Below are 1,131,712 nucleotides of genomic sequence, written 5' to 3'. Positions count from 1 at the left end.
CTTTGATTTCTTGAGAGGGAGTGCAGTTAGTTTGGCTTTTGACAATGTTGAAGAGTTCTCTCTGTCTGTTTTTCGCCAGATCTAGTTGGCTGCGGAAGAAAGACGCCTTTTCACTGAAAATGTGTTTTTTGCATGCTTGCCGAGCAGACTTAAATTGCGCTAGGTGTACGGTCGAGGGGTTTAGTCTCCAAGACCTTTCCGTTTGTCTGAGTTGACGCCTTTCCTCATTCAGATCCACGTTAAACCAGGGTTTAGATTTTGTTCGCCTCAATTGTTTAAGTTTGAGAGGAGCTACTTGGTCTAGAACCTCTGTCATTTTTGAGTTAAAGTGTGTAGTGAGGTCATCGGCCGTCGATGATGAGGGTTGGAGTTGAAGATGGGCATGAATCCTGGATTCAAGTTCGGATAAAGGGATTGCTTTGATATCTCTGGTCCAGTGTTTGGGTTTGTCATCACGAATAGGTTGGTGGAAGACAAGTGCATCAATCTTGAACAGAATGAGGTGGTGGTCGGGCCAGTCAATGGGAGAAATCGCTCTCAGAGAGACCAGATCATTGTTGGCAATGATCGCATCCAGTGTTGCACCTTTGATGTGAGTTGGTTTATTGCAGAGTTGTTTGAGGTTATATATTTCAAGTAGGTTGGATAGGATCTGGGCAGTGGAGTCTTCTGGGTCGTTCCAGTAGATATTGATGTCACCCAGGAACACGTTTTTAGTGTCTGTCATGGAGAACCGCGATAATAGGTCTGGTAAGTTTTCAGGGAAAAGGGTACGCTATGCTATGTGTTCCCACGGCCACTCTTATGCTATGTGCTCCCAGCATAAGAGTGGCCGTGGCATTATGGTGTCAGGGCCTGACCAGCTGCTGTTTGGGATAATATTGTTGCTTTTCCACAATTTAATTCAAACTGATATTTGATGGAAGGTACATGTTTCTTGGATCTTATTGTGTATCTGAATCTTTATCTAGCTTCCTGCGTCTCCTTTCCTCACCCTACCCCTTCTTTCCCCCATGGAGTACAGTAGCCGGAACGCTTGCTCTGTACTCTTGTGTTATGCTGATGTGAAGGTTTGGGACATGCATCTGAATTCCCCTACTTCCCACTTGCTTCGTCACATTTTGCTAGACAACCTCACCGGCAGGGACTCTGAAGTGAATTCCTTAATTCCAAGAGACATTATCTTAGAAATAAATCAATTGACATTTAGACATTTTAATTCCTTATAAAGGCCTGGCACAAGCCACTGGTAAGATGCAAGAGGGTATGAATCAAGCAAGGCAGGAAATGGTCTTCCTGTTGACTAAACTCAATGGGTTAAAGTCCTCCGGTTCTCCTCTGAGAATTTATCCTCAGGAACATCCCAGGATCCTAACAGAAACTCAATCACAGCAGGTGTACAAAGTGTCTCGGTTTATGTACTGCTACTTTTGGCACTTTTGGAACAGTTCGTAGGGGATTTCGCATGTTTTGAAGCCTTTACTGGACAGTGCAAATTATATTTTTTTGCATTATTCCCCCCCCGCATTCCCAATGGATCAATCCAGGGGGGCTTTCATCCTTTCATGTCTAGTTACAGAATCTTTAACTTGGGCTAAGCCACTGATAAATAATGAAGACCCAGGACTTAATACAATTTACTTAATGGACAGATTTTAAAAAAATATTTACAATGCCATGTGGTGCAAGTCACACACATTGGGCTACTGACTTTGAGGCACATTGCCTTGCAACATTTTGTGACACTCTGTCTTTGGTGTCCTGCGCGTTTGCTTTGTTTTTACTTTCTCAGTACGCTTTGCATAGGGTTCCTGACCCACTCCTCCAGTCGGGTTGCTGCTCTAAGCTGTGTACGCTCCCGACCAGGCATTTCCTGCTCCTCCCATGTTTCGGGGTTTCTCCTGGTTACTTCGGGGCTCATCAGTGCTGTTATGGAGAAGTGGAGAAGCACTCGGTGATATATGGCATTGTCTTTACCTTCGTCTTTGAGGCTCTTATGACGTATTTATGTTTTTATCAGAGTTCTTTCACTCACCTTGGTTCCATATCCTCTAGCTGAGACTTCCCTCATTGGGCTGGATCATGTCTGTGAGACCAAATGGTTTACCCAAAGCCTTATCCACCTACCTTTGCCTCATTTTTCTTCCCTACCACTTCTCCTCCCCATGCGGTATAGTTGAAGAAAGGCTTGCTCTGTGCTCGTAGGTTATAATGGGTGGAGGTTTGGGATGCGCATCTGAGTTCACCCGCTACTCTCTTGATTCATGACATTTTGCTGCTGCGTTTATTTTAAGGAATGTTGATAGCCAGGTGAGGTTTGCCTGTGTTGTACTTTTTTAGGTCTGGTTTTGACAACAGAGGTGTATAATATACATAGAGTGGGCTTGAGTTCGCCTCTTTCAACTATTGGCTTCTTTGACCACCCTTGTTCAGCCATTGGCTTGAGACATTGTCAGTCGCTTATTTTTTCAGCCTAACAGAATATTCATCTATCATGAAAGGCTACTGGCTGTTTGGGTGTATCCTTCCACCTCTATTCCAGTGCTTGCACTGAACTATGAGGGACTATTTTACAACTATATCCCTCTCTGTCTGATACTTCTAGCTCCCACCTGTTTGTCTCCCTCTAGTGTGCTAACTGGGTATAGGTTAGCACATTAAACCCAGACCTGTTGGCTTTGCCAATGTATGCTTCTTTAGGGTGCATATTCCTTCTCAATCCAAATAATTGACTAACATATCCACGACTCAAATGAATTTCATATTTCATTATAGTAATTCACCACTATTCCTTTATGGGTTCCAGAGTAGCGCGCTACTCGCCGAAAAAGCGATTTAATGCCTCGTCAGGGTAGTAAGCGCTATATAAATGCATTTACAATACAATACAATGTTTGCCTTTGGTCTGAGAGTATGTTTAAATTGTGCATGTGCCCTGGTGTTGCACTAGGATTGGTTGGTTCAGTTGTTAGGGGGTTGGGTGGGGGATGCTGTAGCTATTGCGAGCAGGTTTACTGTGATGTCACTGGTGAAGTTGTGCTTGGTATGATGCTGCGGTGCTGTGCATGACTGGTGTCTGTGGTGTGGGGCTGTACTTAGCACAGTGTCTGTGGTAACAATGATATGTTTGTCAGCAGTGTCAGGGCCAGCTGAGGATGTTGTGAAAGGTGCGTGAGGGGCGTGCATAGCATACATTATTTTTCCATCCCCTTATGTAGGCCCACTGGTATTTGAAGGTCGAGACGATGCGGTGTGTGGTGTTCTCTCCCAAGCGGTCGGTGCGTATTGTTAGAATCACCGACCACCCACCCCCTGAGGCCTAGAAGGCCACTCGCCTCCTGTTACCACCAGTTGTTGGGAGACGGTGTATCCATCTCCCAGGCCCCACCCGCCGGCCCTCCCCCTCTCCACCAGGCCCCCGCCCCCCTGGGGGAGAGGGGGTGGAATACCTGCCTCGGATGGTTTGGATAATGCGCGTGTCACCCTCCAGCCCGGGGATCATCTCCATTACAATCTGGGGATTAGCTGGAAGGCCGGGGAGCACGCGTGTCTCTCGTTACGGGACAGGGCGGGCAGGTGGGCGCGGGGCGGGGGGCACTGTGACCCAGGCCTTCGTGCCAGGGCGCATTCCAGAGTTGCCCCGGCCGGAGCGGGTCAGGGGCCCGGGGCCCTGCCTCGTGTGGTCTCTCGGCGACGGGCCGCTGTTGATTTATAGCGCGTGCTCCAGAATGGCACCTTGGGCTAGTTTTGAGGCCTCTCGGGTGGGTTATAATAACAACAATGATTTAGGAGCTGAGGGGCTATTATTACCAAGCACAGTACTGCTCGTTAGCACTCCTGAAAGGGGGGCTTAGTGGGTGCGGCCGAGATTCGAACCGAGGGACTCGCAGGACACACAATGACGCAGGCAGCAGGTGCATTAACCCTTCAAGTCTGCACGCAGTTCTTGACCCCAGGCACTGAACTCCCACTGCTGGAATGGAATGCCCCACCTGCAGAGAATGTGACAATAGACCCCCGATTCTTCAATATCTGACATTATTCATAGGCTTTGGGCTGAACGGGGGCTCCCTGAAGGATTGCCCCCCACCCCCGCGTGGCAGTGGATAGAGTGGCCTGTGTTACGCCCCTGTCACGTGCACTAGTGCAAGCAAGGAAATGGCCCCCTTAGTCTGTTGCTGTTGTATACAGGAATTATCCGGGTACAATGGCCCACTCAGGTCTCCGAGCTCCGGTGCCACTGCACCTGCTGTACCAATGACAGCTACACCCCTGCCCGCAAGATGCCTCCATCACTGGCCTATGCAGATGTCTTTATTTTGGGGATAAATGAAGGACTCCGTTTGCTTCTCCTGGGCAGGGGTGAGCTTTAAGCGAGTTGCACCAGTCTGAAGCCTTTTAAATGTGAATATATGCCTGACACAAATGCAGTGTCCTGCATGAAACCTCATACAGCAGCCCCTCCCTAGGGGCAGTGCCTACGCCCACCCCACGCCCATCCATCACAAGTGTCATCAGTCAGGTGACCCTGTTAATAAAAAGGGCTGGGCCAACGTGCCTTGTGCCAGTTATGCACCCACAAACACTAGTGTGTAGCATTACTTTACTTAGTATGTGGGCCTAGGGCCCACTACTTTATAGCAAGCAAGGGTCAAGGGTCACCACAACTATTGCTCAGATGGCTGGAAACATCAAAGGGTATGCAGTTTGCAGAGCATAGGGGTTGCCAGAAAGTGCTAAGAGCACTGTCTGCTAGGGCACTGAGACGCTTGCTGCCTGAGCTGAAGGAAAAGGGCGCCAGGAAGTAGGTGGCAGGCTTCCTGGGCGTAGCTTCCATTAGTGCAGCAGGTGCAGCGGCACCAAAGACTTGGAATCCCGCGGGCCGACGGAGCACTGATTATCGCTGTATTTCACCTTTCAAATAGCAGCCAGGGAGGCCATTTCCTTCCTTGCACTAGAGCCTGTGACACACTGGCAAAACCAGCGCTTTAAATGGAAATATAAAAGTGTTGGTACTCACTATTTAGAGTTCCTGTTTGTTCCTGAGAGGTGCTGGTACTCTCCCATCAGATACAATACAGCAGTGCTGGGAAGTGCAGGGACTCTGCCATTCAAGTTATAGAAAGGTAGGTACTCAGCACTGGACAGTACATGCCCATTTAAAGCACTGGGCTAAACCCCTGTGAATGGGCAGGTTGGAGACGCCAGGCAGTAGGATGTGGAGGATGAGCAGCAGGGGGGTGACCTGCAAAGAGGACTGCAGGAAGGAGGGTATGGAAGCAGCTGGAGTGACGAGACAGGCAGGAGGCCAGAGGTGACGAAGGAAGACAAACAAGCGGTGAATCAGGAAGGATCCAGGAAGTTTAGCTGCAAGGCGACACTACAAGTACCTAAGGAGGCAAGTGTCAGGAGCTTCAATTATGGGCACAGGAGTAGCACATGCTATCTAAATGCAAATTCTTCCCTCTTCTGTCCTTCCACTATCCTTTTCCAATCCAAATAACAAACTCACATGTCCACGGCTCAAATTAATTTCATATTTCCCTATACTAATTCACCACTAATCCTTTTTGGGGTCCGGAGTAGCCTGATACTTGCCTAAAGAGCGCTTCGATGCCTCGTCAACATGCAGGTGAGCTCTCTTACCACTGGAGCCTGACGTAGTGTGGTAACCCTGCCCCCAAGAACCCACAGCCAGGGGCATGTGCAACTCAGTGCTGGAGGCTGTGCTTAACTTCTACATTCATGCGGCCTAAGCTGAGCTGCTTTGTGTTTGGATGACTGACGCTGCCACCATCCAATTACAAAGCAGCTGAGCGTCTGACAAGCAGAGGCCGGCACTATACATTCAGACAGCTTCTAAATACCTGCCTGCTGATTGGCTGCATCCTCCCTAAGATGTTTGCATCAGCACCCGACTTGGCCTCTGGGGCCCTCTCCCCTCCCAACAAGGGATGAGAAAGTACAAAGCCAGGCCCCAGGGGGGCTCTCGCAAAAAAGCGACCTGATATGTTATTGCAGCTGGCACAGGGCAAGCTGTGCCCAGCCCTCTTCTGGGCCCTGGTGCCACTGCCCCAGCTTCATCACTGATAGCTACACGCGTGCACACGGGTCACCAGTCATCTCTGCAGCCCAACCTACAGACATCCATACCCACAGATAAGAGACCTAAAAGCAGCCATATATTCAGGCCAACATCACAGACACCCATGCATACTGACTAACAGTCATACAGATGTCCATAGAGGCAAACCAATAGAACTAAGGATGCAGAGCCAAACAGGTGACTTAGGACCACAAAAAAGAACAGCATATGAGGTCAGAAGAAGAACAGTCACAACAACCAATGGGATATTGCATTACGATGGGTGACTGATCCAGTTAAACCTTACATTTCTCTTGGCTGTCCTAATAAAAGAAATGTCCTGTCTGTCTGTAACCAGGGCGGACTGATTAGACTCGTAGGACATTAACTTCATGACAACCATCAATCAGAAAAAGCCACAGGACACAGCTGAACATTCAGACAGAACCACCAACCCTCCTAAACTAATCCATTCAATACAAAGAAGTCATAAAAGCCATGTATAAATAGCCGCCTATGACTGGACTATGTAAAGTGCTGATACCCTCTCTCTGTACACGAACGGGTGGTATCTTGGGTGAATTTAATGTACTTCATCTTGGAAAGCCTTATCAGCCTCCCAAATGGACATTTTGAAACATTAGACTCTAGTTACCACCGTTTACACCAGAGATGGCTTAATCCAAACCATGCCACACAACCTCCCCACCCCCCACACTTGTGCTGGTCAGTTCCATTACTGCCAGTACAAGTGATCAGGAAACTCATCCTAAAAGCATGTGTGGACACTGGTGAAAACAAGTTTCCCAGCTACATGATGGCTTCTCTGAAAATTGGGATGTTTGGTATCAAACATCTTGTATTAATAAACCCACACTGATGCCAGTGTTGGATTTTGTAATACATGCACACAGAGGGGACCATAGAGGTGCCCCCTAAAACCCAACCAGTTACTGGTGTGCTGGCTGACTGGTTTTTGCCGGGATGCCACCAGAGATGAGTTGCTGAACGCCAGGAGTGAGGGCCTTTGCTCTCCCGGGGCCATAAACCAAGCCTGCTCGAGTAGGAGGTGCTTTTCTATCCCCGCGCACAGGATGACATGCAGATTGGCATTCCAGGGCCGGGGAGCTTCGAAGAGGCCCACTGCCTTTGGTATGCAAATCTGGCTTCTCTCACAGGACGGGAAACCGACCCCCTTTGTCCAGAACTCTTTGGCACCTGGAGAGGTGAGAAACTTAGCTAGCCAAGACAGGCGTGTCCCCCCTCAGGCGAGCACCACCCCAGAACTGGGCTACCTGAAGTGGATGCGACTTTTCACAAGTGACCATCTTGTTAATGGCAAATTGAGGCTCTCTGGGACTGGGTTATACCCACTAATCGCAGGAAGTGGTCATATAGGGGGCGTAGTGACCCCAGGGGTAGGCAGCCCACTGGCTACTTCCATGTACTCATCTAACACCCCTAAATTCAGTATTTAGGGGGGCCCTGGCACCAGGAAATTATGTCCTGCTGACCAAAAGAAGAAGGGCTGAAAAGCTTTGCAAGCAAGAACTGCAGAAGAATCAAATGACTTAGCACCAGCCCTGCCATACTGTTCACCTGTTCTCAACAACTGCGCCAAAGTCATCTCGCTCTGAAAGCTGTTGGTCCTCCAAAGCCTGGCAGGACTGCCAGCACCTCTCCAAAGACTCAGGAACTCCAGTGGAGCAGCGGAGCTGTTCCCCTTCATCTTGCAGGTACAAAAGGCTGAGCTGTGAGTCTCCAAGATGGCAAAAACCAGACACCGGAAAGCACCACTGCACCGGAGCCACTTAGCCCGAGCTGGGGTGGGCCAACAGTGCCAACATGGTCCCGAGATGCTGACAACCTACGAAGCAGAAGGACACTGAAGAGCCACAAAAGCAGAGGACTGAGGGAGAGCAGCTGTCTTGGCACCAGCCCTGCGAGCCTCGCTGTCCCCCGTTGAAACTGCGCTGCCAAAGACGTCTCGTCCTGCATCTCCCAAAGCCTGGGAGGACTGCTGGCCTTCAATAAAGACTCAAGAACTCCCATTCCCATGGAGCTGCTTCCATGCATCCGGCAGCCACCCCAAAGAAATACTGTGAGTGCTCTGGACCGCAAAACCTGACACCGCAAAATACCACTGTACCTTTGCGTCCGAGCTCGAGCTGAAGTGGGCCAACAGTGCCAGCCTGGAGACAAAGCCCACCTTGGACTTGCCCACTCTAGACTTCCTGACACCGCCGGCAGCCTCTGTTTGTAGGCCCCCTCTACCGTGAGTGCTCCCAGTAACGAAAATCTGATACCTAAAGACACCTCTGCACCCGTTGCCCCGGCGAAGAGGAGCAAAGGTGTCCCCGAGCCTTGCAAGAATTGACCCCTCTATGGGTTCGGCCTGACTGGTCCCCCAACCCGAGCCTGCAGCCTCTTTTCCGATAGACCGATCTCATAGACTTGAATAGGGGACCCAACGCTGTAAAGCACCTCTGCACCCGGCCACCCCAGTGATGCCCGAAGTGAATGGTTGGTGCTGCTTAGGTAGGACCTTGCCCCATACCTACCCTAAGTCCGTAAGATTGGTCCTGTAAGTCCTGTTGAGTGACTGAATGCAATACATGGTTTTTCCCCAGAGGTTAACATCACCCTGGAGTGCTTCAATGCCGATTTAAAGTATCAAAATCACTGACGCTGAAAAACACAACTCTGCACCCAGGCGCCCCAGTGCCTTCCGAGGTAACCTGTTAGTTTTGCCTTGGACCTTGCCCCATACTCACCTTAAGACCCGGGGAAGGGTCCCGTAAGTCATTGTTAAGTGGCTGTATGCAGAATATGTTTTCTTCCTAAGTTAACACTGCCGCAACTTGCTTCAATTGCGATCTTAAGTATCAAAAACCTGTTTTCTTCATACCTTCTTTTTTTTAAAGTACTCACCTGATTTTGATGGTTTTGGTGCCTAAAGTTTTATAAAAATAAGAGTTATTTTTATAAATTGTTGGGCATCATTTATAGACCTTTGTGTGTATTTGCAGGCGTCTAACGCTCCTCGCTGATAAGCCTAAGGCTGCTCCACCACACTACCCCCTAGAAGAGCACCTTGGGATCGCTAGAGCAAGCCCCTGTCCCCTCGTAAGGGAACCCCTGGACTCTTTGCACAATATACCTCTTTTTGGTATACCATATAAGGAGCCAGCTTCCTAAAGTCAGGCACTTAAAAATTCAGGCAGAATAAGACCTGCAGAATAAGACCTGCGGAGTAACTCACAGCAACTGATTAATGTAAACTGGGCATGCACTGTCTTGTTCACTTCTTCCCTCGACCGCACTCTTAAGTGGTGCAACCCAAGACAGGATACGAGTAACACTCTTGTCACTCACATGGAGTACTAAACATGTCCCACCTAGACCTCGTTGCACATGCAATACAGTTTCAAGCACTCACCTAGAGCATAGCGTTCCATCATGTGCTTCGGCTGCTCCTCCTGGGCAGGAAGCACTATACAAACCCAATTACAATTCTATGAACCTAGGCTCACAGACCAAAAAATATACAAGGACTCCTGTACACAGATCAATAGACATACAGGCACTCGTGTACTCAAATTACAAAACATACAGGCAATCAAGCATGCAAAAAAGACTTACAGATACTTATGTTCAAACACAGACATTTAGGTGCCTATGCAAGAACAACACCAAAGATAAAGGCACATGTCCATTACATACAATGTATAAAGACTACAATGAAAATTAATACATAACTTCTAGGCACCCATATACATAGAGGTATCTACCAGGGCACTGGAATTATGCAGCAGAGGAGGACCAAATTATGCTGCGGGGTTGACTAAATTTTGCAGCAAGAAAAGGAACATTATGCAGCATAATGTGCCACATTTTGTTTTAGTGTCACTTCATTATTTTTGTCATTTTTCCCCCCCTGGTAACACTGTCTGGGAAAAGATTACACCGTATTAGTACCAATTTAGTACCCATATATAGCAATAAACAATTGAAAGATGACCAGTCAACCTTTGTAAAGGGCCTTCCGTTGCCATATTTTTATCAACTTTTTTAATCCATTTGAACTAGAAGCAATTTTTTTGGGCTAAAATCTACAGATTATACATCAGATGATGGATTATGTGGCAAGTGCGGCAAATCCATAATAATGCGAAAAATACTGCAGCCACAGGATGACATCATTCTAGTGGCCCTGATATTAATACACAGATAACACACACATGCAGTTATAGACTATAACTTTACAGATTCACATACAATGCACATACAACGCACATACTTGTACGATGGAATGGTCAAACAGACAAAGAACTAGACAGATGTACAAGCAGATGCTGGACATGCGGGTTGATGGAGATTTGGTTACGGGATGATTCGGTCTTAATCGGTTACAAGTCGAGAAATGGATAGAATTTTTCAATCCTATGAAAAACACTTCTAAAGCTTCCATAAAGTCACACAGGCTTCTCTACACTTGGTTCAACCTACACAAATGACACCTGTGTAAACAGACCAGGCCACAGAAGTACACATGTACAAATAAAAAAACACAAAGTCTCATACAACAACACATTACAACAAGCATTTGCAATGCAATAGGTCTCGCATTATAAAAGTGTGAGCAGTTGGCATTGTCATTTACAATGCCAATAGCTCAAACTCGCGTAAATGCGAGACCTAAATGCATTGCAAATGCTTGTTCAGTGTATGAGTCTGCGTCCAACGGAGATTGCTTTCACTTTGTTTCCCGTCACCCCGTGGCATATTGGAACAAGAGCGCACTGAAGCTGATGAGGAGGGAGTGGGAGGGGGGAGTGGGGGCGGGCACAGTGGTGAGGGTGAGATTGAGAAAGGGAAAGATAGGGATCAAAGGAAACAAGGACGACACCTAGCTAGACAATAACAAGCAAGAAGGGGGTGGCAAATGGTGTGCACTTTGATGTCCTCAGTGGCCGCGCGGCTCACTGAAGAGCGTCAATCTCTCTAATGTTGGAAATCAATGGCAGCGGTCTCCGGTGGCGGCGCAGACTTGGGATTCACAGCAGCTGTCAGAGGAGGCTCGGAGGAATTACTTATTAGCCTGCATGCAACCAGGCAGAAAACTCACTACACATTACTGAAAGTTGGAGCTATTGGCGTTGCTAATAGCAATGCAACGCCAATAGTCCAAACTTACAGTAATGCGAGACCATATTGCATTGCAAATACTCGCTTGCAGTGGAGTTATTATTAAATGAAAAAGTGCACGTTGTCCTGTGGTGTTTATGAAGTGATTTTGTACACTAAATATGGAACAACTGTGTTTGTATTTGTTTTAAGCAGTAGGAGATGTAGCCTAATGGCCCTGTCTGCCGACATTAAAAGTGAAAAATTACTTTTGCCTCAAAATCTCAGATGAGCGCACTTTGATTCTAGACAAGTCACAATGTTCGTGTGGCTAAAAAACACAGAAGTCAGTTTGTACTGTAAAGCGCTGTAATGCCATTGTGTCCAGTTAGCTCTATAAAAAGCTGCCAAAAAATTACTTGAGCAGATAAGAGTACCTGTGCACATAATTGAAAAGAGGACCCCAATGGCTGTTATGTGAATTGTATCCTTAAAACCCTTAACAGCTAGCACGGTGGGGTCCTGGGCACATCACAGCATGTGACTGTGCCTTGGGTCCTTTAGCTGATGGACAATAGTGCACACTTGAATCGGTCTCCAAACGCTACATGAAACACTGGAAATATCCTTTCCAATACAGGCCATACCACTGATATTGGGCTGAAGCCCCTGTTAATCATTTCATGTGACTTGGTTATGACTCTCTGGGAATAAGTGATATTTTAGTTGAGCCCTTGCTAGCATTAAAGTTTTATGTTCACCTTAGCGACAAAGCTTCTGCTTTGAAAAAAACCAGCCTATAGCCCAGTACTGCTAGAACCTAGTTCACAAGATAAAAAAGACGTCATCCTTTGCATAATGGACTGCAGGAAGAAAGGCAGAGCGGTGAGGGAGGGAGAAAGAGCGAGAAGAGGGAACTGGAACGGAACTAAAGAATGCATATATGTATAGGAATGCGGTTGTGAATTCCTTTTCTTAAAAGGTTCCTTTTCTTAAAAGTTCAGTCTATGTCATTGAAGAAATGGAAACATTTGGGCCCACAGACTCTTGAACAAGTTTAAACCTCTCTCAGAGGATTGATAAAATATACAAAAAATGCAGATGGGAAATCGATTGTTTTTAAACGAACGCTGGATCTAATTTTGAAATTAAAATATGTTTGGAAAGGTAAAGGCGAGAGCAGCATTTGTTAAGTTTGCGCCCCACTGCTGAGGAGAACTGCATTAATGTCAGCCACCGATGGACTTCCAATGAAAAGCAAAACACGTCCAGACAGAACTTCTGTTCCCAATAAATCAGCGGGAATCAGAAACCTCACTAGAGCCTTTGATCTCCGATTCCCTTTTAGACACAGAATGGGGGACGGATTGAGCCCAGACACCAGGACGAATGAAGAAGCACGTACGAGACAATTCACTGCCACACTGAAGTCTCACGCATTCCACTGTGAAAACATACATGCTTTCCCGGAGGAAATAAAAAATGTTAGTCAGCAGCAAAATGCTTCTATATATTTGTTATAGCGCCTCTAAATAATTCTCCAGGGAGAAGTTAAACATTTAAAAAAGTAAACAAGCAGAAGGGGTGCAAGAGAAAATCGGGTGCCGTGCTGAAACCAAAAGGATGGCGCCCATGCATATAGCTGTGTGTTCCTGCAGGACGCTCCCTCGCAGCGGAAATGAATAATTACAAAGCAGATGAGTGCCGGTGGTTCGCGACGGGAGGAAATGCGTTCAGAAATCGGGCTGCATAATTTCCACTTCTGATTTATTGAAATTCTATTTATAAAGAATGCAGTGAGCTGTTTTTCAAGATGTGTGTTCGAATATTCAGTGGCTATGTCAGAGACCGCATTACACACAACAAGCTGCTGGGAGAGGGAATGGGAGGAGGACGTGTAGGGTGGACGCAACAGGCAGACTGTCTGGAAGCTGAAGGCAGAGAGCTCTGTGACTGAACCGAGCTCTTCACAAAACAAGCGCGCACTGAAGTTGACGAGGAGGGAGTGGGAGGGGGAGTGGGGGCGGGCACAGTGCAAATGGTGTGCCCTTTGATGTCCTCAGTGGCCGCGCGGCTCACTGACGGACATCAAAGGGGCCGCGAAGTGATCAGGCAGTGCTTTTCAGGCTGCCAAATGGTGCGCGCGGCCGGCGCACATGCACTGTATTTGGAGGCCTGAAAAGCACTGTTTGCACTTCCAAAACTCGCTTACTATAAGTCTCGCTAGAGCAGCGCTAAAGCGCTGTCTCAGGCGAGACCTAAAAAGTATATGGACAAAATAAAAGGACAGATGAGTAGAGAAGGACAAAGGAATGTATGGAGGCCAACAAACATCCATGTACGTGCAGGGGTAACAGATTGACACATGCCAATGCATGCATAACAACAGAAATAGAGGCATCCCTATATATTGAGCAACTGACATAACAAGCACTCATACATATAGTGCAACAGGCCTATTTGCAACCTGTACTCAAGACAAAAGGCATACAGAATGCCTTGCTTTCAGCTAAGGAGTAGGACATCTACCATGAAGAAAGACCAACAAACATAAAGACAATCATGCATAGAGACCAAAAATACATACAGCTAACTTTGCAGATGAACACACTGCAAACACAGACCACCATATACACAGGGGTCCACGTACATATAACAACTAAAACTATGCAGACACAAAAGCATCCCATATAACCAGTGCTTCATTGGAGCCAGTTGTTCCCGGTGCTCGGCACCAGCACTTAATTGTCAACATCGGTTCTGGAGACAGTCCCCCACATGGTGGCGCTGTCTGTCAAATTTTAAGATGAGCACAACACCAGCGTTTAATACGTCAATAAACATTAAGATGAATAATACTTGCCGTTTACACCATTCTCATAGCTTTTAGGGGCTGGAATAGTCTGAATTGTCACACTTGTAGGAGTGCGATGGTTAGTAGTTGTGTTGGTACAGTCACTAGCAGTGATGACACGGCCAATGTGTGGTGCAAGCTGCAGTGACCTCCTCAGAAGGGCCCTGGCACTCACTTTTTTTTACAAATTAATCACTGCATATAACAGGATAATGCTTAATGTTGACAGACCGTGGTGGTGTACGGCTGATTTACACGCCGCTCATCGCTGGACAATCCTCCAATTATTAGCTCCTGTACTCCAGCTCCAGCCGGCTGCACTTGTCCTAACCGATGTCCTTCCGGACACGGCCCTTCTAATCTCTACTTTTCGCCGACCCCAGACGGACCTTCTTACGGATTCAACCCTCCGGCTAAGCCGATGTCGCGTTTGACACGGCTCTCTACACCATGCCAGCACCGCCTTAACCAAGCCAACCCGGTCCTGAAGATGATCCTTAGTCACTGGATCGAAACGTCGTCGGCCTGTCAGCGCAATTGATGGCACTTACCTCTTATGGTTCAAAAAAGAAACTGTTTACCAATGATCTTAAAAGATTGCGAATTATTGATCTGAACCACAAATTTCACTGTACATAAGTTTCACTTATTTCACCTTGCGCCGTTCCATGCTGATATCACATTGTCACTTGCGTCGCCACCCGTTGTGTCACGAACACAATTGAGCACCAAGTACAATTCGGGTTGCTCACGCAAAATTAGTTTTGCCCGCAGTGCTGTCACAACTGTAACCTTCTTTTTCCTTTGTCTAAATGTGTTTCTAAATATATGATGCCATGTGCACATTCTTCTAAAAAATCTACTGGGAGTCTCCTTTTCTTTCATGTAATGTCTTGCACATGCCTGCCTAACTGTCCTACTTAATGATGCCAGTTGGGAAACTGTTGTTTGTTTCATTTCTAATGTTGACAGACAGCACATGTTCAGACTCACACAAACAGTGCATGGAAAACTGACTATAGGATGGATAGATAAATGCGTGGATGCCAAACAAGCGTCCTCTGGTATACACATTGTGTTTACTGCATGATGGAATTCTCCATTCTTCACATCAGTGCAATGCTTGACTTCTGTAGATTGGTCAGTCACCTGCAGGTGAAAATACAGTGCTGTTTACATACTCATTCCATCCTTGGACTTTGTGGTATATTCATAAACAGATAGAATTGGAACCCCTTACCACATTCCCTCTAGATCTAAGAAATATCACATTTAAGTTTGCATATCGCATCATCTACATTGAACTCAGAGTAACCCACTCTCAACTTTTGTTTTACAAATCATCATTTTCAGTTATGTCTGACGGATTCAGATGAAGACTGCAAATTAGAGAATGCACCAATTTATTAACCAAAATCCTGGACTAAAAACACACCTTTTTGGGTACAAGCAGTGCTTGAAATGGAAAAATAGAAGTGCAGGTACTCTGTGCCAGAGTACCTGCTTGTTTCTGAGAAGTGCCAGTGCACTCCAATTAAAAGTATTACGTCTCTCTTGAGAAGTGCAGGTACTCTGTGCCAGAGTACCTGCTTGTTTCTGAGAAGTGCCGGTGCACTCCAATTAAAAGTATTACGTCTCTCTTGAGAAGTGCAGGTACTCTCCCTCTCAAAATAAAAAAAGTGCCAGAACTCAGTACCGGGCAGTACCGGCCCAATCAAACAACTGGGTACAAGGCATGGTCTGATAACCCTTGTAAAACACAGTAAGTGTGTCTTAATATTGCACAGGTTGCTTAGCACACAAGAAATACATTCTTGTGTACCACCCTGACCATTTCACTTATTTTCATTTAAATATTTTCAAGTTGATTAAATGTGTTCCCTTTTGCAATGTTATAGACGATAAAAAGCAAACTTTACACATCAATGCAGTTTCTCAGCTTGCATCTTAGACTTTTTCATTAGCCTATTTTTACAATTCTCTGCAGATTCCAAGGGTTTTATGCAATAAATAATTATCACGGGGCACAAGGAGATAAGAGCTAAAGAATCAACATGACGTCGATGCCATATTTTAGTCTGGCAATATACACACAGACCATTACAGAAAATGCCTGGACCAAAGATGGTTTCTATGACAACAAACGTGTTTGTTACCAATGCCAACAGAACAGCAGATGGCATATTTGCATGAAGCGATGGCCAAACTCCATGCATCTTACTTGACACCGGCATACCCTCTTTGCTGTTCCAATTGCAAAGCCTTAATTAACTAATAACACTCTTTTTTTGACACCTCCATAAAATTTGGCACGAATATCCCAGGAGATATTCGTTAAACCTAACCAGAAAATGGGATTCTCGGTATCAACTCCACGTTGAAAGTGTAAGAGGGGAAATGAATGGGTGGAAGGAAAGAAACTCTGAACCACCCACTGATCCTCCCATGCCATGTAGTAGCTTGCACACCGGGCTTTAAGTGGGATGAAAAAACTGGAGGGGTGTCTCAAAGGGGCGTGGCCGATGTAATTGAGGGCGTGGCTGAAAAATCTGTGCTTAGCATAGGGTGCTGCCCGACTGGTATTTTGCTGTTTCTGTCATTGTATCCAGCTATATAATGCAACAAGTAACATTATACCTACAACAAGCCAGGACTATTGGCTTTGTCAATGGTTGTTAGTTGCATAAGAAAAAAACAAAAACTATGCTTTGGTGTATAGAATATTTACCATGCTTCAGTGCTGAAATGAGACTGTGAAATCACTATACCGAGTCTCTTTGAAGTTACATCAAAAGCAGTGAAGGGGGGTACACCTGCTGAGTTAAGATTTTTTTCAGCATCCTGAGGGTAAAAACGGAGAGCCCGATAGGGACCCGTCTCAGCAGCTGGCTTTAAAAACTGCCGGTGCCGAGCACCGGCAGGACCCTGCCCACTTAAAGCCCTGCCTGCATAGCACTTGACACAGTCCTGAGTATGCTTAAAGCAAAGTAGTCACCAGAAGTGGAGAGGAAGGAAGGGGGAGGGGCGAAGGCTGAGGGGGCGATGGACCAAGCCAGAGAGGAAGGCGGGGGATGGGGGAGAGGGGGCGGGGAGAAAGGAAAGATGACGTATCTGGCTTGGGTGAAAGTAAAGTTAACATACGTTTCTATGGCAGGAGGACACACCTTTTCCAGTCTGAGACTTGCTGTTTACAAAGCATTGTTTTCGAGTGTGATAAACGAGTTCAGTGGAACCAAGCCAAGACTACAAATGGAAACAGAGGATGGAAACGAAGTGATATGGACTCAAACGGCACCCGTACGAAAAAAAATGATACGGGTGTGATGCCTTGTCATACAGCCTGGTCACCTTTTATAGCACTCAAGATCTTCTCTGCGACTTCTAGGCGTTGCGGGAGGACAGAAAAGAGATGAGAGAAGGATGAAGGTAGTGGGATGGAAGAGAGATGGAGAGCACGTGGGGAATTAGTAGGAAGAGTTAAAGGAATATGATGTTATGCCACACACTGCAATGATAGTGAAAGCTCTTCCGATCTCCTTGGGGTAGCCATTTTCGCCCTAAATCGACCCATGACAGATGACACAACATTAATGGTCTCCACGTTTAAATATTGGGTGTTATTCAGGAAGTTTATGGAGCCCCTTCTATTAATTGGCAAAGAGTCCAGTGCGTCCATAAAGCAATGTAAGACGCCACCTGGTGGTGGTGAAGGCTTACTGCTGTGAAAGACCAGAAACACGCCTCTTTTAGCCCATCGGGAGTGCTCCAGGAGGCAAAATGCTATTTTTCCTGGCCTCTGAAAACCCTTACACCTTACCTGCCTAAAAAGGATGAAGGGTTGAACCCGTTTTACTGAGACTGTCTGCAGCTGTGTTATGACTCACCAATCAAAGGAAAAGTAGATTGGACTTCAGCGCCTTGAGACCCTCGCGATTGAGTAGCGCGCTTTAAAAAACCCCGATTGATTGATTGATTGATTGATTGATTGACTCCCAGATTGCCTACCTATGCTACCCAAATGCGCAATGTCATCCGTCTACGACCAGCACCCGTAGAGGCAGGGTCCCTCGGCAGGGGAACCTTCGATCCCAGGAGGTGGCATATTAACGGGAAAGCTTTGTCAGAAAGGTCAGCATCTGTGTGCTGCAAAGGCGTCCCACAGCAAACAGCTCCATGGATTAAATTAACTTGGACAAATTCACCGCCGTGTCCCTGCAAGGCAGGCCTTATCCCACCTTTCCTGGTGTGGAGCAATAGCTGGCAACTCTCACAGGTACAGAAACAGTGAGAGAATGTTAAGAACATCGAGCAAACTGCTACTTTGCCCCTGGAGCACTCCCCCCACACACTAGCCAAAACAAAGTCAGCTCTTTTGTTGTTATTTGGAAAAACCACTAGGTGGTGCCCTAGGGCCTCGGTTTACCTCTTCTGATGGAAGAGGCAGCATTGACCTGTGGGTCCAAGTATGACTGAGATCACTGAACGCTGATAGGCTCTTAAAGGCACACACGGTTGTCAAAGGGACTTGTTAGCCCAATGCACATGATATGGTGTGGAATCGCTCTCTGTCTCTCTCGAACTGTCTCTCACTGGACTCCTGCTTTCCCATAACCATTCTTGAAGAGGACAACACGAACTGTCATCAGGTGACGTCAGATGGAACACGGCACCCACATTCAGCATCTTATATCCGGCTCCCCCTCTGCTTACTTTCCACCAGGACCGACAGTCAAACGCACAAAGGCTTCTGGGAAATGGGGATGGATTCGGTACAGACCTCCGTTCTCATCCATCAACGCCCAATGCTGCTCCCTTGCTACCTATTGCAAATGACACCGTCAACTCAGACAGGAAGATAATGATTCACCGGGGAAAGGATGTGACGCACCGGCCAGAGCTGCTGACCTTGGAACTGTGGAATCAGGTTCGGGTCACGGCGTCTGCTCAACAACCTGTGATTCCGGGCAACTCAAAAACTCCCGGTGCCTAAAAAACAAAAAATAAAGGAACGTGTCCTTGGGTAACGTAACTGGTGCGCGTGCAAAGCGCTCCGTTAACCTCGAGTGGAATTCGCACTATTTAAAACTTCAGAGAGAGAGTGTTCGTGTGCGCGTGCACGTGTGTGTTCAAATGTTCAGAAGTCAAATTAAACTCCTGTCTGCGAAGGAAATCTCTGAGACGTCAACCACAGGCGACCAAAAGCGCTGCAATGTCAGAGCGTTCTCTATACAAAATCTATTACCAAAACCTAATGTAACGACAACAGAATTCTCATTTGAAATGCCTTTCTATTTTAACTGAGTGTTCCTTTTACCATTTAATATTCCACTCCAGACAGTGCTTTAAATGGAAAAAAATAAGTGCAGGTACTCACAAAATAAGCAGTGGACTGGGGGTGGAGTTTGGGGCGGGGCTGTTTTTTACCTTTCTAAACTTTGTATGCAAAAAATATGCATGCATTGTAAGAATGTCTAGCCATTTATATAGTACTTACCAATAAGTCCTTAGAATTAACCAAACTAACCTTTTTTTAAGCAACCTTATAATAATACATTTTTTGAGAAAAAAAACTAACCAAGTTTCCTAATGTTTGCCTTGTAGTTTGCATGCATATCCTTGATGCAGGACGGGGAATCGCTAAACTATATGACACAGATTTCAACTTGTAGCCTGCAGGTAACACAATGATCTCTGCAGCAAAAACAGTAACCAACAGAGCTCTCTATGTAAAAAAACAACTCACAGCAGGCACATTGATCCTCCATGCAATTTTATATTCAGTCAAACCTTTGATTAGAAAAATGCACACAGATATTTCCAGCAAGTGCATTAACCAGCATAGTTAAAGTGCCATTACACCCGGGAATTTACTGGATTCACAATGATCTCTGTACCAGGTAATATTTCAAAATGCAACATGTTGTGATGAGTTAGGCAAGGCAGAATACATTTATTTTCACATTTGTCTTATTCACAAATTATTTGGGGCAGAGTCTTAAAAAATAACTACGTTCAGACTTTGCTGTTTGCGACTGCACCCACTTTCTGCTGCAAACCCTTGGGCTTTGCCCGATTAATAAAGCTAGAGTTGGCCTCATGAGTGGCATTTTTTAAAGTACATTTGCCTAGAGGTGTGTGAGCCACTTACAGGTTGAGCCAGGCTTGAAAAACACATTCCCTATACGCTGTCTAGATACATTTGTCCCCTTTCACACACACACACACACGCTCCCTCACACACTTAAAAGCCCATTTCATGCTCTCGAAATCACATTTAGTTTCACACAAACACACAATACTACTTTTTCATTCTCACAGTCATACCCACACTTGCAAACTCACACACTATTGCTTTTGCTTCCTGGCTCTCACACATTCACTTTTACTCGCAGGCCCCGACAGTCGAGGCCTTCAAATCTTTAGCAGGTGCAGCACAAAGTCGGGGTTCGCTTTTTGTGCAATGTAAATATTCGCATATTGAATCCTTTTCAGAGACTGCCACAGGTATGTCTCTTTGGAGCAGAGATGCTTAGGAGGTGATTTGGGTGCTGCAAATCACCCAAGTTTATAGTTGTATAAGAAATGTTTATAAATGGCGCACTGACAAATCAATACTAGTGCTGCAGTGTTTGGAACAGCATTAATGCATTGATTTAAGTCTAGAGGGCAGGGATTTTCTTTCATGCAAAGCCCTTTCATTTAATTTGTTGATAGGGGAAGATTTGCAGGCGTTTGAAACAATAGGCAAGCTAGCAAGCTGTATTGCCCTAAACAGTGTGTCATGCACTCGCGCCCATTAGGTGTTTTGGTCGCCTTCCGACCCCCTCTGAAAGACACCCTGCAGCGAAACTCCTCCTCTCCTAATTTCCAGAGAGGCACACGCAGCTAGCTCTCTGTGTTCTACCGAAGACGAGCTGTGGTTTTCCCGCTTTTGAACCAGCTCAGCAGCAACCGCATCAAATCCGGGCCGTCATGAGTACCGGTACTCTCCTTGTCGGAGGAAAGGTCCCGGTACTCAAGAGGAGAAAATATAAAAGTGCCGGTACTCCATACCGGTGAGTACCGGCCCATTTAAAGCACTGACTCCAGATATGACTTCATGTGCCATAGACTGGTTTGCTATCACCCTTTTGGCGAAATTAAATCACTTTAAAAATACTTCCTTTTCGCAGAACCATTTAGTTCATACTTAATGACGAGTTCATATTTTTTGTTGTCCAGCTGGTATATTTGCCATAAGAACTCACATGCCACCGTGTAGGAACAGGGGTGGACTATCACACTGAATTTAATAATTTTTATTACACATGAAGCATGGGATGAAGGAATCTAAGTTCACTACACTAACAATTTCCTGCATTAAGTTAGAAGTCACAGTAATGGGGGCACACACACCCTGACAGTAGCTTCCTTAAAGCGGTGCAAATGTCCAGAGTTTCAGAGAAGCTCAAAACGAGTTACAAAGCAATCTATACGAAGAATATGGACAGAAAGGGACTAAATTCTATTGAAACAAGTCTTGGCAAATCCAAAAGGTCTGCCTTGCATATTAAGCATGACTAAACCATTTAAAAATGCCTCCAGAAGTTAAAACCAAAAAATGATTGTTTTCTGCATGCAAAATAAATAATATAATGGGTGGTGATTCAATGCACTTTGATAATGTAAAAGAGTCCCTCGTGCATTGCAATGCAAGCACGCCAAAGGAGGCAGAGACATACACCAAACAGCCAACAGCACAAGGTTAGAGAGGCAAATGCTTCCATCAGGCCTAAAGCCCACTCTATGTATATTTTAAAACATTGGTAACAATAGGTCTTGCAGAAAGCTGTGCTGTCAAGCCTCACCTAAAAAGCAGCTGCACCCAGTTACAATTCTGAGGTTACAGCAGTCCTACGCTATATGAGCTGGGGAGTTGCTGAGGAAAGCGTATCTACAAAACAAATTCTTCAGTTAAGGATTCACCTCAAATCACTAACAAATTTGGAGAGGATGCAGCCTTACGGCTAGAGCGGCCGACGTCGAAGCTGGGGAACCGGATTTGAGTCTCGGCAATGACGCTCAACATCCTGTGATTCTGGGCAAATCACTTAATCTCCCCGTGCCTAACAAAAATGAATGTCTCCTCATGTAAGGAAACTGGTGCTATGTAAAGCGCTCTGATACCTGATATGTTCGGGTCTAGTTCGCGCTATAAAAAACTCAAAAAAATGTATTTAAAAATAAAAAAAACATTCAGAAACCTCAAACCACTAAGAATTTTCAGAAAATGCTATCAGTCTTGAAATGCTAGCTTGGCGAAACACGTGTCAGCTGGATTCATGATGATTTGGTAATGCAGAGAACATATTATTGAAAAATATACATCATGACCATCAGAAGTGCAACTCTATGTTGCTGTTCCGTCAGTAATCAGGCCCCCACATACACTTACCACATCACTCCATGTCACCGGGAAGCCCCTGTTTTAGGGTAAAGGCTTACATTGTGCAAACCGGTGCAATCTTAATTTTTTTAGACAATTGATTCAATTGATGCGAACAAAGACTGCAGCTCCCAGAATGCATAATGCTGTCAAATAATAAATAACATCGCAGTACAGTAAATACGGTGTCTCAAAGGACAGGGAGCTAGTCGGTTACTGTAATCTCAGTTATAGAAAGAGAGTTAGCCCATTTACACAATATATCCATCCCAGAATACATCATACGTATCTGAACAGCTTCATTTGGAAATGCTTGTTTTCCTTGTATCCCCCTTGTTTTATTTCTGTGAGATAATTTTACCCACAACTGAATGATTTTTTTCAACCCGAAGTTTTCATTTTATCTGCAAAATCACGAAATTTAAAAGCCATCCAATACATTCAATTGTTATAAATCCGCTCTATAAATGACGAATGACAACGTCTAAACAATATAGTTTTCAGACCATCGACTTATTTTGCATTTGATATTTTTCAAGTGTTGCTGAAAGGTTACCTCTTACTCACACTTACAGTGTTCTGAGCTCTGTGCCTTTTTCGCTGAGGTGTTGGTTCTTTTCATCAGAGTGGAGGACGTTGGTTAGTGGGGCAGTGCTTAATTTGTGCTGGTGGGGCCCACTGGGGACCAGAACGTATTTTCATTATCAGACTTTGAACTAAAGCAAAAGAGAGAGAGACAGAACATGGAGAAAGAAAAAGGAAGAGAAAGATAGGAAAACAGTGACAAGGTGACAAAAGCAGGGATTAAAGAATCTTTAAGAGTGAGATAAAGAGAGAGAGATAGAGAGAGAGAGAGAATTGTAGGGCGGTGGGATAAAGGCGTTACGCGGGAATCAAGACTAGACAGCCATGGTATTCAACAACCCCAGCATTTGACAGCACCTAGACAGTCCCTAACAAAATCTTTGGAGCCCTGCACTGGTGTTTTTTACAAACGAAGCAAAGGGATGAAGTGGCAACCTCAACGGAACAGGTAAAACGACATGCTCAGTTATTTGTACCCTGTGCCTTGAGGGGATGTCGGGACAAACTGACAGAGTGTCCCTATGCGTCTGAGCAGCAGTTTTCTCCAAATGTCTCGCAGTGCATGTTTCAACCTGTGTTAAATCTGCTTTATTTGGTGTGGGTAACCTCAGTCTATAGATTTCAATGCTTATTTTCTTCTCATGAAAATCAACCAATTGTTATTTACAGTTCTTTATACACACTTTTATATATTTAGCTGATATTATTGTTTATATCGATATTTTCGATTGAAAATGTAACCCTTACCCAATTTAATCATCAACTTATAGCGACTTTTTTGTAGGATGAAAACTCACCTGCGACTAGTGTAGTACCTTTCTAGACATTATACACATTAACTGAAGACACTCAGAAAGAGAGGGTTAACAAAGGATTAAAATGTTTGATTTGCTTCTAGTTGTATGGCTTGGTATGCTATAACGAACAGTTATCACCATCACTCAACTCAATGTTCCTTATTCTATACATCAAAAAGGACATAAGGCGGAGCCAGCCAGCGGTAATTAGAACTTTTTTGTCTCTGTCTTAAACAGAGACATCTGCACCTTGTATATCGGCCTATTGAATTATCTTACCTGAGTAAATTATCCTTTTTTAATGTGATAATATATTGTGAACGTTGGTATCTTAACACATCCCCAGTGTCCAGGTCTTCCCCAGGCCTTGATTATCCTGTTATAAGGAGGCAATTCAACAACACCGAAGACACCCAAATCGATGACTCCCCGCATCCTCAAGGAGTGAAGAATGAACCTGCCGCTGTAGGAATATGCTTGATATTTAGTTGGTTTGTAATAAAACAACCTAATATCAAACATATCAGACAGAGGCAAGGAAGGCTCCAATCAGTTGGTCCGGCTGGCAACTGTAATCCGACGTCCTCGAGTGGAGAAGCAGGTGTGTTAATTACAGGCTCAACGGCACGTCTGATTTAGGGAAGCATTTTCACTGGTTTACGGCGCACAACTAACAGAGCCGCACTTAATGCGCTGCCTCACATGACAGATAGCAAATAACCATACATTTCTTATGACCATGTGGTGAAACAGCCCTGTGCCTGTCTTACAGTCCCACACCGTGAGGCATTAACAGAAGAACACCTCCCACCGTCACACTGAGTGTAAGACAAGCACGTGCCTGCTGTGCACTTCCAGCCTTGGCTGTTTGTGGCCTCGTCCCGCTCTCTCTTTCCTGATCCCCTTCAGCGGAGTGTGTGCATGCGTGTGTTTGTGTGTATGAGAGAGAAGCGAAGTGGGATAGTTAGCCTGAGAGAGAGGAAAAAAACATTCGGAATTAAAGTGAGAGGGAATGGGGTGAATTATAGTGAGAGGGAATGGGGTGAATTATAGTGGGGTGAAGTGAGAAAGAATGGGATGAGAGTGAGGTGTGTGTGTGAGAAAGACAAATAAAAGGTATACAGAGAGGGATAGAGAGATTGATGTAGATGAAACTGAGGGAGAGAGAGAAGTAAGATGAACAGAAAGAGTGTGCAAGAGAATCAAAGGGGAAGAAGAGAGCGGAAAGGTAATGAACAGAGAGATAGAGATAGCATTCACATGAGGTAACTTCACATTTGTTGCAAGGCACACTTTCAGGTGAAGGGCCCCACTGTGCCAGCGTCTTGCCAGTTCCGGGGCCCGTGCAGCACAAGGAGGCCTGCTGGGGGGCCAAGCACACGCATCCTTCTCAAAGGGAAGAGGGGCAGAGCCAGAATTAGAATCACTGCTGTGAGTCACTAGCAGGACGTGCTGCTCACACACCTTCTCACTCCCCTCTCTGCAAGTCACAACTTCCTCCCAGTGTTCACGCAGCATCTCCTGCTCACTCTTGTCTCACTGCTCCCCACACTTTCCTGGATTAGGGCCATCTACCCCCCTCACCCAACGCCCCCCACCCGCGCCAGTTACTTGTTAAGAGTTTCTTTTCTCACAGCCCCTCGGCGCTTCCTGCTCATCCCTTTTCTGTCAGCCCCCATCTCCCCGCAGCACTTGCTGCTGCCTTTTCCTGCCCACCCTCCCCCTGCCCCGGGCATTTCCTCCAGCCCCCTCCCCCACGGCCCCTCCCGGCAGTTCCTGTGCTTCCGCGTTGAGCTCCCTCGGTAGTTCCTGTGTCCCGCCGCGAGCCCAGCCCCGCGCGGGGAGGTTCCTGCTTCCTCCGGCCTCCTCGGCTCCCAGCCCTCGCTCCTGCATCCGCTGCGCCATGGCCTGCCCTTCCCGTGACCCGCCGGGCCCGCCCTGCCTTCCTCTGCCCCGTGCCGGAGACGGGCCTGCCGCCCCAGGCCTTGCAGCCACGGAGCTCCTTCCCCTCGGAGGCCGAGTACGCACAGCCCGCGTCGCAGTAACAGGGGAAGAGTAAGGGCCGCTGGAATGGGCTGCAGAGTGCAGCGGGTGCAGTGGCACCGAGACACGGGAGGGCCCACTGCACACCAATATAGCTCTGTTTTCCTTGCTCGCAGTGCGTGCCTCGCCCTTGCTAAGGCACGAGGGGATGTTTGGGGTCTAAATGAGCGGACGAGGGCAGTGACCAGGGACGCCTGGTGTATGAGGGAAGCAAGGGAGGGCAAGGCACGCGAAAGAAGCAGGGTGTGAGCAGGAACCACTGAAGGGAGGGAAGGCACGCATAGAAACGGGGAGAGGAGAAGATAGTGGGGGGAGGGCAGGCAAGAAAGAAATGGTGAGCAGGGCCTGGTGAACGGAGATGAGGGGTGCTGAAGTAAGGAACACAAGGCAGTAGCCAGAAAATTCAAAGACCCCCCCACTTGAAACATACCTGCAATCTCACCGAGCTCGCGAAGCGTGCAAACCCAACCCTGCTTAAAACGAGAGTTCCTTTCAACTTTTCATCACCCCTCCATCCGTCAATCCATTCCCCCATCCATCTGCTCATCCAGCCACCCCTTCACCTTTCCATACACTAACCTCTTGCCCCATTTAGCCATACTTCTCCCATCCATCCATCCATCCGTCTGTCTGCCATTGCATGTGTGCACCCATCCTTGCACACATCCGCCCTCTTTCCTGCTGTTTCCTAACTCTGTTATTTAGACTTGCAGGCAGAAGAGACCCACACACTACGCATGCAGTCTCTTTTCAGTGGGACCCAGTTGGCCAGTCCACGGGATCAGTGCTGCCCTGCTTAAGTTGCTGGAGTGGGAGGAGGAGATCCCTACGGGGGGGGGGGGGGGGGGGGGGGTGGTTGGGGTAGGAGAAGCAGTGAGCTCTGGATGGAGAGAGACAAGTTGATTCGAGAAGCGGGGGGAGGGGAAGTGTCGAATTAAGGTGACAGGTGAGGACCACTGATATCAGGAAGTGATGAAATGCGACGGGGCGGCGTGGGTTAAAAAAGGAGGAAAACTGAGTGTTGGAAGGTCAGTGCAGATGAAAGACACCAAGAGCAGAGATGAAAGAGGCGAGGCGGGAATCATTAAGGGAGAAGGTGGTATGAGAGGGAGTATCTGGGGTGCAGGGCCTGTGAACAGATGCGAGCAGGTGAGACAGGAAGATCAGGAATGGGGTGGGGGTGGGGAGGACAACAAGGAGTTCTGGAGGGAGGGACAACTGAGAGCTGAAGAGAGAGTGGGAGGGTGGCGAGCTAGAGGAGAAACGCAAGGAAACGAGCAAAACTGGAACAGCAGGTGATAGAGTCAGGGAGGGTTAATGAGCCAGTGGAGGGGTGAGAGGTGCAGAGGGAGTAGGGTGCGCTGAAGGGAGCGCGCGACACACGAGAGAGGAGTCCATGCACTTCAGAGGGGAGAGATACATGGAAGAGAGAAGCAGGGACAGGTGGGGGCGCCAAATAGAGAGGGTGGTCTGAGCTGGGACCTCTCGGGCCTTACCTCGAGTCCAGACTTCCTGGGTCCTGAGGGGCCCTCCCCGCGTCTGCTGCCTGTGAGGTGCTGCAGCCTTATAAAGCATCTCTAGCCCCGCCGGGGGGGGGGGGGGCTGGGTAGGAGGCAGCGTGGTGCTCCCCCTGAGTACCTCCACATGTGTCATTATTCACATTAATTAACATTCGTTGATGTGTGAAATATTCCCCCGCGCCCTGGGAGTCCGGCGGGCGGATCAATACATGGGATTGTGTGTCCTGCTCAGATGTGGTGCCCCCCGGCCTGGCAGCGCCTCTGCTGCCACCGCTGCCCGCCATCGCAGGCAGCCCCCCTCCCCTCTCCCCCCATCCACTCATTCCGGGATGGAGCCGGCCGGTGCTCATCCCGACGCAGAGGGCGTTGGCAAGGTGTCTTTGGAGAACACAACATGGCATAGGATCTTTGGGGGGGCACACAAAGATGAGGCGTGAGGGGGCAGGCATGCCTTGGAGTCTGGAGGCAAGCACGACTTGGGGGGGGGTCTTCGAGGCTTGCAAGACTATCTATCAATCTGTTGTTGCACCCAAGACCTGGGGCTGTCTTTTCACCCAGACCTTATGTCTCTTCTGGGTGCAAGGCCTGGGATCTCGGAGACAAAGGAGGGTTTTGGATTGCCTCTGTGAGCAGGCCCCGGGTAGAAAAGCATAGCTGTCAGCCTGTTAGCTCTCCAGAGAGGTGAAGTCACGTTTAAGAGGGTGATCCCATTAAAGTGAAGAGTTTCTGGGGGTGATATGGGTTTGAAACCATAGGGGGTCATTACCATAGTGGTGAATCCGCCACCAGAATCTCCTTCAAGCTCCTGATCCACGCACACAAAGCACTCCACAAAACTGGCCCAGCCTATCACAACAGCCGACTCTCCTTCTACGTACCCAACAGGAAACTCCGCTGACTACGCCCTGGCCACGGTCCCACGCATCCGGAGAACTACTTCCGGAGGCAGATCCTTCTCCCATCACGCCGCCAAGACCTGGAACACCCTCCCCCTCCACCTACGTCAAACCGAAGACCTGCTGACCTTCAGGAGACAACTCAAGACCTGGCTCTTCGACCAGTAACATCTCCCCCCCCCCCCCTCCAGCGCCTTGAAACCCACCCGGGTATGTAGTGCGCTTTACAAGTTACATGATTGATTGACTGACCAGCAGCCTGCCAGTGGTGTATTCACCGCCATCGTGCAGCCATTATCCACCTGCCAGAAAAGGATGGTAGGCGGATTGCCGACACAGGCAATCGTTACGATTGCCTGTCGTACCCACCCTGCATCCACACAATGGTGGCGGTGCCTAGCAGGCACCGTCCGCCAGATTAGGATGCTGCACCCCACCAGCCTGTGTATAGCGGTTCAACCGCCATTCACAGGCTGACGGGGATGTACTTTGGGGGCCTGTAGCGGGCCTCTCTTAAGCAGGGGCACTCCAATTTTGCACTTTGGGGCACCTATGTTGCCCCCCACGTAGTGCAGGGAAATGCAAAACTAGCATTTTTACCATTGCGGCGGGTGCTGCAGCCAGCAGCACCCGCCACAATAGAAAACATGCACAATGCAACCGCCACAGTGGCGGTGGCATTGTAATTGTACTTCCGGGACCGGCACCATATAGGCGGCCGGCCCGAATCCCCGTGACGATGGCGGACGGACTTAAGTCCGTCCACCATCGTAATGACCCCCATAGTGATTCTATTAAAGTAGATGGAGACATTTATTTTGTCAGAAGAGTGTAAAGAAGTAAAAATGAGACACTTGAGATTGAGTTGACAGGTATGGAAAAGATGTGAGGTGTGTTTGGGTGAAACAGGTTTTAGATCTCTGGGTCGATTACTTTAGGTTATTTTAGGTCACCACCCCTTTGGGACTTTCTGAGTCAATTACGCTTATGATCTTTGGGGGCATAACAGACTTGGAATCTTTTGGTTCACAAAAGATTTGAGGGCTCTCCAGACAATTTGGTTGCAAACCAAATACAAGACGGCATATATGCCTCCTTAAATCACACCTAAACCCTCTAACCCGTTTGCTGATCAGTTATGCAGGACACGCTATCTTAAATTTGCGACACATAGTTACAAATAATTTATTAAAGACAAGTATTTGACAAAGATACCTTAACACATTAAAAACACTCAGCTTGCACACACCAGGCATGTTTGCTTATAAACAGTAAACCAGTAGTGTAGACCGAGAAGTCAAAGATTTTATAGCTACTCAAATAGTTCTCTTTATTGTATATGAAATGAATGTCTAATTATATTCCATCCATAATGAAATTTGCATTTGTAGAAATTCACAGTTTGTCAAAAAGATTTGTCAAGGCAATGTGGTAGTGAGAACAAAACAAGATAATATGAATACATCTGTTGTTGGCAAAGTACACTGCTGGTTGAGAAAAGGAGTAAAGATTCTCAGTTGAATTGAGTTTGGTAAACAGCAGCAACAGGTGACACATGTTTTGTCACAATGGCTTTTTCAAGGCCATTCAGGTTATAGTAAACAATGGGGAATGGTTGAAGTTCATAGCACGATATGGATAAGAAAATAATGCGATTAGGTTTACCGCTGGTGTACCGAAAAGGTTAAATCAGTGTCATTTGTTAACAATAGAGGTATTATTGTAATAATATTGCCATATTTTCTTGACAAATTATTTTGAAAAATTGTAAATCTCCACAAATGTACTTTCATAGTGGACGGAATGTAATTAAACATCTGTTTCATATACAATAAATAGAACTATTTGAGTGGGGTGTTCGGTGCAGGGGTGTCTCTAATCTTCAGATCTTCTTACCAGCTCTGGTGGTGTTTGGGGGGGACCCCTCAGGTTGAGGCTGCATGCATCAGGTAGAAAGTCGAGGCAGGTCAAGGATCACCGGATCCCAGGTCAGGATCGCTGGGGAGACCACCTCGTGGTGTTGGGCCACTCAAACTCGGGCCGTGGGCATCGGGTGCAGAGTGGTGTAGAACCGTGGAGCCACCTGGGTCTGTGCTCTGTAATGGAGTCTTTAGTTTGAGCAAATCTGGTACTCACAGGAGACAGAGTTGTTTTGGTGCAAGCAGGGAGGTCCTCCGGTTTCTGGATAGCTGCTGGACACACCGGGGTCTCGCTGGTTGTAGGTCGAAATCGGGACAGGCCGGTAGGTCTGGGGCCAAAGCAGTTTGTGTCCTCTTCTTCCTCGGTCAGCACGGCACTTCGGTTCTTCTTCTTTCTTCTCCTCATATCTGAGCAGGCAAGGTTCAGGGTCTCCTCTAAATACAACATTTAGGGGCGTTACAGGAGTGTACAGGTTGTGACCAATAGGTCCCTTTATCGGGGTGAGTACACCCCCTATTATGCCACCCTCTAGTGGGAGAGGGGCACGAGCCTCTCTCTGGTTGGCTGTATGCCCTCATCTTCAAGATGGAGGGGACTGTGATGTGTGCTTCACCTCGCCTCCCCCACCTGAGGAACCAGTTTGGCAAAGGTGGGCACAGATCTCTTCCTAACTCAGTTTTCCCGCCGATTCACCCACCCAAAGTGGGGTTAGTTCCGGAGGAAGCCAGTTACCCGTCCCACTCGGGGTGATAAATACAAAAAGAACTATTGATGGACAGAATGCAGAACAATGTCATACATTCACCCCAGTACAGTGATCTGGGCCTAAATCCATCATTATTTTGCTCACCATGCCATTCCAGTTTGGACCCAGCCATATGCAAATCAGTCTTGACCCTGTGCCCAATGGGAACAGTCCAGCCCGAACTGCCAGGCCAGGTCCTCCCTGGACTGGAAACAAGCATCCTAGGACCGGTTTCGGGGTTTCACCCCTCTTCAGCCAGGATAGCTTGATTCCAGTGGCATGGAGAGCACGGGACTCACGTCTGAGCATACCCGTCCCACTCGGGGTGATAAATACAAAAAGAACTATTGATGGACAGAATGCAGAACAATGTCATACATTCACCCCAGTACAGTGATCTGGGCCTAAATCCATCATTATTTTGCTCACCATGCCATTCCAGTTTGGACCCAGCCATATGCAAATCAGTCTTGACCCTGTGCCCAATGGGAACAGTCCAGCCCAAACTGCTATGCCAGGTCCTCCCTGGACTGGAAACAAGCATTCTAGGACCGGTCTGGAGAACAGGGCCCGATACCCCAGACTGGAGAACAGGGCCACAGAGCAGGCCAAGAGAACAGGGCCCCAGAGCCCAGCCTGGAGAACAGGGCCCCAGAGCCCAGCCTGGAGAACAGGGCCACAGAGCAGGCCTGGAGAACAGGGCTCCAGAGCCCAGTCTGGAGAACAGGGCCCCAGAGCCCAGTCTGGAGAACAGGGCCCCAGAGCCCAGCCTAGAGATCAGGGTCACAGAGTCAGGCCTGGAGAACAGGGTCCCAGAGCCCATCCTGGAGAGCAGGGCCCCAGAGCCCAGCCTGGAGAACGGGGCCCCAGAGTCAGGCCTGGAGAACAGGGCCCGATACCCCAGACTGGAGAACAGGGCCACAGAGCAGGCCTAGAGAACAGGGCCCCAGAGCCCAGCCTGGAGAACAGGGCCCCAGAGCCCAGCCTAGAGACCAGGGTCACAGAGTCAGGCCTGGAGAACAGGGCCCCAGAGTCAGGCCTGGAGAACAGGGTCACAGAGTCAGGCCTGGAGAACAGGGCCCCAGAGCCCAGCCTGGAGAACAGGGCCCCAGAGCCCAGACTGGAGAACAGGGCCCCAGAGTCAGGCCTGGAGAACAGGGCCCCAGAGTCAGGCCTGGAGAACAGGACCACAGTGCAGGCCTAGAGAACAGGGCCCCAGAGCCCAGCCTGGAGAACAGGGCCACACAGTCAGGCCTGGAGAACGGGGCCCCAGAGTCAGGCCTGGAGAACGGGGCCCCAGAGTCAGGCCTGGAGAACGGGGCCCCAGAGTCAGACCTGGAGAACAGGGCCCCAGAGCCCAGCCTGGAGAACAGGGCCACAGAGCAGGCCAAGAGAGCATCGCCTAAGCCGCAGAGCCTCACCTGAAGAGCAGAGTCTGGGCCCCAGAGTAGGCCTAGAGGACCTGGCTTGGCAGTTCGGGCTGGACTGTTCCCATCAGGCACAGGGTCAAGACTGATTTGCATATAGCCAGGTCTAAACTGGGGTTGGAACGGTGAGCAAAAGAATGATGGATTTAACCCAGATCTCTTGACTGGGGGTGAATGTTTTGATTTGTTCTGCATTCCGTCCATCAATTGTGTGTCTTTTGCTTATCTAGTTCATAGGCAGTGGGTTGTAGGCATGGCACTCAGGGATGGGTGCCATGTCGACTCCAAACACGCAGCCTGCAATGGCAGTGTGTGGGTGTTAATGTGCAGGGTCTTTAAGGGTGGCACAATAGGTGCTGCAGCCCTTAGAGGCCTTCCCTGGTCACATTGCCCTTGGTACCCATGGTACCTTTTACAAGGGACTTACCTGTGGCCAGAGATGTGCCAATAGTGGGAACAGAGGTACCGCTTTGGGAAAGACCACAGGCCCTGGGAACCTGATTGGCAGGGACTCTTGGCACATCAAGTCAAAGTGAATGAATGAATGAATGAAATAAAATTTATAATGCGCAGAAACTTAGCCCAAAGGGCATCAAGGCGCCTAAATAATAGCAAGGATAGTCCTGCGATGCTAGTGATATGCTTTATTAAAGAACCAGGTCTTAAGGGCTGCCTTAAAAAGGGGCAAAGATGAGATAGCCTTGAGCTCAGAGGGGAGTGCGTTCCATAAACGCGGAGCACTCGATGCAAAGGCTCTTGCTCCCCATCTTGCCTTCTTGATAGCGGGGATAACAAGGAGATTGTGTTGAGCAGATCTAAGACATCTGCCAGGGACATATCTAGACAGCAGAGATCCCAATCCATCAGTCGGTCCTGCCATAAGTGCCTTGTGAACTAGACAAACAATTTTAAAAGAGATACGATGTTCAATGGGCAACCAATGAAGATTCTTCCTAGCCAGAGTGACAGAGGCTGAGATAGGAAGGTCAAGGACAAATCTTGCTGCTGCATTCTGTGTTGCTTGTAGACGCAGCAGCAATCCCTTGTTGATCTGAGTATATAATGCGTTGCAATAATCTAGGCGAGACCCGATCAGTGCAACAGCTGTTTGTTTTCTTGCTTGTGGAGATAAGTAGTGAACTATTCTACGGAGGATTTTTAAAACTCCCCAACAGGTAGATACAGTTCTATTTATCTGCAAGTTCATAGCCAGCTCAGTGTCAAAAATGACCCCCAAGTTTTTTGCAGACTGAGAAGGGGTTGGGCACGCCCCCAACGAAGGCGGCCACCATTCATTCGACCAGGCATCTCTATCCTTTCCAAAGATGAGGACCTCCGTCTTGTCGCCATTCAACCTCAGAGAATTAAGGGTCATCCAGTCGGCAATCGATTGCATGCAGCTCCTGAAACCTGCAGCCGAGATGCTAATAGACTGTGACACAGACACCATGATCTGTGTGTCGTCTGCGTACGATACCACCTCCATCCCCTGGGATCTAACTAGTCTCGAAAGTGGGGCCACATAGATGTTGAAAAGGGTCGGACTTAAAGCCGACCCTTGTGGCACTCCACATTGCATAGACTTTACAGGGGAGAGGTAATTATCCATTTTGACCCTCTGCTCTCTTTGGTCTAGGAAGGAGGATAACAGGTTAAGAGCGGACCCCTCTACACCCATCTCCCTAAGTCGAGATGTTAAGACCGCGGGAGAGAGGGTGTCGAATGCAGCGGTCAGATCCAGTAGAACCAGTATTGTGGTCAGGCCTTTATCTACATTCATCCTGATGTTATTGGACACGACAGTGAGTGCAGATTCCGTGCTATGTAGTTTTCTAAACCCATGTTGAGTTTGGGCCAGAAAACCAGAAGACTCCAAAAATGTCGACAGACACTGATTTAGATGCATCTCGAGCATTTTAGCTGGAGCCGGCAGTAGAGAAATAGGTCTAAAATTTTTTAATACTGCCGGATCCAGTGATGGTTTCTTCAATAGCGGCTTTACAATGGCTCTCTTCCAGGCCGAAGGGAATACACCATGTTGTAAGGCATTATTCATAGCATCCAGGATGTGTGGTAAGAGGGTGTCCCTACACTCTTTCAGAGTTTTTAGGGGGCAGGGATCCAGAGGAGAGGAAGATTTCGTCCGATCCAGCAGGAGTGCATCAAATGTCAGGCAGAAAGTGGGGGTAACCATGGAAAAAAAGAGGCACTTTCCTACAATCCCACAATTTTTTAAGACTCCTTCCAATGGTCATGAATATCAGGAGAGTTTTTATTGCCCCAAAAATGAATCTTTTACACTTCGAACATCATCTAACATTGTTGTGTGGGAAAAACAGCCCCATTCTATTTATTTGGTCCTTTGATTATAAATAACTTCATGGTTGTGATAAAATAGGACAGAAACAAGATGGCTGTCCTCAGATTTTTTTCACAGGCTGTCAACCAACCGTATTTCTTTTTTTAGCTAATCATTTTTAGGTCTTGCCTGAGAAAGTGACTGTGCTGTTGCTTGCAAGACATTTTGTAAGCTTAAAGGTGTTTTCAGCTTGCCAATTGTTTGCCACTGGTTGACTCATTGTTACTTTTATTTGCTGGCTCCTGTTTGGTCAGCGTGTGCTGGCTTCACTTCCTCTTCATGTGTTTCTTCCTCCCCTGGAGAATGGACCAAGTAGTGCTTTGTTTCAGGATTAGCTAGAGTTCGGCGTGGATGGTACTTGTTAATCCTTTGTTTCCAGACTTTGCAGTATAAATGGTAAAAGGCTTTGTCACTTTCTAAGTAGGCCCTGATGGCCCTGTGCTAATAGAAAAACAGATATTGGAGGCAAGCCGATTTGGAGTGTCTGTGATGTTATAGAGAGTTCCATACAAAGGAACTGCTCCCCGCCTAAAACTTGGGAACTACCGAGGGTTCCCTTCTTCCTTTTTTGTGCAATTTATACGGCACTCTAAGCCTGAAATGGCATTGCTTTGAGTTATAGAGGTTGCTCCCTTGTGTCTGGATAAATATATACCTCTCTGACGAGCTCTAAGAAGAACAAAATACATGTGTCAGGGACTGCTTTTATTCTCTCCAGGTTGGCTTGGATGGCATTTTGCTAATTCTAAGCTGTAATACTAATGTTAAAAGGCTTCTGTCATTTCTCAGCTCAGTGCAAATGTGCCTTGCTTATCCTCTGTTTAAAGACTTTGCTGTGAAAATGATGAAAGGCTTTGTCACTTTCTAGCTGAGTGTGGATGGCACTGTGCTAACCCTATGCATAAGAATGTTGTTGGTGTTGTAAAGTGTTCCATCCAAAGGAACTGTTCTCTACGTAAAACTTGGGAACCACCCAGTTTTCCCTGCTTTCTTTTTGTTTGTGTATGTGTGTATATATATAAATACATACATATATATATTCACTGAAAAAACCATAGGTTTCACACACGTTATAGTTAGGAATTAGCATTTAAAAAACATTGCAAATTCACTGAAAAAACCATAGGTTTCACACATGTTATAGTTAGTGGAAATTTTACTGATAAAAAACCAATGAAATTCCCCCGTTATAGTTAGTGCAGGCAACTATAACTCACGCGACCGCAATCCTCTGCTGATGCTAATACTGTATTTAGACACTTATTTGCCCATGTCTTCTTCCATACATTTTTAGCTATACATATATTACAAATATTTTTTTTTCATAAAGACACATATGTCATCAGCAGAAGATTGCGGTCGCGTGAGTTATAGTTGCCTGCACTAACTATAACGGGGGAATTTCATTGGTTTTTTATCAGTAAAATTTCCACTAACTATAACATGTGTGAAACCTATGGTTTTTTCAGTGAATTTGCAAGGTTTTTTAAATGCTAATTCCTAACTATAACGTGTGTGAAACCTATGGTTTTTTCAGTGAATTTGTACGGTTTTTTAAATGCTAAGTTACTTTACGCCATTCGTGGCGTGCGCGCCCACTTAACGCAGTTCGTTCCGTGCGCGCACAGTAAGCACGCGGTGCGCTTCGCGCACCGCGCACCCACTTTACGCAGTTAGTGCCGTGCACGCACGGTGGGCACGCGGTGCGCTACGCGCACCGCGTGCCCACGTTACGCTAGATGGGCCATGTACGCACGATGCGCTTCGCGCACCGTGCGCACATGGAGGACATATGATGCACTTCGTTTTGAAAGGTAATATTTTAACTTTTCGTAATTTTTATAAGCCATGCACAAATGGTGCCCTTCGGGCACCATTTGCACACGGGGTGGACAGAGTGTGGATAGTTTATTTATTTTTATTTTTTTTTAAAATATTATAGTTTATCTCATCTTTTATAAGCCATGCACAATTGGTGGCCTTCGGCCACCAATTGCACACGGGGTGGGGAGAGTGTGTATAATTTTTTTTTTATATCATTTTTTACCGTACGCGTACGGTGAGCGTAATCGGCGAAATTAGCGAAAAAAAAAAAATTCCGTTTTTGGCCTTGGGGAATCTTTGGGGACTCCCTCAACATGGCTATGTGTGTGGGAGCTGTCTAAACAGCCCCTTTACATGTTTTTGTGCTTTGTATTTTCATCATCACTCTCAGTGCGAGAGAGAAAATGGCGGACGCCGCTTCCTGGTTTCGGCCGATTCAAATGTTTACTAAGATCTAAGAGCCAATCAGAATCGCGCTCGCGCACGCCACCGTACGCGTACGGTAAGCGTACCGTAAGCGCACCGTAAGCTGGCTCAGATATATATATTGATTTAAAGGCTATTTTCTCAGAATCTACTGAACAGATTTACACCAAACCTACAAAAGGCACTTCCTTGACCTGAGGACTACCTCTCTGCCAAATTTCAAGTAATTCTGTTCAGCCGTTCGGGCTGTAGCCCTGTCTAAAGGTCCTATGGAAAAATGCATGGGAAAAACGCGTTTTGGGACCCCCCTTTTATCTCAGCCCCCGCTTGACGAATCCCCCCGAGACTTTCAGGGTAGGAGCGGAGCGTAGCGCCCCACTTATTTTGAAAAATTCGCGAGGATTCGTCGACCGGCGCCAAAGTTATTCAAAATAGAATGTTGCGGATTTCCTATGGAAACGTGGTCCTAACTATAACTACCTACTGGCGACCGCCAGTAGGTAATATATATATTATCTACTGGCAGTCGCCAGTAGATAGTTATAGTTACAACCTAGTTTCCATAGGAAATCTCAAAATTCTATTTTGAATAACTTTGGCGCCGGTTGACGATTCCTCGCGATATTTTCAAAACTAATGGGGCGCTCCGTTCAGCTCCTACCCTGAAAGTCTCGGGGTGATTCGTCAAGCGGGGGCCGAGAAAAAGGGGGGGGTCGCAAAACGCGTTTTCCCCATGCATTTTTCCATAGGACCTTTAGTCGCTGCTACAGCCCGAACGGCTGAACAGAATTACGTGAAATTTGGCAGAGAGGTAGCCATAAGGTCAAGGAAGTGCCTTTTGCAGGTCTGGTGTAAATCTGTTCAGTATTTCCTGAGAAAATAGCATTTAAAAGCATATCAATATCTATACGCGCGCACCGTGCGCGCACGGTGCGCACCTTGCCGTGCGCGAGCGCAATTCTGATTGGTTGTTAGATGTCGGTAAACATTCGAATCGGTCGAAACCAGGAAGTGTCGGCCGCCATTTTGTCTCTCGCAGTCTGAGGGGGTGAAAAAAAAAGGTGGAGAACGTGAAAAGGGGGCAGAGTGGACAGTTCCTGACCCCCTAGCCTTGGTCAGGGGGTCACAGAAGGACCCCCAAGGGAGAAAAAAACAATTAAAAAAAATTAAAAAAATCGCGAGGTGCACGGCACGCACTGCGAACGCGCACGGTGAAAAACCTGGAAAAAAAATTAATTAATAAATACATAACTTGGCATTTAAAAAAAACGTACAAATTCACTGAAAAAACCATAGGTTTCACACACGTTATAGTTACGAATTAGCATTTAAAAAACCTTGCAAATTCACTTAAAAAACCATAGGTTTCACACATGTTATAGTTAGCTGGACATTTCACTCGTAAAAAAACAATGAAATTCCCCCGTTATAGTTAGTGCAGGCAACTATAACTCACGCGACCGCAATCCTCTGCTGATGACGTCAGATATTACATCACTGATGACATATGTGTCTTTATGAAAAATAAATATTTGTAATATATGTATAGCTAAAGATTAATGGAAGAAGACATGGGTAAATAAGTGTCTAAATACAGTGATGTGATATCTGACGTCATCAACAGAGGATTGCGGTCGCGTGAGTTATAGTTGCCTGCACTAACTGTAACGGGGGAATTTCATTGGTTTTTTACGAGTGAAATGTCCAGCTAACTATAACATGTGTGAAACCTATGGTTTTTTAAGTGAATTTGCAAGGTGTTTTAAATGCTAATTCGTAACTATAACGTGTGTGAAACCTATGGAGACGACCGACCAAACCATCATGCGCAGTGAAGGCAGTGCACCTACCAATCCCTTCAGTGCCTCTCACCGCCCAGGCCCTGCCTGCAAGACTCGACAGGAACGCGGAAAGGAAAAATAAAACAATAATAAAACATATTTATTATTGTTTTATTTTTCCTTTCCTGCCATTTTGAGGCGGGGCGACGCTCCTCCGCCAAAGTGGAGGAGGCCACTAGCTTTATATATGTTAATATGCTGACCTCTTGGTAAAGCCAATAGGCACACTTTTCATGTTTTGATCTTCTGACCGTTTGACAAAGTCAGTAGGTCTGTCTTACTTAGAATGACACAATTTATATTATAATATAACATGGTCAGCGATGGGCACCTGTGGCCAGGCCCTACGCTCAACCACACACGTGCCCTCGACATTCACTACTAATATTCTCCCATATTACATCACTCATGACTATGACATCCTTTATAATATCACTGCAAAATCTGAAATGACATTATTGACAACACTGAGCATGGTGAGCTCACAAGTTATAGTTACTTTAAAGCATGAGTTTTGGTGACTTGAGAAAACTGTAACTGGTAAATTTTGTGCATTAAAAAGAGTATGTTCCATCTGACATTTGTTAGAAAGTGCCATCTTTCTTGCATGGTATGCCCTCACTTTTTGCTGAATTGCTGAATGTACTTTGACTGAGTGTGCCCTGGGCTCCTGCCAATGGTAAATGGTACCCAGGGCCTTGTGACCAGGGAAGGCCCCTAAGGGCTGCAGCACTTATTGTGCCACCCTTAAAGGCCCTGTACCCTGACACAAACACACTGCCCTTGCAGGCTGAGTGTCTGGGTACAGAACAAAACAGAGAGTCGACATGGCACACATCCCTGTGTGCCATGCCCACATGACACACTGCCCTGGCATACATCAGCCACCTCTCTAGCTGGGTGCCCTATGCCATTGGTGTGGGTACAGGAGCATGAGCCCTGTGCCCCTACAGTTCCCAGGTCCATTCCTGGGCACTGTAAGTGCAGTGCTGCCATTTAAGAGTATATGGTGCTGGGAGATCGTCAACACAAACTCCACAGCACCATGATGGCTCCACTGAAGACTGAGAAGTTTGGTATCAAACTTCTCAGCACATTAAACCCGCACCGATGCCAGTGCAGGATTTAATGTACAGTGCACAACAGATGGCATCTTAGAGATGCCCCCTGAACCTAACCTAGAATCCACGTCCGTCTGAGGGGCTGCCTAGGCTGCCTGACAGCAGACATGTTGCTGGACCCCTGGGTAGAGAGCCATCCGCTCTCCTGGGCCTGCAACAATGAACATCCTGGGCGAGGTGCTAGGTCTCCTCCCCCAGGATGGGCAGGGTAAGCTTCAAAGGCATGCCGCCTTTGTGAGCTTCTCCAGGCCACTTGCTGTACTCAGCAACTGGCCCCTACCGAGGTGAAGCACATCTCCAGGCTCTTGCCATTTGAAGATGGGGAGCCCTGCACAATCAGGACTAGGCTACTGCCCCCCTCCCACAGGAGAGTGGCAGGATAGGGGGTGTACCCGCCCCAGGGCAGGGACCCAGTGGTCCCTGCCCTTTACCTACCTGTAACGCCCCTAAATGTAGTATTTAGGGGCACCCAGAACCTTCCTTCCTTAGATCCAGATTCCGAAACAGCAAAAAAGATCAAGAAACAAGAAGACCTGCCGTGCAGTTGCTAACAAGAGGAAGACACCAACTGCTTTGGCCCCAGCCCTACTGGCCTGTCGACCCTCGAACCTGCTCCTGCTAAATCCCGGCAGCTCCCATGGCCAGCAACCTCACAAACCCCGGAGGACCTGGCTACCTTGTGACTTAAAGCATCTGGCACTCCCAAGAGCAGTGGTACTGCTCAAAGCAAGTAACTGACCCCCTGGTGACTGTGACCCCGAATCCAGCACCCAAGGACCCACCTCGACGCTCCTGACGACGCATGCAGCCTCAGAACCAGGGACTCCTCCAACTGCGACCAGCCGAGGGTAAGATTTCCCGACACTAAAAGGCACCCCTGTGCCCAACTCCTGGGTGCCTACCTATCTTCCAACTACCCAACTTACCCCTCGAAGTGGTGGTCACACCTGAAGAATCTTCGTCCCCGAGCTTGCAGCCTTTGTTCGTTTTTGAGCTTCTCCATTGCAATCCATTGAGCGCTCGACGGCTCAAAAGCACCCTGCACCCAGCTGCCCGGGTGCCCCTGGCAGTGCAATCTCTACTCTACTCTACTTCCCCATTTGCCCTGAGCAAGTGACCAGGAGCCCAGTTCCCACAGCCGCGTGGCCTGATAGCCAGCAGCCACAAACCAAGGGCACCCTGCCTCCCATTGGATAACATTGGGCCTAACTCACTCTGCACCCGGCTGCCCCTGTGCCGCTGAGGGTGTAACAACTGTACTGACCTGACCGTGGGAGACCCCTGAGTCTATGCCCAGAACCTTAAATCTGCCAGTCGAGTACTTACCCAAAAGCCGATAACTCTCTTTTCTTCCATAGGGTAACATTGACTGGTTTCACTTGGAAATCCTTCCAAGTGTGGAGTTTCTAAACTTTAAAATATTCACCTAAAATCAACTGAGTAACAAAAACGAAATTACTCACCTGCTATCAGGAGAGATCCCAGGGCTGGATCTTGGTGCCCAGCACTGACCCTGAAAAGTAATTACAACCATACTTACCGCGAACCCAATTTTCTTTCATAGGAAACCATTGACTGTTTTTCTGTGAAATTTCTTCTGTGTCGATATTTGCAAACTACAAATATTCTTTAAAAATCGCACCAACTGTGAAAACGTAATTACTTACCTGTTTTTAGATGTCCCAGTGCTGAACCTAGGAGTCCAGTACTGGATCACAAAAGTAACGAGAACATACTTTACCTGCAACTTGAATTTCCTTCCATAGGATAACATTGCCTGGTTTTTGCTGAAAAAGTTTCTGTGTCGATTTTGCAAACGTACAAATATTTGTTAAAAATCGCCTGTATAATCAAAACACATTCTTTCAACTGTTTAAAGGTGGTGCCCCAATGCTGGATCCAGGATCCAACACTGAGTTAGAAAAAGTAACAATAACCCCACTTACCTGCTAAGTGAAATTCCTCCCATAGGATAACATTGGTGATTCTATGAGAAAAAGTTTTTAAGTGTCAACTTTTAAAATACCAAAATATTGCTTAAAAATCACTACTGTAACCAAAACGCTTTTACTCAACTGTTAACAGGAACTTTCCCAGGACTGAATCTAGGGTCCAGTCTTGTGGTAAGAAAAGGAATCCAAAAAGTAATCTATCGCATTTTACTAGAAATTCCCATTGAGCTCAATGTATAATTGTGTTTGAAATTGTGTTGCCAATTGCAACAACTGTATCTATTACATCCAGAGTCTATTGCCTATTGAAAAGTATTTATCGAAAGCCTCTCAATCTGAGAAAGTATATTTTGATACCTATTGTTGGTTCTAAAATAAAACAACTACATATTTTTATACAAAACTATTGGCCTAGAGTTCAGTTCTTGAGTGTGTGAGACCATTTGCTGACTGAGTGTGTGCAACAAATGCTTTACACTGTCCTCTGATACTGCCTTACTGCTCGACCAAGCTACCACTTTAGAGAGTAAGGTTATATCTAACTTTAGCCTCTGCCAAACCTCTGGGGACTGTGGACTCTGTACACACTGTACCTATTTGGGAACAGTATATACAGAGCCGCTTTCCTACAGCATTTTACCCAACTATAATGTCCCTTTAACCTTTGTTTTCAGTGAATAAATATATATATATATATGGCTTTGTCAGTTTCTAGCTGAGCGTGGCTGGCTCAGTGCTTATCCTATGCTTAAAAACTCTTCTAGTAGAACAGATATTTGAGGTTGTAAGATTCAGAGTGTCGGTGGTGTTGTAGGGTGCTCCCTGTAAAGCAGCTGCTCTCTGCCTAAGCTTGGGAGCTACTCAGATCTCGTGCATAATTCATTCACCACTCTAAGCCTGAAAGGGTATTGTCTTGATATACACATATATGCATGTGTGTGTGTTACACAGTGCTAACCATTAGATATTTATCCAGAAAGCATGTTTTTTGTGATTTGGTGTGAATCCGTTCAGTGGTTTTTGAGAAATGTGAGTTCAAGATGGGTAGATTTCTGCATGGTTGGGTACCAAGAGCCCCCCTGGAGTCCCAATGCAACTTCAAATAATAGAGTGGTCTGATTGGGAGAGGGGAATTTTTTCCTCGTGGCCATCTCGCTCCTGCAAAGAGAAATGTTGCGACCTCCATTATAAGACACGTGACTCAGACCCCATGGCTTGATTTTTTTTTTTTAAATGAAGTATAACAAAGCAGGTTAGTGGTACCCTGACCCCCAGACCTTCTGAGTCCCAGAGAGGCCAAACATTAAAAAACATATTTGGGGCTGCCACGATTATGCAGGACTTTTGTGCGAACCAGTGAAACCCCCTTGCTCCTACATGAGGCCAGAAAGATAAAAAAAAAGTTTTTTTAAAAACAAGCAGGTTGGTGTTCTTTGAGGCATGCCAGGCCCTGAGGCCATTTCCATGCCTGCACGGTGGAGAGTTGGGTGCCTACGGAGATCGGGTGCTGGGTCTGGCCATAGGCCTGGCCGTGCAGCCACCCCCACCCCTCACACAGCCAAAGACTGCACAGTGGGGGGGTCAGCCATCCGTGAGAAGTTCAGTACAGGCCCTATGGCCAACATTTTGCCACGGATGGCCATGGGCATGGGCATGGTAAAAATATCTTACATTACATTAAAGAAACCTAGAAATTCACTGGAAAAGCCAAAGGTGAAAGTGATGATATAGTTAAGTAAAAATGGAAGTTAAAAAGTAATAGTTTAAATGAATAAAAAACAGAAATTCACCAGTTATAATAAAATGAAGTAACTATAACTTGTGCACTCGTCATGCCCTGCTTATGACCTCATAAATGACCTGACATTTAACGTCACTCATTACATGTTCTATCTATGGTATCATTGATAACATCACTGACATAATCTGAAGTTATCAAATGAATGATATCACTGTGCATGGCGAGTGTGCAGACTGGGCTTCATGACTCTCCTCCTCAATCCTACCTCTGCCACATTTTGGCCACGCGCGGCTCTGTGACCCAGGTTACCAGGCCTGGTACTGCCAATACTGAACCCGGACCTAGCTCTGTGCTCCTGCTAGGCCCCTGGCTTTCATTCCTAGTCCTTTTCTCCAACCCTGTGTACCCATGCTCCCACAGGCTTGGCTCTCTAGCCCGTTAATCTGGCCTGCTCTGTGGCCACGGTCCCCAGGACTGTCTCTGTTGTCTTGTTCCTCAAGTACTCCCGTGTAGCCTTGTTCTTTACTCTAGGCCAAGATTCTTTTTTTTTTCAGGAGTTTTATATAGCGTGAACTTGACCCAAAGGTATCGGGTGTCAGAGCGCTTTAAATTAGCACCAGTTGCTTACACAAGGACACATTTAATTTTTTTGTTAGGCACAGCGAGATTTCATGATTTGTCCAGAACCACAAGATGTTGAGCGTCATTGCCGAGACTCGAACCTGGTTCGCCATATTTGAGATTGACCGCCCTAGCAGTTAGGCTACATCCTCTCCCCAGCTTTGTACCCCTGGTCACTGGGCCTTCTCTGTGTGCCTCTGAACCCACTCCCCAGACCGTTTGCACAGGCCTCCTCTGTGGTCCTGTCCTCACAGGACGGGGTCTTTCGTCCCGCTCCCCAAACCCAGCTCTGTGACCTCTGCCCCCAGGAAATCTAAGTGGGTCTGTTCTCCAGGCCCACATACCTGTCAATCTGCTGACTCTAAAATGAGGGTGTAGTCAGATGTTTAAGTGGGTTGTCCCATTAAAGCAAATGGAGAATGGACAGTTATTTTGGAGGGACATATAGGAAGGAAAAGACTGTGACCATGTGGTAGTCTATGCAGGCCTTTTGTTTATTGGGGGGGGGAATAAGAGTAAAAAGAGAGTGACGCGTTGACACGTATTTTCCTGCTTTCTGACCCTCTTCTCCGTATCTGTGGTCCAGGGTGTGCTTTCCAGGTCTGACTCTTTCACCAGGCCCTGTTCTCCAGGTCTGGCTCGGTGGCTCTAACTGTGCTCCTAAGGCCTAGCTCGGTGGCCCTGTTTTCCAGGCCAGCCTCTGTGAGCACCATGCTCAATTCTCCAGACTTGACACGTGGCCCTCTTCTCCAGAGTGGCTCACCCGGAGGCCCAGGCCCCGTTTGGATCAGTGGCCCTGTTCCCAGTGCAAATCTCTGGGGCCCCGGGCGTGTTCTTCAGGCTGGGCTTTATAATCATCTTCTCCAGGCCAACTCAGTGGCCTTTTTACCCAGGCCGGTCTCTGGGTCCCTGGTCGTGCTGTCCAGGACTGGCTCTGTAGCCCTGTTCTGCATGCTAGGCTCTGGAGCCCACACTGTGTTCTCGAGTCCTGACACTCAGACTCTATTCTCCAGGTCCGCTCCGTTGCCCTTTTTTCCAGGCCAGCTCTGTGACCTTGTTCTCCTAGACGGTTTTCTGGACCAGGCTCTGAGACCTAGGTCGTGTTCTTCATTCTTGACTCTGTGGCTCCGTTCCCGAGGTCCGGCTGCGCTGTATGGCTTAAGCCTTGTTCTCTAGGCCTACTCTGGGTCCCAGACTCTGCTCTTCAGGTGAGGCTCTGCGGCTTAGGCGACGCTCTCTAGGCCTGCTCTGTGGCCCTGTTCTCCAGGCCGGGCTCTGGGGCCCTGTTCTCCAGGCCTGACTCTAGGGCCCCGTTCTCCAGGCCTGACTCTGTGGCCCTGTTCTCCAGGCTGGGCTCTGGGGCCCTGTTCTCTAGGCTTGCTCTGTGGTCCTGTTCTCCAGGCCTGACTCTGGGGCCCTGTTCTCCAGGCCTGACTCTGGGGCCCTGTTCTCCAGGCCTGACTCTGGGGCCCTGTTCTCCAGGCTGGGCTCTGGGGCCCTGTTCTCCAGGCCTGACTCTGGGGCCCTGTTCTCCAGGCCGGGCTCTGGGGCCCTCTTCTCCAGGCCTGGCTCTGTGGCCCCTGTTCTCCAGGCTGGGCTCTGGGGCCCTGTTCTCCAGGCCTGACTCTGGGGCCCTGTTCTCCAGGCCGGGCTCTGGGGCCCTCTTCTCCAGGCCTGGCTCTGTGGCCCCTGTTCTCCAGGCTGGGCTCTGGGGCCCTGCTCTCCAGGATGGGCTCTGCGACCCTGTTCTCCAGGCCTGACTCTGTGACCCTGTTCTCTAGGCCTGCTCTGGGGCCCTCTTCTCCAGGCCGGGCTCTGGGGCCCTCTTCTCCAGGCCTGGCTCTGGGGCCCTGCTCTCCAGGATGGGCTCTGCGACCCTGGTCTCTAGGCCTGCTCTGGGGCCCTGTTCTCCAGGCTGGGCTCTGGGGCCCTGTTCTCCAGGCCTGGCTCTGTGGCCCCGTTCTCCAGGCCTGACTCTGTGACCCTGTTCTCTAGGCCTGCTCTGTGGCCCTGTTCTCCAGGCCTGACTCTGTGGCCCTGTACTCCAGGCTGGGGTCTGTGGCCCCGGCAGGTTCTTTAGCTCTGTTTCAATCCCAGGCCTGGCTCCGTGGGCCTCTTCCCGGGCCCCCTGCGCTCCTCTCTACCCTGCTGCCGCTTCTGCTCCATTAGGCATCAGAGGACGTGATTGGGTCTGACGCGCGCCCAATGTCAGGACCTTCTCCTCGGGGTCCCTCAGACCCTGTCAATAAGTGGAGGAGAACTGTGCAGCGCGCGACCCCCGGGGCAGGGGGCGTTCAAGGGCAGAGCCCGGGCTCGTCATTGATCAGGCCCCGCGGTTGGGCGACAGCCCCCGCCCCGCCCTGGAACTATCTTTACTTTCAAAGCTCCCAGGCACTGTATCTGGCCCCCAGAAAAAGGGGCGCGAGCATCAATTCCACCCAGAGACGTCGAACATGTGAGGGTTGTGGGGGCGGTTGTGGGAGAGAGGGGAACGGGGGTGGGGGTCGTCTTTGACAGGAATGCGCGGAAGGGGAACCTGGAACTGAGTCCTAGCGCCATTCAACAAGACCCTCAGTCCGGGCTGGTGTCAAGCAGTGGAAGGGTACCTCAGTCTGTGCTAGTGTTTGGCAACGAGAGGAGCCCTCATTCTAAGCTCGAGACAGACAGGGAGCAGAACCCCCAGTCTCTGCTAGTGGGGTGCAGTAAAAAGCACCCGCCCTGGTTCCAGGCAGTACGTGGGACCCCCAGTCTGTGCTACTGCTAGGCGGTGCGCGGGAATGTCAGTCGGTGTTAGTGTGAGGAAGTAAGAGAAACGTTCAATGTGTGCTACTGTCAGGCAGGGAGAGGTGCTCACTCAGTCTCTGCTAGTGTAATGGAGTGAGAGGCACCATCAGTCCTTGCTGACGTCAGGCAGTGAGAAGGACCCTCCGCCTGTCCTAGTGTCAGGTAGTGACAGAGATCCTCCGTCCATGTTTGTGTCCGGTAATGGAAGGAGCCCTCAGTCTGTACTTGAGCCAGTCAGTGTAAGGAGCCCTCAGGCTTTCCTAGTGCCAGGCAGTGACAGGGACCGTCCGTCCATGCTTGTGCCAGGCGATGGGAGGAGCCCTCAGTCTGTGCTAGTGTCAGACAGTGGAAGAAGCTCTCAGTCTGTACTTGAGCCAGTCAGTGTAAGGAACCCTCAGTCTGCACTAGAGTGAGCCAGTGTAAGGAGCCCTCAGTCTTTCCTAGTGCCAGGCAGTGACAGGGACCCTCCGTCCATGCTTGTGCCAGGCGATGAGAGGAGCCCTCAGTCTAAGGCAGTGTCAGACAGTGGAAGGAGCCGTCAGTCTGTCCTTGAGTCAGGCAGTGGAAGGAGCCCTCGGTCTGTGCTTGTGTCAGTCAGTGTAAGGAGCCCTCAGTCTGTACTAGTTTCAGGTAGTGTAATACACTCTCAGTCTGTACTAGTGTCAGGCAGTGGAAGAAGCCCTCAGTCCGTACTAGTGCCAGGCAGTGACAGAGACCCACCGTCCATGCTTGTGGCAGGTGATGGGAGGAGCCCTCAGTCTATGGCAGTGTCAGAGAGTGGAAGAAACTCTCAGTCTGTGCGAGTGTCTGGCAGTGGAAGGAGCCCTCGGTCTGTGCTTGTGTCAGTCAGGGTAAGGATCCCTCAGTCTGCACTAGAGTGAGTCAGTGTAAGGAGCTCTCAGTCTGCACTTGAGTGAGTCAGTGTAAGGAGATCTCAGTCTGCACTATTGTCAGGCAGCGGAAGGAGCCCTCTGTCTGTGCTTGTGTCAGACAGCGGAAGGAACCCTGTCTGTACTTGACTCAGTCAGTGGAAGAAGCTCTCAGTCTGTAATTGTGTAAGGCAGTTGAAGGAGCCCTAGTGGCAGGCAGTGTAAGGAGCCCTCAGTCTGTACTAGTGTCAGGCAGTGTAAGGAACCCGCAGTTTGTAATTGAATCAGTGTGAGGAACCCTCAGTTTGTACTAGTGTCAGGCAGTGAAAGAAGCTCTCAGTCTGTAGTAGTGTCAGGCAGTGGAAGGGGCCTTTGTCTGTACTAGAGCCAGTCAGTGGAAGGAGCCCTCAGTTGGTGCTTGAGTCAGTGAGTGTAAGGAGCCCTCAGTCTGTACTTGAGTCAGTGAATCAATGAGTGTAATGAGCCCTCCGCCTGTACTAGTATCAGGCACTGGAAGAAGCCCTCAGTCTGTACTAGTGTCAGGCAGTGTAAGGAGCCCTCAGTCTGTACTAGTGTCAGGCAGTGTAAGGAGCCCTCGAAATGTGGTTTTGTCAGTCAGTGGGAGAAGCCCTCATTCTGTACTCGAGCCAGTCAGTGTAAGGAACCCTCAGTCTGTACTAGTGTCAGTCAGTGTAAGGAGCCCTCAGTCTGTACTAGTGTCAGGCAGTGTAAGGAGCCCTCGAAATGTGGTTTTGTCAGTCAGTGGGAGAAGCCCTCATTCTGTACTCGAGCCAGTCAGTGTAAGGAACCCTCAGTCTTTACTTGAGTCAGTCAGTGGAAGGAGCCCTCACTCTGTACTTGAGCCAGCTAATGTAAGGAGCCCTCAGGCTTTCCTAGTGTCAGGCAGTGACAGAGACCCTCCGTCCATGCTTGTGCCAGGTTATAGGAGCAGCCCTCAGTCTGTACTAGTGTCAGACAGTGGAAGAAACTCTCAGTCTGTACTAGTGTCGGCAGTGGCATAGCTAGACATACTGCCAGCAGGGGCGGACCCTAAGTTTGCCTCCCAGGTACATGTAAGGGGGGTGGCGACTCACAACTTGTTCTCGGGGCTGGGGGTGGCGGTAGTCTACAGAAATGACTCCCGCCGCCCCCAATAACAGTGCCGCCCGGGGCTGACCCGCCCCCCCCCCCCCCCCCAGCTATGCCACTGATTGTCAGGCAGTGTAAGTAGCCTCCAGTCTGTACTAGTGTCAGGCAGTGTAAGGAGCTTTCAGTGTGTACTAGTGTCAGTCAGTGTAAGGAGCCCTCAGTCCGTACTAGTGTCAGGCAGTGGAAGAAGCTCTCCGTCGGTGACTGAACCAGGCAGTGTAAGGAGCCCTCCGACTGTACTAGTATCAGGCACTGTAAGGAGCCCTCAGACTGTACCACTGCCGGACAGTGGAAGGAAGCCTCGGTCTGGCCTACAGCATAAGATGGTGGCCAGAAGGGACACAGCACAGCTGTGGTGGGTTACTTCACATCACTTACCACGAGTTCATACACAGTCTGGTGTATGCGGAAGAAAGGGTAGTGTACACAGACCATGGTGAGCCCGCTCTGGGCGTCTTGTGGCCTTCCACAGCAGTGCTTTAAATGGGCCGGTACTCACCGGTATGGAGTACCGGTACTTTTATATTTTCTCCTCTTGAGTACCGGGACCTTTCCTCCGACAAGGAGAGTACCGGTACTCATGGCGGCCCGGATTTGATGCGGTTGCTGCTGAGCTGGTTCAAAAGCGTGAAAACCACAGCTCGTCTTCGCTAGAACACAGAGAGCTAGCTGCGTGTGCCTCTCTGGAAATTAGGAGAGGAGGAATATCGCTGCAGGGTTTCTTTCAGAGGGGGTCGGAAGGCGACCAAAACACCTAATGGGCGCGAGTGCATGACACACTGTTTAGGGCAATACAGCTTGCTAGCTTGCCTATTGTTTCAAACGCCTGCAAATCTTCCCCTATCAACAAATTAAATGAAAGGGATTTGCATGAAAGAAAATCCCTGCCCTCTAGACTTAAATCAATGCATTAATGCTGTTCCAAACACTGCAGCACTAGTATTGATTTGTCAGTGCGCCATTTATAAACATTTGGTATACAACTATAAACTTGGGTGATTTGCAGCACCCAAATCACCTCCTAAGCATCTCTGCTCCAATGAGACATACCTGTGGCAGTCTCTGAAAAGGATTCAATATGCGAATATGTACATCGCACAAAAAGCGAACCCCGACTTTGTGCTGCACCTGCTAAAGATTTGAAGGCCTCGACTGTCGGGGCCTGCGAGTAAAAGTGAATGTGTGAGAGCCAGGAAGCAAAAGCAATAGTGTGTGAGTTTGCAAGTGTGGGTATGACTGTGAGAATGAAAAGTAGTATTGTGTGTTTGTGTGAAACTAAATGTGATTTCGAGAGCATGAAATGGGCTTTTAAGTGTGTGAGGGAGCGTGTGTGTGTGTGAAAGGGGACAAATGTATCTAGACAGCGTATAGGGAATGTGTTTTTCAAGCCTGGCTCAACCTGTAAGTGGCTCACACACCTCTAGGCAAATGTACTTTAAAAAATGCCACTCATGAGGCCAACTCTAGCTTTATTAATCGGGCAAAGCCCAAGGGTTTGCAGCAGAAAGTGGGTGTAGTCGCAAACAGCAATGTCTGAACGTAGTTATTTTTTAAGACTCTGCCCCAAATAATTTGTGAATAAGACAAATGTGAAAATAAATGTATTCTGCCTTGCCTAACTCATCACAACATGTTGCATTTCGAAATATTACCTGGTACAGAGATTATTGTGAATCCAGTAAATTCCCGGTTGTAATGGCACTTTAACTATGCTGGTTAATGCACTTGCTGGAAATATCTGTGTGCATTTTTCTAATCAAAGGTTTGACTGAATATAAAATTGCATGGAGGATCAATGTGCCTGCTGTAACGCACAGCATTAACATGCAGATCACAGAGTTGTTTTTTTACATAGAGAGCTCTGTTGGTTACTGCTTTTGCTGCAGAGATCATTGTGTTTAACCCTGGGCCTAACACTACGCTTCGCCCACGTAGTGTACGTAGCGCTGCCTGCTTCGCAGTTTTCGAAGTAGGCGAAGCAGGCAGCGCTACGCACACGCCAGGGCGAAGCGTAGCTGCCTGCCGCCCGCCACCCGCCTCCCGCCCGCCCTCCTTTTAAATCATACCCGCATGTAAAATAAATACAAATTAAAGAGACTTACCTGAAGCGCGGCGTCTCCGGGGCTCCCTCTTCCTCATTTCCAACTTCATCTGACAAATGCGCATGCGCGGGCGTCCGCGCATACACATTTGTCAGAAGAAGTTGGAAATGAGGAAGAGGGAGCGCCGGAGACGCCGCGCTTCAGGTAAGTCTCTTTAATTTTTATTTATTTTACATGCGGGTATGATTTAAAAGGAGGGCGGGCGGGAGGCGGGTGGCACGTAGTGGGGCTACGCGGAGCGCGTAGTGTGCGTAGATTTGGGCACACTACATGCTGCTTCACGTAGCCCCACTACGCCCACCCTTAATTGTGTTACCTGCAGGCTACAAGTTGAAATCTGTGTCATATAGTTTAGCGATTCCCCGTCCTGCATCAAGGATATGCATGCAAACTACAAGGCAAACATTAGGAAACTTGGTGGGTTTTTTTTTCTCAAAAAATGTATTATTATAAGGTTGCTTAAAAAAAGGTTAGTTTGGTTAATTCTAAGGACTTATTGTTAAGTACTATATAAATGGCTAGACATTCTTACAATGCATGCATATTTTTTGCATACAAAGTTTAGAAAGGTAAAAAACCTAGCCCCGCCCCAAACTCCACCCCCAGTCCACTGCTTATTTTGTGAGTACCTGCACTTATTTTTTTCCATTTAAAGCACTGTTCCACAGACTGTACACAGCAGGCAGGACTGCCCCTGGCGGCGCCAGGTCTCTTTGGCGTGCTACGAAACACCCGCACGGTTCGTTCTTCCTGAAAGCCAACTTCAGCGCAGTCTGATGTTGCTTTGCAAGGGGGCCATGTCATGGGCGAACCTCAAGGAATTTTAGCCTTTTTGAAGAAGATCTTATTCGTACATCAAAGTTGATATGTAACTGTGTTACTCAACACCTTATTGTTGAATTGTCCCTGTAAATAGTAAAATAAATATATATCTTATACAGGCTCCTTCTGTTCCTCTACCCTTGTGTACCATACTTCCCCCACCCACTCTCGCATTCATAAACAAGCACTGGCATACCAATAGGTCTCACCTTTGGGACCTTATGTGTTTATCCAGAACTTTTGGCTATGTTGTAGAGCATTGTGGTTGCTGCGCATCATGCTGAAAAATTATAATAAAAAGTGTTAAGCATTTTTGTTACTTTTATACAAACCAAGACGACATTATATACAACTGAACAACCTGATTAAAAAATGATTTTAACATAAAACATGTCTTCTAGTTTTTTTGTAGTTGCACTGCTGGAAACTTCTTCCTGCCTGTTGTCATGCTTGTTTGTTATAATTTTATTTGTTATGGGGGAGCGGGACATAAATAACGGGGGAGTGGAGGTTGGAAAACAGTAATTTAATTAGAACAGGAGCAGCGGACGGACACTGGGGGAGAATCAACAGATGCCAGATTCCGAGTGCAGACTGACGTGATGCTTAGGTGATGTTTAGGTGATGCTTAGGTGTGTGTAATTATGTGGCACTGAGTGGTAATATGTGGAGTGTATTTATGCTGCATTGAATATAGTAATTGTGACGTGTGATTATGTGGTACTGAGTGGTATTTTGTGGAGTGTATTTATATTGCATTGAGTAGAATGTAATTATGTGTTGTGTTATTACGTGGCACTGAGTGGTATTATGTGGAGTGTATGTTGCATTCAGTAGAGTATAATTATGTGGCGTGTAAGTTTGTGGCACTGAGTGGTATGTGGAGTGTATTCATGTTGCATTGAGTAGAGTGTAATTATGTGGTGTGTAACTATGTCGCACTGAGTGGTATTTTGTGGAGTGTATTTATGTTGCATTGAGAAGAGTGTAATTATGTGGCACAGTGGTATTATGTGGAGTGTATATATGTTGCATTGAATAGAGTGTAATTATGAGACGTGTAATGATGTGGTACTGAGTGGTATTATGTTGATTGTATTTATGTTGCATTAAGTAGAGTGTAAATATGTGGCGTGTAATTATGTGGCACTGAGTGGTATTATATGGAGTATATTTGTGTTGCATTGAGTAGATTGTAATTATGTGGCATGTAATTATGTGGCACAAAGTGGTATTATGTGGAGTGTATTTATGTTGCATTGAGTAGAGTGTAATTATGTGGCTTGGAATTATGTGGTACTTAGTGGTATGTGGGGTGTATTTATGTTGCATTGAGTAGATAGTATTTATGTGGCGCGTAACTATGTCACACTGAGTGGTATTATGTTGAGTGTATTTATGTTGCATTGAGTAGAGTGTAATTATGTGGCACAGTGTTATTATGTGGAGTGTATTTATGTTGCATTGAATAGAGTGTAATTATGTGACGTGTAATCATGTGGTACTGACTGGTATTATGTTGAGTGTATTTATGTTGCATTGAGTAGAGTATAATTATGTTTTGTGTAATTATGTGGCACTGAGATGCAGTGGTCATGATGAGTGATGCTGTGGTTGCGCTGAGTGATGCTGTGGTTACGCTGAGTGATGCTGTGGTGCTGCTGAGTGATGCTGTGGTTACGCTGTGTGATGCTGTGGTTGCGCTGAGTGATGCTGTGGTGCTGCTGAGTGATGCTGTTGTGCTGCTGAGTGATGCTGTGGTGCTGCTGAGTGATGCTGAGTGATGCTGTTGTGGTGCTGTGGTGGGGCTGAGTGATGCTGTGGTGCTGCTGAGTGATGCTGTGGTGCTGCTGAGTGCTGCTGTGGTGCTGCTGAGTGCTGCTGAGTGGTGCTGTGGTGGCGCTGAGTGATGCTGTGGTAGCGCTGAGTGATGCTGTGGTGGTGTTGAGTGATGCTGTGGTGGTGCTGAATGATGCTGTGGTGGCGCTGAGTGATGCTGTGGTGCTGCTGAGTGATGCTGTGGTGCTGCTGATTGCTGCTGTGCTGCTGCTGAGTGGTGCTGTGGTGGCGCTGAGTGGTTCTGTGGTGGTGCTGAGTGATGCTGTAGTCGCGCTGAGTCATGCTGTGGTTGTGCTGAGTGATGCTGTGGTTGCACTGAGTGATGCTGTGGTGCTGCTGAGTGATGCTGGGGTGCTGCTGAGTGATGCTGTGGTGGCGCTGAGTGATGCTGTGGTGCCACTGAGTGATGCTGTGGTGCCACTGAGTGATGCTGTGGTGCCACTGAGTGATGCTGTGGTGCCACTGAGTGATGCTGTCGTGCCGCTGAGTGATGCTGTGGTGTCGCTGAGTGATGCTGTGGTGCTGCTGAGTGATGCTGTGGTGCTGCTGAGTGATGCTGAGTGATGCTGTGGTGGCGCTGAGTGATGCTGTGGTGGCGCTGAGTGATGCTGTGGTAACGCTGAGTTATGCTGTGGTGGCGCTGAGTGATGCTGTGGTGCACTGAGTGATGCTGTGGTTGCGCTGAGTGATTCTGTTGTGCTGCTGAGTGATGCTGGGTGATGCTGTGGTGGCCCTGAGTGATGCTTTCTGGCATTGTGGTGGCGCAGAATGATGCTGTGTTAGTGCTGAGTGATGGTTTGGTGGCGTAGAGTGATGCTGTTGTACTGCTGAGTGATGCTGTGGTGCTGCTGAGTGCTGCTGTGGTGCTGCTGAGTGATGCTGTGGTGGCGCTGAGTGATGCTGTGGTGACGCTGAGTGATGCTGTGGTGACGCTGAGTGATGCTGTGGTGGCGCTGAGTGATGCTATGGTTGCGCTGAATGATGCTGTGGTTGCGCTGAATGATGCTGTGGTTGCGCTGAGTGATGCTGTGGTTGCGCTGAGTGATGCTGTGGTTGCGCTGAGTGATGCTGTGGTACTGCTGAGTGATGCTGTGGTGGCGCTGAGTGATGCTGTGGTGCACTGAGTGATGCTGTGGTTGCGCTGAGTGATTCTGTTGTGCTGCTGAGTGATGCTGGGTGATGCTGTGGTGGCCCTGAGTGATGCTTTCTGGCATTGTGGTGGCGCAGAATGATGCTGTGTTAGTGCTGAGTGATGGTTTGGTGGCGTAGAGTGATGCTGTTGTACTGCTGAGTGATGCTGTGGTGCTGCTGAGTGATGCTGTGGTGGCGCTGAGTGATGCTGTGGTGGCGCTGAGTGATGCTGTGGTGACGCTGAGTGATGCTGTGGTGACGCTGAGTGATGCTGTGGTGGCGCTGAATGATGCTGTGGTTGCGCTGAATGATGCTGTGGTTGCGCTGAGTGATGCTGTGGTTGCGCTGAGTGATGCTGTGGTTGCGCTGAGTGATGCTGTGGTACTGCTGAGTGATGCTGTGGTGGTGCTGAGTGATGCTGTGGTACGCTGAGCGTGCTAGGCTGGTTCCGTTTGTGGCCACCAGCCAGAAGAAGCAGCAAGCTCAAAGTTGGTAACAAAAAAATATACATATGTGTGTTTTAAGACGTCAGTTACCATACCCTATGCAAAACGCGCCAATTCTGCCCAATTCTGTCACATAGACCGTATCTCTATACAGCAGTCTCTCAATCTGCATCAAGCCTGCAGCGCTACCAGTCCACACGTGTATGAACCGGTCCCTCCTTCACCCAGAAAGAAGTTGTATCACACACATAGTTTTATTCCAAACATGGAATGCAGGCACAAGGCAGCACTATTAAGAGTTGAAGTACCTTCTAATATATTTTGTACAATACCAGCACCCCAAAACTCATTAAAGCTCTTGTGGGCGCTCTCGAACTGTTACCCCCGTCCCACCGAAATCGTCACTCCTTTACACATTGGAGAAAATAGAATTTACGGACCTATTTCACAACAATGAAACTGCAATTTTCAAAGCGATTGAATTCCAACTTATTTGTACAAGATTTCAACATAATTATACGACTGTGCAGTGTGTTAAATAGTTACACGGTTATATGTGTAGGTATAAAAACATAATCGTCAATTGGAAGCAACGGGATGTATGTCGTTACAACGCACACTTTTACAACGCATGCACTTACAACGCATTTTTTACAACGCAACATCCATTACAACGCATTCCATTACATAGCATGACACTACAACGCATTTTTAAAAACTACCTTTACAACGCATTCCATTACATCGCATACTACCTTTACAACGCATACCATTACAACGCATAATATTAAATTGCATTTAAGGTAAGTATTAGATAGTATAGGGGTAAAAATTACTTTTCTAACTCCAGGGGGTGCAACAGTAGGGTAAGTGTTGGATAGTATAGGGGTAAAAATTACTATTCTAACTCCAGGGGGTGCAACAGTAGGGAAAGTGTTGGATAGTATAGGGGTAAAAATTACTATTCTAACTCCAGGGGGTGCAACAGTAGGGTAAGTGTTGGATAGTATAGGGGTAAAAATTACTATTCTAACTCCAGGGGGTGCAACAGTAGGGTAAGTGTTGGATAGTATAGGGGTAAAAATTACTATTCTAACTCCAGGGGGTGCAACAGTAGGGTAAGTGTTGGATAGTATAGGGGTAAACATTACTATTCTAACTCCAGGGGGTGCAACAGTAGGGTAAGTGTTGGATAGTATAGGGGTAAAAATTACTATTCTAACTCCAGGGGGTGCAACAGTAGGGAAAGTGTTGGATAGTATAGGGGTAAAAATTACTATTCTAACTCCAGGGGGTGCAACAGTAGGGAAAGTGTTGGATAGTATAGGGGTAAAAATTACTATTCTAACTCCAGGGGGTGCAACAGTAGGGTAAGTGTTGGATAGTATAGGGGTAAAAATTACTATTCTAACTCCAGGGGGTGCAACAGTAGGGAAAGTGTTGGATAGTATAGGGGTAAAAATTACTATTCTAACTCCAGGGGGTGCAACAGTAGGGAAAGTGTTGGATAGTGAGCAAGCTAAAATTTCTTATAAAGCAGCCATGGCAACTTATCATAAAAATGTTAAATTGGCCCGTAAAATCCATATTGCTGAAACTTTACAACAGGCAGGTAATAATGCTAGGATGCTTTTTCAAATAGTACAGGATTTTACCAACCCTAAATCCTGTCAGACTATGGTTAGATTTTCTCAGACACTATGTGATGACATCTCCTCCTTTTTTGTACAAAAAATTGAGAAAATCTATCAAAATATCATCCTCTCTAATACTCCTACCTCTACTCCCGCGGAGACTACTCCTCACCCCAATAGGGATGGACCCTATTTGACTTCATTTCCTGTTGTTACCATCTCAGAAGTGCAAACTCTTTTGGAATCCACCAGATCCGGATCCCCCCTGGACACCCTTCCCGCTAAAATCTCCTCCAGATTTGCTGCTCAGTTGGCGCCTCCATTTTGCTCCATAATCAACACTTCTTTAAGATCTGCCTGTCTCCCCCAAACGTGGAAACACGCACAAATTTTGCCCATTCGCAAAAATGCTAACATCTCTCCCGGGGAAGTGTCAAACTATCGCCCAATCTCATTGCTTCCTCTACAGAGCAAGATCGCGGAGAAGCACATCAACAAGCACTTATCTGCTTTCCTTGAGTCTTCTGGTGCTTTGGGCATTTCGCAGTCCGGCTTTCGAGCAAAGCATAGCACGGAGACTGCCTTGGTGGAGGTGACGGATAATATCAGAATGGCCCTGGATCAAGGTCAAGCGGCACTCCTGGTGCTGCTTGACCTTTCAGCGGCATTCGATACCATCTCTCACCAGGTTCTCTTGCATAGACTTTTAGAGTGTGGCATCTGCGGATCCGCACTAAGCTGGCTGTCAGATTTCTTGTCCAATCGCACTCAGGCAGTGTCATTGGGTCCTTTCACATCTGCTCGCTCACAGGTTACCAGAGGCGTCCCGCAGGGCTCTTGTTTGAGCCCTACGCTATTTAATATCTATGTGACGCCCCTGGCAATACTGATGAGGGACTTGGGATTTAATCCCATCTCTTACGCAGATGACACTCAGCTCCTCCTCACTTTCGACAAAAGGAGATCAGACATACAAACCATCTTCTCTCAGGGTATGATGGCTATTGCCTCCTGGATGAAAGCCAACTATCTCCAGTTAAACTCCGAGAAATCTGAGATTCTGCTGTTCGGAGGGGCTGACATCTGCTGGTCACCCAGCTGGTGGCCGGAGGAGCTGGGTAAAGCCCCTGCACCTAAAGAGGTGGCTAAAAATCTGGGCATTAAGCTTGATAATAAACTCACATTGCAGACCCATGTTAACACTGTGGCAGGGTCTTGCTACCACACTCTAAGTCTACTTAGAAGAGTTTTTCCGTTGCTTCCACTACCCACCAGGAAGACTCTAATTCAGGCCTTGCTCATGAGCAAAATTGATTACTGCAATGCCCTTCTTCTTTCTGCTCATGCTGCCTCTCTGGATAAATTGCAGGTCATTCAAAATACAGCTGCGCGACTGGTTACAGATTCTCCGGCCAGAACCCCTTCTTTGCCTCTATTGCATGAATTACACTGGCTGCCAATTAGGAAAAGAGTGCAATTTAAAACAGGTTGCATGATTTTTAAGGCTCTAAACGAGCTGAGTCCCTGTTATCTAACTACGAAACTAAAGGCCTATAATCCTATATCTTCACTTAGATCAGGATCAAAAACTCTGCTTGCTGTTCCTAGAATATATAAAGCCCGTTCTGGCGGCAGGGCCTTCTCGTACCTTGCCCCTTTGTTTTGGAACAGACTTCCCCAATATTTTCGCACGGAAATGTCCCTTCTCTGTTTTAGAAAGCTGATGAAAACATACCTCTTCTAGCCCAATATAGTCAGCTGTCGCAAGCGCAGAGATACCCTTAGGGGTGATTCAGCGCTATATAAAACTATAAATAAATAAATAGTATAGGGGTAAAAGTTACTATTCTAACTCCAGGGGGTGCAACAGTAGGGTAAGTGTTGGATAGTGTAGTGTAATATTATGCGTTGTAATGGTATGCGTTGTAAAGGTAGTATGCGATGTAATGGAATGCGTTGTAAAGGTAGTTTTTAAAAATGCGTTGTAGTGTCATGCTATGTAACGGAATGCGTTGTAATGGATGTTGCGTTGTAAAAAATGTGTTGTAAGTGTAGTGCGTTGTAAAAGTTGCGTTGTAAATGTTGTTCCCCGAAGCAACGAGACCAGTAGCATGAAATTTGGAAGGCGCTGCAGCATCCCCAGATCAAAGTACGGAGAGTAAGGAACACGGTAACTGGCAAACGTCACCGCCAGTCAGAAAGACACCACTGCGCCACTGAAAACGTATCGCACACAGCCTCTGTAAAATCATGCACACTAGAAGACGAGCAAATAAAAGGCACCTTGAAGGGAAAAAAAGGAATCAACGTATAACGTAGCTTCCACCAAAGCAAGCCATGCCGGCATCAGAAAACACTGACTCATACTATACCAATGTGACCAGCGCTGACCGCAATATGTGTCCAATTAAGATAATTGGTTACAGATGGCACTGCTGCTCGCCCCCGCGGACCCTAGGCCTAAGGAGAGAGAAGGCGGGCCATGCACCCGCCTTTGGCCAATTGCGTGCTGTCTTTCTTAGAAAGATGCATACAAAGGCCAAAAGGTGTGATAAAAAAAAAGCACACGCACGAGCGTGTGTTTGAAAGTTAAAAAGCCCTTACTTAAAGTCTTGCAGTGCAGCGCATGTGCGCTGGCTCAGGCGAGACCTAAAAAGGGTATTTGATAATGCTTGATCGCCTTTCTCATAAGCAGGACCCCTGGGATTATGCGATTGTGACACCGCTGCGTTTGTCGCATATTTATGGATTTGCCACATTTGCCACATAATCTATCATCTGCTGCATTATCTGCAGATTTTAACAGGAATTCTTTTTCCAGCTCAAATGGTTTAAAAGTTTCTAAAAGTGCAGTGACACGTGTTCCTGGGCAGTGGAAGGCCCTTTGCAAAAGTTGACTGGCCACCTTTCTATTTTATGCATCTGGATATTAAATTGGTACTAACGAGGTGCCATCAATGCCCAGATAGTGATTTACAAAAGTAAAAATGACAAAATAATGAAATGAAGTAATACTATTACAAAATGTGCCACATTAAGCTGCATAATTTGCTTTTTCTAGCGACATAATTTACTCAACTCTGCCTCGTACTTTGGCCCTCCACTGCCGCATAATTCCAATGACCCTGCCCATAACTATATACTTGTGACTACTTATTTTTATCCTCAGCTATTTAAATGCTGGTTCCAAAGTTCTAGTAATTTACTGCTAACCATATTAGTACCCCAGCAACACAAGCACAGAATTACTCAAGTGTATTCCAAGGAGTTATGTACATACCAATACATCTCTCCTGGTACATCCTGTGTAAGCCAAATGTGTAATATTTTTTCTTTAAGTATTGTTAAGATCATGGCAACTGGAATTACGAAAATTTCTGGCTGTGGCGTTTTCCCGCATAATGATGGATTTGACACGTATGGAACATATTACATCATCTGCATAATCTGCATATTTTTAAAAATAAAATTTCTTTCAGCCTCGAACGGATCAAAAGTTACTAAACCACTGGGACACGTGTTAGCATGCAGTGGAAGGCCCTTCGCAAAGATTGTCAAGATAAAAGGGGGGTTGTAGGTCCCAATCCCTTACTGGCCGTAATTAATTGAGTGAAATTTGGGTATAGTACTTGTCCTTGACAATGGGAGGCCCCTGCCCCATTGGAGAAGATACATTTAAAGGGTAGTCAGGACAAGTTAGGGATTGTCGTTTTTCAAAGTTGCTTGTTGAAGTATTTATGTGGTATGACTCTTGTCCAAAAATCAGAGGCAGGTAGATAGAAAAGGTGACAGCCAACACGTGTTTCGCCCCTTTTACATGGCCGTCCGGCCTGGGGCTTCCTCAGGGCGTGGTCAGGTCTGACTGAACTGGGTTTCGTCCCGTTTGGCATACTGGTCGTGTCGTTAATCTGTTCTCTTAAGTCAGGGGCGTATTGCCCAGCGAGTGTCTTCCGTATCAGTCGGCATCAGGACGGCCATGTAAAAGGGGTGAAACAAGTGTTGGCTGTCACCTTTTCTATCTATCTGACTCTGATTTTTGGAGAAGAGTCATACCACATAAATACTTCAACAAGCAACTTTGTATTGGAATTTTGTCCGTGAAAAACGAAAATTCCTAACTTGTCCTGACTCCCCTTCGCAAAGATTGACCTGTCAATTTTTTAATGCTTATTGTGTATTTGGGTGTCGGCCTGCTTCTAATGAGAGGAAACATTTGCCCAAATATTGTTAACATGTAAAAATGACAAAATTATTATGTAATACTATACCAAAATGTTCTGCATTATGCCGCATGATTTACCTTTTCTTGCTGCATAGTTTAGCAAGCACTGCCCCATAATTTGGTCCACTCCTGCCGCATAATTCATGTGGCGGTAGTAAAGATCAATGGTGTTCACCATGAGGTGTATAAACACAAGTGCCGACAGATTGTGCACCCAGTTGCACTCTTTAAAAATGGAAGTATGTCATAACATCGAGGACAGAAATATTGTGGCCTATAGACCACAATATTGTAAAGGTAAGTATGTATAGGTATGTATGTATAGATAGACTATTCTTAACGCCACATACCTTCAAGATGTAGAAATGTGCGTACACACACATATATACACACACACATACACATATATATTACCTACTGGCGGTCGCCAGTAGGTAGTTATAGTTACAACCTAGTTTCCATAGGAAAAGCATTTTTTGGTTTGCTAATAACTTTGGCGTCGTTTGACGAATCTTTGCCAAATTCTCCCCCAAAAATGTCTATCCAGGTCAGCTCCTATCCTGATAGTTTGGGGGTGACTCGTAAAGCAGGGGCTGAGAAAAAAGGGGGGTCCCAAAACACATTTTCCCCATGTTAATTTCCATAGGAAATTTTGCGACGAGCTACAGCCCGAACTGCTGAACGGAATTACCCCAAATTTGGCAGAAAGGTAGAGCTTGGTTCAGAAAGCGACTTTTTTTTCAAATGGTGTAAATTCGTTCAGTAGTGTTTGGGAAATTCAAAAAATAAGATTAAAAAAATCAATTTCCCATAGGAAATTTTGTGCAAGGCTACAGCCGAAACTACTGAACGGAACCGCCCCAAATTTGGCACAAAGGTAGTGCTTGGATCAGAAAGTGACCTTTTTTTAAATGGTGTAAATCCGTTCAGTAGTTGCTGAGAAATTAGAAAAATAAAAGTTTCGATATCTGGGCAGAGCCTAAGTCCCGTGTACGAGCTTCACTGTGATTGGCTGCCAACACTCCAAACCAGGAAGTGTTGGCAGCCATCTTGTGGCTCGGTAGAAGCGAGTCGCTAGAAAACAGAGAAACAAAGGTATAAAACAAGAGAAGGGGGCAGGGTAGAAACACCCTGACCCCCTAGGCCTGCTCAGGGGGTCCCAGAAGGACCCCCAGGGCCCCAACATTTTTTTTTTGTTGTAGGGTGGGGCCTGACATAGAAAGTGTGCATACGCACCCCCTGGCACATTGTAGATTGGGGGATTAAGTTCAATTCAATCCTGAGGGTCCCAGGGGGCGAACTAGCCCACCAGGTACTTCCAGTATGCGCCAGGGAGCTGCGTTGCAGAGAGGTGTTGAGAGGCCACGCCCCTTTTTACACCCCTCTGCAATGCAGCCCTGTGGCGCCTACTGGAGGTAGCTGGTGGGCTAGTTGGCCCCCAGGGACCCTCAGGACTCAAGGGGATGTAATCCCCCACTTTAGAACGCTCCAGGGGATGCGTTTGCACAGTGATGCAGGGAGGGGGCGTGGCCTGATGTGACAAGTGTGCAAATGCGCCCTGTGGCGCGTTTTAAATTGGGGGCTTAAGTCCCCTTGAATCCTGAGGGTCCCTGGGGGCCAACTAGCCCACCAGGTAACTTCAGTAAGCGCCTTGGAGCTGCATTGCAGATAGGTGGTCCAAGGCCACGCTCCCTTTTTACACCACTCTGCAACGCAGCTCTGTTGCACTTACTGGAGGTAGCTGGTGGGCTAGTTGGCCCCCAGGGACCCTCAGGACTCAAGGGGACTTAATCCCCCAATTTACAACGCACCAGGGGGTGCGTTTGCACAGTGGTGCAGGGAGGGGGCGTGGCCTGATGTGACAAGTGTGCAAACGCGCCCTGTGGCGCGTTTTTAGTTGGGGGATTGAGTCCCCTTGAATCATGAGAGTCCCTGGGGGCCAACTAGCCCACCAGGTACCTCCAGTATGTGGCAGGGAGCTGCACTGCAGAGACGTGTTCAGAGGCCACGCCCCTTTTTACACCTCTCTGCAACGCAGCTCTGTGGAGCTTACTGCATGTACCTGGTGGGCTAGTTGGCCCCCAGGGACCATCAGGCCTCAAGGGGAATTAATCCCCCAACTTAAAACGCGCCAGGCGGTGTGTTTGCACAGTGGTGAAGGGAGGGCGCGGGGCCTGACATAGTAAGTGTGCAAACACACCCCCTGGCACATTGTAAATTGGGGGATTAAGTCACCTTCAATCCTGAGGGTCCCTGGGGGCCAACTAGCCCACCAGGTACTTCCAGTATGCGCCATGGAGCTGCGTTGCAAAGTGGTGTAAAAAGGGGGCGTTTGCACAGTAGTGCAGGAAGGGGGCATGGCCTGATGTGACAAGTGTGCAAATGCACCCTGTGGCGCGTTTTAAGTTGGGCGATTAAGTCCCCTTGAATCCTGAGGGTCCCTGGGGGCCAACTAGCCCACCACGTACCTCCAGTATGCGCCAGGGAGCTACGTTGCAGCGAGGTATTCAGAGGCCACGCCACTTTTTACACCTCTCTGCAACGCAGCTCTGTGGCGCTAACTGGAGGTAAAAAATTATTTGGGGGAGAGAATGGACCGCTTGTAACTACGTAGCCAGGGTTCTTAATACTCAAAGGCGTTCATAGAAACCCTCATACACGCACATGGACGGAGTAGCGGTATATCTTGATTCTCCGCTAATACGTTGCGCTAGTGCATCATCATAGGGTTTTGTTTTCAGATATGCATACCTCCACCCGGAGGTAGCCACTGGATTCATAGTAGTGTCCAGAGAAGGTTAAGTGCTCAGAAAATAGTGAGTTAAAATTCTTTGAATCACCTTTATTGAGGTACATTTATTTATTAGGAAAAAAGGGTGGATGATTCAAGAAAATAAAAAGATTAATGTGCGTTCATGGACCGTGTTAATGAATCCCTTGCACGACATGTGTATTAAAAAACTGAGGGCGACATGTTTCAGCCCCACTATGCCCAGCCGGGTCTATGGGGCTTTCTTCAGGACCAATAAAATTGTATTCACACGATTTGTGCAGCAATTTAGAAGTGGTTCTTTTATTCCACTCTAGATAAAGAAAGGTCAGTAGTACCTGTAGTTAAAAAAAAACAAAAAACAAAACAAAAAGACAAGCTAGAAAAACATTGTTGATTTTCTCCTCGTGTATGACCTTATTCATAAGCTCTAACTATATTGTGTTTCAGCTTTTCTTTATCGAGTATGCTATTTGCGCTCGTATAATTATTGTATGTTTAATTCCAATCGGACAGTACAATCAGAGAAACCTGGCGAGAGAACATGGCTTAGTTAATTCTCTTAAAAAGATTCAGAGTCATTCAAATGGCCAGGTTGTAACTACCTGCACGTAAAGAAGGACTTGTATGAGATGGTCGCAAAGTTTTAAAAATCCAAATAATTTTACTTTCTTGTGGTTTGGAGTGGTTAAAAAAGAAGCTCTGCGTTGTTCAGATTTAATCAGTTCTCATACCATTCTCACATATGAAATAATTCAGGCTGTCCGCTAGCAATACATGTTCCTTGTGTACTCAACATGCACTCGGTTACCTTAATTTATGGATTAGTTTGCTTCCTCGGGGGACCGGAGAGAGTATCCCGGTTTTTCTGTGACGAGAAAGTTCAATATTAATTCAAAAGACCTTACTTAAAAAGCGGTAGGAGTTTCCCTCGTTCTTCGTTTCTTACCGGCAACCGCAGGTATTTCCCGCTTATGCTCACTCTTCCCCCGGAAGTCAGGGGTCAATTTGGAAACAGCCATTTTCCATCTTTCCTGTAGTAAAGATCGAAAACAGACTTCGCACTACTCTACCTTTTTGTTAATGTGAAAAGAAATATGCCAAACTTATCTCATCATATGCAAGTGTTATTTAATCATTAAGTGCTCAATTAATAATTATAAATGACAAATAATGTCTAAACGTGTTGATAGTGAAAATTAACATGTGTATTATATATATGTGTGGTCTCTTTGTTCATGGTAGATAAAGGAGGGGGATTATATTGGATTCTAAATTTATTTAAATCCTATCATCTAAGAACCTTTCTTTTATTTTTAATTGCGAGCGTGCAATGCTTGCTTTTATGGCGTTATAATCATTACATATATAATAGGTTATGAAACCCTCAACGCTCTAGGTTTTCTCACCACACCATACGTATGTTTTCTCTCTACTCACTTCTTGGCAGTAACCGAGGTCTGTACGACCTCTGGTATTTTTACTGGTTTCAGGAATTTTCGTTGTAATATCTATTCGTGTTCTTAATCCAGAGTGTTAGGTATCGTGTATCCCATTCTAAGGTTATTTTTGGAGCACAGATGATGGTCAATAAAGTTGATGCCACGGTACTTCATCATTCAGTCCTTGGATATTTGTTTTTAGTCGATGGACCCATCTTTGTTCTTTCTCAAATAAGATTCGCTCTGCGTTATTGTTTTTCATTGGTAGCATTTCAATGACTGTCCATTTCAATTCTTCAGTTGTATGATTTAGGTCAATGTAATGTTTGCTGATTTTTGTGGTCACTTTTTTGGTCTTAATATTGATCTTGTGTTCTCCAATTCTTAGTTTGACTTTGCGACACGTCATCCCTATATATCTCAACCCGCAGGGGCACGTGATCATATAGATCACATGTGTCGAGTTACAATTGGTGTGTTGACGCTGTGTCCAAATCAGATTTTCAGAACGTGTCAAGGTTCTAGTGGCTGTAGTGAGTTTACATACTACGCAGGATCCACATGGGTAATGTCCTGTCACTGGATTCATATTCCAGGCTGTCGTTATACTTTCTGTTCCTATTTGGTTTGTGGACGTGTGTGTACCAGTAGGTCCTTTATATTTTTTGTTCTTCTATTGGCAAATCTCGGTTTAGGCTAATCCAGATTGCCAGAGGTAACAATTTTCCAATTTTTATTGATAATCTTTTTCACCATGTTTGTAGCTGTATTGTAAGTTGTAATGCATGTTATCAGATTTTCTGTTGACTCCTTTGGTGTTATTTCTAGAAGGCATTCCCTTGGTTGATGTCTAGCTCTTTTCTGACACTTACGGATTGTTTTCTTTGGATAATCTCTTTTCACCAGTTTTTCCATCAGGTCATTTGCTTGAGTTTTGTAATCCTGGAGTTTACTGCAGTTCCGTTTAAGATGCAGGAATTGACTATAAGGCAGGTTGTCCCTTAATGGTCTCGGATGGAAACCTTTGTACGACAATAAGCTATTTTTGGGAGTGGGCTTATAGTAGGTTTTCGTCTGGATACTGTTGTTTTCTATATATAGGGTGATGTCCAGGAAATCTCATCTTTTTTTATCTGCCGTGAAGGTAAATTCCTGTAGGTTGTCATTGTTGTCTTTCCAGATGACAATGATGTCATCTATGAAACGTTTCCAGAACAATATTTTGGAAAAGAAAGGATTTTGATTGTTCAAGACATGTTGGCTTTCAAAATTACTCACATAGAGTCCTGCTACTGATGGCGCAAAAGCGCTCCCCGTGGAAGTACCATGGCATTGCACAAATAATGTCCCATATATTCAAAGAAATTTTCTGTCAATGCTAGTCTGCAGCATTCTAAGACAAAGGTCTTGGTGTCCTATACTGCCATTGTTCAGAGAATAGCATAGTCTCTAGAGTCTCAAGGGTGTTTTTTTGCGGGAGGCTGGTGTAGAGACTCTCTTCATTCAAGCCTACTAAGTACATTTCATCTTCATAATAAGGCATCCCAATCAGTTGGTTCAACAGGTCTCTGGTGTCCTTTAGATATGTTGGTGTTTTTTGGACCAGTGGTTTTAAAAACTGGTCAGCAAATTGGGACAATGGTTCAAGAATTGAACCTATTCCAGAGATGGTCAGTCGACCTGACAGTGGCAATCTGTTTTTATGAGTCTTTGGCAGTGAATAAAAATATGGTGTTCTTGGTCTTTGTGCAATTAAAAAATAAGCCTCGTGTTTAGTTATCCAAGAGTTTGTTTCTTCTTCACTCACCATTATCTTAATGGTGTTTTGTAGTCTTGGGGTTGGGTCAATTATGATTTCTTTTTAAAAGTCTGTGTCAGAGAGGAGTAATACAAAAAATCAATGGAGAGGGAAGAAGAAGCTGTAGTCCATTCGGCTTCCTTACTTTCAATACAAAAAATCAAAAAGAGAGTGGACCACTTGTCCTGTGTAGCCAGGGTCTTTTCGCTGTTGGTTCCTTCATAAAAAAACCCTCATAACTATACACAGGTACGACGGCAGCATGAACTGGGTTACCGCTTACGTGTAATAGTGCAGCATCATCATCGGGTCTTTTTGAGTGTATGCTGCCCTCCACCCGGAGGAAGACCTTCTGGTTAGACAGTAGTATCCAGACATGAAAAATCGGGAGGGAGTGAGAGGGTTCGTATCAAGTGAATTAAAATCTCCTGATCATTGTTTCAGTTGTGACTTTATTCTTGGAATCTTGATCAGAGAATGATAAAAAAAAAGGGGGAGTGCGGAGTGAGACCGAGTTACTGGTCTGCTGTACTTCTCAAGATGTAGGGGTCAACATGTTTCAGCCTTCTGTAATGGTCTAAAGGCTTTCATCAGGACCAATTTTTTGAAGGAAGGCGCATTGTGGCTCCTTAAAGTGAAAGATTTCTCCACTTGTTTTGATTAGTGGGGTCAGATCAATAGTATCTGTACCTTCGGAAAAGATATGTTGTATTTTTTTCGGAGGTGCCCGGGGGCAAGTGAAGAACTCTGTTGTGGTTCTGTCACGTTCGTTGTCTGCATCTGCCTCTTTCCGCGGTACCTCCCAAGAGGTGTAAAAAGGGGCGTGGCCCCAGACCTTCTCTCTGCAACGCAGCTCTATGGCGCTTACTGGAGGTACCTGGTGGGCTAGTTGGCCCCCAGGGACCCTCAGAATTCAAGGGGAATAAATCCACCAACTTAGAACCCGCCAGGGGGCGCATTTGCACAGTGGTGAAGGGAGGGGGCGGGTCTGATGTGATAAGTGTGTACTTATGCAATCAGTCCGCCAAAACCCAAGCACTTATAAATTCACCATGCACTCTCCTTGCAGCACTCTAATCATCCAGTCACTACCCATGCACTCATGCAATGACCCATGCACTAACTCATGCACTGCAACAATACCCTGAGCAATACCCATGCAGTCCAGCCATGGCCCTGTCACTACCCATGCACTCCTCCAATCACCCAGTGAGCACCATGTACTTCTCCAATCACTCCGTCAAAACGCAGGCACTTATAAATTCACCATGCACTGTCCTTGCAGTACTCTAATCAGCCAATCAGTACCCATGTACTTATGCAATGACCCAGGCACTAACACATGCACTGCTACAATCCTCTGAGCACTACCCATGCAGTCCAGCCATCACTCTGTCAGTACCCATGCAGTCTTTCAATCACCCAGCCAGCACCATGTTCTTATCCAATTACTCCACCAAAACCCAAGTACTTATAAATTCACCATGCATTCTCCTTGGAGTACTCTAATCTTTCAGTCAGTACCCATGTACTCATGGAATGACCCAGGCACTAACACATGCACTGCTGCAATCCCCTGTGCACTACCCATGCAGACCTCTAACCACCTACACAGTACTGATTCACTCTTCCAATTACCCAGGTTGTACCCATGCAGTCCAGAAATCCCTCTGTCACTACCCATGCACTCCTCAAATCACCCATCCAGCATCATGTACTTATCCAATCACTCCGCCAAAACCCAGGCAGTTATAAAATCACCATGCACTGTCCTTGCAGCACTCTAATCATCCAGTCACTACCCATGTACTCATGCAATGACCCAGACACTAACACATGCACTGCTACAATCCCCTGTGCACTACCCATGCAGACTTCTAACCACCTACACAGTATTGATTCACTCCTCCAATTACCCAGGTTGTACCCATGCAGTCCAGAAATCCCTCTGTCACTACCCATGCACTCCTCAAATCACCCATCCAGCATCATGTACGTATCCAATCACTCCGCCAAAACCCAAGCAGTTATAAAATAACCATGCACTGTCCTTGCAGCACTCTAATCATCCAGTCACTACCCATGTACTCATGCAATGACCCAGAAACTAATACATGCACTGCTACAAACCCCTGAGCACTACTGATGCAGTCCAGCCATCTTCTTGTCACTACCCATGCACTCCTCTAATCACCCAGCCAGCACCATGTACTTATCCAATCACTCCGCCAAAACCCAAGCACTTATAAATTCACCATGCACTCTCCTTGCAGTACTCTAATTATCCACTCAGTACCCATGTACTCATGCAATGACCCAAGCACTAACTCATGGCAAATACAGAGGATGTCATGCTAATCACAGGGGTACCCCAACGCATAGTGTTCCCTATTGTATGTAGGTGTTTTCACTATATGCTAAGTGTCTTTTAGTATAGCACTGGCTCCGGTCCTCGTTAGTCAGAGTCAGTTACCACCAGTACCCGTCAGTAAAAAGTTGGGGGCACAGGAGGACTTTCTGCTCCTCTGTTGGTTCTTTCTGCACATCTTTTGCTTCTTCCTGCACTTTTGTTTGTCTTTCTGGACTTCTGTTGATTCTTTCAGCATTTGTCTTGCTTCTTTCTGTGCTTTTCTTCCTCTTTCTTCACATGTCCTACCTTTGTAGGCATAGTTAGAAATTAGCATTTAAAAAACAATTGAAATTCACTAAAAAAAACATAGGTTTCAGACACGTTATAGTTACAGATTATCATTTTAAAAACCTTTGAAATTCACTGAAAAAACCATAGGTCTCAGGGACGTTATAGTTAGTTGGACATTTCACTCATATAAAACCATAGAAATTCCCCTGTTATAGTTAGTTCAGCTAACTATAACTCGCGCCCCCGCAATGCACTGCTGATGACGTCACATATTACATCATTCATGACATGGTCAGTGACATCACTGATGACATCTCAAATGACATCCCTGATGACATCATCCACGTCAAAATCTGATGCACCTCCTCACACTCTAATATAACCTTTGATACACCCACTGTAAAATACACACTACCATTTTCGAAACCATCGACACACCAATACCAGTTACTACATACGCACTCACTGATTCCTAGGTCTACACACACATCCACTCATTCACCCATACACTCATAGATACAGTCACTCATCAATACAACACTATCATATGCGCTCATACACCTATACAGACACTCACCCACCACCACTCATCCATCGAGTTACTCACACACCTAGTCAGTCATGCAAAGAATCAATCACACTCCCATTTCCTCACCTATACAGTTATACACACAACACCTCACTTATTCAAACATATACTAACACATACTTACTCTCTTATACAATCACTGATACCAGTACACACTCATCCATACAGCCACTCTCACAATCACTGACTCTCACGTATAGTCATTTATATACTCCAACTCTCACATACACTGCCTTTTACATATGTAGTTACTTGGACATGTACCACTGAGACATCCAATCTCTCACTAACACACCCATACACACACTCACCCACCCATACAGCTGTTTCCACATGCACTCTTGAACCTATACACCCAGTGAATCAACCACTCACACATCTATGCACAGAGTCACACACCACCCACCCACACACACACTCAGTCTCACATGCAAATACTCAGGCAACCAGTCAATAACCCATATAGACACTCATGTAGCTACTGACCAACACATGCAGCAGCTTACACAACAACAGACATATTGATACACACATTCAGACAGTTTAGTCACTAACCCATGCATTCAGTAAGACATTTAACCACTCACTTATACAATCAGTCACGCACATACTAAATCCTTCATCCAGACAGTTATACACCCACTCATTCTTCAATACACCTTGGCATATATATAAAACATATTTAAACTTTACAGAAACACACAGACACTGGATGATGTCGTCAGTGATGTCATCAGTGATGTAATTTGAGATGTCATCAGTGATGTCATCAGTGATGTCACTGACCATGTCATGAATGATGTAATATGTGACGTCATCAGCAGTGCATTGCGGGGGCGCAAGTTATAGTTAGCTGAACTAACTATAACAAGGGAATTTCTATGGTTTTGTACGAGTGAAATGTCCAACTAACTATAACGACCCTGAACCCTATGTTTTTTTCAGTGAATATATATATATATATTATCTACTGGCGGTCGCCAGTAGATAGTTATAGTTAGGACCGTGTTTCCATAGGAAATCCGCAACATTCTATTTGGAATAACTTTGGCGCCGGTTGTCAAATCCTCGCGAAATATTTCAAAATAGGTGGGGCGCTCCGCTCCGCTCCTACCCTGAAAGTCTCGGGGGGATTCGTCAAGCGGGGGCTGAGAAAAAAGGGGGGTCCCAAAGGTACAGCCCGAATGGCTGAACAGAATTACTTGAAATTTGGCAAAGAGGTAGTCCTCAGGTCAGGCATGTGCCTTTTGCATATATGGTGTCAATCTGTTCAGTAGTTCCTGAGAAAATCAAAAGTAAAATCATATACATATCTGGGCGGAGCCTAACCACACATCTCATCGTGAGATCTGATTGGCTGTCAGTACTTCATCCAAGAAGTGTTGGCAGCCATATTGGGACCAATATACATGATAGCACCTCATTAAAAAGCAATGCAGTTAATAGAAGGTTTTAAGACTTTAGTTTTATTATAAATCATTTGTTGATGGTACCATACTCATTTTAGGAATTGTGGTGTGTTCTAAGGTTATTTTACCATGTGAAAAAGCCTTCTGCTGTGATATCACGAACCATGTTTGAGAGAAAAAGGGGTGGGGGAATCATATCGCCCGACGCCCGAACCATGTTGTTTATATTGACGGGCAAGAAGATTTATTGTCTATTTATGTCCGACGGACATGTAGACATTAATCACGTTTTAATCACATTAAAACAACAGGCTGTGGGCACTCTGGGGCTCACAGCCAATCCGAAGCTTGCAGAGAGCATTTGGCGGCATCTGATTGGCTAGCAGCCCATGACTGGGCTCTAGCCAGTGATTGGCTGGGGGAGTGAAACGTCACTCAGCCTCTGCAAGCAGTAGTCCGTGGCCGCCACGAGGCTTGCAATAAGCATTCAGGTAAAATAAGCAGTTTTGCCCGCTTGAATTGTGTGATATTGTGGCGGAGGTGCTGCGATTTTCTTTTATTTATATTTTTAGCAACCGTGCGTGAGTAGATTAATTAGTGCAAAAGCCTAGGCCTGGCCCGCCTCGGCACCTCAGATGAGGACGTCAAAAAAGCGTATCGCAAGCAGGCGCGCTGCGCTACCACCGCTTCATGGGGGAAACACCCATTACAACTAATTCAGATTCACGCGCTGCCATCACAACGCGGGTTTAACATCGCGGGTCCGGAGCCTTCATACCGCAGATGGAAACAGATCTGCAGATTAATGCTTTCAAAAGAGACATCCGTTGGTGACTTGCAATTTATAACTTAAAGTCCTAATATAGAATAGTGAACTATTAACTTTCAGCCCAGAACTGCATAAACACACCGACAAATATACATTACAAATTTGATTAATGTTGCAAAGAGGGTACATTTGCCGAAAAACGATTCTTAATATTAAAGGAAGCTCCCAACTTTGCTGTTTCTTTTTCGACTCTGCGTTTGTGCTTCTCCACACCAAGCACTCTTAAACTACTGCCTACCAGTATGGGTGACATGTGACTCCTACACTTTCACTCCTTTGGCTTATGGGCAGAAAAACATTGTCGCACATGGCGCAGCCAGCACTAAAAGCTTTCGAAGCACCTGCTGCAGCGTTTCTTTCCGCCGGCAATTACCAGGCCTCACAGAAATGTGAAGGAAACTTGTGTGATGAATTACCATCCTGGAAAGAGATCCGTGTTTTGTATAGTTGTGGTTGTGACCTCGGTGAAGTTAGTGCAGAGGGTTAATATGCCTGCTGCAAAGAACATGTACGAAGTCGATTACAGAGTGCATAGGATGGGAACAGATCTGCAGATTAATGCTTTCAAAAGAGACATCCGTTGGTGACTTGCAATTTATAACTTAAAGTCCTAATATAGAATAGTGAGCTATTAACTTTCAGCCCATAACTGCGTAAACACATCGACAAATATACATTACACAATTGATTAATGTTGCAAAGAGGGTACATTTGGCGAAAAAACGATTCTTATTATTAAAGGAAGCTCCCAACTTTGCTGTTTCTTTTTCGATACAACTTACCGATTCGCAAGGAACGTAGGGCTCACGTCTGGCCAGCTGCAAAAGTGAGGGGGAAATGGCAGGAGGCACGCTGGCTGACACCTTTTATATCCCACCCATACGTTTTTACAAGGGTGACGGTAAATTAGTACATTACGTATGGTTTGAAATGTATGTATTTTGTGGGAATAAATACACAGCCAAGGGTGACGGTAAATTAGTACATTACATATGGTTTGAAATGTACGTATTTTGTGGAAATAAATACACAGCCAAAAAAAAATGGAAAAAAAGGGGAATAGAAATAAAAGCATTGCCGTCAGGGTTAAGGGGAGGGGGCGCAGGGGGGCAGGGACGCGATAATATCGCTTGACAAGTTTTCCTTTAGCATTATTATTGCACAGCATTCAATGGTTTACTGATTTTAATAAAGCAAAAATATATTAATGTTTCTCTGTCAGCCGGAGCCCTTAGGTTTGATGTGGAACGGGGGTAGGTGGGACAAGTGGATTTTACAGGACATGTAGATCTCAGTGGCATTTTGTCCCTTGGACAACTAGATTATTTGGAAAATTCCACACTCCTGAAATAAAAGACCGGCATCACGCCGGAGGCCACACACCCTCCTTGCAGCACTCTGCAAACGCGCCCCCTGGCCAGTTGTAAGTTGAGGAATTAATTCCCCTTCAATACTGAGGGTCCCTGAGGGCCAACTAGCCTAACAGGTATCTCCAGTATGCGCCAGGGAGCTGCGTTGCAGACAGGTGTTCTGAGGCCACGCCCCTTTTTACACCTCCATGCAACGCAGCTCTGTGGCGCTTACTGGAGGTACCTAGTGGGCTAATTTGACCCTAGGGACCCTTAGGATTCAAGGGGACTTAATCTCTCAACTCAGAACGCCCACAGGCCCTGTGGCGCGTTTTTAAGTTGGGGAAATAATTCCCCTTCAATCCTGAGGGACCCTGGGGTTCAACTAGCCCACCAGGTGCTTCCAGTAAGCACCACTGCTCTGCGTTGCAGAGAGGTGGTGCAGGCCGTGCCACTTTTTACACCTCTCTGCAACGCAGCTCTGTGGCGCTTACTGGAGGTACCTAGTGGTCTAGTTGGACCCTAGAAACCCTCAGGATTCAAGGGGACTTAATCTCCCAACTTAAAACGGCTACAGGGCGTGTTTATACAGTGGGGAAGGGAGGGGACGGGGCATGAGGTGACGTGTTCAAACACGCCATGTGGTGCGTTTTAAGAGGTAGTTTTAATCCCCTGCCCTATTATATACTAGGGGCTTACAGAGGAGGTCATGCTAATCACAGGGGGACACCAACACATAGTGTGCCCTAGTGTATGTAGGTGTTTTCACTGTATTCTGAGTGGTTTTTAACATAGCACTGGCTCTAGGACTGGTTAGTCAGACTCAGTTACCACCAGTATCCGTCTGAAAAAGTTGAGGGTACAGGATGATTTTGCAACAAGGCTTGTTTCTGCTCTTCTGTTTGTTCTTTCTGCACGTTATACTTCTTCCTGCACTTGTCTTCGTCTTTGAGGACTTCTGTTGCTTCTTTCTGCATTTATTTTTTTTCTTTCTGTGCGTTTTTCCTTCTTTCTTCACATGTCCTATCTCTGTAGGCATAGCTAGAAATTAGCATTTAAAAAACCTTTGAAATTCACTGAAAAAAACATAGGTTTCAGGCACGTTATAGCTAGGAATTAGCATTTAAAAAACCTTAGAAATTCACTGAAGAAACCATAGGTTTCAGGGGCGTTATAGTTAGCTGGACTTTCACTCGTACAAAACCATAGAAATTCCCCTGTTATAGTTAGTTCAGCTAACTATAACTCGCGCGCCCGCAATGCACTGCTGATGACGTCACATATTACATCACTCATGACATGGTCAGTGACATCACTCATGACATCACTCATGACATCACTGATGACATCATCCTTGTGATAGAGTGGCAGACCTCCTCTCCCCCTAATATAACCTTTGATACACACATTCAAAAATAGAAATTAAAATTTTCAAAACAATGGACATACCAATACCAGTTACAACAACCTATTCAGTAATTGTAAGATCCACATCCACATCCACTCATTCACCAACAGTCCTATACAGTCACTCATACATGTACTCACTCATCATATGTGCTCATACACCTATACATCCTGTTACACAACGCCACTCATCCATAAAGTTACTCACACACATAGTCACTCATGCTAATAAAGAATCAAACATCCGTTTACCTGCATATACAGTTATACACACACCACCACACTTACTTCTACAGAAACTTACACATACTTAGTCTTTTTAACAATCACTTATAGAAACACATACTTATTCATACAGGAACTCTTTCAATCTCTCACTCTCACATATACTCACTTATATACACCAATAGTCACATATACTAGTTTAAAACATATGTAGTTACTCATAGAGACACTATTGAGACAGTCATTCACTCACTAACACACCCATGCACACACTCATCCACCCATACAGTCCTGCACACATGCTGTCTTCAACACATACAAACAGTGAGTCACTCATTCATGCACCTATGCACTACGTAATACCCCCCACCGAACCATACAGACATCAGACACTTACACTGATACTCAAAAAACCAACTAATAACCTATATAGACACTCATGTAGCTACTCACCAACCCATTCAGCCACTTATACACAAAGTGAGAGACTGATACAGATATTTACATATTTAAACATTACTCACTAAGCCATGTATTCACTAAGATACACTTAATCAGTCAGTTATACAACAATTTTTCAAAAACAAATCATCCATTTAGACACTTATATACCCATTTATTCTTCCATCGACCTTGAGATATACATATATAAAACATATGTAATTTTCAGAAAAACACACATTTACTGGATGATGTCATCAGTGATGTCATCAGTGATGTCATACTTCGAGCTCTACTACTTGGCCGCGCAGCTGCAGTCTTTCACGCAGGAAATAGCGAGAGTATACCGTGGCCCGGAGAGTGAGAGGGACGCTGGAACTCCCCGCCATATCCTAGCTTACATCGCCCTCCAGCAGAGGCTGGCACCTGGGGATCTGACCCAAGAAGAGCGCACCTTCCGTCTATGCTGGAATAGCTCGCAGAGGAGAGCTGGAGTCAGACACCCATATGCGCCCGAAATCCCACTGGGCATGGTGACGGCACTCCCTCATGGGGGTGATTGGTCGAGGCTGCAGTTATGGGAGGAGGCGGGCCTGCAGATGTTGGGGGACCTGTATGACGATGGCGTGCTGTCCCCGTTCCAGACTCTGCGGGATCGCTACGACCTCCCGAGAGGGGATTACCTCTTGCATGCGGCGGTGGTGAGGGCTATACAGGCGCACTGGGGCGAGGGCCTAGTTGAACCTACAACGACACAGGTGTGCCAATATACGATGATGTCGGCTGGCACCTTTAAGGCAGTGACGTGCCTTTACTCGCGGATGGTGAGGGAGACACTCCAGCCCCTAACTGCATTAAAAAACAAGTGGGAGCTGGATCTGCAGGTGGACATCCCTGACACCACTTGGGCGCAATTGGTGCGCAGAGCCAGAAAAAGCACGAGAAACGCGCGATTCCAATTGATACACTTTTATGTGCTCCATAGGGCATACCTTACCCCAGGAAAAATTAGGAAATATTTTGGAGCCGCGGAAGCTGCGTGCCCTAGATGTAATAGAGTGGGAGCGGACCTGGTCCATATGCTGAGGACCTGCCCAAACCTGCAGGAGTACTGGGAGGGGGTCGGCGACACGTTGAATGACGTAGCAGATAGGGACCTACAATACGACGCGGCCGTTTGTATACTCCACTGGTTCCCGCACACGCCCAAGAATAAAATGTCCAGCAAGTTTATAGACATGGGCCTTCTCCTAGCTAAGCGAGAGGTGACGAAAGGGTGGAAGTCGAAGGCGGGGCCTACACACCGGCGATGGCTCATTGAATTTCTCAAATGGGCGGCTAGCGAGAGCACACTCAGGTACCAACTAGCTCACCGAAAACCGGACGACCGGGCTCAGGCGGCGGCAATGGCATGGGAGGTGATGGTGCAGGCCCTGCGAGATAGCCCAGCCAGTGGGGAGGAGGGTGAGAGCTCTGGGGAAGCAGCGGACGAAGTCGTACCACTGGCCCCCCTGCCAAGCACGCACGATTAGGGATTACTCCATTTTTCCTGTTACCCGCCACACATGCTATATGTTCCTGACCAGGCGCAATCGGGAGGGCACTAGGGAGGGGTGGGTGGAGGGGGAGTTTTCAAGTTTAAGGTTTGCTGAAAGTAGGTTGTAAGTTCTGTAGGTAGTTAGGGGAGCAGAGGGACAGCGATCAAAAGCGGGCAGCGGGGTTCTTCACCGGAAGTATGCTCCTGACAGTTTCGTATTAATGTGCCATGTTTCTATATGACGCCGCCCGGCCTCTGGGATGTGGGCAGTACGGCTGTGTATACTACACGGATTAATGATTAAGGGGAGGATGGGAAACCTGCATTATTGACATGCATCCTGGTTGCTGTAAGCTGTACTTGGTCCTGCAATAAAAATGGTTTGACAAAAAAAATCAGTGATGTCATTTGAGATGTCATCAGTGATGTCATGAGTGATGTCACTGACCATGACATGAGTGATGTAATATGTGACGTCATCAGCAGTGCATTGCGGGCGCGCGAGTTATAGTTAGCTGAACTAACTATAACGGGGGAATTTCTATGGTTTTGTACGAGTGGAAAGTCCAGCTAACTATAACGCCCCCTGAAACCTATGGTTTTTTCAGTGAATATATATATATATATATATATATATATATATATATATACATATCCCCTCACAATACATTGTTATAAATTTACGTATAATAAACCTATACTTTCCTTCACCTACAATAATAATACGAGTTACAATTTGCATATTTGACGCGTTTATAACTCCATTGTGACCTGTGTGAGTGTATGACGACGACATCTCTTGTGTATTCCTGTCGTAAGGTTTGATTCATTAAATGATATTAAGTCAACACATACCAATTGTATCAATATCAATGTATTCTTTACATATTTAATGTAAGCTGTGATACATGTAGATACAGTTTATGTGTAAGAGATCTGTAAGAAATATATATTGCAAATATGAGCTTGTTGCACATATACTAAAGAGCCTACTGAACAATGTCGACCATTAGCAACAATCTTTTTTTGACAGAGGCTAATAATGCATGTCCTAAGACCAACATGTATTGGTGTATCCATACATGTAGAGAAATAGGATAGACGAAAAGAAAATAATTAAATAGCAAACCATGTGTAATGCCACAATAGTAAATATAATACAATAACGTATTTAGGTACATTAAATACACATTCTACGTGTAAGCAGTTCAGAAAAGTGACATAAACACACTTGATTTGCTCACCAACAGGGTAATAGTTCTTGAAACATGAACATGAATGTAATGGGTGATCCTGTAGTGAGTTTTCGAGAGTGAGCTCTTGTAAGCATATAAAGTAGAGCATAAAAGGCTTATCTTTGGTTTTCTATGTCAGATTGTAACCCAATCAATTTTGTCCTCACTAACCACCCTGGTAAAAGTTATGTTAAAAGAGATGGTTATCTAAGTGAGGGTATAAAAAGGAAAGGAAGTGAGAAGACACACTAAGTCCCTCACTGAAAATAAGAAATCTGATATCTAAGTGATATATTTATATGATATGACGAACCCACTCACCTAACATGTTTTATATATGTGTGGCGTTACATTTAGTACACCTAGAATCAGCGGCGTAGTTAGACCTTTGGCCGCCCTGTGGCGGCAGCATATGAGAGCGGGGTGTGCCCCCAAAACTCGTGCCGCATGGGTCCGACCGCCCCCCCACCCCTTGTTACACCACTGCCTAGAGTCACCCTGTGTATATTCTTACATTGCCTATATTTTGGTCATCAGTAATTTTGCTGTGATATTATGTTAGCACAATAGTAAAGACTCGATATCCTGATACCATATCATTTAATCTAAGAGGCGGCAACTGGACAACAACTTGGGCACAGTATGGCAAAATCAAATATCATTCGATCATGATCAGAGGTTTAGTTCCGAAAACATATATGTATTTACTTAAACTGTAGACACTGAGAAACTTAAATGATAATCAGCAAAGAAAACTGTTGGGACTGGAATGTCCCCTGCATGGAATATGGCCATGAAGCCCTCTGCTGAGTGACCCAATGGCAGGATTCAGACGAAGAGCATAGGGCACGCTGAGGCTGGAAAAGGGCAAATGGACACTAAGAAGGACAGGAACAGGAGACCATTAAGTGCAGAGTAAACACTCACTTCCTTACTTTCTGTTTTTTCGTCGAGCCTGGGCAGCGCATGCGCTGCTGCGAGGTATGCAGTATTGTAGTATGGCTTTGAAGCCCCTCCCACTCTCTGCCCATATTTTTAATTGGCTTGTGTCATTGTCCTTCGTGAACGCTGGCTTCCGAGTCGTTATTATGCTTGTTAGTCCCTCCTTTCTTCTGCCTTGTCTGCATTTGTTACCTCCCATAATGACTGGACCTTTTACTTGTCTTGTTATGCGGTCTGCTTTATCTCGGATTTGAGCACTATTTTGTTTAATGATTTGTTCTATACCACCCACTACGCCGCAGCACGCCACCCGCTTTTATTTTATTTACTAATAGCGGTCCGTTTTAACTATAGAAGCCAAGTTTCTTACTTTCTTTATTTTAGCAGCACGGTCCGCTTTAAGTATAGTGGGTGCTCGAACTTTTTTTTGTGTTTACTAGCGTCCTTGCGGTGCTTTAATATTCATTGAGGCCACGCCCCTTTAGTTATCTTTAGACAAGCTGCGTCTAAAGAAAGGTGTGTGGCCGCAATTAAAGTGAAAGCGCGGCATGAGCGCTTTTACAAAAAAAATCATCTTTGTCAACTTAACAAACAGATGCTTTTTTGGCAAAGCGCCCCTTGCCGTGCTTTCACTTTAATGTCGGCCACGCCCCTTTCTTCAGACGCAGCTTGTCTAAAGAAAGGGGTGCGGCCTCCATGAATGTGAAAGCGCTGCATGGGTGCTAGTAATTTGCAATGCAATAGGTCTCACATTTGCGAGAGTTTAAGCTATTGCATTGTCAATAGCTCAAACTCTCGCAAATGCTTGACTTATTGCATTGCAAATGCTTGTTTGGTTCATTTCTGGGTAAGTTGGTAGAACCCTATTAAGACGTCACCCGGAGTTACGTATTGGCCAATGAGTTGTTTAGTTGCATTGGCTCCTCTATTTTGTAGTAGCTTGCACCACTACATGTGTTGTTTACGCCATCTCCATTGCCCCGGTGTCCCTTGTTAGTCTTATCCTGGCTTACCCTGTTGTTGCATTGTTTCTCGTTCACCCCTTTATAGCAGCCAGCGGTGGGGTTTTTGTGTGTCTCAGCACCTTCGCCTGTATTCATGGTCAGCTCACAGCTCCTCATAGCACCATCGGCTGCTGGAACCAGTAAGCTTGGTTGCGTTATTTATATATTACTGGTTCAATCAGCTGGCATCACATGCTTACATCTCGTCCTATGTCTTCAAGCTGGTTCAGACCTACCATCCCTTGCGGCGTTCAGGCAAAATGTGCTGTTGCTTGAAACCGTTAATTACGTGAAGTAGACTGGGCTTCAGGCAGATGTTTCTCGCTCTCTCACTCCCTTTTCCCTGTTTCTCGCTAGAGCCCTACTCATGGTAGCATGTTCCACTCTGCTTACTATTGTAGATATCATCAAAAATAATGGAGTTACCCTGTGTCTCTTGGAACCTGGGTGTATAATGGCAAGAGCTGCAATATGTTCTGTCGGGTGTCCCAATCAATGGCGTGGCACGGGGGGTACGGTCCATGAGTTTTGGGGGCACCAGCCTCCACCTGCTCTTACCTGCCATGACGGGGCGGCCATTGCCAACCCCCACTCTTCAATCGACCACCGAGGGGCTGCAAATGGAAAAAATCTCAACAGCAACCCCCCCCGTCTCTGATGCGGTCGCAGCGGAGCGACAAACACGGGGACTGCCACAGACGGCCAAAGTGCCTGCTACGCCACTGATCCCAATTGCTTTGCATAATCGAAATGGTGTCTAGAATATATATATATATTTTTATATATATATCTATATCTATCTATCTATCTATCTATCTATCTATCTATCTATCTATCTATCTATCTATCTATATATTCACTGAAAAAACGATAGGTTTCAGGGCTGATATAGTTAGGAATTAGCATTTAAAAAACCTTAGAAATTCACTGAAAAAACAATAGGTTTTATGGGTGTTATAGTTAGCTGGACATTTCACTTGAACAAAACCATTGAAATTCCTCCAATATAGTTAGTTGTACTAACTACATCTCGCGCGCCCGCAAACCACTGCTGATGGTGACACATATTACATCATTCATGACATGGTCAGTGACATCACTGACGACATCTCAAATGACATCACTGATGACATCACCCAGTGAATGTGGTTTGGTTCGTTATTTAAATATGTATTATATATATATAGCAATTTTCATTGAAGAATGAGTGGATATATAAATATAAATATCTGGATGGAGGATTTAGTAGCAGTGTGATTGACTGTTTACTTGACTAATTTATAGTGTCTCACTAAATATATTGGATAGTGACTAAACTGTGTGAATATCTGTATCACTTTGTCAGTTGTTGTGTAAACTGTTGCACCAGTTGGATACTAGCTATGTGAAAGTCTATATTATTTATTGATTAGTTAACTGAGTATTTGTATGGGAGAGTGAATATGTGTGTGGTTCGGTGGGGGGTGTGTGACTGCCCAAAGATGTGTGAATAGTTGATTCAGTAGGTATTTGAAGTTATAACTACATGTTATAACAGTTGTTTGGGTGAGTGAATATCTTTATGGGTGTGGTGATGAGCCAATATATGTCTCAATGGTACATGTCCAACAAACTAGAAAAATAAAAGCCAGTGTATGTGTCAGTTGTATATAAATAAGTACACATAAGACTCAGTGATTGTATGAGTGACTGTCTGGATAACTGTATACTTGTAATAGTGTTTTTATAACACACTAAGTATGAGTTATTATCTATATGAATAGATGAAGTGATGTTTTTATAAGTGTATAGCTAAGTAAAAGTAAGTATGATCCATTGTTTGCATAAGTGAGTAGGATGACTGCATAAGTGATTAGGATGTGTGCTGGTGTGTAATGTCAATATAGGTGTATAAGTATATTTGATAGTGTTCTATTGATGATTGATAGCATGTATGAGTGAATCTATAGGTACGTGATTAGATGTGTGTATAGATCTAGGAATCACTGAGTGGGTGTTTAGAAACTTGTATTGGTGTGTCAATGGTTTTAAATCTGGCACTCTGTATTTTACAGTGAGTGATGAAAGGTTATACTAGTGTATGATGAGGTGTATCTGATTGTCACGTGGATGATGTCATCAGTGATGTCATTTGAGATGTCATCAGTGATGTCACTGACCATGTCATGAATAATGTAATATGTGACATCATCAGCAGTGGATTGCGGGCGCGCGCCCGCGAGATGTACAACTAACTATATCGGAGGAATTTCAATGGTTTTGTTTGAGTGAAATGTCCAGCTAACTATAACACCCCTAAAACCTATGGTTTTTTCAGTGAATTTCTAAGGTTTTTTAAATGCTAATTCCTAACTATATCAGGCCTGAAACCTATGGTTTTTTCAGTGAATTTCAAAGGTTTAGTAAATGACAATGTTTAATGTATTAATTGTTATACTGATTTTTTTAATACTGATTTACTACATTTTTTAAATTATTTATTTTTAGATATTTTTTTTAAATTACATTATAATTACATTATACATTACAATACAAAATATACTTTCTCAGAATGAATTACTTTAGTTTAAATACTTTGCAAATAGGCAATAGACTTTTAAGTACAGTAGTTACAGTTGTTGCAATGTGCAACACAATTTCAAACACAATGCAACATTGAGCTCAATGTGAATTTCTAGTCAAATGCAATTAGTTACTTTATGGATTACTTTTCTAACCACAGGACTGGATCCTAGATTCAGTCCTTGGACATCTCCTGTAAACAGTCGAGTAAAAGCGTTTTTGTTACAGTAGTGATTTTTAAGGAATATTATTGTATTTTAAAAGTTGACACAGAAGTTTTTTCACATAGAATCACCAATGTTATCCTATAGCAGAAAATTCACTTAGCAGGTGAGTAGTGTTATCATTACTTTTTCTTACTCAGTGGTGGATCCTGGATCCAGCACTGGTGAATCTCCTGTAAACAGTTGAAAGAATGTGTTTAAGTCATACAGACGATTTTTTAGGAATATTTTTAGTTTGTGAAAATAGACACAGAAACCTTTCTGCTGAAAACCACACAATGGATTCCTATGGAAGGAAATACAAGTTACTGGTAAGTACGCTTAGAATTACTTTTCAGGGTCAGTGCTGGTCTAAAAGATGCATTACTGGGTTCTCTCCTGATAACAGGTGAGTAAATCGGAATTCGTAGTTCGTAGTTCGGCTGATTTTAGAGGAATATTTGTACGTTTCAAAAATCGACACTTAGAAACTTTTCTGGTGAAAGCCACACAATGGATTCCTATGGAAAGAAATACAAGTTACTGGTAAGTACGCTTAGAATTACTTTTCAGGGTCAGTGCTGGGCTAAAAGATGCAGCCCAGCCCAGCCTGATAACAGGTGAGTAAATTGGAATTCGTAGTTCGGCTGATTTTAGAGGAATATTTGTACAATGGTGAAGGAAGGGGGCGGGGCCTGAGGTGACGTGTGCAAACACGCCCTGTGGCGCGTTTTCAGTTGGGGAATTAATTCCTCCTCAATCCTGCGGTCCCCTGGGGGCCAACTAGCCCACAAGGTACCTCCAGTATGCGCCAGGGAGCTGCGTTGCAGAGAGGAGTTCAGAGGCCACGCCCCTTTTTACAACACTCTGCAACGCAGCTCCGTGGCGCTTACTGGAGGTACCTGGTGGGCTAGTTGGCCCTTAGGGGACCTCTGGATTGAAGAGGAATTAATTCCCCAACTTAAACTTAGCTACTACTAGCCCCAGGGACCCCATCCCCCGGGGCTGGCCCTCTTCGTTGGGGGCTGTGGGGGGGTCCCCAATCCCCACACGGTCCCAGACGGCTCCCTGCGTCCTGCGGGAGCCGGCATTGCTTTTCCACATGGGGAGCAGCTAACATACTGCTCCCCATGTGGAAAAGCAATCTGCTTTGCTTCATTGAAGCGAGAGCAGGTTTCCCTGCTCTCGCTTCAATGAAGCAAAGCAGTTTGCAATAGCAGGGTGGGAGCCGCTCGGCTCGGCTCCCACCCTGTCATTGCAATCTACAGTGTCCCGGGGGTGGGCACCCCGGACACTGCAGGAGTCGGCCCTGGGGGGTGGCGGTCCCCAGGGCCTATACAAGGCTCCAGGAGGGGGGCCGCGCGGCCCTCTCCCACATTTTGAAGCTGCCCCGGGGGTGGCGGTCCCCGGGGCTGGGGGGGCCTGAGAGCCCCCCACACCAAATGCTTTGAAGCCCCGGGGGGTGGTGATCCCTAGGGCTGGGGGGCCTGAGAGCCCCCCACCCATTTTAAAGAACCCCGGGGGTGGCGGTCCCCGGGGCTGCGGAGGGGCTGTGAGCCCCCGCCTATATTATGCTAGAGCCCCGGGGGTGGCTGTCCCCGGGGCTGCGGGGGGGCCGTGAGCCCCCCACCTATATTATGCTAGAGCCCCGGGGGTGGCGGTCCCCGGGGCAGTGTGGGGGGGATTGGGACCTCCCCACACTTAATTTTTCATTATGCCCCCGGAATTTGGCCCCCCGGGGGCAAATTAGCATATTTAATTGTTTTTTTCTATCGGCAGGATGCGCACATCCAGCGCGCATCCTCTCGTTTTTTTTAGGGGGTCAGGGTGTTTCTACCCTTTCCCCTTTTCGCGTTTTATGATGTTTTTTGGGGGGTTCCTTGTGCCTCGGTTCTACCGAGGCACAAGATGGCTGCCAACACTTCCTGATTCAGAGTGTTGGCAGGCAATTAAAATTCAGCTCTTGATCCGGAGGGTGCGCGGATCCTCCGAGGCCATAGATATATATGTACTTTTAACTGTAATTTTCTCAGGAACTACTGAACGGATTTACACCATTTAAGCAAAAGGCACGAGTCTGAACTGAGGACTACCTCTTTGCCAAATTTGGTGTAATTCCGTTCAGCAGTTCGGGCTGTAGCTGCGGCTAAAGGTCCTATGGGGAAATGCATGGGGAAAATGTGTTTTGGGACCCCCCTTGTTTCTCGGCCCCTGCTTGACGAATCACCCTGAAACTTTCAGGATAGGAGCGGACCGGAGCTGGCTAAAAGTTTGGAAAATTTCGCGAAGATTCGTCAATCGGCGCCAAAGTTATTCCAAATAGAATGTTGCGGATTTCCTATGGCAAAATAGGTCATAACTATATCTACCTAGTGGCGACCGCCAGTAGGTAATATATATAGCTTTTATTACTATTGTAGATAGCCAGGGAAGTCATGGGCTTTCAATGTGTCTACAAATCAGGAACCTGATGCCCAACTTGCTGCAAAACTGGTATTCTGAATTTTTACTGGCTCACCCTCTATTCTAAATAACAAATTACACAATTGAGGCTAATGGTTTAAATTTCTTATGTATCAATATTGTTCTCAATTTCATACAATAGGGGCTACTACCCCCAGTTTATTATGATAGGGGCTATTAGACCAGTTGACCTAGCTGCAAATGTAACTTCATTCAGTTCCTATTCATTTTTTCTAGCCGCCCCTTAATCAAAAAGTCCACATGAGCTGGAACTTTGTTCCAAATCAATTAATGCTTTGTAGTCTCCGTCCTGTGCAAGCATCCACCATTAAAATACATTCTTTTCAGCCAAAATGTTTAGTCCCATCCACTTTAGGACTTCTTCAGGTAATTCTGTTTTATAAACCTTTGCTTCACAATCCAATAATCTTTTTATTAGGCTACACAATTTCTCTATTTTTTCAGCTTCACTTTTTCCTGTTGTTAATCTCAATGTTAATTTAAAAGTGTTCCTTTCATCCATTCCGTCAACCAATTCCCACTGTGGCCATAATAAGATAGAACCATGGGGCAGATTTACAAGCCCTTTGCACCACTTTTGCGTCACTTTTCACATAGGAAAAGTGACGCAAAAGTGGCGCAAGGGGCTTGTAAATCTCCCCCCATATTTCCTGTTAACCGCATTGGTTCCCTGTGGTAGGTGTTGAAATGCATTCTCCTGAAAACTACTATAAAACACCTGCACACAGGTTTAATTTTCTTCTTTCACCCTTACAGTATGTCCAGATCAAATTAAATTAACATGCTAATCTAGCTTGTGCCCTGCACGCTGTGCCTGTGCCGGGTAAAGCCAAGGTCCAGAATTTGTTCTCTGGCCTGGGGGGGCGCACAAAGCATAAATCTGTGATCGAATTGGGATTACTGGACATGGCCTGGATTGCTGACATAAAGCAGTGGTAGCAGTGTACTGGTTTAGCATATTAATGGTCTGGAACAGAAATGTTTTTCTGTGTCAGAGAGGAGTGTGGCTTCTCAGCCCCACCCAGGTAAAAGTTGCGCTTCAATGTGAAAACCAGACTCTTCTGCTGACATTCTGTGTGTATGAAGTGTACTTTTTTTTTTTTTAAACTTGTTTTTATTAACATTTTTATATAGTGTATACAATCATCAAGCCTGTTGGCGGCAGCACCTGAATCTGGCCCTGGACGTTAGTGCAATGCTACGGCAGTGCTTACCCATGAGCTGGTGTGGTTTGAAAGAAGGAGGTTATACAGGTCGGAAAAGGACAGCAAAGTAGGAAAGGAAAGGAGAAAGATATAGGATAGCCCAAAAGAGAGGTATACATTCACGGCACGACCCCTAGAGGTCGATAGGTCAAACCGCATATCAATTATCCCCGTGTGGTAAATATTTAATTACCGGTACTATTTTTTATGCGGTAAAGTCTATTAAGAATAACTCAGTAAATATAAGAGGCAGAATCCGTGGTATTAGAGGGTTTAAAAGGCTTTATTCCTATACAAAGGAATACAATTCGAATTGTAGGCTTTCTATTCCATCACCACGAAAGTTCAGGAAGGAAGGGCATACATTATTGACAGATAAGCAGTTTTATAGAAAATACATTACAGTGAGACAGATGCAAGAGGCGTAACAGCTGATAATACAGATAAAAGGTGCATACGTAACTAACAAAGGCGTATACATGGGTGTAACTAAAATACGTCATTAAACATGATGTCACAAGTGGGTGGATCCATAAAAGAATCCTGCAATGTCAGCAGAAATATCTGGCAGAGATGCGCGCGCAGCCGCATGACGTGTGATTGACGTGCAACTAGAGAGTGAAGGGGACTTGACATTTAGCTCTACATGTGGAGACAGAAGTCTGGGGGTTATGTCAACCTAATCCCAAATCATATCTAATATCCTATGTTTAAAGAACTGTGTTATCCAAAAGGAAAGGTCTCTAGGATAGAATCTATTCTATACTGACTGTTAGTGCGTGTACAAGCGTCTAAGTGTCTACATGAGATGCGAGGGGGTAGGAATATTCCATGGTAACGGAGCTATGAATTACTTGCATGAGGACAGCGAGGCCTGGCCCCTTTGCACGGTAGCTGGAGGAATGTTTACCTAAACTACTAGACAGGAATGCATCGGATGAGGAGCGGAGTAGATAATCTTGAAGGTGAAATACAGTTTTTGGCAGGCAACATGCTGGATCAGGCACCGTTAGCCGCGCAGGGAGTAGGACAGAGTTCATGGATACAGATGCAGGCTCAGACTGGAGCTTTCAGAGGCAGAAGACAGGAAAAGGCTTGATGACAGAATTCAGGGCCTACTCGCCTGAACCTGTAAAATGTGGAAAGTGAACCATATAAAGTCGGTGGCCTTTCATACTTAGGAATGGAATATCTGACCCATTCATGGCGGATCTGAAAGAGGACATGTTGACGGTGGACGCACATGTATTTGCGTCTTCAAAACTGGAACTGGAGGGAACAGACATGTACTTATAGCATGCACATGGAGCCGTTGGGGTCTACGATAGGGGACATAACTGATCACAAAATTCATATTTCCTCATTCCCTCCTTGTCCCCTACGGACCCTCAGGAGATATCGATCTTCATCAATCCATCGATCTGTTCATATAGCATCATTTGTTCTTCTTTCTTCTTCCGGGATCTTGAACGAAAACTTGGATGTGGGATACACGATGTGTCACACAGACCACAAATCGCTGGCCCACATTGTAGACATAAACAGCAACTGAATAGTATGAGGAAGCCAATACCTAGGAAGGATAGTATTCTCCATCCCCAGGCTGACAACACGCCCCAGAACCAACCGGACCAAGTCCAGGTGCCTGGACTCTGGTGTATCTGGCTTATAATCTTATGAAGGCGGGTTATGGCTTTATATACTGACGGCGAATTTTCTGGTATGAAAATGCAGCAACTTGATCCGATGACCCTACAAGCTCCGCCCCTATCGGCCAGGATGACGTCAAGGACAAGACGATTTTGAAGCACAACAATCCGCATAGCAGACTGCTCTTCTGTTAAATTGCCTAAGGCGGAAATAGTTTCATTCACTACTGCTTCAAGGGTTCTGGTTAATCTACGTATCAGCTTACTATTAGTGACTGTACCTATATAGGGAAAGAATCCTTTATTGAAATCTGTGTATTTTTCCCATGCTGTTTCAGTGTAATCGACAATTGGGAGATCTCTCTGTTGTCTATTGTGTACTAAATGGGTATTTCTATGATAATCAGGAGGAGCTAGAAAAACAGGTGGCAGAAGGAATGCTATGTAACAGGTACCATCCCAATCTAGAGGTCTGCCACATATGAAGTAGGAATGATGGGAAGCTCTAAATGTAGACTTGCCTTGATCACTGAATTTTATTACAGTGGTGCATTTACTATGGCCCATATGTATGGAACCATTCTTTCTTATACATAATTCCCCTTTTACTGGGAATACTGACATGGCGGGCAAGATTGGTGTAGCTTCAGATTCAACGTTCAGGATCATGAGGTTAAGTGTAAAATTACCTAATCCATATACTTCATTTTCTAGATCAGTTCCTGTTCTTTTGGGAAGTCCCTCCTTGTTAGGGTAGCAGACTTTAAGCAAAACTAGGTTCAGGTTTCCCCATACCCAGTTGTCTTGATAAACTGCGGAATTTGAATCTAGGGAATTAATCAAACTAAACCATGCTCCACAGGAGCCATTATGTGTGAACGGATAGGGAAAGAGGGGCAAAACTCCCTTATAGTTCTGATAGGGAGGGAGTCGGCCACATATCCAACAATTTGTGGCATTGCTGGTCTGATGGGAATGATGTAACATACTGATAAATGTGTTGTTGCGCAGCGCAAATCTATAGGACAACTCATGCGGAGGTAATTCGCTAAAAGAATGTTCTGCAGTTATGTTGTAAGCACGCTTAAGAATAGGGTAATACATATGCAATAGTATGCTGAAAATAATGATCAGAAGACTTAGAAAAAACAAAATTAATAATGTTACTGTGCAGTGACTACGAAGTGATTTACAATACGCATGTTTTTTCAGCTGCATCTGTTGATTTCTTTCTCTATTCCGGTCTAGAGGATACATGTCAGAGACAAATTCAACCGATTCACCTTGGAGAGGACTTAAACAATCAAATTGTCTGACTTACTAGACCTCAATTTTAGTTTGTAAAGTTCTGGTTTTGATTTCTCAACCAAGGGGAGCTTTGAGTCTGTCTGTGAGGGAATACAGGGTTGAGTATTCACACTGGATGGTAGTCCATAAAATTTCTTGATATGACTCGAGTGCAACCACCCTTTGCGACCCTCAATCTTCACGGCAGTCCTTGTAGTCAGTAGAACCAACTTAGGCGACTTCCACCTAGGATCCAGTTGGGTCTTCCGGTCGAAATTCCTGACCAAAACCAGGTCACCAGGAACCACGTCATGGGGCTTCACCTCAGTATTATCGGGAAAAGCTGCGGTTACCTGTGAACGACAAGATTGTAGTGCAGACATCAAGGAAGCCAGGTAATCTGTCAGCATATTACAGTCAACATCAGTTATTTTGCGTGGTATAGGCGTCCCCCACATATTTGGTGGTCTACCGAAGATCACCTCGTACGGGGATAGCCCGGTTCGAGAATGTGCTACCATTCTCATGTAAAAGAGTGCAACTGGTAAGGCTACTATCCAATCGACACCTTTTTCCCTACATATTTTGGACAATCTAATTTTCAGAGTTTGATTATGGCATTCCACGAGACCTGCGGCCTCGGGATGCCGGACACAGTGGAATTTCCATTGGTAGCCTAACAAAAGGGAAACGTGTTTCATTAATTCGGATGAGAACGGCTGGCCGTTATCTGAGTAGACAACACGTGGTAAACCGTATCGTGGGAAGAATTCTCGAACTAACTGTTTGGCAGTAGTCGGAGCAGTGTAATCTGAAACCGGGTATGCTTCTGTCCAACGGGAAAGAGCACAGACAACTACGAGAACATATTTGAATCCTCGACATCGTTCCATCTGGATATAATCCATCTGGAGGACTTCAAAAGCATGATCGGGAGGTCGAAATCCACCCTGCTCTACGGGGATGCTTTTACCTGGATTAAACTGACAACATATCATACAGGTACGAACTTTTTGTTTAGCTGCTGCTCGCAAGTGTTTGTTGAACCAAATGTGTTGAATGCTGTCTAGCATAGCTTTTTCTCCTAGGTGCGCTGGACTATGTATTGTGTTAATGATGACTTGAACCATAGAGTCGGGAAGAAACCATATAGATTTTTCCTTCGTCATCCATCCTTGATCCGTTTGGATCCCTCCTAATTCAGTCCATTTCTTTATTTCTTCTGGTGTAGCATGTGTCTGTATGTCAATTACATCAAGGGCGGGATCCTTAACCGTCATGCAATGTGTTAGTGTCTGAACTATTGTCTTTGTCGTGTCAGTTGTGTGAGTCTGATTCTGAGCAGTCTGTTTAGCTGTTCTGTCAGCTAGGTCATTACCCTGAGAAATGATGTCGGTAACTTTTGTATGGGCTTTGCATTTCATAATCGATATTGCAGTGGGTAGATGAATCGCGTCTAATAGGGCTTGAATGAGGGGTCCGTGTTGGATGTGGGCACCGTGAGAAGTTAAATAACCTCTCTCTCGCCACAGTACGCCGAAGTCATGGACGACTCCGAATGCATAACGTGAATCTGTGTATATATTGACTTTCTTATTTGTGGCTTGAATACAGGCTTGTGTCAGAGCGATGAGCTCTGCTGCTTGAGCTGACAAAGTGTTAATACGATTTGTTTCAATGACTTCAGTGTCTGTTGTGACTGCGTAAGCGGCCACTAACTCTCCTGTACTTGTTCTCATACATGACCCATCTACATACAATGTCAAGTCTGGATCTGACAAAGGGATATCTGTCAAGTCTTGTCTGGGTTTCGTCGTGATAGTAATGACTTCGACACAATCATGTGCCAATGGATCTGTTCCGCCCACTGGTAACAGTGTGGCAGGGTTTAACGTATTACAACGTCTGATTTCTATGTGTGGCTGAAACAATGTTAATTCGTAACCGGTGAGTCTCGCTATAGTCAAGTGTTGTGTTTGTGTGCGGTTCAAGAGAACCTCTACTGCATGTGGTACTTGTACTGTCAATTGATGTCCTAACACTATGGCATCGCTTTGTCTGATTGCTAAAGCTGTTGCTGCCACCGATTTCAGGCACGCAGGAAGAGCCTGAGCTACTGGATCCAATGTACTAGAGAAATAAGCACATGGTTTGTGTAATCCTGCTTGTTCCTGAGTGAGTACTGACAAGGCAGTACCTTCGCGTTCTGTAACAAAGAGTGTAAACTGTTTACTGTAACATGGTGTTGCTAAGACAGGTGCTTGGCATAAAGCTTTCTTTAAGCTTTCAAAGGCGTGTGTATGTTCTTGAGTCCAAGGGAGGACAGTCGATGTGGCTGCCTCCTGTGTTGTCAACTGGATGAGTGGTTTTGCTAGAAATGCATATTGAGGGATCCACTGCCTACAGTATGAAGTGAGACCTATAAAAGCCCGCACCTCCTTTTGTGTCTTGGGTGGTGGCATGTTAGCGATTAACTGGATGCGGTCGGGTGTAAGCTGCCTTCCCTCCTTGGACAGCGAGTGCCCAAGGTAAACAACTCGCTGGACACAGAATTGCAGCTTAGAAGGGGACACCTTGTGCCCTTTGTCGGCCAGAAATTTCAGAACCGTCAGTGACGCTGCTTCACATTCATGTTTGCTTCGGGCGGTGATCAGCAGATCATCGACATATTGAAGCAAGGCAGTGTTAACTGGCATATGGATACTGTCAAGTTCTCGTTTCAGTGCTTGGCTATAGATGCTGGGGCTTTCCGTAAATCCTTGAGGTGCGCGTGTGAATTTAAAACTTCGTCCATTTAAACTGAACCCGAACAAGTATTGACTTTCCGGATCGATTGGGACGCTAAAGAAAGCATTCTTGAGATCAATTACAGTGAAGAACGTTGCTTCTGAGTCAATAGCTGTTAGTAATGAAGAGATATCTGGGACCACAGGGTATTGTGGTACAATACATTTGTTTAATTCGCGCAGATCAATAACTAATCGATATACTGGTGGTGCTTTTGGATCCGTTCTTTTAAGAATCGGAATTATCGGGGAATTACATACATTGGAGTCGGTTTCGGCAACCACTCCTTGTGCAATGAGCTCGTCAATGATTTGCAGCAAAGCCACAACAGCATCGGGTGGCAACTTGTATTGTCGTATTCGTGGTAGTATTACTCCTGTTTTTAGTGTGACACGATATGGTGTAATTTTCATGCAACCAACATCAGTGGGGCCTTGTGCCCATAAATGTGTAGGTAAATTCTGTAGTCGGTGATCCATGTCTCTGGACACGTAGTGACCTTTGAAGTCACGTAAAAATAGTCGTACTCCTTCCGGAGAACAACATATTATAGCTCCTAGAGCTTTCAATGTTTTTATACCTAACAAGTTTTCTGGACATGATTTAGTAAGCAATAAATCTGTAGTACGTGTCAATGGACCAATCGTAAGTGGAAGAGGTTGTGTTACGTCATTTATTATAGGTTTTCCTGAGAATCCAAGGGAAATATTCTGTGAGCCTGAGAGGGGTGCCCCTGGAACTTCACTGCGTCGTATAGTCGTTCTGCTTGCCCCTGTATCAAGTAAAAACTTTCTGTCTTCCCCTAATAGTTCACTATGTACATAAGGTCCCTCTTGGTCTACAGGAACCTCAATAAGGGGTAAGCCAACTTCCCTCTCTAGGCTATGTCATGTATATCGCTGATAATCGGGATAATCTGCTTGTGCATACTGATACATCTGTTGTGTTGTTGCTTGTGTTGCAGCAATAGGCTGCGCTTGTGGTGGTGCTATGGTCTGTTGTGGAGCTCCCTGTTGCGGAGCTAGTTGTTGCGGAGCTAACCTAGGTTGTGCATGCTGAGGAATTTGTTGTTGATTCTGATCCTGTCTAGGTGGACGTGGTCTCTCCTGGGTTCTACCTGTAGCAATATTATGTTTCAAGACTGGACAATCGTGTATATAATGACCTGGTTGTTTACAATAGTTGCATGTCCCTTTCGTAGGACCTGCGGAATTACCCTTATGATGACCATCAGCTGGAACTGACTGAGCAACAAGCATTTTCATTTTTGTATCTTTCATACGTCTTTGTTCGTGTTCTTGTTCTTCTCTAATTCTATTGTGATGATATTGTAACATCTGTAACATCTGTGATGGGGTATTACCTTGCCAGGTACTTTCGAATTTCAATACTCTATTCTTGACTTGTAGCAGAGAATTTTCAACTAATTTTGTCACAAACAGATGTGGATATGACTCGCTACTGGCTTTTATACCACTATTTATACCAAAACATTTTTCAAATCGGGAATAGAAATCACTAGTGTCTTCATCTGGCTTTTGTTTACAGGCTGATATTGCACCCCAGTCTTCCTTTTTCGTAGTTAATAAACGTGGCAGTACCTGCACTAGTAGTCCTGCTAGTGCTGTAGTCTTTTCCCCAAGTCCTGCTCCTGCAGCTCGGGCCCTTTCTTCATTTTCTAATGCTGTCCAATCTATCTTTTGGTCTCCCACCTCCCATTCCTTTTCTCTGAGTTTCTCGTAAACACCGGCGGGTAATAGGACTTTTAATATTTTCATAATATCGGGGTAGGTATACTCTCCCATGAGTAACATGTCTTTTATCTCGCGGTGAAAACCTGCTGGGTCCTTGTCATGGCTGGGTACTACTTTCTTCATTTCTAATAATTCTAGTTTAGTTATAGGTGTGTACACAAACACGCGTGTAAAATTATTACCGTCACCTCTGATTGGGTGTACTTCGCGTAACGGGTTCTGTCTATCTATGTGATACATTTTTCTTCCTTTGATGGGAACTGGAACGTGTTCTGGGCATACGAAATTTAAATATTGGTTTCGGAATTCTAGAATTTCTTTGATCAAATCAGTACCTGACCCTCTCCATATGTTCGTTAGTAGTTCTGTCAGTATGTCAGGTAAGGGTCCTGGATCGGAGTATTGGCTTTTATATAATATAAGGAGGTGTTGAATCATGTATATACTAGCTAACCGCTGTTCGTATGGGTCAAGATTCAGAAACGTGTGTGCAAGTACATCATCATTGTAGTCGCTGGGACTGTCAGCCCATTGTACTGCTGACCTGGCTAATTCTTGTTCGTCCATGGAATCGAGCATGTGGTACCCCCATCGATCTCGGAGTAATTTATCAGCGGCTTGGAATAGATGTTCGGGGGATTTTGTATTTAACATGGGATTTGGAAAATGTCTATTATATTCTGGACGTATTGGACGTATCTGATCATTAAAGCCTCTAGTATTATTATGGGGTCTTCCTCTACCTACATAAGCTATCGTTTCTAATTGTTCTGATTCTTGCTCCTCCTCCTCTTCTAATTCTACTCTGTCTGTTTCTCGTCTTTCTTTATGTATTCGTTCTACTTCCTTGCGGATCTTTCGACACATGGCGATTATACACGCCTGTCTATCATGTTTCTCTTCTGATATGTTCTGACCCCATTTGATAAGTCTTTGCATGGTATCGTGATCTGCCCCGGGCCTGTCTTGATTCCTAATTACACAATTTATGAAAAAACGTAGTAGTTGTCTTTGGACATCCACTTTCTGGTATTCCATAGCTTCGTTAATACTATCTGGGCCTCGTCCTGTTTGGACAAAGCGATATATTTCATCTAGGTGTTCACCCATTCCTGGTATCGTCATTAAATATAATGTAGCTCGTCTTATACGTAGTGATGATATGAGCAATTTGTCCTGTCTACCTGGTACTGGGTCGTATCTACAATCCACAAGCTGTTCTTTAAACATGTCGGATGTCGCTAATTGGGGTGTACGTTGTAGTGCTAAATCTCTAAGGGTCTGTTTATTTCGCGGCGGGGTGGCAAACATGTCTGTCGTACCTCCTGTAGCACCATCTGAGGCGCTGGGCACGAAAGGATTCGTTGGACGTAGGATAGAGATTGTAGATGAGGGAAAAACTGTAGAAACGGACGGACCTGTGGGAACTTGTGTAGGAGTTTGTAGTTGCGGGGGTACAGACGGATGCTCTTGGTGTTGAACACCATCGGCAAGCGGTATGTGTGGTATGGCATTAGCATACTCGGGAGCTACGTCATCTAAATAGGAGGAAAGGAAAACGTCCTTTGCTGTTTTGGGATGTGCTTTGGGATGTGCTTTTATCGGGAGCAATGGAGGAGTTAAATCTTTTGGTATTTCCGGGGTAGCCTTAGGTAACCCTTCGGCCAGAAGAGGATACATACCATTCATAAGAGTGTTTCTTTGTCTATCTACTTGTTCTGAGTTTACTCGGGTACCTTCCTCAAGTAATAGATTTTCTCGAGTTTTGTTTGAATTCTCTCTACCTTTCTCTTCCTGTCTGAGTGCTTTTTCTGTACGTCTGTATGATTCTTTACGCCATAATTCAATGGCATCTTTCTGTGACTGTCTGGCTTTCTTTTTCCATAATTCTTCTTCTACTCTCATGATGCAATCTGCATCCCAGGTCCCCGCTGCGGGCCATCTCTGATTCTCTGGTAATTCTTTGGTGTAGTCCACCCATAAATCAAGAAATAATACGGCATCTAGGCCATGCTTATGATACATAAAGTATCCTGGAGTGTCCCTAGGTGGGATGGGAACAGCTTCTTCGAGTACACCTTTTCTAGTTTTGATCTGTCTTAGTTTCGAAAAGAGCGGCATTTTTAGACCTTATTATTAGAACACACTTTATACAATGAACACAATAATGAACAGTCATTCACACCACAATGTATAGAACGTATTAAAACATTTAACATTTAACAGTTTTAACGAACAATGATAACTAATAGAAAACTAGTTACTGACATAATACTGACACTAGATAATACTTATTTATATGCAAGACATACTATATATACTGCTAAACAGTACAGATACACTGCTGAAACAGTGCAGACCGGATTTGTGTACCCAAACCCGTCTTGACCGGCACAGACTATGTGCACGTAAAATGCCTCCCCGGTAATGGTACTCACCGGGTAGCTCGGAACGGAAGGCCTCGGAACGGAACTGAAACTGGACCGGACTGGACTCGACTCGACTGGACTCGGAACTTCGGAACCTGGTGGGCCTCTGTATACCTCGGATCTTGCTCTCTCAGCTAGGCTCTGGTCGGGATACTTCGCACTTCTCACCGCCTCGTCTGGGTGTTGATCGCAGCCTCAGTTTCCCCCGCTTGGCCGGAGGGAGATACAGGAAATCCTGCAGGTACGCGTTTTTGTCCGTTCAGCTGTGGCAGGAGACCGGGCCTGCAACGCACCGCCGGCGCGTGAGATGAGAAAGTGTCCCTGTTCGGGCGCCAATTTATGTGGTAAATATTTAATTACCGGTACTATTTTTTATGCGGTAAAGTCTATTAAGAATAACTCAGTAAATATAAGAGGCAGAATCCGTGGTATTAGAGGGTTTAAAAGGCTTTATTCCTATACAAAGGAATACAATTCGAATTGTAGGCTTTCTATTCCATCACCACGAAAGTTCAGGAAGGAAGGGCATACATTATTGACAGATAAGCAGTTTTATAGAAAATACATTACAGTGAGACAGATGCAAGAGGCGTAACAGCTGATAATACAGATAAAAGGTGCATACGTAACTAACAAAGGCGTATACATGGGTGTAACTAAAATACGTCATTAAACATGATGTCACAAGTGGGTGGATCCATAAAAGAATCCTGCAATGTCAGCAGAAATATCTGGCAGAGATGCGCGCGCAGCCGCATGACGTGTGATTGACGTGCAACTAGAGAGTGAAGGGGACTTGACATTTAGCTCTACATGTGGAGACAGAAGTCTGGGGGTTATGTCAACCTAATCCCAAATCATATCTAATATCCTATGTTTAAAGAACTGTGTTATCCAAAAGGAAAGGTCTCTAGGATAGAATCTATTCTATACTGACTGTTAGTGCGTGTACAAGCGTCTAAGTGTCTACATGAGATGCGAGGGGGTAGGAATATTCCATGGTAACGGAGCTATGAATTACTTGCATGAGGACAGCGAGGCCTGGCCCCTTTGCACGGTAGCTGGAGGAATGTTTACCTAAACTACTAGACAGGAATGCATCGGATGAGGAGCGGAGTAGATAATCTTGAAGGTGAAATACAGTTTTTGGCAGGCAACATGCTGGATCAGGCACCGTTAGCCGCGCAGGGAGTAGGACAGAGTTCATGGATACAGATGCAGGCTCAGACTGGAGCTTTCAGAGGCAGAAGACAGGAAAAGGCTTGATGACAGAATTCAGGGCCTACTCGCCTGAATCTGTAAAATGTGGAAAGTGAACCATATAAAGTCGGTGGCCTTTCATACTTAGGAATGGAATATCTGACCCATTCATGGCGGATCTGAAAGAGGACATGTTGACGGTGGACGCACATGTATTTGCGTCTTCAAAACTGGAACTGGAGGGAACAGACATGTACTTATAGCATGCACATGGTGCCGTTGGGGTCTACGATAGGGGACATAACTGATCACAAAATTCATATTTCCTCACCCGGCTCAGGATTCTTCAAAGGACTTAACAGAGCCTCCCCCGTAGCAGCGATTTGTGTTCTTCTCGTTTATGGGGGCTTGTATGGGTCTAGGGACCTGTCCAGAGTCTCCCATAGCCCCCTGGACGATGCCTTCCATGGGGAGGACTGTAGCGCTAAGCTGTCCGCTCCTCTGAGGTGAGTAATCCAGTTCAGCCATCCCTGGTAGCTGGTTTTGCTAGAGTCTTTCCAGTTGGTTAGTACCAGTTTGACAGCGCGGTCAGTAGTAAGTCCATTAGCTCCTTATCATTCTCAGAGTGAAGATCAGATCTCAAAGTGTACTGATTACATTCCTGAGGTTGGAAGGATAGAACTGGAAACCCAGACACTGAAGTGAAGACGGATGAAGACACTGTTACCCTTAAAAATGTGGGTCATTTTAGCGATGGATTGCCGATTAGATTTCCCAGAGCACTGCCATGTGGCGGATGGTAGAGGAGAGGGGTGAGCCAGGTGTTCTGCTTTTAAAGGGGAGGGAGTTTCTAAGTAGGTGTCTGCCACTTTGTCTCTTATTTCTATTTCAGGAAAGCTTATAACAGCCAAGTCTAGAATTTACCCACTTCACTGTGCCTATATTATGGGTTATCCAGCTTGGAGCCAGCATCATCACCACGCATGTGAGTGCAGCCACCCTGCACAAGGGCTGAGTGTGCAGTACAATCAGAAAATTGCATTTGAAGGGAAAACACCCTTAACCAGTTCCAGAACCTTAGTCAGTGGATCCACACCCACTGTCTTGAAAATCAGGATAAAAGTGGGCCTCAAACTTGTTCCAAAGTACTGGTGCTGGCGCTGCTGATGAGTGGCGCATTCCTCCAAGGTGCCATTGTTGCTGCTTAAGTGTAAGACCTATCCCGGGCTCAGATACCCCAACACAGTCCGGCCTTCCGCACTGATCTCCGCAGTGGCCTGAGTGTGAAGCAGGCCTACCACCATGGTCAAATAATGCTGAAGATGGTGCAGATTGTGCAAGCCTGACAAGTGCATCACCCTGTGCCAGTCAATCCCCATCTCAGGTGGGTAGGTATTACTGGTCTCAAATGTGTAAAAGACTGTGGGGGCATAACATCAACGGCCAGCAATAATTATCGCTGGCCATGTTTAGCGTGCAGAAAATTAACGCCGCCTATCGCCGGATTCTATCGCCCGGTAAGCGCACTATCAGCAACGCGCATCGCCGAGGCGATAGAAATCCAGGCAATATCGGCGATAAGGAGCAATATGGCAGGATTACCTGCGATAAAAAAAAGAGTTAGACAAAAACATTGCTGATAGGGAGATGTGGACTCAGCATAATAATCCACCTCCCATTATAAACATAGCCAAGTCAGAAAATTAGCAGGCGTAAGAAACCTGCGAAAGAACCGGTTAGCAGTAGTTTAAATGCCGCTAGACCGGTTAGCGATTTGATTGATGATAGGGATAATGCCTGTTAGCGATTAATATCGCTGTAGTTCACATGGGAATGCCTACCTCGCATCTCAATAGCGATGCGAGGCGATAAGATTATGGGCACTAAGGCATGGATTCACGCGTCAGCGTGTCCATGCTGATAGGGCGCTAACATTATCGCCGCTTTTCGCCCAAAAACGGACGCAAAAGCGGCCATAATGTTAATGCTAGCCCTTGATAACATGCCCCTGTGTTGCTACCACAAAAGATAATCCTCCCTTAAGACATTGCACTTGCCAGTGAGAACTCTTTGGGATTAAGGACTGTTCCAGCTGACTTACAACTTGCCAATGTGGTGATGGCGCCCAACCTTGCCTGAGACAGTAGTAGTCACCATAGCCCTTGGGGGCACTGTAGAGTTTGGAGAAGGGTATCATAAATGGTGTAGTGCTTATCTAAGGGCCCATGGGTGATCTTGGTAAATTTGTTCTTGTAGGCCTTATGTAATTGTGCAGTATTTTGTTCTGCCGTGATACTAAAAGATAAGCATTTGGCTGAACAGTGAATTTTTGGCCCTGTTGTATGTCCGTTTGAGTCCTGAGTCTCTTCCCACCACACTCTCTCTCTGAAAAGCTTTTGACTCCCCGCCTTCTCTTCACCAAGTTGAAATTGCAAAAAGGGTGTATTAGGCCCCTTTCTCAGATCCGTACTACAATCACCCCCAGAACACTTGTGACAAACAATTTGAACCACCACGGTTGTGGCCCAGCCGCCGCTCTCTGCTCTGTCGACCCCCCCCAACAAATGGGGTCTGACACAAGCTACAAGGACCTCATCTAGAAGGACCTTGCACCTTTTGGGCTGCGATTTGGCTACAAATATTCTTTTAACATTATCACCTGTAGGACCTTCAGACACTGTGCTTTAATCACCATTGTCCAAGTTAAATACACATGACTTATTCACTTCAAGTGACATGCATGTCATGGTTTTTCTACATGCTGAGCTAGTGGTGCATAACACCCTAAGCTATTTCACCATGAATTATTTGCAGCTGATGCATAACATACACTCACCATGTAAAAGCACATGCACACACCCTCTCACAGCACGCCTGCACTTATACACATACACACAAACACATACACACCCAAGCACGCACTATATTTTTAAAAAAAGACAAACTTACCGGCTGCTGCGGTGATCTCAGGTGGCGGGATGGAAGCCTCCAAGGTTGCTGGAGGGTTGGGACTACTGCCTCGTCTCCTTGGGTCAGCCAGTAAGAGCTGGCGGTAGACCCTTACTCGTCACAGTGTGGGATGGGGTCAGTGAAAGTTGCTTCCTTACTTGGGGAGCAACATACAAAGCCTAGTCTGTCCTAATGTACTTCTCTGTACCTCTCTGAGGATTCACAATAATAACAGTAACATCACCAGACCCCAGTGCATTACATGTGCAGGTGTTATCAGGAACTAAGTACTTAAAGTTCTTTCATTTCAAACCTAGAGCAGCAGCACTTCTCAGCAGAGGTGTAGCACTATTATTGTGAAACAACCAGCACTTCTCAATAGAAAACAGGTACCCTGGGATAGAGTTTACCGGAACTTTTATACGTCCTTTTTATGCACTGCGTGACTCATTACCAAGTTAAGAAGGAGTGTGAGCATTTCCAACATTAGATATCTGTTGTACAGTACAGCACACATGCAATGTTGGAAAAGTTAGGAGACATAAAAACACATGTTCTTCATAATTCCTGTCTCGAGCAGGCATTATGTTTTTTGTACAAAGTCCTGTCAACCATTGTTTAGTAGATAGGGCTTTCCGTCGATACAAATGGGTTGCTGCAGGAGAACTCGCCATGTACCATCCAGGGTGTGCCTACCTGATGGGAAGTAGTGCAAAGCGATATTTGCATTACGTGTTCACAACTTTCCAGTGCAAAACAAGTTTTGCTGTGGAAAGTAATTGTTTATGAAGACTCTGCATTGGTTTGCTTCACTTTTTGCGACAGATATGTGTGTAGCGCACTTATACATTAGCACAGACTTGCAGTGCTGAAGGGTTTCAGCCTCTGGGATAAAGTGCCCAAATGCATGCTGGGAAGACTCATGCCTGTCACACACTGTAGCATGGAATCATCTGGGACCAGGCTGATTAGACTCTGCCCCCATTCTCTAGTGGTGTTTCCTGATCTAGCAACACTTGTGGCTAATGCAGGCAGCCTTATTGGTCTGGGAAGGTTCCAGGATATCCAGTGGTTTACCTCACACTCGTGTTCCCCCATATATTTTTGAAGAGTAATTCTATAAAAAGCAATGGACAGAGGCGTATGGTAATGGTGCTGTACAACCACCGCTCTGCTTGGTCATCGTCGCTTTTCATTGTCCCGAACGGACTCCATTTAGAATGTCATTGGTGGTTTAGCATCACTGGCAGTAGATGGTACTCTTTCACTCATGGGTAGACTCCATACAGCAATCTGTGGATGAAGGTGCCTTGTTGTGTCTGAATGGACTCTATATAGTGCTCCTTATATGATTTAACAGTGCCTGAAATAGGTGAGCTTACTGTCGCTGCTGTGAAGACCCGTACACTGCACCCTTGGTGGCCTAACAATGCCTTTAATGAGTGGGCCCTCTGTTGCTGTTAGGTAGACTCTGTAAAGCCCTCCATTGGAGATTAATAGCGCCTTCAACATGTTGGTCCCTTGTCGCTCCTTGGTAGATTCCACTTAGTACTCCCATGGGGGTTTAACTGAGCCTCCAACGGCTGGGTACTCGGTCCCTGCTGGATGGGCTCCCTGCTACTCCCTCTGTGGCATAACAGTGCCTCCTATGGGTTGGTCCAACTATCGCTTCAAAATTGACTATACTTTATCTCCTCTGGTGGCTTCCACAGTGCCTCCACCGGGTTGGTCCACGGTCGCTCCTGGGTAGACTCCATATAGCAGTCCCCTGGTGGCTATAACGCCGCCACGAACGGGTTGGTCCACGGTCGCTCCTGGGTAGACTCCATATAGCATTCCCCTGGTGGCTATAACGCCGCCTCCAACGGGTTGGTCCACGGTCGCTCCTGGGTAGACTCCATATAGCAGTCCCCTGGTGGCTATAACGCCGCCTCCAACGGGTTGGTCCACGGTCGCTCCTGGGTAGACTCCATATAGCAGTCCCCTGGTGGCTATAACGCCGCCTCCAACGGGTTGGTCCACGGTCGCTCCTGGGTAGACTACATATAGCAGTCCCCTGGTGACTATAACGCCGCCTCCAACGGGTTGGTCTACGGTCGCTCCTGGGTAGACTTCATATAGCAGTCCCCTGGTGGCTATAACGCCACCTCCAACGGGTTGGTCCACGGTCGCTCCTGGGTAGACTCCATATAGCAGTCCCCTGGTGGCTATAACGCCGCCTCCAACGGGTTGGCCCACGGTCGCTCCTGGGTAGACTCCATATAGCAGTCCCCTGGGGGCTATAACGCTGCCTCCAACGGGTTGGTCCACGGTCGCTCCTGGGTAGACTCCATATAGCAGTCCCCTGGTGGCTATAACGCCGTCTCCAAAGGGTTGGTCCACGGTCGCTCCTGAAGGAACTCTACTTAGTACACCTTTGATGGATTAACAGCAACTCTGAAGACTGCCTCACCTACCGCTTGTGAGTAGATTGAATATGCCGCTTCGATGGTGGCTTAACAGTGACTGATGGCTTGTTCTCCTGCCACTCAGGATGGACTCTGTATAGTACTCGCTTAGTGGCTTAGCAGTGCCTCCAACCAGTTTGTCCCTTGTGGCTCCTGGACGGACACCACATTGTAGTCATATAGTGGTTTACAAGTGGCTCCAGTGGGCTGGATCTTTGGTACTGTTGACTGGACTCCATGCAGCCTAGTGGTCCCCATCGATGCACATCAACTTCATGTTTCTATGTTTGATGCTGTCCTCCCTGAAGCTGGACAGTGCTTGTGTGCACAACTGCATCTATCCACACTCTCTCCACTACACCCAGTGCGTATGTGCGTTAGGACCACCCTGCTTCCACCAGGATGTCTCAAACATCACACATCTTTCTAAACATGACCTATAAAGGCCTAACTGCATAATACATATTTTCAACTGTATCCAGAACCTGATGCAAATTGCAGAGCTTCTTGAGCTCACCAGAGTCATGAGGCGCTACATAATGAACCAGACCACTCATAAAGTGCTTTAGACCTTCTATGATGTCTGGGTAGCTCTACTTAAATATCGATATAATGCATACCTTCACACCCTGATCATTTCAGTTTGAACCCAGCCATATGCAAATCAGTCTTGACCCTGTGCCTCATGGGAACTGTCCAGCCCGAACTGCCAACCCAGGTCCTCCTTGGACTGGAAACAAGCATCCTAGGACCGGTTTCAGGGTTTCACTCCTCTTCAGCCAGGATAGCTTGATTCCAGTGGCATGGAGAGCACGGGACCCACGTCTGGGCATACCCATCCCACTCGGGTGACAAATGCAACAAGCATTGGCATAGCCAATAGGTCTCGCCTTTGGGACCTTATAAGTGTTTAGCCATGCAACAGTTGCATAACTAAATACTTATAAGGTCCCAAAAGCGAGACCTATTGGCTATGCCAAGCGGGCCATGTGGCCGCAAAAGTGAAAGTGATCGCGATCAAACATCAAAGCGACCCTGCGGCCGCAAAAGTGAAAGTAATCACGGTAAAGCCCGTCGCGCGCGCCGCGCACATGCACTGTAGCTCTAGGCTGGCCTGGTAGCACTTTTTGGAGCCCTCTCAATAAGTCTTGCCAGACCAGCGCATGCGCTGGGTCAGGCGAGACCTAAAAACAACAGTTAATGGACAGAATGCAGAACAATGTCGTACATTCACCCCAGTACAGAGATCTGGGCCTAAATCCATCATTGTTTTGCTCACCATGCCATTCCAGTTTGAACCCAGCCATATGCAAATCAGTCTTAACCCTGTGCCTCATGGGAACAGTCCAGCCCGAACTGCCAAGCCAGGTCCTCATTGGACTGGAAACAAGCATCCCAGGACCGGATTCGAGGCTTCACTCCTCTTCAGCCAGGATAGCTTGAATCCAGTGGCATGGAGAGCACGGGACCCACGTCTGGGCATACCCGTCCCACTCGGGGTGACAAATACAAAAACAACAGTTGATGGACAGAATGCAGAACAATGTCATTTATTCACCCCAGTACAGAGATCTGGGCCTAAATCCATCGTTTTTTGCTCACCATGCCATTCCAGTTTGAACCCAGCCATATGCAAATCAGTCTTGACCCTGTGCCTCATGGGAACATTCCAGCCCGAACTCCCAATTGTGTGTCTTTTGCCCTGCTGTACGAGGCATGGTGTATTCAGTACATGGGCTTTAAGCCGGCCAATCCCTTGTTATTGGTTGTCTGGGTGCCTTTCTAAATTCCTTACTTTTGAATGATAAATCATGGCCATTTGTACCTTCATTTGGTCTGTCGTTCTCTCCCATAGCGACTGGCCCTGTTACAGGGGTAATTTTGCTTCTGTCCAATTCACGCACTATTTTTTCAAATAGCCTGCCGCTATCTGCTTTCCCCTCCCACCCACTGTTTCTCCATGTGTTCTCCCCTTCGCACCTTAGCTTTCACATATGACCCAAAGAGTCTGGGTCACTGAAGCTCAAGTTAAGTCACAAAGTTAGAATTTTAGAAATTTGACTTTACTTGCAAGTTCCCATTCACCCAATCTTTCATTTTTAGCATTAATAATGTTTTATTCGCTCAAAGCTCGGTTGCTCCATTTCTGTAAACAGTGCTGTAAATCTTGTTTTTTATCTGGTCACAAACGTGGCAGCTGCTTCTCTGTTCCCAGTGGTAATTCCTCATTCTTAGTCCTCTAGCCAGTGCTGCCAGCTGCTTCTCTGGTACCAGTGTCAATTCCTCATTCTTAGTCCTCTAGACAGTGCTGCCGCTGCGTCTCTGGCACCAGTGGTAATTCTTCATTCTTAGTCCTCTAGCCAGTGCTGCAGCTGCTTCTCTGGTACCAGTGTCAATTCCTCATTCTAAGTCCTCTAGTCAGTGCTGCAGCTGCGTCTCTGTTTTCAGTGGTAATTCCTCATTCTTAGTCCTCTAGACAGTGCTGCAGCTGCGTCTCTGGCACCAGTGGTAATTCTTCATTCTTAGTCCTCTAGACAGTGCTGCAGCTGCTTCTCTGGTACCAGTGTCAATTCCTCATTCTTAGTCCTCTAGCCAGTGCTGCTGCTGCGTCTCTGTTCTCAGTGGTAATTCCTCATTCTTAGTCCTCTAGACAGTGCGGCTGCTGCGTCTCTGTTCTCAGTGGTAATTCCTCATTCTTAGTCCTCTAGAACGGGCTGCAGCTGCTACTCTGGTCCCATCAATAATTCCCCATTCTAAGTTCTTTAGTCAGTGCTGCCGCTGCGTCTCTGGCACCAGTGGTAATTCTTCATTCTTAGTCCTCTAGACAGTGCTGCAGCTGCTTCTCTGGTACCAGTGTCAATTCCTCATTCTAAGTCCTCTAGTCAGTGCTGCAGCTGCGTCTCTGTTCTCAGTGGTAATTCCTCATTCTTAGTCCTCTAGACAGTGCTGCAGCTGCGTCTCTGGCACCAGTGGTAATTCTTCATTCTTAGTCCTCTAGACAGTGCTGCAGCTGCGTCTCTGGCACCAGTGGTAATTCCTCATTCTTAGTCCTCTAGAACAGGCTGCAGCTGCTACTCTGGTCCCGTCAATAATTCCTCATTCTAAGTTCTTTAGTCAGTGCTGCAGCTGTGTCTCTGTTCCCAGCGATAATTCCTCATTCTTAGTCCACTAGCAGGACCGTTTCTAGGTGTTTTGCCGCCATAGGCGAGAATTTAAAAATGCCGCCCCCTCCCTTTTACTACCATCACTGTCCCCCCCTGTCATCCAGGCTAGAAGAATTAATGCATTAGATATTCCCAAACTCATGTTTTTTGCCGCCCTCCCCCTTTTGCCGCCCTAGGCGGCCGCCTAGTCTTGCCTAATGGTAGAAACGGCCCTGTCCACTAGGCTACTCTGGTCCCGTCTGCAATTCCTCATTCTAAGTCTTCCAGAGAGTGCTGCGAGATGCTACTCTGGTTCTGTGGGTAATTCCTCCTTTTAAGTCTTGCAGACAGTGCTGCAGCTGCTTCTCTGGTCCCAGTGGTAATTCCTCATTCTAAGTCCTCTAGGCAGTGTTGCAGCTGCGTCTCTGTTCATACACCCACTATACTCTAAACCAAAACAGAGATAAAAGACGTTGTCATTTACAAAGCCAATACCTTTGAACTCTGACAAATGTAAGACCTATTGCATTGTGTTATTTTAGAGCTTTCAAAAGAGCAATTAGGTAATAAAAATGTGTCAGGGCTTGAGATAAGCCCTAGAGGTCGCGGCAATGCAGGTAAAGTATGCCATTACTCACAGAGCAGCCCAGGCTGCCAGCAGGCGCTGTGCCATCAGATCGCGGTGCAACTACCACCTGTCCCACCACGCACGTCTGAAGGCGGTCTGTCCTGCTGTCCCCCGGCACTGAGGCAACGGAGTAAGGCGGTCTGTCCTGCTGTCCCCCGGCACTGAGGCAACGGAGTAAGGCGGTCTGTCCTGCTGTCCCCCGGCACTGAGGCAACGGAGTTGAGGTGCTGCCTATGGGCGCAGGTCTGTGTTGTGGGCAAAGGTGTGCCACCCTTTATGAGTGTGGCTTGATTGATTGTCTTTGTTTCCAATCAAGTAACTCAAACTGATGGGGCCCCTCTGCAGAATGTGATGATGGGCCCAGAGTTTACCATATCTCACAGATATTCATTGACCTGGGGCTGAGTGGTGGCCCCTTGAAGTGTCAGGGCCCCCTGAGCTGCAGGGGCTGCAGGGACCTGTGTTACCTCCCTGATTGTTGCGTCCCCTTCGTACGTCCCCTTTATCTCTGTCCCCCCTGGCTGTCCGGCCCTGTATCTCCTCTATTGTGTCTGTCTGCCCCTGGTTCTCCATGTCTCTGTCGGCCCTCGTTGGACTGACCTGTATTTCTTTGTCCCCTTGTTTAGTGACCACACCGTCATCCGCTTCAGTCAACACGCATACACAGACGTCACCCAATGATTACACTGACACTTTATTTGTGGGTGAAGAACTGCTGCAGGTTTATTTCATACAACATAGTATGATAATAAAATTGGGTTATCTTACGGGCGATCCAGGGCAGGCAGCCCCTTGCTGCTCCGCCCGCCTGGTGAGCCAGCACACACGGTGGGTCGATGCCCGGCAGTGTGGCACATAATTATTTACAGATCATCCACTGGGTCACGTGATCTGTATCCTACTCCCGCCCCTTCCGACAGGGGCGGAGCGTGTTGTGGCACACCCCCGGTTGGTCAGGCCCCCCAACCGCCCGAAGGACTAACGGGGCGCCGTCGCGGTCTTCCCAGAACCCCCTTCGGCTCCTGGACCTTGGCTCGGGCACCCTTACTGTGCCGGACAGGGGTACCCTTACTGTACCGCCTGTCGCAGAGGTACCCTTACTGTACCCGTCTGCATCCAGATCGCCCTGTAACTCCGCCTGCAACGCAAAAGAAAACATTAAAACATTCCAAAAAAAACGCGCTGTGCCTGACACGTGGGGTAAGTGGAAAGGGTGGGAAATCGCGTGTCCAGGCTGGAGCGGCGCGCAGGAAACAGAGGAGGAACTGGGCGAGAGGGCCTCCTAAGTAGGGGGGGCAAGCCGCGCCCCCCGCCCCCAATGGCCCGTCTCCAGCTCCAACTATAGGGAGTAATACCTTAGTGGGCGTAGCCTCGCGCGCGAGGCAGCAAAGGGGGAAGGCTCCGACGGGCGGCCACTAACAAGCTGCCCTGCTGATGTCCCACTGCTTGGGACGCGGGCAGCGGCATATCTCCAGGTCTGTTTTTGTGTCACCTTAGCTGCCTCATCTCCGTCTCAATGTCTGTCCTCTTTCGCTCCTGTATCGGTCTTCTCTTGTGTCTTTCTGCCCTGCCTGAGTTTCATTTTACAAGCTTCAATTCTGCCTCTATGTCTATCTGCTTCTGTATCCAGTGGGGCTTGAACAATGTTCAGAGTGGAAGTGCTGCCATCAATGTTACATCACCCAAATCATAGGTATTGTGAAAAATCCAATTGTTACCCTAAGAAGAAGTCTAATATGTTATGTCAATATGTATTGCACACAAATCGCCAAACAAGCGTTAGGCCAACCCACTCCATCCAATCCTGGCGTGGCTTTCATGCAGTATGAGAGCAGCGCCAGGATTGGTTAGGGGGTTCTTCGCTCCACAGTCTTTGGAAGGGCAGCGCGGAGGATGTGGAGCCGGCGGGTAAGTGCAATTTAATTTTATTAAATTCATATAATGTGTAATGCATGTACTGTTTGTTTTGTTATAGAGGGCTTTTGAGGGAGGTTTTTTTTTAGTATGACTTTTGTAGGGACGGAAAATGTGTTATTGTTTTTTTGGAGGTGGTGGGGCACTTTGCTCGCCTCACCACTTTGAAAGGTCACCAGCCGCTCCAGGAAAACACAGCCTGGCATTTGACCTCTGTGCCTGGCTGAACTTGTGTCTTTTTGCCTACCTATATGTCTGTCTCTCCCCATATCTGGCTGCCCTGTGTCTGTCTGCCCCGTGTCTATCTGCCCCTTCACCCATCAGAATGCCGCTGCCCGCGTCCCAAGCAGTGGGACATCAGCAGGGCAGCTTGTTAGTGGCCGCCCGTCGGAGCCTCCCCCTTTGCTGCCTCGCGCGCGAGGCTACGCCCACTAAGGTATTACTCCCTATAGTTGGAGCTGGAGACGGGCCATTGGGGGCGGGGGGCGCGGCTTGCCCCCCCTACTTAGGAGGCCCTCTCGCCCAGTTCCTCCTCTGTTTCCTGCGCGCCGCTCCAGCCTGGACACGCGATTTCTGTTTCGCTCCGGGCCGCGCGAGATGTCGTGGTTGTTTCTGTCGTGGCAGCGTCGCGTTGATTGTGGTCGGCGGCGGGGCGTGGTGCGGAACGGTATCCCGAGGTGAGGTGTCTGGGGCCGGGGGAGCGTGTTGTCGCTGCCGGTGGTTGGCGCGGGGGGGCGTGTGTACTTTGCTGGCCTTTCCCCGCGCTAGGTGCCGGTGGTCGCGTTCGCTCCCGGAGCAGCGGCGTCTGGTGACTCCCTCGGGCGTTCCTGAGGCGCGGCGAGTAGCGCAGAGTTCGGCAGAGTTCGCGATTTAGATAGGAAGGTCAGATCCGTGGATACATCGCGGAGGGGATGTGGCGCATCGGCTAGCCTGCTGGAAACCAGGGTTCGCGCCTCGGGGTCGCGTCCACTGTCTGTGATTTCAGGGGCTAATCATATAATCTCTACAGGCCTTGGAAAACGTTTTACATGGGAATAACCTCTCATTCTGCTGATTCAGATTAACAGCATTTTGGTCGTGTGAACACGAGACACTGAAAATGCGAAATCTTAGTGCGCCTACCTGTTGAACACATCTCAGTCTGTGGGCTCTCTTGAAATAAACTCAGCCGGTTGCCATGGTGACTAAAAGCAGGTCAGCACATCTACTGTACTGGGAAATACATTTTGCGAGTTCGAATATTATTAGAGCACTTCGAGCAAAGTCTCCGTCGCACAGGGCGAAAGGCAACCTGCTATGTAATTTTCAAAATCCATGACTGAGGGTTTGCACGACCATTTGAACCAGTCAATGTTTTACTGCCTAGATAGTCCATGGGGGTGTAAATATACACTTATAGGACCGTGAATAAGCCATTCTCCGCAGGATGAAAACATCGGTCGCGCCCGGTGGTAAGCTGCGGTGTCACCCACCGGGCGTCTCTATGGTCCATTCGGGTCCTCCTGTGGCCAGAGTGTCAAACAATGACTCATGCCCTCCTTCTGCTAAGCGCCACACCATTTTCCTTACTTAGACAACTGCACGTCATATTTACCAAGATCATTTAGCTACAGCTGCTGCTTCGACTGAGTTAGAAGAAGGGGGAGAGGGGAGCTGCTCATTTCGTTCCCTGACAGAGCAGCACGATTCCTTAGTTCTCAAACTAATTATTGGTTTTACGCTATTGCGGAATGTATGGATGTGTTAATTCTTTTTTCCTTGAGAGGGCCTATTGTTTCGTATGCACACGCTGTACTTGCGAGGAAATCAGTTGGAATAATTTCCAGTGAACAGCTGCCGAGGCTGTTTTAATGCCTTCTTGGAGGTATCCGGTATGTTCTTCGCGGGCTTTTTTCTGTTCAAGAATGTTGGGCGTCCTCTACCTTGGTGGCTTCCGTCCCCATACTTACGCCATCACAGGGTGACTGCGTTAAACCTTGTCATCTTTATTAATCGTGTGCTCGAGAATGCTGAATACGCTTTTTACACAGAGCACCTGGAGTACAGGAAAAAGCTTCCGAAGCACACAGGCCGTGGATGGGCCTTCTTTCTGCGGGATCAGAGGCGTAGCTATTATTAGTGCAGCAGGTGCAGTGGCACCGGGACCCAGAGGGTAGCTATTTTAACTACCAAATTAGGGGTTTGGGAAAAAATTATCTTGCCTTTTATAAGGGATCATTTCGCCCTTTGATACCCCACTGTATGAGAACGTGATTGTTAACTTCTTTTAAACTACAAAGATCAAGGACAATTATGTAATCAAGCTGAGCTCTGGTGCCACTTCAATTAAACTTCTGCTGGCACGCCATACGTTGTGCACACTACAATAGCACCCTTGACGCCTAGTCAATGTCATTGGCCAGGCTTGTTTGTATTTTCCCTTTCTAAACATAAAGCTGTTTCCTGGTGGGTGTCCTATTTACAGCGCTGTCTACAAGTTTGAACCACACACTGCTAGATGAAGGCTGCTAGCAGCAGTCCCCCCCAGCAGCTTTAGAATACAGGCTCTTGCCACCCACGACCCCGCCGGCCTTCTGAGGTTCATGGCGCAGGCCTCCGCTGGGAATACATGAAGATGGCAAGACAGTGGACGCCATTTCAATAGTAACAGCCTCTGAATGCTGCTGTTGATTTCTTTTCTTACTAGTGCTTTGCAGATTTACTGTTAAAATATTGAGTACAGTAGAGCCGAATACAGGGCCAGGGCAGAGGCCGATTCCCGCACGGCCGGGTCACAAGATTTACGAGCGGGAAGGCAGAAGCAGAGTGTTCGAGGGAGAATGGATCGGAAGGCCCTCATGGGAGGCCTTATAAGTTAAGGGCACCAACTAAAATGGCCGCGTAGGGGCTAGAGCAGGTGACTTCTGACCTGAGATGATAACATGGCCGAGCATCCCGTCGGCTCAACATCCTGCGAGTCTAACCATAAAAATATGCTCGTGGCATTGAAGGTTAATTGGGTAATTACGGGAGCCGGTTTCGGCAGTGGGCGACTGCCTGGGTTAGGCAGGCACATGGGGGCTTTCACAGGGGCTTGGTTTTGCACTCATTTATGCCCATTAGCCAACGGTGGCAAAGGATCCTTGGTAGCAATTTTGTAACATTTTGTAAACGTTACAAGCTGCAGGAAACCATGGTATGGTTTACATATTTTCAGAGTACAAGCATGTTACAGACACGATAAATGGTAGAGGAATGTGGTCCACCGGCTTAAACTGCCGATTTTGGTGCAGGAAACCAGTGTTCAAACCTCGAGGTCGTGTTCACATCCTGTGATTCTGAGCGGTTCACTTAATCTCCCTGTGCCTGAATGTGTAATGTAAATGCAGTGCTCGTGTAAAGCGCTCCAATATCTTCGGGTCGAGATCGCGCTAGATAAATATGCAAACATTTATTGAGAGCTTGTGGCGTCTAGGCCAGAGCTGCTGACTTTGGAGCTGAAGAACCAGGTTTGAGCCTGGCATGGGCTCAGTATCCTGTGATGCTGGGCAAATCACTTAAACTCCCAGGCCTACGACAAACAAGCAGTGGCAAAGCCAATAGGTCTCGCCTTGGGGATCTTATAAGTTTTGTGTACCGAAATATGCTGCTGATTGCAACTTTACATAAATGTTGTACCTCAACTTGAGGTTGTTGTAAATAATGTACAGGACTGTTTGACGGCACGATATGTAGAATTGCCTAACAGAAGTTCATGCACAAACAGGCCTAGCCCCCCTCGTCGCCGTGGGGAGGAGCAACTTGAGCAGCAGGTCGGCTGATGTGGACTTGCACAGGGTGGTGTGTGAGAAATATTAGTTATTTGCAGAAATGTTTGTGTTGGTTCCACACAAAAGCCATATAAAGTATCTCTGAGATCAAAACAGGACCTTAAAAATAAAAATTTGTGGGTGTCACAGATATCATTTGCAGTAATGTTAGTGAGCTGCTGCTGTGTTCCCATGTGGACAACACTAGTCACTATCGGTTCTTGGTTCATTGCGGGCCAGTTATTGTTTTCAGTTCTTAAGGACACCAATCTACACAGAGCTTTGGGCCTGCATTAGCCACACATATACCTCCTCCATTCTGGCCCACGCTTAGACCACTCTGCCGTGACCCCAGTTATGGTCTGGCTGATGCAATAAAGCCTATCACTTGTTTACTTTCATTGGACACATGGTGGCACGTTTAGCATGTGTCTTCCTGTCTTAGCATGAGGGGCGTGTGTGCATCAGGAAGGCGAGATGGGCACGGTTGGTGATGGATAGGTAGTGCCAGGTTTTCCCAAGGACGGCGGGTGTGCTCCCACCAAGACTAGGGATGCACGCCCACCCGGGGCATCAGTTGGTCATTGTTTTTCTGCCCAACGTCTGGGTTACGGTATTATGGGCGGCGGCCTTTTATCCTTAGCCTTGCTATTGGGAAACAGCGGGTGTGATATTTCTGCAACTCAGGCAGAGTGGCAGTTTAGTCTATACAAGAAAGGCAGCAGCATGAGCTGTTTGGAGACAGGCGGAAGGCCTGGGTTTGTCTATCATACTTAACATCTTTGAGGTTATTCTCCCTGTTCCACAGGGAGGCCAGGGAAAGCACGGAGTGACATGGTTGACCAAGACTTAGCCTGGCTTGCCGCTTCTGCGACCTTGTGAGGTTTGTTTATGTAGAGGCTGTCACTGTGGTTTGATAGGCGCCAGGGCCAGATGAAGGTTCAGTGCAAGGCCACATTTTGGGGGGGCAATTCCAGGCGAAAGCATTAAGCCAGACAGCCCTGGGAATTAGGCAGGCGTACGATTAGCTAAGAGTTTGGTCAAACTGAGGGAGAGCATATCGACCACAAATAATTGGGGAACCAGAAAACGCTTTACAAAGCAATGCTGTAGATTTCCGGTAGAGTGCTGTATGGATAGGCTTCAGGGATAAGGCCATGACCTTTCTGGAAGGGGTATTTTTCTTCGCCTGTGTCGCACTGGGAAAGGAAGTAAGGAGGGCTGCATGACTCTTTATTCTACCTGCGTTGGCACATCTTGCCAGGAGTGATGGTCAAAGGTTTTGCCTTCAGCCAGCCTAGGAAACGCCCATCCACTCCAAGCTAATTGTTCATGGTGGTTTTGGGCCACATTTACACAGCCCAGTATTTGGCCCCTGGGGTTGTCGGTGTCGTGAATTACTACATTTCACTGAACTGGAGGTGGGACCGGGTCTTACGCTAGCAGAAGTTAGGGAGTGCAAGCCTCCTCCTAGGGGGGGTGGCTGCCTGAATTTGCTGAACTATTCCGAACGTTTCACAGCACTACACGGGGGAAAGGGTCCATTACCTGTGCATACTTCAACCAGACACCCCAGAATGGCATGCCCTCATCTACATGGTCATAATGAGACCGCAGAGAGCGACCATACCTCTTGTACTTTGCATTTAAACTTTCTAATAATGGAAAGGGCTTAACACCTTCTGAAGTGAGCACGACCAGACATGTGACAGTTTAAATGGGCAAAGCTAGCGGAAAGCCAGAGGTATTGTCATCAATTAAGGCAGAAGTGACCCAGGTATTGGCAGGATAGAGACACTGCCAACTATGAAGATGTACACGCAATCATAACTGGGGCTCACAACAAATTATTTGATAAAATAAGAAGTTTCTTTTCAAGCCACCATGTCGGTGCCACGAATTATCGATAATGAGCAGAAGTTTGGGAGTGCAAGCCTCCACCTAGGGGGTGGTTGGCTGAATCCGATGAACTACTTCAAACGGTTCACAGCACTGCACGTGGGAGAGTGTCAAAGACCTGTGCACATTTCAACCAGACACCCGTGTATGGCATGCCCTCAGCTACATAGTAATAATGGAGAGAGCAGAGAGCGACCAGGAGCATGACCAGAGACGTGCTGCTCTCCACAGACATTTGACAGGTTAATGGGCAAGGCTAGCGGAAAAGCCGGATGTAATGTCGTCATTTAAGGCGGACGTGCTCCAGGTATTGACAAGATAGAGACACTGTCAACTATGTAGATAGGATCGAAATCATAACCGGGGCTCACAACAATTCATTTGATAAAATAAGACGTTTCATTTTTAAGCCACTAAGGCGGCACCACAAATTACCATAGCACAGCAACACCGGTGTACCAAGGACTGCAGGCACACCTATTGACCCTTTTCCAGCAGCAATAAAGTCCGAAAGCTAGCTTCTATTAATCAAGCGAGGCAACTGGATACGCTGTCCCAGTGGGGAGCAAGAAAAGAGTGGGTTTGACAGCGGGACTAGTATAAGACTCCATCGTCCATTTAATGTCACTTAATTTGCAAGTGGAAAGGCGAAAAAGAGGAGATGTTGCTAAGATATGGGTCAGTTTGCAGTAAACAATAGCGTAATACCATGTGAAAGGAAGCAAATTGATATACCCGTTATGTCCGCTTGTGTTTATTACGTAGGTAAAGTGGCTGACTCACACGCTACCTTCACCCTGCTTGTTGTGCTGTAGCTGTTGGGAACGAAATTGTAAGCCAGGAAGGCACTCAATTTGGCAAGTGAAAAATCTTAATAGGATTGCAGGTCCACAAGTGCCTAAATCACCTATGCCTTGTTACCTATGCCACAATTCCCAGTCTGAGAAACAGATTTAGGTGTTGCTCTTCCCGCTCAGCCTTTCTTGGAGCCCGGGAGATGGGAAACATTCACACATTTGGGTCCACGAGCTGAGAGATGTTGCTGCGGCAGCTCAGTCAATCAAATTGGCTTTATCCGGAGTCAGGATAAACGGCGTCCGATTAGCAGTCGCGTTAGAATGGTGTGCCCAGCCGAGAAATCATGCAATCCTCTCAGTAGCAGCAGCAACTCAGGAACCTGACGCTATCAATACATCACCTTTGTAGATAGAGTGGAAATTAAAACCTTCGTGCTAGGATATGAAGGGAATCGATGGACTGAGGAACTCAGCTGTGGTTCAGTTCTGGCTCCATATGCAGGTGCTAGATCTTCCCATAATTACGTTAGGATGATCTGCTGTAGCTTCACTTAGAAGGTTGGGAACACCAGTCACGTCTAAGCTGAGCGGCATTGGGGCCAAGAGTCATTCATTGTTAGTCTGCCCTGGGCTTCTGAGTAATGTTGCAACTTAATGCCGTATATTTACGGTTACAGAACAGGACCCATTAGTCAGCCCAGTGAAAGCTGGCTCGCAGGGGCGGGCACCTATAAACAGCGAACGGAGGAAGGGGGGCTCTGGCAGCGACGGTAGCCTCCCCAGAGCTGTGGCGGAGTTACAGGGCGATCTGGATGCAGACGGGTACAGTAAGGGTACCTCTGCGACAGGCGGTACAGTAAGGGTACCCCTGTCCGGCACAGTAAGGGTGCCCGAGCCAAGGTCCAGGAGCCGAAGGGGGTTCTGGGAAGACCGCGACGGCGCCCCGTTAGTCCTTCGGGCGGTTGGGGGGCCTGACCAACCGGGGGTGTGCCACAACACGCTCCGCCCCTGTCGGAAGGGGCGGGAGTAGGATACAGATCACGTGACCCAGTGGATGATCTGTAAATAATTATGTGCCACACTGCCGGGCATCGACCCACCGTGTGTGCTGGCTCACCAGGCGGGCGGAGCAGCAAGGGGCTGCCTGCCCTGGATCGCCCGTAAGATAACCCAATTTTATTATCATACTATGTTGTATGAAATAAACCTGCAGCAGTTCTTCACCCACAAATAAAGTGTCAGTGTAATCATTGGGTGACGTCTGTGTATGCGTGTTGACTGAAGCGGATGACGGTGTGGTCACTATGCCGCTGCCCGCGTCCCAAGCAGTGGGACATCAGCAGGGCAGCTTGTTAGTGGCCGCCCGTCGGAGCCTCCCCCTTTGCTGCCTCGCGCGCGAGGCTACGCCCACTAAGGTATTACTCCCTATAGTTGGAGCTGGAGACGGGCCATTGGGGGCGGGGGGCGCGGCTTGCCCCCCCTACTTAGGAGGCCCTCTCGCCCAGTTCCTCCTCTGTTTCCTGCGCGCCGCTCCAGCCTGGACACGCGATTTCCCACCCTTTCCACTTACCCCACGTGTCAGGCACAGCGCGTTTTTTGGAATGTTTTAATGTTTTCTGTTGCGTTGCAGGCGGAGTTACAGGGCGATCTGGATGCAGACGGGTACAGTAAGGGTACCTCTGCGACAGGCGGTACAGTAAGGGTACCCCTGTCCGGCACAGTAAGGGTGCCCGAGCCAAGGTCCAGGAGCCGAAGGGGGTTCTGGGAAGACCGCGACGGCGCCCCGTTAGTCCTTCGGGCGGTTGGGGGGCCTGACCAACCGGGGGTGTGCCACAACACGCTCCGCCCCTGTCGGAAGGGGCGGGAGTAGGATACAGATCACGTGACCCAGTGGATGATCTGTAAATAATTATGTGCCACACTGCCGGGCATCGACCCACCGTGTGTGCTGGCTCACCAGGCGGGCGGAGCAGCAAGGGGCTGCCTGCCCTGGATCGCCCGTAAGATAACCCAATTTTATTATCATACTATGTTGTATGAAATAAACCTGCAGCAGTTCTTCACCCACAAATAAAGTGTCAGTGTAATCATTGGGTGACGTCTGTGTATGCGTGTTGACTGAAGCGGATGACGGTGTGGTCACTAAATGCTGTCCGACCCAGAACCTGTCAGCTCATATCCCTCCACCCCTCAGAGTCATAATAGAGTGCGTGCCACAGACTATATAACTCTTTTTGTCACTCACTGCTCCTCGCCCCTTTGTCCAGTGCTGACTCTGCCCTCCTGTGTTTGTGTTGAGGCAGCGTCTGCAGGGGCGTAGCTTCAGGGGGGGTGTTTGAGGTGTATCCCCCCCGCTAAAAAATGTTTTCTGTAGTAAATAGTTGGGTACAAGTGCTTTTAGTCGGGTATGGTGAGGTGTCTGTCAGATTTCACCTGGCATTTTCACACACACACAGACAAAAACACACACACTCTCACTCTCCTGTCTCTGGTTTAACGGTCTTAAAAAATGTTGGTTAGTTTGAAAAATATTGTGTTTTAAGTACTCCTAACACACTGCCATTTAAGCACACCCTCATGCCCCTCTTCTCGTATGGTGTATTTTCACAAGATGTCTGCCTCCCTGGACGGTGAGTGTGTGTTGTAGCTGGGCGTGTCAGTCGGCTGCAATTGCACAGGGCGAGCCAAGGTTGTGCAAGGAGAGGGCGGGTTTCTTGCGGCAGTCTCAATGTCCAAGGGTCTGCTCTCGTGATACCAGGAGTAGGGGAGCCTAGTTAACGCCCTTGTCACCAGCTGAGCCTGGAGTGAAACTTTGTTCCTATGTGTGAGACTCCGTTAAAGCATACATAGCTGTGAAGTCAGGCAGACAAGGTGTGAGACAGGGCTTTAAGTGGGATGAATAACTTGGGGGTCTTCCAAAGGGGCGTGGCCAACGTAATTAAGGGTGTGGCTTAAAACACATAGGCTAAAAATCTGTGATTAGTGCACCGCCCGACCGGTATTTTGCTGCTTCTGTCATTGCAACCAAATATATAATACAACAAGTAATATTGCATTTCCAACAAGTCAAGGCCTATTGGCTTTATCGGTGGTTGTAAGTTGCATAAGACAAATATGCAACAACTATGGCTTTGTTGAATATAATATTGAAAATGCTTCAGTTTTGAAATGATGAGACTGTGAAAGAACTAAAATGAGTCTTTTTGAAGTTACATCAAAGGTACTGAAGCAGAGTTAAGATTTTGTTTTCACCCTGAGGATGAGGACAAAAATACAGAGCCCGATAGGGACCCGTCTCAGCACCTGCTTTTTAGAACTGTCAGAGCTGAGCACCGGCAGGACCCGGCCCACTTAAAGCCATGGTTAGAGACATTATGGAACAGATCTCCAAAAATGCAAGACTCTATTAGACTATATAGGACCATTGTGTCTGACTGACTGTACTATGAGAATCCATTAAAGTAGGTGTAGTCGCTCAGCGCAGCAGTGAAACGACCTTCCAAGACGTCACGTGACGAAAACACTTCTTCCAAAAATGTAAGAATCTATTAGACTCTGTAGGTCAATCATGTCCTACGGGTTCTAATAGATTGGAATGTAATTAAAATACATGAAATTCCGCAATTTCTGTATAAAAACCTGTCTCTCATTTCTTCATAATAGGCAACTTGTGACGTTCCCAGTCACCTATCATAAAGAAATAAAACGATGTCAAAACTCAACTGTTATAACTTGTTATAGTTGAGTTCCTCAGAATCAGCAGACGAGGTGAAGGCCAGGTCAGGTCACGGTTCATAATTAAGCCAGCGGCTTAAAGAAAAATGAATTCATGCTTTTCTTTCTTTTGTAGTTAATATGTCTCGCCTGCAACCAGCGCGCATGCGCTGTCGCTGGAGATAATCTATTGTTCCTAAACAAAAAAACTAAAGGGGGGGTTTTAGCCTGCCCATTACTTACCATTGGGTAGCTTCTTCTTCACTCTTATTTCCTTGCTTCTCATTGGTACGCTCGTGCAGACTTCAGTTCCTCTTCATTTGTTCATCTCTTCGATGGAGCATGGACCTAGTACTGATTAATGTCTTTATTGATGTCCTGTGGTTTGACATTCAGGAAGATGCAAAAATGCTTCGGATTACAGTTTTATACACAAATAATAAAAAATGTGCATCTTTTTACATGGTGCTGCCTAACAAAAGCAGATCAGAGAAGTGTAATTTTGAATGGTGTACGGAAAGTGAAGTCTTATCACACCATCAAAATTTGACTATTGCTGTATGTGCATTTAACTTGCCACAGTAACAGGGCCACTGAATGTGTTGTGCTACATTTCATATGCATTTCACATGAACCGTTTGTGATGGTACAACATTCAACTGACTTGCTACAGAAAGGAGGCTGTATTCTTGAAAAATCCAGTTTGTATTTCACTGTAGTAACCTTATTGCGCAAGGTGGTGTTCCAAACCAATCTTCCAACCACATACTCTCAACACAATGTAGCATTTGCCCATGTAGACTAGTGCTTCAATGCTCCTGGAATGGGTAGTAAGCGCTATGTCACAGTAAATGCAAAACATATATTTCAATGAAGACCACCTGCATTGACTGCTGAGCAGTACAGTCTAACACAATATTTTGTAAGCGCTGCTTGACTTTTTCGAGCCTTTTGATTGAACACAGCATCGCTTTGTCTGAAGGAGTCTGTTGGCTCATTATGCCATCTGCGAGAATAAATTCCAGTTGTTTGAATAAAAAACATCACAGCCTGGCGAGTTCAGAATGTTCAAGCACTAATAATATGTAATTATCATCAAATTCAATGGTATTATTTTACCGGCACCTGAAGGATGAAAGGTTGATATGACTCTGCCAAAACTTTAAACTGGGCCTGGTATTCGCACCAGGGCTGGCTTTAGCGCTGGTGGCGCCCGGTGCGACAATCATTCTTGGTGCCCCCATGACTGCCTCCTCGGATTCCCTCACTACCACTGGGCAAAGGTGCCCCTCATCTATCCAATCACAAGTTATTGCTAAACACAGCACCGCCCTCAGGTCAGTGCCCCTCCCCCTGCCTCTGGTCAGCACTTCTCCCCCCCAGGTCAGCGCCCAGTGCGGCTGCACCATTCGAACTGCCCTAAAGCCAGCCCTGATTGGCACACAGGTCTCTGAAAGAGATCCCTCTAGCTTCCACAATTTTTGTGATTTGAATCGTGTGGAGTGGATCACGTGTGTTTCAGGCCTGTGTTCGCCAAACTCTGCCTCTTACATCCTAGTTAAAGTGTTTGGAGATGTGAAAGGCTCTATATTGTACCTGTATGGCACAGTGCTAGCGAGGGAAGCCAGGAGACTGTTGTGCGCATGCACTCCAGATGCCGAGAACAGTGACTTCACAATTTGTCTCTGTTGTTTTAATAAATCACTGTCTATTTTGACCTTGTATGTAAAGCCAACCATAAAAATCCTAACACGATAAAAACAATTTAAAAATACATAGAATATCATCCCCTATACAAGAATAGACGTTTAAAGCCTTCCTATGGCACACGCTATGTCTAAAAATGTCATGTTTAACAAGAGTCAGATTGCCACCCTTCAGTGCTGAATATTATACATAAAATCACTTTTAAGATTAAACGTCGAACATCTAAAAAAAGTAAACAATCAAAAAGCAGAAATACATTAAATTCATCATACCATAAACCACATATACAGCTAACCTCCGTGTTCAATAGCCCTTGGAATTTACTATGATTCAAATGTAAAACATTAAAAGTAACCTGGAATTTTCAACAACAACCGACAAAGAAGAGGGTGAGGTAAGGAAGACAAATAAGGAGCTTTGATTTAATTGCCAGGGTTTCAACACATAGCTAGCCGACCTCTTCGTTGCCAAGTAACGTAAATCCGCAAGCCTTGATTTCCTGATAAAAATATATTTAAGTATTTTTTCAGAAGGGACGGGGGCTCCGCAGCTTTATAATTTCCAATATTTAACTTTCTCGTAATTTTAGTCAGTCCACCTTTAATCTTCTGCGCTCAATGCAGTTCTCTGTTTCTAATTTCCTTTTTTTATTTTTTATTATTATTTTTTTTTTCTCAATGCCCGGTACAGCCATACCTGCCTCAACCACAAGCTCAAGACCAAGCTCAACCACAGAATCCCAGTTTCAACCTCCTATTTACAACATTGAAGCAGATGCAGGGCGAAGCGAGGATTGAAAGCCGAAGGGCCAGGCAGGCGAATAAAAAGATACAGGGATCAATCACTGTGAAAAGTAAATAAACTGTATGCAGATATGGCAGGCAGGGTTGTGGAGGTAGAAGAAAGAACAGGAAAGCTGGAAGATGAGGTCGCTAAATGGCGAGATACTAGGCTTGAACAGGAAAAAATTACAACGGACGTTTTATGGAAACTTGAAGAGTTTGAGAACAGGCAAAGACGAAACAATATCAGACTGTTGGGGGTGGAGGAAGGGAAAGAAGGACAAGATATCTGATCGTTTGTGAATGACTTGCTCAGAGAGGGGCTTCCTGAGATAACTAAATGGGATTGGGAAAAAGAAATCCAACGTGCCCACCGTTTTCCCTTATATCAGAAGAGGGGGAACATGGCACTTAAACCAAGGGCGATCTTGTTAAATGTGGGGAATTTTTTATTAAGGGAGGAGATTATGAGCAAAGCAAAACCCGAGGCCAGGCGCACTTACAGGGATAGAACCTTCTTTGTCCGGCCTGACTTTTGTCATGCCACTGTTGAAAGGAGGTGGCGGATGAGACAGCTCATTACACCGTTTCATAGCCTAGGGTGTGAAGCCTACCTGATGTTCCCATCCCGATTGAAAGTAGGGCTAAATGGTCAATTTAAGGTGTTCCATTCGGAAGTAAAAGCACAGGAGTACCTTAATGAACTAAAAGTCTCTAAGGGGCAAGGGGTCCCGGTAGTTACTAATAGGAAATAAAATATAACTAAAAAAAAGAAAGAAAAAAAAAAGAGAGAGAGGGGGGGTAGCAAACTGCGATCCGGCGGACACGCATAGGTCAGGATTGACCTATTTGCCAGTAAGGGGGGGAGGGCTCTAAGGGTGGGATCTCTGGGGAGGGGGCGGGGGTTACGGGCACAGGGCAAGACACAGTGAGAGAATGTATGAGTACAACAGTGAGGGAAGATGGATGGCTAGAGACAGACGGCATGAAATCATGCAAGAACAGGAAAAACAGACAAACACTTAAATGGGGGAATGATCGAAAAATTAGTAGGATTCATTGGCTGGGACAAATACTAGATGTAGGTTAATGGGTACTCGATTTGTCACGTGGAATGTATGTGGATTAAATGACTATCGGAAAAGGCAGACAGTTTCACTGGCATTAAAAAGGATGAACGTGGATTTTGTGCTATTGCAAGAAACACAAATAATGGGGACACAAGGGTATCTTCTGGACCAGCTAGGCTTCCTGGTACTAGTATATTCTAAGCAGGGGGCAAAAAATAGAGGAGTGGCTATTCTTTCTAGGAATAAGGAAGTTATTACAAGGAAAAAGCTAGAAGATCAGTGGGGCAGGTGGGCATTGGTTGAGTGCCTACTCAATGGGAAGTGGATTACCCTGGGGACTATTTATGGATCAACTGATGATGACCCAGAGATATTTGAATACTTGGATCTGGAGTTAGCCACCTGGGCTCCTTGTGTCATCTTAGCCGGGGATTTTAATATCAATGGGACAAACGGGTTAGGGCTAGGGCCCCAAGGGGGATATAAAGGCAAAAAAAAAAGAGTGTGTAAAGCGTTACTTAGCCTTGTAAAAAATAATGTTTTAACAGACGTATGGGGGAGCTTGAGACCGGGTGATAAGGGGTACACATATTACTCAGCTCCGCACAGGACTTGTGTAAGGCTGGATTACTATTTTGCATCCAACTTTCTGATCCCTAGCTTAGAAATTGAAAGACTTCCTAGAGTATTCTCCGATCATAACCCGCTGATTTTAAATTTGGCTACAATAGCTGCTACACGGAAGGAGAGGGTATGGACGTTTGAAAGAGGGCTACTAAGCGATGAACAGTATATTCAACATATGACACAATGGATAAAGATCTTTTTTGAGATTAACAGGGGGACTGCGGCGACAGGTATGGTTTGGGACGCCTTTAAGGCAGGAGCCCGGGGGGAGACCCTTAGTTATAGCACCTTTAAAAGAAAACAAGAGCGGCTGAGGAACTTAGAAGTAACCAGGGCACTTCTTGAGGCTGAGGAGGAGTTAGAGCAATGCATTTTGCTAGGGATTTCGCCCGAGCAAGTCCTTATCAAGGTCGCTAAGGCAAAATTGGAGGCAGAAGAGAGCGCGGCAAGTAGGGCTGCTAAGATATATTTAGCAAACAAAGAGAGATGTCACGAGTTTAGTGAGACAGTGGGACGTACACTTGCCATACGTACCAGGCAGAAGGTGGCTACAGGGGAAGTTAGGGAAATTAGAGACAACAGGGGCACGCTACATATAGATACAGAGGAGATTCGCGAAGTATTCAGGCAGTTTTACGCTACCCTATAAGATGAGCAGTATGGTAAAGAAGGGGAGGCAATCAATTCATATCTACGGGAGATACCAGTAACAACACTAAGTGAGGAGGACGCTGAGATGTTAGAGGCATCTTTAGATATAATAGAAATTAAAGTTGCTATACAGAATCTACCCTCTGGCAAAGCAGCGGGACCAGATCAAATTCCGATTGAATTTTATAAGGTATTTTGGAATGTGATCAGTATAGATTTTTTGAGCACATTACAGCAGGCTCAGGTAGGAATCTCCAAACCGGCATCCTGGGGAAGGGCTGATATCGTTATAATTTTAAAGAAAGGGAAACCACCCACCAAACCAGGCTCATATAGGCCGATAACCTTAATGAATGCATATACGAAGATTTATTCAAAGGTATTAGCTACTAGATTCGCCAGTAAAATACACACCCTTGTTAGCAACAACCAACACGGCTTTATACCTGGTAGGGGTACTACCCATCATATACGGAAGGTTATTACACTACTCGATGTTGGAGAAGTTTCAGGAGACCCGATTGCGGTAATGCTTCTAGATGCAGAAAAGGCTTTCGATCGGGTCTCCTGGGACTATTTGTGGCATACCTTAAAGAGAGCAGGGCTTAGGGAGGGATATGTTAGGGCACTGCAGGCTTTGTATATTGCTCCGGTGGCTTCTATTAAAGTAAATGCAGGCTCCACCCCTCCAGTGAAAATAAAACGGGGAACAAGACAGGGGTGTCCCTGCTCACCGCTATTGTTTGCGATGTATATGGATCCGCTAATACGTAGGTTGGAGATGAACAAAAGAATTGTTCCACTAACTACGTGCTTGGGACAGTGCAAGATATTAGCATATGCCGATGACGTTGTGGTTATAACACCAAATCCAGCAGAGGCAATAGAGCAGGTTGAGAGCGAGGCTTTGAAATTTGGACGGATATCGGGATATGCGCTGAACACATCCAAAACGCAAATTATAAAGAACCAATATGTGCAGTGTCTGGATCAGAGAGTGGTGGATTCAGGTGTCTATTTAGGGGTAACTATTACCTCTGCCTTAGAGACTTTAGTGGAAAAAAACAGAGCTCCAATAATTGTTAAGGTGAGGAAAGACTTAGATAGGTTACAGAATTTACACCTCTCCATTATGGGTCGCACAAACATCATTAAAATGATGGTCCTCCCAAAATTTTTATAAATATTCAGGGCAATTCCCCTAATGTTTGAGGATAAATGGTTTAAAATACTAGAGAACATGATAAACAGATTCATCTGGGCCAATGGCAAGACGAGAAGAGCACTGAGGTTTATGGCGCTGCCACGACATAGGGGGGGATGGGCGTTACCTGACCTAAAGCTTTATTATTGGGCAGCAGCCCTACAGTATATGATAGGCCTAATTGGGGGTGCAGAAACAGAAGGACAAGGGGTCTCCAGCAAAATTGCAATATATGGGCTAGCCTTAGGATCAGAAGCAGAGAATGTATGCCTGAAGCAGATGGATTCGAGCTACTTTAAAAGGACCAGATTTAAGACAGTCAAGGCAGCATTTAGTATTTGGAAAGCCTTTACGAAGAAATTCGGCCTTGGGAGATATAACTGGTATACTAGAATGGGAGAGAGCCCCTCCTTACCTCAAGATTTTTTCTGACTCTGTGTTTAAAGAATGGGGGAGGAAGGGAATAAATAAGATTGGTGACATTCTGGGTGTGCAGGGGATTATGCAGTTTTCGGAGATTCAACGAAAATATGGAATAGCCTCAAGACACTTTTTTAAATATTTACAGGTTAGAAGTTTTATGGTAACAAAGAAGGGAGGGCAGGTAGGATTTGAGAAAAACTCAATCATGGAGATTATTCAGGAAGGAACTGACTGTACGATTAAAAGGTTTTACTCTGAATTGATAGAATCTAAGCAGGATGACTTGGAAAAAGGAGCAGTAAAATGGGCACAAAAATTGGATGTAGGGAAAGAATCCTTTTCTCTCTCATTAGAAATGGGGCAGAGTATATTATGTTCCGCGGCTCTTCAGGCACAGCACTACAAAACTCTGTATAGATTATACTATACCCCTGCTAGAATAGCGCAATGGGGAGGGACAACAGGAATCACTTGCCCAAGATGTGGGAGCTTAGAGGCTGATATAGTTCACATCTTTGCAACATGCCCACATATGCAAATAATACAAAAAGATATTGAGACCTTTTTTTCTAGATCATTAGGAATTGAGATTAACTTAACACCTGTGATTATACTGTTAGGAGTGAATAATGATGATAGGCAAATGGAATTTGAATGTTTTATCTTTGTCGCTATGGCAGTATTGAGATTGTGTATTGCTTCGGAAGGCTTACACCCTTACCCCCGACCTTTCACCGTTGGTTAGCTAGACTAATAGAGATTTATAATCTGGAGATGGCAATTTATGCAAGGAAGGGAAAAAAGGGAAGGAGATTAGGCAGACAAATTTGGGAACCTATAACCAAGTGGAAAGAGTGATGTGTAAGATAATATATTTTGTTAGATTACAATTAATTGATAATAATTTGAATGTTTGTATATTCTACATGATTGATTATGAATTGTTTAAGGCTTAAGAAAAACGGTAATAGCGAACAGAGTGTACAAATTGCCGTTTTAATTTTGTTCTTGTTTTTTCTTTTCCTCTTCTATGTTGAGCCCTGTGCAAAATAAATGGGGAAACATTTTTAATAAACATTTTTTTCCTAATTTCCATAGCATAAAAGATTGAATTTTTTCAGATTATCGACACTGCCAAATTTACCCCAAATACCTAATGTTGATTTCCATGCCAGGAAGTTCCAGGATTTCAAATTAGATTCCATTCTCATGGCAGGAGTCAATACTCCACTGGGTAGCCCAAGCAAGTTCTTTAGACATTTGCCTTCACACTTATCCCAGCCCACACGACGGACTTACGACACCGCCACCCTCAACGCACTCAACGCCGGACGGGACCCCGCCTGCTACCGAGCCACCCCGAAACGCGCCCACGGACCCTTCACCTGCCGAACCTGCAAGTTCTCCTGCCTCCGGACAGGCACCACACCCGCCAAGCCGACCTCCAGCAACAACCACCTCAAGTGCATCCTGCTCAACACCCACTCCATCCACAGACACACCATCGAACTCTGGAACCTCCTTGACACAACATCGCCAGACATCGCCTTCCTCACAGAAACCTGGATGAACGCCTCCTCAGCGCCCGACATCGCCACAGCCATCCCGGACGGTTACAAGATCACCCGGAGGGACCGCGTCAACCAGACCGGAGGAGGCATCGCCATCGTACACAAGAACACCATCCGCATCACGACCAAATCAGACGACACCTTCTCCGCTGCCGAGCACCTCCACTTCCAGATACACACCGACCCAAAGACCACCCTCAGAGGCACCCTCATCTACAGACCCCCGGGACCATGCACACAATTCAGCAAAGACATCGCAGACTTCATCAGCCCGCACGCCCTCCCCTCCGCTGACTACATCCTCCTAGGGGACCTCAACTTCCACCTGGAGAACAACAAGGATTGCAACACCACCACCCTGCTGGACAACCTCGCCAACCTCGGACTCAAGCAACTGGTGAACACCCCCACCCACTACGCCGGCCACACGCTCAACCCCGTCTTCTCTTCCAGCAGGCACGTCTCCTTCAGCCACTCCACCGAACTCCAGTGGACTGACCACAGCTGCGTCCACTTCAGCTTCAGAAGAACCACGACCCACCACCAACCGCAACAGGTTCCTCGCCGGAGCTGGAACAAGATCACCACCGAGCAGCTCACCACCTCCCTCAGCCAGAACCCACCCGCCAGCACAACGGACCCCAACGAAGCAACCTCACACAGTGGCTGACCGCCTGCGCCGACGACCTCGCACCACTGAAGAACCCTCCCAGCAGACCCGGCAGCAAGAAAGCCCCATGGTTCACCGACGAACTCAAGGACTCCAAGAAGAACTGCCGCACCCTCGAGAAAGCCTGGCGCCACGACCGAACCACAGACAACATGACCGCCCTCAAGCACGCCACCCGCAAGCACCACCAGCTGATCCGCACCACCAAGAAGACAGCATTCAAAGAAAGACTGGAAAACAACGCCCACAACAGCAAGGAACTCTTCGGCATCGTCAAAGAGCTCTCCAACCCCAGCGCCGGAAACAACAACTTTCTTCCCTCACAAGACCTCTGCGACTCTCTCGCCTCGTTCTTCCACCGCAAGATCGCCGACAAACACAACAGCTTCGGCGCACCAACCACGCACCCAGTAGCCGAACCAACGCAGCCCACCACCACCCTCTGCGCCTGGACCCCGGTCAGCACCGAAGACACCACCCGCACGATGAACACCATCCACTCCGGATCTCCAACCTACCCTTGCCCCCACCACGTCTTCAACAAGGCCGACTCCATCATCGCACCCCAACTCCGGGACATCATCAACACCTCCTTCCACACCGCCACCTTCCCGGAGAGCTGGAAGCACGCCGAGCTCAGTGCCCTCCTGAAGAAACCAACTGCGGAACCCACCGACCTCAAAAACTTCCGCCCCATCTCGCTCCTCCCTTTTCCTGCCAAAGTCATCGAGAAGACCGTCAACAGACAACTCGCCGCCTTCCTCGAGACGAACGGATCCCTCGACCCCTCGCAGTCCTGTTTTCGAGCAAACCACAGCACCGAGACCGCACTGATCGCAGCCACCGATGACATCAGATCCCTGCTCGACAACGGCGAAACAGCGGCCCTCATCTGCCTGGACCTCTCTGCAGCGTTCAACACTGTCTGCCACCGCACCCTAGTGCAGCGCCTCAGCAACGTCGGGATCCAAGAGAAAGCACTGAAGTGGATTGTCTCGTTCCTCGCCGGAAGAACTCAGAGAGTCCGCCTCCCCCCGTTCAGATCTGACGCCACCGAAGTCATCTGCAGCGTACCACAAGGATCATCACTCAGCCCAACCCTCTTCAACATCTACATGAGTCCCCTCGCAGCCATCGCACGCCAACACAACCTCAACATAATCTCCTACGCGGACGACACCCAGCTGATCCTCTCCCTCACCAACGACCCCGCCACCGCCAGAACTAGCCTCCAGGAGGGGATGAAAGAAGTCTCCGAATGGATGAAGAATAGCCGCCTGAAACTGAACTCAGACAAGACGGAAGTCCTCATCCTGGGATCATCACCCTCCGCCTGGGACGACTCCTGGTGGCCGCCTGCCCTGGGCACCACTCCCGAGCCAACGGACCACTCACGCAACCTGGGCTTCATCCTGGACTCCTCCCTCTCGATGACCAGACAAGTCAACGCCGTCTCATCATCATGCTTCAACACCCTGCGCATGCTCCGTAAGATCTTCCGATGGATCCCCACCGAAACCAGAAGGACAGTCACCCAGGCGCTCGTCACCGGCCGACTGGACTACGGGAACACCCTCTACGCCGGAACCACAGCCAAACTTCAGAAAAAACTCCAACGCATCCAGAACGCCTCAGCACGACGCGTCCTGGACATCCCCCGACACACCCACATCTCAGGCCACCTGAGAGACCTGCACTGGCTCCCCGTCAGCAAGAGGATCACGTTCAGGCTCCTCACCCATGCACACAAAGCTCTCCACGACCTGGGCCCCATGTACCTCAACAACCGCCTGACCTTCTACACGCCCAACCGCCAGCTACGATCGACCAGCCTCGCCCTCGCCGCCGTACCACGCATCCGCAGAGCCACCGCCGGAGGAAGATCCTTCTCCTACCTGGCAGCAAAGACGTTGAACTCCCTCCCCATCCACCTTCGGATGACCCAGGACCACCTCTCCTTCAGGAAGCAACTTAAGATCTGGCTCTTCGAGCAGTAGCGGACCCCAGCGCCTTGAGACCCTCCGGGTGAGTAGCGCGCTATACAAATGCTATGATTGATTGATTGATTGATCCCACATTGACTCGGAGCCTAAAACTTCAGCCCCATGCAAACACTGAGGGGACACCATTGTTATATATACAGTAAACTCTAGGGAGAACGAGGGGCCACCAAAAGCTTTCTTAAATGTGGATAGCCCCCAGTCGTAGATAAAGCTGTGACATCCCCATTTCATGATGCAATACCCAATTAAATTTCTCTGAAAATGTAATCTAAAAGTACTTACGTGGGGAAGCCACTTCTACATGCTTTTGCCCAAAGACCCACATGTAAGATTTGGATTTCTTGAAAAAATGGACGTTTCATTTTATCTATATATATGGTCAACTCATTGGAGATATAATATTTACTAAACAACTCAAACTTTCTTTGGAGCCCCGCCTGTGTTAGGTCAAAAACTGTGAGGTCATCAGCATACTGGCGGCACGATATATATCTCCCCCCCCCCCCCCCATTTTAGGGGGGGAAGTCTTGGCTTCCATTAGGACTTGTGGCAGTTCAGCAAGATAGCAAGATATAAGCCAAAAAGTGTAGAGGCCCACCTGCACCCATTTATTAATAAAGTATAGACTTCTTGTGGTAATAAAACAAGCTCACACGTTTGACTAATATTTTGACATGTTTAATCTGTAGTTTTTACATATTAATTTGAATACACGTCTTATGAGAAATCTGGGTGAATCTATCCAATAAGTCACTGATCTACACTGCTACAAATCACAGACTCTATACTAAGCTAGAGCAAAGTAAACATTTTTAAATATAATATATTTTATACAAATGCAATGTTGAAAAAAATCATTAAAAATAAATGAGAACAACAAGTAATTGTTTTTACTTGAATAGAGGCAAAGAGCTTGGTTTAAAATGACATTTCCCATGAATCAAGAGTATTTCCCCATCCGGGTCTGACTGCCCGGTTTCAAACCACATTTCCTATAAGTTAAGGATATTTATTCCTCTAAGTCCGCCCACATAAAAAATTGGCAGGAAGATCTTAGGAGAGCATAAATAGGCTTATAAATTGGCTGCTTTCTTTTCCCACGGTCTAAGAATGAGGAAGTGCTGTTGCTAACTACGAAGGTAAAAGGGACTTTCTGGTACTATTTTTAGACTAATTGGATGGATCTTAACCATTACAAAAATAATAGAAATTGTTTTATTCTGTCCTTTTAGATTCATTATCATGGAACTAACCACAAAGTTTGGCCAGTAAGAAATAATTTTACGGGATTGAGATTTTCACATTGATCCTCGATTGTGAATTCAGGGTAAGCTAATGTGGCTAGTTGATCATTTTTTCCACATAGACTGACATGTTTCAATATTGCTGGAACCTCAATTTGATGATTTAATATTTTAGAAAATGAATTTGCTGGTGGACTGAAAAAGGAGATAACTGCAAAATTACATAAAGTGGGTGAGAGAGTCTTTCCTTGACGAGTGCCAATATGCTAAATGATTATGTTTTGAGTCAAACATTAGTTTGAATATCAAAATGGATGAAACAGACTATTGTTGGCATTCATGCATTTAGGTACTATATTATAATATTAAATCTTATTATTCCTAGTTAGACTTGACCATATTGAAATAAATGAACTGTAATTGATGAGTTTAAATAAACTGGTTATTTAGCACAGTTTTTCCTGATTTATAAATATTTTGATAATAGCATGTTTGTTTGAAAGAAAGGCCTCATAACTTAAAGGATACCACTATCTCCTTTACATCATTTTATAACGAATAATGAAAGTTGGTGTTTTACAACATGCATTATTGATCGAGATGTCACTAGATTGATAAGCTTAAATGATAATGTATATCAGAATCTCTATTTTCTGGCAAATACTGAAAGACAACTTTAGTTTTGTTTTTGTTACATTAAAAGATATTATATTCATGTACGCAGGGGGCATTTTTTCATTGATGTTTTTTATCATTATTTACAGCCCTGATGAGGCGAATTTTTCAGCGAAACATGTCTTGGCTGTTTTTGTGAAGGGCTCTGAGTCCACTTACAAACTGATGAAATTATGATGCAATTTGAAGAATTTTAACTTGAAATTGCCAATATAACAAAAGACTTTTAGAAGTGAGGTGACCCTTTCCAAAAGATAATAATGGATCAACAAATAATTTTGTGAATGAACTTTAATTTACTACGGACTAATTTTAATTCTAATTTTCTCTAATAATAGAGGTTTCGCCATGTCACCAGGGTGTTTCTCCTTTACCTGCTACCAAGGACCTTTGGCTGATCAAACATTCCCTCCACTTTCCTTTCTCTGTTCTTGGATTTCCTCAGGAATGTTTATGATACTCTAAACCACTTCTGTTTCTGCATTTTCTTCACAAAGAATTGTTCTTTGCTCTAAGGAGGTGTGTGTGTTCTTTAATTTGGGTTTCCTCATATACTCTCTTAGTAGCATTCTTGCTTTCCCCAGAATTCTCTCTGGTCTCACCACACTCCTCCACAACACTCATCTTTACTGACACAATCTCCCTGATCTCTTTGAGAATCCTCTGTGCTTCCCACAAAATTCCACTCCCCCAATACCCACTAAATCTCTCTGCACCAGAATCCTCCAAGATTATTGCCAGTCAGCCATGCTGCTTCAGTACCTACAGCTCCTGGTACTGCTTGGGGCAGCCGGGCTCTCGGTGGTCTTCTGGCACCACTCTCTGAGTTGGCAATCAACAGCACAGCAGAGTCTGGCCAAGGTGGGAGGACTGGAGAAGCAGCTGAGCACCTCACGGAGGCAGCTGCAGAAGCTGGAGCGCCGAGTGGCCGAAGAGACGGTTCGTGCGGACGATATGCAGAGGCGCCTGTCGAACGAGGGAGCTCAGCTTGTTGCAGCCCAGGAACAGCTTGACAGGGTCCGAACTTTTCTCAATGCCTGCAATGCTGAGAAGGTGGGTGACTGTGCCAGTGGGTGGACTGTGCTTTTGTATCACTGAGAATATGTGGGCTGGGGCCACACTCCGTGCTTGTTTAATCAATAACCCGGTTAACAGATCAGTGGAGTACTTAACTTGTAAAAATCAAATCAAAATCAAATCAAAAATACTTTATTTCCAAGAAATAAATTCTTACAGAAAATTTGCACATTACCCAGTTCATAAGTAAACGATCCCAAATGTCATAAAATGAATAGTGCGCAGCACTCATTATGAGCAATCCGACCGACACATGACTTCGGCTAATAGCCGGATACACACTTAAAATTTCCAACGCTAAAAGACAGCAGATGGTCGACAACACAAAGTCCAACATATATTAAGAACGCATTAAAAAGACAAAAGATGCCGAACTAACCATTAACTTGCAGCTCATTTTGCTCTGGTACAACATTGTAAAGTGCAGTGTGCATAGCAGCTTATCACAATCACGTGGGTTCTCCTAATCAAGCTTGTTAACAGGTTGAATTTCCCTTCTCTCGCTAGGCCTTGCCAGATAATCCTCTTGATGCAAACAGGACTCTGTTAGATCTTCGAAACAGTCCAGCACATATTAAAAACATTTTAAAAGAAAGATAAGAAACAAATAATCAATAGCTTGCAACACATTACTCGTTAGGTCAAAACACCACTCGGCCAGCTTAAAGGCGAGCCAACCTTTATCTTAGAACATTAAGAGGAAGAAAGCCTAACCTGAGATGTTATAATTTTTCGCAGGTATTGGCCGGTAGCTATGGCTGCATCCTGGTATCTAAGATCACACAAAAATGTTAAGCCCATTTCTCTCGACTGTATTACATACTTTTTGAATACAGGTCGGAGAATCTTTTTCCCTGCCTCAAGGAAGAGTACACAATCCGTCAATTGGTGGATCACTGAATATTTCCTACCCGCTTAAAGGGGCATTGGCCATGGCACTCCTCTACTTTGTTTTTTAACTGTGATATTCACCAACCTGGGTCGATTCCTACCCTCAGAATTTAATTCCGTAAAGACTTTTCATGAATTGCATAGAGATACGGGAAGAAATCCATTCTCTCCTGCACTGCTAAAAAGGGGCTAAATGAACTCTTAACTTTGAGATACTGAAGGTCCTCTTTCCAACTGGTATCAATAGCGCATCGTCTGACTAACTTGAGCTACAGTCCCTCCCTCAGAGCGCAAATCAGGAACTTCCAGGCACTCTAACATTTCTATCACAGGGTTCTTCCTTGTAGGGAAGGCTGCCAGTGCCTCTGGTAAAATTAGCACCGACAATTTCTCCCCAGGGACCCCGCTTTTAATCCAGGAATAGAAGCGCAAAGCTCCGGTGTCTGCCAGAGCACTCCAGGCTACTGTTCGCAACTCCCTCCTGATGGCTTGTATCATAGCATTTTTCGATAAATCTAGGAGCAGTTTCAACGAATTACCTTCTAAGCTGTGTTAAGCAACCCACCAATCCATTGCCAATACCTCTGCACTATAAAGAGCCTGAGGTACTAATTTGCCTTGTATCACTTCACCTAGTGGCTCAAAGGTATAGCTACCAAATTTGCAGTCGAACTTCTTCGGGCTGTTCATTTCGGCTGAAAGTGCAAGTCTCCGGGAGACCCCATGTTTATCTCACCTCAGATCATGAGAAAATGTCATGCCCGGATACTCATACTCTCAAACCTGCTCCAACCGCACATTACCTAGGAACCAAGCTAAATTATTTTTCTTTCTAGGTGAAAAACAAGGTTTTCTTTGGAGTTCTAAAGACGTTAGGTCCATCACCACTTATCATCTGCATACATTAGGCAGCTGGTATGCTTGACCCCAGTCCTTGGAGGGTAACTGTGTATCTCGCACAACAGCTGGGGGATGTCTGCAATTAACAGACTAAACAGCAGGAGTGCTAAAACGCCCTCCTGCCGTAAGCCATTCTCAACCAGAATGTTCCTTGACAGGCTTCCTTATCCGTAAAGATCAACTTGGACCCAATTATCACTGTGCATTTTCATCACAAGGCTTAACAATGTTCCTGATTTATGTCATTGCTGAAGTTTCCGCCGTAGCGTACCTCTGTCCACCCTGTCGAATGCCGCTCGGAAGTTAACGAAGCGGCAGCAAAGGCTACCTACCGACTTCATTGACTTCCTTGCGACTCCCCACAGCGAGTAGCAGTGGTCCATTGTAGAATGCTTTGGCCTGAAGTCTCCTTGCTCCACCAGGATCAGTCCCGAGCCAAAAACCCAAGCGGTAACGCATAACTTATAGACAGAATATCGATAAGAAAAATCAACTGATAAATAGCAGGCTATTCTAATTTGCCTTTTTTGTGAATGGACTTCACTATTACTACCTTCCTGGAGACTGGGAAGATGCCTATTAGCTAACTTGTAAAAAATAAGTGCAAGTGTGCAAAATGTTTCTTAGGTGGCTGCTGGCACACTTCCACCACTTGAGTAGCTCACTTCCACTTCCTATTGCGGGCTGTTATTTCATTGGAACCTCCATATATTGTGACCGAAGCAGTACTTTGGTTGTGACTAAGGTCATGATGCTTAGAACAATCAGCCACAAAACCATTTTTGTCAAAATACTTGAGATTTCTCATGAATACCAAATGGTTAATGCTGGTCCGTTCCCATGAAGAACAGGGTCAAGACTGATTTGCATATGGCTGGGTCCAAACTGAGGTGGCGTAGTGAGAAAAAGAATGATGGGTTGGAAAGCAACCCGGAGCTATTGCCAGTGGTTAGACTTATTGCAAGCAGCCTCCCATCACCTTTTGTGTGTTTCATGTTCCAGCCTAAGTGGCATGGGTATGCCCAGACGTGGGTCCTGTGCTCGCTGTGTCACTGGAACCAAGCTGTACCCAGCAGATTAGCCCATAAGTAGGGCTATGTTTGGGTGTTAAACTGTTACTAATGAGTTGCAACCTTTCCCCGGACAGTGTTAACAAGTGTAAAAATGGCAAAATAATATACTAATCATTTCAGTAAATATGAAGCAATATGCCCCATAATTTGCTATTTCTTGCTGCATAATATTGTCAACTCTGTTGCATAATTTGGCCCTCTCCTGCCACATCATTTCAGCGGCCTTGACTACAGAGAATTGGTATGCTATAGGGCTTTTCATTCCCTTTTCGGTTCATAACCTACTTGTTGTGCTGATTTCTGGCCTTATAACCAGCACATTGCAAGCGACACTCACGCATCACCACGTCACTACGTCCAATCCGGGACTTGTCTGTCCATTCTGGCATTTGTAGTACAAGTATAAGAATGCAAAGGGTAAAAAAAGAGGGTGGGATGACCTACTCACACATATGAATGAACGCTCAATTTGTTTGCTACTTGTTTTCTTCTAAAGTGTCATGTATGTGTGTGGTGTTTGAATATAGTGAACCAAGCCAAAGAGCGGCAGAATTTGGTATAGTTGTATATTGTGCTCACTCTATGAAAAAACACAACTTTAATTGAACAGCATGAGGGCTATTGAGTAGAAAGTTTCTGCTGATGTATGCAGTGATCAGAAGCTCTCAGGTTTAAGTCCCATTAGGGACAACTTAGCTTCTATCCTTACAAGGTTGGTAGATTGTATACCAGTACTTTTCTTAAAAGTAACATCTGCTATATTCAGCACTTAGGGCCCGATTCACAGAACTAACTTAAGACAAAATCCTAAACTTACTACCATTTTGGTATTCACAGAAGGCACTTACTCATTTCGGTATTCACAGAAGTTAGGAGTCCTAACTTTAGGACTCCTAAATGCCTTCTGTGAATACCGAAAGTCTTAATTTTCTCAGTTTAGGAGTAGTAAAGTTAGGACTCCTAACGGTAGGACTCCTAAATGCCTTCTGTGAATCCCGAAAGTCTTAAAGTTAGGATTTTTCTCTGTTTAGGAGTCCTAAAGTTAGGAGTCCTAACTTTACTACTCCTAAACTGAGAAGAATCCTAAATTTAAGACTTTCGGTATTCACAGAAGGCATTTAGGAGTCCTAATGTTAGGACTCCTAACTTTACTACTCCTAAACTTAGAAAAATCCTAACTTTAAGACTATCGATATTCACAGAAGGCATTTAGGAGTCCTAATGTTAGGACTCCTAACTTCTGTGAATACCGAAATGAGTAAGTGCCTTCTGTGAATACCAAAATGAGTAAGTGCCTTCTGTGAATACCAAAATGGTTGTAAGTTTAGGATTTTGTCTTAAGTTAGTTCTGTGAATCGGGCCCTTAGAAATGGCACATCTATGGTATGAAACTCTATCTAACAAACAGGTTACAATTATTATTTTTCCTTAATAGTAAATATCAAAAAAATGAAATAAATAATAACAATCCCATTGGTCTTTCCCTACTAAACTTGTCACCGATTGACAGAAATGTCATGTTTGTGCATGCAATTTTTCAAGACCAAAATTTTGCTGAGTGTAAGTTAAATTTGTTCTCACTGGAACATCACTTTCAAACCTCGAGTAGGGGTGTCTCCAGATTAAACTGAAATATTTATTTTGCATGTCTTGTGCATTGCTCATTCTGCTGGCACAAAATGTCTAGGACAATTGTCAGAAATTGAAAGTAGGATAAGACCTGGCCTAAGCATATCAAAGAGAGTTGCAGCTGTCTTTAGGATTTTTTACACCACATTAGAACAAATTAGGATACTTTGTAAATTTATTTCATCAAACGGATGCAACTGCTTTTTTCTAGAGCGAAAAGGCGTCACACACAAGTCATTTAAATGTTATTGGTAAGCCCACTGAAAACATGGAAATGTCACACTTAAGCATACTGAAAACTTGGCAGCTATGCAATTATAAACCATCCCCTTACTCTAAAATAACTGGTGGTGGTGCCCACTAGCAACCATTGGCTCAATTAGGTAATGGACCATTGAGCCCGCTATCTGGTTACAGATACCCACTCCTGGTGGGGATGCCCCACGCAGGGTGAGCTTGGCTCCTTGAGTCAGTCTCCATGCAGATCTTCACTCAGCTGGGCCTTGTGCGGGTCATCCAGGCATCCAATGCAGTTCCTCTCCAGCACTGCTGGTCAGCTGCATGTAGCGCTCGGAGACCTTCGGGTCTAGCTAGCGCTATATAAAACTCTCAAATAAATAAATACAAGTCACAGCAGCACTGGATACCAGACATCCAGGATTGCTCATGCCCAAGAGAGAGAAGCCACCAGCAAAGATTCAGCTTTTATCATTATGTCTGCCCAACACTGATGTTCATACAGTTTCTCCTCAATGTTGAGATGATTGACAAGTTATTGACAAGAGATGGCCAGTAATATTCGATGTTTAGAGGCACAGGGAGGAGGCCATGCAGGGCATAGCGCCAAAAACTTGATGTAAAGTATTTTTTTCAAAATTTCTGTTTTTGATGAGGTCTGAAAAGGCCGAAACCTGTCTGTGGTTACTTGCGCCCACTTCTGCAGGGCACCTGGCCGTTCGGAATGGACTGTTCCCATGAGGAGAGTGGTCTGTTTGGCTTTGTATGAGGCAAGTTTCTGTCTAGAGTGGCACAGCAGGCAAAAAACAGTGGGTTGACAAGCTGTCCTGAGTCATTGCCAGTTGTTTAGATTTGAAAGCATTGCTCCCATCAACTTTTGTATGTTTGCTGCGAACTCAAAACACTCCTGGCCTGGTCAGTTGGACCACAGACTTTTTTTCCGTAAAAGGAACACCTTGGTAGAGTTGACTATCAACACTGCGTTGTATAGTTTTGTGATACAGTATGCTTTTTTTTCTTAGAAGAAACTCAAGGAACAAAAACAGCAGGAGATAAATACAATCAGGAATGGAAAAGGTGAGATCATAATGTTAGCCTTTACGTAGATTGTGTGAGATGGGAGCTAGACTACCACTCTTTTACTGTATTTTTCTGTGCATATAAGGAAGCTTACACTGCTTCTGTCCGTACTATCCTGTTTGTGATGGACGCTTTATCATCTGCTGCCTGTACTATAACTGTTGCCTGCTGCTGTCTATACCTTGCCTTTATACTGTGTAAGGTAACATTATACTACTGTTGCTTATACTGTACTTGTTATTCGTGTGTGGTTGAGAATCTTGCACAGCAGCTGTTTTTGTAAATTCTGTGTGTGAGAGAAGCTGTCGCGTACCCGCGGGTTTCCTCTCCTCGGAATGACGCTGATGCTATATGGGGTCCACCTCCCATCTGCCCCTAGTCCGGAGGACGTGTTACACACGCGGACGGAGGAGGCAGGTGAGTGGGGGAAGTGAGGCAGGAACGGTGGGGACGGAAACCTAAAAGGAAACAAACACACAATGAGTGATAGCCGACTGACTCGAGCTCCCCCTACTGTGTTTCCCCCTAAGTGTGAGTCGCTTACCTGCTGTCTCCTCCCACCTACTGAGGTGTGGGCAGTGAAGTGACTGGGCGGTGCGTAGGCTAAGTATCTCCAACACTGGAGTCCGGTAAGTTCCGCTTAGCGGGGGCAACCCCCAGGGGAGGTGAGTGCTCGGTGAGTGAGGTGAGCTGGACCAAGAGGTCTCTGGTAATCCCCAAGAGCCTGTCTTCCAGCTCACTGAAATGACGCCCAATTGGCGCGGTGGTATATGTAGGTAGGTAGGTGAAGGCGCTACTACTGCCAGGCTCCGAATCCTTGAGCCGAGGAGCGCAACACCTACCGACTGTGAAGGCCCGGAAATCCTTGGGCAGGTCTGCGAACAAGAATTACCTCATTAGCTGATTCGCCCGGAATCCTTGGGCGCTGGTGTTCTCTTGGCACTACGCCTCTTCTCGCGGAGGAGCCGGGAGGCGTGGAGAGCCAAGGCGGAAGTACTCGTTCCGGTACTCCGCGGGTGACGAAGGGCACCGTTGGGAGGTGCCTCCACTCCGGTCTCTCGTGGGAGACGGGAGCCAAGAACAGGAAACTTTTCCCCGGTCAGTTCCGAAGGACGTAGGCGGACGCCGGGAAAGGCGGGAGATTCAAAAGGGGTCGAGGCGTCGTATCTCTGTAGTCGGGCACAAGGACGAGTTCACGGAGAACCCGTACTGCTGTAGCTCTTCACGTCCGGGAATAATCGGCCTGGACGTGAGGGAGAGGACGTGTATTTGTACTTCCCGGGACACACCCACAACGTGACTCGTGGACTGCCGGGGCGCCTGGGACTTGTAGTTCTTCCTGGTTTCTGGTGAGTTCGCCACTCGTGCAGGTATCCAGCCGGATCGTGACAGCACATCCCCTCTCACCCCTCAAGGGGTGCGACGAGTGGGGGGGGCCAGGTTTGTCCGGACACCGGCGATGGAAGGTCGCCACAAGACGGTCTGCGTGGAGCGCCGTCGCGGGCTCCCAGGAGTTCTCTTCCGGCCCATACCCCTTCCAGGCCAGGAGATACCAGAGCTTTCCTCGCATCTTCTTGGAGTCCAACACCCTTTGAACCACGTACTCCCGCTCGTGGCGGACCCACACGGGGGCCGGCCGCCTCCTGATGGGGCCAAGGGAGGGTTTGAGCAAGGAGACGTGGAACACCGGGTGGATGCGTAAACGAGCCGGGAGCTTCAGTTGGACGGCCACGGGGTTCACGTGCCTGACAACTGGGTAAGGGCCTATGAATTTAGGGTTAAAGACACTAGGGCGTCTGAAGCGGATGTGTTTCGTGGACAGCCATACTCTATCTCCCTTGTGGTACACTGGATTGGGTCTGCGATGTTTATCTGCCTGATGTTTGTATCTGGATTTGGCTACTAGAAGTGTTTTGCGGGCCTGGGTGAGGGTTGCACGTATTGTGGATAGCCTGTCTTGTACGTCAGGGACGCTGAGATTGGTGTGCGGGAGCACGAAGGGTGTGAACCTAGGATGGAACCCTGCAGAAAGAAAAAACGGGGTGTGTTGTGTAGAGGTATGCATGGAATCGTTATAAGCCACCTCCGCGACCCACAACCAGTCTACCCAAGCGTTGGATGCCTGGTCCACATAACACCGGAGATACTGCTTAAGCGTCTGGTTGAGCCTCTCGGTCTGTCCATCGGTCTGGGGATGGAAGCTGGTGGATAAGGAGGATTGGATTCCCAGTTCGGCACACCATACCTTCCAAAACCGTGCTGTAAATTGAGACCCTCTGTCCGACACGATACCAAGCGGCAGGCCGTGTAGCCTGACGACATTGATCAACAGAAGTTTTGCAAGGGCTCCAGCGGTTGGGAGTTGTTCACAGGCCAGGAAGTGACCCATCTTGGTCAGGTAGTCGACCACTACCACGATGGCGGTGCAGTTCTGGTCCTTAGGCAATCCCACGATGAAATCCACTGAAATCCTCTCCCAGGGGTTACAGGGGGTTGGTAGCGGATGCAAGAGGCCCTGCGGTTTGCGATGATCGGCCTTCATCTGGGAGCAAACGGTGCAATGACTGACCCAGCGCAAAATGTCCGGCCTGACCGAGGGCCACCAGAAGTGTCTAAGAACTTTCTCGAGGGTCTTCGTTCCTCCCATGTGCCCGGCGCTAGGAAGCTCGTGACACCAACAAAAAACGAGCTGTCGCAATTTGAGAGAGGGGACCAGAACCTGTGCGCCTCGCATGGGGATGCCGCTTTGTAGGCGCCAGTCCTGGTGCCTCTTCATCCAGGCTACCCATGTAAACGTGGAGATCCCTCGTTTGACGTCGTGTAGGAAGGACTCGGTTTCCGTTAGTCCTATGACTTGTCCGGGAGACAGGATCGCCTGCTTGGGTTCCACCGCCAGGAGCCGGTGCACCTCTTGACGTGACAAGGCGTCAGCCTTCAGGTTTTGCGAGCCGGGGAGGTAGGTCACGAGGAAATGATATTCGGCAAAAAAGAGCATCCATCGTCTCTGCCGTGGAGTGAGGTGCCTCGCTGATCGCAGAAACTGGAGGTTTCTGTGGTCGGTGAAGACTGTGACTTGGTGTTGCGCCCCCAGTAGCCAGTGTCGCCATTCCAGGAACGCTTCTCGTATGGCGAGGAGTTCTTTTTCGGAAACCGCGTAGTTTTGTTCGGCGGTGCTCAGCTTCCGGGACATGTAGGCCACTGGGTGAAGAATGCCTGTCTCTGGATGTCGTTGAGAAAGAACCGCCCCAACGGCAATGTCGGAGGCGTCGGTCTCCACTGAGAAGGGAAGGTCGGGGTTGGCGTGCCGCAGGATGGGAGCAGACATGAAGGCCTCCTTGAGTTGGTCGAAGGACCTTTGGGCTTCGTTCGTCCAGAGGAACGGTACGTTCTTTCGTGTAAACCTGGTGAGCGGTGACACCATCTGGGAAAAGTGGTGTATGAACCGGCGGTAAAAGTTCGCAAAGCCAAGGAAGCTCTGGATCTCCTTGATGGTTCGAGGTGGTGGCCACTGTTGTACCGCCTGTACCTTTCGGGTGGACATCACCTGTCCGATGGGAGTTAGATGGACTCCGAGGAACTCCACGGTGGTCACATGGAACTCACACTTTGTGAGTTTGCAGTACAGTCTGTGGTTCCGCAAGGCTTGTAATACCCGCCTCACATGGACGACATGGTCTTCTTGGTTGTTGGAAAAGATCAGGATGTCGTCGATGTAAACCACGACGAACCTATCCAGAAATTCTCGTAGTACCTCATTGAGGAAGAACTGGAAGGCCGCCGGGGCGTTACAAAGACCAAAGGGCATCACCAGGTATTCATAAAGCCCAAACCGAGTTCTAAATGCGGTCTTCCACTCGTCGCCCTCCTTCATTCTGACCAGGTGGTACGCCCCTCGGAGGTCCAACTTGGTATACAAACGGGCCTCCCGTACTTGTTCCAACAAGACCGGGATCAAGGGCAACGGGTACCTGTTTTTTATCGTTAAGGCGTTGAGGGCGCGGTAATCAATACAACAGCGCAGTTCGCCGCTAGTCTTCGGTACGAAGAAGAGGGGCGACGCGGCCGGGGACCGCGAGGGACGTATGTACCCCAACTTCAGGTATGTGTCCAGATATTCTCGCAGGTGGGTGGTCTCCGGCCCTGTGAGGGCGTAGATGCGTCCACACGGGATCACCGCACCGGGTACCAGGTCAATGCGGCAGTCGTACTCTCGGTGAGGGGGTAGTTCTTCTGCCTTTTGGACGCTGAACACATCTTGATAGGACGTGTACTAGGTGGGAAGCGTAACATCCTTCTCTGCGGCGGTGGCGATGTGTTGTGCCAGAGATGGACCCGCGATTTGCTGGTGGGCCGTTTGGGTACAGTGGTGGTTACAGAAAGCAGAGTTAAACGAGATGGTATTGGTGGACCATTCTATGGTTGGTTCGTGTTTCCGTAACCATGGTAGCCCTAGAATGAGTCGGCATCGCGGGGCTTGAATGATGTTGAACTGCAGCTACTCTCCATGGTCGTTTCCAATGGATACCCAAAGAGATGGAGTCTCATACCTTATGGGCCCCGACTCCAGTTCTTTTCCATCCACCGCGTACACTAGCTCAGGAGGCTCCTTGCGTGTGAGCGGAATTCCGAGCCGGTCGGCTTCTTCTTTATCCAAAAAACACCCAGTGGCTCCGGAGTCGATCATAGCTCGTATGGATCTGTTCCGTTGGTTGATGACAGCAGTTAGCGAGATGAAGAAGTGATCCGGCTCTTGGCCTAGGGTGGATTCCATTGAAGGGATGAAGTGAGGGCTTGAAGGCTTCCCTCCTTGGTCCTTCAAGCTCTGTCGTTTCCCGGTGCCTTTTCTTCGATGGCGAGGGCGGTTTGTCCGGACCGCGGTCTGTTCGTTTTAGGTCTAACTGGGCACTTGCGGAGGAAGTGCCCCTTCTTGCCGCAGTACAGACAGAGTCCCTGTTTGCGGCGATGGTCGCGTTCACTTAGGGTCAACGAGGCCCTCACGGTCCCTATTTCCATAGGTTCCGATTTGGGACTCGCGTGGTCAGAAGATCGGGTGTTGTCATAGGAGCCGGACGTCTTCTCTCTTCCTCTGTGATCCCCTTTTCGTTCACGGAGACGATGCTCCAACCTGGAGGCCAGTTCTATCATCGCGACGCAGGTCTGGGGTTGTGGGTCGATCTGGGCGATGACATCTTTCAGCTCGTCTGTGAGCCCTTGATAAAAGATAGCCGACTGCTTGGTTTCCGGCCAGTCAGTTTCTACCACCAACCGACGAAAGCTGTTCATATAGCCCAGAAAGTCATTTGGTTTTTGCCGGAGGGTTAGCAGGTCGCGGTCCGCCGCAAAGGTGTCGGCTTTGCGATCGAAGATGTCTTCGAATGCGTTGCGGAACGCGTCCCAATCATATAGAAGGGCTTCGTCCCTTCGGACGATGGGAACGGCCCATTGAGCCGCGTCTCCTGCCAGGTAAGAAATTAAGAAGGCCACCCGGGCCTGATTGGTGAGAAACAGCTTCGGTTTACAGTGGAAGTGTAGCATGACTTGTGTCATGAACACTTGTACCTTATGCATGTCCCCATGAAACCTTTCGGGGGGGGCCAACGGGACCTGGGCAGGCATTTCTACCACTACCTGAGGGGACTGTGAGGGAAACGGGGCCCCGGCATCGAAGGGGTTTCGTTGTAGTCTATCCATACGTGCATGCAAGGCGGCCGTTTCCGACCGGGAAGCGGCTAATTCCGCCTGCATCAGGGCTAGCGAGGCTAACACGTCTTCTAACGTAGCCATGATCAGCGTGATCGGGAGGAGATATTTTCGTGGGCCGATTGTTCTGTCGCGTACCCGCGGGTTTCCTCTCCTCGGAATGACGCTGATGCTATATGAGGTCCACCTCCCATCTGCCCCTAGTCCGGAGGACGTGTTACACACGCGGACGGAGGAGGCAGGTGAGTGGGGGAAGTGAGGCAGGAACGGTGGGGACGGAAACCTAAAAGGAAACAAACACACAATGAGTGATAGCCGACTGACTCGAGCTCCCCCTACTGTGTTTCCCCCTAAGTGTGAGTCGCTTACCTGCTGTCTCCTCCCACCTACTGAGGTGTGGGCAGTGAAGTGACTGGGCGGTGCGTAGGCTAAGTATCTCCAACACTGGAGTCCGGTAAGTTCCGCTTAGCGGGGGCAACCCCCAGGGGAGGTGAGTGCTCGGTGAGTGAGGTGAGCTGGACCAAGAGGTCTCTGGTAATCCCCAAGAGCCTGTCTTCCAGCTCACTGAAATGACGCCCAATTGGCGCGGTGGTATATGTAGGTAGGTAGGTGAAGGCGCTACTACTGCCAGGCTCCGAATCCTTGAGCCGAGGAGCGCAACACCTACCGACTGTGAAGGCCCGGAAATCCTTGGGCAGGTCTGCGAACAAGAATTACCTCATTGGCTGATTCGCCCGGAATCCTTGGGCGCTGGTGGTCTCTTGGCACTACGCCTCGTCTCGCGGAGGAGCCGGGAGGCGTGGAGAGCCAAGGCGGAAGTACTCGTTCCGGTACTCCGCGGGTGACGAAGGGCACCGTTGGGAGGTGCCTCCACTCTGGTCTCTCGTGGGAGACGGGAGCCAAGAACAGGAAACCTTTCCCCGGTCAGTTCCGAAGGACGTAGGCGGACGCCGGGAAAGGCGGGAGATTCAAAAGGGGTCGAGGCGTCGTATCTCTGTAGTCGGGCACAAGGACGAGTTCACGGAGAACCCGTACTGCTGTAGCTCTTCAGGATACGTCCGGGAATAATCGGCCTGGACGTGAGGGAGAGGACGTGTATTTGTACTTCCCGGGACACACCCACAAGGTGACTCGTGGACTGCCGGGGCGCCTGGGACTTGTAGTTCTTCCTGGTTTCTGGTGAGTTCGCCACTCGTGCAGGTATCCAGCCGGATCGTGACAGAAGCTTGCAGTTCTGCTGTTTGCTTTAACTGCTGTATGTGTGTTTGAGGAAAGCTTGCACAGTTGATGCCTATACTGCACCTCTTATGTGTATGTGATGGAAGCCCAGGCTGTACCTGTTGTGTGAGTGAAGCTTGCACTGCTACTGTTAGCATTATATTGACTATGTGTGTATGGGGACGATTCTTCTGCAGCTGCCTCTTTTATTATTGTTCTGTGTGTGGAGGAAGCTTGCACAGGTTCTGTCCACACTGTAGCTGCTTCTGTGTAAGAAACACTTCGACTACATTTGCCTATACTATACTAGTTCTGTGAGAGTCTGTGAATGGTGTGTAAGAGAAGCTTGAAGTTCTGCTGTTTGCCGTAACTGCGGTATGTGTGTATGAGGAAAGCCTGCACAGCTGATGCCTATATTGCACCTCTTACATGTTTGTGATGGATGCCCAGGCTGTACCTGTTGTGTGAGTGAAGCTTGCATTGCTGCTCAGTGAAGTAATGTAAAATGATGGGGCCTTCTTGCAGAATGTGAAGAGGGGCCCCAGAGTCTCCCATATCACAGAAATATGAATTGGCCTTGGGTGGTATAGGTCCACTCCTACTGGGTTGGGGGTCGCTGAATGGTTGGGGCCTCTGCACCACAGGAGCCACAGGGGCCTGTGATATACCCCTGCTGCTATTGTCAGCACGATATCAGCTCTGGGTGTGATGGAAGTTATTACTGTAGCTGGCTCGTTTGTAATTGTTCTTTGTGTATGGGATGCTTGCAGGTCTGATGTTTGATGTAACTGCTGTATATGTGTATGGGAAGCTTGCACCGCTGTTGTCAATGCCGTTGTACTACAGCTGCCTTCACTGTATCAGTTCTGTGTTTCTGAGAGACTCCTGCACAACTATTGTTTGCTGTAACTGCTGTGTGTTAGAGAAGCTTGCAGGTCCGCTGTTTGATGTAACTCCGGTATATGTGTAATGGAAGCTTTCTCTGCTGTTGTCCTTGCTATTGTACTACAGCTGCCTTCACTCTATCAGTTCTGTGTGTCGGAGAGACTCCTGCACAACTGTTGTTCGCTGTAACTGCTGCATGTGAGAGAAGCTTGCAGGTCCACTGTTTGATGTAACTGCTATATATGTGTTTGGGAAGCTTGCACAGCTGTTTTCAATGCTGTTGTACTACCGCTACCTTGACTGTATCAGTTATGTGTGTCTGAGAGACTCCTGCACAATTGCTGTTTGCTGTGACGGCTGTGTGTGAGAGAATCGTGCAGGCCGATTGTTTGATGTAACTGCTGTATATGTTTAAGGGAAGCTTGCACTGCTGTTGTCCATGCCATTGTACTACAGCTGTCTTCACTGGATCAGTTCTGTGTGTTGGAGAGACTCCTGCACAACTGTTATTTGCTGCAACTGCTGTGTGAGAGAAACTTGCAGATCTGCTGTTTGATGTAACTGCTGTATGTGTGTATGGGAAGCTTGTACCGCTTTTGTCCATACCCGTGCACTACAGCTGCCTTCACTGTATCAGCATTGTGTTTCTGAGAGACTCCTGCACAACTGTTGTTTGCTGCAACTGCTGTGTGTGAGAGAAACGTGCATGTCTGCTGTTTGATGTAACTTCTGTGTGTGTGTATGGGAAGTTGCACAGCTGTTGTCCATGCAGTTGTACTACAGTTGCTTTCACTGTATCAGTTCTGTGTGCTTGAGATACTCTGGCACAACTGTTCATTGTAACTCCTGTGTGTGAGAGAATCTTGCATGTCTACTGTTTGATGTAACTGCTGTATGTGTGTAAGTAACGCTTGCACCACTGTTGTCCATGCTGTTGCACTACAGATGCCTTCACTGTATAAGTTCTGTGTGTCCGAGAGACTCCTACACAACTGTTGTTCACTCTAACTGCTGTATGTGAGAGAAGCTTGCAGGTCGCTGTTTGATGTAACTGCTGTATGTGTGTATGGGAAGTTGCACAGCTGTTGTGCATGCTGTTGCACTACAGCTGCCTTTACTGTATAGGTTCTGTGTGTCTGAAAGACTCCTGCACACCTGCTGTTTACTGTGACTGCTGTGTGTGACAGAAGCTTGCAGGTCCACTGGTTGATGTGTCTGCTGTATGTGTGTAAGCGAAGCTTGCACTGCTGTTGTCCATACTGTTGTACTACAGCTGCCTTTACTGTACCAGTTCTGTGTGTCTAAGACACTCCTGCACAACTGTTGTGTGCTGTAACTACTGTGTGTGAGAGAAGCTTGCAGGTCCACTGTATGATGTAACTGCTGTACTTGTGTAAGGGACGCTTGCACCGCTGTTGTCCATACCGTTGTACTACAGCTGCCTTCACTGTATAAGTTCTGTGTGTCTGAGAGACACCTGCACAACTGTTGTTCGCTGTAACTGCTGTGTGAGAGAAGCTTGCAGGTCCACTGTTTGATGTAACTGCTGTATGTGTGTGTGGGAAGTTGCACAGCTGTTGTCCATGCCGTTGTACTACATCTGCATTCACTGTATCAGTTCTGTGTGTTTGAGATACTCTGGCACAACTGTTGTTTGCTGTAACTACTGTGTATGAGAGAAGCTTGCGGGTCCGCTTTTTTATGTAACTGCTGTATATGTGTAAGGGAAGCTTGCACCGCTGTAGTCCATACCATTATACTACAGCTGCCTTCACTATATCAGTTCTGTGTGTCTGAGAGACTCCTGCACAACTGTTGTTCGCTGTAACTGCTGTATGTGAGAGAAGCGTGCAGGTCCGCTGTTTGATGTAACTGCTGTATGTGTGTATGGGAAGCATGCACAGCTGTTGTCCATACCATTGTAATACAGCTGCCTTCACTGTATCAGTTCTGTGTGTCTGAGAGACTCCTGCACAACTGTTGTCTGCTGTAATTGCTGTGTGTGAGAGAAACTTGCAGGTCTGCTGTTTGATGTAACTGCTGTATGTGTGTAAGGGAAGCTTGCACCGCTGTTGTCCATACCGTTGTACTACAGCTGCCTTCACTGTATCAGTTCTGTGTGTCAGAGAGAGTACTTCACGATTGTTGTTTGCTGTAGCTACTGTGTGTATGAGAGAAGCTTGCAGGTCTGCTGTTTGATGAAACTGCTGAATATGTGTAAGGGAAGCTTGCACCGCTGTTGTCCATACCGTTTTACTACAGCTGCCTTCACCGTATCAGTTCTGTGTGTCTGAGAGAGTACTGCACAATTGTAGTTTGCTGTAACTACTGTGTGTATGAGAAAAGCTTGCAGGTCTGCTGTGTGATGTAGCTGCCGTATGTGTGTATGGAAAGCTTGCACTTATGCTGCCTACGCTGTACCTGTTCTGAGTACAAGGAAGCTTTCACAGCTGCCTCATGTGAGTGTAGCTTGCACTGTTGCCTCAAACGATGTTCCTGTGCTGTGAATTCAAGAGTCGGCGGTACTACAAGTTTCTGTGCTGTCCCCATACATTTCAACAAACCCCATTCAGGAGGGAGACTCTTGATTTGTTTAACCCCAAAATGGCTTCATTTAAGGTGTCTCCCACCTAAAATCTCTTTCACTTTAATGTAAGTCAATGAGGAAATTCATTTCTCACAAGTTTTTTTGTCTCAAAAACTCCCTCTTACCAGCTTCAAAATGTTGGCATGTGTGGCTGTACCTCGCCTGTATGTGTAAGAGGGCCAAACGCCGCTGCCTGCAGACTTTGTGGTCTTATTTCTGTGTGAGGAAGCGTTTCACCTCAGCTACCCGTGTTGCACCTGTTTGGTTTCGGCGGGAGGCGTTTGCTCTGCTGCTGCCAGTGCACTTTGCACTGTGTGAGAGGGAAGCTTGGCCTTCAGCTGTCAATAATATGCCTGTGCATATGTGAGTGGGAAAGGGAAAGAGCGAGAGAGACAAAGAGAGGGAGAGAGAGAAGGGAACTTGCAGTGCTGCTGCTGTGTCGGTGCGTCTGTGTTGTGTGCCACACCTCTGTATGTTTGTGAAACATGCACTCCAACTCCTGGAGAGTATTATTCCTGTGTGTGAGGTGAGGTAAGCTAGCAGCCCTTACCATACCCAGGGTGTTGGGGTGCTTGGAGCCTGGCGCTGCTTGCATGGTACGGTGTGTGTTTTTGTGCGCATGCGCGGGTGTTACAAATGAAATAAGGACGACGAATCTCACTTCATGTTCCCTTGGCATGAATAGAAATGAAGATCCAGGAGCTGGAGAAGACCGTACGTCAGCTGAAGGCCCGGGCACGAGACCAGTGTGCGCGCGTGGCGGTCGGCAGCTTGCTGGAAGCTCGGTAAGGATAGACAGTGGACTCTAAAGTTTCCATGAGTGAAACTTGATCCTGCAATACTTCTTGATAGCACCCACTCTGACCTGGACTTAGCGCCCACCCAGATTTTTTTAAATTAATTAACAGCACCGCTACATGCTGAGATTTGCCGGCCTTGATGTCCACCTTTGAATGCCACTTATTCCCGCCAGCCCAGCAGGGTGCCATGCTCCTAATGCCAGCATGGACATTTTATCTAATACCCCCGTGCTGAGCATTACATAAAACGCCCACAATTGGGGTGCAGAGGGTCGCTTACTGTACCGAGTCGCAGCGACACTGCACATGCTGCACAGTTGATAGCCACGCCCCTCGAAATGCAGGTGGCCACCAGGCTTTGCAGTTATCCCATTTTCGGCAGACCAGAACCACTGCCCCGTTAAGGGATTTGCTCAAGGTCACAAGTACTGCCCTGGTTACTCACTGGTAATCTTCATTCCGAAACTTTGTGACCAAAACTATTTTCCTCCAGGCCCACTCCCTGAATTTTGTAATGCAGGGTTTTAAGTGGGATGAAAAAACTGGGAGATCTCTCAAGGGGCATGGCCGATGTAATTTAGGACGTCGCTTAAAAACATGTAAACTAAAAATGCGTGCTTAGCATAGTGTGCCGCCCCACTGGTATTTTTCTGCTTTTTGTCATTGGATCCAGATATATAATACAACAACCAAAATCACACCTACAACAAGCCATGGCTATTAGCTTTGTCAATGGTTGTTAGCTGCATAAGATAATTCAGCAACAACTACGGCTTCCTTGTATATGACATTGAAAATGCTTCAGTTCTGAAACGATGAGACTGAAAGAACTGAAACGAGTCTCTGTGAAGTTACCTCAAAGTCTTTGAGCAGTGGTACTGCTGCAGAGGTAAGATTTCCTTTTCCAACTTGAAGGTGAGGGCAGAAATGGAGAGCCCGATAGGGACCTGTCTCGTCACCTGCTTTTAAGAACTGCCGGTGCTGAGTACCGGCAGGACCCGGCCCACTTAAAGTCCTGTTGTAATGTTTCAGGGAGGTGTGAGGAGTTGCCCAGGTTCCTGCTGGATGGATCTCTGATAAGAAAACCCCTTTAAAGTCAGCCCACCTCTTGTGGAACAGCCCTTAAAATTCACCGGTGAAGTAACATTGGAAGACTCAAACTATTGAAAGTGTTTCTCAAATCCATCTGCTTACTTTAATCCTAGACTCTTTACATCCCTGGATTATACTTCAAAAGGTAACAAGAAGCTTATCTGTTTCCCTGAAGCTCTTGGTACGATCTAAGTCCATCAAAACTGCCCTCTTCATGTCCAGAGAATGAGTAAGGGTTTCATCATGAGAAGAGGAATTAGGAAAAAAAGCAAGAATACACATTTCCTGCTCCCTATGGCCCAAAGAAGGTACCTTTGTTAGGAAACCTGGGTCCATTCTCAAAATTATTCCAGCTTCCAAAACCTTCAAGCCTGGAGCTTTACACAAAGCCCCTAATTTACCACCCGAAATACCATCTTTAATGTGAGCCATTTAAGCTTCACCATTGATAAAGATACGAAAGGGAAACTTTACAAAGCTTTAAGGACCACATGTAAAACCCGAGGAGTTAATAATAGGAGAATCACAGGTCTAGAGGTGTAGAAACCTCTCAGATGTCTAACAATTAAGTCTCATTTGTCACAAACCCACCCTCCTGGTTTTTAAAGGCTCTGCCCACTGCGATCTCAACTTTGCCACTGATAAACCCTATTTATAACCATAAAACAGAAACTATAGTTCTGTGCCAATCTCACAATCAATTGGGAGCTCTGTTTCTCTAAACACCAGGTTTGGAAATTCTTCCAATGTCGAGAATATGAAGACAATGTGTCTAGAATTCTGAAATATCAAGGCCAAATTATCAGGAACCCCTCTTTTCTTGAACCCGCCCTTTCAACCTCCAAAACGAAAGAGAAAGTGAGTTAGTGTAGGGAATCACTGGCTCATTGACCAGAGGGGAAGGAAACATTGGAATTTACAAACGAGGAACTAGAGATATTGAGAGAAGACGAGGGCACAAGGATCTTCCTGGCTAGAATAAAACACCACCACTACATCAAACCTTTCTCTCTAAATTCTAAATTTCAGTAACAGCTTGGAAATTATGGTAAAGGAGGAAGGCATAAAGACGTTTGCGGGGCCAATATGTCATTTGGTAGGGATGCCAGATCTTGACAACCAAGAACCGGGACATTTTTAAAAAATAGAAGAAGGACTACAATTTTACATCAACGGTGCTGCGCAGAATGACAACTCTTATCAACATAGGAACACAGAAGAAGCACTAAGAAAATAAATAAAATGTAATTTCTAAAACCAGCATCATACCTGTTAATTAAATTGCTTTCTTATAACCGCTGCTAACTAGCACAACTTTGGAACTCCCAATAAGTGCCTCTCACTGGTTTCAGTCGACCCCTTCTAAAAACCGGGACATGAGCCAAAATTGCCAAAAACTGCCGGAACAGCTGGTGAAAATCCAGGACTGTCCGGGCAAATCTGGGACGCCTGGTCACCCTACATTAGAGCATCCACTCTAACCGAAGTAGGAGTCAGTGTGCCAAACCTCTTCCGCTGCGTGTTGCTTGGGGACATGAAGAGGAGGTCCAAGATTGGTTCCCTGATTCTGCTACATATCTCCTTGAATGTCAGCTGTGAGAGGCACAGGTCGACTCAGTATGCGGCCGTCGGGGATAGAAGTGATGTATCTGCCAAAATCCCTATTTTCACTGCCTCCAGATTTAAGGGCGATTTCCACCCCCACCTGTTGGTGTGCATGGTCAGCACCATCAGCACTTGTCTGTTTGGACCAGACATGGTTCTGTTTGAGAGTGCTGTGGAAAGTTTTCAAGGCTTCCTAGATTTCCGGACATTCTCTCCTATTCATAGAATCTTGTTTCTGTTTCCATGACCATCTTTTTTGCACTGTATGATTCCCCAGTGTTGTTCTCCATTCTGCTAGACTGGCATCGGTCGTTAGAATGAGAGGAGGACTGGGGTTCAATGGAAACCCTCTGCTCAAATAGGAGCTCTTGGATGATGAGGACAGAACCAACCGTACCCACGGGAGATTTCCTGGATACGGAGAGAGAGATTGGACGGGATTGAGAGGGGCGGGATGAGAGGAGGCCCCGGAAGTGGGGGCATCGAAGGGTATGAAAGGGGAAAATTGATAAACTTAATGCAGTTGATTCACATGTTTCACCATGGCAAATGTCAGCTTTGGTAATATGGTGAAATTCAGAATAGAAATAGGTTAAAACAAGCATTTGCAATGCAATCTGCCTCACTTTTGGGACCTTATATGTATTTAGCTATGCAGCACATTAGCCTGGGTGCTGAAACATCTACTGTTCTTTAACATGGAGGGATAGTAAGCAGCAAACTGCGGAACACACCAGGTATGGGAACACATGTAGAGAAATACTGCATATTAGCGGGAAATGGTATTGGCCAAAGCTCTGTTTTTAATATAAAATCAGGGCCTTCAGTGGTTATATCAGTGAAAATACAAGATTTGAAAAAAATATTATTGTCTACGGGTGCTCATGGAAGGCAAGTTTCTATGGCCTGGAATTTAGGGAATGCTAAAGTGATTCTGGAATTTTACTGACCTCTGCTGCTTGTTTTCTATCAAGAAAGTTAAATACAGGCTGTTTCCAGAAAATGAAAAAATAAAGTCCCTAAGCAGAAAGCAATTCTGGTATTTTACTAACCTCTACTGGTCGTTTTCTATCAAGACAGTTAAATGGAGGTAGTTGCACAGGAAAAAAAGTTCCTAAGCGAAAGTAGACAAGTCCAGGGGCTGATCTCCAGAGCCCACAAAGTACATACAACAGATCTTCCAGACAGCGCAAGCGCTGTCAAAGCTCGACCTGAAAAGGAGGAACTCTTGAGACACCACAGAAGTTGCATTGAGACTTGTCTTATAATAAGAATCTTCTTCTTAAAATTCAGTGATGCTGGTCTGCAGAATTTGAGCAGATGTTCCTATAGAGGTCTCGTATGCAATCTCACCCATGGAACTAGGGAGACAAATGAGGCCTTGTGCCCCTAAACCATCAACCAAAACCTTATTGAGGCTTTGTCCTGTTTGAGCAGCTGGCTTAAGGTCTGCCTCAACCTCTCCACTCTGCCTTGAGGAAGATAGTCCATACCCTCGAGAGTATAGACGAGAGCTCCTATGAAAAGCCTCTTCTGGAAGGGAATGAATTGGCATTTTGCATAATTCAGGATGAGACCATGAGGCTTTAGACAGTACTCCATGAGTCTGACTCCCTCTAGGGTTTCCTGCTCTGTCCTGGCCACCAAGGCCCATCGTCAGGATATGGAAAAATTAGCAGACCTTGAAGATGGACACAGGCTACCAGGGGAGACATCATTTTCGTCAATACGCCGGGGGCAGATTTGATTCCAAAGTGCAACAATGGAAACTGACTGCGGATGCCAAAAACACAGAACATAAAAAATTATGGGCACTCGACTGCTATAGGAATGTGAAAATATGAGTCAGTTAAGTCTATAATTACCATGAGGCTTTTCAATGGAAGCATTGAAATTTCCCTTTGGATTGTTTCCATCTTGAAGTGTATATTCTTTATACATTTGTTTAAAATCAGAAATGTATTCAAACTGACAGCTGGCGAAGCAAAATACTGCCTCCTGCAGGAGGACATAAGAAGGATTCTCGCGGAGCCAACCTTCAATATCCACAGTTTGTCACCAGGGGGAGCCAACTCCAAAGCCATTGTCTATGATGTTAATCTGTTAGATGCCATGGAACAAAATACCTATCTGTGGGCCTTAATAGAGAGTTAAACCAAGTCACACATAAATGCCCTTTGACTTTAACATGTGCTTTTCACAATAAATATGTCATAATAAACAGATCAGTCCTATAGCCATGACCATTGGCTTGCCACCATAACCAAGTCAGTTATGCTGTATCGAGTGTCAACTTTGCCACAAGCCAAAAAATGCAATACAAGAAGTATTTCTGTGAAAGCACACAAGTTTAGCCCAATTAAATTATGTACTTAGGGGAACCAACATGTGGGTGGAGTATACGCCGCTATCAGTACTACTCTGAAAGGTCTTTTTGTTTATAACATATGGTCAGGCGACCGGTTCACTGACTGTGAAGCCAGACCTAAACATCAATGTAGCTTAGTGTAGGCCTTGGCATCCCATACTGTTCTCACAAAATAAAACAGCACTCTGAAGTCTAAAGTTAATGATGAAAGGGGAAGGTGCTGGGACGGTAATACATTCAATGTGGCTGCCCTCCTCCCATCTGTCATGCTGTCGGAGAAAACCAAACACGAAACATTATCTAGTTATCTAAGATGCTTCAACAGCATCAAAATGCCATGTGTGTGCCCCTGAAAGTTCAAGTTTTGGCAGCCATGCTGCTGTTTTCTCAGGCAGCTGGATAAATAACATAATCACAGCTGCGTGGCGGAGAAACACTTTTTTTTCTGTGGAAGCATACAACTTCTATCCTATAAGAGCACATGCTCCTGGCTACCAGCCCCTCTCTGTAGTACTTCTGAAAACTCTTTTATCTAGTTGATCATATTACCTCTGGTGAAAGTTTCAATGTTCAGCCAGACCTAAAAACCACAATCGCCCTCTAACACATGTACCTCTGCCAGCCCGTGGCAGGAATTTTAAAAGAGTGTGAGATAACATATTGCCAGCCTGGTTTTCATCTTTTTGTTATCTATAAAAGTGTACATCAGGAACATGTTGCCTTAAACATGGAAAGGCTAAGAGCAGTGCTTAATTTGAGCCGGGGGTTTCCGGTGCTCGGCACAGCACTTAATTGTCAGTGCTTATGACAGTCTGCCACAAGGTGGCGCTGACTGGCCAATTTAGAGAGGATATAGTCGTTTACATCGCATGCGTTTACAACGTATGCGATTACAACGCGGTCGTTACAACGACAGTGTTGTTACATCGCAGTACCATTACAATGCAAGTCGTTACAACGACTTGCTCTAGATGGTGCGTTGGACTTAGGAATAGTATAATTTACTATTCCAACTCCAGTGTGTGCAACAGTAGGAAAGGTGTTGGAACAGTAAATTATACTATTCCTTAGTTTAGAGCGCCATCTAGAGCAAGTCGTTGTAACGACTTGCGTTCTAATGATACTGCGATGTAACAACACTGTAGTTGTAACGAACGCGTTGTAATCCCTATGCGTTGTAACGCATGCGGTGTAATGGTTGTTTCCCATTTAGAGATGACCACAATAACAGTTAATTATTAATTCAATATGACTATTACCTGTCATCCAAGTCATTTTTATAGCATTGGGGGCCTGAAATAGTCCAAATTGTCACACATGTAGGAGTTTGATGGTTAGAAATTGTGTCACCATCATTGGCAGCGCTGGCAGGGGCAATAAGTGATGCAAGCTGCAGTAGCCTCCTGGCGAGAGCCCTGGCACTTCATTTTTTACCACTTAGCACTGGCTAAGAGCCCAGTGCCAAGGAACGTTGACGAGATACTAGTGGGTGTAGGGGTTGGTGTGTTTGTTTTACCAGGCATCCATCAAAGCGATAAGCGGAAAGCGTGGATTTGACTGCTGTGTCTCTTGTTGTCCCCATGTTTTCAGGAAGCTGTGTCCAACAGACGCCGTTGTGGAGGCAGGGGCCCCTGAGCAGGGCCACTGAGCCTAGTGGAAGCAGAAAGAGGAGTGCAAAGTGGGAACAGGTAAGGTATTACTGAGGGCATTGCTTGCCTCTGGGACTCTCCATCTATGATGCCCTGTACACAGTGTCTTTATTTCTATACTCTGCACTCCTGTGTTGGGTTTCCATCCAACTTAAGTCCACTAAGTATCTGTCATATACCCTCTGACCCATGTCTCCGAGATTGAAACTTTAAGCTCTGTGCCTCTGTTGGTGTGTACTGCATAGTATTAACTCATGTATACAACATGTTCATACTGCTGGTGTTTTTGAGATAGAGCATTTATTTGTAGTGTGACCTGTGTGAGAAGTGCTAGGTGTCATGCATGACAGCCAGAGGGATGCTCCAGTTATGTTGCTGCATCTGTGTGCCATGTTTAAGCACATTAGTGCTGCAGCAGAGGGTAAGGGAGATAAGAGTCGTGGTTGTCACTACTTAACCTTGCCCAGTTTTCTGTCTCAGCTCACTGGCGAGCCGCGTTCTGAGATAAATTACAGTTGAGTTGGAGTCTGTTCTATTCCCTGCTAAAGTGAACCTTGTGAGTGTGTGTTCTATACCTTTGTGTCCCATGTGCTTATCTTCAGTATACACTGTCATCCTGCTGCGTATACCCATGTTCTATACCTTAATCCACGCCTGTGTCCAAACCCTGACCCCTGATGTCCATGTACTGTACTCTAATCCCCTTTGTGTCTTATTTCTAAATTCAGAGTTCCCCCTGTCTCACTTCTACACCGTTAGCCTCCGCGTATACCCATGTTCTTTAACTTAATCCATGCCTGTGTCCGAATCCTGACCCCTAATGTCCATTTCCTGGACTCTGATCCCCTTTGTCTCACTTCTACACCGTTAGCCTCACCATATACCCATGTACTATACCCTAATCCATGTCTGTGTTTAAACCCTGACCCCTGATGTCCATGTCCTGGACTCTGACCCCCTTTGTCTCAGTTCCACACCGTTAGCCTCTGCGTATACCCATGTGCTATACCCCAATCCATGTCTGTGTTTTAACCCTGACTCCTGATGCCCATGTCCTGGACTCTGATCCCCTTTGTCTCCGTTCCACACAGTTAGCCTCTGCGTATACCCATGTACTATACCCTAATCCAAGTCTGTGTTTAAACCCTGACCCCTGATGTCCATGTCCTGGACTCTGATCCCCTTTGTGTCTTATTTCTAAGCTCCCCCTGTCTCAGTTCCACACCTTTAGCCTCGGCGTATACCCATGCGCTATACCCTAATCCATGTCTGTGTTTTAACGCTGACCCCTGATGTCCATGTCCTGGACTCTGATCCCCTTTGTCTCAGTTCCACACCGTTAGCCTCCGCGTATACCCTTGTGCTATACCCCAATCCATGTCTGTGTTTTAACCCTGACCCCTGATGTCCATGTCCTGTACTCTGGTCCCCATTTGTGTCTTATTTCTAAACTCCCCCTGTCTCACTTCTACACTGTTAGCCTCCGCGTATAACCATGTACTATACCCTAATCCCAGTCTGTGTTTAAACCCTGACCCCTGATGTCCATGTCCTGGACTCTGATCCCCTTTGTCTCAGTTCCACACCATTAGCCTCCGCGTATACCCATGTACTATACCCTAATCCAAGTCTGTGTTTAAACCCTGACCCCTGATTTCCATGTCCTGAACTCTAATCCCCGTTGTGTCTTATTTCTAAGCTCCCCCTGTCTCACTTCTACATCGTTAGCCTCCACGTATACCCCTGTTCTATACCCTAATACACATTTGCGTTTAAACCCTGACCCCTGATGTCCATGTCCTGGGCTCTGATCCCTTTTGTCTCAGTTCCACACTGTTAGCCTCCGCGTATACCCATGTACTATACCCTAATCCATGTATGTATTTAAACCCTGACCCCTGATGTCCATGTCCTGTACTCCGATGCCCTTTGTGTCTTATTTCTAAGCTCCCCCTGTCTCACTTCTATATCGTTAGCATCCACATATACCCATGTACTATACCCTAATACACGTCTGAGTTTAAACCCTAACCCCTGATGTCTTTGTCCTGTACTCTGATCCCCTTTGTGTCTTATTTCTAAACTCCCCGTCTCACTTCTACACCATTAGCCTCCACGTATACCCATGTGCTATACCTTAATCCATGTCTGTGTTTAAACCATGACCCCTGATATCCATGTCCTGTACTTTGATCCCCTTTGTGTCTTATTTCTCAGCTCCCCCTGTCTCACTTCTACACCGTTAGCCTCCGCGTATACCCATCTGCAATACCCTAATTCATGTCTGTGTTTTAACCCTGACCCCTGATGTCCATGTCCTGGACTCTGATCCCCTTCGACTCAGTTCCACACCGTTAGCCTCCGCGTATACCCATGTACTATACCCTAATCCAAGTCTGTGTTTAAACCCTGACCCCTGATATCCATGTCCTGTACTTTGATCCCCTTTGTGTCTTATTTCTCAGCTCCCCCTGTCTCACTTCTACACCGTTAGCCTCCGCGTATACCCATCTGCAATACCCTAATTCATGTCTGTGTTTTAACCCTGACCCCTGATGTCCATGTCCTGGACTCTGATCCCCTTCGACTCAGTTCCACACCGTTAGCCTTCACGTATACCCATGTACTATACCCTAATCCATGTCTGTGTTTAAACCCTGACCCCTGATGTCCATGTCCTTTACTCTGAGCCCCTTTGTGTCTTATTTCTAAGCTCCCCGTCTCACTTCTACACCGTTAGCCTCCACGTATACCCATGTGCTATACCCTAATCCATGTCTGTGTTTTAACCTGACCCCTGATGTCCATGTCCTGGACTCTGATCCCCTTGTCTCAGTTCCACGCCGTTAGCCTCCGCGTATACCCATGTACTATACCCTAATCCAAGTCTGTGTTTAAACCCTGGCCCCTGATGTCCATGTCCTGTACTCTGATCCCCTTTGTGTCTAATTTCTAAGCTCCGGCTGTCTCACTTCTACACCGTTAGCCTCACATATACCCATGTACTATGCCCTCCCTAATGCAGACCTGTGTTCGAACTCTGAGCATTGCATGCCTCTGACCTGTACTTCATGCCCCTTGTGTCTTATTTCTAACCCCAGAGCTCCCCAAGTCTCAGCTGTCCACCATGAGCTCCTTGCATATACCCACATTCTATACCTTAATCCAGGTCTGTGCTCGAATGCTGAGCCTCTCACGCATGTGTTCAGTATTCCAAATTCCTCATGACTCTGCCTCATCTATGCCCTACCCGTGGCTTGGTTCGATAACCTGAGCCCCTTAGAAATAAGGCAGGGTTTTCAATGCTCCCGGCTTCATTGCATTTTGACTCAAGAGTGCTTTTTAAAAACATCTGAGATCTTCCCAAAGATCTTTTACCATTGAAAGATTTTAAATACCTGATGCCTCTATTTTTACTATCAATGAGTTACATTTTGCTATTGACAACCGAGCGAAGCAAGGGGCTGTCATTGCGTGGGGTTCTGGCAAAATCGGAGTAAGTTATGTTTGTTGTAGTTCGTTGTTGGAGTAAGTCTATACATGGATACCTCTCAGCTCACCATCAGTCGGTGGTGTCACCCTTGGTATAATCAGGTTTTAGTGGGATTATCCAGCCTGAAAACCTTCCTCAGTCGCCAAAACAACATGTCCACCCCATTTTATTTTTGCAGTTTTATATAGCGCAAACTCCACCCGAGGGTATTGGAGCGCATTACATGAGCACCAGTTACGTTACACAAGCACACATTCATGTTTTTGTAGGCACAGGGAGATTAAGTGATTTTCCCAGAATCTTAGGATGTTGAGGCAAGGCTCGAACCAGGTTCCCCATGTCCAAGGTTGGCAGCTGTGACCCTTACGCGATATCCTCTTGTGGCATAATCTCTCATTGATTTACTTTCAATCACCCTGTAAAACTACTCCATTTTACACTCCTTGGACGTGTGTAGGGTTTGAGAAGGATGCGTACTTGCCCAGCCTGGTGGGTTAGAGAGGACTTCTTGAGCATCTGTTACAACCTCCCAGGTCGGCCATATAAACTCCTTACTGTGTCTCTGTACAGTCACCCTGTCAGCCGCGGTCTGTGCAGGTAACTGTGGTGGGGCGGTGGGGCCGGGTGGGGGGGATTTTGACGGACGATGCCGAGGGAGAATTATTTATTTATTTAATTTATACTCTTTCGTGCCTTCGTATCCGCCCATGTGTCTATAACCTCCAGCCCTGTTTTCACAGCTTCCAGGGAGCCACTAGAACTTTCCTTGAATTGTTCTGGATATTCTTACCCACGCTGTTTCTGGTCTTTCTTCTTTGTGCCTTTAAGTTGGCCAAGGTATCGTCAACGCTGTCTCTGTCCCATCCCAATGTATATTTAACCTCCCATTGAATGGGTCTTACCTCTGGCAATTGCCAAGAACTTTTGATTTTAGTAAAAATATGTTTATGATATACTTTCTTATAGGGAATTAAGCCAGCTCAGTTTATCCTATGGTCTGTCGTTGTGTCATTCACATGGGGTGTACACACACACACATATACATATATATATTCACTGAAAAAACCATAGGTTTCACACATGTTATAGTTAGCGGAAATTTTACTGATAAAAAACCAATGAAATTCCCCCGTTATAGTTAGTGCAGGCAACTATAACTCACGCAACCGCAATCCTCTGCTGATGCTAATACTGTATTTAGACACTTATTTGCCCATGTCTTCTTCCATACATTTTTAGCTATACATATATTACAAATATTTTTTTTTCATAAAGACACATATGTCATCAGCAGAAGATTGCGGTTGCGTGAGTTATAGTTGCCTGCACTAACTATAACGGGGGAATTTCATTGGTTTTTTATCAGTAAAATTTCCGCTAACTATAACATGTGTGAAACCTATGGTTTTTTCAGTGAATTTGCAAGGTTTTTTAAATGCTAATTCCTAACTATAACGTGTGTGAAACCTATGTTTTTTTCAGTGAATTTGTACGGTTTTTTAAATGCTAAGTTACTTTACGCCATTCGTGGCGTGCGCGCCCACTTAACGCAGTTCGTTCCGTGCGCGCACGGTGCGCTTCGCGCACCGTGCGCGCACAGTGAGCACGCGGTGCGCTTCGCGCACCGCGCGCCCACTTTACGCAGTTAGTGCCGTGCACGCACGGTGGGCACACGGTGCGATGACAAAGCAAGAAAGCACGTCAACAAATCTGTTTCTGCTTTCCTCCGTGACTATGGTATGGGTGCCATTTACCACAACAACTTGCGTTATGACATGCAAGACATTTATAGAGGAGATGGTGTGCACTTCAATGATGAAGGGAACAGAGTCTTCCTCTTGAACCTTAGACTCTGCATCGGTACTTACTTGTAGGTACCACTAAAAAATCATTTCATAAACACAACGGCTCTTTTTAGAGCCCCCTAATATCTAAACACTTAAATCTGATTTTCCTTTTTTTTTTTTTTCTACCGTACGCTTACCGTAAGCTTACCGTACGCGTACCCCGTGATTTTTTTTAAAATCAATAAATGTTTTCTTTGTTCTTTACAGTCCTTCTTTGACCCCCTCCCAAATGTAAGGGGGTCTGTAACTCTCCTCATTGCCCCCTTTTCTTGTTTTCACTCTTTTTTTTCTGAGTGAAATACACAAAATGGCGGCCGCCGCTTCCTGGTTTCGGCCGATTCGAATGTTTACTAAGATCTAAGAGCCAATCAGAATCGCGCTCGCGCACGCCACCGTACGCTTACGGTAAGCGTACGGTAAGCGTACCGTAAGCGGGCTCAGATATATATATTGATTTAAAGGCTATTTTCTCAGAATCTACTGAACAGATTTACACCAAACCTACAAAAGGCACTTCCTTGACCTAGGGACTACCTCTCTGCCAAATTTCGAGTAATTCTGTTCAGCCGTTCGGGCTGTAGCTCGTTCTAAAGGTCCTATGGAAAAATGCATGGGGAAAACGCGTTTTGGGACCCCCTTTTATCTCAGCCCCCGCTTGACGGATCCCCCCGAGACTTTCAGGGTAGGAGCGGAGCGTAGCGCCCCACCTATTTTGAGAAATTCGCGAGGATTCATCGACCGGCGCCAAAGTTATTCAAAATAGAATGTTGAGGTTTTCCTATGGAAAAGGGGTCCTAACTATAACTACCTACTGGCGACCGCCAGTAGGTAATATATATATATATATATATATATATATATATATATATATATATATATATATATACACACCACACGACTTCCAATGAGAAATCACGCACAGGACACCCAGGAGATTTGCAGTTAAAGTTGGTTTATTCGCTGCTTGCAGCGAATAAACCAACTTTAACTGCAAATCTCCTGGGTGTCCTGTGCGTGATTTCTCATTGGAAGTCGTGTGGTGTGTTATATTTGGGGCTGCCGATTGCCCCGGCACGGACCGCCCTGCCTGACAGCCTCTATTCTATCGGGATTGTTTAAATATATATATATATATATAGATATATATATGTCATGTGATCAAGGCCTGTTGAGGCCGAAACGCGTCATGGAGGTGTAAGGGCGAAATAAACCACTTTGTTGCAACAGGAATTTGGAGTTTGCATTTGTTTTTCCCATGGAGAAGGGGGTTGGAACAGAAACATATATATATATATATATAGAGAGAGAGAGAGAGAGAGAGAGAGAGAGAGAGAGAGAGAGAGAGAAAGAGAGAGAGAAAGAGAAAGAGAAAGAGAAAGAGAAAAAGTAGGAGAGAGAGAGAGAGAGAGAGAGAGAGAGAGATTTGCTTTTACCTAATGGTTATTTTGTTATATTGGCGAACAGGTGCCTGCTACCCCGCAATAAAGTTTTATGAAAACCATGATAAAACATTCCGAGGGTGATTCTCAAAAAAGTTGTGCAATGCAGCGCAGCCCCCTGCAAGGCTGTGCTGCGTTGCACGACAGGGAGGAGCAGGAGAGCGCCATACCTTCAGAGATATGGCTCTCTCCTCCCCTTTCCCTCACACCGGCACTGATTTCAGCTGCTGTGCGCCATGCACACACCTTAGCGTGGCAGTGCTAGGGTGTGTGCATGAGTGTAGCCTAGGTTTTGTACAGGAAGGGTAACCTTCTTGTGCAAAATACTGTGCTAGGCATGATGCAAAGCTTTTCCCACATTGTATGCGTGCTGCACAGTGCAGCGCGCATGCAAAGTCAGAAAAGCACAGAGAAATGAAAGCATTTCTCCTGTTGGCGCCTCCTTTGAAGGGGCGTTAACTGTTAGCGCAAAACCATGTTTACAAATCTTTGTAAATATGGTTTTGCGTCAAAAGGCATGGGTGGTTGCATGGGCACGCCCATGTACCACCCATGGAACGCCCCCTCGGCGCAAAGTAACACAAAGCAATGCTTTGCGCTACTTAGAGGGCGCTTTTCAGCACAAAACAAGTTTTGCCCTGGAAAGAAAATAGCAGCAAAAAAATTGCGGTGGTTAGTGTCACTTTTGGTTTGAAAATCTCCCCGACGAAGCATTGACGAAGCCAAAAAGGCTGGCAGCCAACACCCGGCACATTGCCTTCGCCCGTGCCTCGTCTATATTTGTCTTGGCTCGTCTTCGATACTTTACTAAATATCTCCACGGCGCATTTTGAATTCCAGGCTACGCCACATAAATACACAAGCTTCTTATGCGACGCCATGTATTGTCAAATTGTCAAGTCGCCCAGTAAACTGCCTCTGCCAGCAAAACTGGATTGCTAACGTGGAATTAGGACAGCAGTGTGGAAATACTGCCGCCTCGCGGCCTGACGTGAAACCTGACGGCCTTGCTTCGTAGCCTGTAGATTTCAGCCGTCCACAGGCATCAAATCAAAGCGGGCCGTTTGTTTCCGTTTCCCATCGCAGAACCACATGGCTTGGTCTCTAGGGAAAGCCGCGAAGATTCAAATTTAGGTCTTCCGGGTTCCAGCCACTTGGAACTACTCAATTACAGGGCTATTTTGCCAAGAAACGTCATGTTGCGGAAATACCCACTTTTAATCTGATGCAGATTTTTTTTGCAGTTTTATATAGCGCAGACTTGGCCTAGGACATAAAAAACAGATACTTTGCATATATTTTTTTAAATAGGGGCAGGGAGATTGAGTGATGTGTCCAGAATTGCAGGATGTTGAGCCCACGCCCAGACTCGAACCCGGTTTCCCATTTCCAAAGTTGGCAGCTCTAGACGTTAGACCACATCTCCCCTTACATTTGCAGCACAATATATATGCAGGGCCCAACTTGTAGAGAGGTGTAGGGGCTACTTTAAATAACGACACAGACGCCAGGATATTCTGCGCTATGAAAACTAATTCTGTGTCAGGACCGGAGGCTCCGAATCTGCTTCTGTTTACTTTACTGTAAAATTTCAGCAGCTAATCACAATTAAATAATCAAACCAGCATTGGCATAGCCAATAGGTCTCGCCTTTGGGACCTTATAAGTGTTTAGCCATGCAACAGTTGCATAATTAAATACTTATAAGGTCACAAAAGCAAGACCTATTGGCTATGCCAAGCGGCCGTGGCCGCTAAAGTGATCGCGATCGCGATCAAACATCAAAGCGGCCGCGAAAGTGAAAGTAATCTCAGTCAAGCGCGGCGCGTGCGCCCGCGCACATGCACTGTAGCTCTAGGCTGGTAGCACTTTTTGGAGCCCTCTCAATAAGTCTCGCCAGACCAGCGCATGCGCTGGGTCAGGCGAGACCTAAAAATGACATTCCTCTTGTGACCCATATTGGTTACCTATCGCATGCCCCGATCATAATAGAGCGCCCCCTTATAAGTACAGACAGCTTCATTTTGTGTCCTCTTTCTTTGCTGCTTTGCAGCCAGATAAAATGTAAGGATGGGCCCTAGGCCCACATGCTAGGTGAAGGAGGACACAGGACACATAGTTGGGGATAGTGGGAATGGCCACGAGCACGTGCGCTCGGCCCCTTTTATTGCCAGCGTCACCTGACACAGTGACGTCTGTGGTGGGTGGGTGTACAGTGTAGTACAGCAGGTCGGAACACTAGAACGTGTCCATGCATGGACACTACATCCCTCCCAATTTTTAATAACAAAACCCAACGTCAACGTTCAACCTGGGGGAGAAAGAAAGATATACACAGTTGTAATACAGTGACCAAACTTCTGCAGAATCGCTCACGCTTCAGCTGCTTGGAGTCGCAGAGGATGTTCTTCCTGTCGCGGACGATGCTCTTCCTGTCGCAGACGATCACCAGTTCACTGTGGCACCAGTCATGGGTGCTCGATGGACCTAGTCTGTTTGACGGCTCTGCCTTGAAGTTGTTCTCACAGTCTTTCCTTAGCCTTTACTTTCTTGGCGACAAACGCAGTTGAGGTCTTGTGGTTTACCGCTAGATGTTGCCGTTCGTCTTTTCGTCCAGTCCTTTTCTTTATCTGTGGCGTGTGTTTCTGTTTTGCAAAAGACGGATTGGTTGCAAGACACCCCTCTCACCATGATGCCTCTCTCGCAGGTGTTCCCCTGCCACGGGATATCCCTGAGGCCCTCTGGCTCGTCCTGAGCTGGGTGTACTGTGTCGTGTTACTCGCACGCCGATCCGTGTGGGTGCAGAGGAGACGACAAGTCTCACCTCGGGTTCTGCAGTCGTGCCTGGAGGGTAGCTGTTGGCTCCTGTCTTCGCACACAATGTCTTCATCCTCCTGGGACCTTTGCTGGAGGGCGGCTGATGACCATCTCTCGTCGCGGGGACGCTCTCTCACTGGCATCCCTGAGGCCTCTGCCCCTGGGTCACCACGGCTGGCGTTGTCCAGTGTCCGTGTGACCCCAAAGGTGGGTGTTTCGAATAGTCCGGCCTGCTCACCCCTGCAGATCCCAGGTGCGCTGAAAGCATCATCAAACAGATGGTCTTTTCTCCGTGCCACGGGTGTTCTTCAGGACTTGCGCACCGTGCTTGTCACCTTCCTTGTCTTTGAGGTGTGAGTAGTCTTGCCACCCTCTTCTCTCTTTCCTCTATTTCTTTCTCCGTGAGGATGTCATGTCACTCTGACTTCTTCTTTGTTGCAGTGGCAACCGTGCCACTCAGATCTCTTCCTTTCCCCTTTCTTTTGGTGGCAAACGTGCCACTCCGATATCTTCATTCTTCTTTTCTTGTAGTGGCAAACGTGCCACTGCGATTTCTTCTTTCTTCGTAGTGGCGGACGTGCCACTCTGGTCTCTTCATCTCTTCGCTTCACGACCTACTCTGGACCGTTTCTGTTCTCTTATCTGGCCAGGCTTCTCCATGCAGCGCGCGCACTCTGCACGTGTTCCCCCTGGTCTTGTCCTCGTCCGAGAACACTCTCTTCATCTTCCTCAGCATTCCGAGTTAGGGTCGTGACCTTCTCTTCATCTTCACCTTGTCACCAGTTACTTCGGTTGAAGTTCGTGGGGCCATGCTCATGGTCCGCTTCGGTCTTCTCCCTTTCACCAGTTGCTTTGGTTCTTCTCGAGCTTCTTGGACCACTTGACGGTCCGCGCTGCCGATCACTGGCAGGATACCTTCGGTCTTGTCGTCAGACCTCTTGCTTTGTAGATTCACTGACCCGTGCGTCGGTCACCTCCTTGTGCAACTCCTGGTGAGTCGGCTTCTGAGGTGCGACCATTTGGCAGGTCGGCTTGGCCTTTTTGGTGCGACCATTTGGCTGGTCGGCTTGACCTTTGTGGTGCGACCGTTTGGCAGGTCGGCTTGGCCTTTGTGGTGCGACCATTTGGCTGGTCGGCTTCACGAGGCGTGTCACGTCGTGTGACTACCTGTGTTCACGAGGTGTGTCACGTCGTGTGACTACCTGTGTCCGCTGCCTTGTCAGGCACTGGTGCGTGCTACTCTTCGTACCGTCGTGGTACATCTTCAGTGTAGCGTTGCTCCTTGTACCATGATCTCTCGATGTGGTGGCTTCTTGGCGCCACTGGGTGTGGCTCGACATCCTTGCCCGCCAGTGTTGGATACTTGCTGCGCCCATCCTCTTCAGTGGGTTCCTCTCCTGTAGGCGCTGCAGTGTACCTTCCGCGTCCGGGGTACATCTGCGCTGAGTCCTTTAGTTCGCTCGAGGGTTCGCTCCACTTGATGCGGCGACAGCGCAGTCCTTGCTGGGGTGGATGTGGCTTGACACCGTTCTTCTTTCTTCCTCCTTATTGCTGTGGGATAGCGCTGCATCCCTGTGGCACACTGTCTCTTCACCCTTGCAGTTCTGTGCTTCCGTCGCGTTCCTGCGCTTCTGGCACATTCCTGTGCGCCTCCGTCGCGTTCCCGTGCGCTCACCTTCGCGCCTCCGTCAGACCTTGCGGTACTTGCCTTGCTGCCTCTTCTCCCTTGCGCTGCGAGCCGTCGGTCTCCTGTGGCTGCTGGACTTCTTTGGATTGCTGTAGGCTTGTTGGTTTCTTAGTGCTGCAGTACCACCAGTGGCCACTGGGTGGCAGTGTTGCTTTTCCTTGGCTTCAGCAGCAACCTTCTGTACTGCCAGAACTCTATCCCTTGTTTTCCTTTCCACTGCTCCAGGCTTCACTCGTGCTTAGGAGAGCTGGAGGGGAGCTGGAGCCAGGCAGACCAGCGGAGTCCAGATGGGGCTGGAGCTGGAGCAGAGCAGCGGAGTCCAGGACACGTGGCAGCAGGTAAGTCTGTTTTCAGTTATTTTATTGGTTGGAAGGCAGGAGGGGGCACAGGCATTGACAGTGGGCTGCTCAGAGGGCAATGATGCATCACTCGCAAGCTGGGGCAGTTCACACCTCGCGTGGATGGCGGCTGGGGCTTGGTGTGCACTACATGTGCTTTGGTTACAGCAGGAGAGTGGGGCTCTGTAGCGCTCTTTGCAGGGCAGCGCTGGCACCATTGCATTGTTTCACCGCTTCCCGCCTCCTTCTATGGCCGGCGGCGGCCAGTCTTGGCACTCGACATCGCCCTCCCTGCTCGCGGCAGTTTCTTGCGGGGGGGGGGGGGGTGGGGTGTGTCGTCCCGCTTGTCGTCCTGCGGGGTAGGCACCCGCTGGTAGTGCCTTTATTAATTGGGGCTGAGTCTCTTGGCCCGTATGTTTATCTTCTCCCCTCATTGGCGGCGCTGGCCGCCTGCGGTCGCGTACCGCTGCGGGTGGGCTCCGCTCTCCATTTCCACTTCGTCCCGCCCCCCGCAGCCGGTCACCTAGCTTCACGGACCGCGCGGGGGGGGGGTGCTGCGCTGCTTGTGCCGCTCCTGTTTGCTGTTGCGGGTGGGCTCCGCTTTTACTCTCGAGGTTCAGTCCGCCCCTTCCCGCAGCCGGTCTCCTCACCTTACGGGCCGCGCGGGAAGGGGGTGCAGGTGCCACACGGCCACGGCCAGTCGCGGGTGGGCTCCGCCTCGGTAGGGACTTGTCTTCGCTCCTCAGCTGCGGGGTGGGCACCCGCTTGGCTACACACTTCGTGTATCGCGCAGCTCCTCACTGTCCTCCACGCGGGTGGGCTCCGCGTGGCCGCCGCCACTTGCGGGGGTCGCAGCCGATGCGGGTGGGCACCGCTCGGCTTGCCATTACTTCCGGGCACCTCCAGGCACAGCGGCAGGGTCGGGGTGGGCACCCGGCCCCGCCTGCAGACTTCCGGCGTCGCGGCCGATACGGGTGGGCTCCGATCGGTCCGCTCGTGTTTGGGGCTCTTCCCCCTCCACCAGGGCGATTGCGGCCGGTGCCTGAGGCGCGGGGTGGGCTCCCGGTCGCCACCAGGCACGCTGCGGGCTATGCTGTGCCCTGCCGGCTTCTCGCGTCGTCACACGGGGGGTGTGCTCACCGGGCAGTCCTCTCCCTCATCATTATCGATGGTGCGCCGATCGGGGCTTCACTCGCGGGGTAACGTACCCGCCTCGTCGCCAATGTAAGGATGGGCCCTAGGCCCACATGCTAGGTGAAGGAGGACACAGGACACATAGTTGGGGATAGTGGGAATGGCCACGAGCACGTGCGCTCGGCCCCTTTTATTGCCAGCGTCACCTGACACAGTGACGTCTGTGGTGGGTGGGTGTACAGTGTAGTACAGCAGGTCGGAACACTAGAACGTGTCCATGCATGGACACTACAGGTACATTTATACAATTCTTTGATGCTTGAATATTATGTTATTGACATCGCAATATTGCTGTTGCCGAGCGCTGCGCTGTTTCCAGTGATTTGCAGTTGATTACGGTCATTGCCAAAAGATATTTTGGGGTTCCCTTTGTGTGCTCTGCTTAACGTTTTGGCATAATTGCCCCCGCTACTGCCCCATCTCTTTGTACACATCGGCTATCTCCGACGCCAACTTTGCCTCAGTGGTGCAGGAGCAGACTACATCCGTCTGTGTGATGGGTGTAGTCCTATTTCTACACTCTGCACCACAACGTGCATAAGCAGGTTTTCCCTGCGTCCCTCGAGAAAACACACCAGAGAGTTTGTCCTACCTGCAGCCTGTTTGATTCTACTTGTGTTGTGACCGTAGACTTGCTGCCCTGACTGCTAAAATTAGTGCATGGTTGTTAAAATAGACACAGGTTTGGCCTAGAGTGTTTTCATGCTGCTCCCTCCACATTTTAATTGTGGCCTTGTATTTGCCAGGCTGGGGTCCACACTCGCCCTCTCTCTCTTGAATTGCCAATTGACCAACAATGATATCAAGAGAATGGAACAGTGGGAGCCTTATGAGCCTGATATGGAGGTTTTTCCCAATGATAATGTTGACCAGTTAGAACTGGACCTGGTGGACGCACTTGACTGCAGTGTGCAGCAATCAGTTAATAAGGTACTAGTCCTGGTGTTGGGTCCCTTTACTCATCATTTACACGACTATGATCATGAACAGGGCTGGCAGCCCTTGATCCCTGCGGCAGGAAGCAATGCCGCCCCACCCCTAAAAGGGGAAGGCCAAAGACCCAGGCTGAGGTGCGTGCGTAAACATTTGAGAAACTGCAACACAAAAGAGACACTCAGCATAACAATAGCGCCTCCCATCAGGGCGCGACCTCACACAGCCCTTCATTCACCCGACCCTATGAGTCAGACTCCACTTCCTCTCACATGGAAGACAGCGAAGAGGAAGCTACACCTGGGCTTAGCAAGAAGAAACACTCTTCTTCCTCCAATAACCCTTGAGTACTTACCTTTGAGCTCAGAGAGATTATACACCCTAGAGCTTCAATTTGGGCTCCTCCTCAGGAGGTCAAGAAATATGTCCAATCACACCTTCGCCAGGGCTTCATTAAGGAAGTCTGTGCTTGTCTTTGACAGAATGTCATCATGCAGACCTGGTAGGGAAGGTCACAGATACATCGGAGGCGGACCCTACCATGGTCTTATTTATGAGAAAGTACGCAAAGGACCTTAAGAAGGGCCTCGACTGAGCATAGCGTGATTGTCAGAATAAGCTCCTGGACATGTCTGGCCCATTGGTAAAGATACTCGAGTTGGCTTTCCATGCTAAAGAATATAACTCCCCAGTGGATCCGGATGTCCTAGTAGGTTGGGTGCAGAGTGCCATTTGCCAACGGGGAAAACCAACTGCACTATTTCCACAGAACAATGGAGATCTATGCTAATGCGAATAGACCCAAGCTTAATGTCTTGGCCACCTCTGAAGCCTGCCCAGTGGCCCTAGGACGGTTGTTTGGGGGTCCATTTGTTAAAGAAGTTGCCAGGTTTTGCTTCACATATTCCACACTGGATAAGTCCCAAATGTCACTTTAAAATGTATTTAGCAAAAGCCTTTTAGGCAAGGCCATGCGTTTTGAGGGTGCGCATAAGGCTGGGGATCCTTTCAAGGCTCTCAACAAGGGTACTATCCCCAAGGCAGGAGCGAATGGTATGGATAACCAGCAGCCTTCTACCCCACTAGTCCATGTGGAGGCGGGCCCCACTTCGGCTGTTGCAATCGCAGAGGAACACAAAATTCAGGATGCCGGGTATAACAATGAGAATGATCTCTTTTTCAGAGGTAACCTGGGGAGGACAAGTGGAATTCTTCCGAGACAATTGGAGGCAGATTACCCATGATCCGCTGGTCCTAGAGACCATTCTAGGCTTCAAACTAGAATTTTACAACACACCAGTGCAATTATGTCCTCCAAAATACATGTCGTTTACCTAGAAAGAGCAGTCTTTTATAGACTCAGAAATTCAAACGTTGTTGGACAAAGGGGCAGTATGTTTTTAGGTACATCACCTTAAGGGATTCATAAGTCCCATTTTCCTGGTCAAAAAGAAAGGGCGTGGCAACCATTTAGTTCTAAATCTGAAAGATTTCAATATCTGGATATTATACAGACATTTCAAAATGGAGTACATTCATTTGCTAAGAGATTTCCTTCAGGAAGGCGCTTAGATGGTCCAGCTGTACCTGAAGGATACCTACCTATCGATTCCCATTCATCCACCTCACAGGAGATTTCTACAAAATCCTGTGGTGGGTTCAATGCCTGGGATTCACGTGCCTTCCTTTCAGTCTCTCATCAGCCCCCTGGTGCTTCACCAAACTGATGGGACCACTGGTAGAGTCGCTGAGAGCTCTGGGAGTCCGTCTGATCGTTTTTCTAGACAGCCTTCTCTTGATGGCACAAGATCCTCAGATGCTAAGGACTCATCGTTCATGGACCATTCAGCTTCTGCAGAGTTTGGGGTTCATGGTCAACTCACAGAAGTCAGTGTTGTCTCCTGCACAAGAGATCGCATTTTTGGGATCCAGATAGATTTGGTCCTGACCCAAATGATCCTTCCCTCCCAGAAGATTTGAAACATCAAAAGAGGATTGAGGTCTGCATTGCACAGCCAGACTCTATTGTTGACGTCGATTGCCAGGATTGTGGTCCGGCTAGCCTCCTCACTAGGTCATTTTTCCATGCCCCCTCCAACACAGAGCCCTTCAGAGATTAAAAATGTGTCACTTGAGGAAGGGTCTCTTGTATTCGGAATAGGTTCCCCTGTTGGACGAAGCCAGGACAGAGATGACATGGTGGTTGGAGCACATACAAACCTGGAATGGCAAGGCGATTTTCGGCACCTCCCCAGAAGTGGTGATAGAATCGGATACCAGCCGTTGGGGCTGGGGAGCGAGGTGAGGATCCCTCTCAATGGGTGGGTCGTAGGTTGGAAGCGTCACTGAGTCTCCATATAAATTGCCTGGAACTCCTGGCGGAGTCCTTCGCCATGAGGAGACCCTCCCCCTCAAAGAAAGATTGTTGCATCTTTCGGAGGACGAACAACATCTCAACCATTCAATACATCAACAAGCTGGGAGGACAAAGTCCCGTCTACTAGCAGAGATTGCCAAGGACTTCTGGCATTTCTGCCTCAGCCATCGAATTTCAATCACAGCGGAATATCTTCCGGGCTAGAGAAACACAATAGCTAATTGTAATTCCTATCACCTGAGGAATTTCAGTGACTGGATGTTTCATACCACTGTGTTCCAGGTCCTTCACTACCTGTGGGGTCCATGCAGAGTAGACTTGTTTGCATCTTACCTCAATAGTCAGCAATCAGAGTTCTTCAGTTGGCGCCCGGATCTGGAAGCCCAGGCAACTGATGCGTTTCTCCAGGATTGGTCTCAGTTTTGGGGTTACGCTTTTCCCACTTTTCTCATGATACCCAGAGTCCTGGAGCAAGTCAGACATCAGAGGTCGGAGAAAATTTTCTTGACTCCATTCTGGAGGGCTCAACCTTGGTTCCCCTAGCCCTAGCTCTAGCGAACACGAATCTAGTACACCTCCTGTCCTGTCCAAATCTGTTATTGGATCTAGAGGGTCATCCTCATCCCTTAGTCTTGTCCCGTCAACTCAAGTTAATGGCTTGTATGGTTTCAGGAAAAGATGGTATACCCCAGGCATTTCGCAACAAGCTGTTCTTTTCATCAGGCAGACGTGGACAGACAGCACTCACAAACATTAAGCCTCAGCTTGGAGGAGATGGTGTGCTTGGTGCAATGAGTGGGGTGTTGATCCTGTGGGAGCAGTGTTGCATGGTAAGAAATTTCCTTTCTGACCTGGCATCTTCTGGTTTGGCATACAGAACTGCAAATAACTTTAGATCTGCAATTTCAGCAGGACATCTGATGGGGAAATACTGGCACCCTCACAGGAGCAAATGAATGAAACTCATCAGACATAGCTGGTTTGCTCAGAAACAGAGTGAAATTTATTTATTGGTACCAAAAGCATGCATCATTGCTAATTAGCAAGGAAGAAGTCAGATCTGCCACCTTAGGGGCTCTCAGACTGCTTCTTCCCAGAGTGGCTGGTTTCTGGGTGCTATTAAGTTTGGTAATGCCATGTCAGCGAAACTAGAATAAGGCACCAAGCCAAATAAGGCTAACATGGATATGAAATGTCTGCACCATGCAAATTATAAACAGCCAGATATGGGCAGACCAGAAAGGCTGGCTCGGCACTGTGTAAGCAACTTGCACAACCAGATAAGGAAACTTATGATGTCGTCAGGACAAGGAAAGTGACCTCTAAGGGTGATTCAGAATAGCTGCTGGAAGCTTGTCCAGGCAAGGTCAGATAGGAAGCCCTTTGGAGCTCTGGGCCTCATGTTAGTGTGAGTGCATACATATGAATTTATATGGATATTCATATATATTTTGCAACAACATCCACCTTTCAAAAGTAAACCAGTGGGTGAGCACCCCTTGATCTGCAAACTAATGAGGGGCATTCATATGCCCAGACTTCCAGTGCCTAAGTACTCATCTCTATGGGATCTGAATGTTATTCTTAGGTTCCTGGAGCGATGGTGTGAGAAGTTGGCCTGGCATATGCTGCTCCTAGTTATAGGGATACCTTGCACCAGTCCAATTCGACTCTTATTGATGATAGGTTTAAGACAACCTTTAAAGAAAGCTATCCTAGTGGTAGCTGTGGAGAGCAGCCTTCAGGCTAAGTCTTGAAGGAGTGTTAAGCTTATTGTTTTACCATAATAACCTCTTGAATGACCAAATGAAAGAGTAGCCCACACAGGTATATATATAAAATATATGTTTTTATTCTAGACAGAATCCCACAGTCGCTTTATGTGACTAGTGGCAAAGTTACACTTCAAACAAGCATTTATAAACACAATAAATAACACAGAAATCAATGGGTCCCAGGGGGGGACCAAACCATATCCTAAAACAGTGGTATAAGAACCACGACAATTCTACAGGCAATGCCTAGGGCATTCAGGATTGCTTGCCCCTTCAGAATCCACTCACAGTTATGAGGAGGGGGACCCACGGGAGACGCGTGCAGTGCAAAGAGCTGCTATCGGGATCGCAATGTTAGCCTATGGAGAATGTCGCAGTTTGAAATAAACAGATTAAAAATACTTCTAGCAGGAGTACAAAGTTAAAACTTTAGACTTAAGCTTTTGAGATGCCCACAACCACAAGAGTACCGAGGTACCACTGTTACCTGCCCCAAGGAAGCCGGGTGCATAGGTCGTTTCTGCTGTCGGGTCGCGGGCTGATTTTCAATGGGAAAATAGTCAAAAGTTCTGCTAGCCAAAAGCGTCGATGATGCCGTGAAGATCAAAGATGTGAAGATTGTAGAGAAGACCCTGAAAGCAGAGGGGACAGAGTCTGGGTCACGGCAAAGTGACCAGGAGGCTCAAAGCAAGGAGCCCTTCGATGTCGGGTGCTTCAAGTGAGAGGTGCTGTTGCTTGGATCTGCAGCCACGGGCTCTGGGAGGCTTCAAGGAAGGCCAGCTTCCGGAGGGCGACTGTCCCATGTTGGATGAGGGTCGCTGCAGTGTTAGTGTCTGGATTGGATCCACTAAGCCTTGGCAACCGCAACCCACAAAGAATAAACAAATCTGCTACAGTGCAGACCCACAAGGTCTGGGAGAGGTCTCTTTCAAGGAGACTGTAGAGCAGGCCTGGAGCAACCAGGGGAACTCTTGTTTTCAAAGATAGTCTTCTGCTAGGGCCCACAAGTCGAGAGACAAGGGACCGCGGGAGGCGACAATTTGGAGTGCGTAAAAGGGCACCCACGGGCAACCGGAGGGGGCTAGGGCGCTGGTCTTTGGCACAATTGCTGTAGAGTGGTTGACTGGTAAATGGGCCAAAGCACAACTTCTCCACTGGTCAGGGTCGTGTGCTATGCAAGAAGAGGCTGGGGTCTTGGGGTATTGGGGATCTCGGCACCCACGCGGTCCACGGTGCCCAAACTCGTTGAGCACACTCACTGGCCTCTGGGATGCGCTGGAAACCCACCTCAAGGGTTCTGGAAGTCGTCGAAGTTCGTGAGAGCAGCGAAGTTCCAACTGGGTCACTTGCAGTGTTTCAGGTGCCTGCCAAGCAGGGGGATAACTCCTTTATCCCAAGGAAGATTTCTTCCGTCAGCTGGGCAGCAGCTCGTCGAAGGTCGGTTCTGTAAAGTTCCAAATAATCTGAGGCTCTGGGGCCACGTTATTCACCTTTATCCCCAAGATTAGGGGAGTGTCCAGAGTAGTGTCCACCAATGGCTGGTGAGGCGGGAAAGGGTGGCTACACCCTCTCCCCTTTGTGTGTTTCCCGCCTGGGCGAGGGGCAGGATGCCCCTGAACCTGTTCCAAGCGGTGTATGCAGAATTAGGTCTCTGCAGCTGCCTACGTGCAACTCTGAAAGGACATTTGGTGCACCCACCCTGTTCCAATCCACATTATCCTGTCTGGGGAGATGCTAGCACCTCCCTGTCACAGGAGCCCTATTGTCCAGCTGGCGAGGCTGGGGTTTTCCCCAGCAACAGCCAGCCAGGGTCGTGTAGGTGGCGGGCAGTAGCCATTTTGTGTAACTTGTGCACTTTTAAATTGGTGTCTAAATTCTACCGCTTTTCCCATATCGCCCTTCTAGCAAGGGGGAATTGTACCCTCATGCCCATGGCTGGACTGGGGGTATGATTCCTACATGTTTGACACCAAACACGATATGGTTCTGTGTAGCCATTCTCAAGTTATCGCGATATCGCAATAGACTTATAATGCGGTTAAGAGTATATGGTATGGCTACACTACAAACAACCCAGTAACGATTTAACGAAGGTTGCAGAGAGGCCCTAATCAGGTAGGGGTCCCACCTCACACATACCTCAGCACCCTGCCCTGTAGGATTACCAGGGCCTGCTATAGGGGTGACCTATGAGAGTATATGTGTTGTAATGGGGTGGGATATAGGGTACCTATATCCCTGTAAGGGGTGCTAGCACCATCTTACCCAGACTACAGTAGTGGTCTGGTGGTGTCAGTTTGTATGGCTGTCCCAGGGTGGCACAATAAGTGCTGCAGCCCTGGTAGGCCTACTGGGGGACCCATGCCCTGGGTACCTAGGGTACCATCTACAAGGGACTGGTAGGGCATGCCCAGCATCCAATTAGGTTTGTACCTAGAGTACTCACATCAGTTTTAGGGAGAAAGCAGATAGGCTGGGGCCCTGGATAGCAGGATCCCAGCCAGACTAGTCAAAAACCACTCAAATACCAGGCAAAAAGTTGGGGGCAACCATTAGTCAGATTCCACCTTCCTACAGATGGGCAGCGAACAAATATTCGTTGCGGAAGCAGCTTTTGGCTAAGCTCATTATGCTTTCATGCCTAATTTTGTGTAAAACGGATTCCCGTGTTCGAGCACTGGATTTAGCAGGCAGGGTTTTTTCCCCAGAGGGTGTTACATTCAATATAGCTCTTCGTACTAAAGCAAATTCCAGGCTGGTATCCTACCCGGCCTTGCCAGGTAATTTTCAGTTGTGTGTTGTTCAGTGTTTGAAAGCATACAAGGTTTCTACTAGTGAAGTGAGACAAGAGTCTGGTGGTCAGCTTCTCATTGCTTTACAAAAGCATTTGAGGCCTTAAACCTCGGCTACATTAGCCAGGAGGATGAGGTGGTTGCTAGCAGAAGCAGGTATTGACATCTCTGCTTTCGGAGCACATTCCGCTTGGGAGCCCATGGCATCAAAATTGTATGCTTTAGGTTCCCCCCAGAAGACATTACGAGGGCAGCAGATTGCTCTATCGAGTCTACGTGCCGAATGGTTTACTATAAGCTTATTATGGTTGTTGCGTCTGTTGTGGTAACCCAGCTTTGAACAAGCATAATCAGAGCCTCCGGTCCTCACATAAAATGGAAACGGTTCTAGCTTACGGGGCAAAAAAATTAAAATCTATTAACTACATGTAGGCGAGTATTATCCCACCCAATATATGCAATCAATGTATTCATGTATATTTCATTGATTTTCCAATTGTGGTGATTTCTTCTCCTACCCTGTTATATTTTACATTTTTTGTAATGCCGATATCCACTTACAGGCTTTACGGTTTGCTATTTTGCATTTCAGGCAATGAACAGAAGAATGTTTGAGAAGGTGATTCCGGCCTTAATTTCTGGTCACACATGAGAAGGGGTCGAGTACGGCTTGTTGCCTTCTACTCTCTGGGGTTCTAGTTCGGATGTCTGCATCTGGCCCAGTTTAGGTTATTCGACATCCCTGTTGGATTATCTGGAAGCTATTGGATCCATGTTTGGATTGATTTAGACTTTTGGTGACTATTATTATGTTTCATGTTGGAGAATTGTGTACTTAAGTCATTATCCACTTAAGAAAGAGGACACAAAATGGAGTATTCTGTATTTATAAGGGTTGCTCTGTTATGATTGGCGCATGTGATATGTGACGTAAATGGGTCACATGGTTAATGTCGTTTTTTGTTTATTTAATTGAGTGCTGAAATTTTACAGTAAAGAAAAAAGAACCATAATCCTCACCTCCGTGTCTTTAATGGAATTGAAAATTCTTGCTGTATCAGCTTGAACATTTGTCACTTCCTGCCTAGACGAGTTCCATTTATTGGTAATCTGAAGTGTGATGCCAGGCCAAGCCAAGGTCAAGACGCTCATGGGGGGGATACAGGCAAATCCCCCTGCGAGGGCGCCCTAGGTGGTGGAACCCTATTGGGCCTGCAGCACTACAGGACTGGGACAAATAATGGGCCCAGGCACCAAATTAGGAGTAGCCCCCATTAGTGACTCAGATAGCTAAAAAAAAGGGGCCCACGTTTTCGAATCGGGGCAGTTTTAAAGTTGTAAAGTTATGCTCTATAGGTGTTTTACAAGGTAAGGGGAACTACATGCATGTATACTTGCTGAAGGCAATATTTGTGGCAATATCAGAGTAATTGTGAGTAAAAAATGGCCCACAAGACCATAAAACAGGCCGACACACAGCCAACAACTTCGCTCAAACACTGACCTGTGCCACCAGTCCTTCTGGCACTGCCAGTTTGCCCTATAGGCCAGTCCGACCCTGCATATATGAACTTTACCAGTTAACCCCTTACTAACCAATGTGTCTGGAAATTAGCTGGTCCTTTTATCTCCTAAATCCAGTAACTTCCACTCTGGGAGTGCCCAAGAAAAGAGGGTTCCTTGCACTCAAGCTGCACCTAGGCCCGGACCTTCAGGAGCGATCTTCAGCCACACCATGCAAGGAAGTACCCACCCAAATCAGAACAAACCTCATACGGTACAACTATTACTCAAGTAGCCAAAAACACACAGACCAATGCAAATAAAATGCTTACATGTGTAAGGCATGTTGAGCCCTGTAAATGTAGTTACTTATATGCACAGGTCTCCACACTTTGTTCTCCTCTGTCCGTACTATTCATACCCGAGGCGAGTGTTTCTCAAGGGGCTTTTAAAGAAACTAAGATTTAAGCAGGCCCGTGTTGCTCTGCTGTTTTTACAATTGTCTTTAGATGTTTTTACACTCTTTTGTGTCTTGAACTTTTTAAGATCCGCTCTAAAGTTAAGAACTACTAGGGGTGGCTAAAGGCCCAAGACTTCCTGTTAATCTTTGTATTATGTGTGGTGGCTACAAGAGTTTTAAAAAAAAATGTTTTTAATAGTTATTTTTTATCCTCTCTTAAATTGAAGTAATGGTTATTGGCTGTATCATGACTTTATGAGACCAAGAAGGACAATAACATCGTCTGGATCTTGCACTGTTTTTTAATGCCTTCCTGACTGTTTTTATGAATACTGTTTACATTGTCATATAGCTGAAAATGCTTCTTTTATGCCCATATTTTTATATGCCGAATAAAGATTATTATCATTGTTATATGAACAGAAAATGACAGAATTACAGATTTGTACAGCGTCCTGATGTCTAAACTGGTTTGATCCGAGCTTTAGAACACTATAAATGATAATAATTGAAGGAAAGAGAGGATCACTGGAATTAGGAGGACCAAATTATGCGGCAAGAAAAGGCACACTCTGCGGCAAGACAAGGCAAATTATGTGGTATAATGTGAAACATTTTGTGATAACTTTATTATGTTCCCATTTGTACACATATTAATACTGTCTGACCAAATATTTCACTTCATTACTACATTTTAACCATCCAAATATTGCATTACAACTGAAAGGTGGCCTGTCAATATCTGCAAAGGGCATGCCACAGTGCGGCAACACGTCACCGCATACATTTGAGTTAACTCTTCCTCAGTTTGAGCTGGAAACTATTTTTTTTGTTAAAATCTGAAAATTATGCAGCAGAGGATGGATTGTGAGGCAAAAATAGAAAATACATAATTATGTGGCTGCAGGATCACAGAATTCCAGTGGACCTGTCAAAATGTTTCAAAAATTTCCCAATAAATAAATACATAAAGAATTTACGTTTGATGTTCTTTCCCACTCTCTCACTTTACAATCAGCAGGGCCTACATTACAGGTTTTAGGGTTTCCTCTAGGGGGAGGGGCCCCATTGCAGACCCAATGTTTTATGTTGTAGGTTTCCGGTGTCTCCATTCAGTGTTGAGGATTCTCTAGGCCAGTATGGAAGGGTATTCATTGCATGTTTTTGGGGACTCCTTACCAGGGTGGAATGGGTTTCATTGCAGGTACTGGGGTCTCCATTTGCTGTTGGGGGGGCCTCCATTGCAGGTTCAGTGGTCTCCACTGCAGTGAGGAGGGTTCTGGATAGCTGATTTCGGGGGTCGCTTTTCAGTGCGGAGGGGCACCTGCATGTTGTAGGTTTCACGATTCCATTACAGGTTCAGTGGTCTCCATCCCAGCCAATCAGGTAGCTTGCCAGGGTGGCCATCTTTTCAACCCGTGAATCACGCGGCCCACGGTGTGTGAGGTGCCCCTCAGTTCCCCCATGGAGTCCACAAAATGACATCAGGACTGTGTATACATGTTTTGTAGATTTACTTCCTCCCAGATTTTACTGTTTGAAAACTTATTTTTAGTATGTACTTTTATGATCTATGTTTTTTAACAGATCGAATAAAGTTATTTGATTTGATAATGATGATGACATCAGGAGAGTGATTGTTCATTTGTGGTGGAAATGCATGGAGGTCCCTGGGCATGTCCACCATCTAATGTCTCCAAGCTGAGTACGGTTTTCCCTACACAGGAGGACAGGAATGAAACTCCGGACTCCCTGATCCCAGCTGTCCCCTCAGTTTCTCCACTTTTTAAAATTACATGGTATGCCTATTTTCTGCCTGATCATATATTTATACAAATACGTTTCCTTCCTTCTCCAGTTGAAAATGGCGACAGGGACATAGCAGAGATGGATTTGTGTGCATGCAGGCAGCAGCCACGGCAAACATCTGATTTAAGATTTGGAACCCCAATCGCAGAGACGAATTCCCCGCATGGACACAACACGGGTACGACTCCAGCATCCGTGGACAACGAAAGGGATCTACAATCATAATGGACATTTATATGCTACCATAACTCCTCTCAGCGGTGCTCGTTTTATCAGCCATGGAAGGATGAAAGGCTGGATTGTCTCGACAGAGTTTCGACATGCAAACTGCATATTGAACACTGATCCCAGCAGCAGGTGCAGAACCCACTTGGCAGTCTGATCAGTCTACACCTGTCCTCTCAAAGGAAGCTGTGGGCTATCTGTGGACACTCTTTCTTGGCCACTGAATTAAAGCACAAAAGTTACCTGAGTGATACTTTCCCGAGGAGACCAATTTTTTCCCTGTGAGTATTGGGGTGTGTGGAGCAGAGTGCACCAACCTTATGAGGTAGCGCCGACGACCTCCTTGATATGAATATGCACTCTAGTTAAAAAGGAGCTCAGATTTAAAATGTTTGCTCAGTTACGTGAAACTTGAGCACACAGATGTCATTTGCTCCCACAAATATCAGATCCCAGTTCATAGATTCGCGATCTGTTGATTTTTTTTTTATAAAGGCGGGTTGCATCGAACTGCAGCTCAAAGCCTGCGCCGGCTGGGGTTCCCTTAGCCTGAAGCGGATCCTAATGGTGGGAACAGGTTGCAGGAGAAATGACGTCGAGGCATCTCTGCCGAGGTCAGATCCAGATGGCATGGGCACGCCTTTCCTACAGGAAAGGCCGAAAGGAAGTGCAGCGTCGGGTAGTACCATGGGTCTGTGTGTGTGGGGGGGGGGGGGGGGGGGGGGAGGGGGAGCGAGCGATGTTCTGCACTACGGTGATGGATAGAAATGGACACTTTCTTATTTCTGCACAAAAAGTCAGAGTAGTGCAGAGGAATCTCTGTGTCGCCATGGTGTTTGGTGGGCCTCATTACAGTCTCTCGGTGCCCGCTTGTGGACTTTGATATGCCCAGGTCTAGGAAATCAATCAAATGTTCTATCTGAAAACAAGCCTCTTTAGGGAGATGTGTTCTACGGTAGACGTCTAGGTGGGCAATGTCTCTTTATCCAGAGAACGGGGCTGCCCCATATAGGATCTTTGTCTAGGAAGCTGGCACCATATGCCCAGGAAAGAATCCGAGGAGCTTGTCGCCTCTCGGTTTTTGATGACCCAGTATGACAGCGCTATGCTAAAACGTTTGATTCTGAAAGATTTAGCGCTATGAAGTGGCTCTGAGACACATACCAGCGCTAAACAAATCAATTCAACAGTACCCACCCCTCCCCCCCCCCCCCCCCCTTCCCCAATCCCCAAAAAGAGTTCTCGCATATGCTTCCTCCAAGACACTTCCGGGTAAGTCTGGTTTCAATAATCAGATGAGCTTTGCAAGGCTCCCAGGCATGGCGCCAGTCGCCGCGAGGCATCGCAGGGCATCATCGTCCAAGCAGGCCCATGGCCGTAGCAGCTCTATCCACTGTGCCACCATTCCTGTGTTTGCACCGCAGGAGGGCACAGGCGGGTCTGCTGTTCTTGTGTGTACTTCCTAATTTAACATTAAAATATGAAGTTTGCTTCTACTCTTTTGTGCGTCTGCAGGGATTGTTTTTCCAGCGGGTTTTGTTCTTTTTCTGATGTATTCTTTCTGCTGAGTGATACAGTCAAGCTTTTAATTTCTTGGCGACCACAAATTTTCAGAAACCTGGATCAGTGGCCCATGTGCACTCCACTAAGCCCGCTGTCTGATACACAGGAATGGGTTCTCGCGGTGAGGAGAAAATGTGAAGCCTGTGTGAGATCTTGTCTATCATACAATTGTAAACCTACTAGTTTCACAATTTGCCAGTACTAACCAGAGGAGGTCACACTCCTGCACCAACTCTATTCACCACACCCAACTAATACCACCCTGGCATACTGGGGATCTAATGCGTGTTGCTATACCACGAATCGCTAGATTTCATGCTGCGCCCTTCCAGGTAACCTGGGAGATGTGACCTGTGGTCCTCGCTCTCTGCTCAACAAGCCTCATCCTGTGTCGAGTGCGGGCGAGGAAAATGGAGATATGAACTCTGACATTGAGGAGCAGAACAGATCTTATCTGCGTCGCTCGCGCTGTATTCATTCATCCTACCAACAACTCGAGATCTGATCGCTCCCTAAACTTTTTATTCTCATCATTACACCTTTTACCCTGACAGAGTTCTGATCCAAGTCACTAGCTCCTTTTTGATTTAATCACAATCTGTATCTATCGGCCAGTCACAGATCTGATCCTGGCCCCAGCTCTCTTCTCAGCTTATCACAATCTGGACCTGTCTGCCAGCCAAAGATCTCATCCCCGCCCCGAGCTCTCTACTCATCTCACCATAACCAGCACCCGCCTGCCAGCCAAAGATCTCATCCCCGCCACTAGCTCGCTACTCACTTCATCATAACCAGCACCCACCTGCCAACCAAAGATCCCATCCATGTCACTAGCTTTCTGATCATCTCATCAAAACCAGCACCGACTGCCAACTAAAGATTTTATCCGGCCACTAGCGCTCTACTCATTTAATCAAAACCAGCACCGGACTGGCAACCAAAGATCTCATCCCCGCCCCTAGCTCTCTACTCATGTCATCATAACCAGAACATGTCTGCCAACCAAAGATCTCATCCCCACCACTAGCTCGCTACTCAACTCATCATAACCAGCACCCGCCTGCCAACCAAAGGTCTCATCCATGTCACTAGCTTTCTGATCATCTCATCAAAACCAGCACCGACTGCCAACTAAAGATTTTATCCCGCCACTAGCGCTCTACTCATTTAATCAAAACCAGCACCGGACTGGCAACCAAAGATCTAATCCCTGCCACTAGCTCTCAATTAATCAAAACTGGCATCTTTCTGCCATCCAAAGAGCACCTCCCCTGCCTCTTGCTCTCTTCTAAGCTCATCACAATCTGTACCTCACGCCAAACCACTGCCACTAGCTACTTATCTCATCATAACCAGCACCCATCTGCCATTGAACGTCTACTCATCCCATCACATCCTGTACCCAGTTGCCAACCAGAGATCTGATGTCTGCCTCAAGCTGTAGTCATTTCTTCACACTCTGTACACCCTCAGTACCGATCTGATAGAGTAAACCATCCGCACCCCAGACCTTTGTGCTTCTGTACGTTTTTCTAGGTAACTCCTTTCATCTCACTAGACCATCATCATCCAACTTTTAGCTACTTCCATCTCTGCCATGACCCCCTACTATGTGAAAACACCCACCCTAACCCTATTTCCCTTAATCATTGCAGACCAAGGCAGTGCACTGCCCCCACCACCAACTAAGCAGCCCTCCTACTTTTGAAGGAATACATAGATTTTATTGGAAAAAAATAATTATTATTTTAAGTATCTAAAAATGTTATGGTGAACATCTAATTTCTCCCTCCAAGATCACTTTTGAACCAATTACGAGTCAAAGGCAAGCAAAAATAAACTTCTCGATTTCGCTCCATCAGTCTGTTAATATGATTTTGTAAAATATTTGATCATGTGCTGTTCTCCTTTAGATGCATCTTCCCATCTTTTGAGGAGGGCGTAACTTCGGTCCTTCACCACCATCCTCCCAATAGTTGGTCCACCTACAAGAGCCCCATATGCTACCCATCCCCCTCTTGACTAGAGTTCCATTCATCGGGTAAATAAAGAATATGTCCAGGAGTGTTGGATCCAAGCTAGATTTTTATTAAGATAACTTGAGATTAAGTAAATATTGTTCTTTGAATTAGGTGTAAGGAAATGTGTTTTATGAGGTTATCTAGAAATTGTGTCAGGGATCCAGCCTTCCTAGACTGCACCTATGTGGACATCCCTAACCTATGGTAAACAATTCTGTGTAAATTCAACCCAACTTCCCACCCAATAAGAATAATCTATGCTAATGAGTTCATTATGTTTGATCATTTCTGCATAGTCTGCCATTTCTCTGCCACTCCATCAAGATCCTTTGATGACACTCATCTTTGCTGTCCCACCTCAGACAGGCTTACATGGTCCTGTCACTCATTCCTGCAAGAGCCTCCAGGATATCCCCCTACTCTTCCGCTGTGAGATCCCTCAATGCCAAGCTAGCTTCAGATTCTCATGTGCATCTGGTGAATGGTTGTATATCAGAATATTGTATGACATAAATAGGGTGATCTAATTAATATTTACAAAAATATCATCCCTTTTAGAACAGATTTTCTGCTATTTGCTCCAAAGTGGTGATGATTTAGCAAACTACACATAGGACACAACATTTATGTAAGGGAATATTCTGACAATATTCCGCTAACAATACTCCGGTACCGCACAGTGGTGAATGAACTTCAGGTTGCCCAGTAGTGACCAGAGGTTTAGTGTATTTTCCAGGTGTGAAACAGGTGAATACTACAACTGTGTGTGCCCCTGTATGGAGAGCACTGCTATTCGACTTACATCAAGGACTTGAATTTGGGAAGAAAAATACAACTTAATAAAGCATTGGTTACAAATGTTCTAGGTTCTTGGGTTATCAGAAATGTAGGGAAGACAGAATTATCTGTGATCTCTGGCTAATTTCTAACTACATTGATTGAATGTGGCCTAGAAATCATGGACAATGGAAACTCAGTTGGCTTTGCACAGGCCATTGGCACAATTTGAGGTCAGAATGGCCTGTGTGTTTAATAAGATGATCTTACTACATTGGAATACAATCTTTTTGTAGGCTTCAAAGGTCCAGGGCTTCTTTGTAATATCTCGTTTATCCCATTTATATCCTTTGCACATAGAAAGCTTTCCCCATGCGGTTCAGCTCCTCCTGGTATTGAAGATACTCGCACTGCAGCAGGTTCTGAAGAGCGGCTTGACGCACCTGGGGGAAAGAAAAATGAACAAGTGTGGATGTAGGGCCATGCAAGGTGGTAGCCATGTAACCAGACAAAGCCAGGTGTTGACCATTGTGCAGAGACGTCTATAACTGAATATCCATGCACTGTTCAGCTAAGCCTTGTTGGGAGTTGGTCCAATCCACAAGCTCTTTCTATGATCTGTCTGCTTTGGACAAACATACCAGGGCCTATACGGACATGGCTGAGTCAACCCACTATGTAGTCATGTCTAGGTCTATCAACACGTAGCAATACCGTGTGCCGCGCACAATCTTTCCTCTTAACAACCATACCTGTCCAATATGCAACAATTCCAATGCCATCTCACTACTCTGTCATGTTGACATCTAGATACAATGCAGCATTTCCTTAGTCTACTAGTATCGGCACAGTCATGCTGTGCTGCCCATTTTGAAGCTGTGCAAGGGTTTGTACTCTGTGCAGCCATTGCAGGTCCACTCACAATGCAGCCAACATTTGAACCGACCATTATCCAGCCTTGTCAAGATATGTTTGGAATGTGCAAATGTGATCACTGGGTGGTGGTGCCTGTAGAACGCGCTCTGTTTTTATTACTATTGTTATGTATGCCTCTCACAAAGAGCCTTAAGTGTAAACGTCAGACTCTACAACTGATAATTAAATGCTGTGACTGGAGGTTACAGAACTCCTAGCTCACTGTTGCTATGTCACAAAGGAATTCCAGGCTGCTCTGGCTGGACTCTCTGGGGGCCTGTCAGAGCTGTGCTGGAACGCAGGGAGAACATCTTCTAAAGGAAAGGGAAGGGAAGGCACAGAGAGTGGAGGGGGTGGGTAACAGGAGGTCAGTTTAAAAAAAAAAATTGGGATAGGGAGGGGATGCCATGTTATGTATGGTTCCTCCATTACTCCTCTGTTCCTGCGTAGCAGTTGAAAGCAGGGGCAGATGATGGGGGGGGGGGGGCGGATACATAACAAACAACTTACTTGCCATCAGTAACGCCTGATCTGGTAGAAACCTTATCTAGACGCAGATTCCTTAACTTAGAATTCTTCAGACAGGATTCGGAAATTTTTCATGAGCAGTACCAAGCACCGGTAGTTGGCGTCGTTCGGCTCGATATGACGTCGTCAACGTCGTCCACACTAGAAGTGACATGCGCAGTGCATAAATAGGCATCACCCCAATGCCCGGATGTCAGTTTCTTTTTGCGACTTTCCATCTGGGAGCACAGAGCCACGAAGAACAATGACCACTGGTGTGTGGAACTATGACCATGAAAAGGGAACGGCCCTGTACCTATAAATCTTTTCGCAGAGTGGGGAGGATGTGTGGGTTGGTAAGGAATCTGCGGCTAGATAGAGTCTCTACCAGATAAGGCGTTACCGAAGGTAAGTAACTTGTTCATCTGATAGACTTCTTGCTGCTGATTCCTTACCTTAGAATTAGATACCTCCCCAGAGGAGGGCCTGCAAACATGATTTAGATGAGAAAGTCCTGCAGCATCGAAAGGGTAAAGTGCCCGTCCCAATGGACCTCACTGACCAGGCAGTAGTACTTGGTGAACATGTGCAGCAATGCTCACGTTTTTGCCTTGCAGATGTCCAGGCCGGAACTTTGTGTGCTAACGCAGAGGTCTCAGCCTTTACTCTGGTGGAATGAGCACGCAAACCCTCTGAGGGTTGTTTCTTGGCCAGTGCGTAGCAGATCTTAATGCAGAATACAATTCATCAGGAGATGGTTTGTTTCTGCACAGCCTTTCCTTTCTTGGCTCCGACATATCCCACACAGAGTTGATTGTTAATCTGGAACTATTTTGTGTAGTCAAGGTAGAACGACAATGCTCTTTTTGGGTCCTGCCAGTGGAGTCTCTCCTCTTCCTTAGAGGGATGAGGCGGAGCGTACAAAGTAGGCAAACTGATGGACTGCCTTCGTGGAACAAGGTGACTACCTTTGGCATGAAGGAAGATCGAGTCCAAAGGACCAGTTTGGGGAAAAAAGAGACATATGGAGGCTGGGATGACACCGCCGACAGTTCACTGACCCACGGGCAGATGTAATTGCCACCAGAAAGGCCGTCTTGCTGGTGAGGAGTCTCAGAGGGTAGGTAGGAAGCGGCTCAAGGAGAGCACACATTAGAAAGGTAAGAACCAAGTTAAGATTCCATTGAGGCATAATGAAGGGAGATGGAGGAAACTTGCTGCAGACCTTTAAGGAACCTACTTATAATAGGGGACTTGAAGTGGGATGGCTGGTCTGGCAGCTGCAGGAATGCAGAGGTGGCAGATAAATAACCCTAAGAGAAAACAAGATCACCAAAATGTCCTAGATACAGCACGCACAGTGGTGCCCTGAGGCTTCCATGTACACAAACTTTAATCAACTTCACAAAAGTCTAAAACAGTAATCAATGCTTTACGATACAATGACTGTAGTTTATTACGTAGCTTGTAGGATTGATGTCTGGTTTACAAATTTTACATCACATTTGCTGACGACAAGAATATAGCATCCTCAACGAGTAGAGAATTTTCATCAATGTTTCTCACAAACCCAATGTATTTTGGGTGGGACTAGCCCTTTGTCAGGGGTAACGTTAGAATATCATAGAAAGGCGTGTGGCGTGCCTACTCGTTTACATTGTGAAAACTGACCAAGATAGAATAACTGAAGCAGTTTATGCCAAACTCACGGTAGCCAAGTGGTTGCAAACCAGTGGTTCAAGGGTTCATCAAGATACCAGATTAGATCCCATTGGCAGGACACTGGAGAACAAACGCATTTTCTAAAGTAACCTTGACGAAGGGTGAATCCCACCCGAAATGCTTTAGGTTTTCGAGCAACTTTGATGAAAATTCTCTTCTCGTTGAGGATGTTATATTCTCACAGCAGGTGTCATTGGTGGCATCTAAGACCTGGCATTTATTAGGGTCCAGTGGCCCCTCCCAATCATCCCCAGTGTGCTGAGATGGCGCTTATATAGGAACCACACATGTTACTTTTGGCATGGACGATGCCAACAATGCCACGTGGAGCCGAACGACTACAGGCTTGCTTGGGTACTGCTCACTAATTATCTCCGGGTCCAGTCTGATGTCTGGGCATAATTCCAAGGTAAGGAATCTGCGGCTAGAAGTCTCTATTCTATATACAATTATAGACAGGTAAAAAGTGAATTACAGGTATGTTTTTCACCACGGGGTTCTGAGTGACATCAGAGACAACTCGAGCTTTGCTTTCGTCTATTTCAGGTCACTCAAACCTCTTGGTGAAAAAAATCCCCATAATTCACTGTTACCCATCTATAATTCTATACGTCATTGTTCATAACTAAGCACATTCTATCTTCTATTCTGGAGTTTGCCTCTGTTCCTTTGTTGCCTTCAGGTATTAACCTGCTTTGCTTGCTTCTTTGAGTGATCGATCTCAGCAACACTGGGATCAACACAGAACCTCAAAGTTACACAAGCTACAAAATTCCATGGGCATATGCTGGAAGGGCTTATGGAAGTCTGCCTTTCATTAGGTCTCGCCTGAGCTAGCGCGCATTCGCTGCACTGCGAGACATTTAGTAAGGGCTTTAAACTTTGGAACACACGCTTGTGTGTGTGCTTTTGTTTTCTTCACCCACTATTGGCCTTTGCATGCATCTTTCTAAGAAAGACAGCACGCAATTGGCCAAAGGCGGGTGCATGTCCCGCCTTCTCTCTGCCCTGGCCTAGGGTCCGCGGGAGCGAGCACGGCTTTCCTCCCTCGTCATGGCTCATTAAGCACAGAGTGCACTTTCAGCTCCAAACACGGTCGCTTTCACTTTCACGTACCGTGCTTGTTTTATTTATTTATTTACTAGAGCGCCGTAATGCCTTTCTGCACAGAACACCCCTCCCACCTCCCAAACATCAAGCAGGGCGATGCCGTGGCTTGTTTCTTTTCTTTGTGAGCCACTCTCACTGCAGGCACGGCGTATTTTATTTTTATTAACAGAGCATTGCGCTTTAATGTGCTTTAAATTTTGAATGCAGTACTGGGCTGTAGAGAGCCCTCATTGCTGTGCGTGCGCTACATGAACGGATATTTGTTTGTTGTGTAGTGTGCAGTACTGAGCTGTACAGAGACCTCATTGCTGTGTGTGCGCTACATGAACGGATATAATAGGCTCTTGCTCTACAAGGTCTGCTGGCTGTTTGTTTTTCAAATTCATACAGCGCAAACTGAACTCAAGAGTAGTAGAGACCTTTACAAGACACCCGGTTACATTACACAAGAGCACATTCACACAGGAACACATTGCCTTTTAGAAGGCACGGGAGATTAACTAATTTGCCCAGAATCACACATTGGTAAGCCAACGCCGTGGCTCAAACAACACCAGCTTCCGCACGCGATCATCATGCGTGATTAATCAATTAATCGCACGCGATCATCATGCATGATTAATCAATTAATCTCCCCATGGTCTCCCTGTTTACTAAAAACGGGGTGCTAAGGAACATTCACATGCGCTATAAGAAGGGACTACCCTGTTAAATCTGTTTAGCGTTCTATCTACTCGCCGTTTTTTGTCTCTAATATTCGGCCTCTTTCTGCTCTCCCATGTGCCCCCTTCGAGATCTTTCTCTCCTTCCGCATTCTGCCAGCACCCTCCTACCCAATAGTCATCCACCACCACATCCACCACCACCACCACGTCCACCACCACCACGTCCACCACCACCACATCCTCCACCACGTCCACCACCACTTCCACCATGTCCACCACCACCACCACGTCCACCACCACCACCATGTCCACCACCACCACATCCACCACCACCACCACATCCTCCACCCCCACCACGTCCACCACCACCACAACATCCACCACCACCACGTCCACCACCACATCCAACACCACCACCAGGTCCACCACCTCGTCCACCACCACCACCACGTCTACCACCACCACCACGTCCACCACCACCACGTCCACCACCACCACCATGTCCACCACCACCATGTCCACCACCACATCCACCACCACCCGTGACAGGTAAAGTGTCACTGGAGGGCAGGGATAATAGAAGTGTCAACCCCGGCTGTACATGGGACATTTAAGGAAGCATTGGGTGCGAGAAGACAGGAATGGGGGCTATAAGTATTACACCAGACCCAAGATACATTTTGAAGAGGCGCAATGTTACATGGGCTCCCTTTAAAAGCACTCGCAGCATCTCTACCTCACAGTGGCATACCTGCACGAGCCACTCACTCAAAACAAGCATTGGCATAGCCAATAGGTCTCGCCTTTGGGACCTTATAAGTGTTTAGCCATGCAACACTTGATGTTGTTGCACCAAGGATATTGTGCTGGATAACTAAACACTTATAAGGTCCCAAAGGCGAGACCTATTGGCTATGCCAATGCTTGTTTTTTAACTATGCTTGGTTAATAGTGTTGATGGGGAGCTTTTGCCTCAAGCTTCAGCCTCTGCATTGTTTAATCTTCTGCCCTGGTCTTTCAGCTCGACTCATTTTGTCCTTCTTTGTCTTTGTCCTGAAAGTCTGTGTTTGCTAAAGTTGCAGTGTCTCCTCCACTTCGTGTACGCATTTTATTTTCCCTGACATCCTTACCTGTCTCTCCTTGTGTGCCATTTCGACGGGGCCTTCGTGTATTTGCGTATGCTGTCTTTGCAGTGTTTCTGTATTCCTGTTCTTACAACAGTCTATGTGTGGCATCCAGTCTCTATACATACCATTGAATAAAAGGTCACCCACTTGTAATCTTAGTTCTTCACGCGGGGAGATATTCTGCCTCGACTAATAGCAAAAAACTCTTAATCAAATCCATAACTGTTGGGTTGAGGATATTGGGCTACATGATTGGATCACTGATTGCATGACATCTTATCCTTTTCATAAAGGGTCAATTTAGAAATTTGTCCTGCAATGGGTTAAAACTGAGGATACTGACCCTTTAGTGATTCAAGAAATCTTACGCATTGTACTTAATATAACTCCCTGAGCGTCACGTGGCAAGTTATTTCATGTCTAGGGACCCTGGGCTGCAAAGATTATGTGCGCTCTTCCGACTTGATCAGTGACCACTTATGGCTATAATGGGGTGATGGGGCAAGTTATCGAATATTCAGTGGTTTTACCCACTCAGTTACTTTAGTCAAGAAACCCCAGAAAGAAAGATGATCACCAATTAGAAGACTTCTTTTTTATCAACGTTTATCAATAGATTCAATGATTGCAGTAATACTGAAATGCTATAATGTTTTTAAACAGGCTAACAACAGAGAGTCCACTTATGTGTCAAGATTATGTTTGATATTTTCAAAACTTTTGAAATGTTAATATTATCGTATAAATGTTTACAGGTTTGTTGATACACTATATAAATTATTTTAAAGTAAGACTATCAGAGAGAATTCCATGATGGAAGACCGTCTTCTCTTTCCTTCACTTGTTCGACTCAACCAGGAATGCTTGGATGCTGCAGTGATAGCGTCTCATGCTCTCGTCTCTCAGTAGTGTCGTCCTGCTTCTACTCAGTCTCTTGCTGTAGAACTTATTCTCACCACTTTGAAATGCTACCATGGCACCAAGTGTGCCAGGTGTTGGGAGCCTGTTCCTTGACTTTGCGGTCCTCAATTCTTGTTTGTCATTGCCTCCTGAATCACCATGTTTGCTTCTCTCCCGTATAGCCTCTCACTGGCTGGGACAGCTCTGAACCTGCCGTAATACCCATGTTTTCCCTGGTCTGTTGGTAGTGCCCTGGTGAAGGACAGTTACTCTTAGAAATACTAACACCCTAACACAAGGCGGCACTGCCTGTTCACCTTCCAGAACCTGTCATCAGTCAACCAGTGGCCTGAGCCTGTGTTCTTTCCCATGTTTATACTGAAAGGATTCCTAACCAGAACCATTTCAGGTTTCGGGCTGGCCCCTACTGCATCAGGATGCCTTCCCTGGCTGTTAGCCCAAAGTTGGCCTCAGCTTTGCTGGGTTGAGATGCTTTACTCCCTGGGAGAGAGAACTTGAACCCCCATTTGGCCACAAGTTTGAAGACCATACTTAACTTTGCCTTTAACTTGAAGACAGAGTTCTGTTGTCTATGTTGAGTTAGACACTTGGTCTCATGATTCAGTCTCTTTGTTGTGGAACCTGCTTTTCTGTTTCTCCCTTTTCCTGCACTCACTTCCCAGACTTGTGCTTGACCTTTTATCCTCTATTATTGATTTCCAATCTGGTATTCCTGGTAGCCCAGTTTCCTTACACTTCCTTTGTGCTCCATTAGACATGTCTCCTTGTGTAATTTAACACTGTTCTCTGTATTCATACAAGTTGACATTATTGTACCTAGTGTCTGGGTCCTCGTCGCAGTGACAGTGTCTTCTCCAGCTCCAATTTAATGTCTACCCTGTTCCATTCTCCTCCATTGTTCTCCTTACTGATGGGCCCATGAGTGCCCATTTGCTAGAGACTCCATGATCTGTTTGCCAAATTCATGTCTTTGCGCCTTGGTCTTCAATGCTGTAATCGCGTCTCCTTGAATCTCACCTATTCCAGGTAACCTTGTTCTTCTTATTCATGATTCTGTGTGTAGTGCAGAGGCAACATCTCATGCACCTGTCTTCCAGCCGTCTGTCATCTCTCATCTCCTCTGTATATTTCATTATGAACTCTTCTTTCCACTCTGGCCTTCTCTCCCGGTTCATGAATGCACATTTAGACGCCATCTTTTTAAAAGTACGACGGTGAGCTCTTGCTGGGTGTATTTGCTTAATTATATCTGCTTGTCTTTCTGTCAGTCTGGCTACTATCTCGTTATGCTGTCCGTTCACTATTGAAATTTGGAAAGATGGACCACCTATTCTAGTTTGCACCACCTATGCTGTCAGGCAAAGGTCTGACCAGTATTCAGCAATGCCAGGACCCTAAGAGGCTCTGGCAGTTTCTACCACCTATACAATCAACCCACCAATCAGCTACATTCTACCACCAACCTATGCAGTAATGTTCTAATCCTACCCACTGTGGTGTAATAGTGAAGCTGCTCATAGGCTTTTCTGGCCCATGCCTCTTGGCATGACAGTGAATTATCCAATATTTTGAGTCTCTTTCGCACTTCTCCATTCTAGGTTAGAGGCCTCTCTCTAACCAGAGCCCCCCATTTCCCAGATAGTGGGCCTTTGTGCTGTTTTAGCCAAAAGGCCCTATCAGACCACTTTGATAGGCTACAGGGAAGGCCAAGACCACTTGGCCACAGCCATGGAGCTTGTTTTTTTTGCCCCAGGTGTCCTGGGGGCGTTCTCCTTTTAAGATGCAAACTGGGCCAAGTACACCTCTACCGAACTTCACTCTCAGGGTGGCAAGTGGCAGCAGTCCAAGACATCGTAAGAAGGTAGTGTGGGGGTTAGAGACTCAGAACCCGAGCAGTCAAAAACCAGACAAAATAAGTGAATGACCAGGACAGTGCTTTTCTTCTAAAAAGAAGCGTACTGTAATCTCTGTATATTATACATATGGAATAGCAGCATGCCAGAGACGGTATCTATGTATTCTAAGGGGTTACTACAGAGACGACCTGAAGCTTTAGATTTAAGCATAGGTGCAGAATCACTGTGGTGAAATGAAGCAGCTTTCCTGAGTTCTGTGCCCCACACTCAGTCCGTATTCTTTGACTATGCAGTTCTTTTAAGCAGACTGCAATCATCTCAACAAAGACTAACCAAAATCTGTTAGTCAAGTTCACAGTCAATGTTTTATTCAGATGTTTGCGTTACCTGAGGTGAAGCGCACTCAGGATCTCCAAGAGGGGTGTGCAGTTTTTTACCTCATGGGTTGACCAGTGGCAGTTGCAGGGGCTGAATCCGGTTGCCCCATTTACTTCCCTTCATGTCGGGCAGGCGGACGCTACAGTGGCATGGATGAAGGCACTCTTGACTGGGCAGGGCCAGAACACCCAGCTAGAAGATTCCCTCCTCAAATGCAGTCTTGGCGCTCAGCACCATAAGCAGAGTCGGCAATGGCCTTATGGTCTTCCTCTGTGGCAGGAACAGAAGCCGGCATACTGGTGAGTCACAGGAACCCTCACCCCATTCGGGTCAACTCTGTGCACACTTCCACAGCAGCCCACTTTTCCTAAGCCGCTGCTCTGTCCGGACTAAGTGGCGGGCTTCTCCTTCTTGAGAAGAAAGCTCCTGCAAGACAAGTCGCTTCTTATCCCCTCTCACCAGGCAGGCAAGTTCCCAGATTACTGACAGACCCACAGATGTCCAGTATGATGAGCATACTTGATCTAATGTCCCCTCACTGTTCTCTCACTGGATTTGGATCCACTGTCTAAAGTCGGGAAACAATTTGGTCTGGTTCTTTTTCATATGATATTTTCTGGCAGCAGCTGAGACACCAGCAGGTCGTTATGAGGCTGTCTCCAAGTAGGAGTACCCATAACATGAGCACAATAATTGCGAAGTTCTGCACCTGGCTTCATTAGCCTTGCTCAATGAGTTACTCATGGGGAAAACAAATGGACCAGGCCCTGCCCAGAAACCTTTCATCCTCAAAATACTGAATCTACTGACTCACTACCAGTCCCCCACCCTCAAACAAATAGAAGTGCTCATGATAGACTAGTCAGCAATCACCTGCTAAAAAGGTTACCAAGGAAATTCTAAAGACAGACAGACCTCTTGCCTTTATCCCTTCTCACTTCAGTGTCCAGGGCTACACTCTCAGCGCAGGAATGCAGGAAATATACTTTTACTGTCTGGTAAGGTTGTATCACAAACTCCATCTTGTGCCATGTCATACCATGGGTAATCCAAAATGTGTTCCACTGGCTTCAGCATTCTCACGCTTGTAACGACACGGAGTCCCACTACCATTCAGGGAGGTCTGAGCAAGGTCTGGGTATGGCATGTAAGCAGAACTTCACACAAGCTCGTTTGAAGGCATTACAGACCCTTTCAATAGGTTAAAAGGCCTGTCCAATACTATGGATTTAAAACAAATATCCTGCCACCACCACCACTCACAATATATATCCCCAGTGACACAGATATAGTCTTGTGTCTACTAGAAAGTATGCTTTTGGCACCCCATCTGACCTCAGAGCCAGGCCATGGGTCTCTTAGTCATTTCCAGACCACAGTTGGCACGCAGGATTTCATGTGTGCTGGAGCCAAAAGAAAATCAGTTTATCAGTGGCATGCAATTTACTCAGGGCAGGGGAGCACATCTGTTTACCATGTATTGGGCATTACCATGCCAACAGGCCTCCACTCAGATTTTTAGTCCTAGTCACAATTTCCCGCCCTCCACCCCAAACCTAGAGCTTCCTTCTGACCTGTGTCCCAAAAGGGAACCCTTTGACAATCACACACTCCATCTCACTAATGCTTTCCCAGTTTTAGACACAAGGCATCTCCCAGATGCATGCCATCACCCCATTCGACCTTTCAGTCAAAGGAACTGCTTGTTCATACGCAACCTTTAGGTTTAGACACCTCGCCCCTCTCATTCAAGGGGCCACTCATACTGACAGCAAACCTTCGATCTCTGTTCTCCTTGACCTGTGCCCACCTCCCCTTATAAACAAGACCGCTACTACAGTCCTCCATGACCACAGCACCCTAACTCATGTGTCCCTCTCAGCCACTGGGCCCTACTGATCCATGTGCCTACCCTTTTTCAGTCATAGCCCCATCCCTGACCAGTGTCTCCTTTGACACGCAGGACCTCTCTGATTCACGCCTCCTACCCCAAAGCAACAGGGCCGCGTATAATTACTGTTCTCTTTGACACGCGTATCCCCTTGGTCAATAAGCCCCTTCCACCTTGGTTCCCTCATCTGAGCCACAGAGTCCCTGCTGAAGTCTGTTGTTTTTCAGCCACAGCTCAGCCTCTGACCTGAGTCACTCCTCACTCAGTGGCATGGACCCTCTGACCCACGTCCCAACCCTGTAGGATGGCTTCTATGGCCTGTACTTCTATACCATCCAGCCGCCGGGCCCCCAGACACCACTGAACCATGTGTCCTTTGATCCATGTCAAGTGCCTCTGATTCTGGTCCCCTTTTTCCTCTGACCAAAGTGACCCTCTGCGTCAGGATTACCCCAGTCAACTATCAACCACAGGGCCCCCTGATCCACAAGTCGTATTCATCCCATGCTACTACTTGGCAACAGAACACCAGCTGCCAATGTGCCCCATCTCAGTCATAGCGCCCCTGCCAACCTTGCCCTCTTTCTCAGCGCCGGACTAGGAACAGCAGCCAGCCCTGGCAGATCGCTGCTCGACCAGCCCTAGGATGGGGGTGGGTGCTAGGAAGAAGCACCACTCCCGCTTTTCCTAATGGGGGACAATATTGCAGCCCTGGTGCATAACCGGCCCCCACGGGCACAAAACCAGCCCCCAGCCCACCGGCCCACTGGGAAAAAGGCCCGGTGCCCACTATGGCAAGTGCGGCCCTGCCCTTTCTGTCACAGCTGCTGCTTGTATCCCCTTCCCCGCCCCCACAAGCTCCCTCTAACCTGTGTCTCATTTCAGACACAGCTTCCAAGGACACTTCACTGCTCTGAATCATGGGTCCCCATCTCAGCCGCTTCCCCTCTTAGCCACAGCACAACCCATGCCACTCTCAGCTGCTGAACACCTAATGACCCCTCAGCAACGGAAGCTAATCTGACTTCACTACTAACCATCAATAACTCCTTGTTGAGCAGTCCGACCTCTTTCTTCATGTCCGTCCGATGCCTCTTCTGTATTCTGACATCCATCCGAGCCGCATCATCCTCCCTCCAGCTCATGAGTTTGGTGAGTTCCTGGTTGCTGAAAAAAAAGGATGTCTCTGTCACTGGGCATACACTTCACATTCAATCCAAGTGCCACCACTGACACCCCACCTGGCCTTAGATCTTGGGCTGGGACCTCCTATTTTGACACCTCTCGGAGAACACTCCAGAGTGCCTTGCGATGATCCTGGATATTATTCTCAATTCAAGCCTTTGGTTTGTTGCGAGACTGGTTCCTAATGCAAGGGCTCATCTTTAGAACTTTCCTTTTATTATTATTGTAATTTATGTAGGGCACAACACTAACAAAATTGTCTCTTGGCGCTTTATATTACCCAACTCAAAGCTCGGTCCAGTAGTGAGGAGTAGAAGCCTAGCCATCCTTGGCTGGATTCACTCCTTTGATCTGGGGACCCGAAGTTCTACTGTCTGCATGTTACACTATAATACAAGAACAACCTTGCCTGGTAAATGGATAAAGGTAATTAATTTAATCGGACACTTAAGAGCGGCAAAAGTCGCATTATGGCCTAGAAGAAGAAGGTCACAACAAATCTAATAACTCAATATTTCTCAAGAGATAGAAATTGTCAAATTTGTTCATTTGGTTAACACATTCTAAAGATGTATTCTTTTTTATACAATACAGACAAATGTACAAAACACAATGTTGACAGTGGTATATATAAGTACATTGTGAGACCCCCAAGTTCCTACAAACCCCCCAAACAATCACAATCTGACTCGCACTCACTCACTCAAACAAACATACTGAATCATTCCCACAATAGATTCATTCAGACATATATTATACACATCAATAAAATCAACAAAGAATTACTTTTGATAGACCAGGGAAGAAAAAAATGTTAGGTAATAATATGCACATCAATGTGTCTCATAGCTTCAACTAATAACCAGCCCTAGGTTCCTCCATCCGAAGGGACTCAAGTTGAATAGGTGTCCTGGTCTTGAAAATTTCAGATTAGGCGCCTATGTTACAAACAGAACTAAAATCTGTGGAGCAGATGTGCAACCCCCAGCCATGTTACCACCTGCTATGAACTCGTAAAGTGTTAAAAGAGGGGAAGAATGAAAAAACAGTTGGAAATAGTCAATTGCAAGAATGAGTGGTGGTGGCGGTGGTGCAAGAACACTCATCTATTTAAACTCTCTGCTGTCTTTGATACCAATGACCATTCCTCATGTGGTTACAATCTCTCTGTCTTCAACAGTTCTGGAATGGCTAACATCCATCTTGGAGCATCTAACTAAAATCTGGAACCCTTCCGCCACATCTGTTGGAGCCTATGGCTCTCAGTTGTGGTGTCCTTCAGGTTCCTTTCTGTTGCTTCTCCTAGTTAACATCTGCATGAATTCTCTGACCAAACTGCTCCATCATGCGGGCGCTCACTTTTATATCCATACAGATGACACCCTACTGATATTTGGCCTTGCCAAATCAACCAACCAGCCTCTTCTACCCACTCCTCTATCTTAGACTGCTTATCAGTCATTCGGAGGCAGATGGCCAATATTTTTTTTAAACTGAATCCGCCCAAAACCAAACGTCTTCTGACTTCCCTTGATGGCTCAGAATTTGACTCTTTCAACTTGCCCCCGTTCAGGAGTTCGTTAACTAATCCCGCTACTTCAGCCTGAAATTTGGGCATTCATTCTGATGCTGAAAGTGCTTTAACTATCCAGACAGCTAATTTATCCAAAACGTATTTTTGGGCAATTAAGGACTTTGAAAGCAGTACTGCCCTTCATCGATAACCACTTTAATGTACCTGCCATCAGTGCACTGGTTGAAATGAGAATAAACTTTGGCAATTACACATATTTAGCCCCTCAGAAAGTTTCAGCCCAACTGCAACAACACGCAGTGAAAATGCAATAGGTCTCGCCTTTGATTATGTTAAAGCCATTTGCTTTGCTAATGGTATTGTATAGCAAAGCAAATGGCTTTAACTTAATGAAAGGCGAGACCTATTGCATTTTTAATGCTTGTTCCTATTGGTCACAGTTACAGTGTCCAGGTCCCGAATGCAGATTCTACACGATATACGGGACACACAACTTAGTTTGCAAATATAAGTCAGGAACGTGAGATGCGAACGAGGTCGAAAAGAGAAGCAAAGAATAAAAAAAGTTTAAGCGCATCAACTTGGGGAGGCTAAGTTGTGCGCTGATGATCTAAAGCTGTGGCATGAAGGTCCCAAATTGAGGCAAGTCCCATGCTGTTCACGTCTGAGAATTAGAGGGTATTCCACTGTCACGAGAAGGTCTGGAGATGAGGTCTCCAAAGGAGTTAGGGGCGGCGCCATACATAAAATCGCTCTCCATCTGTTTTCACTCAGCCCCGTGTTTACGGGGCTGAGTGAAAACATATGGTTCCCACAAAGATAAGAAATGCCTTCATGACAGAAGGAAAGCAGACGAGCCAGTTCGGGTGTGCCGGACAAAAAAGTGAAAAGGAGGCAACAAAGAAAGCTTATTTCCAATGGCACCCCACCGTTTACCATAAACGGTGACGCAAGCCAAGGGAAATAAGGGGCGGGGCTTCAAGCCCTTCTCTCAAAGTCCTCCTTGACAATAAATCTCGCCGAGCGAGCTACGCATGTGCACAGCAACGCTAGGCAAGACCTAAAAAGCAGCTGCTCGCCTCATCACAGACCTACCAACATAATCATGTATTCCCCGCGTTGCACTGACATCCAATTAAAAGAGGATCCACTTGAAAGCATTGAGAATGGGCTACAGAGCCATCGACCAAAAGTCCCACGTTTTTTTTCAACACAAAAACCCATTAAGATGCCCCCTGTCATGCTCTCTCTGCTTCCCATCAGTATTTGTTAGCAGTTCCTAGATCTCAGTCACTTTTGGGAACATAAACTTCTAAGAGGAGGCAGCAAACTCCTGGAATCCCCTGTCCTAGTTCAGTTCAGAAACTTTTTGAAATCTTAATTGCTAACATTTATTCTGTGAGTCGTTTGTGCAGTCGTTTGTGCAGTCTCTCCTGGATTAGAGCCAAGAAGCTCGGGTGTACATTCTCTTTAGAAATAACCCCAGACCGACCATATAATTTTGAAGATCTTTTGATAGACACATAGCAGTGACATATGAATTTCTGAATAATGTATTTCGGAAAATTTATTGTAGAGAAGGGCGAACATTAGTCCATTCAACCAAGAATGTGCTTTTTATTGTCAACACTTTGTTTTGAATAATTTAGAGGTTCATTTGACGGACAAATAAATTGAATTTTGGATCTTACGGGTCCATGACAGGAACAATGTTATCCAGTCAGGGACTGACTACCAAGTCTCATCGGATTATCTTCTGGTTACCTTCATTATATCAGGTCCATCATTTGTGCTGGTGGTTGCACGTAGTACGAAATATCACTCATTTTGGAGACTACTAGGACTTATTTTTCAACATTGGACTTTGACCCAGAACACAAGAGCGAAAGGGAGAAAAGGGAGGACGAGGAAGATCGAAAACTAGTGACAAAAGGAGAAAGTAGGGGTGTAAAAGAACCCACAAAAGTGAGATAAAAAAACAAGAAGTGCAAGGTGGTAGAAGAAGGAGGTATGAAGTTGATTCAAGATTAGGCAGTCTTGGTATTTAACAGTCCGATCTTTCAGCAGCGGTGGCTTGACTCCTAAGAAACAAAATTGCCTACACTTGTGATTTTTAACAAATTAAGGAAGGATTATACCAGTGCTACTTTTCCTCAACGCCATTGTTCAAATCTTGAGGGTGACGCTACACCTGCGTGTGCCACCTACGTCATTTACAAATCAAATTTAAAGTTTCATTTCTCCCCACGGGGGTATATATTGGGGCATCTCTTCTCCCACAGTTCTCTGTAATCCATACCCAAATAAATATCTGGCAGCTAAGCCTGAGAAGCAGGGTCGGGCTTGGGATCCAAAAGCAGCTCTGGCAAAACTGCTCAAAGCAGCCCCACTCCCTTCTTCTCCACACTCTATCTCTCGTTTTCATCCATTCTCTAATCCTCCTTCTCTCATCTCTCTCTTCTGCCATTCTGATCGCTTGCTTTCTCGATCCATCCCTCTCTCCTCATCTCTCTGTCTGCTGCATTAATCTCACGGAGGTGGGGAAAGTGACATAAACACTAGCAGTGGTGCCAATCTTTTAAAACCGGACTCCTGTGGCTCCAGCCAACCAGGAACATGCCCGATGGTATAAAAGGCAATTCCAGCCTTGCTGAGAAGCTCAAGTATGATTCGGAAAAGGATGCCTCTCTGTAATAAAACGTACCAGTACGTAATCAGAGCGTTACCACTCCATTCGTCAGAGTCCTTAAACCATCATGGTTCACCAAGCAGTACTCAGACTTTGAACCCGGAAACACCTCTAGAAAAAATACTACGTACATCAATCTACACTCACAGCTAGAAAATATAAAACAACTGCATGTGGAATGGCAAAACCTAAAGAGAGCGCCTCCTCGTCTTGCAAAAAATCGTCAAACGACAGTTGAAGATCTGGTTTCACGTCAGGTGGTTCACAAAGAAGGAAATGGACGCCAGCGAGAGCAGGAGATGTGTTTATATGGAAAGTGACATCACAACCGCACAAGCTGGAGTCAAACGAGAAGCTCTGACGTTGCAGGACGACACCTGTTGACGCTGAAGGAAATTGGTGTGCAAAAGTTTCTGGATCCATTCTCACACCTGAAGGTATTCAAAAGGTGAGAAATCTGCGGTTAGAAGTCTCTATCAGAAAATGTCTTACAAAAGCTTGGCGAATAGGGTGACTTTATGAGCCTCCCTATCATTAACTGGGGCAGGAGACACCAACCAAGGCATGCCGATAATGAAGCTTAAAGAGGCAGCATCAATCAAATAGAAGGATATCATTTCTGAAAGTCTATTCAGACAGATAACGTGTAAGGGGGCAGTATTAGGTTGAAATGGGCCAGTTGTCAGTCCATACTCATCCACGGCGCTTTTAGATTCAGGACAGCTTTCTGCACCACTGGTATGTGCATTTTACAGGTGTATTTGAAATCCACAAAGTGTGTTTAATATTCTTCTGGTTTTTTAATGTTTATAACTGTGTCTTTACGTTGTTTCTTACTCCTCTCAGACCCATTTGAGCTTCTGCATGCTTCCCTTTTGGAACAGTTAAGAGTATGCTTCTTGATAAATTAAAAAAAGGTGGTTATATGTCGCTTGGGATTTGTGGGCTTTTTATGCATACAAGATGGTTATTTTTTCTCTCGTGCCAGAGCCACACTTCTTGTTATTTCATTCCTTAATTTGAATATTTAAGACTGGTATCCATAAAGTTATCTGTGTCTCATTAACTAAAAATAAAATGTATGCAATAACATCATGGCATTTAAAATACGGTTACATGTTTAATGTCATGGTAGCCACAAAACTATGCATGGTATCAGCAAAGAAAGAGCTTGGAACAAATCAGCTTTCTTGATTCCCTCAGGATGTTCAGGTTTGCAGGGGCAATCATTCATATAATGACCTTACCTACCATAATTAAAAAGGGTTTATCTTTGCACCATTGTTTTATCTTCTGTAGACGATGAAAGACCTTGTGTCGTGATTCCCATTGGCTCTAGGGAAGAGTTGTGATGACAAGATCACACCATATCTGACAAATTTGATTGGAGAGAAGAAGAAAGCTTCTTTTTCCTTTTTTTCTGAACATCTCCCACAAAGATGCTGATCCAGGTAAAGAACTAAATCCAGGAAGCTCAGATAAGTCTTAGGTCTGGAGGGTGTTAACAAAGGCCTATATGAGCTGTCTGTAAACCACTGAAGCCATCTTAGTTTGGGGCCACAGTGTATCAGCTGCTAAGCGATTAAAAATTAGCACTTATATAAAGGGCCTGAACTGTAAAAAAGGGTGACTGCAGTAACGGGTGTCAAAAATGTCCGCGGTGAGATTTTCAAAACAATAGCGTAAAACATATTTTCAAATAATGAATTGGCCAACATAGCAGGGTCACCACTTATATAAGAACATAATTGAGAGTGCATCCAGATATAATGACAAAAAGGCATAGAAATATAATTTACAATGATCGTAAGCTTGTTCTCGAAGCAATCCCAAAAAGAATTTCAGGGCGTGCCAAGAGAAACTGAGTATCAGGTGGTAAAGGGACAACCAAGGGGGAGATACTACAGATGTAAAGAGGCATTCTGTACTTGGTATAATATTGGAAGACAGTGGATTTCACTGGGTTTTTGTATTTCCCTAGCTAGAGCAGCATACGATTGAGTAAACTCTTGCTTTAGAGTAAATTGCTCTGCATTGTCATCATGAGCATTTTTGGGACCCTGGACAAGACTTATTTTGATGACCACATTAAAAGCGGGCTTTTATTACATATTTTCTGATAGTTCAAGCTTGCATGATGCCAAACAATATTATACTTAAACTTTCACATCAAAAGCAGCTTAAATATGTTTTGATTTGTGCCCAAAAATACTTAAAACAACAATGGATGGGGAGAGCGACAGAGTGAGAGGAAGAGACAGGAAGAGAGAGAGAGGGAGAGATGGGTTCTGATCAGGGGTGTAACAAAGGCCCCCGCATTCCCCGCAGTGCGGGGGCGGGAGCCCAAGCTCCAGGGGGCCCCCTCAGCACTGCACTTCGGCCGGGGAGCTCCTGATAGAGTCCGGAGGGGCCCCTCCACGTACCTTGCAGGGGGGCCCCCTCAATTATCGTTACGCCACTGGTTCTGATAGAGAAGCCAATAAAAGTGTGAAAGAGTGAGAGAAACTGAGAATAAGACCACTTTACTAGGGTGGGCTAGAAGGTGGAGCCCTGGGCCGTTGCCCATTTTGCCTATCCCTTAGGTCCCTGGTCAATTAAACCACATTTTAAAAACAGACAACCAATGCTTCCTTCAGACTCTTGCAAGGCTGACATACAGGCAGAGATAGTGTCTTGCTTGAACCACAATAATTCCCTTTGCTTTGGACTTCCACGTCAAATTACAACCCCTGCTGCTCTGGTTTAGAGTGTGGAATAACCGGAAGCTCTGTTTTGCAGATCAGTTCTTGCTGATTGTATGGCCCTGGATATCCCATGGCTGAAAGATATTAAGACCACATTGATAACCCTAGGGGTCCCAGAGCTCTTCCTTAGACCAGATATCATTACACCAATTGGCAATCTTTAGGGTTAAAGAACTCTTTCACCAGCATAACAAAGCCACTCGCATGGCTAATAGGAGTGGAAGGTTAATGGGGATGACCTACAACAACTAGACATTCCCCCAAACCCAGCATTGTACCTACAAATAATAGATTGCGAGAGTCCTACATTTTTGCTGATGAGATCCCGCCTGAAGACCGTACATTTTTTGGTGGCCTTCCCAGTCCAAGGTATTTGGTTTCCATCATTACCCCCGTATCCATGCGAGGGTATGTCACGCCAGCGCACGAAACACTTGATATTATTTTGCACTTTATATACATCACAGAGAAGGAAATTCTTGCGGCCAGTATTGAAATTCCCAGGGATCAGGTCAAATCGTCTAGCTTTTGCATAATTTGCACAACCTGGATCCTGAGGAGGTTATTCAGCCAATAATGAATTATATTTGAACTGCCCTTCGTATTCGCTCTAGATATTGGGCAGAGATGTTTTTCTCTAGTAAAACTTTTATTTCTTTTAAATGTTTTTATTGTTCTGTGTCTTTTAATTATGAAATGCATGATATAGTATATAAAATTGACTTTTATGGCTCATGAAGCCAATGAAAGTATTCATGACTGACTGACTTCCCCACCATTTGCTCTCTACGCTCCACTTTGCCAGGAACACAGCTGCACAACTTTTTTAGGGCTGAAATGGCAAGAGAAAGAAGGGGGAAGTGTGACTAAAGATGACATGACACTGCAAGAAAAAAATGGATACAGGATACCACCAGACACTTACAATAGGGGCTCATAGGTGGATTTAGGAAGAAAGGGTTATGTACTAAAGCCAGGTAGGGCAGATACAGTGTCTGCATATAACAGTATTCCTGAGGAAAAGACAATAAATACAGGAAGGTACAAAATCAATAGTAAAGTCCCTAAAGTCCAAACAAGAGTTCATATTCCAGTCAATAGTTCAGGATGCACAAATGACAACAATGATGGATTTAGTAATATAGTAATACACAAAGATGACATATCACAATAAAGAGGAAACCTTCTGCAAACAAAATATACTCCAAAAATGGGCAAATGACTTGAATGATGACAAGTAAGGAAACAATGCTAAGAAAATTCAGTCCACATAAGTTTCAGATCAGACAAGGAAAACACACAAATCAGGGGCTGCCCTAACACAGAGCCAATATGTACAATATGCAAAGAACAATTTATGCAAAAAAAGGGATGCCAACATCGAAGTATATGAATTTCTTTATTTTTTACATTCATTTTATTAATTTTTAAACACAAGATTCATCAATGAATCTGTTCTAAACAACAGCACCTGTTCAGATACTTCAAAGTGTCAGTTAATCAGAGCACCACAGTAATTCACAGGGAGCGAGATATGGGTCTATCGTAAAACAATGTTCCATATGGAAGTTATTTTGCTTACAACTCGTATAGATAGCTCTATACAGTGCCAATAAATGTTGGGAAAGGCCTCTGTACTTCATTAGTTTGTGTTTATTCAAATCCTTCCATCAGATTCTAAAAACAAGAATGGTGTCATATGGTGCAGTGACTAGCCACTTAGATGCTTAAATACATAAACAATTAAAACTGCGTAATTGATTCTCATATATGCAATAAACAGGCTGCTCTTAATGTATTCAACCGTTCAAAATTCTTTCCTATATTGAAAAGACCAGACTGTGTATTAAATGTGTTGACGTTTCAACCTTAACTGCCTGAAAACTGGATGAGGCCATCATCAGGTCTGTGGTTTCAACAGTGTTGTCAACAACTTAATGGCTCCTTTGAGGCCAGCGGAAACAAAACATGACTTATTGAACCATTTGTATGGAAAAATAAACTCCACAAATCAGTTAGTTGATGCTACACAGCAGTTATGATGCGAGGAGCACATATCCTTGTGCCGCTGAGTCTATTGAATGAAAAGCAATCTGATGTAAACATTTCAATAAACAATAACTTTGGAAGTACACAGGCCTTTGCCGCCATTAATTGGCAGTGTATAGAGTCACTTCTGATAGCTACAACCAATACTACTCTTATACAGAGCAAAGTTTTATGATAAGCAGTTACTTCAAAGGCCACAATTGGGACAGGCACATGGTACACATTTTTTCTTTGGGACACAAACAAGAGGCACCAAAAATGCAAAATCGAGAAGACAACAAATAAATACCTTACAGTATATATTGCTCTTCACAGAGGCAAGGTACCTGGCAGAAAGAGGAGTGTAGGTTCTAGGGCAAGGCAGTTGCATTGCTGTCCTACAGCTTTATAGTGTGCCCTCTTTTTGGCCTTATACAGCTGCTCAGCCAGGGTCCATTCTTTAATATCTCTGAACGAAAAATCCTGTTCATTGCCATCAGGCTTTAGCAAACGCATTGCAATGCCTCTTTTTGCCAGCAGGAGGTAGACTGCGGTGGGAGGAGGTCGAACAAACATAATTTTTAGGTCGAGCCTGGGCAGCGCATGCGCTGCAAGGCATACTGTATTGGAGTATGGAGTTGTAACTCCGCCCATATTTTTCATTGGCGTCTGTCAATGTCCTTTGTAAATGCTGGTTTCTGATTTGTTAATAGGCTTGTTAGTCCCTCCTTAGTACCGCCTTGTCTTTATTTGTAACCTCCCATGAGGATTGGCCCTTTTATTTCTGTTGTTACACGGTATGTCTTATTTAGTCTGTAAGCACTATTTTCTTTAATGAGTTTCCCCTACTGCGGACACGACATGCTTTCAGGCAATATTCAGCGCGCCATACACGCTTTCACTTTACAAGCAGCCCGGAACAATGACGGCCGATTCTTTAAAATGAAATAGGTCTCGCATTTACAAGAGTTTCAGCTATTGACATTGTAAATGACAATGCTTTTTATTCATGTGTTAATTTAAAACAGATAAATGAAAGTCATTGTCATTTACAATGCCAATAGCTTAAACTCTCGCAAATGCGAGACCTATTGCATTGCAAATGCTTGTAGATTTATATCACCAGTGCAACCTACCAATGCTTACAGTTAGACCAGCACAGTATTTCGCTATCATCCAGAAGGAGCAGATCATAGGGAAAACGGTCAGCTCATTCTCCTCTACATTTGGGCATTGCGCAAAATGTTCAGGAAACAAGTATATGAATTTCCAAAGTGAAAATATTCAAATATAAAATACAAAAAATAATCTGAGTGATTTTATATAGATGTAAAATGAGGTTTTTAGATATGGTCATATTATTATGTACAGTTGCATTAAATAAATAGCCTTCCAGAGAAATGTATTTAGCAGCACTATATATCTTCCTCCACGATATTACGGCAATGCTATTTTAAATGCAGCCCAGTCCTAAGGGAACAAAAGACAGTCGTCTACATAGAGCTGACGCCTCCTATGAAGTCATTGTACCACATAGAGGCCCATATCAGTGTGCATATGGCTCACTCAAAATGTAGTGTGGAGGCAGATCATACTATATCTTTGGTGGGCTGATATTTGAGGACACCGGAAGTAGATTTGTAGTCTAGGCCCCCAGCAGCTGTATTCTGATACCACCATCTGCCCAACCAGCCTTACCTGAGATCCACACACAAGCACACCTGACTGGTATTTGGGTTATAAACAATGTAGGTAGCTGTGTCGCCTTTTGGTTTCACACTTATTGGGCAAGGAAATGGATGGAGAACAATGTGCAGCTGTCCTCAATGTCATGAGGAGAGCTATAAATGTTTCGCAAGCTTTATAAATGAAGCTTTGGCACGAAAAGAAGGCCATACTCATCCCACCAATCCATACCTGTATTTAGTTAATCTTTGGGAACAAGAGATTTAGAGGTGTAATCACCAGGTTAACTGCATAAAAATATCTCAGCAAGACTCAAGTTACCTTTTAATGTCTCTCTGGGCGACGAAAATTTGTTGAGTTCTCTAAAGGGGAAAAAAGAGGGAGCCAATTAAAAACTGGTTAGCCATTAAATAAACATAAATACAAGTTGTTCTACTGTGTTTTTACGTGGAGAATGGAGGAGAAAGGCAAAAGCTATGAAAACGTTTCTGAACGTGTATATTCTCTACAATCAAAAAATCCGTGAATATGAGTGAAAAAAAGTTTGCAGCCTCCGTGCATACTCCTTTTTTACAAGAGTCAGAATTATGACTTGTGCAGACCATGTGTAATAAAGCCTGCATCCAACAGATGTAATACAGAAGGTCAAACCCACAGGAATTTAACAAGGGGGAAAAAAGCTTGATAATTACCCAGACGTGACGTGAACACCAAAGTCAGTGTGCCCCCTTTTTAGTGCAAAACTTATAAGAGGTGCTATTTATCGCAGCCAATAAAGTCTGGCTCGTGTGGCGTCAGATTTATTCACACGTAATAAATACCAAACATCCCTCTTTGATACTTGTAATCAAGGTGTGTGAGGTGTTTCATTTGAGCCGGTGGTCGCTGGTGTTCAGCACTGGTACTTAATTGTCAACACTGGCACTTATGATAGCCTGGGTGCTGGGCTGGGTCTGAACTGGGATGGAGAGCAAAAAAACTATGGATTTAGGCCCAGATCTCTGTCCTGGGGTGAATGTTAGATATTGTGCAGCATTCTGTCTATCAATTGTTTTTTTGTATTTGTCACTCTGAGAGGGATGGGTATACCCCGACGTGGGTCCCGTGCTCTCCATGCCAGTGGAGTCAAGCTAGCCTGGCTTATGAGGGGTGATACCTCCAAACCGTGCCCAAGGTGCTTGTTTCCAGTCCAGGGAGGACCAGGCCTGGCAGTTCGGGCTGGACTGTACCCATGGAGAACAGCATCAAGACTGATTTGCACATGGCTGGGTCTGAACTGGAAAGGCATGGGAAGCAAAAAAAACATGGATTTAGGCAAAGATCTCTGTACTGGGTTGAATTTTTTGCATTGTGCAGCATTCTGTCCTTCAATTGTTCTTTTTGCATTTCTCACCCTGAGTGGGACGGGTATGCCCAGACGTGGGACCCGTGCTCTCCATGCTACTGGAGTCAAGCTAGCCTGGGTGACAGAGACGTTTTAAGGCATGGGCAAAGTGGGCTCTGGCCCAGGGCCCCAGCCTTTCAGGGGGCCCCTGATAGAGCCAGCCCTGTTCTGCAGAGAGTCTTGCCCTGGTGACCTTGACTAATTTTTATACAGATTGTTGTAAACAGCATGTTTCTATTATTTATTTTTAAGGTGTGAGAGTCTATTACAGATATTTTGCAGACAGAATGTGTTTATGATTCATGCAACATCCATATAAAAAGTTTATTTTAGATCTATACAAAACCTATTGTATGAGAAATGGGAGGGTGCTACAGAAATTATTTGCAATAATACTAGTGAACTGCTGATGTTACAATTTTTGAAAACACACATCACTATCTCTGAATATTAGATGTAAGCACACTTAGAATATGACCAAAGAGGGCATGAAAGAGCTGAAACTGGGTCATAAAATCAAAGCTGTTCCGAACAGGGGCCCCCAAAATCCATCTGGCCCAGGGCCCCCAAAATCCTTAAAACATCTCTGCTGGGTGATGAGGGCTGATGCCCCAAAACTGGCCCCAGGATGCTTGTTTCCAGTCCAGGGAGGACCAGGCCTTGCAGTTCGGGCTGGACTGTTCCCATGGGGAACAGGGTCAACAATGATTTGCATATGGCCATGTCTGAACTGGAATGGCATGGGGAGGAAAACAACTATGGATTGAGGCCCAGATCTCTGTAGTGGGGTGAATGTTTGACATTGTGCAGCCTTCTTCCCATTAATTGTTCTTTTTACTTATGATAGCCTGCCACATGGTGGTGCTGTTTGTGTAATTTGGAGGTGAGAACGACAACAGTTGTTTATTAGTTCAATATACATTAAAATTGACTGATACATGCCGCCCATGCCTTCCTTTTAGCTGTGTAGGCCTGGAATAGTCTGAACTGTCACACCTGTAGGAGTGTGATGGTTAATAGTTGTGTTGTTACTGGCACTGGCGTAGTCAATGGGTTATGCAAGCTGCAGTGGCCTCCTGATGAGGGACCTGGCACCTATTTGTTTTACAAATTAAACACTGGCGCGTATGTAACAATTTACAGAACTGTACCTCACCTTTTAAGATGTATCCTCCCAGTACCTGCGACCAATGAGTGACATGTATCATTTGTGCAGCCTATTGATACTTTCCAAGTCGAAAATTATGCAGAGGGGCGTGAAATATTGGTACACACCTTCCAACAAACTCCGCTATCACTTTCCCAAGTCATTATGATCACCGCCAACTGCCATCCTCATTGATATCCTCTGCACCCTGCTGCTCAAAACCCTTAGTATTCACAGCCACTCACAATAACCTCTCACCTCCTTTCAGTAACACAAACGTCATTTGTCCTCTCCCAAGATCCATCTTTCACCACTTTTACCACCAGCAAACCACTCTCATACACACAACCCACTGGATTACAACAGCAGCCATCTTGTAACACCCTCTCTGCCCGTCTGTCCACCTGCAATAAGGTTATCTTTATCACAGACCACTTTAACCACTACTTTTGCCTTTCCCTCATTTTCTGCAGGCATCACTGCCACCTGGATAGACCCTAGAGAGGCACCACTCACAGGCCCTTCATAAAAACGTGCCACAATCAACCACACACCCGAATCACTGGTGAGTGCAGAGTGACCATCTTCTCAACAAATCTTGTATGGCTATATATCAGCTCTCATGAGTTTCCAACCATTGATCGCATTGACTTAAAGAACCTTGTCCTAACCCTGGATAATCCCTAGCATATCTACCTAAAGACACAAATATGTGCACGCTTGCGTTTGAAAGGAAATCTGAAGTTCCTCGCACCATAACAACTAGAAACGACCCCTTAAAGGCTGCACGTCAACACACAATTGTGCTCTCCAAACTTGCCTTCTACCTTTCTTTAAAAACCTCTACAATCCACACTATTCTCATGAAGCAGATCACTGCCCCCCTCCTTCACTGCTCTGTTGGGACAAAAGACCTCTGCATGGCTTTGTATATCTGTACCGCCCTGTCCGACCTATGTCAGGGTTTCCTCCAGTACCCTCAACTTTCTATGTGTGCCTTCAGTTTTACCAGGGGGTACAGAACAGTAAAGCCCATCTCTGCTTGAAGAAAACACACTACAACAATAGGTGTGGTTGTTACAGCACTCTCTCCCCAGGCTACGAGGTGACTGGTAATGTTGGTAGTGAATCATGGTTCATGGGTAGCAGCATTTTTACCTGTACCCATAGTGTAGAGCGACTACTAGTCTCCCCCCAGTAACAGTGAAAAAAAAATCCCTTGAATCTATCAAGTGCACATACAAACGCACTCGGACCACCTACCACCTTTCCAAACCCAACTCTGTCTCTCAGTTGTCAACCCACCACTTTTGAGCACTCATATGCCAACTGTATAGAAAGGGCACCCTGAGGAGGAAAGGGTTGCATTGCTCTGCTAAATGATAAAGATGGTGTACATATGGTGGTTGCATAACATGCATCTGTAGTTTGGTTCCGCGTGCCAGGGTTTCTTACCATGTTCAAAAGGAGAGCAACCAATGCCTTGATATGTATTCACCTCTTCAGGATTTATTAATGGTTTGATCTCGACCATATATATGATGGTGGTGGTATGTGTGCATCTGTGACTGTGACAGCTGCATTGCATTTCCTTGTGCTTTTCTCTCACAGGTCAATGGGGATCGACTGCTCGCCTACAGAAAGCATGAACTTCCTCAAAACAGGGGAACGGTTTCAAACTTATACCAGAATACTGAGACAGCTTCCCGGGCACACACACAGTCAGTTTTTGGGCTGCTGTGGGCTGGCTGGTCTGGCGTCCGACTTATTGCAGCCGCTTCAGAGTACTTCACTGGTCTAAAAAAAAACATTTACATGTTAACGAGGCTTTGTTGTGGTTCACCCCTTCTTAGAGCCCCTGCATCTCCACTCTGCCTATTGCTGGAAGAATTACCCCTCCCTCTCCCCCGGAAATTTTTATTAGCTCTACGTCCCCCCCCCCCCCCCCACAACCTCCCACCCCCCGAAATATATTTGGCTCTAGTTGCTCCTCTGATCCTATGTTTCTCTATCTGGAACTTCTGCATGATAGAGTGAAGACTGTTTGCAAACACCTATGGTAAACATGTCTACTTCCAAAGGCTTTTGAGAAAACCCTAACCGTCATCCATGTTATAAAGTTGATTAGAAGAATTAATTTTTATTGAAAATCCCTTGTCTAACACAAGAAAACATTTGGGACTGGGTTTTGTACTTTGCCCCAGAAGGCACCAGTATCTACCCTTTTTGTACTCATTATGTTTTTAACTGCTCCCCTCTATGTAATATTATTTTATTTCTATCCTTATTTAACATTATAGCTGTTATATTGGTTTTAGAGAGTCCCATTCACTCTGCCAAGCTGTATCTGAGTTAGTACCTCCTACAGTAAACCTTCATCGCTTTATTTTGTTATCCCCTTAGTGTCTGATGCCTACAGGGAGAAACTCTGTATTCAACAACATCAGTGGCCCAGTAACACTAGTGCTAAGTGACACTTAGAATCCTGCCCCATAACTAATGACTGTCCCAGACCTTCAGGGAATGACCTCACATCATCTTCCGCCTTCTCCCATAGTTCCAAAATAGCTTCCATCTTTTTAACAACACTGGTGAACGCATTCCTATATTGACGACCACAATAATGCGTGTGCACCATGCAAGCCTTCAGCTTCCAAACGCATACCTCTTTCCTCTAGAGTTATCACCTTTCTGGCCTCGCTGTTTAACATCTTCCTGCTCTAACTCTTACTGCAAATAGCAATTGCTTACTATAACTCAAAAAGCAAACCCTCTCAGTTACCGCCCACGCCCTCAACATCCGTCTTTTAGAAAAATGCAGAATCCTTACTGCTATTAGAGATTTAAATCCGTACAATTGCCCAGGCCCTGATGGTTTCATGGGAAGATAGGACAGAAATGTCTCCACTAAGTTATGGCCAACAGTGAAATACAGGTTACAGCCATTTTTAGAAACTTAGATAGTGTCTCCATCTATGGAAGATGCTAATATAGTGATTATCCTTAAACCTGATAAGGATTGCACATAATGTGCGGCCTACAGACCTATCGCTCTATTGAACATGTTATAATTTGCATAAAGATTTTGACAAATTGGATGTCACTTCTTTTGCCCTCCCCAATTCAGGAGGACTAGGCTGGCTTTGTTCAGGAAACATTAATTTGATTATGTCCATTGATTAGCTCACCTTGTCAAAAACGTTTAAAAAAATGAGTGCGACCTTTTTGATGCTCAGTGTCATAAAGGCTTTCACCAGGGTGTTAGTGGCTGGCACAGTCTCCCAGCAGTTAGAGTTTTTCAGAGGCACTAGTGTGACAGAGCCCCTGGTTATGAGGTGTTACTCAGACTTGGCCATTGCAGACATAACCCTCAGAGGTGGAGAACACAAGATCTCATTGTTTATGGAATATGTTCTTCTCAGTACAGGCTCCAGAGCGTCCACTGCTGTCATTCTAAGGACACTGAAGGAATACGAACTGGGGCTCAGGTTATATGATATATGGTGACAAATCAGTTACTAAAAAAGTATTTTTCAAAGGAAGAGATCCTTGTTCTTCAAAGTAAGCCCCCCTTTTAGAATAACAGTGACACAATCAGAGAACTGGGAGTATGGTTGACCTCTTCAATGAGCAGACTACACCCAGCTAATGTCCCCTCCTCTTTAAGAATATAAATGATGAATTGAGGAAATGAAAGGATATGTCTTAACTAGACAGAATTTTGTTAATTCCTATGTCGCACTATGTTTCCAGGATCTTCCTATTAAGATAGGAAAGAGGATCTTAGATGGCACTTATATAGATGGTTTGACAATGGAAGACCCAACTTGGTCGGGTAAACTGCTACAGGCTTCAAGAGATGAGGGGGAGTTGGGCTTTTCTAACCTGTAGGATTGCTATGAAGCAGCTTAGGTGTGCTTAGTCAATGAATGGTCTAAAGGAGAAACTAATAAATGCTGGCTTAATATGGACCGGGTAGTTATCGGGAGACCAATGCGGGACTTGTTAATGCTTCCAAGGAAAGACAGATCCCAGAATGCAAACAAGGGGGTAGGGAGCACACAGCCTGGCATATCAGGACACAATTTGCCCAGGTGCATTGTGGTCACTCTTCTTGGTGGACATAGTCCAGCTCTTCGAGTTGCCGTTGCCTCCCTTGCCCATCTGTGCACCATTTTCTAGGAGTGGATCATGTGAAAGAGTACGTGCAGGCGGAATGTCCAAGATGGAAGAAGAAGAAAGAAGCCCGCCATCTTGTACAGCACACACATGTGGATCCAGTTCATCCACAACAAGCACATACACATTAGCAGCATCCTTCATAGATATCCCAGACATGATGAACACCAAGCATGCCCAGTTACAGACTTCAAACTGACCCTTATGCAGGAAAGAGCCTGTAGACGGTCTCTGCAGAGAGTAACAGTTAAAAAGCGCTTTGCCCCAGACTATAAACATGCTGCAGTGACCATATAGCCAGGAGTTAGAAAGCAGTAGCCCCCACCCCCAAGACAACAGAGCCCAGGGCAGATGCTGAAAAAACACACAGGCGAAGAGGAAACCTCCAGTGGGTTCCTAGAAGCCATCCACAATTGTGCAAAGGCTGGGTGGCACAGCTTTAAACAGCAGATGACATTTGTCCTAACAATGGTTCTGGAATCAGGGCGACCTGCCTCAGTGAAGCGGGCACTACCCTAACACGTCGGATGAAAATTAAAAGCTGGTGTGTTCCTCTGTGGCTGTAAAAAGGGAGATAAAGGCTCCCACAAAGTCAGGTAATTGTATGGTCCGATCTGGTCACAGAGGCTTACCAAACAGGCAATCTTGTGGTATCTCCTGTAAGACATCATCCTCCCCCTTCCAAAATAAACATCTTCAGGTCAGTTCTGGCCAGCTTTGTTGCAAGGTCCTCATGGCTCTTACGGTGGCTTGCTTCCTCAAGAAAACCTCCATAATGGGATCCATAAGATGGCTTACTCTCGTCATGTCACTCTTCTGAATACAGCAGGGAAAGTCCTTCCTTGTCCCCCATGACCAGACACAGGAGCAGGGTTCGTCAAAGAACCTAGCTTGTTACCTGTCTGCCAGCAAGCATCAACTTCCAGAGTCCGGCTCCAGGACAAGCATCCCTAAATAGTGATTACAGTAAAGGTTCTCTGGAAACCCAGACAAATACATTCTACCAGATCAAATGAGTAGTAATGATCTCAAATTGGGGACGTCCAAATGGTGCCACGTTTCAAAAAGCACGGCTCTGGCCCTCCAGAGTTACGACACACCATCCTGGATTCTCTTTACAAAGGAGAGGTGGGAGCAGACAAAGACGTGCCCTAGAATGTATATTCTACGGGGGACACTATACATTTCCAAAGTGGGATCTGCAATTTCCAGAAAGGTCCCAGTGCTGACCTGAAAGCCTACACGTTGCCATGGGATGTGGATTCACGGAATGACGGACAGGAGGTTGAAAGGAGAGGCAAATTGTTTCTGGATAGAGCTGCAGGAGGAGTTACTAACCCAAAAGAACACTACGGGGACTGCCCAAATGACCCTCCCATACCTGGGCATAGAAACATCTATAATATACAAACAATTGGTATAGAGGGATAAATCTCTCTTTTATTCTTGCACAAGGGTTTATAAATTACCTTGGCAAAACACTATTTCTTATAGCAAATTCAATGATTATTTTTCAGTTGCAAATATCCATCAGTGAGCATCAGAATGAATTATACACAAAACTAGACAATTTCATCACAAGAATTCAAAAATAAATTGCAAGACAATCCATATATACATAATCATATGTCACACCAAGGATTAACACCGCACTCCAGCACACAGCAGGTTTGGTGAAGCTTATTTATTTAAGCATATAATCGCTGCCACACACCACCACCAACGTTTCGAGCAAGAAATGCTGTGACAGAGATATTTGAGGTTCGTCTGACCTCGACACCGGCACCCGCTAGTAACAAGTGCGCCAGCTGCAGACAATTTGTTGACAAAAAATACATAATCATATATACAACAAATACATCATATATATTCTCCCCTAACTACTTCTTAAAAATGTATACTTCTCCATCTCAGTGATACATTCAAAGGTAGTCCTCTTGGCATCAGAGGTGTCATCTCTCTATCTTAATTTATTATGCCAAATAACTAATGTTTTAATTGAAACAATAGGCGGACTTCTCCTTCGTCTGTGTGTCGAAGCGGTCGCGTTTTAGCCTCCACTTTCTTATTGGCTTCCTCAGGACGGGGGTACACTCTACAACAATGGTTAAACTTATATAAATCATATGTTCTATCGTACTTCACTCTATCCCTTATTTGCCCATGCAGTGCTCGGAAGGAAGGAGACGTCACAAGAATTCAGTGACTCTAACTCAAAAAATCTATAATCTATAAAAAATATATCTTTAACGCAATCAATCAAAAGTGACAAAATTGAATGGAACCGCACCACAGCATAAAAACTGTTATGGTCTGTCATTTGTATATCAGCAAGGCTGTGGCATGAGTAAGTATGGCTAAAAGTGGATTCCCTAGACCACCACAGTTGAGCTAAGAGGCACTGGAATAGGAACACTACATTGAAAATTACATTTATGTAGAGCAACCTGGAGGGGAATCTCTACATTGTGCCAAATTACCTGCCTCTGCTAGGAGCATTCCACCTGAAACACACATGCAAACATTAGTATACCATGCCACTCAACACAACATAAATGGGGAAAGGGGATTATCTCCACAAATGGGCAGCGGCAAGATTCTATACACAAAGCGTTGGTGGACTCTCCTCTCTAGGCTAAGGTAAAAGTATGTGGATTCTTGCTAGATTCTCAGCTGCACAATGTAAGTTTCCTCCTAGTATGGTAAGGGAGAAAGAAATATCCTCTTACTATTGACAGGGGTACACATTGAATGTTCCCCTTACCATGTTGAGCCTTGTGTTCTGCAAGTCAATCATCAACAATAACACGAAACACTTTTGCTCTAAGTGAGCTGGAAGAGGTTGAAGCCGCTGAGGAAAAATACAAGGTCAGTCAAAGGAAAGTTATGAAAGCGTGGGGAAAATGTCTGTGGAGCGCAGTGAATTTCATCCCTGCAACTTCAGTTTGTAGCGTAATTTCGTCATTTACCTTTTCCTATCACTTCTGTGTAAATACCAATTAGAAATTTTGATTTTTGTCTTACATCCGTTATTGTACTCTTCCAACGACATGTCAAACTGTCTAACTGCTACCACCAAACCACTTCAGCCCCTTTTATTTAACTTCATAAATGAAAGGCCTACTTCTTCAACTCCACTGAGAATATTAAAACAGCTTTTAATGAAAGTGTTTTCCATTAAAAAAATGTATCCTTGTGCAGGCATTCAAATGTAATAAGCAATTGTAAAACAGGTGAGCTGTTTACTTACATTTGTACATAAACTAAATACTAGTTTACTTTTTGTACACTCGGTGATTATACAGTTTGCACACATTATGTTTTTTTTTATTTATCTACTGCATATGCCGTGAATGTTTGCATTTTAATAGGCCGCTAGTTTGCTTATAACATATATTTGCCAAGCATGCTCTGACTTAAGGAGTAGGCTGGTAGTTAAGCGTACGGCTAACTCCTGACTTCATGTCATCAGGGATCACCAGATTCCATTCTTGTTCCTTCCTTTTACAAATCATTGTTTACAGGTCTTTAAGCCCAACTGGATCAGTTGAAATGAACAAGGACTTAGCAGAACGTTTAGAAGGAATGCACAGGACTGGAAAATTCTATAAACAGGGCTACAACTATTAGAAAGCAAACAATATATTTCTCTGTATGTAGTATTTGATGGAGTGTATGTATGTGGTGTTTGACGAGTAAAAGACTTAAGTCCGTTCTTGACAAAAGGCACTCATTTCTAAACACATAAAGAGTATAAGAAGCCCAAATGAATTTCCTCTGATCCAGATCAAGTGTCATGTGACGTAATTTCCTGCAATGTAATAATCGACCCAAAGTGCATGTGTATGCAAACCAGTGGTTTTTAAACCAGAAAAATCCCACTTCTTTTTAGTCACAGAAGATTGGCAAGTACTTACCGCGCACTGCGGCTCTCCCACTCACCTTGTTAAAGTCCTTTTGGGCCTTCTTGACTTTGGATTGGTCGGGCTTGTTAACAGGCATGGTTGAAAGGTCTATGGCACGTGTCAGGGAGGAGAGGTTTCAGACGGCTCTCGGAACGATGATTTCTGCCCCTCTCTTCTCTATCCTCTGTGTGCACCTGTGTAGATGTCTACCGACCTTTCTCTTCTATCCTTCCTCCTACACCCTCGCTGAGCCCTACCTGCCACTACTTCCGTTATCCAGGTCCGTGTCCCTTGTCCAGACAATTATTTCAGATTCCTCAACTGATTCTCTCCCCTTCTCCGCCTGTCACTCTTTCTCCTTTTCTTCTTATATTGATTATTCTATTCCTCCCTCCCTTAATCTTATCTGCGCTTTCTCCCTTGCTTTCACCATGCAATCACTGTTCTCCTCTGTCCCTTATCCTCCCCAATCCCCACTTCACTTCTACTGGTCCCTCTGCCCCTCACTTGCTGCGCTTCTCGTCTCTGGCCAACTCAAAAAACACCCTTCCTCTCCTCCGCACTCACTCAAGCTCAGTGATGAGAAGCGGTGATTTGTAATAAGCAGCGTTCGCTCGTCACCATGGTCACCGGCAAACTGCACCTCATTACACCATTGGCTGTGGTTGTTGTCCATTTTAAATACTCCCGCCCACGTGAAGCCCTGCCTCCTGTGTACGTATTAGCGGCGGCCATTTTAAAACCACACAATAGTATACAAGAGCATGAGACAGTGCGGTCAAGTGAAGCGCACATGTCATTTTAAAGGCAGAATTTCAGCGCTCTAATTGTGTTCAAACGCACACCCACACTTCACTCCGGAAAAGTGGACATATGAAGAACTTTCACGTTTCCCAAGTCCATACGGGGGAGGAGCTGAGCCAGTTCAGGTTTTCCTTTGCATTCTTACACTGAGAAGGGGTTGGAGCCCAAGTCTGGCATGTGGCATATGTCTGAGTGACATGTGTCACATGCCAGGAATGGGCTCCATCCCTTACTGCTTACACTAGTAGCCCTAATTTTATTTGCTAAAGTTAATTCTAGTCTCAGAATGTAATGAAACAAATCTGTACTGGTTCAGCTACTCACGCATTGACCTGAGACAATTGAGGGCTCTGGAAATAGACCCTTCTGTGCTGGATACCGAAGGCTTTCTTCCATACCTCCTTCTTCAGGCCAGTAATGCAGCAGGTGCTAAAGCTATGAGAACGCAATAGAGTAGATCTGAACATCTTCGCAAGCCTTTCTTGGTATTTGAGAATAACAAACTCTCTCCACCTGATGTGACGCGTGGGACGGATGCATGGGTAGTGCATGGTGAAGCCTTAGGGTGAGACACGGGTGGAGATGCTGAACTGTAAGAGTGATACAGGGTTTTACGAATAGGAAACTGGGGCGTGGAGATGTTTGGAGAATTCAGGGTAAAATCCTCGGTGGGGTTATGTTGACCCCCTCACTGCAGGTCATTACGGACACTGTTTCAGAGTTCTGGACGTTTCACGGCAATTCACTGTTTTCTGACGTGTTAGTCTAAGTAGTTAAATCGGTGCCAGACAAGACCAAGACATACAGCCTATACTAAATGATCACAAGAAAGTTGAAGACTGGAAGCAGTGTCCGTAATGAGCAGGAAGGAAGTGGACTCCCTAGGGTGGTTTACATTTCTTCGGAAGGATGGAAACACATGTCCACGTTGAGTGTGTGGAGGTATGACCAGTTCCTCCTTTCTTGGTGTGGCAAGCCCATCACACTGGATTTTGTACTGTCTGTATGTACATCAGTGATCAAGTGAGGGTCAACTGATGGATCATTTTTTTGCAAATTGTTGATCTGGCTTATATCGAAGATGGATCCGAAGTCATGGTTCAAGGATCCTTGGTTATTTTGGTTAATATAAGCCGTATAACCACACATACAGTCAGTCATTTAACAGTCAGCGATAGGATGTAATTACAATTCACCCAACATTTACAAATTAAATTTTGGTATAATTTCATAAAAACAGTCTCAAATACTTGATCCTCAAATCCTAGTTGAGCATTGTTAATAAATAAGCAGGTAGACTTTTCCTAAAGTTCTGTGTGTTGATGGCCGGCTCTCTTTGTTGCATGTCTATTACATTAGCTTCTTTACTTAACATACTTATTTCAGTTTTAAGACAATTTTAAAATGGGCGATTTTATCTGGGTCATGTCATATTTGTTAAATTGGTGTCATGTTCTAACAAGAAATTCCAACTATTTCAAAAGGAAAAAAAGTATAAATCCTTGTCTTTTATTGCTTTTCTAGCTCTTGAAGGATGATGTGTGCGAAAGTGCACTCTCCTATTCAGGTTGGTATTATCATCCACAGCAATGTGGCAATTAATACTGAGTACCTTGCTGAGACAAGGTTAAATTCCTGTCTAGTCATCGTCTTCCCGGGAGCTTGAGAACCACAGTACTTTCCACGGCTCCGCAAATCCTGACGCTCAGAAGGTGGAATATGAAGCCCAAAGCTGCTGGCTGGAAGAGCCTGTCACCTGGGCCTGTTTCCTCTCGTGCTCCTGGCTGCTGCTCTTTCTCTCTTCAACTCCCAAATAACAATTGTCTGCCTAAGGGTTTGCAGCTGCCTTTTAAGGTGACTCTTCAGCTAGTCAACTTCAGGTTTTCCATCTCTTTTCTGTTCCCTTTCCATCATGGCTGTTCCTTTCTTGGTTTCTTCCTAACTTTCCCAATCCATTATGTCTCTGTCATTTGGTATTTGATATTATTTCCTTTTCCTTTAATTCATCATCATCATCAAAAAAGCTTTACTTGGCAAAACGGCCATAAAAGACAAAGTAGAATTTATCAAAAAAATCGCACTTAGTAAATAAATGCATATTTCAAGTTAAAAATGAAAATTAAAAGGCATCAGAAAATATCAAATGTAAAGTGCACAGAGACAACGTTATTTCCTTGAAAGCCATTTTTCCTATACTTGGATACACACTGTATATAATTCACTACTATCAGACATACACGCAGGGAAGGAAGTGATTGTAACACATGGCTTGCTTGTAATGTCTGTCATTAATATCCTTTAAAAGCGGTAATGAAATACGTTTTCTAACGTCAGAATATAATAAAAAAAATAACATAAGAGGCAAAGTGGATTGTGCAGAATGACCGTCACCTGCGCGCACATCAAGAGTCTTTGAATACCTGACTGGCTCTGGGAAAGGGACCATAAATTACAAAGTGCTTAATCTCCTTCTGGTCATCAGAGCTCGCTGGTAGATATTATTTACACATATAAGGTACAACTCCATACCTAACCCAGAATTTAAAAGACTGTACTGACAAACTGTGCTTTCAATATTGTTAGTACAGTCACTTCTACTTCTATTCCAGCTCCAGAAGCGATTGTTTAGAATTATTTAAAAGTCAGTAAAAGCGTCTCATGACTAGTATAAAATTCAGAAAAACCCAGGCTATTACTTGTGTTCTTTATATACATTAGCCAGAGAATGTTGGCGACCTTATCCAGTTTCATACAATCCCTAATTACCTTGCAGCTGAAACAGGTCTCTGGCTTTGTGCATATAGATATCCACATAAGGGGCTGCTCCAGCGGTAAAGGGCAAATTTACATATCCTCCCTGCGTCACAGACCTGTTATTACGCTAACTCATTCACACGCGCATCTATTGGTGGGGCCCATAACACCAACACTCATACGTCTCACTCGAATCTGTGCACAGGAGGAAAAGGGGCGCTGGACATGTGGGGGGGGTACCTTATTACCTATAGAAGGAAATATTTACATTATTTACATATTATACAACTGCACTTATAGAATCCTAACTTTAACATCAAGGCACTCCACCACTTGGTCGATGGACCAATTAGTTGGACTGGTTGATGGTGATTTAGGACCAGCTAAAACACATTAAACTTTCAGAACCGTTGATCAATCAACACCTTATTGAAAGAATCACAAACTCATTTCTTGTTAATCAATGTTTAGTTTATCTAATTAATTCTCATTTGTTGGCATAGTCAGTTCTTAATCAGATCAATTTCAATGAATAATTTGGCACAATTTGCATAACAATTATATTTACCTAAATCTCGACACCGGTGACCATTTCCCGGAAACCCATCAGCCCTACACAAATCGATAATCCCTTCTGGTAAAATCGCTCAGTCAGATGCAGGTTAAGACCCAAATGAGTCCAGGAAAGCTCTTTTCACTCGGCACGACACAGTCCCAAAGGTATCAAATGGACCAGGCAATCGTGTTTAGCAAATCGATCCCCCTCATTAGCAGTCACCTACGGAAATTCGGAACGCACTTCTCTCTCGAACGCACACACTATCTCCTACTAAACATCTCCTTTTATACCCTTTTCCCCCTACTTCTATAACAAATCTGCAACACATTTTAAAACAGGCATCTCCTGATTGGCTGAATCCCCCCGAATTTGCAATATTGAACTTGGTTCCCAGGTTTTCCTTGTTCTCAGGGAATTGAATATGTCATCGTTTAGTTTGTACAGTTCTCATGCAAAAAGTTCAGAAGTAACAATATGTAGACCTCTGGATACAGGTCCCCATTAGTTTTTTTCCCCTGTCATTCACATTAGCTGAGTTCTGGCAATCCTCCACGTTCCTATCCTTGACGAGGAACAAGGTGCCCATAACGGAGGTTGCCTGGAGATCTTCAGAGCCATCCGAGTCTGCGCAGTAGACATCGCGCTCACACGACAGTGGCCACCTCCGAACTCCATTTTGAATACTGCGGCCTAGTAGGCCCGAATGCCAACTTTAAGCAAAACAAACATAAAATAAATTAATGCACAGAAATGAAGAGTCTAATGTTAAATCCACACTAATCCCACTATATATTAGTATGTTCCTAGCTTATAACAACATTTAAAGCAATAATACTCACCATTGCACCATACCAGGAGCACAAACCATCACAAAGCAACATAAATCATACAAAATTTCTATACCACCACATTCTACAGTTAATATGCATACCACAATAAATTAATAGAATTATTAGCCATGCAATCAGCATTTTGACCCATGTGTATCTTGTGTTTATTAAGGTGTACAGGTTGGTTAATCATAACACTTCAAACAATTAATACGGGTTAGTGATTAAAATTATTATGTAATTAGTATTTTCATGCAAAATAGAGAAGGTATACAAATTTTCGTTTTACCTACTCCAGCAGGGCGATCAAATTCCAATAAGACCATTAACATAATCGAAACCGAGTTCAGCATGACATATGTGGGGAGCCATGCTCTGTGGGACCTACAGAAGCAGCATTTTCAAGCACCCATTTTTCGACTCTGAATGGCCAAATAATCTTTAATCCCTCAAACATTGGAGCCATAAATTGTGACTGTTAGACATTTGTCTTTATATACTGCAACAAGCTCCCTAACAGGCTTAGATCCTAGGTTAGCTATCAACTGCTCCAGCGGAAAAGGGCAAATTTACATATTCTCTCTATGTCACAGACTCGTCATCACAACCACTCATCCATACGCTCATTCATTGGTGGGGCCCATAACACCAAAACGCTTTCACTGGAATCTGTACACAGGAGAAAAAGCGCTGGAAATGTGAGTATCTTTTTATCTATTAGGATTACAATTTCTTTACATTATACACATTATATACATCTGCACCTATAGAATCCGGACCTTAACATCAAGGCACTCCACCACTTGGTCGACGGACCAATTAGTTGGACTGGTTGATGGTGAATTAGAACCAGCTAAAACACAATTAATGCCTAGGAAACATTTGATTAACTTTCAGTACTCCATTAAAGAATCACAAACTCATTTCTTATTAATCCAAATTTGTTTATCTAATATTAATTTTTCCGCCTTAGCATTTAGGCGCTACAGAATATAACATAAATTTGGTTTATTTCAAGAAGAAATCAAATCTTTGGAACATAAGAATAGATTTAGAAATGGTTTTATATTTACCAAATATCAAACGTTGGCGACCCTCTGACCACACAGAGGATTATTCAAAGTCTCTGCCACAATCTCCAGGATACACTGTCCAACCCACAGCAATAATCAAACCATCAGATGAAACAACTTCCCGACATCAAAGAAACCCAAGGTAAACCATGGAAATCGTCATCAGCTCAACGTAGACCCAACGCCACGGAAGATTAGCCCAGTGAACCACCCCCCTTGGGCGGATGAGTGTCTTTTATACCCTTTTCTCTCTTACTTCAGATCAACATGCAACAATTTAGGGGTAGAAACTGTTCTGATTGGCCAGTCCGGGTCAACTTGCAATTTCTCAAAAGTTTCACATGACCCACTGGTTTTCCATGAGACTTGGCATAGCAAAGCGCAACATTTATTTATTATTATTATTTTTTCCCTCCGGTTCACAGGCAAAAGTTCCGAAGTAATAACAAGCAAGCTTCCTTGTACAGGTCTCCCATTGTCCCCTTGGTAGTTCACACCTTTCATCACTTGGCAACCCTCCATGCTCCAATCCTTGACAAGGAACACAATGGTACAGGGGCTGAAGTCACTTGGAGATCTTCAGAGCCATCCGATTCTGTGCAGAAGTTATCGCGCTCACATGACGACGGCTTCACAGGAGCTCCATCTCAAGTACTGCGGCCTAGCAGGCCCGAATGCCAACTTAAGCAAAAACAGACATAACAGTAATTAGAATATAGAAATGAAGATTCTAATGTTTAACCCACTCTAATCCCAATGTATATTAGTATTTTCCTAGCTTGTAGCAACATTTAAAGCAATAATACTCACCATTCTGCAGTACTGAAAGCACAAACCATCACAAAAGCAACATGAATCATGCAATTCTCAATTTCACCACAATCTAAAGTTAGTTTGCGTACCACAGTTAATTAATGAGTTGTTCTGCCATGCAATTAGCAATTTAGTCCCGCGTGTGTCTTGTGTTTATCAAGGTGAAAGGGTTGGTTAATGATTTCTCACTTCAAACTAATTAGTACGAGTTAATTCTTAGAATGATTAAGTAATTAATTTCATGCAAAATAGAGGAGGTACACAACATTTTGTTTTACCTGCTCCATCAATTCCCCCTTTGGTGATTTTTAACATCACCACTAATCACTACATTTTTCTAAAAAAACTTTTTTCTACGGAAATGGTTTTACTCAGTTCCCTTGCATTTGTTAGGTTACATCATAGTGTTTCCCATATCATTCTCTCTTGTTTTCTTGTACATGTTTTCTACAACTCTTCTATTTCCATATCTTCTATCTCCCTTTCTCTTATTTCCTTCTCTTTTCTTTTCTTAATTTCTCTTTTTATCTTATTTTGTAATTTTCTTCTTTTTATGCACACACATCCTAGTCTTAATATTAACACTAATATAATCACCAAGGTCACAGGTATCAGTATTTTACCCACAAAATAACTACCTAATGTTGTTAATAAATTCTTAATAGTAGAACAACATCTACCAAGTTTCTCCCAAACACTTTCAACCTCCAGTGAAACAATTTCTTCATGCAAATCAGTTATATTCTTAATGTATTTCTTTAAGTTCTGACTTTCGTCAGGAATGTAAGTACAACAATGTTGCACTTTCAGCATTCCACAGACTCCTCCATCTTTGGCCAATATAATGTCAAGGGCAAATCGATTTTGCATAATCATAGCTCTCATGGCAACCATTTCGGTATTCACCATTAGGAACCCTCCAGCTGTGCTGGATGATAAACTATCCACAACTATAGACAATTTTCTAATTTTATGGGCATTCAGAGATATTCCAACTGCTGATATCAGTGCTCCACAAATATCACCTATAATTTCTGACCAACTCTCCCTCCTTCTACGTGTTAGTTGCTTACCTATTTTGTGCAAACCGTCCTCTCCCCTTCCCACATGAAATATTTTTGGGAAGACCAGGCCTAGGTAGCATGTTCCATACCAGTGGTCCGGTAACCTATAATAAGCTCTGTTCCCACAGATGTAATATATTCCTGGGAATACCGTATCATTTCCTCCTTTAAATCCCCATCCTCCCATGAATTTATATACGGCATGGCATTCACTTGCACCTACAAAATAATTATCATAAACAGTATTATCTCTACTGATGCACAATTTCCCTTTCTGGGGCCAATCTAAAGCCATTGCTGGATTTGTTTCTCCCTTCAAATGATTTTCCTTCCCAACATCCCAAAATGTTGTTTCCATCTTTTCCCCAGACACTTTCCTTTGCATCTTAACTCTCCTCTCCTCTACCATGTTCAGGAAGGTTTTCTCTTCTTTTCTCAAACTACAAGTAAGATTATTCTTAAACACTTCTTCTAAACTTAACTCCCTTGTTTCCAAGAAAAATTCACCTAATGTTCTACCAGGAACACCTTGTTTAGTTCAGGAACTACAGGTATCTGTGAGAAAACATTATCTACATCAGTGTAATAGTATTCTTATTTCCCTGTTTTATAAAACAAACTAGCTAAAACACTACAAGTTATCCCATATGTCAAAGGAAGATGATGATAAGTGACACCTTCGGACACAGATGCAGGAAACTGCATGCAGACGTAACAGTCCCTAACCTCCATAGTCTTTACATACTTGTACAATAACTTTGAAAAACATTATTCGAAAAATCATGTATGGACTTATCTTTGTGAAGTTTTGCTCTATATACCAGTTTTGTAACATGACTTTCATCAATCATCCCCTTATTAGTCCTGTTTTCGGTGTGTTTTTCTACATCTTCAAATGTTACTTTAAATGAAATTGTTATTGTCAATATGATCCAGACAAGCATTAGTAATCTTGTACAACAAAAACACATTTTACACCATCTTCGGAGAAACCCACATGTAGGTTTTCTACTTTCTCTGTTTGCCATTTCGGTAATGATCAGTGTCTTTTGACTTAGCCTCTTTTCGTCAACAATTTACCGTTGTCTAAACCTAAGGGTTTGACTGCCTACTTGGTTCTTTTCTGGTCATGTGTCTCGTCCGGAGTATTAATTCCTTGCGATTTTCTTTGTCATTTCAATCCATGCATGAATCATCTTTGTCTTTAGGTTCACAATCTTTGTTCAGAACTTCCTGATCATCTGTTTCTTCTCTGATGTCAGACAAGATAACTCTCAGGATTTCCGAATCTTCTTCTTCTTCAACCACTTCCTGCACAGTCAAGCCTAGACTTTCTTGGCTATTCGCTTCCTCTTATATATCAGGAAGTGCCACATATGTCCATTCCGGTGACTTGTACTTCTGGTTCGGTTTCTTTATCCTCTTTGCTCCTTGCAAGTGTTTCTGATCAGTGTCTTCTGATTTTTCTTGACTAGACACTTCATTCACTTGTTCAGCATTAGAAGTTTTTATTCTCGTTAATCGGTATCTTAATCTTTTGAGTTTGTTGGGCCAAATTTCTTCTTTTGATGGCCTCATTAATTTTGTTCCTTTCCCTTCTCGCTCCGTTTTCCAAGCTCTTTTCCTTAAAGTTCTTCCCCCTTTGTTTTCTTCTTCACTCTCTTCAGATTCTGTATCGGTCTGGCTTTTACTTTCTATTGATTTTATCCTCAGGACCTCAGGTTCACTATCTACATTTATCCCTCCTCGTGTTTCTTCCACGCAATCTTCCTGCTGACTAACTGTCCCTTTTTCTACCTGGGTGTGTGTTGTCCCTACACCTCCTCGGGGGTCTTCCGCAATTATCTTACCCTCACTCTCTGTATCCAATTCCTCACCTTCTATTTCTATGATTTCGGGCGGAATTTCTCTTGTGCTTGTACTCGGGACTTCCTTATCAAAGATTTCTTATTCTGTTTCTCCAGTATTCTCATTTATTCTTTCTCGTATTCCCACTTGTTCTGTCTCTGATTCAGAACTGGTATCAGAAATTTCAAGTAGTCTTCGTAGTGGTATATTCTCTTGACCCACAATTTGACTCAAATCCGCTTCGCCTACTCCTGGGTTTTGTCTTTTTCTTGTCTCTTTTGATTCTGATTCAGAGCTGGTATCTGACGCTTCCGCCATGCTCTTCCTTAGATCGATTTGCAGGACTGGGAACTCGAAGAGTGTGACTGGCATGAATCCAATTCTTTACCTTTGCACACTTCACAGCAGTCGTTGTGGTCAGAATCACTTGACGTGGTTTCCCCCAGCGTGGAACCAGACAATTTCTCCTTCTGTGTACTTTGAGGCATACCCAATCTCCAGGACTCAAGTCAAGAGCTGGCTTCTTTTCAAGAGTGGTCGCATCTGGTCCAACCTGATGAAACACAGAATGTACCATATCAGCCAATCCTTTGCAATAATTCAAGACTAAGTCATCAGATATAGGCAGTAGTTTTTTGACAGGAATGAAAACATGTCTCATTGCTCTACCCATGATAATTTCATGAGGACTCAGACCCGTGTTCCTATCAGGAATTGACCTAATTGTCATGAGGACCAGAGGCAAGACATCTGGCCATTTGAGACCTGTGGCCAAACACATTTTTCCCAATCTGTTTTTTATGGTGCCATTTATCTGCTCCACCACTCCAGAAGCCTCTGGTCGGTAGGCACAATGCAGTTTTTGTTGTACATTCAATGCTTCACAAATCAATTTTATAATTTCATTCTGGAAATGCGTTCCTCTATCTGATTCAATTGTTACTGGGAAACCAAACCTAGGAATGAACTCTCTTAGTAGGAGTTTTGCTACAGTAACTCCATCATTCCTTCTGGTCGGGTAAGCCTCCACCCAACGTGAAAACAGACAGACAATCACCTGTACATATCTTAGCCTGTTACATGAGGGCATTTCAATGAAATCAAGCTGCATTCGAGTGAAAGGACCTCCCTCCCGTCCTATGGTTCCCAAACTCACCACAGTTTTTCTTCCTGGATTATATTGCTGGCATATAAGGCATCTCTGACAAAGGCTCTCAGCTATAAGCCAAAACTTTACATTATACCAGGTCTGTTTAAAAAGTCTAATCATGGCATCCCTACCTATGTGAGCCTGCCCATGGTACATCCGTGCCATGGTAGAGATCATGCTATCAGGCATTACTAGTCTTCCATCGCGGTAAACCCAAACTCTGTCTGCCTCTCGTGGTGCACGTCCTGATTTTATCCACTGTTTCTTTTCCTCTTCCCCTTACTCTTCCTGTAACTGCCTCACTTCATCCCATGTATTCACAGTGTTAGTAAAAAGCAAGGGACATGACTCCATTTCCCTCTCCCTATTACGGTTCAAGGAGTTTTGATTTCACGCACAATATTGTGCTATGTCATTGGCAAACTCATTGCCGGTTGACACATAGTCAGTTCCCTTCGTATGCGCTGCGCATTTTATAACTGCAATTTGTTTAGGCAGCTGTATCGCCTCAAGTAATTTTCCAACCATTTCTGCATTTCTGATTGGAGTGCCACTTGACGTCAAGAAACCTCTTTGGGACCAAATCTGCTCAAAGTCATGTACCATTCCAAACCCATACTGACTGTCAGTAACCACAGTGACTCGCAAATTCTTTCCCAACTTGCATGCTCTAATCAGTGCAAACAACTCAGCAACTTGAGCAGATCGTACTCCTCTCAAACAAGATGCTTCCAACACAGTTGCTACGGTACACACAGCAAATGCAGCACTTAAAATCCCTTCTCCAGTTTGCAAGCATGACCCATCCACAAACATCACATAGTCACCCTCTTTTAGAGGCACATCTTTTATGTCCGGATGCGGTTTGGTGCAAAAATCAAGCACTTCCAAACATGAAGTGATGATCAAAATCATCCTTCACTTCCGCATTCACAGCATCAGGTAGTAATGTCGATGGGTTCACATTAGTGCATCTTACAAGACTCACATTTGTAGCACCCAAAATGACCTTTTCATATTTGGTCAGACGACTATGCGTCATGAACTGAGTCTTGCTCCTTGTCAAAAGGATTGCCACATCATGGGGCACAAACACTCTCACAGGATATCCCATCACAATTCCTTCACTCTGTTCCAAACTTTTACACGTTGCTGCCACAGCTTTCAAACAACCTGGTAAAGCTACAGCCACGGGATCTAACACAGCCGAAAAATAGGCAATCGGTCGTCTCAATCTTCCATGCCTTTGTACCAACACAGAAAGTACACATCCCTCTCTCTCACTGCAATAGAGCTCGAATTCTTTTTTGTAATCAGGCATTCCAAGAGCTGGTGCTTCACACAAGCTGTCTCTCAATTGTCTAAAAGCCTTCATCTCTTCTTTATTCAGCTCAAGGGGATCTTTTACATCACTTTTTGTTAAGCGTACCAATGGTTTTGCAATCAGCGAAAAGTTGCTGATCCACTGGCGACAATATCCTACCATCCCAAGAAACATTCTGACTTCTCTTTGTGTCATTGGTACTCTCATTCCTTTTATTATTCTAATCCTGTCCACAGTCACCTTTCTCAGACCCTTTTTGATCTTATGACCTAAGTATTGTACTTCTTTCTGACAAAACTGTAATTTCGATGGGGATACTTTGAGTCCTCCATCAGCCAAATGATTTTAACAGTGCAACTGTGTCCACCACACATGCCTCTCGTGTCTTCGATGCCACCAATAGGTCATCGATGTACTGCACGAGCAGTGAACTTTCGGGCATTTTTAAATCTTCCAGGGTTTCTTTAGAATCTGATTAAATATTGATAGACTTTCTGTATACCCTTGAGGGATACGGCACCATGCCAAAATACGCTCACCGAATCGGAACGCAAAAATTTGTTGGCTCTCAGGGTGCAATGGGATAGAAAAGAAAGCATGACACAAGTCAATGACTGTGTACCATTCTGCATCATGGGTAATCTGATATAGGATTACCGATGGGTTCGGTACAATGGGACAGCATGGAACAAGGATTTTATTCACTTTTCTCAAATCCTGTACTATCCTAAAAGTACCATTCGGTTTTTCAAACCAATGATCGGAGAATTACATGGACTACTCATTGTCTCTCTCAGAATTCCTTGTTCAATCATTCTGTCAATTACAGGCGTTACTCCTGCAATTATTTCTGGTGTCGGTTTGTACTGAGGAATATTCGGGTAATTTACTCCTTCTTTTACATTTATTTTCACTGGATCTACTCTTTTCATCAATCCAATATCCTTTCCCGTGAAATCCCATACTTCGGTTTTCACAGTTTTCTTCAACTCTTGAGGCAATCCTTCCGGATCAAATACAACAAATGCCTCAGTGATTTCAGGTTCTAAGTTTGTCATTGTCATTCTATACAGTACGTCTTCATCAGGAGTTTCAAAAGCTATACCATCAGGGGTACAGAAGATAGTGCAATTCATTTTGCACAACAAATCTCTCCCCAACAGATTTACGGGGCTAGTGTCACACACGAGAAATCGATGCATGTCAGTGAATTTCCCTATTTTAACCTTTACAGGATCAGTAAGATAAGCTTTTATCTGTTGGTTTGAGACCCCAACTACTTGGATTGTTTCATCCAAGAGAGGAATATTTTTAACGTCAGCTGATCTAACAGTTGAACGAGTAGCACCAGTATCTACTAGCAAAGTAATGTTCACTTCATTCACCTTTCCATCCACAAAGGTTCCTGTCTGGTCTACCTCTAGAGTTCTGCCAAGTACGCACTCCTCTTCCTCTCCTAGGCACCATCAATAACTCTCCGCTGACTCACTCTCATCGCGTTGCAGCCAATACTGCGAAACAGGCACTAGCGCGCGGTAGCTTTGTTACCTGTTCTTCAGTGTAGAATCCTGTCTCATTACTGTATCTCTGAGGATTTACATGCTGTGGAAAAGGTGGCTTTGGCACCTGACACTGTTGGGTAACAACCTGCTGCTGTCGCAGTGGTTGGCAACTCACCTCATTCTGCACCTGTGGATTCAATGATGAATTATCACCATTAGCTCTCGGTGGCAATTTACACTCGGATTTCCAGTGCCCTAACTTTCTGCAATTATGACATGGCCACTTCTTCTTAGCTTCCTCTATGCTGACCTGTCCTTTTCCTTTTCCAATATTAGGTTTTTGTTTTGCTTGGCCCATACCATTGGCTTGCTCGATCAACTGGGCTTCTTGTCGCTCAGCTACCTTAACCTGTGCCCACATTGCCTTTTCTTTCAGTTTACGTTGTTTGGCTTCAATTTCCTAACTAAAATATTTTGCATGTCGTAACACGTCATCTATCTTTTTATTCTGCCAATCTACTGTATGTTGTTTAATCATTTCACTAACCTCAGGCTTTAAACCATAAACAAATCTGTGCACAAAATGACTCAAATCCTTTTTGCTTAATTTCTCATCTCCACTATATTGCTTAAAAGCTAACAATAACCTCTCGTAATACGCATGTACAGATTCTTTAGCCTCTTGGTGAGTTCTGTCAATTTTTACCCAGTCAGTTTCTTTCGGAGGTACTTTATTTTTCAAAAAGGTAATTACCTGATCATATTTTTTCATTACTTCTGGATCAGGGGCTCCCGTCTTAGGATCCCTAGGATACTCTTGCGTTGGCCAATCTATTGAAATTTTACATTCTGCCCATAAATCTGCAGGTACAATCATATCAAAAAGACCGTTCAGATCTATCCACAACACCTTTGAAAGTTTGACAAACCTTTCTACCTGTCGGTACCATTCAACTGGTTTTTCTCTTAACCTTGGAAAATCATTGGTGAATGACAAAATATCTTGCCTAGTCCAAGGGACATGCACATATCCTCCTCCTGGGATTTCTCTCATGGGACATTCTGTTACCACTGGCTCTTTTTCTCTCACCGGGAATGCTGAGAAAGCCTTAGCTGTAGTTTCCTCTTTTTTTCGGAACCATCTACTTTTCCACCGATCCACATCACCCCATTTCCTTAGCAAGGCAATCAGTTCTTTAATTTGGGTCAACCTTCCTGCAGTATTCAAGTTTTCAATATCCTTTTCGGAAAAATCTACCCTATAAGGTTTTTGCAATTACCTTATTTTCTCAAAAATCAATTCCCATTTCACTCGCTGTCTCTTCTAATTTTTCATGCAAAGTTCTCGCTCTCCAAGTTATACTTTTGCAGAGGAACATTAGCTCCTCATCCTGATATGCTTTTAATTTTTCAGTTAGAATGGTTCCTATGATTAATTCTTCTAATGTTACCTTTAATGTTGCTACATCTAAGGTTGTGGTTCTATATCTTTTCTCTGTAAACTTCTTAACCAATCACTTAATTCTTCAGATGTGGGTCCTACAGGGGTTGTCTCGGTTCTTATTTTATCTGTTATTCTCTCTGGGGTTTCAGTTGCTGATTCTGTTGTCATAAGTGTCTTACTCGCTGGACTTTGATTTACAGTTAAATTTTTAGGAGTACTTAAACCTGATGTTCCTGCCATATTTTTCCATTAATTTCTTCCGGAACCACTTCTTTCTGTCTCCTTTTGCCTAATACAATTATAAGGAACTGTTAAACAATGCTCACTATCTTTCTGTTTATCAAAGACAGGCATCACCGGCCCTATAGTTACAGGTACGGTCACTGCTTCCATATTCTTAGTTAACTCTCTAATTTTCTCAGTTAATTCCAATGTAGTTCTACCTAACTCAGCTGAATTTTCATTTCCAGTTCTAACGGGTTGTGGCATTTCAGATTCTTTAAATGGATTAATTTTCCCCAAATTAGTTGGCGTTTGCTCAAACTTTTTATTCATTACAGTCTCCTTTACCGGTGCACTCGGCGTCATTAACATGGAATTCGGTTGCTATGGGGGTGGATTTTTATAGAACATATCCTCCAGTACTTCATCTTCTGATTCACTCACTCCATATCTATAACCTTCTGATCCTGTGTTATTTCTCTTTTCTGTACATTTCCTGCCACTCGTCTCTTCAGCATTTCTCAGAGGAAACATACCATCAGTCATATTCGCATTCCGCCATCTTCTCATTCTGTCTTCATGACTTTCTTGACCATAATGTCTACCAAACATGTAATTATACCTTTTTCCACTCCGATGCCTTTCCCTTTCGTACATCTCTTCTTCCCATTCAGTCAAAGTCTCGAATTGGGTAGGTCTGGGTTTCGGTTCTAACCTCATCATCCTTTCTCTTAAATTTCGTAATACAGCCAAACCAAGCGAACCACTTTCTGGAAATGCTAGTACTCCATCCTCTTTGGTATACCTTGCCCAATTCTCCAACCAGATACATGTATTATAACCATATTTCGCTACCATAAAAGATGCAGGCGATTTCGGTGGAGGGAGTATCTGTCCTTCCCTAGTCACAATCGGCTTATCCTTCTTAAATAGGCCTTTCATTTTCCCAAACCATGATTTTTCTCTTTCTCAGGTGGATCGTAGTACATCATTTTTATTTTTCAAAGTTCTTACTCAACTAAGCTTTGCAAATCACTTCCTTAACGGCTTCGCCGTATTCTGTCCAATCCCAGGACGACTCACACTAACGCACCAGTCCTGGGCGTCTACGTCACTCCTGAAGCCTTCCACTCACAGTGCGACTCACACTATAGCACCAATCCTGGGCGTCTACGTCAAACCGGTAATTCTCCACTCCCAGCGCGGCTCATACTAACGCACCAACCAGTGAAAGCTTCGTCTCTCTACAGCTGACCAATCCCAGTGCGGTCTTTCTGACGTCAGCTTTTCTCGCTACACCTGCTCTTGCTGACCCCTCCTTTAGAAAACTTTCGGCAAAACCTTTCTTACGTTTTCTTTACTCAAAATCTGTTAGTAACAACATAAAACATCTCCATTGCCTGTTTCGCTAAATCAAAGAGATAGTTTTGTTCATTTACACAAGAATTCTGTCTTTCCAGTAGGCAGCGCTTACCTCCACCCTACCACAGAATTTTCCGTTACGCTGAAAAATTAGCACTTCCCTCTACCTTACCCTTCTAACAAGCAAATGGCTAACCCGTTTCTCTGGGGATAAAACACATGGGGAGACTACAATGCTCCTGAGAATTAAGGCCAGAGTTTCACAAAAAAACCTATTGCTATTTCACTCACATACATTCATACAGAAAATGTCCCTAAAGATAACACACGACGATGTTACCACTTTGAAACCAGACAATGCTCTGTGCGACTTCACTTGCCACACATTTCCCTGCCTGCGTACAGGGCAACCAACTTCCTACTTCCTGGAAGTCTTTAAAACAATTGACAACATAAAACGTAACACGACCTCAACATAAAGTGTTAAACATAAATCAATAATCACCAAACAAATGCAATAAAACCATCAATCTGCTACCAAGAAAACTGCGGTACAAAAGGGGGTGGTGATGGACGGAGCATCAGAACCAATCAAACACTCACACCCAGTCAACAGATCTGGGTTTGATCCATCACCGTTCTTTAGCCCACTCTGCCACCCCAGTTCAGACATGGCCATAAGCAAATCAGTCTGACCCTGTGCCTCATGGGAACAGTCCAGCTCAAACTGCCAAGCCATGCCTTTCCTGGACCAGAAACAAGCATCCTAGGACCAGTTTCTGGCATTTCAGCCGTCTTCAGCCAGGCGTGCTTGAATCCAGTGGAAAAGTGAGCAAGAGACACACGTCTGAGCATACCCTGCCAACTTATGGCGAACCAAGCGGTACAAAAGGGGGTAGTGATGGACGGAGCATCAGATCCAATCAAACACTCACACCCAGTCAACAGATCTGGGTTTGATCCATCACCGTTCTTTAGCCCACTCTGCCACCCCAGTTCAGACATGGCCATATGCAAATCAGTCTGACCCTGTGCCTCATGGGAACAGTCCAGCCCGAACTGCCAAGCCATGCCTTTCCTGGACCGGAAACAAGCATCCTAGGACCGGTTTCTGGCATTTCAGCCGTCTTCAGCCAGGCTTGCTTGAATCCAGTGGCAAAGTGAGCAAGAGACACACGTCTGAGCATACCCTGCCAACTTATGGCGAACCAAGCGGTACAAAAGGGGGTGGTGATGGACGGAGCATCAGATCCAATCAAACACTCACACCCAGTCAACAGATCTGGGTTTGATCCATCACCGTTCTTTAGCCCACTCTGCCACCCCAGTTCAGACATGGCCATATGCAAATCAGTCTGACCCTGTGCCTCATGGGAACAGTCCAGCCCGAACTGCCAAGCCATGCCTTTCCTGGACCAGAAACAAGCATCCTAGGACCGGTTTCTGGCATTACAGCCGTCTTCAACCAGGCTTGCTTGAATCCAGTGGCAAAGTGAGCAAGGGACTCACGTCTGAGCATACCCTGCCAACTTATGGCGAACAAAGCGGTACAAAAGGGGGTGGTGATGGACGGAGCATCAGAACCAATCAAACTCTCACACCCAGTCAACAGATCTGGGTTTGATCCATCACCGTTCTTTAGCCCACTCTGCCACCCCAGTTCAGACATGGCCATATGCAAATCAGTCTGACCCTGTGCCTCATGGGAACAGTCCAGCCCGAACTGCCAAGCCATGCCTTTCCTGGACCGGAAAAAAGCATCCTAGGACCGGTTTCTGGCATTTCAGCCGTCTTCAGCCAGGCTTCCTTGAATCCAGTGGCAAAGTGAGCAAGGGACTCACGTCTGAGCATACCCTGCCAACTTATGGCGAACAAAGCGGTACAAAAGGGGGTGGTGATGGACGGAGCATCAGAACCAATCAAACACTCACACCCAGTCAACAGATCTGGGTTTGATCCAACACCGTTCTTTAGCCCACTCTGCCACCCCAGTTCGGACATGGCCATATGCAAATCAGTCTGACCCTGTGCCTCATGGGAACAGTCCAGCCCGAACTGCCAAGCCATGCCTTTCCTGGACCGGAAACAAGCATCCTAGGACCGGTTACTGGCATTTCAGCCGTCTTCAGCCAGGCTTGCTTGAATCCAGTGGCAAAGTGAGCAAGGGACTCACGTCTGAGCATACCCTGCCAACTTACGGCGAACAAAGCTGTACAAAAGGGGGTGGTGATGGACGGAGCATTAGAACCAAACACTCACACCCAGTAAACAGATCTGGGTTTGATCCATCACCGTTCTTTAGCCCACTCTGCCACCCCAGTTCAGACATGGCCATATGCAAATCAGTCTGACCCTGTGCCTCATGGGAACAGTCCAGCCCGAACTGCCAAGCCATGCCTTTCCTGGACCGGAAACAAGCATCCTAGGACCGGTTTCTGGCATTTCAGCCGTCTTCAGCCAGGCTTGCTTGAATCCCATGAGGCACAGGGTCAGACTGATTTGCATATGGCCATGTCTGAACTGGGGTGGCAGAGTGGGCTAAAGAACGGTGATGGATCAAACCCAGATCTTTTGACTGGGTGTGAGTGTTTGATTAGTTCTTATGCTCCGTCCATCACCACCCCCTTTTGTACCGCTTTGTTCGCCATAAGTTGGCAGGGTATGCTCAGACGTGAGTCCCTTGCTCACTTTGCCACTGGATTCAAGCAAGCCTGGCTGAAGACGGCTGAAATGCCAGAAACCGGTCCTAGGATGCTTGTTTCCGGTCCAGGAAAGGCATGGCTTGGCAGTTCGGGCTGGACTGTTCCCATGAGGCACAGGGTCAGACTGATTTGCATATGGCCATGTCGGAACTGGGGTGGCAGAGTGGGCTAAAGAACGGTGATGGATCAAACCCAGATCTGTTGACTGGGTGTGAGTGTTTGATTGGTTCTGATGCTCCGTCCACCACCACCCCCTTTTGTACCGCTGTGTTCGCCATAAGTTGGCAGGGTATGCTCAGACGTGAGTCCCTTGCTCACTTTGCCACTGGATTCAAGCAAGCCTGGCTGAAGATGGCTGAAATGCCAGAAACCGGTCCTAGGAAGCTTGTTTCCGGTCCAGGGAAGGCATGGTTTGGCAGTTCGGGCTGGACTGTTCCCATGAGGCACAGGGTCAGACTGATTTGCATATGGCCATGTCTGAACTGGGGTGGCAGAGTGGGCTAAAGAACGGTGATGGATCAAACCCAGATCTGTTGACTGGGTGTGAGTGTTTGATTGGTTCTGATGCTCCGTCCATCACCACCCCCTTTTGTACCGCTTTGTTCGCCATAAGTTGGCAGGGTATGCTCAGACGTGAGTCCCTTGCTCACTTTGCCACTGGATTCAAGCAAGCCTGGCTGAAGACGGCTGAAATGCCAGAAACCGGTCCTAGGAAGCTTGTTTCCGGTCCAGGGAAGGCATGGTTTGGCAGTTCAGGCTGGACTGTTCCCATGAGGCACAGGGTCAGACTGATTTGCATATGGCCATGTCTGAACTGGGGTGGCAGAGTGGGCTAAAGAACCGTGATGGATCAAACCCAGATCTGTTGACTGGGTGTGAGTGTTTGATTGGTTCTGATGCTCCGTCCATCACCACCCCCTTTTGTACCGCTTTGTTCGCCATAAGTTGGCAGGGTATGCTCAGACGTGAGTCCCTTGCTCACTTTGCCACTGGATTCAAACAAGCCTGGCTGAAGACGGCTGAAATACCAGAAACCGGTCCTAGGAAGCTTGTTTCCGGTCCAGGGAAGGCATGGTTTGGCAGCTCGGGCTGGACTGTTCCCATGAGGCACAGGGTCAGACTGATTTGCATATGGCCATGTCTGAACTGGGGTGGCAGAGTGAGCTAAAGAACGGTGATGGATCAAACCCAGATCTGTTGACTGGGTGTGAGTGTTTGATTGGTTCTGATGCTCCGTCCATCACCACCCCCTTTTGTACCGCTTTGTTCGCCATAAGTTGGCAGGGTATGCTCCGACGTGAGTCCCTTGCTCACTTTGCCACTGGATTCAAGCAAGCCTGGCTGAAGACGGCTGAAATACCAGAAACCGGTCCTAGGATGCTTTTTTCCAGTCCAGGAAAGGCATGGCTTGGCAGTTCGGGCTGGACTGTTCCCATGAGGCACAGGGTCAGACTGATTTGCTTATGGCCATGTCTGAACTGGGGTGGCAGAGTGGGCTAAAGAACGGTGATGGATCAAACCCAGATCTGTTGACTGGGTGTGAGTGTTTGATTGGTTCTGATGCTCCGTCCATCACCACCCCCTTTTGTACCGCTCTGTTCGCCATAAGTTGGCAGGGTATGCTCAGACGTGAGTCCCTTGCTCACTTTGCCACTGGATTCAAGCAAGCCTGGCTGAAGACGGCTGAAATGCCAGAAACTGGTCCTAGGATGCTTGTTTCCGGTCCAGGAAAGGCATGGCTTGGCAGTTCGGGCTGGACTGTTCCCATGAGGCACAGGGTCAGACTGATTTGCATATGGCCATGTCTGAACTGGGGTGGCAGAGTGGGCTAAAGAACGGTGATGGATCAAACCCAGATCTTTTGACTGGGTGTGAGTGTTTGATTGGTTCTGATGCTCCGTCCATCACCACCCCCTTTTGTACCGCTTTGTTCGCCATAAGTTGGCAGGGTATGCTCAGACGTGAGTCCCTTGCTCACTTTGCCACTGGATTCAAGCAAGCCTGGCTGAAGACGGCTGAAATGCCAGAAACCGGTCCTAGGAAGCTTGTTTCCGGTCCAGGGAAGGCATGGTTTGGCAGTTCGGGCTGGACTGTTCCCATGAGACACAGGGTCAGACTGATTTGCATATGGCCATGTCGGAACTGGGGTGGCAGAGTGGGCTAAAGAACGGTGATGGATCAAACCCAGATCTGTTGACTGGGTGTGAGTGTTTGATTGGTTCTGATGCTCCGTCCATCACCACCCCCTTTTGAACCGCTTTGTTCACCATAAGTTGGCAGGGTATGCTCAGACGTGAGTCCCTTGCTCACTTTGCCACTGGATTCAAGCAAGCCTGGCTGAAGACGGCTGAAATGCCAGAAACCGGTCCTAGGAAGCTTGTTTCCGGTCCAGGGAAGGCATGGTTTGGCAGTTCGGGCTGGACTGTTCCCATGAGGCACAGGGTCAGACGGATTTGCATATGGCCATGTCTGAACTGGGGTGGCAGAGAGGGCTAAAGAACGGTGATGGATCAAACCCAGATCTGTTGACTGGGTGTGAGTGTTTGATTGGTTCTGATGCTCCGTCCATCACCACCCCCTTTTGTACCGCTTTGTTCGCCATAAGTTGGCAGGGTATGCTCCGACGTGAGTCCCTTGCTCACTTTGCCACTGGATTCAAGCAAGCCTGGCTGAAGACGGCTGAAATGCCAGAAACCGGTCCTAGGATGCTTTTTTCCAGTCCAGGAAAGGCATGGCTTGGCAGTTCGGGCTGGACTGTTCCCATGAGGCACAGGGTCAGACTGATTTGCTTATGGCCATGTCTGAACTGGGGTGGCAGAGTGGGCTAAAGAACGGTGATGGATCAAACCCAGATCTGTTGACTGGGTGTGAGTGTTTGATTGGTTCTGATGCTCCGTCCATCACCACCCCCTTTTGTACCGCTCTGTTCGCCATAAGTTGGCAGGGTATGCTCAGACGTGAGTCCCTTGCTCACTTTGCCACTGGATTCAAGCAAGCCTGGCTGAAGACGGCTGAAATGCCAGAAACTGGTCCTAGGATGCTTGTTTCCGGTCCAGGAAAGGCATGGCTTGGCAGTTCGGGCTGGACTGTTCCCATGAGGCACAGGGTCAGACTGATTTGCATATGGCCATGTCTGAACTGGGGTGGCAGAGTGGGCTAAAGAACGGTGATGGATCAAACCCAGATCTTTTGACTGGGTGTGAGTGTTTGATTGGTTCTGATGCTCCGTCCATCACCACCCCCTTGTGTACCGCTTTGTTCGCCATAAGTTGGCAGGGTATGCTCAGACGTGAGTCCCTTGCTCACTTTGCCACTGGATTCAAGCAAGCCTGGCTGAAGACGGCTGAAATGCCAGAAACCGGTCCTAGGAAGCTTGTTTCCGGTCCAGGGAAGGCATGGTTTGGCAGTTCGGGCTGGACTGTTCCCATGAGGCACAGGGTCAGACTGATTTGCATATGGCCATGTCGGAACTGGGGTGGCAGAGTGGGCTAAAGAACGGTGATGGATCAAACCCAGATCTGTTGACTGGGTGTGAGTGTTTGATTGGTTCTGATGCTCCGTCCATCACCACCCCCTTTTGAACCGCTTTGTTCACCATAAGTTGGCAGGGTATGCTCAGACGTGAGTCCCTTGCTCACTTTGCCACTGGATTCAAGCAAGCCTGGCTGAAGACGGCTGAAATGCCAGAAACCGGTCCTAGGAAGCTTGTTTCCGGTCCAGGGAAGGCATGGTTTGGCAGTTCGGGCTGGACTGTTCCCATGAGGCACAGGGTCAGACTGATTTGCATATGGCCATGTCTGAACTGGGGTGGCAGAGTGGGCTAAAGAACGGTGATGGATCAAACCCAGATCTGTTGACTGGGTGTGAGTGTTTGATTGGTTCTGATGCTCCGTCCATCACCACCCCCTTTTGTACCGCTTTGTTCGCCATAAGTTGGCAGGGTATGCTCAGACGTGAGTCCCTTGCTCACTTTGCCACTGGATTCAAGCAAGCCTGGCTGAAGACGGCTGAAATGCCAGAAACCGGTCCTAGGAAGCTTGTTTCCGGTCCAGGAAAGGCATGGCTTGGCAGTTCGGGCTGGACTGTTCCCATGAGGCACAGGGTCAGACTGATTTGCATATGGCCATGTCTGAACTGGGGTGGCAGAGTGGGCTAAAGAACGGTGATGGATCAAACCCAGATCTTTTGACTGGGTGTGAGTGTTTGATTGGTTCTGATGCTCCGTCCATCACCACCCCTTTTTGTACCGCTTTGTTCGCCATAAGTTGGCAGGGTATGCTCAGACGTGAGTCCCTTGCTCACTTTGCCACTGGATTCAAGCAAGCCTGGCTGAAGACGGCTGAAATGCCAGAAACCGTTCCTAGGAAACTTGTTTCGGGTCCAGGGAAGGCATGGTTTGGCAGTTCGGGCTGGACTGTTCCCATGAGGCACAGGGTCAGACTGATTTGCATATGGCCATGTCTGAACTGGGGTGGCAGAGTGGGCTAAAGAACGGTGATGGATCAAACCCAGATCTGTAGACTGGGTGTGAGTGTTTGATTGGTTCTGATGCTCCGTCCATCACCACCCCCTTTTGTACCGCTTTGTTCGCCATAAGTTGGCAGGGTATGCTCAGACGTGAGTCCCTTGCTCACTTTGCCACTGGATTCAAGCAAGCCTGGCTGAAGACGGCTGAAATGCCAGAAACCGGTCCTAGGAAGCTTGTTTCCGGTCCAGGGAAGGCATGGTTTGGCAGTTCGGGCTGGGCTGATCCCATGAGGCACAGGGTCAGACTGATTTGCATATGGCCATGTCTGAACTGGGGTGGCAGAGTGGGCTAAAGAACGGTGATGGATCAAACCCAGATCTGTTGACTGGGTGTGAGTGTTCTATTGGTTCTGATGCTCCGTCCATCACCACCCCCTTTTGTACCGCTTTGTTCGCCATAAGTTGGCAGGGTATACTCAGACGTGAGTCCCTTGCTCACTTTGCCACTGGATTCAAGCAAGCCTGGCTGAAAACGGCTGAAATGCCAGAAACCGGTCCAAGGAAGCTTGTTTCCGGTCCAGGGAAGGCATGGTTTGGCAGTTCGGGCTGGACTGTTCCCATGAGGCACAGGGTCAGACTGATTTGCATATGGCCATGTCTGAACTGGGGTGGCAGAGTGGGCTAAAGAACGGTGATGGATCAAACCCAGATCTGTTGACTGGGTGTGAGTGTTTGATTCATTCTGATGCTCCGTCCATCACCACCCCCTTTTGTACCGCTTTGTTCGCCATAAGTTGGCAGGGTATGCTCAGACGTGAGTCCCTTGCTCACTTTGCCACTGGATTCAAGCAAGCCTGGCTGAAGACGGCTGAAATGCCAGAAACAGGTCCTAGGAAGCTTGTTTCCGGTCCAGGGAAGGCATGGTTTGGCAGTTCGGGCTGGACTGTTCCCATGAGGCACAGGGTCAGACGGATTTGCATATGGCCATGTCTGAACTGGGGTGGCAGAGAGGGCTAAAGAACGGTGATGGATCAAACCCAGATCTGTTGACTGGGTGTGAGTGTTTGATTGGTTCTGATGCTCCGTCCATCACCACCCCCTTTTGAACCGCTTTGTTCACCATAAGTTGGCAGGGTATGCTCAGACGTGAGTCCCTTGCTCACTTTGCCACTGGATTCAAGCAAGCCTGGCTGAAGACGGCTGAAATGCCAGAAACCGGTCCTAGGAAGCTTGTTTCCTGTCCAGGGAAGGCATGGTTTGGCAGTTCGGGCTGGACTGTTCCCATGAGGCACAGGGTCAGACTGATTTGCATATGGCCATGTCTGAACTGGGGTGGCAGAGTGGGCTAAAGAACGGTGATGGATCAAACCCAGATCTGTTGACTGGGTGTGAGTGTTTGATTGGTTCTGATGCTCCGTCCATCACCACCCCCTTTTGTACCGCTTTGTTCGCCATAAGTTGGCAGGGTATGCTCAGACGTGAGTCCCTTGCTCACTTTGCCACTGGATTCAAGCAAGCCTGGCTGAAGACGGCTGAAATGCCAGAAACCGGTCCTAGGAAGCTTGTTTCCGGTCCAGGGAAGGCATGGTTTGGCAGTTCGGGCTGGACTGTTCCCATGAGGCACAGGGTCAGACTGATTTGCATATGGCCATGTCTGAACTGGGGTGGCAGAGTGGGCTAAAGAACGGTGATGGATCAAACCCAGAAACTGTTGACTGGGTGTGAGTGTTTGATTGGTTCTGATGCTCCGTCCATCACCACCCCCTTTTGTACCGCTTTGTTCGCCATAAGTTGGCAGGGTATGCTCAGACGTGAGTCCCTTGCTCACTTTGCCACTGGATTCAAGCAAGCCTGGCTGAAGACGGCTGTAATGCCAGAAACCGTTCCTAGGAAACTTGTTTCGGGTCCAGGGAAGGCATGGTTTGGCAGTTCGGGCTGGACTGTTCCCATGAGGCACAGGGTCAGACTGATTTGCATATGGCCATGTCTGAACTGGGGTGGCAGAGTGGGCTAAAGAACGGTGATGGATCAAACCCAGATCTGTAGACTGGGTGTGAGTGTTTGATTGGTTCTGATGCTCCGTCCATCACCACCCCCTTTTGTACCGCTTTGTTCACCATAAGTTGGCAGGGTATGCTCAGACGTGAGTCCCTTGCTCACTTTGCCACTGGATTCAAGCAAGCCTGGCTGAAGACGGCTGAAATGCCAGAAACCGGTCCTAGGAAGCTTGTTTCCGGTCCAGGGAAGGCATGGTTTGGCAGTTCGGGCTGGACTGTTCCCATGAGGCACAGGGTCAGACTGATTTGCATATGGCCATGTCTGAACTGGGGTGGCAGAGTGGGCTAAAGAACGGTGATGGATCAAACCCAGATCTGTTGACTGGGTGTGAGTGTTTGATTGGTTCTGATGCTCCGTCCATCACCACCCCCTTTTGTACCGCTTTGTTCGCCATAAGTTGGCAGGGTATGCTCAGACGTGAGTCCCTTGCTCACTTTGCCACTGGATTCAAGCAAGCCTGGCTGAAGACGGCTGAAATGCCAGAAACCGATCCTAGGAAGCTTGTTTCCGGTCCAGGGAAGGCATGGTTTGGCAGTTCGGGCTGGGCTGTTCCCATGAGGCACAGGGTCAGACTGATTTGCATATGGCCATGTCTGAACTGGGGTGGCAGAGTGGGCTAAAGAACGGTGATGGATCAAACCCAGATCTGTTGACTGGGTGTGAGTGTTTGATTGGTTCTGATGCTCCGTCCATCACCACCCCCTTTTGTACCGCTTTGTTCGCCATAAGTTGGCAGGGTATGCTCAGACGTGAGTCCCTTGCTCACTTTGCCACTGGATTCAAGCAAGCCTGGCTGAAGACGGCTGAAATGCCAGAAACCAGTCCTAGGAAGCTTGTTTCCGGTCCAGGTAAGGCATGGTTTTGCAGTTCAGGCTGGACTGTTCCCATGAGGCACAGGGTCAGATGGATTTGCATATGGCCATGTCTGAACTGGGGTGGCAGAGTGGGCTAAAGAACGGTGATGGATCAAACCCAGATCTGTTGACTGGGTGTGAGTGTTTGATTGGTTCTGATGCTCCGTCCATCACCACCCCCTTTTGTACCGCTTTGTTCGCCATAAGTTGGCAGGGTATGCTCCGACGTGAGTCCCTTGCTCACTTTGCCACTGGATTCAAGCAAGCCTGGCTGAAGACGGCTGAAATGCCAGAAACCGTTCCTAGGAAACTTGTTTCGGGTCCAGGGAAGGCATGGTTTGGCAGTTCTGGCTGGACTGTTCCCATGAGGCACAGGGTCAGACTGATTTGCATATGGCCATGTCTGAACTGGGGTGGCAGAGTGGGCTAAAGAACGGTGATGGATCAAACCCAGATCTGTAGACTGGGTGTGAGTGTTTGATTGGTTCTGATGCTCCGTCCATCACCACCCCCTTTTGTACCGCTTTGTTCACCATAAGTTGGCAGGGTATGCTCAGACGTGAGTCCCTTGCTCACTTTGCCACTGGATTCAAGCAAGCCTGGCTGAAGACAGCTGAAATGCCAGAAACCGGTCCTAGGAAGCTTGTTTCCGGTCCAGGGAAGGCATGGTTTGGCAGTTCGGGCTGGACTGTTCCCATGAGGCACAGGGTCAAACTGATTTGCATATGGCCATGTCTGAACTGGGGTGGCAGAGTGGGCTAAAGAACGGTGATGGATCAAACCCAGATCTGTTGACTGGGTGTGAGTGTTTGATTGGTTCTGATGCTCCGTCCATCACCACCCCCTTTTGTACCGCTTTGTTCGCCATAAGTTGGCAGGGTATGCTCAGACGTGAGTCCCTTGCTCACTTTGCCACTGGATTCAAGCAAGCCTGGCTGAAGACGGCTGAAATGCCAGAAACCGGTCCTAGGAAGCTTGTTTCCGGTCCAGGGAAGGCACGGTTTGGCAGTTCGGGCTGGACTGTTCCCATGAGGCACAGGGTCAGACTGATTTGCATATGGCCATGTCTGAACTGGGGTGGCAGAGTGGGCTAAAGAACGGAGATGGATCAAACCCAGATCTGTTGACTGGGTGTGAGTGTTTGATTCATTCTGATGCTCCGTCCATCACCACCCCCTTTTGTACCGCTTTGTTCGCCATAAGTTGGCAAGGTATGCTCAGACGTGAGTCCCTTGCTCACTTTGCCACTGGATTCAAGCAAGCCTGGCTGAAGACGGCTGAAATGCCAGAAACCAGTCCTAGGAAGCTTGTTTCCGGTCCAGGTAAGGCATGGTTTGGCAGTTCGGGCTGGACTGTTCCCATGAGGCACAGGGTCAGACGGATTTGCATATGGCCATGTCTGAACTGGGGTGGCAGAGTGGGCTAAAGAACGGTGATGGATCAAACCCAGATCTGTTGACTGGGTGTGAGTGTTTGATTGGTTCTGATGCTCCGTCCATCACCACCCCCTTTTGAACCGCTTTGTTCACCATAAGTTGGCAGGGTATGCTCAGACGTGAGTCCCTTGCTCACTTTGCCACTGGATTCAAGCAAGCCTGGCTGAAGACGGCTGAAATGCCAGAAACCGGTCCTAGGAAGCTTGTTTCCGGTCCAGGGAAGGCATGGTTTGGCAGTTCGGGCTGGACTGTTCCCATGAGGCACAGGGTCAGACTGATTTGCATATGGCCATGTCTGAAATGGGGTGGCAGAGTGGGCTAAAGAACGGTGATGGATCAAACCCAGATCTGTTGACTGGGTGTGAGTGTTTGATTGGTTCTGATGCTCCGTCCATCACCACCCCCTTTTGTACCGCTTTGTTCGCCATAAGTTGGCAGGGTATGCTCAGACGTGAGTCCCTTGCTCACTTTGCCACTGGATTCAAGCAAGCCTGGCTGAAGACGGCTGAAATGCCAGAAACCGGTCCTAGGAAGCTTGTTTCCGGTCCAGGGAAGGCATGGTTTGGCAGTTCGGGCTGGACTGTTCCCATGAGGCACAGGGTCAGACTGATTTGCAGATGGCCATGTCTGAACTGGGGTGGCAGAGTGGGCTAAAGAACGGTGATGGATCAAACCCAGATCTGTTGACTGGGTGTGAGTGTTTGATTGGTTCTGATGCTCCGTCCATCACCACCCCCTTTTGTACCGCTTTGTTCGCCATAAGTTGGCAGGGTATGCTCAGACGTGAGTCCCTTGCTCACTTTGCCACTGGATTCAAGCAAGCCTGGCTGAAGACGGCTGAAATGCCAGAAACCGTTCCTAGGAAACTTGTTTCGGGTCCAGGGAAGGCATGGTTTGGCAGTTCGGGCTGGACTGTTCCCATGAGGCACAGGGTCAGACTGATTTGCATATGGCCATGTCTGAACTGGGGTGGCAGAGTGGGCTAAAGAACGGTGATGGATCAAACCCAGATCTGTAGACTGGGTGTGAGTGTTTGATTGGTTCTGATGCTCCGTCCATCACCACCCCCTTTTGTACTGCTTTGTTCACCATAAGTTGGCAGGGTATGCTCAGACGTGAGTCCCTTGCTCACTTTGCCACTGGATTCAAGCAAGCCTGGCTGAAGACGGCTGAAATGCCAGCTACCAGTCCTAGGAAGCTTGTTTCCGGTCCAGGGAAGGCATGGTTTGGCAGTTCGGGCTGGACTGTTCCCATGAGGCACAGGGTCAGACTGATTTGCATATGGCCATGTCTGAACTGGGGTGGCAGAGTGGGCTAAAGAACGGTGATGGATCAAACCCAGATCTGTTGACTGGGTGTGAGTGTTTGATTGGTTCTGATGCTCCGTCCATCACCACCCCCTTTTGTACCGCTTTGTTCGCCATAAGTTGGCAGGGTATGCTCCGACGTGAGTCCCTTGCTCACTTTGCCACTGGATTCAAGCAAGCCTGGCTGAAGACGGCTGAAATGCCAGAAACCGTTCCTAGGAAACTTGTTTCGGGTCCAGGGAAGGCATGGTTTGGCAGTTCTGGCTGGACTGTTCCCATGAGGCACAGGGTCAGACTGATTTGCATATGGCCATGTCTGAACTGGGGTGGCAGAGTGGGCTAAAGAACGGTGATGGATCAAACCCAGATCTGTAGACTGGGTGTGAGTGTTTGATTGGTTCTGATGCTCCGTCCATCACCAACCCCTTTTGTACCGCTTTGTTCACCATAAGTTGGCAGGGTATGCTCAGACGTGAGTCCCTTGCTCACTTTGCCACTGGATTCAAGCAAGCCTGGCTGAAGACGGCTGAAATGCCAGAAACCGGTCCTAGGAAGCTTGTTTCCGGTCCAGGGAAGGCATGGTTTGGCAGTTCGGGCTGGACTGTTCCCATGAGGCACAGGGTCAAACTGATTTGCATATGGCCATGTCTGAACTGGGGTGGCAGAGTGGGCTAAAGAACGGTGATGGATCAAACCCAGATCTGTTGACTGGGTGTGAGTGTTTGATTGGTTCTGATGCTCCGTCCATCACCACCCCCTTTTGTACCGCTTTGTTCGCCATAAGTTGGCAGGGTATGCTCAGACGTGAGTCCCTTGCTCACTTTGCCACTGGATTCAAGCAAACCTGGCTGAAGACGGCTGAAATGCCAGAAACCGGTCCTAGGAAGCTTGTTTCCGGTCCAGGGAAGGCATGGTTTGGCAGTTCGGGCTGGACTGTTCCCATGAGGCACAGGGTCAGACTGATTTGCATATGGCCATGTCTGAACTGGGGTGGCAGAGTGGGCTAAAGAACGGTGATGGATCAAACCCAGATCTGTTGACTGGGTGTGAGTGTTTGATTCATTCTGATGCTCCGTCCATCACCACCCCCTTTTGTACCGCTTTGTTCGCCATAAGTTGGCAAGGTATGCTCAGACGTGAGTCCCTTGCTCACTTTGCCACTAGATTCAAGCAAGCCTGGCTGAAGACGGCTGAAATGCTAGAAACCAGTCCTAGGAAGCTTGTTTCCGGTCCAGGTAAGGCATGGTTTGGCAGTTCGGGCTGGACTGTTCCCATGAGGCACAGGGTCAGACGGATTTGCATATGGCCATGTCTGAACTGGGGTGGCAGAGTGGGCTAAAGAACGGTGATGGATCAAACCCAGATCTGTTGACTGGGTGTGAGTGTTTGATTGGTTCTGATGCTCCGTCCATCACCAACCCCTTTTGAACCGCTTTGTTCACCATAAGTTGGCAGGGTATGCTCAGACGTGAGTCCCTTGCTCACTTTGCCACTGGATTCAAGCAAGCCTGGCTGAAGACGGCTGAAATGCCAGAAACCGGTCCTAGGAAGCTTGTTTCCGGTCCAGGGAAGGCATGGTTTGGCAGTTCGGGCTGGACTGTTCCCATGAGGCACAGGGTCAGACTGATTTGCATATGGCCATGTCTGAACTGGGGTGGCAGAGTGGGCTAAAGAACGGTGATGGATCAAACCCAGATCTGTTGACTGGGTGTGAGTGTTTGATTGGTTCTGATGCTCCGTCCATCACCACCCCCTTTTGTACCACTTTGTTCGCCATAAGTTGGCAGGGTATGCTCAGACGTGAGACCCTTGCTCACTTTGCCACTGGATTCAAGCAAGCCTGGCTGAAGACGGCTGAAATGCCAGAAACCGGTCCTAGGAAGCTTGTTTCCGGTCCAGGGAAGGCATGGTTTGGCAGTTCGGGCTGGACTGTTCCCATGAGGCACAGGGTCAGACTGATTTGCATTTGGCCATGTCTGAACTGGGGTGGCAGAGTGGGCTAAAGAACGGTGATGGATCAAACCCAGATCTGTTGACTGGGTGTGAGTGTTTGATTGGTTCTGATGCTCCGTCCATCACCACCCCCTTTTGTACCACCAAGAAAACTGCTCCAGCGTAAAGGACACATTTACATATTCTCCCTATGTCACAGACTCATCATCACAACTCATCCATACACTCATTCATTGGTGGGGCCCATAGCACCAACACGCACTCGTCTCATTCGAATCCTGGACACAAGAGAAAAGCGCTGGACATGTGGGTACCTTATTACCTATCAGGATTAAATATCTTTACATTATATACAATATATACATTTGCACCTATAGAATCCTGACCTTAACATCAAGGCACTCCACCACTTGGTCGACGGACCAATTAGTTGGACTGGTTGATGGTGAATTAAAACCAGCTAAAACACACAAAAAGCTTAGGAAATATTTGATTAATTTCTGTACTCAATTAAGGAATCACAAACTCATTTCTTATTAATCCAAATTTGTTTAGCTAATAATAATTTGCTCTGCATTAGCATTTAGGCACTACAGATCATAACATAAATTCGGTTTCTTTCAAGGAAAAATCGAATCTTTGGAAAATAAGCATAGATTTAGAAAATGCATTTGATAGTTACCAAATATCAAACGTTGGCGACCCTCCAATCACACAGAGAATTATCCAAATTCTCTGTTACAATTTCCTGGATAAACTGTCCGACCCACTGCAATAATCAAACCATCAGATGAAATAACTTCCCGAAAATCAAAGAAACCCAAGGTAAACCATGGAAATCTTCATCAGCTCAACGTAGACCCAACACCATGGAAGATCAGCCCAGTGAACCACCCCCCTTTGGCGGATGAGGGTATTACCCTTTTCCCTCTTACTTCAGATCAACATGCAACAATTTAGGGGTAGAAAATGTTCTGATTTGCCAGTCCGGGGTCAACTTGTAATTTCTCAAAAGTTTCCCAGTACCAACTGGTTTTCCATGAGACTTGGCATAGTAAAGCGCAAAATGTATATTATCCATTCGGTTCACAGGCAAAAGTTCCAAAAGTAACGTTTGAATAACAAGCATGCATCCTTGTACAGGTCCTCCATTGTCCCCTTGGTGGTTCACACCGTCCATCACTTGGCAACCCTCCATGCTCCTATCCTTGACAAGGAACACGATGTCGCAGAGGCTGGGGTCACTTGGAGATCTCCAGAGCCATCCGATTCTGCGCAGAAGTCATCGCGCTCACATAACGGCGGCTTCATAGGACCTCCATTTTAAGTACTGCGGCCTAGTAGGCCCGAATGCCAACTTAAGCAAAAACAGACATAACAATAATTAAAATATAGAAATGAAGATTCTAATGTTTAATCCCACTGTAATCCCAATGTATATTAGTATTTTCCTAGCTTGTAGCAACATTTAAAGCAATAATACTCACCACTCTGCAGTACTGAAAGCACAAACCATCACAAAGCAACATAAATCATGCAATTTTCTATTTCACCACAATCTAAAGTTAGTTTGCGTACCACAGTTAATTAATTAGTTGTTCTGCCATGCAATTAGCATTTTTGTCCCACGTGTATCTTTGTGTTTAACAAGGTGTAAGTGTTGGTTAGTAATGTCTCACTTCAAACTAATTAGTACAAATTAATTTTTAGAATGATTGCGTAATTAATTTCAAGCAAAATAGAGGAGGTATACAAATTTGTTTTACCTGCTCCATCACGTTTCCATGTTGGCTGATGGGAGGAGCATGTCCTCATGAACACACACAAACATGAATGGTTGGAACATGTAGCAAAATGGTGGAGGTACATCAATGATGTTTTCGTGATATGGAAGGAGACAGAAACACAGGCGAAACAATTTGTAGATGATATTAATGTTAATAACTTAAATCTTCATTTTACTGCAAATGTGAATGCTCCAACTACATATTTCCTTGATGTTAAAGTATATGTGGAACAGGGTAAAGTAGAAACGTGTTCAGGAAACCTACCGCAGGCAATTCAGTGCTTCATGCACATTAGCTTTCAACCCCAGCACACCATTGCCAGCATTCCGTATGGGGAATTTCTTCGCATACGTAGGGCCTGTAGCACTGAAAAAGACTTAGACTTTCATCAGGCAGAAGTCAAACAAAGATTCATTGAAAGAGGCTATACACTCAAACTATTGGACAATGCCCTGACAAAAGCTAACAGTAAAGATAGGACCAAATTACTTAATCCCATCATAGACATTGATCCCGGTCTTAGTTCTCCTAGACTGACCACAACAGTAACAAACATGTTGCGTTGCAGAATAGTGACCACATATAGCAGACAGGCCACTAAGATTAGGGCCATTATAAATCAACAACAATCGCCTATCGTTCTCACCGACTCAATACTCAAACAGGTTCTTCCAGACAAGCCTTCCTTCGCGTTTCGTAGAGCGTTCTCCATCCGCAATGACTTAGTTCGAATTAGCGCTGAAACCTGTAAGGTAGCGAACTGGCTTACACCTAAACAGGGATTCTATAAATGTAACGTATGCCGTGCGTGTAAATTCGGTATTAACACCACCTCTTACAATACAGCCTTTTCACATGACAGCATAGAACTTAACAGTCATTTCACCTGTTCAACTGACCACGCCGTATATGTGCTCCAGTGTAACTGTGGGTTACGTTACAAAGGGAGCACCAAATTACAAGTATATATTCGGATATTACGACATCTACGTGCGATAGTCAATTCTGACACTACATACCCTGTTGCAAGGCATTTTAAAGCTGTTCATGATATTGATTTAAGCTACATCCAGTATTTTGTTATTGATACTGTTCCAGCACTTAACAGAGGTGGCAACCGTGAAAAGTTGCTCAGGCAATTAGAATCCAAATACATCATGCTACTGGACACCAAGGCACCGTTAGGTTTAAATATTGGTGAGGAGATGTACAATTATTTATGAATATCTGTTTCATCATGGCTGTTTGTTCTTATATAACCAGGAGGTCAAACTTTTTCCTTTTAGTATTACGTATCCTGTCACTTGTTCATCCCTCAGATAGAATCCATTGGCTAATGGATTCGCCCCTCCTTATGAGGTTATTCATATGAGATTTATAAAATCTTTAGCCCTAACTCTCTCTCTCTCTCTCTCTCTCTCTCTCTCTCTCTCTCTCTCTCTCTCTCTCTCTCTCTCTCTCTCTCTCTCTCTCTCTCTCTCTCTCTCTCTCTCTCTCTCTCTCTCTCTCTCTCTCTCTCTCTCTCTCTCTCTATATATATATATATATATATATATATATCAAGCTCAGAGTTGCCCACTCGTAGGAAGCACTCGGACCACTGTTAGAGATAATACTCTTTTTATTGATATGGGCAGTGTCCATGCAGATCGACCCTCTACCTGACGCGTTTAGAATATTATTCCTTCTCCGGAGGCAATGGGTTCAGTGCAAGTGCCGCAGGTCCTCCATTTAACATGCGTAATGGCACGCCCTGAATGGGCAGTCCGAATGTCACAGTGCCGAGCATGCTGGGAACCGTAGTTGCTTCATTAACATTTCGATGATTGCACTCTGTGAATAAATAGAAAAAAACTCCAATGAGTCTCAGCACGGAAAACTGTCCTCAATTCAAAACATGTGGTCCCACATATTGTCGGCACAATCAATATCGCACCAGCCGTGGCCCCCTGGAATTCGCGGGGTGGTGCTCTCCTCGCGGCTGGGCTGCCGCGTTTTACATCAAGCTCAGAGTTGCCCACTCGTAGGAAGCACTCGGACAACTGTTATAGATAACACTCTTTTTATTGATATGGGCAGTGTCCATGCAGATCGACCCTCTGCCTGACGCGTTTTGGATATTATTCCTTCTTCTGAGGCGACGGGTTCAGTGCAAGTGCCGCAGGTCCTCCATTTACCATGCATAATGGCACGCCCTGAATGGGCAGTCCGAATGTCACAGTGCCGAGCATGCTGGGAACCGTAGTTGCTTCATTAACATTTCGATAATTGCACTCTGTGAATGAATAGAAAAAACTCCAATGAGTTTCAGCACGGAAAACTGTCCTCAATTCAAAACATGTGGTCCCTGCGGCACTTGAACTGAACCCATTGCCTCAGAAGAAGGAATAATATCCGAAACGTGTCACGCAGAGGGTCGATCTGCATGGACACTGCCCATATCAATAAAAAGAGTGTTATCTCTGCAGAGAGAAGCATGATTTCTGGGAATGCAGGTGCAGTGTCAAACAAAAGGGCATTATGGGACCAAATGTGGAAAGCACTAAAAACGGATCAAAATAAGTGGTGGGAGGCCACTACTCTTCAGAAATACATTGATGTCGGTAGAATACCAAGAGGACTGCGTATTTTTATCACGCCAACATTTAACGACCCTGATCCAGAACTAGTAAGCGAGTGGGCAAATAACAATCACCAATGCTCAACGAATATGCTGAAAATGCTGGTTAAACACGCAAGGAAAGATTGTGAAAGACTGAATGGGGTTATTGAAGAGATCACGCAACAACTTAAAACATTGTGTGGAGCAGATGAATTTCAAAGGGAAATGGATAAAATGGAGAAGAGCTTAGACAGAATTGAAGATGAAATAAAAATGAAAAAACAACGCAAATCACAAAGAGATCTGGTTGACTACCAAAAGGGGCAGATTCTGACCTTTGCAAAGAAATACGAGCAACTGCGAAATGGAACAACATCAATAGCTCCTAAAACTTTGAATCTTTCAACTGCCCCTGATAATCAAGAAGATCAGTCTAGTACAGGGATTGCAACTGATGGGAGTGTCACTAGTGGTAGTTCTCTCTCAAATGTTGGAGAATATGAGGGAGTAAAAGACAGTATTTTAACAGAGTTCAGACTGGTTGCGAAAGGGAGACAAGTAAGGAACAAACAAAGTGGATTTCAAAGATGCGGAAGAGGAAACAGAGGCGGAAGAAGAAGAGACGCATCTGCGCTTGGAGAACTAGGAAGCCCAGTGGGAAGGCGCACCAGGGGCCAAATGAAAACGAAATAATGGATAGGAAAACTGTCATCAACCTATCGGAGCGAACATTGAGTGAAACTGAGGTAGAGCTCTTATCTTTGGGTCTCACTTTTTTCCCTACAAATGTTTTTAATTATACACAGAGCCGCATAGATCTTTTCCACTTCACACGCAAATTACGCTTAAAAAGGTGGTTTGCGACTAAAGTTGAAAAATAATCTGAACTCCAGAGAGAATATCCTAGCAATGTTAGATTTGCCGATGTAGAAATGTTGCATAATCTAAATGTTTTAGCCGATGTAGAAAATGTGGAAAGGGATCCTTTTGTCAATCTAATTAATGAAAATGTCACGCTTGACTTAAGTGCACAAAGTAATTTCAAACCTAAGTCCATTTTTTTACCTAAAATTAAAAATGAGGCGATTGATATCTTTGAGAAAGGTGTAACTCAGGAGTTGCTTAAGCTTTCTAACAACAATAAAAAATGGCAGGGGTGGAGTAATGTCACGAAAGTACAGAAAGAGGCAATTGAAAGCTTGAAAAATGATAAAACAATTGTGATAAAAAAATCTGACAAGGGAGGCAATGTAGTGGTCTTATCTAAACAAAACAAAAATACATTGCTGAAAGGCTGAGACATATGTCAGAAAAGGATAAAGACGACAGAAGCAACAGTAGGTAATACGAACATTCCATTAAGACATTCCAAATACAGCTCACAGAATGGAAAAACAAGGGGTTATTAGAACAAGAGGAGTTTAGATTCTTAGAATGTAAATTTCCTATTTTACCCGCACTGTATTTGCTCCCCAAAATCCACAAGCATCAACAGGATCCCCCTGGGAGACCTATTGTGTCTTCCCGTGGGAGTTGTTTAGAAAATACTTCAAGGTACGTTGACTTCTTTCTGCAGCATGCAGTAAAGAAGCTTCCTTCGTACATAAAAGACACTGGAGATTTTTTGAGACATCTTGAAAATTTCCAGTGGAGAAATAGCTACTCATTACTTTCACTTGATGTTATGAGTTTATACACCTGTATTCCTCATGACCTCGGCCTCATAGCATGCAGACATTTTCTTAACGAGAGATCAATTTCATTTCTCTTTCTTACAGAGATGCTGATTGAGATGATGTCTGTTTGTCTGAAACAGCATTACCTTCTCTTTGACAACAAAATCTTTAAACACATCCTCGGTACTTCAATGGGGACTTGCTTTGCTCCTTGCTTTGCAGGTCTGTATTTGGGGTACTGGGAGGAGAGAGTAGTCAGTGAATCAAGCATTTTCAAAGACAAGGTGGCTCTTTGGGTCCGGTACATTGATGATATTGTTTGTGTGTGGGAGGGCACAGAGAATGAAGCCAATGATTTTGTAAGTATTTTGAATAACAACAGTTACAACTTGCAATTTACAAGTAATTGGTCAAAAGATTCATTGGAGTTTTTAGATCTTAAACTCACAATTGATGGAGACTGTTTAAAAAGTTCCTTATTCAGAAAAAACACTGCAGGAAATTGTCTCCTACATGCCCGAAGTTGCCATCTGAGCACCCTCATCAATAGTATACCATTAGAAGAACTACTTAGGGCAAAACGGAATTTCAAAGAGGAAGAGAAAATAATGATCACAAGATTTTTGGAAAGAGGTTACCCCCTTTCAGTCATCAATAAAGCTACAACTGAAGTATCTAAAAGAACAAGGGCCTCCCTACTTATTGAAAAAGACAAGGAGGAGAGAGAAGTCAAGGCACAAGAAAAGATCAGGTTCATTACGACTTTCAACAGGCAGGCTCGAGAAATTCGTAAAAGCCTTAATAAGTTTTGGCCAGTCTTACAGACTGACAAAGATTTAGCAGAGTGTAGAAAGTTTTCCTCAGATTACTTTAAAAAAAGCTAAATCTTTGAAAGATACTCTCTGCAGAGCAGTAGAACCTGCAATCTCAAGAAGTGTAGGAATACATGGATTCTACACATGCAGGAACTGCAAAGCCTGTAGAAATAGTAAGAACAGAAAGGAAGTTATACTTTACCCCAATTGCAAGCCATTTCAAATCTCAAAGCATACGTCATGCAACACTGAGTATGCAGTGTACGCTCTATTCTGTCCTTGCCAAAAAGCATATATTGGGAGTACCATCCATAAAGCGAAGAAAAGGGTGCTTGAGCATCTTCGAGCAATCAAAAATGGGGATAAACAATATCCAGTGGTGCGGCATTTCCAAAGACATCATGGGCAGAATAGTAATCTTTTGAGCTTTTGTGTACTAGACTCTGTGAAAATCAATGAGAGAGGTGGCAATAGGGTACAAAACCTTCGACGTCTTAAATCCAAGCTGATCATCCAATATAGAACGCTTGCACCTATAGGTCATAACTGCGATGAAGAACTTGCAGCACATTTAGGGTAAATTTAAGATCTCAATTGACCAATGAGGAATCAGTTTCCAATTTCTGATGTTAAAGATGCGGTTTGTGTCCGTCATGTTCATTGATTTTTTGAATTTACATCTTGAAGATGAATCATTTCTCCTTTAAATCATGCATAATATATGATTCAGATGCATGCAAGATCATATAAAATCTGCATCTGCTTAAGAGCTATTTGTTTTTAATGTCACTGTGGTTGTGTGTGGTAAAGGTATGTTAAGATTTAGTTTTGTAATTTTTTTTTGTTTATATTACAGACAACGTTATGGCTGGTAAAATGAAGAAATGCTTAAGAGCGAAAATATCTCAGTTAATGGAGAAGCCCACTAGGGCTCGATGGGCAGATTCAATTTGGGACAATCACAGGTGTCTAAATTTTGAGGTGCGATGTGTCCTATGAAACCGGTGCCCACATGGGCTTGGAAAGCAATGAAAGGAGTATTTGAGAAATTGCTATGGACAAAAGTTCGAATTGTGATCTTTGCCCCATGTTTGTATCAAATTTGTGAAAATTGTCATTTTCATTGTTATTCTTTCTTTGTTAATGTTTGATTCTCCATGATTTTGTCTAAAAAGCGATGCACATTTTGCACCACGAATGTAGAAGCGAAGTAACTCCTTTGTGACACGGTAGTCTGTCTTCACGTTTTACTTTCGTTTTTGTCACATGATTATTTAAATGCTTTTGTCACCTAGCAACAGTACTCGTGATCAAGGGTGTTGCACCCGAAACGCGTCGAGTTGCTAAAACTCTGCCTAAATAAATAATTGCTGAAGTTTATTGTTGTCCGTGGCTGCTGTCACTTTACGGAAAAACAGCTTTGGTTTTGATTTACGAGGCTCGCCCCCTCGCCGCGGACCGCCGTCAGGAGTGGAAAGGGAACGGCGTTTTTCGAGTGTGGCACACTGGAATACAGGTCTGGATATACATATATATAAATATATATATATATATATATATAGATATATATATCTCTGTGCTACTGGGTCGGAGGAGGCTCAATGAAATAAATGCCTTTTAACCCAGCACTCTTCGTGTGCGTGCCCTTTTCTGTGAGGAGTAGGGTTGGATCGTGTATATATATATATATCTATATATACATATATATATATATATATCATCTACTGGCGGTCGCCAGTAGATAGTTATAGTTAGGACCGTGTTTCCATAGGAAATCTCAAAATTCTATGTTTAATAACTTTGGCGCCGGTTGACGAATCTTCGCGAAATTTTCAAAACTAATGGAGCGCTCCGCTCAGCTCCTACTCTGAAAGTCTCGGGGTGATTTGTCAAGCGGGGGCCGAGAAAAAAGGGGGGTCCCAAAACGCGTTTTCTCCTTATGCATTTTTCCATAGGACCTTTAGTCGAAGGTACAGCCCGAACGGCTGAACAGAATTACGTGAAATTTGGCAGAGAGGTAGTCCTCAGGTCGGGGAAGTGCCTTTTGCAGGTCTGGTGTCAATCTGTTCAGTATTTCCTGAGAAAATAGCATTTAAAAGCATATAAATATCTAAACGCACGCACCGTGCGCGCACGGTGCGCGCCGTGCGCGCACGGTGCCGTGCACAAACGAAATTCTGATTGGTTGTTAGATGTCAGTCAACATTCGAATCGGTCGAAATCAGGAAGTGTCGGCCGCCATTTTGTCTCTCGCACTGAAAAGGAAAGGAGGAAAAAAGGTGGAAAACGTGAAAAGGGGGAAGGGAAGAGAGTTCCTGACCCCCTAGCCTTTGTCAGGGGGTCACAGAAGCACCCTCATGGGTGAAATAAACATTTTATTTTTTTAAATAAAATTCGCGGGGTGCGCGCACGGTGAAAAACCTTAAAAAATATATATATATTAATAAATATATAACTTAGCATTTAAAAAAACGTACAAATTCACTTAAAAAACCATAGGTTTCACACACGTTATAGTTAGGAATTAGCATTTAAAAAACCTTGCAAATTCACTTAAAAACCATAGGTTTCACACAGGTTATAATTAGGTGGACATTTCACTCGTAAAAAACCAATGAAATTCCCCCGTTATAGTTAGTTCAGATAACTATAACTCGCGCGACCGCCACTCTATCACAAGGATGATGTCATCAGTGATGTCATGAGTGATGCCACTGACCATTTCATGAGTGATGTAATATGTGACGTCATGAGCAGTGGATTGCGGGCGCGCGAGTTATAGTTATCTGAACTAACTATAACGGGGGAATTTCATTGGTTTTTTACGAGTGAAATGTCCACCTAACAATAACCTGTGTGAAACCTATGGTTTTTTAAGTGGAAATATATACAACAGACCAACAGACCGACAACTCGTGCTAACGATCTCAATGACACAGTCTGTCTGGAAATAACCGAATTCAATTCCCTCTTGATGTACCAAATCTTTTGATTGGGTAAGAGAAGTTGACACGAAAGAGAATTGACCTGGAAACCCAGAAAATCTATCACCTGCGATGGAATCAAGACTGATTTCTGAGGGTTCACCAGAAAACCCAGAGATTGTAAGAGGTCGATAGACCACTCCAGGTGTATCAAGACTTTGAGGGGACAGTCTGCCATGATTAGAATGTCGTCTAGATATATTATTAAACGAACACCCCGAGCGCGCAAACATTCCACGACGGGCCTCAGAAGTTTCGTGAAGCACCAAGGTGCTGACGAGGGGCCGAACGGGAGAACTTTGTACTCGTACCAAATCCCCCGACAATGGAATTGCAGGAACCGACGATGTGGCTCGAAGATGGGAATCGACAAGTACGCATCCTTGAGATCGAGGCGAACCATCCAATCCCCTTCGCGAAGAAGATCGCGCAACAGATGAATCCCCTCCATCTTGAAGTGTCTGTAAACGACACCTCCGTTGAAGTCCTTCAGATTGAGAACTAAGGGGGAACCGCCCCCTTTCTTCTGCACCAGAAAAACAGTGCTGATGAACCCATGGGGATGGCAAACAGTTTGAATGATTGCCCCCTTTTCCAGAAGAGAATCGATTTCTGCAGAAATTAACTCTTGGTCTTGAAGAGAGAAATACAGAGGACTGGGAGGGTGGGTTTGATTTAGGGGCTGATAAAACTCTATTTTGTAACCCTGAACGGTTTGCAGCACCCAAGCATCTTTGGAGATTAGCCGCCAATTGTGCAGAAAAAATCGTATTCTGCCCCCCAGAACCACATCGGAAGCCGGACTCAAGCTCACCTGAAGTGTTGGAATCCTGGTAGCCACTTTGATTTCCGCTGGAACGTCCCTTTCTATATTGCCCTCTCCCTTTGCGAGAGGGATAGAATTGGGAACGGGTGCTGTAGCCTGAATCTTGACCACCGCCTCTTTGGGACTGGAATCCCCTCTGGGAGTTCTGAGAGCCACGGCCGAACGAGCATCCCCTATGTCGTCCGACCCTGGCAAAAACCGGTCGAAACGCTCGCCGCAGCGAAGCTTGTGCTTTATCAAGGCCACTGAAAGTTACCACAAACTTCGTAAGTTCTTTCAAAAAAGGATGGCCAAACAACAGCCCCTGAGCTAAAGGGCCGGACTCGGATGAGGAGAGCTCCGCTAATTTGGGATCCAATTTAAGGAAAATAGAGCGGCGACGCTCACTAGAAATTGCGCAGTTGGCATTACCCAACTGGCAAATAGCCCTCTGAGACCATTCGATAAGTTCATCAGGGTCAACAAGGGCCGAGGACTCTTTGGCCAGAAACCCGAGATCTAAAATCTTCGTGAGAGGACCTAGCAAATCCAGCAACTTATCCTGACAGGAGCGTCAGGATCTGTCAAGACCCTTTTTGGGATCTTTGGCGTATTTTTTGAGGTAGGAGACCATCGTGGGATCATTTTCCGGAGTGTCCGCTAAATGGTCAGCGAGATCTGGACGTGGACATTCGGACCGAAGGCGGGCCCTTACATCCTTCTCAAAGGGTTGTCGAATATGTGCTTGTACATACTCTGCCACAGCAGGGGATGGAAGCCAGGAAGAAGAATGTGGATGAAAGATGTCCGAAGGTTCGAAATTTAGAACAGGAGGATGTGTAGGAGCATCAACATAATGCTCCTTACACGACTTCTTTCGTGGCGGAGGAACATCCTGATCAGTGGAAGCTGAGGAATGAGTGCCATCAGTGTCCGTAACATTGCCTGTGGATGCAGAAGCGCCCCAAGGTCAAATTGGAAGACTTAGCAGAGGCTAGAGTTTTGGCCAATTTCTTAAAGTCCGACCTATGAGGGTTAATAGGTGACTTAGAAGACGAACGTGAGGATGGCAACCAGCCCTGTTGTTTGGCGTAGTGAGTCAAATGACGTTTTAAGGGATTGATGGCACAAGCAAGTGCCTTATTAACTTAGTGCTGCACACCCTGGTCTAAAGCCTCGACCAAATCATGCTCAAAAGCCAGAGGCATCTTCCTCATCATAGTAGTCATCTTCATCAAAATACTCATCCATAGTGACACACAAAAGTGTTACAGTAATGCCCACAAGATGACAAGTTCAATAATGCCAAGGCACAATGTAGGGGGAGTGAACAACCCCTCAGCAAGCCAACAGTATAGGAAGAACCTGCACACAACGCAAATCATTAAATGTAGAGGGAGGGCTTGCTGCAAAATATACACTCTAGGCAGAGCCTATGCTTTGTTGTACAGCCCAATGCAATTTTATAAGCAAAAGGCGTAAATGGGGCAGAAAACACGAGGCTGTGGGCATGCGTTGTCGATAAAACAACCGTTGTCGGCAAATCTCCGTGAAAACACGGAAGAAAAAACCTCAAAATGGCCGCCGCGCATGCGCGGTAACGGCCGCCTCGGTACACAGAAGAGGAGGTTGCGCACAGCGCGCGAGTCCTCCAGCCCCGGTCTCCCGCTCCACTAAAATGATCTTAGACGCCCGGACACAGCGGAATGGACCACACGCCCCCTGCCACACGCGCACAGAGAAGCGGCGAAACATCCGAGAGGCAAAAGCCGATACCTGCAAGGCAGCCTGCAACAAAGCGCGAGGGATTTAAAGCGCGCGCGAGCGCTAACAAGCTAGCAACATTAGAAATACAAGCAAGCATCAAGTAAGTAATATGAAAAGAAGCACTTAACTGGCTGCGGAGCAGCAAAGAAAGAGGATGTGATACTATCTACATGACCTTTTATACTATGGTCTCTATGGTTGGTCAAGTGATACCCTGGTGTTTATGGGTACTGTAGTTTTCTCTTTTATCTACTGTTTTCTAATTGGCTGCTGAGCATTTCTAATAAAGAAATGAGAAAGCATAATCGGAGCCTCCTGTCCTGACATAGAATTTATGGCAAATGTGTGACACATCTAAATGCCTTCTTGATGGAATCAAAGTAAAAAACTGAAAGTATTTCCTACTGAGGAGACTGTAGTAAATGAGAAAATTAGGAAACTTCATATAACAAATAAGTCTCCCAAGATGGCCACCAGAGACAAAAGAGCCCAAATGTAGCACAAATATCACCCAGATGTAGCCCAAGTATAGCCCAATGACAGAATGTCCCAGAGTGTTCTAAAGAACAACTAGAGCGCTAACAGTCTTACTTATGACAAACGTATAGCACACCTGAAGCCATCTTGAATGGAATAAAGTGGTAACATTTAAAACATTTAATTTGCAAAGGAACAAAATGAGGGGGTTCATTTTGCCATAGAAATTATGATTAGTGCTGCAGAAAGAAAAATTAGGGCACATTTTGACTTCTCAAATCCTCTTCTATTTCATTAAACAATTCTGACATGCAGACTGAAACATGCACTTTGAATACCAGCAGCAGACTTCCCTGGTGAGCAGTAGCTTTACTACAGTGATCTAATGAGCAACTAGAGTGCTAACATTCAGAATTTAGGGCAAATGGGTGACACATCTGAATGCCTTCTTGATGGAACCAAAGTAAACAACCATTGAAAATGCAATAGCTCTCACCCTCGTTTAAGTTAAAGCAATTCTGTTTGTAATTAGGTGGCTTTTTAGCTTTGCTTGTATTAGTGTTTTTTAAACTTTCATGTACATAACATGCATATGTATGCATATATGTATATGTATGCATGCATTTATATTTATATAGATATGCAGATTATATATATGTTTGATATGTATGTATATATTATCTACTGGCGGTAGATATTAACTATCCAAATAAAAAAATAAAAAAGAGCTGAGCCATTCCATATTACAGGAAAAAGTCAATCTATAACTATATACATAGGTAGCTTATTGTAAAATATATATTTAAAAAATATAATAATACATTCATAAATTAGCATTTAAAAAACCTTGCAAATTCACTTAAAAAACCATAGGTTTCACGCACGTTATAGTTAGGAATTAGCATTTAAAAAACCTTTCAAATTCACTGAAAAAACCATAGGTTTCACACACGTTATAGTTAGGAATTAGCATTTAAAAAACCTTGCAAATTCACTGAAAAAACCATAGGTTTCACACATGTTATAGTTAGGAATTAGCATTTAAAAAACCTTGCAAATTCACTGAAAAAACCATAGGTTTCACACATGTTATAGTTAGCTGGACATTTCACTCATACAAAACCATTGAAATTCCCCCGTTATAGTTAGTTCAGCTAACTATAACTCGCGCGCCCGCAATCCACTGCTGATGACGTCACATATTACATCACTCATGACATGGTCAGTGATATCACTCATGACATCACTCATGACATCTCAAATGACATCACTGATGACATCACTGATGACGTCATCCATGTGATAAATTACCACATCTTCTCACACCCTAATATAACCTGTGATACACCGACTCAAAATTTCAGAGTTCCATTCTCAAAACCATACATACTGTAATACCAATAACTACATACCCACTTATTAACTCTTAGGTCTACATACACCTCCACTCATTCACCTGTACAGTCACTCATACTTACAGTCACTCCATACAAGACTATCATATGCATTTATACACCTATATAGACACTCACACACCACCAATCATCCATAGGGGTACTCTCACACCTAGTCAGTCATGCAAATAATCACACTCCCATTTACTCACCTATGCGGTTATACACACTCAAGTTCACTTACTCATAAAAATAGTACCACATTCTTACGCTCTTATAGAATCATTGATACAAGCACACACTCATCCATACAGTCACTCTCACAATCACACACTCTCACATCTACCTACTTATATACTCTTACACACATATATACTGCCTTTCACATATGTAGTTAGTCACAAATGTACCACTGAGATATACATTCAATCCCTAACACACCCATACATACACTCACTCAACCATACAGTCCATCACAGATGCACTCTTAAAACCATGCACCCATAGAATCACCCACTCACACATCTATGCATAGAGTCACACACACCCTACCCACACAAACACTCAGGAACCCATACAGATACTGAGACAAGCAATCAATAACTCATATAGACACTCATATAGCTATTCACAAAACTCTGCAGCCACTTATACACCAACATACAGACACATACAAACATTTGCACAGTTTAGTCACTAGTCTGCAGTAAGATACATTTAATGACTCACTTATAGAGTCAGTTACGCACCACAGAAAATCATCCATTTACACACTTGTACACCCACTTATTCTTCAACAGGCCTTTCCCTATATATATTAAACATATTAAAATTGTTCAGAAACACATACTCAATGGATGATGTCATCAGTGATGTCATCAGTGATGTCATTTGAGATGTCATCAGTGATGTCATGAGTGATGTCACTGACCATGTCATGAGTGATGTAATATGTGACGTCATCAGCAGTGGATTGCGGGCGTGCGAGTTATAGTTAGCTAAACTAACTATAACGGGGGAATTTCAATGGTTTTGTACGAGTGAAATGTCCAGCTAACTATAACATGTGTGAAACCTATGGTTTTTTCTGTAAATATATATATATATATATACACATACACATACATACATATATATAAATGCATAGGCATATATATGCATATATATATGTGCATATGTGTGCATGTAGAGAGAGGTAGAGAGAGGTAGAGAGGTAGAGGTGTAGAGGTAGAGGTGTAGAGGTAGAGAGGTAGAGGGAGAGAGGTAGAGGTGTAGAGAGGTAGAGGTGTAGAGAGGTAGAGAGTAGTAGAAAGAGAGGTAGAGAGAGGTAGAGAGGTAGAGAGTGAGTAGTAGAGAGTAGTAGAGAGTAGTAGAGAGTGAGTAGTAGAGGGAGTAGTAGAGAGTAGTAGAGAGTAGTAGAGAGTGAGTAGTAGCGAGTGAGTAGTAGAGAGAGAGTAGTAGAGAGTAGTAGAGTAGTAGAGAGTGAGTAGTAGAGAGTAGTAGGGAGCGAGTAGTAGAGAGCAAGTAGTAGAGAGTAGTAGAGAGTAAGTAGTTGAGTGAGTAGTAGAGAGTAGTAGAGAGTGAGTAGTAGAGTGAGTAGTAGAGAGTAGTAGGGAGCGAGTAGTAGGGAGCAAGTAGTAGAGAGTGTGTCGTAGAGAGTGAGTAGTAGAGAGTACTAGAGAGTGAGAAGTAGAGAGAGTAGTAGAGAGTAGTTGAGAGCGAGTAGTAGAGAGGGAGAAGTGGAGAGTGAGTAGTAGAGAGTAGTAGAGAGCAAGTAGTAGAGAGTGAGAAGTAGAGAGTGAGTAGTAGAGAGTGAGTAGTGGAGAGTAGGAGAGAGAGTAGTAGACAGTGAGTAGTAGAGAGAGTAATAGGGAGTGAGTAGTAGAGAGAGAGTAGTAGAGAGTGAGTAGTAGAGTAGTAGAGAGTGAGTGGTAGAGAGAAGTAGAGAGTAGTAGAGTGAGTAGTAGAGAGTAGTAGAGAGTGAGTAGTAGAGAGAGTAGTAGAGAGTAGTAGAGTAGTAGAGTGAGTAGTAGAGAGTGAGTAGTAGAGAGAGTAGTCGAGTAGTAGAGAGTGAGTAGTAGAGAGTGAGTAGTAGAGAGTGAGTAGTAGAGAGCGAGTAGTAGAGAGTGAGTAGTGGAGAGTGAGTAGTAGAGAGAGTAGTCGAGTAGTAGAGAGTGAGTAGTAGAGAGTGAGTAGTAGAGAGCGAGTAGTAGAGAGTGAGTAGTAGAGAGTGAGTAGTAGAGAGTGAGTAGTAGAGAGTGAATAGTAGAGAGTGAGTAGTAGAGAGTAGTAGAGAGTGAGTAGTAGAGAGTAGTAGAGTGAGTAGTAGAGTAGTAGAGTGTGAGTGGTAGAGAGTAGTAGAGAGTAGTAGAGTGAGTAGTAGAGAGTAGTTGAGAGTGAGTAGTAGAGAGTGAGTAGTAGAGAGTAGTAGTAGAGAGTAGTAGAGAGTGAGTAGTAGAGAGTAGTAGCGAGTGAGTAGTAGAGAGTGAGTAGTAGAGAAAGAGTAGTAGAGAGTAGTAGAGAGTGAGTAGTAGAGAGTGAATAGTAGAGAGTAGTAGAGAGTGAGCAGTAGAGAGTGAGTAGTAGAGATTGAGTAGTAGAGAGTAGTAGAGAATGAGTAGTAAAGAGTGAGTAGTAGAGAGTAGTAGAGTAGTAGAGAGTGAGTAGTAGAGAGTGAGTAGTAGAGAGAGAGTAGTAGAGAGTGAGTAGTAGAGTAGTAAAGAGTAGTCAGTCAGTGTCAGTGTGTCAGTCAGTGTCTGTCAGTCAGTCAGTCAGTCAATCAGTGTCAGTCAGTGTCAGTCAATCAGTGTCAGTCCTTGTCAGTCAGTCAGTCAGTCAGTGTCAGTCAGTCAGTGTCAGTGTCAGTCAATCAGTGTCAGTCAATCAGTGTCAGTCAAGTGTCAATCAGTCAGTGTCAGTCAGTCAGTGTCAGCTAGAGCAGCTCTGCTGGCCTGGTTCTCTGGCTCTAAAGCAGCTCTGCTGACCTGCTTCTTTGGCTCTAAAGCAGCTCTGCTGACCTGGTTTCTCTGGCTCTACAGCAGGTCTGCTGACATGATTCTCTGGCTCTAGAGCAGCTCTGCTGACCTGGTTCTCTCCCTCTAGAGCAGCTCTGCTGACCTGGTTCTCTCCCTCTAAAGCAGCTCTACTGACCTGGTTTCTCTGGCTCCACAGCAGCTCTGCTGACCTGGTTCTCTGGCTCTAGAGCAGCTCTGCTGACCTGGTTCTTAGGCTCTAGAGCAGCTCTGCTGACCTGGGTCTCTGGCTCTAAAGCAGCTCTGCTGACCTGGCTCTATGGCTCTAAAGCAGATCTGCTGACTTGGTTATCTGGCTGTAGTGCAGCTCTGCTGACCTGGTTCTCTGGCTCTAAAGCAGCTTTGCTGACCTGGTACTCTGGCTCTAAAGCAGCTCTGCTGACCTGGTTCTCTCCCTCTCAAGCAGATCTGCTGACCTGGTTTCTCTGGCTCTACAGCAGCTCTGCTGACCTGGTTCTCTGGTTCTAGCGCAGCTCTGCTGACCTAGTTCTTAGGCTCTAGAGTAGCTCTGCTGACCTGGTTCTCTGGCTCTATAACAGCTCTGCTGACCTTGTTCTCTGTCTCTAAAGCAGATCTGCTGACCTGGTTCTATGGCTCTAGAGCAGCTCTGCTGACCTGGTTTTATGGCTCTAAAGCAGCTCTGCTGACCTGGTTCTCTCCCTCTAAAGCAGCTCTGCTGACCTGGTTCTCTCCCTCTAAAGCAGCTCTGCTGACCTGGTTCTCTGCCTCTAGAGCAACTCTGCTGACCTGGTTCTCTGGCTGTAAAGCAGCTCTGCTGACCTGGTTCTATGGCTCCAAAGCAGCTCTGCTGACCTGGTTCTCTGGCTCTAGAGCAGTGCTGCTGACCTGGTTCTCTGGCTCTAAATCAGCTCTGCTGGCCTGGTTCTCTCCCTCTAAAGAGCTCTGCTGACCTGGTTCTCTGGCTCTAAAGCAGTTCTGCTGACCTGGTTCTCTGCCTCTAGAGCAGCTCTGCTGACCTGGTTCTATGGCTCTAAAGCAGCTCTGTTGACCTGGTTCTCTGGCTCTAGAGCAGCTCTGCTGACCTGGTGCTCTGGCTCTAAAGCAGTTCTGCTGACCTGGTTCTCTCCCTCTAAAGCTGCTCTGCTGACCTGGTTTCTCTGGCTCTACAGCAGCTCTGCTGACCTGGTTCTCGGCCTCTAGAGCAGCTCTGCTGAACTCGGTCTCTGGCTCTAGAGCAGCTCTGCTGACCTGGGTCTCTGGTTCTAGAGCAGCTCTGCTGACCTGCTTCTTAGGCTCTAGAGCAGCTCTGCTGACATGGTTCTCTGGCTCTACAACGGCTCTGCTGACCTGGTTTCTCTGGCTCTACAGCAGCTCTGCTGACCTCGTTCTCTGCGCTCACAATGCACGCACCCGACTTTGCGAAAATATATTAAAAAATAATATAAGTTTATTATAAGTACAAATATATTATTTTTATGAATATCTTAGATAATCTCTTGCTCTAATATGTATAGTAAAGACACATACATATAATTTTGGAACATAAAAGTTATTTTGCGGGAGTAGCGCACCCACCGCGCCCCAGCATATATATGACATCACGCGGGACCCGCCACCGCGCAAGCAACTCGTACCGTAATGCGCATGTGTCGCAAATGCGCGGGAGTAGGTGTCGCGGACTGGTCGCATACCAATCGCGCACATCACGTAATATTAAATGTATATGATGTACCTGAAAAACACGCAGCCGTCGCACACCGTACGCGGGTCCTTCACAACTTTTCTAAAATGGTGGTTAGAATCCGCGCACCCACCATGATGTGTACGCTTTGAGTGCACGACTCCGAATTAAAAAAAAATAAATAAATTAAAAAAGAAAATAATATAAATATATTAAAATAAAAAATGAAAACAAAAAAAATAATCAATATTTCAGTTTGAATGTTTGTTAAAAAAAATTTGGCCAATTTTCAGAAAAAGATATAATGTTATTTATTGAATAAAATATTTATAAATAAACAGTTAAAAAACTGTAGAAAATCAGTACAAAAAAATAGGTATAACTAATATCACATTTAAAAATTGCATTTAAAAAACCTTTGAAATTCACTGAAAAAAAACATAGGTTTCAGAGACGTTATAGTTAGAAATTAGCATTTAAAAAAGCTTTGAAATTCACTGAAAAAAACATAGGTTTCAGAGACGTTATAGTTAGAAATTAGCATTTAAAAAACCTTAGAAATTCACAGAAAAAAACATAGGTTTTAGGGGTGTTATAGTTAGCTGGCCATTTCACTCGTACAAAACCATAGAAATTCCTCCGCTATAGTTAGTTCTGCTAACTATAACTCGCCCGCCCGCAATGCACTGCTGATGATGTCACATATTGCATCATTCATGATACGGTCAGTGACATCACTGATGACATCACTGATGACATCTCAAATGACATCACTGATGACATCATCCATGTGACAATCTGATACACCTCATCTTACACTAGTATAACCTTTCATCACTCACTGTAAAATACAGAGTACCATATTTGAAACCATTGACACACCAATTCCAGTTACTACATACCCACTCACTGATTCCTAAGTCTAAACACACAACTCCCCATTCAACAACAGAATCATTTATACATGCAGTCACTAATTAATAGAACACTATCAAATGCACTTATACACATATATAGACATTGACACATCAGCAGTCATCTTAGTCGGTTATGCAGTCATCCTACTCACTCATGAATTGTTTTTATCACACTTACATTTACTCACTTACACAATTATCCAACAACACCTCATTTATTCAAACACATAGTAACTCATAGTGAATATGTTAAAAAATCACCATTACAATTATACACTCATTCATATAGTTACTCTCACAATCACTGACTCTTACACATACTTATTTATATACACCAACTCTCACATACAATGCCTTTTATTTTTTACTTTGTTGAAGATGTACAACTAAAATATATATTCGCTCACCAACACACAAATAAATACACTCAGTCACCCAAACAACTGTTTCCACATGCACTCTTAAACCTATACACCTAGTCAATCAACCATTCATACATCTATGCATAGAGTTACACACACCCCATCCAACCACACACAAACTCAGTGTCTCATACAAATACTCACCCAACTAATCAATAACTAATACACGCACTCATGTAGTTAGTAACCAACTGATGCAGCTTGGAATACAACAACAGAGACAGTGATGCACACATTCACATAGTTTAGTTACTAAGCCATGTATTAAGTGAGACACTTGTAATTACTCACTTAACCCCTTCAGTGCCACGCCCTTTCCCCCTCCTGTGCCGGGCGTTACATTAGCGGGCGGGGTTCATGACGAGATAGTCTCGTCATGGGCACAGCGCAACCGTGCTCCATGACGAGACTATCTCGTCATGGGCACAGAAGAGGTTAAACAGACAGTCAGACAGCTACTAAATCCTCCATCCGGACAGTTATATATCCACTCAATCTTCAATACAGATTGGTATATATATAGTACATATTTAAATTTTCAACTAAACCACATTCACTGGATGATTTCATCAGTGATGTCATTTGAGATGTCATCAGTGATGTCATCAGTGATGTCACTGACCATGTCATGAATGATGCAATATGTGACATCATCAGCAGTGCATTGCGGGCGCGCGAGTTATAGTTAGTAGAACTAACTATAACTGACAAATTTCTATGGTTTTGTTTTATATATATATATATATATTCGTTGACCGGCGCCAAAGTTATTCAAAATAGAATGTTGCGGATTTCCTATGGAAACGTGGTCCTAACTATAACTACCTACTGGCGACCGCCAGTAGGTAATATATATATATATATATATATATATATATATATATATATATATATATATATATATGTAAACCAAAGTGTAGTTATCTGCCGGCAGATAACTACAAGTGGAGCAGGAAGGCAGGCTGCATCGCACAGCCAAATGGCAGAACTCCATCGCGTGACCTCCTGATGCTTCTGGGCACTTTGGTTTACATATATATAGCTGACTATAACTTGTGCCCCTGCAAGGCACTGCTTATGACCTCGCATATTACATCACCCATGGCATGGTCAGTGACATCACTGATGGCATCTCAGAACACATTACTGATGACATCATCCAAAAATACACTAATGCACCCCCTCACCCCCCAAAAAAAACCTTTCATACACCCACTCCCATTCCCACACAACCAATCACAAGCCCATTAGCAGACCCATACTAGTACTTACACACCTACTCACTGATTTATAGATCTATATACACACACACACACTCACTCACTCACTCACTAATGCAGCCACTGATATATCCACTCATACACCCATACAGCCACTCACACCCTGAGTCAGTCACCCATAGGGCTACTAACACACCTAATCACTCACCCATACAGTCAATCACACAGCCACTTACTCACCCATACAGTTATACACACACACACACACTTACTTACTTACTCATACAGATTCTAACACATACTGACTCACCTATACAGTTACTGACACAAGCACACTCACCCATACTGATACTCTCATTTCACTCACTTACCCATAGTCACTCGTATCCCGTCACTCACCTATACTGTCTTTCACATACCCAGCTACCCATATACCACTGACAAATCCACTAACCCATACAGCCCCTCACACACACACACACACTCACTAACCCATACAGCCACAGACTCACCCACTCACTCATCCATACAGGCAGTCACAAACACCCTCACCCACCCACACAGACAATCAGACACCCATACAGGTACTGGGACAACCAATCAATCACCCATACAGCACTCACACAGCCATAAAGCCACTCAGACACCAAATGACAGACTGATACAAATATTCACGCAACCAGTCACTCACCCATACATTCACTGAGACACCAAGTCACTCACTTATACAGCCAGTCACGCACCCACTGAATTAATCATACAGCCACTCAGTGATGTTATTTGAGATGTCATGAGGAATGTCACTGACCATGCCATGAGTGTTGCAAAATGTGAGGTCATAAGCAGTGCATTACGGAGCACAAGTTATAGTTAGCTCAGCTTACTATAGCTGCTGAATTGCACTGATTTTGTACAAGTGAACCCTGAGCTTAACTGTAACATCCTTGTAACCTTTGTTTTTGTTTCAGTGAAACTATATATAAATGGCAGAGATGCTTTTAGGGTGGGAGGCAAGGGTATTTTTTAGGGTTTAGGGTGGGTTTGGGGTTTTGGGTGGCAAGGGAATTTTTAGGGTTTAGGGTGGGTTTGGGATTTCGAATGGTAAGGGAATTTTTGGGGTTTAGAGTGTGTTAAATATATATGTGTAATTAAAAACAAATATGTATAAATGAAAATATATATATGTATGTGTGTATAAAAATACATATAAAGATAAATATTTATTTTAACAATGCTTATACAAGACAAATATAAGTATTTCCGAGGTAACTAAAAAGCCTCCAAATATACATTACCTACTGGCGGCCGAAATGTTCAAAAAGTATACTTTCATTGGCTCAGCTGCTGTGTTGAAAGTTTCGAGGGGATGTGTCAAGCGGGGCCAAGAAAAAGGGGGGGTCCGAAAATGGGTTTTTCCCCATGTCAATTCCCATAGGACCTTTGAACATGCCTACAGCCCGAATTGCTGGCTGAAATTACACCACATTTGGTAGAAATTTAGATTTGGTTACATTTTTTGTGACTTGATGTAAATCCGTTTGGTAATTTTAGAGACATTAAAGGTAAAAAATATAGATATATAGGGATGCGGATCTGACAATGCCCATGCTAAAATCTGATTGGCTGCCAACACTTCAACCAGGATATTGGTAAGAGCTCTCTCTTAACATGAAAATGAATTAAAGTGAGGTGAAATATGCAGCGTATGAGTTTTGATTGGTTTATTTTGACATGTTCACACATAAGGGTATCAATATGCTGCGTGCTGTTTAGATTTGATTTTGCAATACATGAAGGGAGGGGTGACTTCTAGAAGTCTCTCTCCGTGTTAGTAAAGATATTAAAGACAGGAAGTTTTGGTTGTCATACTGAAGCTCACTCGTGGGATGGACGCATCGCCACAAGAAAGTTTGGCTCCCATTGAGGCTTCTGGAGGACTGAAAGGGCTTCCCAGTCGAGCTGACCAGAATGATGCTGAACTCAATAGTGATGTATGAGTTATGAGTTTCATTGCTCTATGATGTTTTCATGTTGTGCTCTTTATAATTGATTCTCTCATTTAACAGTGTTTATCCCTAGCATTTGACAGTGCTTGTTTCTTGCATTTGACGTCCATTATTATCTGCTTATGTTTTACTCCTTGTATCTTACTTGTGAATTTTTTAGTATTCTTATTATTTGCTTGTGTTCTATTTTCTTGCATTTTATTTGTGAATGTTCCAGTAATATTATCTGCTTAGGTTTTTCTGCCTTATTATTTCACTTGTGAATTTTTCATTATTATCTGACTTGTAACTGTTTATTATTTGCATGTGTTTTACCATAATTGTCTGCTTGTGTTTTATTCCATGCATTTGATTATTTTGTGAGTGTTTCATTATTATTTGCTTGCACATATATATATACGTATATTTACATTTGCATGTTATTTTACTGGATTCATTTGACATCTGGGAAAGTCCTTCTGTTAGAGAATCTTGTATTAAAAAAACCCATGCTTCATTTTGAAACTGTCTTTTTTTATGCCTCATTTCAGGAGTGTGGAGCCCCCTTTCCAGGTGCTTTTTTTCTTGCTTCACCGAGTGCCTCTCCTTGGGAGTGATGAATTTCTTTTATTTGGGAGTCTAAAGCAAGCCAAGCTGTTAAAGTACAAAGCTACCTCTGATTTATCATTCTTCAACTAATGTTGCTTTTGTGTTCAGTCAATCTAACCTTTATTTTGCATTTGGTTTTTCCTACATAGGCGAGACCAGATGGGCAGTCCCGTACCTTCACTCAGAATGGGAGCTGGGAAATTGGTCAGTAATTTTTTGAGTTTGTTGGGGTTGGCAGAGGTTTTTTTGAGTAGTGGTCAGACTTTGCTGTTTTTCCAGGCGTTGGGATATGTTGCGGTGGAGATAGAGGTGTTGAGTAGGGGGTGAGTTCCAGGCCGATCCTTTGTTTTCCGAGGTTGAAGATGTGGTGTGGGCATGGGTCTGTGGGAGCTTTTGAGTGGATGGATTTCATGGTGGAGGTGGTGTCCTGGGTGGAGAGGTTGTTCCAGGTGGTCAGTGTGTGGTTTGTGTCGGTTACGGTGGTGGCACATCTGTCGAGGAAATCCATAGGTGTGGGTTGAGGTTCGAAGTTCCTATATATAGATGCGATCTTGTCATTGGCGAGGCTGTCACACAGCTCCTGTGAGGGTGTGTTGTTTTTGCTGGCAGTCGGGTTGGAGAGATCCTTAACGATGTTGAAAGTTCCTTGGTGTTGTTGGCGCTGGTTTTGATGTATGCGGCAAGGGCTGTCTTCTTTGTTGCCCTCAGCAGGCGGTGGTAGAGGTTGAGGGAAGTCTTGAAGGCTGCCTGTCAGAGATGTCCTTGCTCAAACGCCATCTCCTCTCCAACTGTTTGCTGTCTTGTTTTACTGTTCTGAGTTCTTGGGTGTACCAGCTGGCCTTTTAGAAGGATTTTCACTGGATGTTCCTCTTGATGGGGACAATATTGTTTGAGCAAATGATGATTCAGGTGTGCACGTTTCTCACTCCCTGTTCGAGGTTGGTGGTGGTAGCAGGGTTGGAGGTGTTGAGGCCATTCGCCCAGCTGGTCTCTGAGATTTTGTTCCACCTCTGGTGGGGGGGTGTTGGTTATCTTGGGAGTGACAGTGCGGGGGCTAGAGATGCTAAAGTGGACGATGGAGTGATCAGTTCACGTGAGTTCTGTGACATTGCTTTATTTTACGCAGTTGCTAGAGATGAAATTTGGGTCCAGGTTCTGGAGGGGCGTGGACGATCTGGGTCAATCCGAGGCTGCTCATACTTTGGGGTGGGCGCAGTTTTTGTCATTGGGGTCATCAATGTTGAAATTTAAGTCACTGAAGGAAGATGTAGGCCTTGGAGTCTACGGCTAGGAGCCCAATGAAGTCTGCAATGGTGTTGCAGAAGCTGGAGTGCGGGCCTGGGGTTCAGTATGCGAGGGTGCCTCTGATGGTTGTCTTGTCTGTGTGGAGCTTTAAGTTAAGATGTTCCGTGGAGGTGGTGGTGTTGTCGGTGGTGTTAGTACACTGTATAGTCTCTTTGTGGATGATGGCTGTTCATCCTCTCAGCTTGTTGGTGCTGCCCTTGTTAGCAATTTTATATCTGTCTGGGATTACTGTGGCAATGTCTGGGGCGTATGTGGGGTTGAGACCGGTCTCAGTATGAAAGACAATGACGGGTGCGAGGGTGGCAATGAGGTCCCATAACTCAGTGGAATGTTTGTGTTGAGAAGGGCACATGCGAGTTGGTGTCTTTGTTCAGGTGGTGTCTGTGGTGTGTTCAGGGTGGAGCTGGTTGTGGGCTGGTGCGTGTGTGCATTGGCGGGTGAAGTGGCAGTGAGTGCAGGTAAAAATTCCTACCGTGGAGCGTGGGTCAGCACGGTGGCAATGTTGGTTGCAGCGTTGGGGGTCCTAATGATATCAGAACGGATATTTATAAATGATTTGATTTATTTCAGCACGTGTCTACTCTATTGAGTCACCCATATAGGAGGTTGGAACCATCACAATGAGCATAAAACACATGCATTTACTCTCTCTAATTAACTCAGTGATAAGAATTGAAGACGCAGAGTTATATGATCTTTTCCGTGTACACCGGGTAGCACTCTACTCTAGCTCATAATCTAGTTACTTCACAGCACCTTACAGTGAAACTTTATTAACTAGGGACATTCACAATATTTTTGTTTTTTAACTGAAACTCACAGGTTGCATTGAAATTGTGCCGAGGATTTTGTTTGGTCATTTATCTTTCCTTTTGAAATATCACCCTACCTACAGTTTATCTGATCTCCGATATCAAGCACCTCTAAGATGGCAGCGTATTTTACGCATGCCAATAGATGCATTCTAGTGGTTGAATTTCAACCTCAAGTGCACGATGATGACAATTGTAAGATGGCGGATATTACCAAACACTTGGATTTAAACATACGCAAGAGGGTCTGTACATGATGGCATCACATTTTTCCAGTAATTTCCGCTCTAATGAACAATGATTAGCAGTGTTATAACTTGAACACACTGCCACTCGGGTGGTTTGCGAACGCCTCACTTTTGTATTTTTTCATTATTGCAGAACACGGTATACATTGAGGAACTTGGTATCGGAACATGTCTACATGGCATTATACCCTATAAGTCTCAGGTAAACGAGCTAAACAGTCCACAGAATATCGTTAAAAGTTCTGTCTGAAAATTAATTAGAGTGGGTGAAACATGCAGCTTGAGAGTTTTGATTGGATTATTTTTTCATGTTCACACATCCAGGGGATCAATTTACAACGGGATGAGCTTTCATTAGAGAAGCTTCCATCATCGATTTCTGTGCACGTGGGTAGTTGACATGCTGCTAATGAATTTGATTGGGGTGAACCCTGCAGCTTTCATCATGAATCGCCATACATGTGTCTTGTTGACGTGGTTTAAACAAGCTTGCTTGGATCAGAACACGCGGTATGAGTCAATTCTGGTTACCATGATTGAGCATAAGCATTTATTATCTTAGGATATAGATTATGCATATAAGCCTTTTGTCGTTTGATTTGACAACTCAGTGAAATTACATGGTTAAATAAGGAGAGTTCAAACAAATGTGACCAAGTCGTATTGTACTAACTCATAAATTATGCAGAATTTAATATTTATTACATTATCTGTGTATTATGTTTGTACAATTGTTTTTCTTTCATTCTGTAGAACACCAGATGAAGGACAATTATGTCCGAAATGAATTGGTGATTTGATGGGGATTTCATCAAATGAACGGATTGTTTACATTTAACTCATTATGAAGGATCATAATTAGGAAAATAATAAAGTGAATATTTGAGATAACCAAATCTTGAATAATGTTTGATTTAAGGGTTACTCAATTAAAAATATTGTTGAAACCCGGCTGGGGTCCAAAGGAGTGCCAGGGGGACACTGTACTAGTTCTGGTCTTTACATCACAGGGAATCATAAAAGATGCTCGTGGTCAGTGAGCGACACCCTACAGGCACCCAACCTAGTTTAAACTTGTTCACAGGGATCACTTAAGGGAGTGCATGGATCAATCATGTGGAATATTTTAGTGTATCACAAAACAACCTGAACTAGTCAAGTAAAAGAACCTAACCTTAGGGGGAAGGAAGGTATCAGAAGCCAAATAGGTTCTAAAATACCAAATGTAGAGAAAGGAAAAGATTGTCCTTTTCTTGAGTCCCCTCACTCACCAGGGTTTCCCCACGGTGACATGCTTCATCATTGGGGTCCTCCCAGTCCTCTACGGACTGAGGCGTGCTGCGACTTGCGGATTACGTAGGAGCACTGGAAAATCCGACTATGTGTAGTGCAAGTGAAAGTGGAGTGGATTTGTGAAATTAAAATTAATCAGCTAGTGGGCCAAAATAGACTTTATTAATGCTCTAAGCTGAAGAAATTAAAAATGGGGTGATATACTAAGGTCCCTAGTTATAATGAAATAGGTGTACCTAGCATATTGTATTGTCAACTAGTTTCGAGCTTCCCCAGCTCTTCGTCAGGACAACACTGGGACCAGCCCAGTGTGACAGTGCCACTCCTAGTCAACCTTGATGTGGTGTAAAATGAAAAAACGCTGCAATAGTGAGGCATGCGTAACTTATAATACATACGTTTTGTACGTCAGGAAACTTCTGTGGGATATAATAAAATACATATTATTTCGAAAAAAATGTTGTTAGTGGGTACTTTTATCTATAAAAAGTTTTTTGTGAGCACAATATTTTAGTGTACCACATCACCTGTGAAAGCCCATTGTGGTCTTATTTCACACATGGTAAAATATTACATCTCCGATTGATTATTGTAAACAACGATTTTTGTATACAAAGGCATGATCTTATATTTAAAGGTTAGAGAAGGAATAACAAATAACATTTTGGAAAGACAGGTTAATTATGTTAATTCAAAAGGAAATTTGTAATGTTTGAGTTTCCTAGAGTTAACACTGAAGTACTAAAACCAGTACCTCTCATTGTTTAGGAGTAAAACGTTTTCGAACTTCTGCTATAAGAATTTTCAATTCTATTGAGGACATGTAGGCAAGGATTGTGCTTCTCTTTCCTTTATGTTTATTTGACAGCAGCCAATAAGAAAACATTAAAGTGGAAAACGACATTTCCCATAACCATATCATAACACAATCACATATATCAATCGTACAGCAACCTAGCTCTATATAACAACGAACAACCTTCCTACATCCTCTTTCTTTGCAATTCCACTGGGAATCAACTGTTCTTAAATTTGGAATCCTTCAGCGCCAACACGTGCAGCTAAATTTAAAATACCAAAGTCCTCAACCAGAGTCCAAGTCAAACGCCTTCGCTCCAGGGCACTGCAGAGCCTCCTCCTTTGAAGGAAAAAAACTGCCAAAAAGTCAATTTTCTGATGAACTGGAACCAAACTCATCCTAGTTCGAGTTTACTTCTGCTCGTTTTTTATGAGAAAACTGAAGCTGTAATCAATGATCATCAAGCGTAAGACTCCATATCATAGAACAGGGTGGGTACTTAATAGCATCATCAATCGGGAGAGAGAGAGAGATATTCCAAGGTGGGATAATCATCGCCTCCATGTCCTTCATAGAATTGAACATTTAAAAAAAAAAAAAAAATTTATTGAGTAGACAAAGGACCCCGCAGTGCGTCCGTTAACTAATACATTCCATACATTTTCAAGGCTGTTCGTCTTAACATCTATGAGTCTTATAGTATGCTATGTAGTGACGTATTAACAAGATCATTCTTGGGTACATTACAACTCATCACAGTAACTGTTGTCCCTCCCTTCGTTCGGCGTGTTTTAGTTGCAGATATCGCAGGAATTCTTTATCAGACATCTGGTATTTCTCTTTTAAATTGTTAAAGCTTATAAGTGTTTGCCTCCTCCACATGGCCCCTAAATATTCAATCCCTATGGTCTGCCATTTACGGAATCCCTTTAGCTGGCCCACTTCCTGAAGTAGATCACTGTCCCAAAGTGGCGTTCGTTCAGTCAGTTTCTCTTTCCAACCTGAGAATACTGTCGCCTCCTTCCACACTTTTACTGTCGTTTGTGTGTGCGTAGTGCGTTGTTTGTGCGCCGATTGTACAATGCAGCTAAATATCCTCTCTGCCCCATGAAGTGATGGTCGACTGTATGCTGGCTCCTCCCTCCCAGCAAACACCCACTCATTTATAGTTAGTAGTTGTTCTGCCCAGTAATACTTTTTAGGTCGAGCCTAGCGCAGCACGCATGCGCTGCTATGCTCGACTTTATGTAAGGGCTTTTGAAATCTCACCACACGCTCGCACACGCTCATGCGTGTGCTTTTGGTTTTGTCCTAGGCTATTGGGCTTTGCGTGCGTCTTTTTAACAAAAACAGCACGCAATTGGGCAAAGGCGGGCGCATGTCCCGCCTTTGCTCCGCCCACGGCCTATTGCGTGCGGTTACCCGCACAGGCACCATCTGGCTTGAATTATCGTGCCCAGACGCGTGAGCGATAATTCAAACCAGATGCCTCGCTGTGGCGCGCGCACCACTCGTTAGATCTGCCTCGTCATGCTCCTCCCTCTGCTCTCCTTACTCGGACTTGAAGAGAGCCGAGAATTCATCTGTGTCAGTGTACATTGCAGCGACAGGAATCTCTGGGCAGGCACTGTATACTCAGGGGAGGATAACGTTTACTTTGGGGGACAGTCGTTGTTTACTCGTTCTCTCTCGGTTTAGCCCACTGACGGTGAATCCTGGACATTCAATACGATTTCTGTCGAAGCTTGCGAGGTTTAGCTTTAAATTTGTTAGTCTGCGCTACCTACCGTTAGCGGCTCGTGTCACGAACCCTAAACTCCATCCCGGTACTTATATTTTTTCGGGAAGGCAGCGCTTCACCGCTCCGTCAAGGCCGTTTCTCGGTCGAATCTTAACCAGCTACCAGCCGTTCCTGCCTTTCTGTTTTCCACGTTTCTACAAACTGTCTAAGAGTGCTTCGGAATTGGATTTGCCCTTTTCACTATGGGAAATGTTCACTCCTCTGTTGTGTAGCATTTGGCCGAAAGTGCAGCGAGTTTAACAGGCAGCCTCAGTCAATGCGAAGATGGACTGGATTCAAAGGTCCGTAGATTTACACCGACATTTGGCATATTTTCTTTTTAATTCTCCCCAAAAGTCTACACATAGTCCTGGGAAGCTGAAATATTTGCAGATTTGAAGAACCACTCACTTTGGTAATTCTTAGGCATGCGTAAATGTGCAGGGTTTACATACATACAGTGTAACTGTTCATCAAAAGGACGTTTGTACTTACTTTTTTCCTCCAAGTAGAGAATATTTTGCAGTATGCGGTGTGAACCTCTTTCTCTGTATGTTAGTTTATAGGACGAAAAAAAGAAATTTCAAGCCCATGTACACTCCCACCCTGCAAAAAAATATACACTAACCTCTCTTTACCCATATTGATGGAACAGGTCTCCCTTAGGAGAGCGTGTAGCAAGGCTATAATGATATTTTGATACAAACTGATCATTTCCAGCAAATGCGACCAGGCACCTCTAGAGCAGTGCAACCACAACACCCAGACAGTGTACGGGATAAGGGGAACCAGAGGCACGGGGTACTGGGAGAGGCGGCCTCCAACATAAACTGTTAATCACAAAAGAGCCGCTCCCAGTGGGTTGTAGCTAGTGCCAGTGCTAATTAATTAGTGAGTGCTGGCATCTCACAAAAAGTGAAGGACTGAGCTAGAGCAGTCTCAGAGGTGGTCCCAATATTAGAATACAGCAAGGCGCTATGCCATGAGTCTGGAGCGGAGACCAGGCAGTACACAGGCATGGTGGCCCTTAGTGCCCGCATTTATGAACGTCCACATCAACAAAGGTGTGAGCAAGGAAGGTCTTTGAAAGTTCCAGTGTCTTCTTCATGGGGGTGCTTCCCTTTAATGACCCTTTGATGTAGTTGTAGTGTGTGTGTGTGTGTGTAAATGTTTGTATGCAGTGGTATTTGTTGAAAAATATCTCAAGCAGTGGAGAGGGGCACTTAAGGGGAATGCGAGGGGGTTGAAGGTGTACCAGATAATCCCGTTGTACGTTAATTGTGGGGTGGAGAGCCAATGCCTCCCTGTGGATGAGGGCGATTGGGAACTGTCCACCAGTTTTCATTGAAGTGCGGTGCCACCGCACCATTAAAAATAACAAAATCTAATTTTGTTCTCAGTTAAGGACACATTCAGCACCACCTGCCTATCATCATGTAAAACAAACTGCTGATATTTAACAATTTGGGACATTTCAACCCCCCTTTAAAGAGACGGGTGTTCTCCCAAGAAGCACAATAGTCACCCATTTCACTTATTACTTTTGGCTTTAAAATTCCAAACACTCCAAATAAACACATCTACAAACATCCTCCAAGTGCAGATATGTTTTGATAGGTTCTGTGTATCCTCTTGAGGGGTGTAACATGGTTAAGCATGTTTCCCAAAATAAGCTTGTCACCAGGAGAGACCATGAGAAGAAACAGGAAGCACAAGAGCATAATGTCAAATGGAAATATACTAAATACAATAAAATCATCTTTCAAGTTCACAGCTGTATGCCACAGCGTTTACCATTCCTGACTCCCACTTTTAAAGATACATTCTATGCAAGGACGGGAGGCTCTGATTATGCTTCTCTTTTACACATTAGTAACAACAGTGTATTAAACTACAACCCCCATGATACTCAAAGGGAAAAGCACAAAGCAACGTAGCCAATCAGTTGCAATAATTCAATAAACTGGTATTGCTTATAGGGGGCCAGCGCATCTTCATCCCGATACCCCATACGGTTAAGACTCCACCTAACCCATAAGGTTAATATTTACCTGTGCAGCTCCCCTGTATTGCCATTGTGGTCAATGAACCGCACATGTAATAAAGGGATGGGTTTTTCTTTATTGAGAAATTCTACCTCAGTGAATGCATCATCGCATCAAGTTAATCCAATCCGCTGGATGATCAGGAGGAAAGATTTTGGGACGTCTCCTCATTTTGCTACTTACACAGTCCTTTTCGGGTACTATAGATACTACTTTCAGTTCCTTTTGGCACTATCATGAGCCTTGTCGCCGTTTACCAAAGTACTAAACAATTATATGCACTCTAAGGAAGGGCCTGATCTCCAGAGTGACCCACAGCTAGGAGGGTCCTAGACAATAAGGCAAAGTGAAAGCCCGAGTACTGCACTCACTCTGATGCCCTGGATGATGCCGCCGGCGGCAGATCGTTCTCCCACCTCGCCGCCAAGACCTGGAACACCCTCCTCACCCACCTACGGCAGACCAAAGACCTGCTGACCTTCAGAAGACTCCTCAAGACCTGGCTCTTCGAGCAGTAGCAGCATTCCCCACCCTCCAGCGCCTTGAGACCCTCACGGGTAAGTAGTGCGCCTTACCAATGCTATGATTGATTGATTGATTGACTGGATAAAGTAAAATCTGCCTTCTTAGAAGACCCTGAATGTAGCACCTTCCCACCCCTGAGGCAAGGGTGATTCAAACACAGAGTAGGACTCATCTGATCAGTCAGACTCCTAGTAATTCTGCCACCCGCTTACAGAGAAAGCTTGATGCAGAAAGGTACAAGATAAAAAATTACAGTATCAACCCGCTCAATCATTGGCCGGAACTCGATCTGGACACAATACGCCTCAGGTCAGATGATTGTTTTCCGGAACCAGCCATGGCCGCGTATGTCCAATCTTGCCAGTGAAGGACTTTTGAAGAAGAGGTTTGCAACAAGCTCAAAGCGGAATGTCCACGAGCCTCGCCACTGGGAAAAGTAGCGCTGACACCTGATGTTGACTGATATATGTTGACTTTCATAAAAATGTTCACCAGATACTCGAAATTAGGAATCAACAGGTTGTGACAATGTGTCAAGATAAATTACTCCACTTCTCAGGCTCAATAACAAAAATCCTTGAGATGCCCAACCAGGTCAAAAACAAAGGCAATCCAAAAAACCCTGATACATTGGCTTGCTTGGTGTGGTGAGCTCTCTGTCTTCTAGGAAATGCTAACTGCAGCATATCATCCGAGAGGCGCAGAGCAATTCTACTCCAAGTTGACCCTAAATTGGCAGAACTGCCTACATCTGAGGCGAGCCCCGTGGTGGACGGGCTGCTCTTCAGAGATTCTTTCATAAAAGATTAAAGCAAATTTGCGAACACATTTACCGTGCTATAGAAGACGCACCTGTCTTTGATGAGGTGTTTAATTCTGCCCTTTTTGGAGGGGTCAGACAAGGCCAAAAGCGCTTGTCGGGTTGACCATACTTTCCCCCAGTTGTCTTCAGAAGAGGGGGGGTGGCAGGACCATCCTCAGGGGAACACTTTCTTCCTTTCCACAGCTTGAGGAGGATGTGCTCTATATGGCAGAGGCCTTGGCAGATACACCTTGAACTATAACCCAGCCTCAGGATTACAGGTAACAAACATCTTATTTTACCCCTGGTACAACTGGGGGACAGACTAAAATTGTTTGTTCATAAGTGTCTCATTTTGACCAACGGTGCTTGGGTACTGGTAACAGTCCGTGCAAGAATATCCACCCAAAGCCCTGTTTTTTAGGTCGAACCCCGTCTGTTTCAAGACATATTGTGGCTTACCAAGAATGTAAAGGGGCTTGGAGTGCACCCATTGCTTACCATTGGTCGGCTTTCTTATCACTCTCATGTGCATGGTTCTTCTTCACGTCTCAGCTCGTAAATCTTGTAGTTGTCTCTCTCATGGAGCATTGACTTTTCACTGAGACTTTGATTGGCTAGATCTCTGCTTCCACTGCTTGCTGCACAAGCACTTTCTTTTTTGTTTGGCACTTCATGAGAGCGCTCACCTATGTGCTTCTATCCGTTGCCTAACTGTAAACTCTGTGTTGCTTCCCACCGCTCACACCCTCCATGTTACTTTCCTGTCCTTACCACCCTCCCTTGTGTTGATTTTAAATTCCCTCTTCCCTCTCTCTCCAGTGTTGCTTTAGCTTTCCTGTCCCTCCCACCTCCCTAGTGTTGCTGGCAATTCAGATCGGTAACTAAACAAAACAAGCATTGGCATAGCCAATAGGTCTCGCCTTTGGGACCTTGTAAGTAAAAAAAAAAAATTGAAGTATAAGACTTCACGTTTACATTTACTTCGTATTTAGGATGCAGTAAATGTAAACGTGAAGTCTTACACTTCAGGTTTTTTTTTACTTACAAGGTCCCAAAGGCGAGACCTATTGGCTATGCCAATGCTTGTTTATGTCAGGGATTGTCAGTCCACCCTCATACATGCTGAGTTGCAACTTTTGTAGTGCTATTCTGGACTGACCTCCCTCCCATAGGAGTTGTTTTATTTCATTGTCTATCTGCTTGAAAAAATTGGGTGGTATTTTGCAGGGGGTGTTTTGCAAAATGTACAAAATTCTTGGCAGTGCCATCATCTTAAATAAGGCTGCCTGTCCTATTAGGGACAGGGGGAGTTTTCTCCAGTTCAGTGTATCTTTACACAGTCTATTCAATTGGTGAAATAAGTTGTTTTCTAGGAATTTGCTGTCGTCTTTTGAGATTATTTTTCCAAGGTATTTGAATGTATCTCTTATCGCTATGGATGGAGCGCTAGTTGGCAGATTCGGGGTCTCCCCCGATAGCACAAATATTAGGGATTAATTCCAATTTATCCTGTATCTTGAGTAGCTCCCGAACAAGTGGAATACATGGATTACTTGCCGGATTGAGTACTTAGGGTTGGTGGCATACAGTAATATGTCATCAATATATAATTATATTTTTCTTGAGGTCGCCCCATTTATTCTCACCCTGGCTAGGGGTCTGTGTAGAGGAGTCGCACAGAACTTGGGCCCAAATCCGAATCTTTCTATCACTGCAAATAGATATGCCCACTGGACATTATCGAACACCTTGCAGGCGTCTAGCAACAAGAGCACTGCGTCTTCCCCGGGTTGGTTTTGGTAGTGTGCATCACCCCATATAGCCTCCGCAAATTGAGCCTGGTACCTCTATGGGGCATAAAACCAGATTGATCGGGATGTATTATAGATACGACAGTACTTAGCCTGTTTGCCAACACCTTCGCTAATAGCTTCGCTTCCACATTAAGTAAGGATATTGGGCAATATGATCCACAGTCTTCTGGTGGCTTTCCCTGTTTCAGTATAACCACAATAGTGGCTAGTCTCTGTTCTTCTGGCAGCTTGCCTCGATCCAGTGCCTCTTGATACTTATGGGCCACCTCCTTTCTAGAGTTCTATTGGTATGCCGTTGGGTCCAGCCGCCTTGACCGACTGTAGATCCCTAATGCCCTTCTCTATGTCTCCTACCGTGAGTTCTTTATCCATCTCATCCCTATCTTCTGGATAATCTTGGGATACGAAGGTCGCTGAGCAGCTCTGTACAGTCCTCCCTTGTTCTAGGGGATGTAGATTTGTACATGGCCTCATAATAGTCTGCACATGCAGAGGCAATTTCTTCTCCCGTCTTTTTAAACTCGGACTGTGGTGAGTGGATCTCTAATACCCAGCTTCTTTCTCTGTCCCTTTTTTCTAGCCACACTAGTAGCTTGTTGGCCTTGTCCCCAACTTTGTATAATCGCCTCTGGGTTGCCCTGTCCTGCGTTTTGGCTGCCTCTGCCACTATATCTTGCATCTCCATTTGTTTAATTCGGATCTGTTGCCTAGTCCGTGCCTCCATCTCATTATAACTTTTGTCAATCTTCTCCAATCATAGGATATTCTTTTCAAGTTTGTTGTATTGACTTTTTTTCTCCCTCCAACCATCCCCAGCACATAGCCTCGCATCACTGTCTTGTATGTCTTCCACAACGTGCAGGTCGAGTTTACCATTCCTATATTAACTTGGAAGTATTGTTCTCCACTTCCCTATTTTGTCTCTAATATTTTTATCTTGGAAGAGCCAAGGGTCTAATCTGGGGGGTGAAATGTATAGTCTCTCGTGGGCCCTCACAGGTATGTTTCTACAGGTGAGTGATCAGAGATTCCCCTCGCCTTATGCTCCGTTCCCCTAAACCAGTATGTGTTTATTGATTGCGTCATCAAGTAGTCTAGGCGGGAGTGGCCCGCATGTGGGGCTGTGTAAAATGTGTATTGTTTGGCCTCTGGGCTATGTTCTCTCCACAGGTCTACAAGTCCCAGTGTATCCGCAAAGTCTCGTAGTGGTTCGGTCCCCCTGTTTCAGTCGGAGGTCGTTATCCTATCTAATCCCGGGTCCATTGTTGCATCCATGTCCCCGCCCATAATTAATATTGCCTCCAGGAGGTCTAGCAGTGATGTACTTAGTTCCTTCAGTGTGTCCGTGTGCAGCCTTGGTGGTACATATACTGTGCATATATTTAGGACTTTGCCCTCCCATCTTCCTGTTATGGGCACGTATCTACCCATCAGATCATGCCATATATTACTCGGTGTGAAGGGGAGGGTCGTCCGGATCAAGATCCCCACTCCTCTACACCCAGTGGTGAATCCTGCATGTGCAATTAGTTTGCATCCAAATCTATCTAGTGCTTTACATGTGTTTCCCTTGACGTGTGTTTCTTGTATAACACTATGTCTGGGTTGTGCCTCTAGGTATTGTAATACCCCTCTGTGTATTATTTTATGTCCCAGACCGTTAACGTTCCAGGTCAAGACTCGTATATCTACGTTTGCATGAGGGGAAACTTGCAGATTATCCAACTCTGGTCTCCTGCTTAACATGGGTGTGCATTAATTGATCAGACTGTACCCAATCTGTCCTACATAGTTGGGGGGGTCCAACCCACCCCTTGTGTCCCTTTAGATTGTCTTGTCTCTCTCCCACCCTTCCAGGTTATCAAATGATATAACTTTAAAACTGTGTCATCTCCAGAATGACTACTCAAACAACTGAAACATTCCCTCCCCCTCCCTGCTGTCCTGCACTGTAGGTTGAAAACCACGCACCCCCCCAATTTGCAGAGTGCCTATCGTCCCATCTTAACCACCCCAAACTCAGTCCACCTTGGTCGCATACCTGGGACTCGGTGGGCACACTCCACTGAGAAGAATTTTGACAGTCCTTTGGGTTGGAGACATTTCGTTATGAGGTCTTCAACAAATAGGTACACCGCTTGCTCCTTCGTTAGTTCTGGCACACCAATTATGCGGATGTTGCTGCGGTAGGATGCCCTTCTTGATCCTCCAGCTTATCTTCTATCTCCATTGCTGTCTTTGTCATCTCTCGGATGGGTTTCTGCAGGGTCTTCGTGTTGGTCACCAGTCTGCTTGTTGCTCCTTCCACCTCCATTACTCGACGTCCCATATTGCGGAGATCAGCTCTGAGTAGGGATACCGAGTGGTTACTGCGTCGATTTTACCAGCCAACTCTGTTATTATCCCTTGGATAACTGCCATGACATCTTGCAGGGTAGGTTCTTCAGTCATTGTTTGAGGCATTACCGCTTGAGACCCAGCTACTTCTGCGACTTCTGGGCCGGTCAGTTGGTCCTTTGGCAGGGTGAATTTATGCAACTTTGTCTGTTGGGGGGCTCGGGAACTTCTGCCCCCGCCATCTCCTCCATGTCGTTTGCGTGTGAGGCTCTAAGACAGGTTGGACCGGCCCCTTGATATTCGTGTTGTCTAGTCCGCTCCCAGTCTACTGTGTGGGCTGTGGTTCTGTGGCCCCGCTGACCCGTCAGTAGCGTCACCGGGTGTGGTTGTTTCCTTGTCACATGCTTTGGTCTGTGTCAATCCTATGATTGCCCCCTTTTTTCGATTGCGCAGTTTTGCCTAGCTAGTTAGGAGAGTACCTCAGTTCTTGCAGAGCATGGTGCCCCCCCCCCCCCAACTGCTGCTTTTTCTGTTTAATTTGGGTTCCTTGTATCCTGGAGGACCACTTGATGCTTGGTTCCAGCGTCCTTCACTATGCCCCTTTCGTATTGATTGTGTGTACTTACATCTGCACGGCCCCTGGCACGTTAGCCGCCGTCTCACATGAGGCCAGTATCTGAGCAGCGTCCTGCTCAGTGCCCTCTTCCCGCCGATCCACTATATCTGTTGCGGTTGTGGGTTGTGCCTCTGCCTTGTTTCTCTCTTCCCCACGTTTCCTACTCAGTCCTGGCACTGGGGACTGCAGGCCCCCGTGATTCGCAGTCCAATTGATGGTCTGTCTCCTGTGGGGTCAGAGGTGCTCTGTAGTACCGCCGTCCGCCGTCCGACTATCTGTGGAGCTGTGCCGGTTCCACCCTTGTGTGTCTTCAGTTGTTGCACGGTCTGCGGCTGGGCCTCGCCGTATGATTCGGACAGGGCTTACTGCCCGCCCATCCCTCTATTTCTCGCACATCATTTCCCGACTCCGGCACTTTACCCCCGGGGATTTCCCGTCTATAGGCCTCTTGCTGGTCTATCTCCGTCACTGGTTTATTTCGCTCCTTCGGAGCTGTCGTCGCACCCGGTAACCAAGTGCATCAATAAGACCTCTCTCGCCCCCATTTCACGGATAATTATACGGATGTATAGGGGAATGAACGAGGAGACCCAACGGAGCCACTCGATTAAGCAACCATTTCTCTCCGCAGCAAGGCTCGACCCCCCCCAGGATTGAACATTTTTATTGCAAACGCTAGATTTTTTTTATCCTGTGCAAGACCGGAGGCTCTGATTATGCGAGTTTACAGCTGTGCCACCACCACTGAGGCAACATCCACAATAGTTTATAATGAAATGACTTGAAAGTGGATTCGGATGAGCAGTCTGCTGTCTTATGAATGTCATCCAACCGCGACACTATTACAAAGAACTTTGATGCCATGGCTCCTCTTGCTGAATGGCCACCGAAATCTGAAGTATTAATTACAGGCTCTGATAGCCAGCACATCCACCTAGCTGAAGTGGCAGCTGCCACCGGCAATTAACAATTGACCTCCCCATGCCAGACCTAAATCCACCGCAGAGCAGAGGACGTGGAATATGATGGTTTGTACTGCTGCTGAGCACGGCACAAGAGGGAGTAATATCAAACTGACCCTGGATCCAGGAGGGAACAGTTCTAACGAAGGACACACACCATACCTGAGACTCTTTTTTCTTTACAAAGACCAAAAACCTTAGAAGACTACATTTACTCACTAAGCCCTGAGGAAGTCCACGGAAGTTAGACGAAACTCATTGGCTGTTTTTTGTTGGAAAAGAAGAATAAAGAAATGTTTGTGATACAAACAGTGGATGAACGAAATTACTTTTGGAATTGGTGGTGCAATCCACACTCGTGAGAAAGTTAACATTGGTCTTGGTGACTACTCTCTGGAAACAGCGGGAGCGGTGCAGGTGCACACCGTATGAACTAAATACGTATAAAACTGGACTCTTTGTGGGGGATTGTCCTTTTGGGGGACGTGCATCACATGTACACTGAGGTGTAGATGTTTGGCTTGCTGTTTCACTTTGAGATTTTAAATCCACTAGTACTTACCTTGTAAGCTTTCACTTCTGTACTATACTCAGTTTACTATTACAAGGAAACGCCAGATAAGAAACCATCCTGAAATTAGATCTCATTATGCTGGTAATAGCTAATGAAACACTTTCTGTAGAGAACATTCTACGTGAGCGATCAAGGGATCGCAAATCTGCAACTCTTTTGCAAGATATCAAACATAACAGCATTGTTAGTTTAGCGGATAACTGCTTGCGGAACAAGCATTTATTATCTGGTCAATTTTTCACGCTCTTACTGATGATATTTACGGCCCACAATACTTAAAACCTGGGATGTGGAGAACTGGACATCTGAATACCTTTCAGACGTTTGCACACCACCGGGTGGTCATAGACTGGCTTACCATCCACAGGAAGATGTCCTGCCGAAACTGCAGATCTAAAATTATTACTTATGGACAAGATGCTCCTGCCAGGTGGCGATTACAATCGAGCGCTCTATTCTAGCGCGCCCGACGCTCGCCTGACGGGCCCCACGCGTGTCATGGTGCAAGTGTGGCACGCAGCCAATGCAGCTATGGGGTGGAAGGACCGTTTGACCCGGGCGTCACCACTATACGCGTCTGAGCGGTTAGGCTCTCTGTGGACCTCTAAGGGCTTTGAGAAGTGGGACATAATAGGTATCAGTAAAGTGGGGGATCTCTGGACGAGGGGAGGATTTAAAACGTTCGATATGCTGCAGACGGAATTTCAGTTGCAGGGCAGTGAATACTTTCGGTATTTGCAGGTCCGTTATGCGCTGGGCTCCGTCTTCTCGGACGTTGCCTCCATCCCGGAATATTCCCCCCTGGAGGATAGAATGCTGGATGGGCACGTCCCGGACAGCACGATCTCACTGATATACAAAAAGCTGATAAATGACCGCTCGGGCCTGTTGACTGCTCTTCGCGCGGCTTGGGTTGCCGACGGGCTGGAGTTGGACGACGAGGACTGGACCTCCGCGGTGGCCTCCCCGAAGGAGGTGGCCATACCGGCTCGCCTTCGCTTCGTCCAGCTCAAGATACTCCACCGGGTCTACATGACGGGGCCAAAGCTTCTGCGTATGGGCTATGCTGGAGATGGGTTGTGTAAGCGTGGGTGTGGTGCTTTGGGGACCTTTTTGCATATTTTGTGGGAGTGCCCGGAGGTGGAGGGGTTCTGGCGTGGTGTACATGAGGTGCTGCGACTGGTTACGCATGTGGCGCTGTTGCCTGAAGCGAGGAGATGCCTGTTGAATGTGTGGGAACCGACTGATTACTCGGCGCCGCAGACGTGGTGGGTGACTCTGGGATATATGATAGCCAAGCGTGATATTGCTCAACTGTGGGGATCCCAGCGGCCCCCGACGGTCTCGGCCTGGAAAGAACACATGGACTGGTGCATGTTTCGAGAAAAAGTGGTGTATGTGGCGAGGGGTAAGCCTGGGACATGGGTGAAAGTATGGGGCCCCTGGAACGCCTACCGCGGGGGTATCTGTGCACCACCGTTGCTGCCTGATACCTCGCCAGCCCCATCCCCCTAGCCGACTCGTTCCCCAGCTGCCGGGCATTGGGTTCCCCCAGTCCTCGCTCTGCTCTCTTCCCCCTCTTCAGACTTTTGTGGATAGTTGGGATCCCCCCTTTAGGGGAGCACGTGCTGCTATTTCCGATTGTAGGTTGCCTTGTGGGTGTGTTTTTTTTTTTTTTTTTTTGTTGTTCTTAATTTAAAATGAAACCGTATAGTGGGGTCTGGATGATGTGGCTTTTGACGTTGTTACCTCCTGAGCACTCTCCTCTGCAACGCCACGTGTTCCATAAATGTATGTCGTATGTTCCTGTCATTGCTAGCGGCCGGCCGGAAGGTTGTAGGCCCATGCTTGTATACTCTTGAGACTTGTAATAAACGGTTTCAAAAAAAAAAAATAATAATTATTACTTGACCTGTAAGGCATACCAGCAGATACCAAAGAAGACAAAAAAATTATACAACAATAAGCCCCAACAGGATCTACACTTAGTTCCTGGCTCTAACCACACCAGCACCTTCATGCTGATGCATAGGGTTTATGGGTACAAGCAGACTATGCCTTTCTGATGAAGGCCAAAGTGTTCTGCGAAATGCCTGGCAAACTCCTTCTACCCTGCAAACCTTCCATGCCAATAGAGAGAGGTGTCTCAAGAGAATCAGAGGATGAGGCTGTCCCACTGAGTCAAGCAACGGGTTCCAACAGAGTGAGATCAGCAATTGACAAGCTAACTTGAGAAGTACTGTGAACAATGCCTGCACTTTCCATAATGGAGTCTCTAGAACAATCTCTGCCTTCTGACTACTCACCTGGGAAAGAACTCTGGGAATCATCACAAAAGGAGGAACATGTAACTCAGGAAGGGAGACTGGTCCTGGAGAAAAGCATCCGTTGCTTGGGCCTTTGGTTGCGGGTGCCAGCGGAAAAATGCAATGGTGCGATCTGGCGGTTGAAGCGAGAGGTGAACAGATCCATCTCAAATTCTCCAATCACTGTAATCTCGGAGGTGGCGTGAATGCCAATCCGTAATGGTATTGCGTTAACCCAGGAGATACTCTGCCACATCTAAAATCCGTTGTTGGAGACAGAAATGCCAAAATTCCTTGGTCATCCCCGCGAGAACACAGGATTTGGTTTTGCCTAATTTGTTGACATACCACACTGCTAAGATGTTGTCCTTCTGCAGTAAGATGCAACAGTCCGTCTTCCCTGGGGAAGGACTTCTTATCGTGAAAGAACCCGCTAGGAGCTCCAGACAATTAATGTGTAGATTGAGCTCCGATTCCAACCAGCGGCCTCCCGTGGAGATCGGCTACATCTCTGAACCCAGCCTATACCATTGGCATCCGATTAGATAATTATCTCCGGAGAAGAGCCAAAGATTGCTTTGCTGTTCCAGGCTTTCATGTGATCTAACCAATATGTTGGATGTTGAGCCGTTGAAGGGCACTGTAGTGGAGTGGGCTCAGGAAGATTGCTTGAATTGAATAGGCAAGTAGCTCCATGATTCGGGATATTGATCTCAATGATATGGTCTGGCTGCACAAAGCAGACTTCAATTTCTTCTTGATAGTCCGGATTTTCTGAGGGAGCTTCAATAGTTACACCACGACTGAGTCGATCTGAAACCCCAGAAACTCTATGCGCGAGTCAGACTAAGAACTGACTTCTGGTCACTGATAATGAACACCAAGTCCTGTAGCGGCTGGATCATCCATTCCAGATGTGTTAAAACGGTCTGAGGATCTTGTACAATAAGAATGAAGCGGTCCAGGTAAATGATCAAGCTCACTCGCTTTGCTCGAAGAACCACTATGACCGGCCTCATTATTTTCGTGAAGCACCAAGGTGCAGAAGATAGCCAAAAGGGAGAACTTTGAACTAGTAACACTGTTCCAACCACAGGAACTGCAAAATAAATGTCGACGAGGGGAATAAATTGGAGTGGTCAAGTAAGCATTTTTCAGATCGAGACACACCATCCAGTCCCTTTCTTGAAGGATGTCTGTCAGCAGATGGATGCCTTCCACCTTGAAATACCAGTAGATAATCCAGGCATTGAAATCTTTCAAGTTCAGAACGAACGTGACTCGCCATCTTTCTTCTCTACCAAGAAAATGGAGCTGAGAAAACCGTGAGGGTGAGTAACAACCAAACCTATAGCTCCTTTCTCTAGGAGCCTTTCGGAAGTGATGAAATCTTGTTCTTATTGGGAAAAATACATTTTCTTGAGCTGGGAACTCTTATGAGGGGTATCGTAGAACTCCAACTTGTACCACTGCACTGTCTCGAGAATCCAGGAGTACCGAGTAAACATTTGCCAATTGTTTAGATAAAGACTGGTTCTGCCCCCCAAAGTTACCTCTCAGAGAGGGTTAAGCCTCACCCGCAATTCCTGATTTTTGAGAGGATTCTTGTGACCCTCTGTGCTGCCCTCTTCTGAAGCGGTTCCTTCAGCCATGGGACCTTGAAGGATAAATGGTGGTGTTATAGGTGGTCTCTTGCCAACCACCGTGCCCTAGTGGGAATAGTCATGATGTGGGCCATGATAAAATTCCCAGCCAGAGAAACTCCCCATTATCATTTTTCTTTTCAGTTATATAAAGCACAAACCTGAGCGCTTCACATGAGCACCAGTTGCATTCCAACGGACACCTTCATTTATTTTATTTTAGGCACAAGGAGATTAAGTGATTTGCCCAGCTTTGCTGAGTGTGCTATAAGCCGACACAAACGTAGCCAGGTCTTTAACAAAGGGGGTGCCAATAAGACGACCTTGGGCTATGCGGCCTGCCTCGGAGGATGCCAGTTTGTTTAATGTGGAATCAATCTTCATGAGGATGGAGTACCTGCGTTCCGTAGAAATTGCGCAGTTTGCGTTCCCCAGAAGACACATGGCTTGCCCATCCCATCAATTGTTCTTTTTGCATTTGTCACCCCAAGTGAGACGGGTATGCCCAGCCATGGGTCCCGTGCTCTTCATGCCACTGGAATCAAGCTAGTCCGGCTGATGAGGGGGGATGCCCCAAAACCGGTCCCAGGATGCTTGTTTCCAGTCCAGGGAAGACCTGGCCTGGCAGTTCGGGCTGGACTGTTCCGATGGGGAACAGGGTCAAGACTGATTTGCATATGGCTGAATCTGGACTGGAATTGCACGGGGAGCAAAGAAAACTATGGATTTAGGCCCAGATCTCTGTAGTGGGGTAAATGTTTGACATTGTGCAGCATTCTGTCCATCTATTGCTCTTTTTGCAACCCACTAGGACATCAGGATCAAGGGGGTGGGGAGGAATCACTGAATCTTTGGTCTAAAAAGCCATTTCTAGGACCAGTGACATCCAACAACTTACACTGGCAGTTGTCCCAGGCTCTATGCAGACCCTTATTGGGGTCCTTGAGAACTTTTTTAAAGAAATGTAACCGTAGTGGGATCCACCTCAGGTGTTTCGGTCACCTTGACGGGAAGGTCTGGTCTGGGGCATTCTGAATGGAGGGGAGCCCTTACCTCCTTGTCAAAGGCCTGGCATATATGGGTTTGTACAGAGTCAGCCACCTCTCGCTGTGGGAGACAGCTGTTTCGGCGAGGTTGGATGATGTTGCCTGGCTCAAACTCAAGAACTTTGGGGAGTTTTTGGGATTCAGTGTGGGAACCTTTGCGTCTCTTTTAACAAGGTCCTGGCTCGTCCTCCTGGTCAGAACTGCTGGAACCAGAAGAATCAGAGTTGTCAAGTTTGGAATGTGAGGATGAAGAGGAAACATTGATGGGAGAGGCACAATAGTCATGGTCACCCGAGAGGGAGCTGGCCAGTTTCTCGAAGGCCACAGTGACGGGGCTTTTCACTGATCTGCCTTTGCCTTGGTGATGTACGGAGAAGACCTCTCCTTCAATCAGAATGGGGGGGAGGGGGGGAGACACGTCAATATCCACCCTTGCTGGTTGGCGTAGCCCCAGAGGCGATGGGCAATAGGGACCAGAGCCCTAACTAGTGCTTTGTTTATTGACTGTCGGACACTAGAGTCCAGTGCTTTGAGCAAAATCTGCCACAGAGAGAGCCCTCAGGATCAGAGCAGTGTTGGTCAATTTCTGCCTCAAAAGGAGCATACAGGGCCGTAATGGTAGAGAATAGTCACCAATAGTACCTCAACGAAGGATGATAAGGCTTCTGAGAAGCAAGGGGGGGAGGGTGTAAATGAACCAAACCACAATCATTCACCAAAATATATTAGTGTGTGAAAGGAGCAGCTTGAACACACACTCGGCAGAAGCCTATAATTATCATTTCAACACTGGGAAGTAATTTAGCCTCAGGGCATCACAGTAGGGTAACCAGATTTTGAGAAGCAAAAACCAGAACAGGCTAGACATAAAAGTAGGACTAAAGCCTTCAACCTTACTTCTATGTCTGGCCTGACCCGATTTTTACAACAACAAAAAATCTTTCCCCGTTAGCTATGGAAAGACTTCTAGCCCCTACCCTGCGTACCCCTGCTCTCCTCTCTGTCTGCAGCGGATGTGAACCTGCGCTGCCTGAAACAGATGCATTATTTAAAGAAAGCATATCTTTTAATTCTCCTTTGCAGGATGACTATGTCCTAAAAACCGGGACATGAATTTAAATTTAAGGAAAGCATCGGGACAATCTTCTGAAAACCGGAACTGTCTAGGGAAATGCGGGAAGTCTAGTCACCCTACATCGCAGGGGAGCACACGGGAGCAGAGAGGCACAAGCAGAGTTGTTAACACGCCACAGATGCCTTCAGCTTAACCCTTTCACTGCTAGGCGTTTCCCTCCCCTCGTGCTAAGCCTTTTTTTGGCTATTTGAGGTAGTTTGCGCTTAGGCCCCTGTAACATTTTGACCACATAAGGTATCCACGCTAAATTTGTGTCTTTTCTTCCAACATCATGGGTATTTTAAAGGTACCCAGGGTTTGTTGATTCGCTTGGAGGGGACCCAGAAATTAGCCAAAATACAGACAAATTTTGTTTTGGGGAGGAAAAATTGGAAAAAGGTGCTGAAGATGAAAGCGTCTGGTTTTTCCCTGCAAATGGAATCAACAAAGGGTTTGTGGTGCTGAAATCACCATCTTCACAGCTTTCAGGGACAGACTGACTTTTGTCAGAAAACCAAAGATTTTTACACAGTTTTGGCATTTTACTGGGACATAGCTTATTTTTGCTTTTTTGTGCTTTCAACCTCCTTCCAGTTAATGGTAGAAATGGGCATGAAAGCAATAATGGATCCCGGAAAGCTATACATTTCTGAAAAGTAGACAACATTTTGAAACTCAGCAAGGGGTCATTTGTGTAGATCCTTCAAGGTTTTTATTTATAGAAACTAACAGTTAAAAACAGGAAAAGTTGAAAATGAGTTTAAAAAAACAGCCATTTGTGCCAACATTTTCACCTGTAACTTCTTCTAAGTATGACAGATTTTTTAAAGCAATATACCGTTACATCCACTGGACGCTTTTGGTTGTGGGGATGTATAAAACTTGCAGGTTCACCAAGAACCCGAAGCCAATAACTGAGCATGGCCTTGCAATAGTTTTTTATTGTGTACCTGGTATATAGCAATCCATTTGGGAAAATATAAACAGTGAAAAAGCGGTATGAAAGACACCTATGTATTTCTGACATGGGAACAAAATATAGAGTTTAGAAACAATAGCTATTTGCACGGCTCTGAAATTGTGGGTACCCATACTAGCGTGTGAATTATAGGAAATTTTTCAAAGTGATTTCTTTTTTACACATTGTCTTACATTTGGAAGGCAGAAATCCATCGAAAGTCAATAGGTAATAACAGTTGCTCTAAAATTCTGTGTTCCCCTAAATGTCCCGATAAAAATGGTACCTCACTTGTGTGGGCAGGCCTAGTGCCCTCGACAGGAAACGGCCTAAAACGCAACGTGGACACACCACATTTTTACCGTGAAAACTGACCCTTTTTTTGCAAAGTACCTAGCTGTAGATTTTGAACCCTAGGTCTGCCGGCACCTAGGGAAACCTAGCAAACCTATACATTTTTGAAAACTAGACACCAAGGGGAATCCAGGATGAGGTGACTTGTGTGGCTCTCACCAGGTTCTCTTGCCCAGAAACCCTTGCAACCCTCAAACGTTGTCCCCAAAAACATTTTCCTCACATTTCTGTGATGGAAAGTTCTGGAATCTGCGTGGATCCACAAATTCCACCCATTCCGCATTCTTCAAAGTCTTCCGATAAAAATTGTACCTCACTTGTGTGGGTAGGCCTAGTGCCCGCGACAGGAAACAACCCAAAACGCAACGTGGACACACCACATTTTTACAGTGAAAACTGACCTTTTCTTGGCAAAGTGCCTAGCCATAGATTTTGAACCCTAGTTCTACCGGCACCTAGAGAAACCTAGCAAACCTATACATTTGTGAAAACCAGACACCCAGAGGAATCCAGGATGGGGTGACTTGTGTGGCTCTCACCAGGTTCTGTTACCCGGAATCCTTAGAAAACCTCGAACTTTGTAAAAAAAAAAATAAAAAAAAAAATACATTTCCCCCACATTTCTGTGATGGAAAGTTCTGGAATCTGCGTGGGACCACAAACTTCCACCCACCCCGCATTCTCCAAAGTCTCCCGATAAAAATGATACCTCACTCGTGTACCAGGACACTCCTTTCTCATTAATGCATGTACATGCACTTTGTTGCTTTGCTGGGGTGGGCACCTCCCATCTTGCTACAGCAAAGTAAATGTTTAAAATAACCACTGGCAAAGCCAAGATGTTTGCTCTTTGAAACTATTGGATTTGGCATTAATGAGATATTGCAATGGCTCAGTGGAGGGCGTTCCATTCTGTAAGCGCAAGATTGCATCACCAGGAGCACATGTGCCTACAAAACGATACAGACACCATTCCCTCTCAGATGCCACTTAGATTTGTGTTTTAAAATCCAACTTTCCGTTTTTTTATTTTAATGTTGCATTTTCTGTAAATGCCCGCATAGGGTGAGGGAGCAATGGAGGAGCATATGGGTGAAATCAAATGGGGTGGGGAGGATAAAATAAAATCAGGTGGAATGGAAGGGAAAAGCAGCACATGAGGGAGGGAGAAACACAGGGGGGTGAGGAGTGCTGGCAGGGAGAGAAGCACATGAGGGAGAGCAACACAGAGAGGGGGGCAGGATTTGGGAGAAGGCAAGGCAGATGAGGGAAGAGAGCTAGAAAACACATGCACACTTCATGAAGTACTTAAAAAACAAAATGGAAAAAAAAGTTGGTTTGTAAAAGCGAGCAGTGGATAACTACAAGTCAATTCAACAAAAGGATGTTAAAAAGGCTATGCTCCAAGGGAGGAATAAACACAAGAAGTTTAAGGAAGAAAGAAAGCCATCAAATAAAAAATAAGCACACGAAAGTGACAACAAAGTAAACCAATTGAAGCAATGGGATAGCTCCAAGCTCGCTGGAAGTTCTATAGAATATCTTTCACAACCAGACAGCCGAAATCGGTCTGGTAGGCTTGACCTAAAAATACATCCAAAGCACTTGGTTATGTCTGCGCTGCGACACCTCATCTGGCTTTAGCCTAAGGTGAAGCAAGGTAAGGACACCACACACGGCCAAGATACCTCCTGTGATGGCCTCCTAAACATAGCAGTTTTGTGGAATGTGTCACAGAAGGAGAACTTTTTGTGTACTAAAACCAAGTGAATCAGACAAGAGAGTGTTCTATTTCATATCGGTACCCTAATATAGGTTTAGAGAACATCGTACTCTTTCCCTACATCAGCTCCCCTTCATTTCATACTAATGAGCCTTATAAGGACGTAACTCCAAATAAGGGCAGAATCCCTTATAGGGACTGAATGCCTTATAAGGACTGACACCTTTTAAGGACTAAACCTTTCACCTAGTTCTATGACGAGGGTGGGTTCTGCCCAATCAATATTGCTAAGACGTCATCCTTAGCACATATGAATAATTTATGAGTACACTCACCAGGGGGGCATACTTCACCTCTCCTATCTACGCACAAAGGTTTAATCCCCAATGTCATCCTCATACTGAACAATGGGTAACATACGTAAATAGACTGTATAAATACAGCACCTCTTGCTATCAGTAGTCAGGAGGGAACCGAGACTTCAAGGCCGACACACTGACCAGAGACGCTGCGGCTCCGGCATGCCATCGCTCCAGCTGACAGTGGTCTAACTATCCCTGATGGGGTGTCCAACTCAAATACAGGACGAAGTCCCACACTCTCACTATTCAGGTATCGGGGTTCGACTAAATCCTAGCAGGATTCTTGGCTCTTAGATTCTAGGCTATAAGGGTATTAGGCTCATTAGCTCTTTCGCAGCTACTTACATGCTAGGTGCACTCAGGTACATCTAGTCAGGCATCTTAGGAGACCCACAGTTTATTATCAACAAATGCGCAGGTCCTGCATGAAGGGCACAATACGAACTACACTACAAGGCGCCCAACGTGGTCTAATGGCACCCAACCGTTTGGTTTGGTTTGGTATATATTTAACAGTAGAATCTGAGTAGCTCAGTCGTGCTTATTCTCAGAGACCCTACTTACAAAAACCCAGAGACGTCTGGAGTGAGTGGGAAGACACTCCGCCACAGCTGAGTAGGCGAGATATCCTATATTTTGGCTGTTGGTTAATCAAGATTGAAGGAAATATTCCCAAAATTTTGCATAAAACCTTTTTCATAAATTCCTTGGACAGTTATTCCGTGTCTAAAACACGATGTATGCCCAAGAATGAGACTTAAATCGACTAAATCAGTCTGGTGAGGAAGATGCCAATGCAATACAAATTGCAGCCAAAGTTAGACAAACTCTGACAGTTATACTTGTCAAACATGGGTGATCACCCAGAGAAGGTGCAGTAATATTCGTGATAGAGGCACACGAAGATTTCAAAACAGAGGTATTCTACTCTTGGGTTACATTCCCAGAAGCAGATGCTGTAACAAAAACTTTTCATTATTACACACATGAAGAAGTTCCAGCAGCCTACACTCCGTTTGAGGAGACTGAAATTCCGCTTACCTACCAAGAACATATTTTCTGGTTTAATGGCGCCCTACCCCATACAAGAACAGCAAGGCTTGGTCCTTTAGGAAGACCAGGAGCAACATGGCCGATATTAGCGACCTATGCACCACATCCAGACATTGACACAATGCCAGGTGATGAACTGCTTGTTCAACACAAAGAGTTGATAAAACTCTACAGAAACATGACACACTTCGTCTTAAGGACACTAGCAGTCCAACCAACAACAATTACACCAAAAGCAGCTCCTGCACAGAGCACAGCTACTAAAATTACTCCACAAACATTACACGCGGTAATGGGCAAAGTGCCCACAAAACGTGAACAAATTCCTTTCTGGGTAGCTCAGAAAATAACCCAGTTAGAAGCAGTATTCACAAATACACCCCCATTTGAAAAACACAGAATGTGAACAATCTGTTTGCCCATGGGGATTACACCACAGTTAGAGGATTGCACCTCTTGGGGTACAGTCTATGCTACCATATATACCAGAACTAAGTACTTCTTGGTTCTTATCTTTCAGACCAGTCTTTGATGACTGCATCGTACCGGTCTTCCGATGCTTGTTCTGTGGAGGAGAATGCAAGTTAGACATCTGACACCTGACACGGAGACACCAGCAAACTTAGACTCCACGCTGTCCCATGCACGACTCTGTCCCCAGCGCATTCCCATATTGACGCATGCCTTCCTTGAGGAACCGCAGGTGCCTTTCACGACTGAATTGAATTTCAGCTCCTGCATTGGCACAGAGGTATCGAATTCAGCACCGGCTATCTCCACAACATCTGTTGGTAGCAAGGAGTTTCATCTATGCACACTTGATGTGCTGTGCGAGGTATTGCAGTGTTTGTCCCCTGCTCTAGCAGACAGCGATGATGTTATGTCTCTGAGCCAGGACTTCTAATCTAAATCTGGCTCACGGTGTGCTGGGAACGAATTCAGAAATTTTCCTTCCCCTTTTCAAAATAACTTTTTCAAATTGACACTTTTAAATGAGCATAGCCTTCTAAGTAAGCTTGCAGTAGTTCAACTTGTGTAATCGAACTGATTTAGAACTGTGATTTGCTGAACTTCACAACAAAAGTCAAACTTTAAGAAAGAACATTTATCCCCTTGTTTTTAAATTGTTTTGAAATGAAGTTTTAAACGTTTTTAGAAACATTTTAAATAACTTATTGATAATATTATGCACTGACACCGTTATAAATGAATATCTCGAAATGTGTATTATTATTATTGTTAAGTATAAGGAGGAGTGGATGTTATATTTCATATCGGTACCCTAATATAGGTTTAGAGAACATCATACTCTTTCCCTACATCATCTCCCCTTCATTTCATATGAAGGAGCCTTATAAGGACATAACTCCAAATAAAGACAGAATGCCTTATAAGGACTGACGCCTTTTAAGGACTAAACCTTTCACCTAGTTCTATGACGAGGGTGGGTTCTGCCCGATCGATATTGCTAAGACTTCATCCTTAGCACATATGAATAATTTATGCATACACTCTCCAGGGGGGCATACTTCACCTCTCCTATCTATGCACAAAGGTTTAATCCCCAACGTCATCCTCATACTGAACAATGGGTAACATACACACTTAGACTGTATAAATACAGCACCGCTTGCTATCAGTAGTCAGGAGGGAACCGAGACTTCAAGGCTGACACACTGACCAGAGACGCTGCGGCACCGGCATGCCATCGCTCCAGCTGACAGTGGTCTAACTATCCCTGACGGGGTGTCCAACTCAAGTCCAGGACGAAGTCCCACACTCTCACTATTCAGGTATGGGGGTTCGACTAAATACTAGGGGGATTCTTGGCTCTTAGATTCTTTGCTATTAGGCTCATTAGCTCTTTCGCACCTACTTACATGCTAGGTACACTCAGGTACATCTAGTCTGGCATCTAAGGAGTACGCACTTTATTTTATAAATGCATTTTATATTCATGTATGTGTTCATGACTTTTGCAAAATGGTAGAACAATACTATTCCCTTTTTATTCACTGTACTGCTGGTTCTATATCTCCGCTACTGTGTTACAGTTGTAGCAGCACATTTGTTTTACATGAGCAGAACAATGGTACAATGAATTCTCATTGTAAACACGCCAGTCTGTTTTTTCTATGTATCTCTCTGAGAGCAAAACAAGCAAGCACAAGTGACTGGGTGAAAAGTAGTAGATTGTTTACACGAGTCTGAGGAATCAGGGTTTGTTGTGTTCTGATGCTGCCAAAAACTAATCTCTCTGATAGAAGGAGGTTCTAGTGTCACTGCGAGCTAGCTAATGAGAAAACAGGCTAACATACTCAGCGGGCGTGTACAGAGTCAGTCTGCCACCAGACCCACAGTTTATGTCATCCACAAATGTGCAGGTCCTGCATGAAGGGTACAATAGGAACTACACTACAAGAGTCTCCTATTCTAGCTTAAATTTGTTGAACATGTGTAGTTAAATGACCAGCAGCGGCCCGTCCCCTGCTGAAGTGGCAGGGTGAGCCAGAGGAGGGTGCTGGGAAGGGGGGGGGGGGGGGGAGGGAGGAGGACAAAATAATAATTTAAAAAAACCACCCCTGATCGGCGCCACCCGCTGCATCTTCCCGGCACAGGCTCCCACAATGCACTGCAGCCAATCCTGACACTGCATTAAAGCAGCGTCAGGCTTGGCCTGAGCGCTGGGTCATTGCACTCCCAGGCAGACTGGGAGCCTGTGCCTGCTTTCTCCAGCCCCAGCAACGCCACTGGGGCTGGAGAAAGCTTCACTGCGCATGAAGGTTTGGCCAGCCTGTAACGGCCGGCCAAACTGTAATGTGCAGAGAAGGGACAATGGGGTGCACTACCACTCCCCCCCCACAGTGTCATCCCCCTGGACCCACCCCCAAGACTCTTCAAAGTCCTGGGGGATTCAAATAAAACAGGTTTAAAACCAGTTACCAGATTTATTATAGTAGTTTTTGTGGGTGGTGGCGGGGGGGGGGGGGGGGGGCGGCGGTGCACCTCCACCCTAATGGAGGGGCCATCTCTGTAAATGACTCTCTGGTGTCTCAATCTTTCCCCGTCTCTGACAGGATGATTTGAGCGTTTACTGATCAAACAAGCAGTGCCTGACCAATCACAAACTCCAGTCCCAGCAAGGACAACTCAGCCTTCTATTCTTCCTACCTTCACTACATAGAGTACCTTAAAATTCGGCATTTCTATCTACAGAGGCATGCAGCATGAAGTAAAATATAATCAAAAAGTTATCATCAGTACAGTGAATCACAAAGAAATGGTAGATCTCAGAATGCACATACCCAAGAGCACATTCAGTTGAATTTATAACTTATTACTATATTCACCTAACGTTGAAATGTGGTGTATTAAAATGGATGCTTTGGGTTAAGAGAAATAGGGAACACCCTAAGTGTGTGGTGTACCAGCAAACTAGAAAATCTACATGAGTAGCCTTCGGGATTGTTTTTTTTCCTGCCCATGAAAATACATTTCCATATGAAGACTTCCCTTGCGAAGCTTTCTGGATAACGGGCAGTGTTCTATTCACGTTTCCATATGTTGGGCCACCTAAGCATGGTTTATTAGGTCTATGTTTTGAAGTGGGAAAATTCACTGCTGATTCTATGAATATCCAAGTTCAGAATTTGTAGGTTCTGCCCTCATTTACATAGACAACTCTGCTAAGATACCCACCCACTAGGGGTGGTATTATGCATAGTGCCACCAAAGCACTGTGGTATTATAGAAAAGGCTGTAAACGTTTGCGCGGTCCAATGTGTAATGCTGATAGACTTCCGTACAGGGTATCCGCGCCATTTTCAGAGGGCTTTTCCTTATGTGCAAATGAGTGAATCACCTTGCATCTGCACCCACACCATATAACGGATGTTATGAACCCCCCCCCCATCATCAAGCAGCATACAGTTCACAGCTGACAAAGTTACATAATAGCAATAGTCTTTTATGCCTGACAAATTCCAGTAACTTTAATATGCATTTGTTTACAAGCTGCAGTCCATGTCTCCAAAAAGTTCAGTAGCACTGGACTGCTACTACATTTTACATGAGAGGGCCTTCAATGTATCTAGGATTACATCAGTACTAATTTTGACCCCACACATGAATGAAACATACCCTGGAAGGTTACTTCGATCTTATTTAGCTGCTGGTTGATATAAAGCTTTATATCCAATTTAGGCTGGGCTCACTACTCTTGAATGCATTTACAAACTCATGGCTATGTAATGCTGCTCAGAAAAAGGGCTGTCTCTGTTGTTATGCTCCAATTGAATCTATCGGCCATGCTCTCTTTGGTTGCCAAGCATACACCGGGGCTAGAGAAAATGGTTAATCCCTATCTGCAAATAGCTTGGAACCAGAGACCATGGTGTAGCTTTACGTATTTTAAAATCGGATACAAGACCTGTTTGTTTGTGCACTAGCAAGGATTTTGGGGCACATGTGGAGAATCAGAAGGAAAGCTCAAAAGTTAAATCTATTATCCTTTTCAACAGGTCCATAGTACGCTTTTATAAGACATTATTAGTAGGGAAACTTATTTATCTATGCTTTTATGGAGGGTAGTTAACAGAGCAATCCCTTTAGATCTAAAATGTCAGGTCCCTAGTGGAGGCTGAAGTTCTATTTCACTTACTAAATGTGAACCTTTTATTGGTATAGTTTTTAGATGGCTCTTATTTTTATGAATTAAGATATATGACCGGATTAGTTATTATTCTTTTCAGTGAAAACAATGAATTTTTGTATATGTAATTTTTACCGGATGTATATATGTATTTTGCACTTTTATGGTCTGACAACCGAAATAAAGTTTATTGAACTGAACAACATACTAATGCTACTCTCTGTTTGAAATAAGATTTCCCTTGATTTAAGGGAAGAGGAACATTGTGCACTCTTTAAAAGAATACGGGAAAAGCACTGAAAGTCAGGTTTTTCAATTTGTGAGCGGTCAATTCTATGTCAGGACCGGAGGCTCCGATTATGCTTCTCAATCTTTACTAGAAGCTCACAGCAGCCAATGAAAACACAGAAATAAACCATGTGACAACCATAGAGTCTCTTCTATATAAGGTCCCTGTCAGCCCATAGAGTCCTCTTTCTTTGCTGCTCCGCAGCCAGTTAAGTGCATTTCACATTTTCTCTTGATGACTGTATGATCGCAAGTTGCCTTTATTGCTAAGCGTTTATTGTTAGCATCGCGCTGTCTTTTACGCGCTACTGCGATCTAGACGTTGTCACTTCAGCTGGTGAGAGTGTCACTGTGTTTTCTGCGCGTCGCGCTGCACGCGCCTACCGGCTTCTCCCTCTTGTTAACGTTTTAAATATTTACCTGCGCGCGCGTGTGTGTGTGTGTGTGTGTGTGTGTGTGTGTGTGTGTCAGCGGGGTTTCCCTCGCGTCGCCGGTAATAGTGGAGCAGGAGGTTGAGGAGCGGGGATGCGCATCGGTTTGACGCGCAGTCCCCTTTCAGCTTCTACGAGCCTCAGCCAGCACGCATGCGCGGCGGCCATATTTGTCCACATTCGTCTTTGGACTTCAATGAACGCCGGAGCAGCGTTTTTACATGCTTCTGACCCGAGACTAGAGCGTTTTGGCACCAAAAAGGGTCGTTTTTGCTCCTCTGACGCCCCTGATGTGTGTTCATTCTCAGGGGCTGTAAAATTGAGCATAGGCTTTGCCTAGAGTGGGGTTTTGTTGCAAGCCCTCCCTCCCTCCACATTCTAAACTTATACTGAAGGTCACCTGTGGGTGTCTGATTAGGGCTTGCTTGGGGTTACCACTCCCCCTGACCTCATATTGGAATATCTATTATTGGTGGTGAATAAAGTCACTCACGTTCCTCCAGGGTCATTTACTGCACTCGTGCTGAAATCATGTCTGAGTACTATGAGGAGGAATACTATTACTATGATGAGGAACCCTCTGGGTCGATGGAATATGACCTCGTTGAGGCATTGGACGCGGGTGTCCAGCAGTCAGTAAACTCGGCTTTGGTGAGGGCGATTGCGCCCCTAAAACGCCACCTTTGCTCTTATGCACAGCAACAAGGTTGGCTGCCGGCGTCTGGCTCCCGCATTAAATCTGGGGGTAAAGGAAGGGCGAACCCACACGCCACGGATTTCGCTAAATTGGCCAAGTCAATGGCGGAGCAAGAACGCTCAGCTTCTACTAGGGAAGCTACGATTACTGAAATTTCCCAGGAAGATGATGGCCACGATACTTCCCCGGATCCTACTTCTGACGAAGAAGAATCCCCTCGACCAGCCAAGAAGGCACGGAAGGGAAAGCATGCCGGTCCGTCCACGTCGCCCAAGGTTCTCACCTTTGAACCGGCGGATATTATCCACCCTAACTCTACATCCTGGTTGCCGTCACAGGAAGTGGCGGACTATGTCCAGTCTCATTTACGCCAGGCATTTGATACAGATGTGCAAACTCGGCTGAGGTCGGAATGCCCTAGGCCAGACCTGGCGGACAAAGTGGCGGCTACCCCGGAGGTGGACCCGTCAATGTTGACATATTTAAAAAAATATTCTAAAGATCCCAAGAAAGGCCTAGATAGGTCCTGGCGGTCCTGCCAGGAAAAGCTGCTGGACGTTATTGGTCCCCCGACAAAGATTTTAGAGATGGGCTTTCGGGCCAAAGAGTCGGCCCTCTTGATTAATCCGGACGAGCTGATTGGCTGGGCACAGCAGGCAGTGTGCCAACTAGGCAATGCTAATTGTGCGCTGTCGACGGAGCGGCGCCGATCCATCCTCCTGACATTAGATCCCAGGTTAGCTGAATTGGCCACATCCGAATCAGGTCCGCTGGCCCAAGGTCTTTTGTTTGGTCAACCTTTTTTAAAGGAGCTAACAAAGTTCGTGGCCACCTTCAGTGGGCTGGACAAGGCCCAAGGTTCTTTGAAGCGGGCTTTCCGCCCGGTTTTCAGCAGGGCCGGACGCTTTCGTGGGCGCTCGTTCGGCCGGGGCTACAATCAAGGCGCCCAGCGTGGTCAGCAAAGAGGAGGTTACCAGGACAATTCTGCCAATACCTCCAACTTCTACCCTTCCCGCCGTTCAAGGAACAGATTCCGCAAAGGTGGCAGATTTGGAGGGAACTCCAACAACCAGCATGATGCCGCAAACTCAGGTGAGCCTGGTTCCTTTTTCGGAGGTACTTTTGGGGGGCAGAGTGGCGTCTTTCTAGACAAATGGCGCGAAATTTCGCAAGATGCATGGGTGCTGCAGACTGTACAGGGTTACAGGTTAGAGATGTACAACTCCCCTTCGCAAGAGTTCCGCCCGCTCCCGCTGTCTTTTTCCCAACAAGATCGCGCTTTCATCACGGAAGAAATCAACTACTTGTTACGGAAAGGCGCGATTGCGCCTTCCGTGGTGCACCCTCATGGCTTCCTGAGCACGGTTTTTCTAGTGGACAAGAAAGGAGGCGGATCCAGGTTAGTGCTGAACCTCAAAGAGTTCAACTCGTGGATTTTTTACAGGCACTTCAAGATGGAAGGCATCCATCTATTACGCGATCTCCTCCAGGAAGGAGATTGGATGGTCCGGTTGGACCTCAAGGACGCGTATCTATCCATTCCCATTTTTCCCCCCCCACAGGAGGTTTCTTCAGTTTATCTGGGAGACAGTTTGTTACGAGTACAAAGTCCTTCCATTCGGCCTCTCGTCAGCACCGTGGTGCTTCACGAAGCTTCTGAGACCGGTAGTGGAGTCTCTCAGGGCTCGAGGAGTCCGCCTCATAATATATCTGGACGACATAATAATTTTGGCGTCCTCCCCTCAGACAGTCCAAACACACCTCCACTGGGCGATACATCTGCTGCAGAGTTTGGGGTTCATCGTCAACCCGCAAAAGTCGATGTTGGTTCCCTCGCAATCCATCGAGTTTCTAGGGTTCTTGATAAATTCTCTATCATGCCAGCTCTTGCTGCCAATGACAAAGATAAAGTCAATCAAGAGGGAACTGCGAATTGTCCTTCGCAAGCAAACAACTTCCCTGAGATCGTTGGCCCGCGTGGTGGGCCTGCTGTCTTCCTCCATCCAGGCGATCTTCCCAGGCCCCCTTCACTACCGGGCCCTCCAGCGGCTCAAGATCCGACATCTCCGAAAAGGTCTCAGTTACTCAGAACAGATCCCTCTCTCAGAAGAGGCGAGGCTGGAGATGGAATGGTGGTTAAATCACATGGAGGCCTGGAACGGCCGAGCGCTATTTGGAGCGGCACCGGATGTGATAATCGAATCGGATGCCAGCCGATGGGGTTGGGGAGCCCGTTGCGACACATTGACCACGGGTGGTTGCTGGTCTTCGGAGGAATTGCGCTTACATATCAATTGCCTAGAACTATTGGCTGGTTCCTTTGCGATCAGATGCCTTTCGCCACAGAAGGCAGATTGTTGTATCCTCCTCCGGATGGACAATATATCGGCAGTACACTATGTCAACAAGTTGGGTGGTACCAAGTCGAAGATGTTGGCGGAGATCGCCAAAGATTTTTGGCATTTCTGTCTACAGAACAGAATTTCGGTGGTTGCAGAATACCTTCCCGGCTCCAGCAACCAGGTAGCAGATTGGAATTCCTGCCATCTGCAGGACTCCAGCGATTGGAGGTTGTTACCCACGGTGTTTCGACGCCTGACACAGGTTTGGGGACCTTGCCTGATAGACTTATTTGCATCGCGACTGAACAAGCAAGTTCCCCAATTCTTCAGTTGGAGGCCGGATCCAGAGGCGATAGCCACGGATGCCTTCCTACAGCAATGGCCGACATCTCTCTGCTATGCGTTCCCTCCGTTTCTCATGATCCCCAGGGTCCTGGCGCGGGTCAGGACTTTTCACGCGGAACTCATATTGATCACCCCTTTGTGGAGGGCTCAGGCATGGTTTCCAGTATTGTTAGCCATGAGTTGTGCGATTCCGATCCTTCTTCCACGAGTGCAGAACTTATTGCTGGACCCTCTTCAGAATCCTCATCCCTTGGTGGCATCGGGCCAGCTTCCACTCGTTGCTTGGCGGGTTTCAGGGACAGATGGAGTGTCCCGGGCCTTTCACGCGAAGCTAACAACTTCATCAAAGAGGCCTGGTCGGACAACACCCATAAGAGATATTCCTCATCTTGGAGGAGATGGTGTGATTGGTGCGCTCAACGGGACGTGGATCCCGCTAAGGCACATGTCTCTTTAGTGGTCAACTTCTTAGCCTCCATGGCTTCCTCCGGTTTAGCGTACAGGACGGTCAACAACTTCCGGTCCGCGATATCGACGGGACATCTACCTTTAGAAGGTAAACCTATAAGAGAACATCCTCTGGTATGTAAATTGCTTAGAGGAGTCAGGATGGTGAAACCTCCTTGCCCAAGGTATTCTCATCTCTGGGATGTCTCGGTGGTCCTTAGATTTCTTGAAGCCTGGCCTTCCAACAGATTCTTATCTCGGAAGCAACTTTCGCCAAGTTAACTATGCTCCTATGTTTGGTTTCTTGCAAACGGGTGTCTGACGTACGGGCACTGGATTTGGCGGGGCGTAGATTTACCCCGGACGGTGTGCATTTCATTCTATCCAGGAGAACCAAGTGCAACACCACTTCAGTCACATATCCAAGTTTTCCTACTAATCCTAAATTGTGCGTAGTGCAATGTATTAAGGATTACGAGGTAAGTACTGAAGAATTTCGTACTAATATGCAAGGACAGTTGCTTATTGCTCTGCAGAAGCCATTTCGCCCAGTGACTCCAGCTACTTTATCTAGATGGATGCGTTGGCTCATGGGCGAAGCGGGAATTGACATCTCCAAATTTGGAGCGCATTCTGCACGCGGAGCCATGGCTACGAAAGCATATTCGTCAGGTGTCAGCCTGGTGGATATCATGAATACAGCTGACTGGTCTAATGAGAGTACTTTCAAAACATTTTACTATAAACCCATTGTGAATCTTGCGTCAATGGTGGTGGATCAGCTTTGAACAAGCATAATTGGAGCCTCCGGTCCTGACATAGAATGAAAAATTTGCGAACATTCGTGACAAGGATTTTCAATTCTATTAAGGACTCCACGCTAGTTCCCCTATCGGTAACACACGACCAACTTGTGGATGCCGTTTTGCCCAGTCCTCTATCCCCACCATCTGAATCGGGGTTGGTGCAACAACAAGCCCAGGTATCTCCCATTCCCATTCCCATCCTATGCTCAAACAGATTCTCTCCTCTCGATCCACACACTAGCATTACCACTATATTGGCCCCAGAGGAATGTATGGCATCAATTCCAAGTGAAAGGCCAGCCATTGGCCCTGAGGCGGGACATTCCGAGTCGATTCTGTTGGCTAGGATAAAGAAGTTGGAGGATATGGTGGCACTACTGACCGTGAGGCTGGACAGCCTAGCCCAGGGTCAAGTTTCCCCAACCATGACCTCCCCTGCACTTCCATCACGAGAGGCCTATGTACCCATTGGGAGGGATACACAGGGGCACACAAATCATACCCTAAATACTTGTTCAACCCCATCCCAAGATCATAGTATAAGGGGGCTTGCTAAGAAGAAGGCCACTAATGTTAAGGCTGGATCTTATGCTGACATCACGAGAGGTGAGGCTCGGAATGTGGTACCTGACACTAGATCTATGTCAATGGATCATCACATCCATACCATATTCTCTCTGCCCCGACCATCTATCGTACCACCCCCTCATAGAACCACCTTTGGCCCTCGTCCGCACCACCGATCTATTAGGACCAAGGTGTACATGACCAACGTTCCCAAACTAACCAGCCAAGGGGGTTATGAATGTAGGGATTCACTACTCAATAAAGCCATTCATTGGTTGCGTTATGTAAGGGGGTGTAGATCCATCATTCGTGACGATCTGTTTAGAGTAAATAGGATTACCAGGGTAGATGCTCAGGCGGACTGCCTTGAGATCGAACTCAGCGATCCTTCCCTAGCAGAAAATCTTCTATTACTGGAACTTAGGACATCTCCGCCGGAGTCTTCCTCGATCCAAATCCGTTCCTCCCCTTCTTGGTCACACTTGCACGAGTCCGGTGATTCAGGTCTCAGACAGGTCGATTGACTGATTTTTAACCACCCAGATAACCCTTCTCCTGTCCCGGAATGCCTCCACCAAGTGGACAGCACTGTTTTAGATCACTCTTTGCTTATGGATTTGGGTGGGGCTAGTAGTGTTAGTTTGGATCCCCCTCAACCATTAAGAGAAGCCATTCCCTCATGTGAGGTGGTGGATGTAAATAAAGATACTCCCCCCCAATTGTCCAAGATCACTCCGTCTTTTATCCTGGAACATTGCGGGTCTGGAAAAAAATCTCGCTGACCCCCTTTGGAACGACTTTATCAATAAATTTGACATTCTCTTATTCCAGGAGACATGGAGCCTAGTCCCCTTTCATAGGACAGGCTATACTACCTTTCATGCCCCTGCCAGTAGTTCACCCAGAGGCAGGCCATCGGGGGGACTCCTTGCCTGGGTCAACATTCATTTGAATTGGTCTGCTAGAAATCTTGCAACTTCTTCCCAGGACATTCTCCATATTTCCATTGCTGGGCCAGACTGTAATGTTGGCCTGGAGATTTTCAACGTATATGCCAGAGGAACCCCGGGCGGACAAGCAAGCCCCATCATATCCACTTTGGATACTGAGCTTACGGCCATCACCTCTGCCGCAGGCATAATTGTCGCAGGAGACCTAAATTGTACCTTTGAGCCACTCTGTAATGAGGACATCCAGGGCACCAGGGATCTGGATGCCAAGTGGGAAATCCCCTGCCTAGGTCTCCCACCAATTAAGAAACGGTCTCCTAGAGCCATACAAATCAATGCTCTGACTCTTGAGCATAATCTGAGGGCAACCAATGGCAGGTCCAAATCTGATCTAATGGGAGCCCCTACCTTCACCAGAACCAAGGTGCCCTCGCGCATTGATTACATATTGCTGGATGTCGGTTCCTGGGGGGACCTTATTGACATGGAAGTGGTCCAAAGATGCGAAAGCGACCATAACCCCCTGTCCATGCACTTTCTGTGCAATCCTGCCCTTATTTCTACCGAGCTTGTTAGCACGAAGACTACCCGGATGAGGGAAATTGTCCCCTCCAACTGCAATCGGCGCCTTAAATGGCATAAGGTTGCCGAAAGCGAATTGTCATTGGAGGGCATCAGGAAGATCATTAATGATAACATCTTATTACTCAATGATGTTCCTGACACTCCCCCCTCTCCTGCGCATTCTTCAGAGCTCAAGGAAATATATCTTTCAACCGTGGACAATGTAAGTGAGTTCTTCCAGGCTAAAATATCTCGGGGTGGTAAGCGTCCACCTCCTAAGGGCGAAAACCCGTGGTACTCCAATGAGTGCAGAACACGGAGGCAGGACCTCTCGAAAGCCCTAAAATCCAAGGTTCAGAGCAATATCTTGTCTGCAAGAAAATTATACTACAGGTCTATCGCTTTAGCCAAACGAGCATGGGAAGAATCTCATTGGCAAGAACTTAAATCTGCTGCCCTGCTGAAGGATGCAACATTATTTTGGGATCTTATTAATGTTGGCACAAGGAGGGGGGCTGATCCATTACCGAACCATATCTCGGGGCGAGACTGGTTCGAGCATTTCCAGAAACTATACATGGGTGATGCAGGGCTTATTCCGCATGAGCATGAATTAGAGCCCCCAGTAGCCCCATCTGAGAACGAGCTTTTCGGCCTCAACGAGGTTCTTACAGCTATTGCTTCAATTGCGCCCGGTAAAGCAGCCGGTCCAGACGGCCTCCCGGGTGACCTCATGATCCACGAAAAAAATCTTTGGGCTCAATTTATCTGTAGATCCCTAAACCTTATAGCAATTGGCCACCCTGTACCCGAATCTTGGAAAGGGGCTGAGGTGGTGACCATCTACAAGAAGGGGGATAGAGAGGATCCTGCCAACTACAGACCGATTAGTCTAATCGATGTCATTCAAAAAGTAGTTGGCAGGGTCCTCCTTACACGGATGAAGGGATGGATTGATGAGGAGGGTGTTTTGTCCCACTTTCAGGCTGGATTTAGATGTGGTGTTGGCACAATGGATCAGGTATTTAGACTCTGCCTGATCCATTGGAAAACTGTAATCATCGAGAAGGGTAGCCTGTATTTGGCTTTTATAGACTTAAAAACAGCCTTCGATCTGGTCCCCCGTTCCAAGCTCTGGCAAGTTTTGCTCGATTTAGGAATCCCTCCCTTGATCTTGTCTCTTGTTAAGCGTCTGCATGAAGACAACTTTGCCAGAGTAAGGTGGGGGGGCCAGGGCCAGCTCACCGAGAAAATAGTTGTCCAGAGAGGAGTACGCCAGGGTTGTGTTTTGGCGCCAACCTTGTTCTCTCTCTACATAAATGGGGTGGTGGACCATTTGAGTGAGGACTCGGCCGATGCCCCAACCCTGTGCGGGGAAAAAATACCAACTCTACTATTTGCGGACGACACCCTCCTGGTCTCCAAGAGCCCTATGGGCCTGCAGAAACTCCTCGATCGTTTTACCTCGTTCTGCGTAGCCAGAGGCTTGGTTATTAACATAGCTAAAACCAAGCTAATGGCTCTGGCACCATCTAAAAGTTTTAGGAATAAATTCAATTTGAATGGTAGCCCGCTGGAGCTAGTAGAGGCCTTTGATTACCTTGGGGTAAGGATGAATAACAAATTAAAATGGTCACCCCATCTGACCAAAATGGTCCTGAACCACAAACGGATTTCCGGGGCCATAGCGAGGCACCAGAGACTCTCCTACAGTCGACCTGTAGTCCCAGCTATCAAAGTATATGAGGGCAAGGCTCTGCCTGGGTGCCTATACGGGGCGGAACTTTGGGGGTTTGACAATCTCTCTGAATTAGTAAAATCAGAAAATAAATTCTTTCGTGACTTAGTTTCGCTCCCCCCATCCACCCCTTTAATCCCTCTTCGTCATGACCTTGGGAGACACCCAATTAATGAAGTGGCGAGGCTGCGCCCTCTGTTATACTGGACCCGGCTTATGAGGTCCTCTGACCTAAGCCACTATGCATCCGGTCTAAATGAACTGATAAGATTGGGTGCAGGCCACAAGGTTGGTTGGGTGTCCAACCTGAAGAAACTAGTGGTCGAAATTGGTCTGGACCAGGCTTGGGAGAGCCAGATGCCCCCGCCCAAACCTTTAGTGAAAAGGCTTTACTGGGACTGGATTTCTGCTATTACCATCAAAAATCATAATGGTATTCTGTCGGAGAGATTTTTGGATGTTAAGCCTACCCCAAGATTGGAATCCTTCCTTGACCTCATCGAGTCCCCGGGGGACAGAGTGCTCTACCTAAAATTTAGGTATGGCACACTTCCCCTCCGTGATTTCCAGAATGGTTGGAGCGGCCAGTCGGGAAACAACGGGGGCTGCCCGGGCTGTGCTTGCCCCACGGAATCTATAGCACATTTTATCTTTGCTTGTAGGGCATACAGCCAAGCGAGGTCTAGGTGGCTAAAACCAGTTTGCATTAATTTGGGCTGTTCATCCCACCGGGTGGCCTTACGCATTTTAACTTATGAGACGCTTATCCCAAGTGTTACCTGTGGTACAGCAAAGTTTTTATGACATGCATGGAGGATAAGGCAAAGGCTTGTCAAGGGAAAACTAGCTTAATAAACTGTTGTGAGCTTTGTTTACCGAGCTCCCTTGTTCTGGATGGGTTTTTAACTATACTGCCATGTGGTTTTTATGTAGTATTTTGGCTTGATCTATTTTTAGCCTTGTTTTAGCTTTGCTTCATTTTTATATTCAGCTATGAGAACAAGAAAACTGACCAATTGCTGATATGAATTTTCTGGTCTTTTTAAATATTAACTTGTGATGTTTTTTTGTAACTTTTATGATTGATATTTTATTAATCGAATAAAGTGATACAACAAATATTAAGGACTACGGAGGCGAGGATTATCCCACCCAGAGATACACATTGTTTGAGGCAATGCTTTTTATTCATCATGCTTTGCACATGGTATGTTATGATGCTTATATTTCATCATGTGATGTTATTGCTTATGCTATGGATTTGCATTTCTCTGTGTACTGTTTTCCCCCCCTTTTTTTCTCATGCTGTAATGTTGCTTTACTGAGCACTCTGGAACAGCTTTTATGGGGTGTTTCCTTTCCTTTCTTTCAGGTACAGACAGCAAGTAAACTGGACTATAGTTTATCGGTGACTGGATGACTACCGTTCGGTGCTCCGTTCACGAGCGAGTTTGTCTGGATCGGCACCGTTGGGTTTACAGTTCCTTGGTTGGAGAAGGCCCTGGCTATCGGTGATCCTCGAGAGCAGGTCGTGGATGGACTTAACTACAGTTCCAAAGAAAGAGGACTCTATGGGCTGACAGGGACCTTATATAGAAGAGACTCTATGGTTGTCACATGGTTTATTTCTGTGTTTTCATTGGCTGCTGTGAGCTTCTAGTAAAGATTGAGAAGCATAATCCTCGCCTCCGTAGTCCTTAATAGAATTGAAAATTCTTGTCACGAATGTTCGCAAATTTTTAATTCTCAGCACAGACAAGAGCGGCAACACGGACAGACTCCTCCTCCTCCAAGTCTTCGGAGTCCTGCTGTTCTGAAGCCAGCAATTTTAATGACCTTTCCTATTCAGAATGCATACGTGGTTGTCACAATCTAAACTTACCAAACATTCAGAAGCAATGTCCAATCATGCAATCTCAGATTCCAGCATGGCACAGTGCTTTGATTGCCCATTATGTTGGGGCAGAGTCATTACAAGCTAATTACAACTTACATCGGATTGACATTGTTTCAGCCTACAATGGCCTGCTGTGAAATATAGGCTAGTGAGAACTGCTGCTGTAGAGATCTAGATTTTGCTTGCAGGAGCTAGATATTTTGTTAGGTTAATCTGCTTGCTACAGAGGGCTGCAAATACCCACAGCCAGCAGTACCGTGAATCTGAAATAATCCAATATAGTCTGCCATGTCACAGAAGTCTGCTATAGCAGAATATTTAGCTTTCACAAATCTTTTGATAACCCTGCCAGGTTCAACAAGCTGAAGATCCATCCCCTTGGACCAAACAATTCCAGACCCAGTCTGACACCTGGGGATAATACTACAGTAAGGAGTCTGCAGCTAGAAGTCTCTATCAGATATAACCACTGCAGGATCATTACATACACTGCACGTCTATGTCCTCACACGGGGGGGGGCCAGCAATTTTTAGGTCTCGCCTAGGCAGCGCTTGCGCTGTCTCTTCGATACATGCTGTATTCAGGATATGTGGATAAAGTTCCGCCTACTTCCCGCCTATCTTTTAAATTGGCTCGTCCTTTGTAAATTGTTGTTTTTCATTGGCCATTAGGCTTTGTAGTCTCTCCTTAGTACCACCCTGTCGCTTCTTGTAACCTCTCATGAGGACACCCGTTATATGTGTTGTTACGCTGTAGGTTTTAATTACATCCTCAAGGCACTATTTTCTAAAAGGCCTCAAGGCAGGACACTCACTTGGTCCTAACTAGATTGGCAGTGGTTACTTTACGCGCTAGCACATCTCACATTTATATTAGACCATCTAAAAATTTCCCTTCATCAGCTCCACATAGAGTACAAATTAATCCGGAATCGATGTATTTCTTTTGTCACATTTCAAAGCTACTAATTGTATATATGGACATAGCTATTTGAATGTACTCTTGGTAATGCCTTGCATACAATGCATTATGGGTAGGGTGGATTTACCATTTCTTCAAAGTTTATGATGCTCACTAGGGACCCCTAGGCGCAGCTTGCTTTTTTAAAATTTAAACCGTTGTTAGGGCTTCGTTTCTGATTCAGATTATCAATCGATCAATCTTCCCACTCCACAAAGCCCTATTTTAATCATAAGTCGTTGGTAACAAACTTGACAAGTGCACAAGCGATCCAATTGACCTTTTACCTATGAAGGAAAAAGGTAATGTTAGTCAAATACATATAGTAAAGAACTACAGCCTTCTCCTCTTCCCTGTCACAGACTGGTTCCAGGGCATGGGGGGGGGGAGGGGATGGAAAGGACAAAAAACTGGTTAATGGCCCCTCCCCCCAGGTAAGGGGAGGGGGACCCCTTGGGTCCTCAGCAGTCATCTTTGTTGCCTGAACCTTCCAAGTCCCTTCCCCCCGTGTGAGGGTACAAGGGGACCCCTTTGGGTTCTCAGGTTTCATCGATGCGGTCTTCATCTGATCCCTCCAGTCCTGCATGGTTGCACAGGAGGCGGAGGATCATCTTACGGCACACCAGGGTTAATGTCTCCTTCGTCCCTACTAATAGGCGGTTTCTGGAAAACAGAATGTCTAAGACAGTACAGGAGCCTCCAGCAGTTCTGGCGGTCACTCAGTGTGTGTCCCCTGGGAACAAACTATACATCACAGAGTCCACAGTCTTCCTTGGATGGCCATCCAGGCAATGTCTTTATGCTAGCTGGTCAGGCTCTTGGATGCAACATTTCCCCACACGTGGTCCCCTGTGGCAGAGGGAGCGCCAATATGTTCACGGATGTCCTTTGTTCGTATATGGCGTTAGACAAGATTTGGGGTCCACGTGGCGGAGGCGCAGCCTCCAGTCCAAACTTCTCCACTTCCTTGTAGAACCATGGGGTCTCTCAGTTGTACAGCGCGGAGTTCACCCACTCTGCCCATCCGAGGAGCCTCCACATTGGCAACAGGAAGAATCGTGCCATTAGAAAGCCGACGTGGCTCTCATCTTTGGTCCTCAGGGTGCTCCTCACACAGTGGCACACGAATATTCCCCTCAGGATAGTGGCGATGTCTGGCCTTCCCTTGTCATGGGTCTTGAACTTCACTGCTCACTTCACCCTGTCCATCTTTGAGCTCCAGATGAAGTAGAAGATCATTCTCGTGATGGCCCTGAGCGTGCGGGACTGCAAAGGCCACACTTGGGCGAAGTACTGTAGGACCAAAGACTTTTCTTCGATCATCAGCTTCCGGATGCTCCAGAGTTCTAGCTTCTGCCTGGTCATCACCAGTCTCATTTCCCATGTCTTCTACGATGCACGTTCTCTGCCGAACCAGACTCCAAAGAGCTTCAGGAAGTCCTGCTTGATGGGGAATGGCAGTGGGTCTCGAGTGAGGGTCCAGTGTCCGAAGAGTAGGGTTCTACCAGCGGTGTGATAGCAGTGCTGGTGTCTTGCTCACTAGGGACCTCTATGAGCAGCTTGCAGTACTGCACCTACCACAGCTCACATTTATATGAGACCATCTATACATTTCCCTTCATCAGCTCCACATAGAGTACAGCCTAATCCGGAATTAATAGAATTCTTTTGTCACATTTCAAAGCGTGTTTGTGTGTGTATATATATATATATATATATTACCTACTGGCGGTCGCCAGTAGGTAGTTATAGTTAGGACCACGTTTCCATAGGAAAACCTCAACATTCTATTTTGAATAACTTTGGCGCCGGTCGACGAATCCTCGCGAATTTCTCAAAATAGGTGGGGCGCTACGCTCCGCTCCTACCCTGAAAGTCTCGGGGGGATCCGTCAAGCGGGGGCTGAGATAAAAGGGGGGTCCCAAAACGCGTTTTTCCCATGCATTTTTCCATAGGACCTTTAGAACGAGCTACAGCCCGGACGGCTGAACAGAATTACTCAAAATTTGGCAGAGAGGTAGTCCCTAGGTCAAGGAAGTGCCTTTTGTAGGTTTGGTGTAAATCTGTTCAGTAGATTCTGAGAAAATAGCCTTTAAATCAATATATATATCTGAGCCCGCTTACGGTACGCTTACCGTACGCTTACGGTAAGCGTACGGTGGCGTGCGCGAGCGCGATTCTGATTGGCTCTTAGATCTTAATAAACATTCGAATCGGCCGAAACCAGGAAGCGGCGGCCGCCATTTTGTCTCTCGCACTGAGTGTTGTTTATCAAACATGATGGCCAAAAACATGTTACGGGGCTGTTTTGACAACTCCCTCCCACATAGTCATGTTGAGGGAGTCCACAAACATCCCCCAAGAGCAAAAACGGTTTTATTTTTTTTTCGGCAATTTCGCGGGGTACGCTTACCGTACGCTTACCGTAAGCGTACGGTAAAAAAATAAAAATAAAAAAAACACTATCCACACTTACCCCACCCCCTGTGCTTTTGGTGGCCGAAGGCCACCAAATGTACAGGGCTTATTAGTAGGTAAAAAAAACTAAATTTTGGCAACATGAAATTATAAAATTGAAATAAAAAAAACACTATCCACATTGACCCCACCCCCTGTGCTTTTGGTGGCCGAAGGCCACCAAATGTACAGGGCTTATTAAAGTTGATAAAAACCGTGCACGGAACGAACTGCGTTAAGTGGGCGCGCACGCCTCGAATGGCGTAAAGTAACTTAGCATTTAAAAAACCGTACAAATTCACTGAAAAAACCATAGGTTTCACACACGTTATAGTTAGGAATTAGCATTTAAAAAACCTTGCAAATTCACTGAAAAAACCATAGGTTTCACACATGTTATAGTTAGCGGAAATTTTACTGATAAAAAAACCAGTGAAATTCCCCCGTTATAGTTAGTGCAGGCAACTATAACTCACGCGACCGCAATCTTCTGCTGATGACATATGTGTCTTTATGAAAAAAAAATATTTGTAATATATGTATAGCTAAAAATGTATGGAAGAAGACATGGGCATATAAGTGTCTAAATACAGTATTAGCATCAGCAGAGGATTGCGGTCGCGTGAGTTATAGTTGCCTGCACTAACTATAACGGGGGAATTTCACTGGTTTTTTATCAGTAAAATTTCCGCTAACTATAACATGTGTGAAACCTATGGTTTTTTCAGTGAATATATATATAGATAGAGCCATTTTAATGTACTTGTGGTGCTGTCTTGCATGCAATGCGTTCTAGGTAGGGTAGATTTACCATTTCTTCTGCAGGGCACAGTACCATATGTGACCAAAAGTTTATGATGCTCACTAGGGACCTCGAGGAGCAGCTTGCGCTACTGCAACTAGACAAGCAGTGCTGGTGCCTTGCTCACTAGGGACTTCTAGGAGCAGCTTGCGCTACTGCAACTAGACAAGCAGTGCTGGTGCCTTGCTCACTAGGGACCTCTAGGAGCAGCTTGCGGTACTGCAACTAGACAAGCAGTGCTAGTGCCTTGCTCACTAGGGACCTCTGGGATCAGCTTGTGGTATTGCGCCTAGACATGCAGTGCTGGTGCCTTGCTCACTAGGGAGCTCTAGGAGCAGCTTGCGGTACTGCATTGAGACATACAATGCTTGTGCCTGGCTCACTACGCAACCATTTGAAATGCACTAGGTCTCCCATTACTGAAAGTATGAGCTACTGGCGTTGCATTATTATTTGCAACGCCAATACCACAAACTATCAGTAATTCGAGACCTATTGCATTGCAAATGCTTGTTTTTCTTGTTAATGCTGTTCAACACCAACAAACATTTGTAAAGCTAAAAGTCCAGCTAACACCTTTCAAAACCGAGACCTTCTGACTTGGACAATGCTCATTTTACTTTGGTCATTTCGACCAGTGACTTGAATGTTAGACTGATCTAATCTGTAGGTTGCTCAAACATGGGAGGTCAGACTCCTAAAGAAAGAAAAATGTGGATTCTCTGGCATAGACTTCAGGGGTTGCTTTTCAAGTATGGTCTACATCGAAATGAAACACCTAATCAAGAATTAGCATAGCCAATAGCTCCCGTCTATGCCAGAGCTACTGGCTTTAGCCATGTGGTACACCAGTGTGGCTGCTGTTCAGCATGGTTAATAGTTAGTGCCATTGAGTGGATTTGAATGGCTTACAGTGGAGCGGAGGGGATGAGTGGATTTGAGTAACATACAATGGATCACAGTAGAGTGGATTAAAGTGCATCACTACATTGGCTCATCCAACAATATAGAATGTAAAATAAAAATGTAAGAAAGAAAAAAAAAACCTAAATACGCAATCACTGACAGTTCAGCGCATATCTGCATGGGATAAATGTCAGAGTAGGTGTCCAATGGCCACAGCTGCAGACTTTGGACCTGGGTAACCAGGTTCGAGTTCTGGCATCACCTAAACATCCTATGATTCTAAGCAAATCAATCTCCCTGTACAATAAAATATAAAAATACATACACATTCATGTTGTGCGTGTTTGTATGGAATATACATAATATATAAAAATTTAACTATCACTTCCATGCTGATTTGGAGATGTCTGAATCGCCTATGCTGCCTTTAGTATAGGAGGAAAAAAATTAAAATGCAGGATGCTACAAAAACAAAGCCATCAAACACTGCTGGCATCAACTAACGTAGCCAAGCTGCACATAGTAACAGTTGCAGAAACTAAAGAAAAAAGTTGCTACCACAAACAAAGCAGTAGAAGGGCACAAGTAATTGAGAGCTGCCCTGTGGGAGGGTTAAAAAGGATGAAAAAAAGAACAGCAATCTAGCCCACTCGGACCACCTAAAAGCAAGTATTTAAAAGTGACATTGAGTTTGAGGGGTAAAATGATGGCGGCTGTGTGATTTGGGTCTCTGTCTCTCCAAGACATCCTAGGGGGGAGCAGGGGGTGGGGAGTATGGCACCTAAGGCTATACAAGGAAGAGGAGGGGCAGGACGTGGGGGGGGGGGGGGGGGGTTAGAGTCACAGATCAGGTTGAAGATCAGGTGTGTAGCAAAGTGCAGACACAGCCTGTAATATCCGATCAGGCGGCTAACTCCAGAGGAATTGGGCACAAAACGGAGTATGGAGAAGAGTGGTAATGCTGCTGGGGGACTAGTGATTGTGGCACAAGATGAGTCTGCAGGGAAGTCAGCAGGCTATACTCCGTGAATCAGACTCAAGCAGTCAGCAACAAAGCGCCTTGAAGGCAAATGTCAAAACCATTGAGAAACGATGGGGGATGGGGAGGTTCTGCAAATGATGAGGAAGGGTGGGGAATCAATTTGGCACACAGGCTGATGTGGATGTAGGAGAGCTCTTTTTTCTCCCCTCGACACTAAGATGGTCCCGAAGAGGAGTTGGACTCCATTGGAGATTCCAATGGTAGGAGATATTCTCAAGATAGTATTACTAGTGACAAAAGTTCCCCTCTAGATAAAGAGAAATCCCTGTGTCCCTTAGGAGCTCAACAAGGTGAACTCAACAGTGAGGAAAAAGGCACCCAGCGATCTACAAAGGGACTATACAGGTACACCGAGTTTAATAGTAAAAAGCAGGGATGGGCAAGATACAGAGGGATTGGAGGGGTCCAGGTTTCCAGATACTGGAAATAAATTATCAAAATATCATGGCTCATAGGGAGGAGACCTGTTTGGAGACCCAGAAAGCTCAAACATTAAATAAGAAGATACAAGCAGCTATACAGAGGGTGGCAAAAACTTGCTCGGAATTTACAGAGAGAATGAAGGCAATGGAAAACAAGGTGATGACCCTGGAGACAGAAGCAGCAGACAGTAAAAACGTTTTTTTTTTTTTTTTTAAAACAACAAAAAAGCGCAACAGTCATTGGAATCCCAGATGACGGACGCTCAGTGGAAACTTGAAGATCTAGAAAACCAGCTGAGAAGAAAATCTAAGAGTGCTGGGTGTACCTGAAGGGGTAGAAGGGACTGAACCATGGAAATATATAAATCGACCTCTTTAAGGGGACTTTTCCGGAATTGGCCACTTTTGACATGGGAGAATGTAACTCAAAGAGCTCACAGATTCCCCTTTAAGCAAAACCTGCGCTTTTTAAATGAGGGGTCCAACCCTAGAGTGTCATATTTGTTCGCTTTGGGAACTTTCTCCTTCACCAAGCAAGATTTGAAGCTGCACTTCCAGATGAGAAATGAACCTTATACAACTGCTCTTTTTTCATAAGATCTGATTTTTGCCACACTTCGGTGGAAAGATGATGGACTCAGACAAAGGATTCACCCCTTCCAGAACAAGGGTGTGGGGGGGGGGGGGTAACAGGCATATTTACTGAACCCTGCTAAATTGAAGGTCATAATCCAGGATAAAACACTATTTTTTATCAGAAATCAAAGCTAATTAATTCCTTGAGACTCTCACTTGATTGGGATAATAGCAGGCCTTTGACCAAAGCAATGGATCGGGGAGATGGTTAATGCAATCAGTCTGGGTGGGTCCTCTTCCCTTACAGGGGCCGGTGAACTATACAGGATTAGGATAACAGATGGAATACCATTATATTGGGTTTGCTTTCTTGCATGATTTTGATGGGATTTTTTTTCCCCCCGGTGTTGGGCGAGGGTTGGGGGGGCTGCACGGTTCATCTTTAATGGGCCATGTTGGCCTGTCTGTCTTGATTGGGTGGTGGAAATGGGGGGGGGAAATAGCACCAACCCAGATGGGAATGGGTTAAAGGCTTTCACATTGGTGTGTTGATCAGATGTTTTGAAGATGCCCTTTTTCAGGGCTTAGTGAAGATAGTGATGGTTGTGGATAGTTTAAGATGGCAAATACGGATTACAGATACAAGGTTGGTAGAGGGTGCAGACCAGAAAATGTAGTACAAATCTCTAGGTGAAATTTTGAAACATAGGAATGGGGGCTAGTAGGATACATTTAGCTACACTTAATATCTATAGTTTAAATGACCGAACAAGAGCCGTAGGATGGATTCAGTTCTTAAGATGTGTAAATTTGATATCCCCAGGTGTAAACAAAGTGTTTTTTCTGACATTAGATTGGACCTGCTGGGTTGCACATAACAGGGGTTCACATCTAGAGGGGTTGCTATTCTAGCAAACAAAACCCTTTTGTACAGTACGCCAGAAATTATCGGTTAAAATGGGTTATTTTAGACTGCAATGTTAGGGGAGAACATTTTACGCAGTGTTCAATCTATGGAGCAAACACAGATGAGGCGGATACGCTGGATTTTCTGAATGTTGCATTGTCAAACTGGCCAAGCCCACAGATAATCTCTGGAGATTTTAACATTAATCCAGGGGTTGACAATATGCTGGATGTGTCAAATATTTGAAAGAAGGAAGCCCCTCCTTTAAGTCTCTGTCCTGTCTGGTGAATAGTCATGGTTTGGATGATATTTGGGGGAAATGTATGGCTCCAGACCCATGTTATACCCTTTTCTCATGTCCGCACAACAAATAGGTTTGTTTGGATTATTTCTTTACTTCCAGGGCACTTCGTAATCAAATTACAACCGAGAGCTATCCTAGGATTTTATCGGATCACAACCCTTTGGCTATAGAGGTCCCAATTGAAGGGGTTTATAAACCAAGAGCAAATTTGAGATTTAATAAAAAGCTCTTATGTACCAAGGAGTATGTAGATCACATGTGGAAATGGATGGCCCAATTTTTAGAGATCAATAGGGGATCGGCCAAAGGGACAGTGGACTGTGATTCATTAAAAGCTGGTATCAGGGGAGAAACTTGAAGCTATACATTATACCAAGAAAAGAAGAAACTTAAGAGATTCAGATTTTATTTAATGATCTCAGCTTTAGAGGGACTCCAGGTCCAAGGGATGTCTCACAGATGGAGTAATAATGAATAAAATAGCAGCCGTAAGATCTAAAATGATGCAGTATTTTAGTAAGGAGGCTGCCGCCAAGTTCCATATACGGACAATGGGGTGTTAGGAATATAGAGAGAATGTGGGCCGTCTCCTGGCTCTTCAGGAGGTGGCAATAGGGATAGAAGCAATTAAAGAGGAGCAGGGATCTAAACATGTTTTACCCAGCGAAATTGTTAAAGTTTTGAAAGATTTTTATGAAAAACAGTATACACAGGAAGATGGGTCGGAGGGGGGGGGGGGGGGGGGGGAGAAAGAGGCTGTAACGAGGTCTTATAATTAATTGACACGGCCAAACTTAGTCCAGTGATAGGATCATTTTAAAGCAACCAATTTCTGGAGATGAAATCATAGCATCACTTCGATCATTTGCTGCTGGGAAGGCAACTGGTCCCGATAACATTCCCCTCGAACTGTATAAAGGAACTTGCAAAAGATTTGTTGATTTTCTGAAAAGTACAGACAGGGGATAAACCAGCTTCATGAAACCCCACTGATTCCAGGGTCCAATTGACCAATAACATTAATTAACGGATGCCAAAACATAGTCAAAAATATTGGCAAATCGGCTAGGCAGTATTTTATCTACGCTAGTATCCTCTAGACAACACTGGTTTATCCCGGGCTGTGGGACAGTCTATGATATTAAAAAGTAATTACTCTATTTGACATTGCCGCAAACACACTGGGGAAAATATGGGTCTGATTTTATTAGACCCCAAAAAGACATTTGACCAGGAGCCTTTTAGTGGGCAATATTAGGGAGCTATGGATTTGGCCCAGAATATGTTGGAGCTATTAAATCACTATATACTGACCCTATGGCAAAATTACGGATTATGGGGACAGAATCAGAAGAGCTCTGCATCTCCAGGGGGACAAGACAAAGCTGTCCATGCTCACCACTACTTTTTGCCCTGTATATCGACCCTTTTATTACAATGTTGGAAAGCAATCAGCAGATTAAGCAGATATCTGTATGGCAAGTAGAATATAAGGTATTAGCATACGCAGATGACATATCAATTATTACAAGAGACCCTGAGCAAGCTTTGGGAGAGAGGGGAAACAGCAAATGTATTCAGAGCTTTGTCAGAGTATAAATTGGTCAGGGTAAAACAAAGTGGTATGTACTAGCAACATTGGGCGATTTGATATTCGGGTGGTGGAAGAAGCAACCTATTTAGGGATTCAGATTTCATCAGCTGTTGAGCATATAGTAGATTTAAACAGGACTCCCATGACACATCCAATGGAACAGGAACTTGGGTGATTGAATCATCTCCATCTGTCAATGGTGGGAAGGGGGAAAGTTTTAAAAACTACTATTTGACCCAAATTATTATATCTATTCAGGGGAATTCCATTGGAATTCAATTGCAAGTGGCTTGGGAAAATTGTGTGCTATGGCTTTGTGGGGATTTAAATAAAAAAAAAAAAAAAGATCGTGGAGGATGGGGGTACTGAATATAGCCCTGTAATACTGGGCATGTAAGTTGAAAATATGAGACTATTAATCACTGGAAGTACATACACCCTTAGAACCAGACAAGTCCCTGTCAATATAAGAGTTGATAATGGGAGAAGAGGCTAAAGGCAACCTGCTAAAAAAAAAAAAAAAAAAAAAAAAAAAATATTGAACCCAGCTAGCATAAGAAAACAAAATTCAACGTTTTGCCTGGGGCATGTCGATAGTACCAAGAAATGGAAATTCCCAAATATAATTATTATACACCTCTTTGGGGGACACTGTCATTACCCTTGATATTTCAAGATCTGATGGTTAGGAACTGGAGGAATATGACACGTTACAACACGTACTAATACTACGTGTGTCATTACAATGCGGGTATTACTACACGTTGTCATTTACCACGATGTATCATTACATCACATACTTTTACCACGAATATGCCCTTACCACGCATGCAATAACAACGCAAAGGCATGCGTGGTAAAGGTGTACTCTTGGTAAAAGTATCTAAGGTAAGTTAAACTATACTGCCCTACCATAAACGCTAATTTAGTATCTCTGCACAACCCTCCCCCGACTCCGTCCTCTCGCTACCCTAAAACACTACCGTATTAGCGTCCTCTATGAGTTTCAAAATACCAAATGTGAGAAGAGGCTGGGAGTGGAGCGGCTGTTAATACAAGAATCACTGGCTATAGGTAGCAAAGTACTCAACAGCCGGATTGGAGCGAACACTTTAAAACGATTTTTGATCTGTATTATACCCCAGAGAAATTATGTAAGTGGGGTAAGAGAGAACTATTGTCATCGATGTGGCACTGGACCTGCCGAAATAGTACATATGTTTTATTCATGCCAGTTATTAAGATCTATTTATCAAGAGATTGATACATTTTTAGAACAGGTTTCCGGGGCCCAGTTCAAAATAAATGCTACATTGGGGGGTTTAGGTGTTGTAGAGGACTTGACTGAAAATCGACTAGCCAAAAAAGAGGGGCAATATGGTTTTCATTGCTATGGCAGTTGCACAAATGTGTACTGTTACAAGATGGTTAAATCTTGATCCCAGCACATTTTTTGAATGGAGATTCAAATTTCTGGCTATTTACAGTATGGAGACCACACTGTACAAGTTTAAAGGGCAAAAAGCGCAGCAATGGGGGGGGGGGGGGGCGCTCGGATTTGGCGTTTTTGTTGTTGGATAATGAATTGAAGGTCTGGTGAAGACCATATGGTTGGGTCCTGTCCACACAAGGTGATTGGGGGTGGGGCGTATGTATTCTGATTCACTGTCGCGCTATCCGTATTAACTTGCTAAATATTCTAGGGATGTCGTGGAATATACCTGATGTTGATGTTTTAGATGAAACCACCCCTTGTAGATAGTAATGACTGCTGCACCAGTACTTGTATTTCTTTTTAGGATCTCCGATGCAATGCATTATCGTGTACTGTACATTATTTATTGTCAAGATATAATATACTTTAAAACCTTTATGGATAAATTTGCACAGCTGCTAAAACTCCATCGGTTTTATACCTAAAGAGGAAAAATGATCAATTGTGGTTTATAATGTATCTGGAGAAATGTTTCACTTGTTGTTAAACAGATTGGCGCACCTGTGGTGGTTTTAAAAGCAAATAAAATTGACATCGAACAAATGATCAATGGGAGGGCTGTAAGCCTACTGACTAAAAAGGTCTCAAAGAGACCGTGCATGCGCTGTCTAGGAGAGACCCCAAAAAGAAGGGCCCTTCTTTTTACAGAAGTCTCACAAAAACAAAGTTCTCCATATAGCCGAGCAAGGGCTCAACCAAATTCTAATGCTATGATAGCAGGTTAGTTACTTAAGTACCAAGGCTATCATCATTTTTCCCAATTTGTTTTAATTTTAAATAAAGAAAGTCTGCTCTCTAAATATGGAGGAGAAAAGGGGCATGGGGTGGACTGGGCAATGGTATGCCTCTTGATAAGGGTTGTCAATCCCTGCGCCGATTAAAGAAACAGCTGAAAACACATCTTTAAAGACCATTACTTTAAAAAGTAGTGGAAGTCCACCAAGTTAGCCCACTATGCAAAAATAAATAAATAAAAAAGCGTTTTATTGCACAATTTCCATACCACTAATGCATTCAGAACTTTTTCTTGCTTTCTCTATTTTATTCTCAGAAATCCTTAGTTTCATTGTTCGATACTAAAATGAAAAGTTTGCAGTTAACAAAATATGCTTTTTAAACATATATTCACACACACACACACAGATATATAAATATATATTGTATTTGGTTGTCAAAACATTCAGTGAGGAGACAAGACATTGTCATACACTGTCTCACCAGAGCCCTAAATCACCCAAAAGAGATGAAAGGGTTTAACCATTGTTAACTCTTCCAAAGTAACCATGCCAGCTATGTCATTCCACATTAATACCTCCCACAAATATTGACCCCTCTGATAATCCCCGATTTGGGGACTACAGAGCATCAGGGGCATTTCCTTTGGGCGCACAGTGCCCGATTGATAAAATGTCTGAATACATCATTAACACTTCAACAGAAGCGTCCAATCATGTTTAAACACTTAGGAGTTTGCTGGTGTGCCAATGATGAAGTGGTCACCTTTCAGTCACAGAACAGTTTACATTAGGAAAAAGCATTTGTTAAAGTCATTAAAAAAAATAGGACAAAAAAAAAAGTAGTCTTTTTGCATACTGTAGTTTTAACTGCTTTTTGTAGAATGTTGAAACTGTTTTGGCTGCAGACAGGATCAAGTGGGGGCAGCAGGAGTTCTTGGAACAATGGCTTCTGAGCTATATATACTGTTGAGAAGACTTTTCAGATTGTCCGCAACTAATTACAGACTTAAGCTTTTCTCCATCTACAAGAATGAATCATTTCTGTTCGCCACCCATCAAATGTACTGAGCGTGGACCAACCGATTCTCCACAGGTAATGCAAACAAAAGAATGAAACCTTTCCAGGAAACAGAAATGAAAACTAGACAGGAATAGAGTCCACAGAAGGATGAGCTGTAGATTCGGAAGTGGACACATGCACATAAAGATTAATAAAACACGTATCCTGTCACACCATCCATAAGATTTAAGGAAAGCTTTGTTATTCTGCAGACACCCTCAAGTCAAGGAGGCACATTGCCAGAACAGATTACCTAGCCATGGATGACTGGCAGGCAGCAACTGTGTTTTGCCTCATTAGGTACATTTTGTAGAAGCAGCTATAAGGCTTTGCCTACTTTTGTGCCGAGTAGTTCCTAGAAACGTCTTGCCATCACCAGCAGGCACACAATCCTTGCAGAGGCCGCTAGAGGACCTACTGTAATTGGCTTCAAGAACTACAATCCATCTCAGCTGGGGAAAATGGAATCAGCTTTCCCTCATCAATCCAACAACATACACTCAAGTGTGCAACAATAAAAAGCACAACTGGCCAACAGTTCATCTTTTATCTTTGCCATATTTTGAGTGATTGCCAGAAGCTTCACCTTCAGTGTTGCGGAGCAGGTTTATTCCCAAGGACTAGCACTGGCTTTTGGTCCTAAAGATACCCATGCAGTCGATTTCTGACTCACAGGAATGTTTCCTAAGCTCAGTTCTTGACACCAGGAATCAGAGAGTGCTTTCCAACGTGTTGTACTTGTCCTTGAAGCTCTTGAGCTCCAAAAAGTGCTTGGTCCTTTTGCTCTTCTGGCTAGAGGGCAGGTATGTCACTTGAATGGTGGATGGCTCTGGAGCCATTGTGAGATCTTTGGCTGCAGATTGGTGTTGTCTCTGATTGCTGACTCCTCTGGCTTTAATGCTGCAACAAGAATAAAATAAATTTGAAAAAAACACATTAATGAACAGCTTTTGATAATGTAACCTAATATTATGGTGGGAGAGGGTGAAGGATGGACAAACGTAGAGGATGCCCCAAAGCCACCATTTGCAACTGGGAAATCATTTCACCTTCATATTCGGTACAGACTAGGACCAGTCATTGGTCCTTTAAACAGATACTACATGGCATGGGCAAAACATACAACAGTGGCATGTGTAGTGACGATCCTAAATTTAAAATACAAACCTAACAAAGCTCCCAAAGACTTCCCCTCAAAAACCTGAAAAGTGGTATTAATATTTAATGCCAAGACCTGTGATTGAAACAGTTGAATAGTGCACCCACCACACGAGGATTTATCGCTTCAGTATATAACATACGCAGCATGAAGAGCGTTATTCCTTCGCACAGACCTCTACTACATTGGCAATCCTGCCAACTGACAGCAAGTTTGCCGTTGCTGGAGCAGAGTTTTCTTTTAGAAAATTCATGGGCTTTTGAAGCTCTGGCATGTCTATGCGTTTTATTAATTTATTAATAATTAACAATTAATTATTTGTCTTGTGCAAGTGTGATTCTATTAATCAATCCGTTTGTTCTAACATAAGAAAGAGTTATACGAGGGTTAGCTTATTTGTGCTGTTTCTGTTTAATAATAACGTGCAAGTTTTCATGTTTAAACGTTGCTGTGTGCTATTTATTTTGAGCACAAAACGCTGTCTGAATTAATGCTTTTCATGTCGCGAAGCTAGATAAATACATACACATAAGGGTATTAGTGGGGTTAACACTGTTTAATCATTATGCTGTAGTAACGTTTATTTTGTCTCTTTAATTAAGATGGTCTATTGTGGCCTATGAAGGCCTTAGCCGAGCTGACAGTATTTCGAAGCCTGGCTGTGGCATATTCTGTGATGTGGCAAGAGAGACCCCTGCTGGAAAAAGGTCGAAGACAACTGACCGTGGTCCTTGTTGTATTTTTCCATGAGGACATCAGCAGTTTGGAGGATCTCCAAAAGAAATGGAACGTCCTTGGCAAACAAAGGAGCTTCAGAAATGAACAATGTACTGTGGCCTGGCTGCCGAGGGAAGTTGTACAAGTTGGATACTTTGATAGTTTCTTGGTTCCTGTTCCGTAGTTCACGTCTTGTGACTTTTCCTGAGCGAAGATTTTCAGATGTAGCAATGTTACATCCCTTCCTTCTCGCTCTGCTCAGTGATACAGTTTATTTTGCCAACTTTGTGTGTTTCCATTGTATTTTTCATTATAAGAATTGTTAGCTTAGGGAGGGCTTTGCCACTTGCCATTTTACCTTTGCCGCGTGGACTTGCGTTGCTGAGGATCGATGCTGAGGACTTTGTCTTGAGAGACTTTACCGAGAGAGACTGGTCCTGACACTTAGTTAGAATAGGTAACTATGAGAAATGATTTATTCTGATTGATTTTACTTCGACTAATTTTAGATAAAGCAATATAACTTTTAAACATGGTGTTGAATATTCTTTCTTGTCAATTATTGTGTACATTTTTGATTATTGTTGTATAGAGTATGTTTAAGGATAACCACTATAATCAGATCCTATCGTCCTAGATATAGATGCAGGGTTTTCTTCCCACAGGTCTTATGCTGGTAGAGTATTTGAGCGTATGTTAGTGAAATGGGCCCTAGCGTATGATGAATGTATGTGCGTGTAACTGTGAAATTACTCTATCCGTGGAAGTGGGTTTATTTTAGGTACCCTGATCTCTATCAATTTCTCTGGTAGCAGAGGATGGTTATAGATGGTTGTCTTGATCTGATAAGATAGCTTGTATATTAGCTTATTGATTTATTTTTGATGATATTGGTATATGTACTAATATTATATGTTGGAGTCGTCAAGTTGAGTTATATGTAGTGCTTCTGGAATTTGGAAGCTGTGGTAGCAGTTCCATAGTAGGGCAGAGGAAGGTGTATATGCTGCTCTCGGGAAAGACGGGATTGTAAGGAATAACGTGTGACAATTGAAGTTGCGCGTTCACATTGTCTGGGTTCGGAATCAGTGACATCGTCGTATGTTACTATTAGAAAACATTTCTGGTATATAAGGAGTGTGTATCGTAGTGAAGGTTATCTGTGAAACTCTGGTCTTGAGTCCCAGGGATCCGTAAGGATTGCCGTTAAAGCTTATTGCGGGAGGAGTAATAGGTATTCTCTGAGCTTGTTTGAGGAACTGGGCAGAGGTAAGCTGCTTAGTTGTTGTGAGTTATAATTCTGTAATAGGACAGATTGTGCGCTGTTCTCGGGAAGCAGGATTCTGTGTGCATGTACTATATTTTTCTTGTATGAATGTGTGTGAATGCATATACATTTATTAATTGTAAGACTCTTTGGATACGTTCTAGAGGAAACAGTTAATGAATGTATGTTAGTAGGGCAGAGTAGAAGAAGTGCTACTGTGTCAATGAAAGTCTTTTACTATTCTGTGGTTAGCGAAGCAGACAATGGAGATGTTTTAATGTTGTAACTAATAGATTTTGTAGAAATTTTGACACGAAGTCTACTGAGTTTTTTGTAAAGGAGGGGTAGACGAGTGACAGAGACAGGAGACAGAGACTGCAGCGGCTGTTGACGTCAGAAGGTCCGCGCTCTGATTGGATAGCGCTAGGATTGGTGCGTTAGTGTGAGTCGCGCAGGGATTGGAAGAGCTGTTTAGTGACGTACACGCTCCAGGATTGGTGCGTTAGTGTGAGTCGCGCTGCTATTGGTTGAAAACTCGTATTGTATATTTATAATACGGAAAGAGTAGAGAGTTTTAGTAAGCGCTAAAATGTATTATCAAGAGGAGAAAAAGAAAAAAACGTTCTTTGGGAAAGTTAAAAGGTGGTTTACCAAGGATAAAGAGGTTAAAACGAGAGAGGGTGAGTTGCTACCTCCAGCGAAAACACCTGCATCCTTCATGGTTGCGAAATATGGATTACATACCTGTATATGGTTGCAGAATTGGGTTAGATATACTAAAGAAGATGGTGTTCTAGCATTTCCAGAACATGGTTCATTTAATTTGGCTGTGTTGAGAAATTTACGAGAAAAGATGGTACGTCTGGACCCGAAGCCGAGACCTACGCAGTTCGAGGCTTTAGTGGAATGGGAAGAGGAAGTTCATGAGCGAGAAAAGCAAAGATCTGGAGGGTATTACAGGAATATGTTTGGGAGGAGACATGATCGTGAAACACATCATGATCGGATGAAAAGATGGCGAGATGTTAATATGTCAGAGGGATTATATCCTATGAGAACAATTGAAGAGGGAGCAGTTGGAGTTAATGAGTATGATGATGAGGTCTTAAATGACATGATTTACAAGAGACCACCTCCATATAGACCAGAACCAGATGAGAGTACACCAGTTGTTTCTCCGATAAGAGATACAGTCTGTATTATTGAAAAAGAAAAAATGACACCTGAATCAAGAAGTAATAGTTCTTTTAGGGAGAGAGAGAGAATCGAAGTAGTGAGGAAAATGCCAGAAAATTAGCAAAAACGACAACAGAACTGACTGAGAAAATTAGGGAGTTAACGTAGAATCTGGAAGCTGTTACGGTGCCTGTAACAATAGGTCCAGTTATGCCTGTGTTTGACAAACAGAGAGCAGGTGAGAATGGACTAGTGATTCCATATGTTGGGAATAATCTGACAAATTCAGTTGGTCCTTCAGGAGATTCAGATAAAAGAGCAGAAAGAAGTGACCTGAGACAAACAAGACATGACACATGTAGTGAACTATTGGATACTAGTGAACCTGGTTGTTCAGGGATGCCAATTTTAGAACCGCAGAAGAGAGTGGTTCCAGTGAGAAAAACTGCTGAAATAACAGTTGATGATTTGAATGATTGGATGAAGGTTCTTCAGAAAAAGGATAAGGATTCACAAGTTATTGATGTGGCTAGGTTACGTATAGAATTAGAAGAGCTTGTGACGGGAACAGTTCCAGTAGAAATCCTGAAGAGTCATCATGATGGTGAGCTGTTTATGTGCAAAAGTGTTACCTGGAGAGCAAGGAATACACATGACAGGCTAAGAGCAATAGCAAATGAACAAGGAGTTGACATTGATAAAGTGAAAGCTTTACAGAGAACTTACAGGATGGATTTTACTGAGAAGGACATTGAAAATGTGAATGCTTCTGGTAGAACAGGACAGATTAAGGAAATGGTGGCATTATTGCGAAGATGGGGACTGCTACATCCTACTTATCTCTTCCCACATAGGACATACTACAGCCACATACTCTCCCAACCAAGCCTATCCATCTACCGGTTACCACTGAAAACATGATTGCTACAATACCACAACAGTAATACTCAATGCTGTACAAATAATGAATGACTTAACTTACATTGCCACCAGCTCTTGAAGCGACTCCTGATACTTTGTAAACTCTCTCTTGCTGAAGACCTTCATTAAAATTAAAAACAAAGGGAAAATGAAGGTATCATTATGCATTTGTGTGATAAGTTGCACCACAAACCAAGAAGCATAGGGACTCAAGCACAGCAACAGGAATAAATGAGAAAACCTCTACTGCTTACAGAAATTATGGTTTGGTGGGATTTATTAAACAAAATTCCAGAAAAAACTAGGCATGAAAACACAAACCCACCACAATTGAGCAATAACGAATTTTACCAGATTGTAATTCAGCATTTAGACTACACCAAATAAGTACCATGTTTATTTTAGAGCCCGCTCTTGTACAAAATGTAACCTTCTCTGCTCACTTTTTATGTTGCCATACAAATTAAATTTTGAAAAGCTCATCTACTTTCAACCCCTGATGCACTCTTCTTGCACCAAAAGGGAGGGAGCACACAGCTGAGCACACCATGTAATCGCACACTTTTCTGATATACAGCAAGTCATAGTGAAAATGACATGAGGACCTGCCAGACAGTAGGATGCTGCAGGTGTTACATACTTACAGCCGTCCTTTGGCTTTGCCCCTAAAAGGCCACATCTAGCCACCCATCCCCAAGATCCCAAGGGCCACCAGGAAGGCTGCAGTCTGCCTCCTCATCTGTCCCAAGATGGTAATTTCCAGAAGATATGCATACTGTGGAGAGGCTGGCTGCAGCACCAATGACATGATCTACTCATTTTAAGGTGTCAATATTTTAAAACTTATGATGGAACTGGTATTATTCCAAACCATTTTGATTTATTAAATTTATCGATTTTAATAAATTGTAATACTGGTTAAAAAAAATGACAAATTAAGAAAGACTCTGTGTGACATTACCAGAAGAGTCAATTACATTTCACCAGACCAAGGATACTTTCAACATCCTGTTTATGGTTTGGCTTGACAGCACAGCTGTAGCCAGACAATTATGTGAGCATCACTAGACAGGGGGCTTTAGCTCCGTCCACAAGTTGGGAGCCAGGAGTACATGTTTTGACTGGACAGAAATTGTATGCTTCCACAAAAAAGAAGTGCTTGCCCTCCACCAAGCTGTGATCATTTTGCTCATTTACCCAACCGACTTGTTAAATGAGAATATTGTGTCTGGACAAAGCTAAACTTCTCTGAAGAGCTAGAATTATAGCTAACCATGTGTATGGGATACCTTTTATTCATTTCAGGTTGGCTTGGATGGTATTTTACCAATCCAAAGCTGTGATACTGTGCCTGGAGTGGTAGAAGGCTTTTGTCATTTAACAGCTCGGCGTGGATGGCACTATGCTAATTCTATGCTTAAAATCTTTACTAAAAAAAAAAAACCCTAAAAAAAACAGACATTTAAAGTGAGCAGATTAAGCGGGTCACTGGTGTTGCTTGGTGTCTATACAGGAGCTGCTCTCCTCATAAAAGTTGGAAACTAATCAGTTCTCCGCTTTTTTCGCATAATTTATGTAGCTCTTTTCCCCTGAAAGGGTATGGTTTTGATAGAGATTTGATATACATAATACATGTACACATACATATATACATAAAGTCCACAAGTTGCCCCACAAGAGCGAGGTGCACTCCCAATCGGCGTCCATAGGGTCAGGGAAGGTCGCAGGCGTGCCCGATGCCTGCAGCGACTTGACATGTTTCGGGCTCCGCCCTTCCTCAGAGGTTAATGCTGCTGCGCAGAAATGCCACCACATGACTCTCCAATATGCACCCTTTAATTATGCATCAAACTCAGGTGAGTATCTACGCAAATATATACATACACACACACATATATATATATATATATATATATATATATATATATATATATATATATATATGTTGTAAGACCTGACATCCTTGGCGTGGGTTTTCCCCCTATCTTTTGCCTCTGCTACCTGGATTTTTGATGCTGTGCTAGATTCCGTTTTTGCTGGTTTAGATTCTTTGGACACTCTGCCACTGCTAATCAGTGCCAGAGTGTAAGTGCTCCCTGTGTAAAATATCATATTGATTGGATATACCTGATTGGCATATCTGTATCACCATGAAGTCCCTAGTAAAGTGCACTGTGTGTGCCAGGGCTGGTGATGACAGATGCTACTAATGGGTCTGCAGCGCTGATTGCGCCACCCACCTGTGTAGCCCTAAAATGGTGTCTCAGGCCTGCCGCCGCAGGCCTGCCTGCAGTCCCCGGACTGCCATGTCCTCCTGGCCAGTGTCCCCACTGGCCGGGCCTAACCCTTCCCTTTTTGTGCACATCAGTCATCCCTATGGAAGGCCCAAGGTACCCCCCTGGGCAGGGTGCAGTGTATGTAAAAGGTAGAGCATGTACTAGTGCAGGTACCATGCTCTGGGTGTGAACAGCGGCCATTTTGTGTGTTCACTGCTGCAAGGTTATCTTGTTCCATAGGCTAACATGGGGGAGGCTGGTGCCAATGGCTATCGGCCTATCTTCTCATAGGCACAAGATAAGACATGAGTTTGATATCCCTGAGCTCAGCATTTGATAACACATCTTTTAGGAGGGGTTGTTTTTAAATCCTGAGTCGGAGAATAGTACTTTTTAGAGAGTAGCTGTTCTCTTGTCTGACCCTTCTGTGTGCCTGGGCATGCTTGTGGATTGACTGTCTGGTTTGAGAGTTACAGGGGCTGGGGATCCCCCAGGAGGTTGGCTGAGTCAGCCCTTTGCTGAATGGCGACATTTGCAAGTAGAGTGGAGGGAGGAGGTAACACCTGGGAGTGAATAGGGATGTGCCTGCCTGTCACAGTGCTGGCTCCACCTCCTGCTGGGCGGCTGACGACTCTGCCCCTCACTCTGAAAGGAGAGAAGAAGACAGGAAAACAAAGTGCTCCAGCAACACCCAGAACTGGATCAGACCGGGCTCAGGGCCCACTTGCACAAAGACTTCAAAGACTTTTAGGGGTATAAGTAAAGGACCCCTGACAACAGATTTTTAGATTCTACAATCAAGAGGAACCTCTGCCAGAAGAAGGACCGCTGAAGAACTGCGCTGAAGAACTGAAGGAAGATTGCCTTGCTGTGTGCTCCAAGGGCTGACCTGTTCTGCTGTGCAACTGAAGGAGAGAAGAAGGGCTTGCTGTGTGCTGTGCCCCTGCCTACTTGAAACTACCAAGACTTTGCTGTGTGTTGTGTCTGTAACTGAATCTCCAAGGGCCTGAGAAGAGCTGGCCTCCTGTTCTGGAACCCAGGGTTAAAAGGTTCCCAAGAAACTGACCTCAGCTATCACGATTGTGCTGTAAGGGCCGGGAGCGTGAGTTTGCCAGCCGCTGCTGAAATCCCGATCGGTGTGTACATCGACACACGGCGGTTTGCGAAGGTCGGAGGACTGTGTGGCCTCCCCTCGTGAATCCTGCTTTAGGCTATCAACTGAGACCTGAGGGCGGCCTGCCCATGGCCCACACCCTCCAATCCCTATTGCCGTGAGGATTTTGCCCTGCCAGAGGGCCGCACATCGCCCCGCAATCTCGCCGTACCTTGCCGGCGCTTCCAAGGCGAAGATCGAGCCCGCTGCCCTCTCATTGGTGGAGAGGACCGAGCCCCCTCACTAAACGCCGCGCTGGGATTGGCCAACGTCATCGAGACATCCTGAGCAGTCGTTGCCCTCTCATTGGTTGAGAGCGTCGAGCCCCCCTCGCTGAAGCCGCGCTGGGATTGGCCAAGCGACTTCCGGACGTCCCGAGAAGCCGGTGGAGGGGTGCCCAAGTCTACGGTGTGACCCGTCTTCGTCGAGGGAGCGGCGAGTGCCTTCAGCGTGCCCCAGCCTGTGAGCCAAGGAGGAGAAGGGCCGCACTGCCTTCCCGCCGCTCGTTGGATTGTCGAGAGCGGGCGGAAGGGTGGATGTGACCGGCCGGGGCTGTCACGGAAGAATCTGCCCACGCTGAAACTGCCGCATACCACGCACGGTAAGAAGAACTGCCTGAATATTACAGCACTGCTGTAATACCCCCTGTGATAGTGAGAAGAGACTTGAGACTGTTCGTAGAGTAAAAGAAACTTTCTAGCAACCTAGTATAACCATTAAGTTTGTGTGCAACATACCCTGAAGTGATCATACTTCTTCCTGCTACATCATATAAAGATATATTTTTATATACATACCTGTGTGGTCTACCTTAGTGGTGTACTGGTGGGGTCATTGTGGGGAGAGAGTGCAAATACTTTACACATTGCCTTGGGGATAAGCCTGTCTGCTCGAGCCAAGCTACCTAGAGGGTGAGCAGGGGTTATCTACCGTGTGTGTCCCTGTACCCTGACTAGAAGCAAGGGTCCCTATTTGGTCTAAGGTACTTACCTCTGCCAACTAGAGACCCCCAGATCATATATATATATATATATATATAGAGATATATATAGAGATATATAGACACACATCAATTCAAACAAGTATTTTTGTGAAGCAAGAACGTAAAAACCCCATAGGCAGAACACCAGACACTGGATTCTCTGGTATGGTAATAAATGGGGCTGTGGCCAAAGACTAAGTCCGGTGCCCTAAATAGGACTGTATGCCATGCCCTATGTGTACTGAGGAAAGGGGATTACAGGGAAAGTCATGAGTCTTTGGTAAGTCTATCATTATCAAAAGTGACCCATTAGAACTAAGAAATAGATCACAACAGCACATGGGATTTCTTCGGTCTCAAGATGGGAAGAGGAGTTGGGTTTATGATCCCATCTCAATTACAATTAACTTTCATGCAAACATGCAAAGGGATTAAGTCCTGTAGCTCAGCTACAAGCAGAGAAAATGCTCAGCCATCACAACTTTTTTTATATTTGGGAATGAAATTGGCTCTCAATTCAGTGGACTAAAGCATTGTCGTGAGGTGGTAGGAAAAGAAAAAAAAGAAAAAAAAAAGAAAGAAAAAAAACTGACCAGAACGCTGCATTGTGTATCGTACAGTTCACCATTTTCCACTGTATTCTTTTAGAGACGGACAATCAGTGCAGCGAAGCCTGCAGAGCTTTAAAGTCTTGCAACAAGTACTTGGGGATACCCATGCAAGCTAATATGAGCCACTCCTAATTATAAGAATACCATAACTGCTGCACATAAGAAGGAATGCTCAGATATTTTTTTTCTAAATGTCTTGGTGAAAAGAAAATGCTGTACCTTCAAATCTGGATTTCTGTTGGGCAATATTTAATTGGAGTTAACAGTTACTCCTATATTTTCCACTTTAATGACTTCCACAGTTCTTGCAGTCAGGTGCCCATAGCCAAAAAACAAAGATGTTCTCCTCCTGCCATACCTTTATTATTCAGATTCTTTTTTTTTTTTTAAGTCGGTCACTAAAATCTATTGATTGGTGAACAGCAAATAGATGTCAAATGTATTTCCTCCAAACAGGAAGAGAGGATCTGTATTAAGAGCTGTGTATCATCTTCATAACCAAGTAAGTGCAGATATCTCAGCGGAGTCAAGAGATGTATATAAAAAAATATATATATAATTTTTTTTTTTTTTTTTTTAAAAGCCAGGTACTGTACATCTCAGAGATACCAGAGGATAATACTTAGGACTCCACTTGCACCACGCAACTCAAAGATCCATAGAATCATTCATGTAAACTTATTTGATGCCTATCATTCCCTCATATACAAAGGAATCGCGCCATAGTCATTTGCCTTACTAGCATCACGGATGAGAAAACATCTGCACAGGAAAGGCAAAGGACAATTGACCTTCCAGATTAATGATAAATTGCTAAGTCTTTTGCATATCCATCCATATACAACATATTACAAAGATCTTGAGCAGGTCCGAACTTAGTTTCAAACTAAGCAAAATGAACCATTTGTAATCCGGACACTTAATACCCCTACTCACCATAGGCAACACCAAACCATATCAAAAGAGTGCCCATACTGAGAAAACACCATAGTGTCATGCAGATGGTAGATGCTACACAAATAAGGATAACCTAACTGATATGTCACTCTACTATAGAGATTATAAGTATATATTCTTTCTGGTTTGAGATTTAATCTCTTCTGCTTACTTAGAAAAACATCTTTCGTCTTTGTGTTGAGAAGTAATTTTACATCGCTGAGGTAGAATTAGTCGACCAAGCCTATATTTTAGCTGGCTGCAAACATTAACCAAAATCACATGCACGTCTGTGTATTTTAAAATATGCTAACTTGAGGCACTGTGGAGGATGTTCCAATCACAGTTTTAAATAGCACTGGAGTATGAAGTAACATTTAATAAATACTCCATGGAAGTGAGCTTGTTTCCTTCTTGCATGCCCTACATACATCAGCAATTCCACAAGCAGCTAAAAATTTGCCACAACACGCCCAGAGCAAGACCTCTGTCACCACACGCACCAAACACTTCCCACATAGGATACTACAGCCACAAAAGGCCACCTCTAATCACTCCCGTCAGTTATACCAATGCCCTGAGCTCTCCACAAATGCTAGATCACATACTAGGCAAGATAAAATGAAGACAAAAATAAATGCTTTAAGACGAACCAATGATAGTTTCAGAGGTTTTTAGTGCTGATAACCTATCAAAATTAAAACAGAACCACTTCCAAATTGAATTGCAAAAATCAGATTTTGGTATCTTGAGGTGGTGGCCTAAAAAAATAAAAAATAAAAAAATAAAAACTGACCAATTTCAGAAGTTTTTAGTTCCCATAATTTACACACCTTCCGTCATGCTCCGTTCTTAAGTTCCCTCTCAATGCTTTAATATGGCAGTGGGTTGCATAAATCCCTATAAAATAAATCAACCTGAAGTAGGGGGTACTCTTCACTCCTATTTACCTCTTCTCGTTACATAAGGTGTAAAAGCAACCAAAAGGACAGACTATCATTCTCAACTCTTTCTGCATTGTGCTTGCACATTAAAGTAGCATTAGGACAGTACAAGTTCTACAAATGCAATAAACATATGAACCTGTAACATTAGTTTAGGTGAATTGTGACCCATAGTGCAAACAGTTTTTGCTCGAGAACTAAGCTAGGACATGGAGGAACCAAGATAGTAAACCTCAGCAGAAGTAGGAGCCCAAGGTTGGACGCAGTTCAAGGAGTACCAACTTACCCCTGTGCCATAGCGGGCCGCTTCATACCCATCAAGCAGTGTATCTACCAAAGATTTACGTACTCCTTTGAACGGAGTACTCGAGTTTCGCAGTTCTACCAGATATGAGCGAAAATTCTTCCCAATTAAAGAACGGGGATGCTTCCCAGCATCCAGGAAAGGGAGTTCTGTAAAGAAGGTAAACAGGTTGATTAATGGGATGCAATAAACAATTCTATCAATCCAATTGCCACAGTGCAGTGGATACGTTTATAGCCAGTTTCATTTTGGCAAATCATAAACCACAGCTTCGTTCAAGGTATTAGTATACCATTTTAGGATCATTCACTAGTAATTTAATCCATGAAGACGAAGGAGTACCTTGCTGATCTTACATACATCTTGATCTGGGACACACATTGTGATAACCAATGACCGAAGTATTTGAAATAATTAGGAATATCATGCCTGTGATGCATAATTCAGAGATTTTGAGTTTTTCGATCTCAAACAGACTAAACATTTAGCACATAGAATGTAATGTAGCACCTGACACTTGGCAAAAATTACCCGATGCGCTGATCAATAAGTGGAGGTAGTATTGAAAATATTTGCCATCTGGCATCAATATCCACATTTAAGTGACTGTGGTTAAGAAGAAGAGACGAAAGCCTTACACATTTATATGCGATTCAAACATGATGAAAAAGAAGATTCCTTCTTTAAGGAAAGCTTTTGTTTCACTATTAATGCAATTAAAATGTAACTTCAGGGAACTCAAAGCAGCAACATGAAGTCAGATTTTAAAACAGGCTGGATGGCCAGCTGACTTTCACTCAGGAAGTTAAAGAAGTCAGTTTTTACTCTGCAATTAGTAAAGCAGATTATCGGGCTGCGCTCAAAGAATACCGTAAACTTCTCATTAGGAATAAAAGATTTTCTTGCTGATCGAATCAACAATGCTAAAAACTCCTCTAGGGAAATTTTTAAAATTGTAAAATCATTCACCGACCCTTCTGCTCTTACCCAGACGCATTACCCCTCACAGAGTTTATGCAACAAACTCTCTGAATTCTTTGAGGAAAAGACATAGAGTTGATCTATGCTTCCTTCCCTGAGCCACGGGATGAATCCCTAACTAGCACGGATGTTCATCAAAGGCCGATCAATAGTACTGTGTTCTCAGATTTTTCTGAGATTTCTGCTGAAGCCTCTCTCCTCGAGTTACAGAAATGTAAATCAGGATCTCCAGGCGACCCTTGGCCAGCCAAACAATACAGCGCTCTTGCAGAAATCCTCAACCCCTATCTGAATTTTATTTGGAACGCTTCACTTACACAGGGTATCTATCCCGCAACTTGGAAACATGCTTTTCTTTTGCCCATCCTAAAAAAGGTGAACGCTGACCCTGTAATTACTAGCAACTACAGACCTATTTCGCTCTTACCTGCCCCGGCAAAGGTCTTAGAAAAACGAGCATATCAGCAACTGGCCGTTTTTTGGTTTTTTTAGACTAATGATCTTCTTCATGACTCTCAATCTGGTTTCTGCTCCTGTTACAGCACGGAAACAGCATTGATTGAAATGGCTGACTCCATTCGCTGGGTGGTAGATGGAGGATCTAAGGTGGTGTTGGTGCTGCTAGATTTATCTGCAGCATTCGACACCGTCTCTCATGCTATCCTCCTGAATCGACTCAGGGATATTGGTATCCAAGGAACAGTGTTTAACTGGTTATCATCTTTATCTGATCGCAAGCAACCCTTTCACTTCACCTATCAAACCCCTAGCCCGCTTCTTTTCAATGTTTACCTGACCCCTCTGGCAGAATTGATTTCTAAAAGTGGGATCAAAATAATATCTTATGCGGATGACACCCAGTTGTTGTTCACCTTTCGGGATGTGTCTGCCTCCTTCTTTGAGCCTCTAAAAGAGTGCCTTAGAAATATCGCAACGTGGATGGACCGTAATTTTTTTAAATTCAACGTGGATAAGACTGAGATCTTATTTTTAACCAACCATCCCCCCCTCTTCTATTTTGTGGTGGCCGGTGAAATTAGGCACTGCACCTCTACCTAAGGACTCAATTAAGAACTTAGGCGTTAGACGTGACAAGCATTTGTCCCGGTCTACGCAGGTCCAAACGGTTTCAGCCACCTGTTTTGGTAAAATTAAAACCATAAGAAAATTCATTATCTGCCCAATGCATCCCGTAAAACTGAAGTACATGCGCTGATAACCTCCCATCTGGATTATGCTAATGGACTATATTTGGGCATTTCAGTGGGCTTGCTTCGTAGACTTCAGACTGTTCAGAATGCTGCGGCACGCCTGATCTGCGGGGTCCCGCTGCGTCATCACATCTCTCCCTTTTAAAAATAGCTTCACTGGTTGGCCATTGCCAGGAGAATAGAATTTAAGGTTTTGACCTTAGCCTCCGGGCTGATCATAGAAAAGGACCTCTTTATCTAAGGAGGAGACTAAGTCCCTGTCATCCAGCTAGACTCTTACGGTCCAATAACAAACACCTCTGTCATCCCCCGGTTCTTAAAATCTAGAATGGGGCGTGGTCTCGCCGCGGACGATGTGAGACGCACATCGCCGAGGCTCCGGGCCGCCGCCGCCGCTGAAAACTGCATTTAAAGCAGGGTAGCGGCTGTGGCGACGACCTAGCTGGGGGGGACCGGCTGGCCACAGAGTGCGGGCAGCTGCCTGGCAACTTGAAGACCCCGGGACTGCACAGTTACGAGGAGACCCGGCGGCCGCGGAGAGACTCCGGCGGGAGAGAGCGCAGCCGCCATCTTGGATGCCCTGACCCGCCACGCTGCGTGGGGCTGAACCTCGCTGCCCCGGGACGAGAGACGCCGGAGAGACGGCGCGGACAGGTTGCGGAGTGGTGACGGCGCCGTGGCATGCCAGCCCCTTGACCCCACGGGCTCGACAGCACTAGAGGCCAGGCTCTGTGGGTAGAGACGGCCGTGGCCGCCATCTTGTGTTCCGCGTCTGGCCCTGGATCGGGGCTCCGGCTGCGCGCTGCGGGACCGGCGGAGCCGAAGCGGAGGTCGGCGATACTGGGGCACCAGACTTGGGGCGGATCGCCGATGCTGGTTTAAGAGTGCTCTGCAACACACATTGCACCTTGCTGCCCACGTGGAGCTGCTGTCGCGCGGAGGCGCTGCCTGCCCTGCTGCTTGTGCCCCGTGTACCTGGTGAGCCTGGTTTGGACCTGCCGGGCCTGTGCCGGGGGGGGTCGTGCCTTCAGCTGGCGGAGAGACTGTGCCTGGGAGCGCCAAGCAGCCACGAAGTGCAGAGGCGAAGAGACGCCGAGAGGCCAGGAGTGGCGCAGCGGACGCCTCCTGCAACGCCCAGACCTGGTAGGCCGGGACCTCCCGGGAGAGCTGTGTGACTGTTGGGGACCGGATCAGTGGCAGGGCCTGAAGGGGTCAGCGGACGGCGCGGGGTGTGTGGGACGGCCCGGTGAGGAGGATCCTAAGCGGTGGCCTGGCGGGCGCGATCGGCGCCGGGGGCTGAGGGACGCCGGCCGCCACCCTGAGAGACTGCATGGGAGAGGCCTGGTCCACGCGGTGACTAGGCGAGGGAGGCGCTTGAGGGAGACTTATGTTCGAGGTGCGCCTGGACTTCAGCGAACTATGCCTGTGTCCCTCTACCGGCATCCCCAGATCAAGAGGTGGTAGGCTGGGTCTGATCTGAGTGGGGACTGTTCCCGCGCCTCAGCCTGGGACCTTGCTGGGGGCCTGCGCTGTGGGCGAGGCAGCCATTTCCCGAGCTGCGAGTCGCCTCTGGAGTAGATTCGCGGCCCTCGACGCGCAGCAGGGGGCCTAGACGGCGTGGGAGCTCGGACCTGGAGTTGGTGGTGGAACCCTCGGAGGAGGGCGGCTTAACGGCCGCATTTGGCGGACTTGGGCCTGGGCCCTGTCGATCCTCTAGTGGACGGTCGAGTGCGGAGTTGTTCTGCACAGGGACTTGGCTCGCAGGAGGGGGGAGCCTCGAACTACCTCGCTGGGTGCGGCCTACGTTGCCCGCTGCCGCTGGCTTCCCTGCACTGTGGCGTCTATCCTGATCTCCCCTCCGCAGCGCTGTGCCTAGAGAGCCTTGTGGACTGCGGCGCCCTGGGCCGCGGACTAGTCGACTGCGTTCCCCCCTGCGCCCCCCAGTCTTCGGGACGGGAGGATCCGGGCTATCCGCCCGACGTACGACTGCGGGGCTCGGGGTTGCTCAGTGTTGTTGCTCCCCCACGCTGAGGGGCGGACCCCAGGCGCTGTTACACCATGACCCGCACGAAGCCGGGGAAGGAGCCGCCGGCGACCCCCAAAGACGACTCTGTCAAAGACTTGTGGAGTAAGCCTAACAATGCATCACTGGACGCCGGGACATCGGGAGCGGGTGCCTCGGCGGAACCCGTCACGTAATCCTTCATGACGGCGTTCATGCAGGAACTCAAGTCAGAAATTGGGTCCCTCCGCACGGAAGTCCAGGCGTGTGTAAAGGAGCTTCGGAGGGATGTGGGGGAGCTGGGAGGCAGAGTAGATGACTTAGAAAAGACCCTGGATGCGCGTACAGAAGACCAAGAGCATCTATGGCAGAGGCTGGCAACCTTGGAAGAGCAGCATGTTGAACTCCAGATCAAACAGGAGGACTTGGAAAATAGGGGGCGCCGGAACAACATACGCATCCGGGGGGTGCCACCTGGGGCAGAAGGGGCAGATATCATGTCCTTTGTGGCGGACCTACTCCATGACATCCTAGGGGATGATGATACTTCGCCGCCCACCCTGGACCGTGCACATAGGGTCTCGGGGCCGATGGGGCGGCCGGGACTTGTCCCTGACATCTTGACTCGGGTCCATTTCTTTGTTGAGAAGGAAGCCATTATGAAGGCGGCTAGAGACAAATCCGAAATCCTCTGCGGGGTAAAGCCCATTCAACTGTTTCAGGACTTGGCCCCCACAACTCTCCGGCGACGGAGGGACTTCAGACCCATTACGGACAAACTGCGAGAGCTCAACATCCGCTACCAATGGGCCCATCCCTTCGCCCTCATGTTTCAGTGGGAATCCAAGCGGCGGGTATTGAGATCATACCGAGAGGCGGCTCAACTACTGCAGATCCCCAATACTCCACCGGCCAGCCCTTCGCGGCGCCCTGCCAACCTCAGAGTCCCGTTGAAGCCGCAGTGGTCCACAGTGCGACGGCCTCGACGCCCATCGTCACCGGAGCATCCCGAGACTCGCAAGACATTATTGAACATATAAAATCCCTGGAGAGTGCCTCCTCGCCAGCCGGCTCGCAGGCGTCTGCCCTTAAATAAGCTCTAACATTGCGGATCATTCACTCTGTTTTTTGGCTTTACAACTGAGACGACTGGTGGTGCGGCCGGTCCTGGGCTGCGTTGATCCCCCAGGGCTGGACGTCTTGGACGCCCCCCTTGGAGGGGCACTCTGGCCTCTTCTACGGTGCGTTGCCTCCACGGCCTGGGCGGCGGCCCGGGACAGGGCCTCGACGCCATAGCTTCAGTGGTTCAGCGATGACACACCCCCACTTCTATTTCTGGGAGAGTGACATCTCCGGGACAGCCTGTGCCGTGGCGCCTGGCTACTCCCTTGACTGGAATAGACTCTACGGGCCCTGTTGGCCGATTGAATGTTTTCATGGTTTTACTTGTCCCTATTCATTCCCCTCCGTGCCCATTCTTCTACTCTCCTCTTGGCGGGGGGGACCAGCGTATGGGGGGGGGATGGCCACACGGGGGCACCCTACTAGAGATCTTATGACAATGAATACCACATCTTCTTGGAAGATTCTCTCCCTCAATGTGAAAGGGCTCAATTCTCCCAACAAAAGACGCCTAATATGGCGCTACCTGCTCCTACAAAATCCCGATATAATCCTCCTCCAAGAGACCCACCTCCTTAAGTCTGATGTGGGACAGATGGCGCACCCACGCTTCCCCCTTCAGTTCTGGTCCTCGGCTCCCTCTAAGACGGCGGGAGTGGCGATTCTGTGCAGGGCAGGGATATCCCGGGGGGACGCCAAAGTTCATAGGGATGCTGAGGGGCGGTTTCTACGGGTGGAGATCCGGCGGAGAAACCGCGCTCTGACGCTGTGTAATTTATATGCCCCCAATCAGGGTCAGGATGCCTTCTTGCGTAGGATAATCAGGGAACACCTTGAGCCAGTGAACACCGACCTCATAGTCGGAGGGGACTTTAATTGGGTGTGGGACGCGGAGCTCGATCGCTGTGGGGGCGCTTTTCACGGGTGGGAGCCATGTCCGCGGTGGTGAAACGCTCCCTAACCGCCTTAAACTTAGTAGATGCCTGGAGGTATCACTCTCCGGGGCTGCGAGACTACACCTTTTACTCCCATGTACATCGCTCCTACTCCCGCATCGACCTCCTCCTCATATCACACTCTTTGCTCAAGGACTCCATCTCGGTGTCTCACTCCACCATTTCGGTCTCCGATCACGCCCACGTTGAGCTGGTTTTACGGGAGGGTCCTATCCACCCACCGCGGGCGAGCCGCTGGAGATTCCCGGATCACGTTCTTCGGGATCCAGTGGACAGGGAGGAAATCCAGGCAGCCATCCTGGCATATTTCAAAGACAATGACTTGCCGGGGACCTCCTTACCCCTTCTCTGGGATGCCTTCAAAGCCACTATCTGGGGTACTCTCACAGCCTTGACTGTCGCTAGAGCGCGAGAGGCCCAGCTTTATGAGACGAAACTTACGCGGGAACTGCAGATGCTTGAGCAGATGGACAAGGAGCGACCGCTGGCGACGCATAAGCGCCGCTTGGCCGTTCTTAGGGGGCAGCTCCGCGCGCACAGGGTCAACAAGGCTGAGCGCGCTCTGCTTGGGCTCAAGCAGCGCTACTTCGAGGGGGGCGACAAGGTAGGCACTGTCCTGGCGCGACGCTTGCGGACGCGGGCGGCTAAAGCGCATATAGCGAAACTGCAAAAGGCGGACGGGTCCTGGGCCGTTGCGGAACCGGCAAAACTCCAAGCGTTCCGCGACTACTATGCGGCTCTCTACACTAGCGACCCACCTGCGGCGGAGCTGATCTCCGAGGCCTTGGACTCTTGCCACTGGGACCCGTTGAGCGAGCATCAATCTGAGCTCTTGGAGGACTCTATCACTCCGGCGGAATTAGCTGGCGCCCTGCGCGACCTTCCGCTTGGCAAAACACCTGGCCCGGACGGGCTCCCTGTGTCGTTTTATCGCGCCTTTCTGCCGCAATTACAGCCGTATCTCCTGCACCTCTTTAATTCCTTCGCGGAGTCGGTTGGGCCCTCGGCAGACATGGCAATGGCCGACATAACCCTTATTCCGAAACCCGGGAAAGACCATACGCTGTGCTCCTCTTACCGGCCCATCGCCCTGCTGAATACGGATTTAAAAATATACACTAAAATCCTGACCAAACGACTTGCCCCCACCTACCCAATCTCATTGAACCCGATCAGGTGGGGTTCATTCATCAACGTCAGGGCGCGGATAATGTGCGTCGTATCGCGCATATCATTGGGAAAGCTAAGCACTGGAGGATTCCGGCCTGCCTACTATCACTTGACGCTGAAAAAGCGTTCGACCGGGTGGACTGGAATTTCCTCCGGGCGGTTCTGCGGAAAGTGGGCTTGGGCCCTAGGATGGTGGCGCGCATTATGGCCCCATATATATCGCCGGTAGCCAGGGTAAGAGTTAACGGCCAGCTCACGCAACCTTTCCCCATATGTAGAGGCACCCGGCAGGGGTGCCCCCTGTCGCCCCTGCTGTTCGCCCTTGTAGTGGACCCCTGGCCATTATGATCCGGCGGTCCCCCGATATCTGCTGTTTATCCTTCGCGGAGTGCAGCACAAGATCGCTCTCTTTGCAGACGACCTTCTCCTCACCCTTTCTGAGCCTCTACGCTCGTTGCCGGCGGTGCACTCGCTACTCCGAACCTATGAACGCGCCTCCGGACTTAAAATTAACCATGCAAAGTCCTGGGCCCTCAATATTTCGATCCCGGACGGGGAGCTTCTGGCGATCCAAGCCTCGGCCCCGTACCAGTGGGCTGACGCATCAGTGCGATACCTGGGTCTTAATTTGACTCCGGACCTGGCCACCTGGACGCAGGCCAACTGGCAGGAATACAAACGCTCTGTCCTAGCCGACCTACGGGCGTGGAAGGCCTTGCCACTCTCCTGGCTTGGCCGACTCAACACAGTGAAAATGTCGATTTTGCCAAAGGTCCTTTATCTTTTTCAAGCACTGCCGACTCCAATTCCGGAGCATCAAATCCAGGGGCTCCAACGCGAGCTCACCGCATTTGTATGGGGGGGGGGGGGGGGGGGGGGGGGGGGGGGGGGAAGAAACCACGTCTCTCGAATAAAATCTTGAACCTCCCCCGGGATAGGGGTGGCCTGGCCTGCCCTAATCTGCTCGATTACTACTGGGCGTCGCATCTCCGCTGTGTCCTGGAGTGGGGGGCGTGGGAGAGTGAGAAGGTGTGGTTCCACATGGATAGGGCAGTCACCTGTCGCCCGCTGTGGTACCATGCCTGGCTGCCCCGGGAGGCACGTCATCGTAGCGCTTACATGGCCGTCCCTACCAAAACGGTCCTGGAGATCTGGGATAAAGTGGCAGTGGGTAGGGGCCTGACCACCTTTCCATCCCCACACACCCCGATTGCTCGAAATCCACAATTCCCGCCGGCATGTCGCCCACCCCACTTCGCAAACTGGACGGAATCCGGATGCAGGACGATACGGGACCTGTTTCTCGGTGAATCGCTCAAATCCTTTGCTCAGTGCAAGCAGGAGTTCGGGCTCATAGAAGGTGACAAGTTCCAGTATATACAACTGCGTCACTGGATACAGGGCTCATCTCTGACGCAGGCGGCCACGCGACCTTATACGCAGTTCGAACAGCTAGCACGTGACATCGGCAACTATAAAGGGCTGATATCTCGCATATATAAGGTGCTTCAGCACTCGCAACGGCCGGACCCCCACCCGTATCAATCGAGATGGCAAACTAACACTGGCTCAGGTGTTACCCCTGCCCAATGGGCCAGGCTCTGGGGCGACATCCCCAAAATCCTGCGCAGCATTCCCCAACAGGAGTCGGCTTACAAAGTGATGACTCAATGGTACTACACCCCCGATAGGCTTCACAAAATGTTTCCCAACTCATCCCCCCTATGCTGGCGCTGCGCCCAGGCGCGGGGAGACTTCATACATATTTGGTGGAGCTGCCCTCTTCTGAAAATCTTTTGGAAGGAGGTCCTCAGCCATATAAAAAAGGTGCTTGGGTACCCCCTTCCGGAGGATCCGCTGGTAGTTCTTTTGGGCATTAGGCCAGCAACCCTGAGAGCCATGACGGGCCGTGATCGACACCTTAGTCTCCACATGCTGGGTGCTGCAAAACAAACAGTAGCCCTATTTTGGAAGAAATCAGAGTCACCTTCCGTAAATGTGTGCTTTACCCGTCTGTGGCATGTGGTGGCGGTGGAGTCCCTCACGGCACGTCTGCAGTTCCGAGATGCCAAATTTAGGAAGCTCTGGAAGCCTCTGGTTGATTACCTGGGGCGGCTGGAACATGCTCGTCGGCAGCCGCCACGGCTTCGAGCCTTGAAGCTTTTTGATGATGTGATAGATCCCACAGACCCGGGGGGGGCTCTGGTAACATGTGGAGAGTGTATAACGTATGTCCCTAGCGACCGCGCTCCTGGAAGAGAGGGGACCGCGCTCTTAGTGGACTAAACCCCGTAGCCTCCACCCGACGACGACAGTAAAGCACACATCCCTTCCTCCTCGCCAAACCTGTTGCATTTTGTATTGTTTAACCCCCTCCCCTTTCCCTTGTTCTACTCCCCTGGTTGGTTGGTCGCCGCTTTGGCAATCCTTGATACAGGGGCTGGGGCGGCCTATACGCCCTGGCAGGGCCGCAGGGTATTGAGGGTGGAACGCTCGGTCCCTTGTTGCTGTCTTACGGTGGAAGGCCTGCTGGTGGCCGAATTACATAGCACCCTGTATGTCATCGATGAAAGTTGCTGGGCCTACACAGCGCCTACCTTGGGCGATCTCAGCCTTATTAAGCTATGACTGTTGCATTGCACGATTGGGGCGCCATTGAGGACTTATCTATGCGATGCCCGTCCGGCTGGCCCGTGAAAACTGTGATACACTGTAAACCATGATTTTCCTGTCCTCCATGCTGGATAAAGTAGATGCCTGAGATGTATATTATGAGGGGACAGGGACCCGTGAGGGTGCGGCGGGTACAGTCTGTACCACTCCGGCTAATTGAACAATAATACAACTGTATAAGCAGGTTGGCCGGGCGGGACGCCTACTGAGGGCACGACGCCGCTAAGGCGGGAGACTCTGCTGGTAAATTTCTCTATGGGGACCGGTGTATGGGTTACAGGTAGTTGTACTCGTATTCCTCTAGGTGCCATTGCTCCTGGCAATGAGTAGTCATCTGCTGCCGGCCTTTATGGTTGTAGGCGAATAAGCTGTGTATGGACTCTTGCACGACCCTTAAAATCAATAAAAGTTGGTTATATAAAAAATCTAGAATGGGAGGCAAATCTTTTGAAGTGGGCGCCACTCAATGTTGGAACAATCTTCCCCTTCACCCGATTCAGTCGGATCTTGAGTTCCGCAAGTCCCTGAAAACATGGCTATTTTGCCGCTCAGACTAATCTGGCACTCTTGACCCTGATCCGTGTGCGTCAGCGCCGGGACACCCCGCTGGGGATAGCTGTGCACGTAATAAAATTGTTTATTACTATTATTAAAAGGACAATCTTATTCTTTGAAGCATGACACTCATGGTTTGTGAACAACATTTGGAATACATCTAATAAATGCACGCCCCCCCCCCCCCCCCCCGAAACCTCTCCTTTCAAGGAGTACTTTTGTACAAATAGTTACCACTGTTAAAAAGTAAACATAACTAGATAAGACTGCAGGAAGCTGGCTCTTTATATAGTATACCAAAAAGAGGTATGCTGTGTAAAGAGTCTAGGGTTTCCCTTATGAGTGGACAGGGGCTTGCTATGCAATACCAGGTGCTCCATCTAGGGAAGTGTGGTCGGTCGAGCAGTGTTAGGATTAACATAGAGGGCTGCAAGACATTTGAAAAACACACACAATTATCAATAAATGACAACACGACTTAAGGAGATCCACACCAGTTTATAAAAAATACCAAATACCTTTATATAGGATTTAGCATCAGAGAAAAAACGTTCAGGACCTACGTTTTTAAAATATACGTTCTTTTCATTTGAAAAAGTGGATACTTAGTGCAATTTCTGAGTTCTGCATTATCCTATGGGAGGAAGAACAAGTTCTGCAAACAGGTACAGTACATCGACTTACAGGACCAATCACCAGGAGTTAAGGCGAGTGGTGGACAAGGTCAAAGGCAGCATCAACAGTACACCACCAGCGGCACGAGGGTAGCCAGGTGCAAATAAATGGGAGCCCAATGCGTTTCAATAGGGATCAGTCACTAAAAAGACACTGTAGGCTCTGCCTACGAAGTTAGTCGGGGTGAAACCAAAGGGGTGTTCAAGACTTGAGATGCTCAGGGACGTATGGACACCGTGTGTCCTTTTCCACAGCGCGGGAGCAACTAATACAGGGGTCCCTTTAGGCATCAGGGTTTTTTTTTTTTTTTACCTGGAGCAGTCGCTGTTAAAGGGGCCGCGTGCAGAGGCTATATGTGACATTGTGGAGTCCATGAGTGGTGAAGCCACAATGGACCAGAGCTCTGGAGGGCTGGTGAACCATTTTGGCACCGGAGGCCCACTTCAACTCGGGCCGAAGGCGACCAGTGCAGTGGTGTCTTCGGGTGTCAGGGTTTGGGAGTTCCGGAAGCCTCAATCTTTTGTGTGTGTCCTTCGTAGGTCACCAGGATCTGTTTCTCTGGTTCCAGGGACTCACCTAAATACTGAATTTAGGGACATGAGGGGAGTGTAAGGTAGGAGCCAAAGGTCTACTAACCCTTGGGGTTGCTATGCCCCACCCAATATGAGCAATTCTTGTGGGCATAACTGTCGCAGAATTTACAAGTATGCCATCACAAATATGGCTACTTTTGAAGAATCGTGTCCACCTCACAGTACCTCTACCTTAGGGGGGGGTACTAGCCTGGATGTGGCACGCCAGCCTGACTAGCTAATTTTCCCGCCTGTCCAGGTGCCAAGGGGGCTTTGGACGGGGAGAGGGGGCGGCAAAGGGCAGAGGGTCTTGCACTCTTCCCGGACAGGCTTTTGTTCTGGGTCTCCTGAAAGCATAGGCTTTCAAACTAGGAGGTCAGAACAGCATCTCAGGTGGCAGGCACCAGTCAGCAAGCGCACCAGAGGCTGGTAGGTTTTTAGGGGGCATCTCCGAGGTGCCCTCTGGGTGCATGTATTGGAAAACCCAACAACCCTATTTTCAGTGAAGCCATCATGTAGCTGGGAAAACTCGTTTTCACCAGTTTCCAGCTCATGTTTTAACATGGCTTTTCTGATCACTTGCACTGGCAGTAAAGGAATGGATCAGCACTGGGGCATAACTTCTCATGCAGGTATGCCTTCATGTAATACTAAAAATGCAAAAAGAACTGTTGATGGACAGACTGCAGAACAAGGTCATACATTCACCCCAGTACAGAGATCTGGGCCTAAATCCATCGTTTTTTTGCTCACCATGCCAATCCAGTTGGGACCCAGCCATATGCAAATCAGTCTTGACCCTGTGCCCCATGGGAACAGTCCAGCCCGAACTGCCAGGCCTGGTCCTCCCTGGACTGGAAACAAGCATCCTAGGACCGGTTTCGGGGTTTCACCCCACTCCAGCCAGGATAGTTTGATTCCAGTGGCATGGAGAGCACGGGACTCACGTCTGAGCATACCCGTCCCACTCGGGGTGACAAATGCAAAAAGAACTGTTGATGGACAGAATGCAGAACAATGTCATACATTCACCCCAGTACAGAGATCTGGGCCTAAATCCATAACCATGCCATTCCAGTTGGGACCCAGCCATATGCAACTATTGTTTTTGCATTTGTCACCCCGAGTGGGACAGGTGAAACCTCGAAACTGGTCCTAGGATGCTTGTTTCCAGTCCAGGGAGGACCTGGCTTTGCAGTTCGGGCTGGACTGTTCCCATGAGGCACAGGGTCAAGACTGATTTGCATATGGCTGGGTTCAAACTGGAATGGCATGGTGAGCAAAAAAGAAAAAAATGGAGTTAGGCCCAGATCTCTGTACTGGGGCAATGTATGACATTGTTCTGCATTCTGTCCATCAACTGTTTTTGCATTTGTCACCCCGAGTGGGACGGGTATGCTCAGACGTGAGTCCCGTGCTCTCCAGGACACTGGAATCAAGCTATCCTGGCTGAAGAGGGGTGAAACCCCGAAACCGGTCCTAGGATGCTCGTTTCCAGTCCAGGGAGGACCTAGCTTTGCAGTTCGGGCTGGACTGTTCCCATGAGGCACAGGGTCAAGACTGATTTGCATATGGCTGGGTTCAAACTGGAATGGCATGGTGAGCAAATAAACAATGGATTTAGGCCCATATCTCTGTACTGGGGTGAATGTATGACATTGTTCTGCATTCTGTCCATCAACTGTTATTTTTGCATTCATGTAATACTAAGCACCCTGCCTTAGGGCTGTCAGGCCTGTTGTAGGGGTGACTTAAAAGTATCACATGCAGTGGTACACAGGCATGTGCATCACGTTGAGTTTTCACTTTTGTCTGCACCAAGACATGCAACCTGCAATGGCAGTCTTGCATGCGCTTGGTGAGGGGCCACTTTTGGGTGGCACAATTCATGCCGCAGACCTTAGGGGCCCTCTTTAGTACCTTAGGCCCTAGGTACCAGGGTTATCATTTACTAGGGACTTCCAGGGGTACTAAAGGTTTTGCAAATTGTACAGGTTTGGGAAAGAGCTCTGGCACTGGGGACCTAGTTAGCAGGAACCCATTGCACTTTGTTGAAATCACATCATTTACCAGGCAAAAAGTGGGGGTGACCATGTCAACAAGCATTGGCATAGCCAATAGGTCTCGCCTTTGGGACCTTATAAGTGTTTAGTTATCCAGCACAATATCCTTGTTGCAACAACATCAACTGTTGCATGGCTAAACACTTATAAGGTCCGAAAGGCGAGACCCATTGGCTATGCCAATGCTTGTTTTTGGTAGGCACGGGGAAATTAAGTGATTTGCCCAGAACAGGATGCTAAGTTAACACCAAGATTCGAACCTGGTTCCCCACCTCCAAAGTTGGCAACTCTGGCCATTAGGCCACATGCTCTCACCTGAGTTGAGGCCGTGCTCTGCACAAACATCACTCTTGCGTTTGATTTAATAGCCTATAATTTTGCATAATCAATTAAGAATCTGAGCTGACCCTTGGCTCGGCTCTCCCTGTGAACTTGCCTGCTCGCCCACCTCTGTCGCTTCAATTGTTTTAACCTAAAGACGTTTTGTTTTGCCTTGCTGTTACCACAATGTTGCCTCAGCACAAGCAGGCGCTGGCCAAAGTAACACAGCACGCATTTGTGCTACTGTTGCAAACTGGGGCGTCTGTGCGGCCGTGTGTGATTACATTACTGCACATCTCACAACAGTGCACCCATTCAGCCCCAGGCAGGACACTGCGAGCTCTCAGCCCCCTCGGAAACAGCCCGGCTGCTTCATGGCTGCTACGGGAGGCGAGCTTTGACATCATAGAGAGGCACTGTAAAAACAGGCGTGGGCTCGGGGCGGGCCAAGGGGAGAGGTGCATGGCCTGGGGTGCCAGGAAAAGGCCAGCCTCCGGCGAGGAAGCAGTGAGCTGCCCGAGGGCATCGGTGTATATTCGTAGACGTCCTTTTATTTTGCATTTTCACAACAAACATTGCGCTAAAAAAAGTTCACCGGTACTCATCTAGATGAACGCACGCCATAAGTGATTCTAGGATGCATTAGTCGTTACATAAATCATGTATTAAAATCCGGCACATATATGGTGCGGGTCACAAACTGAATTCTAAACTGATGTTTTTTTCATTAGATATCCATATATTCCACAGCGCAGTTACTTATTGTCTTGGCCTCGGTAACATAACAAAACAAGCACGCGAGTGGTGCGCGCGCCACAGCAAGACATCTGTTTCGTATTATCGCGCACGCATTTGTGCACGATAACTGAAAACAGAGGTGGCCCGTGCGGGTAACCGCAAGCAATAGGCCGTGGGCGAAGCAAAGGCGGGACATGCACCCGTCTTTGTCAATTGCGTGCTGTCTTTCTTAGAAAAACGCACGCAAAAGCTAATAGTCTGACGAAAACAAAACCACACGCACAAGCGTGTGGTGAGCTTTTCAAAGCCCCTTACAAGAAGTCTGCCAGAGCAGCGCATGTGCACTGCTACAGGCTCGACCTAAAAAGGGTCACTTTCCTACAAACAGTCAAATGATCCACACATTTAAAAAGGATATCCACACTAATCTGGAAAAGTAACCGATCTCTCTAGCTCTCTATACATATACACACACACACTAATAAAAACAATAGGTTTCAGGGACGTTATAGTTACAAATTATCATTTTAAAAACCTTTGAAATTTACCGAAAAAAACATAGGTTTCAGGGAAGTTCTAGTTAGTTGCACATTTCACTCGTACAAAACCATAGAAATTTGGCCATTATAGTTAGTAGAGCTAACTATAACTCGCGCCCCCGCAATGCACTGCTGATGACGTCACATAATACATCACTCATGACATGGTCAGTGACATCACTGATGACATCATCCAGTGAATGTGTGTTTTTGTAAACTGTAAATATATTTTATATATGTTAATGCCAAGGTGTATTGAAGAACGAGTTGGTGTATAAGTATTTGGGTGGAGGAATTAATAGGCGTGTGACTGACTGTATAAGTTAGTGATTAAATGTCTTACTGAATGCATGGGTTAGTGACTAAACTGTGTGAATGTCCATCAGTCTCTCAGTTGTTGTAGAAGTTGCTTCATGGGTTGAGGATTAGGTACAGGACTGTCTATATGGCTTACATATTGGTTGCATAAGTATTAATATGGGTGGCTCAGTGTTTGCGTGTGTAGGTGGGTGGGCGCTGTGTAACTTTCTGCTAACATGGGTGAGTGTCTAATTTACTAGGTGTATGGGTTCAATTGTGCGTGTGGAAATAGCTGTTTCAGTGAGTGAGTGAGTGAGTGTGTGTGTGTATCACTGTGTTGGAGAGTGAATGTATCTCACTGGTATATGTGTGAGTAACTACATATGTGAAAGGCAGTATATGTGAGTGTTGTAGTATATAAATGACTATGTGACAGTGAGTAATTGGGAGAGTGGCTGTATTTTATTTTATTTATTTATAGAGCGCAACATTCATCCCAAGGGACATCACAGCGCTAAAAGGCAATAAACAGAGTGTAGGCAGGGGAAAAGTTTCCAGATAGCAATTTAGTAGCCGGGAAATAAATATGTCTTTAGTTTTTTCCTGAACATTAAGTATTCTTCAGTCATACGTAATTCCAAAGGGAGTATATTCCAATTGACCGCTGCTAGTTTAGAGAATGATCTATCGCCCATCCTAGCCTTGCTTGTGCGTTTGACTGAAGCCAATGCCCGATGGCGAGATCTCAAATTACACGAAGGTGCATGAAATTTTAATCTCCCATGCAGAATTTGAGGGCCAGTTTTATATAGTGTCCTGTGTGCAAAACACATGAGCTTAAAGTTGGCTCTTTGACATATGGGTAACCAGTGTAATTCTTTCATGCATAGGGAAGCAGAACTATATCTGCTCTTATTGCATACAAGTTTAGCAGCTGCATTTTGGACTACTTGTAATCTAGTGAAAAGAAAGTTGGCCATGCCCATATATAGTGCGTTACCATAGTCCAAATTACTCATCAGTAGCGCCGGTGTCAGTTTTCCTACAATTTAAAGGAATCCATAGAAAAAGTCTTCTAAGAAGTTTTAGTATGGCAAAACTTTTTCCACATAGTGATCGAACCTGGTTCTGCATAGACAAAGCATTATCAAATATGAAGCCCAAATTCTTGGCGGCCTGCCTAGGTTCATGAGCAGTACCCAAAGCCTGGGGCCACCAACTATTGTCCCAAATTGTTTGGGCTCCTCCAAAAAGTAGACTCTCTGATTTTCCGGCATTGAGTTTTAGACAATGTCCAGACAACCAGTTTGCTATTTCAGTAAGACAATTAATAAGGTTGTCCTTAGTATTCCCTTTTTTCAGCTTATACGACAAAGGAATTATCAATTGTGTATCGTCAGCATAGGAGCATATATCAAAGCCCCATTTCCTGCTGATGTCTGCTAAGGAGGAGAAGTATATATTAAAGAGAGTGGGTCTCAGAGTAGCTCCCTGTGGTACTCCATAATCAATGCTCTTAGCATTGGAGGAGTATGGTCCCATTTGAATTATCTGGGTTCGGTTCTTAAGAAATGACGCGAACCATGCTAAAGCATTTGAGCATATTCCTTTTTCATGCAGAATTCGCAGTAGTCTGTTATGGGATACAGTGTCAAAAGCCGCTGTAAGATCCAGAAGGATCAGTGCCACAGTTTTACCCTGATCGACTAGAGATCTGAGGTTATCTGATAAAGCTAATAGAGTAGCCTCTGTACTGTTAGCCCTGAATCCGGTTTGGGAGGAGTCAAGTAGGTTATTGGATTCAATAAAGGCCGCAAGTTGTTTATTAACCAATTTCTCTAGGACCTTCGATAAATACGGTAATTGTGATATCGGTCTATAGGGGGTTCATCTAGGAATGTTAACGTGCTGGGTTTATTTTTGTTTCAGTGGTGATTTAGTGTTGGAGGGGTGAGGGGGTTGATCCAGGAATGTTCACGTGTTGGGTTTATTTCTGTTTCAGTGGTGATTGAGTGTTGGAGGGAGGAGGTGAGCTTGAAGAGTTTCTGGGGTTAATTATAATTAGGTTTTCCGTTTGGGTTTGCTTTCACATTCACTGTATTTTAGTTTAATGCAGAAAGTTCGCCTTGTACATATGGCTGAGATCTTTTTTGTTATCCATTTCAGTGACCCCTGACGAAGGGCCCCAGTGGCCCGAAATGCATTGGGTGAAAAGCAATAAATATCTTTTGAGCCAACTTGCTTTCAATGATTCTTTTAAACGTGTCGCTGTCGAAGGTCCGGAGGGCATGCAGTAGATATGTGAAAATGCGAAATGAATCATGTTGGAATCACGCCGTCCTTGCTGGCATGTTAAAAGTATTGATCAATCATGGATAAGTATGGAGGATTACTGACTGGTTTACCTGGAACAAAATGATTATCTTTTCAAAAAAAAGTAAATGAGAAATTGATGATAAGGATATACTCCTGTTTTCGCAGTGCGACAGATGGGTGCGCACTTGCGTCACCCTTGCAACATTTTTTCATGAAATCTGCGATGGTTGGGACAGATCGCAGTCTGCTCGCACGCAATCACTACAAGAAATTTTTCCACCAAGTTTGATAAAGTATTTCTAAAGGGAAGGAGTGCATGCTCTCTATTTCATATCTTGTAACTCAAATTAACTGCCCCTACGAGAGTTTGCACCCCGTGGTTAAAAGTTTGAAGATTTCTAAATAAAGATTGATTGAAGATACATGTCACTTTGAAGGCAGCATGAAGATATGAACAATCCAAGTGACGCTCGTGTATGGATAATGCAATAATTGGACTGAGACAACAGATTCAGTTGTATGGGGCGTTACAACTCTGCAAACATTTGAGGTTTTCCTGTTTTTTTGCTGCATTTGTTCATTCATTCATTTATTCATTTCGTATTATCTTTGGGGACATTAGATGCACTAGGTTTGATTTTTTTGTGGGTTTTATTGGGGAGGGTTTGAAATCGTGATTTATTTGAGTAGGTTTCATTAGAATAAAGCTAAGGTAGCATGAGAAACGCTTGTATTGAAAGGGGATTTTTTCTGTTTTCATTTTCACGACAACATTCTGGGTGCTGTTTCTTTAAATATTTGAATTTTCATCAGTAGAAGTCATGGGTTAGAAACACACCTGTTTCCCATTGTGCGCGAGGTTAAAACTGCGGTGGAAGGGTTTGAATCGAATTGAATGCTAACATTGTCAAATGCTGCTGCACGTTACGATGTTCTTGCCGCTTGTCGCTTTCAAGGTGATTTACTCGTTTACATTTTGATTGAAGGGATGGTATTAGCCAACAGGGTGGGTTTAACAGCAAGGTTTAATTGAGGGATGACACGGAGGCTAGGTATGGGTTGTGGGTTCATCTAGGAATGTTAACGTGCTGGGTTTATTTTTGTTTCAGTGGTGATTTAGTGTTGGAGGGGTGAGAGGGTTCACTGTATTTTAGTTTAATGCAGAAAGTTCGCCTTGTACATATGGCTGAGATCTTTGTTATCCATTTCAGTGACCCCTGACGAAGGGCCCCTGTGGCCCGAAATGCATTGGGTGAAAAGCAATAAATATCTTTTGAGCCAACTTGCTTTCAATGATTCTTTTAAACGTGTCGCTGTCGAAGGTCCGGAGGGCATGCAGTAGATATGTGAAAATGCGAAATGAATCATGTTGGAATCACGCTGTCCTTGCTGGCATGTTAAAAGTATTGATCAATCATGGATAAGTATTGAGGATTACTGACTGGTTTACCTGGAACAAAATGATTATCTTTTAAAAAAAAAGTAAATGAGAAATTGATGATAAGGATATACTCCTGTTTTCGCAGTGCGACAGATGGGTGCGCACTTGCGTCACCCTTGCAACATTTTTTCATGAAATCTGCGATGGTTGGGACAGATCGCAGTCTGCTCGCACGCAATCACTACAATAAATTTTTCCACCAAGTTTGATAAAGTATTTCTAAAGGGAAGGAGTGCATGCTCTCTATTTCATATCTTAATTTCAATCATGGCATTGGCCACTTGTTGTTCGGAAAAAGAGGTCAGCCTATCTAGGTGGTTGTGAGCTGCCGGAGGAGGAGCTAAGTTTTCCTAAGCCTTGGAGTCTTCCATATTTGGAGAAGTAAAAGTAGTGCAGATTTTTGTCACTTTATTTATAAAAAAATTGAGTAGTTCACAGTTCTCAGAAGAAGGTGCCATAGATTGCGACAACAAAGTAGGCTTGCAAAGTTCCCGAATTATTTTATAAAGTTAATTAGATGAGCTTCCTGTTTCTTCAATTCTTTTCGAGTAATACTTCGTTTTGGCCTCTTTTAGGGCTCCAAAGTAGGTTTTTTGCTTGGCTATGTAGATACATCTATCTGTACTCGATTTTGAGAGTCTCCATTGATGTTCCTTAGTTCTTCACTCCCTTTTCATAAGTTTTAGATTCGATGTATACCATTTTTCAGATTTTTTAGTAGCTGATGTCCGAGTTAATTTAGGGGCGCCCCGATCGAGTGTTTCTTCAATAGCAAACTGTAGTTGTGTAGCTAATGTATTTATAGAGTTTTGTTGCAGAGGTTTCAAGACACCGGAAAAAATGGCACTAAAGGATTCCTCCGTAATTTGGCTCCAGGCCCTACATCTTGGTTGACCCTTCTTCTCAGTCTTTGATGTATGTTTAGGTAATCTAAAGGAAAAAGGGATTAGGAAATGATCCGTCCATATTAAGGGTTTGATTTCCTGGATACATAATGATTCTATGTTAGAGAACAATAGATCAAGGGTATGACCGGCCACATGAGTTGGTTTGGAGAACCTTTGAGATAGTTGCATTATAGCCATATCATTGTCAAGATGTTCAACACCTGCGTTTGTAGGCCCTTCATAGTGAAGATTAAAATCTCCCACGACTAGAAACTCATTATGCTTCAAGCAAAGAGGAAGAAGTTGTATAAGTAAATTAGAGCTTAAATCAGACTGATATCCTTGCGGGTTGAAGATGATCGCCCCTCCAAATAGTTTATGGTCACCCACGGACACTGAGAACGCTAGAATCTCATGCGTGCCTGCTTTAGTGACTGAAATGGGGATACAGGTGTGATGGTATTTATACACAATGGCTGTCCCCCCTCCTCTCTTACCGCCCTTCCTATTAAGTTGTAAAATTTTATATCCAGATGGTAGGGCAGTGACAATATCGGGAGTATTATTATCATCAAGCCAAGTCTCAGTAACAAAAGCTAAATCTGGGCTTAGATCGTCCAATATTTCCCAATTTTCAACACTGTTTTGGGAGTGATCTAGCATTAAAGTAGATACAGTTTAAATCCTGCATGATATATTTGGGTATGGATAATTCCAGTGGGTGAGTAGATTGCTGCTCGCAGCTATCCCACTTGCAGTGTTTGCAAGAGAAAGGGCCTTCAAATTTCAGGGGATGCTTTAATACATACCTTATCAGGGCTAAAAATGTGCCCTATAGCTGCAAGTACGTCTGATGTATAGGTGAGGGGCTTAGTTTTATATTTGAGCAGCATTTATGGCACCTGGACCCGTTCGGGTGAGGACGGGCGCATACGGGCTTGCCTTAGGCGCGCCTGCGGCGCGCCTGATGCGCGTCCGGCCCTGCATTTGCTTTAAACATTCCCCCCGGAAGTTACAGGCGACTAGAGCGCCGACCTTCCTCTGCCAAGATGGCGTTCGGCAAAATCTAAATTTTACAATAATCCAGTCAGTGGCAGATCGTTAGTTTTAAGATTCCTTAAGCAGCAATGAAAGATGTGCAAAAATCAGCGATTAAAAAGTTGCAAAGTAACAAGGTTTGAACTTTAAAAACTATTCAATCAATTGCAAGGCGTTTAAAATATATTTAGCAGCAATGAAAATGGAAATGTGCAAGCTTAGCGATTAAAATGTACCATCTGCCTTTTACTGGTGTAAAGTAGGACTATCTACAGTGTGAAACGGAGCCCAGCCCAGAATTACATCTGAAGACCAACTCATGTCATAGAGCTACTGATCATGCACCTCCGACACCCAAGAAGGCCACAAAACCCACCGCCACCACCCTCAGGACCTCCACCCTGAACCACCCCCCCCTCCACTACCACCGAGGCAGCGCACAACAGGACAGTGGACCTTCCAAAAACAGCATGGCCCCTAAACCACACAATAGCTGAATGTTGCGAGATGTGGCAACCAAACATGTGTGAAGGACGCAAGTCACCCACCAATAATAATTGCCCACAATACCAAGTGTAACGGTTATGTGCTGGACAGACCTCACTAAGCAGAGAACAAACCTCTCCATGTGTACATATAATGCTGGTGCTTGTAGTGTTGTGGACAGTGGACGCAACCATGTTACCTCAGGCAGTGGGGAAGATCTCGGTCATGTACCTGTATCGTCATCCCCTGTAAGCGGAAGTGCAGTGGGCTGGTCCAACATATGCCACTCTAGCGTAGAAGTGTGAATAAATAGGCCGGGACTCTGGGTGTGGTTCACTTGTGTGAAAGCCAACGCGTCTGCCAGAGCAGCGGCCCTCACCCTGCCACGTAGCTGCCGCCATATCCGCCAGCCTCCTCGACACACGCCCCCTGCGAACCCAGCGGCACAGCACAGCAGACTTATGTCTGTACAGACTACTGCCTTCAAACTACACTGCGGACCGCAGGGCTCACAATTCAGATGGAGTGGAGACTGCAGATGACGCAGTCCAGTAGGCAAGACACATTCCTCTCAGTGCAGCCCGCCCGGACCACGCATCATCGCAGGCAGTGTACACGCTGACCGCCAGAGGTACTACTAACTCAGTGCACCACAACTCAACGTCACGTGGCCTTTAAGGCAGAATTCATTAGACAAAAGACATTGCTCCCAGTGCGGCCCGCTCGGACCATGCATCATCGCTGGCTGCACACACAATGAATTGCCAATAACTGTGCAGCTCTACTGAACGCCACGTGGCTGTGGGCCCTTGCTGACCACTGCCTCTGGCGTACACTGCGGTCAGCACGGCTCACAATTAAAATTTAGTGTTTATTCATTAATTACAGAGTCCAGTAGGCAACTAACTACAACGTCTTCGAAACCTAAATAATATCCTTTTAGTATCCTTTCTTCAAGAACTTTGATATCAATTATAGCTTTAGTACAATCACGAAATTCATCTTGCAGGTCCAAAGAAACACTGAATGGCAGTCTACACTGCGGCCAGCAGAGCTCACAGTTCGAATTCAGTCTTGATTCATGAATTTCAGAGTCCAGTAGGCAACTAACTATAACGTCCCCGAAACCTACACATTGACAATGTATTCCATACATATTTCAACTTTTGTAACCTACACTGCGGTCAGCGGGGCTCACAATTTACATTGAGACATGATTTATTAATTGCAGACAGAATTTTACTCTATGTCCTTGGATTTTGTCAAGAGGAAGTGACGAAAAGCATTCCTTGATGTCTGTGCTGACTACTGCCTCCCATCTACATTGCGGATAGCAGGGCTCACAATTCACACCGAGTCGCAATTGCAGATGACGCAGTCTAGTAGGCAAGAGACATTACTCCCAGTGCGGCCCGCCCGGACCATGCATCATCACTGGCTGCGCACACGTTGAATGCTTCTAATGCCCCTATCTCAGTGCAGCACAACTCATGGACCCTTTATGATACAATATTTTGTGTATACTTTCACATCTGGTGCCCCTACCTCAGTGTACCACAAGTCATGGACCCTTTACAATAGAATCTTTTGTGTAATATTTCACATCACAGTACAAATCATTGACCCTTTATGATTGAATCTGTGTCCGATCCAATGATTACCGTTCTACTTGTTGCAAGCACCAACGATTCCCGGAGGGCTGGCTTACACGCACCCCACACGCATCCAGCACAGACGTCACTGGACATGTGACCCTGGTAATAAAAAGGAGTCGAGCGGACGTGCCCGTATCCAGTTCCACCATCTATCTGTGTCCGTGTGCTCATTATGTATGCAACATGCTGCCCCTGGGCCCTACCATATTACATAGTGTTCTGGACAGCGTATGCAACCAACTTACCTTGGACAGTGGGAGAAAACTTTGGTTATGTAATTTTGTCTCGGTCATTGTACAAGTACGTACGTAGAGACTGGATGATTAGAGTACTGCAAGGAGAGTGTATAGTGAATTTATAAGTGCGTGGGGATTAGCGGAGTGATTGTACAAGTACATATGCTGGCGCAGCCTAACTCCGACAACGAACTGGTCTCTAATTGGCTGCCCTCCATGTCCCAAAAACTGAAATTTGGGCTATGCATGGCCCTGTATTGCTACAGCTGCAATACTCCACTGAATGTGCAATAAACATTCACATCCACACAGATGTGTCACATCCACCATCTTTCTTGTGTGGAACTATGGATGAATGTAGGGTCAGTGATTCCCTGTACCTTCCATGTTGTGGGACTTGGCTCACAGTGTGACACATGGACGCTTGCGACCCGGGTGACGGCAGCACTACAACAAAATCACCCACATGACCCAGTGTTGTCAGATTTTTTTAAGCATTCTCTAGCCCAAAGACAACCAAAAAGTAGCCCAATATTGCTACTTTAAGGAAGGAGGGGCAGGGACAACGTCAAGCAGGTGGTGAATGGACTGGAATTGATGTTGCAGCCGGCTGCCAAGTAAATATTTGTCTAATAAAGCGTTTTAACATACTAGTTTGCTGGAGAGCTGTATATATATGTATATATATTCTGGCAACTAGCACAAACCGGGAAAAATATAGCCCAATTGTGCGTGATCTAGCCCAATCGGGCAACAGTGCCGCATCAGTTGATTCCTCATACAGCTCACGGTGGAGCAATGCCCATAGCTCTGGAGTCATTCTTCACAGCCTCACGCAGGACTGGCTTACGCCAGGCCAGCCCACTCTGCTTACGCTTACAGGGAATGACAACGCTACATGGCCCAGATTTTCATTGTAGTGATCTGCTGGTCACAGGTCTAGTTGCCAGTATGCCACAGCCACTCCCTCACGGCTGGTATACACCCACACCACACCCATCAAGCACAGGCGTCACAGGACACGTGACCCTACCAATAAACATCGGGCACACGTGCTCTACACCATTTTAGAGTTGCTCCCACCGCATGCACTGTGATGGCCCGTCCCGGTGGTCCGAACACCTCATGTAGGCCTGAATCACCGAACAGGGAGGCCTACTGCCACGTGCGTGGGCTCACTGAGTTAGTGGCACCGCAAGGACCGAGCGGGTGCGCCACCAGCAATGACGATGGGTGCACTAGTAGGTCCTCTGCCATGGCAAAATCAAGATGCAGCACCAAATACGAGAACTGGTGGCCTGCGGAGCGGGACTGCATGATGTGGAGGGTGCCCTGTCCGCGAAAAGGTGAGCAGTGAGGCCTGGGTGCTCCGCGGTGGGCAAATACATCTGGGCAGCGGGAGTGGATACACAAAGGCGGCACAGCGATTTAGGCGTACACAGTCATGTATACTCTCCCATTACTAATTCTGTACTATGTTTCAGATGTGGGAGCTTGAGGGCTCCACTAGCTCCCGGCACGTGGTTGGACACACAGCGGTAGCATAAAGGTGAGCTGTGAGGGTTTTGTCAACAATATGGGAACTCACTGTCCCTCTTCATCTCTTCCTTTCTCTCCTTCACACTTTTTCTCCCTCTTCTTCTCACACCTTCTCTTTCTCTGCCCGTTTCTCACACTCTTTCTCTGTCTCTTCCTCCCTCACTGTTTCTCTTCGTCTCTCACTTTATCTTCCTCTCACTCTTTTTCCCTCTCTTCCTCTCACTCTTTGTTTCTCTATCTCTTTCTCGCTCCTTTGATGGACGCATGACGCACAGTCTTATCTTGCTTTTTGTCTTGCATGCCTGCGATGATGTGTGGCCATCCTGCAATCAACACAACCTGAAATGTGAGCTCTGCTTCGCCGCGTGTACACAACAGGTGAGGAGGTTTCTTCGGCACGTGGTGGACCCTCTTCGACACACACCGGTGGTGTAAGGTGAGCAGAGAGGCTTGTTTGCGCAGAGGCGGGCAGTCACCTTCGGGCAGTGGGAGTCGATGGGGTGCAGCAGCCTGGGTGCGCAGCAGCACGCAGTCACTTTCGGGCAGTGAAGTGGATGGGGTGCACTAGCCTGGATACACAAAGGCGGGATAGCTTTTTAGGCATGCGCAGTTGTATGTACTCACCCATTACTGATTCCATACTAAGTTTCAGATGACTAAGCTTGGTCGGAGACACACCGGTGGCAGAAAGGTGAGCTGTGAGGATTTTCTCCAGTGTCAACACTCACTCGCCCTCTCTTCCTTTCTGTCACTCACACTCTATCTCTCCCTCCCTCATGCACACTACCTCCCTCACGCACACTCCCTCCCGCTCGCACACCCCCTCCCGCTCGCACACACCCCTCCCGCCCACACACACACACACACTCTCTCTCCCTCCCGCTCGCACACTCCCTCCCGCTCGCACACTCCCTCCCGCTCGCACACTCCCTCCCGCTCGCACACTCCCTCCCGCTCGCACACTCCCTCCCGCTCGCACACCCCCCTCCCGCTCGCACACACCCCTCCCGCCCACACACACACACTCTCTCTCTCCCTCCCTCCCGCCCACACACACACACTCTCTCTCTCTCCCTCCCGCCCACACACACACACACACACACACTCTCTCCCTCCCGCCCACACACACACACACACACACACTCTCTCCCTCCCGCCCACACACACACTCTCTCCCTCCCGCCCACACACTCTCTCCCTCCCGCCCACACACACACACACACTCTCCCTCCCGCCCACACACACACACACACACACTCTCCCTCCCGCCCACACACACACACACACACACACACTCTCCCTCCCGCCCACACACACACACACACACACACACACTCTCTCCCTCCCGCCCACACACACACACACTCCCTCCCGCCCACACACACACACTCCCTTCCACCCACCCATCCACTCCCTTCCATCCATCCAATCACTCACTTCCACTCCCTTCCATCCATCCAATCACTCACTTCCTCTCCCTTCCATCCATCCAATCACTCACTTCCTCTCCCTTCCATCCATCCATCCAATCACTCACTTCCACTCCCTCCCATCCATCCACTCCCTCCCATCCATCCATCCACTCACTTCCACTCCCTCCCATCCATCCATCCATCCATCCATCCATCCATCCATCCACTCCCATCCATCCATCCATCCATCCATCCATCCATCCATCCATCCATCCACTCCCATCCATCCACTCCCATCCATCCACTCCCATCCATCCATCCATCCACTCCCATCCATCCATCCATCCACTCCCATCCATCCATCCATCCACTCCCATCCATCCATCCATCCACTCCCATCCATCCATCCATCCACTCCCATCCATCCACTCCCATCCATCCACTCCCATCCATCCACTCCCATCCATCCACTCCCATCCATCCACTCCCATCCATCCATCCATCCATCCATCCATCCATCCACTCCCTCCCTCCCACACTCCCTCCCTCCCACTCACACACTCCACTCACCCACACTCCACCCACCCACCCTCCACTCCACTCCCCCACCCACACTCCACTCCACTCCCCCACCCACACTCCCACTCCCCCACCCACACTCCCACTCCCCCACCCACACTCCCCCTCCCCCTCCCACACTTCCACTTCCACTCCCCCACTCCCCCACCCACACTCCCCCTCCCCCACCCACACACTCCCACCCACACACTCCCACCCACACACTCCCACCCACACACTCCCACCCACACACTCCCACCCACACACTCCCACCCACACACTCCCACCCACACACTCCCACCCACTCCCCCACCCACCCACACTCCCACTCCCCCACCCACCCACACTCCCACTCCCCCACCCACACTCCCACTCCCCCACCCACCCACACCCATTCCCACTCCCACTCCCACTCCCCCACCCACTCCCCCACCCACACTCCCACCCACACTCCCCCACCCACACTCCCACCCACACTCACACTCACACTCCCCCACCCACACTCCCCCACCCACACTCCCCCACCCACACTCCCACCCACACTCCCACCCACACTCCCACCCACACTCCCCCTCCCCCTCCCACACTCCCACTCCCACACTCCCCCTCCCCCTCCCCCTCCCACACTCCCACTCCCACTCCCCCTCCCACACTCCCACTCCCCCTCCCACACTCCCACTCCCCCTCCCACACTCCCCCTCCCCCACTCCCCCTCCCCCCCTCACACTCCCCCACTCCCACTCCCACTCCCCCACTCCCACTCCCCCACTCCCCCACCCACACTCCCCCACCCACACCCCCTCCCCCACACTCCCACTCCCCCACTCCCCCCACCACTCCCCCCCACTCACACTACCACTCCCCCCCACTCACACTACCACTCCCCCCCACTCACACTACCACTCCCCCCTCCCCCCTCCCCCACTCCCCCACCCACACTCCCACTCCCACTCCCCCACCCACACTCCCACTCCCACTCCCCCACCCACACTCCCACTCCCCCACCCACACTCCCACTCCCACTCCCCCACCCCCACTCCCCCACCCACACTCCCACTCCCACTCCCCCACCCACACTCCCACTCCCCCACCCACACTCCCACTCCCCCACCCACACTCCCACTCCCACTCCCCCACCCACTCCCACTCCCCCACCCACACTCCCACTCCCACTCCCACACTCCCACTCCCCCACCCACACTCCCACTCCCCCACCCACACTCCCACTCCCCCACCCACACTCCCACCCCACACTCCCACTCCCCCACCCCCACTCCCACTCCCCCACCCACCCACTCCCACTCCCCCACTCCCACTCCCCCACCCACACTCCCCCACCCACACTCCCCCACCCACACTCCCCCACCCACACTCCCCCACCCACACTCCCCCACCCACACTCCCACTCCCACTCCCCCACCCACACTCCCACTCCCCCACCCACACTCCCACTCCCCCACCCACACTCCCCACTCCCCCACCCACACTCCCACTCCCCCACACTCCCACTCCCCCACACTCCCACTCCCCCCCCACACTCCCACTCCCCCTCCCCCTCCTGCCCCCCTCCCCCTCCCACACTCCCCCTCCCCCCTCCCACACTCCCCCTCCCCCTCCCACACTCCCACTCCCACACTCCCACTCCCCCTCCCACACTCCCACTCCCCCTCCCCCTCACACTCCCCACTCCCACTCCCCCTCCCCCACACTCCCACTCCCCACACTCCCCACTCACACTACCACTCCCCCCCACTCCCACTCCCCCACCCACACTCCCACTCCCACTCCCCCACCCACACTCCCACTCCCACTCCCCCACCCACACTCCCACTCCCCCACCCACACTCCCACTCCCCCACTCCCACTCCCACTCCCCCACTCCCACTCCCCCACCCACACTCCCCCACCCACACTCCCACTCCCCCACCCACACTCCCACTCCCCCACCCACACTCCCACTCCCCCACCCACACTCCCACTCCCCCACCCACACTCCCACTCCCACTCCCCCACCCACACTCCCACTCCCACTCCCCCACCCACACTCCCACTCCCCCACCCACACTCCACTCCCACTCCCCCACCCACACTCCCACTCCCCTACCCACACTCCCACTCCCCCACACTCCCACTCCCCTACCCACACTCCCACTCCCACTCCCCCACACTCCCACTCCCCCACACTCCCACTCCCCCACACTCCCACTCCCCCACACTCCCACTCCCCCACACTCCCACTCCCCCACACTCCCACTCCCCCACCCACACTCCCCCACCCACACTCCCCCACACTCCCCCACTCACACTACCACTCCCCCCCACTCACACTACCACTCCCCCCCACTCACACTACCACTCCCCCCCACTCACACTACCACTCCCCCCTCCCCCACTCCCCCACCCACACTCCCACTCCCACTCCCCCACCCACACTCCCACTCCCCCACCCACACTCCCCCACCCACACCCCCTCCCCCACACTCCCACTCCCCCACACTCCCCCACTCACACTACCACTCCCCCCACTCACACTCCCACTCCCCCACCCACACTCCCACTCCCACTCCCACTCCCCCACCCACACTCCCACTCCCCCACCCACACTCCCACTCCCACTCCCACTCCCCCACCCACACTCCCACTCCCACTCCCCCACCCACACTCCCACTCCCACTCCCCCACCCACACTCCCACTCCCCCACCCACACTCCCACTCCCACTCCCACTCCCCCACCCACACTCCCACTCACACTCCCACTCCCACTCCCCCACTCCCACTCCCACTCCCCCACTCCCACTCCCCCACCCACACTCCCACTCCCACTCCCACTCCCCCACCCACACTCCCACTCCCCCACTCCCACTCCCCCACCCACTCCCCCACCCACTCCCCCACCCACTCCCCCACCCACACTCCCACTCCCCCACCCACACTCCCACTCCCCCACCCTCCCACTCCCACTCCCCCACCCACACTCCCACTCCCACTCCCCCACCCACACTCCCACTCCCACTCCCCCACCCACACTCCCACTCCCACTCCCACTCCCCCACCCACACTCCCACTCCCACTCCCACTCCCCCACCCACACTCCCACTCCCCCACCCACACTCCACTCCCACTCCCCCACCCACACTCCCCCTCCCCCACCCACACTCCCACCCACACTCCCACACCCCCACCCACACTCCCACACCCCCACCCACACTCCCACTCCCACACCCCCACCCACACTCCCACTCCCCCACCCACACTCCCACTCCCACTCCCCCACCCACACTCCCACTCCCCCACCCACACTCCCCCACCCACACTCCCACCCACACTCCCACACCCCCACCCACACTCCCACTCCCCCACACTCCCACTCCCCCACCCACACTCCCACTCCCCACCCACCACACTCCCACTCCCCCACCCACACTCCCACACTCCCACTCCCCACACTCCCACTCCCCCACCCACTCCCACTCCCCCACCCACTCCCACTCCCCCACACACCCACTCCCCCACCCACACACCCACACACCCACCCACACACCCACCCACACACCCACACTCCCCCACCCACTCCCCCACCCACACTCCCCCACCCACTCCCCCACCACTCCCCCACACTCCCACTCCCCACACTCCCACTCCCCCACACTCCCACTCCCCCACACTCCCACTCCCCCACACTCCCACTCCCCCACACTCCCACTCCCCCACCCACACTCCCACTCCCCCACCCTCCCACTCCCACTCCCCCACCCACACTCCCACTCCCACTCCCCCACCCACACTCCCACTCCCACTCCCCCACCCACACTCCCACTCCCACTCCCACTCCCCCACCCACACTCCCACTCCCCCACCCACACTCCCACTCCCACTCCCCCACCCACACTCCCACTCCCCCACCCACACTCCCACCCACACTCCCACACCCCCACCCACACTCCCACTCCCACTCCCACTCCCCCACCCACACTCCCACTCCCACTCCCCCACCCACACTCCCACTCCCCCACCCACACTCCCCCACCCACACTCCCACCCACACTCCCACCCACACCCCCACCCACACTCCCACTCCCCCACACTCCCACTCCCCCACCCACACTCCCACTCCCCCACCCACACTCCCACTCCCCCACCCACACTCCCACACTCCCACTCCCCCACACTCCCACTCCCCCACCCACTCCCACTCCCCCACCCACTCCCACTCCCCCACACTCCCACTCCCCCACCCACACACCCACACACCCACACTCCCCCACCCACTCCCCCACCCACTCCCCCACACTCCCACTCCCCCACACTCCCACTCCCCCACACTCCCACTCCCCCACACTCCCACTCCCCCACACTCCCACTCCCCCACACTCCCACTCCCCACACTCCCACTCCCCCACACTCCCACTCCCCCACACTCCCACTCCCCACACCCCCACTCCCCCACCCACACCCCCACACTCCCACTCCCCCACACTCCCACTCCCCCACACTCCCACTCCCCACACTCCCACGCCCCCACACTCCCACTCCCCCACACTCCCACTCCCCCACCCACACCCCCACTCCCCCACCCACACCCCCACTCCCCCACCCACACCCCCACTCCCACACCCCCACCCACACCCCCACTCCCACACCCACACCCCCACTCCCACACCCACACTCCCACTCCCCCACACTCCCACTCCCACTCCCCCACACTCCCACTCCCCCACACTCCCACTCCCCCACTCCCCCACACTCCCACTCCCCCACACTCCCACTCCCCACTCCCCACACTCCCACTCCCCCACACTGCCCCACCCACACTCCCACTCCCCCACACTCCCACTCCCCCACACTCCCACTCCCCCACACTCCCACTCCCCCACACTCCCACTCCCCCACTCTCCCACTCCCCCACACTCCCACTCCCCCACACTCCCACTCCCCCACACTCCCCCACCCACTCTCCCCCACCCACACTCCCACTCCCCCACCCACACTCCCCTCCCCCCACTCCCCCACCCACTCCCCCACCCACACCCACACTCCCCCACTCCCCCACTCCCCACACTCCCACTCCCCCACTCCCACTCCCCCACACTCCCACTCTCCCACTCCCCCACACTCCCACTCCCACCCCCACACTCCCCACACTCCCACTCCCCACACTCCCACTCCCCCACACTCCCACTCCCCCACACTCCCACTCCCCACACTCCCACCCACTCCCCCACTCCCCCACCCACACCCCCCCACCCCCCACCCACACCCACACTCCCACTCCCCCACCCACACTCCCCCTCCCCCTCCCCCACCCCCACTCCCACACTCCCCCACCCACACTCCCACACTCCCCCACCCACACTCCCACACTCCCCCACCCACACTCCCACTCCCCCACCCACTCCCCACACTCCCCCACACACTCCCACTCCCCACACTCCCACTCCCCCACACTCCCACTCCCCCACACTCCCACTCCCCCACACTCCCACTCCCCACACTCCCACTCCCCCACACTCCCACTCCCCCACACTCCCACTCCCCCACACTCCCACCCACACCCCCACTCCCCCACCCACACCCCCCCACCCACACCCCCCACCCACACCCACACGCCCCCACCCACACCCACACGCCCACTCCCCCACCCACACTCCCCCTCCCCCACCCCCACTCCCACACTCCCCCACCCACACTCCCACACTCCCCCACCCACACTCCCACACTCCCCCACCCACACTCCCACTCCCCCACCCACACTCCCACACTCCCACTCCCCCACACTCCCCCACACTCCCACTCCCCCACACTCCACTCCCCCACACTCCCACTCCCCCACACTCCCACTCCCCCACACTCCCACTCCCCCACACTCCCACTCCCCCACCCCCACCCACACCCCCACTCCCCCACCCACACCCCCCCACCCACACCCCCCCACCCACACCCCCACTCCCACACCCTCTCCCCCACCCACACCCCCACTCCCCCACCCCACTCCCCCTCCCCCACCCACCCCCCACTCCCACACTCCCCCACCCACACGCCCACTCCCACTCCCCCACTCCCACCCCCCACTCCCCACGCCCCCCCCCCCACCCCCCACTCCCACGCCCCCACCCACTCCCCCACCCCCACTCCCCCACCCACACTCCCCACCCACCTCCCCTCCCACTCCCCCACCCCCACTCCCACTCCCCCACCCACTCCCCACCCACTCCCCCACGCCCACTCCCTCCCCCACTCCCCCACTCCCACTCCCCCACTCCCCCACTCCCACTCCCACTCCCCCCCACTCCCCCACACTCCCACTCCCACTCCCACTCCCCCACCCACCCCCACTCCCACTCCCCCCACCCACACTCCCACTCCCCCACCCACACTCCCACCTCCCCCACCCACACTCCCTCCCACACTCCCACTCCCCCACCCACACTCCCACACCCCCACCCACACTCCCTCCCACTCCCACTCCCACTCCCCCACCCACACTCCCACGCCCACTCCCACTCCCCCACCCCCCCCCACACTCCCACTCCCCCACACTCCCACTCCCCCACACTCCCACTCCCCCACACCCCACTCCCACACTCCCACTCCCCCACCCACTCCCACTCCCCCACACTCCCACTCCCCCTCCCACTCCCCACCCACACACCCTCACTCCCCCACCCACTCCCCCACCCACACCCCCACCCCCCACCCACCCCCACACTCCCCCTCCCCCACACTCCCACTCCCCCACACTCCCACTCCCCCACACTCCCACTCCCCCCACTCCCCCTCCCACTCCCCACACCCACACTCCCCTCCCCCCACCCCCCACCCACACTCCCACTCCCACTCCCCACACTCCCACTCCCACTCCCCACACTCCCACTCCCCCACACTCCCACGCCCCCACCCACACCCCCACCCCCACCCCCACCCCCACTCCCCCCACCCCCACTCCCACACCCCCACTCCCCACACCCACACCCCCACTCCCACACCCACACTCCCACACTCCCACTCCCACACCCCCACACCCCCACTCCCACACCCACACTCCCACACCCACACTCCCACTCCCCCACTCCCACTCCCCCACTCCCACTCCCCACACTCCCACTCCCACTCCCACTCCCCCACACTCCCACTCCCACTCCACTCCCCACACTCCCACTCCCACTCCCCCACTCCCACTCCCCCACCTCCCACCCCCACACTCCCCTCCCACTCCCCCACACTCCCACACTCCCACTCCCCCACCCCCACTCCCACTCCCCCACTCCCCCACACTCCCACTCCCCCACACTCCCACTCCCCCACACTCCCACTCCCCCACCCACACTCCCACTCCCCCACACTCCCACTCCCCCACACTCCCACTCCCCCACACTCCCACTCCCCCACACTCCCACTCCCCCCCACTCCCACCCCCCACCACACTCCCCTCCCCCCACTCCCCCACCCACTCCCCACCCACTCCCCCACCCACACCCACACCCCCACTCCCACCCCCACACTCCCACTCCCCCACACTCCCACTCCCCCACTCCCACCCACTCCCCCACTCCCACACCCCCACCCACACCCCCACCCCCCCACCCACACCCCCACTCCCACACCCACACTCCCCCACCCACACTCCCACTCCCCCACCCACACTCCCACTCCCCCACCCACACTCCCCCTCCCCCACCCACACTCCCACTCCCACCTCCCCCACCCCACTCCCACACTCCCCCACCCACACTCCCACTCCCACACTCCCACTCCCACTCCCACACTCCCACTCCCCCACCCCCCACTCCCCCACCCACACTCCCACTCCCCCACCCACACTCCCACACTCCCACACTCCCACACTCCCCCACTCCCACTCCCACTCCACTCCCACACTCCCACTCCCCCACTCCCACACTCCCACTCCCCTCCCCACTCCCACACTCCCACACTCCCACACTCCCACACTCCCACTCCCCACACTCCCACTCCCCCACCCCCACACTCCCACTCCCCCACACTCCCACTCCCCCACACTCCCACTCCCCCACACTCCCACTCCCCCACACTCCCACTCCCCACACTCTCCCACTCCCCCACACTCTCCCACTCCCCCACACTCCCCACACACTCTCCCACACACCCACTCATCCACCACTCACACCCCCACACGCACACTCCCCCACTCCCACACCCCCCCCCCCTCCCCCACACCCTCACTCCCCCACACCCTCACTCCCCACACCCTCACTCCCCCACACCCTCACACTCCCTCCCCCTCACTCTCCCACCCCCACACCCACAATAAGCAAGCGGGAGGGAGTTGGGGAACAAACAGGCCCTCTCGGAAAGCATCTGACTTTTGAACTAGGCCTTTGCCTGCACTGCAAATGTGACAAGATAAGATGAAGAGATGAGCAGGAAACAAAGACAGAAAAAAGCAAAAGCACGGCGCATTGCGTGTAACCTGACCCACGAGGAATGCAGCCTTCACGCCGCTGCTCGCTCCCGAGAGCAAAACGCCATGAAAGTGAACATTGAAAGGAGGTGGACATGCACCCACCTTTGGCAATTTGGGTGCTTTCATTACTGAAAGACACGCACAAAGGCCAATCCAATGTGTGGAAGGAGTCAGACCCACACGGAGAAGGTTAGAGTGCCTCCCATAGAGCGGCGCATGCGCGCTGCGCTAAGCTAGACCTAACAAGACATTGTGATCACATTTTTCTCTTAGATTCCCATTCAGCTTTAAATGGGCCAATGGCTTCTTGCTTGCCTGTGGTTGCAAACAACTGCAATTTTAACAGTTGCAGAACATATTCAAGGGCGGCCAGTGATGGGCTGGTCAAATGCAAAGACGTTGCGTAGGTTTATACACTTGTAGAACTTTCAAGGTAAAAAAGTTATTCCTCAAGTGATAACCTCCCTGTCCACAGTGTCTACTTGTGCCTCCCACTCCCTTCCTCCCTCCCACTCACTCACTCCCTCCCCCTCCCACTCACTCCCCCTCCCACTCACTGACTCACTCCCCCTCCCACTCGACTCACTCCCTTCCTCCCTCTCCCACCCTCCCCTCCCTCCCACTGACTCACTCCCTTCCTCCCTCTCCCACCCCTCCCCTCCCTCCCACTGACTCACTACCTTCCTCCCTCCCACTCACTCCCTTTCTCCCCCCCTCACTCTTCCTCCCTTCCTCCCTCTCACTCCCAGTCCCTTCCTCCCTCTCACTCCGTCCCTCCCTCTCACTCCCAGTCCCTCCCTCTCACTCCCAGTCCCCCCCTCTCACTCCCAGTCCCTCTCTCTCTCACTCACTCCCAGTCCCTCTCTCTCTCTCTCTCTCTCACTCACTCCCAGTCCCTCTCTCTCTCTCTCACTCACTCCCAGTCCCTCTCTCTCTCTCTCACTCACTCCCAGTCCCTCTCTCTCTCACTCACTCCCAGTCCCTCTCTCTCTCACTCACTCCCAGTCCCTCTCTCTCTCTCTCTCACTCACTCACTCCCAGTCCCTCTCTCTCTCTCTCTCTCACTCACTCCCAGTCCCTCTCTCTCTCTCTCTCACTCACTCCCAGTCCCTCTCTCTCTCTCACTCACTCCCAGTCCCTCTCTCTCTCTCACTCACTCCCAGTCCCTCTCTCTCACTCACTCACTCCCAGTCCCTCTCTCTCACTCACTCCCAGTCCCTCTCTCACTCACAGTCCCTCTCTCTCTCTCACTCACTCCCACTCTCTCTCACTCACTCCCAGTCCCTCTCACTCCCAGTCCCCCTCACTCCCAGTCCCCCTCACTCCCTCCCACTCCCTCCCACTCCCCCACTCCCTCCCACTCCCTCACTCCCTCCCACTCCCTCCCACTCCCTCCCACTCCCTCACTCTCTCCCTTCCTTCCTCCCTCCCACTCCCTCAATCCCTCCCACTCACCCACTTCCTCCCTCCCTCACACACACACACCCTCCCTCCCACACACTCCCTCCCTCCCAGCTCTCGGCCCCATGCTTGGCCAAGCAGTATAGCAGTGGCTCGGGATTTCCTTCCAAAAACAATTAAATATATGAATTGCCAGACTTATGACTTGTTGCGCATTTAAATCCAAAACATTTTACAGTGTAGAGCAAATAGCGCTTTGAACAAGGATTTAGTTCATTGGAAAGAACTGTGATTAAAACAGTTAATGTATGGAGCAGTCTTTCATCTTTGCCACTTCATTGCCAAGGGGTAAAAGAAGAAAATAAGCAGCAAGCAGGAAGGAGTTGGGGAACGAACAGGCCCTCTCGGAAAGCATCTGACTTTTGAACTAGGTCTTTGCCTGCACTGCAAATGTGACGAGATAAGATGAAGAGATGAGCAGGAAACAAAGACAAGCAAAAGCGAAAGCACGGCGCATTGCGTGTTACCTGACCCACCGGGAATGCAGCTGCCACCTTGCGCGCCGCTGCTCGCTCCTGAGAGCAAAACGCCGTGAGAGTGAACATTGGAAAGGAGGCGGGACATGCACCCACCTTTGGCAATTTGCGTGCTTTCATGATTGAAAGACACGCACAAAGGCCAATCCAATGTGTGGGAGGAGTCAGACCCACACGGAGAAGGTTAGAGTGCTTACAAGAAGCCTCCCATAGAGCGGCGCATGCGCGCTGCGCTAAGCTAGACCTAACAAGACATTGTGATCACATTTTTAGGCGTCGCCTGACCCAGCGCATGTGCTGGTCTGGCGAGACTTATTAAGAGGGCTCCAAAAAGTGCTACCAGGCCAGCCTAGAGCTACAGTGCGCAGGCGCCGCGCTTTACCGCAATTACTTTCACTTGCACGGCCGCTTTGATGTGTGATCGCGATCACTTTCACGGCCGCTTTGCATAGCCAATAGGTGTCGCTTTTGGGACCTTATAAGTATTTAGTTATGCAACTGTTGCATAGCTAAAACCTTATAAGGTCCCAAAGGCGAGACCTATTTGCTATGCCAATGCTTGTTCTCTTAGGTTCCCATTCAGCTTTAAATGGGCCAATGGTTGCATAGCCAATAGGTGTCGCTTTTGGGACCTTATAAGTATTTAGTTATGCAACTGTTGCATAGCTAAAACCTTATAAGGTCCCAAAGGCGAGACCTATTTGCTATGCCAATGCTTGTTCTCTTAGGTTCCCATTCAGCTTTAAATGGGCCAATGGCTCCTTCCTTGCCTGTGGTTGCAAACAACTGCAATTTTAACAGTTGCAGAACATATTCAAGGGATGCCAGTGTTGGGCTGGTCAAATGCAAAGTGATGTTGCGTAGGTTTATACACTTGTAGAAATTTCAAGGTAAAAAAGTTATTCCTCAAGTGATAACCTCCCTGTCCACAGTGTCTAGTTGTGCCTCGCCCTCGATTCAAGGGAGGAAATGGGAGAGGATGTAGACTAATTGCTAGGGCGGTCGACCTCAAATCTGGGGAACCGGTTAGATTCTCAGCAATAACGCTCAACATCCTGTGATTCTGGGCAAAATCACTTAATCTACCCGTGCCTACCAAAAAATAATGTGTCCTTATGTAACGCAACTGGTGCTCATGTAAAGCGCTCTGTACCTTCGGGTCAAGTTCATGCTATATAAAACTCCATAAAAAAATACAACAAAAATGCTAGATAACACAATGCTGAAGATGCAGGTTATCCAAATAAATTCTACTTTTCTTGAATACATAGGAAGAAAAAATGAAAACAAATGACTGGCCTACTCCTGTGGTGTGAGTAAAGCAAAGAAACAGCGCGGAGGTTTAATTAAACAGGCTGGATCTTGAAAGCTCTAAGAACATGAAATACTAATCCAGCCAGAAGTGGTCTGAAGGTATGCATTTTGATTGCTTCTAAACTTATAATACAATGAGTGAAATAACTTGGGTGCTAAGAAGTAGGCTTCCAAAACTGAACACATCCCAGAGATTCTACAGATATTGTTGCTCAATATGAAACAGCCTCGTCCACTTTGCCCAACGCAACTGACACTCCGCATATTCGATACAGAACACACTTCTCATAGAAGAGTACATACCTGAAGCTCTGATGGCATCCAGTGTCCTCATTCTGTATAAATAGTTATAGCAACCTAAAGAGAAGGAGGTGCAAGGTCATGGGGGAAGTGTGAGTTATCAGACACATTCAAAAGTACCAGTATAGCTTCAGTACAATCCTCAGCAAGTAGATCTTTAGGAGCAGCAACATAATAACCATTAAAGGTCCATGTTTATACTGTGTCCCATCTAACTACAGATATCTTATGATCATTAAAAGCTTTGTATAGATTAAGTAATAACATTGCATATACACCAATTAAAAAAGGCTCGTCAGACAGCAGAGTGTCCTTGGAGGATGAGGATAAAAGCACATCCCTTTCAGATGCCTGAATTAGTGAGGTGACCAACCTCCTAGTGTCCTGGTAGATACTCAAAGGGGAGAGGGAATGGAAAAGGTTGACATAGATGTACTGCCATAATCCTAAAGCACAGTCACTGAATCAATCAGAGGAGTAAAACTGGATACCTTCATGGCCCCGCTCCTCCAACTCCAGCAATCTGCTGTCATCTTCTGCCAGAAGCTGAGGTTCATACTTCACCTCTTGGACTTTATTCAGTTGCACATCAATCTCCTCCTTCAGGTCCTATTATTGCAAGGGAGGGGGGGGGGGGGGGGGGGGGGAAATAGAGACAAGATATGGTCAACAAAAGACTCCGTGCAGTAACTACACAATATGACCTGCATCTTTGGTCTCCAGACTAGGCCCATTGCGAAAACGAGAGAATATTGCCAAAGAATAGGACATGGAAAGCAAGTAAAAAAAAAAAAAAAACAACATATGCTATACCTGCAGGTTTAGATATTGTATTAACGTAGATGTCTGCAGAATGCTTAGAAGTTAACTAATCAAGCAGAAAAAATAGCAGCCAAGGAAACTCTGAAAACATATATGTGGGGAAAAATATGAAGCAAATGCTAGCTTTCACATGGGAAAACAGTGCTGCAAGTAGGCAGGATACAATTTTCAGGGAAAATCTCAAAAATAACATGCAGATTTTAATTACATACACCCACCCTATTGACATTCAACCTAAAGGGCCTCATGAATCCCAAACTCAGACAGGTTCTAACACCTGGGCGCCTCTGCATTTATTAAAGAAAGCAGTGCAGATTTCAAATTGGCCTCCTGTCTTTAGTAAATCCAGAGGCAGCAACATAAACTACGTCTCTTGTGGAACCCATTCTAAGCCTGGTTTCCTCACAGGTCTGGAAGGAGAATCTGCATCTTTTGGCAGTTCTCTGTAGTAATGTCAATTGACGTGTCTACAAACTCAGCCGAATCGACTTTAGTTACCCTGAAAAATATTTTCTCCCCCTTTATTACCAAATTTGAGGGAATAACTTACTTTAACAAAGCTTACAAAGTTTTACGAGCCATAGTCGTAGGGTGGCTAGGTAAGACTACAGGATTTCAGCTAAGACCAATATAAACACAGAATTCTGAATGTCAGTCAGCAGTGGAGTAGTCCCTGGTAGAGTCAGTATATTGTTACTCGTTCATTAGAGACTAATGTCGGAGATGAAAAATAACTGCTGCTTAAAATAATCCATATAATTAAAAGTTCAAAGTAAATAGGTACGGATAGTTCATCCAATGCCACACTATACTGAATTGCTAGACCATAGGTTTAGAACCTGCAAGACAGCCTTATTTACAAGGACTGTGTACGATTCTCGAGCAAGGCATTATCAATAATTATACTTCAAAATGAGCAAAGATAATAGGTCTGGCCTCGGCAAAACGGTACTTTAAATTACTGTAACCTGCATGCACTTTAAACACACAAGGGTGACTCACAAAGTATAAAGAATGGGGGGGGGGGGGGGGGGGGGGAGTATTAGCAAAGTAAAATATTAGCCCACCAGTGCTGGCATTAAGGGCTATAAAAGTAGAATACATCTAAATTTCTAGTTTATAGAGGAGTCAAAGAAGGCAGCATATTGGAACCTTTATCCTGTAATTTATATCGGACAGATCTAGATTCAGATGTATGTAAAATTAACAAGCACTCGCCCCAAACTCTGCATGTAGGCTCTACCACCTACATATAATGTGGAATGCCTAGTACCAGTGTCATGTACGCAAGCTAGATTGCAGCATAGCCTGGTGTCCATAACTAGCTATTGTTTGAACAATTAATATTAGGTCTATTAATGTAAGTAAAACTAAGTGTAAGACTTTATCCTTTAGGAAGAAGGGAATAGTGTGACTCTTGATGACATAATAAAAATAACTAGGCATTATGTATTATATGTTGGTTGATAGGCTTTATTGGCAACATTATGTTAATTTGAAATTGAGAACTAGATCTCCAGATGATGTAAACCAAGGAATGTAAATGCCCCCCCCCCCCAAAAAAGCCATATGCCACAAGCTGGTTCTGGAAACAGTCCAGGGTCTCTGATAACTAGAAGCTATATTAGGATGCAAGATGCTCAGACAGGAACCTTAAATCACAGAGAACACTGACAAGCCCTTTCATAGTTAAGTACTTGCACTGTTGTTGCTAATGTATTCTTCGAATAAAGTTCCTGTATACTTTAATACATATTGAGTTACGGATGGAGATGCTGTATCAGGAGATATATATATATATATATATATCTATCTCTATCTATCTCAAGATGTTTCCTACGGTATGTTTGTGTTTCTATTGACAACCTGATTTTCCTATAGCAATTCAACATGATCAATAAATCTGTAAATTGTAATGAAACATGTGGCCACAAATTAAGAACAAAAAAGGCCCACTCATAACTCACCTTGGGTGCATTGTGCCCTATCGGAACATGAGGGCCTCGTCGCGACTTCATGGCAAAACGCATAATTTGCCTCTTCACGAAAATAAACAGCAAAACAAAGACCTAATCAAAAAGAAAAACAACATTTGTTGAAACTGAAGGTGGAAAATGAGCTGCAAAATAATGGACCCTCTAAAGGAGGTTTCCATGCAAGAAAAACATGGCGACTCCTTAAGATAAAGGAAGGTTATTGATGTGAAGGAATGGAACAGTTCTAGAAATGGCCATCGCAGGTCCCCACATTATAGCTGCACTAGAGCTAGGTCATTAAATTACAATTGAGAGACTCACCAAACACATTGCCTCAAAATAGGCAACCATAATCCATGGTGCTTCAAAGCAGGTCTTTTAACACACATGAACTTCCCACTCACAATACATTGGTATAGGTTTTGGGCTCTCCACAAAGTAATTTTAAATCATGAATAAGGGCTTTGTGCCACCTCATAGCTGGTTGGCAGACAGGAAAAAAAAAAAAACTTAGGTTTCCATGCTGGCACATTTCCTTGACTAATGTGAGACTACAGGAGAGTGCCACCCTATTCTGGACACCCTAAGCTTGAGGTTTTTCTCTTACAGAAGAGATCCAGAAAGGTGACAGCATAAGGCCTCGTCTGACTGCACGTAATACATGTGAAGTTAGGCAAAGATTGTAGCGGTCCAGACGAAGGCCAGAGACCCAAATGAGCTTTAGAACGTCCGATAGATGTTGGTGTACTTATACGGGTGGATAAGGCATCTCATATGATATCCGAAACAATGGCATTATCATATTCGAGACTCCCATAAAGATAAAATCACTGGGTATATCTAAAAGATATTTTTATTTTCAATTGGATCCCTGAAGTTATCCATTTATCTAAGAACTCCCACCAATGGTTGAGTTCACCATGGTGGTAATCCTCTACCGTGGTGTGGAATACCGCATTTGATTAAGCCTACCACCGTGAGTTGTGGGCGAGGCGATATTTCCAAACCCAGAGAGCATGTGTGGGTGAGCAGCAGAAGACATCTATTCAAAAGGATGGTACAGAGCCTATGCTTCTGGGGAGGGACAAGCACAAGAAGAAAAAGGCAAACAATCCAATAAGAAGCAAGCAATTGTAATCAACGGGTAGGCTCTAAGCTCTTCAAGTTTTAGGTAGAATCCATAAGACTTCTTTAGGTGAGACCTAAAAATAGAGGGAATTTCGATAACAAGTCATACGTTTTACAGCCACTTTGAATAACTTAAGTGTGCAAGCTATCCTACAACCACTTGAGCATGTATTACCCAATCTCTTCACTAGTAATTCCCATCCATTTTTTTCAGTTTTCAATCACCCTAACAGCCTACCAGTTCATATAATATGCATAATAATCAAATTATGACAGCTTGGTAATACAATACAAATTTATCACTGGACAATGCGTTGAAGGACCTTGCTGCTATTAAGTTAAATACACCATGAAACAAGCATTTGCAATTCAATAGGTCTCGCATTATTTAAGTTTGAGCTATTGGCATTGCTAAATAATGCAACACCAATAGCTCAAACTTTAATAATGCGAGACTTATTGCATTGCAAATGCTTGTTTTGTGTGTAGTGGAGTGCGATATAAAGTAAATAGGATGATTTTCCATTAGAAGAATATCTAAACCTCCCTCGCCTCTCAGGCGACCCTCTGGGTCCCGAGCCCCTAATATGAATTTTAACCAGCTCAACACTCCCCCTCCACTGCCAATGCGTGAAAGTGACACCTTGCCTGCCCATATTCAGCATCATTTATTTAAAGACCCAGGGTCACCATCTCTTCCAGTCACCTGTGAATGAGGAGTGTTCGTGTGCACAGAGCGGGCCAAGGTTTGTAGCGAAAATAACTTGTTTTATACAGCGCTTCAAATCAAAGACTTGACGTCTCCAAGCGCTGTAAACAATAGGTGTTCCTTAACTCCAACTGTATGGCAGCTTATAGCTTCCCTATAGAAGGACGAGCGGCAGAGAAGACCTTTTGCGGGATTCAAAGTCGTTACCTCCAGGTATATCAGATGTTAGTGGTGAGCGTTTACATGTGGATCATCCTGCTGATAGTCGGGTGGTTTATGGCCTTTGAAACAGTGCGCAGCTACAGCCTTCACTCCCTTCTGGTTCATAAAATAGCGCGGAAGGGCAGAGTTGGCCTTTCATCCTGGAACGAGTGCTGAGACTGCAACTAATTAGACCAGCAACCGGAAATCAATGATTTGTAGGGAGACAGTGTCTGCAGTGATCTGGAGTGAGGGTGTCACATTTACATTGTCATTCGGGGGCAGCCAAAAGCAGTGCCTGGGCTCACAAATAAGCTAAACAAAGACGAAAGGAGGCAAACGAGATGCAACACATTCATGGGTCAGGGTTCCCCAGTTAGATATTGGAAGGGAAGTGCACAGAAGCCAGTAAAGCTGGCATGACGCGCTGTCTGCATAGCATTCTCGATATGGCTGGAAAACAAAATTACGTTCGGTGAGTTTTGGAATCCGTAAAATAGACTCAAAGGATGGGGAAACACTGGAGGCAGAGATCTGGTCTGTAAAAGGACACCTCTGTGGAAAGACGCGGCGGAGTCCTCCAGTGACAATAAAAAGACCGAGATGGAGGCCCGACAAGACGGTGTTGGGGAAAAAGAGGCATTTAAGCACTGGAACTAGAAGTCTAGGAAAGCGATGACTCGGCGAATGCTCATTATGGGCCTAACGGCGCCACAGCCGAGATATGAGCAGGAGCCGGGAGGTGTCAAGGTACAGCCAAGCTGGGTGAGAAACGGAGGCGCCAGGACAGATGGAGGAGCAAGGAAGAAGGCCAAGGCAGCACAGGCTAACAAGACAAGCCCAGCGGAGCGTGGCGCACGCATTCCAGGCGGGGGCGCGCATTCCAGGCGGGGGAGCGGACCCTTTGAAGTGCGATGCCAAACGGATTGCATGGCGGCACGATGCGCGTGATTGTGCGCGTGCTCACCATGCAATCCGCTTTTCGGAGCACTTTTGGGAGCCCCTTACAATAGTCTCACTTTGCGATAGCTTACGCGATAGCAGGGCGAGACCTAAAAAAGATTCAAAAAAATAAATAAAAATAAATTAAAAACACAGTCATGGATATCGAAAGAGGAAGTGATTAAATCTAAAAATATTAGAAAATTCTATACTTCTAGATAGGCTCAAGAGAATGCATAACTTGCTCCATTTTATTGCTCAGCAGCCTCAAAAAGGACAATATGTATAACATTAGGACTACACAGCCCATGAGTATTAGAATTCAGAACAAAGATCCACCAATCATAAAACTCAGATTTCCTGTAAAACACCACACAGTGGCAAAGAATGTACATTGCTTCGCTGCTCAGCAGGCAGTTTAGTGGTTTTCCTCTGTAGCTTGCTTGGTGGGGAGAAATGTGCACAATTGAGAGCTAGGCTGTTTTTCCCCATTGTGCTGGTGTCTAATGTGGACTTTCTTCCCATATTTAGTGGTGCCCTGCCTCATTGAGGTGACGCAGTTAGGTCTGTGCTTCCATAAGCCTTTTCCTTATCTCGTTTGGGCCGCTTCAGGCAGGTATCTGGTATGCCTTCCCTCTGCAGTGGAGTTAGTCCCACGTAAGTGGAGAGTTTGGGAGGTGCATTCAATAGGAACAAAATAGGACAGCATAAGGCAATGTGCACCCACATCAGTGGCATACTGCAGCTCATTCCTCTCCTCATACATGTATGGGAAGGAGATCTGAAACAATGAGAAGTGCACATTGAGCACACAGAGGAAGAGACCCATTTCTTCACATTTACAAAAGCAGATGTCACTTGTAGACCAGAATGTGGCAGCCCCTCATGTAAAAAAAAGCAGTAGTGCTGACTTCTGAATTCACAGGTGTTCCTGAACAACCCTTTTCTAGCAGAAAAGAAGAACAAAGGGCAACGCCCGGTGTTCAGCTTGAAGGACTTGATCAAATAGCTGGTATACAGCCTTTCCACATGGAAGCTATGCATCTCCGCAGAGGCATTCTACTACCAAACAATTGGATGGTGATTTGGACCCCGAAGGATGCATACTTCACAATTGCCATCTTTGTATCACACAGGAGTTTTTCAAGTTCACCTGGCGGCACCAGGTCTATGAGCTTGTGTCCCTCCCCTTTAGCCTTTTGTCTGCTCCATGTTTTACCACGGTACTAAAAACAGACATAGAACTGCTAAGGTTCAGGGGTATCAGACTCACGGTGTATTTAGATGACATACTGATGAATTTGGACCCTGCTCGTTTGAAGAGAATAGAGCACGACAACACCCTTGCTATAGATCCAGAGGTTTATTGTCAACAAGTAGGAATCAGAGTTCGAACCATCAAAAAGGAAAACCTTCCTAGGCTTTGTGATAGATGTGGTACAGCAGGTACTAAATCTTTCCCCAAAGAAAGAGGACACTCATCAGAAGAGAACTGAAGGGGACACTAGGTAAAGAGTCTCCCTGAGACATTTGTCCAAGATTGCAGGCCCATTAAAGAGTGTTGCAAAGACTGAAGGCTGAACACCTCTGGAAGAGAAAGACCGAGGTAGAGGAGATAGACCTGACTGAAGGAGCCAAGAAAGATTCAGTGGTAGAGGGACTATATGGAGACCTGTAACAGCAAGGCCATCTTTGAATCATCCCAGACAATTATAGAATCAGATACAAGCAGTTCAGGCTGGGGAGACTACAGGTGGACTGTTATCTGAACAAGAGGCGAGCCTGCATATAAAACTGTCTAGAGCTCCAGGTGGATTGTTAGCTGTGAAAATTCTAGTGAAGGACAAAGCCTTGTGCTCCATCCTCCTCAAGACTGACAATGTTTTGGGAGTTTAATACTCAAGGCATCTCTGAGGGGAGTCTAGTCACAGCAGCGCATCCGCATGGGAAGCTAAACCTGGTAGAGGACTGGAATTCTATATATTTGAAAGACTTCAGTGCATGGAAACTGGACCAGGGAATGTGTTTTTTGTTTTTTCTTTCTATTGAAAATCCACAGTATTTAAAACCAATATCATAACATACATACACGTGGACCATATTCTAGGAGCCAAATATAAAACATTAATTCATTCCATAAACATAAATCAAGAAGTCAAATGATCAAAAATAGGACCCCATATTTGCATACCCAGGACATGCTTCCTTGAACCTTTAACCGAGTACAGACTAAATTCTAGGTTAAATATATTATGAAACCTAGCACACCACATTTCAAAGGAAGGTGCCTCTGGGTGAAACCATGTAGATGCTATACATATCCTTGCTATCCCCGTGGCTACAAAAATAAGATAGCTATATTTATACAATAATGTCCCTTGACGCAATTCCTCCCCTATACCTAATAACATGACAGAAGCCAAGATCTTTATAACCACACCAGTAACCTCTGAAAAGAACCTCTCAATATGTTGTATATACAAAGCTAAATCAGTGCATGAATAAAAGACATGTAAGATGTCGGCATCTTCTGCACCGCAACAAAAACATTTCCCATCATATGGACTCTCCCATTTCTTCATCTTTGCAAGAGTGGAATATAGATTGAATATTGTTTTACAATGCTTTGTTTTTAAGTTTGCGGTCATAAAGAGGTTTCCTGCTAGGTCTATTGAATCCTCTAAAAACACAGCTTGTAATCCAAGGGAGCTCCCCCACCTCAGATTATGTTTCTCAAGATCATCGGTTTTGGCGGCTTGTAGTATATTATAGAGAACCCCAATTCTTTCCTGAGAGCTGAAAGATTCAACTATCTTTTGAGGTTTTAAGGTCGCAACAAGTTTGCTTAAGAAATCCCGAATCAGAAGATATTTTAAAGAGTGACATTTGGGGAGCTGGTACTTAACCGCCAAGACAGAGAAGGAAACCGGCTGCCCCCCGGCCCCCATGAAATGTCCCAGTTGTGTGATGCCAGAAGGTCTCAATTTCCCTGCCACATAATCATGAAATATTGATGGAAGAATCCCCACAGCCGACGAGGGTGTGTAAAATGAAAGTCCATCAATCTGCAGATTTTTTCGGACTGTCTTCCAAACCTTATAGACAGCCCCCAAGATCTCAAAACAAGTTCTCTTGTAATAGCTACCATCAATTGTTAGGAAGAGACAGTTTTTTGCCGGAGTCCCAAGCACCATCGGATATATTGATGGGGCTTCAGCAGGAATGTCGACTTCTTCCCCAGTTAACAAAAGTCGAATATTGGCTAAAATACAAGAATATAATGCAAAATCAGGAACTGACCACCCCCTTCTGTCTCGGGGTAACGTCATAAATTGTGCCGCCCTACGGGGTTTCCCTGGGGCCCACAAGAATCTAGATAGAGCAAAGAGATTGTAGTTGTTGTAACTGCAAGTGGGATATTTCCAAAGGTACTGATCTAAAAAATTATAACACTTTCGGCAAGACATTCATTTTGAGAACATTGGCTCTCCCAAACCAAAGACAAACGGAGACATTGCCACCTCTCAAGGGCTTGTTTAATGTTTCCGATGATGGCCCCCAATTGACATCAACTAGCTCTCTCTTTCAGACACAACCGTATCTTGATACCAAGATAGATAACCTCCTTAACAACTCTAGGATCATTATTGATGTTTTGATTAGTCCACAGAATCTGGGTTTCTGATGCATTAAGCTTATAGCCGGCCGAATTTATATGCAAGATGTTCAATTTCGGGTAACGACATCACTGGATCAGATGTTATAATGGCAATATCATCCGTATATGCACAGACTCGGAACTGATCTTGCCCCACCATAAATGGTCTAATCCTAGCACTCCGCTCAAGCATGTCCAAAAAAGGATTGATGTAAACCGCAAACAAGAGCTGAGGGCATGGACAGCCCTGACATGTGCCTCTCGCAATCTGAACTACCTTAGATGTTAAGCCCCTAGAACAGATCCGAGCCACAGGCGAGCGATATAAAACCTGCAAAGCCTGGATGTAGCCCAGAGGAAAACCCATCATATATAGAACTCTCCACAGAAAATTCAACGAGACGCGGTTGAACGCCTTCTCGGCAGCGAGCAACACTATTCCTATGTCTCTGGCCTCCACCTGAGCGATGTCAAGTATGGTAATAACTCTCGCCATGTGGTTCACCGTGCCCATGCCAGGGAAAAACCCATGCTGTCTGAGGGAAACTAAGGGGGATACAACCGTGGCCAGTCTATTCGCAAGGATTTTCGCATAGATCTTCCAGTAAGTTTGTAAGTGAAATTGGACGATAAGAGCCCAAGAGATCAGATGGCTTGCGCTTCTTTTTAAACACAATAGTAGCGTCATCCCATGATTGTGGTGCTGCACTAGTTTGAGCGGCCTGGCAGACCGCCAACAAAATCAGTTTTAAGGTCAATCAATCAAAAGACCTTTATTCGAATTTCATAAAATTCATAAAAGTACATATATAAAAACAATTCCAAATGCTGCTGGTTATGTTACAACTGGTTGAAGATAGATGTTTGCCCATATCACGCGTTTTCCTAACGGCGGACCAAAAAGGGCCGCTACTCTTTAGGTTGGCGCTGACAACCAGTGATTCCCACTGTTCTGTTAGTAGGGCAGCCTTCCTTTCAGCTATTTTTTGTTTATAATGTTTCCTAGCTGTCTGTACCTCTACAGGGTTTCTTGGCTTGGTCGCTAATGCCCTACGTAATCCCTTATTTGCAGTTGAACAGGCGGAGTCAAACCATCTTGGGTCTTTCGCTTTGGTAGATGAAGGAACTGACAAAATGGTCTTAATTGTTTCACATAATTTACAAAAATCGGTGATTATCCTATGACAGTTCCCATCAAATAATAAACAAGAGTCAATTAATTCTTGATGATCATTTTTTACACTGTCAAGTATGGCTGCACAATCGATTCCCCTCCATTTTAAGCGGAGGCCACCACAAGATAGTGTAATATCTCTTGCTCCGTTTAGGTTAGCATATACCGGGCTTGGACCCAAGTGTAAGACAACTATGAGAGGGTTATGATCTCCAAACGATGACTCCACCACTTCAGAGTCCATAACACAATTGGTTAGGTGAGGGGGATGTGAAAATGAAATCAATGGTAGAGCTGAAGTCCCTCCCTCTAAACGTAGGGGCGCAGGCCATCCCAGGGGTTTGACTTCCTTCCATAACATTACTTAAAATATGTTAGTTTAATATCTTAGCTAATTCAATGCCCCTTTGTTCTGCTTGATCCAAAAGATAATTATCCTTGTGCCAATACTCCCTTAAAATGTTCGCATTAAAGTCTCCCCCAATGAGGATCCCTGACTTATCTTCTAGACCTATGTTGGATTCAAGGTGTACTAAGGTGTTGGAGAGTGCTGTATAGTTCCTGTTCGGTACAGAATAAAAATCATTATTGTAAAAATTGATTAAATAGATTTTAGTCTTTCGATTATATTCAAGAACCTGAATATTTGGGTTCCCTTCTGATAAGTCCTTAAATGTACCTCCCGCCAATATCCTGATACCAATAAAAAGTCCTCCCACTGCGCGGCCAAAGGCAGGTTTTGAGGCGTGCACACTAAAGCAATGGTAACCTTCTAGGTGCACGTTCCCTACAGCCCAGGTCTCTTGAAACATGATGATGTCTTTGCCGTTCAATAGCTGGACCCATCGAGGGTCAGACAATCTTGAGTCTAATCCTGCAACGTTCCAGCTAAGGATGGACAGGTTTGAACCACTAGGGATACCTGGGAGCTTATCCCTTACACTCTGCTTGGGATTAGTTAGCAAAGTTGTTATATCCACACAAGTGACTGGTGATGGGGCAGTGACAACCTTTGTGACCTTTGGTCGGGTTATATTAATTTCTATGGAATTTGGAAGTACCCCAATTGTGTCAGTTACCTCTGCGCATTCAATATTGCTTGTGCTAATCCCCAGTCAATCCAGTTCTTCTAAGTTTGAAAAAGCGTGTTCAAACCGGTTATAGGTGGGGACATTATACATATATCTCATCTCGTTCTGAGCAGTATTAAAGTTTAAATTAGTCCCTGCATGAGGCCTCTCCCTTGGAATATACTGGGGCGCAATGGGATAGGATGGATATGGCATCGGGTGTACCGATGGTGTGAACGCGTTGCCTAATGAGGGGCCATTCCTAAAATCAGCGTATTGATCCTGGTGGTGCCTTCGACTATTGATTCCGATATAGGGATTCATATCCTGTCTATATCCCCAGGAATTAATCCCGAAATCAGGGCCATGGTCTATCAAGTGCCTATAGAAGTACCCAAGAGGGAGAAGAGTAGTATTGTATTCCCATTGTGAGGGTTGTGGGGCTTTTGCAAGCGTACATTGCGCCCATTGCGGGGACCTGAAGTTTATAATTATACAGTCCCCCTCAAACTTTGTTCTCAACGGACCCACCCACCCCACTCTTTGGGTGTGAATAATCTCCCCAGCACCCTCCATCGGGAAATCACAATTTTTGGATAGCCAATGGAGGGCAGTTTTAAGGTCTTGAAAAAAGATCTGATAAAGTTCTGATGGAAGCTGACCTGACCCTGCTGCTTTACCGCGTGTCATAGAGTTGATGGCTTGTTCTAACTCATCCATTGTAATAGGGCTATCTAACATTACCGACTCTTCAAAAGCTACCCGCTGAAATTGCGCATCCAAAAGCCCAAAGTCCACATCAATTTCTCCATCTTGTTCAGTGTAAAGTTTTTGACAAAAACTATGAAAAATTTCTATGATCTCCTGGGATCATGTACAAGTCTACCAGAAGCGTTCTTCATACCTTCTATTTTTTGTGATGCTTCTTTGGAACATAACCTTTGAGCTAAGCAGCGCCCTGTAGCCTCCCCATACTCATAACGATCATTCTTAAAAAGCTGATATTTTACTGCAATTTCTTTACTCCATGTCATATTAATATTAGCTTTAGATCTAGCCACTTCAGTTTGCAGGTCAGTAAGATTGATTCCAGAGTGAATCCCGCATGTTAGATTTCCTTCTGCTACTTTCAATTTATCATACAACTCCTGGATTGTACGTTTGGCTTGTTTCTGTTTATATAATCCAATACTCAACACTTCCCCTCTAAAACAAGCTTTGAAGGTATCCCAAACATTCCTGCAATTTGTAGAGTAACAGTTATTTTGAAAGAAATCCCTAACCCATTTGCTCAATGAAGCCCTTATCCAAAAGAAGTTTTCTATCAAGGGTAAATACCCTTGGTGCTGAATTCCTAATCAAAGCTGGAATTTCCAAGACGACTGGAGCATGGTCAGAGGTAATTGGGGGGGGGGGGGGGGGGAAGCTGAATTTGAGCTTCTGTTAGCAATGAAGGAGAGATAAAAAAAATATAAATCAAGACAAACTAATTTATCATGGGGGTGAGAATAAAACGTATAACCAGGGTCAAGTGTTTTAAGCATACCCCTCACATCAACTAAACCATGATCAAATATTAAATGGTATAAAGCCTTAAACACCTTAGGATTCTGTCCCTTGTAACTCTGAATGCCAACTTGTAGTTCGCCCTGTACCACATCGATATTAAAATCCCCACACAAAACTAGAGGGGTGGGCCATGATGCAAGTTCTTTGGTATCATCAATCTTACAAATATATGCATCGGACAGTAGTAGAGATGAGGTCACGAAAAGCTATTACAGATGATGAAAGGCCTCAATATAAATCCTATAATAGCCACAGAAGTAACCTCTTTTGCCAAGAAAAAAAACTCTATCAATGTGTTTAGAACCAAGCATAAACAACAGCTCAAACTTCAATTTTAAATCTTTTTTGGAAAACACCCATCACTAATTTTTGATAAACTAAATATTCTTACAATCTGCAGCCTACAAAGCACTATTTGTCCCCAAATGCCAGCTACACAGTTTTAGTATGGTCCCCAAAATATCTGCTGGGAATTTTCTTGACAAAAAAGGTAAGAAATAGGAGAACGAGAGAAAGAGCAAGTAAGAGAGAAAACAGAAGAAAGAAACCACACCAAGAGCAAGGAAGCGCAATTGATAGAAAGTGGTAGAAAAAAAAATGAAAGCAAGAATGAGAAACTAGCAGAGTCGTGCAAGACTTCTCTTTCTATGTGTAGTTTTTCGTAATCTAACCCATTTTTAAAACCACCTAATTAGCCAGACTATAGAAGGGGTAACTGTGAAATTCCAAATGCTTATTAATCTTTCTTACAACTTACATCTTGCTAGCTTAAGCACTTTCAACTTACAACATTTATCTAACATCAATGTCAAATACTCTGTGCCACATTATTTCCTTCCAGTCTTCAATATTCCTTTGTAAACACCCACTCCTCCACCACAAGTGTATTTATAGTGGCATCTCTAAATTTAGTTTGGTCACAGAATGCACTGCTTAGAGTGGAAGCAACTGTGATTCTTTTAAACAAAAAATAGCTTTGACTGGGAAAAGGCACACTTAACTGGTTTAAACATAGCATTGTGCCTGGGCGATATGAAACCCCTTCGCTGATGTGGCGCAGGGGCCAAATTAGAGCTGGTATTGCTTTACTCACTTTTGGATGGCTTGCTTATGGTACTCAGGTAGAAGTATTAGATGTTAGCCTTGTCTGAAACTAAATAAGGACAGTGTCACAAAAGTTGGACCGACTAAAGTAATTGGATGAAAACTGACTTATACCAATAAGTGCTTACTGGTCAGTAATTGCACTGGGGTATCTCCAATTTCCTCATCACGTGGCGAGCATGAACTCACTTGTTTTAGCTTGGCCTTTTAATTTCTTTAAAAATGACAGCCAAATTCCAAATACGTTGTTCCATTAATCATCTAATTTGTAAAGCAAGAAAATACTCAAAAGGTTGTTCTGAGGCAGAGTAGGAGGAAGCTAAAACTACCACATGGGACAGAACCACACCAAATGAGAAAAGTGCCATGTTTTAAAGTTCTGCGATCATTTTATGGACGCTGGCAGGTTGTTCCAAAATGTAGCTGCTGTTAAACAAGTCCCTCCTTCCCCCGAACCCCCACCATCACTGTTTTGTTTTTAATAAATATATTCAGAGTCTTTGACCAGAAAGGCCAAAGATGATCTGGGAGGGCGAGCAGGACATAACCTTAAGATAGGTGGACCCAGATTCGTAGAATGCCTGATGAATCAAAAAGAGGGCCTTGGAATGGCAGCGCTTTGTCACTGGAGGCCAGTGTACATCTCTCAGATGTTGAGAAAGATGCACAGGAGGGAAGATGAATAAGCCTAGCTGCAGAGTTCTGCACGACCTGCAGGCGATGTAGGAGGAAACCTGGGAGGCCTTAGTAGATGGAATCGCTATAGCTGAGGCAAGTTGGAATCAGGACAAGGGCTATGGTTTTGCACACATGGAGTAGGAATAAAGGAAACACATTCCTGAGACTGCGTAGCAAGTTGGAACATGCACCTGAAACTTGGGTTTCTGCACCAAAAACCCGCTTGCCTCGTATTTTCCAGGCATCTACAGCGACAAGTAAATGTCGACATGCTTTCCCAGGGATGTGGACATTATTGCACTCTGTAATTTCTGGGCGTTGTAAACTCCGACCAACTTGTCATTTTGACTCGTGTAAATCGTATTTGCGCAGGGGATTGATAGTTACCAATGCACTCGTCATCAAGCCGCATTCATGTGAATGAAACGTTGCATGCTTTCAACACACTACAGATCAAGCAGGAACAACAGTAGATCTACTTGTAAAATAATTCTAATGACATCAACTGGCAAAGGAAGGGCTGATTAAGAGTTACCTCGCAAGAATTTGTAACTTTATTTTAAAAAAAAAATGCAGTGGTATTAGCTCACTTTCTGAAATGTAAATAGCTAATATGGCACTAATTTAACTGACAAAAACACTCTCTTAACACACTCATAAATATGGAGTGTCACTTGAACTCCTCCACACAGAAATTTGTAGCGTAACCAAATGTACTTAATTAGCAGTTAGGGGTTTTGTTTAGACGGGGGAGAGGGGGTAATCACGATTTTATAACTCCAATAGGTAGGCTAGTCATCACTTTTAAAGTACCGTGACCATACAAGTGGTGAAGCACCGATATGAGTCTCAAGCCCTCTCATTCACACATACGACAATTGTACATTTACATGGACATCTGACAGCATTAATCGGCCACACAATGCAGCCCCAAACAATGTTTCGTGGGTGTCCTAGCACACTATTATTATGGGACTTGCAGTTTCAATAATAACATTATCATTTGTGAACAAAGCAGGCTAAGTAATGTAGGCTAAAAAGCAAGAAATAAATGGGAGTTACACATGACATGCTTTGATTACTACTAGCCGTCTCCTGCAGGGCAGGAACGCCCCTCCTCATGTTCATTATATTTTCGCGGGTGTCCTAGCACAATATTATGAGACTTGCAGTTTAGCTATTAATATCATGTTTCAAAAAGGAATGAAAAGTGTTTTAGACTAAAAAGCAATAATTTAATGGTGGGGTTACAAATGACAACGGCTCACAAAGCAGCAGCCTTACTGACCGTCTCCTGCAGGACAGAGAATACACCTCGCCGTGTTCATTCCATTACAAGAAGTACAAAAGCTCAACATTGCACTGCTCTTTCTCTGATTGAGCACAGATAACATGCTAGATAATCCCTTAATCCTGTTCATACTTCTTAACCTTTACAATCACATTTCTGAAACTATACATACTTGACTTCGTTACCACCTCATACCACTATTCCCCAATTTAATGACACACTCATCTCTAGAAGAGAAACCCTCCCTCACACATTAGCGCCTATACAATGTTGAGCATCCACCTACAAAACCCACTCTTCCCCTGGAAAGAACTTTCAAGCATTGCAATACCCCCACTATTTTGTTCTTTCCTTACCAAACTACCATACGCCATAACCAGCACCACGTTTACTCCCGACAACCAGTTGCTGCTGCCCGCCGCCATGACGCTGTGCTAGGACCCCCAAACCTTCCGAACCCCACCGCTTCCGGGCTCCCCAACTCACACCACCACCCGGAAGAAGTCTTCATAACCCTCATCACGTGACTAAATATGCATCGAGAGAAGGAAGCGCGAGGCGAGGGTCAGTACGTCGGCAACCCGCATGGCAAATTAGATGAACCATAGAATGAATGACACGGAAAGAGTACTAAAGAAAACCTCCGTCTACACGAACGAGGAGTGTGAAAAGTTAAAACCTCATCCGTCATAGAATACAATTTTTTTAAGCCAACGTTCACAATCGACATGTTCTTGATAAACATACGTTATATGACATAGTTGATTTGCTTGTGGGTTTTACACTTTTAGGATGAATACCAATTGTATGCGTAGCAATGCTCAATAAACCAATAGGCAATGATACTGCTTACTTTACTTATTTACAATTTTAGAATCGTTCAGTAATTCCTCGTGCTCTTGCTCGCCTTTCATCAAAGTTCAATATTAAAAATAATTACTTGCATAATGGCCGCTTTAGTGCCTAGAGATGACATAGAAAGCAGACTAAAATGGCGCCACCTACATTGAACGCGGCAAGCTTGGCGGCCATCTTGTCTGGTCACGTGTTACGCGCCTCTCTGTCTTGCCCCCTCCTGTATCACGTGCCGGGGGTGGCGGGTGTCAGTGTGGAAGAGGCTCAGGTAACGTCGGGAGCGCCGGCGGTTTCTATTGTTCGCGGGGGTGCGAGCGCGAGGACAGGGGGGCCTGGGACGGCCCGGGCACGCCACTGGATGGTTCGTGGACATTTCCTCCGGACCCTTCTCATAGCTATGGGCTTTTATCTGCCGGTCTTACGGAGTCTCTGGTTTGGGGCCTAGCGGGCCTCGTTGAAGCCACGGGCTCGATTGGCACACAGGCCGGGTGTGTGGGTGCATCTTGTTTGACTACGAACGTTGGGAAATTGTGTGATGAGTTTATGTCGGAGTCGCACGTACGCAACGGGTGAGAGTGTCTGGGAGCTCAGGAGCCCGGCAGTGCGCAGCGGATGGAGGGGCAAGCAGTAAGGAGGCTGTCTCTAGTCTGACGTGCATGTGTTCTCTGAGGGGAACTTTTGCACCCGAAGTGACCGAATATGGCCGTAGGAACAGCTGGAGGATTGGAAGCGTGGCATGCAGTTTGAAAGACGGACACACCCAGGGTTCCTTACCCGGCTTTGTTACTTAATGTGGCAAGTCTACTGGGCTGTCAGGGCACGTGCGGGGAAAACTGGGGAACCGACGTAACCTTTGGGAAGGGGCTGCAGACCTTAGTGCTGGCGGGAAGCTGCGTTTGGATATTAATAACTTGTCGCAATTTCAAGCCGAAGCTGCCCAACGTGCCCTGTGGTTGATACCATCAGGCTAGGTGGAAATCGTGTGGTTTGATTGAGTTAGGCGACCAAGTGGTATGATGGAAAGCGCTTTGCGCCTAAGGCTAAAGACTCTGGGGCGCAGTGGAGCATTGAGAGAGGATGATACGGAAGTCTGAGGTAGGAAAGTCCCTGCCTAGATAATAATAAAATGTTTCTACATTTGTGTGTATAAATTGTTTAAACCACTGAGGTACATAATTTAGTAAGCAAGCATTCAGAAGGTTCAGCTAGATAAAAGATAGCGAGCTGATTTCGTTGCAGTGATTTGTTAACTATCACATCTATTTGAATGTTAATATATTTAGAGCGGCCACTTTTTAGTGTCTTTGTTTAAATCTGGGTGATAATTCTGACCTTGATTAGGTGTCTGACAGGCTTTCAGGTGAATTGTTGCATCCGTCGTGTCTGCACGATTTTATATCATGTTTGTCACATGCAATTAGGGCAGGCTTTTAAGCTCCAAAGTTTCCATTGACCTTAGTTTGTTTTGCCGCCTCTGAGGAGAAACCGTTTGATTTAGTCGTTTGTTTGCATAATTCTCTCTCAAAGCGTGCTCTCTTCCGTGAGCAATATCCTTGATACATCGGAATCACCACGGTATTGTCATTGTACAGGACGAGTGGGGCTTAATCGGAACGTATTGGATCGTAGTACTTCCCTAACATTCTCTGATGCTGCTCTGGAATTCGTCACCAGATCCTCTTGAGCACCATGAAGTTTGGTTCTTTGTATGTCTGGACTTGGAGACAGGTTTTGTTGTCTTACTAGACTTGTTTTTTGCAAATATATATTTAGTGATGCTTTTGGTCCGTGGCCTTTATTTATTGACCAGTTAAATTGTCATTTGCACTTTGCTTCTGTCCTGCCCAGCATGGGGCAATGGATCAATTCACTTTAACCGGTCTGCCTTAACTTTGAATGATTGCACGAACCTTGAACACATTGATCTAGTTCCTTTCTCTTAAATGCCTAACCTGGTTCGAAGGGATTATGGCTACCATGTAAAATACAAAGGGTTGGAACGGTATACAGTAGAATGTATAATTGTTGTCAGTAACTAGTCCTATTGATGGATTATATTATTCTCACCGGAGTATTGCCCAGCTAGCTCTTTTGACATCTGTGCAGTTTTTTTCTACTTGTCCTACGTATGGAAGTGTCTAGATGAGACTTTTCTTTAAAAGCCCATGTGTTTATCTTGGGACATGGCTAAACTGTACACTTAGTTTACATCTTGTCCCTTAATAACCTCAGTTTAACACATTTGCATCTCCCTTAAAAGCTCTAAATGCCAGTTTAAGCATTGTGTAAACGAGCAGATATTAATCACGCTGCTTAGTTATACGTTGAGATTTGTTCAGCAATATTCATAGGCTGTCAACATTTATTTATGGAACCATGGATGTATGTGACTGCCTTTAACCCCCTTTCATTATTTATAGGTCATTGAGTGTGTGCGTGTTCAGAGACAGAATTCCTTGTGTCTTTAGGAATGACTAGAGATAGTAGTGCCTATTTATAGATAAGTGTTTGGTAAAGGACAGACTCGTATTCATTAAAAAAAAATCTATTTGCATTTGTTTTCCGAAGGCTGGCCTTGCATAATTAGTTTCTTCATGTTAAACACTGCCATGTTATGCTCCTGGCTCGATTGTTGACTTGGGTTGTTTGTCCTTTTAAATTCGTGCTTGATACCTTGTACTTTCAACACCTCGCATTTATTGCACTCAGTACATGCATCATAGGGCCAGCGGAGACTTCTATGGTTTGCATTGGTATTGTAAAATCTGCAATTTGCAGATGTCCAACTATGGAGGTCCCAGGTGTGGTATGTTTCCGTAATCAAACCAAGTCAAGACAGTCATATTGATGCAAGTGCTTTTTGGTCAAAGTACGGAAACAAATAATTATTTCATAGACAGCTGTAACTGAGGCACACAAAGAAATTGGTTGACCTTATTAGAATTTGGCATTTTTTGTTTACAATAAAGCCATGGTAGATAAAATGGTACCACCAGCACCACAGTAGTTTCTTAGCTATGACGAAGATGTGGCTTTTGATTGATTTTACATTTGAGAAAATTATGGAACTTGCACTGTTAGAGAAGTGTCATCTAAACCAGTAATTGCTTGTATTCCTATGTCGATATATTACAAGTAGCAATATTACACAGGCAAATGATCAGAGTGCTGGTGTAGATGATATAGTAGTGGTGCGAGGGAAACGTTTAAGATCTCGAACAGTCTTACCAAAAATAAGAAATCTTTACAATCCCAGAGATTCCAGTTGCAGCCATATTGTCAATCATAGTAGGAGGGTTGCGTTTCATGTACTTTGATTCAATCCAAAAGAAGGACCCCACTGCTATTTCCGAATCCTGCATTGACTGCTGCAGTCAAAACGTTCTGTTGCCTTACAAGGCCTGAAACATTGATATTGATCGTCCCTAAAGTCCCAGTGTTCCAGATGGCTCGCGAACCAATTAGGCATAACCTTTGCCATTAGCTTTGTGCAGAATGAAGAGTGAAATGAGCCTGGAAAGATTAGTCTCTATGAAGTTGAGTGTTTTTTAGGGTAAGGTGACTATCCCCCCTCAATTATGGAGTGTGAATTTCTGTAATAAAAGTGTAGTGGTAACAGCAACACCACGGTTTGCGAGAAGTTCACCAGAGACCCCGGTATTTGCTCTTCCATCGCCCTGACTTTGGTCCTATCGATATGACATTCGGTAATATTAGCAAGTACCACTTTCGGAGCCATATCACTTAATGAAAAGAAGCTTTAACTAGGAATCTTCCATGCAAAATCACAAAACCTACTAAACTGCAATTCTTTCTCCTGTATCTTTATTATTATTTTTATAAAGTTCGGTCTATGTAGCAGGACCCCACAGATAACTGTAATTTAAGACATTTTAATTGCCCTCACCCGTTAGAAGCAGTTGAAGTCAGTTATAAGCATTATGAAAAAAGTATCCCCGTGATAAACACATTCTTTAATGAAAGGGGTTCTTGTCAGCCATGATATAGCCACTAAATAATGCATAGGAATGTCTTTGTACATGCAGCCGTTTTAGGCCAAAGCCTACAAGACAGCACCCCCCAATTGCTTACCATTGTAATTCCCATTTGCTTGCATTCTATTTGCTGACACTGTTTTAGGTTGTCCAGCTTGAGTTCGTCCCTTCCCTAGCACAAACACTATTTACTGTATTCTTCAACCAGTAGTGGATTTCTGTAGGCAGGCTGAAATCTTGTTCTTATCTTGTCACATTTTCTGTGCGTTCAAAGACCGAGGTTAAATGTCATGCTCTGTCTTCCAGGAAGCCTTTTGTTTACTTTTCTTTCTGACTTCAAAATGAAGGATTTATGTGACAGTCATGCTAACTGGGGGAGGGAGGGGGCACTAGAAAATTCAAATGTCTTAGATGAATGGACAATATTTCAGAATGTATCGGAATAAAAAAGCACAAACTGAGCAAATTTTTTGGTAAGTCTGAAATGTGGTGGAAACAAATATTTTAATACATATCAAAACAAATCCGTACACTAGGTGAAGACATTTCCACACTATTTGTGTCCTGAATACTTTTATTAGTAAAACTGTGCCTGTGCAAATGTACGTCATTTCAATCAAAGATGTGTTGTTTGTAATGGCAGTGTGCTACCACACAATGCATATTCCACTTTACGCTATGATATGTATACTATACGTGGAGGGGCTCTCAGCCAGCCCTCTTCAGTCATTGATCCGTTTTGGTGTCATTCACATTTTCTACCACCCACTAAGGAATTCAACTTGGATACATGGGTCAGCCCACTTGAGCCACTGCCTAATTTCATTGGAGGGGCTGCAATACTGCCCTTTGACAAGGAGTACATCCAAAGTGGTTCCTTCAGTTTTTAAAAAACCATGACAATGAAACCAGCATTGACAAAGCAAAAAGGCTGGTGGTCACCACCAGAGTTAGTTAAGTCTGGCATGAGCCAATAAATAGTTATACTATACATACTTGCAAAAGGGACTTTCAATCTGCTCTTCGTGCATTGGCATGCTGTAGTCTTGTTCGGTCTTTCTGCCTATTGCGGCATATAATAGTCAGCCCTGTTCTGCTATATATCTTACTGTATTCTACTCCTGCACAGTGTGCGCATTCGTACAGTAAGCAGTCTCGTCTTGTGCCAGTGACTATGGGTGAAATATAATTCTAAATGTTAAAAAAAAAAAATTGTATTGTCTTTTAAAATATTTTAGTCCCAAGACTGAACGTTCAACTAAACTATTAATTTGTTAGCAATGGAAAGAGATCACTGTTTTTATATACGCCCATATTGCACCCTGTGAGAAGCTGTCCTGGTAAATGATGTCCACTAATGTAAGTGGGCAGCTTGCACCAGTCCCAACAACCCTTATGATGATTTAAGAGGTCTCAGACAAACTGAGAAAGGTATCCAAGTGGTAGCTGTGGAGAGCAGCCTTCAGGCTTAGCCTTGAAGGAGTATAAAGCAGCTTGTTTTACCAGAATGCAATCTTATAGCATAGGTTAAATGAAAAAGAGCCACACAAGGTATTTATAAAAATATGTATGATATAATACACTATAGTACGTTCCAGTGTCTCCCACACGGAGATGTACACAAAGCACAGAATACTACAGCAAAGGAATCACAGTAAATAGCACTAATACTCAGTGGGCGGGGGCAAACCATATACTAAGAAAGTGGTATAAGAACCACAACTTGAGTCAAGACCATGTTAAGAGGTTGTAGAATCTCTGGGGACCCAAGAAACCACCCAAGGTAAGTAGAAAGGGACCCCATGGAGGGCACGTGCAGTGAGAAAAAACAACCGCGGAATCCATACAACTCTACATGCAAGTCGCAGTTGGATTTTTAAGGATTAGGGACCCTTCCCAGTGGACACCAAGGAAGCCCCGTGGAAGACAGAAGGTTGGAGAGCTGTAGATACCGTGGTACCCAAGTTACCTATTCCAGGGGAGCCGGGTGTGAAGTGGTGTCGGAAATCGCAGTCGAACCCAATGGAGGACTTCAGGAAAGTGCCACTGATGGAAGAGGAGAAAGTGTCTGTGGGAATCCAAACGTGTTTTCTTGACGAAGAGTACATGAAAGCAGAGGGGACTGAGTCTGGGTCACTTATGAGAGACCAGGGTCTCAGTAGACAAATGTTCAGCGATGTCGTGTGCTTCAGGATAGATGGCGATGATCTGGACTCTGCAGCTGTGGGGACCAGACGAAGCTGCGCAGGAAGCCAAGAAGTTACAGGAAGAGGACCAGCAATGTCCAGGAGACCCACCACAAGCAGGGAAGTCTGGGCAAGGCTAGAGCAATCTGGGGAGCCCAAAAAGACTTAGTTGACCCTCCACAGGACCCACAGCTCGAAGACAGGAGTTGCAGGAGGACCTCATGCAGCTTTACAAAACAGGCCATGGAGCACATGGTGCATTGTGGTTGAAGATCTTTGTAGGAGAAGTTGTCAGAGGTTGGGGCTACTTGGACCCAAATGCACTTGCTGCAGAGTTGGCAACACGCATTTGCACTTGTAAAACTATGTAGTGCACATGGGTTTGGGTATTGCACCCCCCACGAGGGATACTGGGTGGGAGGCTGCTCGGGCCTCAAGGGATGTAGAAACCCACCTCCTTTGTTGTTGAACCCTTCTGAGTCCGTAGGAGCTTGGGATCAGACAAGTCAGCAGTGTTGCAGGCACCTGTGAATGCAGGGGAGTGACTCCTTCACTCCAAGGGAGATTATCTTCCGCTGTCTTGGATGCTCCACGGGCCCTGCACGGGTCCTGTATGGTTCACAGAGTGAAAGGGAGACAAAGTCGGGCCCAAACGAAGGCCAGAGTGTCCAGGCGGTCGAAGTGTAGTGGTTTCAGCTCTGAATCTTGTCCACAACTAATCTAGGGACCTACGCCCAGGTAAACCCTCAAGTACCCTAAGGAAAGGACTCCCAGGATTGGTTTGAACTGGACTATGCACAGGGACACCAAATGTGCCCCTCAAGCATACTTTCAGGCGCTGGCAAGCACACTTTCCCAGCCCCAATACACTAAATCCTATCTGGGAGGTGGTCACACCTCCCTGTTATAGGATGCCTATTCTGCCTTCCACTGCTCGAGCTTGGCTCAGCAGCAGGAGGGCAGCAATGTCTCTGGTCGGCAGCAACCATTTTGTTCTGTCCAGTACTAGAAGGCGGTAACTGGGAACACCGAGAGCCTAACAGGGCTCTCCCGGTTGGTTGAATCATACCTCCCACACCAGTAACGGGGGGGTTATAATTCCAACTTGTTTGATACTAAACATGATAGGATTCTTTGCAGCCGTTTTCGAGGGTCACGCAATGCCCCTCTATGTAGTTTTTAGCTGCTTCACTGACAACCCGGGAGAATGGACTCTGTAGGCTGCAGGGGTGTCCTGCTCATACAGGGGCACCTTCTCACTTGGAAAAAACACCCTGCCCTCAGAATTGTAAAGGCCTGCTAGAGGGGTGACTTATAGGTTTTAAGTGCAGTGACCTGTAGATATGTATGTGCACCAACTTACACAGGCTGCAATGGCAGGCCTGTGGGCCCATTTTGAATGGTCGCTCATGGGTGACACAATACATGCTGCTGCCCCTGGGAGACCTCTGGGATGCCCATTTCCTGGGTACATGGGTACCATAAGCCAGGGACTGAAAGGGGTACCCCAGTATCCAATCTGGGGTGTACCGAAGTACCTAACACAACAGTTTAAGGAGAAAGCAAATAGACTGGGGTCTTGATTAGTAGGATCCCAGTCAGACTAGCCAAACAGTTTCACACCAAGCAAAAAGTGATGGTGACCATAAAAAGCAGAAGCAGATCCTACTTTTCTCCCCCCCCCCCCCCCCCCCCCCCCAACCAGCGTGAAGAGATGAACATAACTTTGTCCAGTTGAGTCTTCATTTTCTAAATGGAAATATCTGGAGAGTCCATGTGCATTGGCAGGGTTACTCCCAGTTCTATGTTCCACTGTATAGTACATCCCCTGTAGGGAAATGGACCACCTCAGAAGTTTGGGGTTTTCATCCTTCATCTGTTTAAGCCACAAGAGGGGCTCATCATCTGTCTGAACAATGAAGTGAGTGCCAATCAAGTATGGCCTCAGCTTCTTCAGAGCCCAAACCACAGCAAAGGCCTCCCTCTCAATAGCTGACTGTTTCTCTATGGGGGTCAGCCATCTGCTAATAAAAGCTACTGACTGATCCTGACCATCATTCAATTGTGATAACCCAGCCCCTACCCCCAACTCAGATGCATCTGTTTGGACAATGAGTTCTTTGGAGTAGTTAGGACTTTGCAGAATGGGAGCAGCACACATGGCCTGCTTCAGGTCATCAAATGCCCTTTGACAGCTGACTGTCCACTGAACTTTCTTTGACATTTTCTTAGAAGTTGTCATTCAAAGGGGTCACTATGGATCCATAACCATTGACAAATCTTCTATAGTACCCAGTCAGGCCCCAGAAAGATCTGACCTGAGTCTGGGGGGTTGGAGCAACCCAGTCCACGACGGTCTGGATTTTGTTCTGCAATGGTTGAACCTGGCATCCACCCATAAGGTAGCCCTGGTACACAACCTGACTCTGCCCTGTCATTGCACTTGGTGGCCTTGATAGTTAGGCCTGCTTTCTGCAGAGTCTCCAAAACATTCTTCAGGTGGACCAGGTGATCCTCCCAGGTGGAGCTAAAGACATGCTGCACTATGGGCATCCTGACCTGTGAGAACTCTGTTCACCGGCCTTTGGAATGTGGCAGGTGCATTCCTCAAACCAAAGGGCATTACAATAAATTGATAATGCCCACTAGGAGTTTTTGGTGGTTTGGAATCCTCGGCTAGTCTGATTTGCCAATAGCCAGCAGTAAGGTCTAATGTGCTTAAGAATTTGGCTGAGGCCAGTGCCAATAAGCTCATCTGCCCTAGGAATAGGGTGAGCATCAGTCCTAGTGACTGCATTGAGTCCCCTGTAGTCACAACCTCATTTATCTCCTACCACCCTGGGTGTGAGCTTTATGGACTAGGACAACTGGACTAGCAGCCCATGGGCTATCTGAGGACCCAATCACTCCAAATTCCAGCATCTTTTGGACCTCTGTCCTGATGCAATCTCTGACATGGTCAGGCTGCCTGTAGATTTTATTCTTAACAGGTAGACAAAATGGCCGTGGGGTAGGAGCTCGGAATTTGAGCTCCCGGCTGTGTATCTTCAACAAACTGGAAATCCCCCCCCCCATCCATATTGCCAAAAGAACCAGGACTCACCGGAACCGATCAGGAGTAGAACCGGGGTGACGGCGAGCCTGAATCTGAGTGAGTTCAGAGTCCTGTGCCCGATGCCTCTAGGACGGCTCTCGCTCCTGTCTGAGATGGTTGTCGAGACGGTGGCCGCCAAACGACCCCTGGACAGCCCTGATCTGGACCCGCGGGAGTTGCGAGGCTGACGGTTGGCCACACATGGGCACTGGTTGCTGGGAGCCAGGATCGGAGTGCATTTCTCTGTCTGTTCTGCCTAGAATGCCATCCCAAAAGAGACTTACTGCCCCCAAAATGGCAGCTCCACTCTTAGCTCTCCCCACAACTTCTAACACGCCCCGCAACACCTTGCGGCGCAAATCCCGACTTCTCCCACCATGCCCAGACCGGAGGAGACCTTTGATTGAAGACACCAGCAATGGACCTACAATGAGCACTGTCTCGTAAGTTGAGTCTGCCTGACCCAGTGATGGCTGCCACCCGGTAACTCCTGTCCACTTGAAGTTACGTGCGTGACCCGGTCCCTCCATATGAAGCAGGCCTCCTCCCAGACCACGGACACCCCCCTCACTTGCACCACAGGGCTTTACTCATCTTAAGAACGTTGACCTGGCTCAATAATCTCTGCCCCAACGTTTGAACCTGTTCTCAAGATGGCTGCCCTCCCACTTTCCTCTGGGCTATAGAGAAGCATGGGGGCAGACTGAATTCAAACTTTAAAGGACTCGTCCCCCCTGCCGTATTTCAAGATGGCCACCTCAGTGAGACCCTCCGCAATATTCTTTCCTCTCCAGGTCTAAAATCATTGGCCATAGTTCGGACCTTGCCCAGCCTTCACTGGACCCTATTCCCACTCACCCACCAGGACCTTTACTCTGAGAACTTCCCCTCGACAGCTGAGACCTAGCCTTTTTGACTGATGCCCGGTGGAGCTACCTCGCGAGCTAAAGGGGAGATGGGCTACGGATTCCCTCCTTGACCATCACCTACTCAGCCGGTCTTTGGGCAAACCCTCCTACGTCTCTCCTGACTGTATCTCCCTCCTCCCCCCTACCCCTCTCCGCTCTACTCTTCTCCACTTTCCAGCTACTGACCTATGCCCTCACCTGTCCTAGCCCTTAGTCCCCACCCTGTTTATCTGTGAACTTTCGCTCGTCAATTGAGACCTAGCTATTTTGACTGATGCCCGATGGAGCTACCTGGTTTAGTTAAAGGGGAGACGTGCCGGGGATTCTCACCTTGGACGTCACCTACCCAGTCTGTCTTTGGACAGAGTCCCTTTCGTCTCTCCTGTCGTCTCTTCCCCCATCCTCCCTCGGTCTCTCCTCTCTCAATGTTTTTTTTTTTGACGTGTAGTTATTTTGTTACATTGTGGAACCTAATGTAAAGCGCTCTGATACCTTCAGGTCTAACCAGCGCTATATAAAACTTTAAATAAAATAAACAAAATAAACAGGTAGACTTTCACCCCTATCCACTTCATGGGTACACCAGGTGGTTTGACTGGGTATCAAAGAAAACATATGCCTGGATTGATTTAGGACCTTCCTGCAATCAATCTGCTGTTGGTCAGTGAGGCTGCCTGTCAAGGTTACACAATCTACTGACCCATCAGTTTTGTGAACGATCAGGGAGAGGGTCACTCTCTTCCTCCTGCCCCTCATCAGTTCCCATGAGCAAGCCCATGTCAGCCCTGTCCACAAAAGGGTTGGGCCTGTTCACATGGAGTACCCTGTGGGGGCTGAAGTGCCAAGGTCCACCAGATAGGTGACCTCACCTTTTTGCTCAGTGGTGCTGTGTGGCACACTCCAATTATCTTGGAGTGCTCCTGGGGACACAGGCTCCAACACCCACACCGTCTGGCTTGGCTGGTAAATAGTAAAGACAGCCTTTTGGTCATGCCAAGCTTTTTGAAATTTTGACTGGCCTCCAGGTTTTTACTTGCCATCTTCATGTACTCAGCCATCCTGGAGCGGAGACCAAGTACATAGTCCACTATGTCTTGTTTGGGAGGTTTGAGTGGTAACTCCCATCCCTCCTTTACTAATCCCAAGGGACCCCTAACTGGATGTCCAAACAGAAGTTTAAAAGGGCTGTAGCCAACCCCCTTCTGAGGGACCTCTCTGTAGGCAAAGAGATGGCAGGGCAAAAGAACATCCCATTTTCTCCTAAGCTTTTCTGGGAGGCCTATGTTCATGCCCTGGAGGGTTTTGTTTAACCTTTCAAGCAACCCATTGCATTGAGGATGATGGGGTGTGGTGAATTCGTAATTCACCCCACATTCCTCCCACATTGCAGTAATATACCTTGACATGAAGTTTGTACCTCTGTCAGTTAAAACCACCTTAGGGAAACCCACTCTGGAAAAAACTCCCAGGAGGGCCCTGGCCACCACAGGAGATGTGGTGGTTCTAAGTGGAATGGCTTCTGGGTACCTAGTGGGAAAGTCCACCACCACTAGAATGTAATTGTGCCCAGATGCTGTAGGAGGGTTCATGGGACCAATATCAATCCCAACCCTCTCAAAGGGAGCCACCACCACTGGAAGTGGTATCTTGGGGGGGGGGGGGGGGGGGGGGGGCTTTGTAGTGCCACCTGCCTTACCACTGGCCTGGCTAGTGGCAGAGGAGCGACAAAACTCCTTTGTGTCCTCAGACATGTGACGCCAGTGACGGGGAGGGACACACCTGTCCCACATCTTACTTTGGCCTAGGTGTCCTTCCAAGGGAATGTCATGTGTTAGGGTGAGTAGGAGGTCCCTAAACTTCAGAGGGATAACCAACCTCCTGGTGGCACCAGACTTGGGGTCTCTACCCTCTGAGTAAAGGAGTCTTTCATCCCAGTCGATCCTGTGGGACCCACTGACACTCCCAGCAGAAGCTTGCTGTCTGAGGGGTTCAAGAGGGGGGCAGGTTTGGTGTTCCAAACTCAAGTCTGCGCTGTAAGGGCCCCCTGTCCCAAGAACTCAACCTGATCAGGCTCAAGTTCATCTGGGACAGTTCCTTCACAGGGACTAAGAGCATCTCCCTGATGAGACTGATCCTCACTCTGAGTCTGGTGGGTGGGGTGGAAGACACAGCCTTACCCCCCCACCCCTGCTCCTTCTCTTGGAAGTAGTCTATAGAGGGTATTTGCCCTTAATCAGTAAGGCTAGGACAATATTATAAAGCTCACAACACGCATGCCAATACTGATAGTTGCTCACACATCAACCTGTGCGATCACACGTGATACTCATTGTGACCGAAATACATTTTTCTTTTGTTTAATTCTTTTAAGTTTGAACTTCAAAATTGCAAAATCGAGTTTTGACAAACTAAATGGTTTTCACAAAAATACATTGAACACATTTTACATAAACCACACCCATATTAACACATACATTGCATATATTCTTCACACTTATTGGACAACAAAAAACATGACCTAGACAAATTAAACTTTTCAAAAATGAAAAAGCCCGAGTTCCAATTTTCAAGAACGCGACAAAGGAAAAATTAACAGGGCAGAAATGTCTCTGGTCAGCAGCAACCATTTTGTGCTGTCCTGGATTAGAAGGCTCGTACCGGAAACACCGAGAGCTTAATGGAGGGCTCTTTCGGAGGGTGGAATCATACCTCCCACACCAGTAAAGGTGTGGGAGTATGATTCCAACAGGTTTGATACCAAACATGATAGGATTCGTTGCAGCCTTTTTCGAGATGGTCATCGTGCAGTCACGCGATGCCCCTCTATGTAGCATATGTCTGCTTCACTGACAACCCGGGAGAATGGACTCCGTAGGGTGCAGGGGTGTCCTGCTCATGCAGGGGCACCCTCTCACTTAGAACCAAGTGCCCTGTCCTCAGGATTGTAAAGGGGTGACTCGTTGATATGGTAAAACTATATATTTCGCAAGTGGTGCATGCACTAACTTACACAGGCTGCAACTGCAGGACCTTTTTGAATGGGTCTCATGGGTGGCACAATACATGCTGCAGCCCCTGAGAGACCTCTGGGGTACCTATGCGCTGGGTACATAGGTACCATGTACGAGGGACTGACAAGGGTACCCCAGTATCCAATCTGGGGTGTTTTCTGGGTACAGAGGGATGTGAGTCATTATTCCCTCTGTTTTGAAAAGTGTATTATATAGTCTTGAACTTTGTGAAGACTCCATTTCCTCATTCAGTTTTTCAAGCAAAGTTTATTACTTCTTGGGCAGCATGGTTTTTATGATAAGTCATCTGTTTTCTGAGAACTCCTTGATCATGAAAACCTTTCCTTGCACTATAGTGGCTATCCAGTTTTTTGTGTGCAGTTCATACATCATTAAAAAAAAGTAGGTCTTTTCTGGGCTCCTTCATTTAAATATTGCAAGTTAAGCTGAATGAAATGTAGTTACTCTGGTGCCCTGTTTTAGAAGAACCTGGGGTGTTGACTGCATGGTTCAGAGACTGAATTCCTATTAACTGACAGTAAAGCAGGAGTCACTAACCTTTTCTATGCCTGAACGCATCCCTGTGAAATGTTTGATTAATGTTCGCAACCCCCTACAAGTCTCTCGCTGGATTCCTATCCAGCATACAGTACATACTTTCCCTTTTTTTTGGACCCCTGGTTGGGATCACCTGTAATAAAGGATGACTGCTTCCAGAAACTGCTTTACAGATGAATTGAACTGTATGTTGAAATGTTTATAGGCTACATAAATGTAAAGAGCACACTTTCTTGATTGACACATGCAGACGAGCAGAACAGCCAGTCATCCCCAGCGCTTGTTCTCATTTATTGTTCACAGGGGAAAGTGAGCTTCCATAGTACATCGTGAAGTGTACCACCAGACCATTGTTGGCTTATTCAATGAGTGGGTAGCAGCATCAGACTGGCTTCTGTGGGTGTACATCTGTAGAGTTAAAATTAGCATTTGATTGGCTGCAGTATGCACACAAGATCAATTCATAATGAAAACGGAGAACTCTTTCCTTATGTACTTGTATCCATGAATTGTCCCAAATCTTGTACGTATGTGGGTCAAGCTCAGCTTATTTATTAGTATTCTCAGGAGCTACAAAATATGGACAATTTGTATTGCATGATAGGAGCAGCATTGTTTATCACCCCTGCTCTGGATTGTGCAGATTGCCTTCGAATTGAAGGGTAAATACCGCCACAATTTTTTAATACAGTTCATGTGCAAGTCTGTAATTGACTCTTCTTTACTGCGGGAGTTTTCCAACTGCTGAAGCACCAGTTACTGGAATTGCCACTTGGGCTCCATCTAAATAAATTTGATGTGCAACTTAATATTTAGTGTCTGTGCACACATGTAGCTATTGTCTCAAGTATCTATAAGCAGAGCAGAGGGTGGGTTATTTTTCTTTTTTCCATTTCCTTAATATTGTTATCCAGATCGCATGCAGCCTTATGATTGTGACTTTAGGCAGGGTTTGGTAACACAGCCTTACTCTCCTTTACAGAATTCTACTTTGTAAATACTGTTCTTTGTATATACTGTAAATGATGACCTCGGTGGGGGCAAACCGAGCCCGGGGAAGCTGGGAACAGACACAGACACAGAGCCAGACACAGCACAAACAGCGGCCACAGGTAAGGGCATTCAAGATGTCAATTTGTGGTTAAAGTGGTAGACTGAGCCAGAGAGGTGAATGATGATGGGTGATGTCATTGTTAACTGGGTATGTTTTTGAGTACTTTTAGCATTGGATTTGGTGCAAAGTTTAGACTATTAAAGCTTCAGTGATTTAGAAAATTGGGGAGGTTCCTAGTGAAATTGAATCGGTGCTGGGTTTCATTGACTCGTCGTTGTTGGATTTAACAATAGCCTTTAAATGAAAAGGCTTTTTCAAAATGCAGCCTTGAGTTTTCCTTCCGCTTGTGGTCTGAAAGAGGAGGCCCTCCGTAGTGAAGAAAATGCACCCAATTGGTGATTGGATTAAAATCGCTTTGTGGTCCATGTATGTCAGTTCTAAAGTAGAAACAATGTTGACTAAAGCTTGGCAGGACTAGATATGGACATGGATATGGCCTGCTGAGTGAGTTGGTCCATGTACATGTTATAGCAAATCAAAGGCCGAATAAATACACTGTGGCTTCCTTGTCAGCAAGATAAAATCGTTAGTTGCTAGAGAGATTGACTCAAGTATTGAAGTAATAACGTTCTTCACATGGCTAGCGAGTCTGTAAATTAATAACATTTCATTTGATTCATTTGTATTGAAATTTTAAATGAGAAATATTGATGATATATTCTTAAAGGAACGTGACTTGATAGTCCATGAGGAGACAAATCAATTTTTATAAATCGCATGGATCCGTTGGCTAATTTGAAAGGATAACCAGGAAGTATCTTAAGATCAGGGGTGAGTCCACTTTAAGCAGGTTTCTGTTTTAAATGCAGAATCAAAATTAATCTTCCAGACTCTTCCCCTTAGTCACAGCTTGAAAGTTATGCAGGTCGATTGTAAATTCTAGAAAACAAGGGGGGTTGTTGTGAATATCACGTGTGCAGTAGATATTTGGTTGCACTAGTGAGGAACTTCAAAATAATACGTTCAGTGCTACACAGGTACAAATCATTTAACAGCAGTATTAAGTCCTAGCTTACCAGCTGCGGAAAAAAGACTGGGCAGTGGCATGGGCCCTGGATACGGTGTTCGCATAGAGGGAAGCAGACAGGCTTGCCTTTACCGCGCTTCTCTCTGCTGGCAGTCTTAAGACATGGGCGGATGACGTATCCCAACTTGCAATGAGTAGAGAGCGCACTTCCAATAAGGCGTCTCTAAAACGGCACAATTAAGAATGAAGTAAAAATGGCTGATGCTCCTGTCGTAATACAAGTGGATCATGATGTTGAATTAAAATAAGCTTTGGCAAAGCCAATAGGTCTCACTTATTCAAGTGTTATGTTCTTTGTGAATGTTTTAGCCATTTCTCGAATGCACTACCCTATATTTCCCCCTATACCCCTTTCAATATATCCTTTACCTCCACTCTGACTCATCCCAAACCTAATTCTACTACTATGAGCGCCAGAATAACCCTTTCTAGACTCTTCCCTCATCCATCCCTCCTTGGATCACCCCCAAACCTCATTTTAATACTATGATTTCCCAAACAACCAGTCTAAATTCTTCCCTCACCTATCCCTCCTTGGACTTATCCCAAAGCTCATTTTACTACTATGATCTCCCAAAACCATTTTTAGAGATCCTTTCCTCCTCTATCGCTCCTTATACTCATCCCAAACCTCCTCTTACTACTATACTTTCCTAATAAACACTTTCTAGACTCTTCCCTCTTCTACTCCCATATTATCCTTTTCAGTTCAACTAACACTGTCTGCTGCTCAAATAACTCACATTTCACTAGGTTCCATAGTTTTGGGTTACTCGCCGAAAAGCGCTTAAACGCCACGTATGGGGTAGTAAGCGTTATATAAATACAATTGCAATGCAATAATTGTTTTGCAAGCTTTTGGCATGACTAGTCATCAGACTCCTGCTGTTAACCCCAGATATTAGGATCTTTTTCTGACTAGATATTCAAGCTTCAAATAGCTTCCTCTGGGCACAGTTGGAATTATCCAGTGGCTCTAATAACTGAATCGCCAGTGACTAGCCAGCCTGTGTAATTGCCATACATGAAGTGTCCTAGGTTTTCTCCTGTCTTACCGAGGATCAAAATTAGGGCTATTGTGATGGGTGAGTGGAAGGTATCTTTATTTTTTGGTCCTGTCTACACTATCATACAATAGCTCTAGCATAGGACTAAAACATTTAGTCACCTTTCAAAAGTGTGAGGGAATGGTAAACAAGGTATAGCTATTAAATGCATATGGCCCATAGTAGTGCTTAACCCCTTCAGTGCCCATGACGAGATAGTCTCGTCATGGAGTGCGGTTGCGCTGTGCCCATGATGAGACTATCTCGTCATGAACCCCGCCCGCTAATGCAACGCCCGGCACAGGGCGGGGCACTGAAGAGGTTAATGTTTAAGGCGTAAACCTGTTGCATGACAGTAATGCTCAAAACTGCTAAAATCTGAGAGGTGATAGGACTGTCACTAAACATAACCATATGACCTGCAACTGCAGAAAAAAGTCCATGTTGATGCCTCGTACAAAATTTCCTTTCAGGCAACTGCAGAACAGATCCGAATTGCACAGATGATTTCTGATCACAACGACACAGACTTTGAAGAAAAAGTGAAACAAGTGAGTATTGTATATATTAATCTTGCTTGTTTTATTATGTTGGATGTATTGTGCTTATCTGAGCATTGCTAAATAGTGAACCAGTAAAGCTCTACAACAAGAATGGGGCCCTGCTAGCTGTGCACTCCACTTGGATTTAAGGTTAAAACATCCTAGTACGATTAAGTTCATTAGATACCGAAGCCAGTTCCTTTCCTCAAAGTGAAAAGTTGATGTAATGGTAGGTGTAGTGCATGCCAATGCTTACATCGTTTTTATATCCTAGATCTGGTCTGAGATACACTGCGACATGTGCTGCCTGAGCGGTTCTACTAAACATGACACTTGGTGTTCCATGTCTTGTTCAGCATTGTTTCTCTTTGAAAAAGTCTAATCACCTTAAGTGATATTGTATTTGCATGATAGTTAGGCAGATATATTAGTTGCCCATTGGGTAATTATTGGTATTTCTCTTGAGCTGTAGTTATATTTTGACTACGCATCTGCTTGAGCTAAGATTCTACCAATTTGAGGTTTGTCTGAATTTCATCTTTATATCTAATGGGGGAAAATGTTAATATTGGATTGGCTTAATTTGATCTTCCGTATCTAAAATGTGCAAAAAAACATGTTTGCTTAGTATGCGCCTGCTACTTATTTTATACAGACTGAATGATGGCAAGTGTTTTCCCGAATGAACCTGCAGTTTCACATTATCCAAAATAATCAAGTATTTTCCTGATAAGTTGTTAGCCCGCAAATCCTGTGTAATAAGTATTTCGTACTAATCCTCTGTTTTGTTCTGCAGAAGAGATTACTTATTTCTGTAGTGTCACTTGCCTATCAACATAAAGACACATTAAGTTTGAGTTCATTTTAATTTGCAGAAGACTTGATTGTGTAACCATAAATCTTTAAAGCTTCTCATTTGCCACTCCTTTGTGTGTTAAAAAAAAAATGGAACAACATGTCATTTTTTTTGAGGGTTTACTTCAATTCTTCATTCATTTGGCCTCATTCGAGGAACTACCTTTCTTTGTAGAATATAATGGTTGTAAATTTTATTTCTTGAAGGTTATGTACCCTTTCTGGTTCTCGGTGTTCCACACTGAAGACCTACTAAAAGACAATTGGTGTATTTCTCAAGGCTTTTACTTCAGTGAGCAGTTGGCATTCCTGTCTATACTGTGGCAAGATGTGCCGTCAAACTACTTTGTTTACATGCAGTTACCATTAGCAACCCAACAGCTAAAGTAGAGTATTGTTTCAGACAATGGCAGTGTCCCCTAGTGATCTGTTGAGTGAGGTGCTTTGCACAATGTTTTTTTATGGGGGTGCAGTTTACCTAGAATCTCTTGTGATTGGAGGATTTGTACATGGCAGTGCGCTACTTTTCAACGCTCGACACCACAACATATTCCATTTTGGTGCCACAGTTGCAAATGGGCTTCTGGCTTTGCGGAATCTTTTCTTCTCGGCTAGTCTGTTTGTCCAACGTGCCTTTATTCATGTTATAGTTACTTTGGAATGTGCCTGTATTTTATTTTCACTACGTTACTTGAGTCCTTTTTGCTGCCCCTTGAACCACTGTTTTAGTTTATAATTAGTTGGAGTGGTGGGTATATGATGTTCAGGGTTTCCCTTGTTTGGTTGTTTTTAGGTAGACCTTCTGGTGCCAGTTTTCTAAAGCCTGAGGCAATATGTAGTTTATTGGTAAAGTCGTCAGCCAGAAAACTTGGACACTGAGCTGTAATGTCTACTGGCCAATAGTAGTTCATCATTTTTTATTTTCACTTGTATGTTAGGTTCTTTATGGCACAACAGTCTTGTGGTGGTAGTATGGGTTGAATGATTAGCACCTACATAAGCTGCATCATTTTTCTACTCAGATCTGTGGTTTAAGTTTGACCTTGCTGTGCTGCCCAATTATCCATTTTGATGGTGTGAGCCTGATCATCTGTTTCATCTTGTTTTATGTGGGTTTTATCTGTTAATGGCTTTTTTCTTTTACAGCTCATCGATATCACAGGAAAGAATCAGGATGAGTGTGTGATCGCTCTACATGACTGCAATGGCGATGTCAACAGAGCCATCAACGTGCTGCTTGAGGGAAACCCTGACACAGTAGGGAATCTATTGATTAATCTCTACTTAGCTCATAAATAGTTGTCTCCTTGTGACACCCTCACTTCTTAGTGCTCTAAATAGTAGTGTTAAAATTAAGATGTATTTTGGACATTCTGAAAGCCAGCCCGTTTTACACTCCAATCGGCATAAAGAAAATAATAAGGCTCTGCTTCCATGGTGCTCAGCAGATCTGTTCTTAATTAAATGTGTTAAAGCTACAAAATAAGGTTATGAAAATTGCCTCGTTTAAAAATTATTGTAATACACATTTTACCTATACTATTAATCATTCCACTTGACATCTTGTTAGTACATCTGAAATAAATCCTGCTGCACACTGTCTCTGCTGGTAAAAGCCTTCACCTGTTTTTAATATCTGGAGCGGAAAACATTTGTGAAACATTTTTTAAGGTTGACATGCCTAGCCAATAATCAACCTTATTTTATTGTAAATCGTCATATGTAATCTGCTCCTTTTCATTGCGGTGGGCTCTTACAGGTTGAGGAAAGACCTGCAGTTAAAAAAAAATATAATTATTGCAAGATCTAGCTCTTAATTTGGCCACCATGTATTTGGTTTTTATGATACCTGCTCAGCCAGAAATGTGTCCTTGTGTCTCGGTGAATGTGCTCAAAATGAGGGACTGCGAGAAAGTGCCATCTTTCTTGCATGGTATGCCCCCACTTTTTGCTGAATTGCAGATGTACTTTGACTGAGTGTGCCCAGGGCCTGTGTTCCTTCTCTAAAACTGCATGAAGCCTAAAACCCAATTGGAATCTCTGGCCACATGGCAGCCCCTGGTAAATGGTACCCTAGGTACCCAAGGCCCTGTGACCAGAGAAGGCCCCTAAGGTTGCAGCACTTATTGTGCCACCCTTAGAGGCCCTGTACCCTGACACACATACACTGCCTTTGCAGGCTGTGTCTTGGTGCAGAACAAAACAGTCGACATGGCACACATCCCTGTGTGCCACGCCCACAAACACACTGCCCTGGAATACCTCAGTCACCCCTCTAGCTGGGTGCACTATGCCAGTGGTGAGGGTACAGGTGCATGAGCCCTGTACCCCTACAGTACCCAGGTCCATTCCTGGGCTTTGTAAGTGCAGTGCTACCATTAAGAGTATATGGTGCTGGGAGGTCGTCATCACAAACTCCACAGCACCATGATGGCTACACTGAAGACTGAAGTTTGGTATCAAACTTCTCAGCACATTAAACCCACACTGATGCCAGTGTGGGATTTAATGCAAGATGCACGACAGAGGGTAACTTAGAGTTGACCGCGAACCTAACGTACAATCCACGTCCTGTCTGAGAGGCTGCCACCCATCAGACATGTTGCTGGACCCCTGGGGTAGAGAGCCACCCGCTCTCCTGGGCCTGCAACAATGCACGTCCTGGACGAGGTGCTAGGTCTCCTCCCCAGGATGGGCAGGGGGAAGCTTCAAAGGCATGCCGCCTTTGTGAGCCTTCCCAGACCACTTGCTGTACTCAGCAAATGGTCCCCACCGGTTCTAGCCCCCACTCTGGCGGGAAGACTGGCGGGAAAGCCCAAGTGAGGAAAGGGGGGTGCCAGCCTCTGCCAACCCCACCCCTCAACCCCACCCCTCAGGTGGGGGAGGCGAGGTGAAGCACATCTCTGGGCTCTCCCCATCTTGAAGATGGGGAGCCCTGCCCAATCAGGACTAGGCTCCTGCCCCCCCTCCCACTGGAGAGTGGCAGGATAGGGGGTGTACCCACCCCAGGGAATGGACCTGACCTCTACCTACCTGTAACTCCCCTAAATGTAGTATTTAGGGGCACCCTGAGCCTTCCTTCCTCAGATTCCGAAGCAAGAAGAACCAGAAGAAAGACCTGTCGTGCAGCTGCTAACCAGGAAGACACCAACTGACTTGGCCCCAGCCCTACAGGCCTGTCAACCCTTGAACCTGCTCCTGCTGAAACCTGCGACTCCAGTGGTCAGCAACCTCAAACCCCAGAGGACCTGGCTGCCTTGTGACTCTAAAAGACTGGGACTCCCATGAGCAGTGGTTCTGCTCAAAGCAAGCAACAAACCCCTGGTGCCAGCCAGGAACCGCAACTCCTGCACCTTCCTGGCCTGTGCCGGAGTGGACAAAGACCACGAAGACGCCCCCCCCCAGCGACTGACCAAGAATCCGGCACCCAAGGACCTTCCTCGACGCTCCGGATGCCTGCAGCCTCAGAACAAGGGACCCTTCTAACCGCGACCAGCCGAGGGTAAGATTTCCCGATGCCAAAAGGCACCCCTGCACCTGGTGCCCTGCCGCCCCCTGTGCCCAACTCCTGGGTGCCTACCTATCTTACAGCTTCCCAGCTTACCTCGCGAAGTTGTGGTCGCACCTGAAGAATCTTCGTCCCCGAGCTTGCAGCCTGTTAATCTGGTAGCTTCTCCATTGAAATACATTGAGCGCCCGACGGCTCAAAAGCACCCTGCACCCAGCCGCCAGAGTGCCTCTGGGAGTGCAACCTCTATCCTACTTTTCATCCCCCACTTGCCCTGAGTGAGTGACCAGGAGCCCAGCTCCCACAGCCGCGTGACCTGCTTGCTAGCAGCCACCAACCAAAGGCCCCCTGCCCGCCATAGGCTAACATTGGGCCTAACTCTCTCTGCACCCGGCTGCCCCAGTGCCACTGAGGGTGTAGCAACTGTACCTACCTGACCCTGGGAGGAGACCCCTGAGTCTATGCCCAAAACCTGAAAGCCGATAACTCACTTTTTCTCCATAGGCTAACATTGACTGGTTTCACTTGGAAATTCTTCTAAGTGTCGAGTTTTGAAACTTTAAAATATTCACCAAAAATCAACCGAATAACAAACGAAATTACTCACGTGTTATCAGGAGAGATCCCAGTGCTGGATCTTGGTGCCCCGCACTAACCCTGAAAGGCAATCACAACTGTACTTACCGATAACTTGATTTTCCTCCATAGGATAGCATGTCGATTTTTGAAACATACAAATATTCCTTAATCGCCTGTGTAACAAACTATTTCTTTCAACTGTTTACAGGAAATGCACCAGGGTTGAATCTAGGATCCAACCCGGAGTAAGAATCATACGCAAAGTAATTGAAATTGCATTTACTTAAAATCTCCCAGTTTAGTTTATTTCATTTATAGAGCGCTTGGTGTGTCCCCGCGCTGAGACATAGGGGAGGGAGAGCTGATACAATTTGGAAAGCACTTGCTAGACATCTGAGATTTCCGTACTGCTGAACAGCCAGGTTTTTAGTTGTTTACGGAAATTTTTCTCACATGTCTCTGTTCTTAGGGCTATAGGCAAAGTGTGCCACGTTTTAGCCGCCAGGTACCTGAAAGAACGGGCTCCCAATCTGGCTTTGTATATCCTTGGTTCCTTCACCAGGGCTTTCCCTAAGGACCGCAGAGTCCGACCAGGAGTATATTCCGTTATGAGAGGATGGAGATATTTGGGGCCGCACTTCTTGAGGATGCGATGGCCATAGCACATTGCCTTAAAAGTGACCCTCTTTTCCACTGGCAGCCAGTGCAATTCTCTCGGGCCTTCTCAGTGTTTGCTCTTCTGGGTAAGCCAAGCACCAGTTGAGCTGCGGCCAATGGGTATCTGTCGGAATGGGGTGAGAGTGGTGTTGTGATACTTTTTCTCCTGCTTTCGGGGGTAGAATGCTCTTGAAGACTGCCAACGTGGAGTCTTGAGGGCAGTGTAGTAGGGCGTTAACACATACAGATGCGAGAGTATGCGAACTTGAACATATATTCTGAAGTCACTTTCTGGAGAAAAAGTTATCTTTCTTAAGAATAGAGAACATGTAGCAGGCTGTTATTTTTTGCCAAGTCTCCATGAGAATTAAAGTAATTTGTCATTCAAGTGAAAATTGGTTTAATACTGCCAAGGTTTATATTCAGCTAGGTTTGTAAGGTTTTTTGGTGTTTGTTCCTCTCAAATAACAGGAATTTTACATTATTCCACACAGCCTTAAATATGCTTATGGGTGCTGCTTCTTTTTCAAAATGTGCCTTTCCAAACACTTAAATTACTTCTGCGATTAGGCATACATTTAAAAAACTGTCTGCACGGATGTGATGCTTTATGGCTTTGTCCCTTTGAGAGAAGCTGATTTGCCTGTTGGGAAATGAGCGCCTTCAATCGCAGCCAGACTTGACTGGGTCCATTGACATGACAATCTAGGTGAAAGACTTCATTATGGACTGAGACTGATAAGGAACTTGAAAAGACTGCAGTTCATTGGGAGAGTGAAACTCCTGTAATGCCTCTTGTTTTTATCACCTCTATTCAAGGGGGTATGGTTCTAAAGGCTGGAGGTCATTGCACTGATTCTGTATATGCTTTAGTCTTTCTACCCCTTTTAGTTCAGATATATATTCTTTATAGCTGATGAATCTATTCCTTAAAATAATGACTTGACATCAAGTGTGCATCTCTGAAGCTGTGGGTGACTTGTATGAAAGATTTATAGAGCGCAGGTATCACCCCTGGAGGGGTATCTCTGCGCTATAGACAGAGGGACAGAGGTTGGAACAGGCGATCAGTTCAAGTTCAGTTTTTTCAGGCACTTGCGTAAGTGGACGGGGAACGAGTTCCAGTATCAAGGGGACGACTAGGATAATCTATTGCCACCGTTGCATAGTTTGTTAAACCGAGGGATAACCAGCAGGACCTTCTCTCCAGAGTGCAGTGATCTGCTAGGTAGGTAATAAACGAGTTTTTCCACAAGGTACCTAGGACCCCTATGATTGTTTTGTGGACCAGGCAGCAGATTTTAAACTTAATTCTTTTACAAATGGGGAGCCAATGGCAGCGTCACAAAAATGGCTGAGATGCAGTTCTAGAAGCTACATTGAGGGCCAGACGCACTGCTTTGTTCTGGACCACTTGCAATCTGTTCTGCACAGTATAGTTTGCTGCTGCCAAAAGTGCAATACAGTAGTCTAGTCGACTGACTACCAGAGCTTATCAGGGTCTTACGTACTGATAAGGGGAGAAGATGGAATACTCTCAGTAGAATTAAGCATATAAAAGTAGGTGCCTGAGGTAGTTGCTACTTGATCTTTCGTAGATAGGGCGTGGTCCAAAAAACTCCCTAATTTTTTGCCTTCGTTGTAGGGGTGGGAGCAGGTCCTAATTCTGAAGGCCACCAATCAGGGGACCACAAAGTTTGTGCTTTGCTGAACAGTAGTAATTCAGTTTTATCTGCATTTAACTGGAGAAAATTCTTTGTCGTCCAGGCTCAAATTGCTTGCAGACCTTCAGCAAAGAGGTTTTGACTCAATGAATTATTGTCAAATGAAAGAAGGAGTTGGGTATCCTCCGCATACGTAAAAGGAATGAATCCATGATCTCTAATATATGGGGTGGGGTGGTGTGGGGGTGGGGTGGGGGGGGGTGGGGTGGGGGGGCTGGGAAAATTAGAGTAGTAGCCGGATTAGAAAGGGGTTTAAGCCATGTTTCTGTTAGAAATCCTATATCTGGGGAATAGGAGTTCAATAAATCCCAGGTTTCAGTAGAATGTTTAGGCAAAGATCCTACATTTATTAGAAAGGCTCGCCAACCATAGGTGGGGCTATGGGAAACCTGCCTATCTGAATTCGCAGGAGCGTTTAGTTCAGGCTCTGAGTAGTCTAAAGGGCCTCGGAGGGTTTGTTGTGCACCCCCTCTTGATCTTTCTTTAAGGCTCTGAAAATGGCAGTGTGTACAAGAAAACGGTCCTACCAAGTTGTGAGAGAGAACGTTCACATGACACCCATTTAAATCGCCTACTGTGTTCGCCAGCTGGCTAATGTGTAAATTCTGTCACAGAATAGGTATCTCGGTAAGGGGTCGGTGCTGCACGGAGCAGGCTTGCCTTTGGTGCACCAGCGGCGCACCCGCTGCACACATCCGTGCGATCATGGTTTTTAAATAGAATGGCTGTACACAATAGCCCGCTAACCCAGGAGGTGTCTCCACCGTGAGTGAACCCGCGGTGGCCTGGAGACAGAGCGAAGGGTTAACTGTGAAGAGAGATTGGGCACTTTAAAAGGTATTGTGTTTAAAATTTTAAGATTAAGGAAAATGTTACGGCAAGAGCTGTGCACACGGCTTGCTGCTAAACACTGCTTGCAGCGTGGCCCACACCATGACAGACATTAAATCTCAACATATAACAAAGAAAAATAAGATTAAAATAATTAAAGCAAGTAGACACGCCACTAGCCTCAGTATCCGCTGTGCTACCGCAGGATCATGGTTTTTAAAAAGAATGCCTTTAAAAAGAGTGGCTGTAGACAACTACCCCCCAAACTCAGGAGTGCTGCAACCAGTAGTAGGGGAGAATGTGAATTAGCTTTCTCGCGCTCTCCACTCAATTGGGAGTGAACCCTTGCTACTTGGAAGTGTTGCCATAGGCCAGCTATTGATTAAGTATATACACCAAACTGTGTTCACCCCAGGGATGGAGTAATACTTGCTGACTAGCAACATGGATTCCTGAAAAACTTCTTCAATTCTACTCTGTACTGAGAGACAGCTCACAGTACTCGCCAGCACAGGGAAGCCTTCGGGTAGCCATGCTCTTTACAAAACATAAACATACTGAGAGACCGGTGACTTTCATAAATTCATTGGATTAGAAATTTGGACTTGGCCGATTGGTCACCAGCACCTTCTATTCACCAAACCGTGAGAGACTGTTCTGATTTCGGCTTAAACTGGGCATCTTTTTGACAAGTTTGGACGTTAGGCTAACCCTTGCATCTGTATCACTTGCAAGGTTGAGCTTTGCAGGAGCTGGGTAATCTCATTCCCCAGGAAAGTGCTAGAACCATTTGTGTCTTCCTTAGTAACTTTAGGTTTTGTATTTTTTGTGAAATTGATAGTGGGTTCTGTGTTCTATTGCCTTTGAGATTCTAACTCCCATAGCCTTCTGCAATATGCTTTTGACTGCTTACCCTCCTTCTTTGAATGAATGAGGATAGTAACTTGTTTATGCGTTTGCAGTGCTGTAGTATAAGAGGGCCTTCAAACACCAATGGTAAATGACAGTTCTCGCATGGGATACCGCACATCTATTTGCTCTCAGGGACCCAAGGAAAGGTTTTGTTGCATACAGGCGTTTACTTCCAACATTACTGGTCTGTTCAACAGACCCAAAAGGTTTCTGAAGTACTGCTGCATTTAGGATTGTGTTCCAGCATTTATATAGTGCTTAGTACCTCTGTGTGGCCCGAATCACTTGCCTACATGAGTAGTATGCTACACTGTGTAGGATGTGTGGTTGAAAGGATGTTTTGATCCTTTGTGGGAAGGAGTTCTATGTCATGTGTGATGATCAAAGTTGCAGGTATCTTGTTATGAGACGCAGCACGTGTAGTAGTGTGTTGGATGATGAAGTGGGAGATGTGCAGTTTTTTTAGATTTCATTATACTGGTAGCTTTGTATAGGTCTGCAGATCCCTTAATGGTCGGCTTAGCTGGTTACAGCACTGAATTGTCCAGTGGACATTTTTGTTATCCCATGTTGAAGTGTTTGTGAGATTTAATGAAACAGATTGTGTAAATATTTGGAACCTCAGTGATGGACTATATTAAAGTCCTCCAATTGTCCAGCTGCCCGAGTGGCCCTGGCAGTGAAAACTCTACACCTACCTACTTTCACACTTGCCCTGAGTAAGTGACCAGGAGCCCAGCTCCCACAGCCGTGTGGCTTGCCAGTCAGCAACCACCAACAAAGGCCCCCCTATCCCTCATAGGATAACATTGGGCCTAACTCTCTCTGCACCCGGCCGCCCTAGAGTCGCTGAGGGTGAACAAACTGTACCTACCTGACCCTGGGGGACCCCTGAGTCTATGCCCAGAACCTCAACTCTGCCAGTCGAGTACTTACCCTTAAACCGCAAACTCTATTTTCCTCATAGGGTAACATTGACTGGCTTTTTCCTGAAAATTCTTCTAAGTGTGGACTTTTCAAATCTTAAAATATTCATCAAAAATCAGCCGAGTAACAAACGAAATTACTCACCTGCACTTAGGTGAGCTCCCAGTGCTGGATCTTGGTGCCCAGCACTGACTCTGAAAAATACTTACAACTGTACTTACCCGTAACCCAATTTTCTTCCACAGGAAGTCATTGACTGTTTTTCTGTGAAATTTCTTCTAAGTGTAGATTTCTGCAATCTTTAAATATTCTTCAAAAATCGTATAATATCTGAAAACGTGATTACTTACCTGTTTTGGATAAAGGTCCCAGTACTGAGTCTAGGCACCCAGTACTGGATTACAAAAGTAACGAGAACATACTGTACCTGCAACTTGAATTTTCTTCCATAGGGAATCATTGACTGTTTTCTTTGAAATATTTTCTAAGTGTCAACTTTTAAAATGGCTAAATATTGTTTAAAAATCATTACAGTAATTAAGTCGACTTTCATCACTTGATTCTGAGTACTGACCCAGGACTGAATCTAGGATCCAGTCCTGGAATTCCAAAAGTAATCTAAAAAGTAATCTGTTGCAAATAACTTGAATTTTCCATTGAGCTCAATGCATTGTTGTGTTTAAAATAGAGTTGCCTATTGCAACCACTTGTAACTGTTTACAAAAGTCAATTGCATATTGCAAAAGTATTTATATGAAAAATCTCATTCTGAGATAGTATATTTTAAATCCAAGTGTTGGTTCTAAAATAAAACAAGCATATATTTTTTTTTTATATATAAACCATTGGCCTAGAGTTCAGTTATTGAGTGTGTGAGACCATTTGCTGGCTGAGTGTGTGCAACAAATGCTTTACACTGTCCTCTGATACTGCCTTACTGCTCGACCAAGCTACCACTTTAGAGAGTAAGGTTATATCTAACTTTAACCTCTGTCAAACCCCGGGGGACTGTGGGCTCTGTACACCCTGTACCTATTAAGGAACAGTATATACAGAGCCACATTCTCACACAGGCCACTTGTGCTGTAGTTCCCCCATCTCATTTAATCTGTAAACAGTGTTTGCCCACATTTACCCTGCCCATGTTCTTTAACTGTTTTGCACAGCACTGTGAAATTGCTCAGATTATAGAGAATTTCCAAGCCTTACTGACAGGCTGTTGCCAAAGAGCCGCAGCATGGGCATAGGCGGTCACATATACAAAGCCTAAATTGCATGACTACCTCAGTCATAAAGTCTCACCTGTTAACTATGCAAGAATATTTGGCATACTTGGGAATGTGACATATTTTTAGCCTGGCAATTGGGACATGGTGGTGACTGATACTTCTAGTAGCAACTTGCCCCTACAGTCTGTGTTGTGGGTACCATAGGCAGCTGCCTCGCATTGTCATTGCACAACACCAGCTCAGTATAGGTAGGGTTTTAGCACATATTGAGGGCTAGAGAGCAGCACGTTTTCTCTGAAGTCAACAACTTTGCATTTCTACAAATACCCACCTAAAAAGCAATATCTAATTAAAGTAATGAAAAATTAGTTTTGATATTCTGGAATGCTGTATGACACTGGGCATCATAGATGCTCATGCAGCATCGAGCTCATGGTGTGTTTGATCTCTTAGCTGGCAAAATGTTTTTGGGGGGACTTTTCCAGAAACTCATCTCGTTCTGTGCACACTTTCAAAGAAAGAGTAGCAATTGAAGTGACCCACTAGTGACGTAGATCATAAATATGTGCAGCACCAGGGCACATGAGTAGACAGCACAGGTTTAAAGTACTATTTCATCAGCTTTCTAGCAGTACCTTCCCACGTAACCGTTAGTTTAGGAAGCAGATTGACATTTGCTTTGTTGAAGGCTTTGGGGCAAGATTCAACATTTTGAACTACATATACCAGAAATGTCAGAGACCAGTTTTAATTGCCCTGGTCTCTTTCCAGCATAGCTCGTGAGAGTTTGGGGAAAGATATAACAATTTGGTAGGCCAATGCATTTAAGGCATGCTTAATACTCTCGAATTGGCCGTTACAGTCATTAATTACAAGGCTTTTAATGCGTCCAATGGTGTTCGGTGAGGCCAAGTATTCTGATGCTTGCGTTTAGCTTTTTTTGAATTTCTCTCTGCAGCTACTCCTCCTATCAGATGGAGTGGATTGCTGGAAATATTAGTGGTAATGAAATGCAAATAAGATAACTGTATAGTTTGGTTAATTGTTGGAAATTATTAGAAACTCCCAACAGGCTTACATGTAGGGTATAGACAAAGAAAAACAAAGACGACCGAGAAACTCGCAGCGAAAACAAGTGGGTTCCAGGAAATGGTCATAAATCACTTGGGCAAACTTTAAACCGTGCCAACAGCCATAGCATGTTGGCAGTCTGCTTTCATCTTCAGGTACCGCAAGTCTGAAGTAAGCAAGGTAATCAGTTTTGCACTCACTAAAATATATGAATAAATAAAGCATTTATTTTACTCTACAAATAATGACAGCAAGATAGAATTACATGTAAGTTTTAATTTCAGAGAGCGATCACTCAAAAAATATTTTTCTTAGTTATGTTTTCAATGGTGTTTTGTACAAAGTATCTTTTTTGCTTTAATGGCTCCCTCTAGCCTCAATCACCTCCTAAGCATATGTTGGCCTCGGGCACTTCACGTTGCAAATCGGACTAAATAAACAATACGGGACACTCCTGGCCAAGATAATTTGAAGTCACGCAGTGGAAGCAAAAAGGCAAGGGCTGGACGGATTGTTGAGCAGACCAGCACCCTGCAAAAGATCCACGAGACGACACAAAGACAGACTTTGGAAACCTGTGAGGGAGGGGTGCACAAATACTATCGAGCAGGCTAAAAACATGAACAATTGTGAGAGCACCAGAGGCCCAGGGTCGACGCACAAGAGGCAAGTAGAGCAAGCCGAAGCATAGGCACGGAGCACGAGGGAAACTCAGGCGAGGCCTTGGAAAGGGAAAAGAAAGGGAAAGTGGGAGAGCGAAAGATTACGGCCGGCATCCTAGGAACCCAAATTGGATGTCTCCTTCAGAACCTAGGCTCCAGCTTCTTACCAGAGAGTGCTGGTGGTGCATAGTTGTCACGTGTCCTATGTAGCTTCTCAAGGCGCTCGGGAAGAGCAGGTCTGTGCAGTGTTCTGCAGCCAGCCTTCAGAAGCCAATAGGATAACCATGTTTGCCTCTGAGCTCACCCCAACTATACTCCCAAGTAGGAAGTAACATTTTAGCTGGGATGAGCTCACTGCTCCCCCAGACAGTCACAGGCTAGAGTCCAGTCAAGGGGTTTTAGCCATTCACAGACCTAAACACTTGTCCAGTATGTTTTGGATTTGTTTTACAGTCATCCCTATTGGCTGTGAGCACCAGAGTGCCGTATTTCTGCACCAATTTACTGCAAATGAATGTCTAGTTGTCCAGTGGACAAAATAGACATTAAGTCTTCTAGTCCGTGTCAAAAGACAGCATGTCTCGGGCATTGGGCGCTATGAATTCCACAACCCTGTACAGTCATCTAGAAAATAGCCATGTATTCTGTTTTCAGAAGTGTATATGCTCCTGTGTGCTTCTAATGTTGGCTGGTAGTGGGCTCCAGAGCTTGGCGGCTAGTACTGAGAAAGCAGTGCTTCCTATGGATTTCTTATGGTAAGGTGCTATAAGTGCTGCAAGCCTGGAACACCGCTTGGTTTGTGTTACATGTATTTAACTTGTCGGTACAGCGGTATCTTGGCATACTACTGTTAGGTCCGCCTTTTTAATAATGGGTAAACTTAAGGGTTTGTTTTTTTTTAATCCCACAAATTATTACAGGATTATCTGTGCACCATTTTCATTGTGAAGTGCTTATTCTTTTATAGGGAGTTAGTTCTCAAATCTTGTCACTTTAATGTTTGGGTTTTTCCTGGTATGCTTATGTGCGCAAGAATGACTGCTTGCGCTTTGAATGTGCGAGGTGCTGTTTGAAAGTACAATAATGGTAATTGTTCAGAAATGTTTTGTTTTGCTTTTAGCAATAAATGTGCATAATTGAATTGAAGTTTGATGAGCAATCATGCCGTTCTGCCTTTATCATGTTCAAGTCATAATGGGATTTTACTCCTTTGTCTTCCATTTTGTTTTTCACTTGCCCGTCCCATTTACTTATGAGCATGCTGTGTTGTAGTGCTAAAGATCCTGTTATAAAGGAGGACAAACTACTTGCCCGTAACACTATTTAATGTGTTTGAAAATTTCATTATGTATGAATCTTTTTTTATAACCAGCTTTATTGGCTTTTTACAGCATTTTACAACCATTGACCAGCCATTGTAACAGACCCTACCCAAGCGTCCATCACCAGTATTCCCACTAATCACTCACACATCCCAGCTCCTTCACAGTACCAGTTACTGCAACCAACCCTGAATAATCCCACTGCCCCAGATGTTTTTGTTGGCATCCCTGTGCCCTGTAAATTGGCTCTTCGAGCTTGGCACATCAGTCCATCGCCAGGCCTGTTGCTGCTGGGGATCTGAGATGATTCCAGCAGCCGTCATTATACCTCTTGGCCAAAAGTGTGGCCTCTCCAATGAGTGTCTGATCCGCCCTGGAATTGCCCACCTCTTCTAATACACCCAGTAAATCCACAATAGGAGTCTGGTCCAGGGGGATTCTGAGTATCTTGGACAGTTCCTGCTCTATCTCCTGCCTGTAAGTGGTAATACATGGGCAGGACATCACCATATGATGGAAATCTGCAACCAGTTCCCCACATTGAAACAACTCTAATTTGAGAGAACCCCAGCTGTATGCAGCCAAAACAGCATGTAGTATTTGGCGTGTAGTTAAGCTGTATCGATCAATTGTGTGAATTTAAGGAGGAACCATTGATTGATGTCGATGCAAGTAATTCGCTTTTTGTTCTATGTTTTACTTGCTGCTCTTTTTATTTAGACTTTTGATCTTGGGGTAATATTTATGGATGTTTGCAGTTATGGTACTGATAGTTTTGTTGTACTTTCTAGCATTCCTGGGAGATGGTTGGCAAGAAGAAGGGAGTCTCAGGACAGAAGGATGGAGGACAAACGGAAGCCACTGAGGAGGCTAAAGAAAACCGTGAGAGGGATCGGGATTATAGCCGCCGGCGTGGGGGGCCACCAAGGAGGGGCCGAGGAGGTAGCCGTGGTAGAGAATGTACGTTGATGCTCCTGTACATCTTTTCTTTTATATTCCTATTGCTTGTCTGTGCCAATGTATTCCCAAATGTCGGAATCTGTCCAGCTCCCATCAGTCTCAGATACGATAACATGTTTAGAGTTCTGCCTTCCATTCATGCCAATGAAAAGCCAGCAACTTTCCTACATTTGTACATAACTGGAAATACCACCAAACCTCTGCAACTCAATCAACCGTACTGGCACGGATGTCTCTGGCTGGCGCAGCACAGGAGAGCATAGTCTGTATAGAGTACATGTACTTTTCCCGCAACCCTGAATCCGTCACTGCCTTGTGACTGTTTGCAAGTGTATAGCCAATGGCTCCATTACCAAAGTGAACAGGAGTGGAGAGAGGGCAGCCCTGTCTGGTCGCCTCCCAACATCCCATCTGCCCAAGACGTGCCCGCCAGATAGCCAACTACAGAACTTGGGGGCGAAACCCCTTCCAAGAGAGCAGAGTCCACATACATCCCCAACCTTTGGTGTCAAATGCCTTTTCGATACCCTAGGCAACCAGCATTCCTTCCATATCTGATCCCTGTGAGCCTAGGAATATTCTTAAGTGTTTCTAGTTGGGATAAATAACAAATGTGTATTTGTAAAGCGCACTATCACCCAGTAGGCCATCTTGGTGCTGAATAACATGTTTATTCATAAATCAACAGTAGTCCTCATGTACCATAGTGTCACATTCAGTCTTTTAGCTAATGTCTCGGACACCACCTTACTGTCTGCGTTTATCATGGACGATGGGTGGTAGGATCCAACCAGAGTCTGATCTGTCCGGCTTATGCAACAGTACTATTAATGCTTCACCTATTGTTTGTGGTAATCTGCCCAGGCTCTGTGCCCCTTGAAAACTTCTAGTAGATGTTCTGAGAAAACCTCTGCAAAAAGTCAATAGAATTTCAGCAGAAAACAGTCTTCTATGCGTTTTCGTTTTTAGGCAGGTCCTTTAGAGCAACCAGCAGTTCTTCCTTCATAAGACCACTTTCCAAGTCTGTGAGCTGTTACTTGCAGAGCCTTGGTAGCTCTAACTTGTCAAGCAATTCCCAGAGTTCTCTTGTTGCAGTACGTCTTTTTGCAATTGTTGCCCCGTATCATGTCTAAGTAAGGCATTCCCCTCTCATGAAAACTTTAAAGGTATCCCTCTCATTCAATCTGGTTGTGGATGTCTCCACATTATCTGATCAAAACTCTGGATCTTAGAGTGCCCCTGGACTATGTTGCCAGCTGGGGGATTATGGCTTATTTTGAGTCTGGATATAAATGGTGAGCTAACGAGCATCCTCTGAGATAAACCTCCCCATGCGCCCTGCTGATATGGCAGTGCCCAGTGTTTGGAACACAGGGATCCTATCCGGCCTGCTATACATGTTGTGCATTGAGAATAATGTACAATGCCTCTGTGTAGGCTTCAGCATCCTCCAGATATCCACAGAATCAGTATGGGACATAACATCTGCTAATGCTCGTCATGCTGGCCATAGAATGATGCCTGACCAGGGCCCTGTCTAGGTCTCAATCTACACAATTAAAATCAACTGCCCAAAATAATTGGATTCCTACATTTGGCGTCAACCCGGTCTAAAAAAAGGCTCCATCGTCCTTATTGGGTGCTTACATATTTAGGAAAAATACTTCCTTCTACGAAGCCAGAGTAACAGATAACTGCGCTCCACGCATTGATGTGCTCCTCTGAACATAAAGGGTATCCCAGCGCCATGCAGCCCCCCCCTTTAAAAAATAAACATAAGTGAAGTAAGTCAAGGGATCCATTTCTTTTTCAGTTTATCTGCTTCTGTGTCCACCAAATGGATCTCGTGTAGAAAAGCTATTCCTACCTTGCACTCTGTATCTCTTGGTATAATCATGTACTCCCTTGACATTCCAGGACATTTTTAGCTCACTCCCATTTGACTATACAGCTGACAAACGTCTTTAGCTATCCTAACCCAGGACCTTGATCGCTGTACACTGACTCTTCATCCAACCACATGACCTACTGTGTGCTTCTTGCCTAGAGAAATCAACCCAGTAATTTAACTTTAATTCCCAACATTACCCCCCCTCCTCCCACCAGGCAAACAGCCTGACCAATGAGAATGAGACATTTACACACCTATCTGTAGCTAAGCCCTTCCACATCGTCTCCCAGTGTAGCAAGTTGTGAACTGTGATAATGGGTAATTAAAGAACTACTCCTGCTTAAAAGCCTATTATTGCAGTGGGGTCTGTCTCCGGGAACCCACTAAGGCCCACCTTCTACCACAGAGCTATCCGCCCCGGCTTCCCTTACTAATAACTTTATGCTCCCCATGATTTATACCATGGGGGATTGTCTGTGCCTATAAATATCACTCGATAGTCTGTGGTGCACTGTCAAAACGTAGGGCTTCTACCACTGTTAAACCTAACTCAATATTTTAAATTCCCACTGCATTGTATTCCTGCTGTATTCGGAGCAGTTATGCTGCCGCAGTATCCAATGTGAGCAGCCCACCTTGTGGTATCTTAACTTAAATGCCGACTGCTAAAGTAATTGTTACAGGCCCAAGACCCGTATTATCACAATATACTGCATCTTCCATGGATCCACTGTGTTGTGTCTCGGATTTGTTTAGTCTGACATGAACATTCACACATCCTATTCCAGCCCTAGTAAATTTTTTCTTGAGCTAGGTCTCAAATGACCCCCTTAAATGTCTCTGGTCCTCAGCAACACTCAGTATGCCGTCCTTCCACTCTTGTCTCTGTGGCAACACTTGTGCTCCATTGTCTTAGGTGTCAATCCACTCAGCCTAGGATGGCTCCTAGTCTAGTTATTGGAGTCACTTGGCAGATCAGTGATAGGCCTACTTTCACGACCTTTCACAGACATCATCCGTGGGCATAAAAAAATGCGCCTTTCCCCTTTGTACCACTTAACTTTGCAGGGAACAGAAGCATGTATTTTAATTTCAGTGTAAGTAACTTGTGCTTTACAGCTAAAAAGGATTTTCTTTGGTCCTGCACTGTTAACCTGTAGTCCTGAAAAATCGAGGTGCGATGTTGTGAGAAAGTGCCGTCTTTCTTGCATGGTATGCCCCCACTTTTTGCTGAATGTACTTTGACTGAGTGTGGCCTGGACTCCTGCCAATCAGGGGCCCAGGGCCTGTGTTCCTTCCCTAAAACCCAAATTGGCAAACCCTGGCCACATGTCAGCCCCTGGTAAATGGTACCCTAGGTACCCAGGGCCTTGTTACCAGGGTAGGCCTCTAAGGGCTGCAGCACTTAATGTGCCACCCTTAGAGGCCCTGTACCCTAACACAAACACACTGCCCTTGCAGGCTGAGCGTCTGGGTACAAGACCAAACTAAGAGTCGACATGGCCCACATCCTTGTGTGGCATGCCCACAACCTACACTGCCCTGGCATACATCAGCCACCCCTCTATGCCCTATGCCAGTGGTGTGGGCAAAGGAGCATGAGCCCTGTGCCCCTACAGCGCCCAGGAATGGACCTGGGTGCTGTAAGTGCAGTGCTGCCATTTGAGTATATGGTGCTGAAAACTCTTCAAACAAAAACTCCACAGCACCATAATGGCAACACTGAAGACTGAAGTTTGGTATCAAACTTCTCAGCACATTAAACCCGCACTGATGCCAGTGTGGCATTTAATGTACAAAGCACTACCGAGGGCATCTTAGAGATGCCCCCTGAAACCTAACCTACAATCCACGTCTTGTCTGAGAGGCTGCCACACAACAGACATGTTGCAGGACCCCTGGGTGGAGAGCCACCTCTCTCCTGGGCCTGCAACAATGCACATCCTGTGCTAGGGCTCCTCCCCAGGATGGGCAGGGGGGAAGCTTCAAAGGCATACCGCCTTTGTGAGCTTCTCCAGGCCACTTGCATTACCCCACAACTGGCCCCCACCGGTTCTGACCCCCACTCTGGCGGGAAGACTGGCCGAAAACCCCAAGTAAGGACAGAGGATGTGCCAGCCTCTGCCAACCCCACCCCTCAGGTGGGGGGAGGTGAGGTGAAGCACATCTCCGGGCTCTCGCCATCTTGAAAATGGGAAGCCCTGCCCAATCAGGACTAGGCTACTGCCCCCTTCCACAGGAGAGTGGCAGGAAAGGGGGTGTACCCACCCCAGGGCAGGGACCCATTGGTCCTTGCCCTTTATCTACCTGTAACGCCCCTAAATCTAGTATTTAGGGGCACCCTGAACCTTCCTTCCTCCGATTCCGAAAAAGCAAAGAACAAGAAGAAAGAAGGCCTGCCGTGCAGCTGCTAAGAAGAGGAAGACACCAACTGCTTTGGCCCCAACCTTACCGGCCTGTCGACCCTTGAACCTGCTCTTGCTAAATCCCGGCACCTCCTGTGGCCAGCAACCTCACAAACCCCAGAGGACCTGGCTACCTTGTGACTCTGAGCATCTGGGCATCCCATGAGCAGTGGCTCTGCTCAAAGTAAGTTTCTAACCCCTGGCATCAGCCCGGAACGGTGAACCCTGCACACTCTGCACCTGCCAAGCCTGGCCTGTGCAGGAGTGGACAAAGACCTCGGACGTCCCGGCGACTGTGACCGGGAATCCGGCACCCAAGGACCCACCTCGACGCTCCTGATGCCTGCATCCTCAGAACCAGGGACCCCCCCCCCACCGCGATCAACAGAGGGTAAGATTTCCCGACATCAAAAGGCACCCCTGCACCTGGCGCCCTGCGGCCACCTGTGCCTGTCCCCTGGGTACCTACCTATCCTCCAACTACCCAACTTACCTCTCGAAGTGGTGGTGGCACCCGAAGAATCTTCGTCTCCGAGCTTGCAGCCTTTGTTCGTCCTTGAGCTTTCCCATTGAAATCCATTAAGCGCCCGAAGGCTCACAAGCACCCTGCACCCAGCCGCCCGAGTGGCCCTGACAGTGCAACTTCTACTCCTACCTACTTCCCCATTTGCCCCGAGCAAGAACCAGGAGCCCAGCTCCCACAGCCGCGTGGCCTGCTAGCCAGCAGCCACCAACCAAGGGCCCCCTTCCTCCCATAGGATAACATTGGGCCTAACTCACTCTGCACCCGGCTGCCCCTGTGCCGCTGAGGGTGTAACAACTGTACTTACCTGACCATGGGAGACCCCTGAGTCTATGCCCAGAACCTTAACTCTGCTAGTCAAGTACTTACCCAAAAGCCGATAACTCACTTTTCTTCCATAGGGTGACATTAATTGGTTTCACTTGAAATTTCTTCTAAGTGTGGAGTTTCTAAACTTTAAAATATTCACCTAAAATCAACCGAGTAACAAACGGAAATACTCACCTGCTATTAGGAGAGATCTCAGTGCTGAATCTTGGTGCCCAGCACTGACCCTGAAAAGTACTCACAACCATACTTCCATAGGAAATCATTGAGTGTTTTTCTGTGAAATTTCTTATGTGTTTATTTTTGCAAACTACAAATATTCATTAAAAATCGTACCAACTGTGAAAACGTAATTACTTGCCTGTTTTAGTACTGAGTCTAGGAGCCCAGTACTGGATTACAAAATTAAAGAGAACATACTTTACCTGCAACTTGAATTTTCTCCCATAGGGAATCATTGACTGTTTTTCTATTAAATTTCTTCTAAGTGTCGATTTTACAAACTTATAAATATTCCTTAAAAATCGCCTGTATAACTTAAACGCAGTTTCTCAACTACTTACAGGTGGTACACTAGTGCTGGATCCAGGATCCAACACTAACCTAGAAACAGTAACCATAACCCCACTTACCTGCTAAGTGAATTTCCTTACACAGGATAACATTGGTAATTTGATCAGAAATAGTTCCTAAGTGTCAACTTTTAAAATAGCTAAGTATTGTTTAAAAATCACAACAGTAACTTAACCAAATTTACTTGGGGAGGGGGGGGGGGGGGGGGGGGAAGAGAGACTTCTCCTTTAATCCTGCCACACTAGGCTCCTGGCCCTGCTCTTGAGTGAGCACTCAGCTCTCACACTTGCAGATGCTGCTGGCCCGGCCCTTTAGCTTTACATTCTTGCAGTGTTAGGAAGAACTAAAAATATGTTCGAGGCATATGAGCTGCAGATTACACACTTGTGCATAGATCGCCATCTGGTGTTGGGCCCGGATGTGTGCAGTTGTTTTTCCACTTGGAAAGTCTTTGGAAGTCACGAGGTCGGTGACTTGTCCTTTGGATCGTATTGAGCATGGGCTTCGGCTTCATCCTCAGATTGCTTTTTTCCACATCGGGCTCTGATGTGATCTTCGCGCTCCGGTTCCGAACAGTTTCCAGTTCGACGATTGACGCGCAGTCCTCACCCCAATTCGCGGTATTATTTTCGATCGCGATCTCCCCACTCGACGCGGCTCTCATCGGCAAGAACCTTCGATTCCAGTAGTCGACGACTGCAGTCGGGCCTACCCAAGCTCCGGTCCTGGCTAATGGAAAGGACTCCCTTCAAGAAGTGCCTTCGATGTGGGTCCAAATTCCCCCACACCGATCTCCACGAATTATGTAATCTCTGCTGTGAGAAAGTGCCATCTTTCTTGCATGGTATGCCCCCACTTTTTGCTAAATTGCTGAATGTACTTTGACTGAGTGTACCCTGGACTCCTGCCAATCAGGTGCCCAGGGCCTATGTTCCTTCCTTAAAACAAACAAACTCCAAATTGGCAAACCCTGGCCACATGTCAGCCCCTGGTAAATGGTACCCTAGGTACCCAGGGCCTTGTGACCAGGGAAGGCCCCTAAGGGCTGCAGCACTCATTGTGCCACCCTTAGAGGCCCTGTACCCTTACACACACACACACTGCGTTTGCAGGCTGAGTGTCTGGGTGCAGGACAAAAATGAAGCGTCGACATGGCACACACCTGTGTTTAATAATGCAAGTACATGACCTTGCTTCGGAGCAACGTACCCCACAGCATAAGCTGAAATTTTTTTAAGCTTGTTGAATTTTTGGCAATACAGTAACAATATCTCAATAATACTGGTACACATATATTTACTTCACTGTCAAAACTTTTCAAAATAATTCATTTAATCGATTAATACATTTCACAATGATATTGACGAGAAATACAAGTGTCAGATGTTCAACTGATTCATATTCGCCCAATGCATTTCGGGCCTTTTAGTGGCCCTTCGTCAGGGGCATATCTGTAAGTAAATCAAAAAAGATATACAAACATTTAAACTGCGGTGTGCAGGAAAACAACATTTACATGATATACATGTTTTTATGACTCAACGTGGCTTATTACATAGATCATGATGAATGTCCATCTATCAAAGAAGATGTTGTTGAAGGAGTGAACACCTTAGAAACCAATCACCCAGTGTGGTGAACAAGTCGCGTGCAAAAAGATCCGAAAAACGGAGGTACCTGATCGTCTTGTACTCTCCCTGGCTAAAAGTGGAGGGAAAAAGACACTACTGTAACAAACTGATCTAACCCCCCTCGAAGAGAAAATGGAACAGGACTAGCGTCACTCAAAACCACTAACCTGTAGAATGAAACGGATCCACGTTGACAAGAACAACTTAACGGGATCGACTGTATAAAAAAAGGAGACACAAAAAAACGTACTGGCCGCTCTTTTGGAAAAATTCACAACTCTCACACCTACTCCACAATTCTCAAAGAGCGAACCCTCACCTTCTAAATAAAACTTTCGTGGCTTCACGTAATCACCGGTATCCAGCTGAACGAGCTCCCCTGAGCTGTACCCGGTTGTCAAAACGGCGTCTACCTTATACGGAACCACCATCATAACCAAAGAAAGAGGACTGAAACAATCTGCTACGAGTGTACTCGGCCGCCGTTTTAGAAAGGGCAACTGATCTCATGAGCGCGACGAAACGACAGATATGAGAAAACAAACCTGAGTTAGATAAAAACAGTGCAAGTTTAAGTGAAAGAAGGAAGAATTGAAATAAAATAAACAAGAGTGTACCCCACAAGAGTATCTGTCAAAAAAATAAAAAAATGATTGTGAACATTCATGTAATTACAGTCAATATGTCTCCAACATCGTGCAAAAACATCGGATTACAAAAAACATCCTAAATCTGCTTTTTCATTGATCCCATGAGGATCTTGCGTGTTTAACCTCCTGATCCAAAATATCTCCCTCTGCAAAAGAGATTTAGATAAGTTTCTACCAGGGACTGGGACCATTTTTTCAATGACTTGAAATTTAAGTTGGGAAATGGAGTGTTTACACATGTTCCAATGTACTGCTAAACTACTCTTAGGGTTGGTATTGCGGATTGTGCTTTTATGTTCAGAAATTCTAGTTTTGATTTTTCTGTTTTCCCTATATAGAGAAGTCCGCATGCCATTTAATAGCATAGATGACGTTTGTAGAGTCACAAGTGGAACTGTGACGCAATTTAATGGTTTCCCCCGTTGAGGGGTGATGTACTGTGTTTCCTACAATTACATTGTTGCAATGTACGCAATTGGAACATCTTTGCGTGCCTTTAAATTCAGTGACATTAACCTTGGAAGTGGTAGATAAAATTTCTTTAATGTTCTTTGATCTTTTATACGCGAATAAGGGTTTCTCTTGAAAGATCTTTGAAATCCTCTTCACCTTGCAACATGTCCCATCTGTTCATAATGATTTGCTTGATTTGTCTGGAACTTGTGGAGTACTTAGACACAAAGACTTGTCTAGTAGAACATTTTTTTAGGTGCGGATTGCAGTAGGCTTTCCCTTGTTCTTTGTTGGGTCTTGGTGATTGCTTCGTTCAAAATCTCTTCAGGGTATCCTTTGGATAAATACCTCTTCTTCATGCTCTCAATGTTGGTTTGACATATTTGTTCGGACGAACAAATTCTTTTGGCGCGTATAAATTGCGAAAAAGGAAGATTCTTTAATAAATTTTGTGGATGAAAACTTGTGAATTTCAAGGCGTTGTTCTTGTCAGTTGGTTTATGGTGAATTTCTGTTTGAATGGTACCATCTGTTATTTTAATGAATACATCCAGAAGAGATAATGAATGTTCACTGATGGTATTTGTGAATTGAATGTGTTAATCTTTTAAGTTGAGTTAAGATATCTTCCTACCCAACATTTCCAAACTGTTTTTCCAAATTAAGAAAATGTCATCTATGTATCTCACATACAACAGAGTGTTATCCGTCCATTCCTCATCGCGGTAAATGTACTGATCTTCAAAATGGGCCATGTAGGTATTCGCGTACGCGGGTGCCCCCGCAAAACCCATAGATGTGCCTTTGAGTTGTATTTAGTAATGGTTATTCCACTCAAAGTAACTATGATGCAAACAGAAATGCAACATTTCCAGTACAAAGATTTTGTCTGCTCTCAAAGTGGTTTGTCTTAATAATGCCCATTCTACAGCTTCCATCCCTCCAATGTGGGGCATGGAGGTATATAGGGATTTCACATCCAAAGTACAAAGTAAGATTTCGTTGGTGATCTTGACTCTTTGTAATTTTTGTAAAAATTGAGTGGCATCTTTAATATTGGAGTCCCATTCCTGAACAAAAGGTTGTAAAAAACGGTCAATGTATTTACCAATGGGTTCGAAAATGGTCCCGCACCCAGTAACTATGGGTCTAAATGGTGGATCGAGAAGATCTTTATGAATCTTAGGCAGCATGTATAATCCAGGTGTACTCGGATTCTCTTGGGTTAGGAACAATCGGGTATTATCTGAAATCCATCCCATTTCTTTGGCTTTAGTTAGAATGGTGTTTAGAGTGACAAAGTTGGTCGATAGGATCACCATCAAGGAGATACGTGGTGGAGTCTGAGATGTGTTCCATAACTTTTCTGTGGTAAAATGTTTGGTCCATAATTACAATGGCTCCTCCCTTGTCTGTCTTTTTGATGTTTATGTCAGTGTCATTAGCAAGAGTTTTCAGAATAGATTGATCAGATTTAGTGAGATTGGTTTTAGTTTGCTTTTTATTGTTCATCTGGTAGAGATCTCTCTTATTGTGGTTCAGTTAACATCTGTCTTGTTAGTACTGTCATTTTAACTGTTAGTTGTATTGCGTGTAAAAGTAAAATAAAATAAAAATTATTTATGTATATATCGGCTATTCTACAGCCCTGAAGTCAATTGTATTGAACGAAATGCGTTGGCTGGTATACCTGTTACTTGACATGCGTTTCCAATAAAAAAGAGAACTTGAACAAACTTTGGATACAGACTTTGGAATGCCTATATTATTGATTTTTTGGTGCACCGATTGATCTTTAACTAAAAACATCAGTTTGTTCAAAGGACTCACCATTTAGCTTCACACTGCCCCCAAAAGACTAATGTTGATTGAAAGTCATAACGCACAGGACTACCCACCTTGAGGAACCAGTTACTTAACCTTTTATAATGCCTTTTCTGGTAGAGAATGTCTAAACGCAGATTCCTCAAAGAATATTCCCTAGGCCTCAGACAGGATGGGTAAGTTACTTAAGATCCAGCCTCGACGTCGGTCTTGACGGAGGCGCTTGCCTCGACTCCGACGGAGGCGTCTGCCTCGACGTCGTTCTTGACGGAGACTTCTGTCTCGACGTCGAATGCTCCGACGACGTCGAAAGCCTCTTCGCCGAGGAACGATGTTTCCTCGACGGCGATCTTGATCTCGACGTCGACTGTGGTGGAGATCGCCTACGTACTTCTTGCGACGTCGACTGATGTCTCGCCGACCTCGACGTCGAACGATGTCTTTCCTTCGACGACGAACGATCTCTGTGCAGACGTCGATCGATCTTCTCTTGACGTCGACAGATGCTTTATCGACGTTGAACTGTGGCGCCGAGTCCTCGACGCCGAGCCTTTAGACACCGTCGACGTCGAACGCATTCGCTTCGACGCTGAATCTAAAGTCGACGACGATTTTCTCTTTGCAGCATGACTTCCCCTTGACTCCTCACCTCTCAGCGACGATCCCGCCGCTGGAGTCTTCGACGCCGAGCCCGACGTCGATGGGGAGCAAACGGGGACCAACTGCTTCGACGTCGACCGTTCTGCTAGGCCGTACAGCCTAATCCTCTCTCTCTCCTTTAAAGTCCTTTTGGAAAGGTCTTTACAATGATGACATGTTGCTGGAGAGTGAGAATCCGGCAGGCAGACAATACACACGTCATCTGTGTCTGAAGAGGCCTTCTTTTTTCCACAAGATGGACATGGAATAAATAAAGAAGGCATATTTCTGACAAAAATAGCAGAAAACCAGTCAGAAAAATACAGGATACTGACTTCTTCCCAGATATTAATAAGAGGAAGTCCAAAAAATTACTATAATGCAAATAATTCTTGACTAAAAAGTCAAAAAGAAGAGCTGAATTCCAGGGTCCTGACTGAAGGAGCCGGAAAGAACTGACCTGTCGCCCCTGAGGCATGATGGGATATGGAAGCCAGGGCTGCCTTAAAGGCACGGTGCCAGTTTTTACCTATACAGGGTTTTTCAGTCTCTGTGGTATTGTATTGCAATGCAGCCTGCAGGCTAGCAATGTGTTGTGGATCTGTGTTTCCCACAGTTTTCTCTTTTTTGCTTTCTCATGAGTGTTTACCTCATTAAAAAAAAGAGATTTAGGTGTTTTATTATACCTATATGTATTATTGGATGTGTATTTATACATTGCCTAGCCTTCTTTTTTAGGGGCTGCATTTGCTTGGGAAAAAATAATATATGTTTATACATATACAGAGCTGTATATATGTATGTTTTTTACATATATGATATTATTATTTCCGGGGTCCCTGCACATGGGCGGGAATATTCAGTGCTTATGAATTTGATGAGGATACCCCTGGAAGAGAACTAGGATTACAGGTAAGTAACTTACCCTAACTCGCACATTGAAAAGAAATACAAATCCGCCCCTACAGATCCCTCCTACATCAGAGGGCCAGCATCACTAGATTCTCTGGTAGTGTCCACAGCACGTAAAAGGGCCAACTCCCAAGCGTCAGGCGAAGCACCACCACCTGACAAAGAATCTAAACTCTTGGACGCATCATTCAAGCGTACTGCATCCCAAGCTGCCAACATATGGCATATCGCTAATACACAAGCGCTACTAGCCAGGTATGACAGGGCCCATTATGACGAATTAGAAGCCATAATGCAACATCTCCCTGATAAATACAAACCTAGGGCCAACGAGCTAATTCAGGAGGGCAAGACAATTACTAATACCTCCATACGTTGTGCCCTAGATGCAGCAGACACAGCCTCCAGGGACATTAATACTAGTGTCCTCCTCCGTCGCCATGCCTGGCTAAGGATCTCAGGTTTTAAACGGGAGGTACAAGCCTCCATCCTCAACCATCCCTTTGACCAGGAACATCTCTTTTGCCCAAAAGTGGATGAAGCCCTAGAAAAGATGAAAAAGGACACCCACACGGCAAAATCCATGGGAGCCTTACAATTACACCCTCCCAGCTGCTCTTTTCGCCGCTCTTCTTTTCGGAGCACATCCAGAGGCTACTCCTCCGACACCGCTTCCACCCCATATAAGGCCCCTACCCAGTCCACCTTTATAAGGGGCTACCAAAGAGGCGGCTACAGGGGCAACAATAACAAAGGCAGAGGCAAGACAAACACTGCCCGCTCTGCCACCGCACCTACCCAATGACTTCCCTGCACTCTCCCCAGACCATCCCACTCCGGTCAGGGGCAGACTCCAAAATCTCCTCCCTGTCTGGTCTACCATCACCTCAGACAAATGGGTAACACAAATAATTTGGTCAGGCTACTGCCTAGAACTAATATCTACCCCCTCCAAACAGTCCACCCAGACAACGCCCAATGTCACAAGAACATCTAACACTACTAAAGCAGGAGGTAATCTCCCTCCTACAGAAAAGGGCGATGGAACACGTGCCTACCAACCAAAGAAATATGGGGGTCTATTCCCTATACTTTCTCATACCAAAAAGGGACGAAACTCTGCGGCCCATCCTAGATCTCCGGCCCCTGAAAAGATACATACACAGACCATTTTCACATGGTAACGCTTCAGCAGGTACTTCCACTGCTTTCCCAAAACGACTTCCTGACCACTTTAGACCTAAAAGACGCTTATTTCCACATTCCAGTGCACACCGCTCACAGGAAGTTCCTCAGATTTGTAGTGGACGGCCAACACTACCAATTCAAAGTACTCCCATTCGGAGTCACAAAAGCACCACGAGTATTCACAGTGCCTAGCAGTAGTAGTAGCAGCACACCTCAGGAGACAACACATCCATGTCTTCCCATACCTAGACGACTGGTTAATAAAAGCCAGTTCATACAGCCAGTGTGTACAACACACGTATGCCACTATCCAGCTACTTCACCAACTGGGCTTCACAGTAAACCACACAAAGTCCCATGTACAACCATCCCACATGAAACAATACCTCGGTGCCACCATAGACACCTCAAAAGCGCTAGCCTACCCCAATCCTGCCAGGATTACAAGCATTCAGGCTCTACGTGCAAAATTCATGGCACAACACTCCCTTCCAGCTAGAGTGTTTATGCAACTAATAGGGATGATGGCCTCTTGCATCTTCATAGTACCTCACGCAAGACTCCAGATGCGTCCTCTCCAAGAGTGTTTAGCGCGCCAATGGAACCAGGCCCAAGGTCAATTAACAGATCTGGTGTCGGTAGACGGTCGTACCCATCGCTCTCTGCAGTGGTGGCCTTTCCAAAGGTCAACCGTTCCTGGACCCGGTTCCCCAGATAGTATTAACAGACTCATCGCTCTCCGGCTGGGGAGCTCATCTATTACATCTCACCGTGCAGGGCACATGGACACCGCAACAGAAGTTACTCCATATCCACCATCTGGAGTTACTAGCAATCTTAGCCCTAAAATCTTTTTAAACACAGATTTCAGGCAAAGCAGTCCTAATCCGCACAGACAACATGACAGCCATGTACTATATTCAAAAACAAGGTGGCACACACTCTCCACAGCTCTCTCAGCTAGCACAGAGCATATGGAGATGGGCCATACCCCAGGAAATCTTTCTCCTAGCTCAACATGTCCCAAGAGTCCAAAACACTATGGCAGATCTGCTCAACAGACCAACACAACAAATCCACGAGTGGGAACTTCACCCACAAGTTCTACACCCGTACTTTCGAATGTGGGGGCATCCACAGATAGACCTCTTCGCCACCCACAAACACCAAATGCCCAAGCTTCGCCGCCAGATATCCACACCCATTGTCCAAAGGAAATGCGATCTGGATGGACTGGTCAGGCAGATTTGCGTACGCTTTTCCATCTCTCCCACTCATTCCACTAGTGGTGCGCTAACTACAGCAACACTCCTTCACACTAATCCTAGTAGCTCCAACTTGGGCCAGACAACCATGGTACACCACACTGCTGGAACTATCTGTAGTACTGCACCAAAAATTACGCCTCTCTCCACACCTCTTAACCCAGAACCATGGAGAGATCAGACACCCGGACCCAGCTCAGCTCAACCTTGCGATCTGACTTCTGAAATCCTAGAATTCGGTTATCTAAATCTTCCCCCTGACTGTATGGATGTCATCAAAGAAGCTAGGCGACCCACCACTAGGGCGTGGTACGCCGCCAAGTGGAAACGTTTTGTCTATTGTCACAACACCATCAATCCCCTAGACGTCTCCATTCAACACATTAGGCTACTTACTCCACCTACAAAGGTGCAATCTAGCCTATACGTCCATTGGCCTGCACCTCGCAGCCATAGCAGCTTACCTACAAAACAGGCAACATCTATCACTCTTTAGAGTACCTGCCTTTAAAGCCTTCATGGAAGGCCTTAAAAGAATTCCCCCCCAGTGCCACCCTCACCTGTGTGGAACCGAAATATCGTTCTCACCAGACTAATGGGGCCTCCCTTCGAACCACTACACAAATGTGAACTCCAATTTTTAACGTGGAAAACCGCTTTTCTCGTAGCCATCACTTCCCTCAGATGGGTCAGTGAGATACAAGCATTTACCATTCAAGAACCTTTTCTACAAATGCACCATAACAAAGTTGTTCTTCGTACCAACCCAAAATTCCTCCCAAAAGTCATTTCTCCCTTTCACCTAAACCAATCTGTAGAACTACCAGTATTCTTCTCGCAACCACAGACCGTTGCAGAAAGAGCTCTCCACACACTAGATGTCAAACAAGCCTTACTCTACTACTTCGAGAGAAAACAACCTTTCCGCAAGACTAAACAACTGTTTCTCTTTCTCTCCACCACACAAGGGCAACCCCATCTCCAAGTCGGTGATAGCTAGGTGGATTGTCAAATGCATTCAGATTTGCTACCACAAAGCAAAACGAACGCTATCCGTTCCCCCTAAAGCCCATTCTACACGTAATTTAGGGGCTTCAATGGCTTTTCTAGGAAACATCCCATTAGATATCTGCAAAGCAGCTACATGGTCAACACCGCACACTTTCTCAACACTATTGTGTAGATGTGCAAACGAAGCAACAGGCTAGTGTGGGCCAGGCTGTACTCAAAACATTATTTCAAACCTCTGCAACAGATACAGGTGGCCGCCGGTAAGGATGGGTACTGCTATATAATCTATGCACAAGTGTGTAATCTGCAGCTCATATGCCTCGAACAGAATATGCTACTTACCAGTATGCATCTGTTCTTGGCATGTAGAGCTGCAGATCTACACACGCCCGCCCACCCGGCTACCTTTATCTGTTCCAGTTTATCTTATTTAGATACTACACACATGGGCCTCTTCACTGTTACTACGCTCCATCTTTCCCTGCTGGCGAAAAACAATCTGAGGATGGAGCCGAAGCCCATGCGCAATACGATCCAAAGGAGTCACAGTCCTCGTGACTTCCAAAGACTTTCCAAGAGGAAAAACTGCAAACATCTGGGCCCAACACCAGATGGAGATCTATGCACAAGTGTGTAGATCTACAGCTCTACATGCCAAGAACAGATGCATACTGGTAAGTAGCATTCTCCTTTTGTCCCAGAGCATAGTCCATTATGATTGTGCTAAATTAAAAACGCTTGTGCGACATGTAACCATTCCCAGCATTAGATAAATACTTGCTTTGGGCTGGCAACTGTACTGTTTTATCATAAGAATCATCATACTGGTACTCTGAATTGTTCAGTTTCTTGTGAGCATATGTGATCGTGGAGCAGGGCTATACTCTCCCAGTGTCAGGTGCCTAACCTGACCTAATTGGAACTGACTGGAAGCCTGGTTAAGTACGGTGTGATCTATTTAACTGGATGTTAAAAGCCGATAGTTCAGTATATTTGTGTGTTTGAGTAGCAAGATGTGATGGTGTTACTGGTGTTCTGTTTATTAAGCACTCCAGATGATCAAAGTTTTTGGAAGATGGTGTGACCTTATCCTGTGAACAACCTTATTCTTGCCTGAAGTAGTGCTATGTATTTAGATCTGATTTGTTATATTCTGACACTTCATCTTTCAGTTCGGGGCCAAGAGAACGGCCTAGATTATGGGAAGAGTGGTGGTCTTTCTGGGCGAGGCACGGAGAGAGGGAGAAGAGGACGTGGAAGAGGGCGAGGTAATATCTGAATTTTTCTTCTTATGGTGTCGCCATTCCTTAGGTGACCTATTTTTCAGATCGCTGATTAGTGTGGCTGTAGTCCGTGATTGAACTGCATTTTGTGTGGTTGGTACTGGAACTAAGTTGCTCTACATGGTGCAGAGTCAATCTACACTTAATCATGTGCTCTTGTTTTCTTCCTGTGTGCCTGACATTGTAACTACACAGGAGGGTCACTGTTTTACTTTCTTCTAGGACAAGTCATCAGTACAGCCACGTTCTTCTAATGAGATCACCACAAGTGAACTCGAAGCCTGTATAGGGATGGTTGGGGGGGGGGGGGGGGGGGGGGCGAGAGCGGAGATTTAGTGGCCATGTGATTATAGGAGCGGCAAAAACCTGCACCCCAGAGAATGCGTACTGGCTGTCCCCTTGAAGGGTCTTCCATTCCGCTTTAACTGGGGGTCCCTTCTCTGTTTTTATTTGTAGAATGTGTGGCCATTGTATGTCAGTTTCGTGAGGTAAGCGGGATGGTGGTGTCCACTTATAAAAACTGTGCATAGATTCTCAAGATGTTGGTTCTCCTGCATGCTGCTTGATGCAGGTGTGGCATTACATTCCTGTTGAGGACTTATTGGACAGAGGGAAAACCCCTTGATTTCCCCCACCCACCCTGTCACGTTGTAGTCTATCCCATATTCCCATGTTGGCTGTCGCCTACTAGTAGTGGGCTTCTGCCTGGCTGTCTGACGTCATTCCTCTCTGTTTAAATTTGTTTGCCCTTGCACCGGTTGTTAGTGAAGTTCTAAAGAGAAAGGAGAAGATTCTCTCCTACCGTAGCCACCAATGTTTTTTTACTTGCACGCTTAAGTATACTGTACTTCGGTTAGATGTTTATATTAATTTGTGCACCTGCCTAGAGCAGTCACTTTACATTTGTCAGTTCTCATATATATATATATATAGTCTGGAGACCTGTCTGAACTTGCTTCTGTGACCTTAGAACAGGGTGCCTTGCCTTCTAGAAGAGCAGCTGGGATTCTCCCTCTCATAATCGTGATAGTTTCTCTTTGCTACTGTTCATTTTGCTTGAAACAGAAGGCGGACATGCCTTAACACTATGTAGATTTGTTCTGTTTGGGTGAGGTTAAATGAATGCAGAGTAATTTAAAATCTTATTGTCCATGGTCCTTAAGAGACCATATGTAGTTCTGCTTGATCACTAATATTTTGTTGCAGTTCCAAGAATGAACTGATAAATCCTCTGGTCTATTGCCCCCCCCCCCCCCCCCCCCCCCCCGAACTCCCATGTCATATAAAATAAAATGTGAGACTGGTTTAAAAGAATTTGTGGTGGTTTTTCATCTCCATATGTTGCCAGAATCGTCTGGTTTTATTTCTTTAACATCCAACATCTCTTAGAGTGAACCATGGCTGCTTTTTTTTTTTCTCTGACCCAAGAGTCGAGTAACGTAACCAGCTGGCATGAATTAGTATTGCTGATCCTAGCGCTTGAGTAGTAAATCACAAGACCAACACAATCCCTTTCACTGTTGACCGTGGTCCGCCTAGAACTAAGATAGGGCCTAACGCTTCATCCAACTTTGGTCTTCCTTGTACATCAGGATCAAGTGATATGTTTCACTTACACATGACTGCATCACTATTTCTTGTGAACCGGCCTGTGGTTTTCCCAGTTTTCTTGAACGATTTTGCGTTGGGCAGTGTTGTAGTGTATATCGGAGATTGACTGACAGAGAACCTTGATAATTTCAATTGAACATGGTGTTGCAGCATTTGCTAGCTCAAGGACATTGGGCACTGTCCACAAGGTGTGCCAATATACTTAGTAGTTGGTTGAAGTTAGAATGAGGAAATCGTTGAATACATCCTACATTTTTTACAGATTAAATTAAGTAGGATCTGGGGACATGATTTGTTGCGTTGATGCAAAGAATCTTTGTAGCTGTTGTAGGCAATTTAAGGCTTTGCTTGTATCTGTTAAAATCTTGGTTCTGCCTGCAGGGGGTTCCGGACGGAGAGGAGGCCGCTTTTCTGCACAAGGCATGGGGTGAGTGCTTGAGAATAATATTGGTTAGCAACAATTTACAATATTAATTTGAAGTAGTTGAATAGGAGTAGAAACCCTGTTCGTACACATTGCACATTTGAGAATAATTTGAACTTGCATGCTGTTAACAAGATAAATAAGTTCTCAAAAAATATAGTATGGTGGAGAGTGCTTGTCATATCACTGTATGAGGAATGCAGCAGTGACGTGTCATTTGGACTATATTCACCCATGCAATGTATCTTGTGTTGGCTGTACTCCTCTTTTCAGCAAATGGCTTCCTGTGCCAATAATTGTGAGGGGGATTTTTTCGGTTGCCATTCCCCTTGTCAGAAGAATTTGTTTTAAAAAATCCTTTGCATCTTGCGTAGTTTTTCACAAGGGCGTGATGGTTCCCCTTCCTTTCAAAGAACCTAATTTGAGCCCTGCTTTTTTGGCCATGGAAGCAATACACAATCTAGATTCTCATGATATCCATTTGTAGGACAGTTGTGTGATACTCTGTGTGCTTAATGAACTCCGTCCCACTCTCCTTTTGTTCCTTACCCCTTTAGTACTGTAAAGAGCTATAGTGATTCTGATCTTTAATGTAGCTTAAGAAGTTAATTCTGAGCTTGGTTATCCAATATAAAATGCAATGATTGAGCAGCGGCAGAACACAAGGGTTTTCCGCTCTAGGATAGTCTTCCTCGATGCTTACAATGGTGGTTACCATTTAGGTTTCTCTGATTCATTTAATGTGGCCTTAGGCACCACTCTAATATGTGACTTGCTTCTATTGCAGAACTTTTAACCCTGCTGATTATGCAGAGCCCTCCAACATGGATGACCATTATGGTTCCAGTAGTAACTGGAACAGTACTGGGAGCATGGAACCAGACGATGGGACAAGTAAGTGTGTGTGCGCCATCTTTCTGTCTAATAACTAGTATCCTTTAGTTAGTGTATACTAGCTTCTCTAATGGGGGTTTCAGCATGATTCTGCTTTTTCTCCATGCTCTCGTTCAATTTCTGCACCTTACTCTGGGTTTGTGGCTATTTACCTCTATATTAGTGTACCACTCTAGTCGCAAAGACAGCATGCATTCGTATATGCAATGTTTTGTCTCCCTTGTGCCTGCACACCATTTCCAGCTCTGCCAAAGGCCATTCTTCTTATTACTTTATTGTTCTTTGATTCTGCAGTATAATTTATTCCCACATTTGTTTTTTAAACTAAATTCTGCCAGTTTGTCTTACTACGGATCTTAATCAAAATTCTGTTGCTATAATGTGAGCATGATGATCTTGGTTTGCAAGTGTTCGAGGCATGTGGGCTGCTGAATTCATATCTGTGCATAGATCGCCGCCTAGTGTTGGGTCCGGATGTTTGCACGTTGTTGTCCTGGAAGAGTCTTCGAAGTATCCTGGGATAGGTGACTTCTCCCCTGGACTACAGTGCGCATGGGCATCCTCTCCATCCTCAGATTGTTTTTTTCCGCCATTGGGTTCGGATGTGCTTATCTTGACTCAAGTTAGGAAACTTTTTACAGGCCAAAAGGCCTTTAGTTTCGCGTCGGTACTGTTCCCGATCGGTATCGATAGTTATTTGTTAGTTTACCAACTTCAAGAACAACTTTTTCGCATCATACCCGACCATCGACCCGACATCGACGATGGAATCGAGGACACCATTCAAGCGGTGCCCTGTATGCAATGCGAAATATCCCCATGTCGACGTCCACCCGGTGTGCAACAAATGCCTTTCGCCGGATCAAGACTAGTCAACATGTATGGCCTGTGCCCGATTCCGATCCAAGAAGACTCTCCGGAATCGACGAGCAGCGAGACTCGAAGCGCAGCAAGCGGCACCGGCCCCGACCGACATCTTCAACGCCGAGGACGAAGATGTGGAAGACGTGGAGAACCTACCCTCCAGCCCCGCTTCCGAACACTACTCCGGATTGGAGGACGTCGATGAACGACTCTTTCACAGAGATGAAGCCGACACCGAGGTAGGAGACTACAATGTGGCCTTAGGGGCCGAAGAGAGTAGCTCCGGTGACTAGCAAGGCCTACCCGTACAGACTGAGGATATCCCAGTGCGCCAGTCTATGGCTCCGGTCGCGGGATCGCCTTCGGGCCTTACCCAAGACCTATCCCGCAGTTCTTCGGCCCCGCCCTCTGGCCCGGCCTCGGACATTCAGCGGCAGCCATTACTACCCAAAACGGCTGGTTTCCCTTCTTCGAAACCGAAAGCTGTATTGGTTCACCAGAAACCGAAACCAAAAGTGATGCTGGTCGGATCGAGGCCCGCCACACCTTCGACGCCAGTAAAACCCGTCTGCACCGACCGCACCAAACGAGACTTCGGTGCCGAGCTTGCAGCAGCCGACGTCGGCGCCGACACACGGAAAAAGACCTTCGGTGCCACCAAACCTATTTGGCTCCCGGCACCGAAACAATCGGCTCCGACCCCAAAGGTCAAACTGCCTGCTGCGTCTCACACCGCTTCGACAGCACCATCAAAGGCACACATCAACGACGTCGACGGCCACTACCGCTCCTCGACTCGATGACCCACTGGCGCCGAAGAAGTCCACGCCCGCCTCTACAGAACCGGTCGGCGCAAAAGAATCGATGGCGCTCCAGGTGCGGCCCGTTGCTGCGTAACGCATCAAACACAAAGCAGTCCTCCAGGACACGTCAGGCTCCGCGCCGATAAAAGCTCCAACAGCCTCTTCGGCACCAGCCAACATCACTTTTGGCCTGCCGCCATCCACGGCCCCAAAACTGTTCCAAATCAGAACACGGGTCACCCACACCACGATCACGCCTAACGAACGCTCTCCTGCAGAGACGTCTCCTTCACACATCATCGACGCCGACACCGGCAGGATGATGCTCCACAAGAGGAGAATAACTTCCGAGCCAGCTTTGGACTCCTACCGGATCCCGCTTAAGAAAAAGCTGCCCGTGGCTTCGGAACCAGTTCTTTACGAACCTCTCCATTCCTCTTACCAAGATCCACAGTCCTTCTCTCCCACACACTCAGACGTTTTGGAGGACTACTTGGGTGACCACGTCCCCTACCCCGGAGAGATGGACCCTGAAGGCCAACAGGACCCTGACCAAGCTTGGGAGGACCCTGTAGACTCGGGTGCACCTATGGATGCACAGGACCCGCAACTCTATGGAGCAAAAACGTCTCCCACAGAGGACACTGCCGCATTCAACGCCCTCATTGAACGTGCTGCGGCCAATTATGGTGTGCAACTCCACTCTGACACCGTAGAGGACGACTTTCTCATGGATACTTTCGCATCCTCAGAAAGGAATATAAAAACTCTACCCATGTTGAAGGGTGTCCTCAAACCAGCAAAGGACATCTTCAAGGAACCCACCAGGGTGAGAGTAATAAACCCCAGGATCGACAAGAAATACAGATCGGCGCCTGGGGATCCTACCTACATTAGAGGCCAGTTACCTCTGGATTCCATAGTAGTTGCGAATGCTCGCAAACGGGCACACTCGCAAACAGGTGACGCTCCTCCCCCGGACAAAGAGTCCAAGGTGCTGGAGACCTCCGGCAAACGGGTTGCGGCCCAGGCAGCTAACATATGGCGCATTGCCAATACTCAGGCGCTCCTCGCTCGCTACGATCGAGCACACTACGACACATTAGAACAATTAATCCAACATCTCCCTGACCAATTCAAAGAGGGAGCAGAGATCCTCATCAGGGAGGGACAACTCCTCACAAACGCATCCATTAAGTGTGCACTGGATGCCGCGGATACAGCTGCCAGAACCATAAACACTAGCGTCATGTTGCGACGACACGCCTGGTTACGAATCTCCGGATTCAAACCTGGGGTACAAAATAACATCCTCAACCAGCCTGTCAACCCCGACTACCTATTCGGCCCAGAGGTTGACACCACCCTAGAGAAAATAAAAAAGGACACAGACACTGCAAAGTCCATGGGGGCTCTCCAAACGCAATCCTTTCGGAGCGGCTCCTTTCGTCGCCCCGGAAATAGAGGAGCAGGTAGAGGACAGGGGTCACAGCAAACCTACAACAAGGGAAACACACAAAGCTCCTACGATAAAACACCCGGGGTGGTTATTGTGGCTCAAGCACAAAAGGCAGAGGACGCGGATACGGCAACACCAGGTCCTCCCCCAAGAACAAACAGTGACGCCCTCTCCCTTCCTCCCGACTACAGAACACCTGTCGGGGGAAGGCTACAAAGGTTCCTGTCCACGTGGAACTCCATCACCACGGACAGGTGGGTCAAAGATATTGTCAAACACGGTTACTGCCTAGAATTAACCTCCACTCCACCCACAATACCTCCAAAACACCGTCCTATGTCCTCAGAGCACTTAATGCTCTTACAGCAGGAAGTGCTAAGCATGCTACTAAAAGGCGCAATAGAGGTCGTACCCGTCCACGGTACGGGGGTGTACTCCCTGTACTTTTTAATACCGAAAAAGGACGGGTCACTCAGACCTATACTAGACCTGAGACCCCTGAACCGCTACATTCTCTCCGAGCATTTTCACATGCTCACTTTACAGCAAGTCCTCCCGCTGCTCAAGCAGGGAGACTTCCTGGCCACACTAGACCTCAAAGATGCGTATTTCCACATACCCATTCACCCCTCACACAAAAAATACCTCAGGTTCACTGTTCAGGGGCAGCACTACCAATTCAAAGTCCTTCCCTTCGGCGTGACAACAGCACCCAGAGTTTTCACAAAGTGCCTAGCTACTGTGGCTGCACATCTACGGAGGCAGCACATACACGTCTGCCCTTACCTGGACGACTGGCTTGTTCAAGCAAAGTCAGCCCAGCAATGTGCCAGCCACATGTCCCGCACCATTCACCTCCTTCACAGTCTGGGGTTCTCACTAAATTACCCAAAATCCCATCTCCAACCCGCACACGTACAACAGTACCTAGGTGCGACTATAGACACTCTGGCGGCCACAGCTCAGCCAAATTTAGTGAGGATCAACAGCATGCAAATGCTGATTTCCAAGTTCAAACCACAACACTCCCTTCCCGCGCGAGTGTTCATGCAGTTGATAGGCATGATGGCCTCCTGCATTTTCATAGTCCCACACGCGAGACTACATATGCGCCCGCTTCAGGAGTGCTTAGCACGTCAGTGGAATCAGGCACAAGGACAGTTGAAAGACCTAGTGTTGGTGAGCGGTCGGGCATACAACTCTCTGCATTGGTGGAATCCACAAAACCTTTGCAAGGGCCGACCGTTCCAAGAGCCTGTTCCACAAATAATACTGACAGCGGACGCGTCTCTCCAGGGATGGGGAGGTCATGTACTCAACTACACAGTACAGGGACTATGGACAACACAACAAAAGAAGATGCACATCAACCTTCTGGAACTGATGGCAATCTTCCTGGCAATGAAAGCATTCAAAGTACACTTGTGCAACAAAGTCGTGTTGATCCGGACGGACAACATGACCGCCATGTACTACATACAAAAGCAGGGAGGAACACACTCTCCACAGTTGTCTCATCTGGCTCAGAGCATGTGGAAGTGGGCCATTCAGAGGAACATGTTCCTCATGGCGGAACACCTCCCCGGCAAGGACAACCAGATGGCGGATCTGCTCAGCAGACACAGCCACCAGATGCACGAGTGGGAGTTACACCCATCAGTACTCCAACCGTACTTCCAGCAATGGGGTCATCCAGAGATAGACCTATTCGCCACAAGCGAAAACGCAAAATGCCAAAGCTTTGCCGCCAGGTTCCCACATCCCCAATCGCAGGGCAATGCGATATGGATGAACTGGTCCGGCAGATTTGCGTACGCTTTTCCCCCAGCGCCGTTGATACCGCTGGTGGCTCGCAAACTCAGACAACACTCCCTGACACTCGTCCTGGTTGCTCCAACGTGGGCACGCCAGCCGTGGTACGCCACTTTTCTCGAACTTTCCGTGGTGCCGCATCAAAGGCTGCGGATCAAACCCGCGCATTTGACGCAGAACCATGGAGAGATTCAGCACCCAGATCCGCAACAGCTGAACCTGGCGATCTGGCTCCTGAAGTCCTAGAGTTTGGCTACCTAAACCTGCCACCTGACTGTATGGACATCATTAAGGAAGCTAGAAGACCCACTACCAGAGCTTGCTATGCAGCCAAATGGAAAAGGTTCGTCATTTATTGCACTAATAATGACATTAACCCGCTAGACGCATCCATCCAAAACATAATTTGTTACCTCTTACACCTATACCTATACCGATGCAATCTGGCGTACACCTCTATACGTGTCCATTTGACCGCAATATCAGCCTATCTCCAGAACAGGCAGCACCTCTCTTTATTCAAGGTGCCTGCCATCAAAGCATTCTTGGAAGGACTCAAACGAGTAATTCCTCCAAGCCACCCACCGGCTCCAATGTGGAACCTCAACTTGGTCCTCACACCCCTGATGGGTCCACCCTTTGAACCTCTACACTCATGCGAGATTCAATTCCTTACCTGGAAAGTAGCTTTCCTAGTGGCGATCACATCTTTAAGAAGAGTTAGTGAACTCCAGGCACTAACCATTCAAGAGCCATTTATACAGGTTCACGCCAACAGGGTCGTACTACGTACCAACCCCAAATTCATGCCCAAGGTGATATCTCAGTTCTACATGAATCAAACTATTGAACTGCCTTTTTTCTTTCAAAACCCACAAACTGTCGCAGAAAGAGCACTCCATACACTAGATGTGAAGAGAGCCCTCATGTACTATATCGACAGGACCAAGATCTTTAGGAAGACAAAACTTTTCGTTGCCTTTGCCCCACACCACAAAGGTAACGCTATCACCAAAGCAGGTATAGCCAGATGGATCGTTAAATGTATTCAAATTTGCTATCAAAAGGCTAAACGCACATTAACGATTCCACCACGAGCCCACTCAACACGTAAGTTAGGGGCCTCCATGGCTTTCCTAGGAAACATCCCTTTGCATGATATATGTAGAGCAGTCACCTGGTCCACTACACACACACTTACCAAACACTATTGTGTAGATGTGCAATCAAAACAGCAGGCAGCTGTAGGACAGGCTGTTCTCAACTCTTTTTCAGACCGCTGCAGCTGGCACTGGTAGCCGCCGCTAATAGGAGGTACTGCTATGTATTCTATGCACAGATATGAATTCAGCAGCCCACATGCCTCGAACTGAATATGCTACTTACCAGTATGCATCTGTTCTTGGCATGTAGGGCTGCTGACATTCATATCGCCCTCCCTCCTCCCCGGCGCCTGTAACAGCTGCAGCTCTCAGAATTACTGTATGCATGGTCATCACTTTCTGTATCTACTCCATCACTGCCACAATGGCGAAAAACAATCTGAGGATGGAGAGGATGCCCATGCGCACTGTAGTCCAGGGGAGGAGTCACCTATCCCAGGATACTTAGAAGACTCTTCCAGGACAACAACGTGCAAACATCCGGACCCAACACTAGGCGGCGATCTATGCACAGATATGAATGTCAGCAGCCCTACATGCCAAGAACAGATGCATACTGGTAAGTAGCATATTCAGTTCTGCACTTTCTGTTGTGTACTGTATGTTCTTATACTTTCCCAATGTGTTTGCATCATTTGCACCAAATGTACTAAACTGGGTTCTATGTCTGTAAAGGGCTGGTATTGCCCTTCCCTCAAACTAAATGAACATCTGAAGAATGCATGCACCTTTGGGTTAAACATCTGCTCCGTCAGAAGCTTCTTTAAAAGGATCCTGTGTCCACTGACCCTCATTGAGTCCACAGACTATCTGGTTTTGTGGCTAAGTAGGCCTAGTCTTTCCATCCTGGTGGTAATGTAAGACAGATGTGTGTAGAGGCTGTGGTGCCATTTGCCCAGGTTGACTGAACTATCTTGGAAATAAACAGAACTGTCCCACTAATGGAATAGTCCTTGTTGGAGTTCAGTTGGTTGTCTTTAGTGAAGAATATTTGTGAAGTTAGTTTAGACAGGCGCATATTTATTTCACTCGACTTTTGGGTACATTAATAGCATCCTTTTTATCAGTGATACTTAAAACTTTCAACATTGTTCTTAAATGGCTTGTTTGCTCTATTCTGGAAAATTAAAGGTTTAAGCGGAGGCATAAAACAGTTTTTCTGTTTTAAGGGCTTGGGTTTAGTGTGTTGGTTAGTGGCATTTAGGCAGGGTAAGCTGGAGTACTGTTATGCTCTGGTTAATGATATGAGACTTATTGGTCCGATTTGAGACAATTGAAATAATGGGAAAGGGACTACCAAATCTTATTAATTACTGGGAAAGGGCTGGATGATGGGGTGAACTGGAGAGCATGAAATAGATTTGTAGTACTTAGCTGACATTGTATGTCGTTTAGAGTTTCTGTAGTTTTTAACAATTAACCTCTTTGCGATCCACGTTGGAGGAAAAATTGGGTGGTTGTTTTAAATATAAATGTTTGGATATTTGTAGAATGCCAGTTGTAATGATTTTACAGTAAAGCTGAAAGAATCCTCTTCACTATAACCGTGGCTCTTTAGTTAGTGAAAGGTGTAGGTGTTAGGCATGGGTGTGTGTGTGTATTTATATAAATCTATATCACAAATGTCTGAAGTGAGATTGTGCACAGTTGCTGTTCTCCTGGGGTCGGAAAGGGGACTTGTTGTGGTCACCAGCTCTGCATCTGATGTCAAAGTTCCATTTGATCCGTTATTTTTCTTTTCTTTTTTGTTTCAGGACTTGATTACATTGGGGGTCAGGGGTCAAATTATCCCCGAAACTTTGACACTGCTCCTGGTATGACACATCCAGGTGCACAATCTGCCCGGATCTCTTTACTAATTCTAGATTATTTTTTTTTTAGATTTACATTGTTTACTTTATTCTGATATTTTGTGTTGGGTGTTCATTTAACTGTTTTGCTATGTCTGCAGGTCCCCTACATTTCTCCAAGTTTGTGTGGTCACTAGGCTCAAATTCTTCCTCACCTTCACATTCTCTCTGCATATTAACCAGTGTTCTCCCTCTACTTTTTTATTAGTCCATTCTTCTTCACCTGTCTTTCACCACTTTCATATCCTTATTGTATCTCTCCTCTACAGTTGCCTGATCTTCTGTATCCACCCCAAGTAATTCTGTCATGCTCTTCATTCTTTTCTTTGTGTCTTGTCTTAAAGATCACTCTGCACCACATACAATGTATTGCTCTGTGAATGTACTGCTTCTTGAGCTAACTGTTCCATTTTTGTTCTGTTCAAACACATTGTCCCCACCTTAGCCCTTTTTTCTTTGTCTGTACAACTGTGCTCCTGCCACTTGTTTTATGCAGCACTGGGTTTTCATTATATTTGAGACCTGATAGCTTTATCTGCTGATCCTTCAGTCATCTCATGCTTTTTAACATTGAGTTCTTAAATTTGATAGTTTTTAAAACCCTGGCCATTGGGCCTAGGTTTAATAATAAAAGATGATCCTGGGAGTTGCTGATACTGATCGTTGGGAGCGGGCCATTCATTTACATTATCCATGACTACTTCCTTGCGCCACCCTGAGCATGTTGGCCTTTATGGTAGTTTTGCTGGCACTTTCATGGGTGCCTTGGGGTTAATGACTATCATTGGGTAACTCTGATCCTGGTGGATGAGGCTTGTACCGAGATCACACCTACGCTTTGAAAAGCATGCCAAGTGACCCCATCTCTCTGTAGATGCCAGCTTAACATTTTGAGCTTGAACATTCATGCAGCGATGGACAAGTTTCCTTTAATTTTCAGTCACTTATATCCTGACCTGGTGAAAAAACCCAGTTCACAAAGTTTTGTCAAAATATTCTGGTCCTGTCATAGTTTGTGAAAATGAAACAAATTAATGTTGGCCATTGATGTGAATCGGTTGGCACCATTTTATGGTAGGAAATGTACTCCACTTGGGCAGTTGAGCTATGTAAAAATAACTTGGACTACTTACTTTTTTTTCCCTCCGCCACCTGGGGACCATGGCTTGGGTCTGTAGTTAAATCTACTGGGAGATACTTCAAATTAGTTCAGGGTAGGAGGAAAGCCTTTTATCTGGCTTTGCCCATAACTTTTCACAATGGTTGAGCATGTATGCGAATGGGGGGGGGGGGGGGGTCAGTGAGTTTGCAGAGCTTTTAGTGTTTACCCAAATCTGGATGAAGCTCAGACACTTTCTGCTTTTACATGTTGGCCTGTCAAATGGCACAAGGTAGATTAACTCATTTTAGTCGGTGAGGTTGTTTCACACCAGTAACAGCAGTTTACAGAGCAGCAGCGAGTAAGGGTAACTTTTTGTCTTGACCTTGTAAAAAGCAAAGAGTTTCTCCTGCCTGACTAACATGGGTATTTCTTCTTGTGGGCAGTGGAGACTGCTGTGAATGCTTGCTCCTGAGCGGGATGTTGACAAGTGTTGCGGTTCAATTCCCCCATATGAGAATGCAGTAAGGGGTGTGAATGACTGAAGTGCCTTGCTGAAATAGTACCATCTGCCAAATATTCCTTTTTATGTATGTTTGCTTTCTTGTAGGTGCATGGAGAACAGCTACAGAGGAATGGGGTACAGAGGACTGGAATGAAGATGTAGGTATTTAGTTGGTGGAATTGCTACCGAATTCTCGCATAGCATGAAGTAGAGGAGTTACTGGGTGTTGTGCTGTGACATTTGTTTCTGCATCGTTTTAAATTAGCAGCTGTGCAACAAAGATGTGTTCTATATGAAGTGGCCAATAGATGAAGCAGAAATGTATGCTTTAACCTGAATCTGAGGCTAGTGGTGTGCTGCATCTTAGGATTGGGGGCGAGTAGAAGTTTGTTACGTTGATAGCGCAGGCAGTAAAGCCACCAGGGAAGAAAAGTGGACACATTGATGTGCCTGGTATGTGTATGTCCTCGGGTAGTACAAAGTGAATGGGGATAAGGTAGCACTGATTTGACCTCTGAACGGCTCTCACACACAGACCGGTTGTCAACCTGCAGCAATGTAACCTGGACCTTTTACGCCTAGTGTGTGGCTTCTGTGGGAAAGTGCCATCTTTCTTGCATGGTATGCCCCCACTTTTTGCTGAATTGCTAAATGTACTTTGAGTGTGCCCTGGGCTCCTGCCAATCAGGTGCCCAGGGCCTATGTTCCTTCCCTAAAAACTGTGCTGAAACCTCAACCCAAATTGGCAAACCCTGACCGCATGTCAGCCCCTGGTAAATGGTACACTAGGTACCCAGGGCATTGTGACCAGGGAAGACCCCTAAGGGCTGCAGCACTTATTGTGCCACCCTTAGAAGCCCTGTACCCTGACACAAACACACTGCCCTTGCAGGCTGAGTGTCTGGGTACAGAACAAAACAGTCAACATGGCACACATCCCTGTGTGCCATGCCCACAACACACACTGCCCTGGCATACATCAGCCACCCCTCTAGCTGGGTGCCCTATGCCAGTGGTGTGGGTAGAGGAGCATGAGCCCTGTGCCCCTACAGTTCCCAGGTCCATTCCTGGGCACTAAGTGCAGTGCTGCCATTCAAGAGTATATGGTGCTGGGAGATCGTCAACACGAACTCCACAGCACCATAATGGCAACACTGAACACTGAGAAGTTTGGTATCAAACTTCTCAGCACATTAAACCCGCACTGATGCCAGTGCAGGATTTAATGTACAATGCATGACAGAGGGCATCTTAGAGATGCCCCCTGAACCTTACCTACAATCCACGTCTTGTCTGAGGGGCTGCCTAGGCTGCCACACAGCATACATGTTGCTGGACCCCTGGGTAGAGAGCCATCCGCTCTCCTGGGCCTGCAGCAATGCACATCCTGGGTGAGGTGCTAGGTCTCCTTCCCCAGGATGGGCATGGGAAGCTTCAAAGGCATGCGGCCTTTGTGAGCTTCTCCAGACTACTTGCTGTACTCAGCAACTGGCCCCTGCCGGTTCTAAACCCCCACTCTGGCAGGAAGACTGGCCGGAAACCCCAAGGAAGGACAGGGGGTGGGCCAGCCTCTGCCAACCCCACCCCTCAGGTGGGGCGGCGAGGTGAAGCACATCTCTGGGCTCTTGCCATCTTGAAGATGGGGAGCCCTGCCCAATCAGGACTATCCACTGCCCCCCTCCCACAGGAGAGTGCCACCCCAGGGCTGGGACCCAGTGGTCCCTGCCCTTTACGAGCACGGTACTGCTCAAAGCAAGTAACTGACCCCCTGGCAGCAGCCAGGAACCGCAAACCCTGCTCACTCTGCACCCGCCAAGCCTGGCCTGTGCTGGAGTGGACAAAGACCCCGAGGATGTACCCCCACCCCGCGACTGTGACCCCGAATCCTGCGACTGTGACCCCAGATCCCGCGACTGTGACCCCGGATCCAGCACCCAAGGACCCACCTCGACGCTACTGACTAGGCTTGCAGCCTCAGAACCAGGGACCCCTCCAACCGCGACCAGCCGAGGGTAAGATTTCCTGACACCAAAAGGCACCCCTGCACCCGGCGCCCTGCTGCCTCCTTTGCCCAACTCCTGGGTGCCTACCTATCCTCCAACTACCCAACTTACCTCTCGAAGTGGTGGTCACACCTGAAGAATCTTCGTCCCCGAGCTTGCAGCCTTTGTTCGTTTTTGAGCTTCTCCATTGTGGAGAGGTGTGGCTCACTGGTTAGAGGCGGCAGACCCGTAAGCAGAGAATCGGCCAGGGACCAGGGTTCAATTCCCGACGCGGCAGGGTCGTGGACCAGGGTCAAAACGGACTCGATAATTCTCGCCTCGGTACCTACTCTAACCAGGAACACACTCGGCAACTCTGGGCATTAAGCTTGCCTCATCTCTACAACGGCCCCCCACAGACGCCGGGGATGCCTGGTTTCACCTTGGAGATACCCAGTAAGGGACCATCTCACAGGGAAAACCAGGACGGGTTCCCCAGCGGTCTTCAGCGCCAGGATACTCCGACAGGAGTGATAGTGCGCTTTACAAGTACACACACATTCACATTCACATTGCAATCCATTAAGCGCCCGATGGCTCAAAAGCACCCTGCACCTGGCCGCCCGAGTGCCCCTGGCAGTGCAATCTCTACTCTACTTCCCTATTTTCCCTGAGCAAGTGACCGGGAGCCCAGCTCCCACAGCCGCGTGGCCTGCTAGCCAGCAGCCATCAACCAAGGGCCCCCTGCCTTCCATAGGATAACGTTGGGCCTAACTCTCTCTGCACCAGGCTCCCCTGTGCTGCTGAGGGTGTAACAACTGTACTGACCTGACCATGGGAGATCCCTGAGTCTATGCCCAGAACCTTAACCCTGCCAGTCGAGTACTTACCCAAAAGCTGATAACACTTTTCTTCCATAGGGTAAACATTGATTGGATTCACTTGGAAATTCTTCTAAGTGTGGAGTTTCTAAACTTAAAAATATTCACCTAAAATCAACCGAGTAACGAAAACGAAATTACTCCTCTGCTATCAGGAGAGATCCCAGTGCTGGATCTTGGTGCCCAGCACTGACCCTGAAAAGTAATTACAACCATACTTACCACTAACCCGATTTTCTTTCATAAGACACCATTGACTGTTTTTTCTGTGAAATTTCTTCTAAGTGTCGATTTTTGCAAACTACAAATATTCTTTAAAAATCGCACCAACTGTGAAAATGTAAGTACTTACCTGTTTTAGATAGATGTCCCAGTGCTCAACCTAGGAGTCCAGCACTGGATTACAGAAGGAACGAGAACATACTTTATCTGCAACTTGAATTTCCTTCCATAGGATAACATTGCCTGGTTTTTGCTGAAAAAGTTTTGAAGTGTTGATTTTGCAAACTTACAAATATTCGCTAAAAATCGCCTGTATAACCAAAACACATTCTTTCAACTGTTTACAGGTGGTGCCCTAGTTCTGGATCCAGGATCCACCACTGAGTTAGAAAAAGTAACAATAACCCCACTTTCTGCTAAGTGAAATTCCTCCCATAGGATAACATTGGTGATTCTATGAGAAAGTTTGTCACCTTTTAAAATACCAAAATACTGCTTAAAAATCACTACGCTTTTACTAGACTGTTTACAGGAACTGTCCCAGGACTGGATCTAGGATCCAGTCTTGTGGTAAGAAAAGTAATCCAAAAAGTAATCTATTGCATTTTACTAGAAAGTCCCATTGAGCTCAATGTATAATTGTGTTTGAAATTGTTGCCTGTTGCAACAACTATCTATTACATCCTAAGTCTATTGCCTATTAAAGTATTTATCTAAAGCCTCTCAATCTGAGAAAGTATATTTTGATACCTATTGTTGGTTCTAAAATAAAACTACATATTTTTATACAAAAACCATTGGCCTAGAGTTCAATTGGAGTGTAAGACCATTTGCTGACTGTGTACAACAAATGCTTTACACTGTCCTCTGATACTGCTCGACCAAGTTACCACTTTAGAGAGTAAGGTTTTATCTAACTTTAGCCTCTGTTAAACCTCTGGGGACTGTGGACTCTTTACACACTGTACCTATTTGGGAACAATATATACAGAGCCACTTTCCTACAGCTCCTTATATTCACTTCAAACTAGATCTCAAACATGTAAACCGGATATTCTTAAATGTCCGTTGATGGACCTGTTTGGCTGTGTCCCAGATTTCTCCCCGCGTCTAAACAATTTGTTCAGTAGTGCAAAGAACTTGTTTGTTGTTAGATTGAATTCTGGATGATGGGATGCTACTCTGTTTCCTAGGCTTACATTTCTTCTATGTGGGACACTTAAAGTAGCATCTACCGCCAGGAACTTGCTTGTGGTAAAAGGGTGACTATTTAATAATATCTTTATGTAGCGCATGATGCCTTGGTTGTCATTTTTAAGCACAGTAAATAACCAAGTGTAACTGTTGGCAAATTTAGAGGTACCATATTTACCGAATGGCAGTCTGTATATCTAGGTCAGTGGTTCTTGCAGCCCAACACAGATGTTACGATTATGCCCCAATTGGTGCTGTTTTTGCCAGTTTAATCTCGGTTTCCCAAGCTACGTCATAAAATTGTTGCGATCTTTCCCAGCAAACACCACATTCAGTAACTTGAATCTTCGCAGTAGTTAATGTGTGTGCCTTTTTGGGAGAACCATCAGAAAAGCCAAGAGCCTTAAGGCTATTCAGACTACCTATAAAGGTGTTGGTGATTTTGAAAACATTTAGTTTTTAGCCTTAATCTTTTTTTTTTATCTGTGGTCCGTTGACTTCTGTGTTGGGGTCTTGTCCTGTTAATGACCGTCAAAGAATTGACCTTCAAATCAGTGGGGCTGAAAAAAGCATTTCCTGAAGGGCATTTAAAAAGTTGGATATATGGCCAGTAGCACTTTTTTACCCATGATATAAAAGACCATAATGGTTTTCCCTGGAACCACTACAGAAGACTGGTCATCCACGATCAAGGTGTAGAAAAAACCCACCAGGCTTCCACATGCGTAGTACTGATAGCTTATCATTCATCTATTATATGGCTATTTTCACATCCCTAGTTGTACGAGTCATAGGCACTGTGTAATAAAGATTGGAAATGGTCTTTACCAACACAGAGTTGTATTCTCAAATCTGCTTGTTCCTAACATAAAACCTGTAATTCTGCAATTTTCAGCTTTTCTGGATATTGACTTTTGAATGTTATTTACAGTACTGGCATGCTTAAGGTCCAAGTTTTTAATCGCATCCTTTTTCTAGAAAAGGGCCTTAACTACTTGACCTGGTTAGCTTTCAGTGTCTAGTGAGAAACATTGACATTAAAAAAATCTGCTCTTTTATGACTTGCACTTCCTTTCTTTATTATAGCTTTCAGAGACAAAGATTTTCACAGCTTCCAGTGTCTCCTCAGTTCCTCTGCCAGCTGAGAATGTGACAATCACGGCAGGGCAGAGGTGAGCATTGGAAAGGTTTAATGCACTAACCAGATTGTTGAAAACTGTGGTCTCCATGTGCCATAAGCGGTGGTGTGAGGTGGCTTGCTGCTGTATATAAAACACAATATGACTGCTGATTTGCTTTCTTGATGGTTTTAGTGGTTATGCATTGGGGTCAGTTTGATCTTGACCTTGTTCCCATGCAGATTGGTACACAATGCTTACAACAAGGTTGAGGCTATGGGTCTTGTGCAGTTGCATTGGACCAATGCTCTTAAGGTTTTATAGCCTTGCCGGAAGGCAGATGTTCCTGGACAGTCCTAATGTGTGGTCGTGTACACTGATGTTTCACCTTCCTTTCCAGAATTGACCTTGCGGTATTGTTGGGGAAGCCATCCTCTTCTCTGGAAAGTGACACTATAAATATAGAATCTTCACAGAACACTTCCATCTCCCAGCCCCTGGTGTTCAACAATTCCAAGCAGAGTACTATCACGCAGCAGACTCCTCCTAGCAGTTTCTCGCACCACAGTATGGTAAGTATTGGTATAGTACCTTATGGGCTGTTGTTTGAATAAACCGTGTTATGGCCTTATCACAGCACACTATTACCCCATTGATCATGAACACGCTCATAACAATGATGGGGTTTCATAGACTGACATAGTGGCAGGGTCTCCTGGGACAATGAAATGCAAATTTACTTTATACGGTTAAGGCTCTTGAGGGTAAGCCTGGCCTTTAGGGATGAAAGCTGCTGGTGATGCTTAGATGTTTGTCTAGAAATAAATGGTAAGATACAGCAGCGAAGCTGGAATCTATTATCAGCATAGGGAGAAGGATGTTACGAATGTGCTTTACAGTAAAACACAGATATTTTTCCCAGATGACTGAAATCTTGTAGATTCCCTTTCACTATAGTTTACACCCTCAAAAACTTAAACCCAGTAATGAGTGAAAGTAGATGTAGGGAACTCACAGAGCCACAATATTCTGGTGTACCCATGCAAAGAACAAAGTAAATAATTCTCATTTAGGGTGGATTGGAAGTTAGTATGTGTAGGAAAGTGCCCCTTTTCGCATGGTTGCCCCCACTTTTTACCAAACTATTGATATTACTTTGACTGAGTGTGCCCTGGGTTCCTGCCAATGTTCTTCCCCTAAACTGTACTGTTGCAAAACCCAGTTGGTACCTCTTGTGAGAAAGTGCCATCTTTCTTACATGGTATGCCCCCACTTTTTGCTGAATGTACTTTGACTGAGTGGGCCCTGGACTCCTGCCAATCAGGTGCCCAGGGCCTATGTTCCTTCCCTAAAACAAACCAAACCCCAATTGGCAAACCCTGGCCACATGTCAGGCCCTAGTAAATGGTACCCTAAGTACCCAGGGCTTTGTGACCAAGGGAGACCTCTAAGAGCTGCAGCACACCTTGTGCCACCCTCAGAGGCCTTGTACCCTTACACACACACACACTGCCTTTGCAGGCTGAGTGTTTGGGTGCAAAACCAAAACAAAGTCGACATGGCACACATCCCTGTGTGCCATGCCCATCACCTACACTGCCATGGCATACATCAGTCACCCATCTAGCTGGGTGCCTTATGCCAATGGTGTGGGCGCAGGAGCCTTGTGCCCCTACAGTGCCCAGGTCAATTCCTGAGCCCTGTAAGTGCAGTGCTGCCATTTAAGATTACATGGTGCTGAGAGCTCGTCAAACACGAGCTCCACAGCACCATAATGGTAACTCTAAAGACTGGGAAGTTTGGTATCAAACTTCTCAGCACATTAAACCCACACTGATGCCAGTGTGTGATTTAATGTACCCAGCACCCCAGAGGGCATCTTAGAGGTGCCCCCTGAAACCGAACCTACGAATCCACGTCTGCTCTGAGGCTGCCTAGGCTGCCACCCAGCAGACCTGTTGCTGGTCCCCTGGGTAGGAGAGCCCCTGCTCTACTGGTCCTGCAACAATGCACATCCTGGGCGAGGTGCTAAATCTCCCCCAGGATGGGCAGGGGGAAGCTTCAAAGGCATGCCGCCTCTGTGAGGTTCCCCAGGCCCCTGCAACCCTCACTCTGGCAGGAAGCTTTGGCCGGAAACCCCAAATAAGGACAGGGGATGTGCCAGCCTGCCAACCCCACCCCTCAGGTGGGGGAGGTGAGGTGAAGCACATCTCCGGGCTCTCGCCATCTTGAAGATGGGGAGCCCTACCCTATCAGAACTAGGCTACTGCCACCCTCCCACAGGAGAGAGGCAGGATAGGGGGTGTACCCACCCCAGGACGGGGACCCATTGGTCCCTGCCCTTCACCTACCTGTAACGCCCCTAAATCTAGTATTTAGGGGCACCCTGAACCTTCCTTCCCCAGATTCCGAAATTGCAAGAAGAGCGAGAAGAAAAGACCACCTGCCCTGCAGCTGTGAAGGAGAGGGAGACACCAACTGCTTTGGCCCCAGCCCAACCGGCCTGTCGACCTCTAACCTGCTCCTGCTCCAAACCCGGCATCTCTTGTGGCCAGCAACCTCAGAAACCCCGGAGGACCTGGCTACCTTTGAACTCTGATCCCCTGGGACTCCCATGAGTAGAGGCTCTACTCAGAACCTACCTTTCATCCCTGGCAGCAGCCCGGAACCGCGATCCCAGCCCACTCTGCACCCGCCAAGCCTGGCCGGTGCTGGAGTGAACTAAACCCACGAGGACGACCCCACGGCGACTGTGACCCAGAGTCCGGCACCCAAGGTCCCCCCTCGACTATCCTGAAGAAGCTTGCAGCCTCAGAACAGAGTGCCACCCCAACCGCGATCAACAAGAGGGTAAGATTTCCGACATCAAAAGGCACCCCTGCACCCAGCGCCCCACGGCCCTCTGTGCCCAATCCCGGGGTACCTACCTATCCTTCAACTACCCAACTTACCCCTCGAAGTGGTGGTGGCACCCGAAGAGTCCTCGTCCCCGAGCCTGCAGTCTATTTCCAAACCGGAGATTTCCCATAGAAATCAATTGAGCGCCCTGCAGCCAGCCGCCCGAGTGGCCCTGGCAGTGAAAACGCTACTCTAACCTACTTCCCCACTTGCCCTGAGTAAGTGACCTGGAGCCCAGCTCCCACAGCCACGTGGCTTGCCAGACAGCAGCCACCAACCAAGGCCCCCCTATCCCTCAGGATAACATTGGGCCTAACTCTCTCTGCACCCGGCTGTCCTGAAACCGCTGAGGGTGAACTAACTGTACCTACCTGACACTGGGAGACCCCTGAGTCTATGCCCAGAACTTCAACTCTGCCAGTCGAGAACTTACCCTTAAACCGCGATCTTCATTTTTCTCATAGGGTAACATTGGCTGGCTTTTTCTTGGAAATTCTTCTAAGTGTGAACTTTTCAAAACATTCACCAAAAATCAGCCGAGTACCAAAAACGAATTTACTCACCTGCTCTTAGGTGAACTCCCAGTGCTGGATCTTGGTGCCCAGCATTGACTCTGAAAAGTACCCACAACTACACTTACCTGTAACTCCTTTTTCTTCCATAGGAAACCATTGACTGCTTTTCTGTGAAATTTCGTTTTCGTCTAAGTGTTGATTTCTGCAATCTTGAAATATTCTTTTAAAATCGTACAATTTCTGCAAACGTAATTGCTTACCTGTTTCTGAAAAAGACCCCAGTGCTGAGTCTAGGTACCCAGACCTGGATTACAAAAGTAACAAAGTACTCTACCTGCAACTTGAATTTCTTGCCATAGAGATCCATTGAATGTTTTCTTTGAAATATTTTCTATGTGTCAACTTTTGAAATAGCTAAATATTATTTAAAAATCAGTACAGTAATTAAGTCGCCTTTCACCACTTGATTCTGAAGATTGTCCCAGGGCTGGATCTAGGAACCAGACCTGGAATTCCAAAAGTAATCTGAAAAGTAATTTATTACAAATAACCTGAATTTACCATTGAGCTCAATGCATTGTTATGTTTAGGAAATAGGATTGTTTATTGCAACCAACTGTGACTATTTACAAAAATCCATTGCTTATTGCAAAAGTATTTATATTCAACCTCTCATTCTGAGAAAGTATATTTTTATTCCCTTTGTGGTTCTAAAAATAAAACAAGCATATATTTTATATATATAAACCATTGGCCTAGAGTTCAGTTATTGAGTGTGTGAGACCATTTGCTGACTGTGTGTACAACAAATGCTTTACACTGTCCTCTGGTACTGCCTTACTGCTCGACCAAGCTACCACTTTAGAGAGTAAGGTCATACCTAACTTTAACCTCTATCAGCCCCTGGGGGACTGTGGACTCTGTACACCCTGTACCTATTGGGGAACAGTATATACAGAGCCACTTTCTCACAATGGGGCTCCCTGAAAAACTCAAAAGGAGATGGGATGTCCTGTTACCATGCCTGCTGTTCGCTTACAGAGAAGTGCCACAGAAGGGAGTAGGTTTCTCACCCTTTGAACTTCTGTTTGGTCATCCTGTAAGGGGACCACTGTCTTGTAAAAGAGGGCTGGGAGAGGCCTCTTCAAGAACCCAAACAAGACATAGTGGACTATGTGCTTGGCCTAAGGTCCAGAATGGCTGAGTACATGGAAAAGGCATCCAAGAACCTTGAGGCCAGCCAGGAGCTCCAGAAGCACTGGTGTGACCAAAAAGCTGCACTGGTTGAATTTCAACCTGGGCAACAGGTGTGGGTTTTGGAGCCAGTGGCACCAAGGGCTCTCCAAGATAAATGGAGTGGCCCTTACCCTATCCTAGAAAAAAAAGTGAGGTCACCTATCTAGTTGACCTGGGCACTAGCAGGACACCCAAGAGGGTCATCCATGTGAACCGCCTCAAGCTCTACAATGACAGGGCTGACATCACCATGCTGATGGTGACTGATGAGGAGAAGGAAGCAGAGTGAACCTCTCCCTGACCTCTCTTACAGCCCAAAGGATGGGTCAGTGGATGGTGTGATCTTATCAGACACCCTCTCTGCCCAACAGCAAACTGACTGCAAGCAAGTCTTGCAGCAGTATGCTAGCCTCTTCTCCCTGACCCCTGGTCTGACCAACTGGTGTACCCATGATGTGGACACTGGTGACAATGCACCTGTCAAAAACAAAATCTATCGACAGTCAGACCAGGTCAAGGAGAGCATCAAAGCTGAGGTCAGCAAGATGCTGGAGTTAGGGGTCATTGAACCCTCTGAGAGCCCCTGGGCCAGCCCAGTGGTTCTGGTCCCCAAACCGCATCAACAAGGTGAAAAGAGAGAGATGAGGTTCTGTGTGGACTATAGAGGGCTCAACTCTGTCACCAAGACAGATGGTCACCCTATCCCAAGAGCAGATGAACTGATAGATAAATTAGGGGCTGCCCAATTCCTCAGTACCTTTGACTTAACTGCAGGGTACTGGCAGATTGGCATGGCCCCAGGAGCAAAAGAGAAAACAGCATTCTCCACCCCTGATGGGCATTATCAGTTTACTGTGATGCCCTTTGGGTTAAAGAATGCCCCTGCCACTTTCCAGAGGCTGGTGAACCATGTCCTGGCTGGGCTGGAGTCCTTTAGTGCAGCTTATCTTGATGATATTGCTGTCTTTAGCCCCACCTGGCAGGATCACCTGATCCACCTTGGGAAAGTTTAAGAGGCCCTGCACAATGCAGGCCTCACAATCAAGGCATCCAAATGCCAGATAGGGCAGGGCACTGTGGTGTACTTGGGCCACCTTGTAGGTGGAGGCCAGGTACAGCCCTTACAACCTAAGATCCAGGCCATCATGGACTGGATAGCTCCAACAACCCAGACCCAAGTCAGGGCATTCCTTGGCTTGACTGGATACTACAGGAGGTTTGTGAAGGGGTATGGGTCCATTGTGACTCCCCTCACAGAACTCACCTCCAAGAAAATGCCCAAGAAAGTTAACTGGACAGTTAGTTGTCAAAAGGCTTTTGACACCCTGAAAGAAGCAATGTGCTCAGCACCAATTCTAAAAGCTCCAGATTATGCCAAGCAGTTCATAGTGCAGACTGATGCCTCTGAGCTAGGGATAGGAGCGGTCCTATCCCAGACCAATGATGAAGGCCAAGACCAACCTGTTGCTTTTATAAGCAGGAGGCTACTCCCCAGAGCGCAGCGTTGGAGTGCCATTGAGAGGGAGGCCTCTGCTGTGGTTTGGTCCCTGAAGAAGTTGAGGCCATACCTGTTTGGTACTCACTTCCTGGTTCAAACTGACCACAGACCTCTCAGATGGCTAATGCAGATGAAAGGGGAAAATCCAAAGCTATTAAGGTGGTCCATCTCCCTACAGGGAATGGACTTTGAAGTGGAACATAGACCAGGGACTGCCCATGCCAATGCAGATGGACTTTCCAGGTTCTTCCACTTAGACAATGAAGACTCCATAGGACAAGGTTAGTCTCATCACCTTTCGTTGGGGGGGGGGGGGGGGGTTGTGTGAGAAAGTGCCATCTTTCTTACATGGTGTGCCCCCACTTTTTGCTAAATTGCTGAATGTACTTTTACTGAGTGTACCCTGGGCTCCTGCCAACCAGGTGCCCAGGGCCTATGTTCCTTCCTTAAACCCCACAAACTCCAAATTGGCAAACCCTGGCCACATGTCAGCCCCTAGTAAATGGTACCCTAGGTACCCAGGGCCTTGTGACCAGGGAAGGCCTCTGAGGGCTGCATCACTCATTTGTGCCACCCTTAGAGGCCCTGTACCCTTACACACACACACACTGCCTTTGCAGGCTGAGTGTCTGGGTGCAGGACAAAATAAAGAGTCGACATGACCCACCTCTGTGTGCCATGCCCATCACCTACACTGCCATGGCATATATCAGCCACCCCTCTGGCTGGGTGCCTTATGCCAATGGTGTGGGCACAGGAGCCCTGTGCCCCTACAGTACCCAGGTCCATTCCCGGGCACTGTAAGTGCAGTGCTGCCATTTAAGAGTACATGGTGCTGAGAGCTCGTCAAACACGAGCTCCACAGCACCATAATGGCAACACTAAAGACTGGGAAGTTTGGTACCAAACTTCTCAGCACATTAAACCCACCCTGATGCCAGTGTGGGATTTCATGTACCAAGCACCCCAGAGGGCATCTTAGAGATGCCCCCTTACAACTAACCTACAATCCACGTCTGCTCTGAGGCTGCCCAGGCTGCCACACAGCAGACACGTTGCTGGACCCCTGGGTGGGGGAGCCCCTGCTCTCCCGGGCCTGCAACAATGCACATCCTGGGTGAGGTGATAAATCTCCTCCCCCAGGATGAGCGAAGGGAAGCTTCAAAGGCCTGCCGCCTCTAGGAGTTTCCCCAGGCCACTGCAACCCCCCACTCTGGCGGGAAGCTTGGCCGGAAACCCCATACAAGGACAGGGGATGTGCCAGCCTGCCCACCCCACCGGTGGGGGAGGCGAGGTGAAGCACATCTCTGGGCTCTCGCCATCTTGAAGATGGGAGGCCCTACCCCATCAGGATTAGGCTACTGCCCCCCTCCCACAGGAGAGAGCCAGGATAGGGGGTGTACCCACCCCAGGACAAGGACCCATTGGTCCCTGGCCTTCACCTACCTGTAACGCCCCTAAATCTAGTATTTAGTGACCAGGAGCCCAGCTCCCACAGCCGCGTGGCTTGCCAGACAGCAGCCACCAAACAAGGCCCCCCTATCCCTCATAGGATAACATTGGGCCTAACTCACTCTGCACCCAGCAGCCCTAGAGTCGCTGAGGGTGAACCAACTGTACCTACCTGACCCTGGGGGACCCCTGAGTCTATGCCCAGAACCTCAACTCTGCCAGTCGAGTACTTACCCTTAAACCGCAAACTCTATTTTCCTCATAGGGTAACATTGGCTGGCTTTTTCCTGAAATTTTTTCTAAGTGTGGACTTTTCAAATCTTCAAATATTCACCAAAAATCAGCCGAGTGACAAACTAATTTACTCACCTGCTCTTAGGTGAGCTCCCAGTGCTGGATCTTGGTGCCCAGCACTGACTCTGAAAAGTACCCACAACTATACTTACCTTTAACTCCTTTTTCTTCCATAGGAAACCATTGACTGCTTTTCTGTGAAATTTCTTCTAAGTGTTGATTTCTGCAATTTCTAAATATTCTTCAAAAATCGAATAACATCTGAAAACGTAATTACTTACCTGTTTTGGATAAAGGTCCCAGTACTGAGTCTAGGCACCCAGTACTGGATTACAAAAGTAACGATAACCTACTGTACCTATAACCTGAATTTTCTTCCATAAGGAATCATTGATTGTTTTGCTCTGAAATATTTTCTAAGTGTTAACTTTTAAAATAGCTAAATATTAATTAAAAATCATTACAGTACCAAAGTCGACTTTCATCAACTGATTCTGAGAACTGACTCAGGACTGAATCTAGGATCCAGTCTTGGAATTACAAAAGTAATCTAAAAAGTAATCAGTTGCATAAAACTTGAAGTTCGAGGCATATGAGCTGCAGATTGTACACTTTGCATAGATCGCCATCTGGTGTTGGGCCCGGATGTTTGCAGTTTGTTTTTGTTCTTTGGACAGTCTTTGGAAGTCACGAGTTCGGTGACTCCTCCTTCGGTCCGTACTGCGCATGGGCTTCGGGTTCATCCTCAGATTGTTTTTTTCTGCCATCGGGCTCGGATGTGATACTTCGTGCTCCGGCTTCGAACTTTTCCGGTTCCAGCCTCGACGGAAAATCCTCGTTCATCGAGTTTCTTCATCTCTCGTAGAGGCACTTTCTCGATCCCACACATCGGCACCGGCCTTCGGACCCTCCTCGACTCCGGTCCCGGCCGATGGAAAGGACTCCGTTCAATAAGTGCCCAAAATGTGGGTCTAAATTTCCCCACACCGACCTCCATCAGGTGTGTAACCTTTGCCTCTCTCCAGAACACGAGGCCAGAGACTGCCCCGCCTGCAAGTCTTTTCGATCAAAAAAGACCATCCGGGATCGAAGAGCTCGACGCACCATGGCGCACTCATCGACTGCGGCTCCACCGGACCTCTTCGGAGACTACACCGGAGCTTCGGGGCAACAACACACCGAGCAGGAGGAAGACATCGTCAGCGCTTCAGAGGCCGACTACTCCGACCTGGAGGACATCACACCGGCGCAGAGGGTCGTGAGTACTCTACCTCCTCCCACCCCCGCGCCCATATCCAAAGAGACTCAGGTTACACCTTCGCCTCCGGGCCTAGGGAAAACCAAACATGCAGCTTCTATCACCCCACCTTCGGGCCCGGTGTCTAAGCATCACAAGTCTCACGGCAGCTCGGGCTCGAGCCAGCCTACTCCTGGTGCCGATAAACACCGTTCGGCACCGAAGAATGTGACGCCCAGCTCGACTCCGAAGCCATCGGTGCCGAAGCCTGGACTCTCGGTGCCGACGAAACACAAGCATAAATCCCTCGGCACCGACGCTCCCGCGTCGAAGCCTACATCGACACAGAAAAAAAAGGAGGTTCCAAAAAAGCATGGCAGAGAAACCACCCAAGTCCTCGGCTCCGAAAACATCGGCGCCAGCGGACGATTCGGCGCCAACGGAACTTTTTACACCTGATCCTTCTCAAAAAACCTTATCAAAGGATCCAAAGACTGGGCTATTGATTTTGTCTTTCAAGAAAAGACGTCTTGACACACCAGCTCCTCCTCCACCACCGCCCAAACGGAAGGACTCTGCCACATCTCCTCTGAGTGCCCTCCCCACCACCTCCTCCACCTCTTCCACCTCCTCTCCCTCCCAGGTCTCCGCCATCCTTGCCTCATCACTCCCCAACCCCGTCCCCAGAACCGGATTGCGGGGATCCAGATTATGATCCAGCGGACGCCCCGATGGACCCCACACCCCCAGGGACCCCAGACCTATGGGAGGATTACCAAAACCCTGACATACCAGATGTGCCTCAAGATGACCTCTACCCATCCAGGCCATCTCCCCCGGAGGACTCACTAGGGTTTCACCACTTAGTGCAGAGAGCAGCACACTATCATGGGGTGGAACTACATAGCGAACCAGTGGAAGACGACTTCTTACTGGATACATTTGATATTCAGGATAAATCCACAGCCATCTTGCCCATGCTTAAGGGTGTTACCAAACATGCTGCAGAGGTGTTCAAAGACCCTGTCAGGGCCAGGGTCTTAAACCCCAGAATAGAAAAAAAGTACAAAGCAGCACCCACAGATCCTACATACATTAAAGGCCCTGCTCCTTTAGATTCCCTGGTTGTGTCCACGGCTCGAAAGCGGTCCAACTCCCAGTCCTCAGGTGAGGCTCCACCGCCAGATAAGGAATCAAAACTCTTAGATGCGTCTGGTAAACGCACTGCCTCGCAAGCCGCAAAAATCTGGCGCATTGCGAATACACAGGCGCTACTTGCGCGTTATGACAGAGCACACTACGATGAGCTTGAGGCTCTTATGCAACACCTCCCGGAGAAACACAAACGTAAAGCTCATGACCTAATACAGGAGGGAAAGCTCATTACTAACACCTCCATTAAATGTGCCCTTGATGCAGCGGACACTGCTTCTAGAGCTATAAATACTAGTGTCCTGCTTCGCCGTCATGCCTGGCCCAGGATCTCAGGGTTTAAGCCGGAAGTCCAGGCATCCATACTAAATCACCCCTTTGACCAACAACACCTATTTGTTCCAAAGGTGGACGAAGCATTAAAAAAAATGAAGACACAGCAAAGTCTATGGGGTCCTTACAATCCCAAACCCCTAGACGCTCTTTTCGACGTTCGTCCTTTCGTAGCACAGGCAGAGGCTACTCCACCGATAGCGCCTCTACCTCCTACAAGTCCCCTCCTCAAAATACCTTCTCAAAGCGCTACCAAAGAGGTGGATACAGGGGCAACAACAATAAGGGCAGGGGTAAAACCAACACCACCCGTTGTGCCACACCGCCCGCACAATGACTTCCCCTCGCTCCCCCCAGACCATCCCACTCCGGTCGGGGGCAGACTACGACACTTTCTTCACGCCTGGGAGTCCATAACATCGGACAAATGGGTGACCCAAATTATTCGGTCAGGGTACTGTCTCGAGCTAACATCTACCCCACCCAATATCCCACCAAGGCACCGTCCAATGTCACAGGAACATTCCACACTGATCAAACAGGAGGTGATCTCCCTCCTATAAACACGCTATAGAGCAGGTCCCCGTCAATCAGCAAAATTTAGGGGTCTACTCTCTTGATTTTCTAATACCGAAAAAAGACGGGACCCTGCGGCCCATTCTGGACCTCCGGCCTCTAAATGCATACATACATTCAGACCATTTCCACATGGTCACCCTACAACAAGTCCTCCCACTCCTCTGTCAGGGAGACTCTCACTACATTCGATCTAAAAGACGCATACTTTCATATTCCAATACACCCATCTCACAGGAAGTACCTCAGGTTCGTGGTGGACGGTCAGCATTACCAATTCAGGGTTCTCCCCTTCGGGGTCACCACCGCGCCACGGGTGTTTACCAAATGCCTAGCGGTAGTAGCAGCATACCTCAGACGTCAACATATTCACGTCTTCCCTTACTTAGACGACTGTCTGATAAAAGCCGCGTCCTACGACCAATGTGTGCAACATACAAACAGCACCATCCAACTGCTCCACCAGCTAGGCTTCACGGTGAACTACCAAAAGTCGCACCTCATACCATCTCACACAACAATATCTCGGGGCCACTATAGACACCTCCAAAGGTATAGCCTATCCCAATTCAGCCAGGATCGCAAGCATACAAGCCTTGCGCCAAACGTTCATTGCTCAGCACTCTCTCCCAGCAAGAGTGTTCATGAAGCTAATAGGGATGATGGCATCTTGCATTTTCATAGTGCCCCATGCAAGACTCCACATGCGTCCACTCCCAAGAGTGCCTAGCACGACAGTGGAACCAGGCCCAGGGACAGCTGACGGATCTGGTGTTGGTGGACGGCCGCACCCATCACTCTCTGCAGTGGTGGAACACCACAAACCTTTCCAAAGGGCGGCCGTTCCTGGACCCGGTTCCTCAGGTGATTCTAACAGCGGACGCATCGCTAGCCGGCTGGGGAGCGCACCTCCTACACCTCACAATGCAAGGTCTATGGACGCCACAGCAAAAATCGCTCCACATCAACCATCTGGAGCTATTGGCGATCTTTCTAGCCCTAAAATCCTTTCAGAAACAGATTTCAGCCAAAGCAGTCCTCATTCGCACAGACAATATGACTGCAATGTATTATATTCAAAAACAGTGGGGACACACTCTCCCCAGCTCTCCCGCTTAGCACAGAGCATATGGAGATGGGTAATTCCACAAAACATCTTTCTCCTGGCACAGCACGTCCCAGGCATACAAAACACCATGGCAGATCTGCTCAGCAGACAAACGCAACTAATACACGAATGGGAACTGCATCCACAAGTCCTTCGCCCATTCTTCCGCAAGTGGGGGCATCCTAAGATAGACCTCTTCACCACCCACGATAACAAAAAATGCCCAAGCTTCGCCGCCAGATACCCACACCCATTGTCCAAAGGCAATGCGATATGGATGAACTGGTCAGGCAGATTTGCATATGCCTTTCCACCTCTCCCACTAATTCCATCAGTGGTCAGGAAACTGCAACAGCACTCCCTCACGCTCATTCTGGTAGCCCCAACATGGGCCAGGCAGCCGTGTTACACCACACTACTACAACTATCAGTGGTACCACATCACAAACTGCACCTGTCCCCATGCCTCCTAACTCAGAACCATGGAGAAATCAGACACCCGGACCCAGCTCAGCTCAACCTCGCGATCTGGCTCCTGAAATCTTAGAATTTGGGTACCTTAACCTTCCCCCTGACTGCATGAATATTATCAAGGAAGCCAGACGTCCTACCACTCGAGCATGCTATGCCGCAAAGTGGAAGAGATTTGTCGTTTACTGCCGTAACAATGCAATCAACCCTTTAGATGCATCCATACAACACATTATATGCTATCTACTCCATCTTCAAAGGTGTAACCTGGCATATTCTTCCATACGCCTACACCCAGCAGCGATTGCTGCTTACCTGCAAAACAGACAGCATTTATCACTGTTCAGGGTGCCCGCTATTAAAGCCTTTATGGAAGGCCTTAAACGAGTAATTCCTCCCAGGGCACCACCTTCTCCTGTATGGAATCTAAATGTAGTTCTTACAAGGCTAATGGGTCTGCCCTTCGAACCACTGCATAAATGTGAGCTACAGTTCCTCACCTGGAAAACAGCTTTTCTAGTAGCTATCACTTCCCTTAGAAGGGTTTGTGAAATACAAGCGTTCACTATACAGGAACCCTTCTTACAAATACATCACAGCAAAGTGATACTTCGTACTAATCCAAAATTTTTGCCCAAGGTCATTTCCCCCTTCCATCTCAATCAATCGGTGGAATTACCTGTTTTTTTCTCGCAACCTCAATCTGTTGCGGAAAGGGCTCTACATACACTTGATGTTAAGAGGGCTTTACTGTACTACATACAAAAAACGCAACCTTTCAGGAAGACTAAACAATTGTTTGTCTCCTTCTCTCCACCGCATAAAGGCAGCCCCATCTCTAAATCAGGGATAGCTAGGTGGATTGTAAAGTGCATACAAATTTGCTATCAAAAGGCAAAAAGAACATTATCTGTTCCACCTAAAGCCCACTCTACAAGAAAGTTAGGGGCTTCTATGGCTTTTCTAGGGAACATACCCTTAGATGACATCTGCAAAGCAGCCACATGGTCAACACCGCACACCTTCACAAAACATTGCTGTGTAGACGTGCACTCCAAGTAACAAGCTAGTGTGGGCCAGGCTGTACTAAAGACACTATTTCAAACCGCTGCAACGGATACCGGTGGTCGCTGCTAAGGTTGGGTACTGCTATATAATCTATGCAAAGTGTACAATCTGCAGCTCGTATGCCTCGAACGGAATATGCTACTTACCAGTATGCATCTGTTCTTGGCATGTAGAGCTGCAGAGTTGTACACGCCCACCCGCCTCCCCGGCTACCTGTATCCGTTCCAGTCCATCTTATTTAGATACAACACACATGGGTTTCTCACGGTTATTACTACGCTCCATCATTTCCCTGCTGACGAAAAACAATCTGAGGATGGAGCCGAAGCCCATGCGCAGTACGGTCCGAAGGAGGAGTCCCCGAACTCGTGACTTCCAAAGACTGTCCAAAGAACAAAAACAAACTGCAAACATCCGGGCCCAACACCAGATGGCGATCTATGCAAAGTGTACAACTCTGCAGCTCTACATGCCAAGAACAGATGCATACTGGTAAGTAGCATATTCCTTTATCATTGAGCTCAATGTATTGTATTTAGAATTAGTTGCCTACTGCAACTACTTGTAACTGTTTACTAAAAAGTCTATTGCATATACAAAAGTATTTTTATGAAACATCTCCTGTCGAGAAAGTATATTTTAATTCCAAGTGTTGGTTCTAAAATAAAACAAGCATGTATTTTTTATATACAAACCATTGGCCTAGAGTTCAGTTATTGAGTGTGTGGATCTATTTGCTGACTGAGTGTGTACAACAAATGCTTTACACGGTCCTCTGATACTGCCTTACTGCTCGACCAGGCTACCACTTTGGAGAGTAAGGTTATATCTAACTTTAACCTCTGTTAAACCCTTGGGGTCTGTGGACTCTGTACACCCTGTTCCTATTAAGGAACAGTATATACAGAGCCACTTTCTCACATATGCCCCCACTTTTTGCTGAATGTACTTTGAGTGTGCCCTGGACTTGTGCCAATCGGGTGCCCAGGGCCTATGTTCCTTCCCTAAAAACCTCAAACCCAAATTGGCAAACCCTGGCCACACGTCAGCCCCTGGTAAATGGTACCCAGGGCCTTGTGACCAGGGAAGGCCTCTAAGGGCTGCAGCACTCATTGTGCCACCCTTAGAGGCCCTGTACCCTAACACACACACTGCCCTTGCAGGCTGAGTGTCTGGGTACAAGACAAAACCAAGTCGACATGGCACACATCATTGTGTGCCATGCCCACCACCTACACTGTCCTGGCATACATCAGCCACCCCTCTAGCTGGGTGCCCTATGCCAGTGGTGTGGGCACTGGAGCATGAGTCCTGTGCACCTACAGTACCCAGGTCCATTCCTGGGCACTAAGTGCAGTGCTGCCATTTAAGAGTACATGGTGCTGAGAGCTCGTCAAACACTAACTCCACAGCACCATAATGGCAACACTGAAGACTGAGAAGTTTGGTATCAAACTTCTCAGCACATTAAACCCGCACTGAAGCCAGTGTGGGATTTAATGTGCAAAGCACTACAGAGGGCATCTTAGAGATGCCCCCTGAAACCTAACCGACAATCCATGTCTTGTCTGAGAGGCTGCCTAGGCTGCCACGGCTGCCACACTGCAGACATGTTGCTGGACCCCTGGGTGGAGCGCTCCCGCTCTACTGGGCCTGCAACAATGCACATCCTGGGCGAGGTGCTAGGTCTCCTCCCCCAGGATGGACAGGGGGAAGCTTCAAAGGCATGCCGCCTCTGAGCTTCCCCAGGCCACTTGCTGCCCCCACTCTGGCGGGAAGCCTGGCCGGAAACCCCAAATAAGGACAGGGGATGTGCCAGCCTGCCAACTCCACCCCTCAGGTGGGGGAGGAGAGTGAAGCACGTCTCCGGGCGCTCGCCACCTTGAAGATGGGGAGGCCCTGCCCGATCAGGACTAGGCTACTGCCCCCTCCCCCTCCCACAGGAGAGTGGCAGGTTAATTGGTCCCTGCCCTTTACCTACCTGTAACGCCCCTAAATCTAGTATTTAGGGGCACCCTGAACCTTCCTTCCTTGGATTCCAGATTCCGAAAAACTAAGAAGAGCAAGAAGAAAGAAGACCTGTTGCTAAGAGGAAGACACCAGCTGCTTTGGCCCCAGCCCTACCGGCCTGTCGACCCTCGAACCTGCTCCTGCTACATCCCGGCACCTCTTTTGGCCAGTAACCTCACAAACCCTGGAGGACCTGGCTACCTTTTGGCGCTAAGCACCTGGGACTCCCATGAGCAGAAGCTCTGCTCAAAACCAGCTTCTAACCCCTCGCATCAGCCCGTAACCGTGAACCCTGCACACTCTGCACTCGCCAAGCCTGTCCTGTGCTGGAATGAACAAAGACCCCGAGGACATCCCCCCTGTCGACTGTGACCCCGAATCCGGAACCCAAGGACTCACCTCGACACTCCAGATGACGCCTGCAGCCTCAGAACAAAGTACCCCCCCCCCCCCCCCCCCCCAACTGCGATCAACGGAGGGTAAGATTTCCCGACACCAAAAGGCACCCCTGCGGCCCCCTCTGCCCAACTCCTGGGTACCTACCTATCCTCCAACTTCCCAACTTACCTCTCGAAGTGGTGGTGGCACCTGAAGAATCTTCGTCCCTGAGCTTGGAGCCTTTGTTCAACCAGTAGCTTTCCCATTGAAATCCATTGAGCGCCCGAAGGCTCAAGAGCACCCTGCACCCAGCCGCCCGAGTGGCCCTGGCAGTGTAACCTCTACACCGATCTACTTCCCCATTTGCCCTGAGCAAGTGACCGGGAGCCCAGCTCTCACAGCCACATGGCCTGCTAGTCAGCAGCCACCAACCAAGGCCCCCCTGCCTCCAATAGGATAACATTGGGCCTTAGTCGGTCTGCACCCGGTTTTCCCAGTGCTGCTGAGGTACAACTGTACTTACCTGACCCTGGAAGACCCCTGAGTCTGTGCCCAGTACCTTAACTCTGCCAGTCGAGTACTTGCCCAAAAGCAGATAACCCAATGTTCGAGGCATGTGGGCTGCTGAATTCATATCTGTGCATAGATCGCCGCCTAGTGTTGGGTCCGGATGTTTGCACGTTGTTGTCCTGGAAGAGTCTTCGAAGTATCCTGGGATAGGTGACTCCTCCCCTGGACTACAGTGCGCATGGGCATCCTCTCCATCCTCAGATTGTTTTTTACCGCCATTGGGTTCGGATGTGCTTATCTTGACTCAAGTTAGGAAAAACTTTTTTACAGGCCAAAAGGCCTTTAGTTCGCGTCAGTACTGTTCCCGATCGGTATCGATAGTTATTTGTTAGTTTACTAACTTCCAGAAACCAACTTTTTCGCATCATACCCGACCATCGACCCGTCATCGACGATGGAATCGAGGACGCCCTTCAAGCGGTGCCCTGTATGCAATGCGAAATATCCCCATGTCGACGTCCACCCGGTGTGCAACAAATGCCTTTCACCGGATCACGACGAGTCCACATGTATGGCCTGTGCCCGATTCCGATCCAAGAAGACTCTCCGGAATCGTCGAGCAGCGAGGCTCGAAGCGCAGCAAGCGGCACCGGCCCCGACCGACCTCTTCAACGCCGAGGACGAAGATGTGCAAGACTTGGAGAACCTACCCTCCAGCCCCGCTTCCGAACACGACTCCGGATCGGAAGGCGTCGAAGAACAACTCTTCCACAGAGACGAAGTCGACACAGAGGTAGGAGACTACAATGAGGCCTTAGGGGCCGAAGAGAGTAGCTCCGGTGACGAGCAAGGCCTACTCGAACAGACTTTGGATATCCCAGTGCGTCAGTCTGTGGCTCCGGTCGAGGGATCGCCTTCGGGCCTTACCCAAGACCTATCCCGCATCCATTCGGCCCCGCCCTCTGGCCCGGCCTCGGACATTAAGCGGCAGCCTATACTACCCAAAACGGCTGGTTTCCCTTCATCGAAACCGAAACAGAAAGCCGTCTCGGTTCAGCAGAAACCGAAACTGAAAGTCACACTGGTCGGATCGAAGCCCACCTCGCCTTCGACGCCAGCCAAACCCGTCGGCACCGACCGCACCAAAAGGGACTTCGGTGCTGAGCTTGCATCAGCCGACGTCAGCGCCGACGCACGGAAAAAGACCATCGGTACCGCCAAGCCGCCTCTGCTCCCGGCACCGAAACAATCGGCTCCGACCACAAAGGTCAAAATGGCTGCTGGATCTCACACCACTTCCAAAACAGCACCAAAGGCACAATCATCGACGCCGTTGACAGCTACTACCTCTCCTCGACTCGATGACCCCGTGGCACCGAAAACGTCCACGCCTGCCTCAACGGAACCGGTCGGCGCCAAAGAACCGTCGGCGTTCCAGGTGCGGCAAGTTTCAGCATCCTTGCAACGCATCAAAGATGAGGCGACCCTCCAGGACACATCGAGCTCCGAGCCGAAAAAGGCTCAAAGCTTCTCCGGCACCGGCCAACATCACTTTTGGCCTGCCACCATCCACGGCGCCAAAACTGTTCGAAATCAGAACACGTGTCACCCACACCAGGATCACACCTGCAGAACACTCTCCTACGGAGACGTCGCCTTCACACATCATCGATGCCGCAACAGGCAGAATGATACTTCACAAGAGGAGGATAACTTCTGAGCCAGCTTTGGACTCCTACCGGATCCCACTAAAGAAAAAGCTGCCAGTGGATTCGGAACCACTTCTTTACGAGCCTCTCCATGCCTCTTACCAAGATCCACAGTCCTTCTCTCCGACACACTCCGACACAGACGTTTTGGAGGACTACATGGGTGACGTCCCCTACCCCGGAGATATGGACCCTCAAGGCCAACAGGACCCTGACCAAGCTTGGGATGACCCTGTAGACTCGGGTGCACCTATGGATACACAGGACCCGCAACTGTATGGAGCAAAAACGTCTCCCACAGAGGACACTGCCGCATTCAACGCCCTCATTGAACGTGCTGCGGTCAATCATGGTGTTCAACTCCACTCTGACACCATCGGACGATTTTCTCATGGACACTTTCGCATCCTCAGAAAAACATGTTAAAACTCTACCCATGTTGAAAGGTGTCCTCAAACCAGCAAAGGACATTTTCAAAGAACCCACCAGGGCCAGAGTAATAAACCCCAGAATCGACAAAAAATATAGGTCAGCGCCTGGGGATCCTACCTATGTTAGAGGACAGTTGCCTCTAGATTCCATAGTAGTCGCGAATGCTCGTAAACGGGCGCACTCGCAGACTGGGGATGCCCCTCCCCCGGACAAAGAGTCCAAGGTGTTAGAGACCTCCGGCAAACGGGTTGCGGCCCAAGCAGCTAACATATGGCGTATTGCCAATACTCAAGCGCTCCTGGCTCGCTACGACCGAGCGCATTATGACACACTAGAAACATTACTACAACATCTCCCTGACCAATACAAAGAGGGAGCAGAGATCCTCATCAGAAAGGGACAACTCCTCACAAACGCATCCATCAAGTGTGCACTGGATGCCGCAGATACAGCTGCCAGAGCCATAAACACTAGCGTCATGTTACGACGACACGCCTGGTTACGAATCTCCGGATTCAAACCTGAGGTGCAAAATAACATCCTCAACCAGCCGGTCAACCCAGACTACTTATTCGGGCCAGAGGTTGACACCACACTAGAAAAAATAAAAGACACAGACACTGCAAAGTCCATGGGGGCTCTCCAAACGCAGATCTTTCGGAGTGGCTCCTTTCGTCGCCCCGGTAGTAGAGGACAGGGGTCACAGCAAACCTACAACAAGGGCAACACCCAAAGTACCTACGATAAAAACACCAGGGGTGGATATCGTGGTTCAAGCACAAAGGGCAGAGGACGCGGATACAGCAATACCAGATCCTCTCCCAAGAACAAACAGTGACGCCCTCTCCCTTCCTCCCGACCACACAACACCTGTCGGGGGAAGGTTGCAAAAGTTCCTGGACACGTGGAACTCCATCACCACGGACAGGTGGGTCAAAGATATTATCAAACACAGTTACTGCCTAGAATTAACCTCTACTCCACCCACAATACCCCCAAAACACTGTCCTATGTCCTCAGAGCACTTAGCGCTATTACAGCAGGAAGTGCTAAGCATGATGCAAAAAGGCGCAATAGAGGTCGTACCCGTCCACGAGCAAGGTACAGGGGTGTACTCCCTGTACTTTTTAATACCAAAAAAGGACGGGTCACTCAGACCTATACTAGACCTGAGACCCCTCAACCGCTATATTCTTTCGGAACATTTCCACATGCTCACCCTGCAACAAGTCCTCCCACTGCTCAAACGGGGAGACTTCCTGGCCACACTAGACCTCAAAGATGCGTATTTCCACATACCCATTCACCCATCACACAGAAAATATCTCAGGTTCACTATTCAAGGGCAGCACTACCAATTCAAGGTTCTTCCCTTCGGCGTCACAACAGCACCCAGAGTTTTCACAAAGTGCCTAGCTACTGTGGCGGCACATCTACGGAGGCAGCACATACACGTCTACCCTTACCTGGACGACTGGCTTGTTCAAGCAAAGTCAGCCCAGCAATGTGCCAGCCACATGTCCCGCACCATTCACCTCCTTCACAGTCTGGGGTTCTCACTAAATTACCCAAAATCACATCTCCAACCTGCACACGTACAACAGTACCTAGGTGCGACCATAGACACTCTGGCGGCCACAGCTCAGCCAAATTTAGTGAGAATCAACAGCATGCAAATGCTGATTTCCAAGTTCAAACCACAACACTCCCTTCCCGCGCGAGTGTTCATGCAGTTGATAGGCATGATGGCCTCCTGCATTTTCATAGTCCCACACGCGAGACTACATATGCGCCCGCTTCAGGAGTGCTTAGCACGTCAATGGAACCAGGCTCACGGACAACTAAAAGACCTAGTGTTGGTGAGCGGTCGGGCATACAACTGTCTGCATTGGTGGAATCCACAAAACCTTTGCAAGGGCTGACCGTTCCAAGAGCCTGTTCCACAGATGATACTGACAGCGGACGCGTCTCTCCAGGGATGGGGAGCTCATGTACTCAACTACACAGTGCAGGGACTATGGACAACACAACAAAAGAAGATGCACATCAATCTTCTAGAACTGATGGCAATCTTCCTGGCTATGAAAGCATTCAAAGTACACTTGTGCAACAAAGTCGTGTTGATCCGGACGGACAACATGACTGCCATGTACTACATACAGAAGCAGGGAGGAACACACTCTCCACAGTTGTCTCATCTGGCTCAGAGCATGTGGAAGTGGGCCATTCAGAGGAACATGTTCCTCATGGCGGAACACCTCCCCGGCAAGGACAACCAGATGGCGGATCTGCTCAGCAGACACAGCCACCAGATGCACGAGTGGGAGTTACACCCATCAGTACTCCAACCGTACTTCCAGCAATGGGGTCATCCAGAGATACCTATTCGCCACAAGCGAAAACGCAAAATGCCAAAGCTTTGCCGCCAGGTTCCCACATCCACAGTCCCAGGGCAATGCGATATGGATGAACTGGTCCGGCAGATTTGCGTACGCTTTTCCCCCAGCACCGTTGATACCGCTGGTGGCTCGCAAACTCAGACAACACTCCCTGACACTCGTCCTGGTTGCTCCAACGTGGGCACGCCAGCCATGGTACACCACTTTTCTCGAACTTTCCGTGGTGCCGCATCAAAGGCTGCAGATCAAACCCGCGCATTTGACGCAGAACCATGGAGAAATTCAGCACCCAGATCCGCAACAGCTGAACCTGGCAATCTGGCTCCTGAAGTCCTAGAGTTTGGCTACCTAAACCTGCCACCTGACTGTATGGACATCATTAAGGAAGCTAGAAGACCCACTACCAGAGCTTGCTATGCAGCTAAATGGAAAAGATTCGTCATCTATTGGAATAATAATGACATTAACCCGCTAGACGCATCTATCCAAAACATAATTTGTTACCTCTTACACCTATACCGATGCAATCTGGCGTACACCTCGATGCGTGTCCATTTGACTGCAATTTGAGTCAAGATAAGCACATCCAAACCCAATGGCGGAAAAAAACAATCTGAGGATGGAGAGGATGCCCATGCGCACTGTAGTCCAGGGGAGGAGTCACCAATCCAAGGATACTTCGAAGACTCTTCCAGGACAACAACGTGCAAACATCCGGACCCAACACTAGGCGGCGATCTATGCACAGATATGAATGTCAGCAGCCCTACATGCCAAGAACAGATGCATACTGGTAAGTAGCATATTCAATCTCCAGAACAGGCAGCACCTCTCTTTATTCAGAGTGCCTGCCATCAAAGCATTCTTGGAAGGACTCAAACGAGTAATTCCTCCAAGCCACCCACCGGCTCCGATGTGGAACCTCAACTTGGTCCTCACACGCCTGATGGGTCCACCCTTTGAACCTCTACACTCATGCGAGATTCAATTCCTTACCTGGAAAGTAGCTTTCCTAGTAGCGATCACTTCTTTAAGAAGAGTTAGTGAACTCCAGGCACTAACCGTTCAAGAGCGTTCACGCCAACAGGGTCGTACTACGTACCAACCCCAAATTCATGCCCAAGGTGATATCGCAGTTCCACATGAATCAAACTATTGAACTGCCCGTTTTCTTTCAAAATCCACAAACTGTCGCAGAAAGAGCATTCCATACACTAGATGTGAAGAGAGCCCTCATGTACTATATCGACAGGACTAAGATCTTTAGGAAGACTAAACAACTTTTCGTTGCCTTTGCCCCACACCACAAAGGTAACGCTATCTCCAAAGCAGGTATAGCCAGATGGATCGTTAAATGTATTCAAATTTGCTATCAAAAGGCTAAATGCACATTAACGATTCCCCCACGAGCCCACTCAACACGCAAGTTAGGGGCCTCCATGGCTTTCCTGGGAAACATCCCTTTGCATAATATATGTAGAGCAGCCACCTGGTCCACTACACACACATTTACCAAACACTATTGTGTAGATGTGCAATCAAAACAGCAGGCAGCTGTAGGACAGGCTGTTCTCAAAACTTTTTCAGACCGCTGCAGCTGGCACTGGTAGCCGCCGCTAATAGGAGGTACTGCTAAGTATTCTATGCACAGATATGAATTCAGCAGCCCACATGCCTCGAACTGAATATGCTACTTACCAGTATGCATCTGTTATTGGCATGTAGGGCTGCTGACATTCATATCGCCCTCCCTCCTCCCCGGCGCCTGTAACAGCTGCAGCTCTCAATTACTGTAAGCATGGTCATCACTTTCTGTATCTACTCCATCACTGCCACAATGGCGAAAAACAATCTGAGGATGGAGAGGATGCCCATGCGCACTGTAGTCCAGGGGAGGAGTCACCTATCCCAGGATACTTCGAAGACTCTTCCAGGACAACAACGTGCAAACATCCGGACCCAACACTAGGCGGCGATCTATGCACAGATATGAATGTCAGCAGCCCTACATGCCAAGAACAGATGCATACTGGTAAGTAGCATATTCATTTCCTCCATAGGGTAACATTGACTGGTTTCTTCTGATATTTCTTCTGAGTGTGGAGTTTCTAAATATTCACCTAAAATCAACCGAGTAACAAACGGAAATGCTCACCTGCTATTAGGACAGATCCCAGTGCTGGATCTTGGTGCCCAGCACTGACCCTGAAAAATATTCACAACCGTACTTGCCATTAACCCAATTTTCCCCCAAAGGAAATCATTGACTGTTTTTCTGTGAAATTTCTTCTAACTGTCGATTTTTTGCATACTACAAATATTCTTTAATAATAGTACCAAATGTGAAAACGTAATTACTTACCTGTTTTAGATAGAGGTCCCAGTACTGAGTCCAGGAACCCAGTACTGTATTACAAAAGTAACGAACATACTTTACCTGCAACTTGAATTTTCTCCAATAGGCAATCATTGACTGTTTTTCTATGAAATTCCTTTTAAGTGTCAACTTTTAAAATAGCAAAATATTGCCTAAAAGTCACAACAGTAACTAAGTCGCCTTTTATCACTTGTTTCTAAGAACTGTCCCAGGACTAAATCTAGGTTCCAGTCCTGGAGTTACAAAAGTAATCCTGAAAGTAATCTATTGCAAATAACTTAAAACTTCCATTGAGCTCAATGTATTATTGAGTTTGAAATTGTTGCCTATTGCAACAACCTGTAACCAGTATTTAAAAAAGTCAATTGCATATTGCAACAGTATTTACCTAAAGCATCTCATTCGGAGAAGTTTATTTTAATACCTATTGTTGGTTCTAAAATAAAACAAACATATTTTTTTATATAAACCATTGGCCTAGAGTTCAGTTATTGAGTGTGGGAGACCATTTGCTTACTGAGTGTGTACAACACATGCTTTACACTGTCCTCTGATACTGCCTTACTACTCGACCAAGCTACCACTTTAGAGAGTAAGGTTATATCTAACTTTAGCCTCTGCCAAACCTCTGTGGACTCTGTACACACACACTGTACCTATTTGGAAACAGTATATACAGAGCCACTTTCTCACATGCACTCAAAGGGCATTTTAGAGATTGCTCCCCCCCCTCCCCCATTGCGAGTGGCCGGGTACGGTGAAATCTGACCTCAAAAGACATCCCTACATCCAGCCGAACTGCACCCTGGAGAAGAGGACCCGAGGTGCACAAACGTCGTGAGCCCTCCAGCTTACCTGTTGGTTCCTCCCTGAAGTGTTAGTGGACCGAGCCTGCTGCCGAAATCCAAAGCCGGCAACTCCCATTGAAAACAGGGTCCCAGATGCCAAAACAGCACCTTGCACCCGGCTGCCCCATTGGTGCACCTTGTGTGCTAAACTGGATCCCCCTTTGCCCTGAACCTTGCAGGAGCTTTGCTTCCACAACCTTGTGGCCTGCTTGTGAGCAGCCACCAACCGGAGTCCCCCTATCCCCCATTGGATAACATTGGGCCTCAGAACTCTGCACCAGTCTGTCCGCCCTAGTGCCGCTTTGGGTGTTAACTTCATTTCCTTCCAAAGGATTGCATTGACTGTTTATCCTTAAATTGTTCTAAGTGTGGCGTTGGCTTATATGAAACGCTGAAACTGCAAATGTACTAAAATTGAATTACTTACCTTTTGTCTAAAAAATGTCTGTTATCTAGGCATATCACACTGATTAGCAAAAGTAGCTTAAAAAGTAATCTAGAAACTAATTTCGAACTCTTTACTTGTCTGTAATTCAACCAACTGCTTTTGAACCTGAATTCAACTGTAAATCACTGCATACGATTTTGCAAAGTATTTATTTCACTTATCGATGCCAGGCTTGGTTCTAGAAATAAAATAACTAAATATTTTTGATACAAACAAATTGGTCTGAGTTCAGTCTTTGAGTGTGATATCATTTGCTGCCTGAGTGTGTACAGCAACTGCTTAACACTACCCTCTGATAAAGCCTTAATGCTCGACCACAGTACCACAAATAGTGTAATGTGCTATCCACTTTTACCTCTGCCTATCTTTGGGGGTTCACTGGACTCTCTGCACAATATACCTGATTTTGATATAGTATATACAGAGCCAGCTTCCTACAGGCCCTGATTCACCAGTGGTAAACCAGTGCTTGGTTACTTCACTGCCTAGTATTTATAGTGTCCTGAGACCCACATCAAATAAACCATGTGCCTTTTGTTTTTCAGGGCCCAACCTCTTAACGACTCTCCCCTTTACTTTAAAAAAAATCTTCTAGGTAAGCCTTCTGGGGAAAGGGTTTGGTGATGTCGTGGAGGCCAAGGGTGGCAGCACAACTGGGTCCCAGTTTCTGGAGCAGTTCAAGACAGCACAGGCCTTTGCTCAGCTGGCAGCTCAGCACTCACAGGCTGGAGGTGGAAGCAGTGGATCGTCCTGGGATCTGGGCCCTACCCCTCAGTCCTCTTCGCTGGTGCAGTACAGTAAGCAAACAGTCTTTTTTTTTGGGGGGGGGGGGGGAGGGGGAGAATAGCAGGGGGAATCCCATCTATTGATGGTGTAGAGTTCTCTGGTTTCTTTGCATGTTGGCAGTTGAGCATTTTCAGTTATGGATTTGGGACTGCCTCTTTTCCACCCACAAGTGTCCTGATAAGCTCTTAACTCCAAATACAACAGCACAGACTTTTTTTTTGCAATGGCCTTTTCATGTCCTTGTGTTTTGGGACACACTTAGAAGCAGCCATCTGAGGGTGTAGCAATCGGTAGTTACAAGGTCGAATGTTGGCTACTCTTCGGCTGCTCATAACCAAAGGTATTGAAAACCTAAGCCTCTTGTATTAATGGTCCTTCTGACGCAAGCCCTGAACCTGTGCTGCTGTAAGCTCGACGTGTTTTTGCGTGGGGCTATACTGAAGTGTTCAGGCCACACCCCAATCCACCGCCAAACACTTAATTACTTAATTTCCCAGGCATGGTTTCCGGAGTATAGACCAGTGTCCCAGAAACATTGAGTTTTTGTTTTGAGAAGGATTAGATGGCATATTCATTTTCTTTTTTTAGAGAAATGTGAACTTGTTTGAACTCTAGGCACATCACAAAAGTATGCACATAACACACAAACTAGTGTGTAGAGGTTTCCACCTTTATTCAAGTACATCACAAGTTACTTAGCGCCATTTTGACCTATAACAAATGTTTTTAAGACTATAGATGTGAGGGGGTGACATTACAAATAGTTCTTCAATCAGGTCTTACCTTGGATGTGGGTGAGAGATTTCAGGGGGACCCTGCTTCATTAAGCGACTGGGAAGCAGTAAGTTCTAAATTATCAGAAAAGTTTTAAACCGTATGCTTTAATTCTGGGAAGATTATGGGAATGTTTGCCCCATTGCATTACATTTTCTGGATTATCTCCAAGGTTTGAAGAGCCCGACTGAATCAACAATACACAGTCCATTCACCAAGCGTCAGGCCTTTACTCCCACATCAATGATGGAGGTTTTCCTTCAAGACAAGCAGTCTGTGGTGTCTTCAGCGTCCACTGTGCCTGCACTGCCTGCTTCACCTCTGCAGAGTAAACCCAGCATGGTGCCACAGATGTCTCCTGGGTCTTCGGACAATCAATCGTCTAGTCCTCAGCCAGCTCAGCAAAAGTTAAAGCAACAGAAGAAGAAAGCATCTTTAACTTCAAAGGTACAGAGTACGCATGGCCTGCTCCTCTCAAGACCAGGAGACAATGGGAGCTAAGGAGGGCAATCAAAACAACCTTTTCATTCCATACATAATCCCCATTCCATTAACTTAGCCATGAATATTATTCTGCTGGTTGAGAGGCTCCTAGAACCTTTTTTGTGCAGTGCTCCGGGTGGCAACAGGTACATGCTCCTTTTTTTTTTTTTTTTTGGTTTGCACCTCCCAGAGCACTGTAGTGTTAGAGGTTGCGTAGATGCTTGTGTAGCCCCTTCTGCAATACAGAGCTGATGTTGCTTCATTTGCATGGGGACACTACCCCATACAAATGAGATACACTTTGCCTCTGTGTGCTGTTATAGGCACAGCCAGAGTGACCGTGAAGAGGCCACTGTTCAAGAAGATTGAGGGAAGGGCATTCTTCCAGCATACCAGTAGACACTTCCTGATTCTTCCGATAATCTAGAAGGGGGGGGGGGGGGGGGGGGGGAGGGACAGTGTATGCAAAAGCAAATGCAACATCAGCTAGGGCACTTGGTCTTATGCTGGGCTATATATAGTCCAATGCTGCATGGTCACAGACCTGTAGTCTGGTTTCTATTGTGCTTTGTTTGGTACCTTTTGGCAAAATGTAATCAATCTCTTTTCGTGAATTAACTGCTTTATTTTGCGTTTTTAAACTGTTGCATGAGGACATGACTGCTTCCATCAGAATACAGTGTTCGAGGCATATGAGCTGCAGATCACACACTGAGGATAAGATCGCCATCTGGTGTTGGGCTCGGATGATTGCAGGTTGTTGTTGTCTTCGGAAGAAGCCTTTGGTCACGAGATTGGTGACTCCTCCCCTGGACAACAGTGCGCATGGGCATCCACTCCATCGTCAGATTGTTTTTTTCCGCCATTGGGTTCGGATGAACTTTTTTCCGCTCCAGCAGAAAACTTCTAGCAATCAATTTAACTCCTTGATCTTCATTCCATCGACGTCGACATCAACTCGGACCGGTTCCGCAAGCGGCTGATGGACAGGACACCCTTCAAGAAATGCCACCAGTGTGGAGCGAAGTTCTCCCACAGTGACCACCACGAGGTTTGTAACCTCTGCCTGTCGCCGGAACACAATGAGTCCACCTGTCCAGCTTGTTCCGCTTTCCGTTCGAAGAAGACCCTCCGGGACCGAAGAGCTCGACGCCATATTATGGCCAAACCAGCTCCAGAACCGGAGGACATCTTTGCTCAAGATGTTCCCGAAGACGACACCGAAGACCTCGAGATCGTGTCCGAGGCCGACGATTCCGATGACCTCATCACTCCAGGGCAGCGTGTGAGTACCACCCCCCCTGCCCCTGCCCCATCCAAAAAACCATTGGTCAAGACTCCGCCAGCTGGGCCCAGTCGCGACCGGAAATCCTCTTCAGAAGCCCCGCCCTCGGGCCCGGCTCCGAAGACATCTAAGCCTGTAGGTGGCTCGGGCTCGAGCAAACCTCACCTGATTGTGCCTTTAACATCCAAAAAACCACTGTCGGCACCGAAACAGGCTCCAAGACCGAAATCTCCTTCGGCACAGAAACGTTCCTCGGCACCGAAGTCTCCACCGGCACCGAAACGTTCTTCGACATCGATGCCTAAAAGTCCCTCGGCATCGAAGCATACATCGGCACCGAAGCATACATCGGCACCGAAAACTCAGTCGGCTCCGAAAAATCCATCGGATCCAACACATCCTTCGGCACCGAAAACATTATCGGCACCGAAAACATTATCGGCACCGAAAACTACGCCCACACTGAAAAAAGCTCAGACAGACCCGAAGCGGACATCGCAGCCCCCACCTTCGGAGCCAGATGAACTTTTTCGACCAGATCCTACTCAAAAGCGGATCTACATCAATCCTGACACTGGACATGTGACTGCCATCCCATATAAAAAGCGGAAGCTGGACATTACACCTCCCCCAGCTCCCATACGGAAAAAGGACTGTGCCACTTCACCACTTCGTCCTTCCTCTCCTGTATTACCTTCTAACCCGTCCCCCCCTCCTCCTCCTGATTCTCCTTTACCTTTACCATCTCCCTGTCATTCACCCCCTCCACAGGATGATGATGATGACTTAGGGGGAGGGGCGGACCCTGATCTCTTTAATTATCCTGTTGAACCAACCGACCCGTTTACTTTGCCAGACACAGCACCGGTAGATGACTGGTCTTACCCAATACCTGACATGCCTGACCCCACTACCTACCCCTCCAAGCCCTCTCCTCCTGATGACCACCTAGGGTTTGGCCAACTGATAAACAGGGCAGCAACATTCCATGGTGTCACTATGCACACAGACCCCCTTGAGGAGGATTTTCTCCTCGATACCTTTGAACAGTCACAGAAAACAGTTCATATACTTCCCATGATTAAAGGGGTTATAAAGCATGCCACTGACGTCTTTAAAGACCCTGTTCGAGCGAGGGTTCTCAACCCCCGCATCGAAAAAAAAGTACCGACCAGCCCTGCAGGACCCTGCATACATTAAAGCCCAGCTCCCTTTAGACTCCTTGGTCGTATCAAATGCCAGGAAGCGCGTTAACTCACAGACTACTGGAGAAACGCCCCCCCCAGACAAGGAGTCTAAGCTTTTAGAGGCCTCAGGAAAACGAGTCGCCGCACAGGCGGCGAACCACTGGCGTATTGCCAATACCCAAGCCCTGTTAGCCCGGTATGACAGGGCACATTATGACCAACTTGAGGACCTCATCCAACATCTGCCTGAACCCTTTAAGTCCCAGGCCACTGACCTCATTCAAGAAGGCAAATTAATATCTAATGCCTCCATTAAATGCGCCTTAGATGCGGCAGACACTGCTTCTAGGGCGGTCAATACTAGCGTCTTACTCAGACGTCATGCCTGGCTCCGTATTTCCGGTTTTAAACCGGAGGTTCAAACCGCAATCCTAGCTCAACCTTTTAACCAGGAGCAACTATTCGGCCCTGCAGTGGATACTGCATTAGAAAAAATGAAAAAGGATAATGAAACTGCCAAGTCTATGGGAGCACTGCAGTCTTAAAACCGGGGTTCATTTCGTCGCTCCTTTTATAGAGGAGGCTCCAAAAACACATCAACTGAGACCACGTCCACCTTTAAAAATTCTGGACAAACATCCCCTAACAGAGGTTATTTCAGGGGAGGTTATAGGGGAAACAATAACAAAGGTCGAGGGCGGGGCAACAACAACAACACCCGCACCTCACCAGCCACCAAACAGTGACTTGCCACCACTCCCCCCAGACCATTCCACTCCTGTCGGGGGGCGACTCCAACAATTCCTACCTGTCTGGACTTCCATCACCACAGACAGATGGGTAAGACAAATTATCCAGTCTGGCTACTGCCTCGAACTCATACAATCCCCCCCAAACATACCACCCAAACAACGTCCAATGTCCTTACATCATCTCTCTCTCCTCAAACAAGAAGTTCAATCCCTGTTACAAAAACATGCGATAGAACCAGTTCCCCTTCAACATCAGGGAAAAGGGGTATATTCTCTATACTTCCTCATTCCCAAAAAGGACAAAACACTAAGGCCCATACTGGACCTCAGACTACTAAACCAGTATATACATTCGGATCATTTTCATATGACCACTCTCCAACAAGTCCTCCCACTGTTACAACAGGGAGACTTCCTTGCCACATTAGACCTCAAGGACGCATACTTTCACATCCCTATGCATCCCGCTCACAGAAAATACCTACGATTTGTGGTAGATGGGCAACACTATCAATTTACAGTTCTCCCATTCGGAGTAACAACGGCACCCAGAGTGTTCACCAAGTGCCTAGCAGTCGTGGCAGCGCATCTCAGAAGACAACAGATCCATGTCTTCCCCTATCTGGACGATTGGCTCATAAAAGCCAACACATACCAAAAATGCGTACTCCACACTCATCGCACAATTCAAACTCTCCACGATTTGGGATTCACTATCAACTACCCCAAATCCCACCTACAACCCTCCCACTTACATCAGTATCTAGGAGCAACCATAGATACCTCCAAAGCCATTGCTTATCCCAGCACCGCCAGGATAACCAGTATACAAAATCTCATCTCTCAATTTCAAACTCATCCATCTCTTCCAGCAAGAGTATTCATGCAGCTCCTAGGCATGATGGCGTCATGCATCTCCATAGTCCCACACGCACGACTTCAAATGCGTCCCTTACAGGAATGTTTAGCACAACAGTGGAACCAAGCTCACGGACAACTTACCGATCTGGTGTTGGTGGACAGTCGCTCACTTCGCTCACTGAAATGGTGGAACACCATCAACCTGTCCAAAGGGCGACCGTTCTTAGAGCCTCTTCCACAAGTTGTGCTAACTACAGACGCATCTCTCACAGGGTGGGGAGCCCACCTCCTTCACCATACCACCCAGGGCAGATGGACCAGTCAACAAAAACTGCTCCACATCAACCACCTGGAACTCTTAGCAGTGTTCTTAGCACTAAAATCCTTTCAAGTTCACCTCAAGAACAAAACTGTCCTCATACGCACAGACAACATGACGACAATGTATTATATACAGAAACAGGGAGGGACACACTCTCTCCAACTGTCCCAACTGGCACAGCAAATCTGGAGATGGGCAATTCCCCAAAACATCTACCTGTTAGCAGAACATCTCCCAGGGATCCACAATCAAGTGGCCGACCTCCTAAGTCGCCACACACAGCAAATCCACGAATGGGAACTACACCCCAAGGTTCTACTCCCCTTCTTCCAAAAGTGGGGACAACCGGACATAGACCTGTTCGCCACTCCCGAAAACACAAAATGCCCAACCTTCGCCGCCAGGTTTCCACACCCACAGTCGAAGGGCAATGCCCTATGGATGAACTGGTCAGGCAGATTGCGTACGCCTTTCCGCCTCTCCCACTAGTTCCATTTGTGGTACGCAAACTGAAACAACAGTCACTAACACTAATACTAGTGGCTCCCACTTGGGCACGTCAACCGTGGTTCACCACACTTCTGGAACTATCTTTAGTTCCACATCAAAGGCTACACCTCTCCCCGGATCTATTAACCCAGAACCATGGAGAAATCAGACACCCAGATCCTCAAACACTGAACCTAGCGATCTGGCTCCTGAGGTCTTAGAGTTCGGTTACCTCAATCTCCCTCCAGACTGTATGAATATCATAAAGGAAGCCAGACGCCCTACTACTGTTAGGCCGCGAAATGGAAACGATTTGCCATCTACTGCGCTAATAATGACATACATCCATTGGATGCTTCCATCCAAAACATCATTTGCTATCTACTACACTTGCAAAGATGCAATCTAGCGTATTCCTCTATACGTTTACACCTAGCAGCCTTGGCAGCCTACTTGCAAAATAGGCAACACCTGTCCCTTTTTAAGGTACCAGCCATCAAAGCGTTTATGGAAGGTCTCAAAAGAATCCTTCCCCCAAGATTACCACCTGCACCAGTGTGGAATCTCAATGTGGTTCTAACAAGACTCATGGGTCCCCCATTTGAACCTATGCACAAATGTGAGTTGCAATTCCTAACATGGAAGGTAGCTTTCCTTATCGCAATCACTTCCCTGCGCAGAGTAAGTGAAATACAAGCCCTTACACTAGAGGAACCTTTCTTACAACTACACCGTAACAAAGTGGTTCTTAGGACAAACCCTAAATTTCTTCCAAAAGTGATTTCCCCTTTCCACCTTAACCAATCAGTAGAGCTACCAGTCTTTTTCCCAAACCCAGACTCCGTAGCTGAAAGGGCCCTACATACCTTAGATGTCAAAAGAGCCTTGCTTTATTACATCGACAGGACAAAACCCTTTCGAAAGACAAAACAACTCTTTGTTGCTTTCGCACCACCACACAAAGGCAACCCGATCTCCAAATCAGGCATAGCCCGGTGGATAGTTAAATGCATCCAAATATGCTACCTCAAGGCTAAACGTACACTTACAGTTCCCCCTAGGGCGCACTCCACGCGTAAAATAGGGGCTTCTATGGCCTTAGGTAACATTCCCTTAGAAGACATTTGCAAGGCAGCCACGTGGTCTACCACGCATACCTTCACTAAACACTATTGTGTTGACGTGCAAGCCAAACAACAGGCCTCAGTGGGCCAGGCTGTCCTAAAAACTTTATTTCAAGCTGCTGCAACGGATACAGGCGACCACCGCTAAGGGGAAGCACTGCTGTATAATCTATCCTCAGTGTGTGATCTGCAGCTCATATGCCTCGAACGGAATATGCTACTTACCAGTATGCATCTGTTCTTGGCATGTAGAGCTGCAGAGTCACACACGCCCTCCCGCCTCCCCGGGACCTGTATCTGTTCCAGCATCCGTCTTACTTAGACATTACACATGGACATCCTTTTCTTTCATTTCTATACACTCCATCTTTTCCCATCATGGCGAAAAACAATCTGACGATGGAGTGGATGCCCATGCGCACTGTTGTCCAGGGGAGGAGTCACCATCCTCGTGACCAAAGGCTTCTTCCGAAGACGACAACAACCTGCAATCATCCGAGCCCAACACCAGATGGCGATCTTATCCTCAGTGTGTGACTCTGCAGCTCTACATGCCAAGAACAGATGCATACTGGTAAGTAGCATATTCCTTATATCTGCCACAGTTAGGGGGTGCGACAGCTTGTATATCTGCTTATTTCAATGTTTATTTTACATGAAAATACATGATCCTGCTGTAGTTTTAAGTGGAGCTGTTGCTGGACATACTTCACTGATGTCAACTCTATTCTAGTAGATATTTGCTCCTGCAAACTCCTTTTATAAACCTTCTCCCCAGAATCCAGAAAATATGTTGCTGTGTCCAATGGCTAGTGCTTGTGTCTTCAGTGAAGTCTGAAGCGACATTGAACACTTCATAAATGGCAATGCTTGTGCTATGAAGTCACTTCAACACCCCCCTGAAGAATTTGGATCTAGACTCCATGAGGCTTGCAACGGACATTGTTTTAGATGAAGCTTTATTTTTGTGTGTCTTGGATGAAAGCTCTAGGCTTCAAGCCCTAATGAGCTCTGTTGCAAGCAAGTGTCTCTGACCGACCCCCAATGTTTGTACATGGTGCTTTCCATGACGACAGATTCAGGGCCGCATGAGCTGAAGTCTAAGAGTAAGCATGAAACAAAAATGGCCCTTCCTAAAGTGGACTTACTATGTGACATCCATAGCATTCCACAGAAGACCTCCCGTTCATCACAAGTAACAAAAGTTGTATTTGTAATCCTGACAAGTAGCGTCGGATGTCATGGTGAAGTTGAACAAATAAGAACCTGTTCCAGGCCTTACTCCGATCCAGTAAGTGAATTCCCTTGCTACCAAATTACCCCTTAATGTCTTAGTCATGGAAGAAACCTTGCTTTGGTCCAGCGGTTCAATAGGCTGCATCCAGAAAATCTAAATGTACTCCAATGACCGAGTTTCTTTCCAGGCATCCTTCACCATAAAGCCTACTAGCATCATTTACACAAAAGGGTAGTACTTCTGCCTCTCTCCAAGAAAGTCCAAATGTTTGGAAGTCACGGGGATGGTAGCTTCCTAAATAAATACTTGCCTTTGGCTGGCCTAGCTTCAGTTCACTTGCTCAAGCACATGAGCAACAATTTTCAGACTCATTGCCAAGATGGCCATTGTGACATGAAGGTTCTCCTGTAGGGATTTCCTTGTATAGTCATAAGTGTTGAATAGTCCCTCCCATCTACGAGGAATTCTGAGCACTTTATCCAATGTAAGTTAAGTGCTGAAGTTCTTTACACGCCCCTATTTTACACCCACATCACAGAGAGAATACAACATAAAAAAGACACTCTACTTTGTCATACAGTATACATCCAATTTAGGACAATTGAGAGGATTAAACACTTGTAAGATCTTGACCCGTTTATCCTATCAAGTGGATATCCGTTTCTTTGGATTGTATTTGTTCTATGCGTAAAGAAGGAGGATTAATAATTGCTGCTACACAAGAAGTATCATCCAACCATCTGCAAGAGGTTGCGCGAAAAAGAAACTAGGAGCAATATACTCAGGTGAGAACATCTATGAGTAGAGACAGTATCAACACAAAATGAAGTGGAAAGATTAGTACATGTTATAAAAGAAAGCAAGCAATAGAAGTGGCAGGGACTATGGTCTAGAACTTGGGTAACTCCAGGTGTCAAGATGCAATAACATCAACATTAGGGCTAAGGCACAGTCCAGCAATAACGCTGTCGAAATAGATTAAAGGGACAATCCATCTTAACTTATTAATTAAACAAAATTTTCTTCTTTCCAGAGTTGAACATAAATCCAACACTGTATGAGAGAAAAAAACATTGATTATGGGTCTTGATAAAGATAGTGGCAGAAAGTAAGCCCATCGAAACGCGTCGACGCATAGAACAAATACAATCCAAAGAAACGGATATCCACTTGATAGGATAAACGGGTCAAGATCTTACAAGTGTTTAATCCTCTCAATTGTCCTAAATTGGATGTATACTGTATGACAAAGTAGAGTGTCTTTTTTATGTTGTATTCTCTCTGTGATGTGGGTGTAAAATAGGGGCGTGTAAAGGTTTTATTATTTGTTATGTGTAAGATAAATGTGCTATTCAGTTTGAAATTCTTTGTATATACAGGTCAGTCATGAAATATTGTATGTTATTAGATTTAGGATGTATATTGGAAAAGCAATGAATATATAGGTATGTTTTTAAATGTGATCAAAAATATGTTTTTATAAAATAAATGTACATGGTTGATTAACTTAATTTTGAGTACAGTGACTATCTTCATAAATTTACATTGTTTTTAATATATGTGAGTTCAAGGGACTGCTAGCTGCTACTTGGAAAAGTACCCTATTCCCTTGAATTTGACAAGGGGTCTCTCTCTATCTTTAAACACAAGTGCTGAAGTTCGCCTTTCTTTGGGAAGGCCTTGAAAAGTCACTTAGTCATAACGCAGCCTAGGGGTAGGCTACGGTGGTCAGAGTTCTCATCATAAGTGAAGAAAAAGTTGGCTGTGCCTTTAAGAGCAGAAAGACCACCAATATCCCATCATGCTCAGCCAGAGGCAGTGCCCCAGTTTTTTTAAGGCTATACTAAATCAGTAATAACCGAGCATGAGACTATTTTTCCACTCCACCGTGTAGGATCAAGGGCTGCTTATGACTACCATAGGAATACCCCTACGAGGGAACTGGACTTACAGGTAAGAGGCTATACCTTCTCTCGTAGGGGATTTCCATGTTCGAGGCATGTGGGCTGCTGAATTCATCTGTGCATAGATCGCCGCCTAGTGTTGGGTGCGGATGATTGCACATTGTTGTCCTGGAAGAGTCTTCGAAGAATCACGAGATAGGTGGCTCCTCCCCTGGACTACAGTGCGCATGGGCATCCTCTCCATCCTTAGATTGTTTTTTTCCGCCATTGGGTTCGGATGTGCTTATCTTAGCTCAAGTTAGGAAAATTTTGTTTAAGGCCAAAAGGCCTTTAGTTCTCGTCGGTACTGTTCCCGTTCGGTATCGACCAGTTTCTTTAGTGCTTTAGCACCTTCTTCAAGCTTTTCGGATCCGCTTGGTCCGAACATCATACTTCGATCGACGATGGAATCGAGGACTCCCTTCAAGAGATGTCCTTTATGCCACGCAAAATACCCACACATCGACGTCCACCCGGTATGCAACAAATGTCTCGCACCGGATCACGATGAGTCGAAATGTATGGCCTGCGCCCGGTTCCGCTCGAAGAAGACTCTCCGGAATCGACGGGCAGCGAGATTGGAGGCGCAGCAATCGGCGCCTGCCCCGGCCAACATCTTTAGCACCGAGGACGAAGACGCCGAGAGCGTAGAAGACATAGACTCCAGCCCCGCTTCCGAACACGACTCGCGATCGGAAGACGACGATGAGGTGATCTTTCAGGGAGAAGAAGTGGTCGAAGAGGTAGGAGACTACGATGAGGCCCTTTGGGCCGAGGAAGATAGCTCCAACGAAGAGCTAGGCCAACCCGTCGATAAGGAGGCCGAAAAAATAAGTCGTCGTAAGGCTCAGGTCGAGAGATCGCCTACGGGCCTTACCCAAGATCGATCTCACGGTTCTTCGGCCACGCCTCCAGGCCCGGCCTCAAACATTTCACAGGAGCCATTATTATCAAAGACGACTGGATTCCCTTCAGCGAAACCGAAACCGTCCAACGCACCGGTTCCATCGAAACCGAAAGTGAAACTGGTTTTGATCGGCTCAAAGGCCTCGAAGCCCTCCACTCCTTCGACGCCGGCAAAGGTCATCGGCTCCGAACGCGCCAAAAGAGATTTCGATGCAGAGCTCACCGCAGCGGATACGGGCGCCGAGCCGAAGAGGAAAGCCCTCGGTCTCCACACGGCGCCTCGGCCTCTGGCACCGAAGATTACGGCCCACACCACCAAAGTCAAGGTGGCCAACCCGTCTGCGTCGACGTCAAAGACGGCGGCGCCTGCCAAGTCGTCGACTCCGAGCGTCGATACCTCCCTTCGGATCGACAATCCAATGACTGCAAAGAAGTCGGATGCCGCTTCAACGCCTACCTCCAAGGTGCCGATCGGTTCCAAAGCGCCATCTGCGTTCACCGTGCAACAGGTCTCAGCATCGTTGCAACGCATCAGAGAACGGGCAACCCTCCACTCTACGTCGGGTCCCGACACGCACAAGGCCGCAAAATCACACTCTGCGCCGGCGAACATCACGTTTGGATTGCCGCCACCCACGGCTCCGAAACTGTTCGAGATTCGGACACGTGTCCGCCAAACACAGTCCCCATCCACTGGACAAACGGATATCGAGCCTTCACAGGCACAATTTATCGACGCAGACACTGGTAGGTTGATGCTCCGCAAGCGGAAAATCACGCCAGAGAGGGGATTGGACTCCTACAAAATTCCTCTCAAACACAAATTGCCGGCAGGATCAGAACCAGTGCTTCATGAACACTTTCAACCCTTCCATCAGGATCCACCGTCCTTTTCTCCTACGCATTCAGAGACAGACGCAGGAGAGGACTATGTAGGGGATGATACCACCTACCCTGGGGATATCGATCCTGATGATCACTTGCAAGACACAGATCAGGCATGGGATGACCCTACCGACCAGGGCACCGCACCAGATACTCCTGACACGCAGCTTTATAACAAAGACATCTCCCACAGAGGACACTGCTGCCTTTAATGCCCTCATAGAACGGGCTGCTGCCAATCATGGAGTGGAACTCCATTCTGACACTATAGAAGAAGACTTCTTAGTGGACACTTTCGCCTCCTCTGAAAAAACTGTCAAAACTGTGCCAATGTTAAAAGGAGTTCTAAAACCTGCAAAATACATTTTTAAAGAAACAACCAGGGCACGGGTGCTGAACCCCAGAATCGAAAAGAAATACAAGCCTGCACCCGGAGACCCTATGTACATTAGGGGTCAGTTACCTTTAGACTCCATGGTTGTTGCTAATGCTCGCAAAAGAGCCCACTCGCAAACAACGGGTGATGCTCCTCCCCCAGACAAGGAGTCCAAAGTGCTCGAGACATCAGGCAAACGGATTACAGCGCAAGCGGCAAACATCTGGCGCATTGCCAACACACAGGCACTCCTGGCCCGTTATGATAGGTCCCACTACGACACACTAGAATCACTGCTACAACATTTGCCAGATGAATATAAAGAGGCAGCGGAGCTCCTTATCAGAGAGGGACAAATCCTTACCAATGCATCCATCAAATGCGCACTAGATGCAGCCGACACTGCGGCCAGGGCAATCAACACAAGCGTCATGTTGAGGAGGCACGCATGGTTGAGAATCTCAGGCTTCAAGTTTGAGATTCAGAACAATCTCTTAAATCAACCGGTCAACCCAGACTATTTATTTGGCCCTGAAGTTGACACTACCCTCGACAAAATTAAGAAAGACACTGACACTGCAAAATCAATGGGGGCTCTGCAGACGCAGCAGTTTCGTAGTGGCTCGTTTCGTCGCCCCGGGAATAGAGGAGCAGCTAGAGGTCAGGGGTCACAGCAGCAGTACAATAAAGGGGGCACACAAAGTAACTATGATAAAACCACCAGAGGTGGATATCGTGGATCCAGCACCAAAGGCAGAGGACGTGGGTACGGCAGCACCAGGTCCTCCCCCAAAAACAAACCGTGACGCCCTCTCCCTGCCCCCCGACCACATAACACCTGTCGGGGGGAGACTACAACAGTTCCTGTCAGTCTGGAAAACCATCACCACAGACGGGTGGGTCAGGGACATTATCCAGCACGGTTACTGTCTCGAATTAACGTCCACTCCACCCAACATACCTCCAAAGCACCGTCCTATGTCCGTAGAGCACTTGGCATAATTGCAGCAGGAAGTGCTAAGTATGCTGCAAAAAGGTGCAATAGAGGTCGTGCCCGTCAACCAACAGGGGACAGGGGTGTACTCTCTGTACTTCTTAATCCCAAAAAAGGATGGTTCGCTCAGACCTATACTAGACCTGAGACCCCTCAACCACTACATTCTCTCAGAGCATTTCCATATGCTCACCCTACAGCAGGTTCTACCGCTCCTCAGTCAGGGAGACTTCCTAGCCACACTGGACTTGAAAGATGCGCATTTCCACATACCCATACACCCATCACACAGGAAATATCTCGGGTTCACTATTCAGGGGCATCACTATCAGTTCAAAGTTCTCCCCTTCGGAGTAACAGCACCCAGGGTCTTTACCAAGTGCCTAGCAACAGTGGCTGCACATCTACGGAGACAACACATTCACGTCTTCCCTTACCTGGACGACTGGCTTGTTCAGGCAAAGTCAGCCCAGCAATGTGCCAGCCACATGTCCCTCACCATTCACCTTCTTCACAGTCTGGGATTCTCACTAAATTACCCAAAATCACATCTCCAACCCGCACACATACGACAGTACCTGGGCGCGACCATAAATTCTCTGGCAGCCACAGCTCAGCCAAATTTAGTGAGGATCAACAGCATGCAACTGCTGATCTCAAAGTTCAAACCTCAACACTCCCTTCCTGCGCGAGTGTTCATGCAGTTGATAGGCATGATGGCCTCCTGCATTTTCATAGTCCCGCCCGCGAGACTACATATGCGCCCGCTTCAGGAGTGCTTGCTACTTCAATGGAATCAGGCTCACGGACAATTAAAAGACCTAGTGTTGGTGAGCGGTCGGGCATACAACTCTCTGCATTGGTGGAATCCACAAAACCTTTGCAAGGGCCGACCGTTCCACGAGCATGTTCCACAAATAATACTGACAGCGGACGCCTCTCTCCAGGGTTGGGGAGCTCATGTACTCACTTACACAGTGCAGGGACTATGGACGACACAACAAAAGAAGATGCACATCAACGTTCTGGAACTGATGGCAATCTTCCTAGCCATGAAGGCATTCAAAGTACACTTGTGCAACAAAGTCGTGTTGATCCGGACGGACAACATGACTGCCATGTACTACATACAGAAGCGGGGAGGAACACACTCGCCACAGTTGTCTCATCTGGCTCAGAGCATGTGGAAGTGGGCCATTCAGAGGAACCTATTCCTCATGGCGGAACACCTCCCCGGCAAGGACAACCAGATGGCGGATCTGCTCAGCAGACACAGCCACCAGATGCACGAGTGGGAGCTACATCCGTCAGTACTCCAACCGTACTTCCAACAGTGGGGTCATCCAGAGATAGACCTATTCGCCACAAACAAACGCAAAATGCCAAAGCTTTGCCGCCAGGTTCCCACATCCGCAGTCACAGGGCAATGCAATATGGATGAACTGGTCCGGCAGATTTGCGTACGCTTTTCCCCCAGCGCCATTGATACCGCTAGTGGCACGCAAACTGCGACAACACTCACTGACACTCATCCTAGCTGCTCCCACATGGGCGCGCCAACCATGGTACACCACCTTTCTAAAGCTTTCCGTGGTGCAGCATCAAAGGCTGCGGATCAAACCCGCAATTTTAACGCAGAACCATGGCGAGATTCAGCACCCAGATCCGCAACAGCTGAACCTGGCAATCTGGCTCCTGAAGTCTTAGAGTTTGGCTACCTAAACCTGCCACCTGACTGTATGGATATCATCAAGGAGGCCAGGAGACCCACTACCAGAGCTTGCTATGCGGCTAAATGGAAGAGGTTTGTCATTTACTGCAACAACAATGACATTAACCCGCTGGACGCATCCATTCAAAACATCATATGTTACCTCTTACACTTATACTGATGCAATCTGGCATACAACTCAATATGTATCCATTTAACCGCGATAGCAGCCTATCTTCAAAACAGGCAGCACCTCTTTATTCAGAGTGCCTGCCATCAAAGCCTTCTTGGAGGGACTCAAACGAGTAATTCCCCCAAGACACCCACCGGCACCGGTGTGCAACCTCAATGTGGTCCTCACCAGATTAATGGGTCCGCCCTTTGAACCTCTTCATGTGAGATTCAATTCCTCACCTGGAAAGTAGCTTTCTTTAGTGGCAATCACTTCGTTAAGAAGAGTTAGTGAACTCCAGGCACTAACCATTCAAGAGCCATTCATACAGGTTCACGCAAACAGGGTTGTAGTACGTACCAACCCCAAATTCATGCCCAAAGTGATATCGCAGTTCCACATGAATCAAACTATTGAACTGCCTGTTTTCTTTCCAAGTCCACAAAATGTCGCAGAGAGAATGCTCCATACACTAGATGTAAAGAGGGCCCTCATGTACTATATAGACAGAACTAAGGACTTTAGGAAAACAAAACAACTTTTTGTTGCCTTTTCTCCACAACACAAGGGCAACGCCATTTCCAAAGCAGGGATAGCCAGATGGATCGTTAAATGTATTCAAATTTGCTATCAAAAAGCTAAACGCACATTAACGATTCCCCCACGAGCCCACTCAACACGAAAGTTAGGGGCGTCCATGGCTTTCCTAGGAAACATATGTAGAGCAGCCACATGGTCCACTATACATACATTTACCAAACACTACTGTGTAGATGTACACTCAAACCAGCAGGCAGCTGTAGGACAGGCTGTTCTCAACTCTTTTTCAGACTGCTGCAGCTGGCACGGGCAGCCGCCGCTAATGGAGGGACTGCTATATAATCTGTGCACAGATATGAATTCAGCAGCCCACATGCCTCGAACTGAATATGCTACTTACCAGTATGCATCTGTTCTTGGCATGTAGGGCTGCTGACATTCATATCGCCCACCCTCCTCCCCGGCGCCTGTAGCGGCTGCAGCACTCAGAATTACTGTATAGCATGGTCATCACTTACTGTATCTACTCCATCAATGCCACAATGGCGAAAAACAATCTGAGGATGGAGAGGATGCCCATGCGCACTGTAGTCCAGGGGAGGAGCCACCTATCTCGTGATACTTCGAAGACTCTTCCAGGACAACTATGTGCTATCATCCGGACCCAACACTAGGCGGCGATCTATGCACAGATATGAATGTCAGCAGCCCTACATGCCAAGAACAGATGCATACTGGTAAGTAGCAAATTCAAGATGGTCATAAGCGTTCAATAGGATAGCAAGCTCATCCCCCTCGAGGCGGTGGAGTAGACAGAAAACACCAGGAATGTACTACGCTAAGTAAAGACGTTTCTGAGGGATGCCTGTCCCACTTGAGCATCTGCCCTTGCACCTGTGTCCTGGCAGTAGTGTCTATTGAGCGCAGGTACTGGTCTCTAAGTAGCTGCCTTGCAAATATCCGCTAAATAAATATTCCTCATTAGGGCAGCAGTAGCTGCCTTGCTTCTGGTAGAGTGAGCTTTGGGCCTACCAGAAAGATTTGTTGGCTAGCTAATAACAGCAGAGAGAACGCAAGAGTCAATCCACCTAGAGATTGACTGTTTGGTAGTGGCTAGCCCTGTGCAGACTGGGCCATAATTGATAAACAGATGTGCGCTATGAATGGACTTGGTCTTGTCCAAATATAATTGTAATACCCTTTTAACATTCAGCGAGTGGAGAGCTCTCCGCTGTAGACTAAGGGTTTGGAAAGAATATGTTAATAGTATATCTATGAACCTAGGGAAGGCCCAGCTGTTGAGCAGGAAGTTGGTTGCCTGTAGTTCAAAAGCATTGGTATCTATCTTAGATTCATAACTTTGCTGACATCAGTATGCTTCTCCAAGACTGAGCAGGAAGCTTTAATATGTTAGGAGTTAGCGAAAAATGCTCAAAGATGTTCTGGTTTCCAAGCAGGAAATGTGCAAGCCACCTGTAATTGTTTTTTTTCCACTTGCAGATACCGGCTCTTGCTGTCGAAATGCCAGGCTCGGCAGATTTCTCAGGGTTGAACCTACAGTTTGGGGCTTTGCAGTTTGGTTCTGAGCCTGTTCTCCAGGAGTATGAACCGTTGCCTGCAACAAGTTCCCCTGTGAGCCTTTCTCAGAACAGCCTCTATACCAGCACTGCCAGGTAAAATACAGGGTTGGGTGCGGTATTAATCTGACAAAGAACTTTGCAGTCAAATGCATGTCTTCGTTGGAGGCGATGTCCTGTGAATGCTCAGTTTAAAGATCAATACCTGTTACAAGCAAAAATGAATAAATTGCTCCTGTAAGTTATTTCTCTAGCTGTCCTGGTTGCACTGTCCACAAGATGGTTTTGTGCTTGATGTTTTTTTCAAATAACTTGTAATTTTACTTACCAGCAGGACGGTATATTTTTGTGCAGTCGTAGTTCTTTGGTTCACAAGTCAATAGCTGGGAAAGTGGAAGTAAAAGCTACATCACAAAGCCTTAATGTTTTTAGTCCAGTATTGAAAAGGACCAGTAGATTCCCAGGCTGGCCACTACTGACCTGCATTCGCCATACAAGGCATTCAGCATACCATGCATACTTTTCCTGCACCTTTTGTCACCATGTAACGTTCCCATCCCAAGCATAAAATAAAGTGTCACAAAGAGCGAGCAGGGATGAAGAACTAAAGTCTAAACAACTGAAGTTATAGGACGAGAAATGCTTAGCCTGAAAGATGGTGTTCTGTTATTTTGGACTGTGGTATTTAAATTTTTCTATGTGTATGTAAAATAACCGTTGTAGCATGGAAGAGCTTGTGTTCTGCAGTTAAAAACGCACTACATAATGTATTTAACTGACATAAAAATAGGAGACTACCAGGCAATGAAGCCTTTTTGTGGGTTCATCTGCTATATTGGTAAAGAATATGAAATTTACAGATTAGTTAAAGGAACTTCATCCAGTCGCCTGGCTCATTTCATGCCCCAGTGACATTCACCAAAAGTCCTTGAATGAGCCTGGATTAGCATTGACCTGCAGACATGCTTTTGTGCCTGGTTGGCATCAGATCTACAGTTGTACACATTGGATTGCTGTATCTTCTGTGGCCAATTCATGTGGCTGCTACAACACATTACTATTCCAGAATAGTTTGGCCCATCATTCGAGCATTGTACAGTTCCTAATAGGGCCTCCGTGCCCCAGGTTGTGCCACAGTGAGGTGGGTGGTGGACTGCATGTTAATCTGTGAAATATATTGCTGAACCTGTAGTTACAAGAAAGTACACATTTCTTAGTTTGAGAGGGAATTCCCTATAGTCTTAATAAATCAACATTATTTTAATTCAAGAAGCAAGCAGTACCCAACAATATCTGGGAATGAGGCTCACTTTATTAAAATCTGTGTAACTGCACTGTTTACTCCTCACTTTGACTCTCGCTTGTACCTCTAAACAGAGTATTGTAAAGTTGCTGTCTGGCAGATGTCTAAACAAATAGCTGCAGCAAAAAGTTCCACTGTAGCTGTGACCTCTATGTGAATGTGCAGAAACTACATTGGAGAATGGTCTGCTGTCTTAGTGGAAATACATGAGGCCAGAGGCATTCACACAATCCCTTGTCCTTAGCTTCACTTACTGAAAGAAATGAGAACTTGGTAAGATTGTTACAGCGTTCCTTCTTTCTTAAGTAGAAATTGATACCTATTTTGACAGCCAGTGATTGAGGGAGAACATTTTTGAAAAACCGGGATTATGGCAGTGCCACAGATAAGTCCGTGGGTTAAACATGTCGTACTGCATCTGTGCTTGTGTGGAGAAGCTACATTTGCTTACGGACAGTAAGTATATCAAGGCAACGTGGGTTGGCCAAAGTGTGATCCACAGCAAACACCTTGCTTTGCTCCGGTCCTCCTTAACGTTCCATATTCTAGGTTGTCTTGGTTCTTCTACTCCTCTTTATATGTATTGAAGCTTTGTTACTACTGCATTCGTTAGTAGATTCTATGACATCTGGAAGCTGGGGTTCACCCCTAAAGTCCTAGGCCCACCCAAGCTGTTGAACTCTAATTGAGCAACACGGGTAGAAACATTTAAGTCGAGGCTCATTCTAGGAGATGTTGAGGGTTAGTCGTTGACATGGTATAGTAAATGGTACACAATTAACTGAATAGATTGGATGTGGAATGCTTTAAGGGAAAAGAAAAAAAAATCATTAAGTTCATACAGTGAAAATACGGTATTTTTTGTGCCTTCTGGGGCAGAGGGCATTACTTGACTGGTTTTTGGTGCAACACTGGATAGCTTAGGTGGCTGCATATCCAACTGCAGAGCAGTTTAAATGATTAAACTTTATGGCCCCAAGCCAGTAAAGTTAATGGTGAATGTTCTTGGTATTTCACTCAGTAGCCACTTAATTATCAACTTCGGAGACCAGCTAAGTCCTAACTTGTCCCAGGAAACAGAGGACAATGGTTTATTGGATGAGCCTCTGCTGGCATTAGGGACAGTTCTCATCAAGAATTGTGTGGGACAGCCTGCTCAAATTGCTGTATTCAATGTAATTAAATTAAATGCGATTCCCAGCTTGTCCTGGTTTCTTAACCATTGCCAGAGATCTCTAGTTGATGGTAAATAACTGTCATGCCTCAGAATACAAGCAGGGCATGGTTGGTATATCCTTTTACTAAGCGAATAAGGAGCAGACTAAATGTACAGGCTTGCTTTTTTCAAGTAAGCAACAGTCATTAAGGCATGCCAGTAGACCCTGCCTGATTGTTGCCATAGTCTAGGAGGGGGGACAGTATGCAAAAGAAATGTAGCTCTGCCAGCTAGGCCCCAGGCCACTGCTAAGGCAAGGGCTCGATGCAGCATGTGCACAAGACCTACCCCTAAAATCTACATCTGTGTAATGAATGCAGCTCATCATTGTGGAGATTAGGTTATGGGCCCACAGTAAGCTATTTAGTATCTTGCTACCATTTTATGTTCGAGAGTGCCTCTTTTGGCGTGGTATTTGATGTGGTTTTTTGATTGTAGTGCACAGGGTCCCTGCCAACCAGGTCCCCTGTGCCAGTGCTTCTTCCCTAAAACATGTCCACAATTGGTACTTCTGGCACTGTAAATCCCTAGTAAGTGACCTATTGTGAGAAAGTGCCATCTTTCTTGCATGGTATGCCCCCACTTTTTGCTGAATTGCTGATGTACTTTGACTGAGTGTGCCCCGTGCTCCTGCTAATCAGGTGCCCAGGGCCTGTGTTCCTTCCCTAAAACTGCATTGAAGCCTAAACCCAATTGGCATCTCTGGCCACATGTCAGCCCCTGGTAAATGTACCCAGGGCCTTGTGACCAGGGAAGGACTCTAAGGGCTGCAACACTATTTGTGCCACCCTTAGAGGCCCTGTACTCTAACACACACACAATCACACTCACATTCTCTCTGCCCTTGCAGGCTGAATCAGGACTAGGCCACTGCCCCTCCCTCCCACAGGAGTGGCAGGATAGGGGGTGTACCCACTCCAGGACAGGGACCCAGTGGTCCCTGCCCTTAACTTACCTGTAACACCCCTAAATTTAGTATTTAGGGGTACCCTGAACCTTCCTTCCTCAAATTCCAGATTCTAAACTAGCAAAGAAGACCTGCCGTGCAGCTGCTAAGAAGAGGAAGACACCAACTGCTTTGGCCCCAGCCCTACCGGCTTGTCGACCCTCGAACCTGCTCCTGCTATATCCCGGCACCTCCTGTGGCCAGCAACCTCACAAACCCCGGAGGACCTGGCTACCTTGTGACTCTGAGCACCTGGGACTCCCACGAGCAGTGGCTCTGCTCAAAGCAAGTTTCTAACCCCTGGCATCAGCCCGGAATCGCGAACCCTGCACACTCTGCACCCGCCTGGCCTGTGCCGGAGTGGACAAAGACCTGAGGACGTCCCCCCGGCGACTGTGACCCCGAATCCGGCACCCAAGGACCCACCTCGATGCTCCTGACGACACCTGCAGGCTCTGAACCAGGGACCCCCCAACCGTGATCAACCGAGGGTATGATTTCCCGACATTAAAAGGCACCCCTGCACCCGGCGGCCCTCTGCACCCGGCGGCCCCCTGTGCCTGACTCCTGGTTACCTACCTATCCTCCAACTACCCAACTTACCTCTCGAAGTGGTGGTGGCACCTGAAGAATCTTCGTCCCTGAGCTTGGAGCCTTTGTTCGTCCTTGAGCTTTCCCATTGAAATCAATTGAGCACCCGAAGGATCACAAGCACCCTGCACCCAGCCGCCTGAGTGGCCCTGACAGTGCAACTTTTACTCCTACCTACTTCCCCATTTGCCCTGAGCGAGTGACCAGGAGCCCAGCTCCCACAGCTGCATGGTCTGCTAGTCAGCCACCAACCAAGGCCCCCCTGCCTCCCATAGGATAACATTGGGCTTAACTCACTCTGCACCTGGCTGCCCCAGTGCTGCTGAGGATGTAACTGTGCTTACCTAACCCTTGGAGACCCCTGAGTCTATGCCCAGAACCTTAACTCTGCTAGTCGAGTACTTACCCAAAAGCCGATTATTCACTTTTCTTCCATAGGGTGACATTGACTAGTTTCACTTGAAATTTCTTCTAAGTGTGGAGTTTCTAAACTTTAAAATACTCACCTAAACTCAACCGAGTAACAAACGAAAATACTCACCTGCTATTAGGAGAGATCCCAGTGTTGGATCTTGGTGCCCAGCACTGACCCTGAAAAGTACTTGCAACCGTACTTGCCACTAACTCAATTTTCTCCCATAGGAAACCATTGACTGTTTTGCTGTGAAATTTCTTTTCAGTGTCGATTTTTGCAAACTACAAATATTCTTTAAAACTCGTACCAACTGTGAAAACGCAATTACTTAGCTGTTTTTAGATAGATGCCCCAGTACTGAGCCTAGGAGCCCAGCACTGGATTACAAAAGTAACGAGAACATTCTTTACCCGTAACTTGAATTTTCTCCCGTAGGAAACCATTGACTGTTTTTCTATAAAATTTTCTTGTCGAATTTGCAAACTTATAAATATTCCTTAAAAATTGCCTGTGTAACTTAAACGCAGTTTCTCAACTGCTTACAGGTGGTACACTAGTGCTGCATCTAGGATCCAACACTGACCTAGAAAAAGTAACCATAACCCCACTTACCTGCTAAGTGAATTTCCTTCCATAGGATAACATTGGTAATTTGATTAGCAAAAGTTTCTAAGTGTCAACTTTTAAAATAGAAAAATATTGCTTAAAAATCACAACAGTAACTAAAACTAATTTACTCACTTGTTTCCAAGAACTGTCCCAGGACTGAATCTAAGATCCAGTCCTGGAGTTAAAAATGATCCTGAAAGTAATCAATTGCACATAACTTAAAATTCCCAGACCTCGCTGGCCTAACTCTTGTGTTCACGCGAGCGTGCGCGCAGCCGCCAATCACTACTGTCGTTCCCCTTTCTCATTTTCTATCCTGCTGTCACCATCTCTGTTCCCCCTTAGACCTACCATCCTATCTTCTCCGTTTCATCCCTTTCTTTATCGGGGTATCTCTTCTTTTTCTTTGATGCTCTCCCGAACTATTTTCTGTCCCTGTCGACCCAATCTACCGCTCTTTCACACACTCGCATGAAGCGCCTTTTCTCACCCTTTCCTGATCTTTCTCTCCACTCTTAGACCCCTTGTTCTCGCTGGTCTTTTTCATTCCAGTCTCTCTTCCCTTGCTCACGGGCTCTCCCCACTCTTCCTCCCCTCACTCTCCCAGAATCTCTGCTCCATACGTGAACGAGCCAGGACATCATACACGGTCTCACCAGCTCCTCCTTTTCTCATTGCTGTCCCTATCTTCTCAACCTCAGCTCTCTTCATACTTTGCCCCGTCTCCATCTTTTGTCTTTTTCATTCCAGTTTCCCGCCACTCTGTCCCCCTTTACATCTCCTGCTCATCACTCTTCTGAACCCTTCTTCTCCCTGGTCCTATTTCTACTTTGTGCTTTCTTCGCCCCCTTTTCTCCCTCACTTCACTATCTTCTCGGACCCTCATCTTCTCTTTCCCTTTCCTATTTTTATATCTGCATTGTCCTTTTCCATCCTCACTCCCTTATGTAGTCGCCTACCTCTCTCCCACTTTAAATGTCTACCCTCTTCTGACCGCTCCTTTCATCACACCTTTCTTCCCCTTTATAGCCCATCTCTTTATCACGCCCGTCTTTCATATTCTGACCTATTTTACCTTTTTTACATTACCTTCCCGTGCTCCCATCATTCTCCCTTCATAAATTCCTTATTGTCTTGCACACTCCAGCCCCCTCTGCCCTTACCAATCCCACCTTTCATCTCTCTTCGCACCTCGCCATGACACTTCACTCCCACCTACTCCATCTTCAATGACGCCACTTCATTTCAAGAACCTTTGTTCCTAAACACACCTTGCCCTCAGCCCACTCCCTCACCCAACCCCCTCGCTCTCTACACTCTTACTTCACTTCCTGTCACTCTCTCCCTCCTGCTCGCCTTCCTCTGACTCTCAATCTGTCTTGTTCTCTGCCTGCCACGCCCCCTCTAGCCTCTCTTCAACAGTCAAAGCCTTCTTTCTCCCCCCTCTCGCTCTTGAACCCCCCCCCCCCCCCCCCCGCCCCTTCTCACTCACACAGATTTCTAAGCCTCAGAAATCCATTTCTGGGGAACCTTGGTAAATTGTAATTGCATTTATATAACACTTACTACCCTTGACAAGGTGCTGAAGCGCCTTACCCTGACAGCATGCTGCTACTGAACCCAAGGTTAGTGGCTAGTCGTGGTATTGGGGTTAGTTTAGTGACTCAAGCAACTATTCCATGCATTCACTAGAATTTCCTTGGGGTAGATGAAATAAATAGCAGTTGGGTGTTAACATTAGTGGGGTGGAGGGTGTGGTTGAGGGGTGGGGGAGTGGTTGAGGTATGTGAGTTGATGCAGAGATTTATTGGGATGTAACAGTTAATGTTGTTGCACCAAGGATATTGTGCTGCAGAACTAAATACTTGTTAAGGTCCCAAAAGCGAGACCTATTGGCTATGCCAATGCTTGTTTATATAAACCATTGGCCTAGAGTTCAGTTATTGTGTGAGAACATTTGCTGACTGTGTACAACAAATGCTTTACACTGTCCTCTGATACTGCCTTACTGCTCGACCAAGCTACCACTTTAGAGAATAAGGTTATATCTAACTTTAGCCGCAACCAAACCTCTGGGGACTATGGACTCTGTGCACACTGAACCTTACTTGGGTGCAGTATGTTCGAGGCATGTGGGCTGCTGAATTCATATCTGTGCATAGATCGCCGCCTAGTGTTGGGTCCGGATGTTTGCACGTTGTTGTCCTGGAAGAGTCTTCGAAGTATCCTGAGATAGGTGACTCCTCCCCTGGACCACAGTGCGCATGGGCATCCTCTCCATCCTCAGATTTTTTATTTTCCGCCATTGGGTTCGGATGTGCTTATCTTGACTCCAGTTAGGAAAATTTAGTTTCAGGCCAAAAGGCCTTTAGTTTTCGTCGGTACTGTTCCCGATCGGTATCGACAGCTTACTTGCTAGTTTAGCAACTTTAACAACTTTTTTCGGATCCGTTTAATCCGACCGTCGACCTTACATCGACGATGGAATCGAGGACCCCATTCAAACGGTGTCCTGTTTGCCACGCAAAATATCCACATATCGACGTCCACCTGGTGTGCAACAAATGCCTCTCTCCGGATCACGACGAATCGAAATGTATGGACTGTGCCTGATTCAGATCCAAGAAGACTCTCCGGAATAGACGAGCAGCGAGATTAGAAGCACAGCAATCGGCACCGGCCCCGACCAACATCTTCAGCACCGAGGACGAAGATGTTGAAAGCGTGGAAAAAAAACTCCAGCCCCGCTTCCGAACACGATTCCCGATCGGAAGACGCAGATGAAGAGCTTTTTCACAGGGAAGAAGCCGACGATGAGGTAGGGGACTACGATGAGGCCTTCGGGGCCGAAGAAGATAGCTCTGGTGAAGAGCAGGGCCTACCCGTCCAAACGGAGGCTATTAAAGTGCGTCAGTCTACGGCTCCGGTCGAGGATCGCCTTCGGGCCTTACCCGAGATCAATCCCGCAGTTCTTCGGCCCCGCCCTCTGGCCCGGCCTCGAACATCCAGCGAGAGCCATTATTACCGAAAAAGACTGGTTTCCCTTCAACGAAACCGAAACCAATCGTCGCACCGGTTCAATAGAAACCGAAAGTGAAACTGGCACTGGTCGGCTCGAAGACCTCCACTCCTTCGACGCCAGCCAAAACCATCGGCTCCAAACGCACCAAAAGGGATTTCGGCGCCGAACTCGCTGCAGCGGATATCGGCACCTATCCAAAAAGGAAGGCCATCGGTACCACCAAAGCGCCTCGGCCCCTGGCACCGAAGCAATCTGCCCTGACCACCAACGTTAAAATGGCCGCTCCATCGGAATCCACTTCGAAGGCAGCGACTATGGTCCAGTCATCGACGCCGTCGACCTCTACTACCTCTCCTCGACTCGATGACCCTGTGGCTCCGAAGAAGTCCACACCTACCTCTACAGAACCACTCGGCACCAAAGAACCTTCGGCGTTCTCGGTGCGACAAGTTGCGGCGTCCTTGCAACGTATCAGAGAACAGGCAGCCCTCCAGTCCACGTCGGGCTCCGAGCCGAAAAAGGCTCCAAAGGCACCTTCAGCACCAACCAACATCACTTTTGGTTTGACGCCGTCCACAGCGCCTAAAGTATTCGAGATCCGAACACGTGTCACCCAGACAAGGTCCCCATCTACTGGACACTCTCCTACTGGGCCTTCACCGTCCCAATTCATCGACGCCGACACCGGCAGGCTCATGCTCCGAGAGCGGAAAGTCACTTCCGACCAGGCTTTGGACTCTTACAGAATCCCTCTAAAGCAAAAACTGCCAGCAGAATCGGAACCAGTTCTATATGAACGCCTCCACACCTCCTATCCAGATCCCCAGTCCTTTTCTCCGACGCCCTCCGACACGGACGCAATGGAGGATTACATGGGTGATGACACCACCTACCCCAGGGATATAGATCCTGAGGAGCAGCAGGACCCAGATCAAACTTGGGATGACCCTGCAGACCCAGGTGCCGCTACAGATACCCAGGACACGCAGCTTTATGGCACCAAAACATCTCCCACAGAGGACACTGCTGCTTTCAATGCCCTCATTGAACGTGCCGCAGCCAATCATGGAGTGCAACTCCACTCGGACACAATTGAGGACGATTTCTTAGTGGACACTTTCGCCTCCTCAGAGAGGACTGTAAAGACTCTGCCCATGTTAAAAGGTGTCCTCAAGCCAGCAAAGGACATTTTCAAGGAAACAACCAGGGCACGGGTGATAAACCCCAGGATCGAGAAAAAATACAAACCTGCGCCTGGGGACCCTATGTACATTAGAGGCCAGTTACCTCTGGACTCCATCGTGGTTGCTAACGCTTGCAAACGAGCGCACTCGCAGACAACTGGTGATGCTCCTCCCCCTGACAAGGAGTCCAAGGTGCTGGAGACCTCCGGCAAAAGGATTGCAGCCCAGGCAGCAAACATCTGGCGCATTGCCAATACACAGGCGCTCCTGGCTCGCTACGATCGCTCACACTATGACACGTTGGAGTCCCTACTCCAACATCTACCAGACGAGTACAAAGAGGCAACGGAGCTCCTCATCAGAGAGGGACAACTTCTCACAAACGCATCCATTAAGTGTGCACTGGATGCCGCCGACACAGCTGCGAGGGCAATAAACACCAGCGTCATGCTACGACGACACGCTTGGTTAAGAATCTCCGGATTCAAACCTGAGGTTCAAAATAACATCCTCAATCAGCCTGTCAACCCCGACTACTTATTCGGACCAGAAGTTGACACCACCCTAGAAAAGATCAAAAAGGACAGACACTGCAAAGTCAATGGGGGCTCTGCAAACGCAGACATTTCGTAGTGGCTCCTTTCGTCGCCCCGGAAATAGGGGCGACGTCTGGGATTCTCACTAAATTACCCAAAATCACATCTCCAACCCGCACACGTACAACAGTACCTAGGTGCGACCATAGACACTCTGGCAGCCACAGCTCAGCCAAATTTAGTGAGGATCAATAGCATGCAGATGCTGATCTCAAAGTTCAAACCTCAACACTCACTTCCTGCGCGAGTTTTCATGCAGTTAATAGGCATGATGGCCTCCTGCATTTTCATAGTCCCGCACGCGAGACTACATATGCGCCCGCTTCAGGAGTGCTTGGCACGTCCATGGAATCAGGCTCACGGGCAATTAAAAGACCTAGTGTTGGTGAGCGGTCGGGCATACAACTCTCTGCATTGGTGGAATCCACAAAACCTTTGCAAGGGCCGACCGTTCCAAGAGCCTGTTCCACAAATAATACTGATGGCGGACGCGTCTCTCCAGGGATGGGGAGCTCATGTACTCAATTACACAGTGCAGGGACTATGGACAATACAAAAGAAGATGCACATCAACCTTCTAGAACTGATGGCAATCTTCCTGGCAATAAAAGCATTCAAGGTACACTTGTGCAACAAAGTCGTGTTGATCCGGACGGACAACATGACTGCCATGTACTACATACAGAAGCAGGGAGGAACACACTCTCCACAGTTGTCTCATCTGGCTCAGAGCATGTGGAAGTGGGTGTGAGAAAGTGGCTCTGTATATACTGTTCCCTAATAGGTACAGGGTGTACAGAGTCCACAGTCCCCCAGAGGCTGATAGAGGTCAAAGTTAGGTATGACCTTACTCTCAAAAGTGGTAGCTTGGTCGAGCAGTAAGGCAGTACCAGTGGACAGTGTAAAGCATTTATTGTACACACTCAGTCAGCAAATGGTTTCACACACTCAATAACTGAACTCTAGGCCAATGGTTTATATATATAAAATATATGCTTGTTTTATTTTTAGAACCACAAAGGGGGTAAAAATATACTTTCTCAGGATGAGAGGTTGAATATAAATACTTTTGTCTTAAGCAATAAATTTGTGTAAACAGTCAGTTGGTTGCAATAAACAATCTTATTTCCTAAACATAACAATGCATTGAGCTCAATGGTAAATTCAGGTTATTTGTAATAAATTACTTTTCAGATTACTTTTGGAATTCCAGGTCTGGCTCCTAGATCCAGCCTTGGGTCAGTATTCAGAATCAAGTGATGAAAGTCGACTCAATAACTGTAATGATTTTTAAATAATATTTAGCTATTTCAAAAGTTAGCACTTAGAAAATATTTCAAAGAAAACATTCAATGGATCCCTATGGCAAGAAATTCAAATTGCAGGTAGAGTACTTTATCGTTACTTTAGTAATCCAGGACTGGGTACCTAGACCCAGGACTGGGGTACTTAGCAAAAACAGGTAAGTAATTTCGTTTGCAGAAATGGTACGATTTTAAAAGAATATTTCAAATTTGCAAAAATAGACACTTGGAAGACATTTCACAGAAAAGCAGACCATGGTTTCCTATGGGAGAAAAATGAGTTAGAGGTAAGTATAGTTGTGAACACTTTTCAGGGTCAGGGCTGGGCACCAAGATCCAGCACTGGGAGTTCACCTAGGAGCAGGTGAGTAAATTCGTTTTTGTCACTTGGCTGATTTTTGGTGAATATTTGCAGTTTTGAAAAGTTCACACTTAGAAGATTTTTGAAGAAAAAGCCAGTCAATGTTACCCTATGAGGAAAATTAAGTTAGCGGTTTAAGGGTAAGTACTCGACTGGCAGAGTTGAAATTCCGGGCATGGACTCAGGGGTCCCCCAGTGTCAGGTAGGTACAGTTGGTTCACCCTCAGCGGTTTCAGGACGGCCGGGTGCAGAGAGAGTTAGGCCCAATGTTATCCTATGAGGGATAGGGGGGGCCTTGGTTGGTGGCTGCTGTCTGGCAAGCCACGCGGCTGTGGGAGCTGGGCTCCTGGTCACTTACTCAGGGCAAGTGGGGAAGTAGGTTAGTGTAGAGAGTGCACTGCCAGGGCCACTCGGGCGGCTGGGTGCTTTTGAGCCTTCGGGCGCTCAATAGGAATGTTCCGGTTTGGAAAAAGGCTGCAGGCTCGGGGACGAGGAGGTTTCAGGTGCCACCACCACTTCGACAGGTAAGTTGGGTAGTTGTAGGTTAGGTGGGTACCCCGGGATTGGGCACAGGGGGCCGCAGGGCGTCTGGTGCAGGGGTGCCTTTTGACGTCGGGAATCTTACCCTCTGGTTGATCGCGGTTGGGGTGGCACTCGGTTCTGAGGCTGCAGGCTTCCTCCGGGATGTCGAGGGGGGTCTTTGGGTGCCGGACTCGGGGTCACAGTCGCTATGGGGTCGTCCTCAGGGTCTTGGTCCACTCTGGCACTGGCCAGGCATGGCTGGTGCAGAGTGTGTTGGGTCCGCGGTTCCGGGCTGCTGCCAGGGGTTAAAAATAGGTTTGAGTAGAGCCTCTACTCATGGGAGTCCCAGGGGCTTGGAGCCAAAAGGTAGCCAGGTCCTCCGGATGTTGGTGAGGTTGCTGGCCACGAGGGATGCCGCACTGGTGCAGGTTTGGGAGTCGACAGGCCGGTAGGGCTGGGGCCAAAGCAGTTGGTGTCTTCTCTTTTTAGCAGTTGCAGGGCAGGTCCTTGCTCTTCTTGCTCTTCTTGTAGTTTTCTATCTGGAATCCGGGGAAGGAAGGTTCAGGGTGCCCCTAAATACTAGATTTAGGGGCGTTACAGGTAGGTGAAGGCCAGGGACCAATGGGTCCTTGTCCTGGGGTGGGTACACCCCCTATCCTGCCTCTCTCCTGTGGGAGGGGGGCAGTAGCCTAATCCTGATAGGGTAGGGCCTCCCATCTTCAAGATGGCGAGAGCCCGGAGATGTGCTTCACCTCGCCTCCCCCACCTGAGGGGTGGGGTGGGCAGGCTGGCACATCCCCTGTCCTTGTATGGGGTTTCCGGCCAAGCTTCCCGCCAGAGTGGGGGGTTGCAGTGGCCTGGGGAAACTCCAAATGGCGGCCTGCCTTTGAAGCTTCCCTTTGCTCATCCTGGGGGAGGAGATTTCTCACCTCACCCAGGATGTGCATTGTTGCAGGCCCGGGAGAGCAGGGGCTCTCCCACCCAGGGGTCCAGCAACGTGTCTGCTGTGTGGCAGCCTCAGAGCAGACGTGGATTGTAAGTTAGCTGTAAGGGGGCATCTCTAAGATGCCCTCTGGGGTGCTTAGTACATTAAATCCTACACTGGCATCAGTGTGGGTTCAATGTGCTGAGAAGTTTGATACCAAACTTACCAGGCTTCAGTGTTGCCAATATGGTGCTGTGGAGCTCGTGTTTGACAAGCTCTCAGTACCATGCACTCAAATGACAGCACTGCACTTACAGTGCCCAGGAATGGACCCGGGTACTGTAGGGGCACAGGGCTCCTGCTCCTGTGCCCACACCATAGGCGTAATGCACCCAGCCAGAGGGGTGGCTGACATATGCTTTGGCAGTGTAGGTGATGGGCATGGTACACAGTGATGTGTGCCATGTCGACTTTGTTTTGTCCTGCACCCAGACACTCAGCCTGCAAGGGCAGTGTGTGTGTAAGGGTACAGGGCCTCTGAGGGTGGCACAATGAGTGCTGCAGCCCTTAGAGGCCTTCCCTGGCCACAAGGCCCTGGGTACTTAGGGTACCATTTACTAGGGGCTGACATGTGGCTAGGGTTTGCCAATTTGGAGTTTGTGTGGTTTAAGGAAGGAACATAGGCCCTGGGCACCTGATTGGCAGGAACCCAGGGTACACTCAATCGAAGTACATTCAGCAATTTAGCAAAAAGTGGGGGCATACCATGCAAGAAAGATTGCACTTTCTCACACTGCCTCTCCCCTGAACACGAAGCTCGAGATTGTCCGGTGTGTAAGTCCTTCCGGTCCAAGAAAACCATTCGAGACCGAAGGGCCAGAAGAACCATGGCACACGTCGACGGCGATTCCGGACGAAATCTTCAGGGAAGGCGTCGACGCTCCAGAAGAACACCACACCGAATCCGACGATTCAGATGTGGAGGACATCACTCCGGCACAGAGGGTCGTGAGTACTAATCCCCCCCCCCCCCCCCCCCCCCCCCCCCCCCACACTCACCGGTACCGAAAAAGGCTTCAGTCACGCCTTCGCCTCCGGGCCTAAGCAAGACCAAAGACACTGCTTCCCACACCGCACCTTCGGGACCGGTAAAGAAGCAGATTAGGCCTTCCGGCGGCTCGTGCTCAAGCCAGCCCACCGTCGGTGCCGATAAACACTCTTAGACACCGAAAAAGAAAATGGCCTCTGCTTCGACAACGAGCCCCGCACTGAAACAGTGTCTAGATCCAGCTCCTCTGTGCCGACACCATCTTCGGCACCGACAAAAGCACACAAGGCCACCGGCACCTCTAAGCTGAAATCCATCTCTGCGCCGTCCAAACAATCACTTTTCCAAGCATAGTTCCAAACAACGAACTAGTGTAGATAAAGCCAAAAAACCAACGGCCCGACGCCTTCGGCGCCAAAGGACCAACCAACCTCACCAGAACTCTTTACAACAGATCCATTACAAAAAACACTAACCAAGGATCCTAAAACCGGACATTTGATGCTCTCCATCAAAAAGACAGCTGGAAAAACCTGCTCCACCTCCAAAGAGGAAGGACTCTGCTACCTTCCCCACCTCCACCTCCCCTCCTCCACCGTCTCTGCCCCCACCTCATCATTCCCCAACACCCTCTCAGGATGATGATGATGATGATCAGGGGGACCCATATGATGACATAGGAGACGTGCCCCAAGATTTACCTACAGGGGACCCCACTCCCACAGGCTCCCCAGACCCATGGGACGATTATAATATCACTGACATCCCTAACGTCCCACAGGATGATCTCTACCCTTCCAGACCTTCCCCACCAGAAGACTCACTGGGGTTCAACAATCTACTACAAAGGGCAGCACACGATCACGGGGTAGATCTCAGTACCGACCCCGTGAAGGAGGATTTCCTCCTTGATGCGTGACACCACACATAGGACTACCTCCATATTGCCTATGCTCAAGGGAGTTAAACATGCGCCAGAGGTCTTTAAAGACCCGGTCATGAGCCAGGGTCATGAGCCAGGGTCATGAGCCAGGGTCATGAGCCAGGGTCATGAGCCAGGGTCATGAGCCAGGGTCATGAGCCAGGGTCATGAGCCAGGGTCATGAGCCAGGGTCATGAGCCAGGGTCATGAGCCAGGGTCATGAGCCAGGGTCATGAGCCAGGGTCATGAGCCAGGGTCATGAGCCAGGGTCATGAGCCAGGGTCATGAGCCAGGGTCATGAGCCAGGGTCATGAGCCAGGGTCATGAGCCAGGGTCATGAGCCAGGGTCATGAGCCAGGGTCATGAGCCAGGGTCATGAGCCAGGGTCATGAGCCAGGGTCATGAGCCAGGGTCATGAGCCAGGGTCATGAGCCAGGGTCATGAGCCAGGGTCATGAGCCAGGGTCATGAGCCAGGGTCATGAGCCAGGGTCATGAGCCAGGGTCATGAGCCAGGGTCATGAGCCAGGGTCATGAGCCAGGGTCATGAGCCAGGGTCATGAGCCAGGGTCATGAGCCAGGGTCATGAGCCAGGGTCATGAGCCAGGGTCATGAGCCAGGGTCATGAGCCAGGGTCATGAGCCAGGGTCATGAGCCAGGGTCATTAACCTGCGCATTGAAAAGAAATATAAATCCGCCCCTACAGATCCCTCCTACATCAGAGGGCCAGCACCACTAGATTCTCTGGTAGTGTCCACAGCACGTAAAAGGACCAACTCCCCAGCGTCAGGCGAAGCACCACCACCTGACAAAGAATCTAAACTCTTGGACGCATCAGGCAAGCGTACTGCATACCAAGCTGCCAACATATGGCATATCGCTAATACACCAGGTTCGAGGCATGTGGGCTGCTGAATTCATATCTGTGCATAGATCGCCGCCTAGTGTTGGGTCCGGATGTTTGCACGTTGTTGTCCTGGAAGAGTCTTCGAAGTATCCTGAGATAGATGACTCCTCCCCTGGACCACAGTGCTCATGGGCATCCTCTCCATCCCCAGATTGTTTTTTTCCGCCATTGGGTTCGGATGTGCTTATCTTAGCTCAAGTTAGGAAAATTTCGTTTAAGGCCAAAAGGCCTTTAGTTTTCGTCGGTACTATTCCTGCTCGGTGTCGACAGCTTTCTTACTTAGTTTAGAAACTTCTTCCAGTTTTTCGGATCCGTTTAATCCGACCATCGACCTTACATCGACGATGGAATCGAGGACCCCATTCAAGCAGTGTCCTTTATGCCACGCCAAATATCCACACATCGACGTCCACCCGGTGTGCAACAAATGCCTCTCGCCGGATCACGACGAATCGACATGTATGGCCTGTGCCCGATTCCGATCCAAGAAGACTCTCCGGAATCGACGGGCAGCGAGATTAGAAGCGCAGCAATCGGCACCGTCCCCGGCCAACATCTTCAGCACCGAGGACGAAGATATTGAAAGCGTGGAAGAAATAAACTCCAGCCCCGCTTCCGAACACGATTCCCGATCAGAAGACGCCGATGAAGCGCTTTTTCACAGGGAAGAAGCCGACGACGAGGTAGGAGACTACGATGAGGCCTTTGGGGCCGAAGAGGATAGCTCTGGTGAAGAGCAGGGCCTACCCGTCGAAACGGAGGCTATCAAAGTGCGTCATTCTACGGCTCCGGTCAAGGGATCGCCTCCGGGCCTTACACGAGGTCAATCCAAAAGTTCTTCGGCCCCGCCTTCAGGCCCGGCCTCGAACATCCAGCAAGAGCCATTATTACCGAAAGACTGGTTTCCCTTCAACGAAACCGAAACCAATCGTCGCACCAGTTCCACAGAAACTGAAAGTGAAACTGGCAGTGGTCGGCTCGAAGCCCTCGAAGACCTCTACTCCTTTGACGCCAGCACAGACCATCGGCTCCGAACGCACTAAACGGGATTTCGGCGCCGAACTCGCTGCAGCGGATGTCGGTACCGACCCGAAAAAGAGGGCCGTTGGTCCCACAAAAGCGCCTCGGCCCCCGGCACCGAAGCAGTCGGCCCCGACCACCAAAGTTAAGATGGCCGCTCCATCGGAGTCCACTTCGAAGGCAGCGACACGGGTCAGGTCATCGACTCAGTCGACCGCTACTACCTCTCCTCGAATCGATGAGCCTGTGGCTCCGAAGCAGTCAACGCCTACCTCTACGGAACCACTCTGCACCAAAGAACCTTTGGCGTTCTCGGTGCGACAAGTTGCGGCGTCATTGCAACGCATCAAAGAACGGGCAGCCCTCCAGTCCACGTCGGGCCCCGACCTGAAAAAGGCTCCAAAGGCACCTCCGGCACCAACCAACATCACTTTTGGTTTGCCGCCGTCCACGGCACTGAAGATGTTCGAGATCTGAACACGTGTCCGCCAGACGAGGTCCCCACCTACTGGACACTCTCCTACTGAGCCTTCACCGTCCCAATTCATCGACACCGGCAGACTCCTGCTCCGAAAACAGAAGGCCACGCCAGAGCAGGCCTTGGACAGAATCCCTCTGAAGCAGAAACTGCCAGCACAGTCTGAACCGGTTCTATACGAACGCCTGCATACGTCCTATCCGAATCCCCAGTCCTCCGACACGCACGCAATGGAGGATTACATAGGTGATGATACCACCTACCCTAGGGATATAGATCCTGAGGAGCAGCAGGACCCAGATCAAGCTTGGGATGACCCTGCAGACCTGGGTGCCGCAACAGATACCCAGGACACGCAGCTTTACGGCGCAAAAACATCTCCCACAGAGGACCCTGCTGCCTTCAATGCCCTCATAGAACGTGCTGCAGCCAATCATGGAGTGCAACTCCACTCTGACACAGTTGAGGACGACTTCCTGGTGGACACTTTCGCCTCCTCTGAGAGGACTGTCAAGACTTTGCCCATGTTGAAAGGTGTTCTCAAGCCAGCAAAGGACATTTTCAAGGAAACAACCAGGGCACGGGTGCTGAACCCCAGGATTGAAAAAAAATACAAACCTGCGCCCGGGGACCCTATGTACATTAGAGGTCAGTTACCTCTGGACTCCATGGTGGTTGCTAACGCTCGCAAACGAGCACACTCGCAAACAGGTGATGCTCCTCCCCAGACAAGGAGTCCAAAGTGCTGGAGACCTCAGGCAAGAGGATTGCAGCTCAAGCAGCAAACATCTGGCGCATTGCCAATACACAGGCCCTCCTGGCTCGCTACGATCGTTCACACTACGACACGCTAGAGTCACTACTCCAACATCTGCCAGGCGAATACAAAGAGGCAGCGGAGCTCCTCATCGGAGAGGGACAACTTGTTACAAACGCATCCATTAAGTGCGCACTAGATGCTGCCGACACAGCTGCGAGGGCGATAAACACCAGCGTCATGTTACGCCGACACGCTTGGTTACGAATCTCCGGATTCAAACCAGAGATTCAAAACATCCTAAATCAGCCAGTCAACCCCGACTACTTATTCGGACCAGAAGTTGACACCACCTTAGAAAAGATAAAAAAGGACACTGACACTGCAAAGTCAATGGGGGCTCTGCAAACGCAGACATTTCGTAGTGGCTCCTTTCGTCGCCCCGGAAATAGGGGAGCAGCTAGAGGACAGGGGTCACAGCAGCCATACAATAAAGGGGGCACACAGAGTACCTACGATAAAAACTACAGAGGCGGATATTGTGGCTCAAGCACCAAGGGCAGAGGACGCGTTTACGGCAACACCAGGTCCTCAACCAAGAACAGTGACGCCCTCTCCCTTCCCCCCGACCACATAACACCTGTCGGGGGGGAGACTCCAGCGGTTCCTGTCCACGTGGAAAGCCATCACCACGGACAGGTGGGTCAGGGATATTATCCAGCACGGTTACTGTCTCGAATTAACCTCCACTCCACCCACAATACCGCCAAAGCACCGTCCTATGTCCGCAGAGCACTTAGCATTATTGCAAAAGGAAGTGCTAAGTATGCTGCAAAAAGGTGCAATAGAGGTCGTGCCCGTCAACCAGCAGGGGACAGGGGTGTACTCCCTGTACTTCCTAATACCAAAAAAGAACGGGTCGCTCAGACCTATACTAGACCTCAGACCCCTCAACCACTACATTCTGTCAGAGCATTTTCATATGCTCACCCTACAGCAGGTTCTCCCGCTGCTCAGCCAGGGAGACTTCCTAGCCACACTAGACCTCAAAGATGCGTACTTCCACATACCCATCCACCCATCACACAGGAAATATCTCGGGTTCACTATTCAGGGACAGCACTATCCATTCAAAGTCCTCCCCTTCGGCGTGACAACAGCACCCAGGGTTTTTACCAAGTGCCTAGCTACAGTGGCTGCACATCTACGGCGACGACACATTCATGTCTACCCTTACCTGGACGACTGGCTTGTTCAGGCAAAGTCAGCCCAGCAATGTGCCAGCCACATGTCCCTCACCATTCACCTCCTTCACAGTCTGGGATTCTCACTAAATTACCCAAAATCACATCTACAACCCGCACACGTACAACATTACCTGGGCGCTACCATAGACACTCTGGCAGCCACAGCTCAGCCAAATTTAGTGAGTATCAACAGCATACAACTGCTGATCTCAAAGTTCAAACCACAACACTCCCTTCCTGCGAGTGTTCATGCAGTTGATAGGCATGATGGCCTCCTGCATTTTCATAGTCCCGCACGCGAGACTACACATGCGCCCGCTTCAGGAGTACTTAGCACGTCAATGGAATCCGGCTCATGGGCAATTAAAAGACCTAGTGTTGGTGAGCGGTCGGGCATACAACTCTCTGCATTGGTGGAATCCACAAAACCTTTGCAAGGGCCGACCGTTCCAAGAGCCTGTTCCACAAATAATACTGACGGCGGACGCGTCTCTCCAGGGATGGGGAGCTCATGTACTCAATTACACAGTGCAGGGACTATGGACAACACAGCAAAGGAAGATGCACATCAACCTTCTGTAACTGATGGCAATCTTCCTGGCTATGAAGGCATTCAAGGTACACTTGTGCAACAAAGTCGTGTTGATCCGGACGGACAACATGACTGCCATGTACTACATACAGAAGCAGGGAGGAACACACTCCACAGTTGTCTCATCTGGCTCAGAGCATGTGGAAGTGGGCCACTCAGAGGAACATATTCCTCATGGCGGAACACCTCCCGGGCAAGGACAACCAGATGGCGGATCTGCTCAGCAGACACAGCCACCAGATGCACGAGTGGGAGCTACACCCATCAGTACTCCAACCGTACTTCCGACAGTGGAGTCATCCAGAGATAGACCTATTCGCCACAAACAAACGCAAAATGCCAAAGCTTTGCCGCCAGGTTCCCACATCCACAATCGCAGGGCATTGCGATATCGATGAACTGGTCCGGCAGAATTGCGTACGCTTTTCCCCCAGCGCCATTAATACCGCTGGTGGCACGCAAACTGCGACAGCACTCACTGACGCTCATCCTAGTTGCTCCAACATGGGCGCGCCAGCCATGGTACACCACCTTTCTGGAACTTTCCGTGGTGCCGCATCAAAGGCTGCGGATAAAACCTGAACTCCTAACGCAGAGCCATGGCGAAATTCAGCACCCAGATCCGCAACAGCTGAACCTGGCAATCTGGCTCCTGAAGTCTTAGAGTTTGGCTACCTAAACCTGCCACCTGACTGTATGGAGATCATCAAGGAGGCCAGGAGACCCACTACCAGAGCTTGCTATGCAGCTAAATGGAAGAGGTTTGTCATTTACTGCACCCACAATGACATCAACCCGCTAGACGCATCCATTCAAAACATAATCTGTTACCTCTTACACCTATACCGATGCAATCTGGCATATACCTCAATACGCATCCATTTAACCGCAATAGCAGCCTATCTCCAGAACAGGCAGCACCTCTCTTTATTCAGAGTGCCTGCCATCAAAGCTTTATTGGAGGGACTTAAACGAGTGATTCCCCCAAGACACCCACCAGCACCAGTGTGGAACCTCAACTTGGTCCTCACCAGACTAATGGGTCCACCCTCTCCACTCATGTGAGATTCAATTCCTCACCTGGAAAGTAGCTTTCCTAGTCGCAATCACTTCATTAAGAAGAGTTAGTGAACTCCAGGCACTAACCATTCAAGAGCCATTCATACAGGTTCACGCAAACAGGGTCGTACTGCGTACCAGCCCCAAATTCATGCCTAAAGTAATATCGCAGTTCCACATGAATCAAACTATTGAACTGCCTGTTTTCTTTCAGAATCCACAAAATGTCGCAAAGAATGCTCCATACACTAGATGTAAAGAGGGCCCTCATGTACTATATTGACAGAACTAAAGACTTTAGGAAGACAAAACAACTTTTCGTTGCCTTTTCTCCACAACACAAAGGCAACGCCATCTCCAAAGCAGGTATAGCCAGATGGATCGTTAAATGTATTCAAATTTGCTATCAAAAGGCTAAACGCACATTAACGATTCCCCCACGAGCCCACTCAACACGTAAGTTAGGGGCATCCATGGCTTTCCTGGGAAACATTCCTTTACAGGAAATATGTAGAGCAGCCACATGGTCCACGATACATACATTTACCAAACACTACTGTGTAGATGTACACTCAAAACAGCAGGCGGCTGTAGGACAGGCTGTTCTCAACTCTTTTTCAGACTGCTGCAGCTGGCACTGGTAGCCGCCGCTAATAGGAGGTACTGCTATGTATTCTATGCACAGATATGAATTCAGCAGCCCACATGCCTCAAACTGAATATGCTACTTACCAGTATGCATCTGTTCTTGGCATGTAGGTCTGCTGACATTCATATCGCCCACCCTCCTCCCCGGCGCCTGTAGCAGCTGCAGCTCTCAGAATTACTGTATAGCATGGTCCTCACTTCCTGTATCTACTCCATCACTGCCACAATGGCGAAAAACAATCTGGGGATGGAGAGGATGCCCATGCGCACTGTAGTCCAGGGGAGGAGTCAACTATCCCAGGATACTTCGAAGACTCTTCCAGGACAACAACGTGCAAACATCCGGACCCAACACTAGGCGGCGATCTATGCACAGATATGAATGTCAGCAGCCCTACATGCCAAGAACAGATGCATACTGGTAAGTAGCATATTCACTCTACTAGCCAGGTATGACCAGGCCCATTATGACGAATTGGAAGTCATAATGCAACATCTCCCTGATAAATACAAACCTAGGGCCAACGAGCTAATTCAGGAGGGCAAAACCATTACTAATACCTCCATACGTTGTGCCCTAGATGCAGCAGACACAGCCTCCAGGGCCATTAATACTAGTGTCCTCCGTCGCCATCCCTGGCTAAGGATCTCAGGTTTTAAACGGGAGGTACAAGCCTCCATCCTCAACCATCCCTTTGACCAGGAACATCTCTTTGGCCCTAAAGTGGATGAGGCCCTAGAAAAGATGAAAAAGGACACAGAGACTGCAAAATCCATGGGAGCCTTACAATCACACCCTCCCAGGCGCTCCTTTCGCCGCTCTTCCTTTCGGAGCACATCCAGAGGCTACTCCTCCGACACCGCTTTCACCCCATATAAGGCCCCTACCCAGTCCACCTTTACAAGGGGCTACCAAAGAGGCGGCTACAGGGGAAACAATAACCAAGGCAGAGGCAAGACAAATGCCGCCCGCTCTGCCACTGCACCTACCCAATGAGTTACCTCCACTCCCCCCAGACCATCCCACTCCGGTCGGGGGCAGACTCCAAAATTTCCTCCCTGTCTGGGCTACCATCACCTCAGACAAATGGGTAACAGAAATAATTTGGTCAGGCTACTGCCTAGAACTAATATCTACCCCCCAAACAGTCCACCCAGAACGCCCAATGTCACAAGAACATCTAACACTACTAAAGCAGGAGGTAATCCCCCTCCTACAGAAAAGGGCGATAGAACACGTTCCTACCAACCAAAGAAATGTGGGGGTCTATTCCCTATACTTTCTCATACCAAAAGGGACGAAACTCTGCGGCCCATCCTAGATCTCCGGCCCCTAAACAGATGCATACACTCAGCCCATTTTCACATGGTAACGCTTCAGCAGGTACTTCCACTGCTTTCCCAAAACTACTTCCTGACCACTTTAGACCTAAAAGACGCTTATTTCCACATTCCAGTGCACACCGCTCACAGGAAGTTCCTCAGATTTGTAGTGGACGGCCAACACTACCAATTCAAAGTACTCCCATTCGGAGTCACAAAAGCACCACAAGTATTCACAAAGTGCCTAGCAGTAGTAGCAGCACACCTCAGGAGACAACACATCCATGTCTTCCCATACCTAGGCTGGTTAATAAAAGCCAGTTCATACAGCCAGTGTGTACAACACACTTATGCCACTATCCAGCTACTTCACCAACTGGGCTTCACAGTAAACCACACAGTCCCATCTACAACCATCCCACATAAAACAATACCTCTGTGCCACCATAGACACCAAAAGCGCTAGCCTACCCCAATCCTGCCAGGATTACAAGCATTCAGGCTCTACGCGCAAAATTCATGGCACAACACTCCCTTCCAGCTCGAGTGTTTATGCAACTAATAGGGATGATGGCCTCTTGCATCTTCATAGTACCTCACGCAAGACTCCAGATGCGTCCTCCAAGAGTGTTTAGCGCGCCAATGGAACCAGGCCCAAGGTCAATTAACAGATCTGGTGTTGGTAGACGGTCGTACCCATTGCTCTCTGCAGTGGTGGACCACCACAAACCTTTCCAAAGGTCGACCGTTCCTGGACCCGGTTCCCCAGATAGTATTAACAGACTCATCGCTCTCCGGCTGTGGAGCTCATCTATTACATCTCACCGTGCAGGGCACATGGACACCGCAACAGAAGTTACTCCATATCCACCATCTGGAGTTACTAGCAATCTTAGCCCTAAAATCTTTTCAAACACAGATTTCAGGCAAAGCAGTCCTAATCCGCATAGACAACATGACAGCCATGTGCTATATTCAAAAACAAGGTGGCACACACTCTCCACAGCTCTCAGCTAGCACAGAGCATATGGAGATGGGCCATACCCCAGGAAATCTTTCTCCTAGCTCAACATGTCCCAGGAGTCCAACACTATGGCAGATCTGCTCAGCAGACAAACGCAACAAATCCAAGAGTGGGAATTTCACCCACAAGTTCTACACCCGTACTTTCGAATGTGGGGGCATCCACAGATAGACCTCTTCGCCACCCACAAACACCAAATGCCCAAGCTTCGCCGCCAGATATCCACACCCATTGTCCAAAGGAAATGCGATCTGGATGGACTGGTCAGGCAGATATGCGTATGCTTTTCCGCCTCTCCCACTCATTCCACTAGTGGTGCGCAAACTACAGCAACACTCCCTCACACTAATCCTAGTAGCTCCAACTTGGGCCAGACAATTATGGTACACCACACTGCTGGAACTATCTGTAGTACTGCACCAAAAATTACGCCTCTCTCCACACCTCTTAACCCAGAACGATGGAGAGATCAGACACCCGGACCCAGCTCAGCTCAACCTTGCGATCTGACTTCTGAAATCCTAGAATTCGGTTATCTAAATCTTCCCCCTGACTGTATGAACGTCATCAAAGAAGCTAGGCGACCCACCACTAGGGCGTGGTACGCCGCTATGTGGACACGTTTTGTTGTCTATTGTCACAACACCATCAATCCCCTAGACGTCTCCATTCAACACATTAGGCTACTTACTCCACCTACAAAGGTGCAATCTAGCCTATACGTCCATTGGCCTGCACCTCGCAGCCATAGCAGCTTACCTACAAAACAGGCAACATCTATCACTCTTTAGAGTACATGCCATTAAAGCCTTCATGGAAGGCCTTAAAAGAATAATTCCCCCCCAGTGCCACCCTCACCTGTGTGGAACCTAAATATTGTTCTCACCAGACTAATGGGGCCTCCCTTCAAACCACTACACAAATGTGAACTCCAATTTTTAACGTGGAAAACTGCTTTTCTCATAGCCATCACTTCCCTCAGAAGGGTCAGTGAGATACAAGCATTTACCATTCAAGAACCTTTTCTACAAATGCACCATAACAAAAGTTGTTCTCCATACCAACCCAAAATTCCTCCCTAAAGTCATTTCTCCCTTTCACCTAAACCAATCTGGAGAACTACCAGTAAGTATTCTTCTCGCAACCACAGACCTTTGCAGAAAGCTCTCCACACACTAGATGTCAAACAAGCCTTACTCTACATCGAGAGAACACAACCTTTCCGTAAGACCAAACAACTGTTTCTCTTTCTCTCCACCCAAGGGCAACCCCATCTCCAAGTTGGTGATAGCTAGGTGGATTGTCAAATGCATTCAGATTTGCTACCACAAAGGAAAACAAACGCTATCTGTTCGCCCTAAAGCCCATTCTACACGTAAAATAGGGGCTTCAATGGCTTTTCTAGGAAACATCCGATTAGATGATATCTGCAAAGCAGCTACATGGTCAACATCGCACACTTTCACTAAACACTATTGTGTACATGTGCAAACTAAGCAACAGGCTAGTGTGGGCCAGGCTGTACTCAAAACATTATTTCAAACCACTGCAACAGATACGTGTGGCCGCAGCTAAGGATGGGTACTGCTATATAATCTATGCACAAGTGTGTAATCTGCAGCTCGTATGCCTCGAACGGAATATGCTACTTACCAGTATGCATCTGTTCTTGGCATGTAGAGCTGCAGAGCTACACACGCCCACCCGCCTCCCCGGCTACCTTTAATCTGTTCCAGTTTATCTTATTTAGATACTACACACATGGGCCTCTTCACTGTTTATTACTACGCTCCATTTCCATGCTGGCGAAAAACAATCTGAGGCTGGAGCCGAAGCCCATGCGCAATACGATCCAAAGGAGGAGTCGCCGACCTCGTGACTTCCAAAGATTTTCCAACAGGAAAAACTGCAAACATCCGGGCCCAACACCAGATGGCGATCTATGCACAAGTGTGTAGATCTGCAGCTCTACATGCCAAGAACAGAGGCATACCGGTAAGTAGCATATTCCTTTCCTCCATAGGATAACATTGACTGTTTTTCTGTCAACTTTCTAAGTGTGGAGTTGGAAAATCTAAGAAACCCTTTAAAACTGTAACTAAATAACAAACGCTTTTACTTAGCTGTTTACAGGAAATGTCCCAGTGCCGTATCAAGGTATACTTCACTGTGTAAGAAAACTTGACATTCTACTAAAAAGCCAATACAATGTATATGTACAGTTTTATCAAAAGCATTGCATTACTAGTAGCTGTACTGTAATCAAATCAAAGTGCATTTACAATTCAAACTGTTCACAAACTGCATTACCACTGTAAAGTATTTATTGCTTACCTGTGCCAGGCTTGCATGGTAGAAAAAAAAATATTTTTATACAAAACCAATTGGTCTGAAGTTCAGTCTTTGAGTGTGTGAAATCATTAGCTGATTGAATGTGTACAGCAAATGCTTAACACTACCATCTGATAAAGCCTTACTGCTTGACACTACCTCAAATAGAGTACGGTGCGATCTATTTTTACCTCTGCCTACCTTTGGGTTTCCACTGGACTCTGTACACACTATACCTCACTTTGATATAGTATATACAGGGCCAGCTTCCTATACCCTCCTAAATCTTTACTTCCCTCTGCTGTCGTTGGTCTCCCCCCTACAATGTCCCGTGCGACGCCTACATCCTGTTTGTACAGAGCAAAGTCTCCATTGTTTAGCATTGGGCACCCATTGCTTGAATTTGCACCCTGCACCTGGCCGCCCCGGAGCTGCTGAAGGTGTATGTTTAGTGTTGCTTTGTGGTCTCTCTCTCCCCCCCCCCCCCCCCCCCCCCCCCCTGCTTGATAAACCCCTAAAGCTTGGCCCCTGTGTCGGAAAGTGCCAACTTTATTGCATGGTATCCATTGAATTCAACAGGGCCCCTGACCTCAAACTGCACCCGGTTGCCCTAGCGCTAGTGAGGGTGCTAACATGGTCCCCAACGTGCCCTGAGCTTAACCCTAGGAGCTTTGCTCACTCAACCCTGTGGCCTGCTTGCCAGCAGCCACCAACCGGAGACCCTCTATCCTCCATAGGATAACATTGGGCTTCAGCACACTTCACCCGGCCGCCCTACTGCTACTGAGGGTGAAACAGTGCATCACTGACCCTGGGAGACCCCAGAGTCTAACCCCAGAACCCTAACTCAAGACTGATTACTTACCTTGAAACCGATAACTCCTTTTTCCTCATAGGATTACATTGACAGTTTTTCTCCCAAAAAGTTTGTCGACTTTTGAAAACTAAGAATATTCCTTAAAAATCACACAAATAACCTAACCGAATTTTCTCAACTGTTTGCAGGAAAGGTCCCAGTGCTGAACCTAGGTGTCCAGCACGGAGTAAGAAAAGTATCTAAAAAGTAACTTACCTGTGAATTTAATTTCCTTCCGTAGGATAACATTGGGGGTTCTTTGTGAAAATGTTGTCAACTTAAGAAATAAAAGAATATTCTTTAAAAATCATTCAAACTTTAAAAACGTAATTACTTACCTGTTTTACGTAGATGTCCCAGTGCTGAATCTAGGAGTCCAGCACTGGATTACAAAAGTAACGCAAAAGTAACTTACTTGCTAAGTGAATTTCCTCCCATAGGATAACATTGGTGGTTCTATTTGAAAACATTTTTAAGTGTCAACTTTTGAAATACAATAATATTCCTTAAAAATCATACTTTTAACCAAAACGCATTTACTCACCTGTTTTCAGGAAAAGTTCCAGGGCTGAATCTAGGATCTAGTCCTGTGGTTAGATAAGTAATCTGAAAAGTAATTAACTGCATTTTTCTTAAAAAGCCCATGCAATTGAATGTACTATACCTGCAATGTGTTGCAATCTGCTCTCTTAAATCTGTCATCAAAACCAGTACCAGTTATACTGCAATTCTGAACTGTATTCAAACAAGACAATTACTACTGCAAAGTATTTATATGCTTCCCCGTACCAGGCTTGCTTGGTTCTAGAAATAAAACAGTATATTTTCTTAAAACAATTGGCCTAGATTTCAGTTCTTGTATGTGAGACCATTTGCTGACTGAGTGTGTACATCAAATGCTTTACACTGTCCTCTGATACTTCCTTACTGCTCGACCACACTACCACTTTAGAGAGTAAGGTTCTATCTAACTTTAACCTCTGCCAAACCTCTGGAGACTCTTGGACTTTATACACACTGTACCTCACTTTGGTGCAGTATATATAGAGCCAGTTTCTTACACCCTGCAACCGATTTAGCTACCTACAAAGAATGTGGCTTCGAGCAACCCCAGTCTCCATTGAAACTCATTGGGCTGAACTCTGATTTTTACCACTGCACCCTGTGCTGCTGGTGGTGCAGTTTTGATACTTACCTGACCCCTGCCCCTTGCTGACCGTTGGTCCCGAAGACTGGAGCTGCAAGTTGCGTACTTCCTGTTTAACCGCAATATTGTTTCCCCCATAGGATAACGTTGAACTGTTCAGAAAAGTGTATTTTTTTTCTCAAAGTGAATTATTTTTAATCTGAAACGTAATTGCCTTATTGCAAAGATCTTGGTTTGGATCTTCTATTTGAGTCATATGTCCATCATTGGTCAATGGTTTCCAGTGATGTCTTGCACTCCTTGGTTAGGCCCAAGGCTGCTATGCCACACTACAACTAATAGAGCACTTTAGGTTTTACAATGAGCCCTGTACACTTTTCTGGAACTGGGGAATCCATGGACTCTGTGCCCAGTATAACCCCCTAGTGGCATACCATATACAGCCAGCTTCCTACAGTTAAGTTATACATTTGTAATGTGAAAGTTAAAGTTATGTTCTGCTTTTAAGTCTTGTCTGTCGTTTTCCTTAAATATGTCTTGTTGACAAGCTTGATCAATGTTTTGGAACTGGCAAGTTAACTCTCTCCAAACATTTTTCCGTTGTTTAGCGAAACCTCGTCCTTGATTTCATCCAGTCAAAGTCAGGAGGCTGGTTACCAGAGTAGTGCCCACCAGACAGCAACATATACCTCTCAGGGCAATGCTCAGGGTCCAATATATGAGCAGCGATCCACACAGACCCGGCGGTTTCCTAACTCCATATCCTCCTCCCCACAAAAGGACCCAATGCAGCCTAAGGTATGCAGACCTGTGCTTTCGAACAGATTCTCTGTATGCAGTACACAAAGTACTCTGAAAATGGTTTGCATCCATTGATATCACTCTTCCGTCTCCTCTGTCTCTACAGAATGGCTTCAGTGCTGTGCCACCCACGCAGATGCAGTCGCCTCCAGCGTTGGAATGTGAGTTTGTTTGGCATTCTCATGTTAAATTTTGGTATGGGTGGAAGGTGCTGGTAAGGTGTTTTTAGGTTGTTTTTTTTATTTTTATTTTTAAATAGGTATTTGCTTGGAGGTAAAACTTGTGTCCTTCAATATCATTTTCCATGACAATCTTCACAATCTGCAGCAGTCTTCCAAACCTCTACTGCCTTTTTTATGCACGCTTTCTGTAGCTCTTGTGCTCCCTATAACTACCTGTTCGAGGCATATGAGCTGCAGATTGTACACTTAGCATAGATCGCCATCTGGTGTTGGGCCCGGATGTTTGCAGTTTGTTTTTCTTCTTGGACAGTCTTTGGAAGTCACGAGTTTGACTCCTCCTTCGGTCCGTACTGCGCATGGGCTTCGGCTCCATCCTCAGATTGTTTTTTTCCGCCATCGGGCTCGGATGTGATACTTCGTGCTCCGGCTTCGAACTTCTACGGTTCCAGCCTCGACGGAAAATCCTCGTATCTTCGAGTTTCTTCATCATCATCTTCATCTCTCGAAGCGGCACTTTTCTCCATCCCGTACATCGGCACCGGCCTTCGGGCCCTCCTCGACTCCGGTCCCGGCCGATGGAAAGGACTCCGTTCAAAAAGTGCCCAAAATGTGGGTCTAAATTTCCCCACACCGACCTCCATCAGGTGTGTAATCTTTGCCTCTCTCCAGAACACGAGGCCAGAGACTGCCCCGCCTGTAAGTCTTTTCGATCGAAGAAAACCATCCGGGATCGAAAAGCTCGACGCACCATGGCGCACTCATAGTCTGCAGCTCCACCGGACATCTTCGGAGACGGCGCCGAAGCTTCGGGGCAAACACACCGAGCAGGAAGAAGACGTCGTCAGCGCTTCCGAAGCCGACGACTCCGACGTGGAGGACATCACACCGGCGCAGCGGGCCGTGAGTACTGTGCCCCCTCCCACCCCCGCGCCCAAAACCAAAGAGACTCAGGTTACTCCCTCGCCTGCCGGCCTGGGCAAAACCAAGACCAAAGCTTCGATCACCCCACCTTCGGGCTCGGTGTCGAAGCATCCAAAGTCTCACGGCAGCTCGGGATCGAGCCAGCCGACGCCCGGTGCCGAAAAACAGCATCCGGCACCGAAGAAAACAATATCCAGCTCGACTCCGAAGCCACCGGTGCCGAAGCCTGGACTCTCGGTGCCGACCAAACACAAACATAAATCTGTCGGCACCGACGCTCCGACGCCGAAAACTCCTTCGCCGAAAAAACAGGAGGCCCCAAAAAAGCATGGCGCACACAAACCATCGAAGCCCTCGGCTCCGAAATCACCGGTGCCGACGGACGATTCGACGCCACTGGCTCTGTTTACACCAGACCCTCTACAAAAGACTCTGTCCAAAGATCCAAAGACTGGACTATTGACTTTAATTATCAAGAAAAGACGTCTTGATACTCCGGCTCCTCCTCCACCACCCAAAAGGAAGGACTCTGCTACTTCACCCCTCAGAGTGCCCTTCCCACTACCGCCTCCCCTACCTCCTCCACCACCTCCACCCCCTCCCCCTCCCAGGTCTCCGCCACCTCCACCTCACTACGATCCGGCCCCATCCCCAGATCCGGATGACGGGGACCCGGACAATTACCCGGCGGACGCCCCAATGGATCCCACTCCACCAGGGACCCCAGACCCATGGGAGGATTACAATAACCCTGATATACCAGACATACCTCAGGACGACCTATACCCATCCAGGCCGTCTCCTCCAGAGGACTCCTTAGGGTTTCATCATTTAGTGCAGAGAGCAGCACACTACCATGGGGTGGACATGCACAGTGAACCAGTGGAAGAAGATTTCCTACTGGATACATTTGACATACAAGACAAATCCACTTCCATTTTACCCATGCTTAAGGGTGTCACCAAGCACGCTACAGAGGTGTTCAAAGACCCTGTCAGGGCCAGAGTACTGAACCCTAGAATAGAGAAGAAGTACAAAGCGGCACCCACAGACCCTGCATACATTAAGGGCCCTGCTCCCCTAGATTCCCTAGTTGTCTCCACAGCTAGAAAGCGGGCTAACTCCCAATCCTCAGGAGAAGCCCCACCGCCAGACAAGCAATCTAAACTTCTGGACGCGTCTGGTAAACGCACCGCCTCCCAAGCTGCAAACATGTGGCGCATTGCAAACACACAAGCACTGCTTGCGCGATATGACAGAGCACACTATGACGAACTAGAGGCTCTTATGCAGCACCTTCCAGAAAAACACAAGCGCAAGGCTCATGACCTAATACAGGAGGGTAAACTAATTACAAACACCTCCATTAAGTGTGCTCTCGATGCAGCCGACACTGCTTCTAGAGCCATAAATACAAGTGTCCTGCTTCGTCGCCATGCCTGGCTCAGGATCTCAGGGTTCAAACCTGAAGTCCAGGCGTCCATACTCAATCACCCCTTTGACCAGCAAACTGTCTTTGGGCCAAAGGTAGACGAAGCGTTGGAAAAGATGAAAAAGGACACAGACACAGCAAAGTCCATGGGGGCACTCCAAACACAAGCCTCTAAACGTTCCTTTCGACGCTCGTCCTTTCGTGGCACAGGCAGAGGCTCCTCCACCGATAACGCCTCTACCTCCTACAAGTCCCCTCCTCAAAATACCTTTTCAAAGGGCAATCAAAGGGGCGGTTACAGAGGCAACAACAATAAGGGCAGGGGCAAAACCAACAACACCTGTTCTGCCACCCCACCCGCACAATGACTCCCCTCCGCTCCCCCCAGACCATCCCACTCCGGTCGGGGGCAGACTACAAGACTTTATCCACACATGGGAGTCCATAACATCGGACAAATGGGTGACCCAAATCATTCGGTCAGGGTACTGTCTCGAACTAACATCTACCCCACCCAATATCCCACCAAGACACCGTCCAATGTCTCAAGAACATTCCACACTGCTCAAACAAGAGGTACTCTCACTCCTCCAAAAACACGCTATAGAGCAGGTCCCCGTCAATCAACAAAATCTAGGGGTCTACTCCCTATATTTCTTAATACCAAAGAAAGACGGGACCCTCAGACCCATTCTCGACCTCCGGCCTCTAAATGCCTACATACATTCAGACCATTTTCACATGGTCACCCTACAGCAAGTCCTCCCACTCCTCTGCCAGGGAGACTTCCTCACAACCTTGGATCTGAAAGACGCATACTTTCACATCCCAATACACCCCTCTCACAGGAAATACCTCAGGTTCGTGGTGGACGGGCAACATTACCAATTCACGGTTCTCCCCTTCGGGGTCACCACCGCACCACGGGTGTTTACCAAATGCCTAGCAGTAGTAGCAGCACACCTCAGACGTCAACATATTAACGTCTTCCCTTACCTAGACGACTGGCTGATAAAAGCCGCGTCCTACAACCAATGTGTGCAACATACAAACAGCACCATCCAACTGCTCCACCAGCTAGGCTTCACGGTGAACTACCAAAAGTCCCACCTCATACCATCTCACACAAAGCAATATCTCGGGGCCACTACAGACACCTCCAAAGGTATTGCCTATCCAAACTCAGCCAGAATCACAAGCATTCAAGCCTTACGCAAAACATTCCTTCCTCAACACTCTCTTCCAGCAAGAGTGTTTATGAAGCTTATAGGAATGATGGCGTCTTGCATCTTCATAGTGCCCCATGCAAGACTCCACATGCGTCCACTTCAAGAGTGCCTAGCACAACAGTGGAACCAGGCCCAGGGGCAGCTGACGGATCTGGTGTTGGTGGACGGCCACACACATCACTCTGCAGTGGTGGAACACCACAAACCTTTCCAAAGGGCGGCCGTTCCTGGACCCGGTTCCTCAGGTGACTCTAACAGCGGACGCATCGCTCTCCGGCTGGGGAGCGCACCTTCTACACCTCACCATGCAAGGTCTATGGACGCCACAGCAAAAATCGCTCCACATCAACCATCTGGAGCTCTTGGCGATCTTTCTAGCCCTAAAATCTTTCCAAAAGCAGATTTCGGGCAAAGCAGTCCTCATTCGCACAGACAATATGACTGCAATGTATTATATCCAAAAACAGGGGGGGACACACTCTCCCCAGCTCTCCCGCTTAGCCCAGAGCATATGGAGATGGGCAATTCCTCAAAACATCTTTCTCCTGGCACAGCACGTTCCAGGCGTACAAAACACCATGGCAGATCTGCTCAGCAGACAAACACAACAACTACACGAATGAAAACTGCATCCACAAGTTCTTCACCCATTCTTCCAACAGTGGGGGCATCCTCAGATAGACCTCTTCGCCACCCACGAAAACAAAAAATGCCCAAGCTTCGCTGCCAGATACCCACACCCATTGTCCAAGGGCAATGCGATATGGATGAACTGGTCAGGCAGATTTGCATACGCCTTTCCACCTCTCCCACTAATTCCATTAGTGGTCAGGAAGCTACAACAGCACTCCCTCACACTCATTCTGGTAGCTCCGACGTGGGCCAGGCAGCCGTGGTACACCACGCTACTACAACTGTCAGTGGTACCACATCAAAAACTGCATCTATCCCCATGCCTCCTAACCCAGAACCATGGAGAAATCAGGCACCCGGACCCAGCTCAGCTCAACCTGGCGATCTGGCTCCTGAAATCCTAGAATTCGGATACCTTAACCTTCCCCCTGATTGCATGAACATCATCATGGAAGCCAGACGTCCTACCACTAGAGCATGCTATGCCGCAAAGTGGAAAAGATTTGTAATTTACTGCCGTAACAATACAATCGACCCTCTAGATGCATCCATACAGCACATCATATGCTATCTGCTCCATCTTCACAGGTGTAACCTGGCATATTCATCCATACGCCTACACCTAGCAGCGATCGCTGCTTATCTACAAAACAGACAGCATTTATCACTCTTCAGAGTGCCCGCTATTAAAGCCTTCATGGAAGGCCTTAAACGCGTAATTCCTCCCAGGGCACCACCTTCCCCTGTATGGAATCTAAATTTAGTTCTTACACGACTAATGGGTCCGCCCTTCGAACCAATGCACAAATGTGAGCTACAGTTTCTCACCTGGAAAACAGCTTTCCTTGTAGCTATCACTTCCCTTAGAAGGGTTGGTGAAATACAAGCGTTCACCATACAGGAACCCTACATACAAATGCATCACAGCAAGGTCATACTTCGCACAAATCCGAAGTTTCTGCCCAAAGTCATTTCCCCCTTCCACCTCAATCAATCAGTGGAATTACCTGTCTTCTTTTCGCAACCCCAATCTGTTGCAGAAAGGGCCTTACACACACTTGATGTGAAAAGGGCGTTGCTATTCTACATACAAATAACGCAACCCTTCAGGAAGACTAAACAATTGTTCGTTTCCTTCTCTCCACCACATAAAGGCAACCCCATTTCTAAATCAGGGATAGCTAGGTGGATTGTAAAATGCATACAAATTTGCTATCAAAAGGCAAAGGGAACATTATCTGTTCCTCCTAAAGCCCACTCTACAAGAAAGTTAGGGGCTTCTATGGCTTTTCTAGGGAATATACCCTTAGATGACATCTGCAAAGCAGCCACATGGTCTACACCGCACACCTTCACAAAACACTACTGTGTAGATGTGCATTCCAAGCAGCAAGCTAGGGTGGGCCAGGCTGTACTAAAGACACTTTTTCAAACAGCTGCAACGGATACCGGTGGTCGCCGCTAAGGTTGGGTACTGCTATATAATCTATGCTAAGTGTACAATCTGCAGCTCATATGCCTCGAACGGAATATGCTACTTACCAGTATGCATCTGTTCTTGGCATGTAGAGCTGCAGAGTTGTACACGCCCACCCGCCTCCCCGGCAACCTGTATCCGTTCCAGTACATCTTATTTAGATACAACACATGGGTTTCTCACTGTTATTACTACGCTCCATCATTTCCCTGTTGGCGAAAAACAATCTGAGGATGGAGCCGAAGCCCATGCGCAGTACGGACCGAAGGAGGAGTCACCAAACTCGTGACTTCCAAAGACTGTCCAAGAAGAAAAACAAACTGCAAACATCCGGGCCCAACACCAGATGGCGATCTATGCTAAGTGTACAACTCTGCAGCTCTACATGCCAAGAACAGATGCATACTGGTAAGTAGCATATTCCTTCTGACTTCCCTTCTAATGTAGAACTCAATAGCACTCCATTTAAAAAAAACTGCTCTCTGCTACACCCTTGCCCAGTTCAGGTTTTCCTCCCTCCTTTGAAAACTTTTGCTTTCTTACATCTTCTGACACCATGTTCACTTATTGGAATGAGCTGTCTTGCTGCTGAAATAATCTGCTGCAGATTCATCGGCCACTTCCCCTCAGAATACAAGAAAGGCCTCAACATTCAGCTCTTTCTTCATGAAATGAAGCCAAGTTCTTTGTTTTATTGAGTTGGCCTTCTTACCGGTTCACGGTATGTCTAGTCTAGTGTCCATTGTAGATTACATCTGACGGCTAGTAGAACAGGTTGACATAACCACTCTGGTCCCACTAAATCATTTTGTAGCCTTTTACCCCTTCACAAATGACCCCTTCACACATGACACTGCTGGACATCTCAAGTAATAGTACCCATTAATACACTAGCCTGGGGTGCGGCTGCTTTATTTCTGACCATTCATCAGCTCACCTTCTGCTCTACCTTCAAACAAGCTCTTTTCAGTCTTCATAGGCTTCTTCCATCGGCCTCACCCTCTTCCTCTGTTTCTCTGCTAACCCACTTGGTTTGCTTATTTGGTTTTATGTTAATGGCGTATATGGATAGCAGCTGTGTGTTTAGCCATTTGGAAGGGTCTCCTGCCTACAACTCAAGAACTCTTTTCAAACTGCTTTTATCTTGGTAGTCTCCTGGTTAGTCAGAACTTTCTCAAACTTGATACAGAGAAAACCAAGACCCTGATCATAGGTAAACATACTCTGGATTGGTCCTCAGAGTAGTGATTCTTCAATTTTGCAATCCCTCAAAACCTTTTTCATGATTTGTAACCTGCTTTTATACTTTCACTTATCCCCTTCTTACCAACTCATTTTAATAGACTTTCCTTTTCCTATTTATATCACCTCCATCTCCTTAACCATCTCTTTTCTTCCCCTTGCCTGAGAGTAGTCAACCCTCCTATAGTCTCTGTACTAGAATACTTACTTTATTTTACAGTGGCCTCCCAGCCTCAGCTGTCTTATTTTGCATGCAGCTGTGGGTCTCGTATGTTTAAGGCATGTGAGCTGTAGATCACATGATTTGCATACTCCTGCCATCTAGTGTTGGGTTGGGATGTTTGCAAGTTGTTTTTGTTTGTAGAAGTCTTTCTAGTCACGAGGTAGGTGACTCCTTCTTTCGGTGATAGTGCGCATGGTCATTGACTCCATTGTTAGACTGTTTTTTTCTGCCATCGGGTTCGGGCGGGTATGGCTGCGCTCTGCTTTAAAATCGATCCTCTGGTTCACCCTCGGTGCGTACTCTACCTCAGCAGTATTGTTTTCGAACTGATTTTCTCTTTCCGCGGTTTGATCTGAATTTAAAGAAACTTCGACATTTCGATCGGAAGATCTACGGCTGGCCTTTCGGCCCATCTGTCTCTGTTCGGCTCTCCGTCGATGGAACAGACTCCATTTAAATTCTGTCCCCTTTTCCCCGCGAAATATCCGCGTACGGCCTCTTATCCGGTGTGTAATTTGTGCTTGTCCCCGAGCACAAAGAGCAAGGCTGCGACACATGCCGATCCTTCAGGTAAAAAAACTCAGATCGTTGGGCTCGATGTCGAGATGCAGCGGTTGGATGTCACACCGGACATCTTCGGCGAAGACTGATCAATCCGATCAACAAGAGGTATCGCGGCAGAGGAGGACATGGCTTCAGCTGCGTCTGACTCTGGACCAGGCTTACAGATCAACCTCGAGGAAGATGTGCTGCAGGGGCAAGAAAACATGAGTACCAAAGAACCCCCAAAACGTCCCTAAGAAATCTAAGGCTTCTGGTCTGCACCACAAAGAGGTTTACAACGCTCCGCTGCGTGGCTCGGCACCGAAACACTGAAAAACCTTCCGACTTGGGACCGAGTCGGCCAAAGACCACTTCTGAGCCAAAATTTTCCAGCTCAAAATCCAAGATTGGTTTGGAACCGAAACCGTAGACACCGAAAATCAAACCTCCCTCTGAGTCGAAACCCTCGGCACTGTAAGGACATTTCGGCTCAAACAAAATTCCTCTGAAGAAAAAAGTGTAGGCACTAGTCCTTTCCATACACTCCCATCTCCTCTGTCTTACCAACAGCTTATTGGTAGAGCAGAGTACCATGGGGTGGAGCTACATAACGTCTTTAGAGGAAGATTTTCTCTTGGACACTCTAGGATCCCATAAGTCCAGTCAGACATTGCCTATGCTCAAGGGCATGTTAAGGCACACAAGATATTTTTAAAGCTGCTGTCCGTGCCAGAATCCTTACCCCTGGAGAAGATAAAATATAAATGTTCCCCCACAGATACTCTCAAGCATCTGGGGATGCCCCTCCCCAAGATAAAGAATCGAAGCTTATCGATGCTTCGGGTAAACGGGTGGCTGCGCAAGCAGCTAACAAATGGCGTATCGCTAATACGCAGGGCTTATTAGCAAGATATGATAGAGCCCACTGGGACAAAATAGAACAATTACTTCAGTTTCTCCCGGAAGAGTATACGGCAAAGCTCAGGGTTTAGTCCAGGACGGCAAACTAATTTCTAATGCTATATCAGATGCGCTCTAGATGCAGCTGACACCGCAGCTAGTGAAGTAAATACTAGCATCTTACTGTGACGACATGCATGGTTGCGGATATCCGGGTTCAATCCTAAAGTCCAACAATCCATCCTGGCTATACCCTTTGATAATAAAAAATCCTTTTTGCCCTGAAGTCAATCTAGCGCTCGGAAAAATGAAAAAAGACCTCAAAGTAGCAAAATCGATGGGAGCGCTTCAATCTCCCTCAGATAGAGGTTCCTTTCGGCGCTCTTTTTTTTATAGGAGAGGGTCCACTGACCCTTACCAGAACACTTGCTCTTACAAACGCAATTGCCAATCCTCTTTTACAAGAAGATTTTTCAGAGGAGGTTATCGGGGAAACAGTCCCAGGGGTAGAGGTAAAAACAGCACACCTCGCACTTCCCCCTTCCTCAAGCAAACAGTGACTTCCCAACACTTCCCTCCGAATATTCTGCAACTGTCGGAGGAAGACTTCAAGACTTTCTCCCCATTTGGAAATCAATAACCTACAAATGGGTGCTTGGAATTATACAACATGGGCATTTCCTGGAGCTTATCAACAATCTTCCAAACATTCCTCCTCGATCTCACACAATATCACCAGACCACCAGCACTTGCTTCAACAAGAAGTGCAATCTTTATTACTAAAAGGGGCTATAGAACCAGTCCCACGTCAGTACCAAGGGTCAGGGGTTAATTCCCTTTACTTTCTCATTTCCAAAAGGACGGCTCCTTGAGACCTATTCTAGATCTCCGAGTTAAACAAATACATATTGTCAGAGCACTTTCACATGGTAACTCTTCAAGTACTTCCGCTCTAGCAGCAAGGTGACTTTATGTCTAATCTAGATCTAAAGAACGCCTACTTTCATATTTCAAATTATCCCGCTTGTCGCAAATACCTCAGGTTTGTGATAGCAGGCAAACCTTACCAGTTCAAGGTACTTCCATTGGGCATCACCACAGCCCCCAGTGTTCACCAAATGTCTTGCAGTAGTAGGTGCTCATCTCAGACAATGTATACATGTCTTCCCTTACCTGGACGGCTGGCTTATCAAAGCGGGCACATACCAGAACTGTATACTATACTATACACTCAGACAACAGTGCATCTACTTCACTAGGCAGGTTTTACTTTAAATGCACAAAATCTCATCTGTGTCCGGCACAAGTGCAATCTTATCTGGGAGCTTCCCTCAACACACTCAGAGCTCCGGCTACTCCCAATGTGACCAGAATTCACAATTTTCAGGCCACACTATTACAATACCAACCCAACCAATCATTACCAGCCAGAGTCTTCATGCAACTGCTGGGAATTATGGCATCCTACATTGCAATCGTACCTCATGCAAGGCTTCACATGCGTCCTCTGCAGGAATGTCGAGCACGTCAGTGGAATAAATCACCGGGTCTATTAACAGCTGCACTCATCGCTCTCTGCAGTGGTGGAACCCTCAAAACTTAGCAAAAGGGCGACCTTTCATAGACCAGATGCCACAGACTATACTGACAACAGACTCATCGTTAACAGGCTGGGGTGCCCATCTTCAACATTACGCAGTGAAGGGACTGTGGTCAGGCAATCACAAACGTCTCCACATCAACTACCTGGAAGTTCTAGCAGTGTTCCTAGCATCAAAGGTTTTCTCACCCAAATTGTAGGCAAGACTTAGTTCGCCTACATGACAGTAATGTACTACCTACAGAAACTGGCAGGGACTCTCACACACTCCTTCCACAAAGCATTTGCAGTTGTGCGATTCACCACAAAATATATCTCCTAGCAGAAAACCTTTGAGGAGTAGACAATCCGATTGCAGATCTGCTCAGCAGACACAGGCAGCAAATACACGAGTCGGAACTTCACCCAAGTTCTTCTTCCCTACTTTAAAAAATGGGGGTTTCCACATATAGATCTGTTTGCCACAGTACACAACGCAAAATGCCAAAGCTTTGCATCCAGGTTCCCACACCCAGCATCCAAGGGCAATGCTCTATGGCTGAATTGGTCAGGGATATTTGCTTAGGCTTTTCTGCCTCTCCCACTAATTCCATTACTGGTTCGGAAGCTCAGCCAAACGTCCCTCACACTAATCTTAGTAGCCCCCACATGGGTTTGTCAACCTTGGTACACCACCCTGTTAGAACTCTGTGGTTCTACAATAAAAGCTACATCTCACATCTTGTCTCCTCACTCAGCCATGGAGAAATCGGACATCTAAATCCCAGAGTACTCAACCTAGCGATTTGGCTCCTGAAGTCATAGTTGGGTTATTTACAACTGCCACTAGACTGTATGAATATTCTCAGAGGCTAGAAAGCCTACTACTAGAGCATGTAATGCAGCAAAATGGAAACGGTTTGTCTATTGTGATAACATCATCAATCCACTTGATGCTTCTGTACAGAACATCATGTTATCTGTTGCATTTACAGCAATGTGGACTAACTTATACATCCATTAGTTTACATCTAGCAGCAGTAGCTGCATACTTGCAAAATAGACAACACTTATCTCTGTTCAAAGTACCAGTGATTAAAGCCTTCATGGAAGGATTAAAAAGAATTCCCCCTGCACCAGAGTGGAACTTAAACATAACCCTTACAAGGTTAATGAGTCCCTTTTGAACCAATGCACAAATGTCCGTTACAATAGTGATACCCTCACTAAGAGTTGGTGAATTTCAGGCATTAAATATACAAGACCCTTTCTTTCAACTTCACAAAGATAGAGTGGTTCTTCGTACCAATCCAACATTTCTCCCTAAAGTAGTTTCTGCTTTTCATATAAATCAATCAGTTGAGTTAACTGTGTTCTTTCCTCAACCTGATTCTGTAGCAGAATGAGCTCTACACACCTGTGATGTTAGACGTGCTATACTTAACTACATAGAAAGAACCAAAGAATTTAGGAAAACTAATCAACTATTTGTTGCTTTTTCTCCACTTCACAAGGGCAAACCTATATCTAAGTCCGGTATTGCAAGATGGATTGTGAAATGTATCCAAACATGTTATTTTAAAGCAAAGAACTTTGTTAGTACCCCATAGAAGGCATTCTACTCGCAAAATATGGGTTACTATGGCCTTCGTGGGAAGTATTCCCTTAGCTGATATTGTTAGGCAGCAACATTGTCTACACCGCACACATTCACCAAATACTATTGCGAAGATCTGGGAGCAAGACAGCAGGCAAATGTAGGCATGCAGTACTTTAAACTCTATTTCAGACTACTACAGGTTAGCCACCACTTTGGAAGTTTACTGCTATATAGTCGATGCTAAGCATGTGGTCTGCAGCTCACATGTTCACATGCACCCACCTCCCCAGTCTCCTGTAGTTGTAGTTCTTAATTCACATTCATAGGCATGGACCGCTCTATTCTACACATACTAACCCTCTGCGTAAAACGATCTAACAATGGAGTTGATGCCCATGTGCACTATCACCGAAAGGACATCGCCTACCTCGTGACTAGAAAGACTTCTAAGAACAAAATTAACTTGCAAGTTCGAGGCATGTGGGCTGCTGAATTCATATCTGTGCATAGATCGCCGCCTAGTGTTGGGTCCGGATGTTTGCACGTTGTTGTCCTGGAAGAGTCTTCGAAGTATCCTTGGATAGGTGACTCCTCCCCTGGACTACAGTGCGCATGGGCATCCTCTCCATCCTCAGATTGTTTTTTTCCGCCATTGGGTTCGGATGTGCTATCTTAGCTCAAGTTAGGAAAATATTTGGTCGAGGCCAAAAGGCCTTTAGTTCGCGTCGGTACTGTTTATCGATCGGGTTTCGATAGCATTTTGTTAGTTTACTAACTTTCAGCACCGACTTCTTTCGCATTTACCTGTCCATCGACTACTTCGACGATGGAATCCAGGACGCCATTCAAAAGGTGTCCGGTATGCAATGCGAAGTACCCACACATCGACGTCCATCCGGTGTGCAACAAATGCCTTTCGCCGGACCACGACGAATCGACATGCATGGCCTGTGCCCGGTTCCGTTCCAAGAAGACTCTAAGGAACCGGAGAGCGGCGAGACTCGAGGCGCGGCACCGGCCCCAACAGACATCTTCGACGAGGCCGACGTCGAAGAATTAGAAGTCATACCCTCCAGTCCCGTTTCCGAACACGACCCCGGATCGGACGAGGGCGACGAGTCACTCTTCCACAGAGGTGAAGACGACACCGAGGTAGGAGACGACGAAGAGGCCTTAGGGGCCGAAGAGAGTAGCTCCAATGATGAACAAGGCCTACCTGTTCAAACCGAAGAAACACCAGCGCCACAGCCTTTGGCTCCGGTCGAGGGATCGCCTTCGGGCCTTACCCGAGACCCATCCCGTAGTTCTTCGGCCCCGCCCTCGGGCCCGGCCTCGGACGTTCAGCGGCAGCCATTGCTGCATAAGCCAGCTGGTTTCCCTACCACAAAACCGAAAGCTGCTCCGGTTCATACGAAACCGAAACTGAAAGTGGCGCTGGTCGGATCGAGGCCTTCCATGCCTTTGACGCCAGCGCAACGCGTCGGCACCGACCGCACCAAGAGGGACTTCGGTGCCGAACTGGAATCTGGCGACATCGGAGTCGACAAACGGATAAAGGCCATCGGCACCGAGAAACCTACTCGGCTACCGACGCCAACGACACCGAGGGCAATACCGCCTGCTTCGCGTCGCTCCCTCGACGACGCCGATGCCTCACGTATCGAGGACGTCGACGGTGATCTCCACACCTCGACTCGAGGACCCGCCGGCACCGAAAAAATCCACGCCCGGTTCTACGAACCTGCCCGGTGCCAAAGCCTCAAAGACGCCCCAAGTGCGGCCTGCTGCGACGCAAAGCAACAAAACCACGGCGGCCCTCAAAGACCCGTCGGGTTCCGGCCCGATCGGAGCTCCAGCAACCTCTACGGGGCCAGCCAACATTACCTTCGGCTTGCCTCCGTCAACAATCCCGAAGATGTTCCAACTCAGGACACGGGTTACCCAGACTCCGGTTCCACCGGACGAGACGTCTCCGTCACGTGTCATCGACGCCGACACTGGCAGGATGATTCTCCACGACCGAAGAATAACTTCGGAACCGCCATTGGACCCTTTCAGGATCCCACTAAAAAGGAAGCTGCCTGTGGAATCAGAACCTCTCCTTTATGAACCGTTCCATTCCTCCTACCAGGATCCACCCCGGTTCTCCCCCACACGCTCCGACACGGATGCATTGGAGGACTACATGGATGACCAAGCACCCTACCATGTAGACACAGACCCTGATGACCAGCAGGACCCTGATCAAACTTGGGGTGACCCTGCAGACCCCAGTGCACCTCTCGATACACAGGACCCACAACTCTATGGGGCAAAAACATCTCCCACGGAGGATACTGCGGCGTTCAACGCTCTTATTGAACGTGCTGCAAATAACCATGGGGTACAGCTTCACTCAGATACCATCGAGGATGACTTTCTAATGGACACTTTTGCATCCTCAGAAAGACATGTAAAAACTCTGCCAATGCTGAAGGGGGTCCTCAAACCAGCTAAGGACATTTTCAAGGAACCCACCAGGGCACGAGTGATAAACCCCAGGATTAATAAAAAATACAGATCGGCACCTGGGGATCCTACTTACATAAAAGGACAATTACCACTCGACTCCATCGTCGTAGCGAATGCTCGCAAGAGGGCACACTCGCAAACGACAGGTGACGCTCCTCCCCCGGACAAAGAGTCCAAGGTGCTAGAGACCTCCGGCAAGCGAGTTGCCGCCCAGGCTGCCAACATATGGCGCATAGCCAACACTCAAGCGCTCCTCGCTCGCTACGATAGAGCGCACTATGACACATTGGAGCAACTACTCCAACATCTCCCTGACCAGTTCAAAGAAGGTGCAGAACTTCTTATCAGAGAGGGACAGCTACTCACAAATGCTTCCATCAAATGTGCACTAGATGCTGCAGACACGGCTGCCAGGGCCATAAACACAAGCGTCATGCTGCGACGACATGCCTGGCTACGAATCTCAGGATTCAAGCCTGAGGTACAAAACAACATACTGAACCAGCCCGTCAACCCCGACTATTTATTCGGCCCAGAGGTTGACACCACCCTCAAAGATAAAAAAGGACACGGACACTGCAAAGTCCATGGGCGCCCTCCAAACTCAGTCCTTTCGGAGCGGCTCCTTTCGTCGCCCCGGAAACAAGGGGGCAGGTAGAGGACAGGGGTCACAACACACGTATAACAAAGGCAATACACAGACCACCTACGATAAAAACACCCGAGGTGGATATCGTGGCTCCAGTACAAAGGGCAGAGGACGCGGCTACGGCAACACCAGGTCCTCCCCCAAGAACAAGCAGTGACGCCCTCTCCCTTCCTCCCGACCACATAACAACTGTCGGGGGAAGACTACAAAGGTTCCTGTCCACGTGGAACTCCATCACCACGGACAGGTGGGTCAAAGATATTGTAAAATACGGTTACTGTCTGGAGTTAACCTCCACTCCACCCACAATACCACCAAGAAACCGTCCTATGTCCTCAGAGCACTTAACGCTCTTACAGCAAGAGGTGCAAAGTATGCTTCTAAAAGGCGCTATAGAGGTCGTCCCCATCCACGAGCAGGGTACGGGGGTTTACTCCCTCTACTTTTTAATTCCAAAGAAGGACGGGTCGCTCAGGCCTATATTAGACCTGAGACCCCTGAACCAGTACATTCTTTCAGAGCACTTTCACATGCTCACCCTACAGCAAGTCCTTCCGCTTCTCAAGCAGGGAGACTTCCTAGCCTCACTGGACCTCAAGGATGCGTACTTTCACATACCCATCCACCCCTCACACAAAAAATACCTCAGGTTCACTGTTCAGGGGCAGCACTATCAGTTCAAAGTCCTTCTCTTCGGCGTGACAACAGCGCCCATGGTTTTCACGAAGTGCCTAGCTACGGTGGCAGCACATTTTACGGAGGCAGCATATACACGTCTACCCCTACCTAGACGACTGGCTCGTTCAAGCGAAGTCAGCCCAGCAATGTGCAAGCCACATGTCCCGCACCATTCACCTTCTTCACAGTCTGGGATTCTCACTAAATTACCCAAAGTCCCATCTCCAGCCCGCACACGTACAACAGTACCTAGGTGCGACTATAGACACTCTGGCGGCCACAGCTCAGCCAAATTTAGTGAGGATCAACAGCATACAACTGCTGATCTCCAAGTTCAAACCCAATCACTCGCTTCCAGCGCGAGTGTTTATGCAGTTGATAGGCATGATGGCCTCCTGCATCTTCATAGTCCCGCACGCGAGGTTACATATGCGCCCACTTCAGGAGTGCCTAGCATGTCAGTGGAATCAGGCTCAAGGACAGTTGAAAGACCTAGTGTTGGTGAGCGGTCGGGCATACAACTCTCTGCATTGGTGGAATCCACAAAACCTTTGCAAGGGCCGACCGTTCCAAGAGCCTGTTCCGCAAATAGTACTGACAGCGGACGCGTCTCTCCAGGGATGGGGAGCTCATGTACTCCACTACACAGTGCAGGGACTATGGACGACACAACAGAAGAAAATGCACATCAACCTTCTGGAACTGATGGCAATCTTCCTGGCCATGAAGGCATTCAAAGTACATCTGTGCAACAAAGTCGTGTTGATCCGGACGGACAACATGACTGCCATGTACTACATACAGAAGCAGGGAGGAACACACTCTCCACAGTTCTCATCTGGCTCAGAGCATGTGGAAGTGGGCCATTCAGAGGAACATATTCCTCATGGCGGAACACCTCCCGGGCAAGGACAACCAGATGGCGGATCTGCTCAGCAGACACAGCCACCAGATGCACGAGTGGGAGTTACACCCATCAGTACTCCAACCGTACTTCCAGCGGTGGGGTCATCCAGAGATAGACCTATTTGCGACAAGCGAAAACGCAAAATGCCAAAGCTTCGCCGCCAGATTCCCACATCCGCAGTCGCAGGGCAATGCGATATGGATGAACTGGTCCGGCAGATTTGCGTACGCTTTTCCCCCAGCGCCGCTGATACCGCTGGTGGCTCGCAAACTACGACAACACTCCCTGACACTCGTCCTAGTTGCTCCCACGTGGGCACGCCAGCCGTGGTACACCACCTTCCTCGAACTTTCCGTGGTGCCGCATCAAAGGCTGCGGATCAAACCCGCGCATTTGACGCAGAACCATGGAGAGGTTCAGCACCCAGATCCGCAACAGCTGAACCTGGCGATCTGGCTCCTGAAGTCCTAGAGTTTGGCTATCTCAACCTGCCACCTGACTGTATGGACATCATCAAGGAGGCCAGGAGACCCACTACCAGGGCTTGCTATGCAGCCAAATGGAAAAGGTTCGTCATTTATTGCGGTAATAATGACATCAACCCGCTGGACGCATCCATCCACAACATCATCTGTTACCTCTTACACCTATACCGATGCAATCTGGCGTACACCTCTATACGTGTCCATTTGACCGCAATATCAGCCTATCTGCAAACCAGGCAGCACCTCTCTCTATTCAGAGTGCCTGCCATCAAAGCATTCTTGGAAGGGCTCAAAAGAGTCATTCCACCTAGTCACCCACCGGCTCCAATGTGGAACCTCAACTTGGTCCTCACACGCCTGATGGGTCCACCCTTTGAACCTCTACACTCATGCGAGATTCAATTCCTTACCTGGAAAGTGGCCTTCCTAGTAGCGATCACTTCCCTAAGAAGAGTTAGTGAACTCCAGGCACTAACCGTTCAAGAGCCATTTATTCAGGTTCACGCCAACAGGGTCGTACTACGTACCAACCCCAAATTCATGCCCAAGGTAATATCGCAGTTCCACATGAATCAGACTATTGAACTGCCCGTTTTCTTCCAAAACCCACAAACTGTTGCTGAAAGGGCACTACATACACTAGATGTACGGAGGGCCCTCATGTACTACATCGACAGGACTAAACCATTCAGGCAGACAAAACAACTGTTCGTTGCCTTTGCCCCACACCACAAAGGTAACGCCATCTCCAAAGCAGGGATAGCCAGATGGATAGTTAAGTGTATTCAAATCTGTTATCAAAAGGCAAAACGCACATTAACTATTCCACCACGAGCCCACTCAACACGTAAGTTGGGGGCTTCCATGGCCTTCCTAGGAAATATTCCCCTGCATGATATATGCAGAGCAGCCACATGGTCCACTACACACACATTTACAAAACACTATTGTGTAGATGTGCAGTCAAAACAGCAGGCAGCTGTAGGACAGGCTGTTCTCAAGACACTTTTTCAGACCGCTGCAGCTGGCACGGGTAGCCGCCGCTAATAGAGGGCACTGCTATGTATTCTATGCACAGATATGAATTCAGCAGCCCACATGCCTCGAACTGAATATGCTACTTACCAGTATGCATCTGTTCTTGGCATGTAGGGCTGCTGACATTCATATCGCCCTCCCTCCTCCCCGGCGCCTGTCGCAGCTGCAGCTCTCAGAATTACTGCAAGCATGGTCATCACTTTCTGTATCTACTCCATCACTGCCACAATGGCGAAAAACAATCTGAGGATGGAGAGGATGCCCATGCGCACTGTAGTCCAGGGGAGGAGTCACCTATCCAAGGATACTTCGAAGACTCTTCCAGGACAACAACGTGCAAACATCCGGACCCAACACTAGGCGGCGATCTATGCACAGATATGAATGTCAGCAGCCCTACATGCCAAGAACAGATGCATACTGGTAAGTAGCATATTCAATATCCGGACCCAACACTAGATGGCAGGAGTATGCAAAGCATGTGAATCTACAGCTCTACATGCCAAGAACAGATGCTTACTGGGTAAGTAACATTATCCTTACTTTGCTTGCTCCTCTCTCAACTCACTGCATGGTATCCCTCCGTTCGAGGCATGTGGGCTGCTGAATTCATATCTGTGCATAGATCGCCGCCTAGTGTTGGGTCCGGATGATTGCACATTGTTGTCCTGGAAGAGTCTTTGAAGTATCACGAGATAGGTGACTCCTCCCCTCGACCACAGTGCGCATGGGCATCCTCTCCATCCTTAGATTGTTTTTTTCTGCCATTGGGTGCGGATGTGCTTATCTTAGCTCAAGTTAGGAAAATTCAGTTTAAGGCCAAAAGGCCTTTAGTTATCGTCGGTACTGTTCCCGTTCGGTATCGACTAGTTTTGCAGCGTGAATCTTTCTGGATTCACTATGCTGTGCATTATTCCGCGATCTTGTGGTTGGGTCCGGATTCGTAGTCTTTTTTTTTTTTTTTTTTTTTTTTTTTCGTAGCCCAGGTGGGCGTCGACGTCCACCATTTGGTGCACCTCCCGTGACGTCGTCGTGCTTCCTGCGGAAGTCCCACCTTTGGGGCGCCATCTTCAGATTCTTTTTTCCGCCGTTGGGTCTGGATCGTCATCGGGAAGCTCCAGAATTACACTCAAGGAAGAAGGAAGAAAAGCGAGTTTCGTCGATAGAATCACTAGAAGATATCAGGAAAGGAAGAGATTTCATCAGGAGCGCGAAGAAAGGAGGACCAGCGCCCCTTTTCTTCGACGGCCTTGGAGAATGCACGCTCAGAGACCCTGAGCGCAATGGACAAGACGCCATTCAAGTTCTGCCCAAACTGCCACCACAAGTTCGCGCAGAAAGACCAGCATCCGGTCTGCAACCTCTGCCTACCGGTCGATCACCAGAGTATCGACTGCAACGCCTGCTCAGCCTTCGCGCCGAAGACACTCAGGGTGAGAGAGCGGCAGAGAAGAGCCAACGCCAACATGGATGGCAAGGGGAAGCCCCCGACGCTCTACGATCTGGGCCTCTCCACGGACGACTAGGACAACGTCGCCGAGACAGCCGAAAACTTCACGGTCGTAGAGACCGACAAGAAAAAAGAAGACGAGGTAAGAGAATCGTCGAGCGCAAAACAGAAAGTACCTCGACAACACGAGGGTGACTCGAGAAAATCTGAGTCAAAGTCCACGAAGGGATCCCTGGCGCCGAAAACTTCGACGTCCAAAGGGGAAACCACGGACAAGAGGCCGAGCGGATCCTTAGAAAAGGACTCCCTGGTGCCGAAAGGCAAGGGTCGTCGAAAGCATCCCATGAAACGGGCCGATCGACGCAGAAAGAACGTTCGACGTCGACGCAAGTTTCATCGAAAAGACCCGCGGTCGACGCCGAAAGCATCTCCGAGATGGAGAAAAAGAAGAGGCGGCTCGAGGCCGAAATGGAGAACATCCTTCAAAGGAAGAAGGAGTTCGACGCCAGGATGAAGGAATTCAAGATTCCAACGGTTTCATCGGCGGACGTCGGTGAGGTCGAAGACGAGTTCGACGCCGAAGGGCTGACAAGGGATCTCGAAGAGGAAGAAGAGCCCTATTATGAGGGAGAAGCCGAGGAAGAAGACCAACGGTCGTTCTACGAATTGGCGGCATCTACCAGCAACGACGTCGAATGGCACGATCTCGACACCGAAAACCCGGAGGAGGCCGTGGACACGTACCCTTCGAGGCCTTCGCCACCCGACGACATCGGGGTCTACAATATGGTGGTCAGGAGCGCAGCAATGGCCTTCGGCGTCAAACTCGACGAGGAGAAACCGAAAGCCGATTTTCTCGTCGAGACACTGCTCCCCATCCAGACAAGGAGCCAGTTCCTCCCCATGCTACAAAGCGTGATGAATCAGGGGAGAGAAGCCTTCAAGGAACCTGCGACCTGCCGGTCGATCCCGCCCAGGACAGAAGAAATATAAGCACTCCTCCCTGGACCCCCCTTACATCAAGGGTAGCGTGACCGCGGACTCCATCATAGCCTCCACGGCCAGGAGAAGGGCCAACGTACCAGCAACTTCGGGCCCACCTCCGGATAAGGAGAGCAGGAGGATTGACCTCACAGGAAGAAAGGTCGAGAGGAACGCCGCAATGCACTGGCGCATGGCGAATTCAAATGCACTCCTCAATAGACACCAATACCAGCACTGGGATGAGATGGGGGAGCTAGTAAAGCACCTCCCCGAAGAATACCGCCAGAGAGCCTCTCACCTGATAGACGAAGGCAAGAACATCGCCAACTCCTGTATAAAGACGGCGTTGGATGGGGCAGAGACTTCAGCAAGACTCATGGCCATAGGGGTCACAGAGAGGAGGCATGCATGGCTAAGAATCTCGGGATTCAAACCGGAAGTGCAGAACAACATCCTTGGCACCCCCTTCAACGGATAGACACTGTTCGGAGCAACAGTGGACGACAAGCTCACCCAGCTGAAAAAAGAAAACGAGACGGCGAGGTCCATGGGGGCCCTACAGCTGAGGGGAATGAGGCGAGGAAATCCCTCGGAGACCCTACGGTAGGGGAGGAAGCCAGCAGGGGACGTCGCACCAGGCGTTCCAACAAAGTCAGCAGGGTGAAGGTCACGGACAAGGTCAGCAGAAGCAAAACTGGCAATATCAACCTCTGGGCCAGTCCTTTCGCGGGAGAGGGAACGGACGTGGCCAAAGGAGGAGAGGGGGCGAACAGCCCTCGACGAAGTGACTCAGCACGCAAGAGGACGCCTACCCTCGTCAGGACCCCAAGGGTGAGGCGCAAAAAAGTGTCATCAGGGGGAAGAGAAGATTCAAGAGCCTACGAGCATACGACACCAGTAGGCGGAAGACTGAGGTTCTACCTTCAGGAGTGGCGGCGTATAACCACAGACAAGTGGATACGGAACGTTGTGCAGTACGGATACTGCGTAGATTTGGAGAAAAGACCTCCAAACAGGAACCCAAAGGGAAGACTGAGATCGGCCCAAGAACTGGCAATACTCAGAGAAGAAACGCAGAAACTCCTGCAAAAGGGAGCCATAGAGACAGTGCCGTTCAGAGAACGCAACAAAGGGGTCTACTCAAACTACTTCGTGGTTCCGAAGGTAGACGGAGACCTCAGACCCATACTAGACCTCCGTTACCTAAACAAGTTCATCAGAACGCAAAGGTTCAAAATGACTTCACTGCAGGAGGTTCTGCCACAGATAAGTGAAGGGGACTTCATGGTCACCGTGGACCTCAAGGATGCCTACCTTCACATCCCAATAAACAGAAGGCACAAGGGCCTTCTAAGATTCAACATCGAACAAGAACACTACCAGTTCACGACCCTGGCCTTCGGATTAAAATCAGCACCAAGGGTCTTTACAAAATGCCTGTCGGCGGTAGCGGCGCACCTACGAAGGCAGGGAATACATGTCTACCCCTACTTGGACGACTGGCTGGTCAAGGCAAACTCACGCGGAAAGTGCGAGAGGCACGCAAAACGCGTAACAGACACCCTCACGAATCTGGGATTCTCGATCCACTGGGGAAAATCATCGATGGAACCGGAGCAGGTGAAGATTTTCCTGGGGGCAAAGATCAACTCCCGCAACAGTACAGTAGTGCCCAGCGAGAGGAGGACAGAGGCTCTACTGAAGGAGGCGAAGCTCTACCAGAAGGGGCGAGCTCTGACAGTGAGGGCTGTGAGCAAGATGATGGGGATGATGGCGTCCTGTATCCAGCTGGTGCCGAATGTACGCCTGCACATGAGACCATTCCAGGAATGGCTACAACAACAATGGTCACAAGCAAACGGAAGTTGGGAGGATCTAGTGGTTGTTACGCACGCAGTGCAGGAGGAGATAACTTGGTGGAACAGAGACAACATAACAGGGAGAAGCCTGACACCACCAATCCCAACAGTGACTATTACCACGGACGCATCGCAGAAGGGATGGGGAGGCACATGGACAACCTCAGAGTGAGGGGTCTATGGGCCCCAGCAGATGCGGTCCGCCATATCCACTACCTCGAGTTGAAAACAATCCTGCTAGCCCTGAAGGCATTCCAGAGACACCTGTTCAACAAGAGGGTGTTGGTCCAAACAGACAACACCACGGCGATGTTCTACATCAACAAACAAGGGGGGGACACAGTCGTTCCCGCTCTCATCCCTAGCTCAGGAGATTTGGAGATGGGCCATACCTCTCAGGATAGATCTACTGGCAATTCACCTACCGGGGAAGGACAATGTGGAGGCAGACTGGCTAAGCAGGCAGACCTCAGCATCACACGAGTGGGAGCTCAATGGCCAGGAAACGGAGAAACTCTTCCGGAGATGGGGGACTCCCACAATAGACCTATTTGCAACACGCCACAATGCAAAATGCCAAAGCTTCGCGTCCAGGCAACCAGATCAGCAATCCAAGGGAAATGCCCTATGGATAAGCTGGTCGAGGACATTTGCCTACGCCTTTCCACCGATACCCCTGTTGCACAGAGTGCTCGACAAGTGCAGAACCAGCAACATGACTCTGATCCTGGTGGCTCCGCAGTGGGCGAGGCAGACATGGTTCTCACAAATTCAAGAAATGGCACAAGACGACCCATACAGGTTCGAGAGGAGGAAGGACCTGCTCTCAACGCAAAACGGAGAGGTCCTGCACCCAGAGCCAGAGACACTCAACCTGGCGGCATGGCTCCTGAAGACCTAGAGTTCGCACACCTAAGATTGCCGCCGAGCACGATGCGAGTGCTACGGGAAGCGAGGAAACCAACTACACGAAAATGCTACAGCACAAAATGGAAGAGGTTCACTGTGTGGTGCCGGAAAAAGGGCCTGCAAAACAGAATGACAAGAGACTCAACAGTACTGAGGTACCTCACACACCTTCTAAAGAGTAACCTCTGCTCGAGCTCACTAAGGGTACACCTAGCGGCCATCGTGGCCTACACCAGAGGTGAAAAAGGTGGAAGTTTCTTCAGCTCGCAGGTGGTGAGGAGATTCATGGAAGGAGCCAAAAGGGTGGCCCCCCCGAAAAGGTTGCCGCCGCCGGCATGGAATCTGAATGTGGTCCTGACGGAGCTCATGAAGGCACCGTTTGAACCCATTCACAAGGCCACACTGCAGATGTTGACTATGAAAACAGCCTTTCTGGTGGCCATAACCTCACTACGCAGGGTGAGCGAGCTTCAAGCACTAACGCTGCAGGAACCCTACATTCAGATTCACAAAGATAGAATAGTCCTGAGAACGGACCCACACTTCATGCCCAAGGTAGTGTCGGCGTTCCACATGAATCAGAGTATCCAGATACCAAGTTTCTTCCAAAACCCGACTACAAACGCAGAAAAGGCACTGCACACCCTCGATGCCAGCAGAGCGGTGATGCACTACATTGAGAGAACCAAGGAACTCAGGAAGTCGAAACAGCTGTTTGTGTCCTTTGCTACTAGCTTCATGGGTAGGCCAGTGACTAAGGGCACCATCGCAAGGTGGATTGCCCTCACTATTCAATTCTGCCACAAACAGGCTGGACAGGAGCTAGCGGAGGGGCCGCAGGCTCACTCCACAAGGAAGAAAGGGGCCACCGTGGCCTTCCTGGCGAACACGCCCATCCAGGACATATGCCTCGCGGCAACTTGGGCATCTGTGCACACGTTCACGAAACACTACTGCGTGGACATTCAGATGAACAAGGAAGCACAGGTTGGACAGAAGGTGCTTCAGCACATTTTCAACGACCAACGCTCATCTACCACCCAGCCGCCACAGAATTAGGAAAACCGCTACAAAGTCTATGCACAGCATAGTGAATCCAGAAAGATTCACGCTGCAAAACGAATAGTTTCTTACCTGTCGGTGTAGTTTTGCAGCTTGAAGATCTTTCTGGATTCACTAGCGAACCCACCCACCTCCGCCAGGAAGACGAGGCTGGAGGAAGAGGGGGTAAAATGGAAAAGATCAAAGAAATGAAAACATACAGATAAAGGGACAAGAAGGATTAATCAATCGCCTAGGGTTAAAAAAAAAAAAAAAAAAAGAAGGAAAGGAAAAAAGAACCCGAAGATGGCGCCCCAAAGGTGGGACTTCCGCAGGAAGCACGACTACGTCACGGGAGGTGCACCAAATGGTGGACGTCGACGCCCACCTGGGCTACGAAAAAAAAACAAAAACAAAGAAAAGACTACGAATCCGGACCCAACCACAAGATCGCGGAATAATGCACAGCATAGTGAATCCAGAAAGATCTTCAAGCTGCAAAACTACACCGACAGGTAAGAAACTATTCGTTTCTTTAGTGCTTTAGAACCTTCTTCCAGCTTTTCGGATCCGTTTGGTCCGAACATCGAACTTCCATCGACTATGGAATCGAGGACTCCATTCAAACGGTGTCCTTTATGCCACGCGAAATACCCACACATCGACGTCCACCCGGTATGCAACAAATGTCTCTCACCGGATCACGATGAGTCGAAATGTATGGCCTGTGCCCGATTCCGATCGAAGAAGACTCTCCGGAATCGACGGGCGGCGAGATTAGAGGCGCAGCAATCGGCGCCTGCCCTGGCCAACATCTTTAGCACCGAAGACGAGGACGCCGAGAGCGTGGAAGAAGTAGACTCCAGCCCCGCTTCCGAACACGATTCCCGATCGGAAGAAGACGATGTGCTTTTTCAAAGGGAAGAAGTCATCGACTAGGTAGGAGACTACGATGAGGCCTTTGGGGCCGAAGAAGATGGCTCTAGCGAGGAGCTAGGCCCACCCGTCGATACGGAGGCCGACAAAATGCGTCGTCATAAGGCTCAGGTCGAGGGATCGCCTTCGGGCCTTACTCGAGATCAATCCCAAAGTTCTTCAGCCCCGCTTTCAGGCCCGGCCTTGAACATTCCGCACGAGCCATTAACGAAAACGACTGGATTCCCTTCAGTGAAACCGAAACCAATCGTCGCACCAGTTCCACTGAAACCAAAAGTGAAACTGGCTGTAATCGGCTCGAAGGCCTCGAAGCCCTCCACTCCTTCGACGCCAGCAAAGGCCATCGGCCCCGAACGCAGTAAAAGGGATTTCGGCGCCGAGCTCACTGCAGCGGATATCTGTGCCGACCCGAAGAAAAAGGCCCTCGGTCCCCACAAGGCGCCGCTGCCTCTGGCACCAAAGCCGTCGGCCCCGACCACCAAAGCAGTCGGCCCCGACCACCAAAGTCAAAGTGGCCACCCCGTCTGCGTCAACGTCGAAGACAGCGGCGCCGGCCAAGTCGTCGACTCCACCGACCGTCGATACCTCTCTTCGGATCGATGACCCCATGGCTCCAAAGCAGTTGACGCCTACCTCCAAGGTGCCGACCGGTTCCAAAGAGCCTTCTGCGTTCTCCGTGCAACAGGTCGCGGCATCGTTGCAACGCATCAGGGAACGGGCAGCCCTCCGCTCCACGTCTGGCCCCGACATGCACAAGGCTCCGAAAGCACCCTCGGCGCCGACCAACATCACGTTTGGCTTGCCGCCGTCCACGGCGCTGAAGATGTTCGAGATCCGGACAAGTGTCCGCCAGACACAGTCCCCATCCACTGGACACACAGATTTTGAGCCTTCACAGCCACAATTCGACGCCAACACTGGTAGACTGATGCTCCGCAAGCGGAAAATCACGCCAGAGAGGGGATTGGACTCCTACAGAATCCCTCTCAAGCACAAATTGCCAGCAGGGTCGGAGCCAGTGCTTCATGAACGCTTTCAACCCTCCCATCAGGATCCCCAGTCCTTTTCTCCTACGCCTTCAGAGACAGACGCAATAGAGGACTATATGGGGGATGATACCACCTACCCTGGGGATGTCGATCCTGATGAGCATCTGCCAGACCCAGATCAGGCATGGGATGACCCTACAGACCAGGGTACCGCACCAGATACCCATGACACGCAGCTTTACAGCACAAAGACATCTCCCACAGAGGACACTGCTGCCTTCAATGCCCTCATAGAACGGGCTGCTGCCAATCATGGAGTAGAACTCCATTCTGACACTGTCGAAGAAGACTTCTTGGTGGACACTTTCGCCTCTTCCGAAAGAACTGTAAAAACTCTGTCCATGTTGAAAGGAGTTCTCAAACCTGCAAGAGACATTTTTAAGGAAACAACCAGGGCACGGGTGCTAAACCCCAGGATTGAAAAAAAATACAAGCCTGCACCCGGAGACCCTATGTACATTAGGGGTCAGTAACCTTTGGACTCCATGGTAGTTGCTAACGCTCGCAAAAGAGCTCTTTCGCAGACAACAGGTGATGCTCCTCCCCCAGACAAGGAGTCCAAAGTGCTGGAGACATCAGGCAAAAGGATTGCAGCGCAAGCAGCAAACATCTGGCGCATTGCCAACACACAGGCACTCCTGGCCCGTTATGATTGTTCCCACTACGACACACTAAAATCACTACTCCAACATTTGCCAGATGAATATCAAGAGGCAGCGGAGCTCCTCATCAGAGAGGGACAACTCCTTACCAATGCATCCATCAAGTGCGCCCTGGATGCTGCCGACACAGCGGCGAGGGCAATCAACACAAGCGTCATGTTGAGATGACACGCATGGTTGAGAATCTCAGGCTTCAAGCCGGAGATTCAGAACAACATCTTAAACCAACCATTCAACCCCAACTACTTATTCGCCCCTGAAGTTGACACTACCCTCAAATTAAGAAAGACACTGACACTGCGAAATCAATGGGGGCTCTGCAGACGCAGCAGTTTCGTAGTGGCTCCTTTCGTTGCCCCGGGAATAGAGGAGCAGCTAGAGGTCAGGGGTCACAGCAGCAATACACTAAAGGGGGCACACAGAGTACCTACGATAAAACCAACAGAGGTGGATATCGTGGCTCCAGCACCAAGGGCAGAGGACGTGGTTACGGCAACACCAGGTCCTCACCCAAAAACAAACCGTGACGCCCTCTCCCTTCCCCCGACCACATAACACCTGTCGAAGACTCCAGCGGTTCCTGTCCGCGTGGAAAACCATCACACAGACAGGTGGGTCAGGGACATTATCCAGAACGGTTACTGTCTCGAATTAACGTCCACTCCACCCAACATACCGCCAAAGCACCGTCCTATGTCCGTAGAGCACTTGGCATTATTGCAGCAGGAAGTGCTAAGTATGCTGCAAAAAGGTGCAATAGAGGTCGTGCCCATCGACCAGCAGGGGACAGGGGTGTACTCTCTGTACTTAATCCCAAAAAAGGACAGGTCGCTCAGACCTATACTAGACCTGAGACCCCTCAACCAATACATTCTCTCAGAGCATTTCCATATGGTCACCCTACAGCAGGTTCTCCCGCTGCTCAGTCAGGGAGACTTCCTAGCCACACTAGACCTCAAAGATGCGTATTTCCACATACCCATACACCCATCACACAGGAAATATCTCAGGTTCACTATTCAGGGACATCACTATCAATTCAAAGTTCTCCCCTTTGGAGTGACAACAGCACCCAGGGTTTTCACCAAGTGCCTAGCTACGGTGGCTGCACATCTACGGAGACAACACATTCACGTCTACCCTTACCTGGACGATTGGCTTGTTCAGGCAAAGTCAGCCCAGCAATGTGCCAGCCACATGTCCCTCACCATTCACCTTCACAGTCTGGGATTCTCACTAAATTACCCAAAATCACATCTCCAACCCACACACGTACAACAGTACCTGGGCGCGACCATAAACACTCTGAGCCACAGCTCAGCCAAATTTAGTGAGGATCAACAGCATGCAACTGCTGATCTCAAAGTTCAAACCTCAACACTCCCTTCCTGCGCCAGTGTTCATGCAGATGATAGGCATGATGGCCTCCTGCATTTTCATAGTCCCGCACGCAAGACTACATATGCGCCCGCTTCAGGAGTGCTTGGCACGTCAATGGAATCAGGCTCACGGGCAATTAAAAGACCTAGTGTTGGTGAGCGGTCGGGCATACAACTCTCTGCATTGGTGAAATCCACAAAACCTTTGCAAGGGCCGACCGTTCCAGGAGCCTGTTCCACAAATAATACTGACAGCGGACGCCTCTCTCCAGGGTTGGGGAGCTCATGTACTCACTTTCACAGTGCAGGGACTATGGTCAACCCAACAAAAGATGCACATCAACGTTCTGGACCTGATGGCAATCTTCCTAGCCATGAAGGCATTCAAAGTACACTTGTGCAACAGTCGTGTTGATCCGGACGGACAACATGACTGCCATGTACTACATACAAAAGCAGGGAGGAACACACTCTCCACAGTTCTCATCTGGCTCAGAGCATGTGGAAGTGGGCCATTCAGAGAAACCTATTCCTCATGGCGGAACACCTCCCCGGCAAGGACAACCAGATGGCGGATCTGCTCAGCAGACACAGCCACCAGATGCACGAGTGGGAGCTACACCCGTCAGTACTCCAACCGTACTTCCAACAGTGGGGTCATCCAGAGATAGACCTATTCGCCAAAAACAAACGCAAAATGCCAAAGCTTTGCTGCCAGGTTCCCACATCAAGTCACAGGGCAATGCGATATGGATGAACTGGTCTGGCAGATTTGCGTACGCTTTTCCCCCAGCGCCATTAATACCGCTAGTGGCACGCAAACTGCGACAACACTCACTGACACTCATCCTAGTTGCTCCCACATGGGCGCGCCAACCATGGTACACCACCTTTCTAGAACTTTCCGTGGTGCCGCATCAAAGGCTGCGGATCAAACCCGCACTTTTAACGCAGAACCATGGCGAAATTCAGCACCCAGATCCGCAACAGCTGAACCTGGCAATCTGGCTCCTGAAGTCTGAGTTTGGCTACCTAAACCTGCCACCTGACTGTAGGGAGATCATCAAGGAGGCCAGGAGACCCACTACCAGAGCTTGCTATGCGGCTAAATGGAAGAGGTTTGTTATTTATTGCAACAATGACATTAACCCGCTGGACGCATCCATTCAAAACATCATCTGTTACCTCTTACACCTATACCGATGCAATCTGGCATACACCTCAATACGTATCCATTTAACCGCAATAGCAGCCTATCTCCAAAACAGGCAGCACCTCTCTTTATTCAGAGTGCCTGCCATCAAAGCCTTCTTGGAGGGACTCAAACGAGTAATTCCCCCAAGACACCCACCAGCACCGGTGTGGAACCTCAATTTGGTCCTCACCAGACTAATGGGTCCACCCTTCGAACCTCTCCATTCATGTGAGATTCAATTCCTCACCTGGAAAGTAGCTTTCCTAGTGGCAATCACTTCGTTAAGAAGAGTTAGTGAACTCCAGGCACTAACCATTCAAGAGCCATTCATACAGGTTCACACAAACAGGGTTGTACTACGTACCAACCCCAAATTCATGCCTAAAGTAATATCCCAGTTTTGCAGCGTGAATCTTTCTGGATTCACTATGCTGTGCATTATTCCGCGATCTTGTGGTTGGGTCCGGATTCGTAGTCTTTTCTTTTCTTTGTTTTTTTTTTTTTTTTTTCGTAGCCCAGGTGGGCGTCGACGTACACCATTTGGTGCACCTCCCGTGACGTCGTCGTGCTTCCTGCGGAAGTCCCACCTTTGGGGCGCCATCTTCAGATTCTTTTTTCCGCCGTTGGGTCTGGATCGTCATCGGGAAGCTCCAGAATTACACTCGAAGGAAGAAGGAAGAAAAGCGAGTTTCGTCGATAGAAACACTAGAAGATATCAGGAAAGGAAAAGATTTCATCAGGAGCGCGAAGAAAGGAGGACCAGCGCCCTTTTTCTTCGACGGCCTTGGAGAATGCACGCTCAGAGACCCTGAGCGCAATGGACAAGACGCCATTCAAGTTCTGCCCAAACTGCCACCACAAGTTCGCGGAGAAAGACCAGCATCCGGTCTGCAACCTCTGCCTACCGGTCGATCACCAGAGTATCGACTGCAACGCCTGCTCAGCCTTCGCGCCGAAGACACTCAGGGTGAGAGAGCGGCAGAGAAGGGCCAACGCCAGCATGGATGGCAAGGGGAAGCCCCCGACGCTCTACGCTCTGGGCCTCTCCTCGGACGACTAGGACAACGACGCCGAGACAGCCGAAAACTTCACGGTCGTAGAGACCGACAAGAAAAAAGAAGACTAGGTAAGAGAATCGTCGAGCGCAAAACAGAAAGTACCTCGACAACACGAGGGTGACTCGAGAAAAACTGAGTCAAAGTCCACGAAGGAATGAATTCAAGATTCCAACGGTTTCATCAGCGGACGTCGGTGAGGTCGAAGACGAGTTCGACGCCGAAGGGCTGACAAGAGAACTCGAAGAGGAAGAAGAGCCCTATTATGAGGGAGAAGCCGAGGAAGAAGACAAACGGTCGTTCTACGAATCGGCGGCATCTACCAGCAACGACGTCGAATGGCACGATCTCGACACCGAAAACCCGGAGGAGCCCGTGGACACGTACCCTTCGAGGCCTTCACCACCCGACGACATCGGGGTCTACAATATGGTGGTCAGGAGCGCAGCAATGGCCTTCGGCGTCAAACTCGACGAGGAGAAATTCAAAGCCGATTTTCTCGTCGAGACACTGCTCCCCATCCAGACAAGGAGCCAGTTCCTCCCCATGCTACAAAGCGTGATGAATCAGGGGAGAGAAGCCTTCAAGGAACCTGCGACCTGCCGGTCGATCACGCCCAGGACAGAGAAGAAATATAAGCACTCCTCCCTGGACCCCCCTTACATCAAGGGTAGCGTGACCGCGGACTCCATCATAGCCTCCACGGCCAGGAGAAGGGCCAACGTACCAGCAACTTCGGGCCCACCCCCGGATAAGGAGAGCAGGAGGATTGACCTCACAGGAAGAAAGGTCGAGAGGAACGCCGCAATGCACTGGCGCATGGCGAATTCAAATGCACTCCTCAATAGACACCAATACCAGCACTGGGATGAGATGGGGGAGTTAGTAAAGCACCTCCCCGAAGAATACCGGCAAAGAGCCTCTCACCTGATAGATGAAGGCAAAAACATCGCCAACTCCTGTATAAAGACGGCGTTGGATGGGGCAGAGACTTCAGCAAGACTCATGGCCATAGGGGTCACAGAGGAGGCATGCATGGCTAAGAATCTCGGGATTCAAACCGGAAGTGCAGAACAACATCCTTGGCACCCCCTTCAATGGAGAGACACTGTTCGGAGCAACAGTGGACGACAAGCTCACCCAGCTGAAAAAAGAAAACGAGACGGCGAGGTCCATGGGGGCCCTACAGCTGAGGGGAATGAGGCGAGGAAATCCCTCGAAGACCCTACGGTAGGGGAGGAAGCCAGCAGGGGACGTCGCACCAGGCGTTCCAACAAAGTCAGCAGGGTGAAGGTCACGGACAAGGTCAGCAGAAGCAAAACTGGCAATATCAACCTCGGGGCCAGTCCTTTCGCGGGAGAGGGAACGGACGTGGCCAAAGGAGGAGAGGGGGCGAACAGCCCTCGACGAAGTGACTCAGCACGCAAGAGGACGCCTACCATCGTCAGGACCCCAAGGGTGAGGCGCAAATAAGTGTCATCAGGGGGAAGAGAAAATTCAAGAGCCTACGAGCATACGACACGAGTAGGCGGAAGACTGAGGTTCTACTTTCAGGAGTGGCGGCGTATAACCACAGACAAGTGGATACGGAACGTTGTGCAGTACGGGTACTGCGTAGATTTGGAGAAAAGACCTCCAAACAGGAAACCAAGGGGAAGACTGAGATCGGCCCAAGAACTGGCAATACTCAGAGAAGAAACGCGGAAACTCCTGCAAAAGGGAGCCATAGAGACAGTGCCGTTCAGAGAACGCAACAAAGGGGTCTACTCAAACTACATCGTGGTTCCGAAGGTAGACGGAGACCTCAAACCCATACTAGACCTCCGTTACCTAAACAAGTTCATCAGAACGCAAAGGTTCAAAATGACTTCACTGCAGGAGGTTCTGCCACAGATAAGAGAAGGGGACTTCATGGTCACCGTGGACCTCAAGGATGCCTATCTTCACATCCCAATAAACAGAAGGCACAAGGGCCTTCTAAGATTCAACATCGAACAAGAACACTACCAGTTCACGACCCTGGCCTTCGGATTAAAATCAGCACCAAGGGTCTTTACAAAATGCCTGTCGGCGGTAGCGGCGCACCTACGAAGGCAGGGAATACATGTCTACCCCTACTTGGACGACTGGCTGGTCAAGGCAAACTCACGCGGAAAGTGCGAGAGGCACGCAAAACGCGTAACAGACACCCTCACAAATCTGGGATTCTCAATCCACTGGGGAAAATCATCGATGGAACCGGAGCAGGTGAAGATTTTCCTGGGGGCAAAGATCAACTCCCGCAACAGTACAGTAGTGCCCAGCGAGAGGAGGACAGAGGCTCTACTGAAGGAGGCGAAGCTCTACCAGAAGGGGCGAGCTCTGACAGTGAGGGCTGTGAGCAAGATGATGGGGATGATGGCGTCCTGTATCCAGCTGGTGCCGAATGTACGCCTGCACATGAGACCATTCCAGGAATGGCTACAACAACAATGGTCACAAGCAAACGGAAGTTGGGAGGATCTAGTGGTTGTTACGCACGCAGTGCAGGAGGAGATAACTTGGTGGAACAGAGACAACATAACAGCAGGGAGAAGCCTGACACCACCAATCCCAACAGTGACCATTACCACGGACGCATCGCAGAAGGGATGGGGAGCGCACATAGACAACCTCAGAGTGAGGGGACTATGGGCCCCAGCAGATGCGGTCCGCCATATCCACTACCTCGAGTTGAAAACAATCCTGCTAGCCCTGAAGGCATTCCAGAGGCACCTGTTCAACAAGACTGTGTTGGTCCAAACAGACAACACCACGGCGATGTTCTACATCAACAAACAAGGGGGGACACAGTCGTTCCCGCTCTCATCCCTAGCTCAGGAGATTTGGAGATGGGCCATACCTCTCAGGATAGATCTACTGGCAATTCACCTACCGGGAAAGGACAATGTGGAGGCAGACTGGCTAAGCAGGCAGACCTCAGCATCACACGAGTGGGAGCTCAATGGCCAGGAAACGGAGAAACTCTTCCGGAGATTGGAGACTCCCACAATAGACCTTTTTGCAACACGCCACAATGCAAAATGCCAAAGCTTCGCGTCCAGGCAACCAGATCAGCAATCCAAGGGAAATGCCCTATGGATAAGCTGGTCGAGGACATTTGCCTACGCCTTTCCACCGATACCCCTGTTGCACAGAGTGCTCGACAAGTGCAGAACCAGCAACATGACCCTGATCCTGGTGGCTCCGCAGTGGGCGAGGCAGACATGGTTCTCACAAATTCAGGAAATGGCACAAGGCGACCCATACAGGTTCGAGAGGAGGAAGGACCTGCTCTCAATGCAAAACGGAGAGGTCCTGCACCCAGAGCCAGAGACCCTCAACCTGGCGGCATGGCTCCTGAAGACCTAGAGTTCGCACACCTAAGATTGCCGCCGAGCACGATGCGAGTGCTACGGGAGGCGAGGAAACCAACTACACGAAAATGCTACAGCGCAAAATGGGAGAGGTTCACTGTGTGGTGCCGGAAAAAGGGCCTGCAAAACAGAATGACAAGAGACTCAACAGTACTGAGGTACCTCACACACCTTCTAAAGAGTAACCTCTGCTCGAGCTCACTAAGGGTACACCTAGCGGCCATCGTGGCCTACACCAGAGGTGAAAAAGGTGGAAGTTTCTTCAGCTCGCAGGTGGTGAGGAGATTCATGGAAGGAGCCAAAAGGATGGCCCCCCCGAAAAGGTTGCCGCCGCCGGCATGGAATCTGAATGTGGTCCTGACGGAGCTCATGAAGGCACCGTTTGAACCCATTCACAAGGCCACACTGCAGATGTTGACTATGAAAACAGCCTTTCTGGTGGCCATAACCTCACTACGCAGGGTGAGCGAGCTTCAAGCACTAACGCTGCAGGAACCCTACATTCAGATTCACAAAGATAGAATAGTCCTGAGAACGGACCCACACTTCATGCCCAAGGTAGTGTCGGCGTTCCACATAAATCAGACTATCCAGATACCAAGTTTCTTCCAAAACCCGACTACAAACGCAGAAAAGGCACTGCACACCCTCGATGCCAGAAGAGCGGTGATGCACTACATTGAGAGAACCAAAGAACTCAGGAAGTCGAAACAGCTGTTTGTGTCCTTTGCTACTAGCTTCATGGGTAGACCAGTGACTAAGGGCACCATCGCAAGGTGGATTGCCCTCACTATTCAATTCTGCCACAAACAGGCTGGACAGGAGCTAGCGGAGGGGCCGCAGGCTCACTCCACAAGGAAGAAAGGGGCCACCGTGGCCTTCCTGGCGAACACGCCCATCCAGGACATATGCCTCGCGGCAACTTGGGCATCTGTGCACACGTTAACAAAACACTACTGCGTGGACATTCAGATGAACAAGGAAGCACAGGTTGGACAGAAGGTGCTTCAGCACATTTTCAACGACCAACGCTCATCTACCACCCAGCCGCCACAGAATTAGGAAAACCGCTACAAAATCGATGCACAGCATAGTGAATCCAGAAAGATTCACGCTGCAAAACGAATAGTTTCTTACCTGTCGGTGTAGTTTTGCAGCTTTAAGATCTTTCTGGATTCACTAGCGAACCCACCCACCTCCGCCAGGAAGATGAGGCTGGAGGAAGAGGGGGTAAAAGGGAAAAGATCAAAGAAATACAAACATACAGATAAAGGGACAAGAAGGATTAATCAATCGCCTAGGGTTAAAAAAAAAAAAAAAAAAAAGAGGAAAGGAAAAAAGAACCCGAAGATGGCGCCCCAAAGGTGGGACTTCCGCAGGAAGCACGACGACGTCACGGGAGGTGCACCAAATGGTGGACGTCGACGCCCACCTGGGCTACGAAAAAAAAACAAAAACAAAGAAAAGACTACGAATCCGGACCCAACCACAAGATCGCGGAATAATGCACAGCATAGTGAATCCAGAAAGATCTTCAAGCTGCAAAACTACACCGACAGGTAAACTATTCGTTCCACATAAATCAAACTATTGAACTGCCTGTTTTCTTTCAAAATCCACAGAATGTCGCAGAGAGAATGCTCCATACACTAGATGTAAAGAGGGCCCTCATGTACTATATAGACAGAACTAAGGACTTTAGGAAGACAAAACAACTTTTCGTTGCCTTTTCTCCACAACACAAGGGCAACGCCATTTCCAAAGCAGGTATAGCCAGATGGATCGTTAAATGTATTCAAATTTGCTATCTAAAAGCTAAACGCACATTAACGATTCCCCCACGAGCCCACTCAACACGAAAGTTAGGGGCGTCCATGGCTTTCCTGGGAAACATTCCTTTACAGGAAATATGTAGAGCAGCCACATGGTCCACTATACATACATTTACCAAACACTACTGTGTAGATGTACACTCAAAACAGCAGGCAGCTGTAGGACAGGCTGTTCTCAAAACTCTTTTTCAGACTGCTGCAGCTGGCACGGGTAGCCGCCGTTAATAGGAGGTACTGCTATGTATTCTATGCACAGATATGAATTCAGCAGCCCACATGCCTCAAACTGAATATGCTACTTACCAGTATGCATCTGTTCTTGGCATGTAGGGCTGCTGACATTCATATCGCCCCCTGTGAGAAAGTGGCTCTGTATATACTGTTCCCTAATAGGTACAGGGTGTACAGAGTCCACAGTCCCCCAGAGGCTGATAGAGGTCAAAGTTAGGTATGACCTTACTCTCAAAAGTGGTAGCTTGGTCGAGCAGTAAGGCAGTACCAGAGGACAGTGTAAAGCATTTATTGTACACACTCAGTCAGCAAATGGTTTCACACACTCAATAACTGAACTCTAGGCCAATGATTTGTATATATAAAATATATGCTTGTTTTATTTTTAGAACCACAAGGGGGTAAAAATATACTCTCAGAATGAGAGGTTGAATATAAATACTTTTGTTTCAAGCAATAAATTTGTGTAAACAGTCACAGTTGGTTGCAATAAACAATCCTATTTCCTAAACATAACAATGCATTGAGCTCAATGGTAAATTCAGCTTATTTGTAATAAATTACTTTTCAGATTACTTTTGGAATTCCCGGTCTGGATCCTAGAACCAGCCTGGGGTCAGTATTCAGAATCAAGTGATGAAAGTCGACTTAATAACTGTAATGATTTTTAAATAATATTTAGCTATTTCAAAAGTTAGCACTTAGAAAATATTTCACAGAAAACATTCAATGGATCTCTATGGCAAGAAATTCAAATTGCAGGTAGAGTACTTTATCGTTACTTTAGTAATCCAGGACTGGGTGCCTAGACCCAGGACTGGGGTCCTTATCAAATGCAGGTAAGTAATTTCGTTTGCAGAAATGGTACGATTTTAAAAGAATATTTCAAATTTGCAAAAGTAGACACTTAGAAGAAATTTCACAGAAAAGCAGACAATGGTTTCCTATGGGAGAAAAATGAGTTAGAAGTAAGTATAGTTGTGAACACTTTTCAGAGTCAGGGCTGGGCACCAAGATCCAGCACTGGGAGCTCACCTAGGAGCAGGTGAGTAAATTCGTTTTTGTCACTTGGCTGATTTTTGGTGAATTTTTGCAGTTTTGAAAAGTTCACACTTAGAAGATTTTTGAAGAAAAAGCCAGTCAATGTTACCCTATGAGGAAAATGAAGTTAGCGGTTTAAGGGTAAGTACTCGACTGGTAGTGTTGAAATTCCGGGCATGGACTCAGGGGTCCCCCAGTGTCAGGTAGGTACAGTTGGTTCACCCTCAGCGGTTTCAGGACGGCCGGGTGCAGAGAGAGTTGGGCCCAATGTTATCCTATGAGGGATAGGGGGGCCTTGGTTGGTGGCTGCTGTCTGGCAAGCCACGCGGCTGTGGGAGCTGGGCTCCTGGTCACTTACTCAGGGCAAGTGGGGAAGTAGGTTAGTGTAGAGAGGGCACTGCCAGGGCCACTCGGGCGGCTGGGTGCAGGGTGCTTTTGAGCCTTAGGGCGCTCAATGGAAATCAATGGGAATGTTCCGGTTTGGAAAGAGGCTGCAGGCTCGGGGACGAGGATGTTTCAGGTGCCACCACCACTTCGAGAGGTAAGTTGGGTAGTTGTAGGTTAGGTGGGTACCCCGGGATTGGGCACAGGGGGTCGCAGGGCGCCGGGTGCAGGGGTGCCTTTTGACGTCGGGAATCTTACCCTCTGGTTGATCGCGGCTGGGGTGGCACTTGGTTCTGAGGCTGTAGGCTTCTTCCGGGATGTCGAGGGGGGTCCTTGGGTGCCGGACTCTGGGTCACAGTCGCCGTGGGGTCGTCCTCTGGGTCTTTGTCCACTCCGGCACTGGCCAGGCTTGGCTGGTGCAGAGTGTGTTGGGTCCGCGGTCCCGGGCTGGTGCCAGGGATAGCAAGTAGGTTTCTTGAGTAGAGCCTCTACTCGTGGGAGTCCCAGGGGCTTAGAGCTAAAAGGTAGCCAGGTCCTCCGGGGTTGGTGAGGTTGCTGGCCACGTGGGATGCCGCGCTGGTGCAGGTTCGAGAGTCGACAGGCCGGTAGGGCTGGGGCCAAAGCAGTTGGTGTCTTCTCTTTTTAGCAGCTGCAGGGCAGGTCTTTGTTCTTCTTGCTCTTCTTGTCGTTTTTCTATCTGGAATCTGAGGAAGGAAGGTTCAGGGGGCCCCTAAATACTAGATTTAGGGGCGTTACAGGTAGGTGAAGGCCAGGGACCAATGGGTCCTTGTCCTGGGGTGGGTACACCCCCTATCCTGCCTCTCTCCTGTGGGAGGGGGCAGTAGCCTAATCCTGATAGGGTAGGGCCTCCTATCTTCAAGATGGCGAGAGCCCGGAGATGTGCTTCACCTCGCCTCCCCCACCTGAGGGGTGGGGTGGGCAGGCTGGCACATCCCCTGTCCTTGTATGGGGTTTCCGGCCAAGCTTCCCGCCAGAGTGGGGGGTTGCAGTGGCCTGGGGAAACTCCAACTGGCGGCATGCCTTTGAAGCTTCCCTTTGCTCATCCTGGGGGAGGAGATTTCTCACCTCACCCAGGATGTGCATTGTTGCAGGCCCGGGAGAGCAGGGGCTCTCCCACCCAGGGGTCCAGCAACGTGTCTGCTGTGTGGCAGCCTGGGCAGCCTCAGAGCAGATGTGGATTGCAAGTTAGCTGTAAGGGGGCATCTTCTAAGATGCCCTCTGGGGCGCTTAGTACATTAAATCCTACACTGGCATCAGTGTGGGTTCAATGTGCTGAGAAGTTTGATACCAAACTTCCCAGGCTTCAGTGTTGCCAATATGGTGCTGTGGAGCTCGTGTTTGACAAGCTCTCAGCACCATGTATTCTTAAATGACAGCACTGCACTTACAGTGCCCAGGAATGGACCTGGGTACTGTAGGGGCACAGGGCTCCTGCTCCTGTGCCCACACCATAGGCGTAATGCACCCAGCTAGAGGGGTGGCTGACATATGCCTTGGCAGTGTAGGTGATGGGCATGGTACACAGTGATGTGTGCCATGTCGACTCTTTGTTTTGTCCTGCACCCAGACACTCAGCCTGCAAGGGCAGTGTGTGTGTGTAAGGGTACAGGGCCTCTGAGGGTGGCACAATGAGTGCTGCAGCCCTTAGAGGCCTTCCCTGGTCACAAGGCCCTGGGTACCTAGGGTACCATTTACTAGGGGCTGACATGTGGCTAGGGTTTGCCAATTTGGGGTTTGTGTGGTTTAAGGAAGGAACATAGGCCCTGGGCACCTGATTGGCAGGAACCCAGGGTACACTCAATCGAAGTACATTCAGCAATTTAGCAAAAAGTGGGGGCATACCATGCAAGAAAGATGGCACTTTCTCACACACCCCTCGTCCCCGGTGCCTGTAGCAGCTGCAGCTCTCAGAATTACTGTATAGCATGGTCATCACTTACTGTATCTACTCCATCACTGCCACAATGGCGAAAAACAATCGGAGGATGCCCATGCGCACTGTGGTCCAGGGAAGGAGTCACCTATCTCGTGATACTTCGAAGACTCTTCCAGGACAACAACGTGCAAACATCCGGACCCAACACTAGGCGGCGATCTATGCACAGATATGAATGTCAGCAGCCCTACATGCCAAGAACAGATGCATACTGGTAAGTAGCATATTCAACCTCTTGCACCACAGGGCTTAAAACAAACAAGCGCCTTTTACCTTGGGTCTAAACATGCACATCTACTTGGCTCTCGCACATTTGTTCTGTCCCATTATGCTTGTGCTACCAAAAATCTGTTGAACATGTCTTGGTGGCACTTTTAATTTTTTTGTCAAGCGCAACGCTCTACATCTGGGTTAGTGTCTCACTGAGCAACACCTTTGATTCAGAAAAGTTCTAAAAATGTTCTTCTCTGCCTCTTTATAATCCGATTTTTCGCGTGAGTACTTATTTAGGTTTCCAGCACTAGCATGCTGTCTGACTTTAATATTCTATTTAAGGGGGCTTTCAGTCAGCCCTCTTCAATTGATCTGTTGTCATTCACATGGGTCTGGTTACTTCATCCATTGGTTAACTTCTTTGAGAATGACATTCTTCTTTCACATGGCGCACAACCACACACAAAGTAGTTGCCTTTCAGTGTCCGTGATTACTGTTTCAATGTGTGCTTTTTGAGACCACATTTTTTAAAATTTTAAGCCAACAATGTCTTGCAAACCACCATGCGAAAGTAGGACAAGCAATGACACAAAATGCATGCAGCCAACAACAGACCTATTAGCTCTTCCAATGCTTGTCTGTTTTGATAATTTATCTGGGAGTCAAAATGCCAGCGTGAACTATTGGCTTTCTCAAAGATTGCTTCAGTAAATGTTAGTAAATTCTTATGTTTAACTGGCAGTCGTACACATCATTCCACACCATAATCTGTTAGGTCTGTCTTCATGCAGCAGCTGTGAAACTTTTTCTAGTCATTTTATTATATTGTGGTGATATATATTTTTCAAATGTTTATTTCAATTGTAGTCTTTCCTAGTCCTTCATATTCTGTGAACAGCCATTTCTGCCTGGCATGCTACAATCAACAGGCATCAAACTTTGTGTGAGACTGAACTAGGCTTCTTTACCCCCACACCTGTCCACCCTTTCAAAACGCTCTTGCATGCACTAAAATAGCTGTAGCGTACTTTAATGGTAAGCCAAAGGTTTTTGTGGATGTGGGTGTATTTGCTGTGTTCATTACATAGCTTTAAATCTAGTGTTTTTCACTCTGCATTGCTTTGATAAAATGTAATGTTTACGCATTTAGGTGAGCAAAAGTGGCCTAATCTACTAAACTATTTGTAGGTATCACAGCACCGTCAACAGTGATATCTGAATCCCCAGCCACACCAAGCCTCACACCTGTGAACGACACTGTTTCAGTTTCCACTTTGCTGACATCAGCCAGTCAGCACTCGGCAGCCCTTGGTAGCTTAGGTCACAATGAAGAACTCCCCACCACTCAGCAGCATAACAGGTAAAGCCTGCACTGGAAATAAATGTGTTATAAATTATCTGCTAATAATTTGGGTTTTGAGGGATCCTGCATGGAGTGGGTTTGAGGGTATGTTCTTTGACTTCAGGCACAATAAGTTATGTTATGTTATATTTGTTATGTTAAATTTAATTTGTACAGTGCACGGCTACTAGAAAGTGTCCCGGCGCTCGCTTCGGGAAAAAAAGAGAAGAAATGCACACCAATTCAGACTAAAAGTGTTTTTAGTTTTTTCTTAAACAAGGCCAGCTTTGCGCACAAAGGAGTTGCCCCCATGTCTTTGGCGATTAAACCTGGGGGTCTGAACCAACAGCTGAGCAGACTAACGCAGCTGTCTCCCTGGTGTGGAAAAGGCAAACCTCTTCTGCAGATAGATAGGTCCCAGGCCATAAAGGGCCCGATGGGCAATGGTTAACATAACATTATGCATTGGAGGCTTCATATTTTCATATGCTCCAACACTGGATGTTTTATATATTCACATGCTTGAATCATTCCCTGTCTGGTTAGGAGTCCCTGGTACATTAAAATGGCAGTATACAGTATAAAATGTACATAACATAAAGAAAACAGTGTAAAACGGCCATAGGCCTGAAACAATCACAATAATGTAAGGAACCCTTACTTGCGTAGTGGATAGGGTTAGTCACAAAAAACAAAATGGTGTCCCCCACGTTTCTCCAATATATTTTTCTCAAACTACCCACTCCTCACTCTACTCATCCACACTCCAATTCTGAACTCTTTAACATGTGACAATGTTTGCTGTGTTGCTATTTATACCTCCAATTCCACAGCAGTATTCCAAGGTTTCCATAAAAAAAATCTTTGCAGGAGTAAATACAAATTAAATAATTTATTAAGATTTTATAGTGTAATCACACATGTAAAAACAGATTTTTATATTAATATGATAGGGACTATTATATACACAGTTATTTGTCTCCAGATCTCAATATAATACAATTCACCTATCGGTGTCAGTACACAATCACAATAACCACATTGCATATCAGATAATCAGTTCATTGGATACAAAGTGCATTTTATGTATTCACATTTTGAATTTCAACCACAAAAATTTTAAAAACTTAGTTGTAGAAGCGGCGTTTCGGTGGATCATATCCAAAACGACCACCTTCAGGACAAAGATTTTGTGACAATCTAAAAAAACATAATTACTCCTTCGGAGGCAATAGCCATTAATATATTGAAGAGAAGGGTACTGTTGGGTCCTGTAAATGGTACTAACCGAAACCCCCAATGTGTAATATGCATGTGGAATTAGAAAAAAAACATGGATGAAAGGATGTGTAAGGATACTGAACTCTTGAAATGTGACTACATTTTTTTATGAACTAGTAAATATGTTTTATTACGTTATGCTAGATGATTATCACAATCTTTGTCCTGAAGAAGGTGGTTGTATTGGATATAATCCACCGAAACGCCGTGTCGACAACTACATGTTTTAAAAATTTGAGTGGTTAAAATTCAAATGTGAATACATGAAACGAACTGATTATCTGATGTGCAATGTGGTTATTGTGTACAGACATTGATAGGATTCCCTTGTATTATATTGAGATCTGGAGACAAACAACTGTGTATATAATGGTCCCTATCATTTTAATATAATCTTTTTTTACTTGTGTGATTAAACTACAAAATCTTTAATTGTTTAATTTGTATTTACTCCTGCAAAGATTTTTTGGTGGAACTTTGAAATAGTGCTGTTGAATTGAGGTATACATAGCAACACAGTACACATTGTCACATGTTGAAGAGTTCAGAATTGGAGCGTGTGGTTGAGTAGAGTGAAGAGTGGGTGGTGTGAGAACAAAATATTGGTAAAACGTGGGGGACATAGGCCTGAAACAATCATATATATTTAGTGGCATATCCACCTCATTAGAACAAACTTTAGCCAGGGATGTGACACGTTGTGTTTTCACTTTTGTTTGCACTAAGACACGTAGCCTGCAATAGCAGCCTTTCATGTGCTTGGTGAGGGATCCCTTAGGGTGGCACAATTCTTGCTGCTGCCCTTAGTGATGATTTTTAGTACCTCTGACCCTAGGTACCAGGGGTACAACTTACTAGGGAATTAGAGGGTGCTAAAGGTTTTGCCAGTTGGGGAAAACAATTGAAACTTTTTAGGGAAAGAACACTGGTACTGGGCACCTGGTTAGCAGGAAACCAGTGCACCTCAGAGTTGCACCAAATACTAGGCAAAATGTAGGGGGGGCGGGGTACTGAAACAAAAACCCAGTTTTCTACTTTCCTGTTGTCTCTGGTATGGTATCACATGTCATGTTTATTCCCCTGGAGTGTGGTGATGTGGTGTATGACTGACCATTATAATTGCTTTATCACCTGTTTTAGCACTGCAGTGACGCAGCAGAACAGCATATCCACCTCATCCTCTGTACGAACGTCAACAGCGGGACTTTTGGTAAGTATGCCATTACACCCAAACATAAATACTTATTTTTGGTGGCACCTCATAGGTTTAGGCAAAGTGTTTCCTCGGAGCACATGAGCATTTAATGTAATTTTGGTGTAAGAATTATTTAATCATGTCTAATTCCCCCCTGTGATGGTGTCACCAGAAAGACAAAAATCACTTTGCACAGTGCAACTAATTTTGCTTCTTATAATCTAGGTGTCATGCATTGGTATGCAAAGTATTTGCTTTCTTCTTATTTGATGGCTTTCCTTTCTCTGCTTGCTTTTGTCCCACCTCTATTGTATAGTTTCCTTTCCATCCCTTTGATTGGAGGATTTGTATCCTTTCATTGGTTACATAGCTCCTTTGATGCGTCTTTAGCCCTCCCTTTAAAAAAAACTATTACTAAACCCCGTTCTTCAAGCTCTTATTGCTCTCAAGCCCCCTGTAGTTGCATTTGCTTTTCTTTTTTGGAAAGCTCAACTGCTCCATTTTGCTGCCAGGCTGCTTTTTCCTTAATGTACTCTTGTGCATTTTTAAAATTCTCCACTTCAGGAGCAAACGTTAAAAAAAATAAATCAATAATATGGCCTACCTGATGGATGTGTGCCTGTGTGATGACAAGGCACACTTATGACATCACACTGCAACTGCTTGTTTTTGTCTGGTTGACAAACTGTCATTTGTTTCCCTTTAATCTTTTGCAGAATAGCATTGAGTGAAAAGCATTGAAAGCCAAAAGGTCAGGTAAAGCCATTAAAAGGCAAGACCTGCTGGCTTTGTAAGTAGACACTTTTCAAAGTAAAATTATACTGCACCACATCCATGTTTTTGGGATCTTTTAATTGTGATTCCCTGTACACCTCCTTTAAATTGAATCTGTTGATTCAAGTGTAGTGATGTTTTCATTTTTTGTCAAGCTGTGCATAGCCTTCTACCTAGTTGAGAACAAACTGCTTACATAGTTTTAATGCAGAGCAGTGTGCCCGTGATTCTTTTGCATGCTTTTTTTTCATACAAGCTTTTGTACGCTACAGGTTAAATTCAAAGCCATCAGTCTCTTAACCATCTTAACTGCTGAGGGTTTTACCACCTGTTTGCACATAAATCTAAATACCTTTTCCCCCAACAGTAGATATCAGGCCACACATTGTAGTCTGACGGTATCTGTGGTTTGTGGTTCCTCCTCCAGAGAACTGAGTAAATAGGCAAACTGTAAACATTTGTGTTTCTTTTTTTGAAAAAATAGAGGTAAAGAGAAAGTTTCTACAAATTACAACCACTAAAGGTTTCCTGTGTTAAAATCACCGCCCGCAGAGCATTCAGAAATGAGCAGAGTAGGACAAACAAGACATTTTAAAATGTGTGGTTTTTTATAACCATTTTGTACGGATGTTCAATTTCTCCTATTTGTGTGGTTTCTATGTGCAGTTAGTGGGGACAAGAATTGTGACTGGAAAGGCAGTACAAAAAAATCTCTGTAGGAGTAGATTAGTATTACCACTTTGATTTTGAGGTACCCATAATATCTGAAATTTTGAGTGTTACAAAATGTTTTGAAGCCAAAAGTGTAGAGTAATGAATGTAATAGAAAGTAGCAAATTGTAGGAAGCTGGGTTTCTGTTGAAGTAACCCCCCCACTTTTTGCCAGGCTACTGATGCACTTTGACTTGATGTGCCCTGGGTCCCTGCCAATCTGGTTCCCAGGGCCTGTGTTCTTTACCAAAACTGTACCCTGTACCCCCAATTGGCACCTCTCTGGCCACATGTCAATCCCTTGGAAAATGTACCATGGGTACCCAGGGCACTGTGGTCAGGGAAGGCTTCCAAGGGCTGCAGCACACACACACGTGTATGTGTATGTGTATATATGTGTTCGAGGCATGTGGGCTTCTGAATTCATATCTGTGCATAGATCGCCGCCTAGTGTTGGGTCCGGATGATTGCACATTGTTGTCCTGGAAGAGTCTTCGAAGTATCACGAGATAGGTGGCTCCTCCCCTGGACTACAGTGCGCATGGGCATCCTCTCCATCCTTAGATTGTTTTTTTTCCGCCATTGGGTTCGGATGTGCTTATCTTAGCTCAAGTTCGGAAACTTTAGTTTAAGGCCAAAAGGCCTTTAGATCTCGTCGGTATTGTTCCCGTTCGGTATCGACCAGTTTATTTTGTGTTTTAGCACCTTCACGCTTTTCGGATCCGCTTTGGTCCGAACATCGAACTTCGATCGACGATGGAATCGAGTACTCCCTTCAAGCGATGTCCTTTATGCCATGCGAAATACCCACACGTCTATGTCCATCCGTTGTGCAACAAATGTCTCTCACCGGATCATGATGAGTCGAAATGTATGGCCTGCGCCCAGTTCCGCTCCAAGAAGACTCTCCGGAATCGACGGGCAGCGAGATTGGAGGCACAGCAATCGTCGCCTGCCCCGGCCAACATCTTCAGCACCGAGGACGAAGACGCCGAGAGCGTAGAAGACCTAGACTCCAGCCACGCTTCCGAACATGGCTCCCGATCGGAAGACGATGATGAGGTGATCTTTGAGGACGAAGACGTCGTCGGAGAGGTAGGAGACTACAATGAGGCCCTTGGGGCCGAGGAAGATGGCTCCAGCGAAGAGCTAGGCCAACCCGTCGATACGGAGGCCGAGAGACAGTCGTCATAAGGCTCCGGTCGAGGGATCGCCTGCGGGCCTTACCCAAGATCAGTCACACGGTTCTTCGGCCCCGCCTCGAGGCCCGGCCTCGAACATTTCACAGGAGCCATTAATATCGAAGACGACTGGATTTCCTTCGTTGAAACCGAAACCGTCCGTCGCACCGGTTACATCGAAACCGAAAGTGAAACAGGTTGCGATCGGATCGAAGGCCTCGAAGCCCTCCACTCCTTCGACGCCGGCACAGGTCATCTGCACCGAACGCACCAAACGAGATTTCGGTGCCGAGCTCACCGCGACTGGTCCTGGCGCCGAGCCAAAGAAGGCCCTCGGTCCCCACAAGGCGCCTCGGCCTATGGCACCGAAGATTACGGCCCAACCCACCAAGGTCAAGGTGGTCGACCAGTCTGCGTCGACATCGAAGAGTGCTTCGCCTGCCAAATCATCGACTCCGACGAGCGTCGATACCTCCCTTCGGATCGACGACCCAAAGACTGGAACTAAGTCGGATGCCGCTTCGACGCCTGCCTCCAAGGTGCCTCTCGGTTCCACAGCGCCATCTGCGTTCACCTTGCAACAGGTCTTAGCATCGTTGCAACGCATCAGAGACCGGGCAACCCTCCAACCTACGTCGGGTCTCGAAACGCACAAGGCTGCAAAATCACAATCGGTGCCGGCGCACATCACATTTGGATTGCCGCCGTCCAAGGCACCGAAATGTTCGAAATTCCGACGTGTCCGCCAAACAGTCACTATCCACTGGACAAATCGATATCTAGCCTTCACAGGCACACTTTATCGACGCCGACATCGGTAGGTTGATGCTCCGCAAGCGGAAAATCACACCAGAGAAAGGCTTGGACTCATACAAGATTCCTTTGAAACACAAACTGCCGGCAGGTTCCGCACCAGTGCTTCATGAAACCTTTCAACCCTTCCTTCAGGATCCGCCGTCCTTTTCTCCTACGCATTCAGAGGCAGACGCAGGAGAGGACTATATAGGGGATGATACCACCTACCCTGGGGATATCGATCCTGATGATCACATGCAAGACCCAGATCAGGCATGGGATGACCCCACCGACCAGGGTAACGCACCAGATACTCCTGACACGCAGCTTTACAATATAAAGACATCTCCCACAGAGGACACTGCTGCCTTTAATGCCCTCATAGAACGGGCTGCTGCCAATCATGGAGTGGAACTCCATTCTGACACTGTAGAAGAATATTTCTTAGTGGACACTTTCGCCTCCTCTGAGAAAACCGTCAAAACGCTGCCAATGTTGAAGGGAGTTCTAAAACCTGCAAAAGACATTTTTAAAGAAACAACCAGGGCACGGGTGTTGAACCCCAGAATCGAAAAGAAATACATGCCTACACCCGGAGACCCTATGTACATTAGGGGTCAGTTACCTTTAGACTACATGGTTGTTGCTAATGCTGGCAAACGAGCCCATTCACAAACAACGGGTGATGCTCCTCCCCCGACAAGGAGTCCAAAGTGCTGGAGACAGGCAAAAGGATAGCAGCGCAAGCGGCAAACATCTGGCGCATTGCCAACACCCAGGCACTCCTGGCCCGTTATGATAGGTCCCACTACGACACACTAGAATCACTGCTACAACATTTGCCAGATGAATACAAAGAGGCAGCGGAGCTCCTTATCAAAGAGGGACAACTCCTTACCAAAGAGGGACAACTCCTTACCAATGCGTCCATCAAATGCGCACTGGATGCAGCCGACACTGCAGCAAGGGCGATCAACACAAGCGTCATGTTGAGGAGGCACGCATGGTTAAGAATCTCAGGCTTCAAGCCTGAGATTCAGAACAATATCTTAAATCAACCGGTCAACCCAGACTATTTATTTGGCCCTGAGGTTGACACTACCCTCGAAAAAATTAAGAAAGACACTGCAACTGCAAAATCAATGGGGGTTCGGCTGAGCTGCAAAAACATCTATATGCGGAAAATTTCAGGTCTTGAAGATGGATATAGGAATGAATTGGAATATTTCCTATCTGTAGGTTGCTGGAGCTTGGACTGGTTTATTCATCAGCAGATTCAGGAAATAAGTTTGAATTTTGACTAGATGGATCACTACTATACAGCAGGCCTCTTTCTCAGTGACCTCAGGAACCATCAGGATGCTCGGTCTCAATTTTGCAGCAATCCACTGTGAGAAAGTGGCTCTGTATATACTGTTCCCAAATAGGTACAGGGTGTACAGAGTCCACAGTCCCCAGAGGTTTGGCAGAGGCTAAAGATAGATATAACCTTACTCTCTAAAGTGGTAGCTTGGTCGAGCAGTAAGGCAGTATCAGAGGAAAGTGTAAAGCATTTGTTGTACACAGTCAGCAAAATGATTTCACACACTAACTTAACTCTAGGCCAATGGTTTATATAAAAAATATAGGTCTGTTCTATTTTAGAACCAACAATAGGAATTAAAATATACTTTCTCAGAATGAGATGCTTTATATAAATACTTTTGCAATATGCAATTGGCTTTTGTAGAAAGTTACAAGTTGTTGCAATAGGCAACAGTTTTAAACACAATAATGCATGGAGTTCAATGGAAGTTTCAAGTTATTTGCAATTTATTACTTTCAGGATTACTTTTGGGATTCCAGGACTGGATCCTAGATTCAGTCATGGGACAGTACTTAGAAACAAGTGATAAAAGTAGACTTCGTTACTAATAGGATTTTTAAGTAATATTTTGCTATTTTAAAAGTGGACACAAAAGAAATTTCACAGGAAACAGTCAATGATTCCCTAAGGAAGAAAATTCAAGTTGCAGGTATAGTATGTTCTCGTTACTTTTGTAATCCAGTACTGGGTGCCTAGACTCAGTACTGGGACCTTTATCCAAAACAGGTAAGTAATTGCGTTTGCAGAAATTGACACTTAGAAGAAATTTCACAGAAAAACAGTCAAATGATTTCCTTTGGAAGAAAATTGGGTTACTGGGGAGTACAGTTGTAAGTATTTTTCAGAGTCAGTGCTGGGCACCAAGATCCAGCACTGGGAGCTCACCTAATAGCAGGTGAGTATTTTCGTTACTCGGCAAATTTTTGGTGAATATTTTAAGTTTTGAAAAGTCCACACTTTGACTGGTTTTTCCTGAAATTTCTTCAATGTCACCCTATGGAAGAAAAGTGAATTATCGGCTTTTGGGTAAGTACTCTACTAGCAGAGTTAAGGTTCTGGGCAGAGACTCAGGGGTCTCCCAGGGTCAGGTAGGTACAGTTGTTACACCCTCAGTGGCACAGGGGCAGCCAGGTGCAGAGAGAGTTAGGCCCAATGTTATCCAATGGGAGGCAGGGGGGCCTTGGTTGGTGGCTTCTGACTAGCAGGCCACGCGGCTGTGGGAAGTGGGCTCCTGGTCACTTGCTCGGGGCAGATGGGAGAAGTAGATCGGTGTAGAGGTTACACTGCCAGGGCCACTACGGCGGCTGGGTGCAGGGTGATTTTGAGCCTTTGGGCGCTCAATTGATTTCAATGGGAAAGCTCCGGTTTAGAAAGACTGCAAGCACGGGGACAAAGATTCTTCAGGTGCCACCACCACTTCGTGAGGTAAGTTGGGTAGTTGGGGGATAGGTAGGTACCCCAGAGTTGGGCACAGGGGCCGCGGGGTGCCGCGTGCAGGGATGCCTGTATAATAGTGATCCATCATGTCAAAATTCAAACGTATTTCCTGAATCTGCTGATGAATAAACCAGTCCAAGCTCCAGCAACCTACAGATAGGAAATATTCCGATTCATTCCTATATCCATCTTCAAGACCTGAAATTTTCCGCATATAGATGTTTTTGCAGCTCATCCGAACAGCAGCAAGTGTGTATTTCTAATATTACCATGCATATGCAGGATCCGGGCTAGGATTTGTAGGGTGACTGAATTGCTAAGGGATACCCTAACGTAATCTTACGTTAGGGTGGGCTCTTCTCGTCGTAATCTCACCCCCCTGCCCCCCCCCCCCCCCCCCCCCCCCCCCCTCCAGAAATACTTATATTAAAGTGGAAGCAGAGTCCGGACTGAAGAGTAGAAGGAAAAATGCATGGAATGCATGCGATTTGATTAACTTTACTTTTGGCCTGGCTGTCATAAAATTACAGTAATTTGCCTTGGGGGTGGAGGGTGTCTATTTAAACCTTAATGCATTCCCAAGGTTCTCTTTCTCCATTCATCGAGGTTCATCCGGCTGAGCTTGAATCAGATTCAAGGCTTGACTCTGACACAGAGCGAGGGAATACAGAGCAATGAATGTAGGTCGGTGCTCATGAGTACAGTAAGGGTACTAATTGTAGGGGTCAGTGATTGTGGATATGTTGAGGAGAATACAGGCTCAGCGAATAAGGAAGGAAATGATGGTGAAAAGATTGTAAGTTGGATATTTCCTAAATAAACTGCGACCTCAATTCTTCCATAAATATAAATTCATGTAGTCTGACTTTGTGGGAGCGTGGCTAGGTGGGGGGGTGATAATGATGTGCATACTTTGTACAACATATCTTCATAGGTTCTTTTCAGAGGAATTTGACAATAGGCCAGGTGCTCATATGCTGCAGCCTGCCTTGCTTTTACTCTGCATGATACTGTCATCTTCCTCATTTTGCTATGCTCACTTGCCACCAAATCTACCCGCAATTTGAGAATGTGAAAGACCCAGCACATGAGTAGAATAAAGTTATGTATATTGACTGTTAGTCCCTAATGTCTTTCCCATTATCAACACTTTTCTGCTGTTAACTCGGTTGTATTTCAGAACTTTTCAAGTTGGTTAGCTTTTAATGGTACTGGCCATTGTGTGCATAAAAGTTTTTAGCTGCGTAGAAATTAAGGTGTCAAGTTGATATTCAAATGTTTGTGTACTATTTGCTTCTAAACTGTTTTTAAATGTTGGGTTACCCAGAGGTTAATAATGGCATTGTGGGTATGGAGTGAAGGTAAAAGAAAAATAACATCCTTTTCCTTTTGCGACTTAGCACACTGCAGTGGAGAGTGAGGTAGGTCTACATTCTTCTGCGAGTACCTTCTCCACTGCATCCAGCACAGTCCCAGTACCTGCCCCTCCTCCAGCATCCAGCGTGTCAGCCAGTCTCAGCAGCGTCAGCAGCATGGGGCTCGGCCTCAACAGTAATTCCACAGTAACTGCCTCTACTCGTAGCGCAGTTGCAACAACTTCAGGTAGGTGCATTAGTGCCACTGGGATATAAAGGTGACCTCCGATTGTGCTTAACTTGCGTCTATGGTCTGATAGTCATCAGTTGGGAGCAATCAAGTTTCGGTACTGATGAACACTATGGACATGGCATTCTAATGGTTACAGATAATACTAAAATTGTGTAATGACCAGTAATGTTCATGTAAGTATTTGGTGCCTTGTTCTTGAAAATGTTTGTCATGATCGTAGACCACTGTGGAAGAATTAACGTGGCAGGAGCAGATGATTTTGTGGGTATATTTTGTAGTCCCATTCACCATGATTTTTCAAATAGTCATATTGTGCGATATCTGTGTAGACTTCAACTTTTATAGCTTTACCTTTTGAGGGACTTCCTTTTCTTAGGCTTTTCAGAGCAGAAAAGTGTCCAAATTCTCCTGTAGCCTCAATTTTGTGGACTGGCTAGTTTCAGGTAGGCTGTGAGGTCTAGTTGTTTAACTTGTGTAAATAGATTAAATGAGATTTTCATCCTTTGTTCATTAGTTTTTATAAACCTCACTGTGCATGTGCAGGATCGCATCCTCTTTAATGTTTCCATGAATACTGGTTCACCATTTTGATTGGGAAAATGTATAGCATCTCTGGTTGGGATAGGTTCCCCTGCAGCACAGCTTTTAATAAGATTTTTGTTTTCCAGCAAAATAAACACAAAACATGCCAACTAAGGCAACATTCAGTTTTGCTTTTTTGAAACAAATCTATTTTTATTGGCCGAACACATGACAAGAAAATACAGTGAGTCATTGCCTACAACACGTTGGGCCATGGATTTCACAGGCAAAGGATAGAAAGCAGAGCTTATGATTCATGTAGCAACTAAATAGGTGAGTAACGCAGCATGTCACCTACAACCCATCTTGGACCGGCCGCGTACAACATCTTGGAGTAAGAAATAAGCATATGATGTGAATAAAACAAGAGCAAGTTCTAGAACACCACCCGTGTTAATATGACAGTGCTAGAAGGGCACACCGTAGTTCGTTTGAAGCAGGCACGTCTGCGTTTAATGAATAACAACAAGGAAAAAGGTAAAGAACAAACCAGATTTCAAAACTTATAAAACCCAGGCCCTCTGATCCATAAATAACCAGTGCTTTTCCGTCATGGGACGATTCCATTCCACGAGAACGCAGCAGCGAGGCGTAGTAATAGCGAGTGAAATTGGGCAAGGCCAAACCACCTTCTTTCTTGGGGCGCTGTAACAAAGTTTTCTGCAGTCAGGACGAGATCGGGCCCCAAATGAAGCATTCAATCTCCCTTTGGATCTATGGGAGCGCATTCGGCGGGGGTAATAGAGGAAGAGTCTGGAAAAGATACAGGGCTCGGGGTAACATTGATTTTTAATGCAGCCATTCTACCGAGCCAAGACCGGGGCAGACACCACCCTTGGGCGATATTTTTCCAGGCGTGTGAGTAGAGTGGAGTAGTCCGCTTCTGCAGTCTTATCCAAGCTATTATGCAGGACCAACCCTAAATATGTAATGCCCCCTGTCACCCAGTCAGTCAAATTTTGCCTGCAGGGCTTCCAGTGGTGGGCTTCGCAGTGAGATTCAGCACCTGCGATTTCTGCAAATTTATTTTAAACCCAGAGACCTGACTGCAGGCCTGCGAATCTGCCACGATGATTGGCATGGAAGTTTGGGGGTGTGCCATAGAGAAAATGACATCGTCGGTATACTGGCTAATGAGATGACTATCCGCCCCAAATGGGACACCCTGCGGATTGTCCCGAAGCCATTGAGCAAAGGGCTCCATATATAAGGCAAAAAGCAGTGGGGAGAAGGGGCAACCTTGTCTGGTGCCGCTCTCCTCTGCGAAGCCTCGCCATTGACCCTGACCTGCGCAGTAGGAGCATTATAAACACTTGCTACCTATCTGTGAAACCTGGGTCCAATGCCGAAGCGCTCCAGTGTTGCAAACAGATATGGCCAGTGCACGCGGTCAAAGGCTTTCTCGGCGTCGACTGCCAGCAGAAGAGCCTCTTCCGTCGACCTGTGCACCTTATCAATTAGGTGGTAAATACTTTTGGTATTGTCCCCACACTGCCTACTCGGGATAAAGCCCGACTGATCCGGGTCAATCAAGCTGGGCATGAGGGTTTAGCCTGTGGGCCAGGATGCTTGAGAATAACTTTGAATCTATATTTAGCAGGGAAATGGGTCGGTATGAGTTGCAGAATACCAGCTCCTTCCCCGGTTTGGGAATGACAGATTGTAGCCTAGAGCATGGAAGTTGTGAGGGTGCCCTTGTCCCTTGAGTTGAAAAGTCGGGTGAGCAATGGTGCCAGCTCCGTGCAGTAAGTCTTATAGAAGAGGGCGCTAAACCCATCCGGACCGGGTGCTTTCAGAAGCTTCAGCTGGCAATGGTGGAGATCACCTCTTCAATTCGAATGGGGGCCTCCAACCTGTCCGCCTCAGGGGCTGGAAGAGGAGTGACTGACGTGTAAGTCCTCGAGAGGGTGTACAAGGCTTAAAGACTCGGTGGAATAGAGTTCTGTGTAAAAGGCCTGATAGGCCGCAGCGATACCAAAATAGTCTGTTACCTCCGTCCCCTGGGCCTCCCGGATTGCCTTCACCGTTTGGGCCTGCTGCTGACTGCAGAGGCAATGTGCCAACATGCGACCGCCCCTGTTGGAGCCTCCGTATTACTTACGTTTCAGCCTTAACACCGTGTATTCGTCTCTGTGAAGGTCCAATCGTTTCATTTGGAGCTGTTCTTTCTCCAACTGGCGCCAAATTCGGAGAGCACCTGTGCTCTTATGGATGTCCTCTAGTTCCTTCACACGACCTTCGAGGTCTTGACTCTTATCTTGCCTGGTTTTATCATAGGCCGCCTTAGCGATGAGGGCCCCTCTCCCAAACAGAGGCCAAAGACGTGTCCTCGTCGTTGAGCGCTAGGTAGTCAGTGTATGTCGGAGATCCCCCCCCCCCCCCAATACTTGCGGGGACCGCAGGAGTGAGTCTCGTAGGCGCCATTATGGTGAGGACATTTGCGCAGGCGGGAGGCGCAGTGTTGGGGTGATGAGGGCATGGTCTGATAGGGAGCGGGCCTCTATGGAAGAGGCCTGGGTACAGGCCCACGCTGCCTCAGTGACAAGGAAGTGGTCCAGTCGGGCGTACGTCTTATGGGCAGCAGAGTAGGAGTTATCCCTTTCGTCAGCAGCACCATGCATCTCTAACCCCACCGTTGTCAAGCCATGCCCTCCCATTCCCCAATATGGCTCTTGTGCCGCCCGATCTCTGGCAAGGGCGATCCCTCCCTGCATCCATAACCAAATTCAGGTCCCCCCACCACCACCACCAGAGAGTCAGGTGTACGCAGCACCTTGGTCATAGCATTCAACAGGAACTTATCTTGACGTTCATTGGTGGAGTAGAGGGAAGCTATTGTAAAAGTGGTAGACCCTATGCGTAATCGCAGCGCAAGTAGGCGCCCCTGAATCTCCGCCACTGTTCCCACCACGAGCCCCTAAAGTGTTTGGAAAGCAAAATGGCCACCCCCTTTCTTATTTTTCCCCTAAGATCAGAATTGCTCAAGAAACGCTCTGTTGCATACGGTGTGTATCACTGTGGAGGAGGTGTTTCTTGGAGTAGTTACGCTGCCCCTTGTGTTTTTCAAGCAAGGACAGCACAGCTTTCCTTTTAGTGGGGTTATTAAGGCCTTTGACATTAAACCTAACGACCTGGACTGCCATCGCTGGGAGAAAAGCCACCGGACGCCATAGCGAAGGCTCAGGGACCAGCAGTGGGGAGCGGAGCCCATCAAGGACTAAGTGTGTATGCGCAGACGGGCAAGCCTTATCACAGGGACTTTGGTTAAACTCACCGGAGGGAGGACCCACCCCACCCTAGAACAAAAAAACCAACAAAAAAAAAACCCGCAACACACAGTCCAAATTGAAAGCTGGGCAGTACTCCAAGGGGACTGCCAAAGGAATGAGGGACATCACCAGAAGCAAACAAAGCGCCCCCACCAGACCCACAAAAGATGGTATATCCCCAAAGGCACATTACCCTCAATCATTAGTGTCCAACGACCCCCCTTCTGCGCCTTTCGGGGTTGAAGAACAGACCGTTCCTTGATAAGTGGCCGGATCAGGGCGGAGGCGTTTCAGATTTCGGCTGCCCCGAGGCCCGTGCCCCTGAGTCCCCCACGTGTGCCCCGCTCCGTGGCATCTGGATGAGGAGACAGGTCGTCGAGTGACAGCAACACCTTGCAGGCTTCGGATAGGGAAGGGACCTGGTGCAACTTCTCTTCGAGACGGATGAGGCCAAAGGGGTGGTGATTAGTAATGGGACGGAGGTCTCTTTTCTTCTGGAGAGTACTAGCCGCCAGGTCCTGGAAGAGCTGTGGCGTATGGTCCCTGAAGTGTAGAGGTTGACTAGCACTGGCCCCTCTGAGAAGCTCCTCCTTCAGTGTAGTTGTAGATGCATATCCGGATGTCTGCAGGAGGGCGGTTCGGCTGACGAGGGCGGCCAACTCCGTGGCAGCGGGTTATCTTGATTGAGGATTCCGAAGGGGTGCCCAAGACCGTGCGGAGGAGTTCCTATACATGGCCCACGAGGTCTTCCCCTTCTGCCCCATTGGAACCGCCCGTTCCTCCAAGGCCTATTCTCTAGGTCCTCAGAGGGTTTGGAGATCTAGCTGCTGATCCCGCAGCCGCACGACTTCTTGTTGGAGCTCTGCAATCTCATCTCCTGCATGTGAGAAAGTGCCATCTTTCTTGCATGGTATGCCCCCACTTTTTGCTGAATTGCTTATGTACTTTGACTAACTGGGCCCTGGGCTCCTGCCAATCAGGTGCCCAGGGCCTGTGTTCCTTCCTTAAAACTGCATTGACGCCTAAACCCAATTGGCATCTCTGGCCACATGTCAGCCCCTGGTAAATGGTACCATAGGTACTCAGGGCACTGTGACCTGAGAAGGCCCCTAAGGGCTGCAGCATTTATTGTGCCACCCTTAGAGGTCCTGTACCCTGACACACACAGACACATAGTGATGAAAAGGAAAACTTAGAGGCGTCGACTTTTCTAGCTGATATGGCCACTTTAGGCCTAAATAAAATAAATTCTGGACCTACACATTCAGCGGGCCATACACTAGATATCCTACTCTCTACATCCCCTCATATTGTTGCTGATCTTGCTTATCCACTAATAGGGTCAGATCATTTTATGATTCCATTTAAAATTCTGAGTAATTGCAGACCCCTATTGATGGAATGTTCTATGAAAGGTCCTTTTACACGATGGAATAAGGTTACATCTGAATCTTTTGATAACATTTAGTTCGAGGCATATGAGCTGCAGATCACACACTGAGGATAAGATGGCCATCTGGTGTTGGGCTCGGATGATTGCAGGTTGTTGCTGTCTTGGGAAGAAGTCTTTGGTCACGAGATTGGTGACTCCTCCCCTGGACAACAGTGCGCATGGGCATCCACTCCATCCTCAGATTGTTTTTTTCCGCCATTGGGTTCGGATGAACTTTTTTCCGCTCCAGCAGAAAACTTATAAGCAATCACTACAACTCTCAATTTGAAACTCTACGTCGAAATCCATATCGGACCTACTCCAGACACGGCTGATGGAAAGGACACCTTTTAAAAAATGCCCCCAATGTGGAGCAAAGTTTCCTCATAGCGATCACCACGAGGTCTGTAATTTGTGCCTTTCACCAGACCACAACGAATCCAGCTGTCCAGCCTGCGCCGCATTCCGTTCCAAGAAAACTATCCGGGACCGAAGTGCTCGACGCCATATCGTGGCCAAGCCGGTTCCAGAACCAGAAGACATCTTTGCACAGGATGTCCCTGACGACGACTCCGAAGATCGCCAGATCGTGTCCGAGGCCGACGATTCTGATCCGGGGTAGCCTGTGAGTACCAGCCCCCCTACCCCAACACCACCCAAAGACATTGGTCAAGACTCTGCCAGCTGGGCCCAGTCGCGATCCAAAAACATCTTCAGAAGCCCCGCCCTCGGGCCCGGCTCCGAAGAAAAGTAAGCCTGCAGGTGGCTCGGGCTCGAGCAAACCTCATATCATTGTGCCAATGATACCTTCGGCACCGAAGCAGGTTCCGAGACCGAAATCTCCATCTGCCCCAAAACGTCACTCGGCACCGACATCTCCACCGGCACCAAAACGTTCTTCGGCGCCGAGGTCTCCACCGACACCAAAAAGCTCGGCACCGAAAAATCCACCGGAACCGTAAAGTTCTTCGGCACCCAAAACATCCTCAGTGCCAAAACCAGTCCATAAAGAACAAAAATCAAAATCCGAAACAAAAAAGTCTGCGCCAAAGCCGCCTTCGGACAGTGAGGAACTCTTTCGGCCTGATCCAAAGCAAAAACGGATTTACATAAATCCGAAAACTGGACATGTCACAGCGGTGCCCTACAAGAAAAGGAAGCTGGACACAACACCTCCTCCAGCACCTCCAAAGGACGACTGTGCCACTTCACCCATACGTCCTTCCTCTCCTACATTACCTCCTATTCCATTCCCCCCCCCCCCCCCCCATCACCTTCACCTCTACCATCTCCTTCTCACACACCACCTCCACAGGATGATGATGATTTAGGGGGAGACCCAGATTTCTTTACTTTTCCCACTGATCCTACTGAGCCCTTTACACTCCCGGACACAGCACCAGTAGATGACTGGAATTACCCTATGCCTGATATACCTGACCCCACTCCATACCCCTCAAAACCCTCCCGATGACCATTTAGGGTTCGGTCAGCTTATAAACAGAGCAGCATCGTTTCATGGCGTCACCATGCACACCAACACTCCTGAGGAAGATTTTCTCCTCGATACTTTTGAGCAGTTGCAGAAAACAGTTCACATTCTACCCATGATTAAGGGAGTGATAAAGCATGCCAATGAGGATTTTAAAGACCCTGTCAGGGCCAGGGTTCTCAACCCCAGAATAGAAAAAAAATAGACTGGCGCCACAACCTGCGTACATCAAGGGGCAACTCCCCCTAGACTCACTAGTCGTATCAAATGCCAGAAAGCGGGCGAACTCCCAAACAACCGGAGACACGCCGCCCCCAGACAAAGAGTCTAAACTCCTGGAGGCTTCCGGCAAAAGGGTTGCCGCACAAGCTGCTAACCACTGGCGTATTGCAAATACTCAAGCCCTATTGGCTCGTTATTATAGAGCCCATTATGATCAACTAGAGGATCTCTTGCAACCCCTGCCTGAACCATACAAAACACAGGCCACTGACCTCATCCAAGAGGGCAAACTAATATCCAATGCCTCCATTAAATATGCATTAGACGCAGCGGACACCGCCTCTAGGGCAGTCAACACAAGCGTATTGCTTAGATGCCACGCATGGCTGCGCATTTCCGGCTTCAAGCCGGAAGTCCAAACCACCATTCTTGCTCAACCCTTTAATCAGGAGCAACTATTCGGGCCTGCAGTAGACACTGCCCTAGAAAAAATGAAGAAAGATTGAGACTGCCAAATCTATGGGAGCATTGCAGTCTACTCAACCCAGAGGCTCCTTTCGTCGCTCCTTTTCTAGAGGAGCTTCCAAAAATGTGGGAACAGACAACTCTTCCACCTTCAAAGCATCAGGTCAAACATCCCCTAACAGAGGATATTTTAGAGGAGGTTATCGGGGAAACAATACTAAAGGCCGAGGACGGGGAAGCAACAACACTCGCACCTCTACAGCCACCAAACAGTGACTTGCCACCACTCCCCCCATACCATTCCACTCCGGTCGGGGGAAGACTTCAACAGTTCCTACCTGTCTGGAATACCATCACAACAGACAGGTGGGTAAGACAAATTCTCCAATCTGGCTACTGCCTCGAACTCATAAACCCATCCCCAAACATACCACCCAGGCACCGTCCCATGACGTCTCACCACCTCACGCTCCTCAAACAAGAAATAGTCTTTGCTTCAAAAACACGCAATAGAACCTGTTCCACTACATCAGGGCACAGGACTATATTCCCTATACTTCCTCATTCCCAAAAAGGACAAAACCTTAAGACCCATACTGGACCTCAGACTACTAAATCAGTACATACAATCGGATCATTTCCACATAATCACTCTCCAACAGGTCCTTCCATTACTTCAACAAGGAGACTTCCTTGCCACATTAGACCTTAAGGACGCATATTTTCACATCCCTATGCATCCCGCTCACCGGAAGTATCTACGATTCGTGGTAATGGTCAGCACTATCAGTTTACAGTTCTCCCATTCGGAGTAACTGCACCCAGGGTATTCACCAAATGCTTGGCAGTTGTGGCAATAGGAGACAAGAAATTCATGTCTTCCCCTATCTGGACCTTGGGGCAATATGCAACAAAATCTAAACTGCGCACAAGGACAAATAAGTTGGGTACCCTTCCCCAATCACACAGAGTGAAAATTAAAGAAACTAAATATTCAATCTCCAAGTTAAGGAGAATAGTACAGCAGGATCACAACAACAAAAGGATGCTGTATCAACTCTCTGAACTAAAAGCCTCATTAAAAAAACTTAAGTGGGAAGCAAATAGAACCTTAGAGGAACAACTCTGGGCAACCCTTCATGAGGACATAAAAAAGAATGATGGTGCGAGGTTTTGGAAAACAATAAAGTTCGAGGCATGTGGGCTGCTGAATTCATATCTGTGCATAGATCGCCGCCTAGTGTTGGGTCCGGATGTTTGCACGTTGTTGTCCTGGAAGAGTCTTCGAAGTATCCTTGGATAGGTGACTCCTCCCCTGGACTACAGTGCGCATGGGCATCCTCTCCATCCTCAGATTGTTTTTTTTCCGCCATTGGGTTCGGATGTGCTATCTTAGCTCAAGTTAGGAAAATATTTTGTCGAGGCCAAAAGGCCTTTAGTTTGCGTCGGTACTGTTTATCGATCGGGTTTCGATACGATTCTGTTAGTTAACTAACTTTCAGCACCGACTTTTTTCGCATTTACCTGTCCATCGACTACTAAGACGATGGAATCGAGGACGCCATTCAAAAGGTGTCCGGTATGCAATGCGAAGTACCCACACATCGACGTCCATCCGGTGTGCAACAAATGCCTTTCGCCGGACCACGACGAATCGACATGCATGGCCTGTGCCTGGTTCCGTTTGAAGAAGACTCTACGGAATCGACGAGCGGCGAGACTCGAGGCGCAGCACGCGGCACCGGCCCCAGCAGACATCTTCAACGAGGCCGAAGAAGTCGAGGAATTAGAAGTCTTGCCCTCCAGTCCCGTTTCCGAGCACGACACCGGATCGGACGAGGTAGACGAGTCACTCTTCCACAGAGGTGAAGACGACACCGAGGTAGGTGACGACGAGGAGGCCTTAGGGGCCGAAAAGAGTAGCTCCAATGATGAACAAGGCCTACCTGTTCAAACCGAAGAAACACCAGTGCCACAGCCTATGGCTCCGGTCGAGGGATCGCTTCGGGCCTTACCCGAGACCCATCCCGTAGTTCTTCGGCCCCGCCCTCGGGCCCGGCCTCGGACGTTCAGCTGCAGCCATTATTGCATAAACAAGCTGGTTTCCCTACCGCAAAACCGAAACCGAAAGCTGCTCCGGTTCCACCGAAACCGAAACTGAAAGTGGCGCTGGTCGGATCGAGGCCTTCCACGCCTTCGACGCCAGCGCAACGCGTCGGCACCGACCGCACCAAGAGAGACTTCGGTGCCGAACTTGAAGCAGGCGACGTTGGAGTCGACAAACGGAAAAAGGCCATCGGCACCGGCAAACCTGCTCGGCTACCGGCACCAACGACACCGAGGGCCGTAACGCCTGCTGCGTCTCGCGTCGCTCCCTCGACGACACCTAAGCCTCACGTATCGAAGACTTCGACGGTGATCTCTGCACCTCGACTCGAAGAACCGCCGGCGCCGAAAAAATCCACGGCCGCCTCTACGAACCTGGCCGGTGCCAAAGCCTCAAAGGCGCCCCAAATACGACCTGGTGCGACGCAAGGCAGCAAAACCACGGCTGTCCTCCAGGACACGTCGGGTTCCGGTTCGATCGGAGCTCCAGCAGCCTCTTCGGCGCCGGCCAACATTACCTTCGGCTTGCCTCCGTCGACAATCCCAAAAATGTTCCAACTCAGGACACGGGTCACCCAAACTACGGTCACACCTGCTGAGACGTCTCCGGCACGCGTCATCGACGCCGACACTGGCAGGATGATTCTCCACGACCGAAGGATAACTTCGGAGCCGCCACTGGACCCTTTCAGAATCCCACTAAAAAGGAAGTTGCCTGTAGAATCAGAACCTCTCCTTTATGAACCCTTCCATTCATCCTACCAGGCTCCACACCGGTTCTCCCCCACACGCTCCGACACGGACGCATTGGAGGACTACATGGATGACCAAGTCCCCTACCATGTAGACACAGACCCTGATGACCAGCAGGACCCTGATCAAACTTGGGGCGACCCTGCAGACCCCAGTGCACCTCTTGATGCACAGGACCAACAACTTTATGGGGCAAAAACATCTCCTACGGAGGATACTGCGGCGTTCAACGCTCTTATTGAACGTGCTGCAAATAACCATGGGGTACAGCTTCACTCTGATACCATCGAAGATGACTTTCTAATGGACACCTTTGCATCCTCAGAAAGACATGTGAAAACTCTGCCAATGTTGAAGGGGGTCCTCAAACCAGCTAAGGACATTTTCAAGGAACCCACCAGGGCACGAGTGATAAACCCCAGGATTGATAAGAAATACAGATCAGCACCTGGGGATCCTACTTACATCAGAGGCCAATTACCACTCGACTCCATCGTCGTAGCGAATGCACGCAAGAGGGCACACTCGCAAACGACAGGTGACGCTCCTCCCCCGGACAAAGAGTCCAAAGTGTTAGAGACCTCTGGCAAAAGAGTTGCCGCCCAAGCTGCCAACATATGGCGCATAGCCAACACTCAAGCGCTCCTTGCTCGCTATGATAGAGCGCACTATGACACACTGGAGCAAATATTCCAACATCTCCCTGACCAGTTCAAAGAAGGCGCAGAAATGCTCATCAGAGAAGGACAGCTACTCACGAACGCTTCCATCAAATGTGCACTAGATGCTGCAGACACGGCTGCCAGAGCCATAAACACAAGCGTCATGCTGCGACGACATGCCTGGCTACGGATCTCAGGATTCAAGCCTGAGGTACAAAACAATATACTGAACCAGCCCGTCAACCCCGACTATTTATTCGGGCCAGAGGTTGACACCACCCTCAAAGATAAAGAAGGACACGGACACTGCAAAGTCCATGGGCGCCCTACAAACTCAGTCCTTTCGGAGCGGCTCCTTTCGTCGCCCCGGAAACAAGGGAGCAGGCAGAGGACAGGGGTCACAACAAACATATAACCAAGGCAATACACAGACCACCTACGATAAAAACACCCGAGGTGGATATCGTGGCTCCAGTACAAAGGGCAGAGGACGTGGCTACGGCAACACCAGGTCCTCCCCCAAGAACAAGCAGTGACGCCCTCTCCCTTCCTCCCGACCACATAACACCTGTCGGGGGAAGGCTACAAAGGTTCCTGTCCACGTGGAACTCCATCACCACGGACAGGTGGGTCAAAGATATTGTAAAATACGGTTACTGTCTGGAGTTAACCTCCACTCCACCCACAATACCACCAAGAAGCCGTCCTATGTCCTCAGAGCACTTAACGCTCTTACAGCAAGAGGTGCAAAGTATGCTTCTAAAAGGCGCTATAGAGGTCGTACCCATCCACGAGCAGGGTACGGGAGTGTACTCCCTCTACTTCTTAATTCCAAAAAAGGACGGGTTGCTCAGACCTATATTAGACCTGAGACCCCTGAACCAGTACATTCTTTCAGAGCACTTTCACATGCTCACTCTACAGCAAGTCCTTCCGCTTCTCAAGCAGGGAGACTTCCTAGCCACACTGGACCTCAAGGATGCGTACTTTCACATACCCATCCACCCCTCGCACAAAAAATACCTCGGGTTCACTGTTCAGGGGCAGCACTATCAGTTCAAAGTCCTTCCCTTCGGCGTGACAACAGCGCCCAGGGTTTTCACGAAGTGCCTAGCTACAGTGGCAGCACATCTACGGAGGCAGCATATACACGTCTACCCCTACCTAGACGACTGGCTCGTTCAAGCGAAGTCAGCCCAGCAATGTGCAAGCCACATGTCCCGCACTATTCACCTTCTTCACAGTCTGGGATTCTCACTAAATTATCCAAAGTCCCATCTCCAGCCCGCACACGTACAACAGTACCTAGGTGCGACTATAGACACTCTGGCGGCCACAGCTCAGCCAAATTTAGTGAGGATCAACAGCATACAACTGCTGATCTCCAAGTTCCAACCCAATCACTCACTTCCAGCGCGAGTGTTTATGCAGTTGATAGGCATGATGGCCTCCTGCATCTTCATAGTCCCGCACTCGAGATTACATATGCGCCCTCTTCAGGAGTGCCTAGCACGTCAGTGGAATCAGGCTCAAGGACAGTTAAAGGACCTAGTGTTGGTGAGCGGTCGGGCATACAACTCTCTGCATTGGTGGAACCCACAAAACCTTTGCAAGGGCCGACCATTCCAAGAGCCTGTCCCACAGATAGTACTGACAGCGGACGCGTCTCTCCAGGGATGGGGAGCTCATGTACTCCACTACACAGTGCAGGGACTATGGACAACACAACAAAAGAAGTTGCACATCAACCTTCTGGAACTGATGGCAATCTTCCTAGCCATGAAGGCATTCAAAGTACATCTATGCAACAAGGTCGTGTTGATCCGGACGGACAACATGACCGCAATGTACTACATACAGAAACAGGGAGGAACACACTCTCCACAGTTGTCTCATCTGGCTCAGAGCATGTGGAAGTGGGCCATTCAGAGGAACATGTTCCTCATGGCGGAACACCTCCCTGGCAAGGACAACCAGATGGCGGATCTGCTCAGCAGACACAGCCACCAGATGCACGAGTGGGAGTTACACCCATCAGTACTCCAACCGTACTTCCAGCAGTGGGGTCATCCAGAGATAGACCTATTCGCGACAAGCGAAAACGCAAAATGCCAAAGCTTCGCCGCCAGGTTCCCACATCCGAGTCGCAGGGCAATGCGATATGGATGAACTGGTCCGGCAAATTTGCGTACGCTTTTCCCCCAGCGCCATTGATACCGCTAGTGGCCCGCAAACTCCGACAACACTCCCTGACACTCGTCCTAGTTGCTCCCACGTGGGCACGCCAGCCGTGGTACACCACCTTCCTCGAACTTTCCGTGGTGCCGCATCAAAGGCTGCGGATCAAACCCGCGCACTTGACGCAGAACCATGGAGAGGTTCAGCACCCAGATCCGCAACAGCTGAACCTGGCGATCTGGCTCCTGAAGTCCTAGAGTTTGGCTATCTCAACCTGCCACCTGACTGTATGGACATCATCAAGGAGGCCAGAAGACCCACTACCAGAGCTTGCTATGCAGCCAAATGGAAAAGGTTCGTCATTTATTGCGGTAATAATGACATCAACCCGCTGGACGCATCCATCCAAAGCATCATCTGTTACCTCTTACGCCTATATCGATGCAATCTGGCGTACACCTCTATACGTGTCCATTTGACCGCAATCTCAGCCTATCTGCAAACCAGGCAGCACCTCTCTCTATTCAGAGTGCCTGCCATCAAAGCATTCTTGGAAGGACTCAAACGAGTCATTCCACCAAGCCACCCACCGGCTCCAATGTGGAACCTCAACTTGGTCCTCACACGCTTGATGGGTCCACCCTTTGAACCTCTACACTCAAGCGAGATTCAATTCCTTACCTGGAAAGTGGCCTTCCTTGTAGCGATCACTTCCCTAAGAAGAGTTAGTGAACTCCAGGCACTAACCGTTCAAGAGCCATTTATACAGGTTCACGCCAACAGGGTCGTACTACGTACCAACCCCAAATTCATGCCCAAAGTAATATCGCAGTTCCACATGAATCAGACTATTGAACTGCCAGTTTTCTTCCAAAACCCACAAACTGTTGCAGAAAGGGCACTACATACACTAGATGTACGGAGGGCCCTCATGTACTACATCGACAGGACTAAACCCTTCAGGAAGACAAAACAACTGTTCGTTGCCTTTGCCCCACACCACAAAGGTAACGCCATCTCCAAAGCAGGGATAGCCAGATGGATAGTTAAGTGTATTCAAATCTGTTATCAAAAGGCAAAACTCACATTAACTATTCCACCACGAGCCCACTCAACACGCAAGTTGGGGGCTTCCATGGCTTTTCTAGGAAATATTCCCCTGCATGATATATGCAGAGCAGCCACATGGTCCACTACACACACATTTACAAAACACTATTGCGTAGATGTGCAGTCAAAACAGCAGGCAGCTGTAGGACAGGCTGTTCTCAAAACACTTTTTCAGACCGCTGCAGCTGGCACGGGTAGCCGCCGCCAATAGAGGGCACTGCTATGTATTCTATGCACAGATATGAATTCAGCAGCCCACATGCCTCGAACTGAATATGCTACTTACCAGTATGCATCTGTTCTTGGCATGTAGGGCTGCTGACATTCATATCGCCCTCCCTCCTCCCCGGCGCCTGTAGCAGCTGCAGCTCTCAGAATTAATGCAAGCATGGTCATCATTTTCTGTATCTACTCCATCACTGCCACAATGGCGAAAAACAATCTGAGGATGGAGAGGATGCCCATGCGCACTGTAGTCCAGGGGAGGAGTCACCTATCCAAGGATACTTCGAAGACTCTTCCAGGACAACAACGTGCAAACATCCGGACCCAACACTAGGCGGCGATCTATGCACAGATATGAATGTCAGCAGCCCTACTTGCCAAGAACAGATGCATACTGGTAAGTAGCATATTCATTCATTAACGTACCCTGCAAAACCGGAGATATCATCAAACATTACAGAGGCAATTTGGGCAGCATATCTCAAAAACCATTTTAACCGAGATCTGTTGGCACCTCAGAACACTAACAATCCTTTTCCTGTGCGAACCCAGGACGACGGCAATAGGCTACAATGGTGCCCAATTGATCAGGACACGGCGGGAGACGCAGATCATATTTCCTTGGTACCCATAATAAAGCGGCAAATAAAGAAAGGTAGAAGGGAAGGCGCGCCGGGTCCAAACGGGATCCCGCCCGTCCTCTTCAAACAAGATATGGATTACTGGGCAGCGGCACTTGAACCTCTCTTTCGGGAGATCAGACACACAAACATCTTGCCAGATACTTGGAAGGGCTCCATTATTGCCCCCATATACAAAGCAGGGGATAGGGGCCTTCCTCAAAATTATCGGTTAGTTGCCCTAATCGATAACGATGCGAAGTACTTCGCAGGTCTAATTTTGGAAGAACTAAAAGAATGGGCTACGATGAAATCTCTCATACCTGTCAATCAAACAGGCTTTGTTAAATCAGTGGGGACGACAACCAACATACTGACGATGGGCATGCTTATTGACAAGGCAGAGACAAAAAAATTGCCTCTGCACCTCTGCTATATAGACTATAAAGCAGCATTCGATAACATTAATCGCAACCTACTATGGTCAAAACTCAATGATTGGGGTATCCCAAAAGGCTTGTTGGAGCTGCTAATTAATCTACATACAGACACTTGGATTCAGATCAAGGTGGGGTACGGCTCAATGTTGTCAAGGCGGATACAAACTAATAACGGCCTCAAACAGGGCTGCGTGCTGGCCCCCACATTGTTCAACCTGTTCCTGGGGGACTTGGTGCCCCTACTAAACAACTGCAATTCACACTCGCCAAAATTAGGAGGCCTCAATTTACCATGCCTCTTATATGCAGACGACCTGGTGTTAATAAGCCACACAAGAGTTGGGCTTCAAAATCTTCTGAATACGACCCAGAGATATTCTGAGTTAAATGATTTAACAGTGAACCTCGAGAAAACGCAAACAATGACAATCAGTAACAACAAAAAGAAGAGTTTTCTCGTGGTTCTGGAAAAACACCCGAATCAAAGACACCTCGTCGTATAAATATCTAGGCGTGAAGATTGACAGTGGCGGCCATTTTAGCGAACAAAGGGCTAGCATAAGAGGCAAAGGCACTGTTCTGGCAATTGCCTAAAAAACACTAAATAACAACCTCTCCGGCCCTTCTCTGTCCCCCTTACTACATGTTATACGCGCCAAACTGTTACCAACACTAACATATGGGAGTGAGGTCCATCGAGGCAGAGATGCCGTTATACTTGACAGCACAATCGTGTCGGCATACAGAATCATCTTCAGCCTCCCAAGGCGATCCTCCCCAGCACAGATCAGACTGGTGTTTGGAATTCGGTCACAGTTACTGGCACGACAGGGGGCATATATCTGCTCCTGGGATAAAGTAAGAAAAACGACCGAAGGGACGCTGAACGAATATCTATGGAAAGAGCTAGAGCAGACCCAAAACTCACCAGCTGCAAAATACCTGGAAAAAAGCATAAGGAACACCGGGCTGGCAGGGCTCTGGACGTCCCCTGTAGATCATAAAACACTCAACAAATTGGTGAAAAAATCGATCAAGCTACAGTCATGGGTTCAGGATAAAGCCATCCTATCAAAAAGATCTCATGCTTGGATGGTATTAAATACATACCTGACACAAGCCTCCCAGCCTTACCTTGCCCTAGGTTACACAAAAAAAATCAAACTGCTTTTTAAGATATAGATTGGGCTTGTTACCATGCATCCTACATCTTCCTCACTGGCTGAGATCGAAAGCAGGCACACTATGCAGGTTATGCGGCAAAGGGGCAGAAGACATGCTGCACCTGCTATGCTCATGTGAGGAACTGCACGAAGAAAGGAAGCTCCTGCTGAAACGCCATCTCATTCTACAGGGGGTACGCACACGAAGGAATGCAGTGCTAACCTGCTTTTCAGCACAGGACCCTCAGCTGAGCTGTAGATTTGTGAAATTTTTAAAAGTAGTAGAAAAAAAACTACCAAAAATTGATCCATGATTAACTCAGTAAAACAGGACATTGATTTAACTTACACAGATGAATTATTTATGCTGTAGATTTTAATGAATTTTATTATGTGTTATTGTATCGCATTGGTTTTAATTAACTGTGCAATAAATTATAAACTGTAAACTGTAAACTATCTGGACGATTGGCTCATAAAAGCCAATACTCTAGACAAATGCGTTCTCCACATTCACCGCACTATTCAAACCCTACACAACTTGGGATTTACCATCAACTATCCCAAATCTCAACTACAACCCTCCCAAGTACAACAATACCTGGGAGCCACCATAGACACATCCAAAGCTGTAGCTTATCCCAGCACAGCCAGGATAGCCAACATACAAAGTCTCATCAAGAAATTTCAAACACAACACTCTCTCCCCGCAAGAGTGTTCATGCAACTCTTAGGCATGATGGCGTCCTGCATCTCCATAGTACCCTACGCACGCCTTCAAATGCGTCCCTTACAGGAATGTCTAGCACAATAGTGGAACCAGGCCCACGGACAACTTACCTATCTGGTGTTGGTGGACAGCCGCTCACTTCGCTCGCTGAAGTGGTGGAACACCATCAACCTGTCCAAAGGGCGGCCGTTCTTAGAGCCTCTTCCACAAGTTGTGCTGACCACCGACGCATCTCTCACGGGGTGGGGAGCCCACATCCTTCAACACACCACTCAGGGAAAGTGGACCACTCAACAAAAACAGCTCCACATCAATCACCTAGAACTTCTAGCGGTGTTCCTAGCACTGAAATCCTTCCAAGTGTATCTACAAAACAAGACTGTCCTCATCCGCACGGACAACATTACCACAATGTATTACATACAGAAACCAGGAGGGACACATTCTCTACAACTGTCCCAACTGGCGCAACAAATTTGGAGATTGACAATTCCCCAAAACATCTACCTGCTAGCAGAACACCTCCCAGGGGTTCAGAACCAGGTGGCCGACCTCTCAAGTCGCCACACACAGCAGATACACGAATGGGAACTACACCCCAAAGTCTTACTCCCATTCTTCCAAAAGTGGGGACAACCAGACATAGACCTGTTCGCCACAGAAGAAAACGCAAAATGCCCAACCTTCGCCGCCAGGTTCCCACACCGACGGTCACAGGGCAATGCAATATGGATGAACTGGTCAGGCAGATTTGCGTACGCTTTTCCGCCTCTCCCACTCATTCCATTCGTGGTACGCAAACTCAGGCAACAGTCGCTAACACTCATCCTAGTGGCTCCCACTTGGGCACGTCAACCATGGTTCACCACACTTCTGGAACTATCGCTAGTTCCAAATCAAAAACTGCATCTCTCCCCGGATCTTTTAACCCAGAACCATGGAGAAATCAGACACCCAGATCCTCAAACACTGAACTTGGCAATCTGGCTCCTGAAGTCTTAGAGTTCGGGTACCTCAACCTCCCTTCAGACTGTATGAATATCATTAAAGAAGCCAGAAGACCTACTACTAGGGCATGCTATGCTGCAAAATGGAAACTATTTGCCATTTACTGCGCTAACAATGACATACAACCACTGGATGCTTCCATCCAAAACATCATTTGCTATTTATTACACTTGCAAAGATGCAATTTAGCGTATTCCTCTATACGTCTACATCTAGCGGCATTAGCAGCCTATTTGCAAAATAGACACCTGTCCCTCTTTAAGGTACCAGCCATTAAAGCATTTATGGAGGGTCTTAAAAGAATTATTCCTCCAAGGTTACCACCTTCCCTGGTGTGGAACCTTAATATTCTAACAAGGCTCATGGGTCCCCCATTTGAACCAATGCACAAATGCGAACTGCAGTTCCTAACATGGAAAGTGGCTTTCTGTAGTAGGGGATCTCTGTGTATAGTCATAATCTATGAATAATCCCCGCCCATGTGCGGGGACCCCGGAGCAATCAAAAAATCTCTTGAGCTGTCCTGCATTTGCAAACCTGCAAAGACACTTAAGAGACAGACAAAATAATACAGCCTAATTACAACAAGGCTGCACTGGCCAGCACTGCCTCTGAAGTGAACACAAAAGCCAAAATAAAGTTGAAATGTCATTTTTATTCACATCTGACATGTTCCTTTATTATCACACACTCCCTTCACCAAAATCCCTTTAAACAATAGAGAGGAAGGGGTGGACAGACAAGCCCTATAGGCTGTCATTATGTGTCTGCTAAAGGGATACCGTGCCTGTAAGAAACTCTCCAGAGACCCCCGGTATCCCAGGATGCACAGCCAACACAAGTTACTTTCAGTTCTTTTTTCCGGCTCCTGCTAGCAGGACCCTGGAGCTTGAGCTCTACCCTTTTGGGTGGTTTACTTGATTAAAATTGGATTTTTTGGATAAATAGTGTTTTCATTCGACGTCTAGAGCCTTTGTCTACTACTGCCTGCAATCTGGAGCAGTTTTGGCCCACTCTTAGCATGGCTTTGTTCGATAACTGCCCTGAGTGTGGGAGGAATAAGGCCAAGACGGACCCACATGATGTGTGTATCCTCTGCTTGTCGCCCTCACATGTCCCAGCTACATGTGCCATCTGTAAAACCTTTTCAAAGAGGACTCTGAGGGACAGGGAGAAGATTCGCCTTCAGGGACAGGAGCAGCAGAGGACCTGTGGGACTTCGGGTCATGGAGGATCTCATTCTCCCTCCTCCGCCCATGCTTCAGCCCCTGGAGGGACCTCCGGGCAGAGCAGGGAGCAGAAACGGCACCTACCGGCTGGTAGGTCGCGTTCGACGTTGAAGGCGACGACGTCGACGGCGAGAGAGAGACAGGTCGCCGTCGAGGCACAGGTCGCCGTCGAGACACCAGCGTTCGACGTCGAGACACCAGCGTTCGACGTCGAGACACCAGCGTTCGACGTCGAGACACCAGCGTTCGACGTCGAGACACCAGCGTTCGACGTCGAGACACCAGCGTTCGACGTCGAGACACCAGCGTTCGACGTCGAGACACCAGCGTTCGACGTCGAGACACCAGCGTTCGACGTCGAGACACCAGCGTTCGACGTCGAGACACCAGCGTTCGACGTCGAGACACCAGCGTTCGACGTCGAGGCGACGGAGGTCGAGGCGTGGTTCGACGTCACGGAGGCATGGTTCGACGTCGAGAGGACGCTCGACGTCGAGGGCTAAGGCGCCGGACGAGGTCGACGTCACGGACATCGGGGAACACGTCCTCAGTGATTACGATCGCCAGTCGGGGATCGGGGAGACGCGGACGTTCCCCGTCGGTGACCTCCACGCGGGACAGGCCCGCCAAGAAGAGGAGAGTGGCCGCGAGCCCGGACAGTTCTGGTGGGGGCTCGCTTGCTAGGAGTGATGGGGCTTAGGAACATCTGTCCCCGCTGCGTACCCAGCAGCCGCCTCTGCCTCCCGTGCCCGATCTTCCACCGGCTCCTCCACCGGTGCCTGACCCTCCTCCTCCTCCTCCTCCTCCGCCCCCTCCTCCGCTGCCTCTGCCTGTGCCTCAGCTGCCTACATCTCCACCGCAGCCACCGCCTCCGCCCCCGAGGGTTCCTCACAGGCAGAGATTTCGCTCTCGCCCTCGCAGGCGATCATGGAGTAGGCGCAGATCGTCCACTCGCTCTGGACATGGACGACGGAGGTATCGGTCTCGTTCCAGAGGCTCGAGGGGCACGAACTCTTCTGGGACTGGACGGTTTTCGCCCTCGCTGTCGGAGACACCTCCTACCCGCGTCTCGCCGGTGGATGACATTGCCACGTTCCAGGAGGTGCTGATGAGAGGGGCGGCGAAGTTGGGGATATCAGTCACTACCCCTATTCCCACTACTTCTGTGATCTTTGAAACTTTGCATAAGGTTCATCTGTCGCGCCCCCTCCTCCCGTTGGTTCCGGGGTTGGAGGAACCTGCAATGGAGGTGTTCTTGACGCCGGCCGTGGTGAAACCGGCGCCCTCGAGACTGCTAAAAAAGTACAGGGCTCCTGACTCGGACCCGTCGTTCCTCAGAGGGGATCCTCCACCGGACTCTGTTATCGTGGCGGCGGCTCGTAAACAACACTCTACGACGCCTTCCTCCACGGCTCCTCCGGATAAGGAGAGTCGCAGAATGGACTCCTTGGGGAGGAGGATGTGCTCCACGTCTGCCACTACGATGAAGGCCGCTAGCGCCTCTGCTCTGTTGGGGCGCTATGACAGGTCTCTTTGGGACTCCCTGCAACAGTTCGCTGCCTCCCTGCCTAGAGACAAGAGGGAGGACTTTCAGGAGGTGCTAAACGAGGGCATGATGGTCTCTAATCAGATCATCAGTGCGGCGGGGGATGTGTCGCTGGCGGCCCATGGGTACTGCCACGGCATACACATGAGGAGGCATTCCTGGCTGCGGCTGACCCCGCTCAAGCCTGAAGCACAGCAGAAGATCGCCAATTTACCATTCTCTGGCACGACGCTGTTCGGGTCGCATGCGGATGACGAGATGGCCCGCATGAAGGCTGAGGCGGTAACTCTGAAGGCGGTGGGGCTGGAGAGGCCCAAGGAGCAGAGGCGGTCCTTCCGATCCTCGGGCAGGCGCTACGTCAAGCAGAGAGGTCAAGGGCGTCAGTCGGGCCACCAACAACAGCCCCAGCAACAACAGCAGTTCCCGAGGCAGTCCTTTCAGAAGCGGCAGAGGACAGCATCAGTCCTAGTCGGGGAACAAAGGCCCGGCCGGGTCGAAGCCCTGAAAAGTTACTTCCCCCTCATCCGTTACCCGCTCCGGTGGGGGGGAAGTATTCAACACTACCTGGCAGAGTGGAGGACAAGTGGGTGCTGAATATTGTTTGCAATGGTTACTGTCTTCGTTTCACCAGCCCGCCTCCACAGATTCCACCAGTGCGCTCCTCCTACATGGTGAGGGAGCTCCAGCGGGAGGCAGACGTTCTGTTAAAAAAGAGGGTGATAGAAGCGGTTCCTTTGCAGCAAAAAGGAAGAGGTCTCTACTCACGGTTCTTTCTCGTAAGAAAAAAGGACAAGAACGAGTTCAGGCCTATTCTAGATCTGCGTCAAGCAAACAAGTGGATCCGCAGAGAAAAGTTCCGTATGTTGTCCCTGCATCAGATTTACCCTCAGTTGCATCGAGGAGACTGGCTGTGCGCCATAGATCTGCAGGACGCTTACTTTCATGTGCCGATCGCACCAAAGCATCGCAAGTTCCTGAGGTTTCTGGTAGGCCACAACCATTACCAGTATTCAGTACTCCCGTTTGGCCTGAAGTCTGCACCACGGACGTTCTCCAAGTGCATGGCGGTGGTCGCGGCATACCTGCGGAAGACCAAGGTGTTTGTGTAGCCATACCTGGACGATTGGTTGATCAAAGCGTCCACTTACCAGGAAGCCCAGTGCCATTTCAACAGGACAGCTGCCTTGCTGCATCGCCTGGGCCTGCACATCAACATGTCGAAGTCAGTGCCGATCCCTGTGCAGTGTCTCCAGTACTTGGGGGCCTCAGTCAATACCTTGACCGCAAGCGTGTGTCCTTCGGAGGAGAGACGCTTATCGATCCGTGGGAAGGCGCGGCATCTCATCTCAGCCCGCTCTCCTACGGTGAGGACGGTGTCTTCCTTACTGGGGTCGATGGCTTCTTGCATCCTTCTCACCCCCAATGCACGTCTGCATATGAGGCCCCTACAGGAATGTCTGGAGGATCAATGGGACCAGAGGCGGGGGCGTTGGGAGGACAAGATCCAGCTGTCTCAACACGCTCGGCAGTCTCTGAAATGGTATGCCCCAGAGAATGTCTGCAAGGGGACTCCTTTTCACAAGGATATTCCGGTCCAGACCATAGTGACCGATGCGTCTCTCCAGGGCTGGAGAGCGCATTCGGGCCCTCTTCAGATTCAGGGGATATGGTCACAGATGGAGACGACTTACCATATCAACTTTTTGGAACTCAGAGCGGTACACTTGGCCTTGAAGGCGTTCCATCCCTCCTTCAGGACGAACTCCCTGCTGGTTCAGACGGACAATACTACGACCATGTATTACCTCAACAAGCAGGGGGGCTCACGTTCACGCACCCGGTCTCGGGAGGCACAGGCGATCTGGAACTGGCTGGTGGCCAGGAACCTGACGATCACGGCGACCCATCTGCCGGGGGTGCAGAATGCCCAAGCAGACGCGCTCAGCAGGCTCGTTCAAGAGAACCACGAGTGGGTGCTAAACGACGACGTGCTAAGACGTCTTCGCAGAGTGGGGCACTCCGGATATAGATCTGTTCGCTACGGCAGAAAACAGCAAATGCCGCGACTTCGCGTCCAGGTACTACCAACCAGGGACGCTGGGGAATGCCGTATGGATCAGCTGGTCCAACAGCTTTCTCTACGCCTTTCCACCCATTCCCCTGATCCCGGCGGTGGTGTTCAAGCTGTCGCAATCCAGAGCCAGAATGATCCTGATTGCTCCGGAGTGGCCGTGGCAATGGTGGTTCACCGGTCTGTTCTGCCACACAGACGCCTGCCGTGTCGGCCGGACCTTCTCACGAAGTTCTGAGGACAGATGGTTCACCCCAATCTCTCGTCCTTGAGTTTGGCAGCATGGCTCCTGAGCTAGTACAGTATGGACACTTGAACCTACCTCAGGACTGTATGGAGATCTTAAGAGGCGAAGAGACCGTCTACGAGGACTTCTTACGCATATAAGTGGAAGAGATTCTGCTTATGGTGCAAGGCAAAGGACTTTGACCCTACATCCTGTAAAGAAGATGTTATTTTGCCTTATCTGCTGCAGTTAGCTCAATCTGGGCTTAATTTTCAGTCTATTAAGGTTCATCTCGCAGCTCTCACTGCGTATAGGAAGGGCCCTTCTCAAACCTCATTTTTTCAAATCCCTGTGATTCTGGATTTTTTGGAGGGTTTGCGTAAGGTGTTTCCCCCTGTTAGAAGACCTTCTCCACCATGGGAATTGAATGTGGTGTTATCTAGATTGATGAGGGAGCCTTTTGAGCCTATCCATAAGGCTTCGTTGCAGCATTTGTCTTGTAAGGCTGCCTTCCTTGTGGCCATTACATCGGCCAGGAGGGTGAGTGAGATTTAGGCTCTGTGTTGTCAAGAGCCGTATACTGTTTTCCATGCTTCTAAAGTAGTGATGCGTACCCATCCTAAATTTTTGACTAAGGTGATATCAAATGATAACTTTGCCTACGTTTTTTCAGCATCCTTCCTCTCCGGCGGAGAGGTCTCTGCATTCACTTGATGTACGTAGGGTGTTGAAATTCTACCTGGATAAGACAAAAGATATCCGCAGGTCGGATCAACTGTTTGTTAATTATGGTTCGATAAGAACTGGTTTAGCTACCTCAAAGCAGTCCATTTCCAGATGGATTGTTTCCTGTATTCAGCTTTGTTACCAAAAAGCTAATAAAACATTGGGGGGTAAGCCTACGGCACATTCGACTAGAGGCAAGGCTGCTACTACCGCTTTGCTTAGGAATGTTCCCATTGCGGACATTTGTAAGGCTGCCACCTGGAAGTCAGTCCATACGTTTACAAAGCATTACTGCCTGGATTCTGATGCTAGGGCAGATGCGCAGGTTGGACAGGCTTCGCTGAGGAATTTGTTTGCACAGTGATTTGTTGGTGGTTGGACTTACTCCACCGCTGCTTGTTGGTTGGGATGGGCTTGCCATTCTATTCATAGATTATGACTATACACAGAGATCCCCTACTACAGAAGGAGTAGTTTCTTACCTGTAACTCCAGTTCTGTAGTAGGGGTATCTCTGTTATAGTCATAAGCGACCCTCCCTCCTCCCCGGTGGAGTAACCTGACAGTATCAGGCCTGTTGTTATACACCTTCAAAAAGAACTGAAAGTAACTTGTGTTGGCTGTGCATCCTGGGATACCGGGGGTCTCTGGAGAGTTTCTTAAAGGCACGGTATCCCTTTAGCAGACACATAATGACAGCCTATAGGGCTTGTCTGTCCACCCCTTCCTCTCTATTGTTTAAAGGGATTTTGGTGAAGGGAGTGTGTGATAATAAAGGAACATGTCAGATGTGAATAAAAATGACATTTCAACTTTATTTTGGCTTTTGTGTTCACTTCAGAGGAAGTGCTGGCCAGTGCAGTCTTGTTGTGATTAGGCTGTATTATTTTGTCTGTCTCTTAAGTGTCTTTGCAGGTTTGCAAATGCGGGACAGCTTAAGAGATATTTTTGATTGCTCCGGGGTCCCCGCACATGGGCGGGGATTATTCATAGATTATGACTATAACAGAGATACCCCTACTACAGAACTGGAGTTACAGGTAAGAAACTACTCCTTCCTCATCGCAATCACATCCCTGCGAAGAGTAAGTGAAATACAAGCCTTAACTCTCGAAGAACCCTTCCTACAACTACATCGGAACAAAGTGGTTCTTAGGACGAATCCAAAATTCCTCCCTAAAGTCATTTCCCCTTTCCATCTAAACCAGTCAGTCGAACTGCCAGTCTTTTTCCCTAATCCAGACTCAGTAGCCGAGAGGGCACTTCATACCTTAGATGTTAAGAGAGCCTTGCTGTATTACATCGACAGAACCAAACCTTTTCGGAAAACCAAGCAATTGTTTGTTGCTTTCGCTCCACCACATAAAGGCAACCCTATTTCCAAATCGGGTATCGCCAGATGGATAGTCAAATGTATCCAAATATGTTACCAAAAAGCTAAACATACTCTTACCGTTCCCCCTAGGGCGCACTCCACGCGTAAAATAGGGGCTTCTATGGCATTCTTAGGGAACATCCCCTTAGAAGACCTTTGCAAAGCAGCCACATGGTCTACTACACACACCTTCACTAAGCATTACTGTGTTGATGTGCAATCCAAACAACAAGTTTCAGTAGGCCAAGCTGTCCTAAAAACTCTATTCCAAACTGCTGCAACTGATATAGGTGACCACCGCTAGGGGAGACACTGCTATATAGTCTATCATCAGTGTGTGATCTACAGCTCATATGCCTCGAACGGAATATGCTACTTACCAATATGCATCTGTTCTTGGCATGTAGAGCTGCAGAGCCACACACGCCCACCCGCCTCCCCGGGACCTGTATTCGTTCCAGCATTGTCTTAATTAGACACTACACATGGACATCCTTTCTCTTTACTACTTATACACTCCATTTCCCATCATGGCGAAAAACAATCTGAGGATTGAGTGGATGCCCATGCGCACTGTTGTCCAGGGGAGGAGTCACCAATCTCGTGACCAAAGACTTCTTCCGAAGACAACAACAACCTGCAATCATCCGAGGCGGTGGCTCTGCAGCTCTACATGCCAAGAACAGATACATACTGGTAAGTAGCATATTCCTACTCCCCCCTGTTTTTAATGAGTCTATGGATAGCTCCACAAAACTGAAGATTTTTAATACAACCTTAAATGAGGTGATAGACACATTGGCGCCCATGTCAAACCAGCTCGGCAATACTAGGGGAAAAAAAAGTGAAGAATGGTACACTGATATATTACGCAGTGAAAAATCCAGGTGCAAAAACGTAGATAAGTCTTGGCGTAAATCCCAGTTGGAGACAGATAAATCAAGATTCAAATTGGCCCATACCAACTTTCATAAAAACCTAAAAATAAAAAAGGCACGTAAAGACCATTTTATAACCAAACTGGACCAGGCAGGCAATACATCAAAAGATCTTTATAAAATTCTTAAAACCCTCACCCATCCTACTGCATGTGTACAGTTGAGCACCCTTTCGCAGGGGCTCTGACAGTCTAGCCACATTTTGATAACAAAATCAATTTGATCTATAAACAATTTCCCTAAGAAATGGACCAAGGGCCACCTGTCCACTCCAAATTAGTACTGAGATTGGACTCAGGAGATGGTTTGAAACAGTTTAAACACATTGATGTTTCACAAGTGGAAGCCATGCTATTAAAAAAAAAAGGCTAAATCTGGATTTCCCATGGATATTATGCCTGCACATAAGTTTGCTCTTTTAGCCTCTTTTCTGGCAGCCCCCATTTCGGAGATGTTAAACTCATCACTATATGAAGGCAGCGTGCCCTTAGACTGGAAGGCCGCTCAGGTAATACCCATTTAGAAGAAAAATCAGGTGTCCGCTGAAGTGCTCTCCAACTACTGCCCTATTTCGCTTCTTCCTTTAATGGGTAAGATGGTGGAGAGCCATGTCAACACAGTTAATAGATTGCCTTGAGATTAACGGCATCCTTGACCCTTCACAGTCCGGATTTAGATCTAACTACTCAACGGAGACAACCCTCATTGGGGTCATGGACTATATTAAAATGGCCTTGGATGACAATAAAGGAGTAATGCTGGTCCTATTGGACCTAACTGCAGCCGTTGACACGGTCTCATCAGCAATTGATACTCCGACAGAGACCGATCTGCAAGAGCTGGCGCTTACATGGCTTGTTCGTTTTCTGGACCAGCGCACGCAAACTGTCAATCTGGGCACACTCTGCTCACAAACTGTGAAGCTTAGTAAGGGTGTGCCCCAGGGTTCTTGCTTGAGTCCAACCTTATTCAATATCTATGTGGCCCCCCTTGCTAAAGTCATCCGAAAGTATGGCTTCATGCCATTTTCTTACGCAGACGATACTCCTATCCTTTGACAAGGATATGGAGTCAGTTGATCAGCGTTTTGCGGAAGGCATGTCTGCCATAGCTGACTGGATGACTGATCATTTCTTGTAGCTAAATGCGACCAAAACCGAAATCTTGTTGTTTGGCCCTGCACGCACCTCCTGGTCGCCTGTATGTTGGCCGACGGTGTTAGGCCCTGCTCCCTCTCCTACCTTGGTGGCAAAAAATCTAGGAGTCAAGTTGAATGCACAGCTATCAATGAAAGATCAAATAATGACCACTGTTGGGACCTGCTATCGCACCCTGAGCCTTCTGCGTAGTGTTAGTTTGGCTGCCTCTCACAGTACGTAGAACCCTAGTCCAGGCTCTGATTATTGGTCGCCTTGACTATTGTAATGCCCTATTGGCATCTGCGAATGAGGCCCTTCTTAGCAGATTACAGATCGTTCAAAATGTGGCCGCATGCTTAGTCCTTAGTAAACCTCCTCGTACCACCTCAGGGCCATTATTGAAGTCGCTTCATTGGCTTCCTATTCGTCAAAGAATAAAATGTCTGCTGCTTTGCCCATAAAGCTGTTTTTGGCAAATGCCCGAGTTATATGGCAAACGTTTAAATTGTATTGCCCGAATCGGTGTCTTAGATCAGAAAGCAAAGGGCTGCTGGCGGTCCTGTGCTTAAAGCAAATTCGAACTGGAGGTAAAACAGTTGCCTTCCTGGCCCCAAAATACTGGAGTTCCCTACCAGAGGAGCTTCGAAAATGCTCTAGCTTTGTGCGTTTCAGAAAACTTCTGAAGACTGAATTATTTAGGTCAGGGTAATCTATGCCAGTCTGCTCTGTTTTCTATGTTAGCGCGGGGATACCCCTGTGGGGGTGATTCCTGCGCTTTACAAATTTCTTACATACATACACACTGCCTTTGCAGGCTGATTATCTTGGTGCAGAACAAAACAGTCGACATGGCACACATCCCTGTGTGCCCTGCCCACAAACGCACTGCCCTGGCATACCTCAGCCACCCCTCTAGCTAGGTGCACTATGCCAGTGGTTGGGTGCAGGAGTCCTGTACCCCTAGAGTACCTAGGTCCATTCCTGGGCATTGTAAGTGCAGTGCTGCCATTAAGAGTATATGGTGCTGGGAGGTAGTTATCACGAACCCCACAGCACCATGATGGCTACACTGAAGACTGAGGTTTGGTATCAAAGGGATTGTCCCTAAATTTGAAGAGGGTGATGACATCACAAAATGGTTCACAGCCTTTGAGAGGGCTTGGGAAATGAGAAAGGTGAACAAAACTCTCTGGGGGGCACTCCTGTGGGAACTGTTCTCTGGTAACTGCAGAGACAGGCTTCTGACCCTCTCTGGGTCAGATACAGGGCCCTATGACCTCATGAGGAAGACTGAGGGATTTGGGCTCACCACTGAGGAGTATAGAATTAGATTCAGGGGGGGCTCACAAAACCCAGAACCAGTCCTGGATTGATTTTGTAGACTACTCAGTAAAGACACTGGATAGTTGGTTAGCTGGACATAATGTGCATGATTTTACTGGACTTTACAATTTGCTTATGAAGGAACATATACTAAGTAATTGCACAAATGAAAAGTTGCATCAGCATTTGGTAGACCTAGGTCTAATTTCTCCCCAAGAATTGGGAAAAAAGGCAGTCCACTGCATCAAGACTAGGGTGACTAGGACAACCACTGGGGTTGACCAGAAGACAGTGGTTACAAAACCTCCACAGGGGAAAGGTGGTGAGAATCCCCAAGATAAAGTCGTAGTCTTCCAAAGGGCCCCAAAAACCTGTACAGGTGGGAGGGTCCCAAACTACTCCCTATGTGCCTCAACCTTATAGGGGGAAGAACTTTGATCCCACAAAGGCCTGGTGTAACAACTGTAAGAAGTTGGGACATTTAATTGTAGATAAATCTTGCCCCCACCACAAGGCCCCTAAGGCAACCTGTACAGCTACACCAGGAGTGGCAAGTCTACAGATGGGCTCAACAGTGTGCCCAGAGCAAATCAGGATGCACACTGAAGCAGTTCTAGTTTCTGAAGGGGAAATTAAGTTTGCCACTGTAGCTGTGTGGCCACCCAACTTAAAGAAGTACTTACAATACCCCTGGGTTAATGGAACTAGGATAGAAGCTCTGAGGGATACAGGTGCCAGTGTCACTGGTGAGACACACTGGTTTCCCCTGAGCAATACTTGATTGGGAAAACCTACCCAGTCACCAATGCTGACAGTGTTGCCACTAACCATCCAATGGCTATGGTGACATTAGGCGGGGGGGGGGGATGTTACAGGCCTGAAACAGGTAGTGGTCTCAAGTTACCAGCTGCATGTCTGCTTGGAAATGACCTGCAAACTTCAGCCTGGGCTGAGGTTGAGTTGAAAACCCATGCAGCCATGCTGGGTATCCCTGAATTGGTGTGTGCGCAAACCAGAGGAAGGGTAAAATAGTAGGGTTGGAGCCTGAAAGAATGGCCCAACCCACCAAGAAAAAAGGTAAGAAGACTGGCTTCTGTACAGCAAACCACTCAGGACCCCTCTCCACAGGGAGATGACTTGGATACTCCAGAGGGACCTGAGCCCATGGAGTTAGACCCTTACCAGGTTGAACTCTTGGGCCCAGGGGCACCCTTTAGGGAAGAGCTGTGCCAGGGTCAGTAGGACTGTCCCGCTCTTGAAAGCCTGAGGCAGCAAGCTGTTTCAGAAGCCAAGGGAGATGTCAGTGGTACCCACAGAGTCTATTGGGAAGAGGGATTACTGTACACTGAGGCAAGAAACCCCACTCCTGGAGCCGCCAGGAGGGTGGTAGTGCCACCAAAGTACAGGGAGTTCCTCCTAACTTTGGCTCATGACCTCCCCCTAGCTGGACATCTGGGGCAAACCAAAACTTTGCAAAGCCTAGTTTTGCAGCGTGAATCTTTCTGGATTCACTATGCTGTGCATTATCCCACCATCTAGTGGTTGGGTCCGGAATTGTAGTATTCTTTTTTTTTTTCCGTGGCCCAGTTGGGCGTCGAGATGCCACCATTTGGTGTCCTCCGTGACGTCGCCGCGCTTCCTCCGGAAGCTCCCACCTTTGGTCGCCAACTTCAGATTCTTTTTTCCGCCGTTTGGTCTGGATCAACAGGAAGGAGTTTCAAGAACTTTGGAGAGAAGAATTGACGAAAGAGAGCAGAATATTGGAATATATCACCGGGGAAGTCACCGGAGATCCAAGTAAAGAAGCAGCTCGACAACAGTTCAGAGAACATCTAAGATTTCGACGATTTTCGAAGGAGAATGTGCATACAGGGGGCTCCCTGGGAGCGGTGATGGACAAGACTCCGTTCAAATTCTGCGCAAACTGCCACCAGTACGCGTAAAAGGACCAACCCCCGGTTTGCAATCTCTGCTTGCCGCTCCACCATCGAAGCGAGGACTGCAACGCCTGTGCAGCGTTCACCCCGAAGGCTCTGAGTAAGGGAGAGACAGAAGAGCAAACTACAACATGCAGGGGCAGGGGAAGCCCCCATCGCTCCGAGATTTGGAACTCTCCAGAGGAGAGGAAGACAACATAGCAGAAGGACCAGAAGACGTTGTGGTCGAAAAGAAAACGTCGAAGGAGGTAAGAGTCGTCGAACCCTAAACACTCCACTGATACTCGCAAAAGCGAGCCAAAGTCCTCTAAAGGAGCAGGGCCGTCGTAGCACTCGACGTCGACTACTGCATCCAGGGACAAGCAGATCCTCTGAGAAGGGCCCCCAGACGGCAAAATCCCAAGACAAGGGAAAGGCGCCGAAAAACAGCCACGAAAGAGGCCTCCACGTCGAAAGGCGAAGGCCCGAGACAGGTTTCGACTTAGACGTCGACAACCTCGAAGAGGAAGGTCGAGGCCCTCGAAGCCGATCACGTGGCAGAGATGGAAAAGAAAAGAAAAAGGCTTGAGGCAGAAATGGCTAACATCTTGCAACGCAAGAAAGACTTTGACGAAAAGCTAAAATTCGACAGCATACCGTCTAAGACTATGCACGAAACAGAAGGGGGCGTTGAGGACTTCCAAGCGCCGAACACACCTGAACCTGGAGAGGAACAGGAAGATGACCTGTACTACGGGACAGGCGAAGGGGAAGAAGATGAGACTTACCAAGAGTCGACTTCTTCGGAGGCTCACGACTTGCCGTGGGAAGATCTCTACTCCGAATCTCCAGAAGAGGGCGTAGAATCATGTTCGAGGCATGTGGGCTGCTGAATTCATATCTCTGCATAGATCGCCGCCTAGTGTTGGGTCCGGATGTTTGCACGTTGTTGTCCTGGAAGAGTCTTTGAAGTATCCTTGGATAGGTGACTCCTCCCCTGGACTACAGTGCGCATGGGCATCCTCTCCATCCTCAGATTGTTTTTTTCCGCCATTGGGTTCGGATGTGCTATCTTAACTCCAGTTAGGAAAAAGTTAGTCGAGGCCAAACGGCCTTTAGTTCGCGTCGGTACTGTTCACTCGATCGGTTTCGACCCTACCTGTTAGCTTACTAACTTCGGAAACAACTTTTCGCTTTTTACCTGACCATTGACGACACCGACGATGGAGTCGAGGACACCATTCAAGAGGTGCCCGGTATGCAATGCGAAATATCCCCATATCGACGTCCACCCGGTGTGCAACAAATGCTTGTCGCCGGACCACGACGAATCGACATGCATGGCCTGTGCCCGGTTCCGTTCCAAGAAGACTCTACGGAATCGTCGAGCGGCGAGACTCGAAGCGCAGCACGTGGCACCGGCCCCGGCAGACATCTTCAACGCCGAAGATGTCGAGGAGTTGGAAATCCTACCCTCCAATCCCGGTTCCGAACATGACTCCGGTTCGGACGACGTCGACGAATCACTCTTTCGCAGAGATGAAGACAACGCCGAGGTAGGAGACGACGATGAGGCCTTAGGGGCCGAAGAGAGTAGCTCCAATGACGAGCAAGGCCTACCCGTTCAGACTGACGAGGGCCCAGTGCCACAGTCTATGGCTCTGGTCGAGGGATCGCCTTCGGGCCTTACCCGAGACCTATCCCGCGGTTCTTCGGCCCCGCCCTCGGGCCCGGCCTCGGACGTTCAGCGGCAGCCATTATTACCTACACCGGCTGGTTTTCCTTCTACCAAACCGAAACCGAAAGCTGCACCGGTACAAATGAAACCGAAACCGAAAGTGGCGCTAGTCGGATCGAGGCCTTCCACACCTTCGACGCCAGCGACACGCATCGGCACCGAGCGCACCAAGCGAGACTTCGGTGCCGAACTTGAAGCGGCCGACGCCGAAGTCGGCATTCGGAAAAAGGCCCTCGGTGCCATCAAACCTGCTCGGCTCTCGGTGCCGACGCCATCGACTCCTAAACCAAAGGTCATACCACCTGCTGCGTCTCACGTCGCTTCCACGGCAACACCGAAGCCTCCTGCATCGAAGACGTCGACGGCCATTTCCGCCCCTCGACCCGATGACCCACCGGCGCCGAAAAAGTCCACGGCCGCCTCTACAAACCTGGTGGGCGCTACGGCCTCGAAAGCGCTTCACGCGCGAACCGTTGCAGCACTAAGCATCAAAACCCAAGCGGTCCTCCAGGACACATCGGGCTCCGGCCCACTAAAAGCTCTAACAGCCTCTTCGGCGCCAGCCAACATAACTTTTGGCCTGCCGCCATCCACGGTCCCGAAAATGTTCCAACTCAGGACACGGGTCACCCACACCACGGTTACACCTGCTGAGACGTCTCCGTCACGTTACATCGACGCCAACACCGGCAGGATGGTTATCCATGACCGGAGGATAACTTCAGAGCCACCCTTGGACCCTTTCAGGATCCCACTAAAGAGAAAGCTGCCTGTGGACTCAGAACCTGTGCTTTGCGAATCTTTCGACTCGCCCTACCACGACCCACTATCATTCTCTCCCACACACTCCGACACGGATGCGTTGGCAGACTATATGGATGACCAAGTCCCTTACCACGGAGACATGGACCCTGATGACCAACAAGACCCTGATCAAACTTGGGGCGACCCTGCAGACCCCAGTGCACCTCTAGATGCACAGGACCCTCAACTCTATGGAGCGAAAACATCTCCGACAGAGGACACTGCAGCGTTCAACGCTCTTATCGAACGTGCTGCAAATAATGACGTGCAGCTTCACTCTGACACCGTGGAAGACGACTTCCTTATGGACACTTTCGCTTCCTCGGAAAGGCATGTAAAGACTCTGCCCATGCTGAAAGGAGTCCTCAAACCAGCCAAGGACATCTTCAAGGAACCCACCAGGGCACGGGTGATAAACCCCAGGATCGACAAAAAGTACAGATCAGCACCTGGGGACCCTACTTACATCAGAGGCCAATTACCTCTCGACTCCATTGTCGTTGCGAATGCTCGCAAGAGGGCACACTCGCAATCAACAGGTGACGCTCCTCCCCCGGACAAAGAGTCCAAGCGAGTTGCCGCACAGGCTGCCAACATATGGCGCATAGCCAACACTCAAGCGCTCCTCGCTCGCTACGATAGAGCGCACTATGATACAATGGAGCAACTACTCCAACATCTCCCTGACCAGTTCAAAGAGGGTGCAGAAATTCTTATCAGAGAGGGACAGCTACTCACAAATGCTTCCATCAAGTGTGCACTAGATGCCGCAGACACGGCGGCCAGGGCCATAAACACAAGCGTCATGCTGCGACGACATGCCTGGTTGCGAATCTCCGGGTTCAAACCTGAGGTGCAAAATTATATACTGAACCAACCTGTCAACCCCGACTATTTATTCGGGCCGGAGGTTGACACGGCCCTTGAGAAAATAAAGAAGGACACAGACACTGCAAAGTCCATGGGGGCTCTCCAGACTCAGTCCTTTCGGAGCAGCTCCTTTCGTCGCCCCGGAAATAGAGGAGCAGGTAGAGGACAGGGGTCACAGCAGACATACAACAAGGGCAATACCCAAACCACCTACGATCAGAACACCCGGGGTGGATATCGTGGCTCCAGTACAAAGGGCAGAGGACGCGGCTACGGCAATACCAGGTCCTCCCCCAAGAACAAGCAGTGACGCCCTCTCCCTTCCTCCCGACCACATAACACCTGTCGGGGGAAGGCTACAAAGGTTCCTGTCCACGTGGAACTCCGTCACCACGGACAGGTGGGTCAAAGATATTGTCAAATACGGTTACTGCCTAGAACTAACCTCCACTCCACCCACAATACCTCCAAAAAACCGTCCTATGTCCTCAGAGCACTTAACGCTCTTACAGCAGGAGGTGCACAGTATGCTTCTAAAAGGCGCAATAGAGGTCGTACCCGTCCAAGAGCAAGGTACGGGGGTGTACTCCCTGTACTTTTTAATACCGAAAAAGGACGGGTCACTCAGACCTATATTAGACCTGAGACCCCTAAACAGTTACATTCTTTCCGAGCATTTTCACATGCTCACTCTACAGCAAGTCCTCCCGCTGCTCAAGCAGGGAGACTTTCTGGCCACACTGGACCTCAAGGATGCGTATTTCCACATACCCATTCACCCATCACACAAAAAATACCTCAGGTTCACTGTTCAAGGGCAGCACTACCAGTTCAGAGTCCTTCCCTTCGGCGTGACAACGGCACCAAGGGTGTTTACAAAGTGCCTAGCTACTGTGGCGGCACATCTACGGAGGCAGCACATACACGTCTACCCTTACCTGGACGACTGGCTCGTTCAAGCAAAGTCAGCCCAGCAATGTGCCAGCCACATGTCCCGCACCATTCACCTCCTTCACAGTCTGGGGTTCTCACTGAATTACCCAAAATCCCATCTACAGCCCGCACACGTACAACAGTACCTAGGTGCGACTATAGACACTCTGGCGGCCACAGCTCAGCCGAATTTGGTGAGAATCAACAGCATGCGAATGCTGATTTCAAAGTTCAAACCTCAACACTCCCTTCCGGCGCGAGTGTTCATGCAGTTGATAGGCATGATGGCCTCCTGCATCTTCATAGTCCCACACGCGAGACTACATATGCGCCCGCTTCAGGAGTGCTTGGCACGTCAGTGGAATCAGGCTCAAGGACAATTGAAAGACCTAGTGTTGGTGAGCGGTCGGGCATACAACTCTGCATTGGTGGAATCCACAAAACCTTTGCAAGGGTCGACCGTTCCAAGAGCCTGTTCCACAAATAGTACTGACAGCAGACGCGTCTCTCCAGGGATGGGGAGCTCATGTACTCCACTACACAGTGCAGGGACTATGGACGACACAACAGCAGAAAATGCACATCAACCTTCTGGAACTGATGGCAATCTTCCTAGCCATGAAGGCATTCAAAGTACATCTGTGCAACAAGGTCGTGTTGATCCGGACGGACAACATGACCGCAATGTACTACATACAGAAGCAGGGAGGGACGCACTCTCCACAGTTGTCTCATCTGGTTCAGAGCATGTGGAAGTGGGCCATTCAGAGGAACATGTTCCTCATGGCGGAACACCTCCCCGGCAAGGACAACCAAATGGCGGATCTGCTCAGCAGACACAGCCACCAGATGCACGAGTGGGAGTTACACCCATCAGTACTCCAGCCGTACTTCCAGCAGTGGGGTCATCCAGAGATAGACCTGATCGCCACAAGCGAAAACGCATCATGCCTAAGCTTTGCTGCCAGGTTCCCACATCCGCAGTCGCAGGGCAATGCAATATGGATGAACTGGTCCGGCAGATTTGCGTACGCTTTTCCCCCAGCACCGTTGATACCGCTGGTGGCTCGCAAACTCAGACCACACTCCCTGACACTCGTCCTAGTTGCTCCTACGTGGGCACGCCAGCCATGGTACACCACCTTCCTCGAACTTTCCGTGGTGCCGCATCAAAGGCTGCGGATCAAACCCGCGCATTTGACGCAGAACCATGGAGAAATTCAGCACCCAGATCCGCAACAGCTGAACCTGGCGATCTGGCTCCTGAAGTCCTAGAGTTTGGCTACCTCAACCTGCCACCTGACTGTATGGACATCAAGGAGGCCAGAAGACCCACTACAAGAGCTTGCTATGCAGCCAAATGGAAAAGGTTTGTTATTTACTGCGGTAATAATGACATTAACCCGCTGGACGCATCCATCCGAAACATCATTTGTTACCTCCTACACCTATACCGATGCAATCTAGCGTACACCTCTATACGTGTCCATTTGACCGCAATATCAGCCTATCTACAAACCAGGCAGCACCTCTCTCTATTCAGAGTGCCTGCCATCAAAGCATTCTTGGAAGGACTCAAACGAGTTATTCCACCAAGCCACCCACCAGCTCCAATGTGGAACCTCAACCTGGTCCTCACACGCCTGATGGGTACACCCTTTGAACCTCTCCACTCATGCGAGATTCAATTCCTCACCTGGAAAGTAGCCTTCCTGGTAGCGATCACTTCTTTAAGAAGAGTTAGTGAACTCCAGGCACTAACAGTTCAAGAGCCATTTATACAGGTTCATGCCAACAGGGTCGTACTACGTACCAACCCCAAATTCATGCCCAAGGTAATATCGCAGTTCCACATGAATCAAACTATTGAACTGCCCGTTTTCTTCCAAAACCCACAAACTGTCGCGGAAAGGGCACTCCACACACTAGATGTAAAAAGGGCCCTCATGTATTACATCGACAGGACCAAACCCTTTAGGAAGACAAAACAACTGTTTGTTGCCTTTGCCCCACACCACAAAGGTAACGCCATCTCCAAAGCAGGGATAGCCAGATGGATAGTTAAGTGTATCCAAATTTGTTATCAAAAGGCAAAACGCACATTAACTATTCCCCCACGAGCCCACTCAACACGTAAGTTTGGGGCCTCCATGGCTTTTCTAGGAAATATTCCCCTGCATGATATATGTAGAGCAGCCACCTGGTCCACTACACACACGTTTACCAAACACTATTGTGTAGATGTGCAATCAAAACAGCAGGCAGCTGTAGGACAGGCTGTTCTCAAAACCCTTTTTCAGACTGCTGCAGCTGGCACTGGTAGCCGCCGCTAATAGAGGGCACTGCTATACATTCTATGCACAGATATGAATTCAGCAGCCCACATGCCTCGACTTAATATGCTACTTACCAATATGCATCTGTTCTTGGCATGTAGGGCTGCTGACATTCATATCGCCCTCCCTCCTCCCCGGTGCCTGTAACAGCTGCAGCTCTCAGAATTACTGTATGCATGGTCATCACTTTCTGTATCTACTCCATCACTGCCACAATGGCGAAAAACAATCTGAGGATGGAGAGGATGCCCATGCGCACTGTAGTCCAGGGGAGGAGCCACCTATCCAAGGATACTTCGAAGACTCTTCCAGGACAACAACGTGCAAACATCCGGACCCAACACTAGGCGGCGATCTATGCACAGATATGAATGTCAGCAGCCCTACATGCCAAGAACAGATGCATACTGGTAAGTAGCATATTCAATCCGTCGAGTCCTTCGCCGCCGGACGACATAGGTATTTACAATCCAGTCATCAAAAGGGCTGCTGACACGTATGGAGTGCAGTTAGAGGAAGAGAAACCCCAGTCTTGCTTCCTCTTGGAGACCTTGTTGCCTTCCTAGACTAAAAGCCAGTTCCTGCCCATGCTCCCAAGAGTTCTGGACCAGAGGAAGGAGGCATTCAAAGAGCCTGCCATGTGTATAGCAGTGTCTCCACGAGCAGAGAAAACATGTAAACATTCTTCGAAGGACCCCATGTAGATCAGGGGGTCAGTACCAGCCGACTCCATTACCCACGGCTCGGTAAAGAGCAAATATACCCACAAACTCTGGCCCACCACCAGACAAAGCAAGAGGATGGACATGATAGGTAGGAAGATAGAAAGGAGTGCAGCTATACAATGGCGCATCGCCAACTCCAATGCACTCATCAACAGACACGCATACCAGCGCTGGGAAGAAGTGGGAGAACTCCTCAAGCACGTACCAGAACAATACCAGAGAAGGACAAGCCATCTGGTAGAAGAGGGGAAGAACATGGCTAATAGATGTTTAAAGTCAGCCCTAGACGCAGCAGAGACATCTAGCAGGCAGATGATCCTGGGGATCACAGAAAGGAGGCATGCCTGGTTAAGAATTTCAGGTTTCAAGAATGAGGTCCAAAACACCCTCAACACACCCTTCAACGGGGAACAAATTTTCGGAGCACCAGTAGATGAAAAATTGAACCAGCTGAAAAAAGATAACGAAACAGCTAGGTCTATCGGGGTGCTGCAGTTCAGAGGTATGAGAAAAGGAACACCTTCCAGGAGACCAACAGGCAGAGGAATTCAGCCTGGGGCAACACACCAAACCACCCAGCAAAGTTATCAAGGGGGTAACCAGGGACAGCATCAGCAGAACTGGCAGTACCCGCCCCGAGGACAATCCTTTCGAGGGCGCGGCCGAGGAAGGGGTAACGGCCAGAGGGGAAGTCAGCCTCCCACAGGAAAGTGACTCACCAGCAAAACGCACTCCTGGATGAGACCTCAGGAAGTGCAGAAAGAGCCAAGACAAAAACCAGCAAAAAATCAGCATCTTCAACAGCTCCTCCAACACACATCACCGGTAGGAGGCAGATTAAGAAACTTCCTCCAGGAGTGGAGGAAAATAACATCAGACAAATGTATATTGAACCTCATACAATATGGGTACTGTATAGACCTGGAAAGGCCACCGCAAAACAGAAGGCCAAGGGTCAGAGTGCGCACAACAGAAGAGCTGACACACTTGAGGCAGGAAGCAAGAGAACTGCTAAAGAGCCATAGAAATTGTGCCACAAAAACAGAACAAAGGGGTATACTCAACCTACTTCCTCATACCAAAGGTAGACGGACCATTACGTCCAATTCTAGACCTCAGATTCCTAAACAGGTTCATAAAGACTCCAAAGTTCAAGATGACCTCGCTCCAAGAAGTCATACCTCAACTACAAAAAGGAGACTACATGGCAACTATAGACTTCCTACTTGCACATCCCCATCAACAGCAAACACAAACACCTCAGGTTTACAATAGGCACAAATCACAACCAGTTCAGTGTTAGCTTTCGGACTAAAATCCGCACCAAGAGTCTTCACAAAATGTCTGCCTGCAGTAGCAGCACACTTGAAGGAGATACATGTATACCCATACCTCGACGACTGGCTGGTAAAAGCAAGCTCATACCACAGGTGCAAGAGGCACATAGAGATAGTGATAGACGCTTGCCCCACTGGGGTTTTCGATCCATTGGGAGTAGAAGTCAATACAACCAGAAAAACTGAAGAGATTCTTGGGAGCAGAGATCAACACTTACAGAGCATGGTGATTCCATGTGCACAGAGGACTCTGGCTATATGCAAGGAGACGCGTCTTTACCGCAGGGGGCAAGCTTTGACAGTGAGGACTGCGAGCAAACTGATGGGGATGATGGCATCATGCATACATTTGGTACCGAATATTCGCCTACACATGAGACCATTCCAAGAATGGATCCAGCAGCAATGGTCACAAGCAACAGTTAGTTGGGAGTATCTAGTGGTTGTAACACACTGTACAGCAAGAAATAGCATGGTGGAACCAGAAGAAGTTAGCACAGGGGAGACCATTCACACAACCAACTGTAACCATTACAACAGACTCCTCCCAGAAGGGGTGGGGAGCGCACATAAACAACCTCAAAGTAAGGGGGTTGTGGGGACTTAAAGATGCAATAAAGCATATCAACTACCTAGAACTCAAGACAGTGTTCCTAGCCTTAAAGGCCTTTCAGAAACTGCTGTACGGGAACAGAGTACTGATACAAACAGACAATATAACTACCATGTTCTACATCAACAAGCAAGGGGGGACACATTCAGTGACTCTCCCGGCTAGCGCAGGAAATATGGAGATGGGCAATCCCCAGGAAAATAGACCGGTTTGCTTCTACATTGTCCTTCCCTGGTAGATGTATTGCTGACTGGCTCAGCAGATAGACGTCAGCATCCCACGAATGGGAGATCAACCAACAGGAAATCCAGAAGGTATTCCACAAATAGGGGACTCCACAAATAGACCTCTTTGCAACACACCAAAATGCCAAAACTTTGCATCCAGGGTACTGTGCAAACAGTCCCTGGGGAATGCGTTATGGATAAGCTGGTCAGGGACATTTGCCTACACTTTTCCACCAATACCGCTACTACAGAGTGCTGAACAAGTGCAGGTTCAGCAGCATGACGCTCATCCTGATAGCACCCCAGTGGGCCAGACAAACATGGGTCTCACAAATCATGGAGATGTCACAAACGCACGCACACAGATTCTGCGCCAGGAAGGGCCTGCTAACGATGCAAAACGGAAGAGGACTACACCCCGAACCAGAAATCCTCAGCCTAGCTGCATGGCTCCTGAGGACCTAGAGTTCGCACACCTCAAATTACCGGCTAGCACGATGGCGGTTCTCAGAGAGGCAAGAAGACCGACCACAAAGTGCTAAGAAGCAAAGTGGAAAAGATTCACCAAATGGTGCATTAGGGAGAATCTGCAAACAAAAATTACTAAGGAATCAACAGTACTAAGATATTTGACGCATCTACTGCAGAATAAACTAGGCTACACATCCCTATGGGTACACTTAGCGGCAATTGTGGCTTACACAAGAGGAGAAAAAGTGAAAGGATTCTTCACATCACAGGTGGTAAGATTCCTAGAAGGTGCAAAAAGGATCGCACCTCCAGGCAGAATGCCAGCACGGAACCTCAATGTAGTGCTAACACAACTGATGAAGGCACCATTTGAGCCTATTCACAAAGCTACACTGCATATGCTCACACTTAAGACAGCCTTCCTAGTGGCTATCGCATCATTGCGAAGAGTAAGTGAATTGCAAGCGCTAACACTCCAAGAACCCTACCTGCAAATACACAGTGATAGGATTGTGTTGCGAACGGACCCGCATTTCATGCCAAAGGTGGTGTCTAAGTTCCACATCAACCAGACAGTTCAAATACCAAGTTTTTTCCAAAAACCGTCCACGAGCACAGAAAGTGCCTTACACACACTGGACGCCAGGAGGGCAGTGATGCACTATATGGAAAGGACAAGAGTGCAGAAAAACAAAGCAATTTTTTGTATCCTTCGCCAGCAGATTTTTGGGACGCCCCTTTACCAAAAATACCATTGCACGATGGATTGCACAAACCACTCTGCCCTGCCACAAACAGGCAGCTCAGCATTACAAGGAGCAGTTCATGCTCACTCAACAAGGAAGAAAGGAGCAACAATTGCGTTTCTAGCCAACACGCCAATTCAAGACATTTGCCAAGCGGCTACATGGTCTTCAGTGCACACGTTCACGCCAGAAAAATTAGACCGGAGGATAAAGGGGGGGGCAGAAGGTGAAAGACTTTACAAGGATTAAATGAGAAGATCTAGCAAAAACAAAAGAAAAAAGAATCGAAGATGGCGACCAAAGGTGGGAGCTCACGGAGGAAGTGCGTCACGAAGGACACCAAATGGTGGTATGTCGGCACCCACCTGGGCCACGAAAGAGGAAATACTACAATTCCGGACCCAACCACTAGATGGTGGAATAATACACCGCATAGTGAATCCAGAAAGTCTTCATGCTGCAAAACTACACCGACAGGTAAACTATACGTTGGTCACTTTTTCTAGCCCCAGATGCACCAAAAGGTGAAGGAGTTTAAGCTCGTGTTACCTGTCAAGACAGGTGGCCACCCAAAAGGCCCCCCTGATACCACTGCCTGTGGTGGGGGTTTCCTTTGAAAGGGTAGGTGTGGACATTGTGGGTCCACTTGAACCTCCCACAGCTTCAGGGAACAAGTTCATGTTAGTAGTAGTGGATCATGCTACTAGGTACCCTGAAGCATTTCCATTTAGGACTACTACAGCCCCTGCAGTAGCTGTGAGTGTGGCTCTGTATATACTGTTCCCAAATAGGTACAGTGTGTACAGAGTCCACAGTCCCCAGAGGTTTGGCAGAGGCTAAAGTTAGATATAACCTTGCTCTCTAAAGTGGTAGCTTGGTCGAGCAGTAAGGCAGTATCAGAGGAAAGTGTAAAGCATTTGTTGTACACACTCAGTCAGCAATGGTCTCACACACTCAGTAACTGAACTCCAGGCCAATGGTTTATATAAATAATGTTTGTTTTATTTTAGAACCAACAATAGGTATTAAAATATACTCTCAGAAAAAGCTGCTTTAGGTAAATACTTTTGCAATATGCAATTGACTTTTGTAAATACTGGTTACAGGTTGTTGCAATAGGCAACTGTGAGAAAGTGACATCTTTCTTGCATGGTGTGCCCCCACTTTTTGCTGCATTGCTGAATGTACTTTGACTGAGTGTGCCCTGGACTCCTGCCAATCAGGTGCCCATGGCCTATGTTCCTTCCCTAAAAACCTACAACCCAAATTGGCAAACCCTGGCCACATGTCAGCCCCTGGTAAATGGTACCCAGGGCCTTGTGACCACAGAAGGCCTCTAATGGCTGCAGCACTCATTGTGCCACCCTTAGAGGCCCTGTACCCCCCCCCCCCCCCACACACACACACACACACACACTGCCCTTGTAGGCTGAGTGTCTGGGTACAAGACAAAACTGACTCGACATGGCACACATCCCTGTGTGCCATGCCCACCACCTACACTGTCCTGTGGTGTGGGCACAGGAGCATGAGCCCTGTGCCCCTACAGTGAAAAGGTCCATTCCTGGGCACTGTAAGTGCAGTGCTGCCATTTAAGAGTACATGGTGCTGAGAGCTCGTCAAACACAAACTCCACAGCACCAAAATGGCAAACTGAAGACTGAGGAGTTTAGTATCAAACTTCTCAGCTCATTAAACCCACACTGATGCCAGTGTGGGATTTAATGTACCAAGCACCCCAGAGGGCATCTTAGAGATTCCCCCTGAAACCTAACCTACAATCCACGTCTGTTCGGCTTCCTAGGCTGTCACACCGCAGACATGTTGCTGGACCCCTGGATAGGAGAGCCCCTGCTCTCCTGGGCCTGCAACAATGCACATCCCGGGCGAGGTGCTAGATCTCCTTCCCCAGGATGGGCAGTGGGAAGCTTCAAAGGCATGCCGCCTCGGTGAGCTTCCCCAGGCCACTGCCAGTCCCTACTCTGCCGGGGAGCCTGGCCGGTAATCCCAAATAAGGACCGGGGATGTGCCAGCCTGCCAACCGCACCCCTCAGGTGGGGGAGGCGAGGTGAAGCACATCTCCAGGCTCTCGCCATCTTGAAGATGGGAAGCCTATCAGGACTAGGCTACTGCCCCCCTCTCACAGGAGAGAGGCAGGATAGGGGGTGTACCCACCTCAGGACAGGGACCCATTGGTCCCTGCCCTTCACCTACCTGTAACGCCCCTAAATCTAGTATTTAGGGGCACCCTGAACCTTCCTTCCCTAGATTCCAGATTCCAAGATCCGAAGAATAGCTAGAAGACCTGCCCTGCAGCTGCTAAGAGGAAGACACCAACCGCTTTGGCCCCAGCCCTACAGGCCTGTCGACCCTCGCTCCTGCTCCAACCCGGCATCTCTTGTGGCCAGCAACCTCACAAAGCCCGGAGGACCTGGCTACCTTTTGACTCTGCTACCTTTTGACTCTAAACCCCTGGGGCTCCCATGAGTAGAGGCTCTACTCAAAATCTACTTCTAATCCCTGGCAGCAGCCCGGAACCGCGAACCCAGCACACTGTGCACCAGCCAAGCCTGGCCTGTGCCGGAGTGAACAAAGACCCAGAGTCCGGCACCCAAGGACCTCCCTCGACACTCCTGAAGAAGCCTGCAGCCTCAGAACCAGGTGCTCCCCCCCCCCCCCCCCCAAACGCGATCAACAGAGGGTAAGATTTCCTGACACCAAAAGGCACCCCTGCACCCGGCGCCCCGTGGTTTCTGTGCCCAATCCCGGGGTATCTACCTATCCTCCAACTACCCAACTTACCTCTCGAAGTGGTGGTGGCACCTGAAGAATCCTCGTCCCAGAGTTTGAAGTCTTTTACTAAACCGGAGATTTTCCATTGAAATCAATTGAGCGCCCGAAGGCTCAAAAGCACCCTGCACCCAACCGCCCGAGTGGCCCTGGCAGTGCAATCTCTACACCTACCTACTTCCCCACTTGCCCTGAGTAAGTGACCAGGAGCCCAGCTCCCACAGCCGCGTGGCCTGCTAGTCAGCAGCCACCAACCAAGGCCCCCCTACATCTCATAGGATAACATTGGGCCTAACTCTCTCTGCACCCGGCAACGGAGAAGCTCAAGAAAAAACAAAGGCTGCAAGCTCGGGGACGAAGATTCTTCAGGTGCGACCACCACTTTGAGAGCTAAGTTGGGTAGTTGGAGGATAGGTAGGTACCCAGGAGTTGGGCACAAGGGGCAGCAGGATACTGGGTGCCTTTTGGTGTCGGCAAATCTTACCCTCTGTTGATCGTGGTTGGGGGGGGTCCCTGGTTCTGAGGCTGCAGGCGTCGGGAGCGTCTAGGTGGGTCCTTGGGTGCCGGATTCGGGGTCACAGTCGCCAGGGGGGATGTCCTTGTGGTATTTGTCCACTACAGCACAGGCCAGGCTTGGCGGGTGCAGAGTGTGCACGGTTTGCGGTTCTGGGCTGATGCCAGGGGTTAGAAACTTGCTTCGAGCAGAGCCACTGCTCATGGGAGTCCCAGATGCTCAGTCACAAGGTAGCCAGGTCCTCGGGGGTTTGTGAGGTTGGTGACCACAGGAGGTGCCGGGATTTAGCAGGAGCAGGTTCAAGGGTCGACAGGCCGGTAGGGCTGGGGCCTAAGCAGTTGGTGTCTTCCTCTTCTTATCAGCGGCACGGCAGGTCTTCTTTGCTTTTTCGGAATCTAAGGAAGGAAGGTTCAGGGTGCCCCTAAATACTAGATTATGGACGTTACAGGAAAGGGCAGGGAGCAATGGGTCCCTGCCCTGGGGTGGGTACACCACCTTTCTCTTCCAGGGGATCCTCATCAATAGTCATAAGCACTGAATATTCCCGCCCATGCGCGGGGCCCCCGGAAATAATAAAATTATGTTCGAGGCATATGAGCTGCAGATTTCACACTTTTGCATAGATCGCCATCTGGTGTTGGGCCCGGATGTTTGCAGTTTTTTTCCTCTTGGAAAGTCTTTTGGAAGTCACGAGGTCGGTGACTCCTCCTTTGGATCGTATTGCGCATGGGCTTCGGCTCCATCCTCAGATTGTTTTTTCCGCCATCGGGCTCTGATGTAATACTTCGCGCTCCGGTTCTGAACTTTTCCAGTTCAACGGTCGACGCAAAAATCCTCGCTCATCGAGCTCCTTCAGATAATTAATCATCTCAATCACCTTCTCTTCGGCACTTCGATTCTGTTAGTCGACGGCGGCCTTCGGGCCTATTCCGGCTCCGGTCTCGGCTGATGGAAAGAACTCCCTTCAAGAAGTGCCCTCGATGTGGGTCCAAGTTTCCCCACACCGATCTTCATGAGGTGTGCAACCTCTGCCTCTCCCCTGAACACGAGGCCCGAGACAGTTCCGCCTGCAAGTCTTTTCGCTCTAAAAAGACTATTCTAGATCGGGCTAGACGCAACATGGCGCACTCATCGACCTCCGCTCCAGTCGACCTCTTCGGGGACGACGTCGAAGCTCCGGGACAGCAGCACATCGAAGAGGACGACGACCTCGTCAGTGCTTCCGAGGCCGACGACTCAGATGTGGAGGACATCACCCTGGCGCAGAGGGTCGTGAGTACTATACCCCCTCCCACGCCGATATCCAAAAAGGCTTCGGTCACACCTTCGCCTTCGGGCCTAGGCAAGACCAAGGATACTGCTTCTCACACCCCACCATCGGGCCCGGTACAGAAGCCTATTAAGCCTTACGGCAGCTCGGGCTCGAGCCAGCCTACCAGCGGCACCGAAAAACACCCTTCGGCACCGAAGAAAAGATCGGCCTCTACCTCGACACCGAGCTCCACACCAAAGCCCTCGGTGTCCAAACCTGCCCTCCCGGTGCCGACCAAACATCACAAGGCCCTCTTGTGAGAAAGTGCCATCTTTCTTGCATGGTATGCCCCCACTTTTTGCTAAATTGCTGAATGTACTTCGATTGAGTGTACCCTGGGTTCCTGCCAATCAGGTGCCCAGGGCCTATGTTCCTTCCTTAAACCACACAAACTCCAAATTGGCAAACCCTAGCCACATGTCAGCCCCTAGTAAATGGTACCCTAGGTACCCAGGGCCTTGTGACCAGGGAAGGCCTCTAAGGGCTGCAGCACTCATTGTGCCACCCTCAGAGGCCCTGTACCCTTACACACACACACTGCCCTTGCAGGCTGAGTGTCTGGGTGCAGGACCAAACAAAGAGTCGACATGGCACACATCACTGTGTACCATGCCCATCACCTACACTGCCAAGGCATATGTCAGCCACCCCTCTAGCTGGGTGCATTACGCCTATGGTGTGGGCACAGGAGCAGGAGCCCTGTGCCCCTACAGTACCCGGGTCCATTCCTGGGCACTGTAAGTGCAGTGCTGTCATTTAAGAATACATGGTGCTGAGAGCTTGTCAAACACGAGCTCCACAGCACCATATTGGCAACACTGAAGCCTGGGAAGTTTGGTATCAAACTTCTCAGCACATTGAACCCACACTGATGCCAGTGTAGGATTTAATGTACTAAGCACCCCAGAGGGCATCTTAGAAGATGCCCCCTTACAGCTAACTTGCAATCCACGTCTGCTCTGAGGCTGCCCAGGCTGCCACACAGCAGACACGTTGCTGGACCCCTGGGTGGGAGAGCCCCTGCTCTCCCGGGCCTGCAACAATGCACATCCTGGGTGAGGTGAGAAATCTCCTCCCCCAGGATGAGCAAAGGGAAGCTTCAAAGGCATGCCGCCAGTTGGAGTTTCCCCAGGCCACTGCAACCCCCCACTCTGGCGGGAAGCTTGGCCGGAAACCCCATACAAGGACAGGGGATGTGCCAGCCTGCCCACCCCACCCCTCAGGTGGGGGAGGCGAGGTGAAGCACATCTCCGGGCTCTCGCCATCTTGAAGATGGGAGGCCCTACCCTATCAGGATTAGGCTACTGCCCCCCTCCCACAGGAGAGAGGCAGGATAGGGGGTGTACCCACCCCAGGACAAGGACCCATTGGTCCCTGGCCTTCACCTACCTGTAACGCCCCTAAATCTAGTATTTAGGGGCCCCCTGAACCTTCCTTCCTCAGATTCCAGATAGAAAAACGACAAGAAGAGCAAGAAGAACAAAGACCTGCCCTGCAGCTGCTAAAAAGAGAAGAAGACACCAACTGCTTTGGCCCCAGCCCTACCGGCCTGTCGACTCTCGAACCTGCACCAGCGCGGCCTCCCACGTGGCCAGCAACCTCACCAACCCCGGAGGACCTGGCTACCTTTTAGCTCTAAGCCCCTGGGACTCCCACGAGTAGAGGCTCTACTCAAGAAACCTACTTGCTATCCCTGGCACCAGCCCGGGACCGCGGACCCAACACACTCTGCACCAGCCAAGCCTGGCCAGTGCCGGAGTGGACAAAGACCCAGAGGACGACCCCACGGCGACTGTGACCCAGAGTCCGGCACCCAAGGACCCCCCTCGACATCCCGGAAGAAGCCTGCAGCCTCAGAACCAAGTGCCACCCCAGCCGCGATCAACCAGAGGGTAAGATTCCCGACGTCAAAAGGCACCCCTGCACCCGGCGCCCTGCGACCCCCTGTGCCCAATCCTGGGGTACCCACCTAACCTACAACTACCCAACTTACCTCTCGAAGTGGTGGTGGCACCTGAAACCTCCTCGTCCCCGAGCCTGCAGCCTCTTTCCAAACCGGAACATTCCCATTGATTTCCATTGAGCGCCCTAAGGCTCAAAAGCACCCTGCACCCAGCCGCCCGAGTGGCCCTGGCAGTGCCCTCTCTACTCTAACCTACTTCCCCACTTGCCCTGAGTAAGTGACCAGGAGCCCAGCTCCCACAGCCGCGTGGCTTGCCAGACAGCAGCCACCAACCAAGGCCCCCCTATCCCTCATAGGATAACATTGGGCCCAACTCTCTCTGCACCCGGCCGTCCTGAAACCGCTGAGGGTGAACCAACTGTACCTACCTGACACTGGGGGACCCCTGAGTCCATGCCCGGAATTTCAACACTACCAGTCGAGCACTTACCCTTAAACCACTAACTTCATTTTCCTCATAGGGTAACATTGACTGGCTTTTTCTTCAAAAATCTTCTAAGTGTGAACTTTTCAAAACTGCAAAAATTCACCAAAAATCAGCCAAGTGACAAAAACGAATTTACTCACCTGCTCCTAGGTGAGCTTCCAGTGCTGGATCTTGGTGCCCAGCCCTGACTCTGAAAAGTGTTCACAACTATACTTACTTCTAACTCATTTTTCTCCCATAGGAAACCATTGCCTGCTTTTCTGTGAAATTTCTTCTAAGTGTCTACTTTTGCAAATTTGAAATATTCTTTTAAAATCGTACCATTTCTGCAAACGAAATTACTTACCTGCTTTTGATAAGGACCCCAGTCCTGGGTCTAGGCACCCAGTCCTGGATTACTAAAGTAACGATAAAGTACTCTACCTGCAATTTGAATTTCTTGCCATAGAGATCCATTGAATGTTTTCTGTGAAATATTTTCTAAGTGCTAACTTTTGAAATAGCTAAATATTATCTAAAAATCATTACAGTTATTAAGTCGACTTTCTTCACTTGATTCTGAATACTGACCCCAGGCTGGTTCTAGGATCCAGACCTGGAATTCCAAAAGTAATCTGAAAAGTAATTTATTACAAATAACCTGAACTTACCATTGAGCTCAATGCATTGTTATGTTTAGGAAATAGGATTGTTTATTGCAACCAACTGTGACTGTTTACACAAATTTATTGCTTGAAACAAAAGTATTTATATTCAACCTCTCATTCTGAGAAAGTATATTTTTACCCCCTTGTGGTTCTAAAAATAAAACAAGCATATATTTTATATATACAAATCATTGGCCTAGAGTTCAGTTATTGAGTGTGTGAAACCATTTGCTGACTGAGTGTGTACAATAAATGCTTTACACTGTCCTCTGGTACTGCCTTACTGCTCGACCAAGCTACCACTTTTGAGAGTAAGGTCATACCTAACTTTGACCTCTATCAGCCTCTGGGGGACTGTGGACTCTGTACACCCTGTACCTATTAGGGAACAGTATATACAGAGCCACTTTCTCACATTGGTGGATCAGCGGTGGGATACAAACTTGCATTTGTTGGACTACTTGGTTACCATCTGATCACACGACAGAACTCTTAAAAATTGCCTTTAGAATTCTGATTGGTTTTTCCAAAATTACTAAAAGTCTTGCTAGGGCCTTGCTTAAGTCCCATTAGAATTTTAGAAAAATAAAAGTCACTATAGTCAGGGTAGAGGGTTAGAACTGTCAGGTTAGAATGTCTCAAACAAACCCAGCTATTAGTGATAATAATAACATGGACCTGGTGGAGGAGCTCGACCTCACACCTTACTTACACTTGTCTTTCAAGGAATTGAGGTCCTTATGTAAACTCAAAAATTTACAAATGGGTCAGCATCCATCCAAACAAGGGCTCCAGGAGCTCCTGGCTGAGTATGCTAAAGACCACCCATCTGAACATGGTGATGGCCAGTCAGATGAGGAAAGGGAAACAGGGGAGGAGGACAGCAACCTCCCCATACTATTCCCTAGGGAGGAGATGGCACCCATACCCTCCAACTCAAGACATAGCATCTGGGCACCTAGAGACCACACAGGTGGCTCTGGTCCCAGAGACAACACTGGGGGACCCCCCAGTGAAGAGGACAGCCTTGTGAGGCTGGCCAAAAGAATAGATCTAGAGTCCAGGCTCCTGGCTCTAGAAAAGGAAAGGAGAGAGATGGGTTTAGCACCCATCAATGGTGGCAGCAATAATAAAAACAAGGATAGGGAGGAAACTTCTGACCTTAAAATCCCCAAAGGGATTGTCCCTAAATTTGAGGAAGGTGATGATATCACCAAATGGTTCACAGCCTTTGAGAGGGCTTGTGATATCAGGAAAGTAAAGAAACCTCTCTGGGGGGCACTCCTGTGGGAACTGTTCTCTGGTAACTGCAGGGACAGGCTTCTGACTCTCTCTGGGCCAGAAGCAGGATCCTATGACCTCATGAAGAAAGCTCTGATTGAGGGATTTGGATTCACCACTGAGGAGTATAGAATTAGATTCAGGGGGGCTCACAAAACCCAGACCCAGTCCTGGATTGATTTTGTAGATTTCTCAGTGAAGACACTGGATGGTTGGTTAGCTGGACATGGTGTGCAGGATTTTACTGGATTGTACAATTTATTCATGAAGGAACATATTTTGAGTAACTGCACAAATGAAAAGTTGCATCAGCATTTGGTAGACCTAGGTCTAATTTCTCCCCAAGAATTGGGAAAGAAGGCGGACCACTGGGTCAAGACTAGGGTGACCAAGACAACCACTGGGGGTGACCAAAAGAAGGTGGTCACAAAACCTCCCCAGGGGAAAGGTGGTGAGAATCCCCAAGATAAAAAGTCTGAGTCTTCCAAAGGGCCCCAAAAACCTGTTCAGGTGGGTGGGACCCAAACTACTCCCTATGTGCCCCAACCATATAGGGGGAAGAACTTTGATCCCTTAAAGGCCTTTTGTAATACCTGTAAGAAGCAGGGACACCTAACTGTATCTTGCCCCCAAAACAAAGCCCCTAAGGCACCCAGTACAGCCACTCCTGGGACAGCAAGTATACAAATGGGATCAGAGGTGTACCCTGAGCAAATCTGGGAACACACTGAAGCAAGTTTAGTCTCCTTGGGAGAAGTGGAGTTTGCCACTGTGGCTGTGTGGCCCCCCAACTTGAAGAAATACTTACAGTACCCCTGGGTGAATGGAACTAGGGTAGAAGCTCTGAGGGATACAGGTGCCAGTGTCACTATGGTGAAAGACACACTGGTTTCCCCTGAGCAATACTTGATTGGGAAGTCTTACCCAGTCACCAACGCTGACAGTGTCACCACTAGTCATCCCATGGCCATGGTAACATTAGGCTGGGGGGGGGTTACTGGCCTGAAACAGGTAGTGGTCTCTCCAAAGTTGCCAGCTGCATGTCTGCTTGGAAATGATCTGGAAACCTCAGCCTGGGCTGAGGTTGAGTTAAAGGCCCATGCAGCCATGCTGGGCATCCCTGAATTGGTGTGTGTGCAAACCAGAGCACAGAGCAAGAGGAAGGGTGAAAAAGTAGGTTTGGAGCCTGGAATAATGGCCCAACCAACCAAGAGGAAGGGCAAGAAGACTGGGGGACCAGCTTCTGTACAGCCAAACACTCAGAACCCCTCTCCCCCTGGAGAGGATGTAGATACCTCTGAGGGAACTGAGTCCATGGAGCTTGACCCTTACCAGGTTGAACTCTTGGGCCCAGGGGGACCCTCTAGGGAAGAGCTGTGCCAGGGTCAGCAAGACTGTCCCACTCTTGAAAGCCTGAGACAACAAGCTGCTTCAGAAGCCAGGGGAGATGTCAGTGGTACCCATAGAGCTTATTGGGAAGAGGGATTACTGTATGCTGAGGCAAGAGACCCCACTCCTGGAGCCACCAGGAGGGTGGTAGTGCCACAGAAGTACAGGGAGTTCCTCCTAACTTTGGCTCATGACATCCCCCTAGCTGGACATCTGGGGCAATCCAAAACTTGGGAAAGGTTAGTGAGTCACTTTTACTGGCCCCAGATGCACCAAAAGGTGAAGGAGTTTGTCAGCTCCTGTGTTACCTGTCAGGCCAGTGGCAAGACAGGTGGCCACCCAAAGGCCCCCCTCATTCCACTACCAGTGGTGGGGGTCCCCTTTGAAAGGGTAGGTGTGGACATTGTGGGTCCACTCGAACCTCCCACAGCCTCAGGGAACAAATTCATTCTAGTAGTAGTGGATCATGCTACTAGGTACCCTGAAGCAATTCCACTTAGGACTACTACAGCTCCTGCAGTAGCCAAGGCCCTCCTGGGTGTCTTCACCAGGGTGGGTTTTCCTAAGGAGGTGGTTTCAGACAGAGGTTCCAACTTCATGTCTGCTTACCTAACACACATGTGGAAAGAGTGTGGAGTGCAGTACAAGTTTACTACACCCTACCACCCACAAACCAATGGCCTTGTTGAGAGGTTCAACAAGACATTGAAAGGTATGATCATGGGACTCCCTGAGAAACTCAAAAGGAGGTGGGATGTCCTATTACCATGCTTGCTTTTCGCCTACAGGGAAGTGCCACAGAAGGGAGTAGGTTTCTCACCCTTTGAACTTCTGTTTGGTCATCCTGTAAGGGGACCACTGTGTCTTGTAAAGGAGGGCTGGGAGAGGCCTCTTCAAGAACCCAAACAGGACATAGTGGACTATGTGCTTGGCCTAAGGTCCAGAATGGCTGAGTATATGGAAAAAGCATCCAAGAACCTTGAGGCCAGCCAGGAGCTCCAGAAGCACTGGTATGACCAAAAAGCTGCACTGGTTGAATTTCAACCAGGGCAACAGGTGTGGGTTTTGGAGCCAGTGGCACCAAGGGCTCTCCAAGACAAATGGAGTGGCCCTTACCCTATCCTAGAGAGAAAGAGTGAGGTCACCTATCTAGTTGACCTGGGCACTAGCAGGACACCCAAAAGGGTCATCCATGTGAACCGCCTTAAACTCTACAATGATAGGGCTGACATCACCATGCTGATGGTGACTGATGAAGAACAGGAAGCAGAGAGTGAGCCACTCCCTGACCTCCTATCCTACAGCCCAAAAGATGGGTCAGTAGATGGTGTGATTTTCTCAGACACCCTCTCTGCCCAACAACAGACTGACTGCAAGCAAGTCTTGCAACAATATGCTAGCCTCTTTTCCCTGACCCCTGGTCTGACAAGCTGGTGTACCCATGATGTGGACACTGGTGACAGTGCACCTGTCAAGAACAAAATCTATCGACAGTCAGATCAAGTCAAGGAAAGCATCAAAGCTGAGGTCAGCAAGATGCTGGAGTTAGGGGTCATTGAGCCTTCAGAGAGCCCCTGGGCTAGCCCAGTAGTTCTGGTCCCCAAACCTCATCAACAGGGTGAAAAGAGAGAGATGAGGTTCTGTGTGGACTATAGAGGGCTCAACTCTGTCACCAAGACAGATGCTCACCCTATCCCAAGAGCAGATGAACTGATAGACAAATTGGGGGCTGCCAAATTTCTCAGTACCTTTGACTTAACTGCAGGGTACTGGCAGATTGGCATGGCCCCAGGAGCAAAAGAAAAGACAGCATTCTCCACCCCTGATGGGCATTATCAGTTTACTGTGATGCCCTTTGGGTTAAAGAATGCCCCTGCCACCTTCCAGAGGTTGGTGAACCATGTCCTGGCTGGGTTGGAGTCCTTTAGTGCAGCTTATCTTGATGATATTGCTGTCTTTAGCTCCACCTGGCAGGATCACCTGATCCACCTTGGGAAGGTTTTAGAGGCTCTGCAGAGTGCAGGTCTCACTATCAAAGCATCCAAATGCCAGATAGGGCAGGGCACTGTGGTGTACTTGGGCCACCTTGTAGGTGGAGGCCAGGTACAGCCCTTACAACCCAAAATCCAGGCCATCATGGACTGGATAGCTCCAACAACCCAGACCCAAGTCAGGGCATTCCTTGGCTTGACTGGGTACTACAGGAGGTTTGTGAAGGGGTATGGGTCCATTGTGACCCCCCTCACAGAACTCACCTCCAAGAAAATGCCCAAGAAAGTTAACTGGACAGTTAGTTGTCAAAAGGCTTTTGACACCCTAAAAGAAGCAATGTGCTCAGCACCAATTCTAAAAGCTCCAGATTATGCCAAGCAGTTCATAGTGCAGACTGATGCCTCTGAGCTAGGGATAGGAGCGGTCCTATCCCAGACCAATGATGAAGGCCAAGACCAACCTGTTGCTTTTATAAGCAGAAGACTACTCCCTAGAGAGCAGCGTTGGAGTGCCATTGAGAGGGAGGCCTTTGCTGTGGTTTGGTCCCTGAAGAAGCTGAGGCCATACTTGTTTGGCACTCACTTCCTAGTTCAAACTGACCACAGACCTCTCAGATGGCTAATGCAGATGAAAGGGGAAAATCCAAAACTACTGAGGTGGTCCATCTCCCTACAGGGAATGGACTTTGAAGTGGAACACAGACCAGGGACTGCCCATGCCAATGCAGATGGACTTTCCAGGTTCTTCCACTTAGACAATGAAGACTCCATAGGACAAGGTTAGTCTCATCACCTTTCGTTTGGGGGGGGGTTGTGTGAGAAAGTGCCATCTTTCTTGCATGGTATGCCCCCACTTTTTGCTAAATTGCTGAATGTACTTCGATTGAGTGTACCCTGGGTTCCTGCCAATCAGGTGCCCAGGGCCTATGTTCCTTCCTTAAACCACACAAACTCCAAATTGGCAAACCCTAGCCACATGTCAGCCCCTAGTAAATGGTACCCTAGGTACCCAGGGCCTTGTGACCAGGGAAGGCCTCTAAGGGCTGCAGCACTCATTGTGCCACCCTCAGAGGCCCTGTACCCTTACACACACACACTGCCCTTGCAGGCTGAGTGTCTGGGTGCAGGACCAAACAAAGAGTCGACATGGCACACATCACTGTGTACCATGCCCATCACCTACACTGCCAAGGCATATGTCAGCCACCCCTCTAGCTGGGTGCATTACGCCTATGGTGTGGGCACAGGAGCAGGAGCCCTGTGCCCCTACAGTACCCGGGTCCATTCCTGGGCACTGTAAGTGCAGTGCTGTCATTTAAGAATACATGGTGCTGAGAGCTTGTCAAACACGAGCTCCACAGCACCATATTGGCAACACTGAAGCCTGGGAAGTTTGGTATCAAACTTCTCAGCACATTGAACCCACACTGATGCCAGTGTAGGATTTAATGTACTAAGCACCCCAGAGGGCATCTTAGAAGATGCCCCCTTACAGCTAACTTGCAATCCACGTCTGCTCTGAGGCTGCCCAGGCTGCCACACAGCAGACACGTTGCTGGACCCCTGGGTGGGAGAGCCCCTGCTCTCCCGGGCCTGCAACAATGCACATCCTGGGTGAGGTGAGAAATCTCCTCCCCCAGGATGAGCAAAGGGAAGCTTCAAAGGCATGCCGCCAGTTGGAGTTTCCCCAGGCCACTGCAACCCCCCACTCTGGCGGGAAGCTTGGCCGGAAACCCCATACAAGGACAGGGGATGTGCCAGCCTGCCCACCCCACCCCTCAGGTGGGGGAGGCGAGGTGAAGCACATCTCCGGGCTCTCGCCATCTTGAAGATGGGAGGCCCTACCCTATCAGGATTAGGCTACTGCCCCCCTCCCACAGGAGAGAGGCAGGATAGGGGGTGTACCCACCCCAGGACAAGGACCCATTGGTCCCTGGCCTTCACCTACCTGTAACGCCCCTAAATCTAGTATTTAGGGGCCCCCTGAACCTTCCTTCCTCAGATTCCAGATAGAAAAACGACAAGAAGAGCAAGAAGAACAAAGACCTGCCCTGCAGCTGCTAAAAAGAGAAGAAGACACCAACTGCTTTGGCCCCAGCCCTACCGGCCTGTCGACTCTCGAACCTGCACCAGCGCGGCCTCCCACGTGGCCAGCAACCTCACCAACCCCGGAGGACCTGGCTACCTTTTAGCTCTAAGCCCCTGGGACTCCCACGAGTAGAGGCTCTACTCAAGAAACCTACTTGCTATCCCTGGCACCAGCCCGGGACCGCGGACCCAACACACTCTGCACCAGCCAAGCCTGGCCAGTGCCGGAGTGGACAAAGACCCAGAGGACGACCCCACGGCGACTGTGACCCAGAGTCCGGCACCCAAGGACCCCCCTCGACATCCCGGAAGAAGCCTGCAGCCTCAGAACCAAGTGCCACCCCAGCCGCGATCAACCAGAGGGTAAGATTCCCGACGTCAAAAGGCACCCCTGCACCCGGCGCCCTGCGACCCCCTGTGCCCAATCCTGGGGTACCCACCTAACCTACAACTACCCAACTTACCTCTCGAAGTGGTGGTGGCACCTGAAACCTCCTCGTCCCCGAGCCTGCAGCCTCTTTCCAAACCGGAACATTCCCATTGATTTCCATTGAGCGCCCTAAGGCTCAAAAGCACCCTGCACCCAGCCGCCCGAGTGGCCCTGGCAGTGCCCTCTCTACTCTAACCTACTTCCCCACTTGCCCTGAGTAAGTGACCAGGAGCCCAGCTCCCACAGCCGCGTGGCTTGCCAGACAGCAGCCACCAACCAAGGCCCCCCTATCCCTCATAGGATAACATTGGGCCCAACTCTCTCTGCACCCGGCCGTCCTGAAACCGCTGAGGGTGAACCAACTGTACCTACCTGACACTGGGGGACCCCTGAGTCCATGCCCGGAATTTCAACACTACCAGTCGAGCACTTACCCTTAAACCACTAACTTCATTTTCCTCATAGGGTAACATTGACTGGCTTTTTCTTCAAAAATCTTCTAAGTGTGAACTTTTCAAAACTGCAAAAATTCACCAAAAATCAGCCAAGTGACAAAAACGAATTTACTCACCTGCTCCTAGGTGAGCTTCCAGTGCTGGATCTTGGTGCCCAGCCCTGACTCTGAAAAGTGTTCACAACTATACTTACTTCTAACTCATTTTTCTCCCATAGGAAACCATTGCCTGCTTTTCTGTGAAATTTCTTCTAAGTGTCTACTTTTGCAAATTTGAAATATTCTTTTAAAATCGTACCATTTCTGCAAACGAAATTACTTACCTGCTTTTGATAAGGACCCCAGTCCTGGGTCTAGGCACCCAGTCCTGGATTACTAAAGTAACGATAAAGTACTCTACCTGCAATTTGAATTTCTTGCCATAGAGATCCATTGAATGTTTTCTGTGAAATATTTTCTAAGTGCTAACTTTTGAAATAGCTAAATATTATCTAAAAATCATTACAGTTATTAAGTCGACTTTCTTCACTTGATTCTGAATACTGACCCCAGGCTGGTTCTAGGATCCAGACCTGGAATTCCAAAAGTAATCTGAAAAGTAATTTATTACAAATAACCTGAACTTACCATTGAGCTCAATGCATTGTTATGTTTAGGAAATAGGATTGTTTATTGCAACCAACTGTGACTGTTTACACAAATTTATTGCTTGAAACAAAAGTATTTATATTCAACCTCTCATTCTGAGAAAGTATATTTTTACCCCCTTGTGGTTCTAAAAATAAAACAAGCATATATTTTATATATACAAATCATTGGCCTAGAGTTCAGTTATTGAGTGTGTGAAACCATTTGCTGACTGAGTGTGTACAATAAATGCTTTACACTGTCCTCTGGTACTGCCTTACTGCTCGACCAAGCTACCACTTTTGAGAGTAAGGTCATACCTAACTTTGACCTCTATCAGCCTCTGGGGGACTGTGGACTCTGTACACCCTGTACCTATTAGGGAACAGTATATACAGAGCCACTTTCTCACACCTCTGCACCGACACTCCCGTGCCAAAGCCTTCTTCGGCACCGACAAAATCGGAGGTCCCAAAGAAGCAAGGCTTAGACGAGCCTAAAAAGCCTTCGGCCCCGAAAAAACAACCAGTGTCGCAGGAACTTTTCACACCGGATCCTCTGCAAAAGACACTCACCAAGGATCCAAAAACTGGACATTTGACATTGTCTTCAAAAAAGACACTTGGACAAACCAGCTCCACCTCCACCTCCAAAGAGGAAAGACACTGCTACCTCCCCTTTCAGGGTGCCTTCCCCACCTCCTCCACCCTCCCCACCTCCACCCTCTCCGCCCCTGCCTCATTGTTCCCCAACCTGGTCTCCTGTCCCAGACGATTTAGGAGACCCTTATTATGATCCAGCAGACGTGCCACAAGACCCCACCCCTACTGGATCTCCAGACCCATGGGACGACTATCACAATCCGGACATCCCAGATGTCCCACAGGATGACCTTTACCCATCTATGCCATCCCCGCCTGAAGATTCCTTAGGCTTTCACCACCTGTTCCAAAGGGCGGCACACTACCATGGGGTGGAGTTACATACTGACCCAGTGGAGGAAGATTTCCTCCTAGACACCTTCAACAATGCACATAGGTCTACCGCCATTCTACCCATGTTAAAGGGAGTAATTAAACATGCACCGGAGGGTTTTAAAGACCCAGTCAGGGCCAGGGTCCTAAACCCCCGTATAGAGAGAAAATACAAAGCCGCTCCCACAGACCCTTCATACATTAAAGGCCCTGCACCATTGGATTCCCTAGTGGTATCTACAGCTAGGAAGCGCTCAAATTCTCAGGCGTCGGGCGAAGCACCACCACCTGACAAAGAGTCCAAGCTCCTAGACGCGTCAGGGAAGCGCACTGCGTCACAAGCCGCTAATATATGGCGTATCGCCAATACGCAAGTGCTGTTGGCCAGATACGACAGGGCGCATTATGTTAGAGACCATCATGCACCATCTCCCTGAAAAATACAAGAATAGGGCTAACTAATTGATCCAAGTGGGAAAAATAACTAATACCTCTATACGCTGTGCCCTGGATGCAGCAGATACAGCCTCCAGGGCCATAAACACCAGTGTCCTTTCCGTCGCTATGCCTGGCTCGGAGTTTCAGGTTTTAAACATGAGGTACAAGCCTCTATATTAAACCACCCATTCGACCAAGATCACCTATTTGGCCCTAAAGTTGATGAAGCCCTCAAAGATGAAAAAAGATACTGATACGGCGAAATCCATGGGAGCCCTACAGTCTCACACTCCTAGGCGCTCTTTTCGCTGCTCTTCCTTTCGGGGCACGGGTAGAGGCTACTCCTCGGATAGTGCATCCACGTCCTACAAATCCCCTCCTCAGTCTACCTTCACAAAAGGTTATCAAAGAGGCGGATACAGAGGCAATAATAATAAGGGCAGAGGCAAGACAAATACCGCCCGCTCTGCCACACCGCCTACCCAATGACTTTCCCCCGCTCCCTCCAGACCATTCCACTCCGGTCGGGGGCAGGATACAACATTTCCTTCACGTCTGGGAGACAATCACCTCAGACAGATGGGTGACCCAAATTATTCATTCAGGGTATTGCCTAGAATTAACATCTACCCCCCAAACATTCCACCCCGGCATCGCCCAATGTCTCAAGAACATCTGACGTTACTAAAACAGGAGGTAACCTCCCTCCTGCAAAAACAAGCCATAGAGCAGGTCCCCATCAATCAACAAAATTTAGGGGTCTTCTCCCTGTATTTTCTGATTCCAAAGAGAGACGAGACTCTACGACCTATCCTAGTTCTCTTCCAGGGGATCCTCATCAATAGTCATAAGCACTGAATATTCCCGCCCATGTGCGGGGACCCCGGAAATAATAAAATTATATATGTAAAAAACATACATATATACAGCTCTGTATATGTATAAACATATATCATTTTTTCCAAGCAAATGCAGCTCCCATAAAAGGCTAGGCAATGTAAATATACACATCCAATAACACACATATATATATATATAAAGGTATAACAATACACCTAAATCTCTTTTTTTTTTTTTTTTTTTTTATGAGGTAAACACTCATGAGAAAGCAAAAAATAAAGAGAACAAACTGTGGAAAAACACAGATGTACAACACATTGCCAGCCTGCAGGCTGCATTGCAATACAATGCCATAGAGACTAAAAAGCCCTGTACAGGTAAAAACTGGCACCGTGCCTTTAAGGCAGCCCTGACTTCCATATCCCATCATGCCTCAGGGGTGACAGTTAGGTCAGTTGTTCTTTCCGGCTCCTTCAGTCAGGACCCTGGAATTCAGCTCTCTTCTTTTTTGACTCTTTAGTCAAGAATTATTACAACTTTAAGATTTTTTTGGACTTCTTTGGACTTCTTCTTACAACTTCTGTGAGGAAGTCAGTATCCTGTGTTTTTCTGACTGATTTTTCAGCCGTTTTGTCAGAAAAATGCCTTCTTTATTTGTTCCATGCCCATCTTGTGGAAAAAAGAAGGCTGCGTCAGACACACATGAGGTGTGTATCATCTGTCTGCCGGACTCTCACTCTCCAGCAACATGTCGTCATTGTGAAGACCTTTCCAAAAGGACTTTAAAGGAGAGGGAGAGGATTAGGCTGTATGGCCTAGCAGAACGGTCGACGTCGAGGCAGTTGGTCCCTGTTTGCTCCCCATCGACGTCGGGCTCGGCGTCGAAGACTCCAGCGGCGGGATCGTCGCGGAGAGGTGAGGAGTCAAGGGGAAGTCATGCTGCAAAGAGAAAATCGTCGTCGACTTTAGATTCAGCGTCGAAGCGGATGCGTTCGACGTCGACGGCATCTAAAAGCTCGGCGTCGAGGTCTCGGCGCCACAGTTCAACGTCGAAAAAGCATCTGTCGACGTCAAGAGAAGATCGATCGACGTCTGCACAGAGATATCGTTCGTCGTCGAAAGAAAGACATCGTTCGACGTCGAGGTCGGCGAGACATCATTCGACGTCGCGAGAAGTACGTAGGCGATCTCCACAGTCGACGTCGAGACCAAGATCACCGTCAAGATCAAGATCGCCGTCGAGGAAACATCGCTCGACGGCGAAGAGGCTTTCGACGTCGTCTGAGCATTCGACGTCGAGACAAAAGTCTCCGTCAGGAGTGACGTCGGGGCAGACGCCTCCGTCAGGGCCGACGTCGAGGCAGGAGCCTCCGTCGGAGTCGACGTCGAGGCAGAGGCCTCCGTCGGAGTCGACGTCGAGGCAGGTGCCTCCGTCCTCACAGGTCTCCAAAGCTTTGGTGAGGTACATGAAGCCTCCGTCGAAGATAATCTCGACGTCGAGACAAGAAGCTCGGAGCCTCGAAGATTCGAGTCAAAGATCTCCGGTGATAGGCCTATCACCGTCGAGACAGCCCTCTGTTGAGGGTACGCAGGAGGTGTCGCATATTCGCCTCACGATTCGACCAGTCTCAAGGCGAAAATCTCCTCATAGACTGATATATACGACTCCTGAGTCACCGCGTCTCATATCTATCTCGCCTTCAGGATCAGAGGGCTCAGGTTCAAGATCAGAATCACCAGAGCTTGTGCATCAATCTCCAGTACCTGCAAGAGAAAGTTCGCAGGAGGAGGACAATGCTGTACCTCAGAGTCCCGTAAGGGAGATGCCTCAGAACCCTGCTGTACCAGACGCAATAAAGGCATCGCTAACAAGAATAAGGGGCGTGGTATTCCCAGCGACACCGATCAGACCAAGATCTCGAGAAAGAGAATCCCGAAGTCACTCTCGAGCACCAAGAAGGCGATCCAGGTCTGCCTCCCTCAGAAGAGAGTCGACCAGATCAGAGAGAAGGCGCCGTAGGACCCCTTCTACCTCCCCTTCTTCCAGATCATCCAAAAGGGATTATTCACCGACACTCTCGGAGACGCCACCCTCTCGGGTATCTCCGGTAGATGATATTTCTACATTTCAAGAAGTGTTGTGTAGAGGAGCTACAAAATTAAATATCCCTATGCCGGTTCAGGAGACCACCGCATCCATAATTTTTGAAACTCTTCATGAACGCACAGTGACACGCCCGTTATTGCCACTAGTCCCCGGTTTGCTACAACCGGTAATGGATATCTTTCTCACGCCAGCAACCACCAAAACGGCGCCGGCGAGAATTCTAAAAAAGTACCGTCCAGCTCCGGAGGATCCGCTATTCCTTAAAACAGATCCTCCACCGGACTCTCATCACCGCCGCTGCCAGAAAGACGCATGCAGTAGCTGGATCTTCAACGGTGCCTCCAGATAAGGACAGTAAAACGCAAGACTCCTGGGGGAGGAAAGTTTGCGGCTCAGCATCCTCAAGCTTGAAGGTGGCAAGTGCCTCGGCGCTTCTGGGGCGCTATGATAGGTCACTATGGGACTCTCTTCAGAGGTTCATTGAAAAAGTTCCATCAGAGGACAGACGGGACTTTGAAGAGATTTTGCATGAGGGGAGTCTGGTTTCTAACCAGATCATAAGTGCAGCGGCGGATGGGGCAACACTGGCAGCGCATGAATATGCACATGGAGTCACAGCCAGAAGAACATCCTGGCTTAGATTGACGGCCTTGAAACCGGAAGCGCAGGCAAGAATTTTAAATCTGCCTTTCTCCGGTAGTTCTCTTTTTGGGTCCCATGCAGACGAGGAAATGGCCCGTATGAAAGCAGAGCTGGAGACCATGAAAGCAGTCGGGCTTGAAAAGAGGAAAGAGTTTCGACGCCGCAAGGGAAATGACAGGCGCAATTACCAACAGAGGGTTCAAACCCCTCATTGGCAAAAGAACCAGGACCAGCAAGGTCAAAAGAAACAGCAATACCAGTCCCGCAAGCCATCCAGGGGACGAGGTAACAGGCAGTCTAATGCTGGAAACAAAGCACCGGGGAAGCAATGAGAAACCGCTTCCTCCGATGCTGTCCACCGCTCCGGTGGGAGGAAGTGTTGCGCATCATCTTCCAGAGTGGCAGACAATCACAAAGGACAAGTGGGTACTCAATATACTGCGTCATGGGTACTCGCTTCGTTTCAGAAGTCACCCCCCATCGATTCCTCCTGTCAAGTCATCCCAGCATCTAAAGCAGCTCAGAGAAGAGGTAGCGACGCTACTACTCAAATCTGCAATAGAGAAAGTGCCCATAAACCAGAGAGGAAAGGGAGTTTACTCCAGATATTTTCTCATCCAAAAGAGGAGTGTGAAGGTGGAGTTCAGACCCATTTTAGACCTACGGATACTGAACAAGCACATAAGAAAGGAAAAATTTCGCATGCTGGCGCTCCACCAAATATATCCTCTTCTCCGGATGGGCAATTGGATGTGTTCACTGGACCTTCAGGATGCATATTTCCATATTCCCATCCTAAGGAATCATCGAAAATTTCTCAGGTTTGTGGTAGGCAACGCTCACTATCAGTTCAAAGTCCTCCCATTTGGCCTGAAGTCAGCTCCTCGAGTATTCACAAAATGCGTGGCAGTAGTAGCGGCTGCTCTGAGGCGCGCAGGAGTCTTCGTCTATCCCTACCTAGACGACTGGCTAATAAAGGGCTCATCACCACAGAATGTGCGGACACAGCTGTCGCTATGCCTGAACTTATGTCGCAGGTTGGGTCTCAGAGTGAATGTCAAAAAGTCCAATTTTTCACCAACGCAGAGGATCCACTACCTGGGTGCAACTATAGACTCCGTAGTAGGAAAAGTGTTTCCTTCGGAGGAAAGACAGTCATCCATTATGCTAAAAGGCAGACAGATTATGACCAGCAATCTGTCGTCGGCAAGGCAAATCTCATCTCTGCTAGGGGCCATGGCATCCTGCATCTTCCTAGTGCCCAATGCCAGGCTAAGGATGCGTCCTCTCCAGCAAGATCTCGAGGACAAATGGGATCAAAGGAACTCCCTGTGGGAAGAAAAGGTTTGCCTCTCCTCTGCAGCCAAACAGTCAATCAAGTGGTGGCTGAAGCCAAGGAATCTGCAAGTGGGGATTCCCTTCCATCAAGAGCCCCCAACTCAGACCTTAATCACCGACGCATCCCTTCAGGGATGGGGTGCGCATTTTGGGACTCTGCAAACTCAAGGACGGTGGTCCAGCAGCGAGCAGTTGTACCACATCAACATGCTGGAGCTCAGGGCGGTCCACCTAGCCCTCAAAGCGTTCCTACCTGCGATAACGACGAGTACCATTCTAGTACAGACGGACAATACCACCACAATGTACTACCTGAACAAGCAGGGGGGTACTCGATCCAGAACGCTCTCGCTGGAAGCTCAGTCCCTGTGGCACTGGATCCTAGCAAGGAACATCTCATTGAAAGCGGTGCACCTACCAGGAGAACTCAACGTGCAAGCAGACTTGCTCAGTCGGCATTTTCAAGAGCCAGAGGACTGGGTAATCAACGACGAAGTGTTAGAAGACATCTTCGGGGAATGGGGGCGCCCGCAAGTGGACCTCTTCGCGGACGAGCAAAACACAAAATGCCGAGGCTTCGCCTCAAGATACCATCGACCAGGATCCCTAGGGAATGCCCTTTTGATCAATTGGTCAATGACATTTGTGTACGCTTTTCCGCCTCTCCCACTAATTCCCAAGGTGGTGACCAAGCTACAGAATTCATCTGCCAAGATGATACTCATAGCACCGGACTGGCCGAGGCAGTGGTGGTACACGGATCTCCTACACATGTCGATCCGCCCCCACAAGCGGCTGCCGTGCAGGCCGGACTTGTTATCCTAGATGCAGGGGAAGATTTACCATCCCAGCCTTCCCTCGCTGAGCTTAACAGCATGGCTCCTGAAGTCCTCCAGTATGGCCATCTGAACCTCCCTCAAGAGTGTATGTCCATACTGAAGGAAGCCAGGAGGCCTTCGACAAGACACTCCTACTTCTGTAAGTGGAAAAGATTTTATATATGGTGTGCTCAGCATCATTATGATCCCACTAAATGCCAGGAGGATGTAATTTTGCCCTATCTTCTACATTTAGCAAGGGCAGGGTTGAAATTTTCATCCATAAAGGTTCACCTAGCAGCCATAACAGCATACAGGCGTTCGCCTTCACAGCAGTCAGTTTTTTAAAGTGCAGGTAGTGAAGGATTTCTTGCAAGGGCTCAAGAAAGTCTATCCCCCTGTTAGACCTCCCTCTCCTTCCTGGGAGCTAAACTTGGTTCTGTCGAAGCTCATGGGTTCGCCTTTTGAGCCTATTCATAAGGCTACCCTACAGCACCTCACATGGAAGACAGCATTTTTAATAGCCATCACTTCAGCACGGAGGGTCAGTGAGATACAGGCCCTCTGTTCTAAAGAACCCTACACTGTTTTTCATCTAAATAGGGTGGTGATGAGAACTCACCCTTCGTTCCTACCCAAGGTGGTATCGGAGTTTCATGTAAACCAAGCCATCTCCTTACCAACCTTTTTTCCCAACCCCTCCTCTCCGGCAGAGAGGGCGTTGCATTCTCTAGATGTCAGAAGGGTCCTAAAATTCTACCTAGATAGGACTAAGAATATCAGGAAATCTGACCAATTGTTTGTGAACTATGGGATTGTCCGTATGGGCTTTGCTGCATCCAAACGTTCCATTGCTAGGTGGATTGTTTCTAGTATTACTTTGGCCTACCAACTGGCTCAGAAACCATTGGGGGCGCGCCCTAAAGCGCATTCGACAAGAGGAAAAGCGGCTACCGCGGCTTTTCTCAATAATGTCCCACTCTCCGAGATCTGCAAGGCAGCCACTTGGAGATCTGTCCACACTTTTACCAGGCATTATTGTCTGGATTCGGACACCAGAGCAGACACTCAAGTAGGACAAGCCTCCTTGAGGAATCTGTTCCAAACATAATCATTTTCATGATTCTTTTTCTCCATGGGTGATACAACCTTAGTTTCATTTGCCTGCTGGTGGAAGGGGAGCTTGCTACTCTATTCAGTGCTTATGACTATTGATGAGGATCCCCTGGAAGAGAAGGGTAAGTTACTTACCTGTAATCCTAGTTCTCTTCCAGGGGTATCCTCATCAAAGTCATAAGCAACCCACCCACCTCCCCAGGCAAATGAGAAGAGGTGTATTATTCATTATGGAAAGGATATATCTTTGTGTTTAGGACTACGGTCCCGCAAAGAACAACTGACCTAACTGTCACCCCTGAGGCATGATGGGATATGGAAGTCAGGGCTGCCTTAAAGGCACGGTGCCAGTTTTTACCTGTACAGGGCTTTTTAGTCTCTATGGTATTGTATTGCAATGCAGCCTGCAGGCTGGCAATGTGTTGTACATCTGTGTTTTTCCACAGTTTGTTCTCTTTATTTTTTGCTTTCTCATGAGTGTTTACCTCATTAAAAAAAAAAAAAAAAAGAGAGATTTAGGTGTATTGTTATACCTTTATATATATATATATATATATATGTGTGTTATTGGATGTGTATATTTACATTGCCTAGCCTTTTATGGGAGCTGCATTTGCTTGGAAAAAATGATATATGTTTATACATATACAGAGCTGTATATATGTATGTTTTTTACATATATAATTTTATTATTTCCGGGGTCCCCGCACATGGGCGGGAATATTCAGTGCTTATGACTTTGATGAGGATACCCCTGGAAGAGAACTAGGATTACAGGTAAGTAACTTACCCATCTCAGACCTCTAAATGCCTACATGCATTCAGACCATTTTCACATGGTAACCCTTCAACAGGTTCTTCTACTCCTCTCCCAAAACGACTCTCACCACTCTGGACTTGAAAGACTCATACTTTCACATCCCAGTACACCATGCTCACAAAGTATCTCCGATTTGTAGTAGACGGGCAACACTACCAGTTCAAGGTGCTCCCGTTCGGGGTAACAGCACCAAGGGTATTCACCAAGTGCCTAGCAGTAGTTGCGGCACACCTCAGAAGACAGCACATTCACGTCTTCCCATATTTGGACGACTGGCTAATAAAAGCCACGTCCTACGAACAATGTGTGCAACACACTGCCGCTACACCAACTACTTCACCAGCTAGGCTTCACGGTGAACCACCAAAAGTCCCACCTGGTACCATCACACACAATACCTCGGTGCCACCATAGACACCTCAAAAGCCATAGCCTATCCCAATCCTGCCAGGATTGCAAACATACAGGCTCTGCGTCAGAAATTCATATTTCAACACTCTCTCCCAGCAAGAGTGTTTATGCAACTGATAGGGATGATGGCCTCTTGCATCTTCATAGTGCCCCATGCAAGACTCCAGATGCGCCCGCTCCAAGAGTGTGTGGCACGCCAGTGGAACCAGGCCCAGGGGCAACTGACTGATCTTGTGTTGGTAGACGGTCGCACCCATCGCTCTCTGCAGTGGTGGAACACCACAAACCTTTCCAGAGGTCGACCGTTCCTGGACCCGGTTCCACAAATAATCCTAACAGACGCATCGCTCTCCGGCTGGGGAGCTCATCTGTTACATCTCACAGTACAAGGCACATGGACTCCGCAACAGAAGTTACTCCACATCAACCATTTGGAGTTACTGGCAATCTTCCTAGCCCTAAAATCCTTCCAGACGCAGATTGCAGGCAAGGCAGTCCTCATTCGCACAGACAACATTACTGCCATGTACTACATTCAAAAACAGGGGGGCACACATTCTCCACAGCTCTCTCAATTAGCACAGAGCATATGGGGATGGGCAATTCCACAGAAAATCTTTCTCCTGGCCCAACATGTCCCAGGAGTCAAACACCGTGGCAGATCTGCTCAGCAGACAAACGCAACAGATTCACGAATGGGAACTTCACACACAGGTGTGAGAAAGTGGCTCTGTATATACTGTTCCCTAATAGGTACAGGGTGTACAGAGTCCACAGTCCCCCAGAGGCTGATAGAGGTCAAAGTTAGGTATGACCTTACTCTCAAAAGTGGTAGCTTGGTCGAGCAGTAAGGCAGTACCAGAGGACAGTGTAAAGCATTTATTGTACACACTCAGTCAGCAAATGGTTTCACACACTCAATAACTGAACTCTAGGCCAATGATTTGTATATATAAAATATATGCTTGTTTTATTTTTAGAACCACAAAGGAGGTAAAAATATACTTTCTCAGAATGAGAGGTTGAATATAAATACTTTTGTTTCAAGCAATAAATTTGTGTAAACAGTCACAGTTGGTTGCAATAAACAATCCTATTTCCTAAACATACAATGCATTGAGCTCAATGGTAAATTCAGGTTATTTGTAATAAAATACTTTTTAGATTACTTTTGGAATTCCAGGTCTGGATCCTAGAACCAGCCTGGGGTCAGTATTCAGAATCAAGTGATGAAAGTCGACTTAATAACTGTAATGATTTTTAAATAATATTTAGCTATTTCAAAAGTTAGCACTTAGAAAATATTTCACAGAAAACATTCAATGGATCTCTATGGCAAGAAATTCAAATTGCAGGTAGAGTACTTTATCGTTACTTTAGTAATCCAGGACTGGGTGCCTAGACCCAGGACTGGGGTCCTTATCAAAAGCAGGTAAGTAATTTCGTTTGCAGAAATGGTACGATTTTAAAAGAATATTTCAAATTTGCAAAAGTAGACACTTCGAAGAAATTTCACAGAAAAGCAGACAATGGTTTCCTATGGGAGAAAAATGAGTTAGAAGTAAGTATAGTTGTGAACACTTTTCAGGGTCAGGGCTGGGCACCAAGATCCAGCACTGGGAGCTCACCTAGGAGCAGGTGAGTAAATTCGTTTTTGTCACTTGGCTGATTTTTGGTGAATTTTTGCAGTTTTGAAAAGTTCACACTTAGAAGATTTTTGAAGAAAAAGCCAGTCAATGTTACCCTATGAGGAAAATGAAGTTAGCGGTTTAAGGGTAAGTACTCGACTGGTAGTGTTGAAATTCCGGGCATGGACTCAGGGGTCCCCCAGTGTCAGGTAGGTACAGTTGGTTCACCCTCAGCGGTTTCAGGACGGCCGGGTGCAGAGAGAGTTGGGCCCAATGTTATCCTATGAGGGATAGGGGGGCCTTGGTTGGTGGCTGCTGTCTGGCAAGCCACGCGGCTGTGGGAGCTGGGCTCCTGGTCACTTACTCAGGGCAAGTGGGGAAGTAGGTTAGTGTAGAGAGGGCACTGCCAGGGCCATTCGGGCGGCTGGGTGCAGGGTGCTTTTGAGCCTTAGGGCGCTCAATGGAAATCAATGGGAATGTTCCGGTTTGGAAAGAGGCTGCAGGCTCGGGGACGAGGATGTTTCAGGTGCCACCACCACTTCGAGAGGTAAGTTGGGTAGTTGTAGGTTAGGTGGGTACCCCGGGATTGGGCACAGGGGGTCGCAGGGCGCCGGGTGCAGGGGTGCCTTTTGACGTCGGGAATCTTACCCTCTGGTTGATCGCGGCTGGGGTGGCACTTGGTTCTGAGGCTGCAGGCTTCTTCCGGGATGTCGAGGGGGGTCCTTGGGTGCCGGACTCTGGGTCACAGTCGCCGTGGGGTCGTCCTCTGGGTCTTTGTCCACTCCGGCACTGGCCAGGCTTGGCTGGTGCAGAGTGTGTTGGGTCCGCGGTCCCGGGCTGGTGCCAGGGATAGCAAGTAGGTTTCTTGAGTAGAGCCTCTACTCGTGGGAGTCCCAGGGGCTTAGAGCTAAAAGGTAGCCAGGTCCTCCGGGGTTGGTGAGGTTGCTGGCCACGTGGGATGCCGCGCTGGTGCAGGTTCGAGAGTCGACAGGCCGGTAGGGCTGGGGCCAAAGCAGTTGGTGTCTTCTTCTCTTTTTAGCAGCTGCAGGGCAGGTCTTTGTTTTTCTTGCTCTTCTTGTCGTTTTTCTATCTGGAATCTGAGGAAGGAAGGTTCAGGGGGCCCCTAAATACTAGATTTAGGGGCGTTACAGGTAGGTGAAGGCCAGGGACCAATGGGTCCTTGTCCTGGGGTGGGTACACCCCCTATCCTGCCTCTCTCCAGTGGGAGGGGGGCAGTAGCCTAATCCTGATAGGGTAGGGCCTCCCATCTTCAAGATGGCGAGAGCCCGGAGATGTGCTTCACCTCGCCTCCCCCACCTGAGGGGTGGGGTGGGCAGGCTGGCACATCCCCTGTCCTTGTATGGGGTTTCCGGCCAAGCTTCCCGCCAGAGTGGGGGGTTGCAGTGGCCTGGGGAAACTCCAACTGGCGGCATGCCTTTGAAGCTTCCCTTTGCTCATCCTGGGGGAGGAGATTTCTCACCTCACCCAGGATGTGCATTGTTGCAGGCCCGGGAGAGCAGGGGCTCTCCCACCCAGGGGTCCAGCAACGTGTCTGCTGTGTGGCAGCCTGGGCAGCCTCAGAGCAGACGTGGATTGCAAGTTAGCTGTAAGGGGGCATCTTCTAAGATGCCCTCTGGGGTGCTTAGTACATTAAATCCTACACTGGCATCAGTGTGGGTTCAATGTGCTGAGAAGTTTGATACCAAACTTCCCAGGCTTCCGTGTTGCCAATATGGTGCTGTGGAGCTCGTGTTTGACAAGCTCTCAGCACCATGTATTCTTAAATGACAGCACTGCACTTACAGTGCCCAGGAATGGACCCGGGTACTGTAGGGGCACAGGGCTCCTGCTCCTGTGCCCACACCATAGGCGTAATGCACCCAGCTAGAGGGGTGGCTGACATATGCCTTGGCAGTGTAGGTGATGGGCATGGTACACAGTGATGTGTGCCATGTCGACTCTTTGTTTTGTCCTGCACCCAGACACTCAGCCTGCAAGGGCAGTGTGTGTGTGTAAGGGTACAGGGTCTCTGAGGGTGGCACAATGAGTGCTGCAGCCCTTAGAGGCCTTCCCTGGTCACAAGGCCCTGGGTACCTAGGGTACCATTTACTAGGGGCTGACATGTGGCTAGGGTTTGCCAATTTGGAGTTTGTGTGGTTTAAGGAAGGAACATAGGCCCTGGGCACCTGATTGGCAGGAACCCAGGGTACACTCAATCGAAGTACATTCAGCAATTTAGCAAAAAAGTGGGGGCATACCATGCAAGAAAGATGGCACTTTCTCACAACAGGTTCTTCATCCGTTCTTTCAGAAGTGGGGGCATCCACACATAGATCTATTCGCCACCCACGAAAACAAAAAATGCCCAAGCTTCGCCGCCAGATATCCACACCCATTGTCCAAAGGCAATGCGATATGGATGAACTGGTCAAACAAATTTGCATACGCCTTTCCACCTCTCCCACTAATTCCATTAGTGGTGCGAAAGCTACAACAGCATTCCCTAACACTGATCCTAGTAGCTCCAACATGGGCCAGGCAACCGTGGTACACCACACTGCTGGAACTCAGTAGTACCACACCAAAAGCTACACCTCTCACCATGCCTCCTAACCCAGAACCATGGAGAGATCAGGCACCCGGACCCCGCTCAGCTCAACCTTGCGATCTGGCTCCTGAGGTCCTAGAATTCGGATACCTTAACCTTCCCTCTGATTGCATGAATATTATCAGGGAAGCTAGACGCCCTACTACTAGGGCATGCTATGCTGCAAAGTGGAAAAGATTTGTTGTTTACTGCCACAACACAATCGATCCTCTAAATGTGTCCATACAGCACATTATATGTTACTTGCTCCATCTCCAAAGGTGTAACCTAGCATATACATCCATTCGGTTACACCTCACAGCAATCGCTGCTTACTTACAAAACAGGCAGCACCTGTCACTTTTCAGGGTGCCTGCCATTAAAGCCTTTATGGAAGGCCTCAAAAGAGTAATTCCACCCAGAGTACCACCCTCACCTGTTTGGAACTTGAATATAGTTCTCACAAGGCTAATGGGACCCCCTTTTGAACCATTACATAAATGTGAGCTGCAATTTCTCACATGGAAAACAGCATTCCTAGTGGCCATCACTTCCTTAGAAGGGTTAGTGAAATACAAGCACTCACCATACAGGAACCTTTTCTTCAAATGCATCATAACAAGGTGGTACTGCGCACCAACCCAACATTTCTACCCAAAGTCATTTCTCCCTTCCATCTAAACCAGTTGGTAGAATTACCAGTCTTTTTCTCACAACCTCAAACCGTTGCGGAAAGGGCTTTACATACACTGGATGTTAAAAGGGCCTTACTTTACTACATCCAAAGAACACAACCTTTCAGGAAAACCAAACAGCTATTTGTTTCTTTCTCTCCACCACACAAAGGCAACCCTATTTCTAAATCAGGGATAGCTAGGTGGATTTTAAAATATATACAGATTTGCTACCACAAAGCAAAACGAACGCTATCTGTTCCCCCTAAAGCCCACTCTACAAGGAAGCTAGGGGCTTCTATGGCTTTTCTAGGAAACATACCACTAGATGACATCTGCAAAGCAGCGACATGGTGAACACCGCACACTTTCACAAAACATTACTATGTAGATGTTTTGTTTCGTTTTCCAATCTTTATTTCAACCGTTTGGTCATAAAAGATACACATGCATAAAAGTCACATTTGATAAAACATCAGTGCATAGTTTAAAAATCCACTTCAGACATTATTAACAGTGTTAAAAATAGAGCAATCTACAGACTACCCAGCATTTTTTAAAAGACGGTTACGCGTATGCCATACATTTGTAAAAAATTTGGCAAGCGCAAAAACAATTGGGCCGGAAACATCACATTTTAAAATCCTGTACATAGGTATATATTCCCTGCCACCCAAGTTCTTAATCAGAGGCAGCAGCCAGTACTTTCTGGCTGCCTTATATGCTGGGCAGAAAAAGATCACATGTAAGTCATTTTCCTCTTTGTCAGCGCAAAGGGGGCAATACTTAGTGGAAGGGGCTTGCGACCAGGTGCTAGAAAAGGAGCGCAAAGGCAATGTACCGTATCTCCACTGAAGAAATAACTTTCTAGTGAGTACGGGATATATGGGATCAAAAACCTTTTCAAGTGCATAAACATCCTTATTTTGCAGGAATTTAGCAGAAAGGGACCCCTCTGTCTGGGTAGCTAAAGCCCTTACCCTTTTGTGTTCATGATACAGATTCACCAAAAATCTCTTGGAGATTCTAGGTGCTGTATCTGCTGGTTTAGTCCACAATTCGGGGAGCCCCAGATCTGTGCAGGTTGACTGGATATTTTGGACCCAGGGGATACTGAGCGCCTTGGGGTGTTTTAATAGTTCGACCAGTTCCGCCCTATAGTCGGCGAGATCGTCGCTGCTCCAAAGCCTGCGCCAGAAGGCAATGGGTCTTAGACTTATCTCGTCGGCGAGAGGCCGTAGCCCTAGATCAAGCCTCAAAGGGAGAAGTGGGGTACTAGAAGGAAGTGCGGTAATTTGTCTTAAGAATCTGTTTTCCGTGGATGACAGATTCCGACATGGAGTGTAGCCCCACAGTTCAGCCCCATAGAGGATCGCCCCCCTGGCCTGTGCTTTATATATCTGAATTAGGGCCCCCAATGGGCGATAGGTCGAACCGGTCATCATCCGGGAAATACCCCCGGTAGTTTGTACTAGTTTAAGGTTAGCCCTGGTTTGATGGGTCCCCCATGTCATATTTTCGTTGAGTGTCACGCCAAGATATTCAAACGTGGCTACTCTTTCCAGCCGTGCTGCTCCCAGCAGGGGATTCGGGCGCTGTTTGGGGCTTGGATTCAATACCATATATTTGGTTTTTGTGGCATTGATTTCCAATCCTCTGTCCTGACAGAAGGCCACAAAGGCATCAAGTATCCTTTGGATGCCCATAGGAGTTTTGGATACCAACAGTGTGTCGTCCGCAAACATTATTGCGGGCACACTGTTGCCATTTAGTTTGGGGGCATCTGTGTAGTCGGTGGCATTCAGATGAGCGATTACCCCGTTGACAAAGAGGCAAAACAGGGTCGGCGCCAGCACACAGCCCTGTCTTACCCCTCTGCCCACGGGGAATCTGTCAGTCAGCTCCCCCGACCTCCCACACCTCACCTGGGCATAGTTGTTATGGTGCAGCCTCTGCAAGGTCAATAAGATGTCAGGTGGTACGCCCATCCCTGCCAGAATGGCCCAGAGTTTTCCCCTGGGCACGAGGTCGAAGGCGGCTCGTAGGTCAACGAAAATCGTGTACAAACTGCCACCCTCGAACCTCACTGTCTTCCAGTACACCAGGTTCAATCTGAAGACCTGGTCCACAGTCGATACCCCTTTCCTAAAGCCTGCCTGGTATGGACTGAGGGCACCTGCCTCCTCGATCCATTCCTGAAGCCTATTCAGGAGAACCCTGCCGAACAACTTCTGCGCTACATCTATCAGGCTGATCGGTCTGTAGTTGGCTGGGAGGAGGGGGGATCCCTTTTTAAAAATCGGGACCACCTCAGCCCCCAGCCAAGTACTAGGGATTTCCATCCCACCGAGGATACCATTAAAAAGAGCAGCGAGGTAGGGCGCCCAGACGGTGGGCTCCTGCTTGTACAGGTCTCCCGGTAGCCCATCCAGCCCAGGGGCCTTCCCCGAAGCCAGGCCTGAAATAGCAGCAGTGACCTCGCTCAATGTTATTTGGTCCACCTGAGAGCCCTGCCTATCTGGTTCAATTGACACGGGAAGTTCTCCAAGCTCGGCGCTATATAAGGACTGGAAGTGGGCCTGCCACACTCCAGGAGCTATGTTAGGCTCCACTGCCGAATGTAAACTCCCTGATCCCCCGTTCACCATTCTCCAGAACAAGCGTTGATCTTGCACTGCTAGGGCCTTAGTGAGTTCTTCCCACTGGTTTTCCTCCCATTCTATTTTAGCCTGGGCGAGAAGTTTCTTATAGGCTTGCCTATATTGCTTAAGACGTTCCCCTCCTTTACCCTCCTTTATTACGCCGAGGAGTTCTGTTTTGGCCCGTCTACAGGCCACATTGTACCATTGGGTTTTGCCTTGGCACCTCTCTCTTGACTTTCGTACCTTACATGTGAAGTGGGGTGCCGCAACTTTTATAAGTTCCTTGTGGGCATCAGACAATTTGCTCCTTATGTCTATTTTTCTTGCTACGCTCTCTAGGTCCCCAACAATTTCCAGGATAGGGGTAATCTCTGCATAAAGCAGTGGGAGTTTGTCCTTTTTTGTGACCAAATACTCCCACCTAATTCTTCTCCTACTGTTGTCTATAAGGAGCGTGGGGTGGTTCCTATGTAGATGTGCAACCAAGCAACAAGCTAGTGTGGGCCAGGCTCTACTAAAAACACTGTTCCAAACAACTGCAACGGATGCAGGTGGTCGCCGCTAGGGTTGGGTACTGCTATATAGTCTATGCACAGTGTATAATCTGCAGCTCATATGCCTCGAACGGAATATGCTACTTACTAGTATGCATCTGTACTTGGCATGTAGAGCTGCAGATCTATACACGCCCACCCGCCTCCCCGGCTACCTGTATCCGTTCCAGTTTCTTATTTAGATACAACACACATGGGTTTCTTTACTGTTATCACTACGCTCCATCTTTCCCTGCTGGCGAAAAAAAATCTGAGGATGGAGCCGAAGCCCATGCGCAATACGAACCAAAGGAGGAGTCACCAACCTCGTGACTTCCAAAGACTTTCCAAGAGGAAAAACAAACTGCAAACTTCCGGGCCCAACACCAGATGGCGAGCTATGCACAGTGTATAGATCTGCAGCTCTACATGCCAAGAACAGATGCATACTGGTATGTAGCATATTCCTATTGATCCTGTTACTCTCCTTTGGGAGGGGGGGCAGTAGCCTAGTCCTGATTGGGCAGGGCTTCCCATCTTCAAGATGGTGAGAGCCCGGAGATGTGCTTCACCTCGCCTCCCCCACCTGAGGGGTGGGGTTGGCAGAGGCTGGCACATCCCCTGTCCTTACTTGGCGTTTCCGGTCAGTCGTCCCGCCAGAGTGGGGGTCAGAACCGGTGGGGGCCAGTTGCTGAGTACAGCAAGTGGCCTGGAGATGCTCACAAAGGCCCATCCGGGGGAGGAGACCTAGCACCTCGCTCAGGATGTGCATTGTTGCAGGCCCAGGAGAGCGGGAGCGCTCCACCCAGGGGTCCAGCAACATGTCTGCAGTGTGGCAGCCGTGGCAGCCTAGGCAGCCTCTCAGACAAGACGTGGATTGTCGGTTAGGTTTCAGGGGGCATCTCTAAGATGCCCTCTGTAGTGCTTTGCACATTAAATCCCACACTGGCTTCAGTGCGGGTTTAATGTGCTGAGAAGTTTGATACCAAACTTCTCAGTCTTCAGTGTTGCCATCATGGTGCTGTGGAGTTCGTGTTTGACGAGCTCTCAGCACCATATACTCTTAAATGGAAGCACTGCACTTAGTGCCCAGGAATGGACTGGGTACTGTAGGGGCTCAGGGCTCATGCTCCTGTATCCACACCACTGGCATAGGGCACCCAGCTAGAGGGGTGGTTGATGTATGCCAGGGCAGTGTATGTTGTGGGCATGGCACACGGATGTGTGCCATGTCAACTGTTTTGTTCTATACCCAGACACTCAGCCTGCAAGGGCTGTGTGTTTGTGTTAGGGTACAGGTCCTCTAAGGGTGGCACAGTAAGTGCTGCTGCCCTTAGGGGCCTGCCCTGGGTACCATTTACCAAGGGCTGACATGTGGCCAGGGTTTGCCAAATTGGGTTTTAGCTTTCCGCATAGTTTTTAGGGAAGGAACATAGGCCCTGGGCACCTGATTGGCATGAGCCCGGGCACACTCAAAGTACATTCAGCAATTCAGCAAAAAGTGGGGGCATACCATGCAAGAAAGATGGCACTTTCTCACAGCTCTATGAAGCCTTAAGTCTTCTGGATTCTCATCTGTTCATAACTAGCGGCAAGAAGAGGATTGAAATTGATTTAAAGAATGTCTATAGGAGAATAATTAAAGGAGCAACTTCAGTTGGGCAAAGAGTCAACGGTAATGCATGTATTATTCAAGCTATTTGGAATTTCGTTATTGCTTGTGTGAAATTTCTTTCTTCATTTCTTGCTTTTTATTTTAGGCAAAGCACCCCCCAACCTTCCTCCCGGAGTACCACCACTTCTTCCAAACCCATACATCATGGCACCTGGTCTCCTTCACCCCTATCCGGTGAGTCTTTCTGACTGAACCCTTTGTTTGTGATCAATGAGGTATAGATTGAGACTTCAGCATGCCAGTAGACCCTTAATAGCTAGTTCCATTGCTATGAAGGGGGGACAGAGCGTGCAAAATAAATGGGAACTTATTCTAGATTGAATCAGACAGCCTCTGCCTGCCTGGGTTGCTACTCATGCCTCCAACAGTTTGTTATGGATTTGCAAATTTTTTACTACTGGTCTTTACATCAATTATGAAACTTTATATTCTATCTGTATGCAGTTGGCAGGTGTTGATAGAATATATTCTAGACCTGTGCTAGGTCCTGTTTTGTTAATGTAGAACATTGTTAGAGTAGAGAAACTAAGGCTAGAGTATGTATGTAATCCAGGGTACACTATGAAGTGGGAAAAGCTAACCTGCATCACTTTCTGGTTGTAGGTGTTCCTAGGATATCTTTCAGATATGAGCAATGCCCTGTGTGAGAATATACTTCTATTACTCAACTGAAAAGTGGCATTTAGTTTGTACAAGAAAAGGAGAACGGGATGAGTAAATTAGGTGAACTAGTGTAAATTTGTGGGAGGCTTGAAAAGTAGTTTGCATGCTTTGGAATGTGCTCAATGAGTGTTACCCATGTCATTCTTTGTGGCAACTTGGAATGATAAACAAATAGCGATCGATTGGGCTAGTTCTAAGTGTGTGCAGGTTTTTTTCTAATTGATTCATTAATCTGGATTTTCATCAGTCTGCACAATTGCTTTCTTCAGCGTTCTGGTATGTTTAGTGTACTTAATTATTTTTCAAATGTTTTTATCGTACTTTCTTATCTTCCATTCTTAGCCACAGGTCTATGGCTATGAGGATCTGCAAATGCTCCAGACAAGATTTCCTTTGGTGAGTGCATGTGAATATCAATTGTGCGAGGGCAGGTCGGAACCTGAGACGATTGAATTAGTTAAGGTTTACTGGCAGTAGGTCTTGTGATTCCCAATAATTGTGAACTTTTTGTTTACCGGACCAGTTATTTACTTTGTATTTCCACTTGAAAGCCCATCTTTCATTTTAGAGAAGCTAATTTGTTCAGATTTGGCAGTAAAGAGGTTCCAGATCTGCATTTCCAACTGTTAATTTTTAAAACTAGCATTTGCAATGCAATTGGTCTCGCATTTGTTAAATTTGGTTTTTGGAGTTGTAAATGGTTGTTTCTTTAGTTGTTTGTAGTGGAGTGGATACAGGATGTTTGAGCCTCCTGCAAGACTCGTACTTGGTTCCCCAGCTTCAGTGTCTGCCGCTCTAGCCGTTAAGCCACATCCTTGTTTTTGTTAGGCACAATGAGATAAAGGGCTATGCCCATAATCGCCGGATGTTGTGGGTCCCTGCCGAGACTCCATTCTGGCTTTGGTCAACCGTTGTAGCCATTAGGCCACAAGGGGATGTCTGTGCGAGGAGACATAACAGACACAAGTTTGAAAACTGCAACCCTGAGTGTAGAGGGGACAGAGCGCATCAGAGGATTTAAATAAGGTGCGGCTACAAAACTCGTGCCGACTGTGCTTGGAGGGCATGCTCGAACCAAATTAAAACCAGCATTGACATAGCCAATAGGTCTCGCCTTTGGGACCTTATAAGTATTTAATTATGCAGCACAATATCCTTTGTGCAAAATCAACTGTTGCATGGCTAAACACTTATAATGTCCTGCTGTATTTCTCTCCCTGCAGGCCTCCCTAATACCCACTTATCTCCTTTAAAATCTGTCCTCCACTTGGCAGCACGTTTCGTCTACATGGCCAAAAGAAATTACCATATCACACCTATGTTGATACCTCTTTGCTGGATTCCTATTGAAGCTAGAAACATTTGCAAGACTCCTTGTATCACCCATAAAGCCATTCACACTTCACCTACCTAGCAAGCAAACTAAAGATACCTGGTGGCTCTAGACCTTCACGAAATACCGGAAATCTGCTGCTCGAACCTTCAAACAGGAAAGACTTATAGCGCAATCTTTCTCAAGTAATGGGACTAGAATTTGGGACTCACTACCTCCAAATCTTCGCACTACCGCCTTTTTCCGGATCGATCTTCAAAAAGGACCTTAAAACTCTCTTCTTCCAAAGACGTTTTTCTCAATCTCTCCTTGCCAAGCTTCCCACCAGATATGCCCTCACATTTAATGAAGTGACCCAGACTGATACATGACACTCAAGTTATAATGACCTTTCCGCTTCAACTCTGTAAATATGGTTTTGTTTAACCTTAATCGCATTAAATCTTCTAAATATGCAATTTGTAATGAATAGGTCATTTGTAAATCCGTAACTCTTACCATGAGTAACCATAGTAGCTATAGATACAGTTTCCTACTACCCTGTTATACTCAATTTCTCATGTAATGTTCTTGCCTCTTTTGTAAAGCGCTCTGACACTAATGGGTAATATCCGCGCTATATAAAAATTCATAAATAAATGAATCCGGGAATGGTGCCGAGATTTTGATAAGATGTAGACAACCTTCTCGGGGGCACAGGTTAGCACCGGATAAAAATGTTTTCATGGTATAGCACCAGGTAAGATTAGCTTTTTTTGGGGGGAGTAGGCAACAAGCTGCACTGAAAAGCAACACCTTTTGGGAGGGGTGCAAAGAGTGGCATGAGGCGTTTGCAGGGAGATGCACCGGGTAGGTCCGAGCTGGGGACTGCACGGGGCCAACGGAGGTAAACCTAACCTTTGAGGATACTGACCTGCACAGGCCTGGAACAGCAATTTCATGAGATGCACTGGCGAGAAGCAGGTTAGTTTTGTAGGCGATAATAAACAGCGTAGGCTGACTACAGCCCTGTACGGCAGGGATGGCGCTTATGTGCAGGGGATGCGCTTATCCAAAGATGGGGACCTGGCAGCCCTGTCCGTCTGGCTTACAGTGCAAACTGAATACTATGTTCGAGGCATATGAGCTGCATATTGTACACTTAGCATAGATCGCCATCTGGTGTTGGGCCCGGATGTTTGCAGTTTGTTTTTGTTCTTTGGACCGTCTTTGGAAGTCATGAGTTTGGTGACTCCTCCTTCGGTCCGTACTGCGCATGGGCTTTGGCTCCATCCTCAGATTGTTTTTTTCCGCCATCTGGCTCGGATGTGATACTTCATGCTCCGGCTTCGAACTTCTACGGTTCCAGCCTCGACGGAAAATCCTCGTTTTCTTCGAGTTTCTTCATCTTAATCTCTCGAAGCGGCACTTTTCTCCATCCCGTACATCGGCACCGGCCTTCGGGCCCTCCTCGACTCCGGTCCCGGCCGATGGAAAGGACTCCGTTCAAAAAGTGCCCAAAATGTGGGTCTAAATTTCCCCACACCGACCTCCATCAGGTGTGTAACCTTTGCCTCTCTCCAGAACACGAGGCCAGAGACTGCCCCGCCTGTAAGTCTTTTCGATCAAAGAAGACTGTCCGGGATCGAAGAGCTCGACGCACCATGGCGCACTCCTCGTCCGCAGCTCCACCGGACATCTTCGGAGACGGCGCCGAAGCTTCGGGGCAACTACACACCGAGCAGGAGGAAGACGTCGTCCGCGCTTCCGAGGCCGACGACTCCGACGTGGAGGACATCACACCGGCGCAGCGGGTCGTGAGTACTGTACCCCCTCCCACCCCTGCGCCCAAAACCAAAGAGACTCAGGTTACACCCTCGCCTGCTGGCCTGGGTAAAACCAAGACCAAAGCTTCTATCACCCCACCTTCGGGTCCGGTGTCGAAGCCTCCAAAGTCTCACGGCAGCTCGGGCTCGAGCCAGCCGACGCCTGGTGCCGAAAAACAGCATCCGGCACCGAAGAAAGTAATACCCAGCTCCACCCCGAAGCCACCGGTGCCGACCAAACACAAACACAAACCCGTCGGCACCGGCGCCGAAAACTCCTTCGACGCCGAAAAAAACGGAGGCCCCAAAAAAGCATGGCGCACAGAAACCATCGAAGCCCTCGGTTCCGAAATCATCGGTGCCAGCGGCCGATTCGGCGCCACTGGCTCTGTTCACACCAGACCCTTTACAAAAGACTGTCTAAAGATCCAAAGACTGGGCTATTGACTTTAATTATCAAGAAAAGACGCCTTGATACTCCGGCTCCTCCTCCACCACCCAAACGGAAGGACTCTGCTACTTCTCCCCTCAGAGTGCCCTCCCCACTACCTCCTCCCCTGCCTCCTCCACCTCCTCCACCCCCTCCCCCTCCCAGGTCTCCGCCACCTTTACCTCATTACTCTCCGACCCCGTCCCCAGATCCGGACGACGGGGACCCGGACTATGACCCGGCGGACGCCCCAATGGACCCCACTCCACCGGGGACCCCAGACCCATGGGAAGACTACCACAACCCTGATATACCTGATATGCCTCAGGACGACCTATACCCATCCAGGCCGTCTCCTCCAGAGGACTCCTTAGGGTTTCATCATTTAGTGCAGAGAGCAGCACACTACCATGGGGTGGACATGCACAGCGAACCAGTGGAAGACGACTTCCTACTGGACACATTTGACATACAGGACAAATCCACATCTATTTTGCCCATGCTTAAGGGTGTCACCAAGCATGCCGCAGAGGTGTTCAAAGACCCTGTCAGGGCCAGGGTACTGAACCCTAGAATAGAGAAAAAGTACAAGGCGCCACCCACAGACCCTGCATACATGAAGGCCCTGCTCCCTTAGATTCCCTAGTTGTCTCCACAGCTAGAAAGCGGGCTAACTCCCAGTCCTCAGGAGAAGCCCCACCGCCAGACAAGGAATCGAAACTTCTAGACGCGTCTGGCAAACGCACCGCCTCTCAAGCTGCAAACGTGGCGCATTGCAAATACACAAGCGCTACTTGCGCGCTATGACAGAGCACACTACGACAAACTTGAGGCTCTTATGCAACACCTTCCCGAAAAACACAAGCGCAGGGCTCATGAACTGATACAGGAGGGTAAACTAATTACAAACACCTCCATTACGTGTGCCCTCGATGCAGCCGACACTGCTTCTAGAGCCATAAATACCAGTGTCCTGCTTCGTCGCCATGCCTGGCTCAGGATCTCAGGGTTCAAGCCTGAAGTCCAGGCGTCCATACTCAATCACCCCTTTGACCAGCAAACTCTCTTTGGGCCAAAGGTAGACGAAGCGTTGGAAAAGATGAAAAAGGACACAGACACAGCAAAGTCTATGGGGGCACTCCAAACACAAGCCTCTAAACGTTCCTTTCGACGCTCATCCTTTCGTGGCACAGGCAGAGGCTTCTCCACCGATAGCGCCTCTACCTCCTACAAGTCCCCTCCTCAAAATACCTTTTCAAAGGGCAACCAAAGGGGTGGTTACAGAGGCAACAACAATAAGGGCAGGGGCAAAACTAACACCACCCGTTCTGCCACCCCGCCCGCACAATGACTTCCCTCCGCTCCCCCCAGACCATTCCACTCCGGTCGGGGGCAGACTACAAAACTTTATCCACGCATGGGAATCCATAACATCGGACAAATGGGTGAACCAAATTATTCGGTCAGGGTACTGTCTCGAGCTAACATCTACCCCACCCAATATCCCACCAAGGCACCGTCCAATGTCTCAAGAACATTCCACACTGCTCAAACAGGAGGTGCTCTCCCTCCTCCAAAAACACGCTATAGAGCAGGTCCCCGTCAATCAGCAAAATCTAGGGGTCTACTCTCTGTATTTCCTAATACCAAAGAAAGACGGGACCCTGAGGTCCATTCTGGACCTCCGGCCTCTAAATGCATACATACATTCAGACCATTTCCACATGGTCACCCTACAACAAGTCCTCCCGCTCCTCTGTCAGGGAGACTTTCTCACTACCTTGGATCTGAAAGACACATACTTTCACATTCCAATACACCCCTCTCACAGGAAGTACCTCAGGTTCGTGGTGGACGGTCAGCATTACCAATTCACGGTTCTCCCCTTCGGGGTCACCACCGCACCACGGGTGTTTACCAAATGCCTAGCGGTAGTAGCAGCACACCTCAGGCGTAAACATGTTCACGTCTTCCCCTACTTAGACGACTGGCTGATAAAAGCCACGTCCTACCACCAATGTGTGCAACATACAAACAGCACCATCCAACTGCTCCACCAGCTAGGCTTCACGGTGAACTACCAAAAGTCCCACCTCATACCATCCCACACAAAGCAATATCTCGGGCCACTATAGACACCTCCAAGGGTATTGCTTATCCAAACTCAGCCAGAATCACAAGCATTCAAGCCTTACGCAAAACATTTCTTCCTCAACACTCTCTTCCAGCAAGAGTGTTTATGAAGCTCATAGGAATGATGGCGTCTTGCATTTTCATAGTGCCCCATGCAAGACTCCACATGCGTCCACTTCAAGAGTGCCTAGCACAGCAGTGGAACCAGGCCCAGGGTCAGCTGACGGATCTGGTGTTGGTGGACGGCCGCACACATCACTCTCTGCAGTGGTGGAACACCACAAACCTTTCCAAAGGGCGGCCGTTCCTGGACCCGGTTCCTCAGGTGATTCTAACAGCGGACGCATCGCTCTCCAGCTGGGGAGCGCACCTCCTACACCTCACAATGCAAGGTCTATGGACGCCACTGCAAAAATCGCTCCACATCAACCATTTGGAGCTCTTAGCGATCTTTCTAGCCCTAAAATCATTCCAAAAACAGATTTTGGGCAAAGTAGTCCTCATTCGCACAGACAATATGATTGCAATGTATTATATTCAAAAACAGGGGGGACACACTCTCCCCAGCTCTCCCGCTTAGCCCAGAGCATATGGAGATGGGCAATTCCCCAAAACATCTTTCTCCTGGCACAGCACGTTCCAGGCGTACAAAACACCATGGCAGATCTGCTCAGCAGACAAACGCAACAACTACACAAATGGGAACTGCATTCACAAGTTCTTCACCCATTCTTCCAACAGTGGGGGCATCCTCAGACCTCTTCGCCACCCACGAAAACAACAAATGCCCAAGCTTCGCCGCCAGATACCCACTCCCATTGTCCAAGGGCAATGCGATATGGATGAACTGGTCAGGCAGATTTGCATACGCCTTTCCACCTCTCCCACTAATCCCATTAGTGGTAAGGAAGCTACAACAACACTCCCTCACACTCATTCTAGTAGCTCCAACGTGGGCCAGGCAGCCGTGGTACACCACACTACTACAACTGTCAGTGGTACCACATCAAAAACTGCACCTATCCCCATGCCTCCTAACCCAGAACCATGGAGAAATCAGGCACCCGGACCCAGCTCAGCTCAACCATGCGATCTGGTTCCTGAAATCTTAGAATTGGGATACCTTAACCTTCCCCCTGATTGCATGAACATCATCATGGAAGCCAGACGTCCTACCACTAGAGCATGCTATGCCGCAAAGTGGAAAAGATTCGTAATTTACTGCCGTAACAATACAATCAACCCTTTAGATGCATCCATACAGCACATCATATGCGATCTGCTCCATCTTCACAGGTGTAACCTGGCATATTCATCCATACGCCTACACCTAGCAGCGATTGCTGCTTATCTACAAAACAGGCAGCATTTATCACTGTTCAGAGTGCCCGCTATTAAAGCCTTTATGGAAGGCCTTAAACGAGTAATTCCTCCCAGGGCACCACCTTCCCCTGTATGGAATCTAAATGTAGTTCTTACACGGCTAATGGGTCCGCCCTTCGAACCAATGCATAAATGTGAGCTACAGTTTCTCACCTGGAAAACAGCTTTTCTCGTAGCTATCACTTCCCTTAGAAGGGTTGGTGAAATACAAGCGTTCACTATACAGGAACCCTTCCTACAAATACATCACAGCAAGGTCATACTTCGTACAAATCCGAAGTTTCTGCCCAAGGTCATTTCCCCCTTCCATCTCAATCAATCGGTGGAATTACCTGTCTTCTTCTCGCAACCTCAATCTGTTGCAGAAAGGGCTTTACACACACTTGATGTTAAGAGGGCTTTGCTGTACTACATACAGAGAACGCAACCTTTCAGGAAGACTAAACAATTGTTCGTCTCCTTCTCTCCACCACATAAAGGCAACCCCATTTCCAAATCAGGGATAGCTAGGTGGATTGTAAAGTGCATACAAATTTGCTATCAAAAGGCAAAAAGAACATTATCTGTTCCACCCAAAGCCCTCTCTACTAGAAAGTTAGGGGCTTCTATGGCTTTTCTAGGGAACATACCCTTACATGACATCTGCAAAGCAGCCACATGGTCAACACCGCACACCTTCACAAAACACTACTGTGTAGATGTGCATTCCAAGCAGCAAGCTAGTGTGGGCCAGGCTGTACTAAAGACACTTTTTCAAACCACTGCAACGGATACCGGTGGTCGCCGCTAAGGTTGGGTACTGCTATATAATCTATGCTAAGTGTACAATCTGCAGCTCATATGCCTCGAACGGAATATGCTACTTACCAGTATGCATCTGTTCTTGGCATGTAGAGCTGCAGAGTTGTACACGCCCACCCGCCTCCCCGGCTACCTGTATCCGTTCCAGTCCATCTTATTTAGATACAACACACATGGGTTTCTCACTGTTATTACTACGCTCCATCATTTCCCTGTTGGCGAAAAACAATCTGAGGATGGAGCCGAAGCCCATGCGTAGTACGGACCGAAGGAGGAGTCACCAAACTCGTGACTTCCAAAGACTGTCCAAAGAACAAAAACAAACTGCAAACATCCGGGCCCAACACCAGATGGCGATCTATGCTAAGTGTACAACTCTGCAGCTCTACATGCCAAGAACAGATGCATACTGGTAAGTAGCATATTCCTTTACCAGGTTACGGGGAACCTTGCAGTCTCTTAACGCGGTTACCAATGTGCGCTGTGACTCACCAGGACGGGCAGTTGAAAAAGGGCTTGTTCAGATTAGAGGCTCCAGCCATTTTGTGTACAAACCACTCGGCCAAAATCAGAGGGCAAGTCTGGAAAGGACGCTTCACCAATGGCAAAGGCAGTGTGGCGCATGCGCACTTCAAACAGACCACTGTAGCGAGTACATTTCAGAGAGGAACGAAAACCAGCGCGAAAGTGAAAGCTCATTGAGGCACGCAAGGCTTAATGAGCCTTGACAGAAACCCACATGGCGGATGCAAGCCTGCACGCTTGCGTGAACACAAAGGCTAGGCCACCAAAAGCCTGTGGCAGCACTTTGAAAACCCACACACTAAATTTCTCGCTGAGCAGCGCATGCGCTGGATTCGCAAGACCTAAAAAGGTCGCACTAGTCTTGGACCCTGTTGAGGGAGGCTCCTCCCACTCCCACAAGGATTGAGCACTGATCGTACGATTAGTACACTGTCAGTCTAGTGAACTCAGTTAAGGAGACTATGCCTCTTTCGTACCGTGACTCGCATCTGAGGTGCTTGGCGACCGTGGGCCGCCGCTTCCCACGATTATCTGATGCACTATATTATCGTCCTTTCATGAGGCATCTGAGATGAAAGTGCTCACTTGGTTCCTGAGACAGTGTTCATCTCGGGCATTGGCAACCGCACACTAAGGAACGATGCTACTCTACTCAGAACTTTGTGTGCGCAAGATCACACATTTGTGTCCTAGAGCTCGTTCTCCAGAGATGTATCTCATCTTGCTAGACCCGAGCCAGATCTTCTGTAGTAAATAAACCTGTTCCCGCTGTCTACAATGTCTGCAGAGACTCTAGGAGCTACGTCCAGTGGCAGCGGTCTCGGCAACAGAACAGTGCGAACGCAATGCAAGTAAGAAGATTTACATTAGGAAAGACGCAGCTAAAACACACTGACGGCAATGCCCAGCAGGGGAGGGGTTGTGGCGTAACCTTTAGAACTGCTGACTTTGGAACTGGAGAACCAGGTTTGGGTTCGGCAAACAGCCTTAAAAAGAAAAAACCTGTAAATACATAGTTAAAAAGAAAATACATAACCATCATTACTAAAAAAAAAAAAAGAGAATTGCCGATAAGGAATTTCATCTGCTGATTAAGCGAACTGTAAACACCAGCTAAAGCAAACTAAAAGTACGAGGAAACCATCGAATAGGCAAGGAAGCAATAAAACATAACAGGGGTAGTCTCCAGGGCATTAACATAGCAGCGGAAGGAGGGACAATTGAGAGATTCACCAAACACAGGAAATTCAACAAGCACACTGAACATTAAATGTAACACATGGGCGTGCCAAAGGCTCCGTATTGATAAAAGCATGTCTCGGAGACTGTGCATGTGCTGCTAAGACGAGACCTAATGGACAAATGAGCTTTATTACTTTACATATAAATAAGACTGCTTTGTTCATTTAAGGATCCCGGTTGGCTCTGTTATCCCAGAAGGCAGTATTTTACAGTTTAGTACAAGTTAATTTTTGCTACCCCAGGATATCAACCCTGAGCATGGGGCCTGCTTGTTTCCACTTTAAACCACTTAAAGCAGGCTTTGGTTATTTTTAACTTCATAGAACATCAGATTTCAAGCTTCCCACCTGCTTTTGAGACCCCCCCCCCCCCCCCCCCCCCCCCGCCCCCCGAGACAATAGTGGAACAAAAATCAAACTTCCCAATACAATCTACACCATTTACCTACTAGAATACAACTCCTCAATGAGACCAAGGAGGCCGGGGAGAGAAGCCGCCTCATCTTGATTCTTGGACATCTACGTTTAGTGAGTGCAGAATTATCTGCTGGGAAGGGGTAGAGTTAATTCTGTAATACACCTTTTTTTAAATCTGCCTGGGGAGTGGATTGTGTGTGTGAGGGGTACATGTACGTTGATTCAGTGCTCAAACTGAATAATGTATTACATTTGTAAAGCTCACAGCTACCTAAAAAAAAGTTGTCCCAGCGCTAGCTCAATAAAAATGATCTGCTTGCTTTTGTTCCATGGACTTCGAAATGCCCAGTTGTGGTGTATGCTGGTCACCACTATTCAGATTGATTACTAGAGCAGTCTATCAGAACAGCTGAAACAAGTTTTTTAAAGCTTCGAATTAGTCTGATCTGGCCTTGTGGTAAGGCCACTCTGTCTACTCCAAAACCAAATCGAAGTGGCTTACAGTCTTAAGTATAAACCGGTCATCATTGGGTTGTAAGGCCAGCAATCACTCAGCAGTGTATGACTTGCTGTGTGGGTAGATCTGCCTTTGCCACAGTTTCTTTGGTTGTGGCGCCTGGAAAAGGCAGAGGTGATTGGTGATCTGCCTGTGCATGAAGCGGACATAAATGTAAATCTGATAGAGACAAAGATTAAAACTGTATGACGGCGCTCCCTGGCTTAATTTTTTGATGTGGCCCAGGGTGGTCTAATTTTCGGGGCGAGACTGCGCTTCCCGACATCACCTTTTGCGGGCAGCCCCTGGGACTGGGGACAGGCCCCGGGACGTGACCCACCCTGGGGGCACATCAAAGAACAATGGTGGAGCCCCATGCACTTTGTAGGTCACAGAAAAGGTCGCCTACCTTCTGGGTGTGCATATCTCTGCCCCCGTGGGGCAGATTTCAACAATATTGGCCTCTTCTCGCTCTGGTGGCCAGCCCTATCCACCTGGAGCACTTTTCGCTGCCCTCCTGGCCTCCAAGAGGGTGAACTCAGCAAGGAGCTGTCTTCACTGGCTTCCTGCGCCAGACTTTAACCTGGCTTTCCTTCTGGACCTCTTTTTTCCTTGCACAGAGGACCAGGCTTCCTCTCACTGGCCCTGGACTCCCTCAAAGGTGCAGTCCAGAGTCCTGGGGCAGTCGGTTCTTCCTTCCATCTGCCCATGGTGTAAGTCTTCAGTACCAGTCTTCCTCAGCAAGAGAGCTCTTCTTCCTGTGCAAGACCTTTTAAGAGAAATTTGAGGATCCTGGCAGGAAGGCACTTCTGTCCTATCCTGCAGCAAGACACCACCTCTCGGCCCCTGATCCCTCCTTTCTGCACATGCCTTTGGGGATACTTCAAGATGGCTTTGTCCAGTCGGTCGCATGCCACATGGTCTCTGAAAAGACCCCACCCCCCTGACTTCAGGGCCCGGAGCACGCCTGGTACCTGGCACCTGGTGACAGCTGCAGATTGATGCCCTGCAGCTTCACCTCTTCCCTCCCTCTTGGAGAGTAGACCTTTGCCTTTGGGAATTCTTGCAGTGAAGGGCTAGTCCTCTGATGCTACAGCTTGGGGATGAAGGTAATTAATCCAGCCTGGCAGTCACATCCCGCAGTGCTCTGGCTCTGAGAGAGGCTGAAGGCTTCGCTGGGAAATTCGAGGCAGGTCAGAGATCACCAGATCTTGGGCCAGAACCGCCGGTGAGACCTCCTTGTGTTGTTGGATCACTCGGGCCGTGGGTGACTAGTGCAGAGTGGTGCAGACTGATTTAGCCGGAGTCTGTGGGTGAACAAATTCGGTGTTCACGGGAGACAGAAGGCAGGGCAGGTCCTCTGGGTTCTTGAGGTTGCTGGCTGCAGGACACACCGGAGTTTCGCCTCTGCAGGTTTGAGGTGGGGACAGGCTGGTAGGGCTGGGGCCAAGTCAGTAGGAGTCGTCCTCTTAGCTTTGGCACGACAGTTGGGTCCTTCTTTCTTCTTGGTCGTTTGTCTGATTTCTTGGTTCACGGCTGCCCCTAAATACTGTATTTAGGGGGCGTTTTAGGGGTCTCAAGGTCAGTAGCCAGTGGGCTATCGACCTTAGGGTGACTACACCCTTGGTGTGCTCACCACACGTGGGGAAGTGAGCACAATCCCTAATACTAATTGGGGAGTGCCTGCCATCTGCAATATGGTGGGCACTGATGAGTGTGCTTCACCTCTCCTATGTACTGTAATTCAACAGTTGCTTTTTACAAGTGATTTATCTGTAACCAAAACAAAGTACATACAACTGTATTATTTCTGCTAAGTATCATCACACTTACCTTTACCAGGCCTGGCTGGGTTCTAGGAAATAAATACAACTCAATATTTTTATACAAAACACGTTGGTCAGAGTTCACTCCTTGAGTGTGTGAAATGATTTCTTGCCTGAGTGTGTACAATAAATGCTTAACACTACCCTCTGAGGCCTTACTGCTTGCCCACACTACCACAAATAGAGTAAGGTACTTTCTACTTTAACCTCTGCCTACCTTTGGGCATTCACTGTACCCTGTGCACAGTCTACCTTACTTTGGTATAGTATATCCAGAGCCAGCTTCCTACACTACCATATCAAGGTATCTGCTGCGCTAAGTAGAAGAAAGACTACCATGTGCCTCCATTAGGGGTACACCTACCAGCAATGGTAGCATATACCACAGGTACTATTTCCACACCAGTCAAAGTAGAGATACTGCCTTACTGCTCGACCAAGCTACCACTTTGGAGAGTAAGGTTATATCTAACTTTAACCTCTGTTAAACCCTTGGGGTCTGTGGACTCTGTACACCCTGTACCTATTAAGGAACAGTATATACAGAGCCACTTTCTCACAGCACCAACACCCATGTGCAACCTGAAACTAGTGTTAACAGTTAAGTCTGCATTCCTGGTTCCTAATTCATCTTTGCACACTCAGGAAATTGCAGCCTTTGACACTTTAAAACTCATATTTGCAGATTCATAAGGATAGGGTGGCCATGAGGCATGGCTCCCAGTTCATTCCAAAGTTAATATCAGACTTGTATGTTTGTCAAGCTCTAGAACTACCACCTTTTTTCCTGCAGTCGAAAATAGGCAGTATTATTACAAAATCTAAATTTGAAGAGCAGTAAAGTACTACTGGCAAGAGGCTCTACAGTCGAAAAGGAATCAGTTTTTCAGCTTGTATGCAGTCAAGCAGTGGTTCATCGAGTAACTGGGTACTAGTTCTGGATGGATACTACATAACATTCATATATTTAACAGGGAAAGCAGTAGATAACCGGTATGGTCGTATTTACTTTATAGGAAATGTCTTGGTAAATGGCAAGCATGGTAAACAATCCTCAACTTCACAAAACTCTACTGCATGGACTTTCACACAGATAGGGAGCCATAAATGGGACCCAAGATATTGATGCCTTTTTGCCCCATACACATTACACACTTGAACTCCTCTAACGTTTCAAATACCACTACGTAATCGGTACACACCAGAAAAGATTTATGCTGCAGCTTGAAGAATTTTCTGTATTAAATTGTAAACCTCCTATCTCTACATTGACTTGATATTGTTGCAAAAAAAGAAAGATTATGCATATAATTAACCATGAAGAGTAGTTTTGCTAAAATGGAAAAAATTATCTAAAGCTGGCACCAAGCTTTGCGCCATTACAGGCGTGCGACTAAAGTTAAAGGGGATGGCTCTACCTATTTACCCTTTGATGCCGAAAAGAGAAAATAAGGACTGTTCTGGACCTAACCATAATATGGTGCAATAAAGCATAGCATGTGAATCCAGAAGTCTTCTGGCTCAAACTGTTGCAGGAAGGTAACTATGTCCATCTGTTACAATCTGTTAATCATCAGACCCGATGTATTTCACACTGGTTGGCTAGTTCATAGAAAAAGGGAAACCCATGCAGGCCGATCCCTTTCTTTTCAACCAACTGTTTTGGATCACATGCTTTTGAGCTGTGTTGAGCCTACGCTGTAGAACTGAAAGTCATTCTTTGAACACTCCCATTTAGTTCTATTATAGAATGTCTAATTCTTAGGTTTTCAGTTTGTGCTATTAACAGAGCACATTCGCAAGTATTCAATCTGTAGTTTACTTTTCTAGCCGACTGTTAGTTCCTTTAACTTTTATAACCAGTAGAGTATTGTCAGTCAGATTAGTAAAGGTTTCCTATGTTTTATAGTAATGTTAGGCAGGTGCTTGTAGCTGCAAGCATCCTTTAGATATAAAAAAAAACCTCTTATTTGAGGCCAGTCTTTCCTAAAACATGACCTGGAAAAGTGATATGGGGTCCGCCTTTCAAATGAGTAATATAGGAAAATGTGCGTTTGAGGCATATGAGCTGCAGATTATACACTGTGCATAGATCGCCATCTGGTGTTGGGCCCGGATGTTTGCAGTTTGTTTTTCCTCTTGGAAAGTGTTTGGAAGTCACGAGGTCGGTGACTCCTCCTTTGGTTCGTATTGCGCATGTGCTTCGGCTCCATCCTCAGATTGTTTTTTTCTGCCATCGGGCTTGGATGTAATACTTCGTGCTCCGGTTCCGAACTTTTCCAGTTCAATGATCGACGCAAAAATCCTCTCTCATCGAGAGCCTTCAGATAATTAATCATCTTAATCACCTTCTCTTCGGCTCTTCTTCGATTCCGGTCGTCGACGGCGGCCTTCGGGCCCATTCCGGCTCCGGTCTCGGCTGATGGAAAGAACTCCCTTCAAGAAGTGCCCTCGATGTGGGCCCAAATTCCCCCACATCGATCTTCATGAGGTGTGCAACCTCTGCCTCTCCCCTGAACACGAGGCCCGAGACTGTCCCGCCTGCAAGTCTTTTAGATCGAAAAAGACTATTCGAGATCAAAGGGCCAGACGCAACATGGCGCACTCCTCGACCTCCGCTCCAGTCGACATCTTCGGGGACGACGTCGAAGCTTCGGGACAGCAGAACATCGAAGAAGAGGACGACGACCTCGTCTGTGCTTCCGAGGCAGACGACTCAGATGTGGAGGACATCACCCCGGCGCAGAGGGTCGTGAGTACTATACCCCTCCCACACCCACGCCGATATCCAAAAAGGCTTGGGTCACGCCTTCGCCTTCGAGCATAGGCAAGACCAAGGATACTGCTTCTCACACCACACCTTCGGGCCCGGTAAAGAAGCCTATTAAGCCTTCCGGCAGCTCGGGCTCGAGCCAGCCTACCAGCGGTACCGAAAGACACCCTTCGGCACCGAAGAAAAAATCGGCCTCCAGCTCTACACCGAGCCCAGCACCAAAGCCCTCTGTGTCGAAACCCGCCCTCTCGGTGCCGACCAAACATCATAAGGCCCTCGGCACCGACACCCTCGTGCCGAAGCCTCTTTCTGCACCGAACAAAAAATCGGAGGTCCCGAAGAAGCACGGCTTAGACAAGCCCAAAAAGCCGTCGGCCCCAAAAACCTCGGCGCCGACCGAACAACCAGTGTCGCAAGAACTTTTCACACCGGATCCTCTGCAAAAGACACTTACCAAGGATCCAAAAACAGGACATTTGACACTGTCTTCAAAAAAGTGACACTTGGACAAACCAGCTCCACCTCCAAAGAGGAAGGACACTGCTACCTACCCTTTCAGAGTGCCTTCCCCACCTTCTCCGCCCCTGCCTCATCGCTCTCCAACCCTGTCTCCAGACCAAGATGATCTAGGGGACCCTTACTATGATCCAGCAGATGTGCCACAAGACCCCACCCCTACTGGATCTCCAGACCCATGGAATGGCTATAACAATTCGGACATCCCAGATGTCCCACAGGATGACCTTTACCCATCTAGGCCATCCCCACCAGAAGATTCGTTAGACTTTCACCACCTACTACATACTGACCCAGTGGAGGAAGATTTTCTCCTAGACACCTTCGATAATGCACATAGGTCTACTGCCATTCTACCTATGTTAAAAGGAGTAATCAAACCTTCACCTGAGGTTTTTAAAGACCCAGTCAGGGCTAGGGTCCTAAACCCCCGTATAGAGAAAAAATACAAAGCCGCTCCCACAGATCTTTCATACATTAAAGGCCCTGCACCACTGGATTCCTTAGTGGTATCTACAGCTAAGAAGCATTCAAATTTTCAGGCGTCAGGCGAAGCACCACCACCTGACAGAGTCCAAGCTCCTAGACGCGTCAGGGAAGCGCACTGCGTCACAAGCCGCCAATATATGGCGTATCGCCAACACGCAGGCGCTATTGGCCAGATACGACAGGGCGCATTATGATTAGTTAGAGACCATCATGCACCATCTCCCTGAAAAATACAGAAATAGGGCTAATGAATTGATCCAAGAGGGGCAAACTACAACTAATACCTCTATACGCTGTGCCCTAGATGCGGCAGATACAGCCTCCAGGGCCATAAACACCAGTGTCCTTCTCCGTCGCCACGCCTGGCTAAGAGTTTCAGGTTTTAAACCTGAGGTACAAGCCTCCATATTGAATCACCCATTCGACCAACAACATTTATTTGGCCCAAAAGTTGATGAAGCCCTCGAAGATGAAGAAAGATACTGATACGGCAATCCATGGGAGCCCTACAGTCACACACTCCTAGGCGCTCCTTTCGCCGCTCTTCCTTTCGGGGGACGGGCAGAGGCTACTACTCGGATAGTGCATCCACGTCCTACAAATCCCCTCCTCAGTCTACCTTCACAAAGGGTTATCAAAGAGGCGGATACAGAGGCAATAATAATACAGGCAGAGGCAAGACCAATACCGCCCGCTCTGCCACACCGCCTACCCAATGACTTTCCCCCGCTCCCTCCAGACCATTCCACTCCAGTCGGAGGCAGAATACAACATTTCCTTCACGTCTGGGAGACCATCACCTCAGACAGATGGGTGACCCAAATTATTCATTCAGGGTTTTGCTATAGAATTAACATCTACCCCCCCCAAAATCATTCCTCCCAGGCAACGCCAAATGTCTCAAGAACATGCCACATTACTAAAACAGGAGGTAATCTCCCTCCTGCAAAAACAAGCCATAGAACAGGTCCCCATCAATCAACAAAATTTAAGGGTCTACTCCCTGTACTTTCTGATTCCAAAGAGACGAGACTCTACGACCTATCCTAGATCTCAGACCTCTAAATACTTACATATATTCAGACCATTTTCACATGGTAACCCTTCAACAGGTTCTTCCACTCATCTCCCAGAACGACTTTTTCACCACTCTGGACTTGAACGACGCATACTTTCACATCCCAGTACACCATGCTCACAGAAAGTACCTCAGATTTGTAGTGGACGGGCAACACTACCAGTTCAAGGTGCTCCCGTTCGGGGCAACAACAGCACCAAGGGTATTCACCAAGTGCCTAGCAGTAGTGGCGGCACACCTCAGACAGCACATTCACGTCTTCCCGTATTTGGACGACTGGCTAATAAAAGCCACGTCCTGCGAACAATGTGTGCAACACACCGCCGCTACAATCCAACTACTTCACCAGCTAGGTTTCACGGTGAACCACCAAAAGTCCCACCTGGTACCATCACAAACAAAACAATACCTCGGTGCCACCATAGACACCTCAAAAGCCATAGCCTATCCCAATCCTGCCAGGATTGCAAATGTACAGGCTCTGCGTCAAAAAATCATATTTCAATACTCTCTCCCAGCAAGGGTGTTTATGCAACTGATAGGGATGATGGCCTCTTGCATTTTCATAGTGCCCCATGCAAGACTCCAGATGCGTCCACTCCAAGAGTGTTTAGCACGCCAGTGGAACCAGGCCCAGGGACAACTGACAGATCTGGTGTTGGTAGACGGTCGCACCCATCGCTCTCTGCAGTGGTGGAACACCACAAACCTTTCCAGAGGTCGACCGTTCCTGGGCCCGGTTCCACAAATAATCCTAACAGACGCATCGCTCTCCGGCTGGGGAGCTCATCTGTTACATCTCACAGTACAAGGCACATGGACTCCGCAACAGAAGTTACTCCACATCAACCATCTGGAGTTACTGGCAATCTTCCTAGCCCTAAAATCCTTCCAGATGCAGATTTCAGGCAAGGCAGTCCTCATTCGCACAGACAACATTACTGCCAAGTACTACATTCAAAAACAGGGGGGCACACACTCTCCACAGCTCTCTCAATTAGCACAGAGCATATGGGGATGGGCAATTCCACAGAAAATCTTTCTCCTGGCCCAACGTGTCCCAGGAGTCCAAAACACCATGGCAGATCTGCTCAGCAGACAAACGCAACATATTCACGAATGGGATCTTCACCCACAGGTTCTTCATCTGTTCTTTCAGAAGTGGGGGCCTCTACACATAGACCTATTCGCCACCCACGAAAACAAAAAATGCCCAAGCTTCGCCGCCAGATATCCACACCCATTGTCCAAAGGCAATGCGATATGGATGAACTGGTCAAACAAATTTGCATACGCTTTTCCACCTCTCCCACTAATTCCATTAGTGGTACGAAAGCTACAACAGCATTCCCCAACACTGATCCTAGTAGCTCCAACATGGGCCAGACAACCGTGGTACACCACACTGCTGGAACTCTCGGTGGTACCACACCAAAAGCTACGCCTCTCACCATGCCTCCTAACCCAGAACCATGGAGAGATCAGGCACCCGGACCCAGCTCAGCTCAACCTTGCGATCTGGCTCCTGAGGTCCTAGAATTCGGATACCTTAACCTTCCCCCTGATTGCATGCATATTATCAGGGAAGCTAGATGCCCTACTACTAGGGCATGCTATGCTGCAAAGTGGAAAAGATTTGTTGTTTACTGCCACAACAACACAATCAACCCTCTAAATGTGTCCATACAGCACATCATATGTTACTTGCTCCATCTACAAAGGTGTAACCTAGCATATACATCCATTCGGTTATACCTCGCAGCAATTGCTGCTTACTTACAGAACAGGCAGCACCTATCACTTTTCAGGGTGCCTGCCATCAAAGCCTTTATGGAAGGCCTCCGAGTAATTCCACCCAGAGTACCACCCTCACCTGTCGAACTTGAATATAGTTCTCACGAGGCTAATGGGACCCCCTTTCGAACCATTACATAAATGTGAGCTGCAATTTGTCACATGGAAAACAGCATTTCTAGTGGCCATCACTTCCCTTAGAAGGGTTAGTGAAATACAAGCACGCACTATACAGGAACCTTTTCTCCAAATGCATCTGAACAAGGTTGTACTCCGCACCAACCCAAAATTTCTACCCAAAGTCATTTCTCCCTTCCATCTAAACCAGTCGGTAGAATTACCAGTCTTTTTCTCACAACCTCAAACCGTTGCGGAAAGGGCTTTACATACTGGATGTTAAAAGGGCCTTACTTTACTACATCCAAAGAACACAACCTTTCAGAAAAAGCAAACCGTTATTAGTCTTTCTCTCCACCACATAAAGGCAACCCTATTTCTAAATCAGGGATAGCTAGGTGTATTTTAAAATGCATACAGATTTGCTACCACAAAGCAAAACTAACGCTATCTGTTCCCCCTAAAGCCCACTCTACAAGGAAGATAGGGGCTTCTATGGCTTTTCTAGGAAACCTACCACTAGATGACATCTGCAAAGCAGCGACATGGTCAACACCACACACTTTCACAAAACATTACTGTGTAGATGTGCAAACCAAGCAACAAGCTAGTGTGGGCCAGGCTGTACTAAAAACACTGTTCCAAACAACTGCAACGGATGCCGGTGGTCGCCGCTAGGGTTGGGTACTGCTATATAGTCTATGCACAGTGTATAATCTGCAGCTCATATGCCTCAACGGAATATGCTACTAACCAGTATGCATCTGTTCTTGGCATGTAGAGCTGCAGATCTATACATGCCCACCTGCCTCCCCGGCTACCTGTATCCGTTCCAGTCTATCTTATTTAGATACAACACACATGGGTTTCTTTATTGTTATTACTACGCTCCATCTTTCCCTTCTGGCGAAAAACAATCTGAGGATGGAGCCGAAGCCCATGCGCAATACGAACCAAAGGAGGAGTCACCGACCTCGTGACTTCCAAAGACTTTCCAAGAGGAAAACCAAACTGCAAACATCCGGTCCCAACACCAGATGGCGATCTATGCACAGTGTATAGATCTGCGGCTCTACATGCCAAGAACAGATGCATACTGGTAAGTAGCATATTCCTTTCTTGCGGAAGCAGTATATTTATACGGTGCCATGCATGCCAGTTAAGCTTATACATGGGTAGATGTGGGGCAACAAAGTGAAGAGCAATTGTATGCGCAAAGCAGACATTTTCAGTAATTATGGTGTGGCCAATGTTGGGACTGGTGCATCAATTGAGTGACTCCTATTCTGCTTACCCTTTGGTCTTGTTTTCTCGTATCAATGCCTCTTGCTGAAGTAATACCCTAACAATATTGTTTCTGTTTCAGGACTATTACAGCATCCCATTTCCAACGCCAAGTACACAGATGACTGGAAGGGATGGATCTCTCACAAACAATCCCTATTCTGGTAGGAGCAATGACATACACTACTGCACTTGAGAATTTGAACCAAAAGTGATCTGAATGGGCTATGAATGGGTAGGTGTGGCAAAATGGGCATATTCAGAGCAAATGGCTGAGGAGGGCGTCCTCAATCTGGATCAAAATATATTTCTTTACAAAGCTGCTGCTCAGTCTGTATGAAAGCCAAGTGAACATCCACTGAGGAAATGAGGTGTATGTTATGGCGTGGTAGTGCAACCCCACCCTGTAATACACCTAACCCCTTTAGGACCCTTAGGTTTTGTCTGTCAAATACTCCGCTTAGTCCTGGGTAGCTGTGGCATTGAGCAGCATGGCTTACACAGGAACAAGTGTGTTCGAGGCATATGAGCTGCAGATTACACACTTTTGCATAGATTGCCATCTGGTGTTGGACCCGGATGTTTGCAGTTTGTTTTTCCTCTTGGAAAGTCTTTGGAAGTCACGAGGTCGGTGACTCCTCCCTTGGTTCGTATTGCGCATGGGCTTCGGCTCCATCCTCAGATTGTTTTCCGCCATCGGGCTCGGTTGTAATACTTCGCGCTCCGGTTCCGAACATTTCCAGTTCGACGATCGAAGCGGAATCCTCGCTTATTGCGGTATTGTTCAGATCCAGATCTCCTCAATGACCTTCTCTTCGACACATCTTCGATTCCAGTCGACGACGGCGGCCCTTGGGCCTATCCAAGCTCCGGTCCCAGCTGATGGAAAGAACTCCATTCAAGAAGTGCCCTCGATGTGGGTCCAAATTCCCCCCCACGATCTTCATGAGGTGTGCAACCTCTGCCTCTCCCCTGAACACGAGGCTCGAGACTGTCAGGCCTGCAAGTCTTTCAGATTGAAAAAGACTATTCGAGATCGAAGGGCCAGACGAAACATGGCGCACTCCTCGACCTCCGTTCCAGTCGACATCTTCGGGGACGACGTCGAAGCTCCGGGACAGCAGCACACCGAAGAGGACCTAGTCAGTGCTTCCGAAGCCGACGACTCAGATGTGGAGGACATCACTCCGGCGCAGAGGGTCGTGAGTACTATACCCCCTCCCACACCGACACCCAAAAAGGCTTTGGTCACGCCTTCGCCTCCGGGCCTAGGCAAGACCAAAGACACTGCTTCAAACACCCCACCTTCTGTAGTAGGGGGATCTCTGTGTATAGTCCTAATCTAGGAATAGTCCCGCCCATGTGCGGGGACCCCGGAGCAATCAAAATATCTCTTAAGCTGTCCTGCATTTGCAAACCTGCAAAGACACTTAAGAGACAGACAAAATAATACAGCCTAATAACAATATGGCTGCACTGGCCAGCACTTCATCTGAAGTGAACACAAAAGCCAAAATAAAGTTTAAATGTCATTTTTATTCACATCTGACATGTTCCTTTATTGTATCACACTCCCTTCACCAAAATCCCTTTAAACAATAGAGAGGAAGGGGTGGACAGACAAGCCCTATAGGCTGTCATTATGTGTCTGCTAAAAGGATACCGTGCCTTTAAGGAACTCTCCAGAGACCCCCGGTATCCCAGGATTGTGAGAAAGTGCCATCTTTCTTGCATGGTATGCCCCCACTTTTTGCTAAATTGCTGAATGTACTTCGATTGAGTGTACCCTGGGTTCCTGCCAATCAGGTGCCCAGGGCCTATGTTCCTTCCTTAAACCACACAAACTCCAAATTGGCAAACCCTAGCCACATGTCAGCCCCTAGTAAATGGTACCCTAGGTACCCAGGGCCTTGTGGCCAGGGAAGGCCTCGAAGGGCTGCAGCACTCATTGTGCCACCCTCAGAGGCCCTGTACCCTTACACACACACTGCCCTTGCAGGCTGAGTGTCTGGGTGCAGGACAAAACAAAGAGTCGACATGGCACACATCACTGTGTACCATGCCCATCACCTACACTGCCAAGGCATTTGTCAGCCACCCCTCTAGCTGGGTGCATTACGCCTATGGTGTGGGCACAGGAGCAGGAGCCCTGTGCCCCTACAGTACCCGGGTCCATTCCTGGGCACTGTAAGTGCAGTGCTGTCATTTGAGTGCATGGTACTGAGAGCTTGTCAAACACGAGCTCCACAGCACCATATTGGCAACACTGAAGCCTGGGAAGTTTGGTATCAAACTTCTCAGCACATTGAACCCACACTGATGCCAGTGTAGGATTTAATGTACTAAGCGCCCCAGAGGGCATCTTAGAAGATGCCCCCTTACAGCTAACTTGCAATCCACGTCTGCTCTGAGGCTGGCAAGGCTGCCACACAGCAGACACGTTGCTGGACCCCTGGGTGGGAGAGCCCCTGCTCTCCCGGGCCTGCAACAATGCACATCCTGGGTGAGGTGAGAAATCTCCTCCCCCAGGATGAGCAAAGGGAAGCTTCAAAGGCAGGCCGCCATTTGGAGTTTCCCCAGGCCACTGCAACCCCCCACTCTGGCAGGAAGCTTGGCCGGAAACCCCATACAAGGACAGGGGACGTGCCAGCCTGCCCACCCCACCCCTCAGGTGGGGGAGGCGAGGTGAAGCACATCTCCGGGCTCTCGCCATCTTGAAGATGGGAGGCCCTACCCTATCAGGATTAGGCTACTGCCCCCCTCCCACAGGAGAGAGGCAGGATAGGGGGTGTACCCACCCCAGGACAAGGACCCATTGGTCCCTGGCCTTCACCTACCTGTAACGCCCCTAAATCTAGTATTTAGGGGCCCCCTGAACCTTCCTTCCTTAGATTCCAGATAGAAAATTACAAGAAGAGCAAGAAGAACAAAGACCTGCCCTGCAGCTGCTAAAAAGAGAAGAAGACACCAACTGCTTAGGCCCCAGCCCTACCGGCCTGTCGACTCTCGAACCTGCACCAGCGCGGCATCTCTCGTGGCCAGCAACCTCACCAACCCCGGAGGACCTGGCTACCTTTTGGCTCTAAGCCCCTGGGACTCCCATGAGTAGAGGCTCTACTCAAGAATCCTATTTTTAACCCCTGGCAGCAGCCCGGAACCGCGGACCCACCACACTCTGCACCAGCCAAGCCTGGCCAGTGCCGGAGTGGACAAAGACCCTGAGGACGACCCCACGGCGACTGTGACCCCAAGTCCGGCACCCAAGGACCCCCCTCGACATCCCGGAGGAAGCCTGCAGCCTCAGAACCAAGTGCCACCCCAACCGCGATCAACCAGAGGGTAAGATTCCCGACGTCAAAAGGCACCCCTGCACCCGGCGCCCTGCGGCCCCCTGTGCCCAATCCCGGGGTACCCACCTAACCTACAACTACCCAACTTACCTCTCGAAGTGGTGGTGGCACCTGAAACATCCTCGTCCCCGAGCCTGCAGCCTTTTTCCAAACCGGAACATTCCCATTGATTTCCATTGAGCGCCCGAAGGCTCAAAAGCACCCTGCACCCAGCCGCCCGAGTGGCCCTGGCAGTGCCCTCTCTACACTAACCTACTTCCCCACTTGCCCTGAGTAAGTGACCAGGAGCCCAGCTCCCACAGCCGCGTGGCTTGCCAGACAGCAGCCACCAACCAAGGCCCCCCTATCCCTCATAGGATAACATTGGGCCTAACTCTCTCTGCACCCGGCCGTCCTGAAACCGCTGAGGGTGAACCAACTGTACCTACCTAACACTGGGGGACCCCTGAGTCCATGCCCGGAATTTCAACTCTGCCAGTCGAGTACTTACCCTTAAACCGCTAACTTCATTTTCCTCATAGGGTAACATTGACTGGCTTTTTCTTCAAAAATCTTCTAAGTGTGAACTTTTCAAAACTGCAAAAATTCACCAAAAATCAGCCAAGTGACAAAAACGAATTTACTCACCTGCTCCTAGGTGAGCTACCAGTGCTGGATCTTGGTGCCCAGCCCTAACCCTGAAAAGTGTTCACAACTATACTTACCTCTAACTCATTTTTCTCCCATAGGAAACCATTGTCTGCTTTTCTGTGCAATTTCTTCTAAGTGTCTATTTTTGCAAATTTGAAATATTCTTTTAAAATCGTACCATTTCTGCAAACGAAATTACTTACCTGCTTTTGATAAGGACCCCAGTCCTGGGTCTAGGTACCCAGTCCTGGATTACTAAAGTAATGATAAAGTACTCTACCTGCAATTTGAATTTCTTGCCATAGAGATCGATTGAATGTTTTCTTTGAAATATTTTCTAAGTGCTAACTTTTGAAATAGCTAAATATTATTTAAAAATCATTACAGTTATTAAGTCGACTTTCATCACTTGATTCTGAATACTGACCCAGGCTGGTTCTAGGAGCCAGACCTGGAATTCCAAAAGTAATCTGAAAAGTAATTTATTACAAATAACCTGAATTTACCATTGAGCCCAATGCATTGTTATGTTTAGGAAATAGGATTGTTTATTGCAACCAACTGTGACTGTTTACACAAATTTATTGCTTAAGACAAAAGTATGTATATTCAACCTCTCATTCTGAGAAAGTATATTTTTACCCCCTTTGTGGTTCTAAAAATAAAACAAGCATATATTTTATATATATAAACCACTGGCCTAGAGTTCAGTTATTGAGTTTGTGAAACCATTTGCTGACTGAGTGTGTACAATAAATGCTTTACACTGGCCTCTGGTACTGCCTTACTGCTCGACCAAGCTACCACTTTTGAGAGTAAGGTCATACCTAACTTTGACCTCTATCAGCCTCTGGGGGACTGTGGACTCTGTACACCCTGTACCTATTAGGGAACAGTATATACAGAGCCACTTTCTCACAAGGATGCACAGCCAAAGCAAGTTACTTTCAGTTCTTTTTTCCGGCTCCTGCTAGCAGGACCCGGGAGCATTGAGCTCTACCCTTTCGGGTGGATATTTTGGATAAAAATTGGTTTTTTTGATAGTTTGTTCATTCGACGTCTAGAGCCTTTCTCTGCTGCATCCTGCAGTTTGGTGCAGTTTGACCCACTCTTGGCATGGCTTTATTTGATAAATGCCGTGAGTGTGGGAGGAAAATGGCCAAGACGGACCCACATGATGTCTGTATTCTCTGCTTATCATCTTCATATGTCCCTGCTACATGTGACATCTGCAAGACCTTCTCCAAGAGGAACCTAAGGGACAGAGAGAAGATTCGCCTTCAGGGACAGGAGCAGCAGAGAACAGGTGGGACTTCTGGGCATGGAGGATCTCCTTCCCCATCCTCTGCCCATGCTTCAGCCACTGGAGGGACCTCCGGGCAGAAAAAGGAGCAGAAACGACGCCTACCGGCCGGAAGATCCCGTTCGACGTCGAGGACTACGGCGTCGACGGCGAAAGGTAAAGCACCGGTGTGTTCGCCGTCGATCCAGGGCTCTGGATCTCGGCGTCCTCGACGTTCGACGTTGAGAGAGGGGCCGGCGAGACGTCAGACTAGGTCGCCGTCGAAGGCTTCACAGTCGACGTCGACGCCGTACTGAGCCCCGCAGCCAGCGCCGCTTGCCGTCGAGGCGAGCCCGCTCGCCTCCTTCGCCGTTGACTCATGGATCGACGTCATCGACGCGAAGCCACCGGCGACGGCCGTCGAGTCGAGGGAGATCGCCGTCGAGAGGGAGGGAGATCGCCGTCGAGAGGGAGGGAGATCGCCGGCGAGGGAGATCGCCGTCGAGAGGGAGATCGCCGTCGAGACGAAGACACTCTACGTCGAGAAAACGCCGTTCGACGTCGAGGGGACGCAGTTTGCGTGCAACGGCGAGGAGAAGCCGTACGAGGTCCACACACGGTTCGACGTAGAGGACGAGATCACCTGGTAACACTTCTTCAGTGATTACGATCTCCAGTCGTGGATCTAGGAGAGCGGGACGCTCCCCCGCGTTCACTTCGGCCTCTTCACGGAGTAGACTAGCAGAGAAGGGTGGACGGAAGTCCGGACAGGGCTAGTCCGGGTTCTCCCGCAAGGAGTGATGGGAGAGAGTCTCCAATGGACCCCCTGCCACTGCCTCAGCCGCGGCCTCAGAAGCCTCACGCCTCCTCCTCCTCCTCCGCCTCCCCCTCCACCTGACCCCCCGGCTCCCAGTGGCGCCTCCTAAGCGACCTACGCCACCACCGCCTCCGGTGCCACAGCTCCCGCCTTCTCCTCGGCGACCAGTGGCTCCTAAGAGACTGAGATCACGCTCTAGATCGCGCCGATGGTCACGTAGCAGACGCAGATCGTCCACTCACACAAGGCATGGACGACGGAGGTATAGATCTCGATCCAGAGGCACGAGGTATTTGGACTCTTCTGGCACTGGACGGCTTTCCCCCACGTTATCGGAAACGCCGCCTACTAGAATCTCGCCAGTGGATGATATTGCCACTTTCCAAGATGTTCTGATGAGAGGGGCGGCAAAGTTGGGAATCTCAGTGACCGTACCAGTTCCCCCTACCTCTGTGATATTCGAGACTTTACACAAGGCGCATCTATCACGCCCCCTCCTCCCTTTGGTTCCAGGTCTGGAGGACCCAGCCATGGAGGTCTTCTTGACACCGGCCGTGGGAAAGTCTGCTCCCTCACGGTTGCAAAAGAAATACAGGGCCCCTGATTCGGACCCGGCGTTCCTCAGGGTGGACCCTCCCCCGGACTCTGTCATTGTGGTTGCGGCTAGGAAGCAACATGCCACGTCTCCCTCTTCAACCGCTCCTCCGGATAAGGAGAGTTGCAAGATGGACTCCTTGGGGAGGAGGATGTGCTCTACGTTGGCCTCGACTATGAAGGCTGCTAGCGCCTCCGCTCTGCTGGGTCGCTATGACCGATCGTTATGGGACTCCCTGCAACAGTTTGCCGACTCCCTGCCTAGGGATAAACGGGAAGACTTCCAGGAGGTGTTGAATGAGGGCATGATGGTCTCCAACCAGATCATCAGTGCAGCGGGGGATGTCATTGCTGGCGGCCCATGGGTACTGTCATGGAGTACACATGAGGAGACATTCCTGGCTGAGACTTACCTCTCTAAAGCCTGAAGCGCAGCAAAAGATTGCTAACTTGCCTTTCTCTGGCACGACGTTGTTCGGGTCTCATGCGGATGACGAAATGGCCCGCATGAAGGCCGAAGCAGAAACCCTGAAGGCCGTGGGGTTGGAAAAACCCAAGGAACAGAAGTGATCATTCCGTTCCTATGGCAGGCGTTATTCTAAACAACGCGGCCAAGGGCGTCAGTCTGGTCAACAACAACACCAGCAACAGTTCCCGAGGCAGTCCTTTCAGAAGCGCCAGAGGGGCAGAGGCCAGCATCAATCCTCGTCGGGTAACAAAGGCCGAGTGGAGAACAATAACTCAGGACAAGTGGGTGCTGAATATTGTTTGCAATGGTTACAGTCTTCGTTTCACCAGCCTGAGGTTTCTGGTAGGCAACAACCATTACCATTACCAGTATACAGTACTCCCGTTTGGTCTGAAGTCTGCACCAAGGACGTTCTCCAAGTGCATGGCAGTGGTGGCAGCACACTTGCGGAAGAACAAAGTGTTTGTGTATCCCAGCGGTGTCAAACACAAGGCCCGCGGGCTGAATCCAGCCCGCCAGACCTCGTCATGTGGCCCGTGTAGCCGCCGCCGCCGGCCGCCAGCCTTCACCGTTTATTCTCGCTTTTATTTTGACACAAGAAAGCCTTCACCTTATTCTCGAAAGCCGCCTCTTCAGCGCATGCGCGGCCGCCTCTTCAGCGCATGCGCGGCCGCCTCTTCAGCGCATGCGCGGCCGCCTCTTCAGCGCATGCGCGGCCGCCTCTTCAGCGCATTGCGCGCCAGCCTACAAGCCAGGGAACGTCTGCCTTCTAGCGCCGCCGGCCGTTCTACAGGAAACCTCCACATTACATGCATTGAGGAAACCTCCACTTGTTTTTTTGAGCGCATGCCTTCCTTTGATGTGACAGATCCAACGGCTGCCTGAACCCTTCTCTCCTGTACTGTAAGTACACATGATGTATGTGGGGGGGGGGGGGGGGGTCTGCTTATTATTCTGCTTAAAAAACTTTGGATATACTGACCAGTTCCGTGTCACTTTACAGTGGTATAGGGACCATAAACTACAATCAAATTAATAACCCAAAAATGTCCAAGAAAAGTTGATGCAGAGGGAAGGCAATTTCAGGAGAGATGGGAAAGTGAATACATGTTTGTGATTAATGGAGACACGCCGGTATGTCTTATTTGCTGTGAGGCAGTGGCAGTGATGAAGGCATACAATTTACGCCGGCACTTTGAGACCAAACATGGAGCCAAATTTGCTAACCTTAGCCACCAGGAAAAGCAACAAAAGGTCCAAGAATTAAAAGGTAGCCTGCATTCTCAACGGAATATTTTTGCAAAAATGACAGCAAAAAAATGATGCAGCAGTGAAAGCCAGCTATCTTGTGGCTATAGAAATTGCGCGAGCTTCAAAGTGCTTTTCAGAAGGTGCATTTGTAAAGCAGTGTATGCTGAAGGTATGTGAACAGGTGTGCCCTGAGCAGAGACAGGCTGTTAGCAATGTCAGCTTGTCAAGAAACACCATCACAGACCGAGTCAGGGACCTAGCCTGTAATCTTAAAACAAAGTTGGCTGAAGAGGCATGCAGTTATCTGGCATTTTCATTAGCTGTTGATGAAAGCACTGACAATACTGATACAGCTCATCTAGCTATTTTTGTAAGAGGTGTGAAGGAAGACTTGTCTGTCAGTGAGGAGCTCTTGGATGTGGTCGCCATGTATGGGACAACAACTGGGAGGGACATCTTCGATGCAGTGGAGGAATCCGTAAATAAAATGAAATTACCGTGGGAAAAGTTGGTGGGACTTACTACTGATGGCGCTCCAGCAATGTGTGGAGAGAGAAATGGCTTGGTTGGACTGTTAAAAGAGAAACTGAAACAGTAATTGCCACACGCCGCTGATAACTTATCAATGCATTATCCACCAAGGAGCTCTGTGTGGCAAGGTTCTGCAACTGGATAACATAATGTCCACAGTCACGAAAACAGTGAATTTTCTGCGTGCACGGGGTCTGAATCCTCGTCAGTTCCAACATTTTTTGAAGGAGGTGGGCATGGAACATACAGATGTGCCATACCATACAGAAGTAAGGTGGCTGAGTAGGAGCACCGTTCTCAAGAGATTTTTTGAGCTTTTGGAAGAAATTACTCTTTTTATGCAAAGTAAAGGGAAGCCCTTGTCAGAACTGTCAGATCCATACTGGCTGTGCGATTTTGCCATGTTGTGTGACATAACAGAGCATCTCGCCCAACTGAATCTGAGGCTGCAGGGCCGCAAACAAGTCATAACCTCAATGTATGAGGCAATAACAGCTTTCCAGGAGAAACTGCGCCTATGGAAGTCACAGCTTGAAAAAGACAGTCTTGCCCACTTTCCTATCTGCCAGAGCATCTCAACCTCATTCCCAGGTACTTTTTCATGTGCTCGATTGGGTACCAAAGTGAATCGGCTGATTGATGAATTCAATCGACGCTTTTCTGACTTTAAAGGACAAAACTTAACCTTTACCAGCTTTGCCAATCCCTTCAACATCGATGTTGACAGTGCACCACATCACCTTCAAATGGAATTAATAGAACTTCAGTGCAACAGCAGCCTGAAAGCGAAGTTCCAGGATGCGACAGTCGACGACTTTTACCGTCTCCTCCCCCCTGCTTTGATGCCACAGCTCCGACTTCAAGCTGCACGTGTTCTGTCCATGTTTGGGAGCACCTATCTATGTGAACAGATGTTTTCAGTCATGAATCTGAACAAGACCAAGCTCAGATCACGCATCACTGATGATAACCTCCATGCTGTTTTGCAGATTGCTACAGCACAAGACCTAACGCCAGACATCGATGGACTGACCTCAGGAAAACGATGTCAGCCATCTAGTCAGAAAAGTTAAAAAAAAGTTAATGCCCTGTGTTTGCCATATGTGTAATAAACAGTGGTTGGCAATATTTGTATGTTTAAAAAAAAAAAAAAATTACTGTATTACCAAAAATCATTTTTCAATAAATTGTACAATAATTGTACATTTGAATATCTACTTGCCATTATTCTGACTGTTTCTGCTTTCAGAGCTAGTTATTACTTACACATTATTACAAAAAACAGTAATAATTGAATGCAGTGACAATAATTTATGATAATAAATAGTGGACACAGAGTCCTTCAGATACAACCGGCCCTTTGAGGGTGACCAAACTGCTGGTGTATCCATACCTGGACGATTGGCTGATCAAAGCTTCCACGTACCAGGAAGCCCAGTGTCATTTCAACAGGACAGCTGCCTTGCTTCATCGCCTGGAACTGCACATCAACATGTCGAAGTCAGTGCCGATCCCTGTGCAGTGTCTCCAGTACTTGGGGGCCTCAGACAATACTTTGAACGCAAGCGTGTGTCCTTCGGAGGAGAGACGCTTATCTATCCGTTGAAGGCCCTGCACCTCCTCTCAGCCCACTCTCCTCCAGTGAGGACGTTGTCCTCTTTACTGGGGTCGATGGCTTCCTGCATCTATCTCGCCCCCAATGCACGTCTGCATATGAGGCCTCTGCAGGAATGTCTGGAGGATCAATGGGACCAGAGGCGGGGGCGTTGGGAGGACAAGATTCATCTGTCCCAACACGCTCTACAGTCTCTGAAATGGTGGTGCTCCTCAGAGAATGTCTGCAAGGGGACTCCCTTTCACAAGGATATTCCGGTCCAGACCATAGTGACCGATGCGTCTCTCCAGGGCTGGGGAGCGCATTCGGGCCCTCTTCAGATTCAGGGGATATGGTCACAGACGGAGATGACTTACCACATCAACTTTTTGGAACTCAGAGCAGTACACTTGGCCCTGAAGGCGTTCCATCCCTCCTTCAAGACGAACTCCCTGCTAGTTCAGACGGACAATACTACTACCATGTATTACCTCAACAAGCAGGGGGGCTCCCGTTCACGCACGCTGTCTCGGGAGGCACAGACTATCTGGAATTGGCTGGTTGCCAGGAACCTAACTATCACGGCAACCCATCTGCCGGGAGTGCAGAATGCCCAAGCCGATGCGCTCAGCAGGCTCGTTCAAGAAAATCACGAGTGGGTGCTAAACGACGACTTGCTAAGAGACGTCTTCGCAGAGTGGGGCACTCCGGATATCGATCTGTTCGCTACGGCCGAAAACAGCAAATGCCGCGACTTCGCGTCCAGGTACTACCAACCAGGGACACTGGGGAATGCCCTATGGATCAGCTGGTCCAACAGCTTTCTCTACGCCTTTCCACCCATTCCCCTGATTCCGGCGGTGCTGATCAAGCTGTCGCAATCCAGAGCCAGGATGATCCTGATTGCTCCGGAGTGGCCGAGGCTATGGTGGTTCACCGACCTTCACCGGTCTGTTCTGCCACACCGGCGCCTGCCGTGTCGGCCGGACCTTCTCACGAAATTCGGAGGACAGATGGTTCACCCCAATCTCTCGTCCTTGAGTTTGGCGAAATGGCTCCTGAGCTAGTACAGTATGGACACTTGAACCTACCTCAGGACTGTATGGAGATCTTGTGAGGCGAAGAGACCGTCTACGAGGACTTCTTACGCCTATAAGTGGAAGAGATTCTGCTTATGGTGCACGGCAAAGGACATTGACCCTACATCCTGTAAAGATGTTATTTTGCCTTATCTGCTGCAGTTAGCTCAATCTGGGCTTAATTTTCAGTCTATTAAAGTTCATCTTGCAGCTTTGACTGCGTATAGAAAGGGCCCTTCCCAAACCTCATTTTTTCAAATCCCTGTGATTAAAGATTTTTAGGAGGGTTTGCGTAAGGTGTTTCCCCCTGTTAGACGACCTTCTCCACCATGGGAATTAAACGTGGTGTTGTCCAGATTAATGAGGGAGCCTTTTGAGCCTATTCATAAGGCTTCTCTGCAGCATTTGTCCTGGAAGGCTGCCTTCCTTGTAGCCATCACATCGGCCAGGAGAGTAAGTGAGATTCAGGCTCTGTGTTGTCAAGAGCTGTATACTGTATTCCATGCTTCTAAAGTTGTAATGCGTACTCATCCTAAGTTTTTACCTAAAGTGATATCTGATTTCCATGTAAATCAAATGATAACTTTGCCTACATTTTTTCAGCATCCCTCCTCTCCGGCGGAGAGGTCTCTGCATTCACTAGATGTGCGTAGAGTGTTGAAATTCTATCTAGATACGACAAAAGACATCCGCAGGTCGGATCAACTGTTTGTAAATTATGGTTCGGTAAGAACTGGTCTAGCTACCTCGAAACAGTCCATCTCCAGATGGATTGTGTCCTGTATTCAGCTCTGTTATCAGAAAGCTAATAAGACGTTGGGGGGGTAAGCCTACAGCGCATTCGACTAGGGGCAAAGCAGCGACTACAGCTTTGCTTAGGAATGTTCCAATCGCTGACATTTGTAAGGCTGCCACCTGGAAGTCGGTCCATACGTTTACAAAGCATTACGGCCGCCTCTTCAGCGCATGCGCGGCCGCCTCTTCAGCGCATGCGCGGCCGCCTCTTCAGCGCATTGCGCGCCAGCCTACAAGCCAGGGAACGTCTGCCTTCTAGCGCCGCCGGCCGTTCTACAGGAAACCTCCACATTACATGCATTGAGGAAACCTCCACTTGTTTTTTTGAGCGCATGCCTTCCTTTGATGTGACAGATCCAACGGCTGCCTGAACCCTTCTCTCCTGTACTGTAAGTACACATGATGTATGTGGGGGGGGGGGGGGGGGGGGGGTCTGCTTATTATTCTGCTTAAAAAACTTTGGATATACTGACCAGTTCCGTGTCACTTTACAGTGGTATAGGGACCATAAACTACAATCAAATTAATAACCCAAAAATGTCCAAGAAAAGTTGATGCAGAGGGAAGGCAATTTCAGGAGAGATGGGAAAGTGAATACATGTTTGTGATTAATGGAGACACGCCGGTATGTCTTATTTGCTGTGAGGCAGTGGCAGTGATGAAGGCATACAATTTACGCCGGCACTTTGAGACCAAACATGGAGCCAAATTTGCTAACCTTAGCCACCAGGAAAAGCAACAAAAGGTCCAAGAATTAAAAGGTAGCCTGCATTCTCAACGGAATATTTTTGCAAAAATGACAGCAAAAAATGATGCAGCAGTGAAAGCCAGCTATCTTGTGGCTATAGAAATTGCGCGAGCTTCAAAGTGCTTTTCAGAAGGTGCATTTGTAAAGCAGTGTATGCTGAAGGTATGTGAACAGGTGTGCCCTGAGCAGAGACAGGCTGTTAGCAATGTCAGCTTGTCAAGAAACACCATCACAGACCGAGTCAGGGACCTAGCCTGTAATCTTAAAACAAAGTTGGCTGAAGAGGCATGCAGTTATCTGGCATTTTCATTAGCTGTTGATGAAAGCACTGACAATACTGATACAGCTCATCTAGCTATTTTTGTAAGAGGTGTGAAGGAAGACTTGTCTGTCAGTGAGGAGCTCTTGGATGTGGTCGCCATGTATGGGACAACAACTGGGAGGGACATCTTCGATGCAGTGGAGGAATCCGTAAATAAAATGAAATTACCGTGGGAAAAGTTGGTGGGACTTACTACTGATGGCGCTCCAGCAATGTGTGGAGAGAGAAATGGCTTGGTTGGACTGTTAAAAGAGAAACTGAAACAGTAATTGCCACACGCCGCTGATAACTTATCAATGCATTATCCACCAAGGAGCTCTGTGTGGCAAGGTTCTGCAACTGGATAACATAATGTCCACAGTCACGAAAACAGTGAATTTTCTGCGTGCACGGGGTCTGAATCCTCGTCAGTTCCAACATTTTTTGAAGGAGGTGGGCATGGAACATACAGATGTGCCATACCATACAGAAGTAAGGTGGCTGAGTAGGAGCACCGTTCTCAAGAGATTTTTTGAGCTTTTGGAAGAAATTACTCTTTTTATGCAAAGTAAAGGGAAGCCCTTGTCAGAACTGTCAGATCCATACTGGCTGTGCGATTTTGCCATGTTGTGTGACATAACAGAGCATCTCGCCCAACTGAATCTGAGGCTGCAGGGCCGCAAACAAGTCATAACCTCAATGTATGAGGCAATAACAGCTTTCCAGGAGAAACTGCGCCTATGGAAGTCACAGCTTGAAAAAGACAGTCTTGCCCACTTTCCTATCTGCCAGAGCATCTCAACCTCATTCCCAGGTACTTTTTCATGTGCTCGATTGGGTACCAAAGTGAATCGGCTGATTGATGAATTCAATCGACGCTTTTCTGACTTTAAAGGACAAAACTTAACCTTTACCAGCTTTGCCAATCCCTTCAACATCGATGTTGACAGTGCACCACATCACCTTCAAATGGAATTAATAGAACTTCAGTGCAACAGCAGCCTGAAAGCGAAGTTCCAGGATGCGACAGTCGACGACTTTTACCGTCTCCTCCCCCCTGCTTTGATGCCACAGCTCCGACTTCAAGCTGCACGTGTTCTGTCCATGTTTGGGAGCACCTATCTATGTGAACAGATGTTTTCAGTCATGAATCTGAACAAGACCAAGCTCAGATCACGCATCACTGATGATAACCTCCATGCTGTTTTGCAGATTGCTACAGCACAAGACCTAACGCCAGACATCGATGGACTGACCTCAGGAAAACGATGTCAGCCATCTAGTCAGAAAAGTTAAAAAAAAGTTAATGCCCTGTGTTTGCCATATGTGTAATAAACAGTGGTTGGCAATATTTGTATGTTTAAAAAAAAAAAAAAATTACTGTATTACCAAAAATCATTTTTCAATAAATTGTACAATAATTGTACATTTGAATATCTACTTGCCATTATTCTGACTGTTTCTGCTTTCAGAGCTAGTTATTACTTACACATTATTACAAAAAACAGTAATAATTGAATGCAGTGACAATAATTTATGATAATAAATAGTGGACACAGAGTCCTTCAGATACAACCGGCCCTTTGAGGGTGACCAAACTGCTGGTGTATCCATACCTGGACGATTGGCTGATCAAAGCTTCCACGTACCAGGAAGCCCAGTGTCATTTCAACAGGACAGCTGCCTTGCTTCATCGCCTGGAACTGCACATCAACATGTCGAAGTCAGTGCCGATCCCTGTGCAGTGTCTCCAGTACTTGGGGGCCTCAGACAATACTTTGAACGCAAGCGTGTGTCCTTCGGAGGAGAGACGCTTATCTATCCGTTGAAGGCCCTGCACCTCCTCTCAGCCCACTCTCCTCCAGTGAGGACGTTGTCCTCTTTACTGGGGTCGATGGCTTCCTGCATCTATCTCGCCCCCAATGCACGTCTGCATATGAGGCCTCTGCAGGAATGTCTGGAGGATCAATGGGACCAGAGGCGGGGGCGTTGGGAGGACAAGATTCATCTGTCCCAACACGCTCTACAGTCTCTGAAATGGTGGTGCTCCTCAGAGAATGTCTGCAAGGGGACTCCCTTTCACAAGGATATTCCGGTCCAGACCATAGTGACCGATGCGTCTCTCCAGGGCTGGGGAGCGCATTCGGGCCCTCTTCAGATTCAGGGGATATGGTCACAGACGGAGATGACTTACCACATCAACTTTTTGGAACTCAGAGCAGTACACTTGGCCCTGAAGGCGTTCCATCCCTCCTTCAAGACGAACTCCCTGCTAGTTCAGACGGACAATACTACTACCATGTATTACCTCAACAAGCAGGGGGGCTCCCGTTCACGCACGCTGTCTCGGGAGGCACAGACTATCTGGAATTGGCTGGTTGCCAGGAACCTAACTATCACGGCAACCCATCTGCCGGGAGTGCAGAATGCCCAAGCCGATGCGCTCAGCAGGCTCGTTCAAGAAAATCACGAGTGGGTGCTAAACGACGACTTGCTAAGAGACGTCTTCGCAGAGTGGGGCACTCCGGATATCGATCTGTTCGCTACGGCCGAAAACAGCAAATGCCGCGACTTCGCGTCCAGGTACTACCAACCAGGGACACTGGGGAATGCCCTATGGATCAGCTGGTCCAACAGCTTTCTCTACGCCTTTCCACCCATTCCCCTGATTCCGGCGGTGCTGATCAAGCTGTCGCAATCCAGAGCCAGGATGATCCTGATTGCTCCGGAGTGGCCGAGGCTATGGTGGTTCACCGACCTTCACCGGTCTGTTCTGCCACACCGGCGCCTGCCGTGTCGGCCGGACCTTCTCACGAAATTCGGAGGACAGATGGTTCACCCCAATCTCTCGTCCTTGAGTTTGGCGGAATGGCTCCTGAGCTAGTACAGTATGGACACTTGAACCTACCTCAGGACTGTATGGAGATCTTGTGAGGCGAAGAGACCGTCTACGAGGACTTCTTACGCCTATAAGTGGAAGAGATTCTGCTTATGGTGCACGGCAAAGGACATTGACCCTACATCCTGTAAAGATGTTATTTTGCCTTATCTGCTGCAGTTAGCTCAATCTGGGCTTAATTTTCAGTCTATTAAAGTTCATCTTGCAGCTTTGACTGCGTATAGAAAGGGCCCTTCCCAAACCTCATTTTTTCAAATCCCTGTGATTAAAGATTTTTAGGAGGGTTTGCGTAAGGTGTTTCCCCCTGTTAGACGACCTTCTCCACCATGGGAATTAAACGTGGTGTTGTCCAGATTAATGAGGGAGCCTTTTGAGCCTATTCATAAGGCTTCTCTGCAGCATTTGTCCTGGAAGGCTGCCTTCCTTGTAGCCATCACATCGGCCAGGAGAGTAAGTGAGATTCAGGCTCTGTGTTGTCAAGAGCTGTATACTGTATTCCATGCTTCTAAAGTTGTAATGCGTACTCATCCTAAGTTTTTACCTAAAGTGATATCTGATTTCCATGTAAATCAAATGATAACTTTGCCTACATTTTTTCAGCATCCCTCCTCTCCGGCGGAGAGGTCTCTGCATTCACTAGATGTGCGTAGAGTGTTGAAATTCTATCTAGATACGACAAAAGACATCCGCAGGTCGGATCAACTGTTTGTAAATTATGGTTCGGTAAGAACTGGTCTAGCTACCTCGAAACAGTCCATCTCCAGATGGATTGTGTCCTGTATTCAGCTCTGTTATCAGAAAGCTAATAAGACGTTGGGGGGGTAAGCCTACAGCGCATTCGACTAGGGGCAAAGCAGCGACTACAGCTTTGCTTAGGAATGTTCCAATCGCTGACATTTGTAAGGCTGCCACCTGGAAGTCGGTCCATACGTTTACAAAGCATTACTGCCTGGACTCTGATGCTAGGGCAGATGCGCAGGTTGGACAGGCTTCACTGGGGAATTTGTTTGCACAGTAATTTGTTGGTGTTCGGTTTTTACTCCACCGCTGTTTGTTGGTTGGGATGGGCTTGCCATTCTATTCATAGATTATGACTATACACAGAGATCCCCTACTACAGAATGAGTAGTTTCTTACCTGTAACTCCAGTTCTGTAGTAGGGTGTGAGAAAGTGGCTCTGTATATACTGTTCCCTAATAGGTACAGGGTGTACAGAGTCCACAGTCCCCCAGGGGCTGATAGAGGTTAAAGTTAGGTATGACCTTACTCTCTAAAGTGGTAGCTTGGTCGAGCAGTAAGGCAGTACCAGAGGACAGTGTAAAGCATTTGTTGTACACACTCAGTCAGCAAATGGTCTCACACACTCAATAACTGAACTCTAGCCAATGGTTTATATATATAAAATATATGCTTGTTTTATTTTTAGAACCACAAAGGGAATAAAAATGTTCGAGGCATGTGGGCTGCTGAATTCATATCTGTGCATAGATCGCCGCCTAGTGTTGGGTCCGGATGTTTGCACGTTGTTGTCCTGGAAGAGTCTTCGAAGTATCCTTGGATAGGTGACTCCTCCCCTGGACTACAGTGCGCATGGGCATCCTCTCCATCCTCAGATTGTTTTTTTCCGCCATTGGGTTCGGATGTGCTATCTTAGCTCAAGTTAGGAAAAAATTTTGTCGAGGCCACAAGGCCTTTAGTTCGCGTCGGTACTGTTTATCGATCGGTTTTCGATACTCTGTTAGTTTACTAACTTTCAGCACCGACTTTGTTCGCATTTACCTGTCCATCAACTACTTCGACGATGGAATCGAGGACGCCATTCAAAAGGTGTCCGGTATGTAATGCGAAGTACCCACACATCGACGTCCATCCGGTGTGCAACAAATGCCTTTCGCCGGACCACGACGAGTCGACATGTATGGCCTGTGCCCGGTTCCGTTCAAAGAAGACTCTGCGGAATCGTCGAGCGGCGAGGCTCGAAGCGCAGCACGCGGCACCGGCCCCAGCTGACATCTTCGACGACGCGGACGACGTCGAAGAAGTAGAAGTCTTACCCTCCAGTCCCGTTTCCGACCAAGAACCCGGATCGGACGAGGCCGACGAGTCACTCTTCCACAGAGGTGAAGACGACACCGAGGTAGGAGACGACGAGGAGGCCTTAGGGGCCGAAGAGAGTAGCTCCGATGATGAACAAGGCCTACCTGTTCAAACCGAGAATTCACCAGTGCCACAGACTATGGCTCCGGTCGAGGGATCGCCTTCGGGCCTTACCCGAGACCTATCACGCAGTCCTTCGGCCCCGCCCTCGGGCCCGGCCTCGGACGTTCAGCGGCAGCCATTACCGCTTAAGCCAGCTGGTTTCCCTTCCACGAAACCGAAACCGAAAGCTGCTCAGGTTCCTACGAAACCGAAACTGAAAGTGGCGCTAGTCGGATCGAGGCCTTCAACACCTTCGACGCCGGCGCACCGTGTCGGCACCGACCGCACCAAGGGGGACTTCGGTGCCGAACTCGAGACGGGCGACATGGGAGTCGACAAACGGAAGAAGGCCATCGGCGCCGAAAAACCTGCTCGGTTACCGGCGTCGACGCCACCGACACCAAGGGCCGTCCCGCCTGCTACGCCTCGCAGCACTCCCTCGACGACACCGAAACCTCACGTGTCGAAGACGTCGACGGTGATCTCCGCACCTCGGCTCGATGCACCACGGGCGCAGAAGATATCTGCAGCCGCCTCGACGACCCTGGCGGGGGCCACGACCTCTAAGGCGCCCCGAGTACGGCCTGGCGCAATGCCAGGCTGCAAAACCAAGGCTGCCCTCCAGGACCAGTCGGGTTCGATCGATCCAGCGGTTTCGTCGGTGCCGACCAGCATTACCTTCGGCTTGCCTCCATCCACAATCCCGAAGGCGTTTCAACTCAGGACACAGGCCACCAAAACTGCGGTTACGCCTGTCGAGCCGTCTCCGTCACGCGTCATCGACGCCGACACTGGCAGGATGATTCTCCACGACCGAAGGATAACTTCGGAACCGCCATTGGAACCTTTCAGGATCCCGCTAAAGAGGAAGCTGCCTGTGGACACAGAACCTCTCCTGTATGAACCCTTTCATTCACCCTACCAGGATCCACACCGGGCCTCCCCCACACGCTCCGACACGGATGCATTGGAGGACTACATGGGTGAACAAGTCCCCTACCATGTGGACACGGACCCTGATGACCAGCAGGACCCTGACCAAACTTGGGGCGACCCTGCAGACCCCAGTGCACCTCTTGATGCACAGGACCCACAACTATATGGGGCAAAAACGTCACCCACAGAGGATACTGCGGCGTTCCAACGCTCTGATTGAACGGGCGGCGAACAACCATGATGTACAGCTTCACTCTGATATCATCGAAGATGACTTTCTAATGGACACCTTTGCATCCTCAGAAAGACATGTAAAGACTCTGCCAATGTTGAAGGGGGTCCTTAAGCCAGCCACTGACATTTTCAGGGAACCCACCAGGGCACGAGTGATAAACCCCAGGATCGATAAGAAATACAGATCAGCACCTGGGGATCCTACTTACATCAGAGGACAATTACCACTCGACTCCATCGTTGTGGCGAATGCCCGCAAGAGGGCACACTCGCAGACAACGGGTGACGCTCCTCCCCCGGACAAGGAGTCCAAGGTGCTGGAGACCTCCGGCAAGCGAGTTGCCGCACAAGCTGCAAGCATATGGCGCATAGCTAACACTCAAGCGCTCCTCGCTCGCTACGATAGGGCGCACTATGACACAATGGAGCAACTCCTTCAACACCTCCCTGACCCCTACAAAGAAGGTGCAGAAATCCTTATCAGAGAGGGACAGCTACTCACAAATGCTGCCATCAAATGTGCACTAGACGCTGCTGACACGGCTGCCAGGGCCATCAACACTAGCGTCATCCTACGACGTCACGCCTGGCTACGTATCTCAGGATTCAAGCCTGAGGTACAAAACAATATACTTAATCAGCCCGTCAACCCCGACTTTTTGTTCGGGCCTGAGGTTGACGCCACCCTCGAAGATAAAAAAGGACACGGACACTGCAAAGTCCATGGGCGCCCTACAAACTCAGTCCTTTCGGAGCGGCTCCTTTCGTCGCCCCGGAAACAAGGGAGCAGGCAGAGGACAGGGGTCACAACAAACATATAACAAGGGTAATACGCAGACCACCTACGATAAGAACACCCGAGGTGGCTATCGTGGCTCCAGTACCAAGGGCAGAGGACGTGGCTACGGCAACACCAGGTCCTCCCCCAAGAACAAGCAGTGACGCCCTCTCCCTTCCTCCCGACCACATAACACCTGTCGGGGGAAGGCTACAACGGTTCCTGTCCACGTGGAACTCCATCACCACGGACAGGTGGGTCAAAGATATTATAAAATACGGTTACTGTCTGGAGTTAACTTCCACTCCACCCACAATACCACCAAGAAACCGTCCTATGTCCTCAGAGCACTTGACGCTCTTACAGCAAGAGGTAGAAAGTATGCTTCTAAAAGGCGCTATCTAGGTCGTACCCGTCCACGAGCGGGGCACGGGGGTTTACTCCCTCTACTTCTTAATTCCAAAAAAGGACGGGTCGCTCAGGCCTATATTAGACCTGAGACCCCTGAACCAGTACATTCTTTCGGAGCACTTTCACATGCTCACTCTACAGCAAGTCCTTCCGCTTCTCCAGCAGGGAGACTTCCTAGCATCACTGGACCTCAAGGATGCGTATTTTCACATACCCATCCACCCCTCACACAAAAAATACCTCAGGTTCACTGTTCAGGGGCAGCACTATCAGTTCAAAGTCCTTCCCTTCGGCGTGACAACAGCGCCCAGGGTTTTCACAAAGTGCCTAGCTACGGTGGCGGCACATTTACGGAGACAGCACATACACGTCTACCCCTACCTAGACGACTGGCTCGTTCAAGCGAGATCAGCCCAGCAATGTGCAAGCCACGTGTCCCGTACCATTCACCTTCTTCACAGTCTGGGATTCTCACTAAATTACCCAAAGTCTCATCTCCAGCCCGCACACGTACAACAGTACCTAGGTGCGACTATAGACACTCTGGCGGCCACAGCTCAGCCAAATTTAGTGAGGATCAACGGCATACAAGCGCTGATCTCCAAGTTCAGACCCAACCACTCGCTTCCAGCGCGAGTGTTTATGCAGTTGATAGGCATGATGGCCTCCTGCATCTTCATAGTCCCGCACGCGAGATTACATATGCGCCCACTTCAGGAGTGCCTAGCACGTCAGTGGAATCAGGCTCAAGGACAGTTGAAAGACCTAGTGTTGGTGAGCGGTCGGGCATACAACTCTCTGCATTGGTGGAATCCACAAAACCTTTGCAAGGGCCGACCGTTCCAAGAGCCTGTTCCACAAATAGTACTGACAGCGGACGCGTCTCTCCAGGGATGGGGAGCTCATGTACTCCACTACACAGTGCAGGGACTATGGACGACACAACAGAAGAAGATGCACATCAACCTTCTGGAACTGATGGCAATCTTCCTGGCCATGAAGGCTTTCAAAGTACATCTGTGCAACAAGGTCGTGTTGATCCGGACGGACAACATGACCGCAATGTACTACATACAGAAGCAGGGAGGGACACACTCTCCACAGTTGTCTCATCTGGCTCAGAGCATGTGGAAGTGGGCCATTCAGAGGAACATGTTCCTCATGGCGGAACACCTCCCCGGCAAGGACAACCAGATGGCGGATCTGCTCAGCAGACACAGCCACCAGATGCACGAGTGGGAGTTACACCCATCGGTACTCCAACCGTACTTCCAGCAGTGGGGTCACCCAGAAATAGACCTATTCGCGACAAGCGAAAACGCAAAATGCCAAAGCTTCGCCGCCAGATTCCCACACCCGCAGTCGCAGGGCAATGCGATATGGATGAACTGGTCCGGCAGATTTGCGTACGCTTTTCCCCCAGCACCGTTGATACCGCTGGTGGCTCGCAAACTCCGACAACACTCCCTGACACTCGTCCTAGTCGCTCCCACGTGGGCACGCCAGCCGTGGTACACCACCTTCCTCGAACTTTCCGTGGTACCGCATCAAAGGCTGCGGATCAAACCCGCGCATTTGACGCAGAACCATGGAGAGGTTCAGCACCCAGATCCGCAACAGCTGAACCTGGCGATCTGGCTCCTGAAGTCCTAGAGTTTGGCTATCTCAATCTGCCACCTGACTGTATGGACATCATCAAGGAGGCCAGGAGACCCACTACAAGAGCTTGCTATGCAGCCAAATGGAAACGGTTCGTCATTTATTGCGGTAATAATGACATTAACCCGCTGGACGCATCCATCCACAACATCATATGTTACCTCTTACACCTATACCGATGCAATCTGGCGTACACCTCTATACGTGTCCATTTGACCGCAATATCAGCCTATCTGCAAACCAGGCAGCACCTCTCTCTCTTCAGAGTGCCTGCCATCAAAGCATTCTTGGAAGGACTCAAACGAGTCATTCCACCTAGTCACCCACCGGCTCCAATGTGGAACCTCAACTTGGTCCTCACACGCCTGATGGGTCCACCCTTTGAACCTCTACACTCATGCGAGATTCAATTCCTTACCTGGAAAGTAGCCTTCCTGGTAGCGATCACTTCCCTAAGAAGAGTTAGTGAACTCCAGGCACTAACCGTTCAAGAGCCATTTATTCAGGTTCACGCCAACAGGGTCGTACTACGTACCAACCCCAAATTCATGCCCAAGGTAATATCGCAGTTCCACATGAACCAGACTATTGAACTGCCCGTTTTCTTCCAAAACCCACAAACTGTTGCAGAGAGGGCATTACATACACTAGATGTACGGAGGGCCCTCATGTACTACATCGACAGGACTAAACCCTTCAGGAAGACAAAACAACTGTTCGTTGCCTTTGCCCCACACCACAAAGGTAACGCCATCTCCAAAGCAGGGATAGCCAGATGGATAGTTAAGTGTATTCAAATCTGTTATCAAAAGGCAAAACGCACATTAACTATTCCACCACGAGCCCACTCAACACGCAAGTTGGGGGCTTCCATGGCCTTCCTAGGAAATATTCCCCTGCATGATATATGCAGAGCAGCCACATGGTCCACTACACACACATTTACAAAACACTATTGCGTAGATGTGCAGTCAAAACAGCAGGCAGCTGTAGGACAGGCTGTTCTCAAAACACTTTTTCAGACCGCTGCAGCTGGCACGGGTAGCCGCCGCCAATAGAGGGCACTGCTATGTATTCTATGCACAGATATGAATTCAGCAGCCCACATGCCTCGAACTGAATATGCTACTTACCAGTATGCATCTGTTCTTGGCATGTAGGGCTGCTGACATTCATATCGCCCTCCCTCCTCCCCGGCGCCTGTCGCAGCTGCAGCTCTCAGAATTATTGCAAGCATGGTCATCACTTTCTGTATCTACTCCATCACTGCCACAATGGCGAAAAACAATCTGAGGATGGAGAGGATGCCCATGCGCACTGTAGTCCAGGGGAGGAGTCACCTATCCAAGGATACTTCGAAGACTCTTCCAGGACAACAACGTGCAAACATCCGGACCCAACACTAGGCGGCGATCTATGCACAGATATGAATGTCAGCAGCCCTACATGCCAAGAACAGATGCATACTGGTAAGTAGCATATTCAATACTTTCTCAGAATGAGAGGTTGAATATAAATACTTTTGCAATAAGCAATGGATTTTTGTAAATAGTCACAGTTGGTTGCAATAAACAATCCTATTTCCTAAACATGACAATGCATTGAGCTCAATGGTAAATTCAGGTTATTTGTAATAAATTACTTTTCAGATTACTTTTGGAATTCCAGGTCTGGTTCCTAGATCCAGCCCTGGGACAATATTCAGAATCAAGTGGTGAAAGTCGACTTAATTACTGTACTGATTTTTAAATAATATTTAGCTATTTCAAAAGTTGACACTTAGAAAATATTTCAAAGAAAACATTCAATGGATCTCTATGGCAAGAAATTCAAGTTGCAGGTAGAGTACTTTGTTACTTTTGTAATCCAGGTCTGGGTACCTAGACTCAGCACTGGGGTCTTTATCAGAAACAGGTAAGTAATTATGTTTGCAGAAATTGTATGATTTTAAAAGAATATTTCAAGATTGCAGAAATCAACACTTAGAAGAAATTTCACAGAAAAGCAGTCAATGGTTTCCTATGGAAGAAAAATGAGTTAAAGGTAAGTGTAGTTGTGGGTACTTTTCAGAGTCAGTGCTGGGCACCAAGATCCAGCACTGGGAGCTCACCTAAGAGCAGGTGAGTAAATTCGTTTTTGGTACTCGGCTGATTTTTGGTGAATATTTTGAGTTTTGAAAAGTTCACACTTAGAAGAATTTCCAAGAAAAAGCCATCCAATGTTACCCTATGAGGAAAATGAAATTCGCGGTTTAAGGGTAAGTTCTCGACTGGCAGAGTTGAAGTTCTGGGCATAGACTCAGGGGTCTCCCAGTGTCAGGTAGGTACAGTCAGTTCACCCTCAGCGGTTTCAGGACGGCCGGGTGCAGAGAGTTAGGCCCAATGTTAGCCTATGAGGAATAGGGGGGCCTGGTTTGGTGGCTGCTGACTAGCAGGCCACGTGGCTGTGGGAGCTGGGCTCCTGGTCACTCAATCAGGGCAAGTGGGGAAGTAGGCTAGTGTAGAGATTGCAGTGCCAGGGCCACTCGGACGGCTGGGTGCAGGGTGCTTTTGAGCCTTCGGGCGCTCAATGGAAATCAATGGGAATGTTCCGGTTAGGAAAAAGGCTGCAAGCTCGGGGAAGAGGATGCTTCAGGTGCCACCACCACTTCGAGAGGTAAGTTGGGTAGTTTTAGGATAGGTGGGTACCCCGGGATTGGGCACAGGGGGCCGCAGGGCGCCGCGTGCAGGGGTGCCTTTTGGTGTTGGGAAATCTTACCCTCTGATGATCGCGGTTGGGGGGGGGGGCACCTTGTTCTGAGGCTGCAGGCTTCTTCCGGAATGTTGAGGGGGGTCCTTGGGTGCCGGACTCGGGGTCACAGTCGCCGTGGGGTCGTCCTCAGGGTCTTTGTCCACTCCGGCACTGGCCAGGCTTGGCTGGTGCAGAGTGTGCTGGGTTCGCGGTTCCGGGCTGTTGCCAGGGGTTAGAAATAGGTTTCTGAGTAGATCCTCTACTCGTGGGAGTCCCAGGGGCTTAGAGCCAAAAGGTAGCCAGGTCCTCCGGGGTTTGGTGAGGTTGCTGGCCACGAGAGATGCCGCGCTGGTGCAGGTCCGGGAGTCGACAGGCCGGTAGGGCTGGGGCCAAAGCAGTTGGTGTCTTCTTCCCTTTTTAGCAGCTGCAGGGCAGGGCTTTGTTCTTCTTGCTCTTCTTGTAGTTTTTCGAATCTGGAATCTGGGGAAGGAAGGTTCAGGGTGCCCCTAAATACTAGATTTAGGGGCGTTACAGGTAGGTGAAGGTCAGAGACCAATGGGTCCTTGTCCTGGGGTGGGTACACCCCCTATCCTGCCCCTCTCCTGTGGGAGGGGGGCAGTAGCCTAATCCTGATAGGGTAGGGCCTCCCATCTTCAAGATGGCGAGAGCCCGGAGATGTGCTTCACCTCGCCTCCCCCCACCTGAGGGGCGGGGTGGGCAGGCTGGCACATCCCCTGTCCTTGTATGGGGTTTCCGGCCAAGCTTCCCGCCAGAGTGGGGGGTTGCAGTGCCTCGGGAAACTCCTAGAGGCGGCAGGCCTTTGAAGCTTCCCTTCGCTCATCCTGGGGGAGGAGATTTATCACCTCACCCAGGATGTGCATTGTTGCAGGCCCGGGAGAGCAGGGGCTCCCCCACCCAGGGGTCCAGCAACGTGTCTGCTGTGTGGCAGCCTGGGCAGCCTCAGAGCAGACGTGGATTGTAGGTTAGTTGTAAGGGGGCATCTCTAAGATGCCCTCTGGGGTGCTTAGTACACTAAATCTCACACTGGCATCAGTGTGGGTTTAATGTGCTGAGAAGTTTGATACCAAACTTCCCAGTCTTTAGTGTTGCCATTATGGTGCTGTGGAGCTCGTGTTTGACGAGCTCTCAGCACCATGTACTCTTAAATGGCAGCACTGCACTTACAGTGCCCGAGAATGGACCTGGGTACTGTAGGGGCACAGGGCTCCTGCTCCTGTGCCCACACCATGGGCATAAGGCACCCAGCCAGAGGGGTGACTGACATATGCCTTGGCAGTGTGGGTGTTGGGCATGGCACACAGGGATGTGTGCCATGTCGACTCTTCATTTTGTCCTGCACCCAGACACTCAGCCTGCAAAGGCAGTGTGTGTGTGTAAGGGTACAGGGCCCCTAATGGTGGCACAATGAGTGCTGCAGCCCTTAGGGGCCTTCCCTGGTCACAAGGCCCTGGGTACCTAGGGTACCATTTACTAGGGGCTGACATGTGGCCAGGGTTTGCCAATTTGGAGTTTGTGTGTTTAAGGAAGGAACATAGGCCCTGGGCACCTGATTGGCAGGAGTCCAGGGTACACTCAGTCAAAGTACATTCAGCAATTTAGCAAAAAGTGGGGCATACCATGCAAGAAAGAGGGCACTTTCTCACATAGGGGTATCTCTGTTATAGTCATAAGCGACCCTCCCTCCTCCCCGGTGGAGTAACCTGGCAGTATCAGGCCTGTTATACACCTTCAAAAAGAACTGAAAGTAACTTGCTTTGGCTGTGCATCCTGGTATACCGGGGGTCTCTGGAGTGTTCCTTAAAGGCACGGTATCCTTTTAGCAGACACATAATGTCAGCCTATAGGGCTTGTCTGTCCACCCCTTCCTCTCTATTGTTTAAAGGGATTTTGGTGAAGGGAGTGTGATACAATAAAGGAACATGTCAGATGTGAATAAAAATGACATTTAAACTTTATTTTGGCTTTTGTGTTCACTTGTGATGAAGTGCTGGCCAGTGCAGCCATATTGTTAGGCTGTATTATTTTGTCTGTCTCTTAAGTGTCTTTGCAGGTTTGCAAATGCAGGACAGCCTAAGAGATATTTTGATTGCTCCGGGGTCCCCGCACATGGGCGGGACTATTCCTAGATTATGACTATAACAGAGATACCCCTACTACAGAACTGGAGTTACAGGTAAGAAACTACTCCTTCCGGCCCGGTGAAGAAACCTAATAAGCCTTCCGGCGGCTCGGGCTCGAGCCAGCGGTGCCGAGAAACACACTTCGGCACTGAAAAAGAGACCGGCCTCTACCTCGACACCGAGCTCCGCACCAAAGTCCTTGGTGGCGAAACCCAGCCTTTCGGTACCGACCAATCACCATACGGCCCTCAGCACCGACACTTCCGTGCCGAAGCCTACCTCGGCACCGACCAAGAAATCGGAGGTTCCAAAAAAGCACGGCACGGACAAGCCTAAAAAGTCATCGGCCCCGAAACCTTTGGCGCCGACGGAACAAACATTGTCTCAGGAACTGTTTACACCGGATCCCTTGCAAAAGACCCTTACCAAGGATCCAAAAACTGGACATTTGGCATTTTCTTATAAAAAGACATTTGGACAAACCGGCTCCGCCTCCACCTCCAAAGAGGAAAGACTCTGCTACCTCCCCTTTCAGAGTGCCTCCCCACCTCCTCTACCCTGTCCACCTCCGCCCCCTCCTCCTTCTCCTCCTTCTCCACCCCTGCCTCATCGCTCCCCGACCCCGTGGCCAGACCATGATGATCAGGGGGACCCATATTACGATCCAGGGGATGTGCCACAAGACCCCACCCCTACAGGATCCCCAGACCCATGGGACAACTATAATAATCCAGACATTCCAGATGTCCCACAAGATGCCCTTTACCCATCCAGGCCATCTCACCAGAAGACTAATTAGGTTTTCACCACCTACTTCAGAGGGCGGCACATTATCACGGGGCAGAGCTACACACTGACCCGGTAGAGGAAGATTTCCTCCTCGACACCTTTGATACCGCACATAGGTCTACCTCATACTACCTATGCTCAAAGTGATAATAAAACATGCGCCAGAGGTTTTTAAAGACAGTCAGGGCTAGGGTCATTAACCCACGCATAGAGAAAGTATAAAGCTTCCCCCACAGATCCTGCCTATATCAAAGGGCCAGCGCCACTAGATTCCCTAGTGGTTTCCACGGCACGGAAGAGGTCAAACTCCCAGGCGTCAGGCGAAGCACCACCACCTGACAAAGAGTCAAAGCTACTGGACGCGTCAAGAAAGCGCACTGCGTCACAGGCAGCCAATATATGGCGTATCGCCAACACTCCAGCGCTATTGGCCAGATACGATAGAGCGCATTATGATGAATTAGAAACCATCATGTACCATCTCCCAGAAAAGTACAAAAATAGGGCCAATTCATTAATTCAAGAGGGTAAGACTATAACTAATACCTCTATACGCAGTGCCTTAGACGCAGCAGACACCGCTTCCAGGGCCATTAACACTAGCGTCCTCCTCCGTCGCCATGCTTGGCTGAGAGTTTCAGGCTTTAAACCTGAGGTACAGGCCTCCATATTAAATCGTCCCTTTGACAAAGAACATCTATTCGGCCCAAAGGTAGATGAGACCCTCGGATGGACACAGATACGGTGAAATCTATGGGAGCCCTGCAGTCACACCCTCCTAGGCGCTACTTTCGCCGCTCTTCCTTTCGGGGTACGACCAGAGGCTACTCCTCAGATAGCGCGTCCACTTCCTACAAATCCCCTGCTCAATCCACCTTCACAAGGGGTTATCAAAGAGGCGGCTATAGGGGCAATAACAATAAAGGCAGAGGCAAAACAAATACCGCCCGCTCTGCCACACCGCCCACCCAATGACTCACCCCCCCTCCAGACCATCCCACTCCGGTCGGGTGCAGGCTACAAAATTTCCTTCACGTCTGGGAGACCATCACCTCAGACAGATGGTGACCCAAATTAAATTATTCTTTCAGGGTACTGCCTAGAATTGACATCTACCTCCCGCCCCCCAAACATTCCACCCAGGCAACGCCCAATGTCACAGGAACATTCCACGTTACTAAAACAGGAGGTAATCTCCCTCCTACAAAAACATGCCATAGAACAAGTCCCCGCCAATCAGCAAAATTTAGGGGTCTGCTCCCTATATTTTCTGATACCAAAACGAGACTAGACTCTATGACCTCTTTTAGATATCCGGCCTCTAAACACATACATTCGGACCATTTTCACATGGTAACACTGGAGCAGGTGCTTCCGCTCCTCTCCCAGAACGACTTTCTCACCACACTGGACTTGAAAGACGCATATTTTCACATTCTGGTACACCATGCTCAGAGTACCTCAGATTCGTAGTGGACGGGCAACACTACCAGTTCAAGGTGCTCCCATTCGGGGTCACAACAGCACCAAGGGTATTCACCAAGTGCCTAGCGGTAGTGGCGGCACACCTCAGAAGACAGCACATTCACTTCTTCTCATAGTTGGACGACTGGCTAATAAAAGCCACATCCTAAAACCAATGTGTACATCACACCGCCACTACAGTCCAATTTCTTCACCAGCTCGGCTTCACGGTGAACCACCAAAAGTCCCAGCTAACACCATCCCACACAAAGCAATACCTCGGTGCTACCATAGACACCTCAAAAGCCATAGCATACCCCAATCCTGCCAGGATTGCAATCATTCAGGCTTTGCGTCAAAGATTCATACCTCAACACTCTCTCCCAGCAAGACTGTTTATGCAACTCATAGGGATGATGGCCTCTTGCATTTTCATAGTGCCTCATGCAAGACTCCAGATGCGTCCATTCCGAGTGCTTAGCGCGCCAATGGAACCAGGCCCAGGGGCAACTGACAGATCTGGTGTTGGTAGACGGTCGCACCCATCGCTCTCTGCAGTGGTGGAACACCACATCTTTCCAGAGGTCGACCGTTCCTGGACCCGGTTCCACAAATAATCCTGACGCATCGCTCTCCGGCTGGGGAGCTCATCTACTACACCTCACAGTGCCGGGCACATGGACACCGCAACAAAAGTTACTCCACATCAACCATCTGGAGTTACTGGCAATCTTTCTAGCCCTAAAATCCTTTCCCACAGATTTTAGGCAAGGCAGTCCTTATTCGCACAGTCAACATGACGGCCATGTACTATATTCAAAAACAAGGCGGCACACACTCTCCACAGCTCTCAACTAGCACAGATCATATGGAGATGGGCAATTCCACACAAAATCTTTCTCCTAGCCCAACATGTCCCAGGAGTCCAAAACACCATAGCAGATCTGCTCAGCAGACAGACACAACAGATCCACGAGTGGGAACTTCACCCGCAGGTTCTTCACCCGTTCTTTCAGATGTGGAGGCATCCACAGATAGACCTATTAGCCACCCACGAAAACCAAAAATGCCCAAGCTTCGCCGCCAGATACCCACACCCATTGTCCAAAGGCAATGCGATATGGATGAACTGGTCAGGCAAATTTGCGTACGCCTTTCCACCTTTCCACCTCTCCAACTAGTTCCATTAGTGGTGCGAAAGCTACAACAGCACTCCCTCACACTGATTCTAGTAGCTCCAACATGGGCCAGACAACCGTGGTACACCATGCTGCTGGAATTCTCGGTAGTGCCACACCAAAAGTTACACCTCTCACCAAGCCTCCTAACCCAGAACCATGGAGAGATCAGACACCCGGACCCAGCTCAGCTCAACCTTGAGATTTGGCTCCTGAGATCCTAGAATTCGGATACCTTAACCTTCCCCCTGACTGTATGAACGTCATCAGAGAAGCTAGATGCCCTACCACTAGAGCCTGCTACGATGCAAAGTGGAAAAGATTTGTTGTTTATTGCCATAACACAATCAACCCTTTAGACATATCTATACAGCGCATCATATGCTACTTGCTCCATCTACAAAGGTGTAACTTAGCATATACATCCATTCCGTTAAACCTCGCAGCAATTGCCGCTTACCTACAAAACAGACAGCACCTATCACTTTTCAGAGTGCCTGCCATTAAAGCCTTCATGGAAGGCTTCAAACGAATCATTCCCCCCAAAGTAACATCCTCACCTATGTGGAACTTAAATATAGTTCTCACAAGGCTAATGGGACCGCCTTTCGAACCTTTGCATAAATGTGAACTGCAATTTTTCACATGGAAAACAGCTTTTCTTGTAGCCATCACTTCCCTTAGAAGGGTCAGTGAGATGCAAGGATTTACTATACAAGAACCTTTTCTCCAAATGCACCAGAACAAGGTTGTCCTCCGTACCAACCCAAAATTCCTACCCAAAGTCATTTCCCCCTTCCATCTAAACCAATTTGTAGAATTACTGGTTTTTTTCTCGCAACCTCAAACTGTTGCAGAAAGGGCTCTACACACGCTAGATGTTAAAAGGGCCTTACTTTACTATATCCAGAGAACACAACCTTTCAGAAAGACCAAACAACGGTTTGTCTCTTTCTCTCCACCACACAAAGGCAACCCCATCTCTAAATCAGGGAAAGCTAGGTGGATTGTAAAATGCATACAGATTTGCTACCACAAGGCAAAACGAACGCCATCTGTTCCCCCTAAATCCCACTCTACACGAAAGATAGGGGCTTCTATGGCTTTTCTAGGGAACATCCCATTAGATATCTGCAAAGCAGCTACATGGTCAACACTGCACACTTTCACTAAACATTACTGTGTAGATGTGCAAACCAAGCAACAAGCTAGTGTGGGCCAGGCTGTACTAAAAACACTATTTCAAACCACTGCAACAGATACCGGTCGTCGGCGCTAGGGTTGGGAACTGCTATATAGTCTATGCAAAAGTGTGTAATCTGCAGCTCATATGCCTCGAACGGAATATGCTACTTACCAGTATGCATCTGTTCTTGGCATGTAGAGCTGCAGATCTACACACGCCCACCCGGCTACCTGTCTCTGTTCCAGTCTATCTTATTTAGATACAACACACATGGGTTTCTTCACTGTTACTACGCTCCAGCTTTCCCTGTTGGCAAGAAACAATCTGAGGATGGAGCCAAAGCCCATGCGCAATACGAACCAAGGGAGGAGTCACCGACCTCGTGACTTCCAAAGACTTTCCAAGAGGAAAAACAAACTGCAAACATCCGGGCCCGACACCAGATGGCGATCTATGCAAAAGTGTGTAGATCTGCAGCTCTACATGCGAAGAACAGATGCATACTGGTAAGTAGCATATTCCTTATTTAAACGGCACCAAAACAATTGATGAAGTAAACATGACACAAGAAATCTGACCCCAATTTATAAAACTAGACTATTTTTTTATAAGAATATAGACACTAGAATGAAAAAATTCCACTGGAGGGTTCCAGAGATACAGATTTTACAAGCAATAAAAGATCTGAGCAATTTCACTCAACAGCTAAAAAGTCTGGGCAAAGTCAACGAATTGGAAACGTTTTCAAGTAAAATGAAAGTAAATTCTTGGAGCGACCAACTCTGGCAGGGAGCTAGACGGGGGTACCAGTAGTTTCTCAAGAACAGTTACCTTCACAGGAGGAGCAGTCCATCAAACATTTGCAACCATTTAAACCACATCGCAATGGATTCCTAGGGAGTGATCCTGATGCAAGGGGTGAAGGATGCTGAATATACTACAAGGATGATGTGAATGCGACGGGGATCTTCATGCAGGGACGCCTTGGTCCACAAGGTGATGAAGGGGTTCTGGTTGCAGGGTCAATTTCTCAAAGTCCTCTCCAGTCTTGCCGAATTCCAGTCGATGCTGGACCAAGTCTTTTTTTTGTGGTCACAGATCAACCCTTCCTGGTCAGTACTTTCCTTCTGAGGGCCTCCACAACTCTGACTGCACTACAGGGCCTGGTGAGCTCCGGTGCAACTGTGTGTCTGGTCTTGGATCATGGTGTTGCACGGCTTCGGTGGTAGCAGCTTGAAGACTTCAGGCTGCCAACTTGCCCCAGCAGGCTTATTCAGCTGTTGTGTACCTGTGCTCTAGCAGGAGGCAAGTCAGTTGGCCCTTGGAGTTCTCTTGGCTTCACTGGGCTCTGGAGACTGCTTGAGCAGGACACTACAGACAGTCCCCTTCAATAGCCAGCAGGTGCAGTCCTCGTTGGTGCAGCCTCTATATGCTTGTCCCCAGGGCATGATGCAGTTTATTGCCAATGGGCTACCAGGTTCCCTCCAACCTTATGACCATTTCCTTTTGTGTGGCATCTGGCAATCCCAGGATCCCCCCCCTCCCCCGGTGCTACACGTCTACCATTAAAAGGTTGCCTCACCTTTGAAGATGCACACACCGTAAAAGAACACGTTTATAACAATTTCCTTTTAGGACTAACACCCAGGTGCTGTCCTGCAAGAGTGAGGTGACACCTCTCTGGCCTGCAATCCTGTATTGCTCTTTCTTGAGAGCAGTTAGCGCGTCCCTCCAGGTGGGCAGAAAGCGGTCTCGTGGACACTAAAGGCAGCAAAGTAGCAGCTTTGCTAAAGCTGCACACTGCAACAAGTTAATTTAATTGTGACGTGAGATACAGTTTGATACTTTTGAGAGCCCACGTTTGTCGCACCATTAGGGACAGCACAGCTGGAGGGGTCAGCTTGTAATCCCATCTTGCTAATTGGGCGACTAAGTCTTTCTCCGTAAACTGTTTCATGTGTTTTACTGTCCGGACATGTAAAGTACATGTCCTGCCTGTCAAATGTTGCACCCTGCCTTTAGGGCTTGATAGGCCTGTCAGAGGTGATGTAGGAAAGTGGCTCTGTATATACTGTTCCCAAATAGGTACAGTGTGTACAGAGTCCACAGAGGTTTGGCAGAGGCAAAAGTTAGATATAACCTTACTCTCTAAAGTGGTAGCTTGGTCAAGCAGTAAGGCAGTATCGGAGGATAGTGTAAAGCATTTGTTGTACACACACAGTCGGCAAATGGTCTCACACACTCAAGAACTGAACTCCCATTTCATCCCCTAAGGTGATTTCCTCCTCTTAGTCACCGTCAACCTCGCAATTGACTTCCAAATCGCCGTCTACAAAGACGCCGACAGCAGCACCGTTGACTATAATACCAGCGGCAGCACCAACCTCACCGGCGACAATATTGTCACCGTCTATTACAGCATCATCTGACGACCGTTCCGTCTACAAAGGATCTCTTACAGTCTACGTCACTTTTACGTTGTCGAAGATTAAAATTACTAAGATAACCAAGACTACCTTAAAACCTGAAGTTTTGCAGCGTGAATCTTTTTGGATTCACTATGCTGTGCATTATTCCGCGATCTTGTGGTTGGGTCCGGATTCGTAGTCTTATTTTTTTTTTTGTTTTTTTTTTTTGTATCCCAGGTGGGCGTCGACGTCCCACCATTTGGTGTACCTCTCGTGACGTCGGCGCGCTTCCTGCGGAAGTCCCACCTTGGGTGCGCCATCTTCAGATTCTTTTTTCCGCTGTTGGGTCTGGATCGTCATCGAGAAGCTTCAGAGTTGAACGAAGGTAAAGATAAATACGCGAGTTTCATCGAAGGAGAAAGTATACAAGACTACAGAGAAGAAGAACATACAGCTGGGACGACGAAGAAGGTGGAGTTCCACGGAAACTTCGACGCCCATTGGAAAATGCGCACTCAGACTCTGAGCGCAATGGACAAGACACCATTCAAATTCTGCCGTAACTGCCACCACAAATACGCGCAGAAGGATCAGCATCCAGTCTGCAACCTTTGCCTGCCGATCGACCACGTGAGCAAGGATTGCAACGCCTGCGCCGTCTTCACGCTGAAGACGCTCTGAGTGAGAGAAAGGCAGAGAAGAGCCAACTTCAACATGGAAGGCAAGGGTAAGGCCCCGTCGCTGGACCTCTCCACCGACGATGAGGACAACATCGCCGAAGGACCAGACGTCTTCACGGTCGCAGAGACCGATAAGAAAACGCCTGACAAGGTAGGAGACTCTTCGAGTACGAAAGCCCCGAAAGGGCCCCGAAAAACAGTCAAAGTCCCCGAATGGAACACCGGCGCCGAAAATTTTGACGACCGCAAGTGGATCCAAGGACGAAAGGCCCGGCGGATCCTTCGTGAAGGACTCCCAGGTGCCGAAGCCCGCCGAAAAGCAGGGTTCGTCGAAGCAGGGCCTCGAGGTGAGCCGCCCGACGACAAAGGAAAAGGCCGCATCGACGCAAGCTCCGTCGAAGAGACCAGCGCTCGACGCCGATCCCGCCTCCGAAATGGAGAAGAAAAAGAGCAGGCTCGAGGCGGAGATGGAGAGTATCCTTCTGAGAAAGAAGGAGTTCGACGAAAAAATGACAGTGCAAGATACCAGTAAGGCCACCGACCGAGGTCGTCGAGGTCTAGGAACAGGAGGACTTCGACACCGAAGATCTGTCGAGAGATCCTGAAGAGGAGGAGGAGGAAGCCTACTATGAGGGAGAAGACGAGCAGCAGTCGATCTACGGCTCGGCGCCGTCGACTCAGGAGATGGAATGGCAAGACCTCGACGCCGAAAGTCCCGAGGAGCCCGTGGAGACATATCCTTCGAGGCCTTCGCCGCCAGACGACATTGGAGCATACAACATGGTCGTCAGGAGCGTAGCAGCGGCCTTTGGGGTGAAATTGGACGAGGAGAAGCAGAAAGCAGACTTTCTACTGGAAACACTGCTCCCCATCCAGACTAGGAGCCAGTTCCTCCCCATGCTCCAAAGCGTAATGAACCAAGGGAAGGAGGCATTCAAGGAGCCCGGAACTTGCAGATCCATCACTCCAAGAACTGAAAAGAAGTACAAGCACTCTTCACAGGATCCTCCATATATCAAGGGATCAGTCACAGCTGACTCCATCATTGCTTCCACGGCCAGGAAGAGGGCCAATGTGCCGGCTACCTCAGGGCCGCCTCCCGACAAGGAGAGCAGAAGAATGGACCTCACCGGGAGGAAGGTGGAGAGAAATGCGGCCATGCACTGGCGCATGGCCAACTCCAATGCCCTTCTGAACAGGCACCAGCACCAACACTGGGACGAGAAGGGAGACCTAATTAAGCATCTCCCAGAGCAGCACAGACAGAGAGCTTCCCATCTGGTCGAGTAAGGCAAAAGCATTTCTAACGCATGCATTATGACAGCATTGGATGGGGCAGAGACATCTAGCAGGCTGATGGCTATTGGTATCACGGAGAGGAGGCAAGCCTGGCTCCGAATTTCTGGCTTCAAACAGGAGGTCCAGAGCAACATACTGAACACACCATTCAACGGTGAGACGCTGTTCGGTGCCATGGTGGACGAAAAACTCTCCCAGCTGAAGAAGGAAAATGAAACAGCTAGGTCCATGGGGGCCCTGCAATTCAGAGGGATGCGAAGAGGCACCACAGCTCGGAGACCCTTCGGAAGGGGAGGAAACCAGCCGGGTACGTCACACCAGACTTTCCAGCAAGGACAGCAGGGTAAAGGTCACAGCCAGCAGAAGCAGAACTGGCAGTACCAACCTCGGGGCCAGTCCTTTCGCGGGAGGGGAAACTGACGTGGACAGAGAAGAGTGGGAGACCAACCCTCTTCAAAGTGACTTCCATCGAAAGAAGAGGCTCACCCTCCGGATACCCCAGGGGGTTAAGTGCATAGTGAACACAGTAGGGGGGGTTCACAAACCAAACGCCTACGAGCATGCAACATCAGTAGGCGGAAGACTAAAACTTTACCTTCAACAATGGCAAAAAATAACATCAGACAAATGGATTCTGAACGTCATACAGTACGGGTACTGTATAGAGCTAGAGAAAAGGCCTCCAGACAAGAAACCAAAAAGAAGGCAACGCTCCGGGCAGGAGCTTGCTCAACTCAAAAAGGAGACTCTGCAACTGCTCCAAAAGAAGGCCATAGAACCGGTGCCATACAGAGAAAGGAACAAGGGAGTGTACGCAAACTACTTCCTGGTCCCAAAGGTGGACGAAACGCTAAGACCCATCCTGGATCTACGGTTCCTAAACAGATTCATAAAAACTCAGATTCAAAATGACATCGCTGCAAGAAGTGCTGCCCCAGTTACGAGGAGGAGACTTCATGTCCACGGTGGATCTCAAAGATGCCTACCCGCACATCCCGATGAACGGTCGACACAAGAACCTGGTAAGGTTCACCATCAACGAGGATCACTACCAATTCACAACCCTGGCATTCGGCCTCAAGTCCGCGCCAAGGGTGTTCACAAAATGCCTGGCAGCGGTAGCAGCATACCTTCGGAGGGAAGGGATCCATGTATACCCTTACCTGGACGACTGGCTCATCAAAGCAAGTACTCGCGACAAGTGCGAGGAGCACGCAGAAATAGTGACAAATACACTAACAAGTCTAGGGTTCTCGATTCACTGGGGGAAATCATCAATGGACCCAGAACAGGTGAAGATCTTCCTGGGGGCACAGATCAACACCATAAACAACAGTCATGCCCAGCAACAGGAGAACAGAAGCCCTGCTGAAGGAGACACGTCTCTACCAGAAGGGGCGAGCTCTGACAGTGAACGGCGAGCAAGATCATGGGGATGATGGCGTCATGCATACACCTAGTCCCCAATGTACGCCTACACATGAGACCATTCCAAGAATGGCTGCAACAACAATGGTCACAAGCAAACGGAAGTTTAGAGGATCTAGTGGTTGTAACGCACGCAGTGCAGGAAGAGATAACATGGTGGAACAGGGAAAACATCACAACAGGGAAACCCTTGACACCTCCAAACCCAACTGTGACCATCACCACAGACGCATCCCAGAGGGGATGGGGTGCACACATGAACAAGCTCAGAGTGAGAGGTCTGTGGACTCCAACGGATGCGGTCAAACACATCAACTACCTGGAATTGAAGACCGTACTGCTAGCCCTGAAGGCTTTCCAGAGGCAGCTGTACAACCAAAGAGTGTTAATACAAACAGACAATACTACGACGATGTTCTACATCAACAAGCAGGGAGGAATGCAATCGTTCCACCTATCCAAACTGGTTCAGGAGATCTGGAGATGGGCAATCCCACTGAAAATAGACCTGCTGGCCATACACCTTCCAGGAAAGGACAATGTGGAAGCGGACTGGCTCAGCAGGCAGACTTCGGCATCCCACGAGTGGGAGCTCAATGGATGGGAAACACAAAAACTATTCAGAAGGTGGGGGAAACCTACAATTGACCTATTTGCAACATGCCAGAATGCAAAATGCCAAAACTTCGCATCCAGACAACCAGAAAAACAATCCCAGGGGAATGCCCTATGGATAAGCTGGTCAAAAACATTTGCCTACGCTTTTCCACCAATACCACTGATGCACAGGGTACTCAACAAATGCAGGACAAGCAACATGACGATGATCCTAGTAGCACCACAGTGGGCAAGACAAACGTGGTACTCTCAGATAGTGGAGATGGCAGAGGGCCCTCCACACACATTCAAAAAAATCAAAGACTTACTCTCCATGCAGAACGGAGAGGTTCTACACCCAGAGCCAGAGAGCCTCAGTCTAGCGGCTCCTGAGGACCTAGAGTTCGCACACCTCAAGCTACCTCGAAGCACTATGCGAGTGCTGCGTGAGGCTAGGAGGCCAACGACACAGAAATGCTATGGAGATAAATGGAAACGGTTTACTATTTGGTGCACCAGAAATAAACTACAAAACAAAATGACCAAGGAATCAACGGTGCTTAGATACCTCACACACCTACTAAAATCTAATCTATGCTCGTCGTCACTAAGAGTCCACCTAGCGGCGATTGTAGCGTACACACGAGGGGAGACGGGAGGAAGTTTCTTTACCTCTCGGGTAGTAAAGAGATTCCTCGAGGAAGCTAAAAGATTAGCACCACCTAAAAGAATGCCGCCGCCGGCATGGAACCTCAATTTAGTCCTGACTGAACTCATGAAGGCACCCTTTGAGCCCATACACAAAGCCTCACTACAAATGCTGAGCATGAAAACAGCCTTGCTGGTAGCAATAACATCGCTACGCAGGGTAAGCGAACTGCAGGCGTTAACACTACAGGAGCCCTACATACAGATCCACAAGGACAGTCGTCATGAGGACGGACCCACACTTCATGCCAAAGGTGGTGTCCGCTTTCCATATGAACCAGACCATTCAAATACCAAGTTTCTTCCAAAACCCGACAACGGGCGCAGAGAGGGCACTTCACACTCTCGACGCCAGAAGGGCGGTGATGCACTACATAGAGAGAACTAAGGAACATAGGAACATAGGAAAACAAAACAGTTTTTCGTGCCATTCGCTACCAGTTTCCTGGGTAGACCAGTGACCAAGGGCACCATCGCACGATGGATTGCGCTAACAATACAATTCTGCCGCAGGCAGGACAAGAACTATCGGATGGGGCACAGGCACACTCCACAAGGAAGAAGGGGGCAACAATTGTCTTTCTGGCAAACACGCCCATTCAGGACATATGCCTGGCGGCAACCTGGGCTTCAGTGCACACGTTCACTAAGCACTACTGTGTGGACATACAGATGAACAAGGAAGCACAAGTAGGACAGAAGGTGCTCCAACATATATTCAACGACCAACGCTCCTCTTCCACCCAGGCGCCACAAAAATAGCAAACCGCTACAAAGTCTATGCACAGCATAGTGAATCCAGAAAGATTCACGCTGCAAAACGAATAGTTTCTTACCTGTCAGTGTAGTTTTGCAGCTTGAAGATCTTTCTGGATTCACTAGCGGACCCACCCACCTCCGCCAGAAAGATGAGGCAGGAGAGCAAGGTGGAATAGCAAGTGAGGTTGAGAAGAATAAAATACTGAAAAGAGACTTGGAGAATAAACAAGACTAAAACCGCCTGGGGTTAAAAAAAAAAAAAAAAAAAGAGAAGACAAAAGAACAAAACAAGGGGAAAAAAGAACCCGAAGATGGCGCACCCAAGGTGGGACTTCCGCAGGAAGCGCGCCGACGTCACGAGAGGTACACCAAATGGTGGGACGTCTACGCCCACCTGGGCTACAAAAACAAAAAAAACCAAAAAAGACTACGAATCCGGACCCAACCACAAGATCGCGGAATAATGCACAGCATAGTGAATCCAGAAAGATCTTCAAGCTGCAAAACTACACCGACAGGTAAACTATTCGCTACCTCTCCTAGTAAGGTCTCACCTTTACTTGCTACCCATTTACTGGATGTGGAGGAGTCTGACAAGCCCTTTGGTAATGCGCACAGCCCTTTGGAGCTCCAAGTCTCCTAGCAGGAGGAAGAGTCGGAGGATGAGGGTGAAGAGCAATACTACTGTTAATTTTATGCCCCTCCTAGACAGCATTATGAACCTTGTGACTGTAACCTGCATCTCCAGCCTAGACATGATGAAATGCACATGCCAAGTTCTCTAGTGTAAGTTCTACAAGCAAACTTTAAGCATACCCTAGAATTTGTGCAGAGGCCACCAACCAGTCCTCCAAAAGGAGCACATCCACCTCTTCTTCACTGACTGAGGAAAGAAGCTCTAATAATGCAGGCCTAGGGAGCCATAGAAAGGGTTTCTTGGTCTCAAAAGGGCGTGGGATTCTGCTAGACCGGACTAATTTCGGTGCAAACAGTCTGTTCGAGGCATATGGGCTGCAGATTGTACACTTAGCATAGATCGCCATCTGGTGTTGGGCCCGGATGTTTGCAGTTTGTTTTTGTTCTTTGGAAGTCACGAGTTCGGTGACTCCTCCTTCGGTCCGTACTGCGCATGGGCTTCGGCTCCATCCTCAGATTGTTTTTTTCCGCCATGTGAGCTACAGTTTCTCACCTGGAAAACAGCTTTTCTCGTAGCTATCACTTCCCTTAGAAGGGTTGGTGAAATACAAGCGTTCACTATACAGGAACCCTTCCTACAAATACATCACAGCAAGGTCATACTTCGTACAAATCCGAAGTTTCTGCCCAAGGTCCTTTCCCCCTTCCATCTCAATCAATCGGTGGAATTACCTGTCTTCTTTTCGCAACCTCAATCTGTTGCAGAAAGGGCTTTACACACACTTGATGTTAAGAGGGCTTTGCTGTACTACATACAGAGAACGCAACCTTTCAGGAAGACTAAACAATTGTTCGTCTCCTTCTCTCCACCACATAAAGGCAACCCCATCTCCAAATCAGGGATAGCTAGGTGGATTGTAAAGTGCATACAAATTTGCTATCAAAAGGCAAAAAGAACATTATCTGTTCCACCCAAAGCCCACTCTACTAGAAAGTTAGGGGCTTCTATGGCTTTTCTAGGGAACATACCCATAGATGACATCTGCAAAGCAGCCACATGGTCAACACCGCACACCCTCACAAAACATTACTGTGTAGATGTGCATTCCAAGCAGCAAGCTAGTGTGGGCCAGGCTGTACTAAAGACACTTTTTCAAACCACTGCAACGGATACCGGTGGTCGCCGCTAAGGTTGGGTACTGCTATATAATCTATGCTAAGTGTACAATCTGCAGCTCATTTGCCTCGAACGGAATATGCTACTTACCAGTATGCATCTGTTCTTGGCATGTAGAGCTGCAGAGTTGTACACGCCCCCCCGCCTCCCCGGCTACCTGTATCCGTTCCTGTGAGAAAGTGGCTCTGTATATACTGTTCCCTAATAGGTACAGGGTGTACAGAGTCCACAGTCCCCCAGAGGCTGATAGAGGTCAAAGTTAGGTATGACCTTACTCTCAAAAGTGGTAGCTTGGTCGAGCAGTAAGGCAGTACCAGAGGACAGTGTAAAGCATTTATTGTACACACTCAGTCAGCAAATGGTTTCACACACTCAATAACTGAACTCTAGGCCAATGATTTGTATATATAAAATATATGCTTGTTTGATTTTTAGAACCACAAGGGGGTAAAAATATACTTTCTCAGAATGAGAGGTTGAATATAAATACTTTTGTTTCAAGCAATAAATTTGTGTAAACAGTCACAGTTGGTTGCAATAAACAATCCTATTTCCTAAACATAACAATGCATTGAGCTCAATGGTAAATTCAGGTTATTTGTAATAAATTACTTTTCAGATTACTTTTGGAATTCCAGGTCTGGATCCTAGAACCAGCCTGGGGTCAGTATTCAGAATCAAGTGATGAAAGTCGACTTAATAACTGTTATGATTTTTAAATAATATTTAGCTATTTCAAAAGTTAGCACTTAGAAAATATTTCACAGAAAACATTCAATGGATCTCTATGGCAAGAAATTCAAATTGCAGGTAGAGTACTTTATCGTTACTTTAGTAATCCAGGACTGGGTGCCTAGACCCAGGACTGGGGTCCTTATCAAAAGCAGGTAAGTAATTTCGTTTGCAGAAATGGTACGATTTTAAAAGAATATTTCAAATTTGCAAAAGTAGACACTTAGAAGAAATTTCACAGAAAAGCAGACAATGGTTTCCTATGGGAGAAAAATGAGTTAGAAGTAAGTATAGTTGTGAACACTTTTCAGAGTCAGGGCTGGGCACCAAGATCCAGCACTGGGAGCTCACCTAGGAGCAGGTGAGTAAATTCGTTTTTGTCACTTGGCTGATTTTTGGTGAATTTTTGCAGTTTTGAAAAGTTCACACTTAGAAGATTTTTGAAGAAAAAGCCAGTCAATGTTACCCTATGAGGAAAATGAAGTTAGCGGTTTAAGGGTAAGTACTCGACTGGTAGTGTTGAAATTCCGGGCATGGACTCAGGGGTCCCCCAGTGTCAGGTAGGTACAGTTGGTTCACCCTCAGCGGTTTCAGGACGGCCGGGTGCAGAGAGAGTTGGGCCCAATGTTATCCTATGAGGGATAGGGGGGCCTTGGTTGGTGGCTGCTGTCTGGCAAGCTACGCGGCTGTGGGAGCTGGGCTCCTGGTCACTTACTCAGGGCAAGTGGGGAAGTAGGTTAGTGTAGAGAGGGCACTGCCAGGGCCACTCGGGCGGCTGGGTGCAGGGTGCTTTTGAGCCTTAGGGCGCTCAATGGAAATCAATGGGAATGTTCCGGTTTGGAAAGAGGCTGCAGGCTCGGGGACGAGGATGTTTCAGGTGCCACCACCACTTCGAGAGGTAAGTTGGGTAGTTGTAGGTTAGGTGGGTACCCCGGGATTGGGCACAGGGGGTCGCAGGGCGCCGGGTGCAGGGGTGCCTTTTTCACGTCGGGAATCTTACCCTCTGGTTGATCGCGGCTGGGGTGGCACTTGGTTCTGAGGCTGCAGGCTTCTTCTGGGATGTCGAGGGGGGTCCTTGGGTGCCGGACTCTGGGTCACAGTCGCCGTGGGGTCGCCCTCTGGGTCTTTGTCCACTCCGGCACTGGCCAGGCTTGGCTGGTGCAGAGTGTGTTGGGTCCGCGGTCCCGGGCTGGTGCCAGGGATAGCAAGTAGGTTTCTTGAGTAGAGCCTCTACTCGTGGGAGTCCCAGGGGCTTAGAGCTAAAAGGTAGCCAGGTCCTCCGGGGTTGGTGAGGTTGCTGGCCACGTGGGATGCCGCGCTGGTGCAGGTTCGAGAGTCGACAGGCCGGTAGGGCTGGGGCCAAAGCAGTTGGTGTCTTCTTCTCTTTTTAGCAGCTGCAGGGCAGGTCTTTGTTCTTCTTGCTCATCTTGTCGTTTTTCTATCTGGAATCTAAGGAAGGAAGGTTCAGGGGGCCCCTAAATACTAGATTTAGGGGCGTTACAGGTAGGTGAAAGCCAGGGACCAATGGGTCCTTGTCCTGGGGTGGGTACACCCCCTATCCTGCCTCTCTCCTGTGGGAGGGGGGCAGTAGCCTAATCCTGATAGGGTAGGGCCTCCCATCTTCAAGATGGCGAGAGCCCGGAGATGTGCTTCACCTCGCCTCCCCCACCTGAGGGGTGGGGTGGGCAGGCTGGCACATCCTCTGTCCTTGTATGGGGTTTCCGGCCAACTTCCCGCCAGAGTGGGGGGTTGCAGTGGCCTGGGGAAACTCCAGAGCAGACGTGGATTGTAAGTTAGCTGTAAGGGGGCATCTTCTAAGATGCCCTCTGGGGTGCTTAGTACATTAAATCCTACACTGGCATCAGTGTGGGTTCAATGTGCTGAGAAGTTTGATACCAAACTTCCCAGGCTTCAGTGTTGCCAATATGGTGCTGTGGAGCTCGTGTTTGACAAGCTCTCAGCACCATGTATTCTTAAATGACAGCACTGCACTTACAGTGCCCAGGAATGGACCCGGGTACTGTAGGGGCACAGGGCTCCTGCTCCTGTGCCCACACCATAGGCGTAATGCACCCAGCTAGAGGGGTGGCTGACATATGCCTTGGCAGTGTAGGTGATGGGCATGGTACACAGTGATGTGTTCCATGTCGACTCTTTGTTTTGTCCTGCACCCAGACACTCAGCCTGCAAGGGCAGTGTGTGTGTGTAAGGGTACAGGGCCTCTGAGGGTGGCACAATGAGTGCTGCAGCCCTTAGAGGCCTTCCCTGGTCACAAGGCCCTGGGTACCTAGGGTACCATTTACTAGGGGCTGACATGTGGCTAGGGTTTGCCAATTGGGAGTTTGTGTGGTTTAAGGAAGGAACATAGGCCCTGGGCACCTGATTGGCAGGAACCCAGGGTACACTCAATCGAAGTACATTCAGCAATTTAGCAAAAAGTGGGGGCATACCATGCAAGAAAGATGGCACTTTCTCACAGTTCCAAGAATCCTGGCACCAAATGAAGCAGCGGTCTAGGGGCTGTGCGATGGTGTAAGGTGTCGAAGATGATAGATGTGGGAACTACAGGGGTTTGCAAAGTGATGTTCAGTTTCTTCACACCCCTACCCAGGACATCTGAGAAGGTCGCAGTGTCATCGATGGGAGACACCCGCGATGGAGGAGTCTAGGAGAAGGTCTGAGAATAGTCCCGGACCGAGGACCTCGTGGAGGAAGACCATGTGGGCGATCTCACAACTCTTCTCTTATGGGGAAGGTCATGATGAGAGCTGCGACGACCCCTGGACCTTGATCGGTGCCTGGAAGGTGATCTTGGTCTTCTGGGGGAAGACTGACGACCCCTGGACAGTATCTGGCGGCGAAGCTTGGGCATTTTTTGTTTTCGTGGGTGGCGAAGAGGTCTATCTGAGGATGCCCCCACTTGTGAAAGAATGGGTGAAGAACTTGTGGATGCAGTTCCCATTCGTGCATTTGCTGCGTTTGTCTGCTGAGCAGATATGCCATGGTGTTTTGTATGCCTGGGACGTGTTGTGCCAGGAGAAAGATTTTTTGTGGGATTGCCCATCTGCAAATGCTCTGTGCTAAGCGAGAGAGCTGGGGAAGAGTGTGTCCCCCCTGTTTTTGAATATAATACATTGCAGTCATATTGTCTGTGCGAATTAGGACTGCCTTCGCTGAGATTTGTTTCAGAAAATATTTCAGGGCTAGAAAGATCGCCAATCACTCCAGATGGTTGATGTGGAGTAACCTCTGTTGTGGCGTCCATACACCTTGCACTGTGAGGTGTAATAGATGCGCTCCCCAGCCGGAGAGCGATGCGTCTGTTAGAATCGCCTGAGGAACCGGGTCCAGGAACGGTCGCCCTTTTGAAAGGTTTGTGGTATTCCACCACTGCAGAGAGCGATGGGTGCGACCGTCCACCAACACCAGATCAGTCAGCTGTCCCTGGGCCTGGTTCCACTGGCGTGCTAGGCACTCTTGGAGTGGACGCATGTGAAGTCTTGCATGAGGCACTATGAAGATGCAAGATGCCATCCCTATTAGGTTCATGAACACTCTTGCTGGGAGAGAGTGCTGAAGAAGGAATCTTTGGCGCAAGGCTTGTATGCTTGCGATTCTGGCTGAGTTGGGATAGGCTATGGCTCTTGAGGTGTCTATAGTGGCACCGAGGTATTGTTTTGTGTGAGACGGTATCAAGTGGGACTTTTGGTGGTTCACCGTGAAGCCTAGCTGGTGGAGTAGTTGAATGGTAGTGTTTGTATGCTGCACACACTGGTGGTAGGACACTGCTTTTATGAGCCAGTCGTCCAGATAGGGGAAGACGTGAATGTTCGTCTTCTGAGGTGTGCCGCCACTACTGCCAGGCATTTGGTAAACACCCGTGGTGCGGTTGTGACCCCGAAGGGGAGAACCTTTAATTGATAATGTTGGCCGTCCACCACAAATCGGAGGTACTTTCTGTGAGCAGGGTGTATTTGAATATGAAAGTATGCGTCTTTCAAGTCCAGTGTAGTGAGAAAGTCGCCCTGACAGAGGAGTCGGAGAACTTGTTGGAGAGTTACCATATGAAAATGGTCTGAATGGATATATGCATTTAGAGGCCGGAGGTCTAGAATGGGCCGTAGGGTCTCGTCTTTCTTTGGTATTAGAAAGTACAGAGAGTAGACCCCTAAATTTTGCTGATTGAGGGGGACCTGCTCTATAGCTTGTTTTTGCAGGAGGGAGAGTACCTCTTGCTTCAGAAGTGTGGTATGTTCGTGTGACATCGCACGGTGTCTGGGTGGAATATTTGGGGGGGTAGAAGTTAGTTTGAGACAGTACCCTGACCGAATAATTTGGGTCACCAATTTGTCTGATGTTATGGTCTCCCAGGTTTGAAGAAAGTCTTGTAGTCTGCCCCCGACCGGAGTGGAATGGTCTGGGGGGAGCGGGGGAAAGTCATTGTGTGGGCGGTGTGGCAGAACGGGCGGTGTTGGTTTTGCCCCTGCCTTTATTATTGTTTCCTCGATATCCACCTCTTTGATAGCCCTTTGTGAAGGTATTTTGAGGAGGGGACTTATAGGACGAGGAGGCGTTATCGGAAGAGTAACCTCTGCCAGAGCCTCGAAAGGAGGAACGGCGAAAGGAGCGTCTAGGGGTGTGTGATTGTAGTGCTCCCATAGACTTTGCCGTATCTGTATCCTTCATTTTTTCCAGGGCTTCGTCCACTTTGGAGCCAAACAAGTGTTGTTGGTCAAAAGGGTGGTTTAATATAGATGCTTGGACCTCCTGGTTTAAAGCCTGAGATCCTGAGCCAGGCGTGACGTCGAAGCAGAACACTGGTATTTATAGCCCTGGAAGCTGTGTCTGCTGCGTCAAGTGCACATTTAATCGAGGTGTTGGTAATAATCTTTCCCTCTTGTATCAGTTCATTAGCCTTATTTTTATATTTCTCTGGGAGATGTTGCATTAGAGCCTCCAGCTCCTCATAGTGCGCTTTGTCGTACCGCGCCAGCAGCGCTTGCGTGTTGGCGATGCGCCACATATTGGCAGCTTGCGCGGCGGTGCGTTTGCCTGACGCGTCTAATAGCTTGGATTCCTTATCGGGTGGCGGAGCTTCACCAGATGACTGAGAATTGGAGCGCTTCCTAGCTGTGGATACCACCAATGAGTCTAGGGGCGCAGGTCCTTTAATATAGGCAGGATCAGTGGGGGCTGCCTTGTATTTTTTTTCTATTTTGGGGTTTAAGACCCTAGCTCTGACGGGGTCATTGAAAACCTCTGTCGCATGTTTGGTCACCCCTTTAAGCATGGGCAATATAACGGTGGATTTATCTGCTATGTCAAATGTGTCCAGTAGGAAGTCTTCCTCAACTGGATCACTGTGTAACCACCCCATGATAATGTGCCGCCCGTTGTAAGAGGTGGTGCAACCCCAGGGAGTCCTCTGGTGGAGATGGCCTGGATGGATAGAGATCATCCTGAGGCACATCTGGGACATCTGGATTGTGATAATCCTCCCATGGGTCAGGTGTTCCCGGAGGAGTGGGGTCCTGCGGGGCATCTGTGGGATCATAGAATGGATCTCCGTGGTCATCAGGGTCTGGAGACTGGGTTGGAGAGCGATGAGGCAAGGGTGGAGAAGGTGGGGGCGGAGATGGAGGGAGTGGAGGAGGTGGAGGTGGTGGGGAGGGTACTCTGAACGGGGATGTGGCAGTCCTTCCGTTGTGGTGGTGGTGGTGGTGGTGGAGGAGTTGGTTTGTCCAAAAGTCTTTTCTTGGAAGACAAAAGTTCGAGGCATATGAGCTGCAGATCACACACTGAGGATAAGATCGCCATCTGGTGTTGGGCTCGGATGATTGCAGGTTGTTGTTGTCTTCGGAAGAAGCCTTTGGTCACGAGGTTGGTGACTCCTCCCCTGGACAACAGTGCGCATGGGCATCCACTCCATCGTCAGATTGTTTTTTTCCGCCATTGGGTTCGGATGAACTTTTTTCCGCTCCAGCAGAAAACTTCTAGCAATCATTTTAAATACTTAATCTTCATTCCATCGACGTCTAACTCAACTCGGACCGGTTCCGCAAGCGGCTGATGGACAGGACACCCTTCAAAAAATGCCCCCAGTGTGGAGCGAAGTTCCCCCACAGTGACCACCACGAGGTTTGTAACCTCTGCCTGTCGCCGGAACACAACGAGTCCACCTGTCCAGCTTGTTCCGCTTTCCGTTCGAAGAAGACCCTCCGGGACCGAAGAGCTCGACGCCATATTATGGCCAAACCAGCTCCAGAACCGGAGGACATCTTTGCTCAAGATGTTCCCGAAGACGACACCGAAGATCTCGAGATCGTGTCCGAAGCCGACGATTCCGATGACCTCATCACTCCAGGGCAGCGTGTGAGTACCACCCCCCCTGCCCCTGCCCCATCCAAAAAAGCATTGGTCAAGACTCCGCCAGCTGGGCCCAGTCGCGACCGGAAATCCTCTTCAGAAGCCCCGCCCTCGGGCCCGGCTCCGAAGACATCTAAGCCTGTGGGTGGCTCGGGCTCGAGCAAACCTCACCTGATTGTGCCTCTAACACCCTCGGCACCCAAAAACCCACTGTCGGCACCGAAACAGGCTCCAAGACCGAAATCTCCTTCGGCACAGAAACGTTCCTCGGCACCGAAGTCTCCACCGGCACCGAAACGTTCTTCAACATCGATGCCTGAAAGTCCATCGGCGCCGAAAACTCAGTCGGCGCCGAAAACTCAGTCGGCGCCGAAAACTCAGTCGGCGCCGAAAACTCAGTCGGCGCCGAAAACTCAGTCGGCGCCGAAAACTCAGTCGGCGCCGAAAACTCAGTCGGCGCCGAAAACTCAGTCGGCGCCGAAAACATCTCATAAAGACCCGAAGCGGACACCGCAGCCACCACCTTCGGAGCCAGATGAACTTTTTCGACCAGATCCTACTCAAAAGCGGATCTACATCAATCCTAACACGGGACATGACTGCCATCCCATATAAAAAGCGGAAGCTGGACACTACACCTCCCCCAGCTCCCATACGGAAAAAGGACTGTGCTACTTCACCACTTCGTCCTTCCTCTCCTGTTTTACCTCCTAACCCGTCCCCCCCTCCCCCTCCTCCTCCTGATTCTCCTTTACCTTTACCTTTACCATCTCCCTATCATTCACCTCCTCCACAGGATGATAATGATGACTTAGGGGGAGGGGCGGACCCTGATTTATTTAATGATCCTGTTGATCCAAACGACCCTTTTACGTTCCCAGACCCAGCACCCATGGATGACTGGTCTTATCCTATACCTGACATGCCTGACCCCACTACCTACCCCTCCAAGCCCTCCCCTCCTGATGACCACCTAGGGTTCGGCCAACTTATAAATAGGGCAGCAACATTCCACGGCGTCACAATGCACACAGACGCCCTTGAAGAGGACTTTCTCCTTGATACCTTTGAGCAGTCACAAAAGACTGTTCACATACTGCCCATGATCAAAGGGGTTATAAAGCATGCTACTGAAGTCTTTAAGGACCCTGTTCGAGCTAGGGTTCTCAACCCACGCATCGAAAAAAAGTACCGACCAGCCCCGCAAGACCCTGCATACATTAAGGCCCAGCTCCCTTTAGACTCCTTAGTCGTATCAAATGCCAGGAAGCGCGCTAACTCACAGACAACTGGAGAAACGCCTCCCCCAGACAAAGAGTCTAAGCTTTTAGAAGCCTCAGGCAAACGGGTCGCCGCGCAGGCGGCTAACCATTGGCGTATTGCGAATACCCAGGCCCTGTTAGCCAGATATGATAGAGCGCATTATGACCAACTTGAGGACCTTATGCAACATCTGCCTGAACCCTTTAAGTCCCAGGCCTCTGACCTCATCCAAGAAGGCAAATTAATATCTAATGCCTCCATTAAATGCGCCTTAGATGCAGCAGACACTGCTTCTAGAGCGGTCAATACTAGCGTCTTACTCAGACGACATGCCTGGCTCCGTATTTCCGGTTTTAAACCGGAGGTTCAAACCGCAATTCTAGCTCAACCTTTCAACCAAGAGCAGCTATTTGGCCCTGCAGTGGATACTGCATTAGAAAAAATGAAAAAGGATAATGAAACTGCCAAGTCTATGGGAGCACTGCAGTCTCCTCAAAACCGGGGTTCCTTTCGTCGCTCCTTTTATAGAGGAGGCTCCAAAAACACATCAACTGAGACCACGTCCACCTTTAAAAATTCTGGACAAACATCCCCTAACAGAGGTTATTTCCGGGGAGGTTATAGGGGAAACAATAACAAAGGTCGAGGGCGGGGCAACAACAACAACACCCGCACCTCACCAGCCACCAAACAGTGACTTGCCACCACTCCCCCCAGACCATTCCACTCCGGTCGGGGGGCGACTCCAACAATTCCTACTTGTCTGGACTTCCATCACCACAGACAGGTGGGTAAGACAAATTATCCAGTCTGGCTACTGCCTCGAACTCATACAATCCCCCCCAAACATACCGCCCAAACAACGTCCAATGTCCTCGCATCATCTCTCTCTCCTCAAACAAGAAGTTCAATCCCTGTTACAAAAACATGCGATAGAACCAGTCCCCCTTCAACATCAGGGAAAAGGGGTATATTCTCTATACTTCCTCATTCCCAAAAAGGACAAAACACTAAGGCCCATACTGGATCTCAGACTACTAAACCAGTATATACATTCGGATCATTTTCATATGACCACTCTCCAACAAGTCCTCCCACTTTTACAACAGGGAGACTTCCTCGCCACATTGGACCTCAAGGACGCATACTTTCACATCCCTATGCATCCCGCTCACAGAAAATATCTACGATTTGTGGTAGATGGGCAACACTATCAATTTACAGTTCTCCCATTCGGAGTAACAACGGCACCCAGAGTGTTCACCAAGTGCCTAGCAGTCGTGGCAGCGCATCTCAGAAGACAACAGATCCATGTCTTCCCCTATCTGGACGATTGGCTCATAAAAGCAGATACATACCAAAAATGCGTTCTCCACACTCATCGCACGATTCAAAATCTCCACGATTTGGGATTCACTATAAACTACCCCAAATCCCACCTACAACCTTCCCACTTACATCAGTATCTAGGAGCAACCATAGATACATCCAAAGCCATTGCCTATCCCAGCACTGCCAGGATAGCCAGTATACAAAATCTCATCTCTCAATTTCAAACTCATCCATCTCTTCCAGCAAGAGTGTTCATGCAGCTCCTAGGCATGATGGCGTCATGCATCTCCATAGTCCCACACGCACGACTTCAAATGCGTCCCTTACAGGAATGCTTAGCACAACAGTGGAACCAAGCTCACGGACAACTTACCGATCTGGTGTTGGTGGACAGTCGCTCACTTCGCTCACTGAAATGGTGGAACACCATCAACCTGTCCAAAGGGAGACCGTTCTTAGAGCCTCTTCCACAAGTTGTGCTAACTACAGACGCATCTCTCACGGGGTGGGGAGCCCACCTCCTTCACCATACCACTCAGGGCAGATGGACCAGTCAACAAAAACTGCTCCACATCAACCACCTGGAACTCTTAGCAGTGTTCCTAGCACTAAAATCCTTTCAAATTCACCTAAAGAACAAAACTGTCCTCATACGCACAGACAACATGACGACAATGTATTATATACAGAAACAGGGAGGGACACACTCTCTCCAACTGTCCCAACTGGCACAGCAAATCTGGAGATGGGCAATTCCCCAAAACATCTACCTGTTAGCAGAACATCTCCCAGGGATCCACAATCAAGTGGCCGACCTCCTAAGTCGCCACACAACAGATCCACGAATGGGAACTACACCCCAAGGTTCTACTCCCCTTCTTCCAAAAGTGGGGACAACCAGACATAGACCTGTTCGCCACTCCCGAAAACACAAAATGCCCAACCTTCGCCGCCAGGTTTCCACACCCACAGTCGAAGGGCAATGCCCTATGGATGAACTGGTCAGGCAGATTTGCGTACGCCTTTCCGCCTCTCCCACTAGTTCCATTTGTGGTACGCAAACTGAAACAACAGTCACTAACACTAATACTAGTGGCTCCCACTTGGGCACGTCAACCGTGGTTCACCACACTTCTGGAACTATCTTTAGTTCCACATCAAAAGCTACGCCTCTCCCCGGATCTGTTAACCCAGAACCATGGAGAAATCAGACACCCAGATCCTCAAACACTGAACCTAGCGATCTGGCTCCTGAGGTCCTAGAGTTCGGTTACCTCAATCTCCCTCCAGAATGTATGAATATCATAAAAGAAGCCAGACGCCCTACTACTAGAGCGTGTTATGCCGCTAAATGGAAACGATTTGCCATCTACTGCGCTAATAATGACATACATCCATTGGATGCTTCCATCCAAAACATCATTTGCTATCTACTACACTTGCAAAGATGCAATCTAGCGTATTCCTCTATACGTTTACACCTAGCAGCCTTGGCAGCCTACTTGCAAAATAGGCAACACCTGTCCCTTTTTAAGGTGCCAGCCATCAAAGCGTTTATGGAAGGTCTCAAAAGAATTCTTCCCCCAAGATTGCCACCTGCACCAGTGTGGAATCTCAATGTGGTTCTAACAAGACTCATGGGTCCCCCATTTGAACCTATGCACAAATGTGAATTGCAATTCCTAACATGGAAGGTAGCTTTCCTTATCGCAATCACTTCCCTGCGCAGAGTAAGTGAAATACAAGCCCTTACACTTGAGGAACCTTTCTTACAACTACACCGTAACAAAGTGGTTCTTAGGACAAACCCTAAATTTCTTCCAAAAGTGATTTCCCCTTTCCACCTTAACCAATCAGTAGAACTACCGGTCTTTTTCCCAAATCCAGACTCGGTAGCTGAAAGGGCCCTACATACCTTAGATGTCAAAAGAGCCTTGCTTTATTACATCGACAGGACAAAACCTTTTCGAAAGACAAAACAACTCTTTGTTGCTTTCGCGCCACCACACAAAGGCAACCCGATCTCCAAATCAGGAATAGCCCGGTGGATAGTTAAATGCATCCAAATATGCTACCTCAAGGCTAAACGTACACTTACAGTTCCCCCTAGGGCGCACTCCACGCTTAAAATAGGGGCTTCTATGGCCTTCTTAGGCAATATTCCCTTAGAAGACATTTGCAAGGCAGCCACATGGTCTACCACGCATACCTTCACTAAACACTATTGTGTTGACGTGCAGGCCAAACAACAGGCCTCCGTGGGCCAGGCTGTCCTAAAAACTTTATTTCAAGCTGCTGCAACGGATACAGGCGACCACCGCTAAGGGGAGCACTGCTGTATAATCTATCCTCAGTGTGTGATCTGCAGCTCATATGCCTCGAACGGAATATGCTACTTACCAGTATGCATCTGTTCTTGGCATGTAGAGCTGCAGAGTCACACACGCCCGCCCGCCTCCCCGGGACCTGTATCTGTTCCAGCATCCGTCTTACTTAGACATTACACATGGACATCCTTTCTTTCTTTTCTATATACTCCATCTTTTCCCATCATGGCGAAAAACAATCTGACGATGGAGTGGATGCCCATGCGCACTGTTGTCCAGGGGAGGAGTCACCAACCTCGTGACCAAAGGCTTCTTCCGAAGACAACAACAACCTGCAATCATCCGAGCCCAACACCAGATGGCGATCTTATCCTCAGTGTGTGACTCTGCAGCTCTACATGCCAAGAACAGATGCATACTGGTAAGTAGCATATTCCTTAAATGTCCAGTCCTTGGATCCTTTGTTAAAGTCTTTTGACGAGGATCCGGTGTGAAAAGCTCCTCCGGCACCGATTCCTCCATCGGTGCCGATGTTTTCGGAACCGAAGGCTTCGTTGGTTTATCCGCGCCATGCTTTCTCGGGGTGTCCGAATATTTTGGTCGGCGCCGAGGCAGGCTTCGACACAGAAGCGTCGGTGCCGAGGGATTTGTGTTTGGTCGGCACCGAGAGGCCAGGTTTCGACACCGATGGCTTCGGAACGGAGCTTGTTTACTTCGGTGCCGAAGAATGTTTTTCGGTGCCGCTAGGAGGCTGGCTCGAGCCCGAGCCGCCAGGAGACTTGTGTTGCTTTTTCACCGGGCCCGAAGGTGGGGTGATGGAAGCAGTATGCTTGGCTTTCCCTAGGCCCGGAGGCGAAGGGGTAACCGGAGTCTTTCGGTATGGGCGCGGGAGTTGGAGGGGGTAGAGTACTCACGACCCTCTGTGCCGGTGTGATCTCCACGTCGGAGTCGTCTGCCTTGGAAGTGCTGACGACATCTTCCTCCTGCTCGGTGTGCTGCTGTCCCGGAGCTCCGGTGTCTTCTCCGAAGATGTCAGGAGGAGCAGAGGTCTGAGTGCGCCATGGTGCATCGAGCTTGTCGATCCCGAATAGTCTTTTTCGATCGAAAAGACTTGCAGGCGGGGCAGTATCGGGCCTCGTGTTCGGGAGAGAGGCAGAGGTTGCACACCTGATGGAGGTCGGTGTGGGGAAATTTAGACCCACATTTTGGGCACTTCTTGAAGGGAGTCCTTTCCATCGGCCGAGACCGGAGTTGAGATAGGCCCGAAGGCCGCTGCCGATGTCTGGAATCGAGGAAGTGCCGAAGAGAGAGACGAAGAAGTCGATTCCGTCTAAAGAGTCTCGATGGACGAGGATTTTTCGTCGAAGGTCGAACTGGTAAAGGTTCGAAGCCGGAGCACGAAGTATTACATCCGAGCCCGATGGCGGAAAAAAACAATCTGAAGATGGAGCCGAAGCCCATGCGCAGTATGTGAGAAAGTGCCCTCTTTCTTGCATGGTATGCCCCCACTTTTTGCTAAATTGCTGAATGTACTTTGACTGAGTGTACCCTGGACTCCTGCCAATCAGGTGCCCAGGGACTATGTTCCTTCGTTAAAACACACAAACTCCAAATTGGCAAACCCTGGCCACATGTCAGCCCCTGGTAAATGGTACCCAGGGCCTTGTGACCAGGGAAGACCCCTAAGGGCTGCAGCACTCATTGTGCCACCCTTAGGGGCCCTGTACCCTTACACACAGACACACACTGCCTTTGCAGGCTGAGCGTCTGGGTGCAGGACAAAATGAAGTCAACATGGCACACATCTCTGTGTGCCATGCCCAACACCCACACTGCCAAGGCATATGTCAGTCACCCCTCTGGCTGGGTGCCTTATGCCCATGGTGTGGGCGCAGGAGCCCTGTGCCCCTACAGTACCCAGGTCCCTTCCCGGGCACTAAGTGCAGTGCTGCCATTTAAGAGTACATGGTGCTGAGAGCTCGTCAAACACGAGCTCCACAGCACCATAATGGCAACACTAAAGACTGGGAAGTTTGGTATCAAACTTCTCAGCACATTAAACCCACACTGATGCCAGTGTGAGATTTAATGTACCAAGCACCCCAGAGGGCATCTCAGAGATGCCCCCTTACAACTAACCTACAATCCACGTCTGCTCTGAGGCTGCCCAGGCTGCCACACAGCAGACACGTTGCTGGACCCCTGGGTGGGGGAGCCCCTGCTCTCCCGGGCCTGCAACAATGCACATCCTGGGTGAGGTGATAAATCTCCTCCCCCAGGATGAGCGAAGGGAAGCTTCAAAGGCCTGCCGCCTCTAGGAGTTTCCCCAGGCCACTGCAACCCCCCACTCTGGCGGGAAGCTTGGCCGGAAACCCCATACAAGGACAGGGGATGTGCCAGCCTGCCCACCCCTCAGGTGGGGGAGGCGAGGTGAAGCACATCTCCGGGCTCTTGCCATCTTGAAGATGGGAGGCCCTACCCTATCAGGATTAGGCTACTGCCCCCCTCCCACAGGAGAGGCAGGATAGGGGGTGTACCCACCCCAGGACAAGGACCCATTGGTCCCTGGCCTTCACCTACCTGTAACGCCCCTAAATCTAGTATTTAGGGGCACCCTGAACCTTCCTTCCCCAGATCCCAGATTCGAAACTGCAAGAAGAACAAAGACCTGCCCTGCAGCTGCTAAAAAGAGGAAGACGCCAACTGCTTTGGCCCCAGCCCTACCGGCCTGTTGACCCTCGAACCTGCTCCTGCTCCAGCGTGGCATCTCTTGTGGCCAGCAACCTCAGAAACCCCGGAGGACCTGGCTACCTTTGAACTCTGATTCCCTGGGACTCCCATGAGTAGAGGCTCCACTCAGAACCTACCTTTCACCCCTGGCAGCAGCCCGGAACCGCGATCCCAGCCCGCTCTGCACCCGCCAAGCCTGGCCGGTGCCGGAGTGAACTAAACCCATGAGGACGACCCCACGGCGACTGTGACCCCGAGTCCGGCACCCAAGGACCCCCCTCGACAATCCTGGAGAAGCCTGCAGCCTCAGAACAGAGTGCCACCCCAACCGCGATCAAAAGAGGGTAAGATTCCCCGACACCAAAAGGCACCCGGTGCCCCACGGCCCTGTGTGTCCAATCCCGGGGTACCTACCTATCCTCCAACTACCCAACTTACCTCTCAAAGTGGTGGTGGCACCTGAAGAGTCCTCGTCCCCGAGCCTGCAGTCTTTTTCCAAACCGGAGATTTCCCATAGAAATCAATTGAGCGCCCGACGGCTCAAAAGCACCATGCACCCAGCCGCCCGAGTGGCCCTGGCAGTGAAAACTCTACTCTAACCTACTTCCCCACTTGCCCTGAGTAAGTGACCAGGAGCCCAGCTCCCACAGCCGCGTGGCTTGCCAGACAGCAGCCACCAACCAAGGCCCCCCTGTCCCTCATAGGATAACATTGGGCCTAACTCTTTCTGCACCCAGCCGTCCTGAAACCGCTGAGGGTGAACTAACCGTACCTACCTGACACTGGGGGACCCCTGAGTCTATGCCCAGAACTTCAACTTTGCCAGTCGAGTACTTACCCTTAAAACCACTAACTTCATTTTCCCCATAGGGTAACATTGACTGGCTTTTTCTTGAAAATTCTTTTAAGTGTGGACTTTTCAAAACTCAAAATATTCACCAAAAATCAGCCAAGTACCAAAAACGAATTTACTGACCTGCTCTTAGGTGAGCTCCCAGTGCTGGATCTTGGTGCCCAGCACTGACTCTGAAAAGTACCCACAACTATACTTACCTTTAACTAATTTTTCTTCTATAGGAAACCATTGACTGTTTTTCTGGGAAATTTCTTCTAAGTGTTGATTTCTGCAATTTCTAAATATTCCTCAAAAATCGTATAACATCTGAAAACGTAATTACTTACCTGTTTTGGATAAAGGTCCCAGTACTGAGTCTAGGCATCCAGTACTGGATTACAAAAGTAACGATAACCTGTAACCTACATTTTCTTCCATAGGGAATCATTGATTGTTTTGCTCTGAAATATTTTCTAAGTGCTAACTTTTAAAATAGCTATATATTAGTTAAAAATCATCACAGTACCAAAGTCGACTTTCAACAGCTGATTCTGAGAACTGACCCAGGACTGGATCTAGGATCCAGGCCTGGAATTACAAAAGTAATCTAAAAAGTAATCTGTTGCATATAATGTGAATTTATCATTGAGCTCAATGTATTGTGTTTAGATATAGAGTTGCTTACTGCAACTACTTGTAACTGTTTACTAAAAAGTCTATTGCATATACAAAAGTATTTTTATTAAACATCTCCTGTCGAAAAAGTATATTTTAATTCCAAGTGTTGGTTCTAAAATAAAACAAGCATATATTTTTTTATATACAAACCATTGGCCTAGAGTTCAGTTATTGAGTGTGTGGAACTATTTGCTGACTGTGTGTGTACAACAAATGCTTTACACTGTCCTCTGATACTGCCTTACTGCTCGACCAGGCTACCACTTTGGAGAGTAAGGTTATATCTAACTGTTCGAGGCATATGAGCTGCAGATCACACACTTAGGATAAGATCGCCATCTGGTGTTGGGCTCGGATGATTGCAGGTTGTTGTTGTCTTCGGAAGAAGTCTTTGGTCACGAGATTGGTGACTCCTCCCCTGGACAACAGTGCGCATGGGCATCCACTCCATCCTCAGATTGTTTTTTTTCCGCCATTGGGTTCGGATGAACTTTTTTCTGCTCCAGCAGAAAACTTATAGCAATCTCTACAACTCTCATAACTTCAAATCTCGACGTCAAACCATATCGGACCGACTCCGGACGCGGCTGATGGAAAAGACACCTTTTAAAAAATGCCCCCAATGTGGAGCAAAGTTCCCTCATAGCGATCACCACGAGGTCTGTAATTTGTGCCTTTCACCAGACCACAACGAATCCAGTTGTCCAGCCTGCTCCGCATTCCGTTCGAAGAAAACCATCCGGGACCTAAGAGCTCGACGCCATATCATGGCCAAGCCGGTTCCGGAACTAGAAGACATCTTTGCAGAGGACGTCCCTGACGATGACTCCGAAGATCTCCAAATCGTGTCCGAGGTCGACGATTCAGATCCGGGGCAGCCTGTGAGTACCAGCCCCCCTAACCCAACACCACCCAAAAAGGCATTGGTCAAGACTCTGCCAACTGGGCCCAGTCGCGATCCAAAAACATCTTCTGAAGCCCCGCCCTCGGGCCCGGCTCCGAAGAAAAGTAAGCCTGCAGGTGGCTCGGGTTCGAGCAAACCTCACGTCATTGTGCCTATTATACCTTCGGCACCAAAGCAGGCTTCGGGACCGAAATCTCCATCGGGCCCGAAACGTCACTCGGTCCCGACATCTCCACCGGCTCCGAAACGTTCTTCGGCGCCGAGGTCTCCACCGACACCGAAAGGCTCGTCGGCACCGAAAGGCTCGTCGGCACCGAAAGGCTCGTCGGCACCGAAAGGCTCGTCGGCACCGAAAGGCTCGTCGGCACCGAAAGGCTCGTCGGCACCGAAAGGCTCGTCGGCACCGAAAGGCTCGTCGGCACCGAAATATCCACCGGAACCGAAAGGGTCGTCGGCACCGAAAAATCCACCGGAACCGAAAGGCTCGTCGGCACCGAAAAATCCACCGGAACCGAAAAGCTCGTCGGCACCGAAAAATCCACCGGCACCGAAAAGCTCGTCGGCACCGAAAAATCCACCGGCACCGAAAGGCTCGTCGGCACCGAAAGGCTCGTCGGCACCGAAAGGCTCGTCGGCACCGAAATATCCACCGGAACCGAAAGGGTCGTCGGCACCGAAAAATCCACCGGAACCGAAAGGCTCGTCGGCACCGAAAAATCCACCGGAACCGAAAAGCTCGTCGGCACCGAAAAATCCACCGGCACCGAAAAGTTCTTTGGCACCGAAAAATCCACCGGCACCGAAAGGCTCGTCGGCACCGAAAGGCTCGTCTGCACCGAAAGGCTCGTCTGCACCGAAAGGCTCGTCTGCACCGAAAGGCTCGTCTGCACCGAAAGGCTCGTCGGCACCGAAAGGCTCGTCGGCACCGAAAGGCTCGTCGGCACCGAAAGGCTCGTCGGCACCGAAAGGCTCGTCGGCACCGAAAGGCTCGTCGGCACCGAAAGGCTCGTCGGCACCGAAAGGCTCGTCGGCACCGAAATATCCACCGGAACCGAAAGGCTCGTCGGCACCGAAAAATCCACCGGAACCGAAAGGCTCGTCGGCACCGAAAAATCCACCGGAACCGAAAGGCTCGTCGGCACCGAAAAATCCACCGGAACCGAAAGGCTCGTCGGCACCGAAAAATCCACCGGCACCGAAAGGCTCGTCGGCACCGAAAGGCTCGTCGGCACCGAAAGGCTCGTCGGCACCGAAAAATCCACCGGAACCGAAAAGCTCGTCGGCACCGAAAAATCCACCGGAACCGAAAAGTTCTTCGGCACCGAAAGGCTCGTCGGCACCGAAAGGCTCGTCGGCCCCGAAAGGCTCGTCGGCACCGAAAGGCTCGTCGGCACCGAAAGGCTCGTCGGCACCGAAAGGCTCGTCGGCACCGAAAGGCTCGTCGGCACCGAAAGGCTCGTCGGCACCGAAAGGCTCGTCGGCACACAAAACATCTTCGGTGCCAAAACACGTCCCTAAAGACCCGAAAAAGTCGGCGCCACAGCCGCCTTCGGACACTGAGGAACTCTTTCGACCTGATCCTAAGCAAAAATGGATTTACATAAATCCGAACACTGGACATGTCACAGCGGTGCCCTACAAGAAATGGAAGCTAGACTCACCACCTCCTCCAGCACCTCCAAAGAAGGACTGTGCCACTTCACCCATACGTCCTTCCTCTCCTACATTACCTCCTATTCCATCCCCCCAACCCCCACCGCCTGCACCTCTACCATCTCCTTCTCATACACCACCTCCACAGGATGATGATGATTTTGGGGGAGAGGGAGACCCAGATTTCTTTACTTATCCAACTGATCCTACTGATCCCCATACACTCCCGGACACAGCACCAGTAGATGACTGGACTTACCCTATGCCTGATGTGCCTGACCCCACTCCATACCCCTCAAAACCCTCCCCTCCTGATGACCATTTAGGGTTCGGTCAGCTTATTAACAGAGCAGCATCGTTTCATGGTGTCACCATGCACACCGACACTCCTGAGGAGGATTTTCTACTCTACACTTTTGAGCGCTCCCAGAAAACAGTCCACATTCTACCCATGATTAAGGGAGTGATAAAGCATGCCACTGAGGTTTTTAAAGACCCTGTCAGGGCCAGGGTTCTCAACCCCAAAATAGAAAAAAAATACAGACCAGCGCCACAAGATCCTGCGTACATCAAGGCGCAACTTCCCCTAGACTCACTAGTCGTCTCCAATGCCAGGAAAAGGGCCAACTCCCAAACAACCGGAGACACGCCGCCCCCAGACAAGGAGTCAACTCCTGGAGGCTTCCGGCAAAAGGGTTGCCGCTCAAGCGGCTAACCACTGGCGTATCGCAAATACACAAGCCCTATTGGCTCGTCATGATAGAGCCCATTATGATCAACTGGAGCATCTCTTGCAACACCTGCCTGAACCTTTCAAAGCACAGGCCACTGATCTCATACAAGAAGGCAAACTAATATCCAATGCCTCCATTAAATGTGCATTAGACGCAGCGGACACCGCCTCTAGGGCAGTCAACACAAGCGTATTGCTTAGACGCCACGCATGGCTGCGCATCTCCGGCTTCAAGTCGGAGGTACAAACCTCCATTCTTGCTCAACCCTTTAATCGGGAGCAACTATTCGGCCCGGCAGTGGACACTGCCCTAGAAAAAATTAAGAAAGATAATGAAACTGCAAAATCTATGGGAGCTTTGCAGTCTACTCAACCCAGAGGCTCCTTTCGTCGCTCCTTTTATAGAGGAGCTTCCAAAAATGTGGGAACAGACAACTCTTCCACCTTCAAAACATCAGGTCAAAAATCCCCTAACAAAGGATATTTTAGAGGAGGGTATCGGGGAAACAATAATAAAGGCCGGGGACGGGGCAACAACACCCCTTCCTCTACAGCCACCAAACAGTGACTTGCCACCACTCCCCCGAGACCATTCCACTCCGGTCGGGGGCAGACTTCAACAGTTCCTACCTGTCTGGAATACCATCACTACAGACAGGTGGGTAAGACAGATTATCCAATATGGCTACTGCCTCGAACTCCTAAACCCGCCCCAAACATACCACCCAGAAACCGTCCCATGACGTCTCACCACCTCACGCTCCTCAAACAGGAAATACAGTCTTTGCTTCAGAAAAACGCAATAGAACCTGTTCCACTACAACATCAGGGCACAGGAGTATATTCTCTATACTTCCTCATTCCCAAAAAGGACAAAACCTTGAGACCCATACTGGACCTCAGACTACTGAACCAGTACATACAATCAGATCATTTCCACATGATCACTCCCCAACAGGTCCTTCCGTTACTTCAACAAGGAGACTTCCATGCCACATTAGACCTCAAGGACGCATATTTTCACATCCCTATGCATCCTGCTCACAGGAAGTATCTCCGATTCGTGGTAGACTGTCAACACTATCAGTTTACAGTTCTCCCATTCGGAGTAACAACTGCACCAAAGGTGTTCACAAAGTGCTTGGCAGTTGTGGCAGCATATCTCAGGAGACAACAAATCCATGTCTTCCCCTATCTGGACGATTGGCTCATAAAAGCCAATACTCTAGACAAATGCGTTCACCACACCCACCGCACTATTTAAACCCTGCACAACTTGGGATTTACCATCAACGATCCCAAATCTCAACTACAACCCTCCCAAGTACAACAATACCTGGGAGCCACCATAGACACATCCAAAGCTGTAGCTTATCCCAGCACAGCCAGGATAGCCAACATACAAAGTCTCATCAAGAAATTTCAAACACAACACTCTCTCCCCGCAAGAGTGTTCATGCAACTCTTAGGCATGATGGTTTCATGTATCTCCATAGTATCCTACGCACGCCTTCAAATGCGTCCCTTACAGGAATGTCTAGCACAACAGTGGAATCAGGCCCTCGGACAACTTACCGATCTGGTGTTGGTGGACAGCCGCTCACTGAAGTGGTGGAACACCATCAACCTGTCCAAAGGGCGGCCGTTCTTGGAGCCCCTTCCACAAGTTGTGCTGACCACCGACACATCTCTCACAGGGTGGGGAGCCCACCTCCTTCAACACACCACTCGGGGACGGTGGACCACTCAACAAAAACAGTTCCACATCAATCACCTAGAACTTCTAGCGGTGTTCCTAGCACTGAATTCCTTCCAAGTGCATCTCCAAAACAAAACTGTCCTCATCCGCACGGACAACATGACCACAATGTATTACATACAGAAACAAGGAGGGACACATTCTCTACAACTGTCCCAACTGGCGCAACAAATTTGAAGATGGGCAATTCCCCAAAACATCTACCTGCTACCAGAACACCTCCCAGGGGTTCAGAACCAGGTGGCCGACCTTTTAAGTCGCCACACACAGCAGATACATGAATGGGAACTACACCCCAAAGTCTTGCGCCCATTTTTCCAAAAGTGGGAACAACCAGACGTAGACCTGTTCGCCACACCAGAAAACGCAAAATGCCCAGCCTTCGCCGCCAGGTACCCACACCCGCGATCAAAGGGCAATGCAATATGGATGAACTGGTCAGGCAGATTTGCGTACGCTTTTCCGCCTCTCCCTCATTCCATTTGTGGTACGCAAACTGAAACAGTCGCTGACACTCATCCTAGTGGCTCCCACTTGGGCACGTCAACCCTGGTTCACCACACTTTTGGAACTATCGCTAGTTCGACATAAAAAACTGCATCTCTCCCCGGATCTCTTAACCCAGAACCATGGAGAAATCAAACACCCAGATCCTCAAACACTGAACTTGGCAATCTGGCTCCTGAAGTCTTAGAGTTCGGGTACCTCAACCTCCCTCCAGACTGTATGAATATCATTAAAGAAGCCAGTAGGCCTACTACTAGGGCATGCTATGCTGCAAAATGGAAACTATTTGCCATTTACTGCGCTAACAATGACATACAACCACTGGATTCTTCCATCCAGAACATCATTTGCTATTTATTGCACTTGCAAAGATGCAATTTAGCATATTCCTCTATACGTCTACATCTAGCGGCATTAGCAGCCTATTTGCAAAATAGACAACACCTGTCCCTCTTTAAGGTACCAGCTATTAAAGCATTTATGGAGGGTCTTAAAAGAATCATTCCTCCAAGGTTACCGCCTTCCCCGGTGTGGACCCTTAATATTGTTCTAACAAGGCTCATGGGTCCACCTTTTGAACCAATGCACAAATGCGAACTGCAGTTCCTAACATGGAAAGTGGCTTTCCTCATCGCAATCGCATCCCTGCGAAGAGTAAGTGAAATACAAGCCTGAACTCTAGAAGAACCCTTCCTACAACTACATCGGAACAAAGTGGTTCTTAGGATGAATCCAAAATTCCTCCCTAAAGTAATTTCCCCTTTCCATCTAAACCAGTCTGTGGAACTGCCAGTCTTCTTCCCTAATCCAGACTCAGTAGCCGAGAGGGCACTTCATACCTTAGATGTTAAAAGAGCCATGCTCTATTACATCGACAGAACCAAACCTTTTCGGAAAACCAAGCAACTGTTTGTTGCTTTCGCTCCACCACACAAAGGCAACCCCATTTCCAAATCGGGTATCGCCAGATGGATAGTCAAATGTATCCAAATATGTTACCAAAAAGCTAAACATACTCTTACCGTTCCCCCTAGGGCGCACTCCACGCGTAAAATTGGGGCCTCTATGGCATTCTTAGGGAACATCCCCTTAGAAGACATTTGCAAAGCAGCCACATGGTCTACTACACACACCTTCACTAAGCATTACTGTGTTGATGTGCAATCCAAACAACAAGCTTCAGTAGGCCAAGCTGTCCTAAAAACTCTATTCCAAACTGCTGCAACTGATACAGGTGACCACCGCTAGGGGAGACACTGCTATATAGTCTATCCTTAGTGTGTGATCTGCAGCTCATATGCCTCGAACGGAATATGCTACTTACCAGTATGCATCTGTTCTTGGCATGTAGAGCTGCAGAGCCACACTCGCCCACCCGCCTCTCCGGGACCTGTATCTGTTCCAGCATTGTCTTAGACACTACACATGGGCATCCTTTCTCTTTACTTCTTACACGCTCCATCATTTCCCATCATGGCGAAAAACAATGAGGATGGAGTGGATGCCCATGCGCACTGTTGTCCAGGGGAGGAGTCACCAATCTCGTGACCAAAGACTTCTTCCGAAGACAACAACCTGCAATCATCCGAGCCCAACACCAGATGGCGATCTAATCCTTAGTGTGTGGCTCTGCAGCTCTACATGCCAAGAACAGATGCATACTGTTAAGTAGCATATTCCTTAACCTCTGTTAAACCCTTGGGGTCTGTGGACTCTGTACACCCTGTACCTATTAAGGAACAGTATACACAGAGCCACTTTCTCACACCGCCCTACCCATCCTCCTCGTTCTGAGAACTGATTTCTAGGGTTAAGGTCATCCCTTTCAGGGCCCTAATTTCTTGGCACCAGTGGTCAGTTTCATGCATGGTTCCGTTCCTTGTGCGTAAAGTCGTGTACAGAACTGACGTCCACGCGCATGGGTTGTGTGTAAGTAGTCTCCGTGACGTCATCTCAGCGCTTACGGCGCCAGCGATGGACGCGGAGCCGCACAACACCACCTACTGACGCGCAGGGGTACTGCTTACAAAACTTTCCAGATCCAGTCTGACGCCTTTGGATATTCTAAGGTGAGGAATCTATCGCTAACTAATGGCTCTTACAGATATATCGTTACACAAGTAGTAACTTGTGCATTATTCTGCAATGCCTTTTCCCCCTTTGGAGGAGATGCCAGCCTGTCTGCCTACACAAAGGAGCGGGAAAAGGTGTTTGCCTTATGCCCTGATGTAGTACCCTCTTTAAAGCTGGGCCATCTACTGAAGGATGACTCGCCACCGCTTTAGTTCCCTGTTCTTAGGAGCGCTTCTGTGAGAAAGTGCCATCTTTCTTGCATGGTATGCCCCCACTTTTTGCTGAATTGCTGAATGTACTTTGAGTGTGCCCTGGAATCCTGCCAATCAGGTGCCCAGGGCCTATGTTCCTTCCCTAAAAACCTCAAACCCAAATTGGCAAACAGTGGCCACATGTTAGCCCCTGGTAAATGGTACCCTAGGTACCCAGTGCCTTGTGACCAGGGAAGGCCTCTAAGGGCTGCAGCACTCATTGTGCCACCCTTAGAGGCCCTGTACCCTAACACACACACACACACTGCCCTTGCAGGCTGAGTGTCTGGGTACAAGACAAAACAGTCGACATGGCACACATCCCTGTGTGCCATGTCCACCACCTACACTGCCCTGGCATACATCAGCCGCCCCTCTAGCTGGGTGCCTTATGCCAGTGGTGTGGGCACATGAACCCTGTGCCCCTACGGTACCCAGGTCCATTCCTGGGCACTGTAAGTGCAGTGCTGCCATTTAAGAGTACATGGTGCTGAGAGCTCGTCGAACACGAACTCCACAGCACCATAATGGCAACACTGAAGGCTGAGGAGTTTGGTATCAAACTTCTCAGCACATTAAACCCGCACTGATGCCAGTGTGAGATTTAATGTACCAAGCACCACAGAGGGCATCTTAGAGATGCCCCCTGAAACCTAATCTACAATCCACGTCTGGTCTGGGAGGCTGCCTAGGCTGCCACACAGCAGACATGTTGCTGGACCCCTGGGTAGGAGAGCCCCGCTCTCCTGGGCCTGCAACAATGCACATCCTGGGCGAGGTGCTAGGTCTCCTGCCCCCGGATGGACAGGCGGAAGCTTCAAAGGCATGCCGCTTCTGTGAGCTTCCCCAGGCCACTTGCTGCCCCCACTCTGGCGGGAAGCCTGGCCTTAAACCCCAAATAAGGACAGATGTGCCAGCCTGCCAACCCCCACCCCTCAGGTGGGGGAGGCGAGGTGAAGCACATCTCCGGGCGCTCGCCATCTTGAAGATGGGAGGCCCTGCCCAATCCGGACTAGGCTACTGCCCCCCCTCCCACAGGAGAGTGGCAGGATAGGGGGTGTATTCACCCCAGGACAGGGACCCATTGGTCCCTGCCCTTTACCTACCAGTAACTACCCTAAATTTAGTATTTGGGGGCACCCTGAACATTCTTTCCTTAGATCCAGATTCCGAAACGGCATAGAAGATCAAGAAGAAAGAAGACCTGCCCTGCAGCTGCTAAAAAGAGGAAGACACCAACTGCTTTGGCCCCAGCCCTACCAGCCTGTCGACCCTCGAACCTGCGCCTGCTACATCCCGGCATCTCTTGTGGCCAGCAACCTCACAATCTCTGGAGTACCTGGCTACCTTTTGGCTCTTAGCACCTGGGACTCCCATGAGCAGAGGCTCTGCTCAAAACCAGCTTCTAAACCCTGGCATCGGCCTGGAACCGCGAACCCTGCACACTCTGCAACCGCCAAGCCTGGCCTGTGCAAAGATTCCTTTGTCTGCCTTGTAATATTTAACCTCCTTGGTTAAATATTACAAGGCAGACCAAGGAATCTAACTTCTTGGTTAAATATCACAAATATACTCCCTTGTGTCCCTGATATGTAGGGGATTTGATTCATTCCAAATATAAGGGTGTTAGTTGTCCAATCTATCAATTTGTTTGACAACTTTGCATTTCGTATTGTTAATCTAAGGATTGTTTTTTGTGACATTGCATTTGATGGTTTCAATGTTTGACTATTATGAGTTTATTTATAATTGCATGTCAAAACACATTTTTCACGTTCACTTTCATTGTGTAAATATCAATGTGGTATTTCGTGTAGTTTATGATGTGTTCTTTTTGTGATCAAAGATATTAATTTAAAAAATAAAAGGCATAAATCATTGCTTGGATAAACTTATTAATTTTCGTTTATCTTACTTAATACGAATAAGTGTTGAAGTCACCAGAGGCATAGGTAAATTTTTTTCTTATATAGTATAACTAGCCCTACCTACCCTCTAATCCTTTGGGATAAACCCCTCCTTTTTTGACACTTTTTAATATTCAGCATCCTGCCTGGTGGGCTACCAAGGCCTTCCCTTGGTGGTGGCTTATTAATCAAACAGCAGGTTTTGACCCGACAAAAGAGCTTGTTTCGACATTTTGAATAGGCAGGTTTAAAGCTGCCTGACTAGACTGCGGTAGGAGGCTTAGAGTCAAATTTTCAGCTGGTCACTAGCATTGACACAATTGAGTTCTTCAATCCACTAGTGACATTAATTTACTAAATCTGAAAGAAACACGTTGGATTCCTCACCTTAGAATATCCCCAGGCGTCAGGCTGGATCCGGAAAGATTTTTAGTCGGCAATACCCCTTGTGCGTCGTTAGGCGTTGTCTGCGGCTCTGCATCTGTCGTCGGCGTCGTGCGCGGGAATGACGTCGTCGGAGTACTTGTACGTCGCCCTCGCGTGCTGACGTCAGTTACTCTTTTTTCCGCGTCAGACAGTGCCGATCCGGGAAGAGCTTTGCCCCTTTTAGTCACTTTTTGACTAAACTTTTTGGACTCTTTTGTCTACTCTCGACTCGATACTGGTGCCGGTAGGATGCCTGGTTTCAAAGCCTGTGACTCCTGTCATCGACTGATGTCTGTAACGGACCACCACCGCCGGTGCCTTTACTGCCTTGGGGCCGACCACGATGTGGAGTCGTGCCTCGACTGCCAGGCCCTGACCTCGAAGGCTAGGCGGGAGCTGTCCTGCAAGCTTCTTGAGCCCCGGCACTCGGCTCCGTGCTATTCACGGTCCCGGTCGAGGAGGAGGTCGAGGGACCGGTCGCTGAGCCGCAGCAATCACCGCTCGTCGGGTTTCAAGTCTTCGGGTAAGTCGAAGCATAGTAAGAAGTCCAAGAGACATCGCTCTTCGGACTCCCCTTGCCTGTCGCGCGACTCAGTCGCGGGTCCGGGTGGTACCACCCCCGCGGCTCCATCGGAGCCGCAGGAGTCGTGTCAGTCCCCATACCTGCCCGTCCCTGGGACTGACGTGACTCCGGAGATCAGTGCCTTCCTCTCGGCCATGAGGGGCCTGGCTCCGCCGTCAACGCCTGCCGGCGGGCCCCGTGGGCTCGACTGGGAGATCTAGCAAGCGAGCCGGCGGCTCCGGCTCCGTCGTCTACTTCGGTCCCGATACCGCAGATCCCCGTGGGATCCAGGCCTGGATCTGTCTGTGCCGATTGACCTCACAACCCCTCCTCCGCCTCCCCCGGTGCCATCTCCGGACGACGCAGTTCCCCAGTTCAGTTCAGTTGATGCCATTTGACTTGCCTCCTGAAGTCTGCGATGTGATTCTGGCAGCCAGGCGTCCCTCCACGAAATCGGTATACGCCTGCAGGTGGAACAAATTTGTGGCATGGTGCACAGCAAAGGCTGTGGATTCCCTTTCCGCCCCGCTTTCTGAGGTTCTCCTCTTTCTTGTTTCCATGGCCCAGCAGGGCTCTGCTCTGGGCACTCTTAAAGGTTATCTTTCAACTATCTCTGCCTTCTTACGGCTTCCTGATCAGCCTTCTATTTTCAAATCCCATCTTTCTCTTTTCTTCAAGGGCATTACTCTCATGTTTCCTCCTGTCCCTTTCGTAATGCCTCAGTGGGATTTGAACCTGGTATTGACACATCTGATGTGCGCTCCCTTTGAGCCTCTTCATAATTGCACCCTTCGTCTTATCACTCTTAAGACTGCTTTCCTCGTTGCCCTCACCTCTGCTAGAAGGGTGAGTGAGCTCCAGGCTCTGATCTTCTAAGCCTCCTTTTCTTTCTGTCCATCCGGACAGTTGTTCTCTGGACTCGTCCTTCCTTTCTTCCTAAGGTGGTTGACTGCCTTCCACATTGGACAGTGTCACGTTGCCCACCTTTTTTCCGCATCCTTCAAAAGAGGGAGAGGCTCCACCGTCTGGACCCAAAAAGGGGGCTGTCCTTTTATTTGAACTGCACCAAGCAGTTCCAGGTGGATGACCAGTTCTTTGTGGGCTACGTGGGCGCTAAGAAGTGAAGGGCGGTACACAAGCGAACCATCTCTAGGTGGGTCGTATTGTGTATCAAAGCTTGTTATTCCTTGGCTAAAAAGGAACCTCCTGTAGGGCTGAGGGCCCATTCCACTCGGGCCACGGCGGCGACAACTGCCCTGGGTCGTGGAGTCCCCTTGCAGGACATCGGTCAGGCAGCAACGTGGGCCTCGCTGCACACGTTTGCCAAGCATTATTGCCTGGACAGCCCAGTCCGGAGAGACTGTTTCTTTGGCCGTTCTGTTCTCCTAGACTTTATGGTGTGATCTTGGTTCGCAGACCCACCACCGGGGTTGGAATTGCTGGGGTATCTATTCTAAGGTGAGGAATCTAACGTGTTTCTTTCAGATAAACAAGTTACTTACCTTCGGTAACGATATGTTCGAGGCATATGAGCTGCAGATTACACATTTGTGCATAGATCGCCATCTGGTGTTGGGCTCGGATGTTTGCAGTTGTTTTTCCTCTTGGAAAGTCTTTGGAAGTCACGAGGTCGGTGACTCTTCCTTTGAATCGTATTGCGCATGGGCTTCGGCTCCATCCTCAGATTGTTTTTTTCCGCCACCGTGATCTTCGTGCTCCGGTTCGATGCGCAATCCTCACCCCAACTCGCGGTATTGTTTTCGATCGCGATCTCCCCACTCGACGCGCCTCTCATCGGCAAAAACCTTTGATTCTGGTCGTCGACAACTGCCTTCGGGCCTCCCAAGCTCCGGTCCTGGCTAATGGAAAGGACTCCCTTCAAGAAGTGCCCTCGATGTGGGTTCAAGTTCCGCCACACCGATCTCCACGAAGTATGCAATCTCTGCCTCTCCCCTGAACACCAGGCTCGAGATTGTCCAGCGTGTAGGTCCTTCTGGTCCAAGAAAACCATTCGAGACCGAAGGGCTAGAAGAACCATGGCACACGTCGTCTATGACTATTCCGGACGACGTCTTCGCGGAAGGCGTCGACGCTCCAGAAGAACACTACACCGACGAGGGACTTGTCAGCGCCTCCGAAGCAGACGATTCAGATGTGGAGGACATCACTCCGGCACAGAGGGTCGTGAGTACTAATCTAGCCCCCCCCACCGGCACCGAAAAAGGTATCGGTCACGCCTTCGCCTCTGGGCCTAAGCAAGACCAAAGACAATGCTTCCCACACCGCACCTTCGGGCCCGGTAAAGAAGCCGATTAGGACTTCGGGCCGCTCGAGCCAGCCCACCGTCTGTGCCGATAAACACTCTTCGACACCGAAAAAGAAAATGGCCTCCGCTTCGACACTGAGCCCCGCACTGAAACACTCTGTGTCGAGAACCAACTCCAGCTCCTTGGTGCCGACACAATCTTCGGCACCGACAAAAGCACACAAGGCCACTGACACTTCGAAGCCGAAATCCACCTCGGCGCCGACCAAACAATCAGACTTTTCCAAGCATAGTTCCAAACAATGAACCAGCGCGGATAAAGCCAAAAAACCAACGGCCCAGACGCCTTCGGCGCCGACGGACCAGCCAACATCACCAGAACTTTTTACACCGGATCCATTACAAAAAACACTAACCAAGGATCCTAAAACCGGACATTTGATGCTTTCCATCAAAAAGAGACAGCTGACTAAACCTGCTCCGCCTCCACCTCCAAAGAGGAAGGACTCTGCTACCTCTCCTTTCAGAATACCTTCCCCACCTCCACCTTCCCCTCCTCCACCGTCTCCGCCCCACCTCGTCATTCCCCAACACCCTCTCTGGATGATGATGATGATGATCAGGGGGATCCATATGATGACATAGGAGACGTGCCCCAAGATTTACCTACAGGGGACCCCACTTCCACAGGCTCCCCAGACCCATGGGACGATTATAATATCCCTGACATCCCTAACGTCCCACAGGATGATCTCTATCCTTCCAGACTTTCCCCAACAGAAGACTCACTGGGGTTCAACCATCTACTACAAAGGGCGGCACACTATTACGGGGTAGATCTCTATACCGACCCTGTGGAGGAGGATTTCCTCCTCGATGTGTTTGACACCACACATAGGACTACCTCCATATTGCCTATGCTCAAGGGAGTTATAAAACATGCGCCAGAGGTCTTTAAAGACCCAGTCAGAGCCAGGGACATTAACCTGCGCATTGAAAAGAAATATAAATCCGCCCCTATAGATCCCTCTTACATCAGAGGGCCAGCACCACTAGATTCTCTGGTAGTGTCCACAGCACGTAAAAGGGCCAACTCCCAAGTGTCAGGCGAAGCACCACCACCTGACAAAGAATCTAAACTCTTGGACGCATCAGGCAAGCGTACTGCATCCCAAGCTGCCAACATATGGCATATCGCTAATACACAAGCGCTACTAGCCAGGTATGACCGGGCCCATTATGACGAATTAGAAGCCATAATGCAACATCTCCCTGATAAATACAAACCTAGGGCCAACAAGCTAATTCAGGAGGGCAAAACCATTACTAATACCTCCATACGTTGTGCCCTAGATGCAGCAGACACAGCCTCCAAGGCCATCAATACTAGTGTCCTCCGTCACCATGCCTGTTTAAGGATCTCAGGTTTTAAACCGGAGGTACAGGCCTCCATCCTCAACCATCCCTTTGACCAGGAGCATCTGTTTGGCCCCAAAGTGGATGAGGCTCTAGAAAAGATGAAAAAAGACACTGACACGGCAAAATCCATGGGAGCTTTACAATCGCACCCTCCCAGGCGCTCCTTTTGCTGCTCTTCCTTTCGGAGCACATCCAGAGGCTACTCCTCTGACACTGCTTCCACTTCATATAAGGCCCCTACCCAGTCCACCTTTACAAGGGGCTACCAAAGAGGCGGACTACAGGGGCAACAATAACAAAGGCAGAGGCAAAACAAACACCGCCCGCTCTGCCACCGCACCTACCCAATGACTTCCCTCCACTCCCCCCCCAGACCATCCCACTCCGGTCGGGGGCAGACTCAAAAATTTCCTCCCTGTCTGGGCCACCATCACCTCAGACAAATGGGTAACACAAATAATTCGGTCAGGCTACTGCCTAGAACTAATATCTACCCCCCAAACATCCCACCCAGACAACGCCCAATGTCACAAGAACATCTAACACTAATAAAGCAGGAGGTAATCTCCCTCCTACAGAAAAGGGCGATAGAACACATTCCTACCAACCAAAGAAATATGGGGGTCTACTCCCTCTATTTTCTCATACCAAAAAGGGACGAGACTCTGCGGCCCATCCTAGACCTCAGGCCCCTAAACAAATACATACTCAGACCATTTTCACATGGTAACGCTTCAGCAGGTACTTCCACTGCTTTCCCAAAACGACTTCCTGACCACTTTAGACCTAAAAGACTCTTATTTCCACATTCCAGTGCACGACGTTCACAGGAAGTTCCTCAGATTCGTAGTGGACGGCCAACACTACCAATTCAAAGTACTCCCGTTCGGAGTCACAACAGCACCACGTGTGTTCACCAAGTGCCTAGCAGCAGTGGCAGCACACCTAAGGAGACAACACATCCATGTCTTCCCATACCTAGACGACTGGCTAATAAAAGCCAGTTCATACAGCCAGTGTGTACAACACACGCATGCCGCCATCCAGCTACTCCACCAACTGGGCTTCACAGTAAACCACGCAACGTCCCATCTACAACCATTCCACATAAAACAATACCTTGGTGCCACCATAGACACCTCAAAAGCGCTATCCTACCCCAATCCTGCCAGTATTACAAGCATTCAGGCTCTACGCGCAAAATTCATGGCATAACACTCCCTTCCAGCTCGAGTGTTTATGCAACTAATGGGGATGATGGCTTCTTGCATCTTCATAGTACCTCACGGTACCTCACGCAAGACTCCAGATGCGTCCTCTCCAAGAGAGCTTAGCGCGCCAATGGAACCGGGCCCAGGGTCAATTAACAGATCTGGTGTTGGTAGACGGTCGCACCCATCACTCTCTGCAGTGGTGGACAACCACAAACCTTTCCACAGGTCGACCGTTCCTGGACCCGGTTCCCCAGATAGTACTAACCACAGACTCATCGCTCTCCGGCTGGGGAGCTCATCTATTACATCTCACCGTGCAGGGCACATGGACACCTCAACAAAAGTTACTCCATCAACAATCTGGAGTTACTAGTGGTCTTCTTAGCCCTAAAATCTTTTCAAACACAGATTTCAGGCAAGGCAGTCCTAATCCGCACAGACAACATGACAGCCATGTACTATATTCAAAAACAAGGCGGCACACACTCTACACAGCTCTCAGCTAGCACAGAGCATATGGAGATGGGCCATACACCAGAAAATCTTTCTCCTAGCTCAGTATGTCCCAGGAGTCCAAAACACTATGGCAGATCTGCTCAGCAGACAAACACAATAAATCCACGAGTGGGAACTCCACCCACAAGTTCTACACCCATACTTTCAGATGTGGGGGCATCCACAGATAGACATCTTCGCCACCCACGAAAACACCAAATGCCCAATCTTCGCCGCCCGATATCCACACCCATTGTCCAAAGGAAATGCGATATGGATGAACTGGTCAGGCAGATTTGCGTACGCTTTTCCGCCTCTCCCACTCATTCCACTAGTGGTGCGCAAACTACAGCAACACTCCCTCACACTAATCCTAGTAGCTCCAATTTGGGCCAGACAACCGTGGTACACCACACTGCTGGAACTATCTGTAGTACCGCACCAAAAATTACGCCTCTCTCCACACCTCTTAACCCAGAACCCTGGAGAGATCAGACACCCGGTCCCAGCTCAGCTCAACCTTGCGATCTGGCTACTGAAGTCCTAGAATTCGGTTATCTAAATCTTCCCCCTGACTGTATGAACTTCATCAAGGAAGCTAGGCGACCCACCACTAGAGCGTGCTACGCCACCAAGTGGAAACGTTTTGTTGTCTATTGTCACAACACCATCAATCCCCTAGACGTCTCCATTTAACACATCATAGGCTACTTACTCCACCTACAAAGGTGTAATCTAGCCTATACGTCCATTCGCCTGCACCTCGTAGCTATAGCACCTTACCTACAAAACAGGCAACATCCATCACTCTTTAGAGTACCTGCCATTAAAGCCTTCATGGAAGGCCTTAAAAGAATAATTCCCCCCCAGAGTGCCACCCTCACCTGGGTGGAACCTAAATATCGTTCTCACCAGACTAATGGGGCCTCCCTTCGAACCATTGCACAAATGTGAACTCCAATTTTTAACCTGGAAAACCGCTTTTCTCGTAGCCATCACTTCCCTCAGAAGGGTCAGTGAGATACAAGCATTTACCATTCAAGAACCTTTTCTACAAATGCACCATAACAAAGTTGTTCTCCGTACCAACCCAAAATTCCTCCCTGAAGTCATTTCTCCTTTTCACCTAAACCAATCTGTAGAACTACCAGTATTCTTCTCGCAACCACAAACTGTTGCAGAAAGAGCTCTACACACACTAGATGTCAAACGAGGCTTACTCTACTACATCAAGAGAACACAACCTTTCCGTAAGACCAAACCACTGTTTCTTTCTCTCCACCACACAAGGGCAACCCCATCTCCAAGTCTGGGATAGCTAGGTGGATTGTCAAATGCATTCAGATTTGCTACCACAAAGCAAAACTAACGCTATCCGTTCCCCCTAAAGCCCATTCTACACGTAAAATAGGGGCTTCCATGGCTTTTCTAGGATGATATCTGCAAAGCAGCTACATGGTCAACACCGCACACTTTCACTAAACACTATTGTGTTGATGTGCAAACTAAGCAACAAGCTAGTGTGGGCCAGGCTGTACTCAAAACATTATTTCAAACCACTGCAACAGATACGGTTGGTCGCCGCTAACGGTGGGTACTGCTATATAATCTATGCACAAGTGTGTAATCTGCAGCTCATATGCCTCGAACGGAATATGCTACTTACCAGTATGCATCTGTTCTTGGCATGTAGAGCTGCAGATCTACACACGCCTCCCCGGCTACCTTTATCTGTTCCAGTCCATCTTATTTAGATACAACACACATGGGCATCTTCACTGTTTATTACTACGCTCCATTTCCCTGCTGGCGAAAAACAATCTGAGGATGGAGCCAAAGCCCATGCGCAATACGATCCAAAGGAGGAGTCACCGACCTCGTGACTTCCAAAGACTTTCCAAGAGGAAAAACTGCAAACATCCGGGCCCAACACCAGATGGTGATCTATGCACAAGTGTGTAGATCTGCAGCTCTACATGCCAAGAACAGATGCATACTTGTAAGTAGCATATTCCATCTGTAAGAAACATTAGTTAGATTCCTCACCGACCCACCCATCCTCCCCATTCTGTGAACCGACATCTAGGGTTAAGGTTCTCCTTTTCAGGGCCCTAGACTTTTTTGGCACCAGTGTCGGTCTCTTGCCTGGCTCTGTGTTCCTGGCGCGGAAAGTTATGTACAAGAACGGACGTCCGCGCGCGAGGGCGGCGTTTAAGTACTGTGTCACTCCGGCGCATGACGCCGAGCCGCAGATGACACCTAGCGACACAGGGTATTGCTGACAAAAAATCTTTCCGGATCCAGCCTGACGCCTGGGGATATTCTAAGGTGAGGAATCTAACTAATGTTTCTTACAGATATATCGTTACCGAAGGTAAGTAACTTGTTCTTCTGGCTACCTCTTGTCATATACTAGGGAATTATAAAGACTTTAAATGAGCCAGTCTAGTATTTCCCACCTTTACACATTCTTTGGGGGTCAGAGCACATGCACTGGGGCCTGGACAGCTGGTCTAAGTGCATTAAAGCCAAATCAGTAGAATAAGTCAAAAGGCCTTGGTCATACAAGAGGCTCTTTTCTACATACGATTTTTCATTTACTGCATCTTTTGTATATTAATGCTTAATATGTTAATCCATACAGCATAAACCTAGTTTGCCTGATATCGGTAAAGCTCTACAGAGTGGCTTGGGCTGTTAGGATGATGAAATATTTAAACAGGAATGTGACATTTGTTACACATTACATTTTTCACTGTTGAATGTTTGCCACTGCATTTTGAGCAATAAAAGAATGCGAACATGTATAATATAAAAATATATATGTACAATGGGTGTACATTGAAATGTGGTATGGTGAAAGATTGGTGCATTCTTAAACTTATTCTATTTTTATTTTGTGTTTGTGTTCCAGGTGACCTCTCAAAGTTTGGGCGTGGTGATGCCTCTTCTCCGGCTCCTGCTACAACTCTAGCCCAGCCCCAGCAGAGCCCCAGCCAGGCCCACCACACAACGCAACAGACATTCCTGAACCCGGCTCTGCCACCCGGATACAGTTACGCCAGTATGCCATACTACACAGGGGTACCAGGGCTGCCCAGCACCTTCCAGTACGGGCCCGCCATGTTCCCTGTGAGTCTGCATTTCCAATAGTTTCGAAGATTGTCCAGAACTGTGAAAGGGTCAGGGTGAAAATAAGTGGGGGGTATCTCCTTCAAGCAGGTTAGTGTGAAAATGGGTGGAGACTTACTGTGGAGATGTCCTGGACTGAAATTTTTAGTGGACTCTGGAACAGTATACTTTATAAAGGTCACATGCCTAGATGTTTTTCTTAACATGTATCAATGAACCAGTTTGTTTGTGATATATCAAAGTGCCAGCAAAGAGCACCTTACCGGTCCTGTAGATTTTGGGTTCTCTATCAGAGTTGTTACTTGGCTGAGGGCACCTCCGCCTGTAGATTGAACTTGGCTGCTGAGATGCCCAAGCCTATAGTACTCTCGCATAGGTATCAATGTAGTGCAGTCAGTAGCCTGCAGGACGTCTAGGTACCCCATTTTGCAAACTACTGAAATGACTGTAGGTTGGTCTCATACCCTCTCACCCACTTAGGCTTAGTCACAAAAGTGGTTGGACGCAGCTCACATCTTTCCATAGATGCCAAGCTTCTCTGGTCCTTTGCAACAGTCCCAACCCAACTTACATTTTCTCATAGGGGGGATATTCTCATACATTGTGATATAAATAGGCACTTTACTTAAATATGTATTCGGGCTAAATTCTGTCAGTAATTCTTCAAAGATGAGATGTTAGTTTTGACCTGGTCTCACCCCTTAACCTGCTCTCATCCATCCCCTCTCCACTCCCATTTAAGTGCCTTTGTGGGACATAAAAGCCTAGTATGCTTTTTATTCTCTAATGTGCTAAATGATATCCACTTCAAAATTCAGCCTTTTAGCATGATCCGTGGTTATCCAGAAAAATTGTTTGTACGCCATTTGTCTTATAAATACACACCTTCAAACTACATGGGTTGGGCTCCTCTGCTATTGGACAGATGCTTCATTGCAAATGAGTTTTTCTCTCCGTGTCTCACACACAGCCCAAGAAGAAACAACCTGTTCACTGCTGCTACTATAGCTCCTTTCTCTGAATGGGGAGCTGCTCCCCAGCCTCCTTCAGTATAGGAGATGTGTGCTTCAGGTTGTCTTGTAATTGGTTGCATTTCACAAACACATTGGCTTTTAATTTTGCAGGGTTTAGTGTAGGATATTTTTTCTCATACTCCCTGTGCTTCAAGCCTCATTAAACATTTTCCAGTGGACGCCCTTTGTTCTCAAGAGAATTTTTTGTTGTTAATTAATGTATTAACTTTGTTTTATGATTGTAAATATGTAAAGAAACAATAAAAGGATTATGAATCAAACTGCCAAAGTCATCCAAGGATTGCTCTTACTGGAGACATTTGCTGGGAATGGGAAGTAGACTTTAGATTCCCTAATTCAGGCATCTGCCATTAGTGTTTCATTTACAGACTGAATCTGGCTTCCTGCAGCCACCGTGAATTTGTCTTCTAGATTCTTATGGTCTTTCTTTCACAGAATATTGCGAATAGAAAGACTTTGCTTGTTGTAGCATTAAGTTGAGTGATTTACCGTATTTCAGGAGTTATTCTTATCAGGGAGGCTGGAAACTCTTGGGATGTCAGCTGTTAAACAATACATCGAAGTTTGTGACTGATGTAGTGAGGTGTTACTTGCCTCATAAAAGCAGGAAGTACTTTGTGATGTGTGGGTTTTTGGGAATGAATAGGTTTAACACCCCTAGAACCTTTAAACCGCGATTTGCAAAACTTTTTTGGTGTGGGAGGCGTATTGTGTAGAGGCGCGTTAAAACATGGTTCTATGCCTATATGTTGGACAAACCCAACGGGTGTCTGTCCCAGGGGACACCAATAACTACAATTGTGCTGTACGAAGCGTTTCTACTTGTTGAACTCCTTTAATAACTTTTCTGGGATTCTTTTTTATTTTGGGCTGAGGGTGAATGGAGTTGGGTTTCAAAATTGGGTGCATGGGTAAATGGGTTATTTGGCTACTTCACCCAGTCTTCTAGTCGACCCTTGATAGTGATCAGTTTGTTGAGGCCTTAGAAAAGGTTAATTAACTTTTCCACTTACAATTCATTAATAAAAAAGTATTAGGCAACTACAACTAAATAACTCCCTTGTATTCCATGGAGTTCCAAAAATCACTTTTGAATTCTGAATACTTTGTTCATCACTTAAATGGTCTTAGATGTCGTTTTTATCCCTACTACCCTATACACCTCCCTGGCACAGAATTTGTCTGCTTTTTGAGTTTCTATTTTAATCCATTCCTGTAGAATGTTTAGTAAGAATCCTGAATCTAACCTCTAGAATTTCCCTTAGTTTAGATATTCTTTTAAATTGTGCGGTCATTAAGTCCACCACTCCTCCTGTTTAGAGCAAGCAATCGCCCACTCCAAGCTAATTGCAGATACTGCTTTTTCAAAACTTACCCTGATTTAGGAACCATGTTGCGCTAATGCTTTTTCTTTGAAAGAAATATCGCCTTTTGATAACTATTTTGGATCGCCTCTGTCCACTAGTGGTTTTCCTACTTGATTTAGTTCAAACACTTCTGTTTGTGGTTTCACCTTGCTGCTGAGTTGCAGCTGGAGATCTTTAAACCAAGAGCGGTCTAGCAAATTCTACTTGTCAGCTACACTTAGGCATTGAATGCAATGTTTTCTTGACCAGCCTTGCCCCCTCTCTTTCATTATTGGAGACCTCACTGTAAAATGTCAAGCTCTTAATCCTATTTTGTTCTTTGTAGGGTTGCTCTTGTAAAAGTAGTGTAGTTCTCCATCTCTAGTCAGCTTGTTCCTAAGCATCTGTTTCAGAACCTCAAGGGAATATTTACACGTTTCAAAATGTAGTTACATGTTGGAGATAAAATTGGATAATCAAAGCCTGGCTAATGTAAGCCATTGCTACCTGTGAAGCAGTCTTCCATGTAATAGCCTATTTTGTATTATTGATCACAATGGAACCATAATTGTAGGGCTATACTAAATCTTATTTGGGTCAAACTCTTGAGTGTTCGAGGTTTTCCAAATTGGAAGCAGCCAACAGTTTATTCACCCTACAAGCCCGGTTTCATCACTTCAAGGCCAACACGTTGGAGCCTGAGCACGATTAAAAGCTTTGCAAATCAGTGGATTGGGAAGCAAGTAACTTCAGTTTCCTGACGCCCGTGTTGGACCGGAACGTCGCACATCTTATCTGGATATTTCTCTTGCTACACAACTGCACACTCAGTTGACCTTTGCAGACCTATTTGTTCAATGCTTCTGAAATTGTCTGAAGCTGGATTCATATGTTCAAATTTTTCTTCATATTCTGACTTGGATCTGCCTTATGGGACCACCTCTTACCAAATACAGTTTATAATGATGAACTTGTTGAACCCGTACTCGTACCTGAATGCCTTCTGTTGCTGTGGACTTGCTTCATTAGGCTCCAGCACTTTCAGTTAGAGTGAAAGATTTGGATTCTGTATTGTGAACATGCTCGGCATCCATTGTTTCTGATGATGCAGCGCTTCAAATGTGAGTGTTATTAATTTACTCTTTTGAACCTTGGGAAATACTGCTATTTCAGATAGATTCTCGAAAAAAAATGTGTGCGACTTAGGTTGTTGTTTGTGCAGCATATGTGCTTTGGTAGACTATACACCCAAACACGCACTGTGGTTCTCACAATTTACTGTATTTATTTGAAAGGCCTTGCTGTGTGCTGCAGTCTCTTGCATTCTTACATTTCTATTCTGCAAGTGAAGGTTTCTTGATTGATGTGCTATTGAAAATGGTGATGAAACCAGCAGAACACCGTTCAGCTCTGATTGACAACAATTTAGGCTGCATGATGAAATTAAGTTCTAATATTTTTCTCGATTTTTCGGGTGTCTTTAGTCCTTGGATTTTTCAGAAGTGTCAAATCATTTTGATAAGGCAAGAGAAATTAAAGTTATTACTGCACTGTCTAGTTAGGCAATATTCCTTATTGTCCAGTACGCTTGTTGTTTTTCCTCATATTTTTTTTTTTCTGAAAAAGAATAGACCCTTTGCAATTGAGGTTTAGTTTTGGTGATTCATTATAAAGATATCTTCAACTTCTACTCACCATTGTTTAAAAGTATTAGTTTCTGATCATAGCCTTTTAGTTTTGTAGCATTTAATGCTACCACATACCCAGTGGCGTGCAACAAGCGGATGCTTCTGAAGGCACTCTCGATAAACTGCTAGAAATTTAGCATCTTAGATGTACTGTTTAAAGTATGCAAGTTTTTATCAATGTTCTATTATGTTCGATTTTATTTTTTACCAACTTTGCATTTCATTTCCCTTGGTTTTCTCCAGTATTGTGAAGAACAGATGCATAGGGTATTGATGTGATTGTATGTTGTGCCTTTTTCAATCTCTTCGCTGCAATCCCAGCTCTATACTTAGTGACTGTAACTTGAATTGCTTTACTGATTTTGTTCTGTGCAATAGGTTTGGCCCATAAGAGTTGTCCTTTGTGTATACATTTTCATTCAAGACGATGTTTTTTTCATTTCATTATTTTAACCGATATTTAGCTATACACATTCTTATAGTGCTTCACTTTTAATGGCTGTATCATACCGAATACATTTGAAAGCTAATTTTACAATTTTCGGGGAATACCCTGGAGATTATTTTCAAGATGTATTTAGCTGAGATATGCAAAGTATCAGTGATTCATTACTTTTTGTAGATGTCATAGGTTTCTAACTTATTTCTGTGTAGATGCAAACCACTGTCCGTTTTCCATAAGATTTCTGTCTGATTATTGTGCAGTTTTGTTCTTTATTTAATAACTGGCCTTGGCTTGATCTGTATACATGCTAAGGATTGTGCATGGGTGTTGTATGCCTTTGCGTCTATGGGCATCTTGCTAATTGCTCACTGCCCAGCATCTAATGCTTCTAATCCTTAATACTGCTTGCTTCTGGCATTTTTGGTTCGGTGCTTTTGTGCCATAAGGGTCAGTCTTGCATTGCTTACTCTTTGCCCTTGCTATTTCGTTTCTTTGAGACATTCCCTGACTCGTAAGCTTCTTTAATAGTTTGTTCTTTGGAGAGACCTCCATAGATGGCAGTAACGGCTGACATTCAAAGTTTGTCTCAGGTACCCGAAGACATTGCTGCCATGGGATGATTTTCTTAGGAAAAATTTCTTCCCTTGTAAGATTTCAGTTGCACACAGTGTACTCTCATTTGGGCTGTTGATGGCATCACACATCACTACAGTCAAGTACAAATACTGTAACACCCAGCTTGCCATAACAATGTAGATGAGCATCACGATTGCTTGGGTAGAGAATTTCAAGGTTCATTTGTCAAGAGACTGACCGATTTACGAAGTATTTAAGAGGATTAACATAAGTCTGAGAGAAAGTTGCCATTTGAACGATTTAAAGTTGATACAGTGCCTAGAGGAAATGACGGGTCTATTTTGGATACAATAGAAGGGATTGTGAAATAAAATGCGATACTTAAAACATGCCCAGTTTAGATTGCGGATTGCTGATCGGTGTCTGTCTACATAACCAAACTATGGAAAGGAGTTCTGTCTGGGTGAACTAGTTGTACATTTATCTCAAAGATGTTGTTCAATCCTACCATTGGTTTCCGCCTTCCTGGTCTATTTTGGAAAGCTCTAATAAAAAAAAAATACAATCTTTCTGGATCTCACTTTTCAAGCAAAGTGGACATTATTTTAGTTTTTTTCCTAATGTCACTATAGTGTACTTGATTATGATTGTGTCAGACTATGGAGATTCTGAAGCTCGTTGGTTAATTATCAAGTTTACAATAACCCAGAGTATTGGTAGGCAAGGGATGTTGTACAAAAGACTGGCTAATGTGTATGAAAAAAACATTCAAGGCCACATTGTGTTGATAGTTGAAGGGGCGTGGACAAAGATTTTTCTGAGATCGAGGGTAGAAAGGTTGTGAGTAGTACTCCAATGTTTGAATTCCAGATATTTGGAGCAAAAAGTAAAACGTGCATTACAATACCAGTGTTGAAATTATATATGTTATATCACTTTTATTTGTACACCCATTAATTCTCACCCAGTGACACCACAGCCGGTTTAAAGATCTATAAATCTTTGTAGATAACTGCAAATATGGACGCGTATAGATCTGATTGTGCTGCCCAGTCCACCACCATGGTCCAAGGGTTTGCATGTGCCCCTTCAGAGCCTACCTACATTAATTTCCTTCATCCTCTGAGACTGTATTGCTGTTTATTTTACTTTTAAAACTTTCTTGTATGGCAAAAGACATGTTTGGAGCATGTTGCAATCTCTGGTCCTAAGTTCATTTTTGTGTATAAGTAGGTGTGGTCAATCTCCAGCAAAGCGTTCATTTTGTGGCCTTCATGCATTGAATCTTTCTTACAGTAATTGTTTCAAATATTGATCATAGAAAAAACCTTGGTACATTAAATACCTAGCAGTTTTATAACCTGTCCCTATCCACCTTGAGGATGTTTAAGCTGGAATAGTGAGTTGTAGGGTCCTAAGCTGCTCTTTCATAGACCATTTTCAGATACTTAAACTGCATGTTTGAAGAAGCATTTGTATTCGCTTCAGCTCATGCTCTATTTTTAGCACTCATCTGGATGGGTTCCTTACAAGGTGATTTCAAATTTATTCAAGACGGCCTTCAGCAACTGCTGAAGGTTTTTGTCCCCCCTCCTACATCTGCTCTCCATCACCAATGGGGAATGTATTGCAGTATTTACTGGCTTTCGCCTTAGATACAGTTTTCTCCGGTGTTTTGCTCCACCTTTGTTTTCCCTAGATTATCTTTAACAATAACCAGAATGTTGAAATCTCTGCCACCTACTAGAAATATTTGTAAGTTATTATTTAGAAGACTTTTTTCTTCAACAGAGATCACTGCATAATATGAGATGAAGAAACAGCATAGGTTTCCCCTTCCTCTTTTATCCAGATTGAAGTCTCCGACTGAACTGATGCATAGATTGCTCAAACCCCACTTTAAAGATCAACAGAACAGCAATAAGTCAAAAGGGAAACATTGAAGGTCTCGAGCAAGGGCTGGGCTGCAAACCCTCTCAAAAGCCACTTTATGATCGGTCAACAGCTCGGAAGACCTCAATGCCAATCTTTACCTTAGCAAGCCACTTGTTTTCAGACTAGTCTCTTCACCACTGATGCCTTGTGATCCTGTGTCTACTGCAGCAAAGTACCCCTTCTGACGTGGCCGCCCCCACTTTTTGCCTGTATTTGATTCTATTTTTACAGAGGTGCATTGGGTTTCTGCTATCTAGGTCCCCAGTGCCTGGTCTCTTTTCCTAAAACTGTACATTTGTTCCCCAATTGGCAATACCTTTAGCACCCCTGTAAGTCCCTAGTAGATAGTACCCCTGGCACCTAGGGTCTGGGTACTAAAGAGGGTCCCTTAGGGCTGCAGTATGTATTGTACCACCCTAAGAGACCCCTCACCACACTCATGCAAACTGCCATTGCAAGCTGTTGACATAGTACAGATAAAAGTGAAGACCTACATGGCACACCTGAGTGCCATGCATGCAATATCTGCTTATAATACAATGTTAGTGACCCCTACAGCTTAAGGCAGTTTGCATTATATTACTTGTGTGGATATATCTGCATGAGCAGATATGCCCCTGGGATGTCAAGTCGATTCATAGACATTGCAAGTGAACAGTGAAGCAATCTTAAGGATATGTACTGGACACTGGTGAAAACAAGTCCCCCAGTACATGATCGCTACACTGAAACCAAGGATAATTGTTATCAAACATCTCCTATTAACCCCACACTGATTCCAGTGATGGATTTATTGGTTCGAGGCATGTGGGCTGCTGAATTCATATCTGTGCATAGATCGCCGCCTAGTGTTGGGTCCGGATGTTTGCACGTTGTTGTCCTTGAAGAGTCTACGAAGTATCACGAGATAGGTGACTCCTCCCCTGGACCACAGTGCGCATGGGCATCCTCTCCATCCTTAGATTGTTTTTTTCCGCCATTGGGTTCGGATGTGCTTATCTTAGCTCAAGTTAGGAAATTTCAGTTTAAGGCCAAAAGGCCTTTAGTTTTCGTCGGTACTGTTCCCGTTCGGTATCGACTGCTTTCTTGATTAGTTTAGAAACTTCTTCCAGCCTTTCGGATCCGTTTGATCCGAACATCGAACTTACATCGACGATGGAATCGAGGACCCCATTCAAACGGTGTCCTTTATGCCACGCCAAATACCCACACATCGACGTCCACCCGGTATGCAACAAATGTCTCTCACCGGATCACGAATCGAAATGTATGGCCTGTGCCTGATTCAGATCAAAGAAGACTCTCCGGAATCGACGGGCAGCGAGATTAGAAGCGCAGCAATCGGCGCCTGCCCCGGCCAACATCTTCAGCACCGAGGATGAGGACGTAGAGAGCATGGAAGAAGTAAACTCCAGCCCCGCTGCCGAACACGATTCCCGATCGGAAGACGACGATGACGTGCTTTTTCACAGGGAAGTAGTCGAGGTAGGAGACTACGATGAGGCCTTTGGGGCCGAAGATGATAGCTCTAGCGAAGAGCCAGGCCCACCCGTCGATACGGAGGCCGTCAAAGTGCGTCATTCTACGGCTCAGGTCGAGGGATCGCCTCCAGGCCTTACCCGACATCAATCCCAAAGTTCTTCGGGCCCGGCCTCGAACATCCCGCACGAGCCATTATTACCAAAGACGACTGGATTCCCTTCCACGAAACCGAAACCAATCGTCGCACCAGTTCCACCGAAACCAAAAGTGAAACTGGCTGTGATCGGCTCGAAGCCTTCGAAGACCTCTACTCCTTCGACGCCAGCAAAGGCAGTCGGCTCCGAACGCACTAAGAGGGATTTCGGCGCCGAACTCACTGCAGCAGATATCGGTACCGACCCGAAAAAGAAGGCCCTCAGTCCCACAAAAGCGCCTCGGCCCCTGGCACCGAAGCAGTCGGCCCCGACCACCAAAGTCAAAATGGCCGCTCCATCTGAGTCCACATCAAAGACGGCGGCACACGCAAAGTCGTCGACTCCAACGTCCGTCGATACCTGTCTTCTGATCGATGACCCCGTGGCTCCAAAACAGTCGACGCCTACCTCCACGGTATCGACCAGAACCAAAGAACCTTCGGCGTTCTCGGTGCGACAAGTCGCGGCATCGTTGCAACGCATCAGGGAACGGGCAGCCCTCCGATCCACGTCGGGCACCGACACGGACAAGGCTCCAAAAGCACCCTCGGCGCCAACCAACATCACTTTTGGTTTGCCGCCATCCACGGCGCCGAAGATGTTCGAGATCCGAACACGTGTCCGCCAAACACAGTCCCCGTCTACTGGACACACACATTCTGAGCCTTCACAGCCACAATTCATCGACGTCAACACTGGCAGACTGATGCTACGCAAGCGGAAGATCACGCCAGAGAAGGGCTTGGACTCCTACAGAATACCTCTGAAGCACAAATTGCCAGCAAGAGTCGGAACCTGTTCTGTATGAACGCTTGCAAACCTCCTATCGGGATCCCCAGTCCTTTTCTCCTACGCCTTCCGAAACGGACGCAGTGGACTACATGGGCGATGATACCGCTTACCCTGGGGATGTCGTTCTTGATGAGCAACAGGACCCAGATCAGGCATGGTAGACACTACAGACCAGGGTACCGCGCCAGATACCCAAGACACGCAGCTTTACAGCGCCAAAACATCTCCCACAGAGGACACTGCTGCCTTCAATGCCCTCATTGAACGTGCTGCCGCCAATCATGGAGTACAACTCCACTCTGACACTATTGAGGAAGACTTCTTAGTGGACACTTTCGCCTCCTCCGAGAGGACTGTCAAAACTCTACCCATGTTGAAAGGAGTTCTCAAACCTGCAAAGGACATTTTCAAAGAAATAACCAGGGCACGGGTGCTCAACCCCAGGATTGAAAAAAAAGTACAAGCCTGCGCCCGGAGATCCTATGTAAATTAGAGGTCCGTTACCTCTGGACTCCATGGTAGTTGCTAACGCTCGCAAACGAGCCCATTCGCAAACAGGTGATGCTCCTCCCCCAGACAAGGAGTCTAAGGTGCTGGAGACCTCAGGCAAAAGAATTGCAGCTCAAGCAGCAAACATCTGGCGCATTGCCAATACGCAGGCCCTCCTGGCCCGCTATGATCGTTCACACTACGACACGCTAGAATCGTTACTCCAGCATCTGCCAGATGAATACAAAGAGGCAGCGGAGCTCCTCATCAGAGAGGGACAACTCCTTACCAACGCATCCATTAAGTGCGCACTGGATGCTGCCGACACAGCAGCAAGGGCAATTAACACCAGCGTCCTGTTACGACGACACGCTTGGTTGAGAATCTCAGGATTCAAACCAGAGATTCAAAACAACATCCTGAATCAGCCAGTCAACCCCGACTACTTATTTGGCCCCGAAGTTGACACTACCTTAGAAAAAATAAAGAAAGACACTGACACTGCGAAGTCAATGGGGGCTCTGCAGACGCAGCAATTTCGTAGTGGCTCCTTTCGTCGCCCTGGGAATAGAGGAGCAGCTAGAGGCCAGGGGTCACAGCAGCAATACGCTAAAGGGGGTACACAGAGTACTTGCGATAAAACCAACAGAGGTGGATATCGTGGCTCCAGCACCAAGGGCAGGGGACATGGTTACGGCAACACCAGGTCCTCCCCCAAAAACAAACAGTGACGCCCTCTCCCTTCCCCCCGACCACATAACACCTGTCGGGGGGAGACTCCAGCGGTTCCTGTCCACGTGGAAAACCATCACCACAGACTGGTGGGTCAGGGACATTATCCAACACAGTTACTGTCTCGAATTAACCTCCACTCCTCCCAACATACCCCCAAAGCACCGTCCTATGTCCGTAGAGCACTTAGCATTATTGCAGCAGGAAGTGCTAAGTATGCTGCAAAAAGGTGCAATAGAGGTCGTGCCCGTCAACCAGCAGGGGACAGGAGTGTACTCTCTGTACTTCTTAATCCCAAAAAAGGACGGGTCACTCAGACCTATACTAGACCTGAGACCCCTCAACCACTACATTCTCTCAGAGCATTTCCATATGCTCACCCTACAGCAGGTTCTCCCGCTGCTCAGCCAGGGAGACTTCCTAGCCACGCTAGACCTCAAAGATGCGTACTTCCACATACCCATACACCCGTCACACAGGAAATATCTTGGGTTCACTATCCAGGGACAGCACTATCAATTCAAAGTCCTCCCCTTCGGTGTGACAACAGCACCCAGGGTTTTCACCAAGTGCCTAGCTACAGTGGCTGCACATCTACGGAGACAACACATTCACGTCTACCCTTACCTGGACGACTGGCTTGTTCAAGCAAAGTCAGCCCAGCAATGCGCCAGCCACATGTCCCTCACCATTCAACTTCACAGTCTGGGATTCTCACTAAATTACCCAAAATCCCATCTCCAACCCGCACACGTACGACAGTACCTGGGCGCGACCATTAACACTCTGGCAGCCACAGCTCAGCCAAATTTGGTGAGGATCAACAGCATGCAACTGCTGATCTCAAAGTTCAAACCTCAACACTCCCTTCCTGCGCGAGTGTTCATGCAGTTGATAGGCATGATGGCCTCCTGCATTTTCATAGTCCCGCACGCGAGACTACATATGCGCCCGCTTCAGGAGTGCTTGGCACGTCAATGGAATCAGGCTCACGGACAATTAAAAGACCTAGTGTTGGTGAGCGGTCGGGCATACAACTCTCTGCATTGGTGGAATCCACAAAACCTTTGCAAGGGCCGACCGTTCCACGAGCCTGTTCCACAAATAATACTGACAGCGGACGCCTCTCTCCAGGGATGGGGAGCTCATGTACTCCATTACACAGTGCAGGGACTATGGACGACACAACAAAAGAAGATGCACATCAACCTTCTGGAACTGATGGCAATCTTCCTAGCCATGAAGGCATTCAAAGTACACTTGTGCAACAGTCGTGTTGATCCGGACGGACAACATGACTGCCATGTACTACATACAGAAGCAGGGAGGAACACACTCTCCACAGTTGTCTCATCTGGCTCAGAGCATGTGGAAGTGGGCCATTCAGAGGGACATATTCCTCATGGCGGAACACCTCCCCGGCAAGGACAACCAGATGGCGGATCTGCTCAGCAGACACAGCCACCAGATGCACGAGTGGGAACTACATCTGTCCGTTCTCCAACCGTACTTCCAACAGTGGGGTCATCCAGAGATCTACCTATTCGCCACAAACCAACGCAAAATGCCAAAGCTTTGCCGCCAGGTTCCCACAGTCGCAGGGCAATGCGATATGAATGAACTGGTCCGGCAAATTTGCGTACGCTTTTCCCCCAGCGTCGTTAATACCGCTGGTGGCACGCAAACTGCGACAGCACTCACGGACACTCATCCTAGTTGCTCCCACATGGGCGCGCCAACCCTGGTACACCACCTTTCTAGAACTTTCCGTGGTGCCACATCAAAGTCTGCGGATCAAACCCGCACTTTTAACGCAGAACCATGGCGAAATTCAGCACCCAGATCCGCAACAGCTGAACCTGGCAATCTGGCTCCTGAAGTCTTAGAGTTTGGCTACCTAAACCTGCCACCTGACTGTATGGAGATCATCAAGGAGGCCAGAAGACCCACTACCAAAGCTTGCTATGCGGCTAAATGGAAGAGGTTTGTCATTTACTGCAACAACAATGACATTAACCCGCTCGGCTAGACGCATCCATTCAAAACATAATCTGTTACCTCTTACACCTATACCAATGCAATCTGGCATACACCTCAATACGTATCCATTTAACCGCAATAGCAGCCTTTCTCCAAAACAGGCAGCACCTCTCTTTATTCAGAGTGCCTGCCATTAAAGCCTTCTTAGAGGGACTTAAAAGAGTAATCCCACCAAGACACCCACCAGCGCCGGTGTGGAACCTCAACTTGGTCCTCACCAGACTGATGGGTCCACCCTTCGAACCTCTCCACTCATGTGAGATTCAATTCCTCACCTGGAAAGTAGCTTTCCTAGTAGCGATCACTTCATTAAGAAGAGTTAGTGAACTCCAGGCACTTACCATTCAAGAGCCATTCATACAGGTTCACGCAAACAGGGTTGTACTACGTACCAACCCCAAATTCATGCCTAAAGTAATAAAATCAAACTATTGAACTGCCTGTTTTCTTTCAAAATCCACAAAATGTCGCAGAGAGAATGCTCCATACCCTAGATGTAAAGAGGGCCCTCATGTACTATATAGACAGAACTAAGGACTTTAGGGAAACAAAACAACTTTTCGTTGCCTTTTCTCCACAACACAAGGGCATCGCCATTTCCAAAGCAGGTATAGCCAGATGGATCGTTAAATGTATTCAAATTTGCTATCAAAAAGCTAAACGCACATTAACGATTAACGATTCCCCCACGAGCCCACTCAACACGAAAGTTAGGGGAGTCCATGGCTTTCCTGGGAAACATTCCTTTACAGGAAATATGTAGAGTAGCCCCATGGTCCACTATACATACATTTACCAAACACTACTGTGTAGATGTACACTCAAAACAGCAGGCAGCTGTAGGACAGGCTGTTCTCAAAACTCTTTTTCAGACTGCTGCAGCTGGCACTGGTAGCGGCCGTTAATAGGAGGTACTGCTATGTATTCTATGCACAGATATGAATTCAGCAGCCCACATGCCTCGAACTGAATATGCTACTTACCAGTATGCATCTGTTCTTGGCATGTAGGGCTGCTGACATTCATATCGCCCACCCTCCTCCCCGGCGACTGTAGCAGCTGCAGCTCTCAGAATTACTGTATAGCATGGTCATCACTTACTGTATCTACTCCATCACTGCCACAATGGCGAAAAACAATCTGAGGATGGAGAGGATGCCCATGCGCACTGTAGTCCAGGGGAGGAGTCACCTATCCAAGGATACTTCGAAGACTCTTCCAGGACAACAACGTGCAAACATCCGGACCCAACACTAGGCGGCGATCTATGCACAGATATGAATGTCAGCAGCCCTACATGCCAAGAACAGATGCATACTGGTAAGTAGCATATTCAATACATGCACCCAGAGGGTTCTTTATAGCACCCCTGAAAACCTGCTAGTCTACTAGCGTGCTGGCTGGTACAGTCCAGCCTGCCACCACAGGCGGGCTTCTGACCCCCTAGGAGGTGTGCGCTTTTCTCGGAGTGGTCAGGAACAATGCCTGCTCTGGCAGGAGGTGTTTACACCTCTTCCAAACAGAATGGCTAGCAATCAGCTTCCCAAGGATGGAGGCTTCAAAACCCTTTGTCACCTTTGATATGCGACCCTGGCATCCCCCAGACCTGGGAGATGCCACCCCCTGCCCTGAGGCCCATTTGGCACCAGGAGAATCAGGAAATAAGTATGCGAAGTGGGCGTGGAACACACCCCTAAGGTGAGCTGCCTGATGTCCCGCACTCTAGGAAAATTCCACCATTGTGGTGATGGCAGAATTTAGGAAACTGCGATAGTTATGCCCTCATCCTACAGGAAGTGGTCATATAGGTGTAGTGACCCCCAGGATAGGTAGCCAATCTGCTGCTACTCTCCACTGATGCCCCTAAATTTTGTGGGCTCCCAGAATCTAAGGACTTCAGATTCCACTGACTACAAAGATGACAACACTAGAGAGCCATTCCCTGCAAGAACTAAAGACTGTTGTGGACATTTGGTGCCAAACTCTGCCTGCCGCATTGAAACTAGACATTTGCAAAGACCAGTCCTGCAGCTCTACATCCTCCACAAGACTCAGTGTTGCCAGCACTTCCTCAAGTAGAAAGCTCCTCCTTTGGAGTAGAGGAGCTACTCTTCGGCAGGCACTGACAGCAACGTCCGGTTTAAAGAAGCTGTTGTCCACTGGGCCTACTGAGCAGTAGCCGCCAGGAGATCAATGCACTCAAGGAGGTCAGATCCATCTTCCTGCCAAGCCTGAAGATACCAGGACCATCATGAACCCTCTAGCACCAATACCCGAGGTACCGGACTCTTGCCGTGACCAAAGCTTGTTTAAAGACCGGTCCAGACTCAAACTACCTCACCAACTGGCAGACGAGGGACATCCGCACCTCAGAGGCCATTACTCAGAGTGGCTCAACTGTTCTGTTTTTGTCCCCTTGTTTGTCCTGAATGACAGTATTGAGCACCTTGATGCAGGTGAGCCAGCCAATTACAAACCCTCTCTCTGCACCAGAGTTGTCTGGCCCAGGCTTAAGGAAACCAACTGCTCTCCTGTACTCCCAGGACCATCATGACCCGAGCCCCCTGTTGGGAGCTCCCGGACTTGTCCCAAAGGCCCCCTTTGCAACCTACTTCCAAGTGGCCCCACTCCTTTCTGCAGCGTAGCTGGCAAGGCTGCCAACCCAACAGCATCTCTGCACCCAAACTCACCAGAGCAGATCAGACCGATTTGCTGGTGGAACTTTGATCCTTTTACCTTTACCACCTCATGACCTAAAAGGGTCACTCGGAAAAGTATTGCAAGTATATGTATGCATTGAATGTTCTTTCTTCCATAGGGAAGCATTACGCTAGAAACACACTTTTGGTTAACATTGCTAAAACTGTAAAAAGTCTATTATGAAAAAGCACTTGGCTGTTTATGAAGTTCTTGGTTTCAAATTGTATACAATACCTGTTATTTTTTCTAAATTATTGTGGATCTCCTTTGAGTGTATGCATCATTTATTGACTGTGTGCGACAAATGCCTTGAATACGAATAGGGGGACTAACGAGGCCGTTGTCCACTCAGAGGTGAGTGGGAGGTCCAGTAGGAACAGGGGCCCCAGATACGGAAAAAACAACAGTTGTTCCTATAGTTCCTCAAAAAAGAGATGGATGATGTCAACAAAGAGGCTGACATATGTTAGTAACACCATGTGGACCCAATTGGGAAATCCATATGTCGGATTTAAATGCCCTCACACACCCTTGCAGGTGTCATGCTTCATCATTTGGGCTGCTCCTCGTCGGGCCGGCGGTGCAATGCCCGACGGGCTCCCTCGAAGGGGCACTTTAACGGAGATCTTCTATCCGACTGCCGTAAAGATGAAGTGCGGGTATGGGGCCTGGTAGTTGTAGATATGTAGTAGTGTGATTAAAAGGAGGTAAGGAGTGTCCGGATGAACGCAAAGTTTTATTCTGGTGGCCTCCTACCTGCGATTAAAAACGTGTGTACATAGCACTCATACGGGTACAATGTCCTTAATTAAAGTGGCATGTAGATATCAAGGTTCGGTCAACATGTTTCTCGCTGTGAGTATCTCTACTCGCGATTCTTCAGGACCTTTCTAAAACAAATATATATATCTACAATATGTGGACCTATTTAGGTTATGATTGTACAAGGGGTCTACAATTATAGACTCAATACCTGTTGGTGTCAGGAACTACCTGAAAAGGAAAACAAGTATAGTAAACAATACAAACAGGTTCTACTGGTATATGGTGATACATGTGAAGACCTAGTTGTTATTGACACTCTTAAGTATCTGGTGGTGCAGGGTCATAATATCCATCACGTTAAAATAAAAAGACAAGGTGGTGAATCCCTTGGTGAGCTAGAGTGATTACTCACCAAAGTGAATCAACTAATGAAAGCAGCAAACGTTCATACATCAAAGACTCACCCTAGTTGGTTATTTCCCTGTCATCAACAGTACTCGGTGGACTGTCCTAGGGATCGTATTCCTCAATGTTCATGGACTGGATTAAAACAGAAACTGCATAAACAATATTGGAGCAGAAGGACTCGACATAAAAGGACAAAGCACGGGACAATCCAGTGTCGTAAGAAAGGAGCAGTTGTCAGCAGTACTCTGTTTGTGAGCAATGGTGTACTGAAGAAACCAGTCGTGTATTGGAGCAACTGGAAACAAGATAGTTATCCTAAGTATTTGGCGTATAAATTCCCGCTCTAACCACTGTATCAAGCTGTACTATGTGGAAAAGGGAGTGTTAAGTAAATCCCGTGGAGTAGCTGGTGGCCCACTCACCCCACAAAGTAGGGCGAATGTGTTAAGGACAGGAATACAATGTACTGACGATCGTGAACACAGTCATTGACATCCGTGAAAATAAACTATTAAACAAGTGGTAAGTTGTCAATGTAGTGGGGACTCAAAATTACAGGATGCTAGCGGTCCTTGAATAGCAGTGACAGATGAAAGAGGCAAGTATGGGGGTGCTCTAACAATGTGGCGTACGGCAGCCCGCAGAGGCAAAGTAATTAGGGCGCATGTCTTGACTGGTCTAAATATCCAGAACTATAAAAACGGAGAGGGAGAGTAAAAAAAGGGGGGGGGGGGGGTTTAAGCGAAGGCTAAGCGAGGAACGGGGGATTCCGTTAAATGACGGAAAGGTGTACTCACATAGCTGCTTCCCTCGACGAGCGTGTTCACCTACTCTCTCCACCGAGTCCGGGAGGTGGCGTGGTGGAGAGGGAGGTAGGACTTATGCGCTGATCCCGGTCACCTGACCCGCCAGTAGCGGTGTGGAATAGGGGATAAACATGGTCGCCATGTTGGGAAGGTCAAAGGCGAGTAGGAATAATGCTAAAATAGAGGCGAAAATCTAGAATATATGCCGAAAAAACCTAATGGCGTGTAATATGATAAAAGGACATTGACTAATGCTAATGCTATGTACACACGTTTTTAATCGCAGGTAGGAGGCCACCAGAATAAAACTTTGCGTTCATCCGGACACTCCTTACCTCCTTTTAATCACACTACTACATATCTACAACTACCAGGCCCCATACCCGCACTTCATCTTTACGGCAGTCGGATAGAAGATCTCCGTTAAAGTGCCCCTTCGAGGGAGCCCGTCGGGCATTGCACCGCCGGCCCGACGAGGAGCAGCCCAAATGATGAAGCATGACACCTGCAAGGGTGTGTGAGGGCATTTAAATCCGACATATGGATTTCCCAATTGGGTCCACATGGTGTTACTAACATATGTCAACAAATGCCTGACACAATTCTCTGATAAGCTTTAGGCTGCTTGACCACAGTACCCTAGAATGAGCTCCTTGGGATTGCTAGAGCAAGCCCCTACCCGCTCATAATGGATACCTGGACTCTTTACATACCTCCTTTTTGGTATACTATATAAAGAGGCAGTTTCCTACAGTAACTGGACTATTGACAACCATTCTCCCTACAGTGTTATAAGTGGTGTTATAGTGTGCCCATGTCAGTACTGCAAGTGCCTTTGCTCTTTCCGGCAGAAGATTGTATTGTAATTTCATTTGTTTAGTGCTTACCCCTGACGAGGCGTCAAAGCGCTTTTCGGCGAGTAGCATGCTACTCCGGGACCCATAGAGGATTAGTGTTGAATTAGTATAGTGTAAACTTGCAAGTAAGTTTTAAGTGGTGGATGTTAGTCAGTTATTTGGATTCGGAAGGATAGCAGAAGGATAGAAGAGGAAAAAGTTTGGATTTATATAGTGCTTCTCTTCCAGGGGATCCTCATCAATAGTCATAAGCACTAGAATATTCCCGCCCATGCCCCTGGAAACACAATCATATATGTGATAAACATGTATGTATGTGTATATATGTGTATGTATGTGTATATGTATATATGTGTATGTATGTGTATATGTATATATGTGTATGTATGTGTATATATGTGTATGTGTGTGTGTGTGTGTATATATGTATGTGTATATGTATGTGTGTATGTATGTGTATGTGTGTGTATGTGTGTGTATATGTATGTGTATAGGTGTGTATATGTATGTGTATGTATGTGTATATGTGTATATATGTATGTGTATGTGTGTATATATGTATGTATGTATACAGGTGTATATATGTATGTATATATAGGTGTGTATATATGTGTGTATGTGTGTGTGTATATGTATGTATGTGTGTATGTGTGTATGTATGTGTGTATATGTGTGTATGTATGTGTATATATGTGTGTGTATATATATATATATATATGTGTGTGTATGTATATATATATATATGCAGCCTTACATAACCAGAGCTGAATAATGCTGTAAGGACTCCCCTGTATATTATAAATAATATATGTAATATAAACCATATATCGCAAAAAAAACAGGGAAGAAACAGCAAAGTATGTTTGAAAACTGTTTAAATGATTAACATTTAGCCCAAAACCTCAGATAGGACTGAAAGCATTGGCAGCTCACAGGCTGCATTGTAGAAAATCACAGCCTAGAAAGGCTCGAAAGCTAACTCATAGCAACATAGAAAAACTGGCACCGTGCCTTTAAGGCAGCTATGACCCCTAGCTTCCCATCATGCCTCAGGGGTGACCGTTAAGGCAGTTATTTCCGGCTCCTTCAGTCAGGACCCTGGTTACACAGCTCCACTCTTTTCTGGTTTTATTCAGAAATAATCTACCTTTTTCAGAAGATTTTTATCTTACTTCGTCTTTCATCCAGTCAAATAAGGTGTTTGCTTTTTCTGACTGATTTTGGCATTTTTTCCCACTCTAAATACCATCCCTTTTTGATCCCTGCCCTTCCTGTGGAAAAAAGGCCAGGTCAGACTCACTGTCTGTATTCTTTGCCTGCCTAAAGATCATGTCCCCAAGACTTGTCCGCATTGCCAGTCTCTCTCAAAAAGAACTTTGAAAGACCAAGAACAAATTCGTCTTTATGGGCTGGCGGAAAAGGCTTCCAGGGGCATGTCTCCGGTAAGAAAAGGCTCCAAGAGGCCCAGGTCCTCTTCTAGACCATCAGCGTCGGGCTCGGCGCTGGGAACAGCCACCGGAGGGACATACATCTAAGACAAGACCGTCGACGGCGGGCTCGCCGTCGAACGCAGGCATGAAGGTGCGTCACTACCTTCGACGTCGAATTCGACAGCCTCCGCCGTCAACACGGCAATGATCGCGTTGGAGTTCCAGTCCACCGCCCGCTTCACGGTGACGATTGGCTTTGAAAAGCCAAAGCCCTCCGCCGTCGTCAACCCGGCGTCGAGAACCAGCAGACCTCCGTCGACGTCGGTTCAACGTCTGGAGCTGATAACCCTCCGTCGCCGTCACACAGACTACGTTCGACATCGAGGGGAGAGAATTCGCTGCCGTCACAGACCAGGCGGCGATCGGCATCAAACCAAAGTCCTCCGCCGTCATCCCGGCGACGTTCGGCGTCTAGGACTAGAAGCCCTCCGCCGGCGTCAGTCCACCGACAATCGCCGTAGAGGAGAGGAAGTTCTTCGGCGCTGTCGATCCCACATCGGTTGATGTCGAAGAATTTTGCCGTCGTCGAGGCGCCATTCGCCTGAGACGCATTCGACGCTGAAGGAAGTGGAGTCAACGCCGAGACCGCTCCCAGAACCTGGTCGAGCTTCGACGGCTAGAAGATTTCGATCGACGTCGAGAGCTCCGTCGCAGCGGGCTATACGCTCGACGTCGAGACCCTCATCGCATAGATCTGAAGAAGGTTCAGTGGTCTTAGTGACTGAATCAGCATCGAGACACTCATCTTCACTTCTCGAGACGTCCATAGACGCATTCTCCATCTGCGTCTCCAGAACATCATGCGAGAAGATCGCGGCAGAGATCCCTGTCACATCAGAAGACCGCTCAGTCTATACACCTATCTCCAAGAGGGCTTTTGCCAGTCCATCACTGGAGTAAGACTCCGGGTGCATCGAGAAGGAAGGAGGAATACACGAGCCCTGTCCACAGATCCCCTCTACAGAGATTGGTACAGGAGGTGGATAGAACGCCTTCGCCGGTACGTCAGCATCGTGCAGGAAGATCGAAGGAATGCAGGCTGTCTTCGTCTCATCACCACAGGAGGACTCCTTCATGGTAATCTTCCTCCTCCCACTCCTCCAAGAGGGATTATTCGCCTACTCTATCGGACAGCCCTCAGTCGAGTGTGTCTCCGATAGACATTAAAACCTATCATGATGTGCTGCAGAGAGGGGCACAGAAACTGAATATTGCAATGTCCACCCCTCAGGTCGCGACGACAGTGATCTTCGAGACGCTGCACCAAAGATCTGCTTCGTGCCTTTTGCTACCTCTGGTTCCTGGGCTTCTGGAACCGGTAATGGACATTTTTCTAACACCCTCAACGATTAAAGCTACACTGGCCAGGATTCAAAAGAAATACAAGCCTGCTGATGTTGACCCGGTGTTATTGAAAACTGATCCACCTGCGGATTCAGTGATCGTCGCAGCGGCACGTAAGACTCACGCAGGCTCTACTCATGTGTTGGCCCCTCCAGATAAGGAGAGTAAGTCCCAGGATTCTTGGGGACGAAAAGATTGTGGCTCTGCAGCTTCTTCACTTAGTCTCCAGTGCAGCAGCCTTATTAGGTCGATCCGTCAGATCCTTATGGGACTCTTTGGATCTTTTCAAAGAGAAGTTACCAAAGGAGGATCAGAAGGACTTTGAAGAAATCATTACAGAGGGCTCCTTGTTAACTAATCAAATGATTAGCACTGCAGCGGATGGTGCCACTCCATCGGCGCATTCGTATGCGTATGGAATTTGCGCAAGGAGGTCTGCCTGGTTGAGGCTTACAGCTCTTAAACCGGATGCTCAGCAGAGGATCCTTAACCTTCCTTTTTCTGGGTCTTCATTATTTGGTTCCCACCCTGATGAAGAGATGGCTCGAACGAAAGCAGAGTTAGACACGAAGGCGGTGGGGTTAGAAAAGGACTTCCGACGAAGATACAGACCCAGCCAGCGCAAGAGATACCAACAGAGGGTTCAAACCCCTCAGTGGTCCCAAAGCAAGAACCAAGGAAGATCGCAATTTCAGGGTCGGATGTCTACTAGAGGTAGAGGAGGTAACCAACAATCCCCCTCCACCACTCGAACAGGAAAGCAATGAACCAGAGCTTCCTCTGACGCCGTTGCCCACTCCAGTGGTAGAAAGTGTTTCACGCCATCTGAAAGAGCGGTGCAACATAATGAAAGATCGTTGGGTGCTCAGTATACTGCGCAATGGATATGCACTATGTTTCTGTGTGTCTCCAAAGGACATTCCTCCAAAAAGATCTCATCCTCACCAGCTAAAATTACTACGACAAGAAGTGGTGGCGCTTCTGCCAAAAAAGGCCATAGAGAAGGTTCCCCACTCTCAGCGAGGAAAGGGAGTGTACTCCAGGTACTTCCTTGTGCCAAAAAGAGATCAGGAGCACAAATTCAGACCTATCCCGGACCTGCGGTCACTGAACAAGCTTATCTTGAAAGAGAAATTTTGCATGCTGGCGTTTTATCAAATATGTCCACATCTGCAAGCAGGAGACTGGATGTGCTCTGTGGATCTCCAGGATGCCCATTTCCACATTCCTGTAACTCCCCGTCATCGCAAATTCCTGCGATTGGTGGTCGGCAGCAGTCACTACCAGTTCAGGGTGTTGCCCTTCGGACTAAAATCTGCCCCACGAGTCTTTACCAAGTGCATGGCGGTGGTGGCGGCAGCTCTACTCAAGAGGACTGTTCGTATATCCATACTTGGACGACTGGCTCTTGAAAGGGCAGTCTCCTCATCAGGTAAAAAACGACTTCCAAGTGTGTCTAGCTCTACTCCGCAGGCTAAGCCTGCACGTGAATATGGAGAAGTCAGTTCGCCAGCCTACACAGGTGATCCATTACCTGGGCTCTGTTCTAGATACAAACCTAGGAAGAGAGTTTCCTTCGGGACAAATTTTTATCAATTCAATTCAAAATACTTTATTCGGTTAAAAGAAAATAACCATAAAAGCAACAAAAATACAAATACAGTTAAAAATAATACAATATATAGTTATTGTTACAGGGGAGAAGTGCAAACGATTTCCATATGGACAATTCAACCAGTTAACAGTCCATTGATTTACGTAGTTTAAAAACATTTTTAAAAAATTCTGCCAGCGAGGCAACAATAAATACAGTGTCCATTCTTTGCAATTCTAAAAACGCTGGGCGGCATCTATTTAATTTCAACTCTTTAAGAATTGGGACAATAAATTTTTTGCGAGGCAAGGTATAAAATCTGCAGAAAAATAACACATGGATATCAGATTGCAAGGATAATTCATCACATGGACATAGGCAGAGTTCTTTTGACCAAGAATTCATTTGTGGGAAAGTTAATAATCTAAAAACGATATTAAATCTAAAACGTGTAAGACGAAATCTATCGTGGGTTGCCATAGAGAGACACAAATATGGTTGTAAATTTACACCACTTAATATCAGCTGGTGGGAACAGTCTTTTTCTTTCTTTCCTCAGTCTTTTTTCCCTGAGATGTTCCATGCAGGATTTTTTTCAATAATTTTCTAGAGATGTGTACCATTGACAGTGGATCCTCAAAATATTGTTCACAATCTATCTCTGTCAAAAAAGTCTTCACATAGTTTAACCATTTGAAAACATTTACATTTTCCAGTTGTAACATATCCTGGATTATGGCTCGATTTACAACACATTCATTAACAGTCCAGACCCTGTGCCATAATAAAATAGGCTGAGTTTTTATTATATCTGAGATATATGGCTGCCCTAACTCCTCATGGCAATTTAGGGTTGCAGTACTATCGGGCACAGACAGCAAGTACCGCATAAACTTTCATTTATTTGGATAGCATCTATGTTAGCATACCCCCAGAGTCCTGCTCCATAGATGGCCACTGATATACACGTTGCATTATAAATAGTTAAAATTTCTCTAAAAGGCTTCTTTCCCATTTTCTGTATAAAACTCTTTAGGGCCATTATAGTCTTTGAGAACAAAAGAGTTCTTGCCCTAATCGCATTTGTCCACGTGCCAGTCTCATGAAATAAGATGCCTAGATAAGAAAATGCAGGAGTGTTTTCTAGACTAGCATTATTTATTGAGATGGTTTTCATCCTTTTCTTAGTTCGTATTCCACAGTTCATGGTAAAAGTTTTGCTACAGTTAATTTTTAGATCCAAACTACATGAATTTGTTAAAGGATGTTATTAGATTTTGTAGGGCATTTGGTGTTCGTGCCATTAAAACGGCATCATCCGCATACAGTAGTGCGGGAATACGCCTATTGCCAGCAACTGGCATGTCCCCGCACTCCTGCAGAAGATGATCTTCCAGCCCATTTATATAAATCAAAAACAGGAAGGGCGCCAGGACACATCCTTGGCGTACTCCGCGCCCTATCCCAAAGGATTTACTACATTCCCCCCCTTTTCCATAACGAACGGTTGCTGTAGCCCCAGAATACAGCTCCCTCAAAAAGGAGAGGATTGAATCATCCACGCCCATCCTTTGCATCACTTTCCATAATTTATTGTGGGACACGCAATCAAAAGCCGAAGTAAGATCGACAAAGACAAGATATAGTCGCTCCTTCTTTATCGATGTATACTTCTGTTGCAGAAAAATTAAGTTTAAACATTGTTCTATAGTTCCTATGCCTCTTTGAAAACCAAACTGGAGGTCGCTTATTATCCCGTTATCCTCCGCCCAGTTTTGTAATTTGGCTAAAATTACTCTGCCCAGGATTTTTATGGACGAATCAAGTAGGGATATTGGCCTATAGCAGGCACAGTTTTGTCTGTCTCCCTTTTTAAAAATGGGGACAATGATTGATGTAAACCATGACCGACTCAGGCCCTTCGCCAGTGCTGCGTTAAAAAGCTGTACCAGAATGGGACCCCAGATCTCACTGTTAGCTTTATACAGATCAGCTGGGATCCCATCTGGGCCCGATGCCTTTCCACTCTTTGTATCTTTTAAACTCAATAGAACCTCGGGCAGTGTTACCACTAGTTTTTCAGATATCCCCCATTTCTCCCGTGGAACCTCCAGTAATGGGACTGGTATTTTTTGTGCCTCCAGCTCATTCTCACATAAAGGGGCAAAGACCTCTTGTGAAGACGGTTCTAGACACATATAGAGGTTTGAAAAATGTGTGACCCAGTCCTCCTCATTAATTGCAATTTCTATACGTGCCTTAGTGTTATCAAAAAGGAGCGGCGCATTTACCACCCCCCAAAATGCTGTTGCATCTTTAGCCTGTGAGGCATCGCATAATTGTTCCCAGGCCATCCTCTTTGTTTTTCTTTCTTTCTTTTAATGCATGATTGTAGCGATTCCTTAAATCTCTTATTTGGATGGGGTTTCGTGGTTCCAAATGGATAGCATGTTTGAGCTCAGTCAAGGCTCTGGTACACGCCTTATCAAACCATCTTCTGGCATTTTTTGTCCTATTTCTAAAAACCACCCTCAAACTCTCTTTAATTGTAGCTGCTATGATATTAAAATGTTCAATTATGTTTTCGTTCTTTGAATTTTCATCTAAACAAACTCTAAAGCTATCTGAGCAGATATTAACTAGTTTAGCTAAGAATTCATTCGGGACCACCTTACTCCACTTGAGAGAATACCCATTTTGTCTCCCCATCAACACATCTGGGGCTGCCTGTATCTGTAAACTATCATGTTGGCATGCTAAAAATGGGCTATCAATTTCGAGTACTTGTGGGTAATGATCACTCAGTGGTAATTGGCAATTCTTATAAGTAGCGGCCCTAAATCCAGAAGTATTTGAGCAGATAATAAAATCAATGGTGGTAGATGCGCCCCTTCCAATAAAGGTCGGGGCAAACGATGTTGGGCACACAGTTAATTCATTAGCATATCCCAAATCACAATTAAATAATCTCATTTAGTAAATCCCCGGTTAGAGTATGGTCAAAGTGTGTAAGATTAATGTCTTGCTCTAACATTAAGCCACAAGTTCCTTTTTGACTCATTTTGCAAAGATGACCATTAAAATCCCCCCCCATAAAATCATTACTTCCCTCGTCTTGCTAACTATCTCCCCTTGTAGATCCTTATTTAGCCTTTTCATAGTGTTCTGAATAGCGGTACGCGGGATGTTATTATAAAAATTAACTATCACAAGGCTGATCCCAGTTTTGGTATCTATCACTAATTTATGATAGTAACTACAATTATGATCGAAATGTACCCTCTCATATAATGAGTTTGAGAGGTACGTGACTATACCACCTTTGGGTCTCCCATATGTCCCTCCTACTGCAGGAGTACAATAAGTTTTGTAGCCAGCTAAATGTATAGGATCTATTGTCCAAGTTTCTTGCAGGGCCAAGATATCAACACCGTCCGTGGCCGTTTTCCATGAAGGATTAGAGATTTTATGTTTTAATCCTGCCACGTTCCAAAACATCACCTTACAGTTTCCATTTTGGGTGGATAATATTACCTCGTCTGTGACAACCTGACCTATGTCAGTCTTATCTATCTCAACTATAGGATCAGTCATGTTTCCTTTTGACTTTGGGACAAAGTTTAAACTATTATCAAGTGGTAATTCCTTTTTACCTTTTACACACTCTTGCCCTGACAATTTGGCTTTATTATTCAGTTCTTTGATTACTAACGAAGTCCTATTGCACAAACTTATACTAATCTTATCAAGATTTTCGTTGGAGGGGCTAGGGGCTGGTGGATTTGGGGTAGTATTTGCAGACGGCAACAGGACAGGAAATTTCTCACACCCTGGACGTCAGTCGACCATATCCAGTGGACTGAATCTGTTATAGCAAGGGATGGCAAATGGAGCAGACTGTATGCCTGGCCAATCTCCCCAATGTTGCGGGCCTCCCTTTTGATTTCTCCCGAACCTTCGCTGTATTAAAGTCCAGTGGTCATCTTCCCTCCATCCCTGCCTGTACAAATTTAAATCCCCATACAAATTATTTCTCCTTCCTTCCCTAGCACAATTTTCATTTCTAGTCGAACTCCATCTATCATCTAATTGTTCATTTGGAGTATAGAAATAGAATAGAGGTCTAGCTGTAATTAGCAAATCTTGATTTATAGGATTCCCCTGGCAGATATAATCTACCGTTTGCGGGTTTTCAAAAGTTATAACCACGCAGTCACCATGTAGTTTCTTTCTCTTACTGCCCACCCATGATGCCCTTCGGACCATCAAGATTCTACTGGCCAAAACTGAAGGTATAGGATAATTAGGGTTTAGCCAGTGAGTCACCTTGTTTCTTAATGCTTCAAAGGGCTCCATAGTATGAGGTGCCAATTCAGGGACCCCAGTTAATACTACCACATAGGGGCAAGCATCCGGGGGCAAATCTATGCTTCTGCTCTTTTCAATTTTCTCCTGTTGCGGTTTATCTTGATTAGGAGTAGGAGCGGAAGGCGAAGGTATGGTAGGTACAGTCACTTCGGATGCCATTAATAGCCCAGGAGTCCTTGTACTCACTACTGAGCTGTTTACATTTCGCATGGACTCTGGCAGAGGGATTGTAGAAATTTTCTTCCCTTTCGGCAAATTTTCTTTTAAAACCGGCGGTTTATCCACCGATATAATTTCATTATTTGGCACTTTTTCCTGGGTGTGCAACTGTGTTTTTATATCCTTTTGGAGTGTTTGGAGTAGGTTCTCTATATCTTGGAGCTTTTCTTGTATGGGGGCAAATAAAGATTTGATTAGTGTTGACAGGGTATATATCATAACATTTTCCCTGTCTTCATAACCATCTAGACTACTCACTATATTACTCTCATCAAGAATATCAATTAAAGACTCATCTGGTAAAGTAACATCTATCATAGGTAGAGACAATTTCTTATGACTGACAGCTTCAAGTTCTGGTTCCGGGTCAATCCCAGCTTCATTTACCAGACTCTTTAATAACACCCTTCTTAACAATTTTAGCCTTAACCTTCTTACAAGTTAACCTTTTATTCTTGGCGCACTCTTTTGGAATTGCCCCCTGCCTATTTCCTTTTAATTTTCGAATTAGTGTCATCCTGGGTATCTAAATGTACCCCAATCAAAGTTTCTTCCACAGGGTTTAATAATTCTAATCCCGTGCTGATTGGGTTTTGTGATACCTGATCAGTGGTGGCACTATTATGTATCTGCGCGTGTGCTTGTAATAAGGGAAGATCAGGCACGGTTTTATCAGGACTACGTGCCGCAGCAATGTTGCCTATCGATGATCTCTTGGCAAAAGCTAGATCTTGGGATACCCTTCTCTCCATTAGTACTATCCCTTGATCTATCAGGCTATTGGTGCGTACAATGAAATCATCTAATGTACCCGTCAGCTTATTCCCTGCGGTAACAACCTTACTTCTAGTTTCCCGCATATTCATATTAACAACAAACAATATATACAGCAGGATAATCCTGTCTAATGTTGAATTAACTAAAATAACCTATATTTCCAATGACACTAAATCGGGATCACATTTAACATGTATATAACTTATATATTTAAAATGACAAAATATCAGTAGGGCTGTAGGGCAATATTAGCGTGGATCCCTAAACAATATATCCCAAACGATATTTAGGATAATGTGTTTCAAATACAGGCCTTACTTCCTAGGCCGTCCCGTGCCTCTGAGGGCCTCAGAGGGCCCGCCCTTTGCCCGGGCTTAGCCCGGCGCAGTCCCGCGTGCGGTCCCCGCGTGGCGGTGGTTAGGCTAGTTTTTAAGCGCCTCCAGGCGCGAGAGCAGAGTCGGCGGGTTCCTGTCCGGCGCTAGGGCTATTGGGAAAGGTAGTCCCCTCCACACAGCGGCCGCGTATTGAATGGCGGCAGCGGGAGGGAGACAACACTCGTTTCACTGATGGCCAGGTAGGATGCGGCGTCAGGGATCACTCAGCCCTCCAGGACACGGTTTTCAGAAAAGTCACTCGCTTTGCCAGTAGTTAGCCCAGTTTTTAAGCGCCTCCAGGCGCGAGAGCAGAGTCGGCGGGTTCCGGTTCCTGTCTGGCGCTAGGGCTATTGGGAAAGGTAGTCCCCTCCACACAGCGGCCGCGTATTGAATGGCGGCAGCGGGAGGGAGACAACACTCGTTTCACTGATGGCCAGGTAGGATGCGGCGTCAGGGATCACTCAGCCCTCCAGGACACGGTTTTCAGAAAAGTCAATTCGGCAGGAGTGCGAAGATCTTCTCCAGACAAATCGCCCAAAGGTCTGGCAAGTAGCGTCCCTATTGGGATCAATGGCTTCTTGCATATTCCTCATTCCCAAAGCCAGGCTGAGGATGAGGTCTTTACAGCAGGACCTGGAAGACAAGTGGGACCAGGCAACGGTTTTCTGGGAGGACCGGATTGTACTTTCACCAGCAGCAAAAGCGTCTGTTCTATGGTGGACTCGTCCACGGAACCTCTTAGTGGGAGTCCCCTTCCATCAACCTGTTCCTACCCAGTCCTTGGTAACAGATGCATCGCTTCAAGGGTGGGGAGCGCACATGGATTGCCTACAAATGCAGGGGCGGTGGTCCGTCGGGGAACAATCCTACCACATAAACATGTTAGAGCTGCGGGCAGTCCATCTAGCCCTGAAAGCCTTTCAGCCCTCGATCATGTCCAACTCAGTCCTCATCCAAACAGACCACACGACCACCATGTATTACCTCAACAAACAGGGTGGTACGCACTCTCGCCCTCTCTCCCTGTAAGCTCAAAGGGTATGGCATTGGCTTCTAGCCCGAGGCCTCCATCACAGCGGTGCATCTTCCAGGGGAGCGAAACGTGCGAGCAGACGCACTCAGCCGGCACTTCGAAGATCACTGACTGGGTGCTAAACGACGAAGTAGAGGCAGAAATTTTCCATCAGTGGGGACAGCCTTCCATAGATCTGTTTGCATGCGATCTAAACAAAAAATGCCACTCCTTCGCCTCCAGGTTCCACCGTCCAGGGACGAAGGGGAATGCTCTTTTGGTGGATTGGTCTGGAATGTTTGCATATGCCTTTCCTCCCCTGCCTCCGATTCCGAAGGTGGTGTCCAAGCTCATCCGGTCCAACATGTCAATGATTCTGATGGCTCCGGACTGGCCTCGGCAGTGGTGGTACACGGACCTATTACAGCTGTCGGTACACCCCCACAAGAGGCTTCCTTGCAGATCGGACCTACTGACCAAGATGGACGGGAACATCCTACATCCCAACCTTTCCTCACTGAACTTGGCAGCATGGCACCTGAGGTCCTGCAGTATGGACATTTGAACTTACCACAGGACTGTATGCATATGCTAAAGGAGGCAAAGAGACCTTCCACAAGGGCTTCGTATTCCTTTAAGTGGAAACGGTTCTACCTGTGGTGCACTCGTAATCACTTTAATCCAACCACAGGGCAGGAGGAGGTTATTCTTCATTACCTCCTGTACTTGGCTAAATCAGGGTTAAAGTATTCATCGATCAGAGTACATTTAGCGGCGATAACGGCCTACAGAAAGTCTCCAAGCCAGCCTTCCTTTTTAGGTCTCGCCTGACCCAGCGCATGCGCTGGTCTGGCAAGACTTTTTGAGAGGGCTCCAAAAAGTGCTACCAGGCCAGCCTAGAGCTACAGAGCATGTGCGCGGGCGCGCGCGCCGCGCTTTACAGCGATTACTTTCACTTTGGCGGCTGCACGGCCGCTTTGATGTTTGATCGTCATCGTGATCACTTTCACGTCCGCTTTGCATAGCCAATAGGTCTCGCTTTTGGGACCTTATAAGTATTTAGTTATGCAACTGTTGCATGGCTAAACACTTATAAGGTCCCAAAGGCGAGACCTATTGGCTATGCCAATGCTTGTTTCAACTACAGGTGGTCAAGGATTTCCTACAGGTGTTGAAGAAAGTGTATACCCCCTCCTTCTCCTCCTTGGGAGTTGAACCTGGTCCTCTCTAGGTTGATGGGTCCTCCTTTTGAGCCCATCCATAAAGCCATGCTGCAGCATTTGACATGGAAGACCGCTTTCTTAGTCGCGATTACATCAGCGCGAAGAGTAAGGGAAATCCAAGCCCTGTCTTCCAAAGAGCCATATACTATCTTTCACCACAACAGAGTAGTATTAAGGACTCGCCCTGCTTTTCTGCCAAAAGTTGTATCTGATTTTCATGTTAATCAGTCAATTTCTTTGCCGTCCTTTTTTCCCAATCCCGCAACTCCTGCGGAAAGGTCACTCCATTCCCTAGACCTTAAGAGTGCTTAAATTCGATCTAGAGGGAACAAAGGTCATAAGAAAATCGGACCAATTGTTTATAAATTATGGTTCCATGAGGGCAGGTTTTCCAGCTACCAAGAGATCCATTTCTAGATGGATAGTGTCTTGTATAAAATTGGCCTACCAGCTGGCAAATAAACCCCTATTGTTGTCACCTAAAGCACACTCCACTAGGGGGAAAGCAGCTACAGCAGCTTTCTTGCATGACGTTCCGATGACCGAAATTTGCAAGGCAGCAACCTGGAGATCTGTGCATACTTTCACAAGGCATTATTGTCTTGAATCCGACTCCAGGGCGGATACTCCAGTAGGCCAGGCCTCCTTGATAAATCTGTTCAGATAAAAAAAAAGTCTGGATTGTCAAGTTTAGTTGTCTGAGCTTGATTTGTTAATTATTTGTTCGAGGCATATGAGCTGCAGATTATACACTGTGCATAGATCGCCATCTGGTGTTGGGCCTGGATGTTTGCAGTTTGTTTTTCCTCTTGGAAAGTCTTTGGGAGTCACGAGGTTGGTGACTCCTCCTCTGGTTAGCATTGCGCATGGGCTTCGGCTCCATCCTCAGGTAGTTTTTGTCCGCCATCGGGCTCGGATGTAATACATCGCGCTCCGGTTCCGAACTTCCCAGTTCACCGATCGACGAACAAATCCTCGCTCATCGAGCTTCTTGAAATATATAAATCATCTTACTCATCTTCTCCTCGGCACTTCTTCGATTCCGGTGGTCGACGGCGGCCTTCGGGCCTATTCCGGCTCCGGTCTCGGCTGATGGAAAGAACTCCCTTCAAGAAGAGCCCTCGATGTGGGTCCAAGTTTCCCCACACCGATCTCCATGAGGTGTGCAACCTCTGCCTCTTCCCAGAACACGAGGCCCGAGACTGTCCCGCCTGCAAGTCTTTTCGCTCAAAAAAGACCATTCGAGATCCACGGGCTAGACGCAACATGGCGCACTCCTCGACCTCCGCTCCAGTCGACCTCTTCGGGGACGACGTCGAAGCTCCGGGACAGCAGGACATCAAACAGGAGGACGACTACCTCGTCAGCGCTTCCGAGGCCGACGACTCAGATGTGGAGGACATCACCCCGGCGCAGCGGGTTGTGTACAATTCCCCCTCCCACGCCTACATCGAAAAAGGCTTCGGTCACAACTTCGCCTCCGGGCCTAGGCAAGACCAAGGACACTGCTTCTCACACCCCACCTTTGGGCCCGGTAAAGAAGCCTATTAAGCCTTCCGGCAGCTCGGGCTCGAGCCAGCCGACCACCGGTGCCGAGAAACACCCTTCGGCACCGAAGAAAAAATCAGCCTCCACCTCCACACCAAACCCGGCACCGAAGTCTTCGGTGTCGAAACCTGCTCCTCCGGCGCCGACCAAACATCACAAGACCCTCGGCACCGACACTCCCGTGCCGACACCTTCTTCGGCACCGACCAAAAAAACTGAGGTTCCAAGGAAGCACGGCTTCGACAAACCTAAAAAGCCGTCGGCCCCGAAACCTTCGGCGCCGACCAAACAACCAGTGTCACAGGAGCTTTTCATACCGGATCCTTTGCAAAAAACCCTCACCAAGGATCCAAAGACTGGACACTTGACATTGTCTTAAAAAAAAGAGACACTTGGACAAGCCAGCTCCACCTCCAAAGAGAAAGGACATTGCTACCTCTCCTTTCAGGGTGCCTTCCCCACCTCCTCCACCCTCTCCACCTCATCGTTCCCCCACCTTGTCTCCTGTCCCAGACGATTTGGGGGACCCTTACTATGATCCAGCAGATGTGCCACAAGATCCCACCCCTACTGGATCTCCAGACCCATGGGATGATTAGAACAATCCGGACATCCCAGATGTCCCACAGGATGACCTTTGTCCATCTAGGCCATCCCCTCCTGAAGATTCCTTGGGTTTTCACCATTTGTTACAACGGGCGGCACACTACCACGGGGTGGAGTTGCATACCGACCCAGTGGAGGAGGATTTTCTCCTAGACACCTTTGACGATACACATAGGTCCACTGCCATTCTACCTATGTTAAAGGGCATAATTAAACATGCCCCTGAGGTTTTTAAAGACCCAGTCAGGGCCAGGGTCCTAAACCCTCGGATAGAGAAGAAATACAAAGCCGCCCCCACAGACCCTTCTTACATTAAAGGCCCTGCACCATTAGAGTCCCTAGTGGTATCTACAGCTAGGAAGTGCTCAAATTCTCAGGCGTCGGGCGAGGCGCCCCCACCTGACAAAGAGTCCAAGCTCCTAGATGCGTCAGGGAAGCGCACTGCGTCACAAGCGGCTAATATATGGCGTATTGCCAATACGCAAGCACTGTTGGCCCGATACGACAGGGCGCATTATGATGAGCTAGAGACCATCATGCACCATCTCCCTGAAAAGTACAAGACTAGGGCTAATGAACTTATTCAAGAGGGAAAAACAATAACCAATACCTCGATACGATGTGCCCTAGATGCAGCAGATACAGCCTCCAAGGCCATAAACACCAGTGTCCGTCTCCGTCGCCATGCCTGGCTCAGGGTTTCAGGGTTTAAACCAGAGGTACAAGCCTCTATATTAAATCACCCTTTCGACCAAGATCTATTTGGCCCCAAAGTAGACGAAGCCCTCAAAAATGAAAAAAGATACAGACACGGCGAAATCTATGGGAGCCCTACAGACACAGACTCCCAGGCGCTCCTTTCGCCGTTCTTCCTTTCGGGGCACGGGCAGAGGCTACTCCTCGGACAGTGCATCCACGTCCTATAAATCCCCTCCTCAATCTACCTTCACGAAGGGTTATCAAAGAGGCGGATACAGAGGCAATAATAATAAGGGCAGAGGCAAAACAAATACCGACCGCTCTGCCACACCTCCTGCCCAATGACTTCCCCCGTTCCCTCCAGACCATTCCACTCCGGTCGGAGGCAGACTACAACATTTCCTTCACGTCTGGGAGACAATCACCTCAGACAGATGGGTGACACAAATTATTCAGTCAGGGTATTGCCTAGAATTAACATCTACACCCCCCAACATTCCACCCAGGCACCGCCCTATGTCGCAAGAACATACTGCGCTACTAACACAAGAGGTGATCTCCCTCCTGCAAAAAGGAGCAATAGAGCAGGTCCTCATAAATCAACAAAATTTAGGAGTCTGCTCCCTGTACTTTCTAATTCCAAAGACGGACGAGACCCTACGACCTATCTTAGATCTCAGACCTCTAAACACCTACATTCATTCAGACCATTTTCACATGGTCACCCTCCAACAGGTTCTTCCACTTCTCTCCCAGAACGATTTTTTCACCACTCTGGACTTGAAAGATGCGTACTTTCACATCCCAGTACACCAGTCTCACAGAAAGTACCTCAGGTTTGTGGTAGACGGACAACACTACCAGTTCAAGGTGCTCCCGTTCGGGGTAACAGCACTAAGGGTTTTCACCAAGTGCCTGGCAGTAGTGGCTGCACACCTCAGAAGACAGCACATTCAAGTCTTCCCCTATCTGGACGATTGGCTGATAAAAGCCACGTCCTACCAACAATGTGTGCAACATACCGTCGCTACGGTCCAGCTACTTCACCAGCTAGGTTTCACGGTGAACCATCAAAAATCCCACCTGGTACCATCACACACAAAACAATATCTCGGAGCCACCATAGACACCTCAAAAACCATAGCCTATCCCAATCCTGCCAGGATTGCAAAAATACAGGCGCTGCGTCAAAAATTCCTATGTCAACACTCTCTCCCAGTACGAGTGTTTATGCAGCTCATAGGGTTGATGGCCTCTTGCATCTTTATAGTGCCCCATGCAAGACTCCAAATGCGTCCACTCCATGAGTGCTTGGCGCGCCAGTGGAACCAGGCCCAGGGACAACTGACAGATCTGGTGTTGGTAGACGGTCGCACCCATCGCTCTCTGCAGTGGTGGAACACCACAAACCTTTCCAGAGGTCGACCGTTCCTGGACCCGGTCCCACAAATAATCCTAACGGCAGATGCATCGCTCTCCGGCTGGGGAGCTCATCTGTTACATCTCACAGCACAGGGCACATGGGCGCCGCAACAGAAGTTACTCCACATCAACCATCTGGAGTTACTGGCGATCTTCCTCGCCCTAAAATCCTTCCAGATGCAGATTTCAGGCAAGGCAGCCCTCATTCGCACAGGCAACATGACTGCCATGTACTACATTCAAAAACAGGGGGACACACACTCTCCACAGCTCTCAGTTAGCACAGAGCATATGGAGATGGGCAATTCCACAAAAGATTTTTCTCCTAGCCCAACACGTCCCAGGAGTACAAAACACCGTGGCAGATCTGCTGAGCAGACAGACACAGCAGATCCACGAGTGGGAACTTCACCCACAGGTTCTTCACCCGTTCTTTCAGAAGTGGGGGCATCCACACATAGACCTATTCGCCACCCACGAAAACAAAAAATGCCCAAGCTTCGCCGCCAGATATCCACACCCATTGTCCAAAGGCAATGCGATATGGATGGACTGGTCAAACAAATTTGCATACGCTTTTCCACCTCTCCCACTAATTCCATTAGTGGTGCGAAAGCTACAGCAGCATTCCCTAACTGATCCTAGTAGCTGCAACATGGGCTAGACAACCGTGGTACACCACACTGCTGGAACTCTCAGTAGTACCACACCAAAAGCTACGCCTCTCGCCAGGCCTCCTAACCCAGAACCATGGAGAGATCAGGCACCCGGACCCAGCTCAACTCAACCTTGCGATCTGGCTCCTGAGGTCCTAGAATTTGGATACCTTAACCTTCCCCCTGATTGCATGAACATTATCAGGGAAGCTAGACGCCCTACTACTAGGGCGTGCTATGCAGCAAAGTGGAAAAGATTTGTTGTTTACTGCCACAACAACGCAATCAACCCTTTAAATGTATCCATACAGCACATTATATGTTATTTACTCCATTTACAAAGGTGTAACCTAGCATATACTTCCATTCGGTTACACCTCGCTGCAATTGCTGCTTATTTACAAAATAGGCAGCACCTCTCACTTTTCAAAGTGCCTGCCATCAAAGCCTTTATGCAAGGCCTCAAAAGAGTAATTCCACCCAGAGTGCCACCCTCACCTGTTTGGAACTTGAATATAGTCCTCACACGGTTAATGGAACCCCCTTTCGAACCATTACATAAGTGCGAGCTGCAATTTCTCACATGGAAAACAGCTTTTCTAGTGGCCATCACTTCCCTCAGAAAAGTTGGTGAAATACAGGCACTCACTATACAGGAACCTTTTCTTCAGATGCATCACAACAAGGTTGTACTCCGCACCAATCCCAAATTTCTACCCAAAGTCATTTCTCCATTCCATCTAAACCAGTCGGTAGAATTACCAGTCTTTTTCTAGCAACCCCAAACAGTTGCGGAAAGAGCCTTACACACACTGGATGTTAAAAGAGCTTTACTTTACTACATCCAGAGAACACAACCTTTCAGAAAAACCAAACCGCTATGTTTCCTTCTCCCCACCACACAAAGGCAACCCTATTTCCAAATCAGGGATAGTTAGGTGGATTGTAAAATGCATACAGATTTGCTACCACAAAGCAAAACGAACGCTATCTGTTCCCCCTAAAGCCCACTCTACAAGGAAGATAGGGGCTTCTATGGCTTTCCTAGGGAACATACCACTAGATGACATCTGCAAGGCAGCGACATGGTCAACACCGCACTCCTTCACAAAACATTACTGTGTAGATGTGCAAACCAAGCAACAAGCTAGTGTGGGCCAAGCTGTACTAAAAACACTGTTTCAAACGACTGCAACGGATGCCGGTGGTCGCCGCTAGGGTTGGGTACTGCTATATAGTCTATGCACAGTGTATAATCTGCAGCTCATATGCCTCAACGGAATATGCTACTTACCAGTATGCATCTGTTCTAGGCATGTAGAGCTGCAGATCTATACACGCCCACCCGCCTCCCCAGCTACCTGTATCCATTCCAGTCTTATCTTATTTAGATACAATACACATGGGTTTCTTTACTGTTACTACTATGCTCCATCTTTCCCTGCTGGCGAAAAACAATCTGAGGATGGAGCCGAAGCCCATGCGCAATGCTAACCAGAGGAGGAGTCACCAACCTCGTGACTCCCAAAGACTTTCCAAGAGGAAAAACAGACTGCAAACATCCGGGCCCAACACCAGATGGCGATCTATGCAGTGTGTAGATCTGCAGCTCTACATGCCAAGAACAGATGCATACTGGTAAGTAGCATATTCCTTCCTTTGCCCGCAGTGGATGAGGCGAGTCTCGCTATTCTATTCTAGTGCTTATGACTATTGATGAGGATCCCCTGGAAGAGAAGGATTAGTTACTTACCTGTAATCCTAGTTCTCTTCCCGGGGTATCCTCATCAAAGTCGTAAGCAACCCTCCTGCCTCCCCGGGCAAAGAATCCTTATTTTTAAGGAATTGTCGACTTTGTGTTATGGCTTTGTCACCGCAAAGAACTGACCTAACTGTCACCCCTGAGGCATGATGGGAAGCTAGGGGTCATGGCTGCCTTAAAGGCACGGTGCCAGTTTTTCTATGTTGCTCTGAGTTCGCTTTCTAGCCTTTCTAGGCTGTGCTTTTTTACAATGCAGCATGTGAGCTGTCAATGCTTTCAGTCCTGAGGTTTTGGGCTAAATGCTAAGCATTAAAACAGTTTTCAAACATACTTTGCTGTTGCTTCTTCCCTGTGTTTTTTTGTGATGTATGGTTTATATTGCATATATTTATAATATACAGGGGAGTCCTTACAGCATTATTCAGCTCTGGTTATGTAAGGCTGCATTTACTTTTTTATTATTTATATATATATGTGGAGATGCATATATGTTTATCACATATATGATTGTGTTTCCGGGGTCCTGCGCATGGGCGGGAATATTCTAGTGCTTATGACTTTGATGAGGATACGCCTGGAAGAGAACTAGGATTACAGGTAAGTAACTAATCCTTCTTACCCCTGATTGTGTGTTGAAGCGATTTTTTTTTTGATTTTTTTTTTTGGCGAGTAGCACGCTACTTCGGAAACCCATAAAGGATAAGTGGTGAATTAGTATGGTGAGATATGAAAGTAATTTGAGTGGTGGATATTAGTCACTTATTTGAAGTGAGAAGGATAACGGAGGGATAGAAGGGAAATATAGCCTGTTCATATAGCGCCTGTTACCCCTGATGGGGTTTTGAAGCGCTTTTCTGGCGAGTAGCAGGCTACTCCGGAACCCATAAAGGATTAGTGTTGAAAATTAGTATAGTGAAATATGAAGTAATTTGAGTAGTAGATATGCTAGTCAGTTATTTGGATTGAGAAGGGTTGGGGAGGGGTAAAAAAAGGGGAAAATGTTTGCACTTAAATCGCGTTTGTAACCCTGGTGATGCTACTCTGGAACCCCTAAAGGATTAGTGGTGAATTAGTATAGTGAAATATGAAATTAGAGAAGTGAACATGTTAGTCTGTTTTGATTGAAAAGGATAGTGGAGGGATAGTGAAGGATTTCTTTTATTAGGTCATAGCAGTAGGAGGAGGCTTTTGGATGAGTAAATGGTTTTTGGAGGAGAAGTCAGAGGGAAGAGTTTATAAAGGTTCGTTTTGGGGGATCGGTATAGTAAGAGGTGTCAGATGATGCAAGGAGGGGTAGAGTAGGGGAGTCTCAAAGGGTTATTTTGGGGAACATACTAGTGGTATGGGGTTTTGGATAAATGAGTGGGTGTAGAGGATATAATGATAGATGTATAAGGTAGTGCATTGGAAAGAGTAGTAGAAAGAAGTTTGAGATGAGTCAAAGTTGGGCTAGAAGATATATTGAGCGAAGTATAGGCTGAATAGGGTAGTGCATTGGAAATGCTAAATTAGAAGAAAGTGATAAATGTATAGATCCATAAAGGAGTTAAGTATATGCGGATTAAAGATATTGATGGAGGTACAGGATGAGAAATAGGGCAGTGCATTGGATATGCTTTTTCAGGAGATAAGTACCAGACACAGATTCAAGTACATGGAGGTACATAGATGCACAATGGAAGCAAGTACATGTAGACCAACGATTTTGTTTTTGTTTTTTTAACAATTATTCTAGATGTTTATACAAAGCAATACACAAAGATAGGTACATATCTATAGTGAAAATAAATGCTTATATACAGAGGGGCACACACATAGGGTGGGTATTAGTGAATGGGAAACTGGGCAGCATTTCTTCGCCCGGTCCCAACCAGTCTTGACCAGGCTCAAACAGGCATTCACCCATGTCCTCTCAACCCTTAGCTGAGACGCCCGGGCTGAGACGCCCTAAGCCTTGGCCGTTTATAGCCCTAGTAGTCAGGTGACCCCTTCGGCCAATGGGAACCTTAGCCCTATCCAATCACAACACTATCCCTTAAATCTAGAACCAATAGGAGACCAGCACCTTACAGCCAATCTTAGCCCTAGTCCAAGCACCCAATCAGTTTTAAACTCTGATCTCTATGTACAATAGAGGCCCTAGCCCTACCAGTAGTCCCAACCCTAGTCTAAGCAACCAATGGCACAGGAAGCCCATGTCCCTACTTTCAATAGAAAGCCTAACCCTACTCTTAGTCACACACCTAGTCCAATAACACCAGAAGCCCTAATCGCTACTTCCAATTAAAGGCCTAGCTCTAGTCCCACCCTAGTCCCAACAACCAATAACACAGGAAGCCTTAGTCCCTACTTCTAATAGAAATCCTAGCCCTAGTTCCAACCCTACATTGATTAGACTGCATCCAAAAAAACAAACTTCATATTCATCCAGAGACGGGGCACATCATAAACAACCTGCGTTATCCCCACCTCCCAAAAGGAAAATTCCTTTTCTTTAGGACACTGCATACAAAATCCCTTTAATAAAAGAGAAAGGACTTTGCTATCAGTCCCTTCCACCCTATTCCTCATTACTCTCCACAATCGTCACCTGTACCATTAATACTTCATTCACCAGGAAACCTTTTAAACATTACACCTCAGGGTTCTCCTCACACAGATCCTGATGCAAAGAGGGGATGACTCCTCTGAAGGAGCACCAGACCCATGGTAGGACTATAATATAGACCCTCCAGGTGAGACAACACCTCATATCAGGAGTTAATGGCAAGAGCAGCTACATACCATGGGGTCACAATACATGAAGAAGCCTTAGAGGAAAGCGTTCTATTTGAAACAACGGGGGTGGGGCTACACAGAAAACATCAGTCTCTACCAATGTTAAAAGGCATGATGCATTAGCAGAGTATTTTTTTTAAGGACCCTGCACGAGCACACAACACCTAGGTTGACAAAGTGCATCTGATCCAATTTGTATTAGAGGTCAGCTTACACCAGATTCTTTAGTAGTGTCTAATGCTCATAAAAGAACAAATTCACAAACATCTGATGCACCACCTCCAGACAAAGAAACTAAATTATTAGATACCTCAGGCAAGAGTGACTGCTCAATCATACAGTCACTGGTGTATAGCTAATACACAAGGTTTGCTTGCCAGGTATGATAGAGCCCACTGGGACAAAATTAAAGAAATAATCCAATACCTCCCAGAAGAACACAAGAAAAGAGGACAAGAATTAGTACAGGAGGGGAAATTAAAATCCAACTCCACCTTCAGGTTTGCACTCGATGCTTCTGACATTGCAGCCAGAGGAGTGAACACCAGCATTCTCCTCAGAAGTGACGCATGTCTGCTTATCTCTGGTGTTAAACCAGAAGACCAACAAACAATATTGAATGCTGGGTGAGGTGAGCGGGGGCAAAGGGTTTCATATTGGTAAATAAAAAAACTAATCCCACAAGCTAAATTATCGTTTTAGTTTGCATTGGAGAGAAAATATTATTGAGAGGCAGGACCTTTAGTAATGTTTCACAAAATACTGAAGCTTCAGGTTATTTACACACCCTGGAATTAGATCGAGGCCAGCGCCACAGCTGTAGAATTGGAGGGGGGGGGGGGCCATAACAGAGTAAGGCATTGTTAGATAATGACGAAGACCTGGAGCAGCTGCCTGGCTTCACTCCGCTCTGAGATACACGAAGCAAAAAAAACAACGCAAAGGCAATAATAAAGTAGTTTAACTAAAGAGGTGCAAGGAAAAGGTGCTCTGTTTTATTGCACTGCCGCAAACCATCGATGAATACCATCGGACACCAAAAGGAGTGTGGGCGCTGACGACTGAATCCTGTTATCTCCGAACGAGAAATTTTGCTGTAGGGATAGGTTATATCCATGCCATCTAAATACTGCTACCACCCCAGGGTTTAAAATCATGGCCTCCCTGGGTCGCAGTCCACTTAGGTTAAATAAACAACAGATTGCGTCTGTTTGCAGGGTTTCTTTTTTTAAACCAGAAAAAGTTCAAGTGCTAGCTCGGCTGAGTAAAGGTCACATTGTGTGTTTTTCAACAAATGTGTTATTGGTGAGAGTTAACCGATATTCGAAATATGTTACACTGATTGTGCTTGTGAGAAAGTGGCTCTGTATATACTGTTCCCAAATAGGTACAGGGTGTACAGAGTCCATATTCCCCAGAGGTTTGGCAGAGGCTAACGTTAGATATAACCTTACTGCTCGACCAAGCTACCACTTTAGAGAGTAAGGCAGCATCAGAGGACAGTGTAAAGCATTTGTTGCACACTCAGCCAATGGTCTCTCACACTCAATAACTGAACTCTAGGCCAATGGTTTATATATAAAAAATGCATGCTTGTTTTATTTTAGAACCAACAATAGGTATTAAAATATACTTTCTCAGAAGGAGATGCTTTATATAAATATTTTTGCAATATGCTTTTGTAGAAAGTTACAAGTGGTTGCAATAGGCAACACAATTTTAAACACAATAATGCATTGAGTTCAATGGAAGTTTCAGGTTATTTGTAATAGATTACTTTCAGGATTACTTTTGGGATTCCAGGACTGGATCCTAGATTCAGTCCTGTATCAGTACTTAGAAACAAGTGATAAAAGATGACTTAGTTACTGTTATGATATTTAGACCATATTTTGCAATTTTAAAAGTTGACGCTTAAAAAATAATTAATAGAAAACAGTCAATGGTTCCCTATTTGCAGGTATAGTATGTTCTCATTACTTTTGTAATCCAGTACTGGGTGCCTAGACTCAGTACTGGGACCTTTATCCAAAACAGGTAAGTAATTATGTTTTCAAAATTTATACGAATTTTAAAGAATATTTAAATTTTGCAGAAATCGACGCTTGGAAGAAATTTCACAGAGAAACAGTCAATGGTTTCCTATGGAAGAAAATTGGGTTACTGGTAAGTAAGGTTCTAGGCACAGACTTGGCTCTCCCAGGGTCAGGTAGGTTCAGTTGTTACACCCTCAGCAGCACAGGGGCAGCCGGGTGCAGAGTGAGTTAGGCCCAATGTTATCCTATGGGAGGCAGGGGGGCCTTGGTTGGTGGCTGCTGACTAGCAGGCCACGGGGCTGTGGGAGCTGGGATCCTGGTCACTTGCGGCTGCGTGCAGGGTGCTTTTAAGCCTTCGGGCGCTCAATTGATTTCAATGGGAAATCTCCGGTTTAGAAAGACTGCAAGCTCGGGATGAAGATTCTTCAGGTGCCACCACCACTTCGAGAGGCAAGTTGGGTAGTTGGAGGATGGGTAGGTACCCAGGAGTTGGACACAGGGGGCCGCTGGGTGCAGGGGTGCCTTTTGGTGTCGGGAAATCTTACCCTCTGTTGATCGCGGTTGGGGGGGGTACCTGGTTCTGAGGCTGCAGGCGTCCGGAGCGTTGAGGGAAGTCCTTGGGTGCTGGACTCAGGGTTAGTCGCCGTGGGGGTCGTCCTCGTGGTCTTCGTTGCCTCCTGCAGAGGCCAGGCTTGGCGGGTGCAGTGTGTAGGGTTTGCGGTTCCAGGCTGATGCCAGGGATTGGAAGCTGATTTTGAGTAGAGCCTCTACTCATCGGAGTCCCAGGTGCTTAGAGCCAAAAGGTAGTCAGGTCCTCCGGGGTTTGTGAGGTTGCTGGCCACAAGAAATGCCGGGTTGGAGCAGGAGCAGGTTTGAGGGTCAACAGGCCGGTAGGGCCTGGGCCAAAGCAGTTGGTGTCTTCCTCTTCTTAGCAGCTGCAGGGCAGGTGGTCTTCCTTCTTGCTCTTCTTTGTATTTTGGAATCTGGGGAAGGTTGGTTCAGAGTGCCCCTAAATACTAGATTTAGGGGCGTTACGGGTAGGTAAAGGGCAGGGACCAATGGGTCCCTGTGCTGGGGTGGGTACACCCCCTGTTCGAGGCATGTGGGCTGCTGAATTCCTATCTGTGCATAGATCGCCGCCTAGTGTTGGGTCCGGGTGTTTGCACGTTGTTGTCCTGGAAGAGTCTTCGAAGTATCCTGGGATAGGTGACTCCTCCCCTGGACTACAGTGCGCATGGGCATCCTCTCCATCCTCAGATTGTTTTTTTCCGCCATTGGGTTCGGATGTGCTGATCTTGACTCAAGTTAGGAAAAAGTTTTTCCAGGCCAAAAGGCCTTTAGTTCGCGTCGGTACTGTTCCCGATCGGTATCGATAGTATCTTTGTTAGTTTACTAACTTCCAGAACCAACTTTTTCGCATCTTACCCGACATCGACGATGTAATCGAGGACACCATTCAAGCGGTGCCCTGTATGCAATGCGAAATATCCACACATCGACGTCCATCCGGTGTGCAACAAATGCCTTTCACCGGATCACGACGAATCTACATGTATGGCCTGTGCCCGATTTCGATCCAAGAAGACTCTCCGGAATCGACGAGCGGCGAGACTCGAGGCGCAGCAAGCGGCCCCGGCCGACATCTTCAGCGCCGAGACCGAAGATGTCGAAGAAGTGGAGAACCTACCCTCCAGTCCCGCTTCCGAACATGACTCCGGATCGGAAGACGTCGACGAAACACTCTTTCGCAGAGATGAAGACCACACCGAGGTAGGAGACTACAATGAGGCCTTAGGGGCCGAAGAGAGTAGCTCCGGTGACGAGCAAGGCCTACCCGTTCAGACTGAGGAAATCCCAGTGCAACAGTCTATGGCTCCGGTCGAGGGATCGCCTTCGGGCCTTACCCAAGACCTATCCCGCAGTTCTTAGGCCCCGCCCTCGGGCCCGGCCTCGGACATTCAGCGGCAGCCATTAATGCCCAAACCGGCTGGCTTCCCTTCTTCGAAACCAAAAGCTGTATTGGTTCAATTGAAACCGAAACCAAAAGTGGCGCTGGTCGGATCGAGGCCCTCCACACCTTCGACGCCAGCAAAACCCGTCGGCACCGAGCGCAACAAACGAGACTTCGGTGCCAAGCTTGAAGCGGCCGACGTCGGAGTCGACATACGGAAAAAGACCTTCGGTGCCACCAAACCTACTCGGCTCCCGGCACCGACGCAATCGGCTCCGACCCCAAAGGTCAAACTGCCTGCCGCGTCTCCCACCGCTTCGACGGCACCACCAAAGCCACACTCATCGAAGACGTCGACGGCCATTCCCGCCCCTCGACTCGATGACTCACCGGCGCCGAAAAAGTCCACGCCCGCCTCCACAGAACCGGTCGGCGCAAAGGAATCGAGGGCGCTCCAGGTGCCACCCGTTGCTGCGCAACACACCAAAAACAAAACGGTCCTCCAGGACACGTCGGGCTCCGAGCCAATAAAAGCTCCAACAGCCTCTTCGGCACCAGCCAACATTACTTTTGGCCTGCCACCATCCACGGCCCCGAAACTGTTCCAAATCAGGACACGGGTCACCCACACCACGATCACGCCTGCCGAACGCTCTGCGGAGACGTCTCCATCGCATCTCATCGACGCCGACACCGGCAGGATGATTATCCACAAAAGGAGAATAACTTCTGAGCCAGCTTTGGACTCCTTCCGGATCCCACTTAAGAGAAAGCTGCCAGTGGCTTCGGAACCAGTTCTTTACGAACCTTTCCATTCACCCTACCAGGATCCACAATCCTTCTCTCCCACACACTCCGACACGGATGCGTTGGAGGACTACATGGGTGACCAAGTCCCCTACCCCGGAGAGATGGACCCTGATGTCCAACAGGACCCTGATCAAGCTTGGGATGACCCTGTAGACCCAGGTGCACCTATGGATGCACAGGACCCGCAACTCTATGGAGCAAAAACATCTCCCACAGAGGACACTGCTGTGTTCAACGCTCTAATTGAACGTGCTGCGGCCAATCATGGGGTGCAACTTCACTCTGACACCATCAAGGACGACTTTCTCATGGATACTTTCGCATCCTCAAAGGAATATAAAGACTCTGCTTGTTTGAGGACCCCCTTTAACATGGGCAAAGGACATCTTCAAGGAACCCACCAGGGCAAGAGTGATAAACCCCAGGATCGACAAAAAATACAGATCAGCGCCTGGGGACCCTACTTACATTAGAGGCCAGTTACCTCTGGATTCCATTGTCGTTGCGAATGCTCGCAAGAGGGCACACTCGCAAACAGGTGACGCTCCTCCCCCGGACAAAGAGTCCAAGGTGCTGGAGACCTCTGGCAAACGGGTTGCCGCCCAGGCAGCTAACATATGGCGCATTGGCAATACTCAAGCGCTCCTCGCTCGCTACGATAGAGCGCACTACGACACATTAGAGCAACTACTCCAACATCTCCCTGACCAATTCAAAGAAGGTGCAGAGATCCTCATCAGGGAGGGACAACTGCTCACAAATGCATCCATTAAGTGTGCACTGGATGCCGCAGATACAGCTGCCAGAGCTATAAACACTAGCGTCATGTTGCGACGACACGCCTGGTTGCGAATCTCCGGGTTCAAACCTGAGGTGCAAAATAATATACTAAACCAACCTGTCAACCCCGACTATTTATTCGGGCCGGAGGTTGACACAGCCCTTGAGAAAATAAAAAAGGACACGGACACTGCAAAGTCCATGGGGGCTCTCCAGACTCAGTCCTTTCGGAGCAGCTCCTTTCGTCGCCCCGGAAATAGAGGAGCAGGTAGAGGACAGGGGTCACAGCAGACATACAACAAGGGCAATACCCAAACCACCTACGATAAGAACACCCGGGGTGGATATCGTGGCTCCAGTACAAAGGGCAGAGGACGCGGCTACGGCAACACCAGGTCCTCCCCCAAGAACAAGCAGTGACGCCCTCTCCCTTCCTCCCGACCACATAACACCTGTCGGGGGAAGGCTACAAAGGTTCCTGTCCACGTGGAACATCACCACGGACAGGTGGGTCAAAGATATTGTCAAATACGGTTACTGCCTAGAATTGACCTCAACTCCACCCACAATACCTCCAAAAAACCGTCCTATGTCCTCAGAGCACTTAACGCTCTTACAGCAGGAGGTGCAAAGTATGCTACTAAAAGGCGCAATAGAGGTCGTACCCGTCCACGAGCAAGGTACGGGGGTGTACTCCCTGTACTTTTTAATACCGAAAAAGGACGGGTCACTCAGACCTATATTAGACCTGAGACCCCTGAACCAGAAAATTCTTTCCGAGCATTTTCACATGCTCACTTTACAGCAAGTCCTCCCGCTGCTCAAGCAGGGAGACTTCCTGGCCACACTGGACCTCAAAGATGCGTATTTCCACATACCCATTCACCCCTCACACAAGAAATACCTCCGGTTCACTGTTCTAGGGCAGCACTACCAATTCAAAGTCCTCCCCTTCGGCGTGACAACAGCACCCAGGGTGTTCACAAAGTGCCTAGCTACTGTGGCGGCACATCTACGGAGGCAGCACATACACGTCTACCCTTACCTGGACGACTGGCTCGTTCAAGCGAAGTCAGCCCAGCAATGTGCCAACCACATGTCCCGCACCATTCACCTCCTTCACAGTCTGGGTTTCTCACTAAATTACCCAAAATCCCATCTCCAGCCCGCACACGTACAACAGTACCTGGGTGCGACTATAGACACTCTGGCGGCCACAGCTCAGCCAAATTTAGTGAGAATCAACAGCATGCAAATGCTGATTTCCAAGTTCAAACCACAACACTCCCTTCCCGCGCGAGTGTTCATGCAGTTGATAGGCATGATGGCCCCCTGCATTTTCATAGTCCCACACGCGAGACTACATTTGCGCCCGCTTCAGGAGTGCTTAGCACGTCAGTGGAATCAGGCTCAAGGATAGTTGAAAGACCTAGTGTTGGTGAGCGGTCGGGCATACAACTCTCTGCATTGGTGGAATCCACAAAACCTTTGCAAGGGCCGACCGTTCCAAGAGCCTGTCCCACAAATACTGACGGCGGACGCGTCTCTCCAGGGATGGGGAGCTCATGTACTCCATTACACAGTGCAGGGACTATGGACAACACAACAAAAGAAGATGCACATCAACCTTCTAGAACTGATGGCAATCTTCCTGGCTATGAAAGCATTCAAAGTACACTTGTGCAACAAAGTCGTGTTGATCCGAACGGACAACATGACTGCCATGTACTACATACAGAAGCAGGGAGGAACACACACTCCACAGTTGTCTCATCTGGCTCCGAGCATGTGGAAGTGGGCCATTCAGAGGAACATGTTCCTCATGGCAGAACACCTCCCCGGCAAGGACAACCAGATGGCGGATCTGCTCAGCAGACACAGCCACCAGATGCACGAGTGGGAGTTACACCCATCAGTACTCCAACCGTACTTCCAGCAATGGGGTCATCCAGAGATAGACCTATTCGCCACAAGCGAAAACGCAAAATGCCAAAGCTTTGCCGCCAGGTTCCCACATCCGCAGTCGCAGGGCAATGCGATATGGATGAACTGGTCCGGCAGATTTGCGTACGCTTTTCCCCCAGCGCCGTTGATACCGCTGGTGGCTCGCAAACTCAGACAACACTCCCTGACACTCGTCCTGGTTGCTCCAACGTGGGCACGCCAGCCATGGTACACCACTTTTCTCGAACTTTCCGTGGTGCCGCATCAAAGGCTGCGGATCAAACCCGCGCATTTGACGCAGAACCATGGAGAGATTCAGCACCCAGATCCGCAACAGCTGAATCTGGCTCCTGAAGTCCTAGAGTTTGGCTACCTAAACCTGTCATATCAAAAACAGAAGAAAAGGGGACCAGAGAGCCAATTAACGGTCCAGTGTCCATGCTCCCAAAAATTACGTACCATCAAAAAGAGGACACTGTTCCAAGGCAGGGTCAAAATAGTTACCCATATGCCTAGTGATCAAAAAGAAAAAGAAAACATCATAAAAAGAAGTCCTAAGTTAGGTGGATCGTTAAATATATTCAAATTTGCTATCAAAAGGCTAAACGCACATTAACGATTCCACCACGAGCCCACTCAACACGTAAGTTAGGGGCCTCCATGGCTTTCCTAGGAAACATCCCTTTGCATGATATCTGTAGAGCAGCCACCTGGTCCACTACACACACATTTACCAAACACTATTGTGTAGATGTGCAATCAAAACAGCAGGCAGCTGTAGGACAGGCTGTTCTCAAAACTCTTTTTCAGACCGCTGCAGCTGGCACTGGTAGCCGCCGCTAATAGGAGGTACTGCTATGTATTCTATGCACAGATATGAATTCAGCAGCCCACATGCCTCTAACTGAATATGCTACTTACCAGTACGCATCTGTTCTTGGCATGTAGGGCTGCTGACATTCATATCGCCCTCCCTCCTCCCCGGCCTGTAACAGCTGCAGCTCTCAGAATTACTGTAGGCATGGTCATCACTTTCTGTATCTACTCCATCACTGCCACAATGGCGAAAAACAATCTGAGGATGGAGAGGATGCCCATGCGCACTGTAGTCCAGGGGAGGAGTCACCTATCCCAGGATACTTCGAAGACTCTTCCAGGACAACAACGTGCAAACATCCGGACCCAACACTAGGCGGCGATCTATGCACAGATATGAATGTCAGCAGCCCTACATGCCAAGAACAGATGCATACTGGTAAGTAGCATATTCAATATTGTTCCTAGCACCCTTTTCTGCTTTATTTACATCTGGAAAATGTAATTTTAGGAATAACTGTATGTAATTGGCACATTTTATAATTTATAGCAAGGTGAGACAATAACACATCATTCCCATTACAATACCCACAAATCCCAGAGATCTTTTATTACTGGTGAAAAATGTCAGGTAGATTGTCAGTGTATTTACTTGGCCCACTTCTGACTAGTGAGATGAAGAAACGGGGGGGGGGGGTGTCTCAAAGGGCGTGGCTTAAACCACATGAGCTAAAAATCTGTGCTTGGCATAGTGTGCCACACTACTGGTAATTTGCTGGTTCTGTCAGCATCCACTTATGATACAAATAACATTACACCTCCAACAAGCCAGGACTATTGGCTTTTTCAATGGCTGTTAGTTGCATATTAGAAAGGACAATTGAAAGATGTACTGCTTCTCTGTGCTTGTTTTAATATCATGGTGTTTGATGCCGCGTAATATGTAAGACTTAATTATAATCTCACTGAACCAGTTATGGCATCCAATGGCATTCTAAAATATAGAATTGATACTCATTGGTTTCTTTGTCTACAAAGCTAAAAACTTCTAAGGTCCCAAAAGCGAGACTGATTGCATTGCAAATGCTTGTTTCTTTTACTTTTCAGGTGTAGCAAAGTAAAATCATGGCACAATAAATGACATTGTAGATGTGCAGCACTGAGCTGTGCCTTTGGTATTGACTCTTTTATATTTGACTAAACCTTTATATACTGGTTTCATTAAATGTTTGAGGCTGAGTTTTTCATAAATTTCCAAACAGCAAATTGTTTTCCTCACAAAATGCATTTGCTTTTTGGGAAATGCATTTCTTGTTTAAAAAAAAGGCCCAGTTAGATCCTCACGATCTCTGTACCATATGCTTGACTGAGGATCATTGGCCTGAATATTATTGCTGCTGTTAGATGTCCTGGACAGTTTTAAAGAACACAGATCAGGCACCATTGTCTACAAAGGAGACTTCAAAGCTCCATTACAGGAAGGTTAGTTATGAAGAGCAGGGGGACCCTTATACTAAATGTAGATTCTTTTGAGCCTCCATTAGTGAGCTCTCAAAAGGCATCCGCCTGCAAAGCTGCGCCACTCCTGTTAAACATCTAGCTCCTTGATGTCACAGGTATGGTTGCAAAATGCTTGTCAAAAGCTGGCATGCCACCAAGATGTTTGACGTCAAAGTATTATCGAGCAGCAAGCCACTCAACCTTGAAGACAACCAGACGTCAAAACATACATTGTCTGAAGCTTCTGTATTTCCCCTTTTATTACCAGTGGCGAGGCACCAGTGTGAGAAAGTGCCATCTTTCTTGCATGGTATGCCTCCATTTTTTGCTGAATTGCTGATGCACTTTGACTGAGTGTACCCTGGGCTCCTGCCAATCAGGTGCCCAGGGCCTGTGTTCCTTCTCTAAAACTGCATTGAAGCCTAAACCCAATTGGCGTCTCTGGCTGCATGTCAGCCCCTGGTAAATGGTACCCTAGGTACCCAGGGCCTTGTGACCAGAGAAGGCCCCTAAGGGCCGTAGCACTTATTGTGCCACCCTCAGAGGCCCTGTGCCCTGACACACACACACACACAGCCTTTGCAGGCTGAGTGTCTTGGTGCAGAACAAAACAGTCGACATGGTACGCATCCCTGTGTGTCATGCCCACAAACACACTGCCCTGGCATAGGTCAGTCAACCCTCTAGCTGGGTTCCCTATGCCCTTGGTGTGGGTGCAGGTGCAAGAGCCCTGTACCCCTACAGTACCCAGGTCCATTCCTGGGCACTAAGTGCAGTGCTGCCATTAGAGTATATGGTGCTGGGAAATAGTCATCACAAACTCCACAGCACCATGATGGCTACGCTGAAGACTGAGAAGTTTGGTATCAAACTTCTCAGCACATTAATCCCAGACTGATGCCAGTGTGGGATTTAATGTAAAATGCACGACGGAGGGCATCTTGGAGATGCCCCCTGAAACTAACCAGCAACCAGTGTCCTGACTGAGAGACTGCCTAGGCTGCCACCCAGCAGACATGTTGCTGGACCCCTGGGTAGAGAGCCATCTGCTCTCGTGGGCCTGCAACTATGCACATCCTGGGCGAGGTCCTAGGTCTCCTCCCCCAGGAAGGGCAGTGGAAGTTTCAAAGGCATTCTGCCTTTGTGAGCTTCTCCAGGCCACTTGCTGTACTCAGCAATTGGCCCCCCACCGGTTCTGACCCCCACTCTGGCAGGAAGATCGGCAGGAAAACCCAAGTGAGGAAAGGAGGCGTGCCAGCCTTTGCCAACCCCACCCCTCAGGTGGGGGAGGCGAGGTGAAGCACAACTCTGGGCTCTCTCCATCTTGAGGATGGGGAGCCCTACCCAATCAGGAGTAGACTCCTGCCCCCCTCCCACTGGAGCGTGGCAGGCTAGGGGGTGTACCCACCCCAGGGAACTGACCCATTGGTCCCTGACCTTTACCTACCTGTAATGCCCCTAAATGTAAACAAGAACAAGAAGAAAGACCTGCTGTGCAGCTGCTAACAAGAGGACGACACCAACTGACTTTGCCCCAGCCCTACAGGCCTGTCGACCCTCAAACCTGCTCCTGCTAAATCCCAGTGTCTCCAGTGGTCAGCAACCTTCGAAAACCCCGGAGGACCTGACTGCCTTGCTCATCTAAAGACTGGGACTCCCACGAGCAGTGGTTTTGCTCAAACAGCAACAACCCCTGGTGCCAGCCAGGAACTGCGAATCCAGCACACTCTGCAGCTGCCTGGCCTGTGCCTGAGTGAACAAAGACAAAGAGGACGTCCCCCCAGCGACTGTGACCAAGAATCCAGCACCCAAGAACCCTCCTGACGACGCCTGCAGCCTCAATACTAGGGACCCCCTCAACTGCCACCAGCAGAGGGCAAGATTTGCCGACGCCAAAAGACACCCTGCACCCGGCGCCCTGCAGCCCCCTGTGCCCAGCTCCTGGGTGCCTAATTAACCTACAGCTTCCCAACTTACCTCTCAGTGGTGGTCGCACCTGAAGAATCTCCGTCCCGAGCTTGCAGCCTTTGTTCATCTTGCAGCTTCTCCATTGACATACATTGAGCGTCCCACGGCTCAAAAGCACCCTGCACCCAGCCGCCTGAGTGCCCCTGGAAGTGCAGCATCTGTCCTAAACTACTTCCCCACTATCCGGAGTAAGTGACCAGGAGCCCAACTCCCACAGCCACTTGGCCTGCCTCCAAGCAGCCACCGACCACAGGCCCCCTGCCCGCCATTGGGTAACATTGGACCTACACTCTGCACCCGGCTGCTCCTGTGCCGCTGAGGGTGTAACAACTGTACCTACCTGACCCTGGGAGACCCTGGAGTCTATGCCCAGAACATTAACTCTGCCAGTCGAGTACTTAACTGAAAGCCGACAACCTACATGTTCGAGGCATATGAGCTGCAGATTATACACTGTGCATAGATCGCCATCTGGTCTTGGGCCCGGATGTTTGCAGTTTTTTTTTCCCCTTGGAAAGTCTTTGGAAGTCACGAGGTCGGTGACTCCTCCTTTGGTATTGCGCATGGGCTTCGGCTTCATCCTCAGATTGTTTTTTTCCGCCATCGGGCTTGGATGCAATACTTTGTGCTCCGATTCCGAACTTTTCCAGTTCAGCGATTGACGCAAAAATCCTCGCTCATCGAGATCCTTCAGATTATAAACCATCTTAATCACCTTCTCTTCGGCACTTCTTCGATTCCGGTCGTCGATGGCGGCCTTCGGGCCTATTCCGGCTCCGGTCTCGGCTGATGGAAAGAACTCCTTTCAAGAAGTGCCCTCGATGTGGGTCCAAATTCCCCCACACCGATCTTCATGAGGTGAGCAACCTCTGCCTCTCCCCTGAACACGAGGCCCGAGACTGTCCCGCCTGCAAGACTTTTAGATCTAAAAAGACTATTCGAGATAGAAGGGCCAAACGCAACATGGAGCACTCCTCGACCTCTGCTCCAGTCGACATCTTCGGGGACGATGTCGAAGCTCCGAGACAGCAGAACGTCGAAGAAGAGGACGACGACTCAGATGTGGAGGACATCACCCCGGCGCAGAGGGTCGTGAGTACTATACCCCCTCCCACGCCGATACCCAAAAAGGCTTCGGTCATGCCTTCGCCTTCGAGCATAGGCAAGACCAAGGACACTGCTTCTAACACCCCACCTTCGGGCCCGGTAAAGAAGCCTTCCGGCAGCTCGGGCTCGAGCCAGCCTACCAGCGGTACCGAAAAACACCCTTCGGCACCGAAGAAAAAATCGACCTCCACACCGAGCCCAGCACCAAATCCCTCGGTGTCGAAACCTGCCCTCTCGGTGTCGACCAAACATCATAAGGCCTTCGGCACCGACACTCCCGTGCCGAAGCCTCTGTTCGAGGCATATGAGCTGCAGATCACACACTGAGGATAAGATCGCCATCTGGTGTTGGGCTCGGATGATTGCAGGTTGTTGTTGTCTTCGGAGAAGTCTTTGGTCACGAGGTTGGTGACTCCTCCCCTGGACAACAGTGCGCATGGGCATCCACTCCATCGGCAGATTGTTTTTTTCCGCCATTGGGTTCGGATGAACTTTTTTCCGCTCCAGCAGAAAACTTCCAGCAATCAATTTAACTCTTTAATCTTCATTTCATCGACGTCGACATCAACTCGGACCGGTTCCGGAAGCGGCTGATGGACAGGACACCCTTCAAAAAATGCCCCCAGTGTGGAGCGAAGTTCCCCCACAGTGACCACCACGAGGTTTGCAACCTCTGCCTGTCGCCGGAACACAACGAGTCCACCTGTCCAGCTTGTTCCGCTTTCCGTTCGAAGAAGACCCTCCGGGACCGAAGAGCTCGACGCCATATTATGGCCAAACCAGCTCCAGAACCGGAGGACATCTTTGCTCAAGATGTTCCCGAAGACGACACCGAAGATCTCGAGATCGTGTCCGAAGCCGACGATTCCGATGACCTCATCACTCCAGGGCAGCGTGTGAGTACCACCCCCCCTGCCCCTGCCCCATCCAAAAAAGCATTGGTCAAGACTCCGCCAGTTGGGCCCAGTCGCGACCGGAAATCCTCTTCAGAAGCCCCGCCCTCGGGCCCGGCTCCGAAGACAACTAAGCCTGTGGGTGGCTCGGGCTCGAGCAAACCTCACCTAATTGTGCCTTTAACACCCTCGGCACCCAAACACCCATTGTCGGCACCGAAACAGGCTCCAAGACCGAAATCTCCTTCGGCACAGAAACGTTCCTCGGCACCGAAGTCTCCACCGGCACCGAAACGTTCTTCAACATCGATGCCTGAAACCTCAGTCGGCACCGAAACCTCAGTCGGCACCGAAACCTCAGTCGGCACCGAAACCTCAGTCGGCACCGAAAAATCAGTCGGCACCGAAAAATCAGTCGGCGCCGAAAAATCAGTCGGCGCCGAAAAATCAGTCGGCGCCGAAAAATCAGTCGGCGCCGAAAAATCAGTCGGCGCCGAAAAATCAGTCGGCGCCGAAAAATCAGTCGGCGCCGAAAAATCAGTCGGCGCCGAAAAATCAGTCGGCGCCGAAAAATCAGTCGGCGCCGAAAAATCAGTCGGCGCCGAAAAATCAGTCGGCGCCGAAAAATCAGTCGGCGCCGAAAAATCAGTCGGCGCCGAAAAATCAGTCGGCGCCGAAAAATCAGTCGGCGCCGAAAAATCAGTCGGCGCCGAAAAATCAGTCGGCGCCGAAAAATCAGTCGGCGCCGAAAAATCAGTCGGCGCCGAAAAATCAGTCGGCGCCGAAAAATCAGTCGGCGCCGAAAAATCAGTCGGCGCCGAAAAATCAGTCGGCGCCGAAAACTGCGTCCCCGCCGAAACAAGCTCATAAAGACCCGAAGCGGACGTCACAGACACCACCTTCGGAGCCAGATGATCTTTTTCGACCAGATCCTACTCAGAAGCGGATCTATATCAATCCTAAAACGGGACATGTGACTGCCATCCCATATAAAAAGCGGAAGCTGGACACTACACCTCCCCCAGCTCCCATACGGAAAAAGGACTGTGCTACTTCACCACTTCGTCCTTCCTCTCCTGTTTTACCTCCTAACCCGTCCCCCCCTCCTCCTCCTGATTCTCCTTTACCTTTACCATCTCCCTATCATTCACCTCCTCCACAGGATGATAATGATGACTTAGGGGGAGGGGCGGACCCTGATTTATTTGATGATCCTGTTGACCCAAACGACCCTTTTACGTTCCCAGACCCAGCACCCATGGATGACTGGTCTTATCCTATACCTGACATGCCTGACCCCACTACCTACCCTTCCAAGCCCTCCCCTCCTGATGACCACCTAGGGTACGGCCAACTTATAAATAGGGCAGCAACATTCCACGGCGTTACTATGCACACAGACGCCATTGAAGAGGACTTCCTCCTTGATACCTTTGAGCAGTCACAAAAGACTGTTCACATACTGCCCATGATCAAAGGGGTCATATAGCATGCTACTGAAGTCTTTAAGGACCCTGTTCGAGCTAGGGTTCTCAACCCACGCATCGAAAAAAAGTACCGACCAGCCCCGCAAGACCCTGCATACATTAAGGCCCAGCTCCCTTTAGACTCCCTAGTCGTATCAAATGCCAGGAAGCGCGCTAACTCACAGACAACTGGAGAAACGCCTCCCCCAGACAAGGAGTCTAAGCTTTTAGAAGCCTCGGGCAAACGGGTCGCCGCGCAGGCGGCTAACCATTGGCGTATTGCGAATACCCAGGCCCTGTTAGCCAGGTATGATAGAGCGCATTATGACCAACTTGAGGACCTTATGCAACATCTGCCTGAACCTTTTAAGTCCCAGGCCTCTGACCTCATCCAAGAAGGCAAATTAATATCTAATGCCTCCATTAAATGCGCCTTAGATGCAGCAGACACTGCTTCTAGAGCGGTCAATATTGGCGTCTTACTCAGACGACATGCCTGGCTCCGTATTTCCGGTTTTAAACCGGAGGTTCAAACCGCAATTCTAGCTCAACCTTTCAACCAAGAGCAGCTATTTGGCCCTGCAGTGGATACTGCATTAGAAAAAATGAAAAAGGATAATGAAACTGCCAAGTCTATGGGAGCACTGCAGTCTCATCAAAACCGGGGTTCCTTTCGTCGCTCCTTTTATAGAGGAGGCTCCAAAAACACATCAACTGAGACCACGTCCACCTTTAAAAATTCAGGACAAACATCCCCTAACAGAGGTTACTTCCGGGGAGGTTATAGGGGAAACAATAACAAAGGTCGAGGACGGGGCAACAACAACAACACCCGCACCTCACCAGCCACCAAACAGTGACTTGCCACCACTCCCCCCAGACCATTCCACTCCGGTCGGGGGGGCGACTCCAACAATTCCTGCCTGTCTGGACTTCCATCACCACAGACAGGTGGGTAAGACAAATTATCCAGTCTGGCTACTGCCTCGAACTCATACAATCCCACCCAAACATACCGCCCAAACAACGTCCAATGTCCTCGCATCATCTCTCTCTCCTCAAACAAGAAGTTCAATCCCTGTTACAAAAACATGCGATAGAACCAGTCCCCCTTCAACATCAGGGAAAAGGGGTATATTCTCTATACTTCCTCATTCCCAAAAAGGACAAAACACTAAGGCCCATACTGGATCTCAGACTACTAAACCAGTATATACATTCGGATCATTTTCACATGACCACTCTCCAACAAGTCCTCCCACTTTTACAACAGGGAGACTTCCTCGCCACATTGGACCTCAAGGACGCATACTTTCACATCCCTATGCATCCCGCTCACAGAAAATATCTACGATTTGTGGTAGATGGGCAACACTATCAATTTACAGTTCTCCCATTCGGAGTAACAACAGCACCCAGAGTGTTCACCAAGTGCCTAGCAGTCGTGGCAGCGCATCTCAGAAGACAACAGATCCATGTCTTCCCCTATCTGGACGATTGGCTCATAAAAGCCAATACATACCAAAAATGCGTTCTCCACACTCATCGCACGATTCAAACTCTCCACGATTTGGGATTCACTATCAACTACCCCAAATCCCACCTACAACCTTCCCACTTACATCAGTATCTAGGAGCAACCATAGATACATCCAAAGCCATTGCCTATCCCAGCACAGCCAGGATAGCCAGTATACAAAATCTCATCTCTCAATTTCAAACTCATCCATCTCTTCCAGCAAGAGTGTTCATGCAGCTCCTAGGCATGATGGCGTCGTGCATCTCCATAGTCCCACACGCACGACTTCAAATGCGTCCCTTACAAGAATGCTTAGCACAACAGTGGAACCAAGCTCACGGACAACTTACCGATCTGGTGTTGGTGGACAGTCGCTCACTTCGATCACTGAAATGGTGGAACACCATCAACCTGTCCAAAGGGAGACCGTTCTTAGAGCCTCTTCCACAAGTTGTGCTAACTACAGACGCATCTCTCACGGGGTGGGGAGCCCACCTCCTTCACCATACCACTCAGGGCAGATGGACCAGTCAACAAAAACTGCTCCACATCAACCACCTGGAACTCTTAGCAGTGTTCCTAGCACTAAAATCCTTTCAAATTCACCTAAAGAACAAAACTGTCCTCATACGCACAGACAACATAACGACAATGTATTATATACAGAAACAGGGAGGGACACACTCTCTCCAACTGTCCCAACTGGCACAGCAAATCTGGAGATGGGCAATTCCCCAAAACATCTACCTGTTAGCAGAACATCTCCCAGGGATCCACAACCAAGTGGCCGACCTAAGTCGCCACACACAACAGATCCACGAATGGGAACTACACCCCAAGGTTCTACTCCCCTTCTTCCAAAAGTGGGGACAACCAGACATAGACCTGTTCGCCACTCCCGAAAACACAAAATGCCCAACCTTCGCCGCCAGGTTTCCACACCCACAGTCGAAGGGCAATGCCCTATGGATGAACTGGTCAGGCAGATTTGCGTACGCCTTTCCGCCTCTCCCACTAGTTCCATTTGTGGTACGCAAACTGAAACAACAGTCACTAACACTAATACTAGTGGCTCCCACTTGGGCACGTCAACCGTGGTTCACCACACTTCTGGAACTATCTTTAGTTCCACATCAAAAGCTACGCCTCTCCCCGGATCTGTTAACCCAGAACCATGGAGAAATCAGACACCCAGATCCTCAAACACTGAACCTAGCGATCTGGCTCCTGAGGTCTTAGAGTTCGGTTACCTCAATCTCCCTCCAGACTGTATGAATATCATAAAAGAAGCCAGACGCCCTACTACTAGAGCGTGTTATGCCGCTAAATGGAAACGATTTGCCATCTACTGCGCTAATAATGACATACATCCATTGGATGCTTCCATCCAAAACATCATTTGCTATCTACTACACTTGCAAAGATGCAATCTAGCGTATTCCTCTATACGATTACACCTAGCAGCCTTGGCAGCCTACTTGCAAAATAGGCAACACCTGTCCCTTTTTAAGGTACCAGCCATCAAAGCGTTTATGGAAGGTCTCAAAAGGATTCTTCCCCCAAGATTGCCACCTGCCCCAGTGTGGAATCTCAATGTGGTTCTAACAAGACTCATGGGCCCCCCATTTGAACCTATGCACAAATGTGAATTGCAATTCCTAACATGGAAGGTAGCCTTCCTTATCGCAATCACTTCCCTGCGCAGAGTAAGTGAAATACAAGCCCTTACACTTGAAGAACCTTTCTTACAACTACACCGTAACAAAGTGGTTCTTAGGACAAACCCTAAATTTCTTCCAAAAGTGATTTCCCCTTTCCACCTTAACCAATCAGTAGAACTACCGGTCTTTTTCCCAAATCCAGACTCGGTAGCTGAAAGGGCCCTACATACCTTAGATGTTAAAAGAGCATTGCTTTATTACATCGACAGAACAAAACCTTTTCGAAAGACAAAACAACTCTTTGTTGCTTTCGCGCCACCACACAAAGGCAACCCGATCTCCAAATCAGGAATAGCCAGGTGGATAGTTAAATGCATCCAAATATGCTACCTCAAGGCTAAACGTACACTCACAGTTCCCCCTAGGGCGCACTCCACGCGTAAAATAGGGGCTTCTATGGCCTTCTTAGGCAATATTCCCTTAGAAGACATTTGCAAGGCAGCCACATGGTCTACCACGCATACCTTCACTAAACACTATTGTGTTGACGTGCAGGCCAAACAACAGGCCTCCGTGGGCCAGGCTGTCCTAAAAACTTTATTTCAAACTGCTGCAACGGATACAGGCGACCACCGCTAAGGGGAGCACTGCTGTATAATCTATCCTCAGTGTGTGATCTGCAGCTCATATGCCTCGAACGGAATATGCTACTTACCAGTATGCATCTGTTCTTGGCATGTAGAGCTGCAGAGTCACACACGCCCGCCCGCCTCCCCGGGACCTGTATCTGTTCCAGCATCCGTCTTACTTAGACATTACACATGGACATCCTTTCTTTCTTTTCTATATACTCCATCTTTTCCCATCATGGCGAAAAACAATCTGCCGATGGAGTGGATGCCCATGCGCACTGTTGTCCAGGGGAGGAGTCACCAACCTCGTGACCAAAGACTTCTCCGAAGACAACAACAACCTGCAATCATCCGAGCCCAACACCAGATGGCGATCTTATCCTCAGTGTGTGACTCTGCAGCTCTACATGCCAAGAACAGATGCATACTGGTAAGTAGCATATTCCTTCGGCACCGAACAAAAAATCGGAGGTCCCGAAGCACGGCTTAGACAAGCCTAAAAAGCCGTTGGCCCCGAAAACCTCGGCGCTGACCTAACAACCTGTGTTGCAATAACTTTTCACACCGGATCCTCTGCAAAAGACACTTACCAAGGATCCAAAAACGGGACATTTGACACTGTCTTCAAAAAAGAGACACTTGGACAAACCAACTCCACCTCCAAAGAGGAAGGACACTGCTACCTCCCCTTTCAGAGTGCGTTCCCCACCTCCTCCACCCTCCCCACCTCCACCTTCTCCACCCCTGCCTCATCGCTCTCCAACCCTGTCTCCAGACCAAGATGATCTAGGGGACACTTACTATGATCCAGCAGATGTGCCACAAGACCCCAACCTTACTGGATCTCCAGACCCATGGAATGACTAGAACAATCCGGACATCCCAGATGTCCCACAGGATGACCTTTACCCATCTAGGCCATCCCCACCTGAAGATTCGTTAGGCTTTCACCACCTACTACAGAGGGCGGCACATTATCACGGGGTGGAGTTACATACTGACCCAGTGGAGGAAGATTTCCTCCTAGACACCTTCGATAATGCACATAGGTCTACTGCCATTCTACCTATGTTAAAAGGAGTAATCAAACATGCACCAGAGGTTTTTAAAGACCCAGTCAGGGCTAGGGTCCTAAACCCCCGTATAGAGAAGAAATACAAAGCCGCCCCCACAGATCCTTCATACATTAAAGGCCCTGCACCACTGGATTCCTTAGTGGTATCTAAAGCTAGGAAGCGTTCAAATTCTCAGGCGTCAGGCGAAGCACCACCACCTGACAAAGAGTCCAAGCTCCTAGACGCGTCAGGGAAGCGCACTGCGTCACAAGCCGCCAATATATGGCGTATCGCCAACACGCAAGCGCTATTGGCCAGATACGACAGGGCGCATTATGATGAGTTAGAGACCATCATGCACCATCTCCCTGAAAAATGCAGAAATAGGGCTAATGAATTGATCCAAGAGGGGCAAACTACAACTAATACCTCTATACGCTGTGCCCTAGATGCGGCAGATACAGCCTCCAGGGCCATAAACACCAGTGTCCTTCTCCGTCGCCACGCCTGGCTAAGAGTTTCAGGTTTTAAACCTGAGGTACAAGCCTCCATATTGAATCACCCATTCGACCAACAACATTCATTTGGCCCAAAAGTTGATGAAGCCCTCAAAGCTGAAGAAAGATACTGATACGGCAAAATCCATGGGAGCCATACAGTCACACACTCCTAGGCGCTCCTTTCGCCGCTCTTCCTTTCGGGGCACAGGCAGAGGCTACTCCTCGGATAGTGCATCCACATCCTACAAATCCCCTCCCCAGTCTACCTTCACAAAGGGTTATCAAAGAGGCGGATACGGAGGCAATAATAATAAAGGCAGAGGCAAGACAAATACCGCCCGCTCTGCCACACCGCCTACCCAATGACTTTCCCCTGCTCCCTCCAGACCATTCCACTCCGGTCGGGGCAGAATACAACATTTCCTTCACGTCTGGGAGACAATCCCCTCAGACAGATGGGTGACCCAAATTATTCATTCAGGGTATTGCCTAGGATTAACATCTACCCCCCCAAATATTCCACCCAGGCAACGGCCAATGTCTCAACAACATGCCACGTTACTAAAATAGGAGGTAATCTCCTTTCTGCAAAAACAAGCCATAGAGCAGGTCCCCATCAATCAACAAAATTTAGGGGTCTACTCCCTGTACTTTCTGATTCCAAAGAGAGACGAGACTCTACGACCTATCCTATATCTGACCTCTAAATACTTGCATACATTCAGACCATTTTCACATGGTAACCCTTCAACAGGTTCTTCCACTCCTCTCCCAGAACGACTTTCTCACCACTCTGGACTTAAAAGACGCATACTTTCACATCCCAGTACACCATGCTCACAGAAAGTACCTCAGATTTGTAGTGGACGGGCAACACTACCAGTTCAAGGTGCTCCCGTTCGGGGTAACAGCACCAAGGGTATTCACCAAGTGCCTAGCAGTAGTGGCGGCACACCTCAGAAGACCGCACATTCACGTCTTCCCGTATTTGGACGACTGGCTAATAAAAGCCACGTCCCACGAACAATGTGTGCAACACACCGCCGCTACAATCAAACTACTTCACCAGCTAGGTTTCACGGCGAACGACCAAAAGTCCCACCTGGTACCATCACACACAAAACAATACCTCTGTGCCACCATAGACACCTCAAAAGCCATAGCCTATCCCAATCCTGCCAGGATTGCAAATATACAGGCTCTGCGTCAAAAATTCATATTTCAACACTCTCCCAGCAAGAGTGTTTATGCAACTGATAGGGATGATGGCCTCTTGCATTTTCATAGAGCCCCATGCAAGACTCCAGATGCGTCCACTCCAAGAGTGTTTAGCGCGCCAGTGGAACCAGGCCCAGGGGCAACTGACAGATCTGGTGTTGGTGGACGGTCGCACCCATCGCTCTCTGCAGTGGTGGAACACCACAAACCTTTCCAGAGGTCGACCGTTCCTGGACCCGGTTCCACAAATAATCCTAACAGACGCATCACTCTCCGGCTGGGGAGCTCATCTGTTACATCTCCCAGTGCAGGGCACATGGACAGAAGTTACTCCACATCAACCATCTGGAGTTACTGGCGATCTTCCTCGCCCTAAAATCCTTCCAGGCGCAGATTTCAGGCAAGGCAGTCCTCATTCGCACAGACAAAATGACTGCCATGTACTACATTCAAAAACAGGGGGGCACACACTCTCCACAGCTCTCTCAATTAGCACAGAGCATATGGAGATGGGCAATTCCACGGATAATCTTTCTCCTGGAGTCCAAAACACAGTGGCAGATCTGCTCAGCAGACAAACGCAACAACTTTACGAATGGGAACTTCACCCACAGGTTCTTCACCCGTTCTTTCAGAAGTGGGGGCATCCACACATAGACCTATTCGCCACCCACGAAAACAAAAAATGCCGAAGCTTCGCCGCCAGATATCCACACCCATTGTCCAAAGGCAATGCGATATGGATGAACTGGTCAAACAAATTTGCATACGCTTTTCCACCTCTCCCACTAATTCCATTAGTGGTGCGAAAGCTACAACAGCATTCCCTAACACTGATCCTAGTAGCTCCAACATGGGCCAGACAACCGTGGTACACCACACTGCTGGAACTCTCGGTAGTACCACATCAAAAGCTGCACCTCTCTCCATGCCTCCTAACCCAGAACCATGGAGAGATCAGGCACCTGTACCCAGCTCAGCTCAACCTTGCGATCTGGCTCCTGAGGTCCTAGAATTCGAATACCTTAACCTTCCCCCTGATTGCATGAATATTATCAGGGAAGCTAGACGCCCTACTACTAGGGCATGCTAACCTGCAAAGTGGAAAAGATTTGTTGTTTACTGCCACAACAACACAATCGACCCTCTAAATGTGTCCATACAGCACATCATATGTTACTTGCTCCATCTACAAAGGTGTAACCTAGCATATACATCTATTCGGTTACACCACGCAGCAATTGCTGCTTACTTACAGAACAGGCAGCACCCATCACTTTTCAGGGTGCCTGCCATCAAGGCCTTTATGGAAGGCCTCAAAAGAGTAATTCCACCCAGAGTACCACCCTCACCTGTCTGGAACTTGAATATAGTTCTCACAAGGCTAATGGGACCCCCTTTCGAACCATTACATAAATGTGAGCTGCAATTTCTCACATAGAAAACAGCATTTCTAGTGGCCATCACTTCCCTTAGAAGGGTTAGTGAAATACAAGCACTCACTATACAGGAACCTTTTCTCCAAATGCATCAGAACAAGGTTGTGTTCCGCACCAACCCAACATTTCTACCCAAAGTCATTTCTCCCTTCCATCTAAACCAGTCAGTAGAATTACCAGTCTTTTTCTCACAACCTCAAACCGTTGCGGAAAGGGCTTTACACACACTGGATGTTAAAAGGGCCTTACTTTACTACATCCAAAGAGCACAACCTTTCAGAAAAACCAAACAGCTATTTGTCTCTTTCTCTCCACCACATAAAGGCAACCCTATTTCTAAATCAGGGATAGCTAGGTGGATTGTAAAATGCATACAGATTTGCTACCACAAAGCAAAACGAACGCTATCTGTTCCTCCTAAAGCCCACTCTACAAGGTAGATAGGGGCTGCTATGGCTTTTCTAGGAAACATACCACTAGATGACATCTGCAAAGCAGCGACATGGTCAACACCGCACACTTTCACATAACATTACTGTGTAGATGTGCAAACCAAGCAACAAGCTAGTGTGGGCCAGGCTGTACTAAAAACACTGTTCCAAACAACTGCAACGGATGCCGGTGGTCGCCGCTAGGGTTGGGTACTGCTATATAGTCTATGCACAGTGTATAATCTGCAGCTCATATGCCTCGAACGGAATATGCTACTTACCGGTATGCATCTGTTCTTGGCATGTAGAGCTGCAGATCTATACACGCCTCCTACCTGTATCCGTTCCAGTGTATCTTATTTAGATACAACACACATGGGTTTTCTTTACGGTTATCACTACGCTCCATCTTTCCCTTCTGGCGAAAAACAATCTGAGGATGGAGCCGAAGCCCATGCGACATACGAACCAAAGGAGGAGTCACCGACCTCGTGACTTCCAAAGACTTTCCAAGAGGAAAAACAAACTGCAAACATCCGGTCCCAACACCAGATGGCGATCTATGCACAGTGTATAGATCTGCAGCTCTACATGCCAAGAACAGATGCATACTGGTGAGTAGCATATTCCTTTCTCCATAGGGTAACATTGACTGGTTTCACTTGGAAATTCTTCGAAGTGTGGAGTTTTTAAACATACAAATATTCCTTAAAAATCGCCTGTTTAACAAACTATTTCTTTCAACTGTTTACAGGAGATGCACCAGGGCTGATTCCAGGATCCAGCCCTGAGTAAGAAAAACCTATACAAAGTAATTGATATTGCGTTTACTTTAAAATCCCCATTGAGCTCAATGTTATTATTGTGTTTAACTTGTTGCCTATTGTAGCAACTGTAACTATTGCATTTAACAAGTCTATTGCTTATTGAAAGTATTTAACTAAAGCATCTCATTCTGGGAAAGTATTTTAATACCTACTTGTGGTTCTAAAATAAAACTACTATATATTTTTATAAACAAAACAATTGGCCTAGAGTTCAGTTCTTGTGTGTGAGACCATTTTATGACTGAGTGTGTACAACAAATGCTTTACACTGTCCTCTGATACTGCCTTACTGCTCGACCAAGCTACCACTTTAGAGAGTAGGGTTATGGCTAACTTTAACCTCTGCCAAACCTTGGGGGACTGTGGACTGTGCATACTGAACCTTACTTTGGTGCAGTATATACAGAGCCACTTTCTTACAACCGGGGAAAGCCATTGTCGAAGAAAACCTATTGGATTTCTGTGTTTGTGTGGCAATTTAAGCAAACTTCCTTGCAATACCAACTCGGTACTCCAGGGCTTCCTCACCTTCATATCAAGTAACCCCCTTGGTTTGACTTTCAGCTACCTTTTCCTAAGGAAGTCTTATTAATCTCTGTTAGAAAGTGCTACTTTTGCATGGTCAGCCCCCACATTTTGCTAGGTTTTGATGTGGTGTCAAATGTAGTGCACCGTATCCCTGCCAACCAGGTCCCCTGTGCCAGTGCTTCTGTCCCTAGTAAATGGTACCCTGGGTATCTAGGGCCTGAAACCTGCAGTGGGACCATTGGGACAACCCTCCGGTTACTGGGACAATGCCTCTGTCCTTGCAGTCTGTATGCCCCTTTGAGGGAGAAAATGATAAACTGGACATGGCACCCTGCCTGGCTGCCATGCCAGCTAGCACTTCCTGGCAGCATAGAAAAGCCACCTCTCTAGCCTGCCTCACAGACCTAATGCAGGGTGCACTATACTACAGGTGAGGGCATATCTGCATGATCAGAAATGACCCTACAATATTGGGCACCATTTCCTAATATTGTAAGTGTCAGTGAAGCAATGGAATACATACGCTCCGAACTAGAAAACTAGAGGTTCGAGGCATATGAGCTGCAGATTGTACACTTAGCATAGATCGCCATCTGTAGTTGGGCCCGGATGTTTGCAGTTTGTTTTTCTTCTTGGACAGTCTTTGGAAGTCACGAGTTTGGTGACTCCTCCTTCGGTCCGTACTGCGCATGGGCTTCGGCTCCATCCTCAGATTGTTTTTTTCTGCCATCGGGCTCGGATGTGATACTTCGTGCTCCGGCTTCGAACTTCTACGGTTCCAGCCTCGACGGAAAATCCTCGTTTCTTCGAGTTTCTTCATCATCATCTTCATCTCTCGAAGCGGCACTTTCTCCATCCCGTTCATCGGCACCGGCCTTCGGGCCCTCCTCGACTCCGGTCCCGGCCGATGGAAAGGACTCCGTTCAAAAAGTGCCCAAAATGTGGGTCTAAATTTCCCCACACCGACCTCCATCAGGTGTGTAACCTTTGCCTCTCTCCAGAACACGAGGCTAGAGACTGCCCCGCCTGCAAGTCTTTTCGATCGAAGATGACCATCCGAGATCGAAGAGCTCGACGGACCATGGCGCACTCATCCTCTGCAGCTCCACCGGACATCTTCGGAGACGGCGCCGAAGCTTCGGGGCAAGCACACACCGAGCAGGAGAAAGACATCGTCAGCGCTTCCGAGGCCGACGACTCCGACGTGGAGGACGTTACACCGGCGCAGCGGGCCGTGAGTACTATACCCCCTCCCACCCCCGCGCCCAAAACCAAAGAGACTCAGGTTACTCCCTCGCCTGCCGGCCTGGGCAAAACCAAAACCAAAGCTTCTATCACCCCACCTACGGGCCCGGTGTCGAAGCCTCCAAAGTCTCACGGCAGCTCTGGATCGAGCCAGCCGACGCCCGGTGCCGAAAAACAGCATCCGGCACCGAAGAAAGCAATATCCAGCTCGACTCCGAAGCCACCGGTGCCGAAGCCTGGACTCTCGGTGCCGACCAAACACAAACATAAATCTGTCGGCTCCGGCGCCGAAAACTCCTTCGACGCCGAAAAAACAGGAGGCCCCAAAAAAGCATGGCGCACACAAACCATCGAAGTCCTCGGTTCCGAAATCACCGGTGCCGACGGACGATTCGACGCCACTGGCTCTGTTTACACCAGACCCTCTACAAAAGACTCTGTCCAAAGATCCAAAGACTGGACTATTGACTTTAATTATCAAGAAAAGACGCCTTGATACTCCGGCTCCTCCTCCTCCACCTAAAAGGAAGGACTCTGCTACTTCTCCCCTAAGAGTGCCCTCCCCACTACCGCCTCCCCTACCTCCTCCACCACCTCCCCCTCCCAGGTCTCCGCCACCTCCACCTCACTACGATCCGGCCCCATCCCCAGATCCGGATGATGGGGACCCGGACAATTACCCGGCGGACGCCCCAATGGATCCCACTCCACCAGGGACCCCAGACCCATGGGAGGATTACAATAACCCTGATATACCAGATATACCTCAGGACGACCTATACCCATCCAGGCCGTCTCCTCCAGAGGACTCCTTAGGGTTTCATCATTTAGTGCAGAGAGCAGCACACTATCATGGGGTGGACATGCACAGTGAACCAGTGGAAGAAGACTTCCTACTGGATACATTTGACATACAAGACAAATCTACTTCTATCTTACCCATGCTTAAGGGCGTCACCAAGCACGCTACAGAGGTGTTCAAAGACCCTGTCAGGGCCAGAGTACTGAACCCTAGAATAGAGAAGAAGTACAAAGCGGCACCCACAGACCCTGCATACATTAAGGGCCCTGCTCCCCTAGATTCCCTAGTTGTCTCCACAGCTAGAAAGCGGGCTAACTCCCAATCCTCAGGAGAAGCCCCACCGCCAGACAAGGAATCTAAACTTCTGGACGCGTCTGGTAAACGCACCGCCTCCCAAGCTGCAAACATGTGGCGCATTGCAAACACACAAGCACTGCTTGCGCGATATGACAGAGCACACTATGACGAACTAGAGGCTCTTATGCAGCACCTTCCAGAAAAACACAAGCGCAAGGCTCATGACCTCATACAGGAGGGTAAACTAATTACAAACACCTCCATTAAGTGTGCCCTCGATGCAGCCGACACTGCTTCTAGAGCCATAAATACAAGTGTCCTGCTTCGTCGCCATGCCTGGCTCAGGATCTCAGGGTTCAAGCCTGAAGTCCAGGCGTCCATACTCAATCACCCCTTTGACCAGCAAACTCTCTTTGGGCCAAAGGTAGACGAAGCATTGGAAAAGATGAAAAAGGACACACACAGCAAAGTCTATGGGGGCACTCCAAACACAAGCCTCTAAACGTTCCTTTCGACGCTCGTCCTTTCGTGGCACAGGCAGAGGCTCCTCCACCGATAACGCCTCTACCTCCTACAAGTCCCCTCCTCAAAATACCTTTTCAAAGGGCAATCAAAGGGGCGGTTACAGAGGCAACAACAATAAGGGCAGGGGCAAAACCAACAACACCCGTTCTGCCACCCCACCCACACAATGACTCCCCTCCACTCCCCCCAGACCATCCCACTCCGGTCGGGGGCAGACTACAAGACTTTATCCACACATGGGAGTCCATAACATCGGACAAATGGGTGACCCAAATCATTCGGTCAGGGTACTGTCTCGAACTAACATCTACCCCACCCAATATCCCACCAAGGCACCGTCCAATGTCTCAAGAACATTCCACACTGCTCAAACAAGAGGTACTCTCACTTCTCCAAAAACACGCTATAGAGCAGGTCCCCGTCAATCAACAAAATCTAGGGGTCTACTCCCTATATTTCTTAATACCAAAGAAAGACGGGACCCTCAGACCCATTCTCGACCTCCGGCCTCTAAATGCCTACATACATTCAGACCATTTTCACATGGTCACCCTACAGCAAGTCCTCCCACTCCTCTGCCAGGGAGACTTTCTCACAACCTTGGATCTGAAAGACGCATACTTTCACATTCCAATACACCCCTCTCACAGGAAATACCTCAGGTTCGTGGTGGACGGGCAACATTACCAATTCACGGTTCTCCCCTTCGGGGTCACCACCGCCCCACGGGTGTTTACCAAATGCCTAGCAGTAGTAGCAGCACACCTCAGACGTCAACATATTCACGTCTTCCCTTACCTAGACGACTGGCTGATAAAAGCCGCGTCCTACGACCAATGTGTGCAACATACAAACAGCACCATCCAACTGCTCCACCAGCTAGGCTTCACGGTGAACTACCAAAAGTCCCACCTCATACCATCTCACACAAAGCAATATCTCGGGGCCACTATAGACACCTCCAAGGGTATTGCCTATCCAAACTCAGCCAGAATCACAAGCATTCAAGCCTTACGCAAAACATTCCTTCCTCAACACTCTCTTCCAGCAAGAGTGTTTATGAAGCTCATAGTAATGATGGCGTCTTGCATCTTCATAGTGCCCCATGCAAGACTCCACATGCGTCCACTTCAAGAGTGCCTAGCACAACAGTGGAACCAGGCCCAGGGTCAACTGACGGATCTGGTGTTGGTGGACGGCCGCACACATCACTCTCTGCAGTGGTGGAACACCACAAACCTTTCCAAAGGGCGGCCGTTCCTGGACCCGGTTCCTCAGGTGATTCTAACAGCGGACGCATCGCTCTCCGGCTGGGGAGCGCACCTCCTACACCTCACCATGCAAGGTCTATGGACGCCACAGCAAAAATCGCTCCACATCAACCATCTGGAGCTCTTGGCGATCTTTCTAGCCCTAAAATCTTTCCAAAAACAGATTTCGGGCAAAGCAGTCCTCATTCGCACAGACAATATGACTGCGATGTATTATATCCAAAAACAGGGGGGGGACACACTCTCCCCAGCTCTCCCGCTTAGCCCAGAGCATATGGAGATGGGCAATTCCCCAAAACATCTTTCTCCTGGCACAGCACGTTCCAGGCGTACAAAACACCATGGCAGATCTGCTCAGCAGACAAACACAACAACTACACGAATGAAAACTGCATCCACAAGTTCTTCACCCATTCTTCCAACAGTGGGGGCATCCTCAGATAGACCTCTTCGCCACCCACGAAAACAAAAAATGCCCAAGCTTCGCCGCCAGATACCCACACCCATTGTCCAAGGGCAATGCGATATGGATGAACTGGTCAGGCAGATTTGCATACGCCTTTCCACCTCTCCCACTAATTCCATTAGTGGTCAGGAAGCTACAACAGCACTCCCTCACACTCATTCTGGTAGCTCCGACGTGGGCCAGGCAGCCGTGGTACACCACGCTACTACAACTGTCAGTGGTACCACATCAAAAACTGCATCTATCCCCATGCCTCCTAACCCAGAACCATGGAGAAATCAGGCACCCGGACCCAGCTCAGCTCAACCTGGCGATCTGGCTCCTGAAATCCTAGAATTCGGATACCTTAACCTTCCCCCTGATTGCATGAACATCATCATGGAAGCCAGACGTCCTACCACTAGAGCATGCTATGCCGCAAAGTGGAAAAGATTTGTAATTTACTGCCGTAACAATACAATCAACCCTCTAGATGCATCCATACAGCACATCATATGCTATCTGCTCCATCTTCACAGGTGTAGCCTGGCATATTCATCCATACGCCTACACCTAGCAGCGATCGCTGCTTATCTACAAAACAGACAGCATTTATCACTGTTCAGAGTGCCCGCTATTAAAGCCTTCATGGAAGGCCTTAAACGAGTAATTCCTCCCAGGGCACCACCTTCCCCTGTATGGAATCTAAATTTAGTTCTTACACGACTAATGGGTCCGCCCTTCGAACCAATGCACAAATGTGAGCTACAGTTTCTCACCTGGAAAACAGCTTTCCTTGTAGCTATCACTTCCCTTAGAAGGGTTGGTGAAATACAAGCGTTCACCATACAGGAACCCTACATACAAATGCATCACAGCAAGGTCATACTTCGCACAAATCCGAAGTTTCTGCCCAAAGTCATTTCCCCCTTCCACCTCAATCAATCAGTGGAATTACCTGTCTTCTTTTCGCAACCCCAATCTGTTGCAGAAAGGGCCTTACACACACTTGATGTGAAAAGGGCGTTGCTATACTACATACAAGGAACGCAACCCTTCAGGAAGACTAAACAATTGTTCGTTTCCTTCTCTCCACCACATAAAGGCAACCCCATTTCTAAATCAGGGATAGCTAGGTGGATTGTAAAATGCATACAAATTTGCTATCAAAAGGCAAAGAGAACATTATCTGTTCCTCCGAAAGCCCACTCTACAAGAAAGTTAGGGGCTTCTATGGCTTTTCTAGGGAATATACCCTTAGATGACATCTGCAAAGCAGCCACATGGTCTACACCGCACACCTTCACAAAACACTATTGTTTAGATGTGCATTCCAAGCAGCAAGCTAGGGTGGGCCAGGCTGTACTAAAGACACTTTTTCAAACAGCTGCAACGGATACCGGTGGTCGCCGCTAAGGTTGGGTACTGCTATATAATCTATGCTAAGTGTACAATCTGCAGCTCATATGCCTCGAACGGAATATGCTACTTACCAGTATGCATCTGTTCTTGGCATGTAGAGCTGCAGAGTTGTACACGCCCACCCGCCTCCCCGGCTACCTGTATCCGTTCCAGTACATCTTATTTAGATACAACACATGGGTTTCTCACTGTTATTACTACGCTCCATCATTTCCCTGTTGGCGAAAAACAATCTGAGGATGGAGCCGAAGCCCATGCGCAGTACGGACCGAAGGAGGAGTCACCAAACTCGTGACTTCCAAAGACTGTCCAAGAAGAAAAACAAACTGCAAACATCCGGGCCCAACACCAGATGGCGATCTATGCTAAGTGTACAACTCTGCAGCTCTACATGCCAAGAACAGATGCATACTGGTAAGTAGCATATTCCTTCCACAGCAGCATGATGGCTTTACTGAATACAGGAGTGTTTGGTACCAAACTACTCCTTTCAATAAATACATGCTGATGCCAGTGTGGGATTTATTGTACCATGTACCTAAAGGGTACCTCAGAGGTGCTCACTGAACCCTACCAACCCTGGTGTGGTCTCTGACCGGCTGTAGGCAGGCAGCCCCCCCTTGACATATTTCTGGACCCCTGGAATGAGAGCCCCTGCTCTCTGGTACAAGTAACAATGCACATCCTTGGCAGGTGTCGTGTCTCCTCCCCCAGGATGGGGCAGTGCTTGAAGAGGGGAGCCTGAAAGCTTGCCACTTTTGTGATACGACCCTCTACTGCTAGCAGCAGTTGGCAGCCCCTGGTTTACACCCCCACTTTGGGTGGGAATACTGGCAGGAAAACTAATGATAGGTGTGTGCCAACTTTCAGTCCCAGCCATCTTGAGGATTGGAGGGTGGGCTCTAATCAGGGATAGGTCTTAGCATACTTAAGTAGTCACCCTGGACCTTGGTGAGCAGGACCGATGGTGTCCCTATGACCCCCTCCATACCAACTGTTCCTCTCCTGTCATTGCTCTCCCTCTTGCAACCTCCTGTTCCATGCCAGCAGCCTCTTTGCCGACCAAAGAATCCTCTTTGAAAAGCATTGGGCGCCCAATATTGAAATCCCACCCTACACTCTTGCCACCCCTGTTCCTCTGGTGGTGTATGTTTGGTGCTGCTTTCCAGCCCCCGTGCTTGTGCTAACCCCCAAGACATAGCCCTTAAAACAGCTTTACTTACCTGCAAGCATAGTGTGGCTCCAGGCACCCCCGGTTTCCATTGGAAAGCATTGGGTCGAACTCAGATTTTGACCCCCGCACCCGGCTGCCCCTATGCTGCTGGTGGTGCAGTCTCTGTACTTACCTGACCTTTTGCCCTTTCTGACTTTTGTCTCTGAAGACTGAGATTGTAAGTTAAATACCTACCTGGTTAACAGCTATATTGTTTTCCCTATAGGATAACATTGGACAGTGTAAAAAGGTTTGACGGTTTTTGAATGTGAAAAGTAGTTTTTAATTAAAACTTATTTACCGGATTACGAAGACCTGGGTCTTAAAATAAAGCACAAAGTATAATTTTATATAAGTGGTCTGGATTTCCTTGAGTCATGTGTCAATCGTGTGTGCAAGAAGTATCTGAAAGACTATTAGTTATAGATTCCTTACCTTAGAATTATGCCCAGGCGTCAGACCGGATCCAGAGAATTTGTTCTCTGCAGTCACCCTGTGCATCGGTAGGTGGTCAGTCGACTTCACGTTCGTAGTTGATGACGTCGCGGTATCTACTTAGACGCCACCCCTGCGCGCCGACGTCAGTTCTTTCTTTTTCCGTGCCAGCCAGCGCAGATCCGGAGATAGCGGTACCCTTAGTCATTTTTGACTAAACTTTTTCTACTTTTTGTTGACTTCTTTTTTGAAGCCTTATGACCTGGTGTACTAGGGATGTCAAGTAGACGACCTGGTTTCAAGCCTGGTCACTCCTGACGGCACCTTGTGTGCCTTTGGTGCCTGGAGCGTGATCACGACCCGAAGTCGTGCTCCGAATGCTGGGCCCTGAACCCTAAGTCTTTGTGGGAGCGGTCCTGAAAGCTTTTGGAGGCCCAGTCGGCTCCTTGCCGATCGAGGTCTTGGTCATGGGATTGGTCATGGGACCACCACCACCATCAGTCATCCAAGTCTGTCATCCAAGTCTTGGGGTAAGTCGAAGCACAAGAAGGCAACGAAGAAGCATCACCGCTCTTCACCTTCTACCTGTCCGACGCGGGACACACAGGGTTGTCATTCTCCGGCTCTGCCCTCGGAGCCTGCTGGGACAGGTCCGCACTTCCCTCCCTTTCCAGCAGCCAGAGCGTCCCATGCCCAGCTTTGTGCATTCTACGAAGCCCTCCACTCCATCTTTGGGCTGCCCGGCCCCACCGGCGTACCTTCGGGCCCCACCGGCGTACCTTCGGGCCCAACCGGCGTACCTTCAGGCCCCGTGGACTCGGCTGGGGGCTCTAGGCCTTTGATGCTGGCAGCTCCGGCCTCAGCGCCGCAGGGCTCACAAAGATCCAGGCCTGGATCCAGGTTGGCATTGTTTGACTTCGCGGTACCTCCCAGGTGTCGATTCCTCGGACAACTCTACCAGTTGCACCCCAGGCCTACATCGACGCCAGCCTCCCTCTCGACTTGAACACGAAGCCTGACCGGCGTCATCCGACACCGGTACCTGCGCCAGAGGGTCCTTGTGCACCGCTGTTCTTCCCTGGTGTTCCCTATCACCCATAGTGGCAGCCAGAGGAGGACTTGGAGGTATCTGTTGACCCTCTGGCAGACCAGCCATAAGAGCTGGACCGGAGAGAGGAGTTGGGTGATGCCAATGGTCTGGATACCTCCCCAGACCTTGGTATGTTTTCTCCCCCTACCTTGGCTGTGGAGGAGGGAGCTTCCTATGCTGTGCTGTTGCGTAGGGCGGCTGAGGTCTTGGCCCTTGAGCTTCCTACTGTAGCAGTCCGGACTACCCTCCTGACTGAGGTGCTTCAGCCGGCAGCAGCCTCTTTGGAGCCCTTGCTGCTTTCAATGAGGCCCTCACTGATGTCCTTCTGGGCTCCTGGTCCAGGCCTAGCACAGGGCACTTGTGGATAGGATGAATGCCTGACGCCACCGCCCGGCCCAGGGCGATCCACTTTTCCTCTCCCAACAGTCCACCAATGCCCCCCCTCCCGCTGTCTCCAAACCTTCCTACTCTGACTTTTCAGGGCCACCAATGTCCAATGGGTGGCAGGATCCGCCATCACCTCCCTCTCTGGCACATCACGCTGAACCGGTGGGGTTTGCAGATATTCTGGAGGGGCTACTCCCTCCCCTTCGAGACTAGCCCTCCAGCCATACCACGTATGTCGGAGGATCTTCTGACACTTCTCCAGCAGGAAGTTACGGATCTTGGCCAAGGGAGCCATCGAGCGCGTTCCTGTCCCAGAAGTAGGTCGTGGTTGTTCTTCCCACTACTTTCTGGTTCCCAAGAAGGAAAAATGCCTGCGTCCTATCTTGAACCTCAGGCATGTCAATCGTTTCCTCTGGAAGGAGAAGTTCCAAATGTTGATGCTTACTCAGGTCTTGTCTGCCCTCGACCCGCAAGAATGGATGGTAGCGTTGGACTTGCAGGACGCTTATTTTCACACCCCCGTCCTGCTGGCCCACTGGCGTTACCTACGGTTCAACGTAGGCCACGAGCACTTTCAGTTTACCGTGCTCCCCTTTGGCCTTACCAGCGCCACTTGGGTGTTCACAAAAGTGATGGCGGTGGTCGCCGCAAATCTGTGCAGACCAGGTGTTTCAGTCTTACCCTATCTCGACGACTGGCTGTTGGCAGGCTCGCCCCAGGCAGTCGTCTCCCACCTCCAGACTACGGACGACCTCCTGCATTCTCTGGGGTTCTCCATCAATGTGCCGAAGTCGCACCTGATTCCCTCTCAGAAGCTCCTCTTCATTGCAGCAGTTCTGGACAAGATGCGGTTTTGGGTCTATCCTCCCGAACAGCGAGTCTGGGATATTTGGGCTATGATTTCGATCTTTCAGCCTCTATCCCGGGTTTCGGTCAGATGACCGTGAGGCTGCTGGGCCTCATGGCCTCCTGCATCCTGCTGGTCGATCATGCCAGGTGGCATATGTGGGCTCTGCAGTGGGGCCTTGTCAGAAAGTGGATCTGTATATACTGTTCCGAAATAGGTACAGTGTATACAGAGTCCACAGTCCCCAGAGGTTTGGCAGTGGCTAAAGTTAGATATAACCTTACTCTCTAAAGTGGTAGCTTGGTTGAGCAGTAAGGCAGTATCAGAGGACAGTGTAAAGCATTTGTTGTACACTCAGCCAGCAAATGGTCTCACACACTCAATAACCAAACTCTAGGCCAATGGTTTATATATAAAAAAAACTGTTTTATTATAGAACCAACAATAGGTATTAAAATATACTTTCTCAGAAAGATGCTTTAGGTAAATGCTTTTGCAATATGCAATTGACTTTTGTAAATACTGGTTACAGGTTGTTGCAATAGGCAACACAATTTCAAACACAATAATGCATTGAGTTAAATGGAAGTTTTAAGTTATTTGCAATAGATTACTTTCAGGATTACTTTTGTAACTCCAGGACTAGATCCTAGATTCAGTCCTGGGACAGTTCTTAGAAACAAGTGATAAAAGTAAACTTGGCTACTGTTGTGATTTTTAGGCAATATTTAGCTATTTTAAAAGTTGGCACTTTATTCTATTAAATTTCTTCTATGATTCCCTATGGGAGAAAATTTAAGTTGCAGGTAAAGTATGTTCTTGTTACTTTTGTAATCCAGTACTGGGCTCCTAGACTCAGTACTGGGACCTCTTATCTAAAACAGGTAAGTAATTACGTTTTCACAGTTAGTACGATTTTTAAAGAATATTTGTAGTTTGCAAAAATCTACAGAGAAGAAAAACAGTCAATGATTTCCTATGGAAGAAAATTGAGTTAGTGATAAGTATGGTTGTGAGTACTTTTCAGGGTCAGTGCTGGGAACCAAGATACAGCACTGGGATCTCTCCTAATAGCAGGTGGGTATTTCCGGTTTCGTTACTCAGTTGATTTTAGGTGAATATGTTGAAGTTTAGAAACTCCACACTTAGAAGAAATTTCAGAGAAAACCTGTCAATGTTATCCAATGGAAGAAAAGTGAGTTATCAGCTTTTGGGTAAATACTCTATTGGCAGAGTTAAGGTTCTGGGCTCAGACTCAGGGGTCTCCCGGGGTCAGGTAAGTACAGTTTTTACGCGCTCAGCGGCACAGGGGCAGCCGGGTGCAGAGTGAGTTAGGCCCAATGTTATCCTATCGGAGGCAGGGGGGCCTTGGTTGGTGGCTGCTGACTGTGAGAAAGTGCCATCTTTCTTGCATGGTACGCCCCCACTTTTTGCTGAATTGCTGACTGTACTTTGACTAAGTGTGCCCTGGACTCCTGCCAATCTGGTGCCCAGGGCCTATGTTCCTTCCCTAAACAGAAACCTCAACCAAATTGGCAAACCCTGGCCACATGTCAGCCCCTGGTAAGTGGTACCCAGGGCCTTGTGACCAGGGAAGGCCTCTAAGGGCTGCAGCACTCATTGTGCCACCCTTAGAGGCCCTGTACCCTAACACACACACACTGCCCTGGCAGGCTGAGTGTCTGGGTACAAGACAATATCGAGACGACCTGGCACACATCCCTGTGTGCCATGCCCACAACCTACACTGCCCTGGCATACATCAGCCACCCCTCTAGCTGGGTGACCTGTGCCAGTGGTGTGGGCCCAGAGGCAGGAGCCCTATGTTATCGTATGAGGTAGGGGGGCCTTGGTTGGTGGCTGCTGACTATCAGGCCACACGGCTGGGGGAGCTGGGCTCCTGGTCACTTGCTCAGGGCAAATGGGGAAGTAGATAGGTGTAAAGGTTACACTGCCAAGGCCACTCGGGCGGCTGGGTGCAGGGTGCTTTTGAGCCTTTGGGCGCTCAATGGATTTCAATGGGAAAGCTCCTGGTTGAACAAAGGCTGCAAGCTCGGGGATAAAGATTCTTCAGGTGCCAGCACCACTTCGAGAGGTAAGTTGGGTAGTTGGAGGATCGGTAGGTACCCAGGAGATGGGCACAGGGGGCTGCAGGGTGCCGGGTGTAGGGGTGCCTTTTGGTGTCGGGAAATCTTACCCTCTGTTGATCGCGGTTGTGGGGTACCTGGTTCTGAGGCTGCAGGTGTTGGGAGCGTCTAGGTGAGTCCTTGGGTGCCGGATTCGGGGTCAGTCGCCGAGGGGACGTCCTCGGGGTCTTTTTTCACTCCGGCACAGTCCAGGCTTGGCGGGTGCAGTGTGTGCAGGGTTCGCGGTTCCGGGCTGATGCCAGGGGTTAGAATCTGGTTTGAGCAGAGCCTCTGCTCATGGGAGTCCCAGGTGCTTAGAGCCAAAAGGTAGCCAGGTCCTCCGGGGTTTGTGAGGTTGCTGGCCACAAGAGGTGCCGGGATGTAGCAGGAGCAGGTTCGAGGGTCGACAGGCCGGTAGGGCTGGGGCCAAAGCAGTTGGTGTCTTCCTCTTCTTAGCAGCTTCTTTCTTCTTGCTCTTTGTTTTTCGGAATCTGGAATCCAAGGAAGGAAGGTTCATGGTGCCCCTAAATATTAAATTTAGGGGAGTTACAGGTAGGTAAACGGCAGGGACAAATGGGTGCCTGTCCTGGGGTGGGTACACCCCCTATCCTGCCACTCTCCTGTGGAAGGGGGGCAGTAGCCTAGTCCTGATAGGGTAGGGCTTCCCATCTTGAAAATGGTGAGCGCCCGGAGATGTGCTTCACTTCGCCTCCCCCACCTGAGGGGTGAGGTTGGCAGGCTGGCACATCCCCTGTCCTTATTTAGGGTTTCCAGCCAGGATTCCCGCCAGAGTGGGGGCAGGAAGTGGCCTGGGAAAGCTCACAAAGGCGGCATGCCTTTGAAGCTTCGCCCTGTCCATCCAGGGGGAGGAGACCTAGCACCTCGCCCAGGATGTGCATTATTGCAGGCACAGGAGAGCGGGGGCTCTCCTACCCAGGGGTCCAGCAACATGTCTGCCGTGTGGCAGCCTCCCAGACCAGACGTGGATTGTAGGTTAGGTTTCAGGGGGCATCTCGAAGATGCCCTCTGTGGTGCTTGGTACATTAAATCCCACACTGGCCTCTGTGCGGGTTTAATGTGCTGAGAAGTTTGATACCAAACTCCTCAGTGTTGCCATTATGGTGCTGTGGATTTCGTGTTTGACGAGCTCTCAGCACCATGTACTCTTAAATGGCAGCACAGGGATGTGTGCCATGTCGACTTTGTTTTGTCTTGTACCCAGACACTCAGCCTGCAAGGGCAGTGTGTGTGTTAGGGTATAGAGCCTCTAAGGGTGGCCCAATGAGTGCTGCAGCCCTTGGAGGCCTTCCCTGGTCACAAGGCCCTGGGTACCCTCGGGTACCATTTACCAGGGGCTGCATGTGGCCAGGGTTTGCCAATTTGGGTTTGAACTTTTTAGGGAAGGAACATAGGCCCTGGGCTCCTGATTGGCAGGAGTGCGGGGCACACTCAAAGTACATTCAGCAAAAAGTGGGGGCATACCATGCAAGAAAGATGGCACTTTCTCACAGGCCTGCAGTTACAGTGGGTGCAGCATCAGGGGAATCTGTCCGATTGTGTCCAGATCTTGGAGGGCACTGCTCAACAACTGCAGTGGTGGCTCACGAACCCGGATTGGGTCAATGGCAGATCCCTCTCCCTTCCCCAGCCAGACCACACTGGTGATGGATGCATCCCTTCTGGGATGGGGCGGCCACATGGGAGAGGCAGCGATCAGAGGCCTCTGGTCTCCAGCCGAGTCCGGGCTTCACATCAACCTTCTGGTGCTCCGGGTGATTCGTCCTTCACTGAAAAGGCATTCCTTCCCTCCTTCCGGGGAAGAGTAGCGTAGGTGTTCGCGGACAGCACCATCGCCATGTGGTACTGCAACAAACAGGGCGGGGTGGGTTTGTGTACGCTATGTCAGGAGACCCTCCGCCTCTGGACATGGCTGGAACATCCGTGCATTTCCTTGGTGGTTTAACACCTGGTAGGTTCTCCCAACGCCAGGGCAGACAAACTCAGCCGAGGGGCATGATGTATCACGAATGGCGTCTTCACTCGAAGGTAGTGCAGGGTCTCTTTCAACAGTGGGGAGAGCCTTGGTTAGAGCTATTCGCCACCGAAGAGAATGCACAATGTCAGCAATTCTGCGAGTTGGAATTTCCAAGGCGGCACTTGCTCGGCGACGCATTTCGTTGCGAGTGGAGTTGCAGTCTGTTGTACGCCTTTTCGCCTATACCACTTCTGCCCAGAGTGCTGAAGATCAGGTGCGACCGGGCCCAAGTCATTCTTGTGGCTCCGAATTGGGCACGAAGAGTCTGGTATCCTGAGCTGCTCAACATGGCCATTGATCCTCTGATCAGACTGCCTCTTCGGGAGGATCTTCTGTCGCAGCAGCAGGGGATGGTCCACCACCCGAACCTGTCCAGTCTCCACCTCCTTGTGGAGATTGAGTGGCGACAGTTGACGTCGTTCGACTTGCCTCCCGAAGTTTGTGACGTAATCTTGGCAGCCCGGCGTCCCTCCACAAAGACTGTATACGTCTGCAGGTGGAACAAATTTGTGGCATGATGCACAGCAAAGGCTGTGGATCCCCCTTTCTGCCCCTCTTTCTGAAGTAGTCTTGTTTCTTCTCTCTTTAGCCCATCAGGGTTCTGCTCTGGGAACTATCAAGGGCTATCTCTTCCTTCCTTCGGTTGCCAGATCAGCCTTTTCAAGTCCCCGGTAGTTAAGTTTCCTAAAAGGCTTCTTTTTCCTCCAATCCCCTTTGGTATGCCTCAGTGGGACTTGAATCTTGTGCTAACCTATTTAATGTGTGCTCCCTCTGAGCCGCTGCATAACTGTCCTTTACGTCTTTTGACTATTAAAACTGCTTTCCTGGTAGCCATCACTTCTGCTAGAAAGGTAAGTGAGCTCCAGGCTCTTTCTTAAAAACCTCCTTTTCTGTCTATTCATCCGGCCAAGGTGGTTCTGCGGACCCGTCCATCTTTTATTCCTAAGGTGGTCACTGCCTTCCACATCAGCCAGACCATTACTTTGCCCACCTTATTCCGCATCCTTCAAAGGAGGAAGAGAGGCTCCACCGTCTGGCCCAAAACGTGCGCTCGCCGTCTATATGGATCGCACAAAACCGTTCCAGTGGATGATCAACTTTTCATGGTTACGCGGGCGCAAAGAAGGGTCGGGCACTACACAAATGCACTATTTCTCGATGGGTCGTGTTGTTTATTAAGGCTGCTTACACTCTTTCTAAAAAGATGCCTCCAGTCGGGCTATGCGCTCACTCCACCAGGGCGATGGCAGCCACTACCGCCTTGGGAAGGGGAGTGCCTCTGAATGACATGTCAGGCAGCCACGTGGGTATCGCTGCACACGTTCACCAACCACTACTACCTGGACAGCCAAGTCCAGAGAGACCACTTATTTGGCTGTTCTGTTCTCCAGGATTTTCTGGTGTGATCTTCGTTCGCAGACCCACCACCAGGGTTGGTATTGCTGGGGTATCTATTCTAAGGTAAGCAATCTATAACGAACGTGTTTCTCTCAGATGCACAAGTTACTTACCTTTAGTAACAATGTATCTGTAAGAAACATTAGTTATAGATTCCTTACCGCCCCACCCATCCTTACTCTTCTGCGAACTGATTTCTAGGGTTAAGGATATCTTTTCAGGGCCCTAGTTTTTTGCACCAAAGGTCAGTGTCTTGCATGGCTATATTTCTGGCGCGGAAAGTCGTGTACAGAACTGACGTCAGCGCGCAAGGGCGGCATCTAAGCTGCTGCGACATCATCCCGGCGACCACGACTGACGCGGAGCTGACAGACACCACCTTCCAACGTGTAGAGGTACTGCTGACGATAAAACTTTTCGTATCCTGTGACGCCTGGGGGTAATTCTGTGGTAAGGAATCTATAACTGATGTTTCTTACAGATGTATTGTTACCGAAGGTAAGTAACTTCTGCATCATTCCACCTGCTTTTGGTTCCAGGTCTGTTGGAACCGGCTATGCATCTTTTTCTCACTCATGCATAGTCAGCTACTCCAGCGGGGCCTTTGGAAAAACACAAACCTTTTGGTTCAGAACCCTTTGTTCATAGACAACATAAAACCGACTTCATAGCCAACATAAAACCGATTTCTGACTGCAGAAACGATCACCAGAAGTCACATGCCATAGCACCTAATGCCACTGTATGTCCCAAGCCCCACTACCGGATAAAGATTTAACGCAGTCTCCATGGGAATCAAATTGTGCTCTATCAAAGCCATGAAGACTGGTAGTGCTGTTGTCTTAGAGTGCTATGCTGGGTCTCTAACCTTCTATCCAGTATTTCATGGATATTTTACCTTGGGAGTACTGGCAGCTTTCAGGAGGTACTCCAAGAATGCATGCTGATCTTCAGTCAGGTTATTAATTCAACTGTGGAATCATCAGTCCAACTTTGACTTTATTTCCATGGCTTCTGTTTGAGACATACATCCGGACTTCTGCTAACTGTACTGAAATCTAGGCTCAAAAACACATCCTGTGCTTTCCCTTCTCAGAGTTCTGTTCGCATGTGGCTGATAGATTAGATTGAAGGCTGAGGTGGAGACCTTGAAGGTGGTCGGATTGGAAATGAACAAACATAGAAAGCACTGCAAACCTTTTAACAAATGCTAATACCAATGGAGAGTTCAGTGGTCTCAACAGCAGCAGCAACAGATAACCTTACCATGAACGTAATCTCTCAAAAAGAATCCTCGACTATCTTCGGTGACAGATCACTACCCCTCCCCAACCCCTTTTTACAGAGCCACTGTAGTGGTGGGGAATAACATAAAACACCCAGAAGAGTCGCAAAGAATAGCAGGAGACATATGGGTTCTGACTATTGTTCAGGAAAATGGGGTGGGGAGCTACATCCTCACCAATAAGGAATAGGGATTTATTCCAGGTACTTTCTGGTTCTAAAAGTGTCCAAAAAAGTTCTGACCCATCTTGATCTCAGGACGACCAACAATCGACTAAGGAAAGAAAAATTCAGGATGTTGCTTGCCCTGATCAGATTTGCTTTCAGCTACATCAGTGATTGGCCATGGACTTACACAAACTCCATTTCCCTTCTGAATTGTAAGGAAACAGAGGTTCGTAAGGTTCCTAGTGGTCAGAAACCATTTGGCGTTCAAAGTGCTTCCATGTGGACTACAGTCTGCACTAAAACCTTTCTGCAGATGAGTGGCAGTGATCAGGACTTCTCTGAAAACAGACCATTGTCTTTCTTAATCTAGATTTGTTGTCTAAGGCTGCAATGCCAGCAGCAGTCCAGATTAGTTTCTGTGCACAGAATCTGCCCTTATGGGCATCCCACATTCTTCAGCATAACTCATCCATTGCCTGAAGAACTATGATCACAACATGATGGATCTCAATTGGCTCTCCATGGTGGCCCGCACCATCTACTTAAACCAGCTGTGTCCTTTACAAAGTTGTCATGACCAGCTCCTTGCATGTCATAAAGACGGACGTGGCACATTTGCTACCAGGACATCAGACTGCAGACTAATAGTATAAAAAAGGCAGCAGGCCTTTTCCATCCTTGCCCCCATGATCCTGAACAACATTCCTGCATCAATCAGGACAGCCCCAATGCTGCTCCAATTTAGAAAAGAGTTTTGATACTCACCATTTTCAGTCCTGGTCTTGTGAGTCTTCGTCTGGATTCTCTACGAGGAGTGAATCCGACAGGTTGTTTGGCAGTGAGTTCAGTTGTTGCGAAGGTGTCACTGGACTACAAGTCGGCGCATTATAATAATGTGCGGCACAATGTAGACAGCTTTCCGAATGAAAACAAACACTTTGATGATCAACGTATCTAGAGAATGTTTAAGAAGTGTCACTGGTCTGTTGCAAGCAGGAAAGCTCTCCCCACTGTCCACAAACAGCTTTATATACATGCGAAGGTCAAGCTATTAGCATCCCCACCAACTTCTAAGTGGGTTTATTTCCAGGCTATGTGGAGCAGAAACTGAATCCCCATTGAGAAATACAACATATCTGCAAAACTTGAGGGATTTTATTTTAAGAGCTCCATAATACTTTAAGGTCTTCATGTCACAGTGATGTTGTTCTCCATTCAGCAAGCAGTATGTGTTCCAGCCTACTGTTATCAGATTAATGGCTCAGACTGCAGAGGGCGAATGTACTTTCAAACTGACTGGATTTTGACCAGGCACAGCCGACAGTTGTCTTGGTGACCTTTGCTGTATCACAAAACCTAAATTACGTTTGAGCTAGCACTGGGAAGACATACACAGTGTGAATTTGCTGGTCCAGGGGCTGCTCACACCCAAATAGACATACAACCTACAGTGGAATTAGAATATGGTAAACCTGGATGGAGTGCCATCTGGCTTGTTTGTAGGGCACCTTCACGTATTACCTTTACACTTGCTGGAGTCAGTTTTCTACTTCAACCACTACCTGTTTTCACTGATTTTATGGTGGCCTTAGACCATGTGCAGCACTATGCTAGCTTTTGGCTGTGTTCGTGCTTTCAAACTAACCTATACATACCTACATTTCTACACTGTTTCAGTGATTTTGTTTTTGCCAACTGGGGCATCATATCAACCACAAAGTCAGCTGATCTAGTTAATCAACTATTTGGGCGCACTACTGGGCAATCAGACTTCAAGTGTGTAACTCTGAGGAGAGAATTTCCTAAAGTCACAACCTTTTATGGACTCCTCAAAGGGACACCAAATATTGTCTAATCTAGAATCTATGGCTTCTTGCATTTTTCTGGTTTCCACATAAGTTCTCTTCAGCAATGCCTGGAGGACCTCTACTCCCAGTCTTGAATTAAGGCATTTCCTTTGGGGTGCCACTTTCGATTTTCGTTGGAGGGACTTTTAATCAAATCCTAATGCAGAAAGTTGCGGACACCTCTCTGGAATGGACTGCTCACTGGGACCAACCATCTTCAACTTTAGGGGACTTTATCAGAAAAAAAGGTTCCTACCACATCAACATACTGGAAATGACAGTACTTCTGGCTTTCCTTCCATCGTTCAGGGCCATGTCCCTACTTTTACAAAAGGACAACATAGCAGTAGTGCAATGAATAAGGAGGGACTGCTCTCCCTAGAAGCACAAACAGTCTGGAGATGGCTCATAGCAAGGGACTTGCAGATCATGGCTGTTCAAGTCCCAGGTGTTTAAAATGCAGAGGTATATTTATTCTGCAGATTTTTTTAAAGGAATACTGAGTGGATTCTCATCGATTAAATTCTGCAAAGCTTCTTTGATTGTTGCTTTCCACACTTGGACTTTTCCATATGCAGGAAGCTAGAGACACTCAGACTGCACCCCAGTAGTTTTTAGCCATAGTCGAGCGGGGAATTATCTTTTGATAGACTGTTAAGGATGTTTATTTATGCCTCTTCTTCGAGCCTTTTAATTCAGACATTGATCTGGTTGTCCTACTGCAATGTCAGGATGATCCTCACAGCTTTGATTAGCCACTGTAAGTGGTTTCAGTACCTTTTACACCATTTATAGCAACCGCACAGGATGGTGACTATTTTTTTTTGTTGCAAAATCATGGTCCTGCCTACTATGGATTAATTGCAATGAATTCTATGAAAAAACATGTATGTCTTTACATTTCCAGTGTCGGAGAAGACCTCTCTTTTTCAAAACTTTTTAAAGTCATCCCAGATTAGTCATACTAAATAACTAGTTATGGAAAATACCACTCCAATAAGGAATTTTAAAAACTAAAGCAGTCGAGTGAAAACTGCCAGTTCCTTTTTTTTTTCCTTTCAGAAAAGTACCCTAGTCATTTGTGCCAGGAAGTTTTTGTTCTGATTACTGACCCAGGATGATCTAACTCTTTGATCCTTAACAGCGCTATCTTTTTACTGGGAAGTCCTTTACAATTTAGATTTTTTTTATTTGCGCTCTAGACACGGCAGTGCCAGCATTCTACATTTATTCTAAAGAATGGACTTTTTTTATTTACATTGGTAATAGATACTACTTACTTAGTCTCTTAAGCACCATGCTGACTTTGATGATTGCTCCTCATGCGGTGGGAAAATTGCAGAAGGGGTGTATGGTCTGATTTAGTGTCATACAGAGAGCTGTAAAATCTGTGTGGGGATGCCTAATCAGATTAAAAATAGAGCCAAGTGTGGAGATTTGGGAAATTACACGGAGCGTCTCTTGCAATAATCTATCATCTTAGTACACCTCATGGTTGTCAAGCAACTCAATTGTAGCATTAGATGTTAAGGGCTGCAGTGGCAACCTTTTTAACCTTTGGGCTTCTTTTGCAGTATAGAACTAGCTGTAGATCAAGACATTTTATAATGTGCATAGTCCATCAATGTGGAGCATGCTTACAGAATCTACTACAGGGTGCAGAAGGAAGACTATTACCCTCTGCAAGGGTAGAGGACTCATTGTCCATGCATTTAGTAACCGTAATCACGCAACCTCTGCAGACTGAGCCAGACATGAATCAGACTGCAGTCTCCATCGTTGCAAGTGCTACCAACCCAGACTGCCATGGTTGGATGCCAAAAAGCAGAAGCCCAGTCACAGGGGCCACTCAAGGCTGAACCTTGTTGGTTGCCCAGGTTACCAACTGATGCGGTGCCTAGGGATCACTGACCCATCCTAAATATGGGTGTTTGAGGCATATGAGCTGCAGATTGTACACTTGGCATAGATCGCCATCTGGTGTTGGGCCCGGATGTTTGCAGTTTGTTTTTGTACTTTGGACAGTCTTTGGAAGTCACGAGTTCGGTGACTCCTCCTTCGGTCCGTACTGCGCATGGGCTTCGGCTCCATCCTCAGATTGTTTTTTTCCGCCATCGGGCTCGGATGTGATACTTTGTGCTCCGGCTTCGAACTTCTACGGTTCCAGCCTCGACGGAAAATCCTCGTTCTTCGAGTTTCTTCATCAATCTTCATCTCTCGAAGCGGCACTTTTCTCCATCCCGTACATCGGCACCGGCCTTCGGGCCCTCCTCGACTCCGGTCCCGGCCGATGGAAAGGACTCCGTTCAAAAAGTGCCCAAAATGTGGGTCTAAATTTCCCCACACCGACCTCCATCAGGTGTGTAACCTTTGCCTCTCTCCAGAACACGAGGCCAGAGACTGCCCCGCCTGTAAGTCTTTTTGATCAAAAAAGACCATCCGGGATCGAAGAGCTCGACGCACCATGGCGCACTCCTCAACCGCGGCTCCACCGGACATCTTCGGAGACGACGCCGAAGCTTCGGGGCAACTACACACCGAGCAGGAGGACGACTTAGTCAGCGCTTCCGAGGCCGACGACTCCGACGTGGAGGACATCACACCAGCGCAGCGGGTCGTGAGTACTGTACCCCCTCCCACCCCCGCGCCCAAAACCAAAGAGACTCCGGTTACACCCTCGCCTGCAGGCCTGAGCAAAACCAAGCACACAGCTTCTATCACCCCACCTTCGGGCCCGGTGTCGAAGTCTCACGGCAGCTCGGGCTCGAGCCTGCCGACGCCTGGTGCCGACAAACACCATCCGGCACCGAAGAAAGTGATCCCCAGCTCGACTCCAAAGCCACCGGTGCCGAAGCCTGGACTCTCGGTGCCGACAAAACACAAACACAAATCTGTCGGCACCGACGCTCCGGTGCCGAAAACTCCTTCGACGCCGAAAAAAACGGAGGTTCCAAAAAAGCATGGCGCACAGAAACCATCGAAACCCTCGGCTCCGAAAACATCGGCGCCAGCGGACGATTCGGCGCCACTGGATCTCTTTACACCAGACCCTTTGCAAAAGACTCTATTTAAAGATCCAAAGACTGGGCTATTGACTTTAGTTGTCAAGAAAAGACGTCTTGACACACCGGCTCCTCCTCCACCGCCCAAGCGGAAGGACTCTGCTACTTCTCCTCTCAGAGTGCCCTCCCCACTACCTCCTCCTCCACCTCCTCCACCCCCTCCCCCTCCCAGGTCTCCGCCACCCTTACCTCATCACTCCCCGACCCCGTCCCCAGATCCGGATTACGGGGATCCAGATTATGACCCGGCGGACGCCCCAATGGACCCCACTCCACCGGGGACCCCAGACCCATGGGAAGACTACCACAACCCTGACATACCTGATATGCCTCAGGAGGACCTATACCCATCCAGGCCGTCTCCTCCAGAGGACTCCTTAGGGTTTCACCACTTAGTGCAGAGAGCAGCACACTACCATGGGGTGGACATGCATAGCGAACCAGTGGCAGACTACTTCCTACTGGACACATTTGACATTCAGGACTAGTCCACATCTATTTTGCCCATGCTTAAAGGTGTCACCAAGCATGCTGCAGAGGTGTTCAAGGACCCTGTCAGGGCCAGGGTACTGAACCCTAGAATAGAAAAAAAGTACAAGGCGGCACCCACAGACCCTGCATACATTAAGGGCCCTGCTCCCTTAGATTCCCTAGTTGTGTCCACAGCTAGAAAGCGGGCTAACTCCCAGTCCTCAGAAGAAGCCCCACTGCCAGACAAGGAATCGAAACTTTTAGACGCGTCTGGCAAACGCACCGCCTCCCAAGCTGCAAACATGTGGCGCATTGCAAATACACAAGCGCTACTTGCGCGGTATGACAGAGCACACTACGACGAACTTGAGGCTCTTATGCAGCACCTCCCCGAAAAACACAAGCGCAAGGCGCATGACCTGATACAGGAGGGTAAACTAATTACAAACACCTCCATTAAGTGTGCCCTCGATGCAGCCGACACTGCTTCTAGAGCCATAAATACCAGTGTCCTGCTTCGTCGTCATGCCTGGCTCAGGATCTAAGGGTTCAAGCCTGAAGTGCAGGCGTACATACTAAATCACCCTTTTGACCAACAAACTCTCTTTGGGCCAAAGGTGGACGAAGCGTTGGAAAAGATGAAAAAGGACACAGACACAGCAAAGTCTATGGGGGCACTCCAATCACAGGCCCCTAAACGCTCCTTTCGACGCTCATCCTTTCGTGGCAGAGGCTTCTCCACCGATAGCGCCTCTACCTCCTACAAGGCCCCTCCTCAAAATACCTTTTCAAAGGGCAACCAAAGGGGTGGTTACAGAGGCAACAACAATAAGGGCAGGGGCAAAACGAACACCACCCGTTCCGCAACCCCGCCCGCACAATGATTTCCCTTCCCTCCCCCCAGACCATCCCACTCCGGTCGGGGGCAGACTACAACAATTTATCCACGCATGGGAATCCATAACATCGGACAAATGGGTGAACCAAATTATTCGGTCAGGGTACTGTCTCGAGCTAACATCTACCCCACCCAATATCCCACCAAGACACCGTCCAATGTCTCAAGAACATTCCACACTGCTCAAACAGGAGGTGCTCTCCCTCCTCCAAAAACACGCTATAGAGCAGGTCCCCGTCAATCAGCAAAATCTAGGGGTCTACTCCCTGTATTTCCTTATACCAAAGAAAGACGGGACCCTGAGGCCCATTCTGGACCTCCGGCCTCTAAATGCGTACATACATTCAGACCATTTCCACAAGGTCACCCTACAACAAGTCCTCCCGCTCCTCTGTCAGGGAGACTTTCTCACTACCTTGGATCTGAAGGACGCATACTTTCACATTCCAATACACCCTTCTCACAGGAAGTACCTCAGGTTCGTGGTGGACGGTCAGCATTACCAATTCACGGTTCTCCCCTTCGGGGTCACCACCGCACCACGGGTGTTTACCAAATGCCTAGCAGTTGTAGCAGCACACCTCGGGCGTCAACAGATTCACGTCTTCCCTTATCTAGACGACTGGCTAATAAAAGCCGCGTCCTACAATCAATGTGTGCAACATACAACCAGCACCATTCAACTACTCCACCGGCTAGGCTTCACGGTGAACTACCAAAAGTCCCACCTCTTACCATCTCACACAAAGCAATATCTCGGGGCAACTATAGACACCTCCAAAGGTATTGCCTATCCAAATTCAGCCAGAATCGCAAGCATACAAGCCTTGCGCAAAACATTCCTTCCCCAACACTCTCTTCCAGCAAGAGTGTTTATGAAGCTCATAGGAATGATGGCGTCCTGCATTTTCATAGTGCCCCATGCAAGACTCCACATGCGTCCACTTCAAGAGTGCCTAGCACAACAGTGGAACCAGGCCCAGGGTCAGCTGACGGATCTGGTGTTGGTGGACGGCCGCACCCATCACTCTCTGCAGTGGTGGAACACCACAAACCTTTCCAAAGGGCGGCCGTTCCTGGACCCGGTTCCTCAGGTGATTCTAACAGCGGATGCATCGCTCTCCGGCTGGGGAGCACACCTCTTACACCTCACAATGCAAGGTCTATGGACGCCACAGCAAAAATCGCTCCACATCAACCATCTGGAGCTCTTGGCGATCTTTCTAGCCCTAAAATCCTTTCAAAAACAGATTTCGGGCAAAAGCAGTCCTCATTCGCACAGACAACATGACTGCAATGTATTATATCCAAAAACAGGGGGGGACACACTCTCCCCAGCTCTCCAGCCTAGCCCAGAGCATATGGAGATGGGCAATTCCCCAAAACATCTTTCTCCTGGCACAGCACGTTCCAGGCGTACAAAACACCATAGCAGATCTGCTCAGCAGACAAACGCAACAACTACACGAATGGGAACTGCATCCACAAGTTCTTCACCCATTCTTCCAACAGTGGGGGCATCCTCAGATAGACCTCTTCGCCACCCACGAAAACAAAAAATGCCCAAGCTTCGCCGCCAGATACCCACACCCATTGTCCAAAGGCAATGCGATATGGATGAACTGGTCAGGCAGATTTGCATACGCCTTTCCACCTCTCCCGCTAATTCCATTAGTGGTAAGGAAGATACAGCAGCACTCCCTCACACTCATTCTGGTAGCCCCAACATGGGCCAGGCAGCCGTGGTACACCACACTACTACAGCTATCAGTGGTACCACATCAAAAACTGCACCTGTCCCCATGCCTCCTAACCCAGAACCATGGAGAAATCAGGCACCCGGACCCAGCTCAGCTCAACCTTGCGATCTGGCTCCTGAAATCTTAGAATTTGGCTACCTTAACCTTCCCCCTGATTGCATGAACATCATCATGGAAGCCAGAAGTCCTACCACTAGAGCATGCTATGCAGCAAAGTGGAAAAGATTTGTGATTTACTGCCGTAACAACACAATCCACCCTTTAGATGCATCCATACAGCACATCATATGCTATCTGCTCCATCTTCACAGGTGTAACCTGGCATATTCATCCATACGCCTACACCTAGCAGCGATCGCTGCTTATCTACAAAACAGACAGCATTTATCACTGTTCAGAGTGCCCGCTATTAAAGCCTTTATGGAAGGCCTTAAACGAGTAATTCCTCCCAGGGCACCACCTTCCCCTGTATGGAATCTAAATGTAGTTCTTACACGGCTAATGGGTCCACCCTTCGAACCAATGCATAAATGTGAGCTACAGTTCCTCACCTGGAAAACAGCTTTCCTCGTAGCTATCACTTCCCTTAGAAGGGTCGGTGAAATACAAGCGTTCACTATACAGGAACCCTTCCTACAAATACATCACAGCAAGGTCATACTTCGTACAAATCCGAAGTTTCTGCCCAAGGTCATTTCCCCCTTCCATCTCAATCAATCGGTGGAATTACCTGTCTTTTTCTCGCAACCACAATCTGTTGCAGAAAGGGCCTTACACACACTTGATGTTAAGAGGGCTTTGCTGTACTACATACAAAGAACGCAACCTTTCAGGAAGACTAAACAATTGTTCGTTTCCTTCTCTCCACCACATAAAGGCAACCCCATCTCTAAATCAGGGATAGCTAGGTGGATTGTAAAGTGCATACAAATTTGCTATCAAAAGGCAAAAAGAACATTATCTGTTCCACCTAAAGCCCACTCTACTAGAAAGTTAGGGGCTTCCATGGCTTTTCTAGGGAACATACCCTTAGATGACATCTGCAAAGCAGCCACATGGTCAACACCGCACACCTCCACAAAACATTACTGTGTAGACGTGCATTCCAAGCAACAAGCTAGTGTGGGCCAGGCTATACTAAAGACACTTTTTCAAACCGCTGCAGCGGATACCGGTGGTCGCCGCTAAGGTTGGGTACTGCTATATAATCTATGCTAAGTGTACAATCTGCAGCTCATATGCCTCGAATGGGATATGCTACTTACCAGTATGCATCTGTTCTTGGCATGTAGTGCTGCAGAGTTGTACACGCCCCCCCGGCTACCTGTATCCGTTCCAGTCCATCTTATTTAGATACAACACACATGGGTTTCTCACTGTTATTACTACGCTCCATCATTTCCCTGTTGGCGAAAAACAATCTGAGGATGGAGCCGAAGCCCATGCGCAGTACGGACCGAAGGAGGAGTCACCGAACTCGTGACTTCCAAAGACTGTCCAAAGTACAAAAACAAACTGCAAACATCCGGGCCCAACACCAGATGGCGATCTATGCTAAGTGTACAACTCTGCAGCTCTACATGCCAAGAACAGATGCATACTGGTAAGTAGCATATTCCTTATCCTCTGGCTATGTGTAGCTCCAAGAGAAAGGCAGCTTTTAAATAGAACATTTCCTCTAACTTCATGCTTGTTATTCCTGTTGTAAATTCCCGTGCTAAGCATTTTTTTTTTGGCTATTTGGGGTAGTGCGCGCTTAGGCCCCTGTAACTTTTTGACCACATGCGGTATCCATGCCAAATTTGCATCCTTTTCGTCCAACATCATGGGGATTCTAAAGGTACCCAGGGTGTGTGGATTCCCCTGGAGGGATCCCAGAAATTAGCCAAAATACAGCAACATTTTGTTTTTTGGAGGGAAAATGGGAAAAACGGGCTGCAAATGAAAGCGTGTGGGCTTTTCCCTGCAAATGTTATCAAAAAAGGGTTTGTGGGGCTGAAATCGCAATTTTCCCAGCTTTTAGGGAATGACACTTTGGTTAGAAAACCAACATTTTTTACACCGTTTTGGCATTTTTCTGGGACATAGCCTATTTTTGCTATTTTTTGTGCTTTCAACCTCCTTCCAGTTAATGGTAGAAATGGATGTGAACGTAATAATGGATCCTGGAAAGCTATACATTTTACAAAAGTAGACAAAATTCTGAATTCAGTAGGGTCATTTGTGTAGATCCATCAAGGTTTCTTTATAGAAACGAACCGTTAAATATAGGAAAAATTGAAAATTTGTTGAAAAAACAGCCTTTTTTGTCAATGTTTTTACCTGTAAAATTATGACAGCTCTTTGAAAGCAATATACCGTTACATCTGCTGGACCTTCCTGGTTGTAGGGATATATAGGACTTGTAGGTTCACCAAGAACCCGACGAACCCAGAGTCAAAAACTGAGAAGCAATTTGCAATGGTTTTTAGGTCTCGCCTAGCGATTGCGTAGCAATCGCTATGCGAGACTATAGTAAGGGGTTCCCAACTGTGCTCCCAAAAGTGGATTGCATGGCGAGCACACGCACAATCGCGTGCATCGTGCCGCCATGCAATCTGTTTGGCATCTTACTTCAAAGGGTCCGCTCCCCCGCCTGGAATGCGCTCCCCTGCCCCCGCCAAGCACGCGCACCACGCTCCGCCGGGCTTGTCTTGTTAAGTACTTTGGCGACAGTGCAGTTTCCTCGAATGTTCAAGCCATGCACGTGCTCAAAGGACTGCTCCCTACACACTCCGTTTCGAAGCAACCTCTCTGACATGGCTCTGTAAACCCGTTCCATGCCAACATATGTTGCTTAAATTATGTTTGGAAATGTGAATCCTCTTATAGAAACAAAAGGTTACGTTTTCCTGTTACACTATGGATAAAAATCTCCGGTGAGATCGTCTTCTACCAACGCCCGTGTTTTCCAGCTAGTGGAGAGCTAACTTTAATGCATTCACCACATAACGGCGCGGGGACACGGAATTGAATTCCAAGTGCAAACATGATACGATCAAATAAAAAAAAAATCTTAAATAAAACAGGCATGGAGACAAAATGCTTGAAACGTCGAAGAAATGTTAGTTAGCATATGTGGTTTATAATAAGTTGGGGTAATAAGAAACAGACATTCTCAGAACACTTCCAGCACTTACTGGCCTGGCTCCAGGCACTTCAAAGCGGTGTTATCAGAGTACAGTGGTCCTCCTGTTGGGAATGCTGGGCGATGTTCTCAGGAAGTGTCACGGTTTCTTTCTTTTCATGTGAAAAGAGGTCAATTTACAGTGCCAAGCATTGCCAAGAGAGCAGGACGCGTCAGCGGTCCTCCTCCCCCCAGCTAGATAAATCACCCGGCGTCCACCTTTCATGAAGAGATGGCCCAGAGCTTGGCTGCCTTTCCCCTCTGTTGCCGGCTCTGCGGCTTCTTGGCGCCATTGCTTGAACACTGCTGCCCTCTACCCATGCACAGCGGCATGACACCCAGGGCAGCCAGTCTTCCTGTTATGTTTCAGAGTAGAGCGTATTGAAAATACAAACAAGCCTTGTATGAATACATGCCGACATGGAGCAGGCAAGTAGGATAGTAGGGGAATGTGTTTTCCCCGTTACCTTATTTTGAAATAGTAGACAATCGGTCTCTTTGGCACTTCATTTTTGGCAGTTTGATAATGTACAACAAAAAACAGAATTGTAGTCTGTTTTTGTGTGCCTTTCATAACACGCATTGGCATAGCCAATAGGTCTCGCCTTTGGGACCTTATAAGTGTTTAGCCATGCAACAGTTGCATAACTAAATACTTATAAGGTCCCAAAAGCGAGACCTATTGGCTATGCCAATGCTTGGTTATAATGTTCCGGGTATATAGCAATTATTGTGGGAAAATGTATACATGGAAAAATCGGTATGAAAGACCTATGTATTTCTGAAATGAGAACAAATTATAGAGTTTAGAAACAGTACCTATTTGCACATTTTCGAAATTGGGAATACTCGTACAAGAATTGTCTGTCATTTTTCAAAATAACTGTTTTTACACAATGTCTCATTTGAAAGGCAGAAATGCATCAAAAATCAATAGGTAATAACAGTTGGTTTACAAATCTGAATTACCCTAAATCTCCCGATAAAAATGGTACCTCACTTGTGTGGGTAGGCATAGTGCCCACAACGGGAAATGGTTCAAAACCCAACGTGAACACACCACATTTTCACAATGAAAATTTACCCTTTTTTTTGCGAAGTGTCTAGCTGTAGTTTTTAAACACTAGCTCTGCTGGCACCTAGGGAAACCTAGCAAACCTATACATTTTTGAAAACTAGACACCCAGGGGAATCCAGGATGGGGTGACTTGACTGCCTCCCACCAGGTTCTGTTACCCAGAATCCCGTGCAAACCTACAAAATTGTCCAAAAAAAAAAAAAACACATTTTCCCCACATTTCGCAGGGAAAAATGACCCTTTTTTGGCAAAGTGCTTAGCTGTAGCTTTTTAACCTTAGCTCTGCCGGCACCTAGGGAAACCAAGCAATCCTATACATTTTTTAACACTAGACACCCAGGGGAATCCAGGATGGGGTGACTTGGTTGCCTTCTACCAGGTTCTGTTGCCCAGAATCCCTTGCAAACCTAAAAAAAATTGTCAATAAAAACACATTTCTGTGGTGGAAAGTTCTGGAATCTGTGTGGATCCACAAATTTCTACCCACCCCGCGTTCCCCCAAAGTCTTACGACAAAAATGGTACCTCACCTATGTGGGTTGGCCTAGTGCCCGCGACAGGAAACGGCGCAAAATGCAACGTGGTCACACCTCAATTTCGCAGTGAAAAATGACCCTTTTTTGGCAAAGTGCCTAGCTGTAGTTTGTGAACCCTAGCTCTGCCGGCACCTAGGGAAACCTACCAAACCCACACATTTCTGAAAACTAGACACCCGGGGGCTTCAAGGGAGGTATGGCTTGCGTCGATCCCCCAATGTTTCCTTACCCAGAATTCCCTGCAAACCTCAATTTTAGCTGAGAAAATCACTTTTTTCACACTTTTGTGTGGGAAAGTTGTGGCATCACCGGGCTCACACATTTCCCACCACCCAGCGTTCCCCCAGGTCTCCCGATAAAAATGGTGCCTCACTTGTGTGTGAGGCCCAAGTATCCGCGACAGGCAAGGGCCCAAAACGTAGTGAGGCGACATCAAAATTGCCTATCTCAAAAACACCTGGTTTTGCAAGGGGGGGTTCACCTGGGTTTTTGGCCCCGTGCTCGGTGGCCATCTAGGGAAACCTACCAAACCCACACATTTCTGAAAACTAGACACCCAGGGGCTTCCAGGGAGGTATCTGCAAAAAGTTCAGTATTCACTCTACTCCCTGGAACACCAGTAAAGTCTGGCAGTGCCGGCCTCACCATGCCAGGGGCAACCCAGAGGTCAGCACTTTCAACGGGAAGCCTTGCAGCTCCAGCCTGCAACCCAAATGCCTCTTGCCGCACTACAGCAACGTGAAGCCTTGCAGCGGCAGGCTGCAGCCCAGATGCCTCTTGCTGCACTATCGGCACATCAATGTCCTCCTCTAACACAGGTACTTCATCTGCACTGAGAGAAGCTTCATCATCCGATGATTCCACGTGGAGAGAAAACTCACTGCCTGAATCATCCCGTCCCACCTCTGCCTCAGAGTCCGTCTCTGAACCAAGATCAGAGGAAGACTCAAAAAGCATACCAACAACCTGCTGAGCAGTAATCCTGCAGCTAGGCATTATCCTTACTAAGAAAGGAGACTGCACAAACAAGTCAACAACCAACACTGTGCAAACAAGTCAACAACCAACACTGTGCAAAGTAAGTAGTAAACAAAGTGTGGCTTTAGCACAAAGATCTATATACTCAAAAGCAATAAACTCTTACCAAAGATAGCTACACTCACCAGCACCTACTCTGCAGAGACACAGCAAAAATCAAAGAGATCCCACTAGAAAGAAAAAACAAATCCAATTACTCATAAGACAACATAAGACAGCAAAGTACACATCAAGCACTAATGCAAAAAGATTTTGACACTCAAAACACAGAAGCCAAACATACTGCTATTACTACACCATTTGCAAAAAACACATTCATGTAGGGAAATTAAATTAATTTAGAGTAAACAGTACAAAATATATTCGCTTACCAAGCACATGCAACTACACAAGCTGCAAAACCATCAGTAACAACCGCAACCTGGAACAGTCTAAACAGCAAAAGCATTGAACTGGAATAAAATAGAGAAATAAACAAATTACTATTACATTTCACAAACAATGTGACAAAATTATAACACATAATGTCGCTACCCAAATGGTCATTCGGCCAGATGGGCCTTCAAATAGGGCTGAAAAAAATGGGGATTAGGTGAGGTTTTCCACCAAGCCAGTCTATCCCAGGTGGGGTAGAAAACAGACAGATATTTGTCGCCCATTGGGGGAAAAAAAAAATAGATCCCTGGTGCCTAGTAGGGTTTTCTGCCTTACCCTCCCACCTAGGGCAGAAAAACCTTGTGAGAAAGTGGCTCTGTGTATACTGTTCCCAAATAGGTACGGAGTCCACTGTCCCCAGAGGTTTGGCAGAGGTTATAGTTTGATATAACCTTACTCTCTAAAGTGGTAGCTTGGTCGAGCAGTAAGGCAGTATCAGAGGACAGTGTAAAGCATTTGGTTGTACACAGTCAGCAAATGGTTTCACACACTCAATAACTGAACTCTAGGCCAATGGTTTATATAAAAAAGATATGCTTATTTTATTTTAGAACCAACAATAGGTATTAAAATATACTTTCTCAGAATGAGATGCTTTAGGTAAATACTGTTGCAATATGCAATTGACTTTTATGGAAAGTTACAAGTGGTTGCAATAGGCAACACAATAATGCATTGAGTTCAACGGAAGTTTCAAGTTATTTGCCACAGATTACTTTTAGGATTACTTTTGGAATTCCAGGACTGGATCCTAAATTCAGTCCTGGGTCAGTACTTGCAATCAAGTGATGAAAGTCGACTTAATTACTGTGATGATTTTTAGACAATATTTTGCTTTTTTTAAAGTTGACACTTAAAATATTTCCTATAAAAGTCAATGATTCCCTATGGCAGAAAATTCAAGTTGCAGGTATAGTATTTTCTTGTTACTTTTGTAGTCCAGTACTGGGTGCCTAGACTCAGTACTGGGATCTTTATCCAAAACAGGCAAGTAATTACGTTTTCAGAAATTATACGATTTTTAAAGAATATTTAAAGATTGCAGAAATTGACACTTAAAAGAAATTTCACAGATAAACAGTCCATGATTTCCTATGGAAGAAAATTGGGTTACGGGTAAGTACAGTTGTAAGTATTTTTCAGAGTCAGTGCTGGGCACCAAGATCCAGCACTGGGAGCTCACCTAAGAGCAGGTGAGTACTTTCGTTTTCGTTACTCGGCTGATTTTTGGTGAATATTTTAAGTTTTGAAAAGTCCACACTTAGTAGAAATTTCAGGAAAAGCCAGTCAATGTTACCCTATGGAGAAAATTGAGTTATCTGTTTAAAGGTAAGTACTCGACTGGCAGAGTTAAGGTTCTGGGCATAGACTCGGGGGTCTCCCTGAGTCCGGTAGGTACAGTTGGTTCACCCTCAGTGGCACAAGGGCGGCCGGATGCAGAGAAAGTTAGGCCCAATGTAATCCTATTAGAGGTGGGGGGGCCTTGGTTGGTGGCTGCTGACTAGCAGGCCACGTGGCTGTGGGAGCTGGACTCCTGGTCACTTAGGGCAATTGGGGAAGTAGATAGGTGTAGAGGTTACACTGCCAGGGCCACTCGGGTGGCTGGGTGCAGGGTGCTTTTGAGCCTTCGGGCGCTCAATTGATTTCAATGGGAAATCTTCGGTTTAGAAAGACTGCAAGCTCGGGGACGAAGATTCTTCAGGTGCCACCACCACTTCGAGAGGTAAGTTGGGTAGTTGGAGGATAGGTAGGTACCCCGGGATTGGGCACAGGGGCCCGCTGGGTGCAGTGGTGCCTTTTGGTGTCGGGGAAATCTTACCCTCTGTTGATTGCGGTCGGGGGGAGGCACCTGGTTCTGAGGCTGCAGGCTTCTTCAGGAGTGTTGAGGGTGGTCCTTGGGTGTCTGGGTCAGTGTCACCATGGGGTCGTCCTCATGTTCTTTGTTCACTCCGGCACAGGCCAGGCTTGGCGGGTGCAGAGTGGGAAGGGTTCGCAGTTCCGGGCTGCTGCCAGGGATTAGAAGTAGATTTTGAGTAGAGCCTCTACTCATGGGAGTCCCAGGGGTTTAGAGTCAAAACGTAGCCAGGTCCTCCGGGGTTTGTGAGGTTGCTTGCCACAAGAGATGCCAGGTTGGAGCAGGTTTGAGGGTCGACAGGCCGGTAGGGCTGGGGCCAAAGCAGTTGGTGTCTTCCTCTTAGCAGCTGCAGGCCAATTCTTCTTTCTTCTAGCTCTTCTCCGGATTTTGGAATCTGGGGAAGGAAGGTTCAGTGTGCCCCTAAATACTAGATTTAGGGGCATTACAGGTAGGTGAAGGGCAGGGACCAATGGGTCCCTGTCCTGGGGGGGGTACACCCCCTATCCTGCCGCTCTCCTGTGGGAGGGGGGGGGGCAGTAGCCTAGTCCTGATAGGGTAGGGCTTCCCCTCTTCAAGATGGCGAGAGCCCGGAGATGTGCTTCACCTCGCCTCCCCCACCTGAGGGGTGGGGTTGGCACGCTGGCACATCCCCGGTCCTTATTTGGGGTTTCTGGCCAAGCTTCCCGCCAGAGTGGGGGTTTGCAGTGGCCTGGGGAAACTCAGAGGCGGCATGCCTTTGAAGCTTCCCCCTGCCCATCCTGGGGGAAGAGATTTAGCACCTCGCCCAGGATGTGCATTGTTGCAGGCCCAGGAGAGCAGGGGCTCTCCTACCCAGGGGTCCAGCAACATGTCTGCTGTGTGGCAGCCTCAGAACAGACGTGGATTGTAGGTTAGGTTTTAGGGGGCATCTCTAAAATGCCCTCTGGGGTGCTTGGTACATTAAATCCCACACTGGCATCAGTGTGGGTTTAATGTGCTGAGACGTTTGATACCAAACTTCTCAGTCTTCAGTGTTGCTATTATGGTGCTGTGGAGTTCGTGTTTGACGAGCTCTCAGCACCATGTACTCTTAAATGGCAGCACTGCACTTACAGGGCCCAGGAATGGACCTTTTCACTGTAGGGGCACAGGGCTCCTGCTCCTGTGCCCACATCATTGGCATAGGGCATCCAGCTAGAGGGGTGGCTGATGTATGCCATGGCAGTGTAGGTGATTGGCATGGCACACAGGGATGTGTGCCATATCGACTTTGTTTTGTCTTGCACCCAGACACCCAGCCTGCAAGGGCAGTGTGTGTGTGTAAGGGTACAGGGCCCCTAAGGGTGGCACGATGAGGGCTGCAGCCCTTAGAGGCCTTCCCTGGTCACAAGGCACTGGGTACTAAGGGTACCATTTACCAGGGGCTGACATGTGGCCAGGGTTTGCTGTTTTGTGTTTTTAGGGAAGGAACATAGGCCCTGGGCACCTGATTGGCAGGAGTCCAGGGTACACTCAAAGTACATTCAGCAATTCAACAAAAAGTGGGGGCATACCATGCAAGAAAGATGGCACTTTCTCACGCATACCACTTCCATTCTGACAGCAGCATGACCCAGTTACTCTGGGTCATTCACCAAAAAGCGTTGGCAAGTCTTACTGGTCTCTTCTTTAAGACCTATTGGCTTTAACAATGGTGTTTAGCCATGCTGCACAATGCTGTGCAGTATAGCTAGAGAAAACAAACAAAAGAAATGGGTGCTATTTGTAGGCATGCACCAACACAATCCAACATAATGAAGCAAGTGTTTCTTTAAGTTTTTTTACAGAGCTGCGAAAGCTTTTAGTTTTAAGTGAGGGTGGGGGCAGCACCAAAGAGAATGGCGGTGGCAGGAAGAAACAGAGTGTATTTGCTAAATGGAAGCAGCAAAGGGTGTGGGTGAGGGAGGAGAAGCAACAGGCAAGATAACATGGACTAGGCAGGAGAGAAGTGTTTCGTGAAAGCAAAGTGGGGAAGAAGTACTCATGAGCAACATGGAGGGGGTAGAGAGAAGCACACTCGTGGCAAAACGAGTGCAGCTGGGTGAGAGAAGTAAATGAGTGAGACAGCTGGAAAACACATGCACTCTTATGGACAGCTTAAACGAAAAGAAAACAGTAGTGCTTGAAAAGCAGACAGTGAAAGGACACAAGTAATGCATCCATGGTCCAGGGGAGGGAAAGACAAGAAAAGGAAGGAAAGCCTAAACGAGCTAATAAATATAAAACAAGCAAGGTAGAGTGACAGTAAAGCCAGCCCACACTAAGCAATTAGTGAGAACCAAGTCCACTGTGAGCGGACAATAGATCTTTTCGCCAGCAGATAGCTTGAGCTGGTTGAGAGAACTAAAAATGACTACAGTACTTCCTGCATGATGCAAAACAAGCAGGATTCTGTATTGTCTGGTGTCCAACACTGGCTTAGGCCTTAAGATATTCTAGATGGCCCAAATGATTTGCAGCACTTTTGGAAACCAAACAGAAGAAGTTTAGTGAGTTACATCAACCGCATGAGGGTGCTTCAAATCTCCCTGCTTGTAAACAATATGGTACAACTTAGGAGAACATGCTTTTCCCAAATAACAGAACTGAAGTTCCCTGCCTTTTTTGACTAAAAATCAAAATATAGCTACTTTTAGGCGGCACAGAAATAAGGCGGCAACAGCTAATTAAAGATACCATGTCAATGCTAAAGCATTCATGCTCCTAAAGTGACTCGTCTGAGGAAAACAGGCTTTGCAAGAACTGACAAATTCAGTTAAATATTATTTTGGTATTTGGTGCTCCTCTTAATTTCATTGTTTTAAATTAAAAAAAAATGAAAACAAGCTTTGGCAAAACTAATAGATCTACCCTTGGCCAGCAGGATTTTTTTTAATGCATTTCAACAAATATTTGCAATATGCAACAAAATCTGACAAAAACACATCAAAATAAAAGAGAATCCCAGCAGCCTAGGTACACCAACCCCAGCATTGAAGTGCATTACTTTTCAGGTGCATGTGGACAAGTGATCAGGAAAAAAATAGTGTCTCACAGTGATTAAGTGGGGTATAAAGGCGCTACCCCACGCTATGGTGGGGGAAGAAAATGTGAAGCACATCACATCAGTGGATGTACAGCAATTGCTAAAGGCACATGATTGAAATTATAAATGCATACAAGCAGCTGCAGTTAAAGTGTAATTATGGTTGCAAATTAAAACAGCAAAAGCACAGACATTTGCGCTGACTCGGCGAGACCTAAAAACACTTTTACTCCCACGCACTAGGAAGTGGCTTAGTCACACTAGCATTTCCAGTTCAGATTTTTTACTTTGGATAAAGTAGCCAAGTAAAGTCCTGAATGAACTTGCCCACGGCATCAACTTAAGTCTCTGCACTTTCGCGGCCAATCAGTTACGGGCACAACCTGCCATGGAAGTTTAAAACGGCAAATACGTCCAATGAGGGACCGAGATAGCCGTTGTAGTAGACAGGCCAATCAGGAGAGCGCAAAAGGACACTGTCAGCCGTCACTTCTCAGCCAAACGGGCCAAGGAAATAGGCGCAGTGGCGTGAAATGGACCAATGGTGGAGTGTTAGGCAGGGCCTGTAAAAAAAGCACCACAAACATTGCGTCGCCAGCGTCCAATGGCTGATGTACTGGTGCCAATGGACGCCGGCGTACACTGTTTGTTGTGGGACACAGTGTCGAGTGACAGGATCTTCGGCCTATGATGTTGCTGACACGAGGCATACTCAGCCAATGTATGTTGGAAGTGGGAGCCGTGGGCTGGTCGGGTTCTGCGAGAGGGGCCGGTGGGGATCGTTGTGTGGAGGACGGCGGCAGCCATGTCTGTGAACATGGAGGAGCTGCGGCAGCAAGTGATGATCAACCAGTTTGTGCTGGCAGCAGGGTGCGTGGCTGAACAGGCCCGACAGCTGCTCCAAGGTGGCAGTTTGAGGTGAGACTGGGGGATGGTCTATGACTGATGTTAACTGAGAGGTGTATTCTGGTGCCGTGGCTTGAGGGGAAATGTAGGGGACACTGTTATTGAATGGAGCGGACTTTACAACAATTTCTGACTGGTGGATTATCATAGATCTTGAAATCAGTGGACAGGCTCTAGCCAGGGAACTTGCAGTAAGGGTGGTTGTTGGGTTGGGAACTGGAATAAATTGGGTGGAGTTTGAAGGAATACTGAATGGCAAATGCCGGATGTTGTATTGGGAGCTTAAGGGGTATGTAACTGGACACAGAAACGGGGCTGTGCGAAGTGAGTGATCGCGGCTGTACATATTGCACAGCTGCCGGCTGCGCGCGTGCTTGCTCGCCAGAACGCAAGCTTGTCGCCAGCCAGCAGCACTTTCAATACTCGCATACTAAATGTCTCTCCGAGCAGCGCATGCGCGCTGACTCAGCGAGACCTAAAAAACACATAAATAATGACCGTTAATGGGCCATTAGAAGCAAAGGTAATTGTGGGAAACCTGCAAACACTAGGTTAACTGCTTGCTCCTATAAAATACATTGTTTTGGTATACAGATAAATAATTGCAAGAACATCTTTGGGGAAAGCACTCCAAAGAGAAGTGTTGTATAGATGTGTCCTAGACCACAATGCCTAAGGGAGGGCCAACCTAAAAAAGAGGGCCCTGAGAGTGGATCACCAAAGAAAGGGAAGTTCCAGCTTTCTACAGAGGCAGAATACCACCCAAAAAGCTTTAGCTGTGCTCTGGTGTGTGTATCCAGCCTCCCCACACCCCTTTCATCATAAGAACTGGTTTTCTCATGCATATCAAATGATCTTGTATGCTGCATTGACCTGAGCCGCGTCAAAGGTAAACATACATTCTCTGTTCCCTGTCCAGTTGATCATTTTCAAAACCCTTCTACCCAAGGCACAAGCAAGACCAGAGCTGATGCTGGTTCCAGAAGTGTTGGAAACCACTATAGACCATATTCTATTTCAGTACTCCCTTCGTCCAGTCTACAGATGGAAGGCTCTGAATAATAACATGCAATTTCTTTAGTTGCCACGTCGGTCTGGCTGATGTATAATGCTGCTACATCTACATCCTCCACTCACCGTAGGAATGCGAACAGAAGGATGGATTCCCTTAGACTGGCAGTTGGGGAATGGTTCCAAAATCCACCACAAGCTGCTTCACAGGGACGTAACTCCTTATCTTGATATGTTTGCCATTGAAAAATTAGTTTTACTATGTGTAGCTGTATATAACAAGCATTGCGCACTCCAATCTCGTGTAGCGCTCAATACATTCCAGCTCGTTTTTCTTCTAAGGGGTTTTGGATTCAATTACTTGTTCCTCCACTGACTCCTATATATGAGACATATGGGTACATTGTTACTAGGCCGCCACCAAGTTCCTGACCCCCACTACCAAACACTCATTAGAAAACGCTTTTTAGCAGGCCATTCCTTAAAAAAAAAAACAAATTCTGATATTACACCAGTAACATAACTACAGCCCTCTGCTCAGTCTGAGAAAGCTACTGCTGGATGACTGGCCGTATAGATTAACGAGACCAGATGCATTGCCAGGTTATACAGTGTATGTTCATGATGACTTCTTTGGAACCTTGTCCTTAAGGACTTCTCTGCCTGATGGCATCTGTCTATATATGCAATTACTCTGGCTGCCACACATCATAAGGTACAATTGTGTGATGAGAAAGCGAAAGAAGACTGTTTTATGTAGACACTTGGAGAAAAGACCTGTACTACACTGTTCCTCCCATCGCCTAAAACAGTGTTTAATGGCACAACTGAGTGTTTCTGTGACAGGTTAAAATAGTGAAGACCTAGGGGTGGAGAAATTAATGTAAGCACACCCCCACACCATCCCCAAAAAGTCAGTTAAAACCGGATCTGTTCTCTTTGTGAAAGCGTAGTCGCTGTAATTACAGAAATTGGAGGGAGCATGTTAATGACTTGTTTTCTTTTTTGCATGAATGGATTTACTTTACATTTTCAGTTTTGACTAATCAGTTAGTTTGAATGTCTGACTTTTGACCAACACAGGATATTGTGTGCTTTTTCCTCACTGATGTAAGCAACAAGGAAAACTCTTACTTTATATTCCATTTTCCCCATTTCTGATGTGGTGCTTCAGTGTGTGACAGATTACATTTGATGTTTTACAGTTTCGTTGTGTGTATATATATGGTGATCAAGACCGGGTTTCCCGGTCGAAACGCGTCATGCTGGCTGAAAATATGGAATAAAGCACTGAAATTCAAAAGAATACTTGGCTGTGTGGTGGTCCGTTCCTGCTCTTTCGTTTAACGGATTTATGCTGGATCGTGCTCGATATATATATATATATATATATATATATATATATATATATATATATATATATATATATATATATATATATATATATATATATATATATATATATATATATATATATATATATATATATATATCGACGCCCCGGCTACCTGAAACATGGGGTGCGGAGTCATGTACAACTTCCGCAGCCGTCAAGCGGGAGGAGCCATGGGAGTTGGTCTCCATGCATTTAAGTCTGAGAATGCTGCGCCTTACCTTTCCACTTCCCTGGAGAACAACTTCCTCTAGACCGGCTTCGGCTCCTAGATAGTGGGAGTTTCACTGTTTTGTGTTTCTGATGGATACATCTGCCAGTGGATTCCTCACCTTGTGAATATCCCCTGCGCCAGCATTCCGCTGAACTTTTTTCCCCAGCTCTCTACGCCGACGTGGACGACGTCATAATGCATCGGCTCCGCTCGCGACTCCGTATGACGTCACCGGAGCCATAAGAGAGCCACGTCGGTGTGATGACGTCGGTTCCCTTTTTTCCGCGCCGTCGACGCGCAACGGTTTTTCCAGTACTCTCCTGCTACTTTGTAGTTGTTCGGTGTTACTGTTAGAGAAAATCTATTATGTCTTCGAAGTCGGGTTTTAAGCCCTGTAGGAAATGTGGGGGACACATGTCTATGACAGACCCCCATGATGATTGTTTGTGGTGCCTTTCATCTGACCACGACGTCGAAGATTGTTCAAGCTGCAGGAGGATGAATCCGAAGGCGTTGAAGGAAAGGGAGGCGAAGCTTTTTATGGCCAAGGCCAAAAAGGAGAAGAGAGGTAGAAAGAAGGAGAGGTCGAGACCGGAGTTGTCGACTTCACGTTCATCGAAGTCGAAAAAGCATCATAAGAAAAGGAAGCATTCCTCTCGGCGCAGGTCTTCGAAGAACAAGGCGTCGAGATCGACTTCGCCTCGACGCCGAAGTAAGGATTTCTCCTTCTAAGTCTCCAGAAGGATCTCCTTCGCCGAAGCGGACTCCAGCGCAGTCACCGGCGCCGTCTCCGGTTCCAGTGGAGTCGTCTGTTTCTGATGATGAGCAGGAACAAAGGAAGGAGGCTTCTCCAGGGCCTGAGGATCCTACGGCTCCGGTAGAGGACACTGCGGTGCCGTTGCCAGGTACTCCGCAGATGGATTCAGGATTGGTTCCTTATCCGCAGTTCCCGGCTCCGGGTACGGATTCTTCGCATTTTTTAAATGCAATGTATGGAATCTTCTATCGGGCTGCCATCCCATCCGGTGCACCTACTGGTCCCGTTGGTCTTATGGCGTATGCTCTAGGGGTACCGCAGCAGTATGCTCAGGCCCCGTTTATGCCCTTTCTGCCGAAGGCGTCTTCGTGGCAGTTTCCGGCGCCGTCTGGAGATCCATCGCGACTTCGGCTGGATCGTCATGCTTAAGAGCCTTCCTCGGCGCCATTGCCGACACCCTCGGCGCCGTGTCCAGCGCCGCCGACTCAGTCTTTGGCGCCGCCGACTCCTACACCTCTGGCTCCTACGACGCCGGCACCACGGATTCGGTCGAGAAGGGAGGCCCAAAGGGTCTTGGATGAGGAAAGGTATAGAGTGGAGGTAGAGGAAGGTGAAGTGAACACGTCCTCTGAGTTTGAAGGGATACAAGAGGCTAGTGGCCTGGATACGACCCCTGAGTGGGAGCATACTTCATCTAGATCATCTCCACCTCAGGAATTGGTTCCTTACCATATGGTTATAAAGAAGGCCGCAGAGTTGTTGGATTTGCAGTTACCCTCTGCGGAATATAAATCTAACCTGCTGACAGAGGTGTTGCATTCACCTACTTCGACTTCTGAGCCTTTACTGCCTTTTAATGAGGCCATTTTGGAGCCTGTTTTGGAGGTATGGCGTAAACCACTTTCTTCTCCAGCGGTTTCCAGGCAGGTGGCGAGAAGATACAGGGTAGCACCTGGGGATCCAGATTTTCTTTCTACGCACCCGTCTCCAGAGAGCCTAGTTGTGCAGGCGTCCTGCTCGAAGCATGCTTCGGGAGCGTTCCCTCAGTCTCCTGAGGACAGGGAGTCCAAAAAGGTGGACCAGGCAGCTAAGAAAACTTTTTCATCAGGAAGTATGGCACTTAAATCTACCAATGTCACGTGCTTGCTGGGTCGTTATGTGAATGCCTTAATGGACTCAATGAAGTCTTTATCCCCTAAGCTGCCTGAGGGTGATAAGGCGTCCTTCATGGAGGTGGTCGCAGATACTCAAGCTGCTGCAAGAGAAGTGATTCAATCACGAGAAGGCAGGCATGGCTCCGTTCATCTGGCTTTTCTGCGGATGTTCAGGCCACATTGGTGGATTTGCTGTTTAATGGACAAATTATTTGGAGAAAAAGCTGACTCCGCCCTACAGAGATTTAAGGACAGCAAAATCTTTGGGTCTGCAAGCTCCTGCTAAAGGTTTTGCTTTTAAAAAGTTTAGGGGTTTCGGAAGGTCTTCATTTCGCTCCTTCCGACAGCCTCAGCAGCAGCTACAGCAGAATACCCTCTATAGGTCCTATAGAGGGAGACAAAAGGGTCAGAGAGGTTCTGGACGCAACCCCTCTTCTTCCTCCTCCTCTGCTCCCAATGAGGCTTCAGGGAAGCAGCCCTAGATCCCCCATCCTGGATCATGTAAGACCTGTGGGGGGTCGGGTGTCCCACTTTCTGCGGGGTTGGAAATCCGTTACTACAGGCCTTTGAGTTTTGAACCTTGTGGAGACTGGGTACACCCTTCCCTTTCGGGAGTTTCCTCCCCCTTACCCTCCTTGCCAAGGTTACTGCTCGGAAGACCATCTGCTTCTTCTGCAGAAGGAGGTGCTAGCTTTGCTTCAAAAAGGTGCGATAGAGGTGGTTCCGGAGCAGGAAAGGGGTCAGGGATGCTACTCCCGGTATTTCCTGATTCCCAAGAAGGACAGCAGATTGCGTCCGATACTGGACCTCAGGGTCTTGAACTTTTACCTGAAACAGGAGAAGTTCAAGATGCTGACCCTTGCACAGGTTCTTCAAGCGTTGCAGCAAGGAGACTGGATGGTGTCGCTCAACTTGCAGGATGCGTACTTCCATGTCCCAATCCTGAAGTCGCACAGGAAGTTTCTCCATTTTACTGTTGGTTCGCATATTACCAGTTTGCGGTCCTCTTGTTTGGTGTTACTACCGCACCTTGAGTCTTCACGAAGGTGATTGCAGTGGTAGCGGCCCATCTCAGGAGGTCGGGGATTCCGGTTTTCCCCTACCTGGACAGCTGGCTTCTGAAGGCAGAGTCCCCAGAGAGGGTGCAGCATCATCTGCTGGTAAAATCTCAGCTGTTGTTCGAATTAGGTTTTTCGATAAACTTGCCCAAATCTCACCTGGTGCCCTCTCAATGCAACCTGTTCATAGGGGCGGTACTGGACACTACTGTGTGTCGAGCATTTCCTCCACCTCAAAGAATTCTCCACATTCAGGAGATGGTCCCTTTATTCCACAATGGAGCGGTTGTTCTGGTTCTGAAGGTCCTTCGTCTGCTCTGTCTGGTCGCCTCCTGCATTCTGTTGGTCAACCATGCATGCTGGCACACGTGTTTCGGACGTGGGGAACTCCTCGGGTGGACCGGTTTGCCACCCGCGAGAACGCGCACTGCCGTCATTCTGCAGTCTCCAGTTTCCGATGCAGGGGGCATTGGGGGATGCGTTTCAGTTGAGTTGGGGCTCACAACTCCTTTATGCGTTTCCTCCCATACCTTTGATTCCTCTGGTTCTGAGGAAGATTCGCCAAGACCGGGCCCAAGTCATTTTGATCGCCCCGGATTGGCCAAGAAGGGTATGGTACACAGATCTTCTCCACCTCTCCTCGTGCCCTCCGCTCCGTCTCCCTCTGAGGGCAGACCTCCTCTCAGTCGGAGGGGCAGGTTCTACACCCCCACCTCCAGAGCTTACACCTTCATGCCTGTAGATTGAACGGGGCAACCTGAGTTCTTTCTCTCTCCCACCTGATGTGGTGGATGTTATTTTATCGACCAGGCAACACTCCACCAAGTCCATTTACTCCTACAGGTGGTCCAAGTTTGTAAAATGGTGTGGAGAGAGATCCATTTACCCTTTAAAAGCACATCTTTCTGAGGTGCTCCAGTTTGCCCTTTCCTTGGCTCAGCAGGGCTGTGCTGTGGCCACGGTCAAGGGCTATCTTTCGGCCTTATCGGCTTTTCTATGTCTACCTGATCAACCGTCATTATTTAAATCTCCGGTTGTACTGAGGTTTATCAAAGGCCATACAAACAAGTTTCCTCCTACTCCTTTTGTAATGCCGCAGTGGGACCTTAATCTTGTCTTAACTTTTCTGATGGGGTCCCCGTTCGAGCCTCTTCGTAGCTGTCCTCTGAGGCTGTTGTCCTTTCTTGTAGCCATAACCTCGGCAAGGAGGGTGAGTGAGCTCCAAGCTCTTAGTTCTAAACCCCCTTTTCTAACATTACATGCTGAAAGGATGGTGCTCAGGACCAGGGCTGCTTTCCTGCCCAAAGTTCTTACTCTGTTTCATTTGGGGCAGTCTATTACTCTCCCTGTTTTTTATCCGCCTCCTCATCCCTCCAAGGAGCAGGAAAGGCTTCATCGCCTGGACCCAAAGAGAGCTGTAAGCTTTTACTTGGACAGAACGAAGGACTTTCGTCTGGACGATCAGCTCTTCGTGGGTTATGTTGGACATTCCAAAGGAAGAGCGGTGCACAAGCGCACTCTGTCAAGATGGATCATCCTTGCCATCAAGATCTGCTATGCCCTGGCTGGTAAGGTTCCTCCTGAGGGTATTAGGGCTCATTCAACTAGAGCTAAATCATCTACATCTGCTTTGGCCCGGGGTGTTTCTGTGGCAGATATTTGCAAAGCCGCGACTTGGGCCTCCCTCCATACTTTCGCAAAGCATTATTGCTTGGACTCTGAGATGAGGAGGGAGGGCCACTTCGCGCGCTCTGTCTTGCAAGACTTTCTGGTATAGGAAGTTGGACACCCTCCTCCGGGAGTGGGGACTGCTGTGGGAATCTATTCACAAGGTGAGGAATCCACTGGCAGATGTATCCATCAGAAGAACAAGTTACCTTCGGTAACGCTTTTTCTGGTGGATACAGTATCTGCCTGTGGATTCCTCACTGGACCACCCGCCTCCCCGTTGTCCTCCTTTGTATACCTTAAAAGTTGTCTTGTTTGAGATGTTATGCTTCTGGTACATTTGTAGGAAATGCTTATTTTGTTTAGCTTTCCTTTTGTTTATGTACTGTGTATATTTGATTGTATATTGTATACTGTGCATACTTTGAATCTGTCGTTGGTCCACCTGTGCGCCTCGGAGGCACGGAAAAAATGGGTGGAACTGACGTTATCACGCCGACGTGGCTCTCTTATGGCTCCGGTGACGTCATACAGAGTCGCGAGCGGTGCCGATGCATTATGACGTCGTCCACGTCGGCGTAGAGCTGTGGCAAAAAGTTCAGTGGAATGCTGGCGCAGGGGATATTCACAAGGTGAGGAATCCACAGGCAGATATTGTATCCACCAGAAAAAGCGTTACCGAAGGTAAGTAACTTGTTCGTTTTTGCCGGACCTCATTTGAGTGGCCTTTTGGTACACGGTGTATAAATGTATAAATGATAAAATGTGCTGCTGTTTTTCACATAGTTGTTGGACTGACTATTTGTCTTATATCACAGGGTGGTCGTATGTCCTTGTTGACAATGATTTGTTTTGTGAGATATTTTGGTAATGCACTAATAGGTGCATAACCATTTTCAATATGGTTGAAAGTGCCTTTTGGAACTGTTTTTTTGGTTCTAGTTCGTTTTTGGGTATACAGAGTATACTTAGCTGTACATATGTTATGCATATTGGTTCGTGAAAAAGAGAAGGTTTTATCAAAAATGCAGTTGATTATCATTTGCCTTGGTGTTTTGAGCTTATCCCCATCTCAAAGTTGTGTTCGGTCTGTTAGATTATGGCACTGAAGGCCATATGAGGGCAAGCTTTATACGTCCTTGTGGTCTGGTAGTTATCACTGAAGTTCGGTGAATTGTTGCCCAGCCCCCTTTCCTTTAAGGGCCGATTCTCTCAGACCTGCAAGGTTGTTTTCTATTATGTTTTGTGGCAGTGATCATGGACTCTATTAAAAGCCAAGCTCTTTTTCTGCTATTCCTACGTACGTTGTTAGTTATGACCAGCAGGTTCCCTTGAACTTGTGTAGGATTAGATTCGCAGACCCTCCTTGAGTGGGGTATAGCTATGGTATTTAATTCAGAAGTTGAGGAATCTTCGGTAACTTGATATCTGGTAGAGACAGTCTAGCCGCATGTTCATTTACTCCCTACCCATCCTCCCCACTCTGCAAATGACTTATGAGGTAAGGGTTATACCCTTTTTACAGTGCTGGTTTTATATGCCGGTATCATTTCAACTTATGTTGGGACTCAACAGACCGCTTGGCCTGGCCACATAGCTTTTGTTTAGATGTTGCCATACCATCCATTTACAAATGTGTGGTCGCTAAGGTGGGGGTGTGTGTTTTCTCTTTCAGACTGGATTAGACACCAGTGGGCAGTATCGGTTTATTTGTTCTTTCTTTGAAAGTCTTTGATATGATACCTTGAAATGGCACTATCCCTATGTCACGTAGTGGTGTGATTCAACAAACAGCTTTGTGTTTTTGTAGGTTTTATTTTGCTTTTGCCAAGCCCTTTATTCCAGTTGACGAATGTTCTATAGAGTGTAGGGTTTTCTTCCCTTACATTGGGGTTATTCATGTAGCCCTGTATTTTGTTGGCCCTATAATTCATGTCTGGTATTAACATACCATTTGATGTTTCTTCTTTATTAATGTTTCAAAGATTTTTGATCTTTTTGGCGCACTGTTTCCACAACTAGTTTCTATGGTGGCTCCACATTCTGGCGTGGAAGGTTTCCCAGAAGAAACTGACGTCCACGCACTTGAGGGGGGGGGGGGGGGGGGGGGGGGGGTTGCTGGAGAGGGACACTCATTTGGCTCCACTGATGCCATTACGCGAGTCAATGTCATTGTGAAGCCAGACTGGCACCTGGGGAGAATTCAAAAGTTAATGAATGTGCGGCTAGGCTGTCTCTCTACCAGATATCGCGTTACCGAAGGTAAGTAACTTTTGTCGCACCCATTTACGTACTTAAGACATTGTTACTCATTGACAAACCCATACAGACATTTTATGATGGATACATCTGCCAGTGGATTCCTCACCTTGTGAGTATCCCCTGCGCCAGCAACATTCGGAAACTTTTGTAGCACTCCACGCCGATGAGGTCGAAGACTACGTCAGACACGGCTCCGCTGACGTCACCGGATCCATAAGACCTCGTCGGCGTGATGACATCAGTTCCCTTTTTTACACGCCGTCGACACTAACGGTTTTCGGGACTCTCTGTAGCTTTAGCTGGATACTTTGTTTTTCTGCTGGTATCTTGCTTCTTGTCTGCAGCTGAAGATGTCGACTAAGAAGCCTGGGTTTAAGCCTTGCAGGGAGTGCGGTAAGCACATGTCTATTACGGATCCGCATGAGGACTGTGTATGGTGCCTTTCATCGGATCACGATGTCGAAGGATGTTCTTGCTGCCGCAAGATGAGCTCAAAGGCTCTGAAGGAGAGGGAGGCCAAGTTACTCATCGCCAGGATGAAAAAGGAGGAAAAGAGGTCGGCGAAGATCGAGGTCGGCGTTCGAAGTCGACTTCGGGGCATGCTTCCAAGTCCAAGAAACATTAGAAAAAGAAGAGGCACGGATCTCAACATCGCTCGGACAGGGATGCGGTTCCGAGATCGACCTCACCTTCTTAACGTCGTAAGAACTTTGTATCTCCTTCTCCTGTCTCTGTTCCTGATTCTCCTGTTGGCCTGACATCGCCTGCTGCTTCACCGGAGCATGCTCCGGCTCCATCTCAGACGCCAGCTCCATCCCCGGCGCCGGCTCAAGATCTTCCAGCTCCGGACGGGTCTTAGACTCCGCTGGTTCCACCGTCGGCGCCGATCGGCCCGAGTCCGGTGATGCCTGAGCCATATCCTTTGTTTCCAGGCCCAGGTCAAGATCCGCCGCATTATTTGAATGCGATGTATGGGGTCTTTTCCAGAGCCTTGTACCCCTCTGGTGTGCTTTCGGGTCTCATGGGTCCTATGGCTTTCAGCTTGGGAGTTCCTCAAGCTTACCCTCAAGCTCCATTCATGCAATTTTTCCCGGCGATGCCATCTTGGCATTTACCGGCACCGAGGATATTGACTCCGCTTCCATCTTCACCGGCGCCGGCCTCGTTCGACACAGTCTGCTCCTTTGGATCGGGGTTCGAAGCCGGCTCCGGCGCCATCGGATTCGGTTACGGCGCCGCCGACTCCTGCTGTGAGAATCAGATCCAGGAGGGAGGCTCAAAGGGTACTGGAGGAACAGAGGTACCAGATGGAAGAAGGTGAGCTTATGGAATCAGACTATCTCTTTGAGGAGTTGAAAGAGGCTAGTGGCCTGGACTTGTCACCTGAATGGGAGATTACTCCTCCTGCTGATGCTCCTTCAAAAGATGTGGCTCCCTACCACTCAGTTATTAAAAAGGCGGCTGAGCTTCTGGATCTGCAGTGACCATCTGCAGAGTTTAAACCAAACATCCTCTCAGAGGTTCTACATTCTCCTTCCTCTGTATCGGAGCCCAAGGTACTGTCGGATACCCAGGTGGCTGCACGTCAAGTAATCCAGAGCGGCCTGGATACTGCTGATTCTGTCGCTAGGATTATGGTCTCTTCTGTTGACAGGAGGAGTGCCTAGCTCAAGTCATCCGAGTTCTCTCCTGATGTGCAGGCAACGCTCCTGGACTTGCCTTTTGACGGTTCTGTGTTTTTTTGCAAGAAAGCTGATGCTGCACTGGAAAGATTTAAAGAGAGCAAAGCCACGGCCAAATCTCTGGGTCTGCAAACTCAGCATAGGGGTTGGTTGAGGAGGTACAGGGGCTATGGAAGATCATACTTTCGTACTTACAGGCAGCCCCAGCAGCAGCAGAACACTATGTATAAGAGCTACAGGGGCAGAATCGGAGGTCGTGCTCTAGGTCGGCAGCTCTCCTCCTCCTCCTCCTCCTCTGTCCCTCCCACCACCGCAAAGCAGCCCTAGATCCACCATTCTGGATGATGCTGGTCCTGTGGGGGGCCGGCTTACCCATTTTCTACAAGATCGGGAATCGGTTACTACGGACCTTTGGGTTCTAGATCTTGTAGAAAATGGGTACGCCCTTCCCTTTCGGGAATTTCCTCCAAATTACCCTCTTTGCCAAGGTGCTTGCTCGAAGGACCATCTTCTCCAGGAGGAGGTCCGACCGATGCTAAAAAAAAAGGTGCAATAAAGGTGGTTCCGGAGCAGGAAAGGGGGCAGGGATGCTACTCCTGGTATTTCCTGATTCCAAAGAAGGATGGCAGGCTCCATCCAATCCTGGACCTCAGGATCTTGAATCTTTTTCTATAGCAAGAGAAGTTCAAGATGCTCACCCTTGCGCAGGTTCTTCAGGTGCTGCAACAGGAGGACTGGATGGTGTCGATCGACTTGCAGGATGCGTATTTCCACATCCCCATCCTAAAGTCGCACAGGAAGTGTCTCCGGTTTACGGTAGAGTCGCAACATTATCAGTTTGCGGTCCTTCCGTTTGGTCTTACTACTGCACCTCGGGTCTTCACCAAGGTGATGGCAGTGGTGGCAGCCCATCTCAGAAGGTCGGGGATTCCAGTTTTTCCCTATCTGGACGACTGGCTGATCAAAGCAGTCGCCAGAGAGGGTACTTAATCTGCAGGATACAACTCAGCTGTTGTACAAATTTGGTTTCTCGATAAACGTGCCCAAATCTCACCTGGTTCCCTCTCAGCGCAACCTGTTCATAGGGGCAGTACTGGACACTACTGTGTCGAGCATTCCCACCTCCACAAAGGATTCTCGACATACAGGAAATTATTCCCTTGTTTTACAATGGAGCGGTCGTTCCAGTCCTGAAGGCCCTTCGTCTGCTCGGTCTGTTTGCTTCCTCCATTCTCTTGGTCAACCATGCACGCTGGCACATGAGGGCCCTCCAGGGATGCCTCCGCAGGCTGTGGTATCAGCACAGAGGAGATCTCAGGGAGTCTGTGAGGATCTCCAGAGAAGCTGCAGCGGATCTGTCTTGATGGAGTGTGGAGGGCAATCTGTCTCGGAAAGCCCTTTCATCTACCTCCATCGGTGGCCACTGTGATAACGGATGCATCCACTTTAGGGTGGGGTGGGCATCTGGGGGATCTGGAGATCAAGGGTCTTTGGTCTCCAGAGGAAAGGTTGCTTCACATCAACCTTTTGGAATTGCGGTCAATACGTTTGGCACTCAAGGCCTTCCGCCCTTCCCTTCGCGGTCCGTCGGTTCAAGTCCTGACGAACAACACTACTACGATGTGGTTTGTCAACAAGCAGGGAGGAGTGGGGTCTCATTGTCTCTGCAGAGAGGCTCTGCGTCTCTGGTCCTGGGTTCAGGATCATCAGATTTGTCTGATGGCACATCTGGCCGGAGTTCTGAACGTGCGTGCAGACAGTCTGTCGGCAGTTCTCCGCCGACCACGAGTGGAGGCTTCATCTGGAGGTGGTTAGTCGCGTCTTTCGGGCGTGGGGAACTCCTCGGGTGGACCGGTTTGCCACTCACGAACGCTCACTTCCCGTCATTCTGCAGTCTCCAGTATCAGATGCAGGGAGCTTTGGGGGGACGCGTTTCAGTTGAGTTGGGGCACACAACTCCTTTACGAGTTTCCTCCCATACCCTTGATTCCCCGGGTTCTGAGGAAGATTCGCCAAGACCGGGACCAAGTCATATTGATCGCCCTGGATTGGCCAAGAAGGGTGTGGTATACAGATCTTCTCCACCTCTCCTTGTGCCCTCCGCTCCGTCTCCCTCTCAGGGCAGACCTCCTCTCGCAGTCAGAGGGGCAGGTTCTACACCCCCACCTCCAGAGCTTACACCTTCATGCCTGGAGATTGAACGGGGCAACCTGAATTCTTTTTCTCTCCCGCCAGATGTGGTAGATGTAATTTTGTCTGCCAGACGTCATTCCACCAAATCTATCAATTCCTATAGGTGGTCTAAATTTGTTCTTTGGTGCGGAGAGAAATCTATTGACCCTTTGAGGGCTTGTTTATCTAACATCCTTCAGTTTGCTCTTTCTCTTGCTCAGCAAAGTTTTGCTGTAGTCACTGTGAAGGGATATATTTCGGCCTTGTCGGCTTTCCTTTGCTTGCCGGATCAGCCGTCATTGTTCAAATCACCTATTGTTTTACGATTTCTTAAGGGCCTTACAAACAAGCTTCCGCCTACTCTTTTATTGTACCTCAATGGGACTTAAATCTTGTCTTAACTTACTTAATGGTTTCGCCCTTCGAGCCCTTACACAAGTGTCCCTTGAGACTGTCTTTCAAAACGGTTTTTCTGATTGCGATCACCTCGGCAAGGAGGGTAAGTGAGCTTCAAGTTCTGAGTTCAAAACCCCATTCTTGACCATTCATGCTGAAAGAATGGTACTCAGGACCGCCTTTCTGCCTAAGGTGGTAACTCCTTTCCATCTGGGGCAGTCCATTACCCTTCCTACCTTCTATCCTCCCCCTCACCCTTACAAGGAGTGGCTTCACCGCTTGGACCCTAAGAGGGCGGTGAGCTTCTACCTTGATCGGACTAAAGACTTTCGAGTGACCGACCAGCTCTTTGTGGGCTTTGTTGGCTGCAGGAAAGGCAGAGCAGTGCACAAGCGCACCCTTTCCAGATGGATTGTCTTGTGCATCGAGATATGTTACTCTTTGAGCCGGTAAGGAAACTCCAGAGGGTTTAAGGGCTCGTTCTACTAGGGCGAAGTCTTCTAAGTCTGCCTTGTCTAGAGGTGTTCTTGTGGAGGACATTTGTAGGGCGGCAACTTGGGCCTCCCTCCACACTTTCGTGAAGCATTACTGCTTGGATTCCGAGGTGAGGAGGGACGGACGCTTTGCTCGTTCGTCCTTCAGGACTTTCTGGTATAGAAGGGTGGACACCCTCCTCTGGGAGTGGGACTGCTGTGGGACTCTATTCACAAGGTGAGGAATCCACTGGCAGATGTATCCATCAGAAGAACAAGTTACTTGCCTTCGGTAACGCTTTTTCTGGTGGATACAGTATCTGCCTGTGGATTCCTTACTCAACCACCCGCCTCCCCGTTGTCCACCCTTGTATACCTACAATTCTAATGATGGTGTTTCAAAATTTGTTACTGTCAAAGGCAGTGTTATTTCTTTTGCCTTCCTATTTATTCTCCACACTGTTGCTTTGTATATTATGTACTGTGTATATATTGCTGGCCGTCCGTGTGCCTCGAAGGCACGGAAAAAAGGGCGGAACTGACGTCATCACGCCGACTAGGTCTTATGGATCCAGTGACGTCAGCGAAGCCACGTCTGTGACGTAGTCTTCGACCTCATCGGCGTGGAGTGCTACAAAAGTTTCCGAATGTTGCTGGCGCATGGGATATTCACAAGGTGAGGAATCCACAGGCAGATATTGTATCCACCAGAAAAAGCGTTCCCGTAGGTAAGTAACTTGTTCGTCACACCCATTCACAACCACATAATCACTGTCACCCATTGACATATCCATCCGTACACTCACACCCATTCATATACTATAGACTTTTACACCCATTCACAAACCCAGACACTCGCACCCATTCACAAACCCATACAGACACTATCGCACTCATTCACGTACCTAAAGATGTACTATAGTGAGAAAATAAAAAAAATTGTAGAATTTCACTGAAAACAAAATAAAGGTTACAGACATGTTATAGTTAAGCTGACATTTTACTTGTACAAAACTAGAGAAATTTAGCAGTTATAGTTGAAGTGTAGTGCCTGACAAAAATTCACCCTTGTGAAACCCCTATGGTTGCTGTGGCCACTTGCTGGCCCCTGCACTCTTAACTGACTAGTTACCATCAATATGGCCTCTGGCATCGGCACCCCCTCACTGTGTAAGATCTTGTGCAGTGCATTGAGGTGTTGTGGTTAAATTGCTCCCCATAAGTGACAAATGTCTTCAGATTTTTTTTACACAAACGTCCCTTCAACTTGCGTGTTAAGGCAATTTCAGTCTTAACCAAGGGAATGGATGTTTACTTTACCGGGTGGAGACTATTATAAGAAGTTAAGATGTGGGATACGTATACAAGCTATGTGGATTGTTTTGTCTGTAAAACCTGAATAGAATTTGTTTTTTAGGGGGGAAAAAAGGAAATTCAGCTTTTACTTAAATCATGCCATCTCTTCTGAGAAACGAATATCTTTAAAAAAAGGAATTAATAAATATGTAATTTGAATCCTCCTTTTTAGTTTATGCGTTGAGGTCGATGAACTTGGACAATGTTTGGGTGTGAATGGGTTAAGTTGTTTATCTTATTTTGGTTTGGGTATTGTCATTGCTGGGTAAGACTCATTGATTGATAAGACAATACCTAAAGCAGTGGTGGGCTAGTTGTCCTGACTTGACTGGAGAGACAGACCCCATTTCATACCTTGTTTAAAAGTATGCTGCCCCAGCTAACAAAGCCCTAATACTACTCCTTTTTGTTGATTGCCTAGTGCGTGCCGAAGTTTTGGTAAGTCAGATATTTTGTCTACATGTCAGCCAGTCCACCTGAATAATTGGCCCATATGTTTATCTTTGGTTTAGTTAAGGAGTGTCCAGTGTTAATCCGCAGTTTACCAGATTTTCTTGGATGACACAGGATAAACGTCTAGATAATCAGAAGTGTGAACATTTACATATTTAGTCGTTGTCCTTACATTCTGGCATTGTTTCACCTCTCATTGATCAGCATTTGGTTTGGGTGACCCACGTTTTTGTGTTGACGTTACCGGGACCAGGTCACCCCCAAAATAGTGTATTCATGTTCTCTGTATTGACATTTAAAATGAGATGTGGGGGAGTTGGGACGTGCCGGCAGGGCTCTGGAATCTGTGCAGAGGCTCAGTCTGTGTGTCCCTCTCTTATCCAGGTCCCTCCTACCTCTTCCAAGCAGCACGGTGTGAACGTCGGTGTAAATGCATCCGCAGCCGCTTTCCAGCAGGCCGGCGCCTACGGCTCCCACGCTTACAACACTGGTAAGAGGAAACTCTTGGATCGCATTTCTTTTTAGGATCACATCATAGATTTGAGATCACGAGGATGTGACTTGGATCTCACTGCTTTATCATTTCAGGCTGTGGCCTGTTGAGTCATCCCTCCCTGTTTAAGACATATGTAGTCTTGTATATTGTCTTGTGCATTGACTGACCAGATATATGTAGAACACACTGCCCCAAATCGGGTTTCCTTTTTGACGACGTTAAAGGGACTCAGTTTATCAAATGTTCCAGGCTGTTATGTTTACAGTTCAAGCTTCCGCTTTTAGTTGTCTATTTTGTGGTGCATTTATTGGAATAGAGGTTACTTTTTAAGGTGCTGCCTGCTAAACCTTTTTTCCGCATTTTGCAATGGTAAGCATTGTGCAGTCCACATTTCTTGTGGATAAGTGTAGTTGTCCCACTTGTTTGAGTCTAGGTTGGACCGTTTATGGGGGTGTGATGTTGAACTGTATGCAGGCCCAAGTATTAAATAAGATTAAGCAATGGGATTGCTGGGCACCCTGGACTCTTTGCGTAAGGTCCATGAAAAGTTAGATTGGTTACATATGAATATGGGTCTAACTAATGTCTACTGCCAGAATTAGTGTCTCGGATATATGAGAATGAGCAGAGCGAACAATATTAAAATGGGAGTCTTTAGCGTTGCAGGTATGTTTTGTCTGAAAATGGAATAAAGTTCAAGAGCGGGTCTGCAGGTTCATGTATAAAAAGCAAGAGTATCACTGCAGAAACATAGGTATCTAACAAAATGACGTGAATAAGACTATTGAAAGAACGCTACCCAAGAGTGGGATGATTATGCTTGCATCAAGAATACTTCATAATTTATTTCCAAAATCCCACTTTAAAAACGTGTGGTTATCCTTACTGTTCTTGCAGAGAAAGCTACAGATGCCTACCATCTAATTTTGAAAGCAGCAATTGCTCTGCCTTAGTTAATGGCCACTCACATAATCTTGAACTCTACCAGATTTTTATTAGTCATCAAATCTAGATTGGAAGTGTGTATAGCTCAAAAGCCTTTGGCATTTGGGACTGTGTTGAGGTATAGAGCAGTAAGGGAGCCCTCTCAGGGTTTGATGTTTGCAAGAGTAAAACAATTGCAGTAACTAAGCATGCCCTGAGTGGACGCCCTTGATGGACTGATCTGTATATATCGGCTTGTTGAAAGAGCAGTGGTCCTGGGGCTGAGTGTTGGAAACTCTGACACTTGGTTTTGCTGCAGTTGGTTATCAATATTAGGATCCCAAACATGATTGAGACTAATTTAGAACTTTTGAATGGAGCTTCAAAACTGTACTCCATATTTGAATGTACTGCCTCGAAAGAACTAGCCAGTGAATCCCCAAAACTAAAAGCAGTACGACTATGGGTCTAGTAAGATTAAGCAATAATGTAACTGCATGCGGACAGTACACATTAAAACCTAACAAGCATGTTATCATAACATATTCTAGGTAATCGCTGAACAGCTAAGGTATTAATACTATCATTTTAGTGACTGCAGCTCAGCATGAAACATAAGAAAATAGAGCCACAGGTCATTTGCAACAGTTCAACCCTCATGCTTTCCCTACCACACCGCCCCCCTGTTTTTGTTACAGGGACTCCTGCATAATATTGACTGCCTTTACGCAAGCTGTTTTTCTTTTTTGTTTTTAGAATTCTCCATTATTTCCTTTGCATTCTGCATTCCATGGGGTCCTTTTTCTGCCACAGTAGTCTTTGATGTTCTAGGAATTGCAGTTAAAGGCACTGTACTTTGTCAGTTCTGGTGCTTAGGGTATCCTTACAGTAGGTGCTTGCAGAATTTTCACCCTTTTGAAACACTTAACAGTGTAAGTCACTAGAAAGTGAGTGAGTGCCCGGAAGTTTTTACACATTAAGGTAAGAAAGCCTGAATTGTCACCCGCTTGATTCCTTGCTACCTGTTCTTCCCACGGCTTTTGTGGTTACTTGTGAGGTCAAGGACGAGCTCCAAGTGCTTCAGAGTCTGCATTGCTTTCTGTTCAGGAATTAATCCAGAGCTACCAAAGCTTCATTCTAGAGGGGACTCAGATGTCTTGTAGCCTATTCCTTCTTAGCCTCAGTCAGTAAACTGGCCCACTAACATGTATGCCAGCATTGAATCCTGTGTTGGACCAACTAGACTTTCCATTGCCCATGACTCATTGAAGATCTCTTGAAGGAGAACATTTACTTTTTTGCTTATCTTTTTGAGGTGTGGCAATGACCTGTTATTACCTCCGCAAACCATACAGGATTGTGCTGATGAATGACTAAATACTTTGACTCATCAGTGGATGTGCAGAACCTAGTGTCCTTATGTTTAGTGAACATATAACTATACCATATCAAATTCTCCATTATATGAATGGAGGATCTCAATTATAGCCTTCCTTTGTTGGCACAGAAGAGAATTACTGGAATAAGTCTATTTTAGAGCAACATTTTTCAGTAGTCTGTTAAAAAGCTATATTAGACAAATTTACATCTTTCAACTCTATAAAAGAAGCTGTACTAGGAGTGATGTCAAGTTCTTTATTCTCCAACCCAAAAGGCCTGTTCCACTATCTGGGCCAAGCAGTATTGCTAGAGTTTTACACAGGGGATTTCCTGCACTTGCTCCAGAACACTGCAATTTTGGGATTCTCACGCTTCAAATTTGCTATTTCATCTGCCAATGTTCCCATTACTAGCCAGGAAAACTGGGATGGTAGGGAGCCAGAATCCACTTTTGAGAACAAATGGGTAAGAAAATACGTACCATCCTTGCCTCTTCTGTAGTGTTAAGGATTAATGGCTGCTTTTTAGAAGGTGGAAAGCTTAACTTGAAATACCTTGAAGTACTGCATCTCAATAGATAAGTATGATCCGAGATTTGTTCCAGTAGTTGGCTAAATCTGGAAGTCTAAATACTGCTGGAAGTTATTATGCAGATTTCTCAGTCTGGAGACAAAGCAGTCATGTTGACCAGGATCTTGAAACCTTATCGTGATAAATATTTGTTCTTTAACTGCTTCAAAATTTGTTTGGCACCACACCAGGAAGCATCCCTCTCTCGACTTAATTATTGCACTTAGTGTTCACTAGACCAGAGTCATTGTGAACACATATGTGATGTTCAGTGACTACATCTATTGCATTGTTTTGACTGGTTTTATCTGACACTGCTCTTCAGTATTCAGTTCCTTGGTTTCTGTAGTAGGGGATCTCTGTGTATTGTCATAATCTATGAATAGTCCCGCCCATGTGCGGGGACCCCGGAGCAATCAAAAAATCTCTTAAGCTGTCCTGCATTTGCAAACCTGCAAAGACACTTAAGAGACAGACAAAATAATACAGCCTAATCACAATATAGCTGCACTGGCCAGCACTTCCTCCGAAGTGAACACAAAAGCCAAAATAAAGTTTAAATGTCATTTTTATTCACATCTGACATGTTCCTTTATTATCTCACACTCCCTTCACCAAAATCCCTTTAAACAATAGAGAGGAAGGGGTGGACAGACAAGCCCTATAGGCTGTCATTATGTGTCTGCTAAAGGGATACCGTGCCTTTAAGAAACTCTCCAGAGACCCCCGGTATCCCAGGATGCACAGCCAAAGCAAGTTACTTTCAGTTCTTTTTTCCGGCTCCTGCTTGCAGGACCCTGGAGCTTGAGCTCTACCCTTTGGGTGGATAGTTGGATAAAATTAGATATTTTTGGATAAATACTTTGTTCACTCGACGTCTAGCGCCTTCCTCTGCTGCATCCTGCAATTTGGGGCAGTTTGGCCATTTTTAACATGGCTTTATTTGATAAGTGCCCTGAATGTGGGAGGAAGAAGGCCAAGACGGACCCACATGATGTCTGCATCCTCTGCTTGTCATCCTCACATGTCCCTGCTGCGTGTGCCATCTGCAAGACCTTCTCCAGGAGGACCCTGAGGGACAGGGAGAAGATTCGCCTCCAGGGACAAGAGGAGCGGAGGACAGGTGGGGCTTCGGGGCACGGAGGATCTCCCCCCCCCCCCCTTCCTCTGCCCATGCTTCAGCCACTGGAGGGACCTCCGGGCAGAAAAAGGGGCAGAAACGGCGCCTACCGGCTGGTAGGTCGCGTTCGACGTCGAAGACGTCGACGGCGAGGGATAAAGCAACGGTATGTTCGCCGTCGATCCAGGGCTCTGGATCTCGGCATTCGACGTCGAGAGAGGGGCCGGCGGGACCCGGGACCGGGTCGCCGTCGAAGATTCCGCAGTCGACGTTGACACACCATCGACGTCGTACCGAGCCCCCTGGCCAGCCATCTACTCTTGGCTCGACGCTGACGACATCGACGCCGAGACACCGGCGACTGCCGCCGAGGCGCAGATCGCCGCCGAGGCGCAGATCGCCGCCGAGACGAAGGAGATCGACGTCGAGGCGCAGATCGCCGCCGAGGCGCAGATCGCCGCCGAGACGAAGGAGATCGACGTCGAGGCATGGCTCGCCGGTGGGGCGACGAAGGTCGACGTCGAGGAGACACCGCTCGGCGTCGAGAGGCCGTTCGGCGAGGGGGGGGGGGGCGGCGAAGAGACACCGTACGAGTTCGACGTTTAGTTCGAAGGACAACTGGTAAACACTCTAAGGTGATTACGATCTCCAGTCGTGGATCTAGGAGAAGACGGCGCTCCCCCTCGTGCGTTTCGGCACGGGACAGGCCCGCCAAGAGGAGAAGGGTGGACGAAAGTCCGGACAGTGCTGGTCCGGGTTCTCCTGCATGGAGTGATGGAGCCCCGCAGCCTCTCTCTCAGCCGCTGCCTCAGCGTCCTCCTACACCACCACCTCCGCCTCCTCCTCCTCCTAAGCGACCTACGCCGCCGATGCCACAGCTCCCGCCGTCTCCTCGGCGACCGGCGACTCCTAAGGCTCCACGAAGACCGAGGTCTCGCTCTCGACGAAGGTCATGGAGTAGGCGCAGATCGTCCACTCGTACCAGACACGGACGGCGGAGATATAGATCTCGTTCCTGAGGCACGAGGACGGACTCTTCTGGCACTGAACGTTTCTCTCCCTCACTGTCGGAGACACCGCCTACCCGAATCTCGCCGGTGGATGATGTTGGCACGTTTCAGCAGGTGCTGATGAGGGGGGCGGCGAAATTGGGGATCTCGGTAGCAGTCCCGGTTCCCACTACCTCGGTGATCTTTGAGACATTGCACAAGGCTCATCTGTCACGCCCCCTCCTTCCTTTGGTCCCGGGGTTGGAGCAGCCAGCCATGGAGGTCTTCTTGACACCAGCCGTGGTGAAGTCAGCTCCCTCGAGGTTGCAGAAAAAGTATAGGGCCCCTGATTCGGACCCGGCGTTCCTCAGGGTGGACCCTCCCCCGGACTCTGTCATTGTGGTTGCGGCTCGTAAACAACACTCCACGACGCCCTCTTCCACGGCTCCTCCGGATAAGGAGAGTCGCAAGATGGACTCCTTGGGGAGGAGAGTGTGCTCCACGTCGGCCACCACGATGAAGGCTGCTAGCGCCTCTGCTCTGTTGGGTCGCTATGACCGGTCACTCTGGGACTCCTTGCAACAGTTTGCTGCCTCCCTGCCTAGGGATAAAAGGGAGGACTTCCAGGAGGTTCTGAACGAGGGCATGATGGTCTCCAACCAGATCATCAGTGTTGCGGGGGATGTATCGTTGCTGGCGGCCCATGGGTACTGTCACGGGGTACACATGAGTAGGCATTCCTGGCTGAGGCTCACCTCTCTGAAGCCTGAGGCGCAGCAGAAGATTGCCAATTTGCCTTTCTCCGGCACGACGCTGTTCGGGTCTCATGCGGATGACGAGATGGCCCGCATGAAGGCCGAAGCGGAAACCCTGAAAGCCGTGGGGTTGGAAAGACCCAAGGAGCAGAAGAGGTCGTTCCGCTCCTATAGCAGGCGCTATTCGAAACAACGAGGTCAAGGGCGTCAGTCTGGTCACCAGCAACAGCACCAACAACAGTTCCCCAGGCAGTCCTTTCAAAAGCGCCAGAGGGGCAGAGGACAGCATCAATCCTCGTCAGGGAACAAAGGCCCGGCCGGGTCGAAGCCCTGAAGGATCACTTCCCCCTCATCCGTTACCCGCTCCGGTGGGGGGGTGGGGGGGGGGGGGGGGAGTATTCAACACTACCTGGCAGAGTGGAGGACAATAACTCAGGACAAGTGGGTGCTGAATATTGTTTGCAATGGATACAGTCTTCGTTTCACCAGCCCGCCTCCTCCGATTCCACCAGTGCGCTCTCCCTTCATGGTACGGGAGCTCCAGGGGGAGGCGGACGTCCTGTTAAGGAAGAAGGCGATAAAAGCTGTTCCTTTGAGGCAAAGAGGAACAGGCCTTTACTCCAGGTTCTTTCTCGTCAGAAAAAAGGACAAAAACGAGTTCAGGCCTATTCTAGATCTGCGTCAAGCAAACAAGTGGATCCGCAGAGAAAAGTTCCGTATGTTGTCCCTGCATCAGAGTTACCCTCAGTTGCATCGAGGAGATTGGCTGTGCGCCATAGATCTGCAGGACGCTTACTTTCATGTGCCGATCGCACCAAAGCATCGCAAGTTCCTGAGGTTTCTGGTAGGCAACAACCATTACCAGTATAGAGTACTCCCGTTTGGTCTGAAGTCTGCCCCACGGACGTTCTCCAAGTGCATGGCAGTGGTGGCAGCACACTTGCGGAAGACCAAAGTGTTTGTGTATCCATACCTGGACGATTGGCTGATCAAGGCTTCCACGTTCCGGGAAGCAGTGTCACTTCAACAGGACAGCTGCCTTGCTTCATCGCCTGGGGCTGCACATCAACATGTCAAAGTCAGTACCGATTCCTGTGCAGTGTCTCCAGTACTTGGGGGCCTCAGTCAATACCGTGGACGCAAGCGTGTGTCCTTCGGAGGAGAGACGCTTATCGATCCGTGGGAAGGCCCTGCACCTCCTCTCAGCCCACTCTCCTACAGTGAGGACGGTGTCCTCCTTACTGGGGTCGATGGCTTCCTGCATCTTTCTCACCCCCAATGCACGTCTGCATATGAGGCCTCTGCAGGAATGTCTGGAGGATCAATGGGACCAGAGGCGGGGGCGTTGGGAGGACAAGATTCATCTGTCCCAACACGCTCTCCAATCTCTGAAATGGTGGTGCTCCTCAGAGAATGTTTGCAAGGGGACTCCTTTCCACAAGGATATTCCGGTCCAGACCATAGTGACCGATGCGTCTCTCCAGGGCTGGGGAGCACATTCGGGCCCTCTTCAGATTCAGGGGATATGGTCGCAGGCGGAGATGACTTACCACATCAACTTTTTGGAACTCAGAGCAGTACACTTGGCCCTGAAGGCGTTCCATCCCTCCTTCACGACGAACTCCCTGCTTGTTCAGACGGACAATACTACTACCATGTACTACCTCAACAAGCAGGGGGGCTCCCGTTCACGCACGCTGTCTCGGGAGGCACAGACGATCTGGAATTGGCTGGTGGCCAGGAACCTGACGATCACGGCAACCCATCTGCCGGGAGTGCAGAATGTCCAAGCCGATGCGCTCAGCAGGCTCGTTCAAGAAAATCACGAGTGGGTGCTAAGAGACTTCTTCGCAGAGTGGGGCACTCCGGATATCGATCTGTTCGCTACGGCAGAAAACAGCAAATGCCGCGACTTCGCGTCCAGGTACTACCAACCAGGGACACTGGGGAATGCCCTATGGATCAGCTGGTCCAACAGCTTTCTCTACGCCTTTCCACCCATTCCCCTGATTCCGGCGGTGCTGATCAAGTTGTCGCAATCCAGAGCCAGGATGATCCTGATTGCTCCGGAGTGGCCGAGGCAATGGTGGTTCACCGACCTTCTTCACTGGTCTGTTCTGCCACACCGGCGCCTGCCGTGTCGGCCGTACCTTCTCACGAAGTTCGGAGGACAGATGGTCCACCCCAATCTCTCGTCCTTGAGTTTGGCAGCATGGCTCCTGAGCTAGTACAGTATGGACACTTGAACCTACCTCAGGACTGTATGGAGATCTTGAAGGAGTCGAAGAGACCGTCTACGAGGACTTCTTACGCCTATAAGTGGAAGAGATTCTGCTTATGGTGCAAGGCAAAGGACATTGACCCTACATCCTGTAAAGATGTTATTTTGCCTTATCTGCTGCAGTTAGCTCAATCTGGGCTTAATTTTCAGTCTATTAAAGTTCATCTCGCAGCTTTGACTGCGTACAGAAAGGGCCCTTCCCAAACCTCATTTTTTCAAATCCCTGTGATTAAAGATTTTTTGGAGGGTTTGCGTAAGGTGTTTCCCCCTGTTAGACGACCTTCTCCACCATGGGAATTGAACGTGGTGTTGTCCAGGTTGATGAGGGAGCCTTTTGAGCCTATTCATAAGGCTTCTTCGCAGCATTTGTCCTGGAAGGCTGCCTTCCTTGTGGCCATTACATCGGCCAGGAGGGTAAGTGAGATTCAGGCTCTGTGTTGTCAAGAGCCGTATACTGTATTCCATGCGTCTAAAGTAGTGATGCGTACACATTATATTTTTGCCGAAAGTGATATCTGATTTCCATGTAAATCAAATGATAACTTTGCCTACATTTTTTCAGCATCCCTCCTCTCCGGCGGAGAGGTCTCTGCATTCACTAGATGTGCGTAGAGTGTTGAAATTCTATCTAGATAAGACAAAAGACATCCGCAGGTCGGATCAACTATTTGTAAATTATGGTTCAGTGAGAACTGGTCTAGCTACCTCAAAACAGTCCATCTCCAGATGGATTGTGTCCTGTATTCAGCTTTGTTATCAGAAAGCTAATAAGACGTTAGGGGGTAAGCCTACAGCGCATTAGACTAGGGGCAAAGCAGCTACTACAGCTTTGCTTAGGAATGTTCCAATTGCTGACATTTGTAAGGCTGCCACCTGGAAGTCGGTCCATACGTTTACAAAGCATTACTGCCTGGACTCTGATGCTAGGGCAGATGCGCAGGTTGGACAGGCTTCGCTGAGGAATTTGTTTGCACAGTAATTTGTTGGTGTTCGGTTTTTTACTCCACCGCTGTTTGTTGGTTGGGATGGGCATGCCATTCTATTCATAGATTATGACTATACACAGAGATCCCCTACTACAGAAGGAGTAGTTTCTTACCTGTAACTCCAGTTCTGTAGTAGGGGTATCTCTGTTATAGTCATAAGTGACCCTCCCTCCTCCCCGGTGGAGTGAAACTGGCAGTATCAGGCCTGTTATACACCTTCAAAAAACTGAAAGTAACTTGCTTTGGCTGTGCATCCTGGGATACCGGGGGTCTCTGGAGAGTTTCTTAAAGGCACGGTATCCCTTTAGCAGACACATAATGACAGCCTATAGGGCTTGTCTGTCCACCCCTTCCTCTCTATTGTTTAAAGGGATTTTGGTGAAGGGAGTGTGAGATAATAAAGGAACAGGTCAGATGTGAATAAAAATGACATTTAAACTTTATTTTGGCTTTTGTGTTCACTTCGGAGGAAGTGCTGGCCAGTGCAGCTATATTGTGATTAGGCTGTATTATTTTGTCTGTCTCTTAAGTGTCTTTGCAGGTTTGCAAATGCAGGACAGCTTAAGAGATATTTTTTGATTGCTCCGGGGTCCCCGCACATGGGCGGGACTATTCATAGATTATGACTATAACAGAGATACCCCTACTACAGAACTGGAGTTACAGGTAAGAAGCTACTCCTTCCATCACCTCTTAGAAGTAGCCACAATTCTTGATACTCTCAACCTAACCTACTGCTTCCCATAGATTCTCCTCTGTGAACTTGCCACAGCCTCTATACTGGATCTAGAATAATTTTTATAGAAGTATCTTCTAATCCGCACTAGATGGCTGGCGTCACAATAGCTCTGGCAGCATCCCACGCACAAATTGCAGGTCTGGAAAGGCACCACCAGCCCCAGATTCGCATAGTTTTTCTGCGATCATGAACGGAATTTCCCACGTTCGCTCGCGTCTCCTCGCCCCATTCTCCCCCAAGATGCTTTGTTAAAAAAAAGTGCACAAGGAAGATGTTCTTGTTACCTGGCCATCATTCAATCTACGTATGGGGTCTCTGGGTTAAAAACTGCTTTGTGTGAAAATTGATATTTAATAAACCCCAAGCAATAACTGAGGGCAGCAAAGCTTCTAATCCCTCGTAAATTAGAAGGCCTCCTTAAGCAGGTTGTAGTCCTCATAAGCGTTTCAGTTCCGAGAAGCTTTCCCGTCACAGAAAGAGAAATAGGAGAGGTGGATATAAGTCTCATGCAAAATTCATGTCTGAATTGGAGCACTAGCGCGATCGTCATCTGCCTCATGGTTTCATCCAACCCATTTTCCTCCTAAAATTTTAGGTAACCGTTCCATACTCTACTATGCAGAGGAGACTTCTCAGATATTAGCCTTGGACCATTTATAATCACAATGTTTGATTCAACGGGTCAATGTCTTCAGGTGCCGCTGCTGTCATACTTCCTAAAATGAAAGACCATGGGAGAACCACCTTTCTCTGGTCAAGGTTTGGCAATGACTTATTCACTCACAGTGCTGGTTTGTAGAGCAACACCACCAGACCTATCAAAACTTACAACTAATCACTTTTAAGGTGGCATAAGTTCAACTTGGCGCTGATAACGGAAGCAATTTTATCAACTCTAGCTCGTTCACCAAAGTACATTACCAGCTAGATGCTGAAGAACTTCCTAGAGGTGCAGACCTTACCATGAACTTTTGCTTCTGCAGTTCCAGAAAGCGTTTTAAGGAAGGAGGGGTGAATGAGGGTCAAGCTTTGGAGGGCTGACCAGCTTGTGAGTGTGGTAGACTCCTAGGCACTCCCTTTCCATTGGGATAGAAGTACCTGGGGGGTTGGGGGTGGGCGTTGGGGGTGTGGGTTTAACCCTACCCTCTTTCCATAATTTTTACATTAAGGCAAAATATTCCACAGTGTCCCCCACTCTCACAATCCAAGATGGGGAAACCAATCTCCTTTTGTTCAGCCTGTGCCCACCCACAGGTGTGCCTAGGGTAATGAACAGACCCTCTGTGGTCACTCAAAACTGGTTCTAGGGGTAGTTTTCCTCCCACTGGGTTTGGTGCCACCCTTACTAGGTGGACACATGTCGGGGCCTAGGTGTAACTGAACATTTACTCGTTACACAGAAGGACCTTTTGAAGTAAATCAAGTTCTGAGCCCACTCCAGCTGATCTTCCAGCTAGGGGGAAGAAAAAAAAACTCCCCACTCCCAGCCATTGTTCCTGCTCCGAGAGTAGTTTTCACACCTCTTTCACCTAATTTAGGCCAATTATAGACAGCAGGTGCTGTATAACTAATGCCAATGGACCTCCAGTAGCTTCAGGCAGGCCAAGTGTAACTTAAGAAAAAAACCTCAATATATTTAATCAAGATTCGACTTCACCATTAGATTTTTGAATGGATTCTGTAGCTGGTACATGTCCAAAGTTATAGATTAAAGTGTATACTCTATACTTTGACTTTCCTGTGTGATAGCTATAGCCTGACCAGTGATAGTGCCGTTTTGGACCTAGTTACTGTGGGAACATGCTATTTCTAATGTCACACATGTTCCAATCAGATGTAGTATGCACCCTACCTTGTGGGCAGCAAAGTGTGCTTACAGTGACTTATTTAATATTAATCTGGCTTTCTAACTGTTAAAAATGTGATTTGGACAGGTGTGTGCGGTGTGTTTAAGCTGCTGTCAGGCCAAACTGTGTAAGCCTGAAGCCATGTTTTCACTCCACTGTAGTGGATGGCACAGTAGGCGCTGCAGTCCACAGGTAGCATTTAACTTTCCATGCCATGGGTATATTTCTGCACCTGTATCCTGTGGACTTATAGAAAAGTAAAATGTGGCTATCAAGATTTAAGCTAATGTTGACCTGTTTAGTGAGTCAGATCACTTAACAATGGGCACTAGATAACAGTATTCCAGTGTTAGATTTCAAGATTACAAGCAGGTGAACCTCCCCCAAATATAAAACTGGGGTTGACCACCCAAAAGGCGGCACTTTGCAACATGTACTTTGGTGCATACACTTTGACGACTTAGCACTGGACAAGATGGAATTTACCAAGTCTACCGCTACAATGGATTATCGTGGAAAATGTATATAAACAGCTGCATTATCACTTGAACTTACAAGCGTCTGAGAAATGCCCAAGTCGAATGTGCCACAAGGAGATGAAACACAAGTTGGCTACTTTGGTACTAGCTACCTTGTGGAATACTCCTACAGTGATGGATGGATTGGGGAACATTTTCACTGTGAATAAAACTTATAACTGCAAAAACCTACAAGTTGCCCTTAGATTTATTATATAGTGGAACAGTCTTAAAATAATGGATTACCAAAAATGTAATGAGGGAGGACGCACTCAACTTTTTTACAAATGTACCCACAAAATCACCTAGCAGGAAAGGCTTCTGTAACAGGGGCACCACCATGCAGTATACACTGAATTGTACTCCTATTTTGCCTTGAAATTTACACTTTATGCCAATGAGGTTAGTTTACTGCAACAAGAGGACATCTAGAAAATGTCTTTTGGCCAGTAAATCTGCTAACATTCCAGAATAATACCAGTGTACAGGCGGTTCAAAGCTCATTTTGTGGGTGTCATGGGGTGCCGGTGGGGAAAATAGTATTGACCAGCTCTTTTTGCCTAGGCCCAACCGCGTATGCTATAGGGTGTGGGCGTACAACTCTGCATGTCAGCCTCTGTTGCTTTTAACTTTATTAGTTCAAGCATATTGTCAGGAGTACTGATCAAAACCTACCAAGTTATAGACTTGTTATACTTCTTGTCAAAGTTAATTCAATAACTTGTCGCTCATTTGAGAAGGCTCTACACAATGGAGAACAATGACATTGGTTTAGACGTCTGGCATGATGAATTACAAATTGTTCGGGATCACTAGCTGTCTATTCAAGTGTTATATAAAATAAGTGTGTAACTCAGATTAGATTCCATGAGTGGGTCATTATCATAGCTTGTTAAAGATGTACAGGATACTTCATACACATACTAAAACCCTATCTAGATATGGCAGACTGTAACAAGATCAAACTACATGGATGACACGGTCATGCCTGGACGAAATAAACACATTTGTTCAGAAATATCGAAGTTAATTTATTCTGTTCACCATTTAATGGAGAACTCTTATTTGATAGAAAAGCCAGATTCCTTGTGAAGCTGTTTGAGTAGAGCAACTATTTGTTCTGAGTTTAGCCCCTACTGACTGACAGTTGCACCAATAATACCCCGTGTTTAGTGGGTACAGCATCTGTTCTTCAAACCAAGAAACCCCCACTTTTACTGAAGCAGACTCCACATTCCCACCCTTGGAGGGACACACGTACTCCAAATTCCGGTACTTGACAAGTTGATAATTTTGGAATATTTTTTAAATTAGTCGAATCTTGATGGATTAGTGACGTTTACATACAATTTAGAGCCCTGAAGAAGTCCTTATAGGACAAAACGCGTTGGCTATTGTTTATTGCCGTGGTTTTTAGAAGAAAGACTAAAAGATTTTTGGAAAGTAATCTTCTCCGTACACATTTGTCTCAATGCTAAACTGTTATGAATATTTGTATCTGAAAGAAACATGTTAGTTATAGATTCCTTACCTTAGAATTATCCCCAGGCGTCCGACTGGATCCGGAACGTTTTTTCGTCAGCAGTACCTCTGCGCGTCGGAAGGTGGCGTCTGTCGGCTTCGCGTTCGTCGTTGTGGTCGCCGGGATGACGTTGCAGCAGCTACTTGGACACCGCCCTTGCGCGCTGACGTCAGTTCTTTATTTTTCCACGCCAGCCAGCGCAGATCTGGGAAGAGCGGTACCGCAGACATTTTTTGACTAAGCTTTTCTCAACTTTGGTCTTGTTTCGAGTCTTCGACTCTGAACAGGTGCACGAGGGATGCCTGATTAAGGCCTGCGGGTCCTGTACCCGATTGATGTCGGTGACGGATCTGCACTGCTTGTGCCTCTCTTGCCTTGAGTCCGGTTATGACTTCAAGTCGCGCTCCTACTGTCAGTTGTTGACGCCGAAGACTTTGCTGGAGCGGTCCCAAAAGCTGCTTGAACGACGGCAGTCTGCTCTGCGCCGTTTGAGGTCGCGGTCGAGAGGGAGGTCGAGTGACCTGTCGCGGAGCCACCATCAGTCCGGCTCGAAGTCTTCACACTCTGGGTTAGGTAAGTCGAAGCATAAGATGTCGTCGAAGAAGCATTGTCACTCTTCGCATTCTCGTCGGACAGCAGACTCGACGAGACGCGCGGGTGGTGCCACTCCTGCGGCTTCCGGGACCCTGAGCGACCCCCGGGACCCTGAGCGACCCCCGGGACCCTGAGCGACCCCCGGGACCCTGAGCGACCCCCGGGACCCTGAGCGACCCCCGGGACCCTGAGCGACCCCCGGGACCCTGAGCGACCCCCGCCCAGCTTTGTACGTTCTACGGGGCGATGCATGCAGTCTTTGGGCAGACCGACCCCCGCCGGTGCGCCTTCGGGCCCCGCGGAATCAGTTGGGAGGCCTAGGTCTATGCTGCCGGCGACTCTGGCGCCGCAGGCCCCCCTTGGACCCAGGCCTGGATCCGGATCTGCGCCGGTTGACCTTTACACGTCCACCGGCGCCGCTTCCAACAGCACCACTACCACTACCGTGCCAGACGCCGGTCGGCCACCCAGCTGGCGTCGACACCATCCTCATTCCTAACGTGGACACGGCACTGGACCGGCGTCAATCGATGCCGGATACGGCGCCGGGTGGGGTTTTCATACCCCTGTTCACTTCTGGGGCCCCCTTTGCAACCACAGTGGCAACCAGAGGATGATGACTGGGAGAGGTCAAGGGACCCTTTAACTGACCAGCTAGGGTTTGAACTGGACTGGAGAGAGGAACTGGGGGATGCCAGTGGTCTTGACACGTAACCCGACCTTGGCATGTTGTCTCCTCCTACCATGGCTACGGATGAGGGAGCGTCATATGCTGTAGTGTTGCGTAGGGCGGCCGAGGCTCTCAACCTCTAGCTTCCTATGGTGGCGGTCAGGGCTCGCCTCCTGACTGAAGTGCTCAACCGGAGGCAAGCTATTCGGAGCCCTTGCTTCTGTTTAATGAGGCCCTCACTGACATCCTTTTGGGCATCTGGTCCAGGCTCAACACGGGACGGGGGGGGGGGCTCCCGTGTACAGGATGATCGCCCGGCTCCGGGCGACCCCACTTTCCTCTCACAACACCCCACCCCAGAGAGCTTGGTGGTCCAGGCCTCCACTTCTAAAAGCGCCTTCCCTACCGCTCCACCGGAAAGGGAATCCAAGAAGCTGGGCCATCTTTGGAAGAAAATGTTCTCTTCCGCCAACTTAGGACTGCGGTCCGTAAACACTGCATGTCTCTTGGGCTGTTATTGGTACTCAGTGTGGGATACGGGGGCGCAAGTGCTGCCTCAGTGTCCGGGCAGTGCTCTCCCAGGCTGTCAATGCTGGGAGAGATTCAATTAAGTTTATGATCCGTTGTGGGCTGGACACCGCCAAATCTCTGGGCAGGACCATTTCAACGTCGGTAGTGCTTCGTTGCTACACCTGGATGAGGTCCACTGGCTTTTCAGGGGATGTCAAGAACACCTTGATGGACATGCCCTTTGATGGCCATCGCCTTTATGGCGACAAAGCCCTAGAGCGCTTCAAGGACTCACGGGCTACAGCCAAGTCCTTGGGCCTCTCCTTCCGTCTGGCGCAGTCTGCTTTTCGCCCCTTTCGGAAGTGGTGCCTTGCTAAGTCTCACCCAAGGCCACAGGCCGCCACAAGTTACCCACCCTTCGTGCGTCCGGAGACGTGGGATCCAGCGTCGTGGTTCAGGGGGCCAGCGGGCTGGCCAGTCCACCAACCCACCCTCTGCAGCAGCCTCCAAACCTTCCTAGTCCGACCTTTCAGGCCCATCAAACGCCAGTGAGCGGCAGGATTTGCCATCACCTCCCCCACTGGCGCGCCATCACGTCGGAAAGGTGAATTTTGCAGATGGTCCGAAGGGGCTACTCCCTCCCCTTCGAGACTACCCCTCCAGTCATGCCACCTCGTTTCAACCGCATGTCGGAGGATCATCGGGCACTTCTCCAGCAGGACGTTAAAACTCTCCTGGCCATGGGAGCCATCGAGCGCGTTACTGTCCCGGAAGTAGTTTGTGGTTGCTACTCCCACTACTTTCTGGTTCCCAAGAAGGACAATGGCCTGCATCCTATCTTGGATCTCGGGGACATCAATCGCTTCCTCCGGAAGGAGAAGTTCAAAATGTTGCTTGCTCAGGTCCTGTCTGCCCTCGACCCGCAAGATTGGATGGTAGCGTTGGACTTGCAGGACGCTTATTTCCACATCCCCGGCCCACCGGCATTACCTGCGGTTCACGATAGGCCACGAGCATTTTCAGTTTACCGTGTTCCCCTTTGGCATTACCAGCACCCCTCGGGTGTTAACAAAAGTGATGGCGGTGGTCGCAGCTCATCTGCGCAGATCAGGGGTTTGTCTTCCCCTATCTTGCCGAATGGCTGTTGAAGGCAGGCTCGCCCCAGGCAGTTGTCTCCCACCTCCAGACTACGGCTGACCTCCCACATCAGCTGGGGTTCTCCATCAATGTGCCGAAGTCGCACCTGATTCCCTCTCAGAAGCTCCTCTTCATCTGAGCGGTTCTGGACATGGCGCAGTTTCGGGTTTATCCTCCCGGGCAGTGAGTCGGGGACATTCGGGCTATGATTCTGATCTTTCAGCCCTTGTCCTGGGTTTCGGTCAGAATGACCCTGAGTCTGCTGGGCCTCATGGCCTCCTTCTGACCTTTTATGCCAGGTGGCTTATGCGTGCTCTGCAGTGGGGCCTGAAGTTCCAGTGTGCGCAGCATCGGGGGAATCTGTCAGACTACGTCCAGATCTGAGGCCACTGCTCAACAACTGCAGTGGTTGCTCACGAACCAGGAATGGGTCAGCGGCAGGTCCCTCTCCCTTCCCCAACCCGACCACACTCTGGTGACGGATGCCTCCCTTCTGGGATGGGACGGCCACATGGGAGAGGTGGAGATCAGAGGCCTCTTCTGCGGCGGAGTCCAGGCTTCTCATCAACCTCCTGGAGCTCCAGGCGCTTCGTCTTGCACTGAAGGCATTCCTTCCCTCTGTCTGGGGAAGAATGGTGAAGGTGTTCACGGACAACACCACCGCCATGTGGTATTGTAACAAACGGGATGGGGTCGTGGGCCCTATGTCAGGAGGCCCTTCGCCTCGGGACATGGCTGGAACATCCAGGCATTTGCTTGGTGGTTAAACACCTGGCAGGTTCTCTGAACGCCCGGGAGGACGAATTCAGCCGCAGGTGCATGATGGATCACAAATGACGTCTTCACTCGGAGGTGGTGCAAGGTATCTTTCAACAGTGGGGAGATCCTTGGTTAGATCTATTCGACACCAAAGAGAACGCGCAATTTCAGCAATTATGCACGTTGGAATTTCCAAGGCGGCACTTGCTCAGCGATGCTTTTCGTCGCGAGTGGCGTTGCCGTCTGTTGTATGCCTTTCCGCGTATACCACTTCTGCCCAGAGTGCTGAAGATCAGGCGCGACCGGGCCCAAGTCATTAATGTGGCTCCGGATTTGGCACGAAGAGTCTGGTATCCCGAGCTGCTCAACATGGCCATCTATCCTTCGATCAGACTGCCTCTTCGGGAGGATCTTTTGTCGCTGCAGCAGGGGACGGTCCTCCACCCGAACCTGTCCAGTTTCCGCCTCCTTGCGTGGAGATTGAGCGGCGGCAGTTAACTTCTTTCGAATTGCCTCCCAAAGTCTGTGATGTAATCTTGGCAGCCAGGCTTCCCTCCACTAAAACGATATATGCCTGTAGGTGGCACAAATTTGTGGCATGGTGCTCAGCAAAGGCTGTGGATCCCCTTTCTGCCCCTCTCTCTGAAGTACTCTTGTTCCTTCTCTTTAGCCCAGCAAGGCGATGCTCTGGGAACTATCAATGGCTTTTTTTCAGCCATCTCTGCCTTCCTTCGGCTGCCAGATCAGCCTTCTCTTTTCAGCCATCTGTGTGAGAAAGTGCCATCTTTCTTGCATGGTATGCCCCCACTTTTTGCTGAATTGCTGAATGTACTTTGACTGAGTGTGCCCTGGACTCCTGCCAATCAGGTGCCCAGGGCCTATGTTTCTTCCCTAAAACAAACTAGACCCAAATTGGCAATCCCTGGCCACATGTCAGCCCCTGGTAAATGGTACCCTAGGTACCCAGGGCCTTGTGACCAGGGAAGGCCTCTAAGGGCTGCAGCACTCCTTGTGCTACCCTTAGAGGCCCTGTACCCTTACACACACACTGCCTTTGCAGGCTGAGTGTTTGGGTGCAAGACAAAAACAAAGTCGACATGACACACATCCCTGTGTGCCATGCCCATCGCCTACACTGCCATGGCATACATCAGCCACCCCTCTAGCTGGGTGCCTTATGCCAATGGTGTGGGCACAGGGGCAGGAGCCCTGTGCCCCTACAGTGCCCAGGTCCATTCCTGAGCACTGTAAGTGCAGTGCTGCCATTTAAGAGTACATGGTGCTGAGAGCTCGTCAAACACGAGCTCCACAGCACCATAATGGCAACACTAAAGACTGAGAAGTTTGGTATCAAACTTCTCAGCACATTAAACCCACACTGATGCCAGTGTGGGATTTAATGTACCCAGCACCCCAGAGGGCATCTTACAGGTGCCCCCTTAAACCTAACCTACAATCCCCGTCTGCTCTGAGGCTGCCTAGGCTGCCACCCAGCAGACATGTTGCTGGACCCCTGGGTAGGAGAGCCCCTGCTCTCCTGGGCCTGCAACAATGCACACCCTGGGCGAGGTGCTAAATCTCCTCCCCCAGGATGGGCAGGGGGAAGCTTCAAAGGCATGCCGCCTCTGTGAGCTTCCCCAGGCCACTGCAACCCCCCACTCTGGCGGGAAGCTTTGGCCGGAAACCCCAAATAAGGACAGGGGATGTGCCAGCCTGCCAACCCCACCCCTCAGGTGGGGGAGGCGAGGTGAAGCACATCTCCGGGCTCTCGCCATCTTGAAGATGGGGAGCCCTACCCTATCAGGACTAGGCTACTGCCCCCCTCCCACAGGAGAGAAGCAGGATAGGGGGTGTTCCCACCCCAGGACAGGGACCCATTGGTCCCTGCCCTTCACCTACCTGCAACGCCCCTAAATCTAGTATTTATGGGCACCCTGAACCTTCCTTCCTCAGATTCCAGATTCAAAACTACAAATAGAGCAAGAAGAAAGAAGACCTGCCCTGCAGCTGCTAAAAAGAGGAAGACACCATCTGCTTTGGCCCCAGCCCTACCGGCCTGTCGACCCTCAAACCTGCTCCAACCCGGCATCTCTTGTGGCCAGCAACCTCACCAACCCCGGAGGACCTGGCTACCTTTTGGCTCTAAGCCCCTGGGACTCCCATGAGTCGAGTCTCTACTCAAAACCTATCTCTACTCCCTGGCAGCAGCCCGGAACTGCGAACCCAGCACACTCTGCACCAACCAAGCCTGGCCAGTGCCTGAGTGAACAAAAACCCCGAGGACGACCCCACGGCGACTGTGACCCCGAGTCCGGCACCCAAGGACCTCCCTCGACACTCCTGAAGAAGCCTGCAGCCTCAGAACAAGGTGCCCTCCCCCACTGCGATCAACAGAGGGTAAGATTTCCCGACACCAAAAGGCACCCCTGCAGGCGGCGCCCTGCGGCCCCCTGTGCCCAATCCCGGGGTACCTACCTAACCTCCAATTACCCAATTTACCTCTTGAAGTGGTGGTGGCACCTGAAGAGTCCTCGTCCCCGAGCTTGCAGCCTTTTTTCTAAACCGGAGATTTCCCATTGAAATCAATAGAGCGCCCGAAGGCTCAAAAGCACTCTGCACCCAGCCGCCCGAGTGGCCCTGGCAGTGAAAACTCTACACCTACCTACTTCCCCACTTGCCCTGAGTAAGTGACCAGGAACCCAGCTCCCACAGCCGCGTGGCTTGCCAGTCAGCAGCCACCAACCAAGGCCCCCCTATCCTTCATAGGATAACATTGGGCCTAACTCTCTCTGCACCCGGCTGCCATAGAGTCGCTGAGGGTGAACCAACTGTACCTACCTGACCCTGGGAGACCCCTGAGCATATGCCCAGAACCTTCTGCCAGTCGAGTGCTTCCCTTTGAACCAATAACTAAATTTTCTCCATAGGGTAACACTGACTGGCTTTTTTCTGAAATTTCTTCTAAGTGTGGACTTTTCAAATCTTAAAATATTCACCAAAAATCAGCCGAGTAATAAACTAAATTACTCACCTGCTCTTAGGTGAGCTCCCAGTGCTGGATCTTGGTGCCCAGCACTGACATTGTGAAATTTCTTCTAAGTGTCGTTTTCTGCAATCTTTAAATATTATTCAAAAATCGTATAATATCTGAAAACGTAATTACTTACCTGTTTTGGATAAAGGTCCCAGTACTGAGTCTAGGCACCCAGTACTGGATTACAAAAGTAACGAGAACATACTGTACCTGCAACTTGAATTTTCTTCCATAGGGAATCATTGACTGTTTTCTTTGAAATATTTTCTAAGTGTCAACTTTTAAAATAGCTAAATATGGTTTAAAAATCATTACAGTAATTAAGTCGACTTTCATCACTTGATTCTGAGTACTGACCCAGGACTGAATCTAGGATCCAGTCCTGGAATTCCAAAAGTAATCTAAAGTAATCTGTTGCACATAACTTGAATTTTCCATTGAGCTCCATGTATTGTTGTGTTTAAAATGGAGTTGCTTATTGCAACCACTTGCAACTGTTTACAAAAGTCAATTTCATATTGCAAAAGTAGTTATATGAAACATCTCATTCTGAGAAAGTATATTTTAAATCCAAGTGTTGGTTCTAAAATAAAACAAGCATATATTTTTTATATATAAACCATTGGCCTAGAGTTCAGTTATTGAGTGTGAGAGACCATTTGCTGACTGTGTACAACAAATGCTTTACACTGTCCTCTGATACTGCCTTACTGCTCGACCAAGCGACCACTTTAGAGAGTAAGGTTATATCTAACTTTAACCTCTGTTAAACCCTGGGGGACTGTGGACTCTGTACACCCTGTACCTATTAAGGAACAGTATATACAGAGCCACTTTCTCACAATCTCTTTCCTCCAATTCCTATTGTCATGCCTCAGTGGGACTTGAATCTTGTACTGACCTACTTAATGTGCACTCAGTTTGAGCCGCTTCATAACTATCCTTTACGTCTCAACTCTTGAGACTGCTTTACTGGTAGCCATCACTTCTGCTAGAAGGGTGAGTAAGCTCCAGGCTCTTTCCTGTCGGTTCATCCGAACAAGGTGGTTCTCCGGACCCTTCCATCCTTTCTTCCTAAGGTGGTCACTGCCTCCCACATCAGGCAGACCATTACTTTGCCCACCTTCTTTCCGCATCCTTCAAAAGAAGAGGAGAGGCTCCACCGTCTATACCTAAAACTGGCGCGCTCCTATCTGGATTGCACAAATCAGTTCTGGGTGAATTATCAACTTTTTGTTGGCTATGTGGGTGCAAAGAAGGGTCGGGTCGTATACAAACACACCATTTCTCGATGGGTCGTGTTGTGTATTAAGGCTTGTTACTCTCTAGCCAAAAAGGAACCTCCAGTGGGGCTACGCGCTCACGCCACCAGGGCGACGGCAGCCACTACTGCCTTGGGAAGAGGAGTGCCTCTGAATGACATCTCTCAGGCGGCCACATGGGCATCGCTGCACACATTCACCAAACAATACTGCCTGGACAGCCAAGTCCAGAGAGACGGCTTCTTTTGCCGTTCTGTTCTCCAGGACTTTCTGGCGTGATCTTGGTTGGCAGACCCACCACCAGGGTTGGTATTGCTGGGGTATCTATTCTAAGGTAAGCAATCTAGAACTAACGTGTTTCTTTCAGATGCACAAGTTACTTATCTTCGGTAACGATATATCTGTAGAAAACTTTAGTTTTGCAGCGTGAATCTTTCTGGATTCACTACGCTGTGCATTATTCAGCGGTCTGGTGGTTGGGTCCGGAATCGTAGTCTTTTTTTTTTTTTTTTTTTTTTTTAGCCCATTTGGTGTACTTCTCATGACGTCGTCATGCTTCCTGCGGAAGTCCCACCTCGGGGCACCATCTTCAGATTCTTTTTTACGCCGTTGGGTCTGGATCATCAACGTAAAGCTCCAGAGTTTTTTGCGAAGAAAAGAAAGAGCACGAGTTTCATCGGAGAATAAGTTGAGGAAGACTGCAGAAGGAAGATCAACGAGCTGGGACGACGAAGGTGGAGAACCTCTATCTTCGACGTCCAACGGAGAATGTGCACTCAGACACTGAGCGCAGGAATGGACAAGACACTCTTTAAATTCTGCCGTAACTGCCTCCATAAATACGCACAGAAGGACCAACACACGGTCTGCAACCTTTGCCTGCCAGTCGACCACGAGAACAAAGACTGCAATGCCTGTTCTGCCTTCACACCGAAGACACTCTGGGTGAGAGAGACAGAGGAGAGCCAACTACAACATGGAGGGCAAGGGACCGGCCCCGACGCTGTACGAACTGGGCCTCTCCACCGACGAAGACAACGTCGCCGAGTGACCCGAGGACTTCACGGTCGCAGAGACCGATAAGAAAACGTCCGACAATGTAGGAGACGTCGAACACTAAACCCTCGACAGGCCCCGAAAAACAGTCAGACTCTCGAAAGTCTAAGTAGCTGCCGCGACGTCATTCCGGCGACCATGACACCGAACGCGGAGCCGACCGACGCCACCTTCTTACACACAGAGAGGTACTGCTGACGAAAAAACTTTCCAGATACAGTCTGATGCCTGGGGGTAATTCTAAGGTAAGGAACCTATAGCTAATATTTCTTACAGATAAATAGTTACCGAAGGTAAGTTACTTGTGCATCTGATAGACATCTAGCTGCAGATTCCTTAACTTAGAATATCCCCAGGCGTCAGACTGGATCTGCAAAAAACTTTGCAGCAGCATCTCTGTGCGCCGGGGGATGGCGCCTTACGACCCCGCCCTGACGTCGTCCACGTAGGTGACATCAGCGAGGTCATAGAAGTCCCTCCCGGCGCGCTGTCGCCAGTTTCCTCCTTTTCCGCGTGCAACGCGGATCTGGAGTGAGCAGGTCCTCTGGCCTGTTTTCAGGTCTTGACGCTTCACGTCAGTAAACAGTGTGCGATGCCTTCGGGCTTTAAAACTTGTAATTCCTGTTCGCGACAAATGTCCGTGACGGACCTGCATCTTATTTGTACGTTGTGTCTGGGCGAGCTGTATAAAGCTTCTCTCTGCACGGTTGTCCAGGTCAGTCGTCTCGCCCCCTTGCTTCAACAGCAGGTCCCTCCCGCCATGGTTCGGCCTCGGGGTCCAGGGTCGCCGTTCGCCACTTGGTAAGTCGAGGCCCTTGTCACCAAGGTCTTCGACCTCCCCTTCTTTTGTCAGGAGCTCTGGTTCCCGGAACGTTCGGGACGTGCGCTCCCAGCAGTCGCCCTACCCACCCTTTCCGGGTGTGGGGGCGACTGCCCCAAATGGAGGCCTCCCTTGGGCCCTGTCCCATCTCGGGGGTGTTCTCGGGTCCTCCACTTGTTGTGGGCTCTCCGACGGACTCGCCGATGAATTTGCCCTTGGTGCCAATTTAGCCTCTACACCCCCCCCCCCCCCAGGGATGTCGAAGATGTGGTACCGTTAGGGCGTGGCCCAGTTGGGTCCCCCTCTGCGGTCCATGTGGAGTCGTTTGGGTGTGGCCCGCCAGGGTCCCCCTTAAAGACCCACAGCGCCTCCGCTGCACCGCATAGCCCCGCTGGGTTCCCTGTGGCGCTGCAGGTGGTTGCCGGTGCTCATAGCCCTGCTCTGAGCATGCCCCAGACTCCCGGTCAGGCAGTCGCCTGTCCGGAGCCGGGGGCTCGCCTACTCGGCACCACCTCCATTGCTTTCTCCGGAGTCGAAGCCTGTTCATATGTCCCGGGCCAGCAACTGCCTGTCCAGAGTCTGGGTTGGCGCCGTACCGGCATCGGAGGCTAACCTCCTCGGCTCCGACCCTGCTCCTTTCCCCGGAGTCGGAGCCTAGCATGGATAAGGTGGAGTCGGCGCCGAAAGCCGGCCTCGCTGGCTTCAGCGTCTGCTCCATCCTCGGAAGGGGAGCTTATCATAGTCTCGACACCGGATGGTACACAGTCGACGCCAGACCTAGCCGAGTCGGCGTCTAATAACGTGAGGTTGGCGCCCACTCGCGGCGCTGTCGGTGCAGAATTATGGACTCTTTGCCAGAGGCCTCGGGAGGGAGTTTGGAGCAGTCTTCTCGTCCACCATCAGCGGAAGTATTGTTGCCTGTGCCCCCTTGGAATTTGTTGAGCTTCCTCGGGAGCTCCCTGATCCGGCAGGCTCTTCGCCTCCCCCCTGATCCGGCAGGCTCTTCGCCTCCCCCCTGATCCGGCAGGCTCTTCGCCTCCCCCCTGATCCGGCAGGCTCTTCGCCTCCCCCCTGATCCGGCAGGCTCTTCGCCTCCCCCCTGATCCGGCAGGCTCTTCGCCTCCCCCCTGATCCGGCAGGCTCTTCGCCTCCCCCCTGATCCGGCAGGCTCTTCGCCTCCCCCCTGATCCGGCAGGCTCTTCGCCTCCCCCCTGATCCGGCAGGCTCTTCGCCTCCCCCCTGATCCGGCAGGCTCTTCGCCTCCCCAGGAGCAACGTCAGGATCCTCATTCTTCAATGGGACTCCCTTCTCTGGAACATTGGTCACACCCTCACTGTATGGGGAGGGTCAGCTTACAACCCTCCCCCACTGATGAGTTGTCTCCTCCATGGAGGGCTACCGAGGCCTGTGCGGCTTTTTTAAGGGTGGTCTCATTGGCCACCTGCATTTTGAGCATGCAACGCCCTTCTGCCCCTTATCTGTGGACCCCTTGCTTGAGGTCCTTCATCGGGGGTCTGGGACTGTGGTGCCGCTTCTACCCTTGGAGGCTTCACTTTATGATACCCTTTTAGGCTTCAGGGGATCCGGTGGCTCGTTCAGTGTTGCACCACCACCGTCCAGCTCCGCATGATCCTGTCTGTCTTTTTGTACTCCCTGATGTGCAAGGGTTGGTGTTGCAGACTGCTTGCCCCTCCCTGGCTCCTCTAATGCTTCCTCCTCCTCGGGAGTCCCGATGGCTAGAGTCATGGGGCAGGAACGTCTTTGCCTCCACTAGTTAGGCCCTTTAATACAATGTTTTTAGCACGGGCTACTTCTGCACTGTGGTACTCTGCAGAGTCTTTGCTTTCGGCCACCTCTGAAGGTGCTCGGGTTGATCTCCTTTGCCTCCTCCGGGATGGCCGCGACCTTACCGAAATCTCAATCCGCTCTGCTTTAGATACGGTGGATTCTTTGGGACGTGCTATGGCGTGCTCTGTTGCCTTAAGGTGTCACGCTTGGTTATGCGACAGTGTCTTCCCCGAAAAAATCTGGGAGTGACTGGTTGATTTACCCTTTGATGGGGTTTTGATGTTTGATGCTTACGCCGAGTCGGCGGTCCATTGGCTCCTTGCGGGCTTTCGTCCCCCCTCTTAGGTGGTCTTAGACCTTTCTTCCGTGGTGATACTTTTTCATGTTGCGTCCTTTAGCTGACGCTCTGTGTTTTATTTGGGCGGTGAGCCTTACGTCGTCTCTTCCTGTGGTCAAGGGCGATTACCCTTTTATTGGCCTCCCTTGGATACGTTTTGCTTTGGGCTGCCAGTTGGTCCGTGTTCCGCAGATTGCTGTCTGGTCCTCTGACTGTGGTATTGAGCCAGTTGCTCAGCTCGGTAATGTCATACGGCTCGGAACTCATGTTCACGGGTTCGATTCATTACTGTGCTCTTTTGGCTAGGCTTATTGCCCTAAGAGGTGTTCCCCGTTGTTTGGGGTATGTATACTCCATGTGGGGTACTGGTATGCTATTACATAACCTTGTTTATCCCACCTGGTCCTGGAGATCCTGCAGGCTCCATGCGTCGCTTGGTGATCCGTTATACGGTGTTCTGTTTTTCCCTGGTGCCATATTCTTGTGCCATGATTATCCTGTCTGTTGCCTGTTCCACCTCCTTGGGAGGTTTCTTGCTCTCCTCTTCAGAAACGGCTCCTACCTTACTGTACTAGGTATGCTTCAGTATGGACATGTTCATGCTCCTGGCTTGTTCTGTCTATACATATTTATACATTTATGTACACATGCAGGTTTCTTTGGTGTTCCTCTTCCTACATCGCCACCTCTTTTCAGGGTTGTGATGTGTGGGGGAGCTTTTCTAACTTGCTGCAAGTTGCCCATAGGGTCCTCCTTGCTTCTGCTTACTGGGGTGATTTCCCCTTTAAGGCTCCTTCCATTTGTTAAAGCTACGCCTGCAGGACAGCTCTTTTAATGGCCGTGGTCCTGGACTACTGCCTGCAAGTCTACATTGTGGCTTGTTTCTTGCTTTGGCTTCATACTGCCCGGTCGGGCACTCTTCAGATTTTTGTGTAAGCCACTTTAAGGTCTCTATGGCCGTTTGCCTGCTGCGTGTTTGTACCTGCTTCAGGGGGTTTCACATTGATGCAGTTTGCCCCTATTTCCCCTTTTTGGGATAGGGTGTGCACTTGGCGTGTTTCTTGTCCCACAGCCTAGTCCAATCACATTGCTCAGGTTCTAGCTCTTGCTTTTGGGCTTTTGGCACCTGCTCTTTCAGCCTTCCTTCTATGGGCTGGTCTGTTAGGCTATAATTGCATCTCTTCTGGTTCTTTTGAACTGAAGTCTGTGTCCTGCTTGTGCGCCATTAAGCGGAAAGTGTTTCTTTCTTTCTTTGTTCTTTGTTTCTTTCTTTCTCTCTTTCTCTCTATCTTTATTTCTTTCTTTCTCTTTATTTCTTTGCTCTGGTATATGGCTCAAGCCAAGCTACCTGCCCCCCCCCCTTTTTAGTGTGAGTATGGTGTAGTGCCATTCTGATGGATACATCTGCCAGTGGATTCCTCACCTTGTGAATATCCCCTGCGCCAGCAACATTCGGAAACTTTTGTAGCAGTCCACGCCGATGGGGTCGAAGATGACGTCACAGAGACACGGCTCCGCTCGCGACTCCACTGACGTCACCGGCTCCATAAGAAGACCTCCTCGGCGTGATGACGTCAGTTCCCTTTTTTCCGCGCCGACGACGCCAACGGATTTCGGGAATCGTTACTGGTAGCTTTACCTGTTACTTTGTGTTTATTCCGAAGTTTCTCTGTCTTTCTTCGAGAATGTCGGCAAGGAAGTCTGGTTTCAAGCCTTGCCATGAATGTGGCAAACACATGTCCATCACTGACCCGCATGACGACTGCGTTTGGTGTTTGTCATCGGACCACGATGTTGAAGGATGTTCGTGTTGCAGGAAGATGAGCTCAAAGGCTCTTGAGGAAAGAGAGGCAAAGCTCTTTATCGCCCGGATGAAGAGAAAGGAGAAAAGAGGTAGAAGAAGATCCAGGTCGAGGTCGGCTTCCAAGTCGACGTCGGGACATGCTTCAAAGAGCAAGAAGCATAAGAAGAAAAGGAGGCATTCGTCTCATCACAAGGCCTCGACGTCGAAGTCTAAATCGCCTGCTCGGCGTCGAAGGGAGTCAGTGTCTCCTTCTCCTGTTCCGGCTTCGCCTCCTGTTCCATCTTCTCCTGTGTCTTCTCCGGCTCCGGCTGATTCGCCGGTGCCGGCGTCCTCTCCGGCGCCGATGGCTTCTCCAGGTCCTGCAGGTCCTTCGGCTCCGTCTCCGACTCCGGCCCAGGATGAGGATGATCAGGCTCCGGGTGAGTCTGTGACGCCGCAAGTTCCACCGTCGGCGCCGGCAGGCCCGAGTCCGGTGTTACCTGACCAGTATCCAGCTTTCCCTAATCCAGGTCAGGACCCCTCGCAGTATCTCAATGCGATGTATGGGGTGTTCTCACGGGCCATGTATTCCTCTGGTGCACCTATGGGTCCGATGGGTCCGATGGCTTTTAATCTGGGAGTGCCGCAGGTTTATCCTCAAGCACCGTTTATGCCTTTCTTCCCAGCGACGCCGTCTTGGCAGATGCCGGCGCCGAAAACATCGACGCCGCTTCCCTCTTCACCGGCGCCGACTCGACCTCGTTCGACGCCGGCTGCTCCAGCTGATCCGCGTTCGACGCCTCTGCCGGCGCCGTCGGATTCGATCACGGCGCCGCCGACGCCGCAGGTGCGGATCCGTTCCAGGAGAGAGGCGCAGAGAGTGCTGGAGGAGAGGAGCTATCTTATGGATGAGGCTGAAGAGGGAGAATTGGTCGAATCCGATGAGGTGTTTGACGAATTGAAGGAGGCAAGTGGGTTGGATTTGTCTCCGGAGTGGGAGATCACTCCTCCTTCAGATAAACCTTCTAAAGACGCGGCTCCTTATCATGCTGTGATAAGAAAGGCTGCAGAGTTGTTGGACCTTCAATTGCCATCTGTTGAGTTCAAGTCTAATATCTTGACTGAGGTGTTGCACTCTCCAACTGCGGTGTCAGAGCCGCTGTTGCCTTTTAATGAAGCAATATTGGAGCCTGTGTTGGATGTGTGGCGCAAGCCTTTTTCGGCTCCTGCGGTGTCCAAGGTGGTTGCAAGGAGATATAGGGTGGCTCCGGGGGATCCTGAGTTTTTGTCATCACACCCTTCACCTGAAAGTCTGGTCGTTCAGGCTGCTTGTTCTGGACGTTCAAAAGGTGCGTTTCCTCAGGTCCCAGGGGACAGAGAGGCCAAGAAGGTGGACCAATCGGCCAAGAAAGTCTTTTCTTCAGCCAGTATGGCATTAAAGTCTTCTAATGCGACTTGTTTATTGGGGCGCTATATCCATGCGCTTATGGATTCAGCTAAAAAGTTGGCACCGAAGCTGTCGGAGGTGGATAGGGCAGGCTTCAGTGAAGTACTGTCGGATGCCCAGGCGGCTGCTCGCCAGGTTATACAGAGTGGCTTGGATACAGCAGACTCAGTTGCCAGGGTCATGGGGTCTTCAGTTGCCACCAGGAGGGGAGCATGGCTTAAGTCCTCCGAATTTTCTTCGGATGTCCAGTCGACCTTGTTGGACTTACCTTTTGATGGGTCTGGTCTGTTTGGGAAGAAGGCTGATGCTGCTCTCGAGCGCTTCAAAGAAAGTAAGGCTACGGCTAGGTCGTTGGGCCTTCAATCCCAGCCGAGAGGTACTTTCAAGAGGTACAGAGGTTTTGGAAGGGCGAGTTTTCGTTCTTATAGACCAGCCCAGCAGCAGCAGCAGCAGCAGCAAAGCTCCAAGGGATATAGAGGAAGGCTTAGGGGTCGCTCACGTGGCCGTCAACTCTCCTCCTCCTCTTCCTCTTCCTCAGCCCCTCCCACCACCGCAAAACAGCCCTAGATTCGACATTCCGGATCATGCTGGTCCTGTGGGGGGCCGGCTTACCCATTTTCTACAAGATTGGGAATCGGTTACTACAGACCTTTGGGTTCTGGATCTTGTAGAAAATGGGTACGCCCTTCCCTTTCGGGAATTCCCTCCAGTTTACCCTCCTTGCCAAGGTGCTTGCTCGGAGGACCACCGTCTTCTCCTGCAGGAAGAAGTCCTGAAGTTGTTTCAGAAAGGGGCGATAGAGGTGGTTCCGGAGCAGGAGAGGGGTCAGGGATGCTACTCCCGGTATTTTCTGATCCCGAAGAAGGACGGCAGATTGCGTCCGATTCTAGACCTCAGAATCCTGAACTTTTACCTGAAACAGGAGAAGTTCAAGATGCTCACCCTTGCGCAGGTTCTTCAGGCGCTGAATCAGGAGGACTGGATGGTGTCGCTCGACTTGCAGGATGCGTATTTTCACATCCCCATCCTGAAGTCGCACAGGAAGTATCTCCGTTTCACGGTAGGGTCGCAACATTATCAGTTTGCGGTCCTTCCGTTTGGTCTTACTTCGGCACCTCGAGTCTTCACAAAGGTGATGGCAGTGGTGGCAGCCCATCTCAGAAGATCGGGAATTTCGGTTTTCCCTTATTTGGACGACTGGCTGATCAAGGCGGAGTCGTCGGAGAAGGTGCTGTGTCATCTGCAGGATACAACTCGGCTGTTGTACAGATTGGGTTTTTCGATCAACGTGCCCAAATCTCACCTGGTGCCCTCTCAGCGCAACCTGTTCATAGGTGCGGTACTGGACACTACTGTGTGTCGAGCATTCCCTCCTCCTCAAAGGATTCTCGACATACAGGAAATGATTCCTTTGTTTTTCAGCGGAGCGGTTGTTCCAGTTCTGAAGGTCCTTCGCCTGCTCGGTCTGTTCGCTTCCTGCATACTGTTGGTCAACCATGCACGCTGGCACATGAGGGCGCTCCAGTGGTGCCTCCGCAAGCAGTGGTATCAGCACAAGGGAGATCTCAGGGAGTCTGTGAGGATCTCGAGAGAAGCTGCAGCGGAGATGTCTTGGTGGAGCGTGGAGGGCAATCTGTCCCAAGGGAAGCCCTTCCATCTACCTCCATCGGTGGCCACGGTGATAACGGATGCATCCACCTTAGGGTGGGGTGCTCATCTGGGGGATCTGGAGATCAAGGGTCTTTGGTCTCCAGAGGAAAGGTTGCTTCACATCAACCTTCTGGAGTTACGGGCGATACGCTTGGCGCTCAAGGCCTTCCTCCCTTCCCTTCGCGGTCAGTCTGTTCAGGTTCTGACGGACAACACTACCGCGATGTGGTATATAAACAAGCAGGGAGGAGTGGGGTCTCTTTGTCTGTGCAGAGAGGCCCTGCGTCTATGGTCCTGGGCTCAGGACCATCGGATTTGTCTGATGGCAAATCATCTGGCCGGGGTGCTGAACGTTCGTGCGGACAGTCTCAGTCGGCAGTTCTCTGCCGACCACGAGTGGAGGCTCCATCCGGAGGTAGTTCGTCACGTCTTTCGGACGTGGGGAACTCCTCGGGTGGATCTGTTTGCCACTTTCGAGAACGCGCACTGCCTGTCATTCTGCAGTCTCCAGTATCCGATGCAGGGGGCGTTGGGAGACGCGTTTCAGTTGAGTTGGGGCTCACGACTCCTTTACGCGTTTCCTCCCATACCCTTGATTCCTCGGGTTCTGAGGAAGGTTCGCCAAGACCGGGCCCAAGTTATATTGATCGCCCCGGATTGGCCAAGAAGGGTGTGGTACACAGATCTTCTCCACTTCTCCTCGTGCCCTCCGCTCCGTCTCCCTCTGAGGGCAGACCTCCTCTCGCAGTCGGAGGGGCAGGTTCTACACCCCCACCTCCGGAGCTTACACCTTCATGCCTGGAGATTGAACGGGGCAACCTGAATTCTTTCTCTCTCCCGCCAGATGTGGTGGATGTTATTTTATCGGCCAGGCGACACTCCACCAAATCCATATACTCCTATAGATGGTCTAAGTTCGTTCTCTGGTGTGGAGAGAGGTCGATTGATCCCTTGAAGGCTCGTTTGTCTAACATTCTGCAGTTTGCTCTTTCTCTTGCCCAGCAGGGCTTTGCTGTGGCCACTGTAAAGGGATATTTATCGGCTTTGTCGGCTTTCCTATGCCTGCCGGATCAGCCGTCCTTATTTAAGTCACCTATTGTGCTTAGGTTTCTCAAGGGCCTTACGAATAAATTTCCTCCTACTCCCTTTATTGTACCTCAGTGGGACTTAAACCTTGTACTGACTTATCTTATGGGTTCTCCTTTCGAGCCCTTACATAAGTGTCCCTTGAGACTGTTGTCTTTTAAGACGGTTTTCCTCGTTGCAATCACCTCGGCAAGGAGAGTAAGTGAGCTTCAAGCTCTTAGTTCAAAACCCCCATTCTTGACTGTGCATGCTGAACGAATGGTTCTCCGGACCAGGGCTGCGTTTTTGCCTAAGGTGGTAACTCCCTTCCATCTGGGGCAGTCCATTACCCTTCCTACCTTTTATCCTCCCCCTCACCCTTCCAAGGAGGAGGAGAGACTTCACCGCTTGGACCCTAAGAGGGCGGTGAGCTTTTACCTGGACAGGACTAAGGACTACAGGATTGATGACCAGCTCTTTGTGGGCTTTGCTGGCTGCAGAAAGGGTCGTGCGGTGCACAAGCGCACCCTTTCAAGATGGATTGTGCTATGCATCAAGATCTGCTACTCCCTAGCTGGTAAGGAGCCTCCGGAGGGTTTAAGAGCTCATTCCACTAGAGCAAAGTCTTCTACCTCTGCTTTGTCTAGGGGTGTTCCTGTGGAGAACATTTGTAGGGCGGCAACTTGGGCCTCCCTTCACACCTTTGCAAAACATTATTGTTTAGATTCTGAGGTGAGGAGGGACGGACATTTTGCCCGTTCCGTCCTTCAGGATTTTCTGGTATAGGGGGATGGACACCCTCCTCCGGGAGCGGGGACTGCTGTGGAATCTATTCACAAGGTGAGGAATCCACTGGCAGATGTATCCATCAGAAGAACAAGTTACTTACCTTCGGTAACGCTTTTTCTGGTGGATACAGTATCTGCCTGTGGATTCCTCACTGACCCACCCGCCTCCCCGTTGTCCATCCTTCTATTCCAGTGACTCTATGACGGTAGTTCTATTATTGATTTCAAATGTTTTTATGACTGTCAAGGACATTGGGTTATTTCTAGTGCTTTGATGTTTCTTTTCCACACTGTGTGTGTTGATATGCATATTGTGTACTGTGTATGCTGTTTATGTACATATTGCTGTCAGTCCGTCCGTGTGCCTCGGAGGCACGGAAAAAAGGGGCGGAACTGACGTCATCACGCCGAGGAGGTCTTCTTATGGAGCCGGTGACGTCAGTGGAGTCGCGAGCGGAGCCGTGTCTCTGTGACGTCATCTTCGACTCCATCGGCGTGGACTGCTACAAAAGTTTCCGAATGTTGCTGGCGCAGGGGATATTCACAAGGTGAGGAATCCACAGGCAGATACTGTATCCACCAGAAAAAGCGTTACCGAAGGTAAGTAACTTGTTCTTCAGGCATTTTTAGGATGTCTGCCATCCTGTTATTTCTGCTCTTCCGAGCTTCTTGGGTTGCTGTCGGGCTGTTCCGCCACAGCCTCCCCCCTTTATCTGTCACTCTGTTGCTGGATTGGATGCTTGGCGCTGTCTGTTAATCTGTCGCAGACCCACCTCCCCTTTGGGGTATGGCTGTGGTATCTATTCTAAGTTAAGGAATCTGCGGCTAGATGTCTCGATCAGATGTACGAGTTACTTAGCTCGGTAACAATGTATCTGGTAGAGAAGTTGTCTAGCCGCAAATTCCTTAACGCCCACCCAGCCTCCCCGTTCTGCGAGGGCCTTGCCAAGTGGGGTTCTCCGCTGGTCCCCCTGTTACAGTTGGCATTGTTTTTTTCTCTCATAGGTGCTTACATTGTTGCGTCCCTTTGAGACTTGCCATAATTCCATTGACTCCCTCTCAAGGGTTTCTGTCACAATTCTACTGTTGCCTCACTCTGAGGTTTCTTATCTGTAGAATGAGGCCTTTTCCATTGTCCTTCACCAGGAGATTCCTCTTCCTTTTCTTCTTCTCCTGCTGTCTTCCGCCTTCTCTGTTGGCTCAGGGTTCTAGGCTCCTACGGTAGTCTTCTTTGGGACTCTGTTCGCCTCTGTTTCAGACCTCCGTTACTACAGGTGCAGTGCCAGACTTTTCATTCCTGTGGTGGACTATTCCCTCTGCTCCGTTCTTGCTGGATGGCACGGTTCTGCATGGTACTGACAGTCTATTTTTTTCTGTTATTCTGCATGGTACTAACTGTACGTTTGTCTGTTGTTGTTCTTCCCTTCTTACACTAGGGAAGGGTCTTCGCTTAGCTTGCGAGGTTCTTTCTCACAGCTTTCACCTTATGTAGGTAGTGTCTAATTCTGTCCTTTACAAGGGTGTCTGCACCATCCTCCTTATTTATTCACGAATTTTCATCCATCGCACACTGTTCCCATACTTTCACAGCTTTTTTATTGGTGGCTCCGCGCTGTCGCGGAAAAGTTTCTCCAAAGAAAACTGACGTCAGTGCGCTGGGAGAGACTTGTATGACTCCGCTGACGTCACGTACGTGGACGTCAGTGCGGGGTTTTGTGGCGCCGTCCCCCGGCGCGCAGAGGTGCTGCTGCAAAGTTTTTTCCGGATCCAGTCTGACACCTGGGGATATTCTAAGTTAAGGAATCTGCGGCTAGACAACGTCTCTTCCAGATACATAGTTACCGAAGGTAAGTAACTCGTTCATTAATGTATGGGAATTAATGCGTAAAGTGAATGCACTTTATTACACATTATCACTAACTTTGGGTGTTGAACCACCAATATCTCACAAATATCTAGCCAACTTTAGTGTAATCACTGAAAGGACAGACAAAGGCAATTGTAAATTATAACCACCCCAGTATTATAAACCTAAAAACTGTCTGAATAAAGCGGAAGGAGTACTGTTTTTAGAGTCTGAAAATAAGTATTTGAAGCAAGTAGACCAGCTAATCAGACTTTCCCCTTCCTTGCCAACTGCAAATGCCAATCACTCATCCATAATTCAGTTGTGCATGAGAGGAGGCTGGCCAGAAAGAAATCTGTTTATCAATAATCTAGTGTTTTTCTTTTGCTTTAGCTTCTGTCCACATGCGTAGTTTAGTGGGAGTAGCTTTTCACAAGCAGATATTCGACCTGCCCTAGAATTATCATGGAATAAGTGATGGTCCCAATTAGTTTAGATACAGTTGAGTTGCTTATCACTGTCTCAGACTGGTCAAGGTGGATGTGGTGCATTGATATATTGGAACGTCAATGAAAATCAGGGTAAGGTCTTAAATTAGCAAGATGCTTTATCTGAATTTGGTGTTCACCAAGCAGGAAGCCTTGCAGCTTAAATCCCCTTACAGGGTTCATTTAAAAAGCAAGGCAATATCCACAAAGTTAAGTTCAGAAAAATTACAACCTTTTGTAGTTTGGTATGCAAAGAGTGTTGAAATCAGTTTTTCCCATGCTCAAGAAGGCTTGAACAGATAGAGGTATTTGGTGGTAGTTCACGGCTTCCTAATAAGGATTGACCACCATCACACTTTATTCCTACTGTGTACTTTATATTTGAAAGGTGAGACCAGTTTTTCCACCAAAATTGCATATGGAATAATTTTGCTGTTGACTGTTGCCCAGTTTTTCATGTGCTCATCTTGTCTTCCATTCTTCAAAACAGTCCTACTGATAGCCTTGTGTGTATGTGGGAATTATATTGCGCAAACCTAGCAAAAAGGCAGCCTGACAGATTTAACTGCAGATTTCTCACTTTTTGAATAGTCCTCAGGTGTCTGACTCAATCTGTAAACTTTTCAGCAGTACCTCTGTGTGCCAGATGATGATGGTGGCGGGCGGCTCTGCACTAATGCCGTTCTGCGTCGGAAATGATGTGCAGAGCCTATATGGGTGCCACTCCAGTGTGCTAATGTTGGTTCCTTTTTTAGGTCTCGCCTAGTGCTGCAGCGCATGCGTTGCTCGCCTTGGAGAGATCTATTGTTGTTGACTTAGTTGCCGAAGGGGTACAGGACATGTGCACATGTACAGAGAACAAGAGTTATGCACGTGTACGGCGGCGTCAGCACAACTCGGACAGGAGATGTGCATGCGTACGGCTCGCGGCATTTATCACACCACCTGCTCGCTCCCTCGCACGTGTCTGGCAGCATTAGCACTACTTGGAGGGCAGGAGATGTGCACGCGTACGGCTCACGGCGCAATCACACCTGCTCGCTCCCTCCCGGCTCCCTGTCTCTATGGCCCGTACTGCTTTTACTCGGAGGACAGGAGATCTGCAGAGGCAAGAGAAAGAGGCGAAGGTGAGGCGGGCTGCTGCTGGCGAAGTGCGTAGAAAACCTCACACTGGCGTGGCAGAAAAGCAATCCAAACAGGGTCTCCAGTCTCCATTTTCAGCAGGCTCCTCGCCTGGGCATCACTGGAGGCAGGAAGGCGTGGGGGATGGCAAGGCGAGGAGGAGACGGGGAGCCTCAGCCTAAGATGGCTGAAGGCGAGCAGCGCTCACCTCCGCGCTGAGGCAGATTAGTCAAAGCGCAGGCACCAGTCTCCAGCCGAGCATTAATGCTCCAGCTTCATGTGCAGTCGCAGTCACTCCCTTCCTGTCCCCTCGCGCGCAGCAACCAGCACCAAAAATCTGAATCCCAGCCCCGGGCAGAACATGAGCACAGGGACCTCCTAGGCGACTTTTAATGATGCTGGCAGAGAGGTGACCAGCGATCCCAGCTTCACTCGAATCACCCAGCGCGACACTGATAAAAGTTTAGTTTAATGATGCCTGCCCCTCACACCCCAGACATGCATGTACCTGGCTGGCTCTCTCTACCACATGTGAGCGCTCATGCACAAACACACACCCTTAGATATCATGCCAGGGCGCAATAGCCTCTGTCCACTTTTTCTTTAAAAACTAGATAGGTAACGGATTATAGTTACAGCGCTACCGGGGCTTCAGCCCACTTAGAATCTGAATAAATTCCTACGTTCTTGCAATCGCAGATACAGTTCCCTATTTTCCATTCTATTTTTTTCCTTTGTGTCTTTGAGCAGATTGCCAAACCCTTACACGATGGTTAAATGCTCTATCCATAGTTATTTAGGTAGGGCTAAATATGGGCTCAGAATCTGGCAAGCATGAAGCACAATGTGGGCGTTTCAGAAGAATCGTGTAGGTTTGTGTACACTCCTTTTCATGAAATCTTCACCATGTATGTCTTCATTGTCTTCTTGCTCTCTTTCATCTAAAGACACTCCCTTCAGGGATTGTCCGGCCTTCTTTTCCCAGTTTGCAGGTTTGTTCTTGGGTATAAAAAAAGCAGCGCCTCTGCCCTTTTCCCTTCTATGGTACCCCATCCTGTTGTACAGATAGAAGCTATAGGAAAGGATACTGATTGACCTTGGTAGGGCTCAGGGGGAAGCCCGCGTAGACTGACGTCGGAGATGCCTAGATGTAGGTCTGATGGGCAAACTGCGCCTCTGAAGACCCCTTCTAGTCCTCCCATTCGTTTTTTATTTCTGCTCAGCAATGCTCATATCCTACATGAAAAATTAATCAAAGAAAAACAAGGCTGTTCCCATGGTGAACTGAGTCTGCGTTCGCCCCAAAGCATCCCACGGTCGACACACGTTCGTGGGCTGGCGCTGTGAGACTACAGTTTTGCAGTGTGAATCTTTCTGGATTCACTATGCTGTGCATTATTCCGCTTTCTTGTGGTTGGGTCCGGATTCGTAGTCTTTTCTTTGTTTTTTGTGTTTTGTTTTTTTTGTAGCCCAGGTGGGCGGCGACGACCCACCATTTGGTGCACCTCCCGTGACGTCGTCGTGCTTCCTGCGGAAGTCCCACCTTTGGGGCGCCATCTTCAGATTCTTTTTTCCGCCGTTGGGTCTGGATCGTCATCGGGAAGCTCCAGAATTACAATCGAAGGAAGAAGAAAGAAAAGCGAGTTTCGTCGATAAATACTACGAAGATATCACAGGAAAGGAAGAGATTTCATCAGGAGCGCGAAGAAAGGAGGTTCTGTGCCTTTTTCTTCGACCTTGGAGAATGCGCACTCAGAGGCTCTGAGCGCAATGGACAAGACTCCATTCAAGTTCTGCCCAAACTGCCACCACAAGTTCGCGCAGAAGGACCAGCATCCGGTCTGCAACCTCTGCCTACCGGTCGAACACCAGAGTAAGGACTGCAACGCCTGCTCAGCCTTCGCGCCGAAGACGCTCCGGGTGAGAGATCGGCAGAGAAGAGCCAACACCAGCATGGATGGAAAGGGTAAGGCCCCGTCGCTCTACGATCTGGGCCTCTCCACGGACGATGAGGACAACGTCGCCGAGGCAGCCGAAAACTTCACGGTCGTAGAGACCGACAAGAAAAAAGAAGACTAGGTAAGAGAATCGTTGCGCGCAAAACAGAAAATACCTCACACACGAGGGTGACTCGAGAAAATCAGAGTCAAAGTCCACGAAGGCAGCCCCGGCGCCGAAAACTTCGACGACAAAAGGGGGAAGCATGGACAAGAGGCCGAGCGGATCCTTCGAAAAGGACTCCCTGGTGCCGAAAGACGCCGAAAAGCAAGGGTCGTCGAAGACAACCCAGGAAACGGGACGATCGACGCAGAAAGAACGGTCGACGTCGACGCAAGTTTCGTCAAAGACCCGCGGTCGACGCCGAAACCATCTCCGAGATGGAGAAAAAGAAGAGGCGGCTCGAGGCCGAAATGGAGAACATCCTTCAAAGGAAGAAGGAGTTCGACGCCAAGATGAAGGAATTCAAGATTCCAACGGTTCCACCGACGGACGTGGTCGAGGACGAATTCGACACCGAGGGGCTGACGAGGGATCTCGAAGAGGAAGACGAGACCTATTATGACGGCGAAGCCGAGGAAGTCGACCAGCAGTCGTTCTACGGCTCGGCGCCATCTACCAGCCACGACATCGAATGGCAGGATCTCGACACCGAAAACCCGGAGGAGCCCGTGGACACGTACCCTTCGAGGCCTTCGCCACCCGACGACATCGGGGTGTACAATATGGTGGTCAGGAGCGCAGCGACAGCCTTCGGCGTCAAACTCGACGAAGAGAAGCCGAAAGCCGATTTTCTCCTCGAGACCCTGCTCCCCATCCAGACGAGGAGCCAATTCCTCCCCATGCTACAAAGTGTGATGAATCAGGGGAGAGAAGCCTTCAAGGAACCAGCGACCTGCCGTTCGATCACGCCCAGGACTGAGAAGAAGTATAAGCACTCTTCCCTGGACCCCCCTTACATCAAAGGTAGCGTCACCGCCGACTCCATCATAGCTTCCACGGCCAGGAGAAGGGCCAACGTACCAGCAACTTCTGGCCCACCACCTGATAAAGAGAGCAGGAGGATAGACCTCACAGGAAGAAAAGTCGGGAGGAACGCCGCAATGCACTGGCGCATGGCGAATTCCAATGCACTCCTCAATAGGCACCAGTACCAGCACTGGGACGAGATGGGGGAGCTAGTAAAGCACCTCCCCGAAGAATACCGCCAGAGAGCCTCGCACCTGGTAGACTAAGGCAAAAACATCGCCAACTCCTGTATAAAGACGGCGTTGGACGGGGCAGAGACTTCAGCAAGACTAATGGCCATAGGGTTCACCGAGAGAAGGCATGCATGGCTAAGAATCTCAGGATTCAAACCGGAGGTGCAGAACAACATCCTTAGCACCCCCTTCAACGGAGAGACACTGGTCGGAGCAACAGTAGACGAGAAACTCACCCAGCTGAAAAAAGAAAACGAAACGGCGAGGTCCATGGGGGCCCTACAGCTGAGGGGAATGAGGCGAGGCAATCCCTCGAGGAGACCCTACGGTAGGGGAGGAAGCCAGCAGGGGGCATCGCACCAGACGTTCCAGCAGGGTGAAAGTCACGGACAACAAGGTCAACAAAAGCAAAACTGGCAGTACCAACCTCGGGGCCAGTCCTTTCGCGGGAGAGGGAACGGACGTGGCCAGAGGAGGAGAGGGGGTGACCAGCCCTCATCAAAGTGACTCAGCACGCAAGAGGACGCCTACCCTCGACATGCCCCCAAGGGTGAGGCGCAAAACAGTAACATCAGGGGGGAGAGAAGAATCAAAAGCCTACGAGCATACAACACCAGTAGGCGGAAGACTGAGGTTCTACCTTCAGGAGTGGTGGCGTATAACCACAGACAAGTGGATACTGAACGTCAAGCAGTACGGATACTGCATAGATTTGGAGAAAAAACCTCCAAACAGGAAACCAAAGGGAAGGCAGAGATCGGCTCAAGAACTGGCCCTACTCAGAGGAAACACGGAAACTTCTAGAAAAGAGAGCCATAGAGGCAGTGCCGTTCAGAGAACGCAACAAGGGGGTCTACTCAAACTACTTCGTGGTCCCGAAAGTAGACGGAAACCTCAGACCCATCCTGGACCTGCGGTACCTAAACAGGTTCATCAGAACGCAAAGGTTCAAAATGACTTCGCTGCAGGAGGTACTGCCCCAAATAAGAGACGGGGACTTCATGGTCACCGTGGACCTCAAGGATGCCTACCTGCACATCCCAATAAACAGAAGACACAAGGGCCTTCTAAGGTTCAACATCGACCAGGAACACTACCAGTTCACAACCCTGGCCTTCGGATTAGAATCGGCGCCAAGGGTTTTTACAAAATGCCTGTCGGCGGTCGCGGCCCACCTACGAAGGCCGGGGATACACGTCTACCCCTACTTAGACGACTGGCTGGTCAAAGCAAACTCACGCGAGAAGTGCGAGAGGCACGCAAAACTCGTAACAGACACTCTCCCGAATCTGGGGTTCTCGATTCACTGGGGGAAGTCATCGCTGGAACTGGAGCAGGTGAAGATTTTCCTGGGGGCAAAAATCAACTCCCTGAACAGTACAGTGGTGCCCAGCGACAGGAGGACAGATGCCCTACTGAAGGAGACGCGACTCTACCAGAAGGGGCGAGCTCTGACAGTGAGGTCAGTGAGCAAGATGATGGGGATGATGGCGTCGTGTATCCAACTGGTGCCGAATGTACGCCTGCACACGAGACCATTCCAGGAATGGCTACAACAGCAATGGTCACAAGCAAACGGAAGTTGGGAGGATCTAGTGGTTGTTACGCACGCAGTGCAGGAGGAGATAACTTGGTGGAACAGAGACAACATGACAGCAGGGAGAAGCCTGACACCACCAAACCCAACAATGACCATTACCACGGACGCATCGCAAAGGGGATGGGGAGCGCACATGGACAACCTCAGAGTGAGGGGTCTTTGGGCTCCAGCTGATGCGGTTCGCCATATCAATTACCTCGAGTTGAAAACAATCCTGCTAGCCCTGAAGGCATTCCAGAGGCACCTGTACAACCAGAGGGTGTTGGTTCAAACAGACAACACCACGGCAATGTTCTACATCAACAAACCAGGGGGGGGACACATTCGTTCCCTCTCTCCTCTCTGGCTCAGGAGATTTGGAGATGGGCCATACCTCTCAGGATAGATCTACTGGCAATTCACCTACCTGGGAAGGACAATGTGGAGGCAGACTGGCTAAGCAGGCAGACCTCGGCATCGCACGAGTGGGAGCTCAATGGCCAGGAAACGGAGAAGCTTTTCCGGAGATGGGGAACTCCCACAATAGACCTATTTGCAACACGCCAAAATGCAAAATGCCAAAGCTTCGCGTCCAGGCAACCAGATCAGCAATCCCAGGGAAATGCCCTATGGATAAGCTGGTCGAGGACATTTGCCTACGCCTTTCCACCGATACCCCTGTTGCACAGAGTGCTCGACAAGTGCAGAACCAGCAACATGACTCTGATCCTAGTGGCTCCGCAGTGGGCAAGGCAGACATGGTTCTCACAAATTCAAGAAATGGCACAAGGCAATCCATACAGGTTCAAGAGGAGAAAGGACCTGCTCACAATGCAAAACGGAGAGGTCCTGCATCCAGAGCCAGAGACCCTCAACCTGGCGGCATGGCTCCTGAAGACCTAGAGTTCGTACACCTAAGATTGCCTCCGAGCACTATGCGAGTGCTACGGGAGTCAAGGAAACCAACTACTCAAAAATGCTACAGCGCAAAATGGAAGAGATTCACTGTGTGGTGCAGGAAAAAGGGCCTGCACAACAGAATGACAAGAGACTCAACAGTACTGAGGTACCTCACACACCTTCTAAAGAGTTAACCTCTGCTCGAGCTCCCTAAGGGTACACCTAGCGGCGATCGTTGCCTACACCAGAGGTGAAAAGGGTGGAAGTTTCTTCACCTCGCAGGTGGTGAAGAGATTCATGGAAGGAGCCAAAAGAATGGCCCCTCCGAAAAGGTTGCCGCCGCCGGCATGGAATCTCAACGTGGTTCTGACGGAGCTCATGAAGGCACCGTTTGAACCCATTCACAAGGCCACACTGCAAATGTTGACGATGAAAACGTCCTTTCTAGTGGCCATAACCTCACTACGCAGGGTGAGTGAGCTTCAAGCACTAACGCTACAGGAACCCTACATTCAGATTCACAAGGACAGGGTAGTCCTGAGGACGGACCCACACTTCATGCCCAAGGTGGTGTCGGCGTTCCACATGAATCAGAGTATTCAGATAGCAAGTTTCTTCCAAAACCCGACTTCAAACGCAGAAAAGGCCCTGCACACCCTCGACGCAAGAAGAGCGGTGATGCACTACATTGAGAGAACCATGGAACTCAGGAAGTCGAAGCAGCTGTTTGTGTCCTTTGCTACTAGCTTCATGGGTAGGCCAGTGAAGGGCACCATCGCTAGGTGGATTGCCCTCACTATTCAATTCTGCCACAAACAGGCTGGACAGGAGCTAGCGGAGGGGCCTCAGGCTCACTCCACAAGGAAGAAGGGGGCCACCGTTGCCTTCCTGGCGAACACGCCCATCCAGGACATGTCTCGCGGCAACTTGGGCATCTGTGCACACGTTCACGAAACACTACTGCGTGGACATTCAGATAAACAAGGAAGCACAGGTTGGACAGAAGGTGCTTCAACACATTTTCAACGACCAACGCTCATCTACCACCGAGCCGCCACAAAATTAGGACAACTGCTACAAAGTCTATGCACAGCATAGTGAATCCAGAAAGATTCACGCTGCAAAACGAATAGTTTCTTACCTGTCGGTGTAGTTTTGCAGCTTGAAGATCTTTCTGGATTCACTAGCGAACCCACCCATCTCCGCCAGGAAGATGAGTCTGGAGGAAGAGGGGGTCAAATGGAAAAGATCAAAAGAAATGAAAACGTACAGAAAAATGGACAAGAAGGATTAATCAATCGCCTAGGGTTAAAAAAAAATAAATAAAAAAAAAAGGAAAGGAAAAAAGAACCCGAAGATGGCGCCCCAAAGGTGGGACTTCCGCAGGAAGCATGACGACGTCACGGGAGGTGCACCAAATGGTGGGTCGTCACCGCCCACCTGGGCTACAAAAAAAAAAACAAAGAAAAGACTACGAATCCGGACCCAACCACAAGATCGCGGAATAATGCACAGCATAGTGAATCCAGAAAGATCTTCAAGCTGCAAAACTACACCGACAGGTAAGAAACTATTCGTTACCTCGATTGCCCAGTGTGCCTCCAGTGACCCCTGTCCCCTCGTGTCGTGCGGTAGGGTGTGCTCAACTGTGCACCCCCTGGCCCTCGTGTGCTCATTGCAGGATGTTCAGTGTGCCCACCTCCACATGCACTGTGCCAGGGATGTAACGAAGCCTCTTTAAAAAGGTGGAGTTTTTGCAATGCTTATAAAGAAATTTGAATCTTTCCCTCCTTTCCTATTGTAAATTATTCCTACCTTCTGCCCTGCTCCTACGTCCTTCTTTGTACCCTTTCATTTAATTTGCTCTTTCAAGTAACTTTTCATTGTTTCTTTGAACTCACTGCCTTTCTAGTTTCTCGGTACTCGTGTTCCTCTTTCCAGCAGCCCATTCCCCCAACCTCATGTCAAGGGTGTGCATGAATGTAGATATATTTACATATGTTTGTTGTAGAAAAAAGGTTAATGGTGGACACTTAACACTGCTTTGTTCGTCAGCCAAATTGGTCAGATTTGTTGAACAAACATTTTCTACTTGGGACATCAAACATATGTATTGGGGTGCTGGGTGCTTAGTATTGCAAGCAAGAATCCGTCTGTCCTGCTCTTTTCTTGAGACCACGAATGAACTGGGATGATAAATTTGTTTTATTTGTCTAATTTGGGCCTATTCCTGCTGATAGGGAAAACACTTACTCAGAGATTATGCACACAGTAATATAGACTTTAGTGATAAACTATGCTGCTGTATGAAGAAGCAGTTAACGTAGTCAACCTTCATCACCTGCAGGATGCCAGGAGTCGTTTGCATTTGCAGTTCACAATAGGAATGACGTTTATTTTACATTGTAGGGCCATGTTATGGGATTTTGTGTATATTTGAAAGTCAGCACAAGGACCTTGAAGCATTTACAATGCAATAGGTCTCGCATTTGCGAGACTTTGTTGGGCATTGTAAATGACATTGCCTTTTATGTATGTGTTTTTGAAAAACCTGCAAGCGGTGCATTGTCATTGCTTACTAGAAGCAAGCCTGGCAGTACCTGCACCTCTTGCTGCCAGCCTTGCTTCTTGTGAGCAATGGCTAGAAGTACAAAGTGCGTGTTTAGGCACCGCTTGCAGGTTTTCAAAACACATCAATAAAATGCATTGCCATTTACAATGCCAATAGCTCGAAATCTTGGCAAAAGCGAGACCTATTGCATTGCAAATGCTTGTTTTCCATGCCACCGGATCGGCGCACTCGTCTGAGACACTTAACCTTTATTTTACTTAAACATTCTTCAGTGTGCAAGGGTTGCCACCCCTAAAACGACCGGTTTTGAGCCTTGTAGGGAATGTTACAAACAGATGTCTGTGACAGATCTCCATCAGGTGTGCCTGTGATCGAACAAAGACTCCAAGGCCTACTGTGACTGCACATCGATTAACCAGAACGCCATCAGGGAAAGTAAAGCAAAAGTTTGCTGTCACACACAAGTAGACTCCTTGCCCGGACTATTCCAAGTCACTCTCCTCCTCCATGGTTCGTTCTCTGTCCTGTTCCTGCTCTTGGAGTTGACAGGGCTGTTCCAGGGGTTTGTCTTCATTGCGCTCCAAGTCCTCAAGCCAGTGTAAGAAATCGAAGCAGGGTTAGGCTCTCTCGTGCAATTTGTGTGAGCAAGCTCAGGGGCCAAGCCACCTTTTTCTATCTCAATCCTGAAGTAGACAGCATTCACAGGTTGTGATGCGATTTTTGAAAAGGCTGCAAAACATGTTTGCCCAATTATTTGCCATGCCCCAATAGGGGCCTAATCTGTTCCTAACTTATCTGATGTGCACTCTGTTTGAGCTGCTTTACAGTTGTCTTTTACTGCTCCTTATTAGAAAGACTGTGTTCCTTATCACCTTGACAGGGCATTTTATTGACTTTAAGGCTCTGTCATTCAACCGTTCACTTCTTTCTTACCAGACAAACTGGTTCTGCGGATTTTGGCATCCTTCAGCTGAAAGTTGCGACTCCATTGCACGGCCGTCAAACCATTTACCTGCCGATGTTCTATGCTGTGCACCCCTCTGAGGAGGAAAGACTCCCTCTCTTGAACCCCAAGAGTGCTGAGCTTCTACATAGATTGTACCAAATTGTATCAAATACCACGGGGGGGAACAGCCAACAACCTTTGGAGGGTGGAAAAAGGCAGTGCAGAAGAGAACTCTCTATCTATCATTAAGATCCGCTACATTGGCCTAAAAGTAGCCTCTGGAAGGACTGCATGTTCATTCTAACAGTGCCAAAGCTGCTACCATTGTCATCACTTTGAGTCCCTCTTCTAGACGTTTACTGGGCGGCTGTGTGGGTGTTGGGCCATACGTTCACCAAGCATTAATGCTGGACAGTTGGGTTCGGAAAGGGGGACATTTTGCTTTAGTCCTGGAGGATTTGTGGTTTGATTCCATTCACAGACCAGCTTTGGTATCTATTCAAAAGGTGAGGAATCTGCAACTAGCAGTCTCTATGAGAACAAAATGCAACTTCGGTAACACTTTGACTGGTGGAGACTCTAGCCGAAGATTCCTTACCCACTCTTACAGTTCTGTGATTGGACTATATCCATTAATCAGATCCAAGTCTAGGAATCTGCACACAGTTTACTAGTTTAATTTTAGAGCTCTGTCTGGGGACACTAACAGTCTCGATCGGTCTCAACTGACGGTGCATGGGAGCTGCACCTATATAGGCTCTTCACGTCCTTTCTGGAGCAGAATGGCATAAGTGTAGAGCTGTACAGCACTCTTGTGAACAGAGGTACTGGTGAAAGATTTCCGCGTTCAGTCTGACGCCTGGGATATAAAAAAAGATAAACCTAGCGTTAAATAGTCTCTACCAGAAAGTAGAGAGCGTTACCAAAGATAAGTAACTTGTTTCTTGTACTGAACAGGGTCAAGCGTAAAAGCAGTGTGGTAGGATGTGTATCCGGTTTGTCAACTGTTACTGTATTATGATTGTGTTCAAAGAGGCAAGCCTTCAGATCTTTACTTAATTAGAGCAAGATTTGGGCAGTCCTGCTGGATACTTGAATATCATTCTTGACAGTTGTTTGTGGACAGTCTACTAATGTTACTGAGCAATGACAGACTATAGATTTCTTCTTTTTCACTATAAAGTAGCAGTAAATTATAATCTGATACACTTCTAGCCTCAGATTCCATTCCTTTGAATTTTCCCAGGCGTCAGACTAGATCTGGAAGATATTTTGTGAGTAGGACTGAAGTGACCTTGTCATCAAGGAAAACTGGTTTCAAATCCTTGGGCGCCTCGCACCGTGCCATGTCCGTGACAGGCCCGCACTTTGTTTGTGGTGGCTGTAGTACGACCACGAATCGTTCTACTCTGATTGCCAGGTGTAGGAAGCTGGGTTTCTGTTGCAGTAACCGCCTGCTTTTTGCCAGACTACTGATGCACTTTGACTCTGGGTCCCTGCCAATCAGGTTCCCAGGGCCTGTTTCCCAAAAGGGTACCTTGTACCCCCAGTCGGCGCCCCTGTGGCCACATATCAGTCCCTTGTAAAAGGTACCAAGGGCACTGTGGCCAGGGAAGGCCTCTAAGCCCTGAGGCACTTATTGTTCGTTCTCTCTTTCTCTCGCTCTCTCTTTCTTTCTCTCTCTCTCTCTTTCTCTCTCTCTCTCTCTCTCTCTCTCTCTTCTCTCTCTCTTTCTCTTTCTCTCTCTTTCTCTCTCTCTCTCTTTCTCTTTCTCTTTTTCTCTTTCTTTCTCTCTCGCTCTTCTTCCCCCCCCGACATGGCACACATCTGTGTGCCGTGCCTACAACCCACTGCCCTGGCATAGGTCAGCCACCCATTCTAGCTGGGTGTACTATACCAGTGGTGAGGGTACAGGTGCATGAGCCCTGTACCCCATAGTGTCTAGACCAATTCTTAGACATTGTAAGTACAGTAATGCCATTAAGAGTAATTGTGCTGGGAGTTTATCATTACGAACTCCGCAGCACCATAATGGTTTTACTGAAAACTAAAGTTTGGCATCAAACTTCTTAGCTCATTAAACCCACACTGATGCCAGTGTGGGATTTAATGAAAAATGCACTCTGAGGGCATCTTCAAGATGTCACCTGAAAAACGACCAGCCTCTGGTGGATTCCCTGACTGGTACACACCAGCCTGCCACCACAAGACATTTTTCTAGACCCTAGGGTTTGGAGCTCGGAAACCAAGCCTTTCCTGGGCGGAGGTGTTAAAGCCTCCCCAGGCCAGGAAGAGCCATCTGTGGCAGGGGGGCTTCAAAGGCCTTGCCGTCTTTGTAACGCGATCCCCAGCCTTTCCTGCTATCAGGAGCAGACCCCCTTCCTCCCTTCCTTTTCGGTGGAAGACAGGCGAGAACAATTAACCGACCCGGAAGGTGTGCCCACCTCTGCCAACCCCACCCCTCAGGTGGGGAAGGCGAGGTGAAGCCCACTCTTCAGTGCCCGCCATCTTGCAGATGGCAGGCACTCTCCAATCAGGATTAGGGGTTGTGTGCACTCCCCCACGTGCGTTGAGCACACCAAGGGTGTAGGTACCTGAAGGTCAGTAGCCCATTGGCTACTGACGTAGAGACCCTTAAAACGCCCCCTAAATACAGTATTCAGGGGGCAGCTCTGAACCAAGAAGAGATTCCCACAACCTACGAAGGAGGCCGAAAGAAGACACCCAGCAGAGGAGACTGCAGCGAAGAACTGACTTTGCACCAGCCCTACCGGCCCATCTCCAGTATCCAGAGATCCTGCGCCAAGTCACCTTGTCCAGCAGCCAGCGACCTCTAGAAACCTGGGAGGACTAACTACCTTCAGCAAAGACCGGATCCCCTGTGAACATCCGCTCTGTTCAAAAGAAACTCCCAAGACACTGAGTCTGTTGAGGACAAAGAACCCAGATGCCTGGAACCAACACTGCACCGGTCGGCTACGGCCCAAGTTTGAGTGGCCCACCGGTCCCAGCGAGGTCCCTCAGCACTCGAGAGTCTGAGTCCACTGTGGGTTGACCCCTCCATGACTCCCTGATGTCGCCTGCAGTTCTTCACGGAGACCCCCAACTGAGTGTCCAGGTAAGATGAATTCTGATCTCAATGGACGCCCTGCACCCTGGAGAAGCGAACTCGAGGTGCACCGACGTCCCGAGCCCTCCAGCTTAACCTGCCCAGCTGTTGGTTCCTCCCAGAAGTCTTCCTGGCCTGAGCCTGCAGCCAAAATCCAAAACGGCAACTCCCATTGAAAACAGGGCACCTAACATCAAATCACAACCCAGATGCTGCTGCGGTTGCACGTTGTGTTCTAACTCTGATCCCCCTTTGCCTTGAGCCTAACTCCAGGATCTTTGCTCCCACAACCTTCTGGCCTGCTCGTGAGGAGCCACCAACCGGAGGCCCCCATCCCCCTTTGGATAACATTGTGCCTCAGCACTCTGCACCCGGCTGCTCTAGTGCCGCTGAGGGTGTTTCAGAAGTGCATCCTTAACCCTGGGGGAACCCTGGTTCTAACCCCAGAATACCAACTCCCACAAACATGTACTTGCTTGCAAACCGTTAACTTCATTTTTCTCCATAGGAATACATTGACTGTTATCCCATGAAAATTGTTCTAAATGTGGAATTAGTTTGTATGAATTGCTTACCTTTTGTTTAGGAGATTTTGTCAGTGTGATATCTAGGCATGTCACACTGATTAGCAAAAGTAATATAAAAAGTAACGCCATAGTAATCTGTAAAGTACCTGACAAGTAATTGTGAAATATTGTTTGCCTGTAATTCAACCAACTTCATTTGAACCTGCTTTAACTGTAAAACATTGCATACGATTTTGTAAAGTATTTAATTTACCTGCATCAGACTTTGTTTGGTTCTAGAAATTAAATAATTTAAGATTTTTGATACAAACAAATTAATCTGAGTTCAGTCTGTGTGACTTCATTTGCTGCTTTTGTGTGTACGACAAATGTTTAACACTACCCTCTGATAGAGCCTTACTGCTGCCCTACACTACCACAAATGGAGAGTAAGGTGCCATCTACTTTTACCTCTGCCTACCTTAGGGTTTCCACTGGACTGTGCTCATTATACCTCACTTAGGTATACTATATACAGAGCCAGCTTCCTACATATCCCTACGAATTTGTCAGAATCAGACCACCCTCTCATTCTGAGGTGTGATCATGCAAATTTATTAAGGTCTCACACTGGCCCACAAGGTGATTATGGTCTAGCATAAGGTTCTAAAAATAAACGAGCTGTGGGAACTTCCAACGTCGTCAAAATGTTTAGGAAACATGTCAACAAAATGTATGCATGAGCTCTTTCGGAGGATAAAAACATCTTCTCAAAGCATGCTCACTCATGAATTACCATCCAATCCTTTAAGACCTTAGTGCGGCATAAATACCCAAATTCTAGTTATTCATTCCATAAGAAATAAAAATGCGCTTGCGTCTGGGAGATCACCCAACTTTAGATCTTTGTCCGAAATGGCTTGCAAAATTAAACAAATCCTGAAGAGGCTGTAATCAAGCAGTCATAACTATCACCACATCCTTTCAACTCACAGGGAGTGCTAACTTGCTGTTCAGCAGTAATGGTATTTCAACGGGAGCAACAAAAGACTAAACTTGCAGACTATCATATTCTTGACCCAAACTGTTATTTTGGCGGGGGGGTACCGTCCAGTCCATGGTTGAATAGCAGCTGAGGTGCCAAATTTTGATACAGGAAGGCCATTTTTAGGTCTCGCCTGGCTATCGCGTAAGTGATCGCTCAGCAAGACTTATGTAGGGGCTTCAGAAAATGCTCCCAAAGGCTTCCCAGGTGGATCGGGTGGCGGTTCCGCGCACAACCACGCGCATTCCATTTGCCACCAGCTACTTCCTGCGCGTGCGCCACCTCACGCATTCAGAGAGATTTAGTAAGGGGCACAAGACCTTAGGAATGCGGTTTATGGCCAGTGCATGTGAGGCATTCAAGCGCGAGGCTGCCATCTGGCATCGGACTTGAAAGCAGCAGACTGCTTTCGCCAGCGCGCGATCTGCCTCACTTCCTGCATCTCCTCTTACAACAATTAACTTTCGTTATAACTCACACCCCATAGACTCGTTCCCTCCCACCTTTCCCTTGATGTCCGCTTTTCTTGTTTACAAACCACACCATACATTGCTGCACGCCGCACTCTGCTGCACGCCGCACTCTGCTGCACGCCGCACTCTGCTGCACGCCGCACTCTGCTGCACGCCGCACTCTGCTGCACGCCGCACTCTGCTGCACGCCGCACTCTGCTGCACGCCGCACTCTGCTGCACGCCGCACTCTGCTGCACGCCGCACTCTGCTGCACGCCGCACTCTGCTGCACGCCGCACTCTGCTGCACGCCGCACTCTGCTGCACGCCGCACTCTGCTGCACGCCGCACTCTGCTGCACGCCGCACTCTGCTGCACGCCGCACTCTGCTGCACGCCGCACTCTGCTGCACGCCGCACTCTGCTGCACGCCGCACTCTGCTGCACGCCGCACTCTGCTGCACGCCGCACTCTGCTGCACGCCGCACTCTGCTGCACGCCGCACTCTGCTTTTATGAGAGTTTATGCTACTGACATTGTAAATGACAATGCCTTTTATTTGTTTTAAAACCAAAACATAAATAAAAGGCATTGTAATTTTACAATGCGAATAGCTCAAACTCTTATAAATGCGAGACCTATTGCATTGCAAATGCTTGTTAACTTTTTGGGTCCAGGTTAATGCTTTTAATGCTTAGGAGAGGATTCACAGGTTCATTGAGTAACAACCAGAAAGAGCCTTTCAGACAGAAGCTCCTCAGAATGGTATAAAAAAGACTGAAGGTACTAAGCGTCTTTATCACTTAATGTGAACTATGTATTCTTTTTCTCGTAAGGGTTATTACTGCCTGGACATTTTTTATTGCGAGTAAAAAAGAAAAGCTAGCTGAACTAATGACTCCCACCCATACTGTTCCCCATGAGTACACCTAAACTATTCATCCTCACTACCTTCCCCTGAAAGAGAAGCCTTAAATAGCTTGCAGAAGTGGTTGCGGTTTTTTTCTTCCCGGGGCAGCAATACTACTTTAGACTAGGAGTGCCTACCTGCTCTTAAGTTCCACATGCTACAGTAAAAAAAATTTTTGCAGAGCAAATCTATTCCAGATTCGTATACTTTCCTTTTTTCTACCATCTAGTGGTTGGGTCTGGAAGTCTATCTTCAAACACTGAAGTTGTAGTTGTTACTACTCACTATTGGTGTTTGGAAGTTACTTAACTCTAGTACTTTTTGATTTTGAGGGATACTGTACTCCCTCGAAATATTCTCCAGACCATTTCCACTCTTCTCTTATCTGCCTGTACCCACTGGGCAAGAGATATTTATACAACTGAATAGTTTGGTAAAGGCTGCTCCATTTGCTAATTGGGTGTTGAATCAAATCAGTCCTCCATTGTCATGTTCAACATTTTAAAGTTTCCTGTGGTCTAGCTCAATTTTATAAATTCCCTGTCATTCAGAACCAGTATTACTGAAGGAAACAACTTCTACCTTAGTAATTGTTCAAACTGTTTCTTGACCACCTCCCTCAGTTTCACAAATATAGGTTGGTGAAGATAGAATGCAAATATATTTCTAAATTACAACAAGATTTTAAAGCAGTTTAATTTAGTAACGAGCAGGCATGGGGGCCGGTTTTGTTACTGGGGGCCGGTAACAAAAGCTGCAGCAGTGCTTGTCACTGGCATCCATTCACGCCCACTCCCCTTGGGGTCAGTTTAGCGGAATTGCCAGGGCTGGTTTTTATTCCCAGTCCGGCTGTGCTAGAATCGCACTGTCACGAGTAAGCGCAACACTTGGGTCAATTTGTGTGGAATGGTGGTTCGATTTGAGTCTCAACCAAAACCACTCTTTAGGGTACACATGATTGTAGAGCTCATAGATTGGAAAAGCAGTGTTTTCTAGAAAATTTATTTCGGCATATTAGCACAACTTCACAATCACATAGACTTTTGATCTGACAAATTTGGCAAAACATGTCTTTTATAAAATGCCCCATTACGTTGGAACTCTTTTCTCTTGGCTGAACTATTCAGGTGCATACGTCAGTGCATACGTCACACATCAGTCCTGAATTCCATTCAGTTTTATTGTTCTGAAGAGTTCAACTTTGATGTCCCAATGAGGCCACTACACTTTTCACACACTAAAGTTTAATATAGTGCATTTAGCTACGGTGCAGTATTCCTTATTTTTGCATTTCCCTCCCAGTCACTTTTGTTTCAACCTGTGAATTTTATTGTTTCTTTAAACTGTGCTATTGCAATTTATTTGATAACTATTTTTCCTAAAACTGATTATGAAGGTATATAAAAGCCTGTGAAGTGCATTCTTCAGCAAGGTCCCTTGTTATGAAATCACAATGCACAGTTTTAGCAGCCATCTTTTCTTTCTACAGTGCCTAGACTCGGAGAGGGGGCAGCTTCAGCAATGAGGTATTTAGTTGTATATGTAATGGCCCATGGGTGTTGCTTGCTTTCGTTGAGCATAAGCTTGAGGTATTTTGGTAGCTCTGAATTTACTTAGTAGTTTAATGATGAAGCACGCCTCTTCATTATGGGAACCCTGGAAAGGGACCATGGTTGACGGTGAGCTTTTGAGGTCTTTGGGTGCATGAAGTGCAGACCTGCAGCTCCAGTGATTCTTAAACATTAGCTGTTGCCTTGCTTCAAAGCATGTTTTTGTGTTGTGCCTAATATTGCCTTTAGGCCTGTTCTGAGCGCACAATTCTTCCCTGAAGCACTGGACTGTGGTAATTTGCTGAGGTTCAATGCCACAGGGGCAAATGGGTCTAGGATTAGAACACATATTTTGTAGCTCCAAAGTCACAATTATCACCACTCTGCTTTATTGTAGGTGACTTAAACACTGTTCAGCCTTTGAATTATGGTCACGTTCTCTTCTCCATCAAAGTTGGTTCACCTTTCATTGTATCCAAAGCCATTGTGAAAAAACAGACTGTATTATCAGTACCATTTTTATTTCCACCTTTACACTTGGATCATCCTTCATTGTCTGTAGCCACTCTTCTGTTAATCAAAATGTAATCGGGGTGCTCTGGCAGATTGCAAAAATATTTCCAGTGCATGCAGTAGACCTAATTCTCCCTATCAATCTTTAGAGAACAGTGCTTTCCACGTCCCTAAGACTTTTACTGTGATTTAATAGTTGATGAAATGATGCAATGTTTATCTCCATAGAGTAGGCGCGATTTTTGGCTGAGCGAACTTGTGGAGCCCAAGAAGAATTTCAGTGTTTTGAATTTGCTGTTTTTCGCTGATTTTCTGTTCTGGTCGTTTGGGAGGGTTAAGATGGAGGGGAGCATAGACACAGAAGTGCAGGTATGAGGGTGGAACTTTGTAAGCTGTTGAAAACTGAACCTGTTCAGTTTTCTAAACGGAAGTCACAGGTTGTGAATGTTCATGTATTGAACTTTACTAACCATTTAGTAGTTCCAAGCATGTTCTGTCAAGTTATCAATTTAAAATTACTGGATTTTGTTAGTAGGTCGAGGTGACGTAAACGCAGGGTTTTGCACCGCTTTACAAATGTGTAGTCACCCAGGCTGCTTTGTAATGGCTTATTCCAATGCCTTTTTTTTTTATTTGGGAGGTAAGCGGGGATAGGCGGGGTAAGCTTGGTACATCTGCTTTCGTGTTGTGTATGTTTGCGGTTTTTTCGAAGCTCAGGGCTATGGCTGTCTGTCTGTTTGCAGGCTATGAGGACTTGAGCCAGGTGCCCAACACGGGGGATTTCTGTAAGGGTGGATATAGTGGGGCTGCTTCCGCTCAAAGCAAACCTGCCGCTGCCACCGGACCAGGCGCCGGTAAGTGCACTCTGCTTCTAGTGTTTATTTTCTATCTGCCTCTTATCCCTGTTGTCTCTTGCTTGTGTGTCTGCTTCACTAAAACTTACTTCCTCCTTTTGTGCAGCAGGTGTGGAATGATTGGAGGTCTGTCTGTTCCTGTGTGTTGTCCAAAAGTGTATTGTAATCCTTTTGGATTGTTGCGCTTAAGACGTAATAAAGAAATGCTTAGTGGAAGGGACGGAGAAGGTTGAATATCCTCGTCATGCATTTAGAAAGTACTTGTTCTAGATCTGTTTTTGAGCAGCTGCCAATAGGTGAGCTGTTTCTCATTTAAATATACTTATTTGGGTAATTTATCTCCTTGACAGTTATTGAATATCCCTCTGCATCAGAGGAAGATATGCTTTACCTTCCTGCTCCGCAGTGTTTTATATACAACCAAATAAACTTCATACCTTTCAGTTCCTCAATGTAGTGACAGATCACAGCAACATTATAAAAAGCTTGTGAACTTGATGCATTATGTAGTGCTGAGGAGAACACGTGTTTCTCAATAGTAACTAATACTTTTCTTATACACTATTGCCAAGGATTCCAGCAGCCTAAGCGAAAATACAGTAGCATGCTCTTTAAAACCATAAGTTATGCCAAAAACTGAAATGCTTCTTAAGAGGGTCCAGATTTCTCCCTCTGCTGCTTAGCGTAAATGGGAACTTGGCTGGGTTGATTCCGGGACAAACTTGCTTATAAATATTATCTAAAATTACATGCAAGTGACTTGGAGACACTTGTGTTCTTGTCCATACAAAGTATCTTATAGAGTTGCATACTCCTGGGTTTTGTGAACAGTATCTAATGTGTTCGTAAAATGAAAGGTTTCTTTTTTGCTTAAGTTCAGGATTGTGTTTGCCAGGATTAATGGATAATTTTTTGTCGGGGTAACAATGAAGGCCAACAAAACCATGTAGGTTACACTGCGAGCAGTTGCAAGTTCACTTATTGACCTCTCCCAATTGCCATATTCTTGAGCCCCATTTTGTCAGTGATTGAACCTTGGTGTGAAGCATGACTGTTGAAGGCTAAACTGTGGAGGAAGGGACAGTTTGAAATGATTACTCCACTCTCCTTGTTTGCGACTTATGTAGGTTCTCTGACAGTGCCTGGCGTGCCATTACTTGTTAGCATGAGGGTACTTGTGTCCATCACACACAAAGCAAATGAGCTGTGACCAAAACTCGTGAAATGAGCCTTTAAACTGTCTTGAAGTTGGCAATGCCTTTAATATTTTTTAGGAAAATGTCTTCATGCCTTTTCTGCTGCTGTCACAACTTTATGTTAAACTTCTGGCGGTCTGCAGAAATGTCTAGTCGGACTTTATTAACTAGGCATGCATCATATCCCCAGAGGGGCTAGGACTATTCCTAGGTCAAATATTTGTCTGAGATTCGTAATTTAGTAACTAGGCTTCCCTATAGTTGCACATCTGAGAAAGTGTCTGTCCTAATTTCCCATGCTGTTAAAATAGTACTTTGTTGTGGGCCACTTAGTGACAGTTGGCTATGAGGGAGGTCCACGAGCTCGGTTAATACATTGGGAAGGCAAGTTGGATGTGCAGTTGGTTCATTGGAGTCCATAAGTTCACACATCTTGTGAACTCATGGACACATCGGCCCTTACGCCGCCATGTTGCCTGTGCTTGGAGGTGCTCCCAAGGGCAAGTTTCCTGCAATGATGCTTCTCACATGGCCATACTGCCTGTGCAAGAGACTTCCTCATATGGGCACCTGGTGAGTGGGTTCTCCTTTAGTTGTACTGTCTGCATTGCTTATGATCTCCCAACCCAGTGTTGTACTGTCTGAGGTGCTGCAACTCCTTAAGATAACGCACATGATTAAGCACTGGTGAGGAATGATGGTATCGGGCTGAAGAAAAAGTAGTAGTTCTTATGTAGCATCATTGGTAAAGGCTATCGCAGAGTTTACAAATGTTGCTGTTCTTTAGAGGCTGGAAGAGCCTCTTCAAACTCCCATGGTCAAAATAGATAACTAATTTATCACGTTTTGGAAATCCCAATAAAATACATGTGTACTATGTAAAAGTTGGACATTCACAATGTCAATCTTTGTAGGTCATACATTTTATTGAACATTTATACATTACACTTGTATAGCAGTGGGTATTTGCGCCCTTTTCGAAAGAAAATTACATTCCAACATTGAGCATACATGGTAAATGAAAAGATGATTTCTGAAAGTAGAGCATTAAACAGATCTTTCTTTGAGACTGAAATGGAAAAAGCAAGTTTTTAGATAGTCATTCACTAAGGTATACAGTTGCCTAAAATACTTAGTTCAGGGTGCCTTCACTTTTTCAACCTATTTGGACACTATTCTAGTCTCTTGTGACATATTTTAAGTTCGGATTAATGTTTCTTGCCAGTCAATTTAGCTTTTAAGCGAAGTAAACAAAGTGTCTGCAGTTCAGCTTGCCTATTACTACTTTACATGTGCAGGCTCAAATTATTTAATTTGTGCATATGGTTAACATATCTATCGGGCTGATTGACTTAAAAAAAAAGTTTCCTATATCACTTTCTCTTGTAAAATGCTGAATGGTTGTAGGAAGCCGCTAGCAGCAGATACAAGGGATACTGTCTTTTTATATTATGTGCCCCTTTTGTCCTTTTTGATGCTCGATGCAGGTCAAGGTCATGCAGACCAGGATAGCCTTTTTTCATAGCCATGCATTCCATCGATTTTCTGATGGACCCACAATTTGACAGTTGTCTCTGGAACGAACAATGGCACATCCCTTGCTAACAACTCTCCAATTTATCATAGTATTCAGAAAGTGGGTAGAGGGCATCTCATTCTGCTAAAACATATATTGCTTTATTCTATGGGAAGCTGCAAGAAACCCCTCTTATAAAGCCCATTTTATAGTTGCAACCCTGCCGAGCTAAGGCTCTAGTGACAGACAATTTTGCCCTGATCCCCATTTTCTTACTCCTTTTTTAAGGTGATTCCAACCATGTATTTGGCAATACAAAAACTATTGTCTTTTTAGACACCGGGACAATCGCCAAATACACTGACACCGGATAGATTGACAAAGTATATTCAGGAGAACTTCAAGTTTTCCAGATCTCTTGTAGGTGTCATTGTTCAGACCTTCATTGGCTCTGTACCATTCCAGAGCCAGATAGAAGTGCCATCCCTATACGTTGACGGACGTTTCTTTATTTTCGCACCTTCAGATGCAAATCCAGTGCACCGCCTCTACCTTTTTGTTCATCTAACAATTTCAACAAGCATTGGCATAGCCAATAGGTCTCGCCTTTGGGACCTTAGAAGTGTTTAGCCATGCAACAGTTGCATAACTAAATACTTATAAGGTCCCAAAAGCGAGACCTATTGGCTATGCAAAGTGGCCGTGCGGCCGCGAAAGTGAAAGTAACCGCGGTAAAGCCGGCGCGCGCGGCCGCGCACATGCACTGCAGCTCTAGGCTGGCCTGGTAGCACTTTTTGGAGCCCTCTCTAAGTCTCGCCAGACCAGCGCATGCGCTGGGTCAGGCAAGACCTAAAAACTATTATACATTGTGATCCAAACACTGACGAGACTACAGGAAGCCGATATCTGCTCTAGACCAGCACACTGTCATTTTGGTGTATGCGCACCATTCACGACTCTAAAGTTGTGCAACCATTATTCCTTCATGCACCCAAAGGCAATCTGGCATGGGAGGTGATGCTCTACGTCGCTAACACAAGAAGAGGTTGCTGTCCAAGCATAGGTCTCACTTATTCTCTCGATGTCTTTGGGTAAGTTGAAGTCCTGAGGCGAAGACGTCTTGACACCAATTACCCCTTTCAAGCTCAAAAGAGGAGCCTCAAGGGCATCAAGAGGTACATTGATGCAGACTGTTTGTGGTATAGAGCGGCGTCTGCTGTAGACCTATGTAAAGACAGCCAAACCACTATATGCTCTTTGGGTTTACTGGCACTAGCGAAATAATTCCACCATCCGTTCAGAAAATTCAGAGGCTGTTCCAGGGGGCTATCCTATAGGTAACTGCAACCCTCCCAACCAGTGGTCCAGCAGACATTTGGGTTCAGGAAATCAGAGATCGCAGTCTTTGATGTCTCCTTCCTTTCTACACCGGTTACCAAGCTGTTTACTTCCCTACAGCGGCTCATACCGGGCTAGTCAGACACGGGGTTCAACGTTTACTCCCCAACTTAAGATCAATTATGTCTGACAAATAGGTCTTACACATAGTTCAGAGGGGCTACGCCCTACCCTTCCTTTCCTCTCCCCATTAACCTCCCACACCAGAAAGTTTTTGGGTAGCCAGATGCAGGAGCTACACCTTGTATTCTGATGGTTACTTCTAACTGAATATTCCTCCCATTTAGAATACTTCCCAGGCGCCAGACTGAATTTAAGTTTCACAGCAGTGCTCCCACATGCTCCTAGGTGGTAATGCAGCTCTGCATTGGCCTTATTCCACCCTGGAAGTTATAGAGCGAAGCCACAAGTAGGTGCGGCACCTGTACGCTGATAACTGTTTCTTCCCTTCTCGCCCTTGGGAGCAGGATCCGGTGCTTCGTTCCCTTTAAAAAAAAATGGTATATGAATCCTTTCTAAAGTCTTTTTTTCCAGGGTGCAAGGGAATGATGTCTGCACTGAAGAATACAGGGTTCAAGCTGTGCCACGACTGTTGGAAACAGATGTCGCAGAGTGACCCACACTAGGTCTGCATCTGGTGCTTGCGCTCAACTCAAATGTGCATAATGTGCCCTTGTGCACCTGAAGGTGATCCAGTACCGTGAAAGGAGCTGTATCTCTGCAAACACCTAAAGAATTTACAGACCTCCTGCAACTCACTCCAAATTAGGGGCGGGGACCTTTTCTGCTCCTGAGGCTGCCCCCACAACAGATATTCTTCTGTGTCGAAGCCTTCCAGTAAGTTGAAGTCCGAATCGAAAAATGCAAGTCAATGCAGGACTCTGCCACTCCGACCAAAGGACACCGAAGGGCATCAAGTTGCCAGTCCAGCTGATCTAAGGCCTTTTGCTGGCTTCATGCATCCTGCGTATCCACCTTGCCTGGTGGCATTTGCTGGCTCTGCAGTGGGATCTGAAATCCTAGTGGGCCCAGCAACAAGGAAGCCTGTTGGCTGTCATCCAGGTTTCTGAAAAGACTGCGCAAGATCTGCAGTGGTACCTCTCCCTTCCCAGATCTGACTGTGGTGAATTGATGCTTTCCTGCTGGGTTGGAAAGGTCACCTGGGAGAAGTGGAGATCAGACTTCACCAGTCTCCAGAAAAAACACGACTCATCAGAAAGCTATTGGTGCTGTTGACCATCTGCTTGATGGTGAATGCCTTCCTCCTTGCATCAAGGAAAGGATGGTGCAGGTTTTCAGACAACATTGCCTCCATGTGTTACTGCAACAAGCGAAGCAGAGTAGGGTCCTGTGACAAGAGGCATTGCTGCTCTGGAATTTGCTGCAGGGTCAGGGCATTTTCCTTGTAAGTGACCCATGGCAGATCATGAATGGTGGTTGCATTCTGGGGGTAGTGCAAAACTTTTTCCCCTTGTGTGGAGATCCCTGGCTGGATCTTTTTGCTACCGTTCAGAATGCAGTGTCAAAACGTCTGCACATTGGAGTTCACACATTCAGGCTAGAGTAGAAACACATCACTCCTGTATACCTTTCTGCTGCTGCCTCTTCTGCCTAAAGTGCAGGAATGACCAGGTACAAGTCATCCTAGTAATAAAAATATTTGATGGAAGGGATGCTTGAATTAATCTCAGCCCTGGTTATTACTTTGGCCGCATCTTAGTCGTTGATATTTAAAAAGAAAAAAAAAACGCCCACAGTTCTACCTTACGTTAGACCCATCCATATGGAAATCAGCCTTGATCCTGCTCCAGTAGGAACAGCCCAGTCTGACCTGCCAAGCCAGGTCCTCTGTGAACCAGAATACAAGAAACCCAAGACTTGTTCTTCCCCTAGTGGGGCCCTTCAGTGAGGTGCAGATTTGATCCAGTTGCAAAGTGAACATGGGGCCTGTGTCTGGGCATACTATTGCACTGAAGTAAACAGAAGAGTGATGGATACACTCCTAATTTTGTCCTGACTTCTCATGTGTAGCCTCTTCAAACCAACGCAAAGCTGTTAGTTGTATTTACTATCAAAATCTTCTCATGAGGTTCCCTTCAGCTTGCTGCTTAAATGAGCTCCAGGCTCTCTCGGTGCAGCTGCCCTACACTACCTTTTTTTCCAGACAAACTGGTGTTTAGGATGAGGGCAACATTTTTACTAAAGTCATGATGCCCTTTCGTGCTGGGCAATCTATCACCCTCCATATGTTCTTTGCCCCACCTCACCCCTTGAAAGAGGAGATACTCCATTGACAGGACCCCAAAAAACCAAACACCAAAGTCGACAAGGTGGATAATCAGCTTATTGTGGGTTTCTCTGGGGCTAAGAAAGGTAAGGCAGTGCAGTAAAGGACTTTGTCAATGTACTACGTATTGGCCAAGAAGCAGCCTCTGGAACAAGACAGGGCTTCTCCCACTTGGTCAAAGGCTGCTACCTCTGCGTAGGCATGCGAAGTCCGGTGACATCTTCCAGGCTGCAATATGGGTGACAGTGCCTATGCTTACATTACTGATATCTGTCCTAAAGGTGAGGAATCTGCAGTTAGAAGCATCCATCCAAAAAAAAGATATTTACCTTCGATACTTACCTTCGATAATGGTCTATCTAACAGAAAATTCCTCACTGCCCTACCACTTTTCAGTTCTGTGCAGTGGTCTCATTTTATAATTTATTAAGGTCCCAAAATAGAGATCTGCCCACTTTTACCTCTTGTATGTGCTGCGAGTCAGAGGGCATGACGTGATTCAAGGAACTGACGTTGACATGCATGGATGGCACCTATGTGAGAGACTGCTCTGTCACTTCTGAGGCTGAACAAGATAAACAGAGTCACACTATGCAACTCGAGCACTGTTGTGAAAACGTCCTGATCCAGTTTGGCACCTGGGGATTATTTTAAAGCTGAGGAATCTGAGGCTACACAGAGTATCCCCAAAAAGAATGTTATTGAAGGTAAGTAACTTGTTCTTTGAGGCCTTACCTCTACTGCTGCAAGTCCAGAGTATTCAGGTTCTCGTTCCACAGTTTCAGCCTCTTTCCTAGATCTCCTTGAGAGCAACTCTGAAGCCTCTTAGCCTCCTGGATCTTCCTGGTCGACTATACCAGGGAGCACCTGTGGTCTCTGCTTTGGAATCTGAATCTTGATTTCGGAAGAGATGGTTCACAATTTGCAAAGTTGGCTGCTTGAACACAGTTGGAACAGTGACTAGCCACTTTCCCTTTCCTACCCAGAGCTGAGTGTGGTTGACACTACTGGTCTAGGGAGGAGGTCATCTGGGAGGTGGAGATAGTCAGACTTTTGTCTCTGACGAAAATCTAGCTCAATATCAGTCTGTTGGGGTTGCGGACAATTAAACTAATAGTGAAGGCTTGCCTGCTGTAAATCAAGGGGAGGCTAGAGCAGGTTCTCACGCCCAACACCTAAGCCATTTGGTATTGCACTAAACAAGCAGAGCACAGAGCAGTCCCAATTTCTGTGCACAGTCTCTGTGCCTCTGGAGTTGTAGTGTCTAGGTATTTTCCTGATGGCGAACCACCTGGTTGGATCTAGAGCGGATGAGCGAAGTAGGTGGCATCTGCCAAATAATGAATGGTGTCTACATTCAGAGGTGACGTAGGGCACTTTCGGGCAGTGGGGAGCTCCCTGGCTAGATATTCTCACCACTTTCAAGAGTGAATTATCAAAGGCTTTGTGTTGACGTTTCTGCTCACTGAGTTTATTGCGTCTTGAATGGAGCATAAGACCGCTGTATGTCTGGCTGGCCCTGCCTCTCATTCCCCCATGTCTGAAGATCAGGAACAACCAAACCCAAGTCATCCTATTGGCTCTGTATTCGTTGAGGAGACTGTGGTATCTGGGCATGAGCATCTGCCCTCTGATCAGATTACCACTGCAGTAGCAGGGTCCTCCACCCTAACTTGCCCAGTCTACTCTTCCATGCGTGGAGATTGACCGATGTCAGTTGACAGCGCTTGGTCTGCTGCCTGCAGTGATGGGTGCCAACCTCCCCGCCAGACGTCCCTCTAAAAGATTCCATTTATGCTGGCCTCTGAGATAGATTTGTGGCCTGGTGTGGTATCTGCAAGATTAGCCCTTTACAAGCTAAGCTTACTGATCTTTTGTTTTGGTTTGACCCAGCAAGGTCTTGCAGTTGGCACTATGTAAGATTTGTCAGGCCTTTCTAAATTTGTGGGGCCAAACATACTAGTTATAATAACCTGTGGTGATGTTTATAAAATGTTGACATATTTCCTCCTAAAATATTTGTGTTGCCACAGTGGGGCTTAAATTTGGTCTTGACGTTTCTCATATGCAGGCTCTTTAAGCTGATGCATAGTTGTTTGCTTTCGTCTCAAGTCTTCAAGACTCTCTTGGTCATTACTATTACTTCAGCTCGTTGCATTAGTGTGCTGCAGCCACTGTGGGTGCAACTGTCCAAAACCAACTTTTTTTCCAGACAAATAGGTTTTGGGAACTCTTGCAGCCTTCTTGCCTAAAGTTGGGACACCTTTCCAGATCTGACAGTCTGCCACCTTGTCTGAATTCTTTGCGCCCCAACCTCCTTGAAAGTGGAGCAGAGGCTCTTTCGGTTGGACCCGAAAACTGACTTTTCACATTGATTTTTACAATGATAGACCACGTGGTGTTGCTTGGTACAATCTGCTTTTTGTGGGTTTCTCCAGAGCAAAGAAAGGGAAGTTTGTAGATAAAAGGAGCATGTCAAGGTGCATTGTCCTTTGCATCTAGAGCTTGTATGCAGCCTTCAGAAGGTCTGAGAGTCTATTATACCATGGCGGTTACCACGGTGTCCCAATGCGGTCTTTGACATTGGGCAAGCTATGCCTTGGACGTCCTTGTTCACAAAGCACTACTTTCTAGACAGATAAGTCCAGTAGAAAGGGCATTTCACCTCTTCAGTCCTGCAGTGTTTTAGGTTTGAGTCCACTCCACAGACTCCACTTCAAACACACCTTTAAAATCTTTTCTAATGGTGAGAAATCTGTGGTTATAAGTATCCATCAGAAGAACAAGTTACTTAACTTTAGTAATGCTCTTTCCGGTTCAAATTCTGACCTATCTGTATATTCCTCATACCTCCCCGTTCTGTACAGTGGTTTCCTTAACATCTACAAGTTCCCAAATTAGGAATCAGCACCCTGGTTTCAACAACTGTTCATGTTCTGCATCTGAGGGTGCAGATAGGGGAAACAAGCACCCAACGTCGGGACGGAGTGGTGGTGCTTATGCACCGGAGCATTGCTAGAAAAAGATACTAGATGCTGTCTGGGGAGTATTCAAAGAGGAATCTGCAGTTCAAAGTATTCACTGAAAAAAGCATTACCGAAGGAAAGTAGCTTGTTCTTTGGATTTCAAATTCTTTGGTTTTGAATTTTTCTTTGGGTTGTGAATTTGTGTACGGTTGCCTCTTGTTTATCCAATGATATACTTTATAATTTAGGCATTTATTTTTCATAAGAGCAGGTACTAGAAGAATGAACAAAAGCTAAAGTTACTGTCTAAGGGGTCGAATCTAACTTGCAAAGCTGATGTTTCAGGATTAATTGCTTAAAATTGTCACTAATATTTTAGCTTGGTCCTCTATTAATGTCAGGATTTCATACTCTGCTTCAAATACTCAGATATGACACTATCAACAAGGCCAAATTGTGAAACAATTTGACCATGTAATCTTAACTCCATGCTTTTCTTACCTGAGAAATAGTGATACTTATCGTCTGAAAACTACGTATCTGATTGGATTAATTTAATGCTTATTCAGAGAATTCTTGCACTGGAGTTTTATTTTGTGAAATATGTCCCACTCTTCATATGTTTGGATCCTAAATGATATGACAGTGCCATCTTATCGTAACTTTTTTGATTTATCCCACTAGTCTGCTGTTATTTTGCATTGCTTACTGTGCACACAGTATTGTACAGTGGTCTGACATTTCAATGTGTAGATTGATTCTGAGGTATGAATTTTGTGGACATTTTGACTGGTTTTGGAAAGAATTCCTTTTCAGGTTAAGATTTAGTTTCTTCCTGCGTCTCTAGCAATAGTTGGGTGACTTTTAATAAGAACCTATGCTAGATTGGGTGGCTGACGCTGTATTTCATTTTTGCACCCCGGTTTTGATTGAACGTGTCAACTAATGTAGCTAAGTTTTGAAAACTCTAGGTACTGTCTTACAACCAGGTTTATTTTTTCTGTTACTTTGATTTAGGCATTTCAGAATTCTCTCTTTAGGAATTTGTAGTACACAATCAAATAGACGATGCAGCAATGGTGACTATTTTCTTGACTCCATGGCTGGGAAAATGAGAGATGGGGATTTTCCTAAGACGTGGCTCCGGGTAAATAAGTGTAAAGGTTGGAGGTTTCATTACGAAGATGGGGAGCTTTGGAAGTGTTCACTTCCAAGTTTAAAAAATAAAATATGAAAATGCTTGAAGTATCCTCGGGCACTGGTAATAACTTTGTCTGCCTTGTACTCCAGCCTTTATTTTTTTTTTGTCCACTATGCCACTTCAGACCAGCCACATGCAAATCAGACTTAGTTCAGCTCCATTGTGGACAATCCAATTTCGAACTGCAAGGCCAGGTGTGGTAGGCTGTGTGGGTAAGGGCCTCAGATCTAGGATTCCGCTCTGTTTAATTGTTTTCTTGAGATTCTTTTATATTTGTATGTGGCATAGAATATAGGTTAAGGCTCTATATCCCTTCAGATGCATTGTAGTTGGCTAGTTTGTCTATTAACATCTATAAGTTTGTGGTAATATAAAGATAATGTAAAATGTCAGCAGAATGAAGTTGATAAACATTTTAGCATCAGCAAATATTTCTTTTCTCAGTCTTGTGTTCAAGAGTTCATATTCTTGAGAAACTGTTACAGCCAACTCATTTCACCCTTTATTAGCGAGACTGCAACCTAAAAATACACAGTGCTGCCGAAAATACAGAGCACATGAGACAATTGGCACATGACTAACGTTCAAATACAGAAGCCTTGAGAAATCCGTGGGCCAACTGGTCAGTAAAAGTCAAAACGGGTGTCTACTGAACAAAGTTTTAAAAATTTTAAATCTTTTACAGATACTTGAGAGAGAAGAATTAATTGCTTGTTCTAACCTATTTCTGTGCTTCATTCTATTGCAATATTATTTGATATGTATACCTTTAATAGAAGTGAAACCTGTAGGTGTCCATGCTCATACTAACCCAATACAGTGGCAATAGAAATGCCCCAATGTTTGTTCTCGGTCTAGTCTGAAAACAAGCTGCACCACAGTGATCAGGCAAAAACAAGTCTGAGATGGCTTTCCCTTCCTTGTGGTGGGAGGTTCTTCTTGGAGCAGGACAGACTCTATAGCATATGGCTGGTCTCTCTCTGTCGCGCGTGCAAACTAAACAATGACCTATAATGTGGACTAGTGTATTTACCCATGGTTAATTGCAGGGATCTGCCTATCAGTTTTTGTTCTAATTTTAACCGTGGCAACCTTTAGCTCTGGTGTTGAGATTATTAAACCAATTTTGTTGCCATTAAAGAAATCCCACTTATGAAGGCAAAACAAATAGGAGGCACCAGCAAAATAAATGAGCTGCACTTCATCTTCAAGTCCCCAATATCATAGCAGTTCGTTACAATAATCTAAATGTATTATTGAACATACCTGTTGTTGTATACCTGTTTAACTAGATGCATCACTTTTTATTGTTTTCAGCAATGCTTCAAGTAGGGATTGTGAGAATCTTTCAGAATTAGTGGGTGTCATTTCTGATAAAAGGGCAGCTCAGCGTTTAATTGGATTTTATTTTGAAAATTTCAAAGTAGCAAAGTCCTAAATCCTTCTAAAAATACAGTATTCCACAATATATTTAAATTCTCACTGGTTAGAACTATTCATTGTTTCAATTTATGGTAAGAATTATTGTTGATACATGGTGGTGTGAATGAGTAGACTGTATCCAAGAGGGAATTTACTTGCCAGTAACGTTGGTTCTCTTTGGTACTCCCATCTTCACTGATTACCAACTCTACAACCTCCTTACTGTATCATTGGAACTGCATGATAGTCATCTATGATGGGGATCTGAAGGAGGTAGTAAGTAACACCAAACATTTTGGCAATTGACATTTATTCAACCTGTGCACTAGGGTACAATGGCTCGCTGGTGCAAGGCCAAAGTCATGGTCTTTAAATATGACTGGGATATTCAAGATGTTGGTAATCTGTAAGGAGATAAAGTACCCAAATAAAATCATCGTTACTGGTAAGTAACTTCTCTTTTGTCTCGCCCCCCAGGTGTGTCGGTCACTTCCAGTAACACCGGAGTGCCAGACATCTCTGGCTCAGTTTACTCCAAAACTCAGGTATGTTTTTCAACATCCCAATGTTTTTTTTTGTGTGGATGTGTATTATTGATAAGTTAACAGTGAATATACTTTGGTTGTATTTCTAATTAGGGTGATTGCAAGTGAGGTACTAGTGTAGGAGACCAGCAAATTCTTAGTGCATGTCTGAACAAAACTGTTAAGGCACATAACTAAGTAGGTTGATGGGTGGTCTGCATGTAAGACCGTAATTAGGCCCTAGATATCTAATGGGAAGAGGTGTGGTGCAGCAGCCAGGGCGGCTGACTCCAGAACGCGGGGGCTCACGGTTCGATTCCCGGCACTGTCGGCAGGTTAGCCTAGCACCCTGACTCTGGGCAATAGCTCTCTTAATCTTCCCGACAGCCCCCATCGCTGGGACACCTCTCCGGAGGCAGCTGTGCTCTTCACAAATGCTGGTATTTATTTAATGGAGATAGATGGGTAGAGGCAGTCTATTATAAACCCAGAATTAGCAGATGGGCAGTGCAGGTTGTGAAGGGTGGTTATTTAAAAAGGACCAGAATATCAGCCACAGCAAAACATATACCATCCACCTTCAAAATAGCCATGTACTAGTCTACTCAACAACTGAGGCTTTATGATGCTATCACCCATGTTGCTTTGCAGAGGGAATGGGCCCGATTTATTTCACCCAGATGAGCAAATTTAGGAGGATATCTACCTTGCAGTGGAGATAATAAAGCTAGGCAGCCAATTCCCTGATCCATTTGCTTGCACATTTAAGAGTTGCACATGAGAGTACATGTAAATGCTCTTGAAAATTTCCAATCCAGCACCTAAGGGAAGGCTGCCAGTTTTGTGGTACACGTGAGGGAGTCAGTGTAAAGGAACTATTGGGATGGTTCCAGTATCGTGTTTGTAATTTGGTGCTGAGGCTTTTTACGTTTGGGTATCAAATAGTTTTCGTTTTTTCAAGGGGGTGGTTTGACAGTATCACTATAAAGGGGCCAGTGGGGTAAGTTCTTATAGGAAAGGTGCTAGTTAAAAAATAAAAGCAAGGCATATTTTGGCACACAGCAGTAGGTAATGTTCCATGGTATACTGCCCTCTCCAGCGCTGCTTTTTTCAAAGATTCAAGTGTTTATTGCCTGTTTCATAAATGGTCCCTTATATATAGCTGTTAGAGACATGAGCTTAATATATTTGCCAACGTAGTCTTCTCCTACAGTGGCAGGAATGTCTGCTAAGAAAGCCATCTGGAAGCCCGGCCACGTCTGTCACTGACAGATGTCAGTGACGGAACCGCATCTTGTTTGCCCCTGGTGCCTCGATCGTGACCACAACGCTAAGACCTGCGCCGACTACTACTCCATGCACTCCAAGGTTTTGAGGGAGCTGTCCCTCAAGCTCTTTACCACTCAGCCAGTCGAGAGGAAGGTCCTGGGATCAGTCACAGAACTCTAGATCCTCAGTGTACTTGTAGTCATCGGGTAAGTTGCACATTAGGAAGAGCAAGAAGTTGAAGAGGTTTTCAACTTGAACTAGTCTGTCAAAGCAAACCCCAAAGGAATTAGAGACCCAAAGAACACTTCAAATGCTCTTTTGTGATAGTGTGGGCGAGCAGTTTGGCATATCAGAGGGTAGTGCTAAGCATTTATTGCATACACAAAGGCAGTAAATGACACACATGCGATTAAGAAATCGGACACCAGTTTATAAAAACACTTTTATATGAATTTAGATGCAAAGATCACCTGAATCAGGCAAGTACTTTTCAAGTTATTCATTTTTACTGTTTTCAAACATTGACAGTACAATTTTTCGGGGCGGTAATGTTATCTTACAGGGGAAAACATTTACCGCATTTGTAGATCTTAACAAACAAGTTGCCTTCGTGACAATTTATCTGGTAGAGACTGTCTAGCCGTAGATTCCTTAACTTAGAATATCCTCCAGGAGCCAGACTGTATCCGGAGATTTTTCAGCAGTACCTCTGCGCGCCGGGGAACGGTGTTGCATGGCTCCACCCTGAAGTAGTCCAGGGATATGTCAGTGGAGCCATACTAGTCCCTCCCGGCACGCTGTCAGTTTTCTACTGTGAATCTTTTCCGTGCCACAACGCAGAGCCACTACTTAAACTGTGAATGTGGGAACAGTGTGCCAAAAAAGATGAAAAATCTTTGAAACCACAATAAATGAAATTATGAGAATCGCAATGCATTGTAGAGAAAAACCTTCATACTCTTAAGAAACTGAAGGGAAAGAGCAGAGTACTCGCCCTAAGAAACAGTCTTGCAGAAGCGAAGAACCATACCCTCCTATGAAGCAAAACTGCAAGAGAAATGAATGGTTCGAGGCATGTGGGCTGCTGAATTCATATCTGTGCATAGATCGCCGCCTAGTGTTGGGTCCGGATGTTTGCACGTTGTTGTCCTGGAAGAGTCTTCGAAGTATCCTTGGATAGGTGACTCCTCCCCTGGACTACAGTGCGCATGGGCATCCTCTCCATCCTCAGATTGTTTTTTTCCGCCATTGGGTTCGGATGTGCTATCTTAGCTCAAGTTAGGAAAATATTTTTTCGAGGCCAAAAGGCCTTTAGTTCGCGTCGGTACTGTTTATCGATCGGGTTTCGATAGAATTTGTTAGTTTACTAACTTTCAGCACCGACTGCTTTCGCATTTACCTGTCCATCGACTACTTCGACGATGGAATCCAGGACGCCATTCAAAAGGTGTCCGGTATGCAATGCGAAGTACCCACACATCGACGTCCATCCGGTGTGCAACAAATGCCTTTCGCCGGACCACGACGAATCAACATGCATGGCCTGTGCCCGGTTCCGCTCGAAGAAGACTCTGCGGAATCGACGAGCGGCGAGACTCGAGGCGCAGCACGCGGCACCGGCCCCAACAGACATCTTCGGCGAGGCCGAAGACGTCGAGGAATTGGAAGTCTTGCCCTCCAGTCCCGTTTCCGAACACGAACCCGGATCGGACGAGGAAGACGAGTCACTCTTCCACAGAGGTGAAGACGACACCGAGGTAGGAGACGACGAGGAGGCCTTCGGGGCCGAAGAAAGTAGCTCCAATGATGAACAAGGCCTACCTGTTCAAACCGTTCAAACACCAGTGCCACAGCCTATGGCTCCGGTCGAGGGATCGCCTTCGGGCCTTACCCGAGACCCATCCCGCAGTTCTTCGGCCCCGCCCTCGGGCCCGGCCTCGGACGTTCAGCGGCAGCCATTACTACATAAACAGGCTGGTTTCCCTACCACAAAACCGAAACCGAAAGCTGCTCAGGTTCCACCGAAACTGAAAGTAGCGCTGGTCGGATCGAGGCCTTCGACGCCAGCGCACCGCGTCGGCACCGACCGCACCAAGAGGGACTTCGGTGCCGAACTTGAAGCGGGCGACGTTGGAGTCGACAAACGGAAAAAAGCCATCGGCACCGACAAACCTGCTCGGCTACCGGCACCGACGACACCAAGGGCCGTACCGCCTGCTGTGTCTCACATCGCTCCCTCGACGACACCTAAGCCTCAGGTATCGAAGACTTCGACGGTGATCTCTTCACCCCGACTCGATGACCCGCCGGCACCGAAAAAATCTACGGCCGCCTCTACGAGCCTGGCCGGTGCCAAAGCCTCGAAGGCGCCCCAAGTACGACCTGGTGTGACGCAAGGCAGCAAAACCACACCTGTCCTCCAGGACACGTCGGGCTCCGGTTCGGTCGGAGCTCCCGCAGCCTCTTCGGTGCCGACCAACATTACCTTCGGCTTGCCTCCGTCAACAATCCCCAAAATGTTCCAACTCAGGACACGGGTCACCCAACCTACGGTCACACCTGCTGAGACGTCTCCGGCACGTATCATCGACGCCGGCACTGGCAGGATGATTCTCCAGGACCGAAGGATAACTTCGGAGCCGCCATTGGACCCTTTCAGGATCCCACTAAAAAGGAAGTTGCCTGCAGAATCGGAACCTCTCCTTTATGAACCCTTCCATTCATCCTACCAGGATCCACACCGGCTCTCCCCCACACGCTCCGATACAGACGCATTGGAGGACTACATGGCTGACCAAGTCCCCTACCATGTAGACACGGACCCTGATGACCAGCAGGACCCTGATCAAACTTGGGGCGACCCTGCAGACCCCAGTGCACCTCTCGATGCACAGGATCCACAACTCTATGGGGCAAAGACATCTCCTACGGAGGATACTGCGGCGTTCAATGCTCTTATCGAACGTGCTGCCAATAACCATGGGGTGCAGCTTCACTCTGATACCATCGAAGATGACTTTCTAATGGACACCTTTGCATCCTCAGAAAGACATGTAAAGACTCTGCCAATGTTGAAGGGGGTCCTCAAACCAGCCAAGGACATTTTCAAAGAACCCACCAGGGCACGAGTGATAAACCCCAGGATTGATAAAAAATACAGATCAGCACCTGGGGATCCTACTTACATCAGAGGACAATTACCACTCGACTCCATCGTCGTAGCGAATGCACGCAAGAGGGCACACTCGCAAACAACAGGTGACGCTCCTCCCCCGGACAAAGAGTCCAAGGTGTTAGAAACCTCTGGCAAGCGAGTTGCCGCCCAAGCTGCCAACATATGGCGCATAGCCAACACTCAGGCGCTCCTTGCTCGCTATGATAGAGCGCACTATGACACACTTGAGCACATATTCCAACATCTCCCTGACCAGTTCAAGGAAGGCGCAGAAATGCTCATCAGAGAAGGACAGCTACTAACGAACGCTTCCATCAAATGCGCACTAGATGCTGCAGACACGGCTGCCAGAGCCATAAACACAAGCGTCATGTTGCGACGACATGCCTGGCTACGGATCTCAGGATTCAAGCCTGAGGTACAAAACAATATACTGAACCAGCCCGTCAACCCCGACTATTTATTCGGGCCAGAGGTTGACACCACCCTCGAAAAGATAAAAAAGGATACGGACACTGCAAAGTCCATGGGCGCACTACAAACTCAGTCCTTTCGGAGCGGCTCCTTTCGTCGCCCCGGAAACAAGGGAGCAGGTAGAGGACAGGGGTCACAACAAACATATAACAAAGGCAATACACAGACCACCTATGATAAAAACACCCGAGGTGGATATCGTGGCTCCAGCACAAAGGGCAGAGGACGCGGCTACGGCAACACCAGGTCCTCCCCCAAGAACAAGCAGTGACGCCCTCTCCCTTCCTCCCGACCACATAACACCTGTCGGGGGAAGGCTACAAAGGTTCCTGTCCACGTGGAATTCCATCACCACGGACAGGTGGGTCAAAGATATTATAAAATACGGTTACTGTCTGGAGTTAACCTCCACTCCACCCACAATACCACCAAGAAGCCGTCCTATGTCCTCAGAGCACTTAACGCTCCTACAGCAAGAAGTGCAAAGTATGCTTCTAAAAGGCGCTATAGAGGTCGTACCCATCCACGAGCAGGGTGCGGGAGTGTACTCCCTCTACTTCTTAATTCCAAAAAAGGACGGGTCGCTCAGACCTATATTGGACCTGAGACCCCTGAACCAGTACATTCTTTCAGAGCACTTTCATATGCTCACTCTACAGCAAGTCCTTCCGCTTCTCAAGCAGGGAGACTTCCTAGCCACACTGGACCTCAAGGATGCGTACTTTCACATACCCATCCACCCCTCACACAAAAAATACCTCAGGTTCACTGTTCAGGGGCAGCACTATCAGTTCAAAGTCCTTCCCTTCGGCGTGACAACAGCGCCCAGGGTTTTCACGAAGTGCCTAGCTACGGTGGCAGCACATCTACGGAGGCAGCATATACACGTCTACCCCTACCTAGACGACTGGCTCGTTCAAGCGAAGTCAGCCCAGCAATGTGCAAGCCACATGTCCCGCACCATTCACCTTCTTCACAGTCTGGGATTCTCACTGAATTATCCAAAGTCCCATCTCCAGCCCGCACACGTACAACAGTACCTAGGTGCGACTATAGACACTCTGGCGGCCACAGCTCAGCCAAATTTAGTGAGGATCAACAGCATACAACTGCTGATCTCCAAATTCAAACCCAATCACTCACTTCCAGCGCGAGTGTTTATGCAGTTGATAGGCATGATGGCCTCCTGCATCTTCATAGTCCCGCACGCGAGATTACATATGCGCCCACTTCAGGAGTGCCTAGCACGTCAGTGGAATCAGGCTCAAGGACAGTTAAAGGACCTAGTGTTGGTGAGCGGTCGGGCATACAACTCTCTGCATTGGTGGAATCCACAAAACCTTTGCAAGGGCCGACCGTTCCAAGAGCCTGTCCCACAAATAGTACTGACAGCGGACGCGTCTCTCCAGGGATGGGGAGCTCATGTACTCCACTACACAGTGCAAGGACTATGGACAACACAACAAAAGAAGTTGCACATCAACCTTCTGGAATTGATGGCAATCTTCCTAGCCATGAAGGCATTCAAAGTACATCTATGCAACAAGGTCGTGTTGATCCGGACGGACAACATGACCGCAATGTACTACATACAGAAACAGGGAGGCACACACTCTCCACAGTTGTCTCATCTGGCTCAGAGCATGTGGAAGTGGGCCATTCAAAGGAACATGTTCCTCATGGCGGAACACCTCCCTGGCAAGGACAACCAGATGGCGGATCTGCTCAGCAGACACAGCCACCAAATGCACGAGTGGGAGTTACACCCATCAGTACTCAAACCGTACTTTCAGCAGTGGGGTCATCCGGAGATAGACCTATTCGCGACAAGCAAACGCAAAATGCCCAAGCTTCGCCGCCAGATTCCCACATCCGCAGTCGCAGGGCAATGCGATATGGATGAACTGGTCCGGCAGATTTGCGTACGCTTTTCCCCCAGCGCCATTGATACCGCTAGTGGGCCGCAAACTCCGACAACACTCCCTGACACTCGTCCTAGTTGCTCCCACGTGGGCACGCCAGCCGTGGTACACCACCTTCCTCGAACTTTCCGTGGTGCCGCATCAAAGGCTGCGGATCAAACCCGCGCATTTGACGCAGAACCATGGAGAGGTTCAGCACCCAGATCCGCAACAGCTGAATCTGGCGATCTGGCTCCTGAAGTCTTAGAGTTTGGCTATCTCAACCTGCCACCTGACTGTATGGACATCATCAAGGAGGCCAGAAGACCCACTACCAGAGCTTGCTATGCAGCCAAATGGAAAAGGTTCGTCATTTATTGCGGTAATAATGACATCAACCCGCTGGACGCATCCATCCAAAACATCATCTGTTATCTCTTACACCTATATCGATGCAATCTGGCGTACACCTCTATACGTGTCCATTTGACCGCAATATCAGCCTATCTGCAAACCAGGCAGCACCTCTCTCTATTCAGAGTGCCTGCCATCAAAGCATTCTTGGAAGGGCTCAAACGAGTCATTCCACCTAGTCACCCACCGGCTCCAATGTGGAACCTCAACTTGGTCCTCACACGCCTGATGGGTCCACCCTTTGAACTTCTACACTCATGCGAGATTCAATTCCTTACCTGGAAAGTGGCCTTCCTAGTAGCGATCACTTCCCTCAGAAGAGTTAGTGAACTCCAGGCACTAACCGTTCAAGAGCCATTTATTCAGGTTCACGCCAACAGGGTCGTACTACGTACCAACCCCAAGTTCATGCCCAAGGTAATATCGCAGTTCCACATGAACCAGACTATTGAACTGCCCGTTTTCTTCCAAAACCCACAAACTGTTGCAGAAAGGGCACTACATACACTAGATGTACGGAGGGCCCTCATGTACTACATCGACAGGACTAAACCATTCAGGAAGACAAAACAACTGTTCGTTGCCTTTGCCCCACACCACAAAGGTAACGCCATCTCCAAAGCAGGGATAGCCAGATGGATAGTTAAGTGTATTCAAATCTGTTATCAAAAGGCAAAACGCACATTAACTATTCCACCACGAGCCCACTCAACACGTAAGTTGGGGGCTTCCATGGCCTTCCTAGGAAATATTCCCCTGCATGATATATGCAGAGCAGCCACATGGTCCACTACACACACATTTACAAAACACTATTGCGTAGATGTGCAGTCAAAACAGCAGGCAGCTGTAGGACAGGCTGTTCTCAAAACACTTTTTCAGACCGCTGCAGCTGGCACGGGTAGCCGCCGCTAATAGAGGGCACTGCTATGTATTCTATGCACAGATATGAATTCAGCAGCCCACATGCCTCGAACTGAATATGCTACTTACCAGTATGCATCTGTTCTTGGCATGTAGGGCTGCTGACATTCATATCGCCCTCCCTCCTCCCCGGCGCCTGTCGCAGCTGCAGCTCTCAGAATTACTGCAAGCATGGTCATCACTTTCTGTATCTACTCCATCACTGCCACAATGGCGAAAAACAATCTGAGGATGGAGAGGATGCCCATGCGCACTGTAGTCCAGGGGAGGAGTCACCTATCCAAGGATACTTCGAAGACTCTTCCAGGACAACAACGTGCAAACATCCGGACCCAACACTAGGCGGCGATCTATGCACAGATATGAATGTCAGCAGCCCTACATGCCAAGAACAGATGCATACTGGTAAGTAGCATATTCATTATGGTAACGACAGTCTGCAAAGCAAACACAAGGAGATGATGGACAGAGCACTGTAACTTTTCAGACACTCACCCCCAGTCACAGATCTGAGTTGAATCCATTTTTTAGCTCACTTCGCCTCATCAGACCAGCTATATGCAAGTCGGTCTTGACCCTGTACCTCATGTGAACAGTCCAGCCCGAACTGCCAAGCCGGGTCTTCCCTGAAACAAGCATCCTCAAACAGGTTTCTGGGTAACACCCTTAATCAGCCAGGCTAGCTTGAATCCAGTGGCAAAGTGAGCCAGGGACCCACGTTTGGGCATACCCTGCCAACTTAGGGCGAACAAAGCAAACACAGAGATGATGGACAGAGCACTGAAACATTTCAAACACCCCCCCCCCCCCCCCAGTCACAGATCTGGGTTGATTTCATCATCATTCTTTAGCTCACTTCGCCACCTCAGTTCAGTCTGCAACCACATGAACCTCATTGTAATGGACAAGACTGTAACAGGAAGTAATGGCAATTGACAACATTTCTGCAACAGAATATGCAACCATATGCACTAAATATGACCAATTGACTGTAGCATAGTCAAAAAGACCCCAAACTAATGGAGGAAAGGTCGGGGGGGGGGGGGGGACTTGATAATCTCCACACTGGAAAAGAACCAGGGTGGAAGAGCGTGGATGGACATAGGAGCCCACCACCCAATTGCGAGAATAGGTGGAGAAGCAACAGGTAAACGGAATAAGACATCCTGACCCGGAAAGGATGTGAGGAGGCGAACACGCATGAAGACAGACCACAGGCAAAAGGATCCGTGGGAAGAACCCAACCTAAAAAGGTCCTCGCGGATCAGGGAGGATGGGTGAGGGATAAGAAATTTGCAGTTAGACTGTCTACCAGATACTTCGTTACCAAAGGCAAGTAACTTGTTCATCTGATGGAGGCGTCTAGCCACAGATTCCTTTACTTAGATTAGATACCAAAGCTATACCTCATTGGAGGAGGGTCTGCAACTGAACCCCACCAAGTTCCAAAGAGAACTAATCTGTCAAAGATTGACTAAAACAGGTGGAAACAGCAAGTGCAATCGTGGCTGACACATGGAAAGGCAATGTCACCACAGTCCGTCACAAGACTTTAACATTCCAGGAAGGGACAATGGGAAAGCACAGAAACCAGAACGGGCAGTGCACAATGAAAGAAAATTCATAAGCTTTTGTAACAAGAATAAGAAGCAGAACTGTGTGCCAGATCCCATGGATCTGCCAAAATAAAAGTCCCAGAGAAAGGACAAAACAGCATGACAGAGCGTACAAAATGAGCCTGCACAACAGTGGATACCAAGAATGACATGTAGAGACATGATGTCTCCCATGTAGAGATAAACTAAACCAGGATTACAAGGAGATACAGTATGTGGATAAAATGGATATACATATGTGGACTGTGGAAGCAACACCCCACACATGCAAAAGCCCGTGGAATGTAGCATAGAAAGACACAGAACGTATCACCAGGTAGTCATACTGATCAACCATACCCCAAAGTACATTGGTGTGAGAAAGTGACCTTTTTTTGCATGGTTGCCCCCACTTTTTGCTGAATTGCTGATGTGCTTTGACTGTGTGCCCTGGGCTCCTGCTAATCATGTGCCCAGGGCCTATGTTCTTTCCCTAAAACTGCATTGAAGCTTAACCCAATTGACATATCTGGCCACAGGTCAGCCCCTGGTAAATGGTACCACAGGTACCCAGGGCACTCTGACCAGAGAAGGCCTCAAAGGGCTGCAGCACTTATTGTGCCATCCTTGGAGGTCCTGTAGCCTTACACTCGCACACAGCTTTTGCAGGCTGTGTGTCTTGGTGCAGAACATAGTGAAGAGTCGACATTGCACACATCTTTTTGCCATGCCTACAACCCACTGCCCTGGCATAGATCAGTCACCCCTTTAGCTGGGTGCACTATACCAGTGGTGAGGGTACAGGTGCAGGAGTCCAGAGAAAAAGACTCACAGAACACATCTACATTAGTCAGGATAAATAAACGTGTTCATCACAAAGTCAGGAAGACTAAAACAAGATGATGCAAATCTATGCCTCTCCTTGGAAAAAACAGTACTAAGGTAGCACAACATGCAAAACCCATAGAGATAGAAAGATGGCAAATATACAGATATGAATCTGCTATAAATAAAATATTCCCAAATCTATATAGCCAGTGCTCTGTGTATATCGATCTATACCCGTAATTTATTTATATATATCTTTATCTGAGGACCGCATCGGCCACGCCGCCAGGAGTTATGTTCTGCATTCCTTGAGCACCATCGGCTTCAGCTTCCGACAGTCACAATCTGCGGAGTCGTGGTGTTCTCCCAAACACCACATGTAAACTGATGAGGGTCCGTAGTCCTCTATCATGCACAAAACCCCCAAGGCTTAAAGTCCTTAGACATGAGGAAAATGGCACACTGTTCCAACCAACAAAAACTGTTGAAGTAGGCCAGAAAACAGCCTGAGGAACCGCTTTTCCGGATTCTCATTGCAACGCGGAAAAGAAGAAACTGATGTCCGCGCCCCGGAGGGAACTTCTACGACTCTACTGATGTCGCAACTGGAGTAGACGTCAATACGGAGTCGTAGAACGCCATCACCAGGCGCACAGAGGTACTGCTGAGAATTTCTGTATCCAGACTGGCACCTGGAGAAAATTCTAAAGTTAAGGAATCTGCAGCTAGATGTCTCTTATCAGATCAACTTGTTACGTTAAGTCCAGCTTGACTCAATTCGAAATTAATTTAACGAGTAGCAATTTGCAACTTTGTAAAAGTTGCCACTTTGTTGCCGTTAGCCCCCTGTGGCCAGAATAGCGTGGACTGCACCTGCTAAACCTGGTGGCTAGCAAAGAAGAGGTTCTTTGCCTGCTATGTCCTGCTCATGGAGAAGTTGTCTTTGGAGCCCAGCCGAAGGAAATACACTCCAAGGGTCAGTTGAATGACCTGTTCACATCATAGTGCCACAACAGCTAAGAAGCCTGCTGAGCCAAGTTGGTAGCCCAGAATCTTTAAACCACTGCCACCTGCAGCATCGGAGATCGGGACCAGATGCTCGAGTTGCTCCTGGGAGAGTTGTCTGAATGCAGCATTATCACCCAGGGAAGGATTTGGTGTGACGCGATACCGGGTGACCGGGAGCCCAGTGGCGACTGGACTTCTACCAGTACCAGACATCGAGGGACATGGACCCTGTGACTAGGACCTCCTCACCCTCTTCGTGGACCGAAAAATAGCCGCAGGGACACCCAGTAGACTGCTTTGCATTCACAGCATCCTTTAGCATCTTCAGCATCCTTCATCCCTTGCATCAAGATCACCTCCATAGAAATCTATTGCAAAGGGAATAAAGTGCCTGGAACTGCCTGATCTGTGGCGGTAACTGATTCTGAGGACTTTGCTGGTCCCCTTGAATGGCTTCCTACTGGAGTTGGTAGCCTAAAGTGACTCGAAGTAATCGCAGTACAACTAGCTTTACTTTTTGGTGGAAGTAGTCACATTTTGTTGAATTTGCCTATGTTTGTTCGTGGTTCATTGACATGTTTTGACTTGCTGTACCTTTTAAATTCTATATCTCCAAGATCCGCTCGTTGATCTTTTTAAAAGATGGTGTCTAAAAAGGCAGCCTATTTTTTTATAAAATTGATTTCATTTGTTTTGGTGCGGTTTAAATGCTTTGCACTGGTTCCTTTGAGCCTTGCTGCTTAGAGCCACAGCTGCTCAGTTAAAGGTTGGCCTACTGGTCCCAGAGGGGTTAATTAATGTATTACATGGTGCAGTACTACAACCCCACCATATGAAACACCCCATCTCCTCACAAGTCCCTGCACACGCCTACCTACAGATGGATATTGCATTGATATCTATTCTAAAGGTGAGTAATCTGTGGTTAGAAGTCTGAATCAAAAGAACAAGTTACTTACTTTCGGTAACACCCTTTCTGGTAGAGACTGTTTAGCTGCAGATTCCTCATTAGCCCTCCCATCCTCCACGTTCTGGGATTGGACTCTATCCATTAACAACCCTCCTAGTCTAGGACTCATACTGTCTACCAAATTGCTTTCAGGACTGAGGGTCTGGGGGCATCTGGTAGTTGCGTATTTTTTGGCCCACCTGTCATTTCCAGAGTGGAACGTTGTCAGTGCGGAGCTGCAAGGCGCCACCTTCCGGCAGGCAGTGGTACTGCTAAAAGGTTTACAGATATAGTCTGACGCCTGGGAAATCGAAAGGCGAGAAATCTGCGGCTAGATGGTCTATACCAGAAAATGCTTCCAGAAGGTAAATAACTTGTTCTTCAAAGCATTTGCCCTCTGATCCAACTACTGCATTCGTAGGTCGTCATGTCTCAACAGTGGGGCAGAGGATTCTGCATCTACACTTGCCTGATTGGACATTGAGCTCTGGTAGTTAAATGAGTTTGGTCTGCAGGCCACAGTACCCATTGTCATCCTTGCAGCCTGACGCCGATCGATAGTCCACCAGTGGTTCATGTTGGGAGAAATTTGTTTCTTGTGGCAGGCATCTTGCAAACCTTCTCCAGGCCTAACTTTCAACATTCTATTGTTTGGTCTATCAGTAGCCCAGCATGGCCTTGCAGTATAATTGTAGGTTATCTATCGAGCTTTTGTTTCTCAACAACCCTCTCTAAGTCACCTGTTGTGATGCGTTTTATCAAAGGTTTGACTTGCAGATTTCTCCTGAAAGCCGTTCGTCATGCCACTGTGGGACTTTAACTTAGTGTGCACTTTTCCTAAATGAAGGCCATTTGAGACCAATGCACAGCTATTCACTGCAACTGCTGATGTGCAGAACCATTTTTCTTAATGGCCACCTGCAGTTCACTGAGTGAGTAAACTGCTGGTGTAACCTAAGAGTGACAGTGCCAATATATGGATATGTGGGAAACATACCAATGGTAATATCTAACTGGTCAATTGTGAATAAAATAAAGCAACAACCTTCTTCCCAACTAGTTAGTGCTGAGGAACCGGGCTGCCTTCTTGCCCAAACAGTTTTACATCGGCCAGTCCATCTCTGCCAATGTTTTGCTCCACCTTGTTCTTCCAAAGATGAGGAAGGTCCATTAGCTCGATTCTAAGAGGACTGTGTTTCTACATTAACCGCACAAGAAGCCATTTTGTGGATGTTCAGCTCTATGTAAGATTACCTACTGCAAAGGGATGGAAAGTAGTGTAGAAAAGAGTGTGTTTGAGATAGATTGTCCTCTGCATTAAAATGTGCTATGCGCTGGCCAAGAAGAACCTGGGCCAAGGCCACTATCACAATATTGGCAAGGGGGGTGCCAGTTCTGGACATCTGCCAGCTATGAGGGCAACGGTACACACATTCCTTAAACACTACGGCCTGATAGTCTGCTTTGACTGGTAGTATTCTCCCCTCTGCGTCGTTAAACGCCCTTATCTGAAAGAAACACAGTGATAGATTCCATACCCTTACCTTAGAATTACCCCCAGGCATCAGACTGGATCCGGAAAGTTTTCGTCAGCAGTACCCCTGCATGACTGTAGGTGGCGTCATGCAGCTCCACTCTGTCGTTGGCGTCGTGGTCGCCGAGATGACGTTGCGGCGCTACTTAGATGCCGCCCACGCTCGCTGACGTCAATTTTCTTTTTCCGCGCCAGCACGCGCTGATCCGGGAAGAGCAGGTACCCCAGTCATGTTTTTGACTGACTTTTTGAGGCTTTTTGTCTGTTTTTTCATCGAGTCTTCGACTCCTGGTGCAGTTAGGATGCCTGGTTTTAAGTCCTGCGAGGACGGTCACCGCATGAGGTCGGTGACGGATCCGCACCGAGTGTCTTTTCTGCCTGGGGCGCGGCCACGACCCCAAGTCATGCCTCGATTGCCGGGCCATTCGCCAAGTCTTTGCGGGAGCGGTCCCGAAAGCTGCTGGATGTCCGGCAGTCTGCTTTGCCCCTTTCGAGGTCGAGGGACCATGCGCGGTTCTCATCATCGATCTTCGGGATCCAAGTCTTCGCACTCGGGGTCAGGTAAGGCGAAGCACAAGAGGTCGAAGAAACTTAATCCTTCTCAGACTTCCCCTCGCCGGTTGTGTGAGGATGTGGGTGGTGCCTCCGTCGGCGACTCCGACCCCGGTTTCAGCCCCGAAGGGGTCGGGCCTGTCAGTCGATGCCGTTGCCGTTCTCAACGTTGCTCGGTATTTCTATCCCCGTGTCCCTGCTCCTTATTTTAGGCCTGTGGAACAGCCTGAGGAGGAAGGGGAGGACTTGGAGGGGTCTGAGGACCCTCTCGCAGCTGATTGCGAGTATAAACAGGACTGGGCAGAGGAGTGTGGGGAAGCCAGTGGTCTGGATACCTCACCAGACCTTGGCATGCTGTCTCCTCCTACCGTGGCTATGGAGGAGGGCGCTTGTTATGCTGTGGTGTTGCGTAGGGCAGCCATGGCTCTACACCATGTTCCCTACTGTGGCCGTCAGGACTAACCTAAGTGCTTCAGCCAGCTGCTACTTCTGCAGAGCTGCTGCTCCCCTTCAACGAAGCACTTTCCGAAGTTCTTTTGGGCACCTGGTCCAGGCCCACCACAGGGGCCCCTGTGGATAGGAACGGGGCCCAACGCCATTGCCCGGCTCCGGGTGACCCCATTTTCCCCTCCCAACACCCCACCCCCGAGAGCTTGGTTGTCCAAGCCTCTGCTTCCCCGACCGTCTTCCCTTCCGCAGCACCGGAGAGGTAATCCAAGAAACAAAATCATTTCGGAAAGATTTTCTCTTACGCCAGTGCTGCGGTCCGCGAACACTGCATGCCTCTTGGGCCGTTATTCCCACTCACTGTGGGATACTCCTCCGCCTTCTGCTTTTCGCTCCTTTCGTGGCACTGGAAGGGGCACCGCGCAGCGTTCACAACAGAGCCACAAGCCTGCACAGCAACAATCCCAGCGCAGACGCGGGTTCTGCTGTGGCGGACCTAGGGGCCAGCGGGCGGGTCAGTCCACCTCCACACCAGCCACCACTGCCTCCAAACCTTTCTAGTCCAAACTTTCAGGTCCATCAAACCCCAGTGGGCGGCAGACTTCGCCATCACCTCCCCCACTGGCTCACCATCACAACGGACAGGTGGATTTTAGAGAGTCCGAAGGGGCTACTCCCTCCCTTTCGAGACTACCCCTCCAGCCATGCCACCTCAGTGACACCGTTTGTCGGGGGATCACTTGGTGCTTCTTCAGCAGGAAGTTGCGGCCCTCTAGGCCAAGGGGGCCATCGAGCGTGTTCCGATGCCAGAAGTAAGTTGTGGTTGCTATTCCCACTACTTTCTGGTGCAAAAGGACAAGGGCCTGCGTCCTATCTTAGACCTCCGGAACGTCAATCACTTCCTCCGCAAAGAGAAGTTCAAGATGCCTACTCTGGCTCAGGGCTTGTCTGCTCTCGATCCACAAGACTTGATGGTAGCGCTGGACTTGAAGGATGCTTATTTTTGCATCCCAGTCCTGCGGGCCCACCGGCGTTACCTGCAGTTCACAGTAGGCCACAGGCATTTTCAGTTCACTGTGCTCCCTTTTGGCCTTACCAGCGGCCCTTGGGTGTTAACGAAAATGATGGCGGTGGTCACAGATCATCTGCGCAGATCAGGGGTTTCAGTCTTTCCCCTATCTCGACGACTGGTTGTTGAAGGCAGGCTCGCCCCAGACAGTTGTCTCCCACCTCAAGACTACGGCCGACCTCCTGCACTTGCTGGGGTTCTCCAACGTGCTGAAGTCGCACCGGATTCCCTCTCGAAGCCTCCTCTTTATTGGAGCGGTTCTGGACACGCCGCGGTTTCGGATCTATCCTACCGAACAGCGATTCCGATCTTTCAGCCCTTGTCCCGGGTTTCGGTCAGAGTGACTCTGAGGCTGCTGGGCCTCATGGCCTCCTATATCCTGCTGATCTATCATGCCAGATGGCATATGCGGGCTCTGCAGTGGGACCTGAAGTTCCAGTGGGTGCAGCATATGGGGAACCTGTCCGATAACGTCCAGATCTCGGAGGGCACTGCACGACAGTTGCAGTGGTGGCTCACAAACCGGCATTGGGTTGCCGGCAGATCCCTTTCCCTTCCCCAACCGGAGTTCACAGTGGTGACTGATGCGTCCCTCCTGGGATGGGGCGGCCACATGGAAGAGGTGGAGATCAGAGGCCTCCGGTCTTCAGCAGAGTCCAAGCTCCATATCAATCTTCTGGAGCTTCGGGAGATCCGGCTTGCACTGAAGGCATTCCTTCCCTCTGTCAAGGGGAGAGTAGTGCAGGTGTTCAGACAACACCACCCCATGTGGTACTGCAACAAGCAAGGTGGGGTGGGTTCGTGGACCTTCTGTCAGGAGGCTCTGCGTCTCTGGACATGGCTGGAACATCAGGGTGTTTTCCTGGTGGTTCAACACCTGGCAGGTTCTCTAAACACCAGGGCGGACTAACTCAGCCGTAGGTGCATGATGGATCATGAATGGCGTCTTCACTCTGAGGTGGTGCAAGGTCTTTCAGCAGTGGGGAGAGGCTTGGTTAGATCAATTCGCCATCGAAGAGAACACTTGACGGATACGCTTTTCGTCGCGAGTGGAGTTGCAGTCTGTTTACCTTCACCACTTCTGCCCAGAGCGCTGAAGATCAGGCACGGCCGGGCGCAAGTCATCCTTGTGGCCCTGGACTGGGCTCGAAGAGTATGGTATCCCGACCTACTTAGTATAAGCATCGATCCTCCGATCAGACTGCCTCTTCGGGAGGATCTCCTGTTGCAGCAGCAGGTGACGGTCCTCCACCCGAACCTGTCCAGTCTCCACCTCTTTGCTTGGAGATTGAGTGGCGGCAGCGGGTTCCTTTCGACTTGCCTCCTGAAGTTTGTGATTTCATTCTGGCAGACAGGCGTCCCTCCACTAAAGTGGTATACGCCTGCAGGTGGAACAAATTTGTGGCATGGTGCACAGCAAAGGCTGTGGATCCCCTTTCTGCCCCTCTTTCAGAAATTATTTTGTTCCTTCTTTCTTTGCCCAGCTCTGAACACTATCAAGGGCTACCTTTCTGATATTTCGGCCTTTCTCAGCCTCCCTGATCAGCCCTCTTTTCAAGTCCCCTGTTGTAAATAGATTTCTCAAAGGCATTACACACCATTTTCCTCCTATTCCTTTCGTGATGCCTCAGTGGGACTTCAACCTAGTTCTTACATACTTGATGTGCGCTCCCTTTGAACCCCTTCACAACTGTCCTCTTCGTCTCTTGACCTTGAAGACTGCTTTCCAGGTGGCCATCACTTCCGCTAGGCAAGTGAGTGAGCTCCAGGCTCTTTCTTGTAAGCCTCCTTTTTTGTCGGTCCATCCGGACAAGGTTGTGCTCAGGCCCAGTCCTTCCTTTTTGCCAAAAGTTGTTACGGCCTTTCACATTGGGCATTCTATTACCTTGCCCACCTTCTTTCTGCCTCCGCATCCATCCAGGGAGGAAGAGGCTCCACCGTCTGGACCCAAAACGTGTGCTCTCATTTTATCTCAACCGCACACAACAATTATGGGTGGATAACCAGCTCTTTGTTGGCTACGTTGGCACCAAGAAAGGTCATGCGGTACACAAGGGGACTAACTCCCGCTGGGTCGTCTTGTGTATCAAAGCCGGTTACTCTTTGGCCAAAAAGGAACCTCCGGTAGGACTGCGTGCTCATTCCACCAGAGCTACTGCAGCCACTACTGTATTGGGACGTGGTGTCCCCCTGCAAGACATCGGTCAGGCAGCAACGTGGGCCTTGCTGCACACGTTTACTAAGCATTATTGCCTGGACAGCAAAGTCCGGAAAGACAACTTCTTTGGCCGTTCTGTTCTCTGTGACTTTCCGGTGTGATCTTGGTTCGCAGACCCACAACGGGGTTTGGTATTGCTGGGGTATCTATTTTAAGGTAAGGAATCTATCACTATGTGTTACTTTCAGATGAACAAGTTACTTGCCTTCGGTAACTATATGTTTGAGGCATATGAGCTGCTGCAGATTACACACTGCATAGATCGCCATCTAGTGTTGGACCCGGATGTTGCCGTTTTTCTCTTGGTAAGTCTTTGGAAGTCACAAGGTATGTGGTGACTCCTTTGGATCGTATTGCGCATGGGCTTCGGCTCCATCCTCAGATTGTTTTTTTCCGCCATCGGGTTCGGATGTGTTCTTCGCGCTCCGGTTCCGAACCGTTTCAGTTCTTCTGATCGGCGCGCAATCCTTTCCCTTTCCGCGGTATTGTTTCGATCGCGATCTCACCACTCGACGAGACTCATCATTCGAAGTCTTCGATTCCGGTCGTCGACGAAGGCCTTTGGGCCTACCTGGCCTCCTGTCCTGGCTGATGGAAAGGACGCCATTCAAAGTGTCCCGATGTGGGTCGAAGTTTCCCCACACCGATCTGCATGAGGTGTGCAACCTCTGCCTTTCCCCAGAACACGAGGCAAGAGACTGTCTGGCTTGCAAATCCTTCCGTTCGAAGACTATTCGGGAGCGAGGAGAACAATGGCTCACTTGTCGACTTCGATCCCCGACGACATCTTCGGAGAAGGCGTCGATGTTCCGGAAGAGCAGCACACCGAAGAGGGCCTCGTCAGCGCCTCCGAAGCTGACTCCGATGTCGAGGACATCACTCCGGCACAGAGGGGCGTGATTACGAACATCGACCCCCACCATCAACGACATTAAAAAAGGCTTCAGTCACGCCTTCGCCCTCGGGCTTAGGCACGACCAAAGACACTGTTTCATACCTCGCTTTCCGGCCCGGTTAAGAAGCCCATCAAGCCTGCCGTCGGTGCCGAGAAACACTCATCGGCACCAGCACCGAAAAAGAAGACGGCCTCCTCCTCCGCGTCGAGCTCCACACCGAAGCACTTGGCGCCGAAGACTGGCACTAGCTTCTCGGTACCGACACCATCCCCAGAGCCCAGCAAAAAACCAAAGGCCCTCGAAACCCTCGAAACCCACACCTCGAAGCCGAAAGTCATCTCGGAACCGCTGGACAAACCTGCCCCAGTTCCACCTCCAAAGAGAAGAGACTTTGCTACCTCCCCTTTGAGACTGCCTTCACCCCCCCACCGCCTCCCCCACCTCATTATTCTCCCACACCCTCTCCTGATGAGGATGATAACGTCTACTACGACGACAGGGAACAGGCCGGATAACCAGCCCACAGGGAACCCCACTCCTACAGGCTCCCCAGACCCATGGGACGACTACAACATGCCAGACATCCCCAACGTCCCACAGGACGACCTTTACCCTTCAAGACCGTTCTCCCCCCCCCCCCCCCCCCCCCCTCCCTCTCTCTGAAGACGCAGTGGGGTTTAACCAACTGCTCCATAGGGCTTCACACTACCACGGAGTTGATCTCCATACAGACCCCGTGGAGGGAGGACTTCCTCCTAGATACTTTTGACACTACACAGAGGGCCACTTCCATTCTGCCCATGCTTAAAGGGGTTATTAAGCACGCACCGGAGGTCTTTAAAGACCCGGCCAGGGTTATCAACCCTCGCATTGAGAAAAAATAGAAGGCCGCCCCTACAGACCCCACCTACATCAGAGGCCCCGCACCACTAGACTCCCTAGTAGTCTCCAATGCGAGGAAGCGTGCAAACTCCCAGGCATCGGGCGAGGCTCCACCACCCGATAAGAAGTCCAAACTCCTGGACGCCTCTGGCAAGCGAATTGCATCACAGGCTGCCAACATATGGTGCATTGCCAACACCCAAGCGCTTTTAGTAAGATATGACAGGGCACATAATGATGTACTGGAAGCCATAATGCAACACCTCCCTGACAAATACAAGAATAGGGCCAACGAGCTAATCCAGGAGGGCAAAATCATCACCAACACCTCCATTTGTTGCGCCCTCGATGTAACTGACACCGCCTCTAGGGCAATTAACACCAGCGTCCTCCTGCATAGGCAAGCCTGGCTACGAATTTCAGGTTTCAAACCAGAGGTGCAGAGTTCCATCCTCAACCACCCCTTTGACGAGCAACATCTGTTTGGCCCCAACGTCGACGTTGCCCTTGAAAAAATGAAAAAGGACACCCAACACGGCAAAATCTATGGAAGCCCGGCAGTCGCAAGGTCCCAGGCGCTCATTTCGCCGCTCTTCCTTTAGAAGCAACTCCAGAGGCTACTCCTCCGACAGCGCCTCCACTTCCTATAAGGCCCCTACCCAATCCACCTTCACTAGGGGTTACCAGAGAGGCGGCTACAGGGGTAACAACAATAAAGGCAGAGGCAAAACTAACACCTCCCGCTCTGCCCCCACCCAGTGACTTCCCTCCACTTCCCCCAGACTATTCCACTCCAGTTGGGGGCAGACTCCACAATTTCCTTCATGTCTGGGCTACCATCACCTCAGACAGATGGGTACAACAAATAATCCAATCAGGCTACTGCCTAGAGCTAACATCTACCCACCCAAAAAGCGCCCAGTGTTACAAGAACATTTGTCACTTCTAAAGCAGGAGGTAATCTCCCTCCTACAAAAAGATGCAATAGAACTAGTTCCTCCCCACCAACAAAACAAGGGAGTTTACTCCCTATATTTTCTCATACCAAAAAAGGACGGCTTTCAGGCCCATTCTGGACCTCAGACCCCTAAACCACTACATACACTCAGACCATTTTCACATGGTCACACTCCAGCAGGTGCTTCCTCTGCTCTCCCAAAATGACTTCCTAACCACCATAGACCTCAAGGACGCCTATTTCCACATTCCCGTTCACACCGCTCCCAGGAAGTTTCTCAAATTCGTAGTGGGCGGTCACCACTACCAATTCAAAGTACCACCCTTCGGAGTCACCACGGCCCCAAGAGTGTTTACCAAGTGCCTAGCAGTAGTGGCAGCACACCTGAGAAGACAACTCATCCACGTCTTCCCATATCTAGACGACTGGCTTATAAAAGCCAGCTCATACAACCAGTGTGTACAACACACTCACGCCACGATCAAACTACTTCACGACCTGGGCTTCACAGTAAACTACGCCAAGTCCCATCTGCATCCCTCCCACGTACAATACCTCGGTGCTACCATAGGCACCTCAAAAGCGTTCGCCTACCCCAGCCCGAATAGCAAGCATACAAGCTCTTCGCGCCAAATTTCAACCTCAACACACACTTCCAGCCCGAGTGTTTATGCAACTTATAGGGATGATGGCCTCTTGCATATTCATAGTACCTCATGCAAGACTCCAGATGTGTCCTCCAAGAGTGCCTAGCACGCCAATAGAACCAAGCTCAAGGTCAGCTAACAGATCTGGTGTTGGTAGACGGTCGTGCCCATCGCTCTCTGCAGTGGTGGACCACCAAAAACCTTTCCAAAGGGCGACCGTTCCTAGAACCGGTTCCTCAAATAGTTTTAACAGCGGACGCATCGCTCTCCGGCTGGGGAGCTAATCTACTGCATAACACCATGCAGGGCAGGTGGACACCTCAACAAAAGTTACTCCATATCAACCATCTGGAGTTACTGGCCATATTTCTAGCCCTGAAAGCCTTTCAAACACACGTCTCAGGCAAGGCTGTCTTAGTCCGCACAGACAACATGACAGCAATGTACTACATCCAAAAACAGGGCGGCATACACTCTCTGCAGCTCTCTCAGCTAGCACAGACCATATGGAGGTGGGCCATACCTCAAAACATTTTTCTCCTAGCACATCATGTCCCAGGAGTCCAAAACACCATTGCAGACCTGTTAAGCCGTCAAACTCAGCAAATCCACGAGTGGGAACTTCATCCACAAGTTCTTCAACTATTCTTTCAAACGTGGGGGCAACCACAAATAGACCTCTTCGCCACCCACAAACGCCAAATGCCCAAGCTTCGCCGCCAGATATCCACACCCATTGTCCAAAGGCAATGCGATATGGATGAACTGGTCAGGCAAATTTGCGTACGCTTTTCCGCCTCTCCCACTCATTCCATTAGTGGTGCGCAAACTACAGAAACACTCCCTAACTCATCCTAGATGCTCCAACTTGGGCCAGACAACCGTGGTACACCACATTGCTGGAACTCTCCGTAGTTCTGCACCAAAAATTACACCTCTCTCCACGCCTCTTAACCCAGAACCACGGAGAGATCAGACACCCGCACCCAGCTCAGCTCAACCTTGCGATCTGGCTCCTGAAATCCTAGAATTTGACTACCTTAATCTTCCCCCTGACTGTATGAACGTCATTAAAGAAGCTAGACGTCCTACCACTAGAACTGGCTACGCAGCCAAGTGGAAACGATTTGTGATTTGTCACAATATCAATCCCTTGGATGTGTCTATCCAACACATCGTAGGCTACTTACTACACCTGCAAAGATGCAAACTAGCCTACACGTCTATTAGACTACACCTTGCTGCCATAGCAGCGTATCTACAAAATAGACAGCATCTATCCCTCTTCAGAGTACCTGCCATAAAATCCTTCATGGAAGGCCTCAAAAGAATAGTTCCCCCTACAGTGCCACCCTCACCGGTGTGGAACCTAAACATCATTCTCACAAGACTAATGGGGCCTCCATTCGAACCTCTACATAAATGCGAGCTTCAATTTTTAACATGGATAACAGCTTTCCTTGTAGCCATTACTTCCCTCCGAAGGGTCAGTGAGATGCAAGCACTCACCATTCAAGAACCGTTTCTGCAAATGAATCATAATAAGGTTCTTCTCCGCACTAATCCAAAGTTCCTTCCTAAAGCCATTTCTCCCTTTCACCTCAATCAATCTGTGGAACTGCCCGTATTCTTCTCGCAGCCGCAAACCATTGCAGAAAGAGCTCTGCACACCCTAGACGTCAAAAGAGCTTTACTCTACTACATCGAGAGAACACAACCTTTTCGCAAGACCAAACAGTTATTCGTGTCTCTCACCACCACACAAAGGCAACCCCATCTCCAAATCTGGGATAGCTAGGTGGATTGTTAAATGCATACAGATTTGCTCCCACAAAGCAAAACAAACGCTATCTGTTCCCCCTAAAGCCCACTCTACACGTAAGATAGGGGTTTCCATGGCATTTTTAGGGAACATCCCCTTAGATGATATCTGCAAAGCAGCTACATGGTCTACACCGCACACTTTCACTAAACACTATTGTGTAGATGTGCAAACTAAGCAACAAGCTAGAGTGGGACAGGCTGTCCTAAAAACACTGTTTCAAACAACTGCAACAGATACTGGTGGTCGCCGCTAAGAGGGGGTACTGCTACACAATCTATGCACAGTGTGTAATCTGCAGCTCATATGCCTCGAACGGAATATGCTACTTACCAGTATGCATCTGTTCTTGGCATGTAGAGCTGCAGATCTACACATGCCCACCCGCCTCCCCGGCTACCTTTATCTGTTCCAGTTTTATCTTATTTAGATACAGCACACATGGGCATCTTTACTATTTCTTACAAAGCTCCATTTCCCTGCTGGCGAAAAACAATCTGAGGATGGAGCCGAAGCCCATGCGCAATACGATCCAAAGGAGGAGTCACATACCTTGTGATTCCCAAAGACTTTCCAAGAGAAAAACAGCTGCAACATCCGGGCCCAACACCAGATGGCTATCAATGCACAATGTGTAGATCTGCAGGTCTACATGCCAAGAACAGATGCATACTGGTAAGTAGCATATTCCATATATAGGAAACATTAGTAGTGATAGATTCCTTACCGCCCCACCCATCCTCCCCGTTCTGCGACCTGATTTAGAGGGTTACGGTCATCCCTTTCAGGGCCCTACTTTCAATGCACCAGTGGTCAGTTTCTTGCATGGCTCTGCGTTACTGGCACGGAAATTTGTGTACAGAACAGACGTCGTAGCGCATGGGCGGCATCTAAGTAGCACCCATGACGTCCTCTTGGCAACCACAACGCCAGCGACGGACACGGAGCTGCACCACGCCACCTACCAACGCGCAGGGGTACTGCTGGCAAAAACTTTCCGGATCCAGTCTGACGCCTGGGGTAATTCTAAGGTAAGGAATCTATCACTACTAATGTTTCTTACAGATATATCGTGACCGAAGGTAAGTAACTTGTTCATCAGAGTCCACTCCTCAGACCCCCCCACCTTGGGAAGGTTATGCTGTATTGTCTATTCTAAAGGTGAGAAATCTCCAGTTGGAAATATTCATCAAATGAATAAGTTGGGTGACTTCTTTCTGGTTTTTTGTCTAAAAACAGATTTGTCGCTGCCTTACATCTCCCCTTTCCGTGAAGTAGCATCCTGGCCCTCATAATAAGTTTCCAAGTTAGATTTTGGCACATGGTTACCTACAGTTTATTAGAATGCTCCACGTGTGAGGGCACGAATGAAGAATGTTTAGGAAACTGGGTACATGAGTGGGGCTCTACTCACTTCTGGGGTGGTGCAGAGCCACTTAACTGCACGACGGAGTATTGCTGAAAAATTAACTAGATCCATTCTGGCAACTGGCATGCTCTTGCCATCCAGGGTTAGGCTTGGAGAATTGTAAGTTCTTGGAAGACAGGCGTTTGAGTCGAGGGATACACTGCAACTCCACCTCAAGTAGGCAATGCTTACGGAAACCAACTCCATGTTAATATTGTATTTTTCTGCCATTAGTTCGAGCGTATACTGACTGGGCTCAGACTGGCCCTCCTTTGGGCTGTGTGTCCCACATAGTCTTAAGAGAATGCTGACAAGGTGAAGAAACAGATGCACTTCCACTGCTTTCCCCAGTAGAATCCAGAGTATCCATGGTCCAACTGTTACGAGATGTGAAACCTGTGCCTCACGTGTGGAGCTTGCCGGGCCTTTCAGTCGAAGACCCTTCAGTAGCAATGGAAGAGGCCTTGGGCACACTAGGAAGTTCTTTGACATGCACCAACAGCTTCTGAGAACTGGCGTCTCAACGTTGAGGAAGGTGATTGTAGGAATCTAGCTCTTTCTGTGATATATCTAGAATCTGATGTACCATGTAAAGAGTCCTGGGGTTCTCTTATGAGCGGACAGAGTCTTGCTGTGTAATCCCAAAGTGCTCGATTAGGGGGTAGTGTGGTCAGGCAGCCTCAGGCTCAACACAGAGGAGTGCAAGGCATTTGAAAATGCACACAATGATTAATAAGTAACACATGACTCAGGAGATCCACACCAATTTATAAAAATATCAAGTATCTGTGTTTAGACATCAGGGAAAATCGTTCAGGTAAGTACGTTTTCAAATATAAATTTTCATTTCAAAAGGTGGACACAGCAAAAAGTGGACACAGTGCAATTGTTTAGTTCTGTAATGTTATCCTATGGAAAAAAGAAAAAGTTCTACAAACCGGTAAAGTACAGCGACTTACGGAACCAATCTCCAGGAGTTAAGATGAGTGGTGGGTAAGGTTCAAGGCAGCACCAGCAGTGTGGCACAGGGGCAGCCGGTTGAAGGGTGTAAAACGGTCTCAGGGGCCCAATAGGTTTTTATGAAGATCGGTCTCTGCAAAATGTGGCTGCAGGCTCTGGCTGGAAGGCTAGTCCGGTTGAACCAACAGGGGGGTTTCAAGTCTTGCAATGCTCAGGGATGTAGGGTCACCTGGGTCCTCTTCTCGACGGCCCAGGGGCGACGGATGCAGAGGTGACTTTAGGCGTTGGGCTTTCTTTTCGGGAGCAGTCACGATTGAGGGGGCCTGCGTGCAGAGGCTGCAGGCGACAGCGGGGGAGTTCACGAGGGTTGAAACCACGATGGACACTAGTTCTGAAGGTCTGGGGGGCCTTGTTGACACCAGTGGCCCACTTCACCTCGGGCTGAAGGCGACAAGTAAAGTGGTGGTCTCAGTCTTTTCTTTTGGAGTTTCTGCAGGATGTAGGTAACAGTTCTGCTCTAATTCAGGAGGACTTGGTACTTATTGAAGGCAGGCAGTCCTCCCAGGTTTTGGAGGCATACAGCTGCAGGATGAGTCTTCTTTGGGGCAGGGTTGACGGAGAACGACAGAACAGCAGGGCTGGTGCCAAGTTAGGTGCTCTCTTCAGTCTTCTGCGGCTATTCGTGTCCTTCGTGCCCTCCTTCATAGGTCTTCAGGGTCTGCTTCTCTGTTACCGAGGACTCTCCTAAATACAGAGCTTAGGGGTGTTAGGGGAGTGTAGGGTAGTATCCAATTGGCTATTGACAATTGGGGTCACTACACCCCCTGTATGACCACTTCCTGTGGGAAGTGTACGTAACCCTTTCCCAGAAGCATCAGTGGCATCCCCATCTGTACCTGGTCCTTAGAAGCATGCCAAGGCCACCCCCCTCCTGAAGAAACCTTCTTTGGAGGCTTCCAAACCTGAAAAGTTTTGCCTCATCTCTCCCCTGCCTTTCCTTGCTAAGGTAGCAGAGAAACTTGCCAATGTCACCCTAACCAAGTTTTTAGAAGAGAATAAGATTCTGGACACCTCTCAGAATGGCTTTAGGTCGATACATAGCATGTAATCTGCACTTTTTGCATTGATGGAAAAACTCCACAGCACCTTACATGAAGACATATCTGCAGCTCTGATTTTGCTTGAAATTCAATTCACAGGTAAGTTATTTCTAAGTTACTTTTCTTACTCAGTGCTGGACACCTAGGTTCAGCACTGGGACCTTTCCTGCAAACAGTTGAGAAAATTCGGTTAGGTTATTTGTGCGATTTTTAAGGATTATTCTTAGTTTTCAAAAGTCGACACTTTAAAGCTTTTTGGGAGAAAAAGTGTCAGTTATCCTATGAGGAAAATCAGGTTATCGGTTTCGAGGTAAGTATTCGGTCTTTTGAGCTAGGGTTCTGGGGCAAGACTTGGGGGTCCCCCAGGGTCAGTGATGCACTGTTGTTGCACCCCCAGTGGCACTAGGGCGGCCGGGTGCAGAGTGTTGCGGCCCAATGTTATCCTATGGAGGATAGGGAGGGCTCCGGTTGGTGGCTGCTGGCAAGCAGGCCACGGGGTTGTGGGAGCAAAGCTCCTAGGATTTAGGTCCGGGCAAATGGGGAACTAAGTAGGCACAAAAAGTGCACCATTAACGGCACTGGGGCAGCCGGGTGCAGAGTGCTGTTTTGGCGTCGGGTGCCCTGTTTTCAATGGGTATTTTCGGTTTTGGTTTTCAGCTGCAGGCTCGGTCTAGGAAGACTTCTGGGAGGAACCAACAGCTGGGCAGGTAAGTTGGAGGGCTTGGGGATGTAGGTGCACCTCTGGTTCTTTTCCCCAGAGGGCAGGGCGGCTGGATGCAGGGGTGTCTTCTGAGGTCGGATTTCACCTTACCGGGCCACTCGCAGTTGGGACGTCTCTGTGCAGAGGCTGCAGGCGATGTCGGGGAGTGCTGGGGGACCTTGCGGAGACCGGCGGGCCACTCGAACTCGTCGGGCCGTATGCGACGGATGCAGTGGTAGTTCCAGGCGTCTGGTTTCTTTGTCCTCAGCAGGCTGTCTGTTTTCGGAGTTTCTTTTGAACAGGGCTGCTGTTCACAGGAGATCCGGTCTTTCTTGAAGGCAGTCAGTCCTCCCAGGGGTTCTGGAGGTCGCTAGCTGCAGGACAAGACTATTTTTGGCACAGGATCTCTGCAAAATGGGACGGTAGGGCTTGGGGCCGAGTCAGTTGTTCTCTGCAGTCTCCTCTGCTGGGTGTCTTCTTGCATCATTTTTCTTCTTAGGTTGCGGGAATCTCCTTTCTTGGTTCAGAGCTGCCCCCTAAATACTGAATTTAGGGGGCGTTTTAAGGGTCTTTAGGTCAGTAGCCCAATGGGCTACTGACCTTAGGGTGACTACACCCTTGGTGTGCTCACCCCACGTGGGGGAGTGAGCACAATCCCTATTCCTGATTCGGGAGTGCCTGCCATCTGCAAGATGGCTAGCACTGGAGAGTGGGTTTCACCTTGCCTCCCCCACCTGAGGGGTGGAGTTGGCAGAGGTGGGCACACCTCCTGGGCTGGCTAGTTTTTTCCACCCATCTTCCTGCCGAAAGGAAGGGGAGACAGGAAGGGGGCCTGCTCCTGCTAGCAGGAGAGGCTGGGGGTCGCATTACAAAGGCTGCCAGGCCTTTGACGCTCCCCTGCCACAGATGTCTCTTCCTGGCCTGGGGGAGGTGTGAACACCTCCGCCCAGGAAAGGATTTGTTTCTGGGCTGGGCTCGGGGTGCGTAGGCTCCCACCCTAGGGGCCCAGAAACATGTCTCGTGGTGGCAGGCTGGTGTGTACCAGTCAGGGAACCCACCAGAGGCTGGTCGTTTTTCAGGGGGCATCTCTGAGATGCCCTCTGTGTGCATTTTTCATTAAATCCCACACTGGCATCAGTGTGGGTTTAATGGGCTGAGACATTTGATACCAAACTTCTCTGTTTTCAGTGTAGCCATTATGGTGCTGTGGAGTTTGTAATGACAAGCTCTCAGCACCATATACTCTTAATGGCAGCACTGCACTTATAATGCCTAAGAATTGGCTTAGACACTGTAGGGGTACAGGGCTTATGCACCTGTACCCTCACCGCAGGCATAGGGCACCCAGCTAGGGTGGTGACTGATCTATGCCAGGATAGTGGGTTGTAGGCATGGCACACAGGGATTGTCATGTCGACTCTTTGCCTTGTTCTGCACCAAAACATGCAGCCTGCAAAGGCAGTATATGTGTAAAGGTACAGGGCCTCTAAGGGTGGCACAATAAGTGCTGCAGCCCTTAGAGGTTTTCCCTGGTCACAGTGCCCTGGGTACCTATGGTACCATTTACCAGGGGATGACCTGTGGCCAGAGATGCCAATTGGGTTTAGGCTTCATGCTATTTTTAGGCAAGGAACATAGGCCCCTGGGTACCTGATTGACAGGAGCCCAGGGCACACTTAGTCAAAGTACATCAGCAATTCAGCAACAAGTGGGGGCATACCATGCAAGAAAGATGCCACTTTCTCACAGGGAGATAAACCCACCCAGAGTGGAAAAGATCTCCAGGATCTGAAGCAGCGACAAAAGCCTAAACAAGTACAGGTCATCCAGAAAACCGTGTGAAAGAACACTGAGGAACTTGTGCCCGCAACAGCACGTGGGACAGCAGAGGCAATAGGTTGCCCCTCACCCAGAAAGCCCACATTGGGCCTAACTCTGCACCTGGCTGCCCCTGTGCCGCTGAGGGTGTAAACACTGTACCTACCTGACCCTGGGAGACCCCCGAGTCTATGCCCAGAACCTTGACTCTGCCAGTTGATAACTCACTTTTCCTCCATAGGGTAACATTGACTGGTTTCACTTGGAAAGTGTTGAGTTTTGAAACTTTATAATATTCACCTAAAGTCAGCCGAATAACGAAAACGAAATTACTCACCTGCTATCAGGAGAGATCCCAGTGCTGGATCTTGGTGCCCAGCACTGACCCTGAAAAGTAATTACAACCATACTTACCAATAACTTGATTTTCCTCTATAGGATAACATTGCCTGGTTTTTACCAGAAATTCTTTTAAGTGTCGAATTTTGAAACAACCAAATATTCCTTAATCGCCTCTGTAACAAAAACGATTTCTTTCAACTGTTTACAGGAGATGCACCAGTGCTGAATCCAGTATCCAGCACTGAGTAAGAAAAAAGAACAATAACCCAACTTACTTACCTGTTAAGTGAATTTCCTCCCATAGGATAACATTGGTGTTTCTATGTGAATGAGTTTCAACTTTTGAAATAGAATAATATTCCTTTAAAATCATACCTTTAACCAAAACACATTTACTCACCTGTTTCCATGAAATGTCCCAGTACTGAATCTAGGATCCAGTCCTGTGGTTAGAAAAGTAATCCAAAAAGTAATTAATTGCATTTATTAAGAAATTCCCATTGAGCTCAATGTTATAATTGTGTTTGAAATGTGTTGCCTATTGCAACAACTGTAACTTCTGTATTCAAAAGTCTATTGCCTATTGAAAGTATTTAACTAAAGCATCTCATTCTGAGAAAGTATATGTTGATACCTATTGTTGGTTCTAAAACAAAACAACCATATATTTTTATATATAAACCATTGGCCTAGAGTTCAGTTCGAGTGTGTGAGACCATTTGCTGGCTGAGAGTACAACAAATGCTTTACACTGTCCTCTGATACTGCCTTACTGCTCGACCAAGCTACCACTTTAGAGAGTACGGTAATATCTAACTTTAGCCTCTGCCAAACCTCGTGGGACTGTGGACTCTGTACACACTGTACCTATTTGGGAACAGTATATACAGAGCCACGTTCCTACAGTAGCACTTTGTTTTTATTTTTAATTTAAGCTGACCCTTATTTTCTGTAGCTACCAGATGGTGAAGGACCTGAAAAGCATACAGAATATTTCGTTTTTAGCCACACATTTTACTCGCCCAAGGGCTCACACTCTAAAAGCCCTCCAGTCGCCCCCAACATGACTTAAGTCAACAGCAGCAAACTAATATAACCAGTCATTTTTTTCTAAAAATGGAAGGGCCTGTTTTCATAATGTTAAAAATAAAAAACCTTTTTAGAACAACTGTGTGAAAGAAGATTAAGAGACCACGTTCTGCCCTGGAATTAGAGAAAGCATCTTACTTAGACCTTACAGTTCATCATTAATGACTGTAAATGGTATGTTTTCATTATGAAGAATGTTGTTTAGCAACCTACAGTTCTATGTAGCTGTAAAAGCCTAGCCATCCTCATCCCATGAAATTCTTTATGGTTCTTCTCGAATGCTGTGCACTCAAGTTGCAGGTCATGCATTACAGCCATTATACCCAGGGCCACTGGGATTATGCGGTTGTGCAACTGCAGCGATGTTCGCATAATTATAGATTTGCCACATAGTCCATCATCTGCCACATAACCTGCTGATTTGAACAAAAAAAGTGTTTATAGCTCAACCGGTTCACTAGTTACCAAATATCAGCAACACATGTTGCTGCACAGTAGAGGGCCCTTTGCAAAGCTGGACTGGTCACCGTTTTGTTGCTTATTGCTATATTTGGGTGTTAAACTGGTATTTATGAGGTGCAATCACAGATTGACCCTCTTTCTGGAGAAAAACAGGCACAACATCACAGTTCAGAAAGGTGTTCTTATCCAAATAAGTTTTGCTAAATTATATTTTATTTTTGAAAATACCATTGTGAATTTTTGGGTAATTATTTTTGGACACTTTTTGTTTGAACTGTGTAGTAAGCCTCTGATACCAAACCAGTCACCCACAAACGTTTGGTTTGCTAAACTCTTTAATATTGTTTCTCCACCATAAAAATGATTTGCTGTAGGAATTGGGGTCGTTTATAGTTGTTGAGGATGAGAAGTACCAGGTTCTAGAAATTTTGTCAGGAGGGGTCCTTGCGCCTAAAACGTGGGGGGTCTCGGCATCAAAAAGTTTGAAGACCTTTGCATTAGAGCGTCCTGCTCGGGTGGTTACCTGTACTCTGTCCTCCTTATGGTGTTAAGTCACCCTTTGGACCCCTACGTTCTTTCTAGAACTTAATGGGATTCAGTCGCAGACTCCTCTGGACTTCTGGACTAGTACTGGGAAGCCAATTTCTGGAGTAGCTATGCGATATACATTTTTTAACTTAACAGAATCCCTAAGTATGCCATCAATCAGATGGCTACTTCTGAAAAATGGTGTCCCTCATAGTAGCCCACCTTAGGGGTAGTACTAGTCTGGAGGTGGCACGCCTACCCGACTAGCTAATTTTCCTGCCTGTCCAGGTTCCAAGGTGGTCCTGGACAAGAGGGGGTGGCTTTTCTCTCCTGTGAGGGGAGCCAGATTTGCATTCCAAAGGCGGCAGCTCTTTGAAGCTTGCCTTCCCAAGGAGGCTAATCAGCAGGCCATCCTGTTGGAGGGGTGTTACTCTCTGCCAGGACAGGCTTTTGTTCTGGGTCTACTGGAAGCAAAACACTCACTGTAGGAGGTCAGAACAGCATCTTGTGCGGCAGGCTGGCAGAATCCAGTCTGCAAGCACACCAGAGGCTAGTAGGTTTTCAGGGGGACTGCTGATTTTCTCTCTGGGTGCATGTATTGGTAAATCCAACACTGGTTAATTGTAGGTTCAATAATATGAGATGCTTCGCACCAAACATCCGTATTTTCAGTGAAGCCATCCTGTAGCTTGGAACCTCGTTTTCACCATTGTGCAGCATATGTCTTAAGATGGCTTCCATGGCCACTTGTACTGGCAGGAATAGAACTGACTAGCACAGGGGCATATCTGCTCATGCAGGTATGCCCTCACATGTAATACTCAGCACCCTGCCTTAATGTTGCATGGCCTGCTCTAGGGATGATTTAAAAATATTAGATGCAGTGTTGGGCACATGGCACACAGAGATGTGACATGTCGTATTTTCACTTTTGTTTGTACCAAGACCAACAGCCTGCATTGGCAGTCTTGTATGTGGGTGGTGAGTGGTCCTCTGGGGTGGCACAATTGGTGCTGCAACTGTTAGGTGTTCTCTTTAGTACCTCGGGCCCTAGATTACCAGGATACAATTTACTAGGGACTTACAACTTACAGAGGGTGCTAAAGGTTTTGTCAATTGGGGGAACAATTGTACTGTTTTGGGGAAGAGCTGTGGTACTGTGGACCTGATTAGCAGGAACTCGGTGCACTTTCATTCAAAATAACATTTAGGAAGCAAAAAATGGGGGGTGACCATGTCAGAAGGGAGCACTTTCCTACAGTGATGATGCCATCCCTTTGGGCATTCTCCCCCACCAACAATTGCCTATCTCAGAAGTAGTACTCTACAGCAGCTCTGACCAGGAGGAAGAAGAGGCCCCATCGACCTCCAAAATCATTGGCCCTCGAATTAAGACCTCCGCTAGGGTTGATAGTATGGTCGGTGCTAACACACAAACACACACAAAGGATCATAAGAGCCCTCACATGTAGATCACCATCTCCAGCTTTCCACTAAAACCAACTCAACCTCTAGGGCCTTTTGTCTGTTTAGGACCATGATCTGCACCAAAGAGCCCTCAGAGCGAACAAAGTGGCTATCAAGTCCTAAAACCCTGCAGATCCCACAACTCCACTTAAAGCTGGCACCCTATCAATCTTAGACTCTGCAGCCATCATTATAGGCCTATCAGCAGACTTCTCAGAGCAGCCAATCCTCTAAAGACTGCAGCCTGCAATCCAGTCCCCGCCACCCTATGCATATTCCCCCTCTGTCCAAGTGTACAGCCACCTGATCTCTGAACATCCTTTTCGTCAGACCCCTTGCTCTCTCAATTCCAACCACGGTCCCCATACTTTAGCAAACTTCCCCAGACATCCCTGTGAAAGATACACTGACTGCTCTGCTAGCCTGCACTAGTCCATATTTTGCACCAATCTGGTCGAGCCCTCCGTGCCCCAAGCCTAAACAATCTTACTTCTCCGTCAGTGCAATGTTACAAAACAAAAGGAAGTTCTGCTAGAGCATCTGTTCCCCCCCCCCCCCAATCCCCCCCCCCTCCCCACACCCCAAAAAGTATGCAGGCAAACCAGTCATGCCAATAAATCTAGCAGAGCTCCCACTACCCTTTTCATATGCCCCTGAATAGTCCACTAGTACACCCCCAGCCTCTGGCAATCCCATAAGGTATACACACGGGTCCCTCTGTGTCCGCATCCCCTCAGGCATCGGTCGGTAGAGTGTGTGTCCATGGCATAAATTCTTGCCCGCATGTAGTGTGCCCTGTGTAAGATCTTAAGCTGGATGAGGCAAAAACCAGTCCTGATCACCACTTTTCTTTGGTAGCTGCATGCCTCAGCCTGCTCAGCATCCTCCAGAATGGCCAAGTTCAGCTCCCATCTGGCTTTTAACTTGTCCAACAGCTTTATACAGTTCCTGACATCTGGTGCAGATGGACTCCGCATGACGGTGAAACAAGGCTGCTAGCAGCCTATTCTCTAGATGGGTCCCTTCCTCTAGAATCTCTGTGTGCCTAGTGCTCCTCGTAAGTGGATGCCTAATCCGCAGGTATTGAAATCTCTGGGACTCTGCCATCTCATAGTGCTCTTGTAAGTACTCTGAGACGACCACTCTGATTACCCTCATAGTCTGCAACCGTAGAGATTCCAATTAGATCCCACTAACGGAATCTCCCAGCAACTGTAGAGCAGCCAGAGCCTCCACATTCCACAGTGGCATTTCCATGGTAATTTTCCCCTCTCATCCAATCGCCCTGGTCCCCGCTTTCCATGTTTGGTCCAGCACTGCCTTTGATGCCATCCCCACAATGCTCTCCATGTGGGTCATTCAGCACCCATATGTAGCTCTGTTGAGGTAGCATCCCTCTGTCCGCCATATAGGCCCGATCATGCTACTCAGCAGACACCCTTTCATTAACAACCAGTAGCTGTGCTGCCCAGTAGTAGAGCTTTGGATTGGGCAAAGCAATGCCTTCGTCAAAAGGCCTTCATATGAGGGTGTCCAGTGCGATCTTAGGGCAGTCCGCATCCCATAGCAATGTCCTAGTAATCGCTTGCACTGTCCGGGGGGGAAAAAGTCCTTCAAGTACAACGCATGGTGTATTCTCTACTACAAAGAGAAATTTAGGTAAATAATTTTGTAGAGTGCCCCTCTGCCCATCAGGGAACATGGCAGCTTCCTCCATCTGACCACATCTTCTCTGTAATGGCCAAGCAAATCCTCCAGATTCCAAACACAAGTCACCAGGGTCTTTAGTGATATAGAACCCTAGGTCGAGAAAACCAGTCTCTGCCCATTACAGTTGCCAACGTGGAGGTGAGTCCCTTGGGTACGGACTGCAACAGGTTGTCAGCGTAGCGGGAGATTACATCCTCCCAATCAGTTTCCTAACACAGGCCCTGCAACATTGCGTCCCTTTTGACCCATTAGGTGGCTCGATGGCCAATGCAAACGGGGGAGTGCGGGCAACCTTGCCCGGTGCCTATCCCCTGCTGGAATTACCTTGACAGTCTCATTGACATGCACCCTAGTCAACTGTGCTGTTTAGAAGAGGTGAACCTAGGCCAGAAATATCTTCACGAACCGCATTTTTTCCAGCACTTCCTTGAGGTATGGCCATTCGAGCTAATCGAATACCTTTTCGACATCAAAGGACAAGATCACCCCTGGCTCCCCAATAGAGGTTGCTCTGCTGAGCATCTCGGGTTATGTCCAGTAGCACAAGGCAGCGTAAACCCAGATTGGTTCCTGTGGATCAATTTGTCTCACCCATCGTACGAATGGGATGCAAGGACTCACCTCTGCAGTTCTACCTCTATTTAAAAGGGAAATTGGCCTATATGAGGCACAGTCTTCAGGTTTCTTCTCTGCCTTGTGTATTAGGGCAATGTGGGCCGTACGAATGTCGGGGTAGGACCCCAGCAGCCAATTGCCCCTGATACATATATAGAAATGGTTACCTGACCCCTCCCCACTCCAAGATGCTGTATAGCATTTGCGAGTCCTGCTGCCACGAGTGGCCTATTCAATGCAACCCTATCCTATATTGGGAGGATCAAGACGGGGAGATCACCTACAAAACTCAACGGTCCCTCCAGCGGGCATTGATGCCAGGGAGAGTAGAGGGCCTCTAAGTGTTCCGCAAACCGATTCGCTGTTTGCGAGGCATGTCCACGGTGAGCCCGGTTGCCGTAACCACCTCCCACACCCACCGCTGACCCTCCTTGCGATGTGCCAGCCACGCCAGGAGTTTCCAGCCTTATTACCAACCTTGTATAGTCTGTTGCATGGGCCTAAGCTGTCTCTTGCGACCCCCTTAATCTACCTGTACTCCTCCCGCTGGATCGCAAGATGCGTCTGTGCTATAGTCTGCTTGGAAGGTAGTCATCTGCGTTCCAAAAGCAGTGCTCATGTCCCTCAGTTTGTTCAACGCCTCCCTTATCCCCGAGATCATAGAAATCAGGTACTCCCTCGCCACTGCTTTATATGCGTCCCGCAGTTTTATCCCTGGCACCACAGAGCCCCTGTTGTCAGCAAAGTATTCTCCGTTGGCTCCCTTGGCCCTCCCTTGTGTCCCAATCCTTGAGGTACCAGGAATCATGGTTGGCCAGTCCTAAGAACTTTGTTATAGACTTCTACATCATCCATACAGTCATCACCCCTTGTAGGGATGTGCTCCTTTACAGTCCATACAGAGCATTTGAATTGAAAATGTTACCTACCACAATCTAACACCGAGTCTGTGCCCATGCATATTGCCTACTTGAGGTGTCGTCACAGTGCATACCATGACGTTAAAGCTTGAAGGCTTTTCTTAGGAAAAAAGCAACTTACAAACATCAGAGCTTCCACTAAGTGTCGGGGTGTGTAAATCTACAGCACCACACACTAAAGACAGATGCTTACAGGGAAGTTACATTTTAGATGTATATGATTTGTATCAGGAGGGTAGAGAAAATGTTACTAGCTGAGTGGTATGTAGGAGTTAAGAAGTTTAACAAAAATATCGTTTTTTTTCTTTTGCCCTCTCCATTTTCTTCCTCCCTTGCCACATTTTTCCTTCACAGCAATCATTCGAGAAGCAGGGATTTCACACTGGAACTCCGGCCGCCTCCTTTAATTTGCCTTCAGCTCTGGGCAGCGCAGGACCCATCAATGCTGCAGCCGGATACCCCCCTGCTCCCTTCATGCACATCCTGACCCCACATCAGCAGCCGCACTCTCAGATCCTGCACCATCACCTACAACAGGACGGGCAGGTAAGATACCGGCTCCCCCCCCTTTTGCCAGAGCTTACCTTTCAACCTGTCTGATTTCCTGCTAGACGTGTCACCCCCATCAGCTCATTCCTAATCATCTGAGATCACATACATACATGGCTGGTAAATTGGAGAGCACATGCCTGGGTTAACGTGCAGTTGCTAACCATTTGGCCCCAATCTCAGTAGTAGTTTACAGTTATAACTATGGAATTCTGTTGTCAAAGTTTGTACCTTTATTTTGCATATCCTGCCACTTTGCATCAGCTGCCATATTTGCAGATGATTCTGTGTTGCCACCTGCAGCAAGAAGACCAGGTAATAAGCTTTCCAAACCGTTTTACTCACCACGTCACTTCCCGGCACCACTTCTCCACTCTGGTTGCACATGGCCTGCACTGCACAGATCAGTTTCCCTGCTGCCAGTGTCCACCGGGAGGTTCCTTAATAGTCTAATACTCTTGCCCTTACAGTGTATCTGCTTTATTGTGCACGGGTATATACACGGACACGCTGAGGGCACATACATATGCACTTGGATTTGCTGCAAGCCTCAAGGGGCCCACCACTACACCGCACTAACCCTCCCGCCACCCACCCACATGGAGATTGTCTGGTGTTATTTCCCACAGACATGGCGATTGTCTCCTGTTTTCATCAACCTATACAAAAAAATAAATGCAAAATGTCTCAAATGTTGTGAGCTATATTTTCCAGGTATTTCCCCTGCTAGCTAAACCACTTTAGTCTGGTCATTACTAGGTTGCCATTGAGCATCTTATTCTCCAAGTAGTACTTATTTCACTTTACCCCTGGAACGCTTAAGGTTCCATTCTTTGTTGCAATTATTTTTTTCCAGCATTTCTGGCCAAAGGAAAATGATTTTAAATATGCAGGTAATATTGATCACATGTTTTCGAATCTATACTTCTAAACACACATTCCTCACTTTGTGAATATTCTTCTGGTGTTGGACAGATTCTGGGAAAAACACTAAAGTAGTACTCCTGTGTGCCAGTAGGTGGCGCAGTGCGGCTTCACACTGACTGCCTCAATCGACGTGAATGGAGCTGCATAAAAGCGCCACCTATGCGTGCTAACGTCAGTACATTTCTTTCTGCTCCTTTAGATGCGGGTATGGTATCAGTTTTTTTTTCTAGTGGGCCAAGAGAATTGTAATCTCCTAAAATGACACAGCTTAAACCTTATAGGGACTGTCACAAACACATGGATACAAAACTCCTAGTCCTTTGAGGAGTGTGCCCCTGAACCCGAAAGCGACCCAGAAACTCAAAGCTGTACATTGCCTAAAGAACTCACAGACATCTTAAAGTTGCAGACGGAGGCATTTGTCCAGTCCTCAGTCTTCACCCTCTGATCCTTTTCGTCTGGAAGGAAAAGTTCAAGATGCTTTCACTGACCAAGTTCCTTCTTCCGTGGATCCAGTAGACTGGATGGTGGTGTTGGATTTGCAGAATGCTTATTTGTACGTCCCCTTCTTGCAGTTCTACCGACGTTACCAGTGGTTTCAGGTAGGCCATGATCACTTTCAGTTCTCCCTCAGGGATCTCCATTGAAATTCTATGCACTGAATTGTTCCGCCCATGTGCGAGGATCCCTTAGCAGTTCTTTCAAAGTCACAGCTACTTTGCCATACTTTGGAAAGGCAAGGAAACGCATGTGACAGACGTTACATTTTTGCAGCCTTAAAAACGGGCTATATTGCCAATCTTAATTAAATTACTCCTCAATACATCCTTCAAAAACTCATTTTACTTTTTAAAGTAAGATAAGGAGTAATACATAGCAATGTAGCCTGTTTATCCTGCAGCATAGAAACAATGTAATTGGCACACTGCGCCTTTAATGTCCTACTTGTCTCCCGTGTCCAATCATACCCTGTATGTAGCGGTTCCTTTTTCCGGCTCTAGCTGACAGCATCCTGGACAGAGCTGTACCTTTAAGGGTTTTTCCACAATCCTTTCCATCTTGGGCATCTTAAAGCTGATTCACTCTACATCCTTTAGGGCGTTGAGCATTTATAGATCATTTCCTGACAGGACATTTTTGCAGCGTGGCTCTTTTCTGGATTCATAATTCTGTGCATTATTCCCTCATCTAGTGGTTGGGTCCGGAGTTCTCCAAAACATAGATGTTACCTTTTTTGTTTTTTTTGGGCGTCTATGGCCCACTATTTGGTGTCCTGTTCTGCCTCTGATGACGTACACCCTCCTATTCAAGTTCGATTTGCTGCTGTTTGGTCTGGATGCTTTGCTGAGGGATCTAAAAGTCAGGGGGAAAAGGGCTGAAGTTTGGAAAAGGTTTTTCGAAATTCAGAAGTTCTTCGAATAGAGGTACCGGGTAAGACTCTTTGTTCCGTGTGATGGAGATGACTGCTTTTCAATTCTCATCACAGAAGGAGGGACTGGGGCTTGGCAGGTCAAGCATACGGGCCCCTTGTAACAGTAGCGAAAGCAAGAGTATGCAGGTCCTGAGGCGGGGGAGGGAGTACCAGGGGCCCACAAGGGGAAAGGATGGTAAATGTAGAGTAGCTCCAGTTGGGAGCAAGGGCCCTCACTCCCCTGGGGTTGTCATGCTTCCTCATCGGGCAGCTCCTCGGGCTGGCGCTGCAATGCCCAGCGGGTCCCGCGTGGGTACTCTTTGCCGGAGGTCTTTTCTTGGTGCCGATGTGAAGTTTAAAAGGTAGTGGTGGGGTATACGTGCTGAGTGTAGAAATGGCAAGGAGTGGGTGTGAATTAAAAATAGCTATTGGAATTTTATTAGCTGGGTTCCTATGATATAGTAAAAATGAAAGACTATAAGAGAAATTAAACCCTCTTGTGTGCTTGATCGTGTGTGTAAAGTCAATTCTGCCTGAAATACCATCACAAATTTGTGCAGAAAGACCAAACATCAGGTGTGTAACCTCTGCCTAACACTCTACCATCGGAGCGTCTACTGCAAAGCATTTGCGGGTTACAAGTCTGACGTTAAATGCAAGAGAAGCAGAGACAGGGGCACTACGCCATGCAGGGATGGAGGCCAACACAATCCTTAAACCTGGGTCTGTCGAGCGATGACAAAAACATTGCAGAATGTGCAGAGGGAGAATCTGCGAAAGCTGACCTGAGAATCTGTGAGGTCAAAGGAGAACTGCTCAAGACTAAGGCAAGAGAACACGGGTAACACCGGAAAAAGACATTTGTTGTCGGTCTTGGAAATCAAAGTACAAAAGTGAGCTTCAACGCAAATCGTAGGCAGTCCTAGAGACAAGGTTCCCTCAGATTCCTTGACAGGGACACCGCAGGGGGCATGTTGCCCAAAATGACAACTACATCGAAAGATGTTAGATGTCGAGACATTTCAGGTGTCAGAAAAAGATTTCAGGAGGAGCCGAAGAGCTCTAAGATGGGCACATCGTCGAAAGGATCCTCAAAGTTGAAAAGAAAATACACACTTGATCCCGAAAAACACTTGGCGGAAATAGAGAGGAAGAAGTGGTGTCTCAAGGTGGAAATGGCAGCTTTAATTCAAAAGTAGAATGTTGACGCCTCCCTTAAGAAATTCTAATTTCCGCAAAAAGATTTACTTTCGAAAGAGCAGATTGAAAGGTATATCTGAAAGAGACACATTAGTGATAGATTCCTTACCTTAGAATATTCCCCAGGCGTCAGTCTGGATCCGGAAAGTTTTCTACTTAGCATTACCCCCTGCATGCCAGTAGGTGGCGCTGTGCGGCTTCGCGCCGGGATGACGTCACGGAGGCTACTTAGGCACCACCCATGTGTGCTGATGCCAGTTCTTTCTTTTTCCGTGCAGAAAACGCAGATCCGGATTGAGCACGTACCCTAATCAATTTTTGACCACTTTTTTGAGACTTTTGTCTCCTTCTCTTGTCTCCTGGTGCACATAGGGATGCCCGGCTTTAAGTCTTGTGGGTTGTGCTGCCGTAATATGTCTGTGGCGGACCCCCATGATGTCTGCCTCTACTTCCTGGAGACCGACCATGACTCCTGGGATTGTCGGGACTGCCGTGCCATGGCCCCGAAGGCCTTGCGGGAGCGGCGCTGGAAGTTGCTGGAGGTCCGGCACTCCTCTCACCGCCGCTCCGGGTCTAGGGGACGCTCGCGGAACCGGAGCCATCGCTCCTCGGACTCTTAAGTCTTCACCTTCAATTCCGGTAAGCGATGCCATAAGAAGTCGAAGAAGCGTGTTCGCTCTCTGACGTCCTCCCGTCGCTCCCCGGAGGCGGATGAGGGGATCCTGGAAGTCCCGCGGCCTACCTGCTATTCCCGGGTCCGTCGGCGACTCCCGAACAGATGCAAGAGTTTCTTGCTGCCATGGACCGCCTGTCTAGGCCTCGGGCTCCCGCCGGCGCGCCTACAGGCCCCGCGGTCCCGTGTCCAGATCCTGTTGACCCGGCGGCTCCACCTCTGGCCCCGGAGCCACTGGTTCCAGCGCCCGTGGCTCCGGCGCCACAAGGTGCAGCACCGCTGGCTCTGGCCCCGGAGCAACTGGATCCAGCGCCCGCAGCTCCGTTGCCACAAGGTGGAGCACCGTTGGCTCCGACCCCGGCGCTGCCCCTGGCTTCGCCGCAGGCGTCGCACTGGGTGCCGTTTATCCCGCCCCTGCCCCCGTTCTCGGACCATTTCGTTCCGACCTGGGATCCTCATTGGGATGCGGTTCCGGTTCGGCCCCGGCTGGTGCCGCTCCCCGCACCGCTGACCCCCTCTTCGGCTCCGGTCCTGCCGCGGCAGCCGACTCCTTCTACGCCGGATGAGGACTGGGACGGCTCCGAGGACCCCCTTGTGCGGCAGTGAAACTCTGAGCAGGATTGGGTGGATGACCTTCAAGATGTGGGTGAACTTGATGTGTCTTCTGACCCGGGGTTCGCCTCCCCTCTGCCTACTATGGAGGAGGGCGCTTCCTACACTATGGTGCTGCGTCGAGCTGCGGAGGCTCTCAATCTCGACCTCCCTACGGTGTCCCTGAAGACCAACCTCCCTTTCAATGAGGCCCTTACCGAAGTCCTCTTGGGCACTTGGTTGCGGCTGGCCTCGGGGGCACCGGTGGATAAGAAGGTCGCTAGACGTCATCGCCCGGCACCTGGTGACCCTGCCGCCTTGACCACTCGCCCAACGCCTGAGAGCCTGCTCATTCAGGCTTCGACTTCGCAGAGTGCCTTTCCCACGGCTCCGCTGGATAAGGACTCTAAGAAGCTGGACCAGTATGGCAAGAGGTTGTTCTCCTCGGACAGCTTGGGGTTGCGGTCTGTTAATATCGCCTGCTTGTTGGGCCGTTACTCCCACGCCGTGTGGGATACTGTAGCAGAGGTCCTGCCTCAGTGTTCTGAAGAGGTCCAGGCCGTCCTTTCCCAAGCTATTGCGGAGGGCAAGGATGCGTCGAAGTTTGCCATCAGGTGTGGTCGGGACACGGCTGATTCCTTGGGCTGGGTGATTTCCACGACTGTGGCATTGCGGCGTCAGGCCTGGTTGCGGTCTACCGAGTTCTCGCCTGATGTCCAGAGCTCGCTCATGGACATGCCCTTTGATGGCTGTCGCCTCTTTGGCGACAAGGCGGACAGTGCCCTGGAGTGCTTTAAGGACTCACGGGCCACGGCTGAGTCTTTGGGTCTTTCTACTAAGAGCCCTGCCATGCCTGGGTTTTGTTCCTGTCGTGGCCAGGGTAAAGGCGCCCAGGCGCGCTCCTCCGCAAAACCTGTGCAGAACCTGCCTCAGCGTGGCTGCGGACGTGGCTTCCGCAGGGGTTGGTCTTGGGACCAGCGGGCGGGGCAGTCCACCTCCGCACCCGCTGCTTCCACCTCAAGCCTTCCTAATCCGAGCTCAAGGGGCATCCCACGCCGGTCGGAGGCAGGGTCTGTCACCACCTCCACCACTGGCGAGGTATCACTTCGGACAAGTGGGTGCTGCAGATAATCTGCCAAGGTTACTCGCTCCCCTTTCTGTCCTCCCCACCAGCCATGCTACCTCGGAACCACCGCATGTCTGGGGATCATTTGGCTCTTCTCAGTCAGGAAGTAACGGCCCTCCTGGCCAAGGGGGCCATCGAGTATGTTTCCAATCAGGAAGTGGTTGCTATTCCCACTACTTTCTGGTTCCCAAGAAGGACAGGTCCCTGTGGCCCTGTGCCCCATCTTGGACCTCCAGGACGTCAATCGCTTCCTCTGGAAGGAGAAGTTCAAGATGCTGACTCTGGCTCAGGTCCTGTCTGCCCTGGACCCTGGATGGTAGCGTTGGACTTGCAGGACGCTTATTTTCACATTCCCGTCCTGCCAGCCCACCGGCGTTACCTGCGGTTCATGGTAGGCCAGGAGCATTGTCAGATTGCCGCGCTCCCCTTTGGCCTTACCAGCGCCCCTCGGGTGTTCACGAAAAGCGATTGCCGTGGTCGCAGCTCATCTGCGTAGGTCAGGGATGTCAGTCTTCCCCCTACCTAGATGGCTGGCTGTTGAAGGCGGGTTCGCCCCAGGCAGTTGTCTCCCACCTCCAGACTAGGGCCGAACTCCTGCATCTGCTGGCGTTCTCTATCAATGTGCCGAAGTCGCACCGGAGTCCCTCTTAGAAGCTCCCTTTCATCGGAGCGGTTCTGGATTTGACGCTGTTTCAGGTTTATCCTCCCAAACATCGAGTCCGGGATATTCAGGCTATGGTTCCGCTTTTTCAGCCTCTATCCCGGGTTTGTCAGGATGACCCTCCGGCTTCTGGGCCTGATGGCCTCCTGCATCCTGCTGGTGCCGCATGCCAGATGGCAGATGCGGTCTCTGCAGTGGGACCTGAAGTTACAGTGGGCACAGCATATGGGGAACCTGTCCGATCTCATCCAGATCTTGGAGGGCGCTGCACGACAGTTGCAGTGGTGGCTCACGGATAGCGATTGGGTCAGTGGCAGATCCCTCTCCCTTCCCCAACCGGAGCACACGGTAGTGACTTATGCATCCCTCCTGGGTTGGGGAGGCCACATGGGAGAGGCGGAGATCAGAGGCCTCTGGTCTCCGGCGGAGTCCCGGCTCCATATCAACCTTCTGGAGCTCTGGGCGTTCTGGGTTGCACTGAAGGCATTCCTTCCCTCTGTCCGGGGAAGTGTAGTGCAGGTGTTCACGGACAACACCACTGCCATGTGGTATTGCAAGAAACAGGGCGGGGTGGGGTTGTGGACCCTATGTCAGGAGGCTCAGCGCATCTGGACATGGCTGGGACATCAAGGCATTACCTCGAGCTCCAGGGTGGACGAACTCCGCCCCCGGTGCATGGTGGATCATGAGTGGCGTCTGAACTTGGTGTGGCGCAAGGTCTCTTTCTGCGATGGGGAGAGCCTTGGTTAGATCTTTTCGCCACCGAAGAGAACACGCAATGTCATCAGTTCTGCGCGTTGGAATTTCCAAAGCGGCACTCGCTCTGAGACGCTTTTCGTCTCGAGTAGAGCTGCGGTCTGTTGTACGCCTTTCCGCCTATACCACTTTTGCCCAGAGTGCTGGAGAAGGTCAGGCGCGAAAGGGCCCAAGTTATTCTTGTGGCTCTGGGCTGGGCTCGATGAGTATGGTATCCCGAGCTACTCAGTATGAGCATCGATCCCCCGATCCGTCTGCCACTTCAGGAGGATCTTCTGTCGCAGCAGGGGACGGTCCTCCACCCGAACCTGTCCAGCCTCCACCTCCATGCTTGGATATTGAGCGGCAACAATTGACACCTTTCGATCTTCATCCCGAAGTCTGTGATGTCATCCTGGCAGCCAGGCGTCCCTCCACTAAAACAGTGTACGCCTGTAGGTGGAACAGATTTGTGGCTTGGTGCACAGCTAAGACTGTGGATCCCCTTTCTGCCCCTCTTTCTGAGGTTCTTCTGTTCCTTCTCTCTTTGGCCCAGCAGGGCTTTGCTCTGGGCACCATCAAAGGTTATCTTTCGGCCATCTCCGCCTTTCTACGGCTTCCAGATCAGCCTTCTCAGTCCCCGGTTGTTAACCGTTTTCTTAAGGGCATTACGCATACGTTCCCACCTGTGTCCTTCATAATGCCTCAGTGGGACTTGAATCTTTTCTTGACTTTTCTGATGTGCGCTCCCTTTGAGCCCCTTTATAACTGTCCCTTACATCATCTTACTCTCAAGACGGCTTTCCTGTTAGCTATCACCTCTGCCAGGAGAGTGAGTGAGCTCCAGGCTCTTTCTTCCAAACCTCCTTTCCTTTCTGTTCATCCGGCCAAGGTGGTTCTGAGGACACGTCTTTCTTTCTTGTCAAAGGTTGTCACGCCCTTTCACATTGGGCAGACCATCACTTTGCCCACCTTTTTTCCGCCTCTGCATCCTTCAATGGAAGAGGAGCAGCTCCACCGTCTGGATCCAAAACGTGTGCTCGCATTCTATCTGCAGCGTACACAGCAGTTCCGGGTGGATGATCAGCTCTTTGTTTGCTACGTGGGCGCCAAAAGAGGTATGGCGGTGCACAAACAGACCATCTCCCGGTGGGTCGTTCTGTGCATCAAAGCCTGTTACTCCTTCACCAAGAAGGAGCCTCCTGTGTGACTGTGTGCCCATTCGACCGGGGCAACTGCAGCCACTACTGCCTTGGGGGCGCGGTGTCCCCTTGCAGGATTTTTGTCAGGCAGCTACGTGGGCCTCGCTGCACACGTTTACCATGCACTACTGCCTTGACAGTCAGGTCCAGAGAGACTGCTTCTTTGGCCGTTCTGTGCTCCGTGACTTTCTGGTGTAATCTTGTTCGCAGCCCCACCACCGGGGTTGGTATTGCTGGGGTATCTATTCTACGGTAATGAATCTATCTCTAATGTGTCTATTTCAGATGCACAAGTTACTACTTGTGTAAAGATATACCTGTAAGAGGCATTAGTTAGTGATAGATTCCTTACCGCCCCACCCATCCTTCCCGTTCTGCGAACTGATTACTAGGGTTAAGGTCATCCCCTTTTAGGGCCCTAGTTTTATGCACCAAAGGTCGGTTTCTCGCATGGCTCTGCGTTTCGGCGTGGAAAGTTGTGTACAGAACTGACGTCCGCGCGCATTGGGGTGCCTAAGTAGCCTCCGTGACGTCATCCCTGCGCGCACGACGCCAGTGACGGGTGCGAAGCCGCACGTCGCCACCTTCTGGCGCGCAGGGGTACTGCTAAGCAGAAATCTTTCCGGATCCAGACTGACACCTGGGGAATATTCTAAGGTAAGAAATCTATCACTAACTAATGTCTTACAGATGTATTGTTACACAAGTAGTAACTTGTCCGTTAAGGAAATAGACCCTCCCATGACACCAGAGCCTCAGGAAGAGGAGGAATCCTCCTATGGGGAGGAGGAGCAAGAAGCCTTGGCAGTGTTTTAGAGGTCAGAGGACTCTGAATATGCTGAGACACAATGGCATGAGCTTGAAACAGATGCCCCTGAAGAAGGGATTGATATCCGTCGAGGTCCTTGACTCCGCATGACGATGCGGTGTACAGCCAGATCAGCTTGAAGAGAAGTCAAGCTTTCTCCTAGAAACTTTAATGACATCACAGACAAGGAATTGGTTACCCCCGGTGCTACTTAGTGTTCTGGATGAGGGGAGGGAAGCTTTTAAAGAGCCGCCTTCATGCCGAACTGTGACACTGAGGACTGAAGTACAAACAGTCATCAAAAGACCCTCCATACATGAAGGCAACAGTGCCTGCAGACTCATTACTTCCATGGCGAGGAAGAGAGGCAATATTTCATAAACGTCGGGGCTACCCCCCATACAAGGAGAGTAAGAAGATGGATCTGATGGGCAGAACATTTGAAGAGTGCAGCCAATCAATGGCGGTTTGTAAACTCCAGCTCCCTCCTTAACCGTGCCAACTTTGGGAGGAAAGGGCAGAACTCATGAGGCACCTACCCGATCAATAGAAAAAGAGCAACAAGCCTAGCTGAAGGCAACAATATTGTGAACACATGCCGCAAATCATCATTAGATGCAGCAGATACCACAAGTCGCCAAATGATGGAACATTAGGATGCAACTCTTGGCTATGAATATTAGGATTCAAACCAGAGGTGCAGGCTAACATTATAAATGCACCTTTTAACGATGAACAGCTGTGTGGGGGCACAGTGGTCGAAACACTGAAGCAGCTCCAGAAAGAAAATCAGACCGCAAAATCCATTTGTGCTTTGCAATTTAGGGGAAACATGTGGAGAGGTACTACATCTCGCAGACCTACAGGAATAGGTAGTTTCCCTAGTACCGCATCACATTAGGGCTTTCAGAGTAGCAGCTAATTAACAGAACCCTCACAACACTGGCTATAGCTGCCGGAAGGACTCCAGTCCTTTCAGGAACGAACACTGGGTGGGGACAGTCTCACAGGAGATGTACAACCCCCCTCAAATAAGTGACTTGGCTAACAGAGAGAACCTCTCACATATAACACTAGCGGGAGGCAGAATAATACTTCTTTCAGGAGTGAAGGAAGATCAAATCAGTCAATTTGGATATTGCATAGAACTGGTCAAGATGCCACCAGCAAGGGGACCAAAGGGAGAGGTCCATTCAAACAAGTAAACATCACGTCCACTCAGAGGTAGAGGAGTTGCTGGAAAAAAGGGCAATAGAAAAGATGCCCAGAGATGAGATCAAGAAATGAATTGACTCAACAGATTTTTAATACCAAAGGTAGACTGATCTCTACGCCCTATTCTAGACCTCAGATTCATAAACAAGTTTATAAAGACACAAAGATTCAAGGTGACAGCTTTACAGGAGTGTAAGAAACTGGCTCTGTATATACTACACCAAAATAAGATATAGTGTGTATAGAGTCAAAGTGTCCCCAGAGGTAGGCAGAGGCTAAAGTTAGATAGAACCTTACTTTCTAATAGTGGTAGCTTGGTCGAGCAGTAAGGCAGTATCCGACGACAGTGTTAAGCATTTGATGTACACACAAGTCAGCAAATGAATTCACACACTCAAGAAATGAACTCTAGGCCAATTGTTGTATAAAAATATACTGTTTATTTTTTAGAACCAAGCCGGCCTGGTACAGGTAAGCATTAAATACTTTTCAGTAATAAGTTACTGGATATAGGACAGTGTGCAAATGCAATAGAAATTGTGCTTTGATTTACTGGGGAGCAGTAGTATGCAACACTTAGCAAATACAGTACATTGGAATGAATAGGCTTTTTCAGTAAATTGCAGGCAAGTTAATTTTCACGTTACTTTTTTAACTCTGTGCTGGATACCTAGTTTCAGCTCTAGGACATTTCCTGCAAACAGGTGAGTAAACACGTTTTGGTTATTTGTGCGATTTTTAAAGAATATTTTTAGGTTTCAAAACGCCACACTTAAAAACTTTTTGGAGAAAAATTGTCAATGTTATCCTACGGAGGAAAAACAAGTGTTCGAGGCATATGAGCTGCAGATCACACACTTAGGATAAGATCGCCATCTGGTGTTGGGCTCAGATGCTTGCAGGTTGTTATTGTCTTCGGAAGAAGTCTTTTGGTCACGAGATAGGTGCCTCCTCCCTTGGACTACAGTGCGCATGGGCATCCACTCCATCCTCAGATTGTTTTTTTCCGCCATTGGGTTCGGATGAAACTTTTCCACTCCGGTATAAAACTTCTAAACTAAGCTTTTCGAAGCGAAAATCCTTTAATTTTCTTCGATACACCTTTACTCGACATCGAATTCATCGGGCCGGTTCCGGACGTCGACGCGGGCGATTAAACCTATCCGCGCCATGAGGCCTGCGGCTCATGGAAAGGACGCAGTTTAAAAAAATGCCCCCAATGTGGAGCAAAATTCCCGCACAGTGACCATCACAAGGTCTGCAATCTGTGCCTGTCGCCGGAACATGACGAGTCCAGCTGTCCAGCCTGCGCTGCATTCCGATCCAAGAAGACCATTCGGGATCGGAGAGCTCGACGCCATATCATGGCACACAGACCAGCTCCGAACCAGAGGACATCTTTGATGTAGGCCCCGATGTCCCGGAAGAAGATTCCGAGGAACTTCACATCATATCAGAAGCAGATGACTCCGATGACCCCATTACTCCGGGGCAACGCGTGAGTACCGATGCCCCTACCCCAACCCCTCCAAAAAAGGCATTGGTCAAGACTTCGCCAGCTGGCCCCAGTCGCGACCGAAAACAACCTTCTGAAGCCCCGCCTTCGGGCTCGGCTCCGAAGAAATACAAGCCTTCAGGTGGCTCGGGCCCGGGCAAACATATTATTGTACCCCCAGCACCTTCGGCACCGAAACCATCGAGGCCCGTAGACAAGCCAGCACCGAAAGCTCGCTAGCTTAAAGACTCCATTTTGGCACCGAAACCTTCATCGGCACCGAAACAACCGGCTAAGGTCTATAATACACCTCTTAAAGACTCTACCGATCACCCAAAACATAGATCGGAACCGAATAAATCGGCGCCAAAGTCTGTTCCTGAAGACCAAGAACTTTTCCACCCAGATCCAACGCAAAAAAGATCTATATTAATCCAAAAACTGGGCATGTCACTGCTGTGCCATGTAAGAAAAGGAAGCTAGACACAACACCTTCTCCTGCTCCTGCAAAGAAGGACTCAGCCACTTCACCCATTCCTCCGACCTCTTACCCCACCCCCCCTGCCTCCACCACCATTACCTCCACCATCTCCTTCACATACACCACCTCCACAGGAGGATGATGATGACCTAGGGGGAGGGGGGGGATCCGGATGGTCTTAATGATCCTAATGATCCTTTCACAAATCCGGATATTGTACCATTGGACGATTGGGCTTACCCTCTGCCTGATGTACCTGATCCTACTACATACCCTTCCAAACCCTCACCTCCAGATGACCACCTGGGGTTTGGACAACTAGTACACAGAGCAGCACTTTACCATGGCGTCACCATGCACTCAGATGCACCCGAGGAAGACTTCCTTTTAGACACTTTTGAGCAGTCTTAAAAATCGGTTCAAATTTTACCTATGATTAAAGGTGTCATAAAACACGCCACAGAAGTTTTTAAGGACCCCGTACGGGCCAGGATACTTAACCCTCGAATTGAGAAAAAATATAGACCTGCCCCAGAAGTTCCTTCTTATATTAAAGGACAGCTCCCTCTGGATTCTTTGGTGGTTTCCAAAGCAAGGAAGCGAGCCTCTTCCACAGATAGTGCTGACAAGACTCATCTCTCACAGGGTGGGGAGCCCATCTCCTAGGACTCGCCACTCAGGGCAAATGGACCACTTAACAAAAAGTGCTCCATATCAATTACCTGGAACTACTGGCAGTGTTCCTAGCATTGAAGTCATTCCAATTACATCTAAAGAACAGAACTGTCCTCATCCGGACGGACAACATGACAGCCATGTATTACATACAGAAACAAGGAGGCACACATTCTCTCCAACTGTCCCAGCTCGCACAGAACATTTGGAGATGGGCAATTCCCCAGAACATCTACCTGCTAGCAGAACACCTTCCAGGAGTTCACAATCAGATTGCCGATTTGTTGAGTCGACAAACCCAACAAATCTCTGTAGTTCCACACTAAAGACTGCGCCTCTCTCCGTCCTTATTAACCCAGAACCATGGAGAAATCAGACACCCCGATCCACATCAACTGAACCTAGCGATCTGGCTCCTGAAGTCCTAGAGTTCGGTTACCTCAACCTACCACCAGACTGCATGAATATCATTAAGGAGGCCAGACGGCCTACTACTAGAGCCTGCTGCGCTGCAAAATGGAAAAGATTTGCCATTTACTGCACTAACAATGATATACGCCCACTGGCTGCATCCATCCAGAACATAATTTGCTACTTACTACACTTGCAACGATGTAATTTAGCGTACTCATCCATACGTCTCCACCGAGCAGCATTAGCAGCCTACTTACAAAATCCACAACACTTGTCACTATTTAAAGTGCCTGCGATCAAATCCTTCATGGAAGGTCTTAAAAGGATTATTCCTCCTAGATTACCACCCTCTCCAGTGTGGAATCTAAATATTATTCTCACTAGGCTCATGGGTCCCCCATTTGAACCTCTGCATAAATGCGAACTACAATTCCTTACATGGAAAGTGGCTTTCCTTATTGCTATCACATCCCTTCGAAGGGTAAGTGAAATCCAGGCTTTAACCATACAAGAACCATTCCTACAACTACATCATAACAAAGTGGTTCTTAGAACAAATCCAAAATTCCTGCCAAAAGTAATTTCTCCATTCCATCTTAACCAATCAGTCGAGCTACCAGTGTTCTTCCCAAATCCGGACTCGGTAGCTGAAAGAGCTCTTCGTACCTTAGATGTTAAAAGAGCCCTGCTGTATTACATTGACAGGACCAAATCTTTCCGCAAAACCAAACAATTGATTGTTGCTTTCTCTCCACCACATAAAGGCAACCCCATTTCCAAATCAGGGATAGCCAGGTGGATAGTTAAATGTATCCAAATATGTTAACAAAAAGCTAAACGCACTCTTACAGTTCTCCCTAGAGCGCACTCCACACGCAAAATAGGGGCTTCCATGGCATTCTTAGGAAACATTCCCTTAGATATTTGTAAAGCAGCCACATGGTCTACAACACACACCTTCACTAAACATTACTGTGTTGATGTGCAAGCCAAACAACAAGCTTCTGTGGGCCAGGCTGTCCTTAAAACTTTATTCCAAACTGCTGCAACCGATACAGGTGACCACCGCTAGGGGAGACACTGCTGTATAGTCTATCCTAAGTGTGTGATCTGCAGCTCATATGCCTCGAACGGAATATGCTACTTACCAGTATGCATCTGTTCTTTGCATGTAGAGCTGCAGAGCCACACGCGCCCACCCACCTCCCCGGGACCTGTATCTGTTCCAGCATTGTCTTAATTAGACATTACACATGGAATCCTTTCTTATTCTTACACACACCATCATTTCCCATCATGGCGAAAAACAATCTGAGGATGGAGTGGATGCCCATGCGCACTGTAGTCCAAGGGAGGAGTCACCTATCTCGTGACCAAAAGACTTCTTCCGAAGACAAAAACAACCTGCCAGCATCCGAGCCCAACACCAGATGGCGATCTTATCCTAAGTGTGTTGCTCTGCAGCTCTACATGCCAAGAACAGATGCATACTGGTAAGTAGCATATTCCTAACGGTTCACAGGTAAGTAATCAACGGTGGGAGTTAAGGTTCTGGGGTTATACTCGGGGGTTCTCCAGGGTCAGTGATGCACTGTTGCCCCCTCAGCGGCACTAGGGCGGCCGGGTGCAGTGTGTTGAGGTCCAATGTTATCCAATGGGGGATAGGGGGCCTCTTGTTGGTGGCTGCTGGCAAGCAGACCACTGGGTTGTGGGAGCAAAGCTCCTAGGGTTAACGTCAGGGCAAATGGGGAAACAAAGTAGCACAAGAGGTGCACCCTCAGCAGCACTGTTGAGGCCGGGTGCATAAGTGCTGTTTTGACATTGGGCGCCCTGTTTTCTATTGAGAACCTCCAGTTTGCAAAAACACTGCAGGCAGGGAGACGAAGGACTTCTGGGTGCGACCTCTACTTGGAGAGGTAAGTTGGGAAGTTGAGGGTTGGTTAGGCACTGTCGGTTTGAGCAAAAAAAGGCCATGGGGCGTCTGGTGCAGGGGTGCCTTTTGGGGTCGGATCATCTTACCAGCTCCGGGTCGCGGTAAGTGGGGCCTTTTTGATTTCGGCAGCAGGCGTCTGCTTGATGCAGGTCAGGGGGGGCCGGATCTTGGGTCAGGATCGCAGGGAGACCACCTTGCTGTGTTTTTCTGCTCGGGCCGAGTTCAGCGGTTGCAGAGTTGTGAGAAAGTGGCTCTGTATATACTGTTGCCAAATAGGTACAGTGTGTACAGAGTTCACAGTCCCAAGAGGTTTGGCAGAGGCTAAAGTTAGATATAACCTTACTCTCTAAAGTGGTAGCTTGGTCGAGCAGTAAGGCAGTATCAGAGGACAGTGTAAAGCATTTGTTGTACACACTGTCAGCAAAATGATTTCATACACTCAATAACTGAACTCTAGGCCAATGGTTTATATAAAAAATGTCGGTTATATTTTAGAACCAACAATAGGAATTAAAATATACTTTCTCAGAATGAGATGCTTTATATAAATAATTTTGCAATATGCAATTGACTTTTGTAGACAATACTTACAGGTTGTTGCAATCGGCAACACAATTTCAAACACAATAATACATTGAGCTCAATGTGAGTTTTTAAGTTATTTGCAATAGATTACTTTCAGGATCACTTTTCTAATTCCAGGACTGGATCCTAGATTCAGTCCTGGGACAGGTCTTGGGAACAAGCGAGTAAATTCGTTTGTTACTGTTATGATTTCTAGGCAATATTTTGCTATTTTAAAAGTTGACTCTTAGAAGAAATTTCATAGAAAACCGTCAATGATTCCCTATGGGAGAAAATTCAAGTTACAGGTAAAGTGTGTTCTCGTTACTTTTGTAATCCAGGGCTGGGCTCCTAGGCTCGGTACTGGGACCTCTATCTAAAACAGGTAAGAAATTACGTTTTCACAGTTGGTACGATTTTTAAAGAATATTTGTAATTTACAAAAATCGACACTTAAAAGAAATTTCACAGAAAAACAGTCAATGGTTTCCTACGGAAGAAAATTGGGTTACTGGTAAGTACGGTTGTGAGTATTTTTCAGGGTCAGTGCTGGGCACCAAGATCCAGCCCTGGGATCTCTCCTAATAGCAGGTGAGTATTTCCGTTTTCGTTACTCGGGTGATTTTAGGTGAATATTTTAAGTTTTAGAAACTCCACACTCAGAAGAAATTTCAGAAGAAACCAGTCAATGTTACCCTATGGAAGAAAATTGGGTTATCAGCTTTTGGGTAAGTACTCGACTGGCAGAGTTAAGGTTCTGGGCACAGACTCAGGGGTCTCCCAGGGTCAGGTTGGTACAGTTGTTAAACCCTCAGCGGCACTGGGACGGCCGCGTGCAGAGTGAGTTAGGCCCAATGTTATCCTATGGGAGGCAGGGAGGGGGGGGAGGCCTAGGTTGGTGGCTGCTGACTAGCAGACCACACTGCTGTGGGAGCTGGGCTCCTGGTCACTTGCTCAGGACAAATGGGGAAGTAGGTAGGAGAAGTTACACTGCCATGGCACTTGGGCGGTTGGGTGCAGGCTGCTTTTGAGCCTTCGGGCGCTCAATGGATTTCAATGGGAAATCTCCAGGTTGAACAAAGGCTGCAAGCTCGGGGACGAAGATGCTTCAGGTGCCACCACCACTTCGAGAGGTAAGTTGGGTAGTTGGAGGATAGGTAGGTACCCAGGAGTCTGGCACAGGGGGCTGCGGGGTGCCGGGTACAGGGGTGCCCTTTGGTGTCGGGAAATCTTACCCTCTGTTGATTGCGGTTGGGAGGGGGGTCCCTGGTTCTGAGGCTGCAGGCGTCGTCGGGAGCGTCTAGGTGAGTCCTTGGGTGCCGGATTCGGGGTCACAGTCGCCGGGGGGGGCGTCCTCGGGGTCTTTGTCCACTCCGGCACAGGCCAGGCTTGGCAGGTGCAGAGTGTGCAGGATTCGCGGTTCCGGGCTGATGCCAGGGGTTAGAAACTTGTTTTGAGTAGAGCCACTGCTCATGGGAGTCCCAGATGCGCATAGTTACAAGGTCCTCCGGGGTTTGTGAGGTTGCTGGCCACAAGAAGTGCCGGGATTTAACAGGACCGGGTTCGAGGGTCGGCAGGCCGGTAGGGCTGGGGCCAAATCAGTTGGTGTCTTCCTCTTCTTGGCAGCTGCACGGCGGGTCTTCTTTTTTCTTGCTCTTCTTTGCCTTTTCGGAATCTGGAGAAGGAAGGTTCAGGCTGCCTCTAAATACCAGATTTAGGGGAGTTACAGGTAGGTAAAGGGCAGGGACCAATGGGTCTCTGCCCTGGGTGGGTACATCCCCCCCCCTATCCTGCCATTCTCCTGTGGGAGGGGGGCAGTAGCCTAGTCCTGATTGGTTAGGGCCTCCCATCTTCAAGATGGCTAATGCCCGGAGATGTGCTTCACCTCGCCTCCCCCACCTGAGGGGTGGGGTTGGCAGGCTGGCACATCCCCTGTCCTTATTTGGGGTTTCCGGCCAGTCTTCCCGCCAGAGTAGGGGTCAGATCTGGCGGAGGCCAGTTTGCTGGGTACAGCAAGTGGCCTGGAGAAGCTCAGAGGTGGCATGCCTTTGAAGCTTCCCTCTGCCCATCCTGGGGGAGGAGACCTAGCACCTCGCCCAGGATGTGCATTGTTGCAGGCCCAGGAGAGCGAGGCTCTCCTACCCAGGGGTCCAGCAACATGTCTGCTGTGTGGCAGCCTAGGCAGCCTCCCAGACCAGATGTGGATTGTAGATTAGGTTTCAGGGGGCATCTCTAAGATTCCCTCTGTAGTGCTTTTTACATTAAATCCCACACTGGCATCAGTGCTGGTTTAATGTGCTGAGAAGTTTGATACCAAACTTCAGTCTTCAGTGTTTCCATTATGGTGCTGGGGAGTTCGTTTGACGGGCTCTCAGCACCATATACTCTTAAATGGCAGCACTGCACTTGGTGCCCAGGAATGGACCTGGGTAATGTAGGGGCACAGGGCTCATGCTCCTGTGCCCACACCACTGGCATAGGGCACCCAGCTAAAGGGGTGGCTGATGTAGGCCAGGGAAGTGTAGGTTGTGGGCATGGCACCAAGGGATGTGTGCCATATTGACTTTGTTTTGCCTTGTACCCGGACACTCAGCCTGCGAGGGCAGTGTGGTTGTGTTGGGGTACAGGGCCTCTAAGGGTGGCACAATGAGTGCTGCAGCCCTTAGAGGCCTTCCCTGGTCACAAGGCCCTGGGTACCTAGGGTACCATTTACCAGGGGCTGACATGTGGCCAGGGTTTGCCAATTTGGGGTTTTAGGGAAGGAACATAGGCCCTGGGCACCTGATTGACAGGAGTCCAGGGCACACTCAGTCAAAGTACATTCAGCAATTCAGCAAAAGTGGGGGCATACCATGCAAGAAAGATGGCACTTTATCACAAGAGTGGGCTGAATTTGTGGTATCCAGCCGGAGCCAGAAGCTGCAGTTTGAACAAATCCGGTGTTCACTGGAGAAGCAGTCTTGGAAGTGAAGGCAGGTCGGTCCTCCGGGATTTTCGAGGTTGCTAGCTGCAGGACACACAGATTTCACAGGAGCAGGTTCGAGGGGAGACAGTCCGGTAGGGCTGGGGCCAAGTCAGTGGGCGTCGTCCTCTTGTTGGCTGGTTGCATGGCTGTTCGGACCTTCTTTTCTTCTTGTCAGGCTGGATCTGAGGAAGCAAGGTTCAGGGTGCCCCCTAAATACTAGATTTAGGGGTGTTACAGGTAGGGAAGGGCAGGGACCAATGGGTCCCTTCCCTGGGGTGGGTACACCCCCTATCGTGCCACACTTCAGTGCGAGGGGGTACAGGAGCCTGTCCCTAGTTGGTTGTGCCCCCCCCCCCCCCCCCCCCCATCCTGATGATGGCGGGGACTCAGTTGTTCACCTCGCCTCCCCCACCTGAGGGGTGGAGTTGGCAGAGGTGGGCACACCTCTTTCCCTCACTAGTTTTTCCTGACGGCTCTCCCGCCCAAAGTGGGGGGTAGAACCAGTGGGGACCAGTTGCTGAAAGCAGCAATTGGTCTGGAGAGGCTCATAAAGGCGGCATGCCTTTTAAGCCTCTCCTTCGTGAACCCTGCCCATCCTGTGGAAGGAGGCTTGGCACCTCGTCCCAGGATGTGCATTGTTTCAGGCCCCCGAGAGCAGCAGCTCTTGACTCGGGGTTCCAGAAACATTTCTGTTGGTGGCAGCCACTCAGTCAGGTCACCAAAAGTTAGTAGAGTTTCAGGGGGCATCTCTAAGATGCCCTCTGTGCATTTCACATTAAATCCCACACTGGCATCAGTGTGAGTTTAATGTGCTGAGAAGTTTGATACCAAGCTTCCCAGTCTTCAGTGTAGCCATTATGGTGGTGTGGAGTTCGTAATGACAAGCTCCCAGCACCATATACTCTTAATGGCAGCACTGCGCTTAGTGCCCAGGAATGGACTTGGGCACTGTAGGGGTACAGGGCTCATGTACCTATACCCTCACCACTGACATAGGGCACCCAGCTAGAGGGGTAACTGATCTATGCCAGGGCACTGGGTTGTAGACATGGCACACAGGGATGTGTGCCATGTCGACTCTTAACTTTGTTCTGCACCAAAACACGCAGCCTGCAAAGGCAGTGTGTGTAAAGGTACAGGACCTCTAAAGGTGGCACAATAAGTGCTGCTGCCCTTAGAGCTCTTCCTTGGTCTCAGTGCCCTGGGTACCTCTGGTACCATTTACCAGGGGCTGATCTGTGGCCAAAGATGCCAACTGGGTTAGTTTTGGGGAAAGAACACAGGCCCTGTGAACCTGATTGGCAGGGACCCAGGGCACACCAAGAAAAAGTGCATCAGTAGTCGGGCAAAAAGTAGGGGGGAGTTACTGCAACAGAAACCCACTTTCCTACACATCTCTCAATGGATTGTACTCTAAATTAAGATAGATTTGCTACACATTGGCGAAGAAGCAGCCCTCTGAGGGTTTGCAGGCCCATTCCACCAGGGTCAGTGATGCTACTACTGCGTTAGCGCATGTGGTACCTGTCCTGGATATCTGCCACGTCGGCATCACTCCACACGTTCACAAAGCACTACTGCTTGGACAGTCAGTCACAAGGTGGGCTTTTAGTCTGCTCTCTCCTCAAGAACATTTTGGTTTAAGCCAGCTTGCAGACCCCTTCCGGGGAGGTTTCTTGGGTATCTAGTCTAAAGTGAGGGTCTGTGATTAGAAATCTCTAGCAGAAGAACAAGTTACTTACCTTCGGTAACACCTTTTCTGGTAAATACTCCTGTAACCCTAGATTCCTCACCAATTCTCCCTGTTCTGTGATTGGACTCTATTTAGTAATAAGATTCCAAGTCGAGGACTCTGAACACTTGTCTACCAGTTTGCTTTTATGGCTTTGCATCTGGGAACAAAGACAGTCTCAAAAGCAGCTGACGTTAGCTGTGTAGGAGTGGTGCTTATATAATGGCCCTGCATGTCATTTATGGAACCGTGCAGATTCAGTGCAGAGCGCTGGGCTCGTCACCCAAAAGTTCCCTTTAGAAGCTGCTTACCATCAAACATTGGATTTTTGCCTAGCTCAGTGTTTTTGGCACAGAGTCGTGAAAAACTGTCAGCATGCTTGAGGTACTTATGTGGGAACAGTTACATCATTTCAGACTCAGACGATGTAGACTTGGAGTAGATTGACGCCACCGACCAGTGCGCAGAGGTACTGTTCTAGTTTTTCCAGTTCTCTTCCAGGGGATCCTCATCAATAGTCATAAGCACTGAATATTCCCGCCCATGTGCGGGGACCCCGGAAATAATAAAATCATATATGTAAAAAACATACATATATATACAGCTCTGTATATGTATAAACATATATTATTTTTTCCCAAGCAAATGCAGCCCCTAAAAAAGAAGGCTAGGCAATGTATAAATACACATCCAATAATACATATAGGTATAATAAAACACCTAAATCTCCTTTTTTTTTTTTTTTTTTTTTTTTTTTTTTTTAATGAGGTAAACACTCATGAGAAAGCAAAAAAGAGAAAACTGTGGGAAACACAGATCCACAACACATTGCTAGCCTGCAGGCTGAATTGCAATACAATACCATAGAGACTGAAAAGCCCTGTATAGGTAAAAACTGGCACCGTGCCTTTAAGGCAGCCCTGGCTTCCATATCCCATCATGCCTCAGGGGTGACAGTTAGGTCAGTTGTTCTTTCCGGCTCCTTCAGTCAGGACCCTGGAATTCAGCTCTTCTTTTTGACTTTTTAGTCAAGAATTATTTGCATTATAGTAATTTTTTGGACTTCCTCTTATTAATATCTGGGAAGAAGTCAGTATCCTGTATTTTTCTGACTGGTTTTCTGCTATTTTTGTCAGAAATATGCCTTCTTTATTTATTCCATGTCCATCTTGTGGAAAAAAGAAGGCCTCTTCAGACACAGATGACGTGTGTATTGTCTGCCTGCCGGATTCTCACTCTCCAGCAACATGTCATCATTGTAAAGACCTTTCTAAAAGGACTTTAAAGGAGAGAGAGAGGATTAGACTCTACGGCTTGTCAGAACGGTCGACGTCGAGGCAGCTGGTCCCTGTTTGCTCCCCATCGGCGTCGGGCTCAGCGTCGAAGACTCCAGCGGCGGGATCGTCGCTGAGAGGTGAGGAGTCATGGGGTAGTCATGCTGCAAAAAGAAAATCGTCGTCGACTTTAGATACAGCGGCGAAGCGGATGCGTTCGTCGTCGACGACTTCGACGTCTAAGAGATCGGCGTCGAAGGATCGGCGTCACAGGTCGACGTCTAAAAGGCATCTTTCGACGTCAAGGGAAGATCGACCGAGAACTGTGAGACAGTCGACGTCGCAAGAGGTTCGTAGGCGTTCGACTCCGAAGTCTACGTCGACGTCGAGACCAAGATCATCGTCAAGACCAAGTTCGCCGTCGAGGAAAGATCGATCGTCGGCGAAGAGAATGGCGACGTCGAGGCATTCGTCGCCGGAGCATTCGACGTCGAGGCAGGCGCCTCCGTCAAGACAGACGTCGAGGCAGGAGCCTTCGTCTGAGTCGACGTCGAGGCAGGTGCCTCCGTCCTTGCAGGTCTCCAAGGCTTTGGAGAAGTCCATAACGTCGAGGCGAGATTCCCCGTCGGGGTCTAGACCTCCGTTCAGACCAAGTCCTCCGTCGACGACTAGGTTCTCGACGTCGAGGCAAGAAAAATCTCCATTGATCCACGAGGAGTCAAGTCCCAGGTCTCCGGTGATAGACCTATCGCCGTCGAGGCGGTCCTCTGCAGAGGGTACTCAGGAGGTGTCGCATGTTCGCCTTACGATCCGGCCAGTTTCAAGGCGCAAATCCCCTCATAGACTGGTATATACAACTGAATCACCACGTCTTACATCTATCTCGCCTTCAGGATCAGAGGGCTCGAGTTCAAGGTCCGAGTCACCGGAAATTGTGAATCAATCTCCAGTGCCTGCAAGAGAAATTAGTCCGCTGGAAGAGGGACATGCTGTACCTCAAAGTCCCGCAAGAGAGATACCTCAGGACTCGGCTATGTCTCACGCAGTCAAGGCCACACTAACAAGGTTAAGAGACATGGACTTCCCAGCGAGACCGGTCAGATCACGTTCTCGGGGAAGAGATTCTCGACGTCGCTCTCGAACACCAAGGAGGCGATCCAGATCCTCCTCCCACAGGAGAGAGTCGACCAGATCGGAGAGAAGGCGCCGTAGGACCCCTTCTTCCTCCCCGTCATCTAGATCATCCAGAAGGGATTATTCGCCGACACTCTCGGAGACACCACCCTCCAGGGTATCTCCGGTGGATGATATCTCTACTTTTTAGGAATTGTTGTGTAGAGGAGCTACAAAATTAAATATCCCTATGCCGGTTCAGGAGATCACCTCCTCCATAATCTTTGAAACTCTTCATGAACGAGCAGTGTCACGCCCACTGTTGCCGTTAGTCCCTGGTTTGCTGCAACCAGTAATGGATATTTTTCTCACGCCAGCGACCACCAAATCTGCACCGGCGCGGATTCTAAAGAAGTACCGTCCGGCTCCGGAAGATCCTCTGTTCCTAAGATCAGATCCTCCACCGGACTCTCATCACCGCTGCTGCCCGAAAGACGCATGCAGTAGGGGGGTCTTCAACGGTGCCCCCAGATAAAGACAGTAAGACGCAAGACTCTTGGGGGAGGAGAGTTTGCGGTTCGGCATCTTCTAGCCTAAAGGTGGCCAGCGCCTCAGCACTTCTGGGGCGCTATGATAGATCTTTGTGGGACTCTCTCCAGAGGTTCATTGAAAAAGTTCCATCGGAGGATAGACGGGACTTTGAAGACATTTTGCACGAGGGGAGTCTGGTTTCTAACCAGGTCATAAGTGCTGCGACAGATGGGGCAACACTAGCAGCACATTCATATGCCCATGGAATCACAGCCAGATCATCTTGGCTCAGATTGACGGCATTGAAGCCGGAAGCGCAGGCGAGAATACGAAATCTGCCTTTCTCGGGCAGTTCGCTTTTTGGGTCTCATGCAGACGAAGAAATGGCCCGTATGAAAGCAGAACTGGAGACCATGAAAGCCGTGGGGCTTGTAAAGAGGAAAGAGTTTCGACGCCGCAGGGGAAATGACAGGCGTAACTACCAGCAGAGGGTTCAAACCCCTCAGTGGCAGAAGAACCAGGACCAGCAAGGTCAAAAGAAGCAGCAGTACCAGTCCCGCAGACCATCCAGGGGACGCGGTAACAGGCAGTCAAACGCTGGAAACAAGGCTCCAGGGAAGCAATGAGGAACCGCTTCCTCCGATGCTGTCCACCGCTCCGGTGGGAGGAAGTGTTGCGCATCATCTTCCAGAGTGGCAATCCATCACAAAGGACAAGTGGGTCCTGAATATACTGCGGCATGGGTACTCGCTTCGTTTCCGAAGCCACCCTCCATCGATGCCTCCTGTTCATTCGGCCCAGCATCTAACGCAGCTCAGAGAAGAGGTGGCGACTCTTCTACTCAAATCTGCAATAGAAAAAGTACCCAAAAACCAAAGAGGAAAGGGAGTTTACTCCAGATACTTTCTGATTCAAAAAAGGAGTGCGAAGGTAGAGTTCAGACCCATTTTGGACCTACGGATACTGAACAAACACATAAGAAAGGAAAAATTTCGCATGCTGGCACTCCACCAAATATATCCTCTTCTCCGGCTGGGCGATTGGATGTGTTAGCTGGACCTTCAGGACGCATATTTCCATATTCCCATCCAACGGAATCATCGGAAATTTCTCAGGTTTGCGGTGGGGAACTCTCACTATCAGTTCAAGGTTCTTCCATTTGGCCTGAAGTCAGCTCCTCGAGTATTCACAAAATGCGTGGCAGAAGTAGCGGCTGCTCTGAGGCGGGCAGGAGTCTTCGTCTACCCCTACCTAGACGACTGGCTAATAAAGGGTCCATCGCCTCAGTGTGTTCGATCGCAGCTGTCGCTTTGCCTGAACTTATGTCGCAAGTTGGGTCTCAGAGTGAATGCCAAAAAGTCCAATTTTTCACCAACACAGAGGATCCACTACCTGGGTGCAACTATAGACTCCGTAGTAGGAAAAGTGTTTCCTTCGGAGGAAAGACAGTCATCCATTATCCTCAAAGGCAGGCAGATTCTATCCAACAATCTGTCGTCGGCAAGACAAATCTCATCTCTGCTAGGGGCCATGGCATCCTGCATTTTCCTAGTGCCCAATGCCAGGCTAAGGATGCGTCCTCTACAGCAAGATCTCGAGGACAAATGGGATCAAAGGAACTCCCTGTGGGAAGAAAAAGTTTGCCTTTCCTCAGCGGGCAGTCAGTCAAGTGGTGGCTGAAGCCACTGAATCTGCAAGTGGGGATCCCCTTCCATCAAGAGCCCCCAACTCAGACCTTAATCACCGACGCATCCCTTCAAGGCTGGGGTGCGCATTTCGGGTCTCTGCAAACTCAGGGACGGTGGTCCAGCAGCGAGCAGTTGTACCACATCAACATGCTGGAGCTCAGGGCAGTCCACCTAGCCCTCAAAGCGTTCCTGCCTGCGATCACGACGAGTACCATTCTAGTACAGACGGACAATACCACCACAATGTACTACCTGAACAAACAGGGGGGTACTCGATCCAGGACGCTCTCGCTGGAAGCTCAGTCCCTGTGGCACTGGATCCTAGCAAGGAACATCTCATTGAAAGCGGTGCACCTACCAGGAGAACTCAACGTGCAAGCGGACTTACTCAGTCGTCATTTTCAAGAACCAGAGGACTGGGTAATAAACGACGAGGTGTTAGAAGACATCTTCGGGGAATGGGGGCGTCCGCAAGTGGACCTCTTCGCGGACGAGCACAACACAAAATGCCGAGGCTTCGCCTCAAGATACCATCGACCAGGATCCCTAGGGAATGCCCTTTTGATCAATTGGTCAATGACATTTGTGTACGCTTTTCCGCCTCTCCCACTAATCCCCCAAGGTGGTGACCAAGCTGCAGAATGCATCTGCCAAGATGATTCTCATAGCACCGGACTGGCCGAGGCAGTGGTGGTACACGGATCTCCTGCACATGTCGATCCGCCCCCACAAACGGCTGCCGTGCAGGCCGGACTTGTTATCCAAGATGCAGGGGAAGATTTACCATCCCAGCCTTCCCTCGCTGAGCCTAACCGCATGGCTCCTGAAGTCCTCCAGTATGGACATCTGAACCTCCCTCAAGAGTGTATGTCCATACTTAAGGAAGCCAGGAGGCCTTCGACAAGACATTCCTACTTTTGTAAGTGGAAAAAGATTTTACATTTGGTGTGCTCAGCATCATTATGATCCAACAAAATGCCAGGAGGCTGTCATTTTGCCCTATCTTCTTCATTTAGCGAGGGCAGGGTTGAAATTTTCATCCATAAAGGTTCACCTAGCAGCCATAACAGCATACAGGCGTTCGCCTTCGCAGCAGTCATTTTTTAAGTTGCAGGTGGTGAAGGATTTCTTGCAAGGTCTCAAAGTCTATCCCCCTGTTAGACCTCCCTCTCCTTCCTGGGAGCTAAACTTGGTTCTGTCAAGGCTCATGGGTTCTCCCTTTGAGCCTATTCATAAGGCTAGCCTACAGCACCTCACATGGAAGACAGCCTTTTTAATAGCCATCACTTCAGCACGGAGGGTCAGTGAGATACAGGCCCTCTGTTCTAAAGAACCCTACACTACGTTTCATCTCAATAGGGTAGTGATCCTTCATTCCTGCCTAAGGTGGTATCGGACTTTCATGTAAACCAAGCCATCTCCTTGCCAACCTTTTTTCCCAACCCCTCCTCTCCGGCAGAGAGGGCGTTGCATTCTTTAGATGTCAAAAGGGTCCTAAAATTCTATCTAGAAAGGACTAAGAATGTTAGGAAATCTGATCAACTGTTTGTGAACTACGGGGTTGTCCGTATGGGCTTTGCTGCTTCCAAACGTTCCATTGCTAGGTGGATTGTTTCAAGTATTACATTGGCCTACCAACTGGCTCAGAAACCATTGGGGGCGCGCCCTAGAGCGTATTCTACAAGAGGAAAAGCGGCTACCGCTGCTTTTCTCAATAATGTCCCACTCTCAGAGATCTGCAAGGCAGCCACTTGGAGATCTGTCCACACCTTTACCAGACACTATTGTCTGGATTCGGACACCAGAGCAGACACTCAAGTAGGACAAGCCTCCTTGAGGAATCTGTTCCATACATAATCATTTTCATGATTTTCTTTCTCCATGTGTGGTACAATCTTTTTTTCATTTGCCTGCAGGTGGAAGGTGAGCTTGCTACTCTATTCAGTGCTTATGACTATTGATGAGGATCCCCTGGAAGAGAAGGGTAAGTTACTTACCTGTAATCCTAGTTCTCTTCCAGGGGTATCCTCATCAAAGTCATAAGCAACCCACCCACCTCCCCAGGCAAATAAGAAGTGTATTATTCATTATGGAAAGGATATATCTTTGTGTTTAGGACTACGGTCCCGCAAAGAACAACTGACCTAACTGTCACCCCTGAGGCATGATGGGATATGGAAGCCAGGGCTGCCTTAAAGGCACGGTGCCAGTTTTTACCTATACAGGGCTTTTCAGTCTCTATGGTATTGTATTGCAATGCAGCCTGCAGGCTAGCAATGTGTTGTGGATCTGTGTTTCCCACAGTTTTCTCTTTTTTGCTTTCTCATGAGTGTTTACCTCATTAAAAAAAAAAGATTTAGGTGTTTTATTATACCTATATGTATTATTGGATGTGTATTTATACATTGCCTAGCCTTCTTTTTTAGGGGCTGCATTTGCTTGGGAAAAAATAATATATGTTTATACATATACAGAGCTGTATATATGTATGTTTTTTACATATATGATTTTATTATTTCCGGGGTCCCCGCACATGGGCGGGAATATTCAGTGCTTATGACTTTGATGAGGATACCCCTGGAAGAGAACTAGGATTACAGGTAAGTAACTTACCCATCCTGTCTGAGGCCTAGGGAATATTCTTTGAGGAATCTGCGTTTAGACATTCTCTACCAGAAAAGGCATTATAAAAGGTTAAGTAACTGGTTCCTCAAGGTGGGTAGTCCTGTGCGTTATGACTTTCAATCAACATTAGTCTTTTGGGGGCAGTGTGAAGCTAAATGGTGAGTCCTTTGAACAAACTGATGTTTTTAGTTAAAGATCAATCGGTGCACCAAAAAATCAATATAGCCATTCCAAAGTCTGTATCCAAAGTTTGTTCAAGTTCTCTTTTTTATTGGAAACGCATGTCAAGTAACAGGTATACCAGCCAACGCATTTCGTTCAATACAATTGACTTCTTCAGGGCTGTAGAATAGCCGATATATACATAAATAATTTTTATTTTACTTTTACACGGAATACTACTAACAGTTAAAATGACAGTACTAACAAGACAGATGTTAACTGAACCACAATAGAATTTGTTTTAGATTTTTAAAAATTTTTATTAAACCAGTGTTGTCCCATATAATAGGAACAAGAACAACCCACCAAGACCACATAATACAAATGCACTGCGACCAAAGAAAACAGTCACAAACCTTACTATGATAATGCAATCTAGATCACTCCCTGTTCGTCATGTTTTCACTACGTTGTTTATATGAAGAAGAAAAAAAGAAGCCAAGGAGCAAGATAAGGGCCTCAACCAAGGAAACATTACTCCCAAACCGTGATTTTCCCATAAGGTTGTAATAAAAATGTGATTTAGTTGATAGTGATAAAGAGGAAAACCAAAGTAAGAGATATTAATGTAACCCATAAGAATTAGATACAAAATATCTACCCATGGTTTAAAGACAAGAATAATATATAATAAAAACCGTGATCCATGCGTGGATGAAATGTCCAAATGAACCCTCCTGGTAGGTGGAGCCCAAAGAGTGGTAGATGCCCCATATGGGGAGGACTCCAATACCCACCAAAGCAAGTTTGTCTTAGAATAAGAGGCCGATTCTATCTCTGGTGAATACAGATGACTGGAAACTGGACGGATCAGTTTTTCTTTTGTCTTCCTCTTTTTTCTTTTTATCACTATCACTTAAATTACATTTTTAATACAACCTTGTGGGGAAAATCACAGTTTGGAAGTAATGTCTCCTTGGTTGAGGCACTTATCTTGCTCCTTAGCTTTTTTTTCTCTTCATATAAACAACGTAGTAAAATCATAATGAACAGGGAGTGGTCTAGATTGCGTTATCATAGTAATTGACTGTTTACTTTGGTCCCGGTGCATTTGTATTATGTTGTCTTGGTGGGTCGTTCCTGTTCCTATTATATAGGACAACACTGTTTTAAAAAAAAATCTATAATGGTGCAGTTAAGTCTTGTTAGTAATGTCATTTTAACTGTTGGTCAGTTGGATTGTGACAATCTCTTTTTGTATTATATCTGTTGTGCTACAGCCCTGAAGAAGTCCAATGTATTGGATGAAACGCGTTGGCTGGTCTACCTGTTGACATGTGTTTCTAATAAAGAGAACTTGAAGAACAAACTTTGGATACAGACTTCAGAATTGTTATATTATTGATTGGTTGGTGCACCGATTGATCTTTATGTTGAATATTGTTAGGTCCAGCAGGACCGCACCTTGACAGTGGATGCTCAGATTGTGTGGACACATCTTAGGGTACTTTCCCTCTTTTTTTGATACATTTTGGGAATATTAGGTTAGGTGCTAGCTGCTGAAGAGTTTCACTGCCAATATCTGCATGATGATTTTAGTTATTTAGGAGTTACTCTGGCCATGAATTTGTCTTGGAACCCCCAAATAGAAATAATGGCCCTCAAACATCGCCAAATAGCGGGCACATTAGTTAAAAGAATACAAAAGCTCATTTACTAAGCTAATAAGTTAAATTCTCCTGATATGTTAAGCCAAAGTAGTAGGTTCAGGTCTCTATGGTTCAGAACGTTGGGGCTTTGCAAATTTTGCCCCACTTACTGTATCAGAGAACACGTTTTTGCGAAATATAACATGTTTACCACAAATTGCCCCTCAAACACCTGCTTTGTGACCTAGGACGAAAATCTCTAATAGATACAGCAAGACTCCATCCAGTCTTGTATTGGCGTAGACTGTGGTCAAATATGCTGAAGCCCTGAGGGATGTTATGGAGGCCGATTGCTCATAGAAGAAAATTGACCAACATGGAATTGCAGTCTTTATGGGAGAACCCAACTGGTGTACAGTTATCTTGTAAGAAAAAATAAAAGACCAGTATTGGCCCATGATTTACAATGATCTCAGAGCAATTGAGAGCACTACATTGACAGGGAGGTTTTTTTAATTTAAATCCAACACCCTCCATGAGCCTTATTGGGACATTATGTTCAAGCCTTTCGATAGGAGACTATACTTTCAATTTCCCAGAGGAACCCTCCCAATAAAATCTTTTACATGTAGTAGATCTCCCAACGTTGATAACAAATGGCCTTCTCGCACAGATAAAATTGAAACAGTCTCCCATGTCTTGTTTGCCTGCCCAGCATATGTCGACCCGTGGAAATAATAGCAGACGCCTACATGTAAGAATCTGGGCACCAGAAGCAGCAGTGTTGCATTGAGAATACTGCCCTCAGAACAGTCTCTTCAATATGCAAGCTCTGTTGCCAAGTTCTTGGGCTGGATGTGGATTAGAAGATTAAAGTTCAGCTTTTAGCTTTTTAACTTGCTAATTAAAAAAATTGTTCATTTTATGGGTTTTAACATGGCTATGATGACTACATTTCAGTGCAAATATTACATGCAAATTGTGTTGATTAGTTTTATGTGTTTGTACAAACTTTTGTTTTTATATTGCTTTTATGGCATGTATTGCCAAAATAAAGCTTTTTGAACTGAACAGAACTTGTCCTGTGCATCAAAATCTGTTGCATGCTGGCTAAGAAGCAAGCCCCCAGAGAGCTTGAGGCCCCATTCCACCAGGGCAAAGGCTGCTACCACTGCTTTAGCACACAGAGTACCTGTCTTGAACATCTGTCAGGCTGCAATGTGTGTATGTTTACAAAGCACTACTGCCTTGATAGCCGGGTAGGTCGAAAGACACTTTGACCATTCAGTCCTGCAGAACATTTTTGAATTAGCCATCCAAAGACACGCCACGTTAAGAGGTATTGCTTTGGTATCTATTCACCAGGTGAGTAATCTGCAGTTAGACTTATCCATCGGAAGAACAAGTTACCTTTGGTAATGCAGTGTTCGAGGCATATGAGCTGTAGATCGCATACTATGGCATAGATCGCCATCCGGTGTTGGGCTTGAATGTTTGCACTTTATTGTAGAAGTCTTTGTAGTCAAGAGATAGGTAACTCCTCCTTTGATTAGTGGTGCGCATGGCCATCGACTCCATCTCCAGATTGTTTTTTCCCGCCATCGGGTTCGGATGTGATTTGCTGCGCCCTGGGTCGTTTTGATTCCCCTTCGACGTGCAAAGCTCTCACCGCTCGACTGTATTGTTTCGATCGCGATCTCTCAACGCTCATCCACTTTCCAAAGAGATTCTCGAGTCCGGTCATCGACGTGAGCCGTTGGGCCGATCAGCACCATCAACAAGCATATGGAAAGGACTCCATTTAAAAAATGCATTTGTGTGGGCTAAATTCTCCCACACAGATCTCCATGAGGTCTTCAACCTCTGTCTCCAGAACACGAGAGTCGGCACTGCCAGGCTTGTGATTCTTTCAGGTCCAAGAAGACTATACGTGATTGCTGGGCTAGACGTCAGAATATGTCCAGATCAACAGTCTCGGCGCCGGAAGACATCTTCGAGGCAGGCCGCAACGATCCGGAACTGGAGACAGGAGATGAACAAGCCAGCGTCTCCGAATCAGACGAATCACTCAGAAGACCGGTCGATTACTCCAGGTCAACAAACCGTGAGTACTGACGTCGACGCCTGGCCCCGAAAAAACACAAGGCTCCGGTAACACCTTCACCTAAGGTTCTGGGTCGACACCGTGGTAATGCTTCAGAATCCCCGCCTCCGGGCCCGGCTCCGAAGCCCACTAAACCATCAGGCAGCTCGGGATCGAGCCAGTCACAACACGGTGCCGAAAAACCCTCTTCAGCACCGAAACATAAGCCCAAGGTACCGTCTACTCTAGACTCTTAGGCACCGAAACCCAAAATACTAGAAACTTCAGCACCAAAGCAAACTCCATCCAAAACTTCGGATCCGAAAAAACACCCGAAATCTTTGGAGTCGAAAACACCACCTTAGCAGAAGGACACAAACTCCTCCTAAAGCTAAGGAAGATAGGCCAAAAGGATCCCTAATCCGGATCCTAAGCAGAAGAGACGGCATATTGACCGCATTACTGGGCAAGTCACCTCTATACCACCTAAAAGAAGGAAATAGACACTTCAGAAACACCTGAGATACCCTCAAAGAAAAAGCATTTGCAATGCAAAAGGTCTTGCAGTTAAGAGTTTAAGCTATTGACATTGCAAATAACAATGCCTTTTATTTTTGTTTTCTTTTAAAAAAAACTAAATATACGTTTACACGTGTGATGGAAGTGGGGATGATGCAGCAGGTGCATGCACTTTTAAGGGCGTTTGTATGCACCATGTTACACTTCTAAGAGTATCTGTCTGGAATGTGCAGGACGTTTAAGGTCAGGTTGTTACAGGATGTGCACCTATTTACATGTGTATGTGCAAGAGCATTCTGCCGTAGCATATCCATCTATGTGCATGCATGTGAGTAGTATGTGCAAGGGCTTTGACATACAACACGTGCCTTTGGTTTATAAAAACGGAGTGCACAACGTGAACTGGCATTTGTATGTGCACCGCTTTACATTTATGCAAAAAAATTGCAAGGGCGGGACTGCTATGTACGTGTTTGTAAAGATTTATTGTAAGTAGCATGTAGCACCTGCACATATGTAAATTGAGAGAGAGTCATTACGATGCAGCATGTGAACCCTGCTTGCTAATGTGCCCATGTCGTAGGTGCAAGGGCATTCCCCTGACCAAAGTGCTCATATTTACAATTATTTTGATAGTGTGCAAGTCCCTGCTCTGTGTGTATGTCTTCCTGTTTACACATTCACAATCTGCAAGGACATTTGAATGCAGCACGTGTGCATACATTGACTTGACAGTACACTGTTTACATGCTGCTCGTAAACCATGGAAACCTAGTGCCTCACTAAGTGCTGCCAACAAAGTCACAACTTTATGATTGTAATAACTCCCTTCTGCTCACGGGAGTATCATACATACCTTTTCGAGGCAGTGCAACTTCCAGTTTGGGGGCTTTCCTCTGTGTTGCCTGTAATCTCTATAAAGATCGTTCTGGAAGCACGGCCTCTATGCTTTGAGGGGAAGTTTAGCAGATCTGTACGTGACACATACATACTCTGCCTGAGCTGCAGATTTTGGAACTGGGGTACCAGGTTTGAGTCAACGTTCGACCCAACATCCTGTGATTTTGGGCGAAGCACTTTTTTTGCAGACCCGAAAGTATTGGAGCGCGTTACATGAGCACCAGTTACGTTACACAAGGACACATTCATTTTGGCAGACGCAGGAAGATTAAGTGATTTGCCCAGCTCCAAAATCGGAAGCTCTGGCCATTACGCCACATCCTCTCTTTAGCCCCCGCCTAAAAACACACAAAAAAGTAAACGTGTCATTGGGTAAGGATGTCCCTAAAGCACACACGGGGAGCACTGATAGTAATCTACAGACGGAGCTGAATGAAGTTCGCAGAGAGGGCTCTGAATGAAGTACACGGACGTGGCTCATTCAAACACTCACATTGGGCTACGACTAGTATATTATTCTGACTGGCGTACGTAGATACGCTTTAAATGAAGTATTTCATTGACTTGGCTGTGAATAAAGAAAACTGGCGGTGCTTTGAGCTAAGAATTCCGTATATTTTGTTTATTTTATAGTATCCCTGGTGTCCACAGTGACAGTTTAGGTAAAGGGTAGGGCTTGGCCCAAAAGTACAGCGCCCCAATACAAGAGGGGAGGGGTTTAATGCGAGGGCTCCCCGCAGCAGCAGCGCCCAGTGGGGGTGGGTGGCGGACCCGGGCGTGTCCCTGCTTTAATACAGACCCTGTGCCTCAGTGGCAGGCTTGTGGAGAGAGATAGGCAGATAAGGTGGAGAATGGAAGAAAGGGTTTATACAATGGGGGCCATCGTGGCAGCGGATGGAAAATCCAACGGGGTGATGAGACAAAGACTGGACGGGATGGGAATGAGAGAAGGTGTCTGGTAGGGGGAGAGGCCGAGAGATGAGAGGGGGCGGAAACGTCCGTGCGTTTTTACAGAGAGGTGAGAGGAGACAGGCAAATGGAAACATGCGAGAGAGATGAGTGACATACGGGGAATGCAGACAGACATGATCTATAGCATGCCAGAGAGAGCGCGAGAGGTGAGCTCGGAGAGCCGATGTGAAGAGACAATGCCGCGCCACCGGCCTGGTCTCTGGAGCCAGCATGGGTACAGTGAGCACTGCCAGGGAGCAAGAGAGCACCAATCACGCCACAAGAAAACAATCTTTCGTCATCTGCTTTCATTCAGCCGCTTGTTTATAAACACGGGGCTGAGTGAAAACCGATGGCTGGCCCCCTAAGATAAGAAATACCTTTGCGACTGAAGGAAAGCAGACGAGCCAGTCCGGGTGGGCCGGCCCAAAAAGCAAGAGAGAGGAAACCCAAAGAGCTAATTTCCAATGGCAGCCCACCGTCTACCATAAAGGTGACGCCAGCCAATGGAAATAAGGGGCGGGGCTTGAAGCCCTTTTCTCAAACTCCTTGTTGACAATAAATCTCGCTGCAACGCTAAGCGAGACCTAAAAAAGATTCAGCCACCCCACCTATGAGGCCTTTTTCACCACCTCCACAGCTTCCAGCCGTTATACTTTCTCCAGCACACTCTCCAACACCTTCTCTATCACTTGCAACACAAGATGACGTTGAGGATTTAGGGGGTGGGGATGAAAACATAGACCCACCACATCATGATACAGATACTGATGACACCCACAGTATTCCACCTCATGACTCTTGAAGATAATGTCCCAGATGTACCTGAGCCAGATTTATATCCATCCAGACCATCCGCTCCAGATGACAACGTATGGTTTGCGCAACTAATAAATAGAGCTGCACAATACTATGGGGTTCAACTCCATTCAGACCCCTGGAAGAGGATTTTTTATTAGGCATTTTCACAGCCTCAAAAAACACTCACTATGCTTAAAGGGATGATTAAACATGCCCTTGAGTTTTTTTAAAGACCCTGTCAGAGCTAGGGTACTCAATCCTAGAATTGAGGAAAAAATACAAAGCAGCTCCAAATGATCCAGTTTACATAAAAAGTCAACTTTCTCTGGACTCATTGGTAGTGGCGTATGCCCGTTAACGGGCAAATTCCCAAACCACAGGTGATGCACCTCCGCCAAAGAGTCTAAACTACTAGACGCATCAGGTAAGAGTTGCGTCCCAGGCAGCAAGCTTCTGGCGTATCGCCAACTCGCAAGCCTTACTAGCAAGGTATAACAGGGCTCACCACGATGAGCTTGAAAAGCTCATGCAGCATCTCCCAGACCAATATAAGACCAAGGCAAACGATCTTATACAAGAAGGGAAATTAATTACAAACACCTCAATTAAATGTGCCCTAGATGCAGCAGATACAGCAACTCACGCAATTAATACAAGTGTGTTACTGCGCAGACATACGTGGCTATGCATATCTGGTTTCAAACAAGAGGTACAGTCTACCATCCTCAATCAACCCTTGGATCAGGAACACTTGTTTGGACCTACTGTGGACACATCTTTAGAATAGATGAAAAAGGACACAAACCGCCAAATCCATGGAGGCTCCACAAGCAACAACTAGTAGAGGTTCCTTTCGTCGCTCGTCTTATAGGGACGCCTCCAAAACAACTGGCACAGAAAACACCACTTCATCATACAAAAGCCCCACTCAAATTTCCCCTAGCAGAGGATATTTTAGAGGGACTTACAGAGGCAATAGAAACCGGGGCAGAGGACGTGGTTTTAATACCCGCAACTCCCCCACCACAAAACAGTGACTTCCCTCCATTCCCCTAAGACAACTCCACTCTGAGGAAGACTATCACAGTTCCTACCTGTCTGGAATTCCATCACCACTGACAAGTAGGTAAGACAAATGATCCAGTATGGTTACTGCCTAGAACTTATTTCACATCCCCCCCCCCCCAACATACCTCCCAGACAATGTCCAATGTTCACAGAACATCTAGCGCTTCTCTAGCAGGAGGTTCTCTCTCTCTTGCAAAAGTATGCAATAGAACCGGTTCCCCTACACCAGCAAGGTACAGGGGTTTACTCCCTTTATTTCCTCATTCCCAAAAAGGACGGCTCTCTCAGGCCAATATTAGACCTCATACCGTTAAACCTGTACATACAATCCGACCACTTCCACATGGTCACGTTACAACAGGGCCTCCCACTGCTCCAACAAAACGATTTCCTTGCCACTTTAGATCTCAAGGATACCTACTTCCACATTCCTATTCACCCTGCTCACAGGAGGTACCTACGGTTCGTAGTGGACGGACATTACCAATTCAAAGTCCTTCCATTCGGGGTCACAACAGCACCCTGAGTCTTCACAAAATGTCTCGCACTGGTAGCAGCCCACTTAAGACAACACATTCATGTGTTTCCTTACATAGACGACTGGCTCATAAAAGCCAAGTCACGCAGCAATTGTGTACAACAAACATACAACACGATCCAGCTGCTGCACAACTTAGGATTCACCATAAACCTCACCAAGTCACATCTCCAACCGTCCCACACCCAACAGTATCTAGGTGCAACAATAGATACTTCCAAAGCCCTTGTATACCCCAATCCAGCCAGTATGCAAGCCCTCATAACAAAATTTCAACTGCAACACTCACTACCAGCTCGAGTGTTCATGCAGTTAATAGGGATGATGGCCTTTTGCATCTAAATTGTCCCTTACGCAAGACACCAAATGCGTCAGCTACAAGAATGTCTAGCACAACAGTGGAACCAAGCTCAAGGTCCTCTTTCAGATCTGGTGTTGGTGGACAGCTGCACATATCACTCTCTGCAATGGTGGAGCACACAAAATCTTTCCAAAGGGCGGCCGTTCTTAGACCCGGTTCCACAAATAGTACTAACAGCGGACGCATTGCTATCCGGCTGGGGAGCTCATCTCTTAAACCACACCATTCAGGGTATGTGGACCCCTCGACCGAAACTCCTCCACATCAATCACCTGGAGTTGTTGACCATATTTCTCGCCCTAAAGTCATTTCAGAAACATCTCCTAGGCAAAACTTTCCTCGGACGGACGGACAACATGACAGCAATGTACTATATACAAAAACTGGGACACACACACTGCAGCTTTCACGCTTAGCACAGAGCATTTTTTAGATGGGCCATTCCTCTAAAGAAATACCTCTTATCAGAGCATCTACCTGGAATACACAATCCAAAGGCAAAGCGATATGGATGAACTGGTCAGGCAGATTTGCGTACGCTTTTCCGTCTCTCTCGCTCATTCCGTTACTGGTGTGCAAGCTTAGTCTTTCACAATGATCCTGGTTGCTCCAACATGGGCACGACAACCATGGTTCACGACACTGCTGGAACTCTCCGTAGTTCCACACCAAAAGCTGCACCTTTCCCCAAAGCTTCTCACACAGAACCATGGAGAGATCAGACATCTAGAACCAGCTCAACTGAACCTAGCGATCTGGCTCCTGAAGTCTTAGTTTGGTTACCTCAATCTCCCACCAGACTGTATGAACGTCATTAAAGAAACTAGACGTCCTACCACTAGAGCATGCTATGTAGCTAAATGGAAAAGATTAGTTATTTACTGCAATAACACAATCAATCCACTAGATGCTTCAACTCAAAATATTATCTGTGATCTCCTGTATCTACAAAGCTGTAATCTGGCATATACATCCATACGATTTACATCTTGCAGCTATAGCAGCTTACTTACAAAACAGAAAACACTTGTACATAGAAGGCCTTAAAAGAATAATTCCTCCCAGAATCCCACCCTCTCCAGTATTGAATCTAAACATTGTCCTTACTAGGCTCATGGGTCCCCCATTTGAACCTTTACATAAATGTGAGTTACAGTTCCTCACATGGAGAGTAGCTTTCCTTGTGGCCATCGCATCTCTCAGAAGAATAAGTGAACTCCAGGCATTAACCATACAAGAACCATTTTTGCAAATACATCACAAAGTAGTTTTTAGGACAAACCCTAAATTCTTACCTAAAGTAGTTTCAGCTTTTTATCTTAACCAGTCTGTTGAGCTCCCAGTATTTTTCCCTCAACCAGACTCAGTAGCTGAACGGGCTCTTCATACGCTTGACGTCAAGAGCTATTCTTTACTACATTGAAAGGACAAAGTTTCAGGAAAACTAAACCACTTTTCATAGCTTTCTCGCCACCACACAAGGGCAATCCTATATCAAAAGCTGTAATTACCAGGTGGATCATTAAATGCATTCAAATATGCTACCAAAAAGCAAAGCGTACGTTATCCATTCCCCCTAGAGCGCATTCCACACGCAAAATAGGGGCATCCATGGCATTCTTAGGAAACATCCCCATGGATGACATTTGCAAAGCCGCAACATGGTCTACACAGCACACTTTCACAAAACACTACTGTGTAGATGTGCAGGCAAACAAGCTAGTGTGGGCCAGGCTGTACTAAGAAGACTTTTTCAAACTACTGCAACACATACAGGTAGCCACCACTAACGGGGTAACTGCTGTATAGTCTATGCAAAAGTATGCGATCTACAGCTCATATGCCTCGAACAGAAAATGCTACTTGCCAGTATGCATCTGTTCTTGGCATGTAGAGCTGTAGATCCGCATACGCCCACCCCGGACACCTATGTGTTGCAGTACTATCTTACTTGGATACATTACACATGGACATCTTTTCTAGTTCCAACTAACTCCATCTTCACCCTTTATGGCGAGTACAATCTGGAGATGGAGTCGATTCCCATGCGCACTACTAACTAAAGGAGGAGTCCACTATCTCGTGACTACAAAGACTTCTACAATAACAAAATGCAAACATCCGAGCCCAACACCAGATGGCGATCTATGAAAAAGTATGCAGCTCTACTTGCCAAGAAAAGAAGCATACTGGTAAGTACCATTTTCCTTCTGCTGGATACAGTAACTGCAGATTCTTCACTGTCGTCGTCCCCCCCCCCCCCCCCCCCCCCCAATTCTCTGTAACGGACTCTTTTCTAAATCTTACAAGGGTCCCAATTTAGAGATCTGCACCCCTGTGGCTCGTGGTGCAGGTAGAGCTCAAAAAGAAACTGGCATCCACGTGCAGGGGTGGTCATGTGTCTGTCACTGACTGGACGGAGTCAACAGTCACCTACCAACACGCGAGGGGTTTCTAAAACATTGCTTAAAATCCAGGCTGGCACCTGTGGGTATTCAGAAGAAGAGGATTCTACTGTTAGAGTATCCACCAGAAAGAGCATTACCAAATGTAAGTAACTTGTTCAGTCTTTTCTACCTAGTTTGGCCAGTTTTCTGGGGGTCTGTGGTGGACTGGTCATGTCTATGCTATGTACTGTATTGCAGCTTTTGTGTAGCTGTTAATATCTCTGATAAAGCTGCAAAGTGCTTAGATTTGCATCAGACCTTTAAGTGCTCTTATGGAGTGTATGATTGGAAAGATTTTGGATATAGTATCATGAGTCATGGCTCAAGGATGTATTTGTGTGCCTTGGTTGTTGTTTGTCATAATCTCAGCTTGTTGCCTTCTTTGGCTTTGTGGGTCCCAACCAATGTGATGAGCAGACTGTTCCCTATCTTTTATCTTCTTCCAGCTTTTTACTGGTGTGCCGAGCCCATTGGCCAGAGTGTCCCTCTGTTTTGGGATCGGGCACTAATCCTGCTGTTTTGGGGCTACCACACTTGGTTCTGGGTTTTCCCTCTGCCTGGCTCGGTCTGCTGTACTTACATTGTGGCGCCTTTTTTGTTATATGTAGTGTCAGAATGTGGCTTCCCATGGTGCTATATTTTCTTTGTTTATTTGTATTCCTGGTTTGCGATCTAAGAGTGGCTTACTGCAAATTCTTTGTCATTGGTCTTGGCTATTTTGTGTGTTTTTATTAGCAACAGTTGTTTCCCTGGCACAACATTATGACCGGACCCTGACATAGAAGGGGAATGAAAAGATGGTCAGCAGATGAGAGGATAGGATCTTTCATAGATTAAAATATTTGAATCATTCCATCAGACTGTGAATCCTCAGTTACACATTAAACAGCAGTGTAAATAAACACTAAAAAGAAGCGGAGGTTTTTTCCTAGTGATATAAAGTGTATTTGAAGAGGCAAGAATTGTTGTTTTTACTACACTCCTGGAAAAAAGTGCAGACTAATATCGGGGCATTAACCCCTTTGGTGTGTCTCATATGCTGGTAAATGTCCTTGCAGATCTATTTGACATGCATCAGTGGTTACTTTGCACCTTTTGAAACCACTGAGATTCTTAATGCAGGTAATACCCAAAAGACCAGACACACCATGTCTATATTCTATTCAGATGTTTTTCTCATTTTCATAGGTTTTATCACTTGACAGGGAATCAGCAAATTACAGTTCTTCCTATGTCACACACCTTCCTGCACTAGTGGTCATTAGATGATTGCACTTTGCTTTGCCACACTTTATACTGCATTCTCTTTCTACTATTTAATTTTGCAGCTCATGTCATTTTTCTCTGGCACTTAAAATCAACACATGATCTTGGTTCTGCTTTATACTATGCTAGTTGGGTTTCGGCTTGGCACACTGCCTGGACACCATGTGACAATCTTCAATGCTTTTGAGGCTTGGCATTCTAGTGGGTCACTGCTTTCAAAAGGCACCTGCAGTAGCATTCAGTCCAATTTAGAAGAGCAAGGGACCAACTTTAAGATGACTGCTTTTGTGAACAAATTTTAAGTGATTGAAGCTGGCGTTTTAAATGATGCTTGAGGATATTTTGTGAGTTGAGTTTTTTTATATATATATATCGTATATGTCTTGGGACTTCGAGCATATCGTATATAGGAAGATTTGCAGAAAAGCAGTCAACAGATTTTTTGATTTCCTTTTTTTTCTTCTTTTTGGAAAGAACTATTACAGTACTAATGGGAACTACTATAGGAGATATCTGAAGAATGGTACACAGAGATCCTTTCGCCGGAGTGATTGGAAGAACACTGCTTAAATGCTTATCGCAGGCAAGGAGCTCAAGTGCTGGTATGACCTCTCTCCGGAGGGATCTAAAAGGCGTCCGTGGCAAGATACGTGTGGAGGATACTTTCTAGAATAGTTATGAAGCAGACGTTTTGTCTGCCCTGCTCAGCTTTTGCAGAATGATTGTGAACCATGGTAATATCAGAAGAATTCTATAGGATGATCCTTTGAGAAGCTCTTGCTCTAAAGATGAGGTGAAATTTCTAACTGAACTAAGCGTGAAGTGCTTTGAAGCCATTAGTTAGAAGTGTAGGTGAATTACCATTAACTATTTTCAGAGTTCACAATTTTTTGCAAATAAATGCTACTGCAGGCTCTCCTATAGTAGATTCAAAACGCATACTAAACAGCAGGATTGACTGCGTCATTTTTTGTACAGGTATGTTGGGTTTGAAAAGGGGGAAGAAATATTTTGAGAATTTGTTCTTTAAGCAAACATCTACTAATTTGTGGGGCTATAAGGCAGGAAACTATTTAAAACTGGTAGGACGGCCTTACAGGGTTTTAGTGTAAGATGCATGACTTGCTGATTGTTTTGCCTCCTTCATATTACCCAAGTATTAGAATAGTGTTGCCTTTTGACCAAGATCAGGAAATGCAAGCCTTTAAAAGCACGCAGCCAGGTGTTGACTGTGAATTCACGTCATCATTTCATTGCCCGTCATGCTTCCACCTTTTTCTTTTGTCTGTCCATTTGTGAGGACTTAAAAGTTTTCCACAAGTGTAAATTCCTGAGGGTTTCACTCCAGGGCAGCCTTGTAATGTCAACAGGGCATAAGTGATGCTCATTGTGTGGACCTATTCTGCTGCAGCTGTTTCTCCAGACATGATGTACAATTTAGCAACTTGGGCCTTTTTTTCTGAACAGTCTGCTTTTGATATTGGACTGATCGGTTTTTCAGAAACTTTAGAAGTTGTTGGGGAAAAATCAACAAAAGTCCTGGTTTTGATAGTGGGTTTCCAAATGCATAATTTAACAGTGACTGCTCCTCTTTAATATCTTTTGGTGTATATAAGTGTAATGAGTGTGGCTATTCCTTAATTCTGAACAAATTGTGAATATCCACTAGGTGAATGTGAATATATCCCCTTCCTCTGCAAAAATGTCAGTTTTGCAGCGTGAATCTTTGGTGGATTCACTAGGCTGTGCATTATTCTGCCTTTTTGTGGTTGTGTCCGGAATCGTAGTTTTTTTTTTTTTTTTCCCGTGGCCCAGGCGGGCAGTGACGTCCCACCATTTGGTGTCCTTCGTGACGTCTGCTCGCTTTCTGCGGAAGCTCCCACCTTTGGTCGCCATCTTCAGATTCTTTTTTCCGCCGTTGGGTCTTCATCGTTACCGAAGAGTTCCAGAGTTTTGGAAGAGGAATCAAGGAAAATCGACGAAGAAGCAAGTTTTCAACCACACCGAACTACAGGTCAGGTACCCGGAGCGACGAGGGAGAAGTTTTGCGGCCAAAACCTCGACTTTCGGATGCGCTCGCAGGGGGAACCCTAAGCGCGGGTATGGACAAAACGCCGTTCAAGTTTTGCACCAATTGTCACCACAAGTACGCCAAGAAGGATTAGCATCCAGTCTGCAACCTCTGCCTGCCGCTCGACCACAGCAGCGAAGACTGCAACGCCTGCTCGGCGTTTACACCGAAGACCCTCAGAATAAGGGAGAGGCAGAGAAGGGCGAACCACAACATGCAGGGCCAGGGGCCACCTCCATCGCTCTGAGACTTGGGGGTCTCCAGTGGAGAGGAGGAGAACATCACCAAAGGACCAGAAGAGGTCATTTAGGTCCATAAGAAGACGTCGAAGGAGGTTAGGGAGTCGTCGACCCCTAAACACTCGGGCGACTCTCGAAAGGGTGAAGCAAAAGCCCCGAGCGACACTCACAGAAGTGAAGCCAAGTCCTCGAAGGAAGCTCTGCCGTCAAAACAAACTCAACGAAAGCAACAGCTACCAGGGACAGTCAACCGAGTGAATCCTTCAAAAAAGACTCCTAATTGGCGAAAGCCCTCGAGAAACAAAGTTCGTCAAAGGTTGTCCTCAAAAAGGACACCTCGGCGCCGAGAAAAGGCCAGACTTCGTCGTCGACGGCCACGAAAAGAAGCGCTCCAGCCCTAGATGCCGAACACGCCGCCGAGATGGAGAGGAAGAAGAGGAGGCTCTAGGCCGAAATGGCGAGCATCATTCAACGGAAAAAGGACTTCAATGAGAAGATGAGCCCATACACCATCCCGCCGAAACCCGTGGTCGAAGGAGACAACGAGGACACGGAACCGCCGAAAACCCCCGACCCAGTCGAGGAAATCAGGGACGAAGACTACTATTTCGAGGGAGAAAGCGATGAAGACCTTCAATCCTACCGGTACTCGACCCCCTCGGAGGCGCAAGACATGGATTGGCAAGATCTCGACACAGAATCGCCGCAAGAAGGGGTAGACACGTAGGCCTTCGCCGCTAGACATCATAGGGGTCTACAACATGGTCGTGCAGACTGCTGCACAGACTTATGGGGTGAAAATGGAGGAAGAGAAGCCGAAATCATGTTTCCTCCTAGAAACTCTGCTGCCACAACAAACTAAGAGCCAATTCCTGCCCATGCTCACCAGTGTGCTGAATCAAGGAAGAGAGGCCTTTAAGGAGCCTGCAACATGCAAGGCTGTGACCCCTAGGACTGAGAAGAAATACAAACATTCTTCACAGGACCCTGCATACAGCCAAGGTTCAGTGCCAGCCGACTGCATTATTGAAGCAACGGGTAGGAAGAGGGCCAATGTACCCACTAATGCCGGACCACCTCCAGACAAGGAGAGTAGGAGGATTGACCTCACAGGGAGTAAAGTGGAGAGAAATGCGGCAATCCAATGGCGCAACGCTAACTCAAATGCCCTGATTAACACGCTTATCAACACTGGGATGAAGTAGGACAGCTCTTAAAACATCTACAGGAACAGTAACAGAAAAGAGCTACTCACCTGGTAGAGGAAGGGAAAAGCATGGCGAATACATGCCTAAAATCGGCATTTGATGCGGAAGAAACATCAAGCAGGCTAGTGATGATAGGAGTGACTGAGAGAAGACAAGCATGGCTCAGAATTTCGGGATTCAAGCCAGAGGTGCAAAGCAACATCCTAAACACACCTTTTAACGGAGAGCAACTGTTTGACACGCCAGTCGACGACAAGTTGACACGGCTTAAGAAATACCACGAAACTGCAAGGTCCATGGTGGCGTTGCAGTTCAGGGTAATGAGAAGGGGCACACCCACGAGAAAACCAGGTGGTAGGGGAGGCAACGCACCCTCCACGTCGCACCAAACGTTCCAGCAAGGCTACCAAGGGAACAACCAAAGCCAGCAACAGCAGGGACAGCAGCAGCAGAACTGGCAATACCAGCACCGGGGCCAGTCCTTTCGAGGGCATGGAAACGGACCAGGACAAACACGGAGAGGACGACAACAGCCCTCAACCAAGTGACTCCAACAAAGAAAATGCCCCCACCCTAGCAACACCTCGGGGTGGGCGGAAGGACACAAAGGGAAACTCCAGCCAAACGTTCAACGACAAACAGCACCTCGAACACTCAACACCGTTAGGGGGAAGAATAAGAGACTTCATCCAGGAATGGAGAAAGGTCACATCAGACAAATGGATACTAAACATCATACAATATGGATACTGTATAGAGTTAGAAAGTCAGCTTCCGAACAGAAAACCAAGAAACAGGGCACACTCACCAAAGGAACTCTCGCTCCTGCAGCTAGAAGTGCAAGAACTGCTCAGCAAGGAGGCAATAGAGGTGGTATCAAAGGAACAAAGGGGTTTACTCAACTTACTTCCTAGTGCCAAAGGTGGAAGAGACACTAAGACCTATCCTAGATCTAAGGTTCCTGAACAAATTCATAAGAACACAAAGGTTCAAGAGGACTTCCCTACAAGAGGTAATACCACAAATACAACAGGGAGACTTCATGGCGACTATAGATTTAGAGGACGCATACTTACACATCCCCATCAAACACAAGCGCCTGCTGAGGTTTGTGATCAATCAAAGCCGCTACCAGTTCACAGTACTGGCATTCGGCCTCAAATCGGCACCAAGTGTGTTTACAAAATGCCTAGCAGCTGTCACAGCACACCTACGAAGGCAAGGAATACACATATACCCCTATCTCGACGACTGGGTCGTAAAGGCAAACTCGTACGACCAATGCAGACTTCACATCCAGCAGGTCATACTAACACTGACAAGACTGGGTTTCTGAATCTATTGGGAGAAATCGTCAACCGAACCAGAGCAGATCAAGATATTCTTAGGGGCAGAGATCGACACCATTCAGGTCAAGGTGTTCCCCAGCAGGAAGAGAACATTGGCGATACTGAAGGAAACATGTCATTACCGCAAGGGGCAAGTTCTGACAGAGGACAGCGAGTAAACTGATGGTAATGATGGCGTCATGCATCCACCTAGTCCCAAATATTCGACTACACATGAGACCATTCCAGGAATGGATCCAGCAGCAATGGTCACAGGCCACCGGGAGTTGGGTAGATCTTGTGGTTGTCACGCACTCAGTGCAGCAGGAAATAGCGTGGTGGAAGAAGGTAAACTCATCACAGGGGAAGCCATTCACACAACCAACTCCAACAGAGACCATCACAACGGACACCTCCCAGCTGGGGTGGGGCGTACACATGAACAAGCTCAACGTGAGGGGTCTATGGTCGCAGCAAGATGCGGTCAGACACATCAACTACCTGGAACCAAAGACTGTATTTCTAGCCTTAAAAGCCTTTCAGAAAGAGCTGTAAGAGAACAGGGTGCTGATCCAAACAGACAACACAACCACCATGTTTTACATCAACAAACAAGGAGGAACACAATCAGTACCATTATCAGGGCTAGCACAAGAAATTTGGAGATGGGCTATCCCACTGAAAATAGACCTAGCAAAACATCTCCCAGGAAAGGAAAATGTGGAAGCAGACCAGCTCAGCAGACAGACTTCGGCTTCCCATGAATGGGAGCTCAACCAGCAGGCAATAGAGAAGCGTTACCAGAAATGGGGTACTCCACAAATAGACCTATTTGCAACACACCAGAATACAAAATGCTGACACTTGGCATCCAGACAACTGGACCACCGGTCCCAAGGGAATGCGCTATGGATAAGTTGGTCAAAGATCTTTGCATACGCTTTTCCCCCAATACCACTGATACACAGGGTACTCGGCAAATGCAGAATCAGCAACTTGATACTTATAGCACCTCAGTGGGCCAGACAGTCCTGGTTCTCGCAGATAGTGGGAATGGCACAAGTCCCAGCACACAGGTTCGCATGGAGAAGGGACCTGTTAATGCAAAACCGAAGGGTGCTTCACCCAGAACCAGAGGATCTCAGCCTAGCAGCATGGCTCCTGAAGACCTAGAATTTGGGCACCTAAAACTACCAGCAAGTACTATGGCATTATTCAGAGAGGCAAGGAGGCCTACCACAAAGTGCTACATAGCAAAATGGAAGAGGTACTCCCAATGGTGCATCAAGTAGAGACTAGAATGGAAGGTCACAAGGGAATCAACAGTACTAAAGTACTTAACACACCTGCTACAAAGCGGATTAAGCTTCACATCCCTGAGGGTGCACTTGGCTGCGGTGGTGGCCTACACAAGAGGAGAAACAGGGAAAAGTTTCTTCACCTCTCAAGTGGTGAAGAGATTCTTGGAAGGGGCCAAGAGAATCGCCCCCCCAAAGAGGATGCCCGCACCAGCATGAAACCTCAACGTAGTGCTAACTCAACTGATGAAGGCACCCTTTGAACCTATTCACAAGGCTACACTACACATGCTCACGATAAAGACTGCCTTCTTAGTGACGATCACGTCACTATGAAGAGTGAGTTGCAAGTGCTCACACTCAAAGAGCCCTACTTAAAAATACACAAGGGCAGGATTGTAATGAGGACGGACCCACACTTCATGCCAAAGGTGGTGTCTCGGTTCCATATTAACCAAACAAGCCAGATACCAAGTTTTTCCAAAAACCGACCACATAAACATAAAGGGCTCTACACACACTAGACGCCAGAAGGGCTGTAATGCACTATATAGAGAGAACCAAAGAATGCAGGAAAACTAAACAGTTCTTTGTCTCCTTCGCAAGCAGTTTTCTGGGTTGACCAGTCTCCAAGAATACCATTGCACGATGGATTGCGCAGACAATTCAACTCTGCCACAAGCAGGCAGGGCAACAGTTACAAGGAGCAGCTCCGGCTCACTCAACAAGGAAGAAAGGAGCAACAATTGCTTTCCTAGCAAACACCCATCTGTGACATTTGCCAAGCGGCAACATGGTCTTCAGTGCATATGTTCACCAAGCACTACTGTGTGGATATTCAAATGAACAAAGAAGCGCAAGTGGGACAGAAGGTCTTACAACACTTATTCAGTGACCAGTGCTCATCTTCCACCCAGCCACCACAATAAGGACAAACCGCTACAAGTCTATGCACAGCATAGTGAATCCAGAAAGATTCACACTGCAAAACGTAAAGTTTACCTGTCTGTGTAGTTTTGCAGCTTGAAGACTTTCTGGATTCACTAGCGAACCCACCCTCCTCCACCAGAAAGATGAGACAGGAGGTAAAGGGTGAATGGTAAACAAGACTTTACAAAATAACTGAGAAAACAGGATTAACACAAGAGAAAAAAGAATCCAAAGATGGAGACCAAAGGTGGGAGCTTCCGCAGGAAGCACACCGACGTCACGAAGGACACCAAATGGTGGGACGTCGCCACCCACCTGGGCCACGAAAAAAAGAGAAAATACTACGAATCTGAAAGAAACACGTTAGTTAGATTCCTCACCTTAGAATATCCCCAGGCATCAGACTGGATCCGGAAGATTTTTGTAGCAATACCCCTTGCGCGTCTCTAGGCGTCGTCTGCGGCTCCGTGTCCGTCGTTGGCGTCGTGCGCCGGAATGACGTCGTCGGAGTACTTAGACGCGGCCCTCGCGCGCTGACGTTAGTTTTTTTTCCGCGCCAGTAAGCGCCGATCCGGGAGAGCTACCCCTTTTGACTAACTTTTTTGACTCTTTTTGGTCACTTTCTCGACCCTGGTGCCGGTAGGATGCCTGGTTTCAAGGCCTGCGACGACAGTCACCGACTGATGTCGGTGACCGATCATCACCGCCGGTGCCTGTACTGCTTGGGCCTCGACCACGACGCGGAGTCGTGCTCCGATTGTATGGCTCGACCTCGAAAGCTAGGCGGAAGCGGTCCCGCAAGCTTCTCGAGCTTCGCCACTCGGCTCCGCGGCCCTCTCAATCCCGGTCCAGGAGGAGGTCCAAGGATCGGTCGCGGAGCCGCACTAGACATCGTCGCTCGTCTGGCTCGAAGTCTTCGGGTAAGTCGAAGCGCTCCAAGAAGTCCAAGAGGCGACACCGCTCTTCGGACTCCCCTCGCCGGTCGCGCGACTCGGCCGAGGGTCAAGGTGGTTCCGCCGGAGCCGCGCACGTCCCCATACCCGCCGGTCCCTGGGACTGACGCGACGCCGGCGGAGGTCAGTGCCTTCCTCTCGGCCATGAGGAGCTTGGCCCCGCCGTCTACGCCCGCTGGCGTGCCTTCGGGCACTGCGGACTCGACTGGGCGACCTTGCGCGCCGGCGGCTCCAGCCCCGGCGCCGCAGGTCCCTGAGGGGCCCGAGCCTGGGCCCCCGTCGACGCTGGTCGACCTCGTCACTCCTCCTCCGCCGGCGTCGACTCCGGTACCACCTCCGACTCCGGTCGACGTCGATCCCCGGTTCATCCCCTGTCCGATGCGACGCCGCTAGAGACACATTTTGTCTATCGACCGGCTCCGATCATTCCTCCTGTTTGCCAGGAATCGGATGACGGGGGCGACTGGGAGGGGTCCGTGGACCCTTTGGCCCTTCAGGGCCAACTTGCACATGACTGGGCAGATGAACTGGGGAGGCCAGTGGTTTGGATACCTCACCGGACACTGGATTCATCTCTCCTCCGACTGTGGCTTCGGAGGAGGGTGCAGCTTTTTCTGTGGTGCTGCGCAAGGCAGCCGCGGCCCTTGGGCTTGAGCTGCCTGCCGTGGCTGTGAGGACTAACATCCTCACTGAGGTGCTTCAGTCTGCCGCATGCTCCACTGAGCCTCTGCTGCAATTCAATGAGGCCCTCATTGACGTTCTGCAGGGCACCTGGTCCAAGCCCTCCACAGTCCCTCCTGTGGATAGGAACGTTGCCAGGCGCCACCGCCCTGCTCCGGGCGACCCCAGTTTTCTGTCCCAACACCCCACCCCCGAGAGTCTGGTTATCCAGGCCTCTACCTCCCAATCCTCCTTCCCGTCCGCTCCACCGGACCGAAATTCCAAGAGACTGGAACAGTTCGGCAAAAAGCTGTTCTCCTCGCTCAGTTTGGGCCTGCGGTCTTTGAACCCCGCCTGTCTCTTGGACCGTTATTCCCACTTTCTGTGGGATACGGTGGAGGACGTGCTGCCCCTGTGCCCGGAGGAGGCCCGGGCAGGCTTTCCTCGGCTCTGGCCGATGGGAGGGATGCAGCGCGCCATGCCATCCGATGTGGACTCGACACTACGGACTCGCTGGGTAGGGCGATTTCTACCAAGGTGGCGCTTAGACGTCAGGCCTGGCTGCGGTCCACGTCCTTTTCGGGGGATGTCCAGAGCACTCTCATGGACATGCCTTTTGATGGCGCTCGCCTTTTTGGTGAGAAAGCGGACAGTGCGCTGGCTCGCTTCAAGGACTCCTGGGCTACGGCCAAGTCCTTGGGCCTCTCGGCCCCGCGGCCACAAGCTTCCGCTTTTCGCTCCTTTCGTGGCCAAGGAAGGGGCACCTCCTCACGTCCTCCTAGCCACTGGCCGCAGAACCAGCCTGCACGCGGTCGCGGACGTGGTTTCTGCCGAGGCGGTACTGGAGGACGACGCGGTCAGTCCACATCCACCCCAGCAGCATCCGCCTCAAAGCCTTCCTAGACTGAGCTTTCAGGCCCATTCCTCGCCAGGGGGGGGGCGGGTTCGCCATCACCTGCTCCACTGGCGTACCATTACTTCGGACAGGTGGGTGCTGCAAATCGTCCGAAGGGGCTACTCCCTCCCCTTCGAGACAACCCCTCCAGCCATGCCACCGCAGCACCACCGTATCTCGGAGGATCATTTGAATCTTCTGCGAGAGGAAGTTTCGGCCCTCTTGGCCAAAGAGGCCGTCGAGCGCGTTCCGAGCCCAGAAGTAGGTCGTGGTTGTTATTCCCACTACTTTCTGGTACCCAAGAAGGGCAAAGGGGGCCTACACCCTATCTTGGACCTCCAGAACGTCAATGCCTTCCTCCGGAAGGAACGGTTCAAAATGTTGATTTTGGCTCAGGTTCTAGCTGCCCTAGACCCTGGAGACTGGATGGTAGCGTTGGACTTGCAGGACGCATATTTCCACATCCCCGTCCTGCCGGCCCACCGGCGTTACCTGCGGTTCACGGTGGGTCAGGAGCACTTTCAGTTCACCGTGCTCCCCTTCGGCCTTAACACCACCGGTTCCGACACGATCGGTTTCGTTGCCCAGGTATCCGACGCCGCCGCAGGGAACACCTAGGCCGCGGCGCCAGGGTAAGCCACCGTCGCCGGGCCCGGCGAGGCCGGCGGACAGACCGAAGCCAAGGAGATCGCAGAGCCGTGGGCGTTCGTCGTCAACATCGAGGCGACTCCACAGGAGGCGCAGATCCAGATCACGCACTCGATCATCTGCCAGGGACTTCTCGGCGATGCTGTCGGACTCGCCCGGGACGAGGGTGTCGCCGGTTGACGATCTGGTCTCCTTCCAGGAGGTACTACTGAGAAGTGCAGCCAAGTTGGGAATCACGGTGACGGTACCAACACCTACGACGTCCTTGATATTCGAGGCGCTGCATAAGTAGCACCTGTCTCGCCCCCTGCTGCCTCTCGTGCCGGAACTGGTGGAGCCCACTCCGGCAGTGACGAAATCCGCCCCCTCCCGGCTTATGAAGAAGTATCGGGCCCCGGACTCGGACCCGACCTTTTTGAGGACAGACCCTAAGCCGGATTCAGTCATTGTGACGGCGGCGAGGAAGCAGCATGCTACCACCCCTTCATCGACAGTTCCGCCCGACAAGGAGAGCCGATGGCTAGATTCGGCGGGCAGGAAGGTCTGTGGGACAGCTGCTACCACCATGAAGGCAGTATAGGGGAAAAATGGTCCCAGAGTATACAGACTTATTAAGAGCTAACACAAAATCGATGACAATGAGTACAGAAAAAATGATGTCAAAGTGTTATTTAATCACACATTGGCAAGATACGCATTTTTCATAAATGAAATCGACTTTGATCAAACAGTGCGGGGTGCCATAGGAAGGAAAGGGGGTAGTGAGTTGAGTGAGGTAAAAGGGAAAAGTGACCTATATTATATGAAACTGTCACAACTTAATTGTAAGGCAAAACAATTTTAAGCCACATAATCCAGATAAAGTTCATTGGTTTGAAATGTAGATTATTTACAAAGACCATGTACAAACAGAAACCGTGTGAATTGCACTGTTGAAAGTACTGGCAATATCGATATTGCCTTACAATTAAGTTGTGACAGTTTCATATAATTTATATGTTTTCTGTACTCATGGTCATCGATTTTGTGTTAGCTCTTAATAAGTCTGTATACTCTGGGACCATTTTTCCCCTATACTGCCTAATTACCCAGGTCCCAGTGATTTTTGGGTTTACCCTTTGCTTTAACGCACCACCATGAAGGCGGCAAGTGCCGGGGCTCTGTTGGGGCGTTACGACCGTGCCCTGTGGGAGTCTCTCCAGCAGTACGCAGAGCTGCTGCCTCGCAACAAGAGGGAATCACCTTTTTTTCTAAAGAGCACAAACACTTTCTCTTTGTAAAACCAGTCGTACAAGATACAGAACGCATACCAACACTCTCTCCCTTTCACCACTGTTATGCTTCACTACCCTGTTGGCACCGGGCAATATTTCACACCCCTTCTTCAAACAGAAGGGGCCTGCACATGAAAAAACATCATACACAAGTTAACACACACCTGGCCAACTTCTAATACGGAAATAAGGCTCACACAGGAAGACAGAGTAACCTCCAATTACAAGTACATATCTTCAGACGGTACCCAGAATCTCTTCACCAATACAGCATGTACTTACAAAACAAGGTGTTTGCCACACCAACAAAAGGCGTGTCCGCCTCAGTCACAAGGGACTAAACTCGACCTGATAGTTGAACATAGCCCCCCCGCCCCCCCCCCCCCCCCCCCCGCCCCCCCCCCCAGTAATATTTTTTAAAAAAATTTCATTTACTTGAAGACCGCTTCACCGGAAAACTGATCTCACACACCTTATGGAGCGTGGCAAACCCAAAAGGTGATGGTCATCTCCTTCCACAAGGAATGATCTTGACACCATAAGGGAGCTGTTAACTCTTCAAGGGGAGTTAACCGCGACTTCCAAGGTATCCCATATGGCTGACAACTCAGGTTGACAGTTGCCTCTAAATTTGCCACATAAGGTGAAGGATTAACACCTATCCACCACAAAAAAAAGAAAAATTGGTCACCACCTTAAAACATGCATATACATACTATATAGCAAAGCAATTAACTGGGACTAACATATAAGGCCCATACCTCACATCTGTTCCACCAGACATTGTCTCCTACCCAACAGAATTTATTCTTGTAAAAGAAATAAAGCCATTTACCAGGTTGTTTTTCTCTTACAACAGCTATTAACCTGCAGAATAAAGACATTACAAGGTGCATCTTCCAAACCTCCTGACTAAGTAATAAAAGGTGCACAGTCTACACAGAGCATGCACAAATGTTACTGTATATCTCCATTGCACTTTATCTTACAAGTGCTCAAAACCACTAAAGGCAAGCATTAGCCTACAGAAAAATGGGAGCCCTTCGTAAACCGATTGGCCAAAGGCCCACTGTGCACAGTACAAATTAAGGGCCGTAACCAAGAGACAAAAAACAAGGGGGCTTTGATGTTCCATGGATACAGAAGAACATCCATCAACTGCAACCCAAATCAATCCTCATACCACTCAAATACATTTGACCCTTCAGAATAAATAACATGGAGGCGGCCCCAAAACATACACGTATGTAAACATACCCACGTTATGTTAAAACAACTTATAAAGCGCACAAATACCCATAGGTGTCTCGGCGCTAAGTGCTACCGAAGGTGAGGCCTGGATGAAAAAAAACTATTGATTGAAGAACCATAACGCACACATGTACATGCCTATACATGTACATGTCGACATCGTCCGTACACAAGGTGGGTTAAGTACTTTAAAAACACACACACATATACATATATATATATGCCAGTATATCTGTGTGTATATATACACACATACATTTCGTTGTAGTTATATATATGTTATGTACAAACTAAAGTGCACTGCCTTACTATACAAACACACTGCACATATAACAAAGTAAGCCTTCTTTCCTCTCCTCTCAATTTGCACATAAAAGGATGGATAGGTCACATCATATCCTACCGTCCACATCTTGGCAATACCATAAACAGTGAGAGGTAAAAGCTGACTTCCAACACGTCTGCAGCATACGCATAGAGTTTTTGTTTCACTACCAAAAGCAGGCATCAAACTAGGGATGCATACACACAAGGCAACCAAGCCCCAAAAACCCTGAAGCCATATCTGCATAAAGGCCTGCCCATTTCATCACAAAAAAATACAAACAATTTCAAGCAATATACAAACCAGAGCTAGTGGTTGGTAAATACCATATAAAAATAGCACTCACAAAATAAAGCAAAGCCAAATCACACTTGGCCTCCATAAAGAGGAATGGGCCTACGAAATATAACTATTTCATTATACATCCTGTTAACCGCTAATGAACAACCGTAAAACAAGGGGTTTTCGTATCACATCTATAAATGACACACCCGCACATACAAATATGTATAAGTGTGTATATACGTGTATACTTTCAAAAAAGGAGAGCTATTTGGATACCTACTATGTACACACAATGGGAGAACACACATTCTCTCGAAGAACAATGAATACACAATATAATTTGTTTTTTCTTCCTCCTCCAAAATCACTAAATAAAGCTACAAAATCAATGCGCAGTATGTGAATCTAGAAGACATCTATGCAGCAAAAAGAAACTAGTTACCTGTAAGAATTTTGCAGCATAGACTCTTCTAGATTCATACGACCCTCCCTCCTCCCCTGCGAAGGAGTAAAAATTAACAATCAAAATAATTACAAAAAAAGAGGAAAAGGACTCGAAACATAGTCCCTAAATAAACATAGTACATAAGTTCTTTATAAGGACTAACAAATAGCAAAAAGGCTGTCTCCTCTTGCAATAATACATACTATATAAAAACGAAACAATACCAAATCTGCTACATCTGTCCTATTATAACAGCATGCGACAGTAAAAAAGAAAAAAAATGGCCACTCCAAGCTACCTACATAGCACATACACACACAAATAAAAGGCAAATTTGTAAAAAATAAAATAAAAGCATAACAAGTTACTAGGCTTTTCATACTAATCCAAAAAATATACCGCAATATATATATAAAACACACAAGTATAGCTTAAGAATTTTTAAAAAAAAATTCACCATTTAAAAGTTAAACAAATGTCCCTGCACTCTCAGCTCAATCAAACATATTCAAGAAATATTAAACTTATTCAACAAGCAGACACAATCGCAAGGGAAAAAATTATCTGAGAGCTTGCACACACACACAAAGGGGGTTGTAGCCTGACCAAGAGGATGGTGTTTCACAACCACCTAGCAAAAAAAATAAAGCCAAGCACTTTACGACTTCAACCACTAGATGGCGGAATATGCGCAGTATGTGCATCTAGAAGAATATATGCTGCAAAACTATTCTTACAGGTGAGTAACTAGTTTTGATTTCAGTGAGACTGAGGCTGTTTGGCTTCATGGCCTTCTGCATCCTGTTTGTAAACACGCCAGGTGGCGAATACGAGCTCTGCAGTAGGACTTGAAGTTCCAATGGGCACAGCATTGGGGTAATGTCACCGACATGGTTCAGATCTTGGAAGGAACTGCAAAAGGTCTGCAGTAGTGGTTTACAAACCACAATTGAGTCAACAGCAGACCCCTCTTCCAGCCAGATCTGAGTAGAGACAGATGCGTCACTTCTGGTATGAGGCGCCCACTTGGGAGAGGTGGCAATCGGGGGATACTTGTCTCTGGCAGAAACTGGGCTCCACATAAATTTGTTTGAGCTTCAAGCGATATGGTTGACATTGAAAGCATTTCTTCCTTCTGTCAAGGGGAAGTTAGTGCAGGTGTTCACGGACAACACCACCGGCATGTGGTACTGCAATAAACAGGGCAGGGTGGGGTTGTGAACCCTTTGTCGAGAGGCTCTTCATCTCTGCACTTGGCTGGAACAGCAGGGCATAACCCTGGTGGTTTAACACCTGGCAGGTTCTTTAAACCCCAGGGCGGACTAACTCAGCAGTCGATGCGGAGGTGGTGCAAGGTCTTTTAGCAGTGGGTTGAACCTTGGTTAGATTTGTTCGCCTCCGAAGAGAGCACAGTGTCAGCGGTACTGCGGGCTGGAGTTTCTAAGGCGGCTATCGCTCGGCCACGCTTTTCGTCGCCTGGGGAGCTGTAGCCTGTTGTGCGCCTTTCCGCTCATACCATTCCTGCCTGGGTTCTGAAGATGATCAGGAGCGACCGGGCCCAAGTCATTCTTGTGGCTCCGGACTGGGCAAGGAGAGCCTGGTATCCAGAGCTTCTGAGAAAGAGTATCGATCCTCCGATCAGGCTGACCCTTCAGGAGGATCTTCTGTTGCAGCAGCAGGGAAGGGCCCTCCACCCGAACCCGTCAACTCTGTGCCTCCATGTGTGGAGATTGAGCAGCGACAGTTGATAGCTTTTGACCTTCCTCCTGTAGTCTGTAACGCTATCCTGGCAGCCAGGCGGCCCTCCACTAAGATGGTATACACCTGCTGTTGGCAGAAATTTTTATTATACTGTACAGAAAGGTCCATTGACCCTCTTTCTGCTATTTCTTTCTTCTGTCCTTTTATACATTCTGACCCAGGGCTCTGCCTTGGGAACTCTCAAAGGTTACTTTTCTGCTCGCTGCTTTTTTGCGGCTGCCAGTCCAGCTCTCTTTAAATCTCCTATTGTAAATCGATTTCTAAAAGGGCGGGCTCACTTGTTTCCACCCACGCCCTTCGTTATGCCAAGGTGGGGCCTTATTTTGGTCCTTACCTATCTGATGTGTGCTCCCTTTGAGCCTTTAAACAATTGTCCCCTCAGGCTGTTGACCATCAAAACAGCCTTCTTGCTGGCAATTACATCTGCCCAGAGGGTCAGTGAGTTGCAGCGTTATCTTGCTCGCCTCCTTATGTTCTTTCCGGACAAGATGGTGCTTCGCACCAGGGCATCCTTTTTGCCAAAGGTTGTGACCCCATTCCACCTTGGTCAGTCCATTACTTTGCCCACCTTCTTTACTCCCCTTTATCCCTCTTAAGGTAGAGGAGTGTCTCCGACTGGATCCAAAAAGCGCGTTGTCGTTCTCCCTTGACCGTACTAAAGAGTTCCGGGTGAATAACCAACTCTTTGTGGGGTACATGAGAGCGAAGAAGGGAAGGACAGTGCAGAAAAGGACCATCTCGCTGGGTTGTGTTCTGCATCAAGATCTGTTATGCCCTGGCGAAGAAGCAACCCCACTGAGGGATTAAGGGCCCATTCCGCCAGGAGCAAAGCTGCGGCTATGGCCTTGGCACGGGGTGTCCCAGTCCAAGACATCTGTCAGGCAGCAAAGTGGGCTGCTTTGCACACGTTTGCAAAACATTACTGCCTTGGTCAGGTGCGCAAGGATGTACATTTTGCCCATTCAGTCCTGCAAGACTTTTTAGTTTAAGATGTAAGTCTGCAACCCACCGCTGGGATGGTATGGCTCGGATACTTGATTCAAAGGTAAGGAATCTGCAGCTAAAAGTCTCTATCAGATAAACAAGTTACTTACCTTCGGTAACACATTATCTGGTAGAGACTCCATCTAGCTGCAGATTCCTTACAGCCCCACCCATGCGTCCCTGCTTTGCAGACTGATATTGTAGGACTAGGGTTGTTTTTCCCTCTCAGGGCTACGTCAGTTACTTCATAGCTCTGCGCTTCTGGCATGGAAAAAACAAAGTACTGATGTCCGCGCACCTGGGTGGTGCCTAGAAAGGCATCGCAATGTCCTAACCGAGGCTAACTACGCCGACGCCGTCACATGGAGCCGCGCGCAAGCGGTATTGCTCAGCAAAAGTTTCCGGATCCAGCCTGACTCCTGGGAAATTCAAAGGTAAGGAATCTGCAGCTAGATAGTCTGTACCAGATAAGGCGTTACCGAAGGTAAGCAACTTGTTCGTAAGGTCGGACATTGCGCCTGTTAGGTCCTGCTGGACTTTTTAGTCTAGTAAATATGTCCACAGTCCACCACCAGGAAGTATGGCTTGAGTGTCTATTCAAAGGTAAGGAATCTGCTAGAAGTCTCTATCAGATTAGCAAGTTTCTTACCTTCGCTAACACATCGGGAAGAGATATCTGCAGATTCCTAAGACCCACCCATGCCTCCAGCTCTGCTGACTCATTTAAAGGGCTTGGGTTGTTTCTCTTTACAGGGCCCTAGATTTGTCACACAATAGTCTTTCTACACCAGAAGCACAGCCATGACGTGAACCAAGCCAAAATTAACTGATGACGCATGCCTGGGTGGCACCTTTATAGGTGGCAGACGTCACAACCAACGACACCAGCAACATCTTGCGGAGCTGAACGGAGCCACCTGATGGCGCGCAGGTGTTGATGGCGCGCAGGTGTATTACTCACGCAAAAAATTCCAGATCTAGTTTGACGCCTACCAAAATCATAGGTAAGGAATCGGCAGCTAGATGGTAAGTAACTTGTTCTTCTAGGTTCAGCTCTCGTACTCCCTCTTGCAGAGCGAGTGTCTGGGCACGCTTTGTGATATCCAAAGTTACACCCGCCCAACTTAAGTTCTACGATGACATGCGAGTCCTTTTTGGGCCACTGACTTCTGGCACATTTGGCCCCCATGGAGCTGATGTGTGCCTCTGTTAGGTTACAGTCTGCGCATTCGCCCTAGATTATAGCCCGGTCCTGTGGATCCTCCCTCAGATCCACACTGACACCACCACGGGTGCCTCCATCTCTGGCTCCATCCCATCTGACGTTGCTCAACAACAAACCAATGGTTATCCCCTCCACGCTGGCGAGTTCCAGGCTCTACCATCCCCCAGTCTTTTCACCCATTAAAACTCCTGAAGGATGAGCTAAGGAGGTGGTGTATGGTCCCTTAGTGGACTCTGATGTGGAAAACTGATATGAGGAGCTTGGTGACCCCAGTGGCTTGGATACCTCACCAGACTGGCATGGTTTCTCCTCAGAGCTAGGCTTCAGAGGAATGTGCATCTTTGGCACCATTTTCAGCAGGGCATTGAGGTTCTCCACCTGTCTGGTGTCGAGGTCAAGACCAACATCTTGACTGAGGTGCTTCACACAAGTGCAAGTTCGGCTGAACTCTTGCTCCCCTTCAATAAAGCCCTGTCTGTTATCTTGGGTGCCTGGGCCAAACCTTGCACAGGGACTCGTGTGCACCACATGATTGCCTTACTCGATCCTCTCACCCTTGAAGATCAAGCCGTGCTCTACCAGCACCATTCCTCAGAGGCAGGTGGTGCAAACCTCAACAGCAAAGGTCAGACCAAGTACTTTTGGGAAGCGCATGTTTTTTCCACCAGCCTTTCTCTGCGGTTGGTGAGAACCACATTCCTCTTGGGCCAATATTCCCATGCGTTGTGGGATTCAGTTGTGCAGCTACTTACCATGCTGTCCGAGGAAGGCCGCTCCCTTTAAGGTTTTGTGGGTGGAAGCGATGCGGCGATGTTCGACATCCTGTGCGGACTTAACACCACAGCCTCCTGGAGATAGCCATGGCTTTTACGGTGGTGTTCCTTTGCCACACCTGGTCACGGTCCACTGGGTTCTGAGAGATGTCCAGTCATAACTGATTGGCATGCCATTTGATGTCTCCCGCCTATTTGTTGATCATGCCAATGTTGTGCACTAGCAATTTCGTGAGAGTAGGGTCACTGCCAGATCTCTTGGCCTTTTCCTCGCGATCTGACTGCAACAGCAGTCTCTTAGCACAGAACGTGGACATTGAAGTGCCAAATTTCGGTGTCTAGAGTACCAGCCATACCCAGTCCAGCAGCCTGCTTCCTTTTGGGACATGGCTGCGGAGGCCGGACTGGACGTTGAAGCTAGTCCCAGCATGCTGCCCAGTCCTCAGCACCTCTGGCTGCCTCGTCCTCAAAGCCTCTAGTGCACCCACCATCCAGCACAGATATCCTCTTGGCATCCGAATCAGGCACCACCTGCCCCAGTGGTCTGCGATTACATCCGAAAAGTGGGTGCTTCAGATCATGCAGAAGGGGTGCACCCTACCCTATGTTGATACACATCAGCCCCTCCCACCATCCTAAGAATGGCTGACTGAGAGGCATCTCTTCTTACTGTCAGAAAGTTCAGGCTCTTTTGGCAAAAGGAGCCGTTGAGTGCCCGCACCAGAAGTTTTGCGTGATGGTTATTCCTGCTACTTCTGAAGGCCTCCGCCCCATACTAAATTTGCACCCTCAATGCCTTCCTGAAACAAAAAGAAATTCAAGATGCTCACATTGGCTCAGGTTCTGTCTGCCCTGGATCATGGATGGTAGCCCTGGACCTGCAGGACGTGTATTTCCAGATCCCCATCCTGCTGGCCCAGAAGGCGTTACCTGCGGTTCAGGGTGCGCCACGAGCAATTCTGGTTCGCTGTGCTCCCCTTAGTCCTCACTAGTGTCCTTCGTGTGTTCATGAAAGTGATGGCAGTGGTTGCAGCCCATCTGTGGAGGTTAGAGGTACCAGTCTTCCCCCTACTTTTGTAACAGGCTGTTGAAGGTGGTCTCGCCCCAGGCAGTAGTTGCTCACCTCCAGAGTACGACAAACCACCTGCATTTAACAGGGTTCACTGTCAGCATGCCAAAGTCACAACTGACTCATCAGGTGCACCCTTTCATCAGAGTCATTCTGGCCACAGTACAGTTCCGTGCCTATCCTGCGGAATGGCAAATCTGAGATAGTCAGGCTAGGAGTCCAGTGTTTCGGCCTCTAGCCTGGACTACAGATAGACTGAGACTGACTCCGAGGCTGTTGGATGCCATGTCATCCTGCTGGTACAGCATGCCCGATGGTATACGCGGGCCGTGCAGTGGGATCTGAATTCCCAGTGGGCGCAGTATCGGAGGATTCGTTCCATCTGTGTCCAGATATTTGAAGGAATAGCAAAATATCGGCAGTGGTGGCAAATGAACTGCAACTGGGTCAGCAGCAGACCCTTCTCTCTTCCCCACCCAGAGCTCACAGTGGGGGCGGAGGCCGATGCGTCCCTCCTGGGTTGGGGCGGTCTTCTGAGAGAAACGGAAATAAGACGACTCTGGTCTCCGGCAGTCTCTGCTTCTCATCAGCTTATTGGAGTTCAATCCATCAAAGGAAGGCTGGTTCAGGTGTTCACAGGGAACACCACTGCCATGTGGTACTGCAACAAACAGGGCGGGTGGGGTTGTGGATCCTTTGCCAGGAGGGCGTGTGCCTCTGGATTTGAAGGACATTTTCCTGATCTTACAACGCCTGGTGGAATCTTTAAACACCGTGGCAGGCTAACTCTGGTGCCAATGCCTTGTGGATCATAAATGGCATCCACATCTGGAGGTGGTGCAAGTTCTCTTCCGAGACTCTTGAGAACCTTGGCTCAATCTGTTTGCCAATGTAGAGAATGCGCAATGTCTAAACTTTTGCAGGCTGAAGTTTCCAAAGCAGCTCTTGCTCGGAGACGCCTTCTTTCTCGAGTGGAACTTGGGACTCCTATGTGCCTTTCTGCCAAACCACTCCTGCCCAGGGTTCTCAAGATCAAGACGGACAGGCCCAAATCATCCCAGTGACTCTGGATTGGGCATAGAGTATGGTATCCTGAACTCCTGAGCATGAGTATCTGTCCTGTGATCAGGCTACCCCTTAAGTGGGACCTCCTGTTGCAGCTGCAGGGCAGGGTTCTACACCCTAACCAGTGCATGCTCCCCCCTTCATGGTTAGAGAATAAGTGGTTATAGTTGAAGGTTTTTGTTCTCCCTCCTGAAGTTTGTGATGTCATCTTGGCAGTCAGGCGTCTCGCCACTAAAATTGTATACGCCTGCCTTTGGTATAGGTTTATGGTTTGCTGTTCCTCCAGCCATGTGAACCCCCGTCTAAGGCTTTGTTTGTTCTTTCTTCAGCCCGGCAAGGCCTTGCTCTGAGCACTGTTAAAAGCTACTAGTCCGCCATTTCGACTTTCTTCCGGTTGCTGGGTAAGTAGTCTCTCTTGGAGTCACTAGTTGTGACTGGTTTTCTGAAAGGTTTACAACATTTGTTTCCGACTACTCCCTTTGTGATACCCCTGTGTGATCTTAATTTGGTCATCACTTCTCATGTTTTCTCCATTTGAGCCCCTGCATAACTGCTTTTTGTGGCTCTTGACAATCCAAACAGTGTTCCTGGCAGCTAGTACATCAGCTAGGTGAGTCAGTGAGTTTTAGGCTCTGTTGGTCCGCCCTCCTGACAAACTTCTTCATGAGCATCACCCTGCCTGCTTTATATGCTCCCCTTCATCCGCCCAAGTAGGAGAGACTCCATCGTTTGGACCCTAAAAGCCTTCATTCTATATTGATCGCACCAAAGACCATCAGGTGAACGATCAGCTCTTTATTGGATTTACCGGAGCGAAGAAGGGCAAGTCTGTCCAGAAATTAACTATCTCCAGATAAATAGTACTCTACATTAAGAGATGCTGTGCACTAGAAAAGTAGCAACCGCCTAAAGGCTTGCAAGCTCCCTTGATTAGAGCTAGAGCAGCCACTGCTCATTCGAGCGCAGGGTACCTGTGCTGAGCATCTGTCAAGTTACAAGTTGGACATCCCTCCATACTTACACAAAACACTGTTGCTTGGACAGTTACGTCTGTCGTAATGGGTGTTTTGCCCGTTCAGTTCTCCAGTACTGTTTGTTTTAAGCCAGCTCGCAGAGCCACCTCTGGGCTGCTTGGTATATATTCTAAGTTGAGGAATCTTTGGTTAAAAGTTTCTATCAGAAGAACAAGTTCTTCGATAAAGCTTATTCTGAAGGAGAATAGAGACTACATCTAATCACTGATCCCTCACCAGCCGTCCCAGCTCTGTGAACTGGCCTCTTCACCCAAAAGATCTTGTTAAGACTTAAAACTGGTAATAGTTTTTTATGTGGTTCCGTGATTTTGGCCCAGAATTAGTCACGAAAGGAACTGATGCCAGTGCACTGGGGTGACCCCTATAAAGGCACTGCAACGTTATTTCCAATGCAGATGATGCTTACTCATAGCCAAACTGAACCACCTACCGGTGCGCAGAGGTGTACTGATCAAGATTTTCTGGATCCAGTCTGACGCCTGCTGAATATTCTAAGTTTAAGAATCTGCAGTTAGTCTCTCTACCAGAAATAAGCGTTACTGAAGGTAAGTAACTTGTTCATTGAGACTCAAGTCCACATTAGAAGATGCTAGCTGTGGTGGTAATTGGCTCCCACTGGAGCTTGCATTGAACTTTCTCAGTGTCCTTTACTGTCTTCAGCAGCTGTTATTAACATTTTGACTTCTATGGATCCCCAATGAAACGTATCTACAATCCGGAGACTGGCCTAAGCAATTTCAATGATTTCGACCTCAAAACAAAACACAAACATGTAGAAACAAGCATTAATCAAACAAATTGACAAATTATGAGATATTCTATATAATCTTATGAAAGGGTGTATTTTGTTTTTTATTCTATTGAGGCCAACCTCGTCCATACTATATTGTTTCATGCACTTGCATTGCTCCCACAAATCAATCTGAGGATACAAACTTAATTTTTAGCCTACCATTTCTGATATCTTCACACTTGGAGAGACTTTTCAGATTTTCATGTTGCTTCTTTATTTATATATACTTTATTAACCTGTTAATAATAATTAATTTACTAAGCAGTCGGAGAGCCCCTGAGGTGTTAAGGGCCCTCAGGTGTTCATGGACCACAGGTTTAGAACCACTGATCTCAAGCATTTTACGGAATTATTTATTTTTTAACTGGGTAAATAAGCTCCTTAATTGCCATTACATCTGCCAAGAGTTGGTGGACTTGCTGGGCTTTTGCATAACAATTAAGTCTTTCACAGAGGCCTGGTGGTTGACTAGGGACAACTTTTGTTGTAGGTCGTAATCTATGTACACTTAGGAAACCTTTGGCAGCCAGTAAGTGAAATGATGCATGGCTCTGTATGTCTGCACTGCCAAGTTCTATGCAACACCCAAGATTTTCACCTATGCCGTCAGTACTCTTGGCAGTTTAGCTTCTGTCCTCCAGTACTCTTTACTATGCACTTCTTCCACTGAAATGATTTGCAAGCTCTATTTTCCCTGGATGTATCTAGACTTGTTATACACTGAATTAATTGGCATCTCTGGATTTACACATTTAAATCTACATCAATGAGGTGTGGAGAACAACCATGCAGGCTTCTCTTGCATACTATAAACCTGTTTTGCTGCTAGAAAAATCTTTGACAAAGCTTACTTGGTTCAGTCTCAACATGTATGTTAATTTGGGTAAAAAGCAGCTGGAGTTAGAGGCATTTTCTATAATGTAACTCCCATGATTCTAATTGTTCCTGCTGCTTACTTCCTTGCATTGGCTGTTAACTGTGTAGTTGGTAAACATAAGAGCTAATGAGGGTTAATTCACACTGGCAAGAAATGCATATGTTTGTAGCTCTACATACTCCAGCCATCTAGTATTGGGCTTAAAGGTTTCCAACTTGTTTTTCTTCAAAGTAGTCTTTTGAGTCATGAGATCTCTGTGCCTCCTTCTCTAGTCATGAGTGCACATGGGTAGTGACTCTATTGTTCGACCAGAGCGTGAGTGTAGATATGGAGTAGTGAGTAGGATAGAAAAGGGACCATGCGTGTAAACAGCAGGTGAAAAATGTCTGTAGCGCACACTGGCTTCTGGGGAGGAGGGTGGGTGCTTGTGAATCTACACCACTACATGAAAAACAAATGCTTAGTGTAAGTAAATTCATACTTTCGTAGCATGTTTGGCTGTAGACTCACTTGCTCTGCATCAGCTGTAAAGCAGTACTCCCCAAAGCTTTGATTAGCGAGTGAATGGTGCAGAGGTATGAAACTAAGTCCTGTAGACATTTTGACCAACTCTAGCTTGCTGCTTTACAAGAACGTCTGCTCAGTGCTTTGTGACTGTGTGGAGTGGACCAAGTGGCAGCTTTACCAATGTGCGCTATGGGTATTTTCCCAAGCCAAATCTTAGTGGCACTCTGTTTGCGAATGGAGTTTGGCCTGGGGCGCTTATGTAGAGTTCGCATAGCTTTAACATAACCGGTTTGGATGCATTAAAAAAATCACCTGGCTTTTCATGTCTCTATACTTCGGTAATATGAGAGAGTGCCAAAGTTAATGTAGTTCGTATTTCCCTATTTTATAATTCGCAAAAGTTGAAATTCTGAGAGATCCTTAAGATTTAATGCTGTTAGATTTTGCAGGGTAGACCTTATGGATTGACACGCGACACTAGATAGAATTGTTAGCTTAAGGATCATTTTGAAGTTGATATTTTAAGTAATGTTACTCTTCGACCTTAGATTCACTGCCAAGATCTAGGTTTTGAGAGCAGAGGGTGACTTAGATTTTCTTCCTGGTTTTATCTGGATGTAGAACTTAAAAGGCATGGCGATTCTTACATTTCTGTTCAATGTCCTGTAGAATTTAATCTCTAAGGGGAGAGGGTGGTAAGTCAGGCTCAGTTTCTGTGACCTTATCACAGTCATGTTCTTTTCTTCAGTTTGTTGAATGGAATGATCCTCTGCTATATTGGTAAATCTGATGGACGTCTAGCCCAGATTCCTTACCTTCGAGCTTCCAGACGTCAGGCTGGATCTGGAAGATTTTTCTTAGCAGGTGGCGTCTGTCGACTCTGCATGACGTCGTCTGTATCGTGTTCAACGTAGTCGTGACGTCCTTGTTAATATAACCGCCACTCAGTCGCGCTGGTGTTGGTTTTCTTTCTGTGCCAGTCAATGCCGATCCTTTAAAGAGAGATACCCCCTGTCAATTTTTGACACTTCTTTCGACCCTTTTGTTGACTTCGTTGGTGAGTTTAGGCATGTATAGTAAGAAGACTTCAGGGTTAAAGCAGTGTGGTGCCTGTCACCGCGCCATGTTGGTTACGGACCCCCAATTAGTGTCTCTGATGCCTGGAGCGTGACCACGACTTGAAGTCGTGCTCTGACTGCCAGGCCATGGCTCCCGAAAATTTTGAGGTAGCGGTCCCTAAAGCTACTCTCGACCCAGCGTCCAGCCCCACTGAGGTTGCCTCGTTGGTCTTGTTCCAGGTCTCAGTCCAGAGGAAGGTCCGATCACCGCTCCAGTGAATCGAAGTCTTCGTCCAAGTCAGGTAAGAGGCACGACAAAAAGCACAAGAAGTTGAGCATACTTTGCCCCGCCCGTCTCGTGATGCGGCAGAGGAACCTCGGTGTTCAAGGCCCTGCTCCGCGGGGATGCCTGGGTCGTCTGTTTCTCTGCCTGTCCGGGAGCGACCCCTCACCCAGCTGAAGGAATTCTGACACCATGTGTGCCATATTTGGGTGGCCTGACCCTGCTGGCGCGCCTACAGGCTCAGAGGTTGGAAGGCCCCCCATGGTTCTCATGCCTGCAGCTTCAGCCGCAGCCTCCGATTGGACCCGTTCCTGGGTCCGTACAGACACCAGTCGCAACTCCACAGCGATCTTCCCCGGCGTCTCGTCTGATGCCGAGGTCATCTGCGTCGCCGGTGGCCCCTCCCTGATCCTCATTCCCAACACCACTGAGCCGGTCAGGCGTCACCCGACCCATTTGCCTTGGTGGTGTGTAGGGCTGCAGATCACCCACCGCCAACTCCTGCACCGGGCGACCCACTTTTCCTCACCACCGACCGCCCCCACAAAGCTTGGTAGCCCGTGGTGCATTGCCTTCCGCACCTCCGGACAGGGAATCCAAGAGACTGGAGAGCTTCCGTAAGAGAATCTTTTCTTCCGCCAGTCTGGTATTGCGGTCGGTAAACACCGCATGCCTTTTGGCCCGCTATTCCCATTCGAAATGGTACACCTTTTCGTAAGTGCAGCCCAGAGTCTAGGAGAAGGACCGGTCTCTATTCTCCCAAGCTATTTCAGACCTCATGGACATGCCTTTTGATGCCTTTTGATGGCTCCTATCTCTAAGGAGACCAAGAGGATACTACCCGTGAGCTTTTCAAAGACTCGCAAACCACGGCCAAGTCTTTGGGCCTCACCACATCCCCTAGGGCCTCATCCACTTTTCGTTCCTTTCGTGGCTATGGAAGGGGCTATCAACCACGCCAACCCTACTCCAGCCAGCGGGCCCGCAAGTTCGGCAACCTCTGCGGACCACGGACTCAGTTCACCCCGCCCTGTAGATCCAGAAGTCGAGCCAAGCCATGATCCCTCTCCTCTACTGCAAAACCGTCCTAGTCGTACAGAGTACGCCATCGTCTCCACCACTGGCGAAAAATCACATCGGACAAGTGGGTATTGCAAATAGTCCGAAGGGGCTATTTCCTCCCCCTTGAGACTACCCCTCCATCTATGCCTCCAGTGTATGATCGTCTGACTGAGGATCACCTTGCCTTACTATGCAAGGAAGTCAAGACTATCTTGGCTAAGTGAGCTATGAGAGGGTTCCCGGCGAGAAGTAGGCAGTGGTTGTTATTCCTTCTACTTTCTGGTCCCAAAGGATGGAGGCCGTCGTCCTATCCTAGACCTCAGAGCCCTCAACTACTTCCTCAAGAAGTTCGAGAAGCTCACCCTAGCTCAGGTCCTGTATCTCGAAGACTAGATGGTAGCGCTGGACTTGCAGGATGCCTATTTTCATAATCCAATCCTACCTGCCCATCGTCACTATCTGCGGTTTACGGTGGGCCACAAGCAATTCCAATTTGCAGTGCTTCCTTTGGCCTCACCAGCGCCCCTTGGGTGTTCACAAAGGTGATGGCGGTCGCAACCCTTCTGCGGAGATCAGGGGTTCCAGTCTTTCCCTATCTCAACAACTAGTTGTTAAAGGCGGGCTTGCCTCAAACAGTTGTCTCCCACCTCCAGACTATGGTGCACCTCTTGCGTTTGCTGGTGTTTACTATCAACATGCCGAAGTTTCACCTGGCCCCCTCTCAATGGGGTGGTTCTGGACACTGCCGTTTCGGGCCTATCCTCCCGAACGGAGAGTCCAGGATATCCAGGCTATGATGCATATGTTTCCGCCTCTATCCTGGATTTTGGTGAGAATGACTGAAGCTGTTGAGCCTAATGGCCTCCTGTACCCTGCTAGTGACCCAGGTGGTGACACCCTTTCATGTGGGACAGTCGGTTACTCTTCCTGTTCAAAGGGAAGGAATCTGCGGCAATATGTCTCTATCAGATGGACAAGTTACTTACCTTCGGTAACGCCTTATCTGGTAGAGACATGATCTAATCGCATATTCCTTACTGAACATTCCCACACCGTGGAATTGGTTTTAGTGTCGGGGATGTACCCCTTCAGGATCCTAGCTTTTCATTTTTTAACACACCGTGGTTAGTCACTTCATGGCTTCGCACTTCTGGTCTGGAAAGTACTGACGTCCATGCACCGGAATGGCAGTTATATTGACGACGCGGACGCCACGACTAACACAACAGAGACGACCTCACGCATAGTCGATTGCCACCTACCAGCGTGCAGGGGTACTGCTAAGAAATTTTCTGATCCATCCTGGTGCCTGGAATTTCAAAGGTAAAGAATCTGCAGCTAGATCGTGTATCTACCAGATAAGATGTTACCGAAGTTAAGTAACTTGTCCAACAGTACAGAGAATTATTAATATCCTTTTTGTAGCTATTTTTGTGACCTAGTTCTGAGCGCCAATATATATATCATTTTTTTCTCCTTAATGTCCATTCCTTTACCTCTTTAGAGGACGAGACTTTGATGGATGAGCAGTAACTAGGCTTGGGTTATCATCAGACAATAGGCACAGATTGGGTGAAAAGCTGATATTTTGTGAAGTGAGCATATTAATGAGATTTTTTTTCTCTTATTTGACAGAGTGCGGCTGGACCACGGACGCAGGGCAACGCAATCCCACAGAAAACTCAGGCCAGCAAATCTGCTTATAACAGCTACAGCTGGGGGGGCAACTGAGAAACAGCCAGGAAGGGGAATTTCCTGCTTTTCAAGGAAAACTTAAGACAACCAAACTACACACACAAAGGATGTAAAAATAAACAGTTGGTGAAGCCGCTCTTAAAAGGAAACTAGTCTGCAGGTTTCCAGGAAGAGCAGCAACCTGTGGGGTCCGTCTGTGTCTGAACCCACCCACCAGAACTCTTATGTAATATAGAATTTGTATTCTTTCAGTCTGTTTTCTGCATCCTAATTATGAAGTGCCCAATGCTGTATTGGGGGGATGGTTTTTATGTTTTTTTTCCTCCTTTCCATGGCGTGAAGGAGTGGCAGCAGGCACGCTCCCTGTTGGCCAGAGTCCCTTTATTACTAGGAATATGACTGCTAGGTATCCATTGTATGATGAGTTTAGTGGAAGTGTTTTTGTACTGTGTTCTAAATTTAATGGATACATGTGTCTTGTATATATATATAAAAAAAAGAAACCACCACAAAGAACTGGCGTGAGCTTTTCTTACCTCGGCGGTGCTCCACAGCAAAAACCCTTCCACAGAAGAGAGCACACATATACATATATATATTTCCTGCAAAATATCCTATTTTATCTATAAGTCCCCAGCATCTAAAAGACCTACCATCCTGCCCCTCCACCACGACTGACACTCCCTTTCCATCCGCTGTCCTTTACCCCAGTGTTCTCTTCTTTTTGTAGCTGTACACTCTCCCACGGAGGACCCTTCCTCCATAACATGATTCCCCAACCCCCTCTCATCCTATAGCTGAGCTGGAGTGTTTATTTTATTCGGTCTGTGATTTCTGCTCCTTACTTTGTCTTTTTTTGTTTTCTTCAACCAGTCACTTCCAAGAGAAATTAAGTCTTTATTTACTAAAGAGAATAAAGGTCACCCAGTGATGTCTGGATTTTTTAATAATCTGCTCTTCAGCCTCCTGTATTTTTCTCTGTGTGGGTGATGTGTTTGAGGGTTTAAGTATGTAGGGAGCCGCCAGAATTTGTTGAAAGAGACTTGCAGTTTGTCTGAACATGTTGGGCAGGATGGAGTCCACAGAATGAGTGCGTAAGTGGTGTGAGACTGTAGAGGCACTCACTCAAACACTAGCATATTTTTATATATGACTTCTGTACAGCTATTGTGCACAAGAACCAGGATCTTAGTACACTTCTGGGGTCTTCAACCCACATTTTTTAGTATTTATCTTCAGGGAACACTTCCAACTATATTCACTTGTTTACACATCTTTATGGACAGTCTCCCGGTTTTTTCCCCTCTGTTTCAACTTTTCCTTCAAAAGGCCTTAAGTTTTTCTGAAAGCCCCAGCTGTGGGTGAGAGAATATAGTTTGACAGTCTGTGTGGTCTTTCTAATAGACTTCTAACAGTAGATTCCTCACCTTGTGATTACTCCATACAGGCTTCGGACTCAGTCTGGAAAATCTTCAGCAGTACACGTACACACCAGCAGGTGGCTCCACGTTGAATTGTTCCGAGCAGGATGTGAAGTGTGCTCTGACATCAGTTCCTTGCTTTACAGATCCAAAGCTACCCCGAGTCTCATTGGTACACCTTTACAACAATTTACACTGTAAAACTGCAAAGGAAATCATCAACTCCAAAATCAACAGCGTTTAAATCATGTGTGGAATGTTGCAAGCAAATGTTTGTGACTGAAGAACATGTGTTGCCCGAGGTCAGACCACCGTTCCAAGGTGTGCGGTGATTGTGCCTAGATGCAACCCAAGGCCATTAGAGACGGGAAAGCAAAGGTCTTGGTGGCAAAACATGCTAGGTCCCACCCGGATCGGTCAACATCTAAAGGTAGGTCCTACTTCCCGCTTCCACAGCAGGTCATTGCAATGAGTCCTCTGGCAAATTCAAGAAGTCCAAGCGGAACTGTGACCTGTCCAACTACTCTTGATCTTCTGAGAAGGCATGAAGGCATTGTGCCTCCAGTTTGTGCTCCTGGGGTCTCTAAATTTTAGTAGATTCCCACCCTTGCCCCGAAGTGAACCGAATTTCCTGAACCACCGGCGATGCCACAGCAAATCAAGGACTTCTGCAAAGCCATGCCGTGGCTTTTGGCGTATAACGAGCTCCCTCTGGCACCCCTGTGGGCCCCAGGAGCCAAGAGGCTTCCCAAATGGGCTTTAGTTGGCGGGTCCTTTCTCAGCGATGGTTATCTGCTCATAGCTCAGGACTTAGGTACTCGTTTGCTCCCAGGCTCCACAACCCTCGCTGGAACATAAGCTGACACCATTGACTCTGAATGATGACAGCCAATCCACAATGCTGTCCGGTGCCGAGACAATGCCACCTGAACTGAAACTGCATACTCCTTTATCTGAGCAACAAACCTCTTTATCACCCTTCCTGTTTCGACACCGTGACTCTACCTTCTGGAAGGGTGCATGTGTTGTTCATGAATTATTCAGCACAGACTTCCATAATGGCGTCTTTGATGCGAAGAATGAGCTTGCCCAGCCTTACCTAGAAGCGAGCTGGTATCAGAACCTCCAAGATTCCAGGGGTGTGGATTATCTCTACAGTCTTTAAAGTAATCTTCCCACCAATGTCTGCTATGATTAAGCGAAGGGCGTGTAGGTTGTTGATCTTCAATTTCCCACTTAGGAAGTTAAAACCAGTGTTCTGATGGAGGTGTTACAGCATAGCTAGTCGAGTTCTGAGTCCCTACACATATTCAGTGAGCCTCTTAGTTACCTGGGCCAAATCTTGCTCAGGCCCACCTCTGCATTCCCAAATGCCATCGCCCTGCTCTGGATGACCCAGCTTTCATCACCCAGCTCCCCACTCCTGAGATCCTGGTGGGACTGACTTCGGCCAGTAGAGTAAACCCAAACTTTTTCCCACTACTACCCTGATGGAATTGGAGAGGATATAAGTGTTTGTTCGAGGCATATGAGCTGCAGATCACACACTTAGGATAAGATCGCCATCTGGTTTTGGGCTCGGATGATTGCAGGTTGTTGTCTTCGGAAGAAGCCTTTTGGTCACGAGATAGGTGACTCCTCCTCTGGACAACAGTGCGCATGGGCATCCACTCCATCCTCATTGTTTTTTTCCGCCATTGGGTTCGGATGAACTTTTCCACTCCGGCTGAAAACTTCTGAAAATCCAGCGTTCGAGGCATGTGGGCTGCTTAATTCATATCTGTGCATAGATCGCCGCCTAGTGTTGGGTCCGGATGTTTGCACGTTGTTGTCCTGGAAGAGTCTTCGAAGTATCCTTGGATAGGTGACTCCTCCCCTGGACTACAGTGCGCATGGGCATCCTCTCCATCCTCAGATTGTTTTTTTCCGCCATTGGGTTCGGATGTGCTATCTTAGCTCAAGTTAGGAAAATATTTTGTCGAGGCCAAAAGGCCTTTAGTTCGCGTCGGTACTGTTTATCGATCGGTTTTCGATGCAACCTCGTTAGTTTACTAACTTTCAGCACCGACTTTTTTCGCATTTACCTGTTCATCGACTACTTCGACGATGGAATCGAGGACGCCATTCAAGAGGTGTCCGGTATGCAATGCGAAGTACCCACACATCGACGTCCATCCGGTGTGCAACAAATGCCTTTCGCCGGACCACGACGAATCGACATGCATGGCCTGTGCCTGGTTCCGTTCAAAAAAGACTCTACGGAATCGACGAGCGGCGAGACTCGAGGCGCAGCACGCGGCACCGGCCCCAGCAGACATCTTCAACGAGGCCGAAGACGTCGAAGAATTGGAAGTCTTACCCTCCAGTCCCGTTTCCGAACACGGATCCGGATCGGACGAAGTCGACGAATCACTCTTCCACAGAGGTGAAGACGACACCGAGGTAGGAGACGACGAGGAGGCCTTAGGGGCCGAAGAGAGTAGCTCCAATGATGAACAAGGCCTACCTGTTCAGACCGAAGAAGGCCCAGTTCCACGGCCTATGGCTCCGGTCGAGGGATCGCCTTCGGGCCTTACCCGAGACCCATCCCGCAGTTCTTCAGCCCCGCCCTCGGGCCCGGCCTCGGACATCCAGCGGCAGCCATTACCGCTTAAACCAGCTGGTTTCCCTTCCATAAAACCGAAACCGAAAGCTGCTCCGGTTCCAACGAAACCGAAAGTGGCGCTGGTCGGATCGAGGCCTTCCACGCCTTCGACGCCAGCGCGACGCGTCGACACCGACCGCACCAAGAGAGACTTCGGTGCCGAACTTGAAGCGGGCGACGTCGGAGTCGATAAACGGAAAAAGGCCTTCGGCGCCGACAAACCTACTCGGCTCCCGGCACCGACGCCACTGACACCGAGGGCTGCGCCGCCTGCTGCGTCTAGCATCGCTCCCTCGACGACACCAAAGCCTCACGCATCGAAGACGTCGACGGTCATCTCCGCACCTCGACTCGATGAACCACCGGCGCCGAAAAAGTCCACGGCCGCCTCTACGAACCTGGTCGGTGCCAAAGCCTCAAAGGCGCTCCAAGGACGACCTGGTGCGACACAAAGCAGCAAAACCAAGGCTGCCCTCCAGGACCCGTCGGGTTCCGGTCCGATCGAAGCTCCGGCAGCCTCTTCGGTGCCAGCCAACATTACCTTTGACTTGCCTCCGTCAACAATCCCGAAAATGTTCCAACTCAGGACACGGGTCACCCAGACTACGATTACACCTGCTGAGACGTCTCCGTCACGTGTCATCGACGCCAACACTGGCAGGATGATTCTCCACGAGCGAAGGATAACTTCGGAACCGCCGTTGGACCCTTTCAGGATCCCACTAAAAAGGAAGCTGCCTGTAGAATCAGAACCTCTCCTTTATGAACCTTTCCACTCATCCTACCAGGAACCACAACTATTCTCCCCCACACGTTCCGACACGGATGCGTTGGAGGATTACATGGATGACCAAGTCCCCTACCATGGAGACACAGACCCTGATGACCAGCAGGACCCTGATCACACTTGGGGCGACCCTGTAGACCCAGGTGCACCTCTCGATGCACAGGACCCACAACTCTATGGGGCAAAAACATCTCCCACAGAGGATACTGCAGCCTTCAACGCTCTTATTGAACGTGCTGCCAATAACCATGGGGTGCAGCTTCACTCTGACACCGTCGAAGATGACTTTCTTATGGACACTTTCGCATCCTCAGAACGGCATGTAAAGACTCTGCCCATGTTGAAAGGAGTCCTCAAACCAGCCAAGGACATTTTCAAGGAACCCACCAGGGCACGAGTGATAAACCCCAGGATTGATAAGAAATACCGATCAGCACCTGGGGACCCTACTTACATCAGAGGACAATTACCACTAGACTCCATTGTCGTAGCGAATGCTCGCAAGAGGACACACTCGCAAACGACAGGTGATGCTCCTCCCCCGGACAAAGAGTCCAAGGTGTTGGAGACCTCTGGCAAGAGAGTTGCCGCCCAAGCAGCCAACATATGGCGCATAGCCAACACTCAAGCGCTCCTTGCTCGCTATGATAGAGCGCACTATGACACACTCGAGCAAATATTCCAACATCTCCCTGACCAGTTCAAGGAAGGCGCAGAAATGCTCATCAGAGAAGGACAGCTACTCACGAACGCTTCCATCAAGTGTGCACTAGATGCTGCAGACACGGCTGCCAGGGCCATAAACACAAGCGTCCTGCTGCGACGACATGCCTGGTTACGAATCTCAGGATTCAAGCCTGAGGTACAAAACAATATACTCAACCAGCCTGTCAACCCCGACTATCTATTCGGGCCAGAGGTTGACACCACCCTTGAGAAGATCAAAAAGGACACGGACACTGCAAAGTCCATGGGCGCTCTCCAAACTCAGTCCATTCGGAGCGGCTCCTTTCGTCGCCCCGGAAACAAGGGAGCAGGTAGAGGACAGGGGTCACAACAAACATATAACAAAGGCAATACACAGACCACCTACGATAAAAACACCCGGGGTGGATATCGTGGCTCCAGTACAAAGGGCAGAGGACGCAGCTACGGCAACACCAGGTCCTCCCCCAAGAACAAGCAGTGACGCCCTCTCCCTTCCTCCCGACCACATAACACCTGTCGGGGGAAGGCTACAAAGGTTCCTGTCCACGTGGAACTCCATCACCACGGACAGGTGGGTCAAAGATCTTGTAAAATACGGTTACTGTCTGGAGTTAACCTCCACTCCACCCACAATACCACCAAGAAACCGTCCTATGTCCTCAGAGCACTTAACGCTCTTACAGAAAGAGGTGCAAAGTATGCTTCTAAAAGGCGCTATAGAGGTCGTACCCATCCACGAGCAGGGTATGGGGGTGTACTCCCTCTACTTCCTAATTCCAAAAAAGGACGGGTCACTCAGACCTATATTAGACCTGAGACCCCTGAACCAGTACATTCTTTCAGAGCACTTTCACATGCTCACTCTACAGCAAGTCCTTCCGCTTCTCAAGCAGGGAGACTTCCTAGCCACACTGGACCTCAAAGATGCGTATTTCCACATACCCATCCACCCCTCACACAAAAAATACCTCAGGTTCACTGTTCAGGGGCAGCACTATCAATTCAAAGTCCTTCCCTTCGGCGTGATAACAGCGCCCAGGGTTTTCACGAAGTGCCTAGCTACGGTGGCAGCACACCTACGGAGGCAGCATATACACGTCTACCCCTACCTAGACGACTGGCTCGTTCAAGCGAAGTCAGCCCAGCAATGTGCCAGCCACATGTCCCGCACCATTCACCTTCTCCACAGTCTGGGATTCTCACTAAATTACCCAAAGTCCCATCTCCAGCCCGCACACGTACAACAGTACCTAGGTGCGACTATAGACACCCTGGCGGCCACAGCTCAGCCAAATTTAGTGAGGATCAACAGCATACAACTGCTGATCTCCAAGTTCAAACCCAATCACTCACTTCCAGCGCGAGTGTTTATGCAGTTGATAGGCATGATGGCCTCCTGCATCTTCATAGTCCCGCACGCGAGATTACATATGCGCCCGCTTCAGGAGTGCCTAGCACGTCAGTGGAATCAGGCTCAAGGACAGTTGAAAGACCTAGTGTTGGTGAGCGGTCGGGCATACAACTCTCTGCATTGGTGGAATCCACAAAACCTTTGCAAGGGCCGACCATTCCAAGAGCCTGTCCCACAGATAGTACTGACAGCGGACGCGTCTCTCCAGGGATGGGGAGCTCATGTACTCCACTACACAGTGCAGGGACTATGGACGACACAACAAAAGAAGATGCACATCAACCTTCTGGAACTGATGGCAATCTTCCTGGCCATGAAGGCATTCAAAGTACATCTATGCAACAGGGTCGTGTTGATCCGGACGGACAACATGACCGCAATGTACTACATACAGAAGCAGGGAGGAACACACTCTCCACAGTTGTCTCATCTGGCTCAGAGCATGTGGAAGTGGGCCATTCAGAGGAACATGTTCCTCATGGCGGAACACCTCCCTGGCAAGGACAACCAGATGGCGGATCTGCTCAGCAGACACAGCCACCAGATGCACGAGTGGGAGTTACACCCATCAGTACTCCAACCGTACTTCCAGCAGTGGGGTCATCCGGAGATAGACCTATTCGCCACAAGCGAAAACGCAAAATGCCAAAGCTTCGCCGCCAGGTTCCCACATCCGCAGTCGCAGGGCAATGCGATATGGATGAACTGGTCCGGCAGATTTGCGTACGCTTTTCCCCCAGCGCCGTTAATACCGCTGGTGGCCCGCAAACTCAGACAACACTCCCTGACACTCGTCCTAGTTGCTCCCACGTGGGCACGCCAACCGTGGTACACCACCTTCCTCGAACTTTCCGTGGTGCCGCATCAAAGGCTGCGGATCAAACCCGCGCATTTGACGCAGAACCATAGAGAGATTCAGCACCCAGATCCGCAACAGCTGAACCTGGCGATCTGGCTCCTGAAGTCCTAGAGTTTGGCTATCTCAACCTGCCACCTGACTGTATGGACATCATCAAGGAGGCCAGGAGACCCACTACAAGGGCTTGCTATGCAGCCAAATGGAAAAGGTTCATCATTTATTGCGGTAATAATGACATTAACCCGCTGGACGCATCCATCCAAAACATCATCTGTTACCTCTTACACCTATACCGATGCAATCTGGCGTACACCTCTATACGTGTCCATTTGACCGCAATATCAGCCTATCTGCAGACCAGGCAGCACCTCTCACTATTCAGAGTGCCTGCCATCAAAGCATTCTTGGAAGGACTCAAACGAGTCATTCCACCAAGCCACCCACCGGCTCCAATGTGGAACCTCAACTTGGTCCTCACACGCCTGATGGGTCCACCCTTTGAACCTTTACACTCATGCGAGATTCAATTCCTTACCTGGAAAGTAGCCTTCCTGGTAGCGATCACTTCCTTAAGAAGAGTTAGTGAACTCCAGGCACTAACAGTTCAAGAGCCATTTATACAGGTTCACGCCAACAGGGTCGTACTACGTACCAACCCCAAATTCATGCCCAAAGTAATATCGCAGTTCCACATGAATCAAACTATTGAACTGCCCGTTTTCTTCCAAAACCCACAAACGGTCGCAGAAAGGGCACTACATACACTAGATGTACGGAGGGCCCTCATGTACTACATCGACAGGACTAAACCCTTCAGGAAGACAAAACAACTGTTCGTTGCCTTTGCCCCACACCACAAAGGTAACGCCATCTCCAAAGCAGGGATAGCCAGATGGATAGTTAAGTGTATTCAAATCTGTTATCAAAAGGCAAAACGCACATTAACTATTCCACCACGAGCCCACTCAACACGCAAGTTGGGGGCTTCCATGGCTTTTCTAGGAAATATTCCCCTGCATGATATATGCAGAGCAGCCACATGGTCCACTACACACACATTTACAAAACACTATTGTGTAGACGTGCAGTCAAAACAGCAGGCAGCTGTAGGACAGGCTGTTCTCAAAACACTTTTTCAGACCGCTGCAGCTGGCACTGGTAGCCGCCGCTAATAGAGGGCACTGCTATGTATTCTATGCACAGATATGAATTCAGCAGCCCACATGCCTCGAACTGAATATGCTACTTACCAGTATGCATCTGTTCGAGGCATGTGGGCTGCTGAATTCATATCTGTGCATAGATCGCCGCCTAGTGTTGGGTCCGGATGTTTGCACGTTGTTGTCCTGGAAGAGTCTTCGAAGTATCCTTGGATAGGTGACTCCTCCCCTGGACTACAGTGCGCATGGGCATCCTCTCCATCCTCAGATTGTTTTTTTCCGCCATTGGGTTCGGATGTGCTATCTTAGCTCAAGTTAGGAAAAAATTTTGTCGAGGCCTTTAGTTCGCGTCGGTACTGTTTATCGATCGGTTTTCGATACTCTCTGTTAGTTTACTAACTTCCAGCACCGACTTTGTTCGCATTTACCTGTCCATCAACTACTTCGACGATGGAATCGAGGACGCCATTCAAAAGGTGTCCGGTATGTAATGCGAAGTACCCACACATCGACGTCCATCCGGTGTGCAACAAATGCCTTTCGCCGGACCACGACGAGTCGACATGTATGGCCTGTGCCCGGTTCCGTTCAAAGAAGACTCTGCGGAATCGTCGAGCGGCGAGGCTCGAAGCGCAGCACGCGGCACCGGCCCCAGCTGACATCTTCGACGACGCGGACGACGTCGAAGAAGTAGAAGTCTTACCCTCCAGTCCCGTTTCCGACCAAGAACCCGGATCGGACGAGGCCGACGAGTCACTCTTCCACAGAGGTGAAGACGACACCGAGGTAGGAGACGACGAGGAGGCCTTAGGGGCCGAAGAGAGTAGCTCCGATGATGAACAAGGCCTACCTGTTCAAACCGAGAATTCACCAGTGCCACAGACTATGGCTCCGGTCGAGGGATCGCCTTCGGGCCTTACCCGAGACCTATCACGCAGTCCTTCGGCCCCGCCCTCGGGCCCGGCCTCGGACGTTCAGCGGCAGCCATTACCGCTTAAGCCAGCTGGTTTCCCTTCCACGAAACCGAAACCGAAAGCTGCTCAGGTTCCTACGAAACCGAAACTGAAAGTGGCGCTAGTCGGATCGAGGCCTTCAACACCTTCGACGCCGGCGCACCGTGTCGGCACCGACCGCACCAAGGGGGACTTCGGTGCCGAACTCGAGACGGGCGACATGGGAGTCGACAAACGGAAGAAGGCCATCGGCGCCGAAAAACCTGCTCGGTTACCGGCGTCGACGCCACCGACACCGAGGGCCGTCCCGCCTGCTACGCCTCGCAGCACCCCCTCGACGACACCGAAACCTCACGTGTCGAAGACGTCGACGGTGATCTCCGCACCTCGGCTCGATGCACCACGGGCGCAGAAGATATCTGCAGCCGCCTCGACGACCCTGGCGGGGGCCACGACCTCTAAGGCGCCCCGAGTACGGCCTGGCGCAATGCCAGGCTGCAAAACCAAGGCTGCCCTCCAGGACCAGTCGGGTTCGATCGATCCAGCGGTTTCGTCGGTGCCGACCAGCATTACCTTCGGCTTGCCTCCATCCACAATCCCGAAGGCGTTTCAACTCAGGACACAGGCCACCAAAACTGCGGTTACGCCTGTCGAGCCGTCACCGTCACGCGTCATCGACGCCGACACTGGCAGGATGATTCTCCACGACCGAAGGATAACTTCGGAACCGCCATTGGAACCTTTCAGGATCCCGCTAAAGAGGAAGCTGCCTGTGGACACAGAACCTCTCCTGTATGAACCTTTTCATTCACCCTACCAGGATCCACACCGGGCCTCCCCCACACGCTCCGACACGGATGCATTGGAGGACTACATGGGTGAACAAGTCCCCTACCATGTGGACACGGACCCTGATGACCAGCAGGACCCTGACCAAACTTGGGGCGACCCTGCAGACCCCAGTGCACCTCTTGATGCACAGGACCCACAACTATATGGGGCAAAAACGTCACCCACAGAGGATACTGCGGCGTTCAACGCTCTGATTGAACGGGCGGCGAACAACCATGATGTACAGCTTCACTCTGATATCATCGAAGATGACTTTCTAATGGACACCTTTGCATCCTCAGAAAGACATGTAAAGACTCTGCCAATGTTGAAGGGGGTCCTTAAGCCAGCCACTGACATTTTCAGGGAACCCACCAGGGCACGAGTGATAAACCCCAGGATCGATAAGAAATACAGATCAGCACCTGGGGATCCTACTTACATCAGAGGACAATTACCACTCGACTCCATCGTTGTGGCGAATGCCCGCAAGAGGGCACACTCGCAGACAACGGGTGACGCTCCTCCCCCGGACAAGGAGTCCAAGGTGCTGGAGACCTCCGGCAAGCGAGTTGCCGCACAAGCTGCAAGCATATGGCGCATAGCTAACACTCAAGCGCTCCTCGCTCGCTACGATAGGGCGCACTATGACACAATGGAGCAACTCCTTCAACACCTCCCTGACCCCTACAAAGAAGGTGCAGAAATCCTTATCAGAGAGGGACAGCTACTCACAAATGCTGCCATCAAATGTGCACTAGACGCTGCTGACACGGCTGCCAGGGCCATCAACACTAGCGTCATCCTACGACGTCACGCCTGGCTACGTATCTCAGGATTCAAGCCTGAGGTACAAAACAATATCCTTAATCAGCCTGTCAACCCCGACTTTTTGTTCGGGCCTGAGGTTGACGCCACCCTCGAGAAGATAAAAAAGGACACGGACACTGCAAAGTCCATGGGCGCCCTACAAACTCAGTCCTTTCGGAGCGGCTCCTTTCGTCGCCCCGGAAACAAGGGAGCAGGCAGAGGACAGGGGTCACAACAAACATATAACAAGGGTAATACGCAGACCACCTACGATAAGAACACCCGAGGTGGCTATCGTGGCTCCAGTACCAAGGGCAGAGGACGTGGCTACGGCAACACCAGGTCCTCCCCCAAGAACAAGCAGTGACGCCCTCTCCCTTCCTCCCGACCACATAACACCTGTCGGGGGAAGGCTACAACGGTTCCTGTCCACGTGGAACTCCATCACCACGGACAGGTGGGTCAAAGATATTATAAAATACGGTTACTGTCTGGAGTTAACCTCCACTCCACCCACAATACCACCAAAAACCGTCCTATGTCTTCAGAGCACTTGACGCTCTTACAGCAAGAGGTAGAAAGTATGCTTCTAAAAGGCGCTATCGAGGTCGTACCCGTCCACGAGCGGGGCACGGGGGTTTACTCCCTCTACTTCTTAATTCCAAAAAAGGACGGGTCGCTCAGGCCTATATTAGACCTGAGACCCCTGAACCAGTACATTCTTTCGGAGCACTTTCACATGCTCACTCTACAGCAAGTCCTTCCGCTTCTCCAGCAGGGAGACTTCCTAGCATCACTGGACCTCAAGGATGCGTATTTTCACATACCCATCCACCCCTCACACAAAAAATACCTCAGGTTCACTGTTCAGGGGCAGCACTATCAGTTCAAAGTCCTTCCCTTCGGCGTGACAACAGCGCCCAGGGTTTTCACAAAGTGCCTAGCTACGGTGGCGGCACATTTACGGAGACAGCACATACACGTCTACCCCTACCTAGAAGACTGGCTCGTTCAAGCGAGATCGGCCCAGCAATGTGCAAGCCACGTGTCCCGTACCATTCACCTTCTTCACAGTCTGGGATTCTCACTAAATTACCCAAAGTCTCATCTCCAGCCCGCACACGTACAACAGTACCTAGGTGCGACTATAGACACTCTGGCGGCCACAGCTCAGCCAAATTTAGTGAGGATCAACGGCATACAAGCGCTGATCTCCAAGTTCAGACCCAACCACTCGCTTCCAGCGCGAGTGTTTATGCAGTTGATAGGCATGATGGCCTCCTGCATCTTCATAGTCCCGCACGCGAGATTACATATGCGCCCACTTCAGGAGTGCCTAGCACGTCAGTGGAATCAGGCTCAAGGACAGTTGAAAGACCTAGTGTTGGTGAGCGGTCGGGCATACAACTCTCTGCATTGGTGGAATCCACAAAACCTTTGCAAGGGCCGACCGTTCCAAGAGCCTGTTCCACAAATAGTACTGACAGCGGACGCGTCTCTCCAGGGATGGGGAGCTCATGTACTCCACTACACAGTGCAGGGACTATGGACGACACAACAGAAGAAGATGCACATCAACCTTCTGGAACTGATGGCAATCTTCCTGGCCATGAAGGCTTTCAAAGTACATCTGTGCAACAAGGTCGTGTTGATCCGGACGGACAACATGACCGCAATGTACTACATACAGAAGCAGGGAGGGACACACTCTCCACAGTTGTCTCATCTGGCTCAGAGCATGTGGAAGTGGGCCATTCAGAGGAACATGTTCCTCATGGCGGAACACCTCCCCGGCAAGGACAACCAGATGGCGGATCTGCTCAGCAGACACAGCCACCAGATGCACGAGTGGGAGTTACACCCATCGGTACTCCAACCGTACTTCCAGCAGTGGGGTCACCCAGAAATAGACCTATTCGCGACAAGCGAAAACGCAAAATGCCAAAGCTTCGCCGCCAGATTCCCACACCCGCAGTCGCAGGGCAATGCGATATGGATGAACTGGTCCGGCAAATTTGCGTACGCTTTTCCTCCAGCACCGTTGATACCGCTGGTGGCTCGCAAACTCCGACAACACTCCCTGACACTCGTCCTAGTTGCTCCCACGTGGGCACGCCAGCCGTGGTACACCACCTTCCTCGAACTTTCCGTGGTACCGCATCAAAGGCTGCGGATCAAACCCGCGCATTTGACGCAGAACCATGGAGAGGTTCAGCACCCAGATCCGCAACAGCTGAACCTGGCGATCTGGCTCCTGAAGTCCTAGAGTTTGGCTATCTCAATCTGCCACCTGACTGTATGGACATCATCAAGGAGGCCAGGAGACCCACTACAAGAGCTTGCTATGCAGCCAAATGGAAACGGTTCGTCATTTATTGCGGTAATAATGACATTAACCCGCTGGACGCATCCATCCACAACATCATATGTTACCTCTTACACCTATACCGATGCAATCTGGCGTACACCTCTATACGGGTCCATTTGACCGCAATATCAGCCTATCTGCAAACCAGGCAGCACCTCTCTCTCTTCAGAGTGCCTGCCATCAAAGCATTCTTGGAAGGACTCAAACGAGTCATTCCACCTAGTCACCCACCGGCTCCAATGTGGAACCTCAACTTGGTCCTCACACGCCTGATGGGTCCACCCTTTGAACCTCTACACTCATGCGAGATTCAATTCCTTACCTGGAAAGTAGCCTTCCTGGTAGCGATCACTTCCCTAAGAAGAGTTAGTGAACTCCAGGCACTAACCGTTCAAGAGCCATTTATTCAGGTTCACGCCAACAGGGTCGTACTACGTACCAACCCCAAATTCATGCCCAAGGTAATATCGCAGTTCCACATGAACCAGACTATTGAACTGCCCGTTTTCTTCCAAAACCCACAAACTGTTGCAGAGAGGGCATTACATACACTAGATGTACGGAGGGCCCTCATGTACTACATCGACAGGACTAAACCCTTCAGGAAGACAAAACAACTGTTCGTTGCCTTTGCCCCACACCACAAAGGTAACGCCATCTCCAAAGCAGGGATAGCCAGATGGATAGTTAAGTGTATTCAAATCTGTTATCAAAAGGCAAAACGCACATTAACTATTCCACCACGAGCCCACTCAACACGCAAGTTGGGGGCTTCCATGGCCTTCCTAGGAAACATTCCCCTGCATGATATATGCAGAGCAGCCACATGGTCCACTACACACACATTTACAAAACACTATTGCGTAGATGTGCAGTCAAAACAGCAGGCAGCTGTAGGACAGGCTGTTCTCAAAACACTTTTTCAGACCGCTGCAGCTGGCACGGGTAGCCGCCGCCAATAGAGGGCACTGCTATGTATTCTATGCACAGATATGAATTCAGCAGCCCACATGCCTCGAACTGAATATGCTACTTACCAGTATGCATCTGTTCTTGGCATGTAGGGCTGCTGACATTCATATCGCCCTCCCTCCTCCCCGGCGCCTGTCGCAGCTGCAGCTCTCAGAATTATTGCAAGCATGGTCATCACTTTCTGTATCTACTCCATCACTGCCACAATGGCGAAAAACAATCTGAGGATGGAGAGGATGCCCATGCGCACTGTAGTCCAGGGGAGGAGTCACCTATCCAAGGATACTTCGAAGACTCTTCCAGGACAACAACGTGCAAACATCCGGACCCAACACTAGGCGGCGATCTATGCACAGATATGAATGTCAGCAGCCCTACATGCCAAGAACAGATGCATACTGGTAAGTAGCATATTCAGTTCTTGGCATGTAGGGCTGCTGACATTCATATCGCCCTCCCTCCTCCCCGGCGCCTGTAGCAGCTGCAGCTCTCAGAATTTCTGTATAGCATGGTCATCACTTTCTGTATCTACTCCATCACTGCCACAATGGCGAAAAACAATCTGAGGATGCCCATGCGCACTGTAGTCCAGAGGAGGAGTCACCTATCCAAGGATACTTCGAAGACTCTTCCAGGACAACAACGTGCAAACATCCGGACCCAACACTAGGTGGCGATCTATGCACAGATATGAATGTCAGCAGCCCTACATGCCAAGAACAGATGCATACTGGTAAGTAGCGAAAAACCTTTACAACTCGACGTCGAAATTCAATCGGACCGGTTCCGGACACGGCTCATGGAAAGGACACCTTTTAAAAAAATGCCCCCAATGTGGAGCAAAGTTCCCCCACAGTGACCACCACGAGGTCTGCAACCTGTGCCTCTCGCCGGAACATAACGAATCCAGCTGTCCAGCCTGCGCCGCATTCTGTTCCAAGAAAACCATCCGGGACCGAAGAGCCAGACGCCATATCATGGCCAGACCGGCTCCAGAACCAGAGGACATCTTTGCTCAGGATGACCCGGAAGAAGATTCCGAAGAACTCCAAATTGTATCCGATGCAGACGATTCAGATGACCTAATCACTCCGGGACAACGAGTGAGTACCAGTGCCCCTACCTCCCCCCGCCGCCCCCCCCCAAAAAAAGGCATTGGTAAAGACTCCGCCCGCTGGCCCCAGTCGCGACCGAAAACCGTCTTCAGAAGCTCGGGCTTGGCTCCGAAGAAATATAAGCCTACAGGTGGCTCGAGCAAACCACATGTTATAGTACCCACAGTACCTTCGGCACCGAAGACTCAAGACCTCTCGGCACCAAAGCAGGCTCCGAAACAATCGAGACCTATTGATAAACAGGCATCTAAAGCTATCAAGCTCAAAGATTCCCTCTCGGCACCAAAATCTCCACCGGCACCGAAAAGTTCTTCGGCACCGAAATCATCATCGGTACCGTAACAACTGTCTAAAGTCCAAAAAGACTCTACAGATCATCCAAAACATAGATCTGAACCGAAAGAATCGGCACCAAAGCCACTTTCGGACAATGAAGAACTTTTTCACCCTGATCCCACGCAAAAAAAGGATTCATATCACCGCTGTGCCATACAAGAAAAGGAAGCTGGACACAACACCTTCTCCAGCTCCCATAAAGAAGGACTCCGCCACCTCACCCATTCGTCCTTCCTCTCCTATATCACCTCTCACCCCACCCCCCCTGCCCCCACCTCATTCTCCTCTACCATCTCCTTCACATACACCACCTCCACAGGATGATGATGGCTTAGGGGGAGGGGGTGATCCGGATGACCCTAATGATCCTTTCACACTCCCGGATACGGCACCCTTAGATGACTGGGCTTACCCTTTACCTGATATTCCTGATCCCACTACATACCCCTCCAAACCCTCCCCTCCAGATGACCACCTAGGCTTTGGGCAGCTGATAAACAGGGCGGCACTTTTCCATGGCGTCACCATGCATTCAGATACACCCGAAGAAGACTTTCTTCTAGACACATTCGAACAGTCTCAAAAATCAGTTCAAATCTTGCCCATGATTAAGGGAGTCATAAAACACGCCACAGAGGTTTTTAAAGACCCTGTCAGAGCTAGGGTTCTTAACCCCCGAATTGAAAAAAAATATAGACCTGCCCCACAAGATCCCGCTTCCATTAAAGCACAGCTCCCTCTAGACTCTTTAGTAGTTTCAAACGCAAGAAAGCGGGCAAACAGGAGACACACCGCCCCCAGACAAAGAGTCCAAGCTATTAGAGGCCTTGGGCAAAAGAGTTGCAGCACAAGCTGCTAACCATTGGCGTATTGCCAACACACAAGCCCTATTAGCCCGATATGATAGGGCTCATTATGATCAGTTAGAAGATCTTTTACAACACCTACCAGATCAGTACAAATCCCAGGCCAATGACCTCATCCAAGAGGGGAAACTCATATCTAACGCATCAATCAAATGTGCACTAGACGCCGCGGACACTGCTTCTAGGGCGGTCAACACAAGCATACTCATCATCATAAAAAATCTTTATTCGATTGTTACATTATGAAAGATACACTACATCAAAGATAAAAAAAAATTGAGAAATACTAATACATGTCAGAGTCCAGCCCAAAAGAAACAAAAAGAAGACTGTTAAAATATGATTAAATCCACATAGCGATCTTTTCATGCTTCATAAAACAGATAAAAGGGAAAAAAGATAAAAGCTAAATAAAAATAAAAAAACTAGGTATCTAAAATAAGCGATACTGAAGGAACAGCCCGCTTCACAGTAGATCTACGTATAGCCCATGACCAGCTCAGAAATGTAGCCATCGCTATGGCTATGTCCTCTTGCGCATTAGTTCTAAGAATACGCAGTGCTGTCTTATGGGATCCAGTTCCTAGATTTGAACGGATAGGCTTAAGCCATTTATACCTGGGGTGGGCAAAAGCAGGGCACGCAAACAGAACATGTGCTATTGACTCACCCTGTGTTAGGCATGTAGGGCAAAACCTATCATGTCCAACCTTCCATTTGCTTGTGAAGGAATTAAGAGGTAAAGACCCCACTCTGAATTGATATAATTTGCGATCAGGTCTGGAAATAAAATTCCAATATGGTTCAAAGCTGCTTATATACTTATGATCCATAAAAAGACCAGACGGGAGCTACTATTTACCCCTGACCTTGTTTTCCCAGACCTAGATTCCCAGTATAGGGCTTTAAAGTCCATTTTATTAGGGAATTGGTTACTCCTAGGGTCAGTCCAAAGGTGGTCCAGACCCATGTCTCGCAAACCACTTTTTTTTTTTATGAATATTTTTATTGAGAAATTCAAACATAAAGCAACGTACATTGGCATTGTGTACAGCAGCATAACAACCAATCGAGTGTGCAACAAGATTCCGAAAGCATCTTCACAAAGTACTGGTACATTCGCGGCATCGGGTAGTAACACAGCCATCAATATTCAAACGAGAGATAAGCCTTTTAATCATTAGTCACTCAATTCAGATTCCGAGGTTTCATGCGGGGGTTCACATGTTTCCCCTGTATGCATTCCACCCTCCCCATACCTGGGTCCACTTTTTGGGGCAGCCTCTGTGAATGTACACTGTTTTTTCGACAACCATTATGGAGTCCATGTCTCGGGACCATTGGGCGAGGGTAGGTGTCTGCCGAGAACCCCATCCCTGGGCAATATTGCGCTTCGCCAACAGGAGTCGCAGTGTCACCCAGAGTTGCGCCACTCGGCTAAGGTCTGTAGGCCCCCAGACGTTGAGGAGACACCTCCTTGGTTCCGGAAGCGTCGGAACTTTGGTCACCTGGGAGAGTGTGCGCATTATCGCCTTCCAGTATTGGGCTATTGCAGGGCACTCCCAGAGGGTATGAAAAAGAGTACCTTCCATACCACACTGCCTGAGACATAGCGGGGAATCAGCCCGTTTAAGTTTAAATAAGAGTGTGCGGGTGTAGTACGTGCGGTGTAGAATTTTTAGTTGTACCAGCCTCAATTTGGACGATATTCCCACCTCCTTAGGGGAGGAAAGTGCCGCCTGCCAGTCCGTCTCGCCTTAAGGGCAGAAAATGGGTCCGGTTGGTTGTTTATCATCCGTCACGTCAGGGACGTCGCTCTCTTAGTCAGATGTTCCGTGAGGAGTCGGTCTTCCAATGGCGAAGACTCCGCCAGCCGGGTCCCGGGCGGAACCGCCGCCCGGAGTGCGTGTCGGATTTGTAGGTATCGGAATCGTTCCGTGTCGGCCAGGTCATAGTCCGCTTGTAATTGGGCAAATGTGACAAGGTCACCTTTTTTCCAGAGGTCGCCGACCCTTGATATGCCAATCAGATCCCACTGTAGGAACCCCTTAGTGGTGCGCAGCACCCCCAACTGTTTCGCTTCCCACAAAGGCGTGGCCTGGGTTATCTTCCCGGCCCAACCAAGAGCCCGCTGCGCCTCAAACCATATCTGGAGAGTATGTGCCGTGGGTCCCATGGGGCAGCGGCCCCTCGTATGCGTATAGCGCTCCCATGACCCCCCCCCCGGCCCCAAGCAATTGTCGATCCATACGGTACGCCGGGTCATCCCCAGGCACATGATGCCACTGATTTATTACCATAAGCTGAGATGCCCAATAGTATAGCTTTATGTCAGGGAGGGCGATACCCCCGTCGTACCAGCCTCTGGTCAGCTTATGGAGCGCTAGCCGTGGCGCCTTATCTTCCCACAATAGGCTGGTCACCTCCGCGTTTATGGCGGTGAAATACGTAGGTGCGACCGGGAAGGGTGTGTTTTGAAGCAGGTAGAGAAATCTAGGGAGAGCCATCATTTTAAAGAGGGCGGCCCGTCCCAGTAGTGTCCGGGGTAGAGAACGCCAGTGTTTGACGTCGCTACGAAACCGAATCAGGGGCTTCGCCAGATTTTCGGCGACAAATTTCACCCTGTCTGCTGTCACATAAATGCCTAAGTATTTGAATCCGTCCTCCACCACCCGGATCTCACACCCCCTCGGGAGCCGCGGCGGGGAGCCCCAAAGCATATACATATAGGACTTTTCCCAGTTTATCTTATAGCCGGACACCCTCCCATACGACGCACAGATGTCCAGGAGACAGTTTATCGAGCGCGCCGGCCAGGCTAGGTACAGCAGGACGTCATCAGCATACAGGGAGATGCGGTCCTCCCATCCCATAGTCCACTTTAGGCCCTGGATCACTGGGTCCTGCCGCACCCAGGCCGCGAGCGGCTCCAAAGCGAGAGCAAATAGGAGCGGGGAAAGGGGGCAACCCTGTCGCGTCCCCCGCCCCAACGGAAAGTGGTCCGAGATATGCCCATTTACGACAACCTGTGCCAGCGGCTCGGTATACAGAAGCTTGATCCATGCGCACAGCTTGGGGCCAAAGCCCACGTGGCGAAGAACGGCAAAGAGGAACGGCCACTCCACCAGGTCGAACGCCATCCGAGCGTCCTGCGAGAGGATGGCCGCATCCTCCTCTATCGATGAGCGGCGCGTGAGGACCCCGTGCAACCGCCGTATATTCAGGGCGGTATTGCGGTTAGGCATAACCCGGACTGGTCCGGGTGTATCAAGGCCGTAAGGTGGGGCTGCAACCTTGTCGCCAGGACCTTTGCCAGAATCTTTGCCTCGACGTTCAGCAAAGAGATTGGGCGATAGGAGGCGCATTCATGCGATGGTTTGTTAGGCTTGGGGATAGCCACTATGGTGGCCATTCTCTGGTCCTGGGGTAGAATCCCTGTCGACAGACTCTCCGCATACATAGCCAAAAGGTGCGGGACGACGTGAGTAGCAGTTTTCTTATAGAATTCAACCGGGATTCCATTGGGCCCCGGCGCCTTCCCAGTGCGAAGGGCGGCTATTGCGAGCGTGAGCTCGTCAGCAGTCAGGTCTGCCTCTAGGGCCGCCACCTCGGACTGGGCCAACACCGGCATAGCAATGTCCTTAAGGAAAGCCAGATTGTCTTCAACAGTGGACGAGACCTCCGGTGTGTAAATCTTTTTGTAGTGGGCTGACAGGGCCTCTGCGATTTGCCTCGGCTCCGATGTGAAATCTCCCGTGTCCAACTGGATCCGCGCCACCCACCTCGCCGCACGCTCCCCCTTCTAGAGCCAGGCTAACAGTCTACCCGCCTTATCCCCTAGTTCGTTGATCGTATGCTGCGTTGTGACCTGTCTAGCTCGTGCCGCCTCCCAAAGATAGGACTTATATTCTTGCTGCGCCATGAGTACTCTGTGTGGTGTCGTCATCCGTATGTGCGGCATGGTCGGCCTCTGCCTCAGTCACCCCCTGTTCAAGCTGGAGTACCGCTAGCTGTTGGGTTTTCTTATGGTCAGCTACCATTGAAATCGCCTGTCCGCGAAGGACTGTTTTGTACGCCTCCCACAACGTCGTCGGACTTGTCACCGAGTCCTTGTTTTCTGCGAAATACTGTTTGGTTGTCACCTGAAGGGCTTTACTAATTTTAGGTACTTTGAGATAGCCTGGGTGAATTGGGAATACCCTACGTCTCCGTGGGGCGAAGGTTGCAAATGTAATGAGTACTGGAGAATGGTCCGAAATGCCTCTTGGCAAGTGCGCTACCTCCGTCATTCCCCTCAACCCTGTGGTTGGTGCAAAAATGTAGTCTATGCGAGAAAGAGTGTTGTGGGCCCCCGAGTGAAATGTGTATTGCCTCTCCTCCGGACAGCGCGTTCTCCAGGTGTCTATGAGGCAGAGTGCCTCCGTAAATTCACGCAATTTGGGAGTGGCACTGCCGTGGTCTCTGGAGGACGACCCGTCCAGTGACGGATCCATCGTCGCATTGAAGTCCCCACCCATGATTAGCTCCCCATGTGGTAACGACAGCAGGAACTCTCCCAATGCCCAGAAAGTATCCTGATGGAGTGTTGGGGGGATGTATACCGTCACTAAGTTATACATTTTTCCTTCCCATTGGCAGGTCAGTGCCGCGAAGCGACCCTGGTCTTCTCTACGGGAGTCAGCAATGATCAGGGGGAAGCGCTTATTGACTAGTATGCCCACCCCACGGGAACCTGACGTGAATTCAGAGTGTACCGCCATTTTAAACCCCCATCTGTCCAGTGCCTTCGTAGTCGTGCCCACCAAGTGAGTTTCCTGCAAGAGTGCCACCGCCGGCCCCTTGCGCTTGAGGTATTGTAGGACCAGCCCCCGTTTAATTTTATCTCCCAATCCATTCACATTCCAGGACAAAATGCTGAACAAGGGGCTGGATTGTTGCGTATTCCCCACAGTGGAGCTAGCAGTGGCCTCCGAGGTGGATTTTTGCGTTTCCCCGGTCATGTAGGGTAGTAGAAAATTGGCAGAACCTATACACCCCTCCCCCGGTCTATGACAGGCCTAGCTTGCAGAAACCGCCAATGTGTAGTTGCAACACTTAGAACATAACACAAACCAACTTTTCCGTGATATCCCCGGCCCCCCACCCCCCGCCCTTCCTCCCTGCCCAGCTGATTTAAAACTACCCGCCACCCCAACTTAGCAGAGTGCTTAGATCCCATAACTTGGTACTTGCGTATGGGGGAGGAGCTGCTCTCTGTCCTTCGCCCGCTCCCTGCACCATGTGTATGTCTATGCGAGAAACCAGTTATTGAGGACAGCAAAGTTCAAACATGCAGCGGCCCTGCAGTGTCCGAGTCTCCTGTGACCGCCGGGGCCCATCTGGCACTCCACTCCGCCTTGTTGTCCAAAGTCCAGTCGCTCCCCTTCTGCTTCAGTCCCGCTCCCTGTCGTGCGAGCCAGCGTCTTCCAGAGTCTCGGGGGATCCAGAATGGTTTCGACTAGCACGCCCCGCGCGGCCCGCATCTCTCGCCGGGCGCCATCCCTCCAGCCACTCCGTGGCCTCCGTCGGCGTGGTGAAGAACCATGTGCGTCCCTCCGCTTCCACCCGCAGTTTTGCCGGATAGAGCATCACGTACTTGAGTTCACGAGCGCGCAACTCCTTCTTGACTGCCAGGAAGTCGCGACGCTGCTTCATCACTGCTGTGGTGTAGTCGGGATAGAGGGTTACCGTGCAGTTGTCTACCTTCAACGGGGGGGGGGGGGGCAGTACGCGCCGCCTGCTGGATTGCGTCTCTGTCCCGGAAATTGAAAATGTGCGCCAGGATCGGGCGCGGGGGGGGGGGCCCGGGTCTCGGCCGTCCTCCGGGCACCCGATGCGCTCTTTCCACGGAGAAAAAGTTTGACAGCCCACGTGGCTGCAGCTGGTCCGTGATAAGTTTTTCTACGAAGAGGTCCAACGCCGGACCCCGTTCGCTCTCCGGCACACCTACGACTCGTACATTGTTCCTTCTGGACCTGCCTTCCTGGTCATCAAGCTTGACCAATAGCTGCTTTTGGACCAGTTCCAGCGTCTGTATCCTTTTCTGACTTTCTGCCGCTTCGCTTGTAAGGGTCGCCGTGGCCGATTCAACCTCCGACAGTCTTGTGTTCATTTTAGCGAAATCGGCTCTCAGCAACATTGCGTCTGTGGAGATCGTGCCTATTGAGACCTGCATCTGGGTCAGCGTGGCCATGACGTCCCTTAGGGTAATCTCCTTGGGTTTGTGGGGGGGGGGGGGGAGCCAGCCTGGTCCTTCTGGAACGCAAACTTCTTGAGCTTGGCTTGCGCCCCCCCCCCCCCCCCCCCACGGTGCCCCCTGCCTCCCATAGTGGCCGGTGCGGGTGGGCTCCGCTCCCGTCGGTCTGGGTCCACAGGAGAATAGAAGGAGGAGTGCTGCGGTGATCCAGCGGTCGCCGCCGCCTGCCACGGGAATGTCCACGTGCGGCCTGTCTGTTTCACCGGGGTCCCGCCGCTATCACCAAGTAATCAAGACCCTCCGCAGGCCTCCCGCCGCGCTCCGGTCCGCTGCCAGGACCCGTGCTGCCCAATCCGCACCGCGGATGCCCCCAAGGCCAGTCCACCACTCTTCAGTCACAGCCCGCTGTAGGGGTTCGTCGAGGCTCCAGGGAAGTCCAGGCACCCCTCCGGGTCCTCCGCTGATGGTGACGGCGTCGCCCCACACGTGCAGCGGCCTCCAGCGCCCGTAGTGCACTCCGTTACTGCAGTCCGCCACCGGTTCCAGTCCCCGGGCTGCGCCGCCAGAGCCCCTCCTCCGCTCCAGAAGCGGCACCGAGCGATGCGGGGGCCCTCGCGAGGGGACGTGCAGGGTCTATCAGGGCGTTAAGGCAAGCCCAGCTTCAGGGCACTGCACCTCGTGTCCGCGGCAGCCCCCAGGGTCTCGTGTCAGGCGATAGGAGTCCGCGGCCAAGAGGCCCAGGCCACGCCCCTCCAGGCTCGTCAGGGCCGGCAGGCCGCCACCCAAGGCCCCGGCGCCGCTCTCGTCTGCAGGACGCTCACACGTATTTAGGCGGCCCTCCGCCCAGATGCATGCTGTCGGGCGCCTGCCTTTCCCGTCCGGTGCCTCAGGCACTCAGGGGACGCCGCTGCGAGTTTTTCGCCGGTTTCGACCAGGATTGATGTCAGGATGGTTGCGGGATCAGGCGGTAGGCACCGGAGCCGCACTAGGCCGCGGCCATCTTCGTCGGCTGCAAGCCACGCCCCGTACTCTCGCAAACCACTTTTAACATATTGGAGCCAGGTTATACTCCTAGACTTGTCTTGATCTTTGATATACCAGATTGTATTAGCATAAGTAAGTAGTTCAGGAGTTGACCACAATCTTCTCCAGTAGGTGAGGGGTCTAAAGCCAGCATCTTCATCCAACGCCCTGCAGCCCAGATCTAACAGTAGGGGATAGATAGGTGTTGACTGGGGAAGACTTGTCAATGAGCGCAGAAACTTGTTTTGGGCTTTGGCTAGATGGGAGAGATTGTCATAGCCCCATATCTCAGCCCCATAGATAACTGACGCTCTTATTTTCCCTTTGTACAGGGCGATTGCGGGCCTCACCGGTTTAGTGTTTGAGGCTTTATGTTCTTTCAGTAGGGCGCCAGCTAGTTGGTTGTGTTTAAGAACAAGTAAATCTATTTGGGGCTTCCAAGTCAACCTACGGCTCATGGTGATCCCCAAGTAGGTAAATGTGTCTGTTTGTTCCAAGGGGATATTATTCATTGACAGTTTGCTCTTGATATTTTTGCTTTTTTGCATCACCATATATTTAGTCTTTTCAACATTGATGGCCAGATCATGGTCATTACAAAAGACTAGAAATCTGTCTAGGGCCCTCTGCAGACCAGATTGTGTTTTGGACAGAATGAGCGTGTCGTCTGCAAACATAAGTAGTGGGACCTTGGAGCCATCCAGTGAGGGAGCGTCAGTTGGATAGTTTGCAAAATAGGAAAGGACCCTGTTAATAAACAGAGAAAACAGGGTCGGTGCTAGGACACACCCTTGCCTAACACCCCTATTGACGGGAAACTTATCAGTAAGCTCACCCTGTTGTCCCCATCTGACCTGTGCAAAGTTAGAAGTGTGAAGTCTAACAATAAACGACAGAAGAGCCAGGGGCATACCAGCCTCCTTAAGAGAGCCCCACAACTTTCTACGGGGGACTAAATCAAAAGCAGATTTTAGATCAACAAAAGCTGCAAACAAGGTGCCCCCCGTCAAAATTACCATTTTCCAATAAATCATTGCATACTTCTTAGACGCCATGCATGGCTACGTATTTCAAGCTTTAAGCCGGAAGTACAAACAACAATACTTGGTCAACCATTCAACCAAGAGCAACTATTTGGGCCCGCAGTAGATACTGCACTTGAGAAGATGAAAAAAGATAACAAGACTGCTAAATCAATGGGAGCATTACAGTCTCCACAACCACGAGGCTCCTTTCGACGCTCCTTCTATAGGGGAGCCTCCAAAAATATTGGGACAGACACCTCTTCCACTTTTAAAACATCCGCGCAAACATCCCCCAACAGAGGATATTTTAGAGGAGGATATAGGGGAAACAACACCAAGGGCTGAGGTCGGGGCAATACCAACACCCGCACCTCTCCAGCCACTAAACAGTGACTTTCCTTCACTCCCCCCAGACCATTCAACTCCGGTCGGGGGAAGACTCCAACAGTTCCTACCTGTCTGGAATTCCATTACAACAGACAAGTGGGTAAGACAAATTATCCAGTTTGATTACTGCCTCGAACTCACAAACACCCCCCCACACATACCACCCAAACACCGTCCAATGTCACCACACCATCTTACACTCCTCAAACAGGAAATTCGGTCCTTGCTTCAAAAACACGCAATAGAACCAGTTCCACTCCAACATCAGGGTACAGGAGTATATATTCTCTATACTTCCTAATCCCCAAAAAGGACGAGACCTTAAGACCCATACTCGACCTCAGACTCCTAAATCAGTACATACACTCAGATCACTTCCATATGATCACTCTTCAACAAGTGCTCCCCCTACTTCAACAAGACGATTTCCTTGTCACATTAGACCTCAAGGACGCATGCTTTCACATCCCCCTGCATCCTGCTCACAGGAAGTACCTAAGATTTGTGGTAGACGGACATCACTATCAGTTTACGGTCCTCCCATTCGGAGTAACAACTGCACCCAGGGTATTCACCAAATGCCTAGCAGTAGTGGCAGCGCACCTCAGGAGACAACAAATCCATGTCTTCCCGTATCTCGACGATTGGCTCATAAAAGCCAATACTTTCGACAAATGCGTTCTCCACACTCACCGCACTATTCAAACCTTACACAACTTGGGATTTACCATCAACTATCCCAAATCTCAACTGCAACCCTCCCACATACATAAATATCTGGGAGCCACCATAAATACTTCCAAGGCCATAGCTTATCCCAGCACAGCCAGGATAGCCAACATACAAAACCTCATCTTAAAATTTAAAACTCAACACACTCTTCCAGCAAGAGTGTTTATGCAACTATTAGGCATGATGGCGTCTTGCATCTCCATTGTGCCTCATGCACGACTTCAAATGCGTCCCTTGCAAGAATGTCTAGCACAACAGTGGAACCAGGCTCACGGACAACTTACCGATCTGGTGTTGGTGGACAGTCGCTCACTTCGCTCACTGAAATGGTGGAACACCATCAACCTGTCCAAAGGGCGACCATTCTTAGAGCCTCTTCCACAAATAGTGCTGACAACCGACGCATCTCTCACAGGGTGGGGAGCCCATCTCCTACAACACACCACTCAGGGCAAATGGACCACTCAACAAAAACTGCTCCATATCAATCACCTAGAACTTCTAGCGGTGTTCCTAGCACTGAAATCTTTTCAAGTACATCTAAGGAACAAAACTGTCCTCATCCGCACAGACAACATGACCATGTATTACATACAAAAACAGGGGGGGACACATTCTCTCCAACTGTCCCAACTCGCACAGAACATTTGGAGATGGGCAATTCCCCAAAACATCTACCTGCTAGCGGAACACCTTCCAGGGGTTCACAACCAGATTGCCGATCTCCTAAGTCGACACACACAACAAATCCACGAATGGGAATTACACCCCAAAGTCCTACTCCCATTCTTCCAAAAATGGGGCCAACCAGACATAGACCTGTTCGCCACACACAAACGCAAAATGCCCAACCTTCGCCACCAGGTTTCCACACCCACAGTCGAAGGGCAATGCAATTTGGATGAACTGGTCAGGCAGATTTGCGTACGCTTTTCCGCCTCTCCCACTCATTCCATTTGTGGTACGCAAGCTCAAACAACAGTCTCTAAAACTGATTCTAGTAGCTCCCACTTGGGCACGTCAACCCTGGTTCACGACACTTCTGGAACGCTCGCTAGTTCCACATCAAAAACTGCGCCTTCCCCGGCCTTATTAACCCAGAACCATGGAGAAATCAGACACCCAGATCCACAGCAACTGAACTTGGCGATCTGGCTCCTGAAGTCTTAGAGTTCGGTTACCTCAATCTCCCACCAGACTGTATGAATATCATAAAAGAAGCTAGAAGACCTACTACTAGGGCATGTTATGCTGCAAAATGGAAAAGATTTGCCATTTACTGCACTAACCATAATATACGTCCACTGGATGCTTCCATCCAAAACATGATTTGCTATTTACTACACTTGCAAAGATGCAATTTAGCGTATTCCTCCATACGTCTACACCTAGCAGCGTTAGCAGCCTACTTACAAAATCGACAACACTTGTCACTATTTAAGGTACCAGCGATCCTAGCCTTCATCGAAGGTCTTAAAAGAATTATTCCTCCCAGATTACCACCTTCTCCAGTGTGGAATCTAAATATTGTTCTAACAAGGCTCATGGGCCCTTCATTTGAACCTATGCATAAATGCGAACTGCAATTCCTTACATGGAAAGTGGCTTTCCTTATTGCAATCACATCCCTGCGAAGGGTAAGTGAGATACAGGCTTTAACTATTGAAGAACCTTTCCTACAACAACATCGTAACAAAGTGGTTCTTGGGACAAACCCAAAATTCCTACCAAAAGTCATTTCCCCTTTCCATCTTAACCAATCAGTCGAGCTGCCAGTCTTCTTCCCTAATCCAGACTCAATAGCTGAGAGAGCCCTGTGAGAAAGTGGCTCTGTATATACTGTTCCTTAACCAGATGCATACTGGTAAGTAGCATATTCCTTTTCCTTTACCAGTTTGGCCCTTCTCTCAGTGAATGCCTGCTGCCTCTTAGGCTGCTGCACTCATGCGTTGTGGGACCCCGTGTTCCACATATTATGTATGGTCCCAGAAGAATCCAGGCTATTCTTTTTAAGGTCATGCAAGATGGTTGTGATGTGGCTAATTTCGCCATCCACTGTGGCCTAGATACCTCTTATTCCCTTGGCAGGGTTTTGAGCACCAGTGTGGCCACTCGCACAGGCACACCTGCATGCAGTCTACTGCATTTTCGGCAGAGGTTCATGCCACTCTTTTGGGCATGCTGTTTGACTCCTGTCTTTTTGGAGATAAAGCAGACTTTTCCCTGGAGCGACTCAAGTATAGCAGGGCAACAGTTAATGTTAGTGGTATTTATAGAGCGCAACTGCTACCCAAAGGTGCCCTGGCGCTATGTGAAGGCCTGCTGTGAGCTAAAGACGAGTGAGGGTATTAGAAAAGCCAGGTTTTTAATGCTTTCCTGAAGGCCATAAGATTGGACATTTTTCTCATGGATAATGGAAGAGAATTCCAGGATTTAGCTGCATTGACAACAAAGCTTCTGCTGCCCCAGTTAGCTTTTTGTACCCTGGGTACCCTCACTAGTTTTGCGTCCGAAGATCGCAGTGCTCTGTTTGGTGTGTACCAGCAGAGAGGTTGTTTTAGGAATTCAGGTCCGGTTCTATGTAGAGCCTTGAAAACCAGACTGAGAGACTTAAATAGACTCCGTTTACTGACTGGCAACCAGTGGAGCTTTTTTATTTTTGCTGAGATACTTGTATTTTGGTGTATCAGTAATCCGCCTGGCCGCTGCGTTCTGCAAAATCTGTAGTTTGTTCACTGATCCCTTGTGAATCGTGAAATAAAGGTTGTTGCAGTAGTCCAATCTGGACATTATAAGTGCAGTGACCACTGTTTGTTGAGCGTCTTGTGGAAGAAGTGGCATCATTTTTTTGCTTGATTTCAGAATACAAGATGTGGATGATATGATAGTGTTGACCTGGTCCCTGAAACTTCGTCATCTATCCAGACTCCAAGATTTTTCGCCTTCCTAATGAGTCGGTAGGGGACCCACATCTTTAGGCCAGCATTTAGGAGTCCAGAAGGTAGGGTCGTTGCCAAACACTACCTCTGTTTTCTCAGAGTTAAGTTTCAGGTAGTTTTGGGCCATCCAACTCCCTACGGCTTGCATGCAGTCCCGCAACCTTGACGTTGTTTCCTGGATAACGCCTGGTAGTAAGGTCACCACAAGTTGGGTATCATCTACGTAGGAAGTTAGGGTGAACCCTAAGGACTCAATTAGGGGTGCTAATGAAGATACGTAAACATTAAAAAGTGTTGGGCTCAAAGATGAACCTTGCGGCACCCCACAGGGCAAGGAGAAGGATTCGGCTTCAAATTCACCAAAAGCCACTGTTTGCATTCTGTGAGCTAGAGACGATTTAATGAGCTCCCAGGCTTTACCCCTGACACCTAGCTCATCCAATCGGTCCATCAGCAAGATATGATGGACCATGTCGAATGCTGCGGACCGGTCCAACATGATCAATATGGCCTTCCCCACTTGGTCCAGGATGGTCCTGATCTCTTCTGTGGATTCCAAGAGTGCCGTTTCTGTACTGTGGCCCGCTCTAAACCCGTACTGAGTTGGGTCAAGGGCCTGGGAATCCTGCAGAAATGTATTGAGTTGGGCATTCATATTTTTTTCAATTATTTTAGCCGGGAGTGGAAGTCTTGATATTGGTCTAAAATTATTAGGATAATTAGCGTCCAAGTTGGGTTTCTTCAGAAGGGGCAGTATGGATGCATGTTTCCAGTCAGGTATATTGTATTAATAATTGGGGTCAGTGTCCGAGAAACAGTCTCTGCTGCCTTTTTTACTACAGTACATGGATAGGGATCATAAGGAGAGCCGGACTTCACTTTCTCCAGTAAATTAAAGGTGTCTGATTTTGTTAAGGGGGCAAAGTTATTTAGCTGTGGTCCGTCAGGAAGTGATTTCATCTGGCCTTTGGCCAAATCGGGATCCATTTTGGGAGAGGAGACTGAGAAGGTTGAAAAAATACAATTAACTTTATCAAAAAAGTACTTGGCAATTTTATCACACAGCTCTTGGGTTGCTAAGATAGTTTGTACACCTGGTGTGCTAGGGAGTTTACTATTTTGAAAAGTTCCTTCGAGTTTTTGGCCAAGTTGATATTTTTTTTAAGTAGTTTTGTTTTGCGATTTTCAGCAGCTGTTTTTAGTGTGCCAATCCAGCTTTGTATACCGTTTTGTCCTCATCTTTGTATTCCTTCCTCCAGTTTCTTTCCTGGAGTTTGCAGGCCAACTTTTGGTCCCACAATTCTTTGGAATACCAAGGGGAGGAAGGTTGTTGTCTAGAATGGCTACGGCATTTTAAAGGTGCAAGTTCATTCCCTGCCGCTTCCAACCATCTACTATATGATCTGGTTGCCTCATCCAGGTTGCTAGGTGTTGGGGTAGTAGTAGAGGTTAGTAATGTGTTCAGTTCCTCTGCTTCTATTTTATTCCAAGCTCTTTTAATTGAATATTTTGTTAATGCTTTTTGGGCCGTGCAGGCTGGTAGTGAGTTCAAATATGACTGCTGAGTGGTCAGACCAGTGTGCTCCCTGGGCCTTTATACTCTACCAAGTGCACTTGCATTCTCAGTTCCACCTCCTACATGGCTATGGTAGGGGCGTCCAATATCGCCATCAGTCCCAGCAGGTGCAACAATCACCCTAGCCTACGTGTCTTCAACCAGTTGATCGCGAGCTACCAGTAGCTCACAGACCCCTTCAAAGCAGCTCACAGCCTTGAGTAAGCACAGGGTACCTTTTTCCTTTTAAAGTTAAGGGAAGGGTGTGTTTATTTTAAGTTATCTTCAAGCTGCAGATAGCAGGGCCTGATAATGAGCAGTGCTGGAGTCAGATTTATGAGCCATGGCACAGGTGAAGAACTGAAGCAATGAGGTATTATTCTTAAATAAAAGTCCTTGTCAACTCAATATTCTAGCATGAGAATAAAATATTTCTGCATGCTTTTAAATGGAAAAATGAAGAGGTAACCGAATGATTAAATTAACTCTTCATTTTAAATGTATCCCATTTCAAGGTGGTGTATTTCAAAACAGCAGGCCTCTTGCTCCCAGTGGCCAGTAAATACATTTATAACTGAAAAATAGCCATTTTATTTTCAAATGGAAGAAATTTAAAGTCTATAATATTTCTATGAATCATTGAGTCAATGTTTTTATCTACTTTCAATTAAGCGAACTAAATCTTAACATTTTGTGAAGTATGTGTTCGAGGCATATGAGCTGCAGATTACACATTTTTGCATAGATCGCCATCTGGTTTTGGGCCCGAATGTTTGCAGTTTGTTTTTCCGCTTGGAAAGTCTTTGGAAGTCACAAGGTCGGTGACTCCTCCCTTGGATCGTATTGCGCATGGGCTTCGGCTTCATCCTCAGATTGTTTTTTTCTGCCATCGGGCTCGGATGTAATACTTCGCGCTCCGGTTCCGAACATTTCCAGTTCGACGATCGAAGCGGAATCCTCGCTCATCGTGGTATTGTTTAGATCCAGATCTCCTCAATCACCTTCTCTTCGACACATCTTCGATTCCAGTCGACGGCAGCCTTCGGGCCTACCCAGTGCCCTCGATGTGGGTCCAAATTCCCCCACACCGATCTTCATGAGGTATGCAACCTCTGCCTCTCCCCTGAACATGAGGCTCGAGACTGTCCGGCCTGTAAGTCTTTCAGATCGAAAAAGACTATTCGAGATCGAAGAGCCAGACGAAACATGGCGCACTCCTCGACCTCCGTTTCAGTCGACATCTTCGGGGACTATGTCGAAGTTCCGGGACAGCAGCACACCGAAGAGGACCTTGTCAGTGCTTCCGAAGTTGACGACTCCGATGTGGAGGACATCGCCCCGGCGCAGAGGGTCGTGAGTACTAGACCCCCTCCCACACCCGCGCCCACACCCAAAAAGGCTTCGGTCATGCCTTCGTCTCCGGGCCTAGGCAAGACCAGAGACACTGCTTCACACACCCCACCTTCGGGCCCGGTGAAGAAGCCAAATAAGCCTTACAGCGGCTCAGGCTCGAGCCAGCCCTCCAGTGGTGCCGAAAAACACACTTCGGCACCGAAAAAGAAACCGGCCTCTACCTCGACACCGAGCTCCGCACCGAAGTCCTCGGTGTCGAAACCCAGCCTTTCCGTACTGACGCCATCTTCGGTGCCGACCAAACCCCATAAGGCCCTCTGCACCGACACTTCCAAGCCAAAGCCGACCAAGAAAACTGAGGTTCCCAAGCCCAGTGCTAAGCACGGCACGGACAAGCCTAAAAAGTCATTGGCCCCGAAACCTTCGGCGCCGACGGAACAAACATTGTCACAGGAACTGTTTACACCGGATCCCTTGCAAAAGACTTACCAAGGATCCAAAAACTGGACATTTGGCACACTCTTCTAAAAAAGAGACATTTGGACAAACCGGCTCCGCCTCCACCTCCAAAGAGGAAGGACTCTGCTACCTCCCCTTTCAGAATGCCTCCTCCACCCTCTCCACCTCCGCCTTCTCCACCCCCACCTCATCGCTCTCCGACCCCGTCTCCAGACGATGATGATCAGGGGAACCCATATTACGATCCAGGGGATGTGCCCCAAGACCCCACCCCTACAGGATCCCCAGACCCATGGGACAACTACAATAATCCAGATATTCCAGACGTCCCACAAGATGACCTTTACCCTTCCAGGCCATCTCCACCGGAAGACTCCTTAGGTTTCCACCACCTACTTCAGAGGGCGGCACATTATCATGGGGTAGAGCTACACACTGACCCAGTAGAGGAAGATTTCCTCCGACACCTTTGATACCGCACATAGGTCTACCTCCATACTACCTATGCTCAAGGGGGTGATAAAACATGCGCCAGAGGTTTTTAAGGACCCAGTCAGGGCTAGGGTCATTAACCCACGTGTAGAAAAAAAGTACAAAGCTGCCCCCACCGATCCTGCCTATATCAAAGGGCCAGCGCCACTAGATTCCCTAGTGGTTTCCACTGCACGGAAGAGGTCAAACTCCCAGGCGTCAGGCGAAGCACCACCACCTGACAGAGTCAAAGCTACTGGACGCATCAGGAAAGCGCACTGCGTCACAGGCAGCCAATATATGGCGTATCGCCAACACTCAAGCGCTATTGGCCAGATACGATAGGGCGCATTATGATGAATTAGAAACCATAATGCACCACCTCCCAGAAAGATACAAAAATAGGGCCAATGAATTAATTCAAGAGGGTAAGACTATAACACCTCCATACGCTGTGCCTTAGATGCAGCAGACACAGCCTCCAGGGCCATTAACACTAGCGTCCTCCTCCGTCGCCATGCTTGGCTGAGAGTATCAGGTTTCAAACCTGAGGTACAGGCCTCCATCCTAAATCATCCCTTTGACCAAGAACACCTATTCGGCCCAAAGGTAGATGAGGCCCTCGAGAAAATTAAGGACACTGATACGGCAAAATCTATGGGAGCGCTGCAGTCACACCCTCCTAGGCGCTCCTTTCAACGCTCTTCCTTTTCGGGGTACGGCTAGAGGCTACTCCTCAGATAGCGCGTCCACTTCCTACAAATCCCTTGCTCAGTCCACCTTCACAAGGGGTTATCAAAGAGGCGGCTATAGGGGCAATAACAATAACGGCAGAGGCAAAACAAAGACCACCCGCTCTGCCACACCGCCTACCCAATGACTTCCCCCCCCCCCCCCCCCCCCCCCCGCTCCCTCCAGACCATCCCACTCCGGTCGGGGGCAGACTACAAAATTTCCTTCAGGTCTGGGAGACCATCACCTCAGACAAATGGGTGACCCAAATTATTCGCTCAGGGTACTGCCTAGAATTGACATCTACCCCCCCAAACATTCCACCCAGGCAACGCTCAATGTCACAAGCACATTCGACATTACTAAAACAGGAGGTAATCTCCCTCCTACAAAAACAGGCAATAGAACAAGTTCCCGCCAATCAGCAAAATTTAGGGGTCTACTCCCTATATTTTCTAATACCAAAAAGGGACGAGACTCTACGACCTATTCTAGATCTCCGGCCCCTAAACACATACATACATTCAGACCATTTTCACATGGTAACGCTTCAGCAGGTACTTCCGCTCCTCTCCCAGAACGACTTTCTCACCACACTGGACTTGAAAGACGCGTACTTTCACATTCCGGTACACCATGCTCACAGAAAGTACCTCAGATTTGTAGTGGACGGGCAACACTACCAGTTCAAGGTGCTCCCATTCAGGGTCACAACAGCACCAAGGGTATTCACCAAGTGCCTAGCGGTAGTGGCGGCACACCTCAGAAGACAGCACATTCACGTCTTCCCATATTTGGACGACTGGCTGATAAAAGCCACGTCCTACAACCAATGTGTACACCACACCGCCACTACAATCCAACTACTTCACCAGCTAGGCTTCACGGTGAACCACCAAAAGTCCCAGCTAACACCATCCCGCATAAAGCAATACCTCGGTGCCACCATAGACACCTCAAAAGCCATAGCCTACCCCAATCCAGCCAGGATTGCAAGCATTCAGGCTCTGGGTCAAAGATTCATACCTCAACACTCCCAGCAAGAGTGTTTATGCAACTGATAGGGATGATGGCCTCTTGCATTTTCGTAGTGCTCCACGCAAGACTCCAGATGCGTCCACTCCAAGAGTGCTTAGCGCGCCAATGGAACCAGGCCCAGGGGCAACTGACAGATCTGGTGTTGGTAGATGGTCGCACCCATCGCTCTCTGCAGTGGTGGAACACCACAAATCTTTCCAGAGGTCGACCGTTCCTGGACCCGGTTCCACAAATCATACTAACAGACGCATCGCTCTCCGGCTGGGGAGCTCATCTATTACACCTCACAGTGCAGGGCACATGGACCCGCAACAAAAGTTACTCCATATCAACCATCTGGAGTTACTGGCAATCTTTCTAGCCCTAAAATCCTTTCAAACACAAATTTTAGGCAAGACAGTCCTCATTCGCACAGACAACATGACGGCCATGTACTACATTCAAAAACAAGGCGGCTCACACTCTCCACAGCTCTCAACTAGCAGAGCATATGGAGATGGGCAATTCCACACAAAATCTTTCTCCTTGCCCAGCATGTACCTGGTGTCCAAAACACCATGGCAGATCTGCTCAGCAGACAAACGCAGCAGATCCACGAGTAGGAACTTCACCCACAGGTTCTACACCCGTTCTTTCAGATGTGGGGGCATCCGCAGATAGACCTCTTCGCCACCCACGAAAATAAAAAATGCCCAAGCTTCGCCGCCAGATACCCACACCCATTGTCCAAAGGCAATGCAATATGGATGAACTGGTCAGGCAAATTTGCGTACGCCTTTCCACCTCTCCCACTAATTCCATTAGTGGTGCGAAAGCTACAACAGCATTCCCTCACACTGATCCTAGTAGCTCCAACATGGGCCAGACAACCGTGGTACACCACATTGCTGGAACTCTCGGTAGTACCACACCAAAAGCTACACCTCTCACCATGCCTCCTAACCCAGAACCATGGAGAGATCAGACACCCGGACCCAGCTCAGCTCAACCTTGGGATCTGGCTCCTGAAATCCTAGAATTCGGATACCTTAACATTCCCCCTGACTGTATGAACGTCATCAGAGAAGCTAGACGCTCTACCACTAGAGCCTGCTACGCTGCCAAGTGGAAAAGATTTGTCGTTTATGGCCATAACACAATCAATCCTCTAGACGTATCTATACAACACATCATATGCTACTTACTCCATCTACAAAGGTGTAACCTAGCATATACATCCATTCGGCTACACCTCGCAGCAATTGCCGCTTACCTACAAAACAGACAGCACCTATCACTTTTCAGAGTGCCTGCCATTAAAGCCTTCATGGAAGGCCTGAAACGAATAATTCCCCCCAGAGTACCATCCTCACCTGTGTGGAACTTAAATATAGTTCTCACAAGGCTAATGGGACCGCCCTTCGAACCTTTGCATAAATGCGAACTGCAATTTCTCACATGGAAAACAGCTTTTCTTGTAGCCATCACTTCCCTTAGAAGGGTCAGTGAGATACAAGCACTTACCATACAAGAACCTTTTCTCCAAATGCACCAGAACAGGGTTGTTCTCCGTACCAACCCTAAATTCCTACCTAAAGTCATTTCCCCTTTTCATCTAAACCAATCGGTAGAATTACCGGTATTTTTCTCGCAACCTCAAACTGTTGCAGAAAGGGCTCTACACATGCTAGATGTTAAAAGGGCCTTACTTTACTATAGCCAAAGAACACAACCTTTCAGAAAGACCAAACAACTATTTGTCGTTCTCTCCACCACACAAAGGCAACCCCATCTCAAAATCGGGGATAGCTAGGTGGATTGTAAAATGCATACAGATTTGCTACCACAAAGCAAAACGAACGCTATCTGTTCCCCCCTAAAGCCCACTCTACACGAAAGATAGGGGCTTCTATGGCTTTTCTAGGGAACATCCCATTAGATATCTGCAAAGCAGCTACATGGTCAACACCGCACTCTTTCACTAAACATTACTGTGTACATGAGCAAACCAAGCAACAAGCTAGTGTGGGCCAGGCTGTACTAAAAACACTATTTCAAACCACTGCAACAGATACCGGTGGTCGCCGCTAAGGTTGGGAACTGCTATATAGTCTATGCAAAAGTGTGTAATCTGCAGCTCATATGCCTCGAACGGAATATGCTACTTACCAGTATGCATCTGTTCTTGGCATGTAGAGCTGCAGATCTACACACGCCCACCCGCCTCCCCAGCTACCGGTATCTGTTCCAGTCTATCTTATTTAGATACAACACACATGGATTTCTTCACTGTTATTACTACGCTCCATCTTTCCCTGTTGGCGAAAAATAATCTGAGGCTGGAGCCGAAGCCCATGCGCAATACGATCCAAGGGAGGAGTCACCGACCTCGTGACTTCCAAAGACTTTCCAAGAGGAAAAACAAACTGCAAACATCCGGGCCCAAAACCAGATGGCGATCTATGCACAGTGTATAGATCTGCAGCTCTACATGCCAAGAACAGATGCATACTGGTAAGTAGCATATTCCTTCTTCACTTTAAAGTCCTTCTATTTAAATAAATGGCTGTATTTTTATTTTATAAATATGGCACAAAGTCCATACAGGCCACTGGATGTCAAAAGCCTGTTTGTAAATGTGACACTTTGAATTGGGGGAAAAGTTAAATGATTTTTATGGAATCCATAAAAACAAAGTTAACTCTTCAGTTTAATTTTCTCCCATGTCAGTGTTGCATTTACACAGCAGGCATCTTGCTCCCAGTGGCTGGTAGGCAGTGTCCTACTTATAATTGAAAAATACAGCCACTTTGCTTAAGTGGAAGAAATTAAAAGTGTAGAAAAATGTTACATGTTATAAAGATTTTTTGCAGATCGTTTTTTTGCACTCTAAATTTCTCCCAATTTAAAAAAAAACGTGTATTTTTGTTATACGTGTAATTTTGGCACATATCGAAAGGTTTGTCCTGTGCCACAAGTACATACGGCAGTCCCCCCTACACATCTCGTTCATACACACGTTCATACATCCCCAAAGACCACGCTCTCACTGACACACATAGCAACCTTGTCATAGTGCCAGTCAAAGTATTTTGTTGAAACCATGACCTAGTCTTGTGCTCCATGGACATTAGGCTTCGATTCAATGAAACAGTGTTGGCAGAGACTGTAACATTGCGTGAATTTCACTGATCAGAAGTAGCTCTCACTACAGAAAAGGTTGGAGACCCCTGCCCTAGCCTTTTTGTGGTCATGGTTGTTGCTCCTCCAAGTTCTGGTGCTGAAATGGATTGGGCCTCTGTACCATTTTAAACCTTCAGTCTCAATGCCTTTCTATGGAAAAATAAGATGCTCACCCTGGCCCAAGTCCTGTTTGTTCTGGACGATGGAGACTGAATTGTCGTGCTGAATGAGCATCAAACTTATTTTCATACACTGGTCCTACAGACCCACAGGTGTTACCTGCACTTCACTGTGGACCTTGAGTATTTTCAGTGCTCCCTTTTGACCTGATAAGTGTCCTTCGGTGTGCCCTAAAGTGATGGTGGTGGTAGCAGCACATCTCCTGAGTTTGGGGGTTCCAGTCTTGCCCCTACCTCAATGATTGACTTTTGAAGGCAGGCTTGCCCCAGGGATTCTTCAACCACCTCGATTCCACGGCTAACCACCTGACGTCCTTGCGGTTCACTGCCAGTGTGCCAAAGGCACACCTGGCTCTTTGGCAGAAAGTCCAGTACATTCAGGCTATGATTCCAGTGTTCCAACCACTGTCCTGGATCTCAGTGCAGATGACTGAGGATGCTGGGACTGATGGTGTCCTACATCCTGCTCACCATCCACACCAGATGCTGGCTCTGGAGTCCTCCCCCCCCCCCTCCCCCTCCCGTGAGCACTGCATCAGGGGAATCTTACCAATCGGATACAGATTTCGGAGGAGATTGCAAAATATCTGCAGTTGTGGTTGCAGGACTGGTATTGGGTCAGCGGATCCCTCTCCTTACCTCACCCATAGTTTATAGTGTATAGTGGTAAACAATGAATCACTTTTGTGTTTGGGAGGCCATCTGGGATAGATGGAGCTTGGAGGGGCATGTTCTCAGGCAACAGCTCGGCTTCATAAGTTTATTGTAGCAGAGCGCCATCTGCTTAGCGTTGAAAGCTTTCCTGTGCTCCATTAAATTTAAGTTGGTGCAGGTACTCGCTAACACCAACTCTGTGTTACTGTAACAAGCAGTGTGGGGTCGTAGGCCCTCTGTCAGGAGGCTTTGTCTCTGGATGTGGCTAGACTGCCAAGGATTTTTTTTCTGGTGACCCACCACCTGGTGGGTTCACTGATGGCCTTAGCGGAAGAACTGAGCCACCGATGCCTTGCGGATAATGAATGGTAGTTACATACAGAGGCGTTGCAGGGCTTGTTTTGAGATTGAGGTCACTGCCAGGAATGCACAATGTCAGCACTTTTGCATGTTGGAGTTTCCAAGGCGTGTCGCGCTTGGAGACTGTGAGAAAGTGCCATCTTTCTTGCATGGTATGCCCCCACTTTTTGCTGAATGTACTTTGAGTGTGCCCTGGACTCCTGCCAATCAGATGCCCAGGGCCTATGTTCCTTCCCTAAAAACCTACGACCCAAATTGGCAAACCCTGACCACATGTCAGCCCCTGGTAAATGGTACCCTAGGTAGCCAGGGCCTTGTCACCAGGGAAGGCCTCTAAGGGCTGGAGCACTCATTGTGCCACCCTTAGATGCCATGTACCCTAACACACACACACTGCCCTTGCAGGCTGAGTATCTGGGTACAAGACAAAACAAAGAGTCGACATGGCACACATCCCTGTGTGCCATGCCCACCACCTATACTTCCCTGGCATACATCAGCCACCCCTCTAGCTGGGTGCCCTATGCCAGTGATGTGGGCACAGGAGCATGAGCCATGTGCCCCTACAGTACCCAGGTCCATTCCTGGGAGCTGTAAGTGCAGTGCTGCCATTTAAGAGTACATGGTGCTGAGAGCTCATCAAACACGAACTCCGAAGCACCATAATGGCAACACTGAAGACCGAGAAGTCTCAGCACATTAAACCCACACTGATGCCAATGTGGGATTTAATGTACCAAGCACCCCAGAGGGCATATTAGAGATGCACCCTGAAACCTAACCTACAATCCACATCTGGTCTGGGAGGCTGCCACACAGCAGACATGTTGCTGGACCCCTGGGTAGGAGAGCCCCTGCTCTCCTGGGCCTGCAACAATGCACTTCCTGGGCGAGATGCTAGATCTACCCCAGGATGGGCAGGGGTAAGCTTCAAAGGCATGCCACCTCTGTGAGCTTCCCCAGGCCACTGGCAGCCCCCACTCTGGCGGGAAGCCTGGCCGGAAACCCCAAATAAGGACAGGGGGAGGCCAGGGGAAGCACATCTCCGGGCTCTCGCCATCTTGAAGATGGTAAGCCCTGCCCAATCAGGATAGGGGTGTACCCACCCTAGGACAGGGACCCATTGGACCCTGCCCTTCACCTACCTGTAACGCCCCTAAATCTAGTATCCCCCTGAACCTTCCTTCCCCAGATTCTGAAATACAAAGAAGAGCAAGAAGAAAGACCTGCCCTGCAGCTGCTAAGAAGAGGAAGACACCAACTGCTTTGGCCCCAGCCCTACCGGCCTGTCGACCCTCGAACCTGCTCCTGCTCCAACCCGGCACCTCTTGTGGTCAGCAACCTCACAAACCCCGGAGGACCTGGCTACCTTTTGGCTCTAAGCACCTGTGACTCCCATGAGCAGAGGCTCTGCTCAAAACCAGCTTCTAACCCCTGGCATCAGCCCGGAACCGCGAACCCTTCACACTGCACCCGCCAAGCCTGGCCTGTGCCGGAGTGAACAAAGACCACGAGGACGACCCCACTGTGACCCCGAGTCCGGCACCCAAGGACTTCCCTCGACGCTCCTCACGACGCCTGCAGCCTCAGAACCGGGTACCCCCCAACCGCGATCAACAGAGGCTAAGATTTCCCGACACCAAAGGCACCCCTACACCCGGCGCCCTGCGGCCCCCTGTGCCGAACTCCGGGGTACCTACCTATCCTCAACTACCCAACTTACCTCTCGAAGTGGTGGTGGCACCTGAAGAATCTTCGTCCCCGAGCTTGTAGTCTTTTTCAAAACCGGAGCTTTCCCATTGAAATCAAGGTTCAAAAGCACCCTGCACCCAGCCGCCTGAGTGGCCCTGGCAGTGTAACCTCTACACCGATCTACTTCCCCATTTGTCCTGAGCAAGTGACCAGGAGCCCAGCTCCCACAGCCGCGTGACCTGCTAGTCCGCAGCCACCAACCAAGGCCCCCCTGCCTCCCATAGGATAACATTGGGCCTAACTTTCTCTGCACCGGCTGCCCCTGTGCCGCTGAGGGTGAAACAACTACCAAGTTGCCCTGGGAGACCCCTGAGTCTATGCCCAGAACCTTAACTTTGCCAGTCGAGTACTTACCTTAAAGTCGATAACTCAATTTTCTCCATAGGGTAACATTGACTGTTTTTTCCTGAAAGTGTGGACTTTTCAAAACTTAAAATATTCACCAAAAATCAGCCGAGTAACGAAAACGAAAATACTCACCTGCTATTCAGTGAACTCCCAGTGCTGGATCTTGGTGCCCAGCGCTGATCCTGAAAAATATTCACAACCGTACTTACCAGTAACCCAATTTTCTTCCATAGGAATCCAGTGACTGTTTTTCTGCGAAATTTCTTCCAAGTGTCGATTTCTGCAAACTTTAAATATTCTTTAAAAATCGTATAAATTGTGAAAACGTAATTACTTAACTGTTTTAGATAAAGGTCCCAGTACTGAGTCTAGGCACCCAGTACTTGATTACAATAGTAACAAGAACATACTATACCTGCAACTTGAATTTTCTTCCATAGGGAATCATTGACTGTGTTCTATGAAATATTTTCTAAGTGTCAACTTTTAAAAATAGCAAAATATTGTCTAAAAATCATAACAGTAACTAAATCGACTTTTATCACTTGTTTCTAAGTACTGACCCAGGACTGAATCTAGGATCCAGTCCTGGAATTCCAAAAGTAATCTAAAAAGTAATCTGTTGCAAATAACTTGAATTTACCATTGAGCTCAATGCATTGTTTAAAAATAGAGTTGCCTACTGCAACCACTTGTAACTGTTTACAAAAGTCAATTGCATATTGCAAAAGTATTTGAAACCTCTCATTCTGAGAAAGTATATTTTAAATCCAAGTGTTGGTTCTAAAATAAAACAAGCATATATTTTTTATATATAAACCATTGGCCTAGAGTTCAGTTATTGAGTGTGTGAGACCATTTGCTGACTGTGTGTACAACAAATCCTTTACACTGTCCTCTGATACTGCCTTACTGCTCGACCAAGCTACCCCTTTAGAGAGTAAGGTTATATCTTACTTACTTACTTACACATCTGCCAGCGATCTCTCATGATGATCTAGCTAAATTTTGTCAAAGGGTGAAATCGGGCGCCCCCTCTGACCCCATGAGACCAGCTTATTTTTTAGGAGCCCTAGATTTCTTTCTCCCCTCACTGGCCACACTTCTCAATCTTTCCTTTTCATCGGCCACAGTACCCACCTGCTGGAAACAAGCATGGGTAAAGCCTATTATTAAAAAACCCACCCTAGATCCCACTAAATCGGAGAACTACAGGCCCGTATCACTGCTCCCTTGGGTTTCCAAATTGGCAGAGACCCACGCTAATACAGTACTCATGAACCACCTAGCAGAAAATAACATCTTAGACCCCTCCCAACACGGGTTTAGGCCTGGGCACAGTACGGAGTCTGCCCTCCTTTCCACCACTGAACACCTCCGGAAGATTATGGACTCCGGTCAGAGTGCTGCGCTGATACTACTCGATCTCAGCGCAGCCTTCGACACGGTCTCTCATAATATCCTTCTAAGCCGTTTGGAAAGTTTTGGGATACAAGAACTGGCACTGGAGTGGTTCCGATCATTCCTTACGGGCAGGTCCTTCCGTGTGTCAGCCCCCCCATTTATCTCCCAACCTCAGACTATAGGCCAGGGAGTCCCGCAGGGGTCTTCCCTCAGTCCATCCCTTTTTAATCTGTACATGCAGCCCCTTGCGGCAGTAGCCAGGGAACGGGGTCTCACGCTGGTGTCGTACGCCGACGACACACAGCTGGTTATCACCTTGACAGAGGTGCCCTCCACTTCCGCCACAAGATTTAGGGATGGACTGGCCGCAGTCGCCAACTGGATGACAGCAAACTGTTTACAACTCAATGCAGGGAAAACCGAAGTGCTACTCCTAGGCAAGAACTCGAGCTGCTGGAATGACCACTGGTGGCCCCCCCTGCTGGGCCCCACCCCCCCTCCTAAATCTTCGGTCAAAAACTTGGGTGTATGGCTCGACTCTGCACTGAACTACCAGAATCACACAAAATTAGTAGCGGCTACTTGCATCGGGTTGCTGAGAAGCCTTAATCCTATTCTAGGCTTCTTCGACCACAAAACACGGCAGCTCATTGTCCAATCTACCATCCTGGCTAGATTGGACTATGCAAGCGTCCTACTCTTGGGCGCCAATAAAGCCGAGACAATCAGGTTCCAGCGAATACAGAACGCTGCGGCCAGAGCAATAATAGGCCTCCCTAGAAGGTGTTCGGCTAGAGCCACAATACACAGACTCCACTGGCTGCCTGTAGAAGCCCGCATCCAATTTAAAGCCTTGACCACGGCGTTTAAAATCCTGAAAATGGATGGCCCTGAACTCCTCCGCCCGCTGTTAACACCGTACACCCCCCAACGCCATCTACGCTCTACGGGGCAGCACTTAGTAGTGGTCCCCCGCACGAAATTCTGCCGCATTGGGGGCCGCTCCTTCAGACTGCTGGGAGCAAAACTGTGGAACTCTCTTCCCCTCCACATCCGTTGCCTCGACAACCTAGCCGCCTTTCGCAAAGCAATCAAAACCCACCTCTTCCCACCCCTATAAACCTTCTCCCCCCCCCACAGGTCATGCTATGGTTCTCAGCGCCGGGACGCCCCATTGCTGGGGCAGCTGTCGCGCTCAACAAACCCTTAACATAACATAACATATCTAACTTTAACCTCTGTCAAACCCTGGGGGACTGTGGCCTCTGTACACCCTGTACCTATTAAGGAACAGTATATACAGAGCCACTTTCTCACACCCATGTTTTATGACTGTCGATTGAGGAATGCACATGTGCTCCCCCAACTCTTGGTGTCCAGTGGAACCAGACACCATGGGCCCGACCCTCTTGGAACATAGAACTCTCTATATTCTATAAGTTGCATTTCTAGGCTAGTTATGCCAAAATCCCCTTTACCAACGGAAAGGGTTTGGCACTGCAAATTCATTGCAAAGTATTGTCAACCATTTCCCATATTAACTTATGGGCAAAGCAGACCTACTAGGTAGTGAAAACAGTTATTCTTCACTACCTGGGCACACATGCGCTATTGATCACCGACCTGCAATTGCAGGAGGGACACAGTTCCCAGCACCAGTGGTGCCGGTGCACCCGAACATGTCTGCAGAGCAGACTAGACACGCGTTTAGCCAATAAGTGTGCCTGTGCATAACCTGCATTGGCAGGTGGCGTACTCAATCACAGGCACTATTGGTGCGGGTGTGCACTCACAGCGGCCTCCCCTGGCAAGCTGTTCATGAGTTTACCCACGGTAGTTAATAGTGCTCACCCACCGGTCTGCAATGACAGATTGGCCCGTGTTTCAAAACCTAGAATCGGTGACATTCCCCAACACTAATAGAAAGGGCACGTGAACTTTCACACCATAGTTGTGGTGGGAACAGGGCCCCAAGCCCGGAGGCCATATAAGAGAATCAGCAAAACCCAGGTGGAAAATCAAAATGTTACAGGAACCGCTATCTGACGAATATCTGGTCCAACCCCAACCCAGTCTTTTTTTACCCAGATAACCGCACTGGTTAGTCTCTAGAAGTGAAGCCCTGTTTTTGGAACCTTGTATATCTGTGAAATTAGAAATAGTCTCTCTTAAGATATGTAGGAAATTGGGGCCTTTTTTTGCTATTATGTTTTAAGTGGAGGGCCCCCCTTTTTCCTAAATTCCCTTTTTGTGCACCGGTTTTTGAGACCTATGGAGGAGTAGAGTCTTGACCGGGGTGCTTCACCCAAGAGCTGGTTTTTCTGAGCCCTTACTCGCTTTAAATTAAGCTCTCACCAACATTCTACTGGGGGCCTGGTCCAAACTTTACACAGGGGCTTCTGTGCACCACATGGTTACCCGATGCATCGCCCCGCCCCTGGGGACCTATCCTTTCTCTTTCAGCATCCCTCCCCAAAGAGCCTGGTGTTGCAGGCCTCAACCTCCAAGGCCAACCAAAATGAGTTCCCATCCACTCCACCAAACAGGGAATCCAAGAGGCTGGACACCTTTGGGAAGTGCATCTTTTTCCACCAGCCTAGCCTTGTGATTGCTGAACACTGTGTGCCTCTTGGGCTGTTACTCCCACGCCTTGTGGGTCTTGGTAGCACAGCTGCCCCCCATGCTTCCAGAGGAGGGTCGTATCACCCTAAACGAAGCCCTAATGGATGGTCTGGATGAAGCAAAGTTTGCCATTAGGTGCAAGTTGGACACACCTGACTCCCTAGGCAGAGCCATAGCCTCCACAGTGGCACTGTATAGTCATGCATGGTTGCAGTCCACTGGGTTTTCAGGGGATGTCCTGGCTTCACTAATTGACATGTCCTTAGATGGCTCGAGTCTATTTGGTTAAAAGGCTGACACGGCGCTCAAGCACTTTCGAGAGCTGATTCGCCTCCAGATTTCTCATGCTTTTTTTTTTTATCTACCTGGTCTCAGCAGTAGTCCTTTCGACCCTCAATGTGGACGTGGCAACTAATGGGTGTGCAGATTCCATAAAGGACGCGTAAACAAGATACAGCGAGCTGTTGAGTCCCCAACCTGTTGCAGCCTCTAAGCCCCTCTAGTATACTATGTCCAACACAGCCATCGCGTTGCTGAAAGGATCAGGCACCACCTGCCCAAATGGCCTATGACAAGTGGGTGCTATAGGTTGTGCCGAAGGGGTACGCTGTCTTATTCGTGCACACCCCCAGCCTTTGCCAGTATCTCAAGAACAGCTGATGGAAGACCACATCTGCGTTCTCTATTGCCGGCTCTTTTGGTCAAAGAAGCAATCAAGAAGGTGCCTGTGTCAGAAGTAGGTTGTGGTTGTTATGCGCGCTACATTCTGGTACCGAAAAAGGATGGTAGACTTCGTCCTATCCTACATCTCTGCCCACAATGCCTTTCTACGGAAAGAGAAGTGCAAAATGCTCACGTCTGTCTGCCCTGGAGATTGGATGGTAGCGCTGGACTTACAGGACGCTTATTTTCACATCCCCATCCTGCAAGCCCACAGACGTTACTTTCAGTTCAGTGGCCAAGAGCACTTTCAGTTCACCCTGCTCCCCTTTGGCCTTACCAGCGTCCCTGAGATGGCAGTGGTTGCAGCACATCTGCAGAAGTCAAGGGTTCCAGTCTTCCCCCTACCTTGATAACTGCCAGTGGAAGGGAGGATAGCCCTAGGCAGTCATCACCCAGTTCCAGACTACCACCTCCAGACTGTGGCGAACCTTTTGCATTCGCTTGGTTCACTTTCAACATTCCAAAGTCAGCCCTGACTCCTCCTCAGATGCTCCCTTTCGTCTGAGCCTTTCTGTATAAAGTGCAGTTCTGCACATATCCTCTGAAGCAGAGTCCAGGTTATTCGGGCTATGATCCAGATGTTTCAGCCTCAATACTGGATTTCGGGGAGGCGGACTCTAAGGCTGCTGGGTCTGATGGCCTCCTGCATTCTGCTGGTAAAGCACACCAGATTATGGTGCAGTGGGATCTGAAGTACTGGTGGGCGCAGACCTATTCCAGATTTCGAAGGAGACTGCAAAAGACCTGCATTGGTGGCTGACTAACAGAAATTGGGTCAGCGACAGACAACTCTCCCTTCCCCATGCATAGCTTTGACTGGCCATCTGGGAGAGGTGGAGATCAGAGGACTGATTTGAAGCTGAGATTATGCCAGAGAGAGATCTTCTGGAGATGAGAGCGATCCATTTGGCATTGAAAACCTTCCTTCCATCAAAGGGAGGCTGGTGCAGGTGTTTACGGACAACACCACTGCCATGTGGTTTTGCAACAAGCGGGGTGGGATTGTGAACCCCTGTGCTAGGAGCACTGTTCCCTGTAAGCTGCGCGCACCTATCTCACCTCGAGTGCACAGTGGGGTGTATGAAGCGCACACAGGTGAGTTCAGCAGCAAGTGCCTCCTGCACTTGCTGCATTTCTTTTGTAAAAGGGCAAGGCTGCGGGGCAGATTGTATGCCTTTGTGAAAGTATTCATATTAATCCCAGCGGCCATAATGCGCTGCAATTAACATGATTACTTTAACAGAGGCATACAATCTGCCCGCAGCCGCGCCCTTTTAACAAATAAAAGACAGCAAATTTAAAAGCACGACGTGTGCTTGTTGACTTGCTGCATTTCTTTTGGAAATAGAGCGCAGCGCACAGTCTGGCCCGCTTTATCACCAAAAGAAATGCAGCAAGTCTACAAGTACACGTGTGCTTTCAGAATCATTGTGTGCTACAGCTCCAAGAAACACCGGTCTGCAGGGGTGTGCAAACAAGATGCTAGCGCCGTAAAAACAAGCATCCCGGTTTTCACAGCTGAGTGCTAAGAAAGTGGGCACCTTTATTTTAGCGCTTGTGAGTGCCTAGAAAATACCTTGGCATGCTAATTACCCTGGGTCAATGGCCAAATATACAGAGGTGGGGGAAAAACCGCCCCCACAAACTTCGGCAGCCCTTCCATTGCACGTCATACACACTGATGCAGATCTTCCCAGGGCATGTGGTCCAGGTGGGGAGGTGGGAGGGGGGGGGGGATGTTCATTGTGTGTTTTTTGGTTTCTTGGGAAGGTGGTGAGATAGCTATTGGAATAAAGTGCCCGCTGGAGAGAACGATATGCCAAATGCAGGAATTCTGGCCAGGCTGACTCAGCCTTTCATATTTCCATGGATGACAAAATGTGTGGAACTTGGTGGATCATTCCCAAAATGTTTTATCTTTATTTACGAATTTAATTTCGGGAGGTAGAATCATGAAAATATTGGTTTGTTTATTCTGCTTATCTATATATTAATGACTATGCAAAGATCCTATCTGAGCCCTCAACTTACGAGAACATGGAATAAAATATCTTGTGTAGATCCTACAGTCATTAATTTTAATAATGCTTGGAAAATATGACCAAGTCCCAGCATTTTATAAATCTTTGAGAAGATCCGTGTCTGATTTTTAGGGCATGTAATCACTGTGGACTTCAGCAGCTGAAGCTATTTTATAGTGAAACTCTTGCCAATCCCCAAATCAGGATCTTAGTTACTTAAGGACAGCATCCTATGTGTATTTTGAGCCTCACATAGCAAACACAAGCCCCATGCACCCATAAAATCTTTAATATGTACCCGGGGCTGTATTCCCCATTTTCCACAATGTCCAGGGTCTGTGCAGGGTGTACTCAAGTCTTATGTCAGAATACAGACTACAGAAACCTTGTGCTATGAGAATATTGTCGCAAAATTATTGACAACTAAAATTGTTTGGTCCCCCCCCTTGGGCCCTGTGATTCCTGTGCTATTTATTGTGTTTATAAATGCTTGTTTGAATTGTAACTTTACCACTAGCCTCATAAAGAGACTGTGGGATTCTGTCTAGAATAAATACATATATTTTATATATATACCTGTGTGGGCTACTATTTCATTTGGTTATTCAAGAGGTTATTATGGTAAAACAATAAGCTTAACACTCCAAGACTTAGCCTGAAGGCTGCTCTCCACAGCTACCACTAGGATAGCTTTCTTTAAAGGTTGTCTTAAACCTATCATCAATAAGAGTCGAATTGGACTGGTGCAAGGTGTCCCTATAACTAGGAGACAGCATATGCCAGGCCAACTTCTCACAATTTTATATAAATGTTTGTTAGGTTTAGATTTACTGTTCTTAACTATACATCTATGTACCTTGAGGTTATGTACATGTCAGATACTTGTATATAATTACCTTGTTGATATATTGGTTGTTGACGCTATTCTATTTTTGAAGCCCTATATTTAAGTCACTCAGTCAAGGTTCTTGTAGAGCGTGACTAATCTCCTGTAAGGATCTTAAGGCGCTGGTGGGGGGGGGGGGGGGGTTCTGCAGTTCAGTCAAAGATCCAGGTCTTGGGGTCCTTCCTGAATTGAGGCAGTGACGGTGATTGCCTGAGATGCAGAGGTAGGGAGTTCCAGGTCTTCGCAGCAAGGTAGAAGGATATTCCTCCAGCCGAGGTCTTGCGGATCCGTGGGACACTGGCCAGGGCCAGATGGATGGAGCGGAGATGTCTGGTCAGTGTGTAAAAGGAGAGGTGGTAGGTATTTGGGTCCTGGAGTGAGATCAAAGTTTTGTTTAGTGGAAGTCTTGACACAACCAAAATTAGCGCAGTGGTTAATATGCCTGATGCAAAGTCCGTGTACCGTGCAGATCACAAAGTGCATATAACGTAAAGAGGTCAGTGCTTTTGTCAGAGAGATCCTTTTGTTCCTTGCAGTGTACAAGTTAAAATCCTAATATAGAACAGTTAGCTATAACTGACATCAAAGAGCTGCATGCAAACTGCAAGGTATATTATTATAGCGTTATGCTTTTCCTCCCAGCCTTTCAGTATTCTAACCTTGCAAAATAGGTTCATTTCTGTAAAAAAAAAAAAAAAAAAACCAATCCTTATTATTAAATATAACCCCCAACTATGGTGTTAAATCTGAGTTTGTGCTTCTCCAGACCAAGCACTCTTAAACTATACTGTCCACCAGTATGAATGACATGTCACTCCTACATGTTGCATTCCTCTGTCTGATGTAACATTTACTGTACACTGATTTACACACGTGTGATTGTGTAATGTGTGGGTGATGTAAAGTTCTCTGACACCCTACACTGGTAAGAGCGGTGCTATACACCTAATTAAATGCATCTCAGAGAGGGTGATAATGGAGACTTGAGGAGCACTGTTGAAGGGTTATAGTGAGGGAATCACTGGCAGAGGTGGTCATTGGGGGGGCGAAAACAAACATTGCACAGGCTGCCACCAGCGCTAAGGCAGTTTCTATGCGGGGCATATTGTATGCCTCTGAGAAAGTATTCATGTTAATTGAAGCACATGACTGGCACTGTGATTAACATGAATACTCACACAATCTGCACTTGATATTTGTCGCTGCGCCAACACGCGCAGATGGGTTCCTGGCACACACAACCTTGGCTGCAGCGCACAGAGACCTTACACTGCTGCACACAGAGGAAAACAATTAGAGTGAACATTGGCTAGGAGGCTCTACAGTCTGGACTTGGTTGGAGCACTAAGACATTTTCCTGGTGGTACAACACCTTGCAGGCTCTTTGAACACCAGGGTGGGCGAACTCCTCTGTCCATCCCTTGCAGATCACAAATGGCAACTACACTAAAGATGGCGCAAGGTCTCTTCCAAGAAGGGGGAGAACCTTAGCTTGATATGATCACTGCAGAGAACGCACAGTCTGTCAGCACTTCTGCGCATTGTAGTTTCCTGAGTGGCTGTCGCTCGGAGACTCGTTCCATTCAAAATGGAACCTGGGACTTCTGTACACCTTTCTGCCAATACCGCTCCTACCCCAAGTTATCAAGAAGATCAGGACGAAACCAGCATAAATTATCCTAGTGGCTCCGGATTGGGCACAGAGTATGGTATCCTGAACTTCTGAGTATGAGCATCGGTCCCCTGATCAGGCTGTCCCTTCGAGAGGACCTCCTTATCGCAGCAGCAGGGCGGGTCCTGCACCTGCAAATGTTCAACTTTCATGCGTTGAGATTGAGTTGTGGCAGTTGTCTTTGCTCTCCCTTCTTAGGTCTTTGTCACCTTGATAGCTACGCGTTCCTCCGCTAAAACAGTATCCGCCTGCTGTTGGGATTAGTTTGTGGCCTGGTGCTCCTCCCATCATGTGGACCCCTTTTCAGCACCACTTTCTGCAATGTTGATATTTGTTTCCTTTGGCCCGGCAAGGCCTTGCCCAGGCAATGTTAAAGGTTACACGGTGGGCATTTCGGCCCTTCTCTAGTTATTGGACCTACCTTCACTGTCCAAATTAACTTCTGTGAATGATTTCCTGAAAGGTTGACAGTGTTTTTCTCCTACCCCTTTGTGATGCCTCAAAGGGATTTCAATTTGATCCTCACGTTTCTGATGGGTTGTCCATTCAAGCCACTACACACATTGTCCTCTGCAGCTCTTGACTTTAAAAACTTTTCTTGGAAGCCTTTACATTGGCCAGGAGAGTCAGCGAGCTGTCAGTCTGTCCTCCTTACACCAGCTTTTACCCTGACAAACTGGCTTTTAGGATGCATGCTTCTTTCCTGCCAAAAGTCACCCATTTCCATGTCAGCTAGAGCATAAGTCTTCCCCAATATTTGGTGGTCCTCATATTCCAAGGAGAGACTCCATCGCCTGATCCTGAAGAGAGCATTTTCGTTCTACATTGATTAAACCAAAAGATATCTGGTGGAAGATCAACTCTTCATCGGGTTCACTGGAGCGAAAAAGGGCAGGGCAATTCAGAAGCGGTCCCTCTCTTGATGGATTGTATTCTGCATTAAGATAATCTAAGCACTAGCAAAGAAGCAGTCTCTCGAGGACTTGCGGGCCCATTCCACCAGGGCCAAGGCTGCTACTACTCCGTTAGCACATGTTGTACCTGTCCTGGACATCTCCCAATCCGCTACATGGGCATAACACCACACATTCAGCTACTGCTTGGCTAGTCCGGTCTGTTCTGATGGGGATTTTGCTTGTATGGTTCTCTAGGACCCTCTTGTGTGGGCCAGTTCGCAGACCTCCCAGGGAAGTATTGCTTTTGTATCAATTCTAAGATGCTGTCAGAAGGCTCTATCGGAAGAACAAATTACTTATCTTCGGTAATGCTTTTTTCCTGGAACAGTCTCTTACCGCCGATTCTTCACTGACACTCCCATCCTCTTTCTGGACTGGTCACTTCAGATTCTGTAGCCTGTGGCTGAATGTGTTCCTCTGGATTCTTAGTGAAAGTCCCTGATTCAGACATCAAACACACCAAAGGTAATGGTGGAATGCTTGCAAACAGTCTAAACCACTGACAAGTGCTTAGGCATACCCTAGGCCTCCTACAGCATTACATCAAACACAAAGGATGATGGGAGGAATGCACATGCCATTTAATGGTTCTTTGATGAGAAGGCTGATGTGGCCTTGGAGAAGATTACACAGCGGAGCGCTGACCTGCTTACTGGAGGTTTTTTACCTCCTTCCCAGTTCAACCAACAAAGGCAATTTGAAAGATACTCAAGGGGTCTTGCATTTGACCAGCAGCAGCCATCTCCCCCAATACATCCAGCCTTTTCTGATGGATACTTCTGCCTGTGGATTCCTCACCTTTTGAATACCCCCTGCACCAGCATTCTGCGGAAATTCTTTCCTAGCTCTCCCACGTCGACGAGGACATCATAATAGCACGGCTTTGCTCGCGACTCTGTATAACTTAATCGGACTCATAAGAGGACCTCGTCGGCGTGCTGACGTCCATTCCCTTTTTTCCGCGCCGTCGACGCATAACGGTTTTTCTAGGGACTCTCCATTTTCTTCGTGAATACTTTGTTTCCTTGAAGATTTCTGATGGCTACTTCTAAGAAGTCTGGATTCAAGCCCTGTAGGGAATGTGGCAGCCACATGTCCATCACAGATCCCCATGATGTTTGCCTGTGGTGCCTATCTTCTGATCACAACGTCGAAGGGTGTCGAAGCTGCAGGAAGATGATTCCGCAAGCTCTTAAAGAACGTGAGGCTAAACTCATTATAGACAAGGCCAAAAAGGAGAAGAGGGGTCCAAAGCGTGCATAGTCGTCGTCTTCTCACACTTCGAAGTCGAGAAAACACAAGAAGTTTAAGAAGAGGTATGGTTCTCGGCGCCGTTTGTCGAAGAACAAGGCTTCGTGGTCGCCGTCTCCAGCTAAGCGGCTTCGAAGGAAAGACTTTGTATCTCCATCTCCTACTCCTCGGGCGACGCCAGTTCAATCTCCGGTTCCGATGTTCCCGGCGACGAAGGGCTCTTCGATGCCTAAAGGTTCTCCGGCTCCAAGTAAGTCTCCGACACCCAGGGAGTCGTTAACTGTTCCTGTGGCTTTGCCTGTGCGTGCGCCATCTTCACCGGCTCCGCAAATTCCAGATCAGCCTTAGGTGAAACTTGCTCAGGAAGGTACGGATCCATATCCTCCTTTTCCTGGTCCTGGATCAGATCCTACGCATTTTTTAAATGCGATGTTCTGCATGTTTGCCAGAGCCTCTAACCCATCTGGTGCCCTTCGGGCCCTGTGGGACCTTAGGCCTTTAATTTGGGTGTTCCTCACCAGTATGCCCAGGCGCCCTTCGTGCCATTCTTGCCGACGACTCGTGCTTGGCATTTTCCGGCGCCGAGGTCTTCCACCCCGGTTCCTTGGACTCCTTCAGCTGTCGAGTCGGCGCCCCCTCGAATTCGATCGACGCCGAGATTTAAAACTGAAGGTCTTCCATCGACACCGATGCCATTGTCATCGGCGCCACGTCTGAAGCAGCACTCTAGGAGGGCTGCACAGAGGCTGCTTGAAGAGGAGGAATATAGACAGGAACAGGAGGAAGGGGAAATTGTCGAGTCTGTGGACGAGTTTGAAGGTTTACAGGAGGCCAGTGGATTGAATACTTCCCCTGAGTATGAACTCTCATCTCCTAAGGCTGGAGTATTACAAGATGTTGCTCCTTATCACGTTGTAATAAGGAAAGCAGCTGAGTTGCTTGATCTGCAGTTACCTTCAGCTGAGGTGAAATCTAACATTTTAACGGAGGTTTTAAATACATCTGCTGCAGTTTGAGCCACTTCTGCCCTTCAATGAGGCCTTAACAGAGCCCATATTAGAAGTCTGGCAAAAACCCTTGACTGCCCCAGCAGATTCTAGGTCCATTACAACGAGGTACAGGCCAGCTCCTGGGGATCCAGTGTTTCTTTCATTGCATCCATCTCCTGAAAGTCTGGTGGGCCAGGCTTCTTGCACAAAACAATCTTCTGGTTATTTCCCTGCTATTCCAGGGGATAGGGATTCTAAAAAAAATGTAGTAATTGGCACATAAAGTATTTCCTTGAGCGAGTATAACATTAAAGTCAACGAATGCTACCTGTTTACTTTGGAGATATATCCATGCTCTTATGGACTCTGTCAAGCAGCTAGCTCCAAAGTTGCCTGAGGAGGATAGGAATAATTTCCTGGAGGCTCTTTCTGACTCTCAGACTCAGCCCGTCAAGTTATACAATCGGGCTTGGACACGGCTGACTCTGTGGCTCGTGTGATGGGGTCTTCTGTAGCAACAAGGAGACAAGCTTGGTTGAGGTCATCCGGATTTTCTCCTGATGTTCAGGCAACCCTGATGGATTTGCCCTTTGATGGATCGAGACTGTTTGGCACTGAAGCTCACTCTGGCTTACAACGCTTTAAGGATAGCAGAGCGACTGCAAGATCTCTGGGCCTTCAAACGCAGTCTAGAGGATACGGCTACAAGCGGTATCTTGGATTTGGAAGGGCTGCTTCCTTTCATGGCCGTCAACTGCCTCAACCGAGCCAGCAGCAGAATCCTTTGTACAAATCGTACAGGGGTAAAGGTAGGGGCCGTCTTAGGGAAGCCGCCCAGCAGCAGTCCTCCTCCTTCCTCTTCCCCCGCCACCGTTGGTGCCTCAGGAAAGCAGTTCTAGATCCCTCATCTTAGAACATGTTGGTTCTCTAGGGGGTCGGGTGTCCCACTTTCTACAAGATTGGAAATCGATTACTTCAGACCGTTGGGTTTTACATCTTGTAGAGAATGGGTACACCCTCCCTTTTTTAGAGTTGCCTCCCCCTTACCCTCCTCACCAGGGTTGGTGTTCAGAGGACCACTTACTGCTTTTGCAGCAGGAGGTTCTTACCTTGTTACAGAAAGGTGCGATCGAGGTGGTTCCAGAGCAGGAAAGGGGTCAGGGGTTCTACTCCCCGTATTTCCTGATCCCCCAAAAAGGCCGATCTTGGACCTCAGGAGTTTGAATTTTTACTTCAGGCAGGAAAAGTTCAAAATGTTGACCTTGGCTCAGGTTCTTCTTGCACTGCAACAGGAAGACTGGATGGTGTCCATCGATCTGCAGGATGTGTATTTTCATCTTCCCATCCTGAAGTCGCATCAGAAGTATCTCTGGTTCACGGTGGGATCGCAACACTACCAGTTTGCGGTTCTTCTGTTTGGTCTGACTTCTGCACCTCGGTCTTACAAAGGTGATGGCGGTGGTGGCGGCACATCTCAGAAGGTCAGGGGTTCCTGTTTTCCCCTGGCTGGACGGTTGGCTGTTGAAAGCAGATTCTATGGAGTTGGTGTCGCGCCACTTGCAAGTGACAACGCAACTGTTCTTCAAATTGGGTTTTTCGATAAATGTACCCAAATCTCACCTGGTGCCTTCTCAACGCAGCCTGTTCATAGGGGCAATACTGGACACTACTGTGTGTCGGGCATACCCGCCTCCACAGAGGATTCTCGACATACAGGAGATTATTCCTTTATTTCACGATGGAGCGGTTGTTCCAGTCCTGAAGGTTCTACGTTTGCTCGGTCTGTTCGCATCCTGCATACTGTTGGTCAGTCATGCATGCTGGCGCATGAGGGCACTCAGGTGGTGCCTCCGCAGGCAGTGGTATCAACACAACGGAGATCTCGGGGAGAAGGTCGGAATCTCCAGGGACGCTGTAGCAGAGCTGACTTGGAGTGTGCAGGGCAACCTGTCTCGAGGAAAGCCCTTTCAGCCTCCTCCGCCGGTGGCCACAGTGATCACGGATGCCTCCACTCAAGGGTGGGGTGCTCATCTGGGGGATCTGGAGGTCAAAGGTCTTTGGTATCCAGAGGAAAGGTTGCTTCACATCAACTTTCTGGAATTGCAGGCGATACGTTTGGCCCTAAAGGCTTTCCTTCCTTCCCTTTGTGGTCAGTCGGTTCAGGTCCTAACGGACAACACTACCACAATGTGGTACATCAACAAACAGGGAGGTGTAGGGTCATATTGTCTCTGTCGAGAGGCTCTGGGACTCTGGTCCTGGGCTCAGAACCATCAGATTTGTGCATTTGCAAATCATCTGGCTGGTGTGCTGAATGTTCGTGCGGACGGTCTCAGTCGGCATTACTCGGCCGATCACGAGTGGCGGCTTCATCCGGAGGTGGTCAGTCACATCTTTGAGATGTGGGGGTTTCCTCGGTTGGACCTATTTGCCACTCACGAGAACGCGCACTGCCCGTTGTTCTGCAGTCTCCAGTATCTGATGCAGGGGGCCCTGGGGGACGCGTTTCAATTGGATTGGAGCTTGCAACTCCTTTACGCATTTCCTCCCATACCCTTGATTCCTCGGGTTCTGAGCAAGATTCGCCAAGACCGGGCCCAAGTCATATTGATCGCCCGGGATTGGCAAAGAAGGGTGTGGTACACAGATCTTCTTCACCTCTCATCTCACCCTCCGCTCTGTCTCCCTCTCAGGGCAGACCTCCTCTCGCAGGGGCAGGTTATACACCCCCACCTCCAGAGTCTGTACCCTCATGCCTGTAGATTGAACGGGGCAACCTGAGTTCCTTCTCTCTCTCCCGTCCGATGTGGTGGATGTTATTTTATCGTCCAGGGGACACTCCACTAAGTCTATTTATTCCTCCAGTTGGTGTAGATTTGTCAAATGGTGTGAAGAGGTCCATTGATCCTTTGAAGGCTCACTTGTCGGATGTTCTTCAGTTTTCGCTTTTCTTGGCCCAGCAGGGTTGTGCTGTGGCCACTGTTAAGGGCTAATTGTCGGCTATGTCGGCTTTTCTATGTTTGCCGGACCGGCCATCTTTATTTAAGTCCCCCATTGTTATGAGGTTCATTAAGGGACTTACCAATAGGTTTCCTCCCACTTCTTCATTATGCCTCAGTAGGATTTAAATATTTTTCTTACCTTTTTGATGGGTTCTCCTTTTGAGCCTCTTCATAGTTGCCCATTGAGGCTTCTCTCTTTTAAGACGGTTTTCTTGATTGCCATTACCTCGGCTAGGAGGGTAAGTGAGCTTCAGGCTCCTAGTTCTAATCCTCCATTCTTGACCATTCATGCAGATACGTTGATTCTAAAGACCAGGGCAGCTTTCCTTCCAAAGGTGGTTACCCCTTTTCATTTGGGACAGTCCATCACCTTATCTACCTTCTATCCTCCCCCTCACCCTTCCAAGGAGAAGAGACTTCATCATTTGGACCCTAAGAGAGCTGTCAGCTTTTATTTGGACAGAACAAGATATCTGAGACTGGACGATCACCTCTTTGTGGGCTATGTTGGGCGAATGAAAGGCAATGCTGTGCACAAGCGGACTGTCTCCAGGTGGATCATCTTGTGCATCAAGATTTGCTAAGCCTTGGCCAAGAAGAACCCTTCTGAAGGTATTGGAGCTCATTCTACCAGAGTTAAGCCTTCTTCTTCTTTGGCTAGAGGTGTTCCTGTTATTGATATTTGTAAAGCAGCAACTTGGGCCTCCCTCCATACTTTTGCAAAGCATTACTGCTTGTATTTGGAGGTTAGGAGGGATTGCCATTTTCCTCGTTCTGTTTTGCAAGATTTTTTTGTCTAGTCAGGTGGACCCCCTCCTCCAGGAGAGGTACAGCTTTGGGATTCTATTCAAAAGGTGTGGAATCTACAGGCAGAAGTATCCATCAGAAGAACACGTTACTTACATTCGGTAACGCTTTTTCTGGTGGATACGGTATCTGCCTGTGGATTGCTCACTGTCCCGCCCGCCTCCCCGTTGTCCACCTGTTTCTACCAAAAAATGCTTTAACTGTTTGACATGAATTTTTTTTAATTTCTTAACCATGCTTATGTTTTAATAGTGGGAAATGCTTGGTCTGTTGCTCTTTTTCGATGCTTTTATTGGTTATGCATTTGTGTGTATATATATATATATATTTAGTATACTATGTATACATGTGAAAATGTGTCGGGCTGCCCGTTTGCCTCGTTGGCACGGAAAAAATGGGTGGAACTGACGTCAGCCCACCAACGAGGTCCTCTTATGGCTCTGATGACATCATACGGAGTCGCGAGCGGAGCCGTGCTATTATGACGTCCTCGTCGACATGGAAGAGCTAGGAAAGAATTTCCCCGGAATGCTGGCGCAGGGGGAATTAAAAAGGGTAGGGATCCACAGGCAGATACTGTATCCACCAGAAAAAGCGTTACCGAAGGTAAGTAACTTGTTCTTTTGGACACTTGTCTGAAATATTCAGGTTGCGATTCTGATTATTCAAATGAGCTGCTGTTAAATCCTTGATGGTTCTGAGGCTGCATGGGCTCTTGGCATCATTCTTGCTGGTGCCTCATACCCTTTGACATATGCTGGCCCTTCAATGTCTTTCGGACAGGAATCTGCATCTGTGACTTAGTACTCTAGGGGGTTAATGATTGATACTGGTCTAATGAACGACAAGCCATTTTCTTTCTCTTTTTGAGCTCAGGTTAGTGACGATGTATCAGCTGTACACTGGGGACGTGGCCTGAACGAAGTGACGGTCAGCGATCTCTGATGGACCAGCGCTTCCACATTCTTCTGAAGGTGTGGGCCAAGTGGCTGACCCTAAAAGCCTTTCTGCTTTCCATCAAGGGGCAGATCAGTTCAGGTGCAGAGGAATATGATAATTGTATGATCTGATAGACTTCTAGCTGCAGATTGCTTACCTTTGAACTTTCCAGGCGTCTGGCTGGATCCAGCAATGTATGCTGAGCAGTACCCCTTGCGCACGATGTCGGGTGGCTCCATCCGGCTCTGCGTAACGTCTGCGTCGGTTATGACATTGCGGTGCCTATATAGGCGCCACCTAGGTGCACAGACGTCCGTTCTTTTCTTTCCAACCAAGTTAAGCACCGATCCAGGAAGAGCTACCTCTCTGCCGCTTTTTGGCAGGCTTCTTTCTCGACTTTTGGGATTTCTGGCCTCGTGTGCGAGGGATGTCTTCGAGGAAGACAGGTTTTAAGCTGTGTAGGACTTGTTCCGGCATGATGTCAGTCACCGATCCCCACCGCGTATGTCTGTGGTGTCTCCACTGCAACCACGATATGAAGTCGTTTACAGACTGTAGGGTGATGACTCCGAAGACCTTGAGGGAGCGGGCGATGAAGTTACTCACGGCCCGGCAGTCAACACCATCAAGCGGGACTCCAAAAGGTCACGGTCGTGATTGAAGAAGAGTTGGTTGCGGGACTGCTCATGGAGCCCTAAGTCCTCTTTCTTCTGTTCGAGGTCCTCAGGACACTCGGGAAAGAGGCATAAGAAGTCCAAGCACACTTATTCTTCACCTCAACTGGCATCCATCGTCGAGAGGTAAGAAGCACCAACGCTCTAGGCCCTGTTCCATGGAGCCAGTCGACTTCGCGTTTCCACTCCTTTCCGTGAGCCGGAGCGACTCCTGCTCAGATTAAAGTGTTTACTAGGCCAGGTGCAGCATATTTGAGCAGAAATACCCTGCTGGTGAGCCTTTGGGCCCTGTGTGGTCAGAAGGGGCCCTATTGGGTTTGACGCAGTCACCTCCGTCCACGACGCCAATGGGGCCCTAGGGATCTGATCCCGGATCTAGTTCGATGCCGGATGTGCCAACGCGACCTTTCCCTGCCTTGAACTCCGAAGTCGGTGTCTGTGACATCACCAATGCCCGCCGGTGGCGCAAGCCTTATCCCGAACGACATGGAGCCGGACCCCAGAGGTTCTATGTTGTCGCCTGAGCACTTTGAGGATGTGCTAGGCTTAGGAGAGGAATGGGAGGGGTCTGGGGACCCTCTTGAAACCCAGGAAGTCTCTGAAGAAAATCTGGACTGGTATGGGGAACTTGAAGAAGCCAGTGGTCTGGATACTTTTAAAGATACTGGCATGCTCTCTCCGCCAACAGTGGTTACGGAGGAGGTGGAGGGGGCATCCTATGCTATGGTGGTAAAGAGGGCAGCTGAGGTCCTTGAACTAGAGCTGCCTCGGTGCAGGTCAGGACTAATCACCTGACTGAGGTGCTTCAACCTGGGGCTTCCACTTCTGAACCTCTTTTGCCCTTTAATGAGGCACTTAAGGACATCCTAGGTAGATGGTCCAAACCTAGCACAGGGGCTCCTGTGAATAGGTCAATTGCACACCGCCATCGCCCACTCCGTGTGACCCAAAATTCCTCAGCCAACACCCCACCTCAGAGTTTGGTGGTGCAGGCCTCTACGTGCCAAAGCGCTTTCCCTTCCGCCCCTCTGGATAGGGAATCCAAGAGGCTGGATTCATTCGGGAAAACGTTTTCTTTCTCCAGCCTGGCATTGAGGTCTGTGAATACCGCATGCTTATTGGGCCGTTTCTCCCATTCCCTTTGGGAGACAGTTGCGCAAGTGCTGCCACAAGTCCCGGAGGAGGCCCGGGCTGTCTCTCAAGCTGTCAAAGATGGGAGAGACGCAGCAAAATTCATCATATGGTGTGGCCTAGATACGACCGTTTCGCTGGGCTGATCAATTTCAACAACTGTGGCCCTGAGTCGCCATGCCTGGCTTCATACAACTGGCTTCTTGGGTGAATTTGAAGCCAATTTGATGGACATGCCCTTTGATGGAACCTGTCTTTTTGGGGAAAAGGCAGACTCTGCTCTAGTCAGGTTCAAGGACTCTTGAGCTACGGCCAGATCCTTGGGCCTCTCCTCCACCCTTCACGGCCAGTCTTCTTTTTGCCCCTTTCGTGGCAGCGGAAGGGGTTTCCAGCCGCATCAGCAAAATCCCAGCCACCGTCCCGCACAGACTGCCCAAGGCATGCGAGCACTTGGTGCAATCCGATCTCGGAACGGAGGCCAGAAGTCGTCGACCACACTGCCCCCAGCAGCCGCAGCCTCCAAACAATCCTAGGCTGATTCTGCATGACCACACTACTCCAGTAGGTGGGAGACTTTGTCTACATCTCCCCCAATGGAGATCCATACCATTGGACAAGTGGGTCTTGCAGATTGTCCAGGAGGGCTATTCCCTATCTTTTCTTTCTTTTCCTCCTTCTATTCTGCCAAATCAGGAACGGCTGACGGCGGATATTTTAAAGTTACTCCAGGAGGAAGTTACTGCTCTCTTAGCCAAGGGAGCTATAGAAAGGGTTCCAGTTTCAGAAGCAGGCAGTGGCTGTTATTCCTTCTACTTTCTGAATCGAAAGAAGGGGCTACAGCCCATTTTAGATCTTTGGACCGTCCATCTCTTCCTCAAAAAGGAGAAATTCAAAATGCTCCCTCTGGCTGCCCTAGACCAAAAGAACTGGATGGTAGCGTTGGACCTGCAGGACGCTTATTTTTATATCCCCATCCTGCCGGGCCGCAGGCGTTGCCTGCGGTTCAAGGTAGGTCGCGAGCACTTTCAGTTTACTGTGTTCCCCTTCGGCCTTACCAGTGCCCGTTGGGTGTTCACCAAGGTGATGGCGATGGTCGCAGCTCATCTGTGCAGGTTAGGGGCGCCAGTCTTCCCCTACCTCGACGACCGGCTGTTGAATACTTCCTCGCCCCAGTCTGTCGTCTCTCACCTTCAGACTACGGCGAACCATCTGCATTCGCTGGGGTTCTCTATAAACGTGCCGGAGTCACCCCTGACTCCTTCTTAGACACTCCCTTTCAATTGAACTGTTCTGGACACAGTGCAGTTTCGGGCTTATCCACCCGAGCAGCGAGTCCAGGATATTCAGGCTCTGATTCTGATTTTTCAGCCTCTATCCTTGATTTCAGTGAGACTGACTCTGAGGCTGTTGGGCCTTATGGCCTCCTGCGTCGTATCTTACCAACAGGCCAGGTGGCGTATTCGGGCTCTGCAGTGGGACTTGAAGTTCCAGTGGGCACAGCATCGGGGAAATCTCACTGATGTGGTCCAGATCTTGGAAGGAACTGCGAAGGATCTGCAGTGTTGGTTAACGAACTGCAATTGGGTCAGCGGCAGACCCCTCTCCCTTCCCCAAACAGATCTCAGTCGTGACAGATGCGTCACTTCTGGGATGGGGCAGCCACGTGAGAGAGGTGGAGATCAGGGGACACTGGTCTGCGGCGGAGACGAGGCTCCACATAAATTTGTTAGAGCTCCAAGCAATTCGGTTGGCATTGAAAGCATCCCTTCCCTCTGTCAAGGGGAAGTTAGTGCAGGTGTTCAGACAACACCACCGCCATGTGGTATTGCAACAAGCAGGGCGGTGTGGGGTCGTGGACCCTTTGACATGGCTGGAACAGCAGAACATAACCCTGGTGGTTCAACACCCCTGACTGGTTCTCTGAATGCCAGGGCAGGCAAACTAAGTCGTCGATGCCTAGTGGATCACGGGTGGCGTCTCTAGTCAGAGGTGGCGCAAGGTCTCTTTCAGCAGTGAGGAGAACCTTAGTTAGATTTGTTTGACTCCAAGGAGAACGCACAATGTCAGCGGTACTGCGTTTGAGTTTTCAAGGCAGCTATAGTTCGGCGACGCTTTTCATCCACGTATGTCGCTGGCATATTAGCCACCGAGATGACGTCATCGGAGCTACTTAGACGCGCCCACGCGCGCTGACGTCAGTTCTTTCGTTTTCCGCGCCAGCAGCGCAGATCCGAGTGAGAGCGGTACCCCTAGTTAAAAGTTTTCTGAGAACTTGTTTCTCTTGCTTTGTCGAGTACTCGACTCCTGGTGCAGTAGGGATGCCCAGGTTTAAGTCCTGTAGGGCCTGCCGTCGGAACATGTCGGTAGAGGACCCGCACGTGTATCTCTTATGCTTGGGGCACGCCCATGACTCCGAGGCGTACCCCAATTGTCGGGCCATGGCACCGAAAGCTTTGCGGGAGCGTTCCTGTAAGTTATTGGAGGTTGGGCAATCGGTTCCGCGCTGATCGAGGTCCCTCTCCCGTGGGAGGTCGCGGGACTGGTCACGGAGCCGACACCATCGCTCGTCGGAATCAGGGACAGGTAAGTCACGGCACCATAAAAAGTAGAAAAAGCGACGTCGCTCTTAGTCTACCCCTCACCGGTCGCGGGACGCAGTGGAGGGGGTGGGTGGTCACTCTCCCACGGCTCCAAAGGAGCCTCCGTTGTTGCCTGCGGCCTACCTGCCTTTTCCAGGCCCACACGCGACTCCGTACAAGGTACAGGCCTTCCTGTCGGCCATGAGCCGTTTGTTTGGCCCATCGCGTCCCTCCGGAGTGCCTTCAGGACCTGCGGACCCGTTGGGTGGGTCTACCCCGTGCCACCGCCTTTGGCCAGACGGCGCAGAACCAGGATTGGTCCATTACCCCCGATTCCATTTCTTGGTGGGGAGTTTGCCCCATTTCCCCGGGCTCCTTGTCCTTACCGGCCTCCTCAACAACCGGTGGATGAAGGGGATTACTGGGAGGGGTCAGAAGACCCTTTCCCAGCTCAATGCGAGGATGAGCCTGAATGGGAAGGCGACATGGAGGGTCTGGTGGATCGGGATTCCTCTCCACACCCTGGTACGCTGTCCCCCTCGTCCGTGGCTACGGAGGAGGTTGGGACTTTTTCTGCGGTGTTGCGTAAGGCAGCGGAGGCTCTTAACCTCGAGCTCCCTTCAGTGCCTATCAAGACCAATCTCCTGACTGAGGTACTGCAACCAGCGTCGTCCTCCGTGGAGCCACTACTGCCCTTCAACACACTTACTGACGTCCTGTTAAGCACCTGGACCAAACCCAACACAGGGGCGCCTGTGAATAAGGGTGTGGCACGCCGCCATAGCCCGGCGCCAAGCGACCCCCAGCTTTCTCACACAACACCCGATGCCTCAGAGTCTGGTTGTCCAGGCCTCTGCGTCGCCGAGCGCATTCCCTTCTGCCCCTCCGGACAAGGAATCTAGGAAACTGGAGCAGTTTGGAAAAAAGATTTTCACTTCTTCCAGTTCTGGGTTGCGGGCGGTGAATACTGTGTGCCTTTTGGGCCACTATTCACATTGTTTGGGACACGGTGGCACAGGTGTTGCCTCAGTGCCCTGTGGAAGCTCGGGCGGTGCTCTCCCAGGCCATTACCGAGGGGAGAGATAGTGCTAAATTCACGATCTGTTGTGGACTTGACATGGCCGATTCACTTGTCAGGGCACTTTCCTCAACGTTGGCGCTCCGCTGTTACGCTTGGCTCAGAACAACTGGCTTCTCCGGGGATGTCCAGAACACTTTGTTGTAGCAAAAAGACAATGTCTCAACTGGTCAATCATGGAAGGGAACCATTACGTATCAGAATTAATCATATTGCACAGGAAAGGGATAGGGGAGACCAAGGAGAGGGTGAAGGGTTGTTATTTGTAGAGAGAAGCACAAAATACAACTAAATTACAGTAACCATAACAACCATATGTGCACTGGGGGTGTCGTGGTGAGTGAACGGCACAGTGACACAATTGTGTAGGAAACAACGTGGGGCGGCGCAGGGCAATTGAACAATGGGGGTCAAACAAAAAGATATTTACAAGATATTTACAATTACAAACATAATTTCATTATTTGTGAATGACCCTTCTCAATGCCGCAATTGGCGTTGTAGAGTCAATGGCTTTTCGACCTCTTTAGCTTGAAGTCATCATCAGGACTATGGTTACACGATTCATTGGGTACTTCTTAGGAACAGGAGGAAAAGGAGGGAAAGTAATTGGTAGTGGGACCCAGAGAAGTAAATTGCTACATAGATGAACGTGGGAGAAAGGGTAGAAGGTTACCTGGTGACAAGGAAGGGAGGGTAGAAAATTCCAAGGCAAGTCAATCACGGGGGCGCTGTGGCGTCAGAGCGACAGTAGTTGGGTTACTGTGGTGCGTATCTGAACAAGGAAGGAAGTGAACAGGACAAATTACCTATAAACCTAAGGCCAAGAAGACCAAAAAACGGAGGGGGAGCGGCGTCACAAGCTTACCAGTTAATGCGGGTTCAGGTGCTTGTGAGGAGCTAGAGCGTGTGTCGTACTTGGCGGCGCTCTGAAAAGAAATGAACGGGCTCCGTTAGTTACCGTGGTGGCGTGTCTGTGTGGAGTCGGGGGGAAATTAAAAGCAGTCACCGGGCGATGGGTGGGACCACAGGCAACGGGACAAAGAGCAGATAGCTTACCAGGAGCGTTGGTACGGGGGTGAAGGATCCAAGTCCGGCTGTGAAAGGAGTTTGCGATAATCCATAACGAGGAAACTGGGATCAGTCCGGTGGTGAGGGGCCGATTAGACGAGTGAAGCGTCTCGGGCGTTCTGCGCGGTGAAACCAGGTTCAGTTGTGGCAGGCAGTGTCACGTGAGGTGTTTATGGGCGGGTCAAGTCAGTGCACTAGAGCAGGACTAGAGCGTGAAATGGCGATACAAGTGCCCCGGGAGGACAGGTAGGGTGAGAACGGCACTTAGAAAGATGGCCGACGGTAGGTACCGTGATCAGTAGAAAGAAATACACAATTAAAGTTTGGGACATTTGAAGTACTCGAATTACGATGAATCAAGCTATAAAATGTACATTCACGAGAATAAGCATGAGAAAAACATGAAAACACGTAAGATTTATAGCGGACATTACAATAAATCAATGTGTACAGTGGGACATTCAAAAGAAAAAACAAGAATTGTATACATCACTGGGAAGAGAATTTAACCAGAAACTAGCGATTTGAAGTCAGATTTGTTGAAAGGTAAACATTGATTTGGGACAATAAGCGTAACACTGCACAATCGGTGTGAGGCCGTTGCTTAAAACTGGTAAAGCAATTACTGGGGTTAACAAATGGAGAACCACAGGGGCCAAGGGAGGCTGACAATTGCGATCAAGGAAAAATCTTTTGTCAAAAAATATTAGAAGATAGGCATAGGTCATTCGATCAGCATTAGCTGGAAAGGTGATCATGTATTGAAACAGTGTAAATATGTGCCTATAATACTAAGCCAGTTGAAGGTAGAAGGCAGCTCCTATGAGTTGGTAATAACTGTGTTCCACTCATCGAGTGAATTCAGACCATGTGACACATTATTACAGCGTGGGATCCATCTACATTCTCATTTGTTTAGTAGAAGTTGAAGGTTTTCACCACAGATGGGTAGTAGTGGACAGTCTATGACCTGCCATGTCATGTCTGTCTCAGTGATTGTGTTCTTTATAGTGTGCTACCAGTGGTGCGGTAGTAACGTTGCATCTAATGCGGCTCTTGTGTTAGATGCGCTGCTTAACCATTTGTGTAGTCTGACCTATGTAAAGTAGATTACAAGGGCAGTGGATCGCATAAATAACGTTGTTGGTACGGCAATTGGAAAACTGTTTGAGTGGGTATGTGCGATCTGTGGTGACAAAGACTTTGGTGTTACTTGTGAGGTCACAGACATTACAGTTTTGGCATTTAAAATGGCCTATTATGGGTGGAAGGCCCCACATGGTTGTTACTGATTGGTTATGTTTTCCTTAGAGGGCCATGTAATGGCATGGACCAATTTGTCAGAAAGGTTGTCACCCCTTTTGTATGATAGTAAAGGGGGATCTGAAGTGTGGAAAGGTGCGGAGCAATGTCCAGTTTTTTCTGATTATTTTCCCAACCTTGTTGCTGGAAGGACTATAGGTTGAGACAAAAGGAATGCGTGTGTTGCGTTTGATGGACGGTGCCAGGATGACCTCCCTGTGACTGTACCACGCACGTTTGAGAGCTCTTTTAACCAGGTGTTTAGGGTACCCTCTGTTGGTCAATTTATCCGAAAGGATGCCATCTTGTCGATCCAAAATCCCTTCCTTAACATCACTCTATGGCGCAGGTACATAGACGACATCCTCCTACTGTGGCAAGGAGCCCAAGATGTCTTAATCTCCTTTGTTACTTGGCTTAACAATGCTCAACCCCACCTTACCTTCACCTCTGACATTCGAAAAAATGATCTCCCATTCTTGGACCTCACTCTACACGTAGAGGAAGGCATTATTGGCACTACCTTGTACCGCAAACCCAGTGGTTCCCATACTTTTTGACCCATGGCTCCCTTGACCCACTTGGCAGTTGGCCGTGGCTCCCCACCACTTTTTTTACCGGCGCACCGGGGTGCCGCGGCGCACAGTTTGGGAACCACTGGTCTACATGAAGAATCAAGCCTAGACGTGATGAAGGATTCAGAGAGTAGCCATCACCATCATAAAACTTTATTTGCAATCACAAAGATCTTATAAAGTACATCTCAATTGCTAGAGAAAGGCTCAAGGAGCTCTGTGGCGTTACAAGAAGTTTACATGGGGTGGGCTCTGATGAACCCAAGATGGCTCACCAGATCCCCTCTACCCAGTGTTTTAAGTGTGCTGGGTCCTGCTGGTGCAGTTCTAAAAGGCAGGTGTCAGGACAATAGGTAAGTTTTACAGACACATCAGAGGAGGTCGCGCAGTAGTATATAAGTAAGCCCAGCCATTTCCAAACATATTCAACCATTTGCAAACCTATCCATCATGTATCCTTCCATCTATAATTTCACTTATCAATCCCTTCATCCATCCTTTCACTCATCCATCCATTATCCATCCATCCACCCTTTCACCCTATCCATCTGTACACGCATCCATCCACTCTTCTACCCATCCATCCATTCACTCATCCATCCAGCCATTTACCCTTTCACCCATCCAGCCAACCTTTCACTTACTCATCCATCCACCCAGTCACTCCTCCTTCCACCCATCCACCCTTTCAGTCATCCATCCATCCTCCCTTTCTCTCTCCATCGACCCTTTCACTTAGCCATCCTTCCATCTACCCACCCACCCACCCACCCATCTACTCATCCACTCATTAATCCATCCATTGACCCGATCACTCATCCATCCTTTCTCTCATCCATTTATCCTTTCACTCCTTCGCTCATCTATTCATCCTTTTGTCCGACTACCCTCCCTTTCACTCACCCATCCATCCTTCCTTACATCCACCCTTTCACTCCTCATCCATCCATTCACCCTTGCACTTATCAATTCATCAATCCATCCATAATTTCACACCTCCATCCTCCCACTTACTCACTCATCATCCACCTTTTCACACATCCATCCTTTCACTCATCCATCCACCCTTTTACCCATCCAGCAACCCTTCGACCCATACATCCAGCTATTTACCTTTTCTCTCATCCATCCATCCTTCCACTCACTCATCAATCCATCCATCCATCCTCTCTCATTCTCCATCTATTCAATCTTTCATTCATCCATTCACCCTTTCACTAATTCATCCAGCCATCCACCCAGCCCTTCACTTTCACTCGCTCACCTTTTCATATTAATTTTGAGCTGAGCCTTTTTGAGAAGAGGCCCATCAAGAACTTCACCCTCGCTGCAGGAGCCATTCCAGGACTGGGACAGAAACCACCCAGGGCGGAGACAGGATCCACCATAGGGGAGGAGGGGGGGGGGGGGGGGGGGGGCAGGAGCCATCACAGGTTTTGGGGGGGGGGACAGGAGCCATCACGGGGGGGGCAGGAGCCATCACATGAGGGGGAACAGGATCCACCAGGGTGGGCACAGGGGTGGGCATGCAGTATTCTAGTATCATCTTTGTCTCTTCCAGGGTGGGGTAGGGCTCCTCACCCCCTCCTGGACAAGACAACGAGACGACAGGGTCTCTGTCAAAAATGTTAGTTTTGCCAGCCCCACTGTGATGTACAGTACTTAAAGGAGATACTCCAAGAGAGCTGATTTAACGGATTGTCCTCCATACTGTTAATCAGTGTGGGTGCGATTGTGCCATGTCTTTATTTTATTACATTTTAGACTGATGTTTGAAGAACCGAGGTTTTCTTACAATTTAGTAAAATGAATTAAACTCTGTGGAGAGAACCACGTGCTGCCTCGGTGTAATCAGGGCCTGTTCTAAGATTTTTATGGCCCCGGGCAGGAAGGGAATGTGTGAGGCCCCTCTAAATTGCAGAGACATGACACGACGCATTCAGGGTTGTTAGCATCTGAAAAGATGCCCCTGCGACCAAAGCTGCAGCCCCTCCCTCTGTCACCTTCAAACACGACTTAACAGCTCATGACGGGGCTGAAGGTGTGAGTGTTGCCATCCCGCTGTGCCTCTCCAATGCTGCTGGGGATCTGAGCTTTGGTGCTGCATCGGAGTCTTTTACAACGAGTGTTGCGCTGCGGCTGCAATCTCCCACATCCTGCGCGGCGCCCCTGGCTTCTAATCGCGGCGCACCTGGGTGCCGCGGCGCACACTTTGGGAACCACTGCGCAAACCCATTGAACGGAATACGCTCCTTCTGTACTCTAGCTATCATCCATGTGGCCTTATGTGATGGACTACCGTACGGACAATTCCTCCGTATCCGACGTAATTGCAAATGGCGCAAGGATTATTTCCGGGAGGCATCTATCCTTTCGGATAAATTGCTCAACAGAGGGTAAACTAAACACCTGGTTAAAAGAGCTCTCAAACGTGCATGGTACAGTCACAGGGTGGTCATCCTGGCACCGTCCATCAAACACAACAACACACGCATTCCTTTTGTCTCAGCCTATAGTCCTTCCAGCAACAAGGTTGGGGAAAATGATCAGAAAAAAACTGCACATTGCTCCGCACCTTTCCACACTTATCAGATCCCCCTTTACTATCATACAAAAGGGGTGACAACCTTTCGGACAAATTGGTCCATGCCATTACATGGCCCTCTAAGGAAAGACATGACCAATCAGTAACAACCATGTGGGGCCTTCCACCCATAATAGGCCATTTTAAATGCCAAAACTGTAATGTCTGTGACCTCACAAGTAACACCAAAGTCTTTGTCACCACAGATCGCACATACCCACTCAAACAATTTTCCAATTGCCGTACCAACATTATTTATGCGATCCGCTGCCCTTTTGTTTTTTACTTTACATAGGTCAGACTACACAAATGGTTAAGCAGCGCATCTCACAACACAAGAGCTGCATTAGATGCAACGTTACTACCGCACCATTGGTAGCACACTATAAAGAACACAATCACTGAGACAGACATAACATGGCAGGTCATAGACCGTCCACTACTACCCATCCGTGGTGGAAACTTTTAACTTCTACTAAACAAATGTGAATGTAGATGGATCACACGCTGTAATTCTGTGTTACATGGTCTGAATTCACTCGATGAGTGGAACACAGTTATTACTAACTCATAGGAGCTACCTTATACCTTCAACTGGCTTAGCATTATAGGCACGTATTTACACTGCTTCAATACATGATCACCTTTCCACCTAATGCTGATCGAACGACCTATGCCTACCTTCTATGATTTTTTGACAAAAGATTTTTCCTTGATCGCAATTGTCAGCCTCTCCTTGGCCCCTGTGGTTCTCCATTTGTTAACCCCAGTAATTGCTTTACCAGTTTTCAGCAACCGCCTGTACAGTGTTACCCTTATTGTCCCAAATCAATGTTTACCTTTCAACAAATCTGACTTCGAATCGCTAGTTTCTGTTTAAATTCATTTCCAAGTGATGTATACAATTCTTGTTTTATTTTTGAATGTCCCACTGTACACATTGATTTATTGTAATGTTCGCTATCATTCTTACGTGTTTTCATGTTTTTCTCATGCTTATTCTCGTGAATGTACATTTTACAGCTTGATTCATCGTAATTCGAGTACTTCAAATGTCCCAAACTTTAATTGTGTATTTCTTTCTACTGATCACGGTACCTACCGTCGGCCATCTTTCTAAGTGCCGTTCTCACCCTACCTATCCCCCCGGGGCACTTATATCGCCATTTCACGCTCTAGTCCTGCTCTAGTGCACGAACTTGACCCGCCCATAAACACCTCACGTGACACTGCCTGCCACAACTGAACCTGGTTTCGCCGCGCAGAACGCCCGAGACGCTTCACTAGTCTAATCGGCCCCTCACCACCGGACTGATCACGGTTTCCCCGTCCTGGATTATCGCAAACTCCTTCCACAGCCGTACTTGGATCCTTCACCCCCGTACCAACGCTCCTGGTAAGCTACTATCCGCTCTTTGTCCCGTTGCATGTGGTCCCACCCATCACCCGGTGACTGCTTTTAACTTCGCCCCCGACTCCACACACACATGCCACCACGTTAACTAACGGAGCCCGTTCATTTCTTTAAAGAGCGCCGCCAAGTACGACGCACGCTCTAGCTCCTCACAATTACCTGAACCCGCATTAACTGGCAAGCTTGTGATGCTGCTCCCCCTCCGTTTTTTGGTCTTCTTGGCCTCAGGTTTATAGGTAATTCGTCCTGTTCACTTCCTTCCTTGTTCGGATACGCAGCACAGTAACGCGACTACTGTCGCTCTGACGCCACAGCGCCCCCGTGATTGACTTACCTTGGAATTTTCTACCCTTCCTTCCTTGTCCCCAGGTAACCTTCTACCCTTTCTCCCACGTTCATCTATGTAGCAATTTACTTCTCTGGGTCCCACTACCAATTATTTTCCCTCCTTTTCCTCCTGTTCCTATAGAAGTACCTAATGAATCATGTAACCATAGTCCTGATGATGACCTTAAGCTAAAGAGGTCGAAACGCCGTCGACTCTACAACGCCAATTGCGGCATTGAGAAGGGTCATTCACAAATAATTAAATTGTTTGTAATTGTAAATATCTTTTTGTTTGACCCCCATTGTTCAATTGCCCTGCGCCGCCCCACGTTGTTTTCTACACACTTGTGTCACTGCGCCGTTCACTCACCACGACACCTCAAGTGCACATATGGTTGTTATGGTTACTGTAATTTAGTTGTATTTTGTGCTTCGGTGTACAAATAACAACCCTTCACCCTCTCCTTGGTCTCCCTTTCCTGTGCAATATGATTAATTCTGATACGTAATGGTTCCCTTACATGATTGACCAGTTGAGACCTTGTCTTTTTGCTACTATACTTACCCGGTCTCAACTGGGCTAACTGGTTCACTCCTGTTTCTGTTTTCTTACGACAGAACACTTTGTTGGACATGCCCTTTGATATCACACGCCTTTTTGGTGACCAGGGGGATAGCACCCTGGAACGCTTTAAGGACTCTCGGGCTATGGCCCAGTCCTTGGGTCTCGCCACCACGCGTACTCCCTCAGGGTCTGCTTTTCACTCCTTTCGAGCCCAAGCGCGTTCCTTTCAGAAACGCCAGACCGCGCAGTCTCAGCGCAGCCGCGGTCGTGGGGCTCACCATGGTGTGTCCCGAGGCCAGCGGGTGGGTCAATCCACCTCCGCCCCTGCCACAACCGCCTCAAAACCTTCCTAGTCCGGTGTTTCAGGCCCACCAGACGCCAGTGGGCGGCAGGATTCACCATCACCTTCCCAACTTGTGCACCGTCACTTCGGACAGGTGGGTTCTGCAAATAGTTCGAAGGGGCTACTCCCTCCCCTTCGAGTCTACCCCTCCAGCCATGCCGCCTCAGTACCACCGCATGTCGGGGGATCACTTGGCACTTCTCCAACAGAAAGTTGTGGCCATCTTGGCCAAGGGGGGGCATCAAGCGCGTTCCGATGCCAGAAGTAGGTCGTGGTTGTTACTCCCACTACTTCTTGGTTCCGAAGAAGGACAAAGGTTTGCCCCCTATCTTAGACCTCCGGAACGTCAATCGCATCCTCCGGAAGAAGTTCAAGATGCTCACGCTCGCTCAGGTCTTGTCTGCCTTAGACCCGCAAGACTGGCTGGTAGCGTTGGACTTGCAGGATGCTTATTTTCATATCCCCATCCTGCCGGCCTACCGGCGTTACCTACAGTTCACGGTAGGCCACGAGCACTTTCAGTTCATCGTGCTCCCTTTCGACCTTACCAGCGCCCCTCGGGTGTTCACAAAAGTGATGGCGGTGGTCGCCGCTCATCTGCGCAGATCAGGGATTTCAGTCTTCCCCTATCTCGACAACTGGCTGTTAAAGGCGGGCTCGCCCCAGGCAGTCGTCTCCCAACTCCAGGCTACGGACGACCTCCTGCATTTGTTGGGGTTTTCCATCAACGTGCTGAAGTCGCACCCGATTCCCCCTCAAAAGCTCCTCTTCATCGGAGCGGTTCTGGATACGTCGCAGTTTTGGGTTTATCCTCCCAAACAGTGAGTCTGGGACATTCGGGCTATGATTCCGATCTTTCGACCCTGGTCCTGGGTTTCGGTCAGGATGACCCTGAGGCTGCTGGGCCTCATGGCCTCCTGCATCCTCCTGAGCCATCATGCCAGATGGCATATGCGGGCTCTGCAGTGGGATCTGAAGTTCCAGTGGAAGCAGCATCGAGGGAAACCTGTCCGACTACGTCCAGATCTCAGAGGGCACTGCACAGGACTTGCAGTGGTGGCTCACAGACCAGCGTTGGGTCAGCGGCAGATCCCTTCCCCAACCGGAGCACACAGTAGTGACGGACGCCTCCCTCCTGGGATGGGGCAGCCACATGGGAGAGGCGGAGGTCAGAGGCCTCTGGTCTCCGGCGGAGTCCAAGCTCCAGATCAACCTTCTGGAGCTCATGGCGATCATACTTGCACTGAAGGCATTCCTTCCCTCTGTCAAGGGGAGAGTAGTGCAGGTGTTCACAGACAACACCACCGCCATGTGGTACTGCAACAAGCAGGGCGGGTGGGGTCGTGGACCCTATGTCAGGAGGCTCTGCGTCTCT

The 1,131,712-nt window shown here is 47.8% G+C and overlaps 4 protein-coding genes across 51 annotated transcripts; 2 read left to right on the top strand and 2 right to left on the bottom strand.

Moving 5' to 3' along the window:
• Positions 1-107,650: 107,650 nt before the first annotated feature.
• LOC146772776 (uncharacterized) lies at positions 107,651-317,442 on the top strand. Of its 9 annotated transcripts, none has more exons than XM_085638906.1 (8): positions 107,654-107,895; positions 131,705-131,799; positions 131,892-131,948; positions 132,481-133,444; positions 139,221-139,275; positions 150,354-150,453; positions 157,124-157,221; positions 181,696-182,119. In XM_085638906.1, the coding sequence occupies exons 4-7, from the start codon at positions 133,139-133,141 to the stop codon at positions 157,179-157,181; spliced, it is 519 nt and encodes a 172-aa protein (XP_085495032.1). In that variant the 5' UTR covers positions 107,654-107,895; positions 131,705-131,799; positions 131,892-131,948; positions 132,481-133,138; the 3' UTR covers positions 157,182-157,221; positions 181,696-182,119. The 9 variants fall into 9 exon arrangements, 7 of the variants coding, with proteins under 7 accessions (XP_085495034.1, XP_085495030.1, XP_085495032.1 ...); XM_085638910.1 differs by lacking the exon at positions 181,696-182,119 and adding an exon at positions 259,068-259,589 and having other exon boundaries at positions 107,677-107,895; positions 131,892-131,944; XM_085638907.1 differs by having other exon boundaries at positions 107,677-107,876; positions 131,892-131,944.
• CFAP141 (cilia and flagella associated protein 141) lies at positions 186,443-220,381 on the bottom strand. Of its 2 annotated transcripts, none has more exons than XM_085638911.1 (4): positions 219,843-220,381; positions 209,512-209,552; positions 198,362-198,491; positions 186,443-186,675 (listed from the first exon to the last, which is right to left on the bottom strand). In XM_085638911.1, the coding sequence occupies exons 1-4, from the start codon at positions 219,900-219,902 to the stop codon at positions 186,574-186,576; spliced, it is 333 nt and encodes a 110-aa protein (XP_085495037.1). In that variant the 5' UTR covers positions 219,903-220,381; the 3' UTR covers positions 186,443-186,573. The 2 variants fall into 2 exon arrangements, with proteins under 2 accessions (XP_085495037.1, XP_085495038.1); XM_085638912.1 differs by lacking the exon at positions 219,843-220,381 and adding an exon at positions 213,177-213,378.
• A 12,653-nt stretch (positions 317,443-330,095) lies between the features above and the next one.
• Positions 330,096-399,760, bottom strand: LTAP1 (lipid transport auxiliary protein 1). Its single transcript, XM_085638903.1, has 7 exons — positions 399,488-399,760; positions 385,599-385,700; positions 383,301-383,418; positions 382,813-382,866; positions 343,354-343,520; positions 336,227-336,285; positions 330,096-331,825 (listed from the first exon to the last, which is right to left on the bottom strand). The coding sequence occupies exons 1-7, from the start codon at positions 399,554-399,556 to the stop codon at positions 331,636-331,638; spliced, it is 759 nt and encodes a 252-aa protein (XP_085495029.1). The 5' UTR covers positions 399,557-399,760; the 3' UTR covers positions 330,096-331,635.
• A 392-nt stretch (positions 399,761-400,152) lies between these two features.
• On the top strand, positions 400,153-1,058,727 carry UBAP2L (ubiquitin associated protein 2 like). Of its 39 annotated transcripts, none has more exons than XM_085638881.1 (31): positions 400,237-400,347; positions 414,721-414,850; positions 417,399-417,476; positions 419,469-419,579; positions 432,536-432,704; positions 449,169-449,264; positions 451,272-451,317; positions 452,102-452,208; positions 460,064-460,138; positions 461,869-461,921; positions 467,129-467,214; positions 467,561-467,732; positions 492,705-492,906; positions 493,842-494,116; positions 510,437-510,609; positions 539,473-539,662; positions 539,772-539,826; positions 580,657-580,828; positions 583,232-583,301; positions 590,951-591,152; positions 668,145-668,233; positions 669,065-669,118; positions 689,246-689,327; positions 766,247-766,464; positions 885,224-885,329; positions 939,147-939,257; positions 951,721-951,788; positions 988,803-988,994; positions 989,262-989,312; positions 1,030,256-1,030,383; positions 1,057,718-1,058,727. In XM_085638881.1, the coding sequence occupies exons 2-30, from the start codon at positions 414,761-414,763 to the stop codon at positions 1,030,349-1,030,351; spliced, it is 3,489 nt and encodes a 1,162-aa protein (XP_085495007.1). In that variant the 5' UTR covers positions 400,237-400,347; positions 414,721-414,760; the 3' UTR covers positions 1,030,352-1,030,383; positions 1,057,718-1,058,727. The 39 variants fall into 39 exon arrangements, 24 of the variants coding, with proteins under 24 accessions (XP_085495006.1, XP_085495022.1, XP_085495010.1 ...); XM_085638883.1 differs by having other exon boundaries at positions 1,030,256-1,030,364; positions 1,057,718-1,057,844; XM_085638880.1 differs by lacking the exon at positions 1,030,256-1,030,383 and having other exon boundaries at positions 400,153-400,254.
• The last annotated feature ends 72,985 nt before the right edge of the window (positions 1,058,728-1,131,712 follow it).

The sequence above is a fragment of the Triturus cristatus genome, chromosome 12 (genome assembly GCF_964204655.1).
Source record: "Triturus cristatus chromosome 12, aTriCri1.1, whole genome shotgun sequence".
NCBI classification, from domain to species: Eukaryota; Metazoa; Chordata; class Amphibia; order Caudata; family Salamandridae; genus Triturus; species Triturus cristatus.
Note: the sequence above shows the minus strand (reverse complement) of the source record. Positions and strands in the feature narration are given on the sequence as shown.

Bases quoted from the DNA above. Each gene is read 5' to 3' on its own strand.
- LTAP1 (XM_085638903.1), bottom strand. From the start codon at position 399,556: ATGGCGGCGGGCAGCAGCAACTGGTTGTCGGGAGTAAACGTGGTGCTG. The intron at 383,419-385,598 runs GTGAGTTATGAG...TTGCAATAATAG, and splicing joins TAGGGCACAATGCACCCAAG to GACCTGAAGGAGGAGATTGA. The intron at 343,521-382,812 runs GTATGTACTCTT...CCTTCTTTACAG, and splicing joins GGATGCCATCAGAGCTTCAG to AACTCCCTTTCCTGGATGCT.
- LOC146772776 (XM_085638910.1), top strand. From the start codon at position 133,139: ATGCTGCTTCAGTACCTACAGCTCCTGGTACTGCTTGGGGCAGCCGGG. The intron at 133,445-139,220 runs GTGGGTGACTGT...TTTTTTTCTTAG, and splicing joins ATGCCTGCAATGCTGAGAAG to AAGAAACTCAAGGAACAAAA. The intron at 150,454-157,123 runs GTAAGGATAGAC...CCATGTTTTCAG, and splicing joins GGCAGCTTGCTGGAAGCTCG to GAAGCTGTGTCCAACAGACG.
- UBAP2L (XM_085638880.1), top strand. From the start codon at position 414,761: ATGATGACCTCGGTGGGGGCAAACCGAGCCCGGGGAAGCTGGGAACAG. The intron at 467,215-467,560 runs GTGAGCATTGGA...CTTCCTTTCCAG, and splicing joins ACAATCACGGCAGGGCAGAG to AATTGACCTTGCGGTATTGT. The intron at 467,733-492,704 runs GTAAGTATTGGT...AAAATCTTCTAG, and splicing joins GTTTCTCGCACCACAGTATG to GTAAGCCTTCTGGGGAAAGG.
- CFAP141 (XM_085638911.1), bottom strand. From the start codon at position 219,902: ATGCCTGTTAACAAGCCCGACCAATCCAAAGTCAAGAAGGCCCAAAAG. The intron at 209,553-219,842 runs GTGAGTGGGAGA...TTTCCCCTTTAG, and splicing joins CCCAAAAGGACTTTAACAAG to AGAACTCAACAAATTTTCGT. The intron at 186,676-198,361 runs GTTAGTAGTGAA...TCTTTCCCCCAG, and splicing joins TCAACAAGGAGTTATTGATG to GTGCGTCAAGCCGCTCTTCA.